The following is a 1,153,433-nucleotide window of genomic DNA, read 5'->3' on the forward strand; positions in this document are numbered from 1 at the left end:
CGATTATGGCGATTAATTGGCTTTTATTTTAGGGCTTTGACGATTGTGGCGATTAATTGTCTGTTTTATTGCTTTAACATTTAATTCTCATACATTTTTTGTTTGTTCATGAAATTATTTTCACACATTGTTGTGATTATTTAAATTAAATCTTATGCAAGGTTTACCTGACAGTAAATATTAATACACATAATGCATATTTAAAGTAATTATTTAAGGAATAATACATCTTTCAAAAACTGAAAATTCTTCACTAGAAATAAACACAATAAAGTGTATGAAAAATATCTAAAAATAAAAATGCAATCAAAATAAAGTGACTATACCAGAACAGGACTTTTATAGTAGCCAATCCTACTAAGGTCATATTAGTACTGGACCACATATCTGTAGTGGCTGCAAAAAATCAATTCCTTACATCAGTGGTTCTCAAACTTTTTCAGCATGCGGCCCCCCTTGTGTATAGTCCATTTCTTTGTGGCCCCCCAAAGAAAATGTATGACAAATTTGTTCTAAAATGTAACATTTTAACTAAACAAAACATATATAATTATTCAAAGTAGTGATGTTGGTTAGTTATCTTATATTTTTTTGGTTTAATTACACAGAATTCATGATAAATTAATGTATTTATAAAATCTCATAAAACTGGGGACCCCTCGCACCATCTTGCGGCCCCCAGTTTGAGAACCACTGCCTTACAGATCCTTGAGAATAGCATCCATCCCTTCCCTAAATTTGCAATTGCTGTTTTGGAAATGTATGTTTTACCTGGCAGTTCATAGTGCTTTTCAAAGTTTTGCAACATTTCTTTAAATGATGTTTTTTCCAGTGTTTTGCAGGGCTCCAGACTGCCACCAAATGGTGGCATTTTGCCACCAAAAATTAAGAGTGTGACACTGAATTTTACATCCAGTCGCACATGTGCGACCAGTAAATTTGACCTTTTTTGTGATGTGACACTGAATTTGAAAACAGCACATTATAGTTTCTGCATCTATCAGTAAAGTATTTATTAGTAATAAAGTGGAAATTAGTAGAAATGTGAATATTTGGTTAGCATGCTGATTTACGGTGTGTGCCCCTAAATTTTCTGGTTGCGCCCCTAAAATTTTCAGTTGGGGGCCACTGTGCTCCTAGTGAAAAAAGTTCGTCTGGAGCCCTGTATTGAATGGCTTTGCAATGTATCGCCTTACACTGTCAGTTAAGGACCACCATCTGATACAGTCTCGTTAATACAGGCGCTGCAGCTCCCCCTTGTGTTTTTTAGAGAGATGTGCAATCATTGCGGTGATCTGAAATCTTTGCGATGAAGTCAAACAATCGCAATGAGACGATTATATAATCATTGTGACAGGCCTACCCTAAACCCAACATTTTACGGGATTTATTCTGTGGCTGTATCCCCTCTAGCCAGAACCTAGGCATCGCGGTACTGCAAGAGCGATTTGAGAGCATACGAATGTGCACCGCTAAAATCGTATAAACCAGTTTCCCTCATTAACACACTAACAAGTTGATAAGTTGAATAAGGTGTTTTATATAGAGAGATATCTCAAATATTTTGGGAGAGGGGTTGCGAGAACTGGAGTTGAGAAATGCTGCTTTAAGGTATAGTTCACAAAAAATTGAAGTTCTGTTGTTACAAACCTGTATGTATAAATGTCTGGATTCATTCCATTTGTTTATTCTGCTTGATCAACCCCATATCTTGTCTGACAAGTTCCCTCTTGTTCTGCAGTGCAAGTATGATTTCTGCTGGATTTGCCTTGAGGAATGGAAGAAACACAGCTCCTCTACAGGAGGATACTATCGCTGCACGCGCTACGAAGTCATCCAGCAGGTGGAGGAGCAGTCCAAGGAAATGACTGATGAGGTATTCACCCCAGATGTACAGGAAAACATTTATTTATTTGCTGTCAAATTAAAACTTCAGAAATGAGTACACACACATGCCATTTATGCAAAGAAGGCACATACTTTGCTCTCTTGCGATTGGAGTTGGAGTGTTATGAATGGTTCTGGGAAGTAAAGATTAAAAGCACATGACTGTGTCACACAATAAGAGAGTCAAACGTGTGAGAAGGAAGCACTTTCCTCTTCCCATATTTGTAATGCACAAATGAAACAAAGTAGTTTTGTTGTCAATGTGACTATGCAACTGAACTAAATGTCTTTCCTGAATGCCTTTGTTTAAACTGCTGTGTCCCCGCAGGCTGAGAAAAAGCACAAGAGTTTTCAGGAACTTGATCGTTTCATGCATTACTACACACGATACAAAAACCATGAACACAGTTATCAGTTAGAAATCTTTGTAATTAACGTTCATGGAATGTTCTGAATGTCTATGGAATGAAGGGATTGCGACATGAATTATTTAGTAAAGTTTTATTTTTTTTAACCAGTTAGAAGAACGGCTCCTAAAAACAGCCAAAGAAAAGATGGAGCAACTGAGCAAAGCTTTTACTGGAAGTAAGTGCAAATCTAAAAACCATCATTATTAACACCATAGTATTTCTGAATGCCCCGAGGTCTGGATTAAGAGGATTTGAAACTTAAGTATTTGATAAACGTATAACACATTCAATACGATATAAGAGCATTCGGTTAAGATCATTTTTGACAGGTGGCGTATAGCGGGTTTTGCATCTGAGCTCCTCATTTTTAAATGAGTATTTTCTGTTTTTTTTTTGAGAAATTCAAAAATCTTTTTAAAAACTTGTTTTAAAAGCATGCATCAGGTATATTTCAATGAACAAAGTGTATTTATGTTGATTTTATGCAGTAAAAAATTACATTTGCACCATTTTTATGAAAGATAAGACAAATGTCAAATGGTGTAACCGCCAATTACAGCAAAGAATGAGAAATATTAAATATTTTATCCACCTTGATGGCATGTAAGCGTAATCATTTAAAAAAATTAATATAATTTTATTAGCTTTTTCGTAATGTAAATTTTAATGCGTTTTTGTAATATTTGTCCGGATTTGTCCAAATATTTATGTAAAAAAAATCATATTACACTAAACTATATGATTATATTTTATTCCACATTTTTTATGAATATATTTATATTTTCATTTAAAAAATACTAGTTACACCAATTGACACAGACTGCTTACACCGCATTGACATTTTTGTAATTATCCCCCAAATATTCTTTCAAAATGAAATAAAACTAGAAATTTTAGACTGGGTCCTCAAAAAAGCCAATGTATGCAAGTAATCTGCCAATTTATTTTTAAAATTTTAACCCTTTTACATTTAATTGAACCATACGGACACAAAATAATTAATGTCACGTCATTGACCCACAAAATCTCCACTTCTGAAAAAGTCTCAATAAATCTGAATGGCTCAAAAATTTGGTCAATATCCTATCATATTTGTTAAACCTCCTTTAACCGGGTAAATAACTTTTGTACCTTGACGTACAGGCGCCATAGTACTTCATCCAATAATTATTCTTTTTATTGTGGCATTTAGCTGCTTTTGCATCTTCATGTTCATATTTAAAAACTAAAATGTAACATTTTTCTTCTAATCAAGGGGAAGGAGCCTCACCTGACACCACGTTTATCGAGGATGGTGTTCATGAACTTCTCAAGACCCGACGCATCCTTAAGTGCTCTTATCCATACAGCTTCTTCTTGGAGCCAAAAAGCACAAAAAAAGAAATCTTTGAACTTATGCAGGTAGAAAGAAAAATATCCACTCAATACTTGCCACACATTCCTGCCTCTCATAACCTTTTCTTGCATGCGTTTCTTTCTGTCACACACAGACTGATTTAGAGATGGTGACTGAAGATCTTGCTCAGAAGGTGAATAGGCCTTACCTCCGTACCCCTCGCCATAAAATCATCAGCGCTACGTACCTGGTGCAACAGAAGAGACGAGAGTTCTTGGCTTCTGTGGCTCGAGGCGTTGCCCCAAACGATTCTCCACAAGCTCCACGCCGCAGGTAAGAGAAGCAAAGCATTGCTTTCGTTTCACCTAGATCTAAGCCTCCTTTTATTGTGTTAGCTATGTTATAAATGAATTTATGCTTGAGCTTTTCTTAAAGTCATAAGTCATTTTAAGATGATATGTGAGGTCAGATCGTATGGGTGATTATTAGTGCTGTGTTCAAAATATCGATACGACGATACATCGACATGGATGCATGACGATGCGCGCATCGATACAGCACCTTCCGTATCGATTCGGATGCACTTTTGAAAGTAACGTGAAGAAAAACGCTGTTGATCCATATGGAAAGGACGCATGTGTCCCGTGGAGTACGTAGAGTTAAGGAAGCGGGGTATAGTTTCACTTTGCGTGTCTGTCTCGCTGGCGCACGTGACTGCATAGCGAGCCGCGTACTCGCGCTCTCTCTCTTTCTCGCTCGCGCGCATATTAAAAATCAATGAGTTCAGTATGTACGTCTAGAGAAGAGATACAGAGCTACTTCAAACTATAGCTGTCACATTAATAATCTGATTTCTACTAAATAGTATTAACTCTGACTGCATGTTTATAGATATGTTCAAAGATATAAAAGAATTAAATGAGAGACAAATATAATGCCTAGAGTAAGGCACTACCTTTGTAAAACTGCTTTAAAAAATTACTAACTCTGGGATTTTAAGCATTTCTATGTTACCCCAAAAGCTAATTAATGAATGGCAAAAACACAACTGTTACAACACTGCTTATTCAATGTACAATAAACAGATAATAATAATAATAATGTTACAAAAGTCTGAACAAAAAATGTAATTCAAAATAGTCTTGTATCGGGATGCACATCGTATCGGGACCCTTGTATCGGGATACGTATCGTATCGGGGAATTGTTGGCGATACACAGCCCTAGTGATTATACAATTGCATGTACATTTGGTCATTATTTTCTGCTTTTTTAAATTATTATTTTAATAATTTGGTACTCATTGTCCTGGATGGCAATATGTTACAGGCCATAACAATATAATTGTTTTTTGTAAAAAGTGGATTATATGGCTAAAAATTTCCTGTTGTCCGAATTGGTCAGTTACATACTGTCAACACTACCGTGGCAAATAATTGATACTAATGCAGACAACGGGAAATCATGATTTCAAGTCACTTTTAACAATAAATATTATGTTGTTATGGCCTGTAACATCTTGTGATGACAACAAGAGTACCAAATTATTAAAAATTTTACACATGAAATAAATATTATAATATATAAACGTTTATTTTTGCAGTTTTGCTGGTGGGGCTTGGGACTGGGAGTACCTGGGATTTGCCTCTCCTGAGGTATCACTGCACGAGTGGTTTATTTTACAGTTTTTTTTTTTTTTAACTAACCTCTTCTTCTATTACGGTTGTATGTGTAATGTTTATTAGACTGTTAACATCTTTTAAATCTCTGGGATGTCCATATTAAGTGTACTTGCTGTGAAGTGCTAGCAGTCAATGAATCTCATTCTGTGTCCAAAGATGGTGAGGAATCACCCAGTACGGGGATCGAATGCACAGCGTGAGGGCAATTACAATGCAGGAAGCCAGCCACAGGTACTACTTAAACAAAAATCGCAAACGTTTCTTTCAAATTGGGCCTATTGTTTGTGTTTAACCATTTTAGTGGCCTACATGAAGCAAAGCACATGAATTCAATGTGCGATTCCCCTGCTTTAATCTAACATTTTGAATCGCAAGGCTGGTCATCTCCTAAAAAAATCCAGATAATGCACTCAGCATTCATAGTGTTCCTGTCCTGTGGTCAACTTCACCGTACTTGAAATCTTGGACACTGTTATAGATTGATTTGTGATGCATTCAGTCTGCCTGTATGAATGATCTCCCTTCAGTCTTTTTTAACAACTACTACTTTATAGAAATATAAGCAGTTTTCTTTTGTTGTTTATTTTGGTCTGTTTTTAATGCCTAAAGTAACATGGAGACAAGTCATAATTCTTTAACTTGAGGTCAATCAATATTCTTATGACATATTATTTTTTTCCCCAAGTTTTGTTTTTTAAAGTACAGTACATAGATTTTTTTTGGGCCTGCGTAAGGTGGAAATTATCATCCCTAATAAATGCTTCTCTGTGCATTTTTTGATTATACTAAGTGTAATGTTTTCTGCAGGACTACTCAGAGTTTCAGTATAGACGGAGACACAGACAGCGGCGTAGAGGAGAGCTGCTCAGACTGCACAGCCTCCGCAGTAATGACCCCAATGATGCTTTAGGTACAACTTCCAGACACTGATCTCACACAATTGAAAAGTTGTTTTTTCCCCCAATGAAGTACTTACAGACGGTTTTGCTTAATGACATGCATATCAAATATATGTCTACAGAAACGCACAATGGAGGCGGTTCACAAAGACATGAAATCTCCATGGTATGTAAATTGTTTGATGTTTTGCTGTTACTATGAGTGACATTTAGGCAAGATTAACAGAGCCTTGCAAAAGTTTTCAAACCCCTGACCAATTCACTGAGAAAACCAAATTAAAAACGGTACACTGAAATTTTGTTCTAATTTATTTTGAGCTTTAATGTTTTGAAATAAAATCAATTATTTTAAGGTTACATAGTTTTTTGTTGGGGCATGGTTTTAGGAAAAAAAAAATGGAATTATCTTGCTTGCAAAATATTCAACCCCACACATCAATATTTCATTAAGCCATTTTGGGAGTGTATTTACCAGTTTTGCACACCGCGACGAAGTGATTTGTTGGGTGACGCTCGTGTCTCATTGATTTACAGTGGGGTTCGTGAAGGAATTGTAGGTGGTTTGTATGGCGCCCCTAAGGGGACATGGAGCAAAAATTAAATAAAGTTTAGTTTCGCGTGCGCACGTGAAACTTGCATGCTCACGTGAAACTATCGCTTGCGCACGTGAATCTATCGCTTTCACGTGCACACGCAATAGTTTCACGTGCACCCGCAAAACTAAACTTTAAAAAATAATCTGCACATGAAGGCTTCGCGTGAGCACATGAAACTAAACTTTAGATTTTTTTTACTCCAATGTCACCTTAGGGGCTTGGTAGGTTTGTGAGTTGATAACATTTTTTTATTAAATAATAAAATGTAAATAAATAATTTAAAAAAACTTATAAATTACTACTTTTCAACAAAAATATACATTTTATTTGTGTATACTGGCATTGGCTTCTAAATATTATCAAAAGGGAACTCAATAATTCCTGTTTTTTTCCTCAGGCACTTGAGTCTCTAGATGAGGATGACCCTAATATCCTTTTGGCCATTCAGCTGTCCCTGCAGGAGTCCGGGCTGGCCTTGGACTCCGAGCCTCAGGATGTGTCCGGTAACAGCGCCTCTGTAGGTGCCAGCGGTTCTTCTCTGCCATCCAGATTGGATTCAGCCCCCCATACATTAGATCCTCCTAGGGCTTCCATAAGCAGTGCGGAGCTCTTGGAACTGGGAGACAGCCTTATGAGACTGGGCAACATTACCAGCCATTATACACCTTTTGACATGAATTCCTACCCGGATGCCTTGGGTAACGCCTTCACTCCTAGTGACCCAGACTGCTTAGACCCTTCCACCAATGCCAACCTGATTGGCAACATCATGGCCTGGTTTCATGATATGAACCCACAGAGCATTGCGCTGATCCCCTCAGCCACCTCGAATGCCAGTCCAGAGTTGCCCGGTTCTAGAGAGGGACACGAACAACCTTCCAAATCCCAGGGGGAGGAGGTGGATTTAAGGAGGACTGAGCAATGTTCCCCATCTCTAACAAAAGAAAGTACAAATATGTCACAGGTTTTGGAGCTGGAATGTGCGGATGATCAACAACCACCTCCTCCAGTAGAACCAGACCCTGAAGATTTATGTGATAGTGTAGAACACTCTAGCATCGTTCCCAATCCCCAAGAAACCGACATGTCCTCAGAGTGGGAAGAACAAGTGCACCTAGTGTAAGGATTTAATCCAGTTATGTTTACCAACTGAGTGCTCTTATTGTGCCAAACACTACATGAAAGCAAAACTGATTCTGCAAAAACAGGACGAACGCCGTAGGCTTAGATGGGGCTCTGTAGCGCATTACATCTAGTGGAAGAGTAAATGTAGTCAGGTTCAAGCTGATGAAAGTAGATGGGATGACAGTGAGAGTGTGAATGTTGCAAAGTATTAAGGCAAGCAAGGTTATGTTGGCCCTCTCCAAAAATCTTCCTTCGATTATTATGAGCGAAGACTCCATTTGTAATGGAAAAGTTCGGTTATTGAAAGTGTGATTTAATGATTTATTGATTGATCCTTTCTGGGGAAAAAGAAATGTTTACAGTATGTACAGATGAAAATGATTGATAGGTTTAATTGAGAATGCATCAATTACATATTTCTGGGCTCTTACATTTACTGTGAAACAGTGTGTAAAGTCAAGCCCCCATTTTAGGAGGAACTGTGTGTTTTATATATTTTATTTTTAGTCCTCTTATTTATCAATGCCAATCTGTGGCTGTTTGAAGACACTAATTTTCCCTCTTTGTTAATCATGCCATATTAAATGCAAGTTAATTTATGCATATTGCACAACGCACATTTCAAATGTTATATGGGAAGGTATATCTAAATCAGTCTGTCCAAGAGTTCAGCGGTGCATTAACAGAATGCCTTGCGATCACTTTTAAATCACAACACTTGATGAGAATTTACACTCCTGAAAATGTGATTTTATTACGTTTAGTACCTTATCTATAGTGACTACTATGAACAATATATCTGATATCCTCTATTATATATTTCAATGGGCTCATGAATAATTGATAGATATGCATTAAGGCACTCCAGGTGTCTTATTGTACAACACAGAGATGTAAGAACGGTAATGTTTGTGATTTAGTTTGTGCAGAAACATGAGAGGTAATGATCTTAAACAAAAAAAGTCCTCCTGGTCTGCTATTGTACTTACAGTTTGGCCAAAGTAATCCTGCACCATGAAGTATTTTTCACAGATGCTGTGGTGTAATTTTGTGTTTAATTTTGCTCAATCCTCATCCCTCTGACAAACATGCATTAAACAAGGCACTTTTAATTAAGGAATATTCCAGGATAAAGGCAACGCAAATCTTATTAGCAACATCTTTGGCTTGTTTTGACTATCCAAGAAAACCAATAAAGTTGCTTTTTTATCCAGAATACATTTGACGTAATGACAGTGGTCATTAAGTACTGTAAGTTAAAATGTAATTTTTTTAAGCCTGTTGCAGTTACAAAATTCTTGACAAGTTTAGAAAGGGGAATGGTTTATTATTTTGTTTATTATTATTATTATTATTATTGTGCTATGCTCATCAGTGTGCCTTTTCTCTATGTTTGTTTCCTAATCGCAGTACTGTTTGCTGTATTAATCAACTAAAATCAGCCTGAAAAGTATGCATTTCTTTCTGCTTTGAGCATCTTTGATAATGTTCATCAGTCCCATGTCTTGTGCAGTGGAAGGGTTGCCATGATTTGATCTTGAGTGTGTAAGGGAATGGGTATTGCCAATTTGAAGTGAGTCATTGCATTCAGTTTGGCTTGGAAAAAATTACCTTGTAAGTGACAGCCAGTTTTTACATCTTCATTTCAATGTTGTGTGTGCAAATGAACTTCCCCTTCTACTGAAGTGTTTGTGGTGGTGGTATTTTTTATTTCCTAAAACATTACCATTAATTTATACTTGATACATTTCCAATTTGTATGATGTGTAGCAAATAAATAGAAAGTACTGGTAAAGGTCTGCTCAGATTAAAAAGTGTGAAATACAACTTTTCTATATCTCTATTTATTTATTTTTTTAGGGTTTTGTAAAAATAACACAATGCAATGGATTCAAAAGCGAAACAAAAAGACTTTTAATTTGAAATTTAGCAGTTGGTCTCCCGGAAGTGATTCGCCTGCTGAACATACGGGGCCTATCATTCATTGTTTTCAAAACGAATGATACATCTTTGAGATTTAATTAAACGAATAGTATCGTTTTTATCAAACCGATGATTGTCGTAGACTAAAGATTTACCGGTTAAGACTCGTTAGTTTCGTTGTAGAACAGAAATACTTTTCTGACCCGTCACCGTTACGTTTAATACATTGTATACTTAATATACAACATTACTGGCAGGCTGCTTGTGTTCGGCCAACATGCCACTTGGTTTAAAACCATGTTGTGCTGTGTGCAAGACAAACTCTTCATCTATGTGGAAAAAGGGGAACCAAGGGGAAATTTTGTGTAACAATTGCACGGGTAAGAGTACATCCAGCGGAGGATCAGGAGCGTCGGCTTCATCAACCATACAGCAAAATAATGGTGGAGGAAAACAGGTTAGACATTTTTTTTTTATCACAAAACATACGTTTATTAATTGTTTGATCTAAACACGGTGCAGTTTCTTGTAAGTTTGGAAATTTATTTAACGTTAAGTCTATCTTTTATGTATGTATGTAGTCCAAACAAGAGATCCACAGACGCTCCGCTCGGTTACGGAGCACCAAATATAAAGCGCCAGCATCTGAGAAAAAGGTGTCAACTAAAGGAAAGGGTAGACGACACATTTTTAAACTGAAAAATGTAAGTGCCCTTACTCGCCTACTTACTGTGCTTGTAATATTGAAATATTACAGTTGTGTTATTCTTCAACCTCTTCGAATTTTGCAGCCTATAAAAGCACCAGAGTCCGTGTCGACTATCATCACATCAGAGTCCATGTTTTACAAGGTAACTTTTTGTATCTGTTGTTTACGTTTCTCATGTTTACCCATATATTCACTAACCTGCATTATTTTGGGACAGGGTGTCTATTATCAAATAGGAGATGTAATTAAAGTAATAGACGAGGATGATGGTAAACCCTATTACGCACAGATTCGTGGTTTCGTCCAGGACCAATACTGTGAGAAAAGTGCTGCTTTAACTTGGCTCATCCCAACTCAAGCCAGTCCACGAGATCGGTTTGATCCAAGCACTTACATTGTTGGTAAGTCCTTGTATGACAAATGTGCTGCATTAAAAATATCATATTTACATACAAATAGTGTGTTGTTGTTGAAGGATATTTAATTCATCTGGATAACCTGAGCATTAAATCCATCCCTGGACTGTTATTAACCATATTTGGGGCATGCATAAGAGACTGTTAAGATTGTTGTTATAAATGCATTTCATTTTTATAGGTCCTGAAGAGGACTTACCAAGGAAAATGGAATACCTGGAATTTGTCTGTCATGCCCCATCAGAGTATTTCAAATCAAGGAGTTGCCCCTTTCCAACAATACCTGTTCGTCCAGAAAAAGGCTACATCTGGACTCATATAGGACCAACACCTGCTGTTGCCATTAAAGAAACTGTAGGGTGAATTTACCCCTTAACATGTACATTCAGACTGTTGATTAACTGAACTTTCTTTTATTGAGAATATTCAATACTATTTCACATACAGAACTGTCAACTAAAATGATCATGCAACGTACAAGAGGAATGGCCAGTAACCATGAGTTCGCAGATCACCAGAGGGCGATGTTTTTATCATTTTTACAGCTGGTGTGATCAATGAAAATCTTGTGTGTTCAGGTACCTGGCCATGTTCAAGTGTAGTGAGGCTGCGCCAACACAATCTCATTTGGACATTTTGGACAATTTGCTATCGCCCTTTTCTTTATTTTTTGTATAATTCACTTTATACAAGTTCAAACGAATTAGCCTATATTTTTCCTAAAAATTAGATGGTGTGGATGTCTTACTTTATATTTTTGGGAAGAAAAAGGACCGAAAATAAGAATGAAATATATCTAGAAACACAAAATGTCTAGATAAACCACATTTTGTTCAGCTTAAGGACAGTAGTATGGCAAGCTCACTGTCAATAAAGTTTTTTGGGCTATTTTTTGTCCCCTGAAGTCCCTGGATGCTCACAAACCATGTAAGATATTAAAGAAACGGGTTTAAAATAAATATTAAAATAAACTATATTTTTCCTGTTATGGTTATCCTGTCTTCCCCAGTAAGTTTAATACCCTGCTAGCGGAAAGATACACTTTTGAACCTAAAAGGTGCATATTGGTACCTCAATGGTACACATTGGTACCTTAGAGGTACCTACTGGTACCTTAAATCTACATATCTGTATCAAAATGGTATATATTACGACTTTTTAAAGGGTACCATCCAAGTGACAACTTTTGTACTCTTTTTCTGAAGTGTATAAAATGTTATCATGGAGATTGTTTAGGATCAGCATGAGAAATCTGATTTATTTATAAATTATTACGTGTGCTGCTGGTAAAAATAGAAAATGTACCCTTAAAATATTTATCTAGCCACACTCTTTGTCACTCAAAACATTTATCACTTTATTAGACTCTCTTTGTTTCTTTCTTTTTACACAATATCCAATATCAGTTTATTCGGTACTTAATCTTTAGACATTCATTTAAAGATAATATCTAAACCTATCCCCTCATCTGGTTACTTTATGGATTTAAAGTTAAACATTACTAAAACACTATTTTTAATGCCTTACACGTCAGTTTCTTATGGATAATAAGGACAAATGATTGAACCTTACTATGCATACCTGTACACATACACAAATTTATCATTCATTATACATATAACACTTCATTAAACACAAAATTGTATGAACAAATACATTTTGTAAGGAATAATTGACGACGGGCCATTGAATTGTAAGAAAATAATGCACACCAAGATGGTAATGCAGGTGTGCATTATTTTCAAATAATTCAAAGGACCGGAGTCAATTATTCCTCTTATACCACGGTTACTACAAACATTGCTCTGGTGCCTATTTTTAAGACATTTGACAAGTTAGGTGTGCGGTTTGCAGAAAAATAATCAACACCCATAGAACATTTCTCAGCCAATCAGAATGCAGCATTCAACCGACCCGTGGTATAAAACTCTTTAAACAACAAAGGTGAGAACAACTTAAAAAAAGAAGTGTCAAAAAAATTTGATCTGTGTTTCATTGCTGGATTTTTTTTAAGAGGCACCAGAGGGCGCTACTTTACATTTTACGGCTGATGTAATTAATGAGTATTTTATCATAATTTTAAATGTTAAAATACTCACTGTATCAAATGTATCTATCCACATTAAATAATACGTTATATATGTCAGTACAACTGAAGTGTGTTCATTTTATTTGTAAACATTTAAGGTTAAGGATTTTAAGAAAATTAAAACATTCCTCAATAGAATTTTAAGGAAAATGTAAAAACAAAAAACACTGAGGTAGTTTAGGAATATTTGTCCTTGGTCGAAGGTTTGGGCAAACAAAAAAATCATACAATATTAAGAGCACGTGAATAAGTGGCCTATAATTTAAGGAGGTTCACGTCCTCAAGGGAGGGGGAGTCTTTGACTTGCGCTTTCTCCGTAAAGAATGAGCACACAGCATTTTTTTCTTGAACTTAATTTCAGACTCTATGCAAGTTATCTGAATGGAAATACTCCTAACCAATCGCATTTCATGGCACAAAAGATGTGACAGTTATTCCTGTAATGACAGCACTTGATAAGAGAAATCAAAATGGGAAAACACCAATCGAAACATGGTAAGTTTGCGCATAAACGTACAAGACGCGTGACAACTTTATACTAAATATTTCTTATTTTTTCTAGCTTGTAAACGAAGAGAAAACCCAGAGGGTAAGGAGATTGTGGATATATAATTGATAAATGCAATATTTCTTGTATTTAATAAGTGTTGTTCATAAATATTTGTATTACAATAGGAGGCGCTTTCAAAGAGGCTGACTGTACTGAAGTCGACAGAAACGAAGATAAGCAGGTAAAGCGAACTTTCTCTAAAATCAAATTAAAATTATTTATTGTATAAAAGTAATTTTCTACTTAGTAATAAATATGAAATGCTACGCCTCAGTTTTTAATGGACTAATAAATCACAACGTTCACTCCCTTACGAAAATTAAACATCGTTTTAGTTCAAACGAAAAACCATGGTTACTGTAGTAACCATAAAATAACCATGGTTTTGACAAGTAAACCATTGCTAATTGTAATAAATACACCCAAAAAACAACAACAACATGGTTACTGCACTCTTACCACAAAAAACATGGCTAGTTTTTGTAAGGGCTGTATTCGTAACATTTATGTAATGTTTTGTTACATAATTACATGTACTTTATTATAATACAGTTTTACATAATGTACATCACGTTGTATAATAAAAACGTTATTTTTGTGACTATGAGCATCCTATTTTATTTATTTTTAATTATTTTACATTTTTTGAACTGCCATCTTCCTCATAGAAACAAACCTGATACTCAATGGTCCCATCCTAACCCCTCTGTATTTCCCAGCATTGTATTTAAATGGTGTTGGATGTTTTTCCTTTGCTCTCATTCTTTGAGTAAAGCCTGAAGCCTTCATCACCGTGTAAAATGTGTATGGCAGGCAGCCAGAACAGCAGGGTCTTTGAGCGCAGCCCCACCACACATCTGTTATTGGTTTTGAAAACAGAGGGAGGCTGTGCTGGGAAAATAAGGGGAAGTGGTTGGAGGAAGGAAAGGAGGTGTAGTGAGTAGGGGTGGTATGATGAAGGCTGGTGGAAAGAAGTTGCAAAAGACATTGCATTTAGTGATGCTGCATGCATTAAACGGTTAATTTAGAGATCAGGTGGTTGCTGTTGCGACAACTACAATAGCATTTTATGCCAAATGTACAGTTTAGTGCTAAACTCTATGGGGCGGTTTCCCGGATAGGGATTAGACTAGTCCTAGACTAAAATAAATGTAAGAGCTGTCCAAACTGAAAACAACTTGCACTGACATATCTTAAAATACATCAGTGCACTTTGTTTAGCCTCAAAATGCACACAAGTAATGTTTTTAGTAAGGCATGTTTGTTAAAACTAGTTATATTTCCTAATTAAACTAAGGCCAAGTCCTGAATTAAGCTAATCCCTGACTGGGAAACCACCCCATAGTCACCATCAGATTTAAGAGAAATCTTGGAAACGTAAAGCAGTAATTTTTTTTAAATAAAAATTCTTATTATGTCTCTTCTAAATGAAAAACTCATCCTTTTATAATCGTGTAGATGGGGCTTGATAAAAGATATGTCTTCAATATTGTAATTCTTTTCCCTGTAAAAAAAACCCTTCGTGTTGGTGTTGCTATTGGTGCGTTTTAAGTCTGAACCCTGTTCTTTCATGGCAGGATCCTGCAGTCTGGATCATTAAGTCAGTGACACTTGAACGATCATGGTCACAACGCTCAAAGGATTCAGTGTTGGGTTAGAGAAACAGCATGAATCCCTTCTTTTACCATTTTTTTCTGTTTCTGCCCCACTTCAAAGAGCATAGAAAAAGGAGCGTGTGGTATACAGGCAGTGATCCATGTTAAACAAAAAACTTTTCTATGATTTACTCAATGATTAAGTGTCCAATAAACTGATTTTAATGGAAAGAGAATTGAAAATAGCCCACTATTTTGCGAACGATTATCAACAGTCTATACCCTTATAAAGAACAAACTCGTATAATTGACATTTATTTAATAGAAAAGCAGTAAACTTGTTTGTTTAGCCAGGTGTGGAGAATGTTAATGTAGTACACATTGTCATGTTTTGTGGTTTATTCTAGTGTTTGTTGTTTGTTACTATGACTGTCTTAAGCATTCCCGAAGTCTATACTAATAAAATAATGTTTGGGTAGGGAAGGAAAATGAAATGAAATGTGTACGTAAAGCATTTCTTAAATGGAAAGCTTAGTAATGCTGGTATGTGTTTGAGTTCATTCCAAGACCACAAAAGATTAAATCTTTCAAATCCAACATCAACATTTTTAGCAAATGGTTCTTTCATGCACTTTAAGCCACAATCGTACCCCAACCCACCTTAGCTCACTGATCATCAAATCGCTGTCTCTCTCTCTCTCTCTCTCTCTTCACACACACACACACACACACACACACACACACACACACACACACACACACACACACACACACACACACACACACACACACACACACACACACACACACACACACACACACACACACACACACACACACACACACCATGTAATAGGGATCTATCCAGGTGTTAGGTGACAGGAAGTGAGCGGAAACAAAGCCAGGCTCTGTAGCACAGACACAAGTGTGAGTGGGTAGTGATGAGGAACTGGAGTTGGGATGGGGGGGTGTCTGGCCCGGTGACACCCGGCTAAAGCCCTCCAAACTGGTAATACGAGCCCACATGAAAGGTCCTGGAGCAGGCAGAGCGTGGCAGAGGCTTGGGCAGGATGATGGGAGAAATCGTTGGCAGACAGACAGATCACTCAGTGCACTTCTCTTCTGGCCTTTGTTCTTCAACACCCCGACTTTCATCACTATGATGCAGAGATATTGGTTTATGGTTGCACAAGCCTGTTTTTTCTTGCAATAGAGATACATTTTGGTAGATGAGGAGAGCTTCATTTAGGTTATTATTTAGTTTTCTGTCATTTTAAGTATACGGTAAGCTCACTTGCAGCAGAGGCTGGGTCTTCTGCGAAAAGATTTATAGTTCTGTCTCATAAAAGATGTCTAGTTGTATGATTTATTTCTGATGCAAATGCCATCAAGCATTTACATATGCTTTTCACATCTGGTCTCACACAAGCACACCGTGGGAGTTCTTTATTAATAAGAGTTTTTGACTTGTTATCTGGTTTTATGGATGTGCATGATGTCAAATCTGGCATGAATAACAAAATGCCCTCATCTTGCCCTTTCTCTGAGAGGGAATTCTTATTAAATTCACCTCATTTAAAAATAACAGATATGATTGATGTGTGGTTATTATGTTGACTAAAACATAAAGTATATGCAATAATGAATTGCATTAAAGGGACCCTCCACTTTTTTGAAAATATGCTAATTTTCCAGCTCCCCTAGAGTTAAACAATGATTTTTACCATTTTGGAATCCATTCAGCTGATCTCCAGGTCTGGCGCTAGCACTTTTAGCAAGGCTTAGCTCAAACCATTGAATCTGATTAGACCATTAGCATTACGCACAAAAATAACCAAAAAGTTTCGATATTTTTCCTATTTACAACTTGACTCTTCTGTAGTTATATCGTGTACTAAGACCAATGGGAAATTAAAAGTTGTGATTTTCTAGGCAGATATGTCTTGGAGCAGTTTGAGAGTAACGTTATAGTTCCTATCTGCCTAGAAAATCACAACTTTTAATTTTCCGTCAGTTTTAGCACACGATGTAACTACAGAAGATTCAAGTTTTAAATAGGAAAAATATCAAATCTCTTTGGTTACTTTTTTTGCACGATACTAATGGTCTAATCAGATTCAATGGTTTGTGCTAAGCTATGCTAAAAGTGGTAGCGCCAGACCCAGAGATCAGCTGAATGGATTCCAAAATGGTAAAAATCAAATGTTTAACTCTGGGGAGCTGGAAAATGAGCATATTTTCAAAAAAGGTGGAATGTCCCTTTAACAACAAACTGTGTTGTTATAGATTGCTGTATGCTTTGAATGTAATGCGATTTATTTTTAATGCAAACCGAGAATTACCGGAATGTGTAAATGTATTATTTGTAAACCTCATAAGCTTAGCTTGCAGTTATGTTTTCATGACATATGCATTACTCTAGTGTTGAAAGGACGAAATTGTGGCAGTGATGGTTATGTTAAGCTGTTTTGTCATGGAGGGGAATTCACTTCCTCCCTGAGAAACCAGCAGTGCAATGTGTCTGGAAACAATTGTGCTTAAGACCACAGGAGTGCAAAGAATGAACTCATTTTTTTTCTTGTTCATGGTTAATGCCATGCGGGCTGGTTTACAAGCACAAAACAAGTTTTCTGGGCAAATTTTATACAGAAGTGAAAAGAATGCAGAGTAGATCAAATTTGTCTATCTTTATGTATTTGTTTATCTTTATCAGGGTTTCACTCTTTTAATAACTATCATGAACTATTGTTAATGTAATCTCAATTTTGCAATCTAATTCTTTCATCCTATCCTGCACACATTTACTAGAAGAATCTATTGTTTTTATTTTATTCATGGTTTCTTGTGGCTCTTTTCTTTTTGTTTTTACTCTAGGATCTGTGTGGGAAAGATAAAAAAGGAGATCAATTAGATAATTATTATGCACTGGAGGGTAAGTTGAGCTGAAGGAAATTCATTCACAAACAATGCCTTTGTTTAAAGCAAAATTCCCTTAATTTGGCATTTCTGTGAAGAATAACTTTTGGACACTTAATTATTATTGTTTCTACATTTTTGTAAAATAGAGTACAAAAGCTGTCACTGGGGTGGTACACTTTCAAAAAGTATACTCTTTGTACTTAAAAAAAGTGCATATTGTTATCTCAAAGGTATTCAGACCTTTTAAAGGGCCCAGTGACAGCTTTTGTACCTTTCTTTTGTCAGTGTGGATTTCAAAAATAATCTGTTACAATTGTCTGTTATTAGTAACACTGCCAAATGAGAGAGGAACAGAGGATCACAAATCTTTTCTTTCTTCTACCAAAAATGAAAGACAACATCCACTCAAAGTTACGAGGATTAAAGGAACAAGCGATGTAGGTGTCTGCCATTCAGAAAACTGAATGTTTGATGCTAACAGTGCATTTTTTACAATGATTTACATGATTTTGACAACTAATACTTAAAGGAATAGGTAATCCAAAAAGCCTTGTCATTTATTATTTACTCAACTTTTCAAATTGTTACGTCTTTCCTTTGTGGAACAAAAAGAAATGTTGATATCCTTTGGGAATTTTATCTGTACAAAGCCATCTTGGTGGAATAACATAAAGTTGAGTAAAGAATGACAAAAAAATGACAAAAACAACTCAGTTTGTGACACCACAGAAAAATTATGTTAACCACACAGGCAAATTTGAATGATTAAAAAAAACCAAATAAATTATCAAAATCTTCGAAAAACAGGCAGGATTCTCTGCTCGTAAATGCTGGGAGCGTGTCCGCCATCTGTGCTGAAACCACGCCCACTCTAGGAAAAGCTGCCGCCCTTCTCAACTTCTCAACAGTCTTTACAGACGCTGGGACACATTTCTCAATACTTAGGTCACATTTGCAAAACTCTAAACACAGTGAGCACAACAGAAGTCTATGGGATAAACTGAGGATCAATTATCATTGATTTGGCACAAAATGCATTCAATGACTCAAATTTCATGAATTTTTTTCTCACTCAGACACAACAACTGCCAAAACTCTTTATACATACAGGCCAATTTGCACATGCTTACATACTGTTTTCAAAACTGTTAAACTTATGTTCAAAACAATAACATAATACAAAACTGAATAAGACAGCAATTTGCTACATTTCTACAGTAATATTTTATTGAAATATATTTTGAATCTTAAAATTAAATGCTATAAAAACAATTGGCCAAATGGAAAAGACCAAGTAGATTAACATTACTATTGTATCTGTATCAGTGGATGGTGTGTATACAAATTCTTGAATTTTGGAATTACTCAGTGATAAAAATTAAAAATAAACTACATAAAATATTGACACATTCTGCATCATGTCTGATTCAGTCCAGTAACATATATTGCAGTAAATTATAAACAGAGATGTGTCCTTGTTTTATACAAGAAAACATTGTATAATGCTACATGTTGTTAGTGTTTTTTAGGTCATTGTTTTGTGGGTGACAAAGTGTGTTTGTCGACTGTGAACCTTTGCTAGTGTTCTGGAAGAATGAGTTGATTTGAGACCTGAATAAAGTGTTTTGGTAGTTGTAGTAAATTTTGAATGTGAAATGAACTGCTTTGCCAAGCTGAAAGTTGGTTAGGAGAACTGTGTGAAGAGTTTTGCAACAGTGTCCTATGTATTGAGAAATGTGTCCTAGCATCTGTAAAAAAACTGTAAATACAGGCCGTTTCTCAATCCGAAGCCACATCCTCCAAAGGTCGCATTTCTAGGCTGCATACGTCATCAAGACACTGTCTTATTTAAGAATATTAACAACTATAAAGTTGACTGTTATTCTTAGTTAATCGTAAATTGTTGTCATATGCTTATGACTTGCATATGTAATGTCCGGTTACGTATATAAACCAGGCTTGATGATGCGACCTCTGCAGGCTGCAGCCTTCCGATTGAGAAACGGCCACAGATGGTCGCAATTGTGTTAGGGGCGGGGCCATGCTAGGTAATAATCCAAATAATCCTAAACACAGAAAAACGGTGTGACTCCACAATTCAGTACAGTACAGTACATAGTTTATAGTCTTTGTACTATAAATATGTACTATAGTCTTTGTACTTTGTTTTAGCAATACATACATGTATAAAGTGTTTACAAACAATTCTCTGAAATGACTTTCCTCTGCTGGTGTTTTTTAGGATGTGGAGTGTAATGCATCTCTCGTGGATGACAACTTTAACGAGTGGGTAATTACACTGTACGATTTTGACAACAATGGCAAAGTAACCAAAGAGGTAAAGCTTCAACATTCGGTCTAGCCCAGCATCTCATGCATCATTTAACCCTCAGTGAGATTCTCTTTTTGTTTTTAATGCAGAATATGTTAAGCTTGATGCATACGATCTATGAATTGCTTGAGACTTCTGTCAGACAGTTGGTGCTTAGCAATGGCACAACCCTGCGTGTGAAGTTAAGCGTCAACTCATTACCCAAAGGCAACAGAAAAGGTGGACTTAATGTATTACGATAAATGTGATTATGGTGTCTCACAGAGACAGTGAGTTTCTCACTCAGGCTTGCGTTACTTCCCAAGATCAGGACAATAAAATGTTCAGGAGAGAAAGAGATCAAATGGAAGATGGCCTACGGTGTACAGAGAGTCAACATACTCAAAGGTACATTTGGTAATTTTTATTAAATGGGAAAGTATCTAATTGTATTATTTACCCTGTAGAACAAAATTATAAGACATCTATAGAGCTACTTGTTTTTAAAAAGTGAAGTGGGATACATGATAATTTATCGTTTTATTTTTCTGTGTCAGAGGACAGAGCTCAGGTCATTCAAGTGTTTCAGAGAGAAAGCACTACTCTGTAGATGAAAACACAGAACGTAGAAACCACTATCTGGATCTGGCTGGGATTGAGAACTACACCTCTCGGTTTGAAGCTGGTAGCTTTATATTCTTTGCTTCTTCGTCTCTCGTAAAAGACTGGAGGTAATTGCTTTCTTACAATTGTTTCTTCTCTCGTAAATCCAGAACCATCTGCCGAGGATCAACATCAGGACATCCCATCCCGTGGCCATCAGCGTCGCTCTCATATCGAGACCTGCAGTCCTGTGGAGTCTTCCGGAAGGTCTGTTTCTTTCCTCAGGTCCCTCCGGAGCCGAAGCAAGTCTGTTGGTGGAAGCGGAGGAACAGCCAAACCCAGCAAACTCCATGGACATCACCCTGTAGCCTGGTGCCACCCATCACAGCAGCAGCAACAACATCAGCAGCACAGCTCTAGCAAACGCATCCGCACCAGGACCCGCGAGACCACCACGCCGTTTAGAACCAGTCAAGGTCCAGAGCTGCAAACTGGTCAACCTGTCCTTCTTGGGGGCTTTAAGCCTGTTCCTCAAAGACATGAGCACCATCATCACCATGAACATCACCACCATCATCATCATTACCACCCAGCATAAGAGGTCTGAAAATCTCCATGCCATGTCATCAAGTGACTGTCTTAGCAGCAGACTGGATGAGTTTTTACAAAAAGGAAATTTGAATGAATTATACTTTGAACATTTCTGCAATTAAAAGGGCTACACCACTTTTTTTATCCTACCCATGTACATACAAGTCTCAGTCAACATGATTCTACATTTACTTTGCATCAGTATGTTGGTATGGAGTGCCCCCATGTGGGTGGAAGTGGAATTGTTTAGCTCAAACTTTTGTAACCCATAACTTGATCAAATGCAACTGTTTTGTAATGTCTGGATTTGTCAGGTTTAGGATACCAGTTTCCTCAGGAATATTTTCTATATAAACATGACCACTATTATTGTGTTAGTCTATATATTTACATATATAAACATTTTATATAACTTATTATATATGTTCTTACGCATGTATTTTAAGAGTCAGCTTAATAGACACTCAAACTATTATAGATACAATGTTTTTTTTTTACAATCATACCGCATGTTTATGTTCTGAATGGAGCTGCTAATATTATTTTAATATTATGAAAATGTCACGCTTTATGGATGATAAGGTTGGACGTATAATGTACTAAGTGAAAATAAAAGCTTAAATAGGAAAACAAATGTACCATAAGAAAAACAACATTAGAAAAATGTAAAAACATGTCACATGCCAATTAATTTTTCATCTGTGTACAATAGTAATGACTTGTAATATTTTTACAGTTCTAATTTTTCATCCACTAATAATATTGCTGTAAAACAAGGGTTAAAATACTTTTTTGTATTGATCTATAATAAAAATATTTGAATCATTTTGAAAATAAATCTTATAAACTGTAAAACAGATAAAGTTAATTGTTAACCAATGGTGGCTGGTGTTATATATATATATATATATATATATATATATATTTTTTTTTTTTGTGGGGGGTTGCAACAAAGTCTAAGTTTACATTCAGATAACTGAACACATACACATACAATATTGATTTGCAGGCTCTACAATGATATACAAAAGCTATATTATACATTATAATGTAGTATTAATGTATTTTAACATTTATTTAAAATATCAGGGAAAACAAAATTACATAAATTTTCAGAACAATTACAATTTAACAGAATTAACTAAGTTACTGAGTGCATGGGGTGCTGTTTTTTTTTTTTACAAAAAACACAATATTATTAATTTAAAAATTATAATATTTTATTGACCCTCTATTATGTAACGTACCATACATTGCCATAACGTAACATACCATATGTTGTTGTAACATAACATATTATACGTTGCCGTAACGTAGCATATCATATGTTGGCGTAATGTAAAATACCATATGTTGTGATAGCGTAACATATCATACATTGCCATAATACAGCCTATCATATGTTGCCTTAACATAACATACCATACGTTGTGATAACGTAACATACCATAAGTTGTGATAGTAAACATACCATTTGTGGCGATAACGTACCATACCATACGTTGTGATAGCGTAACATACCATACGTTGCGATAACGTAACATACCATACGTTGTGATAGCGTAACATACCATACGTTGCGATAACTTAACATACCATACGTTGCGATAAAGTACCATACCATACGTTGTGATAACGTAACATACCATATGTTGCCGTAATGTAACATACCATACGTTACCATAATGTAACATACAAAACATTGCCATAACGTAACATACTATACGTTGCCAAAACGTAACATACCAAACGTTGCCGTAACGTAGCATATCATATGTTGCCGTAATGTAACATACCGTACGTTACCACAATGTAACATACAATACATTGTGATAATGTAACATACCATATGTTGCCTTAACGTAACATACCATACATTGCGATAACGTAACATACCAAACGTTGCCGTAACGTAGCATATCATATGTTGCCGTAATGTAACATACCGTACGTTACCACAATGTAACATACAATACATTGTGATAATGTAACATACCATATGTTGCCTTAACGTAACATACCATACATTGCGATAACGTAACATACCAAACGTTGCCGTAACGTAGCATATCATATGTTGCCGTAATGTAACATACCATATGTTGCAATAACGTAACATATCATACATTGCCATAATGTAGCATACCATATGTTACCTTAACGTAACATACCATACGTTGTGATAGCGTAACATATCAAACGTTGTGATAGCATAACATACCATACGTTGCGATAACTTAACATACCATATGTTGTGATAGTGTAACATACCATACGTTGCGATAGCGTAACATACCATACGTTGCGATAATGTACCATACCATACGTTGCATTAGCGTAACATACCATACGCTGCGATAGCGTAACTTACCATACGCTGCCATAATGTAACATACCATATGTTGTGGTAATGTAACATATCAAACAGTGCCATAACATAGCATACCATATGTTGTACAAACTGCATGTAAAGAAAACATATTTTCCAGAGATAATTTTCTATCATATCATGTCACATAAATAACAACTTGTCATTTATTTTTATAATAGCTTTTTTATTTTTTGTTTGTGTGGCCAAGTATCGCCCTCTATTGACCAGCTGCCACTGCTGTTAACTTCATTCACAAAAGAATTGCCAGAAACTTTTTCCTGTAGCCACAAAATAGTCACACCCACTGGTTTACAGTAAGGACAGGCAAACTTCTTTCTGGTTTTCAGCCATCCAGAATCACAGCTTTTATCTCTGCCGGTTAGCCGGGGTCTGAGAGTATGAGACAGCTGCTTCTAAAAATAACTCAGCTCACCTCCCACCAGAGTGCTCTGCCTCGTTTTTCTCTCACGAAGGGCTGACGCAAACTAATGTTGGTTAAACATCAGAAGCAGCATACCACCTACCCTGAAGGCTCTTAGAAGTCGTCTGTTTCATTTCAGGAGCTGACAAATACAGCCATGAAGAGCCTCAAGTTTCTAGCGGCAGAAAGTTTTGTTCAGAATGGTCCGAATGCTTGTAGGAGCCTTCACTGCTTGTCCTACAATCTTTACCCAATCCTTTTCAAAGCCTGCTATCTGCGTGAGCAAGCAACAGTGCTCCATGATTTGGTCCAGACGTGGCCTCTCGCAGAGCTCAGCTTGCGTAAGTTATTGGGCAACACAGCGGACTGCCCTGATGACCTTACCTCCCGTACCTGCAGGCTATGTCTAAAGGCCTTTCTATCAGGTTTAAAGGACTATGTGCTTCAGGCTCCAAGCACTTATGCCAAAATGCTACGTACAGTAGATATGATCGGACTGCAAGATACAGAACATCAGGCCTGTCCTTGTAGACGTAGGCTTGGCCGCTGGGCACGGACTGAGCTGCTTACCCGTATGTGCTATGAGACTATGGTGAACATGCAGGATGGCAATGCCGCACCTTCGGCCTTTGACGTGCAGGTAGACGTTCGAATGGATGCTTTTATTACTGGAAGAAACTACGAGGTGGTGATCCACGCTCTGTTGCTGCGCAGACATTGCCCATTAAAGCTGCAGTTTATAGGCCTGCGCGTGGACTCGCTAATCCTAAAGAACCTCTTTTACCTGCTAAAACTGGTGGAATCACATGACCTGCAAAAGCTGGAAGTAGTGCACAACGTACACCTGGAAGCTCCACACATTGAAGTGATGCTCTCCCAACTCAAGTTCCCTCATCTGCGCTCGCTAACGTTCCCGGCGCAGGCGCTGAACGTACACAGGTTGGGTCCGGACGACCAAGGCCTCATGGGACTTCTTGGTGAGCTGATGAGCAAACTTACAGAGCTGAGAGAGCTCTACCTGAGCTTCTCTACTTTGACAGGACACCTGAGGAAACTTTTAAGGTAAGATTAATGCGAAGCTTGTCAAACCATGTATTTAGCCCGTCATGTGTGTGGCTCGTCATGTCAAAATATGTGTTCTGCACGTCATGTGAACCTACATGCATCATGCATTATTTCAAAATAAGTGCCTGCTGCAGATGCTCTGAAGGGGTTTATGATAAAAAAGACGCTCATGTTTGCCAGATACTTGCGTAATCTCATGCGTAATCACAGTAATCCCAATTTTTTTCTTGGAATTTGAATACATGCAATTTACTCCTTAGACCTCCCTAACACACAAACTTTATGCCTTCTTTGATTTTATGTTGGTTAAGTTAGTGAAATATTAGGTTTTATACTTGGTCACAAAAGTGACCGGTGGGAAACATCATAGCCGGACTTAATTGAAATTCAATTAGACATATTTGGGTGATTCTCACGAAAACTTGGTTTTAAAAATGTCAAGCATGAAAATGTAAAAATTGCTTAAATTTACTTTTTTCCCCACCAGACATTGAAAAACAAAGTCTGGAGTAAATGGGAACATTAATTTAAAAACTTTTACTTATCATTTAACACTTTTTGTAACAATTTAAAAAATTTGTCCTAAAAAATCTCATTACCGCAACAGTCAGAAAACATCAACACTGACATATTTTCAAAATGACATGACAAACCTGAAAGAACATAATGCGGAGATTCTGCACATGCATTTAAAATCAAAGTGCTTCTATTAATTAAATTAACATTTAATAAGCATCTGTTGTGGTAATGATAATCAAAATGTCGTGTAAGCATTCTGACAAGACAATATTTCAAATTATCTTACCTGGTAGCCATCTTGAAGTAACTGGTCCATGTGCTTGGTCACTCAAAATCAAACTTTATTAAAATTCTGTATGTGTGCTTAAACTGCTCTCAAAAAGTGTTGCGGAGGATGAGAACATCAGGCATGGACACATCATTTTCCTAATTTTTCTTCATTATTATTATACATGAATATTCAGTAAATATTTTTTCTGTCATCTAAAGTAGTCTAGCAAAACATCCATTTATTTTTCTTCTTAATATTTTTGTGTTAATTTCATTAAATTACAACATAACGCATGTTCAAACACAGCCGGACACATTGCGGTAATGAGAATTTCAGCAGGAAATGAGATAAAATTTACAATTATAAATTCTTATGTTGAAATCACACATTGTGCAAGGTAGAACACAGTATTGTGTTAATTCTGATGCTTTTTAATGTTACTATATTACACATTTTAAAGCTAGAATAATTAGTGCCGTGGTGTTTCAATGGTTTTGTGAGAATCACCCATTTACATTAGAAACAGTGTGTTATACTACCGGTCACAATTGTGACCATTAAAAAAATCCTCAAAATATATCTGTAGGAGACCCCACCTACAAAATTGATAGTTCTATTTGTTAATTAAGATGTTTTAATTCTTTTTGTAGTAGTCTGAGGTAGACATCTTCTTCTAGATGTGCAAGCAGGAAGTAAACTGATCTGGTCATGTGACCTTTCACCCAAGTCACATGACATTGATACATATTAATCAAGACCATCTATTGTTTCATTTAAAAGTTTAATTTCTTGTCCAGAGCCAACGTCAACACTTTTAGAGCTTTCAGAAATAAGAAAAAAGACACGGTCACAAATGTGTCTTGCGAGTATTTTGTGAACGTGAGCGTCTCTTTTATCATAAACCCTTTCGAAGCGCTTGCAGCAGGCACGTATTTTGACATGACACAATGCACATAAGGTCAAATGAAGCACTGAACACATCTTTTGACATGACGAGCCACACGCATGACACTCAAAAACACATATTTTGAATGCGCGTCCCAAGGAAGAGAAGTCACTGGCCGCCCCTGCACAAGCATAAAACAAAGTTTATCTTTATGAAAAAGTAATGATGATGCGAGAGCTTGAAAGGCTTTAAGTGAGACTAGACTAGTTATTTGGGTCACGGTCTAAATGAGCTTTGTTTACTTTGTTATTGGTATGGTGTCCGTATTTGACTTTGTGACCGCTAGACTGCAGACAGGTGCCCCATTGCAAACATAATATCAAATAAGTAGGCCAGGATCATAGCAACAAAATGTTTTCCATATTTAAATAGCAGCTCACATGTCTGCGCACCGTCAAAACACTGAGCCTCATGTAAGCTTGCATTAACAAATTTGTGGTGCCAAAACATTGTGTGAGTATTATTTACATGTTTGTATTAGTAAAATATATTTTTAGTGTTGCTGTACATCACATTATTGAAAATTGATTTGTATTTTTTCAAGTTAAAGCCTATGGTTCATTTGTAGTGGATACTTTGTCGTACATTCTGTAATGTATTAGATTTGTATTGTGAAATGTGTGCTACTAGATGTGGACAAATTACATGTAATGTAACATTATAAACAGCAGATTAACTCAAATGTGTCACTTTACGAAAATCTTCTTTTAAAAACTTGTGCTGTTTGTTTACATATTTTATTTTTATGTCATGTAATCTAATGTAAACCAAATGTCTGTTTATTCCAGTCCTCTGAACACTCCACTGCAGTGTATTGACCTATCAAACTGTAACCTCAATGGAATAGACATGGCCTATTTCGCAAATAGCCTTCACAGTGAGCACCTAATAAAGCTGGACCTTGGTGGTCATGAAATAGCAGACCTCTTCCCCAACACCTTCCGGAAGCTTCTGCATCGCTGTTCAGCCACGCTCACTAGTTTAGGACTTGAAGAGTGTGGACTGGGTGACGAGAGTCTGGATCTGCTCACCCAAGCATTGGCACCATGTAGTAACCTACAGGAATTCAAGATCTTAGGCAACCCATTCAGCACATCCGCCCTGCGCCAGATTTTCAACATGCTGGCTCAAGGTTTTCCTGCTTTGAGGTAGGACTACATGTATAAATCATCAAACATCATGTTTGAATGTGTATTTTATTGTTGTCATTTAACTATGTTACATTACGCAGATATGTTGAACTGCCCGTCCCTCGTGACTGCTATCCTGATGATGCGACCTACCCGATGGATGACTGTACCTTACTAAATTATGACAGAGAAGAGTTTCAGCAAGTTCGGAGTGAACTTGTGGGTATCCTAGAAACAGCAAGAAAAGGCCACGTGGAAGTATGCACACCATTGTCGGGAGTCTATGATCCTGACATCAATGAGACGAGTAATGAGCTGGGGGTCTCCATGCTGCAGTCTTTCAACAGTGTTATAGGCAACTTCATTGATGCAGTGAACAGCGTTACCCAGGACAGACAGCAGAGAATGATGGACTGAACTGTTCATAGTAAACTTGGTAGATTGTATAAGAGAAATAGTTTATATATATACAGTACTGTGTAAAAGTCTTAGGCCACCATCACCAGCTTTGTTGTTTTCACTCTTTTTTAAGATACAAACAGGAAATACAGGAAATATTGTACACTAAATTAAAAACAAAACAGTTTTCAGGACTAAATGTCTTCTTCAGGCATCAGTCAGTGTTTAGTGTGACCTCTCTTGGCAAAAAACACATCTTGAGCTTTTTTGAGAAGACTGAAGTCATTCGATTCGAATTAGGATTTAATTTGATTTAGGTTTAAGAGATCCTGCAGTTGTCTGCTGTTGCTCAAGTGGAAGGGGAGTTTACCCTAAATACTTGACACTTCAGCTTATACTTTTATACTGTTTTTAATACTACATACACATTTCCTGCATTTTCTGGTTGTATTCTAATAAAGAGACTGAAAAAAATTATACATTATCACTACACAATTGCAAAAACAACTAATGTAACGGTAGCATGGTGGCCTAAGACTTTTGCACACTACTGTATATATCTATAAATCTCTGAATAGGTAGATGGGAGTAAATATGCTGAAACAATGAAGCTAATAAATCTGTATATTATCTACCAATATGTTCAAGAGGACCTAGGTAAAAGGTGCACTAAAATACACCAAGCTTAGTAAACATACAATTTTTATGCACTAATTTTGTGCTTAATATACAAAATATTAGTCTTTGGTACTTGATAAAGTTAAGAACATCGAAGTGTACGCATCTGACCTGTTTTGAGACACCACTTATTTCAATACACTAAAAATCTATTTAAGTATTTCTGCTACTTAGTATATTTTTTTTTACTAAGTAACAGTATTTTTAATAAGTATACTTGTAGTGTACAACTTTACACTTTAAAGAGATTGTTCACCTTAAAATGAAAATTCTGTCATCATGTTCTCATCCTCACGTTGTTCTAAACACAAAAAGAATGATGAACACAAAGGAGGATATTTTGAGAAATTATGGTAAACACACAGCAGACCATTGACTTCCATAGTAGGGAAAAAAGATTTTGGAAGTATTGTGATAAAATGTTTTGATAAATGATGGTAAGCACACAGTTGACGGTACCCATTAAATTCCATCAATTTTTTATTCCTACTATGGAAGTCAATGGTCACTATCTTCTGTGTGTTTGCCATCATTTCTCAGGGTGTCTTCTTTTGTGTTCATCGGAGGGAAGAAATTCATGCAGGTTTAAAACAACATGAGGATGAGTAAATGATTTTAAGGTGAACTATACCTTTAATTTAGCACAAATTATTCAAGTATACTTTTATCTGGGAACTAAAGAAACTGCATCTGTATTTGCTGTGAAATGGTTAATTTTTGTGTCATTTAGAGGAATGTGATGCTGTTTAACATTTATTACTTTAGAAATGAAACTGTAATTAAGTTGTAAAGGCAAGGGTAATATTTATGTATATTGGGTATTTATTTATTTTTGTAGAGAAATACAAACATGGACTTTATCAAAATGCATTCTAATTAAACTCATTAATATTATTTGAATTAGATTTGGCAACATTGGTTCATTCACCTTCAAACTTCAATGAAAACAGAGATTTAAAGATTTTTCTCAGAAAGAAATTTTTAATAAGTACAGGGACTCACAGAATACATTTTCTATTAAATACAAGATAGCAGACATCAAACAGAAGCTTCAGCCTTATCACATTTACTCTATTTCTTCTGCCACTCCTCTTTTTCCTTTCGTTCACGGATCACCTCTTCAAGATAGGGCTCAAGGTAATGCGCATCCTGCAAGGAACCAAAATAACACCACATGAAAAATGTTGTTACCAAATGAAGATTTCACAAATGTTCTTAAGCCTCATCCTGTTCACCCCATGTGAATTTTCTCCATACAGTGAAATAAGAGAACAGATGTATATGCGCTCCAAAAATAAACACCATAAAAGCTGGCACGTTACTCACAATTCTGCCATTTTGCACTGGTCTTGTGCCAACCTTGCATATTAAATATTTGATATTGTCCCAATTCATTTTTCCTGTATAGGGAACATTCTTGTGTGTTCCACAAACAAAGGAAAATCACATGGGTTTGAAAAAAAAACAGTATGTGTAAGTACATGATCTTTGCATTTGCATTCATGTTTCTGCTTGTTTAAAGTGGCAAGTTGGCAACAAAAAAGTCTTAACAAAAAAAAAAAAAACAGATCAAAGTATTCCATTAGTTGAGACTTAGGGATACTTCAAAAATGAAAATGCTGTCATCATTTACTCAACTTTATGTTGTTAACAACCTTTATGAGATATTTTGATAAATGATGATACCCATTGACTTCCATAGTATCTGTTATTCCTACTATGCAAGTCAATGGGTACCATAACTGTGTGCTTATACTGTCATTTATAAAAAATGTCTTCTTATGTATTCAACAGAATAAAGAAATACAGGTTTAGAACATCATGGGGGTGAGTATATGATGATTGGTTTTTCATTTTTGGGTGAACTGTCCCTTTAAAGCTTGACAGTGTACACACTTGTTTACCTCTTCGTATTTAGTCCACTGGTCTTTAGGAAGTATCTGATGTTTCATTGAAAGATCCATGGCTCTTTTGATGCGGAACATCCTATCGTTGTAAACTGGTTCTGGGAGCCGACGAATGGCCTCTTTCACATCAGAGTCTTCATTGATGGTATCATCCCGCAACAAGCCTGTATAACATCATGTGGCATCCATTGGTACATGTGTTTGTGGGCAATGTCTTTGAAGGTCACAGTACCAGAACTACTATAAAAGAGATGACACTACTTACCAAGCTTGTTGAAACCGCATGCATTATAGTACCATTTCCTGAAGCCCACCAGGAGCCTGCCGGTTGCAGCTACATCGGGACAGAAAACAAATTACATGTTGTAAAAATTGGAAAGAGTAAAAAGACAACAGTAACCAATTAAAAGTTAATAAAGCCACGTGACAATTATTATTTATACTATACTTAAGTTAAGCAAGTATAGTACTGTATCACAACTTATTAAGTGTTTAACCCTGACGAAGATTTCTCTATATATACAGCTAAGATAGTGAAACATTTATCAATAATAAAATCAAGCATTACAAAGCATCTATTCATGAATATATAACACGGACATATATCGCGGATAGGGGACACACAGTAGAGGACATCAGTACTTTACATTACAAAGCCGACAACCGAGTCAACTAACAGTCACTGTAAGAGCACATAGCAAATACAGACTCGTAAAGACGTGTTTCAAATGATGACACAAAAATCGTATGCTCCCGATATTAAGAAAATGCTATATAAATAGGGACAGCATTTACCTGGTGCCCTCGACGCCATTTTTATTCGCCTGGAAAGCCGCACTGTATTCTGGGTGATTTGTGACGTCTACTTGAAGCTTTCTGCTTTGCGACTGCGCAGACCGACTGTCGTATGACATCACAGTATCGGGCTTTCAAATAGCTCTCACGCTACTTTGATATCTGACGTCGATCAGTCTGCGCCGCGCTTATAAATTCGCACGAAATTAAACAAAAATACCATAAAAGTGAAAATTATAGTATAAAAAAATTGCAATTTACGTATTTTTATTGTTAGCACAGTTTTATATAAAGAAAAGCACTTAAAGTGTCAAGTCCATTTCGAATTAAAATCAATTATTTTGTTGCGTATCATACAATAAATATTTTGTTTGTATAATAAATTATGAAAAGCAATATATATATTTATTTGCATTTAAACAAATAGTATGAATCACATAGTCCATGAGTTAAGGTGCATTACTTTTTCCTGAGGTCAGACTGACCTACTTTTCCTAAATAGCTGTGTAACCAACAACATAACATTCTAACAAAGGTGATCTGATATCATTTCTACACCTTTGTAGTTTGCCTTGTGTAACTGTGCCAAAGGCAATCATTAGTTTGCTAAAAAAATTCTCAAAACATTGTCACACGACGAAAGAGGACAAAGTGATATATCCATTTTAAAAAGTTGTTGTTTGTACATTAAAGAGCAACTATGGTCCGATTCACGATTTTACATTAACTTTAGTGTGTGTGTATTAGTACATGTTAATGCAAAAGGAACAAACCCCAAGGTAAACGTTTCCAATGTAAATCTCTTTTCTTAAACTACAACAAACACACGGATTGTAGGCAACAGTTTACTTCCTAGGCCTGTTCATGCAGACAAGACTGACATTATCATAATTCCTCCTGCTTCGGACTCACAGCCTGTAAGTTAACTTCTGTTAGCAACCGAATCTTTCAAACATGGTAAGGAGCGTCACATTTACAGCTGACGTCAGAGGTATTCAGGCCAATCACAACGTACAGATTAGCTGGCCAATCAAGGACACAGTGCTTTTCAAATCAATGAGTTTTGTACAAAATCAATGCATTTGAAAAAACAGTATATCTGGAGCTACAAAAATGTACAGTATGTTGAAAAAAATGTTGTTTTTTAACCATAAACCATGCGAATACACAAAAATAACGTTTTTAGCAATGAAATAGGTGCACTTTAAACAAAAATAAAAGAACAATAATCAATATAATGTCATATTTATTTTGTACATCTACAAAGTTTTTTGAAATCTCTCAAAATCTTCAAGAGTTGCTAAAGCCACATCAGAGCAAAAAGCTTCATCAGGCAAGAAAACCAAGCGATCCAAAGAGATGTAGTTGGGTTGAGATGGCTGGTACTGGGCCCTGCCTAAATACTCTAGGAACTGGTGCCTCTCCTTGATGCGAAGAAACTTGGCATTAAAGACCTTTTGAGAAAATTAATAAAAGTCAGTGAAAATAATGAATATGTTAAACAGTAATACCATTAAAGGTAAAATCATATTGTATTTCATTTACAGCACAAACACATGCTTTTCATATATTTAATATAAAAGCATATTTCCCTAATATCTACAAAAAACAAAGTCTTTCGGAAGCCGAATTAATGTATCTGTACCTGTGGAAATTTAGCAATAAGAGAGTGTGGAACACCCATGGTGTTATGAACAAAGTCAAATATTTGGGTAAGTTTTCTTTTATTCCCAATCAGAATCTTAGGAACTGTTGTGACAATGTGCTGTATTTCATTGTCACGAAATCCAAACTCCAGTTCACAAACCTAAACAAAAAAGACACAAAGTATCAATTAAGTATCACAGATAATGAAATAAAAAAGAACAAAGATTGTGTCAGACCTTTAGATTCTCCTTTACTGGCTCTAAACTGCCACACAGTAGTTTCGGTAAACGGATCACAATATTACGAGTCTGAAAGCATAAATCATGGCACACAAATGATAATTTCCATAATAAAAAAAATATTATGAATTATACCAGGATGAAAGGGATAAGTAAAAGTTAGTTTTTCTGTACAGATGTATGCAGTGCAACTTCACCTTCTCAGAACTGAGACCCAACTGCTGCTGAAAAAATCCAAGGCGATTGTCCAGCCTCTCAACACTGAAGTTAAGAAGGTATGGAGCTTTGCTCACCATGGCAGCCACAGACTGAGTACTGAACTTCTTTGACTTTAGATATGACACCCTTTGAATGGACCACAGAAACAAGAGAAGAAAATGACTTTCTACTTGAAAAGTCTGTGATGTAAGCAAACTCAGGGGTTTACAGACATGTCTTTATCAAATTAGGTAGTTGAATTAATTAGGATTGTCCCTCTCACCTTGCTTCAAGGTTTTCCAAGCTTTCTGTAAGGATAAAGGGGTTCTTAGTAAGCAGTGAGCCCAGTTTAGTCTCCTCAACTCCTAGATCTTTGAGGAAAAGTAGTCTGGGTGCAACATCAGTGTGGAAGTCTAGTTTTACCAGCATAGATCCCACATTAGGTCTCTGCTCTAGCTTCCAGAGGTCGACACCTGCAAATTCACCCAAAGGTTAGAGAAACCCCCAAAACTTTTATATATTTTACTAAAGATTGTATTAAACTCACCAAGCTGAACCAGTTTGCTGAGAGTTTCGGATTTATCCACATAAGGTCTGAGTGTGAAAGAGACCGGAGGAAGGGCTGAAGGTACTTCGATCTGTACTGCTTCATCCTCAGTGATTTCCTGAAATGGTGAGGGACGCACAACTGCTTCCAAACCTGTAAAAACCATGATTATTAACACAAGTATCAGTGGTATGTACGTGTATGGGTCTTAGGGTATCTTGTTAGTAAAGGAAATAACAAATACCAATATTATGAAGATCAGAAATTGATGTTTGGCTTAATTCTTGATGCAGGTCAGAGTTGTTGAATGTCACACACTGCTTATCATCACTGTTATTTTGAAGATCTGGTGATGCAGTTTGCGGGTGTACTCCACAGTTCTCTGTGCTGTATTTCTGTGAGAGATTGTGGACAGGCAGCTGTCTGTGGCTGTGCCGCAGCAGTGCTGGTCTCCATGTCTCTGTGCTGTATGTCTGTGAATGACTGTGGACAGGCAGCTGTTTATGGCTGTGTGCTGTGCTTCTGACATCATGTGAGCGCTGATGCAAGCGTGTCGACTGCTGAAGAGCTGCAGATATTCGCCCAGGTCGAAATACACTCACACATCGCTGACAGAGATGCATGATGACTGTGTGCAGATAACATGGTGGTTATTGTCCAGTTTTGTTACTTTTCACTTCTACTCTATCACGTGTAACGTTACTAGCCTACATTGTAAAATGCAAGGATGAAAGCGTCTGCTAAAGACAGTGTGGAATATTTGTCTACTACAATCATGAACAAAAAGCGTAACTCTACTACTACTATCATGTACTACTAAACTGGAACCCTCTCAAAATACATTATTTATAAAACGTTTTAAATGATTTTGTTTTGTACATAGATTATAGATAGATTAAATAATTCAGGAACTATAGTTTTTTAAATACACAACGATATCTAATGTTTGTGTTAGCTATAAACTGACAATTAAAAACAATACATTACCTGTTTTCAGGAGTGGCAAATATAACTTGTCGTTAGATGCTGTTTACACATTCACGTGTCTTCTGTTTGCAGTGTTACTCCTCGCTCGTGGGACGAAAACTCAGTAGTCACAGCGCCATCTAGCGCATAGGCATACATAGTGTCAGAGTACTGTAATGATTCATTTAGCACAGGGAATATTTTGATTAAAATTTAGTTTCAATGGAGTGTTTAGGGTTAAAATGAAATAAGAGAAATGTGTATGAGCTTTAAGAGATAACACATTATCAACAATAGTATGCATCTTTAATGTAAAATAGGTTTAAAAAATAAAAGGCTGTGCCATACTGGGCCCTAATCCCAGAGGTGATACATAAAACAGAGCAGTCATTTCTATTACATTTCTGAATATGATGCACTAAAGGTGGCTTTCATACAAACAGCAGATAAACCAAAGACCAAATTGACTGGATTATAAAGTGTTTGCACAACAAATGGCACAGTATTATTTTAACCAATGTATAACACAGTATACACACAATCAGTTTAGATTTGTTTGCCTGATAAACAACTTTAACTGAATGTGCGTTTGGATCAATTTTCATTCAGTATAATTTAGTAAAATGTTAATGTAGTATCCGTTTATAGAGGAATAACAGAAGAACAATATCTTGGTCAATACTTTCCTTTAATATTTCACAGAACTACGACAGAATTGTATTTCGACCAATTTTTAAAAATGTTTGGAGCAGCTAAAATGTTACTCTTTACAATTTAAACAAAGAAAACACTTTCAAGAAAGTAAACAAATTTGTTGCATGTCTACATGTAATTCAAAGCATGCAAAATGACAGGGCCTTGCCTAATAAATAATATATGAAGTGGTTTAAAACCTTGATAATTAAAAAGAACTCAAGACTTAAAGCCTTTCTAAATTAGTGCAACAAACTTCTACAGTACGCAGCTATGAAACATCATTGCTATGATTGGAATCAGACTTTTACTTTGCTAAAAAAACACCACTATTTACTAAAATAGGCATTTCTATATAGTTGATCTGCAACTCTTGAAATCTTCAATTTATATTTTCAGCCTCGCCAGATCAAATTAGTTAAGACAATCTTTTCACAAAATCTTTACCATGTAGTTTTTTGTTACTTCAGTAGTATTTTTAAAAACACGTGCATGCTTTTATGGAGTAAAACCGCCGTAATAAGCACTTTTTTGACATTATAAAATGTTTTTTTTGCATGTAAAACAGCAAATGTAGTGTATGCATAAAAACTCACATGCACAGAAATACATAACACATCATATACAAACAAAACCATTATAAAGAATGAAACCTGTCAGTTTAGGCTGTAAAGAATTAGTCTATATAATGTGAAATCTGGGGCCTGGGGTAGCGATGATGTCACTGTAGGGCTCGTCCTGTCTGAGTTCTACCGCTTGCTGTTTCTTTAGCACCAGAAAGCTGTAGAACTTGGCAGCTGCTTGTTTCTTGTTGTTGTTTCTGCACAGCTCCAGCAAGCTGATCGATTCTGCTCCCGTCTTAGCAATGACTCGCTGTGGAAAGACAAGGTACGAGTGAGCCATCAGAAAAACTGAGTTGAACACTTTATTCATTTAATGAAAAAAGATTTAAATGATTTACAAATATAAAATCAGTTTATGTCTTATTTTAGACGAAATATGTTGATTAAAAGCAGCAAATAAATGAACCAAACCTGTAACCCATGCAACATCTGCTGCGTCCTCTTGTTCCATCTCCTCTCCTCCTGATCCTGGTCTCCGCTCTGACCCTCCTCCTCCTTTCAAACACAGATTTACAATCAAAGATGTGTGTCTATCATATATCATGTGAAAAATTAGATTTTTTTTATCACACTCTTAATGGATTCTACCTACAAAGTGATATTTCTGAATGGTCCGAGGTAAGGATTAAGCGGATTAGATGCAAAAGTATTTGATAAAAGTATAATACGTGCCGAGAGCATTCGGTAAATATCATTATCTCATTTATGATAGAGGTGCATTTAGCGGCTTTTGCATTTGCAGCATTGTACATCCTCCTCCTCTTCCTCCTCATCATCATCCTTCTTCTCTTTGCTCTTCTCTCCTATCAGGTCGAATTCAGTGATGAATTGTGAGATGTTGGTCGGCTCCTCAGGAGGCAGTTCCACCTGCTGCATGTTAACGTGTTGTGTCGACACAATTGAGGAACGGTCATCTTCAAGCATCTTTATGAAAACAGGTGAGAATAGAGAACCATTTGAAAGAAGATCATGTACAGTGGGGGACTAAAGTCTTAGGAGTTATGTAGGAAATCATATTTTGCAAATCAAATTCTTATGTTTATAATATAAAACAGTGTTTTTATTAAATAAGAAGAAAATGCATTTTTGCTAGTGGTCTCAGATTTTTGGACTAATACCAGAAATATATTTAAGCATCTAAAAGGCACTTAGCACCACCTGGTGGTTATTGTGAGGACTAAATCATAACAGACAGAAAATCATTTAATTAAAAGATTAATTTAATTCATTACATCTTTATTTCATAATGTGGCGACAGCTGCTTTTTATTAGTGGCCTTCCACATGCTGAGGTAGATTTTTGGCAGACTTAAACCAGAAAAGGAACTAAGGATGAAGAGCCTGTTTATTCTGAATATAGGACTTACAGGCAGAGCAGGCTCTGTGTCCTGAGCTTTGCGCTTTTGTCCACGGGGTCCGGATGGTGGAGGCATAATTGACTCGTCGAGGGTTGTACGACTGCCTTCCAAAGCCGAAGCCTGCAAAACACTGGGTTCCTCCAAGATGGTCTGATCTGGAAAATATCAAAGAAGATGAATAGTTACATATACCGTATTTTTCCAACTATTAGCCAGGTTTTTTTCATAACTTATGGTCAGGTGCGCCTTGTAAGTCAGTATGAATTAATTTTGACATTTATGAGGCAAGAGACAACATTACCGTCTACAACTGTGAGAGTCCGTTATATGATGCTCCTGTATTTATGTAATTCAATGGATTCAGTAATGTGGAATGACGAGTCTGCGAACTTCACACTATTTGTTTGTTCAGTTAATTTAGACTATTCAACCTTCCAGGTACTCCGGTGTGGCTTATATTCCGGAAAATACGGTAATGCTATTTTCTACATGATCCAGTTAGTAGTTGCTACAGCCTCGATTACCAATGATGTCTCTTTGCTGAGACAGGGCCTCTTCTCGTGGCACCTCAGGGTTTTCTAAGTCTTTGAGGAACTCATCCAAGCTGTCTGCTTCTCCACCTTTCCTCCTCTTCCTCAGTTCATCGGGAACCAGAGGGGTCAGGCACCTCGTGAACATCTGCACAGAGAAGTAGAGCGGATCTCAGAACAGGTGAAACATCAGAATAATACTTTTTTATGCCAAGACCACAAAAATATCAATCTGAGGCTTTAAGAGATTTTTAAACAGCAGTAACATTCAATGCTGAGTATGGATTTTGTTTCACTAAAGCTTGTATTAATCCTTTGGTCTTGTTCCAGGGATCTATCCTGACCTTGAGCAGTCTGCTGTTCCAGAGGGGCTGAGCTGGCAGGGAAAATAGCTTCTCAACTCCTCCTGTTTCTTTCCACATCATCAGCTTCTTGGTGGGGGGAGCCAGATCCAGGGTGGTCACAATGTCAGAGTAGTCACTCAGCTGAGCACGGATGGTCTTACTGTCCAGCTCCTTTACACTGTCCACAATCAGTTTCCTCTTCCTTTTCGCTTTGGTCTCTTTCACTAATGTAGTATGATAAAATACATCTAACATTAAAATCACTCCAACAGTGGTCCGGTGAAATACGCTGATCTGAACCTTTAGCGTACAAATACTTTTAAAACTAAGTCTGTTTTGGCTGACCTGTGATGTCAATGGGCTCTAAAGCAAAAGCCTCCTCTTCGTTATGGACCAGCGTGGTCTGTTCTGTCTGGTCTGTCATGGTGGGGAGCTGCTCCACTGGACCAGAATCTGGACTGTCTGGACCTCCAGCTGCTATTGGATGATAAATACAAAATGTAATTGTTAGGAACATTGAAAAATATTATGGTGCTGCTATGTGGATTCTTACGTGAAAGGTTGTCAAAATCATCATCGTCCTCTGCACCGTGGTCCTGGGGCATCATCACACTTTCGGCGATGGCTGGTGGGTCATCAAAAATACCACCTCCATCCTCATTACTCAGCAGTTTGTCCACTGTAGGCATAGGAACCAGTTATATAGTTAATACAGTAACGTGCACATTAGATGCTCGAGCAACTATATAAACAAACATTTTTGGGAAAGCATCTATTTACCCAGCATGCCTCCTTCACTGCTCTCCATAGGATTGTCTCCAAAGTCATCCTTGTACTGGTCATACTCAAGGTGATTGGACTTGTCGGCTATCTGCACGCTACTTGACTCTGATTCTAGCAGCAGGTTGGATTCAGATGCCCCGTGAATTATGTCCACCTCAAATGCACCTTCTTCACGCATCATCTCTCGGTCATCCATCCCAAAATCAGCTGTGGATGACAATGCATTATTCAGTATAATAAATGGTCAATGTCTGCCATAACCCACCATCTGGCTTTGAACTGCGAGTAAATCTCTGCGATTAAACATGACCTACAGCAATGAACAGAGAACAGAATATGCCATACCAAAATCATTGTCTTGCAGTAAATTAAGATTGCCCACTTCTTCTCGCATGGTGATCTCCTCCACACGGGACTGATTCAGGGTGAACTGCTGAGCAACATCAATGTCGCTGTAATCCACAACATAGATCAAGTCAACAAGAAGTCTAACCAATAAAGCGTATTGCTGTGTTAAAAGTGATTAAAAACTAGTTAAAGCTGCACATACTCCAGGTCCGGAAGTGGCTGGTCGAAGTCATGAAATTCTTCAGGTAATGTGATGGCATTGTAGGCAGCTTCACGGTTCTCCTCCGGCAGGTCAACCACACCTTTGTCAAAGAGTTCACAATGCATTTCTCTGCCAGAATAAAATATATATGCTGCAGTGTAACGGTATGCATTTAAAATAGCCAAAACCTACCTGGGCGAAAGGCCATTTTAATCTTAATAAAAGCCTCGTTACAATCTGCCAGCAAGTACTTTGCTTTTCTGTGGTAGATCCTCACAACACCCAGAAGTAAGTGACCAGATGTGCGGAGAGCCATTTTTACCTATCAAAAATGAAAAATATTATTATAAATACTTTAGGTTGGTCTGCAAGACATTTTAACTTCAGAAATGATATTTAGAAACAGTAATAAAGTAATAACAAGTATGCAGACCAAGACGTGGCATTTAGGGATGTGCGATATTAAAGAAAAATTTCAGTATAGCATGCTAGATGTTCTATTTGGTACAATATTTCTATTTCTTTCTTTTCTAAATTAATTTAAATCGTAAGTACATATGTTTTGTATTTCAGGAAAAAGATAGCATCGCAACAACATATTTGCCAAGTCTGGTTATTATACGACTTTGGGCTTTTTTTGTAAAGTCGCAGGAAAAAATGATGTGTTGCTGGTTTTTGGGGTTATTTTATTGCTGTTTTCTATAAAACATTGATTGACATTGTCTGCTCACAGCTAACATTTCACCCCTTCCTCCTCTCTCTCATTGCCCAAAATCATGTAGACGCAGAACATTTCCACATACATTGCCACCAACAGAATGGTCCAAAATATGAACTCTCAGTATATTTTGCATTCACTGTAGCCTTAGAAGACTGGATTTGCTGCATGGTCCCAAGCCAGGAGATTTGATGTGGGGATGTACAGAGATTTTAAAAATATATTTGCAATGTATTAAAAAACAGGACATAATAAAAAACAAGTACATTAATAATTATAAACAAGTAAACTATAATTATAATATAAATTGAACCATATGCATCTGTTAGTATTAGAATACTTTTTATTAAATGTTTAATACGTTATATTTTAAAGGATCTCATCAGGGCTCAACGCAAATAATTTTTTATACTGGCCCAGTCGGGCAAGTGGTTCAGGTTTTCACTTGCCCTGCCAAAATTTTTACTGGCCCCAATAAAAAAATGTCAGTGTCACATATTTAAAAATAATAATTCAAAAGTCAAATATAATTGTATACATAAAACAGACATGTTCCAATGAAAAAAGGCTCCCAACTTTTCTGCTTTACCTGTAAACTGACAGCAAACTGTGCAAAATATTGCATATTTTTTTGTCGTGTGTTTTACCCAAGTAAATTTCTGCTTCCAAGATGTTAAATAATATACATTGATGAAAATATATTTTAGTGACTGAGGGTGAACCACTGGCCCGATCGGGCAAGTGACAATACTTTTTACTGGCCCGAACATCTCTCACGCTTGCCCCGGGCCACCGGGCAGTCCGTTATGTTGAGCCCTGGCCTCTGCAATATTTACTTATCATATTAAATAAATATTTATTGACATATATAGCCAGATATTTATATTTATATTCTTGTTAAGCAATAGTTCAGATCCCCTTTAGTGCTGTTGTCTTTTTCACCTTCTCCATCTTCCCAGTCTTATTTTGATCAAAGGTGATTGATTATGAATACATCATCCTGCTTTGTTGGAATTCAAAGATTTTTATAATGTAACGTGAAGTGTTCCGGGTAACACATTACAAGTAACAGGCATTACGTAATAATATTACTTTTCTGATGAAACGAGTAAAGTAACGCATTACTTCATAAATGTACACGTTAATATTTGAGTTACTTTTTTTTTAAAGTAATGCGAGTTACTTTTCAGTTTAATTAATTCAATTTAAAAATAAAATTATGTACTGAATTAAACTAAACATATTAAAGTGGGAATAGTTTGAGTCAAAAAAGGACATGCAGGCCAGAGCTTGACATTTTTGCAATTATAAAAAACACCTGCAAGGCCTGAAAGAGATCAAGCCTCAGCCAAGTAAGAAAAAGTAACTTAAAAGTAACGTAAGCATTACTTTTCATGAAAAGTAACTAAGTAATCCAATTAGTTACTTTTTTGGAAGTAACTTAATATTGTAATGCAGTACTTTTAAAAGTAACTTCCCCAACACTGGTAACGTGTAAACTCAGATTAATGTGTTTTAGGCTGATTTACTGCTAGAACGTTTATGATAAATACTGTTGATAATAATAAATAATAATTGGGCTTGTTTTTTAAGCAATGGTTGCGTATTTGTCTCGCAGGACTTGACTACACTGCACAACTTTTGAAACTGAACAGCCATGTTTTACTGTTGCATAAAACAAATTTTAACTATGTAAACAAACAAAAATAAACAAAATAGATATTACCGCTATCATGCATGCGTATCCAGATACTATATTATCCGCGTTAACCTAAAACTTTGACCATAAGTTACTTCTTTAAAGTATCACAATTAAATCACTCAATTATCGCAAACTATTCCGATATGCACATCACGCTACACACATTTGCAATATTTTCGGTATATTGCACAGCCCTATTTATATTTCATGACCGTTTATTTACCTTCGGAGAGATGATGCTCTCTACACTGCTCTCCAAATTACACTCAAACACATGTGCCTTGGTCAGTTTCTTATCCCAGTGGGCCGCTAACCAGATTTTGGCCAGCGGCCCACGCTTGCTAAGGACAAAGTGAGCGTAAAACATCGTCCCTGCACCTTCTCACACCGAGGTGGGGTGGGACGCTGCACCTGCCAAGAAAAAATGAATTGGAATTAGACACAACACTACAAAACATGAGCATGATCATACATGAGCAACATCTGATGACATTTACATTTTAAGGCAGAGCATAACTAAAACAACGTATTAAGAACAACGCAGAAATGTCCATGGTCTTCAAAACACAATTTTAAAAACTTTGATTTATTCATTTGTTTGCTAAAATGTTTGAATACTGTAATAATGTAAAAGCGTATAATGAATGTTTTTTGTTAAAATGTAACACTGTATTCACGTTTGCTGTCAAACTAGAACACTGTAGCAAGTATATTTTTGAATTGTAACAAAGCAAGCAAACAAATAAAGCTATATATGATTTATTTTAAAGGTCTACATTTGTTGCTGTTTTCCCAGCGAAGACGCCCACATTAGAGATGGGTGTGTGTGACTGTATGGGCCTGTGTGATGCTCAACCAGCACCACAGTATTTCATTCCCTATCCCTGCCTATCAGTGTGATTTTATTTTTTTTAAATCACGTCTAATATTTTTCAATGACTGTTAATAAAAATAAACCATTTTTTAATGGCTAACAGAAAAGCTAAGAAGCTAACGGTCTGTTGTCGCGAGATCAACATCTGTCGGCTGTCTGGAATGTGTAACGTTACTGCGGCGCGCGCAATGTGCGGCTCGTGCTTAACACGCGTAAAGCCGGGCAAACATATCTTTCAAATACAATGTCATTATTATGTTAATAAGAGCTATTTAGTAGTATATTAATTGCAAGCGTCTTTCATTCACAGCTGCTGTATGGAGACAGCGCAAAATCTTCTAGCATGTTTCAAAACCTATGATACGCGTCCGTTGCATTCGGTGAAAGTCACCGTTTTACGTTTTAGTTAAAAGTACTTACGAAAAGCGGTCTTATCGTAGCTTTCCGTATTTAGCAACCGTATAGTAGGGAACCGTTCTCAACCGCTACCCACTGTACAGTTTCACACTAAAACAAACAAAATGGCGACGCCCCCTCCCGCAGCGAGGTTCTGTTTGAAATGAGCTGAATGTTTATGAGGGATAGAGATGAAGATGTCATACACACAAGAAAAGCTTCACTGTCCATGCCGTGTAGTGTAACTGGGAATTAAATGGAAATGTTTTAATAAGCTATGAAATAATATTTTGTACATTTTCTGTAGAAATTTAATCAAAATAAATTAAATATATTTGTCCAAGCTCTAATAACTTTATCAGGAACGATATACATCGGTTGGAAGTTGTTTATTCATTTATGTTTTCAGTAATGATTAATGATGATTATAGCAAAGACCTGACAGGATAATTATCCTTAAGTAACAGCCTACAAATACTGCTAAATTTGAAGTTCTGAAAAATGAAACAAAAAAATTCATTTATGAAAATTATACATTTGTAAAAATAAGAAATAGAAAATATTTGGTATGTATTTTAATTCCTCTTTACATTTAGCCATTAATTAGAATTCATATTATACCAGCCTTGCAAAGATGAACCTTAAAAGGGAAAAACTCACAATACAATATGACAAATCACATCATATTGCAAAATCCACAATATCTTTATCTCAATAAAGCCACCTGATGGTGCTCACACTCCATCCTACATAAAGTTTGACTGCATAGCATCATGTTGTTTGTGGATGGATGCAAAACCAGAATAAACACGAGCATGATGCAGTTTGATATGCTATCGTACTTTCTCACATGAAAATAATGTTTTCTTGTTCTTTAAAAGAAACTTGCTTTAACTGTGCCATTTAACACGGGCCTATCAGGTTGGTAAAATGTAAATTTGCTAGTATGCATTTGTGCTTTTCAAGCAGAGGCAGAACACAAACAGAGATAAACAGGGGTAATGTTATTTTGGATTAAGTATAATTCACATTCGAAACAATTTTCACAGTTAAAAATGAACAAGCCCAACATGCACTTTCCTTAAACAATATAAAACACAAAACTAAACATCTCTGTGTATATGGTCAAAGCCTTTTGATGCATATGAACCATGCATGATGCCCTTACGCCGTCCTTTGTACTTAATAAAATATCCACTTCCTAAAGTATTTTGCATAAATCATGCTGGGTGCTTGGAGGGAAGGAATAGAGATGACCATTTCCATCATATTACCTTTGGGGTGAGGGGTTTCAGTGTGTGAGAATATGAACTTCCATTACTCCTCCATGACAACTGAATTGCTTACTTTTAATTGGAAATGATCATAACTCTCCAGTGAGCTTTACTACGGGGGGCTTTGTCATGCATTCATTCAAATATGGTGCCTACAGTGTCATCCCAGAATGAGGCATCTATCAAATCTCAGTGCAGGGCACACTTGTTCTTCTCCAAGCGGAAAGGAAAGTGACTTTAGAGGACAACAATGGAGAAAAACTTCAAAGCATGTTTAATCTAGTCCTTCTCATTTTGGACCAAACTTGGTTGTCTTTCAGCATGCACTTTTGCCTTTGCAGGACATGTGCTCCACATGGGCTGGATGCTTGTTTCACTGTCTCGGCTGACGCTGTTTAATCAGGCCTCTAAAGAGTCTCATTAGCGGATAGATGCGGGCAGATGCAGACGAAAGACACAAACCCAGCAGAGACATCTGCACTTGCTTTCTTGAGTAGTCATGAGTGCATTTGCAATCTGAATCTGCAGCCAGTGGGAAATGAGAACAGAACGGGATCTGCTGAAGGTATTAAGGCATGGTGATCACATGGCTTGCCAGATATGAAAACTCACAACTTAGGGGTTTATTGTACATGGCAAATTGAAACACACAGGCAGCAAAAGATCTGATTTTTGGCTACAGAATGCATTCTTAACTACAAAATAATCAGTTTGAAAGCGAATAAGTGTGCGAATAGATTATCACAATCGCTCTTTCTTGACTCTCCGTATGCGGCAGAATTCCCTTCTAAGTGCTGAAGTATATAATTTCTGCACCACTGGCATCAGAAATATGCTGCATGAATTATAATTTAGGTTATCCAAACACTCCCGTCCTCCATTGGTTGGACAAACAGAAAGACACACCCAAACTTATTCCACTGTTTGAGCTGATGTTGCAGCTTATTGGGACAATCGTAGCAACATTAAAAGTGCCAAATTTTTTACACTTTTATGGGGAAACAACCTGCCAATGACTCAAAGTTGTCTCTGCATATTAAGTTAGAAAGGAAAGCTTATTTTAACTTCAAAAAATTACCCCCATCATCTTTAAAAGCACTATGCTTGAAGCGCTACAAAATGCTGTGGTGTCATCTACCACTTTACTGCAGTAAAGCGGAAATTTTACAAGTAACCTTGATCTCACTATTGCCGTGAAATGATGTAGAAAGAGAAAAATTGCCGTTCTTCTAAAAGATATATGTGCTTGAAGCTGTTGCGTTATAAAGAGGGGCAGCAGTGAGATGAAAGGCTGGACATGAACTTCAGCTCTACTGTGACATAGAAATGTAAGATGAAGACTACAGGATTATACCACTGCATCTTCATGGTCTGATGTGTGTTTTTGTTGGGCTTGAGATAAATCCTATACACAAAATCTTCAACAAAATAGGACAACTAGAGAGGAAAATGGTTGTGATAAAGTTTAAACTATTGTTTCATAACTGGTGGGTTGCAACCAAAAAAATACTTTGGGCAAAATGCATTAAAATTAAATACATTTGTGACCCTCCCAGTAAAAAAAACAGCTAAAAGGATTATTTGTGATTTACTTTTTTCTACATAAAACCATCATGTAAAGATGATGATGATGAAGAAGTGAAAATATAACCTTGATATCTTTAATATTGACTCACTCAGTAATATCATAGATTGAAATTAATGTGAAGTCAATCAGTAAAATCAAACTTTGAGACTTTAGCCTGGGATTGAAAGACAGGGTCACCTTTATTGTCCCTAAAGGTAACTTTTCTTTGACTTCGAAGATATGGTTGTCTTTTAAATCAAAATATAATTAGAGCAATAAAAATCCCTATGCAGTTATTATGAAGGTAACATTAATACATTTTAATGTTTGATTTGAAAGATTAAATGTTTTTTCATTGCTAAAAACATTATTTTGTGTACTTGGTATAATAAAATGTGTTCGCATGGTTTAACACATTAATTTTCACATACTGTACATTTTTGTAGCTCCAGTTTTCACTCTCTTCCTGAAACGCACAGATTTGAAAAGCGCTGTGTCCCTGATTGGCCAGCTAATCTGCAAGTTGTGATTGGCCTGAATACCTCTGACGTTAACTGTAAATGTGACGCTCCTTACCATGTTTGAAAGATTCGGTCACAATGCAATGCTAACAAGAGTAAACTTACATGGTAAATGATTAAACTTACAGGCTGTGAGTCCGAAGAGGGAGGAATTTTGATAATGTCGGTCGTGTCTACATCACCAATCCCAGGAAGTAAACTGTTGCCTAAATCCTTGTGTTTGTTGTAATCCAAGAAAAGAGATTTACGGTGGAGACGATAACTTGCGTCATCGTTTTCTTTGGAGTTTGTACCTTTTGCATATCATTAACCAGGGCTTTGAACCAGATTTTTGGTTCGTTCCGAACAAAAACAGTTTTTTAACGTTTCCGGTTTTCTGTTCAACCCTAAATTTGACGTTCCTGAACCGGTTAGAACAAAAAATAAAGTTCCCGAACCGGTTAATAATGTTCCATATCAGCTGTGGGACATACAAATAAGTAGGCTGATCATTAGAACATTAAACTTTAATTATTAGTCTACATAATTTTCTTTCAGTCTCTATCTTGTCATCAAACATGAAAAAAGGCTACATTATGTAAGCGGCATCACTGTAATTCTGACATTTGTTGAGTGCACTTAAACACGCGCACACACAGACGGAGGACGAATTCCAAATGACGCTTCGTGAAGAAGATGCAGCATAAACAGTCGCTCCACATAAAGTGAAAGTTACGTTGTTTTTCAGTGCTTTATTCACCAAATGTATTTTAATGGACTACAGTATGAGGCACAGTAGCGCAACTCTCTCTCAAGTTTATACATCATGAGTTCTGATCTGAAGGGCATAGGGATAATCACATTTGATTGGAGTTGTACCGGACAGATTCAACCGCATGTGCGTCTGTGCATACAGAAAATTGCTCACTTTAGCGCCTTTTTGTGGTTAAACAGTTTAAATCACTTAAGTGTTAACATTTGCTAGCCTTTTAAACACGTGCAAATGATGATTAACTTTCACCCTATTTAAATTTGCGTATTAATCCACCAATCGCATGCGAGCCGAATCGTGGGTCGTGATCTGTATGGATCACGGATCAACTGCGATCCGTTACACCACTAATTAGTATTAAAAAAAACATCTTGAGGGTAGCCTACAATATTTACCTCTTATGATTGAGCAATAGAGACTTGGGCTTGAGTAAGCTACTTGCTGGTGGCAAGCTTCTCATTTCCGGAAGTGAACTTCACCGAGTCATATTGCACAGAAATCTTGTCAAAGAACGGAAAAAAAATAACGGCATTAACCGATTACCATTATTTTAAACAAACAATTCTGTTCTGGAACATATCTTTTTTGACAGTTTCTGGTTTCGTTTCTGTTCCTTGCAAAACATCAAAAGTTTTCGTTTTCGTTTCGTGAACCGGTTCAAAGCCTTGTCATTAACATGTACTAATACACACTTACACACCAAAGGAAATGTAAAATTGTGAATCGAACCATTGGTGCTCTTTAAAAAAATAGTAAATTATAAGGTCACCACTTTTGGTCCTAAAATTAAAACCAGTTGGGATTTGAACATTTGGTATCATTTCCCCCCTAAAGTAAACCAGTAACCCAAATTAGATTTTAATAATTTCTGTCTGCAAAAAAATTCAAGTCAAGTCAGCAGTGTTTCACATTATTTGAGTTGTTGCCCTTGTCACAAACTATGTATTGTATCACAGAGTCACGAATGTACACTTCCAAGAACAAAGTCCTTCTTGACTTTGTTTCATCTCTTCTCTTTCATCTTCCTCTTGAGGCAGCTGTAAGAAATCAATATTCTACAATCTTAACCTGATTCATGTGGTGCAGATATTCAGACTGTGTCATCTGTTGTTATTTGTTTAGTGTTTCCAGAGAGCTGAAACTGGCCACATCAAAAAGGCATAAATAATAACGGGACACAAACAAAGAATAAATCTCCATCCATGCAATGAAACAATTTAGCTAACATTTTCTTTGAATTTGCACCCATGTCCTGTGATGCAAACTTAATTTAACACAGACAGACACAAAAGAAACGATTTTTTCTATTTCTTTTTTCATTAGTCTGCAATCTACTTAGTCTTCTTACATGATGATTTAGTGTCATATTTCAATCTCCCAATGATTTGATGACAAAATGTACATTAGCATTAACAGTAAAAGGTCAATGTTTGGCTGTTTAGATTTGGCAGTCCCTGCTGGAAAATGCTACAAATTCATTATCTGTTGACAGAGCAGCCAAGAAGCTGTCTTTGAGATGAATGCTAACATATAGCTTGCTCCAAGTATATTAAAACTCCTTGATGCACTTGTGAAGCCGGCTTGATGTATCTTCCCAGGAACTCTTTATGAAGTTACAAAATACTCGCAAAGTCAAACATGAACTCAGCAACACTGTCACATCAATCCCAGCTGTCATGGGCGGAGTCATGGCGACAGTTTATTAATTCGCAGACCGCCACTGCAATTAAGACAATGTCAAAGGGGAAATGAGTCTGGTCCATCCTACAGGGATTTGGGGAGCTTCTTACTCACTGCATCAAATTGTGATAGAAAGTGTCAATCAAGTAGTTGCATAGCAACACAAATGTGACTGAAGCATGCAGATGTGACATTTGAGCAGGGGGTAAACAGGAATGTTTAATTGTGAAATTTTAATCAATCATGTTGTGTGCAGAACAATACTCACACTGAGTTTATGGGTCTAGTGGATTATTTGAATAATATTAGTGAAACACTAATCTCAACTTTTTTCAGAAAAATGTGTTTAAAGGTGTGTAATTTTTAGAAGGATCTCTTGACAAAAATGCAAAATAAAACTATATTATTAGTGGTGTATAAAGACCTTTCATAATGAACTGTTATGTGTTTAAGACCTTTTTATTCACATACAAAGAGGGTCCCCTTAAATGGAAGTCGCCATTTTGTGCACCATTTTTCTACAGAAGCCTTTAACGGACAATTTTTTTACTAAGTTGCCTCCGACGATGACATGTTTGTCCGGTGGAAGCTACCGTAGCTTCTCTATGTGTTTCAAAAGCAAGGGGTGAGCAGTGGACTAAGCCGTTGCTTGCAATTCGCAACTTCACCGCTGCAAAAATTTACACACTGCACCTTTAAATAATCAATCATGTTTGATTACACACTTATGTTGTGGCAAACATAAAAAAATACATGTTACACTCTCATAAATAAAGGTGCAGAAGCTGTCACTTGGGCAGTACCCTAAAAGTACACATTTGTACCTAAAGGGTGCATATTAGTACCTCAAAAATAAATACTGGTACATCAAAGATACATATTTGTACATAAATGGTACATATAAGGACCTTTTTAAAGGGTACGGTCGCAGTGACAACTTTTGTACCTTCACTGAAAATATAAAGGCTGGATTTACTTAAAAATATAGTGCATCCATTTTTTATTAAGTCTCACATGGAATTTTGAGCAACTTATGCAATTGCCTAAAATTCCAAGTAAAACTACTTAAAAAAAGTGGATGCAAAAATGATGCACTATATTTTTAAGTAAATCCAGCGTATTATTTTTACAGTGTTTATTTCTGAAAGTGTATTGATATGTTTCAACTATAGGAAAACAAAGGCAACATGTGCTCACCAACATCCCCAACAAAACTACACTCCTTACACTCATTACAAAAGGAATTAGCCTTTTTAATCTTACATTGCATTGAAAATTTACATAATAGTTTCATACATTTTACAAATAATTTCTTCATAAAAATATATTTCTTTACAAAACATTTTTTATGCTTTTTTACCCTCTGTTTTTATATCTTTTTAATGCAATAATATGGGAGGAGTACTCAGCTGTACTGCAAATATGCTTGATCGAAATTCTTTTTTAGCATAAATTTGTGTTTTTTTATTGCAGTCCATTATAGCAAAAGCTTTCAGTGGTAAATACGTTTAGACAGGTGACTTAAAATGTCTTGGACAGGGGCTGTGACAAAGTTTTTGAACCACGTTTTGTTGTTAAAAAAAAAAGAAAACAACTATGGCAGATGTGAGGAATGAGCAGTAGTGAGAAAGCAGCAGATCTGGGTCACATGGTTTTTGGTAGGCACTGTGTAAAATTCTGCCATGTCAAAGTAAAAATACCTATAGGAATGAAATAACATGTCGTGCAAGACTGCAGATCCCTATGGCTGATGCTGAGTGCAAAAATGACCAGAAACTATCACAGGTTGATTTGTTTGATTTTGGAAATCCTGGACCGTTACGTCAGCATAACCTCCTGAAGTCTGCAGCGTTCACTCCAGCACAACAACATACCTGACAGTAATATTCATAATCATTGTAAATATCTCTTCATATGATCTGCTTAGGAAAATGTTGTGGTGAGTACTTTAGAAGGCACTGGAATGAATCTCACAGCTTGGAGACCTGGAAGCACATAACCAACATTGTCTGACCCGATTTAATATGATGTCATATGTCATTTAAACATTTTAGATTTGCCATTGTTTATACATTTAATATAACTGTCTGCGTCTGTAATAGTTATTAGCTGAACCAAACCAAACCTAATTAAGTTTTAGGTTTATCAAAACATTACATTATGAATGGTGGGTTTTGTGTAAATTTGTGTTACAACAAGGTCAGACATAATTGGAAAAGTGTTTCGTGGCCTGTATAGACACAATAGATATGATCATATTGTTGCCACCATATATCAATATATTATATATTTAAGAAACATGCATTTGTCTGATGTTATGCAATCTGAGGTTTATATAAAAGTATACTATATAAATGACAAGTGCATTTCATTTCATACAAATTTTATGTCATAATAGCAATGATATGAATGGCAGGTTGCTATAATGAACAAATGATCACATCAAATTGAATAAAGATGGAGCTCAATGAACCTTCCCAAAAAAAAGAAACACCCAAAATAAACAAATACCAGTATCAGTAAAAAAATAATCTGCAGGCTTCAGGTTAAAATGCTGACATATGTCCTGTAACCCATACTGAAGATGGGTGCGTATCAACAGAGAGTCATACATATTTAATATCAAAGAACTATAGCAATTATTTAAAAAAATCCCCAGGTCACAATGAAGCATTATTTCACACATCACATTTTTGACACATTTTCTCTCTCCCTGTAACCATACACATCACACATTATAAATGCCTCAATGTCCAATCACAGATATATGATTGTTGACATTAGAAACGCAATTTAAAAGTAATGGCTGTAAATGGACTGTAAATTAAACATTTACCGTACAAAATCATTTGTGTTGGTCAATGTGAAGAGCAAATCTTTTAAATTCCTTATAAACTCTTAAGAGGATTGTTCTGTCCAGGCCTCTCCCATGTTGTAATATATATAGCACAAAAATATAGGTGTTGAATGCTCCTCATATATATGCAAGTAGATTTACAGATCCCTTCCCCTAAAAAAATACCCAGTCAACTGTGAAGAAGCACTCACAGAGTGTGAATAAGGTAGCAGAAGAATCTCTTCATGCTTTCCGTCACGAAGAACCTTTTTTTTCAGGAGCGAGTTTTCCAAAAATCCCTCATGACAATGTGTTTTTATATTCCATATGTCCTCTGCAGACACACATGGTCAAATGGTTCCTGAAGAGTGTGCTTTAAATATCAGAGGAAGGGCAACAGCGTTTGTGCTAGACATCCTCTGTAGGTCTCAGATCAATCCGTCCGTGACTTTAATTGCGATTGTATCCACCTCAGTTAAAAAACGACAAAGCAAAAACCCTTTACCAAAAAAACAAAAATCCATAGATGTTCTTTGAGTCAGGCAGATCTGATTATACCATTGTGCAGACTGTGTTTAAATTTGGGTCAAATCGGACAGCTTTGCCTTCCACCGACTTTGCGTTGGTGTTGTACATGGGGTTCTCGAAGGCAGCCTGCCCGTTGTTGTTCTCGTGAACCGAACAGCCTGTATACTGGGTTTTTGGAGTAGTCCTGTTAGACCGAGACAAAACAGGCAAACACAACACATCAGGATATTGATTACCGGTAGAAACACTCTGGGAGTTAACCTGGAAACATTCAATAATGAGTACATGAATTGCGTGCACTATGTGAAACTCTTATCACATTCAATAACCTGGATAAGCACTTATTTTCACTTTAACAAGTTTGCCAAACACCAATATCTAAATACTTTCTGATTTGTCTAGCTAAAAAGTAACCAAGGTTTGACAAATACGTATAGACAAGTTGGACTCACCGCTGCTTGTAGAGATAAAATCCAAAGCCTGCAAATATCAGGGCAAAAAAAGGCACAAGGATTGCTATGGCCACAGAGCTACTGTTTGTACCGTGTGGTGGATTAGACGAGTTATTACTTTCGGACATATTCAAACCTATAAAAGATACAGAAACACAATCATTGAAGTTCACACAGCATTGGTTTGTCTTTCCATTGAATCGAACAGCTCAATAGAGAATCAGAACATTCAAAATCCTTTAGTTTTGATAAAGATTACTGGGGTGATTCTCACGAAACCATTGAAACACCACGGCACTAATGATTTTAGCTTTAAAATGTGTAATATAGTAACATTAAAAAGCATCAGAATTAACACAATACTGTGTTCTACCTTGCACAATGTGTGATTTCAACATAAGAATTTATAATTGTACATTTTATCTCATTTTCTGCTGAAATTCTCATTACCGCAATGTGTCCGGCTGTGTTTGAACATGCGTTATGTTGTAATTTAATCAAATTAACACAAAAATATTAAGAAAAAAAATAAATGGATGTTTTGCTAGACTACTTTAGATGACAGAAAAATATTTACTGAATAGTCATGTATAGTAATAATGAAGAAAAATTAGGAAAATTATGTGTTAACCACATGGACCAGTTACTTCAAGATGGCTACCAGGTAAGATCATTTGAAATATTGTCTTGTCAGAATGCTTACACGACATTTTGATTATCATTACCGCAACATATGCTTATTAAATGTTAATTTAATTAATAGAAGCATAATACTTTGATTTTAAATGCACGTGCAGAATCTCCAAATTATGTTCTTTCAGGTTTGTCATGTCATTTTGAAAATATGTCAGTGTTGATGTTTTCTGACTGTTGCGGTAATGAGATTTTTTAGGACTAATTTTTTTAATTATGTTACAAAAAGTGTTAAATGATAAGTAAAAGTTTTTAAATTAATGTTCCCATTTGCTCCAGACTTTGTTTTTCAATGTCTGGTGGGAAAAAAAGTAAATTTAAGCAATTTTTACATTTTCATGCTTGACATGTTTAAAACCAAGTTTTCGTGACAATCACCCACTGAACAATTTAAAGGGATAGTTAGGCCAAAAATGATATTAAACCCATGATTTACTCACCCCCAAGCCGTCCGAGATGCATATGTCCATCATTTTTCAGACTAACACATTTTCAGTTATTTTAGAAAATGTCTTCGATCCTTCAGTTAATCAAATGTATAGTTACGGGGTCCATGTCCTTCAAGTCCAAAAAATGCGCACCCATCTTTCACAAAAGTAATCCAAACAGTTCCAGGATGATAAATAAAGGCCTACTGAGGGTAATATTCACATTTAAAACTTTATAAACAAAATAACTAGCTTAGCACCGCTATCTTAGTTGCGTCCGCATTTAATATGAGAGCGTACGCAATATATGGAGGTTTCTGTGGTGCTGCTCTGTGCCCTCGCCCTCCGCATTTGTCATACGTCATTAAGAAAAGTGTGTACACTATGCTGATACTCTACCCTGAGTACGGAGGAGTTCAAGATGGCGACTGTACTGGAAGGTAGTTATTTTCGTTTATAAAGTTTTAAATATGGATATTTCTACGATAACGGCGCACGGATTACCCTCAGAAGGCCTTTGTTTATCATCCTAGAGCCGTTTGGATTTATTTTGTGAAGGATAGATGCACATTTTTCGGACTTGAAGGACATTGAACCCCGTAACTTTACATTTGAGTAACTGAAAGATTTAAGACATTTTCTAAAATAACTGAAAATGTGTTTTTCTGAAAAATATGGACATATGCATCTCGGATTGCTTGGGGGTGAGTAAATCGTGGGCTCAACATCATTTTTGGCCGAACTATCCCTCTAAGATGAGATTTTGCTTATGAAACATACAGCAAATGTTTAAAATATACATGAGTAAATATAGGATACCATACCTAGCCTTTGTAGGCCAAACTGGCCGTAGTCTTTACCCTGTATAAAACCTTGAAAGACGTATGAGGACCCATCTGGTTCAGCAGATACCTGAGTGGATAATGAAACAGGATCAACTGGCTTGCAAACCACTGGGAAGATATGAGTTTTATGTGAATTTTGGCATGTAAATATAGCAACTTTGATTTAATAAATTATGTCATTGTTAAAAGTTAGTTTTTTATAGCTCAATTAAGTTTATTTTTCAGTTTTACTGAATTATCAACTTTGCCTTGGTTAAAATCAAAAACAAATGAGATAACAGTATGACATATACATATACAGTCACCTAAAGGATTATTAGGAACACCTGTTTAATTTCTCATTAATGCAATTATCTAATCAACCAATCACATGGCAGTTGCTTCAATGCATTTAGGGGTGTGATCCTGGTCTCCTGAACTCCAAACTGAATTTTAGAATGGGAAAGAAAGGTGATTTAAGCAATTTTGAGCGTTGGACAATTGTTGTTGCCAGAAATGCCGGTCTGAGTATTTCACAATTTGCTCCGTTACTGGGATTTTCACGCACAACCATTTCTAGGGTTTACAAAGAATGGTGTGAAAAGGGAAAAACATCCAGTATGCGGCAGTCCTGTCGGCAAAAATGCCTTGATGATGCTAGAGGTCAGAGGAGAATGGGCCGACTGATTCAAGCTGATAGAAGAGCAACTTTGACTGAAATAACCACTCGTTACAACCGAGGTATGCAGCAAAGCATTTGTGAAGCCACAACGCGCACAACCTTGAGGCGGATGGGCTACAGCAGCAGAAGACGCCACCGGGTACCACTCATCTCCACTACAAATAGGAAAAAGAGGCTACAATTTGCACCAGCTCAACAAAATTGGACGGTTAAAGACTGGAAAAATGTTGCCTGGTCTGATGAGTCTCGATTTCTGTTGAGACATTCAGATGCTAGAGTCAGAATTTGGCATAAACGGAACGAAAAAATGGATCCATCATGCCTTGTTACCACTGTGCAGGCTGCTGGTGGTGGTGTAATGGTGTGTGGGATGTTTTCTTGGCACACTTTAGGCCCCTTAGTGCCAATTGGGCATCGTTTAAATGCCAAGGCCTACCTGAGAATTATTTCTGACCATGTCGATCCCTTTATGACCACCATGTACCCATCCTCTGATGGCTACTTCCAGCAGGATAGTGCACCATGTCACAAAGCACAAATCATTTCAAATTGGTTTCTTGAACATGAAAATAAGGTCACTGTACTAAAATGGCCCCCACAGATCCCAACCCAATAGAGCATCTTTGGGATGTGGTGGAACGGGAGCTTCGTGTCCTGGATGTGCATCCAACAAATCTCCATCAACTGCAAGATGCTATCCTATCAATATGGACCCACATTTCTAAAAAATGCTTTCAGCACCTTGTTGAATCAATGCCATGTAGAATTAAGGCAGTTCTGGAGGCGAAAGGGGGTCAAACACAGTATGGTGTTCCTAATAATCCTTTACGTGAGTGTATAGTATAATATAGACTACTAAAAATAACTATGCTTCGTTCCATAAAGATTCTTTCTGTTTGTTGTGAAAAATGTAATTTTCACTAAATAGGAACCAAAAATATTTTTTTCTGTTGCACAGCTGTGAAGAACCTTTCAAGCACCATTATATTTAAGAATGTTGATCTCTAAAAATAATGTGGAAGGCTCAGATAACTTGAATTTAATGAATTATGATTGCATATTAAATTTTGATCACAAGCTTTGGTCTCTTGGCATCTGAGCACATTTAAAGACTTTATCGAGATCTCTTCTGAATATCTAGATAATACACATGTGAGGAGCAAATGATAAGAGACTTAAATCAACACCTCATTTGTGATTTTTCATTTTACGGGATATGATTTAAAGGGCAAACGCAAATATAGAAGACATGAATTGATTTTGTCAAATTTCTTCAGAGCACATACAAATCCATCCAGAGTCCAGGGCTCCTCTTTGATCTTGCTGAGTGTGGTGAGAGAGGATGCTTTCACATGGTACACTAGCAGCATCAGACGCGCTTCCTGGCTCTTATAGACACCTATGACAGAGAACAGAGAGCAGACAGCTGTCTATACATGACATGAAGGTGTGTTTTATCATTGCTCTCCTCTCATCTCTGCCACTCACACACTCACTTTCTTCTTTCACTTTAGTGTGGGAAAAACTGAATCGATAAAACCTAGAATTAGCAAAGATCCATATGCCGTGGCATTTCTACTGCACTGAACTGCAAATAAGATCCCAATGGATAGCAGCACCCTGACTAATGAACACATTATCAAATTTCATGTAAAACCCCTTAAACTGCCTCATTTGAAGGATGACATTACCATTCTGACACCTTACAGACAGTTCATTATTCACACAAGTGTCTGGTCTGTATATACACCGTTCCTGGTGATGATAACTAAATGTGAGGTCAGTTTTAGTATCCAAAATTAATTAGACAATATATCAGCTTTATAAATGAAGGAGGTAGGAAGGTACAGCAGGGATATCACCGGTCTAATGATCTTACTCATCATTAACAATGTTATCAGTCCAATAAAATTTTTCCCTGATGGATTTAATCAGATTTGCGATAATTATTTCCTTTCTCTAATCTGAAATAGCTGTATTTTAAATGGTTAATCAACAGTAAACCAACCTGAAAGCAGTAGTTCCATGTTGCTGCTTATTAATGTGACGTTAACTCTACCCGTGGTTGTGTTAAAGCTTGTGATACTCAAAGTCATTGGCTGCTTCCTTCCCTTGTAGTTGTATGAGCCCTTCCAGATATAGTTTGGGGCAAAAACATCATCGGGAACTGTAAACAAATAAACAAATTACATTATTATAACTCACTCTATTATATAGAGCAGTGGTTCTCAAATTCGGGGAACCAGACCTCTTGGGGGGCACAAAATGGCTCCAGTTTTATGAAATTTTATAAAATACATTAATTCATTATAAATTTATGATAAATCTCAGAAAAATAATGCTTTAACCAACAGCACTACATCATTTCATTTAAAGCAACACTAAAGACTTTTTGCTTTTTGCTCCCCCTACAGGTTAGAAGCGTAATTGTCCATTACCACTGTCGTAAATACTGCAGCATAGCTGGCTCTGATTGGATTGTAGGTCTGCCGTAAAGCAAGTTTTTGTAGTTTTCACTCGAACTACAGGACCGCGACCAGGCGGTTGGAAACTTCTTTAGTGCGGTTTTGGCCGATAGAGGGCTGCAAAGCGAATGTGAAAGTGCCGTTCACCCTGTTTCGAGCGGATGAATGACTGGAACTTTTTAGGAAACGTTATTTTAAGGTAAAAAAACCCTTTGGTGTTGCTTTAATATGTTTTGTTTAATTCAGATTCTAAGTTTGAGATTGTTTTATGTCATGAATTTCTTTGGGGAGAGTGAAAATGGATGCACCCTTCAAAGGGGGGGTTGGTGCGCACGACGAAAGGTTTCACTTGAAGGGAAAGAAAATGATTTTGCTGAAATTGTGATGTTAACATTTGTATAAGAAACTCAAAGTCATATTATTTTGTGAATAGAGTCCAAAAGGTAAAACGCTAAATGTGCAATATCATGTTGAATTATAAGAAAATAATGCACACCCAAGGTAGTAATGCGGCACGAAGCGAAGGTGTGCATTTTTTTCAAATAATTCAGAGTCAATTATTCCGCTTAAACCACGGTTACCAAAAACATTGCTCAGGTGCCTATTTTTAGGACATTTTAAAGGTTAGGTGTGTGGTTATTGAAAAATAATCAACACCCATGGAACATTTCTTAACCAATCAGAATAAAGCATTTAAAAGTGGTATAATATTATAAAAATTTAACAAAAAAAAAATCAACAAAGCTTTTCAAAATTTAGTTAATGCATAGATTAAAATATTTAGCATGTCAAGAAATAACTTTTTGGACACAGAGATTTTTACATAACAATCTAAGTTTTTAAAGATGGTCAATTTGCAAGCTTTCAGACCTCAGTACCTCGAAAGGATTTTTGTGTCTTACAGAGCTCAAGATCCATTAGCTCTTGGAAGCATTCTGGATTTCTTAAAAGTAGCTTAAATGAATCATATTTGCTGTAGGTGTACCTAACTGGAGTAACGTCAACATTAAAGGGACACTCCACTTTTTTTGAAAATATGCTCATTTTCCAGCTCTCCTAGAGTTAAATATTTGATTTTTGCCTTTTTGGAATCCATTCAACTGATCTCTGAGTCTGGCTATACCACTTTTAGCATAGCTTAGCACAATCCATTGAATCTGATGAGACCATTAGCATCGCACTAAAAATAACCAAAGAGTTTTGATATTTTTCTTATTTAAAACTTGACTCTTCTGTAGTTATCGTGTACTAAGGCCGATGGAAAATTAAAAGTTGCGATTTTCGAAGCAAACATGGCTATGAACTATACTCTCATTCTGGCGTAATAATCAAAGACTTTGCTGCCGTAACATGGCTGCAGGAGGCGCAATGATATTAGGCAGCAGCCGAAAATAGTCCCCTTAGTAACTTCAATAGCAGGTGACTATTTTCAAGTTTTAAATAGGAAAAATATTAAAACTTTTTCATTATTTTTGAGCGTGATGCTAAATGGTCCAATCAGATTTAATGGATTATGCTAAGCTATGCTAAAAGTGGTAGCGCCAGACCCCAAGATTGGCGGAATGGATTCCAAAACGGTAAAAGCAAATGTTTAACTCTAGAGGAGCAGGAAAATTAGTATATTTTCAAAAAAAGTGGAGTGTCCCTTTAAGTGCTTAAAGCATAGTAAATCTCCAGCATTTCTCTTACTTAAGCCTGCTCTAATTATAGAAATGTAAGATGTGCGCTCTGTCCTGAGAAAGTCTGGTTAAGTTCTTCAGGATTATCTTGAGCTTCCAGTGAAGTGGCTTGTGGCTGCCAGTCTGCTTTACCATCATACTAACTGAAAGTTGTTTACTTTTCATTAGTCTACTCCTCATGGGGCTGTGGTCTAGAATGCATCACGGGAAGCAAGTGTTTGAGCTACCACTGTGCCCTGTGGTCAAAAAGGGGGACGCTGGAGCTGAAATTATTTATTTGGTACGTAATACACCCATAAGAAGTCTTTAAAATGAAATCCAAAACATCAAATACTTTTTTTACAGCGCACTTACCATTCAGCTTTGGACTTGGTGTCCCTGGGACTGGTTTGATAGGCTTTTCGGACAATTTAGAGCCCGCTGTAGAAGAAAAACACAAAACTCTATGAAAATCAGACTGAGGGATTTCATGCATTTTTCATGTGTACAGTAGCATCCCCAGGACTGATTTTGGATGTTTTATAGAGGCAGTGACTCCTCGCATGATATAGGACAAGAATTAGACATTAGATAATGAGACATTCGTTTGAATTTTACAGACAGGGTCACCTTTAGCATAAATGTACATAGCACACACGAATGTTAGCTACAGTTATATATTCATTTTGTACTGTCTTCCATCTACACTTAAGCGTAAAGACATCACAGTATCAAATGCATTATGGGATCAAAGATGCATGTGATATTACCTTAGATTTGGCCAAAACAAAGCATCTAAAAAGGCAGAATTATTAAGTTGCCTGCCTTTTGTGATGCCTTAAAATGCTGCCTCGTGAGCTCGTAAGGTTTTGTAACAGTATCTTTTCTGCAAACACTGGCGGTGGGGGATTTAGGGGGGCTGCGATATGGTCAACATATCAAGCAAAACAACATAAAAAATAAAAGCTGCCTCCTGGTTAGGACAGAAGTGCAGAAGAACGGGGAAAAAACGGTCTCCATCACAGTTTGTGAAAGCTTGCAGTCAATCGCTTGGGAGTTTTTTATAGACAATCACATCTGTTTATGAGCAGTAATTACTGGAAAGCCTGAAGTGTGCAGCTGTGTGCATGCACGGCAGCGTATGCTGGCTGCCGCGGTTGTGCTCGGAGCTGTAGGACGAATACTGGGAAGATAAAAATCACAGCACTGCAGCACGCTGGCCACACGCTAGCACTCCGACACCCCACCTGAGCAAACGCTCACTTTGGCTGAGTGTGTAAAGACAAAGTTATTGAAAAGGAAACTGTTGTTTGACCTTCTATTGTTTGATAAGTATGAATTTGTGACGGCAAAGAATAAACAGAAATGTATTTTGGTTTGTGTTAGAGTAGTACATAGAGAATAGGTAGTAGTGACCAAATGATAACCAACTTTTGAACAATTGACTTCTCTCTTTATTTTATTTAAGATGCATTAAAACAATTTGTATGCATGTTGCATTGATGAATTATAAACTGAAGCTCAGCTTTGAGAAGAATTTAAAAAGGCTTGGCAAAAAAACAACACATCTGCAAAGTTTATAAATACATAACCCAGGACAATGACTATAAAATATGAATAGTTTTTCTATGCATTTGTTGTACACTAATACACTGTGGTTTTCCTTTTTGTCAAATTATTTTGTCCAACAATTAGGCTACTTTAAAGTTTACATACACTTTATATTGTGATGATTTCATCTAACCTGAGAGGGCACAAAAAGAAATACTGTAAAAACTTTCCTCACTTTTGGCCACTACTATACATAGGTAACATCATGGTACTGTTTTATTACCATGAGATCCAGCTGAGAGATGAAGGTGAACTACAGTGGTGTGAAAAAGTGTTGGCCCCCTTCCTGATTTTTTTTATTTTTTGCATGTTTGCCACACTTTAATGTTTCAGATCATGAAACAATTTTAAATAATAATCAACAAGTAAACACAACATGCAGTTTTTAACTAAAGGTTTTTAATATGAAAAGAAAACAAAATCAAAACCCCCATGACCCTGTGTGATAACTGGTTGGGCCACCCTTAGCAGCAATAACTGCAATCAAGTGTTTGCGATAACTTGCAATGAGTCAGTTACAGCGCTGTGAAGGAATTTAAGCCCACTCATCTTTGCAGATTTGTTGTAATTCAGCCACATTGAAGGATTTTCGAGCAAGAACTGTCTTTTTAAGGTCATGCCACAGCATCTCAATAGGATTGAGGTCGGGACGTTGACTAGGCCACTCCAAAGTCTTCATTTAGTTTTTTTCAGCCATTCAGAGGTGGACTTGCTGGTGTGTTTTGGATTATTGTCCTGTTCCAAAATCCAAGTTTGCTTCAGCTTAAAGGGACTGTAAGTAGGATTTTAAGTGTTTTATTAATCAAAATCAATGTCTTTATTCATGAATATGTCCTCGTTTGTGTCAAATGACCTCTGCCAGTGATCTGACTTTTCTTTATAAGCCTCTTTACTTACATTGAACGGGTAAGTCCAAAAAGGCATCCATATCGTTCCACCGTATTGATAAACTATAATTGCAGAGAGGGACAAAAAGCACTAGCCTACCGCAACGTGTTTTCATTCAGAACACGTGAACCAGCTGAAACGGACAAGGAGATCAGTGATTACATAACGGCTACCGTAGTTACAGCACGCATTTGGAAAGGCGAGGCGCTAGAGAGCACTGTTCGTTTGAATGCAAAATACAATTTCACCACTAGATGGGGGTAAATCCTACTTATTGCCCCTTAAAGGTCATGAACAGATGGCCGGACATTGTTCTTCAGGATTTTTTGGTAGACAGCAAGTCTTCCAGGTCTTGAAGCTACAACCACCATATTTTACTGTTGGTATGATGTTCTTTTCTGAAATGCTGTGTTACTTTTACGCCAGACGTAATGGGACACACACCTTCCAAAAAATTCAACTTTTGGGGGAGGCAAGCACTTTTTCACACAGGGCCATGTGTGTTTGGATATTGTGTTCCCTTGTGTTATCTTTGATTAATATTCCAATCCGTTTGACGATCCGAAACATTAAAGTGCGACAAACATGCAAAAAAATCAAGAAGCGGGCCAACACCTTTTCCACACCACTGTATATAGAAAAAACGTCATACAAGTGTCACATGACATAAAGGTGAGAGACAACGCCAAAATTTTCCATTAAAAAGCAAGTGGGTGTAACTTGATTTTAAAGGACTATATTTACAGTAGACATGAATGGATTTGTTCTGCCTCACCATTTCAGACCCCTTAAAAAAAAACTAAACTAATCACACATTTTAATGATATCTTTTGCGTTTAAAATACCCTGGCTCAAAAACCTAAGAAAGCATGTTTTACTGTACGCCTCTGATGGGATTATTCAGTAAGCAGCAGTAAATAGAAATGTTGCTTCTGTTGGCACACAATGTTAAGACTTTGATACCTCGACACACAGGCATCTTCCCAGTCCAGGTTCCATCGGACCGGCAGACCCGATGCTCAGAGCCCCCTGACAAAAAGAAGCCAGCTTGGCAGGTGTAGATGAGTGTATAACCATAGGAGGGTAGATCCATCCCCACAACATCAACATGAGGAGGGCTCTCCGGCTGCTTACAGTTGTGGGCTACAAAGGGAAAGAAAATATTAAAATCAGAATAATGGGAAAGAAGAAACAAGAGATGACAGTACGGTCAAGTCATTTATTTTTCTTTCAAGTATTTTATACAAATAACTCAAAACCTTTCCATGGTTACTTTATTTGAAATATTGTGCTTAAACTTACATGATTTCAGTCTAATAGTTTCTTCATTATATTAAGACACATATGTATTGCATAACAGAATTAATCCGACCCAGTCTCAGTTAGTTCAGCGAACAGTCTCTGTCCCCATAAAAATCAGGCTTCAAACTTCAACGGGCAAAATCAAAATGAAGTTTGAACTTTAAGACGGCGTGGTCTGTCTCTTTGCGCTACTTCTCAGTAGCTGACATGGACGTGTTCTTGTGCCTACAGAAGCCGGCTGAGAGTTGAAGGAACATCTAGCATAGGGGACATTGATGCATGCCGGCAGACGGCACTTAAAGGGAACGCACCTATACCTGTCACGCCAGCAGATCAAACGCCAGCCGATGCTCACTCAGTCATTCCAACAGCTCTGACTTTGATCAAAAGTAGTCGAATTGAAGCTTTGGCTCAGTGCACTGGACTCATTCTTTTATCCATGACTTTGATAAGGCTTTCTATCCATCAATAGCATTGCCCAGAATAAAGGAAAGTAATCATGCCTTTTAGAGAAATTGGATTGGAGCTACAGTAATACCTAAGACGCCGGTGTAATATAAATGTTATTACTATAGTAATTATGCTAATGAGTATTCCAAAGCCTTCTTTCACTCTTCACGTATGGTTAAACTTGACATAACATTAATAAACTGTGTCCAGTGCAGTCCATTTGATATTCCCAGGACAAGGCAAGCTGTAGATGATTTGCTCGGAAACAAATCTAGCGGAGGACGGTCATTATCTAATTCCATGTAAAATGAAAAAGGGGAATGAGAAAGATGATTTAGCGCTCATCTCGACTCTGCGAGTAGCCAACTGCTCCGTGTAAACAAAATTACAGTGTGTAATTATGGACGTATCTCGATTATTTTTGGGAACAAAATGGTGTGATGAGGTGCAAACACGCAAATGCCGTTTTATCACAGACTTACAATTAAGTGAACGTAGCCCTGTTTCTTTCGAGCCATCGCATTGTTTAATGCAAAACAATGACAGAACTTCGGGGTAGTAATGTAATTAGTTTTTGAAATGCTTGAACTGAATGGCAATCTGTCTTGTGAAATTGGAAACCAGCTGTTTTTTGTTTCTCCAGGCTGCTTTGACGATCTTGACTTTGGAGCTTCTGTCGATAAGCTGTCATGATGTTAAAACGAGCCCTACTATTGTGTAGTCAGACCATCTTCACCTATTTATGATCTAAACTCACTACAGATTGTAAGTCAGGGGTATGTGAGAGATTTACAGAGAACATATACTGAAGATACTGAAACACCTTTAAAGCGACACTCCACTGTTTTGGAAAATATGCTCATTTTTCAGCTCCCCTAGAGTTAAACGTTTAATTCTTACTGTTTTGGAATCCATTCAGCCGATCTCCGGGTCTGGCGCTAGCACTTTTAGCATAGCTTAGCATAATCCATTGAATCTGATTAGGCGATTAGCATCGCACTTAAAAATAACCAAAGAGATTCGATATTTTTCCTATTTAAAACTTGACTCTCATGTAGTTACATTGTGTACTTAGATGGACAGAAAATTAAAAGTTGTGGTTTTCTAGGTAGATATGGCCAGGAACTATACTCTCGTTCTGGCATAATAATCAAGGACTTTGCTGTCGTAACATGGCTGCAGGAGGCGCAATGATATAACATAGTGCCCGAAAATTGTCCCCTGCTATTGAAAGATACTATGGGGACTATTTTCCGTTGCTGCGTAATATCATTGCACCTCCTGCAGTCATGTTACGGCAGCAAAGTCCTTGATTATTATGCCAGAATGAGAGTATAGTTCCTAGCCATATCTGCCTAGAAAATCACAACTTTTAATTTCCTTCAGTTTTAGTACAAGATGTAACTACAGAAGAGTCAAGTTTTAAATAAGAAAAAAATATTTTTGGCGCAATGCTAATGGTCTAATCAGATTCAATGGATAATGCTGAGCTGTGCTAGAGGTGCTGGCGCCGGACCTGCAGATCAGCTGAATGGATTCCAAATCTGTAAAAATCAACTGTTTAACTCTAGGGGAGCTGGAAAATGAGCATATTTTCAAAAAAAGTGGAGTGTCCCTTTAAAGTGACAAATATAAAAGATCTGATCAGATCAGATGCACCATGAGATTAAAGAGCAGCCAAAAATAAAAGACCATTTAAAGTGTTAAGTCAACATAAGGAGTGAAGCCGATGTCTAGCTTCTTCAAAAAGAGAAAACTTCACCTGCATTCCACTAGATGTCTATGAGTGCGGCACCTGCCCTTTTTAGTAAAGAAGATACTTACGGATACACTCTGGCTGTGCTCCGCTCCAGGTCAGGTCAGCCTGACAGAGACGGGTAGTGGATCCTTGCAACAGGTGACCGGGCTGACACTGGAAAGCCACCATGCTTCCAACCTATACCACAAGAAACACATCACACCCACATAGGAATCAAACCCATAACCTTGGCATTAAATGCACCTCGCTCTACAATTTAAGATAAAGGAACTGTGTGATTGATTTCACATCTTTAAGGTTCATTTTGCACCACTGTACCCCAACTAGCTCCCAGACTCACACTTCTACTTCTGCTAAAGTGTAATTGTGATAATGTTAAGGGATATTGTACAATGTGGTCTAATGTAATCATCAGTGTGTGCACTTAGTGTAGAAAGTCACTGTGACCTTTCCGGACCACTAGTGATGTAAAGTGGTACTTAAGTCTGTAATATATGGTAGCACTTCTCATGCAAAATTGCTGGAAGACTGCATGTTATAATCACCAAGGTCACGCGACCAGCGAGCACAACCATAGATATTGGATATAACAAGATTGAGCACTGCTATGGGGGACAATGTAATGCTCAATAGAGGGTATGCATGTGACGTCACCTTCGGCGAAAATGACTGGGGTTACGCCCACTGAGTGGCAAAAGACAGAGCGGCAGCATTTGTGTACAGTGTGAAATCAGCGAAAACACGGGAAAACGCGTCTAAATGGGATTAAGCTGTTGTGCGATAGACTGTACTAACAGATTTAACAAGAATTCGGAGCAATCGTTTTACAGACTGACAAAAAACACCGAAAGGAGAAGTAAATAGATCGTTCATGTCAACGTCCACAGACCACAGGTTTTACAGAGGTTTTACTTTCTACTTAAAAGTATTTGTATGTATTGATTTTAATGCACCACATGCTGATTTTAATGCACTGCATCTTTCTTTTAATGCACCACCTTAGCTTAGACATATTTACATATACAATTAATCATTCTATCATGAATCAAAAAGAAGAGAAAGAAAAAGAAACAAACACTGATACAGAAGTCTGGATTGGTGTGGTATATGTTGGGTATGTGTGCTATTGATGTTGTTGATGTAGTTGTTAGTATTATTATTATTATTATTATTATTACTAATACTGTCGCTGTTTTTTTACAAAAAAGTATTGTTACAATTATTACTATTAATAATAATCATTACTATTAATAATAATCATTGTTTATTATTTATCATTATTAAGTTATTATAATGGGATTAGGAAAAAAACAATCCTAAAACCATAACAATCCATAGAATTATCATTGGTATTACCATTATTATTGTAAATACTATTATTGCATAATATACATGATATTCTAATTATTATTATTACTATTCTTATAATTATTACTACCCAAATATGTATTACTATCCGTTTAATTTATTATTATTATTATTATTTTGCTTATTATCATTGCTTCATAAGAATATTATCATCTGTATTATTATCAGTTTAATTTACTATTAATTTTTTTATAATATCATTGAGCAGAACAAATCATTGTCACAATTGTTGTTTTTGTTTTTGTTGTCTGTTTTGTTTTTGTTGTTTACTACGTAACTATCTGTTGTATCTTTTGCACTTATAATAAAAAAAGTATTTGTATTTTATCCGTGTTTTTCTTTGGAAAACATACATTCCAAATCATATTATCATAATTTTTACTCTATTACATTTCATAAATACAAGTTTCTGTTTTACATTTAATATTTAAGTACATGAACGTACTTTTACTCAAGTAAAACTACACAATTTTAATGTAATTAGGTATTAAATACATTTTAATATGCAATATTAAAAAGTACACAGTATGATTCTATGCTTTAGAATGTAGTGAAGTAAACTTTTTCCCAATACAAACACCCTAATAAAGCACAGATGCTATCAAGTCCAACTAAATTCAATTTAAGATGATAAAAGTCAGTTTTACTGGCATTTTTGCAGCAGCCCCTATGAAAACCAGCCATTTTGTTGAACGTTTGCCACTCAACAGGGCGTGCTCCTGCGTGGTCACGTGGAAAAGTGACATCAATGCATACCCTCTATTATGAACACTCTGGAGATGGTTGTCCCGCCTTCCAATTACAAGAACCAATCATTAATCGATAAAGACTGTTGAGTCACTGGGGGCGGGAATCTGACTCCCATGAGGCGGTTGCCAACCTGTGTGCATGCTCAATAGCTGAAATGACCTTGATAAAAGCTTAAGGATCAAAAGTTATGGTACAGTTGTTGTTTATTTGTGATTTTAGAACATGATTTTAGAAATATCTGCCTTTACCTATTCTATTCTAGTAGACAGGACTTTATGACTAAAATAATTGCCCGAAGGCATTGCAAACATGGCCACCTAGCGACGCAGCTTCCCTAAAGGGACTTTAATACAACTGGGGATCCAGCATTACTTTAGGATATTCATGAGGTGTGTAAAATATTAAAACATGGGCTTGGCACATTAATTGATTAGCACAACCCTGCTCGCAGTGAACGCGGCCGATGAGCCACAGCCTCTGCAGCTTATCTGGGGCACATAATATCTCCTCTAGCCGACTCTAACATCATTAAGCTCCCGAAAGCAAAAGCGCCTGACTCGCTCCTTTTTCTTAAGGCCGGATGAATGATGTACCTATATGGAGTGGCTGATATTTAGCTATTTCATAAAGCCTCGGCTGGTTTTGACCTCAGATATTAATACAACCTGAATTCCTAATGTTTGCACACTTTTGGGATAAATGCTCTTCCCAATGCATTTTTTTCCTGTACCACATATTCTTCTATTCCCGCTTCCTTGACAAAGAAAAACAGTTTAATTTATACTACTATAAATTTGAAGTTGATTTCCTCTATTTAAGTGTTTCTTGCACTCATGCATATTTTCTAGAGTGGTTCTACATCGAAGTCTTAAGAGCAATAATATTTTGTAGTGGATGTGAGGGAAAAAGAGGATCTAAAAGTGGATGGAGAGGCACTTTGCGTGTGTCTGAGAAAAGCTATGAGCCATTTGGTGGAAATCATTAAAGACTGCCTTTTTTGATGAATGAACATCTTCATTTCAGGAAACATTTCTTTTGTGGCCTTTAGTCGAGTTTAGTTTACTCCTAAATATTGACATAAAATTGTATGCATAAAAAAATGAATACAACAATATTGATGACTCATTTTGTACTACACAGGTTAAAATCTACAGAATAAAAACACTTTCATTCAGCACAGATACAAAAAAAAAATGCAATTGTCAAGTGAATTCATGCATACTTTGTTCTTACAAACACAGAGCATTAGAAAGAAATAGACTAGCATATTTCCCAGACAAAGTGGAAGTATATCCTCTTACCTTAAAGCCAAAGGTCCTGTTTAAAGAGCCATATCGGGGTGTACCAGGATTCTCACATGTCGTGCGAGTCGGCTCTGTGGAAAGAGAGTAAAGATAGAGAAAAAATGAATATGCAGTCATTTCTCTTAAATAAATATCTCCTCATATGCCACAACTGACTACTCAACAACATAACATAAAATTGCATTATAACTCTCAAAACTTTTATAAGTCCGTTCCACATTGCCCTTCACATGTGCCAAGACACATCTGTCAGAGCAGTGCTGTGCCTGACTAATAGCGATGTTTATGGATGTTGTCCGTTTATGTGCTGCAGCAGTGTCGTAACGGTTTTATTCTGGAGACCCAGTAGGGGGCAGTATTGCCGCAGCGGTGAACTGCTTCAACACAGCTGTGCTGCTCTCTAATTAGGATGTGGAGCACATTTTCGAGCTGACGCAGAGACCCTTGGTTCAATGCAGGCGTGCAAATGACAGGACAACCTGCAAAGCTTACACAACAAACCCCTTTCGAGCGAGAGACTTATATTATGGGATCGGCACATGGAAAATATCCGACTGCATTGCCACATCGGGAAAATAGCTGCAGATAGAAAAAAGAAACTAGCACATTCAAAAAGGCATGCATTTATATCAGCCTCATTTCGGCCTGCGCCTGAGTATGCTACACGGTACACGGAGGTAGTACATGAAATGAGTAGGATGCTTTATGATATAGGAGAGAAGAGGTCTTATGATATAGTAGGAGAACAATATCCACATGACATATTGATTCTGCTGAGATTCTGAAGTGGGCAATCAGTGCACACTTTGCTTTCCCATAAGGAACCATCAGATATAAAAAGTGAAGAAGTGAGAGCCAGGTAACAGGTAATTGTTTTTGCGGCTGTTGCCAGTATTTCATAGGTTAAAGACCGCATGGGACAATGGCAATATGATGTATGTAGTATGTCCAAGAATGCATTTATATTAAACACCTAGAAAACATACTTTACAATGAAAGTGTAGAAAAAAATTAATGCACTTTACAGGCAAACTGTGTAAAACTAATAACAGAAAATTTGATTAGAATATTGATATGCATGTTTTGTGCATGTACACACAAACCTTTTAGAAAACCTAATTTCCCCTCATATTTTTATGATGTCTCAAGGTTATAATAATAGGCCATAATAAAACATGATTACACCTGCTTTGGGGCCCTGGCTGACATTTGTGTTGGCACAACACAGTAAATGTTTAAAAATGCCAATCGGAAAATGTACTGAGCTCATCCAAATCTCCTGCTGGCTGTTCACAGCTCCTCCATAATGGCCTCACAGATCTGGGACCAATTATTCAATTACTTGCTCAATTAAAAACAATTATCGATGTATTTAGCTATTGATGTTAGGAGAAGAGCTCCCTCATGGTTATATAAACGGAGGGGTTTAATCAGATAAACACTGTACTTGAGGGGACAGTGAAAGGAGTCATTGTTAATGAGATATGGAGAAATGAATGTAGCTATAAGAAATAAAGTCAGGGAGAGCAGTTAAATAGCGCTTATGGTTTTAAAACAATAAATATTGAATACAGTTTAATTCGTTTAATATCTTTACATTCTTAAAGAGCTTATACTTCATGCAGAATGAACTATGAGTGAATATGGCAACTCCCTAAAGAGAATGAAAGAAACTATGGCTGTGTTTCAATCAGGTCCCTTGTTAAGTAGTCAGTGCACTGATCAGGGAGTCGGCCATTTTAAGGGTTGTCTTAATCGCAACATCTTTCCATTGAACTGGAATGTTCCTTCCCTAAAACTTCCCACAATGCAATGCACAAACTAGTCTCTGCAACCGAAATCGCGTGCGTCAACTCAATAAACTTCATTAACGTAACAGAACTTTTGAAAAGACAAAAATCTGTTTTAGTTGATATAAACACACATTGTTAAACATGAAGGGATCACAATCTACTTCATATGTAATGTAATACTGCTCCAAATGTATGCATGGATATGTAAAAGTGTTTTTAATAATATACTTTAACATGTGTTTAAAAAATTAAGTCAGAGAGATTTTGGTTTGCCGTTTGTTGATGAATAACAGCTGTTAATTATAACAAAGCACTTAAGCAGTCATGTCAAAGAAAAATAAGAATGTGCCCTAGTGTTGTAGTTCTCGAGACCGGTCTCAAGACCACTTTTTAAAGGTCTTGGTCTCGTCTTGCTATCGACCACATTTTTACTCGGTCTCGTCTCGGTCTCAGACAAAGAGGACTCAGAATTTTATTTCAAGACCGGTCAAGACCTGATGGCACATCACAAATGTATTTTTTATCAATAATTTTATGCAGTTTATTCAGGCTTGGCATATGATGTTGGCATTGTTTAAGCATTGTTTAAGTTTCTCCCAATGACAATTTTTCTAATTTTATTACTAAAAACACCTGCATTGTGTTAAGTGGATGGCAAGCCATGGAAAGACAGTTCAGAATAAATGGTTAAGTTGATTTCAGCTCTTTGGTGTTTGTTCACTTTCATTTGCTTATAGACAAAGATACAGTCCCACATATCTGGAATGCCTTTGATTATTTTATCAACTTCTCTGATAGCACACACACACACACACACACACACACACACACACACACGCACGCACGCACGCGCACGCACACACACACACACACACAGACATCAAGTGCCTAATCATATGCATATTCCACATTTTATCATAAGTGTTTTAATGCAGTGACTTGCACTGGTCTTGATTTTGACTTGGTCTCGGCCTGTCTTGGTCTTGACTTGGTCTCGACCCTTTAAAGTCTTGGTCTTGTCTCGGCCTGTCTTGGTCTTGACTTGGTCTCAGTTTAGGTGGTCTTGACTACAACACTACTGTGCCCTAATGTGAAGTGAGCTATACCAGTCCCCAAACCTAGGGTGACCATACGTGCCATTCTCCTGTGCTCCTGGCCAGGATTTCGGTGCGTCTTCCTACAGTCATATTTGTTGACCGCATACGCCATTCAGTTAAAAACATAAGACATAAAATTGTAGTTTTATTCTTACTTAAAAAGTAACGGTTGCTTTTCTGTAATAATAATGACGTATGCGGTCGACAAATAAGACTTCCGGAAGACGCACCCGAAATTCTGGCCAAGACGCATCCAGGAAGAATGGCACGTATGGTCACCCCACCCAAACCTGTGTATATGATATAGTGATTCATGACCTCAGGAGCTTGGAAGCCGATTGAGACGCACCCAAAGAGATCTAAGATGATCTTGAAATACAAGCAGGAAGTGGTTGGCTGCATCCTTTCCTGTTTCGCTTTTTTGCTTTCCATAAAGAGAGTACAAAACCCAGACAATTTTTTTTCTTTTTTAACAAATTGTTAGTGATTAACCTTTAAAAAATGCTCATTGTAATTCTAAGATGTCAAGCTACGTATTACATTTATTTTATATGAGGTTTATTTTCTTTTAAAGGGCACATATTATGCAAAATCCGCTTTTACAAGGTGTTTGAAGATAAATGTGTGTTGACAATGAAAAAAAATCCACCCACTCCTCCGATTTTATCCCATTAAACCAAAGCAGTCTCATTAGACATGCTGTTTTGATTCTCTTGTTAATGTGACATCACACAAACAAAGTCCCACCACAGCCACTGACTGACTGGTTAATTTTAAGCAAAATCTTTTTAAAATGTGTTTTAGCACATTGTAGCGCTAATGTGTCTAAAGATACTATTGTCTCAGACTGTATTCACAAGAATCAGATCTATTTTTAACCAAAAGCTCTCACTGTGTGTTGGTAAGGGAATGAGGGCAGTGGCTTGTCTGCATTTAAAGGCACACACATGAAAACAGCGCTTTTTTGGTCCCACCCAAATAGGGACATTTTGGACACGCTATAACAAATGATCTGTGAGGGCTGAAACTTCACAAACACATTCCAAGCACACCTGAGACTTATATGACATCTTGTTAAAATGGGCATAATATGTGGCATTTAAAAGACAATGAATTTTTTGTCATATACTCGACCACATCCTTATCTTTTAAGGGATAGTTCACTCAAAAATGTTAATTCTGTCATCATTTACTGACCCTCAAGTTGTTACAAACGTGTATAAATGTATTGTTGTCCTGAACCCCATGGAAGATATTTGTAGTCAAGCAGGAAACAGGACATCATTGACTTCCATAGCAGGGAAAAAATACTATGAAAGTCAATGGTGCTCAAAACTGTTTAGTTACATGTACCAACATTGCTCAAAATGTCTTGCTTTGTGTTCAAAGTAATTCATAAAGGTTTGTAACAACTTGAGGGTGCGTAAATGATGACAGAATTTTCATTTTTATTGAACTATCCCTTTCAGTTAAATAATATTTTATTGAACAAATTCAATATTTTCAATATTACATGGTGAATTCAACAAATTCACCATGGGCCATATGTATGTAGTATAAAATAGCTTATATTAGTAAAGTCCTCATCTTATGTGAATGTACATGATTTTAAAAACCTGAGGTAACATTTATTTCTTTAGTTGTTAAACTTCAGGTAAACTTTTTGGCTATGTAACTTAGATCAGGAAACATCTTAGTCCACCAGTGTCTGAGATGGTCATAGGGATCAAGTTAAGGTGCAAAACCTTCTCAATATCTATCACTGCCAGCAATGAAGAAGCGAGTTTAATAAGTTGATGCGATTTAGCTTTGGTCCTACACTTCATACCGTAACTTGCTTTTCTACTCGCCAACTGTTGCCACTTCCATCACTGAGAGGGCAATACAAAGAGCGGCTTTGCTCTTCCCAGCCATAATTTTACCAACCGCTTGGAGCAGCACTGGCCTGGTCTGACAGGGCAGTGGTAGGGCATTGATTTCTTCAGAGTAAATACGTTTGAGCTTGTTTGTGCGCTGGGCAATAAATAAGAAAATAGGTTGTGGGTGGTAATCATAAGATTTAGAGTCTAGAGTTACAGGCAAGTGTTACTTGAGGCAGAACTTGAAATTCGAAGTGCGAGATCTGACCACTTAGCTTAATTTTCTTGACTTTAGAGGCTCCGCTGAATTCAGCCGTGAAAGACTCAAGAGACACTCTGCCAAAATGACTTAATTGACCCTAATTGCTTCGGCTTTTGCTTGTATTGGGTACATTTGTAAAAAGGACAGTAAAATTACACTTTACGTTAAAATGAAATATTACATCTTTGACACTCAGAACTTTGCTGCTTATGTAAACACAGAATCACAGAGGCATGAAATATTTGGCAACCCATAGGACTTTTATAAGCTCATTTATAAGAGGGACAGAATAATTTCTGCACACGCTACGCACACATACATAACAGTGATTCATAAAATTTTTTGGTTTTTGAGCATGTGAATAAAAAGACAGAAGTGAAATAAACATGCCGGAAGGTAAAATACTATTTTGTCAGGCCCGATATCTTAGGTGGGTCATAAAATTCACCAAGAAAACACGCTTACAGTATGATTCATTTACCTATACAGCGAGGCTGGGATCCACTCCAGGTGCCGTCAGTCTGGCAAATGCGCGTAGTGCTGCCCACTGGGATATAGGGGGCCATGCAGCTAAACGAAACCTCTGACTGGTAGATGAAACTACGGCCTTCTCTGGAGCCAAAGGCAGGGATGCCTGGATCCCCACAGAATTTAGCTATAAACACAGAGAACAGAAAGAAACTAATTCGGCTGAATAATTAGCATACACTCATTTTAATCTGTTGTTAGGCATGATGCTGAAAACTTTATAGTTTTAAGACAATAACCATGCTTTATACTATCCTCAAAAGGGTTTGAGTCGCTTTATTCTATCTTGAATTTTGTCTTTTTATTATTGCTTTTCCCCAAGTGCACATTATAATACGCGTCCCACAATACAGACAACACAGAGTTCAGCTTAATGAAATAAAGAAGCCAATTTTTTAACAACCAGGCAAACAAAAACACAAAAGTGTCACTGTATCTTTAATATCCACTATTTCATGTCCCCGAAAGGGAGAACATGACAAAAAGAATAATGAGGAATAGTTTGAGACTAGAAAACTAGCTTACTATTTACTGAATATTACAGTGAAATGGTAGGCGGCATTACTTACATGTATAGTATATATCTGGTTTATTCAAATCAAACACACTGCATTGTGGAATAAAATATTATGTACTGTGTACATTAGGGCTGTCACAATGATTAAATAATCGTCTCAGCGCGATTGTTTGACCTCATTGCGATGATTTTAGATCACCGCAATGATTGCACATCTCTTTAAAAACACAAGGGGGAGCTGCAAGGCCTGTATAAACGAGACCGTATCAGATGCCGCTCCTTAACTGACAGTGTAACGTAATATATTGCAAAGCCATTCAGTACAGTGGAAAAACAGCAATGCTGCAAAACTGTATGAACTGCCAGGTAAAACATACATTTCTGAAACAGCAATTTCAAATTTAGGGAAGTGAAGGATGCTATTCTTAAGGATCTGTAAGGAATTGATTTTTTTGCAGCCACTACAGACATGTGGTCCAGTACTAATACAACCTTAGTAGGATTGGCTACTATTAAAGGCCTGTTCTGGTATAGTCAGTTTATTTTCATTGCATTTTTATTTTCAGTTGTTTTTCGAACACTTTATTGTGTTTATTTCTTATAAAGAATTTACAGTTCTTCAAAGATATATTCATTAAATAATTACTTTGAAATATGTGTTATGTGTATTGAACAAACAAAAAATGTATGAGAATTAAATGTCAAAGCAATTAAACAGGCAATTAATTGTCAATTTATTAGACAATTAAAGGTGCAGTGTGTACATTTCAGCAGCATCTAGCAGTGAGATTGTGAATTGCTCAGTCCACCGTTCACCGAAACACATGGAGAAGCTACAGCTGCCACAGGACAAACATGTCATTGTCGGAGACAACTTAATAAAAAAGTTTGTCCCTTAAGGGCTTCTGTAGAAACATGGCGGCACAAAATGGTGACTTCCATGTAAGGGGACCCTCGATGTATGTAGATAAAAACGGCTCATTCTAAGGTAATAAACACATAACGGTTCATTATGATAATATAGTTTTGTATATTATATTGTATTTCTGTCAAGAGATCCTTGTTAAAGTTACACACTTCACCTTTAACCGTCAGCCAAATTTTATAACGTGACAGCCCTAGTGTACATACATGGTATACAGAAGTAATAGCAAGAATAATCAGCATGCTATTCCAGAACATAGCCAAAGAATACTGGGAAAAGTCCCGAGATGCAGGAGCCATGGGTAAGCATTAGCCACAGTCAGGAGAGCAATAGGTCTCCGGAGGGAAAAAATTAATCAATAGCATGGTGGACGTCACCAGAACGATTCATCATGTATATGCTGCTCAGAGTCTGGCAGGGATCTACTGTAGCACGATAAACTTGACTTTTCCTGATGAATTATAGATATGCTGTCAAGATAAAATAATACTGTATGAAAAAAGTCAGAGGTACAACTTCTTCCTCAAGCGCAACACTTTTTATCCACAGGATGATTTTGTTCCTATGTACTAAAGGCTAAAGGGTACCTCACTTACTTCACTTAAATTGCCACTGGATGTAAACATGATATCCAAAAGGTCATACAACAGCATGCATAGCTCACCTTGCCTAGTGCACTAAATGAAAACCGCTATCTAATCCAAAAGAACCACTGGAGGTCTGAAACTTTTGACCTATGTGTTCAGTAATAATGTAATCAATCAGTCAACGTCTGATCATTCTTGCCAATTGCAAATACAGTACGATTCACAAACCTAAAGCCAAGCAAAGCAATACATTTCTACTTGCTTCTAAAAAAGCTGCTTTTTTTGGAAAAATATTGGCATGCATGGAGTTGCAAGCACCTGCAGGGTTGAAACAGACACTTTGATTAATATTAATAGAGTAGTACAATACTCACGCAAGCACTGGGGAACCTCACCACGCCATGTACCATTGCCCACACAGGTGAGAATGGCAGGGAAAGAGAGCTCGTAGCCTGGGGAGCAGCTGTATCTCACGCGGGTGCCCCACTCATAGTCACGGCCCTCCAGCAGGCCATTTGAGATGGGAGGAGGAGCTGTACATGTGACGGCTAAAAAGGGAATTTAAATAGAGGTTCAGCTTATACTGAAAAACAGTGTGTGCTGTATGTTTATAACTGTACATCACATTACCAAAGCTTCTACTGTCTACCATTTTTACATATCTAAACATTAAACAAGCACAGTAAATTAGATATAAACAAAATACTATATATTTGACTACCGTATATAAAGAAAAATATTTAAATTAAAATATTTAGCTATATGAAGAATTATATTATTATAAAAATAGAGGCACTTAAAGGCTCACTGCAGCAAAATTGCAACTTGTTAGTAGCCATTAAATAATGGCCATTTTTAATGGATTAAATATGGAAGAAATGTATCATAGCAACAAGGTTGGCAAGAAATATCACAATATGAATAACACAACAGGGTCACCGCCTACTGACACAATAGCTGACTGTTCTCAGATCAATAACAATTGCTGTATCAAATAAGCAAAAAAGTACTAAAATGTTTTTATAATTCTATAAACTTTTTTTGTGATAGAAGATGAAAACTTTTCACATATGAAAATATAAAAATAAATCAGAGTATATTGATTCACTGCCATATTTATTCAAAATACACCAAAAAAAAAATGCTGGGTTAATTTCATTTCATTTGAATTGATTTCGCTCTACATACATCATCTGGTATAACTGAAACGATTGGCTATGAGCTACATACAGACGCATTCGTAGTGCCCAATAAACGGCTCTGGGCATTCGTAAACCACCTCAAATATGAGAAAATTAGCATATGGTTCCCAGATCATGTCTCATTCTCTATGAGACTGGTCTGGTGTTAGCCAGGCTAGGCGAGCCCAGCCAATGGTTGGGATTTAACCCATTGATGGGTTTAATATAAATATTTTATATATTTTTAAATCTTAGTTTAATTAACACAACGGTTGGGTTTGTTCCTTTTTGACCCAACGCTGGGTTGAAAATAATAATTACTTTGCATAAATATGGCAGTGTGTCAACAATTCTTTATGTTGTTCACCCAACAGTGGAGATTCCTGGTACCCTGGGTGCCAGCCGATTTGTTCATTGGAAAAATGTTTTTGCCGTCCTTCCTACGGGATTCGACAAAAGTTTGATTTACCAGCTAGCTCCGATGATCGCTATGAAGACGGGACATGAAAACCCTATTGTCATTCATTGTTGTTTCTCCTTTGGTCGCACTTATGGAGGACCAAGTTAAAGAAGCAACTGAAATGGTTATCACAGCGAGTCAACTCGGCATGTACGACGAGATGGATATAATTATCAGTCGTTGCCAGCTTCTTTTCGGAAGCCCGGAATCGTGGCTGCTGAATAAGAAGTGGAGGGACATGCTAGGCTCCGATATTTTTCAAGCCAACGTAATGGGTATCGTTGTGGATGAAGTTCACCTAACATACAAATGGTAAGAGATAGTCTGACTGTATGACTTAGTAAATACTTACAATGTTGTAAAAATGAATATAATGATATAAATGAAATGTTGTAAACATAGTAGGTGTCGATGTCCGTTCGCTAACTCAGACTTAGTATAATCATAATGTTAGTGTCATTGTAGCGAAATAACTAGCAGTTCGGTCAGGCTGCAAAAGACGCCATTTCAACATACGTCACACACTCCGTTGCTCTGATTGGTTGTAGGTCTATCCAATTGAGCGCCGAGGCATTTTTCGGTTGAGACACACCCTATAATCATAGCCCAATGGAGCGGTATCAGACTCAAATTCTGACTAGATTCCTGGACAAACTATTCAAAATTATTTTTAACTCTTTTCCCACCATTGACGAGTTAACTCGTGTAATGTACACTATAGTTAACTCGTCAATAAGAGAAAACGCTTCCCTGCCAATGACTAGAATTTCCGGCTTTCCACAATACCGCTATTATCCACCACTTCCGCAACTTATACAACACGTAAGTAATGCCTCACGTGAAAGAGAAAGAACTCTGTGTATGTTTTAAAGATCGCTCTGCATCTGATCTCTATCAAGTCCTTGACAAAAATGGAATTATCTCAGCTTTTTGCTTAAAATTTTTTATTTTTAAAGAAACCTACCCATATTTGAGAGGTGATTAAAAGAGAACCAATGAAGGTAGGATAAAACGATTTTTGTTTGAAAGCAGAGGGTCTGTTCTTTCATTTGTAATATTGTATGTTTATGTATTTAATGAAGAAAATTTTCTGGAAGGCAATAAACTTTTGTGAAAATCATGAAAAATGCTGGCGCTGACTTGCAACTTTTTTTTTTAAAACGCTGCAGGGGAAAGAGTTAATAAACATCTAATTAAAGGAGAGATCTGAGATGAACATGTTAAAGTTTTAGCCTTTAAGCATAAGAGTCAATGTAAGGTTGCAGTATCTCTTTAAATATACATTTTCAGGGAGTTCATGTGAATACTGTATAAGATTTTGTAAAGCTCTGAGAAAAACATATCCAAATTTCAGCCTTCTAGCTTTCTGAAAAAGCATATGTGCTGGTTCTCCCTAATTATTCCAGTGAATTGTTGCGATGCTTAAATTCACCCCAAAGCACCCGCAAATCATGTTTTTAACAAGCAGTGGATTTCTAAACACATTTTGGAGAAAGAACATAAACATAAATAGCATTGCTTGGGTCTCGGAGGGTTAATATAAAGTTGATTACAAATATTAAAGATATATTTACTGGAAAACTACATACAGATTTTGTCTAAGCATGGTATACTATATAGTGTACATTACATTGGATATTTTGGACCATGCAGTAGACTGAGTTGCATTTGGATGAAAATATAACTCAGTACAGGTATTTGTGAAAATAGACGCTAACCACTCTGGTACCTGCAGGTTAAGTAGAAAGATGAATTACTTCTGTCAGTACTATACCGAATCTACTGAATGCTGTATCTGTCTTTAAAGTCCCATCTTTTCCAATAACTGCCACCCCAGCTTCATACAGTAAGCTCTCTGGTGATCAGTTCTCAGGTACCACATGAGGCTTTAAAATCAATCACACTTTAGCAGACAAGAAGCCAATTTCTTGTTCAAATGGGTGCACATGATGACTCATGCCCCACCTGTCGATGTGACACCCCAATATTACACTCAAACGCTCTTTATACCATGGTAAAATTCTAGCCTGGAGGTTATCATTTTGACAAGATCAATGAAGGAAGCCAATCACACTTTATCAGTTGTTTATCATATCATTTGTGCTCTTTGGATATAATATGATCCAATAAACTTCTAATGAACCCTAATTTTGTATTCTGTTTATTATTAATCATTACTTAATTAGTTTTGGCCTCCATTAAAAAGCGTTCATGAGGATCGGACCTGATTGGTGCCCCCAAGCTAATGGATATTTACTACTGCTGCTAAATATTAATTCCCTTACTAATACATATATATTACTGCTCATAATTAATGTGAGAGATTAGATTAAGGATAATAAACTTTGGCACGAAAATCATCCCACATGTTTGTGCATGCTTGTTTTTAACGATTAATCGTGATTAATCTATAGCAGAATAAAAGTTTTTGTTTACATCATATATATGTGTGTGTGTAAACTGTGTATAATAATTATGTTTATATAAATATGCACACATGCATGTATAGTTTTAAGGAAAAAAGTATTTATTTTTATTTATTACACGGCTCTCTGGAATGCTTGATTCTGATTGGTCAGTTGAGACATTTGCAGGTTCGTTCTTTTCAAATAATAACCGCTCCAACGTAATAACGCATAGCCGGTGCTACTTGTATGTTTTAAATCCCCCCGCGCCAACAAAGATTACTGTTTGGCGGTATCTTGTGACAAACACTGGACAACCACAATTAAGAATGGAAAATTTTGACATTAATTTTAACATGTACGGAAAAAACAAAACATTTAAACAGCGGATAGAAGAAAGAACAACGACAAGACACAGAGAGTTTACTGAGACTTCTTAAAGACTGGCTAAAGAGAAAAAAATGGAGACAGACAAGTATGAAGCAGAGGAACTTAATAAGGTATTACGATCATTTTATGCATCTGTGCAAAGTTTCGCGGAAGGATAAAAATTTTAATTTAAAACAAATATGCCAATAAAAATTCATATTCATGTCCAGTTTTTTTTCTTATGTGGCAAGTAGCCGTGTAATAAGCGGGATAATGTAGAGGCAGCCGGTAGTTATCGGGTAAATAAGCCCCTTCAGTGTGATACAAGACCCTCCGCTTCGCGTCGGGTCCTGATCACACTGTTGGGGCTTATTTCCCGATAACTACCAGCTGCCTCTACATTATCCCTTACATATAATATAAATTATACATAAATATACAAATGTATATACACATGTAAATATTTCTTAAATATATACATGCATGTGTGTGCATTTATTTATAAAAGTTATTATACACAGTTCACACACACACATATATGTGTAAACAAAAACTTTTACTTTGCTATAGATCAATCGCGATTAATCGTTATGCATCCCTACTTGTTTTGATGAAATATAGTGCTATGCGTTATTACTTTTCAAAGCTATCAGATTTACACATTTCAAAAATACTGACAGACTTCAGAAGGAAACATATCAAGGGATCTGAATTTCATAGAGATAAGAGTCAAGCATTGGTGGACTACAGTCTGAAGATACGAAGTTCAAGCGTTCTTAGATATGCATGCACATCATGTCCACCAAGAACGAAGAGGAGGAGGTTGCAGCCGAATAAATGAGACATCTGTGTCTATCTAAATGAGCTTTGCGAAATGGCCTGCTAGTCCAAACAACTGATGAGTATCAGAAATGCAACACCCAAAACCTGAAATTCAATTTCATCTGAGTGCATAAAGATGATGGGAATGATTTGTGCTGCTGTAAAAATTAATTACAAGAAATGCAGGGGCTCACCGGTCACTGCTGATCAAAATACCGGAGACAACACAGCAGGAGGGTCCACAAATGTGTAAGTGTTACTGTTGTAGGACTGTCGTTTGTCAAGCGGCATGACTCGTTGATAAAACATGAATGTTCATCATTTGTTGTAGCACAATCACGTAATAAAAGATGACTTACAAGGGTAGCGAAACATTACTTTTTTTGAGCTCTGCATTCCAAACAAGACATCCATCACAACAGCAAAGACACAAAGCTGGAAGACCTCAACTCACTCCGGGAGAAGCATCTGTGCATCTAATGCCTGGGGTGGTTGAGCCCAGATGTTCAGATTTATCATTGAACGAGTAACATGCACTGCCGTCTGACCAGTAAAGCTTTACTGTTGTATTTACGTAAAATGCAAATGGTTTCACCAAAAGCGACTTACTTCATTTTGTGATGTTAACAGTGCTAGCTCGATTCCCATGGAGCACACATAGCGATTAAAATGAATGCACTTAGATAAAGTCACTGCAAAATGTAAAATTTTACCTTTACAGAAAGGCACAGGAGCGTTCCAGGTACCGTTACCGGTACAAGTAATGGTGGAAAGACTCTCGATTTCCATTGTGTATCCAGGCTGGCACACATAGGTGATGTTTTGTCCGATAGTAAAGTCTTCATTGTATCTCAGGCCATTGGCTGGCACTCCGGGGTCTCCGCAATTGATCACTATAAAAAAAAGAAATAACTAACATGTTAAGGACAAAAATAGTTTTTTTCTTCAGTACTCACTGACTGAGCTAATATTAAGTACAACTTAATAACAGCACAATCTCTTTTCAAGCTAAAAATATTAGCTATTTACAATACGCCAAACAAAACACTCGTCGATTTTTATTCAAGATCTAATATGACCCACCAAATGACAATATTACTTTTTTGTGGCGTCGTGATTGAAACTATCAAAATGAACCTTAGGGAGCCACATTCACAAATCATCTTTAACAACTCATTTAGACTGCGACAGTGTAGGAGATGCCTGGTTTTTATTTGAAATGATAGATCTTATTATTATGTAAAGAAATCAATAGCAGAAAGCGAGCACGGCTCCACTTTCAATGGTGTCTCTGAGGTTTAACTTGAAATCAATTCTGCAGATCTTCCAAAATTATTATTCCTTCCAATGGACGAATTGAAAATGGATAATGGATAGAAAGAGGTTGGAATGATGGGGAAAGAATGCGACGCTGATGTAAACATCAGAATACAAATCTGCAGTTTCGCACTTTGCTGTGGCTGACAAAATCTCATTCCGTAAGAGCATTTATTTCATTATTTCCCTGACGTAACATCTTAATTTCCTCTATTGATTTACTGTGGACCATTACTTATTTGTCACCCTTGAGGTCCTGTTTTGTGTCTTTGGGAAACTGCGTAAAATGATGTTTTATAAAATCAATCAAGGCTCTCACACATAAACATGCCAGATGATGGTGAGAAATGGCTCACGCCAATGCTAATGTGACTCCTCCTTTGGACCGGGTCATGTATCACTGCTCTTGGCCCACTCAATAAACACATGTAGAGCCACATCAATCAGAGCTAGTTTATGCCACTTTTTTCCCACTAAACATTTTGCGTAATACAGCTACTACAGTTCAGGATAACCTTTGAGACATTTAGGTATGTGATTCTGAATGATAATGCCAACTTTACAGCATGTTTATGCAGTGTAAGCTTTTTGTTTTTGGATTCTCCAAGTCTGGTAGAGTTTCAGAATAAAATTATAAAATGATGAAACGAAAATAACGACTTTATTCAACAATTTGTTTTTCTTGTTGGCGCGTTCATACTGTGACCTCTTGGCGTAGTTGCTTGGCAACTGCTTGTGAACGAGAAAACAACGAGGAAAACAAATTGTTAAATAAAGTCATTCTTTTTGTTTTCTTTGTGTCCTCGTCGCTTCATAATATTCTGATTTAATCACTAATGGCACATGGACTTTTTTGGCAATGTCTTTCATTCTTTACTAGGCTTGAATATTGACTAGTTTGTGACAGTCACAAGCCTTGTGATTATTATCAAAAATATCTAAAAATGTTTCTTGAAGATGATGGAACGACTTACAGCAGGGTTCCCACACCTTAGTTAACTTCAAATTCAAGGACCTTTCAAGGTTTAATTCCCTCAAATTCAAGGACTAAATGTGGGGACACATTTCAAGTGAGAGCAAGTTACATCATGTTACCTTTTAAGATACATTGTAACAGTTCCCTTTCGAGGGAACTCGTGCTGCGTCACTGCGGTGACACTTTGGGGACGCCTCCAGAGGTAAGTGCGTCTGAATGTGTATATCAAATTCAACCAACGGTGAGGCTTAATGACAAAGACGGTGACGTGGGAGCCAGGAAGTATATCGCTATCTGAAATATTGCCAAAGACGGCGTTACAGGGATGCAGGAAGTATGGCAAGGGAGACGCAGCGTCTCAATCCCTTCTCAGGGAACAACAGTTACATACGTAACCCGAAACGTTTTCATGTGTCAAACACAAATATGCAAAAAAGCATTTTGGTATGAATCAACATTCGCATACAGAAGATATAAGCATTTAAAGCTAACAGTTTAGCACGTCTAGAATTTTTATGATTATTATCCTACACTACACAGGGAATAATATAGATTTTTTTCCAAAAAACTAAATATAAAATAGATTCAAGCACTTTCAATGACCTGTATCTATGTATGTAGATTTTTAAAAACTTCACAGGGCCTTGAATTTTTTCCCCCAGATTCACAAATTTTCAAGGATTTCAAGGACCCGTGGGAACCCTGTTACAAGTTTGGAACGACTCGGGGGGTATGTGATTTATGATCAAATTTTCATTTTGGAGTGAACCATCCCTTTTAACTATTGTGTCCATAGCTGGTTATAAAATATTGCAACGATTTATGTATCCAACAGTGGCAGGGGAGAACCTGTCATGACTTGCTCATCATTATCCCTTTGACCAGAGAAAATCTGACTTGAGGCTACCTCCAAGACAAGTCATTCAGTAATCCCATGACTTCTGAATTTATTTTTATTTATGAACAAAACTTTATTTAAAGAAATGCCAGTTACTCTCATGGTAGTCCCTGAATTCAACATTAGTAAACGGTGAGAAAGAAGACCTCTCATTCAAGGTCTGAAAGCATAATAAGGTATCAGTACAATCCCATCTGTCATTACAATCTTGAATGAAATAAAGCAAAGACCACTTTGTTGCTGAAACAGAAACCAATCAACACTTAATTCCTATTTAAATAGCTTTACACACTTACAGGTGCAGTTGGGCAACGTGCCAGACCAGGTGCCGTTGGCTTGGCATTGTCGTGTGGTGGAGCCGGTAAGCAGATAGCCATCCATGCAGGAATAAATGACTGAGTGTGAGAACGTGATGCCATCCAATCGAAATAGCCGCCCGTTGCTGGGGGTCCCAGGGTTCCCACACTGTACAGCTGTATTAGTTTGGAAAAATAGATTGAGACTTGAAATCTAACTTTCCTTCTTTGAACGAAAATGCATTTTTTGCACTGATCTATATAAATGACTGGATTGCGCATGACGTCACACTTGTGAAGCCACCGCGCCGCCATGTTGGTATACCCAAACGTTCTATTAAATCAATGGACGTTATCAGATTTTAATGATAAAACATCACTTTACTCGTCTTCGTTTTTATATCTGAAGTTACCCTGTACATTATTACAACACAAACGTCCTAAGCATGTACATACTTATTTACTTAAAGTTGTACATTTTGCGTTTTAATCAGTTATTATACATTCATCTTTATACAGTATCAGATCAGCAGACAGACCGCAGCATATTTAGTATTAATGACAAACGTGCTCATTCTGAAATCTAAATAAATAATCATACTTTGTACCGTATGTGCATGCAATAATTTGCTGGTTTTGTAATTATGTTATCCAAACTTACAAGTTGCCTAAACTTATTTAGAGAAATAACGCAGACCGTGTAGCTGAATGTCAAAAAAAAACTTTATTTATACCCGTGTCATTAACAGAATGCAGCAGACACACTCATCTTAACGTTTTTTATAAATCCATTTTCATGTCCGATTAAAACATAAACATTGCAAATAACACCAGAATTAACAAATAATTTACGTACACATATCCTAAAAATTAACCTTGTGCAACTAATACGCTGTAAAGGGGGTAGAGTTTGATCATGATTTTAAATGGAAGTCAATGACGCTCTCTGCCGGTTGTGTATACCAAGATGGCGGCTCGAACTCTGCGCTGGCTTCACCTCACGCGGTTACGTCAAGCGTTCTATGCGCAATCCAGTCATTTATATAGATCAGTGATTTTTTGACAGAAAACATGCTTTAATAACAACAAAATATATATCTTAGTACATCTCAGCCTGGTTACATAAAAACGAACTGGACACAATCTTCCACACATTTGAATATTTCGTATGATGGCTTGTAGATCATGGCACCAAAGACGAAATAAACAAAAAAATGTGCCTTACTGTTGCTGAGTACTGAACACCAATTGAATTGCCAGGCCAAAGTATTTTTCCGGCTACCGCAAACACAAACTTCCATTGAGTATGCAATCTCTGTGTGCAGTTGTTAAAATGACAAACTTGAGCACTCTTATTGTCTTGCAATGACATGCTGCCTATTGCGACTCCCTCAGGACTTGTCATTTGTGGTGGGGGGGACGGACTGACTGCATCGAAGTACATTCTCTTTATTTAGCCGCTGTCCCTATATCCCTCTGCCAATTGCCATCTCTCGAAAATTATCCCTGCACAATGGTTTGGGTCATGTCAACTCTATGTTTTGTGGGAGGTGGGAGCCCTGGGAAAAGCACCATTAGTCAGGTCTTCGGGCAAGAAAACAAGATGGTGCCTCGTGTTTTCACGGAAAACACTGCCCGTTCGCCGCTGGACGTGGCAAGTCATCTTTCATTTGTGCTGTAGACTTTACAGCCTCGGGGGAAATGTGGGTTTATTACATGGCGTGGGACTACTGTACAACCACTGTAACAAGGCACACAGGCGAGCGGACCAAAATAAACCATCAGGTAACCGTGTGGATGGTGATGCATCTTCTGGAGGGTGGTTGATTTGTTTGTCACTGACAGATGACACTTGGGACTTTTTATCATATAATAAAGCAGAATGTGCTTGGGTGATATATAATAATAAAACTGAACAGGAAGGTAAGATGATGTTCTGTACTGTTAGAGGAACAGGTGTCCTAGGCCCCAGGTTCAGTATACTCACATACGTGATCACAATCTATAAAGTCAAATTGACATTTTAAATGATGCAATTTGTTTAATAAGACAACTTGTAAGCTTTTGGCTCATACATCTGGAACTAGCATTCCAGACAGACAGCTGTCTCATATCACTGCTCTCTGAGTATGAGGGAAATAAAAAGCCTTCATGACAAACAAGCTTTCGATGAAGGATATGAATAAAGCTGACAAAAAGAAAACGTGTTGAATAAATGCGAACTACACTTCCCTCGCATTGTTTTATTATATAAGATCTACTACTATTGCTGACAGAACGGCTCTATTAATGTCAATGTATAGTGATGTATACCTGTATCACACCATCACCACATTAAAGGGAATGAATTCTGTATCGGATGGCCTATACTTCACATTAAAGTGAAAGTAATCCAAGCCACTTTGCTTTAAATTGTGTGATGCCTGTATTATGAGATGGGTTATCTTGCCTTAAAGCATGTGAACGACCAGAGGGTTTCATTTTGTTCATAGTGTGAAAAGATGTTTTGTCTGTCATTTTATTCTTGATGTGAATAGCCGTATCATTGGTATAAATGTTGCTTCAGAATCAATTTCTCTCTCTGTGTGTGTGTGTGTGTGTGTGAGGGAAAAAAAGAGACTCAGACAGCAAGTAATAAAAACAAAAAAGTTACTTTCTACACTGTAAAAATATGATGCATTTTGTTACTTTAACCTAAAAAATTAAGTTAATCAATTTCAACTTGAATTTATAAGTTATGTCAACATTTGGTACACTGCAAAAAAATTATTTTCAAGAAAAAAAATTATTTGTATTTTTGTCTTGTTTTCGTTAAAAATATCAAAAAACTCTTAAATTAAGATCATTTTTCTTGATGAGCAAAACAACCCAAGAAAATAAGTCTAGTTTTTAGACCAAAAATATCAAATTTAAGTGCTTCTGTCCATAAAACAATCCAAAAAAAAAAATTCCTGATTTTTTTTTTTATTTAGTGTTTAAGAAAAATGTTTTTTTTTTGCTTACCCCATTGGCAAATTTTTTTTTGCTTGTTTTATGCACAAAATCACTTAAATTTGATATTTTTGGTCTAAAAACTAGACTTCTTCTTGGGTCATTTTGCTCATGAAGAAAAAGTACCTTAATTTAATTTTAAGATATTTTTACTGAAAACAAGACAAAAATACTAAGAATTTTTTCTTGAAATTTTTTTTTTGCAGTGTAAGCCAAAACTTAAAATAGTAGGTTGAATTGAGTTGCAAAACCAAGTTGTTTAAACTTTGTGCTGCATTTTTTTTACAGTGTATGTAAAATAACAACAGAAGTTAATTTTTAAAAACAGAACAAGACCTAAACAGTAGGGCTGCATGACATATTGGAAAATTATCATTATTGTGATAACAGTATATGCGATATCCATATCGCAGAGAGTTGCAATAGCTTAAATTTATTTTACGTGTCTATCATTTGTGTGTTGCATACTTAGATTGTCCAAATTAGACCAATCAGAAGAGGCCTTACTAAGTAGCCCACCTGGTAGATCTTATACTGTTATACTATTGGCTAAACCACAGGCGCAAAGGTGAACCTAGCGACTCAAAGCAGAGAGCGGAAAATAAATATGACAGAAGTAGAGGCAAGCGAGGAAAATTACAGCGATGTGCCTAAAAAGACCGGTACGTCTAAAATAGCTTTTTAAGCCTGAATTAGATTTATTATCAGAAGAATATGTATTTCCTGTTTATTTCAGGATGATAATTACATATCTAAATGATAAAAAAGCTAATAAAACAGCATTTATCTAAGGAAATGATGTATCGCAAGAAATACTGCTATCGCAACATTCAGCAATATAATGGAATATCGCGCATGGAGCGCTACTAAACAGATCAGATTTCATCCCTTGAGAGTGAAATATATCAGTGCAGTCAGTAAGTCCAAAAGATCAGATATGAAAGCCAGATTAAATATGTTTGCAGTGTGAATAAAGCCTCAGATCACATGATGACTTGTTAAAACAAGCCCACTGAATAAACAGATTCAGGTCAGATGTCCTACTTCTGCATTCAGCGAGCCCTGGAAGCTGTGCGACTTTTAGTAAAGTAAGAATTTATATGAGATGATAAGTGAGAGAGGGAGCTGGTGTATCATGTCGGGTGCTGGAGGTGCTTACGTCTGCAGGAGGGCTGAGTCCCAGACCAGGTGCCGTTGGGGAAGCACATTCTTTCTACCGAGCCGAAGAGCTCGTAACCCACCGAGCAGCTGAAGTGCACTTTACCGCGTATCCGAAAATCACTGCCTTCTCTGCTGCCATGGGACGGTGTACCTGGGTCACCACATGTTCCAGATGAGTCACCTTAAGCAAAAAATAGGAGTTATTCAAATGATTTGTGGGTCAGTCCTACAATATAGTACGTTTTATTGTCTCCATCTTAATTAATATAAAATGCTATACTTCATTGAATGCTATTTTTTTTAAATAGCATTTTGCTAACTCTTTGGCAACTGTTGTCTGTACAACTTGTGTTACACTACATTTTCCTATTCTCTAATAAAAATCTAACAAAAATGTATTTTTATTAAAAATGTTTTTTTATATTGTAATGAATTCTTAGGTTTGTACAATTTTATGACATTGCTTTTTAGTATGAATTCGTACAATGTCATGCCTATTTTTAGCACAATCAGCAAATATACAAACAAAACCATACAAAATTGCCTATTCGTAAAATAGTAATGTTTTACTCTTGCAAAATAAGCAAGCAAGCAAACAAACAAACAAGTACGGGATGCACAATATATCGGCCGACATATCGTTATCGGCCGATAACTGTTTATTTTTAATATTATCGGTTATCGGTCTGATAGCAAAATTAGGCCGATAAATGAAAGCCGATAAATGATGGATTATTTTGGTTTGTTGAACCACTTCACTTGCTCATTGCTGGCCATGTGGAGTTTTGATTGGTGCTTTCTGTGACATAGCACGAAGATGACACATGTTGCGGGCTTAAGAAGAGTATGTCACGGTGATCCATGTCATGTTTTGTGTCTGTTCTATATTGTCATCACTTGGACACTTGTTAATTATCATCATTCATTCCACCTGTGTGTCATTAGTCTTTGTGTATTTATACCAGTGTTTGTGTCACACTCATTGCCGGATCATTGTCATTGCAACCCCGTCTGTTCCCTGAGTTGATGTTCCTGTTTTACTTACCTGCATGTTGTTTTACTCCTCGTGTTTTGTTTCTTATTATTAAATGTTATCTATTTATTGTGAACTTTGCGTATGCGTCCTACTTCCTGTTTCCCAGTCGTGACAGAGTATGCTAGTCTAGCGCAAAGACAAGATGTCCGCGGTCTGGGAGTTTTTCATTGTGAAATTAATATGAATATTTATCGGCCTATCGGTTATCGGCCCCCAAATATAAAGAATTATCGGTTATCGGTATCGCCCAAAATTTTCATATCGGTGCATCCCTACAAACAAGCAAGCAAGAAAGAAAGCAAAAAAAGCAAGCAAGAAATAAATAAAGCAAGCAAGCAAGAAATCAAGAAAGAAAGCAAAAAGCAAGCAAGAAAGCAAGAAAGAATGAAAGAAATCAAGAAATTAAGCAAAAAAAGCAAGCAAGAAATCAAGAAATCAAGAAAGCAAGCAAGCAAGAAAGAAATCAAGAAAGCAAAAAGCAAGCAAGAAAGCAAGCAAGAAAGCAAGAAAGAATTAAAGAAATCAAGAAAGAAAGCAAAAAGAAAGCAAGAAAGAATTAAAGAAAGCAAGCAAAAAAGCAAAAAAAGCAAGCAAAAAATCAAGAAAACAAGCAAGAAAGCAAGCAAGAAATCAAGAAAGCAAGCAAGCAAAAAAGAAATCAAGAAATCAAGAAAGTAAGAAATCAAAAAAGTAAGAAAGCAAGCAAGAAAGAAAGAAAGAAAGAAAGAAAGAAAAATCAAGAAAGAAGGCAAGAAAAAAAATCAAGAAAGCAAGCAAGCAAGCAAGACAGCAAGAAAGAAAGGAAGTGAGAAAGCAAGCAAACAAACAAGCAAGCAAGAAAGAAAGAAAGAAAGAAAGAAAGAAATCAAGAAAGAAGGCAAGAAAGCAAGAAAAAATCAAGAAAGAAAGCAAGCAAGCAAGACAGCAAGAAAGAAAGGAAGCGAGAAAGCAAGCAAGCAAGCAGAAATCAAGAAAGCAAAAAAAGCAAGCAAGAAATCAAGAAAGCAAGCAAGCAAAAAAGAAATCAAGAAATCAAGAAAGTAAGAAATCAAAAAAGTAAGAAATAAATAAAGAAAGAAAGAAATAAAGAAAGAAAGAAGGCAAGAAAGCAAGAAAAAAAATCAGGAAAGAAAGCAAGCAAGCAAGACAGCAAGAAAGAAAGAAAGTGAGAAAGCAAGCAAACAAGCAAGCAAGAAAAAATCAAGAAAGAAAGCAAACAAGCAAGAAAGCAAGGAAGCAAGAAAGAAAGAAATCAAGAAAGAAAGAAAGAAGGCAAGAAAAAAGAAAGCAAGAAAGAAAGCAAAGAAGAAAGAAAGAAAAGAAAGAAAAGAAAGAAAGAAAGAAAGAAAGAAAGAAAGAAAGAAAGAAAGAAAGAAAGAAAGAAAGAAGGAAAGCAAGAATGCAGAAATCAAGAAAGAATGCAAGCAAGAAATCAAGAAAAAAGGTAAGAACGAAAGAAAGAATAAAAGAAAGAAAGAAAGAAAGAAATGTCTCAAATATAAATACGCACAACATTTTATCCTATTCAGCTGTCCGAGAATGAAAAACTGTCAAATAAATAAAAACGGATGACTATTCCTGTGCCTATTTTCCAGACCCTATACGAATGTAATCTGGGAGCTGTTTTCCATGCACTGGAGGCTATGCTATAGCTCTTTGGAAATTGATATTCCTGATTGATTCCTTCTGCTTCCATATATCTAAGCTCAGGGGCTGGCGACCTCACCTGAATTTGAGTTCTATTTTTCATCAGCACACAAGCGTACACAATCACACGAAGACACACACATGCAGACGGACATTAATGCTCATACAAGGCTTATAAATATCTAACTGGACCACAAATACACAATAGATAGAGCACAAAAGCATAAAACTGTTTACAATGGGATAACGCAATAAAGCAATACAAGCTCTTGCATTTAAATTCTTAGTCGTAAAGCAACTAACGAATTTGCCCCCTATTACATCACTTCTTCTTTACTGTTACTGCTGAAGAAAAACTGAACTAATGGGCTTAAAGGCAAACACACCCCCACATACAGCTGACAAACAACCTTAAACTGACCAGCAGAGACATGCAAACTACCACAAGCGAACAACCCGACCATCTCCATAAACAAGTAATGATTTATTTAAGAACAGGCAGATCTCCTGATCTAATACAGCAGCATATCTGGAGACGAGTACTGAGTGCAATACTCTGCGCTCAGGGGACAGATTAAAAATGGTTGTTATTAAAGGACTGCTGGCTGCTCCTATTACTTATTAACAGGCTGTCCTGCTCAAGAGCCAGCGGTTGACCCTTGCATGACTGGCAGGTTTTATCTGTAAGTCACATACATCACACAGTGGATAAGATGCATGTTGACGGTGGCCTTAGTTAAGTGAAGGAGATGGATTTTACATCGCAGTGAGTGCAGACAGAGGCATCTATTTCCCAGGGCGCGGTGTGATGTAGAAACAGGCACCCTACGGGGCACACCGTGATGAGGTAGAGAGCGCTTTGTGGAGCACCACTTGGAGGAACGCACTTGTTGAGATGCGTTCTGAAAGCGAAATCCACTTTCTCAGGGCGCACAAGACAACGGGGCACCTCTCATGTGTAGGGTGGAGCGGCTCAATGCATCATGGGTAATTTTCTGGGAGGTCTGTGCATGTGTCACTATGCGACAAGGTGTATATTTTTATGTCACGTTCCATCTTTTCTTTCTCGCTGGTGGCAGAGGACGGGAGAAGTCAGAGCTGTGAAGTGTGGGTGTTCGGATTCCCAGGAGCCAATTCTGTCAGGGAGAGAGCGAGCGAGCGCTGACCAAGCACAACACTTCAAGGGCAGACGGAGGGGACTGCTGTATTAGCTGCCCCAGTGGAACTTTTTCACTTATCTGCAATGGCAGCCCTGAGACCACCATACTTGCAGAAAGAGACTTATGGGAGCGTACACGTGCGCAGAGTGATGTACAGCCACTTCGGATGAAAAAGTCACCGTAAACATGCCGCTAACACTTTGATATAACACCGTCGAAATGATTATGTTAGATGAAAAACTGAGGCGATATTAAATGTCACCTTTCTATATCTACACAAACCCTGAAGTGTGGCACTAAAATTTGGTCCCTAATGGATTATTGATTTGTGGCATCTATGATGGGATACAGCAGTCCGAGTTGATATTTCACTAGGGGGTTAGATGTGCTATCGGACAACAAATATGGGTCAGATATGAAACAGCGAAACATTGACGGATTGGTCTAAAGATGTGTTTAGTGCTGTCACAAGCCTTGCACCGTTTCAAAAACAGCACGTTTGCTCTTTTTCAGTGCGGTGGGTCACTTTAGGTAAGGGTAAGTCACGGTTCAGTAAGTTCAAGCTGAGTTGTAAGGTTACATCTTGGGACCTACAGCCGCTCTAATTGGACCACTGGAAATTTAGGTGTTTGCAGAGGGATCATCTCACCAGGAGGATACTAAAGGACTCATTGAAGCAGCCTGCAGATGGGCTAATTGGGGATCAGGCTGTTTTGGGAGAGAGAGAGTAAATCGCTGTTTGTTGGTTTTAAGAGGGTCAGATCATGGTGTCTGGTTTTACTGTACCTTAGAGGCCACTAGCTGGATGCCGGCAATTAGAGGAAGCTGACAACAAGACCCAAAACATATAATAGCTTCAGTTCGGAGTCATATTGAAACAAAAACGAACAAAATTAGACGGTATTGACTAAACTCGGGAGGCAAACATGCAAACAGACACACTCATCAAACCTCTCTTTGTGCTTATGGGTCATTCCTTTTAGTCAGCTCCTTTAATCTGTAAACAGGGTTCCCACACCTTAGTTAACTTCAAATTCAAGGACCTTTTAAGGACTTTCCAGGTCCAATACCCTAAAATTCAAGGACTAAATGTAAGGATGTGGGGACACATTTCAAGTGAGAGCGAGGTTACATCGTGTTATCTTTCAAGATACACTGATACAGTTCCCTTTTGAGGGAACTCACCTTGCGTCACTGCGGTGACACTTTGGGGACGCCTCTAGGGGTAAGTGCGTCTGAATGTGTATATCAAAATCAACCAATGGTGAAGCTTAACGAGAAAGACAGTGTGACGTGGGAGCCAGAAAGTATATCGCTATTTGAAATATTGCTAAAGGCGGCGTTACAGGGACGCAGGAAGTATGGCAAGGGAGACGCAGCGTCTCGTTCCCTTCTCAGGGAACAACAGTTACATACGTAACCCGAGACGTTTTCATGTGTCAAACACAAATATGCAAAAAAGCATTTTTGTATGAATCAACATTCGCATACAGAAGATATAAGCATTTAAAGCGAACAGTTTAGCATGTGTGCTTAAAAAGTCTAGAATTTTTATAATATTATCCTACAATACACGCGGAATATTATGGATTCTTTTCCAGAAAACTTCTAAATAAAATTGATTCAAGCACTTTCAATGACCTGTATCTATGTATGTATGTTTTCAAAAACTTCCCAGGGCCTTGAATCCCACCCTTAGATTCACAAACTCAAGGATTTCAAGGACCCGTGGGAACCCTGTGTTAAACCCTTTCATCAAAATACTTGCCCAAAAAACAACGCAGGCTTATTCATTTTTAAAAGTTATGCAACTCAAAAGGTACTTTACATCAGAAATGACCCACGTGTGAATATGTTTGAGAGGCTTCAGCACACAGGAAACGAGATGAATGTGTGCTGCTATGATTTTGTGCCATAAAATTCTAAGGCAGATGAGCACCAGGAAGAAAAAACCCTCCAAGGATATAAAGGAAGGGAAGCTGGAGAGAGATTTCTCTGGGTAGTTGTTGTTCTCTCTGTCTGCTTCTTTCTGGGTCACGAATCTCTGTAGGGGATTGGGGCGTATACAGCAGGATTGAAAAGACACTGAATAGATCGTCGACATTCTGTTTTTATGGGTCATAAACCCTTAATAATAGTTTAATGATAAATTGCATGTGTACAAATGTAAATGAATGAACATGTGCTCGAGTGCATATAAGCGCATACGTGTCTGTACAAAAGTTTAAACGTTTCCAGCGACAGGTAATTTATCTAGGTTCACACTGACAGCGATTTGTAAAGCCAAAGTGACCAGAAGCAATTTATTTTCAGTGTCAGCGATGCACTCAAGAAATTTCGTTTTGCTAGTCGTGTAATGTAGTTCATTAAAATAGCTTAATAAAACACAATTCTTGAACATACTGTCACAACTTAATTTTATTGTGTGCAATTAATTAAAATTTGTAGTTCACTTAATCTAGTTTAGAGAGACTACATAAATACATTTTCATGGGCCATAACAAAATGGACCAAAATTTAAACTGACACGTTGAAAATCATCTAAGATTACCCATAATTTACTGTATAAATTATGGGAGGTTGTAATTGTAATTGACTATCATTTCCCCCAGAAACTACACGCTTGGTTGTATGCCAGAAAAAAAAAAATCAACCCTAATTTATCTTATTCACAAACTACCAAAAGCTGTTCAAGACCCCTTCTCAGACAATCCCCAAATTAATGATTAGTTGTGATTTAATCACAATACAGCCTGAACAATATTCCTGATGGATTAAAAACACAAGAACACTACAATTAACGAAACCAATCAAAGTTCAAGCTTCAGGTTTACACAAAAAGCAGCAGCACATCCTTTTGTTTCATTCCCAGAATAAAGGTAAATTCAAGAGGTCCTTCTCAAATCCCACAGACCATGCAAACACAGCCCTGTTTAGGATGTTTTTTAAGAGGAAGAAGTCATTGACTACCAAGCCAGCGGTTCAGTGCACAAAATATTTTTTCCTAAAGGGCACAACTATACTATTACAGGCACCAGGAGAAACTTGTTGAGCTCACTGAACCAGAATGCGACATAACACTGTTGAAAATGCCAGTGACTGAGCGGTTCTCTCATATTCCAATACATTCCACATCATTCCTGCATGTTCACTTGTAATTCCCTTTGAAGTCCCCAAGGACAATGTGACGATACTGTAGAGTGAAATGTTTAGGTGAAGCGAAGGGGTCGCAATAATTCTACGTGACAAAATCTTTGCTGCTTCCAGGGTAGTCGCTTCAAATCTATTTGTGCAGTGTTTTATGTGGATGGTGTGGGCTAATGTAAAAATATCTCTTAGCAATGTTTGGTGCTTGACAAAACTTGTGTGTGTGGGAATAAAAAAACAACATGTGGAGCTTTTTGGAATTAGTATGTGCTGTTTCTTTCCAGTTACAGAATGAACAATGGCAGGGAGAAGCTGGGTGCTGTGCTACTATATTTGTGCCGAAATGTGCTTGCATGATAGGGGCTTAAAGTCTTGGTTGGGAAACAGACTAGCACACTCCAGATTAGTACATTTAGGAGCAAAGCCTCCTCAAAAATGAGATAATGATATTAATGAAATGCTCTTGAAACATATAATACATTCATCAAATACTTTCGCTTAAAATTTGCTTAGGCTTTAGGTCATTCAGAAATACCGGTTTGTTGGCACAATCCATTAAGAGTCTAATTAAAAATGCTCACTTACAAGAAAACATGTCAGACGCACTTACAAGGTTTTGCATCTGAGCTCTTTATACACTCACCTAAAGGATTATTAGGAACACCTGTTCAATTTCTCATTAATGCAATTATCTAATCAGCCAATCTCATGGCAGTTGCTTCAATGCATTTAGGGGTGTGGTCCTGATCAAGACAATCTCCTGAACTCTAAACTGAATGTCAGAATGGGAAAGAAAGGTGATTTAAGCAATTTTGAGCATGGTTGTTGGTGCCAGACGGTCCGGTCTGAGTATTTCTGCTCAGTTACTGGGATTTTCACGCACAACCATTTCTAGGGTTTACAAAGAATGGTGTGAAAAGGAAAAAACATCCAGTATGTAGCAGTCCTGTGGGTGAAAATGCCTTGTTGATGCTAGAGGTCAGAGGAGAATCGGACGACTAATTTAAGCTGATAGAAGAGCAACTTTGACTGAAATAACCACTCGTTACAACCGAGGTATGCAGCAAAGCATTTGTGAAGCCACAACACACACAACCTTGATGCAGATGGGCTACAACCGCAGAAGACCCCATCGGGTACCACTCATCTCCACTACAAAAAGGAAAAGAGGCTACAATTTGCACGAGGTCATCAAAATTGGACAGTTGAAAATGGCTGGAAAAATGTTGCCTGGTCTGATAAGTCTCGATTTCTGTTGGGACCTTCAGATAGTAGAGTCAAAATTTGGCGTAAACAGAATGAGAACATGGATTCATCATGCCTTGTTACCACTGTGCAGGCTGGTGGTGGTGGTGTAATGGTGTGGGGGATGTTTTCTTGGCACACTTTAGGCCCCTTAGTGCCAATTGGGCATCATTTAAATGCCACAGCCTACCTGAGCATTATTTCTGATCATGTCCATCCCTTTATGACCACCAAGTACCCATCCTCTGATGGCTACTTCCAGCGGGATAATGCACCATGTCACAAAGCCGAATCATTTTAAATTGGTTTCTTGAATATGACAATGAGTTCACTGTACTAAAATGGCCCCCACAGTCACCAGATCTCATCCCAATAGAGCATCTTTGGGATGTTGTGGAACGGGAGCTTTGTGCCCTGGATGTGCATACCACAAATCTCAATCAACTGCAAGATGCTATCCTATCAATATGGGCCAACATTTCTAAAGAATGCTTTTAGCACCTTGTTGAATCAATGCCATGCAGAATTAAGGCAGTTCTGAAGGCAAAAGGGGGTCAAACACAGTATTAGTATGGTGTTCCTAATAATCCTTTAGGTGAGGGTATATAACTGGAGTCTATTGAAAAGCAGATGGCATGTAATCGCAATAAAAAGGACAAGAAACAATACATAGCATCAATGGCTTTAAATCTGACTCTTAGTTGTAATCTCCATTTATATACTGTAGTCTCTGTGCATGTGTCTCTTAGCAATAAAGAGTTAACAGCCACAGTGACCCACCTGTCTGCCAAATTAATGCCGTTCCCTGCTGCACAATGGCAGATCTCATGCTAGTTTAAGCTTGTTAGTGATGCTATAGGCATAGCTTTTATGATCTTACTTGTAAATCTACTATCTACAGTAAGCCCTGGTGGCTACCAAAACATCTGCGGGTGACTATGCTTATCTGTGCAACAAGACTATAAAGTCGACCTCTGACTTGGTTTAAACCATCAAAAGTGACCAACGAGGGTCTGTCTAAATGAAACTCTGCATACACATACACCTCTCTCTTTAATTCCTAGACTGAAACAAATATATTGAATATAACAAGATCGAGCACTTCTATTGTTATGAACAGCGGGCAATGCTCACTATTTCCGCTCTGGCGACGGCCATAGGGACACATACTGTAAGACAATCTGATTCAACAGTATCAAATCTCTTTTAATGGCTCTTAAGACCTTAAATTGCGCTGGTCATGATGAATGTGATGTGTGTGCGTCCGTCCTACCTGAGCAAAAGGGCATGGGTGCACTCCAGTGCCCATTGAGCTGGCAGGTGCGCGAGGACTCGCCCTTTAGTTGCCGGCCACCCATGCAACTGTATCGCACAGTAGCGCCAAAGGTGAATTTGTCCCCGCTTAGCACCCCATTGGGAGGGGATCCAGGATGTCCGCAGTTCACCACTATCCACAACACATAGAAGGTGAAATATTAAAAACTTTGTTTTAGGATCAGTAGACACAGTTCATTTGAGTTGAGTACGATTACATTAAAACATAAATTATCACTCTTATTTTCATAAAATCAAATTTATCTCAAATCATTTGGTGCTAATTTTGCTTCTTGTAGGAGCACTAAGATCAGAAACTTCTCTCTTCCCATCTGCAAAAGCAGGCTCTACATAAACTCCCGGCTTATATGTGTGCATCATAGGCAGTCTCTGCAGAGGTACTAGTACATACAAAATTTTGTACTTTACGACGGCCTGTAATGGTTCCACATAATAATTTCTATAATAATCTATTCACCCTGCACATCATGTGAATCTATTCCTGTCTATTAAATCTCATGACCTGTGTGGGCTACAACTAGAAGCACCAAGTAGATATAACTGCAGATGGGAGATCTCCATATATGGGCATGACCTTCTCCCCAGCACAGTAGTACAATGAATGTAAAAATGTAAAGCACTTTGAAGATTTTCTGGACACAGGAAACTGAAGTGGCAACAGAACGCGAGGACATCTCTGACAGCAGGGAGTCTCAACAGGGCACAATGTAAGCTAAGCCCCCGTTGACTTCGCAGCTGCCGCAAATGTCTTGCTTTAGATGGGCAAAGGCTATGCACAGTGAAACAGGAATCAGATGAAAAAAACCTGCTAATTAATCTGCCAAGAAAATCCGCTTTTCACCTGTCTCTTTATTACAGCGCTGATCTGAAGCAACAGGAAGGGGGTCGCGCAACTAATTCCCCTCAATTATAGCACTGAATAGGTAATTAACATTAGTACACCAATGGCAAATTTGGACTTTTGTCTGAAGGTGCCAGAAACATACCGATACACTCAGGCAGAGGCTTGTCCCACTGACCCGTGGGTTGGCAGGTGAGGACAGGAGAACCAAACAGGTAATAACCCGGGTTGCAGTCGTAGAATACCACAGTGCCGAAGGTGAAGTTACCGTACTCGATTTTACTCTGCCTGATGGAGTTGGCGGGAATCCCAGGATCAGAGCAATTGACAACTGAACAGAGAGAAGATAACAAAAAAAAAGACAAGGAGAGACATGTGTTATATGGCAGAAGCACTAAGCAACTGCGTTGGGTGCAAACAAACATGTTAGATGCACCACACATATCCAAGAAGTAAATTATTTTTAAAATGGTAAAATAAAAATAAAAATTAGCTATATTAAAGGGACACTCCACCTTTTTTGAAAATATACACATTTTCAGCTCCCCTAGAGTTAAACATTTGATTTTTACCATTTTGGAATCCATTCAGCTGATCTTCGGGTCTGACGATACCACTTTTAGCATAGCTTAGCATAATCCATTGAATCTGATTAGACCATTAGCATTGCGTTAAAAAATAACCAGAGTTTCGATATTTTTCCTATTTAAACCTTTACTCTTCTGTAGTTACATTGTGTACGGAAAATTAAAAGTTGCGATTTTCTAGGTCGATATTAGCCTGGGTGGCAGACGATCTTAGCCCCGCCCACAACATTTTGAGAACGGGAAGAGCGGTCTGGGGTTTCTCCGTTGAGGAGCTACTATGCTAAGCCCAAAGCTGGTCGAACCAATCAAATTGTCAGGGCGGCTATATACGATGATGGACAGATGATCAACAGTAACGTAATCAACAACATCAACAAAAAGAGCGCGTGTGTTGAATCTATTTACAACGAAATGGCTGCCACTGTAGAATTCAGATGTGTGGATTCTGACATTGTGTCTGTTCTAAAAGATATCGACAGAGCATTGATTTTAAAAGAGGAACAGAGAAACGCGATCAAGGCATTTGTTGATCAGAAAGACGTTTTTGTTGTCCTTCCTACGGGATTCGGCAAAAGTTGGTCGCACTTATGGAGGACCAAGTTAAAGAAGCAACTGAAACGGGTATCACGACGATGCAACTCGGCGTGCACGACGAGATGGATATAATTAGCGGTCGTTGCCAGGTTCTTTTTCGGAAGCCCGGAATCGTGGCTGCTGAATAAGTGGAGGGACATGCTAGGCTCTGATATTTTTCAAGCCAACGTAATGGGTATCTTCAAGGATGAAGTTCACTTAATGTACAAATGGTAAGAGATAGTCTGACTGTTTGACTTAGTAAATACTTAATGTTGTGATATAAATGAAATGTTGTAAACATAGTAGGTGTTGATGTACGTTGCTAACTCAGACTTAGTATAATCACAATGTTAGTGTCATTGTAGCTAAATAACTAGCAGTTCGGCTAGGCTGCAAAAAACGTAATTTCAACATACGTCACACACTCCGTTGCTCTGATTGGTCGTAGGTCTATCCAATTGAGTGCAGAGGCATTTTTTGGTTGAGACCCGCCCCATAATCATAGCCCAATGGAGCAATATCAGACTCAAATTCTGACTAGAATTGAGTATGACAACGTCAGGCTAGGCCGATATGGCTAGGGACTATACTCTTATGCTGGTAATAATCAAGGACTTTGCTGGTGTGGCATGGCTGCAGGAGGCGCAATGATATTGCGCACTGCCCGAAAATGGTCCACTTGGTTACTTTCAATAGCAGGGGACTATTTTCAGGCGCTAAGTAATATCATTGTGCCTGCTGCAGCCATGTTACAGCAGCAAAGTCCTTGATTATTATGCCAGAATGAGAGTCCTCAAGACTGTGACACCACAGAAAAATATGCTATTAACCACCCATCAAAATTTGTATGATTTAAAAACTGGCAAAAAATAAATAAATAATAAGTTATCAAAATATTGTATTCTGTGCTCCCAGGAGAATCTGGGAATATAGTGTCATTATTCGATACACTGCCCAGCCCTATTTGTATGTTTACCGTATTTTTACATTCATAAGATTCTACTCTACAGTAAAAAATAACACTCTGAAACAATGTAAGATCACTGTAACAGATCTATACTGTTTCTTCCAGCTTGCATTAATGTCATGCATTATTTCATTACATGCAGTAGTAAGTGCATGCATGCGATTTTACAAAATGCAGTCAAACAAAAAATATGAACCATATCTGAAATACCATCACCGTTTGTTTCCTTACCAAGTATCATCATTTGCATTTGTCCATCAATGTACTTTTAGCCACCAAACCCCAAAATGGGCAGCCACTAACAGTATGATATAGTGCAGGTGCCATAGCAACAGCCATTACTCTTCCTTACCCACAATGCACTGCGGTGCTTTAATTTTGGCAGGCGGTAAATCAGGCAAAGCTCCGTGTGAATAAAAGACTTAACTTTTCTCCCCACCTTTACATGTTGGTGGTGGCTGGCTCCACTGTCGGTTGGCCTGACACTGGGCCCGAGAAGGGCCCTCCATCACGTAGCCCATGTTGCAGGAGAAGCTCACCACGTCATTCAGGTTGAAGCCATTGCCTATGGTACGGCCATAGATTGGGCTTCCGGGGTGCCCACAACTGATGGCTAGAAATGCCCAGAGGAAGAGTTTTAATATGCAGTCAGAAACATGGTAAAACTAAATTTGGTTTCTGGGAGGTATGTTTTAATAAACAGTGATAAAAATGGTGATGTAATTATGGTTTAATGTAAATTACTTGTATATAACAATACTTTTCACTGTAGGTGGGGCTTGGGGAGCCAAATATGTTTTTGTATGAGCTAATAACAAAATAAAAATATGATTTTTAAAAAATATTTTTTTTTATATTTTAACGGGTGGACTGGGTAACTTAAAGCTAAAATACTTCAATTCATTTAAACTATATTTAACCTCCTAAGACCTGGATGTTCATATGTGGACATACATTCTTTTTAGTTGTTTATATCATAATATTTAATTCTGTGTAACTGGAACCTGTTGTACACAAACATGGACAATTACACTGCTTCATGTTCTAAGAAAAATATATGGTTATTATATATTTTTTGTCCTAACCCCAAAATAGATGGTGAAAATCTGAAAAAAAGCTCGGGTCTTAGGAGGTTAAAAACCACGAAGCCGCACTTTGTCGCTAATCTAAAAGTTGCAAACTCAAAACAATAAATCAGATCTAAATCATACATATACATTTTTCTAGACAAATGGCAATTTACAAACAGCACATGAGTCTAAAAATGTCAATGAATTTTGAGTTTTTTAAGTACTTGAAAAGTGGACACATAAACCCAAGAGAGCTCTTCCAAAACCAAGTTTAGTTGATTCTCCCAAGCATAACGCTTTTTATGTCTACGTGATTTGCTCCCTTTGTAGTTCAAGTTGAATCAATTATGAATTTCTGTTTCAGATAAAAGTCGTAATAGATTTTGAGATGGACCAAATTACACTTGCACATCTAAATCTTCCATGTCACCAAACATTAAGATGGCACCTTCAACAAGTGGTACTTGTTGAATAAAGCCCATCACAAGTAAATTAAGACCTTCTGCTTTTAACTGAGATTAACACGGTGCCGTTGGGGAAGAGCTGTTGCTACTGTAAATTTAGATGTTCAAATTATATCATTTATCACAGGCAGCAATGTAAATTAATCTCAGAATGACACTGCCTTTTAATTACATGCCAGGTTAGGTTTACTTTAACAAGTTGAAGTAATTAACAGGCAAAACTTAAATGAGCTGATTTTGGTAGTAATATTTGCTCCTATTATCTGATGGCACTGTAAATATACATGTAGCCTACTGTATACTGGGTTATTTTCAACCCATGGTTGGGTCAAAAATGTATGAACCCAACCTTGGTTTAAATTAACTCAAAAGTTTATATCTGAACCTACCACGGGTAGCAACAACCCTAGGGTGACCATACGTGCCATTCTTCCCGGACCCGTCCTGGCCAGGATTTCGGGGTGCGTCTTCTGGAAATCGTATTTGTCGACCGCATACGTCAACGAGGTTTATTATTTCAGGTTTTATTTTAGAAAAGCATCCTTACATTTAAAGGTAAGAATGAAACTACGTCTTGTCTTATGCTTTTAACTGAAATGTTAGAATCTTGATGACGTCGTATGCTGTCAACAAATACGACATCTGGTAGAGGCACTCGAAATTCTGGCCAGGACGCGTCCAGAAAGAAAGGCACGTATGGCCACCCTAAACAACCCACAATGTAAAAATGCAGCATGAAGTTAAAACAACTTGTTTTTGCAAGTCAATTCAACCTACTATTTTAAGTTTTGAGTTGTGATAAATTGACTTCTTAAAACAAGTTAAATTGCTTAATTAAGTGGCGCTGTCCCGTTAGCGGGACACCTAAGTTTACTTCAATATTTTCCATATAAATGTTATGTATATCAAAACAAACTATATATTTTTGGAAAGGTCTAAGCCTCTAGAATACACATTTCAACAGTGTTTTTTAAAATACATTATGTAGCGAGAGTAATTGATTCATTTATAAAGAGAGTGCGCCTCAAAACATTTATATCCTGCGAAATGTCACTGTCCCGCCAGCGGGACGCCAACATTTACTTCAGTGTTTTGCATGTGAATTCTTATCCAATCATGACAAATTATACATCATTTGAAAGCTTTAAGAGTGTAGATTTCATTTGTTATCACCATTTTGGTAAAGGAATGACATAGTGAGGGGCATTTTCTAAAATGCCACGGGTATACAGGTGGGCCCACGTTGTTGTTATATATTTATAACACTAATACCCTGTTCCAAACCTAAACAATCTTGACAAACTATATATCATTGGAAAGCTCTGAGAGTGTAGTTATCATATTGCATCACCATTTTGGGAAAATTATGATGTAGTGAGAGTCAGTTTCTAAAATGTCACACTGCCACAGGTGGACTCAATTTGTTTTTATATGTATAGCAATAATACCCTGTTCTAAACCAAAACAATCTAAGTGTGTATTTTCATATTTCTTTGCAATTTTGGGAGAATTATGACTTAATGAGAGTCAGTTTCTAAAATGTCACCGAGCCACAGGTAGGACTAATTTATTTTTACATATTTATAACACTAAAACCCTCATCTAAACCTAAAAAATCATGACAAAAAAAATCACATTTCAAAACCTTTTGGCAGTAATAATAATGCAGTGACAGTAATTGAATAATTTGTGACAAGTGTATGCTGCAAACCGTTGACACCTAGTGGCCGTTGTTGGTAAAACCACATACATTTTTTGTGATTTTAACTTGAAATTTGGATCAGAACTAATGGTATTTAAAGTTTATTTTAATTGTTGTACAGTAGAGTAACACCACTTGCCACCCCAAATGAAGAATGACCCATATTGCTTTCTAGAGCAATCAGACTTATGGCTTCATGTTTGCATTATTACTTTTGTGAAACATTTACATTTTTATAATTTTATTTATAAAACTAATATGTTATGGAATTATTTGTATTTATTAAAATAAATGTAAACTGCTATAACAATTTAATTATTTAATATGTACCACAAAACCACCAAAGTGTCTTCTTTAAATCAAGACCAAGATTAGGCTTCTAGACCAAAAAATGCCAGAGTTATATTCATTTGAAAATGTATATCACAATGTCACCCCCACCCCCACTCTAAGGGTATTTGCGCCACCTAAAGGGTTAATTAATTTGGTAACTTAATTTGTTTAGGTAAAGTAACATAAAAATCTATGTTAATGTGGCCCCTTTTTTACAATGCATGATAATTTATAACACAGTGGTTGGGTTTATTCCTTTTTGACCTAACTATGGGTTGAAAATAACCTAGCACTTTTAGAGTCAAACCACGTTTACCTCCCTAACCCTCTATATTGCACATAATGTATGCTGATTATCTCCAGACATTCTCATTTTAAGATATTAAGCTACAGAAGAGCTCTTACTTTATTAAAGTCAAAGTTATTTCTCTGATGCGACACATTTAGAGATACATTTGCTATTGTGATACCTCATTCAGCTCAGAGTATATTCTGTTCTTTATTATGAATCTCTTTTGCACTCATAAAAACCCACAGCTTATTTGCATAATCACGGTTGTAATTTGTTTCTCTGTGCGCAGAGGTAATTTCGCTGTCATTTAAAGACCTTTCACAACCCAAATTTCAAACTAAATCACTGCATGTTAAGACAGCTGAAAATATACTCTTTCACTTTACCTTTATTTGTGTATATCTTACAGTACATATACTCTTGCTTTTCTATCTTGTGTACAGACACTGGTTTTAGACATCTACACTGTCTGTAGAAGTCACCTGAGAAAAACTTTTACTAGATAAATTACATTTTGCCATGTTTTGTGGAGGGATTGGTCAAATCAAAATACTACTAGTCTTAAGTTTTCCTCAACACCAGTCAACTATGATTTAATTATAATTGAGAGGAACGATGCCTTTTTTGCAGACTTTTAATCGAATCGGGTGTGGAGTGCAAGATGAGTCATCAAAACTAGAAATCGTCAATATGATTTCAAAACTAAGAGACATTGACTAAAATGTTTTGATTTAATGGGGTTGAGTAAACAATTAATACATCATGTATGGCAGCTGCTGTTGGTAAGATCTATTGAGACTCACAAACGACTTCACAAATTCCTGTCAAACTTCAAAATTGGCTTTGTTCCCTTTCAACTTATTTCGTTTCAGAAAGTGATAAGATTTGTTCATGTGAAACTGCTCTGTGATGGTTTCAAATGCACTGACTTCTCATAATCCTGTTTTGATGCTAACTTGAAGCCATCTCTAAATGATTATTAAGGAGACATCACATGAATTAAAGTATGAATAAAATAATATTTAATGACAGTCATTTAATGAAAAGACTTAGAGTACAGCAATGGTGCTAAATTAGTTTAGAGAACTCAGATTTGACATTGAACAGCAAGTGGTGTCCATCACAGCAACAAGGTTTATCATAGTAAAAATAAACTGTGCTTAGATGAGGGCGTCACACAACCTGTTCATTGGGGGATTAACCTAATTTGGCTAGCATCTGTCGGTATACAATCAGTGATGCCTGCACGATCTGTCCGCGCATGCGTAGTGATAATTCTGTTTTACGACGATTTACGACACTGCACGATCTGTCCCACGACTTTTTAAAGGATTAGTCCATTTTCTTAAAAAAATCCAGATCATTTACTCACCACCAATTCATCCAAAATGTTGAAGTTTTTCATTGCTTAGTTGAGAAGAAATTATGTTTTTTAAGGGAAAAAATTCCAGGATTTTTCTCATTTTAATGGACTTTAATGGACCCCACAATTAATGCAGTTTAAAATTGCAGTTTCAAAGAACTCTAAACAATCTCAAACAAGGCATAAATGTCTTATCTAGCAAAACAATAGTCATTTTTGGCAAGAAAAACAAAATGCATTTTTTGCGACCTCACGTAATACGTCATCACGTCAAGAGGTCACGGATGACGTATGCGAAACTCCGCCCCAGTGTTTAGAAGGAGGACCGTGCCGATGTTGTTGTATGTTGAATGACACTAATTAATGTCTTTGTGTCAGTTTATTGTTTAAATTGGTCCACAAATGTGCGTTTCATATATGTAACACGTGACCTTTTAACGTCCTTAGGCAATTATGTGAGGTCGCGGTGGTGTGTCACACAGCCGGAGGAAGGCGAAAAGGTTGTGGTTTGAAAGTGCATATTTTTTGTTTTTCTTGCCAAAAATGACAATCGTTTTGCTAGAAAAGACCCTTATGTCTTGTTTGGGATTATTTAGAGTCCTTTGAAACTGCAATTTTAAACTGCATTAAAACTGTTAAGTGTTGGGGTCCATTAAAGTCCATTAAAATGAGAAAAATCCTGGAATGTTTTCCTCAAAAAACATAATTTCTTCTCGACTGAACAAAGAAAGACATCAACATTTTGGATGACATGGTGGTGAGTAAATTATATGGATTTTGTTTAAAGGGACACAAGGCAGCATTTTTATGTTAATAAATCATCTTCGTAAGTATCCGCTGTATCCGACCCGGTGTCCTTCAGTCTCGTAAAGTCTCAGATATAGAAAGCATTTACTCCCAGACACTAGGGGGAGCTAGTAGAGAAATAATACTCAGACTTGCCTTGTGTGCCTTTAAGAAAATGGACTAATCCTTTAACGCTCTGAACTGTTAATGAAGATATGAAAATATGTTTCATCGCATGTGGAAATTACATGAATGCATAGAACGGATCGTGCAAGTGGAACGGATCGTGTACCGACAGCATGCACCAAAAGTCACATGCCAAAATACCAACAATCTAAATACAAATTTTTTCTCATTCCTTAAACAGAAAAATATTGTGACTATGGTGCAGTTGCATTTGACATCAGATTGCTAACACAGGTTGTCACCCTTCAGTAGAGAAACACTTAATTTGGTGATTTGAAATAACGATTTGTATCACGCAGCTTTCAGTAACATTGTAAATTCAGCAGCCGTGGTTTTTGGTGTGAGTTACTCCACCGGTTTTCCTATGGCTCTATTTTATCAGCTCATTTCCCTTAAATGTTCTTCAAACAAATAAACGCCCCCGCTGGAGTGAGGCAGACTTACTGCAGTGTGTTTGTCTGATAAATGTAGGCTGTGAGCTTAGACCCAGCGTGTCACTGTGCAGTGGGAAATGACAATGATGGCGCATTTTTAATAAAAATAGCTCCCCAGATACAGATCTTTAAATGCCAGTGCCATTTATAAATGATAAACTGAGCTCTGAGGTCTGAATGTGTCATGATGTCCTTTACCCTTAAGCTTGTTAGTTATAGAGTTATTTTCCACAATCCAGATATGGCAGTATTATAAACTGCAATAGTAAGATGTGCTAAACTAATGACATAATATGCTAATTCAGTGGTCTCAAACCATTTGCTGCCCACCCTCCCCATCTCTTCAGCCCGAATCTGCTGTCAAAATATAGCATAATACGATTTTTATGGTTAATTACTGATGTAAACATTTAAGGAGCTGTTTAAGGCACTGCTTTATTCTTTTCAAAGCGCTCGGGTGTTTGCACGTCTTTCGTTGCTACGTAACCATGAGCCGCGCCCTCCGTGGCGAGGATAATGCGTAATCGGATTTAAATGCGATCAGTTTGGGATCAGCTTAGGGGTGATTCACATTTGCGTCTTTTGCGCTCAAGTTTGTTATTTGAAATGTAGGAAGCGACACAGTCGCGGCGCGCACGCGTTACAACGCGCTCATTTTTTCAGGCCCGTCTGCACCGCATCGAGTTAAAAACATTCCAACTTTTCAGGATGCCGCAAGCACATCGCAGGTCATGTGATAAGAACCAACCAGCGGTCGCGTTTTCTGCGCGATTTTAGCAGTGAAATGTGAACTGCCCCTTACTCAGGTGTTACTCAGATATATATATATATATATATATTGTAATATTTCTGATTTTTTTTATATCTGTGGTGTTACAACAATAGATGTCACCCCTTTAAGAAAAGGAGGAAATCTATTTGAAATACAGTACTTACTTGTGTAAAGGTCATTGCAGGTGCTGGTTGATCTGAGGGGTGCATGGTGAGTGCACTTACTTATTAATTTTCTTAAAGTTGGCTAAATTTCTGAACAATTTAATGTGTCACACTTTATTAGTGTCTGTGGTGTATGTTTATAACTTGCAGATTTTACATATTTTAATAAAAATTTTGGTAAATACATACTTATGAATATTTCCTAAATGTCCCCTAACTTTGAAATCACCATGATGGCAGCCTCTATTTTAGAAAATACTTGATTTATGCTAATTTGTTTGTGGTGTTACTGTCTTATTACTTCAAATATTGGTAAGACCACAAACATAAGTGGATGTTTTACCAGTGTTTTTTAATTATTTTTTTAAATTAAACATGTTATTAAAGGGACACGTCACCAATTTGCATTTAGTTTTGTATAGTTAGAACCCCAGTCATGTTTTTGAATGGTCATGCATAATTTCCTCAGTTGCCGCTGAGACAGGAGAAATACAGATTTCAGTGTTGCACTTCCATTTTTCAATGATGTAAAAGTCATCATTTTGCATCATTGAAAGCAGGAAGTCCAATATCTTTGTTGAGGGTGTGAGACTACAAACACCCCTTTTCTCGGTCAAATAGGCACCAAATTCTAAATGTATGTTACATTTCGACTACAAATACATATATATGGGTCTTTCTTCAATTATAATATGAAATTGAAATCAAGTTTGAATCTGTCAGATGTGGAAACTTGAAAGTTGTTTACCCAGGACACACTTACTTTCAGCCAGCATTATTTTTTAAATATATACTATAAAAAGTATGAGTTTGGGTGAAATATGGATAAACCCTAATGTTAGGTTAAATTAACCTAGAAAATGCCCATATGTGACCCAAACATGGGTTTGAAACATCCAGCAAATGATAATTTAAACCCAATGGTTTGGTTAATCGTGAGTTGAAACTTTTTTAGAGCATAAACGCGCACTAATTGCACATCTTTTTTCCTAGTAAATATGCACCAACGTTGATTTCTTTACTCAAAATATGGTACATTGGCCTGAATTAGGTGTGTTATGTCTGAAATAATCCACTTATGGATTCAGTCATTTCCCACAGCTTGTCTGCAAAAGAGAGAGATAGAGAGAGAACGAGAGAGAGACCCAAACTCACGAACGCAGATGGGCAGCTGTCCGGACCAGTTGTGATCTTGTTGGCAGATGCGCACAGAGGAACCGATGAGGCGGAAGCCAGAGATACACTGGTACACCACAGTGTCCCTGTAGCCGAAGTTCTCTCCAATCACCTGACCATTGACTATCTGCTCGGGCACACCACAGTGGCCAGCTGGAAAGAGAAGATCGAGCTAGATGATACAGAGATACTGTGAAATATTAACATCCAATGCTTTTAGAGACATTAACTGCCTCATGCCTGCAGTAATTACGTGTTATAAGAAAGGCACTGAGTGATGTCTTAATGTATAAATTAAGTAAATAAACAAAACAGCCTGTGATCCACAGCAAAAAATTACTCACTTTAGCAAACATACGAGGAAGTACCAAGTATGGTTTCAATAATATTTTCCCAATCTGGACAGAAACTTGATGAACATGTAGCATGAGACACATTCAAGAGTTCAGAAACATTCAAAAGTTTTAAACAATACTGAATTCCTATCTTTTATGGGCATTTATTGGCATTTACTTCATTATTTTGTTCCAAGTTATCTATTTCAAAAAATGTATAATACATTTTTTGTTGTCTAACGAAAGACATTTATACAAACTGCTAACAAACAATTAAACACACACTTCATGAGAAACATGTGTTTCAAAGCGTTTGAACGGTAGAGCTCAGATGCAAAAGTCCCTAAATGCCACCTACGTCAAAAATGAAATAATGATATTGAATGTATGTTTTTGACACGTATTATATGTTCACCAAATACCTTTGCTTCAAATGAGCTTAATCCCGGCCTCCTGCTATACAGAAATACCACTTTGTAATCAGAATCTGCTAAACGCCACATTAATTTTTTGTCAGAATCCGCTAAACGCCAAACTGACTTTGTGCACTTGTCCTCTAAGTGCATGAAAGATGAATTAAATGTATAACAATGTGAAAAAGAATCATGGATCACATTGAACTTAGGGTTCCTTGGACCTGAATACAACCCATATGTGGCAGTCACATGGACCACAGCGCCAGCTTATGTGTGGTTCAGTTTCTTTATTTTGTACACTTTCATCATTTGCAGTGTTTAGTTGTATCTTTATTGATTTTGCAATTGTTTTCTATGCTTTGTCCAAAGAAGTGGATTGTTTTTAGAAAAAGCTTGCATGCACTTAGAGGGTTTTGCAGCTAAAGACAGTCAAATCTGTTACATTACTATGAAATAACCAATGAAATGACATTTTCATTGGTGATAAAGTGAAATTACTGAAACTAAACATAAGAGCCTGATAAAAAATGCAAATGTACAAGAAAACGTCAGATGCAGTTTTTGGGGTTTTGCATTTGAACTCTTTATATAAAACTGTAATTAAAAATAGTACATTGCAAGAAACAAAGCCTTGCATATGATCTATCTACATTCTGCAATACGTAACAAGGTTGAAAAATCAAGTTTAACAGACCCAAATTGCCTGACACAACAGATGCATAAAGCAGCAGTGAGTGTACAGCACATTACCTAAACAGCGTGTCTCTGTTCCACTCCACAGACCGGACGATAGACATTCTCTCACAGTCGAACCCACCAGCATATAAGCATTGTCACATGTAAATATGGCTGTAGCACCAAAGGTGGTCTGAGTTCCAATTTTCTTCCCACTGGGCGGCATGGCCAGATTCCCACATGAAATGACTGTAGATTTAAGACAAAACAGGACGATTTGGCAGGTTAACACATTTGACTTACACAGTCGAGCAGCTGGTGGGTTGAATCACACATTTTCCTTACTTTGGCAGTGCGGCCTCTCATTTTTCCAGCTCCACGCACCGTTAGCCATGCACTGAATGTGGGCGGGACCGAGGCGGTAATAGCCAGGATCGCAGGTGAAGATGATTTTGGTCCTGTACTCATAATGCGATCCATTAACAATACGCCATCGTCCGTGTTCGAGTGAGAAAGACCCGATGCTTGGGCAAACCACAACTGTGGAACGAATGCACACAATGTCCAATATTGAGAACCATGCTGATGTCCAGAAGCACCGTGTCACATCACGTAACATTCAATTTGCCAGCACAATTAACACTTAACTCGGTTATCTGCTAAGCTCCAGGCCACAATACATTTAAATGCCATTTCCCTCAACACAAAAACTTTTTGTGCAAAGATATATGGTTATGGCTCCATTCCAAAAACTAGTGATCTGCTTTGGTATACGTTGTTTGCTGAATCAGGATCCGCACTGCATTACAACCTTACATGTGACTGGAAACCTCTACATAGGCACCGTGCGTTATACGAATACATGCGTTTTTACATGTTGCTAAACTTAATGTAGCAATACACTTAATAAGCATAAAAATTCGTATTATATTTATAAATTATCGGGTTGGGAAAAAAGATCACTCAATCGTTTTATAACAAAGCCAATGTTTTGAAAGAGACAAGGACACTTATAAATAAATGAATGCTGAAGTAGATGGTTGCAAGGGTCATCCCTAAAGCGTTTTGATGCAGAAGCTCTTTGTGTAGGTGGCCACCGTACCTGAGCAGCGAGGGACCTTGTTGTGGTTGCTCCAGGTGCCGTCGGGTTGGCACACAGCGCTGTTCAACTCTTTGGATGACAGTCGGTAACCATCATTGCAGAAGTAGGTCACCCGTGTACCCACCGAGTAATCCATGGCAAGCACTCCACCGTTCACGGGAGCCTTGGGCAACCCACAGGAGACAGCTTATGGGTGTGAAAATGAAACAGGCATATGGGGCGTTAAGTCATCAGAACTTTAAAATATAATTAAAATTAAAAAATCTCCCATCATTGCTTATTACTTGATCAGAACATTTTGCCATTAAAGCACTGAGAATTGGTTTTTCAAATGGCTGGTTTTCAAAGGAGTAATTGAAACTGCATTTGGGTACTTGTAGACACGTCTCTGTTAAAGGTCAAAACTATGCTTAGGATGAAAATGAAAATCAATAAACAAAAGGCCACAAAAATGAATTGAAACACTATATTTACACACATATGTTATATTTCGTAACAATTGGCATTAATAGGGTGTTGGTCCCTGCTTTGACCGATTTAAAAGTCAATACTTACCTGCACATAATGCCAATACAGAATAAACAATAAATAAGCACTCAAAGCATTAAAGGGAACATTTCACAAGACTTTTTACAGATGGCACATAAATCTTTGGTGTCCCCAGAGTATGTATGTGAAGTTTAAGCTCAAAATATCATAAAGATCATTTATTATACCATATTAAATTACATTGTAGGTGTGAGCAAAAAATGTGCCGTTTTGGGTGTGTCCTTTAACATGCAAATGAGCTGATATCTGTCCTAAATGGCAGTGGCGTGATTGGATAGTGCAGATTAAGTGGCGGTATTCTGACATCACAAGGGGAGCCAAATTTCAATCACCTATTTTTTCACATGCTTGTGGAGAATGGTTTACCAAAACAAAGTTACTGAGTTGATCTTTTTCGCATTTTCTAGGTTGATAAAAGCACTGGGGACCCAATTATAGCACTTAAACATGAAAAAAGCCAGATTTTCATGATATGTCCCCTTTAATAGATTTTCTGTTGACCAAGTATACATATTGTCAGCTCTGCAAAACCAGCCAATGGAACAACGCACCTTGCTTCAAGTTTTTTTTCCTTATGCAAGCAGCACAGGAACGTAATATTTATCAAAGCGCCATACTTTGCGATGACACTAAGTGTGAATCATGGCTCTGTCGGGGCCCTCTAGATTTATCGAGCAGCACCCACTGGTGCATTTAAGAAACAAAGAGGTTCAAGAGTCTATGTGCAGTCAGCAATGCTAAAGCTCAAAACCAATCACAGCTATTAGTAGGGAAACAATAACCTCACAATTAAAAAGCTTATATCAGGAATAGTAAAGTCTGTGATTCTCTGACGGAGCAGAGGTCAGTTCGGTGCATTAGTGCACAGATAGGAAGCAGGTGAATTATTATGAATGGCACATTCTCAAGATTAGTCACTTGCCCATCTTCTGGATCTTACCTTGACAAGCAGGAACAGGGGCGTCCCAGGCATTGAAGCCGAATGGCGTCTTCTTGCAAACAGCAGTGCCCTTTCCAATAAGCCGGTATCCACGGTCACATGCCCAGCGTACCAGACTGTTTAAGTGTCCTCCTGTCTGGCTGCTTATGAAACCATGGACGGGAGAATCTGGGGTGCTGCAGTATAACGCTGTATAGACAGACAGACAGAGAGACAGACAGACATACAGATACAGGACCCCATCAGTTCCTTAATCGAAACCTTGATCAGAGCACTGTGACAGAGCACATTCAAGCACATAGGAGTTTAAAAAAGCCTTAAGAACACAAATTAATAGCATTTTTAAGGCTGAAGAGATCAGGTTATATGTCTGTTAAGCAATCATTTTTCTTTCTGCTTATAATAATTCTGAAAGTAAAACTCCTATGTGCCTCATCGAGCATGGTGTTTCTGGAAGGACTATTTTCTAGGCCAGATCTGATTTTTTGGAGATGAATATTTTATCATTTGTGAAAAGGTCACAATATCTGATTTATTACTTTTTCACCCAGTAAATTTTAGCAAATTGAAAGTTATAGGGCAGAAGGTGTGACAGAAATATCACTTAGGATTTTAAACTGGAAAGTTATCAGATATGGTGCCAGCATATGTCCTCCAGGAATTTATATAAAGTAGACTTTACGTCTGCAACTTTTGTAAATGCTATAATAAATTAATTTTATTGCAGCCGTTCTCCAGTCAAAGTTCATTTCACTTTTTTATTTAACATTAACATTTTTCAAACTAAGGCGTAAATCTATTTTAATGGACTGTAAACAAAGGCAACTAAATAATTTCAAATGCTTATTTAAAATCTTAGCTGCATTTATCATGCAATATCATGCATATTTTAATTCTTAAGTACATCAAACAATTATAATATTAAACTACTATAACTAAATACCAGTGTTGTAGTCAAATCCAACTCGAGTCTTAGTTAAGACCAAGACCAGAGATCGAGTGTCGAGTGTCAAAGTGGACTTGGTCTCGGCTCGACTTCAACACTGCTTAAAGGGACACTCCACTTTTTAAAAAATATGCTCATTTTCCAGCTCCCCTAGAGTTTAACATTCAATTTTTTATCGTTTTATCATTTTGGAATCCAGTAAGCCGATCGCTGGTACCACTTTTAGCATAGCTTAGCACAATCCATTGAATCTGATTAGACCATTAGCATAGTGCTAAAAATAACTAAAGAGTTTTTATATTTTTTCTATTTAAAACTTGACTCTTCTGTAGTTACATCGTGTACTAAGATCGACGGAAAATTAAAAGTTGAGATTTTCTAGGCCGACATGACTAGGAATTATACTCTCATTCTGGCGTAATAATCAAGGACTTTGCTGTCGTAACATGGCTGCAACAGGCGCAATGATATTACACAGCAGCCGAAAATAGTCCCCTTGGTAACTTTCAATAGCAGGGAATTCTTTTCGAGCATTGCGTAATATCATTGCGCCTCCTGCAGCCATGTTACGGCAGCAAAGTCCTTGATTATTACGCCAGGATGAGAGTATAGTTCCTAGACATATCTGTCTAGAAAATAGCTACTTTTAATTTTCCGTCTGTCTTAATAAATGATGTAACTACAGAAGAGTCAAGTCTTAAATAGGAAAAATATAGAAACTCTTTGGTTATTGTTTAGCGCGATGCTAATGTTCTATTCTGATTGAATAGGTTATGCTAAGCTATGCTAAAAGTGGTACCGCCAGACCCGGAGATCAGCTGCATGGATTCCAAAACAGTAAAAATCAAAAGTTTAACTCCAGGGGAGCTGGAAAATGAGAATATTTTCAAAAAAGTGTCCCTTTAATAATGGGAAAAATTCACTCTTTTAAGTTCAATAATAAAATGTAAAGACATGACATGCATGTACTGTACACCGCGTTCAGAAAGTATATAATGTCCATTTCTAATAATCTACTGTTTGCAAAGTCAAATTTATGTTTTATCTTATGTGTATTTAAATATATATCTCATCATGCTTTATGAGAAATTACTGTAAAAAAAGGATGAGGAAAAATCTAAAATGACCATCCGTATTAATTAGCCATGCCAGCGATGTGCATTTAGTGCTAAGACCTCAAATGATCCAAAGCACATAGCAACAACCCAAGGGAATGAGTATAGAGGAAAGTTGCTATTCTAGAATGAGTCATTCTGGACTGAAGTGATATATGATGAAGGGAAGAAGGATAAAATATTTCAATGTTTAAAAACTGACAGTGTAACAGGATCCAACTATAAAGAGACTGAATACTTTCTGAAGGCACTGTAAGTCACACACTCCGATGGAAACCAAACACACGCACACACATCAAAAACCATGTCAATCAAACTCAGCAACAAACCTTGACAGAAACCAAAAATAAACTCCACAAACAGGAAGACCCTTTCATAACCTTATGCTTGGTCTTTTCAAGTCTCACAAAAGACTGCTCAGCCTTAGAACTAAAAACAAAGTGTTAACCTGCAAAAGTGGAAATTCTCTTATTCTAACTATTGAAATGAACAAGAAATTCATAACTGATTTCAGAAGAAGAAAACAACTGACAGGATGCTAAAGCCTAAAAGCTGTGGGAACGTGGGATGTCAGCTTGCATTTCATCTCGGTTCAAAGGTTGTCGCAAGGGCAGCCTAACATAACCTCATTCTTATCAAAAAAGGGACACAAAAGCTCATATTAAACAGAAAAGGGCAGGTCAGAGAGTAGTTTTTACTGCTACTAAATTCATATGGGGTTGAATGCAAGTTCAGTCAGGATTTGTGTGGGTCAAACAATAAGTAATTCTGAGTTTAGGGCTTGAGATAGAAAAGCAAAGTGAAGCTCAGCGGTGCTTGGTGCCCTCAGGCAGTAATGGCCCTCGTGGAAAGACTCAGACTCTTTGATGGAAAGGCAGTTTAGAAAATTTGCTGGAACTAAGCTTCTAAGCACAGACAGAAAGATACTCACTGTAAGGAAAAACTTGGACACATGGGGAATTCTGAACAACTGAAAGCTTAACTGCTTACAACCGGTCACAATTTGGTTGCAGTTTTTGAAATATTTGCCCAAAATATTCTGATTTAAAAGGTCATCTGGAGACTCTAAAGCAGTGTTTCTCAACCCTGGACCCCCTCCCAGAACGTTTTAGATGTCTTCTTAATTAACACACCTGATTTTACTCATTAACTTGTTAGGGAGACATTCTGGAAGGAGGTTGATGAGTTGGTTCAGATGTTTAAGATAAGGAGACATCTAAAACTTTCTGGGAGGGGTTCCTTGAGGACCAGGATTGAGAAACACTACTCTAAAGGATCAATTTAAGACTCCAAAAGGTTTAAATTTGCATACAAGCAAATGGGTAACTGGTGATCCAGTTGTCTTCAAGCGGTAGTTGATACGCACACTACCACAAATACAATTCACAATAAAATATAGGAGACAGGAAGGGTTAGTGGAATTTACAACAAAACTGTGACCTATAAATGAAGAATTTGGTTCCAAAACGCAATAAACGCCTTCTTTAAAATAAATGAGTTACAGCCCAAATCAGTATTACATCTGGTCAGTATTAAAAAGTAAATTCTTTATTTTATGCAAAATCCGATATCCGCTGTGTAATTCTGTCATCTTTTCTCCTTTTTTTTCTTTTTTAAATGCGATAAACGGCAGTCTTCCTTATCTGCAGAATGCAATAAATCCACTCAACAAATCCCATCATTCTATGCATTGTAAACAACAATGGCGGCATGGAATACACATGGAATCCTAGTTTTCCTCATCTACTAATAATACTCTTGATGGCATTGATAAACCTGTGGTGGTTTTCTGTGGAGGGGAAGAAACGTAAGCCATCAAAATCGAATAATTTACGCAAGAGGCACTCCGGTGAAGGAAAAATGCTGGCTGTTGTTTGTTCTCACACGACAGCATCAAGCTTCTGTCATGCTTACACATTGTGGGATCTTATGAAAAACTTTCCATTATTTTACTTGAAGTCAACAAAAATCGAGCAGGACCAAAACATTTTACAGCTGATCGCTGTCAAAAAAATTCAGCGACGACGTCCCAAGGATGACAGCAGCAATGACAGTGTTCTTAATATGATAAAGTAAGTGTTTTGATTAATGCCATTAATTTTTTTTATTTCATCAGTGTATACCACTAGCCAACTAAATGAATATTACATGGCAAAGATGAATGCACATTTATATATTGATTCAATAGATTTATTGCATTTTGCAGAAAAAAATTATCAGTTTTTATAATAAATCTTTGAAAATCAAATTATGAATTGATTTTTTTATGTTATTATAACCTAAAGATGCTATGTAAAGGGGGTCGCACACCGGCCGCGCAGCTCAGCATCGCGCCGTGTCGAGTCTCGTCTAGGACAACTCGAAGGTATCGTAAACCAGAAGTGCACATTAAATAGCTTCGTCAGATAGCGTCTACTTCAAAATGCAAAATATACGTTAGCAGCCAATGTTAACCGTTAATGATTTGGGACAAATATGAATTTATTTAATGTTAAACTATGTGAGTGGCGCTGTGTGGCGCGACAGGGATTTGAGCAACTTCCTGAGTCAAAGCTGGGTGGTGCGGACAGGCGCCACCTGGCAGCGCCGGTGTGCGTATACTCATAGAAAACAATGTGTTCGATTTTTTTTAGAACGGCGCGGCGCTGAGCTGCGCGGCCGGTGTGTGATCTCCTTAAGAATTTGTAACAGAAAATAGTGGTTTTCATCTTGTCACTTTCTTGGCATAGAATTTTTTTTTTACCGAAATTAGTCAAAATGGATTTATTGCGTTTTGGAACCAATCTCTTTAAATATTGTTTAGGAGGTTGATAAACAAATTCAAAGTTTCCAATAAAATTTTGTATAATCATCTTGTATTAATTCCATAATCAATTAATATGACAAAGTTAACTTTCTTGGTCTTGCTACGATTTGTACTATAGGTATATTTCCAAAATGTATGGTCTATCAATGTAATACCATGCTAAAAAACTTACATTATAAGACATGCTTTTCAAACATATACATATAGTCAGATATATTATACTTGTAAGATCCCTGTTACTAGATTTAGAGTTGGTAGTGGCCATGTGATTGCTGCATTTCAGTCCATCTTTCTTAAAAGCAGTCATTTATCACTAAAACCACCACTAGGGAAAGGCATCCTTAAGTGACCACCGAAAGCCCTCTGCTACTGCCGACCACACACACACAAGTGAATTTTGAGACGAGGAGCAATATGTGTATTTGAAGTCCCCAGGTAAGTCTGATATCCACAGTAGTAACTGTAGTATCACTACACATTGCATTACTGAGCTAGTGGGTCTCAGCTTCCTCTTGTGTCAGTATGATTTTCCAAGAAACTTTAAAGCGCATGACCTCAGCTGCAGAGGTCAGCTGTCAAACATACATAAGCTACACTTTGCAGTAAGGAAGTGTGTACTTCTCTCTTGGGCGTAGAAGACAAAATCCATCATGTACTGCATGTCGAAGTTTAACAGACACAGTCACTTTTACACAAAAAAACGTAATCGGCACGAACACATGCACTCACATGCACATACGCATACTCAACTTTGACTTTAAAGTATACATAGATGGGTAGTTGATGCAATAAAATGTAATTTTCTCCACCTACATCAAAAAAAGTTAAAGCTTGTATGAAAAATCTTTGATGTTTTTCTGCTTGTACTAGTTTATTTAAACATTCATCTAAATTATTATCAGGTTAAAAGCTGCATGATTAATAATTAAAAACAGCTTAATGACCTTTGCTTAAAATAGTGAAGTAGATATTCTTATATCAACTACCCACAAACACACTCACTCTTTCGCAGCCCACAACATGCATACGTACACAAATTCAACACGGGAGAAGGAAATCGTGCAAGCAATAAAAAGATTTAAGTGGATACATACTTTGATACTCACCGACATAGCGGATACGAAACCCCCTCTTATTGGTGCCGTGGTCGGCTGACCATCGCAGGAGCAGCTGGTGGCCGGTGGTGGTTATGTTGAAGGGTCCGGGGAGGTCACCGCTCAGTGTGGCCAGTGTCTGACTGTGAATTGTGGGTCCATCAAATGAAAAAGTATGAGACAATTTTCAGGAGTACTGTTACATCAAATTACACATGTCAGAAAAGATGAAACTCATGAAAGTAGGTTGACGCTTAAGGGGAACACAATTCAACGTCGCTCTTCACATTTCTTTTGGGAAATATCTTGAAAGCAGCCAAAGCAGACAAAGCGTTAATAATGAGTGTCTTTTGGCGATGAATGGGGACGACTCGCAGAATATCGACAAGTGGTTCTCGACTGATAAGTTGTGACCCAAAAATGAGTTGCTGGTTTTTTATTCTACAGTCATTGAGAGAGAGAATTTTTTTTAAATGCAATACTTAGAGGTCCACTGTTTTGCTTTTTTAATTCATTTTGTACTGTTTGGTTTGCCACTTGCATAATTTAAATTCTGGGACCTGCAATCAGCTCATGTTGTACTATTCATAAAAACTTACAATATTACAGCATGCAAATGAGAAAACATCTACCATCAAAGACTTCCAGAATGTCGTATTCTTTCTCAGTTTGGAAAAACTCAAAATAGAGGGTGATATTGTAACCCTTCTCCACGTTGATGCTCCACGAACACATCTGTAGATTGGGATAACTGTCTGGGTATCCTGGGCTCAGAATCACCCCAGATGAATCAAATCGTACATCATGAGCAGGGCATTGCACTGTGGAAAATAAAAAAAACACATATTATATTGTGTATTCATTATATACAGAGCATCTATCTATAAAGAGATTAGAGATCTGGGAACACTACAAATATTACACAGGAATATCTTAAATATTGACTGAGTAAGGTCAAAGATTAAAATTAATGTGAAATCAAACTTTGATGCCCCTAATCTAAAAATTAGATTATGAGACAGTAGCGGGGCTTCAATTGAATCATGAATCAAATCTTTTTAAAATCCACAAAAAAAAAGAGACAAACAAATGGGAATTAGGTGCGTTTCCATCACGTTAGAGCGAATGGCGGTGATATTGGTAACCTAGTAACCAACAGTAAATAAAACAAAGCATGCTTAGAAAATGGAGAAAGGACGGCATTTAGTTACGATTTGGCAAGTAATACATTTACTAGCAGTGCAGCTTGTAATTGCCAAACTGAATGCTGTTCACAGAAAAAGAAATGCAGAATTTTTGATGAAGGCACTAGCATCAAGGGCATTGCGATGACGTCGAGCCCCATATATGGGAAAGACAATGACAGCTGATACAGCTAGACGATCAGTCACATGGGTTTAATGTTCGCTTCGCCAGAATTAATTCTGCAAATGTTATTCCAATTGACTCTTTTTCGCATGTCAAAAACCACCTCAAGCGAGCATAAAAACTTTTTTCCAGGGATTTTTATTCAAAAAATAGTGTTTCGATCTCTTGTTTCTTATGCAATACTTCAAAATGCGAATTAAATCAGGGTGATGGAAACCCAGCTAGTGTCACATTTTTTGCAATTAGGGTTTATTCACTGTAACCACAAGTGGAGTTTATTTCTCCCAGACATGTACAAAGTCTTACAACTATGCAGTCTCAGGGTTTCCCGCAGCACTTTGCAGTTCGGGCGGCCCGCCTAAGCTGGGAAACCCCACTGCCTTAACTAGGTTGTCCAAAAAAATTCGCTGCACAAAAGGCGGTCAAGTGCATCTCGGAGAATAGCGCGTACGCGCTTCACACCGTGAGCAGGCATGCACGCCACACTGCCAAATGAGAGGAAGACGTTGTCCTTCACTGTCTGGAGGATAACTAGTAGCCAGTTGATAAAACATCTCGGAGAATAGCGCGTACGCGCTTCACACCGCGAGCGTGCACGGACGCCACGCGGCCAAAATGGTCCGTCAACTGTCTGGAAGATAGCCAGTTGATAAAACGCGTGTCCATGAGAACTGTAAGTGGACTTATGTTTTGGGTTTATTTAAGCCTGTTATTGTATTAGTTTACAGTTCTTGCAAATTAAAAGTAAGTTAGCTGGTGATTTTTGTTGTTTGAGCAACCTGCTAGCTAGGTTGCAAGTGCCTGTTGATTCGATATAATTGTTGAGCGCTGCTGCTCACGTTGTTCGCGCTATCTATCATCATTCGCCAGACGTTCTACAACCTCTGCTTCAGTTTGTGTTTATTAACCCTTTAGTTTAACTTCATCACGCAGGTATTTTCGTTTAAAGGTATCTGCTAAAAACATTTAATTAATTAATAATCTAGTATGTGTTCATATTCTGTCATAGTTTCTTCAAAATTAAGTTTTATTGGAGTGTTTTAAATAAAAATATTTTCATTTTCATCATGCGCGTACCCCCCGCCCCTTTGATTGCCACGCCCCCCAGCCATGACCACCTACCCAACCCTACCACCTTAACTAATACATTTTCTGCGGGAAACTCGGAGTCTCATTGTGAACAATACTGTGTAATACTTATTTTTAACTTATTTAAGTAAATAGTCTATATTTTGAAAGTGTGTTGTATAATGCAAAGAGATTTATACATTTTGAATGGTGGCTTAAATGTCCAAAAACTGTGCTGCCGCTGTATACTGATCTAAACACTTCTTCAGTCCTTCAGTTTAATGACACAACTGTTCAATACATAAACTCTCTTAGAACTTGAAACCTAAATCTATCTTTTTGATAAAATGCTTTTAATGCTTTCAAAACGGTGTAGATTTCTCTAAATGTATGAATAAAAGTGACTTCTATTTTAAAGTAAAGTAGAAAACCAACAGTTGGTTTGTTGGCACCATATATCTCTTAAAAAAACTTTATAGGGGGCTATGACACTCTCACATTTATGCTTTCAAAAAATAAAGCCACAATTTTTCATCAAGTCAGCCTGAAATGTTTTATACTCTGCAAAAACACTTCACGAGGACTCAGTTTGTTTATTCCTCTCTGATTTAATGTGCATGACAAATGATTGAACTACCGTTTCCAGGCACTTTCCTGAAACTAAGCATAGGACAAATTCTAACAAAGTGAGTGCTCTCTCATGGGAAAGCTGAGAGAAGGATGGAGCCATGAAAGATTAATGGCAGCAGCTGTCTGAGCCAGTAAACTCGGTGAGAAACGCATCGCTCACCAGCGCAGAAACTGAGGGAAGGGACGGTGATGGGGAATGACTGAGCTCTCATGGCCTATGAGCAATATGGCTTTTGATCACATTTTATCCTCCATTACATATATGATACTTGTCTGAGTGATTTCAGCTCATAGTCTCGCTTTTTCGATAACTTGTGATTTACTTTTGAGCGGAGGCTGGTCGTTTCTATGGCAACATGCACATTGAAACCTTTAACCCTTACTTTGTGCCGTGTTGTGCAGTACCAGCGTGTTAAAAGAGATGTGTAAGCCGCATAATCCTGATATGAAAATAAAATGAAAGCTGTGGCATATGACGTTAAAATGAACGCCTACCTTGGCAGGAAGGTGGATGTCCGTCCATCTGTAGCCTCTCCCCCAGCCTGCATGTTAAAATTTCGCTGCCCACCAGGGTAAATCCGGGGTGACATCGATACCGGATAATATCACCTGAAAAGGAGAACGAGAGAGAGGGTTGTGATGATTAAGCATCTGTCTAATTTGGTGGGACAGCTAACCCACATGCCTTTAATAGAAATAGATGGCAGATATGTGGCGATATATATTTTAATCTTTACTTGAATGAGTTGATAATTGAAGTGTAAAACAGCGGCGTATGCAGCCGGGTCTAATAAATTGCTTGAAAATTGACAACACCAACATCCAGCTTAGCACCTATCTGAAAATAATCAATCTGAAGAACGTTGAATGCGTGACACGTTGGTGTGTTCTTAGAGAAGCGTTCCTATGCTATGTCTGTGTCTAAGCAACATGGCTTGTTTAAACGTAGACATTTACTTTTTATGTGCAGTGCAGTGATTTTTTACCTATCTCTAACTCATTGTCTTCCATCAGGATATCTGCGTTTGACACCTCAGGTGGAGGCTGGCAGACCCGTAGCTGGTAGGCTGCAAAGAAGGAAAGATGAAATTACAAAGACTTAGATTTCAGAGACTTAAAGGTATAGCGGAGGATTTTCTCGAATTTTAGAAAACAACCGCCTTCTCTACTTTTTAAAAAAATGCAATTGCGCAACACTCCTGATTGACAACTAGGAGGACCAATAGTCTTGATGATCCACCCGGAAAAAGAAAATCCTCCGCAATACCTTTAATACATTGCATGGAGCCTGTGTGACAGTTGCAAATGTTGAAATGCTACTAAAAGCAACCGAGCATCTGTGTGTGTAGTTTACTCAAGAAGCAACCTTCCGGTCTCTATTATTAAGCGAAAACGGAAGTAATTTAAACTGCAATTCATTGACTGGCCACTAGAGGCAGGCTCTAAAAGGGATTCAATTCCCATATCCCCCATTTTAAAATGCCCAACTTCAGAGCAGAAAAATAATATTTTTACAGCCTGGTACAAAAAGTGTTTTTGATCTATATAGTTAATTTTGCCCTTAATGACAACTGTGAGGGGGGTGATTTTTTAGTAACTCATCAGTTTAAATTATATTAAAGGGGCCATGGCATGAAAATCTGACTTTTTCCATGTTTAAGTGCTATGATTGGGTCCCCAGTGCTTCTATTAACCTAGAAAATGTGAAAAACAAGCACATGAAAAAATAGGTCGTTGAAATTTGTCTCTCCTTGTGATGTCATAAGGAGCTCTTATTAGAATAATACCACCCCTTAATCTGCACTATCCAATCACAGCACTGCCATTTAGTGCAGAGAAAAAGAGAGAGAGAGAAAAAAATTAAATTTCAATTGCAAAAAACCACCATCATTGTGATCAGTGTTTGCACTTCATCCGCTTATTTGCATTATAAAGGACACACCCAAAACAGCACATTTTTGCTCACACCTGCAAAGTGGCGATTTTAACATGCTATAATAAATTATCTATATGGTATTTTGAGCTAAAACACCAAAGATTTATTTGACATCTTAAAAAAGTCTTGTGCCATGGCCCCTTTAAGCCTTAAAGTTCTGCATAATTAAGGGCGTGGCCACTTGATTGAAGGTTGAACAGCCACTGCTGTCACTAGAGTCGAGTTAGGTGGGCGTGGTTTCAGCAACCAGCCACCTAAGCTTCACCCACGTCCCGCCAGATATCCTTGGGTGCTAGCATTGAGGAGTGGCCAAGAAGGTGCAGCAGGCACCGCCTACTATTGGCTTCAAAAATGATCTTCAGAAACCTATGGGTGACGTCACAGACACATTTACACATAGCCAAGTATTTAGAGAAACAAATATGTTCCCGCCTCCGTTTTCAATAATAACATCGTGCACACAAAATAATTTTCAAAAAACTTGTCATTTACATCAATCCACATTAATACACCGTCAAGCGCCATAATAACTATGCCAAACCTATGGGCGGCAGTGTAGGGAGAGGAATAAATCCATGCAAGCCAATCAAAATCCTCAGAATCGACACCAACGAATAACCCGAGCGACTTCCTGTTCCTTTCAAAACAGCGCTCACAAGACGTTAAGCATTTTCTGGCGCATAATGTGACGTTTGAGAACCTAAAACCCTGTTTCTCCCAGTTGAGACAGCAACACATAACCAGTGTTATCAGAAATCTCCACTTTGGCCAGAGGTTTTAGAAATAATTGTTTTCTGTGATAAAAATGGGGTTTTCTTGTAAATGACTTTAAAGACCCTAAGCAGTCCAAGGCTCTGAAGCCCCACTATCCCATAATCCCACTATTCAGCATTATCAAAACTGAGCTTTATCATTCCTTAACATCTCTTACATACACATTTACAGCCGACACACTACCTAGCAAGTGAACATGCCACGGTTGTTACAATCGCTAAGAACAAAACACAAACAGCCGACTTACATAATGAGCGAATCACTTAAGAAGAGAGGGAATTAACTGAACATTATCCCAATCTGGACTGCATGAGTAATGGATTTGTTTTGTGAGTATAACAACACTGCACCCTTTCCCATGCAAATATATAGATAACTGTGAGTGTTGATGATAATTACTGAGTAGCTATGTACTGAGTAATTGGCACTTTAATTATTCTGGTGTTAATGAAATCCGTGAACGCAACAGGACCTCAAAGCAGAAGAGCTGATTTGAGGTTTGACATGAAGCTGTAATTGTCAAGAATTCAGGACGATTAAGATGGATATCAGAGACCTTTGAGCTCTCAGTCTTGAAGACATCAGGAGCTGATAAATGAAGACAGAAGACACTGGCTTTGTCTTCTCTTGCCTAATGGTGAGCCAAGTTTAGGTTTAAAAGACAGGACTGAAAAAAAAGCTAATTAGCATGTGGCTCCTTCTCGGATTGAGTTGAGATCAACGTTGTGTTTTGGGGGCCAAAATGGAACGGCAACGAAAGGGACAGAATGCTGAGGGTAGAAAATCTGATCAAAAGCCATGTTACTAAAGTCATTAAGCTCCAAAAGAAGAAACTTTACTGGAGAAAAACAGATGATGTGCATAATTAAAACCAAACAAAACAATACAAACAAACAAACCAAGGAGGATTTATCAAGAATGAATTGCTTTTGTGCTGATAGTGCTGTTTATGCGCTGTCTGCATTGTTTTAGAGGCTGACTCAGTCTATGCAAACAAGATAACGGTATACGTACAGACCTAGAAAATCTGTGCTGAATGTAATTTACATGCATGGCTGTTGTTGCCATGCTCAATAGAAAACAAACTCTTTAAATAAAAGTAATTTTACCGTCAGCTTTTTGCTTGTTCTAATAGTGCAACGTTCATTGTTGAAAGCAAATAGCACTTTTTGTACAGAATTTTGTGAATAAGATGCAATCTGTAATTAACTTATTCTATAAAGCATGAGGGCGTAACTGTGCTGAAAAAAAGACAATGGTTGTGTCCAAAATAGCCCCCATACCTTCATCCACTATTCCCTACAGTACAGTAGTTTGCTAATATAGTCCACATGAATACGTGAATGAAAACAAGTGAGTGAATTTGGACACAGCAGCGCAATGCGCGACGCAAGTGTCTTTTGCTAGTTTCAACCAGGCGCAATGATCATTTTCATGTTTAGCGCCACGTTGTTTAAATAGCAAATGCATTTGCACCAAATTTTGCGCCCATGGGCGTTCTGGTCTGAAAATGAGGTGTGTTCAGGCGCATTGTTGTCGGGTTGCTATTTTGAGGCAACTAAAATAGACTACTGATCAACAAAAACCTGGTCTAAAGTCTAAATTCAATGGTGCAATATTGTTTTTGTTATTTAATGAGCACTTTAGTAATATATGCCCATAAACGGGACAACAATGCGGGTTTGCTTATCACACACATGGATGCGCAGCAGCACAAACACGCTTTAAAATATGAAAAATTAAAGGATTTAAATGTAAAAGATTATTATTGAGTCTATTAGACATAAATGAGGACCAATTATGAGACGTTAGAGGGCGTAAAAACTGCTTCACCTGTAGCCTGGTAAGTAAATAAATGCTTTGCTTTAAACAAATGCATCTATTTTTAAATGTTTTTTAAATGCTACCCTACGTATTTATTGTATATGATGACTCTGTACCTGTGGATATGGTGAGATGAGAAACATTTAAGTTATGCTTTTAAAAAACACTCACGGCGCGGTCCGAGTGCTGAAACAGCTCTCCGCACATTTGTAAATTCTTTATCTCTTGTTTGTTACAAATAAAGAGTACAAACCTTTTCTTGCATATTTGCAAATTATTTTATGAGATTATGTAGGATATCAATACATTTACAGCAAAGCCTGCTATTTATACTTCTATGACTGAAAGAATACGGCTTTTAAAGGTTTTAATAAAAAAAATTTGATAATATGAAAACAACACAATTTTTTATTATTATTCTTAAACTGTTGGTCTTCTTCCTCCACTTAGTTCTTCAGTTTACAAATTCCACTTTCTAAATAGGGATTAGGCATGGCACCAGGCGAAACTGGCTTTTAAAGGGGATGAGAGCTGAGACTCTCATTGGTTTATTGCATGTTATGCCCAAAACACACCCATTACTCATTATGAGAATATGAACAACCCTTTTAGGCTGTGCGCTTGGCGCATAAACCATTTTTCCAGTTGTTAAATTGGCAAAAGTGGAATCGGACATGCCTGTTTAGACCTTGCGCATTAGACAATGCGCTTAGATCGTTAAAATAAGGCCCTAAGTGTCGAAATGTGGGAGTTAATTTGGCACGCGCTTCACAGTTAAGGGGAAGAAGCTAGCCGTTGAGTGCCTAGGCGCTGATGGCTGGACAACCACAGAAAAACGGCAGATATGACCAAATAACTGTTATTAAAAAAAAAATTTAATTCGCGTCTAAAACCGCGGCACTTTCCTCCTTTCCAAAGTGCTTGGATGCACTTGTAGCGTCTGCTGTTGCTAAGCAACCTAAGCATTGCAGGACGTTGTGCCAAGCACCCACTGGCGGAAAAAGAAATTGACGCCTCTACATTGGTTGTACACTCATTGTTGCAGTGCATTATGGGATTGAAAAATAATTCAATAACGTCCACTATAATTTCAGACACAAAACAGCCAATGACTTGATTTATATATGGCACAGCAATATTTAAACGCCTGGTTAGACTTGTTGGTGGAGAAATAAGACAAAAAAAGTAATACTGCACATGGCACTACCAACTGTTTTGTATATCTTGCTCCAAGTTTATACAGTTTATGCAGTTTTCCTTTGACAAATCAGTGGATCTGGGAAGTGGAACTAAATAGCATGTGTGTTTCTGAAAGCCATTAGAATGAGACTGGAGTTAAGTCTTTAAAATTGGACAGCCTGGTGCTTCGCTAACGCACAGATGCCTCTTTGATGTCCTTGGTGTCTGGGAGGAATATTGAGTAAAGTCCCACTAATAAACCTGAGTGAATTTGAGTGGAATGATCTCTGCATTTGAGAGCCCATTCCGAGCTCATAATGATATTCTGTTGATTCCTGCCTAAGCTGCTTTAGCTAGATTGGCTTAAAACACTTGAGGATGCAACATCAGAGAACAGATTGCCAGAACTGACAGAGGCGTAATATGATTAGATAACATAATAAATACTAGATGAATATTTCCATTTATTGGCTGGTCATTTTTACTAATTCATACCAAAGCAGTCATAATAAAGTTGTCCTTCAGACGCAGCGTTCCATTTACTCCGAATTAAACAATCAAAGCTTAACTCATTATGATGGAACGGGGTATATTCCCAAGGTAAATCTGAATAAATATAGACGATTCATTCGCTATGTCATGCACGCACTCATAGTCTGAAATAACCACAGACGGAAAAGGAATAATCTGCAATGCAATACAAAAACCGGCACGGGAACTTGAAAAAAGTGATAAAACTATATGGTTTACAGCACAAAAGTTGTTATAAAGCTCACAATGAGTTTTTAACTTCACATCCGCCAACACACAAATTTACACCCTAATTTAAAACAGTAAACATGTTTTTAAGAGCTTAAACTAGTGAACTTGCAAATGTACTAGACTCTGGGAAATCTATATCCCACCTGCTCCTTTTATATCAGCAACATTTTTCCTATGTTTGCCATGTTTTTTCAGGCTACACGATTTAAATGGGGGCTAAAAATCGTTCACTGGCTCATAATTATATAGGAACCACTTAAAAGAGCCACACAGATCCAAAATCGAATATTACCTGTATTGCAGTGTATCATGTAGCTGTCCATCAATGTAAACGATGTGCAAAGTAGTTAAACCAAAAAGTGCACGATTAATAGTTATTGGATTCTAAAGTAAGGAGTCAACTCTGAATCACTGAAACGAGTCGTCATGTAGTTTGAATCTTCTGCCTGTCTCTATCTATGTAGATACAAACACTTTGCATAATAATCTACGCCTACCCGGGAGAAACAAAAACTTTCTGACCAAACTCTCTGGTCAAACTCCATACCAACTTAAACATATTTGGTTACGTACACATTAAACTTTTGAGTTTGACTGACAAAGTTATTAAAACAAAAGAAAATGTGCTATGGTCAGTAGCTTTAAGTTGGACTAACTTCCCTACTGAAAAATCCAGCAAAGACCAGCATAAGCTGGTAGCTGGTTTTATCTGGTATAAGGTGGCAGTAGCTGGTCTAAGCAGGTCCTCCAAGCCTGGCAAGCTGGGGGGTCAGCTGGTCTTAAAAAGTGACCAAAACACAGCTAGACCAGCTTAAAAAGTGACCAAAACACAGCTAGACCAGCTTGCTACACCAGGAATACCAGCTAAAACCAAGCTGGGAGACCAGCTAAAACCAGCTCACCAGCTTACGCTGGTCTTAGCTGGATTTTTCAGTAGGGTTGAATGTTACAGGAACTTAATTTTCTTCATCAAATTAAGTTTACACTACTTAATATATTCAATTACATTAAGCATCAAAGTTTACAGTGTATGTAACACTTATGTAAAACCATAGAACCAAAAGTGGTGCTGTACATAGTTGCTATATAGCAGGTTAAGTGGTTCCCCTATGATTAAAAGCCAGTGAACCACTTATAGTGCTATTTAGTCCCATTTTTAAAGTGTAAGAAAGGCTGCATTTTTATACCTACAGTAGTAGGTTTTACCTATAGCTAAAGAATGCATGTCTTAGTGTATGCATGACTTTATTTGCAAAGACAAACATTTCAAATTCTTTAAAAGAAACTCATTGTCAGTCTGAGAACACCACTTGAATGTGTTTTATGGGACCGTTGTCGTGATCTACAGCCTGAAACAGTCATTTTTCCTCAATGAGTCTTTACGCTCTGACTGACAGCTGACATTGGCCGTGGATCAATACGAAAGCCCATAAACCATAAACACTGCTCAGCAGCCCAACATCAATATAATCAGTGTAAATGCAGTCCAGACTGAGTGCTCGTGCATCAGAAACTAACCGCATGTGTCTGTGAAAATATGTGAGCAAATTTGAAACGACACGGCAATGACACCAGCAATTATCTAACCGTTATCTCGGGTTTTGCGATTTTAAAGCATCTTACACAATTTAGAACCAATATTTAGCAAACCCAACCAATAATTTTTGTAAAGTATGTGCTTTTTATACAGTAAATATGAAACTCACTGACATAGAACCCATCTGACATAAACAGATAAAAGACTCAAATCTCAAAATGCAAAGGAAGAAAAGCCTAAATGGTTTGTTTATTAAACCAGTTTGCATTAACAATTCAAGTAATGGATCTGGCCATAACTGAATTAGTAACTGTATTCCTGTAGCTCAGTTGGTACAACATGTGTTAGTAGCACAAAGGTGGTTGGTTCGATTCCTAGGCAACACACATAATAATATAAATGTATAGCAAATACACTGCAAGTTGCTTTTCTGCCAAATGCATTAATTAATGTACGGTAATGAAAACTGGTAAGATTTATTTATGTAGCAGAGACTACTCGAGTGGCAAAGTGGACCAATGCAGGCGAATGTGCGGAGGCTCTTACCATGGTAACTAAGCACAAAGAATCCACTTCCACTGAAGTCGCTATGAAACTTGATGAGGATCTGATTGGAGGTGCTGTAGACCGACTCTAGTGCTGTGTTACCACTGAACTGACCGATCTGCGGTGAACTCTGGTCTGGACCATCCCTGCAAAACAGTACATTCATAAGATTCATTTATATTGTCACTGATATGCATCATTATGGACCAATTTACAAATATATGCACAGGTACGAAAAGCAGCATATTATTTACTAACCACCTGCAATTTAGTTGCACCATTTTGATAGGAAATTAAGTCATTCTTTTCAGCTTGTTTTCACGCCTCTTACTTTATCTATCCAAATTTGCAATTCATTTTTAGAGAATTACCTCAAAAATTACCCCTAGCTAGTAAGCTTATACCTTTATCCAACTTGAATATGCAATTAAACTGAGATCGAATAAATTCAAAGATTTTATAGCTTGAAACAGATCTCCCATGTAGTTTATTATTTACAGTAAGCTTGCTTTTATAAACCACCATTTATAAAATTGGACTTTAACCTAGTGGCCCAGCAAAAATAATGACAATACAATTACACACAAGGCAAATAAACAATGTGCTCCATAGCAGAAGAGTGATCCTCAGTTTATTGCTGAGTGCTTCTTTTACCAGTCACAGTGTCTAAAATGAGAATTTAAGTGAGGACAGCAATATTTTTCCTATTATTGACTTAAAGGAAAAGCGAGAAGCATCTTTCCAAAATAGATTTATTTCTCTATGTCGCATAGTTTATTAAGTGTTCTTCCTTTGGTATCCTTCTTTTGGCCAGCACTGCAAAAATGCACTGCTGTTTTTGTGCTAAAGTCTTCGTTTTGTATTTGAACGAAAGGCTTGGATTAATGAACCAGAGGACAATGTTTTATCTAGGTCGCCTATGATACATGAGATGGTCACTATATGAGCAGGAAGTACCACCCAAAGATGGAACGAGAAAGGCTAGTCCGCCAATCATGTTTCAGACAGATTGAACCCTTGCAATGAACAGCGTACAGTAAATTTAACCTTAAGTCAAAGCAACCACCAAAACGGCAATAATATTATAACCTCTGTCTGCACTGAAAATGCATTAAAAGTGTATTGAGTGCAGGGTGTGCTGGAGACATTAATAAATATATGCACCATCTGGATTTATTCTTGAACAAGAGTAAGCACTGATATGAAAAGTGTGCAGACGACATAAATTTCTGGATCCATCCTGGGTTTCATTCAATGCATTATTTCGTGTCCCCTGCAACGTGGTGTCACAACAATACTAAGGACAATTATTCAAAAGCTTCTGCTGCTCCAAAGAGCCAACTGGCTTGTGAGGACACAAATCCTGGTTAACTGTACTTTATATTTCTCTCAGAAATCCGTCGGTAGGTTATATACATCAATAGCTTCAAAAGTGTTACAAAAATATATTCGCTCCAACTCTAATGCCTGGGAGATTCATTTAGTGACTTTTTTCTCAAAGAACTTTAAGTATAAAATCTAAATTGTTGTCTAACTCTTCCTTACTAATGTGATTATAGCGCGGCTGCTAAACCCCTAAAGAATTTGGCTTTTTAAAGACACATTCCCTTTAGAGTCTAACGTGTGTATCTAAGACACCAAAGCAAATGGGCTTAATTTCCATTAGGAGACCAACCAGTAACCATAGAAAGCAAATAAAGTGAAGTTTTCCAATTAGCAGAATCTTCTCGTGAAATGTTGGCAAGACGAATCTCAGAAGGGAAGTTAACGCAGAAAAATCTCAACAGGGTAGTCAAATATTACAAAAGCTTGCAAGCACTCAAATTAAACACAATATAACAAACTAGAGATATGTATACTATATATTTAAACAATGTGTTTTTTTAGTCTTGTTGAAAGTTGTATACCTAAGTATCAGTACTCAAACGTTATCTGAACACTATTAAATAAATAAAAAACTTTTCATTTTTCTTTTCAATCCAGCATTGGGTGAAAAAGAGCCAAATGCAAACTGTTGGGTTCTAATTTAACCTTTACTGGATGTTTCAACACAAAATGCTGGGCTGTTTTAATCCAATGCTGGGTCAAATCTAAACATTTTATGGGTTAATTTAACCCAGCGGTTGGGTCATAGACTGTAAAAAAAGATTGGGTCTCGAGTATGCGCAGTAGCGATTTCGGGACAAGTCCTGCGCAGTAGTGAGCACAGGGCCGGCGTCAAGGGGGGGCATTCGCGGGCCGTGCCCCCCCAAACAGGTTGTTGTGCCCCCCTACACAGTTTTTTATTAATTTAATATATATCAAGAATAATCAAAATAAATTAAACATTGAATGTTTCTTGGCTTTTAATCAAATGAGGAAAATATAGTTGATATATGTTTTCTTTAATTAAAATAGACCAGTTTCTCTGATTGGTTGTATTGCGGCGTCTCATGCGTCTTTACGTCTTTAGTATATTAATGTGACTTGATACTAGCAACGTGCTTTTTCGCTGCATTTTATGGATCGTGTAAAATATGGATATTAGAACATTTAGAACGAACCAGCACTGCCTAATCTATCTGACTTCATGCAAACACCCATTGGCTCAAACTTGGAGATTAGAGGTCGAGGTGGAATTTTCAAATCTACAGGACACTGTTTTAAGGAAGTTTAATGTTCGTACACGCCGGCTTCAGCAGCTTGCGCTCAAAGTTCAAAATAGTTTAACTTCTGCGCATAGTTTGTGATCTTCAGCACCTTATACGGGAAATGAGCTGACAGTATGTACCAGTTGTATTATATGAGTGTGTGCTTGCACTGTATTTGTTGTTTTAATGCCTTGTTTTTGCAAGTTATTGTTGCTAATTGCGTGCCCCCCGTTGGAAGCCACGTGCCCCCCTGTTAGTTATGGTCTGGCGCCGGCTCTGAGTGAGCAGGAAGTAAAGCCGCAAAATCAAAGCCCCGCCCTCGCTCTCGCAGAAGGCGCATATCACAGCTGTCAATCATGACGTGACACCACTGTTTTTATAGCATTAAATAACTAACTAAAAGCAAACTTATTTTAAAAACAAACACTTGAATTTACATCAGCATGATAAAAACTACAGTAAATGACAGAAACCAGCTTCGGAAAAAGATCATTAAAAGTGTAATTAAATTGTTTGGTCTCAAGTCCCATTGAATAACATGGGGGAGGCGGGGTTTATGACCTATACTGGGACCAGTCACTGGGTGGCGATCGAGACGTTTTGGCTTACTTTTCAGGGCTTGTGCGGCACGCTTAGGTTGGGTTCATCCCTTTTTGACTGAACGCTGGATAGAAAATAACCCAGCCTTTTTTAGTCTACAAAGTCTATAATCTAAACTGTATAAATGTTTATGCTAACTGGTTGCACAGTGAGTAAATTCTAGAGAGACCAGAAAAAACAAATGAGATGAGAGCCCATACACTGTCAGAAAAAAAAGTCAAAAATGGTCTCTAGTTGTCACTGGGGCGGTACCCTTTTAAAAGGTCCTATAAATGTACCATTTAAGTACATATGTATACATTTGGTAACAATATGTATCTTTGAGGTAATAATTAGCGATGCATAACAATTAATCGCAATGAAACTATAGCAGAATAAAAGTTTTTGTTTACTTACACTGTTTATAATAATTTGTATAAATAAATGCACACACATGCATGTATATGTTTACATGTGTATTTACATTTGTAAATTTATGTATAATATATATTATATATAAATATAAATACTTAAAGGGAAACTTCACCCATTTGCATTAAGCTTTGTACCGTTAGAACCCCAGTCATGTTTTTGAATGGTCGTGCACCATTCCCTCAGTTTCCCCTGAGAGGGGAGAAATACTGATTTCAGTGAGGCACTTCCTTCTTTCAATGATGCAAAAATTGTCATTTTGCGTCACTGAAAGAAGGAAATCCTGTATCTCTATTGAGTGTGAAAGACTACAGACACTCATTCCTCATTTTTCCAAGGTGGGGGCTATGGGTGGGACCCACTCACGCTTCAGACCAATTACAGATAAGTGGGTGGGACTTACGAAAATATACGAACACAGACCGAAAAAAAACGACCAGCCGCCATCTTTATGCTAAGCTAAGCTAAACAGAAGTTGTGGAGCGAGCCGAATTCATGTTACAATAACAGTGGAAGTTAATCAATATTACATGGAAGAGGGTGATTTTACAAGCGTGATGCTCTAATCCGCTGTACATTGCACCTTTATGAGCCACAATACTGCAAAGAGCTGGGGCAGATGTAGGAACAGAAGCCCGAGGAGTAGGCCGGAGCCTGGGCGTCGGCTGGGTAGAGGAGCCCGGTGAAGAAGCAGCAACCATCGGCCTCTGCTGCGTAGAGAAGCTTGCCTGTTCTCTCGCTGTGTGGCTTCTTTATAACATTTCTGCATCAGATAAGGATATGGACGTTCGTTTGGTGAAGGTTTCTATGCAAGAGAGGAACTTTGCGCGCGTTTGGAACGTTTATTTCACGGACATGTTTCGGTTTACGAGCAGACGCGCTGCGGAGTATATAAGCTTGGACGGACTCGCGCCGTTTGCTTTCGGTTTAACATTTCTGGATCAGATAAGGATATGGACGTTTGTTTTGTGAATGTTTCTGGTCGCGTGCTTATTTCAAAGACGTGTTTCGGTTTACGAGCACAAGCTCCAAGAGCTGAGGCAGCGCGTCTGTGGAGATATTATGCAGGGGACGCGTTTGTGTGGAGGATGCAGGGATAAAAGGACGTCTGACTAAAGTGAGTGTTTATATTTTCTTTGTTATACTAACGTGGCATTTATGTACACAATAGCATATCTGAGCGGTGTTTTATATGTCTATATTGTGAAAGCAGTGAGGCCAATAATAACACAAATGTAATTACAGTAAACAAGAGACAAAAAGAAAATTGGTAAAACTAAATAAACATTTAAAATGCATACCCTTTTTTTTAAGTACTTGGAAAGACATTTGTACTGCGGATCTGAAACCGCACGTTACTGTTTGAATAAGACTTTGCTACACACCAGGCCAGAGTGTTATTGTGTGTAACACAATGTAACATCACGTTTAAAAGTAAATCATGATTGGTGTCAGTCAGACACAGTGGTGGTGGCTATTTTCTTTGTTTTACTAACGTGGCATTTATGTACATAATAGCATGTCTGAGCCGTGTTCCGAGTAATGGGAGTGGCTTGCAGAGCTGTGCATTGTGGTGCATAGTGGCAGTTGTAGTTTTTCATACAAATGTGCTCTAAAGTCACATTTTGTCTTTTCTCTGTCAAATAGGCACAAAATTCTACATTTATGTTACATTTTGACTACAAATATGACTCACTTTCCATAAAGATTAATGTTCCTATCGGTGAAATGGCCCTTTAATATATAAACACATATTTTTTCTTAAAATTATACATGCATGTGTGCATATTTATATATACATAATTATTAAACACAGTTCACACACACACACATATATATAATGTAAACAAAAACTTTTATTCTGCTATAGATTAATTGAGATTAATCGTTATGCATCCCTAGTACTAATATGAACTTTCTAAAAAAAAAAGTGAAAGTTAGGGACCATTTTTCTAACAGTGTACTGTTGGCATGAGTCACTCAAGCTTGGCGTTAGGTGGCATTACTGCATGGCTATCTTGATCTCAAAGATGTCTTGCATGTGAGCAGTTATTTATGCATAAAAGTCCTCAACAGTGGAGGCCAACTCCTTCTTTCCAGTGTTCATTATTGATCAAAGACCGATGAATATTAATTAATTCATTATCACACATTCATGAGTGTTTACCACACAGTGATGTAGTCATAGATGGGTTCGGTGCTAAGGACGGTAAAGTTGATGTAGATGCCGTTTCCAGGAGGAACCCTCACACTCCACACACAGTCCTGAAAGTTGGGGTACTCAGCTGGGTGTCCGGGGGAGAAGATGGTGCCGTTCATAGACGTGATGTTTCCACCACACAGAGCTTTAAAAGGAGAGATGCAGGAAAAGATTGTAATTACTATTCAATACATGGTACTCTAAAATGCTTGATTCTGATTGGCTTGTCGCGACATTTGCAGGTTTTATTATTCCCAGACTAATAACACCCGGTTACTCAAATACTACAAATCATTTTGACAGGTACAGTTTAATATTACACAAAAATATGTCTTTTTATAACATATATTCGCGATGGGTCCAGAGCTTATTTCTGCGACAACAACTTACTGCCTTTACATTATCCCTTACATAAAGTGGCTACTTACATGTATAGAACACATTAAAAGTGCACCATGTAATTTTTCCCACCTTCGAAAAGTTCAACACTTTCAATTCACTAGGAAGTGAATTGCATTTCGAAAAATGTCAAACTGTACCCGTGACTTTATCTTGCTAACCTGCCTATTACTAGACACTTTTGGTTAGGTAATCAAAATGAGGGAAAAATACCTTGAATATAGTGTTTTTGCACTGACAAAAACACATCTTGCATGCTATCCAGAATCCACTGCATAGGTTTTATCTCTTAAATTGAATCTCTGAGCTTTGATCGTTCTACTATGACATCGATTCACTGTGATCTGGGAAATGATGTTGACCACAGAGCCGCCGAGAATTTGCTCTCAGCATAAAGCTGTGCGGCACTGTTTAACATCACGCATTATCTTGTAATATTGTTGAAATAAGGCAATGCATCTCACTCGCAAGCGTATCTCTAACATCAGTGTATAATGTCATCAGCTGCTGACACTTTAATAATAACGTACAACAAGCAACCGCATGCATGAAAAACTGGGGTCATTCGATTTCAATACCGCATTAAGTCAGTATATTGCTTTACGCCAAGTCTCGAAACAAAATATGCATCTACCTTCGCAGCGTGGTATAGGATTGTTCCAGTTGCGACTAATGCCGTGGAGGCAGGTCAGAGACGTCTCGCCGATAAGCGAATAACCAGGTAAGCACTCAAAAGACACTGTCATGCCCACACTAAAGTCACTGCCTATCACAATACCATTCCTGAAAGGACGGGGATCAGGACAGCTCTGTAACTGATATGCTGAAAAACAGACAAAAACATCATTTAAATTTTTTGCCCTTATTATAGACATTACAGTTTAAAAGAGGAGTGAAAGCAATAAGAAAACAGGATTGAGGGGTGAGACATGGCCCACCCACACACAAGCATACAGTATCCAAATGATTAAAATCCTTACCTTGGTATGTAATATGAAATCCAGGTTTATTCTGGGAATAATCACTGTGGAAAAAGAAGCTGGTTTCATGGGTGGTACTAAAAAGCGACTCAGGAACCTGCGGGCCACTAAACCTGTCAATCACCGCACCGGTCTCTGATGGCCCGCTTCGTATCTCCAAGTAGTCGTGAATCGCCTCGGTGGAGAAATTCAGGAACTGCACGTGGATTCCTTAGACACCATAATAAAAACATGTTGTTAGCGTCGCACAGTAGTTAATACATTTTTATACGTTTTAATGACATTCATGTACCAAAGCCAGTAGGAAGAGTCACTGTCCAGGTGCAGTCCAGACCACTGGGGTAGTTGCCAGGGAAACCAGGGCTCAGAATCACACCGCTAACATCCGTCAAGGCACCACCACACTGGGCTGTGAATAACCAGATAAAGATTCATTTCACTGACTCATGGAGTGTTACATTGCAATGCTATTTCTGTAGATTTCTACCACCACTAGCAAACACAAGGCATCCAAGTTTGCATTATTTAATGATTCTAGCACAAAAAACATCAGAGATAAACACAAATATAACATCTTTAAGTTTTGCATGAGCTACAGATAGTGATTAGGGTATGCATACCTACTTATTTTTGCTAGTAAACACCAATGCATGTTTAATTAAGAACATTAGCTAGTTAGTGAAATCCCCATTGGTGATGCATCATAGCTGGCAATAAGGTACGTATGATAAGGTCTTTACTACTCTACAGATACATAAAAAAAACAACTGTAGCCTATAGAAATAAACATACAGTATATTGACTAGATCAGATACAGGAGCAGTTTACAAGCTGAAATGTCAACAGAAATTGCATTCACATACTGTATTAGATTTTTGATTCATGGATGAGAGATGTAGGTATGGTAGAGGATAGGTCGGACCATGTTGATGCATACAGTATATCGGTAATGGAGGACTACATTCAAACAGGAGGGAAAAGGGAATTGGGCAGTTCAAGGGACGGCCAACTCAAACATGAGCCAAGGCAATACAGAAGATAAACAAGGTGCCCTGCAATCCGTGACATATTGATCTGAAGAAAAAAAAATGAGAGAAACACAGGACGCTTTAGAAAGAGAGGAGATTGATGTAATAGTAGAAACATGATGTGTCTGGCACATCATCTCGTCAGTCAAAGAGAATCTCCATTTTGTGTTTCATTTTACATGAAGTAGATAACCCTAAAATAGAAAACAAGGGCGTTTACATCTGGTCACTTCATGTGTTTTCTCTGATCAGATTTGATCGTAAAAAGACCAGGTATAAATGCACTCCGAAACATTTTCGAGACGGATTTAAATCCGATCGCTCAAACCACTGTAGGAGGTGGTCTGGGACGCATTTCAGATGAAACCGGACAAGTGTAAATACCAGTGGTGAGGGTGAAAACGTAAAAATATTTTATCGGATCTGCCTTTCGTTTACACGGCGACAGCGTTTGGAAATCTTAAAAACGATCTACCGTTGCGTTCTCGTCTAGAGTAAAAATGCAAATGTCTGCTCACGGTGGCTCTCGTCGCGTACACGTTTACGTCACAGGCATGCGCCAGTTCAGGAAAATAACAACAAACATGTCGGATTATTTCCATACGTCGGACCTTCAAGTTGCCATATCAGCTCTGATAAATATACAAGTCTTTCCAGCAGTTGTACGAAATATTCACAGCTAGTATTACTGATCAGAGAAGGCGCCAATTCGTCGGAGGCAAACCAGATGGTTTTGGACGAGACCTGGGAGAACCAGGAAGAAGGTTGTATGCAGGCACACGGACTTGGTGTTGTTGTGTGTCATTGCTTCACATTGCCACCTAGCCGCCTGGAGTGCATACTACATCGAATATCACACACTTTTGCGTCACCATATGCACGCAGATTTCCCCCTTAAAACGCTCGTAGAAACGCGGAATAAAAAGTGATAACGCAACATCACTTTTGTGGTTTCTTTTTTTAGATCGTTTCCATGTAAACGAAGCCTGAGTATGAGTTCTGAGTGTCAAGTGTGTTGCTCGTGTTTTCAAAAGATGTGTTTGTTGGATCATGTGAACCATGTGCATCACATGTTTTGTCAAAATAAGCGCGTCAAAACCATTTATGATAACAGAGACGCTCACGTTCACAAAATACATGCAAGACACTCCCTTAACACTAAACTCTGATTACGCATGAGATTATGCGAGTATCTGGCAAACACGAGCGTCTCTTTTACCATAAACCCTTTAGACGCATGTGCAGCAGGCACTTATTTTGACAAGACACGTGATGCACATAGGATCACTCGAAGCGCAAAACGCATATTTTAAAATTACAAACCACACATGACGGGCTACATGCATGTTGTGACGAACTTCGCATCGAAAAAGAAGTCACCGGCCGCCACTGGTAAATACATCTGGATGATGAAGCCACATCTGTCAGCGCATAACTCCTCCCAAAACGTAATCATGTCACATGGAAGTTAGCCGGCAAAGAAGCAAAAAAACAAAGACGTCACGCTTATTGCTTTATGGAGTGACATACAGTAAGTGCTGCCTTTTGTTGCATAAGCATCGTCTTAAGTTTTTTAAGGCGGCATAATGAATAGTGTATTTGCATTTTGCGCGGGAGTAGAAGATCAGATTCAGATTCCGCTTTGACAAGACACATTTATGTGGTCAAATGTAAATGGAACAGTTTTAATAAATCAGATAGCTATCCGATCAGAGAAAACCCTCAGAGAGCAAAACTTAAAGCTCACAGATCACCAAAAGAACAGAAACTGTACTGGGGAAAAACATAGGCACCTTTTTTACAGGTTTGACCACAAATTATTATGTTTATAGTAACTTATAATTCACTACATGATCGTGTCATTCACATTATATGCACTTATGCGCCGATTCCCGTTGTTTTATCACTGGGACCGCCCTATTTCAACAAAATACAGCGTTAAACAAACAGACACGCTGCTACCCCGGAACAACAAACTACATACATTGTTCCCATAATGCTGGGTTATTTTGGGAAGCTGAACAAGCTTCAATTTATCTCTCATAAAAATTTTATTTCATGTGTGCTATTTCAGGTGAAGTGCCCATATAAGGCCTTCCACTGTACTTTATGTACTTATTGCCAAGTACTTATTGTTGATAACACTGTAACAAAAATCAGTATTCAAAATAAAAACTGTCTGAAACTTGTACGAACCCTGACGAAGTGCATTCGGCACACCAAATGGTTATTTGAACCTTTGCTCATGTTTAGCATGAGAATCCAACTCTTTAACTGCACTAAGAACGCATTAAATGTCGGAGCCGATGGTGTAGTGGGCAGCACTCCGATATGTGGTGCTTTCGCACTTTTGGTGACCCGAGTTCGATTACCGGCTCGTGGTCATTTGCCGATCCCATTCCCCTCTCTCCTCCCGTTACTTTCCTGTCCTCTCCTAACCTCACTGTTGAATAAAGGCAAAAACTGGCCAAAAATATATAACTTTAAAAGAATGCATGAAATAACATTAGGACCCCCCCCCCCATTAATAAATTTCTCATTACAATAAACCTGCTTTTAACTTTCTGACCTCATCAGGGTAACCAAGTGAATTTAGACCTTTATAATGTTAAAGTGAACTACTTTTCCCCACCTTGATATGGTGACACAAATTTCTTTAATTCATTTTCCATAAATGAAGTGTAAACCCTGCCAAAACTGCCTGAATCAGCAACATCTGACTTATCCAAACTGTCTGTTTGGCTGACGAATGAGCATTATATTTAGACTTTCATTTGGTGCCAGCTAAAAGAAAGAATCTGTGATAACTTCACAATAATGTATTATCTTTTAATGTCAAATGAAAGTAAATTATGACTTTAAAGCCATGCCTAAAATAGAGCAAGGAGAAAAGTGATTTGTCACACACACCGTTTTGGCAATGTTTGTGCTAAACTTTGTTATTCATTTGGAAAAAAGCTTTTAGCACTGACAGTAAACGCGAGCTTAAAGATACCTTTTCCCATCAGAGCCAAGAAAAGCATCAGGAAACAAGTGTTTAAAATGTCAGTTTTGGGAGCCCTTGTATTTAAAATGTAGTAAATTATTTAGTTGGGTAGTTCAGCTTAAGTAAGAATCAAACATTTAAAGATGCACCCAAGCATAAAAACATTATGGACCTATGGTCTTTCTTTAAAAGTGACCTCTATAAATAAACAAACAAACAAACACTAAAAGAATTCATCACAATACTGTGTATCTTGATTGAAAACTCTTTTAGGTTTTGAAGTAAATAAAAGCGGCAGGGACATGAAAAGCTTAATGAGGAGATAAATGAAACAAACATCATGTGGTGTCTCTTACTCACTTACTGATGAAAACAGGGAAACACATCAAACCATTAAATGTGTTTACATGCACAAACTTACAGTACATCCTGATTATATAATTTGTATTTTTTTTTAAATGCCTAATTTCACTTTGCATGTGCATTTGCATTTCCTGATTGTTTCCAGGTTTATCAATTGTATGTGTATGCATTTTTTAAAAACATTATGCATTTTGCAGATACTTTTATCCAAAGCAACTTACAGTCAGTGCATTGAATGTTAGATACATTTTATCAGTAAATGTGTTCCCTGGGAGTCAAATCCATCATCTTTGTGCATCCAATGCGGTCAATACTGCACAGCAGATTAGATGCACGTGTAAACACACAATGATTTATTGTTTGTGGGGAAAAACTTTCAAATTTCCAAGATCCATTTCATAAGATCATACCAAGACAAAGCGGTACAGGGTAGTTCCACCGTCTCACTGGTCCAGGCATGCATGTGATATGGGCATTTCCCTAGACAAAAACAAAACAGATCAACACCTCCAACTCATAATGCGCTGGGCTCCATTCAGCTGGCCAGTTAAAAACTATCAGCAATGCACTGATCATGCCTGTTATGGTAGTCATACAGGGCCATGGCATGCACATAGATCAGATGCACTACATGCAATAGCCTCACCTGTAAGGAGTAGCCTTGCTCACACTGAAACATGACAACATCTCCAACCATGTATCGATCCCCCACTTTAATTCCATATGTGGGAGTTTGAGGCTCTGGACATGTATCTAGACCAATAGCTGTGGACACAAAAATGACACCAAACATCTTATGTACACAGTATGTATATAAAATAACACTAAAAGCAACTATTTTTAAAAGATTTCAGGTTTTCACTATGTCAGCTTTGTAATTCAGTAGGCCGGTGAGGATCTAGAATCTAAAAACATTTGTCTAGAGGGGCTGTTTTCTAGCTGATTATTTTATGGATGTAAATCTGGACATCTGTCTCTATTTTGTAAAGAACAGGTGTCTCGGTCAGACAAATAATTTGGCTGAATTCTGGTATGATATTAAGCCGGTTGGCTAAGGTTTCCCTTTCTCCATTTCCATTCTTCCCTTTGATTACTTGCCATGAAGAAAAGAAAGAATGTACTTGGGATGGGTTTTTGTCATTCAGTACAATAAGAGCAGATGATACTTTGATCCCTCCGGGTATTTAATATGTGACAGTTAAATCAAGATACTGCAGATGTTACTTAGATGTGTGATTGAAAAAAGGGGCATGTCTGTCAGTACATTTAACCATCATGTATCAGTCCACCCACCCTATGTGTCTTTCTGGCTGCTTTCCATGCATCCATCCATCCATCCACTGCTCTATCTAGCCATCCATCCATCCATCCATCCTAGGTCTACCTATCTATCCATCAATCCATCCATCCATCATCTGCTTTATCTATCTATCTATCTATCTATCTATCTATCTATCTATCTATCTGTCTGTCTGTCTGTCTGTCTGGCTGTCTGTCTGTCTGTCTGTCTGTCTGTCTGTCTGTTTGTTTGTCCGTCCATCCGTCCATCCATCCGTCCATCCATCCATCCATCCATCCATCCATCCATCCATCCATCCATCCATCCATCCATCAACTGCTCTATCTGTCTGTCTGTCTCTCTCTCAGTCAGTCTGTCTGCCGGTCGGTCTATCTGTGTACCTGTCTGTCTGACCATCCATCCATCCATCAACTGCTCTATCTATCTGTCTATCTCTGTCTGTATATCCATCCATCCATCCATCCATCCATTAACTGCTCTATCTATCTGTCTATCTATCAATCCATCCATCCAATCCATCATCCATCAACTGCTCTATCTATCTGTCTGTATATCCATCCATCCATCCATCCATCCATCCATCCATCCATCCATCAACTGGTCTATCTATCTGTCTGTATATCCATCCATCCATCCATCCATCCATGAACTGCTCTATCTATCTATCTATCTATCTATCTATCTATCTATCTATCTATCTATCTATCTATCTATCTATCTATCTATCTGTATATCCATCCATCCATGAACTGCTCTATCAATCCATCCATCCATCCATCATCCATCAACTGCTTTATCTATCTGTCAGTCTGTCCGTCCGTCCATCCATCCATCCATCCATCCATCCATCCATCCATCCATCCATCCATCCATCCATCAACTGCTCTATCTATCTGTCAGTCTGTCCGTTCATCCGTCCATCAACTGCTCTATCTATCTGTCTGTATATCCATCCATCCATCCATCCATCAACTACTCCATCTATCTGTCTGTCTGTCTGTCTGTCTGTATATCCATCCATCCATCATCCATCAACTGCTTCATCTATCTATCTGTCTGTATATCCATCCATCCATGAACTGCTCTATCAATCCATCCATCCATCCATCATCCATCAACTGCTCTATCCATCCATCCATCATCCATCAACTGCTTTATCTATCTGTCGGTCTGTCCGTCCGTCCATCCATCCATTCATCAACTGCTCTATCTATGTGTCGATCTGTCCGTTCATCCGTCCATCAACTGCTCTATCTATCTGTCTGTATATCCATCCATCCATCAACTACTCTATCTATCTATCTGTCTGTCTGTATATCAATCCATCCATCATCCATCAACTGCTCTATCTGTCTGTCTCTCAGTCAGTCTGTCTGCCAGTCGGTCTATCTGTGTACCTGTCTGTCTGACTGTCCATCCTTCATCCATCAACTGCTCTATCTATCTGTCTATCTGTCTGTATATCCATCCATCCATACATACATGAACTGCTCTATCTATCTGTCTATCTATCAATCAATCCATCCATCCATCATCCATCAACTGCTCTATCTATCTGTCTATCTGTCTGTATTATCCATCCATACATGAACTGCTCTATCTATCTGTCTATCTATCAATCAATCCATCCATCCATCCATCATCCATCATCTGCTCTATCCCTCCATCCATCCTCTATCAACTGCTCTATCTGTCTGTCTGTCTGTCTGTCTGTCTGTCTGTCTGTCTGTCTGTCTGTACGTCCGTCCATCCGTCCGTCCGTCATCTATCAACTGCTCTATCTATCTGTCTGTATATCCATCCATCCATCCATCCATCCATCCATGAACTGCTCTTCCTATCTGCTCTATCAATCTGTCTGGCTGTCGGTCGGTCGATCTTTCTGTGTACCTGTCTGTCTGACCGTCCATCCATCATCCATCAACTGCTCTATCTATCTGTCTATCTGTCTGTCCGTCCGTCCGTCCGTCCGTCCGTCCGTCCATCCATCCATCCATCCATCCATCAACTGCTCTCTATCTATCTGTCTGTCTGTCTTTATATCAATCCATCCATCATCCATCATCTGCTCTATCTGTCTGTCCCTCAATCTGTCTGTCTGTTGGTCGGTCTTTCTGTGTACCTGTCTGTCTGACCATCCATCCATCATCCATCAACTGCTTTATCTATCTGTCTGTCTGTCTGTCCGTCCGTCCATCCATCCATCCATCCATCAACTGCTCTATCTATCTGTCTGTCTGTCTGTCTGTCTCTCAGTCTGTCTGTCGATCTATCTGTGTACCTGTCTGTCTGACTGTTTAGACTTAAAAAAAGTTAATCGACCCATTTGCATATTGTACACTTTCTATGTTTCTAGAGAATTCTATAAATAACCACATTACACAACAAGTCAATGGCTAGTGAGTGCGTATAGATGCAATGCAGTACATGCTTTTTAAAATGCTGAGTGTCTTTCGGACCAACTTTTTTTTTAAAGGAATCAATAGCATAATCTTGTTGGATGCTGTGGTGCTATACCTGTGTATTCCAGATGAAAGCCAGCAGCAGACACACTAATGTCTGACACAAAGTTCAGGTAGAGGTTGTTGGACGTGCTGTTCAGCAGCTGAGGAATGGTGGTCCCTGATAAAAGAGGAACTGTGTTAGACATGCATTGGATTGCATGTTGCAGATTATCAAACTCTGTAGTGCTTTACTTATGTTCGGTCAACCTCGCATCAGCCGGGACTGAAATAAGAAACAGTATGAAGTGGATTACAGAGCAAAGAATTTTAAACATACAGAAGAATGTCGCACTCTAAAAGCTTATTAGGCAGTGCTTGAACCACTATGCTGTGAACTCCTCTCAAATTTTTGTCTAGACCAGGGATGCCCTCGGTCATGGATGGCCGGTGTCCTGCAGAGTTTAGCTCCAACATGCCTCAGCACACCTGCCAGGAAGTTTCAAACCCTAATTAGCTGCTTCAGGTGTGTTTGATTAGGGTTGGAGCTAAACTCTGCAGGACACCGGCCCTCCAGGACAAAGTTTGAGCATCCCTGGTCTAGACCATCCTCATATGATTTTAAACACATCTGTTTACATTTATACATTTATGCAATGTGGATTACATCTAATCAGTTTGCGTTTACCCTGAGATTTGAATCAATGGCCTTTGGTAGTTTACGAATTCGCATTAACGTAATCAAAAGGGTTATATGATAATAAAGCATATTTGCCGTTCTGTCCAAGTGGAGGGCTCCGAGCTCGGAATATTAGCCCGAACCCAGAGTACTCCCCCCTCTTTAACTGGGAAAGATATACTAGCTATAACCAAGATTGGTTGCATTACATGAACATGCTCCTCCAAAACTTAATTTGTTACAACAGGGCTAGAAATGGAAGAGGACTCAGGGGACTAAGAAAATGTAAAGGGGGGGATGGAGTCCCAGTTCAAAATGTAGACGATTTTCATGTTTTATCCACATAAGAACCTCCAAACCCTATGCCATTTTCATACATAAATTTATTGGAATTTTAGTGGGAATTATAATGGATCTATAGCCCCCCAGTGATTCTTGTCCATGTCCAACACTGTTTAGCACCATTCCTGCTTGTAGAGTTCAGTTCTGCTGTCACTTCCTGATGCTGTTTGACCCTCCTCAATTACTGCTCTCACAATAAAGGCAAACATACTGTCTCTGAAAGCTGGATAAAGACACTTGTACCGACAGGGATGCTTCATGAATTGACTTAAATGTGGCAGATTGGTCAGATCTCAAATATGTGCATTACCTTTGGATTCCCTAAGCTGTTTAATAAACCCTTTAACACTTTCCTTTACAACATAAAGGCCAATGAGCAATACGAGCCAGTGATGACAAGCTCTTACAGTGATGAAAAGCCTGAATTGTGGATCCGTCGGCATCGTGTCCCTACCGTTGCTCGCGGCAGAAGTTGAACAATTCTCAACTTTTCACCCACAACGCGTGCGTCAGCCAATCAGTTCGCCTTATGCAAATAACCTAGGCAGAGCCAGCCAATTACGTTTATGGAAGACCGGAGCGCCCACTGTATTGTGGCCACTGTGATTGGCTGTTGGCCACGTTCCAGACAAGCCTTCCATCAAGCGTTAACGCTTTCGCCCCGTGTGAATGTACCGTTAGTGTTTGTGTACTTCCTGTGGTCGCATTGTTTAGAAACAAAAAACTGCTGACTGAGTGATGCAGTGCCCATAAGATGCTTTGCCAGACACAGTAATTCATTAGCCAAAACAGGGTGGACATTTAAAGATCTTTCCTGGCTCCAAATATTAAAAAAAACGCTTTGACTTTCTGCATGGTTTGACTCAAGTAATGATATTATGTTCTTGTGAGATATTGCAATGTCTTCATTTGCTTAATTTCTTAAAGAGAAATGGTCATTTTGTAAAAAAAAAGCATTCCATTACTTCTAATGTAATATTTCCTCTAATATTAATAAGGCTTGTTGACCTTTTTTTCTTACCTGAATAGCTTCCCAATCTGGGTGCATTGTTGTCTGCACCGTCGTAAAAATCCAGGGAATCCCAGTTATGTTCCGTGGCGAAACTCACAACTTGGATCTGAAATAAAGAGATAAATAATTAAGAAGTGTAAGAACAAAAGAACAAAGGCACTGAACACCAGCCGAGCACCATCTCCTCGCACAGCATGTGGAATTCCCTCTGAGGATTCAAACGGCATGCTATACAGACACAACACAGAATTACTGCATTAGGAGAAACAACAGCAAGGTGAAGACACAGACAGCCGCTCAAAATAGTAAAACTGTACTCCTCATTGTTTCTAAATTAAACATAGGCTCATGCATAATTAACCGGTCATTAAGAATTCCCTTTATTGTCATTTTAACATTTCCATCACTGAAGCTTCTTCTCTGAAAAATATCATGGGAGGGACTTCAAACAAGCTCCTTCACTCACTTGGATTCCAGCTCCCTCGGGAACCGACACCTTCCACACACAGTTGAGGTTGTTATCATAGGGTTCAGGGTATCCGGGGGACAATATTGTACCCTTACGCATTGCCAAAACCCCTCCGCAAGGCACTGTGAAGGTAAATCGAAAGACAGGAGAGTATAAGGTAAGTATTACCTATGCACACAACTTAAAGGATTAGTCCATTTTCTTAAAAAAAAAATCCAGATAATTTACTCACCACCATGTCATCCAAAATGTTGATGTCTTTCTTTGTTCAGTCGAGAAGAAATTATGTTTTTTGAGGAAAACATTCCAGGATTTTTCTCATTTTAATAGACTTTAATGGACACCAACATGTTACAGTTTTAATGCAGTTTAAAATTGCCGCTTCAAAGGACTCTAAACGATCCCAAACGAGGCATAAGGGTCTTATCTAGCGAAAGAAAAATAAAAAAGATGCACTTTTAAACCACAACTTCTCGTCTATCTCCGGTCCTGTGACGCGCCAGCGCGACCTCACGTAATTGCGTAATACCGTGGAAAGGTCACGTGTTAGATATATGAAACGCACATTTACGGACCATTTTAAACAATAAACTGACACAAAGACATTAATTAGTATCATTCGCCATACAACAACGTCGGAACGGTCCTCTTTCTTCACACTTGTACACTGCGTAGTTTTGCATACGTCCTCCGTGATTTCTTGATGTGATGATGTATTACATGACCGGAGATATAAAAAAGGACAATCGTTTCGCTAGATAAGACCCTTATGCCAGGTTTGGGATCGTTTAGAGTCCTTTGAAACTATAATTTTAAACTGCATTAAAACTGTTAAGTGTTGGGGTCCATTAAAGTCCATTAAAATTTGAAAAATCCTGGAATTATACCTTAAAAAACAATTTCTTCTAGACTGAACAAAGAAAGACATCAACATTTTGGATGAAATGGTGGTGAGTAAATTATCTGGATTTTTTTTAGAAAATGGACTAATCCTTTAAAGCTTGGAATAGAGTGCTGCAGGGATGACGTATTTTTGTAGGCTAACTTTAAGTTAGCGAGACGCTGATTCCCTTACTAAAAGCCTATTCATTTTTCCCATAGACTTTTGAATTATCACAAAAATAAGCTTAGTGTTTAACAAAAGTTTATGTTACTTACACGTTTTGTCTAACAAGTTAATCTTCACAGATAAACACAAATTTTATGAATTTTATGAATACGTCATCCTTGCGGCACTCTATTTGTCATTTTCTGTACAAAAACTTCTCATAAATAATAAAATAATAAAAGCACGTCTATCTGCTTTTGGCCTTGATGCTTAGCTGACTTTAAATATCTTTTTTTTTATAATCAGGTGCAACTGAGTTATCACTTGTCAAATTGCTTTTCGAATGAAAAATGTTATGGCGCTATATTACAGAGCTGACACTGGCATGGAAGATCGAAAAGAAGGTATGATTGCATGATTTACATCTTATATAAAAGATATACAGTATGACATGGATATGAATCCTCAGTCTCATGACAGCATATCGCTCAATGATCTTTGAGAACCTAAGCCTACAAGCAATAACATGTTCTTCTAGATGATGACTCAGGGTAAAATCTCAGTTATTTCAGAGCAAAAAATGTGGACAAAGAATAAATCTCTTTGAGTACTACACCTACTGTAACTAAAGTGAAACGAAACGCCCTTGGCAGTGCACTTACTGAACTAGGGTGCACACCTACTGTAAGCACACCACTTGCTGTCTGTCATCCAAGCACTAAACGGCACCTTTTCATTACAAAGCGCTTACAAAGAACAATGCAGCATAGAAACGTCAGAAAAGAGCATGTAGCATTTTGCCTTTTTCCCACAGGAGCAGCTTGGTTAAGCAATTTTCTGCTATTTGCTGAAGACCTGCCAACTATTGTCTAGAGCAGCACCAGAGGCCAGAGACTGGATCTGTCAATAACAAAGCACAGGCTGCTATCTAACTCTGGCAGGGCAGAACTGTCTTTCTTATCCTATGTTAAGGTAAGATACTATCTATCAAGGACAAGGGGATAATCTAGAGGTCAAAGCCAATCACTATGTTTAAACAGCTATGAACGGATAGGGACATACTGATTGATGTCTCTCATTGGACTAAAGAATAAGGGGGAGACAGAGAGAGAGAGAGAGAGAGAGAGAGAGAGAGAGAGAGACCGAGTGAAGGCCGGATACGGAGCAGGTCTCAATATACCCGTGTCGGATGCTTAAATTATTAAACAAATTCACTTCCCTGCAATTTTGAGGTCATTCATTTTTAACCACCGGTATATAGAATGCAGCATGCGGCCAGGTAATCATGGGATATATCAAAGATTTCTGACCCTTCAGCGGGTAGACAGCAGGAAGAGCTGGGAAATTAAACAAGGCCTGACAAGGTAAAGCAGACGCCTGTCATAAGCCTTATGGTATTTTACCTGCGTTTGGGGAGTGTGGGTGCATGCGTGTGAGGATGTTCTTTTCATTTGGCCTAAATATGACAGGAAAAACAATCATCGGAAGCTTAGGAAAAATCTATAGCAAGATAGAAAATAGAAATTGGTGAAGTTAAAGATAAACAGCAAAAAAAAAGAGCGAGAGAAAGACAGACAGTTCTGTAATGAAGCCGGTATATGACATGGAGTAAAGAAAATAGTCATTGTGATTTTATATCTCAACTGGAAAATGTAATAAAGTTGCAATTACGAAAAAAATAAATTCATATTTATAAAAAAATTAAGTCAGATTTATATGTTTATACACTGTCAGAAAATGGCCCCTAGCTGTCACTTGGGCAGTAACCTTTCCTATGTACCATTTAGGTACATACTGAATATGCAAACATTTGGTACCAAAATGTATCTTTGAGGTAGTAATATGCATTCTTTAGTACTAAAATGTATCTTTGAGGTACTAATATGCACTCTTTGGTACTAAAATATATCTTTGAGGTACTAATATGCAATCTTTAGTACGAAAATGTATCTTTGAGGTACTAATATGCACTCTTTGATACTAAAATGCATCTTTGAGGCACTCGTTGGTACTAAAATGTATCTTTGAGGTACTAATATGCACTCGTTGGTACCAAAATGTATCTTTGAGGTACTAATATGCACTCGTTGGTACCAAAATGTATCTTTGAGGTACTAATATACCAAAATGTATCTTTGAGGTACTAATATGCACTCGTTGGTACCAAAATGTATCTTTGAGGTACTAATATGCACTCGTTGGTACTAAAATGTATCTTTGAGGTACTAATATGCACGCTTTGGTACCAAAATGCATCTTTGAGGTACTAATATACACTCTTTGGTACCAAAATGCATCTTTGAGGTACTAATATGCACTCTTTGGTACCACAATGCATCTTTGAGGTACTAATATGCACTCTTTGGTACCAAAATGTATCTTTGAGGTACTAATATGCACTCGTTGTTACCCAAATGTATCTTTGAGGTACTAATATGCACTCGTTGGTACTAAAATGTATCTTTGAGGTACTAATATGCACTCGTTGGTACCAAAATGTATCTTTGAGGTACTAATATGCACTCGTTTGTACTAAAATTTATCTTTGAGGTACTAATATGCACTCGTTGGTACTAAAATGTATCTTTGAGGTACTAATATGCACTCTTCGGTACCAAAATGTTTCTTTGAGGTACTAATATGCACTCTTTGGTACCAAAATGTTTCTTTGAGGTACTAATATGCACTCGTTGGTACCAAAATGCATCTTTGAGGTACTAATATGCACTCGTTGGTACCAAAATGTATCTTTGAGGTACTAATATGCACTCGTTGGTACCAAAATGTATCTTTGAGGTACTAATATGCACTCGTTGGTACCAAAATGTATCTTTGAGGTACTAATATGCACTCGTTGGTACCAAAATGTATATTTGAAGTGCTATTACGCCATACAATATAGTTCCTCTTTTAAATCCGCTTAGAAAAGCGCTACGTTTTATTTTGTACCACCAAACTTGCTCGTATAACTACTCGTCTTAAATAGGAAAAACGTTGATGTGTTTGGTAACTTTATCTCTAAATGGCACCACTGAATGAATGGGGCCAAGCCAAATGCCATCGAAGCGTCGCAGTGCGCTCCAGTGCTTACATGCACGCACACAGATGATAGAGGGATGTATCAACAATTCTTAGTTAAGGTAATAACATATTTTAATATTGAAAATGAGTAAACTATTCCTTTAAAATCAGACCACTTACACTTTCTGACACTTGACCAAGCAGATGAAGATGTGTCTGACATCCATTTCAACCAGCTTCACCTGTTTTCCCAGTGCTAACCTGCACCTGCTGATTAACTAGCCTCACCTGAAAGACGCTGACTGAGAGCTTTGCTTTTGTTTTGCTGGGATGTATCATTTAGCTAACCATGCTTGGTTACACAACCTGTCCACCAAGACAAAAGGTCACATCAATCCTGTGTTTCTTACCCATGCAAGTGGGCAAAGTATCGTTCCACTGAGCCAGAGCGTCAGGTACGGTTTCACAGTGAATAGCAGCAGAGCCGTGTAGCGTGTAGCCCGGGTTGCACTCGAACATCACAGATGCGCCCACAGCAAAATTGTTCCCAATGCGTTTGCCGAATCGAGGTTCTGGAACAGAGCTGCACTGTGTTGCGCTGGTCCTTGGCACAGCTGTGATGGGATTGAACAATTGAAGATGTTAATTAATAGGAATTGAGTTGCACCGCATAAAGAGTAATTTTGTTTTAGTCATATCCATCAAGTGGGCAAGAAAGAACTTTGGATAAAGTTATATATTATAATAAAAAACTCCTGCCCAGTATATATATCTTTTTGTGAGAATGTTGTTGTGGACACTAAGTAGAACAAAAATCACTTATAAAATGTCAGGTTTTGACTTGCTTACAAATTCTGAACTTGTCTGGTTGCTTTTGCTTGTAGCATTGCAGATATATTTTTTAAATGGCAATTGGAATCAGTCCTCAATCAAACACATATATGACCTTTAAGCAACTGAACTGAAATAGAGAATCAATTGATTGGTTATTTAACAGTCATGAAATAGACTAAGCATTAAGCCGAAGAATGGCAAGTCAAGTTGAATGAGTTTGAATGACCCGACAACTGAAATGCTTTAGAAAACACTGCTCTTATGTTTCAGGGTCCTGGGCGGCTTTTCAGAAATGTTTATAAAGATACAAAATACAGTTATATAAACTTTGAGATTCACTGACGATATGTAACACTGCCCAGAGCACATCACCCGACAGAGTAAAACAATTATGAACCACTTTTTTAATGTCCTTGGACATTTTCTGAGGAAGGCATAAAGAATTTAAGTACAGGGTTTACATTTTTGAATATCTGAAAATGTATGATTCCTGGAATAAATCACAACATTACAACCATTGATTTGATAAAACAACAAGATCTCTAACTAAATCTGTTTTGTCCTAACATGACAATGGTTTCTGCACTTACAGTACATGCCTAGTATAAAGTCACTTTGGTCTACAATCCTTCTTCACATGACTTTGCATTATTGCACAATACTGTGTGCTCAGATCAAATGCATTTTGATTGGCTGTTCTTTTAGTTTCTAAAGTTTTTAACTTCAGTAATTAAAAGGACTTTTTTTGCACTTAAATTTAATTAACTTAAATTTAAAAGATTGAATATATTTACACTGATTTGTGGCATCTATAGAGGGGTGTTCTCAATGGCCACATCTGTGTCATCCCTAACAATATCAGCACTCATCGTAAGTTTGTCTTGAATGTTTAAACACTCTAAAAAAATTGTTTAACCCAGCATTAGGATAAATTAACACAGTAATTGTTCGCAATTGCTCGTTGGAGAAAGTGCATATGAAACCACATATTCCAGGCCTTGAATGTTTTATGATCTTAGCAAAGTTATGCTTCTTTTAATATAAATGCAAAATACGTCATGCATTTTCAGTATTACATTGAATATCAATGTTTCTTCCTTCTGTAAAGCAATTACGAAGTATTTTTATATATACTGTATATCTATTTTTGTATATGTCTTAGATTCAGTAAAATAAAGAAAACAGAAAAACCTTTACTATATTATTTGAATGTAAATGTACTTATAGCTTTTAGTGCAGCACTATCTTACTGTGCATTCTCTTACTTTTCTTTGTTTAAACCAATTACATTTATTTACAAACGCATTTCTTTAAACACCTCTTTAGCTTTGCTAAGACAATAAATTAATGTTTGTGTAGAACATTTTAATGCCCATATAAGTGGTGTGGTTATTTAAACAAATCCCTCACAGTAAAAGTTTTTCAATAGCTGTCGCAATTATGACTATAATTAAAACAATGCACATAAAAACTAAGCAGAAACTAGTGTAATATATATCATATGCTTGTCAGACTGGCAATTGTCGCACGCAGTCCACATTTTGCAAAGAAAAACAAAAATATATACATTTGCAATAATTTAATAGGCACTTAAATGATATCTAAGTGTGAGACTTTAAATTGCACTGCAAAAAATGACTTTCTTACTTAGTATTTTTGTCTTGTTTCAGGATAAATATCTGAAAATTCTTAAATTAAAGGAATAGTCTACTAAAGTTAGAAGTGACCAAACACATAAACGTTTTTCCTATTTAAGACGAGTAGTTATACGAGCAAGTTTAGTGGTACAAAATAAAACATAGCGCTTTTCTAAGCGGATTTAGAGGAGGAACTATATTTTATGGCGTAATAGCACTTTTGGGAGTACTTTGACTCGGCGCAGTAACACCCTCCCTCTCCCATTATGAGAGTGAGAAGGGGAGCGGACTTTTCAGGCGAGTCGAAGTGCTCCCAAAAGTGCTATTACGCCATAAAATATAGTTCCTATTTTAAATCCGCTGAGACAAGCGCTACGTTTTATTTTGTACCACCAAACTTGCTCGTATAACTACTCGTCTTAAATAGGAAAAACGTTGATGTGTTTGGTCACTTCTGGCTTTGTCTCTGAATGGTGCGGTTGAATGAATGGGGCTAGGCTGGGTGCTGTCGAGGCGTCGCGGCGCGCTCCGGCGCTTGCGTGCACGCGCACAGATGATGGAGGGATGTATCAACAGTTCTTAGTTAAGGTAATAACATATTTTAATATTGAAAATGAGTAGACTATTCCTTTAAGATGTATTTTCTTAATGAGCAAAATAACCTACAAAAAAAAAATGTAAGCGAATTTGTGCTTAAAACAAGCAAAAAAAAATTTATCTGACAATGGAATAAGAATTTTTCTTGAATTATGTGTTTTTGAAAAAAGTAAACTTATTTCAAGAAAATTATTATTATTCCATTGGCAGATTTTTTTTTGCTTGTTTTAAGCACTAATTTACTAAAAGTTTATCTTTTTTGTCTAAAAACTAGACTTATTTTTCTAGGTAATTTTGCTTATCAAGAAAATGCATCTTAAGTTAAGAATTGTTATATTTTTACTGAAAACAAGACAAAAATACTAAGTAAGAAAGTCATTTTTTTTGCAGTGTGTGATATAAAATAGCTGAGTAATGTTACTATAAATTCTGTATGAGAATTAAAGATTCTTTAAACATTACAAATAATAAATATAAGTATAATGTCCCAACAGAGCTTCGAACTGACCTTGGTACACAAAGTGAAAGCCTTTGGCAGTTTCTGGTCCAACTGTAGTAAACTTCATAGTTATTTGATTCCCAGTACTTAAGGGCAACGACTCCCCTGAAAAATAGATAGAAATAAACATCTCAAAATTGTCTTTTGGATCACTTTTATCGCATGTGGCCCTGATAAACCTAACAGAGAATACACTTAAATGTGTTTCCAATGGAGAAGTATATTTGCAAAGAGATATAAAGACTCAAAATCTGCTTCATCATATCACCCTTACATTAGCACAGTGGTTCTCAAACTTTTCGGCTTGCACCCGCCCTTGCATCCGTTTGCACCCCAATCTCAAATTAGAATTGAATTAAACAAAACATATTACATGATACAATGTAGTGCTGTTGGTTAGTAGGATTATTTTTTTAAAAATGTCATAAAACTGACCCCCTGGCACCATCTCCCGCCCCCTAGTTTGAGAACCACTGCATTAGCATGATAGTTGGTCCTATATATTATATATTTTACTATAGTTTTCAAGGGGCCATTATTGACAACATCTTTGTTCAGTTTTCGTTTGAAATTTTTTATGTGTTGATGCTATGCACTAAACAAACAAGGTGCAAGGATTTAATGCAAAAGCTTTAGCATTCAGTGTGTCTAAACAATTAGAGAACAGTCACACAATGTGTTCCGTCCTATATTTTGGCCATTTGTTTTCAATGACAGGTGATGATTTCCAGCCTGATGTGATGTGGCGTGTTCCCAATATTAGAATAGAAAAGTGGTGCTTATGTGAGATGCTCTTATGCCAAATGGACAAGAAGGCCATTTTCCTGTTTTCCCTGCAGAATGTTCATTTTGGCAGGAAAAAATCTGATTTTATGTCAAAATATAGAAGCGCACAAATAGCGCTTCCATAAGCACTAATGCTGACTAGCGATCAACAAAACAATCTTGTATGTTTTTGTGAATGGTCCATTAGTAGCTTGTGATAGTACTGTAAGTCAAGTGGAAAGTTCTGGATCTTACCTGAATGAGAACCAGAAAGAGATGAGAGGAGTGCAGACTGCTGCGTCGGGCCGTCATAAATGTCCACCACATCGTTCAGTGACGTCTGGAAGAGGACAAACTGTCCAAACAAAACTGGAGAAAAACAGACTCGAGGTCAAAATGCTTGATAAAACACGGATCCAGTCCTCATTACGACGCAGACCACTTTCTTTTAAATAGTAAACAATTTAGCATTTGATGAAAAGAAAAAAACTCCTGATGTCTTCGCGATTCAAAGTAAGTCAATACATCTGAATACTAAATGCCCAATGGGCTGTACTTTTACAGTATAATAAAAAGTTTGTAGACTTAACAATGGATACCGACCCAGGTAACCTCTCAACGGCTGAGATCTGTTTCAACTGCAAGCTTAAGAGAAAGGAAAAGTGCACCGAAAGATTTTCTGCCCGCATTTCTCATTTACTTATACCCGTATTTAGATTCCCATTTAAAAGCCACTAAGAACATTATGCAAGCACATAATTTTCCGTTCGCTGGATCTGTGCATTTACATCTAGCGAGAGCTCTCCGAGGTAATAACACTGTATGTTTATTCAAATCTTTTAAATTAGCTACCATGCTGCAACATCTCTCTATTATGTTTTGGTAGCATGCTGAGTGCTGCCGCGTATTGGTTTTGTCCTCCACTGGGCAGACTTGTTATAGTCTCATTTGCTGTCCAATGCTTTGATGTCTCCATCATTAGAAGAGGATCATTAGCATGCTACTTATCACAATTACATTATATGACGTCTCTACCCTATACAGTATATCTGGGGCGAAACAAGAACAAAACATGCACCACAACCATGATTATGATGGGTATGGATTCTGCTCACTGACGTCATTGGCATATCTTTCTTGTTGCACTTGTGAGATGAATTGAAAATCTTGATTACACGGACCTGCGGTGTCACCAGCTAAGCATTTCTGGACAACAATTGACACTTTTCACTATGTCGGAGTTCACCGACTTACATAAAATTTTATTATGGTCAGTAAAATCACTGACCGAAATAATTAGAAAACTTCAGTTTAATTCACATTAACGACACTCCCAGTTTCTAAAACGCACCGTCTATGAATAACACCCTTTGGCTTTAAAGGAAGAAAAATACGAGACCGGCTTGAATTGTGGGTAATTACGAAGCCTGTGTGTTATTGAAGGTGGCTGTGAACACTGCAAAAGCAGACTGGAAAAAGAATCAAGGCTAATCAAATCTGTTTCCAGCTTGCGTGCTGGGAGTAAACTCGTCCCCTATGCCTTTGATAAAAACAATAGAGAAGATAGTGTCGGCCCTCGATGCATTATACTTGTGTTTCACATCTCTAAGTCCCCATTGATGCCAAGACAATTACCACTTCATGTCAAAAAACAATTGCGTTTCACTTGCGTGCACCAAACAAACATGCAGCAAACAAAATAGGGGAATGAATAGTAACAAATCAATTAGGAATTTGATTTTTTTTATTTATTTACTTTAATCTAAAGACAAATGCATTTCTGATACACATACTGTACAATATGCTACAAAAGCTGTGACTGGGGCAGTACCATTTAAAGGTCCTAATATTTGGTACTGATATGTACCTTTAAGATACTAATATGCACTCTTTTGTACTTTTTGTAAGGGTACCACACCAGTAGCTGCATTTCCATTACCCTTCAAATTGAGCAAATTGGAACCCGTCAATTTCGCATCACCTCCCATTTATGCCAAAAACCTTTTTACGCTCTCAAATGAGGTGGTTTTTCAGGGAATTCGGAACAGGTGTAATTCCCAAAACTGCAATGGAAACTATATATTCGCATGTTCAGGTCACTTAAAGTAAGCAACTCACATATTCATTATTTCAAGATGACTAAAACCTCCAAGAAACACCTCATACGTGTCTGCTCCCAGTATAAGAGACTTTCCTTGCCAATTATTTAAACTTAAATCTGTTAATGTGATGTTTGGACTGACTTATCGCGGAAAAAAAAAGTTTTAGTCGCATATCATCGGTTAGTGGAAACGCTGCCATTTCACGAAAGTTTTTTTTTATCATTTTGAAAATATCGCTTACGTTTTGCACACATCTGTAATGGAAACGCAGCTACTGACGGCTTAATTGCTGAGAGTGTAGAAATAATGTATAGGGCTTAAGCGGTGCACAGTTATAATCACACTAAACCCATTATAATTACATTAAGCCAGGGGTCACTAATGCATCACTTTGCTTCACAGAAAACTTTTAAAGATGACGCAGGATGACGTCCTAACTGGGGATTTGGTCTTTGTATAGCCAAGTTGAAATCGCTCATTGTCAAAGAGCAATTCATGCATCTTTAACATGTCTTGGTTGTTATGGCTCTATGGATATATTTCTCAAGTGACCCTAGAGGAAAAAATGCACTTAGGTGTATTAATTGTGTACTTAAAATACCCTAAAGTAATCTTTCAAACTATATTTTTAGTTCATGTAATTTAAATGAAATTACTTCAGCATATTTTAATAAAAAAACATTGTGTAACTTTAAAAAGGATTTCTTGCCAGACATGCAATATAATATACATAACTATATTATATAAAATACACCATTAAGACCATGCATTGTTTTTATTACCTTAGAATGAGGCTTTTTAATCTACATATACCACGGGTCCCCTTACATCGAAGTTGCCGTCATATTTCTACAATAGCCCTAAACAGACAAACTCTTATGCTGTGTTTACACTAGCCACGGTTGAGGCGCGAAGCGAGAGTGATTTCAATCTTAAATCAATGTGAAGACGTGTTGACGCCTGTCTGGAGGTCTCGCGGCGCGAATGAAGCTTTTGGTGTGGCGCGAATGGGGCAAATGGAGCGTCTGGCGCAGTACGCGCGAATGGTGCTTTTTGTGCATTTTGCGTTTGATGCGATTTGCGGCTGATGCCCGAGTTGAATTTGAACTCTGCCCGGAGTCACTCATTCAACCTGAAGGAACGCTTGATATTGTCCGTAAACAGTCACCCGGAGCTATACGACACAAGTTATTTTTCTATAGAGACAGTAATAAAAAGGACCTCGCTTGGAAGAGTGTCAGTGAGGACATTGGGCAACCTGATAAGTTGTAATACACATTTCACTTTTGAGTCACGTGACGTTTATCGACCCGCACCATTTATTTTCCCCCTATAGTAAGGTTACCGAATACAAATCGGTAACTTATTTGATAAATCAACATCATAAAACAACGGCGTGGCACTTGCCTCTCCCACAAGAAGCATATTTTGCCTCTGACGCGCGTCAAATGGGGGTGGCACGGTTCATGAAAAAAATCTGAACCGTTCAGTTCGCTTGTCTCGTTTCGGAGCGTGTGTGCGTCGCACGGTTCGACGGTTAATGGCATGCACAATGTCTGTAGCCTTGTGCCCTGTATGTGACCTCAGATAGCGTGTTTCCTTTTCGCGAATCGCGTGAAAGAAGAGGTGACTGGTGTGGATAGTGAGTGCTGCATAGTGAGTACTGCATGTAGATGGCAATCCACAGTCTATTTTTTTGCCAAATAAATGAAAAGCATGTTGAAATCATCAATGTCTTCCCTCTTGCTGTATCAAAATCTCGCCTGGCTTTCCTCAGAGATGGTCCCAATGATGTGCTTAAAGTCAGATTCAGTTTGTGCATTATTACATGATATAACTTTTTAATACTGTTATCCTAAAATATGGATAATTAAGACATTAATAAGATAATACATTTCTGGAGTGTTAAAAAAAAATAACAACAAGAGCCATACTGAACCGAGAACCGTGGCCATAAAACCGTGATATGAACCGAACCGAGGGTTTTGTGAACCGTGCCACCCCTAGCGTCAAATGCTTGTTTTTTCGCTCTAGACACGCGAATGCATCAAACTCTTCAAGCGGCAAACTAGGCTCGGTAGACGCGATTTTGACGCCTCGAACGCGGTTGGTGTAAACGCAGCATTATACAGAGTGCATTTCGTCCCTACGTTGTCTGTGATGACGACATGTTTGTCCTGTGGCAGTTACCATATGCGTTTTGAAATTGAGGAGCGAGCTGTTCCCAATCTCACCACTAGAGGCCGCTGAAATGTACACACACCACCTTTAAGGAAATACTACTCATGAATATGTATATTTCATGAGTATGGGTACACTTGTTTTTAATGGTGATTAAAATGAACTTAAATGTACTTTTAAGTACATTTTCAATAGCATTGTATTAAAAAACTGCAATTAATTTAATTTCTAACTGTAAGTACACTCTCAGAAAAAAGGTACAAATGTTGTCACTGGGCTGCTACTTACTCAAAAAGTACACTTTTGTACCTAAAAGGTGCATATCGGTACACACTGGTACCTTAGAGGTACAAACTGATACCTTAGAGGTACAAACTGATACCTCAAAGGTACAAACTGATACCTCAAAGGTACAAACTGGTACCTCAAAGGTACAAACTGGTACCTCAAAGGTACAAACTGGTACCTCAAAGGTACAAACTGGTACCTCAAAGGTACAAACTGGTACCTCAAAGGTACAAACTGGTACCTCAAAGGTACAAACTGGTACCTCAAAGGTACAAACTGGTACCTTAAAGGCGGAGTCCACGATGTTTGAAAGCCAATGTTGATATTTGAAATCACCTAAACAAACACGCCCCTACCCCAATAGAATCTGGACCTTCTGTTGATAGACCCGCCCCACACATACGCAACCCGGCAAGGATGTCGGTTAGTAGACACGCTCCTTACTGCTGATTGGCTATAAGTGTGTTTTGGTAGTCGGCCTGTCTCCTTTTCCAAAGCGTTTTCAAACATCGTGGACTCCGCCTTTAAATGTACATTTCTGTATCTAAATGGTACATATTAGGACCTTTTTAAAAGGTACCGTCCCAACTTTTTGTACCTTTTTCTGAGTGTATACATGACTGTCACTTTAGCATGTCATTAAAGTCAATTTCAAGTCAAACATTTTCAAACGTTCTTTAGTATGCACTTGATTCTCATATCAACTTCAGTGCATTTCATTATTAGAAGTTTAATAATGCAAATACCAAGGGAAACATTTTTGTTAAACCATTTCTTTAGCATGAAGTATGAACACTGAACGAAAATTATTGTCACACCGAGTAGACACTTTAAGTGCACTTTAATTACTAGGGGGACCTATATTCACTGGCAAAGAATCAGAGAAGCTGGATTTCTCTGCAGGAGTTCAGTCATTTCTGAACAGGCTCACAGATCATGCGTAACTTTCTGATGCCCTTCCATGCACTTCCTCTTTCTCGCTGTTTTATGTAAGATGCCATTTAAAGCTGGATCTATGAGCAATGCTTCAGCTGAAAAGTATCTATGTGACTCTCTGACAGAAAACGGAATAAGAGAAGCCTCAAATAACTGTTTAAATTAAAACCCGAGTCAATGGTGTCACAAAGCTCTCAAACCAAGACTGAATATTTTTAGTTAAATTTTTCAAATGAATATTTTTAGAAAGAAGGAGATTGACCACCATTTAGAGCAAGTCTGAGAGGGCAGTACATATTGGGCATATTGTCAGCACACAGTATCTATTTATATTCGACCAAAATCTGATGTCTGAGTGTGAATACAATTCTGCAATGCAGATAAGATATGAATGGGTAAAATATTGCATTACACTTTTGCAAACTATACACAAAACATAAATAACTGCAATATTATCACACGGTGACCCAGATAATAATATAATATAGCACTGCCATGATACCCTGCCTGGTTTATATACTCCTCTCATACAGTGTATATCAGTTGGGCAGATTTCCATTTAGAGTACAATTACTGTATGCATCATAAAGTCTCACGTAGGGCACAAGCTCCACTGTGGCAATTCAGTGCTATGAAAGAATAAATGACAAGCAGCACTCTCATATAGATGGTTCTCATCACAAAACTGCTCACAGAAAAAGCTAAATTGGCTTTAATTCAGCATTTTTTCACTGCAGAAGATTGGCCTTTTCCATACACCCCTTACTCTTAACACGTTTTGACAGATGCACACAGGCTCCTATGGAAATGAGGACTTTGATTAATTCACACCCTTTTCCTCTTTTTTTGCGACTTGGCATTATTCAGAAATAAAAATACATTTGTGCTTCCATGCCTTTTTATCTCTAGACTTGGACTAGATTCTATTTGTTTTTAAGAAACAAGCGAATAGAGAAAGGAAGGTGGAAAACACAACTTCTTGTGACGGTGCATGGAGGCATGATTTCAATTTACTGCCATTAGTATAATTGGCAAGGGATGCTTGGATATCACAGTTATGGAAAACATATTCCATTGATAGGGCCAAACCCTGCTGTTTTGAAAAGGAAAACTGTAACCAAACACTTTGCATGCTACTCAATTTAACATGTATTCACACTTATTCCAATGACAAAAAATCATTCATTGCAAAAGGAGAAAAAATACTGAAAAAATAAGGAAATACTATTAAAGGGGACATATCACAAGACTTTTTTAAGATGTCAAATAAATCTTTGGCGTCCTCAGAGTATGTATGTGAAGTTTTAGCTCAAAATACCATATAGATAATTTAACATGTTAAAGCTCACGTAACACACACTGTTTCTGCATTTGTAATGTTTATCTGGAGTACCTATAGAGTAGTATTACATCCTTTATATCTCCGAAGAGTCTTTAGTTTAATCAGATTTATAAAAGAAAGATTAGCTTTACCGATTCTTTCCGATAATGTACGAAAAAATGAAGAAGGAGGAGTTATACCGCGGAAAGAGTTATGCAACACTATACAACACTTATAACATATGATTCACTACATGTTTGTGTCATTTATATAATATGCACGTGCCTATTTCCAACATAAGACAGAAGTCTTACTTAATGCATGCAACTCATGACGTGGTTGGGAAAATACACCGCATCAAATAAACATGCAAAACTCCGCTGCTACCCCGGATAATAAACTATATCCATTGTTCTCTTAAGGCTGGCTTTCTTCTCCTTACATCCAAAAACACACTTCTTCTTTCATGCCATTTTTGAGTTTTGAAATTAAACAAAGCTGTGTCCCGTGATATGATGTTTGCAAGTTCTAGCGTCTCCCGCTGATTGATGGGTGGGTGGGGTTTTCTGGGGGAAGTGCCCACACTGTAAAAAATTAGCTGTAATTTTGCAGCTGGTTGCCAGTAACTTACTGTAGAAGATAAAGTCTGAAAATGTTTCATGTTCATTTAACTTTGAACAAAATGTTGCCAGTAAATAACATAAATGTAAAATCTACAGTAAGTTACTGGCAGCTAGTTGCCAGTAATACCCATTAATACTGTAATTTCTACAGAAATTTTTTACAGTGCATATAAAGATACGCACTTTTTTGGACTTGAAGGTCGTGGACCCCGTAACTTCACATTTAATTAACTGAAAGATCTAAAACATTTTCTAAAATATCCGAAAATGTGTTTCATGTGATCGCGAAGTCCACCTGAGTTGATGTCATTTGTCAATTTTTCCTTTAAATGATGTATCTTTACACGGGAATATCCCGATCTGTCTGCTTACACTGCAAACACGAATACATCCAATTCATATCCAATTTATTTACACAAATGAATAAGGCCTGACATATTTTCCTGCTTACATGTTCCTGGGTCATATCCCATTTGTGCCACATGAGAGAAAAAAAGTCACTTCAAACATGCAGTGTAAATGCGGCCTTTGTTTTACCAGGCATGTGCCGTTTCCATGGAAATAATCGGTCAGATCATAGTTTTACTTGCAATCTACACTGTACATGAGCTAATGTGTGTGTGCATGGATCCAGACACGTACGAACATGCGTGTTGGGTGCATGAGGTTCAAATGCCATATATATCTGTTTAGTATGCCGAGTTTGTGACTCCCTGCGCCTTTGTTCTTATATGACTCCTTCTCCTACCGACGTGGGGCTCAGACGAGAACAGTCACTCGAGTAGAGATTTACACCTCTGGGGCATCTTTTTGCTTGGAGCTAGACGCCAGAGGTCTTTCCTCTGATTCCTAGCACACCTGTCTAGGTTTGAAGGCATGGGCCGGACATCCGTCTCAGACATCAATACCTAGTCCCACAGGATCTCTCGCGCAATCTGAAAAGATCTCTTTGAGATAGGAGAAAACCGAGGGGCTTATTGAATGTGCTGGCAAAAAGCTAGTGGGGCTGAGACTCATACGGCATTGCACAGATGCACAGACTTTGGGTTGACGAAAATAAATAAAATCTGAAAAACGTCTTTTAGTCATCCATCTCAAGAACACCACATATTTATCGAGCAATACTTCAAGGGCTCGGTGTTTGTCTCTTTGCACTGCGCTGCATACGAGAATTATCATGCTGGAGACATGATCCACATTGTGCAAGGTATTTTCTACGGATATGAAAAATTCATGGCGAACATGTATGATCCCAGCTTCATAGTTTGTATTGCTGTATCTGGACATATCGACATCAGGTCCACCTGTCGACTCCATCCACATAAAACTAAATATTTAAGCAGGGAGAAGCAACAAGGCGGCAAAAAGCAGAGCAACCTGTTCACAGCTGTTCTCAATGAAGAATGCTGCATCTATAATGTTATGTGTGCTGTGAGACAGCAGCTTTCCCTATCACCACATGGTGGGGACAGAGAATCTACGCACACCGCATATAACAGAGATGAACTGAACCGAGAGAATGAAAAGATGGAGGAAACCATCTCTAAAAAAAGTCTATTAATATCAAAATAAAGATATTTCAGCAGATAATAGATGGAAAAATAATCTCTCAGTTAAATAAGGCTAATACGGCAAGCTTTCCCCAGAAACTCTCTGCAGCAACATATTGTGAATGGCCTTCGCCCACATCCATAATTGCAAAACTGTTACTGATACCATACTCAAGTAATTAAAATGCATGTACTGTAATAGAAGCAGTAACAAAATGTGAATTGCTATACAACATAAATAATAACCAGCTATGCGCATGGATACAAAAAACCCATTTGACTCAAAACATATCTTTTCAAAATGACCCATAACACAGAATTGTTTCCTTTAAAAAACAAAAAGATAACATGTAATCAGTAACAATGCTTGGGTCTCTAAAAGTTAAACCACACCCTGAGGCATCATTGCATTCCAGAAGGCCACTACAGAAGGATTATGTTGCTTTCTTATCTGTATTTGTGTTGATGAAAAATATCGCAAACAACTACTTAAATAACAACAAAAATTGCTGAACACAAAAAAGATATTTTGAAGAATGTTTGTAACCAAACCGACCAGAGGCCCCAATTGACTTCCATAGTAGGAAAAAAAGAAACTTTTTTCAGAACAAAGAAATTCATATGGGTTTATAACAACATGAGAGTGAGTAAATGACACAATTAAAATTTTTGGGTGAACTATCCCTTTAACTCTTTCCCCACCAGCGTTTTTATAAAAAGTTGCCAGCCAGCGCCAGCATTTTCACAAAAGTTTAATGCCTTCCAGAAAATGTTCTTCTTTAAATATATAAACAAATAATATATCAGATGAAAGAACAGACCCTCTGCTTTCAAAAAAAAAAACGTTTCATCCTACCTTCATTAGTTCTCTCGTAATCACCTCTCAAACATGGGTAGGTTTCTTCAAAAACACCCAATTTTGAGCAAAAAGCTGAGATAATTCCATTTTTGCGAAGGACTTCAAATGCAGAGCGATCTTTAAAACATACACTGAGTTCTTTCTCTTTCACGTGAGGCGCTACTTCCGGGTTGTACCATAGGTGTGATTGGCAAAGGACAAAAAAGCAGGAAAATATACGGCACACCTACCATGACATGGTGACATACATACGCACGCATGCACGCACACACACACGCACACACGCACGCACGCACACACACACATAAAATGAAATACAGTTGAAATATAATTTGTGCTCAAAATTGATCGATCTGGCCAATCGTCAATCTGCGTGGGCAGGTGCCACCCTGATCATTATGTAGCCTTGCCACTGCATCAGACTGAACAAAATCATCTTGTGCATTTAAAGGTAAATACATCAATGTGGTGCATTTTGAGAGTAAAAATAAGTGACTAAATCTATGAGGATTTTTATGTTCCTGTAAACAAATTTGTGCCCTTTTAGTAAAATCTTTGGTTGCATATGGTAATAATAATAAGGCACACAAGCCAAATACACAACTTGATAAATGAGATTCGCCATTGGTCAAAACATGTTTAATGTTTATAGAATAATTAGTGGGGGCATTTAATACAGATTAATTATTGATTATAACATTTGATCGCTGAATTTAAAGTGGATTCTGTTACATTAAAGTTACTTAATTCAAATGATGCTGTGACTTTCTGGAAAGACAGTGCATTTGTCTTATTTTGCATAGTTCTTTTGGTAAAGCGTCTAACAGTCAAGAGCTAAGCGTTTCACAAACCAGATCCATGAATGTGTGTGTTTATCATTATATTATTCTGTAATCGCAAGCATTACTGTCAGATTCACAAACCATTAAGAGAAGCAAACGTATGCGTGTGTTCGTCAGGATGACGTTGGATCTGATTCGCGTATATGCGTGCGTTAACGTATGTGATTACAGTATAATAGAATGCAAGCAAACTTTTTGACACAAACGCAACTTTATATTGATATCGCGAGACCGCATTTCACCTCGATGAGAAATCTGATATTTACATTACTGGCATATAGCGGTCTGATTTGAAACGGACAGTTTTGTCAAAGCACCAAACACCTGGCTGGCTCTCTTAATTTCTTACCACTAAAATGCTGTTTGTCTCTGCCTATTCCTTCTATCCATGCCCAGCGCCACTGATTTAAGTCCTTTATAAATTAGGTCGTCTTACCTAGGCTTCATATAATTTTCATCCTGCTGACAAAGTTAACTTGTTATGACTTCTCCGCGCCGCGACCGCGCGGCATCTGCAGCTGGATCTCAGCCACACTTCAAAGACCCCTCCCCATTCTACTTCTTATTGGCTAGTTTGTTAGTTTGGTTGAGAGTGAAAGATGTGTTTCTCTCATTTTATTTGTAGGCGAACGCATGATTTTTTTTTATTCGCAGCCATTGAGACCACACGCCAGATCTGACTGCAAGCTCTTTGGTGAGCTCTGCTTTGAATAAAGTTTGATCGTAACAAATAAAAGACTACTTGCGGAATGATATGCGGTCATTTATAACAGTGCCTTGCACCCCCCCCCCACATAAACACAAAAAATTGGATTTGCGTGATTCACGAAAGCCCCATTTTCAGGTCGGGAAAGCCGGAATTCCGGATTTTTCCGGAAGAATCACACCCCTGTTGTACAAGTTGCGGAAGTGCGCCACCTAGTGGATAATAGCTGTATTGCGGAAAGACAGAAAATCTCGTCATTGGCGGGGAAGCGTTTTCTCTTAATTGACGAGATATCTCGTCAATGGCGGCGAAAGAGTTAAAGAGCACATATTTCATTGCTAAAAACAATGTATGTGTATTTGTTTTAATACAAATTGTTTGCGTCGTTTATGGAAAAAACACATTATTTTCCACATACCGTACATTTTTGTAGCTTCAGATTTCACTCTCTTCCTGAAACGCACGGATTTCAAAAGCTCTGTGTCCCTGATTGGCCAGCTAATCTGTACGTTGTGATAGGCCTGAATACCTCTGAGGAGTTCTCAATGGGTCGGGTCGGCGCGACAAACCCGGGTTTGGGTAAAAAATATAAGCAAATGATTCGGGTCATGTTGGACCTCCGACTTAATCTTTTCCGCTGAGTGAAAAAAAACATTTATTAATCATTGCTGCTGTTCACCATAAAGAAAGTCTGGCTGCTGCGTGCAACATGCATCATGGAGGGGGCGGGGGCAAGCCTGACGCCACTGCGTGCACGCCTTTCAGCCTGGAGAAGATGATGGAGTTGGTGAAAAGTTAACTTGCCGCAAGTGAATTCACCGTCGCTACTACAGGAGTGGGAAAATCAGAGGACTGGAAAGTGTTTATATATTTAAAGTTTATTGTTTCAGTTGTTTGTATTGTTAAAAGGCATGAACATTAAAGGTTGATTTGAATTCTCGTCTGATGGTCATAATAATACGTGTATGAGAAGAAAAAAAAAGAGGGCTTCGGTGTCGGGCTGTAGGACGAGTTCGCGCAGATAATTCATGTTGATGTGTCGGGTTACATCGGGTCCGGGCTTTAAAAGCCACGGGTCGGGTAGTAATTTTTGAGAACTCTAACTGTGAATACGTAAAGTAAAATGCTAATTTATGTTTCAAACGAAGATGGCGATAAAGAAGCAAAAGTTTGTGAAGAGATTTGGCACAGTTGCGTTTGCTGCTGAATGTCTTTATCCTGCAATTGTAATATATGCTTAAACAAGGGGAACTGAGAGGAATGTCAATCATTTTACACAGTCTGTTCTAACACAATCTCTTGCCAATTTGCATGTATTTACGAGATAGCTAATTTGTATGAATTTATACAACCAAATTTCTACAATTTGCTTTTGCCTCTGTGATGTTGGGTTTAGGAGCAGCGTTTGGTGTTGGGTATCATTATTGTTTTTTTCTAATAATTGTATGTTTTTGTACAATTTACGTTACGAATTAGACAACTTGCAAAATACATACGAACAATACAGATGGTGTAAAATGATTGTTATATGAATTCATGTGAGATCAGGTTGTCTGTTTTTTAATTCTGCATTTACACACGAGAAGATCAAATACATAGATTATGGCTTGGTTTCACAGACAAGGTTTAGCTAAAGCCAGGACTAGGCCTTAAATAGTTAAATTACGATATTTAAGCATCTTTTATAACATGCCTTAGAAAAAAAATGTTACTGGTGTGTATCTTGAGACAAACCAATGGAACTGGCACATTTTAAGATCTGTCAGTGCAAGTTATTTTTTCTTGAGACATCTCCAACATGTGTCTTAGTCCAGGACTAGCCTTAAGCATTGTCTGTAAAACCAGGGGTATAGCAGCAAAACTTTGTCACCATAAAAAGCAGCATGAAACATGTATACTTCAGAAGTGCATACTTAAGCTTGCAATTATGACTAAAGACAGGTTAGGGCTGGATTATAGAGCACCAGTGTGCAGTGCTGGCACTGTAAGCACTTAGATAATTATGAAGGATCTTATCACCCTGCATGGTCAATTAGATATACAGTATGGCCATTTTCCCTAAATGGTATGAATGAGCGTTTTGTACAGTATATTACTCTATGGTGTTTAACCTTCACTGTTCCCTGACAGAATAACATTGAATACTTTGCTATTATCTGAACAATAGTCATAATGGCACAGAAATGGCTCCACTATGTTAAAAAGTCCATTGACCCAAAGATCAATTCTGCAATAACTATGATGAATTTAGTGGTATGGACAAAATCATAGTTTGTAGCTTGGGAACCAAGTAGCTTCCACAGCGCCAGTACAAATGACGTGATCAGTATATCTATTTGATTTATGTTGATTCAGTCATTTCAGTTGTCAACAATATTTAGTAGCATACTAAAAAAAGGAAATATTGATACGTAATGTGAAGCATTACTAACTCTAAGAGATTGACACTTGAAAATACAGCACTTAAGTGCTTTTACCTAATGGCAAAGTCAAGAAATTACACTTTCTGCCTCCTTGATTATGATTTACTAAGAGAACTTAAGTGCCTTTGGTCTGACTGGAGCAAGAAAAATACAAAAAAACATGATGCCCTGTTGTTCTTTAGCTTTCTTGCTCTCTCTCTGTGGTAAATGAACTTTGCCTTGACTTCTGCTGCTTTTTGATGTTTTGGCTCAGGGGCTTGCAATTCCCAATTCTCTCAGGCTTTATAGTAGCTTTGTAGAAAGTGAAGAGTGATCCCTTGGCAAGAGTGAGACGGTGTCGAAGACAGGTTCGAAACTGTGACCGTGTTTGTGTTTGTATGGAGGTCAGACTCAGCCAGGGGAAAAGCTATTTAGTTGAGTATTTCTAACTGACAGCCATGACAAAAATACAGAATTGAATGTAACTGCCCTAATGGTTGCCTCAGGCGTTCAAAGGGGGAGTTTATTTAAGAATTCTATATGCATTCATTTATAATAGCATTCCCAACCCCATCGCCCATGTACCACAGTAATGATAAAAGCTTTAAGCGCCAGCTGAATGTGTTTCATTTTTTTTGACAACTTCATATAAATACACAGCAAATTTGAACACACATCTTCAAGGTAAAACTGTGTGTTTAAAGTCCCACTGTGGGGAAAATCACATTTTTACTGTTGTTCATATGTGGTGTTCTTAATATGTTTTAAGAAAAGCCATGGGAAAATTCATCATGCTGAGTATTTTCTCTATAAAATTCACGTTTTAAAATCGCCTTGGTTTCCAACATCAAAAAAATGTAACCAATCACATCAACACAGTTGAACGCGTGGCTCAGTAGTTCGAGTTAGATGTTTGGATGCCGCGTAGACTCGGCGCTGAAATGATTGCAGCATCCTATCTTTATTTTTTACTCTGTTTATAAACTCTTAAAAATGCCTATTTTTCTTCAAAAATTCAACATTTTTAGCAAACTGCTGAAATAATTGCCTTTTTGTGAAGGAATTTTGTTCGAGATCAGATTCAGAATGATTATCAAAACATACACGGAGTGTAAAATTAATAAATATTTTTTTGCTTCAGTTTATTTATAAATTGGGTAATATTGGCCATCTAGTGGATAATCATGGTATTACAGATTACCATAAAAACTCACCAGGAACATGTTTTTTTCATACAAATGTTTTCTCTTAATTGACGAGATAACTCGTCAACGATGGTGAAAGAGTTTAAGATTACCCTACTGAAAAATCCAGCTAAAACCAGCATAAGTTGGTAGCTGGTTTTAGCTGGTTTAATGCAGTTTAAGCTGGTCCTCCCAGGCTGACAAAGCTGGTCATGCTGGTGGGCCAGCTGGTTTTCCAGCCTGACCAGCTAAGTCCAGCTAGACCAGCTTAAAAAGTAATCAAAACACAGCTAGACCAGCTTGCTACACCAGCTAAACCAGCTTCCTACACCAGCAAAACCAGCTAAAACCAAACTTATGTTGGTCTTAGCTGGATTTTTCCAAATGCGGAGTTGTGAAACTGATATTAGCAGTTATATGTCTGAAACTGGCGAATGTAGCATCTATTTACACATATATCTATGGTCCGCAGTGGTGCTATTGAGTAGAGGCTCAATAGTATATACAGGGGCGCCGTTAGGGGGGGTTCAGAGTATGCCAGGCATATGGGCCCATAAGTCCGCTAGGGGGCCCCACCGTCATCACTTTTCTGTTTTTTTTTATTGTACACGTTTAATTATTACCACTGTAGTAAAATGTAAAGTAAATTAATATAAAACTACTGTGAATGACTTGAATTGAGACACTTTTAAAAAAACAGCGTGCAATCATGACCTATAGATGCAATTATATATTTGGCGGTTCTGGTGGTTTTTAATTTGATTGTGCGGATATGGATATGGGTGAGTAGACAACATTTTTGTTTGGGATCAGTTTGGTGGGTTTGCAATGCAAAGTTACCACAAATAGTCGACAGCCCTAAAGTTTGGCATTTCAAGGTAAGATCTCACCTGCCACTAAAAGCGTTCATGCTGATCCGTAAACTGTATGTTTCATGAAAAATGAAAAATATTTGTGTTAATACAAAAGGACAGCAAGAGCTTTATTTAAGGAAATATTAGCATAGCGACTGCTGACAACTATTGCATTTCTAAGACGGACAATAACGTAATAGGCGGAGTTAAACAGCTACACAGCTATAGCTACACATTATGGTATGAAAATCAAACAATCCTCTAAAGGAAGGGGCCCAAAATTCTGTCTTGCATACCCCCCTTGAAACTGTTCATTGCGCCCCTGAGTATATATAGTATGCTACTATATATTATTACAAAAATGCCATTACAGTACAGAAAAAGCAAATACTTTAAAAAGTAAGCAAATAATTTCATAAGCTCATGTCTCATGGCTCATGTGCGTAAGAAGCGATGTAATAATATTTCGACGAAAACTAAAACAATACTCAATACATGTAGTAGTTTAATATGGTTATTATTGTTTGTTCAAATAACTTACAATGTGTTGAATGAGAAAGATACTGCTGACTGTGTCGGACTGCGTGAAGCTTGATGTGTCGCCATAAACAAGTCTTATAAAATTGCAGATTAAAAAAAACTCACACCAAAGGGACAGTTGTGACATTTTAAACCAGCCCCTGAAAAGTTAAAAACACAAAGTCTTGGTGAACTCCATGTACGAACACTCAACTGACTTTCCCATTGTAAAGATACTGGTATGTCTCTGTGCTTTTATATTTGCACATTGAAGACCCGTCACCTCCGATCAAATCAACAACACGAAATGATTGAATATATCTTCATATGATATATCAGGCCACTTTTTAATTTCATCCTCAAACTGGTTCATTCATGGCAAGTGTAGTAAATATTAACTGTTTAAATAATGTTTTATGAGTGCTCCCACTACACTGTTTTCTACCGGCTGGCTATTAAACCAGAAGTCTCGCACAGAAAGAGAAATGCGTCACATCATTTCCGCGTTCGAGAAAAATGTGGATAATGGTGAAAGAAGCAAAACTGGAGAAAAGGGCAGCAATTATAGATAATCTTTTTTCAAGTTGAAAGAATGGAATCAGCATTTAAAATGTTTACAGTAAATACAGATTATCTTTTTCTCAAGCCCTGACGAAGACTATATATATATATATATATATATATATATATATTCATTCTGATACATGAACATTTTAAGAAGGCGGTGATGTGGCTGCACGGTGCCTATTAACAATGCTTGAGGAAACCAGCTTGAGCTTCTCAACGCACAGCAGAGAACACAGAGGTGTGCAGACAGTTCGACTAATGCATGACACGCAGCATATATTTAAGCCCTCGTCTGATTAAAGACTCAACATTAAATTGAAATCAACAAGACAAGCTACCAGATAATTAATGCTTTGTAGTAAAACCAACATCTCACTTAGATGCGCCCATTATTACTTTTTCAACGCGCCAGCCACATCCACCACACTGAAGGCTTAGTGTTGTTTGGCAACATAATGTTCACTGTTCTGAGTTGTAAAAATCACTAATGCATAGCTCTGATCAACACTTAAAAAACACATAACCACATGCAAGTCTCACAGCAAAGCGGCACCAGAACAGCCGGCCGGTAATGAAACGGTCATTTAGTCACTAAGGTTTCTGGCTTCAAAACAGACCACAGTACTTAACAGTCAGAGATCATCAATTTAGTTTCGCTCTGACCCTCCACCATCTGTGAGAAATGAGGATTCCCCTGCATATTTGTATTGACTGCCTTGGGCCAGTGGGGGCAGTTGGAGCCGAGGGTAACATGAGTTGGGGGCGCATGCACTGAATAATGCATCTCTCAGACCAAACCTGTCATTGTGTGAAATATTGCCGGCATCATTCCTTGTGACAGAATAATGAAACATTAAAAAAGGCAGTGGAGTGCTGCATTTTTAAAAGAGGGCTTCAGAGCCGTACAGATGAAATGAGCGAATGGAGGAGGGGACGCCTGTCGTGTGTTTGTGAATGGATGTTTCTGTGCTGGTGGTTTCCTACTGTAAGGATATAAAATCAAAAGTTTGTATTGAATATGTTAAACAACCCAGATTATGGATCCAGTAATCAATCCTAATGGTCAAGAATGAGTTATTTGCATAAGATGTGAGGAGTACTAATGAAAAATTCAATGAATGTGTCTGGCATTTTTTCTAGTAAATGTGGATTTATTAATCAGGTAAATTCACTTTAATGGCATTGAAAAGGCAATCTTGAAACCTTAAATGCCTTGTTTTCACAAAATAATGTTACTTTAGTGACTTCATTGGTATTTAATACATTTGGCAATCTTTGGCTGCAAAACCCTCAAGTGCATGCAAGCATTTTTAGGAAAAAAATCCACTTCTTTGGACAAGACGTAGTAAACAGTTGCAAAGATGCAACTAGAAACATTGCAAAAAATACATGTAAAAATGAAAAAACTGAAGCACACATTAAGGGCGCTATTATCCATGTGAATGCCACATTCGAGTTGAATTCAGGTCCAAGTGGTCTCACAACGGATTTAAGTTTGAATGTGATCCATGGTCGCTTCGCGTGCAGTTGTTTATCGAATTCATCTTCTGTGCACTTAGAGGACTTTGCTGAAAATATTAAATTATTGTAGGATTTCTGAATGGCCTGAGGCTGAGATTTAAAGCAAAGGTAGTTGATAAACATACAATACATGATGAGAGTATTTAGTTAATATCATTATCTCACTTTTGACAGAGGAGGTGTTTTAACAACCTTTGCATCTGAGCTCCTCGTGTTTCTTGAAAAAAAAAAAAACTTAAATTTAGCAATTCTCTCATCACTTGCTATCATTAAATTGCATTATGTATTATCAATATAATTGGCCATCCGCCATCCTGCTTTCCAAATATCACTATATCAGCCATTAAAAGACCCACATCGGCCAAAAATGTTTGCCAAAAATGCACTCAAAGACACAGCCATGCTAACTTAAAAGATTCCTCGTAAGTCTGAATAAATTAAATGTAAATTTTTTGTGCCACTGTATTTTAACACCATGCCGAATTTATGGCCGCCTGATAAATCCAGCGGACCGTCCTCACAATATTACAGAAATCAATACACATAGCAAACACAAAACTAAACTCCTCTGGATTATAAGATCCATTTCAATTCAGTTTTTATCTGACAAAACAAAAGCTTTTATGACAACTGTAAGATATTTATCTCCACTCCAATACAAAAGCTCAGTCCAGGCTTTGTTCTACAGGGAACTTTAAGCTTTTAATCGTTCCCTTTCTTGGTTGGATGTCTGATGATACTTCACGTGCATGAAAATGAAACACCCCCCCCCCAGCAGTCCACCATGTACACGCTCAACAATAAGCACAAACTAGATTTACACTGCCTTTCACTCTCTCTTTCTTCACATTTATATTTAAAGGGGACAATTCACAAGACTTTAAGATGTAACATAAATCTTTGTTGTCCCCAGAGTACATATGTGAAGTTGTAGCTCAAAATTTCATTTAGATAATTTATTATAGCATGTTAAAATTGCCACTTTGTAGGTGTGAGCAAAAATGTGCCATTTTGGGTGTGTCCTGTTATATGCAAATGAGCTGATCTCTGCACTAAATGGCAGTGCCGTGGTAGGATAGTGCAGATTAAGGGGCGGTATTATCCCCTTCTGATATCACAAGGGGAACAAAATTTCAATGACCTATTTTTTCACATGCTTGCAGAGAATGGTTTACCAAAACTAAGTTACTGGGTTGATCTTTTTCACATTTTCTAGGTTGATATAAGCAATGGGGACCCAATATAGCACTTAAACATGGAAAAAGTCTGATTTTCATTATATGTCCCCTTTAAGAGTTTAGTACTTAAATTATGCTTGCATAATTCTATAAGCATATGTATAATAGTATTAATAAATTTTATTGCTGGGCAAAGATTAATCGCGATTAATCGCATACAAAATAAAAGTGATTTTTTGCATAATATATGTGCGTGTACTGTGTCTAATTATTGTGTATATTTAACCGCACACACATTCATATATTCATTTCAGAATTGTTCTACTTATATATCATTTTTTTACATTTATTTTTAATATAGAATATATAAAAATATATATAAATATATATAAACATGTAAATGTTTCTTAAATACATACATGAATGTGTGTGTATTTATTTATACCTAATAATTACACACAGCACATACTCATATATTATGCCAAAAATCACTTTTATTTTGAATGCGATTAATCGCGATTAATCTTTGCCCAGCACTAATAAATATCAGTCATGTGACTTTTTATGTCATTCCAGTTGCTTGCCACCATCTTAAGTAACTACTGAGTACCAGTAGGCTACTGACAAGCATTGGCTAGCTTGTTACGATTTATGGATTTCTTAGCTTTTACTGTCTATGACTTTTACGGAAACGAGAAATGGCTACGAAAGACAACATTTTGCACCTCAACTGTCATGAAAAGAAACGCTAAATATCTTGGTTAGGGTGTGATGCCTACTCGATTCCTGATGCGTTCCTCCAGCTGCTTTCCGCTGCTACCGAACCACCACTATTTTTACAACACTAAGAAGGCGCGACACAACATGATACTTTGCTCGAAGTATCACCTGGATCTCTACACATGAACGCAAGCATTGAGAACATTGTTTGTGTACACTGAGTTTACTAAAAAGAAAGCTTTTGAATAACTGACTTTGGCTGTTATGGTGTCCGCTCGCTATCTTTGCCAGACATAAACAATCGATTTCCAAATGCGAATGAATGAATCTCATATGAGGCTCCTTTTTCAAATAGAAGATCAATATTGTTTTTTACTTGCGACAAAACAACAAATCATCTGTCCATTTATATGGAACTATGCTTTAGGAGCTATCCATCTTTACTCTCCTCCCTCCTTACGTCACATTCTGAGATCGATACATCTTGACTGGCAAGATGGCGGTGAGCGTACACCAAAAGTTGTCAGTTGTCCATAACCTTCTTTTTAGTAAACTCTGTGTTCACAAACAATGTTCTCAATGCTCGAGTTCACTTGTAGAGACACAGGTGATACTTTGAGCAAAGTATCATGTTGCATCGAGCCTTCTTAGTGTTGTAAAAATAGCGATTTTGATGCTCACAACATATTAAAGGCATAGCTTCTAGTTATTTTGCGACCCAAAATGGCGGAAGACAAGTTTGAGATGTGAGTGACGTCAGCTGATATTCATGAATAGACTTTGTCAGTGTCTTGTCATAGCTGGAGGTGTGGTGTGAGGCGGAGTCGGCGTAGGGAAAACAATTAATTCCCCACATAGCCTACATAAAAAATACTACTGCTGCTCGACAAAACAAGATATAAAGAACAATTGAGGTGTATTGAAAATCTAACTTTTCCCTTTAAATACGTTTAATGCTGTACATATGAACTGGTATGTCCTAAGGCAATGACAAAATTTGCATACAGAAGATATAAGCATTCAAAACTTACGTGCACGTACAATAAAAAAAGTCTAGAATTTTGATGATGTCATCCTACCCTTTAGCTTGCCATCCAATTTCCTGTCCAATCAAATACTCTCTAGATGCTGAGGCGTGTACATCACACGGAATCTGTGCTTGAAATCACACGCGCCTGACACTTATTAATACATTTACTACTTCTTATATGAGGAATGGCACATAGTCCACTATGTAGGGGACAAGAGACGATTCAGATTGTTTACAGTTCAGTGGGCCTTTAAAGGATTAGTCAATTTTCTTTTAAAAAATCCAGAAAATGTACTCACCACCATGTCATCCAAAATATTGATGTCTTTCTTTGTTCAGTCGAGAAGAAATTATGTTTTTTGAAGAAAACATTCCAGGATTTTTCTCATTTTAATGATCTTTAATAGACCCCAATACTTGCAGTTTCAACGCAGCTTCAAAAGACTCTAAACGATGGCAAAATAAAAAATATGCACTTTAATCCACAACTTCTTTTCTTCCACCGGCTGTGTGACGAGCCAACGCGACCTCACATACTTGCGTAATGACGTCGAAAGGTCACGTGTTACATATATAAAACGCACATTTGCGGACCATTTTAAAGAATAAACTGACACAAAGACATTAATTAGTATCATTCGACATACAACAACGTCGGAAAGGTCCTCTTTCTCCACACTTGTAAACACTGGGGCGTAGTTTCACATGTCATCACATCAAGAGGTCCGGAGTGACATATTACTTAAGGTCGCGCTGGTGCGTCACAGGATCAGCGGAAGACGAGAAGTTGTGTTTAAAATGCATATTTTTTTATTTTTCTTGCCAAAAATCGTTTCGCTAGATAAGACCTTTATGCCTCGTTTGGGATCGTTTAGAGTCCTTTGAAGCTGCATTGAAACTTCAATTTTAAACTTACGTGTTGAGGTCCATTAAAGTAAATTAAAATGAAAAAAAAATCATGAAATGTTTTCCTCAAAAAATATAATTTCTTCTCAACTGAACAAAGAAAGACATCAACATTTTGGATGACATGGTGGTGAGTAAATTATCTAGATTTTTTTTTAAAGAAAATTGACTAATCCTTTAAAGGTAGTATAGGCGATTTCATAGAGACTAGCCATACCAAGCTAGCTTTAAAAGCATAAACTTCTACTCTCCCAAAAGCCATGCCTCCTCCAAAACACCTGAACTATGCTTTTATCTATTTCTTTATCCAAACAATGGCAACAATACTAAAATTTCAATGTAATTAAAACATTTCACCCAATATTTCAATGTGCCATGTGTATTTTACTTATATTCAGCGGTTAGCAAAACTCCTAATATAAGTCTCCTGTGTGCTGTGTGTCACAGAATAGCTGCCCTTTCGTGAGGTTTCTTAAAGATTAATATGCTACCTAAGAAGGTAGATCCCTATCTGGTCATTTTGCAGTTCACTATGTGTTAGAACAGAACTCCAAAGTGAATTAAGGTAACAGAAGTACTGATGAAAAATTTACACCAAATCCAAACTAATTAAAACAGCATGTGGGAAACTGTTCAGTTAAGTGTTGCCAAGTATTGTGGCCAGAGCCACATTTATTCATTTTTTTTTCAAACCAATTATGCCCTACGTGGCGCTTGACTACAGTATGTTAATTAAACAACACTGATATTGCATTAAGCTAGATATAAATTTAAAAGTGTGTGCGTGGTTAACTAATTCGTCAGCCTCTTTGCAAGTCAAATCACTTACTAATAGCTTGCAATTCACTTTGAAAAACAAGACAGATTGGTACTATTGTTTATGAATAGATTACCAATGGTTAAAAACCATTATCCAAGTAACTGAACTACTGTATTGTTTCATCACAATGGCCGAAACCAGTGCAAAATCCTTACTTTCGTTTGTGTTTTTGCAGATTTTTGTTGATGTTGTGTTTTTGCATCAAGTCGCATAAAAGCGTTGCATCAATCTGCATCAAAGCTCATTTTACATTTTATAGAGCACAGCAATGAAATCACTAATTCAAAAAAAGCCAATATTTATGTTTGAAAATGTACAGGCAAGCAATATTTTACACCGCTTTGGTACCGCATGCACACGTGCCATCGCTTAACATGAGTGCGGGCTGGTGTAATGTATTTTGTTTCAGGAGCTGAATACACCTCAGATGCTGACGATTCATTTTCACTCTTTTTCATTTGCGTAGCTGTCATGATTTCACTTTCAGCCGGCTTTGTATTAAGGCTTCATTTCCAATGACATCTATATCATTTAGGGCCTTCCATCAGTGCGCGAGCAGTCAAATGACCGGAGACGAGCCCCAAGGGAAGCATCACATACAACTCACATAATGGCAAACGATGCTTGTGAGAGAGGTCCAGATTCCCCATAACAGTTAAACTGACAGTTACATTTACAAGAAGAGGCTTTCTTGTCCTGGTTTCAATGCCATTACTTCAAAACACTATAGCCTTATTTGTACAGAACCAAGATGGTGATTTGCCTTTCATTTAACAGAGTCCTGAGATAAGAGCCAGAAAAAGTTTGGAGTTGTTTTCTTATTTCAAACTTTCAATGTAATTTCCTACAAAAGCTTGGATATTACAATCAAAGGTTGTTTACAGACATTTTAAGGGTCTCTTTAGAAAACAGCAGGTCAAGGATTCTGGGTAAGACCCAACCTACTGAGAAAATCAGCAATTGCTTTGAAATCTAAACAACAAATTAGTGATTTTTAAGCCTAGCTACACTTTCAAAAAAATGAAGGTTGTTCGGTTAAATGGGTTTAAATTAACCTATTCTACTGTAGGTGTGCTGGGTTGTATCAAACCATGGTTGGGTCAAATATTAACATTTTCTAGGTTAATTTAACCCAGCAGTTGGGTTTGAATGATGTGAGTCATTATGAACCCGTTTAATGTCCACAAAGGATCTTTTCGAAAATGTTTTGTTTTTCTACATTTTTCTCCAGGCGTGATCTCTTTTAAACTGGATGTTTGTCTCCATCTCATCTCTGTGCACTGATACAGGGATGCTGAAACTGTGTTTTATCTTACTTCCTTTAACAGGAAGCTTTTGAGTATAAGAGAGAGGGGAGGAAGCTAGTTGCTAAGTTACACACCTCCTGATTTGGAAGCAGCAAATCCAAGGATATAAATTAATACAGGGAGACTTGTATACATTTGCATAATCCAGATCAGACTCCAACTGTTTGCTGGTCATATGATTTTCACACTTGAAATGAAAGTGGATGAGTTTCCTGTGTACAACACCCACTATAGGTCAGGATTCACATGGAAGTGGTTGTATTTCTAAAGCAGTTTTAATGCCGCATGTTGTGTGTATATAATCCATTTTGTGTGTAGGGATGGGTATCGTTTACACTTTCGATATCAGTATTGATAGCGATACAGATTATCAATTCCAGTTCTTATCGATACTGCTATCCATGCTACTCTCTATAATTTGGTGCAAAAAGACAATTTAATACAGCGTATTGCCCCAAATTTTTTTTTTTTTACATATTTTCTGTTTTCAGTATAGATTTAGATTAATGCCATCACCTCAATCATCATACACATACACATTAAGAGTGGTGTTTTTGGCTATTTTCTTTTACACAGTCCACATCCTCTGACTGGCTAACCCTATGCTAATTTACAGAAAAATGCTTATATATCTAAACAGTAAATAACAACATTGCAATGACTAACTTTTAGGACTAGTCTTAGTAGTTTTTCCAACCGGCCACAGCAGTGCAAGTATAGCGCCCCTAGCTTAGCCGTGGTGGGAGGATTTTTGGATATCACACGCAAAGATATGTATAAAGGTTAGATGGGTTATGGCGGAGTCTCTAACGTCATCGCCTGTCGGCCATCTTACCTCAGACAGCTCGCTCACTCGTAGCATTGAGTTTAATGGTGCAGGTACTTTTAAATGACCATAACTTGCTCAATTTTCTACCGATTTTCAAACGGTTTGGTTTCTTACAAACATTATTAACGTGGCTATAATTCTGGATGCTTTAACATGATTCATTAAAATTATTCATTAAGTAAGTAGTGTCATAGGTACATCTCTGACGTTTATAACAAACCAAACCGTTTAAAAATCGGTAGAAAATTGAGCAAGTTATGGTCATTTAAAAGTACAGGCTCCATTAAACACAATGCTACGAGTGAGCGAGCGCCCTGTGGTAAGATGGCCGCCAAATGCGGACGTTCCACTCAATTGGCCGGCAGCACGGGCAAGACATCTAGCCTTTATACATATCTATCATCACACGCACGTCAGTCAAGCATTGGCTACGTAATGACATCATTCAGGGAAGCAAAATGATAAGCAGCAGCTTCTACTTCGCTATTTTAACGCCAATGAATACGGAAAAAACAACGCAAGTATTGTTAACAGGATCGTTTTTCCTGAAGCTTATCGATAGTCTGGTACCGACTCAATTACTTTTCAGTCCAAAAAATACCATTTCACGATACCTATCCCTAGTTATGTGTACCTCTCTCTGGTGTTCTTATACATGTATACGGCACTAAAAGTATCACACATGAGATTATTTTGCATTTTCCCTACTACAAACAAAAAGTTTCATCAAACTCAATGTCGAAGCAACTTACATAATGCATGCCACCTTTTGTTGACAGACCTATTTTAAACACCTTACGCTGTGTTCCAAAGCAGATTTAGTGCAGCACTTCAGTATACTTCAGTCTTTGCTTTGTGTTTTTAAATGTGGTAAAGCTGCATCCAGGTTTGTTTGGTATTTTCAGGTACCTACCGAACTCCCTGGGTACAGAGATAGCGTACACACAACTCTGTCCTGTTGTGTAGTTCCTTGGGAAATTGGGTGACAGGACCGTTCCCTCTGTTCCAGTAGAGCGACTTCCACACGGCGCTGTTCACACAAACATCCACACGCAGACACATTTAAAGATTGGAGTTAACAGCTTAAACAATCGTGATAAAACTGTTTCTGATATACCAATCTCAACCTAAGCGATCTTGGCTAGTGAGGAATTGAGAAGAACCATTTTGACATGTAAGCCACATTTATACTTTGATCATCAGCAGCGGGCCAAAATTGTTATAATTTTGCTTTCAGGTACAGCAAATACTTCTAACACAGCTTAGAGTTTTGTCATGACTGGGTTCAAACGCTTTCAGGGTACCTGTGCTGTACAATTTAGATTAAATTTGTGTTATCTTGCCCTTCTAAATACTGAGTCTATATTTAAGATTCTGGAGTCCTTTGTGCATGAAGAGAAAACAAGACATACTACTTGATTAAATGTCAAATAATGACAAGTCTTTGAATAACAATGGATAATCTAAATTAAAGCATTTTGCAGGAAAACATGTAAGAGTTTAAAGAAAAATACCACCTTTTTCAATATTTTACTATGTTCTTACCTTAACTTAGATGAATTAATAGTAATACACACCTATGTTTTTTCAATGCATGCCCTTCATCTTTGTACAGCGTGTCGTGAATGTGTTAGCATTTAGCCTACACCAGTAAGTATGGTGGCACAAAATAAAATGTGGCAATTTTTTAAGTTGATAAAAATGAGTTTGCAGCACTTCGACCACGGCGCACAGTTACATCATCACTCCTGACTCCTCCACCTCTCGCTCAAACTTCTGTGCCTGAGGTCCAAAATCGCCACGTTTTATTTTGTGCCACCATACTTACTTGTGTAACTACTCATGTAACAGTCTTTAAATAGGGAAAACATGGAAGTGTTTGGTGGCTTCTATATTCATCCATGTTTGGATCCTAAGGAATGAATGGGGCTAGGCTAAATGCTAACACATTCACGATGCGCTGTACAAAGATTAAGTGCACTCATTGAATAAAGATAGTTATGTATTAAATCGTCTAATTTGAGGCAAGCACATAGTAAAATATTGAAAAACGGTGGTGTTTTCCTTTAAGCAGGTTTTCAAGATATGTGGACTTCACCTTGACAGCTGGGTAGTCCTCTATTCCAGCCAGGCCTGCCATCATCTCCCATGATGCAGGTAAGCGTGGAATAACCCTGGAGGACATAGCCTGCTTCACAGTAGAAGGTCACAGTAGAGCCCAGCTTGTAGTCACTGCCCAGCCGAGTCCCATTCATCACATTACCGGGATCGAAGCATGACTCCCTCAGCTTGGCTGGGAAAGAGAAGTTACAGGAACAGCAAAGACTTTAAAATTTCTGGGTTTTACTTTCAGGATAGTCAGTTTCCCGGACAGAGATTAGCTTAAGTCAGGACTAGGCCTTATTTTAATTAGAAAATATAACTAGTTTTAACAAACACGCCTTACTAAAAACATTACATGTGTGCATTTTGAGGCTAAACAAAGGGCACTGATGTATTTTAAGATATGTGAGTGCAAGCTGTTTTCAGTTTGGAGAGCTCTTAAATTTATTTTAGTCTAGGACTAGTCTAATCCCTGTCTGGGAAACTACCACTTTTACCATATTTTACTTGTATACAAATGTACTTCACAACAGTGTGTGCTTTCCTGACTAGAAAACATATGTCACGTTTTAAGCCATTCAGAGCAAATACATAAATATCGAGGTATTAATATATCAAATACCATCAAAGGGGTGTAAAATATTTAGCTGTAATTGTCTGGTAACATTGTTTAGCCCTAACAGGCAGTCATTCAGATATCGTGTGCACACAGACATTTTCCTTTAAAAAGAGATGAAGCGTTAGCATGAAATCAAAATGGATTACATTTTAAATAAATTCTCCTGCTTGTGCAGGATTCTTTAATCCATCATAAAATAATAACTTAATTAAGGTCTTTGATGTAAGGTTCATGCAGACACCGACAGTACCTTTGTACTCCAAGTGGAAGCCGGTATAGCTGACGGATCCATCACTACGGAAGGCCAGATACATGGTGTTGGAGCTGCTCTCGATCCGCTCGGGAAGCTTGCTGTCCTGAAAGCTCCCTATCAATGGACTGTTGCTGTCTGGGCCATCGTAGATATACACAAAGTCGTAGTTGGGCTCTATGCTGAAGCTATAGATGAACATGGAAGAAAATGGAAGACTTATTTTAGTATAAAGGAATCAAAAGCTAAATAATTGAGTCACCTTTGTAGACAGCAGCATAAAGTTAAAAGGTTACGAGAAGGTGCAGTAAGTAGTAAACACACACTGCAAGTCGTGATAACACACAAACCCGGAGCAGTGGGCAGCTAACACTGCAGTGCAAGTTGTGTAGCAAGTGGTGTTCATGGGCCAGTCGTTAGACTCGAACCAGCGACCTTCAGGTTACGAGATTTATGTACAGTGAGAACAATGGGTCGCTTTCACTAATAATTGCGTAAGTTTTTCGTATTTATACGCAAACTTGAACTTCTTGCGAAAACTTTTCATCTAATTCACAACATGTGCGTACCCACATGAGTTTGTTCTTATACTTGTTCTTAAGTTAGTGAATTTGGAGTGTTCTACATGAGTGGCCATGTGCACCAGGTTGGTCATTTGCATAAAACACACCCAAATCAGTTCCATATAAGGGTTTTCCGAAGCGCGTTTTGCTTTGCATTTCTTATTTGGGAGGTTTTGCTGTCGCTGGAGGAAGCCAGTGCTGTGTGTCCACTGGAGTAACATTAAATAAGTATTGGTGTCCACTGGAGTAACATTAAATAAGTATTGGATGCATTAACAAATATGACATTAAATTAGTGCTGGGAAAAGATTAATCGCGATTAATTGCATACAAAACAAAAGTAATTTTTGTCATAATATATGAGTGTGTGCGGGGTGTAATTATTATGTATATATAAATACACACACATTCATGTATGTATTTAAGAAACATTTACATGTGTATGTGTGTGTGTGTGTGTGTGTGTGTGTGTGTGTGTGTATATAAATTTATTTTTACATTTTTTATTTAAATTTTTAATTTATTTTAGTCTAGGACTAGTCTAATCCTTGTCCGGATTAGACCGCCCCTAATTAATATATAAATAAAGAAAAAATTATATCTAAATAAAAAATTATATATAAAAAATAAATAATATAAAAAATATATAAAATATTATATAAAAAAAATCTGAAATGAATATAAACATAATATAATATACATAATAATACACACAGTACTCACACATATACTAAGCAAAAAAAACTTTTTTATATGCGATTGATCGCAATTTATCTTGCCCAGCACTACATTTAATTATTATGACAGACACGCGAATCTGTATCTAAAATAGAACAGACAGGAGATCAAGTGATTGATGTTTGGACTATTCATTACATTTACATAACGTTCACATTAAGCAGCACGCTTTCATATAATGATTTAAAAATTGAGGAAGAAAAGAGTGAAGATTTGTCATTATCTTCTTTATAGGTGTAGAAAAAAATAAGTAGGCTATAATAATGTATAATATAATGTATATAATAATAATATAGATCATGTATAATAATATATAATACAGAAAATATTATGATATAAAATACAATCATGTACAATCATTATTATAAACATTATAATTACAGCCTAGTATTTAATTATAGCGTATGTGATTATTGCGTACGATTGGTTTTGGGTTTCTTGAAATTTCGATACGAAAGTTTTTGTTTATCACGAATTGTTTGTGAAAACCTCCATACGCACATCTCATGCACAAATGTTTGCGTACGCATGATTAATAAATAAGACCTATTGAGTTTATTTTTATGAGTTTGTCGACTACAAAACAAAACAAAGTCTTTGAATTTTGGTATTTAAAAATGATAAGAGCTAATCTTAGTAATGCCTAATATTTAGTATTATAAATCTATTTCCCTCTAGCATAAATTTTGCATCTTGGTTTCAAAGACTATAAAATCTGCATGTTACTAATTATATTGAGGCAAGTTTCACATGCGTTTTAAATGTTGTAGTTTTAGTATTTTATAATTTTTTATTGGCCAAAACATATATAGTTTTTAATATTATAGCATAATATTTTCGTGTTTCCTTTTAACATTTAGCTGCTTCATAAATTGTTTATCACAACCATTTTACTTTTGCTTTGTGACAGCTTCCCCTTATAGGGTGACAACATTCCCTACTAATGAGGCTTGGTGTCACAAAACCGTTTCTTGCAGCTGAAACATTAAGGTATTTTCCTATGCAGTGCTTTATTTAAAAAAATAAACCTACCGTGAGAAATATACACTGGAGTAAAAAGCGTAACAACCCCCACCTGTTAGTACAACAGGCTAAACTCAGCCTCTGTATTCTCTGCAGGGCCTGCATGTCTGTGCTCCATTAGGATGCATAAATACACACGAGTTAAATGCCACCAATGCATTCGGATAGCTTAAAACTCTGAATGAAAAAACAGCTAAAAGGCAGTATCTGCTGTGCTCAGAGGTTCCTGAGACAGAAAGCCACACAGATAAACGTGATAAGGTCTCACCCATCAGTGGAGTCATTTGCATGAGATGGATTGTGACAGGATCAGATGTGCGTTACCTTTTTTCTATTATGCAGAAGGAGAATGCTAAGCATGCCTGCCACACTTCACTGCGTCACAGTCTACTGCTTAAGGGGTTAGTTTGTAGTATAATGCATACAAGGGATAAGATCCTTTACTGCACATTAAAAAAGCCATTAATTTTGGATAAACAGATGCATTGTTTTTTCCTACTTTATACTTTCTGTAGCTGTCAATCACAAAACAATTATTTGTGTAGTAATCAGGTTGAGAGCAGAAAATGTACTGTTAGTAAACAAAGTCAATACAAGTTAAGCTTAACAACTGCAGTTTTGCATTTTTTTTAAGGGTTGGCGTCCTGGTATTGTTCATTTCCAATTTCGTTATGGGCATATTTCATACCGTAGATTTTTTTTTTTTTAAAGGAAAAGAAGCCAGTAATGGACTGTGTAATGAAAGTCTTTGAGATGGAACCGAATGAGATCTATTTATTAGAAACCTGTTTGAGACATTGCCCCTTTGGCGGACCTCCAACGTGCCTATTTGCTTGAAGAGGACGAAATTTAAACAAGAGAAGGGCTACTACAGATTTCAAGCCAACCGAGAAAACGACACCAGCTGCTATTCTATATAAAAACAAAGTCCTTTATCATATTCTTTGTGGCTGATGTATGGCTTTAGATATCAGCTTTGAAGGTTTTGAAAAAATATAAATGCATTTACCCACTGAATGCCACAAAACAGACCCAAATGGCAGATTTTGTTGTGATAAATGTTGTAGATTTTGACACATCGGATGACTGCTAGATTGGTTTTGAGTTATTGTTGTCATTAGACTGACTGCTCTTGGATGATGAGTCAAAGAGAAGAGAAAGTTTAGAGGTTCAACAGTCACCAATATTTCAAAGTCAGCGATGCAGTGTTGTAAGAAAGAGAAAGAGAAAAATCCAGGCTGAAGTCTCATGATCTAATTGCTGTATGAGATTAAGACCATCAAAGCAATCTTATTCATGGCTTCTTAACACTGATTTCAATCTTTGACATGGCCTTACTCAGTCAATATTAAAGAAATCAAGGTTACATTTTTAACGTTCTTTACATTATGTAAGATGATTTTATGTAGAAAACATAAAAATGACTTTAGCTGCATGTTAAAGGCGGGGTAAATGATCTCTGAAAGCAAATGTTGATATTTAAAAATCACCTAAACAAACACGCCCCTGGAATCTGGACCTTCTTTTGATAAACCCGCCCCATACATACGCAACCCAGACAATGATGTCGTTTAGTAGACACGCTCCTTACTGCTGATTGGCTACAAGTGTGTTCTGGTACTTGGCCCGACTCCCTTTTCCAAAGTGTTTTTCAAAAAAATCATGCACCCCGCCTTTAATAAACGTTTTATGTTTATTTTATGTTAATATAATGTTTGCGACTAATTTGCAAACACCTGCACTGTCAGAGAAATTATTAAAAAAATGGCCCCCAGTCACTGGGGCGGTACCGTTTAAAAAAGTGCATCTGAAGAGGTCATATTAGTAACTAAATGGGTCATTCTACAGAAAAGGTGGAATTCGGGTGATGGAAATCTGCTTAAATGAACTTCTTTCAACATAGAAGCATTATATATATAATAGCATTAATCTATGAATCCGCAAAACGGGGAGCTTAATCCATGTTTAACCTTTTAAGACATTTTAATAAAGAATCCATGACGTTGTATCTTCAATACCTGACAAAATGAGAATATAATAATAGATAATGAATATGATAAAACTTATAAACTTAAACATTTTTTCCATCTTGTTTTGTTTTTATGCTTTTATGTTGGTCAGTTAAAGGAATAGCGCTTAGGAAGTACTCATTAGAGACGTAACACCAATGACGGTAACACAAATGACAGTAACACCAATGACGTTAACAATGACAATTTACAGAAACAAACGAACATTTTAACAAGCATTTCCACCTTTTTTGTAGAACGACCCTAATGGTACACATTGGTACCAAATGTATATACGTCTGTATCTAAATGGTACATATTAAGGCATTTTTAAAGGGTACTGCCCCAGCTTGGGATCATTTTGCTCATTCATTTCTGACACTGTGTGTACAAACTTTCTGTTTCCTTTACACAGCTGGCAGAAAAAAGGTATAAAAGTTGTCACTGGGACAGTTCACTTTAAAAAGATCCTAATTTGTACCATTTAGGTACAGATATGTACCTCTGAGGTAGCAGTACTATAAGTACAGTACTGTGCAAAAGTCGTGGCCACCACCATTGTTTTAGAAGTTTTAATATCCATCCATATTTATTTTTCAAACTGTTTTATAAAGATACTAACAGAAATTACAGGAAATATGTAAAAAAAAAAATAATAATTTTCAGGAATAAATGTCTTCTTGTGTTTAGTGTGACCTCTCTTGGCACTAAACACATCTTGAGCGTTTTTGAGCAGAATTAAGTAAAAAGACTTTTATTTAGGTTTAACAGATCCTGCAGTTTCCTGCTATTGCTCAAGTGGAAGGGGAGTTTACCCTTAAAACTTGACACATCAGTTTACATTTTTATACTGTTTTTAATACTATATACACATTTTCTGTATTTTCTGGTTGTTTTCTAATAAAGAGACTGAGAAATAATTATTATTTATGATCACTATACAATTGCAAATCTACTTCTATCTAATAGTAGCATGCTGGCCTAAGATTTTTGCACAGTACTGTAGCTTTAGGCCAGGAACAAATGTGTACCTTAAAGGTACCAATATGCACCTTGTAGGTACAAAAGTATACTTTTCAAAAGGTACCGCCCCAGTAACAACTTTTGTCCCTTCATGTACCTTTTTCTAAGAGTGTGGATATGCCATCTTTTTGCAATGGCCTTCATTGACAATAATAACAATCTTAAAACCTCAGCATTTCTTCTATCGACTTTGCACGCGGATGCTGATAAAAATTATACGGCCTTATGCCTGGACAAGACCCTCATGACACCCTTTGATCCAGGAAAGGTATTGCGTTCTAGCGCTACCATTAGCATTAACACGGAGGGTGGGCCACAGCAACTGTCAAACACCTACAGCATTCCAATTTAACCCACCCTGACCCTGCCTGGAAGGAGAACCCCGGTAGCACCTCCGGCATCGCCTCGCGATGGCTAAATGAATAATGGACATAATTAGCAACATGATTGGACTGTGAAGGAAATTTATCAAGCTTGCTTTTATACTAATTGGTCACATCACTCAAAGCAAAGACATCACGCTACACCTTTAAGGTGAGTTGAAAAAAATACCATCGGGGTTCATTACAGACAAAATGAGCGCAGAAATCCAGCTGGGCTCATTATCTTTCCCAGACATGAAATGCATTTTAATTTAGACAGTGATAGCAGTCACCACTACATAATTACTTAACACGCCGACTGCGGCCATGTCATAGGTGCTGCTCGCTTTGTATTGGCTATTATGACGCAGCAGCCTCTACTGTTATATACTGTATTTCAGCTCAAATGAGCACATAAAGGAAATGTGTCAAATCTCTGCACTGTTCTGATTCAGCATTTTACTGTCTCATCACCCTCAATTCAAAACTCGCTGACCCCTCCACGACATTGGGTCGATCTAAAATTATCTTGCAAAAGGAAACCGCATTGCCTGCATTCACAAAACTTTCATGATAAGTATACAGACTCAAAGTGATGCTGGCTACACAGACTGCAGTGACCCTGGAGGTGAGGGTTACTCTGGGCATAAAGAGAGGAGATTATAAACCTGATAGCATGGACACATCTAAAGGAACAGTGTAATAGGTAAGATGGAGGCTGTGCCGTTGCATTGGAGCTAGATTTATATATCATAAATCATAAAACCACACCGTGCACTCTTTACTACTGAATGTTATGGAATTAATACGAAATTTTTACTGTATATGAGGGAATTCAAAAGTGTGTCTGACATTTTTTTATTAAATAACATTTTTATCAGATTCTTACGTTTAGGTTCAATAATTTTACTATAATTGAAAGGTTTATTGGTCAGTAATTAAAAAGCCTTATTTCACTTACTGAATATGTCACTTTAGTCATTTCAGTGCGCTGCAAAAAATTATTTTTAAGAAAAAAATGTGTCTGTTTTCAGTAAAAATATCTAAAAATTCTTAAATTAAGATGCTTTTCTTGATGAGCAAAACAACCCAAGAAAATAAGTCTAGTTTTTAGACAAAAACTATTAAATTTAAGTTATTTTGTGCATAAACAAGCAAAAAAATTCTGCCAATGGGATAAACAAAAAAATCTTGAACATTTTTCTAAAACACTATATTCAAGCAAAATTTGCTTACCACATTGGCAGATTTTTTTTGCTTGTTTAAAAACTAGACTTATTTTCTTGGGTCATTTTTCTCATCAAGAAAAAGCATCTCAATTTACGAATTTTTTGATATTTTTACTGAAAACAAGACAAAAATACTAAGAATTTTTCTTGAAAATCATTTTTTGCACTGTGGTACTTAAAGGGTTCAAATGACGTATGTTTTCAGTAAAAATATCTAAAAGTCATTAAATTAAGATGCTTTCTCTTGATGAGCAAAACGACTCAAGAAAATAAGTCTAGTAACCAAAAATATCAAATTTAAGTGATTCTGTGCATAAAACAAGCAAAAAATCTGCCAATGGGGCAAGCAAAAAAATCTTTTTTTAAACACTAAATTCAAGAAAAATTCAAGAAAAAAGTAGCTTACGCCATTGGCAGATTTTTTTGCTTGTTTTATGCACAAAATCACTTAAATTTAATATTTTTGATCTAAAAACTAGACTTATTTTCTTGGGACGTTTTGCTCATCAAGAAAAAGCACCTTAATTGAAGAATTTTTAGATATATTTACTGAAAACAACACAAAAATACTAAGAATTATTATTTTTTAAATACTTTTTGCAGTGTGTGTTTGAATGAGGCGTTTTAAAAAGGCATGGATGAGCCTTCACTTCACTCAGAAAGATATCTCTTTGGGTTTAAAAAATTAAATCTTTGCCACTTTATGGATATTCTATATGCATGAACAGCTTTCGACACTCTAAAGACAAAGGAAAACATGAAATTGCATCATATTACCTCCTTAACATATTTGACTGTCTTTCGCTGCAAAACCTTTCAAGTGCATTCAATCTTTTTGGCAAAAACCCACACTTCTAAAAAAAATCCACTTCTTTGGACAGTAAAAAGAAGCAAAATGATGCAACTAGAAACACTGCAAATGATGAAAGTCAAAAGGTACCATCGTTTATCCAATTCGTCGGCATGGCATTTAGTGGATTCTGCTAACAAAGCAGTATTTCTGAATGGCCTGAGGCGGGATTAAGTGGATTTGGAGTTAATGTATTTGATGAAAGTATAATATGTGCCAAGAGCATTTGTTTTAAATCATTATCAAATTTTTGATGTATAGCGGCTTTTGCATCTGAGCTCCTCATATTATTTTTTTTTTAAAACAATTATTTAAGACTTAAAATATGCCCATTTTTAGCAGCGTGATTCTGTATAAAAAAGCTTGATTCGTACAAAATACCTTATAGATTTATTTACCTGATGAATGCCAGAGACAGGACATAGTCAGAATTAACAGCGATGAGCCAGTCGCAATCCTTGCTGTGCGGGTATGGATGAGGAAAGTTTGGTGACAGAATAAACCCAGAGGAGCCGGTGAGATTTCCCCCACACGGAGCTGGGAAAACACAGAGGATACATGTGAGCAGCATATGGGCATTAGTAACACATGATGAGAATGTCTTATTAAAATATGCGGCCTGAACATCTGCACAGCATGAGCCGAGAGGATGAGTTCTGAGGAGAACATGCAGAGACAGAGATATTGAGAAAATCCTAAGATCCTCTGAGAACCCGGACCTGTAAAGTGCTCATATCTTAAATATGAGAACGAGAAACAGAGAGGAAAGCTATTTAAAATATGAAAGAAAACGCCTCACATCCTCACTTCAGAAACAAAGTATCTTCTTTGAAAGAAAGAATCTGTTTTTTGTAATTTCATTTTTATTATTCATTCAGGCAGTCTTTATGTCAGTGATGGAACCTCAAAGGTGCCGGGTTCCTTGGTTTCAGTACAACTCTTGAGAACGTAACAAAAACTGTTTTATGTTCCAGAGGCGAGTTCAACTATCAGCATCTATAGCCATACAAAGCAATTAATTAAAGGCAGGATAGGCAGGAATTATCTAAAAAACATTTTTACAAATTTGTTTAAACTGTCTTTATATACCAATACATAATTAAAATGTAAGTACTCGAATAAAGAGACTATACAAATCAAGGGTCTGTAGACCTCTCACCACTGTTTTAAACACAGCTCAGTTTTCCATTCACTCCACCCCCTCCCTTCTGGGTTTCTTCTAAAGCCACGCCCTCAAAACACATGAACGGGCGACGCTGACCGGCTCTGCTGGGAGAAGCATTTACCTCAGACGAGCGGAGAAGAAGGAGCGCGGTGCATGTAGTAACATCATGTCATAATCACATGTAATAATACACCTAACTTTATCACTATGAATATAAACAAATAGAATGGCTTTAAGTACTCACTATTAAGCCAGTGTTTTGCATGATGAAAAGCATTGTTGACTCTGATGAGGACTACACTCCGATGACAACACCACTACCGCATCGTCGACTCGAGGAAAAGCAACGTGATATTTACTCTCGTTTGATTTCTTCGTTTATTCCTTGTTTTGCCGCGTTTGCCTTTGCTGACTGGATATGCAGGTACTGTGAGTTCTGAATGCACTTTCTCTGCCATTCTTTTGCTCTTCCCAGAGTGCCTCGTTCAAATCAATCAGGTGTGCGCATGTGTGGGCAGATCCCATAGCAACAGGGGTGGTAGCCATGGTCGCGAGAGAGAGTGATAGTCGCGCAAGCCAATCATTTGTTTCGTCCCGAATGGAAATAATGAGCTGTGTTTAAAACAGTCGTGAGAGGTCTACAGACACTCAAGTTTTATACTCTCTTTTCAGAGTACTTACATTTTACTTATGTATTGGTATATAAAGACAGTTTAAACAAATTTGTAAAAAAGTTTTTTAGATAATTCCTGCCTATCCTGCCTTTAAAGCCTCTTGGATGCATCTTAAGGCCGAAGTATGGTCCATTTTTATGCATATGCGAGAGTCTGCATACAGTGCGCAATTTTCTTCATCAGAAGAGTGCATGTGTACTTTTAAAGCACAAATCCTGCTGTATGTTTTTATATGTTTGATAATCTATTAATCAACATTAAATGAACCATTAAAAGTTACAAGCCTATTTTGTATTCCAAAAAAATTGGTGGTGTCCACGGTTCACGGTAGCCATCAATTAAAATCATACATCAATGTTTGACATTATTTTGACAGATTCTGATTTTTCACTGAAAAACAACGTCTCCTAAAGCATAAACACAAACAACCTCATTTAATTTACAAGGTTAAGCATATCCTTTCACAGTCAATTTGCTAAAAAAACATGTAAAAACACCTTTTTTTACTGTACTTTATTTTGTATCCCACTTGCTTTTGTGTAGTTGTGGTATGTACGAATCCAAAGCTAAACACTAATCCTAACTGACTCCGTTCATAAATCCCAGTAAAATCCCTTACCTATACAGACAGGGGGGTTGGGTTGCCAGTAGTAGCGATTTTCCACTTGTATGCACGTGATCTTTACGTCTCCCTGTAGCTCATATCCAGAATCACACTGAAAGGTCACAGTGTCTCCTGGCTCCCTACCGTCTCCATTACGACTGCCGTTCATGGGCACCCCTGGATCCCTGCAGGCAGTGGCCACTGAACCTATAAACAATTAATAGTCATTAGACCTGTACGTTGTCCTTCACGCCGGACAGATAAAAGCACTTCACACAAGGAACTTACTTGAGAACTCAATAGCGAATCCAGACTTGCTGATGTAGAAGTCTGTCTCAAACTGAATGGTGACCATGTTGAGGGTGCTGTGGATGTTTTCGGGCAGGAGGGAGCCGCTTACGTCTTGAAGAGACATCTCGTTCTCTGGAGGCCCGTCCCATACCCTCAGGATGCCGTGAGATGCTTCAGTGTCGAAGGCCAGAAATTGCAGGCTGTTAATGAAAATACACACACGTACACATCTGGTCATACATGTCATGCTTCATTAGATGCACACTGCATTGTGATAGAAGCAAAGCAATCTCTGACACAGAACAGGTGCCGCTTCTCATTGCTATTCACAACGCACAGCGGATCAAACAGCAGGGTAGCATGTTACATACACCCATGAATTCTGAGCACACTTTGAAAATCTAGGATATTTATCTAGAAAAAAAGCATTTTTAGGACTTTTAACAATTATGAATAAAGAAATATTATACTGGGAAATGAAAAAGAAACATTTTTGGCTAGTTGACTATAAAAATTTATTTTTAAAATCATGCTATAATGACATGAATCATGTTTGGCACAAGTGTATTTGACTAAAATTGAGCATATGTGCCTGGCCATTGCAGTGGGTGCTTGAACCAAGCCCAGGACCACCCACGGGATCTGCGCATATTCTCGTGTTTATAGTAGCATTTCCATCCATGAAACAACACATGGTTCAAGTGAGGAACCTTATTGGCAGTGGCGGCTCGTGACTGCTCATACGAGGGGCGCTAATTTAAAATAAATGTCCGGAGTGTCATGTGTGTTGCTTGCGTTTTGAAAATATGTGTTTGTTGCGTCATGTGATAATGTGCATCACGTGTTTTGTCAAAATAAGTGCCTGCTGCACACGCATCAAAACCGTTTATAATAAAAGAGATGCTCACGTTTACAAAATACACGCAAGGCACTCCCTTAACAGTAAACTCTGATCATGCATGAGATTATCCAAGTATCTGGCAAACTAGAGCGTCTCTTTTATCATAAACCCTTTAAACGCATCTGCAGCATGGACACTTATTTTGAAAAGACACGTGATGCACACAGGATCTCTTGATGAGCAAGACACATAACGGGGAACCACACACTTGACGGGGTACATACATGTTGTGACGAACTTCGCATCGATTCGACTGATTTAAGTTGCCTCCCCTTACAAAAAGCGCACTTAACTCGAGTCTGCTGGACGTTTGCATTCACACGAACTTAAATGCATCTCACTGGGCAAGATTGTACTTTATATTATATATACATTTTTAATGTAGTTTGTAATGTGCACACCACTGCAGGTCGCACTGGACCACCACGATGACCACCATCACAGCACTAATAATTACATCTTAAATGTAATGCTCCTGTGTTTATTAATTAAGAAGAACAATTGCATCTCCATTCTGAGTCACAGTCCTTGATAACCATTTAGCGATCTGGTCTGATCGAGTCATCAGACGCAGATGAACAAATAATGAATGAATATGTGATTCAGAGAATTGCAAAGAAAACAAATCATCAAGGTTGCAGTGGAAAATTTCAAGTGCAACAGCATTTTAAGCCTCATAATAGGGTCACAGGCCTCAGAACTGCCATGTGGGGAATAAACAAAGAGCTTTGTAATGTAGCCTCAACTCATCTGATGTCACTTATTCTTTGAACAAATGAGACATCAACATGTAGCTTTGCCATTAGAGGTTTATAAATAAATAGATAAATACCTTTTAGTTGCGGTAAGTGAAGTATTGATAAGTATAGCAGAGAAAGCAAGCAGTGCGGATGTGGAAAATGCAAAACTATTTAAACCTTATGATGTTGCCTGAATCCACCTCAATGGCCCATGTACAGCGCAGATTGTTGTCGTAGGGGAACGGGTAACCTGGTGAAAGAATGCGTCCTGACGTTTCCCCTTTAAAACGTCCACCGCATTCAGCTGGTAAAAGAGAATCGAAAGAGACAGCATTAAAGAGATTCAAACAGTTGTGAGTTTTTTGCAAACTCTCACCCTTGTACAAACACATCACGGCCCCTGAAGATTTGCTGGCAAGCAATGAAATAATTAGGGGTGGCTGGCAAACAACTACAACATAAGTGGGGCAGTCAGAGAATGAGAAGCTGTGTGATTCATGCAGCTAGACCGCTAAAGCGCTTTTATATCCTCGGTGCAAGCCAACCCTCCTGCTTTATTCACATTGCGTTTTTGCACATCAGTGATACTTGCGCAGTTGTTTAGTACTGTACTGCATGAGGAGATGATAATATGTCCATTTTAGTACAATACAAAATAGCACTTGGGTGATTCTCACGAAATCCAGTGTCCATTCTCACGAAATCCGTGTCCAGCATCAGAATTATAACCATTATTTTTAGAGGATTTAAAACATATTTCCTATAAAATTATTTACATTTTTTAGATTATCATAAAAAAAATTATCATTACCGCATCATGATATTATATTAAATATATGCATTTACAAACTCATGTTTCGGTAATGAGAACTAAAAAGTTGTCAAGGTACTATGACAAAAAAAATGCAACTTTCTGGAGAGAAAAAATTAGAACTGCTTACCTGGTAGCCATCTTGAGTGTCACAGTCAATTATGTCCCTTCCAACAACTTTTTTTTTGAAAATGTTAGTTCATTTGGGGCTTAAACAATGATTGAAAATTGTTGCGAAGGATGACACATTTATATTCCTTATTATTGCCTCTACATTTACGAATGATCCTCAAATACCACATATTTCTTTACTGTAAATGTTTATAGTATAACATGCACTGAAGCTTTTTCTTTTTTAGATTTTTTAATTATAAATATTTCCGTGTTAAAGAACCCAAATCCAGTCATGGACACGTTGCGGTAATGACAATTTTCCCCTTAAATGTGGAAAAAACAACAAAATTGGTTTGTATGATATCATTTGAAATCATGTGCAAAATAGTAGATAAAAAGATGTTTGTAACTGTATGTTTCTTATTTTGATACTCTTACTTTGCATTTACTTTTTTTTATCAAAATGTTTCATGACACCTCGCGAGAATCACCCACTTGCATCTGGTTGCATCGCAAGAAATGCAAAGAATGCGATGTCATCTCAGCAACATTAATTTATTCAGACGCGAGCAGTGACAAGAAATACATTATACTTTAATAATTGCGACCTACGGATGCAAATTATACAACATCAATAACACGGATTTCAAGGACGGGTTGCTTTCATACTAATTGCAGTCCATAACTTGGTCAACCAAGCAGACTTGCAAACAAGCAGATGGGCCGCCTTATGTATATTCTCTGTACCACTCCTATAGTTTTCCTTACGCCTCACCCCAAAACCATCCAAGGGTGTTGTTTCCAGCATCAATCAAGAAACAAATGAGCCTCGCGTCCATTCTGATGCCTCCTGATAGCATTCAGGCCCGCCGCTTTAGCCCAGTGTACTCGCTTCATTATTACCCGGCGTTCACAAGCACTTTATTAGGAAAGTTTAATTGCAGACACTCCCCTGACAACACTCTCTCTTCCCCAGACTCCTCTTTTCCATCTTCCTTTCTCCCTCTTGTGAAAAAACGCAGGGGCCACGAGGAGGGATGAACCATTTCTTAATGATTCCCTTTTCAGCAATTCCTGTCACCGAGCCTCATTTGCATAAACCATCTACATGACAAACAATGGACGCACAGCTCAATGAAGCCTGAATAACAGGGTTCAGATTGTGACTTGATTAATCTGAACATTAGAGTGTTTTTTAGACGTTCGCAATAGAGGCATCTTCGAAAACGGATACCTCCCCAGCCCCTCGCTAAACCAACACCCCGCCATGCTCATTGCTCATCGGGGCAACGGCTCAATCACATGTCATTGGACGGTTAGGAGCACTCAATCACCTCTGATTGGCTGCTCTAGCTTTAAAACTCAATGCAATGTCGGGGCTCACGGTATACTTGTATTAAGCTAAGAAATCTTGTGTTCCTCCCAAGCTAATTATGACAGCACGACATGGTGTGCCGTCGCAGGCAAGGTGCGTTTATGACTGCAATTCGGGTGCGCTGATTATTTTATTGCACTTGCTGGAGTAAGACTGCTGATTTAGCATTGTCGTGGCGAGGAGCTGCCTTCATTTTATGTGGCTTCCTCTGTGAAAATGGGTATGTCTTGCAATCTAATTTGCACCCCTACCTGTGGATCCGAATGAAAAAAAAACGAGTTAAATATTTTATCTGTAATAAAAAAATCTTCCTACTGTGAAATATCTCACTTTTGCTTAAGGTCACGTCAAATGACCCACCCATTTTACCTGTCATGCGAAGTGAAATATCCTCCACATTATTAAGCATCTATTATTAATGCCGGCAGATATTTCAAAAAAAAAAAAAATCAGGAACTTCAAGGCTGATTAGTATTTTGCGAGTATAGCACAATCACGAAAAGCAATGCAAAGTGTACTGTATGTCAAGCTACCACGAATGAGCGAATAAGTCAGAAACTATATCTCTCTGTCTGCCACGCAGAAGCAATTTGGACGAGAGCGTCGAGTCTAATCAGAGCTCATTAACACTAAATCTAATATTGAGCAAATCTGATACGGGGTCAGTAGACGCACCAATATCCAACTCATTGGAGGCAGGATACCCATAATCACCATTAATCAGGAAAATTAAAGAAGTAATAGCCGCACGCAGTACAATCTGAGCCCCCCATGTGCCTCGACTGATGAAGAATCATCTCCATAGCCCAGCAGGGACCCCCTTGCATCGGCTCCAATATTAACAACCTGCACCATTAATCACAGATGGTGCGGGAGGCTTCTGCCACTACTAATTTTGTCATAAAAAATCGGCCTATCAAGAAAAAGAGGGCATATTGTAGACTTTTGTGGAAAGATTTGAGCCCTGTTTGGGTTGTAGTCATTGTCTAATGATTAGATTAAGCAATACAGTAGCTACAGTACGTGGGACGGGCTTATACATCAGCCATTGATAATTATGACAAACGTTTGAGAGCAACACTAAGCTCGGTTATGATAACCGGGGGGAGGAACCAGACTGGAATGATGCATACAAGGCAATAACGGAGTATAAGTGTGTTTCCATGATAAAGAAAAATCCTCATGCGCAAAAAGTACATTACATAGCTTCAGTTAATATGATAATAAAAATATATGCGACAGTCCAATGTTCATGTCTGTATAATTAGGCAATATACTGTGCCTCAAAGTCTACTATAATATGCTGTGATTCGTAATTTACTGTTTTTGACATAAAAAAAATCATACAAACATAAAGAACATTCTGTGAAAATATGACCTTAATATCTTTAAAATTGACTGAGGAAGGCTATGGTGAAAATTGAAATCAAACTTTGACACTGCTAATCTCATAATTAGATTATTATTACATATTTATAAGCAGGCCCTTCTGCTGTACATAGTTTGAGGCTTACCAATACAGGAAGGAAGAGCGTTATCCCACGCCCGTCTCTCCCCCGTCATGCACTTTAGCACACCGCTGCCATGAAGAGTGTATCCGGGGTCACACTTATAGGTGATGGTGCTGCCAGAGAAGTGGCCCTGGTCATTAACCTTGAAGCCAAATTGAGGCACACCAGGGTCCTCACAGTGTGAGAGCTCAAAACCTGCAAGACATAACAATTGTTAGGTCAAGACATTTTATTTACGACGTGTCACAATTTGCAGGCAATATTTTATTAAGACAAATGTTATTTAATTGCACCCCTTAATAAATCTGTACCAAACACAACAAATTTGGACAAATGACATCTGGGAAACAAAATGGACCATCATATCGCAGGACTAGATACAGGATGATTAATAACGAAACATTTTACATTCAGCTTTATGAGGTTGATTATTTTAACGATTGCTGAAATTGTCTTCGCCTGGTATTCTCATGTAGCTCGGTGGCAAAGCTGTAAAAGTTTGCTATTAATTTCATCATTAATGGCAACAATTCGAAGTTAAGATCCTACTGGGCTGGAATACGGAGACGGTCGCTTGCTAAGCAGCCAGAACAATTAAGATTAAGTGCTTGGTTAATTTGGAGCCATAATCAGAACCACAGCACAGACCCTCACACTGTGCAACACATCCTGTTATTAATTGTGTAGCTATGACTCACTATCATTAAACAGCCAATGCTCATAAATAGCAAAAAAACACATGGTTGCTCATTCTCAGCCCAATGCAACTTATTATACAACACTTAATTAAAAAAAATGCATTTTTCTAAGTTTTACTTCATGATAATTTTCAGTGGTAAGTTGAGTGGCGGCTCGTGACTGCTCATCCGAGGGGCGCAAATTCAAAATAAGTGTTCGGAGTGGGGCGTATTTTTTAAAATATGTGTTTGTTGCGTCATGTGAACCATGTGCATCACATGTTTTGTCAAAATAAGTGCCTACTGCACATGCGTTAATGCGTTTATGATAAAAGAGATGCTCACATTCAAAAAATACACCCAAGACACTCCCTTAACAGTTAATTCTGATTACACATGAGATTATGCGAGTATCTGGCAAACGCAAGCGTGTCTTTTATCATAAACCCTTTAGACCAGTGTTTCTCAAACTTTTTCAGCTCAAGGACCACTTTATCTTCCAATTTTTTCTGAGGACCACCTAACAGAATCCCACTCTAACACGCCCCTAAAAAACAAAATATGAAGGATAAGCTAAATTTAAGTTTAATATGCAACTGTTTCAAGTCAAAAACTAATTTTTTAAAGACAATTGCAATGCTATGTTCAGAAATTATTATATGAATTTTATTTCATTTGAACAGGTAAATGTGAAATGAGTTACAGCTTAATATGAACAACAAACTGCACATGTGAATAAAAAACTGCAATTAAACATACTATAACAGCCTAGGTCCCACTTAATGTCATTCCAAAGAGCCCTTAGTTTAAAACTGAGGTGGTGGGTATATGAAGTCTATGGTTGTAACTATTGTAACAATAAAATGCTGAAAAAAACTAATAGATCTGTGGATTTTAGCTGCTTTCAGTTGACGCTTGATCCTTCTTTTGACTCCTCTTTGGTTTAGCCACCGATCCATTTTTACGTTATTAAAACAGAATGGCAAGAACTGATATCACAGTTTTGCAAGTGCATTAAAAATCTATTTAAATAAGTGACGATTGTATAAACACTTGCCTAGTTTAGGTCATCTTTTGGCGGACCACTGGGGGGGTTTGGCGGACCACTGGGGGTTTGGGAATTACTGCTTTAAACGCATCTGCAGCAGGCACTTATTTTGACAAGACACGTGATGCACATATGATCGCTCGACGCGTTGAACACATATTTTGAAATTATGAACCACACACATGACGGGCTACATACATGTTGTGATGAACTTCGCATCGAGCACCCTCGTAAAAAGAAGTCACCGGTCGCCACTGGGTAGGTTATTATTGAACAATATGCACTTAAAGTGGCAGGTGCTTGTGCACATTCTGATGGTTCATGTTATTTCACAATGAGCTTTTTGACCTTGTTGTCCGATTTAAAAAGAATATCAAAAAGTGCAAAAGCTTAAATTTTTCTTTAAAAAAATATTTTTGATGCCATAACATTTTTAGATTTTTCTAAATACTATTACTTTTAATTTATTCACCAGGTTCAAGCTAGATTTCCCAGTTTTTATGCATTTGCATCATTATGGGGCGGTTTCCAGGACAACCCAGTCTCACCCCATGTCGTCAATATTTGACGACACTTGACCATTCGTCAATATGTGACGCGAAGGGTATACCTTTCGCGTCATTTTTTGACGAACTGGGGACTTCAATACTATTACGTCCGTTGCATTCTCTTCTCCTATTTTCTTACCATTTTCGCGTCGGTTTAGGGTTAGATTTACATAATGACATCCCTACCCAAACCTAACTCTAACCCCAACGCCAGGTGACAACTGTTTCTAACCCCAACGCCAGGTGACAACTGTTTAATTTCGCGTACACTGTTTAATTTCGCGTACACTGTTTAATTTTGCGTAATCTAACCCTAAACCGACGCGAAAATGGTAAGAAAATAGGAGAAGAGAATGCAACGGACGTAATAGTATTGAAGTCCCCAGTTCGTCAAAAAATGACGCGAAAGGTATACCCTCCGCGTCACATATTGACGAATGGTCAAGTGTCGTCAAATATTGACGACATGGGGTGAGACTGTGTTATCCAGGACTAGGCCTTGGTTATATAAGGACATTTAAGTAGCTTTTACAAACAAACTTTACAAAAAAAAAAAAAACTGGTGTGCATCTTGAGACAAAACAATGGCACTGATATATGCTAAGATATGGGAGTACAAGACGTTTTCAAATTAAGGCAGCTCAAATATGCATTTTAGTCTAGGACTAAGATAAACCCTGTCCGGGAAACCACCCCTATGTGTGTTCCCTGGAATTAAACCCACAACCTTATGCACTCCTGATGGAAATCTCTACCATTGAGCTACAGGAATAAATCAAAGTTTCATCACTTTAAATTGGGTGGCACAGTGACTCAGGATTGCACCATAGGCTTACAGTATGAATGTGCCTAGTTCGGGCTTTCTGTGTGGGATATGCATGTTCTCCCAATGTCAGTGTAGGTTTAGTCCGAGTATTCCGGTTTCCTCCCAAAGACATTAGGGACTTTAAGCAACAGCTGGGAATGGAACGGCTACGGCGACCGGAAGTATGTTGTCACACCGCCGTAGCCAGGAACGTAAAAATCACTAAGCAACCGTAAACATGACAGCGCAACGCGGAATTAATTCGTTTATTGAGAAACTAAAAAAATGTCATTTAAAAAAGCAAGAGAAGGGTTGGTTTTGGCATTAAATGACAATCTTTTGTCAGAAGAGGAGTTTTTACTATTGTATGATGTAAATAAGTCTAAAAATCTAGATTTAAGCAATACTTGAAAACAATGAATACTTAAAAATCTTTAAAATTAGCTTAAATTTAAAATATTTTAATATAAAAGACTTGTGGTACAATCATAAACTGATGCAATTACAATGTCATATGCAATAAAACATAACATTTATTTACACAATCTCTCACGTTGTAGCGACTACGGCAAATCAGCTGTTCTCCTGTAGTAGACCGTTACAGTAGAACGTCGCAAAGTAGCAGATAAATTCGCGCATGCGCAATACAACGCCAGAATGCCATTGCCGTTTCACCAGAGGCTGTTGCTTAAAGTCCCTATTAAAACGTGTGAACTTGTAACTTGTGTATAGATTAACTTGTGTTGATTAACTGGTTCTTGCCATGACTATAGCCAAAGATGCCGGAATGGCAATAAATTGTTTACATGACAAAATCTGGATTTCCAGGTCTACAGGTATTAAAGCTGCAAATACGATTGATATCAACAAGCGGAATAGTTTATGTGCAGTCCAACATTAGGCTGCATGTTGTTAAGTACAGATGAAGACAACAGCACTTAGAATCAATTTTAGGTTAAGGCAACAATCTCCCCAAATCTTCAAACGCAGCTTTGATTGCTAGCTGATTACAGGTTGTAGTTTAAGAACAGGCTTGCGTCCCGTAGTCAACCAAATAAACAAAGCTATTTTAATCAACTATATTCAGGGTCTTTTTGTTCTCATCAGGTTTCTAAATTACAACAGCTAGGTGACCGGAGGTAGCACCGCTTCACCCGGGCTTTCTATGACCTTTATTATGCACTCAAATGGCTAATCCTACAGGGGGAATGAAATTGTAGACAGACAGGGTTTTATTCGATTTTAAATGAGATAGCCCACCAGCAGGTTAATACTTTACCCCCCACTGGAACTAAAACCTCGTTGAAACCCAACGCTGTGAGCACAGCAGCATTAAAGCACACCGAATTCTGACCGAGTGCATTCGCAACTCTGGCTTTGGGCCAACAAAGCCAAGGTCAGTGGTGACACAAACAGCTTTTTTCCCCGTAATCTATTTGAGCTCTAAGCAAAAAGGTGTTACCGTGCTTTTGTTACATCTTTCCTGTGTTAAACAGCTTTTTTTGTTTTTTTAGATTTGCATTTGAAAGTGCACAAACAGGAAATGATGCAATATCGGTTTCTTACTGTAGCTCTTGTATGGCATGACAGATATGAGAACTGCGGGTGTATTAAAGTATTATCTCAGACAGTATACTTAACTTACTTACTTATTCATTTAGCTGACGCTTTTATCCAAAGCGACTTAGAATGGCTATATATGTCTAATAACTGTATAATATAGAGGTGCCCAAATTAGGGGCCGCAATGACCTTTAATTTGGCCGGTCATGCCACGTAAGATAAGGAAAAAGGATAAATGTCATTGATGCAGATGTTCATATTTCTAATTATAATATTACATAATTAATTTAAAATGTAAAATGTAATTAAAATGTTTTATTTGTACATTAAAAAAAATTATTTGCAGTTAACATAATGTACATGCATACTTACAGGTGTACAACATGCATCACAAAACCTATAGGCTAATAATGGAGAGGTCGAAGCAGTAGCACACAGACAAAAAAATGACCCGCAAAAATTATTTGTTTTTTACAACAATTACTTTTGAAAATAAAACTGCATTAGTTATGCATAAACAGAGTAATGTTTGCTTAGTTATTTTTTTTAAATTAGAAAATGATCAATTATGAGAATCAGGGCAACTTTAATTTTAAAGGCGGAGTGCACTATGTTTGAAAAACGCTTTGGAAAAGGAGATGGGCCGACTACCAAAACACCCTTGTAGCCAATCAGCAGTTAGGGGCGTGTCTACTAACCAACATCCTTGCCGGGGTTGCGTATGTGTGGGGCGGGTCTTTTAAAAGAAGGTCCAGATTCTATTGGGGTAGGGGCGTGTTTGTTTAGGTGATTTCAAATATCAACATTGGCTTTCAAACATTGTGCAATCCGCCTTTAATATAACACAGCAACATTTACTTTCCTAACCAGTCTCACAAAATTATGTACCTATAGTCACGTAATTTTTTTATTCTTTTTTGTGATACTGTCACAAATTTCCGCGTTTTTCGTGATCGTATCACGAATTTCTGTATATGTCTCATTGTCACGTATTGGATACTCAACTGCTTTTTTCAAACCATTTTCGCTTCGGTTTAGGGTTAGATTTGGTGTTTGCATTAGGATGTCATTTTTAGTATTGGTTTATACTATTTTTTCAGATTCATTTTTTATATTTTCTATATTTTAAACCATTGTCACCTGGGATTAGGGTTAGAGTTGGGTTTGGGTAAGGATGTCATTTTATGTAAATCTAACCCTAAACCGAAGCGAAAATGGTAATAAAACAGGAAAAAAACAGTTGAGTAACCAATACGTGACAATGACACATAAACAGAAATTCGTGATACGATCACGAAAAAACACGGAAATTCGTGACATTATCACGAAAGTGATAATAGGTTCGTAATTTCGTGTGACTGGGCTGTTACTTTCAGTCTACGGCCCTCAGTCAAGTTTGATTTTTGGCCCTTAGTAGGAAAAAGTTTGGGCACCCCTGGTGTAAAATAATGAAGTCAGTAATCCTTAAAATTGAGTTCAATAACTACAGCAGATCAGACCATAGGAAACATGCACAATCGAACTACCCACAATGGACGACCCTGGAACGTGTAATGTAAGTGTATAAAGGAAAAATATTCAAAGACAGTATGGGTTAGGACAAGGCCACACATACAGTACTGTAGTTCACAGTGCACTTTGCAACATCCATACCCAAAACATTTAAAATATGCAATGAAGGACAAATTCATTCAATTTTTTAGACACATTTTGTTTATGTTGGAAATACAGATTCGGAGAGAAAATAAATTTTGTTCACTCTATCATCTTAACAAACATACTGTAGTTAATTAGCTCATCACGCCCAATGTGACAAAATATGGTAGATATGGATGGTATTTTAGTCATCCAATATCATTTGTCACACCAAAGACTCCATCCGCCTGTCAATCGCCTGCAGTGTGAACTGGCCTTATGAGACAAGTACACTTTATTAAGAAGGCCACTTTATTTTGTGTGAATAGCGTTTCTTTATTACTGAGGTCAAGCCCTGGTGGACAGAATGTGTGCGGGGTATAGGGGCGGTGTAATAACTTACTGGAATAGACCAATTTGAAGCCTTCTCCAGTGGCCTCTGCATCCGAATAGAACTCCAGCCACAGGTGATTGGAGGTACTGATGAGGGTCAAACCCAACATGGACGAACCAGTAAATGCCCCCAGCATGTGGGCCGCATTGTCTTTTCCATCATAGATCTGTAAATCATGAAATACAGGCATAAGTATCCAAGAACCTAACCATAGTGCTGAAGCACAAGAAAAACATTGTAATAATAATGTAATGTATAAATAGTATATTGAAATATAAATATCACATAGTCAGATGTATGTTATGTTATTTCGAAATACCTTCAGAATATCACCCTGGGCTAGATGAAAGGTTCTTGCAGAAATATTGATTCCTTTTCCAGCCTGCACCTGTATGCTGTAAATGCACTCATGGTTGTTCTCATAGTTCATGGGGTAATTTGGCGACAGCAGAATTCCTTCATTGTTGATGACAGAAGAGCCGCATTCAGCTAAAGAAGGGAAATAAATCCGTGGAACATTGGAGTACATTGGGGGAAAAATGTAATGCAACCACAAATCACCCATTAAGGGTTGTATATACATGTTATGTTAAAATTTTGCCATGCTCTCGGTCACACCACACGGACATATTGCTGCTGTAAAAGCTTAATGTTCATTCATACGAATCTGCTATTATAAAACGATTGGTTTGGACAGAATAAATCTGCAGTGTTGTTGTGACAAAAAGCCTAAAAAGCAAAATCGACAGAGTTGATTTGTCCTTTCGTAGTGTTAATTCAAAATCCCATGTTGCCGGACTCTAAACAATAACCTTCAAATGGGGGTTGAATGGAACAGCAGAAGGTAAAAACAGGTGTAGGAAAATATATCATGTATTCTGGTCCAACAAACCGGGAAAACATAAAGCTCAGCAGCATGGCTGATTTATTTAACGTTTCTTTACACACCGCTCCACATATGTTATGACGATATTACCGGTGTCATATTATCAATAAATCACTGATGTAACTGGATCCATTTAGTAAATTACCTATACAACTCTTTCCCACCCGCTTGGAGAATCGTGATATGAATTTATACTGGGCAGCGCTTCATGCTTCCCATATGTCCTTCTAACTTTTCATCAATTCTGGAAAAAAGCAAAGCTCTTGTTAAACGTAATGTGGCCGACCTCTTGAGGTTCACATTTTGACCAGTCTGCTGAATGCGATTTGAATAAGCGAGACGGTCCCAGAAGGCGCCCTTTTAGTGAGAGACTTGCACATGTTTTGTTCACAGTGTGGCATTAAAGTGGCTGGGGAACATGCCGGCTGCAGGATGAAGCTTCTGAGTGCTTGTTGGGTTTGCGGCTGTTCCTGGAGGAATAGTGTCAGAAGTAATGTCTGTGTCTGGTGGTTACTTCACCAAGAGATGGTCCTTTGGTCCTGCTTCTTTCACACAACCTGATCCAATCTGACGGCTTGTTGAAACTGACCCTTGTGTTTAGAAAAACTGCAACTTTCAGCGAGGTATATTTCAAGGATTCTAGAAGTTGAGAAGCAAGATGTCAAAGCTTAAGGAGTGATGTTTAACCTGACAGAGAAAAAAGCCAAAAAGCAGTTGGGTGGAGCATCTGGAGATGGCAGGAGTCTGGAGACCTTAATGGACCCTTGGCCATTGTGGACGCATATGGAGCAAAAAAAGACATAAAGAGAACAATGGCAGCAAAGTTAAATATTAATTGTGTTTTTGAAGCACGAAACAAGCTGTGTAAATGTCATTATACACATTTTACAAGGAAATAGCTTTTCCATGCTGTTGAAAAAGAATGGATCCTGGCAAAGGTGCCTAGGGCGCTTGTGCTCTCTGGGACAACACAGAGCGCTGTCCCTATACACAGTAAACACACACTTAATTTTCAGAGATAATGGAGCAATAATAGCACAGTATATGTGTTTTTCAACTACAGGGAAATACCATCTTGTCCTACGGGTTGATTTTAAATTAAACTAATATATTTCAACTCTTTCCTATTATCTTTATATGACAATCACATTAAAACTGCCTGGGAATTTTTTTACCATGCTTGCCTTATTTATTTTGCTACAAATGCCTTGAAGGCAATTTAGTTTAGTTTTTACACAGACTTGGATGATTTATGAGACATGATGCATGAATGACGAGATATCAAAGTAAATATTCCTATACAAAATTTTTACTGTGAATCAATTACAATTTAGTCGTGATTTTGTCAACATAAGTGCTGCCTTTTGTTGCATAAACATCGTTGCAAGTGTAATGAATAGTGTATTTGCTTAGATCGGATTAATATCAGTTTAGCCAACATGCATGTATGTGGCTGATGTCAGGAATCGGGACGAAAGGCGCGGAACACGAAGGAGGATGCAGATGCAGGTTACAAACAAAAATGACATTTATTTAAATAAATAACATCAAACAAAACACGAGCAAACCAACAGGCAAGTAAAACTGAAACAAAACAGAACACGGAGCACAACTGACAGGTAACAGGCGACGATGAACCGGTGATTGAATGACAGAAAACAAGGGTATAAATACACAGACAATCAAACAAGGAACAGGTGTAATGAGTTAATGTAATCAGTCAATGAAAGTCCAGGTGACAAGGATCAGAGACAAACACAAAACATGACACGGATCAAACCGTGACAGCTGAATGTAAGTGGGACAATTTAACAAGTCAGATAGATATCTGATCAGAGAAAACACATAAAGTGATCAGGTGTAAAAAGGCCCTATAATGTCTGTGTTCAACTTTATTGTAATTTCAACATTGTGTAATTATTTAAAATAATTGCAAGTAAGTCTGTGCCGAAACCACGCCTATTCGCAGGAAAGCTGCTGTCTCTTTTAACTTTCAAATACAGCAACACCTTTGGATGCATACATTATTTTAGGTGCGGGTCCATGCTTGGTGGCTCCAGTGCGTCATTGAGCAACCATTTAGCCAAGCTCAAAATAATCCTGAACACAGAAATTTGAAAAAAACTGTTTAACAATGTAACGCTAGTAATAGCAACAAAAATTATTCATGTGGTCCCAACATAAAATGATTAAGTTAATGTAATTTTTTAAATTTAAGTGGATTGAACATGATAAAATTAGGCTGAGACAAAAAAATCTATTATGTTGCATTAACTTCTTTTATTTATAGACAAGGTGCAAAAATTTTGTGTAACATTTATTCAAAGCTACAGCATCTTCTCAAGTAATACAAATTTTATTACCGTATTATCTTTTTTTAAGGTTGCTTTGATTTTTTTCCAGAAAAACCAAAAATGGTTACTTTAAGAAAGCGCATTGTTGATAATCTCTTGTTGAGAAAGTGACTTCTACCTGTTGACACTTTACGTCTGATTTCTTAAAGCTAGTGGCTTGCCGTTATTGAAAGGCCAATCTGATAAGATCTGCTTTTGGTTAAAAGACAGGAGGCTTCGCTTTTCCTTTTGCGACAACATCATTTGTGGGCTACACAGAAGGGATTGTGTTCACAAGCAACCCGCTGAAGCTCTTTCAATCTGTTTCTTCTAACTTTAATGCACTGCTCATTCAGTAGAAGAGAGTTCAAGCTACAAGTTACAGAAACCAAGCACAAATCTGCCACTATAAGCTGCTGACACTTATTGTCGACCCGATTTAATAGACATGTTTGGTTTTCATAGACACAGACGAAGATTGCCTAGAAGGTTCGCTCAGGCGAGAGTGAGTATTTTAGCCTGTGGCTGTGTGGGCAATGACCGCCACGCACTCAAATATTGAAATGTGCTATATAGGTAGAAAATGTGCAAAATGAGAAGAAATTAAGGGGGAAAGAGCAAACAGAGTCCCACGCTAATTGACTACCTGGTGCTCTGAGGAACAATATGAGACTGAACGACAGTTTTAAATTACTGCCAACAGAATGCAGAAAGAAAATAAGACTTTAATAGTGCAATACTAAATTATCATCAAGTAGCTGGACTTAGATCTTCTAGCAGCGAAGTGGTCATTATTTAAATTTCATTTTAGGGAACCTAAAGAGAGACATAAAACGAGTGGTGACAGGTGACTTCTTTTTGAAGGTGCAAGAGGCAAAGCTTATCAATTAGCATGTCATGTGTGTGGCTCGTCATGTCAAAATATGTGTTCGGCGTGTCATGTGAACATATGTGCATCCCGTGTCATGTCAAAATACATGTCTGCGGCTGACCCTTAAAAGGGGTTTATGATAAAAAAGACGCTTGCGTTTGCCAGATACTCGCTTAATCTCATGTGTAATCAGTTTAGTGTTAAAGCAACACTAAGGGCGCACTCACACTATCCAAACCGCGCTCGGGCGCGTTTGACCCCCAAAGCCTGGTTTGTTTGACAAGTGTGATCGCTCTGTTCCGCGCCCGGGCGCGGATTGGTTAATCGCGCCACGGCCGGGTTGCAGAGGTGGGCCGGAGCGCGGTTCACTTGGGCTCAGGCGCGGAAGGCTGTGGTGTGAGCGCATTCGCGCGATTCAAAAGGTGAAGACGTCAGCTGCGCGACCACTCACCTTCATCTGCCGCCGTAAAAACCTTTTGATGCGCGCTGCGGGGTTACGTGAATGTCCGAGCTGCACACGTGACAGATCAACTAAGCAATATGATGACATGTGAGAAGGCTGTCTGTAATCGCGCAACAAACGACTCCGAATAAAAAACACAGACTTATCATTACGGTGGGTTCCAGTGTTAAGAGAGAGCTTTACTTCCTGCTTTTTTCAAAACAATCGCATTTTAATGACGAAAGCGCGCCCGGACTCGGATCGATAAAAAAGTACAGTGTGAGTGCGTGCACCTGGGGGAGTAGGGAGGGGTGACAATCGCGCTGGGGCATGGTTTGGTTTGGTTTGGTTTGGATAATGTGAGTGCGCCCTAAAGAGTTTATGCTCTTTGCTCCCCCTACAGGTTGGAAGCAAAATTGTCCATTACCACTGTCGTAAATAATTTAGCCTACTGCAGCAAAGCTGGCTCTGATTGGATTGTAACTTGCCGTAAAGCAAGTTTTTGTAGTTTTCACTCGAACTACAGGACCGCGACCCGACGGTTGGGAACTTCTTTTGTGTGGTTTCGGCCGATAGAGGCCTGCAAAGCGAATGTGAAAGTGCCGTTCACCCTGTTTCGAGTGGATGAACGACTTTTTGGGAAACGTTATTTTAAGGTAAAAAAACTCTTTGGTGTTGCTTTAAAGGAGACTTTTTTAAGATGTCAAATAAATCTTTGGTGTCCCCAGAGTATGTATACCCCACAGATAATTTATTAAAAAGTGTTAATATTGCCACTTTGTAGGTTTGAGCAAAAATGTGCCGTTTTTGGGTGTGACCTTTTAAATGCAAATGAGCTGATCACTGCACTAAATGGCAGCAGCGTGGTTGGATAGTGCAGATTAAGGGGCGGTATTATCCCCTTCTGACATCACAAGGGGAGCCAAACTTCAATGACCTAGTTTTTCACATGCTTGCAGAGAATGGTTGCCAAAACTAAGTTACTGGGTTGTTCTTTTACACATTTTCTAGGTTGATAGAAGCACTGGGGACCCAATTATAGCACTTAAACATGAAAAAAGTCAGATTTGCATGATATGCCTCCTTTAAGTTAGTGTCTTGCGAGTAATTTGTAAACGTGAGTGTCTCTTGTGTGCAGAAAGCACATATTTTGGCATGATGCACATATTTGACCGAACACATATTTTGACATGATGAGCCACACACAAACACATATTTTGAATTCGCGCTCCTCAGAGAGAAGTTGAAATCAAGTATTATTTTGCAGTATGCTACAAAAAAGCCCTTATTTAAAAGTTATGTAACATTTAATAACATACTACTAATAGTACTAATATGCATAATTTAATGTTTAGTTCTGATAAACTCAGGTGAAAACCTTTTGAACAGAATCCTTTCAGTTACGCATAACATCTCACATAAACATCCCCAGCGAGAGCCTTGCAATATATGCCTGATATGATGAAAGGCAAAGTGGAAGCTCTTGTATATCATATAACCTGGCATTTCAATCTAGCATGTCATCTGGCAAAATAACATAATGAACACATTGATACAGCTCAATGCCTACTGAGAGGCAATTTTGCCGCAGTTTCTTTCATAAAATAGAGGTGAGCGACCTCCCTCAAGCGCAAGTCTGTATACCGACTCATTTCTGTATTTATCATCATCGTGGCGACATGGGGCACACAGTGGTTAATTTCTTTGCAATTTGGCTCTGCGGTTGCCAGACAACCCAAACAGCCGGTATACAAAATTATTTTCACAATAAACCATCCCTTGGTACAAGGTTCAAAACCATGTTCCATGGTTGAAACCTGTTCCACTTTCTACGTCTTTGCCGATAAGACGAAGTTGCTCCGTGCATAATCCGAGGAGTACACAGCAGAAATAGGTGGTAAGCCTTGTGGTATGACTAGACGTTCCATCAGGGGACTTTGATATTTACCAGGCCTCTTGTAAACACGGAAAACAAGCACATTTGAAATTGGTGTGTTTGGGAAAAACAAATCAATCTGAAATGCAGCGGCAACACAGGCAAACTATCGCTGAAATTGCTTTATGATGGAATGTGACCTTCTGAACCCCGGGAAACAAAAGTGGAGGGAAACCAGAACTGATGAATCTGCAATGCGGCTGCGTGTGGGTCACAAGCTTGAACCGGTCTGGTAGATAATCAGGTAAACTGAATCGTGAAGCGCAATATAAATTCTGAACACATCGCACCGGTTCACACACAGTTAAGAAAGATATGGCGCATGTGTGCAGGTGGAAAGGGGCTTATATAATTACACACTCACATCTGCCCACCCACGCCAAATAAACGTATATTCTTCATTTTCTTCTAGAGCTGACTGATTACATCTAATATGCTACTGGTTTAGCAGAATCAGCCCATAGCACACATTGAGTTGGTTTAGAAGCAATGAACTTTATTGGAAAACACCAACTTTGATTTTACTTGTGTGTCAAGTTAGCAAGAACATTTATTGTGGTTTATATACACTGTTCATTTTTTAACAATGCTTTAACTGCGCAATAAAGACCTTATGGAATTTAAAGGGATAGTGAAAAGTCTGTCATCATTTACTCAGCAAGCAATAACTGTCCCAATACAGTCTGACTTTGAGTAACCCATGTCTCTGCTGAACACAAAGAAAGATGTTTGGAGCAATGTTTGCAACCAAACAGTTCTGGAACACCATTGACTTCCATAGTATTGTCCCCCACTATAGAAGTGAATGGTATTCCAAAATGACTTGATTACGAACATTCCTACAAAAACAACTTGAGGTTGAGTAAATGATGAGAGAATTTTGTCAGCTATCCCTTTAACGCTGCGTTCACACCAGCCGCTGTAGAGGCGTTAAGCGTGAGTAATTTCAATGTTAAGTCAATGTGAAGACGCTTTGACGTGCGTCTGGAGGTCTTGGGGTGCGAATGAGGCGTTTAGCGCAGCACGGTACACGTGATTCCGCCTCATTCGCGCTTCTAGTTTGTGCAAATGTTGCGAATTGAACGTTGTCGCGGGAAATGCGCAAGTTGAAAAATTTTACCTAGGAGCTTGCTCTAGTAGTGACATGATTACAGGAAGCGAGTGGAGTCGCAGAAGCCCCTCGCATGACGTGAATTTTCGTGTGAATGTCTCGATGACTAGAATGTCATGCACAGCTTTTACGCGCGAATGAAGCGAGTCGAGTAAATGATAAAATAATTTTGTCAGCTATCCCTTTTATGCTGCGTTCACACCAGCCACAGTGGAGGCGTTAAGCGAGAGTGATTTCAATGTTAAGTCAATGTAAAGGCGCTTTGAAGCGCGTCTGGAGGTCTTGCGGCACGAATGAGGCGTTTAGCGCAGCGCAACACATGCGATTACACCTCATTTGCACGTCTAGTTTGTGCAAATGTTGCGAATTGAACGTTGTCGTGGGAAATGCGCAAGTTGAAAAATTGGAACTTTGACGGAAAAACGTGCCACGTTAACAAATTAGGAGCTTGCTCTAGTAGTGACATGATTACAGGAAGCTAGCGGAGTCGCAGAAGCCCCTCGCATGACGCTAATTTCCAGATGAATGTCTCGATGACTAGAATTTCATGTGTGGCTTTTACGCGTGAATGAAGCAAGTCGAGTAAATGATGAGAGAATTTTGTCAGCTATCCCTTTAATGCTGCGTTCACACCAGCCGCGGTAGAGACGTTAAGCGCGAGAAATTTTAATGTTAAGTCAATGTGAAGACGCGTTGACCCGGCAACTGGAGGTCTTGCTGCGCGAATGGCGAATTTAGTGCTGTGTGGTAGACGCAATTCCGCCTCATTGGCGAGTCTAGCTTGCGTGAATTGCGAATTGAGCATTGCCGCGAGAAATGCGCAAGTTGAATAATGTGATCTTTGGTGGAAAAACGCGCCACGTTAACCAATCAGGAGCTTGCTCTAGTAGTTACATGATTACAGGAAGTGAGTGGAGTCGCAGAAACCCCTCCCATTATGTGAATTTTCGTGTGAATGTCTCAATGACTAGAATTTCACGTGCAAATGAAGCGAGTCGAGTAAATGATGAAAGAATTTTGTCAGCTATCCCTTTAATGCAGCGTTCCCACCAGCCACGGTAGAGGGGTTGAGCGTGAGTGATTTCGATTTTAAGTCAATGTGAAGACTCGTTGACACACGTCTGGAGGTCTCGCGGCACCAAATTAGCCGTTTAGCACGGCATGTGAGATGCGATTCCGCCCTTATTCACACGTCTAGTTTACGCAAATGCCGCAAATTGAGCGTTGACGCAGGAAACGCGCGAGTTGAAAAATGTGAACTTTGGCGGAAAAACACGTCGCATTAACCAATCAAAAGTTGCTTTAGTAGTGACGTGATTACAGGCAGCGAGAAGCCCCTCCCATGACATGAATTTCCGTGTGAATGTCTCGATGACTAGAATTTCACGCACAGCTTTTACGCGCGAATGAAGCGTGTTAATTCAAAATGTTTAAGCGGCAAACCAGACGCAGTAAACGCGAATTTGACGCCTCAAACGCAGCCGGTGTGAACCCACAGTAAGACATTACCAAAGCTGCTAAAAATGTGTATTGTAAAAAACTGCTATACTAATATTACAACTGAGTCAGAATGATAACTCAGATAAACAGACCGGCATACAGACAATGAGACAGACAGATAGATAATCTTGCCATTTGCACATTTCTCACAATTACTCATAAGGTCCTTATGAAGCACTAGGACAGATTAAGCTTTTTACCCCAAAATAATCAGTGGAAATCCTTTTGTTATCCTTTAACTCCTAAATTAAAAGCAAACTGCTTAATGCCGGCAAGAGATGAGATTTCGCCTTTCTAAACCCCTCGGGGAGCCTGACACAAAACCAAAGTCACGGCTACCCGAGCCCATTGTCAGATGACAGAATATTAAAGGGAGCAATATTGACATTTTCCATAAGCTTGATAGGCATAAAGTTCACTCTAACTGCATTGTAACCCAATTATACTGATTAGAGGAGAGCTGCGCACCTCTCTCTGTGGACTGCATAGAGAGAGGAGAGGAGGAGACAGAGGCGAGGTCTGTTATATAAGGATAAAGGTGGGAGAGAGAGAGAGAGGGTGGGGGGATGATTTCTATCTTTTGGGAGCATGATACAGACATTGCAAAAAAAGTAAAAACAGTACCCTGCTGGGTGAAGCATTAGGAACGCAACAATACAAAGTGAACTGGCTAAAAGCTTTGTTTAATGCTCAAAACAAAAGCGGGTATGTCTGAAACACAGTGTTTGTCTTTTCTTTGTATCATTTATTGACTGTTTTCAGCAGAATGATCTGTCTGGTTGCTTTGAAATGCATGCTGCAGTCCTCCATTTCAAAAGCATACAGTTTGGCAATTGTTTTTCTGAACAAGACTTGACTAAACAAAACACAGAGTTGCATGATGACCTGACCGTGTAGAGGACTGTGCTATGTACTTATGTCTGCCCACCAGTGCTTTTCTGTTCTACAGCCAACTCTGGTCTAGTTTAGGTAAATAAAAACATGTAATAAAACATTTCTGTATACAAACAGAATCTTCCTTTAAAGATGCTGTGTGTAGGTTTTAGCGGCATCTAGTGGCGAGGTAGAGAATTACAATCCACTGCTCACCCCTCTCTTTCAAAGCACATACTGTAGAAAAGCTACGGTAGCTGCCACAAGACAAACATGACGTCGTCTAAGAAAACATAGTGACGAAATGCTTTATAGGAGAATAATGTATGTAGCCCAAGAGATGCATTGCATTTTGTCGCAATGCGCATGTGCTGGACGTCTGTGTACACGTACGAGTCAAATAAACTATACTTTGCAAGGCTGTGCGTTCGGCCAAGCCTATATTATTAAAATACCAATAGAGTTTGTTATTTTCATTTTTATTTTATTACAAGACACAATATAACATATTTAAGCATATTAAAGTGTTTTTTTACTGTTTTAAAACATGAATTTATAATGTTCATTAGTGGAACTAAAGGTTGGATTAAACTTGAAACGCACATGATCGTTGTCATCAGTGAGGCGACCAATCACGTTAAGCTGTTACGTCATCACAACTCCGTGCAGCCGCTCTGGAGAGGCTGCACCGGCTGAGCTAGCCGGCTACTCTCGAAACGCTCTCGCTGTACTTAAAAACCATATGACACAGTCACGTGCCTGCAGCGCCAGCTGAAGTCAGACAAAATTACTAACCGGAATGCACTGCTTCAAGTCAGCCACCGATCGGTCTGCGCAGCCCCGCATGAAGTCGAACACACCTACTGATTAGCTTGCTCAGGTGTGTTTGATTAATGTTGGAGCAAAACTGCCCACAAGGGTAGGATTTGAGGAACCCTAGAAGAACCACTTTTTGGTTCCTCAAAGAACCATTCGGTCAAAAAAGAACCTTTATTAATAAAGAAACTTTTGTGAAACAGAAAGGTTATTTGGATCTTAAAGGGATAGTTGACCCAAAAATAACAATTTTGTTATCATTTACTCACTCTTATGTTAGTACAAACCTGTATAAATTTCTTTGTTCTGATAAACAAGAAAGAAGATATTTTGAGCAATGTTTGTAACCAAACCGTTCCATTCACTTCCATAGTATTCTTTATTACTACTATAGAAGTGAATGGGGATCAAGATTGGTTTGATTACAAACATTCCTCAACATATCTTCCTTTGTGTTCATCATGTATACAGGTTTGTAACAACATGAGAGTAAGAAAATGATGACAAAATTTTCATTTTTGGGTGAACTATCCCTTTAAATGTTCTTTATGGAACTTTTATGGCATCATAAAGCACCTTTATTTTTAAGAGTGTAGACCGCAGGCTTACATTTTCTCCAGATGGAACACTGCTTTAGTTACTTTTATCTCTTTTACAGCAGAAATTGTCATTTTGCTCTCTTGTGAAATTGTATCTCAATGCACAGTGTTTGAGCTCCATTTTTTGGTAGGGCAAACATGGCAGGTTATCATATTTGCTCCAAGTGCAAAGTTGGCAATATGATTTGTCCTGTTTCTAAAGTAGTTAAGAACGGTACATTTTGTGCAAGTTTTAGGATTTTCTTTCTTTCCATCAGCAACATGGATCTTTATTCTCCCCAGATGAAAGAAAATGTACATACGGTAGCTTTGCTTTTTATCTCCTTTACAATAAAAACGACCATTTTCTCTTTTAAGAAACTGTGACTTAATAAAAATCATTTTTTGTTAGACACACTTAAGCGTTTGCTTATGCAAGAGCACTTTGAATCCCCGATCCGCAGTTAACACACAGTACATGTACTGTTAGTGTGTCTTTGGCGCAGGTGAGTTTTGAACAAGATGTTAAAGTCCATTTCGATATATAAAAATCTCACGCAGTGCTTTAATCATGATGAGATTTCTGCTAATGTATCTCTCTGGCATTTGTAATAGAAGCACTGAAGCCAAATGCATTAAAAATGTACAAGACATGGCCCGCAAGATATAGCTTGCAACAAGGAACCTTTAAAAAGAAAGTTTTAATATCTATGCTAATGATAAACCCTCCATAGTGAGGAGGCAATGAAACAAATGGTGAAAAATGAAACGTTCATAAAAGTTTTGCCAGCAAGATCAACATATTGAACAGCTTTTACAGCTGCAATTAAACTTTAGAATACATTATGAATTGCAAATGGTATGACTGATGGTTTCACATGAATAATTGATAAGGCGATTCTACTTTCATAAAGCATTGTCATCTTCTACTGTGAATCATGTGACTGGTCCTCAACTCCCGCCAGCACAATATTTATCAATCTGTGCCTTCAGACATGATGAATATGTACCAGCCTGATTATCAGCAATCTGGCACATCGTTTTCAAGTGGTAAACAGTCTATTTAGATCAAGAAATATGTGTTTGTGCATTAGCGTTAACTATAAATATATTCAAAGTTCTTCATTTTGACTGCATGACCCTTCAGTTATGATCACTATGTAATGTAACACATTTGTATTATGACTTGACAAGAATGTAGTATTTCGTGGGTATTTTTTTATTTTTCTGAGCAGCGCTTAAGGTTACATAAGATTTCCTATCCTACTACTGTAAGGGTCAACATAATGCTGTAAATTTATTGGGGTATGTGTAACAAAAAATCGATAAGCATCCATGATAGTGTTTCACTCTTACAAGGTGCTTCATTTAATATTTGTCTTTTTTATCAGGTATGTTGAGTTTTAGAAACATGCACAGTATAAAGTATTAAATCTCATACAAAATTGAAACTTTGCTTATATGTTAACACTATAGTTAAGCAATTAAGTTTAAGTTTACAGCAAGTACAAATTCGAAAAAATGCTCTGCGGTCTTTGAATTGAAAAAAGCATAATGTGATCAGATAACGTAACACTTATTGCAACCCATTGAACAGGCTTGACTCAACTCATAAACGTCACCCGCCTATGATTAATAGCACTGTAAGAGGAAGATTGGATCGTGCAAAAGACTTTGCCATGCTAAAGATTAATCTTAAGGAATAGATTAAAGTAGGCAAGCAGGAAAATAGTTGGCTTACTCTCAATGGTTCTGCCTTGGCTTCAGATGTGTTTCTCCTTGAAAAGATTGGTGAGGTCAAACAAACATATTGAAGAAAGTTTAAAAGTTTAAAGTGTGCAATTTCTGCATAGATTGTATCACTAAACCGAAGAGCAAAAATACTTTTCCTCAAAAATGTTTTATTGGTTGAAAAACACATTTAAAGGCGCAGTGTGTAACTTTTAAAAGGTTCTCTTGACATAAATGCAATATAATATACATAACTATATTATCAGTGGTATATTTAAGGGGAGGTGTAATGCTATTTCATGTATTCTGACTTATTAACACAGATTAAGAGTTGTAGTCCTCATGCTAAACATAAGCAAAGTGTCAAAAAAGCAGTTGAGCTTGTAACAGAGTATTTCTAAGTCAAACTCACGCCTCCTTTTTCCTACAAGTTTTGGAAAGTTTTTTTCAAATGGGGGTATCCGTTACGACTGATTGACCCCATATTCCTTTTATGGGCCTTTACCCCCAGAAAAGCACGCCGGCCCTGCACGTCAAGTGAGAGCGAGAACGCACATTAGCATTGCTCCGTCGAGTAGAACTCACCGGTATCACTGCACAGCACGCGACAATTTTGTTTTAGCAAGATAGTTCAACAAAAGAAGTGTGTTTTTGGATGTAAGGAGAAGAAAACCTTATTTAGCTTTCCCTGTCGTAAGACAACAGTGGATGCAGTTCGTTTTTACCGGGCAGCAACGTAATTGCGAATGAGTTTGTTTGTTCCCTGGCTGTATTTCGGAGAGGACTGCTTTACAAACAAGGCTCAGTTTGTCGCCAGATTGTCCACTTTTTTACAACTATTGGAGCGATCATAACTGTAAAAGACCCCGTTTAGGAGTCACAACCACAGGCGTAAGTTAACACAGTCTCACCCCATGTCGTCAATATTTGACGACACTTGACCATTCGTCAATATGTGACGCGGAGGGTATACCTTTCGCGTCATTTTTTGACGAACTGGGGACTTCAATACTATTACGTCCGTTGCATTCTCTTCTCCTATTTTCTTACCATTTTCGCGTCGGTTTAGGGTTAGATTACGCAAAATTAAACAGTGTACGCGAAATTAAACAGTGTACGCGAAATAAAAACGGTTGTCACCTGGCGTTGGGGTTAGAAACAGTTGTCACCTGGCGTTGGGGTTAGAGTTAGGTTTGGGTAGGGATGTCATTATGTAAATCTAACCCTAAACCGACGCGAAAATGGTAAGAAAATAGGAGAAGAGAATGCAACGGACGTAATAGTATTGAAGTCCCCAGTTCGTCAAAAAATGACGCGAAAGGGATACCCTCCGCATCACATATTGACGAATGGTCAAGTGTCATCAAATATTGACGACATGGGGTGAGACTGGGTTGCGTAAGTAAATCAAAAACTCACGTGTTTTGTTTGCAATCGCGCATACATGCATGCAATGTAAACAACACCAACAACAGCACTTTGTACTGCATTTACAACATTTACACCTTTTAAAACGGGTAAATGCAGTTAAAAACTGGATTATGTTGCTTTTTTATTAAAATAGCAGATAAACAAGCATACCTGCTGTAATCGTTGCTGCTATTGCTCCTGTTCGTCTATTACTGACTAAGTGTCCGATTCTGGATCATATTTATAATGTAAGGCTGGTTATTTAAAAAAAAGTTTTTTTTAAAGTTTGATTTCCATCTATGTTGGCTGTAAATCCAAAAGTAGTATCCAAAGCTACTTTAAGTACTCGTAACTCTTCAGCTCCGCCTACCGCACGCCTTCAAGTGTTCGACCTTTTACGCCAAAAATCGGAAAGTCTGTTCTTTCTTTAATGAATCTGACAAAACGAAAGACTCTTTGGACATATGAATGATGAAATACTACTCTATATATAAGCAAGATTAACATTAGATTGGCAAAAACGTCTTGTGTTATGTCAGCTTTAAGACCTTACATAATGAACTGTATTGTTTTATTCAGGGCTTTGAACCAGATTTTTCCCCAATTCCAACTTTCACCCTATTTAAATTTGCATATTAATCCATATTGCACAGAAATCTTGTCAAAGAACGAAAAACGATTCTGTTCCGGAACATATATTTTTTGAAAGTTTCTAGATATATTTCTGTTCCATGGAAAACATCAAAAATTTCTGGTTTTTGTTTACGTTCAATGAACCAGTGAAAAGCCTTGGTTTTATTACCTTAAAATGAGCCATTTTTACCTACATACACCGCTGGTCCCCATATGGAAGTCGCCACCATGTTTCTACAGTAGCCCTAAATGCACAAACTGTTCTATAGAGTGAGTTTTGTCACTACGTTGTCTCAGACGATGACGTGTTTGTCCTGTGGTGGCTACCGTAGCTGCACTATGTGTTTCGAAAGGGAGGGGTGAGCTGTGGATTGAGAGGTTGGTTATAATTCACAGTCTCACTGCTAGATGTCACTAATAATCTACACACTGGACCTTTAAAGGAACAGTATGTAGGATTGTGGCCAAAACTGGTACTGCGTTGTGAGTGATATAAGTATTTGAAATGAAAATTATTTCTTAATGTCTAGTGACATATCAGGGCCATTTTATGATTAATTTATATACATTTCTTACATACTGTTCCTTTAACTATTAGTTGAGCCATTGTTGCTGTGTTAGGCTGGTTTGATAAAGCAACAGATTTATTGTTTACATGTTCTGGAAAAACCAACATACAAAAATGGTTTATATGTTGTCTTAGCATATGAAGGTAGAACATTTAATAATGTATGATGTAGGGAATCTTAAAGGAACAGTATGTAGGATTGTGGCCAAAACTGGTACTGCAATCACACAACTGGTGGCCAATACACAAAATGACAACATAAAGATCAGTTGAGGGCTGCAACTCCACTTTTTAAATGACAATATCCTGGCCAGACCACTGTTGTCAGTGATATACTATAAGTATTTAAAATGAAAATGATTTCTAAATGTCTAGTGACATCTCAGGGCCATTTTATGACTAATTGATATAAATTTCTTACATACTGTTCCTTTAACAATAAATGTGGGTGTGACATTATTATGTAACCTGTGGAGAACCCTGGTTCCTGGAGGGCCACTGTCCTGCAGAGTTTAGTTCCAACCCTAATCAAACACATCTGAATTTAATTTCCAAGTGATTCTGAAGACTTTAATTAGATTTTTCAGGTGTGTTTAATTAGGGTTGGAACTAAACTCTGCAGGACAGTGCCCCTCCAGGACCAGGGTTCCCCACCCTTGGTATAGAGGGAGATTAGGTTGCACTGTTATGATGTCACCTTCTTTTTCTAACTCCTGTGCTTTTTGTTGGTAACAAGGTCCATTTGTTGTCATTTAAAAAGGACATATGTTTTTCTTATGCAATACAGAATCAATAGTTGTGATGAATGGTAGTGTGGGTTGAGGCCTGAGTTACAGTCAAGCCATTTTGATTAATTCATTGCCTGCCTGCCTGCCCTGAAGTCAAAGTTCTAGTTTTTAATCCAAATTTAAAAATATCCTCTGTTCCTTGTGGCTTTTCACATTTTTCTCTATTTAAATCTGTTTTAGGACCTAGTGAGCTGTATCACATCTACAGTAAATACTGTATGTTGAATTCCAGACAACTTAAAAGTAACCACTGTAACAGCGCTTAAGTGAAGTCTGTCGATCAGCCATGTTTTAATGTCAATTCTAATAAGCAGTGACTAACTTAATATATTTTTGGTAACACTTACAATAAGTAAAGTTTGTATAAGTAAAGTTTGTATCCACTGTACTTCCAGCACTGAAATTGCCCATAAAATAAATAAAGTAATATTATGAATCTTTCTCAACAGTGTTCATTATTTAGTTAAATCTAAGTTTATTATCAATATTTCAATTGCATTATGCATTATGGAAATTTTTCCACAAAGATGCATACAATGCCGTCCAAGAAAGAAGGTATCCTGAGTAATAGCAGTCTTTATAGGCAGCACACTAGGTTTACAACAAGCCAGCTTTCAATTGAAGGATGCAGCCTTGTTTGGACCTAATCCTTGATCTCCAAAACTTATTAGCTGTCTGGCACTGGACATTCCATCACCAAATAAAAATAATGTGGGGACACAACAACCTGATTCAGGGAAAGGAAAAGAGCCGAACACAAACAGCCATGATAAATGCAGTTATTATTTTTTTCAATTAATGTGAAAAATGACCGCTGACCCCTCCTGCCCGAAGAAAAGTCTACCACAATTGCAAACCCCCTGAAATTTCTCCATTGTGATAATTGCTATTTTGTTTATGCCCCTGCATTCTGATATGCATGGCTAACTTCCAATTGATGTCGTCTCAGGCCCCTCTATCTCCGTCCGAGGAACGTTTTATTGCTGGAGACTCGCATTCTGACATCGGTGAGCAAGATACATCGAGAGATACTATCAAGAAACACTGAAACATGACAATGGTGGCACTAAATCACTCCAAATGCTTTCAGCAGGAGCCAGCCAAGCAAAATGATGTAGGCAAGTGTAAAGGAAGGTTGGCGTTGTAAACAGCTCCTCTTCAGGGTTTATTAGCTCTGGGCCCAAAGTAAACTGTGGACCGAAATGGAAACGTGACCCCTTTAGTACACTTCTTGTGTGTTTCCAAGGAGACGGCAGGGATCAATTACTTATCGTAATCAGGCTCGACTCGGCTAAGCAAAGAAAGTGACTAGTCATACTGGATTAGACCACACATACGGTTGGGGCATGTTTGACCTTCCCTCAATTCTTATTGAAGCGCAAAAACATCAACGTAATCTTTCTTTGGGATTAGCTCTATGTCCGTGTGGCGTGCTCTTTTAATTCAAGAGAAAGTTTGAATGAATGAAAACAGCCGACAACGTACCAACACACCTTGGCAGAGGTGCGCTCCACATGCGCCGACCCCCTCCCAGGCAAATGATTTCTGGTGCTCCCTCCAGACGGTAGCCCATACTGCAGGAGAAGGTCAGGGTGTCTCCGATACCAAAGCTGTAGCCGTTACGACGACCAAACTGTGGCACTCCTGGATCTTCACATGGCTCCAGATTGTACTCTGAGAAAGTCATTTATTATCCAGCTTTATTATTTTTAGTAGCCAACAGACAAAACAAACAATAAATATAGTAAAACAATACCAAAAAAGTGCCACTACTGTCCCACTAGAGTCATCTTTGGTACCTGAAAATGTAATGTTGAACCCTTCATATGAGATGGAGAAATCCGATATGAATCGGAGCTGGGCCTTGAAGTTGCCATAGAGACCAGCATTGATGGGTGAGGGCAGTTCAGAGCCTGTGAGACGGGCCAGCGGCTGAACAAAACTCCCATTCTCAGTGATGAGCAGGTAGTCGTGATGATCCTCCAGGTGGAAGGTGTTGAAGGCAAACTGAACCCCTGTTGAGAAAACAAAACCAATGACTACTTGTGGACCAGACAGTAATTCCGGTTCAAGGTTCTAGTTAACCCTCTTAATCTGGTGAGACGGGAAGATAAAAAAGAATAAAACAGGAATGATAAGGAACATAAGGTCAACCTCATTATTTAAGTGACTGAGGCAGGGCTAAGGGGGGGCAACCGGGAACATTGTCCCAAGGCCCATTATGGTATAGCTGACTCATACTCAATGAATTAAACAACATCACTGGCCTGGGGTCACGTAGAACAGAAAACGTCTTGAAATTGACCCTTATTTTTGCCATGGTGTTGGAGAGAGAAAAATGTATTTTAGCTCCATCTGAACTGAACTGCCAAAGATAATGGCCTTCAGAACTGATATGCTATAGCAGCCATGGGAAATTAAAATTCAGAGGAACTGTCATTATTCTGAATTCAAAGGCTGGGTAATGATATTTCAGAGTAGGGCATCTACAAGTGCCTAAATCTGTATTCATGACAGTCTGTACCTGAGGCTCACTTTAGCAAGACTATGTGATAGACCCTCGCAAGTTTGCTTTTTAAACAATTGTCAATTCTTCGATATTTGGTCAGTCACAATGAATGCTTAAGTAATTCTACAAGGTTAAAATATACTGATTGTTGACTCACCCTTTCCATGGCTGACCTCCACAGTCCAGGTGCAGTTCAGAGAGCTGGGGTAGACCTCAGGGTATCCAGGAGACAGGATGGTGCCTCCTGGTCCTCGAACGTCACCCCCACAGAGTGCTACGGGACAGATGAGGCAAGGTAATTAGTTATACAAAGGAGGTCCGTTGAAGTTCTGTTTAAAGCTGTATGTCATAGTCCAAGACATCTTAATGTACTTTCAAGGGGCGTGCACACCAAAGCTTTTTTTATGCGGTTGAAAATGCCCGTAGGACAGTTTTAGGGGGCGTGCACACCAAAGCTTTTACGCCCGCGGCCGGCGCATGTTTTCAATTGATTCCAATCGTAATTCAGCACTTTTCAAATAAGCCAGCAGCTATTTTTTTCGCACTGAAAACCAGCGCTGAATTTTCTGGAAGTGTCGAAAGAAATTCAACTTTTGGTGAAAAGCGCCGCTCGTCAATGTCAGTTCTCACACGGCCGTCCAATCACAGTGGAGGAGGGGTGGGACAAGTATCACAACAACCAAGCACTCACAGCTCAAGTATCACAGCTACCAAAGTGCTCGGCTTGGGTTGTTGTGACCACAAATGCTAACTCCCTGAAATTTCTCCATTGTGATAATTGCTATTTTGTTTATGCCCCTGCATTCTGATATGCATGGCTAACTTCCAATTGATGTTGTGTCAGGGCCTTTTCTATCTCCGTCCGAGGAACGTTTTATTGCTGAAGACTCGCATTCTGACATCGGTGAGCAAGATGAAAGCGCTCGGCTCGGGTTGTTGTGATATTTGTCACTTCCCTCCTCCACTGTGATTGGACGGCCGTGTGAGAGCTGACATTGACGAGCTGAGCTTTTCATCCAAAGTTTAATATTCTTTAACTCTCAGCGCCGAGCGTGGAAAATCAGTCGAAAAACCAGTTGCTGGCTTTTTTGAAAAAAAAAAAAACGGCATGCTTCCATTGAAAACAATTGAAAAAGTATGTCGGCCGCAAAAGCATTGGTGTGCATGCCCCCAAAAGGAATATTCCACTTTCATAAAAAATCCTGATAAATTACTCACCCCCATGTCATCCAAGATGTTTATGTCTATCTTTGTTGAGTCAAGAAGAAATTAAGTTGATTGAGGAGAACATTCCAGGATTTTTCTCCATATAATGGACTTTACTGAACTTTAACATTTTCAATGCAGTTTTAAAGTGCTCTAAACAATCCCAACCACGGCATTATAAGGGTCTTATCTAGCAAAATGTTCGCAATTTTCGCAAAAAAAAAAAAAAAAACGTACTTCTAAACTACAACTTTTCATCTTGCACTAGTTGTGTGACGTGCCAGTGTAACCTAACGTATTACATAATCACGTCGAAAGGTCACACATGACATATGCCAAACTACCGCCCCAGTATTTACAAATGTAGAGAAAGAGGACCGTTCAGACATTGTTGTATGTGTAATTATATCTTTGTGTCAGTTTATTGTTTAAAATGATGTGCGCTTCACATTTGTAATGCATGACCTTTCGACATAATTATGTAATACGTAAGGTCTCATTGGCGTGTCAAGTGCTAGTTGTGGTTTAAAACTACTTTTTTTTGCAAAAATGATGAACATTTTGCTAGATAAGACCCTTATGCCTTGGTTGGGATCGTTTAGAGCCCTTTGAAGCTGCGTTGAACTGCAATTTTAAACTGCATTAAACCTGTAATCTGTTAAGGTCCACTAAAGTCCACTATATAGAGAAAAATCCTGTAAGGTTTTCCTAAAAAAACGTAATTTCTTCTCGACTGAACAAAGAAAGACATGAACATCTTGGCTGACATGGGTGTGAGTAAATTAGTGGGATTTTTTAATGAAAGTGGAGTATTCAGTATAATTCAGTTGTAGATAACATTGCTTTTAAGTCATGTAAAATTATATCTTGAGAATGGTGATTGGCTGATGGTTACACATTAATGTGCATAGCCCTCAGCATCAATCTATTTAAATGCACAAATCTCCAAAAACTAAAAGCTGGGTTGATTCAACCAGTGGTTGGGGAAAATATGGACAAACCCAACAATTGGGTAATGTTGGGATGTTTCAATTCATGGTTTAGTCAAATATGGAAATGTTTAAAGTAAATTTAAACCAAGAGCTGGGTGGGTTAAAGCAATACAGTATTTTTAGTCTTTCAGCTCATAATTTTTTACCAAAATGGCATTTTAAGACTCACCTCACAGCTCTTTCAAATGGTTATACTGTATAGTTTCATACAATACAAATGATTGATTTTATCCTGCACCTTCTACCTAAGACTGCAGCGTAACCAGGTGCGTGTCTCTAACACACGGCACACTTAGAAACCACACAAGTGTGATGACAGTGTGCACAGTAAAAAGTGCCCCTGGATGTCTAATCTCTGGCGAGCATCAGTTCCTATCAGTAGCAACAGCCTTCACAACAAATTACCTCTCAGAATCCCGCTCAGCAACGGACTAATGGCCTTGCATTGAATCACATTGTTTTACTTTAGCTGCTTTAGAAAGTAAAGAGAAGAAACGTAATCAAATAGCTGAAGGACAGGCACCCTAAAAAGCTTTGACGTACAAGCACTTAGGTAACATCTTTAATATTGCTTCAACGGGAGGTTTCACCAGTTTAGCATGTCCCACTTTACTTACACAGTATATTAATCTTGCTTCATCAATAACTCTAAGCCTTTTTGAAATGCACTGTAAATTGATACGTCAGCATTATCCTTTACGAATGGCTGGCTGTATACTTATCAGTAAAGCTTCACTGCTTTTTTACAGCTTTAAATGCCTAAAGAGACCAACCATCACAGGTGGGCAGTGGGTGGCTCCACCAGTGGTTCTTCTCACAGACCAGCGGCTCTTCGTGGCTGAGGCGGTAGCCTGAGTCACAGCCGAAGGACACAGTGGAGCCAATCGAGAAGTCCTGGCCGTAACGGACTCCGTTGACTGGGATTCCCGGATCCAGGCAGGAATAAGCATCTACCGTTACGCCTGGAAAGAACGAGATAGTTTACAAAAAACAATTACTTGTGCATACTTGTGCAGGCGTGGATTAAAGGAACAGGTTGACATTTTTGAGATAACAATCAGTATGAAATAAATTATGTTATGCAGTCGAAAATACATAAGAGTGAGTAAATCAAGACAGAATTGTTATTTTCAGGCATAAAACTTTAATCCAGTGCAGTGTTTTAATCATTCACTAAACAGTCCATCCAGAAAAACGCAGTTTTTGTGATTGTTGTGGGCAAAAATCCTTGAACTTGTGGCACGTTTTCTTAAAAATGCGATGGAATATTTGGGATATTTATGCAATATTATGCAATGAAATTGAGCTAACTTGCAAAAATCGCAGGAATTTGCAAAAACTGTCTGCAGCTTTTGCAGCTTTTCAGTGATGTTCACGTGGCGCCAGTGTGCGTATACTCATAGAAAACAACGTGTTCAATTTTTTAGAAGGCGCTGAGCGGCCGGTGTGCGACCCCCTTTAGGCCCAATCCCATTTCTCTGTCTTACCCCTTAGTTTTGCACGTTCACGTAAATGTGCAAAACTAAGGGATAGGGGCAGTGTTGGGGAAAGTTACTTTTAAAAGTATTGCATTCAAATATTAAATTACTTCCCAAAAAAGTAACTAATTGCGTTACTTAGTTAGTTTCAATGGAAAGTAATAAAGTTACTTTTGCGTTATTTTTTCTTACTTGGCTGATGCTTGATCTCTTTCAGGCCCTGCAGGTGTTTTTTTATGACTGAGAAGTTGTGTATTTCCATCGCAAAAATGTAAAGTTCTGGCCTCCCGTCTCCGTTTCAGTTTAATTCAGTATACTATTTTTCTAAAACGAATTATTTCAACTGAAAAGTAACTTGCATTACTTTTTAAAAAAAGTAACTTAAATATTAATGTGTACAAAAATACTAAGCAAGAAAGTCATTTTTTTCAGTGTATGGTGAATTGAAAGACTGTGGAGAGTTTACAGGGGACTTACTCTCATAAAGGATCTTGAAGCCACTATTTGAGCGACTGTTGTCAGTGGTGAAGAGCATGTAGAGGTGGTTAGCGCTGCTGAACAGAAACTGAGGCACCTGGGTGCCGTTGAATGAGCCAATTAGAGGAGAGAGGAGATTGGGCCCGTCGTGAAGCTCCAGGAAATCACAATTCAACTCTGTCTGGAATCTGGGTACAAAAATAAAAGAAAAATTCAGGTCTGCGTAGACAAGGACTCGAGTTTCCCGTTTTATCTTTGTATATTAGAAAATGTATTTGGTTTAAATGTTCTACATATAACAACAAAGAGAAATCTATCTAAATTAATAGTATACCTCTCGAATGTGATTTTGATGGAGCGCCCCGGTTCGGCCTCTATGACCCACTCGCAGTTGAGCGAGTCTTTGTAGTATCCCGGCCATCCAGGAGATAAAATAACTCCACTAGGAGCAGAGAAATGACCTCCACAGGGAGCTGTAGATAGAATACAGATCATTAAGTTAACACAGACTGGAATATGATGCATTTCTTTTAATCAAAATGACAGCATTCTTTGGCTTTTATTAATCTGTTGCCTAAACATTAATTTGTACATTTAAACTTGACATCTAAAATCATTTTTGCACCCAAGTGTCACCAAGCAGCATTGCAAAAATAATGGCACAGTCCCAGAAGTCCCCATTGATGTCTCTAATAAGCGTGGCCTAGATGCTGAAACCAAACAATGTTTTATGCGACAGTGTGGGGAAATCTACTATATCTACAAATGGATAACATTTAGTTTTTTGGCTTTAACTATAATATCTGCGTTGTATGTTGATTAATATTAAAGAACACAATTTCACAACATCTCCTAACAAAGTAGCACAATGGCTGGCAGGCAATACCTTTAGTCTGTCACTCTGTTCCAGTGGCCATATGAATGCTGTTGCATAATTAAAAGCACGCTGAGCCGAGAACAATGGACTGACACAGATTTTAACAGCAGATGACAAGCTGCTCACAAGCACATGTCCCATTAACCCCTGCCAGTGCGACCCACAGGTGACTGTCCATTTCGTTTATAGTCAGACAGAAAACAAGCACAATTGTCCACTTGTTTGGGACTTCATTCAAACAGCCCAAATAATTACCTTCGCACTTTGGGATGGGGCCGCTCCACATCACCTTGCCACTGCTTAGCTCACAGGTAATGGTTTCCGCTCCCTGTGTCTTAATGAAACCATCCTCACAGATGATGGAGATGGAGCTGCCCAGCTGGAAACTGTCACCAAATCGCCTGGCATTCAGAGGAACTCCTGGATCCGGACATTCATTGTGGCCAAATGCTGAAAAAAATAAAGGACAAAGGATGGTACTCTGGAATTGGAAGCTTCAGGGACAGGCAAATTGTGCCCGTATTATCACAGTAGCCATAAAGCATACAAACAGATCCTGATGTGCGAAAGTGTTAAAATTGGTTTTAATTTTTATTTTAATTTCCATTGATTTGTGTTTTGAAGCAGTTTAAAATATAAAATCTGAATGAGTGTTACTGTAGTTCGATTGCTAGAGCATTGGAACAGCACAAAAGTTGTGGGTTTGAAACACAGGGAGCACACATTGATAAAATGTATAGCTTGAACGCACTATAAGTTGCTTTGGATAAAAAACGTCTACCAAATGCATAAATCTAGAAGAGTAGAGTGATGTTGCATACTTTTACGCCACGAGTCCTATCCATACAAATTACACTGCAAATAATGATTTTCAAGAAAAACATTTCTTAGTATTTTTTTCTGGTTTTCAGTAAAAATATCTAAAAATTCTTAAATTAAGATGCTTTTTTTGATAAACACAACTACGGAGCCCTTAAGGGGAACTAGAGCAAAAATTAAATAAAGTTTAGTTTCGCGTGCGCATGTGAAACTATCGCGGGCTCACATGTAACTATTGCATGCTCACATGAAACTTTCGCGTGCGCACGTGAAACTTTCACGCCCACACGTGAAACTTTCGCTTTCACGTGCGCACACTATATTTTCACGTACATGCGTGGAAGTTTCATGTGAGCATGCGAAACTAAACTTAAAAAAAATTCTGCACATATAGGTTTTGCATGAGCACATGAAACTAGATTTTTTTACTGCAATGTCAAACTGCAAAAAAAATATTTTCAAGAAAAAATATTCTTAGTATTTTTGTCTTGTTTTCAGTAAAAATATCAAAAAATTCTTAACCCTTTAACTGGCGCAGCCCTTTTTGAGTGGGGGGTTGGTGAAAAGGTGATATACACCTTTAAATTAATATAACTCTGGCATTTTTTTTTGGTCTAGAAGCCTAATTTTGGTTTTAATTTTGGTAATTTTTGGTTTTAAAGACGACACTTCAACGTTTTTTAGGGAAGTGTCTGGAGGTGAAAATATTATTTTTTTTTAAAGCAGTTTACATTTATTTGTAATAAGTAAAAATTCAATATAGTATAATTTTTAATACATAAAATTGTCAAAAAACTGAGGTTTGTACTGGTTTGCATTGAGGTTTGCTGCATACTTGTGTCACAAATGAATAAATTACAGTTACTGCATTATTATTACTGCTAAAAGGGTTTGAAATATGAAAACTACATTCTTAGACCTTTCCAACAATATATAGTTTTTATAGATTAACATTTACATAGAAAATCTTGAAATAAATCTAGGTGTCCCGCTCACGGGACAGCGCCAATTAACGGGTAAATTAAGATACTTTTTCTTGATGAGCAAAATTTCCCAAGAAATTAAGTCTAGTGTTTAGACCAGAAATATCAAATTTAAGTGATTTTATGCATAAAACAAGCAAAAAAATATTCCAATCGGGTAAGCAAAAAAATCTTGAAAAAATTTCTTAAACACTAAATTCAAGAAAAATTCAAGAAAAAATTGCTTACTCCATTGGCAGATTTTTTTGCTTGTTTTATGCACAAAATCACTTAAATTTGATATTTTTGGTCTAAAACTAGACTAATTTTCTTGGGTCGTTTTGGTCATAAAGAAAAAAACATCTTAATTTAAGAATTTTTAAATATTTTTACTGAAAACAAGACAAAAATACTAAGAATTTTTTTCTTGAAAATCATTTTTTGCAGTGCAACGTAGGGGCTCGGTACAAAACACCGAATAAAATAAGTCTAGTTTTTAGACCAAAAATATCAAATTTAAGTGATTTTGTGTATTTAAAAAATCTGCCAATGGGGTAAGTTTTTCTTAAATTTTTCTTGAATTTGGTGTAGGGAACATAGACAAACAAGACAAAAATACTAAGATTTTTTTCTTGAAAATCATTTTTTGCAGTGTAGGGAACATAATAACTACACAAAAGCCAATTATTTAGCTTTCTGTCCCTTTAAAAATTGATTAAATCCATGTTATTGGAATATTTGTATATTTTAGTTAAAACTAAGACACCACAATGTGTAAAACAAAATAATCCTTTCCTAAAATATAAACAGTTCTAGTGATAAAATCCGTATCACTTTGACAAGTCTGAGTGACACTTCAGCACAAGTGTTGCTCTTCATCTTCACTTTTTGTAGCGCTCACAGGAACGAGGGTTAGTGGTACCTCAATTCCTAAAGACATGTTTCTGCTCTAGGCTTGTTTATTAGTCTCCTTAGTGTTATTGACCTTCCAGTTGTTTTATCATAACTTCATGAAGCATACACAGGGGCTCAAGGCAATCGGCCAGAGAAGCTGTCGTCCTCACGACAGACTAAGTGTCTGATGGATGTTTAGTGACAGGAAAGGCCTACAAGAAGGACATGACGTTTGTCAAAACGAATACAGATTTAACAGCGCTCCATCACACCCCTGACAGCTCTTTACGGACAACGCTTCCACGTCAGTATGTTAAAAGACGTGATATTAGCGTTACGGTAGCACACCTAATATGCATGCAAGCTGATGTCCACTTTAAAGACTTTGATGGATTATCTTGACATTTTACATCTCCTTTAGGAAAGACCAACGAGAAGTCACTGCGCAGATTAAAGTCATGTATGTGCTAATGAGGGGTGGAGGAGAGATTCGGTGAAACTAAGTAAAGCACTCATCAGTTTGCATTAGACACGCCTGGAAGTCGTAAACAAACATCCTTTTATCACACTACATTATATCCGTGAAACCTTTCTCTGAATGCGCCAAATTATAGCCATTAAAACAAATTCCTCAGAGATACGCATCAATAAGTCCTATTATCATTACGGCTCCAAAATGTTGATTACCTGTTAAGGAAAAAGCAATAATGACTACTATCTGTAATCTCTGATACACAATAACATGCTTATGCAACTCTCATGCTTTGAATATTAATAAATGCTTCGTGCAGACAAAATGCAGATCATGAGGTGGTGCACGCACTGGTGTAGGTAATGTTGAATCCTCGGCCCGACATGGAATGGTCGGCCTGAAATTCCAGCCGGAGAATGTTGCTGTTGCTCGTGAGGTGCGATGGCACCTCCGCCCCGGTGAAACGGCCCAGCACGGACGAGTCCAGCATTTCGCCATCCTTCACGGTCAAAATGTCATACGGAGCCTCCAGATCAAAATCGTTGAAGGCCAGGTGGATACGGCTGCCGGGCTCTGATAGGATCAGCCACACGCAGTTAAGGTTGTTCCCATAGCCTTCTGGGTAATCCGGAGAGAGGACCGTGCCCATGGGGGCAGTGAAGTTTGAAAGACAGGGAACTGAAAAAATGGAAAGAAACTATGTTATTATTTTAGACTATTTTAACCCATGTACTGTAGGAGCGTAATATAACACATCATCATTAATGTACAATGAAATAAAAATACACAATTTGAACTTCTTAAATGTGCCACATGGAGATTCTGACTTTTTATTAGATTTCAGACTCTTTGAAAAATGGTGTTTATGCCAGATATGGACTTCAGGCTATAAATAAACCTCTTTTAGTCACTCTTCCAATTAAACGTGAAGAAAGTTCAGCTATGCGTTTTAAAACAGCCTACAGGTGAAGTATCAAAATAGCAGCTGTCACTGTAGCTGAAGATCTCTGAATAAAGGTTGGCTTTATATACAGTAGAAGCCAATTATTTCAGCAGCCTTTTATCTTTGAAACTACTGGATTTATTTTGAAGAAGAAAAGGCAAAGATCAAGATGTTAATATAACCAAGTAATACAGCGGCACTGGTGAAAAATAACCGTTAGGACGGAAAAAACAACACATTCGAGGACACTGCAGTAAACAAAAATACATAGAGACAGATACATCATTTTTATAGGCATTAATAAGCTCATAATGCACAGTATCACTCACAAATGCATATTGGGATGTTGGCAGACCACTGGTTGTTGTTCTGGCAGGATATTGTCTTCTCTCCAATTAGCTCGAAGCCAAACTGGCACTCGAAACGTAAGATGTCGCCGTTAGAGAAGCCATCTCCTTCTCTTATTCCATACAGAGGTGTGCCCGGGTCCCCACAGCTCTCCTTATCGATTTCTACAGAGAAAGTATTTACATATGATGGATCACTAAACTTTACAGATCTGTCGAGTCTGGCTCTGTTTACATTAGAGCACTTGCGTTTTAAAATGGCATTTTAAAATAAAAACGATCCTCGTTTATACTGGCATTTTAAATCCAGACTATACACGACCATAAACGCATGAACAACCTGATCTCACGAATTTCCGTGGCATTTTTTGGTCACTTTTCCGTGGCATTCTCACGGATCTCCACATTTTTCCATGGCCCTGCCACGGACTTTCTTTTCCGTGGCATTCTCACGGATTGGTTACTCAACTGTTTTGTACTATTTTCTTACCATTGTTGCTTCGGTTTAGGGTTAGATTTACATAAAATGACATCTCTACCCATACCCACTTCTAACCCCAACGCTAGGCGACAATTGTTTAAAGTTTAGAAAAAATAAAAGAATACATCGGAAAAAATAGTATAAACCAATACTTAAAGTGACATACTAACACAAACACCAAATCTAACCCTAAACCGAAGCAACAATGGTTTGAAAATAGGAAAAAGCAGTTGAGTGACCAATCCGTGAGAATGCCACAGAAAAAAAAGTCAGTGGCAGGGCCATGGAAAAATGTGAAGATCCGTGAGAATGACACAAAAAAGTGAGCAAAAAATTCCGTGACTATACCACGGAACTTTGTGAGATCATGTTTGCATGAAACATGACCAATCACGTAACTGGGCATGCGCATAAAAGTGTAAAATAACTTATTACTCTATTACTCTATAGTAGCTTACCTTTGCGCATTTATGCAGCCTAGGGGTGGTGTGCGATATTGACAAAAATTTATTCCTTGATCCTTTGCCGGCAACTACAACAGACACTATTTTTGAACCTATAAAAAACCTATGTGTTTGGGAAAGTCTTATATTGCTGTAGCTGTTATAAACCAAACAGAAAGTTCTTTATGATTTAAAAAGGAAGCATTCAAGTGAACAGTACTAAACAGTAGCGAACTTGAAGCAAAATTAATTTCAGCAAATGCAAACTTCAATCAAACTTAATAAGAGGTGAAGTATAGCTTTAACCTACAGAAATACTTATTGCTTTAATGTACACTGTAAAAAAATCCGTAGAAATTGCAGCTGGGTTGCCGGTAACTTACCGTAGATTTAAATTTATGTTTTTTACTGGCAACATTTTGTTCAAGTTAAATGAACATTAAACATTTACAAGTCTTTGTCTTTACAGAGTATAAAACAGCATCAAGCAAAACATTCTGGGAAACAAAATCTGAAGCAAAAAACAGAAAAAGGTTGATGATGATTTTTGGTTCCCAGAATGCTTTGCATGAGGCCGTGTTGTATAGTTTTATTCTGTAAAGATAAAGACTTGTTAATATTTAACATTTATTTAACTTTGAACAAACTCTTGCCAGTAAATAACAAAATTTAAATCTACGGTAAATTACCGGCCACCCAGCTACAATAACATTGTAATTTCTACGGAATTTTTTTAAAGTGTAGGGAGTTCCTCTTCAGCCATTTCACACTGTTATATTTATAATAGTTCATTGTTCGCAGTTCATATTTATGATCTTATTGTCCATTTGAAAATTTTCGTACGAACTGACTGTATTCTTCTGAAAAAAAAACACCAACTTATATTCCCTTATCTGTCAATGTTTAGTGCGTGTGTGTGTGTGTTCCCTCAAAAAAGCGTGACAGGCTAAATTATTAACGCAGAAATAGCAAAAAGCGCAATCGGCTAAATGAGCATTAAATATTAATATGACGTTGATTTTATTGTTTTTATTAATTTATATTCAAAAAACTTATCAACAAAACACCGATTAAAATTAAGAGACAAATTATATGAAACCAAATTAATTTTAAAGTAGAAAAACAAAACTTAAATTAAACATGAAAATAATCTCTGACCCATTACAATTCTCCATTCATATTGGCCTTTACAACGCCTGTTATGGCGTTTAACATTACATCTTTTGTAATAAGCTAACTAAATTTAAACAAAACATAAACAACATTACAACAATATTCAAACCCAACAATACTCAAACATAAATATAAAACAGACATTATCTATAAGTATACATGTTAAATCAATCTGATATAGCATTTATAATAGCTGGTTGGTAGATGTTTACTATTTTTGGCAAAACCTCCGTTGCAAACCTCCTGAATAAAAATAATTTTTACTTTGAAAATTATGCGCTGTCACGTTAACATCAGCTGTTCATTTACATAAGACTCCGTCTACGTTCATTTACACTGCAGCACAACCCCAGAGTTCTCAAACTAACACAGGGTCTGCAGCGTTTACGAACGACTCTGTTTATGAGGGTCGAAAACAGTGGCGTAGTGTAAATGAAAGGCAAAAGTAATGTGTTTTTAAAGGTAAACGCGTTAATGTAAACATAGCCTGAGATGTTTGACACAATCAGATGATTAGGTGTCATCAAGAGGAATATATGGATGTCTATGCTTCGATATTGGCTTTCAAAAACAAAGAAAGTGCGAGAATGAATTGCTCAAAAGTACAGAACAAGTTCAAAGGTGGTCGACAGAACTAAGGTCGATCTATCCACCTAGTAAAACAGAATGCCAACAGAAGCCTCTGGTCTGACTAGATAAGCTCCAATATGTCGATGTAAGGAGCGGTCCGGGTCCTCTAAAAGTGGAGCCAGCCAAGCAGGACACAACTCCCACCCCGCGTACAGAAACCTATTCCAGAGGTCACTATGCCCAGATACTGCCTTGCATCTGCAAAGAAGGAGCTTAATGGGCGGCAGCCTGGCGGAGCGGGCAATACATCTTCTGCGACACTTTGTACGGCCACTCGCAATTGAACTCTGACCTCTGGTTTCCCCTTATGCATCCTTATTTGGAACAAGGATGCATGAACGAAACACCCTTGGAAGGGAAAACTTGACTAAATTACATTAAATGCTCAAGTTTGAGCATGTGGAAAGGGAGCATTTTTCCTGAGATGTAACGGAGGTCTTTGGCCAGTGCTTGATGTATAGCATTAATTTCCGACCTGACAGTCTCTTTATGGCTACCACAATGCTTTACTCCATTGGTCAATCGAGAGGGGAGGCTGGGGGAAGGTTAGGCCATATTTACTGCATTACTGCAAAAGAGCCGGTGGCACGTGAATAATAATAAAACAACGCTACACTTGTGTCAGGTTAACATGTCAGAGGGGATACTCCTACAGTGCCACAGCAGTGCTTAATGTAATGGGTGTTTTGTGTATACATGAACTGTACCCGAGGACCTTCAATTGTGTTAACTGTGTTACCAAGTTTTTTAATCGAATACAAAAGGTTGATTCTGTATATGTAAGCAAACGCAGCCCACACAAAACAGTTTTGTTACCTTTGTTTTTCTTCCTGAAATAAGCTGAGAATTACAGTGCATCCGTGAACTTTGGCATGTAATACATCAAAAGCCACAGCAAGCATTCTGAGCATTTACCATATAGCAGGACTCATTAAAGCTGCCTTCACATAAAAGTCTATAAATAAATGTAATCTCAAAAGGCATTTCTTATTCATTGAAAAATGGCAAGTCATTTATCTCTTCCTCTGTGTATCCATTGGATATTGTTTTATTTCAGTAATGCTGACAGTAATGCTGATCTCTCTTAAGAAAATGCTCATTATCGCCAAGTCCAGTTTCGTGGGGAGTCAAGACACAAAACACACTTTTTACCACGAGTTCACATAAGTCACTAAGACATCTTGGGTTTATTTCTTTAAAACATTCAATAAAATTAAGTTTTTAACCAAGTCAATGATGTTGAATAGTGCACACAGATATTAATGACATGGCTATTTACTAGTGTTCTTAAACTCTGAACACAACGCCGAATTCATCTATGGGTAATGGCTAATCAATGGCACTTTAAAAAACTTTTAACAAGTCGAAATTTGTAGTCCCCACTAGTAACTTGCTCTTGTTAATTTAGTGTTTATTCAGCTTGCTGGGTATAAAGTTAAGTAGGCATAAAGGAGCTACAAGGAGTGCAATGTTCCAAGCAGTTTTAGACTACTGTAACATCACACAAAAATAAAAGCAGAACAAAAGATTGTACCAAAGTTATGAAATAAACATATTATTTGAAGATATTGTAAACACCAAAATTAAACTCTGTTTAGGAATATATAAAAAGCTTTTTACATAAGTAAACGCATTTTGAGGCACAGTGTGATAAAATAAAATAATTAAAATAAATTTTTTACCTGACACTGTTTTATAGCAAATTTTGCTGCTATTATATTGCAAAATCTAAAGCTTGTCTTATTTGGCTGGTCACTTTTAATACCATCAATGACATGACCTATTATAGACCGTTTCATCGGACGCACGTGATACACGTCTGGATCCGAACTTTACTTCCGTTTTTTTTTTAAGGTCTGACTAGTTGCTAAACTGATCTCTTGAACAAATGCCTCGTCGAAAAAAAAAAATTTATTGGTTTTCTAGGTAATCTGTGTGGTTTTTTTTTTGCTTGTTATATAAATAAACTACGTTTAAAGAACTTTGTTGTTGTTTATTCTTAGCGGAGTTTACCGGAAGCAGCCGCTTGTTTATGGTGTTACTGCTGAAACCGTCTATAAAGAGTTAGGAAAAGGAAAAGTTTAATTTTGTACTATGCATGTGTAAAATAATCTATTGAATATTCTATACATGCCTAAATTATGCATTCATTTCTGTCAAAAAATCTAAAAAATAACAAAAAATGTTAAAATGTAAAATGCTATGTAAATTTATGCATAAACAAAAATGCTTAAAGATGCCATATAATGTCAAACTGTATTTATTTATCTTGAGCCTCAAACACTACTGTTTCCTTCTTCTATCTAATGCAGATCCAATCACAAACAGCATTTGATGAGTAAAATATAAATAACAAGACAGGGAACAACGAGAACCAGGCAGGAGCACACATAATAGCAATGCTGACATCTCGGCAACGCGTGTCAAATTTCTGGGTCGAACTTCTGGGTTTCATCCGGCTTGTTACTTTAAGATGCGTGTCATACAATATCCACTTCCTGCCGCATGGTTGTAGTATTTTTTACTAAATACTACAATAAATACGTGACGAAGAACCATCGGAAGCATTTTATATTTTGAGCTTTCAGTCCTGAGGTGTTTTTATTTTACAGCAACTGTTTACAAATTTGTGTCACTTTCAACCGGTCGATGTGCTTCCGCTAGACTAGGGGCACAACTAAAACTAGGTGTGACAAAATATATCTTTTATCTTGGTACTGACGAAATTTAATCGAAACCTATGGAGGAGAAGGTATTTTTGAAAATTTGGAAGTCACGTTTGTGATGTTAGATTAGCGAACGTACTGTCAGAACATCAGAACTGCATGCAACGTTCTAAAAACCATGGTTCTAAGTCTGAATATGACAAACTAATTCCAACTAAAAAAGTAAATGTTCATGATTTCAATTGAAAGAACTAACAAAATTATACCGTCTGTTAAATGTCATGCAAATATCTAATAAAATGAGAACGTTACAAGCAAAAACATGTGAATAAGCAGCATTTTCGGTCACACACCTTCCATTGACATCCATATATAACTTTTCATATATAACGTTATTGTGGGGAGTCGTGACGCTAGACGAAACAAACTGTGATTGGTTGTTTGACATGTCGGTCAAACAGCTCGTGGGCGGGCTTTGTTTAGAAAAAGCAGCGAAAAACACCTCTGGCTATGCGAGAATACCTCAAACGCGTCTTCGGCCAAGTTGAAAATATTCAACTTGAGCGAAAAATTTGCATGACACAAAGTTAAATCCCGCGAGTAATCTAGAGCGAGCAACGCGATGCGATTGCACGCTTCGCGTTTGGTGTAAACCCACAGTTAGACTGAAGTTCTACTATAGACGTTAACTGAGACTTACGTTTTGCGGGTCCAAACTTACCACTCAGAAACGTCCATTTACAATCTCCAAATAATTGATTATTCCCCCCTCTATATTTGTCTGATACAGGCTTAAACATATTTATTTATTAGTTTATTTAACAGGGACAATGCAGTGTAACATTGCTACAGTTCCAAGCAGCCGATGCTTCACATACAGTATGGGCTTCTAGCCAAATGCAAATTTGCATAATTTCTAGCCAAAGGTTGCAAATGGACATGTAAAACTGTCTCTGGATCATTTTTGCACTTTATATAGTCACATACCTTCTATGTGAGAAAAATGTACATATTGTATTAATGCATTCTTTGGCACCATTAACTATTTAATTAAATTCAGGTTTTGTCATAAACACTAAACAGGGCAGAAAACAATGTTACATGCGAATAAAATGCAACCAAATGACTGTGCAAAGCTAGAAGAACAAAATAAATGGATTTTCAAAATGAACAGGGTCAATGTGTTCTTCGTTTTTATTTTTAAGATCACCATGTCTTTATCATGTTGAAATGACTCTTTCGTGTAAAAGCCTGATGTGATAAACCTGATGTAATAAAACTACTAGGACCAGGACATTGGAAAAACTACAATGAACTTATTAACTATTAATGTGTTCAATCAAAACCCATATGATTTATATTGTATGTGTCACATATAACACTCAATTATTTATTTATATCGTATCATTTTTCTAACCAGAAAGGTATTGAATAATCAGAATAGAATGATACATCTGATACACACACTACATTCTGCAGTATTTTGCAGGTCTCTCTCAGGGATATCATACCGTAATGATTTTTTTTTATCTCTCTGCTCATGTACTTAGGAATATTCACTGGCTCTTTCGTTCTGTTACCTCAGTCAATCTCCCTCATTATACTGAACGGCATGCTGTTCATCACCCCGACACTAATTTATTACCAAACCTTAAGGGAGGAGAGATAATCAAAGATATGGGTTTTGTAGGGATTGCTGCTTCTATCAAGTTGATGTAGCTCATGTGAAAGGGATGAAAGTTAGTTGCCATGCCTTCTACAGAGACCACTGAAGTGATTTGTGGGAACTGCTTCACTTTTATGCACACTGACTGCTAATGCATCCATTCTGCATACTCATCTAAAGATACAGTGACATGTCATGTAAATACAATTTCTGCCTTTGATGTCTAAAGCTACTCGCAGTGGATTTAAGAACTTGATTAAATCTGAACTGATGCCAGGCTGGTGTTTGTGCAATTTCAGCGTGTTTAACCTTAATTCTCTATTTTGATTTTCTGTTAGTTCTGAAATGGCCACTTTCATTTTCTGTTTCCTGTTGTAAATAAAGCTGTTTCCTCTGCATTATTTGTTCTGCTACACTTTCTTTATTTAACCTTAACTAGAGGGATACTGAAAGTGAAAAGCATTGTTGACCGCATTGTTGCTTGTGTGTAACTCAAAGGTTAATTCAAATGATGGCTATCTAATCTTAACAACATTGTCTTCCTTCGGATAACTCTCTGTTTGCCATTTACTTTCAAGACATTTTCTCTATTTTTGGACCATTCACAAATAGACCGGGTCAACAGGAAAAATTGAACAATTTTTCAGTACATGTCTGCTACACTTTGTTGTATTATTAACACTGTTACAGTGACAATATAAACATTGCCATATGCTATACAGTAAGTGGCAACAGAAAAGAGACACATTGCCAAGGAGGAATTCGGTACTATAATGGAATTGCAGTATTGGATTTTTGATACTGAGATCAATTATGACTCATTGTTTATTTATTTGTAAGAGTTTCATAATAATTTAATTGTGTTAATGTATAAATAATGCACTTGTAATATTTGCACAAAAGAAGATCACACAATTGAGTAACTGGATTTACTTACAGTAAGTGTTTTGAAGCAATAATAAAAAATACATTATGATACTTAATCACTGAGTTGGTAATTGTTATAAATTGTTATAAATACATAAAAAAAAAATAATGGTTGTCATACGGCAACATTTCACAAAATGTGTCCTAAATATCTATTATTTCAATATGCATTTAGAGCAGTAAATGTATTACTTGCACATATTCAGGGTGGCGTGTGTTAAAATAATTGATTGTTTTTTTAATTCCCCAAACATTTGAGGCTTCTTAATATTTTGATTTAGTCATTTCCATTACGTCTATTAAAGGAACAGTATGTAGAATTGTGACCAAAACTGATATTGGAATCACAAAACTTGTGGCTAAAACTGGTACTGCAATCACACAACTGGTGGCCTATACACAACATGACAACATAAACATCAGGGCTGCAACTCCACTTTTTAAATGACAATATCCTGGCTAGACCACTGTTGTCAGTGATATAAGTATGATTTCTTAATGTCTAGTGACACATCAGGGCCATTTTATGATTAATTGATATACATTTCTTACGTACTGTTCCTTTAATGGTACTGTGATAGCAAATACAAACGTTTGTAATCGCTTAAAAAATAGCAAGCAGATTTGTAGTAGTCTGTAAGGTCTAAAGAAAAAGTTTGAAATGGTCACAATTGCCCCCAGTGTCCCCCTCATTATATTCAGTTTTAGATTTCTTTCAGGTACCTTTGTAGTTGATTTTGAAGCCTATAGATCCCACACTTTCATCTGACTGGAGATGCAGCCACATTTGATGGGTCATGCTAACAATGAGGTCTGGCACAAAGCTGCCTGTCAGACTGAGAAAAATAGAGATTAGTTACGGATGAACAGAGCAAAGGTCTATCATAAGTACATGTCACATCTGTAATGTTGAACTACGCTGACTTGTGGGTACGAGACATACAGTACACAAGTCTATCAACTCTTTGCTTAATAAAGTAAGAAGTTACCAAAAACTACTGAGATCCAGAAAATCTAAACATTTAATGGATGCTGTAGCAGAAATACATTTTTTACATAACAATTTTTATTAAATTTTTGTACCTTTGAAATTTCATTTTTAACATCCAAACACGCCCAGACAATGACAGATTAATAGAAATATACATTTTTTTTTAAAATGTTGATCTGTGAATGTGTCCTGCTTGTGTAAATGATACTGTATAAACTCACACTTGCAGGATGGTTTTTGGGTCTGCCACTTCCCCTCCATCACCGATGGTTAGTGTGTCATAGCCCAATTCCAGGTCAAACTCTTCAAAGTTAATCTGAATCACCTGTCGGCAGAAATGAGGCATAACACTTCATGTGTCAAATTATCTAAATGAAACTTTATTGCTCTTGGATAATTGAATCTTGTCAGCTGACTGTAATTGAGAAGAGAGCACATGGCCAAAATTGGCCTCTTTACTGAATTCTGCTGAGGAGAATAAGGTAAAGGTATTTAATAAAGGTAAACATTTTCCATATAAGTTTCCAAGGGTTTATCAGAATTGTACTAAAGTCTGTTGTGAACATTAGGGCATGATCATATTGCCACTACTGAACAAATTGTATACATGAAGAGTTCAGATGCAAAACCCTTTATATGCGTCTGATCTGTTTTCTTGTAAATTAGCTTTTTTATCAGTCTCTTATGTTTAGGTTGAGTTATTTCACATTAATGGCAATGAAAATTAATTATTATTTTCACAGATGTCACTTTAGTTTTATGTACTCACAAGACTCATTTTCTACTGTCCTTTCTAAATAAAAGTAAAAGGCTCAAAAATGGGTCAATATCCTGATTAATATATTCGGTTAACCTCCTTTAACCAGGTAAATAAACTTCAACAATTGAAATCCGACAATTGAAACTCAAAAATGTACAACTGACTGTACGTGTGCGGTCGTTCAGCTATTTCATCTTTTGTGCACTTAGAGAACTTTGCTAAAAATCCGACATGGTGTTTAATGAATTCTGCATTTATAAATGTCTAAATGCTAATAAATCTGTATTTCTGAATGGCCTGAGCCTGGGATTAAGCGAATTTGAAGCGAAAGTATTTGTTTAACGTATAATACGTGCCGAGAGCATTCGGTCAATACAATTATCTAATTTTTGAAGGGGTGTTTAGCAGGTTATGCATCTGAGCTCTTCACATAAAACAATTTATAAAGACTCTACCTAAGTCTCTAAGATTTTTACATAAAACAAGTATTTTAGGGCACAACACTGAAACATAATTTTAATTCAAACATGAACTGTTTTGTCATTGTATATTTATAAATGTATTGTCTTTTATAAATGTTACAGTATATATCTACATTTAATTGTCCTTCTTTGAGGGAAACTTTCCCAAATGAAAAAAATCCATATGGTAAAGTCACACTAATTAAACCCATTACACAAGCACAATCAACATAGTTATTTCAAGACTAGACTATCTCTAGGATAATTGGGATTTTGGCAAGGAGGATCAAGGCTTTAGAAACTGGGATTTAGGGATGTAAAGCAGCCACAGGCATATAGAGAGACCTGAACTTTCTATATTGATTAACCCATTGAGAGGTACTGGGTGGAATTAGTTGCCACGGCAACAGCTCTTTACCATGGCCAGGGCTTAGCAGGTATAGATGCATGAGAGCTACTTAGTGCTGACAACTGATGCTCAGATGGCATCACAGCAGAAATAATAAAGTTGTTTTTTCCAGGTAACTGAATATAAAATACCCCAGAGTCCCTGTCTCACTAAAGGTCACCAAGCAACTGATGCATCAGAAAGTAACAGAATCAAACAGCTGGGAACAACTTAAATGTTGCTATTGCAAGCTGATCCGGGATCAGTCACCACTCTGCATCTGCATCTAAATGCCAGCCTTAATATTTACAAAAAAGCCTTTGTCTAACTGCTCCCATAACAAAACTGCACAGATGCAAACAGGAAGTCTGCCTGACTACGGTTGTCATGGCGATTGGAGTCACAAGCTAACGCTTTTGTAGAGGATGAAGTAGAGTTTTGAGGGCAGACTGAACTGAAATGCAAAGAAATAAAATAACAGGAGAATTATGGCTACAATAGAACAGAGAGGCCAATGAAACCTGTTGGAAGTGCGAAGGCTTTTTTTTCATCTTTTTACAGAAAGATTTATTTTATCAGCAGTGTGCGGTGTGTCTCTGACATATATTTGTTTTAAAACTTACTGCTGTCTATAGTTTGACAACCAGCACTCAAACCAACCTAAATCAAACACTTATTCACACACCAAAAGATACATTTAAAAATCATGTAACCAGTTCATTTACAGAGGCCAAAAATGTCAATATAAACAGCATAGCAGAATATGAACCTTGAAACAAAACACTGCCATGATGCAGAGCTCCTAAAGGCCAGTCATTTCCTTTGAACAGGTTCAATGATATGAGATCTCTCGTTTCTCTAAGCCAGACCACTCATGACTGAACTTTCCCCCAAACTTATCACAGATGCAGCATACAAGGAAATGTGAGAATACAAGTCATCTTTCAGCAAAAGTGTGATTTAAGACTCTTATAGCCCAGGACAACATTAACAAACTATCAGAAACAAGTATGTTGTCAATGAAATATATTGCTGTAGTACATTTAAATTAAGTTGCATTTACACTAGGCATAGACATTTTTGTAATATTATATTCGAATATTTGAGCTCATAAAAAACAAATATTTAATTATTACATTTATTAAGACATTGGGCCCTATTTTATCAATCTAAGCGCATTGTCTAAAGCGCACGGCACACGGCCTAAACGGGCGTGTTCGATTACACTTTTGCTAATTTAACGATGGGAAAATGGTTTGTGCGCCAAGCGCAGGTGGAGAACCAATAGTTTAAGAATGATATTAAAAATGGTCTTGGTATTAAAACCTTTAAAAGTCATTTTCTTTTAGTCATGGAAGTAAAAATAGCAGCCTTTTAATTGCTGTAAATGAATGGATAGGCTACATGATCTGTGTTATCTTAAAAAATGATTTACAAATATGAAGAAAAGGTTTGTACTCTAAAAATACTAACAGGAGATAAAGAATTTACAAACGTGTGGAGACCCGAAACGTTTCAGCACTCGGACAGCGCCGTGAGGGTTTTGAAAAGCATTACTTAAAAACGGTTCTCATCATATCCACAGGTACAAAGTCAACATATACAATAAATCCGTGGGGTAGCATTTAAAAAAAACATGCAATATTTGGATTTGTTTAAAGCAAAACATTTATTACTTACAAGGCTACAGGTGAAGCAGCTCTTTTTTCTTTTCTCATAATCGATCCTCATTTATGTCCAAGAGACTCAATAATAATCTTTTATATTTTAATCCTTTAATTTTTTATATTTTAAGACGTTTACGTGCTGCTGCGCATCCATGTTATAAGCAAACGCACATTGTAGTCCCGTTTATAGACGCATATTACTAACGCGCTCATTAAATAACAAAAACAATATTGCGCCATTGACTTTAGACTAGGTTTTTGTTGGTCAATGGTGTAGTCTATTTTAGTTACCTCAAAAAAGCAACGCGCCAACAATGCACCTGAACACACCTCGTTTTCAGACCAAAACGCTCATGGGCGCAAAATTGGGCTCAAATGCATTTGGTATTTAACAACGTGATGCTAAATGTATAAATGATAATTGCGCCAGGGTGAAACTAGCAAAAGTCACTTGCGTTGCGCATTGCGCTGCATTGCACCGGGTGTATGATAGAGCCCATCGTTTTTTACTTTTTGTACATTTTTTATTGTTACAATTTTATAACATGCTTACAATTAGGCAAAATACACAAGACGCTAAAATTATATTCCATTAATGTGTGTTTTGAATTACATTTTTATTTCATTTTTAAATCTTTGAGGTTGATTTCTTGTTAAAAAATGAATACTAGGGAAGTGAACGGCAAAATATCTTTCATTTTCTGTGTCTGTCTCATTAAGCTTTGCATTGTATCAATAAAAAAACTACAGTAACAGGAATCTAACAAATTTCTCATGATATGGTGATGTGGGGCACGTTTAAATATCAGACAAGTCGGGGAGAAATCAGACAACCCTGAGATGTTAAAACTCTAAATACTTTAATCAGTCTGTGGTTTGAATGGCCAAAACAATCAGAAATACATACAAATTAATTTTGTCATTGTTGGCTGCCAGGTCTAGATCACATCAATTGACAGTACTGGTGAATATCAGTTAGAGTTTTCTTATGACAGTAAGATCCTACAGTAACACATTCTTACAGTTATTTAAAAAAATCAAAAACCTGTGAATCTGAATGAAAGTTTATGAAAATCCACACTGACTGCACCATAGATGCTTATGATCAAAAGAATGATGATTATTTATTTGATCCTAAGTGTCAACAACGGGGGACTTCAAAATCCCAGATTAAATTTTCAGTTCCAAACTTGGAAATGTGTCTGTTTTTGTTCCGACTCCCAGTAGGACAGACATGCACTATAAACAATCATAAATTTCCCTTTCATCCGTGAATATGAAAGCTATTAGTTACACAGCTGAACAAAGTTTCAAAACCCTGATGTTGGTGGATTGTAAAAAAGTACATCCTAAATAAAATGCTTCTGGGGATCCCATTATTGACATAAACAGCATGACTGAAGAGATTATAAACAATCTTTCTCAAGTAGAGAAGCTACTCTGAAGTACAATACTGTCCCTGTGGAGCTGATAAAACAATTTCATTTATGTTTATTTTGTTTGATTATTTGTTTCTTTTGATCTGTCTTTTATTAGCTTCATGTATGCTTGTGATCTGACCTTTGATGTTTCCTCTGAGATTTTTGCTCGATCAGTACATCAATGGCAAACAACAGACCAATTAGGGGACAGGATTTTACCTTCTGCCAAAATAAGTTGCACTTAATTCTGAATGAATGACTGAACTCTGCAAACCAAACATCCACCAAAAAAGAAACAGTGATGGTTAGTCTTGTTTGCACCATGCGGTCTTGTTACTTATTTTTGTTATGGTGCATTAATCTGTATAGATACAACTATTTGAAAATCTGGAGTCTCTGTGCAAGAAATCATAAGATACAATAATAACCCAAAGATGTATGTATTCTGGGACAACATTTAGGGCCAGATTTACTAAACGAGGCAAATTAGCATGATTTACTATAGCGTGAAATATTTAGTATTAACTAAAAAAGCGCAAATTAAATAACACAGGCGCAACAGCTGATTTCCACAATGACCAACGTAATCTATTAATAGCAGTGCAAATTAAATCAGGGTCGCAAATAAGCAGAGCTGATGAGGTGCGAGTGATCTACTGATTGCCTAATGCGCTTGAGTTCAGCACCACAAACATCTCAGCTGAATATTTGGGGTGTATAATCCCAGCTAACGAAGCCATAGTACACTGGGTGACAAAAAATTAAACGTTTTGAAATTTCTGTTATTGTGTGACTTCTCCTAGTGACTCCTATTTTATTTACTTCAGCAAATAAAAAATGACATGGCTTGGCAAGCAATATTTTTGAATAATTTGAATAATATGTTTCTCGGGCATTCCAAATAAACGGTTACATGTAAAAACAATCCTATGCATTGTATTACATTCTCTGCTCCGACAAAATGATGGTTTACGCTGCCGCAAGCTGTTAGAAAATCTGTCCCTTAGTGTGTTGTCCCTAGACTAACACTGATTGTGTTGATTTTAACACATCCGTTGTAATGCTGCGTTTACAACAATCGCGTTTCAGGTGTCAAAATTGCGCCTACTGCGCCTAGTTTGCCGCTTGAACAGTTTGAATGCATTCGCGCGTGTAGAGCGAAGTAGACGCAAACTCCGCAAACTCCGCTTCTTGTGGGAGGGGCAAGTGCTATGCGGTTGTCTGTTTGCAAGATGACTGATGCTGATTGTGCATTTATCGAGAGAGTTACAGGTTTGTATTTGGTAACCTTACTATAGGGGGAAAATAAACGGCGCAGGTCGATAAACGTCACGTGACTCAAAACGCGTCTTCCGCGCCGTGCCAAACGCCTCATCCGTGCCACGAGACCTCCAGACGCGCGCCAACGCGTCTTCACATTGACTTAACATTGAAATCACTCGCGCTTCACGTCTCTCCTGCGGCTGAGGTAAACTCAGCATAAGAGTGTATTGAGAAAATTGCCTTTAAAGTTCAAAGTCCAAATAAAGTCCTATCAACACATTTTACATTTTAGCGCTCTCTATAAGCTTACATGTGTATAAACTTGAAAGGGAATTCCCAAAGGGGGCGGGTAGGAACAAGAGCAAGTTTGTAGGCGAGTTTCTAGCCAATTTTGTTGTCCACGCTTTTGCTGCATCCTCTCACAATATATTTACACAAGGAAATTGACAAATATCTTCATGGAACATGATCTTTACATAATATTCTAATGATATTTGGCACAAAAGAAAAATCGATAATTTCAACCAATGCAATGAATTTTGGTGTTTTTCTACAAATATAGCATTGCGACTTACAACTGGTTTTGTGGTCCATGGTCACACATGATCATGACTCACACTTAAAGGAACAGTATGTAGGATTGTGGCCAAAACTGGTATTGCAATCACAAAACTTGTGGCTAAAACTGGTACTGCAATTACACAGATGGTGGCCAATACACAAAATGCCAACATAAACATCAGTTGAGGGCTGCAACTCCACTTTTTAAATGACAATATCCTGGCCAGACCACTGTTATCAGTGTTATAAATATTTGAAATGAAAATGATTTCTTAATGTCTAGTGACATATCAGGGCCATTTTATGATTAATTGATATACATTTCTTACATACTGTTCCTTTAAAGAATTTCTAAGATTTTTATTTTAGATTTTTCATCAGGAGGACAAAACACAGACGTTTGGTCCTAATGGCTTCTAAGTGTGTTAACATCTATGATGTCATTTGATGTTTAATATCTGATTGCAATACTCAAGGTTGGTGAGGAATAATTCATTATATGTACTTGTTTTGTTATTTGAGTGTTGAATTTAAATGTAGGATCCTCGAACGTTCACGCAATAGAGAATTAAATTATGTTTTTCCTGAATTATTGATGCATTTGGAAAACTGTGGTTGTATGCAATTGAACACTTAATCAGTATGCACTCGTGTTGTTAATTAAGGTGATTGATGAACAATGACGTCAACACAATCAATGTTTCTAAAAGTGTGGATGTAGAAACTAGATGTTAACACACTGAAGAATGCATAATACCATGTTTTGTTGCAAATAATGTAAAATATAATACATTCTTATCAGATAAGGTAACTTACTGACAGCAAATTAACAAGCTTTACATTTTTTACATTAAAATTACATTTTCAACAACACATTGTAGCTATTTTAAAACACAATATATCGTCATGGCATTAAAAAAAGAAAGAAAACCAAAACGAAATGCCACTATGCGGACATCACATCGTCCACTTTCACAATCTAAAGGTCTCACAAGTTTCATGGACTCTAAATTGAATTTAGCCACGGCACCCTGCAGTTCACGCTCACCAAGGTTAAATCCGACAGTGCTATATAAATAAATTGCCACACTAAAATAGTGTCTGCCAAACATAAGTGAAGCAATAATGTTCCAGGCTGTAAGAGACAATTAGCAATTGCTCACTTGAAAGAGGGCATGGTGTGATCTGGCCAGGCACCATTTAAATGAATCTAAAATGCACCTTTCATTCGCAGCTGAATTCCTCAGCAGCAGCCGAATGGCTTTTGCCACATGCTTTTCCACAATTTAGTGAAATCCACCAATTAACTGTACTTTTAGAAAATGCTTTAGGCTACTATTACCAAAGAACTATAATTACAAAAAAGCGCCTCACATTTGTGATACGAACACATTAGGCCTAGCACGATAATAGCCAAACATGGATTTTAAAAAAGGACATGATGTTTGTTTTAAAAACGATAGTACACTTGGCATTAGACACACAGTGTGCATCAGAATCAAACTTAAACATGCAATAAAATTCCACGTATGGCATAAAACTTTTCATGTTTACCACTAATACTGGCTGACTCAATTTTCTGGCAATTACACAAAGAATCTTATGGGGAAAAGTTTTTTTTTTTTTTAAGGATAATGTCTACAAACTCTTTGATTTATTAAAAACAACATGCCAAAACCCAAGCTGCAGGAAAACAAAACAAGCATCTCTATTCATGCTGGCAGAGTTCCAGAACTTTCAAAGTGGTCAAATGCGAAAGGAAAAATGCAGGCACTGAAAAAACCTCTCTATGGCCCACGAGGCTTTCATGCTCTCCTCCATCTATCATACGATGGGGAAATGTCTAGACGATTTCATCACGAGCCATTTAAACGGTCCTGAAAAGTTTGATTGTAAAACGTGGCTTTCAGCTCATACCTCGGGCTTGAAGATGTTTTAAAACGTATAAAGGAATAATCAGTGCGGCACATGTGAACAGTTTAACCTGGTGTATGCTTAGGTAAGCAAGGTGCAATTGAGGTTGCACATGGGGTAGGACTGTCTTACTGTATAGAGCTGGCAACACTAAGGTCATGGGGTATAATCCCATTAATGCGACTGATAAACTATATAACTTGAACGCAAGGTAGGTCATGTATATAAAGCACCTGCCAAATGCACAAATGTAATATAATGGTCAGGGTCATTTTTTTGTATTCAATTTCAATGCATGTAGTTTCCTTCCAGTGCACAGGATCATTTACTTTTATAAACTGCCCAACCTGGACAACCAATAAGTACACTGAAAAAATGGTTTGTTCTCTTTAATTTATTTCCTCCATGCAACCTTCCACCATTGAACGGCAATATCATAGGCCTTGACCTGAGGTTAGAAAGACTTCTCTTGGTATTTGTTTGAACCGGGGAGGTCTACTATTTGAAGATGAATTGCAACGTTAGTGACTCAGCTCACTTGAAATCAATTATAGGGCACGGCAATGACAGGACAGAGACAGCTGAGGCGCTGCCCTATTTGTTATTACAAATTTGGGGGAGACTTGTATCAATCCACATGTCCTGAGTCACTCCAATGTCTGTTCATCACCATAAACTGCGACAAAATGCAACCACCTTCCTCCTGTTTTTCTTTTTCTCTCTGTGTTAGTGGACGCTTGGTTTCACATGCACAGACTGGTTGATCAGTTCAACTCGTTAATAAGCAAGGTGTGAATCGACTAGTCATGGATCATAATTCCTCACCTCCACATGGCCGTTCTGGGAGTATGTTGGAAAATGTTGGAATTAAACTGAAGCGTTGCTATAAAATCCACAGAGTCATAAAACAGAAACCCTTCAGCTTTATATACACATAACTAACAAAGGCCATCAAGCGCTCTCGTATAAAAGTGTATAGGCTTTGTGAGAAAGGAGAGATGGATAGGGAGCTGCTTGTGGAGGGCAAGGACAAGAAAGCAGAAGGCCAGAAGAGGCGAGGTATCAGTACAGTTTCAGTACAGTACAGGCACTGGATCAGGAGCTACTGAGAGCCATACTGGAATACTAATGCTGACCTGAGGAACACTGGATCTGAAGTAGCACTGGGATGAATTAAGGAAACTTGCCTGGGTCCTACAGTACTACACTGACCCATCCCAATCCACAGAACATGGTGCCCATTATACAGTATACTGTTGGATTATTTGGCACTAAAACTTTAAAACTTTTGTGCTCCTGTATAGCTTAGTGGTAGAGCATTGCACTAACAGCGGAAAAGGTCATAGGTTCAAATCCAATGAACATATACAGTACTGTGCAAAAGTCTTATGTTGCGTTTACACCAGCCGCGGTAGAGGCGGCAAAAACGCGCTACTCGCGCGTAGTTGGACGCTTGAACATTTCAGTTTACTCGCTTCATTCGGGCGTAAAAGCCGAACGTGAAATTCTAGTCATTCAAGATATTCACGCGGAAATCCGTGTCATGTGAGGGGCTTCTGCGATTCTGCTGAGACTCTGCTCGCTTCCTGAAATCATGTCACTACTACAGCAAGGTCCTGATTGGTTAACGCGCCATTGCCGCGTACCGCGCCGCAGGATGCCTAATCACGTCTTTGCATTGACTTAACATGTAAATCACCCGCGCTTGCTGCCTCTACTGCGGCTGGTGTAAACGCAGCAAGTTTTAATGTCCATCCATATTTATTTAAGATCTATTTTATTAAGATACAAACTGAAAATACAGGAAATGATTACATTTTCAGGACTACATGTCTTCTATAGGCATCGTCGGTGTTTAGTGTGACCTCTCTTGGCTCTAAACACATCTTGTTTTTGAGCAGAATGAAGTAAAAATACAAATTTCTTTAAAATTAGGATTTCATTTTATTTAGATTTAAGAGATCCTGCAGTTTCCTGTTATTGCTCAAGTGGAATGGGAGATTACCCTAAATACTTGACACATCAGTTTACATTTTTATACAGTTTTTAATACAATTCCTGTATTTTCTGGATGTATTCTATTAACTATTAACACTTCTTAAATACTCTGTGGTGTATATGTGTGTATTAATGTGTTTTTCGGTATGTATGTTACTTTATATGTTTATTGTTTAACGTAATGCTGGAACCTGTACCAAAGAAAGATCTGTACTGTAAAACAAATTCCACCAGCCTGGCTGTGTGGTCATTAAAATTGAATTGAAATTGAACATTACAAAAACAACAAATCTAATTCTGGCATGGTGGCCTTAGACTTTTGCACTGTATGTGGTCACTGTAGCATGGGTATATTTGTAGCAATAGCCAACAATACATTTTATCAAAATTATTGATATTTACAGTGTTGGGGAAAGTTACTTTTAAAAGTAATGCATTACAATATTAAGTTACTCCCCCAAAAAAGTAACGAATTGCGTTATTTAGTTACTTTTCATGGAAAGTAATGATTACGTTACTTTTAAGTTACTTTTGAGCTACTTCTTCTTACTTGATTGAGGCTTGATCTCTTTCAGGCCTTGCTTAATTAAACAGAAAAGTAACTCACGTTACTTTAAAAAAAAGTAACTCAAATATTAATGTGTACATTTATAAAGTAATGCATTACTTTACTCTTTACTTCAGAAAAGTAATATTATTACGTAATGTGCGATACTTGTTGTAATGGGTTACCCCCAACACTGGATATTTATGCCAAAAATCATTAGGATATTAAGTAAAGGTTATGTTTCAAATATTTAGTACATTTCGTACCATAAACATATGAAAAATATATGCATCATTACATTAGTAATATGTGTTGCCAAGGAATTTTTTGCACCCTCAGATTCTAAATTGTATCTCTGCCAAATATTGTCCTATCCTTACAAACCATACATCAATGGAAATATTATTTATTTGAATAAAAATGACCCTTATTGACGGTTTCATTGGACGCACATGATACACGTCTGGATCCGAACCTTACTTCCGGTTTCGTTTTTTTAATGGTCTGACTAGTTGCCAAACTGATCTCTTGAACAAATGCCTCGTCGAAAATAAGAAATGTTTTGGTTTCCTAGGTAATCTATGTGTTTTTTTTTGCTTGTTATATAAATAAACTACGTTTAAAGTACTTTGTTGTTATTTATTATTAGCGGAATTTACCGGAAGTTACGTGCGGACCGCGACAGCCGCTTGTTTATGTTGTTACTGCTGAAACCGTCTATAACTGGTTTTGTGGTCCAAGGTCACACATACCTGTATGCTAATAAAATTTAAGTTGCTATGGATAAATGTAAAACTTTTGCAAATTTAAAACTTTTGAATAACCAATTGTTAAACAAAGAGCCTAAACTTATGTCCTAGTAACCTGGATGACACAATATGTTATTGCACTAACCTGTTGTAAAATATGGAACAGCCAAGACGACGAAATTTCAAAATGCTCATCGCCAATTTTGACACTACAGCAAATATAATTTGCTTTTGAAAACATTGCTTTATTTCAAAAGATAAATAAAAAATATAAAAATGTATTAACAAATTAAAACATAAATAGTATTAAACAACAGCATGCAGCCTTTAAATCATTCCAAATTGAGTATTGCAGTAAACAAGTTTTTGCAAGTAAGAAAAAATGATTTACTTATTAAGATTTACTTATTAATTAGCTAGTTATTGAGTGTTTTTCATCTCTGACAATACTGATGTTCAATGTTAATTTTATAATAGATAGCAGCAGGTCTATATGGTTGCATTTACACTGCAAATTTCACAGTATGTTTACAATGACAGTTCACTATGTTGACAATTACACCTCAATTGAAAGTTCATATGACCATTATGCACGCAGCAGACATTGTACCTAACAAACCCTACAGGTGAAAATGAAATGCCAGATCTCCGTAAACATACATGATAATAGCTCATGAGACTCCTACAAGAAAATATCCAAAACACAAAGCCTTCTCAAAGGCACGAATTCAGCCAACATTTTTTACCAAAGCAGCATGTGTGCTTATTAAGATATTAAACCCACAATTTTAGTATTGACCTTGTAACACCACACACACATATTTGCAGCAGGATGTTGTTTACCTTGTTCAGGTTGCTGGCTGTGATGATCCACACACACTGAGAGTTGCTCTCGTACTGAATTGGAAAGTTGGGTGAGGTGAAAGTCCCTGACGGACCTTGAAGGTTTGATCCACATGTTTTCACTGTTTGGAGAGAAAGAAAGTAAACAGATAAAGATAAAATTAAAAGCGTGCTGTTATCTTTCGTTTCAAAGCTTTTTAAAGTCTAAGCTAATTGGTTTCAGCTGTGGCCGGCAGCCACTTAATGTTTTCTACTATTGATTTGATAATTAGAAAAAAAAACACACAAGTCTGCGACCCTGCTCTCTCAAGGGATTGAGTTTCACTTACCGCACTAAATGTTTTTGCAGGATTTGCATGGCTCATATTGGAATATAACCCACAAGCCTCGACCAGTCATCCATGACAGTCTTAATTTGTCAACTATTAGCAATCCAATCGACTCTTCAGATGACTAACTTCATGGCGGCTAAGCGAGTTAATTCGAAGCTGGCTTAGCCGAACACGCTGGCGCCTGATTCATCATCTTAATATAGAAATGTCTGTTATAATTTGCTAAGTAGACACGCTCCGCTGTTTTCTCACCCAAACCTGAGACAACCAAATATGACTGTCGGTTTACCAAATCCTGTTGTATTTTTTTGCCACATTTATCACGGTTGATGTCAATGTGGCAGGGCTTTGATGAAAAGACAAGGAGGCATTATCTCCAACGGCAGCAGGTCTCACTATCGCCTCCTGACATCTTGATTGCTTTTGAAAATGAATAACTCATTATCTCAGGCGAGCGCAGGGGGAACCGCGAGGCTCCTTCAGGCCGAAAGCGCTCTTTTTTCCTCTGAAAGTCATTCTCCCGTCGAGGGGCTTCTAATTAGTGAAGTATCCTGTGACAAGCCCTCTCCAGTCTGGCATTCGTAATAAACTTTAGCTTGAACTGATGAGGTGTTTGTGTGAATTGCATATCAACAGTCAGGAGGAATGCTAAAATACAAATAAGCCTAAGGAGAGGCAACAAGAGGTAAAGGTGAAGTCTTCAAAGTTATATACATTATTAGGCTCGCCGATTTGTGGGATATTACCTCATGTTACAGATGCTGCATTATGTGACTAATCCGCATAACACTGATACATTAAAGGGACACTTCACTTTTTTGAAAATATGCTCATTTTCCAGCTCCCCTAGAGTTACATTGTGTACTAAGACCGATGGAAAATTAAAAGTTGCGATTTTCTAGGCAGATACATCTAGAACTATACTCTTATTGTGGGTGATAATCAAGGACGTTGCTGCTAAGTATTTAAGTATTACTAGGACAAGAGTTAGGAACGCCTTCTAAAGACCTTATTGAAAGAGATGGGCAACACACACACAGACAAAGTCGCTTTGCTGCCATACCATGGCTGCAGGAGGCGCAATGATATTATGTGATCAATGATATGCCCAAAAATAGTTCCCTGCTATTGAAAGATACTGTACTAGGGGGACTATTTTTGGCTGCTGTGTGATACTGCGCCTCCTGCAGACATGGTATGGCAGCAAAGCGACTTTGTCTGTGTGTGTGTGTGTGTGTGTGTGTGTGTGTGTGTGTGCGCGTGCGTGTAGCCCATCTCTTTCAATAAGGTCTTTAGAAGGCGTTCCTAATTCTTGTCTTAGTAATACTTATAAACAAATGAGAAATATTGCTCTTAGTAATACCTCATATACACATAACAAGCAACTTTGATGTCGCTTGTTATGTCTCTTTCAATGAGGTCAATAGAAGGTGTTTCTAAATGTGGTTGTCATAAATAAATGAGTATCATCCACTCCCGTAACTGATGATAGATGGATGACATGAACTCCACTGCCTTTCTGTTTTTTTTTTGGTAGTCGCTCATGACAGTCGCTTATCAATTGCATAAAGTTAAACTTTTCTAAACTTTGTCTCGTCGCCGGACATGCCCCATCTGGTCGCCAACGGTCACTGTCGCTCGTGTGGCAGGAGTTTTTATTGAAATGTATGAGATCATGTCGCTCTGATACTGCTAGTCACTGGTTGTCTAAACGGCCCAAAACTGGCAAAATATGTAAGAAATGAACGTCACGCTTCACTCCCAGTGGTAGTCGCTCCCAAAATTTTGGTCATCATTTGCATCAAGTTAAAGGTTTTTCAACTTCGTCGAGCCGCTGAACAAACCCTATCCGGTTGCCAATGGTCACTATCGCTTGTGTCACCGGAAGTCGCCAAGCATTCATTGGCCACATCCGAAAACTCTAAATTGCTGCCTTCTGAGGCAGCATTCCAAGGCAGGAAGCCATCAAGTCATGTCCAAATCCAATGTAAGGTTTACTTTCTGATTCCTGAGATACCTCAATTGTCCTGTCCCACAATTCTATGCATGTCTGCGCATGGGGAATGTGATTGCTCGAGCCTGGTCGAGTTAAAAAAAAAATTAATGGCGGACAAGAAAGTGGCTGGAGCACCAATTAATGTAAATAAATGGATATTTTCAATTTTCACACCTTTTAATTGCATTTCTAGCGAGAAATTAATATTGTAGTTTTCAAATATGTGATAAGTTATCACAAAGGCGCTCTCTGTTTATATTTCAAACATTCTGCCTATGAAGTGTGCCTGAAATCGTTTCTCTGAGCAGCCTTCATGCCTCCGAAGTCATTGCCTCATGTGGCAGCGAGGCAACAAATCAGCTGCCTAACGCCCCATTCAGACAGACAGCGACCAGCAGTAGCAGAGCTGCGTGATCTCATTCATTTCAATGGAAACCTGCCGACTTCCGGCGACACAAGCGAAAGTGACCGTTGGTGAGCGTATGGGCGTGTCAAGCGACGCAAGAAAGTTAAGAAAACTTGGTGCAAATGTTGAGCGAATTTCGGGAGCGACTATCAATGACAACGAAGCAGTGGGGTTCACATCATCCTCCTCTCTGGAGTGGATGGTACTCATTTGTTTATGATAACCAGATTTAAACACGCCTCATTGAAAGAGACGGGCGACACACAGCGATAACGTCGCTGTCTGTCTGAACGAGGGGTAAGTTTTCGGACGCAGCCCTAGAAATGTATGAGATCATGTCAAGTTTTAACTACATTTTTCCTCAGGTTAAATAAAAATCAGTCATACAGAGCCATCGACTGTGAAGTGTCACGTGACAAGCGTGATGCATTTTTAAATAATAGTTAATAAAAAATAAAAAATATAAAATGGGAGTAATTTTTAAATGCTATTAAATTCTAACCAGTTTGAGGTTCACCTCCATTCCCCCTCAAATTCACTCTCCAGTTTCCTTCCCCTGCTTTCCCCCATTTATTTATACAAGTATATAAGTACATAAGTATATATAGTAAGGTCTGGTAAAGACATGCTTTACAATAACCTGCAATTTCACAACAGGTTCACTTATTATACTTTGAAAACCCAATAGAAAGCCATGAAGGCGAAAGAAGATCATAAGGTGTGGGGCGCCAATAAATGGATAAATTGGAGTTTATGATTAACTCTGCGTACCCCTGGGGCATCATGAAAATATAGATCAAGGCAATTTTCTGCATGATTTCATGTGGCATCTTCTCAATTAGTTTTTGCAGTCTGTAGCCGCAGGAACAAAGATGCACCCGAGTGACATGAAGGGAGTGATTTAGCATAGATCTAAAGGTCAGGGGCCCGCTGTGAGACGGCTCCACAAACTTCTCTACATGAGAAAGGGACAGACACAGTTTAGTGGTGTAGATACACACTGCTCATCCATGTAGAGCGAGATGCTCTCGGTTGTCAGGTGTGCGAAATTTGGGGTGGGGGTTCTTTACATTACTTTGCGCGGTGGGTGGCTGTGTTTTGTGAGCGTGCGGACCGCCGATGAAGAAGACAGCTGTCCGGATATCTGCAGGCGCTCCGCAACACAGATCCTACATAGCCGAGAGTTATTTGAGTGTCAAACAGGATTATTTCCATCTTTGACTACACGCTGGTTAAACAATGCATCACCATCCTCTCTTTCAAACTGACTTCTTTTTAGGTAGTCTATTATTTGGTTTGTTGGACAACAAAAACAGCACATACACCTAGTTTTTTCAGTCTTTACCCAACAAGACTGAAGCTGGTTGTCCTGCAAACATTTAAAAAGCATGAATAATAAACAAGTTTGGAATTTGTCTTGCCTGACATGCGGACGAGTCTCATGCTTAATATATCATCTTGCAACGAGCTTTGGTCTTGGAGTGTGTGCATGTCTTTAATATCTTAGTCCTTGCTAGTTCTACAAAGTGTGTGCATAAACACATCCATCCCTCTTGTTATCCCCGTCGATGTGTTTCAGCGTGATCTTCTGTTCTTACACACTAGTGACAATGTATTATGGACAAACTGGCAATTTAAGAGTTTGGGGAAGCGGTCCAGCACGGTACATCAGTTCTTACAGTGACGTATGTCTGCGCATGCATGCGCCTCCCTGACAGCTCAATTACGGCCTGCTAAATGAACGGCCTTGGCTTGGCGCTCTACTTGTAGCAAAGCGGCTTGAGAGAAATTATCTATAAAATTAAGGCACAGGGCGAGCAAACAATTCATTACTTGGCCAACGATAACATGTCACTTTTTATTCCACCTTCATACAACAATGACAAGAACTTGGCCGTGTGCAAGACTGACATTTGTTACAGGTGAAGCCAAAGACATTTAATATTAAAAGTAAACTAGGACCTTGCCAAAGCAACCACACATCCGTATCTCTGGCGCCCCACGGAGCTAAACTTGTGAAGCTATAAAAAGCTATACACAAAAACATACACAGGTCATTTATAGCTTTTATTTCTGCTTAAGTGTACTTTGAAGCAGCTGCCAACTGACTCTTATGATATCAAAAGTTTTTAGCAAAAACATTGCTTTCTAAGGGGCTGGCAAGCTTTCACTTTCAAGCATTAGGGTAAATGCACATTGTCGCGATTAAAATAAAATCAAATAAAATAGCCACCGTTATGTTTCTCTTGTTTATTCAGCCATATTTGCTGTCCTAACGTTCTTGACATTGAAACCGAATCAAGAATCGAAACATTAGAAGAGAGTCAACTAAAAAACAATAGCCATCCAAAAATACCAACTCATTAAAGGTGCAGTGTGTCATTTTTAAAAGGATTTCTTGACAGAAATGCAAAATAATATACAAAACTATATTATTAGGGGTGTATAAAGACCTTTTTATAATGACCGGTTATGTTTTTATTACCTTAGAATGAGACGTTTTTATCTACATAAACCAAGGGTCCCCTTACGTGGAAGTCGCCATTTTGTGCCGCCATGTTTCTACAGAAGCCCTTACCGGACAACTTTTTTTGCTAAGTGTTTTTCCGGTGCCGCCTACTGTAGCTTCTCTATGTGTTTCAAAAGCGAGGGGTGAGCAGTGAAGTGAGCTGTTGGTTGCAATTCGCAACCTCTATAGGGCTTATTCGATCTACGTCATCAATGTTCGCGGCGGCCATATTGTTGACATAAAACTGTCAGTCTGTCAATTGACAAGCGAGGCAGCGTGGGTATTATGCATGGTATTATCGATGTAATTTTTTTTAAAACCGCGGTATGGTGTGTGGTGTAATACACGGATGTTCTAACAACAGCAAAAAGACACCGGAATTACTTTTTATGCGATACCGACTGTCAGAAAACATGAAAAGAGAAGAGTTGAACCAGCGAAGGAGAGACTCCCAACAGCAAAGTCTGTCCCCATCATTTTACCACAGGTAACGTTAGGGATATATGCTCACAGCAAAGTCTGTCCCCATAATTTGATCACATATGATTAGCTGTAAGCAGTGGCTGAAACTGCTCTTTCAAATAAGCTGCCATACATTGAGACTGTTATTAAATTAGTGTTAATACTATATGAACATAATAATAGGTCTGGCATTGATACTAGGTAGGGAATTAAGGGCCGTTCACATAGTTTTGAAAATCGTTTTATAATAAACAGAATAGCGGAGCTCACACCAAAACTATAACGATACAGATACAATGAACGACATCATTTGGATCACTTTCTGAGCGATTTTCCCCACCTGATTAAGGATAAACCATTAATAGCATTAAAATCTATTTGAACTTCAAGTGCACGGCCACTTAAAATGACAGTGAAGCTCATTGCTGAGGTCTATAACATTAGATTACCTCCAGTTGCTGTGAAAATTGACTACGTAATGCTTTTTAATCTATTACATTAACTAACTGTTATGCCAAAAGGTAAGAGATTACACAAACTATTAGATTCACTGTTTAGAGTTACTCGAAACGCAGCGTGTTGAGGACATCTGCAAAAGTTTTTATTACAAGCAATATTAAAGGCAAGTGATTTGCGCGAGTGCCGTGAGCGAATTAGCATAAACGTATTGTTTGATGATGTGGACGATGACATAGTTATCGTTATAGTTATCGTTATAATGTAAACGGCGCTTCAGTGCTTGTATGATGAATGCAGATACTGTATGAATGATATAGTTATAAATATCCGGATAAGTTACGGCTGGCAATAAGGACGGATCTTTACTTAAGGCTATTGGGTCTATTTGATATTGTTCCATAATAATCAAGCTCATCTTCTCTTAATACAGACGAGATTGAGCCATTAGGCTACTGCTCCCCTCGACTCAAATCTACGTGCGGCTAGGGGCAGGACAGATGTCATGTCAACAAGATGGCCGCGGCTAGCGACTTCCGGTGTTTGCGAATAAGCCCTATAGATGCCGCTAAAATGTACACACTGCACCTTAAATCCCTATCCACAGCACCTTTTTTCCTCCATGCTCTGGCTCTATACCACATAACTTAAGAATCGATTATTAAGAAAAAAATATGTAGAAGCACAATGAGCATTAAAAACACGGCGGCTGATGTAAGGGCAGTTTCTTCCTATACATTTTACAGTTAATTTCAATTCCAGAAAAGCAAGAATTGGCACACCCTGTAAATGCAATCCCTTAAAACATGGACACCTGACCCTAGAGCAGTGCTTCCCAATGCTGGTCCTCGAGGACCCCCTCCCAAATGTTTTAGATGACTCCTTATTTAAAACACCTGATTTAACTAATCAGCTTGATAGGGAGACATGGGCTGTTTCTCAATGTCAAGGATACTTCCTTGGCAGGACTCGTGTTTCCAAGTCACTTCCTTCAGAGGCTAGGCGAGGCTCCTCCTTAGAATTTGGAGAACACGTAAATGGAACAGGTTAGCGCACGTCATTGCGTCATTATGTCAGTAACAATTTGTGCTTTTGGTGCTGCATGCATAGGATTGTGGGTGATTTAGAGTGCGAAGAACGCAAAGGATGCACATATGCATCCTTTCCTGTATATGGGATATTTTTCAAACGAAGGACTCAGTCCTTTGTTTGCAATTATCGAGGGTCCTCGACATTGGAACAGTCCTTCGACGGATGTCGATGACGTAGCATCCTCAAAATTCTGGCTTCCGAGGATCCTATCTTGACATTGAGAAACAGCCATGTTTACCATTTTTGGAAGGAGGTCCTTGAGGACCAGGATTGGGAAGCACTGCCCTAGAGCATTCAAAATTTGTTGGCCCTTGTTTTTAAAGGGCCACCTGTGCCCTTTATATGGTGATTTTTGTTATCCTCTTTGTCATGTATGAGCACAGAAGTGACTACCAAAGTGATTTGTTTGAATTAGTACCTGAATCACTGAATTGAATGATTAAGCAAATCAGAAAACAGGGCAAAAACTCTCCAAAAATCAATGCTGAGCATGATCTGCATGCAACAACCATCAAGTCCGTTATCTGCTGGATTTTAAAGAATGCAAGTCCACCAATTACTGGGATTCTTTAGTAGGAGTGTATAGCATTGCTCCTATGATCCAAACACCTGAATAGGCTTTTTAAAATGCGAGAGTGTGCTCGACTAAACCAAGCATCTGGATACGTGCCCGGTTATAACAGTCTTCTCTATATTTGATGAATTACTGATGCCATGATTGCAAGATTGCAAGAAAACGTAAACATCTTTTTTTAATAAAATTGAGTTTAGCCACCTGCTTGTGGGCGGTAATCGCATGTTAACTGCGCCAGGTAAACAGCGTGTACTCTTACTAAACATGGGACATTCTCATCAGCACAGAAATGAGGGGTGTTTGTGTTGACACTGAGTTTACACTGGCATATTTCGCACCTGGTTAAACGGGTATGTGAGCTAAAAGACTGCACACTGCAGTAAAGTGTGTCATGAATTCCAACTTTAAAGGTTTCATGTCCCAATAGTGATATCCTCTGGTGGCCATTGAGGGTCATTACAGTACAAAAATGTAGAGAAACTACTGTACAATTCTAGAATATGCTGTAACTTATATGTAAGGTAAAAGTAACTGTAAAACAATGTATAAGTGCACATTCTGAGGGGGTTAATGACATTAAACTAGTTTCCAAATGATAGATTCAAATCAACCAGGTGCACCAACCACTTATTGAATATGGTTTTATTGAAAAGCTGCAGTGTTTCTACTCTTCAGTAAGCCAAAGTAAGCTTTAATTATAGTTGTCTTGGCACATTAAGCTGGAATAGGAAAGTATTTAACATAAAAAAATGAAATTTTCCTTTTATAGTTACAAACAAAAAACTATAGGGGTGCGCGGGGCAAAAACTAATGCAGGGTAAAACGGACTGTTTACATTGTTGCACAAGGTTGAGCGTTTTGTATTTCTGTTATTTTTTTCACTGCCAAAGATGATCTCCCGCAAATTATTGGAAATGTATATTTCCAGAGATTTATTGATGAACGAGTGTTTTGGTGGCATGTAAGTACATTTTTTCATCATATGTTTTTTTTTCGGTTTCTAAGTTGGGTGTGTAAGATACCAAATCCAATGCGATGTCATATTAATCAGTGTCTTGTTGACTAAAACATAGCATCATTTTGAAATATGTCTGCAGCTCTTAGCAACTTTTTTGGTGGGCTTGAAAATATTTTGACCCAGCGGGGTTAATTGTAACACTGTGTTACAACTAACCCCTTGGCACTTACGATATGAAAACTGCTACCGTTAGCGTAATTCTTGCCGTTGTTTTAAATAGGCTACACACGAATGATTGCTGGCTGCCAACAAAATAAATGTGCCTGTCTTATCAAAAATCATGTGTAAATTTTATTTATGTTCATATCTTTAATATTGATTGAATAAGGTCACGTCAAAGATTAAAATCATAATAAATGGCTAAAATCAGACTTTGATGCTCATTATCTCAGAATTTGATTTTAAAACTGTAGTATGATTATTACAGACAGGGTCCAATAAAATTTTTTGTAATAATTGTGCTGCTTTTCTCACATATTTAGACATTTGTATCCATTTATAATTGAACTATTGTTAGAAAAGGGCTGGATGAATGAATACAGTGTTTATTATAGACAGATATATAAACAATATCCACTTCAAGTATATAGACAAAATAGTATTAAAATATTTGCTTGCAAACTTTTTAGCAAGTGTTACGACTAACCCCCCGCCTGTTACAATTTACCCAATGGGGTAAGTTGTAACATTTGCACTTCTGTCACGTTTGGTGTAATTGTCCAAGAATGGTACTAGAAACAAACTTCAAATGTTCATTTGTAGCAGAGATGTGTGTGTTGCTTGTGTAAAAATATAATTGATAAAACTCAAATATTTTTTGAATGATTGAGCCAAAACCAAAAAGCTTTAGGTTGTGCCCCGCTCTTCCCTACCCATGCAAAGTGCTATTAAACATTTATCATATCAATAATTAAGTGCCGCATTTACTCTCCACCTTTAAAGGAATTGGCACCATCCAACTTTCTTTACAGAAGAGAAATAGTGACAAAAACTTTTGTTAATTAATGAAGATAATAAAAAATAAAGAAAAGAAACTATCCAATGGTCCCTAAATGCTACAAGGATAACATGTTGTCTGTGTAACTCTGCTTTATTTTGAGCTAACTATGCATAATTAAAGTGTCCTCCTGAATGATGGAGACAGTTCAATTTCTGTTTGTTTGCCCAAGGCGGCCAACTGACACTTAAAGCCATTAGGAGCTGTGTGAGGAGACAGAAAGTCGCTGCTGGCATGCTAAATTCTGCCCTGAATTTTAGTGGTTGCCATGGCAATGCTATCAGATCTACTGAAAAATGTTGATTAGTAAGCTTGTCACAACACAACTATGAACTCTCTTGAAATTAATTATTATTGCCCATTTTAACACACCCCTTCTGGCAATAATTAAAACTACTAAGTATTCAAACCACCATTTCAATCTCTGACCCACATTCATAATGTAGAAAAAGAATTCTCACAAGATATACTGAGATTTACTGAGTTTATTGTTGTAGAGCATCTAAGACGTGCCAGAAGCTGTTCGAAAACCATTAAACAAATAGCCCAACCAGACCTTACCAGTGGCGTTTTTCCATCGCATAGTACCCCATGGTTTGGTTTGGGTCAGGTCGGGTCAGCTCACCTCACTTTGGCGTGGTTAGCTTTTCCATTGAGTTTAGTAACACTTCGGAGTGGGAGGGATTATAGGCGTGTCGTTAAATTTGTGCTGCCTACTGCTGTGACATCGTACAAGTGAGAGTGTCGTTGTTCATTCCCATACATTCATTTATTGAACATTTTTAAACTGACCACCACAAATAGATTTTTGCACTACCTCTGTCTCACATGACAGTTTTTATACAAACACCAGTGACGTCAGTTGCATTTAAGTTGCATTTAAGCATATATAATGCGAACTTGCGTTGCGAATGTCCCGCCACAAACTGCAAGTCTGAAAAAAAATTGTATGGTGTTCCTGATTCTCAACCTGTGGATGTTTTCATCTCTAAAGGAAGTTTGGGAATTTATAGGAGAGCACAGATGACAACATGTTTGCTCGAGACAGCGCAAGCTAGCATGAAGGTAAAGCTAATCTTTTACATTATAGCGATGGCGCTGGAAGTGACGATTCTCTCAGACCAATCAGTGATCTACAATGTTTTTGTGTCACGTTTTGGTATCAGCTCGGGTCGCTTGGAACCCCGACCGAGGTGGTACTAAAAATCAGTTACTACATACTGCACCCAGTGGAAAAGCTCACAAAAGTAAACTGACCTGACCCAAACCCCCCACGGTTGGAAAAGCGCCCGAAAAACCAGCCTTTAAGTGTTTTTAAACAACTTATTATTTACTTTTTAGATTTAAATTAGACCAATTCAACTTTGTATGTAACTGACTTACAGTATAACCAGTTATGTTTTTACAAAAATACTGTTAGACTTTTTATTGTATATATGCGGTAACTAACTGCCCCATTACAGTACCATAACTGTACATGTTTTTTACAGTATGATGCCCTTACAGCAGTTCTATTTTACAGTATAATACCTTTACTGTAACCTAGTTTTAAAAAAATATATTGCCTTGAAGGTGAATCAAACCTGGTCGCCCATGTCGTAGGTCCGTAACAGTGCCACAGAGTTACTTAATAAAAGTTACTCACTACACTCCCCAAGTATTCTCTTCTGTCACTGTCTTGGCGTCACTAGTGTTTTGAAGTCTTGAGGTCAAATTCATATCTGACGGTCAAGCATTTATCCATAATCCCTTTCTTGTTTCTAACTACAATTCTCAATAAATTATTTACACTGCTGAAAAACAATTCACATTTTGAAATTTGCTTTACTGCTAAAAGCAAAACAAATAAAATGTATTTCATTTAATAGATATATTTCATAGATATATTTTATTTTTCCACTTTATAGGCTTTTATAACACTGTTTTATTCAACTACAGTAGCACTACTGCTGCTGTTTTACAGCAGTCTACCGCAAATTCAAAACCTACAGTAAATCACTGTTAATTAAATGTTAATACCCATAATGCAATGCATATTACATTAATGAACTGTAAAAAAATGATGGTATTTTACTGGGCAATTTGTGGTAAGAAAACTGTAGAAATTACAGTTAAGTCTAACAGTGTTTGTAAATGACTGATTTGTAAAGACTACGAATTCTGGGTTATTTTCAACCTGGCATTAGCGTTAGGTTTACAAAAAGGAACGAGCCCAGACCGCTGGGTTGTAATTTAACCCATGCTGGCTTGTTTTGTTGGGACAAATATACATTTTTTTTAGTTAACCCAGTTGCCGGGATTTGTCCCTTTTTGACCCAATGCCCAATGCATTTTTTAGAGTGTAGTATAAGCAGTTTATGCAACCAGCTTTAGCACTATCCAATAGAGTGCCGAAGTAATGGCGTCACTTTGTAGGCCAAAACGCGGAAGTGAGTTAGCATTTTAGCACTACGGGTTCCCTCGCCCTGAAGTCTATGGGTTTTTTGAATGGGTTTTTGCTAAATCGCCTGAAATAAGGTCTGTGGTTAACAAAACCTCTAAATATTTTCACGTTTTGTTCTATGACATAAAATACACCAGTTAAAATCTGCTTGTGATTTTTTTAAACTTTATTGTGCCTTAAAAACGGTGGTTGCTAACAAGTTGCTAATAGGGACTACATCCTTGGCGGGGAGTTTAGACGTCATCGTGACAAATCTGTCACTAGCCTTTCAGCCTCAGGTTCTCAAAAGTTTACCTTTCAGTTAATATACATAACGTTATATATTTAGTCTTTTCAAATTGTAGTTTTTCCAAATATTGTTGTACTGTGGAGAGACTGTAGTTAGACATGTTTTGTTTTGTCCGGAGATGCAACCACAAGTCGTCGATGAAAGATGCTTGTCATGTGAATTATTAGTATATAGTTTGTTTTCAGTTTACTTATTTTATGAAAATAAAGATGTTTACTACAAAACTTGCTGCAATGTTTCTGTGGATCAGTGATTGGAGCATTTTGTTAACTTTTGTTTAATTCCCAGAGAACACGCTGATATCTATAGCTTGAATGCACTGTAAGTCACTTGTCTAACAAATACCAAAAATTAAATGTTAAACTATTGTATACTATTGTAACTATACACCAGTCAGCTCACAGTAATGTGAGATAAAATTTACTACACAGGCTCTCACATTGGGGCTTGTGGATTACCAGGTAAAAATATATAGAAAATGTGAACAAAATTAGTATATATGGTTTATTTAGGGAACATGTATGGTTTAATTATAATATATTGTATTTAAGCATTGATGCTATTGGACAATTCTCTTTAAATTCAACATATATAATTATATATAACTATTATATTAAATGTTTAGAATTTAACTGTGTTCTGTTTGTTCAGAGATTGTATAGTTATCTTATAAATACATAGAACACTTTATTTAACTCCTCTATCTCTCCATAGTTTTACTTAATGAGACTTGATAAACCTTGTCCCTCATGCTGGCTCTTACAATACCGGTAAGTAAACCAGCATCTAAGCTGCACTGTTATGTCCAGATTTATAGTGGTTCTCTCTCCTCGATCTATGGTTTTCTATCGTCTAAGTAAGAAAAAGTACATAAGATTGGAAATTGATACGGCAATAGCTAGGGCTTCTGAGATGTTTTTTTTTCTGGCGAATTAGCAAATGGCATGCAAACATACAATCAAACATAATACAGTGAAAGATCATCTTTAAAGTTTATGTGGGGCACAATGATCATGCACAATAACCTTAATCGCAAAGAAAATAATATTAAGGTTTATATAAACTAACGAAATAATAAACTAATAAATAAATAAAACATTAACAAAAAATCTCAAAGAGGCACGCGTAAACAAAATTTCTAACATTTCTGGAAATAACGAATGGGCAACATTTCTCATGAAAAAGTGGATAAGTGTCCATAAACAGCGCAGATCATAATGAGCGAGCGTGTTTTTTAAATAAAGTTTGAGGAAGCTTGATGATGACGTTGATCCGCGACCGGTGCGCTGTAGTCCGTTTATAGCATACCGTTAGCATTTTATATCTGACGGCTTTATTTAGGCTTCAAAATGTATACATTTTCGATTAACTTTTAAAGATTATCTTGATAGACAAAACGTGTAAGGTTCATAACTCTTTGTTGAACACAGATCTTATTTTTTGCGATTTTCCAAAAGTCTATGGGAAAAATGAATGGCTTTTCGATCGAGGGAACCCATGCGCCCCAAACTTCCGGGTTGGCCTACAAAGTGATGTCATGACTTCGGCACTCTATAGCTGATGCTGCTGTATGTTCAATAAATGACCCAACAAGCCTAACATCAGTTTGTTTAATGCTGCTGTATTTCAACATAAAGTATCTGCTTCAGTTAGACTATGACAGACTCACCTCTGCAGACAGGTCTATGGTCACTCCATGCTGCGAATACTTCAGCAACTCTCTGACAGGTAATGCTCTTAGAGCCTTGGAGAACGTGATCTTCATCACAGGTGAACTGGGCCGTGGCACCAATACTGTAAAAAAGAGGATCAGATATATGCACACACACACACACACACACACACACACACACACACACACACACACACACACACACACAAACACAGGGCAAACAAATCAGATCCCATTATGAAAAGTACCAAAGTACACATTTAATAAACACTTTATTGATAAAAGTATTAGGACCACACTTGTAATGAACATGTCTGACTACTTTAGTCATTTCAGTAAGCACAAAATTTAATGCTATAGCATATAATCATATTCTAGAGAAGTGTGTGCTTTTTTATAGCAACAGTTTGAAAAGAGCACCTTTATTTATTTCAACATGACAATGCCCCCATGTACAAAGCAAGGTTCAAAAAGAAATGATTAATTCAGTCTGGTGTGGAAGAACTTGACAGGTCTGCAATAAGCCAAGTCTTGAACCCAGCTGAACACCTTTGTTATGAATTGCAGGCTCTGAGCCAAACATCACCCAAACCCATCAGTGATTCGTACACAGCACAGTCATTTCAGGACAAAAAAGTCCTTTCCAAAAGTGTTACAACAAAGATAGAAACAAAATTCTTTAAAATGATATTGTTTGGTAGAGCATTAATATTTGTTTTTATTGGAATAACTGGAAAAGATAAACATGCTTATTTGTTTGTAATGCCATTTCAGCATCTATGGCTAAATTCATGGTGAAAATGGTTAATCTTCAAGTAAAAAACGCAGGTAAGGTGAATTGGAGATGTCTGAATTCCCCTTCCCTCAGTGTGTGTATAGATCAACGTGTGCATAGTTGTTCATACTGAAGTGTACATAGTGTGCATACTTTTGTCTAGTGTATATTCTTTAAAAAAACATAAAATCCATAAACTATGTAAAAATTGGGTTGTCAAATAAATTAGACCTGTGATATTACATGCAACTGTATAATTTGTGTGAAAATAAGGCATCGAGTCAGTGGCGTAACTTTGTTTTGAAGTGGTGGGGATGCTCCTGGGGTCAGTCAAATCAACGAAAAACAATACTTTAATAAATCATTTATATGATAACTCGTCGGGAATGTTTATCAAAGTGTACGGGCATATGCCCTTCAGGTCCCCCGTTAGCTTCTCCGCTGAGATTTTTGACTCCAGTTCTCACACCAGGAATTTACAAACTGTATCGACAAAGAGTAATCATTTGGGAAAGGTCACTTGGCTGTTGCAATCCATTTCATTTAAAAACAGTTTATTCCAATGACTAAAAATGACACTGGTTAATGCGTTTATTGTGCTTGGACACTGAATAAGCAAACATTGCAAACAGCATAAGGCTCGAGTTTACTGGGGTTTCATGGACAGGCAACCGGCACGTTTACAGAAAGGATGAAGCACGCATTTCATATTGCCCGTGTTTCTAGAGTTGCGTCATCCTTTAATATAAGTTTTGATTACTTTGAGATTTTGGGTGATAAAATAATTCCTGTAGTTGTATTAGTTAAAGGGACACTCCAGATTTTTTTAAAAATATGCTCATTTTCCAGCTCCCCTAGTGTTAAACATTTGATTTTTACCGTTTTGGAATTCATTTAGCTGATCTCTGGGTCTGACTGTACCACGTTTAGCATAGCTTAGCATAATCCATTGAATCTGATTAGACCATTAAGAAGAAGAAGTTGTTTTATTTATATAGCACCTTTCCATGGCTCAAGGCCGCTTCACATAGTATTATAGAATACATTAACACCTCAACCTACACAATACAACACATAAGACCATACACAATACAAACACATTAGGACAGATTTAACAACATTATACATAATAAGTATTGAAGAGATACGTTTTAAGTTAAGCCTTGAAGGGTAGACAAAGTTGGTATTGTACGAAGTGAAAGGGGTAGGAAATTCCATAATTTAGGAGCATTAACACTAAAGGACCTACAAACGAAAACGAGGAATGGACAAAAGACCAAGCTCAGATGATCTGAGGGACCGGGCAGGAGAATATTAGCATCGCACTCAAAAATAAGCTAAGAGATTTTTATATTTTTCCTATTTAAAACTTGACTCTTCTGTAGTGATACCGTGTACTAAACCGACAGAAAATTAAAAGTTGCTATTTTTTAGGCAGATATGACTAGGAACTATACTCTCATTCTTGCATAATAATCAAAGATTTTGCTGCTGTAACATAGCTAGAGGAGGCGCAATGATATTACGCAACCGCCAAAAATAGTCCCCTTAGTATCTTCCAATAGCAGGGGACTATTTTTGGGCACTGCGTAATATCATTGTTTAACTCTAGGGGAGCTGGAAAATTAGTATATTTTCAAAAAAAAGTGGATTGTCCCTTTAAAGGTCACGTTCTTCCTGATACCATTTTTTAAACCCTAGTTAGTGTGTAATGTTGCCATAATAGCATAAACAATACCTGTAAAATGATAAAGCTCAAAGTTCACTGCCAGGCGATATATTTTCTTCAATAGAATTCCTCTTTAAAAGCCTACAACGAACGGTCGGTTTGGACAACAGCCCTCTATTTCCTGCTTTAATGACGTCAGCAAAACAGTTCGTTGACTAAACTCCGCCCACATGAATACGTCAGTCACCAGCTTTGGCTCAAACGGCTCTGCTAAGCTAAGCAGCTATCGAATCACAGCACACTAAACAAACTACACAATCAGAACTCGATACGTATTGCCTGTTTTGAGGACAGTGAAAACAGCACTATACAGATAAGTAAATTGTGTGAAAAATACCGCGTTTTTTTACACGTGAAACATGAACACATGTTATATTGCCCACTATAAACACAATCAAAGCTTCAAAATCACAGACAGAACAGGAGCTTTAATTCACTATTTCTATGAGTTAGTGTGTAAAATGTGTTGACCTTTTAAGACTATACAACAGTATTCAAGTATTTCAGTAGCAGTATGTCTACAAAGACTAAAAATTTAATATTGCAATTAAACCGAGCGAGAAGCATCGTGCCATGTATCTAAAATTCGAACACATTATTTTCTATGAATACTGTACACATACCAACGAAGCCTAGCGATGGCGTCTGTCCACTGTGACCTTAAGATGCTGCTCAAATCCCTGCCGTGCCACTCAGATAGTTAAACATTTAATAACATCATATTTGTCCCAAATTATTAACGAATATGTGCTTCTGGTGTGCAATACCTGCGAGATGTCCTACACATGACATAATGCTTCATGCCCGATATGCTCCCTCCTTTATTCATTCATGAAAAGAAAATTATACTGAAAGTGAACAAATGTGTTTTCCTCTATATTTGTATTTTTAAAAATTGGTGGGTCTTCAGATTACGTTGCGGGTTGATAAAGTTTGGAAGCCCCTGGTATATAGGCTACAATCCTTTGCATATAGGCTTATGCGTACAGCATGCTGTAATAAAGTATCTCTCAATACAGTATCTATCTCTCAAGCCTCCTACATACACAAAAGAGTTGAATTGCAGCATTCATGAGAGAGAGAGAGATAAATAAATAAAAGAATAGCAAAAACGCATCTTATTTTTCTTGCTAACACAATCGATACAGTGATACTTTCTTTGTACACTTTAAAACCAAGCGTAAAGCTTCCTCTGTTGCCTCAACACTCTATCATTCAAATTTGACAGCACTCAGCGAGCAATGGCACCAACCAATTCAATGCTTTCATCTGAGGATACTGCAAACAGGACTTGTGCAAGATGTTGCGTGATCTCCTGTAAAAGGCCCATTTCCCTGTAGCTAGCTAACGCCAAATTCTCAAGCAGCTTTTGTTGGAGTCTGGTGCAACCCTAAAGCCATGTTTCATAAAAGCTCTGAATAACATCAGTGTCACAAATGAAATCCGCTGGCCCTAATTGGTGGTAAAACTGAATTGCTAAGCATACTGTCAGCTTCCCTGTGGAACTGGTATTAGCATGACATTTGTTGAAGAAGGATTTGGTGAAAAATCTGATTTATATTCATTTGGGATTGCTAAACAGAAGACAGTAAGATATCCAGGTGTTACAATATTAATGACAGGTGTCAGTCAAGCACTGTATCCACAAGGTCTCCTCTGCTCGAAAAAGGAAATAATTCACATTTATGCTATCTTGTTGGAGTTAGAAAAGATTGACATAAGATCCAACTAACTCAGAGTTATCCAATGTATTGAGCACGCATGGTATAAGGGTGATTACCTGAAGTCGCTGCCAATTCGTTTGCCATTCTCAGGTTCTCCAGGGTCTGGACAGGAGTTTGAAGCCTGTTTGATGCCTCCTTCATTTACTGTGAATTCAGAGCACAGTTTGCCATTAGATACACACAGAGCCAAACACCTCTCCACACATTTTTGTCATGCAAGCCTCATGCAAAGACAAAACAAAACACTACATAATATCTACATGATTTAAAGAGATGGAACCTACATGTGCTCTCTCTCTCTCTCTCTCTCTTACACACACACACACACACACACACACACGCACATACACACACACTTAAACCATTAAACTGATAACTACTATGTAACACCTCACCACAAATGAGTCTCAGTAGTTATCGCTTGCTAAGAGTGGACTATATCTTGAAAGTGGAGATACTGGCCAAATCCCAGATCGCATTAACAGCTATTTCTTCTAAGTTAATGGTACACTTCATTATTCGTGCTCATGATAGGAGATTATAGGCGATGCCTTGACAATGGCCACTATGTGGAAAAAATGCTGACTCAAGGAGTTTAAAGTGTATTTTTTGGCAACACTTCAAAATAACTCTTTATTTGGTAACACTAAAAATTAGCATTTTAAAAGTGTAGAACTAATGCTTTATAGATCAGTAGTTTATGCACATCAATGATTTCAGAAAATATGAGGCCTGAAGTGATGTGCAACTTTGAACAATCGACATCTTAACTCTTTATTTAAACGTTTTAATAACGATGCATTACATTTTTTATGCATGTTTACCATTCAATTGCTCAACTGCACCATTAGCTTGCCTGAAAAATATCAATTTTTTATGAAAAAATCACATAAATTATTATCTAAATTTTATTTAAATTGTTTTTAGATATTGATCTAGATGTTATGTGTTAAATTCGACCATTTGGTGTTTAGAAAAAAAAACAGTTTTATGGGTACAGTTTAGGAAATAAATCATTTAGACCAGCAGATGCCCATAGAGACCCAATCATTTTACTGGATGTGGCCAACTGCTCAACATCACTACTTTAGTGATACATTTTGTGTATTAATGTTTATATAAACATTAGAAATGTCAATAAAAATGAAAATAATTTCAAATAGTATAATTTTTTGTAGTTTTTTATGCATTTTGAAATGTCTGTTTTTACAAAATGCCACAGAAATTTGACTAAATGGAAGGGTGTTTGTCTGTGTGTGTGTGTGTGTGTGTGTGTGTGTGTGTGTGTGTGTGTCTGTCTGTGTGTACGTGCGTGCGTGCGTGCGTGTTTGTGACTTTGTCTTTTTGTGTGTGTCTTTATGTGTGTGTAAGTTTTACTTTGTCTTTGTGCGCGCGTGTGTGTGTGTGTGTGTGTGTGTGTGTATGTGAGTCTGTTTTTGTGTTTTTTTGTTTGTGCGTGTGTGTGTGTGTGTGTGTATGTGTGTGGGCACGCACACATCTGTGTGAGCATTTTAGATATTTGTTTTGCATCTGTGGCTGTTTTTTTTGCCAAATTCTAGAAGAAATGCTCTCTGTGGCAGTCATACCTTTGTGTGTTTGTGTGTGTCTGTTTGTGTGTGTGTGTGATTGAGCATGTCTTTTCTATATTGCATTTGTGCTCTAGTACCAGGCCTACCTTTCTGTGTCAAAATTTTCAGAATTATTCTGGATGCATTGATTTTATTTTTAGGAATAACAAGAAAAAATGACTTTTTTTGCATTTCCCATTCATTTCAATTGGGGTCATTTTTACCCCCAAAGGGCCTCTTTTTGTGATTTTTTTACACCTCTTTAGAACAACCGAATCAAGCCCAGTTTTTTATATGAATCTTGACAGATAATCTGGAAAAGTAACAAAATCTTATTCCACTGAGATGAAGGGAAATGTTTTTTTTAACTAAATAAAAGTGTCTTGTGGGTAAGATTGACCCCAAGGGACTTATTAGGGTTAATCTAACCTGAAAGGGAATTTAAAGCACTTATGGCAACTTGTGTATGTCAAAGCTCTCTAAATGTATATTTACAAATGTTAAGCATGCAAAAAAATCTCATGGTCTTTGGAAATGTTTTACAATCTAGCATTATAAAGGTATAAAACATGGTAAACATGGACCACATGACCAGTATGTAGATGAGCAATTCTGATAGCTTTCCATTTGAGGCTATAATAGCTATGTCACTGTCATATCTAATTTTCTACTCAGAGAATGTGACTTGAAATGCAACCCATTACACATATGCACACAAATGAAGGGTATGGGGTGATGAAATAAATGCTTAATTAATATTGTACTTAACCGCACTATTAACATAATGAAGAACGCTAACAATTATTAATACATTTATGTGCACAATACAGCACTGAAGTTTTAAAATGACTTTTGCTAAACTGTATATTGAATACATTCATTTTAAACTTTTGTATAAACTTTTTAATTGTCCCACTTAAATCTCACTTGTTGTGCTTATCTGTGTGTACATATTATTACTGGTTTTAGAGTAGATGAATTTGGATTTTCTAAACTGTTACTACCAAAAACCTTTGAGTCCCAAGACAAACTAATGAGGCAGGGTGACTTTCTCTAATTGCAGTGGAGTAATTCAGAGTTGAAAACATCTGTTGTGTGGTGTTGGGCATCTAACAGCACTGTAAGTAATGCTTATGACAAGAGCAATTGTGAAACAGACATCTTGTTGTCTTACAAATGGACAGCATGAGGGGTCAAGACTTACATACACAATACATTATGCGTTTGGTATAATTTTACCGTCATGATTAAGTGATGCTGAGGACAGACAAAAAATCAGCAATTTTTCTTCTTCAATTCACAGGGCAATTTGGACGTTTGCTTCATTTGAAGTGGCTATTCACACAGAGGCTTTTACAACTTCTCTTAAAAGGGGAATTTCAGTATGGCTTGATGTTAGCATGCCGCTAAGCTAACTGTTATATCCTCTAATAAGCCTTATTGCTATCTTAAAATTATTCCAGGTGGCCAGAAATAACACAACATGGAGACTTTAACATACAACTTCCTTCCCACCCAAGTTCATTCCTTCCCTCAGTGGCATAGCCAGAAGTGTTCAACATAATGTATAAAACAGGGTGGGCAAAGCATACAATATGTGACCCTTGCTGTCCAAATGTGTCATAATGCGCACATTCTAATTTTGAGCTACAGGCAAAAAGACAGTAGGCTATACATTTTGATCGGAGTTGAGGTTTTTTATTATAAAAATATACATTAAGCACTCGTACAGCGATCCCAATGGACATGGATATTAAACATCTTAAATTATCGTTGTTTGTACGTTTTCTGAGAGGTGAACCATCCTAAATGCTTAACCTAATGGGCAAAGTTGTGCACTTGCACGTCTGCGTATTGGTTTTAAAAACATGTAAAAGGACTGTTAAAAAAGTTATAAAGAGAGATAAAGTTTGGGCCTTGATTTGATGTGTAAAGAGCTACAAGACTCGAAAACAATCTTTCTTATGCTCACTGGCAGATCCCGAAGTTTGGACACACTTAGATGCGCGAGTGCGTGAACCTGATATATACACACATACAGTATTACAGTTTTAATCTATTTTGACAAGAATTCACACAGATATAATCTGTTATGTCTTAAGGAAATGTTTGGTTAGGGTTAGTGTCTTAAAATTGACTTTGTTGACTACAGGTGTAGCATTTTTGATAATTTGCGAACAAATTTAAATAAATTTGCGAACAGGGGTCATATAAACTGTGCGTCAAATTACCCTTTAAATGGGAAAATAATAAAATAACTTACATACAAATATGTTTTAACTCACCTTTACATCCCTGGGGCATCTGGTTAAAGATCATAACAAAGTCCTTATTCCTATTAAAGCAACACTATGTAGTTTCCATGTAAAAATGACTTACAGCTCCCCCATGTGGTTGAAAAGTGCAACAGTGCCTGGTATCAGACACTCTTCTGCAGGCAGGGGGAGGGGCGGAGGTGTGTGCTCTACCCTCCACCGACACTTTCAGAGTGTGCTTGTAGCAGCTAGGAGACTGCTCAGGTTGCAGCAACAGTACAATTTGTCCAGTTAAAAGTTGTTCTATCACTGAAATAATTGTAGAGACATTATTTAAAGGTCAAAAGACTACATAGTGTTGCTTTAAAGCGTATCTGTCAGTTCGCAGAACTTCGCACAATGCAGTGTAATGCATAGATATAACGCTCAGACGTTCAGTAATCAACACACATTTTTTTACGTGTGAGAAGATGTCTTACTCAATGCAGAACAAATAATCGGAAAAATCATATTTAACGTTTCATTTTGACAAGCGTAGGGTACTGTAAGTCTAAACTACGAAACTGCACAAAATTGAGAGTGGAAACTTGATATATCTAACAAAATTATGAATAGATAGAAGTTATGTCATATGACGTTTATTCGTAGTGTTATTATTTATTGTTGTTGTTGATTTACTGAATTCTGTCCGAAATGGCTTTCTGGTTGGGTGGGCCACAAATCAAAGTAGCTACGCCTCTGCCTTCCCTACTCTAAAACTTAGTTATTTACAACTATAAAAGATCAGAAAAACAAGTTAAATTGACTTTAAATCGAATAGAAAACTTGAGGATGTGATGAATGTGGACTCATATTAATGGTGACAACAGCAAATAACAAAAACTACACATGAAAAAATGTACATGGTTCCAGCTGATAGAAAGAAACAGTCTGAATGTCAGTCATGGGAACTGTTGTACTTTCTATCTATCTGTCCATTCTTTCATGCATGACGGTCCAACCATCCATTTAAATAATGATTCTTTTCTGAAAATGGCAAGACATAATCTGATCTTTTCTGAACAGCAAGGAGTGCAGACATGGGTAAGCATTCAGTAACACCATTTAGTGTAAGAGTACTAGACACAAGCCTTGTTCTTTCTGCACACGTGCCAGCTGTATTTTCCGTTTTTTGTTGAATACAAGTCAGTGATGCGTGAGTTGATCCAAAATGAGTCATCCAAAAATATTTTTATGATAATCGTGTCGCGGTCATTCGGGTTGTTTGAAATAAAGATGCCAATGAACTATTTTAAACAATTATGATAATCGTGTCGCGGTCGTTCGGGTTGTTTGAAATAAAGATGCCAATTAACTATTTTAAACAATTACTACTTTTAAAAAATGTGGGCCAGGAAGCGGGTCGGATTTTGCGGTCCGAGTTGCAGGCGGGTTAGTTGAAAACATTGGTCGGATTGTTTATACATTGACTCACGCATCACTGATACACGTAAGCTGAGTTGACAATCCAGTCCTTTAAGAAAATGCAATGGAAGACACTACAGTTCAGCTATTGTGAATAAAATAATGCTGAAATATAATGACATTACTTAGCCTTTCCAAAATAAACTTTAATATAAGGACTTTTCCATAAGGATATATTTGTTTTAAATTTAGTTAGCTTTTGGGAGCAGAAGAGTTCACTGCAAAAGAACACGGATGTTGTGCTTCAATTTTAGTATCACATTTTACAGCGTAATGTGGCATTCAGTGACACAGGGCAGATTTTTTCTTTGAGGGACTGACTAATATCTTGACAGTATACCTTAAGGATAAAAGCTTGATCAAATGTTACCCTTCTTTGGAAAACAAGACAGTCCTCATAAATTACATTTAAATTCCCCAAAATCACTCTCAGGTCAAATTTAGAAATCTTTGTAGCAAGACAACTCTCTTTCTCTCTCTCTCTCTCCCTTTCACTGTCTCCCTCATAAAAAGGGTTTTCCATTTTATTTTATTTTTACTGTCAATTAGTCATGAATCTCACTGGTCCATTTATTTTCCTGATTGAATTTGTGATTGGTTTTAGCTTGATGTAATTCCCTCCCCTCCAATGATGCAATTTGTTGAAATGTATTTTATTGTAGTTACACCTGAAACTAACAACTTCAACAATGACCAAAAACATTAAACTTTTTGCTTGATTTGTATGATATATATTTATTTAGTTAACTTCTGTGGTTAAAGGTGCAGTGTGTCAATTTTAGAGGCATCTAGTGGTGAGGTTGTGAATTGCAACTTACGGCTCAGTCCACTGCTCACCCCTCGCTTTGAAACAAATAGAGAAGCTACTGTAGCCACCACCGGACAAACATGTAATTGTCGGAGACAACTTAGTAAAAAAGTTTATCTGTGAAGAGCTTCTGTAGAAACATGGCGGCACAAAATGGCATCTTCCATGTAAGTGGACCCTCAGTGTATGTAAATATAAAGGTCTCGTTCTAAGTTAATAAACACATAACGGCTCATTATAAAAGGTCTTTATACACCCCTGATAATATAGTTTTGTGTATTATTTTGCATTTCTGTCAAGATATCCTTCTAAAAATTACACACTGCACCTTTAAGGTTTTCAGTCAGCATATAAAATCTAAAATATTTCATATTATTTATTTTTAACCTGCTTCAGTAAAATTTTGTTTATTAACTGATGCAATACGCCAAATTTATACAAAGAAGCTTTAGACTAAACTCCCTTAAAAATATGGAACAAAAACTCACTACATCTTTAAAGAGATGAGAAAAAACCTTATATATACTGTACAGTATATATTACATGCATGCAAACTGTAATATTAAAGGCAATTGTGATTTATTGTATACTTTACTGTATATAAATTATATATCCTATTTTTGAATAGAACATATACAATATTCAAATACTAGGTGGTGCACGACACTTTCCATACACTACAGCTGTTGCTAAAAAACACGTCCTAACATATCATAACAAACATGACTCAACTGGCCATGTGAAAATAGTGTTGAGGTCAGGGAAGTGTCTTGCCATTTAACTTGCTGTTCTGTTTTAATGGGCTCTGAGCTGAAGCATCATGTTAGCTATTCACTATCCATCAGCCTGAGAGAATTTAGGCCTTTTTTGCTAGAAGTTTCAGGTTATTTTAGTGCATGTTTAGATCCTCCTATCGAATTATCCCACTTTAGAAAAGTTGTCTTTTTTTTCTCACATTCAAGGTTAGTCGAGTATGAAACCCACAGGGCTTTTAGAGCTCAATCAACAGTCAGAGAGCCAAGACTATATGTAAGACCTGTTATTCACATTGCCTCCAACTTATCCTTTGCCTCTCTCTCTCTTTGTGTATCCATCTAATTCACACAGACAAATACATACCCACACACACTTTTGATGAAACTCTCTCTTGACACTGTATCACACATTCAACTGCAACAGCATTAGATTCAAAATGCACACATCTCTATACTAACTTCTTTTTACTCTCTGATGGGAACTGACTGGTAAAAAAATTACATTCCCAGCATAAAATTCATCTCCTATTGAATATTTAATCTATTTTATGCAATATTATAAATAAGAGTCATTTTGAATTAATATTATTTTGTATATCACATAGACATTTCATTCTAGTATACTTAAATAAAACATGAGCACATAATTGGCAAATGCACAAATAATTCACAAACAAAACTTATTTAGTTGTTTGCACAATAGTCAATGCTTCATGCTCTTTCTTGGACTTTCCCCACTCACATACGCCATCATGCATAATGATATGTGGTGTTTGGGTGAATATATACACAGGACAAGCAAGCAAACAAGTAATAAAACATGCAGAGGCACGCACTCATTTCCTCAATTATCAATGCATCCACAGTGTTTCACCAGATATTGACCCTTTTAATTTTTTGGTTTCATTATATCCAGTAACCTGGTACTAGAGGTCTTCTCGGGTCCAAAGAAATGTACCCGAATCACTTTCTAACCGAACCTGACATGCATAAATATTTTTTTAAAGAAAGACCCGACTCGAGACAAACCCAACAAAATTAGACTCGAGTTAGACCCGACCAAGTGCAAATTTTTTTAACCCCACTGGACCGACACCGACGTCTGCAGTCTGCATCCCAACATGCACCAGCCAGACAAAAAGAAACCCCGGTGTCCTCGCAACCAATTTGGCCCGCTGCTCTATTTATTTTCTTTTGTTATCTGACTTTGACACCAAGGTAACCACATACAGTGTGTATTCAAAATTGATTGACAGGTCTGGCTCAACAAAAATTAACATATCGCCAGCCACACGATGTCGCTCTTGGCAAACAGAGGGGGATTGGACTCGATGCAAACACGTGAGACAGTTCGGGTCTTCTCGGGTCCATTCGCTAAAAACACATTTGGGTGATTCTCATGAGTGATTCTCATTTGAGTGTCCATTCTCAAGAAATCCGTGTCCAGCACCAGATTTTTTAAAAAGCCCTTGAAGCCAATTTTTTTTTTGCACATATAAAATTACGGTCTGAACTTACTATAACCATTATTTTTAGAGGATTTAAAAAATATCTCCTATAGAATTATTTACATGTTTTAGATTATCATTATTAAAAATTATCATTACCGCAACATGACATTACATTAAATAAATGCATTTACAAACTCATGTTTCGGTAATGAGAACTAAAAAGTTTTATCTGGAGAGAAAAAATAAGAACTGCTTACCTGGTAGCCATCTTGAGTGTCACAGTCAATTATGTCCATTCAAACATTTTTTTGTTGTTGAAAATGCTAGTTCATTGAGGGCATAAACAATGATTGAAAATAGTTGCGGAAAATGAGAATTTTTTTTCTTGGATACATTTATATTCCTTATTATTGTCTCTACATTTACCAATAATTACCAAATATCACATGTTTCTTTACTGTAAATGTAGTATAACATGCACTGAAGTTTTTTTATTTTTTTAGATTTTTTAATTTAATTTAAATTATTTTAAATATTTCCATGTCAAAGAACCCAAATCCATTTATGGACACGTTGCGGTAATGAAAATTTTCCCTTTAAATTTGGAAAAAACAGTGTAAAATGTGCAAAATAGTACATAAAGAGATGTTTGTAACTGTATGCTTCTTATTTTGATGCTCTTACTTTGCAATTACTTTTTTGATCAAAATGTGTCATGACACCTCATAATTTCGCGAGAATCACCCATTTATTTTAACGTACCCGAGGCTGCTAATATTAAAGTAATAGTGAAGACCCGTGAAGACCTCTTCCTGGTACCACCAATCAAAATATTTCAGGAACTGTACAATAGTAGTTCCCAAACTTTTCATTTTGCAACACACTCAAATATATATAATCTATTCCAGGACTCTCATATTTGTATATGGAAATATGAAAATAAAACATTTTATTATTTAAATATTTTGTATTTTTTATTTTCCTTGTTACTTTATTAATGAAGTTTAATGTAAGTTTAATTAAAATATCAAAAATAATTTATGGTACATCATCTCAAAATCAATGTTAGTCATTAATTGGACTACATTTTTTGTGTCATTCAACATAATAGTACAGTGACTTTTCGCAACCCACCTTATCCTACTATCCGACTCAGTTTGAAACCCCCCACTGTACATTGTACACCAAAACTTATTTTTTTTCTGACAGTGCATCCATTTGTATATTACATTTCTCATCTATTATTTAAATTTGAAGCTAATTTCATATCTTCACAAGTCTAGTAGATTTTTAATGCAACTTCCTTTAACAATAAAATACCTTTAGCTCTTTTTGCAATCATGTATTTAAAACCAGCTGTATTGAAAAGGCATTTAAGTCTGATACTAGCTGTTGTATTTAACCTTCTCTTGCCTCTATTTGACTTGCAAGCTGAAGCACAGAGTTTAATTTTAATAGGGATCTATGAGCAACATTGTGCCAGGAGCACTTTAAGCTATTATATCCAGCTCTATATGAAGTCTAACAAAAGACCCTCACCCATGCAGCTGCATGTCTGACCCGCTTTCTAACAATAAGTTATAGAGAGACGTGTGTGAGTATCTAAATTCGAACAAATACTATAACAAAATATTCAAAGCTAAACTGAACTGAACTGCGTTTTCTCAGTTTCTTTGTAAGTTTGAAGAAAATTTAAATCCTGATTCATCTTATCAGCAAGTGATAAATTGTGTATTCACTGCGGTTAAGGTGGCAAGCGTTTTCACTTCTACATCTAATGTGCCACACAGCTTCAAATACCCTGGAAACATATTAAAATAAAAAGCTACAATTCACACAAAGAATAGAAAATCCCTGAGTTTGTAGAGCAGAGCATTCACAACAAAATGCATGTTACGAGAAAAACAATGTAACTGGACATTTTTCTGTGCTTGACACCTACAATCTAGCATGATAACTTTCACAGTGGGTATACTCTTCTCATTGAACAGGATAAAATAGTACAAACCATTCTCACTGTGTTGTGTTATTGACAGGTGTATACTGCTGGTTTGGAAATGGTCAGGAAGATCATGCAAGCGGTATCGGCAAATAACAGTCCCCAAATAAAGCAATGAGAAATGAATCGAAATCGAAAACATGACACATACTGACAACATAAATACACAAAGGAAAATAAGACGAGCACAAAGCAAAAAAAAAAAGAAAGAAAGAAGAAGAGTCAATTAAAACAAACATGACGTTGTTAAAGATCATTGCAGGTTTTCAAATATTTTGTCAATGGGCGACATGCTGTTTTAGTTTATTTCAAGCTGAAGTGATATTATCTGCTTATTTGCAGGTAATTTTCCATGTTCTGTTCAAAGGCCAAACATTTTTCTTCATTTTAAAAGGAAAATTAATAATTGTTTTTATACAGGGAACCTATGAGTAATCGCATTGACTTTTTTTTTTTTTTGCATTTGGCAGATGCTTTTAGTGACTTCTGTTATCAGTACACTGTAAAAAATGTCTGTAGAAATTACAGTATTAATGGGTATTACTGGCAACTAGCTGCCAGTAACTTACTGTAGATTTTACATTTATGTTATTTACTGGCAACATTTTGTTCAAAGTTCAATGAACATGAAACATTTTTTGACTTTATCTTCTACAGTAAGTTACTGGCAACCAGCTGCAAAATTACAGCAAATGTTTGTGTACATATGTGCTGGAACACATTCCACTGAATGTTGAATGCAGATTTTAAGGTATAGGAATGATTTTGTTCCTAGCACAGCTATTTTAGCAATGTGTGCTGATTTAACTAAGCATTAGAAAGCCATTAAAAGAAAATACTCTCTAAAAAGTGTGCTAAATAGCACTAAAAGTGGTTCCTTGGCTTGTAATCATATAGCATGACAATAGCACCACTTATGGTTCTGCATACAGTAGATGCGATATAGGACTTAAAGGGATACTTTCCCCCAAAAATGAAAATGATGTCATACTTTACTCACTCTCGTGTTGTTACAAATCTGTATATTTTTTTTGTTCTGATTAACACAAAGGAAAATATTTTGAGGAATATTTGTAACCAAACCAATCAGAAGCCCCACCAACTTTCATAGTATTTTTTTCCTACTTTAAAGGGACACTCCACTTTTTTTGAAAATAGGCTAATTTTCCAGCTCCCCTAGAGTTAAAGGTAGGGTAACAGATTTGATCTGTAAGGTTTTGTCTTGTTTTTTTTCTGTATTGTGTATTTTTGTTATTTGTATTTGTATTTTGATTCTCTGCTCTGTTCGGACTTTTATTTTGAAAGCATCATGCCATGTCACGCTTCACACTTCCTGTTTGTTTTTGTATATAAGTCACTTCCTGTACACCTGTTCTCGGCTGATTATTACATCGCCAAAACCTAGTCTGTTCATCTGCCTGTTTCTGTACCTGAATCTGTTATCTGTTTATCTGTTACCTGGATCTGCCTGTGTTTTTGACTTCTACCTGTATTTTGGATTTAATGCCTGTTTGCCGCCTGCCCTGATATATTTTGCCTGTCTCTGGATTACGATTGTGGATTTACCTTTGGATTTGTTTGCTGGCCCTTATTGGGATTTTACACAATAAACACCTTTTGCACATGGATTCTCCTTTTCTCCGCTTTCTTTAAAGCACCCGTTACATGATCCTAAAACATTTTTAGTTATGCTGGTTAAAAGTCTGCTCACATCCTGATAACAATCACTGTTTTAAGTTGTTTAAATGTATTTGTAGAAATTTATGTCATCTGTGAAAGGCGTAGGACCAAAAAATGTTCCAACCAATCATAGATTTCCTTTTTTGTCCCTCATACGTAAGCATAATTTGAATGCCCACCGCGCAGCGAGTCCACGCAGACACCATACGTCATCGGCGCGTTCACGTGCGCTCACCTCCTGTCTGTAAACAGTGAGAACGGCAAACTTTTCTGCTGAATTGACAACCTGCTCAGGAGGCACAAAACTAAAGGCATCTTTTATAACAACAACAGAAGAAACTGCCTGGATCAGCAAGAGCAAAAACCCAAATGAACATCGGTAACTTTACTGCTTTACCACGAGATGCAAACAGCTGCAGGAGGCAAAGGGTCTGAAAGGGTCCTTGTACTGTTTATTTTGGTACGGTAGGTACGCTATATGTTTGTATTGAGATGGATTCGATATTCTACTTTGATGAAACATTGTGTTGCTTATGAAATTTGTGTTCATTTGCGAATTAGCGTTATCTACACAACCGAACGTATGCTTAAACTAATTCTGATGTAAAGCAGTTGTTTATGTTGGTTATTTTGGAAGTGTTATTCACTTTGTACTGCAAAGTTTTCTCACTGGTGAATGAGACATGAGATGTGACCGTCTGATCTGCGCGTGTTCATGTGTTTTGAAAGAGGCGTGACTTTGGATGGGGATTTGACTTGAGGGTAGGCGGCTACCGTTAGCGTTTTTCATAATGTGTTACCCTACCTTTAAACAATAGGTTTTAAAGTTGCGATTTCTAGGCCGATATGGCTAGGAACTATACTCTCATTCCAGCGTAATACAGACTTTGTTGCTGTAACATGGCTGCAGCAGGCTAAATGATATTATGCAGAGCCCAAAAATAGTCCCATTGGTATAACTTTCAATAGAAGGGGATTATTGTCAGGCATTAGTTCACGATGAAACTACAGAAGAGTCAAGTTTTGAACAGGAAAAATATTAAAACTCTTTTATGTCATTTATGAGCGCGATGCTAATGGTCTAATCAGATTCAATGGATTATGCTAAGCTATGCTAACAGTGTTACCGCCAGACCCGGAGATCAGCTGAATGGATTCTAAGACGGTAAAAATCGTAAAAAAAATTATTAACTCTAGGGGAGCTGGAAAATGAGCATATTTTCAAAAAGAAATTGGTGTCCCTTTAAAGTCAATGGGACCTCTGACCGGTTTAGTTACAAACATTCCTCAAAATATCTTCCTTCGTGTTTATCAGAACAAAAAATAATTATACACGTTGATTTTTATACAAATTATACAACATGAGAGTGAGTAAATGATGAAAGAATTTTCGTTTTTGGGTAAGCTATCCATTTAAAGTGGTTGGGAGCCAATAAACCACTTTTAGTGCTATTTAGCACCATTTCTTTTTCAAGTGAATGTTGCAAAGGGATGCATGCCTGCTGGAACATGCGAGTTGATTTAAATTTCATGTCTCTATCAAATTACAGATATTCTTAGGTGGATTGTGCTCGTAAATGTCTGTTAAATTGTCAGGTTAATATCTCTAAATAGATCCATAATTTCACAGTTTGTGTAAAAAATGCTTGAAATTTACGACCCAGAAACACAAAGCAGATCCCACAAGGTGACTTCCTCATTATGGCGTACGAATCGCAATTTTACGGTAAACAGCCATTTGAGCTTTTGAGGAAATAAGTCTCAGTTGGGGGTTAAATTAAAGTGCCTAGAAACTTGTGCTTGCGTGACATTTGCAGAAAATAGTTCATTTATGATTTTGCAGATGAACACTCATCAGCACGAGATGATCTTGCAATGATCTTATGGGTCACCGTTTGCCGTAATTGACTCTGAACGAGTAACACAGATTTACCATAAAATAGTAACAAAGGGTAGACTCACAGATAGAAAACTTGTTGCTGTTTTCTTTGCCAGGGAATAATTTTACTCCTCTAGATTTGAAATCTACAGACCTTTTCACTAGTTAAAGGGGAAAAAATGAAATAATGAAATCAGGTGAAACAGGTTTAAATAAATTCGTCAGCATTGAAAAAGAAACCATCATCAAGCGCATGAGGAAGAAGAGCAGAAAATTATAGCAGTGTCAACAATTCTCAAAGTGCTCTGCCAACAGAAAATATGAGCATGTGTTGAATAAAGGGCTTAAAATGAAAGCGAAGATCAATAAAGGAGTGGAGGACATGACTTCTGTCTGGTTGTCAACCTTGACAAGAATGGGAAAATATCTCCACACCGTTCGATGTGGAGCAGACTTTGTCTAAGGCCTGTGAGAAAGATTTTGGACCACAAAGTTTGCCAAAGTATTTCAAAACGATCAATGGCTCCGTTTTACTGACAGACATGCAAATAGCAAAGCTAGCAAAGCTATTTGTGCATAAAGCTTACACAAACATGTAGCCCATTATGTCAGGACAGAAGTCTTGTCAGAAATGTAAAGCATAATAATAATAGCACACAGTGAATACTTGAAAACATTGTATAGAATGCTTTCTTTGCATTAATGTCCCCTTTCCCTCAGTAACCCATGTAAATGGTGCATGTCATTAAACCAAATTACTGGATAATGCATAATGAATGCAAAGCAACGGAAACCGTTCCTGTGCTCAGCACATACAGTAAGTTATGCAAAGACCTAAAAATGAACCCTGGCTTTTGCATCCTATGTACTGTAATGTCACAAGGACAACTTGGTAACAAGTTAAAGGGACGAACATTAGAGTTCCATTAACTGCATAATATATGAACGATACTATGACATTATGTAAATTTCTTTAAATATGCTAATGTTTGTTTTCATGAGACCAGAAGCAAACAACAGGCTTCATTGCATTGTAAAGCTGCATCTGTCAATTTACAGGCATCCGCGTTTATGAATACACAGAAAAACAGCTGTTTTTATTTTAACAGATGTAAATGTTTGTCTCTTTAAGTAACAGAAAAAGATAAACAGAAAATGGGGTCTGAAAAGAGCGTAAATCTGCAGTGATGGCAATTCAGATGACTTGATCAGAGCCATGCAAGTGCACGTTCAACACCGGCTATATTCCTGAAAAGGTTTTTTTATATTTTTGTTGCAAAGGGGCCTAAGTTTAAAAATGTAGCCAGCACATGAATATAAATGAAATAAGATGTTTGCCCACCCTTACATAATGTTATACGAAACACAGTTTTAACATTTGTGCTTTCATTAAACAAGCAATTTTTCCAAACAATGTTAGATTCTAAATAAAAAATGTCATGCCACAAATGTGTTTTTGTCAATAGAAATGCTGCTATTGATCTGTATCTTATATATTTTTTCATGACTGTATAATTTTGGGGAACAGATTTTTTGTTACAGGTTACAAACTAACAAAAATGACAACTTTATTCAGCATTGTCTTCTCCTCCGGTTCTGTCGTGAATGCGTGCAAGAGACTGAAGTCACGTGACTGCAGTGACGCGGCTGACGTGTCATCCTGAGACATGTTTGCAAGTTTGCAAAGTTTTTTTTCAAACTTACAGCGTGCTTCTCCCTCAGACTGTAAACTAAGCTCGGGCGCACAAAAAAAACAAAACTGGGGCGCACCAGATAACACGTCAGCCGCGTCACTGTGGTCACGCGACTTCAGTCACATGCACGCAGTTCACAACAGAACAGGAAGAGAAAACAATGCTAAATAAAGTCATAATTTTTGTTATTTTTGGACCAAAATGTATTTTCGATGCTTTAACACATTCTAACTGACCTACTGATGTCACATGGACTACTTTGATGATGTTTTTATTACCTTTCTGGACATGGACAGTATACCGTATATAGATTTTCAATGAAGGGTCAGAAAGCTCTTGGACTAAATATAAAACATCATAAACTCAGTTCTGAAAATGAACTGAGGTCTTACGAGTTTGGCACGACATGAGGGTGAGTCATTAATGACATTATTTTCATTTTTGAGTGAACAATCCCTTTAAAATGAATAAAGATGACAACACAAGTTGTGTTAAAAGTAACCAATAATAACACAGATGTCCTAGTTTGGGACAACGCATTTTGTGTGTTATTTAGTTGTTTTTATCACATCAGTTTTTAGAGTGTATACTAAAAGGAACATTTCAAGTTTTTGTTCAATTCAAGTCATTATTTTTATGGGATAATGTTGATTACCAAAGAAAATAATTTTGAAAAATCCTGCAGTTTTTTATAAAGAAAAACACAAAATACAATCAAAGTAAACCAAGTTAGCATTCCAGAGGGTTTAAAAGCAGAAATCTGAAGCTTGTATCTTCATTACAGCACATGAATTATTCAATAAAAACCTGTTTATTAATCAAGCTGTAAAGTTGTTTAAACCAGTGTTATTGAACTGGGAATACTTTTTAGCTGAACAGCTACTGTAGTTATACACACTATTCCTGTGAGTGGGGTTTGCTTCATGTAAACAATTAGCTTTTAGTGCTATTTAGCACCATTTTGCTTATAGAAGTTAAAATAACTTTAGAACAAGTCAGTAAGCAATTTTATCACACTATTCTCACAGTAAGCTTAACTGTGTTTTAATCTTTATGATCTACTGTAGTGCATTTTTAAAACCGGAATGACAAGATTGTAATTATTATTTCTACGGTAATCAACAAACGTCACAAGTGCTGTTGATAAAGCTTGCATTAACAGTAAGTCAGTATATTTATGTAAAATCACCCTGTAGAGCATTTCTCTGAAGTTGCCCTTTACTGAACTCATATGATGTATGCATGCATCTGAGGAATCCCATTTCAGTATGGTAATTAATTCACCTAATGCCTCCCATATAAGGTTGAAAATTAAAACATCCCATAAACTCCTAATGGGAACCTCTCTTTCATTACTAGTCATCCATTAACCACCCACTGGATCACCCTATCACCGTAAATAAATAAAAACCAATGAAAAACCTATTTAGATGTAGCTCTAGAAGACTTCAAATGAACCCGTTTAGCATAAATTTAAATAAGCTATTGACATCGGCACGCCCAGATCCAAGGTTTCTGCGGATGGAAATTTGCTGTGGCACCTGTTTTTACTTATTTTAAACAAATCGTATGATGCGAGGGATACAAATTACAGTAGATGCTCTCCAGGTGAAAACACAATATGGGACTGCTGACCTTACACGATTGTACGACACTAAATCGCATTTTAACAATTTGAAATAGCACGTAATGCTAACTGCTGTAAAACAACCCTTTTCTAGCATAAGAAAATTACATGCTAAGCCGTTTTCATCTTTTCGCAGACAGGAACGGTACATCAGCCCTTAACAGTGTGCAGAGATGTTATATCATTCTGATCTTGAATAGGAGCATTCACATAAAATCGTAATAGACGTAATTAATCAAGAAAGTTGGCAGACGCTCTGTTCTATGGCACAAATGGCTACATACCAGAACGATGATGACAGATTTTGTTTTGAAAACGCAGGCCATTTTTCACAAGGTATTATCCTAATTGATGTTTCAGCATGTATATCAATCCGTTATGTCAATTTTGCTATCTCGAGTAATTTGCTCGCCTCAGCTTGAGCTTGTATTGCATCGCAGAAGTCACAAAATGTCCTAAACCATCAATAAAATCACACGTTAAAGTGCTAGACAACTCATTAAAACCCACTAACAAATTAATTACAACCCACACACAACACCTTGGATGCCACACTACCAATTTATACAGGCAGATGCAAGGATGTACTGTATGCTTGGCGTTAATAGATATTGTTAGTGTCAATTACTGTAATAACTCAATACAACAGACTGAAAGTAACCTGTTTTACAACTCTTATGCTAAAAAAATTTTCTATATAGGCAATAAAGGCTTGGCTTTGCTTAATTACAGTCTATTAACTGTCAAAGCAAACGTTAATCAAGGTTTTTATGGTACTGAATTGACATTTTACATCTCTGTTTTGTCATTTAACATTATACTAAGCCTTCACACGTGCGTCAAAGGCATTTTAACACCTATGTGTGGTAAAAGCGTTTCAAACACTAATTAATTTTAAAACGAGCAGCTGTCAGCAGCTAAGCAAGGTCACCATATTCAAGGTTTTTCTGAAAAGGGCTGCTCTACTGAGCCGCAAAGAATGATGGGAACAAATCAAGTCTTCCAAATCCCCATTATGAAGAGCTCATTGTTTAAGAAACCTGCCTTTGTATGGGTTGGATGGTTGAAGGTTTCGTTATCCAAAAAGATTTGTTTTTGAAAGGTAGTGAACACTAATGTCTACACCTTCATGTCATTCCTGTATGACTTTCTTTCTTCTACAGAACACAAAAGATGTTTTGAAGAATGTTGGTAATCAAACAACATTGGCCCCCATTGACTTCCATTGTATAGACACAAACCTTCCTCAAAATGTCTTCTTTTGTGTTTCGCAGATAAAACGTGTAAATGACCGAATGTTTTGGGGGGTGAACTATCCATTTAAGGCTTAATGTCTCTGGTAAGCTTAACTGAAAACATAACTGCCAAAAACATCAGTACGACTTAAAGGGACACTCCACTTTTCTTTAAAATATGCTCATTTTCCAGCTCCCCTAGAGTTAAACATTTCATTTTTACCGTTTTGGAATCCATTCAGCTAATCTCCGAGACTGGCGCTTTTACTTTTAGCATAGCTTAGCATAATGCATTGAATCTGATTAGACCATTAGCATTGCGCAAAAACAATATCCAAAGAGTTTCAATATTTTTTCTATTTAAAACTTGACTCTTCTGTAGTTACATTGTGTACTAAGACTGACGGAAAATTAAAAGTTAAAATTAAAAGGCCAATATGTCTAGGAACTATACTCTCATTTTGGCGTAATAATCAAGGACTTTGCTGCAGTAACACAGCTGCAGGAGGTGCAATGATGTTATGCAGTTCCCGAAAATAGTCCCCTGCTATTTAAAGTAACCAAGTGGACTATTTTCGGCTGCTGCGTAATATCATTGCATCTCCTGCAGCCGTGTTAAGGCAGCAAAGTGTTTGATTATTACGCCAGAATGAGAGTATAATTCTTAGCTTTAATTTTTTTGTCGTTCTTAGTACACAATGTCACCACAGAAGAGTCAAGTTTTAAATATCGAAATGCTTTGGTCATTTTTTAGTGTGATGCTAATGGTCTAATCAGATTCAATGCATTATGCTAAGCTATGCTAAAAGTGGTACCGCCAGACCTGGAGATCGGCTGAATGGATTCCAAAACGGTAAAAAACTATTGTTTAACTCTAGAGGAGCTGGAAAATTAGCAAATTTTCAAAAAAGTGGAGTGTGCCATTCAACAGTTCATATGCCAAGGAATCACAAGTCCTATAATACAAGCAAGTTGCAAATAATAAAGTTTTTACATCGTGACAATTTCAACTCCATTACACCTCCAGCGTTTCATTTAGCTTTGCTTTTCATTTCCATGTATATCGGCTTTCCTGGGCATCTTTGATGTGATCTCAGACAAGTCCTTGCATTGTCACTTTATCTCTCCGCCGAGTCCCCTAGCAACCTATCCTTATGTCCATCGAGTCAAGGATAGATTACAGTAATTGTTTTCCGTCCTGGATGTCAGATTATTAGCTGGACCAAAGTCAAGCATGGATAGTGCGCACCATTTGTTATCTGAAGGGAAATAGTGATACTATCATATTTTCCTGCCACAAAACTGACCTTCACCTTCTTACTGTCAGATACACACACCGGCCACTTTATTAGGTACACCATGCTAGTAATGGGTCGGACCCCCATTTGCCTTCAGCATCACATATTGACAGGATAGCATTTGACAGCTGCACATCCACGATGCGAATCTCCCATTCCACCCATCTGGTGACTGTGTAGACCATTGGAATACAGTGAACTCATTGTCATGTTGAAGAAACAAGTTTGAGATGATTTGAGCTTTGTGACATGATGCTTTATCCTGGTGAAAGTAGCCATCAGATGATGGGTACATGGGTCAGGGAGGGACATGGTTAGCAAGAATACTCAGGCTCAATTGGCACTAAGGGGCCCAAAGTGCGCCAAGAAAATATCCCCACACCATTACACCACTACCATCAGCCTGAAACAGAATGGATCCATGCCTTAATGTTGTTTACGCCAAATTCTGACCCTACCATTTGAATTTCGCAGCTGAAATGAAGACTCAGGCAATGTTTTCCAGTCTTCTATTGTTCAATTTTGGTGAGCCTGTATGAATGGTACCCTCAGTATTTTGTTCTTAGCTGACAGGAGTGGCACCCAGATTGTTTTTTTTGCTGCTGTAGCCCATCTGCTTCAAGGTTTGACGTGTTATGCGTTCAGAGATGGTATTCTGCATACATTGGTTGTAACAAGTGGTTATTTGAGTTGTTGCCTTTCTATCATCTCAAACCCATCTGCCCATTCTCCTATTACCTATGACATCAACAAGGCATTATCCATACAACACAACTGCCTCTCACTTTGGACATTTTCTGTAAACCCTAGAGATGGCTGTGCGTGAAAATCCCAGTAGATCAGCAGTTCTGTCTGGCACCAATAACTATGCCACGTTCAAAGTCACCTAAATCCCTTTTCTTCTCCATTCTGATGCTCAGCTTGAACTACAGCAAGTCATCTTCACCATGTCAAGATGCGTAAATGCTTTGAGTTGCTGCCGCGTGATTGGCTGAAACATCCTCTTATGAAACTGCAGAGATAAATGATGAACAGATGCGTTGTTATATGATTTGAGTATATTGCTACATTCTAGCGAGCACAGACCTTTATTCTATTTAAAAGCCTTCCTGAGTGAATTCTGACATAACTCTTAAATAAATCTCATCGGCTGAGATCCAGCACAGTACATTTGTCTTGAAGTAATGGCAATATTAAGAGCCATTAGAGTTACAGATATATTTCTCTCCTGAGACTGTTTACCCTTTCAAGATTTATATAACTCTCAGGACATAGAAGCTTTCCAAACTGCGTATTATCAATGAATAGTAAAGAGAATTTTCTCTGTGAGGGGAGCGTGTCTCATATTTTCTGGTTGCCATGGAAACAAGTGCAGGCCAGAGAATGATCTTATTGGCCCCTGAAAGCAGAAAAATCAACCATAACGCAAAAGTTCACCTTTTGATTTTTAAAGTAAGATCCGAAAAATGTCAGTAACAAGTTTAAGGTGAAAAAATGACAGCTTATGTTTCTTAAACTTTCTTTTAACTTTGCATTTAAGTGCTTTTTATCAATAGTCTTTTCTAAAAATATCTTGCACTTACGAACAAGTTAACCTGAGAAGTTATTTCCATCTAATCTGGTCTAACCTAATGGGCTCTATCATACACCCAGCGCAATGCAAGTGTCTTTTGCTAGTTTCAACCCTGCGCAATTATCATTTTCAGGTTTAGTGCCACGTTGTTTAAATAGCAAATGCATTTGCACCCCCTTTTGCGCCTATGGGCGTTCTGATCTGAAAACGAGGTGTGTTCAGACGCATTGTTGGAGCGTTGCTATTTTGAGGCAACTAAAATAGACTACGCCATTGACCAACAAAAACCTCATCTAAAGTCTAAAGTCAATGGTGCAATATGTTTTTTGTTATTTAAAGAGCGCATTAGTAATATGCGCCTATAAACGGGATGACAACGCGGGTTTGCTTATCACATACATGAATGCACAGCAGCACAAAAACGTTTTTAAATATGAAAGATTAAAGAATTGAAATGTAAAAGATTATTATTGAGTCTCTTGGACATAAATGAGGACTAATTATGAGACGTTAGAAGGCAGAAAGAGCTGCTTCACCTGTAGCCTGGTAAGTAAATAAATGCTTTTCTTTAAACAAATGCATCTGTTTTTAAATGTTTCCTTATGGATTTAATTTACATGACGACACTGTATCTGTGGATATGATGAGATGAGAAACATTTTAAGTAATGCTTTTTTAGAATCCAATGGCGCTGTCCAAGTGCTGAAACGCTTTGCCTCTATGCGCGTTTGTAAATTCTTTATCTCTTGTTTGTGTTTTTAGAGTACAAATCTTTTTTTTGCATATTTGCTAATTATTTTATGAGATTACAATGATTATGTAGAATATCAATACATTTACAGCAATTAAAAGCCTACTATTTTTACTTCTATGACTAAAAGAAAACGTCTTTTAAAGGATTTAATCCAAAAAATTTAAATTTCAATAAAAATGAAAACAACAATTTTTTAACATTATTCTTTAACTGGGGGTCTTCTTCCTCAGCTTAGTTTATCATTTTACAAAGTCCGTCATCTAAATAGGGTTAGACATAGCGCCAGCACAACTGGCTTTTAAAGGGGATGAGAAATAAGACTCTCATTTGTTTATTGCACGTTATGCCCAAAACACACCCATTACTCATTAGGAAAATATGAACAACCTTTTTCGACCATGTGCTGGGCGAACAAACAATTTTTCCAGTCGTTAAATTAGCAAAAGTGACATCGGACACGCCCATTTAGACCGTGCGCTTTAGACAATGCGCTTAGATCATTAAAATAGGGCCCAATATATAAGTATATTAAACATTTACTTGATACAAGTTAAATACAACTATTTTACTAGTTATAAATATAATTTATTGGTTATATTACTGCATTCAATACATGTAAAATAATGCATATGGTTTATGGTAATTCTGTACAGCTATTTGGACAGCCCCAGTTCCCATTTACACCGGAGACTTCTGCTAAAGAAAATATATCGCCTGGCAGTGAACTTTGAGCTTTATCATTTTGCAGGTATTATTTATGGTCTAACAGCAACATTACACACTAACTAGGGTTTAAAAAATGGGATCAGAAAGAATGTGACCTTTAAGTTTAATCCACTTGAATTTACAATTAAGTTACATTTTCTTAAATAGTGGGAAGCAGGGCCGGAGTGGGACTCACTTTCAGACCTAGAGTTTCATGACTTAGACCGGCCCACTTTAGTTCACGACTGACTATATTAAAATAATATCATTAAATCCTCAGTAGTATATAAGTCTGCAGTAGTGCACTGTTCTCTGCAGCCTTGCAAATTCATTGTAATTTTCAAATACATCATTTCCAATTTAGTGCAGATACAGTACTCTAAAACAATTATGATGTTTGCCATAATCGTTAATTATTCAAGTAAACGTATTCAAAAACTACTGAAAGGGAACAAATATGTTTGTGTTGTCCCCTGTATTTCTATTTCTAAAAAATGGTGGGTCTTGATATAAGCTGTTGGGTTGATAAAGTTGGAAACCCCATACACAAGCAAGAATTATCAAGTTGAAAATAAATGGAAAATCTGTATCTTAATTTTTTAGTACTTAGATCATGTCTATTGCCAAATAACATAGGCTAAGGTAGGCCTACATTGTATCAAAAAAGAAAACGTCATATGGAACTTACTTTTGAAACTTACTTTTTTACAATAAACTGATGAGTTTTGCATTAAATAGACTTTTGTTCCTCGATTCATTGTTACATATATGACTTGGATAAAAAATACAATTAGTAGATCCTTTACCTTTTAGAGGTCGTTCGTACCAGGATGCGCTCAAGTTTATTTTAAATCTAAACGCGAAGCACACTCAAATATAGACGCATCTGAAACAAAACTTGTGTTCACAGGCTTCGAAAAGCAGAAGAAAGCGGCACGTCCTGCGTTTTAGATGTTAAGAGGTCGGGACTCGGGACACAATCAACTTGGGCATAAAGTGGCGGGGACATCTCTCACCCACAACAACGTGAATGGGGCTGCTATGAGTGCAGGCGGCATAGGGAAAGCAACCTTCAACCCGGTGGCATGACAACACCGGCCCTCGTGGCAAAAAAAAAAAAGACCGGCCCACCGGGACTCCTCCCGGTACTCCCTATGGCCAATCCGGGCCTGGTGGGAAGTTGCTCTAAATTAAAAAATAAATTTGAAATAACTTAAGCAAATACAACTTTATTTTTTATTTATAGCAACTATAATTTGTACACTGTAAAAAATAGTTTGAGCCTTAAAAATTTTTGTTGAATCAACTCGGATTTACAAGTCATTTCAACTTACTATTATTTATCTTAACTAGAAATGAGTTGTTATAACTACAGGTGAGTTGTTATAACTTATAAAATTAAGTTGACTTTTCTCAACTATATTTTATAAGTTGTGACAACTTATCTCTGTTGACATGACTTGTAAATCTGAGTTGATTTAACAAAAAAATTAAGGCAGCAAAGTATTTTTTACAGTGTAGAAAGTCAAGAAAGTTGAAATGAATTGCAAATTCAAGTTGATTAAACTCATAGGTTTAAGTGCAAAAAGAATTTTTTTACAGTGTGGGCTGGTACCCTATAAAAAAGTACACCTTTGTACCTAAAGGATGCATACTAGGTATGTATTTGTACCAAATGTATACATAAATGTACCTTTGTGGTACATATTGGGACCCTTTTGATCGTCCTAGTGACAACATTAAAATCATTTTTTCTGAGAATGTATTATACTGAAAAACAGTAAAGGAACTTTAAAACTTCCTTTAAAAAAAAAATCACCTTTACAATTCACGTATGGAAGTCATAAGAGTCTGGAACAACGAATATAAGAGATTTTTAATTTTTGTGTGAACTACTGCTTCCAGCATCGCTCTTTCAATAGAATGATACTGTATATAAAGTATTAATCACTACACAGGCAAGGCAAGCTTTTACTTTCATTCTTTAAAATTATTCAGACAATCCAATTCCCTGCTGTTTTTTAAATCATATTTCGAGAACCAATTTATGCTTTTTTCTTTAGCCTTGTTGAACTTATTAGACAAGACTCCAATATTCTCATGATCAAGAAAAATGAATATAAAATGATTGATTCAAGACTAAATATTTTTTCATATATCACACCTAATACATCAAACAAGCTCAGCACAAATTAGAGAAAAGCGAGTATCATGAATAGTTCATTTGAATACACCCTTTATTTAAGCTCCGGATATGCACATTTTAAACTAGATTTGCATTTCTTCAAGGTAAAACCAGTTTTTGCAAGGCAGCAAAAGTACAGTATTAATGTTTGAGGTAAATGCATGCTTTGAGCTTCACTTCTGCATATATTAAATGCCATATTAGATGCAAGACCAATTGGAATTCTGGACTGAAATATTATATTCACTGATTTTAAATGCGGAACATTATTTATAGCCAATACAGAATAAAGATCTTAATGTGAAATCGCGTATTTAGTATGTGTAGATGTACTGTCAATGAGTGATGTATAAGGGATATTTAGCATGTTGTGACGTTGATGATAAAAGTTTATTTTAATCAACCGATTCTTTATTCCATCCGGCTTTACAACTCTCAAAAGAGCAAAGGGTAATTTTCCACTTGTTTGACATTTAAAGGACATTTAAACTACCCAACATAAGCACAGCAGGCAGGATGGAGAGTACTGTCTTTATTAAAGTTTGTGTGCTGGAGTCTTTGTAGCACTAATGGCATTAAGATTCATGGAGATTCTCAAGGAACAGCATTTGACAGAGATCTAGTGGAGTCCAGCCAAATAATTACTCCCCCAGGCCATTTCTGAATCAGTATGAGCACGCTTCAACAATCCTTCGCCCGGTGTAAATGAATGAAAGGGAGAGTGACCATCAAAGGGGGAATTTATTAGATGTGGCACACACTGCAGGGAATAAGGTGACGTGACAGAAGACCTCTGGCAAATACAGATATCTAGTTGTATTTCTAACCGTCCTGCTCTGAAGCGAGTGAGAAACAATGCGGAGTCATCGCATGCCAGGAGACTGCGTTTGATATTAGGATGCCATTTGCGCATTTGCAATGCTTACGACGTTATGAAAGCCGCCACACTGGGCCCACTGCCAACCAATTCTGCCTAGTTTACATGACTTAACTTGGATTATACTTCATTAACATGTTCACCTCTAAATGACTTCGCTTTGAAGAAATGGTTTGCTTTATGAATCTGACACTGCATAATGTGTGCAATCTATTCTGATTATTTAGCTGCCTTTGGGTTTTATTAACCCTTTACCTGGCACAGCACTTTTTGAGTGGGGGGTGGTGAAAAGGTGTGTCTGGAGGTGAAAATATTAAATAAGTAAAAATTGTTATAGCAGTTCAAAGTTATTGTAATAAATTAAAATAATGCAATATAGTATTATTTCATACATACAATTATAAAAAAGAGGTTTGTGTTGGTTTGCTGTGAGGTTTGATGCATACTCTTGTCACAAATGAATATACAGTCACTGGATTATTATAACTGCTTAAAGGTTTTGAAATATGAAAACAACATTCTTAGACCTTTCCAACAATATATAGTTTGTCATGATAGATTAACATTTACATTAAAAATATTTAAGTAAACTTGGATGTCCCGCTCACAGGACAGTGCCAGATAACGGGTAATGCGTTTATTTGATGATATGCATTGAATTGTTTTTGTAGGGTTGAGAAAGAATAAGCAGTTAACGCACAGTGTTACATGCCAAACTCACTTGCGTAATGTAAGATGCGTTCACTTTTTGACTGCTGGTACAGTATTTAAAGGTGCCGTAGGATGTCAAACTGTATTTACCTACACTGTAAAAAAATTCCATAGAAATTGCAGTGTTATTGCAGCTGGTTGCGGGTAACTTGCCGTAGATTTAAATTTTGTTCAAAGTTAAATGAACATTAAACATTTACAAGTCTTTGTCTTTACAGAGTAAAACTAAAAAAACAGCATCAAGCAAAACATTCTGTGAAACAAAATCTGAAGTAAAAAACAGAAAAAGGTTGATGATGATTTCTGGTTTCCAGAATGCTTTGCATGAGGCTGTTATTGTATAGTTTTGTTCTGTAAAGATAAAGACTTGTTAATGTTTAGAATTTATTTAACTTTGAACAGATTATTGCCGGTAAATAACATAAATTTAAATCTACGGTAAATTACCGGCAACCCACCTGTAATTTCTACGAAATTTTTTACAGTGTAGGCATAGATGAATAAGGGGGGGATCACATTTCGCTTCTATATCGGCGCTGAAAACGTGACCGTCTGTTGGTTCTTGTCACATGACCTGCGGTGCGCTTGCGACATTCTAGAAAGTTGAAATGTTTTTAACCCAACACGCCTGGAAAAAAATTGCGTGTCGCACCGTGTGCGGGTCTCGACCGCGTTGCTTCCATTATGAGCGCGCATACAGCGCACCTACATTTGAAATAACAAACTTAAGCACGCAAAATACGCGACATGTGAATCGCCCCTGATAAAATTTTTGTACATGGTTCAAACACTATTGTTTCCTCCTCTTTAAGTAAACCTTGTGCATGCAAAAGCCTAATGGAAAACAGACCAATCTCAACATAACACCGACTGTGACATCACAAACGAGATTTATGCCCCAACATTAAATTATACGTTAAATTAATTACAATGTTTTATGCTAGTTAATGCTATATGCTAGGGTTTACGGTACATTCACACGGGGCGAAAGCGTTAAAACATGCAACACATGCTCCGGTCTTCCATAAACGTAATTGGCTGGCTCTGCCTAGGTTATTTTGTATAAGGCAATCTGATTGGCTAACGCATGCATTGCCGCTTGAAAAGTTGAGAAATGTTCAACTTCTGCCGCGAGCAATGGCACTGACGCAGCACCAACAGATCCACAATTCATTTTGGCAACGCATGACGTCACCCATTATAAGTGAATGGCGTTAAGGCTTACGCCCCGTGTGAATGCACCGTTAGGATGAGTTCTACTACTGACGTTACAGAAACACAAACTTACCACTCAGACACATCCATTAACAATCTCCAAACAATTGATTATTCCACAAATTTTGTATTTTCGACTGATACAGACTCAATAATAAGGTCTGTTCACACACACAGCTACTCAGAAACAGCCAATCAGAGCAGAGCTCACTATTATTATTCATGACCCTTTCACATAAAGTAATAAGAGACCATTTCTTTCTAAAGGGTTGTAAATGAACATGTAAAACCATCTTTGGATATTTTTTGCACTTAATAAAGCCACATACCTTTTATGTAGACTTAACTTAACAAGTTAACAACTTAACATATTATTTCAAGTGCATTCTTTGGCACCTTTAAAACTGAGGTTTTGACCTCCCCTGAATATAATTTGTATAGCTATCATTAAGCTTTCTAGATTTCTAGAGATGCACCGATATTATCATTTTCCATAGACGATTATTCATATCTGTCGACATCAACGCAAATACCGATGCTTTGGTGGTTATATTAAAGGCGGTGTGCATAATTTTTTTTTAAAACACTTTGGAAAAGGGAGTCGGGCCGAGTACCAAAACACACTTGTAGCCAATAAGCAGTATGGGGCATGTCTACTAACCGACATCGTTGCCTGGGTTGCGTATGTGTGGGGCGGGTCTATCAAAAGTAGACCCAGATTCTGTTGGGGTAGGGGCGTGATTGTTTAGGTGATTTTAGATGTCAACATTGGCTTTCAGAGATCATGCACCCCGCCTTTAACTCGCATTAACTAAATTCTGAAGATTGACTGATATAAAAGTGATTTCAATCTTTGATGATGGCCTTACTGAGTCAATATTAAAGATATCAAGGTTATATTTTCACAAAATGTTCTTAACTTTTACACATTTTAATAGAATTTAATAGTTTTCTTTTATATAAAAAAGTGATTAAGTGAATGTTCCATTAAAATCGAATTTGAAAAACTGAGATGCCATTCATTACCTCACATAATGTGATTTGCTTTGTTTCGGTCTGTAGTGTTATACTGGAAATTAGTTTAATCATTAAACTTAGCATAGTTTTATCAAGTTAGATTAATAATAATCTTAAGCATGTCACCCAGCCACTTTTTGTCTACCACTGACAACCGATAATCAGCCAAAACTCTTGGCATTTCAACTGCACTCACAAGCTGGTCTCAGAGCTGCATGGAGGGAAGTCTGGGGAGGCTGTGTCTATTGAAGCCAAACAGACCTGCCAGTAACAGCTTCATTTTCAGCAGATGAGCGTTTCCATCAACTGGCATCTTGAATCAGCAACAGCTGGCTAATGTGAATAAGAGCGGAGCGGCCCGGAATGGAATAGCCTTCCGTTTTGATGGCATCTCTTTCAGATGAATCAGTGGGCTAAATTGGATTTTTGCTGGGCTGTGTCCTGAAGCGCAGTGCAGATGTTGCTTTTGAACCAGGCCGCTTGTCCCGGTGAAGCGTATACCTGCTATTTCACAGTTAGAAATCAAGCCCAATTCAATGCAGCTGTGATGCGTGTGTGACTAGGGAATGTACAAATAGCCTTTACGAATACTGGAGCCTATAATGTTCATCAAAGCAATTCACTGTGACCTGGGCAAAAATTTGCCCATGACATGTGAATGTAAGTGCTTGCAATAATGTCATAGATGCAAGTAAAGTTCAAATTTAAGGTCCAGAATATAATCTTACCCCACATAATTTTAGCAGCTATTTAAACTATAGCAACACTCATGTTTTAAAAGACAACTTTAGTAGGAAAACAGCACATATATGTAAGGGTTGGCAAACAATTCATATTTCACCTATAAAATAGCTTAAGCAAGGGTTGTGTGGACACCGGAATTGGGTTTATGGTAAATGTGTTTAAGTAGTTCACAAACACAGTGCGCAGCCAAGCACATGAGGAAAATTATGGCTATGGATGACCTATCAAAGCATAAAACTTAAAAAAGTGGCTCGCTTTTCTTCAACACCCATCGTTTCATTACATTTTCCTTTTCTATGAGAAAAACAAAAGACAGCTACTACCCAAAAAAGCATTTGTTGCTGAAATATGAGTTAGTTTGGAGAAACAGCACAAAACAAAACAATTGAACCAAAAAAGAAAGAGGCATTCAAGCATTGGCAACAAAAACAACACATCTTTCCGATTATGAACTGTGAAAGTTATTGCAAAAATAGCAGAGTGCTCTGAAGTCAATGAAAATAAACAGGGTTTTGAAATATCCTTGTGCTTGCATTAATTAGACATCTGGATAAATGTTAATTGATATCAAAACTTGTTTAACCCAAATCTCATGGCACATACTTGAGTTGTTTTGCAGCAAAAACATTCAAATTAAGGATAATTAACTGTGTAATTAATAATACAGAGAGGACAATCTAATACAAGTTTAGTACAGTGCTGATAGGAGCAGAACTAGTAACCATGCATTTCAAATAGCTTACCTTGATAATGTGCACTAAATCCTTTGTATCGATGGTTGCTGTCAGTTACAAAATGTAACCTCAGCCAATTCTTGTTGCTGACAATAGGAGATGGGACATTCATACCAGAAAGCCTGTAGAAAACAGAAAAATTAAATTTTTTAATTACATCAAAGTAATATTAACAGATGAGCTATGTGCGCTAATATACTGTATTACATGATCTGTTTGTAAATTCATCAGATAACGCTGTCAAAAACAGATTAGATAGATAGATTTTTGGGCATTCGATATCTTATCGTCTGAAATATACAACTTTTTGAGAGCTCATAATGTACAAAGGTCACCAGTCTAACGCTTTGACATTTTGAAGCACGACTGAGAGAAGGAACCTCAACACTTACTCCAGCCATTAGTCACTGAGTGCAGACCAGGTAAGATGCGACCCCTGGATGTTTGCACCTTAGGGTAGGGACGCACCAAACCGACGCCAACGAAAAAACGCGGATTGTAAGGTCAGCTCTGTTGGCTGTTTGCTGACAGCATCTGGGTCTAAAGCATAGACTGTATAAAATATGGACGTAGTGTCCGTGACATCACCGGTAGGTGAGGAGCATTTTTAAAGCCCATAGTTGGTGGAGCCTGCCGGCGCCATCTTGGCAGTGCGTCACCTTGAAAATGGGCAGAGAGGAAAAATGTGGGTGGAGCTGAGGTGCCTGGTTGCTGGAACCACGCCCGCCTACTGTAGCTTGACGGTAGTTATAGCAACGGCAATCTACTTGTCACCTAAGTGGCCACACCCTTTAAGTGACACTTTGTAGTTTTTTAACCTTCATAATATATTTTCAAGACCCTTGTGATGGTACATCGACTAAAAAATATGTTGAATGACATGTCTACCGTATCCTGACGGGGTCTGTATCGCTTTTACTCGTACTTTTAAACTTGGCGTTTCGGGTAGTAACCCGAGCACAAAACAAAAAACTAAAAAAATCTGCTTTACGGCATATACGTCACTTCCTCCACTTCCCCAAATTCGTACGTGAGAGCGCAACTATTTATTTTCCTGATGTTTTTGTCATGGCCGAAGCAGCAACTAAGAAAAAGAAACCTATGGTTTTGTCGGAGGATACCAGAAAGCGAAAACTGGAGAGTGACAGAAAAAAAAGAAGGACGAGGATCAATTATATTGGGCCAGCGTTCGCTCGCTGGCGTGAACTATAGGAGGAGGAGGGGTTCCAGACCAATGATCACTTAGCTGTCATGCTTTTGGACTAGTAAGTAATCTTATATTGCTTACATATATAAGTCCTGTCTGGCGCCCAAACACTATTTTTACGTGAATTTTTCTGGAGGCTACTTGGAGAGTGTAGAGAAAGACTTACATCATGTGACACTGTGGGGTTGGGTAGCCTCATGGACCTACGACATGGGCGATCCCGGTTCTATTCCCCTTTAAAGGATCTGTACGTATTGTTTCTACTTAAACTAATTCCTTTTCAATTGCCTGTGTGTAAAGGGGTTGTAAACTCACATTAAAATGATCCACTTTGCGGGTTTTGCTATTACCTCTGAAAAAAATATTATAATTTTAATGTGAAAGTACCGGGTCGGATTTGCCTCGTCTCGTCTCGTCTCGTCTACTGACTTTGCACTCAACAGCGACGGCACTGCAACATGTCAGATAACATTAAGAAACGACCTGCTCCCAGCACAACACAGACTTGAACACAAACTCCACATATTGTGAAGAAAAAAAATTATCTGCTGAAGCTCGTAAGGACAAACGTGAATCGGATCAACTTCGGACAAAAACACGAATTAACATCGGCAGGGCATTTGAATTATGGAGAAACCTCCGCTTTGTTTTGGGTACAAAAACAGATCATTGGCTTTCATCCTATTGGACAGGTAAGCTAACATTAATACAAAGCATGTAAAATATATTTCGATTTTGTGCTTTAGTGTTTTAGATGTTGTTTCGGTTTGCTAGCCTTCGCTTTAGCGTGTGTTCGCCCAGCCGTCGTCGATTGATGACGTAAAACTGCGGACGCGTTTGTTTTTAAAAGTCTTTAAACTCGTACAGTCTGACATTGATGGAAACTGAGATTATACAGTGTGACATGGACTTTACTACGATATTGATCGCACAGTGTGGCAAGCAACAATCCTAAAGGACTATTTAAAATAGCACAGTATATACCGGGCTTTACTGCTAAACTGAAATTGTTCAGTGTAGTTCAGTAACCGTTTTAGTTATCTTACCGTAAATTTACCTACGTAACACCACATTACATAGGCTAAATGCAGTCAATTAAACATTGCAGTGGGAGTTTATCTGAGTTTCCAGCATGTTGTGTGGTGCTTTCTCCGGTGTATTGCATCTCAGTCTGGCCATCGCTCATGAGTTCGAGCACGTGCTTGTAAACTTATTGGTTGCAATCTGAAACATCACCGCTAGAGGCCGCTAAAAACTGCATACAGACCCTTTATGGCAATTTTTTATGTATAAACTTTTATGTATAAACCAAGCAACCACAGTTACAACTGGCTTGTAAACATGAGCTACGCGATCATTTGGGGTTTGAAAAAAATAAAACCCATGAAATTATATTCATATGACATGCTGGAAGGCACACTTTGTGACCTAAACAGTTGTCTTCTTTTCCTTTGCAACAGTGCTGCGGCGCTTGTGGCCTCTAGGGGCGCTAGATGTGAAAAATACATGTCTAGCACCCCCTAGTGGCCAAAAAGTTCCACGATGTGCCTTTAATTATGGCTTAATATTATTTAAATGGATGAGTTACAAAACGGTAAACCTGAAATGCTAGTGATTGCTGTGATACAAAACATAAACAAAGCAGAGCTCGCTTACCAGTCTCACACAAATCTCGCTCACCGTAGATGGATTTGTGATATATTTAAAGCGCATCTTTTTAAATATTCAGGTATTAAAATGAGAAATGGGAAAAAATGAGATTGGCCCTCTGTGCGTTCCTTCATGACTTTGTCATTTGCTTGCTTCGTCTCATTTTCTTGTGCACTGGTTGGCCAATCAAAATGAATCGAAGGAAAAAGCTGACGGTGCAGAACACACTTGAAAAACTATGTAAGACGATGTTCATACCTGCCCAACGTCGGCTTGGTGTGTACCTAGTTTTACACAAACGCATGCACGCAGAAGTTTAGTCAAGCGAGAATGTGTGTTTTGAATAAGCGTTGCGGTGCACCAGAGGTCATTCTAAACCTCCCACCCCTTCAGCCATCAAAATGCTCCATCTTCATCCCGCATCTGTCTTACTTTATTGATGAGTAACTGGAGATGTCATTAAAGGACATGACCACATGAATCACACTTTAATGGCCTTAACAGGCTGGAGCAGCGCCATATCATTACTGTTATCTTTCTGTATCTCTCTTTCGCTCTAACACACACACAGTATTCATGTAATCATTAAACTTAAGGTGCAATCTTTCATTTCTGTGGCACTGGCGGCACCAAATGGAATTGCAGTTTGCAATATTTATGATAATAATGTCTTTGAATTTATTTCCCGGTCTGACACTGGTAGACTCACCACAAAATTCATGCTATTGGTTTATGCATTGCTGCTGTTTTGGGCTGTCAAGTAGAAAACACGACAGTGTGTGCATAGAAATGCAATATTTACACTTTTTAGGGAATCAAGCTAAAAATGGTATGTGGGTGATTCTCACAAAACCATTGAAACACCACGGCACTAATGATTTTAGCTTTAAAATGTGTAATATAGTACCATTAAAAAGCATCAGAATTAACACAATACTGTGTTCTACCTTGCACAAAGTGTGATTTCAACATAAGAATTTATAATTGGAAATTTTATCTCATTTTCTGCTGAAATTCTCATTACCGAAATGTGTCCGGCTGTGTTTGAACATGCGTTATGTTGTAATTTAATCAAATTAACACAAAAATATTAAGAAAAAAAATAAATGGATGTTTTGCTAGACTACTTTAGATGACAGAAAAAATATTTATTGAATATTCATGTATAATAATAATGAAGAAAAATTAGGAAAATGATGTGTCCATGCCTGATGTTTTCATCCTCCGCAACACTTTTTGAGAGCAGTTTAAGCACACATACAGAATTTTAATAAAGTTTGATTTTGAGTGACCAAGCACATGGACCAGTTACTTCAAGATGGCTACCAGGTAAGATCATTTTTTACAGTTAATTTGAAATATTGTCTTGTCAGAATGCTTACACGACATTTTGATTATCATTACCGCAACAGATGCTTATTAAATGTTAATTTAATTAATAGAAGCATAATACTTTGATTTTAAATGCATGTGCAGAATCCCCAAATTATGTTCTTTCAGGTTTGTCATGTCATTTTGAAAATATGTCAGTGTTGATGTTTTCTGACTGTTACGGTAATGAGATTTTTTAGGACTCATTTTTTAAATTATGTTACAAAAAGTGTTAAATGATAAGTAAAAGTTTTTAAATTAATGTTCCCATTTACTCCAGACTTTGTTTTTCAATGTCTGGTGGGAAAAAAAGTAAATTTAAGGAATTTTTACATTTTCATGCTTGACATTTTTAAAACCAAGTTTTCGTGAGAATCACCCATGTAGTTACCTCTACTATCCTCTGTTGGTATAGGATAAAGTATTTTAGTACTGAAAACGTAAAAAAAAAATGATGCACTGCATCCTCTCTCGCCGTCTCTCTGCCTCACTTACTGTAGTTACTGAGAACTTCGCTTTGTCAAAAAGTTATGGGGCCTACAAATAAAATATGCATAAACATCTCATTCAAAAGATCGCATCTTGCATCATGCCATATTTATGTAAAGTCAAGTGCGTCTTTCGCTTGGTTTCACACAAGCAAAACATTCCATCTATGAGATTTCAGAAAGCTTTCTCAGCCTCCCAAATGGCCAACTGACTTTCCTGACATCTGAGTAATGTATCTTTGAAATATGCATTCATGCTTACAACAAAAACTGTATGAGTTTGTTTGTCACAGTCTTGTCACAGAGGGGAACAGCCACAAAACAGCGTGACTTGCATTCATACAGTAAACATTTCCCTCTCCGTAACTTTACATGTACGGTATGGGGTTTAAAGCATCTAATATGAAGTCTCATAAAAGAAACATCTGTTCGTATAAAAAAAAGGATCATAAATTAATTATGGTGTTAGGGTCAAAATCATTTCGGTTCTGCTGTTTTGTAAGCATCATTTAATGTAAGAAATGAAGTATGGCAAATGCCCTTCACCTATATTTAAAGGAAAAACACAACAAAATACAAGGCTTTATCCTTTAATCATCCTTTAAATTACCTGTCAATACCTGCATAATATTTGAAATAAAATTTATTTGTAGTCCTTTTCACAATAGTAGTGTAGTCTAAAAGCAGCTTTAGAAAAAATGTAAAGGAAAGAAAGAGACAAATTACAACCTCTGAGCAAGCCAAAGGCGACAGAGTTGAAATTAATTGAACAGACAGCTCACTCACATCCTTGTAGTTGGGCTCCATTCTGCACTATGCGACTATAATTTGTACTGAAATGCCAGGTATAACAACACAAAAACACAATCACACAACACTTTGGTCCCAGAACATTTCTGTAAAATTGGCTGAAAGGCTTCTGTGTGAACACAAACACATCACATAAATGTTCTGGGATCGCTCCCATAAAGAGGACCTAGTAACATTGTCACGCAAGGGGCGTGCCGTAGTGAGGACATGCATGTTATCGCAACAGGAAGTTATGGTTCAGCTCTTTGACACAAAGATTTAACAATGAGAAATGTCAGTAAACTGGACTAAAGCAGAATATGATGAATGGAGAATAAAGCTGAGATCATTCACCTGCATGACAGAACAGCGCATCAAGAGCTCCTTATGATCTTGTCATAAACAAAAATCAGAGATAAATCACGGATAATAAGCAAACATCAGACACTGTGGAAAAAGCGTACCAAGTGCTGGACTTTAAATATGTCACGTGACTTTATGGGATCTTTGCGTGAATGCACACACACAGATATCGGAAATCATTGGCAGTGTGAATGAACCAAAAATCAAACGATCCCAGACACTTTTTCCAGATATTTTCTGTAATCTCTGTGTGAAAAGGGCTTAAAGGGCATTTCACAGGGCACGTGGCAAGAGGTGGAATCGCTATGAGCTCAGTAAAATGTTCTATGATTGGTTGTAGGGATGCAACAATACAGTAAGTCCATGGTTCAATACGTACCTCAGTTTTTGTTTAATGTTTTATTGTTCGGTTCGGTTCTAGCCCATTAAAGTGTTTTTATATTATTCTATGCTTATAGGCGACATAACAGTAAGATGTTAACTCTTTCGCCGCCATTGACGAGATATCTCATCAATCAAGAGAAAACGCTTCCCTGCCAATGACGAGTATTTCCGGCTTTCCGCAATACCGCCCTTCCGCAACTTTTTAAACACAGAAGTATTGCCCTATGGCAAGCGGCTGCATGTCCGTGTCTGTTTTAAAGATCGCTCTGAATGGGATCTCTATGAAAAGTCCGTCACAAAAATGGAATTATCTCTCTTTTTTGCCCAAAATGTGGTGTTTTTGCAGAAACCTTCAAAAGCTGATTACAAAAGAACTTTTATATATCACTATATATATATATTTAAAGAAGAACATTTTCTGGAAGGCATTCAACTTTTGTGAAAATCATGAAAACCTCTGGCGCTGGCAACTTTTTTTAAAAAAATGCTGGCGGCGAAAGAGTTAAGAAAAAAAACCTCTTTTAATTGCAATTCTCTTTATTTTATGTAAATGCAAAAATCTACTTTTAAAAAAATAAAAAAAATAAACATACATCAAAACAAAAATTGGCCATTTTAAATAAATATACCTATACTTAAGTAAATTAGACTTAACAGTAGGAGAGAATCGGGGCAAACGTAACGCGGGACGAAAGTAACATAGCAATTTTCTCAGAGTCCTGATAACATATGCATCCCAAACTATGACAGCATCTTAGGCACAAAACCCTTGACAGACATGACAAATATCGCATTATTTACTCACCGTTTTCCGCGTGTAGATCCAGAAAGGTGTTTTCAACCATGATAAGTAAATTCTTAAAGCTGTGATTTTTTTCTTATAACACGTTGTGTTTCTGGTTTCATGTGTTAAAGTACTGATCAATCTACAGGTTATTTAGTGCTGTAACACATCCTGAAGTTTGACTTCTCTGAATTTTTCAAAATAAAAGTAAATCGGGTTTAAATGTGAGGAGATCCTGTCGGGTCGAAAGTAACACTTGTTACTTTTGTCCCGCTGCTATTGTATATGTTGAAAATTGATATTATTCTAATTTGATTTAATTTCATTTACATAGTGTTCAAACTGTTCAAAAAAATAATGTTTTATTCTCAACAATTTAAGTTTGTACTTTTGGTTGCTTTTGAAACAGTTTTGAAACTGAAATTTAAAATGAAAATGTAATTTTATGATTTTTTACAAAGATAAATTACAAAATATGTTTGCAGTTACATATTAACGAGGTCATAGTCATGGATATTTAACAAAAACAAGTGTAACACAAAAAATCTATGTTGTTTTGTTGTGTAACTTTCGTCTCTGCAAGTGGGGTCGAAATTAACCATTCACTACTTATGTTTAAAGTGAATGAAATCGTTTTACATTTTCACAAGATTTCACCTGGTATTGATAGATCACACTTGTTATTGAACACAGCAAAAATATATCTCTGTCTAAAACATAATTTTTTTTAAATTAAGTTGTTGTTTTTTTAAAGTACTTCCGCCCCTGCTCTCCCCTACTGCAGTACAATAGCTTTCATTTAGAATATAAAGTACAACATCACTTTTAAACCGTACACCATATTATTCTCATTCCTTGCTCAAGATAACTCGAGATTTACCTTTGCGTCATGCGGATTTTCCTACTTGTGTGGATGACGCGTTTGAGAGGGATAATCTGACACCAGCATCGCAAACATAGTTAGCCGACAGTAGCCCATAGTGACTTAATATTTACTCCCGGGAAGGCGCATGGATTTGCAGACACACAAACAGATGTGCAAGGAATAATAAAACGGATGGATTTGCATGCATAAACAAACAAACAAACAAACTGCAAATTTGTATCTGTGGTATTGGACCGTGGAGGTCATACTGAACGATTCAATATAATATGGAGAATGGTGGCATTCGCAATTGGTTGTTAATAATCTGTTAATGATTGTTTAATGCGGCCGCTCACAGGATTTTGGGGGTTCATGAGCACCGGTGCCTGTGAAAACGCCCACGTTTTGGCACTTTCCGCATTTCTCCTATTAAATATAAACAAGACACTTGCACTCTTAAAACGAATGTGTTAAAAACAACACATTAGTGTTGATTCTGGGACAAAACACAAAATGACACATAATGTGTTAAAAGCTTAACGCACAATGCTGTGTAAATCCTTTCTAAGAGTGTGCGACTGCTGCATCCCATCTGAAATATTAAATTGCCTATAACAATTTAATTTCAAAACAGTGTTGGGTCAAAAAAAGACAAGCTGTTGGTGCAAATTTACCCAAACAATATTTATATTTAATCCAGTGCTGGGTTAAAAAAATAACCCATCATTACGCCTATCTTCAGTGTGCCAGTAATTTACTTTAGTTTACTATGGGTGTGACTGTATTATCCAGTAGTAACCATCATGATACCACAAACACTACACTTTAATTAAATAAGTGTGAATTTTGCAGTAACGTAACATGTCCAGAGCTGGAGAGCATGGCAGTGTTGAGCCAACCCACAACTCCAGCACCCAGATTCCTTACTGCCTATTCTATTCCCGAATAAATCACCAGGAGAGCCGATAAAGCCTTTCACACGGATAAATGTCTTTTAATCAGCTCACTACAAGGTGTCTGTACTAGAGCAAGCGTGTCTGCTAGATGTGTGTGTGTTAAAACACGTGGGAAAGACAAGGTCAGGAACGGGAAGGTTATCAAATACATGGATAAGTAAGAAGAGGTAGAAAATCCATGTCTATACAGTTAATCATATCATGTACAGTATACAGTAAAGTTTTCAGCATATTTATAGGGATTATAAAAATTTTCTCACATGTGTTTTTTTCTTGTCTGCCATTCAATATGGGTCAACAAACAATACCTGTTGACATGTCAAATATTTATCACACAGTAAATATTTACTATTCTAGCATTCCCAGATGAATGAATAAATCATTATAAAATGGATTCCACCTTATTTGCAGCAACCTGTTTTTAAATTTAACTACCATCAGCAAGAAAAAGCCTACAGTGATTACAAAATAAGCTATCTATTCAAATGCAGAAGTCATTTTGTTCCTATAAATGAAACATATGGATATCATAAAAAAACTTTTTGGGGTAACACAATTCATATTAATATTAATTTCACATAGTTACATATGTACAAAAAGCAGGGTTTCCCGGAGCACTTTGCAGTTCGGGCAGCCCGCCTAAGCTGGGAAACCCTACCGCCTTAACTAGGTTGTCCAAAAAAAAAATTGCTGCACAAAAGGCCGTCAAGTGCATCTCGCAGAATAGCGTGGACACGTTTCACACCGCAAAGCGTGCACGCGCGCCACACGGCCAAATGAGAGAAAGACATTGTCTGTCACTGTCTGGCGGATAACTAGTAGCCAGTTGATAAAACATCTCAGAGAATAGCGCAGACGCGCTGCACACAGCAAGCGTGCACGTGCGCTACACGCCCGAAATGGTCCGTCAACTGTCTGGAGGATAGCCAGTTGATGAAACGCGTGTCCGTGAGAACTGTAAGTGGACTTTTGTTTTGGGTTTGTTTAAGCCTGTTATTGTATTCGTCTATAGTTCTTGCAAATTTTAAGTAAGTTAACTGGTGATTTTTGTTGTTTGAGCAACCTGCTAGCTAGGTTGCATGTGCCTGTTGATTCGATATAATTGTCACGTTATTTATGTACATTATTTACATGCTACAGTAGTTGCACTCCTTTAAGATAATGTAATTAATAGTGGGAAATAATTAGTTTTTACAATCTTCGTGCTATCTATCATCGTTCGCCAGATCTTCTACAACATCTGCTTCAGATTGTGTTTATTAACCCTTTAGTTTCACTTCATCATGCAGCTATTTTCGTAAAAAAACATTTAATTCATTAAAGATACAATATGTAAAATGCGCCGAAAGATGGCGCCAGATCAAACAAAAACAATGATGTTGTTTACTGACGCTCTGGAGCAGCGGGGAATTATGGGATTTGTAGTCTTTAACTTTAGCCATCAATCAGACGAGAACGAGAAATCACGTTGATGGATAAGGTAATCAAGTCTTATAAATGTTGCGTTTGATGACATCGGTTATTTAATTATGTAAGTTTATATGTGATGTTCAAAACGAAAGTGTTAGTCATATTGATATTACAGTATTAGTCCAAATTCGATGGTAAACACAGCTCAGAATTAAGTTTTCAACTTACAATGATTTTTCACATAATGTATTGACAGTATAAATCTTATTGTGAAGTGTCTTAAAATGACCATTTATATTGCTGTACAATACCTTTGATGTGCATATCGTCCGCGGGAAGACGCGCTGATTACAGTCTACACACTAATGTTGTGATCAATATAATAGCATACGTTTTTTGAAGGGTTACGAATCAAAACAACTCACCCATCGCGTAAAACACAAGCAGGATCAGAATCTCACAATACCTTTGATGTGCATATCGTCCGCGGGAAGACGCGCTGATTACAGTAATGTTGTCATCAATATAATAGCATACGTTTTTTGAAGGGTTACGAATCAAAACAACTCACCCATCGCGTAAAACACAAGCAGGATCAGAATCTCGGTCTAGTTAAATGTTGTCGTGAAGCTCTCTCTATCCAGATAATGCAACACCAAATTGATCCTCCCTCGTTTTGTTCCAAACTCTTCTTGGGTCGTTTGGTTGGCCCGCACGCTTACAGGAGCTGACACAACCAGCGGCAGACGGTACAGAGATATCCATAAGTCCATAAGCAAGCGCATAGTTCCGCATTTGTCCACAACACTGGCTGCGTCCGAAAACTCAAGGCAGTGAGGACTGTGAGGACTTGTGGCCTCGCTGCCTCATGAGGACATGACTTCGGACTCGGAGGCCTGAAGGCCGCTCAGAGAAAGGCTTTCCGACGCACTTCAAAGGCAGCGTGTTTGAAATAAAAACAGAGAGCGCCTTTGTGATAACTAATCACATATTTGAAAACTAAAATACTAATTTCTCGCTAGAAATGAAATTAAAATGCTTAAAAATGGAAAATATACGTTTATTTTCACAAAATTTGTGCTCCAGCCGCTTCCTTGGCCGCCATTTTATTTTTTCGAGCTCGACCAGTGTTCTCATGTGGGTTACGTCAGTAAAGGCGGTGACAAAGGGTCACATGGATAATAACGTCATTGACAGGAGACTGCACTGCCCCGTGTCAATGTTTTGAATGGAAATTTTCTCACGATTTACAGGTAGTAGAAAACATTACAGATATTGATAGTAATCAGCTGGACAAAATATATAACACTGGCCTAGTGGTTTTTGGAGATTTTACTGCAAATATCTTGCAAATTGCACCTTTAATAATCCAGTATGTGTTCATTTTCTGTCATAGTTTCTTCAAAATTAAGCTTTATTTGAGCGTTTTAAATAAACATATTTTCATTTTCATCATGACGCGTACGCCCACCCCTTTGATTGTCACACCCCCGACCACGCCCACCTGTCCAACCCTACCACCTTAACTAACAAATTTTCTGCGGGAAACCCTGAAAAGTATTGATCGGATCACATCAGATCAGACATGGACCATGTAAAAAACTGGAAGGACACACAGAGGACTCCTCTCATTTATTTATTCCATGTGTGATGCTCTCAAATCTCTACCTGCCATTCACCATATATCTGGCCTATGTGTGTAATCCTACATTAGAGTTTAATGCTCTCTGTCTCTCCCACATCTGATTTATTCGATCACGATGGAGCGAAGCTCTGATTGCGAGTCCGAGTTGATCTCTGACACACCCAGTGACAGCGGAAATGTTAATTGATTACACGTTTAGCAATTACATTAACCATAATGATACCAATGCCTCTGGAATACCAAGAGGCTGAAACAATAATGGGAAATTGGATAAAATGCTGATGAGAACTGGAGTGATACTCAGACATGTTAAAAAATGGTAATGTAAAGGTAAGATAAAGACACAAAAGTAAATGGTACAAAAGAGACTTTATCTACAGTATACACCCTCAAGGTCTATAAGACTACTCTCAGCCAGTCTATTCTGACAAAGAACTCACACAAAAACATTGATGACATCTCAACAGTCATCAAAGCATACAGAGAGTGACGTTATATACATTATATTAAAAGCAATAACTTGAGTCATTTCAAAGAAACGTACCGCACACTCACACACAAATTAGACAATTTTAATATTCCAGCTTTAATATGGTACAGATGTGGCAGATTTTAGATGCCCGTCTATGGCGTATGTGACTAGACAAATCAATAGACCTAAACGTGGCAGATTGTCTGATTCCAGACACTGAAATGTGCCTGCAAAACACATCGACTTTTAAAGAAAAAATAAACAAAACATAGACATCTCTATGAAGAAAGGAAATATGGGAGAGTATAATGGATTTGTCGAGCTTTTAAGCTTTTGCCATGCGAGTCACGTCGCTTTTCAGATCGATAGCTCTTAGTGATTCTGTGCAAAATTAGGAGAGATTCATTATTACCGAATGACAGCCGTTAGCATGTTCCTTAACCAGGGAATCTGTCTTAATTGTCCAGCCTCTAATTAAGACAGGTAGCAATGCTAACAGTGGCTCTACTCTTTTTGCCACACATATAAGGATAGACACATACTGTACAGTATTCCTTACACAACAGTGGCGATTGCATGAGAAGCATAACCTTTTTTGATGTTTTGATACCATTTACAGTTTTGCTGTTTCTTGTAAAGTTTCATGTAAAGCTTTATGCACTTAAGCAAATGCATGTATAAAATATCCTATATCAATATCTGTCTGCTAAAGTAAGAAGAATATGTCCATACAAATAAGTCAAAGAAAACTATGGGTCTATACACATACTTGATTGCTTGATTATAAGTGACTAACTTCCGGTCTATGTTTGTTCATCGGTCTGGCTAGTGACTAAACTGACATCTGGAAGAAATATCTTCTGGAAAATAAACATGTTTCGGGATCGTGAGCAGCATGGATCACCGCTGTGGGCATTTAGCAGCCGGGCAAGAATTTAAAGCTCACATAACACACGCTGTTTCTGCATTTCTGATGTTAATCTGGAGTACCTATAAAATAGTATTACATCCTTTATATCTCCGAAGAGTCTTTAGTTTAATCAGATTTATAAAAGAAAGATTAGCATTACTGAATCTTTCCGATAATGTACAAAAAAATGAAGAAGGAGGAGTTACTACTGAAGGATCCTACCTTAGATCCTCACGTGCAGAATGTTTTTATTATTGTGTTTTTTTTATGTTTAATCATTTATTTACATAATCATCATATAATCATTAGTTATTATCCATTTAATTATTGTATTTGATTATTTTATATTATTTTATCATTATCAATTTCATTATTATCATTTTTATTATTACATTATTGTTTATTAATTCATTTATTCATTATTGTTTTTATTCATTATTCATTCATTATTATATTTTATTATATTAATTCATTGTATTTCTATATTTTATATGTCTCTTTGTGGTTCAGTTTCACATTTGGGAAGTTTCATAGAGCTGTTCTGTCTGTGTGTAAACAAGATAGATAAAGAGAATGTTTATGGAAGCCCAAGGTCTAAGGGATGATGCAGTTGAGCAAATTTGGATATAACAAGTGCATGCTGTATTCCTGGGTAGACGGGGGTGGACGAGGTTTGAACATTGAGGCATATGCAACTGAAACTAACTGTCCATCAATAAAACTCTGTTCTATTTTATCATCTAAAACCTCCGTCTCACGACTCTGTGTACGCCTCTGTTTATGCTCTCTTCTAGCAACAATTGATCAGCCTTGTATCTGACAGATACTTTAACAAAGTAAACTTATATTTTCTGACGTGATCTGGTGTCCGGGGCTGGATCGATATATTTTTTCTGTGGTGTGGAGACCAGATCTAACACTACCATGGGAGGAGCGAGTACGAGTCATGTCTACGGTGGCCACAACACATCCTACTCTGTTCTCTGCTCTTGCATAAACTTAATTGGCTGGCTCTGCACTAGGTTATTTGCATAAGGCAATCTGATTGGCTGACGCCTGTGTTGGAAAATGTTCAACTTCTGCCACGTGCAACGCCAGTGACGTGACGGCGACAGATCAACAATTCAGTTTGCCAATGCATGACGTCACCCATTCAAAGTAAATGAGAAGCGCTAACACCCTGTACGAATGTACCGTAATGTTAGCTCAGTTTTTACTTATTAACTATTTCCAGGGTGCCTATTGTACATCTGGCCTAGGACTACAGATGAAAACTAGCCTTTTGGCTAACTCTGACATATTTTACAGCTGAGCTGTTATGTTGCACTGTCCTTGCATAAATAAATAAATTACCAAATTACTGAGTTTAATGGTAGATTAGCTTTATTAGGGGACGATCACACCAAACGTGTTTTAAATGCCTGGAAACGCAAGGCACACCCTACTGGCTTTCTTGGTCACTTTTAAAAAGAGCAGTGCGGCGCAGCTTTTCATATTGCTAGGTAACCACCGAGGTAGCTGCCCTGTCAATCAAATATTTTTGATTGCTCTTTTGCAGTTAACTGTCACACTAGCAGAAACTTTTAAAAAAGGGCGCTTGCTTTGACCTTGATCGAGGGTGAGAGGTGCACAAACACGCAGGTGACAGTGAGTGAGTGCAGTCTCCGGTCGTTACAAACAACGGTAAACTTCTGTCACCATAACGGATGGCCTGCCTCTCCCCTTATTCGATTGAACAATGGAAAAATGTGTATTACATCGGACGCTTTCCGCTCAGTCTACCGGAAGTTAAGTTTACAGAGCCACAAAAGCCGTTTGTTTATGTTGTTGCTGCTGGAACTGTCTAAACTCATTATTTTTGTGTCTCATCCGGACGACATGCTTCAATGGCAGTCAATGAAAACCTCATGAGCATTATTTCTTCGAAAAAGCATTTGATTGATTAAAGCCTAATGTCCAATAAGCAATGCATTTTGTGCCACCTGACTGCCCAGATTTCTTTTTGCACACTGAAAGAGCTCTCAAATAAATAAACAGTTGAAACCACTGAGATATAGATGCATTTATTTAAGCTGTCATAATTACTTTATTTCATTGCAATATGAAACACAGTCCAAATCATCCTACATTAAAAACCATTGTGTGAAAATATAACCTCGATTTCTTTTACAATATAATAGTAGTATGATTGAAGAGTAAAGCTTTGATACTCCTTATTTTAGAAATAAGTAATGAGACTTTAGCCTGGATTTCACAGACATATCAGTCACATGTTCACAATGATAATGATTTTATATTGCCAGCAAAATAACTGTGAACAAGACCATAATCGCCAATGACATGCACAGTAATACATTCATTATTGTACATTCACAATACATCAATAAATATAATTTTTACGAATAGATGTTTTGAAACCTCCTGTATACCCGCTCTCACGGTGGGGCAGCAAACTAGAAAGAGAAACAAATAGAGAAATAGTGTAATAGAGCTATGCAGCGAGAAAGAGAGAGAGAAAGAGCAAAGCAGGCTCTACAGCATGGGTCTCACACCGGTGGACGCCTCATCAATCACGGGCAGCCGCGGTTCAGACGAATGAGAGGCCGCTGGGAAGCCGCTCGCGTCTCTCCATCAAACTGATGTTTTGAAAGTAAGTAATCAGTGTTCTCCACGGGCACTCCTTCTGTGGCAGAGCACCCCTTCTTTTTGACACTCCTCCCTCCCCCTCGCTGTGGTGCTCTCTTGTTTTTTGCTACATAGAGTCAAGGCCTCTCCACCTCGTGGCACTGTTGGAGCCATATTTTATCCATCTCAGCGCGGCGGGAGGGAGCGGTTACGGTCCGAACGACAAGGTGCTTTTTGTGCACAATCATGCTAGGTGGACACAGGGAAAAAGTACACTGAGAAAAGCCTGGGTTGTGGCTATATTCATTATTTCTCCAGGTGCCTTACTGGAGCTCTCGGGTTCGATAAATGGACGGACAGTCAAAAACTCGCAGTACTTCTCATACCCGCTACACAGTTTTTCAACACCGCTGTGTTAGTACAAACAATAATTCCGTTACTCTGAAAAATTAGCTGTGTTTGACTCTACAGAGCTTATGTAAATGAGAAACCACCACATCTAGACATCCTGCACGCCGGTCACATTTCCACATGAATATCGTATTTGGCCGAAGACCAAAACCTCCATTTTGAGGATCAGATTGAGAGGGAGGAAGGCGGGCGTTGTGGCACGCTGGAAAACAAATGAACCTCGCGCGCAGCTAATGACCTCGCAATGCTTTTACTCGGAAGCATATTTCACCACTGGCTTGGTATCCAACACCTCCAAAAGCTATTTCAATAAAGCTTGTATTTACAGTGAGCAATGTACAATGACAAATGTCATTAGAGTTCAGCAAGCTGATTCCTCTTTTATAGCACATGACTCACAGAGGTGCTTGTACTTGTTTTGTAGTTATTATATCAGTTATTTGGGTTATGAAGCACAAAGCCATCCTGTGGTTCCCATGTGAATGTGATTAAGGCAGCAAGACTAAAATGACTTAGTTTATGTTATCGCAGTTTGATTGAAATTGAATATTAGACTTCTGAATCATTTCTCACAGGTGCCATCTGTGACTGTGTATATAAAATATGTTTGTGCGTGTGTAGCAAACAATTTTATTATTATTTAATTGTAACAGTCCATAGCCAACTAATAATGCCAACTTTAACTGTGTGTTAATAGAATGCCGCAGGGATGACGTACCTGCATTTTTGTAGACTAACACGGAAGTTAGCGGGATACAGGTTCCCTCGCAAAAAAACCCAATTCATTTTCCCCATAGATTTTGGATTATCGCAATAAATAAGCTTTGTTTTAACAAATGTTTATGACACTTGCACGTTTTGTCCAACACAACTTTTATGAATCTTGAAGTAAAAATGTGGCTTTTATATTTCTAGTAGGGCTGTCTAAAGATTAATTGCAATTAATCACATACAAAATATATATATATATATATATATATATATATATATATATATATATATATATATATATATATATATATATATATATATATATATATTCTCACCAACCCATTCTCACCAAGATGCGTACAAATGACACGCAGTGTGATTAATGGCGATACGCCAAATTCCGATTTTGCGTGCATATGATACGCCAGTCCTTCCCATTCACTTATATGGTGAATCGTTTCGTGACGTTTTATTTATTGTTTTCTAATTTGTTTTCTGTTTTTTTTACCATTTTCGCTATATATATATATTGCATTATTTATGTGTGTGCACTGTGTGTAATTATTACATACATACAGGGCTTGACATTAACTTTTTTTGCTTACCAGCGAAAGTGGCTAGTTGTTTTCCAAAGGTACTAGCCACTCAGCATTTTCACTGGCCACAATTTTGTTACTGGTAAAATACATTTTAAATGATTAAACTTGACTTTGGCATCCTAAAATGACTTTATTTCGAGCAAATTTACTTGGTTTAGCTAAATTAGATGCAGATTGAATTTCAAATGCAGTCTGACCACCCAAATTAAAACAACATTTATTAGCTTGTATATACCAGGAATATCAGTATAGAGCATATTTAGGTGCATGCAAAAATGCTAGTAAGGCATAAATAGATTAACTTTGAATTAATATATTAAAAGTGGAGCAGGGGTGTATAAGATTAACTGAAAAGATAAACACAAAACCCATCGACAACCACTTTAAATATTTATTAACAACAGCAGTAAATACTGTCAAGAAATGTACATGAATTGTACTGTCAACTTGTTTATGCAGATTGTATTTTGTAAGTTTGATCACTTCTCTTAAAAGTGATTTAAGACTTTTAATGACAAATGTCGAGAGGGCATTATTGTTACATTAAAATGATGTGCGAACCTCCTCTCAGCTGGCGGGTTTCCTTTGATTTCGTGTGCATTCAGGTATGCGCTGAATTTCTCTCCGCTCTTGCCCTGAGAGTGTGCACGCAATTTATATCTCTTCAGTCACTTCCATGTAATTGTTTTATCTTTCCCGAAGTGTTAATGCGCTCATACTGCGTCCTCTTGTGCATTCGCAAATCCATCAGCTCTCGCGCGCTCTCTGGAAGGTGACGCTTTGGTCCGCAACTCTCCGCTGACCGCGCGCGTCTCAACCAACGGTCTCTGTGCGTTGTGCTGGGTGCAGAATGCTCATGGGAGTTGTAGTTTCCCAGTGTTGCATTGCGCATTGTTTATCATTTCGCATAACTTTAAAGAAAACTACAATAAAAAAATTATATTCAACCTGCCAAAGTGGCTAGTGGAAATGGCTGTCTTACCCGCCACAGCCAAAATCTACCCGCATTTGGCGGGTTGGTGGGGGTTAATGTCAAGCCCTGCATACATACATACATACATACATACATACATACATACATACATACATACATACATACATACATACATATATATATATATATATATATAGATGTATTTAAATACACACACATATATTTTGCAAATACAAACTTTTATTTTGTATGTGATTAATGGCGATTAATCTTTTGACAGCCGTAATTTCTATTAAATGCTTTTTTAAATTCATAAAATTTTTATTTATTTGTGAAGATTAACCTGTTGTTCAAAACGTGTACTGTGAGTGTCTTAACCTTTTGTAAAACACAGAGCTTATTTTTGTAATAAACCAAAACTCTATGGGAAAAACAAAAGGGCTTTTTCACGAGAAAACCAGCGTCCCGCAAACTTCGGAATTGGCCTACAATAATAAAGTATGTCATCCCTGCGGCACTCTATATAGGCATTTTTTTAAAACACCAACATATATTTATTAATGCTAGGGATGTTCATTTTAGTTAATTTTCCCAGCCGACAACCACAGCTTGTTAACTGAACACTATACATTAACTGATAAGATTTTTTTTATATTTGAACGTGCAAACAGCAGCAACAGACCAACATCAGAATCAGGATTTAATTTCATACATTACCAAAGAGCATGCGGTCAGTCCAGAGGATTGGTATTTAAAGAAGGCGGATTGTCTTTTTCTCATCCACCACAGTGGCCATTTCTTAAGCAGGACACATTTTGAAAAGTTTTGCTTTTGCGCCTTCTTTCTCTGTTTGTGAAAAAGATAGACAGGGTCTAGGGCAGAGGGGATTAGCGAAGGTCTGGCCACTAATATGTGCTTGATGTGTTGACATGTGCATATTTTTACTGATAGTATTAATAAATTTTTTTACCATCGTGTTAACGGTTAATCAATATGAGCATCCATAATTAATGCTTGCTTGCACAATGCACTTAATTAATACATAGTTTCTGATAAAATCTCAAAAATGTCTATGGCTAAAATCACCTTATTAAGTCACCTGTTTCATACAGTATTTTAGAGAGGGTTGCAGTAGTAAATCCCATCATAAGCACCACTCGTTTGTGTCATATAAGAGGCCTAATTCCCCAAAGAGGAACGGATTGTAATGGATTACAGAGCTCTCTCTTTCTCTCTCTCCTCACAGTTTTTCATATTTCCCAAAGGTTGCTCAGCCAGAGGCCCTCTCTAATCATGAGGCATGACAGAATGTATGATTAAGTATTATAGCTCTATGAATAATAAACAAACCAACGCACCACAGCCCAGGCAATGGTCACAGACAACCAGTTCTCTACATCACTTGGTTAAGGATGATGTCTATATGTAATTTATTGCAGAAAATGATAATGATACCCCTAAGAGCTTTGCTTCTTATAAATACTGACAGGAATAAGTACATATTTTATAACCCAAATGCTAAATAAATACGTCATGCAGACAGGTTATACAACAGTATTATGTGGCGAAATATTGTACATGAAAACCAGATGCAGATTATTTGTTTCATTACATTCTTTTTAACTCTTTCACCGCCAGCGTTTTTTTAAAAAGTTGCCAGCCAGCGCCAGCGTTTTTCATGATTTTCACCAAAGTTTAATGCCTTCCAGAAAATGTTCTTCTTCAAATATATAAACATACAATATACCAAATGAAAGAACAGACCCTCTGCTTTCAAACAAAAACCGTTTCATCCTACCTTCAGAAGTTATTTTGTAATCAGCTTTTGAATATGGGTAGGTTTCTGCAAAAACATCACATTTTGAGCAAAAAGCAGAGATAATTCCATTTTTGTGACGGACTTTTCATAGGGATCCCATTCAGAGTGATCTTTAAAACAGACACGGACATGCAGCAGCTTGCCATAGGGCAATACTTCCGGTTTTAAAAAGTTGCGGCCACCTAGTGGATAATAGCGGTATTGCGGATAGACGGAAATACTCGTCATTGGCGGGGAAGCGTTTTCTCTTAATTGGCGAGATATCTCGTCAATGGTGGTGAAAGAGTTAATCTTGCTTATGAGCAACATCAGCAACCAAGGCCTCATACTTACATGGAAATCTGTTTAAATTATTTTGGTACCGTTTAATGCAAAGCTTTACACGGGACCATGCATCCTTTAGAGACAGAATCTGCAATCTAAAAAAATACATGCTTGAGTAAAACATTTAACCATTGGGTTAAATGACAGTAAATGCCTACTACACAAAGATTTTTAGGGAAGTGGCGCCAGTAGGTGCCTATGTATGCAACACCTGTAGGCATTAACTCTTTCCCCGCCATTGACGAGTTATTCCATCAATTAAGAGAAAACATTTGCATAAAAATACGTATTCCTGGTGAATTTTTATGTAAATCTGCAATACCGCGATTATCCACTAGATTACCCAATTTATAAAAAAACTGAAGCCAAAATGTTATTTACTAATTTTAAAATCTGTGTATGTTTTGATAATCATTCTGAATCTGATCTCTAACAAAATTCCTTCACAAAAATGGAATTATTTCAGCTTTTTGCTAAAAATATTGTATTTTTAAAGAAAAATACTCATATTTAAGATTTTATAAGCAGGGAAAAAAGTATTGATAGGATGAAAGTTTTTTCCCCGTTTTGTTTGTTTGTTTGAAAGCAGAGGGTCTGCTCTTTCATTTGATATATTTGTATCTTTATATATTTTTAGAAGAAAAATTTTTCTGTAAGGCATTTTGGGAAACTTTTGTGAAAATGCGGGTGGGCGCTTTTCAAAAAATGCCTGGCGGGGAATGAGTTAATTTCTACTTGAATGGGGAAAACGGGTAGCTCTAAAATCACGTGCCTAGGAGATGCTTTGCATTTTGTCGCAATACGCATGCACCGAACGTATGTGTACACGAGTCAAATAAACTATGTTTTGCAAGGCTGTGCGTTCGACCATGCGCGTACGTTTGTTTATACGTAAAAAACAAACTATACTCTTAAAGCTCACATTGCGCAAAAAACTAAATTTGAACAATTAAAAAACAAAGCTACTGCGCATGTGTACAGGTTGGCAAGTGCCTCACGTGACTTGTATAGAGCTCCTGTTTGATTGGTTCTTTTAACGGGAAGGCGGGGCTTCCATCGCCAGAGTGGCAATACTGAGTGCTGCATCGTCCCAAAATCATACAAATAAAGTAGAAGTGCTCAATTGTTTTATATTCAATATCTTAGGACTATATTTCACCCTATTACCTATTTTAAGTGTGTGAAGACACACTAAGGAAATCTGACTTTTTTTTTTAAAACAACAACCGGTCTCATTATAATCTGAAAATGGACCTTTAAAACTGAAAGCCTACTGTTTGTCTTTAAAGCAAAGATCTAAGCCTTCAGGAAAATCCGCAACACATAAGCCGTCTCCATGCTTCTGACATACTGTCTAGACAAATCAAAATCATTTACAGCCAACCGTATTTCGTCCATAATGAACAGCCCTAATAAATATTTTATGCCCAGATGACTGAATAGAGTCTGAAACATTTCATGCAACAGCCATGTCTGCATTCTCCTTCTCTCTATTTTCTCGCTATGCTTCCATGTGGCGGCCCACCGGCTCACCTCCCTTGCATCCCTGCGAACCCGTTCCGAATCCTTAAAAGCCCACTATCACAACACATTCAACTTTAATGGCTTAGACTGCTCCATCCTCTGGTGTGGCTGTTTGTTTTTGCTTTTGTGCAGGCTTCGGTGCCGGGCTTGATGTGTAGGGCGCTGAGAGGATTGTAAACAGGTTTACAGGATCTTGTTGGAACAGATCAATTCTCTACACTCTGTTGATCACAGTATCCAAACCTGTCACTCAGAACGTACTGTAGAAGGGAAAGTGTGTTTGCTTTCAACTTGTTTCCGGGACCACTCGTTCCTATGTGCTTTAGAGGATGGAGAGCATTGTGGTAATCGTTTGTAAGTTTGGGGTAAAGAACAAAAACTTCAATAGAGTAATCTGAATGTGCCATATACAGTACTGTGCAAAAGTCTCAGGGCCACATGTCTCCATTAAATCTGTTGTTTTTGCAATGGTATAGTGACCATATATCTTTATTAAAATGCAACCAAAAGACAAGAAATTTGTATGCAGTATTAAAAAAACCTCCAGGCTCTCTTCATAGCTTCTGTTTAGCTCAGTGGTAGAGCATTGGGTTGGTAGGGCAACAGGTCATGGGTTCGATCCCGGGGAACAGACATACTGTACTGATAAAATTTATAGCTTGTAACGCACTGTAAGTCGCTTTGGGAAAAAGTGTCTGCCATTTGCGTAAATTCTAACCAAAAAACTAAACAAAAACAACCTAAATGAAATGGACTTTACTTAGTACTAAAGAGTTCAAGACATGCTTAGTGCACTCTCAGAAAAAAGGTACAAAAGTTGTATAAAAAAGTACATTTTGTCACTGGGACGGTACGTTTTTTTTTTAAAGTCCTAATATGTACCATTTATGTACAAATATGTACTTTTGAGGTACCAGAATCTACCTCTAAGGTACCAGTCTGTACCTAAGATGTACCAATATGTACTGTACCTTTTAGGTACAAAAGTGTACTTTTTGAAAAGGTACCGTACCAGTGACGTCTACCTGCATGTAACTTTTTTAGATTGTGCCAATTTTATTTAATTTTTCCTATTTATATACAAATTTTCTGTATTTTCTGCTTGTATCTTAAAGGAAAAACACCACTGTTTTCAATATTTTACTATGTTCTTACCTCAACTTAGACAAATTAATACATACCTATCTTTTTTCAATGTGTGCACTTTTAATCTTTGTACAGCGCCTCGTGAATGTGTTAGCATTTAGCGTAGCCCCATTCATTCCTATGGCATCAACCAGGGATAAATTTAGAAGCCACCAAACACGTCCATGTTTTCCCTATTTAAAGACTGTTACATGAGTAGTTACATGAGTAAGTATGGTCGCACAAAATAAAACTTTAGTTTGGAGCCATAGGAATGAATGGGGCTTGGCTAAATGCTAACACATCCACAAAGCGCTGTACAAAGATAAAAGTGCACACATTGATAAAAGATAGGTATGTATTAATTCATCTAAGTTGAGGTAAGAAGATAGTAAAATATTGCAAAACTGTGGTGTTTTCCTTTAAGAGAGAGAAAAAAATGGTCATTAAAACTTGGCTAAAACAAAGCTGGTGGTGGCTTAAGACTTGCATATTACTTTACAGTACATACACGCAGGGAGCAACATTGACATCAATATGTAACTTTTAATCAAAAGCAACTTTATTTCTTATCCATGTTTTGTTCTTATTGCGCACAGTCAGCTCGAAACAAATGTGTTTGTAATCTTTCATCAAAATAATATTCAGTTCTGCCTCAAAAACTTTTCGGCTGATGTCACCAGGTTTTTTCAACCCTTAGACTTCAGCCATCCTATCCCTATCTATCCACCTGACTCTATCTTAATGTAATGGCCTCTCTACAATCAATTGCTAATGGATAAAATCAAGTCTGCAACATCTTATATAAGCGAAAATGTACAGTCATCATTGCAAAATAAGCCCTAACAGACTTGTCAGTGCTTATTACAGGGTTACCTAATAAAAAGACATAAAAATACTGAGAAGACATAACAGTGATACAAAGAGACAGGAAATTTGACAGCAAAATTCTATAATAGACCAATCAGAAACAAGTATGGCAATGAAGCATGTAACAAATGGGTCGTATTGAATTGTAAGAATGACAATCTGACCCCTCTGCTAATGTAAATGACGTGCATGATTCAATTCGAAGATGTACAATTGGTTGTCGGGTTTGCGTAGATGTGTTCTGTTCCCTCATCTCTCTTGTGATGGGACCCCAGATGTGCAAATTTAAATTATCCACAGCGCAGAGACAAAATTGAAATGCCTGGTCCCTCATCGCAGGTCTACTGAATCAGGGTTTCACACTGAGATCTGGGACACCTTTTCTAACAATCAATAACAACAGAGGCTTGCGGTTTCATTCAGAAAGGCCTGCTGTTGGATAGATGACAGAGTGGGTTCTTTTTTGTTTGTCACCTTGACTCGACGTGCTTCAGATTTAAAATATGAGGGTGTTGGAGGCAACACCCGCTCATTTGTAATGCTTTGTTCATCTTGAGATGTTTATGTGCCTGCACTCAGAGACATTGTTTCTCACAGGTTAACTACTGTATGACAGTCCACCCAAAGGTCCATTTAGAAATATATCTATTTATATAAATAAAGGTAACACTTTACAATAAGGTTGCATTTGTTAACATTAGTAAATGCATTAGCTAACATGAACTAACAATACTTTTACAGCATTTATTCATTTTAGATCATGTCATTTTTAGCATCTACGTATACGTTATTAAAATAAAAAGTTGTTAACTCTTTCCCCGACATTGACGAGTTATCTCGTCAATGAAGAGAAAACGCTTCCCTGCCAATGACGACAATTTCCGGCTTTCCGCAATACCTCGCTCTTCAGCAACTTATAAAACCCGGAAGTAACGTGAAAGGGAAAAAACTTTGTGTATGTTTTAAGGATCGCTCTGCATCTGATCTCTATCAAAAGTCTTTCACAAAAAGTTTATTCTATTAGCTTTTTGCTCAAAATTTGGTGTTTTTTAGAAACCTAAAAAGAGAACTAATGAAGTTAGGAAGAAACATTTTGTTTAACATCTTAGATTTGTTTGTATGTTTAGATATTTAAAGAAAAACATTTTTTGGAAGGCATAAAACTTTTGTGAAAATCAAGAAAAATGCTGGCGCTGGCTGGCAACTTAAAAAAAATGCTGGCGGGGAATAAGTTAATGAAAACTGTTAACATTAGTTAATGCACCATGAACTAACATGAATAACTGTATTGGCATAAACTAACATTACAAATTAAAGACCAGATTTACTAACAGCTTGTGCCAGCGCAAACCATCATTTTGTCGTTAACTCTTTACCCGTCAGGATTCTTAAAATAGTTGCCTTCCAGCGCCAGCATTTTTTATGAGTTTCACAAAAGCCTTCCAGTAAATGTTCTTCTTTAAATATATAAACATACAGTATATCAAATGAAAGAACAGATCCCTCTGCTTTCAAACAAAGAAGTTTCATTCCGGGTTTTGTAAGTTGGATAAGAGCGCCACCTGGTGAATAATAGCGGAAATATAGATTGCTGGAAAAACTCATCATTGGCAGGAAAGTGTTTTCTTTTCTTTTATCTCATCAATGGCGGGGAAAGAGTTAAATAACGACTGACTAAAGACGCACAGTGGATAAAGTTTCCCTTTCAGATATAATTATTATTTTTTTATTTAAATAATTTACGCACCGCAATTTTCTAATGTTTGAGCATATTGTATTTCTGGTATTTGCACCATTATTTAATAGAAAAAAAGGATTCCTTAAATCATTTTGCCCTTGACAAGAAAGCGTGTGGTACAAACCTGAGGATTCTTTTTAACACGTAACACGTTTATTTGGAATGCCAGAGAAACATATTATGCGCCTGTGTTATTTAATTTGCGCCTTTTTAGCAAATAACCCATCAGATATTAAAATTCCCATCAGCACTTTTTTGGAATTGAGCTCTCACGCTAATTTGCCTCGTTTAGTAAATCTGGCCTCAGATAAATAAATACTAAAAAACTATATTGCTCATTGTTATTTCACGTTAGCCATGCCATTTATTAATGTTCACAAATACAACTTATTGTAAAGTGTTACTTAAATAAATATATACTTAATTCACTTACATAAACTAACAATGACCAGTGTAGTTTTTTCAGCATGTATTAAAGTTGCAGTGTTTAAATTCTAGTGGTGAAGTTGCGAATTGCAACCAACGGCTCAGTCCACTGCTCACCCTTCACTTTTGAAACACATAGAGAGGCTACGGTAGCCACCACCAGACAAACATGTCATCGTTGGAGACAACTTAGTAAAAAAATAGTGTCTGTTAAGGGCTTCTGTAGAAACATGGTGGGCCAAAATGGCGACTTTCAAATAAGGGGACCCTTAGTGTATGTAGATAAAAATGTCTCATTCTAAGATAATAAACACATAACGGTTCATTATGAAAGGTCTTTATACACCCCTGATAATATAGTTTTGAATATTATTTTACATTTCTGTCAAGAGATCCTTTTATAAATTACACACTGCACCTTTAATCTTAATGTGTTAATGTTAGTTATAATACAATTGTTCATATTAGTTCATTGTGCATAAATAATGTTAATAGTTACAACTTTTGAAATTAAATGCTGTAGCAGTATTGTTCATTGTAAGTTCATGTTAGGTAATGCATTAACCAATGTTAACAAATACAACCTTGTAGTTATCGTTTTCCCTTATTAATTGAATCTTTAAGAGGAAAGCTCAAACTCTTTCTACTTATTAACAACTTTCAGAATGACTTATCCAACAATTATTTGTAGATGATTAGTCCATAATAATTAAGTTATGGTGAATATCATTATTATATAGAGGTCCATACTAATGCACCGTGATAGTTTAAAGTGACATTGTATAAACATATGTGTCTGTTGATAGGAGAGCTCCATTTTCCACTCATTATCGTGACATAATTACACTGAAAATACATTTGCATCAAATTCAGTTAATCTAATTCAAGCATAAATTAATTCACAACGGACATTACTCAGTATGTTAATAAGCCTGAATGGTATTGAAGCAATCAGCGCAGAATAACATACTAATGACTTTAATATACTGTAATGCAGAAGAATAAGTGCATCAGTGCAGTTTACTTCTCTGATATCCCAAAGCCACAAAACAATATTCATCCATAAGTGTTTCCCAAAGCACAGTGTGTAAGCGTCGCCATATCATTATATGTAGGGTCTTTCATTTTGTGCTCTGTAAATATTTTAAAAAGAAGAAATCTGCTGCATTGGAATTGCTGTAAATGGCCATCTTCAAATGAAAGCAGCTTTTAAAAACAGGATAAAATGATAACAAAATGATAATGCATTCCCGCAGAGCGCGCTCCAGGAATCATGCCCGGTGTCCACAACAGAAACCATTCAGCCAAGGCACTGGACATTATTACAGAAGCAAAAGCCCGGCCAAACACTGCAGGAGAACAGCAGAGAGTTACAGCCCTCACAACACAAAAGAAAATACGGGAAGTGAAGCTATGCTTAATCTCCATCTTTACTGGGACTTTCTGAAACGTTTAATCCATCACCGAAAGACACGGGCCGGCTCACTGTGCAACCCCACACAAAAGGAAGAAAATCACACACATTTGTTTTTCTGTAACAGTGACTCCACACTGAGTTCTTTTTATTTTATATTCTGCTGACATTTTATACTGTGTTGGTATTTTCTCTCCCGAGCTTTAAACTTTATCCCCGCACAAACCTTAGACAATTTTTAGATTTAAAGAAAGATTACTTTGGCTGTAAGCTACTATCATCATAGGGACCACACAAACATTTTTGAACATTGAGGAGACCACGCAAACACAAAAGATGCATGCATACATACAGTATATGTGACCCTGCCTGTGAAATGCAGGATAAGGTCTCATAATCTAATTATGAGATTTGAAGCTTTAAAGTTTGATTTTTAATCATTTGATTTCACATGGATTTTAATCGTTGGTCTTACTTAGTCAATATTAAGGCCCAATTCCATTTCTACACCTTACCCCCACACTTTCCCTACCCCTCCGTTTAGCAGATTCACGTGAAGGGCTAAGGATGTCCCTTTTTTTGTGTGTTGGTGGAGTAGGGGAAGGCGTAAGTGCCAAATACACTCACCTAAAGGATTATTAGGAACACCTGTTCAATTTCTCATAAATGCAATTATCTATTCAACCAATCACATGCTAGTTGCTTTAATGCATTTAGGGGTGTGGTCCTGGTCAAGACAATCTCCTGAACTCCAAACTGAATGTCAGAATGGGAAAGAAAGGTCATTCAAGCAATTTTGAGCGTGGCATGGTTGTTGGTGCCAGACGGGCCGATCTGAGTATTTCACAATCTGCTCAGTTACTGAGATTTTCACGCACAACCATTTCTAGGGTTTACAAAGAATGATGTGAAAAGGGAAAAACATCCAGTATGTGGCAGTCCTGTGGGCGAAAATGCCTTGTTGATGGTAGTGGTCAGAGGAGAATGGGCCGACTGATTCAAGCTGATAGAAAAGCATCTTTGACTGAAAAACCACTTGTTACAACTGAGGTATGCAGCAAAGCATTTGTGAAGCCACAACACGCACAACTTTGAGGCGGATGGGCTACAACAGCAGAAGACCCCACCGGGTACCACTCATCTCCACTACAAATAGGAAAAAGAAGCTACAATTTGCAAATTGGTTTCTTGAACATGACAATGAGTTCACTGTACTAAAATTGCCCCCACAGTCACCAGATCTGCCCTGGATGTGCATCCCAAAAATCTCCATGAACTGCAAGATGCTATCCTATCAAAATGGGCCAACATTTCTAAAGAATGCTTTTAGCACCTTGTTGAATCAATGCCACATAAAATGAAGGCAGTACTGAAGGTGAAAGGGGGTCAAACACAGTATTAATATGGTGTTCCTAATAATCCTTTAGGGGAGTGTAGGACCTCACTTCAAAAAAAAGGGGTACGAATTTTTCCAACATGACTCCTCATGTGAGTATAATTCAAGTCTTTTTTTCACATTAATAAAGTTTTTAATGACAAACAATATTTTATGCTACATTCATGCAAAAAATCACTCAAGTTTGCTAGCATATCCCGTGTTACTAATTGCACAATAGTACAGCAAAATAGACAAATTGCATGATCGTGTCCCAGTTCCCCAGTCTGCTCCTGTTCCCGAGGTGGCACACCGGGAACTACAGGGATTGCCAACAGAACGCAGGAACAGAACGCAGGAAACCAGAACATGAATAGACGGATGTAACTAAACTAATATGACTACAGGTAAGAACAGTGTCTTTTAAATCTTTTATTAGTAATGAAAATTGCATCTACTTTGACGTGTGACATATGGTATGATGTCATATGACGGTGTAGTAGTGGTGTCCCATTTCTCAGAGGAATCCTATCAATCCTATTAATTTTTCACTCTGTTTCAAGGGACAAGGGGAAGGAGAAGTAGGCGTAGGGGTATGAAATAGAATTGGAATTGGGCCTAAAGATATCACTGTTATATTTTAATATTATGCTCTTTATGTAAAAAGCATACACACACACAAAACAGCTGGACAAAACAGTGTATTTTGATAAATGCCTATATAACTGGTGCTTTCATTTGCTCAAATGATATGTAGCAGGTTGAACACAGCAGCTGCCCAATATGTTAACAGGGAATCTGATCCACCTTACAAACCACCATCTGGGAATATGATTAAAATGCAAGGCGGCTTCAAGCCTAATGCATTCCTTTAAATTCCCCACTTCACTCCCCGAGACATCCTCATACATCTCCACACTAATGGATTCCCTCATCTTTATAGTCATTGGGTGAGGCTTGATTCAAATCCACTGTATTTAAAATTCCCTATGGAAAGAGAAAAAACAGCTCCTTGTCCTTGAGCACCAGCAATGAGACACCGAACACAAATCAAACGCAGATCTTCCCTTCATATTGGACGTGCACTTAAGTACATACAACACCGCCTTTAATGTCCAATCGGCCGGCCTCTGAAAGATTCTGGCAGCCATTTTGGTTCTAATGCACAGCTCTAAGTGAAATTCTCACCCCATCAATATTGTGGCACATGCAGCTGCCTTCGAATACAAAGAGAGAGAAAGAGGGATGAATGTGCTGATATTAAAATTCTGGAGATTTCTGCTGGTGGCTATGCAGCACATATGAAAGTTGCTCTCTACTGTAGGTAAAACAGCCTGAGTACACACGAGATGAGGCAGTGCTAAGTGGATTATGTCCGACATCAGCAAACACTTTGTACTTGGCTCTATAATAAATGTTTAAGACTGAAGATTACATATTATATTTATAAAAATAAAAATTTGTTTTTAAATAAACTAAAAAAATGCATTTGGAATACATGCTTGCTGTTTCTGAACCCAGCTTGTAGCATTTTGCAAACTAATATTTGAAAGAAATGCATTCTTATTATCTCATTATATACCATTATAGCAATATATCCCTTATATTACACTCAGTGTAAATAGCCTCAGCAAAATGATTATTCAGATCTCAAAATGAATGTAATATAAAACGTGCATGTGACTTATATCTTTAATAAACCTCATATACTGTAAATAGTCTTACAAAATATTTCATAAACAGTATATGTATATCTTATGTAGAAAAAATAGTAGGCCTACAGAATAAGAAAATAAAATTGAATAATGACCTCTATGGCAATGTTTAACCATGCTAACTTTAATATTTATATTTTAAAGGTCACATTCTTTCTGATCCCATTTTTAAACCCTAGTTAGTGTGTAATGATGCTGTAATAGCATAAATATTACCTGTAAAATGATAAAGCTAAAATTTCACTGCCAGGCGATATATTTTCTTTAACAGAATTTGTCTTTCAAAGCCTACAGCGAAGGGCCGATTTGGACTACAGCCCTCTAATTCCTGCTTTAAAGGGACTGTAAGTAGGATTTTAAGTGTTTTATTAATCAAAATCAATGTCTTTATTCATGAATATGTCCTCGTTGGTGACTTTGCCAGTGATCTAACTTTTCTTTGTAAGCTAAGAATTTCTCCTCTTTACTTACATTGAAGTCCAAGGAGGCATCCCCCGTACTGATAAACTATAATAGCAGAGAGGGACAAAAAGCACTAGCCTACCAACGCGTTTCCACAACGCGTTTTCATTCAATTTCATTCAACACGTGAAACCAGCTGCAACGGACAAGGAGATCAGTGATTACATAACGGCTACTGTAGTTGCAACACGCATTTGGAAAGGCGAGGCGCTAAAGAGCACTGTTCGTTTGAATGCAAAATACAATTCCACCACTAGATGGGGATTCTATTCTAAATCCTACTTATTGCCCCTTTAATGACGTCACTAGAACAGTTTTTTGACTAAACTCCGCCCACAGGAATACATCAGTCGCCAGCTAAGCTAACGGCAAGCTAAGCTGCTATCGAATCACAACACACTTAACAAACTACACAATCAGATCTCGTTACGTATTTCTGAAGGAGGGACTTCATAGAACAAGGAAGACATCAGCACGTTTTGAGGACAGTAAAAACAGCGCTATACAAATAAGGAAATTGTGTGAGTTACTGTGTTTTTTACACGTAAAACATGAACACATGTTATATTGCACACTGTAAACACAAACAAAGCTTCAAAAACACAGAAAGAATGGGACTTTTAAAATACAGGCTTTTAAATGCAGCCAGGAAAAGCAAACGAGAAAGGTCCGTGCAGTATGAAGCTTCAGAGCCCTGCTAGCTATATACGCTAATTGTCTGTCCTGCGCAAACACACCTCAGGCCGCTAAGCCCTCAAGGGCGGTCAGAGGTACAGAACGAGCGGATCACTAGCGGATTAGCTAGGATCCCACCTGACTAAGCGTGATGGGGTCTTGGCAGGAATTCCTCAAGAAGAAGATCCATTCTGAAGGACCGTGACACTCCAGAACACAGCAGCTCCTGCCAGCCAATGCTGTCCGAGGTTCTTATCTTTTACTTGGCAAAGCTGACAGCTTCTGGTTGCCTGCCACCTTCACTTCGGGTCGGTTGCTCTTGGAGCCGCCTGAGGTCTGCAAAGCCGCTGATAAATGCCCTAGCGTTGGCCATTCCAACCCATTGAATGTCAGAAGTGCAAAAACACTCCACACTCCTCTACTTTAATGGGTTTTAGACCATGCAACATTTTCTATATTGTTGATATAGGTTGAGTCGTGTGCATGCATGATAAAAAAACATTGTGTCTTATGTATATGCAGTAGAAACCATGCATATGGGCGAGTAGGAATCACAGACCCTTAGCCCCTATAACCCTACAGTCACATTAGCTACAAGAGACAAATGCAAATGCTGAGCGATGCGACAACGCCAATCGGAGTGAAGGGGCAGCGTGACGTAGGTCAGTGGCTCGAGTCGAAGAAAATAATTCAAGATGGTGGAAAATGCGTATTTCTGTATATATTTGTTATATTTTGTTACTTTTATCGAGAAATAAATACTGTTAAATCCAAAAACATTGTTCTTGTAACTAAACAATGAGTGTGTTTTCATGCACAGTCTTACACTGATTATACTTAATAAACTGATAACATGTGGGGTCATGTAAACGAGTAAAACGGTTTTCTTTAATCGGGGAAAGCCCATAAACGGCGTAAGCAAAAACTGATCGGCACAGGTAGATTTTTGCTCATTACCCCGATTTCGCGTGGCATGTAAACACCTTAACCGGCTTTCTCGTGGTTTTGTCCGTGTGCGCATGTCTCCGCATGTGAAAAATAAACGTCAGACGCGGAAGTAAGCACAAAGTAACGCATAAAAGTCTCTGCTCTATTAAAGCAGTTGGCAGAGAAACTGCGAAAATAAAAACTGATGTTATATTTACAGGTTCTGGACACACGAAAATAGATAAAACCATATAGTTAAAACTGATATGCCGTCGGCTTTTTGATCGACTATTATGTACTATCCCATGTAAACCAGTTGTCTGCATAGCTGGTTTATTGATTTTCATGTAAACGAATGAAAACAGTTTTTTATAATAAGCAGATTTTTGATAGTTATCCGCTTATTCTGTGCATGTAAACGTACTCAATACCTCTGAAGTGACTTTTGATGCTGCTTTACTGTTGCCAAGCAACCAGGAGTAGGCATGCCCAGGAACGCCCATCAAGCGAGTGCGTGTTGCTCTGTGTCGCTCAGTTTTGTAGCTAATGTGACTCTAGGACAGTGTTTCTCAAACTTTTTCAGCCCAAGGACCACTTTATCTTCCAATTTTTGTCTGAGGACCACCTAACAGAATCCCACTCTAACACTCCCCCAAAAAACAACAAAATAGGGAGGATAAGCTAAGTTTAAGTTTAATATGCAACTTCAAGTTTCAAGTCAAAAACTAATTTTTTAAACACAAATGCAATGCTATGTTCAGAAATTATTATATGAATTTTATTTCATTTGAAAAAGTAAATGTGAAATTAGTTGCAGCTTAATATGAACAACAAACTTCACATGTGGAAAAAAACTGCAATTAAACATACTATAACAGCCTAGGTCCCACTTAATGTCATTCCATAGAGCCATTAGTTTAAAACTGAGGTGGTGGGTATATGAAGTCTATGGTTGTAACTATTGTAACAATAAAATACTGAAAAAATTTTCCACTTTATGTCCAAAATCACTGAAATTACAGGGATTTTACACATGAAACAAAAACTAGTACATTACAAAACTAATAGATCTGTGGATTTTAGCTGCTTTCAGTTGACGCTTGATCTTTTATTTTGACTCCTCTTTGGTTAAGCCAACCGATCCATTTTTACGTTATTAAAACAGAAAGGCAAGAACTGATATCACAGTTTCGCAAGTGCATTAAAAATCTACTTAAAGGAATATTCCATTTTCTTAAAAGAAAAATCCAGATAATTTACTCACCACCATGTCATCCAAAATGTTGATGTCTTTCTTTGTTCAGTCCAGAAGAAATTATGTTTTTTGAAGAAAACATTGCAGAATTTTTCTAATTTTAATGGACTTTAATAGAACCCAACATTTAATACTTAACTCAACACTTAACAGTTTTTTCAACGGAGTTTCAAAGGACTATAAACAATCCCAAACGAGGCATAAGGGTCTTATCTAGCGAAACGATTGTCATTTTTGACAAGAAAAAATATATACTTTTAAACCACAAATTTTCGTCAAGGTCCAGTCCAGCGCGACCTAACGTAAATGCGTAGTGACGTAGGGAGGTCACGTGTTACATATATAAAACGCACATTTGCGGACCATTTTAAACAATAAACTGCCACAAAGACATTCATTTGTATCAGTTGACATACAACAACGTAGGAACGGTCCTCTTTCAAGACGCTTGTAAACACTGGGGCGGAGTTTCGCATTCGTCCTCTGTGACCTCTTGACGACATGACGTATTGCGGTGACGTCGTGGGGTCAGCTGGCGCATCACGACCGGATCTACATGACGAGAAGTTGTGCTTTAAAAGTGTATATTTGTTTTTTTTATTGTCAAAAATGACAATCGTTTCGCTAGACAAGACACTTGTGCCTCGTTTGGGATTGTTTGTAGTCCTTTGAAACTCCGTTGAAAAAAACTGTGAAGTGTTAAGTTAATGTTGGGTTCTATTAAAGTCCATCAAAACTAGAAAAATTCCGCAATGTCCTCTTCAAAAAACACAATTTCCTCCGGACCGAACAAAGAAAGACATCAACATTTTGGATGACATGGTGGTGAGTAAATTATCTGGATTTTTCTTTTAAGAAAATGGACTAATCCTTTAAATAAGTGACGATTGTATAAACACTTGGCTAGGTCATCTTTTGGCGGACCACTGGGGGGGTTTCGCGGACCACACTTTGAGAATTATTGCACTAGGATAAGAGGCTTCAGCTGAGACATTAAAGGTGCAAAAACACCTGTTGACAATTGAGGACAGCTAAAATTCCATAATTGATCAAAACCATAAACATTTATTTAATGTGCGCCAGTAACTATTATTGCAATGTATAATAAGAAAATGTTATCTCTTCTTGTACTCTGTCCTGATATTAAATGGCATTCTGAACACTTTATTGTGGAGTTCAATTATGTGTTTATTTCCAAAACACCAACTTAGTGGCTATAAAATGCAACTGTGACTTGATTTTTCATGTCTGCAATGCAATTTACTACTTGTTGCTTATTACTAGTCACAACTGTGCAAGAGACAGTGGCTGGTGCCCTGGTGCCCATAATATGCCCTTGAATATGCTTGCTCATAAAATTTTCTGTTTGCCCTTTATAACTTTGTTTGTTAAGAAAATTATGGCATAAAATTATGCATTTTGCATGTGGTTATTATGTATTCAATCAAATCTTTGCGCGCGAGTGTACGTGCCGAGTGATTCAGAAGTCTGTATCGCTCAAGGTCACCCCGACGGCACTTCCTGCTCAGAATGCTGCTTCCGTCTGAGCGCTGTAGATTTCCCAGAAGTGTACGTCAGTTAGTGTGCCAGAGAAATTGATTGGAACGTGGAATGCATAACATGACTCTCAATTGATGCTCAATTCACTTTGGTCCCCCCCAACCCCTTGTTGTTATTTAAGCCTTTGGCAAGAAAATGAAGAAAAGCACAAATTATATGAAAACCACCTTTATGCAGCCAGTCTATAAGAAATGGCTTTTCAATGACATATTCATGATGGATTATGATGAGTATTATCTTTATTTCAAACTCAAGAGTATAGATACAACAGCTGCATACTGTTTATTTATACTGTAGTATAATCATATCACAGTAGCCGGGATACCAGCACACAATATATAATACCATGTCATTAGATAAAAAGAAAGTTATTACCCGTAGAATAAAAGAAAGTTTATGTAGTTGTTATGTAAAATGATCACAATTTATAACACAGTAGACTCCCAGTGCAGTAAACAGTTAGTGTGGCCACCTTGACCTTTCTTAATATGTTCAATATACTGCTTTCCCCTGAGTGATAGAAGAGGACATAAGTAGTCTAATCTCATCATCTCCAAAAAGAAAAAAGGATAAATTGAGATCAAAAGTAATAAGCAGTTGTCGGTGGCTAATGTCTGGGTAAAGTGAGAAATTTCTCGTTGCTTCTCTGACTCTGACTGAAAAGGCTGTATGGGATATCCGTTTCTAGACAGTGGTCACTTCATTGAACGTTTTTACCTTTCAACCCTGAGATGTGTCAGTTTTAAATCCATTTCAGCATATAACAGAAAAGACGGAGCGCCACGAGAAGTTTGAGTCAAGTTCATGGGCATTCTCACGACACGCTGGATCTAATCGCTCTTGTCGCATTCTGACTCGGGCTGAACCGACGGCGCTCTGAAACGCTGACAGGCCGAGAGCTTGCTCGCTCTATCTGAGCATCTGAAACGCGTCTGAGACTGTCAGAGAAGCAACGTAAGCCACCCGGCCCTTAGAAGAGCCAGACAGTGGATCCAGAGAAGAACTGACAATGTACAAGATATCAACTGAGGCTTAGAGGAACTTATCTCGGAGGATTAATCGAGAGGGGAGATGTAAACATATGAGGTCAGCACACTTAATGATAAAGTCTGCATTTGTTCAGCATCTCTGCCGTATTGGGAACATTGTGTCTTAAACTATCCCAATGTGATAAAGATGCTTTAAATCGTGCTTTATATAGACAGGTTCAGCAGCGAGGGCTTTTGTGGACTAAACGTAACTTTCTGTAGACTTCCACATAGAATCAATAACAACAGAGTCCTTTTACAGTAGTTTATTTCTGATAATAAAGGGGGAAATAAATGACAAGTAAATTACATTTGTTCATATACAGTATTTTATCGAACGCGTAACAACTATTACACTGTGGGGTGGTTTCCTAGACAGGGATTAGCTTAAAGGAATAGTCTACTCATTTTCAACACCAAAACATGCTATCACCCCAACCAAGAACTGCCGACACATCCCTCCACCATCTGTGCGCGCGCACGCAAGCGCCGGAGCGCGCCGCGACGCCTCGACAGCACCCAGCCTAGCCCCATTCACTCAATGGCACCAATCAGAGACAAAGCCAGAAGTGACCAAACACATCAACGCCTCCCCCATTCGAGACGAGCAGCCACACGAGCAAGCCTGGTGGTACAAAACAAAACGCAGCGCCCCTCTAAGCGGATTCAAAAGAGGAACCATAATCTACGGCGCAATAGCACCTTTGGGATTACTTCGACTCGCCTGAAAAGTCCGCTCCCCTTCTCACTCTCATAATGGGAGAGGGAGGGTGTTACTGCGCCGAGTCAAAGTACTCCCAAAAGTGCTACCACGCCATAAAATATAGTTCCTCTTTTAAATCTGCTTAGAAAAGCGCTACGTTTTATTTTGTACCACCAAACTTGCTCGTATAACTACTCGTCTTAAATAGGAAAAACGTTGATGTGTTTGGTCACTTCTAACTTTATCTCTGATTGGTACCATTGAATGAATGGGGCTAAGCTAAATGCTATCGAAGCGTCGCAGCGCGCCAGAGCGCTAACGTGCACGCACACAGATGATAGAGGGATGTATCAACAATTCTTAGTTAAGGTAATAACATATTTTAATATTGAAAATGAGTAGACTATTCCTTTAAGCCAGGACTAGGCGTAAGTTTATTAAGGAAATATAACTTTTTTTAACAAACATGCCTTAATAAAACATTACTTGTGTGCATTCTGAGGCTAAACAAAGGGTATTTTAAGATATGTCTTAAGATAATATTTTGCTCTATTTGATAACGTAATACGTTAAACACTATATTAGAATAGATTAGGAAGTACCCCCCAGTAAAATAATTGAATGTTTATTAAAAAAATTAATTTACAAAATAATCGAACAGATGTGTATGTACTTTAAACAACCCCTACATTTTTCCAAATTCCTTTTTGAGAACCAAAGAGCCTAAGAAATTACCATATAAATATATCTCGACTATCATTTCAATTTTCCAGCACACCTGCCATTGCTCCTCTTAACCTTTCGTGCTGGGTAACAGCAGGCCACCGGCACGGCGACCTGCCCAGAATGCTGAGCCACTTCGAGTACAAACCACATAAATAACCCGGCCAATCACAGAGCACTAAGAATGCAGTCGAGAGAGTGGAGAATCATCCTTTATTAAAGACATCAGTTACGCATCGCTGGAGAGCTCTGGACTACCTGTGGTTCTTCCAAGTTACTACTGTGTCCTGCTTTTGACTAATCCAATAAGAGCTAATCACTAAATGGCGGTGACCCAGAACTGCGTGAGAGAGAGAGATGTCAAGACAGTCCCTAAATGACAGCCCAGATCTGGAATTACTACAGGGGTGGTGTCACCGAGTGCACGAAAAAGGTCAGGTAGACGTTAGTTTGCAAAACAAATTAATTATTCACAGCGCAGATTAATGTGCTGCAAAGTCAATGGCACATAAAATGAAGCGATGAGGCAGGTTTATCTGTTGATCTGGGTGAATGAATAGCGCAAACACTGGGTACCGACTCTCGCTTTATTTCACATCTACATGTATCAGCAGCCTCGGATGTCCGCTGCGCTTTGTTTACGCAGCAATCAGCATTGAAGAAGGAACGGCTTATCTACATAACATGCATATTCAAATCAGGCTCACCGGCTGTGTTAAACAATCCTCTTCGACATCTCGCCTGCAGTTAAAAGGCCGCTTCGTATAAATCGCTGTAAACAACGTGTTCACATTTCCCTGTCACGTGCCCAAAACCTTGCGTCACATGACGGTTAATCTTACAAGCACTTAAATTGGCAAGGGGATGTTTTACCGCTTCGATCAGTGCTAAATGAACCCGATTGATCTGAATATCATGCTTTCCGAATAAGATGTAATTAAAATCTTGGCCTATGTTCAATTTATAACTTCACAGTAAGGAAAGTCATTTATGGGATCAATAATGTTCATTTCCCGAACATATTACAGAGCTGTGTGCAGAACAACATTGGATTTTTCTTTTAACAAATGTAACATGGTTCACGAAAGATAAACATAGTAATAATTACCTATCTTTCAACTATCATTACCAGAGTAGACAAGGCTTAAGCGAATGAATCAATAGACCTATTTAAGCACAATCAATGAAACATTATGATGATATAAACATTCAATGCTTCCGGTATGACTAATACATTCACAATTCGAAACACACGATGTGCATGCATGACAAAAACACTATATTTAAAAAATAAAGTTTGCTGTTAAGCATGCAAGAAGCTCTTGAGAGCCAATCGATAACACTTGAGAGGAATGACGCATGGGATTGACGAAATACTGACAAGACGTCGCTACAGCTTGCACCCAACGAAACGACATATGACGGATGATTATGGAATTCATGAAAACAGGTGGTGAAGGCATTTGGACTCACCATATTGTCGGCGGTTCGGATCCCTCCACTTCCAAGTAATCATATTTTTCCTCCGTCTGGAAGTCTGTAAAAATGATGGAGATGGTGTCGCCGGGATCAGCAAGTATGGTCCACGTACAGTCCGCACTATTGTAATATTCACTCGGGAAACTGGGACTCGTAATGATGCCACTTGAACCCCTCAGTGTATCACCACATGTGTCCTCAGCTGTCAACCAAACACGAAAAGATTTGTGTTAGGAATCGGCCTTTAATTTCTACACATATGTGTGCATTAGAAAATGACAGCTGAACCTTTGGGACCAGATTGAGGTGACTTTTTGGACATATTTTACATTCAATTGTTGTATATATTTTAACATATATACATAAAAATTGTATATATTTTCACATATATACGGTATGCATATATTAATCAAGCCAATTAATGTTAAGGATTTAGCCAAAATAGTAAATATGACTAATTCAAGTATAAGCAAGAGCCACAGTTTTCGGATGGTGTCGTTTATTATTCCGACACACCCTGCTTTTAAAACAGGCTCAGTTTAAGGCTGTCCCATGATTTCTTTTATCATGTTTTAGTGGGGTAGTGGCTCTTCCGGGAGCTTGTGAAGCTACGGCCCTCTCTTGTCTCATATTTTAAATGGGCTCCATCAATATTAGGCTTCGAAAATGCAAGGTCCCAGCTGTATTTCCTAACGGACTCAGGGCTCGGAGCCCTGGTCCCTTCTGCTCACAGGTCTCCAATTAAATTTGAAAGGCGACTTTTGAATTTACCAATCAGAGATTTGAATTTGGGTTTCTCGTGAAATCGAGATGCATTATAACTACGTACAGATAAAGACACATGGACTATTCTGTGCAAACATGATAAATTATATAGAAATAATTTATACAAACAAGCATCTGCTTATATGTACGTACAGTCATGACACTTTGCCATGTGAACGTACATATAGTGTGTACATAAATACGTGGAAAGCAATCCCCCTATTTGGAAAATCGCTTTACCTACATAATAACAGGTGCAACAATCTTGGCAACAGGGAGATTCACAATTAAACAATTAAGGAGAGACACATTGACATGCCCAGAAACGCATACATTTGCATACATATTAGAAACATACAGTACATACACATTTCATGCATTCACAGACAGATACAGTATGCTCCATTGCACATGCATGCATTTAAAGTCTCAATAACATAAACAATATAACTACCCATATAAATAAAGTATGACTATAGAGTGCATTGAAGGACAAGGATAGCTGTTGGGGCCTGAAAATAGCTATTTGAAACTAACTAGCAGTTAGTTAGGCTCACCAATCACCATGCTTGTATTACATATGGGCATTTGTATCAAGTATTAAGGGTTCATATAAACTCTGTTATTAATTAGCTTCTCTATAGACTATATCACATACATGCTGTTTCCCATTTCTTAATTTGAACCTTAAGCTTAACCCTTACAAAAACACGTGAACATCAGTAGATTTAAAGCAAAATGTATGAACCTTTTTATATAGTAATGTGTACAATTTAATGTTTTATTCTATTTGTTTGGACATTCTTGAAGAAAAGTATAACCAAACCTGTCCACACAAAAACACAAACAAATATTAATGTCACTGAGCATGTGATTGACAGACTCTTACAAAATCTATTATATTACAAAGGAACTCAGGAGGCAATAAAGACAAAGATGTTTGTGCATGTGTGCGTTTATATATTATGTGTGTTTGTGCAAGTATAAGATTGCATATTTTTCTACTTCTCTCAGGCCTGGCTTCACAGACAAGGCTGAGCTAAAGTTAAAGCCTAAGTTAAATTAAGATGTTTAAGCAAACATACCTTAGAAAAGACGCTACTGGTGTGTACGGTCAGTTGAAACAACAAACACAAACAGTATGTGTGCTTGTCAATCACGGCGCGAAATCTGCGGGCACGGATTCCGTTTGGCTCTGATCATAAGTTATCCAGTCAGTGTTGTATAAAGTGTTGACTCGGACTTGCTCCTCCCGCAGCTAGTGACTCCTCCTTCCAATTTTTTTTGTACGTTATCAGAAAGACTCGGTAAAGCTAATCTGTCTTTTATAAACCTGATAAAACTAAAGACTCGGAGATACTACTCTATAGGTACTCAAGATTAACATCAGATACGCAGAAACAGCGTGTGTTATGGACGCTTTAAATTTATAGTGGCGGTTTCCCGGACAGGGATTAGACTAGTCCTAGACTAAAATAAATGTAAGAGTTGTCCAAACTGAAAGCAACTTGCACTGACATATCTTAAAATACATCAGTGCCCCTTGTTTTACTTCAAAATGCAAGGCAGTAATGTTTTAGTAAGGCATGTTTGGCATTATATTTCTTAATTAAACAAAGGCCTAGTCCTGGCTTAAGCTAATCCCTGTCTGGGAAACCACCCCATAATGTTTTATGACATGTAATCAGGGCTTGACATTAAAACAGTTTTTTACTAGCCATTTAACATTTTCGCTGGCCACAATTTTTGTTGGGGAAATGCATGCTAAAATGGCTTGATTTAGAGTAATGTAATGTACTTGATTTACCTACTTGTCAAATGCAAATTGACAACCCAAATTAAACACACAAAATGGCTAGTGCAGGGGTGGGCAAGTACGGTCCTAGAGAGCCGCAGTCCTGCAGAGTTTAGCTCCAACCCTAATTAAACAAACCTGAACAAGCTAATTAATGTCTTTAAGAATACGGCCTTGATAGCCTTGTGTGGTTTTTTCAAGGTTGGAGCAAAACTCTGCAGGACTGCGTCTCTCTAGGACGTCTACCCCTGGGCTAGGAGTGTTGGCTCTTACCTGCCAAAGCTGAAATCTACACTCATTTAGTGGGATTAAGGGGTTGGCATGTGTTAATGTATATGACCTGTGATGTAAACCCTATGGTCAAGATTTTTGTGACTGTAGTAAGTGTTTGGGTAGCCTTTTGGTGTGCTTCTTTGTACGAAGTCACAAAATACCCTTGAAATTCAGAATCACTTGTTATTAAAAGAAAGAGAAAAGCGACAGTGTGGTTAAATATATGCTAAGGCAGATAGGCCTAAACATTTGCATTATAATGTGGAACCGTGGACTGTGAGGCTCTGATAGATGCCTTCAGGGAAAAATTTGTGTCAGTCATTTGTAAATCAGTTCTGCATTTCCATGCATATCTCAGCATTCGAAATGTGGAATAGCCCTGCATTTCAATCCAGGTGAAATAACAACATAAGAACATAGAGGTCATCTGCATTTTTCATAGTTAATACGCAGCCAACATGACTTCATATAAAATATTGCAAAGGCACCTTAATTTCTGTTATAGTGTAATATGTCACCACATATACTGTAGGGGTCTAATATACACAGGCAGAGTTACAGTTTGCAATATGCATGTCTGGTCCTTTAACATCATTTAAACTAACTACCTGCAATTCTTCTGCTAGGTGATAACTTTAATAGTAGATGCAAAAAAGAAAAACAGTGTGTTGAATTTAAGAACAAATTGTCATCTTGTAGCCTCCACTTCGCAGGTCTATTTCGACTAACAAGTAATAAACGACAGACATTTTCACACCAAGTTGCCAGTCTCTAGCCTCTTTCAAACAGTAATTTCGGCAAATTACCATAAATTTACCAGAATGACAGATAGCATCGTACCAGTAAATTGCTGGTAATCTTACAACTTCTCTTACTGGTAAATAGGCAGGACCGATTTACCATTACTTGAAAAAAATTGTCCTTTTCGCACATGTTCTCACAACTGCAAACCAGTAAAGACTTTATGTGTAAAAGGGGCCAAAAGATAAAAGGGATATTAAAGGGATGAAAAAGTTAGTTCTTAGATGCCCGAACATTTGAAAATTCTAAAAGTGGCGGAATAAAGAAAATGTTAATTGGGTCAATGACGTGACGTTAATTATTTTGTGTCCGTATGGTTCAATTAAATGTAAAAGGGTTAAATTTCAAAATAAATTTGCAGATTACTTGCATACATTCTCTTTTTTGAGGACAAAGTCTAAAATTTCCGGTTTTATTACATTTTGAAAGAGTATTTGGGGGATAATTGCAAAAATGTCAGTGTGGTGTAACTGGTCTGTGTCAATTGGTGTAACTAGTATTTTTTTATGAAAATATAAATATATTAATAAAAAATGCGGAATAAAATATAATCATCTAGTTTAGTATATTATGATTTTTTACATAGCCTACACTGAAAAAAATTTTTTTAAGGTTAGTGGTTGCAATCAATTTATTTAAGCTACATTTAAACAAAAGTTTTATATTTTATTTTACTGTACTAATCTTTTTTGTTTAAATGTAGCTTAAATAAATTGAGTGCAACCACTTACCTTAAAAAATTGATTAAATTTAATGAATCATTTTTTTCAGTGTACATTTTTACATCATTTGTCATGATGATTAATTATTAAAAGCTGTTCTCAGCATATATCATGACAAATATTACAAAAATGCATTAAAATGTACTTTTTTTTAATAATTACGCTTACATGTCATCAAGATGGCTAAAATATTTAATTTTTCTCATTCTTTAGCACAATTAGCTGTTACACCATTTGACATTTTCAGGTCAATTCAGCCTTAACTTTCATAAAAATGGTGCAAGTGTAATTTTTTATTGCATAAAATTAACATAAATACACTGTGCATTGAAATAAACCTGGAGCGTGCTTTAAAGGGGACATTTCACAAGACTTTTTTAAGATAAATAGATAAATATTTGGTGTCTCCAGAGTACATATGTGAAGTTTTAGCTCAAAACACAGCATAGATAATTTATTATAGCATGTTAAAATTGCCACTTTGTAGGTGTGAGCAAAAATGTGCCATTTTTGGGTGTGTCCCTTAAAATGCAAATGAGCTGATCTCTGCACTAAATGTCAGTGTTGTGGTTGGATAGTGGAGATTAAGGGGCGGTATTATCCCCTTCTGACATCACAGGGGGAGCCAAATTTCAATTAGCTATTTTTTCACATGCTTACAGAGAATGGTTTACCAAAACTAAGTTACTGGGTTGATATATTCTTCACATTTTCTAGGTTGATAAAAGCACTGGGGAACCAATGATAGCATTTAAACATGGACAAAGTCAGATATGTCCCCTTTAAAAACAAGTTTATTTTAAAGATTTTTGAATTTCGCATCTTGCCAAACCATTTTTGTCACTGACCCAAATGCATACAGATATTTCTCTTGGTGTGAAGTAATTCATAGAAATACATTAGATTGTGTAAATATCATAAAAACTCATATATCTGCTATGAATAAGCCTTGTGAAATGTAAGAGACTTTGCACAGACTGCAACTTTTGCAGCTAGTTTGAAGAACTTTATCACCCTTACACATACTATATTTCCCACTCCAGCATCAAGTTGCAGGTGTTATAGACACAGCTCTGGGGCAAAACCATGAATTGAGATGTACTGCAATACTGGTATAAGAGCAGATACTATGATACAGACAAAAACATGTTAGCAATTGATTGTTCAGGGGCCCGTGGGTTGAGATGTAGTGCCAGTGGCCTAACACTCTCCTGTCTGTCAGCTAAAGCTCAGCCTGACTACACTACTGTATATACTATATATAATGTAGCTATACATTGCAATAGCCCTTAAGTGATTAGGGGCCAATGTATAAAGTACACATATACTATACATATATTTTTTACTTATTGGATTTTGTCACCGACACGACACAAGTATTATTGTTGTTAAAGATACAAAAATATGTGTATATATACAGTAGGTATTGTCTTACTATCCAAGGGGTTCAACAACATTGTTTTTTATTACATATCGCAAAGAAGCCCACGATTCCTCTGCACCGCATTCCATCACAATGTCTATTTCCTTTATTTTCTGTCTTTATGCAATGGGCCGTCTACCCACATATTGTGCTCTCGGTGGGGGGGGGGGGACCTGTCAGAGACTGAAGGTGGTATCCAGGCGTGATGGAGTTGGTGTATAATCCATGTGATGTGACAGATGAGAGGGGTGCAATATGGTGATTGAGCTGCTCTGAGCTACACTGGGGGTTTCAGTGTAATCCAGTCACTGAAGAGCAGGAGAAATGAAAAACGCATTCTGACTGCAGAATGCTTGGCTGAAGTGTGGGTAATATTTATTAATGTGTGTTTGGGTGCATGTACAGTGTTTAATACCAGATGCAAAAAAATTTTTGAATTAATTATATATTCATAAAATATATATTATATAAAATATATATATATATATATATATATATATATATATATATATATATATATATATATATATATATAATTTTGCATATCCGTGCATAAGTCTTAGGTCACTATGCCACTAGACTTGTTGTTTTTGCAATTGTATAGTGATCATGTAAAATTATTTCTCAGTCTCTTTATAAGAATACAACCAGAAAATACAGGAAATGTGTATGTAGTATTAAAAACTGTATAAAAGTATAAGCTGAATACTTCCCCTTCCACTTGAGCAATAGCAGGCAGCTACAGGATCTCTTAAACCTAAACCTAAATGAAATTAAATCTTAATTTCTCATTCTAATCGAATGACTTCAGGACTTTAGTCTCCAAAAAAAAGCTCAAGATGTGTTTCATGCCAAGAGAGGTCACACTAAATACTGACCGATGCCTGAAGACGACATTTAGTTCTCAAAAATGTTTCTGTTTTTAATTTTGTGTATATATTTTTTCTGTATTTTCTGTTTGTATCTTAAAAAAAAGAGTAAAATATGGGTGAACATTAAACTTTGCTAAAACAAAGCTGGTGATGGTGGCCTAAGACTTTTGCACAGTATTGTAAATATACACACACAAACACTGATATATGTTAAGATATGTTTTTTTTTTTTTTAATTAAGGCAGATTAAACATGTATTTTAGTCTCAAACTAGGCTACACCCAGTCCGGGAAACTGCCCCCTAAATTATTATTTCATTTATATGGTCTAAAACAACTAATATGAGCACCTCTGGCCACTGAGCGAGATATTGAATACACAACGACACTGACAAACAGTCACATCTGGTCACTCGGTTACTAAAATCACATCTGCATCGCATTAGGGGTTCCTCCTCCTAAAATCAATCAGTTATACAGCATCCTCTATGACATCTCTGCAGTCTTTCCGAGCTATCTCTGGTGATAGTGTCATATTTTGTTTTCACAAATATTCATATTTGTGTTGACACTTTTTCCTGAGGGTGAGTGAAATGATGAACGAGCTGCCTCTATAAATGTGGTAAGTATGTTTCAGGGAGAACGAAGAAATGAAGTCAAGGCGGTGAAAGATATCTCGAAGCTTAGATGAGAAATGAGAAAATGTTGGACGCAGGTAAATGCATCTGCAGGAGCGAGCGTGTCCCTTCGTACGCTCCCTCTGAGGAGTTTTTTTAAATGTCAGCCCTGACAACCTCTACAAATGTGGGCATACAAACATATTTTCATGCTTTGGAGCACCCAGGAGGCATAAACCCATTTCGACTTCTTGATCTGCACTGCTGAGAGGACACTTTGAAATGACCGGGATGTAATAATAAACAGTTCCTATGTAGTGCTTTGGGAATTCAAAGACATCTCAATCTATCTATGTAACTCATAAAGTACATTTTTCTGTATTTAGACTGTTTGTGTATCTGTGTATTAGTGTGTATGTGGGTTATGCACATACTAAATGCAAGTGTTTAGACCTTTTTTGGGTAAACTAAGTTTTACTTATTTCTTTACTTACTTCAAAGCGATGCCATAGAAGAACAATTTAATTAAAGGTCTTCTAAGAACCTTTACTTTCTTATCTTTTCATAGTATTTTCCTACTACAAATAACCTTTGATGAAACACATGTAAAAGGTTATTTATGATTGACTGTTTTAATCTCGGGGTGAGGGCTGGGACAGGACAGAAAAACTTTGCTGGTTAAATCACCTGCATTCAGTGATCCTACTGTATATACAAGACCCTCACAAGCAACAATGAGGATGGCCACCCTGATTGTCCATTCATATCACAATCACCAATACAGAGTAACGCTACCAAGGGCATTGATGTAACAGGGCCTTCCCAGGCTAAATCATCTTCTCTTGAGTTGTTTGATTCCTCAATGCTCCGCTTGGGGGACATGGAATTTGCTCGCACAGTCCATGTCAAAACAAAGCCTACGATGTCAAGAAACCACAAAGTGTTATGATATCAGGCCCTACAGACTTCAGCACATTCAAGTGTCTCTTCAACAGTGTACACTTTTATGTCACTTTTATGTTTGATTTTGATTAAAACCAGCAGATTTTTCTTTTCTTTTTGTATATGAACATCACATGAAATCTGTCCTGGACACTTTTTACCAAAAGACTTTTAGCAAATGTTTTTGTTGCTCCTAAAATCTGGAAAATTCTATTTTACCTCCACACACAGCTACTGAATTGATTTTCAAATTTGAAAATCTGTCATAAAATATAAATAATTACATTTTAAAAGCTATAATATTTTTTTTTATAGCAATTACAGCATATCAGCATATTGTTAGCCAACAAATTCAATAAACTAGTGATAAGCAAGTATAAAATATATACATTTTACAATTGAAAATGGTACATATGGCAACATTGCATAGACTTTACATTTATGTTGAATTATTTAACCTGGGGATCGAACACATGACTTTGGTGTTGATAGCACATGTTGTTTACTGCTAGGGCTTATTATAGTTGTGCCACTGACTTAATTTATTCCGGCTACATGTACAACCACAAACAGCACATGTTGTCCCTGAGCTCCGTAACAACATCTCTCATAAAGGTTTTGCGACTTTAAATATTTAAAAAATTATCAGAAAAACACCTAACCTGTTTGCTGTACACCACACAAAATACCATTGATATACTAATTCCGCCGCCTCACCGGAAGTTTCACCCACTTTTTTTTTTTACAGTAAGCCCCCCAGAAACTTGTGGATAGTTCTGCGTCGTCGTCCACGTCGACGTGTAAACACACATGCAGACCACTTGAAGTTTAACCCAGACTGCTGGTAGCCAGTTTAACCCACAAACGAAGAAGAAACAGCAACTTGTTGTTTATGTTTTACCATCTTTGTTTTCACAGTCACAAACAGAAATACCTATGACGGGAGGGGTTTTAGTGAACCAATCACAGCGCTTGCAGTCCGTGAAGAACTGAAGTGCTGTTAAAAATTTGGCGAGGTGCACGTCAGGCTATGCAGAAGCTATGGATAACCTACGGCAATTGGACTTTTTTCAAGATCAAATGAGCCAAGAACAGTGTTGGGGGTTAACGCATTACAAGTAACGTGCATTACGTAATAATATTACTTTTCTGAAATAACAAGTAAAATAACGCATTACTTTATAAATGTACAGATATATTCAAGTGAGTTTTTTAAAAATGTAATGCAAGTTACTTTTCAGTTTTTTATTAATTTGATTAAAAAAATACTAAATTAAACTGAACTTGTTAACAAGCGCCTGAGCGGGAACAGTTTGAGTGGCAGGCCAGAGCTCGACATTTTTGTGATGAAAAATGCAATGCAATTGCAAGGCTTAAAAGAGATAAAGCATCAGCCAAGTAAGAAAAAGTAACTTAAAAGTAACGTAAGTATTACTTTTTATGAAAAGTAAATAAGTAACGCAATTAGTTACTTTTTTGTGAAGTAACTTAATATTGTAATGCTTTACTTTTAAAAGTAACTTTGGCCAAGACACCAATCAACATACACAAACATATCCAAATTTGATTTTTTTGTGATTTCCTTAATGTAAAGCCACTTGTAACGTTATAAAAAAGTGCCATATACAAAACAATTAAATATTTAGAGGCATATGCACTGTAAAAAGTGAAAAGTTTGATCATCTGGTTATACCTACATTGGTTATACCTACCTAAATATTAGGGCTGTCAAAAGATTAATCGTGATTAATCGCATCCAAAATAAAAGTTTGTGTTTACACAACATGTGTGTGTGTACTGTGTGTAAATATTATGTATATATAAATACACACACATTCATGTATATATTTAAGAAATATTCTCATTTATATTCTGTTTATACATACATTTATAGAAATAGAAATATTTTATATATAAATATAATATATTTTTCTTAAATATATACATGACTGTGTGTGTTTTTATATATATATAATAATTCTACACACTACACACACATATCGTCGCTGCCTGATGAAACTCACGTATGTCCAAAACGGTTACTTTTCAGAAAGTGAAAAAAACACTGTATATCAAAAGCAGTTGAATGTAGCGTTGTCATACTTGGTACGGCATATTTACATGTAACCATATTCTTGCCAGTGCCATGATATAATCCACATTTGACCAAAATTGAGTTTAAATGGACATGCGTGCATATTTTACAGTAACTTTGATCGATACGCGTTCTTCCGATCATTAATTAGAATGGCCAAGTCGCGTTTCGTATTGAAAGATGAATACGCTCAGTTCATTAAATAGCCTACGTCTTGGTTAAATACGTTTACTTTATTTAATATTAATTATAAGTGTATTAAATGTCTCTTGCAAACCATTAAGGGACAATGAATCAATACACTGACATGGTAATGCTACACAACAGGGGCGTCAGTTTGTGTTGAAAAGTGGTGGGGACAAAAGATCTTATAAAAACATTACTGCAGGACGGGAGAAATATTGAATAACGCGCATCAAAAATGGGCATAGCGTAGGCTAGTCAACAACAAGAAAATACTCAGCATAAATTTATAAACCCTCAACAATGTCGACTGCACACATCACACATGTAACAGTCCCTGCAACACCAGCTCAACCGAACAATGCCAAAGAACCATACCGTAGAAAACAGCAGCGCGTTTAATAAATGATTACAATGAATTTCATTACACATGTACAAGAAAACACACCATAAGCATGCTGCATACAATGCAACATATGTGACCCTGGACCACAAAACCAGTCTTAAGCATCGCTTGATTTTTCAGAACATTTTAACCAAATGCTTTCAAAGTGGTGGGGAAATCCCCAGCGTAAATATCACCAATGCTAGACAGATACTTTGTTTGCACAGTCCTACCGTAATTAAGTAACTCCTAGATGTTCGTCTGATGTCCGGGGGAAACCTTTACCTCGAAGGAAAGTCATTGTCATGTTTATTCGGCTATATCCAGTGCTGAGGTTTGATGAAACTTTATGAGACCGGCGAGATGCTTCACAGGCGGAAGATATGCGGCGTGATTGACAGCTTTGACACCAAACGGGTACGTGAAAATCAGATGACATGATTTCACAAGTTTTCATTGGCTATTTAGGTATGTGACGCATACTGTATATGGAAATGAACCTTGACATTCAATCTGTCGAAAAATCTCAAAATCGGCAAAATGAACATACGTGAGTTTCATCGGACAGCGACGATATGTTAGGTAAACACAAACTTTTATTTTGGATGTGATTAATTTCGAATTAATCTTTTGACAGCCCTACACTGAATTTTTTTTTTCATTGAATTTAATCAATTTTTTAAGGTAAGTGGTTGCAATCAATTTATTTAAGCTACATTTATACAAAAAAGATTAGTAATGTAAAATAAAATATAAAATTTTTGATTAAATGTAGATTAAATAAATTGATTGCAACCACTTACTAGGCCTGGGGCGGTAACCGGATTACCGCCATACCGCGGTCACGCGATCCATGGTCTAAGCTCCTCACCGTCATAACCGAAAAAAAAAAAAAAAACTTGAAACATTGGCCTGCACTTGTGTGTATATGTGGATGTTATACACGCAGCTTGTTAACAACCGCAACTTGTTAACTGAATATTAAATGATATGATTTTAATATTAATTTGTCATTGAGTAGAAATACAGGTGACGTTGTCTGTCACTCGTTTAAAGTAATACAAACATTTTATCTAATTTGAACGTGCAAACAGCCGCAATAGATCAACAACAGAATCAGGTTTTATACATTATCAAATTTTCACGCAACATAAAGAGCACGCGATCAGTCCGAGGATTAATATCCAAAGAGGTTAGATTGTCTCTTTTTCATCTAGCCTACAACAGTGGCAATTTCTAAAGCAGGACACATTTCAAAAAGTTTTGCTTTTGCGTCTTCTTTCTCTGTTTGTGGAAGACAGATGTTTATGGTAAGGGTCGAGGAAAGAAGCGGTCTGTCCGAGCACGCGAGACAGAGGCGGACTGCCCGGGTGCGCTCGAGACAGATGCGGACTTCCCGGGTGCGCGCGAGACAGACGGACCGCGTCATCTTGCACACACACACACGCGTCTCCATGCAGCTTCCCAGCTATACTCAAGCACGGACACATATGCACTACAAGTGATTTCTCATACAAATGGTTATTTTACCAGACCGTCAGTCAGGGCAGCAATAATTTGCGTCATTTACAGGCTATTCACAAATTAAGGATAGAAAAGTGGCGAAATGTCTGTCGGCACGCGTGGACATGCACAATGCGTTAACATTTTTTTAACTGATAATATTAATTGTTCAAGTTGTTGAATGTTGAAATTAAAGAAATGTGGAAGGAAATAATATTCACTTTACATGTTCCCTAAGTAATTTGCACGTGTTTTGTATTGAAGATAAATAAATCATGCATGTTATTTAACTCGTTGTCTTGCCAATAAACTGCAAAACCGTGGGAATTTGTTGATTACCGACCGCGGTAAAAAAAAATACAAACCGGCCCAGCCCTACCACTTACTTTTAATTAAATTAAAATAAAATTCAATGAATCATTTTTTTCAGTGTACTAAATATGCAAATTTACATTTAAAAGTATTTTTCACTTAAACAAAGAACAAAACTTTTTTTTAGGTGTTACCAATTAAAGTATTTTTTAAGTCGATCCAACTTTTTACACTTTTTACAGTGTATATGCATTTTGCCTGTTATACGATTAATTCTCAAAACGTTGCTTCACTTACTATGAGGAAGTAAAGTTTAATTCAGTAATTATGCACAATAGTCACTAATGCCGAGTAAGTGCATTCTTAATCCTGAATTAAGTGCAGCCTTCTGAGCTTTTGTTAGCAACCTGGGTCACGAAGTAAAGCTTTTCTCTCAATATACAGGAAAACCAAATTAGCACAATATATTCAGGGAAGCAGCTCCTCCTCTGCGTTGTCAGAAGAAAAACAGCTGACTCATCATCTTGAATCATTCCTAAATACAGAAATGACCTAGCTCAGCAGAGTCGCTGTGGGATTCGAGCCACTTGTGGGTTTTTCCTCAAAAGGCTGGCTGACTTTACAATACATCATTGGCACTTCAATCAGCCCATCAAAGCTGAAATCATCCTGTGCTGATCAATGGAGCACGTTCGTGTAAAACTGTAATCGCACGATCAATTTAAGCATAATCCTCAGACACACTACTGTATGCGTCGCGATGAGGCCGAGTGAAAATATATCGCGTACTGTCTTTGCTCCTCGCACCCGGACAGATATGTCACTCAGCCCTGCGGGGAGCTCCTTTCTCCAGCTCGTATTAATTCACCGTGCTTAATGTGCGACTGAGCTAAGTGTTTGGAGCAATTAGAGCATGCAGTGTTTTGCAAATTTTCTCTAAAAGAAGAAGGACTGTGGGAAGAGGCTTTCCAGCACAGAGGTGTCATGTGGAGAACATAGCGTCCATTAACTCATCTATTAACACATCGTGTTCCAGTTTAGTTTATAGTGCAGAAACGCTACGGTGCCATTTGCGTGTGGAATTAGCGCTTGAATGTTTTGCAAGAAAGAATGTGATGTAGAGCTGATTAATAAATTGCAGTCTGAAATAAAAGATAAATGTTGTTATTTTACCCATTTTGAATTTTGAGAATTTACCAATTTTAAAAACAAAGAGGAACATCATTAGTTGAACCAGGCTAAAGGGAACTTAATCACCCCCCTAAATGTTCATGCTTCCCAACCGAGAAAGCACAGCAAAGGCCCGGTGCTGGAAAGCTTTAACCCTTCTTTTATCCAAAAGCGCAGGAATTTCAGAACCTGCCACAACAGCTGGTAATTAGCACACCTAATTACAAGCTTAGCCCTGTCTGACAGAAATGTGATCCATTCCGCATGAAAGTAATTAAACGATACAGCAACGAATCACCGGTGCCTCCTGGACTATGAAGAAAAGCCAACGTTAAAGAGAAACCTTTCCTGGAAGCTTTGCATTTAGTCTTCTCATTATTCTCATGCAGAGAAGTAAAGGAATGACACATTTGAAAAACTTCCCTTTTACATCTGATGCCAGCAGCGCATCGTGCTCCCGTTACAATCAACAAAACTGTCGACACTGGAAGCCTCACGATGTGCCTTTAGTTGACACATGCCCCATTCTACTCAGCTACTCAAGTCATTATATTTTCTCAGTTTGTTTGAAATAAAAAAAACTTTACATACAAGTATTGGTAACCCTATACAGAAATGAAAATTCTGTCATCATTTACTCAAAGTACTCGTCACTCTGCCGCCATATCTGCAATGGCCCCAGCCGGGTCTTGTTAGAACAAGACAAACAAAACCTGTCAATTTTCCACATTTGTAAAAGTCCTCTCCCAGAGGATTCTGATTGACGATTGGTTCTTTTTACTGGGAGACGGGACTTGAGCAGCCATTCTGACCATTGCAATCTCCCCGATTTATATTGATACCAGTGACACATCTTGTTAATATATCTTTGATTTACTCACCCTAATGTTGTTCGAAACCTGTATGAGTTTAGAAGATATTTAAATCATACAGTAAAACTTCAGCACACAGTTGACCAATTGACTTCCATTGCATTTGTTTTTCCTAGTCAATGGACACCACCAGTTCAAATGAATGATTACCATCATTTATCAAAATTATCATTATTGCATTAAACAGAATAAAGAAACTCAGGTTTTTCCTTTTTGGGTGAATGAATTTTTGTTAATTTTACTTAATATAAATACAGTTGTTAAAGTCGCAATGCAATTGAAATGAAAAACTTGTTTTGGAATATTGTAGTATTTTTACAAATGACTTATCTGTGAGCTTCATTTTTGTGTGTGTGTGTGTGTGTGTGTGTGTGTGTGTGCCCTCGAATGCAAATCTCCTCCCCACTAGGGCTGGGATAAACGATTATTTTTTAAACAATTAATCTAGCGATTATTTTGTCGATGCATCGATTAATCTAACGATTCATTTATCAGTCCGATGCGATTTCGATTCGATTCTCCATTATCTTCCAATTAATTAACTAATAGCAATTTATACATGTTGATTAACATATCTGAATGTAAACATTTCAATATGTTCATTGCTCTTAAAATTTCAAAATAAAAAAGTGCAAAATAATGCATTCTTAGTCAGAGGTAGCATTCAATAAAGCGTTTGCAGCTCATACTGTGCAGTTTAGTAACAGTATAAAAATCTCAAGTTCAAATTACTTTATTTTATATGCATTTATGAGCAAAACCTCTTCAATGTGCCTTTTGATGGTCAGTGTGACTTTTATAACTTGATTTGTTTAATCCACATTGTTTTTGTGCTATTCTAGTCCATTTAATGACAGATATAAACACAATTATAGACTTAAGAAGCACATATATTATTAAATCTCTTTCTCTTAAGTTTGTTAAGATAGATTAGGACTTATTTACTGCTGGACAGAGAGTGAATGAAAGCGCAGTCTTCTGGCAAACAGTGATATATTTCATTGCTTTTTGTTAAATTGCTCAAAGTCATGACTGTTTAAAACACGCTTCACATTCATGATTTTATGGTAAAATGACACTTTTTCGCGTCAATCCACAAGCATTTAAACCATAAACAAAGCACTTTCACTTTAATTGAGCATGAGCAGCGCAGCAGAACCGACGCAGAAAAGATTGCAGCACTGTTGCTACAGAGCCGCGAGCTCGCGCTGCTCATGCGGCAGGGTGCATGCTTGTTAACATGGGCACTGAAAAAACACCCGCCGCACGTACTGCTCACACTTGTTGTGTGAAACCAGCGTGGACTGAAGCCACTCGCGTTGCTACTACTCTACGGCGCCGCCTTTTTGGGTCTGACGAATCGACGCGCATATTTTGCGTCGACGTATTTTTTGCGTGAACGTCGTCGATTACGTCGACGCGTTGTCCCAGCCCTACTCTCCACCTTAAAACTATCACTCTTTACTTCAGGTCATATATGGTATGGCAGATGGGCAGAGTCTGGGAAAAGATTGCAGCAATTAGAAAATAGCAACATGACCTAACTTCAAACGATCCAATCAATTCTCTATGGACGAATTCAAGTCCAGCCCTACTTTTTTTTCCAGAAACCATTTTACTCAAATACACATCACCATGGGGAAAAAACATATCAACAATAATCGGTATTTCCGTTTTATGGTGACTTTAATTGTTCGATCATCGTTCATTGTGCATTGAATGATGTTAACAGATACAACTATTCGTAAAAAAATATTTTTTATTAAGGTGAATTTCGATTCTGATACCAGAATTCCGTATATCAGCCAATATCTGCTCGATACTACTGTAATTAAATGTGTATAGTGCTATCTGCTACATCTAGTATCATTTTAAATGTTAAAATCAATCATTTAAAATGATTTACAAGTTACAGGAAACATTAGTAAATATTAATCATGAAAGTGTTTAGGGGAACATAAGTATGTTTGATCAGTTAACTCTTTCACCGCCACTGACGAGATATCTCGTCAATTAAGAGAAAACGCTTCCCCGCCAATGACGAGATTTTCCGTCATTCCGCAACTTATACAACCCGGAAGTAGCGCCTCACGTGAAAGAGAAAGAACTCCGTGTATGTTTTATAGATCGCTCTGCATCTGATCTCTATCAAAAGTCCTTCGCAAAAATGCACTTATCTCAGCTTTTTGCTCAAAATTGGGTGTTTTTGAAAAAACCTACCCATGTTTGAGAGATGATTACAAGAGAACTAATGAAGGTAGGATGAAACGTTTTTTTTTTTGTTTGAAAGCAGAGGATCTTTCTTTTTTTATATATTTAAAAAAGAACATTTTCTGGAAGGCATTAAACTTTTGTGAAAATCATGAAAAATGCTGGCGCTGGCTGGCAACTTTTTTTAAAAACGCTGGCGGGGAAAGAGTTAAGTATGCTAAATATTTTTTCTTAATTGCGTAAAACTGTCATAGTAAAAAAGCTTTAGTGTGCAGATGGTTATTTTGGGAATTATGCGCTTGACTGGACTTTTTATGCACATTCTGGGTGCAGAATTGATGCGCCTAAGTCATAACATGCTATGTTCATGGGGTATCAGAGTGCAGAATTGATGCCCTTGAATCATCCTCTCATGAGAATCCTCGCTACGCAATAGAAAGTTCATAACTGTTAAAACACAAAGAAAATAGATGCATTGTGTGCTCAGCACATAGTGAATTGAATCCATCCAACGGCTTACTGAAACTTTATAAAATCAGATCTTTAAAATAGCCTACAGTTATCTTGTGTGTGTGTGTGTGTGTGTGTGTGTGTGTGTGTGTGTGTGTGTGTGTGTGTGTGTGTGTGTGTGTGTGTGTGTGTGTGTGTGAATGATGCGCTTCATCTGTCCGCTTCACCAGTATATTAACCCAGTTTGCGAGTAAGTTAATACTGTGTTTCTGTGAACTTAAATATCTTTAAATGTGCGTATTTTCCTTCACATGAAGATAGTGAGTGCATTAAAAAAACGTTGAATATAGTGCATAAAACGTTTATGGTGCTTTTATAATACGTTGTCCTTTTAATAGCTTGTCAGTAACAACCATGGCTAACGCCCATATCGGAATTGGATCGGTCATGTTGTCCAGCATATCGGATCAGGACATCTCTAGTTTATAGTAAACTAATATATTTGGGTAATATATAACTATTACCCAAATACCAAATGAGTGCAATATACCTTTACTTTTAATTAGCTTGTGATGTTTCTAGTCTCTGGTCTATTTATTTAAATCACATTTAGCTCTAATTTACAAAAATGATTGCATCAAGTACATTTGTGACCTGATCCAGCAAAATGAGTCACAGTGACCCAAATTTCAAAATTGAGATTTTGGTATCAATGAAAAGAGGAGACCATAAGCTTTCAAATGATATCCTAGTCAAAGTCAAAGTCAAGTCTTGAATGGTTTTAAAGATATAGACATTTGAATTAAGGTTGTCTGTCCTCTTTTTCCAACTGAAAACCTGAGAAAAACGCCTTTAAAGTTTTTTGCCCGTTTTTTTGTAGATATCTTTCAAAATCCATTGCATTTTTAAAGGGATAAACGATTTATTTTACAGCTTAATTTGACCAAAGACATTAATATAAATGCCATTACAGTAAACCAGGAAACTAGCTGGTTTACTGAAACAGAATGATGTTTATTGAAAATGTGAAGTAACAGAAAGGTTTTTGTGATGGTTTGAGTTAGGGGAAGGGAATAGAACATTACGTCTATGGAGTGTGTGTGTGTGTGTGTGTGTGTGTGTGTGTGTGTGTGTGTGTGTGTGTGTGTGTGTGCGTGCGTGCGTGCGTGCGTGCGTGCGTGTGTGTGTGTTCGCGTGTGCGCGCGCGCGTTCGCGTGTGAGAGAAATTGAGAGGCAGAGAGACAAGCAAAAAGAAAACAATAATGCTTGCCTATGTAATCATATCTTTGTGTAGGTTAGTTGACAATAACACTGTAACCAATTCAAAAAGTAGTTAAATAGGAGAGGAGAGTGCTGTGAGTATGACAGGAGGATGGCTGGACCAATCGCGTGCCCCGGGGTTTCCCATTGACAAATGATCAGCCTTTATGAAGATTTCTGATTGGCTCTAAAACAACGTGTAACACCATATTTGGAGAGATAGTGACGTTTCAGGGGATCCCCCGAAATGCTCGGAGGTGACGAGAGGATTTGAGAGAAGCAATGTTCATTTCCAGCGAATTTAGTAAAACTGTTTCAACTTTAACAGTCATTTAAACACCTTTACTCAATTATGTGGACTACGAAACTTTGGGAGATTATTTTTTAATGTCTGTTCTTTAATATTAGCTAAAAATATTTTTTTTGACAATTTCATTGTTTTTCCACATTATCGGCTCATATCTTAAAACGGAACGTTGCGACTTCCGACTCATTTTGCCAGAGCGGGTCACATTTTATACCTGAAAATCTGTGTCATTTTAATGGATTTAAATCATTGGACCATATTAGTTAGCGTTTTAACACTTGCTTTGATGTATCCATTGCCATCTTCACGTCCTTGGGTAAAAGTCTTTATGGAAACCTTGCATTTAGTCGGCTCATTATTCTCCCGAAGAGAAGTACAGTAATGGCATCTTTGAAAAACTTTACTTTAAACACAACGCATCTTTAAAAAGGATACATCACATCCAACAATGATTAAAACCACAGCCAGCAAGCGGCTTCATTGTTTGGCATTGACAGCACTTCCAAAATGTCCAGTTATTAAAATGCACGTTGCAGTTAAGGTCAGCCAATAAAATTATATGACAGCTTCTGATGCAATGGCCTGAGATCTGATGTCCGTGCCAGAAATGATTGCTTTGCTTTGATCTGGAAGAGAGCACATTATAAGTCTATTTCACAAGAGGCTCAAAATGGACTAAACTATAACCATCTAGGATTGCAAGCTAAATTGATTGTTGGGCCATCTATCCAGACGCTAATCCATCACGGTTCATTTAACGGCTAACTGGCCACGTTCCTCATTATGACTGCAGATTCAATGGTCTTCAGTCAATAGATTTCCAAAATAGTGTTCTTCATTTCCGCAACTCAGTCAAATGAATCTCTCGAATCTCTCTTTAGGAATTCAATAGTCATTTCAGATGAAAATGAAGAGGGAGAAAAAGAAAATCCAACTTTATATTTCAGCTTATCTCTTTATGCCTCGGATTCACTTTTTGCATATGTGCTTTTCCTCGAATCTAATTTTGCAAATCCCCTAAATACAGTGTCATAATCTAGTCATGCCTCACCCGCCATTCATCCTGCTATGATTCTGCACATCACTAGAGATGAGACGGGTGCAGATTTGACCACTCAAAGGTCAGTGCATTGACTTAGAGGGTAATGAGGCACAAGAAAACGGGGACGGCTTGGGTTTTTCTTTCCCCAGAAGACACATGATAGACAGTTACACATGGATGCACTGAATATAAGACCTTGAATTTGGCACAACTCCTTTCTGACCCCATTAGATCACTTTCTGTTAATCAACAGCCACTTACAAGATATAAACATATAAATAAAGATTATAGTAGTTAAATATTTGTGGGGCTTTCTAAAAGTAATAAAAGCACTAATAGGGTATTTTTGGTAAAATAATTTGATGGTACTACCAGAGGTCAGTCATTCACTGACCCCAGAACACATGCGAGATCAATAAAATTACATGAAACACATGAACATGCATTTCTCCGAATGTTCCCCACAGACCGGTTTTTCTCCAAATCGCCACATAGGGTCACCTTCAGCTTTCAAGCACTAGAAAATCAGTGTGAATTTTATATGCATGCTGTTGATGCTGTACCGCTGCTTGCTAATCCCATTATTTGTGTGCCCTTGATGTGAGAGTATTGACAAAGTGTAAAGCTTGTTATTGGATTTTGGACTTTTCTCTTGCTCTCTCATTCTTTCTTGTTGCACTTGTGATTGTTTGTTTGTATTGAGATGTGTTTACTTGGTGAGTGCCAGAATGCAACCTTGTAAAATAAATTTGAGACTTTTAGGTAATTTTGTGAACTCCAGTCGTTGTTTGTGCCAGCAGGCTTTATGGATTATGCATCAGACTAAATATGCATAAGATGGAGCTGTGATGATGTCAGAATCGTGCATCTGTGTGTTGTTGGACCATTCATGAATTAAGTGGAAAGTGGCGGCCAATGTCTCCTATACATGTGAGTGTGTGTGTGAGAGAGGGGGGGGGGCTCAGTGCGTCATTGATGCCTGGGCACGTTGTAAATTACTTGTGTGGCAGGGAGCGGGAACAATTTTCTCACTGGTTTTAAACCCCTGCGTGCATTACAATATCTCTAGACATATAAGCACAAACCTACCTGTAGCTTAAAGTGTTCTTGTAGCTTAACCTCTAGACCATGTTGCTTGCAACACCAAGTTTGTGGGTTTAAATCCTATCAGCTGATTTAATTAAGCATCTGCTAAATATATAAATGTATGTATTATTGTAGATATTTATGCTGTATATAATTACCTATTTTTCTGCAATATGCCTTCTGTCTACACACTCACACACACATGCTGTACGCACCCGGGTGCGCGCGCACACACACATTACCACATTGTGGTAATTAATGCTTTCAGATGAGTAATCAACATACTGTGTTAAATCAAACCATTTCTAAGAGACTGTGATTGGGATTTATAACACTTCACTTTAAAGTGCTGTTTCATCAGAAACTTTTAAAAACAGTTCATAATCGCACTTAAAAAAGAGACAGATTTTATGAACTTAGTTTTTATAATAAAATCTCTGTTCTGTTTTCCAACTCCCGCTTAAAGTAGTGCACACACCAAAGCGCTAACGCCGGCGATTGGAGTATGTTTTCTTTTGTTACCAATGGAAGCATGGCTTTTTCACAAACGCCAGCAGCTGGCGGGTTTTGTCTGCGCTGAGCACCGAGAGTTAAAAAAAATTCTACTTTTGGTGAAACGCTCAGCTCGTTAATGTCACTTCTCACTCTGCTGTCCATTCACAGTGGCGAGACAAATGAAGAGTTTAGTTGCAAAACGAGATAAATCCATTTTTTAACATTTTTGACAAAACATGTTTATTATTATGTTATCATGTTATTATTTTGTTTTACGGTGCTACTTAGCTGTATTTTTTAAGTTATGAAGGTTTAAATCAAAACAAACCATCTGCAGTTGCATTGAAATTAATTGGAATGCACAACCAAAAAACAAGATTTCTGAACAATTAAAAAAACGGTGGTTATCTCGTTTTGCAACGAAACTCTTCAAATTTTAAAACAACCAACCGTGAACCGTTTAACGGCTAATAAACAAAACAGAAATATCATAGCAACCAAAAAAAACGAAAATGAAAAAAGCTTTCATTTTCAGCCGCGTTTAACCGCCTTGGTGTACACGCTCCCTAATACACCATATAGACTCTGCTTGAAAACTAAAAATAATTGCATGTATATTATCTTAAAAAATTGTTAAAAAAATAAAATATTTTATATATATATATATATATATATATATATATATATATATATATATATATATATATATATATATATATATATATGTGGATCATATCTGTGGATCAAGTTCTGTAAACAGTAGGAAGACGCAAATATAATTGTCAAAAGGAGACATTAGTTTTGGTATTTGTGCTGTAGACAAAACATGTCAACAGAACAAATGCGACTTTCTCAACCCTCCCCTAAAAAAATAAAATAAAGACATCTCTGAATGCACAATTTGGAATAGTTTGGGTGTTTTATACCAAAACTGTATAAGGCAATTTAAATGATAGACAGCTCATTTACTTCTCATCATTTATACAAGTTGGAAGGAATGTAAGTGAGCAATGCATAACTATGGCCAGCTGATTTTCTCCTGTCAAATATTAATCACCTCAGTCTGACTTCCATTACACACCTATACAACAGGATATGCAGTACCCTCTACCCATAATGCCTTGCTGAGGGATAACTCAAACTTTTTTGATGAAAAGGCAATTTTTAATTAAAAAAAATTCAAAACTAAGTTATCTTTTGTATCCTTAGTTACTTTGCCACTCCATACTTTCAGGCCCCCTCCAAACTTATCTGAGTTTGTTAAGTCTGTCGTCATGCAGCGCTTCCGGGTCCAACCGATCTCAAATGTCATAGGGATATAACAAAAAATATGCTAGTATTCAATCGTATCGTAATGTAAAACGACCAAAAACTCCCAATCCGACATGGACTTTTGGAAATGGATATTTTACAAATAATTAATATATTGCTGTTGGTGATTCTGTGAGCCTGGACTGCAGTATACACTGTGAGTTTATGAAGTGTGATAAATGTGTGATATGAATAAAAAGTGCTAATTTCAATATCCTTTATTGAAATGAGTGGAGGCTTTGACCCAGAAACGGTATTCCTTACATTATGACTTAACAAGCGGACAGACTTGAAACAACACCAAGTGCGATAGTGTTCCTGTAACTCACTGAGGTGTGCAAAGGTTGTGTGTTCACTCCCAGAGGAACATATGTACTGATAAATATATATTTTTGAATGCACTGTAAACTGCTTTGGATAAAATAATTTTCCAAATGAAAACCCTCGTTTTACTTTTTTTATAATACTGCCTCAATTTCCTGAACATTTGTCTTCCACATTTTGAGGGTATTTTTTTTTTCTTTGTCTCCTTTGGCTTACAGAGACATCCTCCAGGTGTCTGCCCCCTCCAGCCCACCCTTCTAAAGAAAGAGCAAGCTGTTGCTCCCTGTCACCTTCTGGGTCAACCTCATTGTCTCCTATTGACTGGCAGGCCAATCCGATGGCATGTGGCAATCACTCCTGGGAAACCACATGTTCAATGCTGAGTGTTTGTGCCATGTTTTTTGGCAGTTTTTTGAAAAGAGCCAAGTTTTACTTACTATACTAGTTCTGATTCTGCAATTGGCTTTTCATTCAAACTTCACATGCGCATCAACAAACACAAATCAGCAAGACAGACAAATTTATGTTTGGAAATACAAAATAAAAATGCAGCATGAAATTAAAACAACTTGGTTTTGCAAGTCAATTCAACCTACTATTTGTGATAAGTTGACTAACTTAAAGTTGATAAATTGTTTAACTTTATTTGTTAAGTGAAAGTGACATAAAATATACACTCACCTAAAGGATTATTAGGAACATCATACTAATACTGTGTTTGACCCCCTTTCGCCTTCAGAACTGCCTTAATTTGACATGGCATTGATTCAACAAGGTGCTGAAAGCATTCTTTAGAAATGTTGGCCCATATTGATAAGATAGCATCTTGCAGTTGATGGAGATTTGTGGGATGCACATTCAGGACACGAAGTTCCCGTTCCACCACATCCCAAAGATGCTCTATTGGGTTGAGAACTGGTGACTGTGGGGGCCATTTTAGTACAGTGAACTCATTGTCATGTTCAAGAAACTAATTTGAAATGATTCGAGCTTTGTGACATAGTGCATTATCCTGCTGGAGCAGCCATCAGAGGATGGGTACATGGTGGTCATAAAGGAATGGACATGGTCAGAAACAATGCTTAGGTAGGCTGTGGCATTTAAAAGATGCCCAATTTGCACTAAGGGGCCTAAGTGTGCCAAGAAAACATCCCCCACACCATTACACCACCACCAGCAGCTTGCACAGTGGTAACAAGGCATGATGGATCCATGTTCTCATTCTGTTAACGCCAAATTCTGACTCTACCATCTGAATGTCTCAACAAAAATTGAGACTTATCAGACCAGGCAACATTATTCCAGTCTTCAACTGTCCAATTTTGATGAGCTTGTGCAAATTGTAGCCTTTTTATCCTATTTGTAGTGGAGATGAGTGGTACCCGGTGGGGTCTTCTGCTGTTGTAGCCCATCCGCCTCAAGGTTGTGCGTGTTGTGGCTTCACAAATGCTTTGCTGAATACCTCGGTTGTAACGAGTGGTTATTTCAGTCAAAGTTGCTCTTCTATCAGCTTGAATCAGTCGGCCCATTCTCCTCTGACCTCAACAAGGCACTTTTCGCCCACAGGACTGCCACATACTGGATGTTTTCCCTTTTCATACCATTCTTTGTAAACCCTAGAAATAGTTGTGCATGAAAATCCCAGAAACTGAGCAGATTGTGAAATACTCAGACCTGCCCGTCTGGCACCAACAACCATGCCACGCTCAAAATTGCTCAAATCACCTTTCTTTTTCATTCTGACATTCAGTTTGGAGTTCAGGAGATTGTCTTGACCAGGACCACACCCCTAAATACATTGAACCAACTGCCATGTGATTGGTTAATTAGATAATTGCATTAATGAGAAATTGAACAGGTGTTCCAAATAATCCTTTAGGTGAGTGTATGCTGATTTGACATCATTTTTACAGCGTGATTGGCATCTCGTTTTAATATTTTTGGTAACTTCCTGCAAATGTGTTGCATTCGTTGACTTGTGTGGGATACAGTATGCTTCCAAGAATCCCAGTATGGGAGAAGTCATAGAAAACTTGAAAACAGATTGTGTTTTTCTAATATATCTTCATGAAACTGCTCCCAGATACCCCACAGCTCTGTTGACTTGCCTCTCCATTGCTATTATTACTTCTCACGTAGCTGTCACAGCCATCAAAGGCCTCAGATCACAGAACATGCCCCTCAACTCTTACTTTCATTATGTTTTTGCCTCCCTACATTTCATATATTTTCTATAATTCACCCATCTCTGCTTTGCCAAAGGCTTGATGAGCGCGGATTGCTTTCCTCTGTTGATCTATTTTCTTTTGATACAGAAAGTTTTGGCAAGGTGTTTGATACTTTCTTTTTTGATTAAAAAAATCTGTACAGTGCAGGACAAGTCATCAATATATATATATATATATATATTTTAGCTATATCGATGTTTCATTCCATTTAAAAAAAGAAAGACTGTAAATGCACAAATCTGCTAAATATAAACAATGCAGAACGAACACACATTAAGTAAAAACCACAAAGTATTGATTGGGCCAGTTGAAATGGTTCCCACATTAAAGTGTCAATAGCTGAGTTTGATCAGTGTAAGGCTTTGAAGAAGGACCCTTTTGGCTAGCATCAAACCCCCAAAGTATGGCAACGGGATTAAAACCATGCAGCGAAAAAGAAAGAATAAAGCTTCTGGCAAGAGCACCTGCAATTGTTCTCAGAGCTTTTGAGATCAATCTTTATACAAAACCCTAATTTACATCAGTGGCTCATTAGTGCTCGGTTTTCAGCGGGTTGATGTGCTTAAATTTTCTGGTGCCGGATTTCCTTTTGATGTGTTGTGGCATGAAATTTTATTTCCATTACTCTCTGCCCTTGAAATCAAAAACGGTTAATTCTTTATCAAAAAGCAAAAGGCCCAAGGGTGAGTATTTTTTAGGCTTTCATAATGATATACTCTTCATGAGCAGCATGTCTAGCTCAAAGATTGTTGTGCTTAAACTGATCTGAAATGAATTGAGAACGTCTTTCTACTTTGATTCCACTTCTGTATTTGAAGTTAAATTTCAAGACAACATCCTATTGAGGCCAATTTTATCACATTTATTAAGACAATGTTTATTAATTAAAAAAGAAACCTAAATGTGATTCAGCCTAAGTAAAGCAATGTCAAAAATTATGAATCAATGTGAAATTAATCATTGAATTCAAACTTCGATGTTAAATTTTATAATTAGATGATGAGACTTTAGCCTGACTTTTACAGACACGGTCAGAATTTATTAAGTAAGAAATAATTGATGACGGGCCACTGAATTATTAAAAAATAATGCACACCCAAGGTGGTATTGAGGCATAAGGTGAAGCGGAAGGCCGCTACGCAGTGGGTGTGCATTTTTTTCAAATAATTTAAAAGACTGGGGTCCACTTTTCTGCTTATACCATAGTTACCACAGACATTAAAGAGCACCTTAGTTAACCTCTTAGGCGTCACCCCACCCTTTTGAGTGGGGGGGGTGAAAAGTTGAAGTGCATCTTTAAATTAATATAGCTCTGGCATTTTTTGGTCTAGAAGCCTAATCTTGGTCTTGTTTTAAAGAAGACAATTTAAGGTTTTTCACTGAAGTGCAACCAATAAAATATGAATTTTATTAAAAAATATATAAAATTATAAATATCTCAAAAAAGTAATAATGTAAACAAGAAGCCATATGCCTCAAGCAGTTGTGATCCAAATTTCAAGTTAAAATCACAAAAATTTAGGGTTGTGTCACACTTTTAGTGGTTTTACCAACAACGGCCAGTAGGTGTCAACGGTTTGCAGCATATTCTTGTCATAAATTAATAAAGTACTGTCACTGCATTATTATCACTGCTAAAACGTTTTGAAATATGAAAACTACATTCTTAGAGCTTTCCAATGATATATAGTTTGTCAAGATATTTTGGGTTTAGAGTAGGGGTTTAGTGTTAGAAATATGTAAAAACAAATGTAGCCTACTTGTGGGCCTGTGACCTTTTTGAAACTGACTCTCACAACATAATGTTTTTCTCACAATGGTGATGATATATGACAACTACTCTCTTAGAGCTTTCCAATGATATATAGTTTGTCAAAATTTTTCAGGTTTTGAATAGGGTATCAGTGCTATACATATGTAAAAACAAATTGGGTCCACCTGTGGCCCTGTGATATTTAAAAAAAAATATTCTCACTACGTCATAATTTCCCCAAAATGGTGATAAAATATGAAAACTACACTCTCAGAGCTTTCCAATGATATATAGTTTGTCAAGATATTTTAGGTTTAGATAGGGTATTCGTGTTACAAATATATAACAACAACGTGGGCCCACCTGTGGACCTGTGCCATTTTAGAAAATGGCTCTCACTATGTCATTTCTTTCCCAAAATCCTGATAATACATGGAAACTACACCCTTAGAGCTTTCAAACGATATATAGTTTGTCAGGATTGGATAAGAATTCACATGCAAAACACTGAAGTAAATGTAGCCATCCCGCTGGTGGGACAGTGACATTTAGCAGGATATAAGGTTCTGAGGCACACTCTCTTTATAAATGAATCAATTACTCTCCCTACATGATTTATTTTATAAAACGTTGAAATGTCTATTCTAGATGCTTAGACCTTTCCAACGATATATAGTTTGTAGTGATAGATTAAAACTTACCTACTTCGTTGCTAAACAAAGTTATTTAATCTATTTGATATAATACAATGCATTCACGTGGTTTATGGTTCAAAAACGGCCTTGAATGCTGCATCCAAAGGCAGCATTTTAGACATTCAGAGATACTCTCCCTGAAAAATATTAGAGCCGAAACACATTGGAGAGTTTTTAACTTTTTGCAAGTAGTCAAGAGATAATAAAGGATTTTAATTTTAAAAGTGCCATGGTGATTAAGTTTTCTTTTTTTTACCTGATTTTCTGTTGTACTTGACAAATTCATTAAAATGTATTAAGTTAAATTCACTCTGCCGCATTAAACTTTCAGGCAGATAAAGGTGAATCAGTCATGGTCAAAATAAAAAGGTCACCAAAACAGAGTTTAAAGGACAGAATACTAAGCGAAAACTCGACTGCTTCGTGACAAGCCAGCATGGAAATTTATGCAAAGTTTTAACATTCCCATTCAAGGATGTTGTCATTAAAAAAGCATTTTGTTTTCAGATACGCTGTGATTCTCGGTGACAAGTTGACATTCGAAAGTCAGGTGCATTTCAATACAGAAATACATTTAGCACAAGGCTAGCCACTCATGAGCGCACAATGCATTTCCATCTGTCTCGGTGCACTTAAAATAAATTTAAAAACATAGCCACACAATCCGCTTTAAATCAACCACTGCATTTAGATTCTGTTAATGTGTCTGGTTCGTTCTATTGAACATGTGCAATGCAACAAGGCCGATTTAACTTAAGATCTATTTCAGCAATAAAGTTATAATACCCCGTACCAAACCTGATTCACAACCAGTAATGACACAGTATTAAAAAGATGAATGATTATGTTAAATTATCTTGGTTCATGCATTGAATTTCAATGACTAAACGACAGTGTGTCAAATAAAAACTTGACATGGACATGAGGTGAAATCTTCAGAAGTACTAAATAAAAGGCAAAACTGAAAGAGCCATTTCCTTTGTCTCAGTAAAGCATGTGATCATCAACTACCAAGTTGAATAGTTAAAGCCTCGAATGAACAGACATAGCTGTAAGTTAATCCGTCTCTAGCTCCATCTGACAAGGTCTTTATAATGCGGACAGTGGTGTCTCAAAGCATGAATGGAAAAAAATATTAACAAAATCTGTCTGAAGCTTTAGCTACAAAGCGAGCTCTGAAAGAGATAAATATCAATATGTATATGAAATATGGGTCTTTTGCTTTGGTGTCCTATATGTCTTCTATTTGAGCTATGATGTCTGTGAGTCATTTTTCAACTGTACTGGTAACTCAAATGATGTTGGAAACCAAATGGCTCAAATGCAATTATGGTTAAAGAGCCAGTAATGAATGGGAATCTAATTAATCTTTCTACCATTAGGATGGAGATCATAAGAGCATAACTCAAATCTAGAATATTGTTTAAATCCATCATTTCTTCACCACCTTTTAAAAAAGCTTTTGATGTGAGAATGAGTGTCTATGAAGGAGTAGATAATTCATAACAAAGTGCGCTGAATTATGAACTTGAGACTTGAGAATGAAAACTGGAAGCAAAGCGACTATGACGTCCTCTCTTTTTAAATACAGAAGACTACATTAACATTGCCTTTAGGGACATGCTATATATCTGACATCTCCCAATATGTTGCTTCAATTATGCATGAGTGTTGAATAAATGTAAATGCAGTTCTATAAACAGGATCTGCAATTCTTTGTCCCCCATGCCAAACAGAAGATAAGCTCCATTCAGCTCGGTTAAATATTCATCACTGTGCTTGTTGTTTCTGTGGATAGGATTAGGCATAGCATATTAACTGCCCCTTGGGGTAAAGTGGCGATCAAGGCGGATGACTTGTCGACGCTTGCGATCGTATTACTCGAACCATGCAAAGTCCCCGTTGATGTGTACTCGAGAGAACAATTTTATCCTTCAATCAGATAAAAATTCAAAGTAAAAATTTATTTGGTGAACCGATCCCTAGATCTGTCTCTGGTTCTTCAAGGCACAATATTGAAGATTTTTGCATTAAAATATGTTTTATTTATCTCTACATTATCTCCAACTATGTTTTAATTCATAGAATAAGTCGGCAGTATTTCCCTGTTTATAGGGTGGCTTGTCCATGTGCGACTTATCCTCAGTTACCGCTTTTGTTGCTATAGAAACCATAGGTGGGTTTGACTTTACGTGGCACTGTGAAGATTAATCCGCGTGTGACATCAAAAGTATTGCGAGAGCGATTCAAAGCAATACCGCTGTGCCATCCTTGTGATACTTTGATGTCATACGGCAATCGATATGCGAAGCGCCGTATGCAGAACCCCTTGTAGCTTCTATTGATTGTTTTTTTATTACAAGTGAAAAATCCCATCTTTCCACACGATTCACTCTAGCGGCAAATTTACATATTGTGCCTTTAAATGAAATGTGTTATTTCTGTGCCATTACAAAAAAAAATGCAATTGTTAAAACAAAGAATTGTTAAAGAGCACCTATTGTCCGATTCACGTTTTTTAAAATTTCCTTTGGTGTGTAGGTGTGTATTAGTACATGTTAACGATATGCAAAAGGTACAAACCCCAAAGTAAACAATGACGTGAGTTATCGTTTCCAACGTTAATCTCTTTTCTTGGACTACAACAAACACACGGATTGTAGGCAACAGTTTACTTCCTATACTGGTTATGTAGACAAGACCGACATTATCAGAATTCCTCCCGCTTCGGACTTAGCCTGTAAGTTAACTCCTGTTAGAAACTGAATCTTTGAAACATGGTAAGGAGCGTCACATTTCTGGCTGACGTCAGAGATATTCAGGCCAATCACAACGTACAAATTAGCTGGCCAATCAGGGACACAGAGCTTTTCAAATCTGTGTGTTTCAGGAAGAGAGTGAAATCTAAAACCATGCGAACACATTGTATTATACAAAATACACAAAATAGCGTTGTTTTTAGCAATGAAATAGGTGCTCTTTAAAACATAAAAAAACGTCACAAGGCGCATGCTACAATGCTGGGCTACTTTTTAATACAGCTTGAGTCAAAAATGGATGAACCCAGTTCAGGGTCAGGTTGGGTACTTTCAACCCAAAATGCTGGGATGTTTTAAAGCATAGTTGGGTCAAATATAAAAAAAATCGGATTAATTTAACCCAGCCGCAGGGTTTGTACAGTTTTGCAAACGCGTTGCATTTGTGAAATCACCCAGCATTTTTTAAAGTGTATACTGGACATTGTTAACACGTTTTGGAATTGCCAACCTACAGATAACTTTCATTTAACTACACATACTGTATGCAGGGATGAACCAAAGTGTTAAAAAAATCCAAACCCTTTACGTAAGAGGAGCAGACTGTTGTCAACACATTTATTGCTTAGATTGAATACCATTATATGTGTTTATTTATTTATTCTTTATTACCCAGATTTCAGAATGAACTTCATTAATTATACAAAGCTTTTATGGCTTGCTTCATATTTTAATGCATCATCTATGCAGGCATATTATCATAAATAATAGACACATTAAGTCAAGCTAATAATACTTTAATAGGCCTTCTTACACCTGGTATTAAGATGTATTTTGGTCGATCAGATTACAAATGAACGATTCTAAATACAGGTGTAAATGGGGTATGAAACGGTTTGAGCTTGTCCAATTTCGACCGCAATCAGAGGTAGTCAATTGTGGTGTGTGGATTATGTAATCATGTGGTCGAAAGTAAATTTGTAAATTTGAACAGCCACAAAAGACCGCCTACTCTCCACCAATTGATCATACGTGAAAAGTACAGAGCACAATGTTTTTACATCTGTCCTGACTTCTAGCACAAACTCATGATGTGCTGAGCGGTCTTAAGATTATAATAAAAAAAATACAGAGGCTGGTCTCCGTCTCTTTGATTTCTGTTTTATTTTGTGTGTGAATCAATTGACATAATATTAAGTAATACCCTCTCAAAAAGTACACCTCGGCACCTAAAAAGTTTAAGTACCTCAGTGGTACATATTGGTGATACACAGAAACAGCAGGAAACGGAATACCCATAATCTCACCATAACAATTCACAATAACGTTTGACCTTGAACTTAACATCTCCCTACTGCTTTTAACCCAATGAGAAAAATCAAAGATATTATTAAAACTTGTGAATTACCTTTCAAGGCATCACCGGTTAAGTAAAGTGGGCATGGTGGAACTTTGACAGGTGAATGTTTCTGCGGTAGACAGCCAAGACAAGCTGGGCATTAAAGTGTCAGAACATTCCAGTACCAAACCATCATTCAGTTTAGACGAACACAAAAGACGGAAGACAGAATATAGCATTAGGGCTTGGCTGTCATTTAATTTACAGTAAAACAGTACAGTAGACAATGTTAAAATCTTTTGCTTTGTTAAAGCTGTAAATGTTTCATACAGTTGGTCAAAACATGAGTAACTACAGTTTGAAAAGTTGAGTGCTTTCGCTTTGTAGATTAAAATGTTCGGGGAAAGATCATGGAGAACAAAAGTTTATTATATTTAAGAATGCAGGTGTCAGGAGAGCTCAGGGTGGCCGAATGCAGCCTCCAGCATGTGGGCTAAATTATAGTGGACAAAGTGGACTGCAGTAACTGTGTTACATTATAATAATCATATTTAACATAACTGAACATTATACATTAAGGCTTGTACCAAGCCCTTTCATATCTAACTTTTCATTTATTATATCTAATAGTGGCTATAATAATGAAATGTGTTTTTACAGGCTCTTTCAAGATAAAGTGTTTTTAACAGGTTTAATATCACACCATATCACTAAACTCTTAAAAATAAAATGTCTTTAAAGTTCTGCATTATTCCATAAGAAACCTTAACAAAACTTTTCTGTTGCGCAACATTTTTTTTTTTGACGGAGAAAAATATTGTACAGATTATAAAAAGATAAGAAAGAAATTGTACTTTTATAAACCTTGAAAGAAAAGACTTTTATTTTAGATCATACCATAAGTTCTCAAATGTGAGCTCATTTGGCATTATGCCTAAGAATGGAGTGACATTTCTGGACTTACACTTAAATTTAGCATCTTAAAAGGACAAGAGCATGCATCAGCATTGTCCAATCCCTTGAGTAAGATTTGTGCCCAAAATGTTCAACAGGCAAAAACTTAAAGAAATGTGTACATCCTAATGCATTAAACAATTAATTTTTCAAAATCTTTATTTAGGAGAGGTATGCAGTGTGACTATCACATCAGAAAAGCTATTCATTAACAGTCATGCTATTTTGTGTGTCCAAAATTAAAATTTCTAAATTTAATATCTGTCAGTCATTAAACTCTTATTAAAAATGGATCAAGTAAGAACCTCTATCTTATTTATTTTTTAGTGGAAGCAGGAGCTTCAGGTAGTAAGAGAATACTTCATAGGAGATTTGAGCTCAGTCCAAGACGGCGTGTCGGAAATTGCATTAAAGATGTCTCTCCTGTGTTTCCACTGCACAAAAAGTAGAAGCTATTAATAAAATATCTGCTTTGATTTTAATGACAGGAATGATTTAATAAGAACATTATTAGTTATTTAAAATCAGTAGCTATCAGTCACCTTAAATGACTTTTCAATCATATTCATTCAATTTGAAACCATTACATATTGTGCCAGAAAAATATGTTTTTAAATTATACATTATATAACTGAATACAGTAGCTCTATACTCTATAACCTCTCATTTTTCAGTATGTATGTTACCCGGTTATTTGCTAAGCAAAATTGCTTTTCCAATTTAGCTCCAGGAACACTTGCACTGTGTTTTGCCGGCTCTCTCAAGATAAAGTGCTTTTAATGAGCTTTTAAAAATAATATCTACACTCTTAAAAAAAAACAAGGTTGCTAAAAGTTTCTGTATGGTTTCATAAAGAACATCTCTATGACATCACTGTTAAAAACCCTTATTAGCACCTTTATTTTTTAAATTGCATAGGCTTACAATGTACAATAGGCTACAATAGTCCCAAATGATAAGCACTAAGAATAAGGTGGCCATTCGTGCCAGTTCCGCCAGACACGTCCCGAAAATGTTTTCGGGTTCGTTCTCCGGGAGTCGCGTTGCTCGACCGCATACGTCATCGAGGTTCTCGCATTTCAGTTAAAATACATTAGAAAATTAAGATTTATTTCTTTTAAGACATACAATCATTGTAGTTTCATTCTTACCTTGAAATGTAACGGTTGACTCCGGCGACTTCCGGAGAACGAACCCAAAAACATGTTCAGGACGTGTCTGGTGGAACTGGCACGAATGGCCACACTAACTAAGAAGCTGTTCATTTCAGCTAAATCATACTATACTTTCTCAATTGTGTGCCTTAGAATAGGGTGACATTTCTGGGCATTTTGAGATGTTTTTGAACCATGGCTAGGTAAAATATGGACAAATCCAATCACTAAAATAAGTTTAACACAAATTTTGTGTCAGGACTCTGATGAAGATGTAATTGTGCATCGAAACGTTAGTTACAGTCACTGTTTTGCATCTTTATTAAAATAATTTTATACAGACATCTGTGTTGCACCGGCGATCTCCTTGTTGTACAATTTTTGTGTTGTTTCAACCCATAGTTGGGTAACAAGAACCATTATAGGGTTATTAATAACCCAACAGTTGGGTTTCTCCATATTTGACCTAATTATGGGTTGAAAAAACTAGAATGTTGGTTAACTTAAAGAGCACCAATGGTCCTATTCACAATTTTACATTTACTTTGGTCTGTAAGTGTGTGTTAGTACATGTTAACTATATGCAAAAGGTACAAACCCCAAAGTAAACGATGAAGTGAGTTATCATCTCCAACGTAAATCTCTTCTTGGACTACAACAAACACACGGATTGTAGGCAACAGTTTACTTCCTGGGATTGGTGATGTAGACAAGACCGACATTATCATAATTCCACCCGCTTCAGAAGTTAACTTTTGTTAGCATTGCTTAAGCGAATCTTTCAAACATGGTAAGGAGCGTCACATTTTCGACTGACGTCAAAGGTATTCACAACGTACAGATAAGCTGGCCAATCAGGGACACAGAGCTTTTCAAATCCATGCGTTTCAGGAAGAGAGTGAAATCTGGAGCTACAAAAATGTATGGTATGTGGAAAATAATGTGTTTTTAACCATACACCACACAAACACATTGTATTATACCAAAATACACAAAATAACGTTGTTTTTTAGCAATGAAATAGGTGCTCCTTAAACAAACTATTGGGTTTATGCCCAACCATGGGTTAAAATCACCCATCATTTTTAAAAGTGTATAAAGTAATTTGATGGCATATGTACAGTAGGGGTATAAAAATGCCATATTATACCGTTTACGATTATACTTGTATAATTTTTTACATGATAAAAAACATCATATCATGATATTAATGATATAGCGACTGATGACGTATGGTGCATTTGCGTTCCCTAATGCTGAGTTTACACCAACTGCGTTTCAGGCATCAAAATCGCGTCTACCGCGCGTGGTTTGCCGCTTGAACAATTTGGATGCATTCGCGTTTGTAGAGCAGAGTAGACATGCAGAAAAAGCAAGCATTTGACGCGCGTCAGAGGCAAACTCCGCTTTTTGTTGGAGGGGCAAGTGCTATGCGGTTGTCTGTTTGCAAGATGACTGATGTTGATTGTGCATTTATCGAGAGAGTAACCAGTTTGTATTTGGTAACCTTATAGGGGAAAAATAAACGACGCAGGTCGATAAACGTCACGTGATTCAAAAGTGAAGTGTGTATTACAAGGTACCAGGTTGCCCAATGTCCTCACTGACACTCTTCCAAGCGAGGTCCTTTTTATTCCTGTCTCCTCTATAGAAATAAGAACTTGTGTCATACAGCTCCGGGTGACTGCTTACAGACAATATCAACGCTTTGGTTGAATGAGTGACTCCGGGCGGGGCTGCCACCACAGCAGCAAGCAGGCTCCTGATTGGTTAACGCGGCGTGAAATTCCGCCAATTTTCAAATTTTTCAATTCGCATGAACCACAAAATGCACAAAAAGCATCATTCGCGTATATCGCGCACAATCCTCAATTCGCGCCTTTCGCGCGAGCTAAACGAGCGAAAGAGGCGGAAACCTGTCTTCCGCGCCAAACGCCTCTACCGCGCTGCGGGACCTCCTGACACGCGTCTTCACATTAACTTAACATTGAAATCACTCGTGCTTCACGCCTCTACCGCGGTTGGTGTAAACGCAGCATAACGCTCACGGCAACAACAGTTATTTATTTGATGTTAAAGATACAATTTGTATTTATGTGCCGAAAGATGGCGCCAGATCAATGATGTTGTTTACTGACGCTCTGAAGCAGCGTGGAATTATGGGATTTGTAGTCTTTAACTTTAGCCATCAATCAGACGAGAACGAGAAATCACGTTGATGGATAAGGTAATCAAGTCTTATTTTCGTTTGATGACATCGTTTATTTCATTATGTAAGTTTATATGTGATGTTCAAAACGAAATTGTAAGTCTTATTGATATTACAGTATTAGTCCAAATTCGATGGTAAACACAGCTCAGAATTAAGTTTTCAACTTACAATGATTTTTCACATAATGTATTGACAGTATAAATCTTATTGTGAAGTGTCTTAAAATGACCATTTATATTGCTGTACAATACCTTTTGATGTGCATATCGTCCGCGGGAAGACGCGCTGATTACAGTCTACACACTAATGTTGTGATCAATATAATAGCATACGTTTTTTGAAGGGTTACGAATCAAAACAACTCACCCATCGCGTAAAACACAAGCAGGATCAGAATCTCACAATACCTTTGATGTGCATATCGTCCGTGGGAAGATGCGCTGCTTACAGTAATGTTGTCATCAATCTAATAGCATACGTTTTTTGAAGGGTTACGAATCAAAACAACTCACCCATCGCGTAAAACACAAGCAGGATCAGAATCTCGGTCTAGTTAAATGTTGTCGTGAAGCTCTCTCTATCCAGATAATGCAACACCAAATTGATCCTCCCTCGTTTTGTTCCAAACTCTTCTTGGGTCGTTTGGTTGGCCCGTACGCTTACAGGAGCTGACACAACCAGCGGCAGACGGTACAGAGATATCCATAAGTCCATTAGCAAGCGCATAGTTCCGCATTTGTCCACAACACTGGCTGCGTCCGAAAACTCAAGGCAGTGAGGACTGTGAGGACTTGTGGCCTCGCTGCCTCATGAGGACATGACTTCGGACTCGGAGGCCTGAAGGCCGCTCAGAGAAAGGCTTCAAAGGCAGCGTGTTTGAAATAAAAACAGAGAGCGCCTTTGTGATAACTAATCACATATTTGAAAACTACAAAACTAATTTCTCGCTCGAAATGAAATTAAAATGCTTAAAAATTTAAAAAATAAGTTTATTTTAACTAAATTTGTGATCCAGCCTCTTCATTGGCCGCCATTTTATTTTTTCGAGCTCGACCAGTGTTCTCATGTGGGTTACGTCAGTAAAGTCGGTGACAAAGGGTCACATGTATATTAACGTCATTGACAGGAGACTTCACTTCCCCTTGTCAATGTTTTGAATGGAAATTTTCTCACGATTTACAAGTATTAGAATACATTACAGATATTGATAGTAATCAGCTGGACAAAATATATAACACTGGCCTAGTGGTTTTTGGAGATTTTACTGCAAATATCTTACAAATTGCACCTTTAATGCGAACAAAAGTGCACTTACATGTAAAAGCATTTTAAAATCAAAATTTTTAATTGTTAGCTTATGATTTAAGTTATTGGGATCTGTGAAAATTATTGAAAATCTGTGGTGGTGTCATAGTGATGTAAAATTTTCATACCATTTCGTCTCTAGTTTGTACTTTGTTTACATTTGACTCTGATTGTGTCACTACTTTTGCACTTTAATGCTATTTCTGACAATGGATTTACACTTCAAATTAGGTAGTCTGTCATCAATGACAGCTCATTGGATGGAAATTGCCCTTCCTTTTCCATATTTTTTTATATCGTCATAAATATCATTACCGCAAAATTCTTAAAATATCATGATATAATTTTGAGGCTGTATTGTCCACCCCTAATGTACAGTTTAGCTTGGCAAACTCCCATTTCAAGGTACCATACCAAAGTTTTTAAGTCTCTAAGCGGCTCATTGTTATTTTTATGGTGAAATGTAATTGTGAGAGCATGAGGGTACAGTACAGTAATACCTTAATTAGTATTACACTATAATCACATCAGCTAAACATGGCAGTGGGAACAGAAACAGATACGGGGAGTAATTATCACCTCACTCTTTAAATGATGATGAAGGGATTGCAGGCTGCCTACACTGATGTGAAGGAAAACACCGAAGGCTGTGAAAGTCTGTGGCATATGGCACAGCAGAATGCGTTAATATGTCACTGAGATCTTTAGCGATCATGGTAGTTAGGGAAATAAATCCTTATAAATTCTGTGTGACTTTTTGCTTTGTTAAAATCCTTTTAATATAATATGTTTAAAGCCTATATACAGATATAAAAAAATGAAAAGCACATGTTAATTTCCCTAAAGAATGTGCACACTGTGGCTCTTCAAGAAAATTTTAAGAACTCTCAAGTACCAGATTGTGTAGTTACAGCCGATCTACCAGCAGATGCTAACAAGGTCACGCAAACCGGCGAAACCTTGGTTGTGGCTAGAAGGTATACAGCAACGACCAAAATCTTGTTAAATCTCATCTGATGAGCGCTGTTTTTATCCTTACCCTCAAACCTATCCCTAAAGCCAACATTTCACAGGATTTAGGTCGTAGCTGTATCACATCTAGCCAGAACCTAATTGTAATGGCTTGCAAACATAGAAAAAACAGAGACAGTTTCTACCAACAAATCTGCATAGATTATGAAAGGTCCAATTCTGTGGGTATCATATGGAGTTTTTAACCTCTGATTGAGCTCACTGCGACAATCTCCACTGAGATCCATATTAACCTCATTGTGCTGGCAGCGCTCCCATTTGAGATTATCCAATATGGATATTGCTAAACTGCATAATTAGTTCAGATGGTTCTCCATAATGTCCTCTATACTCAGGTGCAGGGAACATGTGATAAATAATGACAGTCCATCAGTTAAATGACAGCTACATGCCGACACTAATTTCAAGGAATTACAAACTGTCCTACAGACTGCGGTGAGAACTTTAAAAGCCATGGCATAAATTAGCATCATTATGGCTATATGGTTTAGCCTTAAAGGGACACTCCACTTCTACTTTATACCGTTTTGGAATCCATTAAGCTGATCTCCGGGTCTGGTGCTACCACTTTTAGCATAGCTTAGCATAATCCATTGAATCTGATTAGACCATTAACATCGCGCTCAAAAATAACCAAATAGTTTCGTTATTTTTCCTATTTAAAACTTGACTCTTCTGTAGTTACATCGTGTAGTAAGACAGACGGAAAATTAAAAGTTGCTATTTTCTAGGCAGATATGGCTAGGAACTATACTTAGGGCCTTATAATTTATGGAATTGCGGAATTGGCTAATTAACACGGAATCTAGTATTAACGCGGAATTTTGTGGAATTGTACATATTTTGAATAAAATTATGTTTTTGTGTGGGAGACGAACGTATGTCTGGGGGAAATGCAGACCGGGGGAAGTAAATCTGGGCGACACGCCCCCTTCCGTCGTTTCAGAACACTGAAACCATGGCGAAGCGGCTCTCCACGACTCTGCTTTCGTCAGCGAAAAAAAATAAGAAATTCGACGCCAAGCACTTAGTTCCGAGCAGGTCTCACAAGACTTTTATGTGATCGGAGAACTGTTATTTTGGAAGTTTAGTCAACACTCTGTTCACGGTGAGCGCAAAGATACATGCACTCTCTCTCATCCATGTCTGTGATCATCACTGTACCTCTCTCACGTGCACACGCTCACGCATCTGTCCGAAGTGCGAACACAAATCCTAATTTATTTGTTCTGTTTTATGCATTTCAAGCGAGCTGAGGCAAACTAACTATCCCTCGCATTTAAAATATAATCATCTGCATCATGGCGCCGCTCTCTGTCTCTCTTTCGCTCGCCAGCCAAAGAGCTGCGTGCTCATGTTGTCCTAAGTCAGATTACTATCCTGTGTATGTTTGTAAAGTTACATGCATTTCAAGCAATTGTGTATAAAATATGGATCGCGTTCCGCTGGATTGATGTGATTAAGGAACTTCTGAAGACACAAATGCTTTGACACATTGTTGTAGCCTTCTGAAAAAACAATAAACAATGCATTGAATTGAGGTGTGTGTGTGTGCGCGCGTGTTTGTATGTAAATGCATCATTTATAGTCATTAAGTAATCCTGTTATCCAGTTTTTCCCCAAATCATTTACATTTTAATCATTAACATTAAAGGCACACTCTTTTTATGACTAAAATAACAGTAAAGGGTAAAAAATAAAAATGCCAAAAATTAAAACGGATAAAATGGAATTTGCAAAAATTAAAATGGAGAGAACGGAATTTGGGAAAAAATAAAACCGAATTTGGGAAAAAATTAAACGGATTTCATAGGGCCTTATACTCTCATTCTGGCGTAATAATCAAGGACTTTGCTGCCGTAACATGGCTGCAGGAGGTGCAATGATATGTAGTGCCTGAAAATAGTCCCCTTCTATTGAAAGTTACTTAGGGGATTATTACACCAGAATGAGAGTATAGTTCCCAGCCATATTTTCCTAGAAAATCGGCTAAGTCATCGGCTAATCCAGCTAAATAAGCTAACTGTTTAAGACCACTGTTCAATTTCTAAAGGCTGATGTGACTCACACACCCGCGTCAGAGAAGACACTCAGAACTTATCATATCTATGTAAAATAGACAGTAATAATCAGAATAATCATTGAACTGCATTTTTGCCGCCCTCCTACAAAAACAGATAAGAAAGAGAGTACTCAAGATCATATGGTTTGTGCTCCTGGCCCAAAAATAAAATACCCCTTTTTCTTTTCGGCGCTAAAAGCATATTCAGAAAACTGGTTATTCTGTTATGTTTAGACGTTAGTGTGTTTCTGCCTCAGGTTAAAAGCAAGCAAGAGGAGCCTTAGTAGACTGACAAATAAAAATCTTTTTTGAAAGAGCAGCAGCAAAGACTTGCACAGGTCCAAAAATGACATTTTATACATCTAAGTTTGTTTGTGAACACCAATAAAAGTACATTTACATTTATGCGTTTATGCTTTTATCCAAAGCGATTTAAAGTGCATTTCAAGGTAAAGAAAACATTTCATTGATCAAGATATGTAGGCTTACCCTAGCTATCACTGGGGCACTTTTAAAAAGTACAGCTTGGGATCTTAAGCCCTTTTCACACAGACATTTCGTAAAATACACGGGAAAGGCATCCGGGATTTTTCCGGGATCATTCGATTTTTTGTTCATTCACACTGCCATGATTAGCCGGCATCTGATGGTCCCGGAAAGACACGTGACCTATTGAAAGTCCCGCCCTCTCTTCTACGCAGCGTCTGAAGTTTGCATATTATAAATAATTTCTCTTTCCAAGAACCACTCGCCTGCATTTTTGTTTATGATAAGATTATAAAGGAGCGCGTGACGCGCCGTTCTAATGCTGGTGAATGATCTCAGCTTCAGAGTGGATATTTGACGAGCTCCCTGAGCTCTGCTTTAATACAGTTTTCAGACATTTCTCATCGTGATTGTTTATATGCATTTAAAACCTGCATTTTGAGGAGCTGAACGATTTATCTTGTTGGGATGACGCGCGGGAATTTTGGTTTATTATAAGCTCAAATGAGCACGTGACGCGATATTCTTTTATGCTGCTGAATGATCTCCGTTTCAACGCAGTAAGTGACGAGCTAACTTACCTGATATCTGCTTCAGTCCAGTTTGCTGACATTTCTCGTCGTGAATGTTGTAAATCGCTCATTTTAAAGAGTTGAACCAACTTGATGTTGCCATGACACGCGCGTCCTCACTACGGCTCGTGCATCATTGTTTATACGTCTCATTTATCATTTCCTGATAACTGCTTCAATCTAGTTTGCAACATTTCTCGTGGTGAATGTTTATATGCATGTTATCTCTCATTTAAGGAGCTGAACCATAACTTTTGTTGTGATGACACGTGCGTCCTCACTACGACACGCCCATTACGGCATTCTTTCGGCTTCTTGTTCACACAGAGGGTTATCCGTGTATCTGACTAGGTCCTCTTTCCAGCAACGATCCCAGAAGATTAACGAGACGAGTTTGTGTTCACACGGACGCTTGTCTGGCAATTTTACGGGTATTTTCTGGGACCAAAGGTCTGTGTGAATGGGGTTATAAAGACTTCATATTAGTACCTCAGAGGTACATATTGGTACCAAATGTATACCTTATGGCAGTGGTTCCTAAACTTTTTCAGCGTGCGGCCCCCCTTGTGTACGGTGGATTCCTTTGTGGCCCCCCAAAGAAAATGTGTGACAAAAAACTGTTCTAAAACTGAACATATTAACTCTTTCACCACCAGCATTTTTAAAAAAAGTTGCCAGCCAGCGCCAGCGTTTTTCATGATTTTCACCAAAGTTTAATGCCTTCCAGAAAATGTTCTTCTTCAAATATATAAACATACAATATACCAAATGAAAGAACAGACCCTCTGCTTTCAAACAAAAAAAAACCCGTTTCATCCTACCTTGTATAGTTATTTTGTAAGCAGCTTTTGAATATGGGTAGGTTTCTGCAAAAACACCACATTTTGAGCAAAAAGGAGAGATAATTCAATTTTTGTGACGGACTTTTCATAGAGATCCCATTCAGAGCGATCTTTAAAACAGACACGGACATGCAGCAGCTTGCCAGAGGGCAATATTTCCGGGTTTAAAAAGTTGCGGAAGGGCGGTATTGCGTAAAGTCTGAAATACTCGTAATTGGCGGGGAAGCGTTTTCTCTTGATTGACGAGATATATTGTCAATGGAGGAGAAAGAGTTAATAAAAAAAAACATTAAATTATATGAAAAAGTAGTGCTTTTGGTTAGTAGCCTTATTTTTTTAGGTGTAATTACACAGAATTCATGATAAATTAATGTATTTCACAAAATCTCATTAAAACTGCCCCCCCCTCCCCCCTATATGGATAGGTTTCTTCAAAAATACAAAATTGTGAGTAAAAAGCTGAAATAATTGCATTTTTGTAAATGAATTTTGTTAGAGATCAGATTCAGAACGATTATTAAAACATACATGTAGTTAAAAATTTGTCAAATTAGTTTTTGCTTCATTTTTTTATAAATTGGATACTGCTAGTGGATAATAGTGGAATTACAGATTACCGTCAGAAAAGCGTCCTTGGCAGGGAAATGTTTTAAAGGAGGGGGGGAGAGTTTAAAGCTATTTTATGCATTCTGACTTATTAACACTATTAAAGTGTTGGATTCCTCATGCTTAACATAGGCAAGGTGTCAAAAAGCAGCTGGACATATGACAAAGTATTTCTGTGCCAGATGCACTTCGCAAGTTTCGTAAAGTTTTTTTTTTTTTTTTATGAAAGATTCATACGTAACAATCTTGCTGTATTTCTTTTATGGGCGATTTCAGTGCATGAAGTAAAGTGGAAGTCCTTATATGGGCACTTTAACTGGAAAAGCGCACACACACACACACACACACACACACACACACCAACCAAGAGCTGACATGAGATCAACGTCACCAAAGAAGTGTGTTCTTGCTTGTAAGAAAAATATAAGCTTGTACAGCTTCCCAAAACACCCAGCCTTATGAAAACAATGGATATAGCTTGTTTATCTGAGGTAGCAAAGGATTTGTGCTTGTTTGTTTGTTTAAAGCTGGATTACGTTAAAACTGGGCGGCCCCAACCGGGTCATGAGTCAGTGTCAGAGTTTTGGTGCCAATTTTGTTGGTAAGTGCATATAATATAGACGACACGAACATGCAGTAAAACATAAGTTATCCAGAGATAGTGGGATAATGTTTTGTGTGTTCCTTGCTCGTGACTCGCTCCACCCGCGGTACACCTCCAGGAGCTTTACTTTACTTTACTTTACTTTATTTTATTGTCCACGTAGTGGAAATTTGTCTCTGGCTTCACATGCATCAATACAACAACACATAACATAACAAAATACAATAAAAAATAAAAAATAAAAATAAAATAGAAGAAAAACAAACACACATCAATCAGTACCATTTAAAATCTTGACAGCATTTGGCACAAAGGATAATTGGTAAACCTTCCTAATTACTCGTGGTTGCCTATAACGTCTTCCCGAAGGCATCAGTTGGAACTTGCCATGTAGAGGATGAGAAACATCCCCCACTCTCTTTAAGGCCTTTTCCTTGCTTTTTCCCCGATACAGATCACTCAAGTGTCTCTGTGTCTTGCCAATTATCTTGCTTGCCTCATTCACAATTTTGGAAAGTCTACCTTTACTCACGACAGTCAGGTTACCATACCATGATGTCATATTAAAAGCCAAAATACTTTCCACAAAATTTTTATAGACCATCTCAAGTATAACCTTGCTCACACCAAAGTGATTTAACCTCCTAATTAAATGTAACCTCTGGTGAGCCGTCTTACAGATGCTATCAGTATTTTCTAAAAAATTAAGTTGGGCATCAATATATGTCCCCAAATACTTAAAATTACTGACAAATTCTATCCATTTAAAACTACAGGTTCCAACCCCAAAATATTACGCTTGTCTCCAGTTATTACCAACTCCTTTGTCTTATTTATGTAGCTCAGGTTTATGCGGAAAGAATCGCTAGAGGTGATCTGTCTTTTATAAATCTGATAAAACGAAATACTCTTTGGATATATGAAGGACCTAATGCTACTCTATAGGTACTCAAGATTAACATGAGATAAGCAGATACATTGTGGAATATGTGGCCTTTAACAATAACAGTGTAATAATTAAATTACATTTAAGATAAAAACAACTGAAATAAATGAATCACGAAAAGTCACAGCTGTACATTCAGATCTCATTAGCATATGAAACTGGGTGTTGAGGGACAAGAAAACCTTTCAACGGCTGTGCCCACTCTGCAAAAAAAGCTGCAACCGATTAAACAGAATTCCATCACACCAGGACTCCGAGAGCCAAATCCCCTTTTCCCAGCGACAGCCTGTGTCTGCATTTCCTTTCATTATCATTCAAGAAACTTGAGAATGCTTCACAACTATGAACCACATCTGCCATCAGATTCCTGACTCATCAATGTTGGGTCACCAAAAAACAAGCCATTCTAGGTTTGTCAAATGTTGGCATGACAGGGTCCTCACAGGCTTAAATTGCACAGTTAGAGACAAATCCACTAAACCAATCAAATCAGTGCATGAAAAGTGCAGCCCCTGGCAAGTGTATTGCATTTAAGAAGGGTGCGGATGTCAGCTCCAATTTTAGTAGGGCTGTTCAAAGCGGTGTGGGATTGATCAGGGATTTACGTCTTTAAGCAGGTGGTCCCCACGGCTGTCAAAGCCAGACAGGAAGGGGAAAGGATGGCAGGATTGTCGCAGCCCACAGTGAATCTAAACTCTTTAATAAAATAGACCTTGTCAAAAAGAAAGTCTAGCACATCAAAAGCAAGCCATTAAGCTTGTGGCTTCAGGATCAAATTATCGGCATTTTAATGCTCCCTAAGGAATTTCATCGGACAAAGGATAATTTTAGCTATTCTGGAAATGAGGAAAATAAGTATTTGTTAGAAACATGATTCATTTGGTTAATTACTAGCTTGCAATATAGTGCCACTATCAGAGGTGTATTTAAAAAAGAAAAAAATGATGTTATGTGTTTTTTCTATCTCATTACACCAATGACCTTTAAAAGCACTGCTTTCATGCTGTGTTTTGTAGACTTGTTTACTGTAAAGGCATGCAATGGTCAGAGCTGACTTTAGTTTAGCTCATTTAAAGCACATCCAGCATTCATCCACTCCTCTAGATGATGTCAGTTTATGGCTATTTGATGTCACCCATGACATCTCGGTCCATTTCACTCGAATTTACCAGTTTGTTATATTTGACCTCTGCAGAGTGCCGGCCGATAAACACTTATTCACTAGCCGCCAAAATTTACTGGAACAAATGAGCACACTTAATATGTTAATAAAACATGCAGAGAGCTTAACTGGAAGATGCCCAGATACAAAATGATTCGTTTCTCGGTCATTAGAAAAGACTCATTGGTTTAGGGATTTGTTTTTTATTGAGGCAATTCCTCAATTTGAGTTCAAAACAGAAAATGTCAAATCTCTGATGCTACCCACCTCTCTAATGAGATCATTTTTGGGATAACAAGCCCAGCAGCACTGTGCTGTGGTGCATCATGGGATTGGGAGCTGGCAGCATTGTGTGGTAATGCCTGGGCTATGAGTTGTCGCTTCAGGTCGGCTACCTGTGCAGTGCAGTGTTATCATGCCTATTTCACGCCTTGACACCACAGACTGACCAACTGTGCCTAAGGCACCAGCGTGTGGAGTTATGCACAGCCAAGCAATTTTGTGAAAATATTACAACACGTCAGAAATACGTTTAAAACAGCTGACAGAAACAGTTATTTGTTTCAGTCAATTTCAGAATACAAACCTGCTGAATATGCAGCAATTTTTGACAAGACTGGAAGTGAAAAAAAATTAGCACTGTAAATAATTTTGGTAAAACTTTTCTTGAAGGGGTGTTCATAAGACGTTACACCTTCATAACCATGACATAACACATGCTATGAACATGAAGGAGATTTTATGCACGTTTATGACAAACTGTCATTAAGTGTCATTTGTTCATTTATGTCATTTTTAATGCAAATATGACGTTGTTTGAAATGTCTTTGTTATGACAACTTGACATTAACAAATACATCATAACTGACCACTTTTTACCAGTAATACAATTTGTCATTAAAATGTCATTAAGTGTAAATACTCTGTCATATAGGTTTATAACAGTGCCATGAATATTTTTCTTGACCTCAACTACAGTGGTACAAATATAATTTGTCATTAAAATGTCATTAAGTGTTAACACTCGGTCAAATAGTTTTATAACAACATCATAGATATTCTTCAGTTCATAATGTTTTTTTTTTTTTTAGTTCTCTCCATGTGTTCAATAATAGTATTATTTAATAATAATAATAATAATTCAAATTGATAAAATTATGTTTTATTGCATTTGGAGACTGATTCACCTAAAATTAAATGAAAACAGTAAAATAATAGGTTAAGCCATGAAGCGTTGGATCCATATCACTGCAAAGTTAATTACTTTAAGTTAAATTAAATTGATTAAATGTCTTGTTTGTTTTTTTCTGTGCGAGGAAGAAAAAGTTCTGTTAGTTGTCAGTTTTTTATGTATTGTGCACATACATAAAGTAAAGTATAATATTTTGATGTGTCTGTTGCATTTTGTTAATGTATTTAAAATTATTTGACATAGTATTAACCCTTAATGATAGTTAAATGACAATTTAATGTAATGTTAACCCATAAAGCTATGTAGTTTCTTAAGTTTGATCATTACTCTGCTATGTCATGTTTATGACAGATTTATGACAAGTTATGATATGATGTATTGGTTTATGTCAAGTTGTCATAATAAAGGCAATTCAAACATATTTGCAAAAAAATTACATAACTGAACGAATGACACTTGAAGAGTTTCGTTGCAAAACGAGATAACCACCGTTTTTTTAATTGTTCAGAAATCTCGTTTTTTGGTTGTGCATTCCAATTAATATCAATTCTACTGCAGTTGATTTGTTTTGATTTAAACCTTCATAACTTAAAGAATACAGCTAAGTAGCACCATAAAACAAAATAATAATATGATAACATAATAATAAACATGTTTTGACAAAAATGTAAAAAAATGGATTTATCTCGTTTTGCAACGAAACTCTTCACTTATTGACAGTTGTCATAAATGTGCATAAAATCTCCTTCATGTTCATGACATGTGTCATGTCCTACCCAGTCTCAAAAGGTTTCGTGATATAGTCACATAATGTTTTGATTCTTTTTTCTTGATATTTTCACGAATTTCCGTGTTTTTTCGTGACGGTATAACAAATTCCTGTTTTCGTGTGATTATCACGGATTGGTTACTCAACTGCTTTTTTTCTATTTTTAAACCATTGTCGCTTCGGTTTAGGGTTAGATTTGATGTTTGCATTAGAATGTCACTTTATATATTGGTTTATACTATTTTTTCTGATTTATTTTTTTTATGTCGCCTGTTGTTAGGGTTAGAGTTGGGTTTGGGTAGGGATATCATTTTATGTAAATCTAAGCGACAATGGTAAGAAAATAGGACAAAACAGTTGAGTAATCAATACGTGAAAATCACACGAAAACAGGAATTCGTTATACGATCATGAAAAAAACACGGAAATTTGTGATAATATCACGAAAAAATGATTAAAACATTTAATTGACTATATAAGAAATTATATAAGAAAGACTGTGCCGGTCATGTCATGATTATAAAAGTGTCATGTCAGTCTTATGCACACCCCTTCAAGTAAAGTGTTACCATCATTTTTGTTAGTTTCACAGTAATTTTACTGTGGTATGAAATACAACAACTACTGGATAATTGTTGCCAGTAAGTTACTGTTAATTTGATAATTAGCATTTTACAGTGTCTGTAACAGCGGCCTACTGTACAGTTTATCTACAGTATGCTAAACTATACTGTATGAATATTGTATGAATAACAAATATACAGATTATAATCATTATAATTAAAGTGCAAAAAATTGCGGCAACCAATACAATTAAAAGTACAAAAGTACTGGAGAGAAACCCAAAATCTTGAAAGCTTTCATGTCTCCACTGTATTTCAATGTGCATACATTACAGAATTTTAGCATAACATTGACATTTGTGGAAGCAGTATTTCTAAAGGTCCCCTGACTTAAGATTGAAAATGGATTTTTTACCTTAATCTAAAATTAATGGTCAGCGTAAATTGCTGCGAAATCATTTCAGAGCTGCTTTATGAAGAAAAAGGTGAACTGCTATATACTTTGCACATAAAAAGTAGAAAAGGCCAGATACATTTACAACAAAGGTAACTTGCTGAGCAGAAAATTAAAAAAATATTATTTTCATGAATATTTAAAATCTAAATGCACTAATAAATACTAAACTCAACATGCATTACAAAATGCACTGATGTTAATTTAGTTTAAAGGAATTCCACACTGAATCATTAATAATAATCTTTATATAATCAAGAAGAAACTTTTATATAATCTTTAAAGAAAGTAAGAGATGATGTCTATAAGTGCAGTAAATACTGCAGTCTGCTCCTTCATACCCCACTGCATTTTGGGGCAGGTTGAAGCACCACATTTCACTACCTAAGGCTGTTTTCTATTCAAGCACAGTTGGCTCTGCAATTTGTCTGCAACCAAAGCAAGCATGATCCAGATGCTGTCACTTTCCCCTTTCTATTAAACACGCTGGAGCAAAAACCAGCACTGGCTGTTTACGGAGGAGTTCTTATTTCACAATGGTCATGGCTAATGCACATTATAATTGGCATGAACGTGGGACAATAAATCTTGATGCCTTCCCAACAAAAACAGAGTCTCGAGTTATCTCTGCATCGAGAAATGTTACCGTGGTCAAGAAGTTCATGCCATTGAATGAGTCAAACCCATATGTATGTAACTAATGTAGATGAGTGTGCAAAATCTCTTATGCTTTATAAGTTATAAAAGAAACTCAGAAATAAAAGAGCTGATAACAACAAAGGTAGGATGCTCTTTCGAGAGGTCTTGAAATTAAAGGTTTTCTGAGTCACTCTCGTCTGTGCCATTTCTAATCAAAACAAGCCAATACTTACAGGCCTTTATAGTCTCTCTTCCATTTATTCGCCCATGCATGCACAAACTCTTGCAAACACGCACACGCGCTGCTCAGGCACATAAAAACAAGCAAACAGACACGAGGACACTCGAACAGATGGAACACATCAAAGAGATCCATGCAGGAAAATAGCCAACCAGAACGCACAGGTATTGGTCATGCACATCATATGTAGAGCCGTCTGCCTGGTGCTTACCTCTGCAAATGGGCACTGGAAAGTCCCAGACGGCCGCATTGCCTGCATTGGTCACACAGGTAAGCTGGGGATGGCCGTCCAGCACGTAGCCGGTTACGCAGCTGTAGCGAATCTTGTCGCCCACGTTGAATCGCGTTCCATAGAGGATGCCTTTGGGTGGAACGCCGGGGTTCCCACAGGCACTGCTCTGCAATTCTAAAAGGGAAAAGGTTTTTCATTAAGCACTGGATTTGGAATAAAGCCAAAGTACAGTCAAGATGTACAAAGTGGGAAACAGAAATGTAGGTACTGAAGGTTGAAATTTATTATTAGTATTTAGTAAGCCGTCTTCTGCTTTAATGACAGCATGGATTTGAGCTGGCTTGGATTTCACATGTCTGTACAACACGCGATGATTCGGATATTCCAGCATGATTTGAGAACGTTGTGCATGTTTACGCTTTCGTGAAAGCCAGGAAGTCTGATCTTTTTTACAAAGTAGTTAACGTCATAATGTCATACATTTGCTTTATGTAGTGACATCAGGGTTCCCACACCTTAGTTAACTTCAAATTCAAGGACCTTTCAATGAGTTTCCAGGACCAATACCCTCAAATTCAAGGACTAAATGTGGGGACACGTTTCAAGTGAGAGCAAGGTTACATTGTATTACTTTTAAAGATACATTGTTACAGTTCCCTTTCGAAGGAACTGGCGCTGCGTCACTGCGGTAACACTTTGGGGACGCTTCCAGGGGTAAGTGCGTCTGAATGTGTATATCAAAATCAACCAATGGTGAAGCTTAACGACAAAGACAGGATGACATGGGAGCCAGGAAGTATATCGCTATCTGAAATATTGCCAAAGACGGCGTTACAGGGACGCAGGAAGTATGGCAAGGGAGATGCAGCGCCTCGTTCCCTTCTTAGGGAACAACAGTTACATACGTTACCCGAGACAGACATTTTCATTTGTCAAACACAACTATGCAAAAAAGCATTTTGGTATAAATCAACATTCGCATACAGAAGATATAAGCATTTAAAGCGAATAGTTTAACATGTGTGCTTAAAAAGTGGAATCTTTATGATATTATCCGACACTACACAGGGAATAATATAGATTTTTTTCCAGAAAACCTCTTGCATAAAATAGATTCAAGCACTTTCAATGACCCGTATCTATGTATGTATATTTTCAAAACTTCCCAGGGCCTTGAATTTTTTCCCTAGATTCACAAACTTTTAAGGATTTCAAGGACCCGTGGGAACCATGTGACATAGTGCACTTTTTCTTAGCAACACTGAGGATTCACATATAAGGTTGCATAGACGCAACATTTAATTTGAATTATGTGTTATTTAATAGGCAATTTATGCTTTGTATCCTGGTTTGATCAAAACCAAGGACAGAACTGGAATTGAATGTGACCCAGGGACTAGTTAAAAAGGAAAGAAAGTGAAAGAGACAGAAGGATGGAGAGAGAAAATTAATACCTTCTCACATTGATTGTGTTGTTAAACACCAGGGTTGGGTAGCAGCCATGTTAGTTGCAGTAGACTATAAATTCAGCGCTGACATGCAGAAACCTAGACAAACTACTCTAACAAGAGAGCCCTTTTTAAGATTTGATGTTTTTGTGCTGTTTTAAATACAAATTCACACAGGTCTAAAGCCATTCCATATATCTGACCCATAACTATTTATCTGTTGTTTATTTATGTTTTCATTTCAATTTTAATGAACTTGTAAATGACATTAATAAATGATTAAACTGAGAAAACTGCTCAGATTGCCTTTATGCATAAAATGTACCTTTTTTCTGTTTTTTTATAACTGGGTAATCTATAAAATAATAGCAAGATGCTCAATTTGAAAGAGTAAAATTACAACAAGTGAAATTATGGGGTATCAGCCACAGTCTGCTGTTCATTATCGGTTAGCAGGATTACGCCAGGCAATCCATACTGGTGCATTCTAGCTTTCTTTATTTAGTTCCAGGAACCATATTTCTTCCCTTTTCACCAAACAAAAACTCATTATAATCTTTCACGGAGAACTGTCATATTGTACAACATATTATGCCACAATGTGCCATTTAGCTGTTCTCCCCAAAGCTTTATTTTTCCCACAGTACTTTTGTAATTATTTATTAAGCAATTACAATTGCTCGCAAGATATGGATTTCTAGATAAATATCTCCCTCGCAAAAACAACCCATATGGCTTGCAATATTTCTTAATGTTAGACAAAAAAAGAAAATAATTTCAAGTAACAATGAGACGGAAGTAGCGATTGTCTTATTTTCCCCGTTGTGATGTTTATCTGAGTAAAACGGCTTTTGAAATGAGAAACAAAATAGGGCAAAATCCCTGTGTCAAACCATGTTATTCAATTCATTGTGACTTATTGCAATTACACCATTAAATGAACAGATACAGTACTTGTTAAATTACAGCTAAGGCTCATAATGACTTTAAAGCCTTGGTTTCCCAACACACACACACAAGCTGTAAAACAAGCCCAGAGTCACATTTTTGTCCCCACTTATTCGCTTGGCAACTCCCCCATTTAATTTCACTAATTACAGTCTTGCAGATGCAACGAAACGGGCTGAAATTAAAAGACGGACACCATCACCTGACATGCACCTCCCTTGTCAAGACTGCGGCCCCTGATCTCAAGATGTTATGGATTGATAGTTTAAATATCATGGGGTGAAATCTCTGTGCGTAAATGATGCAATAAGAAGCACGAGAGGATGAGAAAGTCTCCCTACACGCTCATCACGTTGATTATAACCTGCTGAAGCCTGATCCGCATTTAGGAAATGACAGTGTCGGAAACAAGAATCCAATCGCCATTACAGTGCTGGATATGAAAAAGCGTCATATTGGATAAGGATTAAATAAAAAAAGGATAAATGTGATAATCTTGTGTCAGCAGAACAGGCATTCGGAGCCCTTGAGGGCTGTCAATTTTGCCATTTAGGGGGTTGATGGATCGCTTGTGTTTGTCATTGAGGCCGACGGGAATATCAATGAAAGGAAAATGAGAGATCTGGTACATCAATGAAAAAGACAACAAAACCAGGAGACTGTCCGCACCGTGCTAAGTAATTTTAAGTGAGTGTCTTTGAATTGCTCACCATGTGCGGGCACACAATGTGGTTAATTAGTGCTTTTTAATCGGTGCAGTAGTTTACTTATTAAAAAGTTTAACACACTTCACACTTTCACTTGTGCTGAATGGTGTATTAAATATGAAATTCAGGAGCAGTAAAGTTTGATTTCAGACATTGATTTGATCTTTGACATGACCTTACTCAGTCAATATTAAATATATTAAGGTTATATTTTCACCGAATGATCTTTACATTTTGCACAAAACAGGAAATCGCTTAAAGGGTAATTCTCACGAAATCCAGACTTAGATGGTGTCCAGCATCAGATTTTTTAAAAAGCCCTTAAAGCCCATATAAGATTAAGGTCTGGACTTACTATAACCATTATTTTTAGAGGATTTAAAACATATTTCCTATAGAATTATTTAATTTTTTTAGATTATCATTATAAAAAATTATCATTACCGCAACATGATATTACATGAAATATATGCATTTACAAACATTTACATGTTTCGGTAATGAGAACTAAAAAGTTGTCTAGGTACTATGACAAACAAAATTTCAACTTTTATCTGGTGAGAAAAAATAAGAACTGCTTACTGTACCTGGTAGCCATATTGAGTGTCACAGTGAATTATGTCCCTTCCAAAAAAATTATTTTTGAAAATGTTAGTTCCTTAAGGGCTTAAAGTATTAGTCTATTTTCTTAAAGCAATTCAGATAATTTACTTACCACCATGTCATCCAAAATGTTGATGTCTTTCTTTATTCATTCGAGAAAAAATATGTTTTTTGAGGAAAACATTCCAAGATTTTTTTTTCATTTTAATGGACTTTAATGAACCCCAACACGTAACAGATTTAATGCAGTTTAAATTTGTATCAAAGGACTCTAAACAATCCCAAACAAGGCATAAGGGTCTTATCTAGCGAAACGATTGTCATTTTTGACAAGAAAAGATTTAGATTTTTTAATTATAAATATTTCCATGTTTAAGAACTCAAATCCAGTCATGGACACGTTGCGGTAATGAAAATGTTCCCCTTAAATGCGGAAAAAACTACAAAATTGGTATGATGTTTGTAACTGTATGCTTCTTATTTTGATACTCTTACTTTGCATTTACATTTTTTTATCAAAATGTTTCATGACACCTCATAAGTCTAATTTCGCGAGAATCACCCAAAATTGACTTAAACAGCTCAAATATCAGCTCAATGTGATTTAGCTGATGGCATAATTTGAGGTCTAATTCATTAAATACCAAAATGATTCCAGCATGATTTAGCAAAGGTTACAAGTAATCTCCCTGATAAGTCGGCATGACACAGAGACACACCTCAGGGACAGTCTGGTTTTCTCAGAGGATCTGTGTGAGCAGACTGACGAGGGATAACATCTAAGCTTATTAATGCCCTTCACTGGCCCATCACTATCCTCTCCTCAGCACTCAAAAGTTTCTGTAAAAGATCACCACTGAACCTTCAATCTGATGCTACTGTTAGTGGCAGGTTCACTTCGCCTACGAGGAAGCAACTCACAGAAGACCGGTTTACTGTAAATCCTTCGGTAAAGAGACCAGAACATTCAGATCATTCAAGCCACCTGCACAAGATCACAGTGTTTCTGCACTCACAAAGGTCATGGGTTTGATACACAAACACTGATAAAAATGTATAGCTTGAACGCAATTTTTGGATAAATTTTTGACAAATTAATAAAATGTAAATAAATCATATTCATTGAATGTACGACAAGCTCTGTGATGCTCTAAATAGGCCCAAAATAAGAATGTGCCATCTTTTATCTTCTCTGTAGATCTTATGAAGATACCGCAGCATCTCCATCGGTTCCTCCTTAAAAGAAACTTCATGGGTGAAATGCCGATTGCAGAAATGTCAGCACCAGGACATCTCCTTTACCAAGTGTTCATGTAAAATTAAACAGAGTGTGCAGATTTTGACAAACTCTGCCAAAGGAGTGTATTGCAAGTAATAGAGAATTCATTTTATATGGCACACAGCACCCTTGGCATTTCTTTCTTTCTTTACTTTTCAGCTTTAACTGCGATTCAAACACTTTTGAGATTTAGCAAAGAACGTCCCAGTGACTTTGCGGCGGCAAACTGATTTGAATAAATATTTAATTTTGGGGGAAAAAACAACTCGCAAATTAAAATACATTTAAACACCTAAAAAATAAATGAAGAGGAAGAATTGCTATCTTGGCCATTGTAAAATGTTCGGTTTTCAAACTGAGGCTGCACAAGTAGCTTTACATCATCTGTTTCTTTTACTGATATATTAAAGAGTCCACATATCTGAGCTTCAAGCTTGAAGAAGGTGGGTTGGGAAATGGGTTTTAAGCTGTAGAATTAGCTGGATCTCTTATCACCAGACCTCCATTTGGGCTGGTCATTCATCACAGCCTGACACTTAATGCTGGAGCTGGACCTTGCAGCATGGACTCTTGGGTGACAGGGCATTTCTTGCCCCCCTTTTGTACCAGATAATATGTGGTCCATCGATTGTATTTGTAAGAGCTGAATGTACATTTGAATATTTTTGTTAGGATGAAACTCCTGAATGGGAAACAAAATGTTTGAGCATATAGGTGGGTGCTCTTCTGTCTTTAAAATATTTCTAAATAATATAAGAGTACTATTAATTTTTTCATAAGATATAACAGAGCCAACCATTACTCCTACACAAATCTCTGCATTTTTAATTTACTTCAAAGTTGTCTCTTCATATTAATCCAACACAAGATATTCCAAAATAACAAAAAGGATCCACTTCACCTTTGAGAAGTAAAATGAGATAACAGCATAAATGATTGAAGACAACACTGTCATATTTCAAAGTAGAAAAAGCTGATATCATCAGCATATCTTTATAACATCTTATTTTTTATAATTACCCGTGCATGCAAAAATTTTCGCAAACAGCTGTCTTCTCCCATCAGCACATGGAGGTTCTGGAGAGAACTTGACGGTATCCCCCAGCCCTTTGCGCGACAAGGTCCAAGAAGACTTAACTTCAATGTGACGACACCATGCGAAAATAAACATCTTATCCCTCGAGGAAGGAAAAGTCTGTCATCCAGCAGCTAAAGATGAGTGAAAAACAACTAGATGCTCTCCAGAGGCAAAGTCTATGCGGCCCTCCCGCTGCCCAATGCATTAGTACCCCAATTGAGCTTTAATACGGCCCGAGTACGGTGCCGAAGGGGGACTTTATTACAATGTGTCACGACCTCGCCTCAATGCTCACTTGCTCATAAATTATTCTCCTTTCGGGGCACAGAAGGAATTCCACTTACAATCCCCCAGGAATAATACGATCCCTAAACCTATTTCCATCTGGCAAGCAGGAAAGAGCGTGTTGGCCTCGTCATTCAGTTCTGGAAGAGGTATAATGGAGATATTCTCTTTTCATTATCACAATTATGACTTTATCGCAGGGAGAAATGGATTTCTTTGTTTCCCGTCGGACATGGATTCTCAGTCTTGCGTGGGCTTCGTGCAGCTGGTGGGCTGAGATGGAAGGTCCCTGAGATTTTTATGGCAAATGTTGGGCTGCGTTTCTATTTTCCACAATTGTCCCCACATAAAAAATGACACTCGTAGCTCGGCACTAGGCAGACAAAGGAAGGGGGAAAAATGGAAGGTAAAAACTGAAAATGTGAAAAGAAGCCTGTCAGGCACACTTTCAATCATACTTTATTATTGAGACAGATGATACACCGAAGTGGCAAGGAAAAAACGAAGGAGGTACTTAAAGCCTGACCAGAAGTGTAAGGGCCAATGATGTGGCATTAGTATTTTGAAGGTGAGCACCACAACATGATTCATCACCCACAACTAATGCTTTGAAAAAGGGCCAATTCACAATGTATTCTCATATGCCCTGGATGACAATATATCATCTTGCTGGTCATAGGGGTTGTAATGCTTTCAAAATGACCTAATTTAGAGCGAATGTGCTATCCATGTGCAATGTCGCTGAACATCAAAGTTCAGTTGATAAGAAAAGCCATGGACAATATGGCATGTCAAATGACAGTCATAAAAGCACATGTCTTCGTATGCAAGCGCATGGACATCTACTTTAAACGTACATTCACATACAGATTGAATTACTGAGAATGTGATCTGTTTCATACACTGCCCTCGTCTATTCCCATCCATCATGTCTAAATCCTGGCTTTAACAACTTTAAATCATGGAAGCAAAGGTAAGATTGCTTTGTAAATGATCATAAAGAATAGATGAAAGCATACAAGAGAATATGTTCATTATTTATTCATTGTTATAATCCCCAGCAAAACCACCATCAGCAGCAGCCGCACGTTTGATAAAATTCAGCGAACATCTGACCTTCCTCCTTTAATGTCACCAGAGGAACCCACAGATCGTCCACAACTCAAATGCGTTTCGATCGCGGCCTGCTCTGGTATGGAAGAGCTGTGTTTGTAGGTGTGGCGTATAAGAGACAGGCTGAAAACTAATGGCTCTCGCCATCCGCGGTCCATCTACAGCACAGCGCCACTTCCTTTGATGATCATCCGAACGGACCCTGCATGCATTTTGATCAGACCTCTGTGTGGACGCCTCAGATTGCCTCTTAGACTAATTGAGGAAAGCTTTTTTGTGCTTTGTGTAGGTGTAATTAATTTACTGGGTAAATTAAATATTGTTGCCAGTCTGAGGGCTCCAAACAGAAACCATTTTTCTATTTCCTAATTAAAATGATAGAGTATCATTTATGGCTAAATGGAATCATCATCTGCAGATTACATGTGACCTAAGTTTAAATGGAAATTGATACGCAGTTTAGCTTAATGTGATAAATGGTAATCGAGACTCACTGTTTGCTTAGTGCTATTGTGGTTTGGCTCATTTTGATTTGTCTGTAAGCCTAGAGGAAATGCAGGTTGATCTGGGGAGGATTTAGTAAATTACCACCTTTTGTGAAATCGTTCAGCTTAGGGTACTTTCATATTTGAAAAATAATGACATTTCAACATTAGTAACCCAAATGTGTGTCATAGAAAACTTACAATTATTTCATAATGTATTCACTCTCAGGTTGCTCTTGCAAAGCCCATCTTTTACTTGAGCTAATTCTTCTCAATGAACTGACTGATTTGGTTCGAGTTTAACCTACTAACTCATTGATCCACTTAAAAAACTTAAAGGGACACTCCACTTTTTTTGAAAATATGCTCATTTTCCAGCTTCTTTAGAGTTAAACATTTTATTTTACTATTTTGGAATCCATTCAGCTGATCTCTGAGTCTGGCGTTAACACTTTTAGCATAGCTTAGCATAATCCATTGAATCTGATTAGACTGCAGGCGCAATGATATTACACAGTGCCCGAAAATAGTCCCCTGCTATATATTAAGGGGACTATTTTCGGCTGCTGCTTAACATCATTGCGCCTCCTGGAGCCAGCAAAGTCCTTGATTATTACCTAAAATGAGAGTATAGTTCCTAGCCATATCTGCCTAAAAAATCACAACATTTTATTTTCTGTCGGTCTTAGTACACAATGTAACTACAGAAGGGTCAAGTTTTAAATAGGAAAAATATCAAAATTCTTTGGTTATTTTTTAGAGCGATGCTAATGGTCTAATCAGATTCAATGGATTATGCTAAGCTATGCTAAAAGTGCTAGCGCCAGACCCGGTGATCAGCTGAATGGATTCCAAAACGATAAAAATTAAATGTGTAACTCTAGGGGAACTAAAAAAAATGAGCATATTTTCAAAAAAAAGTGGAGTGTCCCTTTAAAACTTGTTCATGGCTTGAGATCTGATAAATATTCAGTGCATATTTTGCATCACAACATCTAGGTCACATGTTATGATCTAAGAGAGGTGAAATGAACAACACTGAGTTTAGTTTGTGGACTCGGTGGATGACATTTTCTATTGTAGAATATGGGACCTGTAGGTTGACCTTAATATGTAGACCAGCATGAATGCTAATGATGAACAATCGTGTTCAAAGGCCTCTGCATGTAAATTTTTAAGTAGCTTTGAGCACAGATTAGGGTTGAGGCTAGGAAGAACAGGTTTACAGGGTCTGGTGTCACTGACTACAACAAAGGGTGACCAGTGTAACATAATATAGGGCATGTCAAATCGTACACCTTCTTGTGTATAGGTGAAGGTGAAATGGTCTTAGCTATTAGAAATTAATATGATGGCACAATTATAATTTATCTAAAATTATACATTTCATACATTACATACAACACAACAAAATGTTAAGATCTAGAGAAACATATTAGTCATTTCAAACTATAGAGACTTTAATTACCAAAGTAGTGCAGTGTAAGTAACGAAAGTTAACCTTTTACAGCACATCCCCATACTTTTACTATAAAACATGAAAATGATATGCCCACACTAAAATGTTTGCAGTTCCTAAATTATTTAACCTACAGACCCAATTGTGTCATCTTTTAAAAGACACTTGGGACTTTTATTTTCATAAAAATACAGAAAATCAATGGTCTAAATATGCTTACGTCTCTAAATATGTCTGACGTCATGCATCGCTACCATGTCCAACTGAATTTAAAATGCCATAGGCAAATAACAGAAAAAACACAATTATATACACTCATATCATAATGCAAAACTAACCCTGATCCTAATTTTTATCTCCAAAACAAAATCTGATATGCATTTTTTTTTACGAATTATTAATATATTGCTGTCAGTGATTCTGTGAGCCTGGAGACTGCTGCATAGTCTGAGTTTATACAATTTTCACTTAGCCCCGGAGAACCCAAGAAGATTTTGGGCAGCTGCCAAATTTGACCCTGTGGGTTCTCCAAGGTTAAATCAAATCAAAATGTATTTATAAAGAACAATAAAAACAACAGTAGTTGACCACTGTGCTGTACAAACCTTACTAAAAAGACTTTAACTTGATAACCTGCGCGAGGGCGTGGGTGTACTGAAGAGCTATTTATTTACATAATTTAAATTACTGTTAGTTTAAATGTACTTACATTAAACAACTATACATCATTAAAAGTGTTTTGACTTAAGATTTAGTTTTTGACCTTTACTTTAATCTGAAAATCCTAGTGACAGTAATTTCTTCATTTTTGTCAGGAGTTATGAAAATAAAAAACCGTACATACCTTTAATTTGAAATATAACCCTCAGCCGCACTCATTGATAAAAACACTCCTCCGTGATCGTCATGAAAGCACTCGATAAAACAACATCCATCGGGGCTTTTAATTCAACGTATGCATATTTGGAGAAATATTACTTCAATTTTATATGTTTACTTCAAATTTCTGCTGGGGTTGTAATATTTCACCCATTTTTATTCCAAACATGGCGATATAAGCAAGTTTGAGTCTGCAGTCATTCACACTCAGTTTGTTTCATTCATACGTGAAGCCGGAGGGCGCTAAAGTCAGAAAGTCTCATATGAAACTTTCATAGAAAGAATAAGACGTCAGAGCTCAGCAGCAGCTGTCAGTCAGACGTGAACTTGAACAGTGACCTGCAACGAGCAATCGCTGTTTTTATAATAACATGCAAATAAAGATGTTTATAAACAAATAAAACAGTTTTGACCACAAATACACTAGAGAGGAAAATCACTGATACAGTAGATGACAGAAGGACAATTATAAGCCTTGGAAAAAGGTACGTTTTTAACTTGGATTTAAATGTAGGTTCTGAAGGAACTAATCGGAGAAAGACTATTCCACAGATTTGGCCCAATGAGACCAAGGCACGGTCACCCCTCAACTTCAGTCTAGATTTAGGAACCATTGACACTCTTTTCTCAGAAGACCTCAATGGTCTAGCAGATATATTTAGTCTTTAAAGATTACTCAAGTATTCAGGAGCCGTTTCACTTAGAGCTTTAAAAACAAACCTTAAAATTTTAAAATTGATTCTGTAACAGACCGGCAACCAGTGCAAAGAGGCATAACATTTAAATGTGTGATATGAATAAATCATGTGCTCATAAATGGCTTTTTAAATAATATCCTCTGTTGAAATGAGTGGAGGATTGGACCCAGAAACACTATTCCTTACATCACGACTTAACAAGCGGATGGTCTCAACAACACAAGTCCAAAGTTATTTTTTTCAAATTTGAGCCCACAAAAAATAGTTTTTCTGTAAGCTTTTTGTTCTCAGTCATGGTACATTTCCAAAAATAGCCACTGGGCTAACATTTGTACTAACAGTTCTAATAATTGCTTTTTATTTGACGTGTTTAAAAAGGCCTCTGTCACTAAGACCAGGATAGTTGGATGAAAGCGGCTTTAGAGAAACATCCGTATCCTGCTCACACTCTTATTGTCTACACTCTTTCTAGTTTCTTTCCAGCTGTCCACTTCTCCACTTTCCTGTCTCCTGTGCATTACAGCACCAATCTTGTTTCTTTGTTGTTTCCTGTTTGAAATCTCATCCGTTCTCTGGAGGTCTTCTCTCCACAGCTGCACTCGATCCTCCAGCCTCCTTTCCTTCTAATATCATTGCGAGCCTCCAATGCAGGAGAACGGTCTCAATTATCCCCTGCCTGCCTCTCTTGGTATGCTTGAGTTGAGTCCATAGCACTCATGCCAAATTGGAAATCTCTGTATGCGATTAGATTGGCCGCTTAAGCATTTCTTAAAACTCCATGTTCAATAAATTTGACATGAATTTATTCTCTGCAAAGCTTTATGGTAAAGGCATATGTAACAATATGTAAAAAATCTAATTCCTGCAAAGTGATTTTGAAAAAATGATATTACACTGTAATGATATTGAAATTAGCTCTCAGAACAACAGGTACACAACAGTCTTGGTTACTAATACAGTCAACCCAGGTAGTACTTTATCGACTCTATGATGAAGAGATACAGATACAGTAACTGTATTGTCAAAAACCAAATCTGGATCAACTTCCGCAGTGAGAAGCCAACCAGAAAATGTGATCAGCACCACGGACAGTTCCCATACAGGCCTTTCTTTAAAACTGCACCTTCGTACATGAAACGCCTTGTTTTTATTTCAAGATGGCAGCTTGAAACCAATTCCCATTCCCACTTTAACAGCTCTGGGGTGTTACAGGCAGTGGACTGCAGAGATTAATAGCAGTGTCTACAAGAAAAAAACGAGGCCTGGCCAAAAATATATACGTTTACAATGAATGAGAAAAGGAACAGGGGAAATGGCACTTTATCTTCATTTAGAGGGCGTGACTGTCTATACCCTGCACCTCGCGCGAAGAAGCTCGCTGCTACGTGTCAGAGCTGAAAAGATCGTAATCAAACAATTTCTTTGAAGAAACCCCCTCGAGGCATTGAAATACCTGTTCAATGCCAGCTGGAAAGGCACCATGGCTTCCTTTTGACGGTCTGTGGCAAATTCTATTCGTTTAAATCAGCTATGGTAATACTATATCTTGTGATCCTTTTACGTTTTGTTCGGCCAAAGATTTACTGCAATTAAATCACCAGGTCTAGAGACCCCTACTGGTGGATATGTTGTCAATAGAAAATTGCTGCCAAAATAAGAGTGAGTACAAGTGAACGACACAGGGACAGGCCATGCTGTGGTGCTAAGATAGCAGGAGAGAATGGAAAGTCTCCCAACAGCCTTTGCCTGAGACACAGAGATAGTACTTGTTCTCCTGAAGAGGACATGGACTGAAAGCATGACTGACTCGCTCATTTTGTTGCATGTATAATACATTCTCAATGTCATAAAACAAGAAGATATATTAAGTACTAGGCGTGGGGAGGTTCAGTTATAAAAAAGGTTTATGAACTATGAGAAAGTTCTGAGTTTGAGGTGTATTGGAGACAGTGAATTACAATGCAGGTTCTCAGCACATCTAAATGTGTGCATGTACATGTATGTGTATTGATGTATCAGTTTAAGTGACTAAGAACAATGTAAAATCACATGCCCCTTTAGCCCTTTTCACACAGACATTCCTGAAAATACACAGCAAATGCATCCTGTATTTTTCCGGGATTGTTCGATTTTTTTGTTCATTCAACACTGCCATGATTTGCCTGCATCTGCAAGGTCCTGGAAAGACACGTGACCTGTTGAAAGTCCCACCCTCTTTTCTGCGCAGCGTCTGAAGTTTGCATATTATTATTATTTACAGATATGTACCTTTGAGGGACCTGTGTGTACATTTTAGGTACAAAAGTGTACTATATTAACTTACTCCACCAGCATTTAAAAAAAAATTTTGCCAACCAGCGCCAGCATTTTTTATGATTTTTACAAAAGTTTACTGCTTTCCAGAAAATGTTTTAATATATAATATAAAAATATATTATAATATTTAAATATATAAACATACAATATATCAAATAAATATATTGGATTAAAAAAAAACATTTCATCCTATCTATGTTTGTTCTCTTTTTATTACCTCTTAAATATGGGTCGATTTCTTCAATTTCTTCATTAGGGCCATGCAGATTTACTAAATGGGGCAAATTAGCGTGAGAGCGCAAATCCAAAAAAGCGTAAATGGGATTGATAATATCTGCGGGTTATTTACTAAAAAGGCACAAAATAAATAACACAGGCGCTAACAATGATTTCTAATGACAAACAGAATCTACTATAAGCAGCGTAAAGTTCAGTGTCACAAATAAGCAGAGCTGATGAGGTGTGGGGGATCTAACACCTGATGCACTTGAGTTCAGCACCACGGACATCTCAGCTGAAAATTCAGAGTGTGAAATCCCGACTAACGAAGCCAAAGTACACAAAAAACTGGAGGACAAAATTGATGGTTTATAAGAAGTTTTGAAACACCTGGTATTTCTCCTTGTGACTTCTTATTTATTTCCTCCAGCAAATAAAAAAACGCTCTATACCATGCTCTCAGTGATGCCTCTTCTATTAGCAACAATTGTAGCCATTTTAAGTGCAAAATGGTTTAAGATATGCTTTTTTGGCATTAAATAATGGTGCTAATTCCAGTAATATCACACGTGCAAACATTAGTAAATTGTGTTGCGTGAATCTAGGGCTGTGACGATAACCGCGTCACCGCATCACCGCAGTAATGAGATGACTACCGCGGTGCTGAGGTCATCATCGTCATCACCGCACTTTTTTATATTTTCATTATTTATTTATTTTGCTGGTGAAAGTTACAGAAGTCATATTCTGTATGACTTGAACTATACACAAAAGTCATTGTTAATCATAATTTACTATCTTCCATCCTGTGTTCAGGGCTTCTAGAGAAAAAAACAGCTTTCCGCGCAAGGGGGAGGGATTAAACATATATAGGGGTTTATTATGTCCGCGTGTCTGATTATTGTTATTTAATCACTTAGTTTCAGTACTTGGTGTCTACAGAAAATGTTCAATTAAATACACACAAATAGCCTACTGTCACGGGTGCAATCTTCTTAAACATGAAGCCATTACTTTAAGCGCGTCATGCCCAGGTGCTCTGATATTTATTGCATGCCATGGAACCGTACCAACTCACTCAATGCGCGAATAACTAAATCTCAAGTGGATCTCACAGCCACGCGCATTACATTATTCAGGTGCAAGAGGGTGTCCGGGCAGAATGAAATGCGCGTTGGTAATGATAAGAATAGCATAATTATTTAAAACTATAATGGGCAAACATGCCAACTATAGTTATGAAGGCTTGCGCGATCGGCTGTAGACCTATATGTCTGACTATCGTAGCGAGGAAATGCCACTATCTAAAATCACATCTTTTGATGATTAACTATCATGTGGCGTTTGTCGTACTTGGGAGCACCAAACATACCTTTAGTAAAGCATAAAACTTCAGCCCAGCAACGACAGTTGTAAATCTCCAAGACTTTTGCGAGATGAGCGAAGTACCAAAGGGACAGCACAGCAGTCAGGCAGGTGAGCGCTGACAGCGTGACTCGCTAATGGTTTAAACTAATTTCTCCAGCTCAGGATCAAAAAACTCTTATTACGTTCTTGATTATGTAAATGGCCAGCAGAAATTTAAAGCATTGATTGGAGTATCTATAAGTTTTGCGCAGTTATTTACGGGATGATGCAATAGGCTATTTCGTTTCGTATCTGCTTTGAAAAATTCTAATGAAACATATTAACTATAGTAACATGAAATAGTATTTATTTTCGATATCTTTTGAGTTTAATATGAATTATGGAACAGTTTTTGTCATTGGTTGTAACCCATTTTATTGTGCAATGAAGTATTTAACGTTCAACCAGTTGCGTTTGGAGGAATGCGTTATATGCACTAAGTGTTACCCGAAAAACACTTTAAAAATGTCTAAAGAAATTGGAATCAAGGTTTTGCTTACAAGAAACAATGTTAAGCTCGACATGTTCTGTCTAGTTTTTTCTGGTTGCTATTTAAGCAATATCGCTCGAGTAGGAGTGTGATATAGCTCTATATCATCACGGCTGTGATTAGGCCAGAGGCACGAGGCCGTAGGCCGAGTGCCGGAGGCAATCACAGCCGTGATGATATAGAGCTATATCACACGACTCCGAGAGCGATATTGCTTTTATACAACAGTTCGACGGCACACGTTTGAAAAACGAAAACTAGAAAACAACGGAGTTATTTTAAAAGCCTCTTTGTTTGAGAACTACTTCTTCCGCCACGGATTTGAGGGCAGCCAGAATGACAGGTAAAACTTTCGGCTGCTTTGAAGCTCATAACAACTCAATGGACGGAAAAGCCGTTACTTTATATTACCGTTTCTTGGTCACAAAGTGTAGTTTTAAGATTAGTTCAGTCGAGAATGTATTTGTATTATATTTAAATCTGCAGTCGATTAGTAAAGATAGCGCCTGTTTGAACGTTTGCTTAGTGAGATTCGGTACGAATGAGAACCAAAGCATGAGCGGACGTCAGTGTTCACTCGCCCCGCTGACCACCGCCCTCTCTGGGCTACATCTCTGAAAGGGATTCCCCAGCTCTCATGTTGGCCTTGTTTGTTTATGATCGTCAAAATGAGATCAAATCAGCAGTATTTGGTGTCATGATCAAACTATTACTTGTTTTTTAATTCATATTTAGTGTGTTTTGTGTTGTTATTGTTTTGGTGCGAGGTAAAAGTTAATAAAACTATACTTGTATAACGCTACTATTGCTTTCTCATTTATTCTTAACGTGATACGAGCACTCGATTATTATTATTAAACTTTGTTCTTGTTAGTACTATATAAAACGTTTTTTTATAAGTGTCAGAGAGATGTTTTTGCATGCTGCTTATAAATATACCAGTGGCAATATCTCATAACATGTTTTAATAGTCACGTCACGATAAAGTAAATGATCAATGTCCACATTTAAAAGCTGCGGTGCTTACCTGCAGTTCCACGGTGCTTTCGCGTTCTGATGAGATATAGCTCCAGAAAAAAAAACGAGTGTTTATATTCCTCTTTCCAAGTGTTAATCGTCCACACGATGTGACAAGACATTTCTCCCATTAACTTTAACGTAACATCAAAGAGCGCTGATCTTTGACGGAATAATAACCTCCGATTGGGGATTCACAGACTGATTTATGAGCTAGTAAACTAATGAGACACACGGAGAGCGCGTCTGTGTTTTTCCATTCAGAGATGAGCCTGCTTAGGAGTCGGACCTCCATTCACTAGGTGGCGGAATGATACGAAAGGTGAAGCGGTTACTGTGCCGATATTAGCACAATATCGCATAGCTCTTAGCCAATCAGATTCGAGAACAAGAAAGAACTGTTGTATAATTTATGATATGTATTATACAAAATGGGTTATAAACAATGACAAAAATTATATAATTGCTATTAAGTTCAAAACATGTATATAAAAAGCTATGGAAATACATATTATTTCATGTTTTTAATAATAAATAAGAATACTGTTCCCCGATGCTTTGCCGGGGGGTGCGGGGGGGGGGTCTGGTTTGGGGTCGCTTGGGCTTTGGGGGGTTACTGTTGTGCGGTTAACCGCATAACCGCGTGATTTTTTTGATGCTTCACCGCGGTGAGAAAAAAATCCTAACCGTCACACTCTCTTCACCTAAATTTTGCATCTGAAAGGTAAAATCCTAAAATTGCATATGCAATAAGGTCAGTCGCAAAAATAACTAGACCACATCTTTTCAGCGCTAATTGTCCACTGCACATCTTTAGTAAATCCCGACAGTCGTTATTTAAAGATCACCAATTATCGGATTCACGATTTTACATTTCCTTTTAAGTGTGTATTAGTACATGTTAATGATATGCAAAAGGTACAAACCCCAAAGTAAACGATGAAGTGAGTTATTGTCTCCAATGTAAATCTCTTTTCTTGGACAACAACAAACACACAAATTGAAGGCAACAGTTTACTTCCTGGGACTGGTGACGTAGACAAGACCAACATTATCATAATTCCTCCCGCTTGGTCTCACAGCCTGTAAGTTAACTCCTGTTAGCAAGCAAATTTTTCAAACATGGTAAGGAGCGTCATATTTTGGGCTGACGTCAGAGGTATTCAGACCAACCACAACGTACAGATTAGCTGCCCAATCATGGACAGTTTTGTTCAAAATCCATGCGTTTCAGGGAAATCTGGAGCTACAAAAATGTACGGTATGTAGAAAATAATGTTTTTTTTAACCATAAACCACGCAAACACATTGTATTATACCAAACACACAAAATAACGTTGTTTAAATAAATGAAATAGGTGTTCTTTAATGGCAAAATCGTGGTTTAAGTGTGGCTACTAGAGCGTCACCTAGTGGATAATAGCAGAAATATGGATTGCCGTAAAAAAAGTAATTGGCAGGAAAGTGTTTTCTCATCAATGGGGGAAAGAGTTAAAAGGTATCGCCCCAGTGACAACTTTTGTACCTTCTTGTACCTTTTTTCTAAGAGTGTATAGCCGGTTTCAGCAGTAACAACATAAACAAGTGGCTGTCGTGGTCCGCACGTAACTTCCGGTAAACTCCGCAAAGAATAAATAACAACAAAGTTCTTTAAACGTAGTTTATTTAAATAACAATAAAAAAACAACATATAGATTACCTAGGAAACCAAAACATTAGTTATTTTCAATGGGGCATTTGTTCAAGAGATCAGTTTAGCAACTAGTCAGTCCATTAAAAAAATGAAACTGGAAGTAAAGTTCGGATCTAGACGTGTATTGCGTCAGCGCACGTGCGTCCGATGAAACCGTCTATATGACTTTGTTTTATGCATGGAAAACAAATAAAGTTGATTTTGTGTCCAAACTACACTTTTTCCAAAACAGTGAACATGACTGTTTCAAGTTCCTATTCACTTCCATTGTGTGAAATTAATGGAAAAAGAATTAACGGAAGAACTAATGAAAAAAGGTGAACTACCCCTTTAAGGCAAGGCATACTAAAATGGACTATTAAACAAATTAACTTTCTTAATGAACTAAGATTCTGTCTATACCTGCATTAATTCAGGTAAAAAATACTAAGAGTAGTAATTGCCATTGCTATTTTGTAACTAGTTAGAAAGTATATAATTGTTTAGTCTTTGCAGCATTAAACCCACCAAACCTTCGTGTCACCTGCTAATAGCTGCTATTATAAATGAAACATTTTGACGTGCCCTACATTTGTGTGCATTCTAAGCCAGAACAAAAATGTAATGCCAGAGGACATAAAAGAGGAATGGAAGGATTTTTGCAGTTGTTCCCTTTCTTTGATCTAATTCCTCAGCCCTGCGCAGGCACACTGGAGCTGCATGTCAAATCTGGTGGGGAGGCAGGCGGCGTCAGTCAGCGGCCAGTCAAATGGAACCAGAGAAGACGTGTGTAAGCTGTCTCATGAGATACCAGCGCTTTGATAACCCTGCAGGAGAAACTGTGTGTGTGTGTGTTGTGAATGCATCTATTACAAAATGTGTGTGTTAAATGATCCATACAAATGGTGTGATTGTGAACATGTGCTTATGTGTTAGTCTTTAAGTGCACTAAATGGATGTTCAGCATTTGTGTCAATGTAAGTGTGCAAGCAAGCTACCAAGGAGTTTGGGGAAAAAATAGATGTTTTCCCTTTAAAAGAGCAAAACCTCATTTTGGGGATGTAGTATGCAGTGAGAGTATAACAATGCAATAAGCAAGAGCATGGGTTTACCATAGAAAGAAATCTCTATTCTGGCTAAAGATCGCTTTTGTGAACCGGTGTTTAGAGCAAAAATATAAAAGCCACTTTTTCTTTTCAGAAAATCATTACATTAATATGGTATGAAAATCAGAAGACAACATTATTTCACCAAAGAATATATACATGCCATATGGTAATATATAGACTATGCGGTCAGATGTTCGTTAATCTTTATAAAGCATGGCTTCACAACTCATCCAATAATAAATTAAAAAGTCAAAACTATTTGTTTTATACATAAACCATTCTTTAGTAGGTCAGGTTTACGGTGTGACAGCTGTCATTTAATTAGCTTTATTTAAAAACAATAAAAGTGGTGGTAAAGTGTGTGTATATGTGCATACTCTAGGAAATACACTGCAAATATTACTTTCTTTTAGAATTTTTGTCTTGTTTTCGGGTAAAAATATCAAAAAATTCTTAAATTATTATGTATTTTAATGAGCAAAATTACATTTTAGGTTTTTAGACAAAAAATATAAAATTTAAGGGACTTTGTTCTTAAAACAGGCAAAAAATCTGCCAATGGAATAAGACATTTTTTTACACACTGCAAAAAAATATTTTCAAGAAAAAATTGTTTTTTTGTATTTTTGTTTTGTTTTCAGTAAAAATATCTAAAAATTCTTAAATTAAGATGCTTTTTCTTGATGAGCAAAATGACCCAAGAAAATAAGTCTAGTTTTTAGACCAAAAATATCAAATTTAAGTGATTTTGTGCATAAAACAAGCAAAAAAAATCCACCAATGGAGTAAGAAAAAAAAATCGTGATTATTTTTCTTAAAAACACTAAATTCAAGAAAAATTCAAGAAAAATTTGCTTAACCAGTTGGCTGACATTTTTGCTTGTTTTATGCACAAAAGCACTTAAATTTGATACTTTTGATCTAAAAACTAGACTTATTTTCTTGGGTCGTTTTGCTCATCAAGAAAAAACATCTTAATTTAAGAATTTTTAGATATTTTTACTGAAAACAAGACAGAAATACTAAGAATTTTTTTTTTTTTGCAGTGCAGTGCTTATAAAAAGGTAAACTTATTTCAAGAAAAAAAAGAATTCATTTCATTGGCAGATTTTTTTGCTAGTTTTAAGCACTAATTCACTTAAAGTTTATATTTTTTGTCTAATAACTAGACTTATTTTCTTGGGTCATTTTGCTCATCAAGAAATTCCATCTTAATTTAAGACTTTTTAGATATTTTTACTGAAAACAAGACAAAAATACTAAGAATTTTTTTTTAAATAATTTTTTGCAGTGCAGTGCTTATAAAAAGGTAAACTTATTTCAAGAATTTTTTTCTTATTCCATTGGCATATTTTTTTGCTAGTTTTAAGCACTAATTTACTTAAAGTTTATATTTTTTGTCTAAAAACTAGACTTATTTTCCTAGGTCATTTTGCTCATCAAGAAATTCCATCTTAATTTAAGACTTTTTAGATATTTTTACTGAAAACAAGACAAAAATACTTAGTAAGTACACTGAAAAAAATGAGTCATTGAATTTAATCAATTTTTTTAAGGTAAGTGGTTGCAATCAATTTATTTAAGCTACATTTAAACAAAAAAGATTAGTAAAGTAAAATAAAATATAAAACTTTTGTTTAAATGTAGCTTAAATAAATTGATTGCAACCACTTACCTTAAAAAAATTGATTAAATTCAATAAATATTTTTTTTCAGTGTAAGTATAAAACATCCCTGATATTGAAATAAAGGTAGATGTTAGATGTGCAACTCCCACCAATAGCTATGCAAAAGAAGTGACCTGTCTCTTCATTGCCAAAGCTATGAATACATCCCTCTAGATCTCTCTCAAGGTCAATCCCTCAGCTGGGCCATCAATCAAAGCAATACCTCTGTTACATCCACTGCCATCGTGCTGTTGTGCGTGCCTACAACTGAAGTGGATGCAAGTGGAAAGCTGTCACATCGAGTTCGACAACCAGAGATTTAAATGCAAAATCTGGTGATGCGGGAACTGATAGAGGTACAAAATGATTGGTTTCAGATAGTATGCAGTGAATGTAAGGTCTTGCAAATTCACCTTGTTAGGACCTGCCGGGGTGAGTGTGCATACTAGCAAGAGCTTCCACTCTGCTTTAATTAATCCTGTCTGACCTACATCCGCATGCGTCAGTAGTTAAGCATACCAACATTCTGCAATAAAAATCAGCTCTGCCAGTACCAAGATATATGATACAGAAGCGTCATATCATGATGGAGGTGAGACAGCAACTTGGAAGTCCCTGTAGAATAACTCAAAAGATGTCAACAGCAAGCGATAGTATGAGTGAGAAAGAGAGAGAGAGAGAGAGAGAGACAGAGAGAGAGAGAGAGGGAGAGAGAGCATCCTGTACATAAATCTTGGATGTTTTAAATGTAATATGCAATACGTGATAGGAGAGCTGTCACAACCCTCCATCAGTCAAATTTGTGCACTAGCCTAAAGAGGCTACAGTAGTTACTTTCCTGCTCAAGTTTCTGTGCTGATGGTGTTTATTTATTTATTTATTTGATAAGTTATTAATAATGTATTATACCACAAATCCGTTGAATGCTGTATTCTGATTGGCTGAGAAATGTTCCATGGGTGTTGATTCATTTTTCTGAAAACCGCACACCTAACTTGTCAAATGTCTTAAAAATAGGCACCAGAGCAATGTTTGTGGTAACCGTAATATAAGCGAAATTATCGAATGTAAAATACATCATAATGTAAAAAATACATATAAAAAACACACATTTACTCAAAAGAACCATACCAACCAAGCAATCGCACCAGAGATCATTTAAATCTATCCAAACATGTATGAACACACCTTAAGATCCAAAGATCTGTCTTTTAGGATAATACAGTGATTATTTGACATGTGGACTATACAATAAGGTAAAAAAAATGGTCCCTAGCTCTAACTGGGCCAGTACCCTTTTAAAATGTACATTGTTGTACCAAATATAAGCCTATACATATCTGTACCCAAATGGTACATATATAGGACCCTTTAAATGGTAGCCTGGTCCAACCAGACTCTAATACATTCATTTCATTTGTACAAAGAGAGTGGCCACGCTCCATTGCAAAGCGTTACTTCCGTTAAGGAGGGTCCTCTGTTGAAGTTTGAAACTATTGGATCTACCCAGAGTCACTCAGGATCTGCCATAGGCAATCGCTAACGTGTGGTCGTGACGTATATCATGCGCCGAAACCGGCCGGAAACAAGAAGTCCGAAAGATCAGACCAACAAAACTTAGCAAACATTGTTCTTGCTCCGGCTTTAACTTTTGTATATTCGGCAGTGTTTGCAACAACGGACCGAATAGCTTTTCTCACGTCTTTCTACGCTGCCATTACTGAACTACAACTCAAACTGACGCACGACCTCAACGTCATCGTTCTTAGCAACCCCCCTCTGTTCGCTGATTGGACCTGCAGATTTTTGCTGGAGAAAACGAAACTCTACACCGCAGTCCCAGACGTTGTACTGAAGCGAAATGAAAATTAAGCGGAAGCACGTAGGAGGGCGGAGCCAAGCTATTTAAAGGTAATGTCCCAGTAACGGCTAGGGACAAATTGTTGTGACAGTCTAAAAATCTGCCATGCCAAACAACAAGTCGCATTTTATCAGCTGATGTATAGTTACAAAAAAGCAAAAAACAAAATACCAAGTTTCAATATATATTAAAAGGAAATTCTACGTACACAAAATGTTAAAATTTAACATTACGCTACAGCTAACAAACATTTTAAACCCCAGGCCTTAGAAAGATACTTTTCAGCACTCCGATGAGAAACAGAGATCCGCTTCCACACGCGAGCAGAATTCACAACTCCAATATTCCCATGAGCTACGACCCATGTTAACCTGACACATGATATGCAGCCCTGTGGCGCAGCTCTGCATGGGGGCTCACAGTCCTGCTCCGGCTGTTCGAACCCAATAAAGCAAACTTTCACATGGCTAGACGCTCAAGAAATAAGGAGTCAGGTACTTTTCAATTATTAACCACTCAACACTAGCGTCATACTTGAATAATATGTATCAGATCAGTGATGTTAATCAGACAATCAACCCTACCTAATTTTGACTGGCAATCGGCTCATTATGGAAAATAGCCAAGTAATAAAACCAATGAGGCAAAGTGAATTTTTAAAGACACAGTGACGTGCAAATACTGGCTTAATTGAAGCTTTAAAAATATTTAGATCGAACCTCATGCGTAAGCTTGAGATTCGTAGATAATGTTGCTTGCAAAGTAACACGCCGCCTACTGAAAAAACCAAAGCATGCTTGAAGTTAAGCCATGCCGGCAAGTTATTAGCAAGGCATAAGGGAGGTATAAGTTCAACACATTTACTTGTTAACACAAAGATTTTTTGGCCTTTTGAGTGGGCATGTTGCATGCTGAAAGTGAGAATTGATTCATTATGTGAGATGCCCTCAGACAACCTCTCGATGCTGTCACATTCCACCATGGTGAAAGAGAAAAGTGGACTATGGTTGGTGGTCGAGGTATCATTCTTGTCGTTATTATATACTGCAGAAGATGACAGCTCTCAGGTTGTAATTGTTATTGATGGTACTATGATTTTTTTGCAGTGTGTCTGCGCACCAAGAAATCTGTGTTCTGCTACAAGGTCACCCTTTCAAATCCATTGCATTAACAGTAGGTGCCAAGCAGCCAGCGAATAAAACAATTGTTTGAAATCTCCACTGTTAAAATGAATTTTCAGTGAACTCACATGCACACAAACCCACCCCAACATATACATACGTAGAGTATAATCTTTATACGATCACTTCACGGTCACTTCAATCTTTTGCAAATTGAAAATAAAATGGCGGCCAAGCGGCTGGATCACAAATTTAGTTTACATAAAGTAAAGCTTTTTACACATTTTAATTAGCATTTTTGCGAGAAATTAGTATTGTGGGATTATTTATCACAAAGGCACTCTGTTTATATTTCAAACAGAATTCCTTTATGCTGTCTATGAAGTCTCCGGCTTTCACACAGGACAGGGGGTGCGCTACAGTCGCTGCTGGGTGTCACAGAGCGCAAAACTATTTTGAACTTTGACCGCGACGTGAGCGCTATTTGCACTCGCGCTTTGTTCGACGCAACAACAATCCGTCCTGTGTTTGCTTTGTGTTTCACAGAATAAATAATTTAATACTGGTTTAAAACAACAGGGTGCATCGTTTTAAAAAAGAGTTTCATTTTTGGGTGAGACAGTCAAATCCAAAACAAGCACGCACACAGCTTTAACTCCCTCCTGCTGATTAAAATGTCAATGCGGAGGTAAAGCCATGCTGCTGCAGGAATAATAAAACTATGCAGTCTTTCATTTTTAAAACCGGAAAGTGAGCTGGTGGTTATGAGACTCTAAGAGCAAACTCTTTGATGCATCTAAACCGAAATAATCTCATGCGAATGTGACACACTAATTTTAGAAAACTTCAGCTGAGGCTCTGCAGAGTCTGAAACTTGCAGTCGGGGCTCTTCCAGTATAATCCGCAGCTTTAGTCTGGAAAGCACAGCTGAACGCCGACAGAACAGCAGTGGATACAGACTGACTCATGTTTCCTTTCTGCAGAGAAAAAAGTATGGGAAAGTGGCGAAGATCTGGGAAGTGAACTGTGTGAGAAGTTACAGTACATCCAGTCAGATCTTGCCAGGCTGGTAATATAACAAGCGAAAAGTATCACAAAATTCTCAAACTCATCTAGCTGTCAAGCATATTTCACAGCGCATATATAAAATGACTGGCACTGAAATACTGCCATATGAACTTCACAAAGTACTACTCTTATGTTGTGTAATGAGTATTTTTTAAAGCAGGCAAGAGGCCATTACATAGCCGCACCAAAGTCTCTTTAAAGGAAGTGAGCTCGTTTGGCAGGCATTTTGGTAACAGCCCTGGGCGACAATTTCCTATGCTGGTAATGGCCGTACAACTTTAAATGGGAAAAGAAGAAATGTCCAAAAGTGTTAAGATTACATTGTAATTACATCCAATCAGCAATAAAAACTGAAAACAACAGTATCATAAATTTTGTTGCTTTAGCACAATCACATAAAAAAGCAGTTAAATTGCATGTACAAAAATTGCATTTTAGATCCAAAGTCTATCAGAAAGCTGTTTGGCTCTTTAAACTGAAATGTGAAAACTATATTTTACTGCAACATTGATATTGAGTGCTTTGGCTCCTCCCCTTTATAATGTTTCTGGTTGCAGTAAACATTCCCACATCCTATATTAATTCAAAGTATGTTTACAAAACAATCCCGATTTACATGGATCTGGGAAAATGACTAAACACGTTGTATTATGCATGCCAGGCCAGTAGTTGGCGATGTCACATGTATGAACACATAACACCGTTTTCACAAATTCAAATTTTTTGTAGTTTACATGGTGGTGATAATGGTGTCGCTTTCAAAAAAAACTTAAAATTGACCCTTTCAGTTTTCCAAAATGCCACTGTTATGTACATGAACGTCAAAAAAGAAAAAGTTTTTTGTTATAAAAAGGTTTTAATCTTAATTCATTCATCCAAAACTAGTCAAGATAAACAGCTTCACAAGATAACCTGATCCCAGTTTTGTCTGTCTCAATACTTAATACCACATAAGGGGTGGTTCAATGGTATTTTATGCATTCTGACTTATTAACACAGTTATAGAGTTGTTTCCTCATGCTAAATGTAGGCAAAGTGTCAAAAAAGCAGTTGGGCGTGTTACAGAGTATTTCTGTGCCGAATGCACTTCGCCAGAGTTCATACAAGTTTCGGAAAGTTTTTTCCGATTACGGGTCCAGCTGACGTTTTAGGAGTTTCTATACGTACCACTTCTTTATATGGGCACTTCCCCTGGAAAACCCCACCCACCCTTCAATCAGCGGGAGACGCTAGAACTTACAAACATCACATCATGCAACCCACAACTTTGTTTAATTTCAAAACTCAACAATGGCACAAAAGAAGAAGTATGTTTTTGAATGTAAGGAGAAGAAAGTCAGCCTTATGGAAACAATGGATATAGTTTATTATCCGGGGTAGCAGCGGAGTTTTGCATGTGTGTTTGATGCGCTGGAATTCATTGAAAAGTTCCAACCGGGTCATGAGTTGCATGTGGTAAGTAAGACTTCTGTCTAATGTTGGAAATAGGCGCGTGCATATTATATAAATGACACGAATATGCAGTGAATCATAAGTTAAGCAGTGTTGAGTGTTGCATGACTCGTACTCGCTCCTCCCGCGGTAGTAACTCCTTCATTTTTCGTACGTTATCGGAAAGATTCGGTAAAGCTAATCTTTCTTTTATAAATCTGATTAAACTAAAGACTCTTCGGAGATATAAAGGATGTAATAGTACTCTATAGGTACTCATCAGAAATGCAGAAACAGTGTGTGTTATGTGACCTTTAAACCCCATATCCATTTAGGAAACATCTAGAGTCACACAGCTGCATTGAGAGTCTACACAGTCTAATTAGACAACAAAGGAGGTAATACCAGTGTTTACCACAGCCGGTCCATGCTGCTCGCCAAGTTCATTTATTGATGTACCAACCATAGTACCAGCAGCTCAAGAAGAGGCAGATAAGAGCAAAGCACAGCAGACGTAAAGATGAGAAAGCAAAGCACCATGGGAAAGCGCTGCCCTAAAGGGCCATGACTGCTTGGCAGTAATCTTCAATGCACTGTGCTGCTTTTATCAGCAGGTGCACTCTGAGGTGTTGGCTTGGCCCGCTTTAACAGATGGAGGATGATGGATACAATGTGTGAGGAGCACGAGAGCATCCTCTCATACCCATAAGGACGCTCCAGAAGGGCTGAGACAGAAGTACATGCCTGGGTTAGAACTAGGTCACAGAAGTACCACAAGGATGGTAAAGAAATTGCAAATTAGAAGAACTGGGTGACTAAAGGAAGGCCATACGCCGTGCACTGAAAGACGAAAAACGTGACTTTTTCCATTGCCTAATTACAACACATCGGGTGGGCTGGGAAACAGAGACCTTCTGTAGACTTTACAAGGGGGTGCATAATCTTTTGTTTACCTGTTCAAAACATTTTTGTTCTCTCTGTGGCATCAAGTGTTTGTTTTATCCATACAGATCAATGAAAGAATAACTCAATAGCTTGAATAAAAGACAAACCAAAGAAAATGGCATTAGGCACTGTGGTGGTAAATAAATGAAGGGAGAAAATTTAAGTACATGCTTTAAAATGAGCCATGTCGTGATATACAGCAGATTTCCTTTAATCAACCCTGAAGTAAAGAACTTAATTTCTGAAATCTCAAGTATATCAGATTGGTTTGTTTCTGTCACATTTTTTCACCAAGAATCTTGTCATTTTTGACTCGATCGATCAAGTATCTTGTCACATAAGCGTGTCGGATTTTTGGAGGTCAAGCGATTCTCCCAAACACCAAATAATCTGCAACATGCAGCTTTCAAGTCAGACAAGTAAAGATTTTCAATTGAACTGTGCATCTCATTTTACATCCCGAGGGCAAACCATCTTTATTGGATGGCAGGAATTAGCATGCACATGTTTAATGAATTCTGCGAGATGCTTTTGTGTTGGCACAAGACCTCAAATCTGGAGGACTGAGTGGGATTTTTTAGTGAACTGTCATACCACATGCGCTGTCAGAAAAAAATGGTAAAAAATGGTACAAAGCTGTCACTGGGGCAGTACCCTTCAGAACGGTCCTAATATGTACCAGAGGGCACCTATGTGTATTCATTTGGTATGTACTGTAATGATATGTAACTCTGAAGTACCTTTGAGGTACTGATATGTACCTTTGAGATACCAATGTGCACTCTTTGGTACTAATATACCTCTACTAAAGGTACAAAAATGAACTCTTTAGGTACAAAGGTATACGTTTTGAAAGGGTAGCTACTGCACCAGTGACAGCTAGGGACCATTTTTTGTGTATCATCTTAAACTGCAGGGTTCCCACACCTTATAACTTCAAATTCAAGGACATTTCAAGGACTTTCCAGGTCCAATAACCTCAAATTCAAGGACTAAATGTGGGGACACATATTAAGTGAGAGCAAGGTTACATTGGGTTACCTTTAACAACACATTGTTACAATTCCCTTTCGAGGGAACTCGCGCTGCGTCCCTGCGGTGAACTTTGGGGATGCCTCCAAGGGTAAGTGCGTCTGAATGTGTTTATCAAATTTAACCAATGGTGAGGCTTAACGACAAAGACAGGGTGATGTGAGACACAGGAAGTATATCGCTATCTGAAATATTGCCAAAGATTGCGCCATAAGGACGCAAGGAAGTATGGCAAGGGAGACGCAGCGTCTGGTTCCCTTCTCAGGGAACAACAGTTACATACGTAACCCGAGACGTTTTCATGTGTCAAACACAACTATGCAAAAAAGCATTTTGGTATAAATCATCATTCGCATACCGAAGATATAAGCATTTAAAGCGAACATTTTTGCATGTGTGCTTAAAAAGTCTAAAATTTGTATGATATTATCCTACACTACATACAGATATTTTTCCAGAAAACTTCTTGCATAAAATAGATGCAAGCACTTTCAATGACCTGTATCTATGTATGTATATTTTCAAAAATTTCCCAGGGCCTTGAATTTTTTCCCCCAGATTCAGAAACTTTCAAGGATTTTAAGGACCCGTGGGTACCCTGAAACTGTTAGATGTTGGGTATTTTTACACTGGGCTAGTTTGGTGTGGTCTGAGCACAAAGGTTCCCAGCACCCCCCGAAGCGTTAGTCTAGTTTCACACACACACTCAATTTTATCAAAGCCGGTGCACTTGCATTCATCTCACGTCATCACCAACACGCACGTACAAGAGGATGTAAAACACAACGCAACTCAGCTTAATTTTTTGTAAAAGTCCAGGGTGCTTTCACATTCACGCAAACCGTGCCAAAGTTCCATTGAAACCGAACTCAGACCACCTAATTCTCGGGGGTTCAGTACTCCGGTGCGCTTCTGGCTTTCACAATACATTTTTTTATGTGAACTGTGCCCTGTTTCGAACTAAACTGACAGTGTGAAAAAGCCCTTATAGTTATGTTGAATCTGAACTTTTCTTAGTACCAATACATTGCGATATTCTGCAGCAGGAAACACCTTAATGATACTAATAGCAAGAGATGGTTCATACTGTAAGTAAAATGCATGTTTAAAATGCATGCTGGTGGCATTTTATGTAAATTCAATTATTATGTCTGTCCTATACATACTGTAGTTTTTGATTACTTTTGTTTTTCATCTTCAGGCACGCTTCATGTTAAGCATTTAGATGTAGCTAACTTAGCCACTGGTGCCATACTAATTGTCTGCACCCTTAAGGTATTGTTTCAATATTTTTAAGCAATTAATGAGCTCATCTATAATTACAAATGTGAAAGATGAGATTGAGATGACAACACATCTCATTCTGTGTCAAATACATGAACGCTGCCTTTGTTTTTCAATACTCCAGACATCACACAATTGAGTTTGAAAATGACAAAAGCGCAGTCAATAAGACCAGAACCGGTTATTAGGAAGAGAACAAGATGTTTTTGCGGACAAGCTTTGACAGGGTCCTTTGAAATGAGAAGCCGACTAATGGATTAGAAAGCAAGAACTCTGGAGAAATCATTGATCTGAAAATGAAGTAAGTAGCGCTTTTTTCTGGCTTTTCCTTCACTTCATTCCTCCAAAACAGTGTTTAAGACACACTTCAGCAGACACTCAGATGGCAGACTTGATTATTGACAGAAAAGGTCTTTACCAACACTCACAGATTAGATGCTCTTTATCACCTGCGGATTCAATTAAAAGTAAACAACAAAGCTGTATTTGATCCTCACTGTTGTGCAGCTGTAGGAGATGGATGTTCCCAGTCCCACCTGCTGTCAGATCTGCTGCTCACAGACACTGCACATTTATATGCTGGTGTTAACAGAATATAGGGATAATATACAACAAAGTGAAAAGGTTAGTGTCTTGGGGGGATATGAGGTGTTCCTTGTATCTTAAGATTGGTTCTTCCATCCTAATGTATTCTGCAACAAACATTGGCATTTTTTAAATGGGTATGAAACAGATCTACTACTTTGGGTCTATCTAACAAAAATAATTGTATTAATTATTTTTATTTATTAAATATATATAAAAAATAATAACACTCTTTATTCAGGAAATTAGGATGAAGATTTGGCAACAATGATTTGCATCAAACATCTTTGACATATAAGCAGCCATTACCTGGGTCAATTTAATTTATAACTTAATTTGAGTCAGATGCATTAAAACTAGACTAAAGATTTAATTAAATCAGATTAAATTAAATATATAACATCAAGGCTGAACATTTGTAATGGGGCGCATGATACATTTAACACTTAATGGGTCAGTTTCCCAGACGGGGTTTATATTAATCCAGGACCAGACCTTAGTTATATTAGGACATTTAAGGTGTTTTTACAAACATGGCTTACAAAAACTTGACCGTGATTGGTCACAAATACTGTGCATCTTGAGACCAAACCAGTGCAAGATGTGTTTAAATGAAAGCAGCTCAAACATGCATTTTATTCCAGGAATAGGATAAGCCCTGTCCAGGAAACTACTCCTGGGAACTATGTTTTTTGATATTAGTAGTGATGGGGACAAGACCGCCTATGCCGAGTCCGAGCCAAGACAGAATCTTTGAAGGGTCGAGACCGAGTTTTTTAAGGAACAAGTCCGAGATGTGTCCGAGAAAGCAGAAATCGGTCTCGAGACTCAAGTACAACATCACTAGATATTAGGAATATACACTATATTGACAAAAGTTTTGGGATACCACTTCAAATCATTGAATTTAGGTGTTCCCATCACTACCAGTGAAAGGAACTCTTAGGGCCCTATCTTGCACCCAGCGCAATTGACTTTGTCAGTGACGCATGTATCCTTTCGTATTTTGCACTGGCGCACAGCGGGTTTTTCCCTTCACAGACGCACATCGGCAAACTAGGGAATGAACTTGCGCTCCCTGGGCGGTTCAGCGCAAAAAAGGAGGCGTGCTCCGGCGCAAACCATCTCTTATGCTATTTTGCAGTTTCAAAAAACATTTTTAAATTTTAAAAGCCCCCAAACCCTTTCAGCGGTGAGGGTGGACGCAGCGATGTCCTCCTGTGTGCCCGGCGTGCCCGTATTATGCTGGCAAGCTTGGAATCCCCCCGTCTCCTGACATCATTGTAGTGCTTGGCGCAGCTGATGAGACAATTGTGGATATTTCCTCTCTGTTTAACCGACGCTGATTCGGGCGGGTTTCTCCCATCCTCATACAAAACAACTTCTCTGTCTTTGACTGCTCTTACAAGAACGTGTGTCTCCTCGGCTGTGAACCGCTCCTGGCGTGCGCCTGGTAAATCCGTCATAATAATAGCAACCCGCCATGGACATTGCGCCCTTGCGTTTAAAGGGAATGTTGGATAGCGTTCTGATTGGTTTATTTGATGTTACGCCCAAACCACACCTATGAATAATGAACCTACTTCAGACCAACCCCTTATTGATTTGCGCCCGGCGCAAGACTTATTTCTCCCACCGGGAAAATAGCAACAGCGCCCAAGATCCGCCCACAAAGTCACTTGCGCTTTGCGCTTTGGACTTGTGTTTCAGATCGTTAAAATAGGGCCCTTAATGCTTCATCAAGACATTTTGGACAATTTCATGCTCCCAACTTTGTGGGAGCAGTTTGGGGATGGCTTGTTTCTGTTCCAACATGACTGTGCACCAGTGCACAAAGCAAGGTCCATAAAGACATAGAAGCACATCTTTGGGATGAATTAGAGCTGAGACTACAAGCGAGGCCTTCTCGTCCAACATCAGTATTTGACCTTACAAATGTGCTTTCAGAAGAATGGTCAAAAATTCCCATAAACACACTCCTAAACCTTGTAGAAAGTCTTCCAAGAAGAGTTGAAACTGTTAAGGGGGTCGCACACCGGACGCGCAGCTCAGCACCGTGTCACGTCGAGTCGAGTCTAGGACAACTCGGAGGCAGATAGTGTCTACTTCAACATGCAAAATATACGTTAGCAGCCAATGTTAATCGTTAATGATTTGGGACAAATATGATGTTATTTAATGTTAAACTATGTGAGTGGCGCTCTGTGGATTCCTGATTCTTAGCTGGGTGGCGCTACCTGTCGGCGCCGGTGTGTGTATACTCATAGAAAACAATGTGTTCGATTTTTTTAAAACGGCGCTGCGCGGCGCTGAGCTGCGTGTCCGTTGTGCGACCCCCTTTATACTGTAGCTCCATATTACACCCTATGGATTAAGAATGGAATGCCATTAAGGTTCATGTGCATATAAATGCAGGTGTCCCAAACCTTTTGGCAATATAATGTATGTCTGTCTATCTAACTATCTTTTTTTAATCTAATAGCCACCCAAACACAGCCTAAAAAAAGTAGGTCTAGGCTACAACAAGGCAACATTTGGGCTCTCAGTAAAAAATTAATAGACGCCTAAGCAAAATAAACAAATAAATAAAACCAAACACCTCGTAATCACTGCTGACTTTGCTTACATGACGGAATATCATCTCAGAAGTTATTTTGCCAAAAACAACATCAAGTTTATTTAGGCTAGAACTAGGTTACTATGATGGCTATTGGTTGTTAGGCATTCATCTATCACCATAACCTTTTTCTTTTTATTAAGTACTAAAAATTACCCATTTTCTCTAAAAAGAAAAAAATCTAGTAATTATTTAATCAAATAATCATAACATTAGCAACCACAAAGCCAACTAGGCAAGCACTCACAAGCCGTCACTTTAATAATAACATTACAGCTCCAGAAATACCCTGTCAATTTGTCAGTCATAATTAGCATGCAACCTCTCTGCCAAATCGCCTGTTCCTCAGAACTTCAGCTGCAGATGGTGGGCAGCACTGCAGGTTATCGAACATCTTCTTACTAATTCCCTGTTAATTATGGCAAAGTGTGAGAGACAGTCTGTTGTCACTCAAAATGAAGTGACAGCAGACTGAAGAGGTCAGCAGAACCTCTCATAATAAAGAAGCAGCTCATCATTACCACTGGGAAATGATCTTCAAAAATAAGCCTGAAGTTAGACGCCAGTATAAATTAATACAATTAATTTCGACCTGGAAATCTGCTTGGAGAAGGCATGCATGTTAGGCCGGCGGTGAAGAGTCATTAGTGAGGATATTAAATATTCCAAGCAAACAGGAAAGCATCAAATTGAAAAGGAAATGCAATCTGGGGACAAAGAACATTGACATCCTGGGACCTCTGGCAACGGTGCAAATCTGCTTGATTAAGTCAAATGTGCTCATAAGCAACAGTAAATTCATTAAATGCCATGCAGAGAAATGGAGACCACTTCTATTGGATATTAAGGTTTGGGTGTTGATGGTGAGGTGAGAGAGAATCGCTCTGATTTTTTGCCTTAAACTGTCCGTTTCACCAGTTTTCTTGCAAGCGCTACTCAATAATCTCACGAAAATGGAGAATTTATAAGACAGCTCGATGTTTCTGCTGTGTGAATAATAAGAGATAGAAAGTGAAGTCTTGTTCATGCTTCGTGTCTAAAAACACTATGCTCATTTTTAAGATAAATTCCAATGACATCTTAATCCATTTATAACCCCTAGTTTTAGGAACTCTACAAGAATTTACTACTGTAGATTAAAATAGATTTTGCATTAATAATATGTAAATGTTAGTGCGAATAGACTTTTCAATACTATTCAAACAATCTGTTAAATACAGAATTACTGACCTTAATGAGAAATCTTCACCTGAGGGCCTAAGGAAAGAAAATCATTCCTTGCATACACCGTATATCCCTTTTAGTCGGGAATATATATATGTTTTATTAAGGCAGTATGCATCATTAATAATTCGGATCATTTAATATTCATATACTGAATGAAAACCTCTGCATTTTAGAGTCTCAGAGGACCCACAAAACTAAAAGACGTGTCCCTTTAGGACTGAAATGCAGTGATTTGGTTTTACCTCAAGAGGCCTTCTCAAAGTGTCTACCCAGAATGGATGTCGTAAGATTTTTACCTGTGCTGGCCCTCATGGGAACAACAGCTTCGGTCATGTATTTACGAGCGTAAATGCAAAACTGCTGACTTTGGAAACCAAGCTTTATGGTGACAGAGGAAGTGTCTTTGAAATCAACTTGTTCTAGACTAGCAACACCTTTAGATGTATATTTGTCACAGGCTGAAAAATAATAGATCAGTCTACAATGCTTCAGAAAACATCCTTAAATTACTTTTTGTGCTGTTTGTGCATTGTTTCCCATCTGTTATCATTTCCCATCCGAATGCAATAGATATACAGTAACTGAAGTTTAAGGAGGGAATTATAAAGGCATGTGGTTACAAGAAGAGAATACAGTATCTGGATCCGCTTGTTGCAGAATAAATAGTGCTAAAAGTGAATGGAAAGTAATGCTACAATATATTTTTACTAGTCCACAGGACTCCTAAACTGTTTATGGAGTACTGAAGCAGCAGCTTTGCTCTTTAAAATATTCAGATGTAAGTGCACAACAGAAGTCCAAAAAGACTGAATATCATCAAACAAAGCGGCTAAAGTTTGTTCTTAAATTACATCGATTGCCAACATCCAATAGAAACTTATAACATTATGGTAAACATTTACATATTCATAACAGTCCATGAGTTAAAGGGATAGTTCACCCAAAAATGAAAATTCTGTCATCATTTGCTCACCCTCATGTTGTTACAAACCTGTTTACATTTCTTTGTTTTGCTAAACACAATGGGATATATTTTCAGCAATATTTGTATCCAAACCATTTTGAGCACAATTGAATTCCATAATTGATGTAAGTTTCGCTTCTGTTTACTGGTTCATTACAATTATCTTTTTGTAACAACATGAGGGTGAGCAAATAATGACAGGATTTTATTTTTGGGTGAACTACCCCTTTAACAATTTTTGTGTAATGTGAGCAAGCCCACCAAATTTTGTGCTGTTCCTACTGTATACATTCTGCTCTGTCTATTATTCTATGTTAGAAAAGAATGGATGACGTTTCTATTCACCTTCAGGGTCTGGATTTTTTGGTAATACCGTCCCAATGTAATGCAAGCTATGCAAAATAGCTGTTAAACATATCTGACCTGACAGAAAAGCCACAACTTGTCAGTAAGTGTAGCAAAGTGCTATTGCTCATTTGATATGCAAAGTCTTAAAGGTACAGCAAAAAGTCTATATTCATTCTTAATGTCAAAGATGGTGCCAAATGGTCATAAAAACATGTATGAAAAATGTTAACCTCTGGAACAGATCAATTCTGTTCATTGCTTGAAAATAGAATTAAAAGGTTAGCAGGTATTTTAAGAAATTAAAGCCAGATGATATTAAACTGAGCTGCCTGCATTTTATTTAGGCAGCTATATCTTGACCCACTACTACTGCAACTGAAGCACTGTATCCACTTTATTTTTTTATGTTTTATGTGTGCTCCCACTACACTGTTTTCTACCGGCTGGCTATGGAAATAGACGTCTCGCCAAAGAAGGGAAATACGTCACATCACTTACTTCTGCGTTCGAAAATAAGGTGGATACATTTACATAACCACACTGTAGAAATATTATAACAAATCAACGTATATTTAAACTGTTGCCTACAATCCGTGTGTTTGATTAAAGTTCAAGAAAAGAGATTTACATTGGAGACGATAACTCTCATCATCGTTCACTTTGGGGTTTGTACCTTTTGCATACCGTTAACATGTACTAATACACACTTACACACCAAAGAAAATGTAAATTGTGAATCGGACAATATGTGCTCTTTAAGTTACTTTGGTTGTATAGTGCAGATTAAGGGGCAGCATTATCCCCTTGTGACATCACAAGAGGAGCCAAAATTCAATGACCTATTTTTCACATGCTTGCAGAGAATGGTTTGCCAAAACTAAGTTACTGGGTTGTTTTTATGCATGATATGTCCCCTTTAACAAATGAAGTTATACAACTTCAACATGTTTTTCTAAGATATGTCAACTTATCACAAGTCAAAACAAAAAAGTAGGTTGAATTGACTTGCATAATTCAGTTTTTAAACTTTATGATGCATTTTTTTGCAATGCAGTGATTTTAAAGTGGCCACGCTGTGTGAGTCAGTCCTGAATAATGAATCAATGGCCCATCTCCATTCAGATCTACCACTAATATCACTGCCATTGCATGCATCAAAACTCCTCAGTCTCCACCCCCAATCTCCTCCTCCAACCTTAAAACATCCCCGGTCATAGCAATAACTTCCTATTAAAGCTTATTCAACCTTACATTTCTGGGACAGACTGCTTGATGAGGCTATGCACACTAAACTGCCGTCCATCTTATGAAACATTCTCTTATGTAAACAAGCCGGAAGCCCAGTGCACATGACGGCACATCTTTATCTCGCTTTCTCCTTGGTTTTGAATATCTCCTAATTTCGTAGTCGTGGAAAAATACGAGCGGCACATTAATATGAGTAGCGGGACCTACTTGTTTCCATTGCAGCGAGACAGACATGGTCTGTCGGTTTCTCAGTGAGACAGAGATATTGTCCTGACAACCAATGAGAATAGCGTGTGTAATTATAAAACATGGCTAAGCTGGTTTTGTAAAGACTCTGGAAGACCATGTTCAGGCATCTATCTATCTATCTATCTATCTATCTATCTATCTATCGATCTATCGATCTATCGATCTATCGATCGATCTATCGATCTATCTATCTATCTATCTCCACATTGTAGACAAAAAAGAGAGACAATGCACTACACCATGATTAGTGAAAATATGTCACTACAACTCAACATTTTACTTTAACATTAAAAAGTGAAAAATATTTAACTGACTATATTTTACCCAATATGTGCATCTGTAAATGCAATACGGTATTAATATCAATAAGTCACGTCTCATGAGTTCACACAGAAGTAAATCCTCTTTTTAAATAAAGCCAAATGTCCATTAATTTAGGATGGGTAAGAGAGAAGATTAGGAGGCACAGTTCAATGAGAACAGAGGAAGTTGCACTAGTGAGTGATTTTTTCCTGTATTGGCTTTTCCAAAAATAGATCCAAAATACAGGAGGATGGGGCAACCAGGCTGTGACACCAAAACAACACAGTAATTGATGCTTGTTCAGGCAGATACAGTATACCTCAAATGACAAAGAAAGGTCAGCAGAGCACTTCACATCAACAACACCACACACATCCATCTCCCTGCTACCATCATACACCCAAAGCTGCAGAATGATCGTAAAAGGACACAGCGGTGTGCAATTTCTACATATAAAGTATGATATAGATATACAACTACCGTTCAAAAGTTTTTACGTTCAAAAGTTTTGAAACACTTGGCTGAAATGTTTTTTTATGATTTTATTAATCTTTTTTATCTAAAGGCATATGTTTAAATCTTCATGTTCATCTAAAAAAAATGTTAATAATTCTATAGGAATTTTTTTTAAATCCTCTAAAAATAATGGTTATAGTAAGTTCAGACCTTAATCTTATATGTGCAAAAAAATGGCTTCAAGGGCTTTTTAAAAAAATTCTGATGCTGGACACCTTCTAAATTTGGATTTTGTAGCTTACATGTAGCTTACATGTGTGTTTTTCTCATGTAACATTTGTTAGCTTTCTATTATTCTAAAATGTGAAGAAAATATAAAGGAAGAGCAAGTGTCTCAAAACTTTTTAACAGTAGTGTATAACAAAAGCAATATATGAAAAAGTAATCACTATTTACAATTTATAAAATGGTAGGTAATATACTGTAAAACTCTTGTATCAATAGAGAAAAATCACAGTGTCTTAAGCAGATCTCCTGGCAGTAATATGATGTGCTTTAATGGGAAATGTTGGAGTATGTAGTCAGACACCATCTTTTCACTGATGTTTTTTAAAGTCTATTATGATTGGCACAGATTGCAGGGTAGCTTCATACTCGCCAAGCGAAGTGGATAATAATTAATGTCCATACCGTAGATTTCACCTGTTACATGCAATAAATGACAATACACTTTAACAAGATGTACCACAACACTTAACAGACTGGATTCTTACCTTCATAATAGATTTTAAAGCCGTGCGCGCTCACAGCAAAATCACTGGTGAGTCTTAGGGAGAACACAGACCCAGTGCTTGTGACGGGAGGTGGGATTTGGAAACCCGTTAACCTAAAAAGAGATGGAGAATAATAAAAAGATAAAGTTAGAAAGATACAAATAAGAACTTTTAATAGTAAACCTACCACCTTAGATTACATTTAAAAAGTCTCTATACATAGTGTTGTACTATAGTTGTTCCCTGTATTCCTGTTCTAGACCAGAAGTGAGTGAAAAACACTACTTTACTTGGAAAAAAAATGCTGCGTTTTGGTAGGATTGATCCAAACTGACCTTCAAACTGACCATCAAACTTGTAATATAAAGGGCAGGAAAATATAGACAAAACTGATTATTTATATTGATTATGAAAACCTCACATCATATGGACTATTCTAATGGCAATTTTGATTTTTTGATTAACTATCCCTTTAAAGGAACAGTATGTAAGAAATGTATATCAATTAATCATAAAATAGCCCTGAAATGTCACTAGACATTAAGAAATCATGTTCATTTCAAATACTTATATCACTGACAACAGTGGTCTGTCCAGGATATTGTCATTAAAAAGTTGAGTTGCAGCCCTCAACTGATGTTTATATTGTCATGTTGTGTATTGGCCACCAGTTGTGTGATTGCAGTACCAGTTTTAGCCACAAGTTTTGTGATTGCAATACCAGTTTTGCCCACAATCCTACATACTGTTCCTTTAAGGATAGATTAGGGTAAGGGACATTTCTGTAATAGTATACTGTGTAAATAACATAAGTGAAATAAACCATTGCAATTCATTGAAGTCATTGATTTGTTGTTGCTAATATCCAAAGACTGCTAAGGCTTTGATAAAATCCATTGAGCACTGAAAATATTACGAGCAGCATTCTGCCCTGCCTTGAATTAATACCATCTTATCTTATATCTTCATGGATTAAGATTAGTCGTGGTGAAAATCCCCAATGTGCATCTTTGTTTTGTAACATGGAGAAACAAAAGTTTTAAAAGATTATCAAAAAGATGTTATCGAAAGATTTCAAAGCGTATGCTGTGAAAACGATTGCTGCATTTATTGACAATCATATAGCTTTGTTCATACACTTTGATATGCAGAATTTATTGCCTAAGACAGTCACAGTAAAATCAGACGGTTGAATAATGCAGAAGTCTCCAAACATTTTTTTTTCAACAATGACAGACAGATTAAGCTGTAACACAGCAAAAGGCTCAATTAAAATAAGATCAGTGCTTATGAGATGGCTGAATCATGCCACAATGTTCAGTTAAATATCAATCGGTTCTTTCCGAGTGATCGTATTATTGCAAATTAGTGCTTGTTTTTTTTTTTCACATAAAGGCAGACACCCTACTGTATTTAACTTTTAAAATAACCCACACACACATATTGCACAAAATAAAGACATTTTGTCAAACAGCACCTTGGTGATATCCACACACCACGCTACACAATGTATTTTTAAAGGCATTGATAAAACACATATACTTGCAGAAATGCATAAGGCTCTCTGTGCGTTAGCAGAACTGCTGGTAATATCCATTTAAAAAATAAAATAAAAAAGATAAGGGCAGCCACATGTTAAGAGGCAAAGCGATTTTGAAATGTGTGTGTGTAGTCAAGTCTGCGTGTGTCAGCTAATGTGCATCACATGGACAGAGTTCCTTGTGTTTATGCTAATGAACTCCCACTGTGGCTGAAATATTTATGAATACCGAAGCATAATATCCTCAGGACACTGCATGGATTTTTGTTTTAATAATATTAACCTTTAAACTTGTCATGAGCTTTGAAGACCGCTAGAGAATGAATTAAAAGACCTAAGTTCCTAATTCAGACATGACACAATTGGATCTCCAATGCTTCTAGACCATATTAATAAGGCAAAATAACAAATAGCACATCATAAAAGCCTTGAAGAAAAGTACTTGCGTACGTAAGATAAAGAAATAATTAAATACTTCAGGGAACTATCGCTGCTTACAATGTTATCTGTAAGGCTTATGTAATCAAAAGCACCTTTCATATAAAAAACAGTCCCGTGCCAAAACGCATCATGGGAAGTGAGGCGTTAAACAATAAGAAAATCACCAGCTTGTGTTCTCCTGGCAAACTCTGCTGAATAATGCTAGCAATCTACCATTGACTGAATTGTTATGCGTATTATCAGATATATTTTCATTATTCTTGAGGGACAAAGAAATTGAGGTGGATTAGTGAAACAAGGAGGCACATTGTGTGGTTGTGTTCCAATAGTGCTCTCCTTGTCATCACTTCCTGTTTTTGCACTTGTCCTATACCAGTATACCAGTACATGGTGTACCAGTATCAAAAAGTGATAGTATCAATTGGCTGTGCAGCAGCATGTTAGTAAAGTCCATAAAGCAATGCGTATATATTTGAACATGTTATAAGAGATCAGTGGTGCTTCTTTAAAAGGAACAGCAGCACGTTGGTAAAGTCCATCCGTCCCCAAGGGCCTCACTAACTGCTTTTTTCGACTACTGCGTGAGTTGGAACAAATCTATCTCCTCACTATGCCCTCAGCCAAAACAGTCGGGGCCCTCTGCTCTCCGTTGCTTGTCAGACGATCATCTGCTCTTAAATCGCTTGGACATTCTGCTTTTGGCCCTGAGAGCATGCAGCAAAATCCTCTGTCTTGAAGCTCCCAGCCACCAATCAGCTCCAGCTGCAGACTTTAAAAGGCGCCATACTGACAGGGTCAAAGACCAGACCGTCATCAGAGTGGGGATTAAAAGGACTCTTTAACCGCAAAACTGACCAGAAAATTAAGAATTCTCTTGAAGGCACAAATGCTCTAGAATCGAACCTTCGAAGTGTCTCATGTCTACCCAGTCTCACAAAGTTTCGTGATATAGTCACATATTTTTTGATTCGTGATATTATCACAAATTTCCGCGTTTTTCCTGATCGTATAACGAATTTCTGTTTTCGTGTGATTATCAATTATTGGTTACTTAACTGCTTTTTCCTATTTTTAAACCATTGTCGCTTCGGTTTAGGGTTAGATTTGGTGCTTGCATTAGAATGTCACTTTATATATTGGTTTATACTATTTTTTCTGATTTATTTTTTTGAATGTCGCCTGGCGTAAGGGTTAGAGTTGGGTTTGGGTAGAGACGTCATTTTATGTAAATCTAACCCTAAACCGAAGCGACAATGGTAAGAAAATAGGACAAAACAGTTGAATAGCCAATACTTGATAATCACGCGAAAACAGGAATTCGTTATATGTTCACGAAAAAAAACTTGAAAATTCAGTTAAAGAAAAAAGAATTTAAAAAATACGTGACTATATAACGAAATTTCATGAGACTGGGCTGCTCATGTTCAGAGGCAAGACAAAAACAGAAGACTCGCTTAACAGCTGTGCCAATTTTGGTTACTGTACTTTAGGTTACACTAACACAACAAAGATCTAGTAAAAAAAGTTTTTGCTTTAAAAAAAGTATGTAAACATGATCCACTTTTACACAGATCCACAAAAACTCAGTATTATGTGTGCCAGGCCAGTAGATGGCGACGTTACTTTGTAAAGAAACACTGCACACCTGCCCACATACAGTATGCATTCTACAGAAGCGACAAAAACAAACAATCAAGACAGACAGACAATGTTTAGACGAACAATGAAGCAGGTGTTTTTATGTTCTTAAGTGACTTTAAACTGTAAAGCAGCTACATTTTATTACGTTTATTGGAGACGAGTTAATAAACTCCATATCTTGAGCAGCTGTAGGTCGCCATTGTTGTTATGATTTTACTCGCATGTCTATCCGTTTGTTAAGTCATGATGTAAAGAATACATACAAAAGTTTCCAGGTCCAAGCCTCCACTCATTCTAATACAAGATATTATTTAAACAGCCGTTTAAAATGTTAATGAGTCCACGTCTGATCATCTCGGATTTTGTTATGGAGATAAAAGGATTGGATGTTTTTGTTAGTTTTGCATTATGATACAAGTGTACATTAGCGTGATTTTTCAGTTTTTCCATATGGCATTTGAGATCGTTTGGACCCGGAAGCAATGCATATGGCGTCAGACAAAGACTACACTGTAAAAAATGTCTGTAGAAATTACAGTATTAATGGGTATTACTGGCAACTAGCTGCCAGTAACTTACTGTAGATTTTACATTTATGTTATTTACTGGCAACATTTTGTTCAAAGTTAAATGAACATGAAACATTTTCAGACTTTATCTTCTACAGTAAGTTACTGGCAACCAGCTGCAAAATTACAGCTAATTTTTTACAGTGAACTAACACATGTGCATAGGGTGGCCATTCGTGCCAGTTCCGCCAGACACGTCCCGAACATGTTTTCGGGTTTCGTTCTCCGGAAGTCACGTTGGTCGACCGCATACGCCATCAAGGTTTAATATTTCGGGTTTAATTTCAGAAAAGCAACCGTTACATTTCAAGGTAAGAATGAAACTTCAATGATTGTATGTCTTAAAAGAAATAAATCTTAATTTTCTAATGTATTTTAACTGAAATGTGAGAACCTCGATGACGTATGCGGTCGAGCAACGCGACTTCCGGAGAACGAACCTGAAAACATCTGGCGGTATTGGCACGAATGGCCACCCTACATGTGCATGGTGTCACTGTTATCCCATTTTTGTAGTTTACACTGAAACAAGGTGTCATTTTCAAATAAACTTACACTTTTGTTTTTGCACCTTAATGTTTGGGTTTAAACAACTACAGTTAATAAGTAATTTCAACTTTTTTGACCAGTTAGAAGTTGCTATAAATTATTAAAAAAAAGGTTGTAATAACTTAAGCCCAGAGGTGGAAAGTAACGAATTACATTTAATCACGTTACTGTAATTGAGTAGTTTTTTTGTGTACTTTTACTTTTTTGAGTAGTTTTTAAAACCTGTATTTTTACTTTTACTTAAGTATGTTTTATTTAAAGTATTGTACTTCGCTACATTTTAAATCATATCCGTTACTGAGTAAAAAAATATTTTAAAAAAGCAATGTGATAAAGACGCGCAACGGATGATTGATGGGCGGGGGAACACGCAAAAAGAACCATGGAGACGGACGAGACAGGCGCGCGCTAATGCAGACCCGCCTCAGTTTAAATCTTATGAAAGAAACCCCTGGTCATATTTAAGCGACCACTTTCCACTGACGCGAAGCGAGTGTTTCATTCCTATGAAAGGTAGGATTCATGCACGAAATTGCTGACCGGATTATTACCGCTCATTTGCACGACGCGTTTTTAATACCATGTGCATTATCTTCTGAGGTCTAGCAGCTTCGCGTCAAGTCAAACAAAACTTAAGAACGTCCTCGAGAATGCGCAGGTCATTAGACATTGGGGAGAGAGAGAGAGGGAGAGAGAGAGAGAGAGAGAGAGAGAGAGAGAGAGAGAGAGAGAGAGAAAGAGAATAAAGGTCTGATATCAGGTATCCAGGTCAGGGAAGTTAGAAGACAATAAACGTGTCAAAAGTATGACATGGCACTCATCTAATTATATGCTCATTTAAACTAGGTATATAGTTTAATAAAATAATGTATGTTACCAGCAATACATCAATTACAACCTTACTATAGTGATTGTATTTACTAGCTGCTGACCATTTTCAAAAGTGCATAACTCACATGTTAAAATCATTAAACAATTCCATGAATGTTTCTTAGTTTAAAAAGCTTTTTATTTTATTAACTTTTTGTTATTGCACTTTAATTGTACAGTTGTTCCTACAATTAAAAACAACTAGTTTGAGATGTATATTCCCTTGTCGTTTTAAACTATACTAGAATCCTCCACCTCTCCCCGCTGTAAAAAAGTAACTTTTACTCTGAGTAAAGTTAAAATGACTTACTTTTTGCTTTTACTTGAGTAGATTTAGAAGTAACTTTACTTAAGTAAAATATTATTAAAGTAACTTTACTTTTACTTGAGTACAATATTTTATTACTCTTTCCACCTCTGCTTAAGCTCATTCAACTTATTTGTTTGGTAACACTTTACTTGAAGAGGTGTTCATAAGACTCACATGACACCTTCATAATCATGACATGACAAGTGTCATTCGCTTAATTATTTCATTTTTAATGCAGAGATGACATTGTTTGAGATGTCTTTGTTATGACAACTTGACATAAACCAATACATTATAACTTGTCATGACAACTTGACATTATCAAGACAACATAACTTGTCATACATTTTTTAGGCATCATAATTAAGGAGCCACAACTGAAAATGCTCGGTCTCCTTTGTTTCTTAAAATTAGACCGTGGAACACCGAGAAGCATCTGTAGTTGAGGTCAAGAAAAATATTTATGACGCTGTTATAAAACTATTTGACAGAGTATTAACACGTAATGACATTTTCATGACAAATGTAACCCATAAAGCTAGGCAGTTAACTAATTTTGATAATTTATCTGCTATGTCATGTTTATGACAGATTTATGACAAGTTATGTTGTCTTGGTTTATGTGAAGTTGTCATAACAAAGACAATTCAAACAATGCCATCTTTGCATTATTGACACATGACATAAAAATGACATAACTGAGTGAATGAATCTTAATGACAATATGCTTAAAATCTTCATGTTCAAGAAACGTGTCATGTCATGATAAAGATGTCATGTCAGTCTTATGAACACCCCTTCAAGTGTTAACATTTTTTATAGACCATTTCAAAAGATGTGAATGTTTTTTTACAGTGAATTAACAGAACAACTCCATAACATTTGACTGGTTTTGGTTAAAAACACTTTAAAACGTCCCCTTAGTGTGAAAACCTGTATCTCACCCACTAACCACCTGCAATCCAGTTTAACCAGACACCCAAACAGGCAATAAAGTAGTTGTTGTTCTTTTTAACATGACCTGCAAAATTGGTATTGTGTCTTGTCCAACTCTCAAAAGAGTTTCCTTTCTTGCTCTAAAACATATTTGACATTTACACTTTTTTGACATTTATTGTAACGGAAGAACATTCACTGCCCTAAATGATTCATAACATAATGCCTTTCTCATTTTGAATGGAGAGGGCAGTCTATATTTCATTTTTCTGCTGTCAATTGAGTGCCTACCACACTGAAAATGACCAAGATCCTGTTTAACCATGAGGCATAAACCACTACAAAAAATCACTTTGAACCACTGCTTGGGGAACATGAAGCATTTCCACAGACAGCACTGCACACTGTCTCTAATGCATCTTTATTCTTTAATGTGCACATCCTTCCTTTTCATCTAATAATTAGCCAAATATGCATTCATACTCCTCTATTTCCATGATGATATTTCATTCAGTTTCTCTGTCTCTCCCGCTCTTCGTTTTCTGTCTCTCTGTCTCATTAAGTAATTGAAGAATGTTCAAGCTTTCTCACAGGGGTGAAATAAATAAAAAAGATCATTGTGACAGAGGTGCATGAGGATACTGCAGTGAGCGTCGGTTTCGATGGCTTCATATCGAGGTGGGGAACCTTGGAAATATCTCAAATGCTTAGATTCTGATCTACAATATTCTGGTAGCATCTGCTGTTTCAGATCTAGTCAGAGTGGGAGTCTGGGCACTTATGAGCAGATACAATTACATTTGCCTACTCGGTGAGTAAAACTCATCTTTTTAAGTACTTTCCTCTTATCTTACAATTTATCAGAATGCAATATTCAAATGCAAAGATTTTAAAGCTTTATTGATTTTTCCCCATTAAAAGGCCCCAAGTGTTAAAGGATAATGCGATTTCACATGGAAGGTGCAGCTTCTCTCCTTATTCGATTGTTCCCCTCTCCAAGCTGACGTGCAACCCCAAAAGAAACAGATGAGATGTGAGCAGAGACAGATGGGTTTAATAAAAATATTCAAACAAAGTTATGGGTCGCTCATGCTGCTGAGGGACCTGAACCGCAAATCAAACGTAGCTTACTTGATGAAGATCCCAAGACAATTATCTTCTTTAACTGGAGATCTAAACGCTAGTCAAACCATAAAGTCACTTATTGATTCTGTATATCCCCAGGGTGCTTACACTGGTAGCATACACATACCTTTGACAGAACTGGTGGAGACAGATTTCGATTACGGGCCTTTCACATGACTCGAGCGTGAGGGCTTCGACATTGGGGTCATGCGTTGCAACAACCTCATTGCATATAGCTTTACACAAGGGCGATTTTACAAGGATGCTATATAGCAGTAAACTGGGAAGAGTGCACACTAAACCAAGGAACCACGTATTTAATCTCAAGTCCTGCCGATTTCTTTGATACATCACAGGGATCTGTCACATTGTTCTGTTTTAGGATTCTGGTGATTAATTTAAATGAGCTATCTGAAGTCTTTTGATGCTGTTGGAAACAATACGGTAAATATAAATGATTAAATTAAATTCTGAATCATTTAAGATCTCTTCGTAAGCTTTGACAGATCTTCAATTTTTTTGGTTGCTTGTGTAGTCTGAAAGATGTCATTAGTGCGGCAAATTTGTGTGAAATTCAAACTCAAAAGCAATAATGGACATCTTACACTTCAAACGTGACTTGACATCACATTCACTGCAAACTGCTCTGCTTTCAAAAAAGATCAACAACTGGGATCAACACTTGACAGGCATACAACACAGCGGTCCAGAATGCAGCTAGATCTTCGTAGTGTTAAAGGGGCTTTTAGTGGAATAAAAAAATGCCCTCTGGCCTATTGCATTATACAATAAAATAATGTTACTGCACATTATATCAATTTCTAAAAATATGAATGGTTATGTACCTAAGAGGTGCATTAAAAGATGAGATTTTGCCTAGATTTTTTTGGACTACTGCAAAAACATTTATTATTTTTATGAAATTGGTAATTGCATTAACAATTGCATTAGTAAGCAATAATGTAGAGGCTGTGCTTTATCATGGAATAAGTTACAGCTAAAGTAGGGAGCTGTCAACCCCTTCAGCCATGACATACAGTGGGGAAAATAAGTATTTGACACATCAGCATTTGTATCAGTAAGGGGATTTCTAAGTGGGCTATTGACACAAAATTTCTACCAGATGTAGCAATCAAGCCAAATATTGAATCCATACAAAAAACAGAACATTTAAGTATACAAGTTGAGTCATAATAAATAAAGTGAAATGACACAGGGAATCCCCTTACTGATAAAAATGCTGATGTGTCAAATACTTATTTTCCCCACTGTATTCACTATAAAGCACTAGCCTCGAGTATCTTATTGGTTTTATAAAATAGTTATCACACAATACCCACATTAAATCACTAAAAGGCTTTCCGTGCTTACTAAATAAGTTGTAATGCGCAAATAATTTTGAGCTACAGGCAAAAAAAATGAACAATTTGGTCAAAATTTAGGTTTTTATAAAAATAAGTTTTTATAAAAATAAGTACATTAAGCCCTCATCTAGGGATTCCAATGGTCCAGTAATTAAGCATCTAAAATGATCTTTATTTGTACAATTTCTGAGAAGTGTAGCCTAAGTTCTAATAAAAAGGATGTATATCGAAAGCAAACCACTTGCGCATCTGATGTTTTGGTTTTGTTTTAAAGTGCAGGACTTGCTTGATGTTAAAAAAAGAGTTACTAAGAGCGACAAAACTCGAAAATGTTCTTCCTTGCCCTGACTAAAAACATCCAAAGTGTGCACACAAAGCTCTTAAACAGCGCACAATCCCGATATACACATAGACAGAATTACAGTATTTAAAAATATTTGTTTTGACAAAAATTCTTGCAGATATAATATGTTATGCCTTAAGTAAATGTTTGGTTATAGAGAATGTAAAAATAGCAATAACTCTTTTTTAAACACAGCTATTGACCAATCAGAATCAATGAGTTTTTTAAATGAGTTTAACATGACTCCAGAGGGTGTTTCAGATATATGTTTCAAATAAAAAATTGTATATCAGTTACATTTCTGACAATTTAAGACAAACAGCACCACAAAAGAATGTAAAACTAAATGTCAAACTTTGATGGACTTTATCTGTGAACATTAGATGTGAATTAATCAAATTATGTATTTAAATATGTATTCACTCTTTGTGTGTAATAGTAAAAAGTATTTGAAGTTAAAATAAGCTTTTTTTGTTTTAAATAAACAAAAAATATATTTTAATAATTCAGAAATTCCACATAATCTTATATTTACATAGATGGTCACTTTTTTATGAATATACACCCACACACATACACGGAAATCTGTTGGCAGCCTTGTTTACTATACTGACATGTGAGCCTACTTATACAGATAGGATGTTTTTCTTTTCACAAGAAACTAGTTTTTACAGTATGCCAGCAAGAGAATCCATTAAATGAGACAACCCACACACACACACACACACACACACACACACACGCACGCACGCACGCACGCACACATTTGGCAGTCTTTAATTTAGTATAAATTCAGAAAAAGTACCATTAAGTATGTTTTTCAAGCCGTTGAATTTACGGGGACACATGAAGTGTCATAAACATGTCATTATACACTATTCATGTCCCCGTAAACCACATATGCCACCCACACACACAACAGATCCTTGTCTAATTAACAAGTAACCTCTGACATTTTTAGCATCACATCATGTGGGACATTACTGGTAAATGTGAATATAGGTACAGGGGTCTCGGGGTCTAATGCTGCTTTCACTCTAATGAAAACAGATGAAAACAAAAAATCATGGTTCCCCAAAAGATGTAATCCCTCTTTTGAGAGAAACAGTCCATAAATCTTCATCTGTCAAAATGAGTCAGTCATAACTTGGGCCATACTGCTCTCAAAAGTCTGTCTCATAACAGCAAGAAATTTGAGAACCAAAGCATTTGTCATGACTGCTGAATTTTAAAAGGCATCCTGTTAAGTAGCCCTTCCTTATTTCAAAAAAACAATTTTGTGCTGTCATAATTGAGAGCAGCTCAAACTGACAGTTGTATAACAAATATGTTCTATTAAAATAACGAAACGAAATCAAAGAAAAATGCAATATTCAAAATAATTTTACAACATATTACAATGCTGCAACAAGGATATATAAGCTCAGCTAGGTAACAAACTTCTCAAATATCATGACTTGTCTTATCTAACCCCATGGGGTCCAAAAATTTGCCGCCGAATTTTGACGTGTTTTCTCCTGATCATGGCAGAATCAACTTAAAATACTCCATCATTAATAATCATACACTTACGTGTTTGACATCATTTAAAACTGTGAAAGGTCTTCTTTAATTTGTGTACATTCACAATAACAACAGATCTTTGTGTTTTTGTCAAATAAAGAAAATAAACAGGGTGCGCATTTAGACATTTCGGGGAACCCAACATAGTACCAAAGTTGTTAATTGTACCAAAGAAGTTGCAAAAGCTCATTTAATTTTGGGTCTCGGCACACCACCAAGCCAACAACCTGGAGTTTAGATTAAATGTTTTGCTACAGTACCACTAAAGTAATTAAGCAAACACAAAGAACCTAGACAAGCGGCACCTCAAGAGCAAGTTTACTCTCGATATCAGTGACCACTCATTAAATCAAACTTCATATCTCACCAAACGAATTGCAAAACTGTGGCAAAACACGAACTGCTGTAGCACGCCCAGCTGCTGATGCCGCAGCTCACTAGCCCAGATTAAAACCCTTCTGTTCCCTCTATATCTGCCCAGCCAGACGCACAGACACATAGGCATACTGCCTTATCAAAACCCACATTCCATCAGTACCATACTCACTCTCAGTGGGGTGAAATTGCCTTCGTACCACCCCAGCTCCCTCCGTCTCCCCACCCCAAAGCAATCTGCTGTTGAGGACAGTTCCAGTCGTCCACTCAAGCAGACCCTGCTATTTATATAGAACCTTCTGTTCGTTAAAATGGACACAGATTCACTTGCCTGACTAATAGGCTTGGGATTTTACATACAGAGCGGCTTCTGGCTGAAATATTCATTTAGTTTTTTTTTTTTAAAATAGTGGTCTTTATTTATACATGCTTTTAAATGCATGCATTACCTGCCAATTGAACTCATGACCTGCAAAACTGTCTACAACTTGACTATACGTTTAACCTGTAACATTTTCAGTATCACACCATGAGGGAAATCTCTGGTAAACATGCATATGAAGCATAAGATCTGATGCAGCATTCACTATAATGAAACAGATGATATCATGGTTCCCAAAAAGATGTAATTCTTCCCATGCGTGAATTTGTACGAAAACGAATTATGTGTATTAAAAAGGTTAAGCTAAGTGCGTGCACAATTGCAATCTTATTAAAGGGACAATAAGTAGGATTTACCCTCATCTAGTGGTGAAATTGTATTTTGCATTCAAACGAACAGTGCTCTCTAGCGCCTCGCTTTTCCAAATGCGTGTTGCAACTAGAGTAGCCATTATGTAATCTCCTTGTTTCAGCTGGTTTACGTGTTCTGAATGAAAACGCATTGTGGAAACGCGTTGGTAGGCTAGTGCTTTTTGTCCCTCTCTGCTATTATAGTTTAGCAGTTTGGCGGAACGACATGGAAGCCACCTTGGAAATTGGAAATTCTAAGCTTGCAAAGAAAAGTCAGATCACTGGTAGAGGTCATTTGACACCAACGATGACATATTTATGAATAAAAACATTGATTTTGATTAATAAAACACTTACACCTACTTACTGTCCCTTTAAAAACACACATCTTAGCTCTTCTTCAAAACTTTCAGATCTTTGATCTCGCTGTATTTTTAGCTCATCTCTAAAATGGAGAGACCTGTCTACTCCACCTCAGTATGAATGACTCTATCTAGAATCAGATTGGAGGCAATCAAGCAGGAAGTTTTGATAACAAAGCCGACCTACAGTGCAACGGGCAGTGGGTTGAGGGGGTGGACGTGAGACATCACATGCTGTACGGATTGCACTGAATGGCACTGTCTCCCTTCTCTTTCACTGTAGGTGGACTACAAAAACAATTCAGTGTTAATCAGCACAGGAGATCTGTGAAGGACAGGCAGGCTGTTTGTTTGGGTGAAGCCACATAGATGCCAAAAATACTGTATCTGTTCACTAATCGGGATGCAGTCCCCTCTACAACCTAGTATTTACTAAAAAACTGAATCGAGCAAACACAAAAAGTCAGTCTACAATTACTGATGTGCAAAAAAACCACTTTCATTTTGTGGACAGATTCCAAGATTTCTGAATCTGCACGAATGGCAGTCAATCAATGTTGATATTGGTCATTAAAAACATTACCATTTAAATGAATGCACTTGGCAGTCACTTTTATCCGAAGTCACTTACAGTGAATTCAATTTATACCCTTTATAAATGCGCGCTTTACCTGGCAATTGAACTTACGACCTTGGTGTTGTCAGCGCAATCCTCTACAACTTGAGCTACAGGACACCTCCATGTTCTAACAGCCTGGCAGCAGACTCACGCATATGGGCAGATAAAAAGACATGGGTCACATGCTGCTCTTGCATCTGGGTTAAGGTTAAAATGCGCTATATTATTTCTTAAGAAACATCCTGAAATGTTGTATGTTCAATTTGGCCATGTTAGAAACTCCATATGCCAGCAGACTTGGGTCATCCTCGTAGTGATCCTTAGGGCCACAAGTCTATCCACATGTGTTCTAATTTTCTGAAGCACAATAATACAATTATGGATAAGATTTAGCACTGGGTGTAAAATGTATAAACGGATTGTTGTGCATACAGTATTCGCCAAATTGATGTTTATTCAAAAATACAAAAAAATGCATAGAGAAGCAAAAAAGCTCACAAAACATATGTTGACTACACATGTATAGTAATATTTGTTGATCTTCTTTTGTTGTTATATTTTGAAGTAATTGTTCTGGGCCATGTCTTGAGGATATTGATATCAATTAAAACTAAATTGAAGATTGCTTATGGTTGTTTCCATGTGCGTAGCAGATCAAAGTATTTTTCCATACACTATTTACAGTAATTAGGTGCTTTCCCAGAAAGCGCACCCTAAATACAATGCAAATAGATGGATCTGAGGTTTCTAGTTTGTTTAAAGCTCTAAAGTGATTACTGGGAACATTGCACAAAATCTTCAGATGTCATTTACTCTCAGCTTTCATTAACTGCAAGAGCAGCCCTGGATCAAAACATCTAGCACTGATCTCAGACTACACGCAGCATACAAAGCATATAAATATACAATACAGGCAGAGAGAGGACCAAGTTTTAGCTGTGTAGAGTACATTAATAAGAAATAGACAGAATCAATACCAAACATTGAAGGCGGAGTGCACGATTTCTGAAAAATGCTTTGGAAAAGCAGTCCCTCCAGAAAAACGCAATAATGCAATCGCATGATTCAACGCATAATCCACTAAAGTCCGCATATTTATGCGGGGGCCGCATTTTTTCAAATACGGCGCACTTTCGCAGCATAAATTGTAGATTTCGGTGCGCAAAATATTCGGGCTTGCATGATTTCATAATCCCCCCATTTTCGAAACAAAAATCGCATATATCTTAGCAAAAAGTTGAAAAATGTTGCATTTACTTCACACAAGCCCAGCCATGTCCCATGTTTCCATGGGAACGTTATGAAGTGACGTGATTATGTGACATGAACATCACTGAAAAGATGCAAAAGCTGTAAAAAGTTTTTGCAAGTTCCCACAATTACATTGCATAAAACTGCATAAATATCTCACATATTTCATCGCATTTTTTAGGAAAACGTGCCGCAAGGTCAAGGATTTTTGCTGCAACAATAAAAAAACCTCCACGTTTTTCTGGAAGGACTGGAAAAGGGAGTCAGGCCGACTACTGTACCAAAACACACTTGTAGCTAATTATCAGTAAGGTACGTGTCTACTAACCGACATCATTGCCTGGGTTGCGTATGTGTTGGACGGGTCTATAAAAAGAAGGTCCAGATTCTATTGGAGTAAGGGCGTGTTTGTTTAGGTGATTTTAAATATCAACATTGGCTTTCAGAGATCATGGACCCTGCCTTTAACGGTACAATCACACGGGGCGTAAGCGTTAACGCTTAACGGAAGGCTTGTCTGAAGCGTGGCCAACAGCCAATCACAGTGGCCGGTACGCATGCGCCGGTCTTCCATAAACTTAATTGGCTGGCTCAGCCTAGGTTATTTGCATAAGGCGATCTGATTGTCTGACGCACGCGTTGCAAAAGTTGAGAAATGTTCAACTTCTGCCGCGAGCAACGGCACTGAAGCGGCACCAATGAATCCACAATTCAGTTCGGCAACGCATGAAGTCACCCATTAAAAGTGAATGGGAAGCGGTAACGCTTACGCCCAGTGTGAATGCACCATAAGGGTTTGGCTAACCAACAGTGACGTACCCCTGTAATTTAGTCAGATACATCTGAATACCATTTTTAGGATGGTCGTGAAGTTTTCAAATTACCCAACAATAATAACTAAGATTAACTAACTCCAATGTACACAATTTGCTTGATCCGCTTATCAGGTATTTTATATTTTTATAATCCATAATCTGATAATTGCTCAGCAGTAACTGTAAGTATTGTGTTTTACAACCATATCTTCTAATATTACATCCATATATTATCCCAGCGTTTTATTAACAGAATTTATGAACAATATGCCTTGTTATCATTTCTTTTATTGCCATTTCAATTACAGTACTTTACCAGAGTGTAACAATAACCATGTTAATGCAAATGATACCAAACGTAATGGTACTAAAGATTATAACAATTAAAAAACAATTAACCAACCTCTTCATGACAGGATTTGCTAGGTTGAACACATCACGCCCTGCATAAAACACACCAGCACCTATTCAAGCATGACCTTATGGCTACAGGTGCATGTTACTTTCCTTGTTCATTTCAAGTAATGCATAAGCGAGTGAAATCTTAGATTGTAGGGGGAAGAAAGTCCATTAGCTCAGAGTCTATTCAAATGGTGCAATTAGATCTCTTCGAAAGATTTAAAGGGCCTGTGTGGTTCCTGCTGGTGCTACATTCAGACTTATTTTGTTTCGCTCCAAGTTATTAACCTCTCTCTCTCTCTCTCTCTCTCTCTCTCTCTCTCTCTCTCTCTCTCTCTCTCTCTCTCTCTCTAAACTCTTTCTTGCCCTTTTCTCTTAGCAAATTATGCGATTGCCATCCACACGGATAATGAGCCGAAAGCACCTACAGCCGCAGAACTTCAAAGACCCTGATCAAATATTGACTATAAAAATTAAAATTATCTGATTTTCTCCTCGCAGACAATTAGTTCCACTGTTCTGACCATTAACACTTTCTAATCATGAATTCCTACAATGCAACAGATTGATTTTTCATATGAGAATCATCACAGTACCTACCTTTGGCTGGTGCTGTGTGTTAGTGTTACAGTTGTATACTGGCCACAAATGTATTTAATGCTTGGTGAAAGCAAGCCAGTAGCATTTCCATTTATGTGAATAGCAGTCGCTTGGCTGGTGCAATTTGAATTCTGCCATCTTTGCTAATAGGCACCCAGTTCTGCATAGAGGTCATTTTGAGCCAATCACCTGAGCCGTAAACGCCGTGTGACTAATCACTTTGGAGTCATACCAAATTAATATGCGGACAGTGCTGATTGGTTGAAAGCAAAATAAGGCCAGTCACTAGACAGTCACAGACTTTTCTGCAATGTATATGCTTTCATCGGAATGCACAGCCAAGGTCAATGAATAAAGATGCTTACACATAACTTACTAGATTATGCAAAGCTTAACTCCCTTTAAAGTGACACACATAATTGCTTAGAAATAAAGGTGTGCATTATTTTGCATTCACGAGTGGAAGCAGGTACTCCAGATTAAGTATTATACATACATGATGTCATTGATGACGCAACACTCCCTGCCATATATGCAACCTTTAAAGATGTTTTTTTTCTTTAGGATAAAAGGGACTGAGGGGAATAGGACTGAAAATAATCATTCTTTCATTCTCTTGCTATGGATTGGCATTTGGCTGATGGCACGGACATTAATAAAAGCAATGCTGAATATTTAATGCCGCTGCCATTCTGCTGTAATGTGCGCCTGACTGCACTCATTTGCTGCAAATGTGAGAAATTTATCAAGCCTTGCTAGTCATGCCTACACAGTCATTTGTTTGCTGAACTATTCTTGGCAAAAATAACCTGGAGTGCTGAGTGACCCCTATGAGGGTTTAAATGCTGTGGAGATGTATACCACGCCACCGACATCTTATAAGAATGCGTGTTGTGGATGCACGTTAATTTGTATGTACATTCATCAGTACGCATGCATGCATGGCATCAAACGATAATCGTATTTATATGGTGGATTGCGTACATTATGATGTTATGAAACAGCATTTTGGTCATGTGTCATTAGCTACCAGTATATACAGCTAAGAGACCACTTCAAATTTGCTTTTAATCAGCATTTCTATTTATATGGCAACCAGTGCTTGTTGATTTCTAACAAAGCAAACCTCAGAAGTGACAAAGTCACCCAATAGCAAGGTGAAACACACATGAAAGCTGTATTTTAAAGCATTCATTAAATATTAACTTTTTCTTCTTCTTAAATACATTTAACAACTGTTGTTTAAGTAAAGATAATGTATAGGCAGCAGGTTGTTATTGCAGAAATAAGCCTCAACAGTGTGATCAGGACCTGATGCGCAGCGGAGGGTCTTGTATCACACTGAAGGGGCTAATTTCACGATAACAATCTGCTGCCTGTACATTATTCCGGTTGTTAGACGTCTATTTACATTATAAGTAAGGTAAGTTACATTAAATATTGATTTGAAATATTTAATTAGCTCATTTTTAATGAATGCAGACCTTCCGTGTGGAAAATCCATTTACTTTTGGTTCTAAGATAAAATAAGGCGAGTTACCGTGTGTTATTAGTTTCATGTGGTTGTTATCTCGGAATAACATATCTTAATATGTCGCGACTGGCCAATCAGAATCAAGAATTTAAGAGTGCCGTAATAAAAATTAATATAAATTTCATTAAATCAGGAAAAATCCAAAGGGCTCAGAAATAGCAGAAGAAATTATTTAGAAAAAATTGAAGGTGCTCTTTAGTATACTCGAACGTGGCATCGATGAGCGATCACAAAAACGCTGATCATGTGGGTTTACTTATTTATTTGGGGTTATGGCGCCATTTGGATGTCTGGTTAGCATTGCAGAATTGGTGATGACGGTTATGACGTGAGTCAAATGTGACGGTTCGTCCGGGATGGGGGGGGGGTAGGGTTTGCGCGTTGCAACGTTCATCTGTAATAGAACAACTGAGAAACGAACAGACACTGATTAGCTACTTGCTCTACGTTTATTTAAAATTAACAGCAATACAACTAGCAGTGAATGTGCTTTCACCCCAATAACCCAACGACCCCCTTCTAGGAAGCATCTCCCTCTAACCCGTCGTTTAAAACAATTGACCCTTCGCAGGGAGCTTGATTGACAGGTAATCTGACCAATCATACTTCTTCGCCATCCAAACACCATCCAGAGTAAGTAGATTAACATTGGAAGATTTGAACTTGAAAAGCGGAGTGTAAGGACGCCTTTCCGCGGTTAAAACAACATTTCTTCTTATGATCATTCAAGTTTATTTAATGCTATAAATTAACTAGAAGGAAGAGATGATTTGAAAGGTGAGACTTTGTTTAATATGTTTAATATCAAAAGTAACCAAAAAGTAACCTGGTCTGTCCTGTGTGTCAGTGTCCTCTCTGCTCCGCGATGTATTTTTCACTGCGTGAGAACATGGTGGGGCGTGAGAGCGGCGTATCTTGTCGGACATAGCGACAGTAACTAAGGGGGTCGGGTCTTTGGGAACAGTCAATTGACCTGATATATTCTCCATGTTCATGAGTCAACTGCACATCTCACTTATGCTGTTTTCCAAAGAATCAAATACAGTTGGAAATGACGTAGACCCTTATAACACAGACTGTTAACAATTGCTTTTAATCAATATTTAAACATTCTCTATGATAATAAATGTTTTAAAAATATATTTTAATAACACGGTTTTGGCGGTTATAGAGTTCTAATGACTGTGTTCAACTGTAACCGTCGTTCTCACGGTTATATAATAACCGTCATGTAGTGAATTTGCAGCCATAACCCCGCAAAAGGCCAAAATAGCTAATTTTGCTCTCTTTCTCTTCATTCTTCTCGTCCTCAGCAGCTGCTCATTAATGTTACGGCTGCCATTACACAAACATTTAAAAAAAAAGGTGAAAATGCTTACTTCCTCCATAACCTCGCCAACTTTAGCGCAACGGGGTGCTGAGTGTGACGTCATTGTTATTGTTCATTTGTGCATGAGAGTCAGTTCGAAACAGCAAACAGCTCACACTGGTATCTGATATAGGCCACATTAATAAAGGTAATGTGAACAGCCAAACAAAAAAATCAGATCTGAGCAAAATATCCGAATTGAGCATTAAGACTTGCAGTGTGAACAGGGTCTTATTTTACCGTAGCTATAAACAATATACACAGCTTTTGAACGTTTTAAAATGAATTTATTTCAAGGCATTCACTCATATAAACAAGCCAACACCTTGTTTAGTAAGTCAACACACCACCTCATTAAAATTTACATCATTAAGATGCTAATTTTCTAATTGAGTACAAACATTACAATCATTTGCATTTAACCAGTAAATGTATGTAGCATGTTTGCAATCTAAATAGAAAGACCCACTTTTCAAACTATTTCTATGCCCTTTGTGTTCAATTTTTTTCTAAAATAGGTTACGTTTTCAGGCTTGGTCGTGCGGAAGACTGAATTTGCCAAGACAAAGAGCCGAGCTAATTAATCTGCACAATCTCTCATCAACTATTTACCTCCTCACACTCCCAGCAGCCCATTGAATGAACACTGGGAGTCAGCCAATCGCAGCCCCCGGAGGACGATATTTAAAGGGTGTTATCTTTGTGCCACAGAGAGGCTTGTAAAAGACTTAGAGAACTGAAACCGATGAAGGGTATCAGTATCTGGTGTGCAGAGCTTGCATTCAAATACATAATGATGGAGGAACTTGTTCAGTCACCGACTCTCTCAGTACCCTTGGTTTTTAAGAGGGCTTATTGTGAGACTTGAGAGTCTAACAGAAACGTAATGTAACAGGCACTGGCTTTTACAAAAATCTTGGTGTTCTTCCATGAATCATGCATGTCTTTGTCGGATTTCTAGAAAGTTGATCAATGTGACCGACTGGGCAATTTCGATTTTAAAATACTCTCCACATGAGTCCACATCAGATCACAGCTGAATACAATCTGGTAAACATCCAATTTCCCTCTCTGGTCTCGACTTTCTTGTCACATTTTATTGATTATTGAACAAATTCCTACAGATTTAATGTATTTAAGATGGTGACCACCGTGGCCCTGTATGATAAAATACCCAATGAGACATTTAAAGGAAATGCTTCATACAACATAGCATTATTTTGTTATTCAAAACTGTTTAAAACATACATTTCTGGGTTTCCCGAAATGGATTTTCGGTCTGAACTGTTTCTTTAAACCTGGCCTTGGCTTTTCTTCACAGAGGCTGGCTAAAGACTGGCCTTTCTGAGCCAGGACCCTTTGGCTTGCTCAGATCCCTGATCACAAAAAGAGCTTTCTTCCTTTTCCTGGTGGCCTCTCCCACCCCCTCACAACCAGCAACTGCACCAGAGGACAAACTGTTCACCTACTGAATAAATAAACAGAGAATTTGTGTAAAATGCTCAGCTGGTTGGAGAGAGAGATACGATAGACCAAATTTGCAAGGGCATCAGAAGGAAAAGCCCCTTTGCCTTGTCACAGACGCAAGCTGCTAGGTTGCCTTAGTTACAGTATGGGAATAAAGATGCATTTGATGCATTTCTAAATAGAGACAGGCGTGCAAAACATGCTATTTCTCTTTCATGCATCTGGCTTTTTTTGGATGTCCTCTCTCTGAGCACTCTTCGTCTCCCAGTTTTCACCAACAAACTTTCTTTAATGCATGACCAATGCAGTCGAGAAAACAGTATTTGGGGCTAAGAGACCCATAATAACAGAGCCACATCAGAAACTTATCAAAAGCTAATTTCTAAGAAAGGCTGAATTGCTGTGTGTTGACAATGACTAAATTTAAGGGCACCTATAGCAAGGCCAAAACTGACAGCAAAAAGTGCCGTGAAGTCTTGATGGTCACTTTTAAAACGGTAGTTTATATCCAGGGTCACAGCAGCTCAGGACAAACCTAATGCACTTATAGGAGGTACAATTGAGTGTTGTGTTTGTATTTATTAACTCCTTCCCCGCCATTGATGAGCTATCTCGTCAATTAAGATAAAATATTTGCATGAAAAAAAAGTTTTTATGGTTATCTATAATACTGTGATTACCCACTAGATGGCATACTTACCCAATTTATAAAAAAAACTGAAGCAAAAAGTATTTCTTAATTTTACACTCCATGTATGTTTTGATAATCCTTCTGAATCGAATCTCTTACAAAATGTACTTTACAAAAATGCAATTATTTCAGCTTTTTGCTAAAAAAATATATGTTTGAAGAAAAATACCCAAATTTAAGAGTTTATAAGCAGAGAAAAAAAATATAGATAGGATGAAAATTTTTTTTTTTCGTTTAGTTTGTTTGTTTGAAAGCAGAGGGTCTGTTCTTTCATTTGATATATTTGTATGTTTATATAATTTTAGAAGACATTTTCCTGGAAAGCAAAAAAATGCTGTAGGGCTACTTTAAAAAAAAATGATTGGCAGGAAATTAGTTAACAGGCTGATCAAATTGTGTCTTGTCGAATGCAAAAATAATACTTTCTGTTGAGAAAAAATAATTTCTGTTGAGAAGGAAGGTGCAATTTTGACTTTTATGTATATGTGGTTACAGGGGTCAAAAAGAACACCCCTTGAACAACCGAAAAAGTGAACGACTTTTACTTCCGTGTGGTGACGTATTTCCGAGTAAAACAGAATATAACGTGAGGAAAATAGTGGATGTGGCTTGTGTTTCCCACTGTGTAGGGCTTTGCAATATATATTGGGGGAATCTCATGCGTGTTTCATCAGTAAAGTCGGTTCTTTGTAAATCGCCATCAGCTGCTTTCAGACGGAGCGGCATTTACTACACAGAGCCATAGTTCACTGACAAGCTGGGCCATATCGCATTAATTATCGAGGACGTATCGGCCGTGATAATTAATGCGATATGGCCCAGCTTGTCAGTGAAGTACGGCTCTGTGTAGTTAATGCCGCTCCATCTGAAAGCAGCTGATGGCGATTTACTACTAATCAAGGAACCGGCTTTACTGATGAAACACGCATGAGAATCCCCCGATAAATATCGCCCAACCCTACCACTATGCTTTGATTGGATATAGAAAAGTAGGCGTTTCATTCAGAAATGGAACTGGCATCAGACTGACAGATGAGGGGGCGGAGTTAACAGATGCTCCAGTCCAAGCCGTCTAGCTGACATCATCAGAAAATAATAGCCACAAGTACATTTTCAGATTTTGATTGTTTATGAGGGCACATACATTTTTAAAAATATCATGAATTACACAAATAAATTGTTTATAATAAAAACTGCAATAGTACATAAAATGCCAATACAATCACGCGAGTGGTAAACAAAACCATGCTACAGCCAGCACTGACCAACCATCATACGGTTTTCAGCTATCTATTTACAGTGCGTGTCACATAGATTAATTTATATTCATGGCCTTGTCCATGTCTGATTCAGTTTGTGCATCAAGCTGCTAACAGAAAATAAACGTCCTAAAACTTCCTTAAAAAAAGCTGTGAACAACAGATGGAAAATTGGCGTTGACAAAAAATGCACTTTTGGGTACCATATGGTGTGGGTTACCAAGCCTTGGCAATTACATTACGTCACTTTCACTTTTGTAGCCCTAACAGTTACAATAATATTTAATACCCTCAATTATTAAACTTTCATGCCATAAATGCTACAGTGACTGATGTTGCTATGATGTTCAGCTTTTAAATAGTAACTGACACAAGTGTATCTATGGCAACTAGACATTTAAAACCAGTGAAATGCGTATAAAGAAAGACTGATGCGGTTTATAAGCTGTAAGCAGTGATCCTCTGTATGGATGAATAAATGACATGTACGGGAGTTACACATTATCTAACATAAGCATAATGTGTGTGTGAGTGTGTACTATATGTGAGAGAGAAAGAGATTAAAAAGATAAAAAAATAAATAATCTAAGATAATTTTCTGGTCAAGATATTTACAGCTCTATCAGGAGTCAATAGACTGTCAAAAGGTGGCGTTATGATATGAAAGTACATAGGGCAGCATCAAATAGATGGGCAATCTTTACATTTTCTTATTTTCCTTTTGAACTAACGCACTACAATAACTGCGAGATGAGAGCATTACAGGGTCCCTCATTCATCTTTGCTTAAGAGACCAACATTATGATCCTGAGGAAATTTGCTCTGCTCATGCCACAAGAGCAACTATATATGTGGAAAAAAAAATGTGTGTTAGACTGGTTGAGCCCATGGGCCATATAGCATATGGTCGGTACATTTATTTTGTATTTCAATACGTGAGCTTTAAACAAGATCAGATGAGTCTAATGTTTCGCTTATTTTCTTTCTACGATCCCTTAACAAGGAGCTCACTTCCAAAAAAAAATAGTGACCCTGCCTGTAAAAACCCAGTGTTTGTGATTTACTGTTATCATCCTGTGAAAATATAACCTTGATATCTTTAATATTGACTTAGTAAGGTCATGTCAAAGATTAAAATAAATGTAAAATCAATGAGTGAAAGCAAACGTTGATGCTCATAATGTCATAAATAGATTATGAGACCTGAATTTCACAGACAGGGTCACAAATGTCAAGTAGTCTCAAACAGACTCATATGTCTGCATCATAAAAGCTCACACCACCATGACATCAAACACATTATCTGGTTAAAACATGCAGCCCAGTAGGTGGAGCAATTTACATTTGGTAAATTTTATCAGTGCATTTACCTCAGCAGCATGATTACCTCTAACCCCACCACAGTAGCTCTTCGGCTGCAAAAAGCTCAAAATGAGACACAAATCATTTTGATCATTGCATTATTGCCACTTCTTTGGCCTGCAACCCTGAGAACTCAAGGAAAGCCATTTCTCAAAGCATGAGAATAAGAGAAACTGTTCTTTGTGGCACAGTGGCCAAGGGTTACTTGCCCAAGATCAGACATAAAAGTGTGTTATGCACCTTGTTTTCATTATGCAATGGAGGTTCACAAGCAGACGTTGAATAATGGAAGCACTTGTCATAATGCATTAAGCAGGCAGTTTATCTGAGGTGACATGGCTGGGAAGATTTTTATATATTTATTACATTTTTTTTGCAGCGTACGGATATTAGCATGCCACTGATGTTTGTCTCCGCTTTCCTCATTTTCAATTCCCCACTACTGTGATATTTAGCAAAAAGGCAGATTAGTTTGTTATAAACCAGAAAGCAGCGCGCCTGAGGATGTTTTGGGGCGATATTAAAAAATCGTGAATAAATAATGTCAATGTCAATGTGCGGAGACTGAGATGTAGCTGTCGGTGAGCTCGTGCCAGACTCATTAATCAATTCCAGGGCTTTTAGGAAATGTGGAAGAAGAAAAAGACAATCCCAATCTCTGAATATATGTACTTTCCCTCTACACAGCATGCGAAAGCAGTATATCAAATGAGTATATCCATGAGACAGGAGGCAGAAAATGCATAGATGATGCATTACATCTGCTGAAACTTTGAAGTGGACACTTTGCTATCCCATAAGGTCACAGGGGCCTTTAGATTGAAAGAGGTACAATAAATAAAAGAGGTATCAAGACAACCGTCGCTCGATGCCCCATTTTGAGATTTGGCGATACATGATGGTATCAGGGGCGGTGCAATAGGTAACTATTTTTTTTTATTTGTCAAGTCACTTGATTGGTGGACAAAAAATAAGCTGAATTACTCTAAGGGCAACACTGTCATGACCGCAACCTTCTTTAAACTGATGCCATTAATCCGAGCGAGTCATTAAAGCACAGGTGCTCCTGCATGCCAGGGAGCATAAACAACAAATTCGTTGTTTTTATACCCCTGCTCGCCTAACAACTTCTCTAGTGCAAGGACATGTCAGAGGTGCGCATATTAAAATCGCATGCGCGAGGAAGAGTCCGTGCTAGTTCAGATGCTAGAGGGAGTCTATGCCGCGCGCGTTCAGGGCTTCCGCGTGCAAAGTGAAGCCCACAAACCCTCTCATGCGAGCAAAAGCACGCAATGCGCATGTTAATGTGAAACTATGATGATAATAATAATAACTATCACCAACTATCATCATGAAAGCCCACTATCGACCATACCTGTATGTATCGGCCATACAGTACTGTGCAAAAGTCTTAGGCCACCACCAGACTATTTGTTTTAGAAGTTTAAATGTCAATCCATATTTATTTTTTATATCTATTTCATTAAGATACAAACAGAAAATACAGGAAATATGTAAAAAAAAAAAAAATCGGGACTAAATGTCTTCTTTAGGCATTGTCGGTGTTTAGTGTGACCTCTCTTGGCACTAAACACATTTTGAGCAGAATGAAGTAAAAAGACCAATTTCTTTAAAATGAGAAATTAGGATTTTATTTTATTTAGGTTTAAGAGATCCTGCAGTTTCCTGCTATTGCTCAAGTGGAAGTTTACCCTAAAAACTTGACACATCAGTTTACATTTTATATAGTTTTTATTACTACATACATATTTCCTTTATTTTCTGGATGTAATCTATTAAATAGACTGAGAAACAATTATATCTGATCACTATAACATTGCAAAAACAACTAATCTAATTCTGGCACGGTGGCCTAATGCTGTGTTCAGACCAGCCGCTGTAGAGGCGTCAATCACAAGTGATTTCAATGTTAAGTCAATGTAAAGATGCGTTGACGTGCGCCTGGAGGTCTCACGGCGCGAATGAGGCATTTTGCGCGGTGCGGTAGACGCGATTCCACCTCATTTGCGCGTCTAGTTCACACAAATGCCGCAAATTGAGCGTTGCCGCGGCAAACACGTGAGTTGAAGATTTGAACTTCAGCGGAAAAACGCGCAGGGTTAACCAATCAGGAGCTTGGTCTTGCTCGATCCTCGATACACGATAGTATTGTCTATCAGCACAACCCTACTCATGTAAAATTGTATGTTTAAAACCACTATAAAACTTATAGCAACTTTTCAAAGTGTTACTTAAACTCAGTTGGTAGAGATAACCTTCCGGCCTCTCTTGTGAATGTGACTTAACCTGCAATTTATTGACTGGCCGCTAGAAACTGGCTCCAAAAGGGAGTCAATCCCATAGACCCCCTATGTTACAGCAGAAATAAATATGTTTACAACCTGGTACAAAATGTATTTTTAGTCTTATTTTGCCCCTCATGACAACTGTGAAGGTGGTAAATTAATAAGGCACCTTAGCTCCACCCACATCTTTGCCAATGAGTGGTGTGCAGTGACCTGTTGCCAAGATGGCGGCAGCAGTCTCCGCCAACTATTGGCTTTTAAAATGCACTTCTTAAACATACAGGTGATGTCACGAACATCACATCCATATTTTTTTTTTTACAGTTTATGGATAAGCATTGCATTAACAACACAATGATAATGTGTTCAATTCCAGAAAAACAAAATGCTGTTAAAAAATGTATAGCTTGACATTGTTAGATGTTTTGAGTAAAACTCCTTCCTAATGCATAAATGGACTGTAAATGTAATGTGAGTGCATATAATCTGTATGTTTAGGAACACATGTATACTACTGTCCTGTACATATTTACAAAATCAACTGTAATGTTCAAAATGAGTACATATGAGAATGTAAAAGGGTCATCTTGAGTCACTTCCTGTTCTCAATTCCATTGTTTCTCGTCTGTCACTGCGTGAGCAACATCCAGCATTTTCCCTCAACCCTCCTGTTTCTCAGTATGCCTCACTGATGGGTTATGCTTTTGAAATAAAAGTACGGTTGCTTTGCAGCATGACAAGCTATGTGTCAGTCTGGAGTAACATCAACAGAGGAAATAAAAGCTGACATTGAGGAAAGTGGCAACCCTTTAGCAGCTTGTAAAAATAACCCTATAACAATCACTTCCACATTCAATGAATCTGATGGGAGGAAAATGTGCTGTCAGTGTTCTCTTTCACAAATACTCATAAAAGTGCAACAAAGGTCAGTTGTATTTAGGGGCTTTTCCACTTGGGACTTATGGTGACTGTATAAATACCATATAAAGGCTTATGTGTACTGAAAAGCAGGTGTATTCAGTTGTATAGTGGGTAGAAGTAGAAGTGGGTATACCTTATGCCATCTAATAAAGAAGTGGGTATACTCTGTATACCTGCGTATTTATGCACTGTATTCCAAATAAACCACTCTCAATCCAGAGTAGGTGAATTTTAACTAAATGTTTCGCACATAATGATCATGAGCCCTCCACAGTTTATTATTCAGAACCGGCCTACAAAATGGAGATTTTTACTATGAATCACCATGCAGATTTGTTGGGCGTGGTTGCATCGTTACTTGATTTGCATAATTTCTTTAGTGATTTGAGCGCTAAAGCAACGCAGACAGCTTACGCAAATAAAGGGGCAATATAGTGATCTCCCTCAAGTACGATATGCATCATCTTATGAAACCTACAATAGCACTTTGAGGATAACAGTAAGAGACAGCAAGTTATTTCATCAACTGAAAAGCGAGGGCCCAAGCTCTCATCATCACACAGCAAGACAGCTCAATGCTAAATGTATCTAATTGCAGCATCTAGCCTGCAAACGTATCCTTAGAGAGCAATTTAGAGTGTCTCATTGCACACTATTGTGTGGATTTCATGAATGACATAATCCGAAGTTTTAGACAGGAGAGACAAATGTGCTGTGCCCACTTTCTCTCCAAAGCACATGCTGACTGAGGGATGATTTGCATACATAACTACGTTATTCCTCCCATCTACCAGCTATGCTGCTCTCGTGGGCATTGGGGTTGAAGGAAAATGGACGTCCCGTGATGATAATTTGTTTAAAAGTTAATCAAATATGTACAGTACAGTCTGAAGCTTCTTGTTTATAGCAGACACTCAAGGCAGAAAAATAGGGCCATTGGGTCAAGGGAATTTGAGGTGCTTCATGTTTCTGCAATTATGCTTCTTTTCTGTTATTCAAGGCAAAATATTTATACTGCCGCGCTTTTAATAATGCAAAGGTCATCATTGGCCCGCTTTCAAGGCGAAACGCTTAATGCGGGTGTAGAAGAAACAAGAAATGTCAACCTTTCTTAGCTGGAAATAAGAGCAAAGCAGTGCAGTTTTCAAGGCTTGGTCCTAGGATCAAGGATTTTTAACCTTTACTGGGATTTCCCATAAACAGACTCTCAGCCAATTCAAGGATTTTATAAAATATTTTTAACTATAAAGAATATAACAAAATACAGTTGTTACTAGTGCTGGTCAAAGATTAATTGGAGTTATTTGCATAAAAACTGAATGTCAGAATGGGAAAGAAAGTTGATTTAAACAGTTTTGAAGGTGGCATGGTAGATATTTCATAATCTACTAAGTTACTGAGATTTTCACGCACAACCATTTCTAGGGTTTACAAAGAGGGGTGTGAAAAGGGAAAAACATCTAGTATGTGGCAGTCCTGTGGGCGAAAATGCCTTGTTAATGATAGAGGTCAGAGGAGAAACTGATTCAAGCTGATAGAAGAGTAACTTTGACAGAAATAACCACTCTTCTTACAACCGAGGTATGCAGCAAAGCATTTGTGAAGCCACAACACGCACAACCTTGAGGCGGATGGGCTACAACAGCAGAAGACCCCACTGGGTACCACTCATCATCTCCACTACAAATAGGAAAAAGAGGCTACTAATTTCTACGAGCTCACCAAAATTAGACAGTTGAAGACTGAAAAAATGTTGCCTGGTCTGATGAGTCTCGATTTCTGTTGAGACAATCAGATGGATTTGTCGTAAACAGAATGAGAACATGGATCCATCATTCCTTGTTGCCACTGTGCCCGGCTGTTGGTGTAATGGTGTGGGGGATGTTTTCTTGGCACACTTTAGGCTCCTTAATGCCAATTGGGCATTGTTTAAATGCCACGGTCTACCTGAGCATTGTTTATGACCACCATGTACCCATCCTTTGATGGCTACATCCCACAAATCTCCATCAACTGCAAGATGCTGTCCTATCAATATGGGCCAACATTTCTAAAAAATGCTTTCAGCACCTTGTTGAATCAATGCCCCGTAGAATTAAGGCAGTTCTGAAGGCGAAAGTGGGTCAAACACAGTATTAGTATGGTGTTTCTAATAATCCTTTAGGTGAGTGTATATACATACATACATGTAAATGTTTCTTAAATACATACATGAATGTGTGTGTATTTATATATACATAATACTTACAGACAGCACACTCATAAATTATGCAAAAAATCACTTTTATTTTGTATGCGATTAATTATGATTCATCTTTGCCCAGCACTAGTTGTTACTTAATATTTTACTCTGTGCAGTACATATGATGTAACTTCACTCTAAAAATGGGTGAGTTATTTTGAACCCATGCTGGGTAAATATTGAACAGAACACATGCTGGGTTAAAAATGACCCTAATATTGGGTTGTTGTTATGCAACCATTGGTTACAATAACCCAGTAGTTGGGTTAAAACAACCCAGCACTGGGTGAATAAAAAAAAAACTTGTGCCTATAAATCATGTTTCACTCTGAGGATTAAAAAGTAAACGCTTATAAAAATTGTCAAAGTACTGTATGTATTGGTACATAAAAACAAACGGTGCTAAATAGCACTAAAAGTGGTTCTTGGCTCGTAATCATAGAGGAACCATTTTAAGTGCCATACAGCACAGATGAAGTACCTGTGTAGCACCGGTGTAGAACCATATTGTGCCATGTAGAACCATATGTGGTGCTAGTGGTGCTATATGACCCACCATATGTTTCTTCATAGGTGCTATATAGCACTAAAAATGGTTCCTCTATGATTACGAGCCAAGAACCACTTTTAGTGCCATTTAGCACTGTTTTTTTTTTTTAGAGTGTATGATCTTAAAAACAGGCCCTATATGTACCATTAAGTACAGATATTTGTATATTTGGTACCAATATGTACCTTTAAAATAATAAGCTCTATTTTGTACCAATATGTATTTACTAATTCTGAGGTACTAATATGAAGTCTTTAGCTGCAAAGCTGTATTTTTTTTTTTAAAGTAATGCCCCAGTGACAGCTGGGGTACATATTTTGACCATTTTTTCTGATGGTGTAGTAAGTAAGATAAAGAAATGGCATTTGATTATAATACGAAACTCAAAATTTAATGTAAATGACTAAACTACAGCAGGTGTCAATTATCACAACATTTCTCCAATGGTGCCAGTATTTTCTTCCGGTAGGTAATCGTAATGAATTTTGTTAAGCTTGTTCATTTATGGTCTGACAGCATTAGGCATTAACAAGCAGTCGGGCGTGATGAGTGAACCTGGGTGGGCGCTGAGCTAACACTGCTGATGTGACAAATCAGACTCTAAAACAAAGTGTTGCTTAGGTTAGATCACATTCAGCTGGAGACAACTTTGTCATTAGTGAAATCATTATTGTATGAATCTTTGTGCTTCCCTCTGAAAAGAAATGAGAGGAAACAGCCACGCTGTGCGACAGCGTGTCTACCTGAGTAATGTGAACACTTATGCAGACTTGTATAAAGGAAATAAAGTTTCGAGAAGTTGTAACATTGCATGATTAAAGTTGTAAAACTTTGAGAATAGAAGTCAACACAAAGTCAGAATTACGGGAATAGTCAAGTCATCGCATATATTCTGCATTTGATATAATGCAGAATGTCCATTTGATATAATTTGTAACTGCCTTTAAAACCCAGTTAAAGTCTATTTTTGTGTGATTTACTGTTTTTTACATAAAATTATCCTACATAATGTAAATAACATTTTGAAAATACATAACCTTGCTATCTTTAATAATGACTCAGAGTAAGACCATGTCAAAGATTGATATTAATGTGAAATCAATGCTTGAAATCAAACTTTGATGCTCCTAATCTTAAAATTAGATTACAATTAAATCATTAAAATAATAATTTATTTTTGTCGTTTTTTTATTTAAAAGTAAGATTTAACTAAATCTTCTATATCCATCAGTGGCAGCCAGTGAATTCTTTTTTCAAGGGCGCTCAATGCAAAGTTCGTCACAACATGTATGTAGCCCGTCATGTGTGTGGTTCCTTTTTTTAAATATGTGTTCTGCGCATTGAGAGATTGTGTGTGCATCACATGTCAAAATAAGTGCCTGCTGCAGACGCGTCTAACGAGTTTATGATAAAAGAGACGCTCGCGTTTGTCAGATAATCTAATGCGCATAATCTCATAATCAAAGTTTACTGTTAAGGGAGTGTGTTGCGTGTATTTTGTGAATGTAAGCGTCTCTTTTATCATAAACGGTTTTGACTTATTTTGACAAAACGTGATGCACATGATTCACATGACGCAACAAACACATATTTTGAAAACGCAAGCAACACACATGACACTCCGAACACTTATTTTGAATTAGCGCCCCTCGGATGAGCAGTCACGAGCCGCTACTGATATCCATACCGACCAAAAATATGATAACTGCTCTAAAAATTATTTATTATAAATCTCATAGAAAAATAATATGCATTGTAAGTTCACCTAATGACTCCACTGTGTCCTAAATGACTAGCACAGGGATGCAAGATGTACCGCTTATAAGTCAACCTACAGTACATAAGCCTGGACTGTCTACTATAAACCAAATCTGAAGTGCAGCTGTCAGCTAATGTACTGTATTTATTCAGCCATAAACCATCCACAGGCAACAAACTCAGACAAAAGTACAGACAAGAAAGCAAGCACTGGCAGCCTCCGTGTTGAGGTACGAGCAGATCACATGGGAAAGTATACCTAAAATCCACCTAATGCCAAAATAGCAATATCTTTTCAAGCGAAAAGCTGTTCTATTATGAAACCATCATGCTCTAAAATAACTGGAAGCTCTCCAGTTCAAAGCCTCTCTATACAAAGGCAATACACAATCATGCTTTATTCCACGGAGTCGCTTTAACACAAAGCGCCGTCTCCATCAAGAGATTAGTTTTTCCCTGGGTACATCTTAATCTTTAGTCATTTGAAATCACGTCCCCCTTGTTAAACCAAAATTTAATTTAGGACCAATGCAGCCCTATTCCCATTCCATCCTATGACATTATTAATCAACTATAAAAACCCAACAATACAGTTCCCTTTAAATTGTGGCAATACTCTCAGTAGATTCCCTTGTGTAAATGGAGGAAACGCAGAGGCAGATGACCTCACATCCATCATTAGCGGTCATGTTCATCTGTCCATCATACACTGTTGTCAGACCTGTCAAGGGTCAGATGTTGAGTTGTATCCAGCAGGCTGTATTTTTTTCTTTTTTCTTGGGTTGAAAATATGAGAGCAACCTAAGATTAGAGATGGACTTGACAGAGGGGTCACTGTTTTGGAAATCAGGTGTAGAGGAAATGTCCAACGATAATAGAAAGATATCATGTGATCTGGGTGAAATGCTTTTGGAAAATCCAATAGAAGTGTTTGTATATGTATACTCTGTTGTATATCAACCCATGGTTAGGTAAAATATGTACAAAACACAACCGTTATGTTAAATCATCAACCTAAAAAATATTCATATTTGATTCAACCATGGATTGTGTGTATGCCTCAAGCTTGCACAAGTAACTAAATCTAATTATTTTTTAGTCTATAGTCGTATAATTCAACATATGTTTTGCCGCAAACAACCATGCAGTGATATAAACAGCAATAGCACCGGTGAATAAAACAGCCCATTATTCCCCACCTGCATCTGGTTTCCTGGAGTGGTGTATCACCACAGCTCCTATTTAATGATAAAATCCATTTGCAGGCTCTGAGGCCCAGCGACGGCAGACTTCAGCACCGCACCTTTTCTCATCCACCAGTGAGTTTACGCCTATCACGCCTGTCCTTGTGCTCCCCGCAGACTGCGTCGAATGCTGAACGGGAGATGAAACAGCATCTCCTAGGGGGTAAACACTGGCTGCCCCTCTTAACGCACCTGAGTGTATGACTGCTCACTTCAAAGGGTCTCGCTTGCTCACTTTTATACCTATTATGACAAAATTCTAAGGGGGCTTGAGGTCTAATTGGGAAACTGCTGGTAAGTTGAGGATAAGTAGATTACATCAAGGTTTAAAAAAAGATAATCTTGCGGAGGTAAATTTGGGTCACAAGCATGAATCGGACATGTGATTGGGACCAAAACGTCTACAAAAACGGAGAGACGCGTTTCAAAAAGCAAGCAAACATAAAATCTTTCTGTTATTGACAAGGCACACACAAACTAAATTATCTCCACAGTATTTTTTTCTAATAAAAGCATTTGTTTATGTCTTAAAGGAATAGTCTACTCATTTTCAATATTAAAATATGTTATTACCTTAACTAAGAATTGTTGATACATCCCTCTATCATCTGTGTGCGTGCACGTAAGCGCTGGAGCGCGCTGCGACGCTTCGATAGCATTTAGCTTAGCCCCATTCATTCAATTGTACCATTTAGAGATAAAGTTAGAAGTGACCAAACACATCAACGTTTTTCCTATTTAAGACGAGTAGTTATACGAGCAAGTTTGGTGGTACAAAATAAAACGTAGCACTTTTCTAAGCGGATTTAAAAGAGGAACTATATTTTATGGCGTAATAGCACTTTTGGGAGTACTTCGACTCGCCTGAAAAGTCCGCTCCCCTTCTCCCTCTCATAATGGGAGAGGGAGGGTGTTACTGCGCCGAGTCGAAGTACTCCCAAAAGTGCTATTACGCCATAAAATATAGTTCCTCTTTTAAATCCGCTTAGAAAAGCGCTACGTTTTATTTTGTACCACCAAACTTGCTCGTATAACTACTCGTCTTAAATAGGAAAAACATTGATGTGTTTGGTCACACAGATGATAGAGGGATGTATCAACAATTCTTAGTTAAGGTAATAACATATTTTAATATTGAAAATGAGTAGACTATTCCTTTAAGTGTATGTATAGATTACAGTCAGAAACCAGTCTCTGCTTATTTAAAGAGACAGTAACCTACTTAAGTCTGTGTCATTAATGTTAATCAAACAACCCAAGATAAAGAGAAAATCACTTCTGTAGCTCTAAAAAATAATAATTATATTTAATTTATACAATAAAGATGGTGTTATGATTCATTTAATTCGATGTCTGTACCTAATGCTAATTTCAGACCTTACTTAATGTGCAACTTTGTTCTTTTTTAGAAATGTTTTAAAAATGAAATATCTAAAAAATAATCCAATCCGTGCCTCAAAAACTGTAATGTGATCCAAACTGTAAGTTTTGTGATCCATCACACCCCTAGCAAAGCTAGTACACAGTCATAGCCATAAATGCAATGGTACTAATAATTGGCATAATTTACTTCGGTGTTACGGTTTTTGGTTTCCTCTTTTTCGGTTTCGGACAAGAATTTTCATTTTAGTGCATCCCTAACAAAAACCCATAGATTCAACTATGAATTTGCATATTCACTAAATACACGTTTGGTCAAATGCATTTCACACCTGCACAACGTCTTCATGGTTAATCCATTTCTCAGCACATCATACCCCTTGTTTCTGGTACTACATCCACCTAATATACACAGAAATCCCAGTAGCCTGTTATTAAATGGAAAGTAGCCATAAACCTTAGCCCCCACTTTAATAAAGTAGCAAGCCCACAAAAAAACAAAGTGGGGCTGATTTACTGGATAATGATGAAGGCAGACCCTATATACTGCCAAGGGCAATGTGTTGGAGATGAATACACTGAAAGAGTGAAGTCAAGGGAAGGGCATAAGAAACAAATGCAGTAGTGAATGATCACAACAGACCAGTGGCTCAAGCACTTGGGCTTTGACTTCATGCCAGGCTGTTCTGGCTTGATTTATGTTGTTTTCGCAGAGTGTTGGGCCACAAAGCGATATAAGTGCACCAGACCGACTGCTTCACTCACAGACATGGGCTAAAAGGAACTTCAGCGCACGACAACAATCAAAGGGAGACTGTACGCTTCAAAATATGCCTTCAAATTGGCTGACGCTGGTGTTTTTATGACTAATAGCTGTAATTGCTGCCAGTTGCAGTAACATTAGGAAGTAGAGAAAAAGAATACAAACTAATTCAAGTGATGGAGAATGTAATGTCTGAGTCTCCCACAGGAAGTTAAAAATACAATTGCTTAAGGTTATTTAAGGACTATGAAAAGATATTTCATTGTTTTATAATGTCTATCTAAAATATCTGTGCTATAAACAGCTCTACTTGAGTGTATTCACCAATTTATTTTCGTTTTTTCTTTCAGTTCTAGTTCATCACTCTCTCTGTCTATTAGAATTATCTTTTTTTTTTTTTTGATGCGGTCCCTTTAAGAATCACCTCATTTGCATGTAAAGTGAGCAACAGAGTGCTTTATCTGATTCCGCTCACACACTGGCTTTTGGCACCAATATAGTTTTTTAACTCCCCCATATTTTAATAACAGCCTCTTTGCAAAGCCTGCATTATATTGTGTCAGGTTCACAAAACAATTGCTGCACAAACGATTAGGGTCAAACCAGTGGCGGCCAGTGACTTCTTTTTTCAAGGGCGCTCGATGCAAAGTTTATCACAACATGTATGTAGCCCGCCATGTGTGTGGTTCCTTTTATGTGTTCTGCGCTTTGAGAGATCCTGTGTGCATCACGTGTTTTGTCAAAATAAATGCCCGTTGCAGATGCATCTAAAGGGTTTATGATAAAAGACACGCTCGCGCTTGCCAGATACTCGCATAATCTTGCGCGTAATCAAAGTTTATTGTTAAGGGAGCGTCTTGCGTGCATTTTGTGAACGTGAGCGTCTCTTTTATCATAAATGGTTATGATGCGTGTGCAGCAGGCACTTATTTTGACAAAACTGATGCACATGGTTCATATGATGCAACAAACACATATTTTGAAAACGCAAGCAACACACATCACACTCAGAACACTTTTTGAATTAGCGCCCCTCGGATGAGCAGTCACGAACCGCCACTGGGTCAAACTGAAATGATCATGGACTTTACTTAAAAATAAACATCAGTCGTGACTGTCTCTGGGATCCTTCAAAAAGAAAAACAGAGGAGCGGGTGTCACAAACAGCAAGACAAAAATGTTGTTTGAGAAGCTTTCAAACATCTTTATCATTGTTTGTAAAAATAGCCTCTACCCGTCTTTTCCTTTTACTCACTATGATCATGTAACAGGTGTCAATGACACGAAATTGTGGGTGGTTATGCGTTCATGTATTGTTCTGTGTGACTCACAAAGTAAGACGATTTTGCAGTTAATGTTGGCACTGGAAAATACATTTTAAGTTCTGAAAGTTGCACTATGCTTTTATTAGTTTCTTTTAAGACTCTTTTATTTCTATAAAAATTTGATACAGGATGATTTTGACCCCTGTATGGATTTATATTCACATAAAAGTGTAACCTCATGTAGTCCAAATTCAGTAATATTAACGTTTTTTAAACCCTAGTTAGTGTGTAATGTTGCTATAGACCAGTTCAAATGATGTAAACAACGCTGGTCCAAAAACACTTCCTGTTACAGTTTGTGACATTTATTTTTTTTTTACATATATTATTATCTTTAAGATGTTTGTTTAACTTCAGTTAATTCAGGTTTATATGTTCTGTTGGTTTATTTTATCCCAACGTTTATCTAGTGTTAAAAAACGGAAACGGGAAGTGCTTCTGGACCAGTGTTGTTTGCATCTCTTGAACTGGTCTATAATACCATAAATAATCCCTGTAAAATGATAAAGCTTAAAGTTCACTGCCAGGCGATATTTTCTTTAACAGAATTCGCCTTTCAACTACAGCCCTCTAGTTCCTGCTTTAATGACGTCACTAGAACAGTTTTTTGATTAAACTCCGCCCACGTCAGTCACCAGCTAAGCTAACGGCAAGCTAAGCTGCTGTCGAATCACAAAACACTAAACAAACTACACAATCAGAACTCGTTACGGTTTTTTTTGAATGAGGGACCTCATAGAACAAGGAAGACAACAGCCCATTTTGAGAACAGTGAAACAGCGCTATACAGATATGTAAATTATGTGAAAAAAAACGTGTTTTTTACACGTGAAACATAAACACATTATATTGTGCACTGTAAACACAATCAAAGCTTCAAAAATACAGAAAGAACGGGACCTTTAAATATTTCTGACTTAAACTGTAAAACAACTTTAGATGACACATTTTTTCAGATTACCCGACCAAACAGGATTTTCATTGTACTTCAGAGCAGGTGTGGACTGCGGAGTATTCGGCCATCTTATTAAACAACAGATGTTCATGCAATGGACTTCATCATGGTCAACAAGGCATGAAGCCTTTCCATGCTGTTGGGCTAAAACTGTTATTAGCTTATGAAATGGATCTCTAACCATTTGTGTGAAATGATGAACATGGGAAAAACACAAGAGAGAAAGAGTGCATAAATGAAATATTTAAACATAATATTAAGAAGAAAGTTTAGTAACACCTAAGACATTCATGTATACAGTAAATAATCAGAGACAGTTTTTGTTTTACAGAACACAGACAATGCGTGAAAACGCACCATTGTGCTGTAATTTGCAAGTTTACCACAAGATGTCAGTAAGTCAAGCTAGACAGGGCAACAGACATGAAGGAGAGAGAGAGAGAGAGAGAGAGAGAGAGAGAGAGAGAGAGTGAGAGAGAGAGAGAGAGAGGGGGGGTGCTTTTTCTCTCTACTGTGGCTTTTCTCTTGGCAGAAAGACTGCACAGCAACAGACTGCTGCTTCTTTACATTCAATATAGGCATAAAGACTCTTTCTCCCTCCCTCTCTCTGTCATCTCTCTCTCTGTCTGTCACTTCAAAACTGACCGCTTGGTATGGGAAACACCTTTCAAGAAGCCACATGACTGACGTGTCACTCTTCTCTTCAGGGCATTGGAATATAACAGAATGACAAGCTGTGTTCCTATCTTGCAATCGATACTAGTAAGGAAAGGTTGAATGAATTTTACCCTGCATTCCTAGATGTGTAATGAGTGGCACCATGTAAAAGGTTAGTTTGTTGGTTTGTTATGTCATCTTAGATTATAAAATGAATATCACTACTGTAGTTGTAGGATATATAGTAGGAGCAGTGCTTTTAAATTAACAATTTGTCTGTGTTCGGGTTAGGGTTCCAAAATTCTGGGAATTTCGGAAACTTTCCATGGAAATTACACAGAAATAAATGGGAACTGTGGCACGCTGTTGAAAATGAGTCAGATGTCGAGGAAGCTAATGTTTTATGTGATACAATTTGTATAAATTACTCAAAATTTACAAATAATTTCCTTTTCAAAAAGATTCCAACTTGGAATATTTCCAAAACTCCTAAGCTTTGCAACCCTAGTTCGGTTTCAAAATCAGTACATCTGAACTATTACACGTCTTAAGAAGTCTTGGAATGTAACTGCTAATCATACTTTTTAGTGTTTGTTTTATGACTATAATCTGTCAACGTATGACAAGAGTTGCAGAAGACTTTTTAAACAATTCTAACTTTTTTCTCTTTAACAATAAAATATGGGTTTGCGGATCATGAAAATCAAAGTTTTGGGTGAACTGTTCCTTTAAACTGCCATCCTATAAATATAAAAAGAAAATCTTTCTTGTTACTTTAAACCTTAATCTCCGAAACCAACCAGGACCTGTATGGCAAGCTGTTTTGATTTTTATTCTTCGAGTTCTTTATATCAACAATTAAATTTTCACTAGTTAAAATTGTAATTCTTGATATCAGAAATAACATTTCACTAGTAACAATGGCAATTGTTGATATCAAGAATTGAACTATGGCTAAGCCACGCCCCCTCCACTCACTTGGACAAACAATCAACATTCGGTGAACAGGCGCTATGGCAGCTGTCACAGTAGGATACATTTCACAAGAGGAAATTGATGATTTTGGAGACAGAAAGACTATATATCATCTCGAAGTCACCAACTATGCATGGAGGGTTATATTAATAATTTTATGTCTATGAAAACGGGGCAAACTGTATGAAAAGCTTCAGCTCCACGCAAAAATTTACAGGTCACAGTGTAAACGTGATAAATCGCATCTCGTTGCCATCATGATCAAATGAAATATGTACAGGTCTAAGTTACATACGTTTTCAGGACAAGCATTTTTACCATGTTTACCAAGAGTAAGTTACCTTTCCGCACAACATGCTATTACAAATAACATTTGTTATCTCAGTTATTTACAGATACGTTAATGAAGCTAAGTGACATGATGTACAACGCAGCTAGAAGCTAACGTTAACGTTTTTTTAAATATCAGGCTAACGTTACGTTAGAGATGTTAAAGATAACGTTCAAATATGTTCTTGAATTAGCTTAGAACAGATGTAGACGTCCTTGTTGAATTTATCCACGTTTAGTTGGTGTTGCGGTTTACCGCATAACTTAATCCAGTGCAAACACTTATTTCAGTTGAGATGTGGCTTGGGAAAGGGTAAAAATACGGGTAAAAAATACACAACGTCGCCCAGCTTCTCGGGATACGTAGTGTCGGATATACTTAAAATGACAAGAAAAAACATATAAAAATGAAAGAAAACTGACTAACTGCAATGCATTTCAATTGACGTGAAAGCAGAGAATGTCCGAGTGTATTGGGTTACCTAGCACACTGTGATTGGCTTATCACGTTTGGAGGCGTGGCTTAGTCATAGGTCAATTACATTTCCACTAGTAATAATGTCAATTCAGTTCTTGATATCAACAATTCAATTCTTGATATCAAAAATTCAACTCTTGATATCAAAAGTTGAATTCTTTATATCAAGAATTCAATTGTTACAAGTTAAAAAGTTAATTCTTGATACCAATCATTTCTGTTATCTCAAATTGTATTTCTGATATCAATATAATTTCAGATATCTAATATGACTTTCTTACTAGTAACAATCCCATTCATGATAACAGAAATTAACATTGTCACTAGTGACAATCGAATTATTGATATCAAGAATTAACTTTTTAACTAGTAACAACTGAATTCTTGATATCAAGAATTTACATTTTACTAACAATAACAATATAATTATTGATAGAAAAAATAAAAGTTTGTACTAGTAAGAATTGTATTTCTGATGTCAGAAATTCTAATTTCAGATATCAGAAATATAATTCTTGATATCAAAAATGTTATTTGAATGGTGGCCTTTGGTGACTAGTAAAAATACAATTGTTGATATCAAGAATTACAGTTTTTACTAGTGAAAATTCAACTGTTGATATCAAAAATAGCAATTGTTACTAGTAGAAATCCATTTGCTGATATCAAGAATTAACATTGTTACTAGTGAAAATGTAATTCTTGATATCAACAATTGCCATTGTTAGTAATAGAGATTTAATTCCTAATATCAAGAATAAAAATTTTAACTAGTGAAAACTGAATTGTTGATATCAAGAATATCAAGAAAGTCAATATGGCTTGCCATAGACCTGTACAAACAGGCAGACTACCACACTCACTTTTATAATCACTACCGTCTTCATGCATTCACACAACAGGACAGAACATCTCATGCTTATTCATGAGATAAAGACACAGCGCTGCATTTTGTTCAAAGCTCAGCACCTCACGGTTTTTCACATTCCGTCCACGCATCGGTACAGTGATCCGACGCAGCGCTCGGCAGACACCTCGATCAGACGCCAAAACAAACGACAAATGATTTATGGAGATGGGTAGCTTTGAGTGACAGGACTGGGATGAATAATTGCTGGTGGCTGCTCTTGCTTCCTCTGTCCCGTCCCACTACATGCTGATGACTAATTACATTGCTAGCTCTACAGGCTAAGCGTCTGCAATTACACCTGGCTTTACTCAGGGGGTCTCTTTCACAGTCTGACACACATAGTGACACCCGCCATTACTACATGAACTGCTCGCAGCCTAGACGCCACGTGTGTGGAGGGAAGAGGAGGGGGAGGTGGAAAGATATAGCATCTCAAATTGAAGGTGAAACAGAGCATGGTGATACAATGAAAGACAATTACTTGGAGACTCTTGGAATACATACTAGTGAGATATACCACTAGAGAGATAATAATGAGAAATCTTCTATCTATCTGTCCTTCTGTCTGTCTTTCTAGAGACATGAATGAATGGATGGATGGATGGATGGATGGATAGATGTGATAAATGATTTATGGAGAAGGTTGATTAATCTGCCAATATTTGGGCATTTTAAGATTGTCTTTGGCATCAGCTGGTAATTGTGCACATTTGGCAGTAAAAAACACTCTTTCTGTCTTGTGTCAGATCCAACATCTATTGTCAGTGTTATTATTTGATAATGCACAAAATATCTTGAGGTAAAGTAAGTTTTTAATAGCCATTTATGTGCTGCATTAAAGCAATAACATACAGGTTTGGTTGTTGTGCAGCCACGGGTAAAGTGCAATTTATACTTTTGCATAGGATCTACGCTGTAGGCTACGCAACAGTTTTCATTTACTTATGCGTCATTGTTCGCCTCGATGTGCATTACACATGCAGATCACTAGTAGGAGGTGTCCACAGGCAGTACCGAGGCAAAGAGCAGAAGAATAAGCAGTTTTTTTACGTTTTTGGAGAAGTATCAGCAGTGATGGAGGTAAATAGACTTTTGTTGCAACCTGAGTTGTTATATAGCTCCTTAACTTGGTCGATCATTGTTTTTTCAGTCGCAAGCGTAAATATGCGATATGTGACACGGATCTTTTTGACCTGAGGGAGGGGCTCTAGCAGACCAATCGCAGCGCTTACGGTCCACGTAGCATTGATGCGTTGTTACATTCTTGGAGAGGTGCATATCAGGCTACGCCATAGGCTTATGCATATGGTTCGCATCTCTGCGTACGTCGTATAATCGACATAGAAGTATAAAGCCAACGTAATAACAGCCATGCTTATAGTATAAGGTATGTGAGAGTATGTGATAAATAAAACAATGTTACAAAAGAAACCAATGCATATTTCTGCATGTTGCCAAGCAACACACCTCTTATCCGTAAATCACATTACATATAACACCATTAATTTGTCTATCTGCCATCCTACTCTCTAGCACTATGTATCGTTTGTGCAAACAAAACCAGATGTTTGTGCAATTACAGTATTAAAGACAATGCTTAATATTCTACCAACCAAATGCTTATTTAAACATATCTATCAAGAAGTCATGTTGGTACTACTTTATCTACTGTATGAATATTCAGTGAAGCAGTACATGATTTAGACATATTTCAAGATTAATCACTCATATCTTCAGATGTCTTGCGGGGTGAGAGCCATTCACTGCCATTAAATTATCTGACATTTTAATTTAAACAGACTTCTAACCAGGTCACAATATTAATTATTACTGATGTAAAATCAAGATGGAAGGCATCTATCACCCATTAAGATAACAAGCCAAAACACGGCACTCAACAGAAATCAATACATAATACTTAAGAACACTTAGGGAGCAATAAATGTGCTGGTCTAAATAAATACTGAATAAGCATCAAATAGACAAATACATGTTTTTGGAAAAGCATAAACGGTGATGGAGTTAATCAGACTTTTGTTGCAAGTTGTTAAATATAGCTCCTTAACTTGGTCATCGCTTTTACCGTTGCAAGCGTAAATGTGTGCGAGGATATGCAATGACAATCTTTTTTGATCTGAGGAAGGGGTTCTAGCAGACCAATTACAGTGCTTACGGTCCATGCAGCATTGACGGGTTTGTTACATTTTGGGAGAGGTGCACGTCAGGCTATGTCGTAGGCTACTGCATAGGATTCGCGTCTCTGCGTGGGCTATGTCGTTTCAAAAGTTTTGCCATTTTACATTTTTTCCTGTAGCTCATCTTGTGGAGCAGGGGGGCTATTAAAGTCAAGATCAGGGGTTCAGCATCAAGGAAAAGCATAAAATACTAATAAAGTTATGGGCCAATGACCTGACGTTAATTATTTTGTGTCCGTATGGTTCAATTAAATGTAAAAGGGTTAAAATTTCTAAATAAATTTGCAGATTACTTGCATACATTGTCTTTTATGAGGACCGAGTCTAAAATTTCTGGTTTTATTTCATTTCGAAAAAATATTTGGGGGATAATTGCAAAAAAAAGTCAATGTGGTGCAGTGTTGTTTTCGTCAACAATGATGATAACGAAATGATTTTGTTGATGCACTTTTTTATGATGATAATGCGATGATGACTAGCTAAAAATAGCTCTAAGGTGACGAAAACATGACGAGATGCTTTCAAGTTTTCGTTGATGAGACGGAACGAAAATGATTATAAGTCTGACGTTCACAATGCATATCAATTCTGCCTATTTTGCATGAAATCTGTCTGTTTTTAGCTAAAAAGTATCAGCAATGCTGCCGCATCCTATCCTTGTTTTGGGTACGCCCACCACCCGGCTGCAACCAATAAACGGAAACGACGAGATGATTTATGGACATACTTTCAGTAAAATCCAACAGAAAGAAAAATGGAATGCATATTGGGAGACAACAGTAAATGTGGCCACAAACTAGGTGGGAAGAATACCACCAACCTCAAGCGGCACCTGAAGGCTCATCAGGTTGATTTTTTTTAGAGGTAACTAACAAGTCACGCTGTTAACATATCATATACATTCAATTATACTCGACAATCGACTTGTGACACATTTCACGGTAAGCTTAGGGCCCTATTTTAACGATCTAAGCGCATTGTCTAAAGCGCACAACGCAACGTCTAAATGGGCGTGTCCGAATCCACTTTTGCTAATTTAACGACGGGAAAAATGGTTTTTGCGCTGAACGCATGGTCGAAAAGGGTAGGTCCTATTGTAATGGGAGTATTTTGGGCGTAACGTGCAGTAAACCAATGAGAGACTCAGCTCTCATCCCCTTTAAAAGCAAGTTGCGCTGGCGCTATGTCTAATCCCTATTTAGACGACGGACTTTGTAAACTGAAAAACTAAGCGGAGGTAGAAGATCCCCAGTTTAAGATTAATGTTAAATAATTGTGTTGTTTTTCCACTTGTATTGAAATTGTTATTTTTTTTATTAAAACCTTTAAAACCCGTTTTCTTTTACTCATGGAAGTAAAAAGCAGGCTTTTAATTGCTTTAAATGTATGGCTTTCCAATATCATCAAAACATAATTTACAAGTATCTAAGATAAGGTTTGTACTCTAAAAATACTTTATTTGTAACAAACAGGAGATAAAGAATTTACAAACGGCTCTCCGCAGGTTTCAGCACTTTGGACAGCGGTTTTTTTAGCAAAGAGTTTTTTTTAAGCATTGCTTAAAATTGTTTCTCATCTCACCATATCCGCAGGTACATCATATACAATAAATCCGTGAGGTAGCATTAAAAAAAAACATTTAAAAACAGATGCATTTGTTTAAAGCAAAGCTTTTATTTACTTACCAGGCTACAGGTGAAGCAGCTCTTTACGCCTTCTAACGTCTCATAATAAGTCCTCAATTATGTCCAAGAGACTCAATAATAATCTTTTACATTCAATCCTTTAATCTTTCATATTTAAAAGCATTTTTGTGCTGCTGGGCATTCATGTACTTTGTCATAAGCAAACCCGCGTTGTCCTCCCGTTTATAGGCGCATATTAATGCGCTCTTTAAATAACATAAAACATATTGCGCCATTGACTTTAGACTTTAGACCAGGTTTTTGTTGGTCAATGGCGTAGTCTATTTTAGTTGCCTCAAAATAGCAACGCGCCAACAATGCGCCTGAACACGCCTCGTTTTCAGACCAGAACGCCCATGGGCGCAAAAGGGGGCGCAAATGCATTTGCTATTTAAACAACGTGAAAATTAGGGTGGAAACTAGCGAAAGACACTTGCGTCGCGCATTGCGCTGCATTGCGCCGGGTGTAAGATAGAGCCCTTAATGTTTCACATGTATCTACTTGTTAAACATAAGCCCATTTCCAATACTTTTTAACCTAAATTCATTTGTTAAAGACTACTTTTTTTACTAAAATTGACTTAAACTTGACTAAAACCTTTTTGCATTTTCATCGACTAAAACTTGACTAAAACCTTTTTGTGTTTTCATCGACTAAAACTTGACTAAAACCTTTTTGCATTTTCATCGACTAAAACCTTTTTGCATTTTCATCGACTAAAACTTGACTAAAACCTTTTTGCGTTTTCATCGACTAAAACTTGACTAAAACCTTTTTTCATTTTCATCGACTAAAACTTGACTAAAACCTTTTTGTGTTTTCGTCGACTAAAACCTGACTAAAACTATCAAGTTTATAAGTGACTAAAATGTGACTAAAACTAAAAAGTATTTTTGTCTAGACTAAAACTAAAAAGGCTGCCAAAAACAAAACTGATGTGGTGTAACCGGTCTGTGTCAAATGGTGTAACCAGTATTTTTTAAATGAAAATATAAATATATTCATAAAAATGTGGAATAAAATATAATCATCTAGTTTAATGTAATATGATTTTTTACATACATTTGTCAAATATTATTTAGAAAACAGATATGTTTTCAGCATATGTCAGGACAAATATTATAAAAACACAATTAAATTTACATTTAGAATAACTAATAAAATTATATTTTACAATTTTATTATTTTTCTTTTTATGCTTACATGCTATTAAGGTTGATAAAATATTTAATATTTCTCATTCTTTGGCACAATTGGCGATCATACCATTTGACATTTTCAGGTCCGTTTAGTCTTATCTTTCAAAAAATTAAGATAAATAGAATACACTATGTGCATTGAAATAAGCCAAGTTTTTTTTTAAATATTTTTTAATTTCTCATCTTGCCAAACCGTTTTTGTCACTGACCCTTATACCTTGAATCCACAATAATTTGCTTTGACTATAAGTGCCAATTGTGCATGTTAAGATATCTGAATATAGTTGAATTTGTTTAATTTACATCTTCGAATAAGAAACAATTTGCATTCTGAGTGAGAAGTTGAATAAAAAAAGCATTTCACAGTCTAAGTATTTGTTATGGTCCTTTTTTGCTTTAACAACATCACACCCTCAAGCTGGCACAGACTTCAAGAGTTTCCAAAACCTGATGATCCATGTTATCCCAGCATGCTTTGAGAATATTCCAAAAAGCATCTTGTGCACTTCAATGGCAGCAAATCTGACTTTGTACAAAGAAATGTTGCTTATATAATAAGACCTTGAACAAGTAAAAAATCATAAAAAGTACAAATCAAGTACTCAGGGCTCTTTGAGACAACAATGAATTTGTTCCAGACCTCTAAGGATGACTGCAGTAGACTTAACAGGCCAGTAACTATATATCTCCTTTCAAGACAAGAGGGAGCGAGAAAAACTGAGCGTGAAACAGGGCGCAATCCCTAATTGCAGTGCATAATTTAAAATGGCTGAATAGCAACATGCAATTTGTCTGTAATGCCAGCGAACATGGTGATGTGAGACGCAAATGTAGTGCCTGCAGAATCCTGCATTATTTACTTCTTGAACTGTTTAATTAAGCTCTGTCATTATCCCCCCACCCATTCCTCCTCTCCCTTCTAATATCTCTTCTCTGTAGGAGAGCAAGAGAGAGAGAGAGAATATGTGAATGCAATAAGAGAAGTAAATGACTGGCTACAAGAGAAAATGCTCCCTTGTAACGCATCACTGTTGTCTGTTTTAGGACCTGCTGCTGGTTCGGAGGCCCTTGTGTCTAAGCATAGCTGTTTGTGATTTTTGCAGTAAAAGTACAGATGGCCTAGTGGTCCACATGGAAATGAGAGACTGGACGAAGAGTGTCTCAGCCTCGAACTGTGCCAGATGCTTAACAGCTGGAAACCGACAGGCATCGATCCAATGTTCAAAAGGCCCCAAATCCCAGGAGCTCCTCTTGACTTAACCCTCACTCTTAACTGCCAAATGCATAAATCCATGCATATAAACAAATGCATATGCATCTCTAATGCTCACAAATATAAAGATTTAAATATAAAGAGCTGCCTGTCTTTTTGATGACACCAGCTAAGGAAAGTTACTTACAACAGACTGTGTTTCTCTGTCTAGATCATAAATATGAATAAACACATCTGTATGGCACTTAAATACTAGGAGTAGGTGCAAGTAACTGCATTGCTCATGCTGCATTAATATTTAAAGTAAACCAGTCAATGTGATTTATAAAATCTGTATGCTTAGTGTAGGTTGAGGGTGTGATTGGTAACGTTGTTTAAATTTACATGTTTAACATTTGTTTTATTTGTGTTATGTCGAACCCATAACCTTGGTGCTGCTGGTACGATACTCTACCAGTTGAGTTACATACAACACATTTACATCATACAATTTTAGTTTTATGTCCATTATCACATTACTTTTTCTTAATATGTCTGTTCCTTGGTAACTAGGCGGCCATATTTGCAACACCTCGGGGCAGTTATTTCATTCATGCAAGACTACAGTCCTATCTACTTGAATAAGGAAAGACAGATATCTCTAAAATCGTGTGCTAAAACCACAATTAAGCAGCATTTTTCTGACAAACAATTAAACCTGACATCAACAGTACATTTGATATTTGCTTTTTAAAATCAAACTGTGCTAAAAACACCCTTTCAAGGCCGTCTTAGCTACTGCGCATATGCACAGGTTGGCATGCACCTTACACACTGCAAAAAAATATTTAAGAAAAAAAATCTTGGTATTTTTTTCTTGTTTTCAGTAAAAATACCTAGGGGTTCTTGAATTGGGAGGCTTTTTCTTGGTGAGCAGAGTGACTCGGGAGAGTGGGTCTGGTTTTTGGACCAAAAATGTCAAATTTAAGCGATTTTGTGCATAAAACAAGCAAAAAAATCTGCCAATGGGGTATAAGCTAATTTTTCTTGATTTTTTCTTGAATTTAGTGTTTTAGAAAAAATGTCAAGATTTTTTTGCTTACCCTATTGGCAGATTTTTTTGCTTGTTTTAAATTTGATATTTTTGGTCTAAAAACTAGACTTATTTTCTTGGGTCATTTTGCTCATCAAGAAAAAGCATCTTAATTTAAGAATTCTTAGATATTTTTACTGAAAACAAGACAAAAATAATAAGAATGTTTTTTTCTTGAAAATCATTTTTTTGCAGTGCATGACTCTATATAGACGGTTTTAGCAGCAACAACATATACAAACAAATTTTGTGAACCAAAACGCAACTTCCGGGAGACTTCGACTAGGACTTTGAGTCCTTTTACAATAGTTTATTTCTGATAACAAGGGAAACATATGACAGAACAAGAAAATTATCTTCGTTTATATATCATATACAGGGCTTGACATTAAAGGAATAGTCTACTCATTTTCAATATTAAAATATGTTATTACCTTAACTAAGAATTGTTGATACATCCCTCTATCATCTGTGTGCGTGCACGTAAGCGCTGGAGCGCGCTGCCACGCTTCGATAGCATTTAGCTTAGCCCCATTCATTCAATGGTACCATTTAGAGATAAAGTTAGAAGTGACCAAACACATCAACGTTTTTCCTATTTAAGACGAGTAGTTATACGAGCAAGTTTGGTGGTACAAAATAAAACGTAGCGCTTTTCTAAGCGGATTTAAAAGAGGAACTATATTTTATGGCGTAATAGCACTTTTGGGAGTGCTTCGACTCGCCTGAAAAGTCCGCTCCCCTTCTCCCTCTCATAATGGGAGAGAGAAGGTGTTACTGCGCCGAGTCGAAGTGCTCCCATAAGTGCTATTACGCCATACAATATAGTTCCTCTTTTGAGTCCGCTTAGAGGGGCGCTACGTTTTGTTTTGTACCACCAAGCTTGCTCGTGTAGCTGCTCGTCTTGAATGGGAAGGACGTTGATGTGTTTGGTCACTTCTAACTTTATCTCTAAATGGTACCATTGAATGAATGGGGCTAGGCTAAATGCTATCGAAGCGTCGCAGCGTGCTCCAGCGCTTACGTGCACGCACACAGATGATAGAGGGATGTATCAACAATTCTTAGTTAAGGTAATAACATATTTTAATATTGAAAATGAGTAGACTATTCCTTTAACACCTGCCAACCAGCCAAATGTGGGTAGATTTAACCTGTGGCCGGTTAGACAGTCACTCCCAGTAGGCAGGGTTGAATATAATTTTTTTATTGTAGTTTTCTTTAAAGCCATGTGAAATAATAAACAGTGCGTGGTGCGACGCTACGAAACTACAACTCCCATGAGCACTCCATTCACCAAGTTCAAGGTTTTTTTTACCATGCAGAGCTCCAGCACTCATATTTAGCCATAAAGATATGCAATTGCATTAAAGACATTTAAGGTGTGTGCACACTCTTTGAGCGAGAGTGGAGAGAAATTCATAGAGATCTGTGCAGATAAGAGCGTGCGTCCAGTTTTGTACAATGGCAAATTAAACCCTGAAGGAGAGGGATAGGCGCTCACGCATCATAATGCGCTTTTGGGTTTTTTACCCAACATGCCCTCTCGACATTTGTCAGTACATTAGCGCCTTAAATGAAGTCTTAAATCACTTTTAACAGAAACCATAATCAAGCTTATGAAATACAATCTGCATGAACAAGCTGACAGTAAAATTCATGTTCTGACTGAGCAGTGTTTACTGCTGTAGTTAATACATTTAAAGTGTTTGTCTAGTTATTTTTGTGTGTGTTTATCCGTTCAGTTAATCCTTCACATAACTGCAACGGCTTTTATTATATTTACTACCAGCTACTCTATTTATGTCTTACTGCACTGCAAAAAAAATATTTTCTTAGTATTTTTGTCTTGTTTTTAGTATAAATGTCTCAAATTTCTTAAATCAAGATGTATTTTCTTAATGAGCATAAAAAAGATACAATTTAAGTGAATTTGTGCTTAAAACATGCAAAAAAAATCTGCCAATGAGTTTTTCTTGAATTAAGTGTTTAAGAAAAAAGTTCAAGATTTTTTTTCTTACCCCATTGGCAGATTGTTTTTCATGCAGCTAAATATATGATATGATCTGTAATAATAACAGGTATAGACGGTTTCATCGGACGCACGTGATACACGTCTGGATCCGAACCTTACTTCCGGTTTCGTTTTTTTTTAACGGTCGGACTAGTTGCTAAACTGATCTCTTGAACAAATGCCTCGTCGAAAATAAATAATGTTTTGGTTTCCTAGGTAATCTATGTGTTGTTTTTTGCTTGTTATATAAATAAACTACATTTAAAGAACTTTGTTGTTATTTATTCTTAGCGGAGTTTACCGGAAGTTACGTGCAGCCGCTTGTTTATGTTGTTACTGCTGAAACGGTCTATATATAGCTAATATATGTACTCTCAATTTGGGTGTCAATCTTTAAAAGGTAATTTTAGCATGCCAAAGTCAATTTTAATTAAATAAAACAACAAAATTGTGGCCAGCGAAAATGCTGAGTGGCTAGTAATTTGGAAAACCACTGGCCACTGTGGCTGGTGAGCAAAAAGTTAATGTCAAGCCCTGATCATATATAACGCAAATCAACTATATTAAGCTGAGCTAATGTTATTGTGTAAAATGATTGTATACAATGTTGGCTACATGTCCTTGAATTCTTGACTGGCTGTCGAATCTCTCTTCGCATAGTAATCCATACTCATCGTCTCCTCTCGTATTTAACAAACCAAAACCTTTAACTTCCGATAAGGTAGTTTTAGAGATCAGATTAGCCATTAGCCAGACCAATAAATAAATAAATGCAGACTAAAAGCTCATTTCAGTTCAGGCGCATCCCCCTCTAGATAATAATTTTCATTGACTGATGATTGGTTCTTTGAACTGGAAGGCGGGACTACAGTCACCATAGAGGCCATATTGATTGTAGCATTACCCCGTACTGAGTCGTATTATAATTAATATTTTTGGTTGAGAGCAGTTGCTAAATAGGTAAAATCTCCCAGTATCATTGTGCTAATCCACAATAAATGTAAGCAACTCCCTAAGTAAGCAAAATATTAATATTACACCTACAGGATGAACTATGGTTTTCTATTTGGAAACATGTTTCTATAAAGAAATTGAATGTGTGGGGTCTTTTTGAACTTCTGGCCATTAGCTTTAACAAAAGTTGTAAAAAGGTTTTAGTAAATAATTGCTTGCATTGTTTTCTCTTGTGGACAATTTGATGCTGACGCCTAAGGTGTGCAGTTACTCTGAGACATGATAGTAAATCATTTTAACGTATACAACTGAATTTTAAAGAACATAGTAACTGCCTCTAACAATGACCAAGCTAAAAAAATTGAGGGAGTTGTAATTATTTCTTGGCAGTCCTATCACCTGGCATCATAGTCGAGCAGCCTACATACAGACCACACAATACACTTTGTATGTGTAAAAGCTGGTGGCTTAAAGGTGCAGTGTGTAAATTTTAGTGACATCTAGTGGTGATGTTGTTAATTGCAACCAACGGCTCAGTCCACTGCTCACCCCTCGCTTTTGAAACACATAGAGAGGCTACTGTAGCCACCACTGGACAAACATGTCATCGTCTGAAACAACTTAGTAAAAAAGTTTGTCCATTAAGGGCTTCTGTAGAAACCAAAATGGCGACTTCCATGTAAGGGGACCCTCTGTGTATGTAGATAAAAACGTCTCATTCTAAGTTAATAAACACATAACGGTTATTATGAAAGGTCTTTATACACCCCTGATAATATAGTTTTGTATATTATTTTGCATTTCGGTCAAAAGATCCTTCTAAAAATTACACATTGCACCTTTAAATCTTTGTATTTCATTCTCGAAACTCTCTTCTGACAGTCATGCTTTTAATGTTGCTTTATGTGTATACAGGTCATTTAAATAGAGCATTTCAGATATACGTTATATCCAGCACTCACCTCGTCCTGAAGTTAGCTGGGTGAGGGTGTCCATCATAGAGTGATAAAAAGTCATAGTCCTCCTCCACCGCGAATGACTGAAAGACTATTTGAATCCGGTTGCCCTCCTCTGCTACAATAACCCATGTACAGTTTGCCCCGTTCTGATATCCATATGGAAAACCAGGACTTTCAATGGTCCCATTTCTCCCTTTTAACGTTCCACCACATGTATATATGAAACCTGGGGAAGAAAAAGAAAGCAATGTTCAATTCGGTCATAATGGTCAATGAATGTTTCCATGCAAAAGAACGATTTATTAAAATGAACTAGTAGGAAGATTAAAACCAGGCTAAGAACAAATGTACTGTATGGATTTTTTCTGCTAACATAAATAAGAACACTTGCACTTGTATTAAGAGTCAATGAGACCCATTGAGCAAATTACAGCATCCAGAGCAATGCAATTCATTTCCCCTTAAAAAATAACACGACAATAGATGTCATAATAAATTCCATAAGCTCCATAAATACCTGTTCATGAACACAAAAATGCCAATGGCAACATAAAGACAGCCATCATGTCTAACACAGAGACTCGGCAGGTGGCTACAATCAGACTCAGCATGACAAAACTGTTAGAAAAAAATCTATGGCAATTCACGCTGGTCTGAACTTAAATCAAACGGGACAATGCCATCTAAGAGATTTGAGTTCCCACAGACCTTCAATCAAATCTGTGATAGCAAAAACGTTTTCCGGCTTTCCAAGTGCAGTTGATAAGAGATTTTGAAGATTTAGCGTTGACCTGACAGTCAGCACAGTCTGATGTACATTGAACATTTGTGGCATTTTAATTGGCCATTGTGAAACGGTGGCTCGGTTCGAACAGGTTCAGTCTTACAAGCTTTCAGAGGAATTCAATAATCTATCGAGTAATGGAAAGCTTGTTTGCATAATTAAAGAAATCTTCAATTTAGAAGCTACTGTGATGAGCACAATGGAAATTACATATTATGCACCAAGGTGTTTTTCCTATGCGCACTGCATTCAATTACATTACTTCATTAAAATAATCACGCTTCTCTTTAAGAAATAAGGGGAACGCACGGTTTAAAATGGAATCAAAATCAAATTTATGATCCCAAAGATGGTAACAGTTACTTAGAAGTAAATCCTTGGTTTACAGACTCCCACAGCAAACATCTGTGCATATGGCATTGTACATGGCAGGTGCTTGCCAATGTGTTAGCACCCCTTTGAGCTTTGTATGTTGTAATTTATTGCCACATTGTGAGCGGAATTGATCTAGGTGGGTCTCAAATGAACTACCATTTTGCCCTTTCGCACGCGTGAATTCAATACCGGAACGGCTCACGCAACCCAATTCCCTGAATCCAATCTGATGACTTATGAATCAAGCAAGGCGGTTACATCAGGTATTACGACACAAAACCTCAGCCGATAACATCAGCTTGGAAGGCAAAGTCTGTCCAGATCTAATCAACACTGAGCCGAGACGATAATTTGGTGTGTTTGTGGAAATGTGGCAGCTATGAAACACATTTATCCAGCATTCAAAATCACTAGCCGATGCCGTGAATTGAGCCTGAGCAATTTTCTCACATCTGTAAAATCTTGGCTGTCTCCTTCCATGAATCTCTGTCCATGAAGAATTTCAGGGCTCTATCATGGGGGGTTTTGTATATACAATAACAATTTTAAACAAATGGGGTTTGGGATATAACAAAAATGTAAACAAATGATTCAAAATATAGTTAATAAATACATTTTATGAGAAATGATATATTAACTTTTGGCTGAAAGTCTCACATCTGGTTTTCAAAAACAAATTCCTGTTTCCTCCATGCAAACTTAAAAGTAGTTCTGAGGTTTACTTTTTTGTCAAGTCTATTTATTATCTCCTTTCATAACCTTAGGCCTGAGTGTGATCTGCTTCCTGCCGCTGCTGATGGTTCAGTGGCCCGTCACTGATTCACTGTGAAGGGTGGAGACCCTTCAGGCTCTAATTGCACTATAAGCTGCCATGAGAAATTAGTACCAATGTGGTCACCAAGGGGTGTGAGAGAGAAGCACTCTATCAGACACACATTATATATACATATAATTTAACATGCATTTACAATTCAGATATTAAATCTTTAAAATAGCTGTACCGTGTACAGAACCATGGGCATATACTTTACGGAGGCACATCCTACTTGCACCTGAGTGGGACTCTAACAGGCAATCAGTTTGGCATGAGAGTTGGGCACTCTAACAATGAGGCTAAAGGCCATGACTTCTAGCGTCTGTCGCTAAAGCACCTCTTGAGGTCAGAGAGTGAGGTTTACTTACTGCACAGCTTTCACTCACTAGCTGGCCTTTGTTACACTCAACCCCCTAAACCTCACTTCAATCCGGGTCACAGCACCACTGTAACTGGTCCTACTCGCACCCACCCCGAGCAGGATTCGAACAGGGACCGGTCCGGCATGGGAGTCGGGATGCTCTAACAATGAGGCTACAGGCCATGACTTCCAGCGTCTGTCGCTAAAGCACCTCTTGAGGTCAGGGAGTGAGGTTTACTTACTGCACAGCTTTCACTCACTAGCTGGCCTTTCTTACACTCAGCCCCCTAAACCTCACTTCAATCCGGGTCACAGCACCACTGACTGGTCCTACTCGCACGCGCCACGAGTGGGACTCGGACAGGTGATAGGTCCGGCATGGGAGTCGGGTGCTCTAACAAGGAGGCTAAAAACCATGACTTCTAGCATCTGTCGCTAAAGCACCTCTTGAGGTCAGGGAGTGAGGTTTACTGACTGCACAGCTTTCACTCACTAGCTGGCCTTTGTTACACTCAGCCCCCTAAACCTTACTCCAATCTGGGTCACGGCACCACTGTAACTGGTCCTACTTGCACCCACCCCAAGCGGTATTCGAACAGGCGACTGATCCGGCATGGGAGTCGGAGGCTAAAGGCCATGACATCTAGCGTCTGTCGCTAAAGCACCTCTTGAAATCAGGGAGTGAGGTTTACTTACTGCACAGCTTTCACTCACTAGCTGGCCTTTGTTACACTCAGCCCCATAAACCTTACTCCAATCCGGGTCACAGCACCACTGACTGGTCCTACTCGCACCCACCCCGAGCAGAATTCGAACAGGGACCGGTCCGACATGGGAGTCGGGTGCTCTAACAAGGAGGCTAAAAACCATGACTTATAGCATCTGTCACAAAAGCACCTCTTGAGGTCAGGGAGTGAGGTTTACTGACTGCACAGCTTTCACTCACTAGCTGGCCTTTGTTACACTCAGCCCCCTAAACCTTACTCCAATCTGGGTCACGGCACCACTGGTACTGGTCCTACTCGCACCCACCCCGAGCGGTATTCGAACAGGCGACTGGTCCGGCATGGGAGTCGGAGGCTAAAGGCCATGACATCTAGCGTCTGTCGCTAAAGCACCTCTTGAGGTCAGGGAGTGAGGTTTACTTACTGCACAGTTTTCACTCACTAGCTGGCCTTTGTTACACTCAGCCCCCGAAACCTCACTCAAATCCGGGTCACGGCACCACTATAACTAGTCCTACTCACACCAGCACCAAGCGGGACTCGAACAGGCGATTGGTCCGGCATGGGAGTCGGGAGCTCTAACAAGGAAGCTACAGGCCATGACTTCTAGCATCTGTCACTAAAGCACCTCTTCAGGTCAGGAAATGAGGTTTATTTACAGCACAGCTTTCACTCTTTACAAACCTTCAACAAATCAGTATAATATAACCCAGAAAAATATATGCAAAGAAATGTACTTTAGTCTGAAATGTAATTTACTGGTACTGCAACAGTATGAGTTTATGATGCAATAAAAAACTACAGTATAACATGCTAACATACATTACGTATACTAAAATTGGGTGTTAAAGTAGGCTGGAAAACAGGTTGGCGGGGAAATACACTACCGCAATTTAAAAGTAAGATTTACTGTATTACTAAAATGACAGTTAATACTGTGTTAATGTTAGTGTTACATTTGTAAAAATATGACTGCATTACAAGTATGGTTCAGTAGTGATCTGGTAGTTTAAAAATAACGTCTTAAGAAAATGTATGTGTGTCTTTACAAAAATAAATATGTAGGATAGCCAAAAGAAAATTGCAATTAATTATAAATTAATTAACATTTTGTAACCAAATTTTTCGTGGACCCCATTTACTTCCATAGTATTATTTTACCTACTATGGAAGTGAACAGGGTCCATGAAAGGTTACAAACATTTCTCAAAATATCTTTCTTTGTGTTCATCAGAACAAAGAAATTTATGCGGGTTTGTAACAACATTTTTTGGGTGAACTATCCCTTAAGCTTTGTCTGTAAAACCAGGGGTATCCGTATCAAACATCTTATAATGTGTATACCTGTAAATCATTGTTTGGGAAGTCCATAGTATTTATATCCTTACTTTCTCACATTAGCAAAAAAATAAATTTTCTAAAATCTTAAAACTTAGTCTCCAGGGAACCATAACAACACGTGACTAGCTGTGCTAAGATTAGCTTTGAGATTAATGCAGGTTAAACACAAGTAAATTTTAGCCACGGAGAGCAGGTCTGCTTCACGAGCACATAAATCTTGTCTATTGCAGGCAAATGCACAGAGTCCCTCGTGATTGAACACTGAGCTGAAAGATCGTCCAGTTCCCACCCTTACTTAAGTAACAAGATTAAAACAGAGATTTTACACCACCTAATTCTCATGCTAAAGTGTTACAGCACGCCATCCGAAGAGCTGCTTATAAAACAAACTGACATGGCCATAATGAAAAAAGCCCACCTAATTAAGATTTAGTATTTATCTCTCTACATTCCCTTAAGGTTGTAATTAACAAAGCATAGGAAACATATATCAGCGTTAGATCTGTGGACTTTAGACGCCTACACTTAAGACTCAATCTAAACAGTACAGAAAACAAATCCTAGGTTTTTTAGGAGATTTACCTCTCTTTGCATGGTGATCATCAGCTTAATGCTAAGAATCATTTAATCTTCTGACCTCCTTTTCCCATAATGAGCATTACATGTCTGAAGTTTAATACAGAACAAGCGTATAGTACTGTATATGGCTTGAGGGAATGATCTAGAAAGTTTCCTGGTGATTCATGTCGGAAGGTAGAACAGGATTTAAGCTTCTTAAAAAGTCTTGACATCACACTGACAGTGATCAAAAAGCGAGCGAGAAACTAATAAAAAGTTTGCCATGTTGTAGGCTTGAACTGCCCACTTAGCCCTAAATTAAAACAGGCACAATTTAAGAGGAATTTAAACAGCTGTTCACATTTGTTTAATATTCATTGATCTGCTTAAGTCATTACTACAACTAAATATATTCTTTGCTTGAATCAGCCAGATGGACATTATGCACCATTAGCCTCAGAGTTGCAGGTAAAAGTATCAAAGGTCGAAGCAGACCGTGCATTTAAATGAAGCATTGCTTGGAGATGTCTCTGAGCAGAGACCTCAGAAAGGACTTTGATCATACAACAATTGAGGAGCTCAGATGCAAAAATGAGATAATGATATTGACCAAATGCTCTCGGCATGTATTATATGTTCATCAAATACTTTCACTTCAAATCTGCTTCCCAGCCTCAGGCCATTCAGAAATACCGCGTTGTTAGGGTCAGATGCACTAAGAGGGTTTTGCATTCAGGCTCTTCAATTCAAGACTAGAATCTTTCCCTTGATTTTTCTCAGCAAAGCTTGGCAAATAAAATGTTTTTGTTTAGCAAGTGATTAAATTGTGTTACCTATAAATGAATAAATCACTAAAAAGGTCATTCTTACATACATGGTAACATGGCTAAATGGTTATGGCAATAAAAACTTGTGTTTTTCAGACCAACATGCTGTAGAAAAGGTTAGATGTACACAGAAGCCAATGTAAATATTTGTTTGTGTAGATTACATACAAAGTTAATACAAAGAAAAAGATGCAAACTTGCGTAGGGCGATGCAAATTGGATGGCACGACTGCCGCGAACATGCACACAAGTTGAAATATTCAATTCAAGCGGAAAATTTGTATGACACAAAGTTAAATCCCTCATGTAATCTAGAGCGAGAAATGCGATGCTTGGTAACACTTTACTTGAAGGGGTGTTCATAAGACTGACATGACATCTTCATAATCATGACATGACACGTGTCATGAACATAAAGGAGATTTTATGCACATTTATGACAAATGTCATTAAGTGTTATTCGTTCAATTATGTCATTTTTAATGGAAAAATGACATTGTTTAAAATGTCTTTGTTATGAAAACTTGACATAAATCAATACATCATAACTTGTTATGACAACTTGACATTACCAAGACATAACTGACCACTTTTAACAGTGATACAAATTGAATTTGTTATTAAAATGTCATTAAGTGTTGATACTCTGTCAGGTGGTTTTGTGGCAGCATCATGAATATTTTTCTTGACCTCGACTACAGTGGTGCAAATATAATTCGTCATTAAAATGTCATTAAGTGTTAATACTCTGTCATATAGTTTTATAACAGTGTCATTATTTAGTTCATAATGTTTTTTTAAGTTTCCTCAAGATGTAAGAGAAATAAAACCAATCATCCAATAATAATTAAAATTGATAAAATTATATTTTATTTCATTTGAAAACTGATTCACCTTAAATTAAATAAAAACAGTACAACAATGTGTTAAGCCATGCAGCGTTGGGTCCATATCGCTGAAAAAACAGTTAATTACATTCAATTCATTAAATGTTTTATTTCTTTTTTGTTCTATGTCAGACAATTTCAGAACCCTCTGTGTGAGGAAGAACAAGCTCTGTTAGTTGTCAGTTTTTTATGTATTGTGCACATAAATAAAGTTAAGTATAATCTTTTGATGTGTCTGTTGCATTTCATTAAGGTATTTAAAAATATTTGACATAGTATTAACACATATTTAAATGACAGTTTAATGTAATGTTAACCCATAAAGCTAGGTAGTTTCTTAAGTTTGATTATTATCTGCTAGGTCATGTTTATGACAGATTTATGACAAGTTATGATGTATTGGTTTATGTCAAGTTGTCATGAAAAAGACATCTCAAACATTAAAAATGACATAATTGAACAAATGACACTTAATGACAGTTGTCATAAATGTGCATAAAATCTCCTTTATGTTCACGACACGTGTCATGTCATGATTATGAAGGTGTGTCATGTCATTCTTATGAACACCCCTTCAAATAAAGTGTTACCAATTGTTCCACAACATGAAATTTGTGCCTTTATTGGTTTAAAAAGTAATAGGAAATCAATTTGTAACCCATTCCTGTAGGAAAGTGCAATCTTTTTCCAAGTGTTTACCACTTTGTGCTTATTGTTGTCACACATTGCTAATTGCTTACTATTATTACATTGCCAATAAAGCTTGTCTCTATGCCTCTCTCCTCAAGCTGTTTGTTGATCCTGACACTATGCAGACGTGCTTGCCGATGACTGAGGTGTGAGGCAAAGTGGTAAAATCTTCTCATGTACTCCGTCTCTAATCCAGCTCAGGTTCTGCTGGCGGAGGTTCGGCTCCGATTTAACTTTGGCACCCGTCCACCCTCTTTTCTCGTTCTCTCTGTATAGTACTTGTGCTTCCTCCTGCCACGCCATATTTACAACAAAGCACGGCGCCACCTGGGTCAGCATTTCCACAGCACATCTTTCTTACCCTTGACAATGCAGCTGAGTAGCCTGGTGGGACTTTAGCTTTAAAAAGATGACTCTTATGCTGGGTACACACCAAAAGATTTTATAAGATCTTATAAGATTTTCAAAATGTGATAGACCATAAACATGAGGATAAAATATCCTAGATCCTGCTGCTATAGTGTGTGATGTTCAATGATGTGTCAAAGACAGCACACCAAACAGATTTTTAACCAGAGTCTCGACTGTGAACACAGGAAATCTCGCAAGACTTCAGAATAAGCATGGGGGACGATATGCAGAAAGAAATTTCAATGATAGTGTTTGGAAATTATTTTCATAGAAAATTCAAGAAAAAAAAGAAAAGGGTTTGGGTGAAGTTGTAGAGACAGCGGGAACTGTAGAAGTTCACATTGCATCAACTTGACTTTGTACTGCGCCATGACTGCTTCTGTCTTCCATCATCTCGCTTTCTGATTGGATATTGTTTCGTTTCACGTAATAATCGCGCATTTGTCCTCAGGGGTTCTCCCCACACATCAGGATTCTGATCAAATATGTTTAATATTTACGATTCGCGATCGGGGCGGCTCAGACGTTCTTCCGATCAGGTTCGGACACTCTTAACACACCTCATACCGAGGGAAAATCTGATAAAATAATCTGTAGAACCATCAAGATAATTGAGACATAACTAGGATTGTCCGAATGGGGGAAATCCCAAAATTCGGCCCAAAATTATCTTTTGGGTTGTACCCACATTAGAGGAGAGCTAGCAGTCCTGGATCGATTTGGATCGATCTGCCTTATTTCAGTTTAAATTCAGAGCATCTGTGAGTCCACATAAATAAGAACAACTGAATGTGTGGAAGTAAAATAAAACTGGCGTGTATTAAGTTTGAAGGTGTTCAGCTGATGAACTGGATTTTATTTAAATCCAGCAATAAAAAAAGTTTTACTGTAAACACAATAGTCTTGTGTTGAAATAATCTCTCAGATCAGAAAATAGATTTCCTTCATTGCATAGAAGTGCACATGCAATTCCAGTTGTTGGGTGCAGCTTTGTACTTCCACTGCAAATTTTGCAAATCTAATGAGCACTTTAGTTGTAGAATTGCACACCGCACGCCTAAAATGAACGCAATCGAACTAAATCGATTAAGTGAACCACTATTAACGATGCTTTAACCCGTGTTTGTGCGCATTAACATTAATCACAAGTAGTGATGCACCGATGTATCGGCCGCCGATATTTATCGGCCGATTTTGAATTTGAAACCATTGGCATATCGGCAATAGCACGAGAAAGGCTGATACCGATTGTTTATTAATGAACTGCATAAAGAAATCCATTATATGTAAAAAATGAATTAATGTTGTTAATAAAATAAATGCTGAAGAGCAAAAACCACCTTTGAAGGTTGTCATGCTGTCTTATTATATTTGTTTTAGCTTAATTTGTGCCTCTTATTATTTTGGTCAGTTGAATGTTAATTAGATCCAATCCATGTTCAGTAAAAATAATTTGATGCAGAAATAAACTAGCTAATAGACCAACTGTATAGTATTGTATACAAGTGTTTAATATCGGTATCGGTATCGGACAGAAGTTGTCTGTTTAAATCGGAATCGGCCCAAAAAATCCTATCGGTGCATCCCTAATCACAAGCGCTTGTGGATCTGCCCCAGAGTCTATTGCTATTTGGACGCAGGACTGACGTGAAATGTCAATTTCCCTATCTTTTTTTCTGACTTTTACTGACTAAAAAGCTGAATTTCCATAACCTATCTCTGGGATGTATCAGCCTGGATGATGTAGTGTACACCGTGAGTTTATCAAATGTAGCTTAAATGCATGAAATTAACAAACAGTGAATACTACAAAAAACTACAATTAGACTACAATTAAATTGTAGTCAGCGTAGGTTTGGACCCAGAAATGGTATTCCTTACGTCACAAGTTTACAAGCGGAATAAATTTTGATAAATAGAAACTAAAATTTAAAGCAACAAACAAAAAGCCCTGATATTACACGACTTAAACAAAAAAATATACTATTCCGACTTTAGGAGTGGTTTCCAGGACAGGAATTAGCTTAATCCAGGACTTGGCCTTAGTTTAATTAGCCCGGGTTCATACAAGTTTCTGAAAGTTTTTTTTGATTACGGATTCAGCTGATTTTTCAGGGGTTTCTATACATATCACTTCTTTTTATGGGCACTTCCCCCGGAAAACCCCGCCCACCCGTCAATCAGTGGGAGACGCTAGAACTTACAAACATCACATCACACGACAGCTTTGTTTAATTTCAAAACTCAACAATAGCATGAATGAAGAAGTGTGTTTTTGGATGTAAGGAGAAGAAAGTCAGCCTCATGGAAACAATGGATATAGTTTATTATCCGGGGTATCAGCGGAGTTTTGCGTGTGTGTTTGATGCGCTGGATTTCATTGAAAAGTTCCAACCGGGTCATGAGTTGCATGCGGTAAGTAAGACTACTGTCTTATGTTGGAAATAGGCCCGTGAATATTATACAAATGACACGAACATGTAGTGAATCATAATTTAAACAGCATTGTATAGTGTTGGATGACTCGTACTTGCTCCTCCCACGGTAGTAACGCCTTCTTAATTTTTTCATACGTTATCGGAAAGATACGGTAAAGCTAATCTTTCTTTTATAAATCTGATCAAACTTAAGACTCTTCAGACATATAAAGGATGTAATACTACTCTATAGGTACTCCAGATTAACATCAGAAATGCAGAAACAGCTTGTGTTATGTGAGCTTTAAGATATGTCAGTGCAAGATGTTTTTCAGTTTGGACAGGTCTTACATTTATTTTAGTCTAGGAGTAGTCTAATCCTGTCTGGGAAACCGCCCCTTAATGATTGGAATAGACGTTTTAAAATTCCATGATATTCCAGAAATTCCATGACCTGTGGGAATCCTGTGTAAACATAATGTGTGTTCATTTTCTGCTTGCCTCCGCAAACGTTAGTGGACAGCACTTTAGTACAATTTAAGCACTTTTGTAGCAAACAGATGCAAGTGGGTTTCTATATTTATTCATTGATAACAAAACCAAAAGTTCAAATGAAAAACAAAGTGGATGCAAACAACTCTGTCCATTTTGGCACTTTCTCGTTCATAGCTGGTGCCTAGCAACATCAGTACACGACTGCAGCTTGATGACGCAAGTGTACCGGTTCAGAACCAAATAATGTGATGTGAACAGAGAGCAGTGGGGGAAGGAGGGGAGCTATTAAAGTTGGGTTCGGACAAGAGAACCAAGTATGAAATCACCCTTAATCAAATCACCTTTAAGGTTTTTATGAAAAAACTGAGTAAAATCTACACTTAAATGTGCTGTCTTGCCACAGGAGTTGGATACCAGATTATTATTAAGCCTTCAAGAAATCTTTAGGGATTTCTAAAGAAAGCAAGGCTTTCCTTTTAATGAATTATTAAACTGCACTCCCCAATGACAAAGTCATCTAAAAGGAAAGGTCAGATGAAAGGAATATTTTATTCCCATTTCTTCCTTTCAAATCTCAGCAGGCATGAAACAATTGCTCCAAGAACAATGTGTGAGTATCACTGGAGAAATTTAAGGCTTTTTAAGATTTAAGAGTTTAGGCGTCATAGTCATTTACATGATTGGGCACTAGATTTTGAAACCAAGTCCAAATTATTTCTTTAAGACTTTTGACTGGCTTAAATGATCGTAAAACTATAAATACTGATTGACCAATACAACAACAGCAACAGTAAATGGATAGATTAATGTGTTTAGACAAAGAATCAACTAATGGATCAAATTAACCTGTTTTCAACATCCAGGTTAAAGCACTGCTGACTACGTATTCACTTCTTAAAAGTGTCGATTGCTTTGCCTTATCTCTGCTTAATGTGTTTTAGATCCACCAGAATCCATCAAACATAAAGGTTTTATCAGAAGCTGTCAGAAGAAAGATTTCAGGTGAAGCAACCCAAGCTTATGGCATGTATCTAGCTGACACTCAGATTTCATGGGAACGGTGACCTTACTGAATGAGGCCATAGTGTCTTTGTAATGAGTTACTAATTTGACAGCAGTGTCCTCAAAGTAAGACCTATGATTCAGAGGAGAGAGATTTTGAAGGCAAAGGGAAACATTGAGAAGCAACATGAAGGTCCTGATGGATAAGGATGGCCTGCATAAAACACATTTAGGAGCCTGCAGGGATGGTCTTTTTCCCATTTTGAGAGAATCTGGATGTAATTGAGGAAGTCATGCATGCATGTAAATTTTGTTAGGGAAATGAGCTGTGTTTTGTGCCAGAGTGAAATGCACACGGTTGTTTTTATACTAGTCCGCCTCTACCTCCTACAGGGTTGTGCACCATTCAGAGTTGACCTGGCAATGAAGAAACAGTACGGCTGGTGAATTTGAATTATAGTAGGAATGGATACAGAGCTGTAATTTAAATTTGAGGAATTGAAAAAACAATTGTTCAAGTCTGAAACTGACATGCCCATTAATAATCAGCCAATCACATAAAGAGTATCAGCTTTGATGGATGATAGTAAAAGATTTATATCAAGTTGCAATGTCAACTAAAATATCTAAAATCATTTTCATTATCTTAAAAACTTTTTAATGCATATTTATAAAATCCTTTATATTTCTCTGAATGGTCTACTGATTATATTATATAGTTTACAGATTTAAGTGCATTGGTCTTGAAAAAATGTTTTTCAGATCAAAGCATACATTTGTCTAAATTTAGGATGTCATTATTTATGCTTTGTCAGAAAACTTGTTGGACTAATAAAATTCTTCTGTTGCGGCTGTGTTGAACGACAAACCACTCAATTTCACTTTCTCTCATTCTAAATGAAATACAGGCATCCAAAACAAGAAAGTCAGAGCCAAACTACGTCTGCGTCCGAAGGCAATGACTTTTGGAGCTGCCTTCAAGCTCAATCGCTGCCTCTAGAGCAGTGTTGTTTTCGTCAACGATGACGATAACGAAATGATTTCGTTGACGCACATATTTTTTATGACGCTAACGCGACGATGACTAGCTAAAAATGTCTCTAAGGTGACAAAAACATGACGAGACGCTTTCGAGTTTTCGTTGACGAAACGAGACGGAACGAAAATGATTATAAGTCTGACGTTCATAATGCATGTCATTTCTGCCTATTTTGCGTGAAATCAGTCTGTTTTTAGCTCAAAAGTATCAGCAATGCTGCCTCTTTCTATCCTTGTTTTGGGTCAACACAGTCTCACTCACGCTCACCACCCGGCTGCCGCCATGCCGCGCACAAGATTTCAAACAACAACAACCTGCGGCTGTGGTGAGTTCGAAGGACCGTAGCGGTGACGCCAATAAACGGAAACGACGAGATGATTTATGGACATACTTTCAGTATAATCCATCAGACAGAAAAACGGAATGCATATTGGGAGACGACGGTAAATGTGGCCACAAACTAGGTGGGAAGAATACCACCAACCTCAAGCTGCACCTGAAGGCTCATCACGCTAATATTTTTTAAAGGTAACTAACAAGTCACGCTGTTAACATATCATATACATTCAATTTTACTCGACAATCGGCTTGTGACACATTTCATGGTAAGCTTAAGGTTTTACATGTATCTGCTTGTCAAACCTAAGCCCATTTCCAATACTTTTTGTGGTGTATTTAAATGACAAGGCAGGGCATGTGTTTCTCAACTTTATAAGTGAGGTCTCAGCGTAACACACAAACTCAACATGATGGTATATTAGGCTAAACTTTTTTCTTCATAACTTTTTGTTATGACATGCGTAGAAGGCACACTGACTAAAACAACAGCAAGCCCTCAGGGACAACCTTAATGCACATTTTAATTGTATTAAATACACCACACTTTTTAACCTAAATTCATTGGTTAAAAAAATACTTTCTTTTACTAAAATTGACTTAAACTTGACTAAAACCTTACGTTTTCGTCGACTAAAACTTGACTAAAACCTTTTTGCGTTTTCGTCGACTAAAACTTGACTAAAACTATAAATTTTACAAGTGACTAAAATGTGACTAAAACTAAAAGCATTTTCGTCCAAAAGACTAAGACTAAAACGAAAACTAAAAGGGCTGCCAAAAACAACACTGCTCTAGAGACAGATTCGGACCAGGGCAGCTTAACAGAATTATATTTGAATTATAAATAGATAGCGCTTTTACAATAAAATAATGTAATTGTAATGTAATGTAGTTTTCAATCACATATTTGAACACTAATTTGTCACAAGAAATGCAATAAAAAACAACTAAAAGTGAATACTAAACTTAAATGTATATAAAATTGTGCTCCAACCAGGTTTCTCAGTGACCATTTTATTTTTCAAGCTCGATCAAGCTCGACCAATCACCTTCCTCACGTACTGTACGCACATACATAGCATTGTGGGACATTGAAGGCAGCAAAGGCTACATCTATGTTGGCCTTAAAAATTGATCAGATGAAGGTACAGTATCTCAGGAGAAAGGAAGTAAAGCAAACATATGATTCGGATGTGAACAAGGCTGTGTTTACATCTCATATTAAGATGCATTTTGGGCAATCGGATCACAAGTTGACGATTTTGGCATTATGATAAACTTTAGCAAAAATACCACGGTTTCACAGTGTTGAGGTATTGCCATTGCAACACTAAAATGTGTTATTTTATGCTTTCAAAAAATATATCATATTTTCGTAATGTATATGAAATGTAAACATCAAATCAATCACATGACTTAAAGGTAGGGTAACAGATTTGATCCTGAAACATTTTTTGTTATGCTGGTTAAAAGTCTCCTTACATCCTGATAGCAATCACTGTGTTAAGTTGTTTAAATGTATTTGTAGAAATTTATGTCATCTGTGAAAGGCGTAGGACCAAAAAATGTTCAACAAATCATAGATTTCGGTCTGAACGGACGTTTCCATTTTTGTCCCTCATACGTAAGCATAATTTGAATGCCCACCGCGCAGCGAGTCCACGCAGACACCATACGTCATCGGCGCGTTCACGTGCGCTCACCTCCTGCCTGTAAACAGTGAGAACAGCAAACTTTTTTGCTAAATTGACAACCTACACAGGAGGCACAAAACTAAAGGCATCTTTTATAACAACAACAGCAAAAACTGCCTGGATCAGCAAGAGCAAAAACCCAAATGAACATCGGTAACTTTACTGCTTTACCACGAGATGCAAACAGCTGCAGGACGCAAAGGGTCTGAAAGAGTCGTTGCACTGTTTATTTTGGTAAGGTAGGTACGCGATATGTTTGTATTGAGATGGATTCAGATATTCTACTTTGATGAAACATTGTGTTGCTTATGAAATTTGTGTTCGTTTACGGATTAGCGTAACGATATAGTTACTACGTCTACACAACCGAACGTGTGCTTAAACTAATTCTGATGTAAACCAGTTGTTTGGTTATTTTGGCAGTGTTATTCGACTTTGTACTGCAAAGTTGTCTCACTGCTGAATGAGAAATGAGATGTGACCGTCTGATCTGTGCGTGTTCATGTGTTTTGGAAGAGGCGTGACTTTGGATGGCGGTTTGACTTGAGGGTGGGTTCGGGATTTCATTGCTAGGCGGCTACCGTTAGCATTTTTCAAAATGTGTTACCCTACCTTTAATGATTTAATGAATTTTGTATAAACACAGCTTATACCTTGGAGATGGTATCACAGAACATTTTATTGATTTTGAAACCTTGACTGTTTAATACCTCGGTATACTTTGAAACCGGTAACCAGCCCATGCCTAGTTGACGATGCCAAATACATGTGTAAAACGTCTTGAGCTCATCCACATCTGACCATATTCACAGGTAGTTGAAAACCCATTCGAGCGTATTGCTTTTGTAGACTTTACAGGGTCAATGTGCTTAAATAGCAACAAAAGACCGCATACTCTCCACTAACCGATCTAATGTGCAATGCTTTTACTGCTATCTGTCATGACTTCTAGTGTGAACACAAAGTGTTTTGCACAATTTTAGGCTATCATTGATAAAACTAAGCGGTTAGTGAGCTTATTTCATCAACTGCTCCTAAATATCTAAGAAAGCCCTTACATACAAAATGTGTAGCATGTTTATTAATAACACAAGTAGTGGTATTTTTACATAATATTAGTGCACGTCATTTTAAATCCGTAAATTCTACCACTCGCGTTTTAACAACTTGCCCATAGCCTCCCCTCGAAGTAATCAGAGCAAAAGTTGTCAAATGTAGACAAAAGAGACGGATTAAAACACCAGGTGTGTGATCTGATCGACCAATCTTAAAGAGGACATTTCACAAGACTTTTTTAATATGTCAAATAAACTTTGGTGTCCCCAGAGTACATATCTGAAGTTTTAGCTCAGAATACCATATAGCAATGAGCAAAAATTTGCCATTTTGGTGTGTCCATTTAAATGCAAATGAGCTGATCTCTGCACTAAATGGCAGTGCCGTGGTTGTATAGTGCAGATTAAGGGTCGGTATTATCCCCTTCTGACATCACAAAAGGAGCCAAATTTCAATGACCTATTTTTTACATGCTTGCAGAGAATGGTTTACCAAACTAAGTTACTTAAACATGGAAAAAGTCCGATTTTCATGATATGTCCCCTTTAATACTAGGTACACAATTTCCCAAAAAAAATTAAGTTATTGCAGTGTATAAAACAGAAAGACAGCAAGCTAACACTCTTCTTCAGGGTCATTCTAATATAAATACCAATGCAAAAATCACACAATTTTTTTATGCAATTCAAAAAGCTCTCTGCCAGTTCTCTGACCTTTTATATAACAAAACATGGCTGTCTTTTTTGGTTCCTTCCTGCTCAGTGTAATTGTGTCCCCAAAGTGTCACTGAAAGAGTCCCCATCATCACAACTCATCCCTCTCACACCAGCACACAATCTATACTGACACATGCCACTGTGAGACAAACTACGCTTTTAGTAATCTATAGCATGCATTCAGTCCCTGCTGTCTTCAAGCACAAAGAGGCCATTTCTCCAGCCAGGTTGAGTGAGACAGAGAGCACAAGAATGATGACTGAAGAACTTCCTCAGTCTTTAGCATGAGCTAAAAAAGAAAAGAGACAGTGAAGAACCGATCAAATGGTCAATCACAGGTCTGATAACGTTATTGAAGTGTAGAGGTGAGGTGGTATGAAAAATAGACCCATCGTCACTGTCAAAGGTCTTACATCATGTCTGTCTGGTAGACCGAGCCTTGTTTGTCAAGTGATAATTGTTAGGATTAAGTGAGGATTGAGTGAGTGCATGTAGTGGGTCACGCATTTAGCGCATGCCATTAATCACAATGATCGTTTAAATCATGCATGTAATAGCCTACGGACCTGATTTGATCCATAAGCAAGCCATGACACAAAACAAAAGCTGTGCATGGCACAAGAGTTTCACAGCATTAAAGCTTAAGTGTATCCATAAATACTTTCTCATCCGGGCTTAATATGCAGAGGCGACTAAAACTATGCCAACTGTGGGTTGAATTTACACAAATATGGTGTAAACAGTGGCTCTGTGGGGCTTTTTTGCAAAAAATTTTCCAAAGCATTGTTGATTTCAGCCTATTGATCAGCCTTACATAGCACAATAGATTTAACTATGTGTTTAAAATGTACTAAATACTGTGCAATGCAATTTGGTGACCCAAGCAGAACAGAAATTATATATATATATACAGTGTTTCCGCTATATACATTCAACCGTGGCGGCCCGCCATGCCTAAAACATCCCCGCCACGCCTGCGGTTGTGGATAGAAGGGATACAGCAAACGAAATCTCGCTGGATGACCACTGTTTTAATCTAATCCTTCAACCAAACCCAACTCTAAACACAAAATTTCACACGATTGTAGGATGTATTTGTATCTCATTTAGCCAGAGCCGCTGTTTTCATCCTAATAATCCTACCTCCAAATGTAATCATTAACTTTTTGGCATTTGCTGTATCCCTTCTAGACAAAACCCACTGCGGCAGCTCGCAAAAAAGCTACAGAAATGTCCGCCCTGCCAGACTGGCTGTCTTAGAAATAAATTCCTTTCTGGATTCGCGTTGTTAACTCGTTTATAAATAAATCTCCTAAAGTATCATAATTTCTTCCATGGGTTTAGTTTAATGAACAAATAGATTTAAATCAACAGAGGATGATTAGGCTACGTCTCTGTTTTGAGAAATAATAATAAAATAAATAAGCCTATACGAAATATGTTACACTTAAATAATAATTAAATTGACAAAACGAATAAAAAAGTATTTGAGTTTCTGTTTTTTTTTGTGACGCGCTGACCAAAGCAGCAGAAAGCACGTCATGTTTTTAATGATTTTAAGTAAGCACAAAGTTTTCTCCTTATTGTGAGTTTACACAAATAAAAATACATAATTTGAAGTTTCGAATATTGTTTTACTTTTGTCTTTATGACTATAAATTTAGGGTAATTTAAGGTGCAAGGTCATCACGCATTTGATGTTCAACGCGGACGCAGCGCAGGGCTGCGAGAAAAGACATTATTAAACTTTCGATTTAACATATTACGAGTTTTTTGGACATTCATTTGGAATCACTGTACTAAGTCATATTATCAACTTATCTGGTCATTAGTTATTCAGAATATAGGCTAGAAGCGCAGTAGCGCGCTGCTGACCGCTCAGCTGTCAGTCAATCTTCTGTGCTTTAGATCGACCCTCACAAAGTTTCACATTAAATGATATGATATTTGTCCAAAAACAAAAGGCTAAATACTGAATACTACTTATATGCGACTGCAAGACATTAATATTCGAATCTGTTTGTAAGGAAACTTACATTATTCCCGTGGAAGAGAAGAACGTTGGTAATAGAAACTTGAGGCAGACGGTGAGACTGTTTTATCTGTTTTCAGACGAAACAGCAGGGTCGGGGTACCCGCGGGATTTGATCTAACGGGTGTAATAATAGACTATTCGCGTGTCATTTGTGTTGTAGATGCAGGTCGGGACTCAATAGACAAGAGTAAAATGCGGGTCTAACATCCAAGACCAAAATTCTACTCGTTTTTAAATGGCCCCGTGCTTTGTGTTTAAGATCTGTCTGAAGACCGTTAAAGGTTTCTATTCAACTGCGATTTGCGGTGTGACCGGCTCGGGGTCTTTATGTCAAATGGTCCGGCCGGGTGTGAAATAAAATTGCTGCTGATGGATGTTCGGTCAATCAGAGTGGTGCGGATTATCAAACAGGACTGTGCGTGAGTTTGCAACAGCTCTGTAACGCTAAACACGAGCACAACTTGCAATGCACACTACATTAAAACTACAGTGAAATATCCGAACTACGTACGTAGCTATGCAACGTTTTTTTAAGAAAATACATTTTAGATCAAACATAGAAAAGCAATATGTTATAAATATGAGGAAAAGTAAATGACAGCATGAAAATGATAAAAAATACAACATGTTAGTTTACTGTAGCCTATATTCTACTTAAAAAAAAAAAATGTACATTTATAATCATCATGGGCGCCCCCTGCCGCCACAGCTGAAAAAAATCCTAGAGGAAACACTGATATATATATATATATATATATATATATATATATATATATATATATATATATATATATATATATATATATATATATATATATATATATATATATATATATAAAACACAAAGTACTTCAGTAATTTGATGATTTATTACAATTTAAGTCAGGCTCTCAATCTTTTAGACCTTTCTAGTTATCTGATGCTCAACAGCATTTAATCACTGATCGTAGTGTCTCATCTGTTGCAGGGAGAGACGACACACTAATACTTCAAAGCCCCTTTTCCAATTCACTGCATATCTTTCTTTGTGTGTATGTGTGTGTGCCGGGTGATGAGGATTAATTAAAGGGGCATCGGATACATGTCGGGTCCTCTTGGTGGAGCTGATCGATGCTGATGGCTCCTCAGTCCTCTAATAACCCACGCAAAGCCCTCCAGCTGTCTCACATAAACATGCACACACACTTACACACCAAACACGCATTGCACCTGCCTTAATCAGCCTGTCTCAATGTCTCTCTGCCTCTCTCTCTCTTTCTCGCACACAAAAACATACACTCTCTGTCACAGGGTGGTAGTTGACACAAGCTCATTAGCAATGGTAGGCTTCGTAATGATCACAAACATAATCCTACACAACTTGTCTTCTCTGACAGAGAAAACAGTTCAGTCTGGGATGGTGGTGATTATGAAAAGGGAAAATAACAAAGCAAATCTAAGGGCCACTAATTTTCATAGGACCAGTATTTATTTTATAATAATGAGACAAGAAGACTGCGCACGCTGTGGGCATAAAGCTACTTACATTTGCATGAAAGCAAAACCCCAAAAAATGTTCCTCTTGTATATATTTACACATTATGTAAAACTTCAGTTACAACAAAACCTTTTAGTTAAAGACCGAATGCACTACGTTTCAAACTGTTATAGCCACACCTATTATGATGTCCTTAAGCTGAGTAAATTGCAATTTTGTTTAGCAATCCACAAGCTACGGTTGCCTACACCATGTTTGGTTGTATTAAATTATACATTTTATCAGTATGTGTGTTACCTGGGGTCAAACCCATGACCTTTGTGCTGCTAACACAATGCTTTATCAATTGAGCTATAGACACTAGTGTTGGGCGATATGCCCCATTTTGAGATCGTCCTATCGTTAGCCTGTGAGATTGCGGATACATAATAGTATCGGGGGGCGGGGTAGAAGTTTACTCATTTATTTATTGTTTTTTTTTTACTTATTTATAAAAAACTGTCATGACCACAACCTTCTTAAAACTAATGCCATTACTCAATCTGCGTCAATTTCCTGGTTTTAACTCTCTGTGCTCCTTACAACCTCTCTAGTGCAAGGAAATGGCAGAGCCGCGTGTATTACAAGTTCAGGTGCTAGAATCCATGCCGCAAGCATTCAGGTCCCAGCGTCCAAGACGCACGCATTGACTCCACGTGCGTCTCTGCGCGCATTACAAGCTCTCTAAACCATCTCATGCGAAGAAAAGCATACGATGCGCATGTTAATGTAAAACTATGATGATATTAAATAATAACTATAGCCAACTATCATCATGAAAGCCCGCTATTAGCTATATGTCTGGCAATCGACAATACAGGATACTATCGTTTATCGGCACAACCATAATAGACACTTTCATCGGACGCACACGCATTGTCGCAGTTGCGCGTCTAGACGAAACTTAACTTCCGGTCTCTGTTTTTTAATGATCTGGCTAGTGGCTAAACTGAACTCTGGAACAAATACCTTGTCGAAAATAACAAATATTTTGGTTTCCTAAAGACAAGGGAAGACGCGATCATGGATCATCGCTATGTGCAGGGAGGTTTGGCAGACGATCTTTAGTTTACATTGTGTACAGGGTTTCCCGCAGAAAATTTGTTAGTTAAGGTGGTAGGGTTGAGCGGGTGGGTGGATCCGAGGGTGTGGCAATCAAAGGGCCAGATGCATCATGATGAAAATTAAAATATTTTAATAAAATAAATAAATAAAATATTTATTTTTAAAACACTCAAATAAAACTTAATTTTGAAGAAACTATGACAAAAAATGAACACATACTAGATCTTTAATTAATTAATTAATTTTTTCTACCTCTAACGGGAATAGCTGCGTGATGAAGTGAAACTAAAGGGTTAATAAACACAAACTAAAGCAGATGTTGTAGAACATCTGACGAACGATGAAAGATAGCGCAAAAATTGTAAAAAATGATTGTTTCCCACTAATAATTACATTATCTTAAAGGAGTGAAACTACTGTAGCATGTAAATAATGCACATAAATAAAGTGAGCAAGAGTGCTCAACAATTATATTTAATCAACAGGCACGTGAAACCCTAGCAGGTTGCTCAAACAACAAAATCACCAGCTAACTTACTTTAAAATTGCAAGAACTATAGACTAATACAATAACAGGCTTAAAAATAATACCAAAACATAAGTCCACTTACAGTTCTCACGGACACATACATTGATTTATTTGTGGTGGCCCACCACAGAATCAACACTGGCCCCCACAAATAGAATTTTCATGATTCCTATTTACATTTTTATTTCACTTTTTAAAACAGCTTAATTCAGCTTAAAATATAATTTGATATATAATATAGATCAAATACAGATACAGATCAAAGAGTAGAAGTGAAACATATTTCAGGTGCCAACACTAGATCAAACGCAAACACGACATGATGACGTCACATATATGCTTACTAGCGGGTGACGTCATCACCACCACAGTCTCTCAAAATCTTGTGGGAAACACTGGGTGTGATGTGCGTATGCGCTTTTCTCCGAGATGCACTTGACGGCCTTTTGTGCACAATTTTTTGACGACCTAGTTAAGGCGGTAGGGTTTCCACGCTTAGGCGGGCCACCTTAACAGAAATATGCTGCGGGAAACCCTGCATTGTGTACATAAAGTACACCTTTATACCTAAAGAGTACATTAAAGTACCTCAGAGGTACGTATCGGTCCTAAATAGTGCATATTACTACGTGAACATTACATATAAGTACATGAAAGGTACATATTGGTGCCAAATGTATTCATATCTATAGCTAATGGTACATCAGTGACAGCTAGGAACCTTTTTTTTGACAGTATACTGTGGGATTTACAATCAAACCCTCAAGCTGTCGCACTAAATATGATAAGGCTACATTCTTGTTTTTTTGCAGTTGCCACAACATTGTCAACACGACACAGGTCACCAAAAATATCCCAAGTGGTGCAGGCTAAGTAGCTCTGATATTAATCTGCACTTGTGGTACTTGCAAATGCCATATTAAGCAAGTATTGCGACATCCAGCATGCCCCAGGGTCAAACTGTGGTGCTATAAGCCCTGCCTCTCAGGTCAGCCACCCACTTTTTTGAGACTTCGTTTTTGAGGCACCAGATTGCTTTACTCCAGATATTTCACAGACCCACTCGCCCTTTCACCCATGTTGTGTTATCATTTCCCACTCTTCTCTTTTTCTACATTGAGATCTCTAACAGCATCTTTCATCACGCACTCAGTCATCAGCCAGTACTCTCCAAGACAGTTTAGTCACAGTTTTCAAGATTGGTAAAATTGCTTCGATAATGCCACCTCAGAAACACTCACAACCGGAGATCTGGAAATTGAGAGGAGGATGAAGGAGGGGAACCAGGCTGTTTTATTTACTGCCACCAAGCAGAGCCTGCAGAATGCTTTCTGCCTCATTTCTTTCACCGTGCAATCACAACTTTCACATGAAGTTGCCATAAAACTGGACACCGTAAACATATTACAAAGACACCTGAAGCAAACTAGGGTTGAGTGAGTTACGCATAGGCACAATAGTTATGGCTCACAGATGCTTTTTGTGCAACCGCACCAGCAATCTTCTGTTATTTAAAGTGATAGTTCATCCAAAACTGAAAATTGCCACATGATTTACTCACCCTGAAGCCATCCGAGATACACGTCCATCATCTTTCAAACGAACCCATTTTCAGTTATTTTAGAAAATGTCATAGCTCTTCCAAGCTTTAAAACAGTTAGACTTCCTTTAAACCCAAATAATATGCATCCATCCTTCACGAAAGTAATCCACACGTCTCCAAGGGGATAAATGCAGGCCTTCTTGTAAGAAAAATATACATTTCCAACTAAAAATTTGTTCATCTGAAAAATGATAGACATACAGTATGTATCTAGGATGGCTTCAGGCTGAGTAAACCATGGGGTAATTTTCATTTTTGGATGAACTATCCCTTTAACCACCATACCACACCACCTAAAATGAACAATCTCTGATGGTTTTCCATAGTGAAAGTCAGGATTTAACCAGGGACCTTTACATCCAAAGTCTAACACAATGACTTGACCTCTTTGCCATAAATTATTATACATTACTTTTATATCATAATTGTAATGATAATAATAAAGATCCTTTTTCAATAGAATGGCACTTTTAATTAACCTTAAATGTGAATGATCCCTTTGGTGACAAGCTCAAGGGCAATGGTTATAGAAGTTGGTTACAATCCAGATTTTTATTCATTAGACTTAAAGGGTTTTCCACTCTTAAAGTGAAATTGAAGAAGATCACAGAAAGAGACTTAGATTTGCAGTTATTTTATTCAATCCCACATAAAAATAATATAGTATATAATTTAGTTTTTACTATAGTATATATTGTTATAAGTACTAAACTTAATGTAACTTAAGTTAATGTAAACTACATTATTCTGTAATAACAGTATAGTGAATTGATAACTGTGATAAACTGTGCTCTACTTCAATAGATTTTATGTGGGATGCAACTGAGTTATACTACAACAGAAGCAATTCATCCTACAGACTAGAATAAAATTAGAAATGTTGCAATCGTCCCATACTTGGCCAGAAAAGTACAAGCTAGTGCACAAATGCATCTGTAAGGGAACAACAGTAAATGTAGAGAGGTTATAAAGTGGCTTGCTGCAGAAGAGCACAAGATCTCCAGCTGTTTCTTGAAGGTTGTGAGGGACACAGCTGCACTCCATCTTTAACAAAGCATCTGTACCAACTCACGTTCCTCATCTTTGCCCTACTGCACCATTTTGACCAACTGTACTCTACAGAATTTGATTTTCACTTCCTCTAGTGACCTTAAATCCAAAGAAGAAACCCCTAGTGTGGAATATGGTCTATATCTGGATTTCATCCACATCAAAACCATATGGCATGGTCAGTTCATACCCCCAGAAAGCTGTTAAATTGCTACTGTACTGTACCTTGTATTCTACTGTACTTTATGGTAAGAATTCTTCGTATATGTATCTGGAAACCAGTGTAGGAATAAATCATTACTGTGGAGATTACATAATTAAAACTATTTGGGTGGGCAGAAGTCCCACACATAGAAAATGAATGAGCAGAACTGAAGCTTTGCTGTTTCAAAATGGCTGAAAATCGAGTTGCCTAACAACAACAGAATGGGCGCTGAAAGAAAGACAGACATTTAAGGTGCGAAGTGTTTTTAAACAGCTGCATTGACTCAAGGACTAAATGCTTATTGTGTATCTGTGCCTGAGAAAGAGACAAATAAATAAAAGAAGATGAATGGGTGTAACTCTGACTACTACATCAACAATTTCCATAAACCTCCATTATGGAAATCACATTCACTTCTGTGAAGACAATAACAACGGCCTCCATCATTTACTGAATGTATCAAACAACAAGTAAAAAGGGAGTAAAGTAATACAATTACAAAGATCGTAAGACATCACATGTTTACACTGCAGCAGAATTCGATAATATTCGAAATGCTGCACAAAGATTGGTTCACACACGGCCACCATTTAATGAATGTCAGTCACATCCACAATCTGTTTGCTTACAATCTCATGCACTTTTCAAAATCCTAGACACTAATAGATAGACTGACTAATAGTGACTTGACGAAGCTCCACTTTAAAATATAGGCTATTAACCAATCAGCATCCAGGATGGGAACAATTCATTTTATATGTGAAACATGACAGCCACTTACACTATTCACATATTAAATCATTTAAAAACCAGACATATCACGACTCATGCATTCAGTGATGCATCCTACAGTTTTAGCCAAAGTCTGAGGAGACCATTGGAGCATTGCCAATTAGGAGGCAACATTTCCATCTTTGCCTCACCGTCTGCTAAAATCCCAGCTGATCTCCAAGATAACACCTCCAGGCAAGTTTTTTCTCGAAGAAGTGTCGGGCAGATTCTGAGAGAGATGGACAAATTATAGTCACACGAAAATAAAAACTATAGTGGATGTAGCTTGGTAGTGGAATCCAGCTAATGTTTCTCTGGCTGTTCAAAGGGACCATTAGTTAGAGTTTGAGTAGATGCAGCTGCGTCTGCTCTTTGATCCCGCTCAATTACTGCTGCGTCAGGGGAGGGTCTGCAAATGGCACAACCCCACTGAGAAAAAGACCACAAGCATCATGATAGCAGACCTGAGGATTTGACAAAACTATTACTTTCAGTGTCACCATGAGGTTAGGGGTGCCCTAGTAGTACACCCCTGCCTGACACCCTGTCTGCGCTAGTCAAAATGCTTCAGAAAGTAAACCTCTAGCATTAAAAGAAATAGAGCTGTTTGTAGAGTGTGATGGCTTTCAGCTTGTTCTAAAATGATGCAGAGCTCCAGCAACTTTAATTCACATGTTCATCTGAGATAAAATTATTTATTTGCATAATGAAAGTGAAGGTGATGTAATGGCCACCAATCAAAAGTGATTTCTGCATTTAACCCATCCCAATGAGTAGCGAACATAAACACACACACACACACACACACACCCCGGGCAGTGGGCAGCTATCACTGCAGTGCAGGGGAGCAATTGGGGAAAGGTGCCTTGCTCAAGGGCACCTCAGTCGCTTCCTATTGGCAACCTTTAGGTTACAAGCCTTCAGGTAACTCCCTTACCACTAGACCACGACTACCCCCAAAAGGTTTTTTATAAGATATCTTAAAATCTATCAGTGCCATTGTTTTTTTCTTAAGATGCACACCAGTTGTTTTTGGTAGGGTATGTTTTAGATATGGGAGATAAACCGGTAGGTATGATAAACCGGTAGAAATTTGTCCACTGGTAGAGATTTTGTACTGTTTTTGACTCTTATTGGCCTTAAATACATGTGTCAAAATTCCCGTCTTTGAAAGTATCCTCATAAACATGACAATTTAAGAGAAGATAAACAGCTGAAAAACAAAATGCATGTGTAACAGTATATTGGAAGAATGGGCCAGAATCCCTCCAGAGCAATGCAGACGACTGGTCACTCCATACAAGAGGCGTCTAGAAGCTGTAATCACCAACAAAGGATTTTTTACTACAAAGTATTAAATAAAGTGTATTCAATACTTATTCCCTGTGTAATTTCACTTTATTAATTATGACTCAACTTGAATACTTAAATGTTATGATTTCTTTGTATGAATTTAATATTTGGCTTGATGGCTACATCTGGTGGAAATTGTGTCAATAGCCCACTTAGAAATCCCCTTACTGATAAAAATGCTGATGTGTCAAAAAACCCTAAAGTACACACACAAACAAATCATGTCACATTCACCAACCCATCATCTACAGTACAGATTACTCACTCAACAGCTATATGTCAAATATTACAGCCCTTCTGCTTATCTGTAGCACTCTGCTATAACATCTGCAGAGCCTGACATCTAACTGACATATCATCATGTCATAAGTATGGGGCTTTTGTTTCACTACAGTGACTAACGTATGCTAGATGTTAGCTAACAGACCGCACTAGAAGCAAGCAGTGCAGGTCTGTCAGTATAGGTCTGTCACAGCAGGCCACTGCTGATATGAGAGATTTTACGGACAGAGCAAGTCTTCGAATGAGTGGGATTTGACACCATGAAGAAAGGGCTCTATATTCATACGAAAGCAGAAATTCGCCCTCTTCGTCACATACCCTTTGTGCTGTGAAGTGATTCTTTATCTACCACTAAAAATAATTTCTGATCTCACCCCATACTGCGCTCGACTCCCACATCTGCGCCTGTGTTTCCTGTCACATCTCATTTTCTCTCTATATATACACATTCTTGCGTATATCTGAGGTATTTTTTGCATTTTAGCATCAGCTGAGTGAGTGCACACGGGCGAAAGGGTCTCATTCTTGGCTCATGTGTGTGCATGTGAGTGACTGATCTAGGCTTGGAGAGCCTCTCAAAATCCAGAGGGCCTCGTCCATCTGTGCCTTTTCTCAGAAAGGCCAGCCATCAAACAGAATGGTCCATTTTCCCCCATGCATCTACACTACACTAGAGACTTAAGGAAGGTCATGCCACAGTTACTGAATTACATATAACATCCAAATTGAGCATTTTACTAATGACTACACATGCTCTTTAATGACAGAAACCATCATCCATTTATTTACAAAGCATCAAATGTTAACCATTACTGGCTTCATAGACAAACGTTCATTCTTTAGTTATTTACATGCGCTGTAAATGAATCATGTTTGACCAAGGGGTCAAGATTTTGGCTGGTTAGCTTGTTTAGCCCCTGCTGTTACATAATACACCCTTCTGCTACAATAAAACTAGAGTAGATTTCAGATAAATGAGAATGCCAGCAAATAGCTCTCTCTGGAAATTATAGATCTACTCGGTTCACTCCGTAAAAGCATTTTTAAATGATTCCTAATAATACGAACACATTACACCAGACTGCTTGTGATCAGTGAAACTGATGGAAGGACAGATGGATCTGAAGCGCTGATCAGATGCACATGCACTTCAGCGTACCCGCTACATCCAACTTTATCACTTGCTCTTGTCTATTTAAATCCAATCTGAACGAAAAGCAAATGAGTGCGTGACAAAGCACAAGGAGAATCCTTGCTTCATACGACACAAACACTCACATGCTCGTACTCTGCTGGTTACTATGGTAACCACGAGCTGTGCCCATTAGCCTTGCTCACCATCAAGAAAGGGTAGAAGGAAAGGAGAGTGAAGGAGAGAGAGGACATGGTATAAACTATAACACAAAAAACAAAAGACAGCCGAAGAAATGAGGCGTAACTGAATCTCATCTTCCTCATGGTAAAAACTAGTCCAATTATCTGTCATTGCAGGCAATTGCTATGGAAAGCGAGGACCATTTTATTGGCGTTTGTAATGCGCAGAGTACAACATTTCCTTCTCTTCCTTTCAATTGCGTCTTTTAATGGTGCACGGCAGAGCACTTGAAAAATATTGTTGGCAATCGAACATTTTAACTTTTTTTTATTACATTTATGATCCACCAACTAACCATTATGAAATTTGATAATTGTTTTGTTTACACTGACAGCTTGAATCATTTTGATCTTAGCACCACACACAAGCTTCAGAAGAGTCTCAAGAGCAAAGAAATATCTAAATGGAGCTTCGTTTTCAAACATAACTTACCATAGACCATACACCAGAGACATGAAACAAGACTAATACGAATAACAGCAATACCAAAACAAAACCTATGAGGTTGCGTTAGACTTTTATTGTCCGTCATTTTGGGTAAAATTCCGTCATCAACAATTATTGTTATTTATTAATACCTTTAGTTTTCCTTCATGTTCATTTTTAATTATAAACTTTTAAGACGAGCATATAAGTTAACATATTTGTGAGGAGAACATATTAACCGAGACAATTGTTTTTTCCTCACGGAAGGTGCGTTAACACGCTACCATTGTGCCTGCTGAACAGGCAAATATAAATCAAATTACAAAATATTGCTATTAAAATATCAACAAACTTGTAAAAATCTTAATTTAACTACACTCAAATAACTTTCTGTATGACACTTTACCGTATATGAAGCCATCTTAATGCAGCAGAGTCTATTGTTATTGAGTTTTGAGTCTTTACCTCAGGCAGACGGCTGCTCGTTGTAGTTTTATGTTCTGGAGGCTGATCTCCCGCTCTTCCGTCACACTGGAGTGTTAAACTGCGCAGCTCTATCAGCGTATGACATCAAAGTATCGCGAGAGTTTAGAGACCAGCGCTTACCAATGCAGAACTTCATGTAGATCTGTCTGCGCAGCATTAAGTCGTGTACGCACTTGCCACAAAATGGACAAGGATGGAATTACATTTACAAGTTGTAAGTGTAATCTGTCAAAATGATCGATGGTTTTAAGATTTTTCCATCATTGCTAAAAATATTCCGTCAAAGACGGAGTTAAATCACAGACTGGGGCGGTTGAAATATCAGTGGATATCTTGGATTTATGATGTGTTCACGTGCTGTCGGATTTATCGTACATAGGCTACGAGTTTCTTAGGTAACATTGCACATGAACGTCCTCTCTTGTCGTGCTGACCTATGGGAAGTTCGGAAATAATTTTGATCCCCAAGTTCCTGAGATGGGCGGGCCTCAAACTTAAAAAATGGCAGAGGGGAGAAGGATTTCTGCTGTAGCAGGTAAGCTAGGCTTTATTGGATTGTATCTGATAACTTCCATGTCTTGTCGTAAAGTTGTGCATATTGTGTTTAAATAACATTTTCCCTAGACACACACAAATATACAGTAACCTGGAGTCCCAACAACAAAGCACCTACTGTAAACAACACAACAAGCTCGTAATCACGATCTCAGAAGTGGGAATTATCTAAAGGTAGCATTAGCACAGACCACTGTGGTTGCACATGAATCTGACTGTAATATAGAATATTTTTAAAAAATTCCAACGTATCGTTTTTAATAAAGTATTTTTATTTGACTTTACTTTAGATAAAATGATAAAGATCCTACTACGACAGTCTCAGTCTTTGAAATACACTAATAAAAAAGAGATATGGCTCTTGATATTTCTGTGGGCAGGTGTATATTCATCGTCTAGGTCCAAAGTAACATTAACAGCTTTCAGCTATTACATACTTTGAGGACAGTTTACATCTTACCATATCAAAATTCATATCGCTGAATCTCAGCGTGTCCTCCACCACAAACAAAAAAAGTGGTTAGTGATCACAGATTAAGTTTTAGCTCACTAATAACGTTAATTGCTAACAAAAAAAAATAGTGAACAATTAGATTAGAACATATGCTATTCAGAACAGAAGCAGGAAACAACTTGAAAGACATGTAAACCTTTCAAAATAAAAGACATCATTTTCTAATTTTGCTAAATCAGTTAAAGGTGCAGTGTGTACATTTTAGAAGGATCTTTTGACAGCAATACAATATAATATAGATACCTATGCTTTCAGTGGTGTATGGAGACCTTATATAATTAACTGTATTGTTTAAATTACCTTACAATGAGGCGTTTTTGTCTACAAACACCACGGGTCCCCTTAGATGTAAGCCGCCATTTTGCACCGCCATGTTTCTACAGAAACCCTAAATGGACAAACTGCTCTACAGAGCGCATTTGTCACTACGTTGTCTCAGATGATGACATGTCTATCCTGTGACGGCTATCGTAGCTTCTCCATGTGCTTCAAAAGGGAGGGGTGCAATTCGCATCCTCGCCACTAGATGCAGCTAAAATCTACAAACTGCACCTTTAAGTAGAATCTGTAAGATTAATAACTTTAAAAGAGTAATAACTAGCCGATATCGAGGAGAACGTGATAGATGTCAAGTAGCATAAAAAACTAGCTTAACATACCACATTTTAACTAGAAAGGACCACACCAGCCAGTCAGTAAAAGCTCTTGATTCATTGGTTCCCCACTAGAGCTCCTCATGATAGACTGGATTTAGAAGAGAGCCTCTTTGTTTGGTTGTCAAGCCTTTGGCAGTTAATTCCATGCATATATTAGCACAAAAACAACCTCTACCTCATTATCAGCATCAAAAAATGCACCAACAGCTGTTTTATTCTGGTACTGTTTCTTTGTTGGTACATTTCTGTTTGATCAGAAGATTACAGGAAGGGCACACATCAATGATTAATGTCTCTTGTATAATTATTATAACAACTTAGCAGTTGTATCGATGGTATTTAGCATGCCATCTTAAACAGTGTGTGTTTTATTGTGTTCTTCTACAATTAGCCTATTGTGTAACACCGGCACATAACTAACATAATGAATACTGTTGAAAACACTGTTTAAATTATTTTAGCGGGCGGGGTCATTCGGTTGGTGAACAGAAAACAAGGCACGGCATTACAGTTGCTTTGATGTTGTATCTGGACTTAAGATTGCTTAGTTAAATATTTGATGGACGTTTGAGCAAAAAATACAAAAACATCAAGTGCATCAATTGTAAAGTTGGATGGAATGGATATCTTGTGTTTTACTCGACAGCATAGACTGAAGTTCATTTGTCAGCATTTCTTGTAAACGACAGCTGGTTGGTGCCAAAATTTTCAGAATTTCTTTCTCAGATCAGTTCTTAGAACAGCACGCCATAGAAGAACCATTTTTGGCTAAATGGTCCCAAGAACTTTTTTTTCTGTTTCACAAAAGGTTCTTTGTGGTGAAAAAGGTTCATTCGATTATAAAAAAGAAAGGAACGAAATGGTTCTTTCTTTAAATGAATCGTTCTTTCATAAACCAAAAATGATTCTTCTATGGCACCACTGTGAATAACCCTTTATTTTTAAGAGTGTATTTTATACGAGCAGTCATTATTTAGCATGAAATTAAGACTGCTTTTGTTACAGGGACTTTTTCCGAGCTGATAGCATCAAAGTCAACAGTCGCGTCTCGGCAAGAAAAAGCCTCATGTTAAATTGAGTGGAAGTAAATCATTCTGTGTGACAAGCATCCATGTGTTTGATGCATGAGAAAGCCTCTCTTGGCAGCTTAAAGACACTAAGCAGAGGAAACCAGACATTGTTAAATAAAGATTATTTGCTAACTTTTCTGTAAAAGTCTGCTTGGCGTGGAACGCAGCATGTTTATGCAAACCAACATATACATGTGGAGATCGTAGTCTGCAAACACACATACAGTATGCAGACACTAACACACACACACACACACAGTTGTACCGGTTTGTCATGCTTGTGCTGTGTCGCAGAATCCAGACTTATCTCTCGGCAAGCCAGATCAAAAACAACCTAAGGCCCAGCGAAATCACCATGACTTGATATCTTCCAAGCGTGGCATTCTGTTTCATGTCAGGATGATAATAACAGTGTGCTGTGTATATTTATTTCAGTGATTTTCATAATGACACAAAAGAAATTAAACAAGATATATAAGCATTAAGCATTATACAGTATTAAGAAAAAATAATACGAAAATAGCTATAAAAAACATACAGATTCAGAACTGATGGTCTGGGAACCAGTGGCGACCGGTGACTTCTTTATTCGAGGGCGCACGATACGAAGTTTGTCACAACATGTATGTAGCCATCATGTGTGTGGTTCGTAATTTCAAAATATGTGTTCCGCGCGTCGAGTGAACCTATGTGCACCATGTGTCTTGTAAAAATAAGTGCCTGCTGCAGATGCACCTAAAGGGTTTATGATAAAAGAGACGCTCACGTTTGCCAGTTTACTGTTACGGGAGTGTCTAGCGTGTATTTTGTAAGCGTGAGCTTATCTTTTATCATAAAAATTTTGATGCGTGTGCAGCAGGCACTTATTTTGACAAAACACGTGATGCACATGGTTCACATGACGCAACAAACACATGTTATGAAAACACGAGCAACACACGTGACACTCCGAACTAGGGATGCACGATACCACTTTTTTGGAATACAAGTACGAGTACTTGCATTTCAGTACTTGTTGATACCGATACCGAGTACTTAATAAGAAACATGATTTAAATTTACAGGTAACAGCTTTAGTCATATAATTTAACAAAAAAACAAGGGACTAGTTTTCCAGTTTGTTGTAAACTATGCCTCTTTGGACAACACGAGGCATTAATCCCTTACACGCCGCTCTAACATAGACATTTCTCAGACCGTGGTATCGATCCCCGGTATCGGGGGACTTTTAACAAGTACGAGTACTTTAGAAAATGTGGTATCGAGGCTGATACCGCATACCAGTATCGGTATCGGTGCATCCCTACTCCAAACACATATTTTGAATTTGCGCCCCTCAGAAGAGCAGTCACAAGCTGCCACAACTGGGAACTATGGTCGCTTTAAATGGCCAAGAACCGCACAAAGACCATATGACTGACATAAAGTAACCAATCATGTTTCCTTATTTGTTGCGTTATGTTTAGGCAAACCCTTTAAAATATCTCTTAGATTCCACTAATTGCATCACGACTTTATGCCGTGAACCTCAAATTTTGGCTTTGTGTTGTTTCCAGGCGGAGCGTTAAACTGGAAATATCCTGGAAATATCCTCCAAATATTGCATAATTAAATAAATTAAAGGAAGACTTCAAAACTGTTGAAGCGTTTCCAGTTAAGTGTGCCATATGCATCAGACATTCAACCAACAGTCCATGGATGTGAGGTCTGAGACACTACCTCTCAGGTACCAAACAAAAGTAATTGTTCAATTTGAATTTATTAAGTAGCTGCCAATCCAACCATTCGCCAACACTCAAATAGCTAGAAAAGAGGATGATAATTAATTTCCCTATAACACTAAACCCTGATGCTCGGAAACAGTGATCTTTAACTGGTGGGTCTGTTCTGACAAATTGGGTGACATTAAGGGGAAAATTTTGTATTTTTCAATGAACTATTCCTTTCAAGGAAGGAAAAATTCCTGTTGGTGTCAAACTATGTGCAGTTAAAGAGCACCTATTTCATTGCTAAAAAATATTTATTTTGTGTATTTTTGTATAATACAACATGTTTGCGTTGTTTATGGTTAAAAAACACATTATTTTCCAAATACCATACATTTTGAAGATTTTACTCTCTTCCTGAAACGCATGGATTTGAAAAGCACTGTGTCCCGGATTGGCCAGCTAATTTGTACGTTGTGATTAGCCTGAATACCTCTGATGTCAGCCGGAAACATGACGCCCCTTACCATGTTTGAAAGATTTGGTTGCTAACAGGAGTTAACTTACAGACTTTAAGTCCGAAGCAGGAGGAATTATGATAATGTTGGTCTGGTCATCGTTTACTTTGGGGTATGTACCTTTTGCATATCGTTAACGTACTAATACACACTTACACACCAAAGGAAATTTGTGAATCAGACAATAGGTGTTCTTAAGGAAATTTTAGACTTTGTTGCTTGTATACAATTAAATGTGAAAGGAAATTTTGGAAGTGGCACAAAGCCTACCTATTACACATTGAACCTTCACTAACATTGAGTTGGCTTTGAGTCGATTATTAAAACCGACAAGGCAGGAAATGAAACTACTTCTAAATGCTTTTCCAGTTCTGGTCCTTGTAATGATTCAGAAACAGGCTACATTTTATTACTGTACATCCATTCAATTTACATTTAGTCTTTAGTGTCTCTTAGTTTCAACATCTAGATTGATACCGACTCATCACAGTGTTTAGGTATCATGACAGTAAATGAGCAAAATAAATACAGTGCACTGCGTTTCACCAGACAGAAATCCCGGTCTCATGTTCTTTGTTTAACTCCCTGCAATGCTCAAAGATTGCCAGAGTCTTTCATATCCATCCACAATTTCCCAGCACTGGTGCAGAATGGAAGTTGGATGAGCTCTGATTGTGCCGGAAGCATCATTTATGTGTGTCATGTGTGGGAGGGAAAGCTCAGATACCATCTCTGTCCCTGCTGTCAGGCTTTGTGGCTTTTTTACCCGTTTCTTTACGATTTCTGTTTTGTTCTTGTCTGTTCTCTGTTGGGCTAGCTATCTTATTTACAGTTGTTTTAAATTTGTAAAGTATGCACTTTCTGTGTGTTTAACCATGATTCCTTGCAACAGTGCTTCAGATCTATTCTTGCAACACTTGCTTCTTTTTTTGGCTTTTGTCTAATGAGAGATGTACTTTTACAAACTAGCTACAGTCGGCCCTGCATTGTGTAACAGCTGTAAAAAGCTTGGTTTCTCAGAAAAAGCATCTACAGTATAAGCGATATACAGCTGCAAATGCAGAGAAGCACACACATGTTTTTGAAGTGCCCAGAAGACTCAAATGATCTTATCTCTCATACGGCTGTGCATATTAAAAGTGAATATTCTGCTTCAGTCTTTCACAGGACTAAAGATCAAAGTATTAAGGTGTTAAGCTGAACCAATTCTTCTTTATTTGAGGCATTTTTGTATTGCTCTCAAGTCACGATGCCAATTAGAGATGCATCAAAGGCTCCTAACTTCCCACCAGAGTTGTCTCATTTTAGGGTCGAGGGTCGGATGGAACTAAATGCGCCGGGTGCTGGCCAATTATTTTATTTGTTAAATCTTGATGTTGGGTAACCACAGAAAGCACAATAGGCCTGAGGGACTTCTGGAAGCTGAAAGTTTTAGTTTTTAAAATATAAACCAATATTAGGGGTAAATTGGGACAAAACTGACTATTTTCCTTTTCATATCAAATACATACAAAATTTATAATTATGAAATATTAAAGGATAACACCACCTTTTTTCAATATTTTACTATGTTCTTACCTCAACTTAGACTAATGAATACATACATATATTTTTTCAATGCATGTAATTTTAATCACCTTGTGAATGTGTTAGCATTTAGCCTAGCCCCATTCATTCCTTAGGATCCAAACAGGGATGAATTTAGAAACCACCAAGCACTTCCATGTTTTCCATATTTAAAGACTGTTACATGAGTAGTTACACGAGTAAGTATTGTGGCACAAAATAAAACTTTTGTTTGGAGCCATAGTAATGAATGGGGCTAGGCTAAATGCTAACACATTCAAGAAGCGCAGTACAAAAATTAAAAGTGCACGCATTGAATGAAGATAGGTATGTATTAATTCATCTAAGTTAAAAACATAGTTAAATATTGAAAAACGGTGGTGTTTTCCTTTAATCAGATCATAGACATGCTCCTGGATAAGATAGCTGCTAAGCTACATATAATGCAACAAAAAGAGTTTAACATGGGAGTGTGCTTGATACCTGCTTTATAGAGAGTTCACTTGAGACCTTTGATCTTAAGAGCTTTCTTCTCAAAAAACTGATATAACAGCCGGGCAGATTGTCTATGATAAGCCTTATATAGGACAGGCTGGACCCTTTTAAGGCCGTGCCGATCGATAATCCAACATGCCTGTCTGATGAAGCCCTGCATCTAGTTCCCCAAAGTCATTTGTAGCAATGCAAGCTGTCAGATCTGAAACGAAAGGCCATTGTTTCATTAACTGAAATAAAGGAAGATCACTGTACCAACTTCAATAATGTAAGACGACGAAATAGCTCACGATATTCACAAATTTTTAGGATACTGTGTACTTGAGGAGAGTTTAACTACTAACAATTGAAACAAGGCTAATATAGAATAATTGGGAACATCGCTGCTTAATGAGAAATAGGATCAACTGCAGTTAACGCACTGTATTACTTGACAATCAAAATGTCGGTTATCGCACAGCTTTCAGAAACAACCCTCCGGGGTCTTTGAAATATGCTTTACCAGTTAATTAACCAGCGGGATTAATTGGAAGTGAATTTTTTGTTTGAATTGTAATGAAAGTGAAGTGGTTGGCTGTCAGCGCGGCATGTTCAACCATAAAGCGGGGGATTTAGTGGACTGCAGAGATCCTCAGAAATGCTCATAAGGGAAGGTATGATGTAACTAGAAGAAACGATTTTGCCTCCAGATATAAAGCTTCATTGCAGGTCTCGTGAAGGGGTAATGACTTCTAAAGATCAGACAATAGCTTGACTTTTTATGAAATGCATAGAGATTTTAAAGTTTGTACATTTGCGATTCCCAAAAACAAAGAATTTAACAAAACCAGCTTTTTGATTAAACCGTGCTATGTTTCAGAAAAGCCATCTTTTTTCTTTTTTCATGAAAATCTCAGATCATCCTGGTTGACAAGCAAGAACAAGCTGAGATTTGAGATCCTCATGGAAAACTTGGAAGCATTATTACAGATTCCACTATTGTTAAAAGCTTAAAGGCAGATACTGTACTGAGAATGTGTCAGAGACGAAAAGAGAGAACCGAATGACAAAATATAAAGACAAAGTGCCCAAAGCAACAGTTCCACTCAAGCAAATCTAAAGAAAGCAGCTGTGGCTCGAGTAAATGTGACAAAAAGCCCATCTGTATATGTCATGAGAGTATGCCTGATGCTACAATGACATCTTGTGAAACTCATCATCACCTCAAGATGAACCAGTCGCTTTCACAGCTGAAATAGCAATTATTTTTCCAATTATCCATATCATTTGATGTTACAAATCCTCTGCAACATGAATTTAGTTTATAATACATTCCAATACTTACCTTTTTTGAGTAATATATTATTATTTGTAATAAGACTGTGGGAGGATTTTAGTGTAAATGAATTGTCAAGAGTCAATTTGGGATTTAAATCTGTTTTCACTGTATATCACTGATCTTTATTCTAGGCCCTAAATGGGTGATATTAAAACTTCTCAGGCTGTATCTAATGAGCAGTTTAATGATGTATTAAATGATGGAAGTAAAACAAAATGATGAACTGAACACCCCTATGGATTTATGGGTAAAAGAGCATCAAACAGTAGGCAGCAAACACTTTTACCCTTAGGTCAGAAGGAAAACTCTGTGCGGTTGCCGTCCGTCTGGTGTCACAATCTATCTGTCATTTTGTGACAGAAATTGTGTGAAAGTTTTCCCGGCAGACGCATGATAAATGTTGGGTCTTACATTTGAATCTTTATTCAAAAAGATTCCAGCATCCATCTCATACACAAACAAGAGCAGCAGAGTTTTCACAAAAAGTCAAGACAAATGATGATTATGGATTACAAGAAGATGCAAACAAAAGCAAGTGCAGGCAAATCCATTTACGTTTTTGCGAAAGAAAAGTCCTTGAAAACACATTTCAACACAAATGCTTTTCTGCAGAAATAAAGCAATGTAATAAAAATGTCATCTCTCTCTCTTTCTCACTCGCTCGCTCACTTTCTTCCTCTGCCTTCCTGCAGATTTTTTTCTCTTCTCTTTTTTTAATGTGACCCTTCTTGCTCCCATTGCTGTCACTGTCAGACAGCCCTCTAGGTTACACTTAGAAACCCATACTCATTTTACTTTTATTTTTACACATTTTAAAATAATAACACAATGGTAACTATAAGAATCATAATAATTAAGTCAATTAAAATAAGTCAAAACTATATTACAGAGGTTGGACAAAATAATATAAACACTCATTGTTATACGGGTTCATATTATTTGTATAGGCTACTTTGAAAAAAATCTTTTGTTATTTTATATTGTCTAAAAGTCTCCACAGTTGACCCTTCACTAAGCCCTGCCCTCCTTAGTTACTTTTGCTAAGGAGATACAGTAATTCCCAAGGAGATCCCCTACTGAAAAATCCAGCTAAGACCAGCATAAGCTGGTGAGCTGGTTTTAGCTGGTTTTGATGGTGTAGGAAGCTGGTTTTGCTGGTGTAGCAAGCTGGTCTACCTGTGTTTTGGTCACATTTTAAGCTGGTCTAGCTGGACTTAGCTGGTCATGCTGGAATACCAGCTGGCTCACCAGCATGACCAGCTTTGTCAGGCTGGGAGGACCAGCTAAAACCAGCTACCAGCTTATGCTGGTTTTAGCTGGATTTTTCAGTAGGGTCATTTGTCATTTTTGGTGAAGAGGTGAAATATCTGAGAGAGCAAGACAAAAGGGACTGCAGTATGCATTCGAGGGATATATACACGACATAATATGCAACTGATTATTAAAATTGAAGCTAAAGCCTTTAATGTTAGGTCTCTAATGTTAGCACAAGCAGCAGCCGCCTCATACGCTGACCATTCAAATGGAAAACACACAAATTGAGGAACAGCTTTGTTTATGCACACTACAGCAGGGTAAGGGTAATTTGTAAAAATAATCTAATAATTATAAATCAAACAGTGGAATAAACACAAGACATCAGCCTGACCACTTTGCAATGATAACATTATCCCACTTATAGAACCAACCCCAGAAGAACGGTCATTATTTGCAAGCAATGATGTACTGATTTAGCTAGCCTGCTAACATTAGCATGCTCTTACATTGGAACAAACGTATGTGTTTTTGTTAAACCTGTCAATATTTAGTTGTGAATTCCACGCTGCTTGATCCACGTTCGACATTTCTCCACTTAGGATTTAAGTTTCTGGAAGGGAAAAAATCCCCCACCCCGTCCGAACTCCAGATGTACACAATCCACATTCACAACGCTTCGGCATGTTTCACTCGCTCGAAAGCTTGTCAGACACTCCGTGCCTAGTTACTGTGGCTAAACCACGATTAGCTTAGTTCCCTACTCCAGCTTCTATGGAGATGGTCTGATAGCCTGCTCTGGTACAGCATTCAACTAAACACTATTCAAAAGTTATGAATCTAGTGCAAAAAGGTTTGCAGCTGTATTAAAGGCAGAAGGCAGTCCAACGCACTATTACTTTAAAGGCCAATTCACACTGATCCAACAGACCCCAACAAACATATCTGTTGGCTCAATGTGAAACCCCTTAGCAGTTGTTGGATCAAAGTAAATGAGACTTTAAAATGTTGTGATTTGTTGGTGTTGGAATTGAATTGGCCTTAAGAGATATCAGCTATTTCCCTAGTGTTCACATTATTTAATCCACCACCTGTATATTGTAGCTTCTAGCAAGTAGTCAATCATAGATACAGTATATACACTAGATGTCGCCTTGGGGTTCTTAAACATGCGTCAAAACCGCCGCCATCTTGGAACAGGGGTCTTGTCATAGGAAGTAGCTAGGTAATGCTACCATCTCCACCTGTACTTCGAATTCATGAATGATGCAGGACTTTTGTGCTGCGTATGGTTGTTAGGCCTACTAGCACTATGCATTACAGTTTGAAAAAGTAGAGTTTCTTAATATCAAAACTTTACATTTTCTCCGGACTCCATGCTTAAAGCAACACTAAAGAGTTTTTTTACCTTAAAATAACATTTCCAAAAAAGTTTCAGTTCGAAACAGGGTGAACGGCATGCAGCCCTCTATCGGCCAAAACCACACTAAAGAAATGTCCAACCGTCAGGTCGCGGTCCTGTAGTTCAAGTGACAACTATAAAAACTTGCTTTACATCAGACCTACAATCCAATCAGAGCCAGCTTTGCTGCAGTAGGCTAAATTATTTACGACAGTGGTAATAGACAATTCCGCTTCCAACCTGTAGGGGGAGCAAAGAGCAAAAACTCTTTAGTGTTGCTTTAATACATGTCTGGCCATTGGAACGAACAAAAAAATTGTTATGATTTATGGTGATTTTATTTCTGTTACACCTTTGCCTACAACGACGCTAATGCAGTTTCAAGATGGCGGCTCCATTTGACGCATTCGTTCCAATGAACTGCCGTAGCCAAGGCAACATCTAGTGTATATTTCTATGGTATATCTATTGTTCTGTCTACAATTTCATACATTTAAACGTACAGCTCCAGATTAAAAGATTGTTAAAGGTATAGCGGAAGATTTTCTTTTTCGGGTGGTCATCCCAGTTGTCAATCATTCTGATGATATGTTGATGTAAGGCCGTCCTACGTGCTCGTCCCTAGGTTCGCTTTCTGCACATGCGCACTTTCAGGTGTATTCATTCAATCTCACACCGTGTTTTTCAAAATGCCTGAGAGTCGCAAGAGAAAAAGTGTCTACGAATTGTATGACAAGAAGAGAAAGGCATCTGAAGAAAGAACCAAGACCAGAGTGTTTATGGGAGACAATTTCACACACTGGCGTGCCCTAAAGCGCAGGTTGGGCTTGCCATGCCAAGTTTCTACTCGACAGGTAAAGTTTGTCATGCTATTTGGAGAAATCCGTTTAAAATCACTGCTAGTAAAAGTTGATGTAAGCTATGTATGCTAGCCCTGGCACAAGTCACGAACCGCGCAGACACTGTAAAAATGCCGACAGCAACTTGTAAACAGAGCGAAGAGAAGAACTACGCTCCTGCATGCTTCTCTCTCGTGCAAGCGTTTAATAGGCGTTCCCTCTTGGGTGGATGTAGAGTGTTGCGCCTGTGCAAAAAGTGGAGGGGCGGATCTTTTCAAAAATTCTGGAAAATGTTCCGCTATACCTTCAAGATCACGAGAAAGAATGCAGTCAACTGTTCAAAACGGTAGTGCGGTCACCAACCTGTCACCCATCACACCTGGTTAGGACACACAGGAGTAATACATGTGCGCTCACAGTGTAAGTAATAAAAAGGTGTTAAAACATTTGCAACAGCTGGGCAAAACAAGCAGGAGTAGGAATCCAGGTCAGTAATATGATACAGTGTCACAGGACATAAATCTCTATGGGTAGAGAGAGAAAAGAGAAACAGAGTTGGAGAGAGAGGCAGTGCTGGGCCTCAGCTGCACTTTTACTTGTTAAGGTTGTTTGCTTTGCATTGCATTGCCTGCTCTGGGGCCACTGCCTTTACACAGTCTGCCTACGCCCCCCCCCCCTTCTCTCTCCCTCTCGTCTGCTATATGAACGGCATTCCACCTCAACTACAACAAAAAGAACAAGTACAAAGGGCAAAAAGGGCCATGTGCCAGGCAAATGAGAGCTGAATAAACAGTCTGTCCTACTGTGGAGAATAGAGGGAGGTAGGAGGCAGTACACTACGGTCGTGATTCCGGTTCGGACCAAGCAATCGAGACGAGTGTGAAAACAGAAAAACTACACAAGGACTCCGATTTACAGTGAATAAGACTAAAACCCGTAATGTGCAATGCAAGTGGAACACATTTGATTAATGAAACATGGATCTCCTGCAGGTATGATCATCACAGGGACATAAATCAAACTCAGTGGGCACCAGCTGCCCATGTGGTTGTCGTAAAACACACAGCAAAGAAATTACAGGAGACCTTACCGTTACATTACTTCAAACCTGAGGTGTTGTAATATGCACGCTTACATACCAATAAATTATAAATCATAGTCAAACTCCAGGCCATGTTTATATGACCTGTGATTAAAACTAGAATATATATGGAGTTATATTTCCCCAGAGAGGCAGTCAAATTCTCAAACAAAGACAATATGGAAGAGCTTTGTCAAGAACCTCATCTGTTAACAGATGTTTCCCAGCATGCCTTGTGAAAGTCCCTGAAGCGCTCATCGAAATGATTTAAATTAGGCAGCCATATCAAAATAGGAGAGCACGATTTTCTCTTGGGTCCACTGAGGAGTTTTCCCTGTAATGTTCTCTTTACCGGTTACTCCGTGAACCAAAGAGACCACAAATCTCATCACCATGTGGATCAATAATGAGGAAGTGTGCGGGCGGCACATATATTTTGGGAAAACAGGGTCATGTTGATCTAAATTAGACGTTTAGTCACAGATGAGGCTTCTTGATTACACTTTCTACTTTTAAATGGATTGCTTCTGTCTTGGAGAACATTTCTCGTTGGGCTGTGTTTGATAATACCCATTGCTACTTCATCTATATTGCATTGGTGTTAATAGATATAACAGTGATTGTAATATGAAAATTGTGTTTTTGATGCTTTACAGACATAAATTAGGCATTTATTGCTTTGATTGGATGTAGGTTAATAATATGAGGCAGAAAGTCTGGCCTTATAAAGGGTGATAATTAAACTTTGTGATATTAAAGAGCACCTATCTTCCGATTTCCGATTTTACATTTTCTTGTACAAACCCCAAAGTAAATGATGATGCGAGTTATCATCTCCAATGTAAATCTCTTTTCTTGGACTACAACAAACACACAGATTGTACACTGTAAAAAAATTCTGTAGAAATTGCAGCTGGGTTGCCGGTAACTTACCATAGATTTACATTTATGTTATTTACTGGCAAGAGTTTGTTCAAAGACAAATGAACACCAAACATTTACAAGTCTTTGTCTTTACAGAGCAAAACTAAAAAACAACAGCATCAGGCAAAACATTCTGGAAAACAAAATCTGAAGCTAAAACAGAAAAAGGTTGATGATGATTTCTGGTTCCCAGAATGCTTTGCATGAGGCTGTCACTGTATAGTTTCACTCTGTAAAGACAAAGACCTGTCAATATTCAAAATTGATTCAACCTTGAACAAACTCCTGCCAGTAAACAACACAAACGCAAATCCACGGCAACTTTCCGGCACCCCAGCTGCAATAACATTGTAATTTCTACGGAATTTTTTTACAGTGTAGGCAACAGTTTACTTCCTGGCAATGGTGACGTAGTCAAGACCAACATTATCATAATTCCTCCCGCTTCAGACTCAGTCTGTATGTTAACTCCTGTTAGCATTGCATTGTGAGCGAATCTTTCAAACATGGTGAGGAGCGTCACATTTCTGTTGACATCAGAGGTGTTCAGGCCAATCACAACGTACAGATTAGCTGGCCAATCAGGGGACCAGCGCATTTCAGATTGATGAGTTTTGTACAAAATCAGTGTGTTTCAGGAAGACAAGGATATCTGGCGCTACAAAAATGTACAGTATGTGGAAATAATGTGTTTTTTTAACAATAAGCCACGTGAACACATTGAATTATACGAAATACACAAAATAAATTTTTTTTTAGCAATGAAACATGTGCCCTTTAGAACTTTTGTGGGTCAGCTGCTGAGATGTTGGCAAAGAGATTTCTGTCTGCTTAAGAAAGCTAACTTTTCTCCTTTGTTCGCCTCATTTCAAAAGGGACCGTCTTCAACAAAAAAATAGCATCAACTTGACATAGTGGAACCAAAGTCATGCACAGTCATTTAACTAAGATATTTTTAAAAAGTAGGCCTGTCAATTCAATGCATTCATTAAGGCTTTTAATCCTGACCCTTGATCCGTGTTTAACTTCTGTAGAGAAGGATTGTCCTACCGTGAAACATTTACATTTATGCATTCGCTTTCATTTAAAGCTTTATCAAAAACTTCACATACGTTTTATACTTTTCCATACGTATTATGTTTCTAAACGCAATGCTCTTCAAGTTGAGCTAGAGGAACACAAGAAGCAATTCAAGCATAAAGTACAGTATAATGGAAACAATTCAAGGTGGATTTTCAAGTTCCTTAAGATTTTCACTCTGACAAGTCAGTAAAAACACAGTGTTCACAGTGCAAGACGAACAAATATAGCATGATCAAAAATGTTGCAAACTGCATTTAATATACAAATAATATGTAAAAACGAATATGCATAATGCAGTAACATAAAACAATAAATGAATTTTAAAGGGTCATCTGCCACAATAATTTCATGACTAAACTATTTTTAGTGTCTTTCTCAGCATGTAGAGTTTCAGTGGGAACAACATAAACAAATGGCTTTTGTGGCCCAAACTTAACATCTGACTTCTGCAAAAATTCAAAAACAGATTATTATATACAGATTATTAGTCCCTCTAGAGTAGATTATTTCTGATATCTATTTCAAATCATAGCTAAAGCGTATAAACTACTACACTGAGCTAAAATTACTGTTTAAATTGAATTTATACTCTGGGCCTGTTAAATTCATTATTCAGATGCAGGAGCTCTTTTCACACAGTGATCCATGCTCACCGCCTCCCCTCGTCTTTATGAAACCGAAACATGTTTATTTTCGACAAGGTATTTGTTTCAGACATCAGTTTAGCCACTAGCCAGACTGATAAACAAACATAGACTGTAAGTTAACTTGCATGCGTCTGATGAAACCATCTATAAGTTGCAAACACAAAAACAGTTCCATATAGTCACATCTTCAATAGAAATACAGTGGCTAAAAAGAAGGTGCAAGTATTTGCAAGCATTTGTTTCTTAGAAAGCTCGACAGTGGCTTTGGGTGTATTTTTAGAAGAGGGTTTTAGTATTACATCACAACAAGTCGTCTTTTTGGCAGAAAGAAAAAGAGAAAGACAGAGGCCGAGATAAAAAGACATCTAGACAGTCCTCTATAGCTCTGTGTCTGTCAGGCAGTTTCTCAGAGAGAAACATTGTAAAGTTCTCTGTTTTCAGCTGACTGCCTGACACACCAAACAGTGAGACAGATATTTTTGCCAGATTTGAGACCTTCACTGGTCACTTCTCTACAATTTACTGAGGAATGTCAACATCAGAAGACACAGCTGCTGCTTCATAACCAGTTTGAGATTCACTGCAGTTTTATAAATACACATACACTAAAAATTCTGGGTTGTTTTAACTCATGTTTGGGAAAACATAGTCAAACCCAACCGTTGATGTCCATGTCTGACCCAACAACCCAGCATTTTAAGTTGAAACAACCATTTAGCAATTCTCAAAGTGTAGGGCGGGCCCCACTGGTTGGAAATAGGAACATTACAAGTGGGACGTGACAAACAGGATGAAATTTGGTAATTTTTGTGATCTCCATTAATTCCCTTTATTTATTGACCATACACTCAAAACAACACTATTTATAAGCCTAACTTAGAACAACATCAGACTGTGAAGAAAATGTCACGCGGAACCACAGCCTACAAGAATAAATTAAAGTCGGAATGTTAATTGAAGCGGAACAAAAACTTTAATGTGGAGAGGCGGTATAAGCGGTAGCGGGTATAAAAGTTAACAATAAATAAGTTTGTGAAACAAAATGAAAATAAAACTGGAGATTCGGCACCAACAGATACAAGTCAGACAGTGTACCTAATCAACCAAAAAGCCAGCTGTAAAAAAAGGATGGTGACTAAAAGCAAACACACTTGCATTATTATTATTTACTTTTGAACAAAGTCTTATTTCATGCAAAGTAATAATACATTTGCACATTATTGTCTCTATTGAAAGTGTTTAATGCTAGCCTGGCTTACACCAGACCAGTCTCATAGAGAATGAGACGTGGTCTGGAAACAACATGCTTATTTTCTCGTATTTGAGGCATGGTTTACGAATGTCCAGAGCCGTTTATTGGGTGCTACAAATGTCTATCAAATGCATCTGTACGTAGCTCATAGCCAATCATTTCAGTGATACCAGATGATGTATGTAGAGCGACATAAATTCAAACATCAACTGTTATCGGGTACGTGTGCACACAGCTAAAAGCTATGCAACTAAACCGGTATCTATATATTGATATTGAAAAGCAACACAACTTAGTGGCACTGTGACAACCACAGTAGGTAGGCTACAGGCATAATGACAATATAATATTAATAAATACCACTTACCATTTATAAGTTAATTGTACTTAGTCGACGACGATGCCTAGCAGGTTGGTCCTATAAAACTCTGTGGCTATCATGTCTTACCATTTCCAAACATCCTTCTTGGATATGAAATTGTTAAACGCCAAAAGTTGCTCTTTTTTAAAAAATAAACTTGCGTTCAAAACTACTTAGAACACTATCTAAGGCTGCATCGAAAAGTAACTTAGCGTCTGCTGCCGAGTTGGATAAACAAAACTGCTTCTGTGTGTCGCAAAGATGTCGTCATCGTCTTGCTGCCCCTCCCCGTTCTTTGATTGGTTCCCTATTTCAGGGGCAAAATTGTTCCATAGTTTCCATGCTAGACTTGCAGCATAAAGGCAGCATGGGGAAACCCAGGCTAGTTGCTGTTATGATTTAAAATATGATGTGATTAAATTAATTTATACTATGGGTCCGTTGAATGCTTGAATCTGATTGGCTGATGAATGTTCTGAAGTGTCCATCTATTTTCTGGTAAACGCACGGCGAACGTAGTTCCAGGCAGCTCTCTTGACCGCATTACACTTCTATATCACTTCGCATAGTTAACTATAATAACGGACTAACAAAAACAACATGACAGGCGTGTTTCCAAGACAATAACAGCGCTGTTCAGAGACGCAGAGGTAGCCTCGTCCACACAATCTCTCTCTCTCTCTGGCTTGCTCTCTCTCTCTCTCTTTCTTTCATTCTCTGTGTCTCTGCCACTCTCGCTCTCTTTCTAATAACTTCATTAATAACTGCATTAGAATGCTATCAATGGCTTAAGCCTCCATTGCCAGCTTTAAAATGTCGTTTTGGGACAAGCAAAAGAGTCGTTGGATGAGACGCAGAAGAAATAGGCCTACTCACAATAGCGATTTAGTACAAAAATATATCATGTAAGCAATGTCTTGAGGTGTGGTAACTGTTGTATAAGTGGAATAACTGACTCTGGGGCGTTGAATTATTGAAAAATAATGTACACCCAAGGTGTGTGCATTATTTTTCTAATAATTCAACGGGCCGTTGTCAATTATTCCTTACTTATCAGTTAAACTAAAAGCCTAGTTCAGTGGTTCTCAAACTGGGGGCCGCAAGATGGTGCCAGGGGGGCCCCAGTTTTATGACATTTTATAAAATACATGAATTTATCATGAATTCTGTGCAATTAAACCAAAAAAATATATAAGGCTACTAACCAACAGCACTACTTTTAATTTTATATGTTTTGTTTCATTAAAATTTTACATTTTAGAACAAATTTGTCATAATTTTTCTTTGGGGGGGCCGCGAAGAAATGCACTGTACACAAGGGGGGCTGCACGCTGAAAAAGTTTGAGAACCACTGGCCTAGTTGATTTTGTTAGGGCGATTGGGGACAAGTGGGGCTTGGAACCCTTCCCTATCGCCAAAGTGGAGAATGGTAGAAAAAGTTTGAGAAACACTGGGCTAATTTAAACTTAGTGGTTGAGTTTGTCCATATTTTACCCGACCATGGGCTGAATACAGCATGTTCAACGTTATACATAATAGATCACTGCTTTTCATTTCTGAAACTGTGTAATAGATAAACATCCTCACTACAGACAAAAACATGCTTACTACAGACAGATAAACATCCTCACTACGGATCTCGAACACATTAAAACACATTTAAATACAAGTATTTACAGATACGACTGCCAGGGTTACAATAGTTTTGTGCTTTTGGTAACTAATACGTCTTATAATTTATAGATAGAGTATGGACCAGTTTCAACAGATTCAAAAAAGGCTGAAAAGAAATAAATCCTTATATATCTTGCCAACCACTGTGAATAGTCTTTTATCTTCTGGCACACACTTGTTATAGAGCAAAAGACACAATATTACTTCTCTTTGTCTACTATATTATAAAAACATACTTGAGGCAATACAGGCAAGATCTACTCTTGTATTCATACCAGACCTAGGCTAAATATTCAGCACCATGGAGAGCTCTCTCTCGCTCTCTCACAAACACTCTCACTCTCCCTGTCCTTATTTTTTCTGCCTCTACCTTTTTCACTAATAGCCCACATAATTTCATCTCATGTTCAAACCAAAACATCCCAACAATGGTGATTACCCAAAAAGATCCAAACTCATTTTCTCAAATTGATTTCCCATCTGTAAAATCAGCCTGTTTTATAATAAAATCAAGGATTGCTTTATAAGAAGTCAACATTTAAGAAAAGTTCAATGAAGTACCAATCACACCACTATCATTTAAGCCCTCCGCTCAGCTGTGGCAATCATAAGAGCAGGTGTTCACCCCTCCACTACTGAAATAACTCTGAAGGCCCTGATGATGATGAAAAAGAACCCAACGTCCTAATAAAAGCCATGGCGCTCTAATGCATAAAGCAGGTTGGAGGGTAAGTAAGGATCATGCACCCCGTAGAGCCCAACACAGTGTCAGTAAATACTTTCCCAGTCTTCACATTATTGTTCTCGGGGTGAGTCTGGGCTAATGTTGATTGGCTCTGTTTGTGCTGATGTGCCATTTCCCAGCTGGCTCGTCTTGTTTCCCAGCTTACTTTGATGGTGAGCCAACAGCGATGGCGCCTGCATGCTTGCACGGCTGGAAGAGCACATTTTAAAATCAGAGCCAAGGCGCGGTGTATCTTGAGTTGCTTTTATTGTTGGAATAACAATATATTTGTGTGCTGCAAAATCACAATTGCCAAATCACTTCAACACAATAGCCATGTACGTTGGATACTATTAATAACACTGTGACCTCTGAAATAATTCATGTGCTCTCACATTTAAATTCACTTTGCATGTTTACTTTAAACAAATTTTTTTTTAAAAGCAATAGCAACTCAAGAAAATGTGACTCAAGACAAAACAGAGGCGTCGGCTCAAAGGTCTAAGGAAATGTGAAATAAAGGCGTCTCACACACACATAAAAAATAAACATGTTCTAAGTTAATTACATTATCCATGCAATGCGGTCTCATTAGTTTCTAAGGTGTTTGTATGTAAACCTTTCCCATAGAAAACACAAGAGCACTAGCAAAAACTCAAGACTCATAAATGCATAGCTTGAAGGCACTGTAAGGCACATTACATGAAAGCGTCTGCCAAATGTTGTAAATGTAAAATGTGGTTGTGCTACCAATGGATTATCATACATTAGGAATTGAAATGTACAATTTCGATGTCTTGACAGCATCTAAAATGTAAACGGATTTGTATGAACGCTTCATATTTAAAAATCTGTAATTGGATTTTTTTACGTTTTAGAACAGTGTAATTACAAAGTACAAACTTGAATTTAATTGCGGAAGCACTATGTATGAGGCTATAGGGAGAATACACATAAACAAAAACTGAAAGAGGGACAAACACACACTCAAATGACATGCTTTTCCCACTCACACGCATTGGCTGGAGACGTTGATAGGACTTTAGGGCTTCAGGGAAGCATGGCAGAAGAATGAATGTAAAAGAGAGCAATGCTTATCACTGAACCACAGAACCTCTCAGAGGAAACTCAAGGAATGTTCCAGAAGTGCAAAGTGACTTTGGGAGAAAATGAGGCAATGCAGACAGCTGCACTAATGAATGTATACCATTACTGAAACTACAATATTAACACTATTCAATCTTTTTCTCATAAATAAACAAAAATAAACTATCCCCTATTATCCCCTTCTGACATCATAAGGGGAGCCAAATTTCAATTAGCTATTTTGACACATGCTTGCAGAGACTGGTTTATCAAAAGTATCTGGGTTGTTCTTTTTCACATTTTCTAGGTTGATAGATGCACTGGGACCCAATTATAGCAATTAAAGGTAGGGTATATAATTTTGAAAAATGCTAACGGTAGCCGACTAGCAATGAAATCACGATCCCACCCTCCATTCAAATCGCCATCAAAAGTCACGCCTCTTTCAAAACACATGAACACGTACAGAACAGACATCCACATCTCATGTCTCATTCACCAGTGAGAAAACTTTGCAGTACAAAGTTAATAAAATTACCAAAATAACCAACATAAACAAATGTTTACATCAGAATTAGTTACAGCACACTTTTAGTTGTGTAGACGTAGTAACTATATCGTTACGCTTATCCGTAAACGAACACAAATTTCATAAGCAACACAATGTTTCATCAAAGTAGAATATCTGAATCCATCTCAGTACAATCATCGGTTACCTACTTTAGCAAAATAAACAGTGCAACGACCCTTTCAGACTCTTTGCCTCCTGCAGCTGTTTGCATCTCGTGGTAAAGCAATAAAGTTACTGATGTTAATTTGGGTTTTTGCTCTTTGCTGATCCAGGCAGTTTTTGCTGTTGTTGTTTTAAAAGATGTCTTTCGCTTTGTAGCTCCTGTGCAGGTTGTCAATTCAGGAAAGTTTGCCATTCTCCCTCTGTATACAGATGGGAGGTAAGCTCGTGAATGCACCAATGACGTATGGTGTCTGTGTGAACAGGCTGCGCGGTGGCATTCAAATTATGCTTACAAATGAGGGACTAAAAAGCAACATCCGTTTGGACCGAGATCTATGATTGGTTGAACATTGTTTCTGGATCAAATAAGATATCTTGCCTTTAAGTCTCAAAAATAATTGACAAAGCACTAATAATAGTCTATACCTCCTGCACATATAATTCATGTGATATTTATATGAGGATCAGACTGCAATGTTTCCTCTGTACTGCTTATACTGAACCATTGTGTTTATAAAAAAAACATTAAATTCGATTTGTAAAGATAAATTATTTTAAATGTGATTTTTTTATTCTTTCTTTCACAGACAAAATAAGCATAGCACAGGTTTAGAGCAACATGAGGGTCAATAATGACAGTGCTCTGCTTCCCTAAAATTGCATACCAGGCCTTTCATTTTCTTCGCTTTCTGTGGAAATGCTTTGTCCGCTCTAAGACAGACAGGAAAAAAACATCAGACATCCGATCTGTCTGCAACATGCCCCAGGTCCATTTCTTCAAACCGTTGTCATAAATTCAGGGAAGGTGAATTGGTGATGTCTACAGCATCAACTATGCAATGAACACATGCCAAAGCATGTTAAATGGATAGCAAACACTGCCTATTTTAAAGCCAGAGACGACACGTCAAGACAACAACAGCTTGAAAAACCATGACCACCAGCCTCTAAATTCTGGACAAAAGGATGCCCATGTGTGTGTTTATTTTCAGCTTCAATCCTTTACAGATAATAAATAAAATCCCAAAGCGATTAAAGACATAACAATCACAATAAAGCTTTCTCATTTAAGCTATATCGTATGAACGATACTAGGGTTTGCAATCTCCATAAGGTGCAGGCGGCCAAGTTTCTTTCAGCATAATAGTTCTGTCGATGCAGGAAAATATTGAGTCTTAGGGCTGTGAAGATTGCACGGATGAACTTTTCCCCTAAGGGCAACCCTCAGTCCATAACAAGAAAGGCTATGAAAGAGGTTTTGTTGATGCTACAGAATTAGCAGACCCATTTGCACCCTGAATCATTAGTTATTCTGTCTTTCACTGAAATGATTGTTGCTATAAAACACCTTTTACCCTTTAAATGAATGCAATCAACTGTCAAACATCTGAGAAGCAATCTCTTGCAGTCTTTGGCCGAACGGCCCTCAAATCACTTTCATTGTTTTTACAATCAATGAAGATTTACATTTATGCGTTTATCCGAAGAGAATACCATTGCATTCAAGGTATACATTTTCATACACTATAAATTCATGCATCTTTTGGGAATCAATCTCATGTTCTTGACCCATGATGTTGCTAGGGCTATGATCTACTACTGTTGGGGATTTCAAATCACACATTTTTTACTTGAGCAATTTGAGTTTACGTCCTCCTTAATGCTCTGATTCGACAAAGAGCCCCGTCTCTATCAGCTTATTGACAATGCACAAACCGAATACAAATGAAGGGCTTAAGTGTTCCTCATTAAAATTACACTGAGGCTGTGCTCTTTAGGAAGTTGCCTGGAAGTTTAGGTATTGAAATCTTCCCAGCGGAAGCCCGTTATCATGGTGTCTCACACCAAAACCTGGCCATGTAGTTCACCACACGCATTCAACATAACACGATCAACAGTGCACATTTTCAATACTAATTTCATATCAAACAGTTCACTTTCTAATAGCCGACAGATCAAAGCATAAATTGCTGTTTGAACTGAAACTAAGGAGTAACAGCTTGAAAAAAATATATAAATATATATTTAAAATACATCTAAGTATATCAAATATGCATTTACTTGAAACACAAGTAAGGCACAAAGAAATCGACGTAAATACTGGCTGTTAGTTAGTACTTATCCAGCACATATTATATGTTCATCAAATACCTCAGCTTCAAATCCGCTTAATCCTGGCCTCGGGCATTCAGAAATTTCTGCTTGTTAGCAGAATTCACCAAACACCACATCGATTTTTCAGCAAACTCTTACCTGGGTACCTTGTAAGTACTTGGAGTGTATAGATAGAGGCTGTTTCTCAATATGCGTTCTTCAGCAATCTTGCGTCCTTGTGTTCTCGCTCTACGTCATTATTAACCGTCAAAGTTCAATTCCAATTCTCAAGAACGGAAGTACAGAGGACGCATGAAAATACCCGGATGTGTTCTTGATATCAAGGATGCATCGAGTGCAGACTTGTGCGCCAAAATCGCTTTACGCCCCAGAAGTCATTGCGGCAAAACAATAGGTGACCAAGAGGAAAATCGCACACATCTCAATTCTCACAAGTGCGTTCTGTACGTGCCTTCTTTACGTGACACAGTCACGTGCCTTCAGCGCCAGCTCAAGTCGGACAAAATTACTAACCGGCATGCACTACTTCAAGTCAGCCGCTGATTGGTCTGCGCAGCGCCATATGAAGTCGAACACACCTAATGGCGGAGGTCAGATGACCAACAGGAAGATTGCACACATCTCAATTCTCACAAATGCGTTTTGTGTTCTCGGGACCTTCTGAGTTCGCTCTTCCAAGGTTGCCTAGCAAGACCGATCTCCATGAGGGCGCAAGTCCGTTCTTTGCGTTCTTGAAATTGAGAAACAGCCACAATCTGAATGTGGCAGTCACATACATCACAGCGCCACCTAATGTGTGGTTCAGTTTCTTTATTTTTACATACTGATATTCATTAATGACAGTGTTTCTAGTTGCATCTTTTCCTGTTTACTATGTCTGGTCTAAAGAATTTTTTTTTTAGAAATGAAACCTAAAAAAGCACCATTACCAACTTCACCTCAACATCTAGTATCGCAGGTGCAAAAAAAATAATTCTTATATGCACAAATTTAAAATGCATGAGTCTAAGTATTCAAAGATTTTTCTGGATTGGGAAAGAAGTAAAAAAACTAATTTAAAACTCATTAAGAATTAATGTTTTGCAGTACTGCGTTACTATGAGGCAACACGACAAAGGCCTGGAGTACTCTCGTGATACGTTTTTCATCTCAACAAACCTCTTAGGATATACATGATACAATCTTCACCAGTGTTACATCAGCTTATTAAATAAACATAAGAGGTCATATTCTGCCTTTTACTTCATAAGTTAACCTGAGCAATCCAGTCTGTAAGTTATTATTCAGAGCTAGCAGTACGATAGTAAAGGCTATTGAACTCCACTATCACAAAATCCTTTAATGTGTTCAATAGAGAGGAAGAACAGCTCTATGTCTAATTCAAAGAGTCGAATTATAGGATAGGAAGTGCATATGGCATGGGGTGTCTGACATGAAAGCTCACATATGTAGGATTGATCAATACAAGTGCAGATGAAAAACCCCTTCAAGCATGGCAAACAACTAGCGGCCATCTGCAGGGTGTTATTGGATCCATTACTTGCCTACATACAACCTGTTTGTGTATGTTATTGGTGTGTTTTGTGCACCATTGAGATTTTTGTACGTTTGAAGGCGCACTGCGTGAAAGCATCTGCTGTACATTGTGACGACGGGGATCAGAGTCAAAGGAAGATGTGGTGGAAAACCAAATAAATATGAGAATGCAGAGAGCAGGGGGCAATATCTCTGAGGGCATTTACGCAGTATCTCCAGCTGGAGCGTTTGACATTTAAACTAGGGTCTGGAAATCCCAACGGCAAAGCTCAAGTTATCTTGAGATCGGCGTACGAGGGGTCGGATGAAAACATCAGCGTGATTCAACATTAAGTGTGATGTCTCTGCAGGGTTGACATTTGTGTTTAAAGACAGAAGCAGTCCTTGATACTTAGTCCTTGAAGAGCATTAAAAAGTGTGGAGATATGAATATAGAGAAAAAAAGATTTTAAAACATCTATACTGCTCATTGATAGTTAATTGTAGCTTTAAAGCCCCACTAACCTAAAAAAACGCATTTGAAATGGGTTTCTACCAGAAAATGAGTTGCCAGTGTGTGTGCAGAAACATCCTGTTATTATACAAATCCATTTATTCTTCTTGGTGTGATCTCCTTTTAAGTGCAGCAGTAACACAAAACAGCCTATTGGGGATCCGCTAGCAATGTGATGTCACATTGATTACGCCCAATGATAACCGCTCACAGTCTCCGCCTTATGAGCGTGTAGTTGAACCTTCTGCCAGAGACACATGTTTTGATGTAGTCCAAAGCACGTGTGAGCGCTCTACCCCCTACTTTGCGTATGGGGAGGATAACTTTTTGCATTTAAAGAGACACACACAAAAACATCGCCTTTTTCATTTCATGTTCAACATCGTATAATGAAAGATCTGTCGTATTTTGAGCTGAAACTTTACAGACACATTTTGGGGGTTCTAGAGACTATTTTAATATTGCTGAAAACACTTAGGTTAGGGGTCCTTTAAGTAAATTGTTACTAACAATTTAAACCTGGCAGCCCTTGACAATAAGGCTGTATATGCTAACATAAAACTGAATGCTAAATGCTGCTAAAATATTGTTTATTGTGGAACCGTATTAATAAAAGTGTTACCCCCAAGCATTTTCTGCATTGGACAAGGTGTGATCATTTTTGCTACAAATTAGTCTTTACTTTTGGGTCTTTCAAACACATTAGACCTGAAACCTTAATTGTTGTTGCATGTGTTTATATTACTACTTATGTTGTGCATAGTATAACACATGTGACATTACGATCTATGGAATGTTTATATAGACACAATTAAAGCTCACATAACACACACAGCTGTTTCTGCATTTCTGATGTTAATCTGGAGTACCTATAGAGTAGTATTACATCATTTATATCTCAGAAGAGTCTTTAGTTTAATAAGATTTATAAAAGAAAGATTAGCTTTACCGATTCTTTCCGATAATGTACAAAAAAATTAAGAAGGAGGAGTTACTACCGCGGGAGGAGCGAGTACGAACACTATACAATAAAGCAATAAACCCCAAGAAGCAGTGGGTTACCAGTGCATTTTATAACAGCTAAGGGGCGTTGTTAGGCACGACGCGAAGCTGTAATAAAATGCACTGTAACCCCACTGCTTTGCGGAGATTTGTTGCATTTATAAAACGGTTACATCATATGCATAGCAGGGTTTCACAAAATAAAAATAAAAAAGTTGTAATTATATTAGTACAAATATTACCGCCAAACAAAGTAGTTCCTCAGAATCAAGTGTGGCTGCAACAAAGCGCAGTTCCCAACCAACACAGACGCAGCAAAGACACAATGAAAATATGATTTAAGACTGTGGTGTTTATTTATATATATCAACATTCATCTAAAATATACATTAACATTTATATCGTGTAGCTGTTGAAGTGATGATCAAATATGCTTGGAAGCATGCTTAACTCTTTCCCCGTCAGCGTTTTTTTTAAAGTTGCTACCCAGTTTTAGTTTAATGCCTTACAGAAAAATTATCTTCTTTAAATAAACATAAAATATCAAATGAAAGAACAGTCCATCTGCTTTCCAAAAAAAAAAAAAAAAAACGTTTCATCCTACCTTCATTTGTTCTCTTATCAGTTATCACCTCTCAAATTTTCAGCTAAAAGCAGAGATAATTCCATTTTTGTGAAGAACTTTAGTAAGATTCAACGCTGTTGTGTCGAGTGAATGCGTCAGTGTTTAAGTTGGGTAAGATTGCCATCTAGTGGATAATAGCGGAAATATCAATAAGACAAAACAACTCAGAGAACGTCTTCTCTTTATTGACGAAATGACTCAACAATATTTATTGACATTTATCTGGATATCGCCATAATTGTGCACAGGTAGAAAAATTAAAATATGATCAAAGACTGTGGTGTTTATTTTCATAAATCAGTGTGCAGCAAACGTGGCACAGTGATACTTGTGATGCGGTCTGAACCGTGGGTTTACCGGGGTATTTTATCACGGCTTAGAACGCGTTTCAACCAATCAAAATAAAGAACCAGAACGAGACGTTTTATAACACTGTTTAACTTATGATTTACTACATGTTTGTGTCATTTATATAATATGCACTTCCAACATAAGACAGAAGTCTTAACGCATGCAACTCATGACCCGGTTGGGATTTTTCAATGAAATCTAGCGCATCAAACACATACGCAAAACTGAGCTGCTACCCCGGATAATAAACTATATCTATTGTTTCCATAAGGCTGGCTTTCTTCTCCTTACATCCAAAAACACACTTCTTCTTTCGTGCCATTGTTGAGTTTTGAAATTAAACAAAGCTGTTGCGTGATGTGATGTTTGTAAGTTCTAGCGTCTTCTGCTGATTGACGGGTGGGCGTGATTTTCAGGGGAAAGTGCCCATAAAAAGTGGTGATACGTATAGAAACCCCCTAAAACGTCAGCTGGACCCCAATCAAAAAAACTTTCAGAAACTTGTACAAACCCTGGCGAAGTGCATTCGGCACAGAAATACTCTGTTACACACCCAACTGCTTTTTTGACACTTTGCCTACGTTTAGCATGAGAAACAACTTTTAAACAGTGTTAATAAGTCAGAATGCATGAAATACAATTGAACCACCTCTTTAAAGGCTTTACTACTGCAAATTTACATGCAGCTTTTTATATTACAGACTGTAAAGTGGCAATGTAAAGGCACCACACACAGAGGCTTTATAAAATCAATCACAAATGAATGTAAACAATGAGTAAAATCAAACCCCTCTGAGATTAATTTCACCTCGCACATGTGATCTCCACGTCAGCCTAATTTTCTCTGGTGTAAAAAAAGAGGTAGGAAGACAGGCTTTCGAAAGGAGCGTGATCTCAGAAAACTTTAATGAGACCACCAATGTGAATGAAATTATTGCAAAAGTCTATGCGTGACCGCGGCCGTTACCCTATCTATAGACTGAAGATTCCTTTGACAGGCGTTAAGAGGTGAGACACAAATGTATGTCACAACTCTCTCAAATCTACACAGAATCGAAAAGCCAATTAGCCAAGAAGCCCCTCGGAAAAATGAAGGGAGTGTTTTTCATTCCTAATTACTGGCTGTATCGGCAAAGTAATTTAAGAAATGACAAATGTACCAACAGGTCAAAGGAGGGAATAAAAGTAATGGTGAGACTTATAGTCTACTGAGATAAAAAAAAGTATTCTGTATAAAAAAAACGACTTAAAGTACAACCCTTTACTTAACGCAACCACCAGCGATAATTACAGCTACCATATCTTCTGAAAAATGTCAAATGATCTCCTGGCAATTAGAGAGATTTGCATATTGCCACAAACAAGAAGTGAAACCCTTTTATTTAAACGGTCGCACTCTTGTGTTGGTGTGCGATTTTTGCATTTATGAGATGCTGATATAGTTTAGCTTTTATTATTTACTTCTTTGATCCTACTGTAGGGCTTGTGTTATCAAACACAGCAATGCTGCTCATGCTGTCATCCCTGTTAGTGCCATGACAGCTTTGATGGGTGTTATGTCAGGTGTGTACTGCCATTGTTTTCTACTCTGATGCTTGTTGCTTGTTGCTTGTTTGTACGATATGACCTCAGTGGAAGTCAGACTCTGGCATCGGTTGTCTTACTTACTTACAATATATTATAACTAAGACTTACGTCATATTCTGATGTGTTCACTGAAATGTAAAAATTGGAAATTACTGTAGGGTGACCCCAGGGAGACTGCTCTTACATCACTAGGTTTTAGATCTGTGACTATTTGTATAATCCAAGTGCTCGGTCAAGCTGATATGGATTTAAGAAAACATTTGAAAGACAACATATTTATGTGCGTTTCTGCTTGTCAATACTGTAGCTGCGCTTTGCGTGGATATACAGGTCTGCAGGCAGATATATCTCAAAGATTTTTTGAAACCTCCTGCTTACATCATAATTACATCACAACCTGCGCATTTCTTCCCCCGTACAAAGGTATTGATATCAGTGGTGGCTCGTGACTGCTCATCCGAGGGGTGCAAATTCAAAATAAGTGTTTGAGTGTCGTTGTTGCGTCATGTGAACCATGTGCATCACGTGTTTTGTCAAAATAAGTGCCTGCTGCACACGCGTCAAAACCGTTTATGATAAAAGAGATACTTAAGTTCACAAAAGACACTCCCTTAACAGTAAACTCTGATTACGCATGAGATTATACTGTATGAGTATCTGGCAAACGCGAGTGTCTCTTTTATCATAAACCCTTTAGACGCGTCTGCAGCAGGCACTTATTTTGACAAGACACATGATGCACATAGTAACATTCGACGTGCAGAACACATATTTTGAAATAACAAACCACACACATGACGTGCTACATACATGTTGTGACGAACTTCGCATCGAGCACCCTTGAAAAAGAAGTCACCGGATGCCACTGATTGCTTTGCCTCTATGGTTGAGTTATATTTTGATTACTACAGAGAGACAGAGTAACACTAATAAAAACACTAAAAAAGAGAATTACATTTTCAAGACCAAATATATATAAAACCAGTGCCACACTAGCTGAGCATACTGGTTTAGCTACACATCCTCATCCCATGTCGTCAATATTTGACGCACTTGACCATGCGTCAATATGTTACGCGGAGGGTATACCTTTCGCGTCATTTTTTGACGAACTAGGGACTTCAATACTATTACGTCCGTTGCATTCTCTTTCCTATTTTCTTTACATTTTCGCGTCGGTTTAGGGTTAGATTACGCAAAATTAAACAGTGTACGCGAAATTAAACAGTTGTCACCTGGCGTTGGGGTTAGAGTTAGGTACGACAATTGTCACCTGGCGTTGGGGTTAGAGTTAGGTTTGGGTAGGGATGTCATTATGTAAATCTAACCCTAAACCGACGCGAAAATGGCAAGAAAATAGGAAAGAGAACGCAACGGACGCAACAGCATCCAAGTCCCCAGTTCGTCAAAAAAATGACGCGAAAGGTATACCCTCCGCGCAACACACTGACGCATGGTCAAGTGCGTCAAACACCGACGCCATGGGGGTGAGGATGGGTTTAGCCAGCCATTCAATATGCAACTATGGTCATAACTTTCTAGGGCATTCAGCTTTTAAAGTCATATACATTTCGGAGACAACTTAAGAGAGCTCTTTCTGTCCTCTATGGAGTCAAAGTGTTTCCAAAACATTTCTATTAAATTAAGCCTTAGTAAGCCACAGTACTGTATGAAACAGCTGGAACAAAGTTGTCTTTGGCTTCACGCCCCAGTACAATACGGACAATGTGAGACAAACATCTCACACCAACACAGACCATTAAATATCCCTGCTCTACCAAAGTAATATTTGTTGCACTACATGTTATTGCCCTTGTGCCTTCAGCATTACCTCATAAACTAGCATTAACTGTTTGTTATGACAGCAATGCATCATTGGTAACTCACTAAGCATTTTGTGTAAACTGAAAATGAACTTGCCTAATCTAAAATACAGTAGTAATGATCAAAGTTAATCATGCATATTCCTGTGTAAAATCAAGACTCACAATCCCTTTTATTCACCTTTTCAACCAAACTGAAGGGCCATAACTCAAAATTTGGCATTAAATCTTGTTGGACTAGAACAAATGGATCTGCCCCAAGGTGACTTTGACTGAGGTAAAACTGATGAAACTGCATTTAGCATATTCCTAACTACACTGTTGACATTCTTTCACAATAGCAGACACTAATTTGAAATGTTTACCATTTTAATTAGATTGTGCTCTGAGATTGTGTCATTTGATGAAGTTACGAGGTCAATGTGATACAGTGACATTAACTAAAACAATCTAATAGAAAGACAAACATTGCATAATGTTTTTGCATAACATTGCAACTACTTTTTGGCTAGACCTGCAGGTAAAAAACTCATATATATATGCATTTCGGAGACAATCCATTGTCCATTGTCCATATTGTACTGGGGCGTGAAGTGGGTGATTCTCACGAAGTCCTTGTCTAGCATCAGAATAAAAAAAACCTTGAAGCCATTTTTTTTCACATATAAGATTAAGGTCTGAACTTACTATAACCATTATTTTTAGAGGATTTAAAACATATTTCCTATAAAATTATTTACATTTTTTAGATTATCATTATCAAAAATTATCAAAACCGCAACATGATATTACATTAAATATATGCATTTACAATCTCATGTTTCGGTAAGGAGAACTAAAAAAATGTCTACTATGACAAACAAAATGTCAACTTTTATCTGGAGAGAAAAAAATAAGAACTGCTTACTTGGTAGCCATCTTGAGTGTCACAGTCAATTATGTCCCTTCCAACTATTTTTTTTAAATGTTAGTTCCTTGAGGGCTTAAATAATGATTGAAATTTGTTGCGGAGGATGAGAATTTTTTTTCTTGGACACATTTATATTCCTTATTATTGTCTCTACATTTACCAATTATCCACAAATACCACATGTTTCTTTACTGTAAATGTCTTTTTATTTTTTAGATTTTTAATTATAAATATTTTTATGTCAAAGAACAAAAATCCAGTCATGGACACGTTGTGGTAATGAAAATTACCCCTTAAATGTGGAAAAAACAACTAAATTGGTTTGTATGTCATTTGAAATCATGTGCAAAATAGTACGTAAAGAGATGTTTGTAACTGTACGCTTCTTATTTTGATAGCATTTACTTTTTTATCAAAATGTTTTATGATACCTCATAAGTTTAATTTCGCGAGAATCACCCAAGTGGATTTTTAACAAAAGTATTTGATTAATGTATTTTATGTGCCGAAACATGCATCTGATTATCTCATTTTTGATGGAGGTGGCATTTATCGGCTTTTGCATACTGCCTGTTAACACTAGCAAATGTATTAGCTACAGTGAGCAATGTTTAATGCCAATAAAGTTGTCCACAGTCACTCAATGTGCATCAACTAATGTTAACAGTTAGCATTAATGTGCATTAGTAAATGCTAAAATTAACATAACCCAAGAATAATAAATGCTGTAAAAAGTATTGTTTATTGTTATTTCATGTAAGCTAATGCATTAATTTACATTGCTTTTGCAAAACATCACTATGAGGTCAATTTTATGCAGCATATACAAAATATCTGATAGTTTATGTGTCACAGTTCAGTCACATCAGTTTTGTTTCTAATATTTCACTTGGTTAGATGTGATCAATTTAATTTACTTTTAGGTTTAAATTAAACCATGTACCTGTATTGTGCTGCACTGTAGATATATAATATACTACAGTAGCAACATTCACATTGCACTATTTACATTCTAGTGTAGGAAATTCACTTTTTGTGTGACTTTTCGCAAAAATTATAGGTTATTAATTGATGGCATCGTCCAGCATGGCAAGCAGCTTTATCCGCTGCCACAGCCAGAAGCCCAAGAACGAAAGGTCAAGGGTCAAACTTGACAAGTTCCTGTCCAGCTGTGTTCTCTATAGCCGATGCCAGGTAATTATTCTTCTCTTATTAAAGACAGTTTCTCAATTACAACCAAATATCGCTGTTCCAGAGACATAATTTCCAGTCTAAGTCAAAGAGAAATTATTTATATCTGCTGTCTATGAAAAGGAAACAACATATGTGAGCCAGAACTGGAGGGAGAAAAATAAATGAGCTTTGCAAAAATTGGCAATGACGCCCGGCATGAGTCGGCCCCGATTCAATGGAACCCAGATTGTACCGACAACTATTTTCACTTTAAACAAGAGACCCACCGTGAGCGGCAGCCGTGAACAAGCTTCCCTTGCGAAACAATGAGGCCTCAAATACATCACTGACTGCTCTCCACATACCTCAGCCAGGAACAATGAGGTGGAAAACATCGAGCGAGAAAATGTGACCTCGTAGCAAACTCTACAAGGTGAGGAGTCAGCCATACAGCATAACACCCACTTTGAATCTCTGTTGTCGTTCTCTATTGGCTGTCATTGATGGACCTCTCACCATGGGCTTTGATCTTATTTCTTCGTCCACAGAAGCTGACCCATAAAAATTTGGCACGACACACAGAGTGGTCATTTGGACGAGGGCAGAGGTCTTGGTCCAGCACGTCTAGGAAATTCACCAGGCTTCTCTGCTCAAAATAGAAAGTGAACACACATAATTCATCATCGGTACTAACGCCTATGAAGACACATCTGCTAAAGAGCAAGGATCCACTGAATACTGCAGTAGTACAGATGCATTCTAGCATAAAGCAAACAAACACGGCTTTCCTTTTTTTTGACACCGCGTATGCTGTAACATTTTGTGAATGTGCTTGTGAATGTTTATGAGGGTGTATGGACTGAGATACTCTGTCACAACAGGTAACGCAGACAGCTCTGCGCCTCTGCACCTGAGCCACCCTGACAGACACAGGACTCCGATCACATTGTATTTCCCACACAGCTGTCAACCTGGAAGGCCTTCACTCCTTTGAGGTCACAAAAATGTAGAAGTCAGTAGCTTCAATGCAGTGCGCTACAACAGTTTTCTGATTGACCAGAAATATCATTTTTACACTACATCAGCTCACTGATAGTGATTCAGTGCTTGCTGTGAGAGGAAGAGGCTTTATGCAGTGTTTCAGCAAATGTTCTGTTTAGCAAAAGCTGATCTGCTCTGTCAAAATAAAATCACGGCCTAAATCGCCCTGCGCACTTGCGAACGTGAAAAATACTTCTGTGCACTTACTGTAAAGCCATTTACAGGTAATGAGCTTTCATAGTCATCGCTCTTGTGTGGCGCCTTTGTGTAACAACATGCAAACATCATCTAATATGTTTTTTTAGAAACTGTATTCGATGAAATATGGTTGAAAAGGATGCAGAAATTGCACTGGTGGGAATTTTTGCGCCCCCTGCTGGCCCCACCAACCAACATTACTACTCCCATTAAAGGAATAGTTCACCCAAAAATGAACATAATGTCGTTAATGACCCTCATGTTCTTCTAAACTCGTAAGAGCTCCGTTCATCTTCAGAACACAGTTTAAGATGTTTTATATTTAGTCCGAGAGCTTGTTGACCCTTCATTGAAAATCTACATACGGTATACTGTCCATGTCCAGAAAGGTACTAAAAACATCATCAAAGTAGTCCATGTGACATCAGTGGGTCAGTTAGAATGTGTTGAAGCATCGAAAATAGATTTTGGTCCAAAAATTACGACTTTATTCAGCATTGTCTTCTCTATCGCATCTGTTGTTAAGCGCATGCGCAATACTATAGTCACGTGACTGCAGTGACGCAGATGACGTGTTATCTGGTGCACCCCAGCTGTCCTTCCAAACTCGTAAGACTTCTGGTCATCTTCAGAACACAGTTTAAGATGTTTTATATTTAGTCCGAGAGCTTGTTGACCCTTCATTGAAAATCTACATACGGTATACTGTCCATGTCCAGAAAGGTACTAAAAACATCATCAAAGTAGTCCATGTGACATCAGTGGGTCAGTTAGAATGTGTTGAAGGATCGAAAATACATTTTGGTCCAAAAATTACGACTTTATTCAGCATTGTCTTCTCTATCGCATCTGTTGTTAAGCGCATGCGCAATACTATAGTCACGTGACTGCAGTGACGCAGATGACGTGTTATCTGGTGCACCCCAGCTGTCCTTCCAAACTCGTAAGACTTCTGGTCATCTTCAGAACACAGTTTAAGATGTTTTAGATTTAGTCAGAGAGCTTGTTGACCCTTCATTGAAAATCTACATATGGTATACTGTCCATGTCCAAAAGGTTATAAAAACGTCATCAAAGTAGTTCATGTGACATCAGTGGGTCAGTTAGAATGTGTTAAAGCATCAAAAATACATTTTGGTCCAAAAATAACACAAATTACGACTTTATTCAGCATTGTCTTCTCTATCGCATCTGTTGTTAAGTGCATGCGCGAGACTAAAGTCACATGACTGCAGTGACGCAGATGACGTGTTATCTGGTGCACCCCAGCTGTTGTTTGTTTTTGTGCGCCTGGGCTTTTTTACAGTCTGAGCGAGACGCACGCTGTAAGTTTGAAAAAAAAACTTCGCAAACATGTTTGAGGATAACACGTCATATGCATCACTGCAGTCACGTGACTTTAGTCTCACGCATGCGCTTCACAACAGACGCGGAAGAGAAGACAATGCTGAATAAATTCGTAATTTTTGTTATTTTTGGACCAAAATGTATTTTTGATGCTTCAACACATTCTAACTGACCCACTGATGTTACATGAACTACTTTGATGATGTTTTTATTACCTTTCTGAACATGGACAGTATACCGTACATAGATTTTCACTGAAGGATCAACAAGTTCTCTGACTAAATCTAAAACATCTCAAACTGTGTTCTGAAGATGAACGGAGGTCCTACGAGTCTGCAACGACATGAGGGTGAGTCATCAATGACACCACTTTCATTTTTGGGTGAACTATCCCTTTAATGTTGGTTCTAAGAAAAAATATTGTGAGGTCATTAAAGGTAAAGTGCAAGCTGGCAAAAGTGTTGATGGTTTCTTGATGGACTAACAGTATGCATGCCTCGTTGTTGCATAAGCCTATTAATAGGTAAATAATGGCTATATAATGTCTGGGTCGGCTAAGCACTGTTAATGACATCAACGCTGCACTACAGTCTCCACAAAATTCGCTAATGAAATACATGGGATTTCTGTGCGACCAGCTGTTGTTAAACACAGTGCCGGATCTGAATCCTTGGTGTATACCAAAATGTTCTTTGGGGTTTCAAGTGATTTCCCTAAGTATACAATAATGAAAAGGACAAATTAGTTTGTTTATATGCTTGTAAAACATTTCTACACTGCATGCTTACGCTGTTTAAATAACTACAAACACAAGTTTCTTATAAGATTCTTAATCACCATGTGGTCCAAGACCAATATATCAACAAGCTCCGTTCTAGTCCACTACTTCTTTAAAATAATCATCACTTTCTAAAAGCCATCTGTGAGTGTCTTTGTGAACTTTGTAGTACAGGCTGTTTAACACTTCAGATGTAGTCAAGAGACCAAAATAGGCGTGAATATGAGCATGACTAATGCAACGCTGACCATCAGGAGCGATTAAGTCAAGAGACCAAAAAACGTCCATGCATCAACTGATCTGCGGGGGGTTCGTGATCTGCCTTGTTACCATGCGAGTATCACTTGAATTCCAGATCGATTTTGCTCAAGGCGAGGAGCAAAGGTGATGCATATCAAAGGAGCAATAATGCAGTCGGCACTACAATCGCGGCACTTTGGATTAAATCAGCCTCCATCAGATTTCAAAAGGGGTACAGTATTTATAATGCGTACACCCATATTTAACATCAATGTGCACCAATAAACAAACTAAATACAGATTGTAATTGGATCCATTTTCTTGAGGCTTCTCGATTTCCCACGAGGCGTAATTCCAATCTGAGGGTGGCGCACCATTTGTCAACGGGTAGGAAAAGAAACAAGCAACACACACACACACACACACACACCTGAACAGCTACTAGAAATTCAAGCATTTCATATTTCACAAACAACCGCAAACACGTAAAAGAGCAGTTCCGTAAAATCTATTTGGCTGCAGACATCTGGGGACATTAATGACACTGCACTGCACCTGGCTCTTCAACAGCCACGCTTTTTTGCACATGGAGATTAAAAGCCTCTTTCAGGCGAGGCAGAGAACAGACAGGGTTACACAGCAGAAACTTGTCATGTCCTGGATTTTCCTTTTGTAGGATAAGGCAAGCACAGATCGGTTGTCGTCAGTGAATCTGGATGTTCTACATTGAGTGGGCATATTCAGCTTGAGGTACAGTGCTGATCTGAGGTCACTTATAAGCTTATAGATTTAAAGCGAGTTAATAAAATAGTTTTTAAAGGTGCAATGTGTAATTTTTTGAAAGATCTCTTGACAGAAATGCAAAATAATATACAAAACTATAATACCAGGGGTGTATAAAGACCTTTCATAATGAACAGTTATGTGTTACTTATCTTAGAATGAGACGTTTTTATCTACATACACAGAGGGTCCCCTTACATGGAAGTTGCCATTTTGTGCAGCCATGTTTCTACAGAAGCCCTTTTCGGACAAACTTTTTTAATAAGTTGTCTCCGACGATGACATGTTTGTCCGGTGGCGGCTACTGTAGCTTCTCTATGTGTTTCAAAAGCGAGGGGTGAGCAGTGGACTGAGCCGTTGCTTGCAATTTGCAACCTCACCACTAGATGCCGCTAAAATGTACATACTGCACCTTTAAATCTCTTTCTAATAAAAGTGCAAAACAATTCTGGCTGTATGATTCCATTAAAAACCTTTAACATCCACAGCCCCCTTTGTTTTTCACATAAGGTTATTTGTAGTGAAAAGGATAGGAAAGAAAGTTTATTTTCACAAATCTTAGAACTAACAGGTTCTTTGGGGAACCAAAAATGGTTCTTCTATGACATCACTATGAAGAACCATTTGTAGCAGTGTAGAGCAGGGTGAAAACCCTCAGTTACACAGTCAAGTTCAACCACGAAGGACGAGTATCATTCTCTTGCCTGAGATTTTAAGTAGAAATGAGATTCTTGAAAGCATAAACATGATAAATGAATACTCAACATTTTATAGATCGCTGCAGGAAGTGATCATTGGTGGAAATTGACCAGTTTTATTAGAGCCATATGCCATTCCCTATGTAAGAAAATATGCCTTCTTGCTAATTACACTGCCTGCAAGAAATAAAAGGAATATGAAGCATATTTATTTAAAAACTACCACCTGGGCCCTCGTGGATCAACCTGCCTCCGGTACAGCAAGTATTAATTCAGCACCAGTGGAATTATAGTTTATAATTAAGTTTAAGGCCTGCCGGTCTCACAAACCATCCATTTATGTCTTATACTGTATAAGAAAATTTCTGACTTTTTTGCCCATTACATTTATTTATTTGGCTAAAAACTGTGCGTCAGAATGACTCATTGTAGTCACACTGAATCTCTCTCTTTCTCTCTCTCTCTCTCTCTCTCTCTCTCTCTCTCTCTCTCTCTCTCTCTCTCTCTCTCGGGTAGTATGGCAGTGATGTGAGCTCTAGATCGCATTAATTATCCTTGCGATCCCGTCACACTGCCACCACGCGACGGGTTATCAGCCAACAAGACTCGCGCACTTTACGCGGACACCGGGCATCTAGGAACCAAATCAACCGACTCATTTTTCCAACGATACTCATTTATTCACACCCAGAAAGTATCCACAACAACACTGAAAAGTCAAATACCAAAACTGTAATGGTTAATCTACTTAAAATGAATAAAAGAGGAGATAAATGGATTGCAAATGAACTGAGGTCTCTGTGTGCTGGGTACATCCTATGTGCTCTTCTTGTCACTACATCCACTAACCGTTTAGCATCAGACGTGTCAATGCTCCGATGCAAATTAAAATGCTAGGCAGGTGCTAATGATCAAGATACATCAGCCAGAAGTGTTGCCCAGGGGCTTGCCTCCACCCCACCAAATTTATTTAAAATATATAAAAACGCATTTTTACATCAGAAAGCCAAGCTATAATATTATGTAGGTTTCGTAAGCTGTCAACTTATATAGCTATGTCGAAATCCACTGCAAGATCTACATTTCGGAAAAAGATGAGCTTGTACCGAGCCTATTGCTTTCCAAATAAATAGAAAACATTAAGGATGTCTGAACATTAAAAACCTGAGCAGGTTGGATGGTCTGTACTTCACATGTTATATGGAGACGGCATGCAACAGTTAAATCCGCCAAATCAAGTGTGATGAATATCACACCATTGCGAGATGCTCTGGAGAGCCGGATGGCACACTGACAGGTGTAAGGTCCAAATCGTACACGTAACACAACATGTAACACAACTATAGATCACTCACTGATTAATAACGCACGTTTCTTGTATAATGAAGCATTTTTGGCTGTACCAACAGTGTATTGCACCTTGCATCTTAAAGAAATCGTGATGCGCTTCCACTTCCATCCAACCATTGATACTACCGCTGTTTGAAATACATATAATAAACGTCCTTTTGTGATGTACTGGGCTATATGTAATTTGCTATTTCGTAATAGGTTAGTGTTTATTTGAGACCACTTTCTGAAAACGCCCTGCACTGCTGCCCCGAAAACAGCTTTGAATGGGATATCTTAGCCTCAAAATATAACATCGCTCCATAATTCATCATGTTATGTCCATAAGCAACTCACGTATCGGCTTGAGCATACTGCAAGAATATTTATTGAGTCCTCGCTCAATGCCTGCATTGAGTAAATGCGCTTCCACTCTCAAGCATACTGCTGCACGGTCGGCTCTCCCCACATACAAGTACATCCATCCATCCATACATTCATACACTCAAACCTCCATACACGTGTAAATCGAGGCAAAAATCCCCCAAATAACTCATCGAGTCTGATGACTTACCTCGCACGCACGTGACCATCATAAAAAATATCAGATTCCTAAATGCAACTCCAGTTTTAATCCTCATTTTCTTCGCTTGGGAGTCCACCGGACCGCATTTAATACATCCTCTCTTAAAAACGGCTAGGATTCCCGTTGATCTGACGCGTTTTCCTTCTGTGTCATCTATGTTCATTTTCACATGAAGGTAGTTGTTGGTTCCCTCAGCCAGAAGCGGAGCGGATAGGATCGCGGTGTGGCTCGGAGTGAACGGTGATGCTGGGATACCACAGCAACCTTGACGAGGACTCAACCATCTCACCGAAAGGGGCCAAACTATGCGCTGTGATCTCACTCACCGACTCCAAATCTGTTTAGGATGCTCTCACTGTTTCATAACTGCTCGATGAGTTTACATGAGCACTTATAAGTAAAACGCATAGATTCACCAAAAGCCAAATAGCAAATAATGTGCTTTTTTTTTAGTGATGCATAATGAAGCAAGCATTTGAACTCCCTTATCCTTACTCCCTTATGTGAATTTCCTTATCAATTATCGATTATGAAATTTTATTATGTTGATTATTGTCTTTTCAATTATTGATTTGTTATTAAAAAATATATATATATTTTTTTTCACAGAGATAAAGGCAACATAACTCACTAAATCATCACAGAGATGTGTCTTATAAGGGATACGTTTACTCCTTGAACATAGGCAAAAATATATACATTAAACGTCATATCGCACAGGGGAAACCATTCAATATTTAATTTACGTCCAATGCAGTACCGAGACCGCTTATAGCTCTATACAGGTATTAATACTGTTATTGAGTTCTCATAACCTTGTGGACACTGTTTCCTTAAGAAGTTTGAAGAAAACATAATCCTGTTTCCCCAACACTCTGCTACTATTAGGATTATATTTGTCGTTATTACTTACGAATGGCATCTTTTTAAAGAACTTGGGATGTAACGCTTGCAGTGTAGAAGGACGCTCCTGCCATCTACAGGCTAAACACCCAGTCAAATTCATGTTCAGAGGCCTGGCATTCTCAATCCCCCATCAATTCCCACACTCACGCACCTACAACAAAGCGCACACGCGCTGATGTAACTACATGTACACAGATGTGATGCTAAACAGACATTTTAAATTGGCTATACTGTACAACTCGCATTCTTCTCGTCTACACAAACCAAGCCCCGGGCAACACAAATCTAAACCATTGTTTAAAAAAAAAATCAATTTATTGGTTAAATCGATTAACTGATCACCCCAAGATAAATGAACCAAAGATCAATTTTTATCACATGTGTTAGTGTAATGAAGACTGAAGCGCAGTCCCGTCTAGACATAAACGTATAGAGCTCTCCAAGGTGCTGAAGTCCTTTACGCGGCAAACTTGTGTAACTAAACTATGATAAAATAAGGTAACTGTCTGGATTTAAAATAGACCTACAATTTCATGTAAAATACTTAAAACAGTTATGATCTGTCTTAAAGAAAAATATAAATGACTTATGCAATCGGACACAGGTTGTTATTGCAGAAATAAGCCCTGGGCTATTTCGCCATAACAACCTGCTGATACATTATTCCTCTTAATAAACGTCTATTTACTTCATAAGTAAGGTAAGAAACATTAAATATTTGAAATATTTTATTTGCAGATTTTTAACAAATGCATACCTTCTGCGAGGGAAAACTCATTTACTTTTAGTTCAGGTCACATTCCTCCTGATTTAAACCCTTGTTAGTGTGTAATGTTGCTATAATAGCATAAATTATACCTGTAAAATGATAAAGCTCGAAGTTCACTGCAAGGCGGCGATATATTTCCTTGAACCGAATTCGCCTTTCAAAGCCAACAGCGAACAGCCGGTTTGGACTACAGACCTCTACTTCCTGCTTTAATGACGTCACTAGAACTGTTCTTTGACTAAACTCCGCCCACAGTCGCAAGCTAAGCTAACGGCAAGCTAAGCTGCTTTTGGATCACAACACACTAAACAAACTACACAATCAGAACTCGTTAAGTATTTCTGAAGGAGGGACTTCATAGAACAAGGAAGACATCAGCCCGTTTTAAGGACAGTGAAAACAGCGGTATACAGATAAGTAAATTGTGTGGAAAAATACCGTGTTTTTTTACACGTGAAACATGAACACATGTTATATTACGCACTATAAACACAATCAGAGCTTAAAAAACACAGGCATAACGGGACCTTTAAGATAAGACAAGACGTCCAGATGTCACGAACACACTATTTGGTTTAATCATTTGTAAATATAATGTCATATATGTTATTAAAAGACATATTTATATATAATTTTTGTGTAACTTTAAACTGTACCTGTCAAAATGATTTGCAGCATAATTCCTTATTATGCAAGGAATAATTGACGACAGGCCGTTGAATTATTAGAAAATAATGCACACCCAAGTGTGACTGGTTAGCTCTGGTGCTTATTTTTAAGACATTTGACAGGTCAGGTTTGCTGTTTAGCCTACAGAAAAATAATCAACACCCATGGAACATTTCTCAGCCAATCAGAATAAAGCATTCAACAGGTCCATGGTAAAACTCAGAATAACATACCATGAAATGTCGCGACTGGCCAATCAGAATCAAGCATTTTAGAGCATTGGTTAATATCATTATCTCGTTTTCGACGGAGATGGTGTTTAGCGGCTTTTGCATCTGAACTCCTATCAGTTATTATTTATATAGTTTATTATTATTTACATTGTTTTGATTTTTGTTTTAACATTGTATGTAGTTTTCATCTCTTATATGCGGATGTATTCGCAAATATACAAGAGCCATCAATTCCTCCCTCTGTTTAAGAGCCTGAGCGTTATAAATGAGTGTTGAGTTAGGGAATTATTCAACAAAGTCATTCTTACCCATTTTTTAAACACTACATGTACTCAAGCACTAATTAGATTGAGCAATTCCATCCTCATCCAACAAAGGAAAGGGCAATAAATCATAGAGTCATATGCATAAGCATCTAACCTTTACTCATTGGAGTCTCTCAATGACAGGATCACGGGAGAGGGAGCATGATGGTGGAAAATCCAGGAGAGAATGAATCATGACTGCACCTCATCAAATCCCCATTTCTTATCCATGTTGAGTACAACAGACTAACCTTCCTCTCCTTCCCTTTTCCAACACACCAAATTAAAATACAGTTTAGGTCCCTTAAATAACAGATCAGCTCAATACGACTGGACCTTTGCGAAGAAAGGTTATTTATGATCTTTTCAGCTTTTCAATTTGAATTTCGAAACAGTTGTAATGTGAATTGTTATACATTTCAGTCTCAATGTACCAATAACTTCTAGAGCAGTGTACAAGACTTAAGTAATATTATGTGCACTTTATGATCAACATCATTTAAATGAATAGATGCAGCATAACAAAGCATTGCTTGAAATATTTTATATAAGCCCAGAATGTTCCAGTTCCAGATTCCCAACATTTATTATATTTAAATTTTAGTGAAAAAGAACATTTTCACGTTATTAGAAGTCAAAAAGTTCGACACTATTTACAAAAAGTACATCGTTTTAGTACATAAATCAGTACAAAACATTTCTCTACTGAAATTGCTGATGTTTTTTTTCCCCGGTCTAACAGGTTGTGCATCACATTTCCGTGTAGATAGTTTTGTGAAACGATTCAAGATCTGTAAATAAACTTTCATTAAATAATGGGACTACACCAACTTATGTACCAAACAGAAAACAAAAAACCTGTGAGCACTGCTTTCTCATTTTACATGCAGAAAGGGTAACCAACCAAAACAGGGGGCGTTTACACAGAGGACTGATTAATTCTAACAGTTAAAAACCGAGTGAAATATGGCCTTGTAAACTCATTTTGGTGAAAGAAACTTTGACTAACATTATCAGCAAAACTATTTTAAACGTGAAATAAGCACTAAATTATTTTGCACATCCAGTTAGCATGTTTGGCAAGTTGCATGGGCAGTTTCTTATACAGGGCTCAAAGGTTTACCCAAAAATGAACATTCTGTCATGATTTACAAATCTATCAAGTTGTTATAAACCTGTATACATTTCTTTGTTCTGCTAAACAGAAAGATATTTATACAAGAATATATTTGAAATGAAGCACTCTTGACTTCTTGACTACTCTGGAAGCCAATGGTGCTCAAAATCTGTTTAGGTACAAACATTGCTCAAAATATCTTACTTTGTGGTCAGCAGAACATAAAAATTAGTACAGGTTTGTAACAACATGAGAGGGTGAGTAAATTATGACAAAATGTAACTTTGGGGTGAACTATCCCTTTGAGCCCAGACCAGGGCTGGACTGGGACAAAAAATTGGCCCTGGCATTTTGGCCCAGACCGGCCCACTACATAGGATCACAAATCTTTGTGCAGCCTTGACTATAACTCCATATAATGATTAAGAAGAAAAGTATAAGAGCTGACACGTGACATTACAAAAATGTAAGCGCTGTAAAAGGCTTTGCAGGTTTTAAAAATAATAGTATAAGCCAGTGAGTGCACAATGTTGTGCACCTTATGATAACACTGAGACAAGATAAATGTTACAATGACAAGCCACAAGCCCCATTACACTGTGTGCAGAAAATTTTGATCACTTTTTTCCTGAACACCTTTTACTAATTCCAAACCAAAGTAATTTTAATAACCAACATTTTGTATATATATTTTCCTTTCATCCTATTTTATGCCCTTGCTGCCCGAATCAGGATTTCTTGTATGATGGTCATACCTCAGTTTTGCAATTTCCATGCATGGCATCTATCTTATGGACATAAATAATGAATGTCCATTGTGTGTTAACATTTTTGGCTCATTTTAAATGTAAAAGAAAATGTGCCTAATAATTCTCCACACTTGAATATAAGTTGCTTTTTTCTCCAGTCAGCCATCATTAACAATAATGTATTACTTATAAATGCTCTATTTACAAAATTAATGGTATTAAAAATTTTTTGGTTTGGAATTAGTAAAATATGTTTGATAAAAACTGTGATCAAAAGTTTGATGTAATAATTCTGCCCACACTGTATTTTATTGCAGTGTAATCACTGTCATGTTGCAAACAGTCATTGATCTATCATTTGTGTTTTTGACTGTGTTTTATTAAGAGGATATCTAACAACAGTGTTTTAAAAGCAGTTCTGCTTACCGCATGTCAACTCGCTTCTCAGTCGTCTATTATTTTGACAGACGCACACTGACGCTGCATGCTTCATAAAATGCCCTGAAAGTTGTTATTGGGCTAGCCAAATGTCAAATCAAAAAGAACCAATGGGCAACTGATTAGGTGTCTCCTGGGCCGGTCTGTCCGGAAAAAAAAAACATCTTACGCTAACTTTTTTGGAAAATGCAGTACATTGCCACCGCACCTTTTAGCGCCATTAATAAATTACATTAAAACAAAGAAAGAAAGCAACGGGCTGCGTTGCGCGATGAACGAGTGTTATGGGCTGGTCAGACAAAAATAGTGCGAGATGTATGATACGTCTGTATGATACTCGCTCTCTGTTTCTTGTGTGTGTCAGATCATCGCTCTCTGTTTCCATCTGACACAAGAAACAGAAGGGGAGGGGTGGAGCTTGTTAAGAGATGATTGGGCCAGCCCAGTGTCAGTATGGAAAATGAACCAATGGGCCGCTGTCCATGCTTTATGAGGCCGGTCGTTGGCCAATTAAAAATATATACATATCATATTATATTCACCAGCCCCCAAGGACGTCGGCCCACCGGGCATTTGCCCGGTATGCCAGATTACCAGTCCAGCCCTGGCCCAGACTAATATATACAGTGCCCTCCAGATGTATTTGCTATTGAGACAAGATATTTGTAAGATTATGTAAAAATGTCATATTTATTAACATTTGTTACAACACATACACGCTTTACCAACTAAGAACAACGACTTATGTGTGTTATTACCAAATGCAAGACACTGCAGAAGCAATGGATCAAACTGATACTACACATTCTCTGCTTCTGTGCAAAAAATGTAGTGCCATAGCAAAAAAAAAAAAAAAAAAATCCTGTTTTGTTCCAATAACTATAGAGGGAACTGCATGTCTAAAGTGTCTGAACTGAAAACAACTTGCATATCTTAAAATATATTTAGCCCAGTCTCACGAAATTTCGTTTATAGTCACATACATTTTTGATTCTTTTTTCGTGATTTTTCACGAATTTCCGTGTTTTTTTTTGTGATCGTATAACAAATTCCTGTTTTCGTGCGATTATCACGTATTGGTTACTCAACTGTTTTGTCCTATTTTCTTACCATTGTCGCTTGTGTTTAGGGTTAGATTGACATAAAATGACATCCCTACCCAAACCCAACACTAACCCTAACGCCAAGCGACATATAAAAAAACATGTGACAAATATGTGATAATCACACGAAAACACGAATTCGTTATACGATCACGAAAAAACGCGGAAATTCAAGATAATATCACGATTTTTTTTACGTGACTATACCACAAAACCTTGTGAGACTGGGTAGCAGCAGCTATTAGTGCAATAGATGATCTCATGATGCACACCAGTAATGTTTTTGTGTGTAAAAATGACTTATATCTTACTAATATATCTAGGCCTTAATATAAAATATTAAAACAGATATATGCCCCATAATCTCACACTAGTATGTTCGAGACACTATCACATTTGACACACTGTGGGGCGGTTTCCCAGACAGGGTTTTAGATTAAGCCAGAACTTGGCAATATGGTTATATTAGGACATTTTAGTATTTTACAAACATGCCTTACAAAAAACAGTAAAAGTGTGCATCTTCAGACAAAACAATGGCACTGATATATTTTAAGATGTGAGTGCAAGCTGTTTTGTAGGTAAAACAGCTCAAACATGCATATTAGTTTGAGACTAGGTTGAAGCCCTGACAGGGAAACCGCCCCTATATCCTGCACACCGTTATCCAAGACACCATTACGAAATAAAACTAAGATCAGTCAATGCCAGGCTTCAAAGCATTGCCCGAAAAGTTTTGGGCATCACTAGCTTTCAACATATCACACCACTACATAACAAAAACATTTTGAGTGCCAAGGGCATTCAGCAATGAGATACAGAAACGTCTGCTTTAAAAAGACTCTTGGTCACTTGAAGAGATGCAATGCATCAATCCGGCCCTAAGGCATTAGTTGTGTTATTCTTATGATGGGAAAAGTGACCTCATTTGCACACTTCATTAAGTCACAAACACAGCTCGCCTTTAAGGTACAAGAGAGTTTCTCTGCTTATTTACTGCATGCTGTTACTCCCGTGTTTTATAATAAGACTACATTTTTAGTCAACAACTAACAAAAAGTGAGTATTGAAAGCTCCTTTACCCTTTAATTTGCATTTAGCAGGTGCTTCTGCAAAAAGTAAAACATTTTTGTTTAAAAAAACATTTTTTTTTTTTTTATTTCAGTTAGAAACCAAAAGTCGCATGGATTTGGAATGACATAAATGTAAAAGATCCTGATTTTTGGATGAACTATTTCCTTAACTTTACCTCAAGTTTAGTCAACAGACCTTTTACAATGTATAACAGTTTGAAATATGGCGCAAGGCACACACTTTGTAATGTAAAGTCATTATGGCCTGCATAAATGAAGTTATTGATTCATTATTAAAGGAACAGTATGTAGGATTGTGGCCAAAACTGGTATTGCAATCACAAAACGTGTGGCTAAAACTGGTACTGCAACCACACAGCTGGTGGCCAATATACCAAATGACAACAAAAACATCAGTTGAGGGCTGCAACTCCACTTTTTAAATGACAATATCCTGGCCGGACCGCTGTTGTGAGTGATATAAGTATTTGAAATGAAAATGATTTCTTAATGTCTATTGACATTTTAGGGCCATTTAATGATTAATTGATATAAATTTCTTACATACTGTTCCTTTAACTACCTTCTGATGCATGGCCGTAATATTCTCTATCAGACTAAAATAAGAGAGGGTGAGATATAAAGTAAGAAAGTGAGGACAAAAGAGCGTGCCATTCGTCATGTCCAATACTTAATTCTGTAGTGTCCCATGCTAAGAAACACAGAGGTTTGCAGTCTGGTAGTTGACAATGATGTGTGGTACTGTAAGATCTGCAGAGCACTGTTTCTAGATCAGCACATCTACACTACACCTTCTTCCTTTCCATTCCATACAAAAGGGGTCTAAGACAAAGTAATGACAGTTTTATGCCTAAGAGTGTCAGGCCTTTAACATCACACCCATCAATTCTTCCTCAGCCTCCTGTGGCAAAAGTCATAGATCTGTTCCAGTTATGCAAGACAAGGCATCAAAAACTAGAAGTGACAGACAAGAGAATGAAAGGTCTTGCTTTGACTGGAAACAGAAATTGTTATAGGAATTCTTATCTTTTCTGATTTATGTGGTTTGTTTGATTTATGTATGCAAATCACAATTATTTTGTTATTATTTTAGGCTTTAAAAAGCATTAGATGATAAAAGATGGCGGCTCAGAGGTTGCTCTTTCATAGCTCATAAGATTTTTTTTACATTAGATTTTTGGCAAATCTAAGCACAGTTTGAAAGTTTCAGATCTCTTCTCAAAGTTGTACGATTACTCTTTTGTATATAAGATATAAAAATATCAAATAAGATTTAAGAAAAACAAGGAAATATTCTCTCAATTTACAGTTAATTTAATGTCATTGTTGTTTTTACAGTGTCTGCCACTAATAAAATTTGTGTTTGCAAAAAACCTGCCTTTACATGCAACGGTTTACCTATTGAAAGTTACTCATTAAAGGGACACTTCACTTAAAAAAAATGCTCATTTTCCAGCTCCTCTAGAGTTAAACATTTGATTTATACTGTTTTGGAATCCAGTTAGCTTATCTCCGGGTCTGGCGCTAGCACTTTTAGCATAGCTTAGCATAATCCATTGAATCTGATTAGAAAATTTGCATCGCTCTAAAAAATAAACAAAGAGTTTCAATATTTTTCCTATTTAAAACTTGACTCTTCTGTGGTTACATCGTGTACTAAATCTGATGGAAAATTAAAAGTTGCAATTTTCTAGGCAGATATGTCTAGGAACTATTCTCTCATTCTGTCGTAATAATCAAGGACTTCACTCTAAAAACAAACGGTGCTATATAGCACCAAAAGTGGTTCTTTGCTCGTAATCATAGAAGAACCGTTTTTAGTGCCATATAGCACCGGTGAAGCACCTGTGTTGCACCGGTGTAGAACCAAATAGGGGCCATATAGCACCACACATGGTTCTACATAGCACTATATGGTTCTACACAGGTGCTTCACTGGTGCTTCACCGGTGTTATATGGCACTAAAAATGGTTCTTCTATGATTACGAGCAAAGAACCACTTTTGGTGCTATAAAGCACCGTTTGTTTTTAGAGTGTTTGCTGCCGTAACATGGCTCCAATGATATTACGCAGTGCCCGAAAATAGTCCCCTGCCATTGAAAGTTACTAAGGGGACTATTTTCGGCTGCTGCGTAATGATATTTTGCGTAATGACATCCTTTGCAACTTGTTTGGTTTATTAACATGCTTTGAAATGAATCAAAAAGATGTGCTGTATGTTTATTATTTATGTATTGCCAAACCATTATTTTAGATAAAGGAATAGTCTACTCATTTTCAATATTAAAATATGTTATTACCTTAACTAAGAATTGTTGATACATCCCTCTATCATCTGTGTGCGTGCACTTAAGCTCTGGAGCGCGCTGCGACGCTTCGATAGCATTTAGCTTAGCCCTATTCATTCAATTGTACCATTTAGAGATAAAGTTAGAAGTGACCAAACACGTCAACGTTTTTCCTATTTAAGACGAGTAATTATACGAGCAAGTTTGGTGGTACAAAATAAAACGTAGTGCTTTTCTAAGCGGATTTAAAAGAGGAACTATATTTTTTATGGCGTAATAGCACTTTTGGGAGTACTTCGACTCGGCGCAGTAACACCCTCCCTCTCCCATTATGAGAGTGAGAAGGGGAGCAGACTTTTCAGGCGAGTCGAAGTACTCCCAAAAGTGCTATTACGCCATAAAATATAGTTCCTCTTTTAAATCCGCTTAGAAAAGCACTACGTTTTATTTTGTACCACCAAACTTGCTCGTATAACTACTCGTCTTAAATAGGAAAAACGTTGATGTGTTTGGTCACTTCTAACTTTATCTCTAAATGGTACAATTGAATGAATGGGGCTAAGCTAAATGCTATCGAAGCGTCGCAGCGCGCTCCAGCGCTTACGTGCACGCACACAGATGATAGAGGGATGTATCAACAGTTCTTAGTTAAGGGAATAACATATTTTAATATTGAAAATGAGTAGACTATTCCTTTAAGACCCAGTGGAATTTCAAATTTAATCATTCAAAATAGTCCAAAACCTAACAAAGTCTTCTTTAAAAATAATTTACTTGTCTTTCTGATAAAATAGACCATGTTATTAGATTATAGAAGAGGAACTGTAGTTAAACAGCATTTGTTACTTTTTACATCAACTTCTTGTATATCACAATTTTTAAAAAAGTCACAGTAAAAAGACACTGTCCACTTTGCATAGCAGGCCAGAAGTTATTACATGTTCCCAATCCATAATTAATTTGAATATGTCAATTAAAGAAAATTGCCCCTTAATTACCCATGTGCTGGTGAGAAAACCAGCGGCTCAGCAATCGGAAAGAAACCTAAATATACTCCCGACCCTTTGGGCTTGTCAGACTGATGTAATAATTATATCTAAAGTGGAAAGAAGGGCAGATAATCTCCAGCAGAGTCTACAGTAGCTCCTGCAATAAACTGACATAAACTGGTGGGTGTGAAAAGTTTCACTCTAAAAATCACTTCCATTCAAGGAATTGCTCTTTGATCAGGAGGAACCTTTTAGGTCAGGCTGGATTTTAAGTGCCATAGAATGTCAAACTGCATTTACGGCATAGATGAATTATAAGAGCTTTGTACATGGGAATAACATATTGTGAGCCTCATTTTCATGTAAACCTCGTGCACGCAAAAGACTGCTGGAAAACAGGCCAATCTCAACATAACACCGAGCATACACACCCAACATTAAATTACACATTAAATTAATTACAAAGTTGTTAAAATGCTAAAGTTGTGACTGCTGAGTTAGCGCTACATGCTAATTAATGCTATATGATAGGCTGAAGTTCTACTATTGACTTTAAAGTTACATTTTGCAGGTCTATACTGAAAAAAACCCCACATACTTACTACTCAGAAATGTCCATTAACAATCTCCATACAATTAGTTGTTCCTGAAAATCTGCATTTTCATCTGATACAGGCTCAAACATAGAAGGTGTGTTTACTAATGTGAGCTACTGGCATGAGCCGCAGAGCAGAGCAGAGAAATCAAAGCAGAGCTCTACATTATTATTCATAACCTTTCCAAATAGGGCAAAAACAGACCATATTATTCAAAGGATAAATCATAGGGTTGTAAAAGAACATGTAGAACGTTTCTGGATATTTCTTGCACCTATAGGGCTTATTCGATCTACGTCATCAATGTTCGCGGCGGCCATATTGTTGACATAAAACTGTCAGTCTGTCAATTGACAAGCGAGGTAGCGTGGGTATTATGCATGGTATTATCGGTGTAATTTTTTTTAAAACCGCGCGATGGTGTGTGGTGTAATACACGGATGTTCTAACAACAGCAAAAAGAACCCCGGAATTAGTTTTTATGCGATACCGACTGTCAGAAAACATGAAAGGAAGGAGACAGAGGAGCTGAACCAGCGAAGGAGAGACTCCCAACAGCAAAGTCTGTCCCCATCATTTTACCCCAGGTAACGTTAGGGATATATGCTCACAGCAAAGTCTGTCCCCATAATTTGATCACATATGGTTAGCTGTAAGCAGTGTCTGAAACTGCTCTTTCAAATAAGCTGCCATAAATTGAGACCGTTATTAATTTAGTATTAATAACTATATGAACATAATAATAGGTCTGGCATTGATACTAGGTAGGAATTAAGGAGTTTTGAAAATCGTTTTATATTAAACAGAATAGCGGAGCTCACACCAAAACTATAACGATACAGATACAATGAACAACATCATTGGGATCACTTTCTGAGCCACTTGCACGGCCACTTAAAATGACAGTGAAGCTCATTGCTGAGGTCTATAACATTAGATTACCTCCAGTTGCTGTGAAAATTGACTAAGTAATGCTTTTTAATCTATTACATTAACTAACTGTTATGCCAAAAGGTAAGAGATTACACAAACTATTAGATTCACTGTTTAGAGTTACGCGAAACGCAGCGTGTTGAGGACATCTGCAAAAGTTTTTATTACAAGCAATATTAAAGGCAAGTGATTTGTGCGAGTGCCGTGAGCGAATTAGCATAAACGTATTGTTTGGTGATGTGGGCGATGATATAGTTATCGTTATCGTTATAATGTGAACGGCCCTTCAGTGCTTGTATGATGAATGCGGATACTGTATGAACGATATAGTTATAAATATTCGGATAAGTTACGGCTGGCAATGAGGACGGATCTTTACTTAAGGCTATTGGGTCTATTTGATATGGTTCCACAATAATCAAGCTCATCTTCTCTTAATACAGACGAGATTGAGCCATTAGGCTACTGCTCCCCTCGACTCAAATCTACGTGCGGCTAGGGGCAGGACAGATGTTATGTCAACAAGATGGCCGCGGCTAGCGACTTCCGGTGTTTGCGAATAAGCCCTATTAAAGTTACATACCTTCTATGTAAATATCAAAGAATAATTTATTAGTTCAATGCATTATTTGGTAGTCATACCTTTAAAGGGACTGTAAGTAGGATTTTAAGTGTTTTATTAATCAAAATCAAAATCATCTTTATTCATAAATATGTCCTCGTTGGTGTCAGATGACCTCTGCCAGAGATCTGACTTTTCTTTGTAAGCTTAGAATTTCTCCTCTTTACTTACATTGAAAGGGTAAGTCCAAGGAGGCATCCCTATCCATACGTATTGATAAACTATAATAGCAGAGAGAGAGGGACAAAAAGCACTAACCTACCAACGCGTTTCCACAATATGTTTTCATTCAGAACACTTCAACTAGCTGCAACAGACAAGGAGATCAGCGATTACATAACAGCTACCGTAGTTGCAACACGCATTTGGAAAGGGGAGGCGCTAGAGAGCACTGTTCGTTTGAAGGCAAAATACAATTCCACCACTAGATGGGGGAAAATCCTACTTATTGCCCCTTAAATAAAAGCAAAATAATAAAATAATATATTGTTTAACCTCTCTTTTCTTCAAGTCCAATTTTATCTTTATTTATAAAAGTTGGTTAATCAGGTGTTTATAAAGGTAGTGACAATCACGTCACTAAAATAAAATTACTGAAATCAAGATCTTAAGTGATCCTGCAAAGAACCGATTTAAGCTTATCTGAGAATGTATTAATAATTATAATCATACAGTAGCAAAACTAATATACACAACTCCCTACTTTATTATTTGAACCAACACAATAAATAAATGCACATATACAGTATGCACCCGCTGATAAAAAAACAACAGATGTTGAATTCATTTTATTGAATAGTATGCAAAGCAATGCAGTTTTCTTACTGTAGTAAGCCATGAACGGTTTATTTTGATATTTTGATTCGTGGGTGAAGCTTTACTTTAAAGGCTCTCTAAGCGAATAATGTGCGACGTCACTTCCTGTTGATGTTTGAACTGTTTTCAAACAAACGGAGCGTAGCTAACACCTCCCCCTCCCTCTCACGTCCGTGCTTTCATGAACGCGCCCAACCCCCACCCCCAAATCCTTCTTGTCGTTTATTGGCTGGAACACTTTGTTATGTTTTGTTGTGCTAGGTTTGGCCACTATGTTGATATTGCCGTTTGTCGAGCCTGAGGTGTCTACAGAGATCGCGTTTTTTTACAGTTTGATCAGCGGACAGGCAGCAAGCAGATAATGAGATGATGTTTGCTGTATGTAACAAAAAATGTTTTATGGTCTAAAACGCGTCAATTCGCTTAGAGCGCCTTTAAATATACTTGCATCTGAGATTAAGCAATATTACCACATTGCACTTTCTTGATTAGTGAGGAGTTGTTTAAATGATAAAAATAAAGATGAATTAGCTTAAGTTATTTAAACTTATTTAGTGCACCTATTTCATTGCTTAAAATAATGTTATTTTGTGTATTTGGTATAAAACAATGTGTTTGCGTGGTTTATGGTTAAAAAAACACATTATTGTCCATATACCATACATTTTTGTAGCTCCAGATTTCACGCTCTTCTTGAAACGCACAGATTTGAAAAGCGCTGTGTCCCTGATTTGCCAGCAAATCTGTACGTTGTGATTAGTCTGAATATCTTCGACGTTAGCCGGAAATGTGACGCTCCTTACCATGTCTGAAAGATTCGGTCACAATGCAATGCAGACAGGATTTAATTTAAAGGCTGTTAGTCCGAAGCGGGAGGAATTATGAAGTAAACTGTTGCCTACAATCCGTGTGTTGTAGTCTAAGAAAAGAGATTTACGTTGGAGACGATAACTCGCGTCATCGTTTACTTTGGGATAAGTACCTTTTGTACATCGTTAACATGTACTAATACACACTTACACACCAAAGGAAATTTAAGAACGTGAATTGGACAATACTTGCTCTTTAATAGCAACTCCTCATTAGTCATGACATTTGAAATTAATTGTAGTCTCAAATTGATTAAACTAAATTTAAGTTCAACAAGGAATTTTCCTGTGCAGATGATCCGAATGATTGACTAGTATTTCACAAGTTGCTAAATAGTCAACTACTATTTCATATTTAATGTACTCCTTCTACATCTGCATGTATTAGGTAAGCATTTCAACAATCACTGGTTAATGCATGAAATCTAGCTTTAATATCCCCTGGCCATGAATGAAGTATGAAGCATACGTACAAAAATCCATTACTATTCTACAGTTATCTCTAATTCATGACACTCACATACAGAGCACAGTTACAGATATATCGTGCTGTACATCAACACTGCACTTTTGTTCAGCCTAAACCGTTCAACGTTTACACGCTTTAGTTTCCCATTGTTACCAGCATAATTGGTCCCAACAGATCATATTCTACTTTCTTGTGCACCCACCGCCCCATGTTGCGGTCTCATTTGTTTGGTATTAGATCAGTTTTACCATTGTTACCAAGGAGACAATCTTGGCTATTGTTCTGTGTTTTTAAAATCCTCCAGAAGTCTAAAGTACACCAGAGACTCTACTGTCCCTCTACACTGCTGGTTAACACTCAACAAAAATGTCAACAACAACAAAAGCAATGCTTATAAAATAAAATCATTAAAGACCAGAGATGAGAACACAGAGGACAAAATTCTAACTGCAGAATGCAATAAAGCAACGACATGAACGGCCACACTTAATACAGATCCATTCCTGTGACATGCCAGCCAAGCCTTGCAAGCTGTTAAACAACTTGGCTTTGTTCTTCCGTTTTCAGCAATGAGGGTGTAAAAGCCAGAACTGGACATAGAGCCAGGAAGAGTGTTTGAATATTCATTGAACTGATCATTAGAGAGCTTGGCTTGGCTTCTGATGAACCAATCAGATCCAATGAATTTGATGTGCAATGTCTCGGCCATAAAGAATGCCCCACACCGCCAGGGAGGGACTTGAAGAGTTTGTCTGAGGCTAAATAAGAGCAATTGAGTAAAAGTTGAATGAGTAAAATTGCCGAAGACTGTGTTGTATTTGTAATACAAATTGGCAGATTCGCAGCCTGAAACAAGTAGCTGAAAACACCAGGGGCTCTTTAAAAAATGTTTTAAATGTGGGAGCCAAAAGATATTGGATACAACAAGATTGAGCACTGCAATGCTCGATAGGGCCGCTCTGGAAGTCCTGCCTTTTATTTAAAAAAAAAAAAACAATCATCTATTAATAAATACTGACAATTCTTTTGGGGAGGGGCTTTATACAGAGTCACGTGGGGTGCTTTTCAACCTGTGCGCATGTGTAGTAGCTAAAACAACCTTGAAAAAAGTTGTTTTAGTGCAATTTGAGATTAAAAAGCAGCTATTGTCCGATTCACATTTTTGAATTTCCTTTGGTAAGTGTGTATTAGTACATGTTTACCATATGCAAAAGGTATGAACCCTAAAGTAAACGATGACGTGAGTTATCGACTCCAACGTGCATCTCTTTTCTTGGATTACAACAAAACACTGTGATTGGATGGGTGAGTGACATTGACGATCCCAGCGTTTTTCCTAAAGTTAAACATTTTTAAACTCTCTGTGACTTATAATAGCTCAGTGCTTCGCGGAAAGAAACACTTTGGTGGACTTATTGACCTGGTCTGTCGAGGGTCAGAGAGGAGAAAAAAGCATTAACACTATCCCCGCCATTGACGAGTTAACTCATCAATTAAGAGAAAACGCTTTCCTTGCCAATGACAAGTTTTTCCGGAAATCCGTATTTCCGCTATTATCCACCAGGTGGTGCTCTTACTCAACTTATAAAACCTGGAAGTATTCCCTTATGACAAAAAGTTCAAACTCCATGTATGTTTTCTATCAAAATCTGATCTCTATCAAAAGTCCTTCACAAAAAGGCAGTTATTTTTTTATATTTGAAGAAACCTACCCATATTTGAGAAGTGATAAAAACGAACAAATAAATTTTTTTTTGTTTGAAAGCAAAGGGTCTTTTCTTTTTTTATTCGATATATTGTATGTATATATATTTAAATACATTTTTTTCCGAAAGGCATTGAACTTTAGTGAAAATCATAAAAAATGCTGGCACTGGCTGGCAACTTAAAAAAAAACGTTGGCAGGGAAAGGGTTAAAGTAGTTTTTATAACTTCTATAGCAACAACTTCTTCCGTAACATTATTATAATTTGTTTGAGAAATAGACTGAAGTTAAGCGATTTGCTGATAATGCTTCTCTCTAGTAAACTGTTAACTCAATAACCATAGTTCTCTAGGTTAATTTCCTGCCTTAATCCACTTGTCTAGGCATGGGCCGGTATGAGATTTTGGAGGTAAAAATACCACGGTTTCACAGTGTTGCAGTATTGCCATTGCAACACTAAAATGTGTTATTTTCAAATGTCTGCATATACAAACAACAACTTTTTAAGTGGACACAATACATTATATTTTTAAGCAACATACATATATGTAATATATATTAAATGAAAAAATCAAATAAATTACATCACTTAATGATTTTCTTAATTTTTAAGTAAACACCTTGGAAACAGTATAACAGAAAATGAGTGGTTTTTAAAACCTTGGTATACCTTGAAACCAGTTACCGGCCCATGTCTGTGGTCACAAACATTCGTAAGTTAAAAACTCACTAGGCAAATACGTAAGGAATAATTGACGACGGGCCATTGAATTATAAGAAAATAATGCACACCAAGGTGGTAATGTGCATTATTTTCAAATAATTCAAAGGACTGGAGTCAATTATTCCGCTTATACCACGGTTACCACAAACATTGCTCTGGTGCCTCTTTTTAAGACATTTAACAAGTTAAGTGTGCAATTTACAGAAAAATAATCAACACCCATAGAACATTTCTCAGCCAATCAGAATGCAGCATTCAACAGACCCGTGGTATAATAACAGTAAATAAACAGTAAATCAGATGACTTCAGAAGATCTGACATACAGTATGGTGCACGAATCATAATGTACTTCATTTATTGAGGTTCTTTTAAACCAGTGCTTCTCAATTATTTTCTGCCACGCCCCCCCCCCCCCCCCCAGGAAGAAGTAAACATTTTGCGCCCCCCCAACTCTCCGCCGTGACTGTAAATAGTATAATTTGTCTATAAAATTGCACATCTGCAAAACATTGTATCCTTATTAACATTAAAGAAAACACAAAAAAAAGAAATATCAATCAACTTACAAAAAATATAACTTTATTAACATTGTTTTTTAGTCTGTAACAGAAAAGACTTAAAAATGCATCAATTTGCCTGAAATAAAAAAAAAATCAATCCTTATTTAACGTATAATATTTTTTGACCATTTGATACTGAAAAATTAAATTAAATATAATCAATAAATAATAATAAAAAACTCAAGCGGCTTATCAGCGTGATTGGGGTGTAATATCTTTAAGTGACTTCACTTCCTGAAATGAATCACTTTTCCCCGGGGTCTCGCTTCCAGCCCCCCCTGGGGGTCCCGCCCCACTATTTGAGAAGCACTGTTTTAAACTGTCATACAGAAATAGACTTCTCAAATGTCCAGGAAAAGCATATGGGATTAAGAAAAAATGAGGATGAGAAAATATAAAAATAATAGTTTTATTTTTGGGTCCAAAGTCTTAAAAGCACATGGAAGAAATCAAAGGAAGGCTTTCAAGCCTTCATATACGCTCTTGTTTGGTTCTTTTTTAACCTATTTTTGGATATGCCAATAATAGCCAAAAAGACTGTTTCATTTGACCAGTGACGCAACACTGCTACTCTACGCTCTGTAATGGTAACGCAAAGGGAAAAAAGCTATGGAGAGATCTATCTGGAGCTTTCAGTCACTACACAGCTCATTGATCGAGTCTGTCTGTGTCTTTCTCTCTCACACACAGTCACACACTTTCATGGTGTCTACCACATTAGATGAATCTATCTCCTCACTTCCACATCTCTCAGTTGCCCTTATTTACACTTTATGAAAAGCTCAGGGAAACAACAAAGGAAGTATTCCATGCTTTGAAGATCTGATTTAAATGGCACCCACAGCGATGGGTTGATCTAGGCCTTCCATTAAAACATGGCAGTCGAGAATCATATCTCCCCGTCTGCGTGTATATATGTAAAGCACGAGTACAGTGTGGAGCTATCAGAGTAGAGGAGATGAAAGAAATGGAACATGCCTTGCATACTTTTAATGATGTGATTGCATGTGACAGGACTAAATGTGAGCAGGTGTCACAGACACTTGAAGGTTCTGTGGGCGACGTCAGTGGTGTGTTCTTCAAAATGTCTTCCCCCTGCACATGCTTGAGTCTCATTGGATGTGACAAGTTCTCTTGAACACTTGACAAGTATGTCAGACTAGCGGAGTGTCAAAGCTGTGGGTCATGGGTTTGGGTTATGTTGAAAGATGGGTCTTCGTGACCTCTATCAGCAATATACAGATATTGGCATATAGATGATATCTCTAAATGATTCATTCCATTTTTTTAAATGGCTTAAACACTTCAAACACAGCTTACTATAACTACGGTCTATTCTATATTTGATCAATTAAATCCAATCAATTTGGCAATTCAATTGAAAAATATCTTTAAAATACTGAATAAAAGATAAAGGTGATAAAGGTCACCACTAAAAATTGAATTATGAAATAAATAATATACATTTATTATACTGTAAAATTGGGTATTTATGGAACTTCGCAAGACCTTAATTTCATTATTTTAGGAAAAGGTCTATTTCTGCTTTTTTTGTCTTATGTTGTTACAAACTTTTTTTGTTTTAATAAACATGAAGGAAGATTTATAACCAAATCAATTAGAGGCCCCATTGACTTCCACTGTATTCTTTATTCCAACTTTTGAAGTCAATGGCGATTGGTTTGGTTACAAACATTCCTCAAAATATCTTTCTTTGTGCTTATCAGAACAAAGAAATTTATGCAGGTTTGAAACAACATGAGGAAATGATGACAAAATAACATTTTTGGGTGAACTATCCCTTTACGTAAGCAATAAGGTACAAAGCGGTTGTAGTATCGAAAACACAGCAAAAGAGACAGAAACAAGCGTTTGTGTAGCACTCAGTGTTGGGTAAGTTACTCAAAAAAAGTAATTAATTACTAGTTAGTAATTACTAATTACATCTTCAATCATGTAATTAGATTACTTCACAAATTACTCTCTTCAAAAAGTATTTAATTACTTATTACTAATTACTTTCTAAATCCTATTTAGTACATGATACAAGGATAGGCTTGAAATGGCTCGAAGAAATAATATTTAAAAGTACATCAATTATTCTGGTCCCACTTTAGGGTCCAATTCTCTCTATTAACTAACTATTAACTACTTTTGCCTCAATATACTCCAACTACTGCTTATTGATACTAAAGAAGTTGTTAATTTTAAGTATTGGCAGAAATGGAGAGGGTTAAGGACGTAGAATAAGGTTTTGCAGAATCAGGCATTAATATGTGCTAAGTATTAAGTATTACAGCCAGCATCTCATTAATATTAATGCTAATAATCAGCCAGTTAATAAAACTTAGATAAAACTTAAACCATGTTAAATCCACTATTGTATAATTGTTTTAGAGTCCATACACAGTATTTAGTTACATCAGAAGTAACTGTAATTAGATTACAATAAAAATAAGAGTAATCCCTTACTTTACTTTTTCAAAGGAAAAGTAATCTAATTACAGTAACTAATTACTTAGTAACTAGTTACACACAACACTGGTAGCACTGCAGGTGATATTGGCCATGCAAAATGGAGAGACCTCTCTCCTGAACATGTTGCTCAATCTCTCAAAAGAGACCACTGAAGCACTTGTTTGACTGTTAGATCTGATGTTGTGTGACAATTAAATGCTTAACGCTTTCCCCGCCATTGACGTGTTATGTTGTCAACATAGAAAAAAAACATTTGCATAAAAAGCGTGTTTCTGAAGGATTTTTATGTTAATCTGCAATATTGATTAAAAATCATTAAATAAACGTCTCATCGCAATTGTTTGAGCTCATCGCGATGATTTCAGATCACCGCGATGATTGCACATCTCTCTAAAAAACACAAGGGGGAGCTGCAGCGCCTGTATAAACGAGACAGTATCAGATTACTTTAAAATTGTGTTATGTGTATAAATATTTACTGCCAGATAAACGTTGCAAAAAATTTTATTTAAAGGAACAGTATGTAAGAAATGTATATCAATTAATCATAAAATGGCCCTGATATATCACTAGACATTAAGAAATTATTTTCATTTCAAATACTTATATCACTCACAACAGTAGTCTGGTGAGGATATTGTCATTTAAAAAGTGGAGTTGCAGCCCTCAACTGATGTTTATGTTGTCATGTTGTGTATTGGCCACCAGTTGTGGGATTGCAGTACCAGTTTTAGCCACAAGTTTTGTGATTGCAGTACCAGTTTTGGCCACAATCCTACATACTGTTCCTTTAAATAATCACAACAATCTGTGAAAATTATTTCATAAACAAAAAACTTTGAGAATTAAATGTCAATCATCATAATTTGTTTATCAATTAACCGTCAGCCAAATTTCATAATCGTGACAGCCCTACATACTACATTTATCCACTAGATGGGACTTACCCAATTTATGAAAAAAACTGAAGCCAAAACGTTATTTACTCATTTTAAACTCTATGTATGTTTTGATAATCATTGTAAATCTGATCTCTGAGGCATTTTGTGAAACTTTTGTGAAAATCACAGAAAATGCTGGTGGGCAACTTTTCAAAAAATGGCGGGGTAATAAGTGAAGTTTAACAGCTTTATTTTTATATTAATTTATTTTTCAATTTAATATTTTTTTTCTAAAACTACCTCAATGATTGTCACTATTGCACATTTTGGCACAAAATACTGAAAGACTTTGAATGTTGCAATCATAAGCTTGATTTTATGTGACATTTTAATGTAACTCATTATTCATTTTTCTTTATTTACAAAAAGTGTATTTTTTGTTAGTTTGTAAATGTTCCAATTGGGACTATAAGCCGCACCGGAGTATAAGCTGCATCATTCAAAAATCAAAAAAATGATTAAGATGAAATAAGATATATAAATCACAATGGACTATACGTCGCGTTTATTTAGAAAATTATTTAAAAAAATCCAAGTCGAAGAACAGACATTTATATTGATAATTAGGGATGCACCGAATCCAGGATTCGGATTCGGCCGAATCCTAGATTTTTTTTCCACCGAACCGAACCCTAGGCTTGCGCTACGCTGGTCGACGTCACGCGGCCGTTGATTACACACATCGGGTGCTGACGTGGAGATTAGCTTTTTTTCCGTTGAGCCTTAGGAGCTGGACACACCAAAACCTTTAAACACGGCTGAAAACGCCTTGAGGACGCCAAATGCCAGCTGTTTTTCAGCCGAGCGCTTGGTAGGTGTGATGCTTCAGCTGTGAGCCGGTTGGTTGCGTGGTAATGTCCCGCCCCTCCTCCACTGTAATTGGACGGCCGTGTGAAAACTGACATTGACGAGCGGAGCTTCTCACTCAAAGTTGAATATGGTTTTCAGCGCGGAGCTGCTTGCTTATTGGAAAAACGAGTGTGTCGCAAGTTCAACGCATCGCTTTCATTATGCATAGGCTTATGGTAATTGTCAAAATAGTTTTTCCAACTTGTCATCCTCAGTGCCGGGTTAAGCCTTTGTGAGGCCCTGGGCTAACGCTGGTTTGGGGCCCCCAATATACACTGAAAAAAATAAAGGCTGGATTTAGTAAGTGCCCCATTGCGTAAATTTTTTAAATAAAACTTACTAAAAAAAGGCGATGGAAAAACGATGCACTGTCTATTTTTTTAAGTAAATCCAGTGTTTTTAACAGCGTATGTGCAACATTAAATGAATTTTAAATAAATTAAACAATATTATCAAATAGTTTTACAATCAGAAATAGCCCAGAAAATAACATTTATTTAATAAAACTTACAACAAAAAGTGCTTCTTTCTGCTCTTCTTTAAAGAGAATTCTTCAATTAAATCATTAAAATCAAGTTGACGCAAAAGTAGGCTGAAATTATTTAAATAAATTAAACAATATTATCAAGTAATAATTTTACAAACAGAAACACCCCAGAAAATAACATTTATTAAATGCAACTCACAACTAAAAGTGCTTCTGTCTGTTCTTCTTTAAATATAATTCCTCAATTAAATTATTAAAATCAAGTTGACGCAAAAGTAGAGCCCAGAATTCTCAGCCCGAGTCCGAACTTTTTAATTCTCCCCATTAGGAATCTGTTTCCGCAGATATAGTTACTGCATCGCGTATGTTTGTGAGTAGAAGTCTGTGCTGTCTGCAGTGAGGTTTTTATGAGAGCAGCACAAACTTTTTAATAGTCTATTTAATATGTAAAACTTGAATTTGAAATAAAACTTACTGCGGAGAAGTTAATGAGATCTCTATCGTCTCTCTTGCTACGTGACGCGACAATTATTTATTATTTCAAATCCGTTTACAAGATAAATATATATATTGTGTTGTTAAACTGAGGAAATTATCTTGCTATATGCGCTACATTCATTATGAGAAGCCTTTTCTTTTTACTCTTACACTGTAGACAGTAATATATGTATATTAAATAAAACTCTATGGTCGTGAAAGCACATTATCCATTATCTGTTGGTTCATGTTGGTCTAGTTTAATTCAGGGTAATCCTTTAATAAAATGTATAATATAGTTATAAAATATTTTTTTGTAATATTCCCAGCGCACATTCTCTCGGATCAATTTAAAACTTTTTAAATCATTCTGCAAAATTATTCCGCATAGATTTTGCAAAAGAAATCCGCAGAAATAGCAAAAAATAACTCCTTACACAGCTTGTACAGCTGTACTCTTGCAGCAATTAAAGCAGTTCAGTTTTGTTTTAAATGGCAAAATAGTTATATTTATTTTTTATTTACATTTTAGAGCAGTTTTTGTTTGTTAAAGTTTTTATGATAAACAAGTGGTTAGCGGCCGACAGCAAGTTGACGACATGTATGATGAATTGAGCCTGTCAAATCAACACTTCACTTGCCTATAATAACAACTATTTAAAATAAATATTTTCAGCATAGCACAATGTTAGTTTAAACGTTTATTATCAACACACACTATTTTTAAAAAGCGAAGGCAGGTTGCTCTGCTGCTCGCCGTTGCAACGGGTGCAGAAATAAAAAAATAAAAAGGGCTATACAAAACGAAACGAAATAAACATGAAACAGAATAAACATGCATGTTGCCTTATCTTACAACTTCGCTTTTGCATATAATTTTTTTTTATGTAAGGACTTAGGCCTACCACAGAACATGGCTATCCAACAGTTAAACTAAGAAAAAAGTCGATCCATACACAAACAAGAAATAAAGACACAGCCTTCTTACACGAAATGAATACAGGGGGAAGTCTTTAATAGATTGTCTTGGATGCTGTCTGCATAGATTATGTACAGTATCCAAGGTTTTAATCTAGTACTCCATTTATAATTTTTCTTGGTGCGCTGAAGGTCGTGCTGTTAAATACGCAACAGCTGCCTGCATTGTAAATGTGTGGCTGTGCGTAGCGGACTCATGCGATAGGTTAAACGTCTTCCTATGCTTGTTTTGCAATCATCAATGTCTGTCAAAAGGTTCTTTTAATTAAATTGAAAAATATAAAAAGATGGAGAAGCCTAAATAAGCACGAGGTCCGGCCGCGTATCTGCTGTGACGTTAAAAATGGCCCGAAACCCGACCCGAAGGGCGTAAACAGGTCGGGGCCCGTCGGTCTCGGGCTGAAATGCAGGGCTCTAAAAAGAAGGCTAAAGTTATTTTAACAAATTAAACAATATTATCAAGTAATAATTTTACAATCGGAACAGCACAAAATATAACATTTATTAAGCAACTAAAAGTGCTTCTTTCTGCTCTTCTTTAAAGAGAATTCCTCGACTAAATCATCAAAATCAAGTTAAATCATATTTTGGCGGATTGTTTTACTTTCATTGTTTCACGAGATTCCCTGCCTATTTATTTAGTCATAATAATTAACATTAAACGAACTTGGCTTGCTGTTTTTGAAAGCAGCTCGACCTTAGGTCGGGTTCGAGCCCCAAGTTTAAGGAGGAGATGATGAGGAGAGATGCCAGAAGAATTGCGGCGGGCGCAGAGGCACATACTCCCGCTTACGATATGATTTTAATGATGATTGACACAGGACTGTTTAGGTTCCTTAATCTACGTTAAAAGTGTACCCGTTAAAATATTATTACTGCAGTTAAAGAGTTTATTTTGATCATGGTTTGATCTGGATAATTCTGAAATTACTTTTCAGTCATTTGCGATGTTACAAGGTTGAACGTCTTCACGTATACATGATTTGCGAGGTACATTTGCAAATGATTCATAAATAATACCTCTGTATTTTAGAAGTACTGTATACTCAAACTCTAAAGACAGCAATGTGATTGCCGATGCGCTGAGAGAGAGAGAGAGAGAGACCGCGGCCTTGTACAAGAGTGGAAATGATCGATGTTATTTGAAGTCGGCTCTTAAAGGACAAAATATCCCATAAGCTATTACGTAGCTATTATACAATTTTTTTCAGAACATTCTTGCGACCCAGTGGTTGGGGGCCTCTGCTCTAGGTAGGTAGCACTAACGCATAATTACGTCAATCAAAATGTTTATAAAAACTCAAAATACAATTTTCTCGGAGGCCCCCTAGTGTTCGGGGCCCTGGACTGCAGCCCATGTTGCCCATTAGGATAACGCGGCCTTGGTCATCCTGGCATAATGTACAGTTAAAATTAAATAAAATGAAAAATACACTGCTGTGGATGTTGTTTACTTCATTAATGTGCTTTACTGTGTTAATGGAATAAGGATGCAAGTAGGATTCGGTATTTGGTTTCGGATTCGGCCGAATCTTAAACGGTGGATTCGGGATTCGGCCGAACCTAAAAAATCTGGATTCGGTGCATCCCTATTGATAATATATTAATATTATCAGTTATTTAAACGATAAACCATAGCACACAGAACTTACCTGAAAGGTTGCATAAGCTAAATTAACCGAACAAGCCAACTAGCGTGAAGTTCGCAGACTCGTCACTCCGCATCACTGAATTACATTGAATTACAAAAATACATAAGCAGCATATGGCGGACTCTCGCTGCTGTAGATGGAAATGTTGTCTCTTGCCTCATAAATGTCAAAATTATTCATACCGCACATGACTATAAGAGGCAGCACCAGCCAAGTTATGAAAAAAACACGGCTTATAGACCGAAAAATACGGTATATATATTTGGTTGCATTTGTAAGTAAAAATGTAACTGCTTAACTAGGCACGTAATATAAAAATATAGATAAATTAATCGAATCGGATTGAATCGTAATCGCATCGAAAAGCATTTGAAGTATCTGCAAAAATTGCATCGCTGGTGGAGAAAATCGATTTTGTATCGAATCTTAATGAACTGTCCGATTTACACCCACATAAAATATGTACAAATTCAAGCAGGAAAAGTCACATGCAAAACGTCATGGTCACGTAAAACATTTTTGTGCAAATCCAACACGAAACCCATGGAATCGCGTGTATAATTCCGGTGTTTTTCTGTAAGGATTATGATCCTAAAGTTGCAAGTTGGTAAAACTTTAGAAAAGTAAAGCAACTGCAGTACGCAACAAAATCTTCAGATATTCCTCAGCATTATTTACCTGATCTAAGAATCTGTGTTTTACAGTCTAGAGTTTCAACTGTGTCTGAGTCACAGCCCTAGAGGTTTAGGACCATCACACCAGATTTTTCATCATGTTGAAGGATATCACCACAAATCCTTTAAAATCCTTTCATTGCATAAATCCAAGCCTCGGCGGAGACCATCTTCCCACATAGCTCAGGTTCTGCGTCTTTGAATCTTTTTTCATCTCTGTTCCTACCAGCAATCTCTTCCACTGTCTTTCCTGTCATGTACGAGCGTGCCTGGGGGAATTGTGGGAATTGTATTCCAGGTGGAGGAAAAACCCTTAAGTGTTCGGCAGCAGGTGCTCACTTATTTAGACGAGTGACTGGATAATTACCAGCACCTGTGCGCATATTGGAAAGCCGTTTCACTGCCTCAGAAACAGGAAGAGGTTTCAGATAAAGGGACAGTTACTCCCGAAGGAGACTGAGTGGAAACTGTGCCAAAAGAACAATTCAACACAGTATCTCTAAAACTCGTGATAGAAATACTACCCAGCTGCAAAGTAAACAAACACTCCATAACAGTGGATATATATAGGATAATATTAGAAAAATTACATCAGGGTGGGAAGATGCCGATGCAATCTATCCAATCACATTGAAACGAACATTGAAAGTATCTTATCTATCTATCTGCCTGCCTCAGGGGCAAAATTTAAATGAATAACACACCAAGTAGATGCACAGGGTGCAGAGAGCAATATAAAACATTTAGTGCAAAGCATTTTATTAGCAATACCTCTTAATTGAGCACTTAGAGGCGGAGTCCATGATGTTTGAAAGCAAATGTTGATATTTGAAATCACCTAAACAAACACGCCCCTACCCCAATAGAATCTGGACCTTCTGTTGATATACCAGCCCCACACATACGCAAACCGGCATTTGATTTGATTTGATTGGCTATAAGTGTGTTTTGGTAGTCGACCCGTCTCCTTTTCCAACACGTTTTTCAAACATCGTGGACTCCGCCTTTAAGTGTGCTCCAATAAGCAAATTCAATAAAGTGCCAAACCAAAGAGCATAAATTAACACCACTTGTACACAATGCACACAGCTGTACATTAAAACATACGTTTTCAGTGACTGAAAACCAACTTCTCATTTTCTTACACACAACAAATCAGAAATAAGTACTTACTATCATTTATTTTAAAGCGACACCATGTAATTTTTCAACCTTTATAATAAATTTTCAAGACCCTTGTAATAGTACATCGACTTTAAATAGGATGAATGACATGTCTACCATAGCATGACGGGGTCTGTATCGGTTTTACTTGTACTTTAAAACTTAGGGTTTCAGGTAGTAACCAGAGCACAAAAAAACTACAAAAAATTCGACTGCTTTACGGCATACGTCACTTCCTCCACAAAAATTTTTTTTAACATGAATTTTGCTACAGGCTACTTAAGGGGTGTAGAGAGCAACTTCTATTATGTGACTGTGTGGCACTGTGTTAGTGTCACAGACATATGACACGGGTGACCTGGGTTCAATTCCCCTTTAAGGCAATTTTTTATATTTTTATATAACTCACGATCTTGATTCATACATAAATGCGATCTTCTTTATAAATGACGGCAGTTATCTTGCATATAGTTCCCTGTATTCAGATGCTGCATTCACGTGTTCACGTATATACCTTTCTTTTACTGTCTATGGTATTTACATTACAATCCAGGATGCTATAGCAGTCAAACTTGCTCAAACTCACACAGTGTAAAACCAAACCATATTCATTCACCAATCAGATCCGAGCATTTCTCATTTGCTGCGTTCCGCTGTCACTCGCGTGACGTATTACAAAGCGGCAGACCTAAACATATCGGTTTACTTGGATTTGGAGCGACAATTTTCACACAAAAGAGAGGAAAAATGAGCGCCATTGCGCAGGGAGAGAGAGAGACGATGCAACAATATTTGTTTCGAAAAAGGCAAGGAAATACTTCTGGTCGTTTCCAGAGGTCAAATATGCAGGCTGCATACGTCATCAAGCCTGGTTTATTAAGGTAAACTGAGCATTACATTCGCAAGTCATAAGCATACTGCAACAATTTACGATTAACTAAGTATAATAGTCAACTTTATAATTGTTAATATTATGAAATAAGACAGGCTTGATGACGTATGCAGCTTAGAAATACGACATCCGGAGGCTGCAACATTCAGATTGAGAAATTGCTTCTGCCACGACGAGTTCCTCATCAGATAGTTGTAACATGACTGCGTTTCTCCCTGATGCATCAAAATGTTAATCGTTTAGCGTTTTAAAGGTTTAGTTTTTAGTTTAGTTTTAAGGTTGGCCAGTTCTTTTCCTTTGCGACAGTGCTGCGGTGCTTGTGGCCATTAGGGGCGCTAGGCGTGAAAAATACATGTCTAGCGCCCCCTAGTGGCCAAAAAGTTATGCGGTGTGCCTTTAATTTAAGATTTGTTTCAGTGGCAAAGCTCCACAGCGGTACCATGTAAACTCCCAACATATTATTGAGCAGAAGTAATCCTGCTATTCACTTCAAGCCCTCAATACTAGAGATAAATATTTTGAAGAGCTGAGATAGATATAATCTCATGATAATGTGATCAATAATTTATGAAACTAGGGACTGAAGCTATATTGAGCTGAAAGAAAAATGGAGGAAAGGAACATACAAAACAAAATATTTGCTTTCTGAAGAAGAATCAATCCATGTCCATATGAACTGCCTGGGAGGAAACAGCTCTGAAAAACCCACTGGCTGTGCACACACACGCGCACGTGCACGCACAAACACACAATAAAACTATAAAATCACACAGACTTTTTAAATCAGTTCATAAAAACTGTATTTATATTCTGTTACAACCTTCAATAACTCAACAGCAGCTTGGTGTGATGCTTCTTCATGTTCTCTAAGTAAATAGCTACATATCTTGCAGTTTTAATATACCAATTGCAAATTCATGTTAAAATTTATCAATACACATGTTGCATATTCCCAGTCTCACGAAATTACATACCTATAGTCACATAAATTTTTTATTCTTTTTTGTGATACTGTCATGGATTTCCGCGTATTTTCTGTTTATGTGTCATTGTCACGTATTGGCACTCATCTGTTTTGTCTTATTTTTTACCATTGTCGCTTCGGTTGAGGGTAAGATTTACATAAAATTATATCCTTACCCAAACCCAACTCTAATCCTAACGCCAGGCGACAATGGCTTAAAAATCTGAAAAAATAAAAAATCTGATTTTTTTATAAACCAATACTTAAAGTGACATCCTAACGCAAACACCAAATCTAACCCTAAACCGAAGCGACAATAATTTGAAAATAGGAAAAATTAGTTGAGTAACCAATACGTGACAAAGACAAATAAACAGAAAACCGTGATACGGTCACGGAAAAACACGGAAATTCCTGAGAGTATCAAACTGGTAACACTTTATTTTACGGTGTCTTTGTTACACATGCTACATAACCCTAAACCAAACCCTAATCCTAACCCCAACCCTATAGTAAGTACATGTTGTTAATGATTATTACTTAAATGTATAATTACACTGTAACAGTGATACCGTAAAATAAAGTGTGACCAAAAATTCATGAGACTGGGTTACGCATATTTTATTGGAAGGAGATGCACTCCTGCAATGTTTTTTCTGCTAACCAATAACATTTTGAGGAATGTTAAAAGATACTGTGCAAATGACCTGGCTACAGGTTATTAAAAGAATCTTCATTCAGAAATCTCATCAACTTAAATCAACTTTTCAAAAATCAAAAAATTACTTCAATTGGTAACACAAAAAATGTATTGTGAAAAATGTGAAAGGTTTATTTTTAACTCACATTTGAAAATGTTTTATTATTTAAGGTGTTACCAATTAAAGTAGGGGAGAGTGTGGGCGAAATACCATTTTTCAGAAAAACTTAATTTTCAAAGATAATGTAAATAGACAGAGATATATTTTTGCTGTGGCCATTAACTCACAAGTGTGGTCTATCAATACCAGGTGGATTTTTGTAAAAGTGTAAAACAACTTCAGTATAATTTCACTTTAAACATAAGTAGTGAATTGTTACTTTCGACCCCACCTGCACACAACAAAACAAGATAGATTTTTTTGTGTTACACTTGTTTTTATGAAATACACATGCCTATGACCTCGTTAATGTGTAACTGCAAACAGATTTTGTAATTTCTTTTTGTAAAAAATAATGAAATTACATTTTCATTTAAAATTTCATTTTTATCAAATGTTTCAAAAGCAACCAACAGTACAAACTTCAATTGTTGAGAATAAAAAAAATTTTCAGCAGTTTGGACACTATGAAAATGAAATTAAATCAATTTAGAATAATATACATTTTTAATATATACACAACAGTATTAGCAGCGGGACAAAAGTAACAAGTGTTTCTTTCATCCCGACAGGATCTCCTCATTTAAACCCGATTTACTTTTATTTTGAAAAACTCAGAGAGGTCAAACTTCAGGATGTATTAGAGCACCAAATAACCTGCAGATTGATGAGTACTTTAACACATGAAACCAGAAACACAACGCATTATAAGAACAAAATTACCACTTTAGGAATTTACTTATCATGGTTGAAATAACCTTTCTGGATCGACACACGGAAAATGGTGAGCAAATAATGCGATATTTGTCAGCTCTGTCAGGGATTGTGTACCTAAGATGCTGTCGTAGTTTGGGATGCAAATGTTATCAGGGCTTGGAGAAAATCACTTTGTTAATTTCGTCCCACGTTACTTTTGCCCCGGTTCTCCCCTTATTAAAACAAAAATAAGTAAAAATGTTTAAATAACCAACTGAAATCATTTTTAAAGCAGCTTTCACTTTTTACAATGCAAACTGCCCTTATACTGTACTTATAAACAAATTTATTTGTTGAGTTTGAGATTTGCTATTTGATGAGAAACACATTTAATAAAGACAATCAGTTCACAAATCTTTGGATTGATTCATTCTGACTGATCATTGTGCTAACGTTTAATCATTGTTACTGTACGCTTATAAGTCCAAGTTAAAGAAATAATGCCAACTAAAAGTAAATACATAAAATATATACATAGTAATCATCACACATACCCTTTGGTAATACAGTTTCCAACAGAACCTATTTCTATTCAAATTAAGGCATTGACAAAACACTGTCAACAAACAGATACAGACGCTGTAGATCAATGCTGAGAAACCCAATTAAAACGTTAGTGTCACACAACAGAATGACAGGTTTTGTTGCCTGTATTCAATTCTTCTTGTTGATCCCGAAGTGGAAAATTACAACACGGACACAACAAGTGGCCTTCGCGGAAATATGCCAGAATCTCATTTCAAATTATGTCTCACATTTGTTGCCACCGTAGAATCAGAAAGAGTCGAGTATTGATCAGACAGAATCAGATTTCCCCTGACAGCGGATTGATTTCCGTGCCGTGTCCGGAACGCACCGGAGACGCCGATAGACTTGAGATGGTCATACTGCTTTACGAGTGACTGCTGCAGAGCAATGACAGATTGACCAAAACGTTGGTGCCAATCGAAGGACAACGCTTCAAGGGTGGTCAATCATGGTGATTAGTCTCCTGTGGTGGAAAGTGGAGCTGTTCTTTTTGTCGAACCCCTATGTGTCCATCAGCTCGGCGAGACTAAGCACCGTGCCCGCGATGGAAATGCATTAATACAGCTTGTGGTTGCTGATGTCTGTGCCAACAATTAATGGCTGCCCTTTGGAAATGCAACAGTGACATTTGTCTAAACAACCTGGTCGTCTGTTTTTGTGGGGCTTTCACTTCTTTCTCTCTTAGGCCAAAGACATAAATTACAGAGTAACTACAATGGATCTCACAGATTTGGGGTGGATAAGGTTGAGCAGCACTGTCTAAATGGTTCGTAAGTAAGAAACTATAAACAGTAAGATTAGTTACAGTAGTTGCAAAATATCATTTTGCTATGAGATTTGCATTTATTTACTGCCTACACTGCGACACAGTGATCTTAACTCAAGTAAAAATTATATATTTTATTTAGAGGTCAATTACGTTTAGTTTTACCAACAAACAGCACATTTCCATAGCGTATATGATGAAAATCATGATAAATGAGACCGTTTAGTTGTTTGGCCAGTGGTAGTGGGCACCCATTTGCCTTCACTTCAGTATTACATCCCGTGTAATGCAGATTAATATGTTAAAAACCTCACATAAAGCAGATGGTTTGGATAATTTTCCTGGCAACTCTACAAATCACAAATAACAAACATCCAAATGAAGGGCACTCTGTTTGGTTAAAGTAATGCCCTTTAGAAATGTACCATTGCCACAGTTACATAGCCAAAATTTCTGTTTGCACAGGTTGCATAATGACCGTCCCACTTAACATCTTGACCTAAGTCCCTTTTTAAAAGCTCTGGCTGAACATTTTCATGACCATAATGAGATGAAGATACCTGAACTCAAATGCACTGCTTATGCCTTTAACCCTCTTCATGTAGTTCTTCTCACCAGTCAATAACAGGTCACATTTTAGAAAGCAAAATACATAAATTATATTTTTCTAAAAGGCGGGGTGCATGATTTTTGAAAAACACTTTGGAAAAGGGAGTTAGGTCAAGTACAAAAACACACTTGTAGACAATCAGCAATAAGGGCAACATGATCTCAAAATATTCCGTGGTATAGTCACGGAATATTTTGCTCATTTATCCGTGTCACTGTCACGGATCTCCGCATTTTCTGTGTCTGTACCACAAAGTTTCTTTTCCGTGTCAGTTTCACGTATTGGTTACTCAATTGTTTTTCCTATTTTTAAACCATTGTCTTGTGAGTTTGGGGTTAGATTTAGGGTTTGGGTTAGGATGTCACTTTAACTATTGGTTTATACTATTTTTTTCTGGATTTTTAAACAATTGTCGCCTGACGTTAGGGTTAGAGTTGGGTTTGGATCAGTGGCGGCTCGTGACTGCTCATCCAAGGATGTGCTAATTCAAAATCACGTGTGTGGTTCCTCTTTCCAAAATATGTGTCCTGCGTGTCGAGAGATCCTGTGTGCATCACGTGTTTTGTCAAAATAAGTGCCTGCTGCACACACGTCAAAACCATTTATGATTTATTCACAAAATACACGCTAGACACTCCCTTGACAGTAAACTCTGATTATGCAAGTATCTGGCAAATGCGAGCGTCTCTTTTATCATAAACCCTTTAGACGCATCTGCAGCAGGCACTTATTTTGGCATGACACGTGATGCACACACGATCTCTCAAAGCGCAGAACATTATATTTTGAAGTTACGAAGCACACACATGACAAGCTCCATACATGTTGTGACGAACTTCGCATCATGCGCCCTCAAAAAAAGAAGTCACCAGCTGCCACTGGTTTGGATGTCATTTTATGTAACAGAAAACCGTTCTAACCCCAATCCCACGCGACAATGGTAAGAAAATAGAAAAACATAAAACGTGAAACTGACACGGAAAAGAAGGTCCATGATACAGACACAGAAGAAACCTTTTTGCATTAAAAACAATGCAGAGACAGTCATTTATTAATTTTTGACAAGATAATGCAGCTAACCGTTGATACCTAGTGGCTTTGTTGGTAAAACCACTAAAAGTGTGACAGAAACCTAATCTGATTTTAACTAACTTGAAATTTGGTTCAGAACTAGTTGAGACTTGTGCCTTTATTGTTGTTGTGTTTTGGGAGTAAAACATTCAAATTTTTATATACATTTGATTAGGGAATATATACTTTATGGCATTATTTTTATTATTTCAAATAAATTTAAACTGTTATAACTTTTTTTTAATTTAATTTTCACAACTTCAAACACTTCAGTAATTAACTTTAAAGTGTCTTTTTTAAAACAAAACCAAGATTTTGCTTCTAGACCAAAGAATGCCAGAGTTATAATAATTTTGAAAAATAAATAAGGTGCATGTCATATTTTAACCCCCCCACACTCAAAAGGGGGGGGGGGGGGGGTGACAGTTAAAGGGTTATTAAAGTTATTGGCTTCTAAAGTAGGGAGTCGACTCTGAATCGCTGAAACGAGTCGTCATATGGATTGAAACTCATGCCTGTCTTTATCCACGTAATACCAACACTTTGCATAATAATCCATAATAAGCCTACAGCCTTGCCCGGGAGAAACGAAAACTATGACCGGCCCACACATACACTTCAGCTAGTGTGTAAACATCATATCACGCTGTGTTTTCAGTTTGTGTTGTTTTCACTACCAAAGGATGAAGATATGAAGAATCAGTGGTTAAAATTACTTTTTCAAGGAGAAAAAGTTTCCTGTTGGTTTCTTTATAATAGCCTCATGCAAAGCATTTTGGGAACCAGAAATCCTCATCAACCTTTGATTTCTGTTTTTTTCCTTCAGATTTTGGTTCCCAGAATGCTTTGCATGAGGCTGTTTTATTCTGTAAAGATAAAGACTACTTAATGTTTAATGTTAATTTAACTTTCAACAAACTGTTGCCAGTGAGTAACATTATTAGCAAATTATTAGCAAATAGCTGCCAGTAAGACACTAATATTACAGTTTTTTTACAGTGAATCCAGGATTTTATTTATTTATTTATTTATTTTTTGAGTGCAGTGATACCTTTTTTTTTGCATAGTCTTTATAATAAACAAACTAGCAGGGGAGTGTTGTATTAACAGACATTGCAATGTCAAACATTAGAGTCATTATTTACCAATTAGATTCTCCACACCTCCCCACAGGGCTGAAACATTACCTGACATGTTATTTGACCCAAGACACAAACACTGAATAAATATGTGATCAGGGCCGCTCATCGGCTTGGCAGCTGAGATCTCCCGTGGCGCGATTCGGGATGGCCTACTGGCTAAGAGGTCACAGGTAACTCTGCAAACAAGGCAGATGGCCAAAATACTCAGCATTTTGAAGGAGGCATGTGTTTCATTTTGGTACAATTATCTCAGCTTCTGTTGCTTCATCGATGCATGTAACATATTCCACAGTTAAAGCCAGGCATACAGGCTACGCCATCTGTGATCAGAAATGGAAGCCGGCGTATTTGGTAGATTGTTCAGAAACAAATTCCTTCAAACCCTTCTCACGGAGGATTTCTCCTTCCTTGGCATTTACCAAGGTTAAAAATTTCAGCTGCTTAAATGTCAGGATTGAATTTGGTGTAAAAATATACAAATGCTCCTTGAGAAGTTGGAATAAGAAAAATCAGTGGACCAGGTGATAGTAAAATTTTGCTTGGAGATTTTATATGAAATCGCTTAAAATTATGCTAAATATTCAGACAGTTTTTGCATTTCCATCTGCCACAAAAACCTCATTTGAATAATTAATGCACATGATGGTTTGCCTCCTCCTAAAAAAACATAGCCAGTTGCACTAAGTACTGTACAAATTAAAATCCTTATTCCTTACAAAAAAATAAGGAATTATGAAAACGGTTTCTTTATTTTCAATTCAATTAAAAAAAATTATGAGAACACACCAACAGTGTGTTCTGGCTAATATTTACCTAGCAAGGGTTAAAAACACCACTGTAAAAATGTGCTGTAGTCATGCAGCTGTTCACCAGTAAGTTACTGTAGATTTAAATTCATATTATTTACTGGCAAAAGTTTGTTCAAAGTTAAATAAACATTAAACAATAACAAGTATTTGTTTTTTTTCAGAATAAAACTATAAAAAAGCATGCAAAGCATTTTGGGAACCAGAAATTTTTTGATTTATTCATTCAGATTTTGGTTCCCAGAATGCTTTGCATGAGGCTGTTATTTAAGTTTTATTCTGTAAAGATAAAGACTTATTAATGTTTATTTTTAATTTCTTAATATTTTTTGATAAATAAATGATGATAAATGTGTTAAGTGTTGAGGTCAAAGTGCATTATGCAGTGTTGCTATTAGTAAAAGTGCATTCAACACAAACTGAAAATCACTTGACCAATGTTTTGGTCTCTCTCTCTTAGTATCTTATAAAAGGATTTAACAAAGTTGACAAAAATGTTTTAATTGTTTTTATTGAAGTTTAAACACATTGCACATCACTTAGAAAATAGTAGAGTTATGATCTACTTGATCTAATCTAATTTTTTTACAGTACATACTGTACAATGAAAGTGAATAACAACCAGGTGCTGTCCAAGTGATAAAGAGTGAGATAATCCTTATTTGGTCATGTTTCCTGTCAGCACATGTACTGTATTTTGCAATTGTCCAAATAGGTGTATAATCAAACTCCTGTCCCCCACTTCTCCATGTGTGTGTGTGTGTGTGTGTGTGTGTGTGTGTGTGTGTGTGTGTGTGTGTGTGTGTGGTTCACTACTGGATGTGTTACCATACATTGATCATTACGTCACTTTCACTTTCATTCAAAAAATATCTCCACCAAGATCTGCTGTTTGACAAACACTACTGTCTATCTCAGCCAATTTGGCAGTGCAGTATTACAGTGAGCCAGGCAAGAGAGTTGCGCAGAACATGTTTTTATTTCATGAAGTAAACAGCAATATAACTTGTCACAGCATGAGTTCACGGTCTTGAATGCCACAGCGCCTGCTTGCAGCAATGTCAGGATCACACGCTGCTGTTAGGTCTGCTGTGAGGCCACACACACATACGCACACACACACACACCCACGCATGTACGCACGCACGCACGCACGCACGCACACACACACACACACGCACACACACACAAAGAGCACATCACTGCACTCAATATGTATCTATGAATGTTCCCATTTGGCTAATTGGTGGAATATACTGGTGACATTCTTTTATTTTTTGTTTAGTTTACTATTTTAGTTAGGTATGCTTCGCGATTTAAAATTCTGAGTCTTTTCTAAGTTTCTAAAAACAAACTCATATGCCTAATGAGCCCCTTTGAAAGCATTTACATACGGATCTCTGATTGGTTTAATTCAGGTAAACAAACAAAACTTGCTTTTAAATGTCTCCTTAATGAGCCATTTTATCAAGGGGCTTTGTTGTGATTCATGACACAGCCCGTGGGTCTGTCCTCAGTGTTATTTCAAATGTTTATTCTACATCATGCCATACATTGTTTACTTGTTTATAATCAGGCTTTACTATATTAGTTATTTCTAAATAGCATGAGTGGCATTTTTAATCAAGTGGTACAGTAGTTTACTGTAAAAAATCAGTAGCATTACAGTGTTACTTGCAGCTGGTTGCCAGTTACTTGCCGTAGATTTAAATTTATGTTATTTACTGGCAAGAGTTTGTTCAAAGTTAAATAAATTTTAAATATTAACAAGTCTTTATCTTTACAGAACAAAACTTTACAATAACAGCCTCATGCAAAGCATTCTGGGACCCGGAAATCATCATCAACCTTTTTCTGTTTTTTGCTTCAGATTTAGTTTCCCAGAATGCTTTGCTTGATGCTGTTATTTTAGTTTAACTCTGTAAAGACAAGACTTGTAAATGTTTAATGTTCATATATCTTTGAGCAAAATGTTGGCAGTGAATAACATACATTTAAATCTACGGTAAATTACCGGCAACCAGCTGCAAGTAACATTGTAATTCCTATGGATTTTTTACAGTGTTGTTAAAAACCAGATTGCTGTATTAGTCTACCCATTCTAGCCAAGATGCGTACAAATGACACGCAGTGCGATTATCGTGCAATAGATACGACAAATTCCGATTTCGTGTGCATATGATATGCCAGTCCTTCCCATTCACTTATATGGCGAATAGTTTCGTGTCGTTTTATTTATTGTTTTTGTCACGGAGTGACTTCTAGGGCGGAACCGAAAGTATGAGGAAAAGTTTGGCCCGGACCGAATTGTGTGAACACCCGTCACTTCCGAGTAACCCCGGGCAACCAAATCAAGCGCAATGCATAGCAGGTGTGTATGATGATGTGGCGATCACTGACTGGGCGGCTCACACGCTGGAAGGAGTATAAAGGGAGTGTGGAAGATACAGGAAGTGTTCGATTGTTTGGAAAGAAACACTGCGGGTGAGACTGTGTGTTCTGCTACGGAGAGAGGCAAACAGGCAGAGGCATTTTGGGAGGATTCGTTAAGCGGATGAAGCGTTTGGAGACTTATAACCGAAGCAGGTTTGAAGAAAGCGAAGTTTAAAGAGTATGTACTTACCAGTTGTGTGTATGCTATATTGAAGGCTGTGTGGAAAGACGATTACAGGGTGGAAACACGACAGCATTGCTGGGCGTTTGGAGAGCTGTAGGAGGCGAAAAAGTGACAAGGAGGAGGGGTGACAAACATCAAGGAAATAGTGAGTACAGCGGCTTGGTTAGCTTTGTTGATATATCAGAAGACGAAGACTAATACCTGTGCTGGAGTATTTATCCATTGTTTAGCGGCCCCACCGTAGGAGACCGAGACAGGTGGGTGAGCCGAAGGATTATAGGGCAACGAATATCACAGTGTGGGTGCTATAAACATCCGGACCACTGCCTGTGTCAGCGACTCCAAACCCCTTCTTCGGGGCGGACCTTGACCGAGTGCGGAGTATTGGCCTTATAAGTCACTGAAGTGTGTGTATTGCAGTTCGTGAGTGTGCTTTTGACATGTGTTTACCTAAAGTCTTGCAGTGTTGTGCCGTGTCTCCTGTTGTCTGTACTCGCCTCTAGGTCAAACAAGTCCTTGTTGGATGTCACGTGAGCTGCTGTGGCGGTGACCATCATTCTGTACTTACCCACCTATAACTCCAGCCCTTGTGTTTAGCCTGAAGGGAGCCGAGTGAGTACATCGTTGGAGGTATTGTGGGGAAGGCCATACTGTAAAGGGGAGTGGTGAAACTGTTACGAACAAGTCTAACAGTCTGTGTCCTGTACTCAGCTGTCAGCTGTCTGCCCCTCAGATCTAGGTGTCTGTCTGGCCCGCGGAAGGAACGAGAAGCGGGAACCCAGTCTCCTGAAGATGCGTACAAACAACAGCACGAAGTGTAAAACTCGTGCAACACATAGGCAAAACTCCACTTTGGCGTGCATATGATACGCAAGTCCTTCCCATTCACTTAAATGGTTCATCTTTTTTGTCGGTTTATTTTTTGGTTTCTCAATTTTTTTGCTATTTTTTACCATTTTCGCTTGGGTTTAGGGTTAGAACAACTTTTTGTGATATAAAAATGACATCCTAACCCAAACCCCAACTCTAACCCCAACTCATTAAATATGGACAAAAACATGGAGAAACCTGTATATTAAATAACCTCATTAAGCAAATCTAAAATCTAACCCTAAACCCAAGCGAAAATGGTTTAAAAAATAGAAAAAAATTGAGAAACCAATAAATAAAACGATAAATAAATATAGCTAAAAGCTATACTTACCTCGTAAGCCCTGTAAGCCCAAAAACAACACGACCCAGCGACGATAAAGAGTATCACCTGAAAAGAGCTAAAAGCTATACTTACCTTGTAATCCCTGTAAGCCCAGAACAACATGATGCAGTGACAATATAGAGTATCACCTGAAAAGAGCTAAAAGCTATACTTACCTCATAATCCCTGTAAGCCCAGAACAACACGATCCAGCAACGATAGAGAGTATCAACTGAAAAGAGCTAAAAGCTATACTCACCTCGTAAGCCCTGTAAGCCCAGACGGAACAATCCAGTGTCAATAGAAAATACTACCTGCAACAAGCTAAAGGGTTACCCCGGATTTCCACCGACTGCGGAGCGGCTGCAGATCGGCTGCGCTGCGTTACGGCTCCGCACTCCGCCGTCCGCCAATACCCACCGGATCCGTATTTGTTGCAGAGCGGCTGCGTGCTGAAGTGACGAGGACCCGTGAGTTCTCGCAAATTCACATGAAGATCGCGCGATATCTATTTCTGTCTCCGCCCATTGTGACGTTGAATTATGACGTTATTACAAACCAGCCCAGATCACAACACGAGATCTCGCTAATTCAGGTATGATCACGCGATAAAGTCATGGCTCCGCCCTGCGGAGCTGTCCGGCATCCGTCAAAATCGTCGTCCAAGTGTCCTGTAGAGAGACATTGGAGAGACGAGTCATTCATCAGTCAGATCCAAGGAGCATATCCCTCACCAGGCTACAGGTCGCTTTCAGTCTTCCCGACTATTCATTGTGTGTTTCCATTCTGCCTTCAGGAGAAGAGAAGGGTGCCACGAGTGCATTAAACCGAAGAGAAGGACCCAAGGGCCCCTCAGGAGTGACAACACCTCGGCACAAGGGACGAAGGAGCTCCGTCCCCCTTTTTTCCCTCCTGTTTGTAGACTTACCCTTGACGTCCAGTTCTCTCTGGCCCCATCTCCTCCTACGGAAAGAGAAGACGTCATTTTAGATTCCCTTTCCCCTTCCCCAAGCTATTTTAATTAACTTAAATAAAGATTGTTTTAATTTGACTTATTCCCTCTCGTGTGTCTGGTCAATGGGGTATTTTTGGGACCTCCTTGAGGTGGAACTTAGGGAGGGGCGTGACTCACAACGTTAGTGGTCAGCTCCGACCTGTGACATTTTCTCATTTGTTTTCTGTTTTTTAAACCAATCTCGCTTGGGTTTAGGGTTTAAGCAGGTTATTTAATATACAGGTTTCTCCATGTTTTTGTCTATATTTAAGCCATGGTCGCTTGGAGTTGGGGTTAGAGTTGGGTTTGGGTTAGGATGTCATTTTTATATAACAAAAAGTTGTTCTAACCCTAAACCCGTATGGTAAAAAAAACAGAAAACAAATGAGAAAACAATTAATAAAACGACACGAAACGATTCGCCATATAAGTTAATGGGAAGGACTGGTGTATCATATGCATGCAAAATCGGAATTTGGCGTATCTATTGCACGATAATCACGATAATTGCGTTTCATTTGTACACTTTTTTGGGTTGTTATTAGTACAGAACAAACAATGATCAGAGTTATATGACCCTAAATTAAAACTATCACTGTAAAAAATTTGCTGTAATTTTGCAGCTGGTTGCCAGTAACTTACTGTAGAAGATAAAGTCTGAAAATGTTTCATGTTCATTTAACTTTGAACAAAATGTTGCCACTAAATAACATAAATGTAAAATCTACGGCAAGTTACTGGCAGCTAGTTGCCAGTAATACCCAGTAATACTGTAATTTCTACAGAAACATTTTACAGTGTAGGACAGTTACTTATTATTTTCAAGCCACTAACACAATTGAAATAATGAAAATGAATAAAAAAATCTAATGTAGCAAAGTAATTAAAATACCTACAGTTGCTTTCATAGGACCTTTTTATTCTTTAATCTTTTAAGCAATACATCCTTGAAACTTCCACTAAATTTAACAAAAGCCAAGCCTAACCTTCTAACAGTGAAATCCACATCTTCAATAAATTGGGGGTAAATCTGTTTAAGTGAATAATACACCAGATGAATAGTTTCAAAAGGTGTTAATTTCGAAGCTTTCACTTTTGCTCTCATTATCAGTGACACAAGAAAGTGTCTTAGAAAACAACATTAAAAAACCTCTGAGGTGCCTTTAATGAACTGCCTCTCAGTCAACCCTCCACAATTACATTAGCGTCAATTCAATGGCCAGTGTGTGTGAATCTGACTTCAAAGCTTCATCAAATGTAGCTTTTATAAAATCATGATCATAATATTCAAACATGCACAGGGATAAAGAGAACAGAGTCTCTTTTTACTGTAATTCAAAGTAAAAGATAGATTGGCAGGTTAGGAATTACAACACACCCTCCAGGTGTCACACTCTCTGTGATTTGTCAAGAATCTTGCTCCTATGAGTCACTTTTGCCTTTTATGTGATTCATTTATGTGCCTGATATCTGCTTTTACATAGAGAAAGTCATAGTCATTTATACACATTTCATCCAGTCTCTGTGTTGTTAAGTTGCGGAGTCCGTGAGAAAACAAACACAGCATGTGATGTTGAGGATAAATTGACTTGAATAAATGTTTGTTGTTTGATTTTTTTGACAAATAAATAAATAATAAGACAAATTTAATACACATTTTTAAAACGGTCGAGGATGATATAGACAAAAAAGCCATTGGCTTATTTCCATTGTGGTCCTGGATATTTAACAAAAGATGAATGAACAAATCATAACTAGGGTGCAATCAACATCCAAGCAACTGTCAGGATTTTGTACACTCAAGACACGAACCCAAATGCAGACGTTACACAACAAAGGGATTTATTATCAAACAGGGAAAACAGAAAAACAAAACCCACGAGGGGGCAAAACAAGACAAGGAAATCACAATACTAAGCTAACACTAAACTTAAACAAAACACTAAACAGACTTAGACTGGATACTACTCATACTCACAGGAACCAACAGGAAAGGTGACAAGACGAACGTGCACAGAACAGCAAACACAAGGACAATAAATAGGGACAAAGTAAATTACATACACCTGGAAAATAATCACGAGTAAGGGATCGGGGAAAAAGTGACGAGACCCAGGAAATGCATGGTCAGAATAAACCAATACTACAACCACACATTTCCCACATAGAACATATGTACTGTCAGAACCCTGCCATGTTAAACTAGATCTAAATACCAACAGGATCCGGCAGGATTCTGACAGTACGCCCCCCTCCAAAAGGCGGCTACTAGACGCCTTCGAAGGGGGAACACTAAACACGGGACATAACAGACTGACACACAGACAAAACCCAAGAAAACATTACAAATAATAACAACGGTAAACAAGCAATAATGACAAATGGATTGGGGTGGGATAATAAAAATAACAAACAGGGGAGGGGGGGTGGGGGAACAAGAAAGTTCACAGGGGGAGGTCCAGATGGGGTGGGACTGGGCAGGGAAGAAGTCTTTGGTTTTCTGGGTGAAGCAGAGAGAGTCCGGGGAGGTCTTGTGGAGGACTTGTGAAAGGCATGACAGGAAGGGACAGATTCAGGCTGGGGTTGCGCTGGGTGCGCACACGGAAGCAGTGGCTGCGCAGATTCAGGCTGCGGACGCGCTGGCTGCGCAGATTCAGGCTGCGGACGCGCTGGCTGCGCAGATTCAGGCTGCGGACGGGCTGGCTGCGCAGATTCAGGCTGCGGACGCGCTGGCTGCGCAGGCTCTGGCTGCGCCGCAGGCTCTGGCTGCGCCGCAGGCTCTGGCTGCGCCGCAGGCTCTGGCTGCGCCGCAGGCTCTGGCTGCGGCGGTTGCGCAGGCTGCGGCTGCGCCGCAGGCTCTGGCTGCGGCGGTTGCGCAGGCTGCGGCTGCGACGCAGGCTCTGGCTGCGGCGGTTGCGTAGGCTGCGGCGGTTGCGCAGGCTGCGGCTGCGGCGGTTGCGCAGGCTGCGGCTGCGGCGGTTGCGCAGGCTGCGGCTGCGGCTGCGGCGGTTGCGCAGGCTCCGGGTGCGGCTGCGGCGGTTGCGCAGGCTCCGGCTGCGGCGGTTGCGCAGGCTCCGGCTGCGGCTGCGGCGGTTGCGCAGGCTCCGGCTGCGGCTGCGGCGGTTGCGCAGGCTCCGGCTGCGGCGGTTGCGCAGGCTCCGGCTGCGGCTGCGGCGGTTGCACAGGCTCCGGCTGCGGCTGCGGCGGTTGCGCAGGCTCCGGCTGCGGCGGTTGCGCAGGCTCCGGCTGCGGCGCAGAGACAAGGGTCTCTGCAACTAGCTGAGGAGTCAGTGTGGGCCCAGGAGAAGACGGAGAACAGGAAGCTCCCTTCTTCCTCTTCTTTCTCCTGGGTCGGGAGGCAGAGAGTGCAGAAGGAAGCAGAGGCACTGTGGCAGGCAAAACGGACTCAGATGAGGACCCACCGGATGCCGACTCCCATGAAATCCTCCTCTCTCGCTTTCCCCGGAGAGAGACTGGTGGAGAGGAATTCACTGGGTTGGGAGAGGTGAGCCTCGGACCGCCCAGGGTCAGAACTCCCATGACTCGACCCTCCGGGACAGAAGGGAGCGGAACAGACTCAGTGGCTCTGGTCAGGTTCCTCCTGGAATTAACACCGGGTCCATACACGAGTGGATCGTACCAGATTGGACCCGGTTCGCACTCCAGGACGAAACCACGACCTCTCCTCGCTTGACGGCTGGGCATGTCTGCTGGGTTCGGTGTTGTCACGTTCGTTCTGTCAGGATTTTGTACACTCAAGACACGAACCCAAATGCAGACGTTACACAACAAAGGGATTTATTATCAAACAGGGAAAACAGAAAAACAAAACCCACGAGGGGGCAAAACAAGACAAGGAAATCACAATACTAAGCTAACACTAAACTTAAACAAAACACTAAACAGACTTAGACTGGATACTACTCATACTCACAGGAACCAACAGGAAAGGTGACAAGACGAACGTGCACAGAACAGCAAACACAAGGACAATAAATAGGGACAAAGTAAATTACATACACCTGGAAAATAATCACGAGTAAGGGATCGGGGAAAAAGTGACGAGACCCAGGAAATGCATGGTCAGAATAAACCAATACTACAACCACACATTTCCCACATAGAACATATGTACTGTCAGAACCCTGCCATGTTAAACTAGATCTAAATACCAACAGGATCCGGCAGGATTCTGACAGCAACACATATAAACAACACTTAAAATCACATAATAAAAAGCCATTTTTTAACTTCCCTTCTTAAAATGGTTCCTTCTTGTATCTGCTTCATCTGACTATTTAAACTAAGCTACCACACTATAAAAACAAATTTTTCCCTATTACACTTTTAAACCTGTAAGGATAAATACGTTACTACTCGCCCTAGTAGACTGACAATGAACATCTATTACAAAAGCATGATACTCCAATAGGTACCTTGAACCATTTTTCTTTAAAAATGTAAACACTTTTTATCTTCATAAGCTGCGTCTTATCATAAAAACTACACTGTAAAAAAAGTCCGTAAAAATTTCAATGTTATTGCAGCTGGGTTGCCGGTAATTTACCGTAGATTTACATTTATGTTATTTACTGGCAAGAGTTTGTTCAAAGTTAAATAAATTTTAAATATTAAGAAGTCTTTATCTTTACAGAATAAAACTATACAATAACAGCCTCATGCAAAGCATTCTGGGAACCAGAAATCATCATCAACCTTTTTCTGTTTTTTGCTTCAGATTTTGTTTCCCAGAATGTTTTGCTTGATGCTGTTTTTTAGTTTTACTCTGTAAAGACAAAGACTTGTAAATGTTTAATGTTCATTTAACTTTGAACAAAATGTTGCCAGTAAATAACATAAATTTAAATCTACGGTAAATTACCGGCAACTCAGCTGCAATTTCTACGGATTTTTTTTACAGTGTACATCCAATGATGATCGCATTTGTCAGCCTAAAATGTCCATGAGGTTTATTATTTCAGCAGGTTTTCTTTCAGAAAAGCAACCGCTACATTTCAAGGTAGAAATGAAACTAAAATAAATATGTCTCACAAGGAATAAATGTTTAAGGATGCAGCCATCGAAATGAGACACAGCAACAATGATTACAACTTCTATCAAGCATCTTTGTACAGTACAGTATTTAAGGCGGGGTTTGAAAAAAAGGGTGTCTTATTTAATGGGTAGGAGAATGTCTGTAACACAAATGTCACTATAGTCATTTCATTTAACAAATATTTTACAGTTTTTCGCTGCGAAACTCTCAAATAATCTCTAGTCACTCTTCCCTGTCCTTTCTGAATAAAGGCAAAAGTTCATTATTCGGTCAATATGCTAATATATTTAGTAATTCTTCCTTTTACCAGGTAAATAGCCCTTGATGTATGTGCATCGTTCATCCAATTTCTCTTTCATTCACTTTGCTGAAAAATCTTCTTGCCGATTTTTTTTTTTTGAGTCTTCAAAAAAAAACAACAAATGGTATTTCAGAATGGCATGAGGCCTGGATTAAGTGAATTTGAAGCAAAATTATTTAAAACAAAATTACTTTCTTACTTAGTATTTTGTCTTGTTTTTAGTAGAAATATCTAAAAATTCTTAAATCAAGATGTATTTTTTTGATGAGCAAAATGACCTAAGAAAATAAGTGTATAGTTTTTACACAAAAATAGACAATTTAAGTGAAACTGTGCTTAAAACAAGCAAAAATATCTTCCAATGGGGAGAAAAGTTTTCTTGAATTAAAGGGATAGTTCACTTTAAAATGAAAATTCTGTCATCATTTACTCATCCTCATGTTGTTCTAGATCTGTATGATTTTTTTTCTGATGAACACAGAAGAGTATATTTTGTGAGGTGATGGTGGACACACAGCAGTGGGTGACCATTGACTTCTATAGTAGGAAAAAAATATTTTGGAAGTATTGTGATAAATTACTAAGAAAATATTTTGATAAATGATGGTAAGCACACAGTTGACGGTACCCATTAAATTCCATCATTTTTTTTTATTCCTACTATGGAAGTTTATGGTCACTTACTGCTGTGTGTTTACCATCATTTCTCAAAATATCTTCCCCTGTGCTAACCAGAAAAAAGAAATTCATACAGGCTTAAAACAACATGAGGATGAGTAAATGATGACAGAATTTTTATTTTAAAGTAAACTATCCCTTTAAGATTAAAGATTTCTCACCCCATTGGCAGATATTTCTGCTTGTCTTAAACACAAATTCACTTAAAATGTATATTTTTTGTCTAAAAACCAGACTTGTCATCAAGAAAAAACATCTTGATTTAAGAAATTTTAGATATTTGTACTGAAAACAAGACAAAAAACTAAGTAAGAAAGTTATTTACGTGCCAAGAGCATTCGTTTAATATCATTAACTTATTTTTGACGAAGGTGATATTTACTGGCTTTGCGTCAGAGCTTATCTTGTACTATATGATATCATATAGTACAGTATATGAATTCAGAGCAAGCAGCATTCACTTACACTATATATGTGACCCTGCCTTTGAAAATCCAGCTGAAGTCATTTAATGTAATTTACTGCATAAAAGCATACAGTATAAAAAACATTCTGTAAAAATATAACCTCGATGTCTTTAATATTGAGTAAGGTCATGTCGAAGATTGAAATCATATTGAAACCAATGAGGGAAATCAAGCTTTGATGCTCCTCATAATCAGATCATGCGACTTTAGCCTGGATTTCACAGATAGGGTCACAAATGTGCATTAGATTTCATACTGTATGTGAATAAAAGCTTCACAAAAATACAATTTCTACCGAATAAGTGATGGATTCTGAGGTGCAGTGCACTAAAGTAGTGAAGACCACAAACTGTAAGAAAATAGGTGACTTTTGCCAACCAGTCTTTGCACCTGTCAGATCCAGAGCAATTGCATTGACAAACCTAACAGCTCCCCTTATACCTCTTTAATTGAAAAGGTCACAGTTTTCTGTCAATGGCTAACACTACTCTATTTTTTGTGCTCATGGTGGATTTGGATGAACAGTGTGGTTCAATTTAATTACAGTCCCCATTCCAGTGTGTCACATCGATAAGACATACCATTTAAAACTACAAGGGAAAAATTGAATTGCTTGGTTGTACAGGTTTAGGACAATGTAAAACCCAAACAAAAATGTTTCTAAAAGTCTATGGGCCCCTAATGATCTAAGCGCATAGTCTAAAGCGCATGGCGCACAGCATAAAAGGGTGTGTCCGAATCCGCTTTTGCTAATTTAACGATGGAAAAGATGGTTTGTGCGCCAAGCGCAGAGTCTAAAAGGGTTGTTGCTATTCTTGTAATGAGTAATGGGTGTGTTTTGGGCGTAACGTGCAATAAACCAATGAGAGTCTAAGCTCTTATCCCCTTTAAAAGACAGTTGCGCTTGCGCCATGCTGATGCCTTATTTAGATGGCGAAATTTGTAAATTGAAAAACTAAGCGGAGGAAGAAGACCACCAGTTTAAGATTGTTAAAAAAATGCGTTGTTTTTATTTATATGAAAATTGTTATTTTTTATATTGAAACCTTTTAAAAGTCGTTTTCTTTCAGTCATGGAAGTAAATATAGCAGGCTTTTAATTGCTGTAAATGTATGGATAGCCTACATGATCAGTTTAATCTCAAAAAATTATTTACAAATATGCAAGTACTCTAAAAAAAACCTTATTTGTAACAAACAGGAGATAAAGAATTTACAAACGTGCCAGCACTCGGACAGTGCTGTGAAAGTTTTGAAAAGCTTTTCTTTAAAAAGGTACTTATCTCACCTTATCCACAGGTACAAAGTCATCATAAACAATAAATCCTTAGGGTAGCATTAATTTTTTTTTTTAAATTCACATTTATACTGTAGGCGCATGTTACTAACGCACTTATAAAATAACAAAAACAATTGCGCTATTGACCACACTGCAAAAAAAGATTTTCATGACAAAATTTTCTTAGTATTTTTGTCTTGTTTTCAGTAAAAATATCTACATTTTTTTAGATGTTTTTTCTTGATGAGCAAGACGACCCAAGCGAGCAAAAATATCAAATGTAAGTAATTCTGTGCATAAAACAAGCAAAAAAATCTGCCAATAGGGTAAGCAAAAAATTCTTGAACATTTTTCTTAAACACTAAATTCAAGAAATATTAAAGAAACATTTGCTTACCCCATTGGCAGATTTTTTTGCTTGTTTTATGCACAAAATTACTTAAATTTGATATTTTTGGTCTAAAAACTAAACTTATCTTCTTGAGTCATTTTGCTCATCAAGAAAAGCATCTTAATTTAAGCATTTGTAGATATTTTTTACTGAAAACAAGACAAAAATACTAAGATTTTTTTTTCTTAAAAATAAATTTTTGCAGTGCAGGTTTTAGTTGGTCAATGGGGTGGTCTATTTTAGGTGCCTGAAAATAGCAATGCGCCTGAACACACTTCGTTTTCAGACCAAAATGTCCATATGCGCAAATTGGGCGCAAATGCATTTGCTATTTAAACAATGTAACGCTAAACATGAAAATGGTAATTGCGCCAGGTTGAAACTATCAAAATACACTTGTGTCCCGCATTGCGCTGCCTTGCGCCCGGTGTAGGATAGGGCCCTAAGATCTAATGACTAAATTGCACTCACTGTGCCTTCATCCTATCAACAATGTATACATTGCACATGTTTACCGCACATTAACCCATATCCTCAAAAGTCAGGACACATGAAGATAAAGCAAGAGGTGTTAAGTGAAAAAATGGGACCCCTGGGGTCAAAAACCTTTCCCTGTCTTTTTATCACACCATTTTGACCACAGAATCAAACCAGCTGCAAGTCACTGTAGGTGTGACAATGTTTCACACGAGCTTTTAGGGCACACTCACATTAGGCACGGTTGCCTAAAACAGGGTGGTCTCCCCTCGCTCGGTTATGTCCGTCTATTCTGCAGCACAACCCCAAAGTTTAAACTAAAACAGGGTCTGCAAAGTCTCTGGTTACAAGTGTCGAAACACAAGAAGAAATAACAATGTGTTGCAGGACATAGTTCAATCATTTAATCCATTTAAAACAATCAACATGGTGACCCCGTGTTGTACAGTGTAGTTGTGCCTTCAATCAACTTTGTTGTTTAGACAAAAATTTACTCACCCTTGTGCCGTCATGTGTGTACAGGTATAAGCCATTCTTTTGTTAGCTGAACACAGTCAAAGTTATATTAAATAATATTATTAAAATATAAGTTAAAAGTGTAGACTCTAGGCAGCAAAGTCTCTGGGCTCTATCTTACACCCGGCGCAATGCAGCGCAAGGCGCGACGCAAGTGTCTTTCGCTAGTTTCCACCCTAATTTTCACATTTAGCGCTGCGTTGTTTAAATAGCAAATGCATTTGCGCCCCCTTTGCGCCCATGGGCGTTCTGGTCTGAAAAACGAGGTGTGTTCAGGCGCATTGTTGGCGCGTTGCTATTTTGAGGCAACTAAAATAGACTACGCCATTGACCAACAAAAACCTGGTCTAAAGTCTAAAGTCAATGGCGCAATATGTTTTATGTTATTTAAAGAGCGCATTAGTAATATGCGCCTATAAACGGGAGGACAACGCGGGTTTGCTTATCACAAAGTACATAAATGCGCAGCAGCACAAAAATGCTTTTAAACATGAAAGATTAAAGGATTGAATTTAAGAGATTATTATTGAGTCTCTTGGACATATTTATAAATGAGGACTGATTATGAGACGTTAGAAGGCGCAAAGAGCTGCTTTACCTGCAGCCTGATAAGTAAATAAATGCTTTGCTTTAAACAAATGCGTCTGTTTTTAAATGTTTTTTTTAATGCTACCTCACGGATTTATTGTATATGATGTACCTGTGGATATGGCGAGATGAGAAACATTTGTAAGTAATGCTTAAAAAAACTCTTTGCTAAAAAAAACCGCTGTCCAAAGTGCTGAAACGTGAGGAGAGCCGTTTGTAATTTCTTTATCTCCTGTTTGTTACAAATAAAGTATTTTTACAGTACAAACCTTTTCTTACATACTTGTAAATTATGTTTTGATGATATTGGATAGCCATACATTTAAAGCAATTACAAGCCTGCTTTTTACTTCCATGACTAAAAGAAAACGGGTTTTAAAGGTTTTAATAAAAAAATAACAATTTCAATATAAGGGAAAAACAACACAATTATTTAACATTAATCTTAAACTGGGGATCTTCTACCTCTGCTTAGTTTTTCAGTTTACAAAGTCCGTCATCTAAATAGGGATTAGACATAGCGCCAGCGCAACTTGCTTTTAAAGGGAATGAGAGCTGTGACTCTCATTGGTTTACTACACGTTACGCCCAAAATACTCCCATTACAATAGGACCTACCCTTTTCGACCATGCGCTCGGCGCAAAAACGATTTTTCCCGTCGTTAAATTAGCAAAAGTGAATTCGGACACGCCCATTTAGACGTTGCGCTGTTCGCTTTAGACAATGCGCTTAGATCGTTAAAATAGGGCCCTCTGTGTTAAGGAGCAAAGACATGCACATTCATTTTATAGCTCATTACTGTATGCAAACAATGCTCTCTAAGCTAAAACTGAGCTTTACCTATTAAAAAGCGTTTTTATTCCTTTACTGATTAACGTTGCGGGTAAAAAGTAAGCAATTGCCTTTTAATAATGATTATTTGTTTATTTATCTTTTCTCAGTGGTTCTCCTCTGAAGACATTAAGAAGAAGTGGCTGGTCAGTGATGATTGATATATCTGGTAAATCAAGATGGATTACTTGGACTGCGTGTGGTGCTTAGAGAAGCAGTGAAGTGGAAATTGACACTGGTGGTTTACTGTGATCAATGTGAGTTCATTTGCTTTTGGTCTCAGCATCAGTAGCTTCAATGCAATGCTGATGTCTAATCTCTTCTAAGCATATTGAACATGAGAGAGCTGGTATCTTAAAGGACAGATCTCGATTCGGTGTCACTCCAAGCAGACCAGAAGAAACATTGTGAGAGAATCCCAAAAACAAAAAGAAAGTAATATAATTTTTCATACCGAAAATAAAACCAGTTTTTAGGATCATAAATGTACTGTGACACCTCATCTGCATTATTTTAGCCTTGGTATGGTAAAGCAATGGTATTTAAATTGTTCATGTATTTTCTGTGTTGCCTTTAAGATTATGCTGATTAAAAACAATATTTACTTTACACTTTACATTTCTACTATAATGAGAATTTAATCACTTGCGAGAATACCAAGAATACAATAAAAACATCTGGATGAATTAAAGGGTACCTATTATGGAAAATCTACTTTTACAAGGTGTTTGGAAATAAATGTGTGTTGGCAGTGTGTGAACATACCGAGCCCCTAAGGTGACATTGGAGTAAAAAAAATCTAAAGTTTAGTTTCATGTGCTCACGTGAAACTTTCATGTGCTCATCTTTCACGTGAGCACGCGATAGCTTCACGTGCTCGCGAGAGAGTTTCACGTGAGCACGCGATAGTTTCATGCGAGCACGCAAAACTAAACTTTTAAAAAAAATTCTGCACATGAAACTAAACTTTATTTTATTTTTGCTCCATGTCACCTTAGGGGCTCGGTATGAACACAACCTTCCGACAGTAAAAAAATCCACCCACTCCGTTTTTAATTCCTATTAAACCAAAGCAGTCTTATTAGACATGATGTTTTGATTATCTTGTTAATATGACGTCACACTGATAAAGCTCCACCCACAGCCACTGACTGACATAGTTTCCATCTTCAGTGAGTTGACCGCTGTTCGCCATAACTCAATAGTGAGATACCGATGTCTCAGACTGTATTCACAGGAATCAGAACCGTTTAAAAGGCTTACTGTCTCTTTTGGTAAGGAAGTAAACATTTGTATTTAACGGTATACAGACACGGAAATTCCCAAATAGAGACATTTTGGACATGTTTTAATAAGTAATCTTTGGGACATTTTGTGCAGAAACTTCCCAGACACATTCTGGGCACACCTTAAACTTCTTTCATTTTGTAAAAATGGACATAATATATGCCCTTTAATAATATATCAGTATTCAAGAATAAACTAAACCCTTCGGTGTAACTGCATTATTTCCGTTTCATTTATCACCCAAAGTGTCCAAAACACATCTAAATAAACTTACACTATGGGGTTTAAATCTTCTTATACAGTTCTGAATGAGTAAACTACTGATGTCTAGTGATTTGTCAACTCATCCTCCCGATCAACACAGAACAATTTAACTAAGCTAAAAGTGACACAGATCATTATTTCATTGTTTTATGGATTGGCAGCTATGCTTGTAATGTGAGGCTGTAATTTTAAACTACAACCTAATTAGATCATTGACATCTTAATCACTTTCATTTGTTCCTCCTGCTTGGCCAGAAACATTAGCTGAAGATCTTCATTTAATGCGGTGTTAGAACAAACTGGGGCTCTCGCACAGTTTAAAGGCTGTAAATTTCATTGTTTCATTTTAATAAATTCTGCACTGTTGGAGGTGGCTGATAAAAATTATTACTTGAAATGCAGACCAAGTCTGTCATAAATTAAGGGAAAACTTTCATTTAATGTACTGTAGTGTCGGCTGTTGATGACCTAGGTGATGACCTTTCATTAATTAAATTTTAATGAAATAATATTTTGTGGATTTAAATTCATGGTGGTCTTACCCAAAGTCATTTAGGAATCGGTGAAGTTTTACTTAACATTGGCTCTAAAGAAGAAAAAACAGGACTGTCAGGATCCTGCCAGATCCTTGTTTGTATTTAAATCTAGTTCCGCATGGCAGGGTTCTGACAGTACAATGTTTCATGTGGGAGATGCGTGGTTTTAGTATTGGTTTATTCTGACCACGCATTTCCCGGGTCTCATCACTTTTTCCCCGATCCCTTACCTGTGATTCTTTTCAGGTGTGTCTCATTAATTTCTCCCTATTTAAAGTCTTTGTGTTTGGTGTCTTTTACGGGTTCGTTTGTTCCGTTCTGTGAGTACTTTGTTATTAGAAAAGATCTAGTCTAGTGATGCAAAGACCGATTCATTTCCACGAACCGTCTCTTTTCGGACAGTTCGGCTCATTGAACCGGTTCAAAAAGCCGATTCACCGGTTCCTGACGTCATCAAGAAATGACACCACTATGCATTTACTGTATCATGAAACATTCAAATGAAGTCGTTTGTGTCAACACATTAAAACATTTTTAAAAAAATGTTTGTTTTTGTGAAGGCATATCTGATTTTTGGCCTTCATCCACAAGAAGTTAGTAATGTTTGTGGTCACATTTCAATCGCTGATCATAAGAATAAATGCCAGATAAAACTGATCAGTTTTGACAAGCCTTCAACTTGAATAACATTCCTAAAAGACACTGATGCACAATTGCGGATGTGTAAGTATAAATAATAAATATTAAACTCATTGGTTAAACAACTACAATATGATTTGCATGCACAATAAATCGTACCAAAACTAAAGCTTTTTAATAAAACAAGCATCTCAAGAAACTAATAAAAAAAGAAATTTTGCGCATCATGCTCATTCAAATCCTCTGTGATTCACACACAGTGTCAGCAACTCATCCGTCAGAATCGTCGGCAATCCTCGCCTCAGCAATCATCGACAAACTTCGTTCGGTTCTTTTTGAGTCCGACGTGCTATTTCGGCTGTGCGTCCTACGTCATCAACCCGGAACCTATGCACAAAACTAAAGTTTGATTCAGTTCGATTTGTGCACCGAATCGACCGGTTACTTCCTGAGAATCGGCTCAAAAGAACGATTCGTTCAAGAACCTAAAATCACTAATCTAGTCCAGTTTATGTTTAGTGTTTACCCTGTTTTGTCTGCCCCCTCGTGGGTTTTGTTTTCCTGTTTTTTCCGCCTGTTTTGTCAATAAAGTCTTGTATTGTTCATCTACGTCTGCGCCTGGGTTCATCCTCCTAAAAAGATAAAATACATAACATGTTGAATCTCGTGTGATCAGCTGGCTTGTCGTCAAGTGAGATTCATATTTGTGAAATACTCAGACTGGCCCGTCTGTCACCAACAACCATGCCACGCTTAAAATTGCTTAAAATCACCTTTCTTTCCCATTCTGACATTCAGTTTGGAGTTCAGGAGATTGTCTTGACCAGGATCACACCCCTACAGTAAATGCATTGAAGCAACTGCCATGTGATTGGTTTATTAGATAATTGCATTAATGAGAAATTGAACAGGTGTTCCTAATAATCCTTCAGGTGAGCGTATTTTGCTATTTTTTTCTATATTCGCAATATTTAAGCATGCGTGCTGTATGCCTTCTAGCCAAAACAGTAACTAGCACTAATATAAAGAGAATTTATCATATGTATGTATTATCTGAGATGTTCATTTTGTCAAAAAGAGATAATATTTTAAGCTTTGCAAAAGAAAAGTCCCATGCAATAAAAATGGGTTTATTGAAAGCTTAATCGTGTCATCGAAAAACACAGGTTTGAGTGTTCAAGTGGTAACTTAAAAGTATATTTTCTTATTTCCTGACACAAATAGGGCTGCTCTTAATGGCATCACTCCAACTAATGTATTCCAGCTCAATTTTAATGAAAAAAAATCTTGTCTTTGTTTAGTGTATTGCGTGTGTTTCCTCATTCATTGCATGTGTCACAGTGTATCAGGTCACCTTTCCACTCTTGCTGTGTGTGCTTGACCTTTCCAGTCAGTAATTACTATCCACCTCTTCACTGCATTCACCAAACATTGTATTGACCACCTTCACAAGGCCAAGTTCAAATAGCGAAGGGTTTTAAGCACCGTATTTGCAAGAATTACTTTTCCCACAATGTCTAAAGAATAAAAGTTCACATTATCTCCCTGCACTTCTGTATTTCAGTCACCAAGAACATTCTGTTTCATATTTTTAACCCTTGGTGACCCTTTGAAAGCATTCGACAGAAATAAAGTCATATTGATCCACTGAATTCTGAGTGAATTTTTATTTATTTCCAAGATAACTCTTTTTTTTCTTTAGAACGCCTACTTTATAAGCCCTTTAGGGAATATGCCCCTACATATAACAGCTTTCTCATGTTGACAATAAAGATTGGCTGCCTGCCAAAAAAGACAGATATGAACTTATATACTGTATATCCAATAACAAATCCTACTTGAATAACATGACTTTATATCTAGCTGGACAGTATATGGACAATGATCCCTTTGGATTATCCCAATGGATGGAGTTAAGGGAATAAAGTAGAAAAATCTATGACAGGTCACTCCTACATAACAGAGACATAACGAGTTGCACTTCAAAGGGAGAAACAGGTTGGTTAAATGAATTTAAACAGAGGACAGTGGTTGGCAATTAAGACATCAGTTTTATGAATAAAAAACAAACAATATCTCAAACAGGTATCTTCTTGTTGGGATGAAGTGTCATACATCTAAAAGAAGAAAAAGCAGAAATACATTTTTGTAAGGCTCCTGGTCTGACTGCAATGACAAATGTGAGAAAGTTTAATGTCACGATAAAGAGCTATTCAAGGTAAGAAAAGATTGTATTTCAAAGCCAGAATTCATGGCATTTATTTTGTATTATACTGAAGTATATTCAGTCAGAAGTATTTCCTTTAAAAATGTAATGGTTTGCTCTTTCACTGAGCATTCGGAAGAAAATGCTTTGTGCTTGGAAACCATTCACGGAAATAATGAAATAATAAATAGTGTAAAAATGTGTCTACAAATGACAACGTTAAAAGCACCCATTTTAATTGATTTTTAAAGTACATACCATAAGTTGTGAGCATTCTTTGGCTTGTTTGTATATAAACTAGTTATTTTTCATCTTTTTATTGTTTGAGTTGTTGACAGCCCGATCTATATCCGCTAGTCCACCTCATATAAACCTAAGCTCTTTTACATCTAGTACATTCTAATTAATTATGTGCTTAAATAGAAACTTAAACAATAGTTAGTTTAATAGTTCAATAGTATTTATCTCATATAACTTGTTGGATAGACATAGTTTGTTTTTAATCAAACTTAGTGACCAACTTTGATTAAATATTTTTTATAAAGATCTTAATTAACAATTTATGTACACTCCGTGTTATTTTAGGGACACAGATCATTTTTTTTGTCTCTAACTGGACAATTTGTGTTGTAAAAACGACTTAAATGTCACAATATACACTGTAAAAACTAGGATCAACTTTAAAAAAAAATTCAATTAGTAACACCCAAAATGTAAGTTTATTAAAATTACAGTAGTTTCACTTTAGATGACTTTTTAGGTTGTTCCAACTTTCACTTTTACAGTGTAACTAAGGCCTAGTCTTGGATTAATCTAAACCCTGTCCAGAAACCACCCCTTAAATTCACATTTTTAAATTTCCGATTCAGGTTTTTAAATTTGCTTTGGTGTGTTTGTATTAGTACAGGGGTTTTCAAACCTGTCCTGTAGGACCACTAGGACTGCACATTTTGCATGTTTCCCTTTTGTGACACACCTCATTCAGTTACTTGTGGTGTTTATTTTCATAAATCAACATTCTTTTAATTTAATTCCTCAGGGAGCGTTTTCTCTTTATTGACAAGATGACTCAATAATATTTATTGACATTTATCTGGATATCGCCATTAATTGTGCAATTGTAGACAAATTATAAATATGATTAAAGACTGTGGTGTTTAGTTTCATAAATCAGTACGCAGCAACAGTGGCGCAGGGATACTTATGTAATGCAGTCTGAACCGTGGGGTTACAGGGGTATTTTATCACGGCTTAGAACGCGTTTCAACCAACCAGAATGGGCCGTTTTATAATATTTAGTTTACAATGCAGAAACGTGCATAATACTTATAAAGTGCATAATATGCAAAAATATGTTTATTTGTTGTAACGTTGTTATAATTGTTATTTTATCTACAAATAAAATGACAAATGTTGTTGTCAAATAAATGAACATGAAACATTTGAGGTGAACTATTTATTAGCTTATTTGCTTATTAGTTTACTACAGATGAATACATGGCATACGGTAGTCAAAAATGGCTTAAAGAAAACCTATTTCATTGCTAAAAACAACATTATTTTTGTATTTGGTATAATACAAAGTGTTCGTGTGGTTTATGGTTAAAAAACACATTATTTTCCACATACCGTACATTTTTGGAGATTCAGATTTCACTCTCTTCCTGTGTCCCTGATTGGCCAGCTAATCTGTACATTGTGATTGGCCTGAATACCTCTGACGTCAGCCGGAAATGTGACGCTCGTTACCATGTTTGAAAGATTAATTTGCTGACAGGAGTTAACTTACAGGCCAAGTACAAAGTGGAAGGAATTATGATAATGTCGGCCTTGTCTACATCGCCAATCCCAGGAAGTAAACTGTTGCCTACAATCCGTGTGTTTGTTGTAGTCCAAGAAACTTGTGTCATCGTTTACTTTGGGGTTTGTACCTTTTGCATAGACACACTTACACACCAAAGAAATGTAAAATGTGAATCGGACAATAGGTGCTCTTTAAAATAATCCTGAAAATAAGCAGGAGTGTGCCCCCTAAAAGCACAAGTGGCCTCTGCCTGGCCCCCTACATACACCTATTATTCTAATGTAGACTAATGATTGTCATGTTTGGACATTTCTAAAAAACATGACTAATGCTGACTCATTTTAGTCTAAATGCAAGTTGTTTTTACCTCTACAAATAAAAGACCCCACTGAAAAACTATAATTATTTACAAAAATATGTCTTTTTTAAGAGATCTCAAAAGTATTGGGGGTCTTGCCAACACAAGCAAATAAGAATGCTCATAAAATGCAGATAACATTCACCCGTCCTCCACAGTTATCTATTAAAGTGTTTTATTATACAAAGAAGTGTGTTTTCATACACAGACAGTCTATTCTCCAGTAATAAAGCTGACAGTACATCAGCTGTTTTATGTGTAAAGTAAGAATGGCCCTCAGGCAAACCTTCTGCACGATTACAACCCCTGTAAGCCTATCCTACATCATTAAACTTACAAAACTTATGAGGACCGAATGACAAAAGCAAAAGAAAACAAGCCTAAAACCTTTATTTGGGAATAGTATCTGTGCTTTCTCATTGCATCCTTAAAGATCCTTTGGGATCTGGACGCGTAATGAACATCCCCCTGCTAACATAGCAAGTGGGCTCATATTTTCTTTTTACATACACAAACGATCTCATCTGCAGCGAGCCAAATGTTTAAAGAGCAGGCAAAGGGAAAAGGGTCTTTCTCTCCCAATGAGAGCGGATGAAACAGACATTGGCCAGGAGGCGATCTTCTGTCAGCTATTCCTCTGCCAGCATGGGCCGATTCGCCCGGCCTGGACAGCTGGCCGTTTTTCTGTCCACTCCGTATTTGACGACAGCACGTACTGTAGAGAGAGAAAAAGAGAGGTCTGACTTTATTTGCTTATTTCTCTCTCTCTCTGTTGCTTCTTAACTCAGTGGCAGTTTACTAATCGCTTTGGCACTACGAACAGCAGGTTGTGTCTCGATGACTCTGGTTCAGATCAGGTCAGGACAAACACTGTGTGCATTAAATCCTTTTCCTTGTTCGTACTGTACAGTTATCTGTATCAAAATTCCCATTTAACGTTTGATGACTTTACTCTCCGTACACGAGCAAATCGATGCTTATTACAAGAGCTGCCAAAGGAGGACTGAAATGAGCTTAGACGTGATTGCTGGATCTCTGAGTATTTCCTCTTATCGTTGCGGGCGTCTGCACTATATTACACCATGCTTACATCCTCCTTTGAGAGAAGGCTATTTGCCTTTACTTTGCTCAAATGAGGATGCAAATTGGACTAAATGATGTTTCGATGAGGAGAAATAGTGTGCAGTGCATAATATGCAAGTTACAGTAGAGATATGTACCATACGTAATAAGATTATAATTTAATAGTATTCTCTGTAGTTTGATTTTGCTTTACTATTTCGAAAATAAATCATGTTTTTTAGGTACCATCTGCAAAACCATGTTTTTATTCAAGTAACCATTATTTTTTTGTTTTAGCTGTAAAACCACAGTTATTTACCAAGCCCCTAAGGTGACATTGGAGTAATAAAAATCGAAAGTTTAGTTTCATGTACTCACGTGAAACCTTCATGTGCGGATTCTTTTTGTGTTTTCTCAATGTTAATAAGGATACAATGTTTTGCAGATGTGTAATTTTATAGACAAATTATACTATTTACAGTCGCGGCGGAGAGTTGGGGGGGGGGGCGCGAAATGTTTACCTCTTCCTGGGGGGGGCGTGACAGAAAATAATTGAGAAGCACTGCCCTAAGGTGACATTGAAGTAAAAAAAATCTAAAGTTTAGTTTCATGTACTCACGCGAAACCTTTATGTGCGGATTCTTTTTTAAAACGTAAAAACTATCGTGTGCTCAAGTGAAACTTTCGCTTTCCTGTGCACACACGACAGTTTCACGTGCGCACGCGATAGTTTCACGTGCGCACACGAAACTAAGCTCGTGAAACTATTGAGCACAAAAATAACTACGGAGCAGCCCCTAAGGGAACATGGAGCAAAAAAAATCTAAAGTTTAGTTTCATGTACTCACGCGTAACCTTCATGTGCGGATTCTTTTTTAAAACGTAAAAACTATCGCGTGCTCACGTGAAACTTTCGCTTTCATGTGCACACACGACAGTTTCACGTGCGCACGCGATAGTTTCACGTGCGCACACGAAACTACGCTCGTGAAACTATTGAGCACAAAAATAACTACGGAGCAGCCCCTAAGGGAACATGGAGCAAAAAAAATCTAAAGTTTAGTTTCATGTACTCACGCGAAACCTTCATGTGCGGATTCTTTTTTAAAACGTAAAAACTATCGCGTGCTCACGTGAAACTTTCGCTTTCATGTGCACACACGACAGTTTCACGTGCGCACGCGATAGTTTCACGTGCGCACACGAAACTACGCTCGTGAAACTATTGAGCACAAAAATAACTACGGAGCAGCCCCTAAGGGAACATGGAGCAAAAAAAATCTAAAGTTTAGTTTCATGTACTCACGCGAAACCTTCACGTGCGCACGCGATAGTTTCACGTGCGCACACGAAACTACGCTCGTGAAACTATTGAGCACAAAAATAACTACGGAGCAGCCCCTAAGGGAACATGGAGCAAAAAAAATCTAAAGTTTAGTTTCATGTACTCACGCGAAACCTTCATGTGCGGATTCTTTTTTAAAACGTAAAAACTATCGCGTGCTCACGTGAAACTTTCGCTTTCATGTGCACACACGACAGTTTCACGTGCGCACGCGATAGTTTCACGTGCGCACACGAAACTACGCTCGTGAAACTATTGAGCACAAAAATAACTACGGAGCAGCCCCTAAGGGAACATGGAGCAAAAAAAATCTAAAGTTTAGTTTCATGTACTCACGCGAAACCTTCATGTGCGGATTCTTTTTTAAAACGTAAAAACTATCGCGTGCTCACGTGAAACTTTCGCTTTCATGTGCACACACGACAGTTTCACGTGCGCACGCGATAGTTTCAATTGCGCACGCGATAGTTTCACGTGCGCACGCGATAGTTTCACGTGCGCACGCGATAGTTTCATGTGCGCACACGAAACTAAGCTCGTGAAACTATTGAGCACAAAAATAACTACGGAGCAGCCCCTAAGGGGACATGGAGCAAAAAAATCTAAATTTTAGTTTCATGTACTCATGCGAAACCTTCATGTGCGAATTCTTTTTTAAAGCGTAAAAACTATCGCGTGCTCACGTGAAACTTTCGCTTTCATGCGCACACACGACAGGTTCATGTGCGCACGCGATAGTTTCACGTACGCACACGAAACTAGGCTCGTGAAACTATTGAGCACAAAAATAACTACGGAGCCCCTAAGGGGACATGGAGCAAAAAAAATCTAAAGTTTAGTTTCATGTACTCACGCGAAACCTTCATGAGCGGATTCTTTTTTAAAACGTAAAAACTATCGCATGCTCACGTGAAACTTTCGCTTTCATGTGCACACACGACAGTTTCACGTGCGCACGCGATAGTGTCACGTGCGCACGCGATAGTTTCACGTGCGCACACGAAACTAAGCTCGTGAAACTATTGAGCACAAAAATAACTACGGAGCAGCCCCTAAGGGGACATGGAGCAAAAAAAATCTAAAGTTTAGTTTCATGTACTCACGCGAAACCTTCATGCACACATGAAACTAAGCTCGTGAAACTATTGAGCGCAAAAATAACTACGGAGCCCCTAAGGGGACATGGAGCAAAAAAAATCTAAAGTTTAGTTTCACATGCGCACGCGATAGTTGTTTTTTGCTTCATGTCCCATTAGGGGCTCCGTAGTTATTTTTGTGGTAGAGGTAGAATAATTGTGTTTTTAAAGGGTTTGTTTTTCTGAATCCAAAAGTCGGTTTTGTTACTTCAAAGTGTTGCTGTAGATCAATTGGTAGAGCATTGCGTCATGGGTTTGATAGGGAACACACATACTGATAAAAAGCATGACTTGTGATGCCCTGTACAGTAAGTCACTTTAGATAAACATCTGCCAAATACATAAATGTGAACAATAACTGCTTAAAATTAAAGTATTAATGCTGTCAATAGATAAAAATAAATATCTTGCTATGTTTTATTCAATTAATGTATTCAGGTCAAAACAGTGTGATGGTTGTTTTAATGTTCGAACATCAAGATGCCAGACAGATGATGATTTATTTACACATCTTCCCATTAATGTTTGTACCAATCACAGCGTGTTTCACTCACATAGCTCTGATGATGATTAATAAATGGTGTTGATGAAGAAGTACTTCAGCCTTACTGATGGGGCCGCGAGGTTACGCCAGGCGAAAGAGGATTTCGTAATGACTGCATGAGCCATAGAAAAGATTTAAACTCTGATCGCGTGCCTTTGTCCTCAGCAATACATAAATTACAAAAAATGAGCTCCACTTTGTAATGAGTGAAATCTCCAGTCATTGTACATCTCATGAAAATGCTAATTAAAACATTTATGCAAGCTGTTCTGTGTTTGTGCTTGACATCTTTGTTGTGACTCTGGCGCCTACTGTGATAGGCATTGCCAACCACCTGGCTATAGACTCAGAGGTCTAACTGTTGGACGACTGCTGCAATCTGTGACCTCTTGAGCTTGTTCACAGATTGACAGACCTGTAATTGACTTGAAGGTTTGTCACGTTTGATGAGCTAAAGATGGTATACGTATGAGGCCCATGACATCAGTCAATGTGCATTATCCTTTGAAGTTTTTGGGCACTTATTTTAAGATCTACAAGAACTTCTAACATGTCGTGATTTGTGAAACATGTCATATCTTAAATGTCAAGTGAATGAGTTTGGAATGAGTTGGCACATTCCGTGAAAAGCATGTCAAATAGGGCCAAAATGGGGAGAAATCATGCATAATGGTGCACACAAACTTTAATAATCTAAGATGTTATTACATATGAATTTAACAGACTGTGTCACAATGTGTCGTACGCTGTTAAATTTCTTTTTTCAAAATTTGAACCCTTTCAAAAACATACAGTTTTGCACCTCTTTGCACAGCAAGAACATTTGGTACCAAGTATTACAAAGGTACATATTGGTACCAAATGTATACATCTCTCTACAGTAACGTTACATATTAAGATGTTTTTAAGGGTACTGCCAATGCTATCTCACGAGAATTCGTACATATTTTACGAGTTGGCTAATTCGAATTATGTCATACGACCACATTCGTAAGTTTTTGTACGATTTGTCTTGACCTCTGTGACGTTGGGGTTAGGTTTCGTCGTTGTTGTTTTTTTCATAAGAATCGTACATTTTGTACGATAAACACGATTAGCCAACTTGTAAAATATGTACAAATTCTAGTGAGATCAGGTTGGTAATGCCCCAGTGACAGCTGTGGTACATATTTTGACCATTTTTAGCCCTGGAGTTTGATGCCTTAGACCGGCCCACTTTAGTTCATGACAGACTATATTAAAGTAATACAATGAAATCCTCAGTAGTATATAAGTATGCAATAGTACCCTGTTCTCTGAAGCCTTGCAATTTATTGTATTTTTCAAATATATTATTTACAGTTCAATGCAAATACAGTAGCGTAAGCAATTATGATTTTTGCTATGCAGCTCTACCATAAGGTATTTTAATATTATTCAATTAAACTTATTTAAAAACTACTGAAAGGGAACAAATGTGTTTGTGTTTTCTTCTATATTTCTATTTTCTTTAAAAATGGTGGGTCTTGAGATTACCTGTTGGTTCAAAAGCTTGAAAACCACTGATATATTCAATTCAATTCAATTCAATTCAATTTTATTTATACAGCGCTTTTCACAATAGTTTATTGTTTCAAAGCAGCTTTACATTAATAGAAGCAGTAAAAGCACAGAAAAACGACAGATAGCACAACATAATACACGATAGCATAAGCAGTCAAATTTGCTGCGGCTATGACTCGACATTATAAGCGAGCGTATTACTAATGTAACGTCTAGAAGAGGAAGCTAAGTTAAGCCCAAGAAGGCTGCCTCCCCGGGGTAAAAAACCCCCTAGGTGAAAAAACCCCCCGGGCTGTTTAGCCGAGGAAATTAAAAAAAGTCCTAGGAGGGAATACACAATATAATACACAAGCAAGATTTATCAAGTATGCAGGGAAAGCAGATGGAAAAATTAAATCGTTATCTTTATTTTTTAGTACTTAGATCATGTAAATTGTCAAATGACTTAAGGTAGGCCTAACTTGTATCAAAAAAATAAAATATATATATATATATATATATATATACTATATACAACATCATATTCATATGAAACTTACTTGTATCCAATAAACTGAGATGAGTTTTGTATAAAATAGATTTTTGTTTCTTGCAATAGAGGATGAACAGGCGAATGATTATTAATAGACGATTCATTGTTACACCAATGACTTATATTTAAATATAAAATACAATTTGTAGATAATTTTCCTTTTAGAGGCCATTCGTATGAAGTCGTGCTCAAGTTTGAAACAAAACTCGTGTTCACAGGCGAGCGCTGCAGCGCGTCCTGCGTTTTCCATGCAGATCACTGCAAAAAATGACTTTCTTACTTACTATTTTTGTCTTGTTTTCAGTAGAAATATCTAAAAATTCTTAAATTAAGATGCTTTTTCTTGATGAGCAAAATGACCTAAGTAAATAAGTCTAGTTTTAAGACAAATAATATACAATTTAATTGAAATTGTTCTTAAAACAAGCAAAATTATCTGCCAATGGGGTAAGAAAAAAATTGTGAAATAAGATTTCTTTTTTCTTAAACACTTAATTCAAGTAAAAATTTCTCACCCCATTGGCAGATATTTTTGCTTGTTTTAAGCACAAATTCACTTAAATTGTATATTTTTTGTCTAAAAACTAGTATTATTTTCTTAGGTCATTTTGCTCATCAAGAAAATAAATCTTGATTTAAGAATTTTTAGATATTTCTACTGAAAACAAGAAAAAAATACTAAGTAAGAAAGTCATTTTTTGCAGTGATGTTACTGAACCCTAATGCAAGAATTCTTCCAATAAGTGGTCAGGACTCGGGACACAATCAACTTTAAGCGGCGGGGACATCTTTTACCTTCAAATTGCGCGAGTGGGGCTGCTGTGAGTACTGGCAACATAGGGACAGCAACAACCTACAACCCGTGGCATGACAACACCGTCCCATTTTGGCCAAAAAAACAGACCGGCCCACCGGGAATTCTCCCGGTCCTCCCTATGGCCAATCCGGGCCTGCCATGTACGTTTGAACAATATAACAAATATTACATATATTAGATTGACTATTGTGAATAGGCCTATGCTGAAAATTGAGGTTGATATGCCAAAGCAACACATATAGGCAATTTTGTACTCTTTGGGCCCTATCTTGCACCTAGCGCAATTGACTTTGTCAGTGACGCATGTATCATTTCGTATTTTGTACTGGCGCACAGCGTGCTTTTCCCTCCACAGACGCACGTCGGCACACTAGGGAATGAACTTGCGCTCCCTGGGCGGTTCAGCGCAAAAAAGGAGGCGTGCTCCGGCGCAAACCATCTCTTATGCTATTTTGCAGTTTCAAAAAGCAATTGCGCTACTAACCAAAAAAAACTAGTCTAAAGTCAGTGGCGCGTTGCGCGTGGTTCATTATGCTATTTTAAGAGCGCATGCTTGACCATAATGTATAGCGTGCACAACGCGCATTGCTTATCTAATCTACACAGATGCAACAGTTATTTTTGCAAATCATAAATTGTTTTTTATATCTTATATAAAAAATATAAGATAAGGGAAATCATTAAATCATAAATTGTTACAATAAAAAATATTAATACATGAGATAAGGGAAATCATTGTGGTGAGCATTGTTGTGATAGTTTTTATTTATTTTGTGTGGCAGCGTTAAACAATTATCATGCAAATAACGATTAAAATATTTTCATAAGTTTGTTGTGTGGCTGTATTACGTTTATTTTATCTAAATAATAATTAAAATGTTTTCATAAGAAACATTCATGTATGTGAACTTGATTTGTAAGTGTACTTTGGGGTTGGATCTTGCTTGCGTTTCTTGTGTCCGATTTCAAAGCTCCCAAACCCTTTCAGCGGTGAGGGTGGACGCAGCGATGTCCTCCTGTGTGCCCGGTGTGCCCGATTTATGCTGGCAAGCTTGGGATCCCCCCGTCTCCTGACATCATTGTAGTGCTTGGCGCAGCTGATGAGACAATTGCGGCTATTTCCTCTCACGCCTGTTTAACCGCGACGCTGATTCGGGCAGGTTTCTCCCATCCCCATACAAAACAACTTCTCTGTCTTTGACTGCTCTTACAAGAACGTTGGTCTCCTCGGCTGTGAACCGCTCCTGGCGTGCGCCTGTCAAATCCGTCATAATAATAGCAACCCGCCATGGAACTTGCGCCGTTGTGTTTAAAGGGAATGTTGGATAGCGTTCTGATTGGTTTATTTGATGTTACGCCCAAACCACACCTATGAATAATGAACCTACTTCAGACCAACCCCTTATTGATTTGCGCCCGGCGCAAGACTTATTTCTCCCGCCGGGAAAATAGCAACAGCGCCCAAGATCCGCCCACAAAGTCACTTGCGCTTTGCGCTTCGGACTTGCGTTTCAGATCGTTAAAATAGGGCCCATTATGTTTCGAAAAGTGAAAAACCTGTCATTATCAAACTGATAGCGAGCAACACAGGTGTGGAAAAAGACACAGGAGAGGATGAATTAGTCCCAAAAAAGACAGTTAGGATTTAGAAAACAGATCCTACACAATAAATTATCCTTTGCGAGGTGTGTAAGAAGACAATCGTGATAAGGTGGTAACACAACTAATAGCTCAAAAAACACAAAGTGGTGTATGTGACCATCAATAATGCAATTGCAATTACATAGTATGCGTAGAGATTGGGCTTTGACAATGCTGAGAGAACTTTTAAAATGTCAGTAGCACTCTGCCAATCCACAATGTATTTGACATATACTTACATTTAACATTAAAAGGTATTCTGCAGCCGTGCAAGAATTAGTCAGCTTCTGAAATGTCAACCTTTTCAAACACGTGAACGCTCACAAGCATTTTTTTCTCTCAGATGTATTTCTTCGCCATTTTACCGATAAAACAGCTTTGCCATTAGGAAAAATAGGTATCCTTGTCCTTCGCCATCAAATGTGGTCTGAAGAATGTTGCCGATGCAACATGTTCAAATATGATGGGCATACCAGAGAAGGTGATGCCAATCAAATGAGACATGAATATAAATAGGGCAGAGAGCCGGCTCCTAACACTGACAGCTTATGGTGATTAGATTTTTTCCCTTCACTGTCAGGCCATTACAAATTCATTTTCTTTTTTCATTCCAGACACGCCACATGACCTATGAATGCCAGACTGCTAATGTAAGTAATACTGTCTCCACAACACAGACTTAATTGAATATCTTAGCATGACATATTGGTTTTAGACACATCTGGGCCTGTTCATACGCATTAGCTTCTTGCGTGATCTGCAAGGGACGATACAAATTAATTATGCCAGTCGTATCAAGGTGAGCGCCTCTAAATGTAGAGCAATGTTGAACAATAGCTCTTAATGTACAATGTACAGTGGGGTATTAAACAGACACTTGAAAATATGTAAGTAATAATTGACGATGGGCCATTGAATTATAAGAGAATAATGCACACCCAAGGTGCAATGCGGCACGACGCGAAGCGGAGTGCCATTACACCGCGGGTGTGCATTATTTTCAAATAATTCAAAGGACCGGAGTCAATTAATCCTCTTATACCACGGTTACCACAAATATTGCTCTGGTGCCTATTTTTAACAAGTTAGGTGTGCGGTTATCAGAAATTAATGCATACCCACGGAACATTTCTCAGCCAATCAGAATACAGCATTATTTTCACAGAATGTTCTTTTAAATTATAATATATCAATTAAAATGTCAATTTAACACGTCAATGGTGACATGCAAGATAATTAATTTCTATGCACTTAAAGACAAGTGTGCATCAATACACTCCTACTCCTTTAAAGGAATAAACAAGTGTTCATTAACACATTCCTATTTCTTAATTAGTGACACAGAAACGTAATAAGAGAGGGACATTCAGAGAAAGAGAGCAAATGAGAGAGAGGCAGAAATCCCATTCTCAGCCTTCCCAATTCAATCACTGTGGATAGAGAGTTCATTAATAGAGTTAACCGACTAATTACCAAATGATGAATAGAGTCAGCGCTCCCATGAGACGCCTAGCTGGTGTGGCTCCGAGGGGCTCGCCGAGTCGGGGGGAGTGTGTTCGGAATAGAAATAAATTCCCAGTGACGGGCCGACTCAATGACACATCAAAAGTATGTGTGCAGTACTGCCACCTGTTACAGATTAAGGACCATGACTTTCAAATGATTTAAAAAGGATCAAATTGTTTTTAATGTGCTTACAATTGTACTATAAAAAACAACCTATGATGTAGTGTGTATATAGACTGGCACTAGGTTAAAGAAAGACAAGAAGACCTTTTAACAACTTGTAGTTGTTTGATGGGTATATGATGAGATGCACTGATATATTGGCTTGTATTGATATTTAAAATGTTTCAATTGGACATTGGTCAATTGTTTAAAAACAGCCTATGATCAGATTTTTTTTAAGTGGGTCACAATGACAACAGACGTTTGTCTGCACTTCTAGGATTTCATGCCATAATAATTTGAAACAAGGAGGGTAAAAGCATATTTGTATATGTCTGTATATGTAGATGTCATTCAAAGTAATTAAATCTTGTTATCGGCACAGATACATTGTATTGCTAACTTCATACTTAATAATTATTAGTTTTAATACACAGAAATTTTGAGTTAAACTGTCCCTTTAAAGAGACACTCCACTTTTTTTGAAAATATGCTAATTTTTCAGCTCCCCTAGAGTTAAACATTAGATTTTTACCATTTTGGATCCATCCAGCCGATCTCCGGGTACCATTTGTAGCATAGCTTAGCACAATCCATTGAATCTAATTAGATCATTAGCATCACACTCAAAAATAACCAAAGAGTTTCGATATTTTTCCTATTTAAAACTCAACGGAAATGGCTAGGCAGATGGCTAGGAACTATACTCTTTTTCTGGCGTAATAATCAAGGACTTTGCTGTTGTATCTTGGCTGCAGTAGGCGCAATACTATTACGCACTGCCCGAAAATAGTCCCCTGCTATTGAAAGTTACTAAGGGGACTATTTTCGGGTACTATGTAATTTCACTACGCCTCCTGCAGCCATGTTACGGCAGCAAAGTCCAATTATTACGCCAGAATAAGAGTACAGTTCCTAGCCATATCTGCCTAAAAAAATCACAACTTTTAATTTTCCATCTGTCTTAGTACACAATATTACTACAAAAGAGTCTAGTTTAAAATAGGAAAAATATCCAAACTCTTTTGTTATTTTTTAGCGCGATGCTAATGGTCTAATCAGATTCAATGGATTATGCTAAGCTATGCTAAAAGTGGTACCGCCAGACATAGATATGTATAAAGGCTAGATGTCTCGCCCGCGCTGCTGGCCAATTGAGTGGAACGGCCGCATTTGGCGGCCATCTTACCACATGACGCTCGCTCACTCGTAGCATTGAGTTTTAATGGTGCAGGTACTTTTTAATGACCATAACTTGTTTAATTTTCAAACGGTTTGGTTTGTTATAAACGTCAAAGATGTACCTATGACACTTGCATACTTATATTAAAAAAATAAACATGAATCATGTTAAAGCATCCAGAATTATAGCTACATTAATAACGTTTGTAAGAAACCAAACCGTTTTAAAATCGGTAGAAAATTGAGCAATTTATGGTCATTTAAAAGTACCTGCACCATTAATCTCAATGCTAGCTCAATGCAAGCAGAGTGAGCGAGCTGTCTGAGGTAAGATGGCCGCCAGGTGATGACGTTACAGACCCCGTCGTAACACATCTAGCCTTTATACATATCTATGCCGCCAGACCCGGAGATCAGCTGAATGGATTTGAAAAAGGTAAAAATCAAATGTTTAATTCTAGGGGAGCTGGAAAATTAGCATATTTAAAAAAAGTGTGTCCCTTTAAGCTTCAGGCGTATTAGTAGAGCTGCTAACATACCTTTAAACACTGTAAATAAATGCTTTATTTTGCCCATTTGTCAATATACTGTACTGTACATACAAGGCTAAACGTGGTTGAAAGGAGGACAACAGCAGAGAAATTCAAGGGTACTTCTTATAAAAAGAGATCTATGTTTTTCTATTATTTACTCGCTTGCCTTTCATTGCAGTGGAACATTTTTTAATACGATGTTAAAACGTCAGACAGAATCAGAGAGCATTACATATTGGAAGGCACTAAATAAATAAATTTCACTAAATAAATAAATAAATTCACATCAGTCAGAATAACGCACTGTCTGTATACACAACAGTAATCTTAAATGTAGATTAGCACCAAAAAAGATAATCACCTTGATCTGTAAGTGACCTTGTATGTAATAAACTATACCTATATAAAATGCTATTGTTATTATTAAAATAGCTTGCATTTATTTATATCACTATTTAGAGCGCTAAACTCAGCAACAGATCTGCACCTCACTGTCACCTGCCACATTTTTTGAGAATTTACAGACTTCAAAATTTCAACTCCTCTAGGGAAATCGCTTTTATATTCAAGACACAGCATAGATAAAATGGTTCATGCAACACTGCAAGATCTGCAGTGAAACATTTCATTAAGCACTGCCCCTCCCATTGTCTTTGTTGAATGATATTTCTGTCAGTTATCTCCTATACATATTCTTAAAATTACAAAGCACCCACAGTAATTGCATTTTGTAAGAAATCAAACACACATTAACTGCACTTTCTATATGAACCTGTCATAAAACTTTACCTACTGAACATTTTACAAAACACAATGCATATTTTTAGGACTGCAAACCTCTGAAAATTCCCCTGCTCTTCACTGGCATGGCAAAGGCTTAGGTAAGCCGGGTAAAATCAAATTAAAAATTCAAGCCTGCATACATTACAGAGCATGAAATAAAGCCATACAAAGCATTTATTAATAAATGAGCTTAATGGTGGAGAGCATGATGTGGCCCTCCAGGGACTCCATTCCAACTTAATTGTGGTTTAAGTGGCACCACTCAAAATACTCCACAGGGACACAATTGTTTGCACAACCCGAGGCTGACCTGGAACTGACATTATAATATGAAGCACTTACGATCCCGCTTGTGTAGGTGAATTTATGAGCTAGCGCCTCTATAGGTTGAGCGTACCCTAACATTTGAACCCAGAGCTTTTAGTGGCCCAAATCTGACCAGTCAACGTGGGAACATGTAATCATTACATGTGATACTGGTGACCTTTCTTATCCTATAAACCTTGACTGGAACATGCAGCCAATTATATTATTTGTGATGCCTGACTTTCAAAAGGTCAATGCAAAGAATATGTCTAAAGCAGCTTATATATGCCAAAAACGTCTCGGTTACATATGTAACCCTCGTTCCCTGAAGGAAGGGAACGGAGACGTCACGTCGTGACCGACGAATTGGGAACCGCTTCGCGGGTGACCTATCTGCTTCGAGAAACCTTTAAAACGCCAATGAACTTGGCATGAAGATAATTGAATCTTCCGGCGCCGACCAGCAGCACAGATATTTAATGAGAGGCAGGTGCAGTTATCAAATCAGCTATTTTTTGCTGAGAAAGCTGGACAGAAGGAAAGGGTCCGGCCGATATCAGCAGTGGAACAGCAAACTGTGGCGACGGGACGTGACGTCTCCGTTCCCTTCCTTCAGGGAACGAGGGTTACATATGTAACCGAGACGTTCCCTTTCAGTCGGTCACTACGACGTCACGTCGTGACCGACGAATTGGGAATCCCTACCAAAGCGCCACTGAAGCTGACCCTTCCAGTGCCTGCATAAACCCTCCGACTCTCCTCTTTAAGGGAACGGAAATGGGGTTGAAGCAGAGGCCGGTCACTACTTGTTCCTTAACCCACGATAGTGACTAGGCGAACTGGGAAGCGAACTCGTCAGGCGGGACTAAGATCGCTGCGGAAGAAAAACCCTCTAGGGGTCTACCACTAAGGTGATGGATAAAAAGACACGAGGTCTATAAAAATACACTCTCTTAGCAACCCTAGAGAGGCGCGGAACGAACTCCGCTAAGGGAAACGTGGTAAATCATAAACTTTCCACGGAAATACTCACAAAGAAACCACTAGGGGGCGCAATGTGGGCGCTAGCCTCACCCAGATAGTCAAGAATACATCTAGTGAGAGGCTGGCAGCCGATGCTCCGCAACATCGGTCACCAAGCGGTGGAAAAGACAAAAAACATTTTTTGTAACGTTTTTGCCTTAATGGCCTTCCATAATGGTGCGGTTTCTGCGCAGCCAAAAAGAAAGGCTCCAAGCCGACAGAGGAGCCGTTCCTCGATGTTCTCACTGATCTGGCGAGAGAACTCGAGAGGATACCGGCTCAACACGAACACTGTAGAATCTAGTGAACGTATTAGGTGTCACCCAGCCAGCAGCTCTACAAATATCTGAAAGCGCGGAACCACGAGCCAAAGCCCAAGATGAAGCCACGCTTCTGGTTGAATGGGCTCTCAAACAAAAAGGGCAGGGAATGCCCTGTTTCTCATATTTCAGGGCGATTGTGTCCACAATCCAATGAGACATCCTCTGTTTAGTGACAGCTTTCCCTTTCTGCTGACCACCGTATCAGACAAAGAGCTGTTCTGAGGTCCGAAAGCTTTGAGTGCGACCCACATACACACGTAGTGCACGTACAGAACATAACAAAGCCATAGCTGGGTCTGCCTCCGAAGGCAGCGCTTGAAAAGTCCACCACCCAATCTCTAAAGGGAGTGGTGGGAACTTTAGGCACGTAGCCCGGCCGGGGTCTCAGTTTAACGCTGGATTCAGCCGGCCCGAACTGAAGGCACGAATCGTTGACCGAAAATGCATGAAAAACCCCTATCCTTTTAATAGAAGCCAATGCGAGGAGCGTCAAAGTTTTCATAGTGAGAAACTTGACGCTCACCGTCAGCAGAGGCTCGAAAGGGCAGTGCTGAACTTTCAGCACCATGGACAAGTCCCAAGGAGGAATAGAGGGAGGCGCGAAGGATTCAGCCTCCGTGCCCCTGTTAAAAACCTAATGACCAGATCGTGCTGACCCACAGATCTACCGTCTATAGGTGCGTGATGCGCGGATATTGCCGCGATATCTACTTTAATAGTAGATGGTGACAGCCTCTTCTCCAAGCGGTGCTGGAGATATGAAAGCACAATACTGATCGAGCATTCTCGGGGGTCCTCTCGCTGAGAGGTACACCAAACAACAAACAGGTTCCATTTCAGCGTATACGCCTGTCTCATAGACGGTGCTCGCGCTGCAGCGATGGTGTTAGATACCGCCTGGGGTAAACCACCTAAAACCTCCGCGCCCCGTCCAAAGACCACACATGGGGGTTCCACAGATCGGGGCGAGGGTGCCATAATGTGCCAAGGAGTCAGCCAGGGAGGGACTGTCGCGAGGAGAGTGAACTCTGTAAAACCAATTCCTAGTTGTCCAGTACGGCGCAACTAATAGAATGCGGTCCTCGTCCTCCCTGACTTTGCACAGTGTCTGCGCAATAAAGCTTACTGGGGAAAAACCCCGCGGCCAGCTGTGTGCCAGTGCATCCACGCCGAGTGTTCCTTCGGATAATGAATAAAACAGGCGACAATGGGTTGTTTCTGAAGAAGCAAACAGATCTAACTGCGCTCTGCCGAAACATTTCCAAATCAGCTGAACCGACCGGGGGTGGAGTCGCCACTCGCCGGAGCGCGCTGCTCGTGAGAGCGCGACTGCCGCTGTGTTCAGCGACCCCGACATGTGAATGGCACGAAGAGACCTCAGATACTTCTGACTCCAGAGGAGGAGAGACGGGCGAGATGCGACAGGTGACGAGAGCGCAGACCGCCTTGGCGATAGATATACGCTACAGCCGCAGTGTTGTCGGTGCGCACTACATCTTTAGCATCAAATCACGTTGATGAAACGGACGAGCGCAACAAGATATACAGTGCACAGCTCGAGGCAATTTATGCTAATGTCGCTGGAATGTCGAACAGACCCCCGAAGCGACGAGCCCGCCGTACGTGGCTGCCCACCCCGTGGTAGAGGCATCTTTGCCAACAATAGCATGCCTGGAGACCTCTCAGTGGCACCCGCACCCTGAGAAACGCTGGGTCTGACCACGGGGTGAAAGTGTGACGGCATCTCGATGTAATTATAATACTGTGAAAGCCGGTGAGCCACGCTCTCCTCGGGACTCGGTCATAAAGCCAACACTGAAGCGGTCTCATATGGAGCAGCCCGAGCGGTGTCACGGCCGCGGCTGCTGTCATATGCCCCAGAAGTTTCTAAACTTATTTCAGTGGAACCGCAACCCTGCCTTTAAATGTTGAGGCAAGCCAGAATTGACTGAACACGCTCTTCTATGAGACGTGTTGTTAAATCGACCAAATCCCGTTACTTTCCGAGAAAAGAGATTCTCTGCACGGGGCAAAGTTTACTCTTTCCTCAGTTGGCCTGAAGACCGAGACGAGCGAGGTGTTTAAGTACACGATCTACGTGTGTGCGCAGCATCTGACGAAACTGAGCTATTATGAGCCAATACGCCAAAACGCAAACACCACTCTCTCTCTCTCAGGGGCTGCAGTGCGCCATCCGCAACTTTCATGAAGACACAGGGAGAGAGAGAGAGAGAGAGAGAGAGAAAGCCCGAACGGTGAGACTTTGTACTGATATGCCCTCCCCTCGAACACAAAGCGGAGAAACGGCCTGTGTTGGGGGAGTATGGAGACATGAAAGTACGCGTCCTTCAGGTTGAAGGCTGCGAACCAATCCTATGGGCGGATGCATTAAAATATGCTCCTCTGCGTAAACATTTTGAACAGCATTCTGTGAATGTGAATTCTGTGAATTCTCGATTCAGTACGTGCAGATCTAGGATCGGACGCAACCCGCCACTCTTCTTGGGTACAAATGAAGGGCTGTAAAGCCCCGAATTTATCTCGGCTGAAGGGACCGGCTGGATCGCGTCCTTTCGCCAATAGGACAGCAATCTCCGCACGCAGTACGTGCGCATCGACAGCCTTCACCGTGGTGAAGCGAATGCCTGAATATTTGTAAGGTAGCCGGGCAAATTGAATGCGTAACCGAGACGGATCGTGCGTAAAAGCCAACGCGACGGGCTGGGAAGCTCTTCCCAGGCCCCCAGATACCGAGCGAGAGGAAATTACCGGCACGATGTGTGTACCCGTGGCGAGCGGAGACGGGGAACTCAACGACGCGTGCTCTTTGGCCGCATTGTGAGATGTTGTGTGTAATGAAACACTCACCCGAAACCGCTGATGGATGCTGAGCAAAGGCTCCTTTGTAGATGTCCCGCTCGATACATCCGCTGGCGAAAGAGGAAGAGGAGAACTTAGGGTTTTGAGCCCGTCCGAAACTCCTATATGCCTCCGGTGATCTGGAGAAAGAAGAGGAATTCGCTCTTTGAGGTTAGTGGGTGCCGATTGAAGTCGGCGGAACACAAAACGAAACCAAGGATTCCCCACCCGGCCCTCCTCCGAGGTGGGGGGGAGAATGATGCTTTCACCATCTCCTGAAGAGCGATCCTCTCCATCTTCAGATCGCCCGACTCAGAACCGCTAAGTTTCATTTTCCACCTCTGTAGCGGGCTGAGTGGGCGGGTGTACTGCTTACGACAGGTTCCTCAGAGCTGCCGGGATAAGGGAACAAAAAAAGCCGTAGCAGGACGCCCTCGGCGAAAAGCAGACCAATATACTGACGTAACGGAGGGGGCAGCTAGGCTCCGACGTGGCATGATGCCTCAGTCTGCTCTAAAGCGGCCGATCATTGTTGGACACTCTCAGCCGCGTCGCCGAAATGGCTGGTCTAAAATTGAACATTTAGGACGATTATTAACGACCTACTTAATGCCCGCAAGACACAACCAGAGATGGCGTTCCTGGACCACCGGGGGTGGGCATAGCACGTCCGGCGGCCTGTGGGGTGAACCCAGTCGCACGTAGCGCCAGGTCAGAGCCACACAGGATTTTTTAGTTGCCGGACCGTGACCTCACCTGTGCAGATCCTTCAGTGCCTTAGCCTGGCGGACCTGCATCACGCCATGGCGCGCACGGCAGAGGCCGCCTCTCACAAGCCCGTGGGTCTGTGAGGGGAGGGAGGCTGGTCTCTTGGAGCAGCAACCTTAGCGGCCCCGCCGTCAGGAGAGGTGAGAGGTGATGGCTGAACGATCGGTTCCGGGAGGAAAACGAGTTTTCCACGACCGTGTCAACCAACATGCACCCCGGGAAGAAAGGCACAGAAGATCGGGGCTGTTCTTGCAGTCCTGAAGTGCCAATCATCTAGGCGGAACGGTGCGGTGGGGGAGGAGCTCTCCGCTCCACGCAGACCGTCTCCGCGCTCCCGAGCGTACATGGCCGCCACTCGGGGTCGAGCACGGAAGCCCCTACCCAACCCGAAGGCGGGAGTGGGTCCGAGTCGGCGACCGAATAGACGACCCCCTCTCCGATGCTGTGACAGACATAGAATCCTCGTGAGGACTGAAAGAGGACGAGAGCGCGTAGAACACGCGCCACCCGTCTCTTACGGCACCTCTGGCTGTGGATGGGGGTGCTGAGAGTCACTGGACGAACCAGCTAACCGATTCAGCACCGTTTATACGGAGATAAGATTTCCGGAGTTTTGCCACCGCACCTTTAACGGGGCTCCGCAACGGAAAAACAGGGGTAACGTTCCCGGAGGTACGAAACCCGTCTCCGCCATCCAAGAGGTTCATGCTCTCTTAGGAGTATGAACCCTCCACGATCGCAGCCTCAGCATGCACTCTTGCGCACGAGAGAAAATGATCGTGGCCACCCGGGGACCCATACATTTGCCGCATCCAGAAACACGGACGGAAAGACATCTTTAAAAAGACGCTCCCGTCTCAGTGCAAGTGAAATGCTGTCTTTAAAAAGACGCAGAACAGCGCAATACTCTTTTAGAGGAAATACTCTTTTAATGTGCTGATGTTGATGAAGCACACAGGGGAACGGCTACGCACACACTCAACTAAGAGTGAGAAAAAAGTCAAAAAATTAAAAAGAGAGGTGGAACACCCGCGAGCCTCCGCTGAAATGCCTTTGCCCAACCAAATCGAACACGCAGAGTTCTCCAAAGAGCAGAGAGTAGCTTCTCGTGAGCAGTCAGTCTGCCAGCTTTCGAAGCTAAAAAAGCTGATTTGATAACTGCACCTGCCGCTCATTAAATAGCTGTGCGGCGGGGCGGCGCCGGCAGATGCAATTATCTGCATGCCAAGTTCATTGGCGTTTTAAAGGTTTCTCGAAGCAGATAGGTCACCCGCGAAGCGGTTCCCAATTCGTTGGTCACGACGTGACGTCGTAGTGACCGACTGAAAGGGAACAGCTTTGTTATTTCCAATCCAGTCCAGCTTGAGGCCAGCCGAATGACTGGAGTGTGTGCTGCCTAGAGAAATTAATACAAAAGACACTCTAATGACTGGTTTACAATTACTGTAAATACACAGAGGAGTGATGTGCAAAGACATAAAATTACCCTAATGCTCAGCTATAAAGTTGAAAATCATGCAACAATCTATATAAAACAAGACTGCCAGTTTATCCTGTTATGCAGTACAATTAATTTTTAAAAACAACATAGCAAATAAAAGCATTACCCTAAGGAAGTATTCAGAGCCATTCAAGTATCATCTTCAATTATTTGACCACAATTGGTTTATTACAGTAATTTTGGCCTTTCTCTATAACGTGTGATTGCCCCACCCACCAACATCTTTTTCCAGTCTGTTTGACAGGTTTATAATCCTCTCCTGTCTCTTGTTGTGCCCGCTGGCACCGAGAGTTTTGAATGTTAGGCCCATGGTATGAATGTCTTGAATTTTCACCGTGCCACTGGCTGGATTGTTAAGAGTAATTGCCTTCCACTGGAAGCTCCTGACGCTCATTTGCTGCCTGTGGCAGATCTGGAGCCCACATTGAAGCCCACCCCTGGCATATACCGACCTCCCTTCTCTTCTAATGCACAATAAAAACAGAGGGATGCTCTGTACCACTACATCAGTAAACACAGCGGTATACAGGCTTGTTATAATGATGATATTTCCACACTGTTTCCCTGATGTTTAGAAACTACAAAAACATTGCTTTGGAAGTTGGGCTTATAAAGAAGATATGTACTAAATTTGTTAATATATTGGGATGTTTGACCATGGCTGTGAAATCCTGGCTAAAGTTTTACAATTAAATTGAATGAGATAAAGAGCATCAAAGTTTGATTTCACAATGGATTTCAATATTTGACATGGCCTTGCTCAATTAATATAGAGATATAATCAAGATTATATTTTCACACAATGTTCTTTACATTATGTAAGTCAATCTAATTTTCCATAATTTTTCCATTTCTCAGACTGTGTTGACATAAGTTTTATATTTTTCTATATAGACATTGGAAAGGCATATTGTGTCTTTGAGAGTCTTACATTGTGTTTTGGCATTGCCATTTACAGGGTTCCCCCACCTTAGTTAACTTCAAATTCAAGGACCTTTCAAGGGTCTTCCAGGTCCAATACCCTCAAATTCAAGGAATAAATGTGGGGACACATTTCAAGTGAGAGCAAAGTTACAGCGAGTTACCTTTTAAGAAACATTGTTAAAGTTCCCTTTTGAGGGAACTCGCGCTGCGTCACTGCGGTCATGGTGACACTTGGGGGCCTCCAGAGGTAAGTGTGTCTGAATGTGTATATCAAATTCAACCAGTGATGAGGCTTAATAACAAAGACAGGGTAACACGGGAGCCAGGAAGTATATCGCTATCTGAAATATTGCCAAGTAGGGCATTACAGGGAGCAGGAAGTATGGCAAGGTGGGGACAACAGTTACATATGTAACCCGAGACGTTTTCATTTGTCAAACACAATAAACTACCGTATGCAGAAAAGCATTTTGGTATGAATCAACATTCGCATACAGAAGATACAAGCATTTAAAGCGAACAGTTTAGCATGTGTGCTTAAAAAGTCTATATTTTTATGATATCATCCTACACTACACAGGGAATAATATAGTTTTTTTTTTTTAGAAAACGTCTTGCATAAAAGCATTCAAGCACTTTCAATGACCTGTATGTATATTTTCAAAAACTTCCCGGGCCTTGAATTTTTTTCCGCCTGATTCACAAACTTTCAAGGATTTCAAGGACTCGTGGAAACCCCGCATTAATTATAAGCAAACAGAGTTACCTAATTGGGGTAAGCATGTACAGTAGCTTGATTTGTGCTGACTGCAGTAAAAATATGAGTGTAATTGAAATTACCCAGTTATAATTTCAAAACAATTCTTTGTTATGAAATGAATATGTTTTTTTTCCCATCAGGGTGATGTATTTTCTCCTATTATTGTTTTATAATTAATTCCACTAAACATATGTTAAATTGTCAGCGTTATTTTTTACTACAGTAAATAATTACAGCTTTTGTGCGAAGCACTCTCACCATTCTTCCAGTCCACAGAAAGACCATAAATAAAACAAAACGCAGAAAATAACTTTACTTTTATTTGCCTGCTGGTTAAACGGAGCAAGTTCTTTTATTTAAGTATTTATATAATTATTACCGTACTGACATTTATATCAAGGACATCCAAGGCTCATTATGCATTCCAATACAATACACACAAGGCCAAAAAAATTGCAGAAGCAAAGGTGTTTATTTTGAAAGTAATGAACCTGTTTATTTGCCCTGTCAAATTTCAAACCCTCATGGCTTAGTCCAGATTTCATTTATTACAGAAATCGCACTCTTTAGTATTCTAGCGGTCGCCGAAATGCAGCTGAGGCTCAGATCTCTTTATTTTCTGCTTTCCTCCAGAGAGCGTCTCTGAACTTCCTCTCTGTACCTGTCTCTTCAATCTGTGTACGCCTTCCCATCTCCCCTGCTAAACCAGCAGATGTTCATTTATACAGATGACCCATTCTTTCTGCCATTTAATTACTCTTTGTCCTCTTGTTAATAAACCCACCCGTACGTTTCTCTCCACAGAGACGTCCCGCTAGACGGCCTGAGCCTTTCGATTTCCTTCGACTGTGCCATTCGCAACTGAGACTGATAATTCAGTGATGCATGCGAGAATAAATATGAATCATATGCTTTATAATGAAAGAAATATGGACGGAGAGAGAGAGGACAGGAAAACTAAAGACAGCTTTTGTTTTGCGTTTGTTTACTGCTTTTTAATGAGATCTCAAAAATGTGCATTTCAGCTTACTCTTAAAGGGACACTCCACTTTTGTTGAACATATGCTAATTTTCCAGCTCCCCTAGAGTTAAACATTTGATTTTTACTGTTTTGGAATCTAGTCAGCTGATCTCCGGGTCTGGCGCTAGCACTTTTAGCATAGCTTAGCATAATCCATTGAATCTGATTAGACCATTAGCATCACACATAAAATAACCAAAGAGTTTCGATACTTTCCTATTTAAAACTTGACCCTACTGTAGTTACATCGTGTACAAAGACCGACAGAAAATTAAAAGTTGCGATTTTCATGGCAGGTATGGCTAGGAACTATACTCTCATTCTGGCGTAATAATCAAGGACTTTGCCGCTGTAACATGACTGCAGGAGGCACAATGATATTACGCAGCAGCCGAAAATAGTCCCCTTAGTATTTTTCAATGGCAGGAGACTATTTTCAGGCGCTGCGTAATATCATTGCGCCTGCTGCAGCCATGTTACAGCAGCAAAGTCCTTGATTATTACATCAGAATGAGAGTATAATAATAAACTGAAATAAAACCAAATGCATTACCTCAAAGATCAAAATATTGGGACCAGAAGCTTTTCACTTTAACTCTTTCCCCACCATTGATGAGATAACTACACTGTAAAAAATTTGCTGAAATTTTGCAGCTGGTTGCCAGTAACTTACTGTAGACGATAAAGTCTAAAAATTTCCGCTATACCGCTATTATCCACCATATGGGGCACTTCCGCAACTTATACAAGTAACGCCTCACGTGAAAGAGAAAGAACTCTGTGTATGTTTTAAAGATCGCTCTGCATCTGATCTCTATCAAAAGTCCTTCACAAAAATGCTATTATCTCAGCTTTTGGCTCAAAATTGGGTGTTTTTGAAGAAACCTACCCATATTTGAGAGGTGATAAAAAGAAAACTAATGAAGGTATGATGAAATGTTTTTTTTTTTTGTATGAAACCAGAGGGTCTGTTCTTTCATTTGATATATTGTTTGTTTATATATTTAAAAAAAGAACATTTTCTGGAAGGCATTAAACTTTTGTGAAAATCATGAAAAATGCTGGCGCTGGCTGGCAACTTTCTTTTTTTAAACGCTGGCGGGGAAAGAGTTAATAACACCAAAACTTGATCGCTTCATGAGGCAAAAGCCATAAACAGTTAAGCGCCACAACGATATGTAAATACAAAAAGATGAAGACCTGGCCACACTGCAAGACCGCACAGAGAGAAGAAGCCTCACAAATGCATACAACACACAACGCCAAGATTATTGCAAAACATAACGCCGTAACATTATTTCAGTCAAAGCTGTGAATGATTACCAAGTGAGACGGCAAAACGTTGCTATGGTTTCCTCTGTGTCAATCATCGCAGTTTTGGGAGTGAGTCTAGTTCCGTACACACATTTAACAATCATTTAGGGGATTCACTTTTACATTTAAATGCAGTTGTCACTCCCAAAAGTTAGCATTATGTACAGGACCATAGATTTGAATATTCTGTATAGCTACAGTGCAGTATGTACTGTATAAAATTGTAAAAAATAAATGGGGGTGTACCTTTCGTAAAGTACACATTTGCATCTAAAAAGTTCATATTAGTACCTCAGAAGTACATATAGGGAATCTCAAGGTACGTCACGCAGTGTTGCATTATGGGACGTGGGCGCCATGCTTAGAGGCAGACTGCTATGCCATTTAATTGTGGGTGTTAAGCTAAAACTATAAGTAAAATTGAAGAACGGAAGAAATGGAGAAGTTAAAAGAAAAAGAGAAGGGACCCTATCGGGAGAAACTAAATGCTACTGCCAAAAAACTTTATTTGGACAAACTGTCCGAGATAAACCAAATAGATCCATATGATTTAGCAGCCCAAGACTGGATTACTTTGCAGGAGTTTAAGAGCTATAAATCCCTTCAAGCTTATAGTAAAATGGCGGTTGCAAACCAGCTAAAAAAATATGCCATTTACTGACAATGTATTAATACCTACGTATCTTAATTATTCAATAAAATTGGTTCTTTCTCTGTTGTATTCTGTGCAATGAATCAACACATGTTCATAAGATGGCACTTCTGTTTTGGCCAAGTTATTAAAACGAACAAAATGCTAAATATTCAGCTAACGTTATGTTATTTTAACGCTTCCCTGCCAATGACAAGAATTTCAGGCTTTCCGCAATACTGCTATTATATGCTATTATATATTAAATGCGGTTGTCACTCCCAAAAGTTTTCATTATGTACAAGACAATAGATTTGAATATTCTGTGTAGCTACAGTGCAGTATAAAATTGTAAAAATAAATGGTTCCTTTCAAAAAGTACACATTTGCCTCTAAAGAGTTCATATTAGTACTTCAGAGGTACATATTAGTACCAAATGTATACATATCTGTAAGAAAATGGTACATATTATATGTAATGCCCCAGTGACAGCTTGGGATTGTCATTTTTGAGCATTATTTCAGTATATAAAGCATCACCCCAAACAGAGGTCACTGCCAAATTGAGCCTCGGCTCTCACCAGACTGAGTAACAATAGTGTAAGAAAGCATAGCAATCTTTTTCAATCCTCAGAGCCACAGTGTTTATGCTTCAGAAATCAATGAATGGCTCACACCCGTTCCTGCGCATTAAACTGGACTAGCAAGCAAGAATTTTACCATTGAAAAAAATGACACGCTTTGCCTTTAAGCTTCTTAATCTCGCCCACTTATTTATTCTGCTTGTGTCTCAGTCAGCTTTAAAAAATGCAGTGAGAATACTTTGATATTCATCATGGCAATAGTAATATGTTTCCACATTATTAATTCTCAATAAGGGCGACCCTGGAACGGGTGAGTTTCTGAGATCACAGCCTTCCTCTCTCTACGGTGCCCTTGAGATAGCCACATAACCTTGTGTCACATGAAGAGAACAGTGCGTGTAATTAGTTTATTGTAATTTGATTTGAATAAAACGGTCCACTAATGTTGTGTAGACTGACGCTTTGTTCTGGAGGTACTGTATTCTATGTAATGTTATATTGTTTAGTGCTGTTCTCTTACTGGAAAGACATAGGAGTGTATCCGGTGTGTAATGAGGGAACTGATCATTTTGTAAATTGTACGTGTTGTCTCATGCACACATGAAAATGCCTTTGTAATTACTGCTACCATCTTCTGGCAGGAGTGCTGGTGTTGAGACAAGCTTTTAAAAAGCCACTCAGATCAGTTTGGTGGCAGAATGCGGCATGCAGCCTGGTGGATTAATGAGCTGCCATCTCTCACTGTTACATACCACCAGTCCTCTATGGCTTTTATTAAAAACTCAATGTGGTAACTAAGAAACAACGTTATTAACTGTATAAAACCGCAACTTTAGATAACAGAAACACTGTTTGCAGGTAGATCACTGCTTTTTTCAAGCTTAAATATGTAGGTATTACTTTGTAATGATGGTCCCCTTTGATATTCTGATGACTATAGGGAACATTGCACCTACTTGTACATGTAAATAAACAATGTTTAATTGTGCTATTAAGAGTCTTCAAAAATGAAATGTATTCTGTAAAGAAAGTTTGTTGACATGTAGGGTCAGTTTCCCAGATAAGGGATCTTCAACCTTTTTGTGAGCAAGGGCTACCACAATGGAAAAAAACAACCGGCAACATGTTGGAGACCACTGGTTCAGATTAATCCATACAAACCTTACAAAAAACAATACTGGTTGAGACAAAAATATGGCACTGATGTATGTTAAGATGTTAAAGGGGACATATCATGAAAATCTGAATTTTAGGTGCTATAATTGGGTCCCCAGTGCTTCTATCAACCTAGAAAATATGATTAAGATCAACCCAGTAACTCAGTTTTGGTAAACCATTCTCTGCATGTATGGGTCATTGAAATTTGGCTCCCCTTGTGATGTCAGAAGGGGATAATACTGCCCCTTAATATGCACTACCCAACAATCTCATGCATTTGCATTTTAAAGGACACACCCATAAATGGCACATTTTTGCTCACACCTACAAAGTGGCAACTTTAACACATTATAATAAATTATATATATTTTGAGCAAGAACTTCACATACGTACTCTGGGGACACCAACGATTTATTTGACATTTCAAGTCTTGTGAAATGTCCCCTTTAATACAAGGTGTTTTTAAATTAAGGCAGCTCAAACATGCATTTTAGTCTGGGACAAAGATAAGCCATGTCCAGGAACCCGCCCCATAATGCTTCATTTCGAGGCTGAGCCCCCTGTAGCTCTATAGGTACAGCAAGACTTTCAATATTAAGCATCAATTATTTTAGTGAAAGTTTTCTGTAGTTTTTCTTTTGTTGTGATCACCCAGTGTGACCAGCCTGTGGATCATAACAATATAAATAAATAAAGCTCAAGGATTATTTAGGAAGTCTGCCACAAAGTTGACTGTTACATTCAGAAATATTATACCAAGAAATCATTTAAAAACCAGTGAGTTCAATTTAAACTTCTTTATTGTGCAAACATAACGCTGAATGACATGGAATATGAAATTATCATTATAGAAGATCTGAATTCAGGTATTTTTGGAATAAAGCATTGATGAGAGCATTTCATGCCATTTTACTGTGATCCACGGGTCATGTCAATAATGCTAAATGACAAGCAACCTAAAGTTAGATATTGATTCAAGTCTCAATTACCAAACCTGTATGCTCATACAGTATGTAAGTTTACCACTCACTGTTCCAATGCAATTTTGATTTAACAGCAGTTTGCAAGAATAAAATGTTTTTTACGTACAAACCTGCATTTTTACTTTAGGATTTTTTACTTAGGATTAGATTTTCAAACACTCATTGACATTAACTGTAATAATCTTAAGAGAGATCTTGACTGGCAGACCACTCAGAGATCTCATCTCGCCGTCAGTCCTAATAACAAAGAATGGTACTGATATTTCTAACAGGCACATCTTGCAAAGGATATAAACATCTAAAATCCTTTGGTGAAGCATCTATGTACTGTGTTTGCCCAGTACAGCTTATTTATTAAAAATAAAACATGCATAATTATTCAAAATGAATGATGCAATTCTTCATATTTTGTTGCAAAGCTTCTGCTGGAGTAATGAATTTTCTCTGATCTAAATGTCACTGTGTTGAATTTCTTTAATCTGCAATCACATCATTCTTCTCCAATGTTTTTCATTTCAATTCCAAATCAACATCCTGCATTGCATCACATATCAATTCAAATTCCAACTCATGACTTAAAGAAAATTTCTGTATTGTACTCAATATATATATATAATTTTTTAGCATTCTAACAGCAAACTTCATGCCACAGTCGCACTAGATCAGCGATGGGCAATTCATTTTCCCAAGGGACTGCTGTGGAGGACCACAAATACACTTTTTTTCTATCTCTACCCTACTGCATATAACAGAGTGACACCTGATGTGTAATATGTACGGAATAATTGATAACGGGTCTTGAATTATTCGAAACTAATGCACACAAATAATTCAAAAGACCGAAATAATTATTATGCTTACACCACGGCTACCACAGACCACAGACATAGTTAGGTGGTGTGCGTTTATAAAAAAATTATGCATACCTGTGGAAAATTTTTCAACCAAAATTTCGGTGCATATTTGATTTGACAGACTCGCTGTCCATATTATGTATGTATGAACTTTTCAGATCCGATCTGTGCATCCTGTAGCGTTCTGCCATTTTCCTGGATTATCTGTTTCTATGTTGCTGGCACATCATCTGCCTCGACGTCTGACGTGTTTAGGTTTTACATGACACGACAGCATGACGTAACCGAAAAGCTACACAAATGCGTTCAGAGTGGTCAGACTGAAATGGATTTCCGGAAATGCTATTTGAAAAGGATTTCAAACCACCTTTGGATGTAGCCTGAAACGAATTACAAAAAAATGGATTTCATGTGGTTTTTGGCCGTTCACACATTCTAAATGTGATTGGATTCCAATCGGATATGCACCAAAACTGGATTTGGACTGACAGTAACATTGTAATCGTATTGAAAAGCTTCCATATAAACACCTTAATCAGTACGACTGAGGACGATCGGATGCAAATTTGGATCGTATTGAGGGGGGTGGTGTAATCTGTACGGATCTGTGATCCGATCAGCAGAAGAAAAGTATGCATGTTAACCGTAGTATTTTCTCAATCGGATGCAAAAATACATTGTGCACATGCGCAGAACATTTGTGCTCAAGATACGTTTTATAATTACTTTTTATATCACATGATTCTCGTCACAGAAAAACACAGTAGCAAGGCAATGGCATCAGGTATTATTAAGGTAACGTTAATGGGGTCACGTGCTGTACACGCAATGTACATTTGCAGCGTTTAAAATATTAGGCTACTTAAAGCAATAAAATAACGTTGTGCTTTTTGAAAAGTGTGTTTGCATTACCTATATCTGAAACTTCTTAAGAAAACCTTTCTCCAACTCAGCTTTGACTTTAATCCAGAGATAAAGCATAAACTCGACGAGAGATGTTGTCCCCAGCGTAGCGTTGCCAAATCCTCCGATTTTTTGAGTTTAGATTTGGGTTACTGTTTAAACTGTTTCCACCGGTGGTTTGTTTGTTTTAAATGATTTCGTTGATAAGTTATTGATATTTGGGCTGTGCACAGTCATTTGGATGCTTTTGGGCTAGTTTTGATACGCGAATCTGGCAACCCTGGCTTTGCACTTGCACAGACGTTCGATTTAGATTCTATAGAATGTACACGTAAACGAACACTTAAATCAGATTGCAATGTTTATGGTGCATATGAACTGTATTGTCGTGACCTTCAATCGTATTAAATTCAGTCGGATGGACAAAATTGTGTGCATGTAAACATGTGTGAACAAGGTCCAAAAGCCTGGGGAAAACAGCTCATTCAAAAGCTCATGAAATCATGCCAGACGCACTTATCGGGTTTTGCAGATGGGCTTTTCATATCCATCACCATGAAGATACTGTTAAAGCTAAAGAAAAGCTTAAGAGTAAAGCATCTTGTAGTCTTTTTAATGGCAATACTATCTGTCCAATACTGATAAAGTTTTTAGATGTCCATTTTTTGACAAACACTCAACCTTTCACTTTTCCTTTCAGATTTTTGTGCTAATTTCTCATTAATTCATGTCCAGTGCTCCTGTATAGCTCAGTGATAGAGCATTGCATTAGCTGCACAAAAGGTCATGGATTCGAACTCAGTGAACACACATAATGATTAAAAAGAAATGTATACCTTTACGCTAAAAATGACTGAGTTATTTTTAAGCCATCTTGGATAAATATTGGACAGAACACACCACTGGGTTAAAATTTACTCAATGCTTGGTTGTTTTAACCCAGTTGCAGGATTATTATAACCTACTGTATGGTTGCATAAGAACAACCCAACATTGGGTCATTTTAACCCAGCATGTGTTCTGAACAATATTTACCCATTATGGTTTAAAAATAACCCAGTCATTTTTAGAATGTTGTAATACACTGTAAGTCCCTTTAGATAAAGTGTCTACCAGATGCATGCATAAATGTCAAGGCAGCAATAAGCTGAAAATACCGCTTTGCAGACCCGCTCCATCTAATGGATTTTCTTGGTATTACACTTTTTGAACCAAAATCCTTTCGCAAATGCAATGATCTTTGATACTTTCAGGCCGGATGAAAGTGCTTGGCTGGACGACTGTGACTGTAGTTTGCCCACTCATGCACTTAGACTTTCCATTACATTGACTTCCATTCATACTCATGCAAATGATAACTGGAAACGCAAGCCTGTGTGAAAAATTATCATTTCGGAGCATTCCAAAGTTCAGATTTTGTAAACTCTGACCTGCGAATTTGACATATGACCAATAACACAAAATCCCATTTTGTACAATAATTACATAAGCAACAATAAAGGTGCAGTCATGTTGGAATCCACGAATAAACAACACTTTAGTGCGTGTTATACCCTGTGCCTGCCCATATACTCAGAACTGTGTCAAAATCTGTCTGAATGCTGAATGTCTAATGTGATAACGGCATTACAACGTGTTACCTCATCCCACACTAAAAAGTTCTGTAGACACCCGCAAAGAGATTGTTATGATGTCCAACTAAATAGAGCTCATGTAGTGCCACCTCTCCCTGCATTAACTGTGTTGTGTTTAAAGAGACTGCTCGAGTACCTTCTGGTTCGGGAACGCTGATATCGGGTGCATATTCATTTCAGCAACGGGAGGGGAGATGGCAAGATAACGGTAAGAAGCAGAGATATGAGCAGAAGTGAATAATGTGAGCATTTTAATGAAGCGCGCAGTAAAACGGTTCACATCCAGAGAGGTTGACATTTCCTTGACCTTCAGCCCTGGAAACAGCAACAGACTGAAATGAAGAGAAAGAAGAGTGTGCTAATGAGGATGACACAGAGGGAAATTGATCCCTTGGGCTATGTGCCAAACGTTCCCACCCTCATAACACTGGTGTGGATTCTGATGCAGGACACTGATATCTGGTAACCTGGTGATGGGATCAATGTTCAGACCAGGATATTCCAAGGTTAAGCGCTTGATTTTAACTCGGATCAATAATTGTGACTTTAAAGCAAAGTGATTTGTCAAAATTAATTAGGATTCTGGGTCTAGGATTCTTGATAGTTTGACACCAGCAACAAGAGTTTGACCCCGGGGGCAAGAATTGAAAAAGCAGCAGGGTATTTTATGACAGCATCACATTGCAAGCAACATATAAATAGATTTTTACCATTTTGGAATCCATTCAGTTGATCTCTGGGTCTGGCGGTACCACTTTTAGCATAGCTTAGCATAATCCATTGAATCTGATTAGACCATTAGCATTGCGCTAAAAATGACCAAAGAGTTTCGATATTTGTCCTATTTAAAACTTGACTCTTCTGAAGTTACATCGTGTACTAAGACTGATGGAAAATTAAAAGTTGCGATTTTCTAGGCAGATATGGCTAGGAACTACATTCTTATTCTGGCGTAATAATCAAGGACTTTGCTGCCGTAACATGGCTGCAACAGGCGCAATGATATTACAGAGTGCCAGAAAAGGGACTATTTTTGGGCGCTGCGTAATATCATTGCGCATTTGTTATCATAACTCTTTGGTCATTTTTGAGAGCGATGCTAATGGTCCAGTCAGATTCAATGGATTATGCTAAGCTATGCTAAAAGTGGTACCACCAGACCCGCAGATCGGCTGAATGGATTTCAAAACAGTACAAATATTTTTTTTTAACTCTAGGGGAGCTGGAAAATGAGCCTATTTTATAAAAAGTATAGTGTCCCTTTAATACTGACAAAGTAAGGTCATGTCAAAAGTTGAAATTAATGAGTAAAATCAAACTTTGATGCTCCAAATCCCAAAATTATATTATGATTAATTTCACAGACAGGGTAACTGTTTCGTGGGCTCTTAAAAGCGTAAACTGGACTTATATTTCTCCTGTTTGCTGTTTTAACATTACAGCCCAAGATGATCACTAGCCAACAGCCTGGGACTGTGCATGTCCCTGTGGTGCAAGTCATTAGCCAATCATTTTCCTACAGTTCCAGTATTAGTCACATCATTTGCAGCTAAGATGATTGGCTTAACAATGTTTCCAAACTGAGTGCCAATGAGTAAAGATGTCAGTATTCAGGAAGCGTACTCATGCCATTGAGATTGACAACATTAACAGACAGCTCTCACCAGGTATTACAGACGGCTTTGGTTTGATTCCATCTGAAGAGGAGGTTTTATTCCTTAATTCTGTTGTTAGTACTTTATTTTACCGTCCTAGAAGTTGACATAGAAGTTTAATCAGAAGTTTTAGAGATGTTGGGAAACAAAGAATCTCATGTATTAACTTGCATCCTCCATTAACCACATTTACATCTGTAAACAGCCTTGCGGTAAACCTGTGATGACAGAATGTTGGTGCACAGCCCTTTTGCAGCACTGATTAAGTATTGAATTAACTGAAATTGCACATAAATAAATAAACTGATTTTGTAAATAGTTTTAGAAATTAACATACATTTTGAAATGCACATGGCAGTCCTGATTCAAGATTCAGAAATGAGCACTTTTAAGCAGACCTTATGCTTAGGCAGCTGCACTATAAGGCAACATCGTAACCTTCATTGAATCTCAGATGACTGGGTTGCTTTACACCGGCAGCAACTCTGCACACCATGCAAGCAGCACTTCACCCAGTAGACTTGAATTTAATAAAGTTGAAATATCACTAAGCTTACAATGCAGTTTTTTAAGCCTGAAAATCCAAAGCACACTCAAATATCAGGCAAAATCATTCATTTTTAAATACAGTTTTAATTTTTCGGTCTATAAGCCACATTTTTTTTTCATAACCTGGCTGGTGCTGCGTCTTATAGTCAAGTGCACCTTGTAAGTCAGTATGAAATAATTTAGACATTTATGAGGCAAGAGACAACATTACTGTCTACAGCCACGAGAGTCGGCTATATGCTGCTCCTGTATAATTCAATGGATTCAGTAATGTGGAATAACGAGTATGCGAACTTCACGCTGGTTGGCTTGTTCGGTTAATTTAGCAGTCCCTCCAGAAAAACGCGATTGTGCGATCGCGCGATATATTGCATAATCAGCCAAAGTCCGCATATTTATGCGGGGCTGCATTTTTCCAAATACGACGCACTTTCGCTGCATTAATTACATATTTCCTCGCACAAAATATGCGGGGCTTACATGATTTCATAATCTCCGCATTTTCGTAGCAAAAAGTCACATATATATTAGCAGAAAGTTGAAAAATGTTGCATTTACTTCCCAAAAGCGCAGCCGTGTCCTCTATTGCCATGGGAACGTTATGAAGTGACGTGATTATGTGACGTGAACATTGCAGCTTTTGCAAGGTTCCGCAGTTTTTGAAAGTTCCGCAATTTTCGCAAATTCCCGCAATTCCATCGCATAAATTGCATAAATATCCCGCATATTCCATCGCATTTTTTAAGAAAACGTGCCGCAAAATCGAGGATTTTTGCCCGCAACAATCACAAAAAAACTCCGCGTTTTTCTGGAAGGATTGATTTAGCCTATTCAACCTTCCAGGTAAGTTCTGTATGCGATGTATAGTCTACTGTGACTTATATGTTATTTCGTCTTAATTACGCATTTGAATGATGCGGCTTATACTCCGGTGCGGCTTATAGTCCGAAAAGTACCTTACATTTAAATACTGGATCAAATATAATAAACCTTTTGCAAGAGTATGTGTGCAACGCTGCCTTATGCTGGGTTATTTTCAAGGGATGAGCACAGCAGCTCGGTTATAGTAAACCCATTTTTTATATTTGACCCAACAATAGGTTAAAATAACCCAACATTTTTTAGAGTGTACTTGGCCTAAACAAGGCAACTTCAAAGCAGCACAACCATTCGGAGTTGCCCACCATTTATAATGTATCTGTTTATACAATGTCATAAATGTTCTGGAAACTGCAGTGGCTTGTAGTTTTTATCTGTTCTGTTGTGCTAAGAGATGAGAAAGACATGAGCAGAAGAGAAAAATAAATATGTCCTGTGCCAAGTCCACCCCCATTTTAAAAAATAGACTTTGACCTTCAGGCCTTGAGCTGACAGTTTTCATTAGTTCAAACATAAATTATTCACCCTGTTGTATGAAAATAGATATTATCAGACGTTTAAAGCTGGAACCATCATTGCTATCATTTTGATGGACTTTGGCTGCAATTGGTTATAAAAATGACATTGTTTTATCAGTTTATTTCAGTTTGTTTATACTTCTTGGCCTTAAGTCTATAATATATTAAATAAAAATGATATGAACTCCCAAACCATGGACATTTTTAAACTATAAAGATTTTACTGTATGTGCACTTATATAAATCCACGTACTTAATGTGGGTTAGGACCATTGGGGCCAGTGACTTCTTTTTTCGAAGTGGTGAGAATTGTGATTTTATCATAAACGGTTTTGCAGCATGTGCAGCAGGCACTTATTTTGACAAAACATGTGATGCACATGGTTCACATGACGCAACCATAGACTGTAAAAAAAGATGGACGACGCCCGTTCGCTCTCTTCCGTTGGTCAAAAGTGAAGCCGCCAGTGTCCCAATACGGCGCTGACATCTTGGGTGTTGAGTCTGTGCAGTAGCGATTTCGGGACCAGTCCTGCGCAGTAGTGAGCAGGAAGTAAAGCCGCGAAAGCAAGGCCCCACCCTCGCTCTCGCAGAATGTGCATATCACAGCTGTCAATCATGACGTGACACCACCGTTTTTATAGCATTAAATAACTAACTAAAAACAAACTTATTTTAAAAACAAACACTTGAATTTACATCAGCGTGATCAAAACTAGAGTAAATGACAGAAACCAGCTTCGGAAAATAGATAATTGAAGTGTAATTAAATTGTTTAGTTGGTCCCATTGAATTACATGGGGAGGCTGGGTTTATGACCTATACTGGGACCAGTCACTGGGGAACGATCGAGACGTTTTGGCTTCACTTTTCAGGGCTGTGCTGCATGCTTGAAAGCAACAAACACGTATTTTGTAAACACAAGCAACACCATTTACACTCCGAACACTTATTGTGAATTTGCGCCCCTCGGAAAAGCAGTCACAAGCTGCCACTGGTTAGGACTAAGGTTGGGTTCAGAGCTGGTACCTAGTAACTACAAAGTTACACAATAAGTACATAGTATATACCAACACTATCTAATGGCAATTTGTGCGTATTTTACGAGTTGGCTAATTTGTATTAATTTGTACAATCATTTTTTTATGATTTGCCTTTTCCCCTGTAATGTTTGGGTTAGGGGGTGGAGTTTCGTTATTTTTTTATGATAATCACACATATAATATGTGCGAATTCAGTCTGTATATACACGTGGAACTGGACTGTAAAACATAGTGCTACCAAATAGTGAACATGCTAACAAGACGAACAAGAACTTCCTCCTGCATTTTGGGGTCGGCAGTGAAAATGTAATCCATACAGGTGCTGTTGAATACCACTGCCATTGTTCTGTCCTTGTATCCAATCCATCATCATTATGTGAGAAAGTGAGCGAGAGGCTGAGAGAGACTTTCCATTCTAATTCAGCAAAAAACATTTGCTCCAAATTTCCCATTAAGGTCCACACAGCAGGCATGTATGTACGATTCCAAGGATCAACAAATAAAGCCCATGTGGGCAATCTTAACCCATCACTCGGAGGCGTCCTGCCAAGCTTATATAAAGCCAGACATGTACAGAAAATAATTTCCTTGCCGCAACACAAACCTGGCAACACAAAATGTATTGGGTTAAGCATCGATGGCACTTATGACAGATGGCATGTGTTATTGTTTGTCACACAGCGACTATATTGACTGCTTTTGTAAAAACCCTTGGGGCTTAAATACACGCCTCTCACCTACTTTAAAATCTCACAAGACCTGCTCGACCTTGCTGTCTACAATGAGAATATGATCCAATGTTTTATTGTACTGGTAATTGTAGTATTTCTCATGATTTATAACAGATGAACTGTTTTATATACACTAATGCCCAGTTTATTACTACGGCTTTATGAAAGAGTTTCAACAACTGCGTTCCCTTCAAGGTCTATGCAGGGATTTTACTGAACTTGCCTGTAAGGTATCTTTTCATTTCCTGTTTAACAAAACATATGTTTTAACCTGTAATCTGTCTCTATTCTTTATAGTCACTTACCCAACTTTAAAGAAAAATTATTTTACTAAGAAAACAATATGATTGTTTTTTTCTGGTTTGAAGGGGTTTCGTGCACAGCCAGCCAACTAGCAACAGTCCAGCTTGGGAAATGAATCTAATTGGCTTAAACCACCTGTAAACTACCTTATGGTTAAAGCTGCTTTCAGCAGAGCCGTTTATAATGTCACACAAAAATGAATGCATATTTACGACTAGGACGTCATCAAGCCTCAACAATATTATGGACACATCACTCTGAAACTAATATTGCTGACACAGATGGGCCTCCTACCAAAATGCTGACACCATATCTCTTTTCAATTCCTTTCTTTATACGCTGTGAGTGGAACGGGTCTGCGAGTTTCCCCGGTAACCGGCTGTCTCAAACACAGCACTTCATGACTGGTCCCAGGAGCAGAGACCGGTCAGACCCAGTCCCATCTTCTCCATGGTTACGTACCCAAGGTCCCCATTTAATGAGAGCCAGCCTCTGTGGAGAGAGAGAGAGCCCACATGTCACAAATAATCCTATCTGAAGAGAACTGAACAAGGGGAAAAGTCACATATCTAACTTTTGTGGTTCACTCTGTACAAGTTTTCATCCTCTCGCACTCACTTACTATGTGCGTACATAGAAAAGGGTGTTAACACACAGACACACTTGTATAGAAAGTGTGTATTATTTTAAACGTATCAGCAGAAAACATTTGTCTACACTTGCTTCAACTTTCTGGTATTTTTAGAGGCAGTGATAAAGCACAACCATGGTAACAACAATACTGTAGAAATAATGTAACTATAGTTCAACACAGAGAAAATAGACATGACCTAGAGTAGACTAAAAGACTATGCCATTTGCTGCAAGTTTTTTAATGGTTGATTTTTAATGGAGAACTAAGAAATGCTGTCTTTTCCAAGAAAAAAAAGAATTGCATCATTCCTGAAACCAGCAGGACTCTCCAGTCTGACATGAAATCTTTATTTGTAACTGGGTTTTCTGAGCTGCTTTAAGCTGAACCCATAGATTTATAGGTTTATGGGAAAATGTGCTATTTTTGCTTTGTTTAGGACGTGACCCGAATGCATTTAAAATTAATCAAATAGCATATATTTATACAGTAGGGTCCTGCATTTTAATACCAGTACAATTCTTATTGCATTTTATGTGTGTATATATATATATATATATATATATATATATATATACATACATATATATATATCATGAATATATAAATGTAAATCATGAATATATAAATTGTGAATATATAAATATAAGTCTGAATATATATAGATATAAGTCTGAATATATAAATATAAGTCTAATTATATAAATGTAAGTCTGAATATAGAGTTATAAGTCTGAATATGTAAACACATTTATATATTCAGATTTATATTTATATATACAGACTTATAACTATATATTCAGACTTACATTTATATATTCAGACTTATAACTCTATGGGCTCTATCTTACACCCGGCGCAATGCAGCGCAATGCGCGACGCAAGTGTCTTTCGCTAGTTTCCACCCTAATTTTCACGTTTAGCGCCGCGTTGTTTAAATAGCAAATGTATTTGCGCCCCCTTTGCGCCCATGGGCGTTCTGGTCTGAAAAACGAGGTGTGTTCAGGCGCATTGTTAGCGCGTTGCTATTTTGAGGCAACTAAAATAGACTACGCCATTGACCAACAAAAACCTGGTCTAAAGTCTAAAGTCAATGGCGCAATATGTTTTATGTTATTTAAAGAGCGCATTAGTAATATGCGCCTATAAACGGGAGGACAACGCGGGTTTGCTTATCACAAAGTACATAAATGCGCAGCAGCACAAAAATGCTTTTAAATATGAAAGACTAAAGGATTGAATTTAAGAGATTATTTTTGAGTCTCTTGTACATATTTATAAATGAGGACTGATTATGAGACGTTAGAAGGCGCAAAGAGCTGCTTTACCTGCAGCCTGATAAATAAATGCTTTGCTTTAAACAAATGCGTCTGTTTTTAAATGTTTTTTTTTTAATGCTACCTCACGGATTTATTGTATATGATGTACATGTGGATATGGCGAGATGAGAAACATTTGTAAGTAATGCTTAAAAAAACTCTTTGCTAAAAAAACCGCTGTCCAAAGTGTTGAAACGTGAGGAGAGCCGTTTGTAATTTCTTTATCTCCTGTTTGTTACAAATAAAGTATTTTTAGAGTACAAACCTTATCTTACATACTTGTAAATTATTTTTTGATGATATTGGATAGCCATACATTTAAAGCAATTGCAAGCCTGCTTTTTACTTCCATGACTAAAAGAAAACGGGTTTTAAAGGTTTTAATAAAAAAATAACAATTTCAATATAAGGGAAAAACAACACAATTATTTAACATTAATCTTAAACTGGGGATCTTCTACTCCGCTTAGTTTTTCAGTTTACAAAGTCCGTCATCTAAATAGGGATTAGACATAGCGCCAGCGCAACTTGCTTTTAAAGGGAATGAGAGCTGTGACTCTCATTGGTTTACTGCACGTTACGCCCAAAATACTCCCATTACAATAGGACCTACCCTTTCGACCATGCGCTCGGCGCAAAAACGATTTTTCCCGTCGTTAAATTAGCAAAAGTGGATTCGGACACGCCCATTTAGACGTTGCGCTGTGCGCTTTAGACAATGCGCTTAGATCGTTAAAATAGGGCCCTATATTTACAAGTTACATTTATATATTCAGACTTATATTTATATATTTAAACTTATAACTATATATTCAGACTTACATTTATATATTCAGACTTATAACTTTATATTCACAAGTTACATTTATATATTCAGACTTATATTTATATATTCAAACTTGTAACTATATATTCAGACTTATAACTATATATTCAGACTTATAATTATATATTCACGATTTATAATTATATATTCAGACTTACATTTATATATTCACCATTTACATTTATATATTCAAACTTATAACTATATATTCAGTTTTTATAATTAATTATTTTCTGTTTGGCCCCCCATAATATGCATGTATGTATGTATATATATATATGTATATATATGTGTATATATGTATGTATGTATGTATGTATGTATGTATGTATTTATGTATGTATGTATGTATGTATGTATATATATATATATATATATATATATATATATATATATATATATATATATATATATATATATATATATGTATGTATATATATATATATATATATATATATATATATATATATATATATATATATATATATATATATATATATATGTATATATATATATATATATATATATATGTATATATATATATATATATATATATATATATATATATGTATATATATATATATATATATATATATATATATATATATATATGTATATATATATATATATATATATATCCATTTTGACTTATTTGGGTTGTCTATCGTGTTTCTAACGTGTTTTCTATACCAAGAAAGTGACAAGACAAAAAACACATATATATATATATATATGTATATATATATGTATATATATATATATATATATATATATATATATATATATATATATATATATATATATATATATATATATATATATATATATATATATCCATTTTGACTTATTTGGGTTTTCTATCGTGTTTCTAACGTGTTTTCTATACCAAGAAAGTGACAAGAGAAAAAACACAATTTTCTGTTACAAACTTTCACATAGCATCTTTAGGTTAAATAACATTAAAAATTCTAATCCATAATTTGATTTTCAAAGATTTCTCATAAAAACTGATTATTTTTTTCCACAAAATGCAATAAATCCATGACAAGTTTTTTTTTTTTATTATTTAAATCTATTGAATCAATATATAAATGTGTATTTATCTTGTAATACAGTAAACATTAATGGCCTTACTCAAAACACTTACTTTGTCACATTAAGAACACTGGCATTGCTGCTGTCATCCTTGGGATGTCGTCATTGAACTTTTTGACCGCGATCAGCTGTAAAATGTTTTGGTCCTGCTTGATTATCGTTGACTTTGAGTCAAAAAATCTGATTATAACCATTAAAGTTTGATTATGACCATTGATTTCATTATGATTTCTATCTTTGGCATGACCTTACACAGTCAATATTAAAGATATCAAGGTTATATTTTTACAGAATATTATTTACCTTATGTAGGGTGATTTTATGTAGAAAACACTTTAGCTCAGCTTTCACATGCAGGGTCACATATTTTCTATATCAACATAATAATTTGAGAAACTGTTACATTTTGGTTTTAAATAATAAAAAAATGTCTTAGTGATTGGATATTTCCCCATTTTGCTTTAAAGACAGTGGCGGCTTGTGACTGCTCTTCCGATGGGCGTAAATTCAAAATATGTGTTCGGAGTGTCATGTGTGTTGCTTATGTTTTCAAAATATGTGTTTGTTGCGTCATTGAACCAATCACGTGTTTTGTCAAAATAAGTGCCTGCTGCACATGCGTCAAAACCGTTTATGATAAAAGAGACGCTCACGTTCACAAAATTCACGCAAGACACTCTCTTAACAGTAAACTCTGATTACGCGTGAGATTATGCGAGTATCTGGCAAACACGAGCGTCTCTTTTATCATAAACCCTTTAGACGCGTATGCAGCAGGCACTTATTTTGACAAGACACATGATGCACACAGGATCACTTTACGTGCCGAACACATTTTGAAATTAAAACCACACACATGACGGGCTACGTACATGTTGTGACGAACTTCGCATTATGTGCCCTCGAATAAAGAAGTCACCGGCCACCACTGTTAAAAGATAACTGACTGATTTATATTGGTTTCCGAGTGATTGCTTGCATTAGAACAAACAGTGCTATATAGCACCAAAAGTGGTTCTTTGCTCGTAATCATAGAAGAACCGTTTTTAGTGCCATGAAGCACCAGTGAAGCACCTGTGTAGAACCAAATAGGGGCCATATAGCACCACATATGGTTCTACATAGCACTATATGGTTCTACACAGGTGCTTTACTCGTGCTTCACCGGTGCTATATGGCACTAAAAACGGTTCTTCTATGACTACGAGCAAATAACCACTTTTGGTGCTATATAGCACCGTTTGTTTTTAGAGTGTAGATCACTGATCAAAACATTGACAGATCAAAATATCAATAAACTGAGAAATTTTTAACCAATAACTTATTCACAGCTGTTGCTTCCTATACCTAATTCCCAGAAATTGTGGCAAGTTAAAAATCACAAACATTATTCACATTCTGGCAAGTTCAAAATCACAAAGATTATTCACATCCACCAGCGTGCTATAGGAAATGGTCTATAAAGCTTTGTGTTAAACCTGCCAACTGTATGACAAGTTCCTATGGGGGTCACGGACAATCAGGACTTACACATTAATTTCTAAAATGTAGCATCATGCCAAACCATGTTCCATCACTGGAGCGTATTTTTTAATTAATAAATGGGAAAGCTTTCATTTTTCATGCACAATGGAGGAGCAATATTACGTTTTCAAATGAAAAACTGCATGTTCATCAAACTATGAGAAAGGCATACAGCAAAATTAAGAAACCACTCCAGATTTGACTTTAATCATCGTTTCTAAATGTATTGTGACCATTTCAGTCCAATGTCTGTTGATCTTTAACAAAAGCAAACCTCAGTATAACATAAAGTCAGCAAATGTAAAAGACTGAGAGCATTACAAGACCCATGAAAATATATATATTTCTTATTTTTCCTAAAATACATAAAAACACATTAGTATTTTGTTGTTCAGAAATAAATTTGAGAATTTGCAGTATTGAAAATCGAAAAACACTACGGGCCCTATCTTGCACCCAGTGCAATTGATTTTGTCAGTGACGCATGTATCATTCGTATTTTGCACCGGCACACAGCAGGTTTTTCCCTCCACAGACGCACGTCGGCAAACTAGGGAATGAACTTGCGCTCCCTGGGCAGTTCAGCCCAAAAAAGGAGGCGTGTTCCGGCGCAAACCATCCCTGATGCTATTTTGCAGTTTCAAAAAACAATTGCGCCACTGACAAAAAAAAACTAGTCTAAAGTCAGTGGCGCGTTGCGCATTATGCTATTTTAAGGGCGCATGCTTGACCATAATGTATAGCGTGCACAACGCGCACACACTTTGCTTATCTAATCTACACAGATGCAACAGCTATTTTTGCAAATCATAAATTGTTACAATAAAAATTAAAGCTGCAAGCAGCGATGGAAGGGCCCTCGCACGCATGTGCACCGCTACCCTATGGCATTAGAAAAGCAGTGAACCAGGGGGATATGAATTAAAGTGGGTAAATATAGGTGGATATTCAAAGGAAAATTGATGTGCCACAACACCTGTGTGCAGTAGGTGGCGCTATGACTGTACCTGATTATTGTTATATTGACGTGTTCAGCCCGGGACCCTTAACAAACGTGTGAAGTCTGGGCAGATCGAACAATGTATGCCTGAATTACAACAGCTTCCTGTTTCATGTCAAAACATCACTCTTTGCGAGGCCGCCACGGACACGCCCTTCCACAAAAAGTCAAGATCTTCGCAATTTATCATCGCAAAGGGCTTCAGATCAGTCTCACCAGATATGATAATGATTTGATTAAATCTCTGAGAACAGTAAATCACAGCGTAAAACAAGGCATTTCCTGCTACCTCTAGGTGGCGCTAGGACTGAAGCTGAATATTGGCATTGAAATGTGTTCAGGCCAAGACCCTTATCAAACATGTGAAGCGTGGGGCAGATTGGACATTCTATGCCTTAGTTATAACAACTTCCTGTTTCATGGTGAAAACGCAGAATTTGTCAGGCCACCACGGACACACCCTCCAACGAAAAGTCAAAAGCTCCGCAATTTAGCATTGCAAAGGCCTTTAGATGATACTGACCAAATATGATGATGATCGGATTAAATCTAGGAGGAGTTCGTTAAAGTACGAAGCCTGGAAATGCCAAAATTTGCACAGAAATCACAGCTAAATTCAAAATGGCCGACTTCCTGTGGGTTTTAGAGCCTGGTTCCAAGGGACTTTTTTGTAGGTCTTGGGGTGATAGATGATCCTACCAAATTTCGTATCTGTACGTTTTTCGTAGCGGGAGGGTTGTTCTTTTGAAATTTTGCAGGTGGCGCTATCGAGCCATTTCTACACGCCCACGTCTGACGCCTATACCACTTGTAAATTTTCGTCAATTCTGACGCCTGTGCAAAGTTTCATGAGTTTTCGAGCATGTTTAGGCCCTCAAAAATGCGATTCATTTTGGAGAAGAAAAAGCAGAAGAATCTGAGCAAAAACAATAGGGCTTTGCACCTACGGTGCAGGCCATTCTGGCCTGCTCCTCGGTGCTCGGGCCCTAAATATTAACGAATGAGATAAGGGAAATCATTGTGGTGAGCATTGTGGTGATAGTTTGTATTTATTGTGTGGCTGCGTTAAAAAATTCTCATGCAAATAACGATTAAAACATTTTCATAAGTTTGTTGTGCAACTGTATTACGTTTATTTTATGTAAATAATAATTAAAATGTTTTCATAAGAAACCTTAATGTATATGAACTTGATTTGTAAGTGTACTTTGGTGTTTAGACCTTGCTTGCGATTCTTGGGTCCGATTTCAAAGCCCCCAAACCCTTTCAGCGGTGAGGGTGGACGCAGCGATGTCCTCTGCTGGCGTCAGGTCATGTGTAGAGGCAGATCCACCTCCCGTTACACGGCGTGCCCGATTTATGCTGGCAAGTTTGGGATTCCCCCGTCTCCTGACATCATTGTAGCGCTTGGCGCAACGATGGGGATGCCAGCTGATGAGACAATTGTGGCTATTTCCTCTCATGCCTGTTTTACCTACGCTTATTTGGGCGGGTTTCTCCCATCCCCATACAAAACAACTTCTCTGTCTTTGACTGCTCTTACAAGAACGTGGGTCTCCTCGGCTGTGAACCGCTCCTGGCGTGCGCCTGGTAAATCCGTCATAATAATAGCAACCCGCCATGGAACTTGCGCCCTTGCGTTTAAAGGGAATGTTGGATAGCGTTCTGATTGGTTTATTTGACGTTACGCCCAAACCACACCTATGAATAATGAACCTACTTCAGACCAACCCCTTATTGATTTGCACCTGGCGCCAGCCTCATTACAAATTATGCACAATTGTATCCAGAGAGAGGCTCAGCACTGTCATTCTATCTTTTGTCTGTTTACAGAAAAGAAAAACACTCTTGATTTTTCTCCGACAGAGACGCTCTCATATAGAGACATTCACACTCAATTGTTGAAATGAAACAAGTATTGTTATATACCGTACAGATGTTTTGATGGCTATAATAAAGATGCTTTGGGTAGCTGGACGGATGATTTTGGGATTTAAAAATCCCTATCGCTTATTCAAGATGACAGGGTTATTCAAATTCATTTCAAAGCAAATTTGTATGAAACTCATTAGATGTGACACTACGGTATTAGAATATGCCAGAATAAAATGACTCATTAGAGGAAGCATGACATCATTACACCAGTTCAAAGTAAAGCTGTCTGAGCAGCCTGAAGCACATTAAAACCACAAGCATAAACAGGAAGTCTTTATACTGCTGGACCCCATACGCATCAAGCATGTCTACATAACCAAAAGATCATGTTTTTGTTGAAGAATTCAGACAAAATGCTATAAAACAACCATTAATCAAATATACAACCATTCAAGGTCAGAAGATATGAATGTATGACATCAAGAGTATATTTAAGTTTATCAATATCATACCAGCGAATGAATGTGATTACCAGACTTTCAAATGCTTTAAGAGCTTTCATAATGTGTCTAACTTCCTCTCTCTCTCTTTCTGCCTAAACGCTATTTATTCATAGCATTAGAGTGCATTATTATAGCTGCCCAACCACATATTAAATGGACTCATTTTGGCCATTTCATTTAGCACCTACGTGCAGAGAGAAGATAACTTTGCAATGATGTTTTTTATGTCAGGCCAGCACTCCTCTCCAATCAGGAAAAGGTTAAAGGGCTAAATATCTGGCAGACGCTGAACTGGAATGAAGGAGTGTCCTTTGAAGGCCAGGCCAATGAATTCTTTGCAGAGCTATAATGCTCCAATTCATTTTAGAGAGGACTTTGAAGAAAAATCAACAGGGTTTAAACATTGTTTATAACAGCAATTATCTGTTTATATTTCAGCATGATTATCTCCTATATTCGTGAGGTTAGCTTTTAATTGATCCTGCACAAGATGTTACAGACCAATTTGTGCAATGTTCGTTTTTTATAACACTTGCATGTATTGATTGTAATTAGATGCAGAAACACACGACCAGGTTCACCAGGCTTATTTATAGTCATTGTTCTCAGTTGCTCTGTTCTGTCAGGTTACGACAATTAAATGTAATCCGTAAAAGTGGATTAAATTCAGATGACCGCTTTGTCCAGAGGATTTCTGTAATTCCTAATAAAGAGCATTAATAATTATGGCTTTAACAATGGATTTTCTATTTCAGGATACGTTAAATGTGAATTAAATGTTGAGAACTTTGATAGGAACATAAAAATAAACATACTGCGAACATAATTAAACTATTATTGGGTAATTTTACAGTAAGAATGCGTTTTTGCTTCTGGTCAAAGATACTTCATAGTGTTTTGATAGTATCTGTATTCCAATCACAACAACTGCTTCGTGTCCTGCCACATTACCACATTTGGTGTGCATTATTTTTCGAATAATTCAACAGCCCGTCGTCAATTATTTCTTACATACAGTAACCTTTCCCTGCATCTGAGCTGTCAAACCAATGTGTACATTTTTTATAATATGGTAAATTATACAGTATATACTCTATACTGTATATTTTATAAAAAGACACACACACACACACACACACACACACACACACACACACACACACACACACACACACACACGCATTCTTTCTATGCAATTTTCCATGCATGGATATTCGAAGCGTTGCCATTCTGCTTAAAATCTGTATGTATATAGCACTGCTGCTTTGGCTCTACTTCAGTGACGTAAGTACATGCTGCTTACATGTGCAATGTGAATGTTTTCATTTGTTAACATCAGCACTGAAGAAAATATGTGCTGCAAACAAACAACTCATGTATGCATTGTTAAACAATCATCTTCGTGTCTGGAACTGCCGGATGCAGCATATATGTATATCTATGGTCTGAGCTAATGCGATTGAGTGGAGGCAGGGACTAATTCACATATTTATATCTATGGTCTGAGCTGGTGTGATTGAGCAGAGGCGGGGACTAATTTGCATATTTATAGCTTACTGTATATTAAATTAGACAAGTTACATTCAAGCTATTTTAAAGCATGAAAATTAATTATCACATTAATTGTTTTATATAAGAAGAGTTTGGTTCCAAAGCGCGATAAACTTTAAAATTAGTTACCAACAAAATCAGTATTGTAATTGGTCAGTATTAAAAAGTTAATTCTTCATTTTACGCAAAATCTGATATCCACCATGTTATTCTGTCATCTTTTCTCCCTTTATTCCTAAAACGCGAGAAACGGCAGTCCTCCTTTTCTGCAGAATGCAATAAATCCGCTCAACAAATCAGAGCGCACCATTGCACGCATTGTAAACAACAATGACAGGGCTTTGAATACACCCAGAATCCTAGTTTTCCTACTTTGTACTTTGTGAACAAAAACAAAATAATCCTTTTGATGGCATTTTCTGTGCACTGTAAAAAAAACTTGCTGCCTTACATTTCTTTGTTGAATCAATTCAGATTTACAAGTCGCCTCAACTTACTATTATTTAGCTTAACAAAAGATAAGTTGCTACTGCTTTTTTAACTATATTTTATCATCTGTAGTTATAACAACTCATCTCCAGTCAAGATAAATACTAGTAAGTTGAAATGACTTGTAAAACTGAGTTGATTCAACAAAAAATTGAAGGCAGCAAAGAATTTTTTACAGTGTGGCGGGGAAGAAATGTAAGTTGTCAAAATCAAATAATTTACTTGAGAGCACTCAGGCGAAAGAAAAATGCCGGCTGTTGTTTGTTCTCACACAACAGCATCAAGCTTCTGTCATGCTAACACATTGACTCCAGGGGCTTTTATGAAAAACTTTATTTTACTCAAAGTCAACAAAAATCGAGCAGGACCAAAACATTTTACGGCTGATCGCTGTCAAAAAAGTTCAGCAATGACAGTGTTCTTGATATGACAAAGTATTTGTTTTGTTAATGCCATTAATGTTTATTTTTTTAATCAGTATACCACTAGTTGACTAAATGAATAAACATTGCAAAGATGAATGCACATTTATATATTGATTCAAAATTTATAGCATTTTGGAAAAAAACTGATTTATTGCATATTGCAGGAAATATAATCAGTTTTTATAATAAATCTTTGAAAATCAAATTATGGATTTGAATTTTTAATGTAATTATAACCTAAAAAGCTATGTGAAAGTTTGTAACAGAAAAAAAAGGGGTTTTCATTTTGTCACTTTCTTGGTATAGAAAACACATTAATTAGTCAAAATGGATTTATTGCGTTTGGAACCAAACTCTTCATATGCTGATTTGATGCTCAACAATGAGTTATTATTATACAATAAAATTATTGACTTCAGAGGATCTTCAATCCTTTTGGGATAAATTGTTTCTTTAAATCAAGTGTGTCCTACATCACTGTTACCTGCTCTGTGCAATGTTTGGCTAAATGTAGCACTGTGTGTTGTGGCTAACACACTGCTATTTAAGTCTGTAGATGTAGGTGTTGTTTACCTACAGCATATACCTGCATTTGATACGAAATAAGAGCAAGGACACATTTTCTCAACAAAATGTTAAATTAAATCTGACTCTCTCCAGATGAATATCTTATATAAGGCATCGCCCACACATACATGACTGCTCTGGCACTTAACTACATTTGCACTTTATCTTAGATGACAAAACATTTCAGACTTCACACAGCAAGCATCATATGCTAAATGGATAAACATGGCACTTTGAAGACAGCTGCCAATGAGTTGTTGTGCTGTTTCAAGGTATTATATACACAGGGGAGAAAGAAAAGACACAGAAAAACAGAGAGTGAGAGAATAAAGGAGACATCGGCCCTCACAGTTCAGTAAGTCACTTGAGGGTCAGAGGTATCAGCTGGGGCTAAACTTCACTGGACCTAAAGAGCAATACGCCCAAAGAGTTCTCGTAGTACTCGGCACACTGGGCCACAGTAAACTTGAGTGAAATGCTGCCCGATGGCAGAAAATAAACTCATAAAAACACTTAAAGGTACACTGCCAAATTTTTGAACTTTTCTTTACTTGAGGTAGGGTTGCAGGGGCACTGACCCTAGTCGATATTTAATTTGCCCCGTTCTGGAAAAATATATATATTTTTTAGGAGGAGGGCAAACAAAATTGCTCTACCTGACTGAAATGTGGAATAATAACAGCAAGACACAATCAACTGCATAGCATTGAGCACAGATCTGTTTATTGAAGGTAAAAATGGTCCATACACTGTAAAAAGTAAAAGTTGGATCTTAAACAAACTTTAATCTTAACTAAACCCGTGGTCAGAGCCTGACTCCACCCACTGGCAATATTTGAAAATGCAAGAAAAGTGGGCAGCCCCAACGGAGATAGAGGGGACGAACTGACCTCATACCAAGGGTGTGGAGAGATCATAACCAGTGTTGGGAGTAACGCATTACAAAATATAATATATTACAGTAATATATTAGTTTTTGCTGTAACGCAGTAATATAATGCATTACTAATAAAATTTCGGTAATATTTTACTCGTTACAGTCTTAGTAACGAGCGCATTACAACAATGCATTTCAAAATTAAACTGCATTAGCCATCGTTCAACCTGAAGAGGGCAGCACCCCGACGTTTTTACACCATATATTATTACATTGAAACACTTTATACCCAAATGTTACTCAAATCAATGAACAGCACTAATAAACTAAAAAAGTTGGTTTAGGTTTTAGTTACTCTTTAAAAACTTAAAAAACACCCTGGAGGCTGGGACTGGATATAGGAAACCCCCAGGATGGCCCAGATGGAGAGGGGTCAGCCGGGTGCTACTCACACTAGTGGCCACGGAGGTGCGGTCAGTTCGGGTGGCCACGGAGGTGCGGGCAGTTCGGGTGGCCACTGAGGTGCGGACAGTTCGGGTGGCCACGGAGGTGCGGGCAGTTCGGGTGGCAACGTAGGTGCCGGCAGTTCGGGTGGCCACGGATGTGCCGGCAGGACAGGAAGCGTCGGAGGCGGCAACAGGATAGGAGACGCTAGCAGGACAGTAGGGAAGCGTTGGCAGGACAGGAGGCGCTGGCAGGACAGGAGGTGTCGGAGGCGCCAGCAGGACGGTAGGCGCTGAAGGCGCTGACAGGGCACCAACTCCTTAATATAGGATTTTTTTTCCATTTTAAATTTTTCACTTAAAGTGAGAAAGTGTAAGTTTATAAAATGTAATTAGTAAATTAAATAAATAGTATTATTAAAGTAAATCGTTTTTGAGTAAAGCAGCTTTCACTTTTTACATTGTAGCTGTCACTAAGGCAAAACCATCATAAAGGTCCTGATATGTACCATTTAGATACATATGTATACATTTGCTACCAATATGTACCTTTCAGGTCTATCTCTATGAGTTTTAGGTGCGAAGATGTACATTTTAAAAAGGTTTAACTTCTTTGACGATTTTTTTCTGACAGCGTATGAGGATGAGTATGAGGTCCTAAATCAACATTTCAAAATCATACAATAATATTAATACTGTATGTGATGATAACGTAATCCCAATCTGCAATGTTGGCCTTCTCTTTAAACAAATCCCAGACTCGGCACTGTTCAAGTTGAAACCAATGATTAGATGCTGCCTCAAGATAATATATGTGAATCTAGTTACCGTAGCCAACAATCAATATTAAAGCAGGAAAAAAATCTGAAAATTATAACCTTTTTAAACAAAACACTGCATAGAACAATAAATCCAGCTGGAGTTAAATAGCTTTTTTGTATAAACAACTATGCTTTGCATTTACATTTATTTATTTAGCAGATGGATTTATCCAAAGCGCCTTACAAATTAAAGAGAGCATTTAACATTTTGTCAACGAGCTGACATAAAGCGCAGTTTACAAAGCCCTGTTTACAAGTAGGACTAAATGTTGAAGGGTGGACAACAGAGCGGGTTTTTATATAGACAGAGTTGGGTAAATGTTTTGTGAGTGATTTGGTGCCTCGTTTGTGAGGGAGTCACTTATTTCGCCAAGCATAAATTGCGCGATGACATGTATACCTGCAGGACTGAGTTGAGGTAAGGACAACATTTTCTGTTGTAGACTTTTGCCAAAAAGTTGTATATATTTGTGCCATTTTATTTTACTTAAGTATTCAAGTGTAAGCCAGAAGAAAAATAAATAAAGCTTTATAATATAACTCTGCATGTGCAATGGACATCAGTTATGCTTATCTTTGGTAGCTTCTTTCAATGCATCTTCAGTTAAACATCTTCATTTCATAAAGCACATGCAGAAGACCTGAACAAGAAGTGATGTGACCTGTTTTGCAGAATACTGAAGTTTGAAAAAAGAGATGTGAATCTCGCCTCTAAAAATAATAGGAAACTATTTAACAGTGTCATTGATTTGGGGATCCGAATGGTTGCATGGAATGAACAGGCTTATTCTGATGTCCAACACATTCAGCTGTGATCCAATCAGTGGCGGCTCGTGACTGCTCATCCGAGGGGCGCTAATTCAAAATAAGTGTTCAGAGTGTCATGTGTGTGGTTCCTTTTTTCAAAATAATATGTGTTCTGCGCCTCCAGAGCTCCTTCCTGTGTGCATTATGTGTTTTTTCAAAATAAGTGCCGTTTTCTCAAAACCGTTTATGATAAAAGAGACGCTCGCGCTGACAAAATAAATGCAAGACACTCCCTTAACAGTAAACTCTGATTACGCATGAGATTATGCGAGTATCTGGCAAACGCAAGCATCTCTTTTATTTACCCAGTCTCACAAGATGTCGTGATATAGTCACGTAATTTTTTTATTCTTTTTTGTGATATTATCACGAATTTCCGTGTTTTTTCCTGATCTAGTAACGAATTCTTGTTTTCGTGTGATTAGCACGTATTTGGTTACTCAACTGCTTTTTCCAATTTTTAAACCATTGTTGCTTTGGTTTAGGGTTAGATTTGGTGCTTGCATTACAATGTCACTTTATGTATTGGTTTATACTATTTTTTACCATTTATACTATTTTATATGTCGCCTGGCGTTAGAGTTAGAGTTGGGTTTGGGTAGGGATGTCATTTCATGTAAATCTAACCCTAAACCGAAGCGACAATGGTAAGAAAATAGGACATAACAGTTCGTGATAATCACACGGATACAGGAATTCGTTATACGATCACGAAAAAATTCGGAAATTCGTGATAATATCACGAAAAAAGAATCAAAAAGTTACATGACTTTACAACAAAATTTTGTGAGACTGGGCTGCTTTTATTATAAACCCTTTAGACACGTCTGCAGCAGGCACTTATTTTGCATGAGACGTGATGCACACAGGATCTCTCGACACGCAGAACACATCTTTTGAAATTACGAACGACACACATGAGGGGCTACATACATGTTGTGACAAACTTCGCATCGAGCGCCCTTTAAAAAAGAAGTCTCCGGCCGCCACTGCATCCAATTATGCTATTTTTGTTAACAAGCCACATAAATACGTTCTTGTATATAAACAAACACACAAAAAAAATAGGGATACTATTCGATCGGCCGATAGGGCTTGCTATGTTTCTCAATGAATTACGTGAAATGCGGCTACATCCAAAAGCCCGAGGGCGCTATTGTGCAGAGACTCAATATGTGCTGTAGACCAAGAACAATACACACGCAGCTATGACACACAGCTCCAAGAAATGGCTTAAGGATATATTTATATTGCTGTTCTTCAAACTTTTTCATGTATTTTCATGATAATAAAGAATATGTATAATAATTATGTTTGACAAATGTTGGTTTTTCAAATGCATATTATAAACAACTCAGACTAACAGTGATTTCAGATCGACAAGGACTTACTGATCAAAAACCGTAGTACATGAAATAGCTGTGAATAACATTGTCTGTCCGATTCAGAATAGTGATCGGCCACGTATTATTAGTGTATATCGGCATTGATCAGAGCACCACTAAAATAAAATGAATTTAAAAGAATGACAGGATACATTTAAAGTGGCCTACAAACCGCATACACTAATAAAAACATACTGAACTGGGTATACAGGAAAGTCTCTCGTGGCTTGTACAGCTACTCAGTCACAGTCTTGTTTTGCTCCAGAAAGACTTGACAGCTGTAGACTTCACACAGTATCAGAAATACCATTCAAAGCCAAACAAAGACATATGGTCACTGACCCACGCAATAAATAAAACAGTCATTGATGCTATAAGCCCACGCTGGTAAAAATCAACTGCTATGAAGACCACAGCTGGATACATAATGGCCCTATTATCATACCGACACTTAATAATAACCAGGATGAAAATAATAATCACGTTGACATTAAAGAAATAAATATTATTTTGACATGTACTATTATTACTATAATAAGACATTATTAAAAACCTGCTTCACTTGATAAAAAAAACATTTCAAGAGAACATGAAACTCTCTCATTCACATGACAATACCAGAATACAGCAGTGAAATCCATTACCGTTAACGTTTTTCAATGAACATAAAGACCTCTCAGGAATAAAGGGAGCTGGTTTGTGTACTTCATTTCATTCACTGCCACTCGCAGTCATTAGCACGGCTTATCAACTCTTAGCGAGTGTAATTAATGAGGCCGAAGCCGGCATGTGAACGGCGACACTCACAGCTTGACGCGAGAGCCTTCTCGTACAGCAGCAGAGGTGTCATGTCTGTCTCTATTTACACGGCCAAAATGCTAATTCTAATTAGCTGACAGAAATAATTAGCATATTAAATTATAGCGCTTTTTCCGCTCTCTGACTCTTGACCGCGAAGTGCGTTTGCGGTAAACACATATGTCTTTTAATCATGACAGACGTGGGTGCCAAAAATAAATTAATGTATCAACCTCTATTGACTTTTAAAGCTTTGAAAGTCAGCGTGATGATCGCTCATTTTACTCTTCAAACAGCTGGAAAGCCGATGTCAGTGTACTGCGAACCAGAGGGGGATAAAACAAAACACCTGTATTTTGAATATGCATTTCATTCTTTATTTATTTGCTGAAAATGCAGCGTTAGTGTGTTAGTGTGTTTGTAAATATGCCTGATTATTTTTCTGGCACAGTGGGACCCAGACCAATTCCATAATCTGTGGACAGTGATGCCGGTAACGCGTTACTTAGTAACGCGTTACTCTAATTTTACCACTTTTTTTAGTAACGAGTAATCTAACGCGTTAATATTTCCAAACCAGTAATCAGATTTAAGTTACTTATCCAAGTCACTGTGCGTTACTATTTTTGAAATTTTCCTTAGTAAAATATATATTTTCTTGTATATTTCTTCTTGCGTCTCGGGAAGTGAAGTCAGGTGTGCGACAAGTCACGTTTTCAGCACGAGGACAATTCAGGTCACGTGTAAGCGACACAAACGTAAACAACGTACAATGGAGAGAGAAGAGAGATGCAGCTACAAAAACACTACGTCAATTTAAAAAAAAAACAAACATTTGGAGTCGCGGCACGGTGCAGCAGACAGTCCAGCCTGGTCTCACAAACAAAACGTACATATTTACACGTAAATTAAAACAGTCCAATACGTATGTGCTTTTACGTATTTATAGTGCCTTTACGTATTATCTGGACGTAATTGCAGGATCGATACGTATCTAAATGTACGTAAAATGTCCTAAAATACGTACAGATTAAAACGTGTTCTGACCAGTAGTTATCCAGTAACATTTATGAAGCCGCTTTTTTATGAAGCGCTTTTAATGCGCATTTAGGGTTGCCACCTTTGATTTGTGAAAAACCGGGACACTTATTTTTGTTTTGTTTTTTGGAGGGGGGATCAACTAATATTTGCAAATATACTATGTAAACAGTTGTAGGACTCTATTCCCTCTCTAACCTATATTTGTCCTGACGTAGATGCTTTCCCTGAAGTAGATGCACTCCCTGATGTAGATGCACTCACTCTGGACTCCTTTCTACATTAAATACATACATTAAATACATTTTTGTATAAACATTGTGTAAACATATACTGCATAATTATATTCTATTATGAAATATAATCATTTGTACAAATATAGGGATATATTCTTTAGCAATTAAAACATGATTACATGTATTATAATAGATTATAAACAACTTTTTGTTTTTGTTAACTTAGTAAATTTGGGCAACCTAAAACTGACATTTCTCACCTCTTTTTCCATGTGTATTTCTCATTCCTTTTTGCTGCCTGCAGAAGTCTCGGCTATCCCTCAATGAATGCTTTAAACGACAAGCATGATCATTTAAAGTTTAATCTAACTTGAAGTTCAGCTTTGACCAACCCCATTGATCGTTTTAAAAGCTGACTAGCAAACTATCTCATCCAGGATGTGTGTGTGGAATCTGTGGATGCGACGAGCGCGACCAACCGACAGCATAGGTAGTTGCTAGGCGATAAGTTGAGCTTCCAATCAAATAAAAGTAAACGCCTGGCCAATCCACTGTGTTACCTGTTCAATTTTACCCGGTTACAGACACAGGATTGGATGAACACAGAAACAGTGGAAGGAAACGCTTTAATTTGAAACCAGGACATTCTGCTTTAAAAGTTCATTTTCACAAAAAACCGGGACAATTCGTGTCCCGGGAAAGAATATACATTTTCCGGGACTGTGACTCGAAAAAGAGAACAATCCCGGGAAAACCAGGACGGGTGGCAACGCTATGCGCATTAGATTTAATTCTCCGTTTAAAACACTTTGGCACTTTAATACTTACTTGCTACAGAGCATTATACACTTTACGATGTAATACATTTTTATTTAAAATAATGATCGGACAAAACCAGAACAGATCGCGTTCCCGACCGGACTCATTTCAGCGTTACAACAGATTTACAATGTCTGCGACGGTGTTGACATCTCTTCTCCAGGTGAGGAAATTTATTTACATTTTTAATTTATATGTCTGCTCTATTTTATTAAATATATTCTTAGTCAGTTGTTGGTTTTTGTTAGAAAATAACTTGAGTGAAGTTAATCGAAAAAGTGCATCGACTGAATTGATACTAGGTTTTAACAGGTGATAGTCATTAAATGATTAGTGTTTAATATGATCAATCTAATATAAATTCATAATTATTTGACTTATTTGTTTTGTCTCTGTATTCTCAGATCAAACTAACATAATATGCTGCATACCGATTCATATTATTCATCTGAACCGTTCTCTAACTGAATCCATAGAGCTGTTTGGACGGCCAGACCAACATCCAAAGGTCAGTATTTTTCTTGAACATCCAAACTTTTAAGCAGTTACGGTATTATTTTACTGAAACATTTAAGAAAAATATGTGAGATTGGTGGAACAAATATAATTTATTTATACATTTTCTATTTTATTATTTTTAAGATTACGACAGTTGTAATGATATTAATTCTGATGTGCAAAACAAAGTGTCACGTTTTTGCAACAGAATGTTGAGTTTTAATGATAAAAGCATATAGTATATAAGCATATATACAGTTTCACCAGCAACAATATGAACAAATGGCTTTTTGGACTGAACGGTAAACTCCCACATAGAAGCAATAACAAAAGTCCATGGTTTTATTGTGGTAAAAGTGTAGTAACCATGTTTTTTTGGTGTATTGATTACTATCAGCAAAACCATGGTTTTACTACACTAACCATGGTTTAACTATGGTTTTTGAAAACCATGGTTGTCATAAGCATGGTTATTTTGTGGTTACCATGGTTTTACTACAGTAACCATGGTTTTTTGTTTTAACTGTAAAACCATGGTTAATTATCGTAAGGGATTGTTACTGTGTAAAATGAATGTATACAATGTTAGCTACAGGTCCTTGAATTCTTGCCTGGCTGCCAAACCTCTTGGCACACCTGCGATCCATGCTCACCAATTAATTGTTTTACTTTTTTAAGCTTCTCCACGTGTACAACGGTAGCCATTTTGTCTATTTGTGTTGTCCAACATTTTATTTCCTTCACAAGCACATTTTTGAGGCTATAGTATCTATAATATCGGCACTTGTATTGTTTAGAATATCTTTGTCTATAGAAGGCAAAACAGGATATGTTGTTGGCAAAATGAGAGTATGTGCTTTACATATGTCTTTATGTATTTATGTATTTAAATGTGTCTGTAAACTCTCTGGTTTAAATTCTGTGTAAAGTTCCAATGCTGCAAGCTGCATATAAAAAACTAGCCCCTGCCTGTTTAACCTTGCTCATTGTGATTACTCTGGACAAGTTATAATAATATGGCACAAACACATCTGCATTCTGCACAGGACAGTTGAAGGTTTGACTGTTGTGTAGTTAATGTCCTCCTTTTAAAAGTGTGTGTACATTTTGGGAAATTATTTGTAGTCTGTCATTATACATTGGTATTGCATTTCATTTACTAACAATTATTTTGTAGGTCGCTACGAACTACCATTGCCCCATCTTCACTCTGAGCAATGCAGAGAAACATGGATACCAGGTGTGCTAGAAATGCAGAAGAGTGGCTACTGGCCTGCAACTGTAAACTTCTGTACCATTTATGATGAGGAAGTCTTTGTGTCCTTCGAAGATTTGAAAATGGCTGCTCCAGGATTGTCCCGTTTAGCATTCATAAGAATGCTTGACATGAAGACAGTGCACTATGGCAGAGTGAGTACTTTTCTCTCATACAGGTCAGCCATATAAAAGAACCTGCCTATTATTTTGTATCTCAAGCTCACACTAATGTTTTTTTTCTGTTGTTGGGTATGTTTGTAAAAAGTCTAAATCTCCCAATATAACTTAAGGCCTAGTTATGTCTTCATCTAAACCCTGTCTGGGAAACTGCCCCTATATCAATGAGTACGTTTACATGCACAAAATAAACGGATAACTATCAAAAATCTGCTTATTATAAAAAACTGTTTTTTATGCGTTTACATGTAAATCAATAAACCGGCTATGCAGACAACTGTGTTTACATGGGACTTGGAGATTTGTCAGGTTTCTCGCAGGTATTGACATCATCGCCTATAGCACATAATATTCGATCAAAAAGTTGACGGCATATCGCTCGCCCGCACAAACTCACTCACTCGCTCGCACAAACTCACTCACTCGCTCGCACAAACTCACTCACTCGCTCGCTCGCACAAACTCACTCACTCACTCGCTCGCACAAACTCACTCACTCACTCGCTCGCACAAACTCACTCACTCACTCGCTCGCACAAACTCACTCACTCACTCGCTCGCACAAACTCACTCACTCACTCGCTCGCACAAACTCACTCACTCACTCGCTCGCACAAACTCACTCACTCACTCGCTCGCACAAACTCACTCACTCACTCGCTCGCACAAACTCACTCACTCACTCGCTCGCACAAACTCACTCACTCACTCGCTCGCACAAACTCACTCACTCACTCGCTCGCACAAACTCACTCACTCACTCGCTCGCACAAACTCACTCGCTCGCTCGCACAAACTCACTCGCTCGCTCGCACAAACTCACTCGCTCGCTCGCACAAACTCACTCGCTCGCTCGCACAAACTCGCTCGCTCGCACAAACTCACTCGCTCGCACATACTCGCTCGCACATACTCACTCGCTCGCACATACTCGCTCGCACAAACTCGCTCGCACAAACTCCCTCGCTCGCTCGCACAAACTCCCTCGCTCGCTCGCACAAACTCCCTCGCTCGCTCGCACAAACTCACTCGCTCGCTCGCACAAACTCACTCGCTCGCTCGCACAAACTCACTCACTCACTCGCTCGCACAACCTCACTCACTCACTCGCTCGCACAACCTCACTCACTCACTCGCTCGCACAACCTCACTCACTCACTCGCTCGCACAACCTCACTCACTCACTCGCTCGCACAACCTCACTCACTCACTCGCTCGCACAACCTCACACACTCACTCGCTCGCACAAACTCACTCGCTCGCACAAACTCGCTCGCTCGCACAAACTCGCTCGCTCGCTCGCACAAACTCGCTCGCTCGCTCGCACAAACTCGCTCGCTCGCTCGCACAAACTCGCTCACTCGCTCGCACAAACTCGCTCGCTCGCTCGCACAAACTCGCTCGCACAAACTCGCTCGCACAAACTCGCTCGCACAAACTCGCTCGCACAAACTCGCTCGCACAAACTCGCTCGCACAAACTCACTCGCACAAACTCGCTCGCTCGCTCACTCGCTCTCACAAACTCGCTCGCTCGCTCGCACAAACTCACTCACTCGCTTGCACTCACTCGCTCGCTCACTCGCTCGCTCACTCGCTCGCACAAACTCACTCGCTCGCACAAACTCGCTCGCACAAACTCACTCGCTCGCTCGCACAAACTCACTCGCTCGCACATACTCACTCGCTCGCACATACTCACTCGCTCGCACATACTCACTCGCTCGCACATACTCGCTCGCACAAACTCACTCGCTCGCACATACTTTTGCCATTGTAACTAACCATATCACTGGTTTATTGGTTTGTATGTTTTAGACTCGGCTGAATCTAAAGAAAGAGACCGAAAGCCTACAAGAACCTACAATGAAAATGAACTGGTTGTAGATGATGGTCACAGATGTTCAGGAGTGGGCTCGCACTGGTATGTAAAAGCTATAACATGTCTTTTCATATACATTTGCAAAAACAAGTGTGCTACAACTTGAAAATGCAATTTTTTTAATGATTGCAATTTTTGACACTTTTTACAGCAACTGTAGGAAGACAGTGATGTTGCAATTCAGACAACAAGGAACACAATAGAAGAATTATCTTTGTGCATTAAACAACGGCAGCATCGACTTTATAGACACACTGGTATGTTAAATATCTAGTAAAGAACTACTTGTTTGTTGTCTTCTGCATTATTACTCCTGCTGCTGTTACTGCAAAAAATTCCCAAATTTAATTCATTATGTTTCAGCCACAATCAAAGGACGGAATAAAATAAGAAGAAAAATCAATGAGGAGAAAAAGAAGCTTGCTTTTGCCATTGAACACCACAATGCCCTTGTTGACCCCACCCAGAAAAAGTATGTGAACCCTTTGGGCTTGCTTGGATTTCCTTAGAATTTGGTCATGGGATGTGTTCTGGTCTTCATCTAGGTCACAACAGTGGAGAAACACAGTCTGCTTGGACTAATACCGCACGGGCGTTGTACGTTTTCATGTTTTTATTGAACACAAAATGTAAACATTCATGGTGCAGGGTGGAAAAAGTATGTGAACCTTTGGGTTTAATAACTGGTTGACCCTCCTTTGGCAGCAATAACCTCAACTAAACGTTTCCTATAGTTGCAGATCAGACCTGCACACCGGTCAGGAGAAATTTTGAACCATTCCTCTTTACAAAAGTGTTTCAGTTCAGCAATATTCTTGGGATGTCTGGTGTGAATCGCTCTCTTGAGGTCATGCCACAGCATCTCAATCGGGTTGAGGTCAGGACTCTGACTGGGCCACTCCAGAAGGTGTATTTTCTTCTGTTGAAGCCATTCTGTTGTTGATTTACTTCTATGCTTCGGGTCGTTATCCTGTCCCATCGTACATCCTCTGTTGGAGGACAGGTTCGGTGTTTTGCACTTGGAGCCCTGTTTTCAGTTTGTTTGTGGTGAAGTGGAGCGGTTTTGACTGACATTTCGACGTGTGCGGCTGCCCAGAGAATTTTTGGGTGTTTGTTTTTCAGCTCCTACCTTTACAATGGGTTCAATGGTGCACTGGAACAATCCTTCCTAAAATGCATTAAACTTACGTTTACAAAGACGTGAAACTCACCGAGTGGTCAGGGGTGTTTTGTGTGTTTTGTGTGAGCATATCATTGAGCGCCCCTGACCACTCGATAAGTTTCACGTCTTTGTAAACGAAAGTTTAATGCATTTTAGAAAGGATTGTTCCAGTGCACCATTAAATCCATTGTAAAGGTAGGAGCTGAAACACAAACACCCAAAAATTCTCGGGGCAGCCGCAAATGTCAAAATTTCAGTCAAAACCGTTCTATTTCATCATAAACAATCTGAAAACAGAGCTTTAAGTGTAAAATACCGAACTTGTCCTTTAAGCTTCATTTGGCGGACAGATGGTCTTAAGTTTTCCTGCAAAATGTCTTGATAAACTTTGGAATAAATTTTTCCATCAATGACAGTAATCCGTCCAGGGCCTGAGGCAGCAAAGCAGCCCCAAACCATGATGCCCCCTCCACCATATTTCACAGTTGGGATGAGGTTTTGATGTTGGTGTGCTGTGCCTTCTGTTCTCCACACATAGCGTTGTGTGTTCTATTCAATCAACTCAATTTTGGTTTCATCTGTCCAATGATTAAAGCTGCCCTGTCCAATAAAAAACACAAACCAGTTTTGAGTTGGCTTTTCTGAAGAAGCATTGTCTGATGTTAACCATGCCTCGCACAAGAGAGCTCTCAGAAGACCTACGATCAAGAATTGTTGACTTACATAAAGCTGGAAAGGGCTCAAAGGATATCTAAAAGCCTTGATGTCCATGTGTCCACGGTAAGACAGATTGTCTACAAATGGAGAAAGTTCAGCACTGTTGCTACACTCCCTAGACATGGTCGTCCTGTAAAGATGATTGCAAGAGCAGGTTGGCTGACTCCTGGCTCCAATTTGCTCTTGGAGAAGTCATTGGCCTAGGGTTTCACGTGCTTTTTCCACCCTGCACTGTGGATGTTTGCATGTTGTGTTCAGTGGAAACATGAAAGCGTGTAGTGTTTGTGTGGTGTTGGTTTGGGCGGACTGTGTTTCTCTGTTGTTGTGGCTTGGATGGGGATCGGGGCACATTTTGTGACCGGTTTGTGAAGAGATCCAGGTGGGCCCAAAGGATTCACATACTTTTTCTTTCAACTGTATATGTAATCATGTATTCATATTCGCCAGATGCCACATGAAATTAACCCTTATTTTGATTTGTGTTTGTTTTACAGTTAACCCCTGGAATCTTCCAGATGATGGGATTCAAGGACTTCAATGTGTGTTGAAGAGAAAATTACATCAGTTAAGAGCTCACCAGGGCACTGTAAAAACAAGTTATCAGACAATAGACATCATAAACGAACATATTACTGTTGAAGAATGTAAATATCCCAGCTGGCCATAAGACTCAGAAGCCCTTTATTCAAGCAGTGCTGATCTGAGCTCTGATGAAGATGATACATGTCTGCTGTAGTTATTTACTAAATACGTTGCAGTTTTTTTTCTTTTACTTTATCTATTACTCTTCTTTCTCCACCAGTCTTCTCTTTTTTTAGTTTTTCCCTCTGATTGCATGTGTGCTTGCCTTATACCATGGGAGATGAAATATTAACTTTTTAATAAAGGATGGATTAAAATGTTAATTTGGGTTTTTCTGATGGGATTTACAGACATATATCCTGTGCATTTTTACAGACATGTCCTACAGTGGATTGCTGGGATTGGGGGCTGTAAGAGTAGTTTTGAGAAATGTTTCTATTTTGTGTGCAACAGAAGATTATTTACAAATCTGAACAATGATAAATAAAAAGTAATTATATTTACTCGTTGTTACTTGCTGTATTCTTTAAGAAAATTGCTTTAAATTGTAAATTCATATAAATAATGTACATGCATGCGTGAACACTATTACTAAAGTGTAAATTGGGAGACAAACATTACAATGTTCAATTCTTTGTGACATTAATAAATAAATTACAAACAAGGATTTAATTTTTGATGGGCAAATACTTGAATAGGTCACCATTACAGTTCTTATAGTTTTAATAACAAAGTTTGGGATGAACACGTTTAAATAAATCTAAATCATAATGTATTGCGTGTTTCCAGTGACCAGCATGGATACGAAGCCTCCGGAGTTCGCATATGCAGGCTGCATACGTCATCAAGGCTGGTTTAAGTTAACTATTACATTCGCAATGTATTTATTTTTTTAAGAAATACGATGAGACATTTCATGTAGGCTACCGTTTTGATTTTTGCCTACTTGTTTTGTTTTTTTTCCTTCTTTTTTCTCTTCCATCTGTTCAGATGACTAGATGTAACGTTATTGTTAATACACGTTGTGTTATTTCATATATGACATTTCTGAATAAAAGCATATTACAACATTTTACGACGTATGCGACCTCCGGAGGGTTCAGCCTTCGAATTAGGAAACGGCCGCCGTCGACCCTTACGTGCCTTGATAGTTTTCAGCATCCCTCCACAACTGTTACACTCGTCACTTGCCTAACCAGAATATGAGGGGAGTGCTTTGGTTTCGGGCCGAATACCGAGCTCGATGCTCTCATCGGGGCTTGAGTGCTCAGGGTTTGGGCGAAATACCGAGCTCGGAGCCCTTTCCTTTGGGCGTGTGTGCTCCGGGTTCGGGTCAAATATCAAGCTCAGAGCCCTCTCTTCGGATAGCAAGCCGAAAACGCATACCATGTATCCTATGGTGTGTGTATAACTTAAACAAGCATGCTTAGGGAGAATCATTTTCACACCCCTGCTGAAAAAACCAGCATCAAACCAGCATGGACCAGCATGGGAATTATGCTGGTCTATGCTGGTTTAGCTGGTGGTCACCAGCATACCAGCACCAAAACACAACATATGCTGGTCTTGCTGGTATGCTGGTTTTTTCACCAGGGACATGAAATAATACAGCTGATTTCTGACCCAGCCACTGTCTTTGTAAAGCATCTCCATTAAACATTACAGTGCACCTCTTGCAATGTCTAAAATCTTTGTCAAAAATTGACATGAAGGTGACATGTTAAGGACAAGTATGGTAATACTTGTGTCATCTGTGTACAGCAACTGGATGGATTAAATGCAAAGTAGTTAACCTTGCTGAAAAAAAAGGTTACCAGCACCAAAACACAACATATGCTGGCCTTGCTGGTATGCTGGGGACCACCAGCTAAACCAGCATAGACCAGCATAATATCCATGCTGGTCCATGCTGATTTGTTGCTGTTTTTTTCAGCAGGGAACACACACGCTTGCACATTTTGGTTTCCATGTTTTGTGGGGAAATTCCATAGACGTAGCCTAATGGTTTTTATACTGTACAAACTGTATATTCTACTCCCAAACAATAACCCCAACCATCACAGAAAACTTTCTGCTACCTTAGATTTTCAAGAAACATGACTCTTTTTGATTGATATGCTTGTTTCCTTATTGGGACCTCAAAATGTCCCCACAAGGTCAAAAAAATACTGCCATTCCTATCTTTGTACGGACAATTGGTCCCCACAACGTGATAAATACCAGGTACACACACACTTCAAGCCACCCCTGCTGTGGCCAGCCATAAAGGTTATATGTTTCTCCATAGAAGTGCATGTATGGACCCAGAGACTATAAGTAACACTGACTAGTTTACCACATCTTTGTGCACTGTACAGGCTTTTTAAAAGACATTTGGAGACATGTGTGTAATTGATATGTGTGTACGTGCAGTCATAGCCTAGTGATTAGAGAGTTGGGCTTGTAACCCCCATGAGAGTTGCTGGTTTGAATCTCAGGTCTGGGAGGTTGCGACTGTGGTGCCCTTGAGCAAGACACTTGTGATTGCTCCTGGTGTGCCCACTGCTCCGGGTGTGTGTGTTCAGTACTTGCAGTGCATCTGTTCACTACTCACTGTGATGGGTTAAATGCAGGGGTCACATTTCAGGTTTGTGTTGCATAACTGACAAGCATGTCACACATTCCTTCACTTTATGTAGGTATCAATGTTTATCCAGATTTAAGGACCAAATTTACTGTTGGAACAGTGTTACTTTCTGTTTCTGTAAGAACAGAGATGTTTCTTGACATAAATACTTGGACTAAGGATTAAGAATAGTTACAGACTTTTACAGGTAAACCATTGCATGCTGTTATTTGTATTGTATTTGAAATGTACCATCTTGAATGCCCTTATGGTCTATATGATACACATCCTCTGTTGTGGACCTTCCAGTGGTAAAATTGTGCATATACTAAAATGCTCATGTAAGAACTGACATTAAATTACAATTAAATTCAATTTCATTACGATTTGAATTCTGACGATGACACAGAAATACAGAAGGTAAATGTTATAGAATGTCTGCAAAAGACAGTTTTTGTCTTAATTACCACAAAAAAAAAAAATTCTTAACTATGTACAAAAGTTACTGATAGTAGCACTACAAAATGGTCATGCTGTTAATGTTATTCACAATTTATGAGATACCTTTATAAAAACAATAGTAAAGTAGTATATTTAATAATAACTATTGAATGCAATATTGTAAATATAAAAATAATATGTAAAAGGAAACAAATAATAATCAATTTTATATAAATTTTTCTATAGTTATAATCACAATATACAATATGTTCTATATACCCCGTCTGTGTATAACATATATAAACTGCTATACTTCTTTTAAACTAGCACAGTTCTTTGATAAATATGCATTAGAGTTTGGTACATATGAGGCAAGGACTCATGCAGTGTGCAGATTAATGTTTATTGAACAACAAAAGATCATCAAAACTCTCCACAATTTCAATTTCTTCGTCAGTGTTTGAGAGGACTCAGGCAATACAGGGCTGGCAAAACGTCAAGGGTCAGGATTCCTGCAGGGAACCACAGAGGATGAAAACAGACAGAGGACAAAACATAGGAAAACAAAAGGGTAACAGAGAACAGAGCGGGGGGACAAATTAACAAATACTATAAGAGGGACCAGTCAAGATAAACATAACTGTACATGGCCAATAGATACACAGATCAATCAACATAGTTAAATGTTTTCAAATGTCTGTATAGAAAAACATAAAACAATATAAAATATTAATGGTTAACATACATTTAAGGGTTTAGTGCAGTAAGCTTTTGAAAAAAAAACATTACTTTATTCATCCGAATGAAGCTCCCATGTGTCCTTCCACTTCACTCCACTGAAAAACAATATAAGTTTAAAATATAAATATAAAAAAGTACATTGTTTTTTCACCCTAACTGACATTTATTAAAAAAAGATGCAAGTAACACTGTAGAATTTAAGTAGCAAAATATTAGAAGACAGAGAGAATAAAAATTAAACAAACTTATGTAAAACTGTGACAATGTATATGTTTATTATTTATATTTATAATAATATTTTATATTTACAAACTAATATAAAAAATACATACCAGCCAGAGCAAGGCTGCCAGCGAAACCTTTGTTTGTTTATTCCCTTGAAAATAAGCAAATAATACGTTTTATTTTCGACATTTTAACCATTTCTTTTAACAAAGAAATTTATCACAAAGCTCTCTGATCCTGCACAGAAATTTAAATTCAAGCCAAATAAAAACTCAATGTTACTTACATTTTTTGCTTTTCTCGTTCCCATGGTTTTTTACATATGGAAAGTGTTCTTTGAGTAAATGCACAGGACAGTCTAATAGGAAGAGAGCATAAACAATCATATTACTATTTGAGAAGGACTGAGGCTTTAAACAACACAATGCCGGATGTAGGATAGAAAATAAAAGGCATAAACAGTGTAGATGCAGAAAGATGACAATGGATCTCTTTTCCTACTAAAAAAATGTAACACTCCTGTTCAGCAGCATAAGGCCTGATGTGCATGTTGGTACTAACATAGGATGATAGTTACTAAAACTAGTATGTGTTAGCTTTTGAATACTGTAATAATGCCAGCATGTCGAAAATAAAATTCACATGTCACATCTCTTATTTTTTTAAATAGTTGAAAAGACCAAAACAATCTTATAACAGTTCAGTGTACATATGGCCAAACTACTTTAATTGGTTACCACTAAATGTTTTTCATTTTGCAAACCACATTCTTTTTGCCCGATGTGTTCATAGATTTTTTGATGTGTCTATAAGATTCAGTAAACATGAATGTGTTAAATATTGTAATAAGCAAGCAAAAATTCATTCAGGGAATTACCTTTAATCTTGTACCGAAATATGTTTGTTTGTGAGACAGACAGATGAGGGACATTGGCTGCAGCAGAAGAGGTTTGTACAGCAGCACTGGAGTCTTTTGGACCTAAAGAAAGTGTAAAGTGATTAGATAGACAGAATATGCTGACTGAATGATGAATGGACAGACAGACAGACAGACGGACAGGTCTAGGTAGGACGTATGGATGGATGGTAGGGAGGGAGGATGTATGGATAGAAGAATGGACAGATAGAGAGTGTGTAGTATAAGTGTTACCTTTAAGTGATTGTGAGACAGACAGATGAGGGTCATTGGCTGCTGCAGAAGAGGTTTGTACAGCAGCACTGGAGTCTTTTGGACCTAGAGAAAGTGTAAAATGACAGATTAGATGGACAGAAACTTGCAAACTGAATGATGAATGGACAGACAGACGGACAGGTCTAGGTAGGACGTATGGATGTATGGTAGGGAGGATGTATGGATAAAAGAATGGACAGATAAAGAGTTAGTAGTATAAGTGTTACCTTTAAGTGATTGTGAGACAGACAGATGAGGGTCATTGGCTGCTGCAGAAGAGGTTTGTACAGCAGCACTGCAGTCTTTTGGACCTAGAGAAAGTGTAAAATGACAGATTAGATAGACAGAAACTTGCAAACTGAATGATGAATGGACAGACAGATGGACAGGTCTAGGTAGGATGTATGGATGTATGGTAGGGAGGATGTATGGATAAAAGAATGGACAGATAAAGAGTTAGTAGTATAAGTGTTACCTTTAAGTGATTGTGAGACAGACAGATGAGGGACATTGGCTGCAGCAGAAGAGGTTGTACAGCAGCACTGCAGTCTTTTGGACCTAGAGAAAGTGTAAAATGACACATTAGATAGACAGAAACTTGCAAACTGAATGATGAATGGACAGACAGATGGACAGGTCTAGGTAGGACGTATGGATGTATGGTAGGTAGGACGTATGGATAGAAGAATGGACAGATAGAGAGTTAGTAGTATAAGTGTTACCTTTAAGTGATTGTGAGACAGACAGATGAGGGTCATTGGCTGCTGCAGAAGAGGTTTGTACAGCAGCACTGGAGTCTTTTGGACCTAGAGAAAGTGTAAAATGACAGATTAGATAGACAGAAACTTGCAAACTGAATGATGAATGGACAGACAGATGGACAGGTCTAGGTAGGACGTATGGATGTATGGTAGGGAGGATGTATGGATAAAAGAATGGACAGATAAAGAGTTAGTAGTATAAGTGTTACCTTTAAGTGATTGTGAGACAGACAGATGAGGGACATTGGCTGCAGCAGAAGAGGTTGTACAGCAGCACTGCAGTCTTTTGGACCTAGAGAAAGTGTAAAATGACACATTAGATAGACAGAAACTTGCAAACTGAATGATGAATGGACAGACAGATGGACAGGTCTAGGTAGGACGTATGGATGTATGGTAGGTAGGACATATGGATAGAAGAATGGACAGATAGAGAGTTAGTAGTATAAGTGTTACCTTTAAGTGATTGTGAGACAGACAGATGAGGGTCATTGGCTGCTGCAGAAGAGGTTTGTACAGCAGCACTGGAGTCTTTTGGACCTAGAGAAAGTGTAAAATGACAGATTAGATAGACAGAAACTTGCAAACTGAATGATGAATGGACAGACAGATGGACAGGTCTAGGTAGGACGTATGGATGTATGGTAGGGAGGATGTATGGATAAAAGAATGGACAGATAAAGAGTTAGTAGTATAAGTGTTACCTTTAAGTGATTGTGAGACAGACAGATGAGGGACATTGGCTGCAGCAGAAGAGGTTTGTACAGCAGCACTGCAGTCTTTTGGACCTAGAGAAAGTGTAAAATGACAGATTAGATAGACAGAAACTTGCAAACTGAATGATGAATGGACAGACAGATGGACAGGTCTAGGTAGGACGTATGGATGTATGGTAGGTAGGACGTATGGATAAAAGAATGGACAGATAAAGAGTTAGTTGTATAAGTGTTACCTTTAAGTGATTGTGAGACAGACAGATGAGGGACATTGGCTGCAGCAGAAGAGGTTTGTACAGCAGCACTGCAGTCTTTTGGACCTAGAGAAAGTGTAAAATGACAGATTAGATAGACAGAAACTTGCAAACTGAATGATGAATGGACAGACAGACGGACAGGTCTAGGTAGGACGTATGGATGTATGGTAGGTAGGACGTATGGATAGAAGAATGGACAGATAGAGAGTTAGTAGTATAAGTGTTACCTTTAAGTGATTGTGAGACAGACAGATGAGGGACATTGGCTGCAGCAGAAGAGGTTGTACAGCAGCACTGCAGTCTTTTGGACCTAAAGAAAGTGTAAAATGACAGATTAGATAGACAGAAACTTGCAAACTGAATGATGAATGGACAGACAGATGGACAGGTCTAGGTAGGACGTATGGATGTATGGTAGGTAGGTTGTATGGATAGAAGAATGGACAGATAGAGAGTTAGTAGTATAAGTGTTACCTTTAAGTGATTGTGAGACAGACAGATGAGGGTCATTGGCTGCTGCAGAAGAGGTTTGTACAGCAGCACTGCAGTCTTTTGGACCTAGAGAAAGTGTTAAATGACAGATTAAATAGACAGAAACTTGCAGACTGGATGATGAATGGATAGACAGACAGACAGACAGACAAGATGGACAGAAACTTGCAGACTGGATGATGAATGGATAGACAGACAAGATGGACAGAAACTTGCAGACTGGATGATGAATGGACAGACAGACAGACAGACAGACAGACAGACAGACAGATCAGACAAGTGTAGAGAGGATGTATGGAAGAATGGGAGGGAGAATGTATGGATGCTAGGGGTGTAACGGTTCGTGTATTCGTACCGGACCGTTTCGGTTCAGGGCTTTCGGCACGGTGCACACGTGCACCGAAAGGCAGGATGCATTCTTTTGTGTGCGCCTGTGCGGAACATAATACGTGCGTTTCCACACGAACATATTAACTGTCGGAAGTCTCCGCGTTCAGCGCAAGTCTTCTGTCAAACATATAACATAATTCGGCCCGCAGAAAGATTTTTATTTACTTAGTTGTATATTTGTTTGATTATTGATGTAAACGTTTACTTGTCGTGTCTAAAAGCGAATGTTAAACGTGTGTCAACGCGCTGTTTTGTTCTTTCAAACGTGCGTGAGAGGTTGCGCGTCTTTCGTTGCTACGCAATCATGAGACGCACTTTCTGTGACAGCGAGAATAAGGAATGCGTGATCAGATTTTTCATCTGCACCTCACGTCAATCATTTCATTGTCACAGTGCGATCAGCTGGTCGGGAAAGAGAAGAGCTGTAACCCGGGCTCACTCAGCTGTTACTCAGCTGCAGAGGGGTTCGTAAGTTTAAGTCACAGCTTACATTGACGACACAAGCAAATATTAGAAACGTGCAAAAGATCAAAGATGGCTATGTATGCAACTCACTAATCTCAATATGAGTGTATAATAAGTATATCATCATGTTGCTTGCTATGCAGTTACACATAGAGCAGTAATATTATTTTTATACAGAGATGGTACATAGCCAATTTAATACTGTGAGTTAAACAATCCAAAATAAATCAAAACAGAAAATTTTTGGTGGCAAAAATGTAGACTAATAGTTCATAAATGTATTCAGAAATTGAATTTGTTAGTTTAGTGCAAGGTTTAAGTAGAAAAAGTTTAAGAGAATGTTAAGAAAAGAGTTACCTACTGTTATAAAATAATGTAAAAAAGAACTTTGCAGTAGTATTTTATTTATTATTTTTTCATTTTATATATATTTTATATATTATATTTTAATAAAAAGTGTTTAAAAAAGTGTTAAGAAATTGTAAAAAAGTTTATAGTAATAAACAACCTGCAGTTTTATGTTTGCATTTTCCCCTTATTGTACCGAAAATGAACCGAACCGTGGCTTCAAAACCGGGGTACGCACCGAACCGTGATTTTTGCGTACCGTTACACCCCTAATGGATGCGAGAATGTATGAATTTATGGATGGACAGATAGAGAGTTGGTAGTATAAGTGTTACCTTTAAGTGTTTGTGAGACAGACAGATGAGGGTCATTGGCTGCAGCAGAAGAGGTTTGTACAGCAGCACTGCAGTCTTTTGGACCTAGAGAAAGTGTAAAATGACAGATTAGATAGACAGAAACTTGCAAACTGAATGATGAATGGACAGACAGATGGACAGGTCTAGGTAGGACGTATGGATGGAAGAATGGGCAGATAGAGAGTTAGTAGTATAAGTGTTACCTTTAAAGGCGGAGTCCACGATGTTTGAAAGCCAATGTTGATATTTGAAATCACCCAAACAAACACGCCCCTACCCCAATAGAATCTGGACCTTCTGTTGATAGACCCGCCCCACACATACGCAACCCGCCATTTGATTGGCTATAAGTGTGTTTTGGTAGTCGGCCCGTCTCCTTTTTCAACGAATTTTTCAAACATCGTGGACTCCGCCTTTAAGTGTTGTGAGACAGACAGATGAGGGTCATTGGCTGCAGCAGAAGAGGTTGTACAGCAGCACTGGAGTCTTTTGGACCTAGAGAAAGTGTAAAATGACAGATTAGATGGACAGAAACTTGCAAACTGAATGATGAATGGACAGACAGAAGGACAGGTCTAGGTAGGACGTATGGATGGATGTTAGGGAGGATGTATGGATGGAAGAATGGACAGATAGAGAGTGTGTAGTATAAGTGTTACCTTTAAGTGATTGTGAGACAGACAGATGAGGGTCATTGGCTGCAGCAGAAGAGGTTGTACAGCAGCACTGGAGTCTTTTGGACCTAAAGAAACTGTAAAATGACAGATTAGATAAACAGAAACATGCTGACTGAATGATGAATGGACAGACAGATGGACAGGTAGGTAAGACGTATGGATGGATGGTAGGGAGGATGTATGGATGGGAGGATGGACAGATAGAGAGTTGGTAGTATAACGCTGGTTTCACACCGCAAGCGTGAGTAGCGCGTGCTCGCGTGGCAGGACCGTCGCTGAAGCAGCAGTGCTGCGATCATTTCAGCATCGGCTCTATTTTTGCTGCGCTGCTCACGCTCAATTAAAGTTACAGTGCATTGTTTATGTTTTAAATGGTCATGGATCGACGTAAAAAAGTGTAATTTTACTATAGAATCATAAATGTGACGCCAAGTGTGTTTCAAACATTCATGACTTTGAGCAACTTAAAAGAAAGCAATGAAATATTTAAAAACACCAGAAGACCGCTGTCATTCACTGTCTGCCCAGCACTAAATGACTCCTCATCTATAATCTTCAGAGAAATAGATACATCTATAAATCTATGCTTAAACTGTTGACGGGAAACACGATCGACTACTTCATGCTGTCAATCGCTGAGTGATTTTTTTATTTTATCGTAAAACTTCAGAGAAACAGATTTAATAATGTGCCATGGGCTTTTTATGTCTATAATTGTGTATCTATATCTGTCATTACACGGACCAGAACAGTACGAAAACAATGTGGGTTAAACAAATCACAGTTACATAAATTACACTGACCATCAAAAAGCGTCTTGAAGAGGTTTTGCTCATTAATGCATGTAAAATAAAGTAATGAGAAGTTGAGATTTTTATACTGTTATTAAACGGCACAGTATGTGCTGCAAACGCAGCCATTGTGAAAGCACAATGGACACGCGCAGCAAACGCTCTCCTCACGAACTGCTCACGCTTTATAGAGACACATATAAACATTCAGACACAATAAAGGGCAACTTCAACATTGGAATGTATTAGGCAAGGTAAGGCATTGGGATGTATTAAATAATTACCTACCAGAACATGTACACCCAGAATTTACAAGTTTACAGAAATTATTTGCAACTTTCCATTGCTCATTTATTTTTTGTTTGGCAACTTGTATTGCTTTTTTCATTTCTTGCTTTTTTGAAAGTTGATCCAGGCATCCTGTGAGTCACACGCATGAGACCACCTGTAAAAATAATTCAATGCAATGTTATATTGTTATGCTTCTACAAAATAGCATAGATCAATACAATTTTCATGCTGATTAACGTTGCTGGTGTGGTGCTGTGTTAAGGTTACTTCAATAACTTAAATTAAACATGTTAAAGCTGGTCCAAGCCGTTTCAAGATGGTAAGGAGCTATACGAGTTAAGTGAGCTTTTTCAAGTGTATTATGAACTGGTGGATTAAATATCTTACATTTACACAGTACAGTACTTAGTGTAAGGAATAACATTAGCACATGCTGCAGAAACTTTAATACATTATAAAATTTGAAAGATTTTCGCGTTAAACTAGAAACTACATGTGAGGACCATGCAACTATACACATACTAAAATTATAGTTTACTTTGAATGCAATATCACCTAACAAATAATATAAATAAGAAAACTGTTGGATGGATGGATGAATTGCTTACCGCTATATTTCTTTGCACAGCACACAGTGCGCGGAAGATGCAAAATGAGAAATACCGTGTCCGGAAGTTGTCCAAGCAAAGCGAAGGGGAAAAAATGCGTACCTGATAATTATGTTAAATATTATACAACCCCCAAACATACATGCAGATTTTTCTACTTAAGTTCCATAACGAACCTTAACTAACCATTTATATATATATGTTATTCCTTATTGCATATGACAATATTGTATGTCTAACTTACTAATGTTCTGTAAAAAACATGATTTTACTACAAGTGATTATGTAAAATTATGCTACAACGCGAGAGTGTGAAACTAACGTCATGCATATTGCATGAAACAATCTACTTATAGTTTATTGTTTGCTTAAAGCGTTAAAATCGTGATAAGAAGAATTATATCAACACATCTCAAATAAAAACACGAAATGTCCGAGTATGCCAGTAACGTTGGAGGCGGTACGTCAAGTCTGTTATCCATTGGGCTGCCAACTCGCGTACGTGTCGCTATAGTCTTTCATTTTTCCAAAAACTGTTGTTTAGCGATAACAGCTTTTCCCAGTAGATAACACTTTCTATTTAATTCAGTGTACATAAAGATTTCAACGTTCAGACAAAAAATTATACAGGGGGGCATAAAAAACAGTAACTCATCCTTCCGGCGCAGCCTGACGTCATCTCGCATTCTCTATACGTAAGTATTTATACGTAATTATTGTGAAAAAACGTAGGAGTTTTACGTTTTTGAAGCCTTAAGACGTGTATATTGTACGTATAGGCATCTATTTAAACGTTTCATGCATACGTTTGCAATAGACACATTTTACGTACAAATAGATACGTATTTTCATGAGATCACGTTGGACAGTCAAACTAAGAGCAAGTCCCACCCGGTGATGCGAAGCAGTGAGCAGGAGTTCATCTACTACCCAAACAACAAAAGCTGGACTTCAGTGCAAAACCAGTAAGTGTGGGAGAGTTGAAGAACGAAAGTAACAAAGCGATTTTCTCCGAGCCCTGATAACATCTAAATCTCACTATGACAGCATATTAGCACATAACCTCTGAAAGAGTTAACAAATATCGCGTTATATACTCACCGATTTCCACGTGTAGATCCAGAACTGTGTTTTCAACCATGATAAGTACATTCCAAAAGCGGTCTTTTTTTCTTACAGCGCGTTGTTTTCTCGTTTAATGTGTTACATTACTGATAAATCTACAAGGTATATAACATCCTGAAGACTTCTCAGTTTTTCAAAATAAAAGTAAGTCGTGTTTATAGAGTAAGTAGAACCTGTCGGGTCAAAAGTAACACTTGTTAGTTTTGTCCCGCTGCTAATACTGTGTATAATATGGTAAAAAATTGATATTATTCTAATTTGATTTAATTTTATTTTCATAGTGTTCAAACTATTGAATTTTTTTTAGTCTCAGCAATTTAAGTTTGTACTGTTGGTTGCTTTTGAAACATTTGATAAAACTGAAATTTAAAATAAAAATTTAATTTAATTATTTTTTAAAAAGATAAATTACAAAATAATTTTGCAGTTACATAATAAAGAGGTCATAGTAATATATATTTAATAAAAACAAGTGTAACACAAAAATCTATCATGTTTTGTTGTGTTACTTTTGACCCACCTGTGTGTTACTTTCGTCCCTGCTGTCAAGGTCAAAAGTAACAATTCACTACTCTTGTTTAAAGTGAAATTATACAGAAGTCGTTTTACATTTGTTCAAAATTCTAGCTGGTTTTGATAGACCACACTTGTGAGTTATTGACCACAGCAAAAATATATCTCTGTCTAAAACATTAACTTTTAAAATTAAGTTTTTCTGAAAATGGCCCCTGCTCACCCCTATTTATGTTTAGTGAAGTCAAGAAAGACTCATATATATATATATACATATTTTAGTTTTTTAAAACACAACAGTTCAACTTAAAATGTCAGGAGATACATTGTTGACGTTACTGTTAAAAATGCACTTCCAATAAAGTGAGTGTTGGCAAAACCGGTGGTCATTTTTAATGTTGAGGCAGTGGGGGTGTTGGCAGCTACTGGAATGTAACTAACAAAGTAACTTGTAATCTAACTTAGTTACTTTTAAAATCAAGTAATCTGTAAAGTAACTTAGTTACTTTTTAAAGGAGTAATCAGTAATCAGTAATCAGATTACTTTTTCAAAGTAACTGTGGCATCACTGTCTGTGGAGTACATATCCATATTTCCACTTTCCAAATGCTGAATGATTATAAAGATTTATTTTACTATTAAATAATTTTTTATCACATTAAAATATATATTTTTTTATATTAAACCGTATCAGACCAAAGTTTAGGGTAAACAAACTAAACTAATGTGTAGGTCATAATGCACTCTCCACAGAGGCTTACCGTAAATTTAAGGATGCTGTGATGTCACAGTGACTTGCCTTAAGGAGCACCATGCAGTTTTGTCCCAGAACACCCTGCACCTATGATAAAAGCATGGTAAAATGTCTCCTTAGGATCTTGTGTCACCAAAGGAACAAGCAGGGAATATTCGTTGCTGCGCTACTGTACCAGCGGCTTTTATGATAAAGGATCCGAAAAAAGAAATGATGGCATATTGAGACATTCATATCTAATTAACCTCTTCAACATGGCCACAGGTCTCTGTGTCCCCATGCTTCTTTTCATCTTGATGCTTGATCAGCGATCAAGGCAAATGTGACTTTGGTTTCCCAAAAGATGGTGCATGCACAGAGAAGACACATGAAACATGAGATCTCAACTGATGTGTTGGGAATGTATATGAATCTCCAGTGAGGAAGAAACCAGGATATATCAGATCAAGTAATGCTGGCTTCTTCAGAGATTCACGATTAGGGATCCAGGCTAAATATGGAGGCGTCTGGGAGCCATTGACCAACTTTCAACTCGCAAAAGATAAATTACAAGTTTCATATGTTACTCAGATTCAGAAAGAGCTGTTACACTTTATTTTACACTGTTACTGTTACAGTGTAATTATGCATATACGTATTGAGTAATAATGATTAACAACTAGACTTACTATAGATTAAATTAGGGTTTGGTTTAGGGTTAATTGAATGTAATTATTAGGGCTGGGCATAGATTAATCTAGATTATTCTCATACAAAATAAAAGTATTTTTTTGCATAATATATGAGTTTGTGCTTTGTCTAAATATTATGTACATTAAAACACACACAGATACACACACACATGTACACATGATACACATGTAAATTTTTCATAAATACATACATGAATGTGTGTGTATTTATATATACATAATAATTACACACAGCACAAACTCATATGTTATGCAAAAAAACTTTTATTTTGTATGAGATTAATCTATGCCCAGCCCTAGTAATTGTGCATAATTTACTGTTAATTCCTATAGTAATTATATGTAATGTGTAACAAAGACACTGTAAAGTATTATCAAAATAGCTTTATTGCAAAGTATGTTTATGCACACACAAGGAATTTGTCAACATGATCTCACGGAAAGTCGTCACGCACAATTTGATTAATTTATTTGTGTCCATGGCACGAAATTCATCTTTTTTTCGTGCCTCAAGCACTAATCTTTTTTTCGTGCCATTTAATATATTTTCTCTTTTTTTTCATATTTTTTAATCATTGTCGCTTGGGGTTGGGGATAGATTTGGGGTTTGGATTAGGATGTACTTTAATGTATTGGTTTCTACATGTTTTTATTCCGCCTTTAAAACTATTCTCCCATGGAGTTTCTAACCCCAACCACAAGCGACAATGGTAAGAAAATAGGAAAAAAACAATGAGAAAACAATACATAAAATAAAACAAAAAGAAGTCGTGCAACGCACACGAAAAACTAATTATAGAAAATTGTGCGAGTGACACAAAAAAAATTTGAAAAAAAAATTGATCAAATTTTGCATGACTATAACACAACTTTCTGTGAGATCAGTCTGGAATTTGTCTTGGTGACAGTAATAAAACAAAGAAGCTTATAACACTTTATTTCGATAGTTTTTAATCCCACCATTAGGTCATATACAGAATCCATTAAAAGTAGTTGCATTCCCAGCTAACACAAAACGTCTTAGTTACGTAATTTATTGGTCATTTTTGGTAATTTCATGACTTACCAGCTGGCAACGTAACTGTTACGTCATAGGGAGGTAATTTCATTACCATTACAGTACCAAATCACTACGTCGCCAGTACGGTCTCCTAACGTCGCGAGGTAACCAAGTACGTTCCAGTTAGGTAATACATTTGTACTATTTTGGTTATTTCATAACTTAATGGCAACGTAACTGTTACGTCCCAGGGAGGTAATTTCATCACCATTACAATTATATAAACATTTATATAGAAAACAGCAGCTGAACTCAATCAGAGCGTGTCACCGCACGTTTTTCTGAACTGAGACCCAAACACAAAACTTACCAACACAAAACTTTTAATCCATTACGTTGTCACGACGTGCCCATGACAGGCAGATTACGTTGTGAAGTTACGTCGAATCCAGGAATTTCACTTTTCCAGTCGCCACGATGTAAGTTTGGTCATCATATTATGTCAACATTACGTAACAGTTATGTATTTTTGTTAGCTGGGCTGTTAATTAGTAAAATGCCTAAATATGCAATAAAGGTTGCCAAAGAAAAAAACAAATTTAAATAATGCAATATGGTACAGTATTAGAAATATAGTTTTGTGAGTAAAAATAAAACCTGTTTAAAAAATAAAAATCTGTATGCAAATGAACATAACACTATAGTAAATTTGTAGTTTTAAAGGGCATCTCAGATGAATTTTGAAAAGACATCGATAAAGGCTGTGACCCTGAAACTGTGATAACTACATGCAGAATATTTAAAATACAACACTCCAATCAAACCCTCTTGAGACAGCTAATCAAGGTCTTTGAGCTCAGTACAAAACATATCAGTGTGTTAGAGCGGGGCAAACACTAAACCCTGAAGGATTGTAAATCTCCAGAAACATAATTCAGCTCCGCTGACATATCATGCAATGTTTAAAATACACCACATGTCCAAATGTATTTGAACAACCCTCTAAAGATGGGTTTGGCTCAGCCTATAATTCAAGAAGCTGTCTACCAACACTCTCAAAATGGCTGGGTTATTTTAAACCCATGCTGGGAAAATATCGGACAAAACACATGCTGGGTTAAAATGTTGGGTTGTTGTTATGTAACATGGGTTATAATAAGCCAGTAGTTGGATTAAAACAACACAGTATTGGATTCATTTTTACCCAGCGTTGTGCTCTGTTTAGTATTTTCCCACAGCATGGATTAAAAATCACCCATTTATTGTAAAGGTGAGCCTTGACTTATTTGCGAAACACTCAGACCTGAATCCTACTGAACATGTTAGGGATGAATTGGAGGACTTCACACAACATCCCAAATGCCATATTCTGGAGGGTATGCATAATACAAGGTGACAATCAGAGTTGCAATTGTTTTTGCATTTACACAGATAGTCATGCACCAAGTATGCTATTGGTTGAATCAATATGGTTATGTTGGCTTGATAAGAATGCATTTCCTGGTTGCCATAATGCAAAATCTGCTCTAGTTAAAGTTGCACTCAATGGCTTTGTTAGCACAGCACTGTGTCTCTAAGAGCTTTGGTACTTGTGGCAAAGCCTGCTTCAATGTACACACAACCATCTGTTTGAAACCTTATTTAGCTTCACTGAAGTCATAAAAAATGAGTAAACAAATCTCAGAAAAACAAAGCAGAAACGAATGAAAGAAAACGTGGGGGATTTGATCAAAGTGCTGACTAACACACGGAATGAAGTATTTTCCAGAAAAAGCCCCAAGAGCATGATGCACTGTCCCAGACCTTGATTTTCGAATAGTTTGACAAGGCAATGTTTTCACAGTCATTTTCCTCCATGCTTCTGAGTGATTTATTTTTCATTTAAAACAGCTTCCAGCAGCACTAAAATAAAATCCTTGGTTTCTCAGGTACTTAACCCTGTGTTATACTACTCAATTATTAAAGTGAAAGCCTCTTCTCTTCAGTCTATGTGCAATATTATAACAAGGGACCATGCAAGATCTTCATTTTCAATTTAAGGGAGACTGTCCTCCAAAAATAGCAACCTAATAGTTTGAGTGTGCAAGCACCATATTATGACATCAAAGTACGTGTAAGCGATAAGTGCCCATCAGCTTACACAACCAGTGATCAGTGGTAGCCGCTGACTTATTTTTCGAGGGCACAGGATATGCAAAGTTCGTCACAACATGTATGTAGCCCGTCGTGTTTGTGGTTCGTCATTTCAAAATATGTGTTCAGCACATCAAGTGAACCTATTTGCATCACGTGTCATGTCAAAATAAGTGCCTGCTGCAGATGCGTCTAAAGGGTTTATGTTAAAAGAAACACTCACGTTTGCCAGATACTCGCTGAGTCTCATGGGTAATCAGAGTTTACTGTTAAGGGAGTGTCTTGCGTGTCTTGCGTGTAACTTGAGCATCTCTTTTATCATAAACGTTTCAAAGCATGTGCAGCAGGCACTTATTTTGACAAAGCACGTTATGCACATGGTTCACATGACGCACATATTTTGAAAACACGAGCAACTTGCCATATAGGCTACATAATTTTCTGCATTTGTAAATGTACAAAAGGTTTTAGAAACATTTTTGGTTTTAATGTTTTTTGAAGCATTAACCACACCCTTACCCTAAACCCAACGGGTTCTCAACCCTATTAAGCACAACACGCCAATATCAGATCCAGTGTACATCAGTTTACATCGGATTGTCATCACTTTTGCACCTTTTCTTCACAAAAATCAATCGTTTGACCTCGGATATTTTAAGTACTTTTTCATTTAGTAAAAAGTAATCATAGTGATAATATAATAATTTTATATTTAATATAATAATTTTGAAGTACTTTATATATAATAAAAAAATAAGTTATTTGCCTTAAATGCCTGAATAGTGTAATATGCAATTTACATACAATTAATCCTGGTGGTTTAAATTGATAATCATATTCCAAGCATACCTGTCAACACTCCCGTTTCTCCCGGGAGTCTCCCGTATTTCACACCTATCTCCCGCCCCCCTCCCGTTTTGTTATTTCTCCCGGAAAACTCTCCTAAGTTAAAACAGCCCTATCTCGTTATATGAATAATCACATCCATATATTATTCCAATGTTGTCCAGTTACCAGACCTTGAATGAAATGAATCCTACTTACACAATATACACATCATACAATTTTGAACCCATTTTTGACCGCAACCTGACAACCTACATCTCCGTGGCTCCGTCGTATGCAGTTTGGAGGTGTGAAAACCTTCACACACCTCAAAAAGAGTCTCAGGAATTACTTTTCACAAGTAGGACTTTACAGATGTTTCTGGTTGTGTTAGATCATTGTAACATTATTTTGAGAGTTGGCAGCTGGTGGCAGACTCTTAATAGCTAGCAATATTGCTATTTAGCCATCAATGTTGATACTTAATGAGAATTACCAATGTTTATGTGTTATTATAAAACGGTTAGTTCCAATCCTTGATTCTGATTGGTCAATAGGTGTGCTTTATTCACAATAAAACACTGCCATGACCGCTTTACCCAACGGTTCTATTTAATATCACTGCGCCCTTAGCAACACCCTTAGCAACACATAAACATATAATGAGACAAAGTCTGAGAACAGTTGTTGTTTTTATTTGAGCTTTCATGTTGTTGTTCGCAGTCAGGGACTATTTTTTCTAGCGGAAGGAATGCTTTTATTGATTTAACTTCATGAAAGTTGAACTAATATTTTTTTTACTTTAATATTGTGTGGTAACCGTTTTATAAAAGCAATAAGGTACTCGAGGCAAGTGCTGTATCGTGAATAAGTAACGGCTGAAGGGGTTGCAGGCACTCCGCTTCGCGTCGTGCTTAACAACGCCCTTCAGCCGTTACTTATTCACGATACAGCACAGCCTCTCGTACCTTATTGCTTACGTATACGTTGTTATATATATATAGTAATACTTACTGTAGTTCGCTGGTTAGGGTTTCCTAAACTGAAGCATATGAGGAGGCATTGGTAGGTTGCTGAAAATATAGAAGGGCATTCCTCAAACAAGTCATCTAGTGGTAAGATTGCGAATTGCAACCAGCAGCTCACCCCTCAATTTTAAAATGCATATGGTAGCCACCACAGGACAACCATGTCATCGCCTTAATCAACACAGAACGAAATGTGTAGAACAGTTTGTCCATTTAGCACTACTGTAGAAACATGACAGAGACTTCAATGTAAGGAGACCAACAGTGTATGTAGATAAAAATGTCTCATTGTAAGGTACTAAAAACAATACATTTTATAATTTAAAGGTGGTGTTTGTAGATTTTAGGGGCATCTAGTGGTGGTATTGTGATATTGCAACCAACAGCTCACTCCTCATTTATAAAACGCATATGGTAGCTGCCACAGGACAAACATGTCATCGTCTGAGACAACTTAGTGACGAAACACGCTCTGTAGAGCAGTTTGTCCATTTAGGGCTACTGTAGAAACATGAAGGCGACTTCCATGTAAGGAGACCAGCGGTATATGTAGATAAAAACGTCTCATTCTAAGGTAATAAAAACAATACAGTTTATTATGTAAGGTCTTTACACACCACTGATAATATACTTATTTTATATTGCATTTCTGTCAACAAATACTTCCAAAAGTTACACACTGCACCTTTAAAAGTTTTCAAACCTAAAAAAAACAGGGGCTTCTGACAAAACATTAGGGGCTTTACTACTTTTCAACAAACATGAAATAAAGATTTATATACATAGGCATGAGGCGGTTCTTCAGATGGATTTGTTTTTAATGAAAATGTGTACGCATCTGTGTGTGCATTTACTGTGCATCTGTGGTCAACTCAAACATTGCCTGAGGGAAGAGGATTAGCATGTCGGTTGCTTTAAAGCAGAGGGCGAACCGTCAGCATGCAAATGTTCAGAATTACTGAATCTATCCTCATATTTTATTTTACTATATAGGGTGTGACTCTAGGAAAACAAGTTTGGCATTGTTTGCACTGCATAAACTTCAACCAATTATTGACTTGTACTCATATTTGTTGCATTAACCAGCATCAACAACTTGACAACACATGCTAAATTAATTTTGATGTTGTATACATAAACAGGTACACCTGTCATGCATTTGTTTTGACTCTAAAATTAATTTACAGACAAGACATAATGTTTACATTGAAATCCCAGGCATGTATATGATAATTAGCACATCACATTTCATCCCTACGCAGTTTTATTTTGATCCACAGCTATATATGTATATGTATTTACAACCCCCAGATGCATTAAAACTAAACTCTCAGCCTTCAAATTTCCTATTTCATTCTTACAAATAAAAACACAGATATTGGCACTGACTCACTCTTACTTTCAGGTGAATGTCACATTTTACCTCCTGCCTGAACATCAACTGAGCGGATGGTATAAGACACTGTTCATTCAATGGTCTGCCTAGCCAGCCACACGTAGGGTAAGCAATCTGGCATTCCTACATCCCTAACCCCCTTGGCTGACGTTAAAGGTATTGACCAATATTTGAACTCTGTCCACGGTGCACAGTCGGAGGTGATGTGACAGGTGGGAAAAAAGTTGTTTATTTGGCTTGTGCTCACTTTTTGGACTGACAGGTAAAACCTGGACTCACTTCCCTGCTGCTGACAGATGTAGCCATTAGCTGTAACACACTAGCATAATAACCAGGGTTTAAATTGGGCCGGGGCCGTCCAGGGATGAGCCCAGGCACAAAGGCTGAAGGTCTCGCTTTAATCCGCCACAGTTTGCCCGCTGGTGCTGGTGCGTGTGCACTGACACAAAACCAATAATGTGTTTTTATTCATTCCTATAGGAAGGTAGGCACTCGCGCAGGGTCATTAGACATTGTAGAGATGAGAAATAGATAGGATTGTATTTTTAGTAATTATAGGGCATTATAGCATACTAGCTCCTGACCTAAGATCAGCATTGGTAGGAAATCTCCAAGTTGCTGATATTTTGTACATTTTCTTATCTTTTCTTTATGCCTATAATTAGTCAAGGAGGTTGTATGAATATGATTCTCATAACTTTGCTAAAAGTTTGAACAATTGTGCATGAGGATTCATAGATTTGCATAATTTAAAGGCGGGGTGAGTGATTTTTGAAAAAAAAAAACTTTGGAGTCAGGCCGACTCCCAAAACACACTTGTACCCAATCAGCAGTAAGGTGCATGTTTTCTAACCGACATCGTTGCCTGGGTTGCATATATGTGGGGCGGGTCTACCAAAAGAAGGTCCAGATTCTATTGGGGACCCCCCCACATAAAAAATTCAAATTTAACCCCTGTAGAACCATTTTGTGCTATGTTGATGCTCTAGCATCACTTCTAAAGAGGTGCTATATGTGTGCTATATAACACTAAAATGGTTCCCCTGTGATTACAAGCTTTTAGTACTATAAGCACAGTTTTTTAGAGTGTACACCCATTAATCTATCCTTTGGCTAAAGAAAACTCAACAACGGAATCGAGTGATTCAGTGATTCACATACGGTAGATGCTTTAACATCAGTGTCACACAGGCCACCACTGGCTGTAAAAAACATTAAGCCTATGTGCTTATGGTTCGAAGCACCACATCATACTGAAGGATCTTAAAGTCATGTTTGTACACAAAATGACCTGTCCCCTTAAAGACCAGTGGTGAGTCATTGAACCTAAGAGTACCTCAAGGCTAATGCAGATGACTGCTAAACAGAGCAACACAGCAAATGTGCTACAATGTTATACTCAGCTGTACTCCAAATTGGCTATTTATGAGGAGAAAGTGTTTTATTTAAAATCGAAGTCCTTTGTGAATTTCTTGAGCTTATAAAATATGGCAGGTATAGTATTGATTTTCTCCTACACTGTCAGAATAAAGGTACAAAACGGAACCTTAACCCCTATTTGGATGATAATTGTTTCTCATGAGGGTGTCTGTAAAATATTTGCATGCCTCCTCCACGCTAAAACTCATGCATTGGGATGAAGATACATTTGCGGTGGATGTGTGAGTTTATAATTCGAAACGTCTGGAAATGAGCTGGATGTGTGGTTAATTAGGCTACTTGATCATTTATATGACCCGTATACTTAATTATATTTACAGTATACTGTTGTGCAATTAAATACATTTTAAAAATGTATTTAGCACTTGTTGCTGCTGATAGAATATTTTTAACGTTTTCATGATTTTCTTCTCTTTATTTATATCAGCTCCCACTTGCCAATGTGCCAATGTTTAAAATGCATGCAAAGAAAGCCGTTTCATTGATGCAAAATAAACGCAAAGCGCATGACCATACTGTGCTTTTCAGTGATCTAAAAGGAAGTGCAGAATGACTTTTTCATTGATCCCCTTTTATAAACTTAAGATCTGGATTTAGACGGCAATTAAATTAGCACATGACCATAGTGTTGATTCTGATTGGTGTCGCAACATTTGCAGGTTTGTTTTTCCCAGATAACATCTGCACACACAGTAACCCGGATGCTGCAAATCAATTTGACAGGTTCAGTTTAATATTGCACAAAAAATAATATACATTCACCTAAAAGATTATTAGGAACACTTGTTCAATTTCTCAATACAATTATCTAATCAACCAATCACATGGCAGTTGCTTCAATGCATTTAGGGTTGTGGTCCTGGTCAAGACAATCTCCTGAACTCCAAACTGAATGTCAGAATGGGAAAGAAAGGTGATTTAAGCAATTTTGAGCGTGGCATGGTTGTTGGTGCCAGACGGGCCGACCTGAATATTTCACATCTGCTCCGTTACTAGGATTTTCACGCACAACCATTTCTAGGGTTTACAATTTAAAGAATGGTGTGAAAAGGGAAAAACATCCAGTATGCAGCAGTCCTGTGGACGAAAATGCCTTGTTGATGCTAGACATCCGAGGAGAATTGGCCGACTGATTCAAGCTGATAGAAGAGCAACTTTGACTGAAATAACCACTCGTTACAACCGAGGTATGCAGCAAAGCATTTGTGAAGACACAACACGCACAACTTTGAGGCATATAGGCTACAACAGCAGAAGATCCCACTGGTAGCCACTCATCTCCACTACAAATAGGAAAAAGAGACTATAATTTGCATGAGCTCACCAACATTGGACAGTTGAAGACTGGAAAAATGTTGCCTGGTCTGATGGGTCTCGAATTCTGTTGAGACATTCAGATGGTAGAGTCAGAATTTGGCGTAAACAGAATGAGAACATGGATCCATCATGCCTTGTTACCACTGTGCAGGCTGGTGGTGGTGTAATGGTGTGGGGATGTTTTCTTGGCATCCTTTAGGCCCCTTAGTGCCAATTGGGCATTGTTTAAATGCCACGGCCTACCTGAGCATTGTTTCTGACCATGTTCATCCCTTTATGACCACCATGTACACATCCTCTGATGGCTACTTCCAGCAGGATATTACAGCATGTCACAAAGCTCGAATAATTTCAAATTGGTTTCTTGAACATGACAATGAGATCACTGTACTAAAATGACCCACACAGTCACCAGATCTCAACCTAATAGAGCATCTTTGGGATGTGGTGGAACAGGAGCTTCGTGCCCTGGATGTGCATCCCACAAATCTCCATCAACTGCAAGATGCTATCCTATCAATATGGGTCAACATTTTAAAAAAATGCTTTTAAAACCTGAATCAATGACTGAATCAATGCTATGTGGAATTAAGGCAGTTCTGAAGGCGAAAGGGGTCAAACACAGTATTAGTATGGTGTTCCTAATAATCCTTTATGTGATTGTAAATGTCTTTTAATAACATATATGACATTATATTTACAAATAATTAAACTAAATAGCTTCTTCGTTTGAATGTCCTGTCTTATCTTAAAACCGAAAGGTTTTCCTCATGGAAGGTTTGCATTAGTTAAAGATGAGCTAATAAAATAATTTAAATCAATATTTACTTTTGAGGTAAATAGCTGTGAAATAAGCCCCTTCAGTGTAATACAAGGCCCTCCGCTTCGCCTTGTGACCTGATCATACTGTCACTTATTGCTATATTCTGCAATAACAACCGGCTGCCTATACATTATCCCTTACTTATTGTTTACATAAATATAACAGAATATACAGTATACATTATACTGTTCATGATTTAAATTGTACGCAAAAAATATTTTATTGCAGATTGCACAGTTAGTTTAAACGGCTATAAATAAAAAGCATGCTTTTAGCCCACAGAATTATGTACAAGTTGGGGATTTTCAGACCATGCTTAACCACACTTGACCCCTTGATTTCAACTCAATGCGATAAGGGTTGCATGTAACCCTTATCAATGCATGTTGATTACCCAATCAGACACAGCATCACTGAGGACATGTAACAGTGTAGACAATGAGAGGCTCTCAGTGCACCAGCCCTACACAGACAGAAAAAAACAATGATCAATGGCCTAAGTCATTTCCATATCTGTGCAGTTTTGCATGGTCTGCATGCAGTGAAGGTCTAAGGAGAAGTCATTACAAACAAATGAGCAGCGTTTGCATCAAGAATGGCTTAAGATGCTTGTTTTTATGCAGTCCTCTGTCATTTCCAGTAATTGAAGACAGGAGTGCCATTTTCTTCTCATTTACGAGATAATTTGACGGAAGGCAAATTTGATCATTTCAGGGGGCTCTGTTTACGCGCACTGCAACCTCGACACCCCACGCAATGAACGAAACGTCAGTGCAAAGAAAAGTAAGAGAATTAATCTGCCAGTAAGCCTTGGATGAGTCTCTAATTACCTTGGAAATCAAGTCAATATGGAATTAGTATGCAAATAGCCACATACAATGAGACGCCCCTTATGCTGGCCTGATCAAAAGCTGGTGGTGCCATGAAAGTAATTTACGTTGAAATGCATATGCAAGAGGTAATCAGGGGCTACGGCATCAGAATAAAGCATCGAGAGCGACTATTACATCCACAGAAGGCTGACGGGGTCTAATTCGACAAAACAATTGCTACAAGCTTTCTTAATTAACAATCACAGACTAACAGACACAGAACAGTGAGACAAATTGATTTTTAAAGAGGTGTTTGAACAGTCCCTGCGAACAGGTTGTAAATGCATTTTATATTTTAATTTGTTAAAAAGATGTTATTGACCCAGGGCGAAATGGTGTAGGAGAGGTGGTGTAGAGACTGAAATATTGTAGATCCACGTGGGTTCATTTCTCTACCCTGTGTGCCAGATATAATGACTCTTAAGTCTGTATATGATAAGAGAGAACAATTTGTCTTCCTCAACTAAAAGAGCATTGCCATACGGAGAAATTGTTAAGGAATTGTTTTGTGGCGTTAGATAAATAAAAAAAAATCTTCCTAACACTTACAATAAGCCACGTCAACACAATCTGTGAGAACAAGCTTTACATAACTTAGCAATGTATAATTTTATTTTATGCATAGTTTCAAAGTTAATGACGGTGCAAGAAACAGAATGGACAAAGAAATACACTTATGCTTTATCTATATAATAATATTTAGCTATCTGAATGCTAATAAGCTTACACTGTTAACAGAAATTGCTATCTTAACTTTTTGTTTAATCAACTCGGATTTACAAGTAATTTCAATTTACTATTATTATTATAAATTATAACAACTAATCTCTAGTCAAAATTAATAATGGTAACTTAAATTAAATGTCTCACAAAATGCCTTCAAGGAAAATCTTCTAAAAATATATAAACATACAAACATATCAAATGAAAGAACAGACCCTCTGCTTTCAAACAAACAATAAAAAAATCGTTTAATCCTATTGATATTTTTCTCCACTTATAAGCTCTTTAATATGGGTAATTGTCTTTAAAACTATCTTTTTAGCAAAAAGATGAAATAATTGCATTTTTGTGAAAGAATTTTGTTAGAGATCAAATTCAGAACGATTATCAAAACATGCATAGTAGGGATGTGCATCGATGCATCGCGTTCCCAATTAAAAGACCTGTCTAAAATCGATTCTGAATCGTAAGGCTCCGATTCAGTGTTTCATGCACAGCTTGTGCGTGTACTACGGATCCGTGTTCAGTAGGAATTCCTTATAAATCTAAAATCACTTCGAGTTTGAGTTTAACGTGCATTTGAAAAAGTAACACTCGTCAAACACAATCATTCAAAATATTCTCTATTATCATGAAAATACCAGAACAGTGATATAAATATGCCTCTAGATATTTCCTGGAATAGTGTTTGTAATGATACTTCTTCTGTGGCACTAATATAGTTTCTGCACAAAAGCACCCTCTGGCTTTTTGAATGTGGCGGCATTTCACTGTAATTCATTAAAATTCATTCATTGAGAAAACGCGCATTTGCCCGATTAATTGTCACAACCCTAATGCATAGAGTTTAAAATGTGTAAATCATGTCTTGGCTTCAGTTTTTCATAAATTGGGTAAGTGCGCCATCTGGATTATCCCCAGTGGATAATGACGGTATTGCAGATTAACATGAAAATTCTTCAGAGACACGTTTTCCTTTAGGCAATTTTTTCTCTTAATAACTCGTCAATGGCGAGGAAAGAGTTCAAATGAAAAAAATTAAGTTGCATAACCCCATTTAACCCTCATTCCTACCTGCAGATGTTGGTCCAGGTACATATTCTGAATCTTTAAATAGCATTAAAAGGAGTCATATTATGCCCTTATACAAAGTTTTGATTATGTTTTGTAGGATTACTATAGATTTGATTAAATTTTTCACATATTAAAAACATTTTTTCACATATTACACATTGCCTTTTTTCCAATCTGTCTCAAACGCTCTGTTGCAGCTGCTGCCTCTTTAAGCCCCCCCTCGAAATATTAAGACTAGAAATTAATGATAAGCCCTTTTCACACAGACATTACATGGGAAATGCGTCTCAAACATTTGTCCGGATTTGTCCGGGATCGGGTTCATTCACACTGCCAATGATTTGCCGGAAACTGTGTGTGTGTTCACACAGATACCGTAAATATCACGTAAAGACACATGACGTGAAGTCCTGCACTTGTTTTTTTTTTCTCTGCAGCGTCAGAAGTTTGCTTATTATTCATTATCTCTCTCTCTAGAAACCATTCGCGTGCATTTTTGTTTATGATAAGACTAAGGAGCTTGTGAAGCGCCGTTCTAATATGCTGGTGAATGTTGGATATTTGACAAGCTCCCTTCAGTCCAGCTTGCAGACATTTCTCATTGTGAATGTAAGTGTGCATTTAAAAACCTCATTTTGAAGACCTGAACAATATATCTTGTTGCGATGATCAGGCATAAACTTATATGACACGCTATTCTTTTATGTTGCTGAATAATTTCAGCGTGGAGAGTGACAAGCTATCTGATATCTGCTTTAATCCGGTTTGCAGATATTTCTCGTTGTGAATGTTAATCTGCATGTAAATCCCTCGTTTTAAAGAGCTGAACCATAACTTGATGTTGCCACAACACGCGCCTTACGGCATTGTTTCTGCGTCTCATTCATACTGAAGGCTTTCTGAGTATTCCTAACGGCAATGTTACTAGGTCCTCTTTTCGGGAGCGATCCCAGAACATTTATGGGATGTGTTTGCGTTCACACAGAAGCTGGTCTGCTAATTTTACGGGTATTTTCTGGGACCAAAGTGCTGTGTGAATGAGGTTATACAGAAGAAGACAGACAGGCTCCACCAATAATGAGAAGTTTTAGTGTTTCTATAGCAGAGCTGGACCGCAGAAAACCTCTGACCTGTGGTCAGTGATTGTCACATTAAACCCTTGAACTACTCTGGAAACAGGTCATTGGATTGAGGGGCAATCAATGCCAGTAACTAAAAGTGTGAAGCCAGCAGATGCTAACAGAAATCCATGTGCTAGTGCAGGCCTGTCACATCTTTCTTCATCCATTTATGATTGTTAACACTTAATATTTATTACCCTTAGTTCATGCATAAGCTATCGAAAGCTAAAAATAAACATAATCTTTTGTAGCATTCGTTCATCTTAACGGTAATTTAAATACTGTTGTTCATTGTTGTTTCTGGTAACTGAATAAGGTTAATTTATACATTAACACATAAAGTAAGAAATGTATTTGTATGAAGGTACGTTGAATTTAACAAAATAAAAAATGCATAATTTTATTTAATGTTAACTAATTCAACCTTATTGTATTTCATTTGAACCATGCATTTACTTTGTTTTCACGCATATGTTGTTGATGCTAGAAGACACTGGGCATACTTCATTCTGACAGTGAACATACTTCATACAGACTCACTACAGTATGTAATGTTTCATGAGCTAGAGAACAGATACAGAGTTTTAAAACACAGACCAACTGTGTTTGTTGACCCACATAGGTAAACATATGGCAAGATATATACCATACTGTATGTGCACAGCTGCAACAATACATCAGTCGCATTAATCTAAAACATTATCTTCAAACTAACAAATACACTCCCTTATTTCTGTATATCCTTTTCTTTTATATTCTTTATATAGAATGACAATAATATGCTTAAAAAAGAATTGCAAGCAGATGCACATTATGATCATTAGTGAACCATTGTAATGTGAACTCACAATCCTTTGTTGTTATTTGTATAAAAATGCTAATTAGAGAGCATTGTTATTACAAGTGATGTTGGATGCGGTGTACATTATTAGCATAGGTACATGCACACCTTAATTATACACCAGATTGCTAATACATATATTAATATTGCGGTATTTATATTTACTGAAAGTTGAGAAATTGTTACATTTTGACAGATGGTCATTATGTTTGTTGGTCTTGCTTTCTGTTTGATTTATGCAATGGTTGCAATATACCATTGTCTTAACAGAAGCATGTGGTAAGCAGGAATGGCCATTAGTGAGCATAAATACTTTAAGCATATAAAGGGCAAAAATTCAGTCATTATTTCAGATGCTATTCTGCCATACAGAGACATTTTGTATAACAGGCAATGAACGTTTTATAAAAAGCTCCACACGCTGTGTTTTGAAAATCACACGACTTGTATATACAGGATTGTAACAGTTACAGAATTAATTCTGCTTGTACCTCTCCGGGATAATTATATTATGCAATATTGAATGTTTCCATCCAGCCATCTGAACTGTTGCTGTTACTGGATCACATGCACACAATTCTTCACATCTACGCCAGAAGGCTGACATGCAAATGGATCAATGCTAAGAGCACCGTGAAGTTCAGGTCAAGTTTTGCAAGTCAGTATAACCATAGAAACAACTCAATACATCCTTGTTTATTAAGAAAGTCAAATTGTATTATTCGCAATCCGTCTCTGTTATTTCTTTGAGAGACTATGTGGGTTGTAATGCTATATTATTTCACATTTATTTGCAAGTCTTCACCTGACCTACAGTAAGACATGCTCTTATAATATTCTGCAGCAAATGAAAAAAAGATTAGTGGTTCAAAAAAACAAAACAAAAAAAGAGAAAGAGAGAGATGTTTGACACAATAGAGCGAGAAATAAAACCTTTTAGTATATATATTAACAACAAATGTGTCATACATTATCATGTCTTTTAACATATATACTGTTGATATGGGGGCGGTTTCCCGGACAGGGATTAGACTAGTCCTAGACTTAAACACTTTTAAGAGTTCTCCAAACTGAAAACAACTTTCACTTACAGATCTTAAAATACATCAGGGCCCTTTGTTTTACTTCAAGATGCACACAGGTAATGTTTTTAGTAAGGCATGTTGTTTAAAACTAGTTATATTTCCTAATTTAACTAAGGCCTAGTCCTGGATTAAGCTAATCCTGGTCCGGGAAACCGCCCCATGGTCATACAAGACCTTTAGGGGCTATAGTTGTCAATGCTCAAATTATCAAACCCATGGGCTTCAGTTTTACATTTGAGATGTCTAAACAAAAATGTTAGCACGTTGTTAAAAATGCAACATGATCTCACAAAGTTCCGTGGCATAGTCACGGAATTTTGTGCTCATTTTTCCGTGGCATTCTCACGGATCTCCGCATTTTTCCGTCGCCCTGCTACGGACTGTCTTTTTCCGTGGCATTCTCACAGATTGGTTACTCAACTGCTTTTTTCTGTTTTCAAACCATTTTCACTTCGGTTCAGGGTTTTATTAGGGTTCATATTATCTATATGTTATTTTGAGCTAGAACTTCACATACGTATTCTGGGGACGCCAAAGATTTATTTTACATCTTAAGAAAGTCCTGTGAAATATCCCCTTTAAACAAACCAGTAAAACATTCAGGCTCTGATCCAGACCAAATTTAGCCGCCCTGCTGTCTCCTTGCTTTCAGCAGATGCTGCAGCATTCTAACTAAAAGAGAAACCTGAAGTTGTCAAAATGTTGACCATGACTGACAGTCTGCAATAGCCGTGCATCTGGCCCAGATATACAGCAGAGCAATGCCAATGCACAATGCTAAAGTGCTCAATCTCCTAAAATTTGAATTTAGGATTCTTTTTTATGATGCTAATGCCTAACCCAGCTGTTTTGTATCGCTACAGCCAAATAGCATTATTAGCACTGGCCTTTTGATCTTAAACTCCTGCCATCTCATTGTCTAATTGTCATCCACTTCTAATCCACGTCTGGCCTGCACAAAGCTGGAGAAAAACAAGTGGAGGAGGCACAGCTTTCTCATCCTCTTATCTCCACGGCAGCAAAGAGGCAAGAGGCAAAAGGCAACGCTTTAATTAAGGTGAAATGAAGATGAAACCCATAGAGTCTAGCGTCACAAACACAATCCAATTCAGACCCCAAAAAAGACAGCAAGTTCAAGAACTTCAACACAGACCTGTGTTTGTTTACGGAAAGTGGCAACACATAAGACAGGACATGCGCTTCTAAAGCTCCTCCGTGCGTGCTTCTGTGACTCTAATTACTCGTATTTCACTCGAATGCCTTTAATGAAGGAATCAAACCTTTTGGGGCGACTGGAGTCAATTCGGTTTCCCCCCTCTCGCTGAGAGAACCGTCCCGGGGTACCTTTGTAATTCTACCCATGTGCGTCTCTTGTGGCTGAGGTTTGATACACAAAGCATGACGAAATTCACCGGGTGATTGAAAGAGCTCCTTCCGTTCTACCGACGAGCTTCTTCGGCTTCCAGAATTTAATCAATCGGAGCGTTAAGTGCAGTTCAGGTCACACAGCATATAGCACATCCAGGCCCTCTTCGCTTTTACCACACACAACATCTGCTACGCGTGTAGTAGATCTTGTTTTGTGCGGTCAGAAGATGAAGGTGGCCTGGGGTATATGTGCCCTTTCCAACTTTTAGTGATCTGAGAGCACAGAAACAGAGTTTAACAGCAGTAGACTATTCAGCGATTCTAGTCCATGTGCTATATATATAAAACACTTTACAACATCGTGACATATTCATTTTTCTACATTTGCTACATTTCTTCCACTTTTTGAACAGCAGTGTTTAATAATGAGGGATTTCTTACAAGCTTCAATTTATTTTCATATACAACATAGCTGGCAAATGAGGCTTGACTTGTTGTTTAAAGGTAAAGCATCCAACTGGTCATTTATTCAGACAAAGACAGTCAACCATAAAACTAGTATCACATATTCTCGAAACAATAATTAACAATATTGATTAAGCCATCTCTTAGGTCATCTGTCTTGATCGCACTATCAAAATGTAATAATCCCACCGACTAGGTCAGTGCATGAAACGTACAGTAGAAAATATATGAAGAGACACATGCCAGGTTTTGCAGTTAATAAAAATCGTGAAAAATATCCTCTTTTAAAACAACCAAGTGAAAAGTGTGGTTGAAAATATTGTATGTGTGCCACCGACTATTGGATGAATTACATGTACAATTAAATCACATCATTCATCACAATCACATCATTGTAATTACGATTTCATTTTAGATTTCATTATACTTGAAAATGAAGTCAATTATTTTCTTCATAACTAATAAAACTAATTTGTGAACAGGAAGTTGCAATCGACTTCATAATTGTGATTTCATGGCGACTTTAATGTAAAGTATAAAGTCTTTCATTGTTCTAAGTTACTCGATGTTACATCAAACTGAATGAATGAAATCTAAGTGCATTCATCTTTTAATTCGAAACACCCAGTCTCCTTGTTTTATCAGTCTCTATTTTTTTCCATTTACTTATTTACTCATTTTCACCTGTATTCCCATTAGTTTATTTTACTAGAGTACCATGAAGGCAGCAAAAGAGAATAAGATATGGGTCAGGGATTTCCGCAGTGCATTTGAAAAGGAATAGCAGATGTAGGAGATGGATTTTGGATAGAGAGACCAGCACTGACCTCCTATGAAGAAAACTTGGTCAAAAACATTTCAAAGGAAGGATGTGTGTGTGGCGTGCACATCGATAGGGAGAAAGAATGAACATCAAACCCCAACATTTCTAAAATGCTCTTTTTTGTTTCTTTTTTGGTCATGTAAGGTTAACTCCCGACTTTAAGGCAGTCTCACTGAGTCTGGGCGGATAATTTGAGGATTCTTACAATATCCTCTGCACTTTTACACCATCCTCTGCATGTCAAAGCCTAAAAGCTTGCTGTAATATGACAGAATTGTTCTGTGTGTTGCAATTAAAATCTGTGGTGTTTCGTGATTGAAGCTAAATGTACTTTTTCGATCACCAACTCTTTTAAAAATAAATGTGCTTTGAATGTTAAAGGTTTTTTATGAAACCATACAGCCCAAATTCTTAGTGTACCACCTTATTTATTAAAAGTAAAGTGTATGTCTGTTGAATAAAATGGATTAGCACAAAATCCAATTTATTTAGGTTGTTCAGCATCTGCGCAAAAAAATGAATTGCCTTGTTGTTCAGTCTGATGCAAGTCGGCGACAAAGGCTTCAGAAAGCGCTCTCCAGGCATAATTGCAACAAGGAAGAAAAAACTTATGTAAAAATTACATAAAAACAGTTGCTCAGTTCTCAACAGCTACATGTTCTCAATGAAATAGTAATACATGTGATTTTCGTACTATTCTTTTCTAGAGTCAAGCTGAAAAGTTTCAGGTTAAAAACTTTCAGGGATAAAATGTCTCCTACATTTATCTTACCAAGCTCTCACAGAAAGCCACCATTCCACGAAAACTCTCTTTTAAGATTTTGAGGTTTTTGTTCCCAAGGTTTTCAAAGACCTGCTGTTTGGAGCAGGGCAAGCAAAGACGAAATGTGTAAAAGAATCTTTTTACCTTGCCAGAATCTGTTGAAAAGCAAAAAAAAAAAAATTTAATTTAAAAAGAGCTGAATCCTCTCTCAAAAAGAATTCACAAAAGTTGCATTACAAGAATAAAGCACAGTATATATATATTTCTTGCTTACTGTTTTCCTCTGTTCAATAAGACTGTCCAAGCTTTTTCTTTGACTGTTTGTTTTAATCAAAAACAGCTGTTTTACTGTATATCTTTCTATTCTCAGTAAGTGTCCAAAGATTCTGCTTTGGAGATTCAACTAGGTCAGGCGAACATGTAGGATAATTTCTTTTAATTACTGAAGTCAAAGATACTTTTATGAAGTCAAAGTTACTTTTGTTCAAGTCGAAGTTACTTCTACTCAAGTCAAAGTTACTTTTAGGGTTAGTGTTGGGTCAAAGTAACTCAAGTCAAAGTTACTTCTATTCAAGTCAAAGTTACTTTTAGGGTTAGTGTTGGGTCAAAGTTACTTCTACTCAAATCAAAGATACTTTTAGGGTTAGTGTTGGGTCAAAGTTACTCAAGTCAAAGTTACTTCTACTCAAGTCAGATACTTTTAGGGTTTGTGTTGGATCAAAGTTACTCAAGTCAAAGTTACTTCTACTTATGTCAAAGATACATTTAGGGTTAGTGTTGGGTCAAAGTTACTCAAGTCAAAGTTACTTCTACTCAAGTCAGATACTTTTAGGGTTAGTGTTGGGTCAAAGTTACTCAAGTCAAAGTTACTTCTACTCAAGTCAAAGATACTTTTAGGGTTAGTGTTGGGTCAAACTTACTCAAGTCAAAGTTACTTCTACTCAAGTCAAAGTTACTTCTACGCAAGTCAGATACTTTTAGGGTTAGTGTTGGGTCAAAGTTACTCAAGTCAAAGTTACCTATTCAAGTCAAAGATACTTTTAGGGTTAGTGTTGGGTCAAAGTTACTCAAGTCAGTTACTTTTAGTGTTAGTGTTGGGTCAAAGTTACTCAAGTCAAAGTTACTTCTACTCAAGTCAAAGTTATTTCTACTCAAGTCATTTACCTTTAGGGTTAGTGTTGGGTCAAAGTTACTCAAGTCAAAGTTACTTCTACTCAAGTCAAAGATACTTTAGGGTTAGTGTTGGGTCAAAGTTACTCAAGTCAAAGTTACTTTTAGGGTTAGTGTTGGGTCAAAGTTACTCAAGTCAAAGTTACTTCTACTCAAGTCAAAGTTACTTCTTCTCAAGTCATTTACCTTTAGGGTTAGTGTTGGGTCAAAGTTTCTCAAGTCAAAATTACTTCTACTCAAGTCAAAGTTACTTTAAGGGTTAGTGTTGGGTAAAAGTTACTCAAGTCAATGTTCCTTCTACTCAAGTCAAAGTTACTTCAACTCTAGTCTAAGACACTTTTAGGGTTAGTGTTAGGTCAAAGTTACTCAAGTCAAAGTTACTTCTACTCAAGTCAGATACTTTTAGGGTTAGTGTTGGGTCAAAGTTACTCAAGTCAAAGTTACCTATTCAATTTAAATATACTTTTAGGGTTAGTTTGGGTCAAAGTTACTCAAGTCAAAGTTACTTCTACTCTAGTCAAAGATACTTTTAGGGTTAGTGTTAGGTCAAAGTTACTCAAGTCAAAGTTACTTCTACTCAAGTCAGATACTTTTAGGGTTAGTGTTGGGTCAAAGTTACTCAAGTCAAAGTTACCTATTCAAGTCAAATATACTTTTGGGGTTAGTTTGGGTCAAAAATACTCAAGTCAAAGTTACTTTTAGGGTTAGTGTTGGGTCAAAGTTACTCAAGTCAAAGTTACTTCTACTCAAGTCAAAGTTACTTCTACTCAAGTCAAAGATACTTTAGGGTTAGTGTTGGGTCAAAGTTCCTCAAATCAAAGTTATTTCTACTCAAGTCAAAGTTACTTTACTCAAGTCAGTTACTTTTAGGGTTAGTGTTGGGTCAAAGTTACTCAAGTCAAAGTTACTTCTATTCAAGTCAAAGATACTTTTAGGGTTAGTGTTGGGTCAAAGTTACTCAAGTCAATGTTATTTCTACTTAAGTCAAAGTTACTTCTACTCTAGTCAAAGATACTTTTAGAGTTAGTGTTAGGTCAAAGGTACTCAAGTCAAAGTTACTTCTACTCAAGTCAGATACTTTTAGGGTTAGTGTTGGGTCAAAGTTACTCAAGTCAAAGTTACTTTTAGGGTTAGTGTTGGGTCAAAGTTACTCAAGTCAAAGTTACTTCTACTCAAGTCAAAGTCACTTCTACTCACGTCAAAGTTACTTCTACTCAAGTCAAATATACTTTTAGGGTTAGTGTTAGGTCAAAGTTACTCAAGTCAAAGTTACTTCTACTCTAGTCAAAGATACTTTTAGGGTTAGTGTTGGGTGAAAGTTACTTAAGTCAAAGTTACTTCTACTCAAGTCAAAGTTACTTTTAGGATTAGTGTTGGGTCATAGTTACTCAAGTCGAAGTTACTTCTACTCAAATCGAAGTTACTTCTACTCAAGTCAAGGATACTTTTAGGGTTAGTGTTGGGTCAAAGTTACTCAAATCAAAGTTACTTCTACTCAGATCAAAGTTACTTTTAGGGTTAGTGTTGGGTCAAAGTTACTCAAGTCAAAGCTACTTCTAATCAAGACAAAGTCAACTTTTTAACAAATTTTCCTGTTGCTTTATAACGTTCTCCGGCTGTCAGAAGAAGACAAATATAGGGTTTGTGAGCTCATGGCTGGTACTGTCAAGATGAGTGGCATTGAGCTGTCTGTGAGACACCTTGATAAAATAACAATTATTCTCATGAGACTGTGGCCTAAGGTGGTACATGCATCAGTAAGGTGAGAAATAGAAGCTTTAACACCAGTGATTTGGGGTAAAGGCCCCGGGTTTTCGACTTGAGCTTTTCAAGGATGGACATCAACCCTGCCATTCACATAACTAACTAGATGACTGCAAAAAGAAATTAATTAATGGGTCAAAGGAATATTGTATGGTATTTTTCAGAACTACTATTAAGGAGTACTGTATAATTTGATAATGATTCACACGCACTGTCATTTGGGTTGATTCTGGGTCTGTCCCTTCTGACCCTAACACACCATTTTAGAGTGTATGTTCCTAAATACTTTGAAAATGTCATGATCACCCCAAAGTGTCTATTATTGGTCCTCTAGCCACACCTTAATTCGAGACAAATTTTTACTTTTAGAAAGAAAATATATCCAAAAATATGTATTCCCATTAAAAGTGAGTTTTCCACAGGGATGGGGCATTAAGCCAGGTTTGACACAGTCAGTGTAGAGCTTCATCTGTGTTTTTGCACATTATGTCTGCATTACTCTGGCCTTATGCACCCTGTCATTTTAAAGAAAGAAATGGTGGACAATGATAAAAAGCCACAGTGCTTTGCCTTACTCTGAACAGCTCTTACTTTCGTAGTTGCATATATCTGAGTAGAAAGCACACACATAGGAAATGTAGTTATTTCATTTTACAACCATTTGATTTGTTCGGTGTTAACAAAATAGAAGTGTCTCATATATCTAATAAAATGCATTTTTTCATTATCAATAAACAGGTCACATTTATTAAATCCAAGGGCTGGAGAGCTGTTAAAACCCAATGCAGCTGTCAAACACATTGTTATTTAGTACCTTACCAGTTACAGCCCAATTTCTAGCCAGTTTTAAAGATGTTTCAGTTATAAGTGATACTCTCTCTTACAGCATTTTTATACATCAGTAAATGCTTTATTTACTACATGGTTTAAATAATGCAATACTTAAAGATGAACATCTAGATTTACACCACCAAGGTTGGCATAAAAGCCTGCTCAGAAACAAAACATTAACTCATCCACAAGTTGATCTAAACCTGTATGAGTTACTTTATCCTGTTAAACACAAAATAAGATATTTTGATTAATGATGGTAAGCATGGTACCCACAACTTCCATAGTATTTGTTTTTCTTACTATGGAAGTCAATGGGTACCATCAACTGTTGGATTCAACAACAACAACAAAAAACTTACATCTTAATGGGTTGTGGTCTTACATCATAAGACAATAATTTACGTTATTATTTGTTCATGTACATTGCTTTGCATTTCTAAGAATTTGATGAATTGAATACTGTGCAATTGTCTATATATATTATATCACAAACATGATTTGAAAGACTTACTGTACTGTAAAACGTCAGACAGCTGTGGCACACAGTTCTCTGAAATGATAAAAAGTCCCTCTTGGCCAAAGATCCTTTAAGGAATATGTAGAACAGATAAATCAAACCATTTTGTCCATGCATGAAATTCTTCAGAGACAGTTTTTAGCTCAATTGTTCATTGTTTCAGTAACTGAAGTGTTTCATTTTGTCGCTATAAAACCCATATTCCCAACAGATTTATTTCAAAGTGACACAAATGAGCAACCACACTTTTTTTTGCTATTATGTGATGGTTGAAATTAAATGTCAAAGATGTGTCGCATCACACAGAATCGGTATCACGCGTGACTCGAGGCACAGACCTGAACGCATGACCTCAGGCCTTTGATCAAGATAACTAGGTGTCCGTTCTTCTTAACACAACAGCTTCAAAGTAAACCCCTCCATTTATCTGCATTGCCATCACCAGAAAGCCACAATCTTTGATTTGCTTTGAAAAGATGTTTACGGTTTTCCATTTTTCTTTCTTCTTTTCGTTTTATCCCTCGCCTTCACCTTCTGAACTCCTGTGATTTTTGCATTAATTGTAGCACTACAAATGTAAATAATGTTTTGTGTGTGAAAGAATTACAACACAATATAAGTATATATTACACTGCAAAATTATTTCCAAGAAAAAATGTTCTTAGTATTTCTGTCTTGTTTTCAGTAAAAATATCTAAATATTCCTAAATAGATGCTTTTTCTTGATGAGCAAAACGACCCAAGAAAATAAGTCTAGTTTTTAGACCAAAAATATCAAATTTTAGTGATTTTGTGCATAAAACAAGCAAAAAAAAAATCTGCCAATGGGGTAAGCAAAAAAATCTTGAAAATTTTTCTTAAACAATAAATTCAAGAAAAATTCAAGAAAAATAAGCTGACCCCATTGGCAGATTTTTTTGATTGTTTTATGCGCAAAGCACTTAAATTTTATATTTTTGGTCTAAAAACTTATTTTCTTGGGTCATTTTGCTCATCAAGAAAAAACGTAATTCTTAATTTAAGATTTTTTAGATATTTTTACTGAAAACAAGACAAAAATACTAAGAATTTTTATCTTGAAAATATTTTTTTGCAGTGTACATCCACTTTTTACAATAAAATCAATGTCTGACAAATAAAGTCAAGTTCCTGTTTCACATTATGAAACCTTAAATTATGGAGTTAATATAAGTTGTAATGGCTGCTTCATAATGACTTTAAAGACTCGGCCATGCATGAATCAACTTACAGTAACTAATCACATCTCAATGTTGCTGTTGTGACAGTGGACATACATCAGTGACGGCAGAGGCTCAATAAATAGCTTTTGGCGTGATGATAAGACCGAGTGGTTGTCAAATTTGGCAAGAACCACAAAAACGCTTATAATTATGATACTGGGCCACGGTCATTAATGAAAATTGCTGTGATAATGAGAGTCTTTGAAAAGCAAGACTTAAAACTAAAGCTCTGTTCTCCAATCTGATGCCTCACGTGATGTTTAAAGATTGAAGGATGACTAAGAACCACCTGAAAATAATTGAAGATGTAACTAATTAAAAATGCCACTCACAGCGCATTGCTCTGATTAAATAATTGCATAAAAAGATGCAGAGCCAGAAAATTGCATTAAGTTTGGAACTACTGTTCAAAGTAAATATGATATAAATATTTATTTTGTTGCATTAATTTATGGATTTAAAGATGTCACTATAACAAAAACCTAAACTTTTTAATTTCACAAAAGAATGACCTCAAAAAAGATGATGTCTCAGCAAAGCAAACGATTCATTCAAACGAAAGCAAATATATAGATTTGCTTACAGTATATGAGCATTCTATTCTCCTGTAACAATATTGCGACTACCATACAAATGAAAGCAGATTTCCCACTAAGAAGGCAAACATACCTTTTGTTTATGCATAGTGAATGGGAATGTATGTTAATAAGACGTCGTGACTGGAATTTGCAACACCACTGTTCTGACTAAAGTATGTGTAAGTGAGTACTTTTAATGCCAAAATAAAAGATTAAAAAGACGTATAGTGTAAAAAGCTGAAAGCAAAGTGTGCCTAGGGGTGTTTTGTGTAAATGAATTAGAATCAAACCCAGGCGCGCCCTTTACACCCAACAGATGAAAATACAGTGGTACAAGACATGACTAATACAGAAAAACAGAAATTCTCCTCTGTGCTCTGCTCTGTGAACTCCTTCTGCCTCCTTCTGTCTTAATATAGTCCTCTGGTCTTCACAAGTAATCATATGCAAATTTATTTGACAAGTTTCACAGCATGTTTCTTTAAATGTCAAACAAGGCAAGGAAGAGCAAATTTCGAGGGAAATATCATGTGGGTGGTATTTACTCAAATGAAGGAACATGAAGCCAGCGTGTAAGCAAACACAACAGATTAAACTTAACTCCAACCTACAACATGGCAAGGCAATAATGCTTTTTCGAAATTGCCCAATTAAGATCTGAACAAAAATATAATGTTTGTTTAAATGACTAATAGCAGCATATCACATGTGTCTGATGTTCGTATCTCTTCTTCATTAAGACTCTACTGTAGCTCAGGTTGTATAACATGGCGCTAGCAATGTCAAGGTAAAGGTTTCGACTCAAGTGAAACAAATTACCGCACCTAAATCATCAAGGCACCTTGACCTGGGGTGCGTTTCCCAAACAACAACGTAACTCGTTGCTGAACGACCATAGTACGATGCATCATTGGAGAAACGACCTATAGCTTCTCACGACTGTTTCCCGAAAGCATAGTAACTTTGTCGCACATTCGTCGTTTGAACCATGTTGGTTTAACAACATAGTTGATGATGTCACTTGGGATCTGTGCAAATCGATTTAATGTCAGATTATTGCTGTAAATAACATATACTGAATCGAAAGACTGATTTTGTTATTGTGATTTAGTTATCTGTTTTTTATTTTAAAGATATTTAATTCACGCGCAAGTTCCCTCTTACGTCACTCCTCCCAGGGATTCCCCAGGGTCTTAATGCAGCGCTTTAATTCTGTTTACAAACCTAAAGAGGTAAAATAAATTTTTTATATATTTAGAATGATGGATATACAGTAAATGTTTTTTTTTTTGAGTGTGCTTATTTTGTTCAAAAGTATGATCAACATAAGTCTACATATGATAATAACAAGGAACGATGCTTCTAACGACAGGTCAAGATCTGTCGTTCCAACGACACAAGTGAGCGATATAGTTTTCGAATGTTCGTTTAAACGATAGTTTCGGGAAACACCAAATCGTTGAACGATGTTAGTAACGATGGAACTTACGATGTTCGTTGGCTAACGATGCTTTTGGGACATGCACCCCTGACCTCCTGCGTGTCCATCAATAATCATGCACTTAAGGTGCAAGTGTCGGATTTGTAGCCGTAAGGCAGAAATGTGCAGGTGCTGTGCAATTCAACCGTATCCAACATATAGCATCTGTGCTCAATCTGCGCAAATATCACACAGTAAACTTCGTCAGCAAATGAAGTGACTATAAATTGTAAAACAACAACAGCTGGACATGATTTTCATCATTTCATTCACAGAGACCCCAACCAAAGCCTGACCTTGCAGAGACCTCACCCCCATTTTGAAAAACTCATCTGATCTAAATAAACATATTTTGAATCCAAAAATGGTGAATTTTGGCGAAAGGTAACAAGTTTGCATTCCTGATCAGCATTTTAAGCAAACAGCAAAGTTGTGAGGTTAATCAAGACTCCTCTTAACATCAGACGCAAGGGTCATGTGTGCAAGCAGAGGGCCACATGATTGATTTTCCGTCACTTTAAGTTTGAACTTTGTCTCTTATCTAAGACGCCTGTGGCTCTCAGGTCACTCAATCCATGTTAATCACATACATTTCCTCAAATCCCAGCAGAGAACATTTTCACTTGAGCTAATCTCGGGCTTCGGGAAATCTCATCATGGACTCAATAACACCGTCTTCATAGTCGGGCAGTGATCAGATCGCAGACACAACACTGACTTCCTAGAAACACAGTCCATTAGTTTCTGTCCCTTTTTATGTGGAAATTGCATTTGACATTCTATTCATTTATTTTACTACAATTACTAAAATATTTAACACACAATTTTTACAACAAAAGCGAACCATAAATATTGTTGTTATACAAACTGCCAGCAGGTATATACAGTACTTTAAGCATTAAACAATACAGGGATTTGTTATAAAAGTGATCACAGCTTTACTATATTATATACTGTAAAACGTTTTGATTGACAAATAATATTATGCACAATTAATATTTTTACTATACAGTAATTCTTGCAAAACAAAAAGAAACATATTTAAAAAATATAGGTAATTAATTTGTGCTTCTTATTATTTAGATTAACATAATGCTTTTATATCTTTTTAACTCATAGTTGAACTATTTAGTATACCACGCTATGTCCCAGAATGTCACATTACATTTTCCCTATTATTGTAAATGGGTCATTCTAACGAAACAACTGAAACTTCATGGCAGTAAAGATTTAATGATAAAACAAACAATTCAGTAACTGAAAAAGGGATCATAACGGACATAACTGTGTTCTCTACATTGCACAAAGAATCATTATTTATGGCTTTTTATTGCTTTATCTGCTGAAAATCTCATTACAGTAACACATCCCGCTATGTCTGTGTGCAATTTATGTTGTAATTTAAACAAAGTACAATCAAAATAATCTGACAAAAAATTTATGTTTTACTAAATATATTCTCAAAAATGGTGGGATCATTGACAGACTTTTCATATATGATTAAAAGGAAGAAAAAGTGGAAAAAATATGTGTCCATTTTGTTCTCATCCTCCGTAATTTTTTTAATATTCAAATATATTTTAGATATTAGATATTTTAATATCTAATTTTGTATGATTAATAAAAACGTCTCGGGTTACGAATGTAACCATTGTTCCCCGAGAAGGGAACGAGACGCTGCGTCGCCGAAGCTACGCTATGGGAACGCCCTCTGCGTGATTGCGTCTGAAGCACGTATGTCAAATCAGTCCAATGGTCAAGTGACACGTCATAGGCGGGTGACGTGGGAACCAGGAAGCTATAAAAAGAGCACCCAACAAGCCAACTTCAGCTAAATTGTGCCGAAGCAAGGCGAGACAGGGATGCAGGGAGTATGGCAGGGAGACGCAGCGTCTCGTTCCCTTCTCGGGGAACAATGGTTACATTCGTAACCCGAGACGTTCCCCTTCGAGGGAACTCGAGCTGCGTCGCCGAAGCTACGCTATGGGAACGATGTACCAAAACACCATACTACCAAATGCCTGTCTGTGTGTAAAAACGCGCACAGCTTAAGACATGAGCACCTGGGCTCCAGGCGTAGCACCAACATCTAACTCGTAAAACCGAACGAATGTGAGCGGAGAGGACCAGCCTGCCGCATCACAGACATCCTGCATTGAAGCCCCTAGCCACAAGGCCTTAGAGGCTGCCATACCCCGGGTAGAATGAGCCCTGACGGCGATAGGTGAAGGCCGTCCAGTGGTCTCATAAGCCAGAGAGATAGTCTCAACTATCCACTTACTGAGTGTCTGCTTGGTCGCCGGCAGGCCTTTCTTGGGCGAGCCAAAGCACACAAACAGTTGCTCAGACCTCCTCCACAAAGAAGATCTGTGAACATAGGCGTCCAGTGCTCGCACTGGACACACCAAGTTAAGCTTTTCCTGATTCCTATCCCTAAATGGGGGAGGACAGAGGGCCTGAAGTACGACAGGTCGTGGCACATTAGTCGGTACCTTAGGCACATAGCCGGGCCTTGGGTACAAGAAAGCCTTAACCATCCCCGGTGCGAATTCAAGGCACGTAGGGGAAACCGACAGGGCCTGAAGGTCACCCACTCTCCTCAGAGAAGTGACTGCCAACAGAAGTACTGTCTTAAGTGCCACAAACTTGACTGGAACGGTCTCAATGGGCTCAAACTGAGCCATGGACAGACCTTCCAGCACAACGGCCAGGTCCCAAGCTGGGACCCTGGGTCGGACTACAGGCCTCAGCCTCCGAGTGCCACGAAGGAAGCGAACCACCAGCGGGTCTCTCCCAAGGGATTGCCCAACCAAAGGAACATGGTAAGCCGAGATGGCCGCCACATACACCTTCAGTGTAGAAGGAGATAACCCTGCGGTGAACTTTTCCTGCAGAAACTCCAAGACTGTACCAATTGGGCAGTTCACAGGGTCATGCAGGTGTTTGCTGCACCAGGAAGTAAAAACTCTCCATTTAAAGGCATAAAGCTTCCTCGTGGAGGGAGCTCTGGAGTGAAGAATGGTCTCAGCAGCCTCAGCTGAGAGACCAGATTCTATGAGTCTGGCCCCCTCAGAGGCCAGACCCACAGTTTCCATAACTCTGGGCGGGGGTGAAGAATCGAGCCACCCGCCAGAGAGAGAAGATCCCTCCTGACGGGTATTTCCCAAGGTGAGCCGTCGAGGAGGGACACCAGGTCCGAGAACCATATTCGGTTCGGCCAGAATGGGGCTACCAACAACAAGCGGACGTTGTTGCGACGAACCCTCTCCAGAACTCCCGGGAGCAGAGCAATCGGGGGAAAAGCGTACAGCCGTAGCCTCGGCCATGGCTGAACCATGGCATCCAGTCCCAGCGGTGCTGGATGTGTGAGAGAAAACCATAGCGGACAGTGTGTCGTCTCTCTGGACGCAAACAGATCCACTTCCGCCTGGTAAAATCTCGTCCAGATGGACTCCACCACCTGAGGGTGGAGCCTCCACTCCCCGGGCCTCAGCCCCTGTCTCGACAGGACGTCTGCTCCCCCATTCAGACACCCGGGAATGTATACTGCTCTGAGGGACAGCAACTTCCCCTGTGTCCACAGAAGGATATGCCGCGCCAATTTGTACAAAGGGCGTGAACGCAAACCCCCCTGGTGGTTGATGTACGCGACTACCGACGTGTTGTCTGTCCGGACTAACACGTGATGGCCCCGCAGGTGAGGGATGAAACATCTCAGGGCATAAAACACTGCCATCATCTCTAGGCAATTTATATGCCAGCTGAGCTGTCTGGCCCCCCATAATCCATGAGCCAGATGGCTCCCCATAGTTGCTCCCCAGCCTGTGAGGGAAGCATCCGTTGTCAGTGTAACTCGACGGTACTGAGCCCCCAACATCAGACCTTGGGAGAGAAACCATGGTCTCTTCCAAAGATCTAAGGCACGAAGACATCTGCGCGTGACCTTGATCAGACGGAACGGGTTGCCCCTCGGGGAAAACCCTTTGGTTTTGAGCCACCACTGTAGCGGTCTCATGTGAAGCAGCCCAAGGGGTATCACATTGGACGCTGCTGCCATGAGCCCCAACAACCTCTGAAATTGTTTTACAGTGTGTGACTGGCCTAACTTCACTCTGCCTACAGCCAAAAGAATGGATTCCACACGAGCAGGGGACAGATGTGCCTGCATTGTTGTTGAATCCCATATAACGCCAAGAAAAGCTGTCCTCTGTACTGGAGAGAGCATGCTTTTCTTTGCATTTAGCCTTAACCCCAGTTCTCTCATGTGGGTCAGCACAGCATCTCGATGCTGCGCTGCCATACTCTCTGATTGGGCTAAAATTAGCCAATCGTCTATGTAGTTTAAGACACGGATGCCCCGGAGTCGTAATGGAGCCTGCGCTGCATCCATGCACTTTGAAAATGTACGGGGTGACAGAGATAGACCGAAAGGGAGAACCCGATATTGGTAAGCCACGCCCCCGAAGGCGAACCTCAGGAATCTCCTGTGTTGCGGGAGGATAGATATGTGAAAATACGCGTCTTTTAGATCTATCGTCACAAACCAGTCCTCGGATCTGATTTGTGTGACGATCTGCTTTATAGTTAACATCTTGAACTTTAGTTTTGCAACAGACCGGTTCAGATGACGTAGATCTAAAATCGGACGCAACCCCCCGTCTTTCTTTGGAACTATGAAATAGCGGCTGTAATACCCTGACTCCCTGTTGTGAGGAGGAACACATTCTATGGCTTCCTTGCACAAGAGAGTTTCTACTTCTTGTTCCATTGTTAGAGTCTGCCCAGCACCCACTATGGTAGATAACACGCCGTTGAATTGGGGTGGCTGGTTGCAAAACTGAATTTTGTAGCCCTTTTCTATTATTTGCAGAACCCACTGAGACACGTTTGGCAGGAGTTTCCACGCTGCCAAATTTTCTATAAGGGGTACCAGCCTCTCGAGACTGGCTTTTTGTGTACTGCTTAAACTTTTCCCGGTGCCCTGAACCAAACTGGCAGGGTTCAACCTGGGTGATATTAATGCCTCCCTCCTCGGAGAGAGGTGTTGCGTGCCCCGCGCACGAGGCACACAAGAATATGAAGCCGCTGTGCCCCGAAACACACACTGCGGCGGGGTTAACACACTGACATCCCGAGGGCATCGAGGAGAGACGGGCACCGTGTTGTGAGGTGACTGCCGGCTCTCCCCGATTGGGGGCTGCCCTCGGAAACATGACACTACGTCCCTCAGGACTTCTTTTTAGCCGACGCCTTCCTCGCCATAATAACAGCCCTCAGGTCTGGTTTCTGTTTAGAAGATGTCTGAGTACGACCGCCCGAACCCCAGTTCTTTTGAGGGGGACCACGAGTGGCAACACTACGCTTCTGCGATGCTCTATACGATGGCTGCTCCCGCCCAGCAGCCCTAGAATCAAGAGCACGGCGGGGGAGATAGCGTTCGAACGCCGCCGACTGCTTACGAGCCTCCGCAAATCTCTCGACGACAGTATTAACGGCATCGCCAAAGAGACCGGAGGGCGCAACTATCTGAGGATTTAAGCTCAGAAAGATTAAGCCATAAATGGCGTTCCGTGGCTACGAGAGCTCCCATCGATCTACCCACGGCTTTCGCAGTTTCTTTAATGGCCCTGAGTGACACATCAGTGACTCGACGAAGCTCTTTAAAAACATCAGACGTACCCCCCGCCTCGGTATCCAAATCTTTAAGTAGTTCCGCTTGGTACGCCTGTAAGACAGCTAGGGTATGCAGTGAAGCCCCAGCCTGCCCTGCAGACTTATACGCTTTACCCACTAAAGATGAAGTCAACCTAACCGGTTTCGTGGGAAGCGAAGGCGATTTTAAAGATGACGCCGCGGCGGGGGAGAGATAGCTCGCAAGCGTCTGCTCCACCCGGGGCATCGTTAAATACCCGTGCTCACCCATCCCCACAATGTTGGAATACATGGTGGCGTGAGGGGTATGAACACGGGCCGAATACGGGGCTTTCCATGATCTCGACAGCTCGCTGTGGAGATCAGGGAAAAAAGGCATGTTGCGCCGCGAAGGTTGAGATTTTTGCTTTAAAAAACGCTCGTCTAACATGCTCTGAGGACGAGCGCTCTGTGTCTCCGCCGGCCAGTCTAACTTTAAGCGAGCCACAGCATTAGTGACAACCTCCAATAAATCATCGAACGCGGGGGACGAATGAGAGGGCTCCTCAGCGTCCACCACGTCTACAGACATAATATCGACTTCCTCGGACGACGATAAATGCAAATCTGGGCTCCCGCCCTGGGCGGAAGAAACCGCAGCGCGGGCTTCCGAATCCAGAGACGGGGCACTAGATCCCGCGGGTGAAGGCTGAGAAAGGGGAAGACCCGTCTCAAGCTCGTCCGCGAGATCTAGTTGTGATCCCCACGATCGCAGCTTCCGCCCTGCCTCGGCAGCAGCGGGGCCAGAACCGTGGGGAACACGCGGCTCACCACCCTCCTCGAAGAGAGCGAGCCGCGAGCGCAACGTACGGAGCGGCATCCTTTCACAATGTGCACAACCACCCCTCTCAAGAGATGATCGTGCGTGTTGTGCCCCGAGGCACATAACACAAAGACGATGCGAGTCCTCGCTCGTAATGAAACGAGGACACGGGGAAGCACACTCCTTAAAACTTTGCTTAGACATGATAATAACACACACTCGCTTGCTGAGGCACAAAGAGCTGAAGTTGGCTTGTTGGGTGCTCTTTTTATAGCTTCCTGGTTCCCACGTCACCCGCCTATGACGTGTCACTTGACCATTGGACTGATTTGACATACGTGCTTCAGACGCAATCACGCAGAGGGCGTTCCCATAGCGTAGCTTCGGCGACGCAGCTCGAGTTCCCTCGAAGGGGAACTTGCTTAGACATAATGACTTCTCTTTATTTAAGCAAAACATGCAATGGTAATGATGGTTTCAAATGGTTACGGTAATGAGATGTGATTTTATTTTAAAGAAATGTTCAAAATTTTGTTCAATTGTCAGTAAAATGTTTGAAATTAATGCCTTTAAATATACCATATCTTGTGTTTAAAAAATAAATAAATGAAATTTGCTGATGCATTTAAAAATGTTCTGTGACTTCTTGATGCAAATGCAGAATTTGTATGGCCTGGACAGGGAGCTTTATTACCCTGCTATTTACTCATTCATTTGCCCATGACACTACACCTAAGCCATTTTGATAAAATCTAGTAATAAAAACCATAAAAGCTTTATTTTTTTTAAGCATTACCATGCGTAATTGGGTGATTCTCACGTAATCCAGATGGTGTCCTGCATCAGAATTTTTAAAAAGCCCTTGAAGCCAATTTTTTTTTGCACATATACAATTAAGGTCTGAGTTTACTGTAACCATTATTTTTAGAGGATTTTAATGATTTCCTATAAAATTATTTAATTTTTTTAGATTATCATTATATTACCATTACCGCAACATGATACATTAAATATAAGCATTTACAAACTAATGCATTATTTTTTTAAATGTTAGTTCCTTGAGGGCTTAAACAATGATAGAAAATTGTTGCGGAGGATGAGAAAAAAGTTTTCTTGGACACATTTATATTCCTTATTATTGTCTCTATATTTACAAATGATCACCAAATACCACATGCTTCTTTACTGTAAATGTTTATAGTATAACATGCACTGAAGCTTTTTATTTTTTAGAATTTTTAAATATAAATTGTCCATGTAAAATGAACCCAAGTCCAGTCATGGACACTTTGCGGTAATACATTTTCCCCTTAAATGTGGAAAAACAACAAAATTGGTTTGTAGGATGTCATTTGAAATCATGTGCAAAATAGTACATGAAGAGATGTTTGTAACTGTATGCTTCTTATTTTGATGCTCTTACTTTGCATTTACTTTTTTTTATCAAAATGTTTCATGACACCTCATAAGTCTAATTTCGTGAGAATCACTCAATTCTGATTCTTAATTATCCTGTTTTAAGGATTTTTTAAGTCCCTGTAAAGTCTGATATTAAATGTGTTCTGAGTTTATCACACCACAGAAAAATGTGTTATTAATCACCCAACCAAATTTGAATGATGGGAAAAATGGCAAGTAAATAAAATAAGTTATCAAAACCTTGAAAAAATAGGCAGCATTCTCTGCTCTCAAGTGGTGAGGGTGTGTCTGCTGTCGGCGCTGAAACCACGCCCACTTGCGGGAAAGCTGCCGGTCTCTATCAACTTTTAAATACCCTTACAATAGATGTTCGCCATTGTGTTAGGGGTGGGCCCATGCACGGTGGCTTAAGTGCGTCATCGAGCCATCGTTTTAGCCCCGCCTAAAAAATCCTTAGAAATTGTGTAAAATGGTGTTTATTAGGTGTTTGCTGGTTGGAAAACAGAATTTGAAGTAAAAAAAATCCTCTAACAAGATCCTGGGCTCACTCTAACAAATTGTTGGTTTTACAAGAGCAATAGTAACAAAACAGGACAGCTTTTACTTCTCTGAATGAATCAAAGTAATGAAATGCCACACAACAAGAAACCCCAAACAAGGATTTTTATGAACAATCTTTTCTTGTTGTATCAGTAGTCTCTTTCCACTTTCATCCATTGGAGGTCACAAATAAGTCCCCTACATTTTCTGGGGTCCCTGTTTACTACAGCTATACATGCAACATGCAATTTCCTCTGCCAGTGCTGAAGGTAAATCGTAGGCCTGTGCAATTCAATAAAGAGCACTTAAAATGCTGAGTGGCTCATGAATTATTTAAGCGACATCAACCTGCATATCCAAAGAGTCAAAGGCATGTCTCGGCAGCACGGTGCCCGATCATCCACTGAAGCGCAATGGCTCGCTTCCCAAGATCTATATATTTCTGCCCGCAAGAGCTGATGTGGCATAAAACAGCTTGTGATCTCCCACATGAGCTCAAACACCTGAGGACCACACTCATCCATTGGACCCGACGGGACACTTTTGCTGCTTTAACAGTCTTTGTGGAAAGCGAATCCCATGAATTAGTCACCAGTGTATTGTCTCAGCTCATAGAAACAGTCTGACACACCGTGACAGTAGACTGGTATAAGAGAAGAAGAACAGTTAGTGGAAGAAAGACAGGTGGAAGAGAGCCGATCAGATATATAAATTTAAGGGATTCCTTAATATTGGAACATTATTTGAAGACCATTATGACTTTCAGATGCTTTTATCCAAAATAAAATTAACATTTAGGCAATAAAGGAAAACAGCAAAGCGACATGTCATAGAAACCTACATACTGTAACATGTATTCCCTATGAATCAAACCCATCACCTCAGTGTTTGGCACTATGCTTTACCAGTTGTGGTACAGGAACTCCCACTATAGTGATTTTTGCCTAATTTTTCTTGATCTTGACTTATCTCTGGGTCTGTAGATGCCAAACAAAAGAAAAAAGACCTATACACTACACTGTGAAATATTGTAATGCAAAGAACAGACCATATTTTATAGTAAGTTCAAATACTGTATTAAAATATATTTTGTTCTAAACTATTCTTTAAAATCAGTGGGAACAAGATGACGTTTTGTCATAACACAACACATTTATCGTACAAAAATAAAAAAAATAAATACAAACTCGGGCTGCATTGTGGGATAATAGCGCAATAGCTAAGGCTCCATTATGGCAATTATTGTCCTTATGGCTGCATGGGACCTTGGGCTTTATTTACTTTCAACTAATTTTCTCCTAGCCAGAGTAAAACATAAAACAACCAGTTAAGTGGAGAAAACAAGCTAAATATTATGAGTTGTAGATCTTGTATTGTGTAATTTACCTTTGTGCACTCTAAAAAATGCTGGGTTATTTTCAACCCAGCGTTGGGTCAAAAAGGACAAGCCTAGTCGTTGAGTTGTAATTGGTTGTTTCAACCCAAAATGCTGTGTGGTTTAACTAACTGTTGGGTCAACTATAAACATTGTCTGGGTTAATTTAACCTAACTGCTGGGCTCTTTCCTATTTGACCCAACACTTGTTTGAAAGTAACCTAGCACTTTTAAGAGTGTAACATACACCATGGCTATTTTCAACACATTCTCACTCCCCAAGGCGTCAAAATCTGAAGCATGTTCAAACGCCTTCAGTCAGTATGAAGACGCGAAGGGTGCCCCTATGCGTCACTATATCGACGAAATGGGAACTCCGTTGCTTTCATGCTAATCCCTCAGCGCCGGATATAGACGAAAGGGAATCCCGAAAGGTGATGCCGTCACGTTATGCGACGATCGGCAGGATCATGCCGCTTCTGGACGGTAACTACTAATTTTTTGTTCCAAATTTTTTACCATTGTCGCTTGGGGTTGGGGTTAGAACAATTTTCTGTTACATAAAATTACATCCTAACCCAAACCCAACTCTAACCCTAACCCCAAGTGACAATGGTTTAAATCAGAAGACAAAAAGTATAAACCAATACAGACATCCTAACCCAAACCCGAACTCTAACTCTAACCGCAAGCAACAATGGCTTAAAAATCAGAAGACAAAAAGTATAAACCAATACTTAAACTGACATCCAAACCCTAAGTCTAACCCCAACCCCAAGCGACAATGGTTTAAAAATTGGAAAAAAAATTAGTAGTTACCGTCCAGAAGCGGCATGATCCTGCCGATCGTCGCATAACGTGACGGCATCACCTTCCGGGATTCCCTTTCGTCTATATCCGGCGCTGAGGGATTAGCATGAAAGCAACAGAGTTCCCATTTCGTCGATATAGTGACGCATAGGGGCACCCTTCGCGTCTTCATACTGACGCTGAAGGCGTTTGAACATGCTTCAGATTTTGATGCCTTGGGGAGTGAGAATGGGTTGCTATTTTGTGTAAGTAGTGCAACAAACTTGTGTAACAAATCTTAAAAGTGCCAGCAAAACTGTTAATTGCAAAATAGTAACACATCAAACTCTGAAAAATATACAATACTGTGCAAAAATCTTAACGTGGGTTCACACCGTGGGTTCACGCGTCACTACTAGAGCGAACCCTTTGATTGGTTAACGTGGCACGTTTTTCCGCCAAAGTTCAAATATTTCAACTCGCGCATTTCCAGCGGCAACGCTCAATTCGCACCATTCGCTTGACGCCTCTACCACGGCTGGTGTGAACGCAGCATTAGGCCACCATGCCAGAATTAGATTTGTTGTTTTTGCAATGTTATAGTGATCATATATAATTGTTTCTCAGTGTCTTTAATAGAATACATCCAGAAAATACAGGAAATGTGTATATACAGTAGTATTAAAGACTGTATAAAAAAGTAAACTGATGTGTCGAGTTTTAAGGGTAAACTCCCCTTACACTTGAGCAATAGCAGGAAACTGCAGGATCTCTAAAATCTAAATAAAATTAAATCATAATTTGTCATTTTAAAGAAATTTGTCTTTTTACTTCATTCTGCTCAAGATGTGTTTAGTGCCAAAATGTGCAAACGATGCCTAAAGAAGACATTTAGTCCTGAAAATTGTATCTGTTATTTTTTGTACGTATTTCCAGAATTTTCTCTTTGTATCTTAATAAAATAGATTGAAAAATAAATACGGATGGACATTAAAACTTTTAAAACAACAAGTCTGGTGGTGGTGGCCTAAGACTCACAATACTGTACATACTCTAAAAAATGTTGGGTTGTTTTAACGCATAGTTGGGTCAAATATGGACAAACCCAACTGTTGGGTTATAAATAACCTGTGAGAACAAACAACAACAAACAACCCAACATGTTTTACAGTGCATAACTACATAATTTATTCATGCCACATACTGTAATTACAAAAGTGATTAAACTATTTTGTCAATGGGGGAAAATTATTTGAAAGATGATATGTCTTAGACATATTCATCATTGGAAATACAAAAACATTCAACAGGAACTCAAAAGGTCTCTATGCACAAGCAGTAGCACTTCAATGCAAGTTATGCGACTGTGTAAATGCAACACTTGAGGTAACTTTAGGCCATCAATCCTACCAGAGACCTAAAAGGTAATATGCCCATGAGAAAATCCATTCAGGTAGTATAACTACTGTCCTTTGATCTATCACTCTTGAATAGACACATGACAATGCTTTATATCCACTGCATGCCAAGGAGGCAATGTATCCATGGCAACAAGGAACATGTAAGATGATCAATTGTCTGACACTATGGTGGTGAGCGCTCTTTGGCAAGAGCAAAGTTATTCCAAGGTTTGTTTTTCTCACGAGTCCGTGCAATGATCTCATTATCAAAACATTTGCAAAGTTTTCCGAAAGGCATAAAATCGCCACCTACTCTTCGTAGCATCCCTTCAATTTGATACATAAATGCAATAGTCAAACTTGCTACGAAGCTCAAATATTTCCTTAACCACCTCATTAGGCCAGGCTGTCGGTGTTCTCTCACATAAACACAGCAGGGTACCTAAACCTGACAGCAGGAGATTCGCCTTCATGAGGTTCTCTTAAGCTGTCCTTCATCCTTATTCATAATTCAACATGCCTCTGGGTGTGGTGCTTAAGTAAGGTTATTCTTAGAGGATGTGGGATCAGAACAGATTTTAACGCCACACCCCAGCCCACCCTGCCGCTGTCAGATAAAGGATTAGGAGGCCATAGCCCACCATGTTAATTGAAATGGAAGTATGACACGTCGGGCATATTGACAAGTAGTGCATTCAGGATAAAAGAAGTCTTTGTATTTTCCCATATCGCATGACTAATCCGGTTACTGTATATATGTTTTACTGAGAGAGTAATATTGATTTGCAGATGTATTTCAAAGCAAGATGCATCCTTTGGAGTCTTTATAAGAGGGGACATAAAAGTGAAGGAAAATAGGTTATAGAAGAGGAACAGAAAGTGATGAAAAGAAAGGATGTCTTTAAAGCTAAATTGTATAGAAGTAATTATTTTCTTGTTATTCCTTCTACAATGTCACCTGCAAGTATATGTAACTACATGGCATCAGTGGCAAGGGCATCGAGGGCGCACGTGAAAACATGTGTTTATTCCATTGTGTTTGGCTTGTCATGTGAACCTATTCCCATCACACGTCATGTCAAAATATGTGTCTACTGCAGATGGAAATATCTAGCCATATCTACCTAGAAAATTACAACTTTTAATTTTCCGTCTGTCTTAGTACAAAATGTAACTACAGAAGAGTCACGTTTATTAGGATAAATGTCGAAACTCTTTGGTTATTTTTTAGCGCAATGCTAATGGTCTAATCAGATTCAATGGATTATGCTAAGCTATGCTAAAAGTGCTAGCGCCAGACTCGCAGATCAGCTGAATGGATTCCAAAACGGTAAGAAATTAAATGTTTAACTCTAGGGGAGCTGGAAAACGAGCATATTTTCAAAAAAAAGTGGAGTGTCCCTTTAAGGGCACCAGAATTGCTTTCTTCCAGCCATGAAAATCGGTCTGTGGCCTTCGGTTACAAGCCCAACTTTCTAACCATTAGGCTGCGACTACCCACATGTTTCTTACATGAACATAGTGGGTTGAGGACTTTGGATATCCAAAAATGAAATGGTCATCCTAAAATAAAGCACTTAATCAAGTAAATCACTCAATCAATCTACTACAACAATCGAGGTAATATAACACATCAGGCATGGAGTGCCATTCATTAATCAGCATTGTCAGATATGCTACCTAAACGTGATAAATAAAAATAACAAAGATAAACGAGAGACAGAACGAAATCTGCAAACATGCATTTATACCAGAAGTTGAAGTATTGAGGTTATAGAAAAGGTAAAATATCAATATAATTTATTTAAAGCAATAGACTTCTTTTTGTAATATTGTTTTTCTTTTTGCCAAAAGCACAGACAGCTAAAATTGGTCAATAGTTTTCAAATAATGTTTCAATTATAAAGTTTATTTTCCTGCATGCTTTAGCTTTGCACACGCATATAAAGCATTAAGTATTATAAAGATGCCTTTAAAGGTATAGATGGGCTTCAGTTACAACAATTTGTGTATTAAAGATTAAAATGACAATGTTAAACATTTGTAGATTTCTGTAACGGGAGTCACTCCACTTATCAAGATTAACAACTACTACTGGACACTGTGAAAATACTGTATAAAATACAGTGAAAATTACATCTATGGTTATGACGCACATGAATATATTGCTATAGTATGTCATGTTTATCTGACTTCAACTTTTAATTTCAATAAGTACAGAAATAAATTATAGTACAAGCATTAATCATGTTACCCTGAAAGAATTTAGCAGTTACTGTACACTTACACCAGACCTTAAAGAAAACAGTACACCCAAAAATAAAAAATATTAATTGCAAACTTTAATATCCTAACTCTCAAGTGTTTTTAAAGCTTTAAAGGTTCACAAAAAATGAAAATTCTGTTATCATTTACTCGCTAAATTTCTTTGTTCTGATGAACACAAAGGAAGATATTATGAGAAATGTTTGTAACCAAATCGTTCATGGACCCCATTTACTTCCATTGTATTCTTTTTTCCTACTATGAAAGTGATTGAGGGTCAAGAACAGTTTGGTTACATACATTCCTCAAAATATCATCCTTCATGTTCATCAGAACAAAGGCATTTATACAGGTTTATAACAACATGAGAGTGAGTAAATGATGACAGAATTTTTATTTTTGGGTGAACTATCCTTTTATTCAATGGTGGAGCATTATGTTAGCAGTGCAAAAGGTCATGTGTTTGATTCCCAGAGAACGCCATGCTGATAAAATGTATACCTTGTCACTGTAAGTCGCTTTGAATAAAAGCATCTGCCAAATGCATAAACAAAAAGTAACTCTCATTAGCCCTAATCTTTTAATATCACTTAAAAAAACACTAAGATCAGACCAGTTGGTCATGCTGCTGTCTACTTTGTAAAGTAATGTATATTCAGGCTTCCTCCTTAACAATTTTATAGTCTCCATGCATTAAAGAAACATACTAGAGAGCCCACAATACAATGCATATTGCTTAAACACTGACTAAATTCAGCATAAAACTGTCATAATGATTGTGTTGTTCCTTAAGGTAATGTGAATTTGTGACTTCATAGTGAGAAAGCACACACAAAGTTCAATATGACAATTACAAGCCAAAGCAAAGCGCCTTGAAAAATAAAGAAAACAAACAACAACTGTAAAAGGCTGGATTTTCTACTTCAATATAACTGATGATTGCTCAAAATAGAGATTAATCAGGTCAGAATTTAGCCAAAAAAGAAAGTGTTATAATATTTATACAGTACAGTAAAATGATAGCTCAACATGTTCACCCTGTTAATACACAGCCAATGGGAAACCAAAAAGGAAAATATTAAGACATTTTCATGAGAATATTGACATTAGAGTCTGAGACTTTTTAACACTGTTAAAGAGTTGTATTCCTCATACTCAAAAAAGCAGTTGGATGTATGACAGTATTTCGGTGACAAATGCACTTATTCACAGGGTTTGTACAAGTTTTTTTTTCAAACATGAAAGATTCATATGTAACATATCTTGCTTTATTTCTTTTATGGACAATTTCAGTGCATGAAGTACAGTGGAAGTCCTTATATGGGTACTTTAACCTGAATAGTGCACGTTCACACCAACCAAGAGCTGACACGAAATCAATTTCACCAGAAAAGTGTTGAGGGAAATTCAAGCTTGTTCAGCTTCCCAAAGAATCCAGCCTTATGGAAACAATGGATATAGTTTGTTTATCTGGGGTAGCAGTGGATTGTTTGTTTAATACTGGATTCTGTTGAAATAGGGCGGTCCCAACCGGGTCATGAGTCGCAGGCGGTAAGTAAAACTGCATCAAATGTGTTTTTTTGGCATATAATGTTAGTATTTTTTGTTTTTTTCAATGGAAGCAACACATTTTTTATACATTTTTCCTGATGGCGAGGCACAGAGAGTTTCTATTTTGGAAGAAACACTGGGTTCGTCAATCTAACCCTTCATTCAGCCGCCCAAACCACAGTGGAGAAGGGGGGGGACAAATATCACACCAACCAACAGACAATGACCAATAAACAAAATAGAAGCATCATAGCAACCAAAGCACTAGTAATTTAATGTCATTTTCAGCTGCTTTCAAATGCTTTGGTTGACGTGGGGCCTTATGATATAATTTCCCACTGTCTTGCTAGGGCTGGGCGGTATATCGTGTTTTGGTAAAATACTGGAATTCTTTCCTAGTAGAATAAGGGATTAGACAATATCGTCTATTCATGAATATCAGCTGACGTCACTCACATCTCAAACTTGTCTTCCGCCATTTTGAGTACCGGAAGTGGTCGCAAAAGAGCTAGAAGCTATGCCTTCCATATGTTGTGAGCATCAAAATCACTATTTTTACAACACTAAGAAGGCTCCACACAACATGATACTTTGCTCGAAGTATCACCTGTGTCTCTACACGTGAACTCGAGCATTGAGAACATTGTTTGTGTACACAGAGTTTACTAAAAAGAAGGTTTGAACAACTGACTGGCTGTTTTGGTGTCCACTTGCCGCCATTTTGCCAGTCAGGATGTATCGATCTCTGAATGCGACGTAAGGAGGAAGGAGAGTAAAGATGGATAGCTCCAAAAGCATAGTTTCATATAAATGCACAGATAATTTGTTGTTTTGTCGCAAGTGAAAAAGAATATTGACCTTCTAGTTGAAAAAAGAAGCCTCATATAAGATTCATTCATTCGCATTCGGTGATCGATTCTTTATGTCTGGCAAAGATGGCGAGCAGACACCAAAACAGCCAGTCAGTTGTTCAAAAGCTTTCTTTTTAGTAAACTCTGTGTACACAAACAATATTATCAATGCTTGCGTTCATGTGTAGAGATCCAAGTGATACTTTGAGCAAAGTATCATGTTGTGTCGCGCCTTCTTAGTGTTGTAAAAATAGTGGTAGTTCGGTAGCAGCGGAAAAGCGGCTGGAAGAATGCATCAGGGATCAAGTAGGCATCACACCGTAACCAAGATATTTTTTTAAAGTACACTGTAAAAAATTTGCTGTAATTTTGCAGCTGGTTGCCAGTAACTTACTGTAGAAGATAAAGTCTGAAAATGTTACATGTTCTTTTAACTTTGAACAAAATGTTGCCAGTAAATAACATAAATGTAAAATCTACAGTTAGTTGCTGGCAGCTAGTTGCCAGTAATACCCATTAATACTGTTATTTCTACAGAATTTTTTTACAGTGTAGGGTTTCTTTTCATGACACTCGAGGTGCGAAATTTTGTCTTTCGTAGCTATTTCCCATATCCGTAAAAATCATAGACAGTAAAAGATAAGAAATCCGTAAAACGTAGCAAGCTAGCCAATGCTTGTCAGTAGCCTACTGGTACTCGGTAGGTACTCAAGATGGCGTCAGTAAGCTGAAAAAAAGGGCGGATGATGTAAAAAGTCACATGACTGATAATTATCTATATTGGTCTGATATGACCCTCCTTCTTTGCAATAGAAGGTTTCCAGAAATGTACACTGTAAATGTATACTTACTGTAATACTCTTTCTACTAGAGTATACATTTACAAGTGTAAGTAACACAATACACTTTTATTCACCTGTAGTGTGGCCAAAGATAGGTCTACTCAACAGGGAACATATAATCTACCACAACCACAGCAAGGTCTTAGAAAAACAGAAACTTAAACTTGACCCTCACCATCAGAATCTGTCAATGGACATCAAATGGGTAACTGTAATAACGTGTAACAGCTTGAAGCAGAGGTGAAAAGGCCATAGTGCCCCGTTCATTTCACATGGAAGGTGTGATGACGGTCAACAATTAATTTACCTTAATTTATTCCCCTTTTAATTTGCTACAGCTTTAAGCCGATTTAATGAGCGCTCCGGGGTCTGATCACATGATCGCTTCATCCACCACACTTGATGCCGACTCTTAATGTGATCTCATGTGGAGTGGTATAATCCTCCCTGTGTGTGTACCTCAGATATGCCAACACAAGATGCAGATGCTGAGCGGATATGAGATTCAGAGGCAAAGATCAAGCAGGTGTAATAAAGGAGGTAGGGTGGTAACCGCTCGCTGAGGGTGTAAAGGTGAAAGAGAACAGCTATAAAATCAGGGTAGAGCAAGCAAGATGCTCATTGTAGGAAGAATATCAACACTTGACCCATGTATAGATAACCATTACCTATGGTGATACACCAACAAGTACTTAAACATTGTCTGCTATATAATTAGGACAGGTAGATATTATATGACTACTTACAGGATAGCTGGATAACACTACACAACTTCAGCTCCTATTTTGTGCACTAGAACAATCCCTCCCAAAATGCATCAAACTCTCATCCACAAAGACGTGAAACTCACCGAGTGGTCGGGGGTGTTCACTGGTGTGCTCACACGGAAGTTGCTGCAAAGGACGCATTCCAACAGGTTTTATCATAGTTTTTGTCCAACTCCATTGACTTGTATTAGATGTGCTGTGAGGTACGCTATTACTCCACGCCGGGAACCTTGTTTGTATTCTTGCAATTGGGAAAGGCGAATTATTGCCACCCACTAGGCTGGAGTGTCTATTATTCAAGCTCTCAACGGAGGAATATACCGGTGTGAGGCGTTTGGAAAAATAGGTCCACAAGTTTACAACGAATGCTAAAACACCTGTTGGTAAGCATCTTTTGCAGCGATTTTTGTGTGAGCATATCAGTGAACACCCCTGACCACTCGGTGAGTTTCATGTCTTTGTAAACGAACGTTTTACATTTTAGGAAGGATTGTTCCAGTGCACCTATAGACCCATTGTAGATGTGGGGGTTGATACAAGAAACATCCAAAAATTCTCGGGGCAGCAGCATATGTCAAAATATCAGTCATCATAAACAATCTGAAAACAGGGCTTTAAGTGTAAAATACCGAACTTGTCCTTTAAGGACTTCCTTGCTTCGTAGGTTACAGTTTTAATTGGTCAAGTTTTGTTAAGTGCATTCCTGGAAACAGATTTGGCATATGCTTTTCAGATCTTGGCACCTCTTGGCACAGTATATTATTAGTTAACAATATTGTCTTAAGGGTAAACTAAAAAATGTCTATTGCCAAAGTTACTTGGCTGTTTTTCTGGATCTCAGACTCATTTTACTCGCTGAAGCTAGTGTAAGGGCTCTTGTTAAAGTTGTGTGCACAATAGGGAACAAATGGACTGTGTATGGTTCAGGGTTGTTTGGCACGTAGCATTGACTTTAACCTAGGGTTTACAATGCCCTTGGACAACATGTTAAATTATTTAGCTTAGGACTGGCGAATTCCCCTCTTACCAATATATCAGCGCTTACTATATTGGTGCCAGTACAATAGGTGTTCTCTGTACAGTATGTCATCATGTATTTGTATGTTTGCAGCAATTCAATGTCCAAATTGCTATCACATACTTTGGAGACAATCAAGACTTATGCATTACAGTTATTGATATTCTCAACACACCCTCACTTGATTTGAAAACATTCACCCTTGACTAAAAAAGTGATTTCTTTATGGTGTACAGAGTGGAACAAAGTAGGCAACCAATTAAATTTAGAGCAAATCAAAGTTGTGATCCCCATGGATTAGCTAGCTTGCTTTCTTCTAATCACTGCTGAAGATTTGTATCTACAGTAAATGGAAAGAATTGCTTTGTTTAAAACCCAAACATGTAAACATCCCACAAGAAAGTTTCACTGAATAAAAAGTTGGGAATTTTAACAATTCTACATCATTACTTGGGATTAAACTATAGTGGGAGCTGACAGGTGAGTGCATTTAATTCATGTCAGCAGAACTTTAAATCATTTACAAAAGTGAAACGGAGAAGGCTATAATAGCAATCTAAACATTTTTCAACCTCCAACTAATTCAGTGCTAATTTAATATGGCTCATCATTTTTGTGTTTTCAGTATGATTTACCCATACCAAAAGGGCCTAAGGCCAAACCCCACACACATATTTAAAGAGCCAAGACCCAGATAAAGAGAATAATTAGCTTTGGCAGAGCCATGAACTTCCTTTTAGCAAGTAAAATTACACAGTCATCCCCCGGTCGTTTATTTGTTGTGAAAATCAAATTCCCTGCTAATTCTGAGCCCACTTGACTTTCATGAGCACATTCTTATAAATGTTTAAAAAAGTGTCGGAATTTGATACACAGAATTTTAGATGAAAGACAAAATAATGAAACAGAAACTCAGTGGGGGAAATGACAAAGTGTAAACAAGCTTATTCGTGACAATAAATATGGGAGTTGAGGGAACAAGTGAATAGATGGATGAATGAATTCTTGCTTATGGTCTTGATAGACAAAGTAAGAAACCATATACACAACACCATGTTCGAAAAAAATATGGAAATCTTTATATTCATTTTGGACTGTCACTGTAAAAAGTGAAAGTTAAAAAAATGAGCACTTCATCGTATGGCGCAAGAGCACTCAGTTTGCAGCACCTTGACCTCGGCGCCCAGCAACATCATCATTCCTGACCTCGGAAGTTTGAGCAAGGGGCAATTTCTCAGGAGTGATGATATATAGACTTAAAAAATTGCCACGTTTTATCTTGTGCCACCATACTCACTCGTGTAACTACTCATGTAACAGTCTTTAAATAGGAAAAACATGGAAGTGTTTGGTGGCTTCTAAATCCATCCCTGTTTGTATCCTAAGGAATGAATGGTTCTAGGCTAAATGCTAACACATTCACAATGCGCTGTACAAAGATTAAGTGCATGCATTGAAAAAAAGAGGTATGTATTAATTTGTCTAAGTTGCGGTAAGAACATAGTAAAATATAGAAAACCGTGGTTTTCCTTTAAAGTGAAAAATGTAAGTAGAAAAAGCTTATTTTTAGGTGTTACCAGTAAAATCAATGTTTATTTACCTTAAATTTTTCACTTAAAATAAGAAAAACTAAGTTGAAAAATCTTACATATTGAAAGGTGCAGTGTGTAGATTTTAGTGTTGTGAATTGTACCCCTCCCTTTCGAAGCACACAGAGAAGCTACGGTAGTCGCCACAGGACACACATATCATCGTCAGAGACAACCTATGTCCATTAAGGGCTAATTAAGAAACATGATGGCACAAAATGGGGGGACCTGCGGTGTATGTAGATAAAAATGGCTGATTCTAAGGTAATAAAAACAATACAATTCATTTTGTAAGGTCATTGAAAACATAGTTATCTATATTAGAATGCATTGCTGTCAAAAGATCCTTCTAAAATTTACACACTGCACCTTTAAGTGTTACCAAAAAGTATATATTTTTTTAAAGTAGATCCAACTTTTATTTTAAAGTGTACATTTACATGACAACAGCATTGTGAGGGCCTGAAAAAACAAAGGATAGTATGTTGTTAGTACATTGTCTTGTAAACACACAAGTGGATTAATACTCCAGGTATATTTGGGAGTTTTTCATTGTTAAAAGCCTGAATCTTTGCTTTTACATAAAAGGACCTCCTTTTATTAGAAACACAACACTGTACTCAGATCAGCAAAGATTCCTATTTATGCAATGACACTACCAGTCAGGATGAAGATGAGATGACAGCAAACAGAGTCTTGAATTAAGTATTTAATTAAACTCCAGCCTTGTGACACCCTGCATTAGTCAGGCTGCTGAGATGCCACCGAGATAAATGAGGTGTGGATTTTTGAAACTTTGTTCATGATAACTTCTCATTAATACTCGGCATAATTAATGCTGGCATTCAGCGCATGGGAGCCACTAATTACAGCACTGCCTCTTTACACACACCTGATGAAATATGTGCAGCGGAAGAAGACGACTCAGAATTGCAAAGCATCGTGGATCACGCACAGTTATTCATCTCTCTCAATGCTAGAAAAAATACTGTGTGTCTCAGTGGTATAAGGATACAGTCACATTTAAGGGACCGTGGTCGTTGAAGAACAATAATGCCAATAAGTCCCCAGTGAGATTTCTGGGAGAGAGCCGTAACAAGTCGGGCATAGTGAGAGATTACAAACACAGTAGATTGTATTACGTATTTGGCAGATGCTTTTATCCAAAGCAACTTAAAGTGCATTCAAGGTATATATTTTATCACTATATGTGATCCCTGGGCTCAAACCCACAACCTTTTGCACTGCTAACACAATGGTGTACTAAGCTACAGAAACATTTATGCCTGATGACTGTGCAATACTGAATAATCTTGCAGTACATCAAGCATATAAACACAGAAATGAATAAATTTCAGAGCCTGCGGCAAAGTTGTTCCCATTTGCTTCATGTTGCTTGTTGTTCTCTAGCGTAAATTACAGCAAGATCTTGTTTTACAGGACAGATGAACATGCTGAAATCAATGCTTTTAGAGACTCACATGTGCAACGAGCACTGTGAGACCCTGTTAACATCTGGTTATAGTAATTCCTTTCGAGCAACTTACTACTGTCTATTTTTTTAAGCACTAATTCAAAAGTACAGTACAGTGCATTGATTTTTACATTTATTACAGTATGGCAAAGAGAATTGTTGCTCTAAAAGAGAAAAGCAGTAAAGGTCACATTTTAAGGACTGAGATAGCTGTGGGGACCATGGGGAAGGACATTTTGGCATCTCCAGTTCAGCATGCCTTTGCACTGTGGGGGGAAACCAGAGTACCCCACGCTCCAATTGTATTTGTTAAAGCAACACTATGTAGTTTCCATGTAAAAATGACTTACAGCTCCCCCATGTGGTTGAAAAGCGCAACAGTGCCTGGTATCAGACCCTCTTCTGCAGGCAGGGGGAGGGGCGGGGCTGTGTTTCCTACCCTCCACCGCCACTTTCAGAGTGTGCTTGTAGCAGCTAGGAGGCTGCTCAGGTTGCAGCAACAGTACAATTTGTCCAGTTAAAAGTTGTTCTATCACTGAAATAATTTTAGAGACATTATTTAAAGGTAAAAAAACTACATAGTGCTGCTTTAATACATTAGCAAAGATGTATTTAGTTATTGCATTAGCTAACATGAAATAACAATGAACAACAAAGCAGTTATTAATCTTAGTTCATGTTAAATTCAGCATTTACTAATACATTTAAAACACATAAACTTAAATGAACAACTGTATCAGCATTTACAGATTTAAAGAATGCTATTAAATGATATATTGCTTATTGCTAGCTAATGCATTTCCAGATGTTAACAAATACAATCTTATTGTGAAGTTTTACCAAAAGAATAAATATATTTTAATAGACCTTTGTGGTCTGGCTACTTATTCAGTGTGTGGACAGAACTTGTTGGGTGTTGTGACCACATGTTACAGTAAAATCGCTTTAATGACAGCCTCGAGTGGCTTATTGCAATTATAAAAATTAAGCAACAGCAATTTACATTTTTGTTTATTTAATAACTGAATAAACAACTCCTTCGCCAAGTAATCCTGCGCTGATGTTAATTGCAAGCTATTCTAGCTTCATACTGTTGATAAAAGGACTGCGTTTGCCAAGCAAAAACTTTATACTGTAGCAAGTTTACCAGCACATCAATATAAAATGTGCAGTCACAGGTGTGTGTCCTTTAAAGGGACACTTTTTAAAAAATAGGCTTATTCTCCAGTTCCCCTAGAGGTAAACATTTAATTTTTACAGTTTTGGAATCTATTCAGCTGATCTCCGGGTCTGGCGGTACCACTTTTAGCATAGCTTAGCATAATCCATTGTATCTGATTAGACCATTAGCATCGCGCTCAAAAATAACTAAAGAGTTTTGATATTTTTCCTATTTAAAACTTGACCCTTCTGTAGTTACATCGTGTACTAAGACAGATGGAAAATTAAAAGTTGTGATTTTCTAGGCAGAAATGGCAAGGAACTATACTCTTATTCTTGCGTAATAATCAAAGACTTTGCTGCCGTAACATGGCTGCAAAAGGGGCAATGATATTACGCAGCACCCGAAAATAGTCTTTCAATATAGGGGCGGTTTTCCGGACAGGGCTTATTCTAGTCCTAGACTAAAATGCTTGTTTGTGTCATGATCCTGTCAGCCCTGTATGTATTTCCCCTTGCTTCATCGTGGCTGCCCTTATTATTGTTGTTTTGTGTGAAGAGTCACGTGGCCTGTGTTTTGTGTTTGTGAACCTCGTGCTCTCCTGTCTTAAGTCTTGACCCTGCCCCTCGTTTCCTTGTTAATTATTCATTATTAGTTAACTCCCTTCACCTGTGTGTCCTAGTTCTCCCCTATTTAATGCCCTTGTGTCTACTGTCTTGTGCTGAAACATTGTTCATCTTATGATGACGTTGTGTGTTCTTGTCTTGTCACATCCTGCCCTGTTTAGTGTCATGTTACGTTATTCATTTGGATTATTGTCTTTGTTTTACCCCCTCGAAGGTGTTTTTGTTATATAATAAAAGTCTTTTGGTTGAGAGCTGTCTGCACTTGGGTTCTGTCTTCCCCACACATGACAGTTTGTGCCGCCTTAATTTTAAAACATATTGCGCTGACATATCTTAAAGGACAAGTTTGGTATTTTACACTTTAAGCCCTGTTTTCAAATTGTTTGTGATGAAATAGAACGGTTTGGACTGAAATTTGGACATATGATGCTGGCCCGAGAATTTTCGGGTGTTTGTTCTATCACCTCCCACCTCTACAATGGGTGTATAGGTGCACTGGAACAATCCTTCCTAAAATGCATTAAACGTTAGTTTACAAAGACGTGGTCAGGGGTGTTCACTGATATGCTCAGACAAAAATCGCTGCAAAAGATGCTTTCCAACAGCTTTTATCGTAGTTTTTGCCAACTCCATTGACTTGTATTAGATGTGCTGTGAGGTACGGTATTACTCCGCGCGGGGAACTTTGTTTGTATTCTTGCAATTGGCAAAGGTGGATTATCGCCACCAACTGGGCTGGAGTGTCTATTATTCAAGCTCTCAACGGAGGAATATACGGGTGTGAGGCGTTTGGAAAAATAGGTCCACAATATTACAACGAATGCTAAAGCACCTGTTGGAAAGCATCTTTCTGCAGCGATTTTTGTGTGAGCATATCAGTGAACACTCCTGACCACTCGGTGAGTTTCACGTCTTTGTAAACGAAAGTTTAATGCATTTTAGGAAGGATTGTTCGTGTGCACCTAAACAACTTGCCCTGACATATCTTCTAATACATCAGTACCCTTTGTTTTGCCTCAAAATGCACACAAGTAATGTTTTTAGTAAGGCATGTTTGTTAAAACGAATTATATTTCCTAATTAAACTAAGGTCTAGTCCTGGCTTAAGCTAATCCCTGTCCGGGAAACCACCCCATTGAGTTTAAAGTAAGAACCATCTGTTTTATAAAAACCTGTTATGCATGCTGGTCAGCCACACTTTTGATGGGCCTGCGTAATTGACTATTGGCCAGTCAGGTTCAGTTATAATCAAATGTACATTGACCTTGCACTGCAGTTGACACAAATTCAAAATTCAAACAAGCAGCCTCAATCCAGCATCTGCAGATATGTTTGCAGGACGTTTTGATTTTATTAGCTTTATAATAAGTTGGACAGGGAGAATTTTAACAAGCTGTATCCGCAATCGAGCTGCGCCCGGGGTCTTCTCTCAGCCCACCTGATTGCAATTGTCAGATTTTGTGCGACAGACCTGTTACCCTTAACAGAGAACAATTAGTGAAAGAGGCGGTCATGACAAAACCTAGAGGAAATTAACTCCATATTTGCATGCAGACGTGTCGGTTAATAGCTTAATTGCATGATAAATTGCTCTTTGCTGCGGAATCTGTTGCGAAATATCGTTCTTTAAATGGATATCACTCGTTCATAAATTTATTTGCGACAGCGTTTTCTTTTACAACCAGACCCCCTGAATTGTCAGCGCAGTATTTATTAGCTCAGCTCACAAATGTCAAATCTATATACTGTGCACTGTCACCAGTGCTTACCAGTCGTTTTTCACTTGTGTTCTTATGGCCTCTGGAATCCCAGATAAACAGGTCATCATCGCATCCGGGACGCCTCTGAGGTCAAAGAGCTTATTACCTCTCAGAGAGGTGTGTAAATAACACTACTCAAAACGAAACGAAAAAGAAATAAAATACTGCTGGAAATGACTAGCCTTCTCCCTCGGTAAAAGTATCAATTGCTTTTTCTGCTCGTGACCTTCCGTAAAATTATTACTGTCGGCGAATAAGCGTTAAACTCCTTCGGATAGCTTCGGTTTGAAGACGATCAAAGCGTACATACATTCGAAGCTGGTTACCTTTTAACAATGCACTGCTGGCTAGTGTTCAACCTGTCTGACGCCTGTCATTCAGTGTCTGGGAGTTCAGGAGCTGCATTCATAAATCATTAATGTTGGAGCGGTGTGGCCACTGCGTCGCGCTGAGATGTCCCTGGCTCTGGGGAGAATATGGTCTCTGGTGACTTGTGATATTAAGGGAAAGCGCCTTCTTTCACAAGATGATTTGTAGGGATACGACCCAACCTGAACAAGGCAGATACTCAAGATAATGAGGTGCTAATTAGAAAATGCAGGCTGAACGGCAGGGGTGGAGAAATGAAAGATTCACTGTGGTGAAGGGAACGACTGGATAATTGGACACTTTGGTATACTTGTATGAACATCATGGAGAATGCATTGCAAAAAAGTCTACTGTATTATTTCTGCTACTACTGATTTTATAAATGTGGTTATTATTTATGAATTTCAGGTGCTGCTGTCAACCTGTCTGGTGGTGACAATGCTGTCTCAGTATGTATTTGTATATATTAGTGAATTTTCCTACAACCTCCTATAACTAGTACTAATTCACACATTCAGTTTAGAATAATGAACAATACATTTGACAGATTCCATCTAAAAGAGTTTGTTTCTTTTCCGTTCAAAAGCAAAAACGTTTAAAGAGCACCTATTGTCTGATTCACGATTTTAAATTTCCTTTGGTGTGTAGGTGTGTATTAGTACATGTTAACAATATGCAAAAGGTACAAATCCCAAAGTAACAATGATGAAAGTTATTGTTTCCATCGTAAATCTCTTTTCTTGGACTACAACAAACACACGGATTGTAGGCAACAGTTTACTTCCTGGGATTGGCCGACATTATCATAATTCCTCACACTTGGACTCACAGCCTGTAAATTAACTCCTGTTAGCATTGCATTGTGACCGAATCTTTCAAACATGGTTTGAGCGTCACATTTCCAGCTGATGTCAGAGGTATTCATGCCAATCACAACGTACAACGATTAGCAATCAGGGACACAGCACTTTTTAAATCGATGAGTTTTGTCCCTGAATCAGTGCAATTCAGGACGAAAGTGAAACGGTATGTGCGGTATGTGGAAAATAATGTGTTTTTTGAACCATAAACCACGCGAACACATTGTATTATACTAAAAACAAAAAATAACGTTTTTTAGCAATAAAATGGGTGCTCTTTAATAGATTATGAAAATTAAATTGTTCAGAAATTGGTACTGGAAATTTAATCCATTTGTGACCCTGGACCACAAAAATAAGGGTCAATTAATATAAAATGTCTGATGAAATAAGCTTTCCGTTGAGGTATGGTTTGTTAGGATAGGACAATATTTAGCCGAGATACAACTTTTTGAAAATCTGAGCCAAAAATCAAAATATTAAGAAAATCCCTTTAAAGTTGACCAAATGAAGTCCTAAGCAACACATATTACTAATGATAGTTACTTTTTCATATTTACGCTAGGAATTTTACCAAATATCTTCATGGAACATGATCTTTACTTAATATCCTAATGATTTTTGGCATACAGTTTGATCATTTTGACCCATCCAATGTATTGTTGGCTATTGCTACACTGTAAAAAATTTGCTGTAATTATGCAGCTGGTTGCCAGTAGCTTACTGTAGAAGATAAAGACTAAAAATGTTTCATGTTCATTTAACTTTGAACAAACTGTTGCCAGTAAATAACCTAAATGTAAAATCTACGGTAAGTTACTGGCAACCAGCTGCTAGTAATACTGTTTTTTCTACAGAATTTTTTTACAGTGTACAAATATACATGTGCAACTTATGCACTGTAAAAAATCTTTGCTGCCTTACTTTTTGTTGAATCAAATTAGATTTACAAGTCATGTCAACTTACTATTATTTATCTTAACAAGAGATAAGTTGCTACAAAAAAGTAAAAAAAGTAAACTTCATTTTATAAGTTATAACAACTCATCAATATATAACAACTCATCTCTTTTTAAGATAAATAAAAGTAAGTTGAAATGACTTGTAAATCTGAGTTGATTCAACAAAACATTTTAAGGCAGCAAATAATTCTTTACAGTGTGGGTTTTGTGGTCAAGGGTCACATTTGTAGTTAGGCATGGGCCGGTATAAGATTCTGGCGGTATGATAACTTTTACCAAAAATACCTCGGTTTCGCAGTGTTGCGGTAATGCCATTGCAACACTAAAATGTGTTATTTTCAAATGACAGGTACAAATAAATCCTTTAAATTATTATATGCTTTTAACAATATATCATATTTTAGTAATGTATATTAAATGTAAACAACAAATCAATCACATGACTAAATGATTTAATGAATTTTGTATAAACACAGCTCATACCTTGGAGATGGTATCACAGAACATTTTAGTGGTTATGAAATTTGACTGTTTAAAAACTCGGTATACCTTGAAACCGGTATCCGGCCTATGCCTATTTGTAGTAATGTTCCTAATGTGGCATTGTAAATGTAAAAAATAGCATTTATTAGCATTATAAATTTCACTGGGATCACCCAAACTGGCCTTGTGTCACTAGACCAATTTATTAACGGAATCATACATTAGATCAGTGGTTCTCAAACTGGGGGCCGCGAGATGGTGCCAGGGGGGCCCCAGTTTTTTGACATTTTATAAAATACATTAATTTATCATGAATTCTGTGTAATTAAACCTAAAAATATATAAGGCTACTAACCAACAGCACTACTTTGAATAATTTTATATGTTTTGTTTGATTAAAATTTTACATTTTAGAACAAATTTGTCATACATTTCCTTTGGGGGGGCCACAAAGAAATGCACTGTACACAAGGGGGGCCGCACGCTGAAAAAGTTTGAGAACCACTGCGTTAGATTTCATTCTTTCGTATCTTTTAGTCTGTGTGAAATCTCATTACATTACACAAACTGCACATTGGGTATATTATTCAAATTATACAGTGATTTTTGTATTTCATAATCACTCCAACCACTGCACCACATACTTAGTACATAGTTTATCTACAAACCTCCAAGATTTGTATTCATACTGTATGTTGTATTAGTTCCTATGCCTTTAAACAAGAATGAGCTTGATAACTGAACAAGCAAATGTGTGCATTGTTTTTTCTGCTACTGTAGATACTGTTTTTCCTCTTTGAAATAAGACCACACTAACACTTTCAAAAGAGATATGACAACAAAGGAGAGATATAAATCCCATTATTGTATGCCTTGGCGATTTTCTTTACTGAAAAGACAACTAGCATTAGAAATACAACACTAAATGTGCAACCAACTCACAATGTCTTGAATTATTTACTGTTATAAACAGGATAAGCTTACATAACTTACTGCATCTTCATAGCATTCTCCTCATATTCTTTATCATACAACCACAGGACTACTAAATGATGTGTTTGCTTTAGTTTCTGAAAACTCTATATAAACTCTACAGGACACACTTAAACTACTAGAAAAGTCCGCACAATTATGCACCTTCATGCTAAGAAATACAAGGTTCCTGTAGCTCAGCTGGCAGAGACTTGCATTAGCAATGCCAAGGTCATTGGCCTTATTTACAGAGAGCATAGGTACCGATAACCCACACCTGAAGTACACTGTAAGTGACACTGAATGGATATTTATGTCAAATGTACAGAAATGCTGTCTATTAAAAGTTTCAGTCAGGTTTTAGGCCTAATCATAATTTAGAAGCAGTCTTTCTAATCCCTTTAGTCTTCCACCTCCAACAACTGCATTAAGTTACTGAATATTTTTATATACAATATGCAAATTTAACTTTTATATTGTAAAGCACACTGAGCAAGATGCCCCACTGTTGCAATAAACTGGAGCTAATTCAAACCAGACTCTGAAAATATATGATCATATTAGTTCAACATTATCATCTCATGGATTATCTGTTCTGTGAATTAGAAGAAATAAAATAATATAATAATAAAACACTTCTGCTTAAAAAGAAAGCACTTAACAGATCTAATAAAACCTCAGTAGTAGGTACCTATCAAACCTTTTGCGAATTTCTCATCTTTTAGTGTCAAGAACAGCTAAATCCATTAAAGAAAGAAAATTTTTTCATCTGGGTCCTATAGGCTTTACAACAACCTATAGCAAAGCTCTCGACACTCTTATATTAAATCATAGACTACAGATTTAGAATCGCTCTTTTTCTAAATCCTAGACCTAGACTAAAGACTTGCACCCTAGACTAAAGACTCATCTGTTAATTTCAACCCAAACTCACAGCAAGTCTTGTTATAGGCACAAAAATGTTTGATTAATTTATTCGTGTTCATGGACACGATTTTCCACTTTTTTCGTGCCATTTAGCACGATTGTCTTTTTTTGTGTCAGTCAACACGAATTTCTACGAAATAGTTTTCGTGGCACGACTTTCTTTTTTGTTTCATTTTATGTATTGTTTTCTCATTGTTTTTTTACCATTGTTGCTTGGGTTTGGGGTTCACTGTAAAAAAAATTGCTGTAATTATGCAGCTGGTTGCTAGTAACTTACTGAAGCAGATAAAGACTAAAAATGTCTGATGTTCATTTAACTTTGAACAAACTGTTGCAAATAAATAACATAAATGTAAAATCTAATTTGCCAGCAATACCCAGTAATACTGTAATTTCTAGAGACATTTTTTACAGCGTGACTTTTTGTTCCATTTCAGACATCCAAACCCCAACTCTAACCCCAACACCAGGCGAAAATAGTTGTAAAATCGGAAGAAAATCATGTAGAAAGCAATAAAATTACATCCTAACCCAAATCTAACCCCAACCCCAAGCGACAATGATTTAAAATATAGGAAAAACAACGAGGAGAACAATACATAAAATGACACGAAAAAGAAAGTCGTGCCATGAACAAAAAAAACTATTTATAGAAATTCGTGTTGACTGAGATGAAAAAGACATTCGTGCTCAATGGCACGGAAAAAAAGCGGAAAATCGTGTCCATGAACACGAATAAATTGATCAAATATTTTGTGACTATAAAACGACTTGCCGTGAGATTGTGTTGTTAAAGGCGGACGATGTTTGATAAACGCTTTGGAAAAGGAGACGGGCGACTACCAAAACACACTTATAGCCAATCAGCAGTAAGGAGCGTGTCTACTAACCGACATCCTTGCCGGGTTGCGTATATGTGTGGGGCGGGTCTATCAACAGAAGGTCCAGATTCTATTGGGGTAGGGGCGTGTTTGTTTAGGTGATTTCAAATATCAACATTGGCTTTCAAACATCGTGGACCCCGCCTTTAATTTAATATTTAATAAACATAGAAATGAGAAAACAATATATAAGAGAAAAAAATATGTAAAAATAAGAGACACACAATAAAAACAAAGATAAGTGAGTATTTAAAAAAAATATTTCAATAAAACAGTTTAAAATATGTTAAAAATATTAAAACAGGTATAAAAATACAACTACACAATTTTTCCTAAGATTTAAGTCCATTCTTTCTTTTTTCTCCCAGCGACCACCGACCGCTTCCCTTTAATTTCTACATTTTTTTATTCTTATGAAATTTCATAATATAGTATTTTTTTAAATATAGTATGTAATAGTATTTTTTCTGCTGGATCACCTAGCTGCGACAACCTACCACTTCCTTAAACTTTTCTTTTTAAATTTTGAATTCTCATAAAATGTTAACGATCGCTTCCCTTTAATTTCTACATTTTTTTTCTTATGAAATTTTATAATATAGTATTTTTTTTAAATATGGTATATAATAGTGTTTTTAATTCTCATAAAATGTTATAAAATATATAGTATAGCCTCTACGCTCAAACTGATTTTGCCAAGTGGTTGATGTCCTCAGGGCAACATATTGTGTTGACCCAAGGACAACATTTTTCTAAATAAAACCTAAACCCACCCCAAACCCCAACCCTAACCATAACCAAACCCTAAAATCAAAGGGACATGATAACTGAAAAACAATGGTCTAGAAACAGCTAATCCTGATTGTAAGCTTAAACTTAAAACAAACTGTAAACTTATTTCTGAAATCTGATTGATTGATTGAAATGTTGTCCCAGGGTCAACATAATGTTGCCCTGAGGACATCAACCACTTGGCAAAATCAGGAGAGCCATATTGCTCAGGATCAGTTAAGTGACATTGGCTTAACTTAGAACTTTCTTCTATACGTTACATTAATACTCCACTCACTAGTATGGTTTAAACTTAGCCGCTGTACTTTGCTACTTTTTGTCCTTTGATTTATTTGTGTGTTTTCTCTTGTTTTTTTATTAATGTAAAGCTGCTTTGAAACAATTAAACAATTGTAAAAAGCGCTATATAAATAAAATTGAATTGAATTCTTTCTCCGGAGACCCATACTGAGGTTCACTAGCCTCTGTCATGCCAACCATCAATTTTACAACTGGCCTCCATCTGCCATCCCAGAATCTCATCTGATATAAACCAGCGGCTGTGTCTGTCATCTGCAATCCTCCTGCATTTCTCATGCAGTATTTTATTAATTATATTTACCAAACAAATGAGTCAATATTATAATTACTATTATGTGGCGGAATTACATCTGTTGAAAAACACTGGCACATATGATAATGTCCTCATTCAAAATTTGCATAAAAGCATCTGCTAAATGAATAAATGATGCTTTGAATACATTACTTAAAATACGTGCCAACTCCAGGAGGTGAGCTACACTAACTAAGTCTCACAGAGTTTTTGCATGAAGGAAGATATTTTGAGGAATATTTGCAACCAAACCGATTGTGAGGACCACTCCCTTCCATAGTAGGAAACAAATACTATGGAAGTGAATGGGGCTCATGAACAATTTTTTACGGTGATATTAACATGTTTGCCTGCTAAACACATAATGAAACACCATTTTAAAACCTAATCCAGATTAATATAAACATAAACAAGAAAGTGTTGCATTCACTTTCACTTTTGGCTGCGCACTAGGGAGTTTTGAAGACATTGTTTTTTGTAAAGCTTCTTCGGTACAACATTGTGAAAAGTGCAAAATAAGTCAAACTAAAAACTGATGGCATGTAAAGAGAAAACTTACATACTTTATTTAAAATTTTGATAAAACTGTTTTACACTAGGTCAAGGCAACAGCTCTTGCGAATTCTTTCAGTGTTACAATTATAAATTGCCAGCTAGTGCACTCAAAAACATCTTTGCTAATTCCTGCTCATATTTATTGCATTGTGTTCTACCTCTCAAAAACTTGACTAGTGATGAATATGTGTAAAATTAGCCAGTCCTTCCCAAAGAATGTTGACGGAATGAGTACAAGTCGAAATAAATGAAGGACACAGAACAAAACGTGTTGTGTATTAATGAGCAATGGCACTTTTGAACGCCTGCGCAGCCGAACAAAGGTCACTCCAGTAGCCGTGTTTGACCAAGATAAAGGCCTGTGCATAATCATCCGGTTATGATAAAACCCATTGTGAACAATTGTCCATTGTGCCTGAAATTACAAAAAAGCACGAGATACGAATATCTTCACTTCAGGAGACAAAACAGTGAAGCACTGCAAAGTTATTTCTGCTTATCGGTGAATGGGACAGTGTCCTCACTGCTACCTGAAAGGTATGTTTTGAATCATTTAAACTCTGATGATGGAGAAAGTTATAAATGTTTTAAAGTACAGAAAGCAGGCAGCAAACATAGAAGAACGGTATTACTTTCGGTTGCATAAGTGCACTTCAAGTGATGGCCTAGGACAAGACTCATTTATTAATTGGTGTTCTGAATAAACTTTAAGTTGGATAATTGCCCACAACCAAAACTTACTGCAGCTTTAGTGTCAAAATGTGCCGGATGGCTGAAGACCTATTTTGAACGTTTTGCTCGCAGGAAGAATATTCTGTATAATGCTTAATTAATATTTTGGCTCATGTTTTAAAGTTAAATTTCGTTTTGTTTTAAATGCGTATGCCTTTCTTCTTCTGTGCAACACAAAAGATTTTAATGATGTCCTGTGCACTTTCTAAAATATATATGATAATAGGATCCATCCCGGGTGACCCGAGTGTCATGTTGAACAAAGATGTTTGATATTCAAGGAGGTTCCTCCATTCCATCTTTGACAGAATATTGTTTACATGCAAAGCAAACCTCTTTTGGCTGATAGATAATCGAACTGCTCACCAAGGGCACGGCACTGATGAAAAGTAAGCAAGGGAAAATGCATCACTGGCCCTGGCTGGCAAACACTTTGCTTCAAATTAGCTTATGACTGGCATATGCCAGTCTAGCCTTTCTGTTAGCTGGTTTAACGGTCATACAAATTTTGTGTGTGCGCAAGCGCGTGTGTGTGTGTGTGTCTGTGCGTAGTGTGGCAGTGTTTACAGAAATTTTGTGTATTAAACTCAGGTGACGTTATAGGCTATAATGAATGACAAATTTCTCAATGGCACATTCAAAAACTTTATATTCTTATCATTCACAGCCAGAATTAGGCTGTTAACTGGGTAAAGGCAAAAATATAGACAAATGTGTGATTTATGACGGTAATGTAGCTAAAAACGCCACTGCCTCAGTTTGCAAAGCAATTTTAAATTACCGTATAAACGGGGGATAACTAATATTTGCTCATTTAAGACGGCAAATATTCCTCTTTTTGCAGACATGACTGCACTCATACAGGCTAGCAAACACATTAAAACATCAGCGAAAATACCTTCGATGAGCTTCCACGCTGGATATTTAAAAAACAATAATTTTGAGTTTCAGCTGCCTGTGCCTCTGTGTGACTGTAGCACAGGCGCTCGCGCTCTCCTCCACTCCACTGGCGGTTACGACGCATGCGCAGAACAGATAACAAATTAAACGCGTCATGAGCTCGTTATTCTTTTTCATCTAAATGTCCTGCATTTTGCGTTGTATTCATTATTATGTTTTAATGAATTGTTTTTAGAAACAAAACTTCTGAAAAATACAGTACTGTGCAAAAGTCTTGGCCACCATGCCAGAATTAAATAAGTTGTTTTTACAATGTTATAGTGATCATATATAATTGTTTCTCAGTCTTTTATAGAATAATTGCAGAAAATACAGGAAATATGTATGTAGTGTTAAAAAGAGTATAGAAATGTAAACTGATTTGATTATATGTATGAAGTTTTTAGGGTAAACTCCCCTTCCACTGGAGCAATAGCAGGAAACTGCAGGCTCGCTTAAATATAAATAAAATTAAATCCTAATTTCTAATTTTAAAGAAATTAGTTTTTTTTACTTAATTCTGCTCAAAGACGCTCAAGATGTGTTTAGTGCCAAGAGATGTCACACTAAACACTGACAATGCCTAAAGAAGACATTAAGTCATAAAAATTATTATTTTTATTTTTTTGTACATTTCCTGTATTTTTGTTTGTATCTTAATAAAATAGATTGAAAAATAAATATGAATTGACATTAAAACTTCAACAACAAGTCTGGTGGTGGTGGCCTAGGACTTTTGCACAGTACTGTACATTTGATAGTTTGGTAGAATTACTAAGACTATTAGGGTGGCTACGATGACAGACAGGTGGCTGAAGCCCCTCTAAAAAGGGTCTAGAACCGCTCAGTGTTCACCCATAAAGGTAGAAAAATGAACATTTGAGGTTACTGTACCAACCCAGTGACAGATAAGGTGCATATTTAAAAAAAAACAATTTCTGTTGTGTGTGGAAGGACATCCCCACCATTCGTGGCTGCTACTGTGTACTTTGGATATTTGTATGGCAAGTAACATATTGCAGTAAAAATGTATTTTTTTGTCTTGAGAATAACCTACAGTCCTTTCCTTTTAAAACTGGAGTTTCCTTTCACCCATTCAAAATGGCATATTTTCAGATACAATACTAAGTTCTTTTATAACCCCAAATATCTTTACAGGCTTCTACAGTGACTTTTAGTGTATCTACTCTACAATGAGCCCTGGGGTCAACCAAACCTTCCAGCATCAAAGCCTTCTTGCCATGAAACCTTTGACTACAGTTATTCTGCCAGTCTCAGTTTGGAGAGAAGACAAGCTGTGTGTAGAAGAAGTCTTAGGAGAGTTGTCTTCAAAGAACCTGTCTCTGTCCAAGCACACTAAGGTGTAATACATGTCCTCAAGGTTTGGTTGGCCTTTAAGTTAAATAAATAGGTAGTGAGCATGGAAGATAGATGTCACAAACACTACACAAGTCTCAGAGGAATGATTACAAAAATACTCAAAGGCAAAGAAGTTACTCTCTATGTCAGGTGGTGATTTAAAAATATAAATGATGAAAGTGTAATTTCTTTTAAATGAACAATTCAATTTAAAGGTGCAGTGTGTAATTTTTAAAAGAATCTCTTGACAGAAATGCTAAATAATATACAAAACTATATTATTATGGGTGTATAAAGACCTTTTAATAATGAACCATTATGTTTTTATACCTTAGAATGAGACGTTTTTATCTACATACACAGAGGGTCCCCTTACGTGGAAGTCGCCATTTTGTGCCGCCATGTTTCTACAGAAGCCCTTAACGGACAAACTTTTTTACTAATTTGTCTCCGTCAATGACATGGTAAATGGACTGCATTTATATAGCGCTTTTAACAGACCTATGGCCATCCAAAGCGCTTTACAAGTTTGCCTCACATCCACCCATTCACGCACACATTCATACACCGACGACAGTGTCAGCCATGCAAGGCGCCATCCAGCTCGTCGGGAGCAGCTGGGGTTAGGTGTCTTGCTTTAAGGACACCTCGACACTTGGTGCGGTGGAGCCGGGGATTGAACCACCAACCTTCCGGTTTGTAGACAACCTACATGAACCACTGAGCCACTGTCGACATGTTTTTCCGGTGGCAGCTATGCGTTTCAAACGCGAGGGAAGAGCAGTGGACTGAGCCATTGGTTGCAATTCTCAACCTCACCACTAAATTTACACACTGCACCTTTAAATGGCTATTGCAAATCCCAAAAATATATGACCAGCTTAGAATTACAACTAGATTTATACAACAAACTCGTGTTTGAAGATCAAAGACATTTTTGTCATAAACCTTTTAAAAACACATCTTGACTTTGCATGTGCAGATTGTAGTGCCCATATATGAATAGTTTGGTTGCAAAACAAGATAACTCCGTTTTTAACATTTTTGTCAAAACATGTTTATTATTATGTTTTTATTGTGCTGCTTAGCTGTATTTTATTAGTTATAAAGGCCTAAATCAATAATAATTGGAATGCACAATCAAAAAACGAGATTTTTAACAAGCACTTCAGACTGGCATCCCGCCTACTGTAATCAACCTTGCCCTGACAAGCTGTATATAATGATCCCTTAACCAACAGCCTTGTCAGACAAAAGAAATAAAAAAACAATTGGACGGCGATCAATAGCAGTTTCACACAATTCTGTCAGAGGTCAAAGGTTTCATTTGGATTGTATGTCATGTGACTCTGAGAGCATACAATCCTCTGACTTAAGTTCATCAAGCATCCAAAGGTTAGATCTAGCTTTCCACAATGAACAGAATAATCAATAGACTAAAGTGCTGGTCACTGAACAGTGCAGTTCTTTGAAATAGAAAAAAAAACATAATTTACCCATTTGTTAAATTACATGGTTCAGAGTTTAAACACACAGCAGTTTTTGAAAAAATGTATACTCTAAAAATGTTGGGTTATTTTTAACCCAGCGTTGGATCAAAAAAATATGAACCCAATATGGTGGGTGTTAATATATTGTTTTAACCCATTGTTGTGTGAAATAAAAACCTAGCGGCTGGGTTAGTCCCATTTTGACCCAACGCAGGCTTGAAAATAACCCAATTTTTAAACAAAGAAAACATTCAAAGGACACAATATAGGAGAAGGCGCACACAGCAAACTGCTAAAATGTTTTATTATTTTATTAATTATTATCATCATCATCATCATTATTATTATTATTCAAGTTTAGATGTAACAGACATCTTTGCCATCTTTGTTGAATCTTTCTTGCATGTAAAAACCTACCAAACACACAAAAATGAAATGAAACAAAAATAGTTAAGGTGGCAGCTGAAAAAAAATTAAAACCATCATCTATGCACTTTAAATGCGGCACGTGTAAAAACAACAACGTTCTAAGAATAATGGTTAAAACATTTACATTTTTATGCCCTTCGCGCCTTGACCTTGGCCAAACAGCTTCCAGGCTCCATCAAATACTCCTTGTGTTTCAATATTGCTAAGACCTTCAAAAATAGGCAAGATATCTTTCATTTATTATAATGCAGTACCTGTTCTCAGCATGCTAAAAACACATTTCATCTTTCTTCCTTTGCAATAAACAGAGTAACTGAAGTGCAAGCATTAACATTTTCGCCATTTAGAGAAGAAAAAATTAATAAAAAATAAAAAACTCCTTATGTTATTCAATACCCAACTATATAAATGGTCTGGTGAAAAGCGACAATTTCAGTTATTTTTCAAGAGGCATTTGCAGTTAAGCAGCTTTGTAAGGCTAGTTTCTGAGAAACACAGAAAAAGCTAATTTGACACGTTGAGCCTGAATCTCTCCCCTTTCCCCAGTTCATATAAATAATGTCTGTATGAAATCAGACTATAAGCCCAACTCACTGAATCTACAGTATTGCCATGAAAGAAGCAAGTACGTGGGACAAACATAACATAAAAATGCAAACAAACCCGGAATCTGACAAAATGGATGTTCAGTAAAAACATGTTTTCTTTCCTTCCATTAAAACAAAATGGAAAAGTGTAAAAAATATATATAAACGGCTTTGTAGTATACCAAGCTGTTGACTTGATAAATTATGTTTGGAATTAGAGATTATTATTTAAAAATAGACACGTTTCTTCAGTTGTTCAGGTGGACGGTCATCCACACGACAAAGGAGCATAAAGCAAAGTACAGCTGGGTGAAGCTAAGACTATAAATAACAATGTTATGTCTCTTTGAGACAACCGCCATTGAAAGGCACCAGAAACACCTGCAATTATTTCATCAACACTACACCGAACGAAATGATCGACAAATTCAAAGGCGTTTCAATTTGCTATATTGAAAACCGCTCTGAGAATTAGAGGTGGAATATGTTGAGTTTATATTGTTAGAGCTCTGGCTCCTACAAATGTCCAAAAAAAGTAGCTTCCCTTGAAATGGTTAAGTATGAGGAGAGCAGAGGAAAAAATACAGGAAGACTTCAGTCCAATAAAACAAGCTACTTCATCCAGTAAAAAGCGCAAGTACACGATACAGAGAGGCAACAAAAATAGACGATGCCTGGAATGAATAGTGCCCTTTGGTGGCCAAAGATTAAAAAACGTTTAATGTCCCACCTTTGGAGGAAAGGAAATTAAAATTTGATAACGTCTTACTGTTTTCCTGGAAAAAAAGTTCAAAATAGCAGGTGTTGCTTCATTACGTCGTTTGCTACATTTGCAAATGTAAACGTTTTTCAGAGCCGAGCTCGGGCCCTTATTCGGATGCAATGTTGCATATCAACATTTCATGTAGAAAATACTTTGTACAATATATCAGGCACTGATAATATGATTTATTATTAACAACCTAGACAAAAATATTTGTTTTAATCCTTCCCAAATTCCTAGAGTAATAAGAATTGCATCCCAGCAACTAATGCAGCAGCTTAAAAGTTTCGATGGAATTCTGTGACTCGAGTTATATCTCTTAACTAACGAAACCAAATATTAAAACATAAGACATTTAGTATAATGTTAACTAGAGACAGTAAGACTAAACTAAAAGTTGTCTATTTCAGCCATACACACTCCCTGAGGATGCTGGATGTTTGAGGACGACGGCCATTTATGCCGTTGCCATAGTGACAGACGACTGTCACGTTTTCCTACACTGAGCCACACATACAGAAACATCCTCGTTTATATCAGGTAAGAGAACTTTCCATAAATCTGTGAATATACACAACAAACAAACAAACAAACAATAATTACATTTGATTAGGCGTACCTTGCTTGCTGAACTGCCTTGTCAAAACTACATAGCTGGATTAAAGAAAATATATCTAGATTGAATAGCTACTGGTACCGATTTTCTTCAAAAGCAGTTCTTGTTAATTCAAAGTAGAACTGGGTAATTGATTTTTTTGTCCATGTCTGTGTGTGTAAGGGTCCACAGAAATGCTATGCTATGAAGTTTCGAACATTGGCTGCTTAGGCACCGTGATCCATCTTGGCACAAAAGTACATTGCTGAGTCTCCTATTGGGTTTCCTCACTGCTCTAGTTGTGCTAGGACTGCAAGTAAACTAGGCCGTAGAGCTCACTGGTTGGAGGGGCTGCTGTTTGCCTCAGGGGCTGCCCGGTGGAGACCTCGCTGGATGTGTGTTGTGAAATCGTACTTATCAGCGCAGGCATGCAGGCAGATACTGCACTGGAATGGCCCACCGTCACCATGGCAACTCATGTGTAGGGCGAACATGACCTCATCCAGGAAGACGATGCCACAGTGGGCACATTTGCTGGAAAGATCGTCTTGCGTGGCCTGATCGACCTTTCCCGGTTTCCCGGGGACTTGGGAAGCGGAACTGTCCTCGTCTACGTCCTCCGTCCGTTCCGTCTCTTTCTCCTTTTCCGGGACCGGTGAGGCTCGTTTCTCGCCCGTGACCTTTTCCTTGGCAACGAGAGCCCCGTTGGGTGTCGGACTGGGTTTGGAATGTTTGATGGCCAGGTCGAGAGGCGTGTCGCTCTCGGGTCCGGCGGGGGGCGGTGGTGGAAAATGAGGCGGTAAACTGAAGGTGGGGTAAGGCACAAAGCTTTGGCACGGATTTGGTAGGCCAGGCACGTGGCCTAGGTAGTGACCCGGGTTTCCTGGCACGGGCATCTTGTACTTAGTCCAGAAACGCAACCAGTCCGCTTCGTTTTGCAGGTCGGTGTGAAGGAACGGAAGGTTGAAGAAAGGGTACTGATACTTTTCGATAGGGCTTCCAGGGGGAGAGTAGCTGGCCTGTTTTGAAGGACGCATGTACTTTTCGATAGGGCTGCCACGCTCTGAGCCACCCTTGCCATCCACGCTTTGGGGCCCGTTAGCCTCTGCCCCTCCGTCTGCGGGACTTTTGTGCATATGCAGGGGCGGCATACGCTTATGGATCTCCAGCGTCTGGTTGACAAGGAAGGCGTGTGTGGATCGGGGACTGGGGTGACTTTTGGGTCCAGAGGGACCGTAACCGTCGTACTTGCCCAGCTGAGCTTGGACCTCGGCGCGTGATAAAGACCCATCGGATCCTGCCTCCTCAGTCCTTCTCTCTAAAGGACTACCGTTGAGACGCTCCTCACTGTTCACGCGCTGCTGCTTTGACCCGACCTGCTCAGACGGTACAGGGTCGGGGTTCAGGCGCTTCCGTGTCCGTCGACGGATGATCTGCTCGCCGTTGTTTTGTTTGATGATGTTCAGCGGCCGGGGGGTCTGAAAAAGAGACATGCGAATGATTACTTAGTGTTATTATTGAAATTAATGTTTGTGCATTCTGTGCACTAAAACAATTTATGTAAGTGCACTCCTTATATGTATGGCTGAGTGAATTAGCAGCACAAAAGGTCATGGGTTTGAACCCAGGTAACACACATACTGATAATGTATTGCTTGTAGGCAATGTAAGTCGATTTGGACAAAAGCCAATGTTTTGATTTTGCTTGATGTTAAAATACTTTCTCCTATCCTCGATTAATATGCAAAGGGAACTATTGGCAAGCCTTTCGTAGACCGACTTCTAAAAAAGTGTAAACACTGTAGCGCTATCAAAACATTGCTGTTTGTTTGATCATCCTAAACAGCCAAACAGAGCAACACAGACTCAACCAACAGCATGAGTTTGCATCTGTTTGACCGACCAAATGAGAGGGGGCATTGGAAAAGCGATGCAAAAACTATTCAGATTCATTAACCATTAAACAGTTATTTCTGCTGTATTCTGTTTGGTGATGCTCGTGGTGCAGATATTTACGCATCATATTCAGTCTGTATAATTATGTAAATTTTCACTGAATACTCACACAGGGCTAAAAACTCAAAAAAAGCAAAGTTTGTACTGATTTGGTTAAGGCTCTTAACCACCATGATTGTTTAAGGCAAACACATTCCTGTTTTTTGTTTAAACTGAACAAAAACAGTAATCATGCAGGTTATCAGGTTAAGGAAGACAGGACTCGTGTCCATCCAGCCTGATCTCACAAGTCTTCGTACATATTTTACGAGTTGGCAATTTGTAGGAATTCATATGAAGTGAATCATACAAATATGTATGATTATTATAAAAACAATACTGAAACCCCGCCCCTACACTCTTAGAACGGATGTGTTAAAAACAACACATTATTGTTCATTCTGGGACAACACACTAAATGCATTGTCCCAGAATCCATCTACCTCTGCGTTATTATTGAAACAAACATTTTGTGTTACTTTTATCACAACTTGTGTTTTATTTGAACACAAAATCAACACAAAATGATGTTAAAATTACACATAATGTGTTAAAAGCTTAACACATAAAGATGTGTAAAAAATTAACATATCTTTTCTAAGAGTGTAACCCCAACGAGAGGCAAAAGAAAATCGTAGAAAAACATACGAATGTCGTCATACACTGTAAAAAAAATTCTGGTCCAGCAGGGAGCGGTGGTGGAAAATGAGGCGGTCAATAAGGATTCATTTAAACTTTTTGGACTTTGCTATAAATTATCAAAATAAAGTTGAATTAGCTTAAAGGGGGTCGCACACGGGACGCGCCGCTCAGCGCTGCGCCATTCTAAAAAAATCAAACACATTGTTTTCTATGAGTATACGCACACCGGCGCCGACAGGTGACAGCCTGTCCACGGCACCCAGCTACGACTCAGGAAGTTGCTCAAATCCTTGTCATGCCACTCATATAGTCTAACATCAAATAACATCAAATTTGTCCCAAATCTTTAACGATTAACATTGGCTGCTAACGTATATTTTGCATTTTGAAGAAGACGCTATCTGACAAAGCTTGCGCTATTTAATGTGCACTTCTGGTTTACGATACCTCCGAGTTGTCCTAGACACGACTCGACGCTAAGCTGCGGGTCCGGTGTGCGACCCCCTTAACTCTTTCCCCGGTATTGATGAGTTAACTCCTCAATTAAGAGAAAACGCTTCCCTGCCAATGACAAATTTTTACATCAATCCTTATTTCCGCTATTATCCACCAGGTGGCACTCTTACCCAACTTATGAAATCCGGACGCAACCCCTTAGGGCAAACTGTAAGAACTCCGTGTACTGTATGTTTTGATCATTGCTCTGAATCTGATTTCTGTCCTTCACAAAAACGCAATTATAGCTTTTGTTCAACTTTTTTCATTTTTGAAGAAACCTACTCATATGTGAGAGAACAAATGAAGGTAGGATGAAGCAGAGGGTCTGTTCTTTCATTTGATATATTGTATGTATAGACAACTTTTTTTAAATGGGCCAAGGCATGAAAATCTGACTTTTTCCACGTTTAAGTGCTATAATTGGGTTCCCAGTGCTTCTATCAACCTAGAAAATGTGAAAAAGATCAACTTAGTAACTTAGTTTTGGTAAACCATTCTCTGCAGGCATGTGGAAAAAATAGGTCATTGAAATTTGGCTCTCCTTATGATGTCATAAGGAGATCTTATTATAATAAAACCGCCCCTTGATCTGCACTATCCAACCATGGCACAGCCATTTAGTACAGAGAGAAAAAGAGAAAGAGAAAATCATTGACAACACAATTGAGTTTTAATTGACACAAACCACCATCACTGCGATCAGTGTTTGAATTTCATCAGCTCATTTGCATTTTAAAAGACACACCCAAAACGGCACATTTTTGCTCACACCTACAAAGTGTCAATTTTAACATGTTATAATAAATTATATATAAATGGCATTTTGAGCAAAAACTTCACATGTGTACTCTGGGGACACCAAAGATTTATTTTACATTTTAAAAAAGTCTTGTGACATGGCCCCTTTAAAAACGCTGGCAGGGAAATAATTATTTCAACTTCATTTTTATAATTTAGCAACTCCTCACTAGTCAAGAAAGTTGAAATTGATTGTAATTTCAAATTGATTAAACTTAACAATTTAAGTGCAACAAGGAATTTTTACAGTGTACGAATTAATCCGAATTAGCCACCTCGTAAAATATAAATTAGTGCAAACTGTCAAGAGATTGTGTTGGTCTATCTTTACTGACTCATAAAAATGTCTCTGATCTAATATGGTGATTTAAGTATAATGATTCATCCCTTTTGGGACTGTGAGGACACACTCCTGTAATTACGCCGGTTATCATAATATTCTGCCATCAAAAGGCTATTAATTACACTTTTTTTTACTACTGCTTCAAATTAAAATACACTGATTCCACAAATATGGATTTATGACAGTAGAGTACACTATTCTCATTCCCTTTGTACCTGAGCTTTCAATGAATCCCATGTTGGAAGAATAAATTGTAAAAGAGGCTCTCGGATTAACTGCCAGAATGAGACAGGAATCAATGTCTGAGGCTGTTATCAATTGTGCTACTTTATGAGAATAAGCCTGAGGTAACGGTATTTTCCTTCTCATTTCTCATCACTGGCGTCCATGCTAAAATGGAAACTACTGTGGTTGGAGACATGCGAGATACGCAAATTTTCTTCGTGGCAGACCTGTAACAGAAGGGAAAGAATGGCAGCTTGGGTTTTCCATCATTACCCATTTATCATGACTATTTTTCTTAACTTAAAAAATCCTGGTGCTTCTGGTCGACCGGCACTAGGGGAAAAGGCTTTAGTAAGGTGATGCAACTCTGCCAGACAGATCTTATGTGTCCTTGCTCGCTGCAGAGATCCCCATACGATTCACCCAGAACTAAAAAATAATTTGTAGATGACAGTGAACCAACCCCCCCTACCTTGAATACATCTATATCTACAAATTCAATCATGTATGGTTACTACTTGCCTTTGTAGCACCCAGATCCACCCAAATATTCCCAGGTTGAGTAATGCAATCCCTCTCAAAAAAGAAAGAACAGAATAGAGAGGCTGTGTTTCAGGAAAACGTCTCTCTCTTGTACACATTTGGAAAAATAATATATGCTAAAACGTAGCTCCAAGAAAGGTGCCTCAACCTAGCTTTTGGCTCTGTACCATATGTTTAAGGGGTAGAAACAGGAGCTGCTCATTTTGAAAAATGTTTGGCCACTGGGGGACAGAGTTAAATCTAAAACAAATCTTACTGTGCTGTCTGAGTTCAGTTAATGCCCTGTGATGGATGGTGTTAAAATGCAAGCTCTGGCTCTTTGGATCATGTCGGCCTGTCTGTCTGAAGAGAGGATGGGGATCAAAATCAGACAAAAAGAAAGACTGCCCTCTACTGCTGGACCGTGACAGGCATTACTGCACACTCCATGGAATGGAGTCTCTGATCTTCTGCTTATATTTTAAATGTATTATGATGAACAAAAGAAATGTGTATGATTTTATTACTTGGCTTATCGGAGAAATGATATCAGAGAGGAGGCAATAAGAGTAATGCACATTATTGGAGTAGAATGTTTTATAAAGAACTTTAAAGTAGTTAATCTAGTAGTCTAGTAAGATAATCAAGTAGGTAATCAAGATCATCTTTTAATAAGTAGTTTTCTACACCACAAGCTACTAACTGACTGGCTACAGTATTTACAGGAGGAGGCAATAATTTGAATGATATATTAATTTACATATGAATAGCACAGATGCAAAACCCTTTAAGTGAGTATGACGTCTTTTTTGTAAATGAATTTTTTTTATCCGACTTTTAACGGATTCTGCCAACAAAGCGGTATTTGTGAATGGCCGGGATTAAGCGGATTTGAAGCACAAGTATTTGATGAACGTAGTATTGAGCTACCCAGTCTCACAAAATTATGTACTTATAGTCACATAATCTTTTTATTCTTTTTCGTGATACGGTCACGAATTTCCGCGCTTTCCGCGATAGTATCAGGAACCTCCGTCTATGTGTCACTGTCACGCACCGGCTACTCGACTGCTTTTTCCTATTTTCAAACCATTGTCGCTTCGGTTTAGGGCCAGATTTGGTGTTTGCGTTAGGATGTCACTTTATACTATTTTTTCTGATTTTTTTAATATTTTCTACATTTTAAAACATTGTCGCCTGGCGTTAGGGTTAGAGTTGCGTTTGGGTAAGGATGTCATTTTATGTAAATCTAACCCTAAACCGAAAATGGTAAGAAAATAGGACAAAACAGTTGAGTAACCAATACGTGACAATGACACATAAACAGAAATTTGTGATACGATCACGAAAAAGAATAAAGAAGTTGCGTGACTATAGGTACGTAATTTCGTGTGACTGGGCTGGCATTCCTCATATATTTTTTAATCAATTATATATTAATTTCATGTAATTGTATTCACAAGACAGATTTATATTCATTCTTTTCTGCACCTTTGCTACATAATTCCCTTGATTCTTCAAGATTTTCTATGATGAGCAATTTGACAATCTCAAGAGATACTTTTACGCCTACAGTAATACGATACCACTACTCTAAAATATACTGCAATTTATATATCTTAATGATACAGAATCAAACTGCAGATTTGACCTAAATACAGCAAAATATTTAACACATTTAACAGTACACCGAAACATCTGAAAGAAATTATTTACTAGAAAGAATCTAAGAAAGAGCGTCTTTGAATATTTCTTAAGCTTGCTCAGTTAAAACACACAATACTGTCCATGAACATCAAAAAAAATCACAGTATTGTAGCATTTTGTCAGAGCTCTACCTGTTACTGTATAAATTAGATTTTTTTAAGCTAATAATAATTTTAGTAGTGTTAAGTAAGAGGTAATGTATAGGCAGCAGGTTGTTATCGCCGAAATAAGCCCCGACAGTGTGATCAGGGTATTGTATTGTCTTGTATGACACTAAAGGGGCTTATTTTGCGATAACAACCGGCTGCTTATTACACAGCTATTTACCTCATAAGTAAGCTAAGGAACATTAAATATTGATTTGAAATATTTTATTTGCTTATTTTTAACACATGCAGACCTTGCTAGAGGAAAACCTGTTTACTTTTGGTTTAAGATAAGACGTTCAAACGTCACAAACACGCTATTTGGTTTGATCATTTGTAAATACAATGCCATATATGTTATTAAAAGACATAATTTATTAAACTACATAAATTTTTGTGTAATATTTAACTATAACCTTTCAAAATGATTTGCAGCATCCAAGTTACCATGTGTTAGTTTCAGGCGGTTGTTATCTCGGAATAGCATATCTTGGAAAGTCGCCAATCAGAATCAAGCATTTTAGAATGCCGTGTAATCGGTAAGGAATAATTGATGACACGCCATTGAATTATTAACAAAATAATGCACACCCGAGGTGTGCATAATTTTTCGATAATTCAACGGCCCGGAGTCAATTATTCCGCTTATACTTCGATTACCACACCTCCAGACATCGATCACATGATATATTTAAAGGGTTTCGTCCGGTTTTTGTACTTAAATTGCTATTGTGAGTAGGACTATTTCTTCTGCGTCTCATCCAACGGCTCTTTTGCTTGTTCCAAAACGTCATTTTAAAGCTGGCAATGGAGGCTTGAGCGCTTAATAGCATTCTAATGCAGTTATTAATGAAGTTATTAAAAAGAGAGCGAGAGTGGCAGAGACACATAAAGAGAAAGAAAGCGAGATAGAGAGAGAGGGCGAGCGAGAGAGAGATTGTGTGAACGAGGCTACCTCTGTGCGTCTCTAAACAGCGCTGTTATTGCCTCGGAAAATCATCTGTCATGTTGTTTTTGTTAGTCATTTATTACAGTTAACTATGCGAAGTGATATGGAACTGTAATGCGGTCAAGAGAGCTGCTTGGAACTACATTCGCCGGGCGTTTCCAAGAAAATAATTGCACACCTCGGAACGTTCATCAGCCAATTAGATTCAAGCATAGTATAAGTAAGAAATAATTGATGATGAGTCGTTGAATTATAAGAAAATAATGTACACCTATAGTGGTAATGCGGCACGACGTGAAGGAGTCAATTATTCTGCTTATACCATGGCTACCAAAATCATTGCTCTGGTGTCTATTTTTAAGACATTTGACCGGTTGGGTGTGCAGATAACAGAAAAATAATCAACACCCAATCAGAATAAAGCATTCAGCAGCTCTGTGGTATAACTTCAGTTAATTAACTCTCCAACATTGTTTAATATAAATGACACAGATACAATAGAGCAGAAATAGCTAATAAACGTTGGATGTTATTTACTGGTATGAAGAAAAACGGAATATAAGTTAACTCTGTAGTGTATATTGAACAAGACGAACCAACTCTACAGTCTTTCTATTAAATGCAAGAGTAGCCTTGAGGTACCTTGAAGTACTGGTCAACAGTACTTAACTCTGGGTACTGCTGACAAATTGCATAACGATTTCTTTACTTACTCAGCAACCTTGGGCATTTCTATTCATGACATCTCATCTAGCTTTGACAGTCTAAGTACCCCGGAGAATGAAAGAATAACATGAAACAAAGAAAAGATTCTGAAAAGGTTGTGCAGCACGTGAATAAAACCTTGCACACTATTCCAGAGTTAACTGGCAATTCTTTCTACCTTTCAGGTTTTTTTTGCAAGTGGTGGTCAGAGTTCAGAAGCCGAAAGAAAAGTTTTAAAGAACGGTACAAATATTCTGTCTGCAACCCACATAAAAGCTCAACAACGACGAAACTGAAGTTAAGCACAGAGGCGGCCGCAAGAGTTTTATGCTGGGCATTGACGCACAGCTACGCACATGTCGAGTCCTATTATTAGAAGACAAAATCTGAGAGACATTTATTATTGCAATGTGTTCTGGCATGAAGGACCCAGACCTCCATTTAGAGCTCTCTGCAGTGTGGTTTTATGAGGTGCTATTATCAAATGATTTCTGCGCGGCGTGTAAAAGTTTTTATTCAGAAGTATAAAAATACGACTGCCAGACAGACAAAGGACTTCGATGGACTACCAACTAAAATGGTCACACTGAATATTTGTCAAGCCAAAGAACGAAGCGACTACAAACATCCCGCACATAAACCCTGTCTCCCTAGTCTTCTCTCTCAGGAATTCAGTCGGACAAAAATGATTCGGCGTTCAACCCCAAAACACAAAAAAACAGACAAACAAACGAATCCCACAGCCAGTGTTCGGAGGGACCCTGAAGGCTGAGGTTTTTCAGTGTCTTGTTTATTAGCTTCTAGTGGAGTGTGACGTGTACACAACCTGATGGTCCACTGGAGAAGCTACTTTATGGAAATAGAAGAGAAGAAACAGCCAAATAATACAAACACGCACGTCAACAACTGGTCAATCACTCCAGCGCTCGAAGGTCTGAGCAGAATTCAAAGCATCATATTTAAGATCAGCGTTGAGCACGAATGCAATATATCTACGCTTTTGTTGTTTTGGTAGAAATGCAGAGTAAAATAACATTTGTGATCCTTGTTTTTTGTTTAAATTATATAATTATATATGCATAATATATAATAAATAATTGTTTGGTTTGATCTGGTCTTGCCAGCTAATTTTTTTATTTTATTTTTTTATTAAAAATTGCTGTCACTGGGGTGGTACCATTTCAAAAAGTACACCTTTATACCTAAAGAGTTCATATTAGTACCTACATATTGGTACCAAATAATGCATATTAGTGCCTCCAATGTACACAGTGGTACCAAATGAATATGCTAAATATTAGGACTATAAAAGTTACAGCTTGGCCCTTTTTGGACAATTTTTCTAACTGTATTGTCAGTAATAATAACCTCTTTAACCACTAAAAACAAGCAAAAACATAAGCAATTTATTTCAATAATAAACTATTCATATTTAAAGCTGTAATTCAAAAAATATAAAACCACTTTTGTATTTAAATGAAACACTATTTGATAAATGGCAGGCTTTTAGATACTTGACAATCAACATGATTGAATGAGCCCTAAAGCTGATGTACTGCTGGTAATTTAACCACATCATATTTGTCGACAATAATGTCTATGCATAAATTATAAAGGGAGCCTGAAGCTTCAACAGTAAACATTTTCACTCCTAACAAACTGAAATTTTTTGCAAAAAGATTAAATTACCCTAGAATGATTTACTTTATATTAGGGCCGGGACTTTAACGCGTTAATTAAGATTAATTAATTACACAAAAATAACGCGTTAAACATTTTTAACGCATTTTAATCGCACTTATTTTTGCACCGCGGAACATTTCTCATGAGTTTCGGCGGACCGATTATACTGGAGCACCAATAGCGTTCATGACTTCACAACAAACCACAGTGAACATGAACCAAGAGGCTGATGAGATCGCTTTGGTTGGCCCCGTGGATGGGAATTTATTTTATAAAAAACGAACGGATGTAAGCGTCGATAAAAGCATGGTTGTGTGTAAGCTATGCAACAAGGAATTCACATATCACCGCAGCACATCGAGCATCTCAATACAAAACATACAGCAGCTATCGTGGACATTAGCCCGACTCCGGGCACAACGACTTATTCGGACGGGATTAGTTTTACATAGGGATGTGGGGTAAAGCAAGTTTTTATCAGAGCTTCTCTGTGATTTTAGTCCAGTCCGAATGCTCCATGTCAGTAATCATTACGGACAATGTCAGTAAAGATTACGGCGTCTTTTACCTTCTGTAAAAAGGTCCGGAGAAATTACCTCAGGTAATACAAATCCAGTGCGATTCGTGCGAATAGACCAGCTGTAAATATACACGTAAATCGCGTCATTTCCTTTTAATTTGCGGGTTTCTTTTAAATATAAAAGCGCTTAAAGAAGCATTTACTTGCGTTCTAGACGGAGAAACAAGTCAGTTTCTGAATAAAACACGACACAAACTTTTTTAAAAAAAAGTCAATTTTACTTCTCAGAGGCATGGAACTGTTTATGAAACTGACGTTCTCCCCAAACTGAAATTAAACACAGTGTTTCGCGTTTTCCTTGTCTGTGTCATGTTGTTTGCACATCTGATATCTGGAAGCAAGGTAAAGGTGCACGTGAAGACGAGAGGTGACGCGCTGCGCCAACGAGTTACCCCTCCCACTTCTGAATGTTTTACAGAGATTTCTAATCCCGTCCGAATTTACCATTAATATTACCGACGTCCTGTGGTAAAATTACATTATGCCATCTACCCCTGTAAAACTAATCCTGTAAACAATATTTTGTTGCTTAAGCTTATGTATTCAGTCATTATTCATGGTACACTCTAATGCGGCTTTCACATAGGATGCGGTGTGCGCTGCGCTCGCCGCTGGGTTCGGCGCAGCCAAGCGATTTGTTCTCTGATGGCCAGACCAAAGTAGGCGGGGTTTTCAATAAATTACTACAGTGTTTATATTTGCGTTAAATAGTCGACGAGGAATACAGAGACTGATGTTGCTCGTCTCCATTTCACGTAACTTTAAGCATACCTACAACAAGCTGCTTGACTTAAAACACACCTGACATGCCAACTTGAATTGCTACGTGTTTCCATGAGACGGCTTTCCTTCCGATGTCTCTGCAGGAGCATAAACTTGTATTATACAGCTATGAGAATCCCGAGTATAAGCTTTCGTCCATTTTGCTTGTTTGGATGCCCCGTTTCTATTGGCCGCGCGGGTAATCGTCACAGAGCGCAGCGCAAAAGTTAAACTATGTTGAACTTTGACCGCGGCGTGAGCGCAAGCTGCGCTCCGCTGCGCTTGCGCTTTGCTCGGCGCAACAAAAAACCGCCCTCGCGCGGCGCAAGCCATTGAAATGAATGGGTTTCATAGCGCAGCGCAGCGCACACCGCTTCCTATGTGAAAGACCCATAAGAACGAATGTGTTAAAAACAACACATTAGTGTTGATTCTGGGACAACACACTAACTGCGTCGTCCTGGAAACCACCCATCTCTGTGTTATTATTGAAACAACACATTTTGTGTTACTTTTAACACAACATGTGTTATACTTGAACACAAAATCAAGACAAAATGACTCATAATGTGTTAAAATTACACATAATGTGTTAAAAGCTTACAGCACAATGATGTGTATAAAATTAACACATCCTTTCTAAGAGTGTATACTAAAATCCATGTAAAAAATTACTTCTTAATGTTCTCAGGTCAAATATTTATATGCGATTAAAATGCGATTAATTTAGATTAATTAATTACAAAGCCTCTAATTAATTAGATTAATTTTTTTAATCGAGTCCCGGCCCTACTTTATATATACATCGAACAGAATAACCTACGCAATAAAAACATACGGTAGTAGAAATATATGTGACTGCTTGTAAAAACCCAGCTAAAGTAATTTACCGTTTTTTACAAAAAGCCATCATACTGTACATAACGTAAAGAACGTTTGTGAATATATAACCTTGCTATCTTTAATATTGACTAAGTAAGGCTGCTTCAAAGTGAAATCAATGGCTGAAATAAAACTTAGGGTCATAAAAATTATAACGTGACTTAAAACATGCATCAAAATATTCGCAATTTTGCTTACTTTTATATCGCAATCAAAATCAGCACAAACACATCACGACTAAATCGTCAAGCCCTACGACTGATTATACAGCATTCCGCTCTTATCAAATTGATCGCCCCTGAATCCTAAATATCAGCTTCATCTTAGTTGTAAAGCTGTCAAGAACTCACTCAGTGTCACAGCCACCCCCTCCAATGTTTCTCTGTCCCGCAAACCCATGATGGAACTCCAACATAAATGTCAAACTCTGAAAAACTTCCACCGCAAGGAAACTTATTTACTCCAGACAGTGTTTAATGTGGGGCAGTAAATGGAGCATACAGTATTTCACAGGGCCGGCTGTGAAGCGTCCATTGATTGCAGGCTCTCTGATGAAGCGGTGCAGACAGACAGGCAATGCGAGCGCCTGTGCAGGGTCCAGTTAGCATGACTCAAGCCCGCACAAACCACCAGGTGGCATGGACCCTGAAAGGACCTCTTGTGGTCTGCCTAACCCAAAACGACCACACTGATTCAGTCGGCCTCTGTATCAGTGCCCATGCCACCCAAGATCAGATACCGATAGCCTGGGGCCTCCGGTGCAATCTGACATTTCATATCACGACAGAAAAATAAAAAACACAGACTTGACCCAGTTATGAAGGAGTTCCATTGGAATGCAAAGCTAATGTTAAAGGAACAGTGCACACAAACATAACATGTATAAAAGTCATTATTTGTGACCCTGCCTGTGAAAACCCAGGTAAAGTAATTTACTGTTTTCTACACGAAATTGTTGTATGTAATGTAAAGAACATTGTATGAAAATATAACCTTGATATCTTTAATATTGGTTGAGTAATGTCACATCAAAGATTGAAATCAGAGATTAAAATCAAACTTTGATGCTCCTAATCTCATAATTTGGTCAGTGACATAAACGGTTTGGCAAGATGAGAAATTATTATTATTATTAAAACTTGTTTTAAAAGCACGCATCAGGTTTATTTCAATGCACATGGTCAATGCACAAAATACATTTGCACCATTTTTATGAAAGTTAAGACTGAATGGACATGAAAATGTCAAATGGTGTAACCGCCAATTGCGCCAAAGAATAAGAAATATTAAAGGTGCAGTGTGTAAATTTTAGCTGGATCTAGTGGTGAGGTTTGCGAATTGAAACCAACGGCTCAGTCCACTGCTCACCCCTCACTTTTGAAACACATAAAGAAGCTACGGTAGCCGCCATCGGACAAACATGTCATCGTTTGAGGCAACTTCGTAAAAAAAGTTTGTCCGTTAAGGGCTTCTGTAAAAACATGGCAGCACAAAATTGCAACTTCCATGTTAGGGGACCCTCTGTGTATGTAGATAAAAACTTCTCATTCTAAGGTAATAAACACATAACGGTTCATTATATAAGGTCTTTATACACCCCTGATAATATAGTTTTGTATATTATTTTGCATTTCTGTCAAGAGATCCTTCAAAAAATTACACACTGCACCTTTAAATATTTTATCCACCTTGATGACATGTAAGCATAATCATAAAATTAAAAAAAACATTTTAAAATATCATTTTATTAGCTATATTTAAATGTAAATTGTAATGCGTTTTTGTAATATTTGTCCTGACATATGCTGAAAACAGCTTTGTTTTCTTAATAATCTTTGAAAAAAAAATGTAAAAATGCATGTAAAAATCATATTACACTAAACTAGATGATAATATTTTATTTTACATTTTTTTAAGAATATATTTATATTTTCAAAAAAAAAAAATACTATTTACACCAATTGACAAAGACTGGTTACACCATATTGACATTTTTGCAATTATCCCCCAAATATTCCTTTGAAATGAAATAAAATCAGTAACTTTAGACTTGGTCCTCAAAAAAGAGCATGTATGCAACTAATCAAATTTATTTTGAAATTTTAACCCTTTTACATTTAATTGAACCATACGGACACAAAATAATTAACGTCACGTCATTGACCCAATTACCATATAAGACTTTAGCCTGGTTTTTACAGACAGGGTCACATTTTAGTCAGTCATGTTGTTCCAAATCTGTTTAATTTTTTTTGGCAGAAAACATAAAAGACGGGACGATTCACCGCACTCTTTTAATATATAATATATAATATTGTATACACTACTTTTTAGATTTTTGAAATATGCGGGTGATAATATAACAGAAAAATAACAGAATTTATATATTTATTTAAATCAGTCAATATTTTCTCATCCTAATGTTGCTTCCACATGCTGTTATTTTTTCCAGTGAGCATTACTACAAACTTTTGGAAAAAGTGAGCATTCTTCAAAATTCTCCTTTTGTCTTCAATGAAAAAAATTACAGCATAAAGTTTAACAGGAATCTTTGAAACTGACGACTGATTTTCATTTTTTTTGTGAACTATTCCTTTAAGGTTTAAGGTTTGGTCCTTGTGCCTGGTTCAGGTTTTAAAGGGAAAGTTCACCCAAAAATGAAAATTCTGTCATCGTTTACTTACCCTCATGTTGTTCTAAACCTGTATGCGTTTTTTATTTTAATGAACACAAAAGAAGATATTTTGATAAACGATAAAGAAAATATTATGATAAATAATGGTAAGCACACAGTTGACGGTACCCAACTGTATTTTCCATCGTATTTTTTATTCCTACTATGGACGTCCATGGTTACAATAAGCTGTGTGCTTACCATCATTTATCAAAATATCTTCTTTTGTGTTCATCAGAAAAAAGAAATTCAAACAGGTTTAGAACAAGATAAGGATGAGAAAATGATGACAAAATTTTCATTTTTGGTCAAACTATCCTTTTAAGGTCAGGTGTTTATGACGACTGTGGGAAGTGGGGTACCCAGCTGGTGCAAAATTACTTCCACAGGGCCATTAGCTGGCTGCAGGGCTGAGGAAGGCCAAAAGGCCTCTTCCCCTGGGGAACCCCAACATCCTCGCCTGACAGCGCGGAAATGAAGCGGTCAAACCAGACCAGCTACACTGTCACCTCTACATTCATTTCAACTCTCTGTTTCTCCGATTTGTGGGTGGGCTGGTGAGAATGTAAATGTTGTTTTCTTAGCTCCCTCCTTACCGAGTGCAGCTTCTGATACAGGCCACACGCGTTGCACACGTAGCCGCCGTTGGCATTCTTCCGCCACAGTGAGGTCTTGGTGGTCAGACAGTTGGCGCAGAAGACCCCCGAGCCCCGTCGTCTCTGAAATCATAAGAGAGAAAGAAAGCCAAAGTTAGTCAAGTTGGATATAGAGAAAAGAGGGTATAATACAAAGATTGATGGAGATTTACGCTCGGCGTGTATTCGGAGGTAAATGTAAAAATGAGGGAGCCTGACACAGAAAGACAGTTAGGCAGAGAAAGGGCAAAAAAAGAAAACAGTGGGGTGTAGATGAATACGGCAGCTCTAATAGTGAGATGTGATTAATTGTACCAAGCTCATTTAAAAAAAAAAAAAATTGGTCATTTATAGGTTTTGCAAAATACTGTGAAAGAGTCAGAGAGTGGCAACAACACCAGCTTCACCTGAAACCTCAAACTGGGACCATTCTGGCTTGACACCTCATGGGATGAAAAATATTTTTAATAATTGAAAACTCATGATGGCCAAAGATGGCCATTTGGCTGGCTAAAAATATTACAACTAAATAAAAAAACGACCCATTCCTAATAACAGGGATTTTTAAATATACGACTGGACTCGAAATATCTAGTAGCTTGAAATATTGCGCTCTACTGTGAGAGGAGGGAAAATAAACTGAACTACGAAGCAAAAAAAGAAGAGAGATATAGCTGCATGAATCATCCACAGGGAACAGACAGAACTACAAGCGTATCCCAAGAGTCGTTCAGGGCAAACCAAGAACTATCTAGCGTACGGCCCCTGTAAAACTCATTTAGCCTTATAGAACGCATGCGATTTATTTAGCCCAACTTCAGACGGCTCGTGTAGGGTCCACATTTCCCCTGCCAGAAAAGTACAATGCTCCTAATTGTGCTCTAATACATTTAAAATGGAAAGCTTTCTGTAGACATAATTTTGGCTCGGCGTCTGCGGAGCTTTTTTGGCAGGGGATAGGGCACTTGATTCATCGGGTGTTTCACAACGTATCAGTAAAAAGTTTTGGGGCGCAGCCAGCTTCCTATAGGGTCATTTTTCCATCCAGATGCGCCATTGGAGGGCCCTGCATCAGCTAAACTAATTATGATCTCACCTTCGTTGATGCCTGCTCACTCTACGGCACGACGTCGGCCATTAATCATGGACACGAAGAAAATGGATGTGAAAAGAGAAAGGGGTACGGTAGCCCGTGCGACCATAAAGATTAAAAATGATGGCAATAACTTAATGAGATGGAGCAATGTTTTCCATGAGCTATCAGCAAATGCAAAGTCACTCTGACAACTGCGCTTTGTAGCCAATGAGCATCATTCTTGATTCGGGACAGGAGGGGAGGGTGGGGCATGGACTCCTTACTGCACAAATAAAGAGGCAAGTACACCTCACATTACCATAGGTTCAAAATGACTATACTACAGTACAACGTCAAATGCTGTGGGATTAGCTCAAAACGTCTGTGCTTTCATACGACCCTAAATCGAGAATGTATATGTTTTCTGATCTCAACGGGGTTTTTAGTGGACCACATGCTAGTCTTGACAGTTTAGATGTGATTGATTGATTTATTCTTTCCTATCCTGTTCTAGCGTTACAAGCCAAACAGAGTGTCCGTCATCAGCTTTGTGAATTTCTCTCCCCGGCCTTCTGGGCTCCACGGCCAAATCACTCACACGTGTTCACAGTCCACATTATAAAGCAGACCGTCCCGTGCGAAACAGATGCTGGGAGTTGACACACAGTTTGAACACAACTGATAATTTGTCTTACCTAACGGTCATATCATTCATTTGTACTGGGCCCTCAAAATGTTTAGCTTACTGGAATATATGCTTTGTATACAGCAGGCCAAAAGTTATGGCTTTAAAACAAAATCAATCAAAAAATTGAACAGGTCTGTGTTTGACTCCGGTGTCTACAGACAACAGAAGCCCATTTTAATGTTCACATTGTGTAAGGGAAAATAAATAAAGCAATAAAGCATGAAACTTACTGATCTGTAAAAAGCAAAAGATTTAGATTTAGGCTTTAGTGTGTAAATAAAACATTGGAATTACTTGGCAGTTTAACTGCAACATTACATGGTTTAAATCGATTGTAAGAATAGATAGTCTGACCTCCGCGAAAAGTGACGCGAGCGATTCAAAAAACGCCTACTAAAGAAAACATCTGCTGCGTGTCTTCTACGTTCCCTTACTGGAAACTTAAGCATCAGATGTTTTCTCTAAAGTCTTCAATTTTTCCCAGAACTTTGACGAATGTGGAATATTCCTCACGTTCATGAAAACAAATACTAACACTGTGTTTCATTTTGAACATGATGCACTGTGCGTCATGAATATGAAAATGCTCAGTGTTAATGCTTAACAAAGTGATTTTGTGATGTTTCCAACAGCAATACAAATACTATATAAAAATTGCAGGGCTCATCAGATTTCGCTAAATGCAGTGTTCTCCTGCGTAATACATCACGGCGGGAGTGCAATTCCATAATTCGATTAAACCAGCAACTTGCAGTTCCAACTCAGCAGGTATCTGTCAATAAACAATCTGTCATGCACAAACTAGACACATGAATTAGTACAGCTGCTTGAGCTGACGTAAAGTATAAGGAATTTCTGAAACAAATAAACACAATACACACAAACAAACCAAAACATGCAAGCTATAGCATGGCATCATGATGTTAAAGGATTAGTCCATTTTCTTAAAAGAAAAATCCAGATAATTTACTCACCACCATGTCATCCAAAATGATGATGTCTTTCTTTGTTCAGTCGAGAAGAAATTATGTTTTTTGAGGAAAACATTTCAGGATTTTTCTTATTTTAATGGACTTTAATAGAGCCCAACATTTAATACTTAACTCAACTCAACACTTTTTTTCAATGGAGTTTCAAAGGGCTATAAACAATCCCAAACGAGGCATAAGGGTCTTGTCTGGCGAAACGGTTGTCATTTTTGGCATGAAAAATGTCAAAAAAGATGTACTTTTAGACCACAACTTTTCGTCAAGGTCCGGTCCAGCGCGACCTAACGTAAATGCGCAGTGACGTAGGGAGGTCACGTGTTACATATATAAAACTCACATTTGCGGACCATTTTTAACAATAAACTGACACAAAGACATTAATTAGTATCAGGTGACATACAACAATGTAGGAACGGTCCTCTTCCAAGACACTTGTAAACACTGGGGCGGAGTTTCGCGTTCACCTCTGTGACCTCTTGACGTCATGACGTATTGCGTGGGGTCAGCTGGCGCATCATGACCGGATCTACATGACGAGACGTTGTGCTTTAAAAGTGGATATTTGTTATTTTTCTTGTCAAGAGTGACAGTCGTTTTGCTAGATAAGACCCTTATGCCTCGTTTGGGATTGTTTATAGTCCTTTGAAACTCAGTTGAAAAAAACTGTCAAGTGTTGAGTTAAGTGTTAATTGTTGGTGTCTATTAAAGTCCATTAAAACGAGAAAAATCCTGCAATGTTTTCCTCAAAAAACATAATTTCTTCTCGACTGAACAAAGAAAGACATCAACATTTTGGATGACATGGTGGCGAGCAAACCATCTGGACCCTTCCCCCAAGAAAATGGACCAATCCTTCAACCCTTTCAGTAGGAGGGCATGGTCAAAAAAGTCTAGGTTTGGGAAGGGGGCATCACGTGTCTCGCAAGTTCAAATGTCAATTGAGCCGGAAAACACAGAAATAGCCTTCCCGTGCATCATCCCAGACTTCCGTTTCAATTATCAACTGGGCCGTCCTGTCATCTGTAAAAACGAATGTGTTTGCCCTGCTTTGCCAGGTTCTGCTTTTTTCTCTCTTCATTACATCTCATAAAAAGGACAAGTTGGCAGGAGGAAAAATGGGAAAAATACACCACAGCTGCTCGCTAAAGGAAAAGGAGGGGAGAAGAACCAGAGAAAGCCTTGATTGTCTTTGTTTTCCCAAAGTGTGGGTCGATTTTTCTCGCCTGCCACGTCTGGCGGTGCTGAGAGGTGATGCATTGTTTTTTTCCGTGAGCCAGAGGGGCCGCAGAGAGCCCGGGCCCTGTCTGTTTCCTGGCCTGCTTCGGTTTATCACTGTATCGTGCTATCTGGTATCCGTCACAACCTTCGTTTCATGCAAACCACTGCTATCACTGCTTAAAACGCCAATCCAAGTTGGATTATGTATATTTTCTTCATACAGAGAGCAGCTGGGAAATGGCACAGGTATCAGCACAGGTAGGGAGGTGGGTTGGAGGTACTTGCGGTAAACAACCAAATGGCTGTGCTCGTTTGCATTGCAGGCCGTGATGAATGACCCTGCTGCATTCTGCGGGTGTAGCCTGTGCATGCTGTTTGCATGTGATTGATTACGAATGCCCCGCACCAGGTGCTCTGGGGAGTCAGACTCATTCTGGTCCTTGTCAGAGGAATCCGAAATAATTAGAGGCAGGGGCTAATTACATCTATTTATTTAACAAGCATGTTCCCACAATCCCATACAGTTCTTCATTAGAAGAACCTTTTAAGCACCTTCATTTTTAAAAGTGGAGAAGTTTACACGTCATAGAAGAACTATTTTTGTTTCTTCACAGGACCTTTTAAAGGATTAGTCAATTTTCTTTGAGAAAATCCAGATAATTTACTCACCACCATGTCATCCAGAATGTTGATGTCTTTCTTTGTTCAGTCGAGAAATTGTGTTTTTTGAGGGGAACATTCAGGGATTTTTCTCATTTTGATGGACTTTAATGGACCCCAGCACTTAACAGAATGCAGTTTAAAATGCAGTTTCAAAGGACTCTAAACGATCCCAAACGAAGCATAAGGGTCTTGCCTAGTGAAATAATTGTCATTTTTGCACTTTTGAACCACAACTTCTCGTCTTCCTCCGGTCTTGTGGCGCACCAGCGCGATCTCACGCAATACATCATCACGTCAAGAGGTCACGGATGACGTATGCAAAACTACACCCCAGTGTTTACAAGTATGGAGAAAGAGGACAGTTCCGACATTGTTGTATGTCGAATTATACTAATTAATGTCTTTGTGTCAGTTTATTGTTTAAAGGGTCTGCAAATGTGCATTTCATATATGTAACACGTGACCTTTCGACGTCATTACGCAATTACGTGAGGTCGCGCTGGCGCGTCACACAGCTGGAGGAAGAAGAGAAGGTGCGGTTTAAAAGTGCATATTTTTTTATTTTTCTTGCCAAAAATGACAATTGTTTCGCCAGCTAAGACCCTTATGCCTCATTTGAGATTGCATTTGAAGTGTTGGGGTGCATTAAAGTCTATTAAAATTAGAAAAATCCTGGAATGTTTTCCTCAAAAAAATATTATTTCTTCCCAACTGAACAAAGAAAGACTTCAACAGTTTGGATGACATGGTGGATTATATGGATTTTTGTAAGAAAATGGACTAATCCTTGAAAGAAGTCGCTACAAAAAAAATATATATATATATATATATATATATATATATATATATATATTTTATTTATTTATTTATTTTTTTTTTTTTTTATTCTGTACACATTTTAAGGTTTTTTAGAAATACTTTTTTCTTGAAGTTTGCACCTGTTTTTACACCTATTGCCCATTTTGGTCAATAAACAATGTGCAGTCAGTGTATAAAAAATGTCTGTTTAAGCTGTGAAAATAATTGCTTACAGCACTGCTAGATTTTCAGCCGTAACAACAGGTCTGAAACATCATTCCTAGAGCCTGCTTTGGTGAGCTGGACAAGAAAATTACGTGTCTAAATGCAGACACGTTGAAATGAGACTTACTGGGATACTCGGAGACTGACACACATCATAGATACAATATGTGAAAATGAGGGCTAAAGAGAGCATTTGGCAATCTGTCTAGATGGGGAAAAAAGAAGAATTTTCTAGTTTAAAGAGGCGATTTACACACAAAGCCACTGAAATGAAATTACATGTAATTCACTTAGGCAATCCGCAGGGCCTCTTACATTAAATAAACAATTATTTAATCAGCTGTGGGGAAATTAGGTGAACCCCTGCTGACAATTTCAATTTTAGAAATCCTGCGTCAACAATTCAAGGCCCGGGCTGTATCATCACAATGCCCAAGGCAGACATCTGGATGCAATTGCGGACATATCGAACCATCAACTCCTATCTGAGGTGGACCCAATACTGGTTTCACGCAAATCTAACGTCTCTCACTAAATTGCAGCCCTAATTATATAATTCAGTTTGATAAATCAGGTTTAATATTTTCCTTGAAAGCCTTATTACGCCTAGTACTTTAAGAGCAGAGCCTCGGAGGTCAGGTGTAATATTCCAATATCACGTTCCTGTTTCTTCACTTCTCGGTTTACAGAAACCAGGAAAAATGACTTCGAATCATCTGTAGCTAATTATAAGAACATATAGGTACTTAATAAACCTTAAAGAAATATGGTATACAGCGTGTTGCGGTCTAAGTTTTGCTTAGCCCAATCCAGAACTTTACTACAAAACTTTAAAACCTTCAAAATACTGAATAATGCAAAACTGTAACGCAATATACAAGATACTTTTATATTGACTTGACACTGTACAAAAAATACTTATTGGTTCAACTTAAAAATTAAAAAGGGCAAATTTGAAGGCAACCAGGTAAAATACTTTTTTAAGTTGAACCAAATTGAACCAACAAACACATGAGGTAGAACCAGGGTTCCCACACCTTAGAAAACTTCAAATTCAAGGACCTTTCAAGGACTTTCCAGGTCCAATACCCTCAAATTCAAGGAGTTAATGTGAAGTTGTTTACATTGTGTTGCCTTTAAAGATACATTGTTACAGTTCCCTTTCGAGGGAACTCACACTGCGTCACTGCGGTGACACTTTGGGGACAACTCCAAGGGTAAGTGCGTATGAGTGTGTATATCAAATTCAAACAATTGTGAGGCTTAACGACAAAGACAGGGTGACACGGGAGCTAGGAAGTATATCGCTATCTGAAATATTGCCAAAGACGGCGTTACAGGGACACAGGAAGTATGGCAAGAGAGACACAGCGTCTCGTTCCCTTCTCAGGGAACAGCAGTTACATATGTAACCCGAGACGTTTTCATGTGTCAAACACAACTATGCAAAAAAGCATTTTGGTATGAATGAACATTCGCATACAGAACATATAAGCATTTAAGGGAACAGTTTAGCACTTGTGCGTAAAAAGTCTACAACATACTACACAGGGAATAATATGAATTTTTTTTCCAGAAAACTTCTTGCATGAAATAGATTCAAGCACTTTCAATGACCTGTATCCATGTATGTATATTTTCAAAAACTTCCCAGGGCCTTGAATTTTTCCCCCCAGATTCACAAACTTACAAGGACCAGTGGGAACCCTGTATAACAGACTAACCCCATGTTTTGAGGGGATTGGGATAGTTCTGAAATCTGAAAATGCTTCAACATGCCGCAGCTGACCATTTCCCGAACCAAATTTAAGCTGCTCTCACTGAACCCCTCAGAAGAGATGGGCTTCAGACTCTCCATTCAATGAGAGCCTTTTTGTTATCTCCATCCAAATACCTATCCTCTCTCCTCCCTGCCCTCCATTGCACTGCCTTGTATCCCACTGTTACACAAGACTTTTGGCCTTCTCTTTGAATCAGATCCAATCAGAGGACATGATCAAAGACACGCAGGCCTCTGTGTGGAAGTGTGAAGTGCAGATATCCACTTGCACTCCGAGGGCTTACGGTTGAAGTCATGAGAGTAGCCTATTGTACTGAAAAAAATCCTCCTTTTTTAAATAGGAGGCTGCTTTATACATTCTAGAATAATCTATTCCAGGGCCCGAACAATGCTCATGTCTCTCCTTACCGCTACAATGCCATTAGGTCTTTTGACAGTATCACTACACCTGTATCCCCTTATCTAGGACTTCCTTAGATATGCAGTATCCTCTTCAGAGAAGCCGTTCCTGTTGGTGACAAGAGAGGAAGTCCGGATCCTCCGCAGCCGGCCTCTAAACGTGTCATCTGTCACCTCTGTAAGGTCCTCTTCAATGCTGTTTGTGTCGACTTGTCCTGGATGTCATAACATGGGGCCGGCTGACCCGAGACAATAGTTAAAGTGAGTGACAATGATGAGCAGGAAAGAGAGCAAAGAGTTCAGGCATGACTTCACCGGCACACCTGCTCATGTGTCAGAGAGGCCAGTGGGGTTATTGAGAGTCATTGAACATGGTGAGGGCAATGGGTCAACTGCTGATCTAGCAGCTGTTTTCTGCATTTAAAAAAAATATGTTAATTATAAATTCTGGTCTCAGATCAGTGCTTTAGTATAAAGTGTTGCTTCTTTTCATGTTGGTCAGACGGTCTCAAGTCACATACCGATTAAAAAATATGGTAAGATGAATTAAGGATAATAAAAATGTGATAGATGGTTTTTTATACGATCAGATATTAATTGTAAGATCTTGCCAAATGTTTTCGATCTGCAGGCCCGGGGCAAAAAATCAGATTTAGGAACGAAAAAACCTGCTTCCTCAAAGTATATCAAATATAAACTGTGGGAACCGCCACTAGCGAAACTCTGGCACACTTTGCTTTAATAGTGTGTGCTTTAATATTGTGTGGAAAAAAGGACACCGAAACCTCCATTCACCTTGCCCTGGAGGAGAAACACAGGCTACGGCACAATGACATCTAAGTGCGTATGTGTGGGAGAGAGACATCACTCAGCCCTAAATGCAACTTTAGCTCTATCTACTAACAATGGCAGTTATTTCCGACTCAACTAGTGTTTCCCTGTTGTAAATTCCACATCGCCCTGCTGAGGTAAGCTGCGGCTGCCGTACATTTGTGGCTTCGCAATAAACAACAAGTTACGAGAACGCGAACACTGTGAATCACTCTAGCTGAGTAAGAAAAGGTAAACCACATTGCACATGCCCACACCGAAGTCACACCTAGTGAAGTACAGATAAACAAAAGCCAACGCTTGTCTGCCTTCCATTTACGGGCAATTAAGAAATCTAGAAAACGCTTGAAAATACAACCACGGCTTCGATTTCACTGTCAGACGCGGAGCTTCGCAGTAATTGCTCCCGTAACTGTGAAACTAATATTTTACTGTGCTCAGAGAAAATATCAGATATCACAAGAATAACACTTCACCTCTGAGAAAAACCTGGCAAATGTACCCACTCAAAAATGTGAAACACAGAGAGATTTAGTTTGGTGTAGGTGGTCCCTGCGTGGGATCAGATAAAGCAGCGACACCATTTCGCCTGATAAACCTTGTCAGATCTGGTTTTGATAGATAGCTGGACCTGGATCAGGGGTTCAGTGTGGGCAGCTGGTTATTAAGATAAATATAAAATTGACTTTATGTATTAGATTTGTCGTTTTTTCTTAACTGGAGATGACTGATGAGAGGAAAGTAGGCTTTAATCAGATCTGTATTACACAACAAGGTATTATAATAGATTTATATGAATTTACATGTTATATGACAGGACATAAATCATTATCTTTCTCTAACTGCACTTTATGTACTGGAATTGAAATTAAAGGATCAACACTGATCAGGGTTTCCCGTAGCACTTTCCAGTTCGGGCGGCCCACCTAAGCTGGAAAACCCTACCGCCTTAACTAGGTCGTCCAAAAAAAAAATATATATATATTTGCTGCATAAAAGTCTGTGAAGTGCATCTCGGAGAATAGCGCATCCACGCTTCACACCGCGAGCGTACACAGGCGCCACACGGCCAAAATTAGATAAAGACGTGCTCCGTCATGCCTGGAGGATAGCCAGTCGATAAAACACGTGTCCGTGAGGACTGTAAGTAGACTTATGTTTTGGGTTTATTTAAGCCTGTTATTGTATTAGTCTAGTTCTTGCAAATTTAAAGTAAGATAGCTGGTGATTTTGTTGTTTGAGCAACCTGCTAGCTAGGTTTCTAGCTAGGTAAATGTGCATTATTTACCAGCTACAGTAGTTAAACTCCTTTAAGATAATGTAATTAATAGTGTGAAATAATCAGTTTTTACAATTGTACAATCTATCATCGTTCACCAGACGCTCTACAACATCTGCTTCAGTTTGTGTTTATTAACCCTTTAGTTTCACTTCATCACGCAGCTATTCCTGTTAAAAGTAAAGCATTTAATTCATTAATAATCTAGTATGTGTTCATTTTCTGTCATAGTTTCTTCAAAATTAAGTTTTTTTTGAGTGTTTTAAATAAAATATTTTAATTGTTATCATGACACATACGCCCCGCCCCTTTGATTGCCACGCCCCTTAACTAACACATTTTCTGCGGGAAACCCTGCTGATAGTAATCAAACAACAGCAAATATTTTCATTATGCACAGTGTGACAGAAAAACACAAGACCAAGTCAGTGAAGATAATGTGGATAAACATTTTAAAAAATTATCGGCTGTGGGAAGCCGATATCCCTCAAAGCTAAAATTAGCAGTAGTGAAACAAAATCCATGGGCTCAAAACCCAGGCGTGATCCTTCATCGTTGTGCCCAGAAATCATTCACCCACTCTTAGTACACAGGAAGAGACCATCAGCCAACTCCTAACACTAATGAAGCCTCCATGGAGCTTCCATAGTTCAGTGCCCATCAGCTCAAATGACTGAACATTGACACTGGGCTCAGAAAAATGACTCCCGACTGGCACTACAGTACAGCAGCATTTGGTGAGAGAAGCATGCAGGCTAAAATGCATTTCATTGCTTTGAAAATGTGCATGTAAAATGTATGAATGCAAATATTGTAAGCATCCTGGTCCACTGTAATTACAAAAAAAGTCATTCAAAACCACTGGATGATTTGATAAAAATGAAGATTGCACATGTGGAACGTTCTTTCGGAAAAGCGTGTGGAACCGGCTTCAAAGTAAGCAGACTGAGCGGTTTATGGGTTTGTAATTGCCTAGCAACCCTGGACAAGTGAGCTCTCTAAATTAGCTACTAAAAAGTGGATAGCTAGTTGAGCAAATTTCATTGTGCTAAATTGGGATAATCACTGGAATTTTCAGGGATAGTGGTAATGAATGGCATTAAATCCAGTTCTGAACGACTGGAATATGGAAAGAAACATATTTGGGGTGAACACCTCTATCAGTATGCAGGGAATGACTGGGGCTCATGAACCATATATATATATAAAGCTCTGATTGAAAGGAAAGTTCTTGGGAAGTTGATTGCAGGGAGAAAGCGAAGGACGCCAAACCACCCACAAAGACCGTTTCAGTCTAGAGAATATAAAACATTACCGAGTCATAATCTGATTTTACAATAAGATAAATACAATGCAATCACATATAATGAGCTCTTGAATACATTTAAGAAAAAATACTAAATAAAAGATAAAAAGGACATAAAGTACAGCACAGTTTTTAATGGCAGCCATGTTCACCTTGACCCTGATGGTCTGACGGCTTTCGCTCATTTCCCAACACAAGCCTTCTTCCCCATCAGTGAGCAAAGCACAGCAGGCAGGTCACACAAACCAAAGTCTGCCAAAAAGGCCAGCAAAGACAAGAATCTATTTTAGGACACACTGAGATATGTAATATTTTCCCTTTCTTTTAAACATTATGCTTTTGATGTAACTATTAGAGCCCGACCGATATGCATTTTTTGGGGCCGATGCCGATACAGATATTAGAGAGTAAAAAAAAGACCGATAACGATATATCGGCTGATATTCATTATGTGCATATTATAGTACAGTACACATATACTACAGTATATTATACTACTACAGTACTGTACATAGAATACACTATATACATTAACAGAATATACTATATATAAATACTTTTTGCAATGATCACTCTATGATCACACCACAAATGTGGTGATCAAACACTTAAAATGACGTGACAAAGATATGTAATATAGGCAGGTGTGTTTTACAAGTTAACAATAAACTTTATTATCCAAAATGATTCTGATATAAGTGCACAAAACAGTAAATTTGACTTATTATAAATAACTTTAAAACACAAACAAAACAAAATACATATAACTTAAACCATTGTCAGTTTTAACGAGAATAATGTTATATTGGGCTTATTTAAAAAATGGAAACTTATAAAGTCATTGTTATATTGGGCTTAGCTTTAGAGTAAGTTATAGACTTCACAAATTAATTAAAAACTTACCGTTAAGACGACAATGCTTGAATTACTGACAACATACTGATGTAGGCTAATGTTTAATGTACTGCACAACTTTTTTATAACACGAACCCTCAGTGTTCTGCCGGGACATTAAACTTTTACAAAACTAAAGCGTCTGCTCTCCGCCTCTTTTATTTAAGAAAGGGTGTAAAGTTGCGCGAGCTTATTTAATCAATTGCTTTGAAATGAGCATGTAACAGCACAAGCAGCTGTACTCCCACAGACTGCGCATCAGTTTAAGCGCGTCCTTTCTCCGCCTCGCGTCATTTCTTCCGCTTGCGTTTGAAACAACTCGCAAGTGGACAAAAAAGACTGATTAAAACCACCAAATGTAAACAGGAATGTGTCTCTCTCGTCCACTTATAATCCAATCGACCAAAGCGCGTCTTAATACCAGGTGTAAAATGTATTGAAGAAACCGCGTGACTGCCGCGCCCGCCACCTGAACTGAGAGACTGACTGAAGTGAAGGGGGTGGGGGATTGGCTGATGGCAGTACAGTGAGTGACCTGAGTCGCCATTAGCAACCAATAGGGCGCACTCTGCTGGACAAACAAGTACTTACATCTTTCAAAAGCATTTAATGTGTTCTGTAAGGAACGTTCATATCGGCTTCATATCTGCGGCTTATACGCCGATACAGATATATCTGCGACATGCTCATATCGGCCGATAAAATCGGCAAAACGATAAATCGGTCGGGCTCTAGTAACTATAACAAAATCTATAGCTCTATATAGGAAATAACTACTGACTAAGAAACATGTTAGGGCTTTAAACCAGATACTGTACAGCTCAGTATTGCGCAAGGTCATGGGTTCGAACCCAGGGAGGACACTGATAAAATGTATACTTTATAATGCACTGCAATTCCCTTTGGATGAAAGTATCTGCCAAATGCACAATGTACATAAAATGTAAGTGATTAAAGGTGCAGTGTGTACATTTTAGCGGCATCTAGTTGTAAGGTTGCGAATTGCAACCAATGGCTCAGTCCACTGCTTACCTCTTTCTTTTGAAACACATAGAGAAGCTACGGTAGCCACCACCGAACAAACATGTCATCGTTGGAGACAACTTAGTAAAAAAGTTTGTCCATTAAGGGCTTCTGTAGAAACATGGCTGCACAAAATGGCGGCTTCCATGTAAGGGGACCCTCTGTGTATGCAGATAAACGTCTCATTCTAAGGCAATAAACAAATAAAGGTTTATTATGAAAGGTCTTTATATACCCCTGATAATTTAGTTTTGTATATTATTTTGCATTTCTGTCAAGAGATCCTTCTAAAAATTACACACTGCATCTTTAAATCTTTTGAAATGCTGATTAATCATATACTGTATCAATATGTTAAGAAAAAACAGTTAATTTGAAGACATTATATTACGCAATAAACAGGCAAAATGTGGTTTTAGGTCAATATTTATTAATTTACTTTATTTATTGCTATTTAAGTGAATTTTTATGGAGTGCATTAGCTACATATCAAAAAACTGTAGAAACACAGTCTCAACACACTGCTTTAAAATTACAGATATGATGAAACTAGCTGACCCTTAGCATTTTTACTCATACAGTAAACCTGTATGCGTTGAACTGTTGCTCACGATCCAGCGGGCGCTTTTTTAATGGGTGCAAGCAGCACTGAGGTCCATTACCAATTCCATCTGGAAAAGTGTTGAAGTACTGAGCCCCCATCTGCCCTCAGGCAAATTGAATGAGTAGCCTGTTTCCAATTTTCCCAAACTCTAATATCTAAAAGATACCAACATCCAACCTCTTTCTCGTATGGTGCAACTGGCCCTTTTAACAATGAAATAATGTGTTCAGCAGTTTTACCCCACATCTCTTTCCTTTAAAACACTTTTCTTGACCTTTGCTGCTAGCTTGCGTTCGTGCAGGCCGTTGTAATTATCCCTCCGATCACCTAAATGTGCTGGTTTGTGGACATTTAATTAACACGGATACTGTATGTCTCATCTAGGGCACAAACACTTAAGGTTGGAGGTGGAAGAGCATTTTTTGACATGTCGATTTTAATGAAGTGTTGAAAGTCAAGCACACATATGTAACACAAGCATACAGTACAGGGTTAGTGATAGCACTAGATCGGGGTGTATTACCATAAATGAGTCTTGACCTTCATGAATTTGCTAAATAAAATCCAACATCTATAACAAAAAAATGTGTTTTTCATAAACCTGGCACTTTAAAAATAAGGATATTGGGATATCATTCACTAATAATTGTGCAAGTTTTTTTATTTACACGCACGCAGTTTGTCAACGAAGCAAAAAAGAAATACATGACCATATTTATTACCTGTAATATGTGTCATTCCGGGCATCTTCTTTATTTGTGTAGAAAACATAAGTAGGTTATAATATTCTATAATATCCTCTATATAATAATAATATAGATAATGTATATAATAATATATAATTTAGAAAATATTATAATATAAAACATAATAATGTAAATGGTATATATCAACATTATTATATACATTATAATTATAGCCAATTATTTTAATATAGCATGTGTGATTTTTGCGTACATGTGGTATTTGTTGTTCTTAAACCGCGCCATCTTCATGCAAACGTACGGGACTTGGGTCAAAAAAAATTATACTTCCAAAATTTTTTTCTGAAAGATAGTTTTCGTCCTTTACGCCGGTAGTTGTTATCTGATACATGTTCAATTGTTCGTTTTTGTGATAAGTTTAATTTTAGCTAGTAATTTAATGCTATAGAAACGGGGTGTGTCGTTATGATTGACATTTGTGATTGACAGTTTCTCTGAGCAGACTCTTGGAGCTTCAAGGGAAGATTGAAGATACTGTATAATTAACTATTAATTTTCGATTCTGTGTTATTTCACACTGACAAAATGAGTTGTATTTAACTTGTCTTATTTTAGCAAGCCAGTCAAATTAGATTTTTTTAAGGGATGCATTGGGTGTGTGAGCGTTTGGGTAGAAGATACCGCGGCTCCACTTCCCGGCTCCACGGACGATTCCTTCTGTACATGCCCTGGTGCCAAACCGCCGATTTGCGTACACTCTATTGAACAGAACACATTTCTGGGTTAAAATGACCCAAATAATGGGTTGTTTAACTCAACTGCTGGGTTGTTTCAACATGGTTGATTAACAATAACTCAGCAGTTGGGTAAAAACAACCCATTATTTGGGTCATTTTAACCCAGAAATGTGTTCTGTCCAATAGTTACCCAGCCATGGGTTAAAAACAACCCAACATTTTTAGAGTGTAACATGTCAGCGCCCATCGTCTTACAATTTACGTTCAGTTCATTACAATGGAAGGAAGCGTCGTCGCATCGTCCATCTTTTTTTTTACAGCCTATGGTCTGTACGCACATGTCACGCACAAAATGGTGCGTACATATGCAAGTTTTAAAGCTTATATAAATTTTGCTTTTACTATATGGCTTGCTGAACAAAGAGCCAGTGTGTAAATGGTTGTCAAGTCTCGTATAGCGTGATACTGAGTAACTAATTTCACTTTCACTCACTCATATGCATTCATAAGATGTGACTTCTGCAGTCAGAGGAAGCCAGCGTGAACCATTAAGTGCCTCTTAGTGACAGTAACACTCAGTCTAATGTGGCCTGTGGGAACAGCAATTGTACTGTTGAACCCATTGTTTTATTATCAGGGGCTAGTTTAGCTGTGCAGTCACCCACAAATGCTTACTTTGCAGAGTACACTTAGCTAGAAAATGTGTGTTTAAAAAAAAAAACGTGGTATTAAAACGTGTTATATACAGTATACGGTATATACATAATATACAAATGCATGTAGACAGATCTAGAAAACAGATAGTGAGGAAAAAGCAGCCAAAAGTGCCTTTTATTTACTAGTATTTTCTCAGCATCAGATCTTCAAAAGTGATGTTTGTTTTGGTCTTGTAAAAGAGATGATTCAGAGCACACTCAGTTTTTCTGTGCTTACTCAGTGTTGCAGCCACCCAAGCTGAAGGGCATTATGGGAGATTCTCAGAGTTTCACTCAAACCATAACCCATAGAGATGACACATAGCAGCTGTGATCAATATATGAATTACAATTCTGTTATTTTTCTATTTTCTTGAAGACACTCTGTAGGGACAGTGTGCTCATTGTGTACATGGACTTGATGTACGCTTGTGGGTTCCCAACAAACAGGCAGAGGCTTTAGCGTGACCCACCACAAGCCGGTATTTGAGGGGATAGAAGCCTATCCAACAAGGGCAGTGATGAAAAAAACATATGGCACTGATGAAATCGGAGTGCAAGTTTTTTTTCACTGAAGTCTTATGATAATGAATCTCGGAATCAAAAGAATTACTGATTAGAGAATAAGATTTCTGCTTTAAATACTAAATTCCAATGCACCCGGTGACTGGTGATTTGGGAATAGAAGGATTAAATTACTGATCTAATTTCTTTTGGGTGTGTGAAGTGCTAGTCTGAGTTCTCCCGAGACACATAGAGTGCTAAATGTCATCTAAACCTGTACTAGGGAATGATTCCTCTAAATGCTCTGTATCTGGAAAAATGCTAGATTTTATACGAAAAAAATGCTGGTTCAATAATACACAAAATTATATCTCATCAAGCTCAGATATTTATTCCTTTTTACAAGTAGGTAAGTATATAAGTATGTTGTATGATGTTTTTGAAAATTGTCAAAATGTTGGTACCACATGTATACATATCTGTACCTAATGGTACATATTAGGACCCTTTTAACGCTTTCCCCACCAGCGTTTTTTTTGTTGTTGTTGTTTTTGAAGTTGCCAGCCAGCGCCAGCATTTTTTTTCATGATTTTCACAAAAGTTTAAAGCCTTCCAGAAAATGTTCTTCTTTAAATATATAAATACAATATATCAAATGAAAGAACAGACCCTCTGCTTTAAAAAAACCCTTTCATCCTACTTTCATTAATTCTCTTTTTATCACCTCTCAAGTATGGGTAGGTTTCTTTAAAAACACCAAATTTTGAGCAAAAAGCATTTTTTTTAAGGATTTTTGATAGAGATCAGATTCAGAGCAATGATCAAAACATACTTGGACATACAGCTGTTTGCCCTAGGGCGATACTTCCAAGTTTTATAAGTTGCGGAAGCCACCTGGTGGATAATAGCGGTATTACGGATTGCCGAAAATACTCGTCATTGGCAGGGAAGATTTTTCTCTTAATTGACAAGTTAACTCGTCAATGACGGTAAAAAAGTTAATGGGCACTGCCGCAGTTACATTGGGGGTACATATTTAGACATCTTTTTTTACAATGCACCATTTGGTAAGTTGCGGAAGCCACCTGGTGGATAATAGCGGTATTACGGATTGCCGGAAATACTCGTCATTGGCAGGGAAGCGTTTTCTCTTAATTGACGAGTTATCTCGTCAATGGCGGGAAAAGAGTTAATGGGCACTGCCGCAGTTACACCGGGGTACATATTTGGACATTTTTTTTTACAGTGCACCATTTGGTAATGGAACTTGTGGATGTGAACCCAAAATTAATCACTTAAAGGAATAGTCTACTCATTTTCAATATTAAAATATGTTATTACCTTAACTAAGAACTGTTGAATCATCCCTCTATCATCTGTGTGTGTGCACGTAAGCGCTGGAGCGCGCTGCGACGCTTCGATAGCATTTAGCTTAGCCCCATTCATTCAATGCTGCCATTTAGAGATAAAGTTAGAAGTGACCAAAAACATCAACGTTTTTCCTATTTAAGACGAGTAGTTATACGAGCAAGTTTGGTGGTACAAAATAAAACGTAGCGCTTTTCTAAGCGGATTTAAAAGAGGAACTATATTTTATGGCGTAATAGCACTTTTGGGAGTACTTCGACTCACCTGAAAAGTCCGCTCCCCTTCTCACTCTCATAATACTCGCTTAGAAAAGCGCTATGTTTTATTTTGTACCACCAAACTTGCTCGTATAACTACTCGTCTTAAATAGGAAAAACGTTGATGTGTTTGGTCACTTCTAACTTTATCTCTAAATGGCACCATTGAATGAATGGGGCCAAGCCAAACGCCATCGTTGCCTCGCAGCGCGCTCCAGCGCCCACGTGCACACACACAGAAGACAGAGGGACGACTCAACAGTTCCCAGTCAAGGCAAAAACATTTCAATATTGAAAATGAGTAGACCATTCCTTTAACAATCGCCTTAATTTTATTGCCTGTAACAAAACGTCTTTTTTTAAAATAAATCAGAATCCATAATCAAAAACTGTTTAAAGAGGCAATCCCTAACTTTTGCCTCTATATTGCCATCTCTGTTTGAGAAAAAATTACAGGATAATTTACATGAACTTTTTGTTCATTTTTAACAAAAAAAAAAAAAAATTAAAAAAGCACAATAAGAAAACCACACATTCTGTATAAAAGCTTTAAATGAATACACCTACATTAACTTGGATTTGTATATTTGTATATTGTTTCCTCAAGAACACCTCTTACTAGTAATAAAATCAGGATATCTTCACGATTATTCCTTTTTGTGTTAATTTAAAAACACTAGACGCACAACAGACACAACTTTTTTAGATGTCCTAGGAAGTGTTCCACTGAGTATTCTCTTGTTAGAGCCATCAACCTAAGTGGCTTACGTATGGAGAACACTAAATCCTTCTCTCTTAGATCGATAAAGCTGCTAAGTGTTGTTCCTTTACACGCTTCTTAACCCAGCACCTCTTTATTCCCTTTATGACGCAAGCTCCGTTTCAAAGATAATAAACCTTGCTGATACGTTGATAGAATGCTAGACAACATACTGCGCAAAAGGTGTCCATCACAGATGCAACAGACCAATCGGAACGCATTTCCTTAGTTCATTTCAGGTGTCACTGCAGTCTATGTCACTGGTTAGACAACGCGTGACATCACAATACTCACGGGACCCGGTTCACCTTTGTAACAAGAGCCTGTCAAAATGCCAAACTCAATCGATAATAAAGTGAAAGGTCAGTGTGGCTCCTCTGAGCAGTATTCAATACTTAATTACAAGTGCTGACCTGCCGTACGAATTTGAATGGGTATTTAAAGGTAGCGGATTGAATAAGAATGACGCAAAACAAGAAAGCATGACTGGTCGCGAACACTGATGAGAAACGTAAGAGGAGGAGGATTTAGCATTTACTGCCATTTATTCATTCGATTCCTGATATTTTGCTTGGCGTAAACATGCCTTGGTGGATAGCCTACTGTGAGCAATTACAAGCATTTGCGTCCAAGAATGGGTAACATAAGCAATTACTTGGGCTATTTGTTGATGCTTGGAGTGTGAGAGGTACATAGGGGAAATCCAGCCCTCCCGACACCCAGATGTGACTGGTGCACCTCACATCTGAGGCAAGGCTCAGCATGGATTATTTTATAAATTCCTCTCACCTCTCTGAAAGGAAGTTTTTGTTAAGCCACACTGGTAAAATCGGATACTTTTAGTGCTTATGTCAAAATATCTGACAAAAGGCACGCCCGGGTTTCAATAACAGATCACTCTGATGCCCAAGCACAGGAAGAAAACCTAAAAAAATCAATTTAAAAGTTCTAGAGGACACTGGGAATGCAAGAGAGAAGAGCAGAAATGGATTTTCTTATAGGTAGTCACCCTGACATTTGCCAGCACGGTGAAACTGTGAGTGTAAGACTTCTTGCTCTTAAAAGCACTTTAGGAACACAAACATATAATAAATAAAATTCTATCAAAAATTATTTGCCCCGTGTGTTCTTCCAAGCTTATATGATGGTCTTCTATGTAAATAAAGGCTGCTAAGTGAAAAGACATAAAGTGGTTCGAAATTTCTAAAAGTAGCTATTTACTGATAATCAACGGATTCAGATCTTTTCAATCGATTGGTTAATTCAGTTCACACAACCACTCTGATCCGGTTCTCGAGTTCCATTAACTGACTCGATGGTCTGTTTACAGAGGTTAACAGCTCACTAGAGGGAAAGATTATAAGTATATATAAAAACTAACATTTTGGTCTATTCCGCACCACATCAACAAAAAACTGCGTCAAAAGAATGAGACTATAGCATGTGTGGACCACTTCCATTTTGACTGTCAAGCTTTGTTTGTGTTTTTTAAAGGAAAACACCACCGTTTTTCAATATTTTGCTATGTTCTTACCTCAACTTAGACAAATTAGTACATACCTATCTTTATTCAATGTGTGCACTTAATCTTTGTATAGCACGTTGTGAATGTGTTAGCATTTAGCTTAACCCAATTCATTCCTTAGGATCCAAACAGGGATGAATTTGGAAGCCACCAAACACTTCCATGTTTCCCTATTTAAAGACTGTTACATGAGTAGTTACACGAGTACACTTCGACTTCGGTCACAGTAATATTGACGGAAGTTTGAGCTAGAGGGGGGAGTCAGGAATGATGATGTTACTGCACGCCGAGGTCAAAGTGCTGCAAACTATGTGCTCTTCCGCCATACAATATAGTTCTCATTTTTATCCGCTTAAAAATTGCCATGTTTTATTTTGTGCCACCATACTTACTTGTGTAACTACTCATGTAACAGTCTTTAAATAGGGAAAATATGGAAGTGTTTGGTAGGGATGCTCCGATCGATCGGCCGCCAATCGGTATCGGCCGATAATGGCATTAAATGACTCGATCGGTGCTCGCTAAATCTGCCGATCTCATAAACCGATCTTTCTGTTTACTTTTGTCATCAAAAGGATCCTGAATGCGGCGGCAATTCAAAAGACATTTTTTACGTAGCGCGAGCATTTTTACAACCTGTTGCTCATGTGCAGCGTGCAGATTTGTATGTCTCTCTTTGCCTTTACAGAGATATGCGTATTTACCGGAGGACGCGCTCCGGTAAACAGCGCGAGGCGTCTTTACATCCCCATCAAACAGCGTATACAACACATATCTATCACAGACAATTGCATCCTCATGCCAAAATTTTTTTATTTGCATGCGTCTTAAAGTTTTGAGCGTTTAAACTTTTATTTTCCTCACAGCTGCTTGTCTGTGTTCAGCCGCCGCCCACACACACACACAGCAGCCTGTCATCAGTGCACGTGAACAGAGCGATCTCTCAATCTCTCTCTCTCACGTCTTAAAGCTGCAGTAACCTAATTCATCTCTCAATAAAATCACTCTCTGCTCTTGACTAAAGAATTTTTATACTTCATACGAATGCGTGTATATTTAATTAATACAGTAAAGTCTATGAAGTGTTTTATTTTCAGTACTTTTAGGAGACATAAGCCCTTTTAAAGCCATATTAAATTTCTCTTTGCAGAATAAATATTTGTTGTGCTTATTTATTTGAGTCTCTATTAAAACAATAATATACATAATTACTGCAAGTAATATAACAAAAGCAACATCCGTGGTATTATTTTATTTAGAAAGATTGTAAAAGTTACAGTCATCAAAGAGCTGCATATCAGCTTTAAAAAAAATCGGTATCGGAATCTGTATCGGCCGATCACGAAGATTACAAATCGGTGATCGGTATCGGCTGCAAAAATCCTGATCGGAGCATCCCTAGTGTTTGGTGGCTTTTACATTCATCCCTGTTTGGATCCTAAGGAATGAATGAGGCTAGGCTAAATGCTAACACATTCACGACGCGCTGTACAAAGATTAAGTGCATCCATTGAATAAAGATAGGCATGTATTAATTTCTTTAAAGGCAGAGTAGGCAGGTTTAAGTCTAAAAATAGTCTAAAACACTTTTTTACAAATTTGTTTGAGCTGTCTTCATATACCAATACACAAGCAAAATGCAAGTACTCTGAAAAAGAGAGTCCAAAAATCGAGGGTCCGCAGACCTCTAACGACAGCCCCAAACACAGCTCATTATCACCATTCACTCCACCCCCTCTCTTCTGGGTTTCTTCTTTCTCTGTCGTACTTTTGCTCTTCCTAGAGTGCCTCGTGCACGTTCAAATCAATCGGCTGTGCGCATGTGTGGGCAGATCCTGTAGCAGCGGGCGGTAGCCCTGGTCGCGAGAGAGAGTGATAGTCACGCAAGCCAATCATTTGTTTCGTCCCGAATGGAAATAATGAGCTGTGTTTAAAACAGTCGTGAACGGTCCACAGACACCCGAGTTCCACACTCTCTTTTTCAGAGTACCCACACCCCAATCATGCATTGGTACATAAAGACAGTTCAAACAAACCTGCAAAAAAGTCCCTTAGATAATTCCTGCCTACCCTGCCTTTAAGTTAAAGTAAGAACATTGTAAAATATTGAAAAATGTGCTGTTTTCCTTTAAGCCTGAAAGCTTCACACACACTAAAAGAGCATGGAAAGAAGAAAGAAAACTACACATAAAAGTCAGAAAAATCACATTTGTGACCCTGGACCACACAACCAGCCATAACTACTATTTGAATCGATTATTAAATAAACTTTCCATTGATGTGTGGTTTGTAGGGATAGGAAAATATTTACAACATACAACTATTTGAAAATCTGGAATCTGATGCGAAAATTGCCTTTAAATTTGTCCAAATGAAGTCTTTAACAACTGCATCCACTCACAAAAATAAAGTTTTAAAATATTTACGGTGGCAATTACAAAATATTTTCATGTAACATGATCTTTACATAATATACTAATTAATTTTGACCCAAACAGTCTATTTTAGCTTTTGCTACAAAAATACTCGTGCTACTTATGAATACTTATGGTTTTGTGGTCCATGGTCACATTTCTGGTTTTGAACAACATGAACATTATTTAATGGCAGACAAATTTTCATTAATGGCTAAACCGCCTATTTAAATAAACTACATTGCAAGAAATGACCAAAAAGAGGTATTCTGGCACAGAGCGACTGACAATGCCAATGTTTTATCGATTCTTCATGAGAGTGAAGATGTTGCTTCTGGATGAAAGGAGGGGAGAAAGCTCTTAGAAATCAGAACTTAAAGATTGCAGCTGCATTAGTGTTTTGTAGAAAGCATTGCATCACTGCTTACCAGTATCAGACCGGGTAAAACCAGTCAACATTAATGTACGATTCCTACAGTACACACCCTACCCTGGGAAAACAGTGGTACGCATACAGCATACAAATGCACTGATGATGACAAATCACGGGCGAGCTGTGCGGGCAGTGGCACATATGTGCTCAGTATGGATGTCAGAGAGCGCTGATGCAGTGGGATGGGAGGTGACACTGTTTTTAGAAGAAAAGCTTTTATTGAACTAAAAATACGAATTGTTGGAGCTGTGGGCAAGCAGTCTGCACTCCAGACATGATAAGCAGATGCTTTCATCCGCGAGACGCAAATATAGTTCCGGATTGTGTTATGTACTTCACTCCCCCTCTCTGTTTCCTGCGAGTCAGGAAAAAAAGAACAAAACATAAAATACAAATTAAATGATCAAGGAGATGTTGCTGCCTCAAACGTTTGAAATGCTGTTTTAAACGTGATTTGCAGACATGAATCTTCACATTCAATTTTGACAGTACCCACCGTTTTCAATATTTTACTATGTTCTTACCTCAACTTAAACAAATTAATACATAACTATCTTTATTCAATGCGTGCACTTAATCTTTGTACAGCGCGTCGTAAATGTGTTAGCATTTAGCCTAGCCCCATCCATTCCCCAGGATCCAAACAGGGATGAATTTAGAAGCCACCAAACACTTCCCTTTTCCCTATTTATAGATTGTTACATGAGTAGTTACACGAGTAAGTATGGTGGCACAAAATAAAATTTTTAAGCAGATAAAAAATGAGAGCTACATTGTATGGCGGAAGAGCACTTAGTTTGCAGCACTTCAATCTCAGCGAGCAGTAACATCATCACTCCTGACTGCTCCCCCTCTCGTTCAAACTTCCATCAATATTACTGCGTCCGAGGTCGAAGTTTTGAAAGAAGATAGGTATGTATTAATTTGACTAAGTTGAGGTAAGAAAATAGTAAAATATTTTAAAATATCCTTTAAAACATAAGTTTATTAGGTGTGTGCATATTTAGTATATGGCTCATGTACAGGGGTTAAGGCGAATATAGGAGGATTGGGCAACAATAATTAGCCTCAAATCTGCTTTTCTTGAATGATTCTTGAACACACACAGACATGCAGTAATGTTTACTCATCCCTTGGTTGACCTGAGTGGCATAAGACTGACACATTGGATAATATTGAAGAATTTTGACTCTACTCAGCTGTACGCTGTAAAAAATATGCAGCATGAAGTAAAAACAACTTGATTTTGCAAGTCAATTCAACCCACTATTTAAAGAAAAAATATAGATAAAGATTAAAGGCGGAGTCCATGATGTTCGAAAGCCAATGTCGATATTTGAAATCACCTTAACAAATACGCCCCTACCCCAATAGAATCTGGACCTTCTGTTGATAGACCCCACACATACGCAACCCGGCAAGGATGTCGATTAGTAGACGTGCTCCTTACAGCTGATTGGCTATAAGTGTGTTTTGGTAGTCGGCCCGTCTCCTTTTCCAAAGCATTTTTCAAACATCGTGGACTCCGCCTTTAAATGTTTTTTTCCCGTTTTGTTTGAAAGCAGAGGGTCTGTACTTTCATTTGATATATTTGTATCTTTATATATTTTTAGAAGAAAATTTTTCTGGAAGGCATTTGGTGAAACTTTTGTTAAAATCACAAACAATGCTGGCTTGCAACTTTTCAAAAAAGGTCTCGCGGTGAATGAGTTAAGTTAAAGTAACATCAAAATATATGTTGACTTGACAAAATGTTTTACAGTGTATGTAAATCTCAGCAAATTTGTACACTTGGAGCTTGGTACCCCACACCTCACCTCTTCCGAAATGATTCAGCATTTCTAAAGCAGGGGAATCCCACACCAGCTTTCAATAACATGCTTATTCTCATTTCCATGATACTATTCTGCAAAATTGCTAAACTACAATGATTCATTCAACTAGTTTCCCACACAAGTGTGCCACAAATCACCTATACACACGTGCCAAAATAGAAACCAGCCCTCAGAAACCATCTCTCCCTGGAAGGTGCACTTTCCACATGACTGGGTCCAACGTTTGGTCAACAATGAAGCATTAACTGATTACCAGGTGTGTTTTTTCAAAGGCTTTACCAGCTAATTCCATGAAGCAATTCAAACAAAGAATACCGAAGAGATGACTTTACTTAGTGAAGCCTGCAGGGAACATCAGAATAGAGATTGCTTTCAGGGATGCGCCTCGCATGATAACTCTTCTCTGCTTGAAGGTGTTACAAATGCAGCTCGCCTGCATGAAAGATGACTGACGGCCAGACAGATACATGCACAGGTAAACGTGATGTCTGGGACGATCATGAATCTGCATGGAAATCGAAGATTACCATGCTGATCACTCAAAGAAGCTGGAGCACATGTTGTGGAAAAAGGCCAGGCAGAATACGGAGAGCCAAATTCTGTGAACCTCCAGGCGATGGACAGAGGGGGGCAGAGAGCTGAACTGGGCATGTAGACTTGCAAAGAATACAAGTGTGTTAAGAGTCTTTTCTTTGTCAGTGGCTCCAAGCCAAATGGGACAGTAAAAAAGAAAAGGTAGCTGTGAGCACATTTATGCAAGTAAAAAAGAGTGAGCCGTGTGTCTATGTGAGCGTGTGATAGATGGGGGAAAAGAGACAGAGAGTTAAGGACAGGCTTGGTAAGGAAGAAAGGCCCTTTTCTCTCATTGTCAAGAGACGACATCTAAGACAGGAAACGAACACAAGCTCTGAGAGAATCAACCGGTGCTCATGCCCACTCTCTGCTTTTCTGTTCCTACTAGAGAAGACAACAGCACGGTTTCAAAATCTAGTGACATGCATTCACCGTCAGCTGCCTACACAATAAAATGTTTTCTAAGACAGCGTCCCGAAACCACATATGTAATGATATTGGAAGATTCTAAATAGGCTCAAAATCGTGTGCACCACACAAATACCATGATGCACTTTGATCTCTTCAGAGGTGTGTTCGGAGTATACAGGGTTCCCACACCTTACTTAACTTCAAATTCAAGGACCTTTCAATGACTTTCCAGGTCCAATACCCTCAAAAATTCAAGGACTAAATGTGGGGACACATTTCAAGTGAGAGCAAGGTTAAATCGTGTTACCTTTTAAGATACATTCTTACAGTCCCGTTTCAAGGGAAATTGCGCTGCGTCACTGCACTTTGGGGACGCCTCCAGTAGCAAGTGCGTCTGAATGTGTATATCAAATTCAACCAATTGTGAGGCTTAACGACAAAGACAGGGTGACGCAGGAGCCAGGAAGTATATCGCTATTTGAAATATTGGCATTACAGGGACGCAGGAAGTATGGCAAGAAAGACGCAGCATCTCGTTCCCTTCTTAGGGAACAACAGTTACATACATAACCGGAGACGTTTTCATGTGTCAAACACAACTATGCAAAAAAGCATTTTGGTATGAATCAACATTCATACATACAGAAGATATAAGCATTTAAAGCGAACAGTTTTAGAATTTTTATGATATTATCCTACACTACACAGGGAATAATATGGATTTTTTCAGAAAACGCCTTGCATAAAATAGATTCAAGCACTTTCCATGAACTGTATCTATGTACGTATGTTTTCAAAAACTTCCCAGGGCCTTGAACAGGGGACATGGCTGCGCTTGTGTGAAGTAAATGCAACATTTTTTAACTTTCTGCTAAGATACAGTATATGTGATTTTTGCCACAAAAATGCAGGAATCATGAAAACATGCAAGCCACGCATATTTTGCGTACGGAAATCTGCAATATATGCTGTGAAAGTGCGGCATATTGGAAAAAAAGCGGGACCTGCATAAATATGCAGACTTTGGCTGATAATGCGATGAATCATGCGATCGCATAATCACGTTTTTCTGGAAGGGACTGGATAAAGCAAATGGTAAACACAGATCAATGGTGACTATCATGCCATGATTTGTTATTTTTTTGTTGAACTATCCCTTTAAAATGCTGCCTCTATAAGCTATATAACTAGAGAAGGTTTTGGAACAGGCAATGGACTAATTGGGCATACACACCAATTGCGAATTCAACGATTTGCATAAGTAGATTACATAAAAAGTCAATTCAATGACGCAAATTGGGCAGCACGATTGCTGCGAAAGCACGCGCTATTCACCTCAAATACAAAAATATATTTAACTCAAGTGAAAATTTCACATGACACATAGTTAAATCCCGCGAGTTATCTAGAGCGAGCAAGACTGAAAAAAAGAAAGAAATGTTAATCTTTTTCTTCATATCATTACTCGCTTTCAATCTGTCTGCTTCTTACTGTCTTATTCCCTGTACATCTCTCTCTCTCTCTCTCTCTACAACGTAAATGCTATTAAAAAGAGAACAGAAGCATTAGTGAATGCGGCTGATCAGCCAACCAAACAAGTCAAAGACCCTCACTGTCTCTCTCTATTCCTTTGCATAGTTCTTTCTTACTCTCTCTAAGCTTTCCTGAGCTGGATAGCATCCAGAATCGGTAATAAAGTGCTAAGCAGAAGACAGGAAATACTGGAGAAGTCGAACAATGTTATGACAATGCTTATAACTTTTACAGTTGGGGCCCAGCTGCACATCTGCATAGCATCAGGCTCTCACTGGCCCAGACAAGAGGAAACCATTTTTACTCCTGGCACACTGCGCCTCAAAACAGATGTTATCACTTTACCAATAGCCTTGTTTTGTTGTCGTTTTTTCTTTAACACAGGAACGAAGATAAACACGACACAAAACGTCCATTTTTCAAAAGAGGAAATGGGAGTTGTTGGCGTTTAGGAAGGTAGGGAGGGTGGCGTGGAGAAACAGCACGATAGATTAATAATAGTTACCGTAATTGATTTAGCATGAAGGAATCTGTGGCGATCTCCAGAGGGGAGTCGAATCGCCTTGCAGCGCTGCCTCACAGGAAGCCGGGCTGTCAGAGTAACGCAACACAGCTAGCGCACGTAGAGCAAATGGATGCGTCTCTATGCTCGAAAGCTACTCAACAGTCTGTGAAATTAGACAAGCCGCCCCACAGGTAGTCACACGTGTGCAGCGATATCAATGTTTCTGGACATCCTCGACCACAATCTAACGTTATTATGTACTTAAAAATAACAGCCGAAGGCTGAACCGTCCGTCAAAGTGTCAATACCATTTTGCATGTTTCAAAACAAATTCAAACTTACGTTTTGCCGTTTTCCTTTCCACTTATGACGTAGATTTAAAATAATCAGAAAACAGCTATGCTGAAAGTCACGTTGCAACTGGGAAATAAAAAAACAGACCTCCGAGTTAATGCAGGTGTAAACTCCTGTTGACGGTTTGCTTACGTCCCATGTGAACAATACAGGCTTCCAACTTTCTGCAGCTCTTTGGAAACAAAGTTAATTGTTCACAATTGGACTGCGAAGTGCGAAAGTCTGCCTCGGCTGGGGTATAGTTGTGTGCGTCTGTCCAAAAGAAAAACAAAACGGGCTGCCTGTTGCCGTTATGTGATAATGAGCTTTTATTAATATAGCATGCCTAATCACAACCGACACCATGAGCCCATTTAAGAATCTTCTGTTGATTGCTTTTGGAGTAGCACATTTTTACTCCCCACACAGAGTGGATTTGCTCCAAATTCCAATTTAATCACAACAGACCGACACAGTGCATTCCTGTCGTTTTCCTCTTGTGTTTTATTTATCATTAAAAACAGATCAAGCTTATGGTCGCTGGGGATTTAAGTTAATTCTCTGTGTTCTGGCCCTTGCTCCGATCTCAGTGGAACCTTCCATTGGATTAACGTGAGGAAGAAGTCTAATTTAATTTATTTATACAAAAAACTGTTTATTTCCCAAATGCCCCAGGGCATATGGGGAGAGATGCTCATCAAACTCACCAATCTGACCTAAATTTTACAACATGTAAAATGTCCTGATACCAGCTTTATTCAAAACAAGACTACTTCTGCATTCAAATTATGAGGTTTAGTAATATAACAGGGTTAGAAAAAACATTTATGGTAAAATGTAATATTTAAATAGACACTCCACTTTTTTGAAAATGGGCTCATTTTCCAGCTCCAAAAGTTGCGATTTTCAATATGGCTAGGATTCTGGCGTAATAATCAAGGACTTTGCTGTTGTAACATGGCTGCAACAGGCGTAGTGATATTTCGCACTGCCCGAAAATAGTCCCCTTGGTTACTTTCAATAGCAGAGGACTATTTACAGACATTGTGTAATATCATTGTGCCTGCTGCAGCCATGTTACAGCAGCAAAGTCATTGATTATTACGCCAGAATGAGAATATAGTTCCTAGACATGTCTGCCTAGAAATTCTAAACTTTTAATTTTCCGTCAGTCTTAGTACACGATGTAACTACAGAATAGTTTAAATAGGAAAAATATAAAAACTCTTTGGTTATTTTTAGCCAATGCTAATGGTCTAATCAGATTCAATGGATTATGCTAAGCTATGCTAAAAATGGTACCGCCAGACCCAGAGATCAGCTGAATGGATTCCAAAATGGTAAAAATCAAATGTTTAACTCTAGGGGAGCTGGAAAAAGAGCATATTTTCAAAAAAATGAGGGTCCCTTTAATGTCATAATAATGACTTAACATTACATTTGTTTTTTATTAATTTAAATGTTAAATCAAAATGGCACAAGCAAAAGTGATGTATGGAAAATTGGCCATGAAATTAAATCTGATCAGCCGTATCAAAGAAAACAAGTTTGTCTAAATTCTAATGTAGAGTAGCTAGTGTGCTTTTGTTCACTCAATTTAAGAGTTGAGAATAAGATTTATTTTCTCAATCTCCACTTTTGAACGCATGATTCCCAAAGAGACAGATTTCACACACACTGAATTGCGCACACAGTTTTCGAGACGACAGGTTTTACAGCTCAATTTGAGAACAAGCGCTTCATTAGTAGAAAAAAAGCAGACAGCCTCCCTCAGTTTGCAAGGACCGGCGGCCAAATCAAAACTCGGGGTTGAGGAAGTTCTGCATTGCAGTCCAAAAAAGATAAAGTACTTTTACAAGCACTTGCGTTTTAAACGTTCTCATAGTTCATCTTCGACTACAGATAATATGAACTACAACAAAAAACAGCTACTTTAAGAGTAGTATGCTAAAACTACTCTTAAAGGGGACATATCATTAAAATCTGACTTTTTCCATGTTTAAATAATTGGGTCCCCAGTGCTTCTATCAACCTAGAAAATGTGAAAAAGTTCAACCACGTAGCTTAGTTTTGGTAAACCATTGTCTGCAAGCATGTGAAAAAATAGGTCATTGGAATTTGGCTCCCCTTGTGATGTCAGAAGGGGATAATACCGCTCCTTAATCTGCACTATCCAACCACGGCACTGCCATTTAGTGTAGAGATTAGCTTATTTGCATTTTAAAGGACACACCCAAAACGGCACATTTTTGCACACACTTACAGTACAAAGTGGCAATGTTATAATAAATGATCTATATGATATTTTGAGATAAAACTTCACATATGTACTCTAGGGACACCAAAGATTTATGTAACTTCTTAAAAAAGTCTTGTGAAATGTCCCCTTTAAAATGATTTCTAATATGAGTGGTATTTACCCATGCAAAACTTGTCCATGCCACCACAATGCTAAAGTGTTGCGCTGCAGTTGTGAAGGCATTCTAAGCGATCATTAGTGAGCTGCTATGCAGTTGCTAGACTATTACTTTCTTGGCCAAGTAAAAAAAAGTCCACCGTCAAGTCTATGCCATTCTGATCCCAAGACAAGTCTTTGTTTTGTTGTTTTTTAGTGGAAAATGTCCTATAAATATTGTACAATAACTATGAATGTAAAATAACAACTCTTGCCTTAGCAAGCACCAATCAGAAATTGACAAATAGTAGCATAACAGGCCATGATAAATTATTCATGTGATATGGCACATGAAAGAGGTTAGCGGGGGACGCTCATCATGAGCGTGAGTTTTGTCAGTTCACACGGATGTGGAAGTGATGGCATCCTAGTGGAACCCCTCTAGAGTACACACAACATGAAAGGGTGTCTAGGTGACAATGCGCAGCTGTTTTGTGTGCATACAAAGCCTCTTGGAAAGCCTTGGAAGCCACCTCACACACTTATCAGTCTGCGTTACCAGACTACTGCGAGAAGTGCTTACAACATCTGGTGATGAGTGAGCGACATCTGTTTAACAAGAAACGGAGGAAATGAACGAGGGTGTTAGTGAATGAATTGTGAGGGTAAAAGAACCATAAACAAATCATTGATTGTGGGGTAAAACAGAGTCGGTTTGTCACCCCTGGCTTCTGAACAGAACGGTTCTTTTCCAGCGTTTACTAGAAAAAAGGAAAATGGGGCAAAAAGAGAATAATGAAGAGGAAAAAGGAGGAAGAAAAGTAGTAGTATGTAAGCCTATTAGCTTCCACCCATCTGTGGGCTGTACATTACCCTCAGCTGCCCCGCAGGCACCACATCTACACACGGGAGCCCAAAGAGAAAAATGAGCCAGGCGGAACGACAGAACGCGAGCGTACAGTCTTTTCATTCAGCCAGGGCCTTACGAATTTCCAGTCAGTGCTCGCACACACGTGTATCATTTCTCTGCTGATTAAAGAAGAGGGATGGTTTCACATTGAAGAGTTTAAGCGCAACAGACTTCCAGCTGGAGCGCCGATAAGGGATGATATAAAATGCTGAAGCATGTTTTTCCCTGTGTTTTAATCTTCTCCTTCTTGTAATGTAACACTGGCTGTGGGGCTTCGTCTTGGAGCTTTTATTTAAAACACATGTTCCCGGTTCCCCTCTTAAAAAAGCCTCCCTTATCACTCCATCAATCTACAGACACTGCCTGTTTCATTCTAAGCGTGGCGGGGGCCGGGTTTTAAATTCATCCGCGAGTGTGTGGGTGAGCGCTTTGGCTGTGTTGGTACTCTTTACCATGTTGAATTATGTGTGTGTGTGTCTTATTACATATTATATCAGCATGGCAGGAAATCACAGAGCGCTGATATGCACGTGGATACGCTTAAAACGCCTCTCGTTCAATCAGATTATAATCCCGCATACACACCAAATGCGAAGCATCGAGTTCCAAGCTCTAGATTACTTGAGGGATTTAACTTCGCGTCACACAAATTTTCCGCTTCAGTTGCATATTTTCAACGTGCGTGGAAGACGAGTTTGGGAAAAATAGCGAATGTTTTCACTGCAAACATGCTGCCCAAATCGGGTTATTTGCATCGTCCTGTGCGAGATCGCGTCTTGGCATTGACTTTGTATGTAATCTACTTGCGCAAATAGTTAAATTAGTTTCTGGTGTGTACACCCCATAACTATTGTAGAACTACAAGACAAACAGTATACATATATAAACATATACAGTGTATACCAAGAGCACTGACATCGAAATGTTTGCTAGGAAAGATCTAGCCTTGAAAAGGTATGACCTTTGGAAAAAGTCAATAAAGATAAATAAGACAAAAAATAAAATTTGTGATGACATTACCTGTGGACTACATTAAAGAATCTTCAATATACCGAGGCAATCTGAGAGTCTCCAGGAAAGAGAAGGAAAAAGAAAGAAACAAGCTCTAGGCAAGGGGAATAATTTCAGCTCTCCTCGTCAATTATTCATTCGTTCATTTTCCCATCTGAACGTGTGAAGATACTGTACTGAGGGAAAAGGGAGGCAGTGTAGGAAAGGACCGAAAGACAAAAAAACTGAAAGACCGATAGAAAGAAAGAAAGAAAGAAAGAAATACAGACAGACAGATAGATAGAAAGAAAGACAGGCAGAAAAAAGAAAGACAGTAAAAAAGAAAGAAAGACAGACAGACAGAAAGATGGAAAGATAGAAAAGGAAAAAAGATAGACAGAGAGATGGAAAGACAGACGGAAAGAAAGATGAAAAGAAAGAATGACAGAAAAAAGAAAGAAAATAAAAAGAAAGACAGACAGACAGACAGACAGAGACAGATGAAAAGAAAGACGGAAAGAAAGACAGAAAAAAGAAAGAAAGAAATAAAGACATACAGATGGAAAGAAAGACAGACAGAAAAAAAGACAGACAGACAGATTGAAAGACAGAAAAAAGACAAACAGACGGAAAGACAGAAAAAGCAAGCAAGCAAGAAAGAAAGACGGAAAGACAGACAGAAGACAGATAAAGAAAGACAGAAAGAAAGAAAGACAGAAAGAAAGAAAGAAAGAAAGAAAGATGGAAAGTAAGACAGAAAAAAGAAAGAGAAAAAAAGCAAGAAAGAAAGAAAGACGGAAAGACAGACAGACAGACAGAAAGATGGAAAGAAAGAAATAAAGAGAAAAAAGACAGACAGACAGACAGACCAACAGAAGGAAAGATAGATGGAAGGAAAACAGAAAGAAAGACAGAAAAAATAAAAAAGACAGACAGACAGATGGAAAGAAAGACAAACAGAAAAAAAGACAGACAGACAGATTGAAAGACAGAAAAAAGACAAACAGACGGAAAGAAAGACAGAAAAAGCAAGCAAGAAAGAAAGAAAGAAAGACGGAAAGACAGACAGAAGCACAGAAAAAAGAAAGAAAGAAAGATGGAAAGTAAGACAGAAAAAAAGAGAAAAGAGAAAAAAGCAAGAAAGAAAGACGGAAAGACAGACAGAAAGATGGAAAGAAAGAAATAAAGAGAAAAAAGACAGACAGACGGAAAGATAGATGGAAGGAAAACAGAAAGAAAAAAAGACAGAAAAAGAAAGACAGAAAGAAAGACAGAAAAAATAAAAAAGACAGACAGACAGACAGACGGAAAGAAAGACAGAAAAAAAGACAGAAAAAGAAAAAAAAGACAGACAGACAAAAAGAAAAAAGACAGAAAAAAGACAGACCGACGGAAAGAAAGAAAGACAGATAAAGAAAGAAAGAAAGAAAGAAGGAAAGACAAAAAGAAAGACAGAAAGAAAAAAACAGGAAAAAATACATAAAGACAGACAGATATATGGAAAGAAGGACGGAAAGAAAGAAAGACAGAAAAAGAAAGAAAGAAAGAAAGAAAGACAGACAGACAAAAAGGCAGATGAAAAGAAAGAAAGACAGAAAAAAGACAGAAAGATGGAAAGACAGAAGTAAAGAAAGAAAGAAAGAAAGAAAAAAGACAGAAAAAGAAAGAAAGAAAGAAAGAAAGAAAGACAGACAGACAAAAAGGCAGATGAAAAGAAAGAAAGACAGAAAAAAGACAGAAAGATGGAAAGACAGACGGAAAGAAAGAAAGAGATGGATGATTGTTATATCAGCCTGATAAAGACCACCTCTGCTGTACAATGACTCAGTCACAACTAATAGAGATGCGTTGTTTTGGCCATGAGTCATCTAAAGTACATATCAACAGTAGAGTCATAACTGTCTCTTTAGATAATGATGTTGTCTATTGCTTTAAAGTTAATGCTCATTCTAAATATCAGTAAAATTATTCATAGTTTTTGTTAGTCATACATCATGCCCAACTATAAACAACACAGACAATAAAAACCATTAAATAGACCGATTGGGATGTAAACAGTAAATTTAACAGTCAAACGAAAGAATCTCCAAACTAAAAAGTAACATATCGAGCCATAACAAAAGCAGAATTTTACTCAAATTCCCATAATGCCTCTGGGCTCACGAAAAAAGCGATCTCATTGAGTACTTAGTGAAAGAGATAAACCAGCAAAAAGGTTTCATTACGCACCTTCCCACATTTAACAAAAGCACAGAGTCTTAAAGAAATAAATACGGCTATACATCGATTCGAATGCATGACTCCAAGATGTGAAGCACTACAGTGGGCATTTTCATTTTGACAATGTTATGAGTGCGTTTAAACACCTTCAGATCAGACAGCGCAGAGGGAACGGCCTCATCTGATTTCTGAGGGGAATGTAAACAGCGTTTTCAACAGCCTGCCTGGTCTGGTATCAATCACGTTCAGACTTCATGACTAAAGGCTGCGTTTCTTCGCTGATAAAATATGGCTGTAAGTTAATGTTGTGTGTGACAGTTGCGGTCTGAGTTTTTGGGGGATAGATGGATAAGAAAGTAGAGAGAGAGTGAATAGAAAGAGGGAGGAAGATGACGAAGAAGAGAGCAAGAAAGCCAGAATGAAACAGACAAGGAAAGTAAGATGTTTCCAAGTTAATTGGACACAGATAACAGGGAGCATGGCTTAGTGAAGTGGAACAGTGAGTGAGTGAGTGAGAGAGAGAGAGTGAGAGAGAGAGAGAGACCAAGGGAGCGACTATGGTGAGTTGAGTGTAATGAAAGCAGTGTGAGTTTTGGTCCTGCTCTTTGTGTCCACTTTATGCCTAACACCACTGGCCTGATAATCTGCCTGTTGCCATGGCGCTGGCCTTGAGGACCGCCATTATTTCCTTCCTGCAGAATTTACAGCTTCGCATAGACAAAGAAACGCTCTCTGTCCCTCATCATAATGATTTCTCGCTAGCAATACAGAAAACAATGGCAAGAACTAAGGCTCATCAACAGCTAGTGTCTGGACACATCTTTGTGGTCTTCAAAAGCTCAGGAGTAAAAACAGGAACAGGAGATGTGGAGTTTTATTGGGAGAGAAGTTTTGGTTTGTAGAGGAAAGAGTGATCATTAGTTTTATAAAGTTCCTTTTCTTTTACTCATCTTGGTTTGTGTGCATTTGTTTTGTAAATATATCCATTTAAAGTTATTTTGTTCCCTCTATGGAGCTTGAAGAAAATTGACTTCTTTCCTAGAAATTATTCAGATGTGTATTTTACGAAGAAAACCTTGAATCTTTTGTAAAGTTTTTGAAAAGGCAAGCGTAAGTGTTGATGTATTTCCAATTAAAAATGAACCACATCTTAATACTGTTCCTAGTAGGAGTTGATATTGGGGGAAGGTACATTGCAGAGAGCATTTAACTGGACAAAGAAAAAAAAATGACTTGAGTCGAAAGTGAGTACAATGTGGAGAAACAGATCACCACTAGATTCTGACCAATCAGAAAGACCGCCATCCATACACAGCAGCAAGCACAACTGCAAGCCATCACAGTAGTTGATTTTTTGATGCGACATAAGCCTGTCCCTGAGGGGCAGCAGACATTTGTCTCTACGGTCTGAAGTGTTATGTAATATTTTGTCCCTGTGTTGACCTATGCACCTCTGGCTCCCATACGAGAACACAGACAGGCTACTAGAGGATGCCTCACTGGACCTGGGTCCCACAGGGAAGAGTGGGCACACATGCTACATCAAGCCTGAAACAGATACCGAAAAAAAAAACTCAAACGGATAACCTAAGAAGGAACCTATTTGTGGTTCCTCAAAATAAAAATTTCTTTCATAACTTTCAATAATCTAAAGAAGCCAAACATGGTTCTTCTATGGCATTTCACAATGCACCTTCATTTTTAGGAGTGATGAACAAAAAATGTATTATTGGATGCAAGTGAGCATGCATATAAACATGTATAAGCTGAACCCTGAAAAATACGACTTCTTAATCGAAAAAGAAAAAACTATACTGTTATAAATAATAATAATAAGCAGAGATCAATAAATAATGAATAAACAAAGTTCAGCAGTTTCCCAATGGAAAACAAATTACTAATTTATGAGTTTGCTGTAGTGGCTAAATTTTGTTTATATATACGCACAGTATGGTTCAAAAATCCAAACCACACATGATGTGATATGATTCCATCGATAGGCAATTTGTCTGTCCATGCTGAATGAGAAAAGGGGCGTGGTAAACACAGCCAATCAAAACAGTTTTCTCTGAAGACGCATGGTCTAATCAGTCTCTCCTCGTCCATGTTTGATTATTAATAATCATAATACACAGACCTTTCATTGAATGAGATCTCTGTGTAGGTGGAGCTTTCAGCCGCGGCATCACAGAAATCGAAACCGTTTCGCTCGTCATCGCATCACGACTGGTTAGGAAAAACACTCTGATTAATGGGACACTCCACTTTTTTAAAAATATGCTCATTTTCCACCTCCCCTAGAGTTAAACATTTGATTTTTTACCGTTTTGGAACCCATTTAGCTGATCTCCGGGTCTGGCGGTACCACTTTTAGCATAGCCTAGCACAATCCATTGAATCAGATTAGACCATTAGCATCACGCTCAAAAATAATCAAAGAGTTTCTATATTTTTCCCGAAAATACTCCCCTGCTATTGAAAGTTACTAAGGGGACTACTTTCAGGCGCTGCGTAATCTGATTGCGCCCCCTACAGCCATGTTACGGCAGCAAAGTCCTTGATTATTACGCCAGAATGAGAGTATAGTTCATAGACATATCGACCTAGAAAATCACAACTTTAAATTTTCCGTCGGTCTTAGGGCCAATCTCATTTCTGTCTTACCCCTTCTCCTTTGTCTTTGTCTTCCCCTTGCCCCTCGAAACCGAGTAAAGGGGAAAGGGGTAAGACAGATCGTTCGTCTAAAAAATGAGACACCACTCGATTACCGTTTGCGTCATCTTCCCTTGCCGCTAACTGGCTGCTACGTAAACAGACAAGCGTTGACAAACAAAAAAGATGCCGTTGTCTCAGGTTGAGGTATCGATTGCCTGAGCGGAGCTCCACAAATAGGGCATAACTTAGTTGCTAGCTAGCGCCTTAACTAGCGATTCAAAACAAAAACATTACAAGTAAAACCGCTTGAACATTTTATTAAAAGTATCAAAAAACATGAGTGTCATAATATAATCTCAATTAAACTGCAGAAAATAACGTTACTTTCATTTGTGCGACTCCTTGACAGTTCGATGTTCATCAATAAAACGTCTTGATGCCGGCTCTCCTGAGATATTCCTACGTTAACGTTTACCCCTCTCTTTCAAGTGTGGTCCTTATCACACTTTGTTTCAAGGGCTATGTATCCCTACGCCTTGATCAAACTGAGAAATGAGACACCACTTCGCCTCACATGAACGCGCAAAACCGAGGTGAAGGGGTAAGAGCAAGGGGTAAGACAGAGAAATGAGACGCACCCTTAGTACACGATGTAACAACAGAAGAGTCAAGTTTTAAATAGGAAAAACGTAAAAACTCTTTGGTTATTTTTTAGCGTGATGCTAATGGTCTAATCTGATTCAATGGATTGTGCTAAGCTATGCTAAAAGTGGTCCCGCCAGACCCGGAGATCGGCTAAAATAAAATGTTTGACTCTAGGAGAGCTAGAAAATTAGCATATTTTCCCTTTAACATGAAAAGATACCTTTTATCAAGTGTTATGGTGTTGCGTCATTTTAGTTAGGCGAGTCTTAAAATTCTAGGATTTAAATTTAAAACTGTTACACTATTTTGACAATTCTAAAACAAACAAAAAAGTTATTATATTATTTATTTCTAGGTAATCAAATAAGCAACATTGATACAATGACCACATTGGCCTGTTTTAAAGGTCCAATTTTCTTACTTTCATTGAAGCATACAAGATGCTCTTTTGAAAACTCTCTTATTTTGTTGGGATAACATGGATCATCAGGTTTTGCAAACATTAGTGGAGTCCATGCCAGCTCGAGTGTATCATGTTTAAATGGGGAACAGACCAGACATTTATGCTTATTTTTTCAATTTAAAATTCTCACTTTAATTGTACTGATGGTAATACAATGTGTAATGCACACTGTATGCAACGTATGGACTCCACTGTAAAATACTGTAATGGTAGAGACTCGCACACACAGAAGATTGTTTCGCATGCCAGACACACATGAATAATAAATCGCCCACATCGTACCTTTCCTGGCGAAAATCATTCATGAATGATGTACACCTTTCTATCCCACCTATTTCTTACTTCATAAGTAAAAAATAACCTCTGCTTCCCAAACATAAGCCATCCAGGTAGGACATCTGGTCTATTCGAGTACCTAGAAATAGCCGAATGGTGGTGTTGTCTGAAGAGCCAGAGGGCAGTGACACAGCTACTAATCAATAGCAGTCACAAGGTTTAAAAAGGCTACAAGCAGCAGAGTCACTTTGACCACAGAGTTCAACTAAAATGAAACCTTTTGTTTGCAATTTATCAGTGGATAACACACGTCTGTGACCTCCAGTCACTTTTCTAGGCAGGAGGGGAGACGAGAGAGGCACATCTGTCGACAGTTAGAATTGAGAAAAACGAGAGGCGAGGATTAAGCAGTTTTTGATTTAGGATTTGGTGCTTTCTAGGCGATCTTTCTCCCTCTTGTGGAGAGTGACGAAGAACTTGCACATCCTATGTTTTTGATAAAAAGAAAGGTAAGTCGTTTAAATTCAGAGAAGCGGCATACTTTTTGTGTGTTGCTACAATGGCAGTTGTTTTGGAAGGCATCTAGATGTATTTTTTCATTGAAAAAAGGGAAGAGAGATAAAAACACAGCTGGCAGTAGGCATGCCAGGGCTGATCCTCCTTTTTTAAAACAATGAAGTTAAAAATAAAAATCCAATGAGCAGGAGGGGCAAAACCGGACTTATTTTTTCCTGCTGGATTTGCCAGGGGCCCCATTAACGGTGGACCGTCTTCACGCCGCACGACTCTTTAACACGAACGCACAAATAAATCCACCCAGCAATGTGTCGTACAAGTATAATCTCTAAATGTAATGTTCGTGAAAGAATGAGACAAGCACGCTGAGACAGCAGCTGAGCAGGAAGTTCTGCTTGTGCAAATAGTCTGCGGTAGTCCAGATCTGCGGGCCAAGCTCAGCAAACACAGAGGAAGCTTAACATCTGTAGCCATGAACAACCTGTTTGTGAAAACACACAAATCCCTAATTAGTTCTCTATAAAAGTGAATATGAACACCATGTTTTTAAACTTTCATAGTTTCCACAGCCAGCCTGATCCAGGAGCGAAGGAATGCCGAGAATTGTGCGCACATTTGTTCAAGAATGGCTTTTACAAGCTCTTTGAGAACTTCTGTTGGAGGGCACGAGTTCGCCTGCTGCATGTGTGGGAATCACGAAATTCTTTGAATAACACTGGGACAATTTCTGTTCAGCGGAAACCATTTGTTATGCCCACCTGCATACAAAGTACTGTACAAATTCCATCATGTTTTATAATGGCATTAAGATTACTTTTATAAATCCTTTACTTTCAATAAAATTGCAAATTATGATGTCTTGAGTAACCTGAATTTTCAGAAATCTGTCATACCTTAATTCAGTTTTAGCAGTAATATGTGTCTAACAGAATAAAGACAGACACATTACCATAATAGTTTATGTCCATGACAGACGAACACACTTTTGTCAATCCTTCTCGATTTCAATGAGTGCAATGAAAAGCACGCTGTCATTCTCTACCTATTCTGTTTTTTCCGTCTTCCTGAGGTGAGGGCACATGATCTGCATGGTCAGCCAAGGGTGTTGTCACGTCACAGATCGGACTGCAAGTGTCACGGATTTCAGGGTTTCTATGGCAGCGGTGGTTAATTCCCCAGGCTCTGCCTGGTCTCTTTCTCATCGGCCTGACACATACTCTCTCCCTCTCGTCGGAAAAAAAGCTTTGACAAGGCCCTTAGCCAAAAGCCTTGGAGATAAGCTGCTAATAGGAAACAATCTAAATCTGATGCACGCATTCCTCAGTGAAAACATCTTTTAATAACAAAGTGCTTCCCCTTTTCTCTCTTTTCCCTTGTTCTTCTGTCTTCAAGGCCCTTTTCTAAACAAACTGTTGAGTGAGTAAGATAGCGGCCGCGGGAGATTGATCTGGGCAATGAAAAATAGATGAAAGTACATCTTTAAAGTTTAGCCTTTTGACAATATTTGATTTATAGCTCAATAAATTCTGAATGGTTTTGAAAAACATAACATTTTACAGTGTTTTTTAACTTAATAAACATACAAATTATTATGCGATCGCATGATTCAACGCATAATCAGCATAATCAAGTCTGAATATTTATGCGGGGCCTGCATTTTTTCAAATACGCCGCACTTTTGCAGCATAAATTGTAGATTTCCGTGCAAAATATGGGGGGCTTGCATGTTTTCATAATTACTGCCTGTTGCCATGGGAACGTTATGAAATGAAGTGATTATGTGTCGTGAACATCATTGAAAAGCTGCAAAAGCTGCAAACAGTGTTTGCAGTTCACGCAATTGTAGCAAGTTCTCGCAATTTCATCGCATAAAAATCCTGCATAGGCCATCGCATTAAAAAAAAAAAAACGTGCCGCAAGATCAATGATTTTTGCTCGCAACAATCACACAAAAACTCAGCTTTTTCTGGAAGGACTGAATTATATTAAAAATATAGTTAAAATCACTTTTATTTCAATGTTCCACTTTAACAATAATATATACAGTACTGTGCAAAAGTCTTAGGCCACCATCACCAGCTTTGTTGTTTTAGCAAAGTTTTAATGGCCATCCATATTTATTTTCACTAATTTTTAAGATACACACAGAAAATACATGAAATATGTACACAAAACCAAAAAAATTTTCAGAACTCAATGTCGTCTTCAGGCATCAGTCAGTATTTAGTGTGACCTCTCTTGGCAAAAAACACATCTTGAGCTTTTTTGAGAAGACTGAAGTCATTCGATTCGAATTAGGATTTAATTTTATTTAGGTTTAAGAGATCCTGCAGTTGCCTGCTATTGCTCAAGTGGAAGGGGAGTTTACCCTAAATACTTGACACTTCAGCTTATACTTTTATACTGTTTTTATACTACATACAAATTTCCTGCATTTTCTGGTTGTATTCTAATAAAGAACATCAGAAATAATTATATATGATCACTATACAATTGCAAAAACAACACATCTAATGCTAGCATGGTTGCCTAAGACTTTTGCACAGTACTGTATATAATTATGTATATGTATATATTATATTAGTTTATTATTTCCAATACTATTTTTTTCACAAATTAAAATAAGAGTAAACTCCTTAAAACTATAGAATATCAAAATGTAACTACAGAAATTATGTTGTGACTACAAGCTTTGCAAAATTGTACTCGAAAGCTTCTTGAGGTCTAAACCTGAGATGCATTTTAAACCACACAAAAGCTTGGCTGATTTTTCTACAATATTCAGTTATATTCAAGTAATCCATCTAAAAAATATATATTTTAAATATTTTAAGGTTTTCTGATGAAAGTAATTAACATATTTGACGCAACTATACTTGTGTCTACAAAATTTCTTTCAAACATTTAAGCATGCACATTAACATTTTTTAGGATTATGAGAAACATTTCAGTCAAGCATTCTAAAACTTTCAAACAGTAGTGTATATTTTCACATGGTATTTACGATGGCATTTTGTAGCATCTGCGAGTGATGACGCACAAAATACAGTTTAGACTGAGTAGGTCAAGTTCACGACGCTCATTTTAAAATGCCATTCACCCAGAAAATAAAACAGAAGGAAGAAAGGCAAGGAATACTGAAAAAGGCGGCGAAAAACGCAGAGGAAGACAATCAGAGTGTGCTGCTACCTGAAGAGGATTCACAGTACAAAAGTGTAGGTGTGGCCCTCTGGCCCAGAGGCTCCGGGTGATTAAATTATTATACAGGGAAACGAGTGGAGAGCAGGCAGCCATCTGCAACAAATGGGCAGAAAGTTAGGCCCACGGCACACACACACACTTCATGCTGACTTGTTTGTTTGATACCCCGCTGCCACGTTTTTCCTGCAGATACAGGGCGGGATCCCAGGAGCTCCGCTGCGCAGTGTGAGAACGAGCAAAAATAAGGTCTGAGCTAGAACGGCGTGATTTCCCCATCTCCATCACGATCAGTGATTCGGCTAACAGATGTGCTGACAAATGTGAGCGAGAACGGGAAGAAAAGGTCCCGTAAGTCATCTGAGCCGGCCCGCTGCGGCTCCATCTTGCTGTGATTATAGTTGCAGTCATGTCTGACGTTGTAATTGCAACTGGCTGCGAGCTGTTTACGGGTACGGAATCACACATATGGACTTGGCCCTTTCATTTTAGGGCTGCTGCACATTCTCCTGATTATGTCTCCTCCTCTCCTGTGCTCATTCCATCACTGACACTATTCGTATAGCTAAGCCCTTGATAGACGGCCGTGCCGCGCGGGAGGCGTCGCCCGGCAACACCTGTAAACAATCGCAATGTTTTCGTTTTGTTTATTCAAAGCATGCGGAGAACAATTTGAAGTTAAGCCAAATCAACTCGCGTCCGCAGTAAACGTTTTGGGTGTGCTGTCAAATTGTGATACCTAGGGGTGTGAATTAGACTTGAAGGCACAATATTAAAATTATATTAACAATGCAAATTATTAAATGGGACATTTCACAGGACTTTTTTCAGATGTCAAATAAATCTTTGGTCTCTCCAGAGTACATGTGTGAAGTTTAGCTCAAAATACACAACAGATAGTTTATTATAACATTTTAAAATTGCCACTTTTTAGGCGTGAGCAAAAATGTGCCGTTTTAGGGTGTGTCCTTTTAAATGCAAAGAAGCTGATCTTTGCACTAAATGACAGTGCCGTGGTTTGATTGTGCAGATTAAGGGCAGTATTATCCCCGTCTGACATCACAGGGGGAGCCAAATTTTAATTACCTAATTTTTTTACATGCTTGCAAAGAATGGTTTACCATTAAGTTACTGGGTTGATCTTTTCACATTTTCTAGGTTGATAGAAGCACTGGGGACCAAATTATAGCACTTGAAGGATTAGTCCACATACTCACCACCATGTCATCCAAAACATTGATTCCTTTCTTTGTTCAGTCGAGAAGAAATTATGTTTTTTGAGGAAAACATTCCAGGATTTTTCTCATTTTAATGGACTTTAATGGACCCCAATACTAAACAGTTTTGAGTATTATGGCATGTTTTTTTATTCTACTTGGCCTTGTATTGATGGGGGCTTTTTGGTCTTTGTCCTCCTGGGTGCCTTAGACCCTATTTTGGAATATATGTGGATCCCTTCACTGAAGAGCACCGGAGGTACTTACACACTTTTTTACACCTGAGAAGCACTTCCAGCATTTTTCTGCTTTTTGTATCAAGTTTTAATGCAGTTTAAAATTGCAGTTTCAAAGGACTCTAAACGATCCCAAACGAGGCATAAGGGTCTTATCTAGCGAAACGATTGACATTTTTGGCAAGAAAAATAAAAAATATGCACTTTTAAACCACAACTTCTCATCCTCACGTTATTGCGTAATGCCGTGGAAAGGTCACGTGTTACATATATGAAACACACATTTGCGGACCATTTTAAACAATAAACTGACACAAAGACATTAATTAGTATCATTCGACATACAACAGCGACGTCACAGAACGGTCCTCTTTCTCCACACTTGTAAACACTGGGGCGTAGTTTTGCAAACGTCATCCGTGACCTCTTGACGTATTGCGTGAGGTCGCGCTGACGCGTAGACAAGTTGTTGTGGATTAAAAGTGCATTTTTTTTTTTTTGTCAAAAATGACAATCGTTTTGCTAGATAAGACCCTTATGCCTCATTTGGGATCGTTTAGAGTCCTTTGAAACTGCAATTTTAAACTGCATTAAAACTGTTACGTGTTTGGGGTCCATTAAAGTCCATTAAAATGAGAAAAATCACGGAATGTTTTCCTCAAAAAACATAATTTCTTCTCGACTGAACAAAGAAAGACATCAACATTTTGGATAACATGGAAGTAAATTATCTGGATTTTTTAAGAAAATAGAAAATTAATTTATAGAAATGAGAATAGTGATACAATAACGTGTAAAACTATTTAAAATTGAGGTGTTTAAGCTGTTCTTTACACCAATGCCATTGTTTCATAAATAACTTTTTACTGTAGTTCTTTCTTACCTTTTAAACCTTTTGCATGTTAAAAATTCTCTATGACTAAACAAAGAACATTTTACGACACTTTTAAGGAGTGTAAATTAAATTATTGAAATATAAAAATATGAATGACCCAATCTGTGAAAACCCAGCTAAACTCATTTTATGATTTACTGTTTTCACGTCAAAGATTAAAATCAATGTGAAATCAAACTTTGATGTCTCATGTTTAGCTTATAATACTTTGCCAGGGTCACATTTATAATGTAAAAAATATAATCCATTTTTAAAACAACCTTTAGCGTCTGTCGCTGGCCTCAGCTTACAATTCCGGTGACAAAGTAAAAGTACATTTTCTTTTTTCTCTCTCTTACAAAGGCTGCATTTATGGCTCTTAATGATGCATGACACCCAGCGTCAACGTTCAGGCTAACATTATGCCACGCTCGCCTCAAATGCCACCTGCACCTAGTAAAATGACAAACGGCATGGCCACGTATAAACGTTCCTACAATCCTTTTATAGCAAAGCACACAGCCTACCGAAACGCTTACGTGCAAGATAAATAGATGAGGTTCGTGTAATGCTCTCAATTGTTTTTAATCAGAATTCCATCAAGCTAAATGCTTTGGGGTTTCTTTCGTCTCTCAAGTGGCCATTCCGAGCCTGGAACAGTGCTCTCCCTGTCTGTCTGTCTGTGGATAAATCTCTTTGGTAAATAGCTCCGAGGCTCCACTAAGAAATATAGTATGGATCAAAGAAGCCATGTCTTCCTGTATAAAAAGCCTAGGCCACAAGCTTGCTTGTTTGTCTAAAACAATTAAGGTCATTATGAGGGGGGTTCCTGACAAATAGCTACCAGCTGATAGCGCTTTGCAAACTCCGAAAGAGGTCGGTGGGGTGTGCATTGGGGCGATGGGGGGTGCAGACCCAGAGACAGGTTTTCAAATTAATGATTGGTCAGGGTCCGTAGCCCGTCTAATCTTGGCCAATTGCTCCTTAATTATGTAAGGTGCTGCCAATTTGAACTGTCGAGAAAATCAGGATCAGCGCGCATTCATCTCTCCCCTGAATCCTGATTGAGTCTGGTCATTATTCGGGGCGGACCTCGCTTTCACACATGGAACCAATATGCAAGCCAGATGTTCATTTGCAGTCGGGTACAGAGCACAACAACTCATCTACACGCAACGGCAGTTTCGCTCAATGCTGGGGCTGCTGTCTCACACCCCAGACGGGAGCAGGAGATGAGAGAGAGGAATAAAGAGACCGAGAGAAATGAAAAAACGAACAATTCACTGTCAGGCCAATGACTTTTGTCGTGCATAGTTAAAACAAATGTCTTATTGCAGTCGGCTGGCTCTGGATTTGGACCTCGGTGTTCAAACAAGCAAAGCAACGGAGCTTTGGTCACCAAATCAAAAGCGTATTTCATATAAACATTCAAATTATGCAGTACGTTTTTTTTTTCTCGGCTGGCTCTCTTCTCTTCTCTGGATCATAAATAGGTCTGCACGGATACTGGTTTCAGACCCCGCCTGCATTATTGGGGCCACCTGGCTGTTTTTGGCACCGTGCAATAAGCCAACCTGGTCTTTTGAGTGACACACCCCATATGCAATTGCTTCCTCATTATATGCAGATATGATCTTTGGTGACGTACTGCCAATCCAAATTTAGACCTGATCTTATTCTGAATGAGTTCAAGGTTTAAAACTGATCCTTGCACAACAGGATGGCGGAGGAAAGGTTTTCCTTTTTACTGTGTCGACCGCAGGCTGTGTCCGAAAACTGAGGCAACATTGAGTCAGTGATTTTACAAGCAATGTTTTTATATAAAGATAAACTGTTTTAAGAAGGGCTTTCAAGGAACCCTTGACTAATTATCTAAAACATATTTTGCGTAAGCTTAGTGATAACCATGCACATATATTATAGTGACCGCAATGTTTTTCTTATTGGTAGAAATTGAGTTAAGAAAATAATAAATTTGACATTTATTCACCATACAAATTTCATTCAGATTCTTTATTACTTTTCTGCCATTCAACAAACTGCATGCATACTGCCACATCCATAACATAAACCATAATGTTTTAGTTTTCGGACCCATCCGTAATCTATGCACGCCCCGTCAGCCACATTAGATCAGAAACCCATATGGTTTTTCTAAGCACTGAGCCTACGTTAGACACAAAATCTCCCAAAAACCATACACTGTTAACTTTGAGTTTTAACGGATTGAGGTAGCTCAAAGCTAAGTTACAGGCTTCTTTGTACAGCATCAGATGAGATCCAAACGGTGATGAAACATACTCGCGGTTGTCTTTCTTCACTTGTCTAAAATGAAAAAAGTGAAAGCAGCTTAAAAACACCAGTTACCGTTGCATTATTCAGGGTGGGAGATGATGAAACGTGATGGTGGGTTGTTTTACGGGGGTTCCTGCCATGGAAAACTAGAGGAATCAAGACAGATGAGACGCAGATCACAGAACGCCAACCCAACACCCCCCACCCCTTGTGCCCGAGACCAGATGTTTGAAGACAGAAGAACATTTACATTTGACCATTTCATCCCCCCTACACCCCAACCACCTTTACAGATGATTTGAATGGGGCCCATATCCACAGGATGGACATAACATAGAGCAACAAAAAAAAAACCTTTAGAAAAACATCATGGGCATGACACGGGCCAACTGAATTTAATGAGTGATTCATAGTAAAAACAGCGCATTACCCAATTAAACATAAAAATAACTGCAGCCGGCACTTTGTCACTGAACAAATTATGCTTGTCAACGACATACTGGCCGTGCTCGTGTTTTGCATGGCGTCTACAAGTCCAGATACCGTTACACCCTTTCATTTCGAATTTCACTTGGCTTCAAACGTAAATTTCAATGCAGGGAGGTGGGGTCGCGTCTGATTTTGAGGGGGCGACTGGCAAAGTTTTATTATCACTGACATTTATTATTAAGGTTTTGGTGAATGAAAGCAGACGTGGGTGGTAAGAAATCAAGTTTCCGGCACGCCAATATTTAACTAGGTGATTTGGTGCAGCTGTGGCTGGAACTTTGAAAGGTGGACAAAAGAAACAATGAACCAACCTGCTGCCACATCTGACAAACATAAGACAAATCATGCTTGGATCTGAGCTTTCATACAAATGATTCACTTAACATCAGGAGGTCATCATAACAATACACATGTCTATGCTGGAAGTGACAGATAATGTGTGTCATTGAATGTTCACTAATCAGTTTTAGGTAAGTGCCAGGCACTGGGTGTATAACTACAGTACGTATCTTTGGTGTGTGACCCTGGGAAAACCCAGCTAAAGTCATTTATTGTGATTTAGTTATTTTTTACATAAAATTATCCTTTATAATGTAAAGAACATTCTGTGATAATATAACCTTGATATATAACTGACATATTTTTAAGATGTTAGTTAAAAGAAAAAATCAAGGTGGAAATCAAACTGATGCTCATAATCACATAATCAATTATGAAACTTTAGCCTGGATTTCACAGACAGGTCACAAATGGCATAAAACTGAACTTTACTTGTATAAATGTCTAAATGTAATTCAGACCACTGGATTTGATCTTCGATCAATTTTAATTGTAAGACATTACTGTAATATAATAACTGATTTAATTCGTAGCATCCACACTTATTTGGGCTGTCATGATTATAAAATTTTGCTGACAGTTAATTGTCTAATAAATTATAACGATTAATTGCCTGTTTTAGGACTTTGACGATTAATTTAGTTTGTTCATGAAATTATTTTCAAAATTATTTTATTTGTTGTGATTATTTAAATTTAAATATTTTGCAAGGTTTATCTGTCAGTAAATATTAATTAAATGAATATATCTTTCAAAAACTGAAAATTATTCATAATAAATAAACCAAAAAATAAAAATGCAACCAAAATAAACTGACCCAAAAAAGACCTTAAATAATAATAATGTAGCCAATCATTCTAAGGTCATATTAGAACTGGACCACATGTCTGTAGTGGCTGCAAAAAAATCAATTCCTTACAGATCCTTAAGAATAGCATCCTTAATTTCCTCAAATTTGGATTTGATGTTTTTAGAAATGTATGTTTTACCTGCAGCTCCCCCTAATGTTTTTTAAAGAGATGTGCAATCATTGCGGTGATCTGAAATCATCGCAATGAGGTCCAACAATCGCGATAAGGCGATTATTTCATTATTGTAACCCTTATGATATTTTTTTCAAATGAAATCAATTAATTTCAGACAAATATGTAAATAAAGTAGTTAAACGCTTCATTGACTATAGCAGGACCAAACATGAAGGGCTCAGATGCAAAAGCCGCTAAACACCTCCTCCGTCAAAATCGCTTTCGGCATGTATTATATGTTCATCAAATACTTTCACTTTAAATCCAATACCACTTTGTTGGCAGAATCCATTAAAAGTGATAAAAATGCTCATTTATAAGAAAACATATCAGATGCACTTAGAGCGTTTTGCATCTGAGCTCCTCATATATTTTTGAACATTTTCAAAAATCTGCCCAGCTCGCCTTTAGTGTAGACACAGTGAAATCTCTTTATTGAAGTCTGCTTTCATGGTTTGATTTATTCAGTTTGTGCATATGATATATATGTTACAGTTACTGTGCAAATAAGCATAAGTTAAGCGACGGATCGTAACAGAAGGAGCTGTGTATTTGACACACTACAGTAAGTGCCATTCAGACCCAAGGTCGATAAATTAATCGGTCATTGAAAAAGGTTAAAAATGGTGCGGAAATTCACATGCCGCATGGAGCTAACTTTATACAAACATGTTGAACACAGCTGGCCGTGAGTGAAAGGACTTGATTTAAGACGGTGGAGCGGGGTATAATCACGACACATGAGTGAATTACCTCCGATTATTTCTTACTTTAACTTTAAACACAATCTGACCACTATGACCCACGGAACAGCAAACTTTGCTCACAACCGCGCCATCCTTTCCATTATACGTCCTACCCTGGACGGCCAAACTCCAGAAACAGAGTTTATACACGCACACACCGCTCGCCCCTGCGTGGCCTGGTCTGGCGTGACCGGCTGGCTGCACAAGGGTGTCAGTTTGTTTCTGCAGCAGTCAAATTTCCCATCATTCCATAGACAAAAATAAACAGGGGCGTCCTGGAAGGCTGTTGAAACGGCTCAGTGTGTTCCACCCCCTCAGACGGTGAGGTCATCTGCAGACTGGAGCAGGTAGTTACCTCCCCCGCAGCCCCCTTCCTCTCCTTGCCCATAAAATGTGGCACTTTGTTACAAAATTCAGCTGCAAGTTGCGGAGGTTTTCGCAAACGCAAATCGGCGGTGCTGATGCGGAAACACAAACATATACGCAATTCAAGGACAAACAGACATGTTCACGAAGAACTGACATAAACTACATTACAAGCAGTGTCTCCTGTGTAAGCAGACAATTGAACAAATACAGTAAAATATTCAGCGATACACAAACGTGCAGACCGAGCCAAAGCAGTGGAGGTGTGGAATGGGAGAGATTGTTGTCTGCTGGTTGGAGGTCATGTGACATTTCCAGAGAGAAAGTGAGAAGTGCATTATCCTCAGATCAGTCCTGCTCAGTCACAACCTTTCAAATCCTCTAACCTCACTGCAACACTCTTTACTCACAACATGACCAATGAAAGCCCACTGATGTCTGCCGTAATAGTGCAAAAACGAAATGTGCACTGCAAAACAAGCTATTTCAAGGATATAATATCATCAAAAATCTTCTCAATAAAGGGATAGTTCACACAAAAATGAAAATCCAGTTATCATTTATTAACCCTCACGTTGTTACAAACCTGTTTAAATTAAAAAATATATATTTTGAGCAATGTTTGTGACCAGTGCTGGGGAAAGTTACTTTTAAAAGTAATCCATTACAATATTAAGTTACTCCGCAAAAAAGTTACTAATTGCGTTACTTTTCATGGAAAATAATACTTAGGTTACTTTTGCGTTACTTTTGTGTTACTTTTTCTTACTTGGCTGAGGCTTGATCTTTTTCAGGCATTCCAGGTGTTTATTTTATGAATGAGAAGTTCTGCATTCAGAAATTGCATATTTCCATCTAAAAAATGTCAAGCTCTGGCCTGCCATCTTCTGACTCAAACTGTTCCCGCTCACACTGAAAAAAATGATTCGTTCAATTTTCTCAAATGTTTTAAGGTAAGTGGTCGCAATCGATTTATTTAAGCTACATTTAAACAAAAAAAAATTAAATGTAGCTTAAATAAACTGATTGCAACCACTTACCTTAAAAAATTGAGTAAATGGAATGAATCATTTTTTTCAGTGCAGGCATGCACGAATAGAGTGATCTAAGTGACTACGTTCAGTTTAATTCAGTAAAAAATTTATTAATTAAACTGAAAAGTAACTCGGATTATTTTTTTTAAAAAGTAACTCAAATATTAATGTAACATTTATAAAGTAATGGGTTACTTTACTCGTTACTTCAGAAAAGTAATATTATTACGTAATGCACGTTACTTGTACACTGAAAAAAATGATTAATTGAATTTAATCAATTTTTTAAGGTAAGTGGTTGCAATCAATTTATTTAAGCTACATTTAAACAAACATTTTATATTTTATTTTACGTTACTAATCTTTTTTGTTTAAATGTAGCTTAAATAAATTGATTGCAACCACTTACCTTAAAAAATTTGCTTAAATTCAATGAATAATTTTTTTCCGTGAAATGCACCATAGACTTCCATAGTCTTTTTCCAAATATGGAAGTCAATGGTTCTCCTGTTTCCTGCTTGATTACAAATAACTTCAGCAAAACAAAACAAAACGTATACAGGTATATCAAAGACAAAATTTCATTTTAGGTGAACTATCCCTTTAAGAAGCTGCAAAAAATAAAGCTATGAAAGTTTAATGGTCTAACTAGCATCCCAAAAATGAAAAGCAACAATAAAAAAGTTCCATATTTCCACAGTTCCATATTACTCATCTTAGTAAAATATTATCTTTGGTCTTAGTTTACCCCACTGAGGTCTGTAGTTACAGACTGTTCCTGCTCAGCGCTTCGCCTCTGTTCAGTAGATTTCTAAAGGCTGCCTTTCCATTACATCTCACCCAGAGCTGTGATCCACTCAGCACTGTCCGATGAGGAAATTATCTCCTAACTGGCAGCGGCGTGATACAGCTAAAAGAATGTTCAAGTAATGAGATGCCGGGAAGAATGTGTGATTAGTGCTCACTGATCTATATAAGCCATTACATATTATCGCCAAAGAAAAATAACCTCGGACATCTTTTCGAGTAACAGAGCGACCGACCGACCCGTAATCCTGCCAAGCTTCCATTCGGTTGGGAACAACTGGGCATGGAAAGCATGCAGTCGGATAAAAGGACACTGTGCTATTGGATTTTAGAATGCCTGTGAAACCCCATCGAGAGTTATTTTTTATTTAGTAATTTTATTTATATGATAGCATCTTAAAAATACTCTTCATTCATTTCAAGTGTATTGACTACACAGAGAGACAGAAAGATAAACAACACTATTGTGCTGGTAATGCAATCCCTCTGGCAACTTTAAATTGCAACCTCTCATGTGCCTTCTAGCGGCTACCCGACAATTCTGTGGTATAAAATTGAGCACTGTTACAGCAATGCCAGCTTGGTCTGCAGATTCTCCCTGTATCTTGTGGTGTGTACTTTAAACGGAGAGACGAAGAAACGCATGTACTGGCTTCCAGCTTCCCGAATCCCAGATGTACACATCCAAAGAGTGCAAAGGGGTCACAGGTAAGATTAGTGGGCCTATATATTTGTACGTGTCATTAGAAATGATATACATATGATATAAAAAAACAATTCATCATTCTCCTATTTTGCTTCCCAACAGGAAACAACCCCTCCCTTTCCACTCACTGCTGTCACTCAGGTGGAACCACATCTGTGTAATATTCCTCCTCAGCTCCAGCTACACAGCATTACAAAGGGAAATGGGAAAGAAAGAAAAAATGCTATAGAAAAAAAATGAAACGCATTAAGGAAAAAATACCAATTGTAATTCAATACATAGGATTCCCGGGAACATACAGTGCGGCTTATCAAAGCAGCTGTCACTAAATATAATTCGAGGCAGCGGGTGGAAATGTAAACGATGGCAAACCTAATGAATTTCATTTCAGGCTTGCGCAAAGTAGACGTGCTGTTTATCACAACTCGTATTCCTCGCAATGACTCATTTACGCTGCGTTTGCGCTCGCTCGCACTTTTAAAGCCGGGCAACCGCGTGAAGTAAATTGAGTGGCACGGTTAAAAATTTAAGGTAGATTTGTAACAATGAAACCACAAATGGGAAATATAACACAAAGGGATTTGACTTGAGAGCTAAGCAATAGTGCAGAAAATAAAGGTGTTTACAACAGCAAAAATACAGAGAGGGAGAGAGAGAGCAGTACTAATATAAAGGTATCTATAAGAACCAAAAGAAGATGTATCTGTTCCTCTTTTTGTCTCTAAAAACAGTACAGATGCAGTCCTAATCTTAACCAAAGCTGAGTTTGACAGTACTCTAATAGATGCCTAATGAACAACACGTTCCCTACCATCATCCATCCTCTAAACAATGTGCAGCGCTTTCTGCTGAGCTAGAATCCCTCTTTGACACTCAATAGGTAATGGAGCATTCAGAGGTATGTGGACACACTGTGCTTGGGGAAATGAATTGTTGGTTCCTCCGGTTTATCTCCGTGTTCTCAGCAGTCGGCCAGGTGCTGGGAGATCTGACTTAGAGAAATGAATTGGTATTTTGGGGATCAGCAAGGGAAAATCATCTCACCTGGAGGGGTTGTAAAACCTGCGCAATTGGAGACGGTATGTCTGGCAAGGGGGACGAGATGGGCGACACTTCATGTTCCACTTCTGCATTTGCATGAATCGGCTGCGGTGTCAGCACAATACAAAGAAGCACAGAGAAGTCTGACCTTGCATAAACAGCCGAGAGATAGCGGAAAGGTACCATCTTTTTGACGAACTGTACAAAGGATCTAACCCTGACTCCAAGCCTCTCTCACCTTAACTTTCTGCCAAGCTATTGGCTTTCTATAAATTCACAAATGTATACACCCAACAGGTTTGACACTTCCTGTATGGTCATTAAAAGACACAAGACTGTATTTACTTAAACATTTAGTCATTTAGCAGAAGCTTTTATCGAAAGCGATGTTTTCTCAAACATGTCAATCCCATGGCAAATAATACTAAAATCATCACAAAACAGAGCTTGGTTGCATTAACATTGTAGACAGCTACTTGTAAGGTTAATCTAAAACATACACTCATCTAAAGGATCATTAGGAACACCTGTTCAATTTCTCATTAATGCAATGAGTGTGTGGGGTGTTTTCTTGGCACATTTTAAGCCCCTTAGTGCCAATCGGGCATCGTTTAAATGCCACGGCCTACCTGAGCATTGTTTCTGACCATGTCCATCCCTTTATGACCACCATGTACTCATCCTCTGATGGCTTCTTCCAGCAGGATAATGCACCATGTCACAAAGCTCGAATCATTCAAAGTGGTTTCTTAACATGACAATGAGTTCACTGTACTAAAATGGCCCCCACAGTCACTAGATGTGGGGTGTGGTGGAACGGGAGCTTCGTGCCTTGGATGTGCATCCCACAAATCTCCTTCAACTGCAAGATGCAATCCAATCATTATGGGCCAACATTTCTAAAGAATGCTTTCAGCACCTTGTTGAATCAATGCCACGTAGAATTAAGGCAGTTCTGAAGGCGAAAGCGTGTCAAACACAATATCAGTATGGTGCTCCTAATAATCCTTTAGGTGAGTGTATATAAGGCCCAATTTAACACAAAAAGTAAATTTGTATACTAGAGGTTGACCGGTATGTTTTTTTCTATGCCCGTCGCGCTTTTGTACTAGCTGCTTAAATCGCGTGATCCCGCCATCGTTTACTTAAGCTGTTTGTGAACAAGGCATTGCTGCAGAGTAGAGATGCGCGGTTGGCGGTCACAGCCGCGGACTCCGCGGATAAACCGCGGATCGGGCGGATGATGTGACGAAAAATAATATTTTAATTAAATTTGGGCGGGTGGCGGATCGACTGCTTGTTATTAGCCGTGTCCTTCTAAGCATGCGACCTTAAAAGGTGAGCACTCTGTCTTTCAAGGTGGCAGGCTCAGAAGTTCGCGAAGAGAACTGAAATGAGACGGTCTAGCCTTCTGAGGACCCATAATTTGCGTCACCTGTTGCACGCGCCCCCAGTAGCGCCCACCGCGCCTGTCAGCAATAAACAGCGAAGACATTTCTGACTTATTAAAATAAATATGTAATCAGAAAAATATTAATTTATTTTAGAAAATATGACACATTGATGTAGATTAAACTATTCAACAGTATATCAAATAATCAACCTTAGAAATATACGCAACATAAACCGAATAATTTTAACACAAAACATAACTTATAATACTAAAACAGTGACAATAAAAAGTTTTCTATTACACTTTTATTTAATAAAGGTTTTAATTGTTTGGGATAGCCTCGGCTGTTAAGGATCCATTCGTTCTATCATTAACAGCGCGGAGAAATGAGGACGCATTTTGACATAGCTCTTATCAATGCCGGCGAAGGAAGTACGTGGCAAATGCAAAAAATGAGAATTAATCGTTAAAAAAATTTAGCAAGTTATGGTCATTTAAAAGTACCTGCATCATTAAAACTCAATGCTACGAGTGAGCGAGCGCCCTGTGGTAAGATGGCCACTAAATGCGAACATTCCACACAATTGGCAAGCAGCGCGGGCGAGACATCTAGCCTTTATACATATCTATGGCCTTAGCAAATTGCAGCAAGAGGCGGCGTCACGAGTTCTACTACAACTCTTAGGTGCCCACAGATGTGCCTGCCTATTAATCAGCCTAAATTTGAAGCAATATCGGCCAAAGCCGATTTTTTAAATCGGCCAAATTATCGGCTCGGCCGAAAAATCGGTCGACCTCTATTGTATACACATAAACTTGTTTAGCAGCACTGATATTTTTAGCTGACCAATGTATTTACATTTCTCTGTTTTTGTTTTTCAAATGCATTCCCAAATTAATGGATTATGCAACAAGCCACAGGTTTGTTAGATCATCAAAATGCTATTTAAAGATGACGTGTTGCCTCTAGGTAAACACCAGCTGTTCTGGATGGCATGCAGTTGTGCACCTCCTGGATCATGTGCGCGACGTGACTACTGCATTATACCACAATGTCTTTGTTTGCAGTTTGTTTGTCTGTTTGTGTAGAGGTCTTTGTCTCTCCGCATTCCTTTGCCACTTTATAACATCTTTCTTTAGCCCGTATGTACAGGTACATCTGAAATGAAGGTGTGTCTTGTGGTGTGCACTGTATCCGTGCCATCTCCCAAATCCTAAAGCCTGGCACCTGACACTCCCTGATTTAGCAATGTAATAGGTGAGCTAGTTGTCTCTTTATTACATGGCAAAGTAAAGCTAATCAGCAGTTAGCCAGACTTTTCCTTTCTTTGCGCTGCCTTTCCTCTCCTGCTGCTTATCCGTGCGGCATATTAAACATGCACTAAGTGCCTGCCTAGACTTATTTGAACTGCAACCCAAGGGGGACAGGGGGAAGGGTTTGAAAAGTAAAAAAGTAAAAGGGAGGGAGTGAAATCTGAATGTCACCTTCCTCAAAGGCCCGGCTAATCCGACACTCCGTACAAATTAAACGGCAGATTGTATTAGTTAAGGAACAAAAAGGGGCTCCTGTCTCTTTGATGTGGGCCAGGCGGCGCTGGACGCTGGAATCCACAGCCAGGCCTGGTGTCAGGTTGGGATCAAACGCTGCCAGACTCACATCTAAATAAGAATCTGGAATGGAAAACGCAGAGCGGAGGGAAAGAGTTGCAGGGAAGGTGACCACACATGAAGACCAAAAGTCTGCTTCACGCATATGTCTATGCCCTTTCTCTCTCTGTCTCTCTCATCACAGGCCATACGCAAAACTTTAATTGTGCTACAACAATAATTGCATTACTTCATTTATTAGTAATATACGTTAAAACAATCCTCACTGCTACTGGCAATTTAAAGGAAAACACAACCGTTTTCAATATTTTACTATGTTCTTACCTGAACTTAGATGAATGAACACATACCTATATTTTTTCAATGCGTGCACTTTTAATCTTTGTACAGCGCTTCTTGAATGTGTTAGCATTTAGCCTAGCCCCATTCATTCCTATGGCTCCAAAGAAAAGTTTTATTTTGTGCCACCATACTTACTCATGTAACTACTCATGTAACAGACTTTAAAGGAACAGTATATAAGAAATGTATATCAATTAATCATAAAATGGCCCTAATATGTCACTAGACATTAAGAAATCATTTTCATTTCAAATACTTATATCACTCACAAAAGTGGTCTGGCCAGGATATTGTCATTTAAAAAGTGGAGTTGCAGCCCTCAACTGATGTTTATGTTGTCATTTTGTGTATTGACCACCAGTTGTGTAATTGCAGTACCAGTTTTAGCCACAAGTTTTGTGATTGCAATACCAGTTTTGGCCACAATCCTACATACTGTTCCTTTAAACAGGAAAAACATTGAAGTGTTTGGTGGCTTCTAGATTCATCCCTGTTTAGAGCCATAGGAATGAATGGGCTAAGCTAAATGCTAACACATTTAAGAAGCGCTGTACAAAGATTAAAAGTGCACGCTTTAAAAAAAGATAGGTATGTATTAATTCATCTAAGTTTTAAAAAATGATTGGGAAAGTAAGATTATTTCCGCAATTCCATCTGGCGCCACTACTTAAAAATTACATAACTTTAATGTCTCCAAATAAGAATTTTTGCTAATAGCTTTTAATAAACACATGGCTTTCAGTGCATTTTACAAGTGGGTTCAAACCAAGTACACCCTGATTATTTCTATTTTTAGTATTGCAATAGTAATCTTAATCTACAATTCTCAAATATGCTGACCCTTTAAAAAAACTGAAAGAAAGTTTGCCCAAGGCAGATCAAATCAAAAACTATTCCGGAGATCTTCACGCAACATTACCATTCAATGCAATTCTGTGCTTTTTTCTCACTACAAAGTCGGTGGGTTAACTTTGGAAAGTATAACCAGGGAAGAATCCCACTTGGACGCGTTCACGAAAAAGAAACAAGTTCAGTGTGATCCTACTGGGTTGTGGCTAGAGGTTTAATTAGGTAATAACAATAGGACTATCTTTACAGATGCTGAAGGGCAACGAGAGGCGACATAAAAGCATAACCGCATGATTAGTCTTCGTAGATGAAAACACATATCCGTTTTCTCCAGGGGTTGTGTAACGCCAGCGCTATAAGCGCAGCGGGAATATCAAACTGGGGCAATTAACGTGACCCTAAACTGGCATGAGGTCAACTGCAAAAAACGACATCTCTTTTGAACATAACCTCAAACAATGATTGTGAGTCAGGGTGCAGCCACAGTACACCGGGGGGTTAATTGTTGATCGCCGGACAGGCTGGGGAAGGCGCCAGTGGGCAGATTCAGGGTACCGTGCAGCAGAACGCTGACCCAGGGGTAATCAGCTTTGACATCAGGCAATGCTGGTAGTGGGCCAGCTGTCCAAGAACTGCCACAGCAAGTGAATGCTTCAATGTGGATGCACTGTATCTTTAAAACCAGTAGAAGCTTAATTGGCTTCATAAGAACTGTAAGGGTTTTTTTTAATTTTTAAGAATACTTATCATGCAGCCAGTTAGACTCCAACCAAAAAAAAGGTTGATGACGATGCCCAGAGAAGTTTTTCTAAAGAAAACTATATTATATATAGATGTACCCATACAGACAAGAAAACGCAGGATGTATTGGCCTGTTTGTTTACAATAGCTTGTGTGCTTTATAAAAGACAAAAGGCTGTAATGATTAGTCGAATGACATGTATAGTTATGCTCTTAAAGTAAACCTTTCCATTGTTGAATCACTAAGGAATATAGATTGAGCAATAAAGCCTTATTGCTCAGTCTTCATATCTTAGTGATTCAACAATGAGGGAACATTATATGCTCCAAAATCAAAGATGTAGCTTTAATCGTTGGCAAAATTGAGCGCCTTGGTGATTCATATTTGGTCAAAAACAAAAACCTCAGACTTCCTCTGATACACCCCTAGCTTCTAATTTTAATGGTTATTTAAATAATGACACGACTCTTTTCGTTTTCAGCCTAGTGTGGAAGTCAAAAGTGCATGCAGTACATTAAAAATAAACTTAAAATAACTAACTTTATACCAATCCATCTAATTATAAATGTATATATATATATCAAATGAAGCAAACTAATAAAAATTGGACAATTGTAAGAACTGAGTAAATGTACTTTAATAACTATATAGGGGTCTATATATGCTTTCTTATTTATATGTCAAAAAGCATCTGCTAAATTATCATGTGCAAGTGTAGATATGGCAGTCCCACATTTGTAAAAATATGTTCACAGAAGACAGCGGGCCATATTTTACGTCACTAAATAGGTATCTGATTTCAATGTCCAACAAAAAGGAAAAGTGCCATGAATAAGGTGGAAAAAACCCAAAACAAACAGCTCTCCGGTTTCCAAGGCACCTCCCAAGCCAAGCCCCTTCATCACAGAGGATCTGTCTCAGTTATCTGGTTGTATTCGTGCCATGGCTGCAGCTAATCCCTAATTCACACAAGTCAAATCAATCTCTTTCTCCAAGTCCGAGTGCTAAAACAGGTTTGTGTGAGCCTTGGCTCCAGACGGGGTTCTTCAGGTTCTTCGTTAAGGAACCCCTCCCTGGCTGAGCCTGGTTTCATAATACGACGAATGACTCACACGCCAAGTCATGGTAACTCAAAAAATATTGTGACGGACTTCAGAGCCCTTCTGAGTCCCATTAAGCCGTAGCAGTCCCAAAAAATGTTCTGATTCAATATTTCCTGAGGGCTAAAGCGAGGCCTCCACACCCCGAAGCTTTCACACACTCGCTGACACGCCCAGGCTAATGACTTAACCACCATGCCACGCCCGGCCCTCTCTCCTGCCAACCATTTTCCAGAACCGTCCAGAGGAGCGATTCCCGTTGCCTCATTTTGAGAACCGAAAAACAAAAACCTTTTCTTTTTCGGGCCAATGTGTTACATCAGACGGTGATGCTTTTTGGACGGGAGACACACAGGAAGCAATAATTCCCGGCAGGGGCCCCTGTTACTCAGAACTCGGCGATGAAGGAGCCGAATTAAAGCATAGGCAAACACGGAGGCTGAAAAAGCGGAAACTATGTCAGAGTTGCGGGAGAGACGCTCCTTCCCCCCGCTGTCAGCCGGCGTGGAGATCAAAGAGGAACGGGGAGCTTTTACGCACACATAAATATACAGAACACGTCGCCGAGCTGTTGAATCCACACTAATGTATATACGATTGTATGACCTTGAGTTTTCAGAAAGACATTTAAGCTGAGCCCCATTTTATTCAAAATGTCAGGCAGTAAATATATTACATAAAAGAGCCTTTGTCGAACACATGTTTTCACTAGCTATGCATCTTTAAGCAGTCCATGCCTGTCATACTTTGGCTTCTCACCTTTAAAAAACACCTGAAAATAGCCCAATCGCCCCTCGTATCACATTGACACATTATACATCCTGATTTTATATACACTCAAAACACATGTTTTTGTGCAGCTTAAGCTACTGTGTCAGATTCACCATGTTATTCGATGGATGTGCCTTACAAAAAGCGTGGGATATGGCAAAAGGCAAGGGCAGAAAACTCACATGCACTGGAACACAGATAAGAGGCATCACAACTTTATTACGTACACGTCTTTGTGTTATGTTCACTATAACAACCAGGCACTCATCTTCTGAGATTGATGTAAGAGGAGTTTTTCAACAAGATTTGCACTTCCCAAAGGAAATATCGGTGCAAGCAAAACAGCCAAAATACTTATGAATAAGACCAATTATAGCTGTAAAAGAGTACACCAATTTGGTATGCAAATTTTACAATGAGACCTTCATTACAGCAATGCTGACAAAAAATTTGTTTCACCCACATGGCCCTGTTACAATGTGTGTCATGCAATATCCACTTCTCGCCGCATGGTTGTAGTCTTATTATTCTTTTTTTTTTAGTAAAAACGGCAATAAATATGTGAAGAATAAACACCGGAAGTGTTTGATATTTTGAGCTTTCAACCCAGAGGTGTTTTTAGTTTCGATTCAAATTTCAAGAATCGATTCGATTCCTATTCTCAAGATCTTGAATCGATTATCTTAATTCGATTCGATCGGATTTGATCCGATGGCTGTCTCGGATATGATGTCTTGATGATGTCGCTTCATGTGGTTCCTGAGATTAGTAGTATTTCCACAATACTTCACCTCCATTTGGCAGGCTTTGCAAATTGCTTTGCTTTTGTCAAGCTCGTTCTCTGCATTGCTTCTGAACCCGAAATGGTGCCAGATCGCAGCTTTGAGTGTTTCTGGAGTTTTCAAAACAACTGCTTGCTTAACGTTACTGATCGCCATGTTCGTTATTTTAATGTCCTTCCACCTCGCGCGCATACATGAATTCAATGACGCGGCAAGTTTAAGTTATTAATTAATTAAATCGATCCTCTGAGTTACGGATCGATCTTTAGAAATTAATATGAAAATCGATTCAGAATTGGCGAATCGATTTTTTCAACACAGCCCTAACCAATTTTTTTTATCTTCGTACTGAAACATGGTACTCAAAATCTTTGGAGGAGATAATATTTAAATAAATCGCAAAAATTTGGTAGTCACATTTCTAGTAAAAGACTAAAGTGAACTGCAGGCATGGTTACCATGGGTCTGATGCCCATTTCAACTAAAGTTTGATGCCCATTCCAACTAAAACAGTAATTCATGATTTAATTTTAAGAACTAACAAAATTCTACCTTCTGTTCAAATTTCATGTAAACATCTGATAAAATGAGAAAGTTACAAGCAAAAACGTGAATAAGCAGCATTTTCGGTCACACACCTTCCATAGACATCCATATATAACTTTTCCTCTGATTTCTAATATTAAAAATATCATTAAAATTCTCAATCCTCGATTTTTACAATCCAGGTATCTTTGTAAATGGGAATGTCTGCTCTGTCTAGTCATGTGATCAATTTTGAGCTTCGGGGTTTTTGAAAATTTTGTCATCATACCTATTCATTATCACATGGTAAACATTTAAACAAAGCAAGCAAGGGGAGTTTTATCATGTAAACTTAAACTCCTATAAAGTTTACAAAAATAGGATTTCCAGTTTCCCAGACAGGGTAGCCAGGACTTGGCCTTAGGTTAAATAGGACATTTAAGTTGTTTTTACAAACATAACTTGCAAAAAACTTTAATGATGTGCATCTTGAGACAAAACAATGGCTCTGATCTATTTTAAGCTGATATATTGCAAGTTGTTTTCAGTTAAGACAGCTCAAGCATGCATTTTAGTCTTGGACTAGACTTAAGCCCTGTCCGGGAAACCGCCCCATAGGGTATCATGGGTACCAATTTTTTTTTAAGTGTGTGATCCTAGAGCTGTCACAATGATGAGATAATCGTCTCATCGCGATTGTTTGATCTCATCGCGATTGTTTGATCTCATCGCAAGGATTTCAGATGACCGCAATGATTGCACACCTCTCTAAAAAACTCAATGGGGAGCTGCTGCGCCTGTATAAATGAGACAGGGTCAGATAACGCGATACATTGCAAAGCCATTCAATAAAGTAGAAAAAAAATAGCATTTAAAGAAATGCTGCAAAACTTTGATGAGCAGTATGAACTGCCAGGTAAAACATAAATTTCCAAAACAGCAATTCCAAATTTAGGGAAATGAAGGATGCTAATCTTAATTTTCAGTTAAGCACACTTTATTGTGCTTAATTCTTATTAAGAATTTTCAGTTTTTTAAAGATATATTCATTAAATAATTGCTTTTAAATATTTGTTGTGTATTAATATTTACTGTCAGGTAAACCTTGCAAAATGTTTAATAAAAAAATGAAATAATAAAATTATTTCATTAACAAACAAAAAAAGGTTTGAGAATTAAATGGCAAATCAATAAAACAGACAATTAATCGAAATAATCGTCACAATTAATTAGGCAATTAACATTCAGTCAAATTTCATAATCGTGACAGCCCTGTGTGATCCTAATTGTCAATTAAGGTACAATGGCCATTTTTTCTGCAATTAATTACAAAGTCGACAAGTTGTGTGCTATAATGCAGCCTTAAGACTGAAATTACCTAAAAAAGGTTCAATCAAGTCTCTACATTTAGCAGTTTGGGCTGAATAAACTACTGAGATGTAGTACGACATCCTTAAGACAAAGTCCAAAGCAGAATGTTTGAGAAAAATTAAAACTAATTCATTCAGCCTTCAAATACATCAATTAGATTTAAACTGCCGTTGTTGCACTGTCTCAACAAACATCAGTAGGCTTTACCACACTGATCTAACCAAACCACAGAAGTTGGAGTTTGTTGGAAAAGTTTGAACTGGCCTTCATAAATAAAGTAACAAGACCTCTTATGTAAGTTATTTGAAAGAAACATCTCACCAGGTCAGATAAGGTAGACACTCGCAGAACTACTCGACAGTATTGATTATAACTTATCATTTATAAAACAGCTGGACGTCAAACATTGGGGTGTTCGGTGTGTGAAGGGCAAACAGTATGAATCATGTCACGGTATATAATTTCAGCTCTGGTTGGAGGTCCTGTTACCTTATTTATTGATGTACCCTTGTAGGTCATCTCACATTTTCAGATTTAAGTGAAAAGTCCACCACTCTAAAGCTCAGAGCAGGTGTATGTTCCAGTTTTTGGTTTGTTTGTCTTTTTGTTGAGGGCCACGGTGGCTCTGTTGTTGTGTCTGGAGCTCTCTGAGTAACTATCTCAATTCGTTTGGCCGGGCTTCCAGTGGTACACAGAGCCGCAGTGGGTCCCTGCACATACTGACTTCATTAAAACTCAAGTAAGGATGATCACACACAGACAGACACTTACACAAACAACCTAAGCTCAGGGGGATGGACAAAGATACCACCCGAGCAGACGACTTAAGATGACAGGCAGAGAGATGCAACTGATAAACTCTTCGCTGTCAAGAAAAGCAGTCCTCCATTTCAAAGATGCTGTAAGTGATGTTTTTATGAAAAGCATCTCAGAAATATACTTATTACTTGACACGTCTCGCTGACTGATTCGGGTACAGAATATAGGTACTGAATTAGTCCTGAAATAGCTATGAAAAAAGAATAAGAAAGCACAACAATCTAATCACAATTGAATATCTTACCCGTAAAAGTGACTGGGACTCTTCCTTGGCATTCTTGCCCTCGGTAGATGTTGGGTACTGCTGCCCACCTTTCTCTCCGCCGCTCGGTGGCGTCCCAGGAAGGTAACTTTTAGCATCTGTGCTGAGGCTGTACAGCATCCCCGATGAGTCCCTAATCATGGTGGCCCCCTTCTGCTGGTCTTTTCCCCCGGGTGCCACTGTGTTCAGCAGACCCAGCGGTGCGTGGGGGAACGGGGTCGGGCTGCCTCTAAGAATCTCTCCTGCACGTTCTTTAGGCACCCACAACAGGCTTTGCACATGTTGCTCCCCGCCTCGGACTCCGCCGCTTAGAGCTTCAACCCAGGCCTTTTCTTTCTCGTCCTGGGTCTCGCTCTTCACACCCTCTGAGCTCGGCGGCGGTTCGGCTCTGCTGGCCTCTGGAGGTACCAGGCTATAGAGTTTCAGATCACCTTTGCTCTCCTCTTTGATGCGAAGGGTTGAGGGGGCAGAGCAGCCGTTGGCAGGGGCAGAGGCAGGGTCAGCCGAGTCCTGGCAGTGGGCGGCATTGAAGTGGTCCAGCAGTGCTGTGGTGTCCGTGGCAGTGAAACTACAATGCCGGCAACGACAGCAGCCGTGAACCCTCCTGTAAAGTGATAAGAGAAAATGAGTGTTTCGGGAATCATTTCATTTCCATAACTTGTGCATTTTTCGCGGACCAATTCAGATTGTGAGTAGCAGCACGGCACACTTTCTTAACGTATTACCATGGTATTTGTCTTGTAAGGCACAGTGATTTCCAACTTTTTTTGGCTTTATGTACCCCCACAGCCCTATCGCTAAGGCTCAAGTACCCTTTCATCAACACAAAGAAGAAATGTTTTCATTTTAACACATTGCTTTTGCAAAAATCTACATCTCCCTGGTGTCTTTACAGGCTATTTGTGCATATATATTTCACTATGAGTGTCAAGCACACAAAACTTATTTTGTTTTCTTTTCTTAACTATTAAAATCGATGAAGATGATCTATTTTAATCTATTGACAGCAAGCAGTAGTTTGGGTTTTATGGTTTTAACAAAGCAAAACCAAAGTACACCCTTGGGAATTACTGATCTAGGAGACAAAAAACTAATGCACATCTTGAGCATGTCCTTAAGCTATGACCAAGCTTGGTAAGCTTCTGCAATATTAAATAATTACAGCAGATTCAGATATTTGATCATCTACACCAAGGGTCTCCAACGTGGTGCCCGCCAAAGCACATTCTATCAATAGTTTCAATTGTAATGTTTATTTATTACATATTTTTTATATTAGCTTGGCTTGGTTTACGTATGTTAACATTTTAAACAATACTAAAAAATATCAACAAGTAAAATAAAATAAAATCAAAATGTAAAACAAAAAAGTTTTGAGTAGACTATATCAAAAAGTATCCCTCCAGATTTTTATCCATTGTGGTAGCCCTTTCTCACAAAAAGGTTGGAGACCCCTGATCTACACAATGGTTCTTTTACGAATAAAGAAAAAAGCAAAACTATATTAAGGGAACAGTCTGCTAACCTTTAGGTAAATGAAAGTGATTTATGTGTGATGAAAACACTCGATTTCCCATAAGCTCCAACTTCCTGTTTGAAATCGACCACTGTCAGACAAAGTGATGGGTAAGCGTGCCCCCACCCAAAAACTATGTTTATTTTACACGCATCGCTAGATGTGCTTGGACAATGGCCATTCATTCATGCCTTTGGATTTTTTAACTGTACTGCAATAGAGTATTTACACTGCATACGAGGTTACAAAAGCAAAAAAGTCCTTTGAGCCTTAAGTTCAAGGGCAAATTAAGTTAATTTCCTGCATTAAGATCAGCTGTAAATAAACATGACACTACAGTAACACACACACACACACACACACACACACACACAGTAATCACTGCAATACTTTGTGTGCGTGCATAATATGTATAATAATCGCAAAAGCTTAACTGATAGTGATGATAAAAAATTGCTTTTTTATTTTGTTTTGAAAATAATTGGTTGGATGACATTATTATCTACATTTCACAACATACACACACAAACACGCGCACACATACGCATAAGATATTATGGCTAGTTTCCTTACACTAATTTCTATAATGTTGTAAAAACACAATTTAACACAAAACCGCATAGCATAAAACAGTCCACATTAGCCCATAATTACGTTATACCCCAAATATTCAGGTACATAAGCATATAGCAATTTACGCAAACACAGGCAGAAACATAGCAGAAAAAACTCCTAATGATTTTTTAATGAATTACTGAAAGAAGTCAAGAGCAATATCAAAAACACTTAAAAATAACATCAAGAAAAAATACTACCACAAAAACCTAATAAATAAAATTGACTAAAATAAGATTTATAATTACTTTAAAATTTTGAAAGTGAAATTAAAATGTAAAAATGTGGATTACAGAAAAGTTGAGGTCTGTTACACAGTAAACAGACCCTAACAATCATGGTGTTTTAAAAAGGATAAAAAATGGAAGGAAAAAGAGTGCAAAACAGTCAGATGCCATCTCTGCCCCTCTCGGCACCAAAGGAGTGACAGAAAGGAAAAGTGCTTTTCATCACTGCTGCCTGCATGACTTTCCCAGCATGCAATGCTGTAATTTGTTCCGCTTAAGTACATGGAGACAGGCACAGATCAAACAGTGCTGCATTCCAGCAACCGGTGTGCTGTGACAAGGTGTACAGCCCATTACATTCACCCCGGATTACCACCAACACAATCTCAAAACAAAACGAGCAAAAGCACTAGGTAAACATACAGTATAAAGACAATAAAAATCTAAGTTAGGCTAATTTAAAGAAAAAGTTTAGACATAATGGACATAAAACCATATAAACTTTGGTTAAGTTGTGTAGGGAGACTAACAGTTACCGTAAGCGACAAGTACAAAGATACATCCAATTACCATTAATCTGTAACAGAGACAAAAACTAACTACTTTAATGTCCCTTATACACAAGTACAACTGTTTTCCAACAAAGCATGCGCTGCTTCCAAGACAAATCAAATTTTCTTTGGTCACTGACACGGAGTATAAATATGTTTGTTGAGCCCCGTAACCCAGAACTGATTGTTTTTTGGCATTCGCTCCTACAAATTTTCAGTACAGCATTTTTAGTACAGCTGATATAAAACTGGAGGTCAATAAGTGTCAATGTAATAAATATTTAATTTTGACAAAACACAATATTGTGTTTCCTTAAGGATCTAAATGATAAAAATAGGCTACTTTAAATTGCACAAAATATCACATATTATTTGTATGGAAGTTTTTATTAATTATTGACACTTTTATAAAGCATTTAATTATTAAAAGTTATCACTTTACAATGAAAATTAGTTTAAATATAAATTGATTTAAGGGCTCGTTTTAACTAATGCACTGCACTTATCCCATTTTCTCTTCTAGGAAATGGTTATTTGTATTTTCTACTTATTTTTGTCCAAAATAGTGAATACGTCACAATATACTGTATTTGTACTTTTTGTTTTATATTGCATTTTAAATTTTAAAATTATTTAACTAAAACCAAATAAAATTAATATCTGTGAAAATACAGTATCTGTATAACAGTGTGTAACACTATTCTTAAGTTTATAATTTTTAGAAAATCATACATTATATAATTAAATAATAAATATATGAAGAGTTTCGTTGCAAAACGAGATAACTCCGTTTTTTTAATTGTTCAGAAATCTCGTTTTTTGGTTGTGCATTCCAATTAATATCAATTCAACTGCAGTTGGATTGTTTTGATTTAAACCTTCATAACTTAAAAAATACAGCTAAGTAGCACCATAAAACAAAATAATAACATGATAACATATTAATAAACATGTTTTGACAAAAATGTATCTCGTTTTGCAACGAAACTCTTCATATGTTACTTTTAACTTAAAATAAAATAGTATTACTTATAGGTAAGATGGTTTTCTTTGTTGCAATTAAAATGACTCATTTTTATGATGATTTTCAGGTAACACTTTAACAATAAGGTTCATTAGTTAACTACGTTAGTTAACATGAACTAATAATGAACTGCACTTATACAGCATTTATTAATCTTTGTTAATGTTAATTTCAACAATTAATACTTCATTAAAATCTTGTTAACATTAGTTAATGCACTGTGAACTAACATGAACAAACAGTGAACAGCTTTATTTCTATTAACTAACATTAACAAAGATGTATTGCTCATGGTTTGTTTATGTTAGTTAATACATTAACTAATGTTAACTGACGAACCTAATTGTAAAGTGTTACCGATTTTCATTTATTTGATGATCATAAAGTCTGTGTGGGTTAAGCCTATAGAAAAATTACAAAGAAAAAAAATATTTTAAAAGTTTGTGTAATAATATATTTACTTTTAATAAAGATATTAACAACATGCACATAAAGGTGGCCATAGTTAAAGAAACACCTCAAACATACACATTTTATTCTGTGCTTTTATTAATGTAACCTAGTAAGAAACTATCATAGGTCCAAATTCATTTGAAGCGGTGCAAGTATTATGTAACTATTCAAAACGGTGTGAGCGAACATGTAGGGGATTTTTTGACCCAAAGCTAGTACTGACCAAAATTAAATCTATGCTAAATGTTTCCTCAATGATTTTAATTTAATCGCGATCACAGGCCTACATTTCGCGATCACAGGCCTGCATAATGAACTTAAAACTTAGGTGGAAATACATATATGACATGAATAAGAAGCAATATCGATGTCAATAACAGTACTGAGTGGCAGTAATTTGTGCTTGCGAAAATAAAAAGCCAGTAAGCTATGCCCAACACACCCACTCAATACCTCTATTTTACGGGACGCGGAGCAAAAGCTCCCTGAATCACATCAGAGTTACCAGTCCTATCCCCATGACATCACACAGGAAATGGAAAATTGGGTACAGCGCAGCCTGCCGCTCGCCTGACTGGCTTCTCGGGGGACTGAGGGGTGACAGAAGAAAAAGTTGGAGTCAAATCACAGCGGGAGAGTGAAAGTGAGTCCGTCAGCTGTTTCGGTCTCTAAAATGGGAGATGAGAGTAAAGAAACAATGAACCCAGTTGGCAGCATCAGCTGAGGAGAGACAGGAAGATGCCTAATGATGACATCGTGGCTACACTCTTACTTATGTCTCTCTCTCAAACAAAAAAAATGCATTTACAAAACACCCATAGCATAAACCCTTTTAAAGTCCAGTGCTATCGTCAGTCTCAAATCTGATCTTATGCATTGCTATCCATCAAACACTCCAATCTTAGCTTTTATAGAGTGTAGGCGCACTTAAAGTTAAAACGTTCCATTTCTGGGCCAACGACGTTGGTACTAAACTGGAATTTAGATTTTTGTTAGCTTGATAAATTATACCAGTTTATTGCAGGACTACTTGTTTATTTAAAGCGATGCAAGATGTGGAATAGCGTTTGAAACGCGTTTAAATACAGTGATTATTCCTGCAATTCTGTTTGGCGCTGTTAGTGGCACAGAAATGACACCCTTTAGACTTAAAAACAAACAACTGACTGAATCAAAATGAGACCAAATGCGAAAGCAAATATTCACCACAGTATATTCTCACTACTTTAGTTCCTGCACGTAAAAAAAGCCTCCTATTCCAGAGCGGAGGGCAGCGTGAAATATTAAGCGTGCAGTGGATCGGGTGGGCATGAGGTGTGGGAGGCTACGGCATCAATATCAAGTTCATGTTCGTAGTGGGTGGGTAGCTGTTTGGAGACTAGAGGGCAGGATTCTACCCATAAATCAACACTATAGCAAGGTATTCAAGTGAGAGACACACTGGAAATATGTATCAGCGATTCAAAAGACCACACGATCGTTCGCACGCATACATGGAGGTCGCTGAGCGCTTCAACACAACCACACAATGAAACTGGATACCATGACACAGATGTTCATACAATAACATAAAAGCGACAAGCCAGAAAACATGCTCGCCGTAGCCTACATACTAAAATCTAGTCTGGTTCAAGCGTACGATATTCTCATGCGGCTCATAAACCGGTGAGCAAAATATATAAGGTGGGGAGAAAAGTACTTAAAAAACAAAATATGACATTCTAACTTTCTCTCACGCACAAAATCTGAGCTCAAAAGCAGGGGCTCTCCGGGGAAAAGGTACAGGTCTGATTTCGTCTCTGAGTTCCAGGCTGTGGGCTCTGAATACAAACAGCGCCTTATTCAGAAGGGCCGCACGCACAGGCTGGAAACATTCGGCACGGCTCTGCTCCACGTCCACCTGAAACAACCAGCCCCGGGCAGCCGGATCATGATGGACGTCACTCAAGGCTCAAACGCACAAAAACCTTCACACACGATCCATACGGGACAGGTGCGTGTATGAGGCCTAGAAATGTAGCGTTTCCTGGCGTGTGCGCCAACTTGAGAAACTTCGCCAGGATCTTTGACAAGTTGGACTAGGTCATTGATCGCTGGAGTGTATGCGAACCTGTCCAATTACAGAAAGATATTTTACATAAAAAGACCAATCTGATCAATCTCTCCTACAACTACATATAACTAAGTGGAGTTTGGAATGGTAATGTGTCCACCTGCCCATGCAGTATGAATTATGAAGGGGCAAAATGCTTTTAAATATGGAGAGCTGCTTTCTATTCAGAAACAAAATAAAAAAATGTACTAAAGCATTAAACAACTAATAAAATACAAGAGCCACCTGAGAGCCAACTTAAACTTTGCTGTTGTCATGGCAATCAGTAGGTATCTTATTTTCTGTCATCTATGCATGAGAATCAACAGTCAATGTTCAAGTGTGTGATTCATTGTTTCCTGCAATTAAACCGTCTGTGTATACACACCTTACATGGTTTATGTGCCACCTCTATGTGGCCTTCACAGTTAAAAATAAAAAAAAATTTCACACATTACATGCCTTACAAACCAACTAAATACATGGTACGGTATACACTGATAAAGACAGCATAGCATTTCATTGGTATTTAAACTAATTTAACTGTATTTTGCCGCATGCAAGCTTTTTTGGCAAAAACCTCTATACTTTAAAAAAAACCTAAAATAATGTATGGCCTTTTTTTGTCCGAATGGCATCCATACAAGTTTTGGCCTTGCTTTCCATGTAAACATTAGTTAGCAGTAAAATATGAAGAAAAGTTCTTGCACATAATATAGCAGAATATATACTAACGACAAACATATGTGGCATTGAGGTGGTTTGGTGTATTTACACAACACGTATATTAGATTTAGCAAAGTGCCTTTCTGTTCTTTTTCTACAGTGCCAAACTCAAGCAGACATATGGATTTCAGTGGTGCAGTAAACTAATTTTTATCAATAAATTCAAAACAGCACATGTAGACATGCCTGTAAACTCTGGCAGAAAACGAAGGGTAATTGAGATCTTATGTGAAGGTAAAGAACAGCCATACTCATCTGCATTGGCAGTATAAGCACACATCTGGTAAAAAAAGGATATTCTGGAGAGGTTTAGCTGTTTCCCACATGTACACACACACACACACACACACACACACACAAACAAACATTAAAATACACTTGCACCTGGCTGCAAGGCAAGCTAAATCAAAACCAAAGAGGGACTGCTGTTGGAAAAGATACTCCCTCGTGTTTAGCATTTTCGGTTTATTCAGGTGTGTAGCTTAACTTTGAGTAAGGTGCTAAAAAGAAAACCTGTAACCGATCAGTATAAAAGCAAAACTGCCAACACAGAAACTGTTTCTTTGCAACTGGGAAATACAAGATTGCTGTCTGTATCTTCTGCATTTACTATCCAGCAGTTTTTTTTTGCTACTGTAACTTTAAATAGAATTATAAAATAAATATATATAAAATGTGAGTAGTGCTAGTAGGTATGCACCGAAAGGAAAATTCTTGTCCGAGGCCGAAGCCAAATAAATTGAAAAACTCAGCCGAAGGCTGAATACCAATTTTTTTTTCTGAATTATTTAGCCAAATTTTCTCAGTTACATTTTTTTGTGTCATTTTTACTATATTTATTTCACATTATTTAACAATTAATTTTTTTAACATTCCAGCAGTCATTGTAGGGCTTTTTTACACCTGAGCACTTCTCTGATCAGCATTTACATTCGACCACATAAATGAATCTTGTCAAAACGGATATTGATTAAATCTCCTATTCCTGCGCAAAATGCAAATAACCTATTCATTACTCTGCCTTGAGAAACTTGCAACGATGCTTACAGCACTGTACTGTATGTTAAGCAGCGGACTGCTTGCACGGTCAAGCACAAGGCCGACGAGTGAAAGCGAGAGACATGGCAAGACTGACAGATGACAGAAGAAAAAGCACGGTCTAACAAAAAGCTTATCGTTAATAAACATTTTATTTCTCGTTTAATATAAGCGTGTTTGTCATTTAAGGACTTTAATAACAAAAAAATAACTTTCAATCTTGCCAATTTTAATTCTTTCATGGTGTGATAACTTAAAAAAATCTATTAAACAATGTGAACTTAATTGAATCTAGTTCATTCAATAAAAAAGTGTGTCTTGTCAGCTTTACTTAAAAATTGGTTGTTCAGCCAATATAACATTGTTATAAAAGTATCAGATTAATAAAACCAATACAGACTTGCATCTCATTGGCTAAGGATTTTGCAGTGTATTATGGGTAATTGTTTTTTTGGCACCGTCTTGCAGGAGTGTAGCACCATTAGATAGGTACGTGAGTAATAAGTGGCCAAGTTTGAGTCAACATGGCTGCTTTTCAAGTATGTTTGTGATATGTTTGATGTTATGGACTTAAATTCTAATTAAACGGGGTGGAGTTTATAAAATGGCATTATTAAATATTTTTGTCATCATTAATTACATTTTTCATGTACAATTATTTGTTGACTCTACTAAGTCAACTACTACTCTAGGAAGTTTTATTACATACCGCTGATGCTCTTCGCCATTCTATGGCATAAAATGAAAAGCTAAAGTCTATCGTTCTCTGTGCTTGGGCATTCAGCAGATACCCAGGATCACCGAACGATGTGGATTTTAAATGATAAATGAAACTTCTAGTGCTGGATGTTTTCGCATCTTTTTCACCAACATGTTGCTGCATTTGCACGTTTCTCACTGGTTGCTATTTGATCGTGTCATCAAATACCTCATTATTCCGTAAAATTTAATCAGCCTTTTCACTTTTCCAGTTGCCAAAAATTCGGTGTATCCATATTAGTTAGACAAGACTTTTACATCATGCAGAATTACCTGTAGTGACGAAAGATCTCCTCCTCCACTTCCGTAAAGAAATGGCACTTAGTGCAGGTGTACTCTCCTGGATGATCCCGTGGTTGCCCCACCCCACCATCCCCTGATCCCTCTTCCTCTGGTTTGACTTCCAGTAAGTTGTGAGGGGCGTGGGCGCTGTCATAGTGCAACAGAAGCAAGTCAATATCAGTTGAGGTGAACGGGCACTGATCACACAGGTGAGTGACGGACCCCCTGGGGGCCGGTGGGGACGGGGCAGCGGTCCCCCCAGCTGTCAGCTGTAGCAAAAGCAGAGCGCAGTGCGAACACGAGCTCTTGCGGCAAGCAAAGGGGTATGAGATCTCCCCCAGGTGCTTATCGGGAGTGCAGAGCCCTCGCGGGCAGAAGGGACAATGCTTGATGGTGCACTTGTGAATGCTGTGAGCTCGCTGGTAGTGATGCAGTAGCGGAGCCACAACAATCACGTCCGGGCCGTGAGTCATAGAGTAACGGAAGTCGCAGAACTGGCAGTTGTAACTAGTTACTACAGTTTCTGGGTCTCCTGCCGTTACAGTCTTCCCACTCTGGTTTTCCTTCTTCCGTATGTGGAAATCTGCATCGCGGGCCTTTCTGTCCCCGTCTCCCGGACTTCCCTCCCTGACGGCACCCTGACCGTGTTTTTTCTCATAGTGCTCCAGAAGTCTTGAGGAGTTGATGGCTTCGCAACTAAAGCTGCAATATTTGCACCAGTAATACGCTGCTGGTGTGTCACCTCCAGCATGGCTAGGAGAGTCAGACGCCCTGATTGGCACAGAGTATCCAACCACAGTGTCATCCTCCGCTCTCACTGCCACCCGATCGGCCCACTTCCCTTGCTCATCCATCCCAATGCGGGGTATGCAGTTCCTCTTCCTCTCAGAGGGCGTCTCCTCAAGAATGAATGGAGGTGGACTCTTCATCTTGTTGGGGTGGGTGGCTAGGAAATGCTGCTCGAGGTCTACCGAGGAGCTTCCCATGTAGGTAAAGTTACAGAACTTGCATCGAAAATACTTGGTGTTGCCCTGACAGTCCTGCGTCTTCCTCCCGATTCCGATGAAGGTGCCTGCTAATGTCACCTGTGAATGGAGTACAGGGAAGTAGAGAGCAGGATGAGGGGGGCAAAAGGGAATGGATGACAAAGAGGGAAAATGAGATCAAAAAGGGGGAAAAAAGAACAATCATCTGTGAATTACAGAGAAATAGAAGTCTGAAATTGTAAGATGACAACAGACTTTCAATAACCCTCAAAGACCAGGCAGCAGTCCTCACCACACAAAGGCAAATCACATTTTATGCCTTTATTACATTTAAGCGCCGAGAATTCAGAAAGCCTCCAGTGAGCAGAAAGGGAACATGTGAAACCTGTTGAAAAGTCTAGGAGACGAGCAACCATGCTAAGAAAAAAATCTTTACAGATTAATGATATCCAGGCATGGTTGGTTTTGATATTTAAAAAAAGAGAATTATGACATGATCAAAATAATGGATGTAATTTTTTTTATTTAAACTGAATTTAAAATTTATTTTAAATGACTCACTACACAAATCTGTCACAGGCATGCAGCCAATGTGTAAAATCAATGTGTAAAAATAGCCATCTTTAGGCTAGTAATTTTTTTATAGCAACTGCAAGTCAATGAGAAATATTTTATATTTATACTACAGTTAACGGCCTACTGACATAAGATCTACGACTTAGCAGCATGCACTAGACAACCGGTCTATAGAAAAAAGCGTGGCATATGGAATATTTAGCTGGCAATGACAGGACCAGAAGAGCGAGGGAGTGGGAGGTCCTGGGCTGCATACGCACTGGGGGAAATTCGACGTCATGCTCCAGACAAAACAGTCAAGGAATGTCACACAGTGCAGACAGAGCTTCTCCCCTGAGCAGCCCCTGAGCTGTATGTTCAAGCAATGATTAAATAAACACCCGCTGCTCACCGTAATACGTGCTTGACTGTAATTCTACACATGCATATTACAGATACATTGTGGACTAATTTGGAGTCTCAGCTGGTTGCTCTGAATCATCTGTCTTAGATGCTGCATTTAAGCTGAGTGCACTTATCCCGCAAATGACGAAAGACGACTCTTAATGCAGCTTTTCAAATAGGGTATAATAGGGTAAAAATATGTAATTGCAATAACCAACAATATCAAGTCTCCATAATGATAAATATTAAAATAAAAGCCTAGATATTAAAAGTTTAGCTAATTTATAATAGTAATAATAATAATAATAATAATAATAATAATAATAATAATAATAATAATAAATATATGAGTATTAATAATAATAACAACAATAATAATAATAATAATAATAATTACAATAATAATAATAATAAAGATAATGATAATAATAATATACTAATAATAGTAATACATAAATAATAATAATAATTATAAATATATGAGTATTAATATTATTATTGAAATAAATAATCAAGTACACTTGAAAAAAAAAATTAAGATAAACTCGGATAAGTTACATGGTTAGATGGATAGACAAACTGACAGATCTATAGACTGAACAAATCTGCCAATAGAAACATAAGCAGGCACTGTTTTACAAGGGAGGAAATTGATTAAAGTCATTACCTACAATTGGTAAAATGGACAAAGCCCTATTCTGGCAAAGAGAGCCTTCCAAACGTGGCCCATTTCGAAAAAGCGTATGCCACCATAAACATGACATTGTTAAGGTGAAGAGTGAAACCGTGCTGAAAGTTGGGCCGATAAATGACTATGACATCTGTTCATTACCCATCATTTAAAATAAATCGACTCCTGTGTTTTTACTGGCTCTCCTCCTCGGCTTCCCTACGCTTTTTCCCCCCTCCTTTTTATTGGGAAAATGAGAAATCGCAGTCGTCAATATTACTGCATGGAAAATTCCACTAGGGACAAATTCTGAATAGACTCATTATTCAAACTTTTCCCCTGAGAATTTATATGGTATTACGACAATTTGCAGACATGCTGATTTCGAATTGAAAAGATTGTAGCCAGTGTTATTAGAAGGAAAAAATCAGGTACTCTAAGCTGTGCCGAATGCTCAACACATGCGCCGTTCATTTGATTGAGTACATGCACATGTGCAGGGCAGGTAACTGCTCGCACAATAGTCTATTTAAACATGATCCACCAAAGCAAGACCATCGATAGATCGGCCAAAAAGTCATGGCACAGAACAAAGCCGCATACGGTAAGTTAGCATAATCCAGACCAATTTCCTTCAACGGTTTTAGTTTTGTTTGTTAGGAATCAGAAATCACCTAGGTGACGTTACAAATGATGCTTGCATTTTAATCTCAACTGAGCAGTTTGCTTATTCATAATGTTATTTTAAAACACATGCATGACAAACTATGAATAAAAGCAGATACTAAGAGGCCTTGTCGAATTTTGGTATTAATTCAGCCGATGTTCATTTGTGTGTGTGAGCGTGACTTTGCATGCGTCACATTTTGTAACCAACATGTTGTGGTTTAGCTTCTGTAACATACATTTTAGTTTCACATCTGCATGCACATGCAACTTTTTTTAAGCCCTAATGACCCACAAGCTAGACTGTCTGGGGCAGAATCAAGTCTGGTTAATGAGTACCTGTACGTCATAGGTGCCATTGAGTACGGAAGACCTGGGTGACCCCGCTTCTGCCGCAGAGCCGCTTTGAGCTGATTGGCCGAGGAGCCGCGCCGAATCTTTGGGCTGTGTTTGGGCTGTGAACTGCACCATGTTGTGTAGGGCGAGGATCTTATTGTCCAGCTCTGCGTCCTGTCGAGTCCGGTTGTGCAGGCCTAGGTGGTACTTGCGAAAGTGTTTGATCAGGTCTGTGGGGTCATTACCGTAGTAACCGTAGCCACAGATGTTGCACTTAAAGTCTTGCAGTTTGGGTGAGGTGGATGGAGGAGCCCCAGTCTCAGCTCCCAGTGGACTAGGGGCCTCCTCCACTCCCCCTATGGGCCTCTGAGGATAAAGGGTAACGGGAGGGAGTTTGGAGCCCTCTACACTTACTCCATGAGGGCTGAGAGAACCCAGTGGGCTATGGTCAAGGTCTTTTTCATCTCCATTACTGTTGCAGCCCTGTATGATAACGCAGCCAAACCGTGTGGCAGGCCTCAGACCATTTAGGTCATCCTTTCCGTCTCCAGCCATTAAATGTGCTGGGTCCCCTCCTTCATCTGGTTCGGAGTGCATCGGGGAAGTAGTGGAGTCCAGCAGCCCGGTCTCTGCGCCTACCTGTTTATGGTTGGAGAAGTCAGGCCTGTCTGGTTTGATAGGTCCAGGGGAGGACGGCTCTTCCCGCTCTTCACTCACTGGCCCGTCGGGCTCAGACGCCTGGCTCCCGCCGTTTCCGGTTTCTGGGCCCGTGGCCTCCGCCGCCACAGCCTCTCCGTCCTCTTCCTCACCACCGAAACTTCTCAAAGGGGGATTCTTTTTCCGCACCATATCTGGAACCCAGCAGAGAAGAAGACCAGTGTTAGTGACGCATCATTACTCAAGCAACACACTGCTCACATGTTAAAAACATTTCTGGAGCCCACGGCGCCCATTTGGCTCTCGAAAGTATTTTTATAAAAGCTTCTGCATAGTTTTTCAAATCATTTCAGAAGAACTGCTTTAGAAACAGGTCTAATCTTCCATTTTAATCCATAAACAGCAACAAGGTTCTAATATCAGTGAATGTCGGCACCGACCTTTGTTGATGACATTTTAATGAAAGCAATATGCGTGCTTGTGTCACTGATGTGGCGTATGGATACACATTTTAATCAGTTAACAAAATCAAAGATGATAGAAAGAAAAAAATGTGGAATTTATAAAGTGATTCATGGCAAAAGATTTCCATCATTGCTCGATGAGGTCATGAGTGTTTGTTCACATCAGACAGAGAAACTAAAATTGCACTTCTAAAACACCATTAACTTTACACAGTAAATATATATACACACAACAAATTGTCCTCAGAAGTTTGTTTAAATAATGACCAGGGAAAGGCTCAAAGCGAAGTGATTCATCAATACAATATCGGCCTAAAACACTTTTTTTATTCTAAAAATGCAAAAATGCTAGAAGTGCGATTTTGCCTGCAATTATATATTTGTTCATAATAAAACATTTAGAATTTAGATTGCGAGGTAAAAGTGTCTGTTGCCCAGTTTTAATTGTGGGCAGTTATGTTTTTTTCATGATTAGCCTAACAAAACCATGCCATGTCTTATTTCGGCAGACCATTGAGAGCAATTTCCTCACTTATTCCGTGAAGTAAATGCATAAGCAATTAATGCATTGCAGTGAAATAGCCACACCTTAACCAAAGTAAAGTTAATAAAAGTCTCAAGAAAATCTAATCTGAACCACTACCTCACAAACTGAACCAACGCCCTGTCATATCACCAGCAGACAAATCTGAACAAATATGAGACATCCCAGCATCTAAACACACAAGGGTGGAACCAGTTTAAAATGAATAGTGATGTGAAATGCACACACGCGTTACGTTTATATGTCCCAAACGGAGCTTGTACTTCCAGGAAAAAAAATATTTTGATATCAGCATTGCTTTTTCCAAAGCAAATGCAGACATGGTAAATATAATGGCTGATATCATTTTTTAAAGCTGACCTTTTTAATGTGCCATTAAACATCTAAAACAGCTTATTATAGTATCACATCCAAATAATTACCAGATAAAAATTTATTTAAAAAGTACACAAACAAAATGGTAATTATCACTTAATTCCGAAGAAAATAAATACAATTTAAGATCAGAGAAAGACTTCATAAACTGTAACAGTCCAGAGCAAATCTGGTGACAAAAGAATCCGTTGGGGAGTGAATTACTCGGCAAACTCTATCTGAGAATAATGGTACATCCTTTCATCAGAGAATGATAATCAGGAACATCTTCACCAACATTGAGAAGGAATGGAATAGGGCGGCAAACTTAATAATACCTGATAGAGTGCACAATTATATTAAAACTTCTAGAGAAGCAATGAGACATTACCATTCCAATCCACCATTAAAAACAGAATAATCTGCTTTTATAGCTCCTAGGCATTTGCTGCCTTCCTGTAGCAGTCAATTCAAATCACTAGTTCTCTCTCCAGCCCCACCAATCCTTCGCTATATTAAACGGCTCTGCTTTTGATATTGAGCCTGGTGTAGAAGTTAATAAAGTATAATATGCTTTTTGAAGAGGACAGGACGATCAATTTTCTTAATTAAAAAATGTGGCAGTGGGGTAGATCAACAGCAGTCTCTCCATGCAGAGCAGAAAAGATCAAGTCCGTCCCTCGGGCACTCACCACACGGCTTAATGACGGGAGTCACAATTCAATCAAAGGGCATAGACACTAAGCTTTGATATGTGCACGTGACTACAACCAGCCTCAGAAGAAAATTTTAGGCCTAGAAAGTGCTGTTATATACATTATCAGAGACGAAAAATGACCTTTTGACAATTTAAACAAAACCGATAATGCTGAAATGAAACCTTTCTGCTAAACATTATACTAAAAAGAGCCACAGAACATGTTTAAGAAACATACCATTGAACATAAGTAGGGCTGTCACGATTATGAAATTTGTCTGACTGTTAATTGCCTAATGAATTGTGACGATTATGACGATTAACTGCGTTTTATTGCGTTGACATTTAATTCTCTTTTTTTCATGAAATAATTTTTTACACATTGTTGTGATTATTTAAATTTTTTGCAAGGTTTACCAGGCAGTAAATATGAATACACATAATACATATTTAAAAGTAATTATTTAATGAAACTGAAAATTCTTCATAAGAAATAAACACAATAAAGTGTCTGAAAAAATCTGAAAATAAAAATGCAATCAAAATAAACTGACTATACCAGAACAGGCCTTAAATAGTAGCCAATCCTACTAAAGTCATATTAGTACTGGACCACATGAAAAATGTATTCCTTACAGATCCTTAAGAATAGCATCTTTCACTTCCCTAAATTTGGAATTGCTGTTTTGGAAATGTATGTTTTACCTTGGAGTATATACTACTTATCAAAGTTTTGCAGCATTTCTTTAAATGCTGTTTTTTCCACTGTATTAGATGGCTTTGCAATGTATCCCGTTACACTGTCAGTTAAGAAACACCAACTTATACTGTCTCGTTTATACAGGTGCTGCAGCTCCCCCTTGTGTTTTATAGAGAGGTGTGCAATCATTGTGGTGATCTGAAATCATTGCGATGAGGTCAAACAATTGCGATGAGACGATTCTTTAATCATTGTGACAGCCCTAAACAACAAGTTTTGCATACAGACAAACTAAATTAGTCATTCACATTGTTCAATTCAATTCAATTCAATTTTATTTATATAGACGGTTTCATCGGACGCACGTAATACACGTCTGGATCCGAACCTTACTTCTGGTTTCATTTTTTTAATGGTCTGACTAGTTGCTAAACTGATCCCTTGAACAAATGCCTTGTCGAAAATAACAAAATGTTTTGGTTTCCTAGGTAATCTATGTGTTGTTATATAAATAAACTATGTTTAAAGAACTTTGTTGTTATTTATTCTTAGCGGAGTTTACCGGAAGTTACGTGCGGACCGCGACAGCGGCTTGTTTATGTTGTTACTGCTGAAACTGTCTATAGCGCGTTTCACAATTGTTAATTGTTTCAAAGCAGCTTCACATTAATAGATGTAGGAAAAGCATAGAAAAGCGAGCGTAGTAATAATGTAACGTATACAATAAAGTAGTAAGTTAAGCCAAAGGTGACGGACTCTCCAGGGGACAAAAAAAAACCCTAGGAGAAAAACCCTCCTGGCTAGTCCAGAGGGAAAACTCCTAGGGGGAAAAAAACCCTGAGAGAGATACATATATATTTATATATAAAAATACTATCGGGGTATGTGAAAGGGTAAGCGAATTAAACTGGTTCCGCCGGTGGTCACTGGTCAGGCATCGGATGGGCATCTCGTTGAAGGACGGTCATTGTGTATGCAAGATCCTCTTAAATATAAACTTGATTTAGCAATAATAATAATCATGCCAAAACATAACCTGCAAACATATTCTCTGTGTTTTTCTATGATGAAATTCTGCAAGAAGACAAATTAAAATATTGAAAGCAGTGTTAAAAGGAGGTGAAAGCACAATGATCACATTGCTACCTGAAAGCATAAATTAACCAAAACATTTCACAAACACAAGGGATGTTTTGAATAACATTTGTGGCTATGAAATTATGTGGAAAATCTGCTGAGCTTTCTATTCACAAATTCTGTGTAAATCTAACAATATGTAAGAAATTATACTCTCTGAAATAAGACGAATGTACAAAAGTATAAAATTCCTGAAATGCTTGATGCAAACAAACACACATATAATATAATATACAATATCGCTATAATCCAAAATGAAATGAATGATAAGCAAAGTGCTAAACAAAGTTTTTATAACAGTCACACATCAGAGGTAAATGAACACTGAATCCACAAACATCACAGTTTTCTCTTGACTCTATGAAATCCAAAGGCCTGGACACATACACGCAGAGCCTCATTTATAAAAGGGCAATGTGACTCCAAATATGTCATCTTTATTGTCAAACTCATTTAAAAGATCTTATTTCAAACACAACAAATCGAGGGGATTTCCTGAGCAAGTCTGACCCAATTTTTAGTAGTAGTGGATTTAAGTCATGGCAGGATAAGAGCAAGTCAGTGGGTCCAAAAGGTCCAGACGATGTCCAGGTGGCTGAAGTTAAACCCTGAGGGGCCTTTTAGCTCGGTGGTGGAAATAAATCTAAGAGTTTAAGTCTACATGTGTTTGTGTTTGCTGCATTTATTTATCTATCATGTTCACAGATTAAGAGTTGCTATGATTAAGAGCACCTGTGGAAGAGGTGAGGTGTTGCATAGTGAGACATTACTGCTTAATGTGTCTTCGTAAACACACCCACACATACAAACAAACACATGCTGAGAAGATAGCAATACCCTTCCTTTTAATGCTATTCCTGCATTGTTTAACAAGATGATTCAGTTTGTCTGGATCTATGCCAGAGGTGTTTTATGAAGCGCGTTTATTTAAATTTTTTAACTTATTTTAAAATCACAATATTTTCCATGCAAAGATAATAACAAAAAGCACATTCATGTTGTTTCAAACCTATATGCCATTATTTCTTTTTATATACCACAAAGGGAGAATTTTGATTAATCTTCACACAACTATTTTCCACAATACCCCAAAAAGGACAACAAATGCATTGCTATGTCCATAAAACTTACATCCTATATTTAAAAGATAGTTTTGCGAAACAGAGCAAAATTGAATCATTGTTTTCTGATAACCATTAATAAAATAAAATTAAAATCTAGTACTGAATCAATCTGATCGTTTATTCAGAAATACTTTTTAACTTTTTAGGAATCATTTTACAAACTGAACAATTAGTTCATAAATGAGTTAAATAGTTTTTACTAATTCAATAATTCAGATGCAACAGTTTATATTTTATCAGTTCACTAGATATCTAAGTTGATTTCAATTTACATCCCTTTTTTAACTTACATAACTTCCAAAGACTGACTATAGCACACATGGGGCTGTCACAATGATTAAATAATCATCTCATCGCGATTGTTTGACCTCATCGCGATGATTTCAGATCACCGCAATGATTGCACATCTCTCTAAAAAACACAAGGGGGAGCTGCAGCGTCTTTAATAAATGAGACTGTATCAGACGGCGTTCCTTAACTGACAGTGAAACGTGATACCTTGCAAAGCTATTTAATACAGTGGAAAAAATGAGCATTTAAATTGTAATTTTACATTAAATTAAATTTAAAAAATGTATGAGAATTAAATGTCAAACAATAAAACATACAATTAAACGTCATTATAGTCACAATTTATTAGGCAATTAACCATCAGACAAATTTCATAACCGTGACAACCCTAAGCACACATAACATTTACTATTATAAAAATTTTATAGAAACAGCTACATAAAGGTATGAGCCATAAATTACCTATAACATTATATATATATATATATATATAAAACTTTTATATATAAAAAAATCTCCATCGTTCCAGTGAACAATAAGTACAGTTTGTTTCATCATCCCACAAACAAATAAACACACTATGCTTTACTAAACAACTCAATTGAAAGAAACGGCAACTATTCAAGCAAGTCCGTATGGTTTGATTTTGGTCTCAGACTTGCGTCCCATCTCAATCTCTCATGTTAAGTTTAGTAATCCTCTCAACCTCACAGTCCCAGGAGGATCAGATGAGAGCGGACATTCACACACACACAGCTGGAAGACCCCACGGAGCGCTGCAGTCCGGGTCACTCCGATCCCTCCATCCATAAAGTCTGTTCATTCAAAATACATTATCCAAACCGTCCCTCGTAAATCAGAACGACGCTTTCTTCAGCTGGGGGTGGATCTGAGCAAAGTCTTAAATATTAAGCCCAATACATACACACACTTGCGGGAGCGCGCACACCCTGCTGATCAGCCAGGCAGAATATTGACTTCCCTAAGATCTAAAATGATGGGACTCATATTCCTTTATTTACTGTCATCATAAATTGAAGTAGATGAAATAAAGAAAATATACATTCATATTCATGCGTCGCTGTGCTTAAAAACTAATTTAAAACTGGTTGGATCATAGAAGCAATGTTAAACTTAACAGAATCAACAATTTATTCTCGCATGTACCTAGCATTTGCCAAGAATTGGCTTTCTGGAGCTACAAATGAATGAAGAGGTTTCAAAAGTTTGACATTTTTTCTTTTCATTTTTTATTTTAAAACAAAACAGGCCTGACTTTCCACCCTAACAATAGTATATTCACCAGCACACATGGCAATTAGCCACAACTCGAATCCGTCAAGCATACCATGTGTGTGCGGTCACGTCTAAGAGTATAAAAGTGTTCTCCCAGCAATCCCACCTTGCACCGCCCACTTTATTATTCCTCCTATCCTTTATGATGTCACCGCCACAGACGTTTGCGGTGAGAAAGGACTCGAAGGACCCCGATTCGTCTTCCAGTAGAGTTTAATCTCGTTTGTAACATTAGGAATAAATCACATTACTGTCTGTGAAGCACAGTTTAAAGCATGTGGAGGGTCTATGGAAAACACATATGTGAGATGCTAGATATACAGAGCGCAATTATTTATCATTAAAGCGAAATGTCATGAGGAGGAAGAAGGCTATGAATCAGTCCTCCTCCCTTCCCTGACATCTCCCACATCCATCCTCCTCCAATCTGAGTGATACATTCATTTTTATACAGGTACCATGTTGTTGGGAGTCACATTAATTTGACCCCTGTCTAAACTATGGCAAAGCAATAATTGCCTCTAAAACAAGATAACTGCCAAGCTGTGACACTGAGTCAATTGCATGTAAGTGCTCAATTTTTCTTCTGTAGTAACAGGAAGTTTGTCTGTACCATAAGACCGACTATAGATTTTCTTTCTTTGAAAGTAGGAGTAAAGAATTTCAATTTTTCAATTACACTGATTAAGTGAAATGCAGAGGAAACAGATAAAAGAAGAATTTCTATTAACCTTCCGTTTAATTCAATTCAATTAACTTTACAAGTGCTGCTGGCTAAAGAAGGTTTGGATCTTTTTATTTGCAAACCAGTAAAATCTCCCATGCGATCTAGAACAGCCAATCAAAGGCATTCATATAGAAAAAGAGAAAGAAAAGCCTCTTATTCAGTGAAAAAGTGACCTAGAGGACGCAACAGGCAGTAAGAGATGGCAGCTCTGCTCTGTGTCCATAGCATCAGAAACAACAACATGTATCAGGGCCCTTACTGAATGCCAATACACACAGAACAAGAAAGCAGGAAAGAAAGAAAGACATTCTGCTAGACATAACCCAGATCACCATTTTTTTCACCTTCACTAATATTTACATATGCCAGCATGTCTCACACAAAACAGTAAAATGGGCCAGTCGTGGCCTGATGTTTAGGCTTGTAACCTAAAGGTTGCTGGTTTAATTCTCAAGGCTAGCAGGTAGCAACTGAGATGCCCTTGAGCAAGGCACCCTTCACCCAAAGAGTGATAGCTCCCCACTGCTCCGGGTGTGTGAGTTCACAACTTATTGTATGTTCACACCGCCGAAGAACTTGAGCTTTTAAAGAAGCTTAGGCCGCCTGGTCAAGGATGCTTGTCAAAAAGTACGGGGATGCTTGTTGACGCTTTTGGCCGCTTTGAACTTTTCTCTGAACTAATGTTTTTGTAGGAACAAAAGTTTACATTGTATGTTTCTCCGGAATCAGCCAGCGAAGAACGTCTACGCTATATTCCGATTGGTTGCTGACGTTTTGCCGCTGCTTGCCGCTGCACCGGATCATAGCTCATTACCATAAAGTTGAGCTTCTTTCAACTTTCTGATTGACGCTCTGGTCGCTCAAAACGGCCAAAACGCAACGCCGATGGAGTTGACGCTCCTTGCAGCTGAGAGAAGCCAGCTTTCATTGTAAATGAATGACTTCCGGTAACTTTGGAAGCTCAAGTCTGCGCCGGTGTGAACGTACAGTTAGAGACACGTTTAGCTGTATTTTTTTTTTCAAATCGGCGTTTCACCCAGTCGGATCCGGCAGTTGGGGAGCTTGAATCTGCATTTTTTTTTTAAACCAGAGTGCATAAATCTGAAACCAACACTGTGTCTTGCGTACAGCCACTCCGTATATATTTTAGCCCTTTTCTTACACAGATAACAGAAAATACAGGAAAAATGTGCACGTTTGCTTATCATCTGCATGCTGTTCTGTAAAGCTGGTGATTGATCTCAGTTTCAGCACAGATAGTTTCTTGTCGTGAATGTTAATCTGTATTTAAAACTCCAAATAGAACGGTAACTTGTTGCGATGACACGCGTGTCCTCACCAGTGGTAAGGCCACATACTGTAAGGGCCAGGGAGGCACTGGCCCACTCAGATTGACGGCTGGCCCACCTAGTTAAAAGAGACAGAAACTATTTTTGTGGTAAAGCCGAAGAAATCACGAATAAATTATAATAATCTCTTTAATAATAATCGCTCAAATAGGCAAACTATGTTTATCATTTGCATGTCTCTAAGGAAAAAATATTTTGGAAATATTGTGATAAATGATGAAGAAAATATTTTGATAAATGATGGAAAGCACACAGTTGACGGTACCCATTAAATTTCATCACATTTTTTTTATTCCTACTATGGAAGTCAATTGTCACTATCTGCTCTGTATTTACCATAATTTCTCAAAATATCTTCTTTTGTGTTTATAAGAAAAAAGAAATTCATGCGGGTTAAGAACAACATGAGGATGAGTAAATGATGACAGAATTTTCATTTTAAGGTGAGCTATCCCTTTAAGGCATTATTTCTGCCATTTGTTCACACCTTACATGTAACATGTGATGTCTCGTGTTTTCGGAGGAAAAAATATCGGATTGGATATGGGAAGCACTGGCTTTGTGTGGATGTGGCCTTAAATGCAGGTTAGATTTCGCGTATGGTTTAGCAAACTTCACTACGACAAAAATCGAAATGTAAATTTAGGAAAAACTTTAAAACAACTCTATTTTTAATTTAACTATTATCTTTACGAAAAATACTCCAAAAGTAGATTTGAATAAAAACTATTTTATGTGATTTATAAGGCTGAAAGACATAAAACACAGCTTTATGATCAACAAACAAAAGATGACAACAATGGCTGTCCCAGTGAGGGCCATGATCTTTTACACTAGCCCCAGGCCATGGGGCTCACCCCTACTGTTTAGCCCTGAACAGCTTTCGGCAAACATTAGACCAGCATGCCATTACCTAAACAATAAGATATCTTTTATTTAAAAATATCTGTATACCATGCAGTATTTGTGCAGTACATCTTAGTTATACCAATTCTGCCTTTGAGTAGCAATAGCATCATATTTCTACACATACACAAATGAAGAACGTTATTACCATGGCAACCCCATCTCTTATTATTTCCTCTATTCAGCTTCTCTTATGGAGCTAGCCAACCAGAGAAAGCGAAATCAAAAGACAGATTTCACATTGAAGAGTTCATCAGACGAGAAAGTACGAAACACAGGCAGCCACTCGCAAGCGATTCAACCTTTAATGTAAACTAGAAGTGAGGAGACATCTTTAGGGATCGAAATAAATCAACAGGCCTGCCAGAAGACAGGGCTTTCTTCACAGGGTGTGTAAGTGTGTGTGGAACAGCATACTAATCTCCTCCCATCCTCAAAGTAAGAGGAAGACAAAAAAACACACACGCTGCCACTGCAACACTGAGGCCTTTGAAGGAGCCATGGACTGCCAAAATCTGTCTCGGTACAGATGTCCGGGAACGCCAATCTGTGCTATACCCAATAATCCACTGACTTTGAAATATCAGCGTGCAAAGAAGAAAGAGGAGGAATAATAGCAAAGAGCACTTCTAGAAAAGACTACATTGTTCCTCGTTGAAACTTCATAGAGTTAGCCAGGCTTTATGGCTCCTGAGCTATGAGGGAAGAATAGTACAACTGAAAGGCTTTGGTGCACTTCGAGTAGGATAAGATACCACATCAGTGCTACTCATGAGTAAAATAAGATATGCATTAAAAAAAAAAGGTTTGTAACTACATACAACAAATGAGAATATTTCATGTTCCTATCTAGGGGTGAGTAAGGGCACACACATATTAGACACGGTTGCCTTTAATGGTGCCTGAGAACGATTGTCCCCCTCTAGGGCTGAATAACAACTATTCGCAACTAATCATTTGCAGAATAAAAGTTTTTTTTACATCATATATGTGGGTGTAGTGTATACATTTTTACATGTGAATATACATTTTTATACTTATATAAAATGTGCCGCTCAGACATTCGCGTAACCCTGCTGCAACCCGAAGGCAGGTGAAGGTGAGTGGTTTTGCAATTGACAACTCTCCATTTGAACTGCGATCTGGCCCACCTCTGCAAGCGGGCCAGGACATGATTAACCATACCGCACCCGGGCATGGTACAGAGCGATCATACTGGTCAAACGAACCAGGCTTTGGGGGTCAAATGCGCTCGGCCGCAGTTAGGATAATGTGAGGGCGCCATAACAGTAGTCAACTAGTTGTTGTAAAACTTTTTTTTTTAACCTGCTGTGCTTAAATAAGCATGCAGTTTGCACATCCCCTCATCCGATTTTTAAAAATTCATCTTACCCCGTAATGCACTGCTGTTGCACTCAGACAAGCTGTTTTTTTAATGCAAAAAACATATCACGTAAACACCCTTTAGAAAAGAGTACCATCGGGGATTGGTAAATCCAAACCAGTCTAAATACATATCGCTTGCTTTCTTAAAGGGATAGTTCATCCCTCACATTGTTACAAACCTGTATAAATTTCTTTGTTCAGCTGAACACAAAGAGAGATATTTTTTAGCAGTGTTTGCAGTTTTGGAAGTAGCAGTTTTTACTTCCATAGTAGAAACAAAATAGGGATGCGCGGGGCAAAAACTAATGCGGGGTTAGTTGTAACACGAACTGTTTACATTGTTGCACAAGGTTGAGCGTTTTGTATTTCCGGTATTTTTTTCATGCTGCCAAAAGATGATCTCCTGCAAATTATTGAAAATGTATAACGTTTTTCCAGAGAGTTATTGATGAACGAGTGTTTTGGTGGCATGTAAGTAAATTTTTTCATCATATGTTTTTTTTCGGTTTCCAAGTTGGGTGTGTAAGATACCAAATCCAATGCGATGTCATATTAATCAGTGTCTTGTTGACTTAAACATAGCATCGTTTTGAAATATGTCTGCAGCTCTTAGCAACTTTTTTGGTGGGCTTGAAAATATTTTGACCCAGCGGGGTTAATTGTAACGCTGTGTTACAACTAACTCCTCAGCATTTACAATATGAAAACCACTACCGTTAGCGTAATTCTTGCCGTTGTTTTAAATAGGCTACACACGAATGATTGCTGGCTGCCGACAAAATAAATGTGCCTGTCTCATCAAAAATCGTGTGTCAAATTTAGTTTTGTTCATGTTTTTAATATTGATTGAATAAGGTCACATCAAAGATTGAAATCATAATAAAATTAATGGCTGAAATCAGACTTTGATGCTCATTATCTCAGAATTTGATTTTGAAACTGTAGTATGTTTATTACAGACTGGGTCACATAAAAATGTTTTGTCATAATTGTGCTGCCTTTTTTTACTCACATATTTAGAGATTTGTATCCATTTATAATTGAACTATTATTAGAAAAGGGATGAATGAATACAGTGTGGATACCTGTCTATTATAGACAGATATATAAACAATGTCCACTTCAAGTATGTAGACAAAATAGTTTTGAAATATTTGCCTGCAAACATAATTTTTAGCAAGTGTTACAACTAACCCCCTGCCTGTTACAATTAACCCCATCTATGTAATGTTTGCACTTCTGTCACCTTTGGTGTAATTGTCCAAGAATGTTAAGTACTAGAAACAAACTTCAAATGTTTATTTGAATGATTGAGACAAAACCAAAAGGCGTTAGGCTGTGCCCCGCTCTCCCCTACTATTGAAAGTCAATGGTGTCCCAAAACTGTTTGGTAAATGATAACAGAATTGTATCTCTTCAAGACCATTTTGTCAAACAGTTATTTAGGCAACCAACAGACTGGTCCATTTTTAAAAATATGTAGTTTTACACATCCCAAGCTGCATCCTTAATTTCATTCTTACATGTTCATCAAGTTATCAAGTCTTGAAACATAAAATAGTGTGAAGCAGGTAAGCAAGCAGCAGACAGTAAACCCACAGCAACTCATAATCTACTCTCTGACAGGAAGTCCCCTCACCTTTAGCCATATGCCGTTTCACTATGAGACGGGGTCTGAGAGAAAGTGTGTTTGTGGAGTAAGAACAGAGAAGGGGCTGGCATGTCAAAAATAAAGAGCTTTTCCCATAATTCTCTTCACCCCCCCCCCCTTTCGCGAGGTGACTTGTGAAAGGGTGATGGGCTCAATAAGAAGGGCCCGTGACTAAGTGCCTCTCTGACTTTTTTCGTTCTTACGTGGCATGTCAACGGTACACAATACGACCAACACAACTCCCCCCTTATGTTTATTCATGAGAACTCATTCACATCAAAGAGGTAACAGCGAAAACTGTTGCCTGTGGCAATGATGGCAAAGTTTAAAACCCCCCACCCTCCACCGCTATGTTTTTTTTTTCTTAATCATCTGAACTGTAGATGGCATGTACCTGCGGCACTCGACCAAACCACATTTAATATGCATCAATTTAATATTAAAAGGGAAAATTTGATGTTTTCAGAACTAAAACACAATCTGCCATACACCAGCGACAGCATCATTTGAATTTGTAAAGCAGCCCATGATCTGCCTCGAATTTACAATTTTCCAGTCACGTGTGACTTCACAACCCACAATCGCCTTGCTCACAACAACCTGCTTAATTTTCAAGACCCAAAACCTTCTGGGCAGTATCGTAATCACGCCGGGACAGAGAAAGAACTTTCAAGCCCCCTTTTCCCCAAACACTATCCTGTGCACAATCAGCCTTCTAGTCAGGGAGCGACGAGGGGGAGGAGCGAGACCCCTGTCTGAATGACCTGGTCTCTGTGCACTCAATCAGCGCATGCTAGAACCGGAGACAACAGAGAACAACTGCTTCCCTTAAGCTTCCTGTGATCACAGGCCCCGAGCTGCCAGAGAGGGGCAGGGATCACGCGCTCTACAGAGAACTGCAGATAACAGGCTTCCGCCAACGCCACTGTGTGAGAGAGCGAGTGCGAGCGTATTGAGAGAGAGAGAGAGAGATACAGATGGGAAGAAAGATCTTGTGGAGGTTTAAGGACTTTGAGAATGAATGATGCTTGCTGAATGGTTGGGTGATTCCTGCAAAGTTGGAAAGAAAGATGTTGGGGTCATATTTCACACCAAAAATAAATAAAAATATTTTATTTTGTGTGAAAACAGTATAACCTATTTAGGACTATTAAGACAATTTGCATTGACAACTCATTACAATTAAACACCATTCCGCCCTTAATTCTCAATACGGTTATGCAAAAGAAATCATCTTGTTCTTATTAATGCTGAAAATTATTTTAATTATTGTATAATAAATACATTTATATTGTTGTACTGCTGTCATGCTTACTTAATTATGCCATTACAGTAATGTGAGTCTATTAAGAGTCATCAATGTAAAAGAAAAATAAAATTGGAACATCCAGAATCCAGAGTAATTCTGGAAATGCATTTTAGATGCACAGCTCAAATAATATAAAATCAACTTAATTTTCTTTATCAATAATAATAAGTATATTTTTGCATAAACTTTAACCTTTACACTTTTGTCAGATTTCCAGTGTAAAAACTGAAACTCAATATTTACACACAACATATTAACCCAAATTGAAACTATGCAGCTCATAAAGAAAAGTCACACCACATGTGACACACTTCAAGCAGTGCTAAAATACTTATCTAAAAATATATGTATGAAGCAACAGGAAAAGCTAGACGTGATTGTTCATTGCACAATGTGCTACCCAGAGGCTGTGATGAAAATCACTTCTGCTTGGGTTCCTCTGTTCTCCCCCTGCTCTCCTCTTTTCACACCCTGTTTATGGAGTAGCAGAAACACCTCCTGCTCTGTGATGTTGTTCAACATTCCCATGAAGGACCTGCAGACAGTTAAAATGACCCTGCAAGCAAAACAATAGCTTTAATTTCCTTCTCTGCTCTTCTTCTGAGGTTTTTACGAGCTGACATCTCCCCAACGTCCTACCCTTGAGGAAACGTCCGATTGCAGCCCACCAACATGGAGACCGTCTTAAAGGGATACTTCAGCATATAATAAAATTATCATATGATTTACTCATCCTCAAGCCATCCTTGATGTACATGATTATCTTTTTTCAGACGAACACAATCAGACTTATATTAGAATATGCCCTGGCTCTTCTAAGCTTTAAAGGGGCCATGGCACAAGACTTTTATCAATCTTTACTGTCCTCAGAGCACATATGTGAAGTTTTAGCTCAAAATACCATATAAATAATTTATTAAAGCATGTTTAAATTGTCACCTTGTAGGTGTGTGCAAAAATGTGCCGTTTTGGGTGTGTCTTTTAAAATGCAAATGAGCTGATGAAATACTGATCACAATGATGGTGGTTTGTTGCAATTAAAACTCAATTGTGCTTTTCTCTGCACTAAATGGCAGTGCTGTGATTGGAGAGTGCAGATTAAGGGGCGGTATTATTATAACAAGAGCTCCTTATGACATCAACTTATTTTTTCATGTGATTGTAGAGAATGGTTTACCAAAAAAAAGTTACGTGTGTTGATCTTTTTCACATTTTCTAGGTTGATAGAAGCACTGGGGACCCAATAATAGCACTTAAACATGGAAAAAATCAGATTTGAATGCCATGGCCCCTTTAAAATGACAATAAACTGGGACCAGGGAACAACTTCTTATCTTAAAGCACAAAAAGTTGGGTTAATAAAGGCCTTCTAAGGGTAATTGATGCAATTTTTTAAGAAAAATATAATTTTAAAAATGCATAAACTATAATAACTATTTATACCATTATCAGCCAATGCACATTCACCAGAGAGTATCAGCAAAAAACATAGTGTACGATGCGGAAGATTAGCTACAGATAGATAACTCAATATCCCCTTATCGAAATCCTCTATTTTCTTTAAAATCCTTGGTTTAGACTTCTTATTTGTGACTGTCGTTATGTTTTGGTGTCACTTCTGTTCCTCCGCGTTCATCATTTCGCATTGTAAGTCTTACGTTTAAACTCTTGTGAATGCGCATTGGCCGCCCGCTACCGTAAGCTAGTTATTATAGTTTAAAGTTTTAAATATGGATATTTCTCGTATAAAATCACATAGATTACCCTCAGAAGGCATTTTTTTTACCTCCTGGAGCTGGGTGGATTACATATGTGCACTTTTTGGGAAGTTGTTCCCTGGTCTCTGTTTACTACGGTTATAAAGCCTGGAAGAGCCAGGACATTCTCCGATATAACCCTGATTGCGTTAGTCTGAAAAAAGATAATCGTGTAGATCGAGGGTGGCTTGAGGGTGAGTAAATCATGGGTTAATTTTCATTATTCACAGGAGTACCGCTTTAAGACGCATCTTGAGATACGAGATCCAGAGATTTCAAACATGCGGAGACAATGACTGAAATTTCAACAAAGGAAAAGATGGAATAAAGTTGTAAAAATAAAAAGTTGATTTTAATTCTGTGGTGCAATGATTTTTTTAACTATTCAAAGCAAGCTGTTGCAGCTACAGTGTGAAACCGACAGTAAACCACAGCCTGAGATGCATTTCCCCTCAGAAAAAGCACAAAATGTTGCGACATATCTGAGGCGTCTCTTCAGATGCTCACCCAACTTATTACAGGGCTCCATTTATTTCGGAATAAAATGACTATAAAACAAAGAAAATAAGCTGGGGTGCTTTTGAAATAAATGATAAAGGGCACTCATTACAAATATTTATTAAATTGCATTATATGAAGAGTAACTATGCAAACCAGCATACGGGTGATACATTTCTTTTTAATAATCAACCACACCAAATTAAGAATGATATTTATAGGCATGAAAAGCACCTAAAAAAAATATCATTATTATTTGTGTGAAACTCCGATCAGAAACCTTTAAGTCCCGTGTCAACCAACACTGGTTTAGCTGGATGTGAAAGGCAAAAGGGGTGTCACAACTTCACCAGAAGCTAAAGAAACCCACATTATCTTTATCACTTACAACCACTTGAAGCAGATCCTGGTGATTAGCCATAGTTATGTGAAGTTCATGAGGTAACTCACAATCCACCAAGTAACTCCTATAAAATTTTTGCATGTACTGTAATCACCCATGGAAGGAGTTCTGTTTTAACACTGAGTGTAAGCGTTTCAATCTTTTGCAAAGTTACGAAAGAAATTCGAATAAACCAGTACTGACCTCATAAAGGCAATATTCGGTGTTTGTTAATCTGACAGATAAACACAAACTGGGTTACCTAGGACACTTACACTGCCTAAGCAAATCCATTTCAGCTTTATCTCGATTGCCAAGACTAAAAAAGTCTCTCTACTGTACAGTGTGAAGAATAAAGTAGGCCAATATAATGTGTGGTAATTTCAATGCAAAGGGAAGCAGTTCAACCGCACTGGTTGTACAAGATTCCTCTATTTGCTTAGTACAATTATTCTCCTTTCAAATGCTATATAGCCTTGGGACTGATTAGTCATCAGAGCTGTTTGATAGAAATGACCGCACCCTGTGATACCATCTCTGATCCTTATGCAAAGACTTACCTGCCATCTCTCTTATCGCTGCTACACGCTCTCCGGTTTTATCCTACACATTATATGGTTTTCAAACCGAAACAAATGTTCACTCTGTCCAATTTTGTATTAGTGCCGTTCCTTTAATCATTTATTTTATTCGCCGTTAGTCTTATAAAAAAAAAATCGGAAGCAGAAACAGGCTTCCCTGAAGGGCAAAATATTGTTACAGACAACTCACGGTGAAAACCACCTCACCTTGTTTAGCTTCTTAGGCTATTTGGGCTATTAGAAGAGCAGCTAAAGTAAGCTGAGGACAGGGATGGAACCTGGCCCCATAAACTTTGATACCTCAGAAAGTGAAGTCACTGCTATCTATAACACAAACTCTCCATCATGCTGCCTTTATATCCTGAGAAGTGGGCCAGATATCCCCAGACCTGTGGGATTTAAGTGCCGGTGCTTGCATGTTATGTGAAAGAGGCAACGCAGGGTGCTTATAACCCCTGTCACAAATGTGGCCTGTGGCTTAGACTCCGAGACTGTAAAATGTTCCTGTTAGTAATATCTTTCTGAGAGAAAAGGTCGGGTAATGATGCCTGTGTTTAATACTTTGCTAGGGTAATTGCTTACCTATACAAGATAGAATATGACATGTAAAGACCTGTGCATATAAGTGCATGTGAGTGCATGTAAGTGTCTATTTTCCAGCACAAAAACCTGTATAGTACCTGTACAATAACTCTCACCCCGAGTAGGGCACTTGGGCACGAATCACCCGATAGCACGTAAGCACTATCAACTGATCCAAATCGGATCCAGACACCGACGCAAGCACTAGGCTCTCCACTCAACAGCCTCCTATGAAGTCACCATCATTGCCTCTGTTAGCAACAACACGCACATTTCCCAGATGTATGGCACAGATAAACTGTATAGAAAATTTAAGTGTCTCTGAGTGCTGTTTAGAGCCAGGAAAGAGGTGACAGAGTGTTGGATTTATTTGTAGATTAGGATCTAGAGAAATGGGGCTTCTAGAAAAGATTTTAAAAAGGCTTTCAATTAAAAAAATGCAAAACAAAAACCTGAAAAGTCCCACACTGGATCTACACGACAAGTTTTGGTAGCAGCCCGTATGAGGTGTAGAAGATGAGGTGCTTGAGAGACCCAACGTTGTATTGTTTTTACATTCTTTCCAGCCTGGTGTAACTAGCTTAGTCCTCTACCGTCCAACTGTCCACTTAAATCTTCTCCCCATGCTGAAATTGGCAGAGCCGAGGCGAGGGGAGCATTAAAAGTCGTTTGGCTCCAACTCGGGCGTCCTGACCGCCTCAAGTCAACCGACCCCGACGTATAAATAAGAACAATATCAGATAAGTCTTGCAGTAAGCCTATAAACATTTACATTCTCTTTCAAGTGCTGTTTATGGATATTTTATCTCCTATCTGGAAGTTGAGGACATGGTGAAAAACGCCCGGGACCTGGGGCGGAATCCGAGGCGAGTGGTGAATCAAAAAGGCAGCAGGGCCTGACAGGGACCTAGGTCCATTGACCATAATAGGTGTTGAGAGTGCCGGCCTCCACAGATGAGGAACCAGCTCTCGGGTCTGTTCCTCAGCCGTGCCAGAAGAGTTATGGTCCGGTGCGGGTAGCGATGGGGAGGGGAGGGATGCCTGGTAAGCTACTAATTCTATATCTTCGCTTGACAAAGACGAAGTGCAGCCAGCAGAGTTCAGTCTAGGAGACTGAGAGAGAGAGAGAGCCAGTAGAACTTTGTATGTTGTGTGTATCAACTCCTGCCTTCCTGTCCTCCAGGCTGATGCCTATCTGAGGCCGAGGTCAAAGATTTGACCACAGAAAGCTAGCGTCTGCATGACATAGAAATTCAAACTATTTCATATTTACTTTTAATTCCATATTTAATTCATTAAAAGATTGTAATCGCAACAAATTATCACTCATATCGAGGAATTTTTTGTCCACATATTTGAATCAGAGCTACATTTACCTCCATTATATTACAAATTTTAAATCCATTACACAGAATTCTAGATTATTTCTCCTCTGAAACAAGCACAGAAAATCCCATAAAGATTGTGTCTGGCCTGATCTTAGCCCACAGCAAGGTCTGATTAAGTACCACATAATCCTATCTTCAATCTTTGATCATAAAACACACAGTCCAGACATTTAAGATCACAGACATTTCAGAGAACCAGCTAAACTTTAGTACAGACAGAGCGATCCAAATCACAGCCCAGAGGGCAGCAGTAAACAGCAGTCCTGCCACTCCGGACGCCCTCAATTCTCCTCAAAACCTGAAACCAAGACAAGCTCGCACATTCACCTGAACTGCTCTAATCTGCAAAATAATGGCGGTCTAATAGTGAGGTGCATCCTTGCTTGACGTGATGCCTTTTTGTCTCCACATGTGTTGTGACAACACTTACATTTGTAAACTGCCCTGCTTGTACAGGATAAACATCTGATAGCCACTAGAGAAGGGGGCTGGGGAGCGTAACAAGCCTCTGGGACTTCCTCTAAACAAATGGAGAGATCTTTTGAAGGCTCCTGTTTGTGTTTGCCAAAGACACGGCTGGGATACAAGAGGCTGCTGTCAATGGCCTCTGGCTGCTATTCAAAAGGGTTAAATCTGCCCAAAGGGGACTTTAGTGATGCGTCTCGCACCATAGTGTCCTAGGGGAAAAAAGGCAAATGTGGCAGAGTCATTGGCAGGTTAAGGTAGATGCATTGACATCGGAGGAGGTAATAAAGCAATACAAATTGCATGGGATGGGATAGGATGGTCAACTCTTTGTCCAACAACCAGCTAGTGAAAGATCACCAGTGAACTTAAGCAAATATTTAAATACAATGTCATTAAGCTGAAAAAAAAATGCATTACATTACTAACGCTACATTCAGTCTACACCACGGCATTTGCACTACACAATTGCACAAGGTAGAATCTGGGCTTTCAACCAAAAGTGTAATATTGCTGTGCACTGACGCTGTGCAGACATCACTCAATGTGTGAACAATGTGGTCAGGAGCACTCTGTCAAAGCTGATCATTGGATTGGCAATTACTTAAAAAAAAAAAGAAATGGCATGGTGAAGAAAAACATCAGATTAATCATGCTGTTAGCGATGAAGATGAAGATGTTGATAAATGCAGTTTGGCTTTTTAAACAAACAACTCCTGAGTGTGTGGCGTGCTCGGTATTACCCTTTAATTTCAAGAGGGTTGACTGCAGAAGTTTTGTTTTTGCAGCTTCGCAGCAGCCCTCGACCCCATTTACTTCACCCCGTTTTCTGGGCCCTGTTTTTCCTTTGACACCATATGGAGCACGGCCTCGCAGAAACAACCAGCTAAAAACAACAGGCCTGCACTCAACCATTCCCTTTAACACCGCACTAGAATAAATTGCTGCCTTATTGTACAGCCAGCAGTACGGGACCATTTTTGTGCTATCTATCTAATTAGATTAGTTCGGTGCTAGTTCGGGGTTACTGCAAGAAGGCTCCACACGAGTGAAGGAGGATCAGGCTAATTGGCAGGCGGACGCTGCCCGCACCTCGCTGTTCACCAGCAGGTTCGCTACTCTCTTCACCTCGGCCTCTACTCATTACCGCCGTTTTGCGTCAAAAGTCTGTGATAACTCGGCTTACCGTATTCTTACAGGCAGTCAAACTATGGAACGAGCAGGAGTCTCATTAAGCGCGCTCACCTCTCAGTCCACAGGGGTTTGGCTGTTTATTTAGCAGGCCTGAAACACATACAGATGTGGACCTCCATTGCTGTCTGCAACTGGTTTACGATCACACACTAATTCCAAAAAAAGACCAAATCAACGAACTTATTACACGTATATGGAAAGTTCCAAAATGTGCTCACACCTGCAAAAAACGAGTGTTTTTCTTTGTGATCCCTCAAATGCAACAACAGCAGGATTAGCAAAAGAAAGAAACTGGAAGTTTAAGCATAGTACGGCTGATTAAAGTATCGCTGCGTCAACTGGTGAAAGCTTTCTATATACCCTGCAAACCGAAGAAACGGTGCAGCCCGAATGATCTGACTTTTAAATGAACATTATGAAAACATTTGGCCGCCTGCCTTCTTCGGCAAGCTGGCACGCCATATATCACGCAGGCACCTACTGGAGAACTATGCAGACTGCTCAAATTTCCCCACTATAACTCAAGAAAATTATACAAAGCAAGGTACAACTAATAAGCATAAGCCCTAACTTACAGCATAAATCCATGTTTGTACCCAAAAAAAGGCATTATAAACCGCATAACATAACCTATATAGATTTTGTATGTTTAAATGCAATTAAAGATCGGCAAGTCATTGTTTTGAAAATATATTTTTATCTCATTTTCATGCACACCTTAAGCTGCCTAATGCGCAATATAACTAAATCATAGCGAAGAAGAGCCATCAGCAGGCCTAAATAACTCATGAATTTACATTTATGGGTTTAGTCTGGGCTGTACACACTGTTTTAAAGCACATACATTTAAAAAGAAATATTTAGCAAAACGGGGGTGAATATGTCTAAATTTGCGGTCTTTAAGGAATGGAACAGTCCAATGCAAACAAGAGCGTATTTAAGCTAAATAAGCGGAATAAAGTCATAGAAAAGACTAAACTAATGTTAAAACTGCTGCGTAAATATTTACGCAATAAAGTTCAGCATCCCAATACATACTGCATAGTTTTAATGAATAAATAGAAAAGAAAAATTATAACACTGTCTGCATAAATACCACAATGCATTTACTACTCAAATAATGTCCACTCAATTCTTTATACCTATTTTGACCAATAAAAATATAAAAAATGTTCTGATAAATTGTAAAAAAAAAAACTAATTTAACCAGAGGAACAAATGCTATACAACTCAGCAGCAGGCCCCATCACGGGCCCCTGGACCCCTATATTAGCACTCAGGGATCTCAGATGACCCCTGACCCACAAGCCTGTGTCGGAGTTCTAAGCGAAGGATCTGTGGGGTTAATCTTGCCATTCAGTCTCACCCTCCCCGTCTGAGCCTACAAGACCTACCGAAAACCATCAAGCCCGAGAACAATTTGCAGTCCCCGTGCGGTGTGAGTTCACACAAGCAGGTTTTCCCCTGGAATCCAGACTGGAGAAGACGGCATATGTTTAACATTACGCAAATCTGCTGAAACGAGAGGGCACAGGAGAGAAACCTCCAGTGTGGCAGTGTACACAGAGGCAGGATCCTTAATCACTGCTTGTTACAGGTCATTTATTATATATTTCTACACAGGAGAAAACACTCAGCTGAGACACACTCTCACATTACCTCATTTAGAAACAACTACCGCTCACAACACAGGCCACAAAGAATGCAGTCATTCTCCGAAGTCCAGATTATTGGATTTCTGCATTCAATGCCGTTGCATTATGGCTCAAGACTAAAGACTGAAAATCATGGATTACAGGGCAAGTCGGCAAACCATTTAAAACCGCATAGAAGTGAATGCAATGGAGTGTTGGAAAAATTTTAAACACATAATGTTTGCGCAGTTCGCTGCACAATGATTACGAGAATTTTAGATGTATTTATATAAATTACCAAGAGAACATACATAAGGTAAACATATCAAAAAGTCATGCATTTTTAAATAGGCCAAATGTTTTAGTTTTACTTATGATTTTGAGGGCCAACTAACAATAATACGAGTGTTATATTAACAAAATATATAATAGCATGATTTATAAATGACATCCATATCAATAAATTTTAACAGGCATCAGAGAAATAAATGTGTCAAGTCCAGCATTCTGGAATCACTGTGTCAGAGAGGAATACCAGACCACGCTATCACCTGGTCCACAAATGTATAGCTTGAAAAAGCCCCACAGAGTACAAAAATACGACTGCATGTGTGGCCTATCTTATTACCCCAGAGAAAACCACAAATAGTAGAAAAAAGTAGAGGAAAAGAAAGTCAGTAAATTCTACTGTTCCACGTAATAAACGGCAAAGCAGGGGATGACGGCCTTACCGAAGATCAAAGCGAGTTAACAGCTTGAGCTATCTAGCGGTCCAGATAACTGCTCAGAACTACAGGAAGAGTGGGTTAAAAGTTACCATAAATAACGTTTTAAAATGCTAAATCGCCCTAACACAACACCGTCAAAACCTGAAACCATCTCAAAGGAACCATTTCACACGAGCAAAGTTAATCACACATACTAGTTTAGCAGACGTACTACACTAGCTTGCGTCCGAATGAAAAACACAATGTAAATAATCCCTGCATTTTTAGAAAACAATCACACATATACGTACCTCTGTTAAGCATTGGGTTATAGCATTATCACACTCAGTTCCAACAGAGAGGCAGATAACAGCTGACAGAGTATCCAAAGTTGCTTCCCTGAGGAGCCCTTTTCCTTTGAGGTATCCTTTATTCCACATCCATTCTGACCTGGGAATCATTCCATTTTCTCCTGCCGCGTTCACAGAGTTTACTTGCGTTGTCTTGTCTTCATGCGTGCCGTTTATGAAACGTGCCGTCCTGTACTTCCTCTTCTCAGAAGACCTCACAGGTGCAGATGATCCTGGGTGCGAGGGGTGACCACACCACACAGCTTTTTGTGATCACTGCAACCAAACGAAAGCACAGTTCAGTTAGCGATTAAAAAGTTTAAGACTGTTTAAGACTTAGCATTTACTTTTTAAGACAGATATTAAAAAAATGAAAACCCAAGAACAATCGAGCAAACATCAGCAGAAAATAATAAAAGATGTTTTAAGACAACCAAACAAACCAGTTCATAAAAATAGAAATCAAGCAATAAGAGGAAAATAAATAGTCATTACCACTAGATCTACCATTAGATCTGGAATCTTTGAAAAAACTCATATGCCGTGACAGCAACATGGACACCACAAATAGACATAAAAAGAGCAGAGAGAAATCTTGTCATGTTCTCAGGCAGTCTAACAACAGGTTTCATGAATGGGAGCTCTGACAGTACAGGCCCTCCGGCCGACCAAATTGGAAACAGGAAAACAAACATTCTCAAGGAAAAGCCCCCCTTCTCCATAACCCCTCCCCCTCCACAAACCTTTTCTTCGACCCATTCTGTCCGACCTGTCTCAGGTTAGCAATAGTCAATTGCACCAGCCTCCAGACCACACAGATGGAGAACGTTCAACCACCATGAGGTGAAAAGGAAAAAAATAGACAAATAAAGAAAAACGAAAACCTGTTTGCGAGGTAAGAGAACACACACCACGATAGAAAGGAAAAGAAAGAAAAGAAGGCTAAACTGACTCATCAAAGTTCCAAAGGGGCCGGCGCAAGGAGCTCGAAGGAGGACTGGCGGACGGACTAAACTGGGCACGTCGGAGCGAGGAGGATAGGAAGTGGGCAACTGCTAGAGGATTTAAAAGGAAACTTTCAGAAAGTTTCAAGGAGTAGCAAATGAAGGACAGCACGAATAAGGATGGAGCTTTCAGGCTGACAAGACATGAGTGTTGTTGATGTTGTTTCAGAAAATAACATAGTGGTTTGCTAATGTAGGCTCAAAATAGCCAGGACATATCAAAAGCTAACCTAAAAGGGATGGCTAACTGTAAACGATAACCACACTCAATCTTAACACGTTCGACCTACAAAAGTTTAATCATTCACATTCATACACAACCAAAATATTAGGTTTTTATTCCTCTAATGAGTAAGAATGAAAATTTAGGGGGAACTTTTATCATTTCTTGTAGTGCAACCTACAGTATCCCTCTACTGGGAAGACAGAGAGTTTTCAGTCACCACCAAACTTTACCAGATGTATGCTAACCACTAAAATATTACATGCCACATAATTAGCCTAACAAGTGATGTCAAACTGCTTTGACAGAGTCAGAGTTGTAACCTAAACCTTTGCTTATCTGTAGGAGATGTTAAATAGACTCTACAGTCGCTGCTTGTGCAGATCAAGATTTGAAAGTTATTAAAAAATTACGTATTGAAAAATATAAAATGAAAAAGACAAATAGAAGCTGTATTGCATTACAGGATTTAAGAGCTTGCAATGACACAACAGTTTAAAAGTCTTTGTGTTTTATTCCCAAAAGACAAGTAAATAAAATAAATAAATCAAATGCATAAATTCAAAGCACTTAATAGTAGGTTAATACTGCAACCCCAGGTGACTAACCTCTTACCCTAAAATGCCCCTTTTGGGGTAAGTATGTCCTGGAAAACAATGACAATGCTTTCGTGTGGTAGAATACATTAACTACACTACACATCCGAAGTGACATTCAGATCATTCAGTCCCCTCAAAAACTAAAATGAAAAGCACACGAGACAAAGTGCAACCTCTATAAACTGCGCCTTTATAAATCTTGAAAATATGAAGGAAAAAATAGCAATACGTGATAAAAAAAGTTTTTATGGCTACCAATTATTAAGGCCTGTCTCTTTATAAACACTGGCATTTCTTCAGGCGTTTGCGAAAAAAATGAAGTTTCTTGTCTCCATCTTTCTAACCGCTAGTGAGAGTCTCTTCACCAAAAAACAAAAAGGAATTTCTATAAAGCAATTCATGTGTCATTTAAAAATAAAACCAGCTACGGAGATACGAAATCTATTGCATGCACACATAGGAAAACAAAACTACTCTGTAATTTGATCAAAGTTAAAAATTCATATCCAAATAAGTCTTTACCATGTCACTTTGTAAAAACACTTTAAATGCTGTATTTTCATTTCCACATGGAACTTCTACATTTAGTTTTTTTCTTTTTTACTTTGAAGCAATAAAAACGTACACAGCAGCAATCAAAAAGCAAAATAATCATGTTTCAAACACGAAAGGAAAAGGTTTAAAATGTCTCGTAGCAGTTTTGCAAGCAAAAACTTCCATTTAGTATTCTAGCTTGATCCATTCTCTATCTCAGTCACTAAAAGTCCTCTACAATTTATTTTCTCTACGTGTTTCTTATTCAACACCACATGAATCTGCGACACAAGTGGCAAATCTCAATGCGCCAAGAAGTTAGCCCAAAAGAAGTTGTGCAAACTCAGAAGCCACGAAGAACAAATGGAAGACCCCCACTGCTGCTTTCTCCCTCCACCGAGGCCCAAATTCATTTGTCAGCCGTAAAGTTCTTGACTATACAGCGCTGATCTATTGCTTCTCTCCAAAGAGCTCACAGATGTGGAGTCATTTACATTTCAAATACACCTCAAGCTTTTCAATCACTTCAAACGCGCCTTATCAGACAACTCATGTGGATCTTATTCTTCTGTTTTCGGACTGAATCTAGTAAACTGCTGAATGGAGTGCTAGAATGAATTTTTTGCAATGCACAAGGAATTAAATAATAATATTCCAAGGAGATTTTGTTTTTTCCAATGTCATGTATGTGTGTTATGTATGTATAATTACAAATTGTTGCACAAAAAAAATGATTTAAACTCCATATCTCAAAAAATGAGACAAATAGACATTTATGCAATTATGACTGCCGAAACCTAACAATGATAAAGCTGACATTCTCTGTTGACTGTATCTGAAACTCTGTTTACAGTTGTGAGTTTCTGTTCTGTTCTCTAAATGATGAGCCGCATTTTCTTGCACGGGCTTTGTCATTAAGAAACTTTTACCGACAAGAACGAATGCTTTCAGAGAGAGAGAGAGAGAGGGAAACAGAGAGAGAGAGAGAGCATATCATTTCCAGACTGCCCGAGTGTGGCAGGTTTCAGAGTTTACAGGAAACAGTGTAACTCATCTACTGGAACCAACATGGGATTTTGTATCACAACAATCAGATACAGGTTACGCCTCAGTACCGCACATTTGAGTGAAGTGTGGGTGATTTTTATCTGATAGTTTTAAAGATAAAGACTTGTTTCCACCCACTTAAACTTACTAATGACACACTAATGTGAAAGTGATTGTAAAACCAAATTAACTGGCAACCTTACCACAGACGCACAACTTTGCAATAACCGGCAACAACTCCAAATACAAACACTTTACAGTGTCACTCAAATGTCAGTCGTGTTGCATATAATATTAACACAAATATATAACTTTGTAAATAGACACATACATAAGTTGTGTATTCCTATTGTTTCCCATAAACCTTGCAAATTTTGTTAAAGAAAGTTGTATTTAAAAAAGGAAAGTTAAAATATAATGTGCATAAAATTTGAGAGAAAGCAGGATTTTTAATAGAAGTAAAATTAATACACATTTATTCACAAAAGGTCTATATTTTAGAGGATAATATAAATACAATCATTTTAATTCCTTGACATTCTGTTTGAAAGTTTTAGGAAAGTGATAAGCTCCTTCATGCCACTTTGGTCACGCCACGAGAAACTTTGTGAACTACAGCCCCCACAAACACACACACACACACACACAAGTGCGAAAGTTTTCCAAACAGTTGGTTAAAACAAACATACAGTTTAACTTATACCGTTTGTTTAATAAACAACACTCAAATATTCACCCAAATAAAAAAGAGACATTCGTAATGTCAGAATAAACTCTTTACCGCTATTCAAAAACTTTTCCTCAGAAACTTACTGCAAGTCTCCATCGCCTCGACGAAACGTTCAAGCGATTAAATCTTTTCGCTACCTGCCTTCGAATAAAACCGCAAAATAGCGATAAAAACCCCTTTAAAGTCTGCAAACTAACATGTAAACAACCCGCGACTCTTTGTATGTGGAAAATGAAGTGTAACGTTCAGCGCGTTGCCATGCCTACGCGCTTTCTTATCGCACATCAGTTACGGAAAGTTTTCGAAGTTTGTGTGGAAAGCGACGTACAGCTTTAAGCATCATTTACGCAAAAACAGTAGCCTACACACTAATGAAACTTTGTGTAACTTTAGTTATGACCCGCATAGCTACCTCTGCCACAACAAGGCTTCCCATAAACAATGCAAGCAAACGCGATACAATCCGCCGTATTACAGATTTCACAGCTTCAATGAAAAAACGACATTTCTACATTCTGGATATTAGCTTGCGCAAAATGTATTGCAACACGGTGCGAAAATGCTTTAGCGTAAATGGGAAGGAAAAAGTCATCCGATAAACCTCGTGTTTTTCCTCCACCGTCTCTGAACGTGACCCCACTACTGGGAGCTAACAATTTCAATTTCCAATTTCGTCTCAAAACCCAAATGCCACGGCGAAATCCGAGGAGCCCGGCTCTTGTTTTCATTGCAAAGTAGCGCTCAACTGATTCATCAAATCCCTTCTCAACATTACATAACATTCACCCCTTAAAAGCCATCAGCATTCAGGAACTACAGCTAAAATACACATCTCTCGTGATCGCAATGCTCATTGATTCGCTTTCTCCTTACCTGTTGATTAAATTGCAATAGTCTTTGCAGTCTGAAAGATGGTGGAGCTTTGGCGTGAGCCATGAACCGTCTTTGTGTTGTTTGTTTGTTGATCTCGGGGAATTATTTCTTTTTTACAGGGATGTAAGATTGCGAATTGCTCCTGTACACGTGAAATCTTGGGTGACTGTGTTTAATAGTAAAAACGCCTGAGTCTGGGGTAGAAAAAAGGAGGTTGGATTTTGCAGTGATCTCAGTTCTTTATCAGAAATGTTATCGCTTGTCAGGACCTCAGACTCCAACCATTACGTCAGTTTCAAGACACCAACACTATTAATATCAAGAAGCCCTTGCGGAGGAAAGCGCCACCCTAGAGCGCGCTCTCTTAAAGGGACAGTGACCGCTAAAAAGCTCGAGCACCACCGTGCACTTTCTCCATAGACTTCTGCTGGAGATGAGTCGTCTCCACATTATAGGTGAGAATATTGCTCTTTTTGTAAGTTAAATGAACCACCACAAATCGTAAAAGTACTACTAAAGAATCCAGAAGAACTGAAAGCAAATAAGTGAAATGAAACCCACTGGCATGGGAACATTTACTGACAGGATGTAATTTCAGCATGCAATTATTAGCAAAACACACTATGTTTTTGACAACATTGATGGTGGTTGACGTGAAATACTTTTGGGAACCTGACATGTCCTCTGGTGTGACATCCTAAAATCATTTAAAATAGCACTTTGCTGATTTATGTGTATTTGTTATGAATGCTGCTTTTTAAGAACTTCATACTGAGAAACTACATAAAATATTTTACCTTAATATATGACTAGTTACAGAACTGAATTGATTTACTTATTCATAATTTTTTATTTAAAATAAAACATGTTTTAACTATCCTATAGGTTAAATGTGTACTGTGTGATTATAATAAAATCTATATTCTTTTATTTTTAATCTTTGTGAACATAAAAAGCCATAACATAACTGAAGTAAAAATAACTTTTTATTGTATGTATACTGTATGTAAATAAAAAATAAAAAAGATTATATATTTTAACTGTTCGTATGCGGTCTAGGTATTTTACTTTTACCGACAGCATCTAACTCTGCATTTAAAATGTGCCTCTGTTTTCATGACAAACCATAAAACATAAGTTCAACAGTCCATAATTACAAGTCCTGTCCACAATAACAAGTTCAAGATGAACCAACCACTTGTTGTCAAACACACACAAATACTAAAGAAAACACAAAACAAACCTAGGAGTGATGTATACAAGTGATGCTAAATCATTATTGCTTTTACAGTATTTTATTTAAACGTTATTAAAATGTATTTAGTACATCAAGTTTTGGTTACAGTTTTACAGTTGATTTTTTTCCCTACTGAATTTGTGATCACAACATCTGTATAGAAAATGTAATTTTTAAAGACTTATTAATTGCACAGGGTTTATAACGTTGTAATATTATTAAAATATTTATAGATAATGGATGACATTCTTGATTTGTGTGGAGTACTGAATTCTGGGAAAGTTCATGTGTGAGTCCTGGGAATAGAGTTATTTAATCAAAATTAAAATGAATAATTAACATTTGTTGGGGTTATGTTGTAGTGATTATTATTATTATTATTATTATTATTATTATTAATTTATTTTTATTTTTGTAATGTTGTTTCCTCAACACAAATATTAAATGTATTAAATTAATAAAAAAACTAATTTAGAGGTGAGAATGTATATATATTTTTTCTCCAGTTTGCACATTTTTTTTTTATTTACACCTTTTTTGTAATTTTATTTACCGTGTAAAAAATATTAAAATAAGTTTCACTTTAATATGCTTAAAATTATAACCAGTAAACAAACACGCTTTGATTATTAAGATTTTATTTTTTTTCATGGAGATAACAACATGACAGGATGATAATATTATATGAAGAGAGCATATAGAAACTCTTTCTGATCTCTTTCATGCTTACAGCAGTAGGCTTACAACACATGACGACAGATTCATACAGTGTCTGTATATTAAAAAAGCATGCACAACATATATGTTCAACCAATATGGATATCATAAAAATTATTGTCTAATCTAATTGAGAAGAACAGTACCAGAGCATGCTGGCAAACAGTTTAACTTAATTCAGACTAAAAATACATATTTTGAGGACTTTATATGTGTTCCCTCACCACTTTATTAGATACTGATGGAAGTAACTTGGAGATGAAACCAGAGAAGTGAAGTCGACGTTGTTTATTTCTTGTACAGATATCATGCCACAAGGTGGGCGTCACTGAAATATTTTTAGTCCTGGTTGTTACATTCAGCTTGACTTATTACATACTGCATAAGTTGGCTCCAACACTGTCCCCTATCTCAGCTTGATACTGTTGCAGTATAGCCTTTCCTCTATCCATGCAAACAGCCGGACTCATCATGTGTCATATTTAGAACATCTTATGCGTAGATTAGAAGACAGCCGTCCTTTCAGATGCCTTCTGCTGTATGAGCTTTATAATAAAACATACACAATATACTCTCTGTATTCATCCATATTTATAACTTTTTAGAATGATGTCATCAACTGTGTTTAACAGTAGGCACATCTGAAGATGATTTAGGCAATGTACTGACTTACGCATTTCATTCTAAAGTGAAGAAAGTTCTCAATTTTAGTGCATGGATTTGGTTAGTGGCTTGATTTATTTTTGCAAGGTACCACACATAATGTACTATACTGTACTGTAAGTGGCTGTATATCCACGTTTCCATCTGTTTTATGTACACTGTAATAGTGACCCATAATTACTTTAGTATTTTAGGTTTATTTTAGAGCTAATTGTACTCACATTGAAAGAAAGAAAATAAAAAGAAAATTTTGGTATTATGCCATGTAAAGCAATAACTAGTGTATACTTTTTTATACTTAAATTTCAGCCATTGATTTGAATTTCTTCATAAACTTGCTTGAAAACACCTACAAAGTTTGTTCTTGTCATATACTGCAGATAAAAAAAGTTTATTTATTAATTAATTTAACTTTATTTTTTGTTCGGTATAAGGAAGTGGATAACATTGTCTCTTGTACTCATTTAGCACTGAGATATAACATCACCCACATAAACATTATACAATAAATATGAAATATATGTGTTATTTTTGCAAGTGCTCACATCACAATCCCCAAATACATCTCCTAACAGTGATAAAATTGCATATGTGGCGCAAATGTGATTCATAAGTAAGCAGTTTTCAATTTAAACATTCAGTTCAACCATAGAGCGTAAATGGAAACTGCAAACCGTAAAGTGTAACTTCTGAATAAGAGAGAAATTTAAACTGGAAGAACAGCTCAAGGTGAACCTTTCACATAACTGTTTCACTCCAATGAGCAAAATAAGCGATTCATGGAGGGCCAGAATAAAAACAATTTTATACTTGAGTAAAACATTTCAGCATGAATAATTATTTTATTTTCTTTGCTCCCATAAAAACAAAACTAGAAGATGAGCAGTACACTTTCACAGCGTCTGAAGAATAAGTGCTCCTATTTGCGTTGAAAGTTTTATTCGTCCTTCAAATATTGGTGAAGTTGGTCTGATTCAAATGAGCTTCACAGAGAGTAAACCATGTGGAGATATAGTCATACAAGGGAAGAATTAACCCCCCAAAGACCCTCTGTCAGCACAAGACAGACAGAGATAAACAAGTGAGAGAAAGAAAAAAAATAAACAGAAGGATCAGTATTCACTGTCTGTATGTAAACACTCATTATAGCTAAAAATTTGGAAAGTTCAGAGGTAAAAGCACAAATAAAAGTCTGCAAAATAAGCAGTAAAAGCGTGAAACTGTCATTTTTACATTGATATTGACATTTTGAACCAAATGAGAAAAGATCTGCACATACTGTATAAATATTTAGAGATAAGATAATAATTGTACCGTGATTTATTTGCGGACATACCTCGTGTTTAAATTCCCCTTTAATCTGTGCCTGTTATATGTTGTTTAAAGTTAGTGGTGTTATTTTCGTTTGTGAATCTGGCTTTATTCACAATGTTCAATTTACTGTAAGAGACTATAAAGCTATTATAGAATTAAACCATAATTATAGTTTCTTTAACAAAGGCAGTAAATTGACAGCCTGCCAGGCAAGTCTACTTTGTGCTTTTGACTTCAACATCATTATCAGTGTTATCACCGAAATTACTCCTTAATTCTTCTAGCTTTTAAATTATTGACTTAGCAAAATATTAAATAAAACCTGCCGAATTTCAAATTGTGCTTCATTCAAATCACCCCGTAAAACCTGTATTTTAAAGTTGGATTTAACATTAGCAGAAATAAGTACCTACGCTATTCCTCCTATTTAGCAGTGAAACAACATGTAGTATTCATTTTAAAAAGCTTTCCCCCTTACGTGGCCTTTCTTCCCACTGCATCTGCTTCATGATCTTAAAGTGCCATCCATATTACTGGCAGGTCTGTGTGGCTTCACTCCAGCTTCTCCTCTCAGAGATGTTCTGATGTAAACCTAGGTGACTTTTAACATTTCCAGTGTGCATTTTAAGTGTTTCTCCCTATCTTTTTATTTCTTTAAAAAACTTTATACTTCTTCAAGAGATGGTACCTTCCTTACACACATACACAGAGAGAGAAGGAGAGAGAGAGAGAGAGAGAGAGAGAGAGAGAGAGAGAGAGACACCATGTGCTGCACAGAGAAAAATATAGGATACTAATGGATTCTGCAGCACTTTAAGTGATGAAAAGTGACAGTGCAGTGAAGGTTTATTCCAACGCGGGATAAGATGAGCATGACTTCAAAAAGAAGAACTAAGAACATTTATACCAAAAGCATCAAGTTTTATAACTGATTGGGAATATATATATACACACACATATACACACTCACCTAAAGGATTATTAGGAACACCATACTAATACTGTTTTGACCCCCTTTCGCCTTCAGAACTGCCATAATTCTACGTGGCATTGATCCAACAAGGTGCTAAAAGCATTCTTTAGAAATGTTGGCCCATATTGATAAGATAGCATCTTGCAGTTGATGGAGATTTGTGGGATGCACATCCAGGGCACGAAGCTCCCGTTCCACCACATCCCAAAGATGCTCTATTGGGTTGAGATCTGGTGACTGTGGGGGCCATTTTAGTACAGTGAACTCATTGTCATGTTCAAGAAACCAATTTGAAATGATTCGAGCTTTGTGACATGGTGCATTATCCTGCTGGAAGAAGCCATCAGAGGCTGAGTACATGGTGGTCATAAAGGGATGGACATGGTCAGAAACAATGCTCATGTAGGGCGTGGCATTTAAACGATACCCAATTGGCAGTAAGAGGCCTAAAGTGTGCTAAGGAAAAATCCCCCACACCATTACACCACCAACACCAGCCTGCACAGTGGCAACAAGGTATGATGGATCCATGTTCTGATTTTGTTTACGCCAAATTCTGACTCTACTATCTGAATGTCTCAACAGAAATCGAGACTCATCAGACCAGGCAACATTTTTCTAGTCTTCAACTGTCCAATTTTGATGAGCTTGTGCAAATTGTAGCCTCTTTTTCCTATTTGTAGTGGAGATGAGTGGTACTTGGTGGGGTCTTCTGCTGTTGTACCATATCCGCCTCAAGGTTGTGCGTGTTGTGGCTTCACAAATGCTTTGCTGCATACCTCGGTTGTAACGAGTGCTTATTTCAGTCAAAGTTGCTTTTCTATCAGCTTGAATTAGTCGGCCCATTCTTCTCTGACCTCTAGCATCAACAAGGCATTTTCTTCCAGAGGACTGCTGCATACTGGATGTTTTTCACACAATTTTTTGTAAACCCTAGAAATGGTTGTGCGTAAAAATCCCAGTAACTGAGCAGATGTGAAATACTCAGACCAGCCTGCCTGGCACCAACAACCATGCCACGCTCAAAATTGCCTAAATCACCCTTCTTTCCCATTCTGACATTCAGTTTGGAGTTCAGGAGATTGTCTTGACCAGGACCACACCCCTAAATGCATTGAAGCAACTGCCATGGTTGATTAGATAATTGCATTAATGAGAAATTGAACAGGTGCATATAGAGGCCATCACACACTTTTTATTCCCACTTTTCAATGCAATGATGCTCAATCCATGATATGTCTCTCACAAAGCTGTTTGCAGCTATATTCTTGGGCACTACACAAGAATTCAGTTCAAAAACACTTTTCAAACAAGCTCCTATGTCGTCAGTATCACAGGTCATTATTTCTGTGTGCCCTGCTCGCCAATATGCCTTGTCGGTTTCGCAAACACCTCCATCATCCCTGTTCAGCAATAAAGTCCTCATTTGTAGCATGTAGAAAGTCGACCTGCTGCTTTAGTAGCATCTCTGTTTGTTCTGCCTGTGAGAAAGTGGAAAAACAAAAGAAAAAGTGCTATGTGTTTACAGTGAATTTGTTTCCCTGCTTACCAATAGAACAATCATCTGGTTATGCTGCAGGTGACTCATCATATTCCACCATGCTAATGGTGCGACAGCCCCAAATGTGAGCGAGCATCCAACCAGACACATTTATCATGCACACGCCATCCTTCACATGTAAAAAGCTGTGATAAATTACATGTTCACACACCCGGCAGCAGATTAAATCAATGCATTAGCCAGGGAATTTGTTTGGAGTGAATTAATCTTGCTCTTTCTTTAACTATCACTGATTCGATGTAATTCAGGCTATGATTTACATTAAGCACACAGACCGCATACAGGAAAATTAAAACCAACAGGATGATAGAGAGAGTGCAAAAAAGACGGAGAGTCACCAGTGTGATTCAGTCAAGGACAGCATTGGTCGATTAGATTTTGGCACAATGCCAATTACAAGAAACCAGTATGTGCATTTATTGAAGTCTTGAATCTGATTGTTTGCCTGCAATAACCATGCATCCGGTAAAGCTTATTGGATATTTTTTCTGGGCTATGAGTATGTTGTATTTTCTGCTGATAAATTATGAGACACCAAGAGGTGGAAGGCAGTAATGACATCTGACTGTGACAAAGCAGCAGAGGGTCTGAGTCATTTCCTACTGTGGTGGTCGTCATACTTGAAAATAAATGTCTTTCAATTATTGTTTCCTGTTTATGTGTCTGTTGAATAGACCAGGGCTAGTCATCACACAATGAAGTTTACTTATAAAAATCAAGTATTTGAGTCATGAAATGAAAAAGCTTTGAAAGATCAACTACTGAGCAATACAAATTTCCTCAACATTGGTTTAATAATTAAATAGTTTATCAGTGCATTTGAATTTTCAACAGGTTAAAAATAACTAAAAGTACCATAAGTAATATTTACTACAGTAAAAAGTGGGACACTAGCTCCCCTAAATCCTGGTGGGAAAAACATACATAGAAAAGAGATCAAGTCCAGTCTCCACATCAGGACAGAATTTAGCCAGACGCTCCCGTGCTTAGCCTGTGTCATTAACATGACGTTCTGTCCGTGCTGAATACTTTCTAACATAGGTCATCACAGCACATCACGCTGTGTGAGTATCTCGATCGCCGGCGGAGCCACACGTTTGTGGTAATGTAGAAAATATGCTCTTAGTTGCCTGATGTACAGGATGGAGACGAGAGGGGAACCGGAGGGGCGTCTCAAGTAGCTGCTGGGCCAGCCATGCAGGACCCTTTCCAACAGTAACCCAGTTACAGAGGTGATCTGGGACAACTGATACGCCCTCTGATAATTCTCAGCATTATGGGCCATTTCCCACTCTAGTTGCTCTTTATGAGTGAGAAGAGAGGAGACTTTTATGTTAAATGAAGATGGAATGGGAGGAGTGAAGAGCGGTTGGGTTACAAAGTCATACATTTTTAAGTGTTTGTAGTTCTGACATCTTAACAACATATTGCTTGTAGAACTAACATAAGTAAACATATACTCATTTGTTTAGGTCTAACATTGTTCAAATAAAAGCCCAAAACCACCACTCCGCTGTTCCTGTAGCTCAGTTGGTAGAGCATTGTGTGTTTGTGTTTGATGCAGGGAACACACATAGTGATAAATACCTTGAATGCAAGGTTTTAATTTAAGTGTATTTGGAAAAAATGGTTGGCAATAAATTCAATAAATTATTGTTAATTATTATAATCCAAACTTTGTAAATGTCCATACATACATTTTACATACAATACACACAGAGTATACTATAAATACAATGCAATGTTACAGCTTTATTGTCAACCAGGGTTGAAATTTGTCAATTATATATTTACAGTTTTTCTCAGTTGCTTTGGAGCATTTCTCAGATTTTTTCAAAACACTTTGTTTAACCTCCACATCATCAAATCATCACAAAAGCACATCATAAAACCAAATTCTCATTGTTTTGGACATGTCATGGACATGGCATGTCATACAAAATTGTTGACCTTTGTGTCTTAATATGTTACTGTAAGCATGTTTTCCGTAGTTTTATATTTTTGTAAATGTGAACTGAAGTGATAAATTGCTGTCAAGTGAGTCCTGAAATTTTGAGTTACAGATAATGTGACATTTCTTACAGTGTACAGTGAAAATTCCTAATTTAGTAATTTTTTACTGTAATATATATATATATATATATATATATATATATATATATATATATATATATATATATATATATATATATATATATATATAAATCACACAGTCCACAGTTTACATTTTAGAAAATACTGACACATAATTGTGTACACTTGGTATATTGACAACATGGCTAAACATTTTGACTGTCATGAACAATCACACAAGGACTTGCCATTTTAATGGGACTGACATGTTCACTGACAGTATGGGCCCTATTTTAACAATCTAAGTGCACGGGCGTGTCCGATGCCACTTTTGCTAATTTAACAACGAGGAAAATGGTTTGTGCGCCAAGCGCACAGCCTAAAAGGGTTGTTCCTATTCTCGTAATGAGTAATGTGTGTGTTTTGGGCGTAACTTTCAATAAACCAATAAGAGTCTCGGCTCTCATCCCCTTTAAAAGCCAGTTGCGCTATGCTGATTTCCTATTTAGATGGCGGAATTTGTAAATAAAAAAAACTAAATGGAGGAAAAAGACCTCCACTTTAAGATTTATGTTAAAAAATTGCGTTGTTTTCGTTTGTATTGAAACTGTTATTTTTTGTATTAAAACCTTTGTTTTCTTTCAGTCATGGAAGTAAAATTAGCAGGCTTTTAATTGCTGTAAATGAATGGATAGCCTACATGATCTGTGTTTTCTCAAAAATGTATTTACAAATATGCAAGCAAAGATTTGTACTCTAAAAATACTTTATTTGTAATAAACAAGAGTTAAAGAATTTACAAACGTGTGGAGAGCCTTCAGCACTCGGACAGCGCCGTGTTTTTTTTTAAAGCAATACTTAAAAAAGGTTCTCATCATCATATCCACAGGTACAAAGACATCATATATAATAAATCCGTGGGGCAAAAAAACATTAAAAAATATATGCAATATTTTCATTTGTTTAAAGCAAAACATTGAATTACTTACCAGGCTACAGATGGAGCTGCTCTTTACGCCTTCTAACGTCTCATAATCGGTCTTCATTTATTTCCAAGAGACTCAATAAGAATCTTTTACATTTTAATCCTTTGATTTTTCATATTTTAAAACGTTTATGTGCTGCTGCGCATCCATGTGATAAGCAAACGCACGTTGTCGGGTCGTTTATAGGCGCATATTACTAACGCGCTCTTTAAATAACAAAACACTATATGACTTAAGACTTTCAATCAGGTTTTAGTTGGTCAATGGCATAGTCTTTTTTAGTTGCCTCAAAATAGCAACGCGCCAACATTGCGCCTGAACACACCTCGTTTTCAGACCAGAACGCCATGGGCAATATTGGGTGCAAATGCATTTGCTATTTAAACAACGTGGCGCTAAACGTGAAAATGATCATTGCGCCAGGTTGAAACTATACAGAATACACTTGTGTTGTGCATTGCGCTGGATTGCGCCGTGTGTATGATGGAGACCAAAAATTTCCTTTTGAGAAATGAACTACGGATTTTGAACAAGTTACAGGCTTTTGCAGGACACAAATGATGATGTGCAGTTTGTATGAATTGTTTGGAGAAATCCAATTAATATTTTGCAAATTTTCAAAATGATTCCAGAAATTACCAAAAGCGACTAAGAAAAACTGTAAGTCCATGCAAAGTGAAATCACACAATTGTTTCTAAACACATTATAAATGTTAGTAATGTACTGCTGAAACACAGTACAAATACTGTGAACTGTGTAGTACTGAATTGTGAAGTTACACCTTTAAACAGATTTCTCCATTTGGATTATTTGGGCAGGGCTAAAATGGTGGCATCGTTTGAGAGCAGAGAATCCAGCCTGTTTTCCAAGATTTTAATAATGTATTTAATTTACTTGGCTGGGTGGTTAATAACACATTTTTCTGTGGTGTGACAAACTGAGAACAAATTTGACATCGGACTTTGAATCCGCTTAGTACATACATTTCAAAATACACTTCCGATTATTCCACAATTTAGATAACTAATTTCTGTGGGTATTACATCACAAATGTGATCAAAACACAGTGTGCTGTTTGTGGAAGCAACCTGCATATCTGATTCAAACCCAACTTTTTTCAACAATTATGGATATTGATTTGTGCAATCCATTTTAACCATGTTCATGAAATCCAATTCAAATTAAATTTCTGGAGATGTGTTCCAGAACAAAATTATGGAGTTATTCAAGGTGTAAAATATATTCAGTAATATGCTAGACACAATAATTACAATATGAAGGCAACAAAAACTAAAAAAGCCTATGCTGCCCTCCCTGTACCACATGTGTCTTCTCTTTCTTTTGTCTATATCATCAGCTTGCTAAATCACTGGAGATTGTGCTGACACCAACCAATATGTATGTTTGTCACAAATGCTTCTGCCACTGCACACACAGATTCGATTTCATCACATTGTTTCAGACAAAGATCAGATTGGAAAAAGTAACCGTAACTGTCCACAGTAAGAATAAAATCATCTTTGAGTGATGTGTCGCAAACTTTCTGCAGCCTTGTGTCACCAGTAGACATATTCCTTTAATTTTGAAAGAGAGATTTTCCCATCTCTGCCTGAGCAAAGGACAAAACTATAGCACATATCCTTCATTGAAATTTTTTGGCTGGCTTTGCCACTTTGGTGGTTGAATTTCTTCTCATTCTCTATATAGTTTTTGTGCTTTATCACCTGGATTATTTCTCCTTCCCATTTAATTTGATTGAAAGTATCGACTGTCTATGATTTACTTCCCACTGCTAACCTCAATCTGCTTTTTACGTAACCCGTTATTGGCTGAACCCCTCCACCGAGGTGATTGATTTGTGTGATGGCTTACCCATTCAGCGCTCTCAGTTTTAACTCTCCTCTCAATGGCTGGAGATTTCCCCAAGGGCAGTTTCTGACTCTTCGGCTGGCCGCTTGAATATCCCTCATTGCTGTAATTGAAACAGGTTTTCTTGGCCGGCCTCCATTAAATTATGTCTGAGTGAATTTTCTTTGTTCTTTGATCCTTGCAATTAGCTCCAGGACTTCATGTACTGTCAAGAGGTGGAGAAAATCATTTGATATCTCACTCAGAGTCTCTGTCTGTCTCTTGGCCCACTATTTGCCATTCTTTTACTGTATGCCTGCATCATCGTCTCTGTGGTTTAAAAGGAAATAAGAAAGAAACTAAACGTGGCCCATTTTCCAGGCAGGCCGATTGAAAGAAACAACATCTTTATCCTGTCAGTGACTGAGCAAGATATGGATGGTATCCAGTATCAATCGCAAGCCACGTTGGAGAGAAAAAAAGCTGCTATCATCGCTGTTACATAATGCACCACCCGAGCAGCCCTGTGCATTGATGAAAGCGATCTGTTTTCTGGACATTGTGTACCGCGTTATAGGAAGCACGATTTGAGCACTTAACATGTGCCATACATCTGCTGGCAGACATGAAGAAGACAATGTAATCTCTCAGAGAAGAAGAGTAAAAAAGGACTAGCGGAAACGTCTCCTGCACAGCTGTAGCGGGCGGGCACATGGCCAAGCGAAATATGCGGACCTGCCAAAGTGAATTACGTCCATGAAACGGGGGATTGTCTATGCTGGTCCTGTAAGTTACTTGGTCGAAGCATAATTGATTTGAGGGGGGAGACACTGATTGTTTTAAAAAACACTCAACCGCACATCCATAATAAATCATAAATATAGTATTTCATAAAGTAACGTGTTCCTGGAGCTCAACTGGTATACTCTTAGAAATAAAGGTACACTGTAAAAAATTTTACTTTAGTTGTGCAGCTGTTTGCCAGTAACTTACTGTAGATTTAAATGTATGTTATTTACTTACAGCAGTTTGTTCAACGTTAAATCAACATTAAACATTAAAGGAATAGTCTACCCTTTTGCCATATTAAACTATGTTATTACCTCAACCTAGACGAATTAATACATACCTATCTTTTTTCAATGCGTGCACTGTACAGCGCGTTGTGAATGTGTTAGCATTTAGCCTAGCCCCATTCATTCCTATGGTACCAAAAAAAAGTTTTATTTTGTGGCACCATACTTATGGTATAACTCCTCATGTAACAGTCTTTAAATAGGGAAAACACAGAAGTGTTTTGTGGCTTCCCTGTTTGGTACCATAGGAATGAATGGGGCTAGGCTAAATGCTAACACATTCACGACGCGCTGTACAGTGCACACATTGAAAAAAGATAGATATGTATTAATTTGTCTAAGTTGAGGTAATAACATAGTTTAATATGGCAAAAGGGTAGACTATTCCTTTAACAAGCCTTTGTCTTTACAAAATAAAACTTAAAAACTATAAAAAATGTCTGTTGAAATTACAGTATTGCTGGCAGCTGTTTGCCAGTAACTTACTGTAGATTAAAATGTATGTGTTTTACTAACAGCAGTTTGTTCAACGTTAAATTAACATTAAACATTAACAAGCCTTTGTCTTTACAAAATAAAACTTAAAAACTATAAAAAATGTCTGTTTAAATTACAGTATTGCTGGCAGCTGTTTTTCCAGTAACTTACTGTAGATTTAAATGTATGTTATTTACTAACAGCAGTTTGTTCAACGTTAAATATACATTAAACATTAATAAATCTTTGTCTTTACAAAATAAAACTTAATAACTATAAAAATGTCTGTAGAAATTACAGTATTGCTGGCAGCTGTTTTTCCAGTAACTTACTGTAGATTTAAATGTATGTGTTTTACTAACAGCAGTTTGTTCAACGTTAAATGAACATTAAACATTAACAAGCCTTTGTCTTTACAAAATAAAACTTAAAAACTATAAAAAATGTCTGTTGAAATTACAGTATTGCTGGCAGCTGTTTGCCAGTAACTTACTGTAGATTTAAATGTATGTGTTTTACTAACAATAGTTTGTTCAACGTTAAATGCACATTAAACATTAACAAGTCTTTGTCTTTACAAAATAAAATTATAAAAAAATATAAAAATGTCTGTAGAAATTACAGTATTGTAATATAGTAACTTACTGTAGATTTAAATGTATGTTATTTACTGGCAACAGTTTGTTCAATGTTAAATGAACATTAAACATGAACAAGTCCTTTTCTTTACAAAATAAAACTATTAAAAACTAAAAAAATGTCTGTAGAAATTACAGTATTGCTGGCAGCTGTTTGCCAGTAACTTACTAAAGATTTAAATTTATGTTATTTATGGCAACAGTTTGTTCAACGTTAAATGAACATTAAACATTAACAAGCCTTTGTCTTTACAAAATAAAACTTAAAAACTATAAAAAATGTCTGTTGAAATTACAGTATTGCTGGCAGCTGTTTGCCAGTAACTTACTGAAGATTTAAATGTATGTGTTTTACTAACAGCAGTTTGTTCAACGTTAAATGAACATTAAACATTAACAAGTCTTTGTCTTTACAAAATAAAACTATAAAAAACTATAAAAAAAAAATGTCTGTACAAATTACAGTATTGCTGGCAGCTGTTTGCCAGTAACTTACTAAAGATTTAAATTTATGTTATTTATGGCAAAAGTTTGTTCAACGTTAAATGAACATTAAACATGAACAAAGTCCTTTTCTTTACAAAATAAAACTATTAAAAACTATAAAAATGTCTGTAGAAATTACAGTATTGCTGGCAGCTGTTTGCCAGTAACTTACTAAAGATTAAAATTTATGTTATTTATGGCAACAGTTTGTTCAAGGTTAAATGAACATTAAACATTAACAAGTCTTTGTCTTTACAAAATAACTTGTTAATGTTTAAACTTTGAACAAACTGTTGTCAGTAAATAAAATACATTTAAATCTACAGTAAGTTACTGGCAAACCGCTGCCAGCAATACTGTAATTTCTACAGACATTTTAACAGTGTACAAAAGTTGTCACTGGGACGGTACCTTTTAAAAAGGTCCTATATGTACCATTTTGGTAAGATACCAATGTGTACCTTTAAGGCACCAATGAGCAGCTTGCAGAGGTGGACTTGAGCATGATTCACTTGGGTTCAGAATCAGAATGCGCAACTCACCTTCATTTGCATTCATAAAAACCTTCTGATGCACGCCGCAGGGTTATGTGAATGTCTGAGGTGCACACGTGACAGACCAACTAAGCAATATAATGGCATGTGAGAGGGCTGTGTTCCATCGCGCACCAAACGATTCCGAATCAAAAACACAGACTTAACATTACGATGGGTTCCAGTGTTAAGAGAGCGCTTTACTTCATGCTTTGTTCAAAACAATCGCATCCTAATGACGAAAGCGTGCCCGGGCTCGGATCGACAAAAGTACAGTGTAAGTGCGTGCTTCTGGAAGGAGGTGGACAATTGCGCTGGGTCACAGTTTGGATAGTGTGAGTGCGCCCTTACGGTACATTCACACGGGGCGAAAACGTTAACGCTTGACGGGAGGCTTGTCTGAAGCGTGGCCGACATCCAATCACAGTGGCCGGAACACATGCTCTGGTCTTGCCATTAACTTAATTGGCTAGCTCTGCCTAGGTTATTTGCATAAGGCGATCTGATTGGCTGCCGCTTGAAAAGTTTAAAAAATTTTCAGAAGTTCAACTTCTGCCGTGAGCAACGGCAGTGACACGGCGCCGACAGATCCACAATTCAGTTCGGCAACACATGACGTCACCCATTAAAAGTGAATGGGTAAGCGTCAATGCTTACGCCCCGTGTGAAAGAGTTTTTTTTAAAGTGTAAATGTAATGTGTACAATTTGCTCACATTTAGAGTAAAGGGCTAATATAACAAGTGTTTTTACATAAAATCATCTTATATAATGTAAAGAACATTCTGTGAAAACATAACCTTAAAATATTTAATATTGACATGAGATCATGTTAAAGATTAAAATTAAAGTAAATTAATGGTTAAAATCAAACTTTGATGCTCTTAATATCCCAATTCCTTATGAGACTTCAGTCTGGATTTTAACAGACTTAAACAAAAAAAAAGTTGTGGTTGGTTGCTGAAGCACAGAAACTTCTAGCACATTCTAAGACTCATCTTTTCTTAATGCATGGGCGTTTTCTGGGCCGATGTAAACGGGCGGCTGCCAGACAGGCCAATCGCTCTGAGGAAGCGGTGCATCTGACAAACCCTACTGACTTATCTCTGCTATGGCTCTTCCCCTCCCTTCAAAACACTGCAGATGGATTTTCTGTTTTAAGAGCTGTGGTCACAGTAAGGCAATACTCTCAGGCACGCAGAGCCCGGCTGCCAGTCACATCTCCGAGCGGGGACGGCCCTGCTCGCAGATGCTTTTGAGACCCTACTGGAAAACTGAACATGGCTAATTAAATAGAACAGAGGGAGGAGATGCTGAAACCTCATCAAACGAGGGCCGTTCAAAGTCGGGGAACAAGTATTAAAATGTAAAAGACCAGAGCGAGGTGGGTATGTCCGCACATGAAATGAGAACAGAAAATAACAGCAACAATGAAAGAAAGGGCGATATTTGTTCCCATAAACGCAAAGCCTTCTTCGCACGCCCGCTCGGTGCTGCCGGTCACAGCCGGAGCTATTCCCAGATAATGTCTTTAACAGCGCACTTCTCTCTGGCCCGTTTGAACCTGCATTGTTATGGGCTGGCAGGCCACAGGCTTCATGAGAAGGCAGGGGAACCCTGGGCCGACTGATGTCTCTGTGGCCAGCCTGTCTGACCGTGAGGTTCGCTTTTTTTAGATTTATAACTGGGCTGACTCAAACTTGCCTCGCAACAGGAACCCACAACTTTCCAGCCCGAGGCGACAGAGCTGACCACTACAACGCTGGTCAGTCACAAAAGAGCCATTGGTAGCCATTTGGTGACCAAATGGTGTACACGGTGTCACTGTTGTAATAATTGGGTTTGTCAGGAGGTTTGCTCAGGACTGGAGGATGATAAAGTTATAAAGGGGAATTATTTATTTGTTGTTGTCATCAAAGTTATTTCAATGGCACGCTATTAAATCACTCGTCTTTCAAAGAAACACAATTTGCAGTCCCTGTGATTTTGCGTACAAGAACAGAAACTAAAGCCACAAATAACTCTTTATATGGTTCAGAACAGTATGATTCAAATTTTTTAAATACATTAGAAAAATCTAAGTTAACTTTCTACCATAATGATCAAAAGATCTTCTTGTTCCTCAATCTTTCAACAGCATATTTTACTGACGCGATTTAAATTTAAATGCAACATAACAGAAGAGTAGAAAAAAGTTACCTGTAATTCAGTTTTCAAGCTCCAATGACTCACCAAATTTACACTAATAGAGGCAAATAATTCGTAAGTGGTACTATTAAACCATGACTTTCAAATCCGACAGGTATTTTGGTTTTGCCCACAAAGTGGTCTATGTGTACCTCCCTATATCTTCCCATATCCTTTATTAACAAGAGTTCTCTGTGCTTGTTTGGAAAATGAGATGGAATATGAATTTGCACTGATCTACATTCAGCATATGAAGAATGAGTGTTCAGGTCTGGTTACCGGTAAGGAGTAATGAACTGTACATACCAGCGGAGCAGCGAAGTGCCCCAGGGAAACTTTCACGGAGGGATGGGTTGCAGAAAAAGCCGATGACAGCGTTTCACGGAGGAAAATATGCTTGTTGATTGCAAAATAATCTAGAGCAGATGAAGCGGCAAATTTTCAACTCCTTTAGCATTTATCAAACACAAAGCAATGCGTCTTAAGCCTTCCTGCTGTCTCACACACATCCAAAGCTCCAGCAGGGGGATTCACCTGGACTTAGACCACGCAGTTACGGCTGAGTGAGCTTTAGATCATTTCAAAAACGTTTAAACAGTGCTGACAAATCCAAGATGGTAGCTGTTTCTGGTGTCAGGATGGCTGGTCCAAATTGATAGGCCATCTTTACTCTAAATTCTGCTGGGTTATTTTGAACCCAATGCTGGGTAAATATTGGACAGAACACATGTTGTGTTAATAAAAAACGTATGGTGGGTTGTTTCAATGCAATGCTGGGTTGTTTTAACTCATGGTTGGGTTAACAATAACTAGCTATTGCCAACTTTCATACTCTGTAATCAAAAATACACCATACGCCAGGGGTGTCCACTCCTGCTCCTGGAGGGCCAGTGTCTCTGCAGAGTTTTATTCCAACCCTAATCAAACACACCTGATCCAGCTAATCAAGGTCTTATAGGCAGACTAGATACTTTGAGGCAGGTGTGTTGAGGAAAGTTTTAGCTAAACTTTGCAGGACACAGGCCCTCCAGGACCGACTTTGGACACCCCTGCCATACGCTGTCTGCATCAGATGCAGAGAACCTTATCCACGCTTTTATAACCTCAAGAATAGAATATTGTAACTCATTACTCGGCGGATGTCACGCAAATCAGGTAAACAGGCTTCAGGCTAGAGTGCTTACTCGATCTAAGAAGTATAACCACATAAACCTAATTTTGGCATCTTTACACTGGTTACCAGTTAAATATCGCATATATTTTAAAATATGATATAAATATCACCTATAAAGCCTTAAATGGCCTAGCACCTTTGTATCTTAGAGAATTACTATCAAAATACAACTCATCACGTTCACTACCGTCACAAAATTCTGGTCACTTAACTATCCCTACAATATCAAAAATGTCTAAAGGTGGTCGATCCTTTTCCTACTTAGCCACTAAGCTCTGGAATGATTTACCAAAAAATGTTTGAGAATCTGACACAGTCGATCAATTAAAGTCTAAACTAAAGACATTTTTCTTTAACAATGCATTCACATAATTTGTCTAGTAAATGTACTTATCACGCAATAATAATGTAAATTTAATGTAATGTAAACTACATTTACAAGCGCATTTACTTTCTTAAACTAGGTAGGCTATATTTTAAACTTACTAAAGTACCGCCCACTTGATCTGAGATAACGTCAATAAACAACAAAGTCTTGAATAAGGCTCAATATGATCAGTAATGCACTGCATGCTATATACTATGTGCCTCTCTATTATACAAGTTGTATAGGCTATGCCTAATATCCATAAGCTGCAGCCCAACTTGCTTAAAGTCATTAATATCCACATCAGGTTTATGTCATCTTTTATCATTTCAGCCAACAGGGGATCGATAGCCCCGGCTAAACAGTCTGTGAACTTGAATGACTGTGTACTTAAATGAATGAATCAATAGCAAACAAGCTATCGATCCACCAAACGGCTTATGATTCATTTCACATCCCAGGGCTTTTTTGAATGCCTAATGAAACAGAACGGCAAGTTACCCAGTCGTGAGTAAACAACCTGAATCATACATCATTTACAGTGACAAACATGTATCAAGACAGTTTTGTGAACTATAGTGAAATGAATGAGATTTACAGTGCTGTGCACTGCATTTGCTGTATTCATACACAAATCAATATATTGAAAACATAACATTAAATAAAGTATCAAGGAAAAAAATTCAACTTGAGCAACTTTGATGTTGTCAATTTTTTTACTTTTATTTATTGCATATTCAGAGCTTTAGAAATAAACTAGACATCTGGTACAAGGAGTTTTTCGGTCGATGGAGGTGGTGTAATTTGTATATCATTTATTCATGCACAATTTACCGCCCTCCCCTCTAGACTACAGAAAGAGCTTTATGTACCACAATAAGCACTTTAAAATCACACCAGACTTTGTCAGCAAAGACTAAAAAAATCAATTTAGATTTTGACATGAACAAAAAAAAAAACAAGTGGAACTAAATATACTGTAAATAACTTGCATCTTTTCTTTGTACAGTGTTGTTCCCAAATGCTAAAAGATTTAAAAATGCAAAGTGTTTTGTTCTTCTAATAAACATTATTAATCATGACCCTCTATCCACATCACAATGATTGGGGGTTTATCTGTGGGTATACTGTAGTGTTTTTAACCCTTATATTATGTTCCGGGTCAATTTGACCCGTTTTGATTTTTAAACTGTCAGAAAAACCAGTTAACCTGGGATATTATTCTTGAAATTTAGTGACTTTTACTAATTTATGGTTATGAACATGCATGCAAAGTTTGGACATGTTGATATGTTTTGAAGTGTACCAAAATAATTTTGTCATGATTTTGAGGTTTGCTGGTCAATTCAAAAGCAACTGTACAGAAAAAAAATATTCATTCAATTTACTCAAAATTTTTAAGGTAAGTGGTTGCAATCAATTTATTTAAGCTATATTTAAATAAAAGTTTATTTTTTGTTTAAATGTAGCTTAAATAAATTGATTGCGACCACACTGAAAAAAAGGATTAATTCAATATACTTATTTTTTTTTAAGGTATATATAAGGTAAGTGGTTGCAATCAATTTATTTAAGCTACATTTTAACAAAAAACTTTTATTTAAATGTAGCTTAAATAAATTGATTGCAACCACTTACCTTAAAAAAATTGAGTAAATTGAATGAATATTTTTTTCAGTGCACTTGCCTTAAAAAAATTGATTAAATTGTTTATCATTATTTTCAGTGTGTACAGACACAAATTAAATATATTTTTTAGTGTTTGTTGGTTTATTGGTGTTTTATCCTGAAACGGGGTAAACGCTTCTCCTCACTCTTTTGAGTACTGAAAAAGACTTTCACAGACACAAATGGTAAAAGTGAGCTATCATTTCTATTTATAAGGTATAAATACTACTTTAAGTTATTGTTTTCCTCCAGACATTTTGTCACTCATTTAGTGCCATGAACGTGCTTGTAAAGTTGATGTGTTTTGAAGTGTTTTTTAGCACAAATAATGATTTTTGTTATGATTTTGATATTCGTGGGTTAATTTGACTCATATTTTTTGTTCCAAGGAAACTGTATAGACACAAATTAAATACATTTATTGCATATATGTTGGTGTTTCACTACCCTGGAAAGCTTTTCCTCACTATTTTCCCTACTGATAAAGACTTCCTCAGACACAGAAAAGTAAAAGTGAACTATCATTTCTATTTTCAATGTATATGAAATACTATGTAAAGCGGATGAATAAAAACCCGCAGACAATCCAGAGGTGAATACAGATGATGCCAGGTGTGTCCCACAAAACTTGACACCAAAACAAGCACAATTTGTGTAAAATGCAAGAAGGCAGAAAGCACACGCTTGATGTGTGCACATCATGTCAACAGTGATTCCTTGAATTTGTTCAATGAGTCTCATGAACAAAAGATGAGCCTGTTTAGAAAAAAGAAAGCTTTATTTCATATCACAGACATATTAAATTGTTTATTTATGATGTTTTAAATACTGATATGTTTAAAAAGCATATTGAATTAAAATTTTAATTTAAACGTTACACATTTGTTAAAACAAACATGTTAAAAATTGTGGTTAAATGCATTTTATGAAGTGTTTGTAATGTGTGACAAATACTGATACTAAAATGGTCCTGTTCATAATTCCTTCTTGTTTTTTATAATTTGATACTTACTTAAGAAAATTGCATTGAATCCAATGCAGGTCAATCAAAATGGTCACAAAAATCGAAAACAATAAAAGGGTTAAAAGCCCCTTCAAAGGCCTTCAACAGCTCGCCGAAGAAGAAACGTTTCTTACCAAAACAGAGCTGATCAGCAAAGTTATGCTATGTATTTACTCATTAAGCAGACACTTTTATTCAAAACAACTGAGGAATGTGAGGAATCATGCAACATAAGTAATCAATAACGTTAAAAGTGCCATAAAACAAAATTTCAAAGTGGGCCAGAAGGGCCCACAAGATGCTTTTCCGCTCGCAGATAAATAGAAAATGATGTGCATGGTTTAACAAAACATACATTTATTCTGCAATGCAAAAAGAGTGAGGACATAAAGTGCGACAGCTGCAACGATGTGAGTTTATGTGCTTGAAGAATCAGATTTAATAAACTTCTTTAAAGCACACAGTGTTCACTTGAGGTGTGAATGTGTGAGATTTATGCTTTGGAACAAAATGTGAAAGATTAATCACAGACCTTCATTTGCTCAAAAAAACAAAAACTGCTATCCTACATTTATGCATTTGACAGACGGTTATATCCAAAGCAACTTCAAGCTATATTTTGCGTCATCAGTCCCACACTCTCAGAAACCCTGCCATTTTGGTACTGATATGTACCTTTGAGGTACCATAGGTACAAAACTGTGAAAAGGTACCACACCAGTAACAAGTTTTGTACCTTTTTGTACCTTTATTTGAGTGCATGACCTTTGCATTACAAGTGCAGTGCTTGTAAGCTCATTGAAAATTCCATTGAGCTCATTGAAAATTCCAGAGGAATCTAAAATGCTAAAAAAAACTCTTTATTGAAATTTCTTAACTCTTCTGTGGCAAAACTACAGAGAAATGATTAACAAATACACTGAGCATGACTACATTGAATAAATATTGTTATGAAAAAATGTAATACAATGTGATAGACCATCTGGCCCCAAATATTTTCATACCTCATTGTAAAATATCAAAAGACGATTCATCTGTCCATCAGCCTTTACCTCAAGCTGCTTTGAATTATAATCCGAGTTTGTTATATTTACAGATAAACATATTTTCATCCTTTGAGCTAAATGGCTTCTTTTCATCTTCAAATGTGTATGTATATTTCAGGCCTGACACTGATGAATGGTTTAGCGAGGCATTTGTAAGTCGCAGGAGCACGTGGCTTTCTAACTGCGTGAGGCCGGGGCCTCTTCGGATGAAATTCCTACTAGGTTCACAAACTGTCATTAACTTCATCCATCTCTGCCCGCTCGCTGTGACCCACCATCACAACAACACTCACGACAACAATGCCAATGTGGTTTTCCCATAAAGCGACACAAAACAGGGAAAAACCAGAGAAAGGAAGAGAGGGAGGGAGAGCAAGAGAGATAGAAAAAAGGCATAGCGGGCTTCGAATTACAGGCCCTGAGCAAAACTGATTGTGCTTGGATCTAAACAGAGCTTTGGGCCAAACTTCATCTTTAAGTTATTATGTATCCAAAACCACATCTCGGAATGCCAACGTTTGCTCTGACATTTGCTCTGTCTTTATTTACATTCGAGCTTTGACGCAAAAAAAGAAACCTTTTTATCCCGTTTGCCCGCATGCAGTTTAAATACGAAAAGCTGAGGAATCTAGAAAAAAATAACGGCAATTTACAAAATAACTAAATAACGGTTTTATAGCAAGTTTGGCATTTCGATTCATTTTTTACATATCTTGATCAATATAAGGAGTTATAGATAATGTATCTCAAACCTAAGCTTTGCTTTAATGGCTTTCGAGATCTCAAAACCAAAATGCTTGGTATTCATTAAGCGTAACTTGAAACTGACAGAGCACTTTCTAAAATAATCAAATTTTCAAGTATTACTTTTTTATATGTGAACACCCTACTGAAAAAATCCAGCTTAGACCAGCATAAGCTGGTGAGCTAGTTTTAGCTGGTCTCCAGCTTGGTTTTGCTGGTGTAGGAAGCTGGCTTTGTTGGTGTAGCAAGCTGGTCTAGCTGTGTTTTGGTCACATTTTAAGCTGGTCTAGCTGGATTTAGCTGGTCAGGCTGGAATACCAGCTGGCCCACCAGCATGACCAGCCAGGCTGGGAGGACTAGCGTAAACCACCTTAAACCAGCTAAAACCAGCTACCAGCTTATGCTGGTTTTAGCTGGATTTTTCAGTAGGGCAGGTTCTACTGGGACATATGTGACTCTGTCTGTGAAATCCAGGCTGAAGTCTCATAATCTACACTGTTAAAAAAATCACAAAAATTACAATGTTATTGCAGCTGGGTTGCCGGTAAACGTAGATTTAAATTTATGTTATTTACTGGGTTTGAGTTTGTTCAAAGTTAAATAAATTTTAAATATTAACAAGTCTTTATCTTTACAGAATAAAACTAAACAATTACAGCCTCATGCAAAGCATTCTGGGATACAGAAATCATCATCAACCTTTTTCTGTTTTCTGCTTCAGATTTTGTTTCCAAGAATGTTTAGCTTGATGCTGTTTTTTTAGTTTTACTCTGTAAAGACAACGACTTGTAAATGTTTAATGTTCATTTAACTTTGAACAAAATGTTGCCAGTAAAAAACATAAATTTAAATCTACGGTAAGTTACCGGCAATTTTTTTGTGTAATGATTCCCTTTAATTTCAATACTACTCAGTCAATATTAAATATATCAAGGTTTTTCGTTCACATAATGTTATTTACATTATGTAGGATGATTATACTGTAAATCATGAAAAATAACTTTAGCTGGGTCATCACACATTGTAACTGCAATGCTATGGCAGAGAGAGAGAGAGAGAGAGAGAGAGAGAGAGAGAGAGAGAGAGAGAGAGAGAGAGAGAGAGAGAGAGAGAGAGAGAGAGAGAGAGAGAGAGAGATGTTATAGAACACTGGTTGCTATTCGATTACAGCTTTCAACTATGAATCAAGTCCATTTACCTATTCAGCATCTATAATGGGAAAAGCATTGCTTCAGTCAAAGCAAAATAAGAGCACAGCAGAGCTCATCCTCTTGTATAATAACTCCCCATGAGCAGACAAACTTAATGAAACAGGGAGAGTTGCAGAGGCAGAGAGTCACTTAACCTCATGATTTCCTGCTGCAGTCTTAAGTCAATTTTGCTCAAGCTTGCAGTGAACTCTAATAATGTATGTATATAACCAAAATGATTAGGACTGTACAGTATATTGGGTCTTGCACTCCGTCACCCTTCATTTAAGTAAACAAAATTGCATGCCATATTAAAACAGTATGGGCCGCTTGTTTGTAAGTTAATATTGTGCGACTGCTCTAAATATGCATCTAGAGTCACAATACTCTGGTGGTACAATTTGCCTGGGTAGAAGTTAAATAGAATGTGTTTAATGGTGTGTGATTTTGCTACTAAAATCAAAATGAATTTCTTTTTAACAACTAATGCTATGAGATCATATTCTTGTGAGCCAAAATCTGAAATTATTTGTTCTCAAATATATTTCAGCACTTAAATCAAGCAGAAATAATCGTTTTGTATAAATATAAAATGCAGTACACTGTCAGAAAAAAAAATGGTCAAAATATGTACACTGGCCTGGTACCCTTTCAAAAAGTACAGTTTTGCATCTAAATAGTTTATATTAGTAGGGGAGAGCAGGGGGTGAAAGTACCATTATTCAGAAAAACGTAATTTTAAAAGATAATGTTATAGACAGAGATATATTTTTGCTGTGGTCAATAACTCACAAGTGTTGTCTATCAATACCAGATGGAATTTTTAAAAAATAGAAAACGACTTCACTTTAAACATAAGTAGTGAATTGTTACTTTCGACCCCACCTGCAGGGACGAAAGTAACACACAGGTGGATCAAAAGTAACACAACAAAACAAGATAGATTTTTGTGTTACACTTGTTTTTATTAAATATACATGACTATGAGCTTGTTAATATGTAACTGCAAACAAATTTTGTAATTTATCCTTGTAAAAAATAATGAAATTACATTTTCATTTTAAATTTCAGTTTCATCAAATGTTTCAAAAGCAACCAACAGTACAAACTTTAATTGTTGAGAATAAAAAAAATTCAACAGTTTGAACACTATGTAAATGAAATTAATTAGATTAGAATAATAAACATTTTCAACATATACAACAGCATCAGCAGCGGGACAAAAGAAACAAGTGTTACTTTCGACCCGACAGGATCTCCTCACAATTAAACACGATTTACTTTTATTTAGAAAAACTCAGAGAGGTTAAACTTCAGGATGTGTTAGAGCACTAAATAACCTGTAGATTGATCTAGGCCACTAAATAACCTTGATCAGTACTTTAACACATGAAACTAAAAACGCAACGCGTTATAAGAAAAAAATGACTGCTTTAAGAATTTACTTATCATGCTGAAAACACATTTCTTAATTTACACGCAGAAAACGGTAAGTAAATAACGCAATATTTGTCATGTCTGTCAAGGGTTTGTGTGCTAAAGATGCTGTCATAGTTTGGGATGCAAATGTTATCAGGGCTCGGAGAAAATCGTTTTGTTACTTTCGTCCCGTGTTACATTTTGCCCCGGGTCTCCCCTACATCACTGATTCCAAAAATATACATGTCTGTACATATTAAAACATTTTTAAAGGGTACTACTCCAGTGACAGCTGGGGTACATATTTTGACCATTTTGTCTAGTAGTTTAGGTATGTGCTTTTACTACAGTATGTAGCATTTGTTTTTTTTTCAATGTAGTCCGTTGTAGTCATCCGGCCAAGTGGTTTCTTAATTCTCATCAGGTATATTGGTATAAATTGCATCTTTTGTAGAAAGTTAAACAGCAAAGAAAACAGATGGAGAGCAATTATTATTGTTTGTAATGTTGCTGGGTCTGAACCACAAATGACACCCCTAAAAATAAAGATGGAACAGGAAAAGATTTTTTTGTCAGGTTGTACACTGTAAAAAATTCCTTAGAAATTACAGTGTTATTTCGGCTGGGTTGCCGGTAATTTATTGTAGATTTAAATGTATGTTATTTACTGGCAAGAGTTTGTCGAAAGTTAAATAAATGTTAAATATTAACAAGTCTTTATCTTTACAGAATAAAACTATACAACACAGCCTCATGCAAAGCATTCTGGGAACCAGAAATCATCATCAACCGTTTCTGTTTTTTGCTTCAGATTTTGTTTCCCAGAATGTTTAGCTTGATGCTGTTTTTTAGTTTTACTCTAAGACAAAGACTTGTAAATGTTTAATGTTCATTTAACTTTGAACAAAATGTTGCCAGTAAATAACATACATTTAAATCTACGTTAAGTTACCAGCAACCCAGCTGCAATTTCTACGGATTTTTTTTACAGTGTATGGTTCGGTTCTTCGTTGTGGAAAGAGGTCGACTAAAGAAAATAAAGTAATGGTTATAACAGGAACACTCATTTAAAAAATGCCATAAAAGATTATTTACAAAAATACTATAGAAGAATAATTTTTGGTTCACTAAAGAACCGTTCAGTCTTAAACAAAGCATTTATTTTTACCTTTATAGCCTTTCTCCACTAAAAATAACCTTTTGTGTAACAGTATCTTTATGGAATCACACATCCAAAATGGTTCAGGTATAGCAGTGTTTCCCAAACTAGGACATTTTTATAAAATACATTACTTTATTATAAATTCTGTGTAATCAAACTTTAAAATATATACAGTAGCAACCAACAGTATTACATTATATCACTTAATATATTTTGTTTAATTTAAATTTTAAGTTTAAGCTTTTAATCACTCTGAAAAGGGTGACGCACTCCGAAAAGTTTGAGGACCACTGAGCTATGGGATCGATAAGCATCGTTATTTTTAATAGCAAACTTCTGACTTTCTATGGAGAACCAAAAATATTTCTTTTGTGGTGAAAAATCTTTTTAAGGCTACATAAGAACCTTCACATTTTAAGAGTTTAGGTGCACTCTTACCAGAGCTCATTAGGTAATTTCGACTCTCGAATAGCACAGAAAGAGATTTATTCCTTTTTTGTGGCCAAACACTTTCCAACACAGAGGTGCCCTGAGCAGAGCTGGATTAACTAGAGTCGGAAAGTGTGAAGTCATTAGGAAATGCCCAGTTTTCTCAGCTAATGACAGGAGAAGTAAACGCTAGCGGTTTCTGAGCTCACACAAGAGTTCACTTTCTCTCCGACTAAAACCCTCTTCGCCAAGCAAAACAAGACTGGAGTGTGAGACGCGACGTGCTGAGTGCCATCGCTCTGACCCACAGACTCATCTAGAGTTGAGGGTCTAATCGTGTAGATTTTTTTAGACCTCATCTCGTGCAAATTGCAATTGAGGTCATGTTATGTCAAAAAGAGCTGCAATTTTGATTGCGGAGGGCACATATGAAATGGCCTGCTTGTCCACCAAACCGCTTCCTGTCCATGCTGAGGTTATGTGTGAGCATATATTTAAAGAACACAATACAGTCAGTGTTTGATTTTGTTTGGGATTTATAAAGAAATATTCCCACTGTCAACCAAATGCACTACATTGACCTCTTGGTAGGAGGCAGCACTGGATTCAATGAGCTCAATGGGCTGTGATCTTAACAGAGGAAGACGGTGACTGATTGTTTGTGTGATTTCTCTGAATGATGACAATATGTGTGAACAAATATAAAAGTAAGATCTGCACTAAAGATTATAAACCTTAACTTTAACTTTATCCTTGCCAAAGACTATTATAGACAAGGACTCTTTATTTGTCCATATGCACATTTTTGATTGATGATTTGATATGATTTCCCCTGAGCAGGAAGTTGGGTCAGGTCCAATTCAATGGCTCGTCCTCCCGATTTAAAAATAGCCAGTAGCTGTTTAGTTCATCTGCAAGTCTGGAATGTGATAAGAATCTGAAGTGCAGAATGATGTCATCAAAATCATTGATCTGTATTGGCGAAAGGGACTGCAAGTCTCGAATGTTATTATCTTATAAATGTGAAAATTGCCATTCCCTCTCCAGCTCACCGGTCTACACACATGCTTCTCCGCAGGCCGTCGTTCAACCGTTATCACGTCACGCCCGGTCTGTATTGATGGAGGCTCGGTAAGATCGTGGGTAGAGGGCAGCTGAGGTTGACGTGTCTCTCATTACTCAAAGCCTTACGTCGCCTCTTCAGTGTGACTGATCGGTGCTCTTCATGCCAATCAGAATAGATGTGAGGAGAATGAGAATTGAGAAGAATTGTCAGGAAATCTCAGCAAAAGATGCAGGATTTATAACATTAGAACAATACTACAAAGGATTATAAATACTACTTTTGCTTCTGAACAATAAATCAACATCAAGGGTTACACATCTTTTCAGTTTAATAGAAGATTGTAGTTCATTTTGCAGTGATATTTTGTTAAATTTGTCATAATATAAAATGGCAATTAAGTAGAATGTAGGGTAGGTTCAAAGGTCATCACCCATATGGTTTGAATGTTAACATTACAGTCAGAAAAGGTTGTTTACTGATTGGCGTATGACAAAAATACTTTAAATACTGAGGATATGAAGCTGTATCCTCTATAATGCGATACTTTAAAGGAGCGGTGAATCAAAAACTCAATTTTAACTTGATAATTTGTTATATAAGAGGTCATCATACTTAAATGAACATCCTGCAAGTTTCAGAACTGAAAACGTCCATGCTACTGAAATATAACCGTCTTTGGCACCAAGCCAGCTAAACACTCCAGTGAAAAATTCGGAAATCTATGACGTCAAAGTAGAATTGAAACACCTCCCCATAACCAAAAGGACAAATCTACTTTTGTAGCCCCGCCCACAGCTTCGCGTGACACGTGTGTCTCAGTAAGTAAACATGTCTTTAAAAATTGACAAATTTAACCAAAATGACTTTTTAAATACATTTTTTTCGGAGAGACTTTTATTTTGACGCGGTGATCTGTTATGATACCATGGAAACGCATTTTCGGTTGTGAAAGAACCGCGTGGGAACAACCATGGGAACAACACAGAAGCTAAATACTTCAATTCGGAGGCTTGGAACTTAACATTAGCAATATGCTTGGATAAAGTTTGCTTTTGAAGAAGTTCCAGCTCGTGTGGGGAGCGTTTGTTAACGTTGTGGACATGGATTCATTTGTAAAGAAGTCGATGCTGGATTTGCAGAGAGACTCAGAAGCACCACTTATATTGGATCTGACAACAATGACACAGCAGTATAATTCACAGTAAGACATTTTACTTTATTTAAGTTACTGCGTTTCACTATTGCTTTGTTAAAAGAGATTGCTTGATATGTCCTGTTGTAACATCCGTGTCTAAATACGTTTGTTGACTGTTTTAATTTACTAAAAACATTAAACGATTAATAAAGGTACAACACTTAACAATACGACTGTAATTTAAAGGTAGAAATATACAAAGTTAGTTATAAGGAAGGATTTATCAACCGCAGTTTAGATTCTGATGCCCGTTTACTGTGTTGTATACGGTAGTTTAGGTAAGTTGCGTTTGAAAAGTTCAACACTCAACAAAGCTTATTTTTTATCATATAACTGTGGTATTTAACATTACTTGTATCTAAGAGCAAACTCACAAGCACAATAGAAATATACAAAGTTATTTATAAGTATTTATTAGACGCAGTTTAGATTTGGATGCACGCTTACTTTGTTTTATATGGTAATTTAGTCACGTCGAGTTTTGTTTCTACTTTAATATACGTATTGTCATTTATGTGTATCATGTTTAGCACCCAGAATCTTTTGTGTCTCAAACATATATGTGTTCGGCTGCTATTTTTATCACATTAATGTTTTTAAAACATTTCCCTACATGTAATGACGGGGAACGAAGCTGTCCAATCATAGCAGTGGGTGTTACGTCCAGGTTTTCAATGTGGCCCGCCCCTTCAAACGAACCATTTCTCAAGACAGCCACTAATCCATGTTACAAAATAGCGTATTACTTATTGCTTTTGATGTTTTTGAATGTAAAAACAACGCGAAATGCATAAGTAGACATCAATCAACGTCATAAAGCAATAAAATCGACCAATTCACGGCCCCTTTAATGTCATATGCTGATCAGACAACTAAGCACTGCATAAAGTCAATAACACCTTCGTTTTTGGCACAGGCGTATCAAATCTAGCATTATGTCATGTACAATGTAGTGTTTTTGAAAATCTATATAGAAGTCTCATTGTGTCTATATAAAGGGCATAGGGTGCTTTCACACCTGCCTCATTTAGTTTGGTTGAATCGTGCCAGAGTTCGATAGCTCACTTGATGCGGTTCGTTTTGGCAGGTGAGAATGCAGCAATCGAACTCTGGTGCAAACCAAAAATGGACCAAACAAGCAGACCGAGACCTCCTTGAAGAGGTGGTCTCAGTATGCTTTCAAACGAACTCTAGTGCGTTTCGTTTGTGGTGAGAACAAAAGTAATGCGCATTTTTGGACTAAACCCGCTGCTGTAGTCATCTGCGCAGCGCATTATGGGATGAGGAAGTGTTTGTTGACAGTTTCAATTAGCAATATTAGCACAATGACAGGTCGCAGACATACCTCCAGTTGCGAGGAGGTGCGGGCGGAGCTTCAGAAATGTGGTGGCTTCGCCGTTTGCAGTGACTTAAAACGTTATTTTCAAGCCGCATCCGCGATTCATTCTGGTAATGAACAGTTTGTCTAGAGTGCTGTATACAAACTATGTATAACAACCACAGACATAATTATAGCGTGCTGTCGTCTGTCTATGGTGTCTGCTGTATTTTCCTCCTTATTGTTTACTTCCGGGTTTTGTTGGAATTTCGCGCATGTTGATTCTGACCAATCGAGATGCAGTTTAGGAAATACGTTCAAATACATGTGGCCAATGAGTGATGTGGATGTTATCACATGACTGACTGGTTCATTTCAACTGGTGCGGACCAGTGCAAACAGTGTGGTGTGAAAAGGAACCAAAACTGCTAAAAAAGCTACAATGTATCATTTTTTGCTTTTGGTCCGGACCAAATGAACCGAACTACAGATGTAAAAACACCCTTAGATGCAAAAGCCACTAAAGGCCACCTTTGTCAAAAATTAGATAATGATATTGTCTGAATGCTTTCCGCACATAATTTCTTCAAATACTTTCACTTCAAATCCCCTTAATCCTGGCATAATTTAGAAATTCCGGTTTGTTAGCAGAATTTGTTACAACAAAGTCCTCTAAGAGCACGGAAAAAGAATTGGATGAAAAACGGCACCCTTTCAGAAGCCCGTGGATGAAGTTCATCAAATGGTAAGAGATAGTCTGACTGTATGACTTAGTAAATATAAAATGTTTTAAACATAGTAGGTGTCGATGTACATTCGCTAACTCAGACTTAGTACAATCATAATGTTAGTATCATTGTAGCGAAATAACTAGCAGTTCAGGCCAGGCTGCAAATGGACAGACGCCATTTCAACATATGTTACACACTCGGTTGCTCTGATTGGTTGTAGGTCTATCCAATGAGTGCAGAGGCATTTTGTGTCCTGGTTTGGTTGAAACACGCCCCAAAATCACAGCCCAATGCAGGGGTATCAGACTCCAATTCTGACTAGAATTTTGAGTATGACAACGTCAGGCTATGAAACGACCAAAGTGACAATTGTGAAAATAAGGCATTTCAATTTCTGACGGATAACCTTTTCATTGCCATTAAAGTGAAATTGATGAACCTTTAGAGCCTGATAAAAAAGCTAATTTACAAGTAAACATGTCAGATAATCTTAAAAGGTTTTGCATCTGAACTCTTCATATGTGTATTTATTTCCTGTATTAAAATATTGTTTTAATATTGCATGTTCAATGAACAGATGTAAGTGCTTTATAAAAATCAAAGAAATGTAAAGTGAGCTAAACCCATGTGGTACAAAATAAATTTATGCAGCACATAAATATCTTCTGAGGGAGATTAATGATCTCAGTTAGATTAAAACAAGATTAATTAACTTATTCCACAATATTTTATCCCTAAAAAAAATATCGAAATGTATTTCCTCAAAAAACTACGTAAACACATTTGGCTTTAATCAAATAAAAAAATCTGTTATATTAGTGACAATTACACCCGAGGACAAAAGTCATGTCTACACATCAAATAATTTGTCAGCGTGCTGTACATCTTCCCATTGCCTGTCCTTAATTAAATTAAATAATTAGATATTAGTAACTAATGTAACAGTTTCTAATTAGATTTTCCATTAGTGCATAATGGCTGAATCACAGTGTCCTACACGTTAAAAGCACTGTAATTGCTTCAAATCACCCGTCACATTTTTCCTCTGTCAAGGCTATTATCTCTTCCAGTTAGTATTACAAGATGTCAATTAAAGTGTCAAATCAACGCCTAGTGGGAGAAACATGTTGTATGTTTTTCTTTCTTTCTTCTTCACACCATTCCATCATCTAAGGGTATATTCGAGAGCCGATTAATCCCTACACAAGTTGATCCACACAAAGGTTAGGGGAGGGGCAATTTGGTTTCTCCATTTCTCCTAACTTGCATGTTTTTGGCCTGTGGAATGAAAACCAAATTACCTGGAGAACATGCAAACTCCACACAAACTCCACCGACTAAGCCGGAGCTCGAGCCGGGACCTTCTTGCTGTGAGGCAACAGTGCTACTTGAGCCACTGTGCACCCCTGTATGTTTTTTACATTCGTTAAAGCGAGATAAATTTGCATTAACTTCAAGATTTTAGTTAAAGTTTACAACAATGTTCAATAGTGTTCAAGGGGTGTTGTTAGGCACGACCCAATTAGCTGTTATAAAATGCACTGTTACACCACTGCTTCGCGGGGCTTATTGCTTTTATTAAACGGTTACTTCATATGCATAGCAGGATTTTATTAAATTAAACACAAATAAGTTGTAATTATATTAGTACAAATATTACTCTTCCGCCAAACAAAGTAGTTCCTCAGAATCAAGTGTGTCTGCAACAGAGCGCAGTTCACAAACAACACAGACGCAGCAAAATATAATTAAAGATTGTGGTGTTTATTTTCATAACATTGACATTCATCTTAACTCTTTCCCCGTCAGCGTTTTTTTTTTTAAGTTGCCACCCAGTTTTAGTTTAATGCCTTCACGAAAAATGTTCTTCTTTAAATAAACATAAAATATATCAAATGAAAGAACAGACCCTCCGCTTTCAAACAACAAAAAACCTGTTTCATCCTACCTTCATTTGTCTCTTATCAACTCTCAAATTTTCAGCTAAACGCGGAGATAATTCCATTTTTGTGAAGAACTTATGTAAGAGATCAGATTCAAAGCCATCAAAACTTACACGCTGTGTTTTCAGTGTTGAGTGAATGCGTCAGTGTCTAAGTTGGGTAAGATAGCCATCTAGTGGATAATAGCGGAAATATACGGATTTGATGTTAAAGAACAATAAAGAGAAGCGTTTTCTCTTTATTGACAAGATTACTCAAAAATATTTATTGACATTTTATTATATTTAATACAACCAGAAAATACAGCAAATTTTAATGAAGTATATTAACTCTTTCGCCGCCAGCGTTTTTAAAAAAAGTTGCCAGCCAGCGGCAACCTTTTTTTATGATTTTCACAAAATTTGTATGCCTTCCAGAAAATGTTCTCCTTTAAATATATAAACATACACTATACCAAATTAAAGAACAGACCCTCTGCTTTCAAAAAAAAAAAAAACTTTCATCCTAACCAGTAGTTCTTTTGTAATCAGCTCTTGAATATGGGTAGGTTTCTGCAAAAACACCACATTTTGAGCAAAAAGCAGAGATAATTCCATTTTTGTGACGGACTTTTCATAGAGATTCCATTCAGAGCGATCTTTAAAACAGACACGGACATGCAGCCGCTTGCCATGGGCAATACTTCCGGGTTTAAAAAGTTGCGGAAGGGTGCCACCTGGTGGATAGTAGTGGTATTGCGGAAAGCCGGAAATACTCGTCATTGGCAGGGAAGCGTTTTCTCTTGATTGACGAGATAACTTGTCAATGGCGGCGAAAGAGTTAAAAACAGAATAAATTTATAACCTAAATTAGTCAAGTATTTAGTGTGACCTCCCTTTACACCTTAGCAACAGCATGAAAGCTGCAGAAATGAAACCCTAATTTCTAATAAATGACTTTAGGACTTCAGTCTCTTCAAAAGAGTTGCTCAGTGCCAAGAGAGGTCACACCAACTTTTGCCAGAAAAAAAGCCAATTTGTTCTCAAAATAATGGGTTTTTATATTTTGTCTATCCATTTGTATCTTAATATATATATATATATGAAGAGTTTCGTTGCAAAACGAGATAAATCCATTTTTGTCAAAACGTGTTTATTATTATGTTATCATGTTATTATTTTGTTTTATGGTGCTACTTAGCTGTATTTTTGAAGTTATGAAGGTTTAAATAAAAAAAACAACAACTGCAGTTGCATTGAAATTAATTGGAATGCACAACCAAACAACAATCTGGACAATTAAAAAACGGTGCTTATCTCCGTATTAACTCTTCATATATATATTGTAAATAAGACTTTGCTAAAACAACAAAGATTGTGGGTGCTTAAGCCTTTAATATATTACTGTACATATTTATAAAATTGAACAGTAAATCATTATTTTTAGGAGTATTATTTTGGTACAAAGGACATGAGCTCAATCCCCAAGGAATACACATCCTGATAAAATGCAAACCTTGAATGCACTTTAAGTCACCTTGTATAAAAGTTTTTAGTCTCTGTCAATTGCATAAAGTCATTTTTTGATTTTCTACACAAACTAATGTAAAGAACATTGTGAAAATATAACCTTTATATCTTCAATGTTAACTGGTGAAGATCATATCAATGATTGAAATCAAACTTTCATGCTCCTAATCTCAGAATTTGGTTTTCATAGACAGGCACAAAAATATAAATGCAAATAGTGTAAAACTTCAAATACTACAGTTCTGTAGAATTAAACTGGTTTTTTAATATTTAATACCACAGCTGATTTAATGATAGCACACTATAACAATACAATTTCTGAAGGATGAAGAGATTACCGAATGCAGTTTTTCATGAGAAGCAGGAGGTTTTATTCTTCCTACAATAAAGACTTTCCTTGATTTCATCCGAGGAAATCACAGGCGTCCCCTGCACTCAATGAGTTGGCAAATCACAGTCACAGTGATTACCTTTCAACTCCTCTCAAAAGACTGCTGTGCTGCATCGGTAATCTCATCAATGTTTAAGCATGCTCTATATCAACTATATTACAGACGCAGCCTCGCTAAGGAAACGTTTTGATACAATTTCATTATGCACACAGGCAGGATTTTATGAATATACTTCATACTGATAATACAATAATACAGATGTGTAATGATAACTAAGAAAAAAATTCACCCAAAAATACAAGTTGTCATTTATTTATATTTCAATCATGCAATTCTATTTATTAAATGTTGTCAAAATCCAGTATTGACTAAAAAGCCTCATAACTAGGTCTGTCACAATAGCTCCTTTTTTCATAAGTTGGTTAATTGCAGCAGAAAAAATGGCAATAGTCAATATTATTGTCTTTTTAAGATCATTTTAAATCACTTTAAATAATAAAATAGCATAATAATGCAAGTACATTCTTTCTAATAACACAACTTTGATTTTTAAGAATATTATGATGAAAATATGAAATTAAAATATAAGAAAAATAATATTTAAAACATAAATATTATAAAATATGCAAAGCATTTAAAACAGATAAGGTTGAGTAAATAAAGAAATTTGGGGATGAAGTTTTCCATTATATTTTTTTTGACCCTGTCTGTGAAATCCAGGCTGAAGTCTCATAATTTAATTAGTTGATATTAATCTTTGGCATGATCTTACTCAGTCGATATTAAACACATCAAGATTATATTTTCACAATGTTCTTTACATTATGTAAGATGATTTTACAGTGAATCACAACAATTACTTTTGCTGGGTTTTCAAAGATTGGGTCTTTCTTCATGATTTTTACTCTATGTATTTGTTTTGAGGAGCTGTAAGCAAAACTCGATGATGCATCATTGTCAAACAAATACAAAAAACAAATTCTTTGACTTCATTATCTTAAAAAAAGAAGAACATTTGTAAGAAACTCTGCAAAGATGGAAAGCGTAAATGTCTAAAAACACCTTCAGTCATTCTTTATGTGCTTTAACCCTGAAAACCATGGCAACTCATTTACCGTTTTACTAATGAGGCTAGACTACAAATGGTTGTAATCGTTCACATACAAGACTAAAGTACTTCCATATCCTTCACATGCTATTCAATTCAAATAGCACTTTCACAATTTTCTTTGTGACAAGGAGTCGTGAAAATATGCAAGAGATAAACCTTTGCTTTGTGGGATACATAATTCCTCACAGACACATTCATATATTATTTTAAGAACATCACTGCGCAGCTATAAATTTCCATTCTACAGATTTAGACGCTGAAAGAGTTTTGTGCTAATGCAGTACACAATCCATTATGACAACATCAGTTATAAGTAGTGCTTCACCCATCAGCTGCTAATTGGAATAACACAACACCCGTTCTCCCCCATCCCACCTCACCCCACCCCACATTTCACAAGCAAGTTTCAACAAATTATGTTCATCCGTTGATGTAGTCCTCTGACACGGGGAACAAAGCTTCCCTTTTATAACTGTAATCCATTTACTCATTAAATTATACTCATGCTTTTCCTGCATCTATGTTAAAAGCTTGATCTTTTTCACATGATGAGTTTCCTAACCTATGCTAGTTTTCTGTATCTAAGGTCCCAGTCAATTAAATTAGAAGTTTGGGCACGGCCTGGGTTTGTCACCTTCTGTGCTTGAACTATCTTTTTTACCCTTACGAAAATTAACCATGGTTTTACTACAGTTAAAACCAAAAAACCATGGTTACTGTATAAAACCACCGTAACCACAAGATAACTATGGTTTTGACAACTATGGTTTTCAAAAGCCATAGTTAAACCATGGTTAGTGTAATAAAACCATAGTTTTGCTGATAGTATTCAATACACCAAAAAAACATGGTTACTACAGTTTTACCACAATAAAACCATGGTTAATTTTCATAAGGGTAGATCTTCTGACAGGCAGTTAATGTACTATAAAATATTTAACATGTGCTTTATAGCATCATAACAACTTTGCTCCTTTAGGAGAACTTTTTGTCCAGGACGGTCCTTTGAAAGCAAACATTATTTTGCTATTCTGTTTAGTGATATTAAAGGAATATTCCATTTTCTTAAAAGAAAAATCCAGATAATCCACTCACCACCATGTCACCCAAAATGTTGATGTCTTTCTTTGTTCAGTCCAGAAGAAATTGTGTTTTTTTGAGGAAAACATTGCAGGATTGTTTCTTATTTTAATGGACTTTAATAGACACCAACACTTAACTCAGCACGTAACAGTTTTTTTCAACGGAGTATCAGAGGACTGTAGACGGTCCCGAACGAGGCATAAGGGCCTTATCTTGCGAAACGATTGTCATTTTTGAAAAAAAAAATAAAAATATGCACTTTTAAACCACAACTTCTCATATTCCTCCGGTCCTGAAAGTGTCAGCGTGACCCCACACAATACGTCATGACGTCAAGAGGTCACAGAGGACGAACGCGAAACTCCGCCCCAGTGTTTACAAGTGTGTTGAAAGAGGACCGTTCCGACGTTGTTGTATGTGGAATGATACTAATTAATGTCTTTGTGTCAGTTTATTGTTTACAATGGTCCGCAAATGTGCGTTTTATATATGTAACACGTGACCTCCCTACGTCACTACGCATTTACGTTAGGTCGCGCTGGACCGGACCTAGACGAAAGGTTGTGGTTTAAAAGTGCATATTTTTTGTTTTTCTTGTCAAGGATGACAGCCGTTTTGCTAGATAAGACCCTAGTGCCTCGTTTGGGATCGTTTAAAGTCCGTTGAAAAAAAACTGTTACGTGTTGAGTTAAGTGTTAAGTGTTGGTGTCCATTAAAGTCCATTAAAATGAGAAAAATCCTGAAATGTTTTCTTCAAAAAACATAATTTCTTCTCGAAACAAAGAAAGATATCAACATTTTGGATGACATGGTGGTGAGTAAATTATCTGGATTTTTCTTTTAAGAAAATTGACTAATCCTTTAAATCAAAATTATAACTGACATCTTTGTTGCTGATACAGGCTTGCTCAAGGTCATACTAAAGTTGGGATAGGTCTATTATTTCAATCATTGAGTTCACATGATCTCAAAGAATGCTGTGTTATAGTCACCAAAATTTTGATTAATTTATTCGTGTCCATGGCACGAAATTCAGTTTTTTTCGTGCCTTGAGCACGAATGTCTTTTTCGTGTTTCACTTGCAAAAATTTCTATAAATAGTTTTTCGTGTCCGTGGCACGACTTTCTTTTTCGTGTCATTTTATGTATTGTTTTCTCTCTTTTTGTTTTAATCATTGTCGCATGGAGTTGGGGTTAGAGTTGAGGTTTGGGTTAGGATGTCGGAGAAAGTGATTCTAACCCCAACCCCAAGTGACAATGGTAAGAAAATAGGTAAATACTATAAGAAAACAATACATAAAATGCCATGATAAAGTCGTGCAAATGACACGAAAAAGAAATTCGTGCTCAAGACAACAAAAAAGCTGGATTTTGTTCCATGGACCCCAATTTATTAATTAAATTTTTCATGACTATAACACCACTTTCTGTGAGATCAGTCTGGTGTTTGGCTTTTTTGTGCCATTCCTGATCCATTATTTTGGGATACTATGGGTTAGTTGCAGCACTTAATGAAGTTTAAAACTATCTGCTGCATTTGTAGCATGTCATCAGCTGACAAAACAGTTATTTCAACTTGTCCTTCAGTTTGTGTTGTTAAAAGAAAACACATTTACACTTAAAACTGAAGCTAACTCCACTTCAAAGATTTTAACAAAGAAAAGTCAACTTCGGTTGAGTAGTTCAGACGCAAAAGCTGCTAAAATGTCAGATGCTCTTGGCACGTAGTTTATGTTCATCAAATACCTTCGCTTCAGATCCACTTTATTCCCATTCAGAAATACTGCTTTGTTGGAGTTAGAGTCCTCTAAGCACCATGGTTTTTCAGCAAAGTCCTCTAAGTGCACAGAAGATTAATTGGATCAATGATGCACAAGAAACGATCGTGGATCACATTCAAACTCGTGTCCCTTGTGAGTAGAGGTCTTCACGGGTCTACTTAGATCCGAAAACCGAGGTCCGACCGAGACCCGATTGGGTTGGGTATAATAATAGTGGCATCGGGTCATTTAAAATCAATGGGCCCTATTTTAACGCAATCTAAGCGCATTGTCTAAAGCGCACAGCGCAACATCTAAATGGGCTTGTCCGAATCCATTTTTGCTAATTTAACGGTGGGAAAAATGGTTTGTGCGCCCAGCGCATGGTTGAAAAGGGTTTGTCCTATTATTTTAAAGAGTAATGGGAGTATTTTGGGTGAAACGTGCAATAAACCAATGAGAGTCTCAGCTCTCATCCCCTTTAAAAGCCAGTTGCGCTGGCGCTATATCTAATCCCTATTTAGATGACGGACATTGTAAACTGAAAAACTAAGCGGAGGAAGAAGATCCCCAGTTTAAGATTAATGTTAAATAATTGTGTTGTTTTTCACTTGGATTAAAATAGTTATTTTTCCATTAAAACCTTTAAAACCCGTTTTCTTTTAGTCATGGAAGTAAAAAAGCAGGCTTTTAATTGCTTTAAATGTATGGCTATCCAATATCATAAAAAAATAATTTACAAGTATGTAAGAAAAGGTTTGTACTCTAAAAATACTTTATTTGTTACAAACAGGAGATAAAGAATTTACAAACGGCTCTCTGCACGTTTCAGCACTTGTAAAGCGTCAGTTTTTTTTAAGCATTACTTAAAAAAAAAATTCTCATCTCACCATATCCACAGGTACAGAGTCATCATATACAATAAATCTGTGAGGTAGCATTTAAAAAAATATGTAAAAACTGATGGATTTGTTTAAAGCAAAGCATTTATTTACTTACCAGGCTACAGGTAAAGCAGCTCTTGTTTTCTAAAACTAAACTTATTTTCTTGGGTTGTTTTGCTCATCAAGAAAAAGCATCTTCATTTAAGAATTTTAAGCTATTTTTACTAAAAACAAGACAAAAATAGTACAATTTTTTTTCTTAAATCATTTTTTGCAGTGTGTGACTATTAAAAAGGTAAATGAGGAATGAAGCTTACGAGTTCAAAGATGTACGCTTTACTCTAACACATGCAATGTTTAAATGTTGTGGTTTTACTGTCAAACAGTGTAATTACTTATTCAAAATGTTTATTTGCTGTGCTGACCTCTTTCATTTCATTTTCACCTCACAAATACTGTCAGTCAAAATTCTTCTTTGTGTTAATCATCTCACACTTAAGCCTACAGAAATACCGAGTTCCTAAAAAGAGATATTTTTCACCAAGTGAGTGATTTCCCCCGACATAAGTTATTCAACACTGTGTTTTTGCACGCAGTCATGACTGTAGAGTGAATGTGCTCTCTGCAATCCTAATCCAGGTCGTACGCATATTGAACAAGTTCTGTCTTCGCTGCAAACCAGACATTAGTCGGTCTGAGACAGAATGTTGCCTTCATGAGCAAAGGCAAGGAGAAATCCCTGTTGGAGACCTGTACTCGCTTTCATCCTCGACAAATTTAATGAAATATGGAAGTGCTGGATGTCTCGAGGGGCGGCGGGGTGAAGATAGAACCAAGAGTTTCACTAAAAAGTGTCTTTTCCTCTTTCTCGCTTTCTCACTATATATATGTCTGAGAATATGGGTCCCTGTCTATCTGTCTCTCTCTCTCTCTCTCTCTCTCTCTCCCAACTATGCATTTACCATGGTCCTAGTTGCAAAGAAACAACTTTGATCTCCTCTGTTGTTACAGATCTTTGCTTTTCACCACCGTAATAGCTAATCCTACAGAGACCTACGAAATGTAAGGACTGGCCTGCTACATCCCGGGGTCCAAATGGAAAAGTCTGCCGCTGAACTGAATTACCCAGGGTTCAACATTCCTTTCAACTTCCCTTCACCAGATTAAATACTGCCATGCTATCATATAAAGATGCTCCCGGTTCTGCTCTCTACCACTGCTGTGGGTCCAATTGCAACCATGACTGCTGTCTGATGAGCTCTTGCTGTGGCAATCTTACGTATGCCTCATGTCAGACCTGTCCATTAACATTTCAGACCCAGAAATTATTGTGGGCATTGAGGTCAAGAAAGGAGCTGGGTTATACCACAACAAAGCTGCTCTGATGCAACTACGACAGCAGACATAAACTTTCAACCAGGCTTCTGTGATGATTGCACAGCATTTCAAAGAAAATAACACGTCATGTTTTAGGTGCAAACTGAAAACATGACATCTTTTGCCAGTCTAGGGTGATTCATTGAATATATTGTGCGTTTAGCAAGACAATGAAATTTATAAGAACAGACAGATTAACTGCTGCATTATAAAAATACAGGATGCATACTAGTAACACTCCAGAACTCTTACAGGTTTTCAAGCATGTTTCGGAATACAGATTTTTTGTCATTATAGCCAATTTCCATAAGATTGGATCTGAATGCAGCATGTTCACAAAATTTTGAACTCATTTTCAGGAACATGAAGTTGCATTTATTCATATCCACCATGGCCCAAGGCGTCTGGCTTTACCTCACTTTAGGTAGTGTAGACATGAGTTCAGTCACTGTGCTTGAAAATGTGACCCTAAAGGGCCAAGGGTGATTTTACATGTGTGAAAACAAAGAGAGCTTTTGTGGAAACATAAAGCTTTACTCTTCAATACTTTTCATTTATTCTGTACCGCTCTACCTTTTCAAAGAAAATAACGTGGTTGTAGCAATCAATAGCACAAATTAAAGCGGACATTTCACAAGCCTTCTTTTAGATGTCAAATAAATGTTTGGTGTCCCCAGAGTACATATGTGAAGTTTTAGCTCAAAATACCAAGTAGACGGTTACATCGGGCGCACGTGCAGTGACGCGTTACACGTCTGGATCCAAACTTTACTTCCGGTTTCGTTTTTTTAATGGTCTGACTAGTTGCTAAACGGATCTCTTGAACAAATGCCTCGTAGAAAATAACAAATGTTTTGGTTTCCTAGGTAATCTATGTGTTGTTTTTTTGGTTGTTATATAAATAAACTACGTTTAAAGAACTTTGTTGTTATTTATTCTTACCGGAGTTTACCGGAGATATATATATATATATATATATCACAGCTTTTGCTTAAAGGATAATTCCGGTATTTAACACTTTGAGTCTCATTTCTAGTTTGTTTTGGATGAACTACAGTGATGGACACAGAAATTTTGACAATTGGTCGTGTCTTGACTTTTCGACTCATTTAGAAGCGTCTCTTGACTGCTTCAGAATGGAAGTCAATGGCCATGCACAAAATGTCATTAAAACAACACTTAACATTCATTTTCAAAACTGTACTACTCACCGAGTGGTTCGTGGTGTTCGTTGATGATTAAAAACAAATATATTGGCGCAATGTATGATGTCAATCCGTGTTATTTGCTATAGTGGAACTATTTTTTCAGATACCTCACAACCGCGTATATACTTCCGCTCTATATTTGAGTCTAAAGCATGAATGAACGTAGTCCAACAAACTGTAATAAAACAGTAGCATACTTTCAAAAGCAAGTTTATTTATAACACTTACACCATAAACATCAAATTCCACACATCCAATATGTTTTTTTTCATCGGCAGAACAATAAAGAAGATATTTTGCAGAAACCCCAGTGCTCCGTCATGAAAGTCAACAGATCCGCACACTTTAAGAGCTAAAGCATATATATCCAATACAACAGTAATCCCCCATAACTCTGTGTGACATATTGACGTCTTGTGAAGCAAATCAATCAGTTTTTGCAAGAAACTGAACGTTATTTACAACATTATTAGCGTGAATACCAAAGCAGGAAGCGTATTTTCCGTTTGAGGCGATCTTCCACTGGTGCAGTTTGGTGGCTGTTGGCTATGGATGTTGGTCTCTCTGCGCCACCTATAGAGTGGGAGCGTGAAGCGCACTTCCTGCTTGGCAAAAGCTCTGCATTAACGCTGTAAAATATTTATATATATATATATATATCACAGCTTTTGCTTAAAGTGCTACTATGCTATGAATAAAAACCCTGTGGGGTCTAAAGCACTATTCGGATGGGATTCGTTTCCAAACGATGTTTGCATTTCAACATGTCCCCCACGACGTCTGTGATTTTATGAATCGATTCGGACAGGATTAAAATTCTTCGGCTATTCCAGAGATGGTAGTGTCTGTTCCGTGTGTTTGGGCGTTGCAGAAGATTACGTGTTCTGGATATGCGTGTTTGTAAGGTTTGATATGTTGCGTTAAATGTAAAATTATTACAGAACATGTAATTTATTAATTTTAACAAATCAAAATAACTTAGGCAAGGCAAGGCAAGGCAAGGCTGAGTTTCTTACCTTATACTGATATTACAGTGGTCAGTCTTAACAGTGTTTGATATTCAGCTCGTCTTGATTCAATTATTTTATTTCGCCGAATGCAAAAAACATCCATATCTGAATGAATGGGACTCAAAACTTTACGACAGATCACGTTTTCAAAAGATATTGCTAGCAAACACAGACATTTGAATCCGGACGGGATTAAATTTCTCAGAGGACCTCTGAGTTTGTCGAAAAACTTTGTTCTGGAATTTTTACGCAGGTCGTCAGAGAAAAACACAGACATGGCCGATTCGGACGGGATTAAAAACATAGAGGACCTCTGAGAAGCATGATTTTCTTAGAGTTCCCCCTGTAAAATTAATCCCTTTCGAATAGGGCTGTATAATCACTTACCAATTGAACACAGCCAAGTACAATGTGAGAAACAGTGTTGTCAAAGCTACTTTAAAAACTTAAAGGTATACCCTACTTATATCTTAAGGACAGTAATTAGCTGCATTACAAGCTACTAAAAAAATGTGGCTTACCACATGAAGCCATTAAAGAATATATACCTATCATGTATTGTTACAACCCCGAGCAGTATTAAACACAAAACAATAAGGATCTCTATAACCTAAGCAGTTAATCCAATACAAATCCTGGTTTTTGCTTAGCTGTATGCACCTACAAAGTCCCTTTAGGGAAGTCATCTTTGCAACACGTCTGGGCAGTTATTTCAGACTACAGTCCTATCTACTACATGAATGGGGAAAGGCAGATGTATCTAAAACCGTGTGCTAAAATCACATTTAAACAGCATATTTTCAACCAACAATTTAACTTGACATCCTTAACTTGTATCTTATTCTTAAACTGTGCTAAAACATCTTTATTCAAGGTTGTTTCAGCTACTGTGCAATCGCCGCAGGTTGGCAATTACCACTCGCAACGTTCTATAGAGCCCCTACCCCAGAGAATCGTCAGTCATTACCGATTGATGATTGGTTCTTTTAACTAGAAGACGGGACTTTCATTGACAGAGCGACCATTTTGAGCATTGCATTCTCCCCCTATAGCAGTGCACAATCTTGTTATATCTAATATGTTTGACAGTGCCAGCAACTTTGTGGCTGTGGGTCACCCATCTCTTTCAAAGAGGTCATTTAGAGACATTCTTTATTCTGGTTGTCCGTTTGACAGTTATTAACAAATTAGTAACCGTCCTCTCAGTTACTGACGAAAGACGGATGACGTGAACTCCACTGCTTTGCTCCCACTATTAGTCATTCCCGAAAGTATGCATACTGTAGCTGTCTCCATAAGTCGCCAAGCAACAAGATTGCATTGCTCTGCTGTTACTAGTCACTGGCGGTGTGCACGCAGATTTACATACTCAGCAAGACGTATGGTAAAAAAAATAGGAACACACATAGACATTAAACTTCACCAAGCAACTGTGACTGATTTTAAATCACAGAAACATCACAAACTGTATAACAACATCTGTTGTCTGCCAGTCACCACAATGGTAAAAATCTCCCAGTTATTGGGGAGTTGCAATTTTTCATTTGTCGCCTACTTGACATTCGGAATGCCACAGATTTTGTGATTATGGAAGAAAGTTTCCTCATATTTCCATATATCAATCAAATTGGCAAATATTATTTGTTTATTGGTTCACAGTGTGTTATGCAACCAGTAGATTATGCGCTGTATTATGGTTTCACATGCACTCGAAATCTTTGAAATCCAATGATTGATGATCTTGGCCATCTCACTAACAGAACATTTTCAGACACTCTCTCAAATTAAAGCGGTCCCCTGAGACTCTGAAGCAACGTCTGCAAGACATATTTTTTTCTTTTGTGTAAATGGGAACATGAAGTATCAGATTATACACAGCGGCAATGTCAGAAGTCTGACAGACACATAAGCAAAGGTGTCAAGGTAAAGCAACTGGGTGAAAACTCAAATCTGCTTATATAAGAAGTTCTCTGCTTTCAACATCTGAAAAAAAGGAATGTACAGTAGATGTCACGATGGTCTGTATTCAAAGTACTTTTACAATGGGCGAAGGAGTTATTGTAGTGCTGTATTATCAAACTACTGTACTATGATCTGAAGTGGGGATTCTGCGTAGAGGACAAGAATAAAAGATAGCTATAACACAGACCCTGCCTTAAGCTCAGACTCCACTGCAAGAACAAAATATAAATCTAGCAGCTGTGTGACAAGACATAAATCAAAAAAATGTGGAATGAGAAATCTTTAATCAATGCAGTGGATGAGTGCAGGGACTATCAGCATGACACACTTATGGACTCGAATGCTCATAGCTTAGTACCACAATACTAACAGATACTGACCCTTTGTACAGTGATATACAGATATGAGAAAAGAAATGCTGAGACATAAGAAGAGATGAGAAAAGAGATGTGAAGACATGACATGAGAAGAGATGAAAAAAGAGATGTAAAGACATGAGATGAAAAGAGATGACAAAAGAAAAGAGATATAAAGATGTGAGATGAGAAGAGATGAGACATCATCTAAAGACATGAGATGAGAAAAGAAAAGAGATGCTAGACATGAGATGAGAAGAGATGAGAAAAGAGAAGAGATATAAAGACGTGAGATGAGAAGAGATGAGAAAAAAGAAGAAATGCTAAGACATGAGATGAGAGCGAGATAAGATGTAAAGACATAAGATAAGAAAAGATGAGAAAAGAGAAAAGATCCTTAAACATGAGATGAGAAGAGATGCTAAGACATGAGATGAGAAGAAATGAGAAAATAAATTACATGCCAAGACATGAGAAGAGATGAGAAAAGAGAAGAGATGTTAAGACATGAGATGAGAAAAGACGTAAAAAATAAGAGATGCTAAGACATGAGATGAGAAGAGATGAGATGCTAAGACATGAGATGAGAAGAGATGAGAGCGAGATAAGATATAAAGACATGAGATAAGAAGATATGAGAAAAGATCCTTAGACATAAGATGAGAAGAGATGAGAAAAGAGAAGATATGTTAAGGCATTAGATGAGAAAATATGTAAAAAAGAAGAGATGGTAAGACATGGAATGAGATGAGATGAGAAAAGAGAAGAGATGCTATAACATGAGATGAGATGAGAAAAGAGAAAAGATCCTTAGACATAAGATGAGAAGAGATGAGATGAGAAGAGGTGAGAAAAGAGAAGAGATGTTAAGGCATGAGATAAAAAAGATGTAAAAAAGAAGAGATGCTTAGAAATAGAATGAGATGAGATGAGAAAAAAAGAAGAGATGCTAAGACATGAGATGAGATGAGAAAAGATCCTTAGACATGAGATGAGAAGAGATGCTAAGACATGAGATGAGAAGAAATGAGAAAATGAATTAGATGCCAAGACATTAGAAGAGAAGAGATGAGAAAAGAGAAGAGATGTTAAGACATAAGATGAGAAGAGATGAGAGCGAGATAAGATATAAAGACATGAGATAAGAAGATATGAGAAAAGATCAATAGACATGAGATGAGAAGAGATGAGAAAAGAGAAGATATGTTAAGGCATAAGATGAGAAAATATGTAAAAAAGAAGAAATGCTAAGACATGGAATGAGATGAGATGAGAAAAGAGAAGAGATGCTATAACATGAGATGAGAAAAGATCCTTAGACATAAGATGAGAAGAGATGAGATGCTAAGACATGAGATGAGAAGAAATGAGAAAATGAATTAGATGCCAAGACATGAGATGAGAAGAGGTGAGAAAAGAGAAGAGATGTTAAGGCATGAGATGAGAAAAGATGTAAAAAAGAAGAGATGCTAAGACATAGAATGAGATGAGATGAGAAAAGATCCTTAGACATGAGATGAGAAGAGATGAGATGCTAGACATGAGATAAAAATAGATAAGAAAAGAGATGTTAAGACATGAGATAAAGTTAGAAAACATATTAGATGCCAAGACATGAGATTAGTAAAGAGAAGAGATGTTAAGACATGAGATGAGATGAGAAAAGAGGTGAGATGCTAGACATAAGATAAGAAGAGATGAGAAAAGGAAAAAGATGTTAAGACATGAGATGAAATGAAAAGAGATGAGAAAAGAGAAGAGATGCTAAGACATTAGATAAAAAGAGATGAGGAAAGAGATGAGATGAGATGCTAAGACACAAGATGAGAAGAGATACCAAGACATGAAATGAGAACAGATGAGAAAAGAGATGCTAAAACATGAGATGAGAAGAAATGAGAAAGAAAATTAGATGCCAAGACATGAGATGAGAAGAGATGAGAAAAGAGAGGTTAAGACATGAGATGAGAAAAGATGTGAAAATGGAAGAGATGCTAAGACATGAAATGAGAAGAGATGAGACAAGAGTAGAGGTGAAAAGACATGATATAAGATGAGAAGAGAGATGTAAAGACATGAGATGAAAAGAGATGAGAAAAGAAAGGCTAAGATAAGACATGAGATGAAAAGAGATGAGAAAATAGGAGAGATGTAAAGACATGAGATGAGAAGAGATGAGAAAAGAGAAGAGATTCTAAGAAATGAAATGGGATTAGATGAACAAAAAGATGAGATGCTAGACATGAGATGAGAAGAGATGAGGGCGAGATAAGATCCTAAGACATGAGATGAGATGAGAAGACATAAGAAAAGAAAAGAGATGTAAAGACATAAGATGAGATGAGAAGATAAAAGAAAAGAGATGAGTGAAGATGAGGGTTTTTGAGTTTAGCAGCTGGAATATCAACAAAATATCAACAGTATGTCATGGGATTCAACCTGCATTATGACGTCCACAGAGATGTACTGTTGTAACTTCAAGTCTAGAGTGGTAAATTGGCTGATGAGTGCACTTGATGAAATATCATTTGTTCATCACACTGAAGTTTTCACAGGTGCCATCGTTTCATAAAGCACATACAGTAGAAATGGTCTGATCTCATTTAGTCTTAAGTGGAAAATACTTTGGAGTGCTTTCAGCTGCCAGACTGAACCTCTGAAGTCTGCTGCTCATCTCACCACGTTTACATCCAACAAGGTTTGTCCCTTCGAGGCTGCATATGATTTTGCGAATGCTCTAAATGTGCCTTTCAAGACGTGAAGGCAAATAAGACCAAAATGAGACAAAATGGAAACTGGTCTTGATATTTTAAAGACTTTCCTCTCTGACTCAAAGTATAATATTTGCATTTGGTTTTCTTAGCAACAGTAAAAGACAGATCAGTGTTGAAAACATCTGGCTTCCTCGCTTGAAGAGGAGGGCCTATTTAATACATTTTAAGTCATGCATTTAATTCAGGCAATTTTAGAATGACTTGAGGACGACTTGTTCCGTCAGTTTGGTTTTAGTTAAATAAATCTTTTATATGTGAGAAGTATCAAGGTCAAATTTATCCAGAATAATTTACATATCATACAGCCCTTCATACTCTTCGTAACCCCCATTATATTTTATCGGTATATATAGATTGATGTACCCATACAGATGTGAGTCACATCCATAGAAATCCATAATACATGGACAAAGCTATACATTCGTATAGGAATTCTCATTATTTTGCACCACATAATCACATAAGCCGTTAACGTCATGTGAAAGAATTTCTCTAGAGAATTCTTAAAAAACATTAATGCATAATCTTCTGGAAAGCTGCTTTGAAACTATGAGGATTGTGAAAAGTGTTATACAAATAAAAATGACAATCTAAAAAAAAAAGTCAATGCTCACAAGTCGAACTTTAACCCCCGTGATCACATCACACATACAGTAGGTCCCTTCGCGAATCTGCATGTAAAAGGTTGGATGTATTACAGACCCCGTAAGGCTTTTTCCTATTCTACTTAGATGGCAGCTGTCACATCATAGCCCAAACTCTATATATCATTCATGAACTTTGAGGGAAAAAAGCCAACGTCCATTAAAGACATGTGCATTAGCTCTTTCATCTCCCATTCACCTTTTCTGTTGTAAAAAATGCAGATCAACGTCTGCGTTTTAAAAATCCCTCCGATGGCACGGAAGATCTGGGGGAACAGAAATAGAAATTGATATTCGGTAAAAGCCTTGTGTCTTTCTCCTGTCACTGGCGACGTTCCATCCAAAGGAACTGATGAGAAAATGTTCCTGTCAATACTTCATCCTCTAATCATTTCTGATCTCTCAAGCATGGAGTTTCCCATGCTGTTACCTCCCTTTCCTGTCCCACGACAAATCTCTTATCAGGCAAACTGCGGCTATAGAATTGTTAGATTATTTGGTTGCTTTTTGCTTCCCTTTCACATAATCACTTTCTTGACATAAATATTTTACACTCTTAAAAAAGGTGCTACAAGAGATAGAAGAACCATTTTTGGTCCCACAAAGAACAATTCAGTTAAAAGTTCTTTAATGAACCATTTCTTACCTTTTTCATACTACAACAAAGAGCCATCTGTAAAACAGAAAGGTTCTTGAAATTTTAAGGCTTTTTATGGAACCATAGAGCCAAAAATGGTTCTACGTCTAGCACCTTAGTTTTTTCTAAGAGTGTATCGAACAGCCACAAGGTGTTAATTAAGTTACTCTGCATGACCTAACAGTGGCAGTCAACAATCAATTTTTACATCTGAACTTTGACTAATAGCAGATTTCAGAATACTAAGTAGTTTAAGGTCATTTCAATAGCATCCTGTTTTACTAGTCAATGAGTAGGTATACTACATTTAATACAGTACATACTCACACAATGTACGACAGTCTTTGACTTGTTCCTGTAGCTCGGTCAATATAGATTTGTGTTAGCAAAGGTCATGGATTTGTTTCCCGGGGAACACATACTAATAAAAATGTATAGATTTAAAGCCCCGCAAGTCGCTTGGGATAAAAGTGTTGACCAAATGTGTAAATAAATGTAAACCGCAATCCTATCACCCATACCCCTACGTACACAACAACGGTCAGACACAAACATTTAAACATCTCAAGATGGCCAAAACACACAGGGAAACATTAATGAAATGTCTAATTTACAGGAAACACCATAATGGAGAATGAAAGCGTATAGACATGTCTTACCATTCAGCACACATTGGCAAGTGATTATGGTTTTCATTAACGTACGTGATCGCATTTCATCAACGTCTGTCCTCTGTAATGTAAGAAAGGGGTCTCATTATTACAGTGTTTGGAGCCCTGAAGCATATCTTTTGCTCACAGAATGTGAACCCAATCAGCTTACAATTGATGAGATACTGTAGATGAAGGCCTGCAGCTGGCTAACCAGCACACAGTGTATGGAAAGTTTCAGCCAATCCGTGACGACTCTCTTTGAACTCCAGTAATGAGGTTATTTATCAGACTTCCATCTTCTACAATGTAACAGACTGTGAAAGGGTTTATGAGAAATATGGTGAGAGATGAAATATTTCCACCAAACCATTGATGTAAGAGACATTGGACAGTTTTTTTTAAAGTGCCCATGACCAATTTTATATTGGGCAACCATAATAAATTTGTATAATTCAGTCTTATTAAGTGTACTAACCAGGCACGTCACAATAAACCAAAAAGTTATATTCAAAGGTCCTCCATGCATGTAAATCTGGAAGATTTTGCTCTAACAAGTCATGACAGTTAAGTTTCTATTTCTGTGGCATTGCATTTGGTTGGGAAGGAATCGTGTTGAAATCCAATTTAGTCCAAATCCCCTTGTATATAAACATCAAATCTTTCCTGAACTTGTCAGAATGATAAAGGCACAGTGTTAAAAATGATCATCTTCTTTAAATACAATACAGAAACTACTTATTTAAAAAATTGTTTATATCAAATCTCATTATTTTCTTTTGACTGACACTTAGATGGACAAGCTAGGCTATAATTCAGATTTGTTTTTTTGTTTAGTGCAAATGTGCTATGCAGAAGGTTTATTTTTTCTCACTTATGAACTGACAGTACACACACATGTGCGTATGTCAGATGAGATGAGTCTGATGTCTACTCTTCATCCTTTTCTTGTTGTTGTGCCTGAAAATATAGACATACAGTATGCTTATTATAATATATTATATAACTATATACACACTCACCTAAAGGATTATTAGGAACACCATACTAATACTGTGTTTGACCCCCTTTCGCCTTCAGAACCGCCTTAATTCTACGTGGCATTGATTCAATAAGGTACTAAAAAGATTCTTTAGAAATGTTGGCCCATATTGATAGGATAGCATCTTGCAGTTGATGGAGATTTGTGGGATGTACATCCAGGGCATGAAGCTCCCGTTCCACCACATCCCAAAGATGCTCTATTGGGTTGAGATCTGGTGACTGTGGGGGCCATTTTAGTACAGTGAACTCATTGTCATGTTTAAGAAATCAATTTGAAATGATTCAAGCTTTGTGACATGGTGCATTATCCTGCTGGAAGTAGCCATCAGAGAATGGTCATAAAGAGATGGACATGGTCAGAAACAATGCTCAGGTATGCTGTGGCATTTAAACAATGCCCAATTGGCACTAAGGGGCCTCAAGTGTGTTAAGAAAACATCCCCCACACCATTACACCACCACCACCAGGCTGCACAGTGTTAACAAGGCATGATGGATCCATGTTCTCATTCTGTTTACGCAAAATTCTGACTCTACCATCTGAATGTCTCAACAGAAATTGAGACTTATCAGACCAGGCAACATATTTCCAGTCTTCAACTGTCCAATTTTGGTGAGCTCATGCAAATTGTAGCCTCTTTTTCCTATTTGTAGTGGAGATGAGTGGTACCCGGTGGGGTCTTCTGCTGTTGTAGCCCATCCGCCTCAAGGTTGTGCGTGTTGTGGCTTCACAAATGCTTTGCTGCATACCTTGTTGTAACGAGTGGTTATTTCAGTCAAAGTTGCTCTTCTATCAGCTTGAATCAGTCAGCACATTCTCCTCTGACCTCTAGCATCAACAAGCCATTTTTCGCCCATAGGACTGCTGCATACTGGATGTTTTTCCCTTTTCACACCATTCTTCGTAACCTTAAAAATGATTGTGCGTGAAAATCCCAGTAACTGAGCAGATTGTGAAATACTCAGACCAGCCCGTCTGGCACCAAAAACCATGCCATGCTCAAAATTGCTTAAATCGCCTTTCTTTCCCATTCTGACATTCAGTTTTAAGTTCAGGAGATTGTCTTGACCAAAACATAAATGCATTTATGGCCAGCCTAATCCTAAATGTAACTTTGTTTACTTAAAGTGCACCTATTTGATTGCTAAAAACAATGTTATTTTGTGTATTTGGTATAATACAATACGTTTGCGTGGTTTATGGTTAAAAAACAACGTTATTTTTCACATACCATACATTTTTGTAGCTCCAGATTTTCCTCTCTTCCAGAAACGCACAGATTTTGTACAAAACTCATCGATCTGAAAAGCGCTTCATCGTTTACTCTGGGGGGGGTGTACTTTTTGCATATCGTTAATGTACTAATACACACTTACACACCAAAGGAAATGTAAAATCGTGAATCTGACCATAGGGGCTCTTTAAATTTAAATGCATGTATACACATTAGATTAACAACTCTGACTTTTTTCCTAAACACTTCTAAATACAGTTGCAGAGGTTTGATTAGGTAAAAATGTAATTGTTTTAAAATGTGTGATCATGCTTGTTTATAAATGTGTTAATTGGTGCTATGTGTTTAAAACTGTTGAAATATGTGGTTACAGTAACTTGGGGACATGAGAGAGCTGGAGGTTAGTCATTAAAACTGTGTTGATGCGTATTAGGTCGTTGTTAATGAAGGTGTTGTGACCCAGTGCCTCTGTTTGCTTGCTTCACTGAAAAGCAAGTCCAAAAAAACAGAAATAGACATAACAAAGCGAATCCAATTCTCTCAGAACGCGACCTTCTCCAGCAAGACTATGAAGGTCATGAAAGCTCAGGAGACTGCAGAGGAGACAGTGTTGCCCTCACTGTAGTCAAGAGAATACAGAGAGAGAGAAAACATGGTTTAGATGTTCTTTGAGGTTTCTGGGAAACGCGATAGGGCTGGCAAACATGCTCCCGAGAAGAAACCCCCCTCAAACTGGGCCAAACAAAGTGGAGGAGTCTCAAAGCGGAGCAGTGCAGATTGAGAACGTCTACTGCATTCAGATTTCTTTCTTCATTCTACTGCCATTTTACTTCAATTCTACTGCATCTCAGCTGAAAAATACTTTTAAAGTTGTCTTATAGCCCATAGAAAAAATACAGTTTTGTTTCTAATATACACTCTGGTTGGGGCTTGTTTCATTAACAACATGATCTCACAAAGTTCCATAGTCACGGAATATTTCGCTCATTTATCCGTGTCATTGTCATGGATCTCCGCATTTTTTCCGTGTTCGTACCATGGACTTTCTTTTCTGTGTCAGTTTCACGTATTGGTTACTCAATTGTTTTTCCTATTTTTAAACCATTTTCGCGTGGGTTTGGGTTTAGATTTGGGGTTTGAGTTAGGATGTCACTTTAAAGGACAAGTTTGGTATTTTACACTTAAAGCCCTGTTTTCAGATTATTTATGATGAAATAGAATGGTTTTGAATGAAATTTGGATATATGATGCTGGCCCAAGAATTTTCGGGTGTTTGTTGTATCACCTCCCACCTCTATAATGGCTGTATAGGTGCACTGGAAGAATCCTTCCTAAAATGCATTAAACTTTCGCTTACAAAGACATGAAACTCACCGAGTGGTCAGGGGTGTTCACTGATATGCTCAGACAAATATCGCTGCAAAATATACTTTCCAACAGGTTTTATCGTAGTTTTTGTCCAACTCCATTGACTTGTATTCTGCAGTGCTGTGAGGTACGGTATTATTCCGCGCCGGGAACGTTGTTTGTATTCTTGCAATTGGCAAAGGTGGATTATCGCCACCAACTGAGCTGGAGTGTCTATTATTCAAGCTCTCAACGGAAGAATATACGGGTGTGAGGCGTTTGGAAAAATAGGTCCACAACTTTATAACGAATGCTAAAACACCTGTTCGAAAGCATCTTTTGCAGCGATTTTTGTGTGAGCATATCAGTGAACACCCCTGACCACTCGGTGAGTTTCACGTCTTTGTAAACGAAAGTTTAATGCATTTTAGGAAGGATTGTTCCAGTCCACCTATACACCCATTGTAGAGGTGGGAGGTGAAACAACAAACACCCGAAAATTCTCGGGCCAGCCGCATATGTCGAAATTTCAGTCAAAACCGATCTATTTCATCATAAACAATCTGAAAACAGGGCTTTAAGTGTAAAATACCGAACTTGTCCTTTAACTATTGGTTTATACTATTTCTCCGGATTTTTAAACAATTGTTGACGTTAGGGTTAGAGTTGGGTTTAGGTTAGGATTTTTAGTTAGGTCATTTTATGTTGCAAAAAGTCCTTCTAACCCCAAACCCATGCGAAAATGGTAAGAAAATAGGAAAAACAATTGAGTAACCAATACATGAAACTGACACAGAAAAGAAAGTCCGTGGTACGGACACGGAAAAATGCGGGGGTCCGTACCAATGACACAGATAAATGAGCAAAATATTCCGTGACTATAACACGGAAATTCATAAGATCAGGTTGTTTATTAACCACTACTAAGTATTAAAGCTCTCATCCATACTCCACCAGTTCTCAAAAGCAAATCTTTTGCACAGCTAATAAAACCAAACTTGCAGTGAATGTTATGACAATATTTTCTATATTTATTTACCCAGATCTTAATCCCAAAATCTACTACCAACTTCAACATTATTATGATTTCTTAAAGACATACAAATCAAATTTATTCCATTTGACTTTGTGTTCAACAAACCTATAGGGCCCTATCTTGCACCCAGCGCAATTGACTTTGTCAGTGACGCATGTATCCTTCGTATTTTGCACGGGCCCACAGCGGGGTTTTCCCTCCACAGACGCACGTCGGCAAACTTGCGCTCCCTGGGCGGTTCAGCGCAAAAAAGGAGGCGTGTTCCGGCACAAACCATCCCTGATGCTATTTTGCAGTTTTAAAAAAAATTGCGTTGCGCGTTGTTCATTATGCTATTTTAAGGGCGCATGCTTGACCATAATGTATGCGTGCACAACGCGCACACACTTTGCTTATCTAATCTACACAGATGCAAAAGTTATTTTTGCAAATCATAAATTGTTACAATAAAAAATATTAACACATGAGATAAGGGAAATCATTGTGGTGATAGTTTTTATTTATTTTGTGTGGTTGCTTTAAAAAATTATGACGCTGAGGGTGGACCCAGCGATTTCCTCTACTGGCGTCAGTTCCTGTGTAGAGGCAGATCCACCTCCCGTTACACGGTGTGCCCGATTTATGCTGGCAAGCTTGGGATTCCCCCGTCTCCTGACATCATTGTGGCGCTTGCGGCGCAATGTCCTGAATCCTGGGGATGCCAGCTGATGAGACAATTGTGGCTATTTCCTCCCACGCCTGTTTAACCGACGCTTATTTGGGCGGGTTTCTCCCACCCTCATACAAAACAACTTCTCTGTCTTTGACTGCTCTTACAAGAACGTCGGTCTCCTCGGCTGTGAACCGCTCCTGGCGTGCGCCTGGTAAATCCGTCATAATAATAGCAACCCGCCATGGAACTTGCGCACTTGCGTTTAAAGGGAATGTTGGATAGCTTTCTGATTGGTTTATTTGACGTTATGCCCAAACCACACCTATGAATAATGAACCTACTTCAGACCAACCCCTTATTGATTTGCGCCTGGCGCAAGAGTTATTTCTCCAGCCTGGAAAATAGCAACAGCGCCCAAGATCCGCCCACAAAGACACTTGCGTTTCGCACTTGCGTTTCAGATTGTTAAAATAGGGCCCATAGTGTCTTATATTGTAGGGTATAAAAATGACCTCTATTATCATATGGATCACAAAACCAAGTCGCATTGCTATATTTCAAGCAATTTCAAGCATAATTTTTATGTCAAAATTAATTATGTAATAATTATCTAATAGGATATTATGTAAACATTATGTTCCATGAAGATATTTTGTAAATTTCCTACTGTAATATATAAATATTTCTTTATCATTATAATATGTGTTGCTAAGGACTTCATTTAGACAACTTTGAAGGAGATTTTCTCATTTTTATTTAATTTTTTGCACCCTCAGATTCCAGATTTTCAAATAGTTGTAGACTATCTCGTCCAAAATATTGTCCTTTCCAAACAAATCAATAGAAGTCTTATTTATTTAGCTTTCAGATCATGTATAAAAAATGTACCCTTATGACTGGTTTTGTGGTCCATGGTCACATATGCAAAAAAACAATTTACGGCTAGAATCCATCTCACAAAATACCCATAGTCACGTAATTCTTTTCCGTAATAATGTCACAAATTTCCAATGCTTTTCGTGATCGTATCACAAATTTCTGTTTATGTGTCATTGTCACGTATTGGTTGCTCAACTGTTTTGTCCTATTTTCTTACCATTGTCGCTTCAGTTTAGGGTTAGATTTGCATAAAATGACATCCTTAACCAAACCCAACTGTAACCCTATAACACCAGGCGACAATGTTTTAAAATTTTGAAAATATATAAAAGAAATCAGAAAAAAAAATGTATAAACCAATACACTTTGATCACACAAATCATCATTTTGCATCATTGAAAGCAGGAAGTCCAATATCTTTGTTGAGGGGGTGAGACTACAAACACCCCTTTTCTCTGTCAAATAGGCACCAAATTCGAAATGTATGTTACATTTCGACTACAAATATGACACACTTTCAAAAAAGATTAATGTTTCTACGGGCGAAATGCTCCTTTAAAGTGACATCCTAACACATTTCACATTTTTTTGTGTTAGGCTTTTGACACATTGTGTCATTTTAACACATTATGTGTCATTTTGTGTTGATTTTGTGTTAAACTAAAACACAAGTTGTGTTAAAAGTAACACAAATTGTGTTGTTTCAATAATAACACAGAGATGTGTGGATTCATTTAGACACATTTAGTGTGTTGTTCCTAAACTAACACTAATGTGTTGTTTTTAACACATCCGTTGTAAGAGTGTACAGGAAAGTACATAAAATAACCTGCTATTTTAGTTTTAAACACGCAAAAGATACGAAATTGCATGTATAGAATTGCATGTACTGTATAAGCAACGACAGAATAACAGTACACTCAAGTGTATAACACAGTCTTGCAGTTAGTAGTAATCACAATGCATCTAAATCTCCAATTCTGCCCCAATTCCCTTACTGCCACTAGACAACAGAGTCTTCATTTTTCTAACTCATCAATCAAAATGATTGAGTGACGGAGTTCCCACAAAGTCTATTAAAGCTGAGCGCACAAGCTGAATTGAAACTTTATTAAAATGGGGAATTCTGCAGAGCGTACAGACAACTTAAGAAAGTAGGAGCCCTTCCAATAGTGTCCATAATTAAAGACCAGGTAACACCATGTGCATTCTGGGACATTTCTGGCATTCAGGCACACTGGATGTTTAATGTTTTCTCTCTAAGCCCGAATCCTCATCTTTATTCATGACTATTTTTGTTCCTCCTATCTTATAGCAGCTAATCTTATACCAGCTGCATCACTGGTGTCCAAACATAGTTTATATCCTTTTGCATTTGACCAGCATTGGAGAAACCTAATGCAAAACATCTTAATCTCACGCTCTTCATAACTTTTTTGTTAAAAATTAAATGAAAATTTAAATTATTAAGCTAGTACATGATTTTAATAATACTTACAAAACACTTGTAATAATAATTCATAAGTTGAGCTGTAAGGTCGGACTTTATGGTAAATGTTCAATACATATAAATTTAAGTAGGTAAGGTAACCAAGTGCAATTTTATTTTTTAAACAGAGATGGCGATGGAGAGGTAAATGATACAGATTGCAGCTTTAACACTGCCAAAAGCAAGACCACTAACGTGCACATCATAAAAACCATGTAAATTTATCCAATGGCTACTTGGCATTAAAAATATACATCAGTTAGCACAAGCTATACGCCAGTAACTCTTGCCGATGTCCATTATTTATTTATTTATTTATTTTTAAATATTATTATCAGCTGAAAGAGTCAATAAAGAAATATCTGGCTCCATGTGACCTATACAAGCTAACAAACGATTGCAGACCCTGAGCTTGACCTTTTCACAAACACTTATCTTTGATACCAGTCATATCGATTATCTCTGAACCTCCTGACAGACATGGCACTTCTACTGAATATTCAGAAGCGCACGCAATGCCCTGTGGAAACATCCTCGCATGAATCTCCAATTTAAAAAAAGTAACTGCGTATGAAAGATAAGGAATCATGTCAAATTCACATCATTTGGGCATTTGGGTTCAATTCGCCCATCTATACATGAAAGTGCACACTGATAGCCCAAAACTGTGTGATGTACATCCCCAGTATTAATCACACTATTACAAGCACAAATACATATGGCATGTTACTTTAAGATCCAAATAGGACACACATGCTGGCTGATGCACACTGAGATCTCTCCGCGGAGGCCCCACGACGGCCCGCATTTGCGTGTAAAGACATAAAAGTGTTTCATTTCTGGAATAAATTGAGTGGGACTGAATGGAGACAGATTTTCATGTTTTTTCATCCTCAAATCTCAAAGTATTTTTAGAGGGAGATTCCTTGTGCGCTCAACAGCTCTACATCAGTGTAATTTGTGAGAGGATTTGGTTTTCTGTTTCCCCCTTTATAAAGCTGACCTACATTAACGTAACGGACTTATTAGACAAAATATAATACAACAGATAAACTGTATTTCTTTGGGGAAATTGATAACAGACTAGTTAACAGATGATGGGTAAAGTAATAATGTTTTACTTTCTTTTCCATATTGCTTGTGTTTCCCAAACTGTCCTGTCATCATTTTGAAGCAATCTACACCACGACCGCCCTTGTAAACAAGAAAATAAAAGAATACAAGAAACAGTTACATCTGTTAATGATAAACACAGAATTGGTTTGAAGCATTCCGTAACAGAATAAATGAATTGGAGTAAATGAACATTTGTAATGAATAATGTGTATTAACATGATTAAATGGGTGTTATTCAGTTTTCGACCAAATTAAAGATGCAGCATGCATGTAATTTGGTAAACCATCCAGTTGTCGGTGACATTCTGGTACAGACAGACGAACAGCCAAACAGTTAAACACATAAGCAGTGCATGTGAATCACAGAGTTTGTTACAACCATGGAGGTCATTTAATAAGAATGAAGTTGATCGTTTATTTGCACGAACTGTCTGTGTTGTTTCAGTGAACAATTCTTTTGACAGTGTTTTGAAATCATTTAAATACAGTGCTGTTTGCAAATGGTTTGTGAATGAGACGCTGGTTTTAATACAACACATTTGTGTAGTGAATTCCCTTGATCAATTTTCTTTTCAATTACCATGGCATCCTAATCATATTAAAGGACTTAAAATACTTTTTCCATGTTTAAGTGCTATAATTGGGTCCTCAGTACTACCATCAACCTAGAAAATGTGTAAAAGATCAACCAAACCATTGGTAAATCATTCTCTGCAAACATGTAAAAAATAGCTCATTGAAATTTGGCTCCCCCTGTGATGTCAGAAGGGGATAATACCGCCTCTTAATCTGCACTATCCAACCGCAGCACTGCCATTTAGTGCAGAGATCAACTCATTTGCATTTAAAAGGAAACACCCCAAAACTGCACATTTTTGCCACACCTACAAAGTTGCAATTTTAACATGCTATAATAAATTATCTATATGCTATTTTCACATACACACTCTGGGGACACCAAAGATTTATTTGACATCTTAAAAAAGAGTTTTTTTTTTTTAAGGTTATCGCCCCACAACAATTTTGACCATTTTTTCAGACAGTGTAAGGTTATAGATCAGTAAAGTGTATTTTTAACTGTTTTTAAATTTTTTAGAGCAATAGGCTGTGACACATTTACATTTCAGTCATATGACTCTTACTGTTTCTGTGTTTGATATGCTTGTTAAAGCAGAAAGTAATATAGGCGTTACAGAATACCAGATGTGAACTCCTCATACCTGCACTGCTAAAAACTGCTGCTGCATTCAGATACAACACACACTCATGCACACACACACACACACACACACACACACACACACACACACACACACACACACACACACACACACACACACACACAAACAAACCTATAAAAAAGTACAAATGTCTGAGGTCACGCTGAAAAAGCTGTGATCAAAATATAAAAATGTTGTTTTTGTTTGATTTTAAACACTCTAAAACAAAAAAATGTGGACGTCAAATTTCAAGCTCACTAATCAAATGACCATGTTTACTTCTCTATACAAAAGGCTGTGTGTTGAATGTGCCATATGTGCTTCAAAGACGCTCTTTAGATTCAGAACATCTCAAATCATGCTGGGATAACATGGGTCATCGGGTTTTGCAAAAACATATGGTGCCAGCTTGAGCATAAACTGCCGTTAGATGAAGACCAAGACCACATACCAAGAAATTGAAAGCATTAATTTTATCTAAAACTTGGACCATACTTTACTGTATCTACTGTAGTCAATCCCTCCAGAAAATGTGATTATGCAATCGCATGATTCAACGCATAATCAGCCAAAGTCTGCATATTTATGGGGGGGCTACATTTTTCAAATACGGCACACTTTCGCCACATAAATTGTAGATTTTCACGTGCAAAATATGCGGGGCTTGCATGATTTCATAATCTTCGCATTTTTTGTAGCAAAAAGTCACATATCTTTGAAAGTTGAAAAATGTTGCATAGTTTACTTCACACGAGCGCAGCCATTTCCTCTGTTGCCATGGAAACATTATGAAGTGACGTAATTACGCATCCTCAGTTTTTGCAAGTTCCCGAAATTACATAGCATAAAATTTCTTAAATATCCCACATATTGCATTGCATTTTTTTAAAAAAACATGCCGCAAGATCAAGAATTTTTGCTCGCAACAATCATAAAAAACTCACTAAAAATACATTTGGTAACACTTTATTTTACGATGTCTTTGTTACACATGTTACATGTAATTATTATAGTAATAACAGTTAATTATGCATTGTTACATGCAACTAACCCTAAACCAAACCCGAATCCTAACCCCAACCGTACAGTTATTAAATGTTGTTAATGATTATTACTTAGTATTTAAATATATTATTACACTGTAACAGTGATGGCGTAAAATAAACTGTGACCATACATTTTTCTGTAAGGACTGTGTAGTCCATGCAGGTGTATCAGTCTAATTTTCCCCCATGCGCCTAATTGTGCTTACATGCACACACACTTAAACCATCATAAAAGAGAAGCTGTGTTTTATCACTGTCATTCTGTGGGGGGATTGATGTAATATTATGATTTTCCTTTCCTCTCTGCTAAATAGTCCAATCCAGGGCTAAAAATGTATACTCATGCGTGAAATCTCCCACAGACCGTTACGCTTGGATGACCATAAATTATTCACAGTTGCCCCCTGCCCCGTTCATAAAGCTTGGGGGATTTCAATGAAGCTAATATTAGATTTCATACACAATAAAACCTACTGTTACCATTTAGCCCGTCTGATAAGACCAAGCAAAGGTCTATTCTGCAAATTAAAAAGATGATCTTCCATTGGCCATTACAGGAACCAAAGTCATTTCCCGACTCCACGTCGCTTTAGCGGTAACGGCACAGGAATTATCACATAGAGTTAAACGATTTCAAACCCGATTTATTTATTTCAAAGCCCTGCCTCCAATGCATTTCAGACTGGGTTTAGTACAGAGGATCAATCTGTCGCAGTCCTTTGAAGCAGACACTGCTTTTAATGAGTTGCAGCGCAACATATGGTGTAATGCATTTCAGTTTCCAAAGAGCATCAGACAATATGCCACATGAAAGCACTGTGTCCAAACTGAAAGCAGAGAGAAGCAGAGAGAAGCAGAGCAAAGCAGGCACATAGATTAGGACTGGGCACAATTACTGAATGGAGCGGCAGATTAAAACTAGTTTGTGTTTATATTACGAGTATTGGGATTCAGATTGGAATTACTTTGCATGGTTACCGCATGACAATCCCTCGGAAACACATGGAACCTGTTGCCGAAAAGATGTTACTCAAGTGACACCTACTAGAGAACGGTGATCCGATTCACAACTTTACACAAAATCCTCTCAGGTATAAAAACATTCATGTGCTTTTATATTGTGTTTGTGCTATTGTACTGTACTGTCAAAATGCTTTCAAATGGATATAAGAATATAGTAACAGGACTCCATACTAACTTATTTTACTAAGAGCACTGAACCTGACTGAAAATTTTAGGAGCACGAGCACCTCCCCCCCCCCAAAAAAAAACTGTACTGAAAAATACTTTTACAATAGATTTTAAGTCTTAACTCTATTTGCATTTGTTTTATATGTCATTATGCACAATTGATCAATCTTAGAATAGGAACTTATAAATCAACACCCTTGACCAATTCTAGGCATACGATACCCTAAAACAGTGTTTCTCAAACTTTTTCAATGTGCGGCCCCCCTTGTGTACGGTGCATTCCTTCGTGGCCCCCCAACATTTTTTTATGACAAATGTGTTCTACAACGTAACATTTTAATTAAACAAAACATATTAAATTATACAAAGTAGTGCTGTTGGTTAGTAGCCTTATTTTTTTAGGTTTAATTACACAGAATTCATGATTAATTAATGTATTTTATAAAATGTCATAAAACTGGGGCCCCTTGGCCCTGTCTCGCGGCCCCCAATTTGACAATCACTGCCCTAAAAGACACAATTTACTATGAAACGCATATCGCTTTGGATGTGGTGTTCTCATGTGAAAAAAAACTGGGGCATGTTGTCACAAAAGTTAATTTGCTAATTAAAGGTGCAGTGTTTACATTTTAGCAGCATCTACTGGTGAGGTTGTGAATTGCAACCAATGGTTCAGTTCATTGATCACCCCTTGCTTTTGAAACGCATAGAGGAGCTACGTTAGCCGCCACCATACAAACATGTCATTGTCGGAGACAACTTAGTAAAAAAAAGTTTGTCCGTTAAAAGATCTGTAGAAACATCGCGGCACAAAATGGCGACTTCCATGTAAGGGGACCCTCGGTATGTAGATAAAAAGTCTCATTCTAAGGTAATGAAAAAATATGTATATTATTTAGCATTTCTGTCAAGAGCTCCTTCTAAAAATTACACACTGCACTTTTAAGTCCGGCAGTATGTATGAAACACAGATTGCATTGTTTTATATTTTATGCCTTTTTTATGCCAGCTAAGATACACATACTGTAGTTTCACACATATTATAGTAAATTAAAAGCATTAATTGTGTGTCCTATTTATACAATCTATATAATTAAAAAATAAAAGTTTGCCAACACACTTGTGTGACACTGACAACTGAACTGTATTTTCCGTCATTTATTTATTTATTTATTTTGCAATGAAAACTGCATTAATTAGTTTTTATAAATACCAAGTTATTAATGTCTTTACTGGTTGATATCACCTTTTATTCCCGACTCCTATATTTGTACATTCGATGGACACATCTACTAACAAGCTCAAGTAATAAACTTTTCTGCATTATTATGAAGACCTGTTTCAAACTGTAGTACACACACACACAATAAACATACAGTACCGACAAACATCATTTTCAAGATTAATCCATTAGGATCCCGAAATCCCATCCATAAAAAAACTAGCCAAATGGCTTTCTGTCATGAACGTGGCTATTTTATTTAAAGGATTTCCTGTTGCCTTGTGCATTGTGCGATACATTTGTTTTTCATTCCGGTGGATTATATAAAATAATTTTACACATGTAAGAAATTTAAGGAAAATTCTGTAGTGCAGTCCTGAACCACCTCAGATGTTTTCTCAAAAAGGCCTTGCACTGGTGATTTGCCTTTAACTCATTTTATCTCCATATCCCTATGGCTGGATATTTGTCACGGTAGATTTCTGTAAACGTCCACAGAACACTTAAAACACTACTACCGCTCCTAACCGACTCCCTCCTTTACGAAACAGTAGTGCCCTTTGTGGTACAGAAACTCATACTAGATTTGTCTGGCAAGACATGTCCAGCACACGCCCCATCAAGGGGCGCGTTGTGGAAAATCCATCTGGCGTTTTCTGGGCTCGTAATGAAACTGAGCCAAGCGCAAATTATCTCGGAAAAAAACGAGTTGCAAACTGACTTAGGTTGCGTGTCGCGCTGTTGTTTGAGGACCGCTGTGACTTTCACTCTTATGTGTAATATATAAAGTATCGACTTAAAGGAAAATATGCTAATAATTGAACCGAAATCTTGTGATTTTGCAATGCCTGGAAAAAGCATGCGAATAGCCCTCTCGAAAGTGTAACTTCACACATTGGCCAGATTGTAAAATGGATAAACTATTTGCCAACCAACCCCCCTTCGCTCCCCACCCCTGTGTTCCAGCCCCCTCCCCTCAATATCTCTCAGACTGGCTAAAATAGGTTAGGCATGGAAGTCATTTCCCCTCTAGGTGCTCCAGCCTTGCTGTCCAGACTCAACAAGATCCTGAAATATCATTAACATCTGATTTTCGCCAGCGTCGTACAACCGCCTCTTTGTTCCCTCGCACCAGGCGGGGGGAGCAGGTCTACATTACCATATCACCAATGTAATTACACCTATTAGTGTGGAGGAATATAGAATTTATTTCTCCTCTCCCTCCATCTCCACTTTTACGCGTCGTCCACGAAGAGAAATGGCGTGTGAATATGCGTATTGTATGCATTTCATTTTTCGTAAGTGCCGTTGTATAATGCTATACAAACATTACCTCACCTTAACTCAGACCAGAGACCATTTGAGGCAAAATAGACTAGTTAACTTAATGACCCACACAATCAAGCCTTTGTGCCTTTGCCATCACGGGTCGAAAAATGTTCCCATCTTTCTGTGGTCAGAAGTTGATGCGATGAAACAGGAGGCGGTGGAGAACACGCACACATCATGACTGGTGAATAACCGAGGCTCGCGCCAAGAGTCCAGTTACGTGTCAGTCTTGATTACGTTCACTTATTGCCGCTGTCACATTGTCCCCCGTTGCCATTATGCTCCGGGGTACAGGCAAAAAGCAGTAGCGCTTAGTCTTCCTTTGACCTAATGCGTCAGAAAAAAGAATAAACCTGTTGTGTATTTCTGTGCTGTATTTTCACAGATGTCCGGCTTATAAAAACCTAGCATTCCTTCATAATGTTGTGCAACAATACATTGTTCTTGCCAGTAAACACGAGTCACTAAACGAGTTAAAAAGAAAAACATTGCGTATTGACACTGGATTTGACATTACATAATTAAAATGACATTCGCAGCGGTTACAGACATCACAGAAGATTCCTGTGGTCGATTTATTTTAGCTTGACGTACCCAAGTCCTGGGAAAAGAAATTAGCAGGTACCATTGGACCCTGCCTGAGAGACAGGAATTCACACAGCATGTAGCAGATAGATCTATGAATGGGTTTTAGTATCGCATTTTACTATCGCATCAAATCTGTTCAGGGTTTATGATCAACAAGCTTTCACTTGTAATCATAAACCGAATTAATCTGGCACAGACTGTATGTGATCAATAATTAATTGTAATTAGCGCAAACAAAAGCTGTGCAGTTTAATTTTCGGTTATATTTTTACGCTTAATATTTCCTGCAGCTTTTTCTTATTATTTATTTCAACACAGGCCAGATGAGTTATCTTCCAGTACATTCTCATTTTTGCATTTATGCATTTGGCAGACAATTTTATTCAAAGTGACTCACAAGCTATACATTTTTATCAGTATGTGTGTTCTTTGGATTCAAAGTCATGACCTTTTGCGATGCTAACACAATTATCTACCACTGAGCTATAGAGGAATATGTATACATGCTCATACTGGGAGTCCAGAGATGTATTAGAAAGGTTATAGATGCTGTAATATCCACCGCCTGATATCCCACAATTCTGTGCGTGAGGTTCGTCAGATGAGAAAAACATAAAATCTGTCTGGTGGATCAAAAAAGTTTTCATTTTTAACACATATGACTGCATTGCTCCCGAAATAAGCATTGTAGTCATTAGTTTAGTTTTGTTTAAAGCTCACTTGAATTTGTTCTAGATCATTAAATGTGTCATATAGTCTGTCTCAAACCAGTTTCCTGAGGTTTCCTGAGGTTACAGACACTGCCCAAACGTCTTAACATAGAAACAAAATATGATTCTCAATTCTAATTTACAATTATCTATCTCCAATACAATACAGGCCATACAGTAAGTTAGGACAGCTTGTACCTTTGGATCTCGCCCCTTGGCTGACATGTAAACCCACAGCTGCAAAAGAAAATAAAAGAGATTAAAAGAATAAAGCACATCACAAATTCATGAGTACCAAAGTTCGAAAAGGGCTCCCTGAATGTTTGCATCCCTAAAGAACAATTTTTTCTTACCTTTTGCCTGCAGCATAATTTTTCACTATAAAAACCTTTTTGCAAAAGAAAGGCTTTTCGGACGTTAACCATACACTTAAAAAAATGATGGTGCTTAAAAGGTTCTTCACAGCAATGCCATAGAGCAGGGATTTTCAAACTTTTCTGTCAGCCGAACCCCTTTGTCCTAAATTACTGTATGTACTTTAAATTATGTAAATCTCAGTACATTTCAATAATTTAATAGCACATTTGCATGTTTAACTTAACATTTATTAGTTAAACATTTATTTTTCATCTGTTTTAATGTAATCAGTATTTTATTATTATCTGTTATCTGGTAACTTTCGGGGGTTTTTTTACATAAAAAATGAAAACGTATGTACATAAAATGTATCTGTCCAATTTGCATTGTATATGCACTGTATATTGTAGAGTTGTGTACTAGTCATTATTACAAGTATGAGAGCTACCTGTTAGGAGTATTTTGTGTGTCTGTTACTATTTAATTTAATTTAATTTAATTTAATTTAATTTAATTTAATTTAATTTAATTTAATTTAATTTAATTTTATTTTATTTTATTTTATTTTATTTTATTTTATTTTATTTTATTTTATTTTATTTTATTTTATTTTATTTTATTTTATTTTATTTTATTTACGGGTGAACACCTGCTGTTTAAAAAGGTGCTCCACAAATTTGATTTGAAACGAATAAAATATATATTTTTTGTTAGTAAGTGTTTTATTTTACCGAGCCTCTAAGGTTCAATTTTAGTTTCGAGTGCCCACGTGAAACCTATCGCGTGCGCACATGAAACTATCACATGCTATCGATAGTTTCACATGTGCACGCTAAAGTTTCACGTGAGCACGCAAAACTAAACGCGGTAGTTTCACGTGTGAACGCAATAGTTTCACCTGAGCACGGGATAGTTTCACGTGAGCACGGGATAGTTTCACGTGAGCACGGGATAGTTTCACGTGTGCACGCGATAGTTTCACGTGTGCACCCGATAGTTTCACGTGTGCACGCGATAGTTTCACGTGTGCACGCGATAGTTTCACGTGAGCACGGGATAGTTTCACGTGAGCACGGGATAGTTTCACGTGTGCACGCGATAGTTTCACGTGTGCACCCGATAGTTTCACGTGTGCACGCGATAGTTTCACGTGTGCACGCGATAGTTTCACGTGAGCACGGGATAGTTTCACGTGAGCACGGGATAGTTTCACGTGAGCACGGGATAGTTTCACTTGAGCACGCGGTAGTTTCACGCGAGCATGCGATAGTTTCACATGCGCACGCGAAACTAAACTTTATTTGATTTTTGCTCCATGTCCCCTTAAAAAATTTTCAACTTACAGACCCCCTGCAATTCCCCCATTAACCACCAGGGGTTCGCTAAGCCTGAGTTTGGGAAACCCTGCCATAGAGGAACCATTGTTTGGTTCCTCTAAGAACGGTTCAGTCTAGGGTTCTGAGAAGAACCATTTCTTTTATACCTTTTATAATCTAAAGAATTACGTTTTTTGAGGAAAACATTCCAGGATTTTTCTCAATTTAATAGATTTTATTGGACCTCAACAGTTTACAGTTTAAATGCAGTTTCAATTCAGCTTCAAAGGGCTCTAAATGATCCCAAACGAGGCATAAGGGTCTTATCTAGCAAAACGATTGTCATTTTCATCAAGAAAAAAATTAAATATGCACTTTTAACCTGAACTTCTCGTCTTGCACCAGCCGTGACGCGCCAGCGCAACCTTGCGTAAACACATCGAAAGATCACACGTTACATATGTGAAACGCACATTTGCGGACCATTTTAAACAATAAACTGGCACAAAGACATTAATTAGTATCATTCCACACGGTCCTCTTTTTCCACACTGTAAACACTAGTTTGCATACGTCATGCGTGACCTTTCGACGTGCTTACGCATTACGTAAGGTCGCGTTGGTGCATCACAAGGCTGGTGCAAGACGAGAAGTTGTGGTTTAAAAGTGCATATTTTTTAATTTTCCTGCCGAAAATTACAATGGTTTTGCTAGATAAGACCCTTATGCCTTGTTTGAGATCGTTTAGAGCCCTTCGAAGCTGCGTTAACACTGCAATTTTAAACCGCATTTAAACTGTTGATGTTTAATAAAATCTATTTAATTGAGAAAAATCCTGGAATGTTTTCCTCAAAAAAATAATATTTCTTCTCGACTGAGTAAATTATCAGGATTTTTTTTTTTTTTTGAGAAAGTGGAGTATTTAAAAGTGTACACAACCAAAATGTTTCTTCTATGGCATCGTTTAGCACCTTTATTTTTAAGAGTCTTCTGTTTGTTTTCATTAAAAATGTTCATTTGTTTACTCTCTTCTAACTTCTAGGAACCAGAGATGAAATGCAGATAAGACAGTGAGGGTCCACAGGGATGTCTAGCATCCTAGGCAGTGTCCTCGCATACATGTGGCAACGTGACAACGCTTGGTTGAGTCACTGCGCTAATGGCTTTTGACAGCCCAGGCAATGAGCACTAAACTGTGGCCTCATTCAATAATGGTAATACAAACTACAGTATATCATAAAAACGACCTCTATCCCAGGCGGAATAAAACAGTCATAAATGCAATCTGCCGTGTCATGGGAGAATTTAGAGGGCTAAATGCAAACGTACCTCTCAGAGTCATTAGCCTGAAGTTGGCTGCCTCGGTCCGTGTGTGTGTGTGGGTGTGTGTGGAAAGTCTTGCCTGGGCCGTGACAGTTTCTAATCCTACGGCAGTCGTGGGCAGAGGTGTATGTTTCGGGCCAAAGTCACCAGCTGAGCTAACACAGACATGTTAGATAGCATTGAAAAATAGCGTTGCAGGTTTGCTAAATTCTAACAGTGAGCTGAGCACAAACCCACACACACAGCTGGACAAACTGTATTTAAAGGAATAAGGATACCCCTTGATGGAGGGGTTAATCTGTATTTCCGTATGTGTGTCGTTCAAGGCCAGAAGCATAGAGATGTCAGACAGAATATTTTAGATAACTTATATCCTCGGGTTCTCTTAATCTCAAAAGGGGTGTGCCGTCCAGTCTGTTTATCGGACTTTTCATGCATATTGGGCACAAAACTGGAAAGCCCTGTCTGAGTCAGGCAAGCTTTGGCAAAAACAAAGCTTTATTTAGAAAAAAACAAGTTGATTCACTGAGCAGGTTTGATTCATTGAAGATGAAATGATCCCTGGATATGTCAAAGTGTGCATTAGCATACCCTCTTAAAATGGTTTTGTTGTCCCAACACATCTTGTGTTGTCACTTTTATTTATTCAACACAACACAAAATCAATACATAATTTGTTAAAATAACACATAATGTTCATAACACAAAACAACAAAATTCTAACTGATCTCATGGAAAGTCATGCAAAATTTTATTAATTTATTTGTGTCCATTACACGAAATTCAACTTTTTCGTGCCTTGAGCACAAATGTCTTTTTCATGTCACTCACAAATTTCTATAAATAGTTTTTCATGTCCGCTGCACGACTTTCTTTTTCGTGTCATTTTATGTACTGTTCTCTCATAGATTCCTCCCATTTTCTTGCCATTGTCGCATGGGGTTGGGGCTAGAATCACTTTCTGTTACATTTTTAGACATCCTAACCCAAACCCCAACTCCAGACGAGAATAGTTTTAAAATCGGAAGATAAACATGTAAACCAATACATAAAAGTACATTCAAACCCCAAATCTAACCGAACCCCAAGTGAAAATAATTTAAAAATAGGAGAAAAAAAGGAAAAAACAACACATAAAATGACATGAAAAAGAAAGTCTTGCCACGGACACGAAAAACTATTTATTGAAATTATTGCGAGTGTCACAAAAAAGACATTCATGCTTAAAGGTGCAGTGTGTACATTTTAGCGGAATCTAGTGTTGAGTTTGAGAATTGCAACCAACGGCGTAGTCCACTGCTCACCCCTTGCTTTTGAAACACATAGAGAAGCTACGGTAGCTGCCACCAGACAAACATGTCATCGTCAGAGACAACTTAGTAAAAATTGTCCGTTAAGGGCTTCTGTAGAAAAATGGCAGCACAAAATGGTGACTTCCATGTAAGGGGACCCTCTTTGTATGTAGATAAAAAGGTCTCGTTCTAAGGTAAATAACACATAACGTTTCATTATGAAAGGTCTTTGTACACCCCTGATAATATAGTTTTGTATATTATTTTGCATTGCTGTCAAGAGATCCTTCTAAAAATTACACACTGCACCTTTAAGGCACAAAAAAAAGGTACATTTCGTGCCATGGACACAACTGAATCAAATTTTGCGTGACTATAACACAACTTGCCGTGAGATCATGTTGAAACACATCTTATCTGTTTGGTTGTGTGTTGGTTAATGACTGTAAAACTGAAAAAGATAATCAGAGGCACATTGGCATCCAGTGGCAGCCGGTTACTTATTTTTTTGAGGGCGCTTGATGCGAAGTTGCATGTTTTGATGCGTGTGCAACAGGCACTTATTTTGACAAAACACGTCATACACATGGTTTACATGATGCAACAAAGGCAACAAACACATATTTGATGCAAGCAACACACATGACACTCCGAACACTTCTTTTGAATTAGCGCCCCTCGGATGAGCAGTCACGAGCCGCCACTGTTGGCATCAAAACATCACATGTAAATAAAACGTTCAGATGGATGTCACTCGACTCACGTCAATCGACCTGCAAGACTGTCGACCGTTAGCTCCCATCCTGAGCGATCGATGGCTGTATCAATTAACAATAAATGCTGGGATGACTGTACTTTGCCAGGTATTATTCACTGGTGCGGTGATCCAGCTAACTAATCTGGTGAAGGCCTAACAAGCTGCAGTGGTGCAATGCCGGAGAGAAACGGTTTGTAATGTAGCCATTATCTACTGACTTATGGAGCAATGGTTTGAAGTGGAATTGATTCTTTAATAAACAGCCAACAGAGTCTCATCATTCCCATCAGACAGCAGACAAATCAATGTGACAGCTTGAATGGGGGGCATGCTATGAAAGCTGAAGTTAAAGGGATAGTTCACCAAAAAATTATCTCACCCTCATGTTGTTCCAAACCTGTATAAATGTTGTTGATAAAAACACAAAAGAAAACATTTTGATGAATGTTTGTAATCAAACAGTTTTTGGAGCACCATAGTAGTAAAAAATACTATGGAAGTAAATGGTGCTCTAAAACAAACATTGCTTAAAATATCTTCCTTTGTGTTCAGCAGAACAAATACATTTAAACAGGTCTGGAATAACTTGAGGCTGAGAAAATAACCACAGAATTTTCCTTTTTAGGTGAACTATCCCTTTAAATGGAGTTGTATGTAAATACAAGGAACATGCACTAAGTAAATACTCACGTTTGTTATTCTGAGCACAGAATACAATAACAATCAATTCAAAACCATTATCTGAGCAAGCCATGAAGAATGTGTGCATTTTTTATTGATGTTGAAAACATAAGGTGAAGAAAATTCCAGATTTTCTCTGTTAAAAATTGATACGTCTCAAATATATCCCCTATCGTTTCCTGAGAAAGATTTGTCAGTTAGTAAAAATGTTAGGCACACTTAAGCATGTGTTGTCAATTTATCAAAACTTGATATTTTTCTCATGCATACACTTGAATCTGAAAAGCTGTTCTCAAAATAAGATGACGACGACTCACACCCATCTCAGATTACCCGGCATCCCTTTCACTTGCAGAAATTGGCCTCGTTTCTTTCCACCCTTTCATTAAATTGTCCCGCCTCTTTATATCTGTCAATCAATTCACATCAGATGATACCTTAAGGTTCTCCGGTTTTCATCTTTTTTCTCTCTTTCAGCTGTCTGTAGAAAGAATAGGACAAGTGATAGGCACAAGTATGCTGAGTGGTATATATTATAGTCCTTTAATATTTTAAAATATATATACTGTATATACACACACACAGATCTAGACACACAGTCTGCATTCAAAATTATTCGAGGTTATGCCAGCCAGAAACCCGGGCTTCTTATAATGTGCAGGCACTGAACCGATATGTTTCTGCAGATCCTCGCTGTTCAGTTTCTCTCCATGAGCCCCTCTCACACATTTTTATAGATCACTATTAAATCGTCAAATTGTTGAGACTTGGAAAAGTTTAATCCTGCAGACATAATGGGTCTAGCAGGTGTGCATATAGACAGAACGTATTACATACTGCATTAAGAGACATTAAAGTGCCAACACAGACAGTTCTGCTGATGACTGCTGAAACTTTAACTGAAAGAAAATTACTTAAATTTGAGAAAATTTGGCATATCACTTTAAGTTACACATTCTATAGATATACACTATGTGGACAATCTAAAGTATATTATCTTTTCCATCATATCCACTGTGCAGCTGTAGAGCGATATAATAAAACCCTCCTGTCTCCTGTGAAATGTAATATTATAGATCGTAACAATAAAACTCCATCTCTTACAGAAAGTGACAATTCAATCACTCTATCATCCCTGTTGTTGTAAATGTAGTAGACAATACATGTCTGGTATGCAACTACAGTATGAGGGAAAAGTACAAAAATGTCCCTAGAAAGCACTGATGTGAAAGCGATGAAACATTTAAAGGGCTCCTTGATATATGCACACACATTTTTGATACTTTAAATATTTGTGCATATTAGCTTCTGCAAATATATTTGCTAGGCAAATTGTGGTTAAATGTCATTTTTACTTCATTACTTTACACTGATGCAACTTACATTTATTTCTTTAGCATACACTTTTGTACAGGAATACAACAAGTGATTTATCTTAAGAAGGTACAGTAATAAACACAGGAAATGGCAGTAATAATATAACGTTTCAGTCACAATGTTCCAGATAGGATGGGAAATTAAAGTCTGCATGAAACTTAAATTTGTATGGACTACTGTGGAATTTTTACAAATGACTTTTATTATTTAAAAATAACATAATATATTCACATGCCCTCATAATCTTTAATCGTAAACAATAATCTCCCCCTCTCCTCGAAACCATCTCTCCTTACTTCCGGTCAGAAGGTATGGCACTAGGGCGTGGCCTCGTAAAAGATCGCAGCGATTAGAAAGTAGCAACATGACCTAATTTTGAAAGATCCAATCAGTTCTCGAAGGACAAAATCAAGTCCCGCCCTACCTTTATTTTTCATTTCAGAAGTCGTTTCACTCGAATATGGAGAAAATGAGACAATTACAACTTCCGTTTCATGCCGAAAGAGAAACATATACAAAAAAAAATCCATTCAATTTACTCATTTTTTTTAGGTAAGTGGTGGCAATCAATTTATTTAAGCTACATTAAAAAAACAAAAGAAAAAAAAAACAAAAAAAATAATGTTTAAATGTAGCTTAAATAAATTTATTGCAACCACTTACCTTAAAAAAAAATTTGTAAATTGAATGAATCACTTTTTTACGGAGGCCCTAAGTGGACATGGAGCAAAAATTAAATAAAGTTTAGATTCGTGTATATGTGAAACTATCGCGTGCCCACGTGAAACTAAACTAAAGCAATAAACCCCGAGAAGCAGTGGGTTACCAGTGCATTTTATAACAGCTAAGGGGCGTTGTTAGGCACGACGCGAACTGCAACTGTCGTGCAACTGTTGAAGTGATGATCAAATATGTTTGGAAGCATGCTTAACTCTTTCCCCGTCAGCGTTTTTTTTAAGTTGCCACCCAGTTTTAGTTGAATGCCTTACAGAAAAATGATCTTCTTTAAATAAACATAAAATATATCAAATGAAAGTCCAATGAAACAGTCCATCCGCTTTCCAACAACATCAAAAAACGTTTCATCCTACCTTCATTTGTTGTCTTATCAGTTATCACCTCTCAAATTTTCAGCTAAAAGCGGAGATAATTCCATTTTTGTGAAGAACTTTGTAAGAGATCAGATTCAGAGCCTGATCAAAACACACGTCACGCTAAATCCACCACAACGCTGTTGTGTCGAGTGAATGCCTCAGTGTTTAAGTTGGGTAAGATTGCCATCTTGTGGATAATAGCGGAAATATCAATAAGACAAAAAAAACCTCAGAGAACGTTTTCTCTTTATTGACGAAATGTTTTATTTATTGACATTTATCTGGATATCGCCATAATTGTGCAAAGGTAGAAAAATTAAAAAATGATTAAAGACTGTGATGTTTATTTTCCTAAATCAGTACGCAGCAACAGTGGCGCAGTGATACTTGTGATGCGGTCTGAACCGTGGGTTTACCGGGGTATTTTATCACGGCTTAGAACGCGTTTCAACCAATCAGAATGAAGAACCAGAACGAGCCGTTTTATAATAATTTTTTTTTACTCGCATGTCACCTTGGGGGCTCGATAAATTTTTTAGTGTATAGTCAAAGATTTTTTGCAAGATGCTGTTAAGTACGATTAAAAGTTTCGGCATATTGATTGTATTGGTCGTTTCTCCATTTGCTAAATTTGACCAACAGATCTAAATTACTAAATTAGTGCCTCTATCAGCAGCAGGTGAAACTTGATATATTAGGGTATGAAATTATATTTTGGGGTATAATTTTGATATGATGACATGTAATGGAACCGCCAGGATTAATTACACATTACACAATTCCGGTATTTAGGGCAAATACTGTACTCATTTATTTATTATATGATATTAACACAGCATACAAAACAGTCACAACTTTTTAAAAATGTACTTAAAATATTCCAAGTGTACCAATGTCAAATGATTGATTTGTTTGAACGCTTAGATGTTCTTAAAGGGGTCATAGCATGAAAATGTTAGCATTGCCACTTTGTAGGTTTCAGCAAAAATGTGTCGTTTTGGGTGTGTTTTTTAAAATACAAATGAGCGGATGAAGTGCAAACACTGATCACAATGATGGTGGTTTGTTGTAATTTAAACTCAATTGTGCTGTCAAGTCCTTCTTTTCTCTCTCTTTCTCTCTGCACTAAACGGCAGTGCAGTGGTTGGATAGTGCAGATTAAGGGGGCGGTATTATTCTAATAAGATATCCTTATGACATCATAATGAAAGCCAAATTTCAATGACCTATTTTTGCTCACACCTACAAAGTGGCAATGCTAACATTTTCATGCCATGGCCCCTTTAAGATCATCTTAAAGTAATTTTTTTGTATATTTTAACAACAGAATAGTGAAAATAGAGCACTTTAAGTACATTAAGAAAATTTTCATTTGGAAAGTACATTAAAAGTAATGTAATGTTTATTTTACAGCCTTTTGTAATCCCGCAGTTTTCAACTGTGATTGGACAAATGTAAAAATTGGGCTAGTTTTCATTCCTTTTTGGCGGGTTTTAACTTGTCATTGGGCTGGAAATTTTTCTTGGAACTGGCAACCCTGTATATGGTTGAGAAGGGGTTGGGTTTAGGGTAAGGGTGGGGTTAGATGCTCCAAAATATCTGTAAAACCATAAATGTTTCTACATGTACAAATTCATAAAATTAAATGCATCTACTGTGACGTATAAGGCAAAAAACTTTAAAATGTAACCCCAGGTATATAAGATATTGGCACAAGAGGGCACTAATCCCTTAAAACGTAAATTTACGTCCTAATAATGTGTCTCCAATTCATACAAATTTTATGAGGTGGCTAATTCGCATTCATTTGTATGACCACATTCATTTTTGTACAATTTGCTTTCGCCCCTGTGACATTGGGGTTAGGGGTGGGTTTTATTAGAGGTGGGTTTAATTTTTGTCTTTTATAATAATCGTACCCATTTGTATGGAAACAAATTAATACGAATTAAAGTGCAGCCAACTCGTAAAGTGTGGAAAACAGCGCAGCACAGAAGAAAAATCTTTGAATAAACAATGACCCTGCGGTTGCGTTCAATGCAGCGCCTAATTAACCGATAAGATATAAATGATACAGTTTGGAGAAGCTTTATTATGCGGTTAACACACAAAAGAGAAACTAGACCTGTTTGTGCATCAGATGTCCCTATTGTGCAAGTGATATTTGCAAGATTCAATTAAGCTAATGTGAATTTGAGGTACAAAACGTAAAGGATAATTAATCCACGAGCAGCCGACCAACCAGAAAGTGATAAACACTCATCGCAGTCATCAGCATCGTGCTGCGTTTGCCTTACGCTGGTGAAGTTATCTTCTATTAGACTCTCTAAGTAAATGTTGTGATGTGCTGCATCAGGGCCGTGTGGTGAAACACACAGTGGTACATCTAGAATATCCAGAGAGTCAATTAAGAGATATTTGGATGCACTTTGACTCCTCAGTAAGGCTTTTTGCACCCTCTTGTGTGCCACGCAAATGTGCCTGCTATTAACACTCTTTGCATGCTAATTATCAAAGTGACTCGGTTTGGGACGCTCAGAGTAAGAAAAATGTATAATCTGAAATAGGTGCAGTTGCTCTCGAACAACTGTGCATAGTCTTTTAATTGCTTTCTTCTTTAGTCTGTTAAATTATCAGTCCTTAACAGTACAAGCATCATTGTGTGATGTTACTTGCGGAGTTTATTTTATAAAAATGTCAGTAATATTATAATCAAATGATGAAGAGGATTTGTTGCACATTTTGACTAAATAATTGTAGGAACTATGGAGAAGTCATCATGTCTATGTGTCTATGCCTATAAATCACGGACAACAATATAATATGAAATGACATCAACAGACATTTCTGAGGCATTTCTGAGACTTTTCTGACAATAACTATTTATCTGCAAATACACTTTGGGCCTTTTATAAATAGCCGTCTGGAAAATGAATCTTTGTATCAGAAGCAGCGAATCCGAGACTGTTTTAATTCAGAGACAAAACAACAAAGCCGGCCAAGATACAGTACATCATCAGATAGAGAGACCGATCTGGCGTAGTTAAATGAGTACAGTTTACTCTCTCTCACTTTCTTTTTGAAAGACTTTAGATAGAAAACGTCTGCCAAATGTGTACATGTAATGTAAAATGTGTAGTTTATATTGTAATTAAATAGGTTAAATATGTTACATCAATCCTTCAAAAATGTAGCCCTCTGTTTAACATTATAAGGGGGAGTCTCCATTTAGGGTACCTTTTGTCCCCCAGTAACATTTGAATATATTTCAAATGAAAATCAGGTAAGACTTTTATCACATTTTTAAGGCCGTTATCAGATCTTTCCTTCAGCACATTTGATAAATGTTTTAACATCAATAAAACATTGTTCAAATACATTTCAAGTGCCACGTATAAAGAATCACACTGTCATCTGTAATCTGACATAAACCTATTTATCATCCATTCTATCTGATTAAAACCTTTAATTCTCATGTCAGCATGTCTTCCTACACGCTTCATGTTTTTTTCCACTGAAACAAATGCCTTTCATCCAGTGGCCCTACTGAAAGCCCGCTATTAAATCTCTGAAACCAAACTAAACGTCCACATGTCAAAAAGTTATTTGAAAGCTGTGAGACCAAATGACTTTTCCCAGGTTTTATGGCACTATGCGCGGCGTGTTTGTAATTGTAGCTTTTCGTCTTTTGACAGATCAATAAGAGCTTTGAGTTTTGAATTTGTGGTTGTAATGTTCCATACAGCAAGCACGACCAAAGCAGCAGTTCCTCAGCGTTCACACCAGCATGAAACAATCAGGAAAAGAAACAAAAATCACTGTTACAGTACCCTGTCACACAAGCATTGTTAAAGAAACTGTACCATAACTTAAATTATAAAAAACTGAATAGTTATGTTTTATATAGAATTACACAATGAATTTACATTATATTTTTCTACACTCTCATAAAAAATGCTATAAAACCTCTCACTGGGGTAGTACCCTTTAAAAAGGTCCTAATATGTAACATTTAGGTACAGACATATACATTTGGTACCATTATGTACCTTCGAGGTACTAAAATGCGCTCTTCATTAGGTACAAAGATGTATTTTGTGCCCCAGTGACTGCTTTTCTGAAAATGTATACTCTCAGGGTACATAATTGTTTCCTAAGGACCTATTGTGACATATAAAGGTACAGTTACATTTTTTGTTCCTTTTTCTGACAGTGTAGGTGCTTTTTAACAGATTTTGTACTCTGAACACTTCGGTAGAAAACGTTTGTTGATCATATTTTATATTTATAGACCGTTTTAAGCGTTTGGTCCGAACTTTACTTCCGGATTCTTTTTTAATGGTCTGACTAGTTGCTGGAACTGAACTCTTAAACAAATACCTTGTCAAATATAACGAATGTATTCGGTTCCTATGTAATCTACGTGTTGTTTATTTTGCTTGTTATATAAATAAACTACTTTACAAGGACTTTTTTATTTATTCTTTGCAGAGTTTACCGGAAGTTACGTGATGACCACGAAAGCTGCGTGTTTATGTTATTACTATATATATATAGCTTTAAAAGCTCATGAAACTCATATATTTCATTTACACTGTTAAATATTACTGTAGCATTTCATGGCACTTTAATATCCTTGATTCTGATTGGCTAGTGACAACATTTCAAGGTATGTTATTCCGAGAAAACAACCGCTTGAAACTAATACTTACACACCGCTATTCAAATCATTTTGACAGGTACCGTTTACACAAAAATTAAATATAAATATGTCTTTTAATAACATATGGTTAAAGGGGACATATGAAGAGTTTCGTTGCAAAACGAGTTAACCACCGTTTTTTTAATTGTTCAGAAATCAGGTTTTTTGGTTGTGCATTCCAATTAATTTCAATGCAACTGCAGTTGGTTTGTTTTGATTTAAAACCTTCATAACTTAAAAAATACAGCTAAGTAGCACCATAAAACAAAATAATAACATGATAACATAATAATAAACATGTTTTGACAAAAATGTTAAAAAATGGATTTATCTCGTTTTGCATCTATCATCCTAGAAAATGTGAAAAAGATCAACCCAGTAACTTAGTTTTGGTAAACCATTCTCTGCAAGCATGTGAAAAAATAGCTACAGTAATTGAAGTTTGGCTCCCCTTGTGATGTCAGAAGGGGATAATACCGCCCCTTAATCTAACCACGGCACTGCTATTTAATGCACAGATCAGCTCATTTGCATTTAAAGGACACACCTAAAAACTTTACTTTTTCGCACACATCTACAAAGTGTCAATTTAAACACTTTATAATAAATTAATTATCTGTGAGCAAATTAAATATTTTAAATCAATATTTAATGTTACTTACCTTACTTAAATAGCCATAAATATTTAAAGCAATTACATGGCTATTTATAAACGTAAACAGCCATGAATAAGCGGTATAATGTACAGGTAGCATGTTGTTATCAGAAAATAAGCCCCTTAGGGGTGATACAAGATCACACTAAAGGGACTTTTATCTCCATTATCTTCCCTTACATAAGCAACACATTTGCCTCAAAAAGACACATATAAGACACACACAATTGCGGACTTCAAATTAGCGTAAAGAGCTGTAAATTAAATGTGTATTTTGTCCTTACAAGGATTTTAAAAGAGTTTGAATTCATACTGAAATCTAGTTTTTGCTTGCAGCTGTTAACATTCATGAAAACGTTTGAACAGACTTTATTCTCAAACTTTAGAGGAAACACTGGTTGAGATTACAGCGTTGTTTTTTAGTTGAAAAAGCAATAATACACTCCAAATTAATTACACTGCTGTCTTGAAAAAAGCTTGAAACTTTTGGACTGAACTACAACCCAGTTTACATTACTGGAACATTCTGTGGCTGAGCGGAGGACACAAGAGAACCCTCGGAGCTGACTGACAGCTTGCCTCATCTTGACTGTCATTTCCACCCCTTGTCCAAACAGCATCAGAACCAACTTGGACAAATTGAGGGCAGCACCCATTTTTAATTTTGAAAAATGCCCTCATCGGACCCAAAGGGAGTTTGTTTTCTAAGTCCCACATGTGAAGTGTTTCAGACAGGGTTCACATGCGCTGCCAACCCATCCAACCAACGCAGGTCTATTACCCCAGTCCAGGACCATGCGGTAGACTGCTCCATGTCACATCCGTGGCCTGGCATTTCTCAGACAAATGTTAGCATGTCAGCGGGCGGCGGGCAGAAGGGCACGGGGGGCAGCGTGAAGGTTGACATCAGTGTTAGAGAGTACTGTGGAGCAACGTGGAGAAATTAACAATATGCAAACAAGGACCTGCCAGTGTTCTGTTTACTCACAGAGCGAGAGACATTGTCATGGGGAATTTATTCACGGCCTCGCCGCAGAAACATGAGTGTGAAGCGGCACACAGCAATTAAGTTTTTATCACACCGCAGCCAGCGGCCCCCCTCCCGGTTTGCACAGCATGTGTGGGCTGATGATTTCAATCTAATTCTGCTTTGCTGCTGTCTATGCACGGATCAGTAAACGCAACGTTGACGTGGAAGGAAAACGTGCTTCATCTTCGCGTGTTACACAGGGCTGTCGCCCCGTCATGCATAGGTGATGAGCTGATGTCATGTAGACGTCAACGTAAATCACTGTTGTATTCCTAATAGAGTTCTGCTTATTATTTTGTCATCCATTTTCATGTCTCCCTTTCAAATTGGATGAGAAACATTGTTAGGCTGATGGGAAAAGCATTTAAGCAGATGTTTGTTGTAATGCTAACACGATTTATATTCTGCTACAAAAAACTGGCAACAATGGCAGACAGACACGAAAAGATTTGAAAAGATGGATGTGTAAAGTTATTACCTTGAGGAGTTACTTTCACTTCCATTTAAAATGTACGTTTAAAAGCAAAACTGGAAAGTTTTCATTAATTCACATGCAACGTTTTTTATGTATAAATGAATTTCATTTATAATGTATTAAATTATATGTTTATATAATTACATTTTTATAATATTTATTTAATGTCTGGAATGGACTGACATACATTAAGCTTTTATTTGCTAACATGAATTAACAATATTTCTACAGCATTTATTACTGTGGATTCACAACAGACGCGAGATCAACGATTTGCGTGAGTAGATAACATACAAAGTCAATGCAAAGACGCGATCAGACGCGTCCTCACCTACCCAGTCTCACATGATTTCATGATATAGTCACGTAAATTTTATATTCTTTTTTCATGATATTATCACGAATTTCCGAATTTTTTTGTGATCGTATAACGAATTCCTGTTTTCGTGTGATTATCACGTATTTTCCTGATTTATTTTTTTATATGTCACCTGGCATTAGGGTTAGAGTTGGGTTTGGGTAGGGATGTCATTTTATGTAAATCTAACCCTAAACCGAAGCGACAATGGTGAGAAAATAGGATAAAACAGTTAAGTAACCAATATGTGATAATCACACGAAAACAGGAATTCGATATACGATCACGAAAAAAACACGGAAATTTGTGATAATACAACGAAAAAATAATCAAAAATTTACAGGACTATATAATGAAATTTCGTGAAACTGGGCTGTCCTCGCATGGGGCGATGCGAATGACATGATATGGGTGGCGCGTTTGCCGCAAAAACACGCGCCATTCGCCTCAAATGCGTTGAAAATATTCAACTCGAGCAAAAAATTTGCATGACATGAAGTTAAATCCCGCGAGTAATCTAGAGCAAGTAATGCGATGACCCGTGTTTGGTGTGCACGTTGCATTAACCTTAGTTTGTGTTTATTTCATAATACATTTAAAAATTAAATTTAAAGTTAAAACTTTTAACATTAGTTAATGCACAATTAACTAACATAAACAACTATATTAGCATTAACTAACATTAACAAAGATTCATAAATGCTGAAAAACTATTGCTCATTGTTAGTTCATGCATAGCTCATGCATTTACCAACATTAACAAATACAACTTTATTGCGAAGTTACCTTTTGTATATAAAATTATACTTCATAGAATAATACAATGTGTACAGGTAGTACACATTTTGACAACAACAGGTACAATAAGTATGCCCCCTATAGTTTCTATGGCAAACCTGGACAAAGAAATCAATACTCCCCACAGCTTCCTTCAACTCAATCCATCACCACCCCCACAACTCCCCGGGAACCCTGGAAGGAAAATGACAAATGTACCCATCATGTCATCTATGTCCACCATAGCTGGAGTCCACGCGTCCATGGTGCCGTCAACTTACGTAGCTAGTGACATCTATATATTATGACACGGGCTTCTACCACTTTAGTCAGAATGCCAGTGGAACAAGTGTGTGTATAGATGTGTATAGATGTGAGTGTGTATTCAGACCAGAACTCTCCAGGGACTCTGTTCTGCTAAGACCCAGTTAGTCCTGTCACCCAGGAAGGCAACAACATTCATCAGCACGCACGCGTCCAGCCTCACCCCAGGTGTGTGAACACAACAGCGCGTTAGCTTATATCTTAACTTCGTAATAAAAAAAAAAAAAAGGTCACTGACTGCAACTTCCTCAGGCACTGAAGATGAAATAGTTCATCTTGAAGCCCTGGCATTCTTCTTTGTCATTTCAAAGGCTTTTTAATAGATTGCCAATTTTGACCAGTTCTGCAAGAAAGAACAGGTTTTAAGGCAAACAATGCTTCTGAATTCAGTACAGCTGCCTTCCAGTTACAAGTGGTATGTTACGGTTTTGCCATGCTGTTTAAAATCAAGGGGCAACCTTACGATCTCTCTGATGAAGCCAATACGGAAGTGATCTAAACTGCAATTGATTTACTGGCCGCTAGAGGCTGGCTCCAAAAGCGAGTCAATTTCCATAGACCTTCATGTTAAAATGCCCAACTTTACACTAGAAAATAATATGTTTACAGCCTGGTACAAAAAGTGTTTTTAGTCTATATAGCTAGCTAATTTTGCCCTTCATGACAACTGTGAAGGAGGTGAATTGTTTGGAACTCATCCGTTTAAAGGCGCTCTAAGCGAATCTGTGTGACGTTACTTTTTGTTGATGTTTGAACTGTTTTCAAACAAACGGAGCGTAGCTAACTCCTCCCCTCCCCCTCCCTTCCATGCTTTCATAAACGCGACTAACCCCCACCCCCAAATCCTTCTTGTCGTTTATTGGCTGGAACACTTTGTTATCGTTTCTGATGGAAGGTTTGGCCACTTTGTTGTTATTGCAGTTTGTGGAGCCTAGGCTGTCTACAGAGATCAACAGTTTGATCAGCGGACAGGCAGCAAGCAGATAGTGAGGAGATGTTTGCTGTATGTAACAAAAAATGTTTTATGCTCTAAAATGCGTGAATTCGCTTAGACATCCTCAGAGTCCACACTTTGATGACATCATGTACAGTAGTGCAGACCTTAGGGATCCTTGACGCGATTCCAAGAGGACACACCAGGGTCATACTTTGGGACAGACTCCTCGAGCGTCATGACGGAAATAGGAAGAGAAGTTGCCCATCAGTGTGAACTCCTCCCTTCCGTCGTCTGATTGGTCTGATAGCTCTTTTGCAAGGACTTCTGGGTTGGTAAAGTGCGTGAAGCCTGCAACAGTGCGGGCTTCGCCAAAGACAGCATCAAGGGTGCAAAGAGGGCGCTGATGAGCACACTTTGGAGCGCATAAATGACAGATAGGAGACCCTACGGACTCGTAGACTAAGCGACCACACGCAATTTAAGGCCACAAGACTCATTAAGTTCGCCTTTGGGACGGGGCCAAAAACTATCTTCAGAAACCTATGGGTGACGTCACAGACACTACGTCCATCTTTTTTACAGTCTATGTTTAAAATACACTCCCATAAAATATTAGTTTTTTGCTTAGCCATTTGACTAATTCTTTGACATGAAATACAGATAGTTAGTTCTTTAAAATCATACGTTCTGTAGAAAAAATCATCTCACTACTGAGTTATGTTCTTCAGAATTGAATTTGAGCATAGATGTCCGACATAAAGCAGCATCCGTACCAAAACGTATGGATTTCATTGGCTTTCCAAGATTCCTCTGACATTGACAAAGCTCTGTTTTACACTCCAGAGATGATAAGTCACCCTTTTCGGTCCACTTTATTGCGAGAAAATGGTTTCATAAAGGGGTGGGCCCATCTACCCACCTCTGCCTGTCTCTGCCTGCCTGCCACATGGACACCTGCAACCAATGTTTATCCCTTCCGTGAATTCAATCGATTCAAACCCCCTTTTACTCTTTCCACCCACCCATTCCTTTGCAAAATGACGCAAGCAATATGTCACAAACTGTACATGAATATTGTGTTAATGTCTTTTAAATGTCAGTGACAATGTGCAAGTTCTTAGCATCGCAATGCACATGCTGAAAGCCATGTTAGTGAACATGCCACCGTTCCATTTCATATGACTTAGAAGAAGACAATATTTAACCTCAGACATACCTGAGCTTCTTTAATATCAGTTATAACCATTCATTAAAGTGTCTATTAGGCAACATAAGGATTTAGTGAAACATTGTACCTGCCAGATCCTGAAAATCCCTATAAAACAAATGTTTCCTGTTTCTTATGTGGTATACAATAGCACCACTATTTGGTAACAACTTGTCCCTTCAGTTAAAGATCCAGCAATGTACATTTCAATCTTTAGACATACAGTAATTGTTGCAGTTTGTGACCTTGCATGGAAAACATGTTAAATGTCAATATCATGAATTGAATATCCAAAGTGTGCTACAGATTAACCTGACTCAGATCATAAATGACAGTCAACATGGATGAGGAAATGTTCTGGCAAGAAGTATATAGTACCTCCGAGCCCATACTTTAACAAATGGTCCCTAACCAAGCGGTTCTTGGCAATATGTGGTTTCTAATTCTAAATCTAATCCCAATAGAAGAGGCATTCCTTGTTTATTGCTGTTCTTGCAGAAAGCATGCCGCATAGCTAAAATATCGTTTTAGAAGTCTCATTAAAGTTTTATCAGTCCTGCTATCGACATTTTGAAAAGCATTGTTTTCTTAGAGCTCATCTAAACTGAATTTATCCGTAAGACAGTCCATCCTATTAAATAGTAAGTGACTTTGGTATGGCCCTGGTCAGATGGTATCTACATAAGTGCATTACTCTCACTGATAGGTGCATGGCACAGAAAATCTTATTGCATACATATATACACTATGTATAAATACACACAACCTTAAATTTTTTTAAAGGTCCCGTTCTTTCTGTGTTTTTGAGCTTTGATTGTGTTTATAATTCGCAATATATGTGTTTATGTTTCATGTGTAAAAAACGTGGTATTTTTCATACAATTGACTGTCCTCAAAACGGGCTGATGTCTTCCTTGTTCTATGAAGTCCCTCCTTCAGAAATACATATCGAGTTCTGATTGTGTAGTTTGTTTAGTGTGTTTTGATTAGATAGTAGCTTAGCTTGCCGTTAGCTTAGCTGGCGACTGACGTATTTCTGTGGGCGGAGTTTGTCAAAAAACTGTTTTAGTGACGTCTTTAAGGCAGGAAGTAGAGGGCTGTAGTCCAAACCGGCCGTTCCCTGTAGACTTTGAAAGGGGACTTTTGTCAAAGAAAATATATCGACTGACAGTGGACTCTGAGCTTTATCATTTTACAGGTATTATTTATGCTTTTATAGCAACATTACACACTAACTAGGGTTTAAAAAATGGGATCAGAAAGAACATGACCTTTAAAGAAATTGTTATTACATACAGTAGCTTACCCTTATTACCCTAATATGGACTCTTTGGTACCAATATGTTCCTCTGAGGTACTAATATGAACTCTTTAGGCGTGAAGGTGTACTTTTTAGGGTTACAACCCTCAGAGATAGCTAGGGAGCATTGTTTGACAAATGTATCTTTAAATGTGCTTTCAGCAAGTTACCCACTTTAAAATATAGGGAATGAAGAATCAATTAATATCACTAGCCTAATAAAAGCTTATGGTTATAGAATAAATACACTTTTAAAATGATAAATTAATAATATTTGTATACGCTAGATTAGAATATACCAGAAAAACATTTTTTAATATCATCTCTCGCTGACCAATATTTTCTCACACAGTAACAAGTAATCAGCCAAGTTTACAGTAAAATCCCCATTACCGAATGTGCTTACTCATACAGTACACCCTGACCCCGCATAATCACCAGCTCTCAAAGAGGGAGATCGGGTCCACCGACGCTCATGCCCAAAGCCAAATGAGTGCAAAGCGAAAAGACAGTCAGCTAGCAAGCAAGCTGCGGGTCATATGTCTTTTATCACCCTGTCTTTTCAGAACCATCATAAGAATTTCTAATTATTTTCACTCTCCAACCTCATAAAACATGTCGTCCGACAGAGAGACCATATTTTCGCTCTCCGCATTAGACGTGGATCTCGACAATCCTGTTTGTAATTATCAATTCATTTGGGAATATGGGATTTTCTTTAAAAATAAGGGATTGTTTTTCTCTGGGACGAAACCACATCACACGCTATCAGACATAGGCCGTTATTGTAGCTTGAAAACCAAGAGAATGGAAACTTAACAATAAGGCGCCACTGATGGAGTCTGCAAGTCCCCGAGGAAGAGAGTTCGCCGTTTGAAGATAACGTGCGTCTTTTTCCTTCGCACTCAAAGGAAGAGAAGTTTTGTCTGTGCATCTCGAATGACACAGTTCTGGGCAAATCATTTATGAAACACTTTTCACAGGAAAACATTACATGGTGTGGAAAGGAAAAAACATACACCCATAATGGAATTCAGGGATAAAAGCCATAATGCTAATACAATAAGCTGGCTGTGTGGCGGAGAAAGACTGCGTGGGACTTTTTGCCAGCGTCAGAATTAGTTTGGTAAGCAATTTATCACAGTTATGTCTGTGTTTCATGGTTTAGACAGTGTGATATCCAAGCATGAAGTGAAAGGCATTGTGGGTATGCAGACAAGACAGCAATACGTTTATGGGAAACTAAATGTTCAATTGATCCTCCAGCAAGGAATCACAAAACTTACCCTGACCTGTAATTAACCTTAATGCTCATTAAGAAAGCTGCTATCGGTTCTTTAATACAGATCCAAGATTATGTTAATCTCCGCTTGCGGCGTTAATAATTTTCCACGTCTGTATGTGTTAAGATGAACTCATTATCATAAACAGAGGGGTACATCACAACAGAGAGCGCTGGTGACTGCTGCGAGTGATTATCGAGGATGACAATACAGATGATGCTCATTGTCATCGTAATCACAATCAACACAAGGCTTTCTTTGATGATAATACAACTCAACGATGTGCTTCATTATTGCTCAAAGCAGGTCAGGTCACGGGCCGCTGCTCATGCACATGCAAATGCCAGATGCTCACGAAGCACAGAAAGTCCCTCTGAAGGCATTTCATCAGTCTCTCTTCACCTCTGCTTTCTCATGGATCTGATATGAACAGGATACTTATTTGTAAACCTTGCACGAACCTTACAGCGACACATTACGGTAACACCCCGGATTCTTGATTTGCTCATCGCTTAAATAAATCGGCAGCTAAAACAACGCAGACGGTGCGTGCATAGAAGCGGCGCTGTCAGCAGGATCAGGTCATTCTTGAAATTTGTTTTATAAACCTTTAAATGAATTCTCCCCTCAAAGTTATGATGTAGATGTCCCGACTCAAATTAGCATTCTTAGAAGGGGTCTTTATTCATTTATTTTTCATAGTTCTTTGTTTGCCTTTCTTTTCCAGGGTGCCAGGCAGATGGATGATGGAAACGGAGAGCTCACTGGTTTGATTAATGAAATTCACATCACTCAGCTCCAGTGAGCTGGACACAGGACGGTACGCTGGGATGTCTGAACAAATGTAGGCAGGCGAAAACAATGTTTTTCCACATTTTCTCCTTTTTTCTAGTAAGGCTGCTTTATGAAACTTCCTGTTTAACCCAAGCTATATAAGCTACTTGTAATTGAAAGCAATAATATATAGTCAGGTGTGGCATTGAAGCAGTTGTAAGCTACTAAGATAAAAGTTATTTTATAGGCCAATGTTTAGTAAATGTTTATTTAGATCAGCCCATTCTCATACTTTGTGTATAAATACCACGCAGTGTTAGAAGTCGTGCAATACATACGCCAAATTGCAAGTTTCCATGCATATGATACGCCAGTCCTTCCCGTTCAGTTAATACAGCACATATTTGTGTGTTTTTTATGTATTGGTTTCTCTTTTTTCAGTTTTTTTTACCATTGTTGCTTGGGTTTGGGGTTAGGCAACGCTATCTCAAGAAAATTCGTACATATTTTAAGAGTTGGCTAATTTAAATTAATTCATACGACCACATTCGTAAATTTTTGTACGATTTGCCTTGACCCCTGTGACATTGTGGTTAGATGGGGTTAGGGGTTAGGTTTTGTTGCTGTCCTTTTCATGAGAATCATACGTTTTTGCACAATTGACTTCGTATGAATTCATACGAATTAGCCAACTTGTAAAATATGTAAGAATTCTTGTGAGATCAGGCTGGGTTAGAACAACTTTTTGTTCAACCCAGTCTCACACCCATGGCGTCAATATTTGACGACACTTGACCATGCGTCAATATGTTGACGCGGAGGGTATACCTTTCGCGTCATTTTTTGACGATCTGGGGACTTCAATACTATTACGTCCGTTGCATTCTCTTTTCCTATTTTCTTACCATTTTCGCGTCGGTTTAGGGTTAGATTTACATAATGACATCCCTACCCAAACCTAACTCTAACCCCAACGCCAGGTGACAACTGTTTAATTTCGCGTACCTAACTCCAACCCCAACGCCAGGTGACAACTGTTTAATTTCGCGTACACTGTTTAATTTTGCGTAATCTAACCCTAAACCGACGCGAAAATGGTTTGAAAATAGGAAAAGAGAATGCAACGGACGTAATAGTATTGAAGTCCCCAGTTCGTCAAAAAATGACGCGAAAGGTATACCCTCCGCGTCAACATATTGACGCATGGTCAAGTGTCGTCAAATATTGACGCCATGGGTGTGAGACTGTGTTATTTTGTTAAATGGCATCCTAACCCAAACCCCAATTCTAACCCCAACTCCAAACAATCATGGTTTAAAAATAGCCAAAAACATAAAGAAACACACACACACACACACACATTCTGGTTTCCATGTTTTGTGGGAACGGAAAGCACTGACATATCATATGCATGCAAAACTGGAATTTCGCGTATGTATTGCAAGACTTTTATACGCACTTTATGAAAATGGGTTAATTTAGACATATAATCCAAAATATATATAATGCTATATCTATACTCTAAAAAATACTGGGTTATTTTCAATCCAGCATTGGGTCAAAATGGGACAAACCCAACCTGAATTTTTAGAGTTTCCCAGCGATTATGTATTTTTGTAGGCTAACCCGGAAGTTAGTGGTTCACCTGTCACAAAAAGCTCGTTCATTTGTCCGCTACCCAGTCTCACAAAATTATGTATCTATAATCACATAATTTTTTGATTCTTTTTCGTGATACTGTCACAAATTTTCACGTTTTTTCATGATCATATCATGAATTTCTGTTTATGGTCACGTATTGGTTACTCAACTGTTTTTTCCTATTTTCGCACCATTTTCGCTTCGGTTTCGGGTAAGATTTGGAGTTTGCATTAGGATGTCACTATAAGTATTGGTTTATACTATTTTTTCTGATTAATTTTATTTTTTAAAAAATTGTTGCCTGGTGTTAAGGTTAGAGTTGGGTTTGGGTAAGGATGTCATTTTATGTAAATCTAACCCTAAACCAAAGCGACAATGGTAAGAAAATAGGACAAAACAGTTGAGTAACCAATACGTGACAATGACACATAAACAGAAATTCGTGATACGGTCATGAATAAACATGGAAATTCGTGACAGCATCACGAAAAAGTAATAAAAAAAATAAGCTTTGTGTTTAAGAAAAGTTTATGACACTTACACGTTTTGTCCTACACGCTAGTCTTCACCGATGAACTCAACTTTTATGAATTTTGAAGTCAAAATTCGCCCTTTCTAGATTTTTTGTAAACGCATTTACACTTTAAAAATCATAAAATTTGTATTCATCTGTGAGGATTAACTTGTTGCACAAAACAAGTGTCGGTAACGTTTGTTAAACACACAGAGCTTATTTTTTGCGATAATCCAAAATGGGAAAAATGAATGGGCTTTTTTGGCCTAAAAAAAGTCATCCCTGCAGCACTCTATTTACTTGGCTGTTTTTATCTGTCAAATTTGACTAGGTAGTTATTAACATATCTTTTGTGGTGTGACAAACTCCAAACACATATTTAGTATCACTTTACGCAAACTAAGTTATTAGTAGTGCATTACGGGCATTAATACCCAGCATAGAATGCTGATATCTATAGCTGAGACAGTACATAGACTACTCTATACGGTATGAACTGCTGCTGGCACTGAAGGGTCCGCCATGTTTACAGGATCCATAAAGCAGCTGGAGGCTGGTGTTATTAATGTAAAATACAGTTCCACAGCCGGCATTAACATGGCTTATGGGACAGTCAATAAAACCGCACAAGTCCAGTGTAAACTCAGCCTGCCATTTATAAATAAATAAATAGAGACATGAATAAGTAATACGGATAATAATAATAAATAAAAAGCTGGTGTGTATTCCCCAAATGTGAAGTAACGTTGAGTTACCACGTTGTAAAATGTAGGGGTGATTTTGATGGCATGCGTTGTGATAATGCGGTCCCCGAGTGCCAGGCAGTGTATGTCTGAAGTTATGTTGTACCCACTATGAACATAACACAGGAAGGAGTGCAGGGGAAAGCCTGTGTTATTATGTGGGGCCAGGAGATATCGAGGAGCCAGGCACCCGTGAATATGAAATGTGCTTCTCATTTGAAAAGCTGGCATGACTTTATTCCAACAGTATCTCGAGAGACTCTCCAGCTCAACTGCAGTTTGTATCCACTGTCAGCCCCTAGAATGTCTTTCAATACATTTTCACAATGTTAAGTTAGCAAGAGTAAACTGGCATGTTTATTATTATATATTTATTTCTGATGTATGTGGTTGGAATACTAACTTTGTACATATAATACATATGCTGAGTTGTTTAAACCCATGGTGAATGAGCAATGTCTGTGGTATAAGTGGAATAATTGACTCTGGACCTTTGAATTATTTAAAAATAATGCACACCCAATGTGAAACTACCACATTGGGTGTGCATTATTTTTTAATAATTCAACGGCCTGTTGTCAATTATTACTTACGTAAATGACAAAAAAATTACTTTCAGAGGCAGGGTAACAAATAATGCAATGCAAATTTAGTATAGTAACGTAACTGTGAGTGCAAATTTGTTCAATTTAGTTATTGTTTGTTTGCTGGATTCACACCAGCTCTTCAATGCCAAAACCTCCTGGTGATAAACTACAATCTAAAACAGATATTTTCAGCCTAAATACATGCTAGCATAAGCAAATCTCATAGAAGCTCAATGACATCCATTTTACAACATTATGCATTTATAAACATTATGCTAAAATAGTTTACATTCCTCACATTACAGACTTCTCTCAAGTGGTCGGTTTATAGTATCGCAAAAGCTAGTCATTTAAAAGCATGTTTCTGAAGCTCTCAAAGCCACATGAAAAGACTTATAGCTTTTCAAATGTCGAAAAAACACTTAATTCGTCGCTTTATTGTGGGTTATTCACATGTAAAGCAGATAATTAAAACTACAGCGGCAGAACAACACGGCAACAAAATGGCAATTAATAATGTGAAGCAACGTGATGGAACACGCTGGAACAATGGAAACGCGACAGCCCACGTTCGGGCGATGCAGCTTTGCGTGAAACACATCAAAGGCAGCGAACATTAAACAAAGCTAAATTTACCGCATGCTTGGCCCTGCATTTACTAAACATGGCAATAACATTCAACGTTCAGATGTTAAACGCAAACATATTGCTTTGTTCAGTCATAGGACAGACACTATGATGCGGTAAATATCTTTGAGTATATCTTTTGAAATATCTTTGACGTTTTAGGGGACAGTGGCTTGATAGAAGTTTGTTAAACTGTAATAAAACATTTCAGCTGTCAAAAAGAGAGCTTCAAAAATCATTTGTTATAATCCTGGCAGGTTTTTTGTAATCATATGGGTCTGATTACTTTGATACTGTAAAGGGGTTGGGAAACTGTTTCTGGACCACGAGGAATGCATTCTCCAATTGTGACTTCAATTTGTGGTTTTATTATAGAAAACGGAGACACTTCCTCAAGTGCCCTAATCTGCCTTTCTTGAAACGCAGTAGAAAATCATTAGTGATCTTAAGAAACTCGCCTGGTTTGCCGTTTATATTTCAGCCTGTCATAAGGGACAAACATCATACGAGTATTTTTATTTCAGCATATGATATTCGATCTCATAATCATAGACTGGTCACAACCAGAGGGACGTCTTTACATTTGAAAGCAACGATTTAGGGACACAGAGTTCATGGCTGGACAATCCATCAAGGGCAACTGATACAGTGTTATTACCAAAATGATATGAGAATTACAGGATATCTTGATCTGATAGACTGATGGGAACCGTGATCGGACTGGAAATGTACATGTCATATGGTAGCATGACTTTTAATCATATAAATTTTACGATAATAAAATTACATGCTCGATACGTCCACGACAAAATGTACATGTCAAGTCCTATAATAATCAGTTTGGAGGAAGCCACTTTTGAAACTGATGTTTGCCAAGATAAAAGCTACTTTTTAAAGTAATTTAAGTACAGTCAGCATTCTCGTTCAACTACTTACAAACTGCACTGAAGCTACATAATGGCTCGATATCTTTTTAAACATACAGTAGAGTAGTATTTTTCTGGTACAAAGGCAAAGGCCTTTTGAATAAGAGAGAGAGAGAGAGAGAGAGAGAGAGAGAGAGAGATTATATATAAGAGAGACCTTAAGAACATTTAGTGTAAAAACTTTCTTTATCTTTAAAGAGACACTCCACTTTTTTGAAAATATGCTTATTATCCAGCTCCGCTAGAGTTTTTTCAAGCGTTGCGTAATATCACTACGTCTGTTGCAGCCATGTTATGGCAGCAAAGTCCTAGAATGAGAGTTCCTAGACATATCGGACTAGAAAATCACAACTTTTAATTTCCGTTGGTCTTAGTACACGATGTAACTACAGAAGAGTTAAGTTTTAAATAGGAAAAATATCGAAACTCTTTGGTTATTTTTTAGCGTGATGCTAATGGTCTAATAGGGGTCTAAAAGGGGTACCGCCAGACCCGGAGATCAGCTGAATGGATTCCAAAACGGTAAAAATCAAATTTTTAACTTTAGGGGAGCTGGAAAATGAGCATTTTTTTTAAGTGGAGTGTCCCTTTAAGTCTCTACAATGGGCCATTTAAAGCAAAAATTTAACATTTTGTCATGCTACACTTGCTGGGAAAAGTAGTGAAAATTTTATATTTGTAAGATACTAGTCTCACTGTTTTTTAATTAGTTACTTCTCAGTCATGCAAATGATTGCTTGTCTGTAATCTGTTCTAACTGAAGTACCTTCTATGCCTATAAAACCTCTGCACATTTGTATGCTTGTTTTTACAGAAGCCTTTAAGGTAAGAACACAGTGTTTATCTGGAGTGCCTGCTAAGGGGCAAATGGACAAACAGACTTATCCCGCACCTGCCGAAACACTTAAACAAGCAATTATCCAAAAAAAAATGGATCTGTAAACCAACCCTACACTGAGGTGCACTGATAGACACTCTCAGCATTCAATCACTTTTTTAACAGCCCATAACCTTTTGATTAATAGCCAATAGACTGTCACTTCAATGTAATTTGCAACTTGCTAATAAAAGGAGGGCCATTCAAGAAAGCATTTGATTGGACAAAATGTAAACTTAATGGAAGGTAATTAACTTTCAAGATAATTTCGCCTTATATAATTCAAATTAAACTTTTGTGGACTTTATTCGTGCATGACTGAAATAACTGCCCAGAGGCATTGCAAACATGGCCGCCTAGTGGCACAACTTCCCTAATGCCGAGTTCAGACTGCACGATTTTAGCCCTGATTTTGAAAGGTTTTGAGAAATCGCCGGCAAATGCCCGAAATCACAGGCAAATCGGTGCTCATTCATGCGAGTGACAATCAAACAGTGTGAACTATCAAAGACGTGATCTGAGAGAATACCATACACCTGTGAGATATCTGGCATGCTAGATATCTATTCAAAAGCATGCCGTGTTCTGACTAAAAATAACATCGGCTATGACCTACAGCTAATGAGAGAGCAATATACAGGGCAGCTGGAAGTTCGGGGAGGAGTTATGATCCCAGTCTCACGCAGGGGCGTAGCCATGAGGGGGCCTGGGTGGGCCTTGCCCCCCTCATTTACATGTCCGCCCCCTCAGATTTCCAATTGCTTAAAATAAATAAAATAAGAAAATGTTGATTACTTAGTTTGATTGACAGCTGTCTTCAAACTTGATTGGATTAGCTTATGTTACGCGTAACTTATGCTGTCATCTTTGCATGAGAGTTCATTAATATTTGGTGACAATGCCAGCTGGCGCACAAAATACAATATTACGCTTTTTCAAAAAAGCACGAAAGATGAGCAAGAAGAAGAAAATGTGCCATCCATATCATCTGAGTACTTCATGTTCTTGCTTGTTCCCCCGACAGCATCAAGCTCTCTCGTGCTAACACATTGACCCCAGGGGATCTTATAAAAACTTTTATTTTACGCGAAGCCAACGAAAATCGAGCAGGACCAAACATTTTACAGCTGATCGCGGTAAAGTTCAGCGACGACGTCCCAAGTATAACCGCAGCAATGACAATGTACTTAATATGACAAAGTAAGTGTTTTGGTTAATGCCATTAATGTATTTTTTTTTAATCAGTGGATACCACTAGTCAACTAAATGAATATAACATGGCAAAGATGAATGCACATTTATATATTGATTCAATAGATTTATAGCATTTTGAAAAAAAATGTCATGGATTTATTGCATTTTGTGGAAAAAATCATTCATTTTTATAATAAATCTTTGAAAATTAAATTATGGATTTGAATATTTTATGTTTTTATAACCTAAAAATGCTATGTGAAAGTTTGTAAAAGAAAATTGTGGTTTTCATCTTGTCAATTTCTTAGTATAGAAAACATGTTTTTACCGAAATTTGTCAAAATGGATTTATTGTGTTTTGGAACCAAACTCTTCATATATATACATAGAGTTGCCCCCTCATTTTAAGATGGGACCCCCCAAAAATAAAATTCTAGCTACGCCCCTGGTCTCATGTGAGAACTCTGGTCTTGCACGCGTGACCTCACGTAATTCCCTTTCACTTCTTGCGTGCGTTTGGTTGTGAGACCAAGTTGTCAGTGATTTTTATATGTTGAAGTCATGCAGTGCTAACCCCCTATCGCAGATCCATCGTGCAGTGTGAAAACAGCAGCGACTGAACGCTATCCCACTTTAATGCGGTGTGAAAAGATTTGTAACCCGACTACTTTGAAAATCATGCTGTCTGAACTCGGCATAAAGGGACTTTGCTAAAGCCCACAATACATTGATGATACAATGTACATGAACATGACCCGAAGAGAACTCCTTAATTATTTTAATTGGTGATCTTTTGTTAGTCACGTAACACAACAAATGATAGCTTTCAGGAAGACAACAAGGTGCAACCTTTAACCTAAAATCAGCATTCAAGATGGGCTCGGGCACATTTCATAAAAGAGAAACTGATTAAAATGATTAAGGGTTAAGGGAGGACATCAGATCTGCTCAGATCTGTCTCCTGGAAGTAATTAAGCTTCTAGAGCGAGAAAGAGAGAGAGAGAGAGAAAGAGAGCAACAAGTCCCTACAGGACAGAAGATTTTTCCATTTCTCCAATGGAAATCAAAAACACGTTCATTAGCATCAGAAAACTAACATGCAAATCTCCACCACTTGAAACGCAATGGCTAAATAAGTACAAGAACATGCATAGCAGAACCATCTGCTTCCGCCTTCGCAGGATCCTCATCGCTGCTCTTTATTTTCTGCTTGCTTTTTCTTTACGCCTGGCTGCACGAAGGCTGCAGAGAGTCAGATTAAGGCACTAGTTAAGGATGACATCCAATGATAAGCCGAGCTCTCAATGCATTTATCTTCTCTTTAAGATCAAATGCTATATAACACATTTGACCATGCGAAAAATCTGCTGACAGAAGGCATATCGAGTCTGTGTGGAAACTGCAAAAGATTAATTTATATTAAAAACACAGAGAGAAAAGCACAGAGCTTATGAGGCTTAGACATGTGCTCCATTCCTACTATGAAATAGTACACTGAAATTTTTAGGGAAAGTAATAAAGAAAGTTGTGCAGCGAGGTGTGTGAGCGAACGAGAGCATCGTCCTGTTGATGTACTGTTATTGCTAACTATAACCCCTAACATTATACGGTATATATTACTGAGATGAAGATAAAATAGTGAGGCAGTTATCTTCCTTGATAGCTACATTGGACAAGCTAGTGTACATCAGATTGTTGACTACAGAGAGAGAAGGGAAGCGAAATAGAAGCAGCATACCTACACACTTCTTCAATATGATTCTCGTGTTTATTCTGTGTTTGACGTAAACCAAATGAATATACCAACCAAATGTTAGATCATGTCCACAACATTAGATATTTACAAAAAAAGGACATAATTACAAAAACAACATGTCCTCTTGTGTTGAAAAGTGTATACTTATCAGAGATATATGACTGCATGTGTATAGATATAAAACAGTTATTCAGACACGTATTTGCAACGCTGACACATAACATGTCACTTTTTTATATCAATAGTTCAGGTGGAAACATATATAAAAATATATAAGAGAAAGTGTATATTTTAAGTGCTTGCATGCTAACAAAGTCCCTATAGGGAATTTTCGCCACTAGATTTATGCCACGGCTCCTGACAGCTATTTCAGTCATGCAAGACTAAAGTCCTATTTACTTGACTAGGGAAAGACATATCTCTGAAAGCATGTGCTAAAATCACAATTAATTAACATATTTCTGAGCAACAACTAAAATTAAGCTCAAATTGAACAAAAACACCTTTTTTTGAGGTCGTATGAGCTACTGCCCATGGGTACAGGTTGGCAAACACCTCATGCGACTCTGTACAGACCCCCATCCCCAAATAATCATCAATCTTTATCAATTGATTGGTTGTTTTAACTGGAAAGTGGGACTATATTGAACGACCATATTGAGCATTGCATTGTCCCCTATTCATACAACCCTATATCACAAAATTACGTGACTATTTCACGTTTGGACCAACGTGAAAATGTCACGTTTTGCCGCGTTTGAACGTGAGCTTGTCACGCTTTTCTGTTTGTGTCACTGTCACGTATTGGTTACTCAACTTTTTTGTCCTATTTTCAAACCATTGTCGTTTCGATTTAGGGTTAGATTTGGTGCTTGCATTATATGTCACTTTAAGTATTGGTTTATTAAAAAAAAGATACAAGACTTATTCTTTTATATTTTCTAAACTTTAACCAATTGTCGCCTGACGTTGGGGTTAAAGTTTGTTTAGGTAAGGATGTCATTTTATGTAAATCTAACGCTAAACCGAAGCGACAATGGTAAGAAATTAGGAAAAAAAAGTTGAGCAACCAATACTTGACAGCGACACAAACAGAAAAGCGCGACATGCCCACGTCCAAACGCTGCAAAACGCGACATCCTCACGTTGGTCCATACGTGAAATAGTCACGTAATTTCGTGATATTGGGTTGATTCATAGTAATACGAGTGCTCAATTTTGTTATATTTAATATCTTTGATACTAACTAGTTATTATTTCTTTCTCTAGCTTTACACAATCTTTCTGCCTTCATTAGTTATATTTATAAATTTTTAGAAGTACAAATATGCCATACATTTTGAATATATCCACCTGTTTCTTGACGTAAATGTGAGCGCCGCCATCTTTGAGCTTTCTTGTTTATGACTTCCGTCGAGCCACTAAAGCTAATAGTAGTCTATTGCGAAGGACACAAGTGTGCAGTTTTGACTGGCTGTTTAATGTTTATTATGAAATCCAAAAAGACCGACATAGTTTGTGCAGTTAAGGGTTGTCATAATAGCTAAAACAAACGCAGTAAATCTCTACAAAACATTTGTTTTAACCATAATACATGCACAAGAGCTGAATGTGTATGTGGGGCACATGCACTCATGATCTGTATTTGAAGAGTTTGGTTGCAAAACGAGATAACTCAAGTTTTTTTTATTTTTCAGAAATCTCGTTTTTTGGTTGTGCATTTCAATTAATATCAATTCAACTGCAGTTGGTTTGTTTTGATTTAAACCTTCATAACTTAAAAAATACAGCTAAGTAGCACCATAAAACAAAATAATAACATGACAACATAACAATAAAACTTTTTTGACAAAAATGTTAAAAACGGATTTATCTCGTTTTGCAACGAAACTCTTAATTTACAAATCCATCCAGTAAAACCTTTCATAGAAACTGCCTGTAATCAATAAATACAATAATTGTTTAAAAACAACTAATATTATGCTAATAAAAATATGCTGTTTAGCTGATTTATTTATTCTGCCACTATATATTATTACAAAAATGCGATTACAGTACAGAACATATACGACATTATCTGCTTAGTTAATGTTTATAATAGTTCGTAATGTGTTTGCGTGTACTTTTGTTATGTTTTAAATGAAAAAGCAAATACTTTAAAAAGTAATCAAATAGTTTCATAAGCTCATGTCTCCACCTAACATAATATTTTCATAAAACAAAAACAATACTCAATACATGTAGTAGTTTAATATGTTTATTTTGTTTTTTCAAATAACTTACAATGTGTTGAATGAGAAAGATACTGCTGACTGTGTTGGACCGTGTGAAGCTTGACGTATCGCCATAAACAAGTGCGTTAAAAATTGCAGTTTAAAAAAACCTCACACCAGAGGGACAGTTGTGACATTTTAAACCAGCCCCTGAAAAGTTAAAAATACGAAATCTTGGTAAATTTCCATCTACAAACACTCAACTGACTTTCCCATTGTAAAGATACTGGTATGTCTCTGTGCTTTTATATTTGCACATTGAAGACCCGTCACCTTCGATTAACAACACAAAATGATTGAATATATCTTCATATATCAAGCCACTTCTTAATTTCATCCTCACACTGGTTCATACATGACAGGTGTAGTAAATATTAACTGTTTAAATCATGTTTCATGCGTGCTCCCACTACACTGTTTTCTACCGGCTGGCTATTGAACAGGAAGTCTCGCACAGGAAGGGAAATACGTCAATTACTTCCACGTTTGAGAAAAAGGTGGATATGAGGCCATTAAAGTTCATAATACATAACAGAAACAGCATTGTTTAAAATGTATAATATGCTGATGTAATCCTAAAACATGTGAGGATAACGTCCACAACCCACATTGATACATGACATGATATAATTCAGGTCGATAGGAAATTGTTGGTGCAAGTGACAGAGAAAAGAAACGGCAGGCCAAAGAAACCGACATGTGAATGACACAAAACAGAAGATCATCTGAATCAACTAACAGTGTGTCATCCGATGAGGATTTTGTGCCCAAATTAGGTGTCGGTCTGCACACGAGAGAAAGAAGAATGCATTACGGACAGTGACAACGCGGGCACGGCCGACGTAGTCTGGCAGCCGCGAGGCTCTGGGGAGAGATTTACCCTGCGTCTGGCACGGGCACATCAGAACTGGCTGATCTGCCTTTCCCATAAACGTTGCCTCCCCTCCCAGCCACAGACGGCGGGGGTGTCAGCGATGGCACGTATCTCATCAGTCACGCCGAGCTTCCTCTGCCAAGACTGCGCCCGATAGAGACGCAACCCTCTTTCTCTTCCTCCACCCTAACACCCTCCCTCTCTCTTCTTCCTCGCTCATCCACCCATCTCTTCTCTTTTATGTGGCTGTTTTTCCACACTGTCTTTTGTCTGCCAGGGCATGTGTGATGAGAGAGAGAATGAGTGTGATAGAGAAAAGAGGTAAAGAAAAAAAAGAGGGTATGTTATATTCATCTCTTCATGCTCATTTTGTAGCAGCAGGCCGCCAAAAATCGTACACAGCTACTTCAAGCTATCTTTTAACCCTGGCCAACTGGGCAAGGCCCACAGGCATCCGAAAAATCAGACGGAGTGGAAAGCCGTCGCTCACCCCCTAATTTGTTTATGTGGGGATTTTACTCATACGAGGGCTGAAAAATGCAACGTATCGGACTGCGCAGCCAAACAACATTCATCTGTGTCACCCCAGCTGACTCTACCACAGTCAGCCTGTAGTTTTCAACAGCAGCGCTTACTTTATGGTGTAAACACACGCACACATACGTACTTATAAGATCAGAGGACGAGATGTGTGCTGTCTGCAACACTATCTGGACTTTTGACAGTTACAAGTAAAACATGTAATATATAAAGTGATATTTTTCATAAAAGGTGATTTCTTGGGCACATACAGTGACACCACTTCAGTCACACTTTATAAAGATTGTCAGCAGGTGATTTTTTTATGAATGTGCTGTATGAAGTATGTGTTTATATGTTTTCTCATAGCTCAGTTGGTTGAGCATTGCCATAGCAGTGCAAGGGGTTGTTTGTTTGATTCCCAAGGAACACATACTGATAAATGTACAGATTGAATGCCTTTTGGATAAAAGTGTCCATTTTCGTCAAGTTTACACAGGTGCATTAGCAAAGTAGCTACAAGTGTAGGTTATATTATGAACAAAATCACTTTTATACAGTAAGTGAGACTTAAAGGGGACAGATTTCATGAAAATTTGAGTTTTTCTATGTTTACGTGCTATAATTGGGTCCCCAGTGCTTCTATCAACCTAGAAAATGTGAAAAAGTGCAACCCAGTAACTTAGTTTTGGTAAACCATTCTGTGCAAGCATGTGAAAAATCGGGTCCTCTTGTGATGTCAGAAGGGGATAATACCACACCTTAATCTGCACTATTCAACCACGGCACTGCTCATTTGCATTTAAAAGGACACACCTACATAATGGCAATTTTGACATGTTATAATAAATGATCTATATGATATTTTGAGCTACAACTTCGTATATGTACCCTGGGGACACCAAAGATTTATTTAAAATCTTAAAAAAGTCTTGTGAAATGTCCTCTTTAAGTTGCGGTCAAATTAAGTAGTAACCATTTTATATTATCCCCATCTTTTTAAACCATGTTAAATTTCACCTATGGCCCGATTCACGACTTTACATTTCCTTTGGTGTGTAAGTGTGTATTAGTACATGTTAATGCTATGCAAAAGTTACAACCCCCAAAGTAAACAATGACATTGAGATATCGTCTCCAACGTAAATCTCTTTTCTTGGACTACAACAAACACGCAGATTGTAGGCAACAGTTTACTTCCTGGGATTGGTGATGTAGACTAGACCGACATTATCATAATTCCTCCCACTTTGGACTCATAGCATGTAAGTTAACTCCTGTTAGCATTGCATTGTGACCAAATCTTTCAAACATGGTAAGGAGTGTCACATTACCATCTGACATCAGATGTATGATCAGATGCATCTCTTGTTTCTATCTTAATATGAACAAATATAATGTGCCAACATAGTAAAGCGTCATTGGTTGCATATTTCCAGCATCCTTACGTGTCCAAAGGGACCCATAGGGTGAATGCGCTTTTGATAATGTCAGTGACATACAAAAACAGCTTGAAGAGACTGCAAGAGACAGTGCCAGTGGGCAACACTCTGAACCGCTTCCAGCTTTTTCATGCCCCCAAGGAGGAAAGAGCTAATGGTGATAAAACGAAAAAGCACACAGGAAATAGTCCCGCGAGGACCGCCTGCTACGACAGAACAAATGCTATTCTCTCATGAAAGTCAAGGGCACTAATGTGACGTCTGTAAAGGTAGACGTTATCCGAAAATATAAGAAACATCTGAATGACGGCAGAGTTTAATTTTAACAAGAAAGATTTGTACATATGACATATTGTTCAATAACAAGCATGAACCCAATTACACTAGATGAAGGTTAGAAAATGTTTTTTTTTTATTGTTAGATTATACAGTAGTTCAACAAGTGGGCTCACGTTTGTCAATTATTAACAAACACAAAGAGCAAATCATGAAATAATGTTAAAACACTAATATAAGTACTCTAACTAATGGTGGTAAAAAAAACTGGATTGTAGAAAACATTTCCTCTGATGTAAATTAGTTTTTATGCAGTGATTAAAAGTTCCTGTGAGGTAAACTATTTCTTGAGGTTTTGCTTTGTCTATTTCATTCTGTTTAAAAACAGCAGTCTATTTTCGTAAATCCATTACAGCACAACAATAATTGGACCTTTCTAAACATCCTAAATCCTCGTTTCTATGACAGGATGATTTAATTTTGCAAGCATATTACCCCTCAATTTCATTTTTTTCAAGCAGTCCACTCTGCCGCTCAGCTCGGCACATGTTTCTCCAATTTGATTATTTCAAACAATAAATAATAAGCACAGGAACACTAAAAACGGCGAGACCACATGGCAAATGATGAAGCAATTACATTTGTTTGCAGATATCCTCACGATACGCTCCTCTCCCTCGACAAATATGGCTCAATCACACCAGGAAAAAAGCATCTTAACAGTTTCTATAGATAGAAACTGAATGAACAGTTATGTGCCATATTTTGGACTGTGAAGTCAGTGTGTGGTACCCAAATGTGGCTGTACTGTATTAGGACAAACTTACAACAAAAACCTTTCCCTCCGTAACCCCAAGCTGATAGGATCGTACGTCTGGTCAATTCATCTATTAATCGGCATATTTATATACAGTATTAACTTGCATTTTAGGGTTTGTTACAAAACCTTTTTACAACTTGGCATGCAGAAAGTGACGAATGGCACATATTAAATTTTAGCTTTTTTCTTTAGTTCATACAAGAAATGAAATTTGTCAACCACGTCATTCTGGGTGTTTGGGATATTTTGAACCAATTTCCACCATATCACAGCCAGAATGTCATTTTTATTCATGAGGAAAGAACAACATAACATATTAACACATATATGTGATGTCAGATGGCCAACCAGCACAGTATTAAAAATGTATCGTAATCATACGACATACTTATTCGATATAGGATTATTAGAAAGAAAAAAATCATTAAACCCCACCTCTAATCCCAACATCACGAGGCAAATCAATCGCACAAAAACGTAAAAATTTGTTCGTACCAGACTGTAAAAAAAGATGGACGCTGCCCGTTCGGCCTCCTCTATTGGTAAAAAGTAAAGCCGCCAATGTCCCGATACGGCGCTGACATCTTGGGTCTTGAGTCTGCCCAGTAGTTTCGGGACCAGTCCTGCGCAGTAGTGAGCAGGAAGTAAACCACGAAATCAAGGCCCCGCCCTCGCTCTCGCAGAATGTTCATATCACAGCTGTCAATCATGACCTTAGCATTAAATAACTAACTAAAAACAAACTTATTTTAAAAACAAACACTTGAATTTACATCAGTGTGATAAAAACTACAGTAAATGACAGAAACCAGCTTAGGAAAATAGATAATTGAAGTGTAATTAAATTGTTTAGTTGGTCTTGAGTCCCATTAAATAACACAGGGGAGGCGGGGTTTATGACCTATACTGGGACTAGTCACTGGGGGGCGATCGAGACATTTTGGCTTCACTTTTCAGGGCTTGTGCGGCACGCTTGGTTTGTACGAATTCATATTTTTCTTCTTGTATTGGTCATAACTCCACATGCCTCTATCATAGCTTTTTACATTTGCATTTAGCACTCTACAGTACAACCAGCATAGACTTGTAACCCACTATGGGTCATAACCCACCAGTTGAGAACCACTATAGCAAGTCGCTAAATGACTTCATCCTTCTTCTTCTGCAAATGACCAGCACTTCCATTAATGGGCCAGATCTCATTCTGATGCTTTTATATTAAAATGCACGAGAGCCATGATGATCTTATGGGAGAGTTGAGCTGGTGTAATAGCCCATCTCCTCGTGTGAGCCCGCATGACAGCGAGTATCGGAAAATTCCCCGAGGGCTCCCTTCTCTCATGTGGATGCTGGGCGTAATCTTTTTATCTGGATGTGATGCTGACGTACAGCCAAGCCGGTCTTGAAAAGCTCTGAACATTTCAGGCTTAGTGTAGGAACAAAGCTACATTTCAAAGAGCTTTATGTGGATGAATCAAGAAATTATGGGTTCTTGCAGCCAATGGAAAGATATTTTCCTGATTGATACAATTTTTCTTGCATTCGCACACATGCGAGAAAATGACGCGTTAAGTAAAGAAAAAAAGGTGCTTATAAATTTCTCTGTCTGACATCGAGAGAGAGAGACAGAGAGAGAGTCTGCCTCAGGAAACTTGGGTTAGACAACTGATGGAGAGATCTACTTTGGTACATCCAAAAACAGAGTTTTCTAAACACAGACGTTATGATTCTATGTGCAATAAAACTTAGTGTAATGTGGGTCCAACACTCTCCAATTCTGTTTAATTGTCTACAAAATGATAGATTAACACTATGACTTTTCTAAACACATTACATCCTACAGAATGAGGGTTAAGATTTAGTTCACTAGTTTTGCACTACAGTAGGTCTCTCTGGATCCCCCTTCGCCTGAAAAATTACTTTGTTTTGCAAAGACAGTCAACACTGTTGTGAGTTAACACATTAGCATGATACAGATGGATGTGAAGATGCAGACAGAAGACAACATTATGTAGAATTAAAAAAGGGCAGAGTTTACTGAATTATCTTAAGTTGTGTTCACAATGCCCAGTCTGAAACCAACATTAAAACAAATTATTGGCAAGTTAACCAAAGGATTAATCAGCTAACAAAAAATCATTAGATTAATCAAATAATAATAAATAGATTCGTCGACTAATTAACAATAAAAAAAAAATTAATTACCGTATTTACGGACTATACTGTAAGTCGCTCCCGGAGTAAAAAATGCGTCATGAAGACGAAAAAGCATATACACATCGCATTTATTTAGAAAATTATGTTAAAAAATCTGAGCCGAAGAACAGACATTTATTCTGGAAAGGCAAGTTATTCAACTAAACAATAGCACAGAACGTTAACGTAACTTTATCAGTTATTTACACGATAAACCTGCTGAATAGGCTAAATGAACAGAACAAGCTAACAAGCTTCAAGTTCGTAGGCTCGTCATTCCACATCAGCGAATCCATTGAATTACATAAATACAGGAGCAGCATATAGCAGACTCTCGTAGTTGTAGACGGTAATGATATCTCTTGGTTCATATATGTCAAGTCGCACCTAACTAGAAGTCGCAGGACCAGCCAACCTATGAAAAAAGTGTGACTTATAGTCCGGAAATTACGGTAGCTGCCGTCCTGTTGTAGACCCATATCTACTTGGGTCAAAAACATTTTATTTTTAAATTAACCACACACAATTTTACTCAGCCTTTGGGTTAAATTAACCCAGAAAAGGTTGATATTTGACCCAATATTGGTACAAACAACCCAGCATTTTGGGTTTAAACTACCCAGCATACAGTATGTTAAATTTAGGGCTGTCAAACGTAAATTCATTTTAACGACACTAATTTTATTGACTATTTTTAATTTCTGACCCTAGGCCTAGCACGCTGTTGGATGAATTGAGAAGCACCCTTAGACAGTAAATAGTCATCAAATATCTCAAATAATTTTTATTTGTGTTTTTTGAGAGGTGTACCGCCCTTAAATGCTTAACCTTTGCAAATGATGTCCATCCACTTGCGCGTCTGAGATTTTGGCTTCGGTTTGAAAACATGCATAAAAGACAGTTATTAAGAGCAACACAACTCGAAAATGATCCTCCTTGCGCTGACTGACACACCTATAAGCGCGCGACCCCGATGTATGAATACTTAGACAGAATCACAGTTTTAAAAATATCTGTTTTGACAGGAATTTAGACAGATATAATCGGTTATGTCTTAAGTAAACGTTTGATTAACTGTTGGGGGGAAATATCTGATGTGTAACTTTCTTGCATTACAGTAGATCTTAAAACAATCTATCTTGTCTCAATGTCAATCAAACAATAAAAAAAAGAAAATATAATAATTGAATGTTGTTTTTTTACCAGTGATTTTAAGGTATGAATGCAGTGATTTTGTTTTTGAACCTTAAAAATCTTTAACTTTTTTCCTGACTTTTCACTAATAATTAACATACATTTGCATAAAGCATCTATATTTTTCCCTGCCCATGTTGATTAGAGTATTAAAAACTTGAGAAGTGTTTAATTAAGGTAAATATAGAAAAGATAAAATGTGTTAACTCATAAAAATCATGTGATTAATCTAGATCAAATATTTTAATCGATTTACAGCCCTAGTTAAACTACAACCCAATAGGCTGGGTTCATCCCTTTTGACCAAATGCTGGGTTGAAAATAACTTTAAAAATATATTTTTAGAGCGTACAGCATCCAATATAAGCTTAAGCAATAGTAATAAAAGTAATGTAGAACGAGAAATAATAAGTAGAGATGCACCAATATTTTTTAATACCGATAATCGATTATTCAGACTGATATCTGCTGACACGGATGCCTATACCGATAGTTTGGTGGTTATATGTTACTTGCATTAACTAAATTGTGAAAATTACATTTTCTGAATGTTATTCATTGATAAAATGAACATGAATACTGAACATTAAACTAGCGATGTTTTTTACATTTTCTATACACAGAGCTCAATTCAACGCATTTTCCTGTTCTCTTTTGGTTGACAGGATATATCGGCCATGTGTACAAAAAAAATTATCAACCGTTACCAATTTAATCTGTGTATCTCTAATAATAAGCAAAATAAAATTAATAATACACTTTATAAAAGCTCTAATGTCCGTTTATGGTTGGTTCGTATATGGACAAACCCCCAAAAAATCTATGTTAGGTTGTTTCAGTCCAAAATGTTTGGGTCAAACTGACATTTTGTTGGGTTTATTTGAACCAACAGTTGATTTAAAATCTATTTATCTGCCTACCAATCTATTGATCCATCCACCCATCCATAACTCACAGATGAACTAGTTAAATAAGGTCAGCCCCTCAAACTAGTTGATACAGTTAAGCAACCCTTTTAAAGCAGTAAACTACATTAATGTCAAATAAAAGCACAACTACTTCTTGGAAAAGTGCAGTTATGCACTTGGCAGAGGCTTTTATCCAAAGCAATTCACAGTGCATTTGAGGTACATTTTATCAATGTTTGTATTTTCCCTGCGATCAAACCAATAACCTTGATGTTATTTAAAACCCTACTCTAAAATGCATGCATGTTCCTGTAGTTCAAGTCGTAATGAAAACTCAAAGCATCTGAACTTCTGTAAGGTTACATCCACTATTGTTACCCAAACCCCCCTCCCCGCGCCACACACACATACACTTTTAAAATGAAGGTTTATAGAAATTCAATTTAAACCAAATATTATAAAAAACTGAACCGTAAAGACAATACATAATAAACCAATATTTCTTCATGTCATCAAATAAACTCTAATGGACAGGCTAGCAACATTTCTGTACAGTTGAACAAATAATCTGCTAGTTAAACTGAGCCTGCTGTGCTTCTGTCTGCTCGGATTAGCTGCTCAAGAGTCAGTAAGGCATGACCCATCTGTTCAAAACACACAGTTAGGCTGACCCCAGAACAGCAGCTAACGACAGCACTGTCTATCTATCTGACTGTGTTTCACAGAGAGGATTTTTGTCCAAGTCACAATAGAGTTTTTGTAGCACCCCCTTGTGGAAAAATAATTGATCTGCTCCTCATGTTAACTGTATATTGTATTTACCCCAGATAAGACATTTAATCTTGTGAAGAAGAGCAGAATAATCATTCAATTCTTTCAGTGATTATATATTAAGTAAAAATAATTTAGGAATACATGAAATTGCAGCTTCAAGGATGAAAATATTCCCTTGAGGGAAAACACATCTTCTGCACGGAAACTATGACAGTATGAAATGTAATAAAAAGTGGTAATGTTTAGTTTTTACTCTCTTCTCTAAAAAACAGACTCTTGGGGACATTTGGTCCCCACAATATTGGCAAAAATCTGACGTAGACACACACAGGTCTTTGAAGGAACACTTTAAAGCATGGAAAATCAAACTTAAGGGCGGTGCAAAACAGTTGATGTGACGGCATGATGTTATTTGTGAATCAATGGCAGCCCTTCATGAAGTGTTGTTGTAGTGCGTGGATGTTACATGAGAAGAAGGTGGACGGGTGACATGTGGCAGCTCTGTTTATTTACTTCACATGCATTGGTTTAATAGGCTGTTTCTTTGTTGTCTCATTTGCTGCATTTTAGCAGAACGTCAACTGTGACTTTTTTGTTTTCGACTGATCTGTTATGATGGCCACATAGTTATAACAATACAAAACAGTTATTTTGTCAGTTAACGTATCATAATATATAACAGAACCTGAGTGGAGACGAGGTGGAACAGGAATGATATGTATAATGCAGTCAATTGAAACCTATACTACATCATCTGATTGCAATCAGTCCCTGAATTGTGATCGTAATAAATTGTTGATTCATTCATGTGTTTTTGATTCATTTTTCCTACATTTCACAAACTATTTTTCTCATCAGAAAAGCAATTCACAGAGATCCAAAATGAGTAATGGCGGTGCATTACGTTATTTATTGACCCTTTGCGTGAATGATCGTTTTTTAACATATACAAGAGAAAAACTGCCTCTTAATATATTTGCTCCTGCAAAATGGAATACCGTAAAAAGCACAATAAATTATCACACAAAAAAGTTATCTAAGGCTATCTTACATTTACATTTATGCATTTGGGTCATTCTACAGAATTCGGGTGATGGAAATTTGCTTAAATAAACTTCTGTCAACATACCCAAAACTTCTTTAATAGCATTAATTAACTTGTCAAATCTGTGAATCCGCAAAACGGGGAGATTAATCTAGGTTTAACTTTTTTAATACATTTTAATAAAGAATCCATGACATTGTATCTTCAATACCTGACAAAATGAGAATATAATAAAAGATAATGAATATGATAAAACGTATAAACTTTAACATTTTTCCATCTTGTTTTGTTTTTAATGCTTTTGTGTTGGTCAGTTAACGGAATAGTGCTTAGGAAGTACTCATTAAAGAAGTAACACCAATGACGTTAAACCCAATGATGGTAACACCAACACTGTAAAACCTAAAAGTTAACTCAACTCAAACCATTCAAGCAAACCGGTTGCATTAGTTTTAAAACACATACATTTGAACTTACTGTGAACTTAAATAAATTGAGTCATAAGCAGTTATGCACTTTTAATAAGTTCACACTACTTACATATAAGTGCATAACTGCACATGACTCAAGTTCACAGTATTTAAATGTATATGTTTTAAAACTTAAATGGCCTAATGCAACCGGTTTACTTAAAAGGTTTGAGTTAAGTTAACTGTTAAGTTAACTGTTAACTGTTAACTGGTTTTACAGTGAATGACGATAGCACCAATGACAATTTACAGAAAAAACGAACATTTTAACAAAATGGCTGCCATTAGCCATGTGCTATTTCATCAGAGATGTAACAATCACATACTTATTCAGTATAATGTATTTTAATGTAAAGATCTTAACACTCCCAGCTATAAAAAAGAGTAACACTAATGACATCCAAAAAATCTTATCTCAGAATGATATTTTAGACAAATAAGGTAAGACATCTCAAAAACCTTGTGCCTTCCACTGCACTACTTTCACTGACCTCTTGACCCATGAAAAAACTTCAAAGAGCTGATGCATTGTTTCAAAATTAAAGTGCTTTGGGTAGGGCAACACCAATGACATAAATTTGGGAGACAAATATTTATTTGATATTATTCATAGTAATCGTGTATTTTTACCATTTCAGTGTTGTAGTAAATTGTAAATTTGATTTGTTTTATAAAAAACATGGTTTAAAATAAGAAGTACACAGTTCAACTTCCATGTATGATCAAAGGGACAGGGCAATTTTCAGGACCAGACATTTAAAAAAAAGGGAAAAAAGGAAAAAAAATAAAATTAAATAAATAAACTCTCTTATCATTTTAAGGACAGTCTATATTTATTAAATATATATCATTATGGGATTATTGGGTCAAATGAAAGGATAAAGGGGTCTGCAAAAGTAAGGGACAAGCATTTCCACCTTTTGTGTAGAATGACCCATTTGGTACTAACAAAATATTCAAGGAAACACACCTACTGATCAAATCAGGAATCAAACCCATGACCATTGCACTGCTAATGAAACACTAAATAATTAATTCTAGTATCATAAATAATTCAACAAACATCCTAAATTTAAATATACACAAACCAACATTAATAGTATGCAATGAAGGAAATATCTAAAAAAAAAAAAAAAACGGTGCATAAAGAGAATTTAGGGTACGTTGCGATTGCATGCGATTCCCAAAGGTGTAAGTAGCCGAATTCATTAAAATGGAACAGGTTTCATAACACGCTATAACCAACAACACTACAATTTTTTTCCCTGTCAGGTACACCGAGCTTAGCTCTGCCATATCATATAATGTTCAATGTGTGCTTTTATACCCTGGCGCTGATGCAAAAATAACAATTTCTAAGGTTCAGCTGAGCCTAATCACATTGCTCAATGGCATGTTCCAATATTTCCTCTCTTAGGAGAGAATTTATAATGAGAAGGTTAAATAAATGAGCACTGTGTTTAGAAAGAAAAGAAAACCCATTCTGAAGGAACTACATACGGGAGTACGGACGTCGGCCTCTATAATGTACTTACAGTCAGGGGTTCATCGCTCAATCGGCGAAACTTCGATGAAGGGATACAGGAGTCCCTCCAAACCCATGTGCTGGATCTATTACCTGCTCGGGCCCCACACCACTCAAGGGATGAGTAATATACTCCTATACATCGCTGTATATATTATGTATTTCCTGGCAATGGCACTCCATTGCCAATATAATAAATATATTATTATATCCAGCAAAGACAACTGTACTATTATTCGGGTCAGTTTTGTTTTATTAACATTCACAGCAGCTGCTGGTTACGATTTGAAGATGTAGCCCACATATATGTAACATATGGCCAACAGGTTTGTCATGCTGTAGTGGGGATTAATAAAATCATCGCGTCAGTTTCTGCTATGTTAACACGTGCAAAGGCGAAGGCGGGACAGGACTGCTGAGAGGTGACATTTGATACTTAAGGGCTTTCAAGAACTTTACAGCTGGCTGGCATTTCTGGAACAACAGGAGTAATATTTCAAGTGTAAATTAATATCTCTTCAACCAAAAAACACCTGCTGAAGGAATATTTTTTCTGATTTATTTCATTTTAAATAACTGGTGTCAAGGTAATTTTTTGTTGATTTATGAACTAAAGTTCACACAGGTGTCCCAGCAGAGTAACCGCATTATATTTGACCACATTAAATATGGATATTGTCAACTAACATTTGACACATTTCTTATGTTATAATATTATTTTTATATTATCATTGAGAGGTGTTCATTCTTTTTTTGTATATATAAATAATACCACCTGCTGATCTTTGATTATTTAATACTTTGACATTCCAAAATGTTTCAGTGTGACTAAGTGCACCTGTACTTTTTCAGAAAACTGTACACATTTATATGGTCCTTGCAAAGACTTTATACACCTATGATGGTGTCTCCCAGCGTGAATTTAGGATGAATTAATTTATTTTATAAAATGTCAAAACACTTTACTTGAAGGGGTGTTCATAAGACTGACATAACACGTTCATAATCATGACATGACACGTGTCATGAACATGAAGGAGATTTTATGCACGTTTATTAAGTGTCATTCTTTCAATTATGTTGTTTTTAATGCAAAGATGACATTGTTTGAGATGTCTTTGTTATGACAACTTGACATTACCAAACAACATAACTGACCACCTTTTACCAGTGATACAAATTTTATATTCTTAATTAAGTGTTAATACTCTTTCATATAGCTTTATAACAGCGTCATAAATATTTTTCTTGACCTCAACTGCAGTGGTACAAATTTAATTTGTCATTAAAATTTCATTAAATGTTAATACTCTGTCAAATAGTTTTATAACAACGTCATTAATATTATTTAGTTCGTAATTGTTTTTAACTTTCCTCCAATCATTAAAATCAATAATGTATTAATAATAATAGTAAAAATAATTAAAATTGATAAAATTATATTTAATTGCATTTGGAGACAGATTCACCTAAAATTAAATGAAAACAGTACAATAATGGGTTAAGCCATGCAGCGTTGGGTCCATATCACTGGAAAAACAAGTAATTAAATTATTTCATTAAATTAATTTTGTTAGTTTTTTCTTCTGTCAGAAAATTTCATAGCCCTCTGTGTGAGGAAGACCAAGTTCTCAGTTTTTTATGAATTGTTAACATACATAAAAAAGACCCTTTTGACGTGTCTGTGGCTATTCCCATAAAGCGGTAATTTCTTAAATTTGATAATTATTCGGCGCTATGTTATGTTTATGACAGATTTATGACAATACATTTATGACATGATGTATTGGTTAATGTCTAGTTAACATCTCAAACAATGTCATCTTTGCATTAAAAAGTACATAATTGAACAAATGACACTTAATGACAAATGTGCATAAAATCTCCTTCATGTTCACGTGTCATGTCATGATTATGAAGGTGTCATGTCAGTCTTATGAACACCCCTTCAAGTAAAGTGTTACTGAATGATCTTTGAATCTCTTTTGTTTCTATGTGACAATAAAATGTGATTAATGAGAGAAAAACTTTCCTCCAAAAAATCATTAAAATTATATAATCAGATATTACCATTCAAATTTTTTATTTGTTTAACAAAAAATATTTATTTTTTAAACACTCCACATGAAAATGTACATACCAACAAAGCAACAAAAGAAAAAGATGTGCAGAACGTATAGCTAAAACATGGTGTAATAATAATACCGTTTGTTGTACATAACACAATGACCCCAAAAAGTATTTACTGCAGGCACTTAAGTCCCGAAATTACACAGGAGAAACTTCTATAACAAATATAGCCGACTACTGCAACACTATAGACGGTGTCTGCCGGTTGTGTATTTCTCGCTGTAAAATCTGTGTTCAATCTCCATTGTGTTGTGTTTTTTAAAGTGGTCACAGCATGCAGGTGTTAGGCAGTGTTAGTTCTTCTCTGGGTCTCCTCTAGTTGGGCGATGTCAGGGCAGCCTTGTCTTATCAGCAGGGCCATGTAACAGCAGCAGGCTAACCCTCTCAAACAGAGCGGCGGCATGTCACGGGGTCGCCACCGGCCCGCTACCTCTGAGAGAAGAATCTGACAGAGCCAGAAATACACACAGCGCTTAAGTAAATAAATATGTCTCCCGGCACTCACAGTTCGCCTGTCTGAAAGCCGGTCTCTTATCCCTCATATACGACATGCTTTCACTCGCTCTTTCAGAATCTGGATCACCTGCACACACACACACGCAAATATCGCATACATAGCTAACATACTACAGTAAGTTTGGAGCAACAGGAAGATGGGTAAGTGATGAAAAAACTTTTTAAAAAAAATGCAAACACAAAAATAGTATCGAATTAAGCGTCACTGTGTTTTAGACAAATACTCTATAACCTGCACTCTCAGAAAAAAGGTACAAAATTTGTCACTTTTAAAATGTTGGTACATATACAGTATGTACCTTTGAGGTACAAGTGCCCTAAAATGTTTTAGTAAAATAATTTAAAATGAAAAAAAATGTGTATATTTGATTATTTTTAAGTATTAAGATTGTCCACCTTATATGTACAAAAGTGTAGTTTTAGAAAAGGCACAGCCCCAGTGACAACTTCTGTATCTTCTTGTACTTGAAAGGATTAGTTCATTTTCTTAAAAAAAATCTAAATAATTTACTCACCACCATGGTCCATCATCCAAACTGTTGATGTCTTTCTTTGTTCAGTCGAGAAGAAATTATGTTTTTTGAGGAAAACATTTCATTTTATACCCTAATATATAGTTTCACATGTGGCCGGTAGAGGCGCTAATTTAGTAAACACCTCTATTGGTCGTATGCCTTGTTTGGTATCGTTTAGAGTCCTTTGAAACTGCAATTTTAAACTGCATTAAAACTGTTAAGTATTGGGGTCCATTTAAGTCCATTAAAATGAGAAAAATTGTGGAATGTTTTCCTCAACAAAAAAAAAATTCTTCTCGACTGAACAAAGAAAGACATCAACATTTTGGATGACATGGTGGCGAGTAAATGATCTAAATTGTTTTTAAGAAAATTGACTAATCCTTTAATAGTCAAAAATCATCAAATATACACATATTTTTAGTTACAGTAGTTGACATTTAAGGGCAAAATCTGAATCCCAGTACAGAAGCTACTGGACATATGCACATGCACACTCTCCAACAACATGTCTGGATGAAGTACCCGCATCCCACTGAATGCCCTGCTGTTTTCATTATTGCAACAGGTAATGTAATTTGTTACACATTCACAACAGGGACGAGACTCACGAGTTTCAGCGTGTTATTCCAAAGATCTACGCTCTCAATATGCAACTATTGATTAGCCGCAGTGCTAAAGAAAATAAAAACTTAACAGACAGCTATAAAACAAAAAACTAAGCGTTGCCGCAGCCCGCATCATGCTGGAGCATTGGGTAATAAATATTCCACTCGCCTAACCATCTCTAGCCAGTTTAAAACCATATTTATAGCCACGGCTGTCTGGGTGGAAACAACACCTCTGTTAACCTGCACACTATTATGAGGTTTATTGTGCTTGTCTTCGCCCGTGGAAATTGCAAATCTGTACACTTCATCACAGGAACCAGGACCACAGAAAAGCAACACGATATTTACCCTGCTAGTCAATTTATTTTATGGACTCTGCAACCTCACTCACCCGTGTTTATTCGTCAAGCAGTCGATTATTTTCCAATGGAATTTTTGCCTTTCTTTTTTGATAATTGGATTTTGTGTAAGCACGGTTTACATTCGGATGCAAAGGCGAGAGGGTTTTCCATTTATTTACAATTGCTTAAAGCTTGTCCCTGTGCGTTGTGGTTAAAGTGTGTGGGCAGATAGAAGGAATTAAAGCAAAATATAGACATTGGAAAGGTCCATAAAAGCTTACTGTTTTGTTTTGCCTAGCGGTCTGAGGAAGATATCTGGTCAATAGACAGCGTACTGTAACACACAGTATAGGACAAGAGGATTTGCTATAACTGTGTTGATTAAACTGTTTGGCTGTTAAGCTGTAAAAAAGCATAATCCTTAAATTTAAGTAGCTTTGCTAAACCAACAATTCTATTAAAATTGGAACGGGTATGGAAATCTTCTCTGTGATATTTCTGTATAGCATAAACTTTATATCGTTTTGTATATTTCTATAAAGGTCATGTTCTTTCTGATCCCATTTTTAAACCCTATAAGTGTGTAATGTTGCTATAATAGCATAAATAATACCTGTAAAATGATAAAGCTCAAAGTTCACTGCCAGGCGATAAATTTTCTTTAACAGAATTCGCTTTTCAAAGCCTACAGCGAACGGCCGGTTTGGACTACAGCGCTCTACTTCCTGCTTTAATGACGTCAATAAAACAGTTTTTTGACTAAACTCCGCCTACAGGAATACGTCAGTCGCCAGCTAAGCTAACGGCAAGCTAAGCTGCTATCGAATCACAACACACTAAACAAACTACACAATCAGAACTCGATACGTATTTCTGAAGGAGGGACTTCATAGAACAAGGAAGACATCAGCCTGTTTTGAGAACAGTGAAAACAGCGCTATACAGATAAGTAAATTGTGTGAAAAATAACCCGTTTTTTTACACGTGAAACATGAACACATGTTATATTGCGCACTATAAACACAATCAAAGCTTCAAAAACACAGAAAAAACGGGACTTTTTAAAAACTATATATATTACTATATATTACTACTTTATAACTAAGACATTAACCAAGCCATTTTGACCAAATCTATAATAATAATTCATATGTGATAAGGGTCAGTTTTTTTAAATTGAGATTCATACATCATCTGAAACATTTGGCAGAGATATAAATCTATTTGAAAATCTGGAATCTAAGGGCCCAGTCACACCAAAAGCGCTTTAAACGCTTGCAAACGCAAGGCGCGATGCACTGCCTTTTTAAAAAAAAGAGCAGTGCGACGCGGCTTTTCATATTGCTAAGCAACCACCGAGTCAGCTGTCTTGTCAATCAAATATTGAAGCGTGAGCGCTCTTTTGCTGTTAACTGTCATATTAGCAGAAACTTTAAAAAGAGGACGCTTTCTCTGACCTTGTTTGAGGGTGAGAGGTGCACGAACACGCATGAGAGAGTGAGCGAGTGGGTCCGGTTCTTCAAAGCAACTGTTAACTTCCCTCACCACAACGTAAGGCCCGACTCTCCCCTCATTCGATTGGACAATGGAAAGACGCGAATGACGTTGGGCGCTTCTCCGCTCTCAGCGCTCCTTCAAAAACGGTGGCGCGGTAGGCGGCAAAAAAACACAAGGCGCTCGGCGCGCATAAACAGCGCGCAAATGCGCCCTGCTCATAGAATATCATTCAAAAAAGGCGCCTGCAACTGCCATAAACGCTTTTGGTGTGACTGGCCCCTCAGGGTGCAAAAAAATTTAATATTGAGCAAATCACCCTTTAAAGTTGTCCAAATGAAGTCCTTAGCAACACATATTACTAATTATAAACACATGTTATAACATGATCTCACAGTAAGCTGTGTTATAGTCACACATTTTTTTATTAATTTATTCATGTCCATGGCACGAAATTCAGCTTTTTTGTGCTTTGAGTGTGAATGTTTTTTTTTTCTATAAATAGTTTTTCGTGTCCGTGGCACGACCTTCTTTTTCAGGTCATTTTATGTATTGTTTTCAAATTTTTTTCAATTTTTAAATCATTTTCGTTTGGGGTTTGGGTTAGGATGCACTTTTATGTATTGGTTTCTAAATGTTTTTCTTCCGCTTTTAAAACTATTCTCACCTGGAGTTGGGGTTAGGGTTAGGATGTCTAAAAATGTAACAGAAAGTGATTATAACCCCGAGCGACAATGATAAGAAAATAGGAAAAAAATATGAGAAAACAATACATAAAATGACACGAAAAAGAAAGTGCCACGGACACGAAAAACTATTTATAGAAATTTGTGCGAGTGACATGAAAAAGACATTCGTGCTCAAGGCACAAAAAGGCTGAATTTCGTGCCATGGACACAAATAAAATAACTAAAAATTTTTGTGACTATAAACGTAAGATCAGTCTGGTTAAATATATTTATCGTAGGAAATGTAAAAAATCTATCTTTATTTAATATCATAATGATTTTTGGCATAAATATAATTTTGACCTTTACAATGTATTGATGGCAATTGCTACAAATATACCCGTGCAAATTATGACTGGTTTTGTGGTCCAGGGTCACATATTTTGACTAAAGGATGGGGGTGGGTTGTTAGACCAAAAACCAATAAAGCGGGATGTTTTATGACGCTTTCCAAAAAATATATATATATGTCTCTTATTTTTAGCAGATGGCTTCTTAGATATGAAGAGTCCTCTGGGAATTGTATCCTTTTTCCTTACTGAGTGTTTTTGCAAAATCTTAAAAATTGTACAAACTAATCAAAATACTTTACAATCACTTCACACACAGTCAAACGGTATGCATTAAAAAAGCTAAAAGGTTATGTTCGTACTGTATATGTACACGTAAAGGTCTATCTTAGATCAGCTACAGTAGGAAAGCTATACGTCTCAGCGTAGAGTAATTCAATTCTCTTAAAAAGCAATGCTGGACCTCTTTAGCTCCATGCAGTTCATTTATCTCGATTAGTAGTTCCCTCCTCTTTTCCCCTCCATTTGTCGTGGTTGCACTGTCAGGGCTGTTTAGATGAACAAAAAGCCTGCTTGTTTTGACATATGGTTTCTCGGTTTTGTTTTTGTTGATAATGAGAAACATGTTTCTTGGCTTGCAGTGCCAAAAGCCTGAGGGCCTACAGTTGCGGAGCGCCCAAATATAACGGAGAAGAAATTACCTGAGGCATTTATAACTCTTTTATTTTGAAGCTATTGGCTAACATGCCCTTAATTCTTGCAGAATTCACATGACAACATTGAGATACATAATGCTGACTGGTTCACTGACTGATGTTGTCTTATTAGAAAATGTACAGTACCTGTAGCTCAGTTGGTACAGTATTGTGCGTTAGCAGCATAAAGGTTGTGCATTCAAATCTAATGAAACACATGATGACAAAAATGAATAATGCACTGTAAGTTGCTTTGTACAAAAGCATCTGCCAAATGCATAAATGTTAATGAATGAGTGATCACGTGCAGTCACGCTCAAATTTTCTGACCATACTAAGAATCAGGACTGTGCTTTATCTTCACCTTATAGCATGCACTTTCATGTGATCCTACAGTATGTGGCTAGGCATGCTTTAGATTGCTAGTGTACTGGAAACTTCAAAAATTGTTATGGTATTCAGTGGATATCCAGTATAATTGGACATGTTTTGTATATATGTAAATCTGGCTTTCAAAAGTGTGCATGTTTCTACATCAGGATTTACAAAAAACAAAAGTGATTTTAAAAAGTGAAGGCCCTCAATCAAACTTTTCCTGGTTTAGTTTAATTCAATTAAGTTCATTGAACTGCATACTTTAAAGATGTAGTTAAAATTTAGACATATTTAATGAGAGCATTGCTTTTACAAACGTTATCGGCACAATCAACTACACTCATGTTGTAAAGCACCAGTAAAGATTGAATTCGCTTTCATCAACACAAGCCGCATCAATTTCATCAGTGTACAATATGATGAGCAAATGTGTCGGGTCAAGATAACATTTTTCTTAACAGTGGTGTTGGTAACTAATATTAAGAGGTGTGTGATGCTTGGCTTATTGGTGGGAAAACAAGAAAGTGGAATGCAATTTCGTCTCTTACTTGGGTGACCTTAAATAATCTTTTAATCTCATTTACATGTTCAGGTACATCTGAACCTTACAGTTAGTTGACTTCAGGGCATGTTCAGGGGATTCTCACATTGTTTAGAAAACCACAGAACTGGTAAACAGATAGAAAAGATTTTAAAAATCAGGTAAAATTTTAAAATATTTTTTTCATCTACATTCTGGTAAAATTAACTGTTTAATAATATGAAACAGGTATTAGGTCATCCTATTTAAATAGTAAATTCTGATATGGTCCTCAGTAAAGAAAAATATATTACTATAATTACTATACATAGCTGTGCAAAAGTCTTAGGCCACCACCACCAGACTTGTTGTTTTAGAAGTTTTAATGTCCATCCATATTTATTTTTCAATCTATTTTATTAAGAAACAAACAGAAAAAAATGTAAAAAAAAAAATAAATAAAATAAAATAAAATAAATGTTCAGGGCCGGGTTTCCCGATAACGATTGAACTTAACGAACATTCGTTGTTCATTTACGTGCGTTTCCCAAAGATGCACGTAAAACGATCATTCGCAAGCTAGGTTTTAAGTGCTACTTACGAGTCACTATCCATTTGTCAAGTGCTGAAATGTCACCAATAGAATGACTCGAATTTGTAGCAGAAGCTTGTTTAGGCTAATGATCTTCAGCCGATGTGCCCTAATATTTTTAATAATATGTTTTCATTATTGTTCAATGACTTTTTAAATGTTTTAATAATTTATTAAATATTCTTTTCCGTATTTAGTTAGGACTCGTCCCACTGCGAAATGCCTTCTGCGTTTCTATTACAGTTCAGATTATTATTATTATTTGTTGTTTATTATCTATGTTTATTTATTATTGTGGATTATTGCATTGTACCGTAAATATTTATTTGGTTTCTTTAATTAGATGCCATTTCCCTTCAAAACAATGTTTAGATTAATTATAGCAGCAATCGGTACGAACCATTTATCAATTTACTATACCAACTTTTAACAAAATACAAAAAACTTTTACCAACTTGTACAAAATACGTTTTCCTTCTTTATTAATTTATGTTTAGTCATTTAAATTTGATTTCTCATTTGAATTTTAAATATATTATATTAAATTAATGTAAACAAATAAACAAAGAAAACCGCAATAAATAAATATAGACTACATTTAAAACATTACATTATCGTTATTGCAGGAGTGCAATTTGCTGGTTGTCCTGCAGGTGACCTTGTAACTTTGTTGTCTTACGATGCACTTATGAATGAACAATTACTCCAGACCACTCGTAGATCTACGATGATTTTCAAGTGCAACTTAAGCTACGAAGCTTTTGGGAAACAGCCCGTAATTCTAAGATGATTCGTACGATCGTTTTTATGATCTACTTAGCCTTACGATGCTTTTGGCCCAGGACTAAATGTCTGCTTTAGGCATCGTCTGTGTTAATTTGAAATTAGGATTTAATTTTATTTAGGTTTAAGAGATCCTGCAGTTCACTGAAAAAAATGATTCATTGAATTTAATCAATTATTTTAAGGTAAGTGGTTGCAATCAATTTATTTAAGCTACATTTACACAAAAGTTTTATATTTTATTTTACGTTACTAATCTTTTTTGTTTAAATGTAGCTTAAATAAATTGATTGCAACCACTTACCTTAAAAAAATTGATTAAATTCAATGAATCATTTTTTTCAGTGTATTGCTCAAGTGGAAGGGGAGTTTACCTAAAAACGTGACACATCAGTTTACATTTTTATATAGTTTTTATTACTACATACACATTTCCTGTATTTTCTGGATGTACTCTATTAAAGAGAAAATGATATATAATCACTATAACATTGCAAAAACAACAAATCTAATTCTGGCATGCATGGTGGCCTACTTTTGCACAGTACTGTATGTATAAGACATTATAATATACATTTTAAATTTTATAAAATGAAAAGCAGTTCAATTTCTTTAAACAGAAGGCATATAACATCATATGAATATTGGAAAGGTGAGTAAATGATGAGAGTAATTCATTTAACCCAAAACATGGAGACAAGTGTGACATATCAGAAAGAACACAATACTCATATTTACAGTACACAGATGACTTGCAAAAGATTACACAAATAAAGCATCAGAATCTATCCTCGCTATTGCATTGTCTGTCTAGAAATACTTTATTTGAACATTTCCTTATTGCTAAATTTTACAATAATGGGCACTAAAACATGGTTTGAAATAAATATTTGCTGTGAAAATTGTAAATCTGAATCTGAATGTTTCCTTTATAAAAATAAATAAGGGGATCGGACCAAACAATCCCATTACACAAAATACACCATAGACTGTCTACTAACACACTTAATACATTAATGACAAACCTGCACTTTATTCATACAGTATATCTACAAATTATTATACTGTCTTTTTTTCTTTAATATAGTAATAAAGATCTGTTATTAACTTCTAGCCGTCAAGAAGAAAATGCAGAGCTTTCTGTGAAGCCACATATATTGTATGTTTTTTTACATTTAGCCTGTTGTTTACAAAGCTGATAAATTATCCACCAACACAAGGCCCAGCAGAATATAAGAGCGAGTAAAAGAGGGTGATTTTTTATGAATATGGCAGCAAGAAGAGCTGAGATCAGCAGTCTCTTGGCTGAAGAGAGCAACAGTCTGATAACATATCTTATAACATACACATCAGCTGCAGCAAAACAGCTTTTTTCCATTAATGGACGACTGGTAATGTAAGAGAAGAACTGATGTCCGTCTTCATTACGGCTTTCAATTAACGTTTCAGTTTGGAAGAACATGCACAGTATGACCCAGTCTGTAAACCAGTACATATTGGATAAAAAAAATACATGAGGGGAAGCAAAGCTAGTTGTCACGATGAAGTGATTGCACGGGCTGTTACAGTATATTAAATTTAATTATTTTATATCTTTGTGCAAAAATAATCTAGTAAATAGCCTATTACATGCTGATAAATAAAACATTTCATTGTGACAACATGCCCTGTTATCAGGGATGCTACTAGTGTATATTTTGCCCTGGGCAGTAATAGTTTCAAGGGCCCTATTTAAAAGTTTTTTGTAGCCACCACAAGGTTTGTACCCACACAGAAATTGCATTTCGGAAAATAAACTTACTCTGACAAATATTCACTTGAGTAAAGGGTTTTACAACCATTATATATCTTTGTGCCAAAAGAGTCTATGTTTTTGTATAAATACATATCTCAGTAAGGACTGGGGCAATAAAATATATGGCATAGGGATATAGGCAGAAACCATTGTGCACTTAAAAACTCGCTTCCTGTGCCAACGTAACAATCATCCTCAGAGGAAATCAACAGAGTAAATTATGAAAAGCTCCATAGAAATCCACATCAGATAAGACTGTAGAGACCAGAGGCCAGTACAGAGGACCAATCATCCTGTGCTGTGCCACATTATGGATTTGCCATTCAGACACAAATCATTATAGCTACAAAGCCCCAGCTAAGTGGCTGCATGAGCGAGTCTCAGCGGGCATGCCAAAATGGCACGATTCTAAACAAAGACTTGATATTAAAGCTTTCCATTCATGTGTGCGTAAAGTAAACACGCACAGAGAAAAAGTCTATTTTGAAAAATTATACCGGCCACTGCGGAGGAGGAGGAGGAGGGCTGGGAACATTTTCCATCTTTCAGTCCCAAATTGGGGTCTAATTATCGCATCATAATGAGAAGTTAAAATAACTTTGGCCGTTACTGGCGAAGGACCAATAAGACGACGCAAGTCTCTCCATAACAGACCGCCTTTGCAACTGCATTGAGTCCCCGCATTGTTCTGGCTGTCCGCTACTTGCTGCATTGCCAGGCAAGTCATGCGTTTCTGAAGCAAATTATGTTTGAAAATGCTCAGAAAATGTTTGTAAAAATGACATTTTGGCAGGGTGATACACCAAGCAAAAGACATTTTAAATAGATAAAATAAAAGCATAGACTTAAAACAACATTTTCAGACAAAAGAAAATTAAAAGTTACATAAAGTAGCTGCCTTATTGTGACAATTTGTTCCCCTGGGGTTGAAGTTTCTAGACGCAAATTTGTCATTGTCAATATGCGTGAAGAGACAGAATAATTACAAGATTTGTTCTCTATCGTTTAAAGCTGTCAAAGTGAACGCATGCGATTAATTAAATCTGTAATGCTACTAATATTATTGACATTATACGCTGTTTCAGTCTGTTGTGTGTTATAGCTAAAAACAGAAACTTTGTTAGTGAGGTTCTGGATTAAGCTCCATTTCTCTAAATCATAAATCTAAATACTGAACCATATTTACTATAATAACTGTATTATTAAATGTTTTAATTGATTAACTGTGAAATGCATCAGAATCTTATTTAAGTTTTCTTGGCTTTTTCTCATAGGCACTGAAAGCACATAAGAGCAAAGATCAATACTATAAACCTGAAAGGTTTATGTACAGACAGACATGACCTGCCACTGTTTGACTTTAACATTTCTGATCAGACATATAAAGGTCACTTGAAGTGTTGAGCAAACAGTGTATACACACACACACAGAGACACACAAACGCACACCTACATGGTGCACTGCAAAGCACAGGTTGAAGGACAGCTTAAGCTGGCCTAATACTAGAGGTGGAAATTGAATGGGAATTCATCACTTCCATGCTGTCGTTAAAATTCAGGGGACCGGAGGGCAATTTTCTTTGTGTCGGCCTTGAGCTGACATCAATGACGGACTTAAGACCCAGAGCACCTCGCCTCACTGCAGGGCCAGCATGCGACTCGGGATCAGGTTCAGCCTTTGACTCCTTGTATTAAAGGAGTGCCCAAAACAGTTAAGCAACCTCATTCTGCCATATGAATATACACTGGGGAAAAAAAGGTAAAATTTTCTTTAAAAAATCATTGTAACAATTAGCATGAACTTTTTTTAAGTAAAATTTATTGCTTTTTAAGAACAACTTTCCTACCAAAATCAAATAAAATAATGCATGAATGTCACTTAATTATTTTTATTTTAGAAGTTAGATTTATTTTAATCGTTTAGATCAGTGGTTTTCAAACTGGGGGCCGCGAGATGGTTTCAGGGGGGCCCCAGTTTTATGACATTTTATAAAATACATTAATTTATCATGAATTCTGTGTAATTAAACCTAAAAAATAATAACCCAACTAACCAACAGCACTACTAGGTATAATTAAATATGTTTTGTTTAATTAAAATATTACATTTTAAAACAGTTTTTGTCATACATTTTCTTTCGGGGGGCCGCGAAAAAATTCACTGTACACAAGGGGGGCCGCACGCTGAAAAAGTTTGGGAACCACTGGTTTAGATAAAGTATATTACTTTTTTGAATATTGAAGCATTGCTGTCCTAAAAATATTAAATAAATCTTATTTACTGTTGTATAGATTGTATTAACTGTTTGTTATTTTCTTAAACATGGTTGTATGGACTCAGTTACTCTTGTGTTATAAATGGCATTATAACACAAAATTCAGGACTGAATATAAGTCAGTCATTGAATAAACAAAACTGTGTTTTTGACATGAATTGTCAGCACTGTGGAGAGAAATACAATAAAATGTTCTGAACAGGGTTCATGTTAGGAAACACTAAATACTTGAACAGTGACAAAATAACATCAATAATATAATAGCTTAAACCATTATGACATTTTATTAACAAATATTTAAGTAGTTAAAGTTCTTATCAGTTCTTATTCTGTGAAAAAGCTTAAATATTCAGGCACAAAGAATAATGGGTATTCCCAGGGCCGGCTCTAGCCCTATAGGTGAGATTGAGCTTTTACTTGAACGCACTAAAGTTTTTGATTAAAATTTACTTTAATATTTTAGGACTATGTGCAGTGATTAATACAAGAAAATATATAATATGACTTACCCTTCCTACACAGTTTATTTTGTACATGAATTATTTGTGTATTTATCATCATTTTAATTAGGAAAATGTAGTTTGTAATAAATTGTAATATTACAATGTAGAAATTATGAGGTTTAATATATATATCTAATATATATTTACTACACCACAGGGGCGTAGCCAGAATTTTATTTTTAGGGGGTCCTATCTTAAAATGAGGGGGCAACTCGTATATACAGTATATATTTTATACGTTTATAGCACAGTTATAAGTTTATATAAGTTACGCACAACAACGCGTGACATGAGCTAATCCAATCAAGTTTGAAAATAGCTGCATTTTATCGCACAGCATTTTGATTGGCCAATCTATCAATCAGACTAAGAAATCAACAATCTTATTTTATTTTAAGCAATTGGAAATCTGAGGGGGCCGGACGTGTAAATGAGGGGGCCAAGGCCCACCCAGGCCCCCTCGTGGCTACGCCCCTGCTACACCAAAAAGTTCATTTTTTAGTGTATAATTTAAACATGGGAGTGGGCTTGTTCTGTTTTATCAAATTTATAAAGAAAAAATATATAGATTCTGTCAAGTTTATTGCATAATTTAAGAGCTATAACAGTATGTAATAACTTTTGTACTTTTTTACTTTCATAATTTTTAATGTTTTATTAATTGTCTTGTGCCTTATTTTTTTTTTCATTTCTAAATTTTGCCAAAAAATCTGTTAAATAACCTATTACAGACCGATTAATAGAAAACTTCATTCTGAAAATTGAACCCAAAGAGTGTGACAACATGCCTCGCTATCAGGGAAGTAGTGTGCAGTTGTCTAGAAAAAAAAAAAAAAAAAAATATATATATATATATATATATATATATATATATATATATATATATATATATATATATATATATAAATGATTCGAAGCTGCACAAAAACAAAAAAAAATTCTAAAACAAAGGAGCCCAAATTTAAATGAGTGCTACCTATTTTGCATTTATTTGCAAATATTTTAAATACATAAATACAGAAGTTTGAAATGTTGAGCCAAAGGAGAAATTAGGATATAAACTGGAAACCTGTAAGCCCATGATAAAATAATAATCACTTATGGATAAGTTTACTTATAAGCGATTAAAAAAATACTGATCAAACAAGATCACCTGAGTAAAATGTTTCTTAATACCCTGTCTGTGAAATCCAGTCAAAAGTTTAATAATCTAAGATGAGGTTAGGAGCATTAAAGTTTGATTTCAATCATTGATTTTATTTTAATTTCAATCTTTGATTTGACCTTACTCAGTCAATATTAAAAATATCAAGGTCATATTTTCACAAAATGTTATTCACATTATGTAGGATGATTTTATGTAAACAGTAATTTACTAACTAAATTACTTTAACTGGGTTTTTACAGGCAGGGTCTTTTCACATAGTTCCAGCATAGTTTTGTTAAGTTTACCATAATAAAAACAATTTGACAGCCATTCCCGTTATCATAATATAGCGTAGATAATATTATATTATTTTTAAGAAATATAACCTGCGTGACATGATAATGACATGAAGTTCTCACTGTGTATTTACTATTTTTTAGTTCTGAATATCAATTAGGAGCAAGTAATTTGAATCATTTGCCTAATGGGACCTCATGCTAGGTGACACCTCATCATTACAGCTGTATTTCCTTCACAAGTTACAGCCCTAAAGTGACACATTTTACAGGTCTCTAAAGAAGCCTGTTGTTTACAAGCTCAGCTGGCATCGTGGAAAACATGCAGCGGGAAAAAATGTTGACAGATTAAAAAAAACACCCCATCTGTGCGAGTGTTTCTTAGAGAACCGGTGCTTGCCACCTCCAGAGAGACCGTGCCTTCTGTTTCGACACCCACTGGAGGCGCACCACCCCACGTCAGCCTGAAAATGCACAGAGAGCCGGCCATTGATCATTTTGCTGATAAAATAGTTTCCACGAGAACATGGCGCAAGCTGGGACAATTTGGCAAGCCCTCCCTCTATTCAACAAAATGTGCATGTACACTCAATGCATATGGCTTCCAGAGATAAAGACCAGATGCGGCTGAAAAACACCAGCTGAATTTAGAGCGTTACTGTGATGATGTTCAATGGAGAAAGAAAAGGAACAGAAGGTGAAAAGCAGGCAAAGATGTTGTGAAACTATACATTATAACAGCCCTGTAAAATGCTACGCAGATCTAAGCTCACCTCATAGCCGTTCAGCATATATGTGCGCAGCTTAACTCGAGTCAGAACATCACAAGGATAGGCGACGAAAGCAATAATACAGGGTTTCAATGAATGGCCTGTAAATGGCTACATTCAGTGATTTTACAGAGAAGCCGTGTAATGTCGAACACCCACCACCTCCTGCTCTGGTCACCCACTCTACTATACATCTGTACAACCCACATTTCACCAAGACACAACACCATGCATCATCTCAACCCGTTCACAAGGGTGGAATCCAATTAGTCCAGAGTCATGAGAAAGGACTGCCAAGAGGCATTGCGACATGAATTCTTTAAAGCCAAATAGGGGCAGGCAACAGAAGAAAACATAATGAAAAGAATGCACCCCTTGCTGCATTGCTTATCTGTCCTTGGTGTAACACGTAGGTGGTACTGTATGTGACACAAACATATTAAAATCAAGTTGAAACAGGTTAAAGTTTCTATAAACTCAACTTCTGTAGATTTTTATAATCTTTTGTAAGGATTTGTGATAAAAGTGTACCTTCTATAGTGAAAGGGAAAGTATACAATACAGTAGGATGGTGAAAACAGCTTATATGTTGTATGGCTTGGAGGCGGTGGGTGGCACTGACATAAAGGCAGCAATTTTCACTGGGAGTGATGAGGATGGATGGGATCAGAAATGAACTTATCAGGGGAACAGCACATGTGGGACAGTTTGAAAACAATGTGTTGAGAAAAAAACAAAGATTATGTTGGGAGGGATGGAGCCATCAGGCAGGAGGAGAAGAAGATGACTAACAAAGAGGAGGTTCGTGGATGTGGTGATGGAGGACATGCATGTGGTTGGTGTAAATGAGGATGATGCAAAGAACAGGACAAAATGGAGATGGATGATCCGCCGGGGTGACACTTGGCCGATTAAATTAAGTTTTAAACGTGGGTTCGGGAGGAGCCTAAACATTCAAACGCTCTTTCCTCTCTCTTACCATGGGGGGGCTTTAGCTGAGCCTCGGATTCAAGCTCCCTCCGAGGACACCAAGCCAAATTCGTTTACCATTATACTACGGGTCCGTTGAATGCTTGAATCTGATTGGCTGTTGAACGTTCTGAGGCAAGCAATTATTTTCTGGGAAACGCACGGCGAACGTAGTTCACACAATTCTCGCTCGCCCTCTATCTCTTGCTTGTTTGCTCGCCCTCTCTCGCTCGCTCTCTCTTTCTTTCATTATCTCTCTCTCTGTGTCTCTGTCGCTCTCTTTCTAATAAATTTTATTAATAACTGCATTAGAATGCTTTCAACGACTCAAGCCTCCATTGCCAGCTTTAAAATTACGTTTTGGAACAAGCAAAAGAGCCATTGGATGAGACGCGGAAAATATAGTCCTACTCACAATAGCGATTTAAGGACAAAAAACAGATGAATCCCTTTAAATATATCATGCGATCGATGTATTCAGGTGTGGTAACCGTAGTACAAGCAGACTAATTGACTCTGGGCCATTGAATTATTGAAAAATAATGCACACACGAGGTGTAACATCGATGTCCACCACCTCGCCTGTGCATTATTTTTCAAATAATTCAACTGTCGTCAATTATTCCTTACTTATTCACTAGACTATCCGCAGCACCCAGCTTTGACTCAGGAAGTTGCTCAAATCCCTGTCACGCCATAGAGTGCCACTCACAAAGTTTAACATTAAATAACATCATATTTGTCCCAAATCATTACCAATTAATGATTATTGGCTGCTAACGTATATTTTGCATTTTGAAGTAGATGCTATATGACTAAGCTCGCGCTATTTAATGTGCACTTCCGGTTTACGATACCTCCGAGTTGTCGTAGACACGACGCGGCGCTGAGCTGCGTGTCCGGTGTGCGACCCTCAACTGTGGAAAGTCATCACTATTAAGCAGGCTACACGCTTGTTTAGAGTAATTTAAAGCAACATCCATTAACAAATTAAGAGTTTGTTTCCAAAACACAATAAACGCCATTTTTTAAAAATATGTTACCACCAAAATCAGTATTTGTATCAGGTCAGTATTAAAAGTAAATTCTTAATTATACACAAAATCCAATGTCCGGCATGTTATTCTGTCATCTTTTCTCCCTTTTTTTCAAAACGCAATAAACGCCAGTCCACATAAATCAAATTATGGATTTGAATTTTTAATGTTATTACAACCTTAAGATGCTATGTGAAAGTTTGTAACAGAAAATAGTGGTTTTCATTTGGTCACTTTCTTGGTGTATGGAAAACATGTTTTTACCGAAATTAGTCAAAATGGATTTATTGCATTTTGAAACCAACTTTTCAAATAATTAATAGCTACAGTATTAATAGCTACACGTTCAACTTTTTACAAAAAAGTGCTTGGAAGTTTATGTGCCATTTTTATTCAGTGCACGCTTTCTGATTGGTTGCTAAACTACTCCCTGTAACATTTTTGCACCCATTCAGTTGCATTGTATGTAATTCAGTCTAGTTCTCCCCCTTACTCATTTCTTGATGGTCCTGTCTTATGCATGCTGAAACAGAAAAGGTACAGCTCAGTGTATTACAACTGTTTGTCTGAGGAGATTGCGTGACTGTGCTCAATTTTCTGCATGTAATGGCTGCAGTAATACTTCTGAATACATTTATGGTAACCATATAGAGCGCCCCATTACTGTAGCCTACGTCAAAAAGCTTTTTCATTTCTATAAATGTACCAAAGCTGCAAGCAAAGCACTTTATGAAAAAATCCATGGCGGATTTAAAAAGAAAACTGAGCTGAGGTCATATTTAAACAATAACCTTTATTTTTGCAGAATAAAACTAAAATAAAAGCCTCATGCAAAGCATTCTGAAAAAAAAATACAATGTGTTTGCATGGTTTATGGTTAAGATACTGTACATTTTTGTAGCTCCAGATTTCACTCTCTTCTTGAAACTCATTGATTTTGTACAAAACTCATCCATTTGTAAAGCTCTCTGTCCCTGATTGGCCAGCTAATCTGTACATTGTTTTTGGCGTGAATACCTCTGACGTCAACAGGAAATGTGACGCTCCTTACCATGTTTGAAAGATTAGCTCATAATGCAATGCTAACAGGAGTTAACTTACATGCTGTGAGTCCAAGCAGGAGGAATTCTGATAATGTCGGTCTTGTCTACATCACCAATCCCAGGAAGTAAACTGTTGCCTACAATCCGTGTGTTTGTTGTAGTCCAAGAAAAGAGATTTACGTTGGGGACGATAGCTCGTGTCATTGTTTACTTTGGGGTTTGTACCTTTTGCATATTGTTAACATGTACTAATACACACTTACACACCAAAAGAAATGTAAAATCGTGAATCAGATAATTGGTGCTCTTTAATAAACTGATAAACTTGTGGGGTCATGTAAACGCGTAAAACGTTTTTCTTTTTATCAGGAAAAGCCCAAAAACCGATTGGCACAGGTAGTTTTTTGCTCATTACCCCGATTTCACGTGGCATGTAAACATCTTAACCAGTTTTGTTCATGTGCGCATGTCTTTGCGTGTGAAAGATAAACATCACACGTGGAAGGAAGCGGAAAGTAACGCATAAAAGTGTTCACTCTACTAAAGCAGAAACTGCGTAAATAGAAGCTTACGTTACAGGTTCTGCAGATACGAGAAGAGATACAACAGTATAGCTAAAGACAGATATGCCGTCTGCTTTTTGAGCGACTATTGTGTACTATAGGCAGTGACGTCACTGCGAGAAACCTGACAAATCTCCAAGTCCCATGTAAACGCAGTTGCATGTAAACGTATGAAAAGACTTTTCTATAATAAGCATCTTTTGATAGTTATCTGCTTATTCTGTGCATGTAAATGCAACATGTTTAATGTTTATTTAACTTTGAACATACTGTTTCCATTAAATGACATACATGTAAGTCTATAGTAAGTTCTTGGCAACCAGCTGCAAAACTACAGCAAATTATTTGCATTGTAAAATTGGTTAGATCGAAAGTTAGAAATCACTCTAATTACGTGTAATGGTAAATGAGCAATTATTAGCATCAAAACAGTCAGTTTTGCACAAGCCGTCACATTCTTTAAGAAAAATATGGACTGGTACGGCTATAATTATAAGAGATTACTATAAAGCAGCCCCCATCCCTGTCAATTTACACCGGGAGCCTGGTGCAGGACATTCATTTAAACCCACCGGTCCCTGTAGTAAAGTAAAACTGTGGTTTGTGTGACGTTCACCTCCCACCACCTCACCGCAGCAGTCCACCCACTAGCTACTCTCTGTAGTCATTAGCCTTCACAGAATGTATTTTTAATTTATTTCCACTTCACTTCAGGTGATTAAAGCAGATAAACCATGACAATAAAACTCTTGAACTCCAGTCAGATGAGTTTTGGTTGTAATTTTAGCGATGAGCTTCTGACATGGCACAACGTGCCAAGCCTTTCAAAGAGGATTGCATTAGAGCTCATTATATCGCAGTTACGGCCAAACGAGAAAAAAAATGCCAAGGAGTTTTTATGTCCTTTTGGTTACATGCCTGTCACTCGTGCAGGTAAATTACAGTAATCTCAATTCAGACCTTGTTACCCTTGTAATCAAGTATGATATTCTGTCATGATGGAAATTATTGTTTTTTTTTTCTCGAATCAAAAAGCTTTCGATAACAAATACTAAGAAAGTTAATGTTAAATGTGCAGAAAATGTCACATGGCTGATTTTTTTTTAAACTCCAGGCAGGTATATTGCAAACGTCTGATTTCTTTAGGGACATCAACATAAAAAGGAATTTTCTAAGAACCATGTGTTTCAATTTGTAGAAGGCACCAATTAACCACCGCTGTGCATTTCTCCCATATCGCTCGTTTTAGAAGTTATTTGAACCCTTCTGTTACAGGAAAACATTAAAGTCTCATCTTCTCATGTTAATCTACTGTACAGTACCATCGCCTCTGCATTAACCAGTACACACAACCTAACTACCTAAAATTAGTCTACTCCATCTCAATCTACACCCTAAATCCAGGAAGTTGTTTGTTGTGTACACAAGTTCAAGCCCACCACACATTGGGACACTGAATCATTTTACAATGACATGACTGCTTAATTGTGATGCGTGTTTATGCTTATATTGAAATATAATTAAAGGTTTAATTTAAGTTTTTAATCCTATTACATGATGTTTATTGGCTCGTGTGTTTTCCAGATGAGCTTTACAAAATGACTTCTAGTAAGGATAGTGCGCATAATTTCCATTCTCCATTTTTTGTGCATTTTGAAGTATCGCATCAAAAAAGAGTAATTGAAACCCCAAATTTTGCATAAAAATCCCTAATTCACAAAAACATTACACCTGCTTCAGGTGGTTTTTGACTGAATAATGGGAAATGGAAATGCATTTGCTTGAATGAATTCTGACGTAGCAAACATTAAAACCATGTGACTGATCATCTGTTTTTCGTTGATGGCGTCTTTTCGTCCACTGTCATTTGCTCAAACAACATGATGGAAACGCACCTAATTCACATTTGTTTTTGTTTTTTTGCGAATTTTGAAAATGCGTTTTTGGATGGAAATCCATCAAGTGTTCTCTTGTGTTGCACTGCCTTGTGGGATTTTTAGGGAGATATTGTTTTTAATTGCAGGATTTTGTGATTTAATTGTAGGATTTTTTGTTTAAAATTGTCAACTCTCTGATTATTTTCCACACCAAAAATAAAAAAGCGTCTAAAAGTATTCGTTTTGCTCCACATTAGTGGTGGTTGAGGAGATTCCCCCATTCATATGTAAAGCGCTTTGAGTACTGAGAAAAGCGCTATATAAATGTAACGAATTATTATAAAACACCTTTAACATCCATAAACTTGGAAATAATATGCTGGGCTATTTTAACCCTGCAATGGGACAAAAAGGACGAACCCAGCTGTTGGGTTAAATTAACCCAGAAAATGTTCATATTTGACCCAGTAATGAGTTCAAACAATCCAACATTTTGAGTAAAAATAACAATTAAATTAAATTACAACCCAGTGTTCCAGTGGCGGCCGGTGACTTCTTTTTCAAGGACGCTTGATGCAAAGTTCGTCAACATGTTTGTAGCCCGTCATGTGTGTGGTTCGTAATTTCAAAACATGTGTTCTGCGCGTCGAGAGATCCTGTGTCCATCACGTGTCCCGTCAAAACAAGTGTCTGCTGCAGACGCGCCCAAAGGGTTTACGACAAAAGAGACGCTTGCTTTTGTCAGATACTCGCATAATCTTATGCGTAATCAGAGTTTATTGTTAAAGGAGTGTCTTGCGAGTATTTTCTGAACGTGAGCGTCTCTTTTATCATAAACGGTTTTGATGCGTGTGCAGCAGGCACTTATTTTGACAAAACACGTGATGCACACAGGATCTCTCGACGCGCAAAAAACACATATTTTAAATCAAGAAAACCACACACATGACACTCCAAAACACTTATTTTGAATTAGCGCCCCTCGGATGAGCAGTCACGAGCCGCCACTGCTGTGTTTGTCCCTTTTTAACCCAACACTAGGTTTAAAATATCCCATTATTTTTCAGAGTGTGTAGAACCTTTCTGTTGTACAAAAAGGTGAAAAGGTTTCAACAGGTTACAAAAATACCTGGTTCATTTAAGAACCTTTGACTTAAAAGTTTCTCTACAGAGCCAAAAACGGTTCTTTTATGGCATCACTGAGAAGAACTCTTTCAGAAACGTTGACTGTAGTGAGCAGCTCAAGACACACTATATGATTTTAATACATTTTAAAGTGAGTAATACTGCATCTCCCTTAAAGTTAACCTAAGGTTTAGTGAAACCAGCTCTCAGGTAATAAGCTGTGTTTGAGTCTGCAATAATGGAGGGATGAACTCCAAAGTTTCATTGATCTGGCTGTGTGTGAGCGGGCGACTTCGAAGGCATAGCACTGCCTCATTAGATGCTTTTGAATGCTGCCATTGTGTTTGTTTTAGACCGGGAAGCCGTAGGTGCTACGGCTTTTGTTCCATTATTGATGAAGTCCGTGCTTTACAGAGATGTTCCTCTGCAAATTAGGAGTCCTGTACCTGTTTCAGGAGAGTATAATTATTGAGCCATTTCTTTTTTATGAATCAGTCAAAATGAGTCAGATGAACCAATCTTTTTACAATGAATCAGTCACTGAATCATTTGACTCACTAAACCACAGATTTATTCAAATGTATTTTTTGTTCATTTTCAGCTCAAACCATAAAACTTTATGATTTTATGTGTACAAAAAATGGTCCCCATCTGTCATCAGGGTACCATTTATGTACAGATATGTATACATTTGCTACTATCTCTGAGGTACTAATATGAACTTTCTTTTAAAAGAGTACTGTCTCGGGACAATTTTTTGATAATTTTCTCTGACAGTGTACCTAAAGTTTTTGAGACGCAGTTACACTATCAATTTGTTAATCACAGGCTGTACTTTAAAATGCATTGATTAAATAAATATGAACAAAGTATATCAATTATTTGGTGCTTGTTTAAAGGGACAGTTCACTCAAAAATGAAAATTCTGTAATTTTCTCACTCTCATGTTGTTACAATTTTTTTTACACAAAGTAAGATATTTTGAGGAATGTTTGTAACCAAACCGTTCATGAGCCCCATTAACTTCCATAGTAGGAAAAAAGAATACTATGGAAGTGAATAGGGCTCATGATCGGTTTGGTAATAAACATTCCTCTGTGTTAATCAAAATAAAAAAATCTATACAGGCTTGTAACAACATGAGGGTGAGTAAATAATGACAGAATTTTCATTTTTGGGTGAACTATCCCTTTAAATGTAAGAATAGTTAACCAACACGTACATTTGTAACTATTTTACAAAGTGGCTTATTCGTATAAATTTGTATGTCTTTTGTATGTTTCAGTGTGATCTGCTTTTCCCCAGTAATGCTATTTTTGGGGCTTCATTGTTGTTTTTTCTAAAGATTATACGTTTTTGTATTATTTGATGTCTAGTGATCAAATTAGCCTTTGCATGACATGGTTATGAATTCCTGTGAGATCAGGTTTAACCTCAAGATTAACCTCACTGATACACAGAATTGGATTTGGAATAAAAACTATTGAATTCTTAAAGAGGAACTGATTTCAGTTCAGTATTGGTAAATATGTCTGCTATATAATAATTTATCCTTGATTTCAAAATGGCTTATATCGAAGCATTTCAGGCAGAAGGTCACTGCAAATACTTTTCAAGGATGCAACGTCAAGATGTTCATCAAAACCACTGTGGTCGCTCAGTTTTCTTTTTACATCGCAATGGCCCACACATAACCCACATAAATGCAGGGCTGTCTATGCTGAGACTAAAAGCTCAGCTATAGTCATTGAAAAGTTTTAAAGAGTAGTCATCCTGTTGCTATGGTACAATGACAACCACAGTTTCCTTTAAACGGGAAATGTCTACTTTCTACTTGAATAATAGGTACTGTAATAGGTACTTGCCTACATACCTAGCCATTGTTGATATCTCACACTTTTCCAGGATTTCTTTTATTGCCTGAACTTTCCTTTATTTTGTTTGGCAGGATGGTTAGGACCGAGTTACTGGCTGTCTCCAGAGAATCGCACAGGCAGATGGTTGCTAGCATCTGGGACGAAACATCTGAAAACAGTTTTAAACATTAGCACCTGCTTTTTCAGACAACACAATCTGATCTGTGACACCGTCATGCCTGTGCACAGTACTGTCAGTTGTAGTTTAAACATGAAGCTTTTGACGAGCAGACACGCATGAAAATATTAGTTCAACTCCATTCAACCAGTATTTTTAAGGTTTTCAAAACCCCTGAAAAGACTTTGACCAACAATCTTCACTTTCCTTTTTAAAGAAAAATGCACGTAGGCCTACATGTACACCCATACAGGCACACTGTAAAAAATGTGTTGCACTTAAATTTTTAATCAACTGAATTTCAACTTTCTCGACTAGTAAGCGGAGTGCCTAAACCCCCTTAGCTGTTATAAAATGCACTGGTAACCCACTGCTTTGCGGGGTTTATGGCGTTTATAAAACGGTTACATCATATGTATAGCAGGGTTTCACAAAATAAAACACAAATAAGTTGTAATTATATTAGTACAAATATTACTCTTCCGCCAAACAAAGTAGTTCCTCAGAATCAAGTGTGGCTGCAACAGAGCGCAATTCACAAACAACACAGACGCAGCAAAGACATAATGAAAATATGATTAAAGACTGTGGTGTTTATTTATATATTTCAACATTTATCTAAAATATATTAACATTTATATCGTGCAACTGTTGAAGTGATGATCAAATATGCTTGGAAGCATGCTTAACTCTTTTCCCGTCAGCATTTTTTTTTTAAGTTGCCACCCAGTTTTAGTTGAATGCCTTACAGAAAAATTATCTTCTTTAAATAAACATAAAATATCAAATGAAAGAACAGTCCATACGCTTTCCAACAACAACAAAAAAACGTTTCATCCTACCTTAATTTGTTCTCTTATAAGTTCTCACCTCTCAAATTTTCAGCTAAAAGCGGAGATAATTTCATTTTTGTGAAGAACTTTTGTAAGAGATCAGATTCAGATCCTGATCAAAACTTACACGTCACGCTAAATCCACCACAACGCTGTTGTGTCGAGTGAATGCGTCAGTGTTTAAATTGGGTAAGATTGCCATCTAGTGGATAATAGCGGAAATATCAATAAGACAAAAACAACTCAGAGAACGTTTTCTCTTTATTGACGAAATGACTCAACAATATTTTTGATACTTGTGATGCGGTCTGAACCGTGGGTTTACCGGCGTATTTTATCACGGCTTAGAGCGCGTTTCAACCAATCAGAATGAAGAACCAGAACGAGCCGTTTTATAACACAGCTTTGACCGCTGCACTCGACAATTCTGTGTATCATTGCACAGCACCCTTAGCAACCAACCACCCTTGGCAACTTAAACAAAATTTTGTTGCTGTTCACAGTCGGTCAGAGATTTATTCCAGCGGTAGGAAGGCTTTTAGTGATCTTCATGAAAGCTTCATTGATGCATATATTGCAAAAGCAACAAGGTCCTTGTATATTTATTTGTTGTAAATGTATTTGTTTTTGCCATGGCCTATATACTCCAGGAAATAATCAATTTAAACAAGGCAACAATTCCTTAGCAACTATCAGCCATAGTATCGTACAGTTATTTGGAAAAAAAATATTTTCAGGTGTTTGTCATTATGTCACTTTCACAAATTATGCATGCTTGTAAATGTCATTTCCTATTAACTGAATGCTTGTTATTGGGCAATGCCTGTATTTAGTAACTCTTTAGTAAAACCTCTCAGTAGTACTGCAGCAAAGTACAGGAAATGTCATGATGCATGGTAAATTATTGCAAATTTAAAGCTCATACTAATGGTTTCATTGTTTTAAGCTATAAAATGCTGATTCAGTTCAGCTTAATGGCTTACAGTTACTTTGCAGATTTTTACTGTATATTGTTAAGTTATTTGCTGTTGTTTTTATCTGGCAGGTCAATATCTGAGTCTTGTCTTATAAAAGGCCCAGTTACAGATCCATCCATGCTAAAACTCTAATGGATGAAATATAATTGTGTGAGTACAATTTCATCTTAGAATTAGTATATAAGTAATTCTTACACTGTAAAAACAATCTGTAGAAATTACAGTATTACTGGCAGCTGTTTGCCAGTTAATGAACATTAAACATTAACAAGTCTTTATCTTTACAAAATAAAACTAAAATAACAGCCTCATGCAAACCATTCTGGGAACCTAAATCTGACAGAAAAGAACAAAAAAAAAGGTTGGTGAGGATTTCTCGTCCCCAGAATGCTTTGCAGTATGCTGCTATGTTATAGTTTTATTCTACAAAAATATTTAATGTTCATTTAACTTTGAACAAACTGTTGGGTAACACTTTACTTGAAGGGGTGTTCATTAGGCAAACATGATACCATAATCATGACATGACACGTGCAATGAACATGAAGGAGATTTTATGACAACTGTCATTAAGTGTCATTTGTTCAATTATGTCATTTTTAATGCAAAGAAGATATTGTTTGAAATGTCTTTGTTTTGACGACGTGACATAAACCAATACATCATAACTTGTCATAAATATGATATAGCAAAATAATGATCAAACTTAAGAAACTACCTAGTTTTATGGGTTAGCATTAAATTAAACTGTCATTTAAATGTCATTAAGTGTTAATACTATTATACTATTATATAATACTATATACTACTAATAATATGTCAAATAATTTTAAATACCTTAACAAAATGCAACAGATACATCAAAATATTATACTTAACTGTATGTGTGTGCACAATACATAAAAAACTGACAACTAACAGAGCTTCCTCTTCCTCAAACAGAGGGTTTTAAAATTTTCTGACCTAGAAGAAAAAACTAACAAAACATTTAATTAATTTAATGTAAATAGCTGTTTTGCCAGCGATATGGACCCAACACTGCATGGCTTAACGCATTATTGTAATGTTTTCTTATAATTTTAATTTCTCCAAATGCTATAAAATATAATTGTATCAATTTTATTATTATTATTATTATTGGATGATTGATTTTATTTCTTAAACACATGGAGGAAACAAAAAAAAAAAACATGAACTGAAGAATATTCATGACGCTGTTATAAAACTATTTGATGGAGTATTACATTTAAATGACAAATTATATTTATACTTAATTAATAATAATTATATATATACTGGTAAAAAGTGGTCAGTAATGTTGTCTTGGTAATGTCAAATTGTCATGACAAGTTATGATGTATTGGTTTATGTCAAGTTGTCATAATAAAGACATCTCAAACAATGTCATCTTTGCATTAAAAATTACATAATTGTACAAATGATACTAAATGACAGTTGTCATAAACGTGCATAAAATATCCTTCATGTTCATGGCACGTGTCATGTCATGATTATGAAGGTGTCATCATTCTTATGAACTGGGGTCAGTAAATAACATAAATTTAAATCTACAGTAAGTTACTGGTAAACAGCAGCATAACTACAGCAAATATTTTACAGTTTAGGCTTTGTCTTTGTAGCTCTTAATAGTTATTCCCCATGATCATTTTCATTGATTAATTCGGAAAAATATAAAAAACCTGTCTAAAACCAAACAATCCTCTGTATGTAAAAGCATTTAGGCACTGTGTTTAAAAAAATGATTTCAAGAACTTGCAAAATGGTGGTATTGTAGTAAAGACACATGACATTTTTAACTGAAATTATAAACCATGTCAATATTTTTCAACTCAAAAAATAAAAAGCAATGGCAAAGTACAGTAACTGCAAATTTAAAAATGAACAATTTCTCAAGCAATTATAGGTGTGTTTGAGGGCTTATTTAAAAGGCCTGTCTAAATCTGATAAACATAAGAGGTGGTTTTGGGCAAATTTCTCCTACTGGTTGGGTTCAGCGTAACAAGAACTGAAAAGTCTGCCGGTAAAGCCACAAGTTGCTGGGAATTGACTGGATGAGGTCATGGTAGTTCCTAATGTAAAAACACACTCCTGGCTCTCTGTATGATGTCTACAGACGTGTGCTGCTCCAATAAGACAGCAATGGAAATTTGAAAGGAGGGGCAGATGTAATATCAAAGGTGGCATTGGTCAAAATATTCAAACCCTTGGCACAATGCTGCTTGACTTTCTTGTATAGTTCAAAGCGTGAGTAAATTTTTAGTTACAGTTATTTCTGTGTGACATGTTATATGCTGAAAATCGGGAATGATTTTATGACTTATTGGCTTTCCGAGTCGTGGCACCGAGGAAAATTTTTTGCTTTCCCTTTAAACTTCTGCCACCTTGGTATACCAGAGAAATGACAAATGCTGAACGTTCCCCATTTTCTCATGTCTTGAAGTCAGAAAACATCTCTAAATGGAACTCGCCCAACCTAAAATAGAAAAGGGAGGATTTTATGCAATGAATGACATTGAGCTCGGCCAATCTTAATGTCACCTGACAGGGCTGAGATTAAAGTTGGGCAAAGGGTGCAAGAACAGCACCCTGGCTTAGTATGGGGAGTATATTGATGATGACTTTAGGAAGTAATGACACCGGGTTTAGCACAGGTCAGAAGGTTCGGCTAATGAAGACTTATGTGCAGAGGAGAGGAAAGCATTACTTTAAATCAATGCCGCCTAAGAGCGAGTGCCTGATAACCTTAGTTCAAAATTAGCTGGTAGACCGTAAATTCTGCGCAGAGGCAGGCGAAAACGCCGCTGACCCTCGTGCACAACACCGCACTCTTCTCAAACACTCTGCAGACAAAGTGCTGTCAATAGTAAAATAAACCTCTGCAATTTAAGATGATGATACAGGGAATTAATAATGCAGGTCTCTTGTGTGTATATGGGAGAAAATCTTTATCAATGCTTGTAGGTGCTTGACATAAATTTTTAACCTTTTTCAGCAGTGTGACAAGCTATAATTTATCTACAATATGTTAAACCTTTATTGGCTCTCTCATATTAGACCATCACCTCTTTCATGCTCAATTTTTTTTAATTGTGTCCCTAATATACACTGATTTCTGTGCCAACCCCTATATTCAATTACGACACCTAATGTCAATTGATACCTATAGTTTTGTTTTTTATTTCTTCCTGGGCATTTCTCTACCCTAATCTTTTAAACAATCAGCCAATGTCTACTATACCCATTCTGTACATACAATAGCTCCAAAAATAATATTTTTATTTTATTTTTATATTTATTTTATTTTAAAGACACCATGTTTTAAAACAACCCTCTCACGGCAACTTGTGTTAGTCACAAAAATTTTGTGCTATTGACGCGAATTTCCGGTGTTTTTCGTGCCCCTGGAGCATGAATGTCTTTTTCGTGGCACCCAGCACAAATTTCTAGAAACAGTTTTTCGTGGCACAACTTTCTGTATCGTGTCATTTATTTTCTCATTGTTTTTCCTTTTTTTAAAACATTGTCGCTTGGGGTTGGGGTTAGATTCGGGGTTTGTGTTAGGATGTAATTTTATGCATTGGTTTCTACATGTTTTTCGTCCGCTTTTCTACATGTTTTTCGTCTCGGTTAGAGTTGGGGTTAGGATGTCGCAGAAAGTGATTCTAACCCTAACCCCAAGCGACAATGGTAAAAAAATAGGACAAAACTATGAGAAAACAAAATATAAAATGACAAAATACAGAAGAACTGTTTCTAGAAATCCGTGCTTCGTGCCACAAAAAAGACATTCGTGCTACAGGGGAACAAAAAACAGCGGAAATTCGTGTCAATAGCACAAATAAATTAATCAAAAATTTGGTGACTTTAACACGAATTTCCGTAAGATTGGGTTTGTGTTAGATAAATAAAATGTAAAAACCGAGAAGTAAACAAAAGTGTCCCTGCCTGTGAAAATCAGGCCTTATAATGTAATTATAGGATTAAGTAGTCATTGAAAAATTATGAAAAATAATTTGTGTTTTTTGCTTTAAATGATAGATTTCAAGATACCCTGTAATTTTTAACTATTAGTAATTTAATTAATAGGATAAACCCCTTGAGATGTACCATCTCATTTTCGAGGGGGTCCTTACATTCAAAGTTACACAGTCGTAACCTATACTGTAAAAAAACTTGCTGTAATTATGCAGCTGGTTGCCAGTAACTTACTGTAGAAGATAAAGACTGAAAATGTTTCATGTTCATTTAACTTTGAACAAACTGTTGCCAGTAAATAACATAAGTGTAAAATCTACAGTAAGTTACTGGCAACCAGCTGCCAGCAATACTGTAATTTCTACAGATTTTTTTACAGTGTAATAACAAAAACATAACAAACTTACAATTAACATAAAAAAACAAGCAACAAAACAAACAAGAATGAAAATGAAAAATTACCCTATAATCAATAATCAAATTTGCTGTCCATGTCATTTCAATTTAGTATTATTTTTATTGCTTATTACCATTTTATTGCTAACTTATTTTGAAGTAATGTATAAGAACATGTTGACACTGTATGACTTACTGATCACTTTTACTGTATTACTTATTGATCACTTTTTCCAGCCTGCCCCGAAATCTATTGCTATCAGGAATGATTAGAAAACAGTAAATCACAGAAAATTATTTTAGCTGGGTCGCAAATGATTAAAGTGCTTCGCAAAACTAACCATATAGGATTTTATATTTGAGACATAAGTACTGCAATATGTTTCTGTAAAGCTGCTTTAAAACATTGTGTGCATTGTGAAAAGCTCTGTTAAGCTGTTTATGGACATGTTGTTAAAGAGCACAAACATCTGTTGAAAAAGTAAATCTTTCATAATAAGCTTTTCACATTCACATTCATCGGACATTATTAATGCTCCATTAATAATGGACAATATTAATCTTTATAAGATATTCAAATAGATTCCTAATGCAAGAGCAAAGGTCATCTGTAGTTTTTCAGCATGCTGTGTGTATCTGACACATATTTGATTGAGGGAAGCAGCGTTTCATCAATACTGAGAGCAAGTCAATGATTTAAATCTCACATTGGCTCTTTCTTCTCTTTTCTTTCTTGCTTGATTTCATTCTACCTATTTCTCGCTTTCATCACTTTTGTATCTGGCTTTCTCTCCCATGTAAACACACAGAATGATTCCCTTCTTCCTCCATTGTCATTTCATTTCCTTTTCACATGCGCATTACCATGGAAACCACAAAACCTCCAAGCCCAGAGGGTCTTCGGGTTGTGCACTGTGTGATGTGAAACCAGCCCCCTCACATCATGTAAATATCCCAAAACCTATTGATAGCTTGGCAAGAGTGATGCCCGTGATCTAATGGGCATAGGAAACCATGGTTACACATGTTTAAACCAAATTAATGTACTCAAGGTTATAGCCAAAGAGGTGTTCATAAGACTGAGATGACACCCTCATAATCATGACATGACATGTGTCATGAACATGAAAGAGATTTTATGACAACTTTCATTAAGTGTCATTCGCTCAATTATGTCATTTTTAATGTAAAGATGTCATTGTTTGAGATGTCTTACTTGACATAAACCAATACATCCTAACTTGTCATGACAACTTGACATTACCAAGACAACATAACTTGTCATAAATTTTTTAGGCATCATAATTTAGGAGCTGCTACTGAAAATGCTTGGTCTCTTTTGTTCTTACGCCTAGACCGTGAAACATCGAGAATCATCTGACTGGATGACCTCAATGATCTAGCCTGAGTTTGGACATATAGCATGTAGTCATTAAGTGTTAATACTTATTGTTAATAAACAGTGACGTCAAAAAATGTATATTTAGCTTTATGTATGTGCACAATACATAAAAACTGACAACTAATAGAAAAGAGGATTCTGAAATTTTCTGACATAAAAACAAATAAAAATGTAATTTACTGTAAATTAAAGTTTTTGCAGCAATATGGACCAAACACTGCATGGCTTTGCCCATTGTACTGTTTTCATTTAATTTTAGGTGAATCCGTTTCCAAATGCAATAAAATATAATTTTATCAATTGCAATTATTAATATGATGATGATGATTATTATTATTATTGGATGATTGATTTTATTGAGGGCATTTGATGACATTTTAATGACAAATTTAATTTGTACCACTGTAGTTGAGGTCAAGAAAAATATTCATGACGCTGTTATAAAACTATTTGACAGAGTATTAACACTTAATGACATTTTAATGAATTTATTGTAATGTTAAACCATAAAGCTAGGCAGTTACTTAATTTTGATAATTTATCTGCTATGTCATGTTTAAGACAAATTTATACGTCCAGTGGCCTCATTTGTAATATTTATGCAGTTGGGGACCTGTGTCATTTTTGTCTATAGGCTTGTTAAGCCTTGACATAAGGAATACTGTTTCTGGGTCCATGCCTCCACTCATTTCAATAGAGAATATTATTTCAACAGCCGATTATGAGCACTATTAATTCATATCACACATTTAAGCAAACTCACAGTGTACACAGCAGGCTCACGAAATCAGAGCAATACATTAATAATTTGTAAAAAAAAAATCCCTGTCCATGAGTTCACGTCTGATCATCTCTGATTTGTTATGGAGATAAAAAATAGAATCGCTTGTTTTTGGTAGTTTTGCATTATGATACAATTATCTGTTATTTTCCTATGACATTTGAGATCGGTTGGATCCGGAAGTGGTGCATGACGTCAGACTTAACAAGCGGATAATCAATTTACAAACTGCACTTTTTGAGACAAATGTATTACAGGAGCACCATGGTCAATTGCATATAAATGGGCTCTAAATATAAATTTATATGGGCATATAAATTTATTGTTTTCCTTCTTTGGATTATTTTTTTATTTTTTAATGTTCATTTAACTTCGAACAAACTGTTGCCAGTAAATAACAAATTTAAATCTACAGTAATTAACTTTTCTACAGAATTTTTTTACAGTGTAGGTAAAGACAGTAACTTATTAAGGATTTATATTTTCCATTTCAGGCACTGCACGTCAAATAAAACGGAAATAAAAAAGTGGAAGAAAATAGATATTGGAAAGGAGATTTATAAAATTACCGTTGGCAGAGAGAAAGATATTAAGACATAGACTGTTTTAAGGTGGAAAATAGAAACCGCACAGCTTTTTGGAAGCGTCATTCTTATCTCATCTATCAGTCAAGTCATATTGTTTTTGTAGTTTTTGTAGAGTGAGGTGGTCTCGATCCATCAAACAAGTACTCCAAATCCACACAGCCATCAAAACACTACACACGGTCAAAGATCCAATTTATTCCCAAATTTCTTACATTCCTTTTTGCACAGCATTCACATGTACAGTACAGCCTCATTAAAACGATCACCGTTTGGTCCCTTCTGATCTACATCCTTACAAGTTTAATTAACCTTTCATATACCCCGTAAAAAGTGAAAGTTGGATTAATAAAAAAATTATTTTAATTGGTAACATCTAAAAAATTGCTTTAATTTTTTTTCATAAAGCTGTTTGTGTTACCAATTTAAAGTTTTTTTTTCACTTAAAACTTTAAATTTTAAGTTGAAAATGTTTCAATTAAAGTATTTTTTTTAAGTAGATCCAACTTTCACTTTTTACAATGTAGGTACACTCCAAAAATGCTGGGTTATATTCAACCCAGGGTTGGGTCAAAAAGGTACTAACACTGACGTTGGGTTAAGTTAACTCAGAATGTGTTAATATTTGACACAAAAATAGGTTAAAACAACCTATCATAGGGTAAATTACAATCCAATGGTCTAGGTTAATTCCTTTTTGACCCAGTGCAGGGTTGAAAATAACTTTTAACCTTATATTGTTAGAAAGTTTTATGTCTAGCAATGTAAGAAAAAATGTAACAAAACTGCTTAAAATCTGTCTTTTGTCATAATTACAACAAAAAATAGGAAATATGCTTAAGGAAACACAGGAGTCTTGACCAATTCTTGGAAATAAATTCAATTGGCTCAGGTCTAACTGCTTGGTTCCTGTAGAGCTTCTGCCATGAAAAGCTTGCCAAGGTTCTGAGACGTGAACTCCTTGATGGTCTGGCAGTACGTGTTGATCTGACTTGAAAGTAGATGGAAAACCACATTTAGAAGATAAAGCTCTCAAATACTCAACAGTGTTTTCATTGTAGTTTATGGAACATGAGAAAGTGAGGAGAAAGGAGAGAAGTTAATCTTGAGGGAAGAGAAGAAGGTACAGAATACAAAAAGAGAGAAAACAAAGAGAAACAGATGCAGGGTGGGCTGTATGAAGAAGGGACTCGGTTAATGTGCTCTATTATATAATGAACGCTGACTGCTGTGCTCTTAGCTGATGGGTTTTCTGCTTAAAAGCACAGGTGTCTGTGCCAGTGAGGGATTTAGAGTCTGAAAGACCTTAAGAACTGATGAGAGATGAGTTGCTCTTCACCACACCAACTACAGCCATTTAACTTGGTCAAAAACCAACCCGTTACTCAACACCACTACAAAGAGCTGCTCATGGATCTCACCATCACTCTTAACAAAACTAGAACCTTAATCACAATGACAGCTATTTAAAATCTTGTTTGACTACAAAAACTTCACTAACAATCATCTCGAAAGCTTAAAACACTAATCTGAAACATCATGTTGCAGTGTTAAGTACAACGTGGACCGAGATACAAAACAACATGACAGTTTGCAGTCCAGACTTATCACCACCCCCCAGCTATTTTTCCACCAGACAGCGGCTGATCTATAACATACTACCTCCATAACAAGTTAAAAACAATTGCTGTAAATCAATCTCCGGCAAGGCCTCCTTAATGTTCTTCATAAATTACACCTCCTCGCTCCCTTCCTTCCTTCTCAACTCTGCAGGAGAGAAGAAACGATCGCTTCAAATCTTTTTGGATCCAAATGAGATGAAGTAAGGAGGAGATGATTAGGACCGTGTTGGGATGTCTCACATCTCTTAGGAGAAAATATCTGGCTCCCGTTACTAAAAATACTAATCATGCACTTAAAGGAATAGTTCACCCAAATATGAAAATTCTCTCATAATTTCCTCAACCTCATGACATCCGAGCTGTATGACACACTTTCTTCAGTTGAAAACTAAAATGCCATCATGTGGGGGTAAAAAAGCTCATGCAGTACTGGCTAAAATTGAAGTCCAATGGTACTCCAGCATGATAGACTGAGTGTGACGGAGAAACATGTTCATTTGTTATGAGTGGATTACTTTTCGAGTTATTTGTGTAATTTCATAATAAGCACCAGTGAATCCCCTGTGGGTCTCTCTCGTTCGCTTGCTCTCTCTCTCTCACTCTATCTCTCTCTCTCTGTGCTCATGCAGCAGCAGTCTCTTGCGTGAGGTCTCTCGAGGCGTGCGCAAGTGGCTGTGTTGCCAAATTAAGAAAGCTCTTCTCGCACACAATGCTAATAGTTGTAAAGTTTTTTTTAACTTTGAGCAAGCTACCACAAAACTCCCATTTATATAAGTGACACGTGCGCTGCAGGAGTGATGTAGTTTGACGCGCCATTTGCTTATAGAAGGTATGCACGTGACGTCACCTTCGGCGAAGGTGATTGCGGTTACGCCCACTGAGTGGCGTCTAAACGGGAAAAAGCTGTTGTCTAGAAAATCGCAACTTTTAATTTTCCGTCTGTCTTAGTACACGATGTAAGAGTCAAGTTTTAAATAGGAACGATATCGAAACTCTTTGGTTATTTTTAACGCGATGCTAATGGTATAATCAGATTCAATGGATTGTATGATTCTATGCTAAAAGTGGTAGCGTCAGAACCAGAGATCAGCTGACTGGGTTCCAAAATGGTAAGAATCAAATATTTAACTCTAGGGGAGCTGGAAAATGAGCATACTTTCAAAAAACTGGAATCTCCCTTTAATCCAAAAAGATGTCAATATGCTTCTCACACGCTATTTGAGAAGATCTGCGTGTACGCACACCCGACGTGCATGCCCAAAAAACCCTCTATCTCAAGACAGGGTGCAAATCCGTGCAAATGGTTCAGACTGTGCGCAAAAACTGAGTTCAAGATCAATACATACTTGCAATGAGCAGGGTGTCCATCCGTGGAGGTTGTTGAGGGAGTTTAAACATCTTGCTGAGGTCTTCTTCAGGAAGTGGAGGTTCTCCACGGCTCTGTCTCTGAGCGTTCTCCTGCTGACGTCTCTGAACGTACTGTAGAAGATGGGGAACAAATTGTTATTTTAAACTTGATGTCCCAATTTTTTGGTAGTAACCTCGGGGCCACATGAGCTCAAACAATTATCTTGGAAGTCTTTTAAAGGGACATTTCACTTTTTTTGAAAATATGCTCATTTTCCTAACTTGACTCTTCTGTAGTTACATCGTGTAGTAAGACCGACGGAAAACAAAAAGCTGGGATTTTCTAGGCAGACATGGTTAGGACTCTACTCTCATTCTGGCGTAGGGATATTACGCACTGCACGAAAATAGTCCCTGCCATTGACAGTACCCAAGGGGACTATTTTCGGGGGTTGCGTAATATCACTATGCTGCTGCAGCCATGTTCCATCAGCAAAGTCAATGATTATTACGCCAGTTTGAAAGTATAGTTCCTAGTCATATCTGCGTAGAAAATCGCAGCTTTTAATTTTCCATCGGTCTTAGTACACGATGTAACTACAGAAGAGTCAAGTTAGGAAAATGAGCATATTTTCAAAAAAAAATAAAAAATGGAATGTCCCTTTAAGATGTTGGTGGAAAGAAAAGATGATGGTTCACTGAACAGCAGGTGAGAATGATGTACAACAAAAGACAAGTTAGACAGGTTGTCAGTGTGAGGTTATCAAGCATAAGTAATGGGATAGGTAAATAAAAACCAGTCTTATTATACAAGGCTTCCTTAAAAACCAACATTTACTTTGTTTTTGGCAGAAGCTTTCATCCTAAGTGCATTCAAGTTACATATTTTATCAGTATGTGTGTTACACCTGGGAATCAAACCCATGACCTTCGCATTGCTCTACCAATTGAACATTCAACCCACAGACTAGTCTATTTTCAATCATGTAGTCAATCAGTTACAGGCTTGACCCTTGCACTATGCAGGATGGATATTTCCCTTGACATCAGAGTACAATATCACCATATGATGTTGCAACCGGACCATATCCTTTGAAAACAGTACTTATTCACTTTTACTGGTAGCCATGACTGTACGTTATTGTATTAGACAGCATCAGTCATATTTCCTGCATCAGGAATTCGATTTTCTGCATCAGAATTTAATTTGACGTCTCATCACGTGGAGCTCCGAACACAAACTCCTCCACAAAACCCGCAAGGAACGTCTGGATATTTATTTTGCGAATAATCCAAGTTGAAAGAAACAAGTGAATGAGGAGAGACCCACAGCGTATCAGAGGAATTCAGGAGGTCATATGCACATTCAATTCAATCAATCATGAAATTCTGGGCATCTGAGCTAAACCATTAACACCTCGCCTCTCCCGTCTCTCATACAGACCTTGATGCACAACAGCTCAATAAATCTCTTTTAACATCATAGACTTTATAGAGTCAGTCAGGATGATTGTGAACAGAGCTTATGATCTGCTGGTGTTTGTGTGGCACAATAACTGGACGCTCTTGCATCAGTAGTGAGAGTTGTGGCTGTACGTTTAAAAGGAAAACAATTCCTCGGTTTGGGTGAATGTCACAAAGACATCCAAACCACAACAGACAAATATTTTTAATGATCCACATATAACAAAAATCCACTGTACAATTTGTACATAGCTATTTTTGGCATTACCGCAATGATTATGAAATCACATTACAGTGGTCAACAGAGAATTGGGGTCATCAAAAATATCTCACATTGCAAAAAATGTGAAATGTAAAAAATGTATCTTGACGGTTTTACTTCTTTTTTTCTTAACGCCATTCAAGCATCTATGGTTACATTCATGGCAAGAACTGGTTAATCTGCACACAAGTAATATACAGTATACACAAGTTGGAGAAGGACAATTTCAAATTTACCAAACCTGCCCAAGTATATGGGCTGTGGGAGAAAACACGGAGTACAGCAAACTTCACAAAGAAAGTCTTACTGACACAGCCGAGGCTCGAATAGGGAAGCTTCTTGCTGTGAGGTGCTAACAGTGCTACCCACTGAGATACTGTTGCACCCTTGATGGTTTTCAAACTGACAAGACATTATTGGTGTTGACACAATAAGTAAAACATAAGCAACAAAAACAACAGCATCTCTTCTGAACTTAAATCCACACCCTTTGTTTTTGAAACAAAGCTTTGATTGTAGCCTCCAAACTAATTTCTGGGTTTTAACAATCACAGATTTAAAAATTATAACGACAACACTTTTGTTTTTGCTCCCATTTTTCATTAGCTGAACTCAAAGACTTTACTTTGTACACAAAAGGCCTATTTCTTTCAAATATTAGGTGTTGGAAGCCAAAATTTTGAGGATGCTGCGTCATCGACCTTCATTCGAAAAATATCCAATATCCAGGAAAGGATGCATATGTGTAGCCTTCGTGATCTGAAATCACCCACAATCCTATGCATGCAACGCCGAAAGCACACCTTTTTACTGACGTGCACTTGCTAGCGTGTTCCATTTACTTGTTCTCTGAATGCTAAAGAGGAACCTCGCCTAGCCTCTGAAAGAAGTGACTTGGAAGGACCAGTCCTGCCAAGGAAGTATCCTTGACATTGCGAAACACCTATTGTTCACAAATCTGTCTAAATCGGTGTTAGTGAGCACTTCTCCTTTGCCTAGATAATCCATCAACCTCACAGGTGTGGCATATCAAAATTAGACAGCATGATTATTGCACAGGTGTTGCCTTAGGCTGGCCACAATAAAAGGCCACTCTAAAATGTGCAGTTTTACTGTATTAGGGGGTCAGAAAACTAGTCAGTATCTGGTGTGACTACAGCTGGGCAACAAAATCGCCTGCGATTCTCATGAGTGTCTCGTCAGTAAAGGCGGTTCGGTGATTAGTAGTAAATCGCCATCACATGCTTTCAGATGGAGCGGCATTTACTACACAGAGCCGTATTTCACAGAGAAGCAAGGGGAAATCGCATTTATAATTGTGGGACAAGCGCCTCCGATAATGTATGTGATTTTGCCTAGCTTCTCACCACCAAGCTTGTAAAAAACTTGAGGGTGAGTGAACAGTTTTATTTATTTAATTTATTTTTACGTGAACTATCCTATTGAACAATTCTGACAAACATTTCTGAAGATTTTAGTAAATCAATTAGATAGAAACTGTGTACAGAGAAAAAGCTGCTACAAAGACAGCTGCCAGGTAAACTGATGCCGTTAATGGGACAACTAATTGCATAATAAGTTATAATCTAAGAAATCTTTTTTTAATTTAGTTCATAAGGGCAGAAACAACTTCACACAGACTTCTGCTATCAAGAGGGTTGTGCCGGTGTGAGATGGTTTGAGATGTGAGATGTCTGAAGGTGTGGAAATTTGAGGGGTCACCTGATGTTTTTGTTGCTGCTGCTTGGTGAGACCGCGGTAGAAGTTGTTGTACTTGACAATGTCCTGATTCATGTCATCCACCCGGTCCATCAACATCTGTAAGCTCTTCTGCATGTGAGAACTGCAGAGGAAACAAAAAGAGGACATTTAAAATCAAGACATTTTTCCAATCAAAACTCATTCAACAAAATAAAATAACTTAAGAATATGTATTAAGCATAATCCTAAAGTTTATTAGATTTTTCTTAATATATGATATATTATACAATATAATATGATAATCCTGTAGGTCACTTGGTAGAGCATTATGTTAGCAGCACAAAGGTCATGTGTTTAATTCCAGGGAACACAAATACTGATAAAATGTATAGCTTTCAGTGCATTGTCACTTTGGATAAAAATATCAGTCAAACGCATACCAAATACAAAAATATAATACAAACATATTTTATCTTGTCTGCCCTTTTCAACTGAAAAACAACATTTTACAAAGTGATTTTTTGTAATTTATGTCTATGGTGGTAAAATTGGGTATTCCATGAAAGGGAAATGTTTTTCTATGTAACACATCTATTATTAAAATTTCACTATGCTTAGATCACTGACAATATCAGATGAAACATGCTACCAAAGGCAACGCCAAAAATACGATCAACTAAAATTCCCCAAAATCTCACGGGAATGTTGAAAGATCAAAGCAAATCTCTATAACCATAGCACAGTAATACAAAATCTAAGAAAAATAACTGATAATAACATGAATTCCTTATTAACAATTCATCATATTCAGCATACATTAAAAAACATTTGCATGCATCATCTCGAGATATGCAAAACAGGTCCTGCAGTATTGGAATTATATTCATATATTATAGCAGGACAGCAGCCCATAGGACTTAGATCATGGTGGGTGAAATGTCTTCAAAAGCAGTTTATCTGTTCTTAGTAAACCCCATTAACGACAAATTAGCCTCACCGGCATGTTCCATTAATCTTGGAGAAAATTGTTAGACATATATGGGGAGAAGAGATCCCGAGGGTACGGATATACCAGGAGCAGCTCTCAGTCACATAAACATGTATACCCTTGCGTACAGCCACAAATATATTCTCAGTACAATGAACGTGGATTTATGTTAACACAAAGTCATCTTGTAAGGTCTTTGTGAAACAATACTATAGAGAAATCTCTCACCACCAGTTACACGCTGAAAAATTATGCGTTGCTTTAACCCACAGTTGGTTAAAATATTTACAAACCCAACTCACTTAAAAAATCTGGGTTATTTTCAACCCAGCCTTGGGTCGAAAAGAGACAAACACAAACGTTGTGTTAAATTAACTAAGAAAATGTTTACATTTGACCCAACAATAGGTTAACACAAATTAGAATTTTGGGTTAAAATAAAGGGTTAAATTAAACCCAGCAGCATATTTTTCCCAACCACGGATTGAAAGAACCTAGACTTTGAGTGTACAGTAGAATGAGCTTACGGTACATTCACACGAGCCGTAAGCGTTAACGCTTCTCATACTTTTAATGGGTGCATCAACCCGGCATCATTTCTGTTGCTCGTGGCAGAAGTTGAAAATTTCTCAACTTTTCAAGCGACAACGCATGCGTCAGCCAATCAGATCGCCTTATGCAAATAACCTAGTGCAACCCAGCCAATTACATTTATGCAAGACCAACGCAAGTGTTGCGCCCACTGTGATTGGCTGTTAGCCACTCTTTAGACAAGCGTTAACACTTTCGCCCCGTGTGAATGTACCGTAAATGTGGTAGCTTAGCAGAATCCGCTATCGCCATGCCAAAATCCTCTAAGTGCACTAAAGTTAAATTAGATAAACGACAGCATGTGAAAGGAACGTGAATCAGAGACCTGCAACAGGCCGGGTACCCGCGGATAGCCGCATAATAGTGTCTAAAACGGGTGGATTGTGTGACATTCCTAAAATTCACAGGCGGGGATGCGGGCGAATAATTAACTCTGGGTCGGGTAGTAGCGCAAATGAAAATGTGCAAAATTTGTATGTGTAAGGGGTTGTGCACACCAAAACTTTTAAACGCGGCTGAAAACGCCTGGAGGACACAGAATGCCAGCTGTTTTTTCAACCGAGCGCTTTTTAGCTGTGATAGTTGAGCTGTGAGCCGGTTGGTTGTTGTGAAACTTGTTCCGCCCCTCCTCCACTGTGATTGGACGGCCGTGTGAGAATTGACATTGACGAGCGGAGCTTTTCACCCAAAGTTGAATCTCTTGAATCTCTTTCAACTTTCGATTCTTAGAGCAGAGTGCGAAAAAAAGCAGAACGCTGGCTTATTTGAAAAACGCAGAGTTTCAGTTGGAATCAATTGAAAACATGCGCCGGCCACGGGCGTAATTACCATTACAGGCGCAACATTTGACCCATCACGTCACCACCACTGCGACAGTGCGCGACCTTTGTTGATGCTTCTCCTAGCCTGGTTGGAGCGAGCTGCATAAAGTTTGCCGTTGATAGCCGGAACCTGAACGTCTTCTCTTAGAAAGCATTTCTAGACGAGACTTAGGAGCACAGCAGGAATTGTGTAGGTAGTTGGTCTTTTTTTATTAATAGGTCCATTTGTGCCGATGTTAGGCACTTTATCCTGTTTCATTAGCCCATTCATGACGCTGTTGTGATGTTGAAAGAGGTACGAAATAAAAAATAAAGCACTTTAATTTGAAAGATTTAACGTGTGTGATTTACAGTATGCATGTGCGGGTACGGGTCGGGTAACGGGCCAAATATTAACGGGTCCGGGCGGGTGTGGATTTAATTTCAAAATTATCACGGGTGACGGATCGGGTGCTGAACTTTGCGGGTACGGGCAGGAGCGGGTCTCCAAAAATGGACCTGTGCAGGACTCTGACATGAATCACATTTCAAACTTGAGTCCCTTGTGAGTCTTGGACCTAAATACAACTCAAATGTGGCAGTGACATGGATCACAGCACCCCCTAATGTGCGGTTCAGTTTCTTCATTTTGAATTCTGACTTTAATAATTAGCAATTTTTTCTAGTTTAACCTTTGTGATTTTGCAAAGGTTTCCGGTCTTGTGCAAAGAAGTGGCGTTTTTTGTTTTGCCAAAAGATCTTGCATGTCCTTTTTGGGTTTTGCAACAAAAGACTTGCAAAAAAATGTGTTAACTACCAATAAAATGACTAAAGAGACATTTGTGAAAATAAAGCATTTCGATGACTGACTAATAACCGTTTCATTGCCATTAAAGTGAAATTACTGAACTTAAATATAAGAGCCTGACAAAAATGCTCTTTTAGAAGAAAACATGATTAAGATGGTTTTGTATCCGAATGATTATTCATATTAATAAAGTTAATACTGAACAATGGTGGATCTAATCCGACTGCTGTTGCCTCGTGTTCAAATCAATGCCAAGAACTGCTAACAGGAAAAACTCTCAGTACTACAACAGCAATAAAAACAATTTTGACAAAAGACAGACTCTGCTCCTTAACAAAATGTTGAATTACAGTGGATACAAGTGCTGGCATTTCTGTACTGTAGACACACCATCCATCCACCAGACAAACCAGACCCAGAGGAACACAAGTTTGGATTATGGTTGATAACTGTAAAAATGGCATGAAAAGACTTTCATTCTCTGTGAATATTTGAAGAAAAGAATGTAAACCACAGATTAACTGGACTCCGAACAGCAAGAAATAAATAAAATCACCTACCCTGATTTTCCCCTTTAACTGCCCCACCAGGGTAAGTTATAAAGCTTGCTGGCTCTGCAGGTTTGGCAACAAAGCAAGATTGTGGAGAGTACAAGAAGAGAAACAGAAAGGAGGTAATATGTGTGTGCGTGTGTGGCCCTGCAAGCCGTTTTTAATGTTTCTGAAGAGCCGTTCTGTGGATGCGCGCCAGCACTGATGAATGAGGGCAAGCATCTCTCTATGACCTCCATCTTTTACCGTGCACCTCATTATTCAGAACCCAATGAGCTCTATGGATCTTCCATTCTCCGTGCTATCTGAATTTCACACACACATATAATGTGCGGTACATACCAAATACAAACTTGCACAACTACTATACACACCCACCCAAATCAAGAAACACACAAACACCCACACGTACCCCTATAGTACTCACCTTCAGTACAAACTAATATACTAACCCACCTTTAATACAGCCAAATAGAAACACACACCCTATATAGTGCACACTAACGTAACTATACTAACGAACTGCGCATGTATAGTGTATTTCATATTAAATATGTATTTTTCTTAATGACAATGTTGAATTATGTTTCTGCATTTTTGTAACAAACCCAAAATGTCCCAGTTTTGATGAAACTTGAAAACTTGTTGTTTTAAGACCTTGTTACTCATATTTCATTTTGATAGCTAATGTAGAAAATGTTTGCCCTTGGGGGGAAAGAAAAACATTAGGCACCCTAGATAAACTTATGACGGCAAAATCTTCCATTGCGGTAAAACATAAAAGATGTGCAAGCGACGACAGTCGCAGACGTTTTCTTTAGAAGACAGACTGTCTTTGATTTAATTCGCTCCGGTCACTTACATCAGTGAAGGTCAGACTATTATTCAAACAACTTTATTTAAACCATGTATTATATTGCCAACTTTCTAGTAAATGTTATTTATTTACTAAAGAAGGCAATTTTAATATTTGGCAAGTGTTCGTTTTAGACTCTGCACAAATCTAACTACACTACAGCTTTACCATAAACTATTTTTTATAAAACATAAATCACAATTTCTATAGACAAACCCCAACCTTACTTTTAAAAGAAAACATTCAGTTTTTTTTTAAATAAAAAGCAATATTTCCTTAGCGTTTACATTATTTTTAATTCCGAGCACAATCTCAAAGGAACGTTTTGTCAGATTTAACTACCTTCTTGGGAAAACGCTGTGTCCAAAACCTAGCCGAGTACACGGACACACAAAACTCAGTAAAACAGACACGCATGCATATCCCCATCTCCTGGCTTTTATTAGCACACTTAATAACATTTCACAATGTCAGTTTCTCGCTCTGTCTGAAACAAACGCAAACAAATCAAAACAAAACTCTGCGGATCTAAAATCGTCCTCATGAATAAGCCGCCAGTGACTGTGGTTTCGAATGACTCGCTGGATATTATTAACATCCTCTGAAAAGACAGTTGGAAGTTGTTTATCTTTTATTTGATTAGGAAAGAAAACACCTTCCATGACGGCAACTGGTAGTTTAAGTGATGCTGCTCCATGAGCCGTGCATCGGACGGGGAGACGCGCCGTCCCAGTAAAAACTGAACCGCAGGAGAAAGGTGACTCATTAAAAGCACACTGTTCTATTTCAGATTTCTATTGATGTAAGGTTTAGGCCATCCGGGCTCATGGGGCGCCGAGACGGCGTACGACAACAGCATAGGCCAAAACACACAAAGAACGAGCGTGTGTCAATCTTAACCACTTATCTAAACGCATGACAGTGAAATGTCACAGGCAATGAGGGGTGCTGCTCAAACATGAAGACCTCTGCTTTGGGACAGCAATTACACCAAAGCAGATTTAAGACAGGCTTTCTGAAATTGAGGCAGAGACTTCCAATGTATCCTAAGCAGACGTGACAAGCGTCGAGTAATTTGTCTGTCCACACCGAAACAGATGAATTATTGTAACCAGACGCAACAAGCGAGAAGTAATTTGTCTGTTTACGTCGAAAGAGAAAATGCTGTGCCGTGAAACAACCACTGACAGTCAGAATGTATCTGATGTAATATTTGACATAATATACAGATGTGCGAGGTGGGATTTTTTTTTAGAGATTTCATTGTTGTTGGGTTACCTTCCACAACACGCACATAGAAATACTAAGCAACTCAGTAATTCCCGCAATGACAAAAAAAGCACGTTGTAGTCTTAAATGCCCAAAAAGTATACAAAAAATAAACTCTTCATACTGATGTAGTACACAAAAGTAGTTTTTTGCAAAACATTTCATCATGCAACCTTTCGCAATTTTCAATGCATGACCAAAAACACCGCTACGGCATATGCAAGCTATATTTTTAACTAAGCTGCAACCTTCCAGGTATCCGACGGGTGTTTGTTTATCGATTTGTTTTCCCCAAAGCTGGCAGAGATAAACACAATATCAGTGTAGGCTCGCAAACCCTACTTTCTACAAAAGCAACAACATTGTTGAGAGTTACTGGAGTTAACCGGAGTGATGAATAGTTGGATCTATGTGGAGAAAATGATGAGGCGCCCACTCTTGTTCCTGGCTAATCAAAACGAGGCTTGGGGCCAAACAGATTCCAATGAAGCGTCCAGATCATTGAAAAGAGTCAATGAAGTCCAATGGAGAAGTCAGAGTTGGTAGATCATGGAGTTTAGTGGTTTGGGGAGCCACATTGAGGCCAGATGGAACTCTAACAGCCCTACATTGACAGCCATGATGGATCTGGTGCAACCCAAGGGGGCCGACTTTGCTTTTAGACTAAGCAACAACTCCTGCCCATGAGCCCCATCCTAGATATCCAAGCTTTGAGCAATAACAAAGTGAGAGAAAGCCTTTATGTGTGTGTGTGCGGGGTGGGTTGTGATATATATACCGTACGCAAGCCTAAATCACGGTGGTAACCAAACACGCTGCCGTGAATCTGGGCTACCCCCTGCCACACACTCTTAAGAGAAAACCAGGGTGCCTAGAACATGAGATGGGAGAGAAAAAGTGAACGAAATAACAAAAAGAATAAAAAAGGCTTAGCACAGAATCCTCCAGAGGACTGAGCTCATTTTAAATTAGGCCTGCGTTTGTGCAGCCACCACCACTACAGGCTTACAGATTCCCATACAACCCCCCAAATCACCTCGCCATGCCAAAATACTGCAAAACTCATAATTCTTTTTCATTTAGCTAAAATGTAACTATATTTCGACGCTAAATGAGGGGAGCTGGTTCAAAGTGTACCCTATGGGAAGCAAAGCAGAGAGGGCGGGCGAGTAAGAGAGAGAGAGACAGGGAGGTATTGTGTTGGTGAGGTGCAGTAGCTCAGTGTTTGGTTTCTACGGTAACAGCAGACTGCACAGAGATAACTTAAACAGATGTGGAGAAAAAAGGAGAGAGAAAAGATAGAAAAAAGGAAAAATGACGAAAAAGAAAAGCCACAGATAAATCCGGCTTGTCTGCGAATGCTTTTTATGTATTTTAAAAGAGAGAGATTGCACACAAACAAGTGGCAGATAGATGTGACATTAAAAGAAAAAAAGTTTTACTGATTGAAATATTAATATGCAAACTGACATTTTTAAAATAAAGTTGTGGTTAAAATTTTGCTCGAATTTGTTTAATGTTTTATCATAGCATCTAATAATATATGAGGAGCTCGGATTCAAAAGCTGCTGAATTCCACCTTCGTCAAAAATGAGAATGATATTAACCAAATGTTCTCGGCACATATTATACATCAAATACCTTTGTTTTAAATCCGCTTAATCCCCACTTCAGGAAATGCAGAATTACAGTTTTTTTTGCAGATTCTGCTAAACACCATTTTTTATCAACGTCCTCTAAGTGCATGGTAGATGAATTGAATGAATGACGGCATGTGAAATGACATGGCATGTTTTATCGCATGCGAGCAGAACCATGGATCAACTTCATTACATGTCTATGTTCGTCTTGCATGCGATTTGCAGATTAACCCTTATGTGTTGTTGGGGCCATTTTTGGCAATTTTTGTTATTTTTTAGTCTTAATTTGGCCACAACTTTCTCTGTGTTTTAGGAAATGGAATGATTTTTGGTGACAAATATTATTATATAAATATTAATATTATTACTACAAATATTATTTACACATATTTTAAAGATGCAGTTTGTATTATTTGCGCCGATAGATGCCGCCAGATCAAACAACAACAATGATGTTGTTTACTGACGCTTTGAAGCAGCGTGGATTTATGGGATTTGTAGTCTTTAACTCAACCGCTGATGGCCATGAATCAGACGAGAACGAGAAATCACGTTGATGGATAAAGTAATCAAGTCTTATAAATGTTGCGTTTGATGACATCGTTTATTTCAATATGTAAGTTTATATGTGATGTTCAAAACAAAATTTTCAGTCATAGATATTATATTAGTCCAAATTCGATGGTTAACACAGCACAGAATTAAGTTTTCAACTTACAATCTACAATGATTTTTCACATAATGTATTGACAGTACAAATCTTATTGTGAAGTGTCTTAAAATGACCATTTATATTGCTGTACAATACCTTTTGGTGTGCATATCGTCCGCGGGAAGACGCGCTAATTACAATCGACACACTAATGTTGTGATCAATATAATAGCATACGTTTTTTGAAGGGTTACGAATCAAAACAACTCACCCATCGCGTAAAACACAAGCAGGATCAGAATCTCGGTCTAGTTAAATGCTGTCGTGAAGCTCTTCTACATCCAGATAATGCAACAACAAATTGATCCTCTCTCGTTTTGTTCCAAACTCTTCTTGGGTCGTTTGGTTGGCCCGTACGCGAACAGGAGCTGACACAACCAGCGGCAGACGGTAAAGAGTTATCCATAAGTCCATAAGCAAGCGTGTAGCCCGACAGCCACTATCGCATAGTTATGCATTTGTCCACGACACTGGCTGCGTGCGAAACCTCAAGGCTGTGAGGACTGTGAGGACTTGTGGCCTCGCTGCCTCATGAGGACATGACTTTGGACTCGGAGGCCTGAAGGCAGCTCAGAGAAAGGCTTTCCGATGGACTTCAAAGGCAGCGTGTTTGAAATATTAACAGAGAGCGCCTTTGAGATAACTAATCACATATTTAAAAACTACAATACTAATTTCTCGCTAGAAATGCAATTAAAATGTGTAAAAAGTGAAAATATATGTTTATTTCCACTAAATTTGTGCTCCAGTCGCTTCCTTGGCTGCCATTTTATTTTTTCGAACTCGAACAGTGTTGTCATGTGGTTTACGTCAGTAAAGGCGGTGACAAAGGGTCACATGGATATTAACGTCATTGACAGGAGACTGCACTGCCCCGTGTCAATGTTTTGAATGGAAATTTTCTCACGATTTACAAGTAGTTGAAAACATTACAGATATTGATAGTAATCAGCTGGACAAAATATATCTAACATTGGGCTAGTGGTTTTTGGACATTTTACTGCAAATATCTTACAAATTGCACCTTTAAGAAAATGCTTTGAAATTTGTAAAAAAAAAAATTAAATTTACTACCCTTACGTGTTGTTAGAGGCAAAAAATGGCCAATAAATTAAACTGCTGAAAAATGTATTTTTTCCAAATGTTTTTGCATAAATCTATTAATGAACCTCAGTACTGATCAAAACTACCAAATGTTTACAAAAATTCCATGATTTTTAACTCTTTAACTCTTTCCCCGTCATTGACGAGATAACTCGTCAATTAAGAGAAAACGCTTCCCTGCCAATGACGAGAATTTCCGGCTTTCAGGAATACCGCTATTATCCACCAGGTGCCGCACTTCTGCAACTTATACAACCCGGAAGTAGCGCCTCACGTGAAAGAGAAAGAACTCTGTGTATATTTTAAGGATCGCTCTGCATCTGATCTCTATCAAGAGTCCTTCACAAAAATGGAATTATCTCAGCTTTTTGCTCAAAATTGGGTGTTTTTGAAGAAACCTACCCATATTTGAGAGGTGATAAAAAGAAAAGGTAGGATGAAACGTTTTTTTTTTGTTTTTTGTTTTTTTGAAAGCAGAGGGTCTGTTCTTTCATTTGATATATTGTTTGTTTATATATTTAAAAAATAAAAATTTCTGGAAGGCATTAAACTTTTGTGAAAATCATAAAAAATGCTGGTGATGGCAGGCAACTTTATTTAAAAACGTTGGCGGGGAAAGAGCTAATTGCCAAGTGGCGTCACTGATTTGGGGGGAAAAAAACACACAAAATGACCGATTTTCAAAATAAAAAGTGATTGTGGACTGGATTTTCTTTTACCTTTTTTGAAGTCTTGGGCATGTAAAAGATTAGTAAAAACATTGGCTTTGATGCATTTTTAGTTTTTGTGCAGCATCAGATTTATTTTTTCTCCCTCATTTATTGTTTGTGGCCATTTTTGCCCCACTGACTTCCATTATAACAACATTGCAGAGCCATGACACCTTATCATCATGCATTTTTGATTCTTTGTGGTTTTTCTTTTTGCAAAGAGGTTCAATTTATAATTTTTACTGTTGATCACCGTGTGGCACCATTAACCCTTTAGTAGCCCTGTGCAAAAAAACAGAGCTTAAATTCTGGCTTCTTTAGTGATTTTGACTCTGCTTCTGTTTGCATGCACTTAGAGGGTTTTGCAGCGAAATAATTTTTGTAAATTTTGCATCTGAACTGCTAATTTACAGTGTAAAAATGCTAATCTGTGTGTGTGTGTGTGTGTGTGTGTGTGTGTGTGTGTGTGTGTGTGTGTGTGTGTGTGTGTGTGTGTTCCTCTGGTTTGAGAGAGAGTGAGAGAGGTAATTACAGATGTATTCTTTCAAGTCCTAAGAAGTGCGCCAAAGGTTCCCCCCTTTCATCTGGGGAAAAACTGCATCTGGCAGGGCGAATTAAGTGAGACAAATTAAAAAGATAAAATTCCCTTTCTAGTCAGCCATTAGGAGGCCTTCAAACCCTCTTGGACCTTTGACAATTCAAGAAGCAGCAGCAAAAATTGATATTTCTGTCCCAAGAAGCATCATTTCAACCATAGCTGCTCAGAAAAAAATGATGAAAATAATAATTGGAAACTCGAACCTCCCCTTGTTCAACACTTCCCACACATTCACACAAGCTATATATGCAGAGATAATTCAAATGAAAAAAGTGTGAAATATTGATGGCATCTGATATAATGTCTCATCTCTTCAGGCTCACTCCAGGCCCACAATGACAAACAGAAGAACTGAAGGAGAAAATTGACCAGCAGGAAGATCTACAGAAAATGATCTTTTATAACCTGAGCCCGTTCCTCTTCAAAGCATTCACGTTATTAACATTTATTCTTTAATGTTTTATTTCACTTTCCACAGGAAAGAGTTGTTTAGAGGGCAAACCAGAATAAAACAACCCATACTTTAATGAAATGTTACACAAACCTATAGCTTAGATGTGGCTGTATGACATGAGATTCAACAAAGTGTTTTTCTGCCTACTGTTTCGTTTATCTAAAAATGGATTCAAGACATTTGGCAAAACTCTGTAAAATCTCCACGGATGCCTGCAAAGGGTTCAAACCTGCAACCTTACGTTTGTCACCCGCAAACTTTACGACACTGCCTTTACGAAAGCAATAAAACTTCTTTCTAATATCAACATGAGGATTCTGCGAGACGAAGATAAGAGCTGCTGCAAATTCGAGAGTAAAGTCGCTTGTGGACTGTCATTTTGAAAGCCCTCTTGTAGTTCAAGAGGCAAAATGTCTGAGGAACATCTTTCACAGTTTGAGTGTCAGAAGTATTTCTCTTTAGAAAGTCTAATTTGAAAGCGATTAAAGCCAGACGTCGTCTAGAAACAAATCGCCCGGGCGGCACTGACCTCTCCATTAGTTCACATCAGAAAAGATGAGTTCCTGCTAATTTGAGCAATCATCATTAGGGACATCTGACTGATAGTACAAATTTACACATGCTCTCGCTCTCATTTGGAAATCCCTGGAAGTGTTGTGAACGTGTGCGATCAGAACTGCTGGAAAGGTTGAGGAGCTCGTGGTTGTCTGTGACAGTGGAATTGCCCTCCAGCTCCCATAGCAGAACGTTGACGAGATGAGAGTTCTTGATGAAGATTGGCACCTCTTCAAACATGTTCTCATACCCCACGCTTGCCTTCTTCAGCCTGTGCACACACAAAAAAAGACATTTTCCAATCCGTCAACAAAGGGTCAGATTTAAAACGCAACTTCCTATTCGCAATCTCTGGCATTATCATCCAATTAGGATAGTAACTGGGATGGTGCCTTACTCCAAATAGTCTCTTGCAATGGAAGCGAGGTTTCTGAGCAGATCGTTCTAATGAAGTGATTGGATGAATTCAACTCTTCTCGATCACTAATTGATCCATTAGACAAGCACTCAAGGCTGAGCAGTCAACTGATTTTTAAAGGCAACAAGCAGCTTTGATCGGTTTAGGGCTGTCAATTTACTTTTAATTGAATTATTTACAGGATATGCTGATTCATTAGCAGTTAAAAGAGACACTAAAGCGCCTTGAGATACGCAGCTTTGGTCGATGTGTTGTATTTTCACCGAAACGGAAAATTTGTGGCGGAAAGTAGTTTGGGTAGCTCCGTCCCCTTTATAAAGAGCCAAGTGTTTAGTTTATCCAAAGGGTATATAACAGAATTGAGCCTTCCTATTGCTATGAATATGGTTGTGGCTAGAGGGGATACAGCTATGGTCAAATCTTGTGAGATGTTGGGTTTAGGGTTAGGTTTGGGGTAGGACTGGAATGAAAACAGTGGTTCTGGCTAGATTGGATACAGCTAGGCCCTAAATCCCATGAAATGTTGGGTTTACAGTTAGGTTTGGGGGTAGGATTAGGATGAAAACAGCCATCATCCGGCGAGATTTCACAAGATTTTGGTCGTAGCTGTATCCCTTCTAGCCACATCCTATGAATAGGGGACAATGCACTGCTCAACATGGCTGCTCCAATGGAATTTCCGCCTTCCAGTTAAAAGAACCAATCATCAATTGATAAAAACTGACAATACTTTGGGGGGGAGCTCTATACAGTCACGCAAGGCGCTTGCCAACCTGTGCGCGTATGGAGTAGCTGAAACCACCTCAATAAAGGTGTTTTAGTGAAATGTAAAAGTTGATGTCCAATGAAAGCCAAAGTATTTCCTAATTATTTAAGGGCGATAAAATTTACTTTTGAAAAGTAGCCAGATAAAGATAATTCAAATAAATGATGTTATTGTGTCAGACAAAAGTACTAAATACACAAAAAGTGGCTTTACCAAACTAAATTTTTGGTTTTAGACCAGGCCTGAATATTTTATGCAAAAAAGCAATAGGCTTTAACTAAGGTGCGAGTCTGCATGTTTATTACCCATCTGCTGAGAAGTCCTTCTCCTTACAGATCTCCATGAGCTTGGGGGTTAACCTGTAGGCCTTCAGACACAGAGATCCCTGTGATGTCTTTAAAGGATCTACAAGATGAAAGAACCAAAGACAACACATTCATTTAGGATGCCAATATTTACAAAAAACAGAAGGAAAACAAATTCATACTTCACGCAATTAGGAATCTAAATTCAATTCACTTTCCCTTTCTTGCATAAAAATAATAATAATGGGGAGTCTCAGTGACAATGCGTATACATTTTTATAAGGTATTAATGTGATTTTTTGTTTGTTTCTAATGAATTGTTTTGGTATGAATGCCGCGTGAACTGAAACAAACAAACTAAATTTCCCTACAGAGATGATCAAGACAACAGAAAACAGCAGAACAACAAAAACCTATTGAAAGAACTGTTTGAAAGGTAAAATTGAGATTATGACATTTGAAAAGCAGCAGATGCTAATACACAGAGGGAGCGTATTTGTCAGCTAGTCAGACTGGATTAAACTCACTGTCTGAAGGCTGACATTTCACGTCAAAAAAGGCTTCATTAGTGTTCGGATGAAGACGGACGTAACTTGACGGTCAGCTCTGCCTGTTATCCAAATAGCAGATTTACACATTTCCAGCAGAGTTCTGTCCTCGTTCACTCATATTACAGTAAATGCATTTAGACATTGTGGAAAGCATTAAAGATTTTCCGTCTTTTCAATATGCCATGGGGGGATTTTAAAACGAGGAGATTTTAAGACATTCTCAGAAATGGGTACGATTCAGTAAGCCATCTATTAGTGGAACAAGACCATTTTAAAGGGGCAGATAGAGGGTTATCACTCTAATAACACTGACAAAATATGTCAATATTGTAAGATCTACTTATGCACCACTACTTAAAAAGGAAACTAGTTTTGCAATCATTTTTAAACGATTTTTATCCTTTAAACCAATGACCACTAATGGGCCTCAGAGCACCACCTGGTGGGCTGCGCATGCACGCAGTGGTAGTCCACGCCAAATAAATTTTTATTTTTAATTGACAAATCTTGTTATTTACACATTAAAGATACAATTTGTAAAATGCGCCGAAAGATGGCGCCAGATCAAACAAAAACAATGATGTTGTTTACTGACGCTCTGGAGCAGCGTGGAATTATGGGATTTGTAGTCTTTAACTTTAGCCATATCAGACGAGAACGAGAAATCACGTTGATGGATAAGGTAATCAAGTCTTATAAATGTTGCGTTTGATGACATCGTTTATTTCATTATGTAAGTTTATATGTGATGTTCAAAACGAAATTGTTAGTCATATTGATATTACAGTATTAGTCCAAATTCGATGGTAAACACAGCTCAGAATTAAGTTTTCAACTTACAATCTACAATGATTTTTCACATAATAATGTATTGACAGTACAAATCTTATTGTTAAGTGTCTTAAAATGACCATTTATATTGCTGTACAATACCTTTTGATGTGCATATCGTCCGCGGGAAGACGCGCTGATTACAATCTACACACTAATGTTGTGATCAATATAATAGCATACGTTTTTTGAAGGGTTACGAATCAAAACAACTCACCCATCGCGTAAAACACAAGCAGGATCAGAATCTCACAATACCTTTGATGTGAATATCGTCCGCGGGAAAACGCGCTGATTACAATCTACACACTAATGTTGTGATTAATATAATAGCATACGTTTTTTGAAGGGTTACGAATCAAAACAACTCACCCATCGCGTAAAACACAAGCAGGATCAGAATCTCGGTCTAGTTAAATGTTGTCGTGAAGCTCTCTCTATCCAGATAATGCAACACCAAATTGATCCTGTCTCGTTTTGTTCCAAACTCTTCTTGGGTCGTTTGGTTGGCCCGTACGCTTACAGGAGCTGACACAACCAGCGGCAGACGGTACAGAGATATCCATAAGTCCATAAGCAAGCGCATAGTTCCGCATTTGTCCACGACACTGGCTGCGTCCGAAACCTCAAGACTGTGAGGACTTGTGGCCTCGCTGCCTCATGAGGACATGACTTCTGAAGGCCGCTCAGAGAAAGGCTTTCCGACGCACTTCAAAGGCAGCGTGTTTGAAATATAAACAGAGAGCCTTTGTGATAACTAATCACATATTTGAAAACTACAATACTAATTTCTCGCTAGAAATGAAATTAAAATGCTTAAAAAGTGAAAATATACGTTTATTTTCACCAAATTTGTGCTCCAGCCGCTTCCTTGGCCGCCATTTTATTTTTACCAGTGTGGTCATGTGGTTTACGTCAGTAAAGGCGGTGACAAAGGGTCACATGGATATTAACGTCATTGACAGGAGACTGCACTGCCCCGTGTCAATGTTTTTAATGGAAATTTTCTCACGATTTACAAGTAGTTGAAAACATTACAGATATTGATAGTAATCAGCTGGACAAAATATATAACACTGGCCTAGTGGTTTTTGGAGATTTTACTGCAAATATCTTACAAATTGCACCTTTAAATTGTTCTTATGAATTTAAATGAGCAAAAACGCATAGTCAAGATGCATGATCTAAAAATCAATTTTTGATGGAATTTCGCAACACCAATTACCAATCAGAACGTTACACTGAAATTTTTTATTTATTTAGATGCAGTAACATTATGCTACTGTGAACCAGATCGTTTTCTGGGGAAAAAAAAGTGGGAGACAGTTCTGTGCAATCCAAAGCCACACGTTAATATAAAGATGCGAACGGTACCATAAGCCCTGAGTATTTTTTACATGCAAACGTATGCGCACGGTCAAGCGCACAGCCTTGCAAAGCATAGTTATTTGACTCGTACATGTGCACAGACACACATGCATTGGCATCTTCTGTACTACATACTACAATCTCCTGTAGCCTAAGTGCATGCGCAAACTACATGTACAAAGTACGTGCGGTAGCAAAAATCGCACATACTTCTCTAACAATGAAATTTGGGTCATGCACACTGTACGAGGACCCTCACGTACATGTAAAACGGGACTACACTTCTAGCTATAGGCGTCACTTGCGTATTTCGTTTATCATAATTTTTTGACGTGCAGGGTACTTTTAGTTGTTTGGCTTATGTGTCAAATAAAGACACCTTTAATTCTATGCATGTGTACGAGTAGAAATAATTATCAATTTTATTTTACTTTATAGATGCAATTTCTCAAAGGTGGAATTTTGGATCACTTTTTTCTACTGGAAATAACACCTGTGATTTCCCATTGAAAGCAATGGCATTCCTAGACCTTTAGCGTCTTCATGGTGATGCGAAAGGCATGTACAGTAATAATGCTTAGTTTTTGATACATTTGTACATCTTAAATTTTCTGTTAGTCTGTGTTAGGGCTGGGCGATAAAACAATATCGATATGTACCGTTGATACACCTTAATCGATAATGATAGGGGGCGCGTTCGATATAACGCCTGTTAACGCATTGCTAAAACTGCATTGGACTACATTATATCACAGTTCCTAGATCTTAAACAGCCTATTATATGCACTGATAAAGGAGCGTGCCGCGGGTGACAAGCAAACAGCCGATAACAAGTGTTGCTGTGGGACTCGGTAACAATTTCATCTTTATGTAAGATATACACATCTTTTGTACTGCTAAACTAAAAAATGTATTGTTTGCCTTAATAAAGTGTGTAAATAAAACATATAGTGGTATCATATTTGGAAAGGTGGTCCTCAGAATGTTTTTTAAACTATCATTGGTGACCCATAAGTTGCAAAAGGTTGAGAACCCCTGCTTTACACTATTGTATATATTTCCATTTGCACAAATGTTTTTTCCAGCCACCTTGTACGTGAAAGCCAGCATAATATATGAAACTACGTCTATCAAGCCCCACGTCTGTGCAACCATCGGCCCGCTGAATGTCTGAATGCTCTCATTGTTCGTGTAGAAAGAGCACTTGGTGCAGGGTGGGGTTTCTGGCAGCTGTTAGGTGTCTGATATATTTTTAGTGAGGAGGGCCTGCCTTCCACCACAAGGAGGAGACTGAACAAACACTCTGATAGGGACACACATCTGGAGAGAGATGTCGGAGTGCTAGAAAATATCAGTAATGTGGTCTTGTTTTCCAGTAAAAATACTCAACGTTCTTAATACAAGATCATATTACTAGAGAAGCAATAGTGCAGAAGATATTTAGTTGTTTATATATTGCATTAATTTTCTTGCTGCACAGTCAGCAAAACAAAATGTAGTTTGGCTAAAGCTTATACAAGAAAATTGGCAATATGGTTATAAAAATAAACTTTTTAATATCTTGAAAAAGTTAAAAGACATAACATTTATGTTGTATTAAGGATGTTTAGATGTGACATACTGAGATAAAAAACTAATAAATAACAGAAATATAGAGCCATATACATGACATTATAATGAATAAATGTTAACATAATTTTTATTTTTTGAGTAAACTACTAAAATATTTTTTTTTAAAGAGTGAGAAAGAAATGAAAAGAGGTGTGAAATGAATGAAGGACGGTGTGGGAATGGTTAAAGTTTCAAACGCCTCCATTTAATCTATGTTGTAATAGTAGAGTGTTTACGGCAGGGCTGTCTTAAGTGGGTAGTAGAGGTGTGTGGAGTGTGTGTTCGGGGACAGATTTGGTATTAATGCTGCTTTCTCTGTCAGCTGTTCAACCACTGGCCCATAGACATCTGGGATGGGTGGCGACTGTGCCGGTGGATGAGGGGGTGTCTGGGTCCTCAATCCACTGCTGAAGGTACACATCAGCTCGCTGATAGCAGGCTAAATAAACAGAGGGGAGGAAACCCTGTCTAGACGAAGCTGCAGCCTGGACCGATACACACACCAGCCTCCTGTTTAAACAAGGGGGGGATGCTGTCCACAGCCAAGAAAGAGTGGGGTAGAGAGAGAAGAGGGAAGAAGTGTGCATATTGAAGGGGTTTTGAAACATGTTGAAAACCCTTTTTTACACACAGATTATGAAAGAAAAACAAGAATAATGTGTCTGTGATTTGTCCCGAATCGCTTGATTTTGGTTAATTCACACTTCTGGGGGCATTCGCACACTTCCCGTAAAGACACATGACATGCCGTGTAATAATGTTATTGCGTTCCTGCACTTTTTCTGCATCATTATCCGTGATTTCTCTCTTGAGAAACCACACGCGTGCATTTCCTTATTTGATCATAAACAGGTGAATATCATAGCATTCTATTAAGCTGGCGAGCAATCTCGGCTTTAGCGAGCAAAATGAGGACCTCCATGATCTTTGCTTCGTTCCAGTTTGCAGACATTTGTCCTCATGACATTGATCTACATTTAAAACCCTTGTGTCAAAGAGCTGAACAATAACTATGTTGTTGCAATGACACACGCATCCTCACTACGAGACACCCCTTATGACATTGTTCCTGTCCTCTGGATGCGTTCCAGCAATGTTACAACAATGTTACTAGGTCCCCATCCCGGGAGCAATTTTTGGGGATCAACACTTTGTGAAAGGGATTTAAGGGACACTCCACGTTTTTGAAAATATGCTCATTTTATAGCTCCCTAGAATTAAACATTTGATTTTTACCGTTTTGGAATTCATTCAGCCGATCTCTGGTTCTGGTGGTACCCCTTTTAGCATAGCTTAGCATAATACATTGAAGCTGACGCCCGAGTTGAAAAATTTAGACTTTGGCGGAATTTCGCACCACGTTACCCAATAAGGAGCCTGCTTGCTGCTGTGGTGGCAGCCCCGCCCAGAGTCACTCATTCAAGCAACGCTTGATATTGTCCGTAAGCAGTCACCTGGAGCTATATGACACAAGTTCTTATTTCTATAGAGGAGACAGGAATAAAAAGGACCTCGCTTGGAAGAGTGTCAGTGAGGACTTTGGGCAACCTGGTAATTTGTAATACACACTTCACTTTTGAGTCACGTTACGTTTATCGACCCGCGCCGTTTACTTTCCCAATATAGTAAGGTTACCAAATACAAACTGGTAACTCTCTCGATAAATGCACAATCAACATCAGTCAGCTTGCAAACAGACAACCGCATAGCACTTTCCCATCCCAAAAGAAGCGGAGTTTGCCTCTGACGCGCGTCAAATGCTTGCTTTTTACGCGCACTTACTGCGCTCTACACGCGCAAATGCATTCAAAGTGTTCAAGCGGCAAACTAGGCGCCATAGATGCGATTTTGACGCCCGAAACGCCCTTGGTGTAAACTCAGCATAAGCCTAAGGTAATAAAAACAAAGTTCATGATGTAAGCTCTTTATACACCATTGATAACATAGTTATGTATATTAAATTGCTTTTCTGTCAAGAGATCTTTCTAGAAGTCTCACATTGCACCTTTAAGTTAGGTTCTCCAAACACAGGGCATTTATCTAATGTCACGGTAAAGCTAAGAGGAACCTACCATAAACAAGCACAACAGACTCCTCGATGGCGTGCTGGTAGCTGAACTGAGAGTCCAAAAGGGCCCGACTGACGAAAGAACCGTAGAAGGTTGACTGGTACCAACCCACGTGGAGGTGATCGATGTTGACGTGGCGCAGACTTCTCATCATCTCCATTTGATATTGAACTGGAAAAGAAAGCAGGAAGAAACATAAGATCAGTGTGAAAGAGACAGCCGCAGGCCTAGAGACAGTTTTGCTTCCCGATTACAATCTTATAATGTGGAGCTCTTCACCTGAAGAAAAGGGTCACAGTCACAGTAAACAAAAAGCAAAGTGAGAAAATATCTTACAAATAAAATCATGGCCTCACTGCTTCAGTAGTGGTTATAGATTATTTATTCAGTCCATTTTTGGTGTCTAGGGAAGAACTTTCGAACAAACGTGTGCTTTTAAGCTGCGAGTATCAATATTCTGGCCAGAATGTAATTGCTTTGCATATAAAAACTGAACAGAATATTTGTTTCCATTAAAACTAAATTACCTAAATTTACCTTAAAAGCAAAACTTTATAAGATATTAAGAGTTGTTTTTAAGAAATAATTATAAAGCCTAATCCTTGAGCAAGACACCTAACCCCAGCTGCTCCCGATGAGCTGGATGACGCCTTGCATGGCTGACACCGCCGTCGGTGTATGAATGGGTGAATGTAAGGCAACTTGTAAAGAGCTTTGGATGGCCATTGGTCTGTGAAAGCGCTATATAAATGCAGTCCATTTACCATTTACCATACAGCTCATGGAATATAGCACACAAATTGCATTTAATACTTTATCATTTTTCTATGCTTTTGATAAAAAAAGAGTTTTAAAAATATTCCTTTCAAATTCACTATGTAAGTGCATTTTAGTATACTGAAAACACCCAATATAAAGGTTACAGAATGACCAACTGGTTGAAAAACACAAATTTCACAGAGAGCATACTGTTAAAGCTCATAGGCACCGGTGTAGGATATCTCCAGGCTCAAGTCAGGCTCTGATAATCCCAAAGTCTCTTAAAGCCAGAGAGAAGATATTAAGTCTTAGATACACAGAGAAGTTGACCCGAGTAAGCCAGACTGTTCAGACGTGATAGAAAGAAAGGTAGAATGATGGAGTAAAAGTTGCAACAGAAAGAACGGACCCAGAAAAATAATCAATCTCATTCAAAACCCCTGACAATCAGATAGTGACAGTGTGTGAGCATAAATGTATATGCAAGTATCTAAACGTTTGGCCGATGCATTGCATGTGTGTGCTTACTACTTAACATGCATTTGTGTTAACGTAGAGGTAACAAACCTCAAGAGCGATGATATTCATTTACAATCCTACAGACAATTACTTTAGAGTTAGTATCGCTAATATACATTTTATGAAAAATGTGATACGCATATCCGCTTACTAGCATTATGAAATTTACATGATTTCAATCCTACAGACAACTATTTTACATTTAGTATTGCTAATATGCATCTTATGAAAAATTTGATACACCTGCTGAATATAATTGCTCGCCTGCAAACAGCCTATTGTTTTTGCAGTTGTTATTGCTAGTAATGCACATGTATTTTGCAATAATACAAAGTAGTCTATATTTCATAAGCATCTTTTATACTGCCTGTCCTAATGTGTTTACTTTAAAGGAGACATATCATGAAAATCTGAATTTTTTCATGTTTAAGTGCTATAATTGGGTCCCCAGAGTTTCTATCAACCTAGAAAATTGTAAAAGAAAAACACAATAACTTAGTTTTGGTAAACCATTCTCTGCAATCATGTGAAAAAATAGCTCATTGAAATTAGGCTCCCTTGTGATGTCAGAAGTGGGATAGTACTGCCCCTTAATCTGGACTATCCAACCACGCCATTGCCATTTAATGCAGAGATAAGATCATTTCCATTTAACAGAACACAAAGTGGCAATTTTAGCATGCTACAATAAATTATCTGTTGGGTATTTTGAGCTAAAACCTCACATGTACTCTGGGGACATCAAAGTTTTATGTGAAATGTCCCCTTTAAATCTGCTTTTCCACATAGCAAAACAACAAATAAACTTAATTAAAAATTGAATAGAGCAAATTATTCAGGGATCACAAAAGTTTCAAACTTCCTGGCATAACCCTTCTAGAAAAAACAAATGTGGCATATTATAATAGAGTGCATATATGAAGCTCTATAGGCCAAAATGATTTTCATCAGTTCTAATTACATTTGGGATTTAGCAGTTTCTTTTATCCAAAGCGACTTACAAAAGGGAGGAAAACAGCAAAGTGATTTGACATAGGAATGCAATAACATGACAAATGCCACAAGTCACTTTAAGCTTATAAGTATAGAAAGTTTATGAAGAGACTGAAGACTAGTTTTTTAAATAGGCGGAAACTTTCAATTTCTTCTCAAATGCAGTCAGATTGGCTTTAACAGATATCAGTACGTGTATGAACAGACACATTAGCGCCTCAGGTTTACTGGACAAAATTTTCCACTCTTGTGAGCCAGACTAGAATTCCAATTTCCGAAAATGATCCCCACTGATAACTTGAAGACCATTTATTTTAGCCCTACTGCAAAGAGAGATAGCAGGAATATTTCAGGCAGAGAAAAAAAAATCAAGGACGAGCACAACAAGGGTCTTCATTTTATTAAATGATTCAGGGAATCTTGTATGGTATATTAAATAGGAAGCAGTCTGCTCTCATGAGAAAACATCTGCATGATAAAAAATCTAGCCGTGGGATAAAATTCTTCAAGGCAACAGTAACTAAAAAATGTAACTAATCTAACGCTTGATCCATTGGGGGAACAAATCTCTAGTTTGGCTCTGGGAGAAAATGCGTGCTACAAAAATTGAAGGGGACAAAAACAATGTCTCTTAAAGCGGATACAAAACGGACATCAAAAGCCCAGAGAAAGATGTAGATTCCAGTCCACAGCACAGTTTTTAACCACAAACCAGATTTCACAAGGACAAATGAGTTGCATGAGAATAAAAAACAGAAAAGAAGTAAAAAAGCAAAACAAGACAAAAAGCACAAAACCAAACCCCCCAAAAACATTTGAAACAACATCACAAAAACAGGATAATGAGAGTCTAGCTGATGGCATGCTGTAATTAAATGGGTTTTCATGGGGAAAAAAACAACACACTAAAAAAATATAAAAACAAGGCCAAACCCACCAGATTTCGGAATGGAAGTTTTTGTTTGGTTGTCCAATCTTAGATTAACTTTTTGACTTCTGTGGACACTTCAAATGTTGTGGTTGAAAAACAGAAAAACAAAGCGGCTTAAAACTGCAGATTTGTACAACTAACTTCGGCACCTAGATCTTAAAACAATACGAAACATATATATAATGCAAAAGAAGAATCAATAACAGAAAGCCCATCTGATGAAAGACAGGTAAAATTAAACAATACTAAATCAATATCACTCTTCTTCACCCTGAGGTCCCACAAACGAAGAAGAAACAACAACTTGTTGTGTATGTTTTGAGAAGACCAGCAGTGATGGAAGTAAATAAACAGTGACTTTTGATGCAGTTTCAGCTAAATCAGTGCACATCAGGCTACGCAGAGACTACGGATAACCTACGGCGTAGCTACAGTGTAGACCATATGCCCGACTTATAAATTGGACTTAAGGAAGCAGATTTTTTGTTACACTGGTGTATATTTTCAAATTTGGCATTAAACTTGTGTGGTACGGTTTATACTATAAGCTTGACTGATTTTAAACTGTGCTTCTTATTGTGGACAGGTGTGCAATTATTTTTCCATGTGACCAGACTTCAGGGTTCTCACAGCTTGAATTTTCTAGTCATTAGAGACTTCTGAATAACTTTTGTAGTCAATGAAATATTTTCGAGCTGAGCAAAACCAGAGAAAATATATATACAGCAAAGAAACGTCTATGACATAAAAAAATACATATCTCCAGGTGTAAGTTTTACTTAAAGGAACAGTATGTAAGAAATTTATAGCAATTAATCATAAAACGGCCCTGATATATCACTAGACATTAAGAAATCATTTTAATTTCAAATACTTATATCACTGACAACAGTGGTCTGGCCAGGATATTGTCATTTAAAAAGTGGAGTTGCAGCCCTCAGCTGATGTTTATGTTGTCATGTTGTGTATTGGCCACCAGTTGTGGGATTGCAGTACCAGTTTTGGCCACAACCCTACATACTGTTCCTTTAATATTGCCAGATTTTACAAGAGAATTTGCACCCCAAGACATTCGGTGGACCATACAAAATCCATATTTAAGGACCAGAATGTCATAGACAGGCCATGGGTTAGTAGGGCCCTATAATTTCCGCGATCACGGAATCGCGGACGGAATCGCGGAATTGGCTAATTAACACGGAATCTAGTATTAACGCGGAATTTTGCGGAATTTTACATATTTTGAATAAAATTATGTTTTTGTGTGGGAGACGAACGTATGTCTGGGGGAAATGCAGACCGGGGGAAGTAAATCTGGGCGACACGCCACCTCCCGTCGTTTCAGACCTCCCCCAAAACACTGGAACCATGGCGAAGCGGCACTCCATGACTCTGCTTTCGTCAGCGAAAAAAATAAGAAATTCGACGCTAAGCACTTAGTTCCGAGCATGTCTCACATGACTTTTATGTGACCGGAGAACTGTTATTTTGTAAGTTTTGTCAACACTCTGTTCACGGTGAGCGCAAAGATACATGCACTCTCTCATCCATGTCTGTCTCACTGTACCTCTCACGGTCACGCGCTCACGCATCTGTCCGAAGTGCGAACACAAATCCTCATGTATTTGTTCAGTTTTACGCATTTCATGCGAGCTGAGGCAAACTATCCCTCGCATTTAAAATATAATCATCTGCATCATGGCGCCGCTCTCTGTCTCTCTTTCGCTCGCACGTGCAAAGAGCTGCGTGCTCATGCTGTCCTAAGTCAGATCACTATCCTGTGTATGTTTGTAAAGTTATATGCATTTCAAGCAATTGTGTATAAAATATGGATCGCGTTCCGCTGGATTGATGTGTTTAAGGCACTTCTGAAGGCACCACTGCGTTGACACCTTGTTGTAGCCTCCTGCAACAACACTAAAAAACAATGCATTGAATTGAGTTGTGTGTGCGCGCGCGCGTGCGTGTGTAAATGCATCTTTTATAGTCATTAAGTAATCCTGTTATCCAGTTTTTCCCCCCAAATCATTTACATTTTAATCATTAACATTAAAGGCATACTCTTTTATGACTAAAATAAAAGTAAAGGGTAAAAAATATAATTGCCAAAAATTAAAACGGATAAAACGAAATTTGCAAAAATTAAAACGGAGAAAACGGAATTTGGGAAAAAATAAAACGGAATTTGGGAAAAAAAAAAAACGGATTTTATAGGGCCCTAGGTTAGTGGGTGAGTCCAGTTTGGATAGTGTAATATGTAAACATAGACTCAACAGAAGAAAGAAAGATTACTGGACTCAGCATGAGTCAACTGACAGCTCACCATGCAGTATTTCTAATGTCTCAAAACTCAAGTGCCATGCAGAGGACAGATCTGTGTTATGCATAGAACACCATTAAAGGGATAGCTCACCCAAAAATGAAAATTATGTCATAAATGACTCACCCTCATGTCGTTCCAAACTCATAAGATCTCCGTTCATCTTCAGAACACAGTTTAAGATGTTTTAGATTTAGTCCGAGAGCTTGTTGACCCGTCATTGAAAATCTATGCACGGTATACTGTCCATGTCCAGAAAGGTAATAAAAACATCATCAAAGTAGTTCATGTAACATCTAGGGCCCTATAATTTCCACGATCACGGAATCACGGACGGAATCGCGGAATTGGCTAATTAACACGGAATCTAGTATTAACGTGGAATTTTGCGGAATTTTACATATTTTGAATAAAAGTATGTTTTTGTGTGGGAGACGAACGTATGTCTGGGGGAAATGCAGACCGGGGGAAGTAAATCTGGGCGACACGCCCCCTCCCGTCGTTTCAGACCCCCTCCAAAACACTGAAACCATGGCGAAGCGGCTCTCCACGACTCTGCTTTCGTCAGCGAAAAAATTAAGAAATTCGACGCTAAGCACTTAGTTCCGAGCAGGTCTCACATGACTTTTATGTGACCGGAGAACTGTTATTTTGGAAATTTTGTCAACACTCTGTTCACGGTGAGCGCAAAGATACATGCACTCTCTCATCCACGTCTGTCTCACTGTACCTCTCACGTGCACGCGCTCACGTGTCCAAAGTGCGAACACAAATCCTCATGTATTTGTTCAGTTTTATGCATTTCAAGCGAGCTGAGGCAAACTAACTTTCCCTCGCATTTAAAATATAATCATCTGCATCATGGCGCCGCTCTCTGTCTCTCTTTCGCTCGCACGTGCAAAGAGCTGCGCGCTCATGCTGTCCTAAGTCAGATCACTATCCTGTGTATGTTTGTAAAGTTATATGCATTTCAAGCGATTGTGTATAAAATATGGATCGCGTTCCGCTGGACTGATGTGTTTAAGGCACTTCTGAAGGCACCACTGCTTTGACACCTTGTTGTCGCCTCCTGCAACAACACTAAACAATGCATTGAATTGAGTTGGTTGTGTGCGCGCGTGTGTGCGTGTGTATGTGCGTGTGTAAATGTATCTTTTATAGTCATTAAGTAATCCTGTTATCCAGTTTTTCCCCAAATCATTTACATTTTAATCCTTAACATTAAAGGCACACTCTTTTTATGACTTAAATAAAAGTAAAGGGTAAAAAATATAATTGCCAAAAATTAAAACGGATAAAACGGAATTTGCAAAAATTAAAACGGAGAAAACGGAATTTGGGAAAAAATAAAACGGAATTTGGGAAAAAATAAAACGGATTTTATAGGGCCCTAAACATCAGTGGGTCAGTTAGAATGTGTTGAAGCATCAAAAATACATTTTGGTAAAAATAACAAAAATTATGACTTTATTCAGCATTGCCTTCTCTTCTGCGTCTGTTGTGAAGCGCATGTGCGAGACTAAAGTCACGTGACTGCAGTGACACAGATGACGTACAACGCGGCTGCCGTGTTATCTGGTGCGCCCCAGCTGTTTTTTTTTTGTTTGTTTTGATTTTTGTGCGCCCGGGCTTCGTTTACACACGCTGCTGTAAGCACGCTGTAAGTTTGAAAAAAAACTTTGCAAACATGTCTGAGGATAACTCGTCATCCGCGTCACTGCAGTCACGTGACTTTAGTCTCGCGCATGTGCTTCACAACAGACACGGAAGAGAAGACAATGTTGAATAAAGTCATAATTTTTGTTATTTTTGGACCAAAATGTATTTTGATGCTTCAACACATTCTAACTGACCCACTGATGCCACATGAACTGCTTTGATGATATTTTTATTACTTTTCTGGTCATGGACAGTATACCGTACGTACACTTTCAATGAACGATCAACAAGCTCTCGGACTAAATATAAAACATCTTAAACTGTGTTCTGAAGATGAACGGAGGTCTTATGAGTTTGGAACGACATGAGCCATTAATGACATTATTTTCATTTTTGAGTGAACTATACCTTTAAAAAGTTTAGAAACGGTCATTCTTTATTTATATATTTTTCTATCTTAGAATGATAGTAAACTTATTAACTTATAAACTATTGAATAACACAAATGTAACTATGGGTATTATACTGAATAAAAGCATCCAAAATGAATCAAAACTCATGTTACATTCTAGCATCTTATATTCAATGTAGTCACCCTTTACCTACAATTTTCAAAATCATACTCTATGGCATTTGCAGCCAGCTTTTTGAGGCGTCCCATTTTTGATTTTTAAACAACATAGTTGTTCAACAAGTTTTCAATATGTTCTGCATTATTTGGCCGAGTGATACGGTTCAAAAATATGTTTGTCATATAAAACTTTACTTTACTAATGAAGGAAAGGATATGTCAGCACAATATTTTTTTCCTACAAAGCCATTTCAATCATTTAAACATACACCTTCAGATTAAGATTTTTTCAATCATAAAAAACATTTCATGTGCGATGACGCGTCTGGTGGGAACTGTACTTCCGGTTTCTGTTTGTGGAAATGACAAAACAAATGTTTTGGTGTCCTAGGTAGGCTAATCTATATGTTGTCATTTTTGCTTGTTTTACAAATAAACTACTCTAAACGGACTTTGTTTCTATTCTTAGCGGAGTTTACCGGAAGTTACGTGTGTTCCACGAAAGCCGCTTGTTTATGTTGTTACTACTGAAACATACTATACAAAGAACAGGCTTGCTTTAGTAAATCGTCTCAGTCTTTTACTGGCTAAGACAAGCTCAGGTATAAAAGCAGGAGGACTTGGTGTTAACACAGTCAGTCTGGGGTATATATTTCTGCATGTATGAAAAGTTTGAAAAGTAGCTTCTGATGAAAAGGAGGCACCTCATTACAAAAATTTTGTAGGTCACACAATTTTGATGCTGAACTCAAAGAGTATAACTTATCATCATTTAGATTTCTCAGTGAAGATCAAAAAATTACTAATAAAACGCTGATGAATAAAATTACTTAATAAAATGTTATACTGTAGAAAACGAATAACCGAGCTATATAATGGCACTACAGTGTCATTTTTCACACACTGTGTTCTGGATAAATGAGGGCAGGATCATTTCATCTGGGGTCAAGACGTTTTTTAACAGACTGAAAGCCCAGGTAATGGTTTTCCATGCCACATCCCAGCACCTGTAGTGCAAATGAGATCCACTACCTCTTTATCCAGCTAGACACCTGCATTGTCTCAATCTTTGGATCCTTTTATACTCTTTTGACACAAGGCTCCTGCCTTATAGTCTTGTGGGATGAAGGTTCCCACAAGACATAAGACAGTTCTGTGACCGGGTACCACAGCCCAGAAACCACAAGGATTTAAAATCTTGACACATTTATAAGAATAATTCAACTCAAAAAGACCTTAATTTCGAAACCAAATATGACTTTAGACTTGCCAACTCAAAGTTTATAGAGTGAAGTACTATATAACAAATTAATTTAGATCATCAGATCAGGTTTGAATACATCAAGGATAAACTGCACCGTATGTGCCGTTTAGTCTTAAATGGTGAATTGAAGTCTTTTTCTAAAGCCCTTCAGTAAACCTCACGACACCTGTGGTCGTAGTTAAGCATGTGATCAGTCAAATAAATACCTTTTTTACACAACATCTCTTTATACACTAGTGCCATTAAGATGGATATACCTAATAAATGAAATCATATGAATAAGGATGGATTCCTCTTGAGGTTATAATACTGTACCGTCGTATCCACAATCTTCAGCTTTGTAAAGACTCATCGCCAATCCCGAGCTTTGACAGCATTAAAAAAAAACACTTTAAAGCTTTCAGACCTTGATTTTCTCTTTCTCGCTCTCTTCCACAGCAAAATTCTCTCTCTATTTCATCAATAAAAAAGATGTGCACTTCAACTAGGTCACACTTGTATTATGCACACCTCTACGCAGATTTATAAGATTAAAGACCCTATTCATGCTTTAAATCAGCACCTTGCATATAAAGGTATTGTGCATAAACTCGAATCGCTGCTTTGCTAAAGAGTTATGGCGCCATCTAGTGCAAGTGTTTTATTTGGTTGCTGATTAAATCTTAACATCTAGATGTGAACCTGGATGATCTGAAGACGATATTTGACGTAGGCATACATGCGCATAAACAAAAAACTGTTGCACATTTGATAGAGCATTGTCAGCAACTCAAATCCACGGGAACACACACATACTGATAAATCTATAGATTAACTGCACTATAAGTCACTTAAATGCATAAATGGTTTCCATAAGAGTAAAATAAGCCCCACATGACACAAACCATAGATGCTCCATACGTGTCCTGAGCACCTGATAGCATCATGTCTTGAGGTGCTTCTCTTTGCTAGACAAGCTGAACTAAGCTGTTGTAACCCCTTCAGCAAGCCGACCGCCTCGGTGCACGCTATGCCCCTCGGGAGGAGCGAGGTGTATATATCTCCTTCCTGCTTTATGGTCCCTGCCTCCTAATTACACCAGAGAAATCATGTCAGGCAGAACATCACAAGCCGATCTGCCAATCAAGTTTCCACTGAGCAGCAGGTTGTTTCTTCTGCCCAAGGAGATGGAGACAGAAAAAGAGCTAAAGCAGATCAGCACCTCCCTGGTGGTCTCCATAAGCTCACATAGAGGGGTTGCATGCTTGCAAGTTCCTACACCCTCCCACCGTCTCCGGCTATGAGATCACGCTGTGGTTCGATCTGGTCATATTCGTTATATTGAATCAATATCACACTTGTAATAAATCAGAGGGTGTGTGTTTACCGTGGCGGTACGAGCGGAAGCCAGATGCATCTGCCAAAATCCATGCGTCCAAAAGTGAAAACGCAGCAATAACACGCAGGTGACAGATAAAGGTGATGAGCAGCGACGGCACGAGGTTCAAGGACACTATATATCAAGTGTTTCTGCATCACATGTCACTGTAGACCAGGGTTGTCACAATATCTTATGTCTTCCGGTACGAAACCAGACAAAGTATCGCAATAACTAATAGTATTATAACATCACTCATATTGCTTTGACGCGATGTGTCTTGTGACCCTGTCTGTAACCCAGCTAAAGTCATTATTTTGTGAAAAATGGAAAACTTTGCTATAATAAAAAGGTGTTACTAAGTGTATTTGCAGTATTTTTATTAGAAATATACTAGGGATGCACCGGTATGGAAATTTTGGCCAATACCGATAACCAATAACTCTTTATATTTGGGGGCGATAACCGAGATATATATATATATATACGATAAATATTCATATTAATTTCACAATGAAAAACTCCCAGACCGCGGACATCTTGTCTTTGCGCTAGACTAGCAAACTCTTCTTAAGCCCGCAACATGTGTCATCTTCGTGCTATGTCACAGAAAGCACGAATCAAAACTCCACATGGCCAGCAATTAGCAAGTGAAGTGGTTTAACAAACCAAAATAATCCATCATTTATCGGCTTTCATTTATCGGCCAAATTTTGCTATCAGACCGATAACCGATAATATTAAAAATAAGCAGTTATCGGCCGATAACGATATGTCGGCCGATATATCGTGCATCCCTAAAATATACTGTGAAATCATCTGGATTTTGAGGATTTGGTATTGTTATAATACCATAGCACTAGTAGCAAGCCATAGTTGGGTAAAATATGGACAAATTAAACTGTTGGGTTAAGTACCCTATGCTAGGTTGTTTCAGCCCCAAATGCTGGGTGGTTTTAAACCCATAGTTGGGTCAAATATGGACTTTTTCTATGTCAATTGTTTGGTGTGGGCTGCACGTTATAGCGAAAAAATGATAATGCTATCGTGATAACATAACTTACATTTATTTTACATGTCTATCATTTGTGTGTTGCATGCTTAGATAGTTCAAATTAGACCAATCAGAAGGGGCCTTACTAAATACCAACCAAGTAGGTCTTATACTGTTATACTATTGGCTAGACCGTCGGGGCAAAGGTGCACCTAGCGGCTCAAAGTAGAGAACGGAAAACAATATGGCAGGAATAGAGACGAGTGAGAACAACAACAGCGACAAACTTATGTCTGAAATAGTGTTTTTAGCCTGCATTAGATTAAATTACATCAGAAGAATATGCATTACTTGTTTATTTAGCTAATAAAAATAGCATTTATCTAGGGAAATTATATATCACAAGGAATATCGCAACATTCAACAGTAGAATCGCTTATAGCACATTTTCCTCAGTATTGTGCAGCTCTAACTGGTCCAAAACAGTGTTTTTGTGAAGATTAATAAGATTGAAAGGAAAAACTATGGGACAGGAAAGCTAAAATAGGAACACAGGATATTCAGCCTGTGAGCAAGAAATATGAAGAATGTCTGATTCCCTGATGTTAAAGAGATAACATGGTGCTGATGCCTTTCCAAGTATGACCAAAACAAGCCTCTCTAAGAAAGCTCATATCCATCACTTAGTTGCCACTTTTTGTCAGGCACTGAGAAAGACTGTCTATTTTTTGACACAAGGAGTCCCACACAAAAATGAAACGTTGAATCACAAAAAAAAAAATTCTGATGCTAAAGAGAGAGGCCTGTGGTAGGAAAGGTAGGTAGGGCCCCTGTGGCGATAAGCTTTTTGTAGCATTTGGCCCACTCAGTTTGAGCGTAGCCAATGAGACAAGACTTACAAAGAAAGTACTCCTGAAGAGCAACAAACAAGTGTGTAATACAAAGATGCAGCAAAGACCTGACTTCTCAAAACATCAAATGTACAGATACAATTTTGGTAGGTATGGATGGTACTAGGGATGTGACGTAATTATCATACGATTTCTTGTGGAGGTGAAATGCTGTCTTGTGATATCAGCATAAAGTTAAGTTTGTGGCAAAACCTTGTACAGTGCATGCATTATATTGTCTTTTACTGCGTGTGCTTTTTCTGTTTGGGTTTCCAATAGTGTTTGTTTGAGAACTCAAAATATGCATTGATACGCGTTGTTTTTGTTAATCATTAATCTAAGTTTAAACCCATACTCTGAGTTTACATGATTTAATGTCTGCATGTTCTTGCTCAAGAATTACAGTGGTTGTATCACCTCTATTATAAAGAATTATATAGACTAATATTAAAGATTTAAATGGATTAAAACATTGTTTGGCCAAAAGTAAGTATTTTCTAAATCTAATACGAAAGCAAAAATAACAAGCGCGAGTCTGCTGGCGCCCTCTGGAGGCATTCGTTATAAGACTTAATGCTGGTTTTTAATTACATATATTAGTGTTTTTATCTATTAAAACCATGTGTTTACTTGGTTTTGATACTTTATTTAAACCATTTATTATTGCATCATCATTGTATGTAATTTTAAAGTTTATTGCTCACTTAGGACTATTTTTATTACTAAAAATCTATTAAATTACTTCATTATCAATTACCAAAATAATTGTTAGAGACAGTCCTAAATTAGTCAAAACATTTTAAAATTATGTGATTTCAGTTTCCCATTAATAAATTTTATCATTGAGGATTTCTTAAAAAGTTTAAAAATCTTGTCTTGTACTTGTGATCCCAATCTCGTGTCTCATCTCGTGAAGTAAGTGTCTCGTCACATCTCTAATGGATGTTAACACAAAACCCAACAAAGAACAACTTATGGGTGGGATTAAGATATTGTAATGGTAACAAAATAAAATTAAAAATTCCTCTGGAAGCATATTCCAGAAATGACTAAAGTAGGATTCTGATAAATATAAAGTATTGAAATATCGTAAATGTGTATAACAAAATGGTTTGCAATAACTTTGATGATTTTATTACTTAAAAAAAAAAAATTATACACTGTAAAAACTTTGCTGTAATTATGCAGCTGGTTGCCAGTAACTTACTGTAAAAGATAAAGACTGAAAATGTTTCATGTCCATTTAACTTTGAACAAACTGTTCTCAGTAAATAACATAAATGTAAAATCTACAGTAAGTTACTGGCAGCTAGTTGCCAGTAATACCCAGAAATACTGTAATTTCTACAGAAATCTTTTACAGTGTAGTCAACATTTTAGGTCGGTGCAGATAATATAGAGACTAGCAAGAGTTATGCTTTTCACAGAAAGAATGTGAGATATTAGGGATGCACGATATATCGGCCGACATATGGTTATTGGCCGATAACTGCTTATTTTTAATATTATCGGTTATCGGTCTGATAGCAAAATTAGGCCGATAAATGAAAGCCGATAAATGATGGATTATTTTGGTTTGGTGAACCACTTCACTTGCTCATTGCTGGCCATGTGGAGTTTTGATTGGTGCTTCTGTGACATAGCACGAAGATGACACGTGTTGCGGGCTTAAGAAGAGTATGCTAGTCTAGCGCAAAGACAAGATGTCCGCGGTTTGGGAGTTTTTCATTGTGAAAATAATATGAATATTTATCGGCCTATATATATATATGAAGAGTTTGGTTCCAAAACGCAATAAATCCATTTTGACAAATTTCGGTAAAAACGTGTTTTCTATACCAAGAAAGTGACAAGATGAAAACCACTATTTTCTGTTACAAACTTTCACATAGCATCTTTAGGTTATAAAAACATAAAAAATTCAAATCCATAACTTGATTTTCAAAGATTTATTATAAAAACGAATTCTTTTTTCCACAAAATGCAATAAATCCATGACAGTTTTTTATTTCAAAATGCTATAAATCTATTAAATCAATGTATAAATGTGCATTCATCTTTACCATTTTATATTTATTTAGTTGACTAGTGGTATACAATGATTAAAAAATAAACATTAATGGCATTAACCAAAACACTTACTTTGTAAGAACACAATGTTTTAGCATGAGAAGCTTGATGCTGTCTGGAGAACAAGCAACCGAGTGCCTCTCGCGGAAATTATTAGCTGTTGATGGCTTACGTTTCTTTCCCGTCACAGAAAACCATCACAGGTTTGGCAATGCTATTAAAGTATTATTTTGTTATGTTTGTTGATCACGAAGTACAAAGTAGATGAGGAAAACTAGGACTCCGTGTACTCAGCGCGCCGCCATGTTTGTTTACATTGCGTGAATGGTCCGCTGTAATATCAGAAATGGATTTATTGCATTCTGTAGAGAAGCAGGAGTGGCGTTTGTCGCATTTTGGGAAAAAAGGGAGAAAAGATGACAGAATATCACGGCGGGTATTGGATTTTGCGTAAAATTAATTATTTACTTTTAACTACTGACCTGATATAATACTGATTTTGGCAGTAACTCATTTTTTTCAAAAATGGCGTTTATCGCGTTTTGGAACCAAACTCTTCATATATATATATATATATAGGTTATCGGCCCCCAAATATAAAGAGTTATCGGTATCGCCCAAAATTTCCATATCGGTGCATCCCTATGAGATATGTATGTTTGCTATAAAATTCGTTTTTAAATATTTTATAGCATTATTGTATTACATACAGTTTATCATAAATTACATTATTTATAAAGTTAAATTGCATATTAAATTTATCTTTAATATCTTACAGCCCTAGTCTCTGCCACATTTTGTACATTTGAAAAAAAATTCAGATAAAAGGTCGTTTTCAATTCTACAACACACTATGACTTTCTGACCATCTTAGTCACACTCACCAAAAGTACCACCTGAACCAGTATATAAAATAATTAAGGGGACTTGTCAATTTTTGTCCACAGTGTGGCTTAAAAACACGTCTATCCATAAGTAAAGAGTGTTTGTGCTTGTTCATTATGTCTTCCAAAGCTTTGTTCTGGCTGCTCCGAACACTACAATGTCTTCACAAACCCACAGACCCACACACAGTCTTATAAATTTACCATGTCACATAAACAAGCCCCTGGCGATACAGGACAAAGGCACATTACTGCTACTCCTTGACTGAGTTACCGTGATAGCATATTTGTTGATTTCTTGACATTTTAGGAACTTGAACTATTCTCTTACTTCAGTACATCTATGAGTATGTGGGTTATAGCAGCTCATTAGTACACCATTAGTAAGCTATTAGTTGTTAACTATTTAGCATTAACATTAACAAGTCTCTTTAGCACAAATTTTCTGTGCATGTATAAATAGCATCTTGCTTTAACGCTAATTAGCTCCTCCTTAGTTTCAGCAGCCAATTCACATGAGACTGTAACTTACTTTCCACTCTACCAGAGCATCTTATAGAGATTTAGACAGAAATAGATTAAATATGTAAAACCAGATGAGAACTATTCTTACGTTTTTAATGGTAGCAGAGGAAAATGTGAAAAGGCTTCTAGAAGTAACAATAAATTTTAGGCTAAACCCCTTAAGGAAAAGTGAAGTCACCCGGCAGCCATCTTGGAAAGGACTCCAGGCAACTTCTTAAATGGCCTTGAAAAACAAAACAAAAAGCTGTGCCATGACCTATAAGACCTCTTAACTAAGGGACTAAACTAAGGGAATTGTGCTAGCATGTAATGAGTTTTAAAGACACCTACATAGTTGGAGCACAAAGTCAAAGCTCACCACGTGGGATAGACAATATTATAGAATAGTTGCAAGTGCAACCTTATATTTATACTTTCACAAAATAAATCATTGTTAAAGTGATCTAGTCTCAAGAAAGCAGGAATTTATAGAAACCATTTACATCCAAGGCCAACGCAATATAACCCTGGGTTGAGCGTAACCTGCGGTAACAGCCCTGTCGACCTAAGGGAAAAGCATTATGGTTTGGTGTGCCATCTTTTCAACCCCATTTCTCTTGCCCAAATGAGTTTACGCTTGAAAAAGCACTTTGAACATCAATGACTGTTGTCAAAAAAGTGAAAGGCCAGTAATGGTAAAGGTAGTCTTCTTATGAAAGTCATTTTATCCAATCATGATCATATACTTGCCAAGGACCATGAGGTTATTTTACAAGAGCAAATGCAGTGTTACCGACCCTAATGTTCTCCATATTCCAAGGTTATTAATGCATACATATATTTTTTAAATCGAAGAACACCTTGCATTGCTCTCTAAATCACTAAATGTTGCTTTTTAGAATATAGCCCCATTTTTTAAGCCTGTGCACAACATGTGCAAGTCCATGCTGTATATTAAATGTATTCATTCTTCGGAACCAACTCATTCGGCTTGAAACTATAAATCAGGGCATTGTATCGCTACCATTATCCTCATTCTCAGAATTCATGCTTTTACCTCTTGTCTAGAGTTGGGTACCGAAACGCGGTGCCATTATGGCACCGAAGCCTATATGGGCGGTACCTACCGGACCGAATCAGAACACAGATTTCGGTGCCTCATTTCGGTGCCTCTTAATGCATGAACGGTTGACTGAAGTATTTTGCTCTCTGTAGCGCAAAAAGCATAATCACACAAGCACAGCACACTCGCTAGTTAAATTATACTGCACTCATATGGTGTAAATAATTTCCTCACTTACAAAATTCACGTGAATGGGAAAGTCGGAAAGATTTGATAATACAGAGGATTCAAGTTTGATTTCTTCGCTTATGTGAGTTTGTTCATATTTTACATTATTGTAGTTTTATATTGGTTTCCATTTTTTATAAATCATTTGTTTTGAAAAATTTAAGGATCTTAGATGTATTTATGTTATAGGGCGGATAAAATGTTTTCCGTCTATTCATTTTTGTTAAACGTTTGGTTTAATATAAGCGAGTCATTTTACATTTTTATTGTTGTTCTGTTTTAATAAAAAAAAAGAACAAATAAGCATTCGTAGTAATGAAAATTATGTCAATTAAATCTTTCATTTATTTGTGTTTTAACGCAGATACCATCCCTCGAATTAATTTTATTAATAAACAAGCAATATAAGCAAGTTTGTCATTGGAGCTACTATTTTATTGGAGTTGAGTTTTTCGTTAAGAGTAATAATGAACAAACATTTTAAAAATTAATTTTATTAATAAATGGAAATATTAAATAATCTAATGTTAAAGATTAAATAGCTAACTTTTAAACATCTTTGCCAAATATATTTTCATTTAAAATATGCGCTGTGTTTAATAAGTTTAAAATGTGAAAAAATCCTCATCTGCACATCCCTAATAAAACAAATCGAACAAATTTTGTATGAATATATGTCCAGGTTGTTTTTATATTCTGACTTAAAAGAACAATTTGGAAAATGAGATCCTCAGAGGAGCGCGTGAATGCCGCAATTGATCTGACGGCAGCTTATTTGATATTTTATATGGTTTATAAAAAAAGGGAATATCCCGCACATTATTAACTTGCAAAAAGCATAATTTTGCTTTTAATAGTGTGCGGGATATTCCCTTTTTTTATAAATGTTTGGTGGACTTCATTGTCTCTTCATCCAACGCACCTAACCGGAACTAACAGGTGTTAATATTTTATATGGTAACATTCCTTCAGAGAATTTGCTAAAACGTATTACCTCACTAATGTTTTTATTAGTACTTCGGCTGATATTGGCCTGAGATGGCCCGCGGCAGTCACGAGTGTCAAGTTCATCGGAGACAAGCAGAAAGCGTCAAAACGTGAATGGTTTTACAAGCCGAAAAGAAAATATTTTGGGTGAATTCCAAATGCCGTTTTGCGCCATTGAAGGGCACTTCACGAAGAGGATTTCGCATGAGCAGTCAATCCAAATAAAGAGAAAAAGACGCTGTATTTTATTGCTCTATTTGCCAAGTGTGTTTAATTAGCCACACTATGAGACACACAATTGCGCACCCTCTCCAGAGTTCTCTAGCAGCTGCGCAGGCCTTAACCAATCATTGAACAGATTATTAACAACCAATCTTAGAACATTTTTCTGAGCTCAAAGTGGAGTGTTGAGAAGATTTTATTTAATTCACAAATCAAAAATTTCATAAAAAAGAAATCAAGAATGCAGGTCTTAAAAGATGATGGTGGTTTAGGCAAATCATTAATAAACAAATGACAAACAGAGAAGAATTTTCATTGTGTTTTATGCTGTACTTTCATCTACCATCTTTCTGTGACTCTTTTTTTAAAAGTACCGCTTTAGGCACCGTTTAGGCACCGGAACCGTTTTAAAAGTATCGATTTGGCACCGGTATCGCAAAAAACCCAAACAATACCCATCCCTACTCTTGTCCTTGATTCTCCCACTGGTCCTCACCTTTGTTCGGTTGCCGTGCCGACGAGCAGAACGGAGCGGAGGATGTGAAGGAGGACAGAGGAGGTGGCATGGAGCGAGAAGCGAGTCATTAGCAGCATTAGCAGTCTCATGCACTTTGTTGCCGCTGCGTGAAACAAACCCATTTAGCATCCTAAACCACACCACAGAGTTCCACCACTGCTTTCGACTCAGGAGCCTGTGTGAGGGACGGAGCTTGCCCAGTGTGTGCCTGACACAGATAACTTTATCTTTCGACACAGACATGCACATCTATTGAAACGCTCAAATCCCAATCCTGCCAAACACCTTGGCCCAGAAATCGCCCGTACCCACAATTGAAGGCATGCAAATATAGGAGGTGAGACATCAACTTAGGCAGGATTTGAATTAACACTTGTGTGCATACAGAGAGCACTACAGCCACATAAATGTACAAGACAAACTAATGTAAAGTGTCCAATCTGATAAATTCGACATGAGGAGAGCCAGAAGTCATTTCTTAGATGGAAATAAACACCATTCATTGGGTAACACGAAACCCAAACACGCTAATGGAAAAACTGTTAAGTGTATAAGGGTCAAATTTAGAAACGAAAAGCTGGAAATGCACACGATCGCAGTAATTTGTAGATTATTTGGCCATTAATGGACAAACATGCCCAAACATTTGCCACTGATATATGACGACAAACACAACAACACGCACATGCTTTCCACCGACCCTGACCTGAATTGGGTTCGCCTCAGGGTGAGACACTGCCCAGCTTGTGAGACGCTGACTGAAAAAGCAGTCCTGCAGGCCACATCGGTCCAAACATCCTCCAGGCCATACAAAGATAACTTGGGTGAGAAGAAAAAAGAGGTCGAGAAATCTTGCTGGAGGGTGGATGGAATGAAGGGAAAATAAAATCTAAGGGGTTGTGTTATGGTGGAGACAAGCTGTGGAGCAATGCATTTCAAAGCAAATATTTCTATGCTCACGCTATAGGAGAGCGAGGGTGGCAAATAGTGCCCAGGGGAGCAGTGAAGCGGCACTACGCCTGATCTGATCTAACCGGAGATTAACCACAGCTTTAATCCTCGCCACAGGCCGCAGAGGAGACTCGAAGGGGCTGCGCTCCGCCCTCCACGGAGCGACATGTTCACGCTCGGCTGAACAAAAACTCATTAGGATGTACTTTAACAATACTGCTTACAGTCCCTGCAAGCAACACTTAACCTCTTCTGCTCTGAGACAACAAGCAAAAGCACAAAACAGGGTATTCAAAAGATATTTGGAAACAGGAAGGGCTGTGACAGTGCTTTATTGGCACTAGTTGTTGACAGATACCATTTGTGACCCTATCTGTGAAATCCAAGCTAAAGTCTCAGTCTAATTATGCAGGGTTCCCACACGTTAGTTAACTTCAAATGGACCTTTCAAGGACTTTCCAGGTCCATTACCATCAAATTCAAGGACTAAATATGGGGACACATGTCAAAGTTACATAATGTTACCTTTTAAGATACATTGTCACAGTTCCCTTTTGAGGGAACTCGTGCTGCGTCACTGCATTGACACTTTGGGGACGCTTCCAAGGGTAAGTGTGTCTGAATGTGTATATCATATTCAACCAATAGTGAGGCTTAACGACAAAGACAGGGTGATGCAGGAGTTAGGAAGTATAACGCTATCTGAAATATTGCCAAAGACGGCGTTACAGGGATGCAGGAAGTATGGCAAGGGAGACGCAGTGTCTCGTTCCCTTCTCAGGGAACAACAGTTACATAAGTAACCCGAGACGTTTTCATGTGTCAAACATAACTATGCAAAAAGGCATTTTGGTATGAATCAACATTCGCATACAGAAGATATAAGCATTTAAAGCGAACAATTTAGCACGTGTGCTTAAAAAGTCTAGAAATGTTATGATATTATCCTACACTACACAGGGAATAATATGGATTTTTTTGCATAAAATAGATTCAAGCACTTTCAATGACCTGTATCCATGTATGTATGTTTTCAAAAACTTCCCAGGGCCTTGAATTTTTCCCCCCGATTCACAAACTTTCAAGGATTTCAAGGACCCGTGGGAACCCTGATTATGAGATTTGAAGCTTTCGGAGAATTTGGCCTTTCTGATACTCCTAACTGCTTTGTCGTCATATAAATCTATCAGTTGCCATCAAATGTATAGCAGCAAAAAGAGGTAAAGAAAGATGATGCAAATAAGCTGTCAATAAATAAGAATAATTACTTATTGATATCAAGAAAACAAAGTTCACAAACACATTTCTCCCACCTGCAGGAGTTAAAGCTTTCAACCCGTTTTAAACATGTGCAAAGGCAACGTGAATGCTGAAAATCATGTGCTTGGCAATGTGTCTGGTGTCTGGGCAGGTGGCTAATGATGAAGGTTGTTAAGATTTAGACTGTGCTGGCATGTGGCTGGGGTGTTTCTCTTGGTTTAACTGCAGCTGTGTCAAAAGCATCATTTATCTGATGGAAACGGTCGTGTATGTAGACATGCGTGATTAATAAATGACTGCATTTAAATAATTTAGCGAACAAGAAACCAGAGACTTCATGAGTATCCTTAGTAATCCATTGTATTTGCAGTTGGTAATGTCTTACAATCAATTACTTCCTGACGCTGTTAAATAAAACAGCTCAGACATGCATACATTTGCTGGTTTAGCTGGTCAGACTCTAAAACGTGTACCTTAATTGGTAAAGCATTGCACTAGCAAACGCAAAAATACAAAGATTTAATCCCAAAGTATACAGATACAAAAATGTATACCTTGTAAGTCACTTTGAATAAAAGCATCTGCCAAATGCGTAAATGTAACACAAGCAATCGGACCCTCTACAGACCAACAAAGCATCTTGGGCTGGTTTAATCAGGTATTCCAGGGGATCTGTACTGTAGTTGTATAACATCAGATTTGGGAAGCATATTAGGATGCAGGGCACAACACTTGACACATTCCCGAAAGCGATCATTTATCTTCATCCACAAGCTGTTAACCATGGCTTACAGCTCTCCTCTTATTTCAGCAACCTGAAATTAACTCAGAAATGCATCACTCCTGTCATGTAGGTACAGTCGTAATGTTCCTCTCATATACAAAATACAAACTTACAAACAGCCTAAATGGATAATTCATTCTCGGCGCGCCTCTGCCTGGAACCCAAGTTAATCTACAAGATCATTTCCACAATGAATACTCAATTTTTCTGCCAGAAATATGTGCTGCGGATTACCACTGACAGCACTGAGCTGCAATATGTTATTGAGTTTTATTTATGTGTTTATCAGACGAAACCCCCCACCCTGTCAAAGTCACTGAGCTCACGCATGCACTCATTTGTCCTTTTGAAAGGTCCCATACTGCCACCTTTTGGTGAATTAGGAAACTATCATTGTATTCAATCATGCAGAAATTTTATGTTTTTTCTATTATTTTATTTCTAACACAAAACAAGCATTTTATTTGCTTTGTTGTGTCATGAAACATTTTCTTGTCTTGTTATATCTGATTTCAAAGCTCTAATTCACATCTGATCTTTAAAGCACATCACATATTTCATTGCATACCTCGCAATACATTTTTAATAGATGGTCTATGACCTGAATTACGCATGTTATCTCAGGGATGTAAACGTTACAAAATGTGCAGTGTTTCCGCTGGAACACTGGCCAGCAATAATGAAGCATTTGTATGCATGTCAGTGAGCATCGAGATTCATAAACAACAGACTGTTCTCAGTTTTGCTTTTTTCTGTGTGGATCTGTTGCTCTGCATTTAGTTGCATAAAACACAAACACAAACAAAGCTAGAAAATGCAATATGACATTTGGTCTATTCCAAACATATACGAGCAGCTTACACTTTTAAAGTTGTCAAAGGCACATGCCCAATATGAAGCTTGTTCTACATGTTAGGTATGGACATTGAAGATATTTTGTTTCAGCAAAATTGTAAGGCACCATCATATTTGATGTTAACTCCCATAGTAGAAAAAACAAATACTATGGAAGTGAATGGGTAAGTCAACAGAGTGCTTAAAGGAATAGTCTACTCATTTTCAATATTAAAATGTTATTACCTTAACTAAGAATTGTTGATACATCCCTTAATCATCTGTGTGCGTGCACGTAAGCGATGGAGCGCGCTGCGACGCTTCGATAGCATTAAGCTTAGCCCCATTCATTCAAAGGTACCATTTAGAGATAAAGTTAAAAGTGACCAAACACATCAACGTTTTTCCTATTTAAGACGAGTAGTTATACGAGCAAGTTTGGTGGTACAAAATAAAACGTAGCGCTTTTCTAAGCGGATTTAAAAGAGGAACTATTTTATGGCGTAATAGCACTTTTAGGAGTACTTCGACTCGCCTGAAAAGTCCGCTCCCCTTCTCCCTCTCATAATGGGAGAGGGAGGGTGTTACTGCGCCGAGTCGAAGTACTCCCAAAAGTGCTATTACGCCATAAAATGTAGCTCCTCTTTTAAATCCACTTAGAAAAGCGCTACGTTTTATTTTGTACCACCAAACTTGCTCGTATAACTACTCGTCTTAAATAGGAAAAATGTTGATGTGTTTGGTCACTTCTAACTTTATCTCTAAATGGTACCATTGAATGAATGGGGCTAAGCTAAATGCTATCGAAGCGTTGCAGCGCGCTCCAGCTCTTACGTGCACGCACACAGATGATAGAGGGATGTATCAACAATTCTTAGTTAAGGTAATAACATATTCCAACATTGAAAATGAGCAGACTATTCCTTTAACATCATTTATCAAAATGTGAATGATGACTGAATTCTCATATCCCTTTACGTGAACTATTCATTTAAGGTTCCATGATGGTTAAGACTTCAAGAAGTCCTGTTTACACATCAGCATTCCCACAAAACCCATGCACACCCCTTTGTAAGAGAAGTGTAGTTGCTCAATTACATTGCGAATGACATGAAGATGCAATATTTTTACTAAACATGTGGCGCGAGCATCTGGGGCTCAAGAGATCTGTAATTACCACTACCGATAAATTCTGCTCATGAAAAAGTCCCAGGGGTGATGCTTTGGAAAAGAAACTGAACAATAGCTAAACAGCGACTCTTGTGGAAAACGCTGACGTTCGGCATGCCAGTGTGCAAAGACACATTTACGTGGAACAGAGGCTGGGGAAACATCTGCCGTTATCTCGCCGACTGCTTTATCGTCGACCTAGAACACGCATCTCGTTTCGACAAAACACAAGAGCAAGTAACACACGACGACAGTTCAACATGACAATAAACATTTAAATATGTAAGTGTAAACATAATTAACCCAGATGTTACCATGCAAAACTCATTTTACTACGCTGTCTCCTGACACATCGTTTGAAAACAAGATTTCCACGCTGCAAACTGAAGCCTTTGATATAACTGTATGTGGTGTTGATGGAACTTGCGACTGAGATGCTGTGACTTGTGGATTGCAATATGGTATGTGAAAATGGCATTCACATTAAACAACATGAGGAGCAGAGTACAGACAGCCAGATGAGGCGGAAAATAACAGCAATAAAAATTTGCACCCAAAGGCTGTACACACAGACTCAACAAACATCAACACTTCAAGTTTACCATTACATTTTTAATGTGAAGAAACATAACTGTCAGGTCCCCAACAAACAGCAAAACTGTTTTTGCATCGTAACAGACACCTCAATCATTCTGGAAAAATGGATAGTGACAACACGTCTACTGATCTATAAAAAACAGCAATTTCATGTTGGGTGAACTAGTCTTAACAGGACCAAGCCAGATTTCTGCCATTTTATAAGACCATGACCGATCACACCATGCATGTAGACCAGAGGTCCTCAACCAGAGGAGGAGCGAGGATCCCAAGTACATGTATCAAATTTAATATTGGATTTACATACTTTGCTATGATGTTGTGTGAAGAGCGTCCACACTATTCTTTGCTGCAATTTTTTTCTTAACGACCTAGTTAAAGCGGTAGGGTTTCCCAGCTTAGGCGGGCCACCCGAACTGAAAAGTGCTGCGGGAAAACTGCATTACAAAAACTGTACAACAATGACGCCTAAGCCTTTTTCACACAATCATTACGGAAAATACATGGGAAATTCGTAAGGGATTTGTCTAGGATCTTTAGATTTTTGGTTCATACACCCATGCCAATGATTTGACGGAATCTGTGTGTGCGTTCGTACAGATATCGTAAAAATCCCGGAAAGACACGTGACGTAAAGTCCTGCACTTTTTTCTCCACAGTGTCTGAAGTTTTCTTACTATCTATTATTTCTCTCTTCAGAAACCACTCGCGTGCATTTTTGTTTATGATAAGACTATAAAGGAGCATGTGCCGCTCGAGTATGCTGGTGAATGATCTCAGCGTCCAGTTTCTCATTGTGAATGTAAGTGTGCATTTAAATACACCCATTTTGACACATTCAATATATCAAGTGAAAAAAAACAGAACCTCTGCTTATCCTCATTTGCTTTTTATTACCTCTACAATAGGGGCCACCTAGTGAACAATAACAAAAAAAAACGGTGCTATATAGCACCAAAAGTGGTTCTTTGCTCATAATCATAGAAGAACCGTTTTGGTGCCATATAGCACAGGTGAAGCACCAGTGAAGCACCTGTGAAGAACCATATAGTGCTATGTAGAACCATATGTGGTGCTGTATGGCCCCTATTTGGTTCTACACAGGTGCTTTACAGGTGCTTCACGGCACTAAAAATGGTTCTTCTGTGATTGCGAGCGGGGAGCCACTTTTGGTGCTGTATGGCGCCGTTTGTTTTTAGAGTGTATGGATTGAAGTAAAAACGTGCGTTGATTATTGGTTCTGCACATGAAAAGATCAGTATGGTATTTTTATGATTTCTGATATTACACCAATCATATTCTGCTTTATTGGTGGTAATGAAATGTTACAAATAAAATATTTAACCTCATATTTCTAGAAGTATTTTGTTATTTCTAAAGCAGAATAAAGTGCAGACTCCGAGGCACACTTCCTTGTCAGGTTTATTTTGCGATAACCACCAACTGACTGTACATCATCTGTTATAAACTTTATAAGATGTGTTTAAAATCAATAAAAAGTTACTAAAGTGAAAACATAGTTTAAGATAATAAAAACACGTCAAGCTGAATGTCTCGCACTCCGAGAATGGAAGGCGAAGCTTATCTCTCTGAATGTTTGTATTACTCTCTATAGACTTCTATCCTCTGTTTGAGTCTCTCTGAAGTGAACCTGCACTCCTCCATCAGATAAGACTCAATCACATCACCCGAAAGACTTCTGGTCTGTGTGTGATGGTCAAACACCAAGTAAAAATAGAGTAAAGGGAACCAGAGTGACAGAAGTCATGTAAGGTCACCAGTGGGTTTTCATAACGGCTGAAAATGAAAACCCTTGTGGACACAAGAAACGCTCACGCACAAGTAGAGGCCAACTCACCTTTAAAAACTCAGCAATAAATAAAGCAACTGCCTCGCAGGAAAAAACAAGCAAAAAAGCCATGACTGCTCATTAAAGAGTAAATTTACACCTCTCTGCAACCAGTACAGCACAAGGCTTTTTGCAATGCATACGAGGGGTGTTTAAATTTCCATTAGGGGCCATAATTTGTCAGGCACAGGCCTTGAGGCTAAAGACAGTGAAAGCAGAAAAACAAGCCAAGATGGGGATCACAAACCCTATAGCAGAAGAGGAGAATAAATGAACTATGAGGACACCACAGGCAAAGACTGAAGCACTGAGTTAATGTATACTACTAGGAGATACACGCTATGCCCTAAGGCTGGGCTGTAAAAGAAGGCATTAGTAGGAAATGTTTCTTGTTTAGAATTAGTACAAACAAAGCTGCAGTGTACTTTTTTTAAATAGTTTCTTTTATACCAGTTTAACAGAAAACCACATACATTGCAGAGAAAGATTTGCAGGTTAATTCAAATGCAACATGTGCATAGTTCAGAAAACCTGTTTGAAAACAGTCAACATGTAATGGGCAACACTTTATGGGAACTGATTCTTGCGTTTACCTAGTTGCCTATTAGCTTGCATATTGGCTGATAAATAGTACTTATAAAGCAGATATCAATGCATTATTCTGCATGACCGTATAGTACGTTCCTTAAGGGGGTGTGCACACCAAGGCTTTTACGCCCGCTGCGTAGGGCTGGGCGGTATGAGCAAAAATTCATATCCCAGTATTTTTTTTAGGAATGCCGGTATCCGATATATATCCGGTATTTTTTACAAAAAGGATAAAAATGTTACTTGAAAGTCAAAGCCTTTATTTAAACAGTTTGCATAATCTTTGTGGCTGAAGTTGTTGTACCATAAAGTTGTAAACACTCCCTAATAAACTATCTATTCCACTTCATATCAAAACAAAAATTATATACCATGCAGTACCATATAAAAAATTATCTTTGTTAGAGCCTTTATCTTACCCGAAATGACTGTATGCTCATGTCCTTGATGGGTGGGAAATGTTTGTCATACCAAAGTTGTTTAGCTGGGTTTAGTTAACTTTATATACAAACCAGTGAAGTTCTTAATCATTTCTTTTTTTTACTTTGTTTTGTGCACATGGGCATTATCATGTAATATGATCTTTAATCTATAATATAATTATAATTATAGAAAAGTGCCCATACTATTGAAATTATTATCCATAAAATTAGAAACACACAATTCTCATTAATATACTGAACTGTCTGTAGCATTAAGATTTGTGTTCACAGAATTTACTAAAGTAGTCAATCCTCTTCATTAGAAGGGGGTCCACAGTCCTTTTGTCCTTACAGTGTATTCCAGTCACAAAAATGGACAAAACTTAAAAACATATGATCCAAAATAATTAAGTTTATGGAACAGATGTGGTTCTGGAATCTGATTGGCTGCGTGCAAACTGAAACTGTAACGCGCACACATTCAGCACATTTAAAGTGCCTTTGTTTCATTCACACACATCCTCCCTTATTATTTCTTAATAACAATCTCATTAATTCACACTAATACCTTCACTGAAGCAGCACAATCATTCGTTACTAATTCTAAAGTGACGTTTTAAAATTAAACGGAGACTTGTTTGTGGCTGTTATACTGGGCTTTGAATCTGAGGAAAAAGTTCACCACAAAATATATATCCTTCGGAGTTTCTGTTTTATCTACGTACTTGTCCCGTCGAACTAAAGTATAAACGCAGTATCACTCACCTGATATTGCTATAATAGTGATGAGAAATAACTGCAATAGCGTATTAGATAAATAGGTGTTGTGATGGAGCTTCAGACACGTTGTTGGGATGAAAGCACACATATGCAGCGGTAACTTAATTCCAATGATCTCTCTGTAAAAGCAGGTTGAGGAGACATTTTATTTTAGTCTTGAACTCAATTATTACAATCCTCCGAGTGCATGCAGCCGCAGTTTTTGAATGTCCACCACATTCATGAGGCGCATCCAAGCGTCACAGAGTTTCTGCATGGGGTGAGACTGGGTTGTTTCTGCGTGCTTCTCCGTGTCGCGTATTTGCTGTGACGGGCGGGCTCGCGCAGGGCGCGTGTACGCGCGCATGAGTTGCATTAAACCATATCGATATGAACGGTATGGGCTAATTCCGCATCGCGTCGGGAACCCATATCGATATATCCCCTAAATCCGATATACCGCCCAGCCCTACCGCTGCGTTTCTTTTTTTAAGTCAGCCGCTATTGGTTTTCTTCCGCGCTATAAAACGGCGCACAACAATTTTTCTGTGCTCAGCTATGAGCGCCGAGAGTTAAAAAAAATTCAACTTTGGGTGAAAAGTGTTGGGCAATATGCCCTATTTTCAGATCGTCCTATCGTCAGCCTGTGAGATCGGCGATACACGATATTATCGGGGGGCGGGGCAGTAATTTACTCATTTTTTTATTTGTTAATTTTTTACTCATTATAAGAAGTCACTTGATGGGTGGACCAAAAAAAACAAGAGCAACACCGTCATGACATCAACCTTCTTAAAACTGATGCCATTAATGCGAGCGCGTTAAAACCCTATCATGATTACTTAATAACTGTAATAGTATGCATCTGCGCACGCACACACACACACGTGCGCGCACATACAAACAATTCAATGCATTGGTTTAGTGCTGTTGCAGAAGACTACACGTGTCAAGCAGTGGTGCTCTCATGAGGTGCCTTTTTAAACGCATCGGTCCAGCGGAACGCGATCATATTTTAAACACAATCATATATTAAACACGAGGGACGTGTTGCTACAACTCCTTGAAATGCATATAATAAACAGGATTAATACCTAGTGATCTGACTTCGGACAGAGCGCAGCTTTCTGCACGTACGCGAGAGTGAGGCGCTAATATGCAGCGGGTCATATTTTAAACAAAAAAGTTTGCCTCAGCTCGCATGAAACGCATTAAACTGAACAAATACATAAGGATTACTACTTTAGTTTATGTTTAGACTTCGGACGCGAGAGCGCGTGCACGAGACAGAGAGAAGCGCAGCTGCTCAAGACGCGGCGCGCTGGATTTAGTGGTAGAAGGAGACCAAGACGCGCGCATTAAGTGCAGGTACGTGCAAGAAGGAATTCTCTCTTTACAAGCTCTCCATGTAAAGTGAAGCCCACAAACCCTCATGTGAGGAAAATCATGCATTGTGGCTGTTAATATAAAACTATGATGATAATAATAATAATAACCATTCACCAACTATCGTCAAAACTATCGCCATGAAAGCCTGCCATTGGCGATATGGCTGAAGATCGTCGATACACGATACAATCGTCTATCGGCACAACCCTATCGTCAATGTCAGTTTTTATATTCTTGCACTTGCATTTTTAAGTTTAATCAACTAGAATTTAGTTGCATTAACTTATTAAATCAAGTTGAATTTGCTTTAGTTATGTCAACTTTATTTTATATTTTATAAGTTAAAGCAAGTGAAAGTCTTAACAAGTAAAACAACTGTTTAATAAAAATACACTCCGCTTTTGATCTAGATGAAATTTGCTATTTTATCTCAAGTCTAGAGAAAACAGTTAAGTTAGATAAAATCTGAATGGCTGGCTGAACAAACAAAAGCAATATTCTGATATTTGAAATCTAACCGTGGGTTCACACCAGCTGCGTTTGAGGCGTCAAAATTGCGTCTACCGCGTCTAGTTTGCCGCTTGAACATTTTGAATGCATTCGTGTGTCTAGAGCGAAGTAGATGCTTGGAAAAAAGCAAGCATTTGACGAGCGTCAGAGGCGAAATCCACTTCTTGTGGGAGGGGCAAGTGCTATGCGATTGTCTGTTTGCAAGATGGCTCATGTTGATCGTGCATTCATCAAATTACCGATTTGTATTTGGTAACCTTAGGGGGAAAACAGTTTTAAAAAAAATGGAGGGAATGTCACAGGTCGATAAACATCACGTGCTCAAAAGTGAAATGTGTATTAACAACTTACCAGCTTGCCCAAATGTCCTCACTGACACTCTTCCAAGCGAGGTCTTTTTTATTCCTGTCTCTATAGAAATACTGCAAGAACTTGTGTCGACTGCTCACAGACAAAATTAAGCATTCCTCCAAGTTGAATGAGTGACTCCGGGCGGCAAGCAGGCTCCAGATTGGTTAACGCAGGTCGAAAATCTGGCAAAGTTCAAATTTTTCAACTCGTGCGTGGCAGCTGCAAATTCGCGTCAAACGCAAAATGCACAAAAAGCACCATTCACGCGTACCGCACCAGATGCTCAATTCGCGCAAACTAGACGCGCGATTGAGGTGGAATAGCGTCTACCGCGACGCGCCAAACGCCTCATTCGCGCCACGAGACCTCCAGAAGCGCGTCAAAGCATCTTCACATTGACTTAACATTGAAATCACTCGCACTTGACGCCTCTACCGCAGCTGGTGTAAACGCAGCATTACAATTCAATATCTTATTTGTCACACTATCGCCATCTCTCTTTGAAACATGAAGTTGCAAGCAACTGTGAAATTGTGACCTGTCTGCAAAAACCAGGTTAAAGTCTCAATGTAATTTTGAGATTAGGACAATTTAAGTTTGATTTCACTCATTGATTTAACATTGATCTCAATCTTTGATATGGCCTTACTCGTTCAATATTAAACGTATCAAGGTTATAATTTCACAAAAGTTTCTTTACATTATGACTTTATGTAGAAAACAGTAAATACTTACGTTGGATTTTCATAGACTCATTAACAATTCATTAAGTGGGTTTAATTCACAGAAAGGACATTACTTGTGAAATTGTAACTTATAAATCATTATTATAGGCTTACCATTGCAAATCATAAAGACACAGGCAAAGTTAAAGAGACAGATTTGTATATACATGCTCAGTAATGATTAAAGCTTTGAACAGAAATCAAGTCTGCACCACACAACACCAAAGTCAATATTCATCCCATGTCGCATGGCCCACATCACCTGTGATCGCACGGGGTGTAATATCCAATTAAACAACACACAGTGTCTCTCCCCATGCCGAAACCAAAACGCTCTCACTCCTCTTCAGAGCGAGCCTGATGAGGCGTTCTTGCTAGCCTATAAAAGCCGAGCACCAACCTGCACTCTGATACAAGTTTCAGTTAAATTACACTGCAATTTACTTCATCGTTTACTAGCACTGCCATTGACTGTGATGTTTTTCTGCCTTCGTGATCACAAACATGCTGGCAGGCAGTAAACAGAGACTGAGACAGATTCAGTGGGTGTGATAAACAAAATACAAAGGCCGGCACTTCTTGTGAAGTTTAATACCTGACAACTACAGGGGGACTCAACACTAAGATAGGTCTGAACCCAATGAATGCAAGAGAGATTTTGGGGCCAGGTGACGGAAACATCATTGCTTGATCTAGCCAGTATTGCATTACCACTAGCATGTTTTTATGCTGTAGACCAAAGTTACATTGTTTTTTGCAAAAACTGGTTTCTCTGCAAAGACATAATACTGGCCAGAAATGAGCAATAAAGACTTGTGGTTAAAAATCAGAGTGGATAACACAAAGATCTGGAAAAGGTGCTCCATTAACTGAGCAAATGCTAAGAGTTGCTGTTAACCTAAATGTGGTTTGCTACAGTCATGCCGATGTGACTGCTCAGGATGCCAAGCACCAAAACAAAAGGAGACAGGACACACAAAAAAAAACGATTCATGTCTGAAACAGACTGTCTCTCACTTTCCTATGAGACTTCAGTTATCAGATTACAAGGTGTCTATTTTCTGTTTCCTTCCAACACTCTTTGTGTTCATGCACACAATGGATGATGTGTAATTCACTGTACTGTTTTTAAACTAACAGAGGGTCCTCGTGAGAAATCTAATTCCATGCATAATCTTATCATCTTACAATGAATCACAATTTAGTAACTACAGAGACCCCAATACTATACAAATCAGGGTATGAAATGACAATGCCACATTAATAACTGTAGGCAAGATGTCATTAAGAAACAGAATCGTCAAAAAGCACTAATGAATGATTAATACAAAGGATCTCTAGTTACTCACCTTCATCAAAGTCAGCATCATCCTCAGTGTGTTGAGGGAAAGGAAAGCAGTTGGTGATCTCCAGCCTGTCTTCAACCACAAGCCCAAGCAGAACCCCCTGCACCACCTCACTGCCCTGACCTTCCTCCTGGTAATGCTTGATGATCTTCAACACCACCTGAAATGCAGAGAGATATGAGAGTAAAGATCTGCAAAGTATTACACCACCTGACGAGAATTTAAGAAGTAAGATCATGATGTAAATGGCTTAAATGCAATGGTGCAAGCAGCACTAAAAATGACTCACTGGCTTGTAATTATGGGGGAACCACCTATGTAGAACCATAACTGGTGCTATAGCATGACTAATGGTGCTTTTCCATTGCATAGTACTCAACGGGTTGGGTCAGCTTACTTTTGTGGGCTTTTCCACTGGGTACAGTATGTAGTAGCCAATACTTTTTAGCACCACCTTGGTTGGGGTTCCAAGCGAGCTGAGCTGATACTGAAACGTGATGTGAAAACACTGAAGATCACTGATTGGTCTGATAGAATCCTCACTAACAGCGTAAATGCTAAATGCAAGATTAGCTTTACCTTCGTGCTTGCGCGGTCCCGAGCAAACCTGTTGTCATCTATGCTATGTTGCAAGTTCCCAAACTACCTTTTAGCGTTGAAAAACATCCACATGCTGAGAATCAGGAACACCTTACCAGTGTTTTCTTTGCAGTTTATGGGAGCACATCAGTGTTGCCAGATTGGAAATGTCCAAGTATCGTATCAGAACCTCAAATTATGGTATTTGTAAGAAAGTTATCGTACACAAGTCAAATAGATAGTCCCATAGATAAATGACTAAGTGTACCTTTAAGTGTCGGAGAGTCAAAACAACTGGAAAACGAAAGAGTCATTCTCAACAATGGTTGGCCGAGAACACAAAACGTAAGAAGAGATGGAGTTGTGGCAAGAAGGGAAACAGCTACTGCCAAAAATCACAGGAAATCTCGCCGAATGAGCACAGTTTTTGATCTAATCCTACCCCAAACCTAAACCTAAAACCAACATCTCGCGAGATTTAGGCAATAGCTGTATCCATTCTACCCAAAACTAAGAGATAGAAGACCTGCTTAACACGCATTTGCAATCTCCTCACAATTATGATTGTAGACATATGATCAACAGGTAGATCAATAAGTATAGAAGCCCTATGATTAAAACGTCAATTTGAGGTGGCACAAAAAGTGGAAATTATTGTACATTATGGGATTTTTTTCATTATTGATCATACATCGTACAGAGGTAATAAAATATGGTACAAATACCATAATTATCGTACATCTGGCAACACTGCGGCACATTTGCACCGCATTTTTGCACCTTAGCGAAAAGTGTCGACTGACACCACGGGTGTTTGTACAGGAACTTTCATGCGAGACACAGGTAGTGATAAATGCGATGTGCAAAACATCTATTTGTGATGGTTAATTTTGATTTTGTGGCGGATTGACAAATAAATGAATGTAAACTTTTTGGTAACTACATAATTCCAACAATTTGTATTATTTCATTGTTTTTGACTAACAATTGTTAATGGTGGTGAATAAAAAAATCCTCAAAAATCAAACTTATTTATCTAAACATTAAGGTATGTACACCATCAAGATGCATTGGACTTGGATTTAATAGATAGAGGTGCAAGGATTCTTGGTATAATGATGAACTTTGTTGCAGGTGTGCTGGGAAAATTAAAGGTTAATTTTTAAATCAAAAACTTTAAATTAGATTGAAATTACGAATGTCCCCTATAGTACGCGCACAGAAAAAAGAAAATGCATTATGCGTCTGCCATGTATTCCCAGCACAGCAGCAATAACAGTGAATTAAATACCACAGGTAAAGAGTACAGCATCTCACATGCCAGAGATAAGCTCAATAGCAGAAAGAAGCTTCACGTTTTTTTAGAAAAATCTAATTCATCTTCAGTCGAGCCTGGCAGACACTCAAATCTGTCGACAAAGCAGTATTGATCCAGGAGTGCAGGAGGGCAGCACCTTACACAATAATGGATTTTCAAATGTGACCACCAAGAGGCACGACCTTATTTACATTCAAACGACAAAACAGTAGCCGCATGGAAAAAACTCAAAGGTTAAAAACAAAAACGGAAAAGGTCTGAGAGATGCTGATAAACTGGTACACGATGTTCATTAAACCACTACTGAAAGGTTAGTGGGGCACGAAAGGAAAATCCTGGTTTCCTATGTCCTACAGCACAAGTGTGTACTTAAATCTCCCATTGCTTAGCAGGGATTACAGGAACCAATGGGAGAAAAAAAAAATCAATACAGCACATCGCAAAAGCTTCATCTACAGCTTGTGCTTGGGAAGTCATTTTCCAAAGCCGAAAATGACTAACAACAATCCAGAGATCTGACAGTGGAAGACCTACAATGCCTGGATTAACCGCTCCTCAATCTTAACAACATACATCCTTCTAAAACATACTGGGTTATTTTCAACTCAGTGGTGGGTCAAAAGGGATGATTCTAACCTGCTGGGTTGTAATTTAACCTATTGTTGTTTCAACCCAAAATGCTGTGTTGTTAGCCCACTGTTGGGTCAAATATTTTAAAAAATGATTCTGGTTAATATTGGGTTTGTCCCTTTTTGACACATTTTTATAGTGCAGTGCTACCAATAACACTGATGCTACCAATAAAGAATATTATTGTATTGAGCGACTTTCTTTTTGTACCACCAAAACATATCATAACGAGATTTCAAGATCTAAAAGATTTTAAACGATGCAAAAAAAAAGATTCTTCAAAAGTTGCACTAAAAATGTGCAGAATTTCTTAATAGTACGGTTACAGGAATAAAGTATTATTAGGTCACTTGACATTACTGCCTTGTTCACAGTAAAGCTGACTGTGCCTGTTAAGGTTGAAGAATTTGTCCAAACAATTTTATTAGTGAAATTGACTGTGTCTCCACAATTCCCATTTTACTCACACAACGTACATAATTATTAGGACCACAGGAACCCGACGGCACACTATTCAAGTCAATAATGGCCTAACAGAGAGGCAGAAGTATGACTGATAGTATGCTGGCGGGGGTTTCGAATTCTTGGTTGCCAGTTTGATGGCTGTATTGGTGGCTTGCCATCTGATTATCAATAATACTGACAGCTTCTGATGCAAGCACTTAGGCCATTAGGCAGGACTCCAGGGGCCCAGAAGCCAGAGGCTTTAGTCACACTAAACCAGGCTTCCAGCACCTTTGCTGCTCGACAGTCCTCATTTTTTCCTCAAAAGAAGTGAGGCGAGTCGTATTTCAGCCGTACTGTAACTGTAATTAAGTTTTGATGCAAACCACCCAAAGGCTATCAGGTGTGCTTGAAAATCGTCCTACATCATGTAAAGAACATTGTAGAAATAGGGGAGAATTGGGGAAAATGTGCATTTTGGAAATACCATCTTAACTGGTACATTGTCCCTTTAAATAAGTGCTAAATGCAGCAAATATACATGGGTCAATATTTTCAAATACTTGAAAGTTAACGCAGCATAAGACATCCAGGTGTGTAGTTTCAACACAGCTCACGCCTTTTGTCCTATGGGGACAAGGTGACTGGGAGAGCCACGGAGTAAGTGGCATTCACAGGTCGAAAAGTGAGCGATTTCTAACACAAGCCGAAGTCACTGGAGACCTTCAGTGAGAATGAGGAAGGCATTGAGTGCTATTCCCTATAGCCCATCTGTCATGCACATTAAAACCCGGACACTTCAAAGTCAGAAGGAGAAGCAGTGGCCTTCAACAAGTTGCAAACCTATCAGTTTCCCAGTAGAAAGTGGACGTACAATGGTGGCCAAAATTATTAGCCTGTCAGATCTGAAAATATTTACCTTTTTGCCTCCAAAAGGTGATTTCATTTCATAATGATGGATGCTCCGAGCAGCACAACAAATGTCAGATGAAGTGAGTTGTAATGTTTTTATCCACTTTTGACTTTAATATTTGGTATGTCCACCTTAAGCAGCACATCTCTCTGGAATAATGTCAATATATTTCCTTAAACCATTATCAGTAATGTTATCCCATGCCTCTGCAACTCAAGCCAAAGGCTTTCCTTTGAGTGTACAAGTATAGCTTATTTTCCAACTAGCCCCAAATTTGCTTGATGGGGTAAAGGTACAGACTTTAAAGGGACACTCCACTTTTTTTGAAAATATGTTCATTTTCCAGCTCCTCTAGAGTAAAACATTTGATTTTTACCATTTTTGAAGTCCATTCAGCTAATCTCCGGGTCTGGCGCTACCATTTTAGCATAGCTTAGCACAAGCCATTGAATCTGGTTAGACCATTAGCATCGCGCTCAAAAATAACCAAAGAGTTTTAATATTTTTCCTATTTAAAACCGACGGAAAATTAAAAGTTGTGATTTTCTAGGCAGAAATGGCTAGGAACTATACTCTCATTCTTGGTAATAATCAAGGACTTTGCTGCCGTAACATGGCTGCAGGAGGGGCAATGATATTACGCAGCAGCTGAAAATCAGGGGTGCAAACTTGTCACTTTCGGCGAAATTCGCCATTTTGGAATCAAAATAGGTCGTTCTTGTGATTCGTCTAGATCCAATGATCTAGTACACAATGTAACTAAGTCAAGTTTTAAATAGGAAAAATATAGAAACTCTTTGGTTATTTAAGCTATGCTAAAAGTGGTACCATCAGACCAGGAGATCAGCTGAATGGATTCCAAAACGGTAAGAATCAAATATTTAACTCTAAGGGAGCTGGAAAATGAGCATATTTTCAAAAAAAAATGGTTTATAGAGCATAATGATGACTCTGTAGATACAATTGTGACCAGACTAGCCACTGTATACCGCATAACATTTTGCTTGTATCGTAAATTTAATAAAGTTATCACACACAACACATTTTTCTTCACTATCTTTCTGCCCTAAGATTAAACTATATTTAATCAATACTTCACAATATTAATTTAACTTAGTATATTAAAACGTTTGTCTCATTTTATTCACTTGTACTTTGCTTTTTATTGCACTTGGATTCATTTTTAGTTTAGTGCAATGGGATTGCAACAGGACATCTGGCCTGCAGAAAGTATTCTTGGATACAGAATAATCATTGTGCCAAACTTCACACCGGGAACGTGCCTTTAATGCCATAATATTTTGCCTACAGAGGCAGCTTACAAGATTTTGGAAGGGAGCACACATCATTCCACTCAACAAGAAAAGCTGTGTCTCAGCAAGAGTTATTGTTAGATAAGAAGCAGCATCCAACCATCAATTACGATGAGGGACGGGCAGTAGATTCCTGTGGGCACTTGGAGCTCAGACAGGACACAGCACAGTGGGCAACTTTGAAGAACACAGAAGGACACTAAAAAAAAACTCTTGTCTGCCATACTTCCTGCTATCCTCATCTCTTTCTCTTTCACTCTTCCTGTAGAAGTGTTACAGATTTACAGACTATTAATTTACACTTAAAGTGAAGTTTAACGGCATAGTCGGCTCTCAGGTGGGCTCTCAGGAGCCGTACGTAAGCACAGCTCAAGCTAACCTACTGTCACGATCCAAATCCACAGAGAAGTTGTAAAGAAGGTGAAGTATTGCATATGCATCTTTTTAAAAAAACACAAAGCTGGAGTATTTGAGGAACGAAACCTAAGCATGAAGTAAAAGCTGATGTGCATGAAAGGTGACACACTTCGGTAGTTTCAGTGGATCACTGGTGCCCCCTGTTGACCACTTGCCACTTTCTTTGGATGATAACTGTAACCAAGAAAAGGAATCTGGTTTGCAAATACAATGAACGAAAAACTTTTTTTTTTAAATAACGAAAACCACTAGATGTCTGTTCATTCTGCATATTATATGGAAGATTAAAAACGTATACTAATTAGAAGTGATTTTAAAGTGATAAAAATTAAACTTTTAATCAAACATGCAAACATGTACTAAAATTATTTGTTTAAAATATTTAAATGTATGAATTTTAAAGTGATAAAAATTTTACTTTTAATCAACAATGCAATCATGTACTAAAATTATTTGTTTAAAATATTTATATGTATGAATTATCATAAAAATTTGAATAATATAAAAATAATTAAAAATTTAACACGGCAATGCTTTAATTCTAATGCATAAACAGACTATATTTCAGATTATTTAAAGGGGACATACCATGAAAATCTGACTTTTCCATGTTTAAGTGCTATAATCGTGTCCCCAGTGCTTTTATCAACCTAGAAAGTGTGAAAAAGTTCAACCTAATAACTTTGTTTTGGTAAACCATTATCTGCAAGCACAAGAAAAAATGGGTAATAGAAATTTGGCTCCACTAGTGATGTCAGAAGGGGTTAATACCGCCCCTTAATCTGCACTATCCAACCACACCACTGCTATTTATTTCATTTGCATGTTAAATGACACACCTATAACAGCAGATTTTTGCACACACCTACAAAATGAAAATATTAACTTTAATAAATTATCTATTTAAAACTTCATATGAAGGACACCAAAGATTTATTTGACATCTTAAAAAAGATGTGTGAAATGTCCCCTTTAAAACATGCTTAGCTTTTGCCTGAAAGGTCAAAAAACTGAGTTTTAACACGAGCGAGAAAGGGGAGAGAGAGACCGAGAGAGAGTGAGAAAGAAAGAGAACGAGAGCGACAGCTGAGGAGATACGTATCCCAAAAAAGGATTTGTAGAGCTCTCTGTTTAAGCTGCTTACCCACCCTGAAGCAGTTGCCTTTAATCCACCTGCTTTATACATTTAGCTTATTTGTATTCATATAAAAATCTCTGTGAACAGCAGGTCCACAGCAACAATGCCTGACCCTCAGGTGCCTGAACGAAATGGAAAATTACAGCAGGTGGTTCATTTCAGGGCCTTCCTCTATCCCATCCCAAATCAGTGTTTTGCTCTCTGGGGAGGATTAATGCGAGTAATAGAATATCAATAACACCTAAATCAAATAATTTTCCAGTGACCTGTAAATTTGTTGGCCTTGTGGAATAAAATGTGGCTAGATATTGTGGTTTCCACAGGACAAGGAATGAAAGAGCAATGAGAAAAACACATTTAATTTGAAATGGATAGAAATTTTCTGTTCTGAGATTGAAGTCCTCAGGGGGTGAAGCTCTGCAGTTCTGTAGCCGACAGACACGAGTCACGACTAGGTTCGATATTGACAATAGCACCCAGTATAGCTGCAGAGGTCAATGCAATCAGAGCTTACAGCCACTATTGCCAACTAGACTGAAAATACCACAATTAAAAAACTATAAAAATTAAGTTAAAATAATGAAGACTTTGGTTAATCTAGTTGAAAAACACTGAAGATATAGCACATGATCCACATCTATAAATTGATTATAAAAGACCCACTGCCAGTCGAGTAATATTACTGTACACGTTTAACAGGAAAAATTGGTGGTTGTTATTCTGCACGCATCCATGTCTGTGGACAAGTTTCTCCAAGCAGAGAGCTGGAGAGACAATTTGATGATGTCTATATCTGCCAGAACAAACAAAAGTCCTGGTGACTCACTGAACGTCTGAACTCAGGGGAGATACAAACAAAAGAAAACATTTATAAAGCCCAAAAAGATCCTCAGAACAACTGCTTCGACTGAAAATAAGCAAACGGGAGGACAAAACTTCAATGCCTGCGATCTGAGCACAGGAGAGGAGACTGCAAAGAAAGTGCTGAAAAGCAAACAGAAAATCATTCAAGAGCTCCAACCAGCAGAAAACAGGGAGCCAGGTTTTAGTAAAGACTAAAAAGCAGGCTGCGGGGAAAGTGGATGGAAAATCAATGATGTCATCGACGGACGGTTTGTTTGAGGCACCTTGATAGAGAATAGAAAAGTAAAAGTAGAGCGATCAGTGCGACAGCGCTCAAGAAACAAAGCAATAACAAAAGTTTCTGTGCACTCGTGACGTTTGCCGCTTGGTCCCTCAGCAGCGGGGAGGGAGGAGTAAAAGTTGAATGAGTGGGATGAGTCCATAAACAAGTGATTCATATTAAACTACAGTATAAAGGTATATCAGGGAGCTACACTGCGACCAAAATGGTCGCATATGCGACCTTTTGAACTGCCGTTGCGACCCAAATTTTTAATGGGTCGCAAATGTGCTACCTAATGTTTTAGACAATATGCTATGATTTACTATGAGCATTTATTAAAACAGAAATGTGGATTTTAAGAATACGTTTTATAACGTGCTCTGAGCCATCAACACGTTGGCTTCATTTTGCGTGAAAGCATGTCGTGTCTCTCCCTATCAGTGTGCGTTTGCGTGCTCAGCTGTTTCTCAATGAATTAGGTGCGACGCGACGCAAGCGCACTGTCTTCCATGTTTCTGAACTTGAGCAGAGGTCTTTCTTCACTGAGGACGCGGGACCCGTATGGTTCCGGGTTTATATTTTAAGTGGTCTGTCGGGTCCGGTTAGGTCCTAGTTTAATTACTTTGGGTCCCAAGTCTGATTAATGTTGTGTTTATAACCCGAGTCGATCGAAAAACGGCCATGAAAAAGCTAAAGCTCGAGTGAAGTTTCAGCGTGCCTCCGGTTACTATGGCGATGGTTCTTGTTACGACCACGCGCTGCATTTGCTTTCTCACATTTTTTTAATAATCTTATTATTAATAAACCATATCTTTTCTAAAACCATATCCATATTAAGTTTGGACAGAGATTGTAGCAAAGAGCAATGCTAATGTCAAGCCAATTGCACTGAACGAGCAAAGCAATGTAAAGTCTGTCACCGGGACAGCAAGTAGACTTTTAAATCTGAAAAAATGAGTGGATTAAGCTTTTTAAATCGGCAAGAGAGAAATAGAAAGATAGAGCAGAAGCAGTAAAAGTGCAAATCTAATAGTAATTATTACCATTATAACATCAGTCATAACATCAGTCACATTTATAATCTATAGACCTGCACTGTCTATTAATATACTATACATCGTATTGTATTATATTGAGTTTGATAAAAGGGGTCTAATTGCTTCATATATCAGTGCAAAAACAGTAAGTGTTTTCGTGGTGCTTTGACAAACAGTGTCAGCTTTGTTAATGGCAAAGAAAGTTTGGGGTGGTTAGATTAATGAAATATGTGAAATTAATATTCATTTTCAATAAATCAAAGTATTGTGTTGTGTCACACATTATTAGTTCTACGTCACATGTATAGTAGACCATTATTTGTCAGTGGGTAATAATTGCCCTTTTCACCACCAAGTAAATTTCAGATCTGTGGGAAACACGACTGCAACGTTTAAGAAAACAAGGCGGCATGTGGTTTAAAAGATGGCAAGTAAAATAAAAAGCATATCTGTATGCAATACAGTTTCATTATTGTTCATTATTATCCAGAGCACCTTAATATAACTTGAAAAAAATATGTGCGACCAAATCATATTTTGCGCCAGTAACTGAAAAAGTTGGTAGCGCAAGTGCCACCAGTGGAAAAGGTTAGTGTAGTTCCCTGTATATGTATAGTATATATGTAGTATATATATAGAGGTGGTTTCCCGAACATGGATTAGACTAGTCCTAGACTAAAATAAATATTAGAGCTGTCCAAACTGAAAACAACTTGCACAAGCCTATCTTAAAATACATCAGGGCCCTTTGTTTTGTCTCAAAATGCACACACGTAATGTTTTTAGGAAGGCATGTTTGTTAAAACTAGTTACATTTATTACTAAAACTAAGGCCTAGTCCTGGCTTAAGCTAATTCCTGTCCGGGAAACCACCCCTTTAAGTTGAAGTTCAGATTTAGTTATACTGTTATTTTATTTAAGTATATGTTAATTGTATATGCTGTAGGGATGCTCCGATCGATCGGCCGCCGATCGGAATCGGCCGATAATGGCATAAAATGACTCGATCGGTGCTCGCTAAATCTGCCGATCTCATAAACCGATCTTTCTGTTTACTTTTGTCATCAAAAGGATCCTGAATGCGGCTGCAATTAAAGACATTTTTACGTAGCGCGAGCATTTTTACAACCTGTTGCTCATGTGCAGCGTGCAGATTTGTATGTCTGTCTTTGCCTTTACAGAGATATGCGTATTTTCTATGAGGATCGCGCTCCGGTAAACAGCGCGAGACGTCTTCACATCCCCATCAAACAGCGTATACAACACATATCTATCAGGGACAATTGCATCCTCATGCCAAAAGTTTCTTATTTGCATGCGTCTTAAAGTTTTGAGCGTTTAAACTTTTATTTTCCTCACAGCTGCTTGTCTGCGTTCAGCCGCCACCCACACACACAGCAGCCTGTCATCAGTGCACGTGAACAGAGCGATCTCTCTCTCTCTCACGTCTTAAAGCTGCAGTAACCTAATTCATCTCTCAATAAAATCACTCTCTGCTCTTGACTCAAGAATTTTTATACTTCATACGAATGCGTGTATATTTAATTAATACAGTAAAGTCTGTGAAGTGTTTTATTTTTAGTACTTTTAGGAGACATAAGCCTTTTTAAAGCCATATTAAATTTCTCTTTGCAGAATAAATATTTGTTGTGCTTATTTATTTGAGTCTCTATTAAAACAATAATATACCTAATTACTGCAAGTAATATAACAAAGGCAACATCCGTGGTATTATTTTATTTAGAAAGATTGTAACAGTTACAGTCATCAAAGAGCTTGCATATCAGCTTTAAAAAAATCGGTATCGGCCGATCACGAAGATTACAAATCGGTGATCGGTATCGGCTGCAAAAATCCTGATCGGAGCATCCCTAATATGCTGGGAGGTACAACATTTGTTCCATTTGAAGAGCTCAGATGTAAAAGCCGCTAAATGTGACCTATAAAGACATATTTTAAGTTCATCAAATACCTATGCTTAAAATTTGCTCAATTCCAGCTACATGCCATTTAGAAATGGCACTTTGTTGGCAGAATCGCCACACAATTATTTGGAAGATGAATAAGATGACTGTCGACGGTGCGACCGTGTAATAAACTTGTATCCCCTTATGAGTACTTGGACCCAAATACAACCAGAATGTGGCAGTCACAAGAATCACAGCGCCACATATTGTGTAGTTTAAGTTTCTTCATTTTTACATTCTGATTATCATCATTCGCAATGTTAATAGTTGCATATATATATTTAGTGAATTTGCAACCGTTTTTGAGTGTAGTTTTCAAAATAAAATGACTAAAGTGATTTTAGTTATGGACTAATAACTTTTACATTGCCATTAAATTTAAATTACTGAACCTAAACATAAGTGCCTGATAAAAGAAAAAATTGTCATTTACAAGAAACGTTTTGCATCTGAACTCGTTCATTTAGACACAAACTTGAATGAGAATGAGCTATGTCAACTATTAACATACATTAATGCATCTTTAGAAACTCGCTTGAGGATTTCACAATAAACCTCTAGCGGCAGTTCCCCAGACAGGGTTTAGATTAAAGGGATAGTTGGCCAAAAATTATATTAAACCCCGAAACCGTCTGAGTTGCATATGACCATCATTTTTCAGATGAACACATTTTCAGTTATTTTAGAAAATGTTTTAGATCTTTCAGTTAATCAAATGTAAAGTTATGGGGTCCACGTCCTTCAAGACCAAAAAGTGTGCATCTATCCTTCACAAAATAAATCCAAACGGCTCCACGATGATAACCAAGTCTTTCTGAGGGTAATCCACACCGTTTTGTTGTAGAAATAACCACATTTAAAACTTTATAAACTAAAATAACTTGCTTCCGGTAATGCCGCCATCTTAGTCGCGTCCGCATTCAAGATGAGAGTGTACGCAGCTTACGGAGGTTTCTCTTCTGCTGCTCTGTGCCCCCACCCTCCGAATTTGTCATACGTCACTAAGAAAAGTGCGTACACTACTACGCTGATACTCTCTCCTGAATACAGAGGAGTCTAAGATGGGGGCGCTTGGATTACTTTTGTGAAGGATGGATGCACATTTTTTGGACTTGAAGGAGTTGGACCCCATATCTTTACATTTTAACAACTGAAAGATCTAGGACACAAGATCTTAAACAACTGAAAATGTGTTTGTCTAAAAAATTATGGACATATGCATCTAAACAGCTTGAGGGTTAGTAAATCATGGGTTTAATATCATTTTTGGCCGAACTCTCTCTTTAATACAGGACTAGGCCTTGATTATATTAGGGCAGTTTTTACAAACAAACCTTACAAAAAACGGGTGTGCATCTTAAGACAAAACAATGGCACTGATATATATGCTAGAACGATGTATTTTTAAATTATAAGCCAGATGAATAAGCCTGAAAATCGCCCCTTAAAAAAGGTAGACAAACGCCTGCGTCTATTCGGGACCACACATGATTCATTGGGTCCAATAAAAACGTTATACCAGGAAAACATATGAAACAACTCCCGAGTACAAGGGAAAACTGTCTCACGTTTGTTTACATACAAGAAAGTTGATAACATAAGTCCAGTTGGTACAGGAGAGATATACCGTTAACTTAATAACTTAACATCATTCAACTACACGTTACTGAGTGAATGGATATCTCGATCAGTCTTTCGTTATTATGCGGGTGAACAAATTGATCTAAAGCGGAGTTCAATCTGTGTATTGTTTCAGTAACGTGATCTTACCAGTCCCTCGATCTGGATTTGTTTGACAGGACAATCCAGAGTTTTTCCACACACTGTATCTTTGAAAGATGCCATCTCGCGCCCTGGTCCGACTGCAGCAAACTGTGAAAAGAGCGACTTCCGGTGAGTGTGCAGCTGTAAACTGGAGTCGGAGGAACATAAAGCATGGGGAGTGTTTGACTTCATGCATCACTGCGCAGATTATTCGGATACTATATCAAAGTACCGCGTGATTCAGAAAGCACTGCTTTTCAATCGCTCTCGCGGTACCTGATGTCATATGGAGATCAGTTTGTGCAGCGCCGCATGATGTCTTAAACAATTGGATAAAGTGCGTTCTTACTAGAGTGAGTTAATCAACAATTGAATTGAGGATGTCTTTATTTATTACCTATATTATACGATATATGCTTATTATTAATAGTAATGTACAATAAGTCCAGTGAAATTTAACTGGAGTATTAACCCGAATGCCCGAATGTGGCGTTTTATAATAGTTTCCACCCGGTAGTCATTTACTGTAACCACGTCGGAAGAAGCATGGTGGAAATGTCTGAGGCAGGAGTTACGCACGTCGTTTTGTTGACACACTGATATAAATCTGTTATTTCAAGAATCGCAAGCTTTATATGTTCCGATTATACTCCTGGCTTGTTAAAGGCGTATTTTCGTACAAACTGTTTCCATTTTGTGTATAAATACTTGGGTATTAAACAGTCATAATGAAGATCAAACGTCAGAAGCATGCAAAGAAAAGCATCATTTATTATAAGTACAACTTCAACTTTCGGCAACCTTTCCAAATATTAATTGATGGGACATTTTGTCAAGCGGCGTTGAAAAATAAGATACAAATAAAAGAACAATTGCCAAAGTATCTCATGGGAGAAGTTCAGCTTTGCACCACGAGGTAAAGTTAATTTTAATGTCTTTTTATTTTATGATGTTGTGAAGTTGACATGTTAAACAGTGTAGTATACTAAAATGGTAAACTGTAGCAAAAGTCCTAGATATAGTGTTTACTGTAGTAAAACTAAAGTATACTTTTCCATTGCAGCTGCGCACTAAAGGAACTTGAGACTCTACCAAAGGAACTGTATGGAGCAAAACTCATTTTACAGAGGTTTCAAGTTAGGAAATGCAAACACACCAAAGATCCAGTACCTGCATCACAGTGTTTGCTGTCAATGCTTGAGGAAACAAATCCACACCACTACTTCATTGCAACACAGGTTAGTAATCCATTATTGAATACGTTTCTGCTATTTTGAATAGGCTTTAGTCGTGCGCATTGTGAAACTGTCAAATTTAACAGTGCATACTAAATCCTTACTACCAGGATTATGAGTTGACTACAGCCCTGAAGAAGATCCCAGGGGTTCCTCTGCTCTACATTATCCAGAACACCATGGTTTTAGACAAACCCTCAGCTTCTACGCTGAAGCACGTAGAAGCTGTTCAGCTGGGGGAAATAGTGAGCTCACCCCAACAGAAGAGCATCCAAAGTCTGAAAGAAAAGGAGGGTTTCGGCAAAGACGGTGAGGAGAGAAGGGGCAAGAAACGCAAGAGAAAATCCAGCAACCCGAACCCCCTTAGCTGCCTGAAGAAAAAGAAGAAACCAATGCAACAACAGCCTAAAAAGACAGAAGGAGAGAAAAAGAAAAGGAATAGACACAAGAGACGAAAGGCTGCTGGGGGCCAGACGGCAGCAGTTAGTTTGAACTCTACAACTGCTTAGAGTCAAATGCATTTTTTCACTCTATAGACTTATTGACCTTCCGTATTTGCCAGATAATCACTTGGTGTGCACACTGTCGAAAATAAAGGTACACAGCTGTCACTGGGGCAGTACCCTTTAAAAAAGGTCCTAACATGTACCATTTAGGTACAAATATGTATCTTTAAACTATTAATTTGTACATTTGAAGAACTAATATGCACTCTTTGGGTACAAAGGTGTACCTTTTGGAAAGGGTACTGTCCCAGTGACGATTTTTTTACCTTTATTTCTGAGATTGCATAATAAACACGTTTTTGTTTGTCACCATTTTTTGTGTTGTGTTAGTTTTTATTTTTAGTCATTTACAGGTTCAGACATTGCGTGTTTACAAAAAGTGTAAAACATTTTCATTTATACATTTTTTTAAATTAAATTAATGTAACTTTAAATGAATGAAATCTTCAGTGGAATTTACTTTGTTTTTCTGGTCCTAAAGTGTATGAGTGTGAGTGGATGATGATGAAAAATTATTCTTTTTTAAAACCTATAAGAAGTGTAAAAGAAGCTTGTGTTGATTAAAGATCATGTAAAAGTTGTTCAAATGGCCTTTCACCTACCTTTTTATTTTACTTAACATTAGAAGGCGGTACAGCCCCCAAAAGACAAACCACTTAAACCACTTGTGCTTTTATGTCCAATAAATGTTTTAGGTTCTTCTTAAACTTGTCAGGATTGTACCCTGAGTTTGTCAAATTAATCTTACACAAGAGCTAGCAGATGTTTATGTTTATTATGATGCAAGAATGTCGTCATATGTTTTCATTTTCTTGAAATTATAAGGTTAGTTTAGTTTAATGCTGCAATCCATATATATATTTCTTCCACCTATTTAGGGTTAGGTAGAACCAATAAATATAAAAACCAAATATTTTTCTTTGAACATGAAGCGGCGTGATTGTCCTTGTTTGTGTACAACAGGTTCCAGTTACACAGAATTAAGTATTATGGTGCAAACAACAAAAAAAATGTGATGTCCAAGCATCCAGGTCTTAGGACGGTAAAACTGTCTCCTTACCTTAACCCAATTCACAATGATAAGCTTAATAATGATTCACAGTTTGAGTTGTCGGGTTGGTTTACCCAGAAGAAAGTTTGAAAAACGTCACGTTCATAAACAAAGAAGAGGAGCAGGCACTTCATCGTATGTGCTCGGATGGGAGTGTTTAGCTTGTTAAGAAAACAGTTGCTTAGACTTTTAAGAGGACATATCACGAAAATCATGTTTAAGTGCTATAATTGAGTCCCTAGTGCTTCTATCAACCTAGAAAATGTGAAAAAGATCACTTTGGTAAACCATTCACTGCAAGCATGTGAATTTTTTTATTTGGTTCCCCTTATGATGTCAGAAGGGGAAATACCTCCCCTTAATCTGCACTATCCAACCACAGCACTGCCATTTAGTGCAGAGATCAGCTCATTTGCATTTAAAAGGACAAACCCCAAAAACGGCACAATTTTGCTCACACATAGAAAGTGTCAATTTTAACATGCTATAATAAATGATCTTTATGGTATTTTGATCTAAAACTTCACATATCTGGGAAGATTTATGTACATCTTAAAAATCTCTGGTGAAATGTCCCCTTTGAAGTGTCATTTAGTTGGCGGCGTTTAATCTGTAAAGTTTTAAAAAACGATCATCTGGGGAACAGTATGTAAAAATGTCAGTTTATACCAGTCTTAACTGGTAAGGCATCTGTTGAAATGACCCCTGTGACGTTGGGGTTAAGAGCGGGGTTAGGGTTTCAGTTTCGTTGATGTTTTTTCATGAGAATTGTATAATTTTGCACAATTAACTTCGTACGAATTGATACAAATTAGCCAACTCGGCTGCACAGAACATTGTTTTGCAAATAACTGCAATTTTATATATCAATCATAGATGGCGATATAGATGCCAGATACAGACTGCAGCTTTTCATGACTAAAGAGAAGCTGGTCCCATTCTGTCTTTCTTAAAGTCTTTAATGTCAGATAAACATCTAAAAAGATACTGTTGCTTTGATTTGTGGTCTAATTTGGATTCAAATATAGCCTTAATTGGGCCTATTTTTATCCTGAATTGAGATGTGCTGCTTATTTGTGCAGGTTGCTAGGGAAGCGCATGGATACGGCAGCATGTGGCTTCAAATGGCTGTCTGGGCGGTCGTTCGTGTTCGTCAGAGTTTGAATAAAGGGTTCACAAAGACCCTGAGTTTAATTTCTCCTCATAGACAGTTTGAAGAATATCCCTGACCATCTAACAGAGATAGCTATTGATGACATCTGTGAATAAACACATAAGACTGTGAGTGTGACCTGAGAGAATGTGTTTTCCAATTTACGTGTTTCTATTTGGTCCTTAAACAAATGAACAGAAGTCCAATCAGTTCTTGCTATTTAATGTCCTGATACTGCCAAGAACATTCCATGGACTTCAGTTGTCTTCACTTGTACTTCCTGGAAAGCCATGGCAACACCACATTTGTTCCCATGCATTAAAAGTCAAAGTTGAAAGCACTATAGGCAAAGTTGACGTAGTTTTTCTACGTCATTCTCACGCACTTAAACACTGACTTATGTTGCATACAAAATGAGCACATTTGTTTGAGCATTTATGAGGTTGCAGGGAGGGAAGAAGGGAGGGAGGGGTGTGCTTTAAATGTCAGTCCCGGAGCAGACTCACTGTTAGTGTAGATTAGCTCTCTGCTGATACATAGAGTTGTGTATTAGTGACAGAGCTGTGTATCGTACAGCTGACTGGAAGACTTTGAACAGATTTAAAAAATAATGGAAATAGTGATTACCAGACTAAGGGATTTCTCCTGTAAAGACACTGCTTTTGATCACTGTAAGAGATCCAGGGACCCTTCTTTTTCTCAGAAGGTGCACAGAGGGACGCATGTGGCTGGAGACGCAGGCCGATTAAACATTGAGACTGCTTTGGCCTGGCTGAGAAAAGAGCTGGTAAGGTTTTTGTATGAAGCAGTTTTTAATTTTGACAAAAAATATAGGGATACTCTGTAAAAAATATTATCATATATATTTTGATGTTACTTTTACTTAAAAAATTAAATAATTTCAACTTGTTTTTCCTAAGTTACAAGTCAAAACTTTAAAAAGTAGGTTGAATTGACTTCCATAATTACACTTGCATTTTTTACAGTGTAGTTTTATTTTTCAGTGTTTAGATTTTGCATAAATCCTAGTGGGCAACGGGGATTTTTTTTTAGAAAAACATCATATAACAAATGCTGGCAGTTTAGATAAAAATGTGTTATCCTCCTTGAATTGAAAACAGATCTATGCATTATGCACGTATTTGTAAATTTAATCAATTTAATTGTTTTGGCCAAATTTATTTTAGCAACACCTTTTTTTACCTATTTCAATGGGATCAGTTTTTCAGCCATGTATTTTAATGTGCATGGTGGGTGGTCTAGGTGGTCTATGCATTTTATGTATGTCTAACAACGTTGCTTATATGCCTATTGTTATAGATGCAGGTCATTTTATCCTCAATAAAATCAAAGGTCAACTTTCTAACGAGTAAAGATTTATGACCGTCTTGTCGTTACAATGCATAGGCCTATTCTCAGTTTGATATACTGCTTGGCATTTAAACCTTTGTACTGGTGACTTGTCATGGCAACGTTTCAAATAAAAGGCACCGCAAGAAGTCTTTGTAAGATGCTTTCAATTTCTGTAGTTCTAGGGTTTTGAGATAAAGCACTAAAAATTCTTATTCATAAAAAATCTTATTGTTATGATGATGTCATATGTTACATTATTACAACGCTAGATAGTAACGTTTAATCTTAGCCACTGTACTTTGCAACCTATTTTCTCAGTGTTTTCTCCTGCTTCCATTAAAGGGGACATTTCACAAGACCTTTTTAAGATCTTTAGTGTCCCCAGAGTATGTATGTGAAGTTTTAGCTCAACATATCATGTAGATAATTTATTATAGCATGTTGAAATTGCCACTTTTGTGCCATTTTTAGGGTGTGTCCTTTTAAATGCAAATAAGCTGATCTCTGCACTAAATGGCAGTGCTGTGGTTGGATAGTGCAGACTCTTTCACCGCCATTGACGAGATATCTCGTCAATTAAGAGAAAACGCTTCCCCGCCAATGACGAGATTTTCCGTCTTTCCGCAATACCGCTATTATCCACCAGGTGGCGCCCTTCCGCAACTTTTTAAACCCGGAAGTAATGCCCTATGGCAAGCTGCTGCATGTCAGTAGCCGTTTCTCAATGTCAAGGAAGGATCCTCGGAAGCTAGAATTTCGATGATTCTACGTCATCGACGTCCGTCGAATGACTGTTCCAATGTCGTGGATCCTCGAAATTTCAGCCAAGGACTGAGTCCTTCGTTCGAGAAATATCCCATATACAGGAAAGGATGCAAATTTGTATCCTTCGCGCTCTTCACGCGCTGAAATCACCCACAATCCTATGCGCGTAGCACCGAAAGCACACCTTTCAATCACGCAATGACGTAATGACGTGCACTTGTTAGCCTGTTCCATTTAACGTGTTCTCCGAATGCTTAAAAGGAGCCTCGCTTCGCCTCTGAAGGAAGTGACTTGTAAGGACTAATCCTGCCAAGGAAGTATCCTTGACATTGAGAAACGGCTCGTGTCTGTTGTAAAGATCGCTCTGAATGGGATCTCTATGAAAAGTCCGTCACAAAAATGGAATTTTCTCTGCTTTTTGCTCAAAATGTGGTGTTTTTGCAGAAACCTACCCATATTCAAAAGCTGAAATCATGAAAAACACTGGCGCTGGCTGGCAACTTTTTTTAAAAAAAACGCTGGCGGTGAAAGAGTTAAGGGGCAATATTATCTCGTTTTGACATCACAACGGGAGCCAAATTTCAATGAACTATTTTTTTTCATGTTTGCAGAGAATGGTTTACCAAAACTTGTTGTTCTTTTTCACATTTTCTAGGTTGATAGAAGCACTGGGGACCCAATTATAGCACGTAAACATGTAAAAAAGTCAGACTTTCATGATATGTCCCCATTAATGTAAAGCTGCTTTGAAATAATTAAACAATTGTGGAAAAGCACTATAAATAAAATTAAATTGAAAATGTTAACGATATTAGGCTTTCAAAACTGTAAATTCAAATGTTAGTGACATTATCATGACTAAGTGGGCCATGCTTATTTTACTAAACTCATTTTGCGTATTAAACTGTTAACTGTTTTGTGTGTTTCATGCCTAATTTCAGTGGCGGCTCGTGACTGCTCATCCGAGGGGCGCGAATTCAAAATAAGTGTTGGGAGGGTCATGTGTGTGGCTCGTGTTTTCAAAATATGTGTTTGTTGCATCATGTGAACCATGTGCATCACGTGTTTTGTCAAAATAAGTGCGTGCTGCACACGCGTCAAAATCGCTTCACAAAATACACGCAACACACTCCCTTAACAGTAAACTCTGATTACGCATGAGATTATGTGATTATCTGGCAAACGCGAGCATCTCTTTTATCATAAACCCTTTAGACGCGTCTGCAGTAGGCACTTATTTTGACAAGACGCGCAGAACACATATTTTGAAATTACGAACCACACACATGAACTACATACATGTTGTGGCGAACTTCATATCGAGCGCCCTCAAAAAAGAAGTCACCGGCCACCACTGCCTAATTTATTCCACATTATTTATACTATTAAACTTCCCTACTGAAAAATCCAGCTAAAACCAGCATAAGCTGGTAGCTGGTTTTAACTGGTTAAAGGTGGTTTACGCTGGTCCTCCCAGCCTGACAAAGCTGGTCATGCTGGTGGGAGAGCTGGTATTCCAGCATGACATGCTAAGTCCAGCTAGACCAGCTTAAAATGTGACCAAAACACAGCTAGACCAGCTTCCTACACCAGCAAAACCAGCTAAAACCAAGCTAGGGATTAGCTAAAACCAGCTCACCAGCTTATGCTGGTCTTAGCTGGATTTTTCAGTAGGGTTCAGTAAAGAGAGGGGCAACTTCCGTGGCAAGTACTCATGTTATTGCTTGTTCAATGCTATTATATTTTGCTGTTATATTAGCTTCAGTTTGTGATGATCAGATATGTTTGATAAACTTGTACTGATTGCAACTTTGTACTGATTGAATCTTTTGCTTTGTAGATTGAAATGCGTTCTCAGGACCAAGCTCTGATTCGCCAGCTGATGGATCTTCATGATGGTATTCAGGAACTGAAGCTGGAGTGTGAAAAGGCCACAGAAGAAGAAGTGGAGATGGAGCCATACTGGGATTCAGGGAGTGATGGTGGGAACAGCAGTGTGTCCTCTTTCTCTGGAGAAATGGGCTTTTACCCTTCCATCTGCTCCGTTAACACATCTGTGAGCCCTGTTCCCCTCGGCTATCTGCCAAAAAGAGCCTTTATTAGACGCAATTCTGTGCCCTGAAACTTACAGTATAGAGTCAACATGTGCTTGGTTAATACACCATCAGAGTGACTGTTTTAATATTGTTTTCTTTGCACATTGAGGTTGAGTTGTGTCTAACAGAAGAACAGATGATCATTTCTTTGTGTTTAATGTAGCTGCTGTACACTCAGCGTTTTGAAGGGGCTGTATCAAACTTTTTTTTTCAAAAAACAACAAAAAAGTTTTTTGTTACCATTTTTCACGCTATGCAGAAACGTGCCCATGCAAAGTTTTGAAAAAACCTAACTTGTTCTGATAAACACAAAGGTGTTTGTAACCACACCGATGATGAGCCCCATTCACTTTCATATAGGAAAAAGAATACTATGGGAGTCAATGGGGCCTCTGATCATTCCTTAAAATATCTTCCTTTGTGTTCATCAAAACAAAGTAATTGATACAGGTTTGTAACAACATGAGAGCGAGAAAATGATGACAGAATTGTCATTTTTGGGTGAACTGTCCCTTTAAACTCTATCTAATGTATTTTAAAAAAAATATGTAAGTTGTGAACCACATATTTTTTAGCAAAATACATTTTTTAAAAATAAATTTACTCCAAAGTATGTGGGTAGATGACATATGTCCAATTCTGCTAAAAGTGTAGTTATACTGCAGAGCATAAATATTCAGTAAATCCTATTCATGGCCCGGACCGGATTGGAGTTGTAAAACATGTAAAATCTATTTTTATTTTAAAAGTTTTGATTCTGCATGATATGAACTATTTATATTGTGAAATGTTAGAAATGAAAATGCGCTTTATGACAAAGTCTTGACTAATAGACTGCTATTCCTCGATATGAGAATAACACATTGTGATTTTGTTTCACATGAACTGTATGATTCTATACACAATTTTTTCCTCTCTATACAATGTGTAAAAGTGTTACATGATGTTATGATGACAGACTGACATAAAACATTCTGTCAGATGATTTCTTTCAAAAATGTCTTCATATGGTGAACTGACCCTAACTTTGATTCAGTTATTGAATCATATACAGTCTTTGTGTAAGTAAATGAACGAAAGAACATACTTTAGGGACTGTCATATTTTGAATATAGCGGACAACACAATTCAAGTGTATTGAGACAAGCCTATAATGTGAAATTTGTTTAATGATAATTATGTAAATTATACATGACAAATATCACCATTGATATGACATATTTTCATCTTTTAGTAATAAAAACCTGAAATTGCAAATGTGAGTTATCATTTTATCATACAACTTAAACCAAAGACCAAATTTGTTACCCTGACTGTGAAAAGTCATTTTTTTGTGATTTACTGTTTTATACATAAATCATCCATAATGTAAAAAACATGAAAAATAACCTACTGACAGAGTAAGGCCGCATGTCAAAGCTTGAAATCAATATGAAAGAGCACCAATTTCATTGTTAAAAACGTTGTTTTGTGTACTGTTCGCGTGGTTTATGGTTAAAAAACACATTATTTTCCACATACCATACATTTCTGTAGCTCCAAATATACTGTCTTCCTGAAATGCACTGATTTTGTACAAAGCTCATCGATTTGAAAAGCGCTGTCCCTGATTGGCCAGCTTATCTGTATGTGATTGGCCTGAATACCACTGATGTCAGCAGGAAATGTGGCGCTCCTTACCGTGTTTGAAAGATTCGCTCACAATGCAAAGCTAACAGGAGTTAACTTACAGGCTGTGAGTCCAAGCAGGAGGAATTATGATAATGTCGGTCTTGTCCACGTCAACAGGCCTAGGAAGTAAACTGTTACCTACAATCTGTGTGTTTGTTGTAGTCCAAGAAATTTTTTTTATGTTGGAGATGATAACTCGTGTCATTGTTTACTTTGGGGTTTGTACCTTTTGCATATCATTAACATCTACTAATACACACTTACACACCAAAGGAAATTTAAAATCGTGAATAGGACCATATGGTGCTTTTGAAATTAATGACTGAAATTAAACTTTGATGCTCCAAATCTTCCTACTAGATTTTACAGGTCACATTTTATTAAAAACTATGGTGAGTGCTTTACACACATTGCTATATTATATTCCACAAAAAATGCAGAATGAAGTTAAACAACTTGGTTTTGCAAGTCAATTCAACTTACTATTTTAAGTTTTAACGTGTTATAAGTTGATATAACTTATAAAAACAAGTTAAAATTGTTTAACTTAATTTACTAAGTTAAAGTAACATAAACATATATGCTGATTTGACAAAAATGCAGCATTTTTATTTACAGTGCATCAATTCCATATTATAAACCTTCAACACATGTAGATCAAACAGTCACACTAAACAGCTACATGTCGGTCTTTAATGAAATAATCATGTAGTCTATACCAAGCATGCTCAAAAAAGTGTCTCTTCCAGCTTTCTTTAGGTATCTCTGTTGTTTGAAACATGAATGGATTATGGATGGGGTTTATTGGCTTATCGGGCCGAGTAAAATGTTACATAAACAATCCGCTTCTGCATCTTTTGTAAGATTTACCCTACTTTCGAAATGCCTCATTGCAAGTTACACTTCTCAGAAAGTCAACTTTATTTCTCGTACTTCTGATTTTAAACCTTGCAGTTGTATATTTTAACATCGTGCCCTTGTATTAGCAATATCATTTATTTTTATTCAGACATTACATTTTGTCTGGTAACCAGTATTTGGTCAGATTTGTATATGCATACAAGCTTTTACATTTAGTGAGTTTTCCAATAAAGTGCCAAGAGGATAAAAGTGATTAAAAAAAACAATGTGTTTCCCTATCACAGATATAATTACAAAATACCAATTTTCAGCCAGGTCTAAACACTGGGAACAACAACATTGTGTTGTCCTCTCCTAAAGAGATCACCATTAACTCAACAAACGAGTAGAAAAATGCACATCACTGTTTATGCATTCAGCTAATACTGTCTCTGACACAAGACTGATTCATGTCTCCTCTGTGTGGTCGCTGCTGTCAGGCTCTGAAAGCAAGGATCCGTTCTCCCGTCTGAGCCTCTGAATCTCCTTGTTGAGTCCCAGCAGAGTCTGAGCCAGCTGTCGATCCTGAGATCGCATCTCCAGCTGCATATAAATCAGAGAGCAACAGATGAGCCGCTTATCAGTTACATTCACATACGGCACAGGTGTTTGTATACGCTATCAAGTCGTTCATGAAAAATCTATCATTTCATAAACATGTGGGTGATTCTCGCGAAATTAGACTTTATTAGAGGTGTCATGATACATCTTGATAAAAAAGAAAATGCAAAGTAAGAGTATCAAAATAAGCATACAGTTAAAACATCTCATGATGTACTTTTTTGCACATGATTTCAAATGACATCATACAAACCAATTTTGTTTTTTCCACATTTAAGGGGAAAAATTTCATTACCGCAACGTGTCTGGATTTAGGTTCTTTGACATGGAAATATTTATAATTAATAAAAATCAAAAAAATAAAAAGCTTCAGTGCATGTTATACTATAAACATTTACAGTAAAGAAACATGGGGTATTTGTGATCATTGGTAAATGTAGAGACAATAATAAGGAATATAAATGTGTCCAAGACCAATTTTCTCATCCTCCGCAACAATTTTCAATCATTGTTTAAGACCTCAAGGAACTAACATTTTCGCAAAAAAATTGTTGGAAGGGACATAATTGACTGTGACACTCAAGATGGTTACCAGGTAAGCAGTTCTTATTTTTTTCTCTTCAGATAAAAGTGACTTTTTTGTCATAGTACCTAGACAACTTTTTAGTTCTCATTACCGAAACATGAGTTTGTAAATGCATTTATTTAATGTTATATCATGTTGCGGTAATGATCATTTTTGATAATGATAATCTAAAAAATATAGGAAATATGTTTTAAATCCTCTAAAAATAATGATTATAGTAAGTTCAGACCTTAATCTTATATGTGCAAAATTGGCTTTAAGTTTTCTTTTATTCTGATGCTGGACACGGATTTCGTGAGAATGGACACTGGATTTCGTGAGAATCACCCATATGTGACATTGCCTTTGACAGCAGCTAAAGTGACTTTTTTTCATTTACGGTTTTTTTAAGGTCATCCTACATAATCTAAAGAACATTGTGTGAAATATAACCTTAATATCTTTCATACAGACTGAGGACATGTCAAAGATTTAAGTTAATATGAAATCCCTGAGTGATATCAGACTTTCCTGGGCTTTATCTCATAGATGATGAGACTTTTGCCTGGATTTCACTTACAATATGTAGATTTCCCAGGAATGCAATGCATATTACCAAACCAACAAAAATAAATCATATTCAATGTAAAAAACAAATCTAATACACAAACTATTCCGACAAGTCACTATCATTTAAACATCCACACAACCTTTCTGTTTCACAAAAGATTTTTTGACAAAAACAAAAATGGTTCTCCTATATGACACCACGTAAGAACACTTTAATAACATTTAATTTAAAGGTTGTGTAATGTACAAAACATACCAGTTCTGATCTTAACCATGTTATGGCTCCATCAATTTTGGCTCTTCGAAGTTCTTCGTTGACTTGGAAACTCTTTCTGATCAGATGAGCCGTCCCGACGGCGGTTCTTGGTTCTGCTGTCGTTCTGAAGGCATGCAGCAGTCTGTTCTTGATGTTCTCCAGGACCATGATGGACACCGAGTCCTCATACTGACTGTCTGAATTCATTTTAGCCAAAACAGCAATAACCAAAATGCCTTTCAAGTATTTTTCACTTGCTTTTTCTTCTACACAAGTGAAGCTGTGCCCATTCTTCCCATAAGTCTTCCCCCTCCTTTGGCGCGCCGTCTGCCTCCTTTAACCCTCTGCACAGATTGATATAGTGATTCTGTCTGGGATTTGAAGCATATTTTGTCTCTCTCTCCCTTTCTCCTTGCTCTGGGACCTGCTCGCTTGTTTTGTCACTGTTACTATGGAAAACCGGCCCCTCCACCCGGTCCCCTTCAGTAACCCCAATAAGAATGGAGGGACATTGTAGACAAAGACTATTGTTGCTTCTGAAGAACTGAAAAGATTCCCCTCCCATTTTCTTCTTGCCTCTTTTATTATGCGCCTCTAAGCTCCCATTCAAGTATTGTGTGAGAAATAGGGTGTGAGGAAGATTTCAGTCGTGTCTTTGTAAAGCATCGCCGTCTCTGTTTTAAAAGCAAGTTTTGTCTGACCTTTCGGATGGTTTCGCAGACCAACGATCTCCCTTTCAGTACAGCAAACAAATGAGCCGTTGGCAAGTCGGACATCGTGTTACTCAGCGGTTTGTTGAGTGGGAAAACGTTTTTACCACTTTTGTGGATAAAGTGAAGGAATTCTCAGAGGGACGGAGGATCCACAGAAGCGTTTTATTCTCAGGAACAGAACCTTACTGTTCTGTCCTCTGCAGCAAGGGAATACGTAAATAAAGGAAGATGGGAACGTTTGCAAAGACAATGTAGTGGAAGATGTCAACTCAGCAATTCCAGCAATTTATACATTGCCTAGCTGAAACAAAGGGAAACTGCCCCCCCTAGACCAGGGGCTAGTTGTCACATATTTTTTACTCCAGTGATTAGCCTGCTTCATAGGTAAACTTTGGGTTTTGAACATATCTAGCATTATTGCCCATGACTAATAGAAATGCACTTCCCTTTTGATCCCTACCGGGGCATGTTGTCACACTGAAACCTGCCACTACTAGACAACACATTTGCATAATTTGCCTTAAAAAAACACATACTTAAGTTACTGACAACTAGTTCTAGTGTCCTCAGAGTATAATGGAAAAATAAAATCGAAGCACAGATCTTTAAATGAATGAAGTGTCAGTATATTAATAAAATTTATTGTGCAAGCCACTGGATCACGCAAACTATAAAATAACATTCCAGGACGCCTTGCATGAAATACCGCAACCTTTTATGCTGCATTCATTGGACCATACTTGAAAATTAGATTATGTTTTACAGCCATTGAGCAGGAGGCGACATGACAGCATTATGTAGACTGAATGAGAGGCTATTAAGGCATGACAATTCGGAATAAGCCATTTATCTTGGATAGGACAGGAACCATTTCAATAGGTAATGTAAATCTGCACAGAAAAGAAACCCTGACATGATCTTCTGTCTAAATCTGTCTCATGGGTTTAAAGGGTGGTGATAGATGCTTTATTTAAAAACAACCATTTAGTGGGTTAAAATAAACATATTAGCAGAATAGCAGATATAGAAATAGTTGTATTTAATTTTAAAGGGTGGTGATAGATGTTTTATTTGAGGGAAGGCACCACAGTTTTTCAGTATTTTGCTATGTTCTTACCTCAACTTAGATGAATTAATACATCCCTATCTTTTTTCGATGCGTGCACTTGATCTTTGTGCGGCACGTCGTGATTGTGTTGGCGTTTGGCCTGGCCCCATTCATTCCTTGGGATCCAGGCGGGGATGAGTTTGGAGGCCACCGGGCACTTCCATGTTTTTCCTATTTACACATTTAAGTGTGGTGGCACAAAATAAAACTTGGCGATTTTTTTAAAGATTTTTTAAGATAAAAAATAATAACTATATTGTATGGCGGAAGAGCACTACTCTGCCTCTCGCTCAAACTCAAAAAAGTTTCCATACATACTGTAAAAAATACTTTGCTGCCTTAAAATGTTTTGTTAAATCAACTTAGATTTACAAGTCATGTCAGCAGAGATGAGTTGTCACAACTTATAAAATATAGTTGAGAAAAGTCAACTTAATTTTATAAGTTATAACAACTCACCTGTAGTTAAAACAACTCATCTCTAGTCAAGATAAATAATAGTAGGTTGAAATGACTTGTAAATCCGAGTTGATTCAACAAAAAAATTTAAGTTAGCAAAGTATTTTTTACAGTGCAATATAGTTCTCATTTTTTATCCACTTAAAAATCACCACATTTTATTTTGTGCCACCATACTTACTCGTGTAACTACTCTTGTAACAGTCTTTAAATAGGGAAAACATGGAAGTGTTTGGTTGCTTTTAAATTCATCCCTGCCTGGATCCCAAGGAATGAATGGGGCCAGGCCAAATGCCAACACACCCACAACGCGCTGCACAAAGATCAAGTGCACGCATCGAAAAAAGACAGTTATGCATCAACTTGTCCAAGCTGAGGTAAGAACATAGTAAAGTATTGAAAAATTGTGGTGTTTTCCTTTAAAAACTTCTATTGAGTGAGTTAAAATAAACATATTAGCAGAATAGCAAATATAAAAATAGTTATATTTAATTTATAACTTATTTAGAACTATTCTTTATTGATTCGATAGTAAATGTTGATATTAATTTCTTAAGACATAATGCTTAAAGTTAATAAACAACCGTTTTCTCATTTTAAATTAATAAAAATGACCAATTATATTTAAGAAAAATGACAACGCACAAATTTATTAAGACATTATAAAATGGATATAATAGCATATACAGTAAGAAAATATAACATAGTAAATTAGGTTAACATTATAATATCTAAAAGCTTTTTGGTAAAAACAATTCTTATATATTTTAAAATAGCATAAAATAATCAAAACAACTGCAAAAAGGCAAGGATGTAGTATGTGTGCTTCTCTTCAGTGAAATTAACCATAAGCATATTTATCTGACGGGGCTCTGTCGTTTGGTGTAATCTGTCCACTTAACTTCATCAGCAGCTTGACAATAAGTCCGGCCTGCAGACAAAAGACGTGCACAATCACTGATCCATCTCACTTTTGCGGTAGGGCACTAATGCATTGGCCGTAACGTACCTGTTTGGTGTGTACTACAAAGTTCTTCTTGTTCTCCAGACTGTGGATTTGGACATATTGATCAGCCTGACCCAGCTGCCACATAAATGCCCCATACTCCAGACTGAGATGCAGCACCTGATACACGAAAACAGTTGCTTTAACTAAAGAAAGGGCATCAGCCAGACACACTATTATATGAAGAGCTCAGATGCAAAAACCCTCTAAGTGCACTGACATGTGTTCTTGTAAATAAGCTTTTTTATCAGGCTCTTATGTTTAAGGTCAGCAGTTTCACTTTAATGGCAATGAAAAGGTTATTAGGCAGTAATTGAAATGCCTTATTGTAACATATGTCACTTTAGTCATTTCATTATTGTGATTTAAAATTTGACTGTCTTTAGCTGCAAAAACAAACAACTTTTAATTACATGCAAAAAAAATCTCCAGCTCTAAAAAAAAAGTATCCACTCTTCATTGTTCTTTCTGAAAAAAGGTTAAAGAGTCAAAAAGGTGATCGATATTCTAATAAATTCGGTAAGTCTACTTTAACCGGATAAAAACTTGAACACCTTGACGCACTCCCATCGTCATTTTTCCAATTCATCTCCATGCACTTGAGGACTTTACAAACCAGTATTTCTAAATGCCAGATATTTCATAACATTATCTAATTTAAACAGAGGTGGCATTTAGCAACTTCTACATCTGAGCTTTTCATATGTCATGTTTGGTAAACAAAACATTTTCTTACTTTTGTTTCCATGTTCATTAGATGAAGACCTTTGTTGTTGACACCTACATACACTCGGATGACTTTGTGGGTACTGGAGCTGGCTTTGGTAAACACCTGACCCGTGAAGAAAGCCGCTCCATAGGTGGGAATATCCCAGCAGTTCTGCAAGAAGAGTCTCTGGAGATGGTGCATCTCTTTACTTACACCCTCACTGGTGCTCAGGCTCTACGGATTTTTAAATCAATAAAGGAATTTCAATTAAGTTGATCAATCTGGTGTCAGTATGTTATTACAACATAGAAAATGTACCATTTCATTAAGCGACAACCAATACAATCAAATTAATATTTTTTTGTAAATGGTTCAATAAATTGGTTCAATTGTTCAAAATAAATTTGCAGATTACTTGCATACATTCTCTTTTTTGAGGACCAAGTCTAAAATTTCATTTTAAAAGAATATTTGGGGGATAATTGCAAAAATGTCAATGTGGTGTAACTGGTTTGTGTCAAATGGTGTAACTAGTATTTTTTTAATGAAAATATAAATATATTCATAAAAAATGTGGAATAAAATATAATCATCTAGTTTAGTGTAATATGATTTTTTTACATATATTTTTACATTATTTGTCAAAGATTATTTAGAAAACAGAGCTGTGCATATGTCAGGACAAATATTACAAAAACGCTTTAAAATTTACATTTAGAAATAACTAATAATATGATATTTTAAAATTATTATTTTTTAAGATTACGCTTACATGCCATCAATGTGGATAAAATATTTAATATTTCTCATTCTTTGGCACAATTGGCGGTTATACCATTTGACATTTTCAGGTCCATTCAGTCTTATTATTCATAAAAATGCTGCAAATTTAATTTTTTATTGCATAAAATTAACATGAATACACAATGTGCATTGAAATAAACCTGATGCATGCTATTAAAACAAGTTTTTTTATATATATTTTAGAATTTCTCATCTTGCCAAACCGTTTTTGTCACTGACCCAAATAACACTTTATTTTTATTTTTAAAAAGTCTAAAAATTCTGGTTTTATTTCATTTTGAAAGAATATTTGGGGGATAATTGCAAAAATGTCAATGGCGTGTAACCGGTCTGTGCCAACTGGTGTAACTGAAAATATAAATATATTCATAAAAAATTTGGAATAAAATATTATCATCTAGTTTAGTGTAATATGATTTTTTTACATACATTTTTACATCATTTGTCAAAGATTATTAAGAAAACAGAGCAGTTTTCAGCATATGACAGGACAAATATTACAAAAACGCATTAAAATTTACATTTAGAATATTTCTCATTCTTTTTGTTATGAACTCTGTCTGTGTACCCTGTCTTGTACTCTTATTTTGAAGTCATGTCTGTGTCATCCATGTCTGTAGTTCTTTGTAGTTCTTTTGTTCATTGGTCCGTGTGATGATTGTTCCCCAGGTGTGTCTTGTTTTCCCTGATTACTCTGTGTATTTAAGCCTAGTGTTTCCAGTGTCTGATGTCGATCGTTATTTGATGTTATGGTGTTTTCGTGTTCCGTGTTCTTGGTTCCTTGTTGGACTTCTTGATATGTTTTGTTTGTTTGTTGTTATTTTTAATAAAACTCACTGCATTTGGATCCGCATCCTGTCTTACCTGGATTTCACCCGTAACAGAACGATCGACCATTAAGGATCCAGCAGCAATTCCTCGCTCCCCTGTGTGTTTCCCCTCGTGCTTCCAAGGTTTCCCTGTGTTTTGTCCGACCCCGCTCACAAGATGACTTCCGCCGTGTCTGAGCCGGTGCACAAGTCACCAGGTTATCCGGTTCATCCCGTGAAAGCCCGGGTCGGCTGCTTAATCTCCAGTGTGTTGGATTACCCGCTGATCACTGTCCGAGCGACCAGAATCTCTGGATCGCTCGTTTCCTCGAGTGAATCCCCGAGTGAATCCCCGAGTGAATCCCCGAGTGAATCCCCGAGTGAATCCCCGAGTGAATCCCCGAGTGAATCCCCGAGTGAATCCCCGAGTGAATCCCCGAGTGAATCCCCGAGTGAATCCCCGAGTGAATCTTTCCCAAGTGAATCTCCGAGTGAATCTTTCCTGAGTGAATCTTTCCTGAGTGAATCTTCCCTGTGTAAATCTCTGAGTGAGTTTTCCCTGTGTAAATCTCTGAGTGAATCTTCCCTGAGTCAATCTCCGAGTGAATCGTCCCCGAGCAGATCCCCAAGTGAATCATCGGCCAGCAGGTGTGTTACATCACATGAGACAGCTACAGAGCTCTTGAAACTGTTTGTGCCCATTGATTCACTGAAGGCCTCGGAGCTCCTAGAACTTTTTAATCTTTGTGAATCATCCCTGTTAGCACTGGCATTGTGCTATGTTTTTTCAGTGTGTGGCTCACCAGTTCAACGGCAGATCAACCAGACTCATGAACACGAGTCCTCCGAGCCGAGTGAATCTCCCGAGTCCTCTGAGCCGAGTGAATCTCCCGAGTCCTCTGAGCCGAGTGAATCTCCCGAGTCCTCTGAGCCGAGTGAATCTCCTGAGTCCTCTGAGCCGAGTGAATCTCCCGAGTCCTCTGAGCCGAGTGAATCTCTCGAGTCCTCTGAGCCGAGTGAATCTCCCGAGTCCTCTGAGCCGAGTGAATCTCCCGAGTCCTCTGAGCCGAGTGAATCTCCTGAGTCCTCTGAGCCGAGTGAATCTCCCGAGTCCTCTGAGCCGAGTGAATCTCTCGAGTCCTCTGAGCCGAGTGAATCTCCCGAGTCCTCTGAGCCGAGTGAATCTCCCGAGTCCTCTGAGCCGAGTGAATCTCCCGAGTCCTCTGAGCCGAGTGAATCTCCCGAGTCCTCTGAGCCGAGTGAATCTCCCGAGTCCTCTGAGCCGAGTGAATCTCCCGAGTCCTCTGAGCCGAGTGAATCTCCCGAGTCCTCTGAAGCTTCTGATTCCCCTGAGCCGAGTGAGTCATCTGAGCCGAGTGAGTCATCTGAGCCGAGTGAGTCATCTGAGCCGAGTGAGTCATCTGAGCCGAGTGAGTCATCTGAGCCGAGTGAGTCATCTGAGCCGAGTGAGTCATCTGAGCCGAGTGAGTCATCTGAGCCGAGTGAGTCATCTGAGCCGAGTGAGTCATCTGAGCCGAGTGAGTCATCTGAGCCGAGTGAGTCATCTGAGCCGAGTGAGTCATCTGAGCCGAGTGAGTCATCTGAGCCGAGTGAGTCATCTGAGCCCCATTGGTCAGCTAGTGTGGTCACCGCGATGCCCCAGAGACTCTTTGTCGTCACAAAGACTATGGCCAGTGCTGAACTCTCTGCATGTCCCAAGATGACTGTCCCCAAGCTCTTTGCCCTCACTGTCTGGTCTGAGATGTCTATATTTGAACTTACTGCCCTGTCTAATCAGGCCCAGAGGGCCTCTCTCTGTTCTCCTGTACCCAGGTTCATGATACCACCAGCACCACCCTGGTTTCCAGTCCCTCTCTGGTCTCCGGCTCCGCCCTGGCTTCCCGCCCTGCCGGCTCCGCCCTGGCTTCCCGCCCTGCCGGCTCCGCCCTGGCTTCCCGCCCTGCCGGCTCCACCCTGGTCCCAGTTTCCGCCTTGGCTGCCTGCTTCGCCCGCGGCTCCGCCCTGGCTCCAGCCTCCGCCCGCGGCTCCGCCCTGGCTCCAGCCTCCGCCCGCGGCTCCGCCCTGGCTCCAGCCTCCGCCCGCGGCTCCGCCCTGGCTCCAGCCTCCGCCCGCGGCTCCGCCCTGGCTCCAGCCTCCGCCCGCGGCTCCGCCCTGGCTCCAGCCTCCGCCCGCGGCTCCGCCCTGGCTCCAGCCTCCGCCCGCGGCTCCGCCCTGGCTCCAGCCTCCGCCCGCGGCTCCGCCCTGGCTCCAGCCTCCGCCCGCGGCTCCGCCGTGGTCCCTGTCTTTGCCTACGGCTCCGCCCTGGCCCTTGGACTTTCATGGCCTTGGCCCACCATCCCTCCCCCGGGTCCACCTCCATGCCACCGCCCTCCTAGACTGTTGTACTTTGGGGTTTTCTGGGGGGCGTCTGGAAGCCGCCCTTTGAGGGGGGGCTATGTTATGAACTCTGTCTGTGTACCCTGTCTTGTACTCTTATTTTGAAGTCATGTCTGTGTCATCCATGTCTGTAGTTCTTTGTAGTTCTTTTGTTCATTGGTCCGTGTGATGATTGTTCCCCAGGTGTGTCTTGTTTTCCCTGATTACTCTGTGTATTTAAGCCTAGTGTTTCCAGTGTCTGATGTCGATCGTTATTTGATGTTATGGTGTTTTCGTGTTCCGTGTTCTTGGTTCCTTGTTGGACTTCCTGATATGTTTTGTTTGTTTGTTGTTATTTTTAATAAAACTCACTGCATTTGGATCCGCATCCTGTCTTACCTGGATTTCACCCGTAACACTTTTGGTGCAATTGGCGGTTACACAATTTGACATTTTCAGGTCCATTCAGTCTTGTCGTTCATAAAAATGCTGCAAATGTAATTTTTATTGCATAAAATTAACATGAATACACAATGTCATGTGCATTTAAATAAACCTGATGCATGCTTTAAAACAAGTTTTTTATATATATATTTTAGAATTTCTCATCTTGCCAAACCGTTTTTGTCACTGACCCAAATAACACTTTATTTTTATTTAAAAAAAGTCTAAAAATTCTGGTTTTATTTCATTTTGAAAGAATATTTGGGGGATAATTGCAAATATGTCAATGTGGTGTAACCGGTCTGTGTCATTTGGTGTAACTAGTATTTTTTTAATGAAAAATAAATATATTCATAAAAAAATGTGGAATAATATATAATCATCTAGTTTAGTGTATTATGATTTTTTACATACATTTTTACATCATTTGTCAAAGATTATTAAGAAAACAGAGTAATTTTCAGCATATGTCAGGACAAATATTACAAAAACTCATTAAAATTATTAAAATGAGAATATTTCTCAATCTTTGGTGCAATTGACGGTTACACCATTTTACATTTTTAGGTCCATTAAGTCTTATCTTTCATAAAAATGGTGCAAATGTAATTTTTTATTGCATAAAATTAACATAAATACACAATGTGCATTGAAATAAACCTGATGCATGCTTTAAAACATTTTTTTTTAGGATTTTAGAATTTCTTATCTTGCCAAAGCGTTTTTGTCACTGACCCAAATAAAGCTTTATTTTTATAAAACCTAATATCCTTTATTACTAGGGCTGGAACAGTAAATCGTGCAATTCTGCTTGCTATGTTTCTTAATGAATTACAGTGAAAAGCTGCTACAGCCAAAAGCCAGATGGCGCTCTTGTGCAAAATCAATACAGCTCCAGGAAATGTTTAGGCATGTTTACATCACTGTTCATCAAACCCTTTCAGGTATTTTCATGAAAATAAAGAATATTTATAAAAATTGTGTTTGACGAGTGTTTTTATAATGTATGTTATAAACGACACAAACTCAAAGTGATTTTAGCTTGAAAAGGACTTTCTAATGATCAGATAGCCGTAGTACATGAAAGAGCTGTGCATAATATCGCCTTTGCGATTCAGAGGTGATAGCAGACAGGTATTATCATGTGTATTGCGAAATACCGCGCCAAACTGGTAGCCAAAGGTTTTTCTCCTTCTCCAAGTCCATGAAATACAAATCTATTTTAATGTATCTTTTTTAAACATGAACACAGAAAACACACCTTGTACTCATGAAGTATTCGGTTGGTCCAATGATGTGCTTTGCTCTTGACTTTTGAGATGGGAACTATGGATTTCAGGTTTTCTTCACTGCGTAAAACAAGCAAATATTCACAAACCACAGGCATGTTAAACAGTTTCAGAAATCATTTAAATGGGGTGATCTAAGCATGAATGTGAGCTCCAGACTACATACTTCAAAAATCCCTGTTTGTGTTTCTTGCTGTCGTAGTTGCCGTAAATAATCTGCAAGAGAAGGCTGGCGAGAGTAATTAGCTTGCTGTCTGAGGTTGATAAAAAACCTTTGAGGAGACAGTGGCGAGCTTCATCAAAGAGGATGAGGATTGACAGTGGATCATCAACCTGGAGGAACATAGAAAAATCTACACTGTAAAAGCCCAATCTGTTGGATCTGATTGACATTTTATTATCTGAAGAAAGTTAAAAACCTTTTTCTCTATCTCTAAAGGCAGCCGAACATCTCTCCGCAAGAAAAGCTGTGGTGTTTCCCTCTGTGGATCCAGCGCGGTTAGATCAGTCACTATCTCACTCCAGATCCGTAAGTGCTGCAAGGGCTTGTGGTACGGTTTCAATTGTAGACTGAGATAAGATAAAAACAAAACCATCTCAGATTTACTCCAAAACTGCTATTGCAAGTATGCTATCCTGCTCTAAAACGAATAACTAGGTTGTTGAATGTGATATGCGAGTGTGGTGGCTCACTGAGGTTCTCAGAGCAGATCCAGATGGTAAAGTACTGCTGTGTCTCCTGAGACAGTCTCATGCCTTCCATGATTTGCTGCACTGTTGTGTTGTTCCCATGTTTCAGCTCCACGGAGCGGTACGATCCATCCATGCGATAAATTCTCACCTTTTCATACTGAAACACACACACACATACCACTCAGTCCCTGCAGGGATTAATATTATAATGAAGGCACTGAACTGTAGCTCTGTCTAGGAGGACTTGGAGGATTTCAAGCTTACAGGTTTATTGCTGGCCTGCTGAAGAAGTTTCACTGTCTCCTCCCAGTTGTTCTGCTTGTTTTCTTCACATACTTGAACAGGAGATCGTTTCTGTTGGTCTTCAATGTGCTTTTATTGAGAAGACAGACAGTAATAAGTAAAACACAAATCAGACAAATTGTATACAACATGGGCTGAATCTCACCGAAACCCCAAATGGTCTGTAGCATCTTTCTCACCCTGTCTATCTCTGGATGCTGCAGAAGTAACTGTACAATTTCTGCATGGCCTCCACCCGCTGCAAAGTGTAATGGAGAGCTTAGCTGCCCGTTCAGCAGGTTAGGATTGCAATTTCCTTTCTCCAACAAAAGCTTTGTGGCCTCCACCTTTCCATGCCTGTAGACGGAGAAAGTAGATATATTTTGGGGACACATTTCAAGTGAGAGAAAGGTTACATCGTGTTACAGGGACGCAGGAAGTATGGCAAGGGAGACGCAGCATCTCGTTCCCTTTTCAGGGAACAACAGTTACATACATAACCCGAGACGTTTTCATGTGTCAAACACAAATATGCAAAAAAAGCATTTTGGTATGAATCAACATTCGCATACAGAAGATATAAGCATTTGAAGTGAATAGTTTAGCACGTGTGCTTAAAAAGTCTAGATTTTTATGATATTATCCTACACTACATTAGCCTGGCTCCGCCCTCCTACGTGCTTCCGCTTAATTTTCATTTAGCTTCAGTACTACGTCTGGGACTGCTCTGTAGAGTTTCGTTTTCTCCTGCAAAAATCTGCAGGACCAATCAGCGAACAGATGGGGGTGGCTAAGAACGATGACGTTGAGGTCGTGCGTCAGTTTGAATTGTAGTTCAGTAATGGCAGCGGACAAACACGTGAGAAAATCTATTCGGTCCGTTGTTGCAAAACTGCCGAATATACAGAAGTTAAAGCTGGAGCAAGAACCAGGTTTGCTAAGTTTTGTTTGTCTGATTATTCTTACTTGTGGTTTCCGGCCGGTTTTGGTGCATGATATACGTCACGACCAAACGTTAGCGATTGGTTATGGCAGATTCAGAGTGACTCTGGGCAGATCCAATAGTTTTAAACTTCAACAGAGGACCCTCCTTAACGGAAGTAACGCTTTGCAATGGAGCGTGGCCAGACTCTCTGTACAAATGAAATGAATGTACGAGAGTCTGGTTGGACCAGGCTAACACTACATAGGGAATAATATGGATTTTTTTCCAGAAAACTTCTTGCAGAAAATAGATTCAAGCACTTTCAATGACCTGTATCTATATATGTATGTATATTTTCAAAAACTTCCCAGGCCATGTAACATTTGGGGCAAGGAAGCAAATGGACTTATATAGAAACATCAATTTAATATCTTATTGTATTCAGTAAATCTAGAAAAATGTTAATTGTACCCTATTATGAACCGTCATTCAATATCAAATTTATTTTAAGGGGAATATGTGTTAAAAAAAGTCAAAGTCTATACCAGCATGAATAGTGAATGGGAGCCCAGTGGTCACTGTCCAGTTGTTTAACCGAGAAGCCGCTGTCCAATAGTTTGGACAAAAGCTCAGTGTCTCCCTCACAGGCACTGCGGTGTAAAGGGAAATCATCCACCCACTGGCGCTCTCTACAGGAAACAGAAACATCAAGTCAACTGGATTGTTAAAATGAAGTTTGCATCTGTGTAACTCGGTTGCAAAGCGCAGTGAATTTTATACTGACTTGTCCTCTGTTACGCTGGACATGCTGTGTTGCCATTTGTCTCTCTTTGGAATCTGGATTTTGGAATAATCTGGTGCTCCCAAGCCAAAGTAAGGGTTAATGATGACTTTATCCACCTGTGCAACAGAGTAAGTATAATTTAAAGGGGACATAACATGAAAATGTGACTTTTCCATGTTTAAATGCTATAATTTGGTCCCCAGTGCCTCTATCAACCTAAAAATTGTGTAAAAGATCTACCCAGTAACTAAGTTTTGGTAAACCATTCTCTGCAAGCATGCAGACTAGGCCAGTGGTTTTCAAACTGGGGGCCGCGAGATGGTGCCAGGGGGGCCCCAGTTTTATGACATTTTATGAAATACATTAATTTATCATGAATTCTGTGTAATTAAACCTAAAAAAAATAAGGCTACTAACCAAAAGCACTACTTTTTTTTAGAATTTAATGGTTTTTTTTTTTATTAAAATGTTTTAGAGTTTTAGAACAGTTTTTTGTCACAAATTTTCTTTGGGGGGCCGCGAAGGAATGCACCGTACACAAGGGGGGCCGCACGCTGAAAAAGTTTGGGAACCACTGGAATAGGTAATTGAAATTTGGCTCTTGTGAAGTCAGAAGGGGATAAAACCACCCCTTCATCTGCACTATCCAACCACAGCACTGCCATTTAGTACAGAGATCAACTCGTTTCCATTTAACAGGACACACCCAAACCGCACATTTTTGCTCACACCTTCAAAGTAACAATTTGAACATGCTATAATAAATTATCTATATGATATTTTGAGCTAAAATTTCACATACGTAATCTGGGGACACCAAAGATTTATTTAACATTTTAAAAAAGTCTTGTGGAATGTCCCCTTTAAAACGTCTTACAATCATCAAATGTAGAGGAGAGCTGCACGTGGAATGCTTTATAAAAAAATACAGTATGACTTCTTGGGTAACAATTCAGACAACAGGCTTAAAAACCTGCGCATATAATATATCAGCTTCTACACACTGCTCACATCCATAAAACAATTATACAAGGGAGTCTTACTCTGTTGGTGTACTGCAGATCTGATCCATAAAGTGGGTTCTCAATGCACATGTCGACTTTCTCCAATGACATCATCTTGCTTTTGATCTCCAGAGCCGTGTAGCCCATATGCAGCAGACTGTCGTTCTGCTTGCTCTCCACAATGTATGCCGGGTTACTCACGTTAGTCTTCACACGGTCAACCGGAGCAGGCCGGAACAGCGCGGGAATGGCATGAGGCACCGTGTGCTGCTCTGCCAACCACCTGAGATGACAGCAATGTTTGCCACATCTGACATATTTGATGACCTATTTAAGACTATTAAAGACTTTTTGACCTCAAAACTGACAAAACTACTTTTTAGTAAAAATATTGATTTCTGGGATGATCATAACAGAAATCTTTAGTATGATCAAGATGGTTAGTTATGAAGCGCAAACTTACTTGTCCAGGGCAAGCAGCATCTTTGAGGTGATTGAGGAGAAATGGGCACTGGTTTCACTACACACACGCATAATGTCCTGAAGGCAGTAAAAACTGGGACTCCCAGGGTGATAAACAGACTTGCTGTTGTCTTTGACATTGAGAAACATATCAAATTCGCCCCAGAAGAGCCATTAAAAAAACCTGCACTGGCCACCACAGCCACCACTCTTGTAGCATTAGTAACCTTTGAAACCAACTGGTTTCAAATGCATATAAATTGTTTACATTTATTTTACAAAGCAATTTGTGAGTTTTACCTTTGACATTGATTGGCACAATACATAAGGAGGCTTCCTTCCCTTCACTGTCACCATTTAATGGGAACTTCTTCATGTGCACAACACGTTTCCCTGCAACAAACGTAAGCTTTGGGGTAATTAATCGATAACAGGTCTTAACATGCCTATTATGGTACCTTAGAAGTGAATGAAACCAAACACCACACATAATGATAAATGACTACAGACCTATTATGCCCTGGTTATTCGATATGGGCTTGGTGGTTTCGTCAACATACTCCAGAATCGACTTTGTCCGGTCTCTGTCGGTGTGAATTTTCGTCCCAAGAAGGACCTTCTTACGTTTTTTCTCTTTACCCTCCAGGGGAAGTTCAATGAGTAAAATCTGCATGGAAATTAAGTTTTAAACATGGTAATGTCTATGATGAAACTAAAGCATAGCGTTTGCCAATAATCTTACCTCATAGGCTTTAGCTCTGTATTCTTTGGAGTTCAAGCTGGCTGCGCTCTTTGGTCGAATAACAGCTACAAACACCTCCTCTAACTCTTGATTTCCCATCACGCAGCTCCTCTTTAGTCCCTACTGACAAGAACTTTTCAAAGACCATGCCTGCAATTATTTTAAAAAGCATGTTAAATGATCATAGGCCTCCTAAGAAGCAAGTTATGAATGCATTTAGTACACTGCTATGCATAAAATACATATACAAATCTAAATATGAAGGATGCAGCGATAGGATTTATTGGAAAATACAGATAATAAGAAATAACTATAGCTGATTGTGATAGTGACATTACTTAAGTGATTTGCAATAATTAAAAAAAACTATATTCAAACTATATTTTGTACAGATTTAATTTACAAAATTTACAAAATTAATTTTCTATTATTTACAAACAGAAAAAATTTGGACTATGCAAATGACATTATGCAATTTAATGCCTTAATGTGCAGTTAATCAAACTATCGCTTTGTTATAAAGGCTTTTTCAACTATAGTCGTCAATATGCCAATGGTTTTAAATTGATCAGAAATTGACTGATAAACAGCAGCAGCTGATGACAAAATACTAAAGTATAGTATAATTTAGTATTTTCTATAGTAAACTGTATACTGCTTGTATATTATAATAAATACTCAACCTTTTACATGTCTATTATAGCATCATATAATGACTATATAGTATTAACTAGACCAGTGGTTCCCAAACTTTTTCAGCGTGCGGCCCCCCCTTGTGTACAGTGCATTCCTTCACGGCCCCCCAAAGAAAATTGTTCTAAGAAATTGTTCTCTAAAAAAAACATTAAATTATACAAAAAAGTTAGTTGCTTTTGGTTAGTAGCCTTATTTTTTTAGGTTTAATTACACAGAATTCATGATAAAATAATGTATTTTATAAAATGTCGTAAAACTGGGGTCCCCCTGGCACCATCTCACGTCCCCCAGTTTGAAAACCACTGAACTAGACCATTATATATTCTGTAAACTATAGCAAGTATTTAATATGAACAAAGACACCACCGCATTTAGGAACTGTAAAAAATATATGTAGCATTTTTGGCAAATCAACATATATTTTTATGTTACTTTTAACTTAAAATATTAGGTGGAATTAACTTGCAAATCCAAGTTAATTTAACTTCATATTTTATATTTACATAATACATTGTACAGTTTACTAGTAAATAATCAAGTATACCTCAGTATTTTTAATGTTGGTACTAAACGTACTACTGGTTGTAAAAGTAACACTACTAGTGATGTTAGCCCTAATAGCTTTTAACTTAAACAAGCGCAAATGCAAAGTCGTATATTTAGTTTTTCTTTATTTAAACATTAAATTACTTTTAAAACTAAAGTAATATCCATAGTATCACAAGTATTAATACTATTAAATAAAACAAACAGCCGTCAACTTCTGATACAAGTTGTTAGGAACTTGAATTGTATCGGGCTACACCTCATAACTTAGTTCAGAAACTGAGGACAACAACATCATTGTTAGTAATTGGTTAGCTACAACAGTTAGATTCCTGTAATTGTTTAAAAAAAAAAACACCGTAGTGAAATATAAAAAGCACAAATAGAGACTCTTTACATACCTCATGTATTGTTCTGTCATATTTCTAACAACAAAGAGGCTGTTCCGACTGTAGCCGGAAGTTAGGTGTGTATTTCAAAATAAAGGTCTCTGTACGCTTTGTAATTAGGTTTTTAAAAGCCTCGCTTTGTAAAATAAGTTATATTCTGGTTGTCAAATAATTAAATGGCAGGACTCATTTTTAATCAAAATAATATATTTTATTCATTAGGTAACATATTGAGTAGAAGACACTTGACATACAAATTCCAATGATTTCATTTATTTATTTATTTTTGCAGACATTTACATTACATTTCAATTAAAAAAACAGCATTATGAAACCATTACCATAAGGGTTTAAAGTATTTTGCTGGTTATCCACCAGATAACATTCCACCAAATCAAGCAAATCTATTACCAGTAAAGACCCACAATGAGATTGTTTAATATAGCTTCCATTAGAGTTCCTATTGAGTTTACTGTTAGAGCTTCTTGCTTTCATCTCCTCAACCTGCAGAAAAGTCCTAAAAATGTGATTTAAAGACCCTAAAACCAGGGGTGCGAGTGTGTCAGGTAATACAAATCCTTGAGAAACAATGACAGGTCAAGCATCATTGCAATAAAACTACATATTGCATCTGGAAAAACTATACAAAACATCTGGTGCATGTTCATGATGACATGGAAAAACACACCAAACCACCTACAGTAGCTATTCTCTGCAAGTAACTTTTAATAAAATAGACTACATTATAAACATATTTAAACCATTATCTTCATTAAAGTACAATTATAACAATGAATTTATAATCTATTTTTATTTACAGACACTCTTATTAAGCTATTTAGTATAGTAAACAGTGTAAGGACTCTTTCCATATTAAAGTTAGCAAATGCATTTATTCAAAGTGACTTACAAAAGTGACTGAGATGGTAGAGACACAAAATATAAGAAAAACATGAACATTTTGAACTCTTTCTTTTTTTTGCCTTCAAATCACTGCAGTGGCCTTAAAACACATACATATTGCTTCTCACATGACAGAAAGCATTCAGGAGCACAGGCCAGGTTTTAACATCAAACACAGTTCGGCACCTACAAAGAAACCAGACATACACACACAACATGTGCACAGGAAAACAAACAAATCATTCAGTACACAGATACAGCACACTCCTCTGTATAGATTCAGTCACCAGATCAGTCTTCACCATATTACGTAAACCAGCTCTAGCTTCTTTGTTTTAATTAGCAAATCCTGTACACAATACAGATGATACAAATGATTACTATCCCGTGTTAAAAATTCTTGCTTGATTGTAATCCGTTATGCTCCATCTTTGCTGTCTTGGTCAGCTTTGATTTTGCTTCCAGCAGTTGAATTCTGTGCAGATGGTGTCACCGTAAAATTATTTGTTGATCTGTTAAGGTAATGATTTACAATTCATCAAATATCTGTAACAAATGCATTTTATTGTGGAAATACCAAAAAAAACATTGAAAGTCAGGGTGTGCTTTGAAGAAAACTGAAAGATATGGGAAATAGAGTTCATCATAATTCTAAGTTTATGGTTTGCTGAAAGTAACACAAGAGCGATTGGAAAGCAGACTGCTCCTAATGGGCTTTCAAATTTCTCTCACGGTTATTTAATGCAATAACGGATGAATCGGTGTAGCATGCATGATGTCATACACAACTCTATTACTTGGGGGGTTGTTTGGGATGCAATAGCACGCGTCTACATGTAATTGTGTGTTTTTACAATAAGTGCTTGGACCCCGCACCCGAGTCAAAGTAAACCATACGAGAGATCACCATTGCAAAGCACACCCTGGTACGGTAAGGAGCGATCACACTGGCCAACCACGGTACTTTGTGGGTCAAACAAGGTCAAATGTACTTGGGTGCGGTAATCATAGTGCAAGTATGTCCTCAGTTTCACTTTTAGCCTTATTTAGCAGCAATATTTTATGTTTTCTCTCTCACCCAGTGTTAAATGCTGAGGTCTGGCCAAAGTTGGAGCCTCCACTGGAGGGAGCATTTACAGCAGGTATGGCTGGACTAGCCGCAGGAGTTGATAAAGCTGCTGATTCAGCCCCAAAGGCAGACTGGAATCCTCCTTCAAGTATTAATAAAATGTTATAATTGACAGTCCTAAATTTAAACCAAGATTAAAGCATTTCACAAAAGGCTATAAAGACTAAACCAAAGTGTAAGACCAAGAATATATTTCTGAATTACAACACCAGCAGTGATTCTGACCTTGGCCTGTGGAGGCAGCAGCTGATCCAAATGTAGGTGCAGGGTTGGGTTTCTGGCCGAACACCGGGAAAAAATTTGGTTTGGCTCCGAATGCAGGGACTGGGGAGTTTGTGGTCGAGGACAAAGGTGCAGTTGACCCAAAAGCAGTAGCACCTTGTCCGAAGATGGGTGTCAGTTTGGAGCCAAAGTCAGAAGATGGTGGGGTACTGAAAAAAAATGAGGATCGGTTGGCAGCAAAAGCAGGAGCTGAAAGAAACAGAAGACACGTTTTTTCATTATAAACTTTTACATAATAGCAATGTAAACAGAGACCTAAGAAATGGACAAGACCATCTATGTCTCACCTACCTGCTATACTCTGCCCAAAAGTAAATGATGGTTTTAGAGGTCCTGTTGTTTCGTCAGGTTTACCAATTGTAAATAAAGGCTTGGGGGGATCTTTCGAAGGATCTTGCTTGCCAAAAGCGAAGCTCAATGATGGTGTTGATTTTTCAGCTTCACTGGCTACACTGAATAACAAAGCACCGAAAGGCACAGAGGTATCCTTTTTATCTTTTGGTTTTTCAAAAGTGAAGGTAGGCATCAGAATTTTTGGGGCAGCTAATTTAGATTCAACTACCAACGGTTTGCCAAAAACAGGGATGGTGTTTGCTGCTGCTGATGATGATGATGTTGTGGTGGTCAAAACAGGTTTGAAGGGAGCAGGAGCATTATCTATCTCTACTTTGGACTGTGTTACTGAGAATGTAAACAATGAATTGGAGCTTCCCTTCTCTATAGGTTTAGCACCATACGAGAGAGAGTTTTCAGAGCTAGCAGCTTGAGAGCCAAATGAGATTCCACTAGCACCCCCAAATTTAAGTCCTGTACTGGAATCCTGAGAACCACCAAACTTTAATCCACCTGATGTGCTTGTTGCGGTTTCTGAAGAGGTGCTACCGAGTTTAATTGCACCTGAAGTGGCATCTGAGAAAAAGCCTCCAAATTTAAAGCTCGTCGCATTTGAGGTGATGTCAGAAGAGCCCAATTTTAATCCACCCGTGGAAGAGGAAGAAGAGCTTGAGTGTGTACTATTGGATTGAATGCCAAAAAATGAACTTAAACCTGCAACAGTAGATAAAAATTGGTCAATAGCATAATTCTTTAAAAGAGTGATATCTACACCTAGAGTGACTTCTGAAAATTTGAATGCAAAGCATGGTACCTTCGGACGGTTTTGCTGAGCAGCAGGCAATACACTTCCGGTCATTAGTCTTATTTTGAACACAGCACACACCACACTCCCAGCATCCCTCAGGTTTCTTGAACTTGTCTCTGGATCCTAACAAAGGTGCAGGCATGCTTGCAGGTGCAGGGTTTGGGACTGCTGCAGCTACGGCTCCTATAATACACAGAGGAAATATCAAGCATGTATTAAGAAGTATCAACTTTTTATTTTATTATCAGATGTTTCAACACCCCAATTTACAGGCCAAATGGTGTTTCGATCTGTGTGCATTGGTTTGTCACATTTTTTGTATTTGACTTTTACCTGCAAAACTGAAACTACCTGGTTTAGGGTTCTGACAGGCTACACATTTCACATTCTGTGCCTTGTTCCGAACTATGCACACATTGCAGTCCCAAGATCCCTCTGGCTTCATAAATTTTTCCCCAAATCCTAACATTCCAGTCCCTGTAGAAGTGGTGGTGGTAGTTGTAGGAGATGCAGAGGAAGCAACTGAAAGACCGGATGAGACCTCAGGCAGAGGCGGTAATGTCATGCTGGATTTTACACCAGTCCCAGGTTTGGCCTTGTCACAGGCTAAGCATTTAACCACATCTGGTTTGTTCCTGGCCAGACATGTGTCACAATCCCAGCTACCAGCCGGAAAAGGAGAGAGGGAACTGAGGCTCACCGTGGCATCTGCAGGTTTGCTGTCCACTTTAGAAGCAGTCTCTATGTTGGGTTCAGGTTCAAGACAAAACACACATTTTTTATCTGATGACACGTTTTGTACCAAGCAAGTGCCACAGATCCATGAGCCTGCAGGTGTCCTAAACTTGTCACAAAAACCAAAAAGAGGAGCTGAGGTTGACTGTGTCAATAATGAAGTCTGTAAGGATTTCTCAGCTAAGCTCTGACCAGGGGATGCAAATCCTAAAAAGATGGGAGAAAATATTAAATGGACACATACAAAAGCAATTTGTTTCAAGGGCAAGGAATTAGTAAAAAACTGTCTGGGCAATTTCAAACTTCATAAGATATACTGTAACTGATTCAAGACATAATCAGCTGTAGGCAAGGGAGTGTTATTACCACGTACACAAAAACAGTAACAGTCTCACTGTGGCTTCAGTCGTGCCTTGTAACTTACCTCTAGTTAAAGACAGGACGCCCGCATAGCAGAAGCTGCCTGTTCCTTTACAGGCTTTGATATATGCCTCAACGAGGCTTGCAGCTTCTTCAGCAGTAGCTGGATCACCCTCCTTGACCCAAGTCCTTACATCTGGGTGCAAGACTTGTAGGTACTGCTCCAGCACGAGAGTCTCCATAATATCTTTTTTAGTACTGCTGTCATAGTTAACCCACTTGCAAAATAACCCTTTCAGTCTGGTGTAAAGCTCTTGTGGTGATTCATCAACAGAGGTATTTAGGTTACGGAATCTCTGTCTAAACGTCTCCGCTCTGATTTCATACTTTTTCAGGATTGCTGCCTTTACAGAATCATAATCTTGTGCACGTACAGGGTCCATTGCAACAAATGCAGATCTGGCCTCACCGGTAAGGAACGGTTTTAGATAACTAGCCCAGTCTTCTTTAGACCACTGGTACGTCTCTGCCAGTCTCTCAAATGTTAACAAATAGTGGTCAATATCATCTGTGTCCTTAAGTCTTGCTAAACACAACTCCTGGTCTGTCACCCTTGAGACTGGCTTGGGTTCAAGACGAATACGGTCTATTTCCAGTTGCATCTGGGTGATGTGGTGATTAAGCACTTTGAAATTTTGGTCTTGTCTTACTGTTTCGCTGTCTTGTCGATTATCACGCTCCTTAAGACATTCCATAAAAGACCTGAACATTTCTGTCAGAGAAAAGATAGTATCATCCACAGTCATGGGAGCAGTCACATGCTGCACTTTTTGTTCTGAACTTTCTCCCATTGGACCCTTTTCCAAATCTGGCATAGTGCTCTCATCAGGTTCCTTTCTTGGTTTTGGTGGCATGGCAGCAACAAAATCATTCATATGTCACCTCAGCAGTACAAAAACAACAAATGACTTCAGAGCCCAAATAAATACTGGATCGGGGCAGATGTTTAAGCCTCATACAGTTCTGAGTTTTTAAACAGGCTAAGCCCCTGAAATTTAATAGCAAAAATGGAAGATGTTACTACACATAAGAACAACACTCCAAAATAAATATTTATTGATATAAACAGTGTTCACATGCAGTGCATCATTATTCTCTCATTCATCTGGTTAAACTGCTCCTTCTAGTGACGAAAACGAGATTTAACAAAATGGAGACACTGACCGTTTCTCAATTCGAAGGCTGCAGCCTGCGGAGGTCGCATGCAGGTTGCATACGACATCAAGCAAGCCTGGTTAATTTAAGTAAACTGACCATTACATTCGCAAGTCATAAGCATATTAAACAATATACTATTAACTAAGAATAACAGTAAACTTTATAATTGTTAATATTCTGAAACAAAACAGTCTTGATGACGTATGCAGCCTGGAAATGCCACCTCCGTCCGGAGGCTGCAGCCTTCGCGAGACACACCCACTGTGCTTGCATTGTTTATTTTCTTGGGATTCAACAAAAAATTTAACAAAAAATAACTAATTGCAGTGGGTGATGATCTAGTCAAAACGTATGATTGTTTAGTGAATATGTGAAAACCCACGTACGTGTTTAATTCGTTTCCAACATAAATCAATCATAACAAAATGACAAAAAAGTGCGACAGACAAAACAAATAGCAAAAAAAAAAAACAGACATTTCATTATTTAGAGCAGAACTAGTTGCACCTGCATGTTGATGTTTAATGTCCGACGACAAAATAAGAGTCATTTCATAATAAAAATCACTTTTAAGGAACTTTTTAACTGTAATTATTACAATTACAACTTCTTACTATTATTTTACATATACACTTGTTATTAATATGTTTAAAGTCGTCTTTATAAATATTAATGCAATAAATATAACTTTTCAGATTATAAATTAAAGTAAACGAACAGATCAACTCAAATAAGTTGTTAGAAAGCTCCATGGTATCGCACTAGACAAAGTTAATTAACTGAAGACAATAACCTGCTAGTAATTAGTTAGCTACAATAATAAACGCATGCTATGAAATAAATAAATAATAATAAAATAAACGCATGCTATAATTTATAATACTGTAATAAGATTGTCAGCACAAATACACATACCTCCTTAATTTTTCATTGATCTTTCAAAAAATCGCTTTTCCGACTGTAACCCAAAGTTCTGTGGGACTTTGCAAAATAAAGCTTTTAGTTAACAAACTTAAACGACTTTCCAATAAAAACTAAATAAACACAAAACTGTTCCAAAACAAAATTTTAAACCAAACATATTTGCACTGCTTCAAATTTAATAGAAAAGAAACCGAAATGTTAAGTTTCTGTTTCGTTTTTCAAATTGTGAAACCTCTCCCATGGACAGCGCTATGCGCAGGTGTGCTTCTCCTCCCAGAGTCTAGCATGAGCCAAGCACAATAGCCTTTGAGTATCAGCTGTCAATGAACGAATACGCCCTAAACAAACTTATATAACCAATAGAATTTACATTTATTCAGATATTTAGGAATTGTGTGTGACTGTAAACTCTAATAGTGTTGACAGCATGTAAAAGAACTGGCACTAATACAGAGAAAAACTAATTCCCTCTCTTTCTCTTTCACACCCACATACATGACTGTCAGCCCTGTTACAGTAACAGAATGGACACTCCTAATTCAAACTACAGGAAATCGGAAAACAATGTACTGTGTAAAAGTCTTAGGGCACCATGCCACAATTAGATTTGTTGTTTTTGCAATGTTATAGTGATCATATGTAATTATTTCTCAGTCTCTAATAATAAAATACATTCAGAAAATATGGGAAATGTGTATATAGTATTAAAAAATATATCAAATTGAAACTGGTGTGTCAAGTATTTAGGGTAAACTCCCCTTCCACTTGAGCAATAGCAGAAAACTGCAGGATCTCTTAAATCTAAATGAAATTAAATCCTAATTTCTAATTCTAATCAAATGACCACAGGACTTCAGTCTCCTTATAAAAGCTCATAATGCTGACTGATGTCTGAAAAATACATTTAGTAAATTGTTTTGTTTTTAAGGTTTGTGTACACATTTCCTGTATTTTCTGTTTGCATCTTAATAAAGAGTGAAAAATAAATATGGACGGACATTAAAACTGTGCTAAAACAACAAAGCTGGTGGCAGTGACCTAGGACTTTTGTACAGTACTGTAAATACACAAAATTCATTATGCCATCGTGATTCATGATGATGTTAATTAAGATATAAACATTTTAAATAGTAGAAACAATAGCGACACCAAATTTAACCACAGTTATATAATCACCCATGTGTCAGAGCTAGGTGCTATGCAGGACCTAAATCCTAGTGACAGGTCAAACAAAGACAGCAGCTTCTTAGCGGTTAAACAGAGGAAACAGGAAAATTGTCAAAATTTATGGTAAGCAGTGCTGTCACACTGGATCTGACCATCATCTTGTAGCAGGTAAAGTGAAGTTGAAATTAAAGAAGAACTATACAGATGCCAAAAGAAGGAAAGCAAGATTCAACACTAGGTTTCTGAAGGACAGTTTTATTCAAGAAGAATTTAAGCTTAAGATGTTCAACAGATTCAAAGTGTTATAAGAAATACAGGATGGTGGACATCAAAACAATAAAATTTATACAGGTTGTTATCAACATGAGAGTGAGTAAATTATTACAGAATTTTCATTTTTGGGCAAACTATCCCTTTAAGTAAACCAATCGCTAGCAACCCACTGATACTTTATCATTAGAGCAACTTTTTGAATTCTTGTTTCTTTGTTTTACTTATGAAAGAAAATAGCAAATCCTGCAGTGCACACAATGCAGATGATGCAAATGATTACTATCCTGGTTTAAAAGTTCTTGCTTGATTGTTGCGTTATTTTGCATCTTGAAGTCTTGGTTAGGTTCTTTGTTTAGACCAGTGTTCATCATTCAGTTAATCAATGACCTCCAAAGCAAAACAAAATTTCTGGCACTATGATTGAATCACAGTGGCAGTGCCATGCTCAAAATACTAAGTACTTCAGTGTTTGTCGAAAAACAGGCAGTCCATCCCCGAGCCATAAAAATCCATTCCAACTTTTACTTCCTGCGTCGAACAGAAGTTTTGATTTTGCGTCCAGCAATTGAATTCGGTGCAGATGGTGTCGTTGTGAAGCGGTTTGTTGACCTGTTTGGTAATAATTTAGAATTTGTCAAATATCTAAACAAATATCTAACAAAAGCATTTTACTGTTAAAATACCCAAAAACATAAAAATGAAGAAAAATAAGAAATTCACATTGAACTTAACCAGATTGAACTACAAGTACAATTGTGCCCCTCCCCCACACTCCCCTGCTGGTCTGCACTCACACTACACTTTATGAAATGTACCAGAGTATGTTTTATTAAATGCGTTTTTACATTGGGCTCATTTGCTGCGGACCAACCCCGAGGGTGAATGTTCACTTGCTATACGCTCACGTCATTACATACAAGAGGATGTAAAACACAACGTGACAGCCTATTTTTGTTTTTGATATTTTGGTGTTATGCACAGCAGAAGGAGTAACAGGCACACATATGTGTGCTTTGGAATGCAGAATTCATTGTCATGGTAGTGCTGTGAAAACATATGATTGACATCATTGGCTAAAACGCATACGCAAGTTAGTTTGCTTTCCAAAACCTGGTTATGTGACATACCTGGGTATGTTTGAATTTGAAAATGTCTTTATGTATTCCCCGTGTGCACGCATTAACTTTCAAGTAGGAGGTTGACTGAACTAACTCAGTTGTTTTGGAACTGACATGATCAGGAAAGGCACATTTTGTTTTAATCAACCAAAATTCAGGGTTTCGTTAATGATAGCTTAACCCCGCCTTCTGGAATATTTTGTCTGAGGTGCTTTCACAGTCACACGAACCGGGCCACAGTTGCAACCAATCTCAGACCACCTCCTTTAGTTAATCTCGGGTTCGGCACCCTGGTGCGCTTCCGGCTCCGGTTTTTCATGCAAACTGTGCCCTGTTTTGCACTAAACTGCCAGTGTGAAAGCCCCCTAAAAGATGCAATTGTTTTGGAAAAACTGTCAAATATGGACAATGGAGTTTATCATAATTCTAAGTTTATGGCTTATATTAGGTGTGTTGAAATCATGTACACTGCGCAGATCAATTGGCATATTGGAGCGATTGGAAAGCAGACTGCTCCTAATATGCATTTAAATTTCTCTTGCATTTATTTAATGCCATTAACAGATCAGTCTGTGCAAGCGTGCATGATGTCAAACACAACTGTTTTTTGGGGTTGTTTAAGATGCAGTGACAGCTAAAGTTTCGCACTCCCGCGTGGTTAGCGCTCGTGCCCTGCCTCTTAAGTCAAACTGAACCAGAGACCACCTCTGCCAAGGGCACCCCCCTGGTATGGTAGGCAGCGATCAAACTAACCAACCTCTGTACTTTGGGAGTCAAATGAGCTCAAATGTACTCTGGTGCAGTGTGCATAGTGTAAGTACATCCTCAATCTCACTTTTAGCATTATTTAGCAGCACCAGGGGGCTTCTCTCTTACCCAATGTTAAATGCAGGGGTCTGGCTAAAGTTGAAGCCTCCACTGAAGGGAGCATTTACAGTAGGTATGGCTGGACTGGCCACAGGAGTTGATAGAGCTGCCGATCCAGCCCCAAAGGCAGACTGGAACCCTCCTTCAAGTATTAATAAACATACCAGTAACTTAGAACTGGAACTAAGACTGAAACATTTTACTAGGGGTAACAAAGACTAAATCTAGGTGTAAGACTAAGAATATATTTCTGGCTTACAAAATCAAAAGTGACTCTGACCTTGGCCTGTGGAGGCAGCAGCAGATCCAAATGTAGGTGCAGGGTTGGGCTGCTGGCTGAAACTTAGTTTGGCTCCGAATGCAGGGGATGCAAAGGGGGATGGGTTGCCATTGGGAGCAGGAGCTGAAAGAAAGAGACAACAAGTTGTCATCTTATAATTCTGCATTTAGCAGTGTAAACACAGACCTAAGAAATGCACACTGAACATCTGGGTCACACCAACCTGGAATACTCTGCCCTAAAGTAAATGATGGCTTTGGAGGTTCCGTTGCGGAAGGTTTAACAAATGCAAATGAAGGCTTAGGGAGATCTTTTGAAGGGCCTTGTTTGCCAGAAGAGAAGCCAAATGATGGTGTCAAATTTTTAGCCTCATTGGCTGCACTGAATAACAACGCACCGGAGGACACAGAGGTATCTTTATTAATTGTTTTTGTAAAAGTTAAGGTAGGCATCACCTGCGTTGGCTCTGTTGTAGCAGACTCCACATATTTTGGGGCAGCTGGTTTAGTGTCAGCTACCAACAGTTGGTCCAAATCAACTGAGTCTAAGCTCGAGTCTAAACTGTCGGATTGACTGCCAAAAGATGAACTACCACCTACAACAGGGAAATAAAAACATTCAGCAGCATACTTTTACATACTATCAGGAGTGATTTCTACACCAAGAGTAACTTCTGAAAATTTAAACGCAAAGCATGGTACCTTCTGACTCTATTTTAGATTCTGGTTTTGGTGACTGGGAGGCCACACATTCCTGGTCCTCAAACTCCTCATCCCCCCACCATTCCAGGTCCTCACATTCCTCGTCATCCAAACATTTCTGGTCCTCACACTCCCATCTTCCTGCAGGTTTCTTGAATCCAAACAAAGTTGCAGGCGTCCCCACCAAAGTGGTGGTGGTTGTAGAAGAGGCAGAGGAAGCAGCAGAAAGAACGGATGAGACCTCAGCAGGAGGTGGTAAAGTTGTGCTGGATGTTACACCAGTCCCAGGTTTGGCAGTGTAACAAACTAAACATTTAAACACATCTGGTTTGTTCCTGACCATGCATGTGTCACAATCCCAGCTACTTGCCGGAGGGACAAAGATTGAACTGAGGCTCGGCGGGGCATCTTCATGTTGACTGTCTGATTTAGAAGAAGTCTTAATGTTGGGTTGCGGTTTAAGACAAGCCACACATTTTTTCTCTGATGACTTGTTTTGTACTAGGCAAGTGTCACAGCTCCATGAGCCTGCAGGTGCACTAAACTTGTCACAAAAACCAAAAAGAGGAGCTGAGGTTGAACTCTGTGTCAGTGATGCAGTCTGTAGGGGTTTGTCAGCTAAGCTCTGACCAGGGGATGCAAATCCTAAGAAGATGGGGAAAATATAAAATGTACACATCAAAAGCTATTTGCTTCAAGGGCAAGGAATTAGTAAAAAAAACTGTCTGGGCAATTCTAGCCATCAAAAGATATACTGTGACTGATTCAAGACATAATCAGCTGTAGGCAAGAGAGTTTTATTTCCATGCACGCAACAAACAGTAACAGTCTCACTGTCGCTTCAGTCGTGTCTTGTAACTTACCTGTAGTTAAAGACAGGACGCCCGCATAGCAGAAGCTGCCTGTTCCTTTACAGGCTTTGATATATGCCTCAACGAGGCTAGCAGCTTCTTCAGCAGTAGCTGGATCATGCTCCTTGATCCAAGTCCTTACGTCTGGGTGCAAGACTTGTAGGTACTGCTCCAGCACAAGAGTCTCCATAATATCTTTTTTAGTACTGCTGTCATAGTTAACCCACTTGCAAAATAACCCTTTCAGTCTGGTGTAAAGCTCTTGTGGTGATTCATCAACAGGGGTACTTAGGTTACGGAATCTCTGTCTAAAAGTCTCCGCTCTGATCTCATACTTTTTCAGGATTGCTTTCTTTACAGAATCATAATCTTGTGTGTGTACAGGGTCCATTGCAACAAATGCAGATCTGGCCTCACCGGTAAGGAACGGTTTTAGATAACTAGCCCAGTCTTCTTTAGACCACTGGTATGCCTCAGCCAGTCTCTCAAATGTTAACAAATAGTGGTAAATGTTATCTGTGTCCTTAAGTCTTGCTAAACACAACTCCTGGTCTGTCACCCTTGAAACTGGCTTGTCGGAGCTGGCTTCAAGACGTATACGGTCTATTTCAAGTTGCATCTGGGCGATGTAGTGATTAAGCACTTTGAAATTTTGTTCTCGTTTCACGGTTTCACTTTCTTGTCGATTATCTTGTTCATTGAGATATCCCATAAAGGACCTGAACATTTCTGTCAGAGAAAAGATAGTATCATCCACAGCCACAGGAGCAGTCACAGGCTGCACTTTTTGTTTAGAGCTTTCTTCCATTGGACCCTCTTCCACATCTGGCATACTATTCTCATTAGGTTCTTTTCCTGTTTTTAGTGACATGGCAGCAGCAAAATAGTTACGTCACCTCAAATGACTGGGTAAAGTCCTGGGTAAAAATTTGACATCAACTATAGTTTAATATTGGGTCGGTTTTTGTTTGCAGCACAGACCTGAATGTACCAGCAGATGCAGGCGTTAACTGGGTGACAAAATTAAAAGGTGTTAAGAAGCAAGAAATTCCACAGTGAAGTGCAGGATGTATTTATACCAAGTCAATTTCTATAAAAAAAATCCCAAATATCTTCAACCATTTTGTGTTGAATATTTAAGTGATTGGCTTCACCACTAAATTGGTCAAAAAACCCCAAATCCACATTTAGCTAGCCCCATACAGTTCAGAACTCAAGTCAAGCCCCTGAAATGTAATAGCAAAAAAGCAAGATGTTATTAAACACAAACATAGACCACCACTACAAAATAAATATTTATACTTAATAAATTAATTCACTGTGTGTGAACATTGTTTTAAGTTATTTAAGTTGCAACTTCTAGTGATGAAAACGAGATTTAACTTTCGTTAAAGTGGGTGATGATCCAGTCAGCACGTATGATTGTTTATATGGAAGTGGATACATTTACAACTTGTGGAATTCGTTTTTTACATAAATCAATCATAACAAAACGTACAACTTATTAAAACATTCCCAAAATAAACAAAGATTGCGACAAAACAACATACAACAAAACGGGGAAAAGTTGTATTACAGACATTTAATTTAACTGGTGTAATTTTTAGAGCATAACATAGGTGGACGTGCATATGTTAATGTACTATGCTCTAACTCCGATGGCAAAATAAGAGTCCTTTCATAATAAAAGTTACTTCAAAATGTTTAACCGAGACGGTGATTTTACCTTTACTAATACGAACTTATTACTATTAACTTATACACTTGTTAATAATATTTTTAGTGTATGTAAACTCGATCATTTTCTCTATATGTTAATGGTCAAAATAATATTTGGTGCAATGTAAATAAAGTAGCATTTCATTTTAAGTAACGTTAACAGACGTCAATTCAAAAAGTTAATTGACTGAAGACAATTACAAAGCTATATGTCATTAATAAGTTAGCTAAAGTAAAAGCAGCATGATATTGTTTATATTATAAGAAATTAGCAGCACAAATAAACATACCTCCTTTATTTTTCAATCATCTTTCAAGAAATCGCTTTTTCGACTGTAACCGAAAGTTCGATAGGACTTGGCACAAAAAAAGCACTCAATCGCGGCTAATAGTTAATTGAATTGAAACAAAAAAATCCCCAAAAATGTGATCTAAATAAACAACAACTTAATAATCAAAAACAAAAATATAAACGAAACAAATTTGCACTGCTTTAAAGCTAACAGAAAAGAAACCGAAATGATCAGTTTCGTTTATCAAATTGTGAAACCTCTCCTTTGGACAGCGATGTGCTCAGGTGCGATTCTCCTCTTTTGTAATCTTCTTCCGACCTTAAAAGCATGAGCCAATAGCCTTCGAGTATGAGTTGTCAGAGAACGAATATAACGAAATTATTTACGTCACACACAAGTCCTAAAATTAAAAATAAATGTAATTTCGGTTACTATCCAACTCTATTACCGAAGTATAGTAAGTGTTGACCGCATGTAACAGAACTGGCAGTCATACAGAGAAAAACAAATTCCTTTTCTCTTTCAAACCCAAAAACATGACTCTCAAACCTGTTACAGTAACAGAATGGACACTGCTAATTCAAATAACAGGATCATAAACCAATTCATGGTATATACAAAATAATCCATCGTGTGATGAAAATAATAATAAGGTAACCATTTAAAAAAAAAAAGTCACAAAGGAAAAGCCAACGTTCACAAACGTGTTCTTTATGGTACAAAATACACTGACCACTGATGTTTTATTGATGGTAATTACCCATAGTTTTATTTATCACTCAGCCAGTATTAATATCATGGCTTTAAAATTAAGTAGACGTCCTTATTATCCAAAGTCACCCTAGTCCATTTAAACAAGTTATAGAAAAATATATACTTAACACTTTTTACAATACTGGTTTTGGTCCAAACAAAAGTGGATCAGAAAAGCCAATAATCATTTAGTCTTCAAAGGACCCCCAATTTGCATTTAAGTTTACTTTAAAATGGATTTGGGCAACTTTGAATTAAGGGCTTTACATAATAATTTCTAAAAGACAGAACACTGAACAAAAAAAGCTGGTTTAACACACAAAACTTCACAGATTAAAAAAAGTCACTATTTACATATTTTTAATAATAGTCAAAGGCCAATTAATTGATTCAGAAGCGCAAATTGAAACATGAGAGGACAAACAAAAAGATTTGAGAAAAAAAGACAGAGGAAGAGAGGTTGGTATGGTAGGGACACCAAAGAGGGTGTATATAAGAAAATAAAGTAGTATACAAGATGAACATGAACTAATTTGGAACTATAGACAGGATCAAAGGAGAGGAAAAACTCAAGACTTGTCCTTTATCTTCCTTCCCTGCAAATCTCTGCAGTGGAGAGGTGTGGCCCTCGCCATAACCCCACCTACTTAAAACACATTCATTTTGCTTCTCACATGACAGACAGCATTCAGCCACACAGGCTACGCTTTTTACATCAAACACAATTCGGCACGTACACAGAAACCACACATACGCACACAACCTGTGCACAGGAAAACACACAAATCATTCAGTACAGATACAGCACACTCCTCTGTAGATTCAGCAACCAGATCAGTCGTCGCCATATTTAAGTAAACCAATCGCTAACAACCCGCTGATACGTTATCGTCAGAGCAACTCTTTAAATTCTTGTTTTACTTACGAAAGAAAATAGCAAATCCTGCACACAATGCAGATGATGCAAATGATTACTATCCTGGTTTAAAAGTTCTTGCTTGATTGTAATGCGTTATTTTGCATCTTGAAGTCTTGGTTAGGTTCTTTGTTTAGGCCAGTGTTCATCATTCAGTTAATCAATGACCTCCAAAGCAAAACAAAATTTCTGGCACTATGAGCGAATCACAGCGCCATGCTCAAAATACTAAGTACTTCAGTGTTTGTCGAAAAACAGGCAGTCCATGCCCGAGCCATAAAAATCCATTCCAACTTTTACTTCCTGCGTCGAACAGCAGTTTTGATTTTGCGTCCAGCAATTGAATTCGGCGCAGATGGTGTCGTCGTGAAGCTCTTTGTTGACCTATTAAGGTAATGATTTAAAATAGTCAAATATCTGTAACAAAAGCATTTTAGTGTTTAAATACCCAAAAAGGCCCTTTTAGCATTATTTAGCAGCACTAGGGGATTTCTTTCTTACCCAATGTTAAATGCGGGGCTCTGGCCGAAGTTGAATCCTCCACCGGAGGGAGCATTTACAGCAGGCATTGCAGGAGTGGCGGCAGGAGTTGATGGAGCTGCTGATCCAGCCCCAAAGGCAAACACACCAGTGCTGTTTGCTGATGCTCCGAAACCACTAGTGCTCCCAAACTGGAACCCTCCTTCAAGAATTAACAAACAAGTGATGATCAACACTCCTACATTTAAACCAAGACTGAAGCATTTGACTAAGGGGATCAAGAATATATTACTGAACACAAGCAGTGATTCTGACCTTGGCCAGTAGAGGCAGCAGCAGATCCAAATGTAGGTGCAGGGTTGGGGTGCTGGCCGAACACCGGGGTAGAATTTGGTTTGGCTCCGAATGCAGGGGCTGGGGAGGCTGTGGCCGAGAACGAAGGTGCAGCTGACCCAAAAGCAGGAGCACCCTGTCCGAAGATGGTTGTCTGTCCGGAGCCAAAGCCAGAAGAAGGTGCGCCAGAACTGAAAACAAATGGGGATGGGTTGGCAGAAGGAGCAGGAGCTGAAAGAAACAAAACAAGAGGAGTTTTTGTCATTGTACACGTTAAATGACATCTGATGCTTGATAATTTGGTAAGTTGGTAGACTAACCTGCAGAGGCTGGCGTGGAAGCAGCGGCACCACCAAAGGCGAAACCAGGAGCATTTGAACTCTGGCCGAACTGAAAAGGTTGTGCCGGGGCGGGTGCCGCAGCAGGTGCTGTGGGAGCTGCTGGTTGGCTGTCCTGCTGGCCAAACAAAAACGGTTTCGTTGGGGTGGCTTCAGAGGAGGAACTCTGGCCAAATAAAAAGGTACTGGTTGGAGCAGGGGTGGGCGCCAGGGAGGTGGTAGTGGGAGTGCCAAAAAGATTGGGGGTGGAACTGGAGGAAGTAGAGGTGGTTGAGGAGTTGGCCATGAAGTTAAGTGTCGGCTTTGGAGCAGATATATCTGAAAAACACAAAGTCAGAGGTTAAGGTGTTGCTACATGAGCTCTTGAAACTCTTGAAAATGTAATGTACATATGGGTTACACCTACCTGCCATACTCTGCCCAAAAGTAAATGATGGCTTTGGAGGTTCCGCTGTCGTTTCAGCAGGTTTACCAAACGTAAATGAAGGATTGGGGAGATCTTTCGGAGGGTCTTGCTTGCCAAAAGCGAAGCCTAATGATGGTGTTGATTTTTCAGCATCATTGGCGGCACTGAATAACAGCGCACCGGATGGCAAAGAGGTATCCTTTTTCTCTTCTGGTTTTCCAAAAGCGAAGCTAGACGACACCTGCGTTGGCACTGTTGTTGCAGACTCCCCAAATTTTGGGGCGGCTGGTTTAGATTCAGCCACCAACGGTTTGCCAAAAACAGGGATCGTTGTTGCTGCTGAAGATGTTGTGGTGGTCGAAACTGTTTCGGAGGGAGCAGGAGCATCATCTTTCTCTACTTTGGACTGGGGTACTGAAAATGTAAACAATGAATTGGAGCTTCCCTTCTCTACAGGTTTAGCACCAAATGAGAAGGTAGAGTTTTCAGAGCTAGCAGCTTGAGAGCCAAATGAGATTCCACCAGCACCTCCGAATTTAAATCCTGTATTGGAATCCTGAGATTCAGTCTTTTTCTCTTCACTCGCAGATACGGTTGTGGTCAAAGAACCACCAAACTTAAATCCACCTGATGTGCTTGTTGCGGTTTCTGACGAGGTGCTACCGAGTTTGATTCCACCTGAAGTGGCATCTGAGAAAGAGCCTCCAAATTTAAAGCCCGTCGAATTTGAAGTGGAGTCAGAAGAGCCAAATTTAAATCCACCCGTGGAGGAGGAAGAAGAATCGGAGAAAGTGCCCCCAAACTTCAGTCCAGCAGAGGTCGAGTTCGTAGAGCCTGTACCAAACTTAAACCCGGACGAGCTTGAGTCTGTACTGTTGGATTGAATGCCAAAAGATGAACCTAAACCTGCAACAGTGGGGAAAAAAAGGTTAATAACATACTTGTTAGGAAGATGGTCACTTTCGAAGCACGCTTCATGAGGCTTCGAAACCTTTACGAATCTTTGCTTCGAATCAATTGGTTCGGAGCGTGTTTCAAACTAGCCAAGTCATGTGATTTTAGCAAACAAGGCTTCATTACGTCATAACTGTTTCGAAACTCCGATGGTTCACCATTAGGGGGAGTTGATCACATGACCAGTGTCTAACATGGTTAGGTGAACTCGGGTCATTTTTATTTACATCTTTCTGATTAATAACACTAAATTTATGATAAATTTATCAAAAATGGTAACGATAAAAATGTGCATAATTAAAAGGGGAGTTAGTTTTCATGATCTGTTTACCCTAAATAAAAAAAAAAAACATAAGACATAATTAAAAGTGTATTAAGTTCAATAATATGTTAAACAAATTTTAATAAAAATCTTGCTATTATTTTGTAAAAAAAGTGTAAAATGTTTAAACAGATCTGCTTTTACACTATTTTGACCAGCAGGTGTCACCAGCATGTATGCCGTTTCGAACGCCTCAAAAAACTGAATCCATTTTCGAAGCAAGTGGTTCAAATGATTCGAAGCTTCGAAAAGCTTCATTTCTCCCATCACTAAGAGTGACTTATTTCTGAAAATGTGAAAGCATGGTACCTTTCGACTCCATTTTAGCTCCTGGTTTTGCTGACTGGCAGGCCAAACATGTCTGGTCCACAGCCTTATTTTGAACACAGCACACTTCACACTCCCAGCTCCCCTCAGGTTTCTTGAACTTGTCTCCGAATCCTAACAAAGGTGCAGGCGTTCTTGCAGGTGCAGGGTTTGGGACTGCTGCAGCTACAGCTCCTATAACACAGAGGAAATATCAAGCATGTATTAAGAAGTATCAGCCGTTTCAATACCCTGATTTACACTGTGTGTCACTTTTTTATCATTGACTCATAACCGCAAAACTGAAACTCTACCTGGTTTAGCGCTCTGACAAGCTACACATTTCACATCCTGTGCCTTGTTCTGAACCATGCACACGTCGCAATCCCAAGATCCCTCTGGCTTCTTAAATTTGTCCCCAAATCCTAACAGTCCAGTCCCTGTAGAAGTGGTGGTGGTGGTTGTAGAAGAGGCAAAGGAAGCAGCAGAAATGCCGGATGAGACCTCAGCCAGAGGAGGCAACTTCATGCTGGATTTTACACTAGTCCCAGGTTTGGCAGTGTCACAAGCTACACATTTAACCACATCTGGTTTGTTACTGACCAGACACGTGTCACAATCCCAGCTACCAGCCGGAGGAGCAAAAAGTGAACTTAAGCTAGTCGTGGCATTTGCAGGTTTACTGTCTGATTTAGAGTCTGTGTTGGGTTGTGATGATTGACAAGCCACGCATTTTTTATCCGACGACTTGTTTTGTACCAGGCAAGTGCCACAGCTCCATGAGCCTGCAGGTGCTTTAAACTTGTCACCAAAACCAGAAAGAGGAGCGGAGGTTGAATTCTGTGTCAATGAAGCAGTCTGTAAGGGTTTGTCAGGAACGCTCTGACTAGGGGACGCAAATCCTAAAGAAGATGGGGAAAGAAGTGCTAATTAGACACGTAGAAGAATAATCTGTGCCTTTTAGAAGAATATCGGCTCCTTTAAACACATTTGCAATTAAAACAATCTTACCAGGCCCCTTAAGTATGTCCAACACACTGCCCTGTTTTAAGACCTTTGCAGGCTTGAAGGGTCCTTCAAACTCCTTTTCTTCAATGGCAGCTGATTTTACTGCAAAACAAAAAATAAGATCAAGATCACAACCGTAACCGAGCTCAAACTTAAACAAAATCTGCTTTGAAGAAACAATTCGCACCTGGTTCTACCGCTGGGGCGATTTTCCCGTTAGAGTAAGACAGGCTTGTTTTTATAGTAGGTGCACTGAAGGTGAATCCAGACTGTAAAGAAAGAAACATCATTTTACAGATGTGTGTTTTGTGTGACAAGTATAAAAGGTGTAAAAAGATTAGAGGTGACTTACCGATGGAGAAAAAGATGGAGGGCTGGCAGCTGTTGCCTTGACGATAGGTGAAGAAAATGTGAAGGGGACAGATGGTGGTGTGGATGGTGCAGCTGGCACCTGATACACAAAAAATGTTTAGAAGTTAAAATGCATTACAACCACTATTTTCCACCGTAACTGATAAGTGCCTCAGCAACACTTAGTTGGCATAAGTAAAATGAAAGATATCTGGGAGTTCATGTTCTCTGCACTTACTTCAGAGACTGTTGTTAGTGGTGCTGTGCCAGAGCTCTGCGAGGAGGTAGGAGGAGAAGAAGAGAAACTAAATTTGGGCAAAGTGAAATTGCTGGGGAGAGAGGCAGGAGGCAAGTCAGGTTCTTCAGCCACCTGAAAGAAAAATGGCTCACATGAGAAGCTTGTTGTTAGCTCATTGAGCTCTGATTTGTAAGATTTTTTGTATGAAAGCATCCGCTTAATTAAAAAGATTTTACAAAAGGAAAAAATTATTGTGATGGACCGTTTAAGATTAAAATTTTCTAAAGTGTACGAGAGCCTTTTACACCTGGTCACTTCATGCGTTTTCTCTGACTGGATAGCTAAGACCAAGTGTAAATGCCCTCCCGAACGTTTTCGAAACCATTTAAATCAGACAAAACTTGACATGTGTAAATACATCTGGTTGATGAATCCACACAAGTCAGTGGCGAGTCACTAACCTCATCCTCAGGTCGTTTGGAGGAAGGTCTGATGGCCCTCTCCCTTTTCATTTTGCCCCCTCCTGAACCACCGCTGCTGGTTGTTGGGGTGCTGGACAAGGGGTACGACAAACTGCTTTTGCTGAGGACAAGAATTACAACACAAATTGAGCATACACCAAAACAGGATGCTTTTTATAGTTACTTATCTAAAACTGATCATCTATTCTTACCTGGGAAGGGGAGCTTGAGAGGAACTTGAATTTGGGGTGGATTGTCTTAGAGGCTGAGAAAGGTAAACATTAGTTAGCTTAAATGAAAAATCCATTTTATTAATAACTACAACATTATTTTAGCAGTAAACATAAATAATACGAATCCCATTTCCAGAAAATCTTAAATGATAAATCTGAACTCACAGTCTCTCTGTTGGTTTTGTCAACTCCTCTGTTCAGTCCACCGGGGGTGAGCGATGGTCTAAATGACATTGAGCGGTTACCAGACACTGCAGAAACTACTGGAACCACCAACTTCTGCACAGGTGGGAGTGAAGGCTCCAGCTGCAATTCAATAAAGCAACATTACAAATAAGACGATTTGCTACATAACTTCGCAAAAATAAATAAGCATAAATCTACAATCTATCTGTAGCACTTTACATTTACCAAACAATAAATGCACTTAAGGGCTCTTATAGTTGTGCATACGTCCTACGGCGTAGCCACGAAGACGTAGGCTACACATTGGTTTTCGTCGACGTGCAAAAACCCATGCAGACCACTGGTAGGCAGTATCCATGCGGGTAAACACAGTAGCAGCTAAACCGTCAAAGCAGCAGCAGCTCGGCCAGAAAACCAGAAATGAAGAAGCTGCAACAGCTTGTTGTGTATGTTTTAAGAAGACTAGTAGTGATGGAAGTAACTAGCCAGCGCCTTTTGTTGCAGTGTGAGTAAATCACTCCTCAACTTGGCCCATCTTTGTTCTCACAGTTGCAAACGGAAATACCATAATGCAGTTTTTTACCTGACGGGAACGGTTCTAGTGGACCAATCACAACACTTGTGGTCTGCATAGAACTGATGCGCTGTTACATTTTTGGCGAGATGCACATCAGGCTATGGATAACCTATGGCATAGACCTTTCACAAGACTATAACTTGGGCTTTACTTGCTTAAACAGCACAACAACATTACATCAAATTGGAAAAGGACTTCATTAGAGGAGTGTTTCCCAACGCTGTTCATAGAGGCATACCAACACTACAAATTTTCCTACTCTTCCTATTCAAACACACCTGAATACATCTCATCAGCTCATTAGTACAGGCTCCAAGACAGGAAATAATGGGATCAGAAGTGGGACACATACAAAATGTGCACTGTTGGTGTGCTTCCAGAAACAGGGTTAGGAAACGCTGCTTTAAAGTACCATGGTAAAATAGCTTGTTTTAAAAAAATCTTTTTGGTAACCCTGCACAAAAATCTAACGGAATTCACCTTAAGCCTTATTTGGATTTTGGCAGCTTGTCCCCCCAACACACACTACCTGTGCTCATATAACAGGTCTACACAATTCTAGTTACGGTTTACTGTATTCATATTTCTTGAGTCATACAATGATTTTACAATCAAATAAAATGGCATACTGCCAAATATCATGGCAATGTTAGATCTGATATTAAGATGTGGTTACAATGAATCTGCACAGATATCGTAAAAAGCCAAACAAAATTCTGCACTGACTTGTGCGTTTAAGTTTGGACACTTGAACAGTAAAACATAAAATGCTTACTGCATTGGTTCTTTTGGACTACAGACATTCATCACAAATGGTTATAATAGGCTTTAGGTTGCTGGTGCTCGATGAATGAGTACATTGTTTGGGATTAGAGGCCAGCTGCCACAGTTGTTAACAGTTAAAGACAAGCAGCTAAGGCAAAGTGAAAGTTGCCAACTTCACAAAACACACTGAGGCCTAATACTAGTTTGGATCATCAGTGTCTATAAGAGCTCTCTTTAGTACACATACACCTACAAAAGTCAACTTTCAGTCCTATGATATGGACTGATGCGTATTATAAGATTTCATTAGACTTACCCTTTTCCTCTTTGCTTGAATATTTGAAACGTCAAGGTCTGAATGATTTAATGACTGAAAAGACAATGAATAAGAGATTTAAATTAAATTAAAACATCAATAAACTACTGCAGTTTTGCAATATAAAACTTTGTTGACTTGGCACTTACTGTCGACAAAGGTGATGAAACTGTAGAAGGAATTCGCTTTGCATCCTAAAAAAAATAAAAAAATAATGTCCTCATGCAGGAAAGTCATACAATAGCTATTTAAAGAACAGACCATAAAAAGCCACATTACTTACTGGTTTTTTTTTTCATTATAAACAGAGAATAACCACATAATTTGTCTGTTTTTCTTACAAAGCTAATACAATACAAATGGTGATCACACTGATTGCGCGCATCTACATGCACAAAATAAGCAGATATCTATCAAACATAAGAGTAGACTTTTAGCCATTACTTTACTTTTGTTTGTGACATTTATCTTACATGCCGAGACATGTGCCTATAAACAAAGCTGCAAGAAACCCGGGGCCTATACCATGACGTCGGTTTAGTTGATTAGCCAGGTAAGTTCAGGATTAGTTTATGCAAATCCTGAGTTTTGGGTGCCATGAAAATAGCTTGTACGAACAAGGCCTGTTCACAATGCCTTGGCTTTGTCAACTTGAAACTTATCCTGGAACAAAAAAGTTGAACCATTTTCATAGTACAGGCCCCCGGTAAAGGCATTTACATGCAACAGGAAATATAATTAACGTGCAGAAATCTACTCGTGTCGATCGGATTCTGCTTAAGTTATTTATGACCTTCACTAGGGGTCTCATTTATAAAACTGTGCATAGAATACTTATTAAAAGTATACGTACGCACAAAAGCCAAAAATGGCATGCACCAAAAAATATTAAGACTTACAAAACAAAGCAAAGCAATGTTCCCTTTATAAATCACAGATCACCTGCATGTGTGCGTACATGAATCATCCTCAGATCCCACCCTGCAATCCCATTCACCCATTAAGTTTTTTTATAGATCACAACCATTGCGTTGGAACTGGCGTATGCAAGTTTCCAGTCCCGTTTTGTGGGTACGCACTAGGGTGGTCCTTACTTTTCAACTTTTAAAAGTTCATGCTCTCACCCCACCAACATGTTTGAATAAATAATAAATAAGACCATTGAAGTTTAACAAATTCGCGTATTATGTGATACTTTGTGCTAGCATGTATAATTGTTTAATAACATATATACTTATGGCAGCAATGGACTTATCTGACCATGCTCCATGCATTTAAATCTAGGGATACACAGATATGGAAATTTTGGCCGATACCGATAACCGATATCTCTTTATATTTGGGGGCCGATAACCGATATATATATAGGCCGATAAATATTCATATTAATTTCACAATGAAAAACTCCCAGACCGCGGACATCCTGTCTTTGCGCTAGACTAGCAAACTCTTAAGCCCGCAACATGTGTCATCTTCGTGCTATGTCACAGAAAGCACCAATCAAAACTCCACATGGCCAGCAATGAGCAAGTGAAGTGGTTCAACAAACCAAAATAATCCATCATTTATCGGCTTTCATTTAGCGGCCTAATTTTGCTATCAGACCGATAACTGATAATATTAAAAATAAGCAGTTATCGGCCGATAACGATATGTCGGCCGATATATCGTGCACCCCTAATTAAAACTCCTGTTTTAGTTGTGATATGTCTTTCAAAGCAAGAAAGCTTCAATGTGAATGAAGCACAAGACAATATACACCGAGACAATGGCTGAAGCAACACAAAGCAAATCCGCTGTATGGTTACCCGGATCAGAAGAGACTGAAATAACTGGAACAAAGTTACCCTCCAAGAAGCAAGTTTTGTGTATTGGGCGTTTTTAAATGGTACAGTTTTTGGAAAAATATGAGATTTCGGAAATATTCAAGGCTTTGAGCAACCTCTAGATATTGTAGGAACAATTCTAAATTTTGCACAGTGTGTTTTTATTTTATCCTAACACATTAAGACCCATTATAAGGACCACCCTAGTATGCACGCTTCATAAATGTGACCCCAGACCTTAACATGTTTACATGACTTGCACGACATTAGTTTATTAAGAATAATCAATTTAAAATTGACTTTCAGGCTTACAGTAGTGAACTTGTGAAAGAAAAATCCAACTACCTACAAAACTAATGACAAAATAAATGGTATACTCACAGCAAGAGGACTGGACATGCGCTCCAGAGACTGTAAGATGCGTCTAGCTGTGGCACTGGTCACTCCACAGGGTTGAGATCCAGCTGGCTTTGCCTTTATTTGTCTCCTAACTGGAGGCTGGTGAATCAAAACCCAGAAAACAAGATCAGTCCACGGTTCAAGTAAACCAGCAGTAATCTAATGTAACCAACTGCCCAAAATACAGTTTGATAAGCAAAATGGGGTATGCTTGTTTAAAATATATGTTCTCTAGGTCTAGCATGTGCATGATCATACAGACCTGGTAAGGAGTAGCAGGGCGTGAACGAGCTGATCTTAACGCAGAAGCTCCTCCATATGTGGTTTTTCCAGGGTAGTACGGCGAGTCTCCCAACTGACTGGAGTTCAGTACTGAACTGTTTAACACTGACTATAAAAGTGTTTATCATCAATATCTGTTATTTATGAGTGCAGAGATGACATCACAAAACTTAGGTTGTTTCAAAACATCATTACAGTAATTCAACATCACATACAGTGGAGATGTCCATCCATACGCTCAAAATCATCCTGAC

General features: G+C 37.6%; 18 protein-coding genes and 2 long non-coding RNA genes across 25 annotated transcripts in view; 7 read left to right on the top strand and 13 right to left on the bottom strand.

The window, feature by feature from the left end:
- ankib1a (ankyrin repeat and IBR domain containing 1a) overlaps positions 1 to 9,150 on the top strand; it is a 28,016-nt gene extending 18,866 nt beyond the window's left edge. Inside the window, exons 12-21 of the mRNA XM_073858333.1 lie at positions 1,742 to 1,876; positions 2,216 to 2,299; positions 2,403 to 2,472; positions 3,553 to 3,698; positions 3,788 to 3,966; positions 5,236 to 5,287; positions 5,471 to 5,545; positions 6,122 to 6,224; positions 6,336 to 6,379; positions 7,207 to 9,150. Of these exons, the coding sequence (XP_073714434.1) occupies positions 1,742 to 1,876; positions 2,216 to 2,299; positions 2,403 to 2,472; positions 3,553 to 3,698; positions 3,788 to 3,966; positions 5,236 to 5,287; positions 5,471 to 5,545; positions 6,122 to 6,224; positions 6,336 to 6,379; positions 7,207 to 7,932 (1,614 nt within the window). The 3' untranslated portion in view covers positions 7,933 to 9,150. The remainder of the gene's footprint in view (positions 1 to 1,741; positions 1,877 to 2,215; positions 2,300 to 2,402; positions 2,473 to 3,552; positions 3,699 to 3,787; positions 3,967 to 5,235; positions 5,288 to 5,470; positions 5,546 to 6,121; positions 6,225 to 6,335; positions 6,380 to 7,206) is intronic.
- A 746-nt stretch (positions 9,151 to 9,896) lies between these two features.
- gatad1 (GATA zinc finger domain containing 1) lies at positions 9,897 to 11,970 on the top strand. The gene is made up of 6 exons (XM_055219819.2): positions 9,897 to 10,314; positions 10,439 to 10,561; positions 10,649 to 10,708; positions 10,784 to 10,967; positions 11,164 to 11,336; positions 11,430 to 11,970. The coding sequence occupies exons 1-6, from the start codon at positions 10,135 to 10,137 to the stop codon at positions 11,445 to 11,447; spliced, it is 738 nt and encodes a 245-aa protein (XP_055075794.1). The 5' UTR covers positions 9,897 to 10,134; the 3' UTR covers positions 11,448 to 11,970.
- A 1,258-nt stretch (positions 11,971 to 13,228) lies between these two features.
- On the top strand, positions 13,229 to 22,436 carry LOC129455144 (protein naked cuticle homolog 2). The gene is made up of 10 exons (XM_055219820.2): positions 13,229 to 13,566; positions 13,634 to 13,660; positions 13,747 to 13,802; positions 18,091 to 18,148; positions 18,463 to 18,572; positions 20,378 to 20,473; positions 20,557 to 20,686; positions 20,773 to 20,854; positions 21,004 to 21,131; positions 21,220 to 22,436. The coding sequence occupies exons 1-10, from the start codon at positions 13,542 to 13,544 to the stop codon at positions 21,645 to 21,647; spliced, it is 1,140 nt and encodes a 379-aa protein (XP_055075795.2). The 5' UTR covers positions 13,229 to 13,541; the 3' UTR covers positions 21,648 to 22,436.
- Positions 22,437 to 24,517: 2,081 nt separating this feature from the next.
- On the top strand, positions 24,518 to 30,005 carry lrrc14b (leucine rich repeat containing 14B). Its single transcript, XM_055220007.2, has 3 exons — positions 24,518 to 25,494; positions 28,022 to 28,381; positions 28,465 to 30,005. Exons 1-3 carry the CDS (start codon positions 24,590 to 24,592, stop codon positions 28,778 to 28,780), a joined length of 1,581 nt encoding a protein of 526 aa, XP_055075982.1. The 5' UTR covers positions 24,518 to 24,589; the 3' UTR covers positions 28,781 to 30,005.
- A 388-nt stretch (positions 30,006 to 30,393) lies between these two features.
- On the bottom strand, positions 30,394 to 32,232 carry uqcrb (ubiquinol-cytochrome c reductase binding protein). The gene is made up of 4 exons (XM_055220009.2): positions 32,143 to 32,232; positions 31,613 to 31,681; positions 31,345 to 31,511; positions 30,394 to 30,589 (listed from the first exon to the last, which is right to left on the bottom strand). Exons 1-4 carry the CDS (start codon positions 32,159 to 32,161, stop codon positions 30,512 to 30,514), a joined length of 333 nt encoding a protein of 110 aa, XP_055075984.1. The 5' UTR covers positions 32,162 to 32,232; the 3' UTR covers positions 30,394 to 30,511.
- Positions 32,233 to 33,371: 1,139 nt separating this feature from the next.
- Positions 33,372 to 35,919, bottom strand: mterf3 (mitochondrial transcription termination factor 3). Its single transcript, XM_055220008.2, has 8 exons — positions 35,761 to 35,919; positions 35,018 to 35,401; positions 34,774 to 34,926; positions 34,510 to 34,699; positions 34,226 to 34,373; positions 34,026 to 34,097; positions 33,788 to 33,949; positions 33,372 to 33,596 (listed from the first exon to the last, which is right to left on the bottom strand). Exons 2-8 carry the CDS (start codon positions 35,394 to 35,396, stop codon positions 33,402 to 33,404), a joined length of 1,299 nt encoding a protein of 432 aa, XP_055075983.2. The 5' UTR covers positions 35,397 to 35,401; positions 35,761 to 35,919; the 3' UTR covers positions 33,372 to 33,401.
- Positions 35,920 to 36,408: 489 nt separating this feature from the next.
- rad21b (RAD21 cohesin complex component b) lies at positions 36,409 to 44,491 on the bottom strand. Its single transcript, XM_073858334.1, has 14 exons — positions 44,334 to 44,491; positions 43,263 to 43,450; positions 40,812 to 40,941; positions 40,620 to 40,719; positions 40,415 to 40,521; positions 40,067 to 40,276; positions 39,840 to 39,965; positions 39,632 to 39,763; positions 39,287 to 39,510; positions 38,937 to 39,090; positions 38,422 to 38,567; positions 37,806 to 37,979; positions 37,467 to 37,541; positions 36,409 to 37,305 (listed from the first exon to the last, which is right to left on the bottom strand). Exons 2-14 carry the CDS (start codon positions 43,404 to 43,406, stop codon positions 37,114 to 37,116), a joined length of 1,914 nt encoding a protein of 637 aa, XP_073714435.1. The 5' UTR covers positions 43,407 to 43,450; positions 44,334 to 44,491; the 3' UTR covers positions 36,409 to 37,113.
- A 6,843-nt stretch (positions 44,492 to 51,334) lies between these two features.
- On the bottom strand, positions 51,335 to 559,125 carry csmd3b (CUB and Sushi multiple domains 3b). The gene is made up of 71 exons (XM_073858336.1): positions 558,823 to 559,125; positions 489,538 to 489,760; positions 437,363 to 437,475; positions 398,951 to 399,145; positions 348,953 to 349,160; positions 309,252 to 309,364; positions 292,957 to 293,034; positions 279,071 to 279,158; positions 274,784 to 274,908; positions 260,541 to 260,662; positions 248,190 to 248,293; positions 247,701 to 247,813; positions 238,974 to 239,156; positions 238,053 to 238,379; positions 234,810 to 235,004; positions 234,012 to 234,150; positions 233,678 to 233,865; positions 232,496 to 232,684; positions 229,682 to 229,798; positions 228,815 to 229,030; positions 228,501 to 228,689; positions 210,859 to 211,028; positions 210,549 to 210,705; positions 203,874 to 204,065; positions 200,237 to 200,363; positions 198,416 to 198,618; positions 198,143 to 198,334; positions 196,083 to 196,221; positions 187,888 to 188,075; positions 187,014 to 187,208; positions 185,829 to 185,945; positions 159,926 to 160,039; positions 158,915 to 159,010; positions 155,749 to 155,952; positions 151,267 to 151,391; positions 150,810 to 150,906; positions 148,844 to 148,948; positions 145,673 to 145,791; positions 145,437 to 145,506; positions 140,942 to 141,058; positions 140,650 to 140,859; positions 140,304 to 140,492; positions 139,238 to 139,415; positions 133,430 to 133,575; positions 125,858 to 125,938; positions 125,367 to 125,480; positions 122,437 to 122,626; positions 121,818 to 121,963; positions 115,845 to 116,033; positions 114,356 to 114,541; positions 113,599 to 113,793; positions 113,329 to 113,502; positions 111,807 to 111,980; positions 103,525 to 103,698; positions 101,101 to 101,286; positions 100,053 to 100,226; positions 90,543 to 90,725; positions 86,393 to 86,569; positions 83,619 to 83,798; positions 78,043 to 78,216; positions 75,593 to 75,766; positions 70,098 to 70,171; positions 66,744 to 66,855; positions 64,131 to 64,310; positions 61,044 to 61,109; positions 58,554 to 58,712; positions 57,832 to 57,944; positions 55,864 to 55,951; positions 53,919 to 54,054; positions 53,497 to 53,650; positions 51,335 to 53,408 (listed from the first exon to the last, which is right to left on the bottom strand). The coding sequence occupies exons 1-71, from the start codon at positions 558,995 to 558,997 to the stop codon at positions 53,367 to 53,369; spliced, it is 10,845 nt and encodes a 3,614-aa protein (XP_073714437.1). The 5' UTR covers positions 558,998 to 559,125; the 3' UTR covers positions 51,335 to 53,366.
- Positions 559,126 to 672,411: 113,286 nt separating this feature from the next.
- Positions 672,412 to 679,276, top strand: LOC129455888 (uncharacterized). Its single transcript, XR_012359736.1, has 7 exons — positions 672,412 to 672,571; positions 672,813 to 672,916; positions 674,084 to 674,316; positions 676,158 to 676,263; positions 676,373 to 676,478; positions 676,585 to 676,693; positions 678,595 to 679,276. It is a non-coding gene; the product is annotated as an uncharacterized lncRNA (long non-coding RNA).
- Positions 679,277 to 682,111: 2,835 nt separating this feature from the next.
- LOC129455889 (uncharacterized) lies at positions 682,112 to 684,697 on the bottom strand. The gene is made up of 8 exons (XR_012359555.1): positions 684,588 to 684,697; positions 684,341 to 684,423; positions 683,845 to 684,176; positions 683,572 to 683,673; positions 682,981 to 683,052; positions 682,802 to 682,845; positions 682,518 to 682,564; positions 682,112 to 682,240 (listed from the first exon to the last, which is right to left on the bottom strand). It is a non-coding gene; the product is annotated as an uncharacterized lncRNA (long non-coding RNA).
- A 140-nt stretch (positions 684,698 to 684,837) lies between these two features.
- LOC141351471 (uncharacterized) lies at positions 684,838 to 690,883 on the bottom strand. The gene is made up of 10 exons (XM_073858337.1): positions 690,018 to 690,883; positions 689,407 to 689,563; positions 688,310 to 688,401; positions 687,630 to 687,713; positions 686,074 to 686,157; positions 685,827 to 685,909; positions 685,579 to 685,662; positions 685,331 to 685,414; positions 685,083 to 685,166; positions 684,838 to 684,918 (listed from the first exon to the last, which is right to left on the bottom strand). The coding sequence occupies exons 2-10, from the start codon at positions 689,412 to 689,414 to the stop codon at positions 684,838 to 684,840; spliced, it is 684 nt and encodes a 227-aa protein (XP_073714438.1). The 5' UTR covers positions 689,415 to 689,563; positions 690,018 to 690,883.
- A 66,981-nt stretch (positions 690,884 to 757,864) lies between these two features.
- On the bottom strand, positions 757,865 to 882,424 carry trps1 (trichorhinophalangeal syndrome I). Of its 4 annotated transcripts, none has more exons than XM_055219731.2 (7): positions 882,106 to 882,424; positions 877,057 to 877,371; positions 852,968 to 853,815; positions 849,338 to 850,431; positions 840,046 to 840,667; positions 775,659 to 775,781; positions 757,865 to 761,429 (listed from the first exon to the last, which is right to left on the bottom strand). In XM_055219731.2, the coding sequence occupies exons 2-7, from the start codon at positions 877,067 to 877,069 to the stop codon at positions 760,287 to 760,289; spliced, it is 3,843 nt and encodes a 1,280-aa protein (XP_055075706.2). In that variant the 5' UTR covers positions 877,070 to 877,371; positions 882,106 to 882,424; the 3' UTR covers positions 757,865 to 760,286. The 4 variants fall into 4 exon arrangements, with proteins under 4 accessions (XP_055075706.2, XP_055075707.2, XP_055075709.2 ...); XM_055219732.2 differs by lacking the exon at positions 882,106 to 882,424 and adding an exon at positions 881,316 to 882,003; XM_055219734.2 differs by lacking the exon at positions 882,106 to 882,424 and adding an exon at positions 877,839 to 881,283.
- Positions 882,425 to 1,028,160: 145,736 nt separating this feature from the next.
- eif3hb (eukaryotic translation initiation factor 3, subunit H, b) lies at positions 1,028,161 to 1,099,010 on the bottom strand. Its single transcript, XM_073858338.1, has 8 exons — positions 1,098,853 to 1,099,010; positions 1,086,204 to 1,086,360; positions 1,053,937 to 1,054,104; positions 1,047,504 to 1,047,603; positions 1,046,132 to 1,046,285; positions 1,034,400 to 1,034,516; positions 1,030,949 to 1,031,083; positions 1,028,161 to 1,028,972 (listed from the first exon to the last, which is right to left on the bottom strand). The coding sequence occupies exons 1-8, from the start codon at positions 1,098,925 to 1,098,927 to the stop codon at positions 1,028,877 to 1,028,879; spliced, it is 1,002 nt and encodes a 333-aa protein (XP_073714439.1). The 5' UTR covers positions 1,098,928 to 1,099,010; the 3' UTR covers positions 1,028,161 to 1,028,876.
- A 350-nt stretch (positions 1,099,011 to 1,099,360) lies between these two features.
- Positions 1,099,361 to 1,101,174, top strand: utp23 (UTP23 small subunit processome component). The gene is made up of 3 exons (XM_055219996.2): positions 1,099,361 to 1,099,762; positions 1,099,910 to 1,100,084; positions 1,100,192 to 1,101,174. The coding sequence occupies exons 1-3, from the start codon at positions 1,099,575 to 1,099,577 to the stop codon at positions 1,100,588 to 1,100,590; spliced, it is 762 nt and encodes a 253-aa protein (XP_055075971.2). The 5' UTR covers positions 1,099,361 to 1,099,574; the 3' UTR covers positions 1,100,591 to 1,101,174.
- A 2,114-nt stretch (positions 1,101,175 to 1,103,288) lies between these two features.
- LOC141351472 (uncharacterized) lies at positions 1,103,289 to 1,107,587 on the top strand. The gene is made up of 2 exons (XM_073858340.1): positions 1,103,289 to 1,103,578; positions 1,106,750 to 1,107,587. The coding sequence occupies exons 1-2, from the start codon at positions 1,103,402 to 1,103,404 to the stop codon at positions 1,107,029 to 1,107,031; spliced, it is 459 nt and encodes a 152-aa protein (XP_073714441.1). The 5' UTR covers positions 1,103,289 to 1,103,401; the 3' UTR covers positions 1,107,032 to 1,107,587.
- A 1,524-nt stretch (positions 1,107,588 to 1,109,111) lies between these two features.
- On the bottom strand, positions 1,109,112 to 1,112,520 carry aard (alanine and arginine rich domain containing protein). The gene is made up of 2 exons (XM_073858341.1): positions 1,111,529 to 1,112,520; positions 1,109,112 to 1,110,119 (listed from the first exon to the last, which is right to left on the bottom strand). Exons 1-2 carry the CDS (start codon positions 1,111,733 to 1,111,735, stop codon positions 1,109,985 to 1,109,987), a joined length of 342 nt encoding a protein of 113 aa, XP_073714442.1. The 5' UTR covers positions 1,111,736 to 1,112,520; the 3' UTR covers positions 1,109,112 to 1,109,984.
- Positions 1,112,521 to 1,114,426: 1,906 nt separating this feature from the next.
- On the bottom strand, positions 1,114,427 to 1,127,856 carry krit1 (KRIT1 ankyrin repeat containing). The gene is made up of 17 exons (XM_073858342.1): positions 1,127,781 to 1,127,856; positions 1,126,138 to 1,126,287; positions 1,125,906 to 1,126,062; positions 1,125,696 to 1,125,788; positions 1,125,397 to 1,125,526; positions 1,124,973 to 1,125,216; positions 1,123,930 to 1,124,045; positions 1,123,691 to 1,123,834; positions 1,122,421 to 1,122,577; positions 1,122,203 to 1,122,310; positions 1,121,937 to 1,122,095; positions 1,121,665 to 1,121,814; positions 1,121,412 to 1,121,578; positions 1,121,218 to 1,121,305; positions 1,115,551 to 1,115,757; positions 1,114,818 to 1,114,934; positions 1,114,427 to 1,114,739 (listed from the first exon to the last, which is right to left on the bottom strand). Exons 2-17 carry the CDS (start codon positions 1,126,234 to 1,126,236, stop codon positions 1,114,650 to 1,114,652), a joined length of 2,226 nt encoding a protein of 741 aa, XP_073714443.1. The 5' UTR covers positions 1,126,237 to 1,126,287; positions 1,127,781 to 1,127,856; the 3' UTR covers positions 1,114,427 to 1,114,649.
- A 163-nt stretch (positions 1,127,857 to 1,128,019) lies between these two features.
- LOC129454674 (uncharacterized) lies at positions 1,128,020 to 1,134,751 on the bottom strand. Its single transcript, XM_073858343.1, has 7 exons — positions 1,134,452 to 1,134,751; positions 1,132,383 to 1,133,366; positions 1,131,575 to 1,132,165; positions 1,131,230 to 1,131,406; positions 1,130,374 to 1,131,129; positions 1,130,026 to 1,130,271; positions 1,128,020 to 1,129,882 (listed from the first exon to the last, which is right to left on the bottom strand). The coding sequence occupies exons 2-7, from the start codon at positions 1,133,251 to 1,133,253 to the stop codon at positions 1,129,746 to 1,129,748; spliced, it is 2,778 nt and encodes a 925-aa protein (XP_073714444.1). The 5' UTR covers positions 1,133,254 to 1,133,366; positions 1,134,452 to 1,134,751; the 3' UTR covers positions 1,128,020 to 1,129,745.
- A 1,476-nt stretch (positions 1,134,752 to 1,136,227) lies between these two features.
- LOC129454676 (uncharacterized) lies at positions 1,136,228 to 1,142,363 on the bottom strand. Of its 2 annotated transcripts, XM_055219251.2 has the most exons (7): positions 1,141,727 to 1,142,363; positions 1,139,730 to 1,140,943; positions 1,138,867 to 1,139,511; positions 1,138,389 to 1,138,760; positions 1,138,166 to 1,138,288; positions 1,137,895 to 1,138,027; positions 1,136,228 to 1,136,509 (listed from the first exon to the last, which is right to left on the bottom strand). In XM_055219251.2, the coding sequence occupies exons 2-7, from the start codon at positions 1,140,586 to 1,140,588 to the stop codon at positions 1,136,422 to 1,136,424; spliced, it is 2,220 nt and encodes a 739-aa protein (XP_055075226.2). In that variant the 5' UTR covers positions 1,140,589 to 1,140,943; positions 1,141,727 to 1,142,363; the 3' UTR covers positions 1,136,228 to 1,136,421. The 2 variants fall into 2 exon arrangements, with proteins under 2 accessions (XP_055075226.2, XP_055075227.2); XM_055219252.2 differs by lacking the exon at positions 1,137,895 to 1,138,027.
- Positions 1,142,364 to 1,142,470: 107 nt separating this feature from the next.
- The window catches only part of nup153 (nucleoporin 153), a 17,541-nt gene continuing 6,578 nt past the window's right edge, over positions 1,142,471 to 1,153,433 (bottom strand). For both annotated transcript variants that reach the window (XM_055219247.2, XM_055219246.2), the window contains exons 5-22: positions 1,153,160 to 1,153,288; positions 1,152,880 to 1,152,996; positions 1,150,822 to 1,150,866; positions 1,150,673 to 1,150,726; positions 1,148,994 to 1,149,134; positions 1,148,808 to 1,148,860; positions 1,148,596 to 1,148,716; positions 1,148,135 to 1,148,266; positions 1,147,898 to 1,147,996; positions 1,147,733 to 1,147,814; positions 1,147,549 to 1,147,647; positions 1,146,852 to 1,147,439; positions 1,146,541 to 1,146,732; positions 1,144,956 to 1,145,861; positions 1,144,532 to 1,144,867; positions 1,144,194 to 1,144,442; positions 1,143,900 to 1,144,080; positions 1,142,471 to 1,143,782 (exon numbers count right to left, since the gene is read on the bottom strand). In XM_055219247.2, coding sequence (XP_055075222.2) covers positions 1,143,695 to 1,143,782; positions 1,143,900 to 1,144,080; positions 1,144,194 to 1,144,442; positions 1,144,532 to 1,144,867; positions 1,144,956 to 1,145,861; positions 1,146,541 to 1,146,732; positions 1,146,852 to 1,147,439; positions 1,147,549 to 1,147,647; positions 1,147,733 to 1,147,814; positions 1,147,898 to 1,147,996; positions 1,148,135 to 1,148,266; positions 1,148,596 to 1,148,716; positions 1,148,808 to 1,148,860; positions 1,148,994 to 1,149,134; positions 1,150,673 to 1,150,726; positions 1,150,822 to 1,150,866; positions 1,152,880 to 1,152,996; positions 1,153,160 to 1,153,288 — 3,612 coding nt within the window. In that variant the 3' untranslated portion in view covers positions 1,142,471 to 1,143,694. The remainder of the gene's footprint in view (positions 1,143,783 to 1,143,899; positions 1,144,081 to 1,144,193; positions 1,144,443 to 1,144,531; positions 1,144,868 to 1,144,955; positions 1,145,862 to 1,146,540; positions 1,146,733 to 1,146,851; positions 1,147,440 to 1,147,548; positions 1,147,648 to 1,147,732; positions 1,147,815 to 1,147,897; positions 1,147,997 to 1,148,134; positions 1,148,267 to 1,148,595; positions 1,148,717 to 1,148,807; positions 1,148,861 to 1,148,993; positions 1,149,135 to 1,150,672; positions 1,150,727 to 1,150,821; positions 1,150,867 to 1,152,879; positions 1,152,997 to 1,153,159; positions 1,153,289 to 1,153,433) is intronic.

Source organism: Misgurnus anguillicaudatus, chromosome 20, assembly GCF_027580225.2.
Source record: "Misgurnus anguillicaudatus chromosome 20, ASM2758022v2, whole genome shotgun sequence".
NCBI lineage: Eukaryota > Metazoa > Chordata > Actinopteri > Cypriniformes > Cobitidae > Misgurnus > Misgurnus anguillicaudatus.

What these genes read in the sequence shown, in the direction of transcription:
- gatad1 (XM_055219819.2), top strand. Translation starts at nt 10,135, where the DNA reads ATGCCACTTGGTTTAAAACCATGTTGTGCTGTGTGCAAGACAAACTCT. An exon ending in ATAATGGTGGAGGAAAACAG is followed by an intron (nt 10,315 to 10,438) that starts GTTAGACATTTT and finishes GTATGTATGTAG; the next exon opens with TCCAAACAAGAGATCCACAG. An exon ending in CAGAGTCCATGTTTTACAAG is followed by an intron (nt 10,709 to 10,783) that starts GTAACTTTTTGT and finishes ATTTTGGGACAG; the next exon opens with GGTGTCTATTATCAAATAGG.
- LOC129455144 (XM_055219820.2), top strand. Translation starts at nt 13,542, where the DNA reads ATGGGAAAACACCAATCGAAACATG. An exon ending in ACGAAGAGAAAACCCAGAGG is followed by an intron (nt 13,661 to 13,746) that starts GTAAGGAGATTG and finishes GTATTACAATAG; the next exon opens with GAGGCGCTTTCAAAGAGGCT. An exon ending in GAGAGTCAACATACTCAAAG is followed by an intron (nt 20,855 to 21,003) that starts GTACATTTGGTA and finishes TTTCTGTGTCAG; the next exon opens with AGGACAGAGCTCAGGTCATT.
- lrrc14b (XM_055220007.2), top strand. Translation starts at nt 24,590, where the DNA reads ATGAAGAGCCTCAAGTTTCTAGCGGCAGAAAGTTTTGTTCAGAATGGT. An exon ending in CACCTGAGGAAACTTTTAAG is followed by an intron (nt 25,495 to 28,021) that starts GTAAGATTAATG and finishes TGTTTATTCCAG; the next exon opens with TCCTCTGAACACTCCACTGC. An exon ending in CAAGGTTTTCCTGCTTTGAG is followed by an intron (nt 28,382 to 28,464) that starts GTAGGACTACAT and finishes TACATTACGCAG; the next exon opens with ATATGTTGAACTGCCCGTCC.
- uqcrb (XM_055220009.2), bottom strand. An exon ending in ATGCGGTTTCAACAAGCTTG is followed by an intron (nt 31,512 to 31,612) that starts GTAAGTAGTGTC and finishes GATGTTATACAG; the next exon opens with GCTTGTTGCGGGATGATACC. An exon ending in AGTGGACTAAATACGAAGAG is followed by an intron (nt 30,590 to 31,344) that starts GTAAACAAGTGT and finishes GGTTCCTTGCAG; the next exon opens with GATGCGCATTACCTTGAGCC.
- mterf3 (XM_055220008.2), bottom strand. Translation starts at nt 35,396, where the DNA reads ATGCATCTCTGTCAGCGATGTGTGAGTGTATTTCGACCTGGGCGAATA. An exon ending in CAGCAAACTGGTTCAGCTTG is followed by an intron (nt 34,700 to 34,773) that starts GTGAGTTTAATA and finishes GTGAATTTGCAG; the next exon opens with GTGTCGACCTCTGGAAGCTA. An exon ending in CAGTAAAGGAGAATCTAAAG is followed by an intron (nt 33,950 to 34,025) that starts GTCTGACACAAT and finishes TTTTTTGTTTAG; the next exon opens with GTTTGTGAACTGGAGTTTGG.
- rad21b (XM_073858334.1), bottom strand. Translation starts at nt 43,406, where the DNA reads ATGTTTTACGCTCACTTTGTCCTTAGCAAGCGTGGGCCGCTGGCCAAA. An exon ending in CAGTGAAGGAGGCATGCTGG is followed by an intron (nt 39,966 to 40,066) that starts GTAAATAGATGC and finishes CTATGCCTACAG; the next exon opens with TGGACAAACTGCTGAGTAAT. An exon ending in AGGAGGAAGAGGAGGAGGAT is followed by an intron (nt 37,542 to 37,805) that starts GTACAATGCTGC and finishes AAGGAGGAGGAG; the next exon opens with GGTCAGAGCGGAGACCAGGA.
- csmd3b (XM_073858336.1), bottom strand. Translation starts at nt 558,997, where the DNA reads ATGAACATAGATGACACAGAAGGAAAACGCGTCAGATCAACGGGAATC. An exon ending in GGAGGTCAGCCATGGAAAGG is followed by an intron (nt 229,031 to 229,681) that starts GTGAGTCAACAA and finishes TTTTCTCAACAG; the next exon opens with GGGTTCAGTTTGCCTTCAAC. An exon ending in CTTTGTGCTTAGTTACCATG is followed by an intron (nt 125,939 to 133,429) that starts GTAAGAGCCTCC and finishes CCTTCTTTGCAG; the next exon opens with CCTACCAGCTACGGGTCTGC.
- LOC141351471 (XM_073858337.1), bottom strand. An exon ending in TGTCTCACAATCACTTAAAG is followed by an intron (nt 685,910 to 686,073) that starts GTAACACTTATA and finishes CACTTTCTTTAG; the next exon opens with GTCCAAAAGACTGCAGTGCT. An exon ending in TGTCTCACAATCACTTAAAG is followed by an intron (nt 684,919 to 685,082) that starts GTAACACTTATA and finishes CACTTTCTCTAG; the next exon opens with GTCCAAAAGACTGCAGTGCT.
- trps1 (XM_055219731.2), bottom strand. An exon ending in ATGGCACCTATGACGTACAG is followed by an intron (nt 850,432 to 852,967) that starts GTACTCATTAAC and finishes CTCCATTCACAG; the next exon opens with GTGACATTAGCAGGCACCTT. An exon ending in TGTATCAGAAGCTGCACTCG is followed by an intron (nt 761,430 to 775,658) that starts GTAAGGAGGGAG and finishes TCTCTTTTTCAG; the next exon opens with ACCCCCCGGCCGCTGAACAT.
- eif3hb (XM_073858338.1), bottom strand. Translation starts at nt 1,098,927, where the DNA reads ATGGCATCTTTCAAAGATACAGTGTGTGGAAAAACTCTGGATTGTCCT. An exon ending in AAATCCAGATCGAGGGACTG is followed by an intron (nt 1,086,361 to 1,098,852) that starts GTAAGATCACGT and finishes TCTGCATTTCAG; the next exon opens with GTGGTGTTGAAGATCATCAA. An exon ending in AGCAGCAACAAAAACATCAG is followed by an intron (nt 1,031,084 to 1,034,399) that starts GTGACCCCTCAA and finishes CATCTTCTACAG; the next exon opens with TACGTTCAGAGACGTCAGCA.
- utp23 (XM_055219996.2), top strand. Translation starts at nt 1,099,575, where the DNA reads ATGAAGATCAAACGTCAGAAGCATGCAAAGAAAAGCATCATTTATTAT. An exon ending in GTTCAGCTTTGCACCACGAG is followed by an intron (nt 1,099,763 to 1,099,909) that starts GTAAAGTTAATT and finishes TTTCCATTGCAG; the next exon opens with CTGCGCACTAAAGGAACTTG. An exon ending in ACTACTTCATTGCAACACAG is followed by an intron (nt 1,100,085 to 1,100,191) that starts GTTAGTAATCCA and finishes CCTTACTACCAG; the next exon opens with GATTATGAGTTGACTACAGC.
- LOC141351472 (XM_073858340.1), top strand. Translation starts at nt 1,103,402, where the DNA reads ATGGAAATAGTGATTACCAGACTAAGGGATTTCTCCTGTAAAGACACT. An exon ending in CCTGGCTGAGAAAAGAGCTG is followed by an intron (nt 1,103,579 to 1,106,749) that starts GTAAGGTTTTTG and finishes TTTGCTTTGTAG; the next exon opens with ATTGAAATGCGTTCTCAGGA.
- aard (XM_073858341.1), bottom strand. Translation starts at nt 1,111,735, where the DNA reads ATGAATTCAGACAGTCAGTATGAGGACTCGGTGTCCATCATGGTCCTG. An exon ending in CATGGTTAAGATCAGAACTG is followed by an intron (nt 1,110,120 to 1,111,528) that starts GTATGTTTTGTA and finishes ATTTATATGCAG; the next exon opens with CTGGAGATGCGATCTCAGGA.
- krit1 (XM_073858342.1), bottom strand. Translation starts at nt 1,126,236, where the DNA reads ATGGGAAATCAAGAGTTAGAGGAGGTGTTTGTAGCTGTTATTCGACCA. An exon ending in TCCAGCGTAACAGAGGACAA is followed by an intron (nt 1,123,835 to 1,123,929) that starts GTCAGTATAAAA and finishes TGTTTCCTGTAG; the next exon opens with AGAGCGCCAGTGGGTGGATG. An exon ending in CACAAACAGGGATTTTTGAA is followed by an intron (nt 1,121,306 to 1,121,411) that starts GTATGTAGTCTG and finishes TGTTTTACGCAG; the next exon opens with TGAAGAAAACCTGAAATCCA.
- LOC129454674 (XM_073858343.1), bottom strand. Translation starts at nt 1,133,253, where the DNA reads ATGAATGATTTTGTTGCTGCCATGCCACCAAAACCAAGAAAGGAACCT. An exon ending in CGTCCTGTCTTTAACTAGAG is followed by an intron (nt 1,132,166 to 1,132,382) that starts GTAAGTTACAAG and finishes CCATCTTTTTAG; the next exon opens with GATTTGCATCCCCTGGTCAG. An exon ending in CTGTCAGAACCCTAAACCAG is followed by an intron (nt 1,131,407 to 1,131,574) that starts GTAGTTTCAGTT and finishes TGTGTATTATAG; the next exon opens with GAGCCGTAGCTGCAGCAGTC.
- LOC129454676 (XM_055219251.2), bottom strand. Translation starts at nt 1,140,588, where the DNA reads ATGTCACTAAAAACAGGAAAAGAACCTAATGAGAATAGTATGCCAGAT. An exon ending in CGTCCTGTCTTTAACTACAG is followed by an intron (nt 1,139,512 to 1,139,729) that starts GTAAGTTACAAG and finishes CCATCTTCTTAG; the next exon opens with GATTTGCATCCCCTGGTCAG. An exon ending in ATCTAAAATAGAGTCAGAAG is followed by an intron (nt 1,138,761 to 1,138,866) that starts GTACCATGCTTT and finishes TCCCTGTTGTAG; the next exon opens with GTGGTAGTTCATCTTTTGGC.